Source organism: Eschrichtius robustus, chromosome 12 (assembly GCF_028021215.1).
Source record: "Eschrichtius robustus isolate mEscRob2 chromosome 12, mEscRob2.pri, whole genome shotgun sequence".
In the NCBI taxonomy this organism is placed as follows: Eukaryota; Metazoa; Chordata; class Mammalia; order Artiodactyla; family Eschrichtiidae; genus Eschrichtius; species Eschrichtius robustus.
Genome location: NC_090835.1, coordinates 27,418,039 through 28,530,010, shown reverse-complemented (window position 1 = coordinate 28,530,010; position 1,111,972 = coordinate 27,418,039). Strand labels below are relative to the sequence as shown.

Sequence of the window (1,111,972 nt, the reverse complement as noted above, 5' to 3'; positions counted from 1 at the left end):
GTCAGCACGCGGGCTCACAGGCCTTACTTGAACCGGTGTATGACTGCACTCCGCCTTCCCTGGCATCCTAACTAAAATTGAACCACAGACTCCCCTGTCCATTCCTTTCTTCCTTTTTTGTGTTATTTTTCTCCTTAGCTCTTGTCCTTAACCAAGCATTGTATATAATTTATCTTTTTTATTATCTTGCCCCTTAGAATGAAAGATCTGTTGTAGATATGGGGTTTTTTTCTGGTCACTGCAGTGTTTCTAGCACCTAAAAGTATAAATAGTATCTATAATATATATAGTATATTTTATATTATAAATTTTAATTTAAATTTATTATATATAATCCATATATTTATATACTATAAAATTTCTATTGTAATATTTTATATAGTATATATATACACCCATACTATATGTATTACATATAGTATATATATATATATATATATATAATAGGCACTTAGTAAATGTATTTCAAATAATTAAATGAATTATTCTCTATTCTCCCTTTCTTTGGTGCAGATCATTTCAGTTCATCTCTGACCACCGTGGGGCCCTTGTGCTTGCTCCCTTTTTAAATTCAAAATCATTCAGTATATTCTGTGCCCAGTGCCATGTAGGTGCTGGAGAAATTGAATCATTCTCAGTTCCTAACCTCAAGATGCTCCTGGTCTAGTGGAGGATGAGAAGCAAACATGATTTTGCAAAAAATGCAACTGAAAATTACAGAACAGCTAAATAATTTCACAAAGGCATACAGCTCATAAACAGGGACTAGAATCCTGGCCTTCAGACTCTTGTTACTACACCATGCTGCTTCTTATAGCTACCTCTCTTCTTCAAGATTGCCTCCTTCCCTTTTCTTTCCTCCCAATCCTAGTGCGAAGGAAAAAGAGACATTTGCCAGTCATCTTTTACATTTAAATGAGAGAAACAAAGAGCAATTACACTTGGACAAACACTTAGATATGTCCCTACTTTCCCTGACACCATTTCCTTTTGTTTTCTTTTTTTTTTCTCTCACTTTTTTCTTTGGCCTGCTTCATTACATGCAGGTGATTACACCAAGTCTTAGATCTCACATCCTTTCTGATGTTTGAACCCCACAGATAGTAGCGAGGTGTCCTACAAAATGTCCTGGTGTGAAATACTGATGTCTTAGGAAGCTTGACTCAGAGAATGTCACAGTGGATTATGGTCAGTTTCCAGATTATCACACAGACACTGTGGCCACATAATATAATAGAGAATTGTGAATAACTAGGTGAAATTGAAAACAATTGCAGTTAAAATAGCAGAAATGTGATCAATATGTGTACAGACTAATTTCATGCACGGGAATTAAAACCCCTGTCCAGGCTTCCTACCCTAATCTTCCGTTAATTTGGGGTTGTTTCCTGTAATACAGCAGTTCTTTCTAGCTTTTATGAGAAAAAAGCAGTCCCAGCTTTTCCCAGGCTGATTGGCATGAGAGATTTCAACACAAATGTCAGCAGCCAGACTAAATGTGGAAGAAATTACTGAACCATATGAAACTGGAAAACTCAACAACTAGACTCTTCTCCTGAGAAAGTATCAGCCTATAATCATTACATCTCCTACTTAGCAATCAAAAGGTAAATATCGTGAACATACTTAGGATCTAAACAGTGGTATCTAATGATTATTAAACCATTGTCTGGCAACCTACTATGAACATATGCATATTCAGCTGTGAATGACGCTGTCTGATTGGCATGACCTTCGGCAATATATACATTCACAGAGAGCTTTAAGATATGGCACTTGAACCGGTTTGCAGGGTAGAAATTGAGACACAGATGTAGAGAACAAACGTATGGACACCAAGGGGGGAAAGCGGTGGCGGGTGGTGGTGGTGGTGTGATGAATTGGGAGATTGGGATTGACATGTATACACTGATGTGTATAAAATGGATGACTAATAAGAACCTGCTCTGTAAAAAAAAATTAAATTCAAAAATTCAAAAAAAAAAAAAAAAAGATATGACACTTGCCTTGGACTCAGGACATCTAAGTGTCGAGATAATCAGTGGGGAGATAACTGTCTGATCTGCAGCTTCATTAGTAATCACCTGGAGATGACATCTTAGTTTGTGTTCTCCCACAAATATATCCTGAGACAAGTATTCAAGTGCAAGTAGTTTATTTAGGAGGTAATTGCAGGAAACTGCAGTGGGAGAATAGGAAAGTGAAATGGGGAAGGGAAGACAGACAAAGAAAGTGCGCTATCAAGCATGTTACTGCTCGGGGTGATCAGAGCTTAATCTTCCTGGGGAGCTCTAGGAAACAATGTGCAACCCATGTCTTAGATTGAGCTATCGCACCAAAGGGACAAAAAAACCCTATTGTTTAAACACCATCTCCCATCAGTCAATGATTGGGAGCTGTTTTCAGGGGCTGTTAAGTCCCTGGCTCTTCATCATACTGTATGAAAGGCAGAGTTGTTCAGTGGCCTGAGGAAGCCAGAGATACAGGTGCTGCCATGTGCTGGTGGGGCACCTGTACTATCTGCTACAGGTGGCTTTGGTTCACCACAAGCTTTTATCACTGAGACTAGCAGAATAAGAATAATTCAAAATTAAATAAATACATACAAAAAGAACCAACCAAATGAACAAAAAACCAAGCAGTCTACCACCTTGTATACCTCATCACGTGAACAGTTAAAATAGACAGCACTTTCTAAATCCTCACTAAAACAAACAAACTGAACAAAAACAGCAACAACAAAAACCTCTTTTACACTGGGAACTCTTTGGGGACTTAAGGAGAAGCTTCAGACGAACTGGGGTTTAGTAGAGAGGGGAGGAATGAGATCAAGAAAAGGGGAAAAGGGAAATTAAAGAAATATTGCTGGAGACAATGTGTTGTTCATTTCATGATATTGAAGAAACATAAGTAAAGATTTTTGAGAAATTAGCATTAAATGCATAAACTCTGTCTTTAGACCTAAAAGACAGGTTTTTTCCCCAGTTTTATTGAGATACAATTAACGTACATCACTGTATAAATTTAAGGTTTACAGCGTAATGGTTTGACTTACATATATTGTGAAATGATTACCACAATACATTCAGCTAACATTCATCTTCTCATATAGATAAAATAAAAAGAAAAGAAAGAAAAAAATTGGAAAAAAATTATCCTTGTGATGAGAACTCTTTAAGATGTACTTTCTTAACTTTGCTATATATCGTACAGCAGTGTTAGCTGTAGTCATGTTCTACATTACACATCTAGTACTAATTTATCTTGTAACTGGAAGTTTGTACCTTTTGACCACCTTCCTCAGTTCCCTCTCCCCCAAGCCCCTGCCTCTGGTAACCACAAATCTGATCTTTTTCTATGAATTTGGTGTGGGGTTTTTTGTTTTTTGTTCTTTGTTTTAGATTCCACATATAAGTGAGATCATACAGTTTGTCTTTCTCTCCCTGATTTATTTTACTTAGCCTACTGCCCTCAAGGTCCATCCATGTTGTCACAAGCAGCAGGATTTCCTTGTTTTTTATGACTGCATAATATTCCATTATTATGACATTCCATATAATATTGCATATATTTGACAACTTCTTTATCCATTCCTCCGTTGATGGACGCTTAGGTTGTTTCCATGTCTTGCCTATTGTAAATAATGCTCCTATGAACATGGGAGTGCATATATCTTTTTGAGTTAGTGTTTTCATTTCCTTTGGATATATTCCCAGAAGTGAAATTGCTGGATCATCTGGTAGTTCAATTTTTAATTTTTTGAGGATCCTCCTTACTGTTTTCCATATGGCTGTACCAGTTTACAGTCCCACCAACAGTGCACAAGTGTTCTCTCATCACATCCTCGCCAGCATTTTTTATCTCTTGTCTTTTTGTTGATGGCCATTCTAACAGGTGTGAGGTGATACCTCATTGTGGTTGTGATTTCCATTTCCCTAATGACTAATGATGTTGAGCATCTATTCATGTACCTGTTGGCCTTTCATATATCTCCTTTGGAGAAATGTAGAAGTCAGTTTTGTGAAAGACTTCTGTGGGTTGTGCCATAATAGCACTTCTTCATAGCAAGTAGCTTTACTTGAAATTATAGTCCCTATTTATGTCTTTCTGTTTATCATCTTTCACCTCCAAATAGAATGTAAGCCTCTGAAGGCAAGAAGTTTGTTTTTGTCTTATTCAACAGTAAGTACTCAATAAATATGTGGTAAAAGAATGACTATGTTATGGCCACAAAAGCAAACAGGGTAGGTACTACAAGGGCCTGATATTTGTACCACTCACTGCATTCAGCTAAGCCATAAAGTAAAGAGACAAAAGTAACCCCGCAATAACCTGTCATTATCACAAAGCTTAGGACCACCCTGATGTGTAAAAACCTGGTCGTCACATACTCTTCTGCTTTAGTCGAACACTCCCAACAGCTCACAGGACCTACAAAGAAGTCCTTACCATGGAAACAGAATTTCAAAACTGGAAAGGCCTAGAGGTCAAAGAGTTGAACCCTCTACATAATTCATCTCAGCCATATATTACAGGTTATAATCCAGACTTTTGGACAAGAGTCTTGGCGGTATTTATTTAATTGGAAAAAAATCATATCCAGTATAAAAATACTGTACTAGAATAAAGAAAAAATGATGCGTCGTAATGCAAAGTATAAAAAGGTTGGGAAACTCAGCTGTACCCAAATGTTCCCACCTCCTTCACAATTTCTCACCCCATAATCACTCAGCTTTTTGGCTGCTATTGGAGAATTCTGATTGTTAGTAAGAGCTACCTCATGATACGCTGAAAATTCTCTAAATTTTTCCCCTATCTTTTTAAAAATTCTCTCATCTTATTTATCCTTTTGTTGTTCTGTGTTAAATATATTCCTTGGGTGGATTTGTTCATCAGATATTTAGAGACCAGTCTATTCCCTATAGTTAGTGAACATATGCATGCTGTCTCCTTTTAACTATGCCTCATAAATAATCACACTTAATCTTTCTTACTGCCATCTTTTGCAATCATCTTCCAGTTACCTAGAACATAAGGTACATAAAACTAAGCTCAGTGTCCAAGCTGTGATCTCGCTAGGGTGGCTCAGAGTTAAGCTATGATTTTTTATCACTCTCCTTCAAGAAATTATGCCTCTAAACACATTGCCCTGGTTTCACTGCAGCTTTAAAGGCATTTCTTCATTCTAGAGGATAAAACCGACTAAAAGCATTTCCTAAAAATTAAAAAGTATATTTCCTTAGTAGAGAATTTACTTCAGAATGGGGTGCAACTTCAATTCAAGCTGAGTTTCCCAACCTTTTTATACTTTGCATTACGACGCATCATTTTTTCATGGATTGAGGGTTACTCTGGGCCAGTCACTGTGCTAGGGGACAGGAATCACCAATGAATCAGACACAGTCCCTGGTATTGTACTGTAATGGAGGCCATAAACACGTAAACAGGTGAGCAAATCAACGTAATGCATAGAAATCAATACCAGAATGAGTCAATTTTTCTACCTACAGTTGAGGAGAAAGGGGGTTCTAGGCAGAGGCAGAGGAAGCACATGGCAAGTGCCAGAGCTCAGGCAGAGTAGATTCACCAGTCCCTGACCTAGAGTGGAGGTAGGGCAGTGGTGAAAGACGCTGGAAGTGTCCCAAGGGTCAGCCCATGAGAGTTTGGTAGACATCCTTCTTAATTTTCCATAAGAGCAACCGAGAGCCTTATTAACTATCGAATGAATTGCTTAACTTGAAGGCAAAAGAAAAAATGCATTCCACAAATACTTATTGAGCACCCACTAAATGTCAGGCATTGTTCAAGGTGCTAGGGGTACAACAGTAAATAAGTCAAAAAAATTCCTACCCTTGTGGAACTTATAGTAGAAAAAATAGACCACTAATACACAAATTCATGGTATATCACAGGTATTGATTTTTTTAAATGCTATGAAAATAAGCAGAGTGAGGGACTAAAAAAGTGATGGATGGTCTTCTCTTGGATAGGGTGGTCAGGAAGGCCTCTTGGAAGAGGAGTCACTTGAACAAAGATCTCAATGAAGTGAGGAGGCCAACCGTGAGGAAATCTACAGAAGAATATTCCAGACAGGCAAAAGTAAGTGCAAAGGCCTTAAATAAGAATAAGCTTGGCATGGTGGAAGAAGAACAGGGAGACCCATTTGGCTGGAGAAAAATGAATGAGAGGAAAAGTCATGAGAGATGAGGTTAAAGGTCACAAGAAACCAGACCATGTGGGCCATGGTAAGGTCTTAAGGGAAAATGTTAAACTATTCCATAAAAGTATTTGCCAGACAGTATATATGGTATGATCTATTTGTGTAAACGAAAGGATTGTGTGTTACACACATAATTATCAAGGTCTGTAATCACTCATCCAGAATTTTGGGGACAGGTCAGTTTTGGAAATTAACAATTTTTTGGTTTTTAGAAAGGTAATATGTGCTTATACCATTTAGTGTCTAACATTCCTGGAACAGTCTTGGGATAGCACCCTGTCATCAAACGTTAATATTTCTGCAACGAAACACATACTGGCTAAACAAACTATAAATACCCCCATATCAGGTCAGCCTTTTGGTTTTCAGACCGTTTTGGATTTCAGAATTGCAGATAAGAGATTGTGGATTTGTACTTGCACTTGTGTAGAAAACTTCTGGGAGCATCCCAAATGATTGTGAACAATGAGATTGTTGGAGCAATGAGATGGGATTGGTGGCATAAGTATCTTCTATTCTAAATACTTTATACTGTTCTTGACTTCTGAACTTTTTTTTTTTTACCATATATTAGTTATGTCGTTTAAGTAACACTAATTTAAATTAAAAAATAAAATGTGGATGCTAATGTTTTTATTCATGTAGTCTTTGGGTAGTCAACAATATGGATGACATTAAGGGAAAATATTTTAAACACAAATGTAATAGAAAAGATTTTGAATATGCATTACAAAATTGCTTCTAAATTTGAGTGTTTTAGTCATGACATTCGACTTTTACTGTGTCCGCTGTGTGCTTTTCAGATTTTCACCTTTTTAATATATTTGTGGACTGGAGAGAGCCATAGTATCAAGATGATTTTGTAAGGAGTAGGAAAATTCTAAAATTCAGTATTAAATGTATTTTTTAAATGTATGGTAAATCGTATTTCCTCATGTTTCAAGAAGTTTCTTCTGTCTTCATACAGAACATGGTCCATTCTCAGGACTTGTGGTTGTTTCTGTTTTGTTTTTAAAGCAAATCTGCGGGGGTTTTGTCTGTTTTGATAACAGGATGTCATGCTTGTGATAAATACTTGCCTGAAAGAGATTTATAATATACAAGCCCCTAAAATATTTAGACATTTTTAAATTGCAGTTTGCAACCTCCCTATTTCCTAGCACTCTCCCCCAACAAAAATTCAGAGAGATGTATTTAACAGACGCCATGTTTCATGGTGAATGTTATTGGCTGTGTGGCTGAAAACTGTAATTAGCCATGCCTCACTGATTCATACATGAATCGTTTTGAGGTTTATTATTCCACTGGAATGTTAATGAACATGAATACAAAATACTTTGAGAGATTTTCTTTTTATCTTTGCAAAGTACATATGGTAAGGGGAAAAAAATCATTTAAAATAATTAATGAAAAAAATACTTGGTGTATATAACTAGATCCTTGATTTTTTTGAATAGTAAATAAGACTGTATAATTTATTGGAGCCTCTTCTTTATGAAGCACACAGTGACTTTGCATACACTAATTAATAAAGCTTCAGGACCCCTACCATGTAAATGTCAATAAAACCCAGGAGTCCTAACTTTTCTGACCTTTGCTCTAGTTTCCAGATGAGACACTAGCTGACTAAAATGCTTCTACATCTTTGAAAACAGAATGTCCATGAAACCGACATTCAGAGTTCAGGTGTCATTTATGAGTAGCATTCTCTTATGAACCTAGTTGAAAATAAAAGTAATTTAGAAAAAATGATATTTCAGCACTGCCTTAATCTAGGAGGGATTTTCTTCTTGAGAAAATTAAACCAAACACAAACTGGAAGTATGACTTAACTGGGCCTGCTTCTGCATTTAGGGTCACCAAAGCACACTGTAAATGGAAATCAGATTGCTTTAGAATCCAAGAACAAACTCTACTTTTGACCTTTAGAAAAAGCTCATGATGTATATGCCCACAAAATAAACAAAATAATTTCAAAGCAAATTCGTTGAGTGCACCTGACCTTTGAAACAGAGCAGATGATGTTAATCAGATTTGTACAACTTTAATCTAGCTCAGGCTCCATCTCTCCATGTAGTTTTTAAATATCATAAAGAAGAGTCTCACAAAAGGGAATCTTTCAAATCAGAATAGATTTAGAAATGGAACAGGATGTATGACCTTGCTTCAAACAATGAAGTATAACTCAGACATATAAGCAAGTGAGCACTATGACCATAAACCAATATACTGTGCTCTTGAGGAAAAATGACTTTTTAAAAATATTAACCTAAGCACATTGTAGGCAGCTTCTCAATATTACAATAAAATGTGGTTTGAGTCCTGATAATGTATGAAGTACCTTTGGGAAACTTTGAGTAGAAAATGGCTTGCATATTATAAAAAGGTGTTCCATCTGATCACTGCATCTGTTTTTGCCCAGCCATATCATTTCTGCATTTTGGACTTCAAATGTTTGAGCCATGGCCTTTCTAGAATAGCCTGTTAAGTAACTTGGTAGATGTATGCTTGTCTTCGCAGGATTGCCTCCTTTGGGTAACCAACCCTGACCTTGTAACAGAGTAATCTTTCTCAATTCAGGTGGCTCTGATGGGGCTAATCACATGTGTTCCTGCCCAAAGAGGCAGGTGAAGAAGGTGTTCAGAGAAAACAGGCTTGACCAAAGTACTCCAAGCTATTTGGCCACGTGATTTGTTCAGAGATGTGCTCATGGCCCAAGCTGAGCCAATTCCTTCAGACAGTTTGTCAGAGAGACCATGAAAGACAGTCCCCCTTTTTCCGTGATCACAAGCTATAATGGTAGCTGTGTGGGGCTGCTGGTTATCTTGGCCACTTAGGAATTAAGTCAAACAGGGGTAAACAGAGCTTAGAGGTGAAGAGAGATGAAAAGAGCCCGGGTGGTATTGCATGCCAGATTCCAGTTTTACCTGAAGCCACCCCTTAGACTTGCCAGTTGAATGAGACTTGTCTTATTTAAGTTGGTTTGAATTAGTTTTTTGTTACTTACAGCCAAAGGAGTCATAGCTAATTCGTAAAGTTTAGCTTATAGATAAACTCTTAAACTACCCAGAAAAGGAAAGTGAAATGAAAGAGATAATGAGGTTGCTTTAGAAGGCAAGAAATCCAAACACACCAGCCCCTGCTCTACCCGCACCAAAACTGTGCAAGAACTGGAGATGTTTAGCCTAAAAAAGAGAAGACTTGGGGCTTCCCTGGTGGCGCAGTGGTTAAGAATCCACCTGCTAATGCAGGGGACATGGATTCGAGCCCTGGTCCGGGAAGATCCCACATTAAAAAAAAAAAAAAAAAAGAGAAGACTCAAAAATAAATAAATTAAATTTAAGATGTTTAAATAAAAAATAAATAAATAAAAATAAAGAGAACGCTCAAGATGTTCTTGCTGGGCTCAACCATGTGAAGGTCTATTTTGTGAAAAGGGAGTTGGATACATTCTGTAGAGTTAAAACTCAGACCCACAAGTGCTTGTCACTCAGAGAAGTTTTCTATTCAACATGAGGGATAACTTTTCTAACAATGAAAGCTATCATAGCAAACATAATGTGACCATCAACCAGCAACAGCACTTCTTCTTTTGCTAAATGAGAGGTTGGACAAAGTGACATCTAAAATCCTGTCCAACTTTGTGATTCCTTGATTCAGTCAAAGTTTGGTCATGATGATTATATTTGTAATTTATCATAAAACACCTCAACCTTTCAGCAAATCACAAATCAATACAAGTCAATCATATAAAAGGAGGCATAGAGGAAGGAAAGTGTCAGGCAAGATTTCCTAGAGGAGATGATACTTGCACAGTTTTAAATACAAATGGGACTTGGTTTATATCACACCTACCATGTTGAAAAACTCTGATTCTTTAAGAAACTATTTGTCCCTGTAATAGTTTATTTTAAAATATGTAAACACATATATAATGACGATATATTAAAAGTACTATAAATAAATAATTTCCCATGTCTTGAGTATATTTGTAGGCATATAGCTAATAAGCATTAACACAGCAATGTATTCTAGACCCTCTCAGCCAATGAATATGAGTCCCCATTATTGCACTCTACCATTCAACTTTGAGTTGAGAGTGTTCTATAATACATATTCTTGCTTCTCTTTTTACTAGTATTTTGAGTACTGGAAATTTATTTTGTATCTTCAAAAGCATCTTTGACATGCAGTGCTTAACAATACATAACTAAGTGACAGCACCATGCTAAAATGCAAGTATTATAGAAGTTCAGGGTGCCTTCAAGAAGTGTTTGAGAAGACAGAATCAGGCAAATGGGGACTGAAAGATATCCTTTGGCAATATGAAGGGCAGTGTAAACACCACTGCAGCCAGGGAGATTCAACAAAAATGTTATGAAAGCTACTTAGAAGAAATTATTGGGAGAAAGCACATCATGATGTAAGGGGTTTTACAGAGAGCAGAAGTGTAGTTGCCATGTGAAAGGCTGGAACAGATCTCCATGGGAACAAGGATAGGAAGGTCCAGGATAGTGCTGATCACAGTAGCACTCCCATTTTCAGGAATGGAACACCCCATCCATCTCCTCCCTTCTCTCTGAAAAGGGTTTGTGAGTGCTGCAAACCAAGAGGGGAAAGGCATTCAAGACAGAGAGAATAACACGTGGAAAGGAAAAGAAATGCGAAACAGGCATTTTAGAGAACTGTAAATGGTTTAATTTTACTCAAGAGGAAGATATGGTAGAGAGGGTAAAAATGAGACTGGAAATATAAGCAAAAGTCATGTTATGAAAGGGCTGATAAAATTCCCTAGACCAAGGGCTTGACCTGCTAAGGAATGGGGAACCAATGATTGGCTTTAGTATGCAAGTGGTATGATCAAGTTTGAATTTTAGAGAAAAATCTTTCTAGCAGCACTGTGGAGGCTTATCTGGAATGGGATATGGCTCCAGGAAGATCAGTGAGGAGGTCACTGTTAACAATTAGACAATTTTTTTGACCTGTCAAATTACTAAATAATAATGATAAAAATTAATAATAATACTCACCCCAGTAGCATAATAAGTGGGTAAATTTCCCAAAAGCTATGCAAATCAAGTAAGAACTTTTTTTTTTTTGGATTAACAAAAAGGTCATACCCTCTGACCCAATCATGCTATTTCTAGGAATCAACAGTAACAGAATAGAGGTGCAGACAAAAGTATGTGATCAGTGATATTTCTTCCCACAGCCTTATTTCTGAAAAATTAGAAATTATTTTAATGTTCAACAAAAAAGTAATGGTTAAATAAATGAAATATGTCACTGTCATTTAAAGTGTTTCTAAAAATGTTGAATGATACGGATAATTGCCCAAGAAATAATATTAAATGAAAGTTCAGAGAACAGAATTAAATATATGGTATAAATTCACTCTTCAGAAAATTATATACATTTAAAAACTGGGAAACACATAACAATGTAATTGTACTTATCCCCAAGTGGTGGAATTATTGATGATTTTTATATTCATCTTTCTATCGTTTTGTATCTTTGATTTACTGTCATGAACATGTATTACTCTTGCAAACAAGTGTTAGGTTGAATCATTTGAAATTGCCTTCTATGGACTGAATTGTGCCACAGCCCCATTCATATGTTGAGGTCCTAATCCCCAATGTGATGATATTGGAAATCAGGTCTTTGAGAGAATATTAGGTTTAGGTGAGCTCATGAAGGTGGGGCCCACATGATGGGATTGGTGCCCTTATAAGAAGAGGAAGAGACACCACAATACTATCTCGCTCCTTTTATCTCTCTCTCTCTGTGTGCACCCAAAGAAGAGTCATGTGAGCACAGTGAGATTGTGGCCATCTACAAGCCAAGGAGAGATCCTTGCCAGAACCCAACCATTCTAGCACCTTAATCATGGACTTCTAGACTTCAGAACTGTGAGAAAATGAATTGCTGTTGTTTAAGCCACTTAGTCTATGGTATTTTCGTTATGGCAGCTCAAGTTGACAAATACACTGCTGAAACTGACTCCAAAAAAATGGCAATTCCATATGACTCAACCTATTTAAAAGAGAAATCAAGCAAGAGATAGTCATTGGAAATGCCCTCGAAATGGATGCTAAGGGTCAGAACGAAAGCAATAATAGTAAGGATGAAAGATGAAAAGGATATTAAGATAGTAGAATCTGTAACTTGGTGATTGATAGGATTGATAGAGTGAATAAGAGAGAACATCTAGAAAATGAATCTAAATCTTTTACACTAAGAAACTGGGTGATGACAATGGTATTATTCAAGATAAGGAATATTCAGAAAAACCTGTTTGGGAGCTAGCCTCTAAAATGGCCCCCAATAATCCCTACCTGCTGGTATTCACAACTGTGAATACTTCCCTTCCTCATGTACAGATTGGTCATTATTCTACCTCATGTATAATACTGCAGAAATGAGCACACCACTTCAGAGATGAGCACTCACTCCCAGAGAAGCCAGCTGCCATGTTGTGAAGGCACTAAAACAGCCTATGCAGAGGTCCACATGTTGAAGAACTGAGGCATTCAGCCAACAGCCAACAAGGAACCGAGGTCTGGCAGTGACAACAGGAGAGAGATTGGAAGCAGATCCTCTAGCCCCAGTCAAGCCATCAGTTGCCTGCAGCCCTAGCTGACAACTTGACTGTGACCTCATGGGAAACTCTGAGCCAAACCACCCCACTAAGCTCTGCCTAGATTCCTGACCCACAAAAACAGTGAGATAATAAATGTTTGTTGTTTTAAGCTGCTAAGTTTTGAGGTAACTTGTAACATAGCAACAGATAACTAATACGACGGGGTTTGATTAATTTGCTGATCTAAAGAGCTGAATATTCCTTGAGGGCAGGAGTCATGTCTTAATATTTAAGGCCTCTTGTTGCATGCAGCACATGGTCTGTGTTCAACAAATATGTTGCAACCTGAAAAGGTAGAAAGAAAACTGGAGAAGCTGGCAAAGTAGTCTGGACACATCCTGGTAGGGACCCAATAAAGGGTCATGAGATATAACCATTCAGGATAAAGATTTGTTTGAAACAAAATGTGGTAATGACTTTATTTCTTGATACTGCTTTAAGGACTTGTATTGCTTGTAAGTATATGTACTTTAATAATCTTACGTGCTTCAGAAGTCCATAAATCCAAAATGACTCCAAATTGTAGAGCTCTAAACGTGTAACAACTGATTGATCCCATTAATGCTTGGACACTTGTCAGAAACAAGGAGAAATAGAATGCAATGGACTGAATATTTGTGCTCCTCCAAATTTCATATATTGAAATCCTAGCTCTCAATGTGATGTTATCAGGAAGTGGGGCCTTTGGGAGGTAATTAGGACATGATGGTAGAACTGTCATGAATGGGATTAGTGCCCTTATAAAGGGACTCCAGAGACCTCTCTAGCCCTCTCTTTCCATCATGTGAGGATACAAGGAGAAGTTGGTAGTCTGCAACCTGCAAAAAATCCTTACAGAACCCGATCATACTGGCACCCTGATCTCGGACTTATAGCCTCCAGCATCGTGTGAAATAAATTTCTGTTATTTATAAACCACCCAGTTTATGATACTTTGTTACAGCAGCCTGAACTAAGACACAGAAGATGTAATAAAGAGAATCAGTCCATTAAAACGGGGTATACAGACCATGATGTCTGGTCTCTAGTTTGATACTAAAATAATCCCATAATAATCCCACAAACAGCCCCCCCCCACCAGATTTTACAAAACCAACTCATATTCTTTTCATCCCAAAGCTCAGTGAAAAATAGAAGGAATTTGTGAATTTCTGGAATACACCGTATGCCTGATGAGAAGGAAATCAGCAAAGTCTGGGGTGCTCTTCAGAGATCACTTTATTAAAAATTAAAAAATGAAAATCTCGCATCCTAGCCAAAACTACACAAAAGGTTCACAAGAAACATTTCTATCTCTGGATAAAACCGCAAAAGCTGAGAAAGAAGAGGCAGGAAGGCCAATGAGTTAATCCACTGCCCATATGAGGAGGGATTGGATCTTGCAACTCCGTCATTTACTAGAGTCTAGTTCCAGTTGACATCTCCTCAACGACCCAACTCTCATAGCTCTTGCTTCAAAGACTACCTAATTAGGTACAGCAAATAAGAATTTCCCTTCCAGAGCATGACTGGTTTTTCTTTATTTTATATCATTTCATAATTCACTTTGATAGTCCTTGTACTACTTCCATATAATTTGCAGCTTTCAAACATTGGAAGATAGCATTACCATGTACATTTCATTTAACTAAATTGTAGTCTGGCAGCTTTTACCTCTTTTAAAAAGAAATAGCAAGAATATCTTTGACCTTATATCTTAACTGTAATTAAGATATCATCTCCAGTGTTTTCCTCTAATAAATCAATAAGTAAAATATGAATTGATACAACAAATTCATTCATACTGAAAAGCAAATAACGGAGTATTTTTCATGCTTCTCTTGCAGTCAAACAGAAGGACTCCTGGCTGTGTGACCTTTAGAAAAACATTTAACCTTTCTATGCCTTTGCTTCCTAATCTGTAATAGGATAATGGTTCCTATCCTTAGGATTGTTGTGAGGATTAATTGAGATTATGTAACTCTCTCCCTACAACACAGGTAGTATTATTTGTAATATCTCTCAAGTATGAATAGAATTATTTGGACTTCCTTTTTCAAAAGGAGTTCATATTATTTCATTAGTGCCTCATCACCTAAAATAAGCATTATAAAAGCGTTTCATCTGTTAAATTCTTTTTAGATTTTGAGTTATTAGTAGCTGCTGAGTTGCAGCATCCCAAGATGCAGTGGGCAACACCATGATAGGAGGCATGCAGGAATATACATGTATGCACACGTGCGTGGCTATGTACATGTGTATATATATACACATACACATTTGCATATATGCAAAACAGCAACAACGGAATATGGTAAAGACAGAGATATTTATATTGAGGTAGATTATTTGTATATTTATATATTTTGTTGTTCTGGTTTGAAGAAGACATGGTTATTCCTGTATACAGTCATAGCTGAGAAAAAAAATGGTTCATCTTAGCACCTATGAGCTGCCTTTCTGCTGCCAAAGCAGCTATTGCAGACAGTTTATTCTTTTGCCTCTTCTCTTTACAGGCTTATTTCCCACTTCCCTGAAAGAAAGCTTGAGCTAAGCTCATGTGAGGCAGAAGAGTGAACTAAAACAGCTCAGGCTCTAAAGCCCCTTTGATTTGCCTTCAAATCCAAACCCTGCTACTTCCAACTATGAAACTGGCTAAGTTACTTAATCTGAGCTCAGTTTACCCTTTCGCAAAATGGGAATAAAGAGACAACCCACCTCATACAGTTGTATTGAGGATTAAATGAAACAGCATATGTACAGCACATTGCCGAGCACACAGTAAGCCCTTAACAAAATGGTGGTGGTGGTGGTTATTGCATGAGACAGGATATAGGCTCCAGCTGTTGCAATGAATAACAAAGACCCAAATATAACAAAGGCTTAAATAAACAAGGCAGAGTTATATTTCTTGTCACTCAGCACTGATACAGAAACTCTGTGGCACCAGAGACCCAGGCTCGTTTTATCTTGTTTTGCGTAATGAAGTGGTAGCTTCCACATGCTCCAGCTTCTGCCATCCTACCCACACCTCACAAAGGGAAGGTGAAAAGAGGTCGGGTAGTTATTTGTTCATTTACTTTTCTAGCTATATATATATATTTTTTAATAAAATTATTTTATTTTATTTATTTATTTTTGGCTGCGTTGGGTCTTCGTTGCTGCATGCGGGCTTTCTCTAGTTGCGGCGAGCGGGGGCTACTCTTCATTGTGGTGCGCATGATTCTTATTGTGGTGGCTTCTCTTGTTGTGGAGCACAGGCTCTAGGTGCACGGGTTTCAATTTTTGTGGCATGTGGGCTCAGTAGTTGTGGCTCGTGGGCTCTAGAGCACAGGCTTAGTTGCTCCGCGGCATGTGGGATCTTCCCGGACCAGCGATCGAAACCGTGTCCCCTGCATTGGCAGGCGGATTCTTAACCACTGCGCCACCAGGGAAGTCCCTGTAGCTATATATTTTTGTGTAATAAACCAAAACAAAAAGTGACATAGAACAGCAATCATCTTTCATGGTTTCTGTGTCACAGGAATTCATGAAGGGCACAGCCAGGATGGCTTGTCTCTGTTCCACAATGTCAGGAGCCTCCTCTGGGGAGAATCAAATGTTGGGGGTGACTCAGTGGCTGAGGGCTACAGCCATCTCTAGGGCTTCCTTACTCACATGTCTGACAGTTGATGCTAGCTACCAGCTAGGACCTCAGCTGAGTTTATTAGCCAGAATACTTCCATGTGGCTTCTCCATGTGTCTGATTGGGCTTCCTAACTCTATCGTGGCTGGGTTCCAAGAGAGACCGATTCAAAGAGAACCAGGTGGAAGCTTCACCTTTTTATGACCTAGTCTCAGATGTCAAATAGCATCACTTCCACCACAGTCACAAACCTGCCCAAATTCAAGAGGGGGAACATAAACCCCACCTCTCAAAGGGAGGAGTGTCAAAGTCACAGTGCAAAAAGGATCATATAGGATGGAAGAATGTAGTGGTCATTTTTAGAAAATGCAATCTGAGACAATCAGCCTGTGAATGACATAGCGACTTTATGGTAGCTATTATTTGTTCATTCATACTTTCAACTGATATTTTTTAGTGCCTCCAATATGTGAGGCACTGTTCTAGGTTCTAGGGATATGGTGGTGAACAAAACCAAGTCCCTGCCCTCATGGTAATTATATTCTAGTGGGAGAGACAGATAATAAACAAATATATAATACACCATTGGGTAGTGATGAGTGCTATGAAGAAATTAAAACAGAGTAAAGGTATAGAAAACGACAGCAGGTAAATGTTATGTAGATAGTATGGTAAAAAAAGGACTTTCTAAGGAGGTGACATGGGAACAGAGACCTGAGTGGTCAGATGGACCAGCCAAGCAGGAGCTAGGAAAAGAGCATTCTAGGCAGAGGGAACTGCCCAAGTAAAGATGTGAGGTGGAATACACTTGGCTCTTCCCAGTATAGCAGTAAACACATGTGACTAGAGTATAAAGATTCTGTAGATGGGAGTCAGAGCCTACCAACAAGAGCTTTTTTTTTTAAAGCTCATTCTGGCCACTATGTGAGAGAGTAAGAGTGAAAGTAGAGGTTATTCTAGTAGTCCAAGCAAAAGGTGGGAGAGTAACCCTGGAGATGAGAAGGAGTAGCAGATTTGGAATCTGTGAAAGGTAGGGGCAATAGGACTCACTGATGGACTGGATGTGGGGTGTGAAAGAGAGACATAGAGGATGACTATTAGGTTTGAGGCTCTGGTTTGCAATGGAAGTCTCCCCAGCATATCAGAGCTAGAGGCAGTATCATACAGTGGTTCACATGCCTTGATAGAGGCTCAAGGTCAAAGCATAAAGACTGAGACGCCCCAGCAGTGACCTTGAGTTCCTCCCATTCCCACCAACCAAGGTCAGGACCAGCCCCACACACTGAAGTTTAGCTAGCAAGGAGGGAATTAAGCCTCTCAGATGAGGAGAGAAGGAAGCAGAGGGGTGGGCCAGGAGTGTAGAAGACTATTTTTGCAGTAACAATGGCACAAAGGAATCAGGCACCCTCAGAGCAAAGGACAGTGGAGCCCCACGGAAATCAGGCCTGGTAATTCCCTCAGAATCATGGCCTTTGCTTCCTTTATGCCAGACACCCAGTGGGCGCTCCGTAAACACCATTGACCACAAAAATGATGTTGTTGACTGGGCAGCACTGCCACTCATTTGACCAGTTATTTATGATCGTTCAGCTGATTTCCCACTCTGGTAATCGTCTTCAATTTTACTGCAAACACAATTAGGGCATGCCAACACAAGTGCTTTACCACCACAAAAATAGATCTTACCTCCTACTGGATGCCTTTATGCACTAAATTTGTGGCTAACAGACCCACTATCAAAGTCCCGGGCAGTGTTCTCCTGCCTGCAGATGAAGACAGTTGTAGGAAAAGTCAATAGACTGAGGTTAGCCCTACCAGTGTAGGATGGAGTCTACATTTTTTTTCTTAGCAGTCTTAGTCCACCTACTTCTTTCCCACCATTTTATTATAACCTCCATATATATATATATATATATATATATATATATATATATATATATATATATATAATTTCAAATACCAAATCTCAATTGATCTAGATTGGCAGTCTTCTTACTATTTTTGTTCTCTCTCTCTTTCTTCTTCTCTTATGTTTCACACTCAAGTCAAACTGAGAAAAAAAGGTTTGAAATTACATCCTTCTTCAATATCATACAATTAAACCTTTTTTTCTTCAGAATATCTATTTTTCCCTTTCCAGATTTCCCCCTAGTGTTTATTTCTTCAGTATACTATGGAATATTGTTTCTTGATGTCAAAAAATTATGCAACTTAGATCCTACACATATCACTACCTTTCTCTACCAATTGTAACTGATGGAAAACAGAATAAGACAAGTGCAAATCCAAAAGGCTGGCTTCCCTTTGTGCTACAGTGCACCCACCCATCTCCACTCCAGCCCCCTTAATTCACATAACCAGGGAAAGCAATCTACTAATAATAATTCCAGAACACATTTCAAACAAGAAAAGAATTGTGAATTCTCTAAATCATAATATCTAGGGCCAAATGGAAAAAAAATTGGGGATAGTCCAAATACTCTCAATTAGCACAGCTAATCAATATTTGATTTATATTTCTTTGAGACATTTAAACTATACATTTCCTTCCCTGCTTTAGAGATCTCTCAACATAACTTTGCAAAACTACCCTACGTGTGACTGATAATCTCAAGTATTTCTCCTGGATGGATGGTCTAAGTGTTTTTTTCCTAGGGCTTCACTAGTCCTCCTTTAACTGTTTTTGGTTTTATTTTTAGGTTGATAATGAAGGAATACCTGTCTCATCAAAATTGATTTATTAAATATTTGTGAGTGAATAAATAACTTACTGATTCTCTAATCTTAGAGACTGAAGGCTTAGTGGTTTTAACAAATTGAGATTCTAATCCTTACCCTCTTCTTACTTTCCTGCTACCTAAGGAGTAACTCTTATCAGCTCTACTAAACTCTCATTGCCATTTAAACCCTGAGTTTCAATTTACGTATTAGTCGCGTGTCAAAATAACAGCAAACTAAGAAAGAAAACACAGAATCAAAGTACACTTTCCACAGACTGTTGTAGTTTTTAAACATGTCCACGATGTTTCGATGCACTGGCCTTGTGACTCACTTCCAACGAAGAAAATATGCAGAAGTGTCTGTGTGTGACTTTCAAGATCAGGTCATAAAAGTCATTGCAGCTTCCACGTTGCTCTCTCTTGGATTACTTCCTTGGGAAGAACCCAGCTGCCACGTCATAATGACACTCAAGCAGCCCTTAAGGGAATTCCAAATGACAAGGAACTGAGGCTTCTTGCCAACAACCATGTAAATGAACCATCTTGGAAGTGCATCTTCCAGCCCCAGTCAAGCTTTCGAAAAGCTGCGGCCCTGGCCAATGTCTTCATTGCACCATCATGAGAGACCATGAGCCAGAGCCACCCAGTAAAGCTGCTCCCTAATCTCTAACCCACAGAAACTGCAAGGTGATAAATATTTATTGTTTTAAGCTGATAAGCTTTTGGATAATTTGTTTTGCAGCAATAGATAACTAATATACTGATTATTTCACTGATGCATTACCCTCTTCCCCATTTTATCTTACATTGGTAACTGTTATCTTACACTTACATTTCTGTGAGCCCCTCTAGTCATGACAGATGATTATGGCACAGAATATCAGTGCAACATTTAACTGACTCAAAAATATATGCAAATCTGTGTATTTTTAAAATTAGAAAATATTTTTTAAGTGTTGTCTCTCTGATAGAAAATACTTATAATAATAGTAACTATCATTTATTGGCTATGAATATGTGTGAGGCAATTATATTCATATATAATATATAATTATACATTATAAACTAAATTATAGTTTTATGTTATATATTATATTTATTATGTTATAAAATTATTTCATTTCGCACTTTTCACAGCCTTTGCAACTGACATCTTCATCCCCATTTTATAGAGGAGAAAATTAAGACTCAGAGAAGTTGAGTAACTCATTAATAAATGGCAAAGTTGGAACTCAAAGCCATATCTTGGAACACTAAATTTTATGCTCTTTTTGTATGACCACAAAAGATTCATATTTTAAAATTTTCACCTGATGGAAGAATAACCCAATACGTATATGTGGACTTTGAATTTAAACATGTACCTTATCAGACAAGGTAACTCACAGTCTTCCGATAACACAGTAATCAAGAGCCTAAATTATTATATTATTGTCTTCAACCAGTTAGATTATTTTTGCATCCTTGTTAATGCGTTAGAACATATCAAATGGATGTGGAGACTGTTCCTCTTAGCTGCCCCCCGAATTTTCATCTTGCAGGAGGGAAAATTCTTTTACATTTTAATGAGCTTACTGATACCATTGTTTATCAATTTCATTCTCTATTACTCTCACGTAGGCTATAAAAATCTTAGAAAGTTGTTGGGAAAAATTAATTCAAACATCTATATCGTTGAAGATAAAGTAATGTTTCTTTAGAAATCTATCTCAATTTCTGAAAGAAGCTGTGTGGAAATACACTCAATCTTAGCCTCAATAGATGTTTTTTTCACCATCAAAATGATCCTTCAGTTAATTTAGGTCGAAATAACAATAAAAGTTGAGATGATTGCTAGAATATTTTTTTTCTCAAACTGCTGTATTTCTTTTCATATCAAGACTGACAATTAGCAATTGTTTCCTACATTCACAGGTGAATGATTTTCTATAATTTCTAAAAGAAGTGACCCAAAATGAATTATTTCTAGAGAGCTATATTACTCTGTTTGTTTCTCTAACTTCACATTTTCTTAATTCAGTCAAAGACTAAAGGGATTTTTAAATTTCTCAGCAATGGATCTCATTGTCTTACAGTTATATTGATATGATTCTTCATAGTAGCAGATTTTTTTCCTTTCATATTTTCAATTTGACATTCCCGACTGTTCAATTTGTTAAAGGACAGAAGGCTTAAGAAACACATTGATCTGTTTTTCTAAAACTGTGGAGCTCCTATAGTCTCCTTCTAAAACATGCATAATAAAAAGTACATCAGGAGGATTAACGAAGATGGCAGAGTAGAAGGACGTGCTCTCACTCCCTCTTGTGAGAGCACCAGAATCACAACTGGCTGCTGGACAATCATTGACAGGAAGACCCTGGACTTCACCAAGGAGGATACCCCACGTCCAAGGACAAGGAGAAGCCTCAGTGAGACGGTAGGAGGGGCTCAATCAGAGTAAAATCAAATCCCATAACTGCTGGGTGGGTGACTCACAGACTGGCGAACACTTATACCACAGAAGTCCACCCACTGGAGTGAAGGTTCTGAGCCCCACGTCAGGCTTCCCAACCTGGGGGTCTGGCAACGGGAGGCGGAATTCCTAGAGAATCAGACTTTGAAGCCTAGTGGGAATTGATTGCAGGACTTCGACAGGACTGGGGGAAACAGAGACCCCACTCTTGGAGGGCACACACAAAGTAGTGTGTGCATCAGGACCCAGGGGAAGGAGCAGTGACCCTGGGGGAGACTGAACCAGACCTACCTGCTGGTGTTGGGTGGTCTCCTGCAGAGGCGGGGGGTGGCTCTGTTTCACCGTGGGGACAAGGACACTGGCAGCGGAGGTTCTGGGAAGTGCTCCTTGGCGTAAGCCCTCCCAGAGTCTGCCATTAACCCCACCAAAGAGCCCAGGTAGGCTCCAGTGTTGGGTTGCCTCAGGCAAAACAACCAACAGGGAGGGAACCCAGCCCCACCCATCAACAGTCAAGTGGATTAAAGTTTTACTGAGCTCTGACCACCACAGCAACAGTCAGCTCTACCCACCACCAGAGCCTCCCATCAAGCCTCTTAGATAGCCTCAACCACCAGAGGACAGACAGCAGAAGCAAGAAAAACTACAATCCTGCAGCCTGTGGACCAAAAACCACAGTTACAGAAAGATAGACAAGATGAAAAGGCAGAGGGCTATGTACCAGATGAAGGAACAAGAAAAAACCCCAGAAAAGCAACTAAATGAAGTGGAGATAAGCAACCTTCCAGGAAAAGAATTCAGAATAATGATAGTGAAGATGATCCAGGACCTCGGAATAAGAATGGAGGCAAAGATTGAGAAGATGCAAGAAATGATTACCAAAGACCTAGAAGAATTAAAGAACAAACAAACAGAGATGACCAATACAATAACTGAAATGAAAACTACACTAGAAGGAATCAATAGCAGAATAACTGAGGCAGAAGAACGGATAAGTGACCTGGAAGACAGAATGGTGGAATTCACTGCTGCAGAACAGACTAAAGAAAAAAGAATGAAAAGAAATGAAGATAGCCTAAGAGACCTCTGGGACAAAATTAAACGCAACAACATTCGCATTATAGGGGTCCCAGAAGGAGAAGAGAGAGAGAAAGGGCCAGAGAAAATATTTGAAGAGATTATAGTCGAAAACTTCCCTAACATGGGAAAGGAAATAGCCACCCAAGTCCAGGAAGAACAGAGAGTCCCATACAGGATAAACCCAAGGAGAAACACGCCGAGACACATAGTAATCAAAGAGGCAAAAATTAAAGACAGAAAAATTATTGAAAGCAGCAAGGGAAAAATGACAAATAACATACAAGGGAACTCTCATAAGGTTAACAGCTGATTTCTCAGCAGAAACTCTGCAAGCCAGTAGGGAGTGGCATGACATACTTAAAGTGATGAAAGGGAAGAACCTACAACCAAGATTACTCTACCCAGCAAGGATCTCATTCAGATTTGATGGAGAAACCAAAAGCTTTACATACAAGCAAAAGCTAAGAGAATTCAGCACCACCAAACCAGCTCTACAACAAATGCTAAAGGAACTTCTCTACGTGGGAAACACAAGAGAAGAAAAGGACCTACAAAAACAAACCCAAAACAATTAAGAAAATGGTCATAGGAACATACATATCGATAATTCCCTTAAACGTGAATGGATTAAATGCCCCAACCAAAAGACATAGACTGGCTGAATGGATACAAAAACAAGACCCATATATATGCTGTCTACAAGAGACCCACTTTAGACCTAGGGACACATACAGACTGAAAGTGAGGGGATGGAAAAAGATATTCCATGCAAATGGAAATCAAAAGAAAGCTGGAGTAGCTATACTCATATCAGATAAAATAGACTTTAAAATAAAGAATGTTACAAGAGACAAGGAAGGACACTACATAATGATCCAGGGATCAATCCAAGAAGAAGATATAACAATTATAAATATATATGCACCCAACATAGGAGCACCTCAATACATAAGGCAACTGCTAACAGCTATAAAAGAGGAAATCGACAGTAACACAATCATAGTGGGGGACTTTAACACCTCACTTACACCAATGGACAGATCATCCAAAATGAAAATAAATAAGGAAACAGAAGCTTTAAATGACACAATAGACCAGATAGATTTAATTGATATATATAGGACATTCCATCCAAAAACAGCAGATTATACGTTCTTCTCAAGTGCGCACGGAACATTCTCCAGGATAGATCACTTCTTGGGTCACAAATCAAGCCTCAGTAAATTTAAGAAAATTGAAATCATATCAAGCATCTTTTCTGACCACAACGCTATGAGATTAGAAATGAATTACAGGGAAAAAAACGTAAAAAAGACAAACACGTGGAGGCTAAACAATACGTTACTAAATAACCAAGAGATCACTGAAGAAATCAAAGAGGAAATTAAAAAATACCTAGAGACAAATGACAATGAAAACACGACGACCCAAAACCTATGGGATGCAGCGAAAGCAGTTCTAAGAGGGAAGTTTATAGCTATACAAGCCTACCTAAAGAAACAAGAAAAATGTCAAGTAAACAATCTAACCTTACACCTAAAGAAACTAGAGAAAGAAGAACAAACAAAACCCAAAGTTAGCAGAAGGAAAGAAATCATAACGATCAGAGCAGAAATAAATGAAATAGAAACCAAGAAAACAAGAGCAAAGATCAATAAAACTAAAAGTTGGTTCTTCGAGAAGATAAACAAAATTGATAAGCCATTAGCCAGACTCATCAAGAAAAAGAGGGAGAGGACTCAAATCAATAAAATCAGAAATGAAAAAGGGGAAGTTACAACAGACACCGCAGAAACACAAAGCATCCTAAGAGACTACTACAAGCAACTTTATGCCAATAAAATGGACAACCTGGAAGAAATGGACAAATTTTTAGAAAGGTATAACCTTCCAAGACTGAACCAGGAAGAAACAGAAAATATGAACAGACCAATCACAAGTAATGAAATTGAAACTGTGATTAAAAATCTTCCAACAAACAAAAGTCCAGGACCAGATGGCTTCACAGGTGAATTCTATCAAACATTTAGAGAAGAGCTAACACCCATCCTTCTCAAACTCTTCCAAAAAATTGCAGAGGAAGGAACACTCCCAAACTCATTCTATGAGGCCACCATCACCCTGATACCAAAACCAGACAAAGACACTACAAAAAAAGAAAATTACAGACCAATATCACTGATGAATATAGATGCAAAAATCCTCAACAAAATACTAGCAAACAGAATCCAACAACACATTAAAAGGATCATACACCACGATCAAGTGGGAATTATCCCAGCGATGCAAGGATTCTTCAATATACACAAATCAATCAATGTGATACACCATATTAACAAATTGAAGAATAAAAACCATATGATCATCTCAATAGATGCAGAAAAAGCTTTTGACAAAATTCAACACCCATTTCTGATAAAAACTCTCCAGAAAGTGGGCATAGAGGGAACCTACCTCAACATAATAAAGGCCATATATGACAAACCCACAGCAAACATCATTCTCAATGGTGAAAAACTGAAAGCATTTCCTCTAAGATCAGGAACGAGACAAGGAGGTCCACTCTCACCACTATTATTCAACATAGTTCTGGAAGTCCTAGCCACGGCAATCAGAGAAGAAAAAGAAATAAAAGGAATACAAATTGGAAAAGAAGAAGTAAAACTGTCACTGTTTGCGGATGACATGATACTATACATAGAGAATCCTAAAACTGCCACCAGAAAACTGCTAGAGCTAATTAATGAATATGGTAAAGTTGCAGGATACAAAATTAATGCACAGAAATCTCTTGCATTCCTATACACTAATGATGAAAAATCTGAAAGAGAAATTATGGAAACACTCCCATTTACCATTGCAACAAAAAGAATAAAATACCTAGGAATAAACCTACCTAGGGAGACAAAAGACCTGTATGCAGAAAACTAGAAGACACTGATGAAAGAAATTAAAGATGATACCAACAGATGGAGAGATATACCATGTTCTTGGATTGGAAGAATCAACATTGTGAAAATGAGTATACTACACAAAGCAATCTACAAAGATTCAATGCAATCCCTATCAAATTACCAATGGCATTTTTTACGGAGCTAGAACAAATCATCTTAAAATTTGTATGGAGACACAAAAGACCCCGAATAGCCAAAGCAGTCTTGAGGGAAAAAATTGGAGCTGGAGGAATCAGACTCCCTGACTTCAGACTATACTACAAAGCTACAGTAATCAAGACAATATGGTGCTGGCACAAAAACAGAAACATAGATCAATGGAACAAGATAGAAAGCCCAGAGATTAACCCACGCACCTATGGTCAACTAATCTATGACAAAGGAGGCAAAGATATACAATGGAGAAAAGACAGTCTCTTCAATAAGTGGTGCTGGGAAAACTGGACAGCTACATGTAAAAGAATGAAATTAGAATACTCCCTAACACCATACACAAAAATAAACTCAAAATGGATTAGAGACCTAAATATAAGACTGGACACTATAAAACTCTTAGAGGAAAAGACAGGAAGAACACTCTTTGACATAAATCACAGCAAGATCTTTTTTGATCACCTCCTAGAGTAATGGAAATAAAAATAAAAATAAACACATGGGACCTAATGAAACTTCAAAGCTTTTGTACAGCAAAGGAAACCATAAACAAGACGAAAAGACAACCCTCAGAATGGGAGAAAATATTTGCAAACGAATCAACAGACAAAGGATTAATCTCCAAAATATATAAACAGCTCATTCAGCTCAATATTAAAGAAACAAACACCCCAATCCAAAAATGGGCAGAAGACCTAAATAGACATTTCTCCAAAGAAGACATACAGACGGCCACGAAGCACATGAAAAGATGCTCAACATCACTAATTATTAGAGAAATGCAAATCAAAACTACAATGAGGTATCACCTCACTCCTGTTAGAATGGGCATCATCAGGAAATCTAGAAACAACAAATGCTGGAGAGGGTGTGGAGAAAAGGGAACCCTCTTGCACTGTTGCTGGGAATGTAAATTGATACAGCCACTATGGAGAACAGTATGGATGTTCCTTAAAAGACTAAAAATAGAATTACCATATGACCCAGCAATCCCACTACTGGGCACATACCCAGAGAAAACCATAATTCAAAAAGACACATGCACCCGAATGTTCATTGCAGCACTATTTACAATAGCCAGGTCATGGAAGCAACCTAAGTGCCCATTGACAGACGAATGGATAAAGAAGTTGTGGTACATATATACAATGGAATATTACTCAGCCATAAAAAGGAACGAAATTGAGTCATTTGTTGAGAAGTGGATGGATCTAGAGACTGTCATACAGAGTGAAGTAAGTCAGAAAGAGAAAAACAAATATCGTATATTAACGCATGTATGTGGAACCTAGAAAAATGGTACAGATGAGCCGGTTTGCAGGGCAGAAGTTGAGACACAGATGTAGAGAATGGACATATGGACACCAAGGGGGGAAAACTGCGGTGGGGTGGGGATGGTGGTGTGCTGAATTGGGCGATTGGGATTGACATGTATACACTGATGTGTATAAAATTGATGCCTAATAAGAACCTGCAGTATAAAAAAACAAACAAACAAAACAACTAATACTAAACTTTCATTGGGTTATTTGTATGGAAATATGTTAATATAAATGTTTCAGACATTACATGAAATTTCTAAAAATCTTATATTTGTATTTGTATGGAAATATGTATGGAAATATGTTAATATAAATGTTTCAGACATTACATGAAATTTCTGAAAATCTTATATGTTCTGGTATAATGTTATAAGTAATAATCCTAGTTATTACTTTAAAATGTATATCTCAGAAATAACTAATTTTCTTGTCAACTGCATAATTATGAACTTTCATCAAATCTTTAACTGTGGTCATTTTTAAGTCTTTTGTCATTTACAGACAGTTCTGGGTGTACTCTGATGCTTTTGCAAATATGTTCCTATAAAAGGGTTTCATCTTCAAGAAATTCATGGAAAAGACTCTGACAAATACAGGTTTCTGGTAACTGACTGTACTGCTGAACTGAATGAATAAGCATTTTCAGAACTCTAATGAAAATCTGATGAACTCATAAAAGTGCTAACAAAAAATCAAGGTAAACAAAAAATTAATTACATGGGACTGAGTGAACTGATGAGGATGAGTATAATTTTTGTGACTTTCTGTCTGAATTTAAAAAAAAAAAATCCCGCAAGGACTCAGAGGCAAAGAATATACAAATCAATTTTCACTGCAAAGTAAAGGAGCTGTTACAGTGGAGGATTACTGGACTGAATGTCAATATTATGACATAGTAAAAAAAAAAAAAAAGTACATCAGTATTTCTGGGAAATAAAAAATTTTCCCAATTTAGCTATTAGGCAATTTCTTCTACATTTTTCAGTACAAAAAAAACTTAACAACTGGAAGATCAAACCAGGAAAACCCAAATATTGCTTTGTAAATCCCTCTACCATTTTACTTGCAACAGGTCTTTGAAGGACCCTTACCATCTTACATCTTGCTATGGAATTATTTATATAAACACCTGTTTTCTTCCCCAGTACCTTATAATCAGTATATAGGCAGGGCTGTTCTTTCAGAAGTTTGGACGTTCTTTAGCTCCTAACTGGTGTTATCTATCAAATGTAAAAGATCTTTTGTGAGACTTTTACCCCTGTAGGATTTCAGACACAGTGTTAACAAAAAAAAGCAATGGAATTGGTCTCTATGTGAAACTTTTGAAATTTGTCACTTACTCATGCATTCTTCAAAAGTCTCTATGGTAGATTAAATTATTGGTTCCAATTCTTCGCTCTTCTCTGATAGAATTAACCACATAATTGTACATTTCTCTTTTGTACATTTCTCTTCCATTATGAGTGAAGCATACTTCTCTGCCTTGCTGATATCACATTTGGGTAATTAGCATACTTGCTTTGGCCAGTGAAATATTAATGGGGACCATAAATGTGCTTACACAGGTTGGCTTACCTCTTATATTCTTGTTATCCATCATGAGAGGAACATTCTACAGGTAGCTTCTGTTTCAAATGAGGATGAGAGAAATGCAGAATAAATCTGGACCCAATATGTGGATTGGAACCAAGGTCAGCTAATGCTGACCAAGCACAGTAGAACCTTAGCCAAATGTCAATCCCTGAGCAAAACAAAATTAAATGCTTGCTATTGTGAGGCACTGAGATTTGGGATAGTTTGTTACACAGTGTTATTGCAGCAGTAATTGTCTATTACTATCTCCTCCCATTAGTTCTCATGTCTTTGTTGAAAAGATTAATGAGTTAATACATTTCAAGCCCTCAGTAAGTACTGTTTGCTGTCATTCTGTCTAGCTCTACATATGAATGTAAGCTATAAATTGAGAGATACCAGACCCCAAATGTGCAGAGGTGTGTTGTCTGCTGCTCTGCCCAAGTAGTACCATCCACTCATACTCGCAATATGGTGTAGTACATGGCACAGTTGATTTCAGAGACAAATGAATTTTATTACAGGAAAATTGAGATGTAGTACAGGAGAAAAAATCTAAGTCCAACCTCAACTACTGAGAAGTAACTTTCTTAAAATCACAGGCAAACACATTTTGTAAGGGAAATAGGAGAGTTAAAAGATGGGCATTGATATGACTCCATCTAATTATTAATTCAGCTTCAATAATCTATCTACAAAAAAAGAAAGGGTTCATTTCTATCCCAGCTGTGCCCAAAGATTTATCTCTATAGTTATCTCCACATTATTTTAGAAGCAAAAATGTTGGAAACAACATAAATGTACACAATAGGGAATTAATTAAATTTTGATACAGATGTATAAGGGGATAGTATAAAGCCTGTTGTAGAAAAACGTTGCATAATATGTAAGTATACCCATTATATATTGCTTAAATGGAAAAAAAAGAGCTATAAAATGTTATTTGCAGTTTCCCTATTTTTTTTAAAAACATACATTTAAAATGTGAAAAAATACTCAAGTTCATGCATTTATGAGAAATGTAAATTAAAACTACATCAAGAACAATTTTCATTTATTAGATTTCCAAAGACCCAGAGTTCAATAACACATCATTTAAGAGGTTAAGGGAGAAGATATACTCATCCATTGCTCATGAGAGCTATAAATTGCTGCAATTTTTATAGAGGATAACTTGGCAATATCTACAAAAATTACAAATGTATATAACCTTTGATTCAGCTATCCAAATTCTAGAAATTTGTCCCAAGATACACTTTATTATTTTATTATGTGCAAAAATAAACACATTTTATTATGTGCAAAGTGACATATACAACAGGTATTATGGGTTGAATTGTGTCCCCCTCAAAATTCATATATTAAAGTCCTAAACCCCAGGTATCTCAGAACGTGACCTTATTTGGGGATAGGGTCCTTACAAGGTAATCAAGTCAAAATGAGATCATTAAGGTGGGTCCTAATCCATTATGACTGGTGTGAAAAGGGGAAATTTGAACACAGAGGCACACATAGAAGGAAGATTATGTGCAGAGACATAGGGAAAGATGGTCATCTACAAGCCAAGGAGAGAGGCCTTGAACTAGATCCTTCCCTACCAGCCCTCAGAAGGAACAAATGCTGCCAGCACTTCAATTTTAGATTTCTAGCCTCAGAACTGTGAAACGATAAATTTCGATCGTTCAACCCACCCAGTCTGTGGTGCTTTGGCCCAGCAGCCTTGGTAAACTAATACACAAGATTACTCATTGTAGAATTACAAAAACAGAAGATTGGAAACAACCTAAATAACCATTAATTGGGAACTGATTAAATAAATTATTTATATATTTATATATCTGTATTATATTTATATATACTTATATATTGAATGCTATACATCATTTTTAACAGAGGATATTTTGTACTAATATGGAAATATCGCTAAGATAGATTGTAAAATGAAAAAACAAGTCACAGGACAATTTGAATGTTAAGCTACTATTTGGCTCAGGGGGAAAAAGGAAAAAATATACATAAAGTTATTTAAATCTACTTAAAATATCTCTGCAAGAAGAGAGAACAGAGAACATTGGGGGACTCCATGGAAAGGAACTAGACAACTGAGGTTCTGAAGGGGGAAGATTTTTAATTTTCTAACGTTTTTATCTTTTGAATTTTGAACCATGAAACTGATTCAAGTACAGTCCACATGTATGTGTACATGTATATACATATATTTCTAATATATTACATATATTAGAAATTAATTGAAAAATATAAGCCTGTAATCTTAAGGCAGGGAGATAAGAAGGTTTTTTAAATTCTTGTCTTTTTTTTACTTAAAGTATTACCCTTGCAATTAGAAAAATCACTACATTTAAAAAATATTATGTCATTTTAAAATAGGAACATACAGACAATAAGAAGAGGACTGTTTTGTTTTGCTTTGCTTTTTAATCAGAATGGTAGCAGGAAGTACATTAAAAGAAGTACTTTAGGAAAAACCTGCCAGCCATATTTTGGCCTGAGAAACAGAAAACAAAAGCAATATTTAATAATTTTCATGGTTATCTTGAATTCCACTTGTACTCAGTCAGGGAGAATCATTTTCTTTCAACAGATAAAAATGCAACAACATAGCTTAATTCATTTGCTCAAAATATATAAACCATCATTCAGTAGGATGCCATTAAAATAAAGCCTACATGTGCCTACTCTGAAATTTAGTTTACTTAGAGCTAATAATAGTCCACTACTACAATTAAGAAGAAAGAGATGCCTTACCATCGTATGTAAAATGGCATAAACAAACTGTATCATATCTGAAAGATTGTCTCTCAGAGGAGAGAAATAAAACTGAGGGCAGGTAGTTGAGCCCTTATCAATTCCTTAATGAACTAGCGAACTCTTCTGTATAACAGATAGCACCACAGGGCCAACCGAGCTAAAGCCAGCAGTGATACTATTGTATGTGAAGCAAAACAGCTCCCACAGGCATACTCTAAGATAAACCATGAAAAAGAAAGCTCTGAATTATGTGAATTTTAATGTTGACTTTGAAAAGATTTCATTTTTCTATAGGATTATCTAGGTCAGCAATAGACCTTTACAGGTTTGCTAGTATTAAAGGTCTATAGAAGGAAATTGCTTATTAAAAAAAGAAGAGAGAGAGAGAGAGAGAGAAGCCTGTGCAATATGTATTCTCTTGATTTTACAAAGCAGACAACATATCATTCATGGCCTCATATTTATCTTTAATATGCAGCTATTCAAGAACGAGATAGTCCAAATGGGTTTTTCATTTGCTGGGTTAAAAAAAAAATCTTGTCAAACTCAGTAGAGAATTTACAGACCACGAGGTAAGATTGGTTTTACATTACAGGTAGATTTAACATCCCAATTTCTTGAGTCAGATCCAAATGCTTCTCAGTTCTTCTTCTTTTCCCCCTACATCAATTGGGATAAAATTCTTGGCTCTGCTTCAAAGGAGAAATAATACATTGGTATTTGATGCTGGGCCTCCATGAGGAAAACAGAGCCAAAAATCATGTTTCCATAACTCCAAGTATTATAAAGAATGTTGAAGTATCTGGACAGTGGATACTCCCAGAAATCACCTTGGGCAACAAGATGTTTCCAAGTGCCCACCAAAGACCCTTTGTCATGGTTTTAAAACATGTGTACCACTTTGTTGACACTCTTCCCTCCCTGTGAATCTGCACTGGTCTTAGTGATATTGTACCCACAAGAATGCTGTGGAAGTGATGCTGCATAATTCTGAGGCTAGGTCAGAAAAGACCAGGCAGCTTCTTCTTTGTTCTCTTAGGATGCTCACTCTGGGGAAAGCCAAGTGCCATGTAAGAAATCTGACTACTTCTGAAACCACCAGGCAGATGCCATGTGTACGCAGTCAGGTAGACAGCCTTACTGAGCTCCTAGGCAATAGTCAACATCAACTGCAGCTGGGTGAGTGAGCCACCTTGGATGTCCTGCCCAGATATCTTTGTCCCAGCTAACACCTGACTGTAAGACCCCACATGAGAGACCCCAAATAATAGCTACCCAACTAAGCCCTTCCCTATTTCCTGACCCACTCAGTAATGAGCAAAATAAAATGATTACTTTAAGCTACTCACTTTGGGGAAAATTTATTATAAAGCATTAATAATCAGAGCACTACTTTACACGAACTACAACATAATAGATAGATAATGGTTCAGCCATTTAATGTCTATAAAATCTAGGATCAGCAATCAACCTTCATTCTCTAAAAAGCACTTGTATCTTTCCAACCTGCTCTGATACTCCTGAGTTCTCAATATTCCATTGGTACTCAAATCTAGAGTTTAGACTGGGCTAGAAAAGATTGGGCTGAGATGCCAATAACTTCAAGATCAATTGTTGGTCTCATTTACCAGCCAATAAAATTGATTATTCATGAAAGCTGAACGAATGCTACTTTAGCGAGAAATCAGCACAGAGGAAGCCATCATTCAGGATATGCTCAAGGGTCTGAGAATATTGACTAGCTAGAAATACCTCACTTGAGCACAGACATTATTCTCACGTCTTTTCTTATCCCTAAACATTTTCCATTCTCTATCTATATTATTCAAGGTCAGAATGAAGTTTGGGGATTTTTTTTTTATTGGCCCCAAAGTACAACCATTTCTAAGACTAATAACACAGGGCACATATAGAAATGGCAGAGTTTATGATAAAACTTAGGTAATGGTCCATGGTTCATCCATATAACTGATTGTTGCAGGACATTTAAAGCCCCAAACCTAAACTTATCCTGCATAAAAGTGGGATGGTTAGATAGATTCAGTGAGCTTCACTTCTCACTTGATTTGCCAGTGAAGCTAAGAACTTCCAGAGATGAGTGAGCATTTTTAAATGATAAATGACAAAGCACCTTGACCGCATCCATTTAGATAACCTCCACATGGCGTTAGTATGAACTCAGGAAAAACAGACTGACTGAATTTCACAGTTCTGGGCCCAGTTCACTCATGACACTTGTCTCATCATCATGATACATTTTCAAGCAGATAAGCAGAGGAGCCATATCTGTGTCTTGGCTACAGAGTGATTTTAAGAATCTTCCCTGAGTTGTAATATTCTATATGAATAAAATGCACTGCTTCAAAGATGTTCTGTTGCAAAGAAAATTCAAATTTCTTCCTTCCAGACATTTTAATGATTTCCAGTCATCTAACCGCTTCTTAGATCACTTTCTCTATAATGTGAAATTCAAGTTACTGGTTAAAGAGATAATTCAAAATTATTCAAAAGAAGAGGTTAATCGAAATTATAAATCAGTTTTGGTAGTCAGAAACTTTCAAATAAAGAGCCCTATATGATATCTATTACGTGCTCATTACCCTTAATAAAATAAGTCATTTATTGGGTGCCTATTGTGTGCCCTTGATAGTTGATGAAAGGTGGGCATATACTGTGTTTTCCTGACCTGTGTTCACTTCCCCTTGTTCTGGCAACAGAACCCTTATTTTCACTGGGGAAAATTACCCTTTCTTCATTCATAGGCCATGCATTTTGCATGAGGTAGACCCCACTCCACCCCTACCATCTCCAAGTGTAGACATATGTATGATCCAGGTCTTGCCAATCAGAATACTGGAAGGGAGTAAGGGTATCACAAGTGGTGACTGATAAATAAGCAGTTCCTTCAAAGGGCTGGACACAGGTGAGCACAGGATGAATTCCATGGAGTGTGGAATTCAGGGGAAGATGTGGGGAAAGGTGAGGCATAGTGGCCTTGGATGCCTGCTGAGGAGTTTGGAATGTTTTCTGGGAGTCATCTGAGGGCTTTAGACAGGGAAGATAGGAGATCATGTTTGTGTTTTTATAAAGTAACTCAGTCTGCCTTATGGAGAATGAGTTGTAGGGGCCCAAGATAGAATAAAGGAGACAGGTGGGGAGATGGCTGTAGAAATCTCAGCATGTGATCATTATGTACTGAACGAAGGTTGCAATAATGGGGAAGGAAAGAAAAACTGTTAAGGAGGTAAGAGCTGGTTGCTGATTGACTGAGGAGAGGAGTGAGGGAAGGAAGAAGGAGACACAGGCTGCTTATTTGCAAACCCTGAATTATGTTGTCAACATCTTGGGGTAGGACCCATGTGGGGTTCTTTTCAGTATCTCTCACTTAACGAGGCCTTTTTTGAATCCAATATAATGGGTTGATTAAGAGCCCAGATTCCAAAGCCAAACAGCCTGTGTTTGAGTCCCAGCTCTGCAAATTACTAGCTGTGTGACTTACGTACTTTACAAGGCCTGCAGTGCCTCGATTTCCTCATCTGCAAAATGGAGGAGATACCTGTACCCACCTCATAGAGTTGTTGTGGGTATTGAATGAGATATTCCATGTATAATACTTAGGATAGTTCTGGAACACAGCAAGCACTATACAAGTGTTAGCTACTATTATAAATATAGTATACTTTCAATAAATATTATAATAATCCCAAACACATATATTCCAGGGGAAAATAAAAAGATGTCTTTTGACATAATATTTATCTTGGTTATCTGCTCCTTGGTGCTGAAATTAAGAAAAATTACAAGCTACTTTCTGCATATATATATATATATATATATAAATAATATTTTAACAAGAAAAAAAATGACAGAATGAAAAAATAACTGCTAACAGGCCAGAGTCAGACTGGGAAAAGCAGGAAACCAGAAGGCAAAAGTTGAAGCACGTGCTCTTTAATACCTTGATTAGTGGTCTGAAGCACAAAGTAAATTGTACATTATTCTTATTTGCAGAAAATCATAAACAGTGAAAAATAGATCAACAGTACAGAATAATCCAGAGACCCTGGAGAGGCACACAAGTGTGATGAGTTCAATTTACAAGAACATAAAACAACACACTTTGGGGAAAATACTATGAAGCACAGACATAAACTGAGAATTCTTCTAAAGAGCAAAAAGGCTTAAGAGGATTTGGGGCTGATAGTTTATAACAAATACACAGGAGCTTACAACGTGCTGCTAGTAGCAAGAAAAAAAGGCAGGGGAGGTAAATGTTCTAGAAGAGTAGCAATATGAAATTACTGGAACTGAGAGAACGGAATAATACCATGCAGTAATCTAAGTTATCCCAAGTCATCCCATGATTTTCCAATTTCTGGTTTAGAAAAGTACCTACCTATAGATGAACCAGTTTGCAAGGCAGAAATAGAGACACAGTGTAGAGAACAAATGTATGGACACCAAGGGGGCAAAGCTGGCGGGTGGGGGGGCGGTGAATTGGGAGATTGGGATTGACATATATACACTACTATGTATAAAATAGATAACTAGTAAGAACCTGCTGTATAAAAAAAAAAAGAAAATTAAAAAAAAAAAAAGAAAAGTACCTAGCAATATATCCCTCACTATGAAAATGTATATCTTCATCTCTATATCCCTGAAATAGCAAGGAAACTTAAAAAAATAAGCCTGAGCAAATGGAAATAAACAGGACTCTTTTCATAGTGGAAATAGGGCTCCCCCAAAAAATTGTCCTTTAGTTTAAGGAATTTGGGTGAACAATAATACAGCACTATTAAAAGCTAGTTAGCATCTACAAAGATGATAGTTACTTCAGACATCAGGTTTGCCATCATTATCTGTAAGGGAAAAATACATTGCATTCATTCATTTATGTGGTCAGCAAAACTTACTGAGAAATAATATGATAATAATGAAGGCAGGTGTTGTGCAATGCCTAGAGATCAAAAATGAATGAGATATAAATCTGCAAGAAACAGACCCTTAAGCTGCTCATTGTAATGCCATGTGGTAAACCCACTGATGGACATACAGACAGGAATAGAGCTTAAAATCATTATGGTAGGAAAACAGCAGCACAAAGCTAAGGTAAGAGATGCTCTAAGCAGTTTGTGAGGCTGGAGCAGCAGGTCTAGGCTGAGAGATGTGAAAAGTGACACTGAAAAATCACCACGTCCTTAAGGAGTCACTGAAGGACCTAGAGACTGTCATACAGAGTGAAGTAAGTCAAAAAAAGAAAAACAAATATCGTATATTAATGCATATATGTGGAATCTAGAAAAATGGTACAGATGAACCTGTTTACAAGGCAGAAATAGAGACACAGACATAGAGAACAAACATATGGACACAAAGGGGGGAAGGCGGGGGGGGGGGTGGAATGAATTGGGAGATTGGGAATGACATATTACAGTAATATGTATAAAATAGATAACTAATAAGAACCTGATGTATAGCACAGGGAACTCTACTTAATGCTCTGTGGTGAGCTAAATGGGAAGGAAATCCAAAAAAATGGGATATATGTATACGTATAGCTAATTCACTTCACTGTACAGCAGAAACTAACACAACATTGTAAAACAACTATACCCCAATAAAATTAATTAATTAGTTAAAAAAAAAAGGAGTCACTGAAGAGTGTTAAGCCAGGAAGGATAAGAATCAGTTTGGGGGGCCTTCCCTGGTGGTGCAGTGGTTAAGAATCCACCTGCCAATTCAGGGGACGCGGGTTCGAGCCCTGGTCCGGGACGATCCCACATGCTGCGGAGCAACTAAGCCCATGCACCACAACTACTGAGCCTGTGCTCTAGAGCCTGCAAGTCATAACTATGGAGCCTGCGTGCCACAACTACTGAAGTCCGCACACCTAGAGCCCATGCCCCGCAAGAAAGAGAAGCCAACGAAAAGAGAAGCTCGTGCACCGCAACAAAGAGTAGCCCTCACTCGCCACAACTAGAGAAAGCCCGTGGGCAGCAGCAAAGACCCAACACAGCCAAAACTAATTTTTTTAAAAAAAGAGTCAGTTTGGGGTTTTATGGGGCTCACTCTGCAGCCAGTATGGAGGCTGAATTTGAGAAACAAATTTGGAGATAAGTGACATCTAAGAGCCCAGGTATCAGGTGCTACAAATAACATCTGGTGTTTTTACCTGGGCTTTGTCCATGAGTGGACACCTTCCTTTGGCAAGAGCAGCTGAATTTTTCTTGGGGAAGACCCTTCCCCACTGACTTCAGGCTTGGTCAGAAGATGTGAGTAGAAGACTCAAGCTAGGCTAATCATACTCATCCTTTCTTTCTCCCTGGAATTTGAATCATGAGCCGAAGGACAAATGAACTGAAAACAAATAGAGCCTCTTTACCCCTTACAGCGATGTCCTCACGGAACTGTTTTCTGCCCCCTACTTCCCCTGCACTCTCTTATTGCCCTTCTATACCCTTGCTGGCCCCTCCTTAGGCCTCAGCTTTTCCCCTGGATTCTGAGACGCCCTTCTTTCATTTTTTGGCTTCATTTAGCCAAATTCCCATTCTGTTACTTGCAACTAAAAGAGTCAAACTAATAAAGGTCTGAGAAATAGTTAAAATAATCAGGGCAGAGTTTCTATGTTTCAAACTATTTTTTATTAAGAAGTATGGCTACAAATATAATTATATACACACACACACATATATAGTGTTTCTAAAAGAGTATCACCATATTGCAAATATTAAAAAGTCCTAAAACTGGCAAAAAATAGCAAGCATTTATAACTATTTCAAACACATCATTCCAAAAAAAATTATTTGTGAAATTCCTGTTTTTAAGGCACAAAGTAATTTAACTTTCAAAGATATGGGTTTTCCCAACTAGCATTCGAAGATGTTTAAAGCTCTACTCCAAATCCCTTAAAAACATATTGAAGAGACATATAAAATCAAGTCATGACATTAGGAGAACTATTGAACAGTGGGCTCCCCGAGCATTTTCCCTTAGGGAAAATAGGTAGAGTACTTAAAATGATTTTTTTCATTAGGTATAGCAATGAATCAATTTGAAATTATTGAGTACCCAACATTGTAGCACGGAGAAATAATGTTCTGGAAGTCTTACTTAAATTACTGACATCAGATATTTGAAAATGAATGACTGTGAAATCTGCCTACAGGTAAGACACCATGTATGCAATTATTCTTTCAATTTCAACTTGAGAGACATGCTTTTAAAAGCTTAAAATGAAAGGTTTTTTAAACTACATTACCCATTGTATGTATAATTGTACAATCATGGACACAGGGCCCTTCTCTTCCTCTAGTAATTAGATATTGTGAAGTGAGGGTCACCCCCACCCAGGAGTTAAGTACCAGCAAGATACATAACATCCGGATACACTCCTGTTCAAAAATCTTTAAGGATTCTCCCTTTCTCTAAGAACTAGTCCATACTTTTTATATGTAATAGCTTTCAGGGATGTCTGTCAATTCACAAGGTCTTTCAAATTGTGAGCTGAGGCATTAACCAAAATGTTCTCAATCCTACTCTACTCTATTGCCCCTGGATCCCTTTCTTGTGTACTTTTCCCCCACTGCCACTATTTCCATCTATCTGTCTGTACAAAGCTAGCCAGTGCTTAAAGATAACCTCAGGGATTATCTCCCCTACAAAGATCATTGCAACCATCCAAACAACCCTGATTTATTTCTCTTTCAAGCTCCTCCTCCCAGTCACTGGCATTGATCAAACATCATTTTGTGTCACTACTTTTCTTGTTATATGTTCACCTGTCATTTCCATGGCTAGGGCATTTATTCATTCGGTAAATATTGCCTGAATTCCCACTATGTGCAGATGTGGTCCTTCATACAGAGAATCCAACAGTGAGCAAATCAAGTATAGATACATATAGTCTAGTTGGGGAGGAGGGGTGGGAACTTTTTTTTTTTATTCATCAAATAAACAGTTGAGAAATTATTGGGTCCTTTAAGATAGCTCCAGCTTCAAGTAACAAAATCTTCACCTGAAATTGGCAAAAACAGTATGGACATTTGCCACCTCTCATAGGTGACTCCACTTGCTTGCAGGGGTCCCAGTGCTGCCCACCTCTTTCTGTGGTCTCCATCCCTAAGCTGGCAGCAGGATGACGGAAGCTGTTGGAGGCAGCTCATTCTGGTCAGCAGAGGCAGAAAACGGACTGTTTGCTTCTGAGTCCTCTTCTTAACAGCAAGAAACGCTATCCCCACAGCCACCTGGTACACATACCTTTCTGTTTCATTGTCCAAAACTTGGTCATGCACCCATCTCTTAGCCAATCATTGGAAGGAGATTTACTGTGAGATGGAAATAAGGTCATCCTCCCCTGAGTCACTTAGGGAAGGGCAGATACAAAAACTAGAACAAAATTCAGGTTTTGTTACTAAGGAAAAATGTGGAAATGAACGATGATTAGGCAACTAGATGTGCCTGATGCAACTATCTACTAACTATGACTAGGTGTCATGACGGGAGAAAACGTGATGTCATGAGAGTAGCAAAGGAACAGAACATAGACTGCAGAATGGTGGAGTGAATTGGTCGGATTTGCAAGATATACGGAGGTAAAATTGACAGGCCTTGATGAATCGGACAGTATAGTAAGAAGGATAGCAGCTTCAGCGATGACCTCCAGTTTTCTGGCTTGCATCTGCCTTGGGTAAGTCAGATAGATGTTGGGATCATTTTCCAAACTAGAAAACACTGGAAGGAGACTAAGTTTGGAAAATAATTAAGTTATAATCATATGCTTTTGTATCCTTTGAGACATCCAAGAAACATCGTCTATGAAGCAGTTGGGTGTATGGGTTTGGAGTTAGGGGAGTGATCTGGGCTGAAAATGTAAAATTGTGAAACATCTGTTTATTAGAGGTCATTGAAGCCATGGGCATGAATAAGATTTTCCAGACAGAGAAAGTAAAGAGAGAAAAGGAGATGACTCAGGACTGAGTCTTGAGGACTTTCACCATTTAATGGCCAGAAATAAAAAGAGCGGAAAGGGGGATAGAGAAAGAACTGCCAGAAGGTAATAGCACATCCCCTACACATTGCAAGCATATCATATCATACTTCATATTTCTTGATTAACTACAGTTACTCTTTCCATTTAAACTCAATTAATGATTATCACAATTAGCACCTTTAAAAAATATTCTCAAATTATTTCCAGTATACAATTTAGCACTTCATTTTACCCATATATATTGCAGCTATATAGAATTGCACATCTACTACATGCTTCTGTTTGTTTCCCTAGCCAGACAGTAAACTCTCCATTGGCATAGACCAGCTCTTATATTTTATTTCCTTTGTTCTCAAAATCATAGCACAATATTCTTCCCACAGAAGTCATTTAGCAGATAATTAAATTAATTCTGACACCTCCCATACATTTATAATGTCCTTAATTCTAAGCTATGGAAAAGGCTTACTGTTCTTATTTTGAGTTTAGTGCCAGGCCTACCTGATGGTACAGTGTAAAGAACTAAGATGAGGAACCAACCAGTCTATTTCTAATCCATACCCATCACATTCCCAAGGTCAAAACTATCAAAAGGCATTTTTTACTAACTGTGCCTTTGCCATTTAATCTGCAGCTTCTCATTATTTTTCTAATAGAATGGTTAATAATTTACAAAGTACAAAAATGAAGATTGTGACTTCGAAGAAACATGACCCCTCCCTTTTTTAACTAGATAAGAATTGCTAATAACATTAGACTGCTGTCAATCAAACTACACCATTCTAATTTTATGCTCCTAAAATGCATTAGAACTCATTTCTTCTCTGTCCCTTTATGGCCAACGTTTCAAATTAACTTTAGAAACTCAATGTATAATTACCGTAGGCCATCCCACGTCTAAGAAGCTGGGTCTTAAATACAACCTCTGGTCATTCAGTGGACATTTGTCCACTTTGGCATCTCCGGTAGAAACATAACAAAAGCAGCTATCTCAGGAACCTTAGAATCATTTTAAGCAAAGGAGCAGATAAATGCCTATTCAAATGGGCAACATAAAAATATCACTGTCTGAATATTAAGAGGGAAATGTTTTCACACCAATCATCAGGAAAACAAAGACATGGTAAGGTCAGCAATGAAAAAGAGACTTGGTGACCACCACTAGTTAAGTCTTGCCATGAAAATAGCCAAACCAGAAACTCCAGAAGAGTTCTTGTCAAGTCTGTTGGAATTTCATAACAACATATCTGACAGTTTTCAGTAGGAAAAAAACCTGCCCCACACTTTTATCATTTGTAAGGACCCAAACACAAAAGAGCTGGGTGTGTTATAGGTGCTTTGTACCAACCTGTACTGTTTACCTGCTTTGTATCCTAAAGCTCTGTGCCCAACAGGCCATCAGTTAGTCTGTCAATCAATCCATAAACCCATATTGAGAGCCTCTGCAAGTCCATGTGAAGAGGAGGCAAGGCTGCTCAAGCAAGCTTTCCAATCTGGTGCCTTTCATTAAATTCCAAAGTCACTTGTCTTTGTCTCTGTATTAAAAGAAATGATTTCATGTCCAGTCCCTCCTTGAAAAAGTGACAGAACTCAACCATGCAATATTCATTAGCTCTTTTTGGCAAGCCCATTTAGCTAATGGAAAATCAGGTGCATTTATGTGCAATTATTAGATATTGAAAAATTAGAAAATGTCCAACTTTTCTTTTTATAGCACACACATATTCCCAGGTTTTACTCTATGGTTCTGAAATAAACACATGCAGCTGAGACGGGTCAATAAACCTTTGTAGAACTGGCAGGTTTTCAGTTTGCTTCATCTATGTGTCGTGTGACAAGCAGTCAGCTAGAACTGCTTTGTCAGTTTAACTCTGCTGTACTTTTTCCAGCAAAGCTATGCACCTACTAACCTCAAATTTACCCAAAGTAGGAGAAAGTTTAGGGGGGTGGCCTGAAGTGGGGAGAGGTCTGCATTGCTGGTTGATAGTGCTCACCCTGGAGTCACCTGGGGTCACCCAAGTGACTTAGAGCAATCTGCTTCATGTGTCTGAGCCTCAGCCTCTTCATCTGTAAAATGGAAATAATGTTAGTGCCAAAGCCAGGAGTACTAGCCTCAGGAGCAAAAGTTAAGAGGGCATCAAAAACTCAGTAGTCAAGATAAATCACATTTTAATGCAATATTTTAAGAAATCAAATTGGAAATCTATAGCCACCTCTTTTTGTAAATAAAATTTTATTGGAACTAGGGCCAGCATTAGGGTGAAGCAAGAGAGTCAGGGTCAAGTCCAGGGTCAGTTCTGTCTTTATTTAAAATGTTGATATTTTGTTTAGCATGATTTTCAGACCTTAATTTTGAGTTTTTAAAGTGCTGCCTTAAAATACAATTTATCTCAGTTACTGAGTTTTTCGGCACTCATTCACCTGACCCTACACCCAGCTGTCACTAATACCCACCTCATGGTGTTATTGGGAAGATTAAATGAGATAATGCCTCTAGAGAGTGGCCACGGCTGCTCTGTGACACCTCACTCTATCCCCCCTCATTCCCGATCCTCTTGGTCCACCCCAACTACAGTGCACAGGGTCCACACATGCTGACCACTTCCCACCTCAGAGGCCCAGCCTCTCTCCTTCTCTGCCTGGGACTTTTCTCCCACACCAGGGGAGCTTATGTAGCCCTTGAGTAAGGCATTCAGAAATGCCAGGAGTCCATTCTCTACATCTGCATCTTTACTGGGGAGGGGGAAGGGTAAGCTGGGACGAAGGGAGAGAGTGGCATGGACATATATACACTACCAAATGTAAAATAGATAGCTAGTGGGAAGCAGCTGCACGGCACAGGGAGAACAGCTCAGTGCTTTGTGTCCACCTAGAGGGGTGGGATAGGGAGGGTGGGAGGGAGACACAAGAGGGAGGAGATATGGGGATATATGTATATGTATAGCTGATTCACTTTGTTATACAGCAGAAATTAACACAACATTGTAAAGCAATTATACTCCAATAAAGATGTTAAAAAAATGCTTTTTAAAACCAATTCACACATTTTCTAATAAGAATACTTATGTAATAAGGAACAGGGCAAATATTTCTAAGAATTTTTAAATCTTTAAAGTGCATGGATCACAGTTCTTATTAAAATCATTATATACACGATGTGGTAGGCATATTTAGCAATTTAACATATGTTGTATCAATTAAACCTTGTAATAAAATACTTTGTAATTACTATTATCCCCATTTCACTGAGAAAGATACTGGGATTTGGAGAGATGATACATTTTGCCTGAATCATGGAGAAAATTATGACAGAACCAGAATTCAAATCAAGATCAATTCATATTCAAAGATTTTATCATTATATTGTATTATATAGAATAGTATTGGGTTTACTTTGCAAATAAAATAATTTTGAAAATGAAAAAAAAAAGAAACGCCAGGAATTTAATGCCTTCAAGGGGAACCCTCAACCAATGAGGACAGTTAGTTGGTGAATAAATAGGCCATTCACTATATGGAGCTTTCTTCCCAAAGGCTGTTGACAAGCAGAGACACAGCAGGACTTGCATGAGGCCAGTGAGGCACTGTCTCAGGAACAAAATTTAAGGGGGTGCCAAAAAACTCAGTGTCAAGATAGAGTTTTTCTTTGTTTTTTTATTGAGGTATAATTGACATATATTCGTTTCAGGTGTACAACATAATGATTCAATATTTGTATACATCATAAAATGATCAGCACTATGAGTCTAGTTAATATCCCTCACCATACATAGTTATAAATTTTTTTTTCTTGTGATGAGAACTTTTAAGACCTACTCTCCTAACAACTTTCAAATATGCAATATAGTATTTTTAGCTATAGTCACCATGCAGTACATTACATCCCATGTCTTATTTATTTTATAACCGGAAATTTGTACCTTTTGACCCACCTTCACTCATTTCTCCCACCCATCACTGCCTGCCTCTGGCAACCAACAATCTGTTCTCTGTGTCTATGAGCTTGATTTTTTGTTTGTTTGTTTTGTTGTTGTTGTTTAGATTCTACATAAAAGTGAGATCATATGGTATTTGTCTTTCTCTGTCTGACTTATTTCATTTAGCATAATACCTTTCAGGTTCATTCATTGACGCAAATGGCAAGATTTCATCTTTTAATGGCTGAATAATATTCCATTGTGTGTATATACCACAATTTCTTTATCCATTCACCCACTGATGGACACTTAGGTTGTTTCCATGTCTTGGGTATTTGCAAATAATGCTGCAATGAACATGGAGGTGTATATATCTTTACAAGTTAGTGTTTTTGTTTTCTTTGGACCAACACCCAGAAGTGGAATTGCTGTATCATATGGTAGTTCTATCTTTAATTTTTTGAGGAACCTCCATATTGTTTTCCATAGTGGCTATGCCAATTTACAATCCTACCAATAGTACACAAGGGTTTTCCCTCTTCTCCACATCCTTGTTGTTATTTCTTTTCTTTTTGAGAATAGCCATTCTAACAGGTGTGAAGTGATATCTCATTGTGGTTTTGATGTGCATTTCCCTGATGGTTAGTAATGTTGAGCATCTTTTCACGTACTTGTTTGTCATCTGTATGTCTTCTTTGAATAGAGTTTTAATGCAATATTTTAAAAAATAATGAACAATAATTTTTAAGGACAGAAACTAAAATTGATTTGAGGAAGGTGCAAGTCTTACACTTCACATCCTGTCATCTCAATCCTGAAAGTAGAGCTAGAAACTTAGTTTCAGAATTAACAGAAGAAAGCAGTGAGGAGAAATAAGGAGGAAAAAACTCCTGTCTAATATGATATGAACACTAAGTTCCAGCTTGCCAAGGATTTTCTTAATTTTCCATTCCCAATGTTGTAACACGTTTCCCTAACAACAGACTACTCATTACATATGAAAATTATGACTGCAGTGTTTTTGCCAAGTAGACAATGAGGTATAACCAAACACATTTAGCCCCCAAAGCATTTTTTTCCTTTAGCCAAAAATCATTTTTTATTTCCTTGACAAGATAGGAAAACAAATTCAAATATGTGAAGCAAAGTAAAAGGTCTCCCTGTGTGTTTTAATTAATTAGTTTCTCCAGCTCAACCTAATTTTTAAAGAGAAGGCAAGTAGAGTCTGTCAAGAGCACGTATGGTATGCCTAGTTCAGTGTATGTTGGAAGAGCTAACTCTTTTCTTGTTTATACTCGATGCCTTACGACTTAGAAAACCTGAACATAAGCTTTTTCTCTCCATAACTCTTCACAGCGGCACAGGATTTTAGTATCTCTCTTGTCCTCGCCAGTTTTACCTCCCTCTGACATGGAGCCAGGTGCTTGGGAAAATCAGTGCTTTTGCCGCCAAGGGGGACTGGAGGGGCTGTCCGGAACAGAGATGCATGGGAAATGTAGTTTGTTTTATATTTAGCTCTAAGGCTTCCATAAAAAGCATGTTATCTTAAAATAAGTAATCCTAGAGGGCTCAGAATGTAAAACATGTATCTTTGCTCTGTCAGAAGTGCAGCCTCTTCGGTTGCTTCTTGACCTTAGTGCAGTTTCCTAGGAGAAGCTATATTCATTTGAGGAGCACCTCACTGAGCTCTTTCTAGTCAACCTGGGACATAATCTTCCTCGCTCCTGCACTTGCTTTTCACCACTGCTGCCTCCGTGATTATAACACACACCTGCCAGCGTTTCTCTCAACTCTACACACAGCCACCGGTCAAGCAGATATTAGCGTCATCCTATTTGCATCTAAAATCTGAAGACACATTCCCGGGAGAACCCATGCAGAAAATACTGATGTAAGTCAATAATAAGTAAGGGTAGTTGCGATGGCCCACTAAATTCAACAATATTCTGGTAAACTTCCTGAAAATAAATGCAGGCTGTAAGGGAGTGTTTTTTTTTTTTCTCCAAGTAAATTTCAAAGTATTTTATTCAAACGCCATGCACAGCTCAACAAGATATTAAAAGATGAGCAAGATTTGGTTTTTTTTCTTCAGCAAATATCATATCCTATTAAGCTACATTAACAGTGTAAAATGAATCCTATTTTGATATGTTAGACATCAAAAATACATACTTTTTTAAAGAAACTAGGAAATATGTTAGCCATAGTGCTAACCACACTGTGTGAAACTCAAGTAAGTGGGTGTAGGATTGTTAAAATGCATAAAAGTTCAACACGCTTACCTAAGCACAAATGTTGCCTCTGAAGAAAATATTAAACAATTACACACCTTGAAATGCAAGCCATTCCAGTGTAGTTTGAGTCATTTGTGGAGAAAACCAGTTGGAAAATTAGTCTTAAAAGCAAGTGATAAATTAGTGCTATTAGAGTAAAATCTGAAATGGAAGAAATAGGCCAGATTTTTTGGAAGATTAAATAAACACGGTCATATTGGAAAAACTTGTGTTTGTTGCTTAGCTTTTGTGCTTTCAAAATTAGAATTTCCTTTAAACATTCTCAAAGTCTCTTGTGAATATTTTTCAAAATATGTTAACGGTGGATTAATCAGATTGCTTCAGGAATGCCATATTCTGGTTAACTTAATTAACCAGAAAATCTTTCTACTCCAACCCTTATTGTTGAAATTCCTACTAAAATGCCTTTTTAAGGAAAGTGTACTAAGCTTCATCTTCCCTTGAGAATCTGTCATCTTGGATGACTGAGCATCACACACAGCTCTGAAAGTGAAGCAAAGATTCAGTTGCATGGGTGCAGCTATCAGACCCTATTTGAGGGGGTGGTGATGCAAACCAAACTTGTGCCCCATCTTCTCCCTTGTCTTATTGAGATATAAAAAGTCTGCCTGACCTGTCTGCAATCAGATTTTCTAAAGATGGGGGTGGACATGATAATATATTAGTCAGGGTTCTCTAGAGAAGAAGAACCAATAGACCAACAGATTTATTCTAAGAAATTTGCTCCAATAATTTTGGAGGCTAGCAAGTCCAAAATCTATAAGGTAGGCTGGAGACGCAGGGAAGAAATGTTGTTGCAGCTTTTCTTTTCTTTTCTTTTCTTTTTTAAAGAGTTGTTTTTTGTTTTTTGGTTTTTTTTTTGGCCATGCCACACAGCTTGTGGGATCTTAGTTTCCCAGCCAGGGATTGAACCCAGGCCCTTGGCAGTGAGAGCGAGTCCTAACCACTGGAGTGCCAGGGAATTCCCCTGATGTTGCAGCTTGAGTCTGAAGGCAGTCTGGAGGCAGAATTCCCTCAGGGGGAGTCAGTCTTTTTTCTCTTAAGACCTTCAGCTGACTGGGTAAGGCCCTCCCACATTACAGACGGTAATCTTCTTTGCTCAACGTCTACTGATTTAAATGTTAATCTCATCTAAAAATACCTCCACAGTAACGTCTAGATTAGGGTTTGACCAAATACAGTTGATCCTTGAACAACACAGGTTTGGACTGCATGGGTCCACTTTTATGCAGAATTTTTTCATTAAATATGCACAGTACTACACAATCCAAGATTGGCTGAATCTGTGAATGTGGGACCACAGATACCGAGGACCAACTATGGGACTTGAGCATCCATAGATTTTGGCATATGCAGGGGTTCCTGGAACCAATCCCCCAAGAACACTGAGGGACAATTGTGTCTGGGTACTGTGGCCTAGCCAAGTTGACACATAAAGTTAATCATCACAGGTGAATTGAATCATTCTTGAAGAAGTCACGAAATATTCAACATAATAATGAAAAATACATGGAAGAGAGCTAGAGGGCAAGCTCATCTACTTTACGTTAATATGTCAAGGCAAGAGAAAGGAGGGGCAGAAAGGTTGATGTTATGCATATTAGCCAAGGTTTTTTGTTTTTGGTTTTGTTTTTTTCTTTTAATCAGCTGGTTTAATAATTATCTCCTTACAAGCCCCAAAGCATCAGGTCCATGGTGAGTGTTGTGATGTTCCATAGCTTTGCTCTGGGAACTTTGTGAACTGTCTGGGAGGTGGTAGAAAGATATCCTAACGGATAATAATAACTAGACACTTTCTGTGCATTACCTTTCCCCATCTTCCTAACAACCCTCTGAAGTAGATAGTAATATGTTGTCATTTCACAGATGAGGAAATTAAGAACCAGAGAGGTAAAGTGACCAGCCTATGCTCACTCATCAAGGAAGGGGCAGAATAGTGACACATAGGTCCATAGAATTCCAAAGCCCACGTTCTTATACACTGTATTAAACTGCATCTCTATTTTCCTTTATTAATTCTCAAGTAGGTATCAGTTGTGCACTACAAATAGACTCTGTGCTATTTGGGCTACAAATAAATAGGAAATGACAAGCTGAAGATTGTTGCTGGTCGATTCCCTACCTCTCTCTCTTCTACTTTCCCACTTAAGAAACCCAGCCAAGCCATCTACTGCATGCCGATTGTGTTGTCACTTCCTCATATATTTACTTGAACGGTTGCTGAAAAGTAAAATGAAATCATCATTCAGGCACAGAAAGGCAATTTAGGTATAAACAGCCCAAAAGGGCAATATTGATCAAGGGAGCTAAATGTAATGTGTATAACATGGAATACTGCACATGGGAGGGTAAAAAAAAGGCAATCACCCAAAGTCTAACTTGCACACAAATGCAAATCATTCTACTCCTTAAGTATTCATGGAAGAGTAAATCAAGGAAATAATGCATTTATGCTCTCAAGAAGCTCAGACTCTTGAAGAAACAAAACTCTCCCGGATGAAACAGTAAGGGCAAAAAAAAAAAAAAGTCATTCAAACATAGTTGAGTATCAGTAATAAGTGTTCAGGGGCCTCTGGGTGAGAAAGAAAATGTTGGCTAATAATTGGCCTCAGTCTTCTAGTTTCTCCAAGAAAACTCCAAGTAAAGCTGGACTCCTGCAAAGAGGTGATGAAAATCAGTCAGTGCCACCTTTCAAAAGTAGCATACCTCAGCCAGAACCTTCAGCTCAAAAAGCCCTGGGAACAACCTGTTGTGACTTTCCAAATTATCTTCACAAGCTTTGCCTTCACAAGTGGCACCCAAGGAAACAAAAGCAACCATGACTGTCATCAACGTTAAATAATAATATGGCCAAGTTGGCAGTGGCAGTTGGCTCTGGTCTCCAGCACCTGTGGGATTTGGATACAGACCAGGGTATCCTGCCACTGTGCTTCTAGATGGTCCATGAAGGCAGGATCTGTCTGGTTCACTCCTGTGCCCCAGTGCCCGATGCATTGCCTGGCATACAGTGGGCTCTCAATAAATCAAGCAAATGAATGAAGCTACCCAATCCAATGAAAAATTGCAGGATAATTTTGGGATGGTATTCATTTCTGCAGGTTCTTCCTATATTTTTATGATTCTCTTTTCAAACAGAGAGCCAGACTTTGGGCTTCCTTATCTCAGGGGAGGTCTGAAGGCAGCAGCAATTCCTGTCTTGTGTGGAAACCCAAAGTCACTGAAATGATTATTATGGGTTTTCTGGAGCTGGTGGAGGAGTACCTTTAAAGGTCATAAGAGGCAAGAGGGAAGCATTTCTCAGAGAAGATGGGGAAGAGGACAAATGTTGGGGAAACTTTGATTAGCTGGGACATAAAGCCCAACCATGGCAGCACTCTGGGGGCATCAAAACCTCAGAGAGTACTACTCTGGGGTGCTTAAGCAGGCTGGAAGCCAGGCACCCAGGCTCCACCTCTGCCCTGACTCCAGTGCCCAAGCCCAAGAAGGTCCTGCAGCATGATAGAATGGTACCCCATGCTTTCTTTGGGATCATGTGAGACCTTTGCACAGCATCCTTGGTAGAGGGTGGGAGGGAACATGGGGAAGAAAAGTGTTCCAGTAATGACCGAGGTTGAAATTGGACCCACCCTGGCAAGATGAGAAAACTTAAGCAGAGATTTAAGAAAATAATGAAATGCAATCATTCTTCCACTTGTGGGATTGTAGGTGGCCAGTCATGCCTACTACAGCAACTTGGTTTACAAATTTCAAACAAGTGTGAAGTCCTCAACTGGTGATGCATTTATCATTTGGTGAAGCCAGGTGGGTTGGTAAATATCACTTAGCAGGAAATGCACCCATGCAAAGTTGTGCTAGGGCATGGGGAAGCCAACATCAACCCTGCTGTGGAACAGGACTGACAGAGGGTCCTGACTTCAGTCACACAGGGTTGCAGTTTGACGCCTCAGGGCAGGATACTCCACAAGGGGCCACATCCAGCAATTTCTTCAGCCCCTTCTTGCCTGACTACTCAAATTATACATCAGCTCCCCAGGATTTAGACATTCATTTCGGTGCTGGGATTTATGGTTCAGTATTACAGCCATCCCACTCCCTAATGATTGGCACCTAACTAGTGCTAATAATAGCAACACAACCAGCAATAACAATGATGAAAATAACAAAAACAATAATAGTGATAACATTGCTGAGTTCTTACTCTCTTGCAGGGAATGTACTCACCTCTTTACATGGATCAGTCAGGTGAAAAACGAAAAACAAAAAATCTCTTATTTTACCATTTTACAGATGAGAGGATTAATTTTATCTCACTTTAAAGATAAGGAAATGGTGACTTAGAATGGCTCAGAATGGCTTTAAACTCACCCAAGGTCCCAAACAAGATGGTAAAGGCAGGATTGTGATCCAGATATCTGACTCCAGAGCTCCTGGTTTTAGCTATCACAGAAGATTGTCTTAATATGCAATTATTAACAAATAAATAAATTCTAAGTGTTCAGAGATGATCCCAGGTTCAGTGTAACATACTTTGCAAACCACAAAGATCCAGACAGGCCAAGCTTTGCCATGTCCCCGATGCCCCAGGTTCCCATGAAATGCTGGAGAGAAGGCAACCACTACCCACCTTATCTCCCTGCCTCCAGGTAAACGCCCTTTGAGCTAAAGGAACTAAACACTATTCCCTATCCAGGCACACACCACAGCAACCAAGGGGGCACTCTTCCTCCTATGACCCAGGACACTCTGCTTTAGGGATTCCCAAGAGGGGTTGGGCTCTGGGTATGGGGCAGCTCCCCTGGGAAGAGACATCACATCTGCAGGAAAGAGGTAGTTTGAAGTACAAAATATAATGTTTTATATTAAAATATAAAAATTGTAATATGTATTTATAAAAATATAATTTTTTTGGAAAAGTGTAAATTACATATTGTTTTATAATATACCCTATGTGGAAGATCATGAAATCATCTTGGGTGGTGGGAAGGTATGCAAGATGAGTGATTTTCAAAGATGAGGGACTAAGCTTTGATAACAAGAACTAAAACCTCTGTGAGGGGAGTCCTTATCTTAGTTTGGGTTGTGGAAGTGTTAAAGTGTTCTATGACTAGTAGGCATGGCGAGAGAAATGAGAAAGTGGAGTAGGGAAGGGAAGGGAAAGGAAGGAGAGGGACTCCGGAACTCTGGAGATCCAGTAGGTCAGTGATTCTCAAAGTGTCGTCCCCGGACCAGCAGCATCAGCATCGCCTGGGAATTTGTTAGAAGTGCAAATTCTCAGGTCCCCACCCCAGACCTGCTGAATGAGAAACTCTGGAGTGGGCCCAGCGTGTTGGATTTTAACAAGCCCTCCTGGGATTATGATACACACTAAAGTGTAGGTGTAGGACACTCAGAGTTGTCCTGATCAGGCAAGGGAGCCAAGAGTGTTTACACCCCACAGCTGTCAATCATTGGTTCTGGGCTGAGTGGTTGGGGTGGAGGGAATGTGTGGTGGGAGAGAAACCCCACCGGCAGCTCGTGTTTATGACGATGGCAAGAGATCCAAGGGGACTTGGGGGGGGGCCCCTTCTTTTCCAGAGGTCAGTGAGGCCAGTGTGACTTGCTAAAAGCCACACAGCTGATCGGTGCCAGAGCCAAGATTCAAATTGAGTACCATCTGAATCAGTCTTTTAACCAAAATGCCACACCACTTTGAGGGGGCATGAATAAAAAGATTGATGTGCACACACTGCTACACCAGCTCAGGGGCCCCTTCCCTTTTCTCCCCTGCCCCTCCCCGCCCCAGCTCTTTCCCTCAAGTAAACATTCTCTCTGAATGAACCAGTCACTTAGGTTAAAATATCAATGAAGTAAGTTAGTGTACCAACCTGCTTATCAACGATAAAGCTACATCCCTCATTTAGAGCAACAGTCCCCAGCCTTTTAGGCACCAGGGACCAGTTTCGTGGAAGACAATTTTTCCACGGACGATGGGAGGGATGGTTCAGGCGGTAGGTAACGCACGTGGTGAGGAGCAGCAGATGAAGCTTCGCTCGCTCGCCCGCAGCTCACCTCCTGCTGTGCGGACCAGTTCCTAACAGGCTGCAGACCGGTACCGGTGCACGGCCAGGGGGTTGGGGACCCCTGATTTAGAGCATGCCATTGTCTCTAACCTAACAAATCAGTGAAGGCATAAGAACTTTTCTCTTAGAATTTTCCGTGAATAACACATTCTAAATAGAATATCAAATATGGAAAGGCTTGCCTTCTAGTTCTGTCTGTAGTGTTACCTATTTGTATACTGATGAAAGGAAGCATGTAAAATGAAGATTATACAAATTTGTTTTGCAAATAATCCAATATAACTGCTTGGAAAGGATCATGATCTATGGAAGGTTTTCTAAATAATAGCCTTTCTCTTAGTAATGTAGCAGCAACCAGGAGAAACTGGGAGAATAGTTACTTCATAAATGTGGATTATTCAATGCAACTGATTGACAAACTGCCATGTAACATGTAGTGTGCCATTTCTCAATTTGGGTTTCATAGATAACCCAAGAGTTCACAGATTTTATATTGCAGTTCATGTGTTGCGCAAGTATTTCATATTTTCACCTAAATTATAATCTAAATCGCTGTGATGTATCCTAGTTTAAAGACAGTTTAATAGAATTAGACTCTAGTTTATCAATTGGTGTTTCTGTAGTTAGGATCCCTAGATGTACTGCGCATGGTCCACCACTATTTCCTGAATGGAATCTATACAATACTAAAGCATGACAGCCACTGTGTAGTGGCTTAGACAATTTCTACTCTAAGTGTCGTCCCTAGATCATCAGCATCGGCATCTCTAGGGGCATGATTAGATATGTAGAACTCAGGCTCCATCCCACATCTACTGAATCAGAATCTGCCCTGGATTCCAACACAGACAGTGCAGGGATTGGATCCCAACTCCAACACTTAGCAAATGTGCTAGTTAACCTTTTTCAGCCTCAGAGTCCCCATCTGTAAATGAAGATAATAATATAAAATCCTACTTCAGAGGTTTGCTGTGAGATTAAATGAAAGAATGCACAGAAAAGGTGTCACTCATACAGTGTAACCCAGTGCTCTCAATAAATGTTAGCTATTATATTTTCCTCAAAACAATAAGAATAGAAAAATCTTGTTGTAAAGGTGATTTTCTATTTTAGCCAATGAAATGATGCATCTTCAAAAATGCTCATGGCTGACATTGCCCTCAATGTTCGGAGAAGACACACTCAGATTTCCTACTAATTTGTTAATGGATGATAGACCCAATATTGATTTGCTTAATGGCAATGTGCAACCTAATAGTTTATCAAATTCTTTTTGTAGTGAAAGTAGATTTCCAGAAACAGCTTTTAAGCTCTGCTTCATAGAAAAATGCATTTGTTTGATGCAGAAATGAGGAGAGTAAATTGGAAACTCTCCTATTGGCAGACTTGCATTCAGAATAAAACTCAGTCCAACAATTCATAATTACATCTTTTCTTCAAAACCCCTTAAATATTGACTCATATTTTAAAACATGACGTCAAGCCCAATTCAATGTGACTGAAATTAAGCCACACAGACAGCCTCATCACGTTGTTATGACAACCTCTCACACAACTGTCCTTGTAGTTGTTGAACAATTGCTAATTTCCTTGCTTTGCAAGGAAGCCTGAGTTGCTTTCCCAGAAGGCTCATCCTGGTAACCAAGAAAACTGTGTATGATAGTAATAGAAATGGTCACAACAGTAACTTTTGGAAGAATAATATTTCATTATTAGTCACACTTCGCATTTCAATTTGTTTTCTTCTTCATCATGCCACTTGTGGTGGCCTTGGCTTACAACAGCTCAGCTGCCTTCAGCAATAAAGGGTCTGGTTGGAATTTTACTTCCTTTTCTAAAACCCAGGCTGGTACAAAACACCAAAATTGTCTGCAACCGGAAAAGGATTTTAGGCCCATCTGTGATTAGAGACTGAGCATCTCGAAGGCTGAGATGGTAGCTCTCTCTTCTCTGTGTCCTTCAGTCTAGCCACCATGTTTACTGGATGAACGACAGAGAATCAATGAAATTCTAAGGTGTATTTTAACATTATTTCCATCTTTTCCAGAGTACATAAGAATTATTTTAATATTTTACTTTTGCAGGGTTCCAGAAGAATAATTCATGAAACAAATCAGGAATGCTGAAGGTAAGATGTTTAAAATGGAAGACCTTTATTCATCAAACAGTAAAGCCTAAGGATTTGTTCTAGATTAAAGGAAACCAAAGAGACATGATAACTAAATACAATGTGGAATCCTCAGTTAAAACCTGGATTGGAAAAAAAAAAAGGTGCTGGTGGGGGTAAGTTATAAAGGTCATGATTGGGACAACTGGAGAAATCTGAATATGTGCAGAATATTAGATGATCTTAAATTAAGGTTAAATGCCCCAAATATATAGTCATGGCATATTGTTGGTTGTGTAGGAGAATTTCCTTGTTCTCAGGAGATGACTGTTGAAGGATCTGTTACAATGTCTGCAACCAATTCTCAAATGGTTCAGAAAAATTATGTATATATACATATATACATTACACACACATATGCACACACATTTACATAAAGATATAGGGAGAGAAAAATAAAGAAAGCAAATGTGGCAAGGTGTTAACAACGGATGAATCTAGGTGAAGAGTAGAAAGTTGATTGTTGTACTACTCTTGCGAATTTTCTCTTAGAAACAAAAAGTGAGGGTGGGGAGTCCTTTACGGTGAAAAGCTTTGAATCTGTAGGGAGAGAAATGGCAAAAAATAAAGATGTGATAACTGGGTAACAGGAGAATATGATCATCTGATAGTGTATGAAATCATACAAAAAATTTGGGGAGACCGAAAGCATCCACATAAGATGAGTCCCCACAGAGACTATATTTGACCCAAAATATATAAATAGATTTTATTATGCACAAGAAAATACCTTTAAAATAAGAGGACTAAAATGAAATAATCCAAGACATCTACGGAAGTGCCAGAAATAGTCATTAAAGCAAGTCAGGAGAGAGGAATAGATATCTTGGACCTGTCTCCTTAGATGACGAGTCCGTAGACAGAGGACTGGCAGAGCTGGGAACCTCGGCTTTCAACCACTCGTTTGAGCACTGACATCAATTGCATAACCTCTTGCAAAAATGCCTGCTCCCATGCAATCACTGAACTCATGAGCTCATAAGCTTTCTGAACAGCAGAAAAAATCCAATAAACCAATATTCTTTCTCAAATTCATCTTAATAATGGATGTAAATCTGACAAATGCTCCTTTTACTCATGTCTGTTCTTGTAAATTGTTTTTGGATTTAAAAAAATTGATCAGTCTATTTCTTCTTTCAGTTACATTCTTCAAAAATCATTAATAGGCAGTATAATAGACTGGTAAAGGGTGCGAGCTCTGAAGAGTCAGACTACCAGAGGTTGAAATTTACTAGCGATCAGATCTTTTAACCTGAATCTTCTCGTCCTCATCTGTAAAATGGGAAAAAGAAATATTTGGAATCTTGCAGACTTCCTGTGCTAATTTAAAGTGATGCTTTGGGACAAAGTCAGGCATGTTCTAGCCACCAATGAACATCAGCTAAGATCTTTTATAACTCATTTCAATATATCTACATTCACTTATTTTCTAAAACAACAAGCTGCACAGAGCAGAATTCCTTGCCTATAGTAAAAAAAGCTAATAAGAATACTAACTCATAATCATCTACCTGGATGCCATATAGAGTGGGAGGAACTAAATAGGCTTTGGAGTTTTAGAAACCTGAGTTTAAATCTCTGATTTCTTCTCTTTAGCTATGTGCTCTTTGGCAACTACTGAAGATCTTTCTGGTTCCATATCCTCATCTGGAAAATGGGATAATATCATCTTCCCTATATTGAGACGACAAATTGTAGGTACAATGCCTGTCACACTGCAGGCACTCAGGCAATAGTAGCTAGGATCATTCTCATTCTACCAGCCAAATGAGCAGAAAATTTGTCCAATAACAAATATACCAAATTTTAACAATAATAATATTTCAGGTAGCTTCAGATATAGTCCATAGCAACTGCAAGTATTTATTACAGCTTTTAGTAACTGGCTTTGTAAACACATTAATTGCTTTGCTTTCCTTGTACCAGTTTTTTAAGTGCACTATTCACAAAGATACAGCTTGATCAACTTTTACACAGTACATACATACACATCCATGTACCCAAACCCAGATCAAGATATAGAACATTTCCAGGATCTTCAGGACCTTTCCAATCATTACTCATCCCCAGGGGTAACCACTACTCTGACTTCTGTCTCCACAGTTCAGTTTTCTTATTCTTAAAACACATAAATGTAATGGTACAGTGTGTATACTTTTTTGTTTTTCTGTGGTAAACAATATGTACTCTTTTGAAAACACATTAAAATTTCCAGTGTGTTTTTGATGAGGTATATTCCTGGGCTCTTCCCCTTTGTGTTATTATTTTTTACTTGTAATTGGAAACCCCTTGTCTTGGTTTCATATTCACTTGCTGTTGGTTTCAGAACAATTTTCTGGACATGCTATGAAATTAATGGACTGCATCCAACCATCTTTAAGGAACTAAATGATTACTACTTGTGTTGTTGTATTGAAAGGAAAAACATGGGTATGGGCATTCAAGTACCTCCTCTAGAAAAAGAACACACAAGTGGCTGCTGGGTGCTATTATATAACCAGCAAGCATATTCTGATATACAAGGTTTAAAGGATAAATATTTCCTTTTGGGGGAAAAAAAAGCAAAAATCCAGTTGTGTAGAGTTTGGGGAAAAGAATACACAGATTGAAGAAAATATAACTCCAGGAGATGGCTGAAAGGACAGAATTAAAGAAGCAAAAGAAGCAAGAAATTATGGCAAAGCCTTTTAAAACTACAATAGGATGTTATGCCCAAGGAAAAAAGGCCACTTTTGCTAAACCAGGGTTGAGAACATGTTGTGAAAGATGCAAAGAACAGTGAATAAGGAACTACTATTTTGTCTCTGCCTTTAACAGAAAGAATGAAGGAAGTAGGAGCTCAGTAAGACAAATATTAATGAGTCTCTGGGAATATCAAGAAACAGAATTAATAATAGGCAGGTAAAAGAATACTTATACTATTTAAATATTTATAAATCAGCAGAGCTGGATTGGATTCATTTGAACATATTCAACAAACCGGGTAAGGCAGGACGTACCTCCATTACTAGTGTTTGTCCTGGAGACTTATGTACCAGGGGAATTTAAGCAGGCTGATTTAGTGTTGGAGATAAAGCAGCCAAAAGCAGATCCGGGAAAAGGTGGGCTAGTTAGCGTATCCAAACTACCACTCAAAAACCTTAAATGAAATCATAAATCAGCCGTGAGCACCTTGAGGAAAATAACAGAGTAAGTAATAGCCAAAGAGGTTCATAAAAAATAGAGCCTGTCAAAGCAACTTAATCCATTTTTGGATATGCTAAGAAATTTGGGGAAGGTAAAGGATGTTACAGACATCATTTAGGGAGGCCCTGCAGTTACCACCAGACGATTCATTTTGGACCCATCTTGTTGATGCAGTGGCTGTTGTTCTCACATTTTCCAGCAGTGGAAGGCAATTTTACTTGCACACTTAATATGTGGGGCTAGGACTGTCTATTTATTCCCCATGACATCCCAGCATGGAATTTAGTTATCGGGTAAATGCAGTCTGCACCCAGAAATACAAAGTAAATATTACCTAAATGAGAATGAGACGTACAGATAATACTGGAACAAACTGGACTGACATCTTTTAGGAGAAAAGTGTGTGTGTGTGTGTGTGTGTGTGTGTGTCTGCAATTATCAGCATAACTCAGGCAAAACCAAATGTTTTTGTTTGAATTCTCATATAATTATGAAAAATATAAAAGGATGTGGAAAAAAAGCCCTGTTAAAAATGTGCAGATCTGATCATGTCAGCAGGTCCTGCTGAAACCAAACAATGACTTCCCATTGCTCTTAGACCAGAATGCTTAACCTGCCTAGCAGGCCTGCCTAGTATGGCCTGTGCTTACCTCTGTCTCACTCACACCCCACTCCTCCTCCTCTGAGTAAGCCAGTTCCCCTGGCCTTCTTTCAGTTCTTTCAAGGCATCCTGTTATTCTTGACACTGGGCCTTTGCACGTGCTGTCCTCCCTTTCACTTACTTATTCATTCTTCAGCTTTCTATTCAAATCCCACTTTGTGGAGGGGAAACCTTTTTAACCTCTCAGGCGATATGATTCCCAGTGTATTTTGCACTAATAAAATTGTGTCCTTCCCAGAAGTGTTTATTTTGGAATGTTAATTTAATACTCATTTTAAATAATTAATATAGTTCTTCCCTACTAGACTGTAAGCCCCACAAGAGGAGGGACTGAGTAGGAGTTTTTTCAAGATTGTATCCCCAAGACCTAGCACAGTATTGAGCACAATATTTGTGATCTGATAAAAAATAATTAGGAATATATACACAGATGAGTTCCCTTCATAAAGCGTTAACTGGAAAGAACATCTCTCCATCTTGAATATTATAATATTCTCCAGTCTTCTTTTCAAGTAGAATAATGGGAAAAAGTCTTTAATGAGGGTCTTGTTGACAGAGGTGTAAAAACACAAGGCAGCTAAAACTCGAATTGTTGAATTCTACATTTGCACATTATATTTACCTCTGATGTGTTCCAAAATTTCATTTCATGGTGATAATGAATCTGTGGGAAATTAGCACTCTATCGCTCTTCACATAAGAGTGTTAGTGAAGGTTTTCCAAGCTTCAGACAGGAAACGAATATTTTTCGGGTAACTAACTTTGTAACATACCCTTACTTCTTCAGCAGTGTTCATCTTTACACCTTGGAGGGATGGAAACCTAGAATTAGAGAGAGCCATCAAGTTGGAGACAATATTTTATTCTAAGATCAGTCACGGATGGGAAATTTTCTCCTTTTAAAATAACATTTTGATGTTGAGATTTTTTTAAAATATGAACTTGTAAGTTCATAGGTAACCAAACTGCTGTATGTGAGGTTTTGATATAGTCAAGGTCACACAGAAATTAGTGACCCAGCGGGGACTAGAATTCAGGTTTCTGGTTTCAGTCTATTGTTCTTTCACTAGTTCCTTCCTTCATTCAACAAATGAAACCTGAAGGGCTCCTGTGAGTCTGGCACTGTGCTAGGCACTGTGGAAACAAAGATGAAGGAATTGTCCTTGTCCTTGTGGAATTCATTACTCCATGGGAGAAACCAGGCAAGAAGGAATGATTACAGTACAGCTGTGATGCATGCTGTTTGTAGCAGCCGTGGTTGGTGCCCCAAGCTGAATGCTGTCAGCCCTCCTCTGACTTCAGCCGCAGCTGTGGTGGACAGCTCCATGCCTGCTGATGGCTTCCTGTGCAGGAGCTCGCTTAGAAGAGAGAGCTGTGACCACCCTGAAGATCAACCCTCAACCAGAGGGGGATGCAAGTTTGTGGATAAATGTCCCATCCTCCCATCCTTCAGAAGGACAATTCTGAGGTGTGTTCTACGCAGTGCCTCAGAGAGTCCCCTGGAGATTGAGCCTCAGGTGTCCACAGCAATACTCAACTCAATAATGTACCTTTACTGGCTTTTTCTCCTTCCCAGGCTCACTTTCCCCACTCCCTCACTTCTGCTTCCTAAGATCATCTCCCAAATAAACTCCCTGCACCCAAGCTTTTGTTTCAGGCTCTGCTTTTAGGGGAGCTGATACAACCACAGTAACAGTGAATGAACAGATGAATGAGTTAGTGAATGCAGAGGAGACACTAGGGCCAAGGTTGCAAACTGGAGCATCTTTTGTTGCCTATCCCCAAGGTCACTGTCTATAGTGCAATGGTTTGTGTGTGTGTGTGTGTGTGTGTGTGTGTGTTTAAACCTACTTGAAGATCATGTGGTTAAGTGTTGGGCGTGGGAATGCATCCAGGTCAGAGCTGAATTGCTTTCCTAAAGAAATAGATACGTATGTGTGGGAGGAAGGGAAAGATCCAGGAGCAGAGAAGGCTGGGCTGGCACACCTGTGGCCTAGACAGAAGAATGGAAAGGGGGAAACAGTGAGCAGAGGAGAGGGTGGAAAAGATCTGGGTATTGAGGATTGCTTTTGATAGAAGGAGTGCTGTGGTGTGATATAAAATCCCCTGAGTTTTTCCCAGGCACGGTCTGGGCCCTGTGTGCCTCCCAAGCTGCTGGGACCATGCACACAGGACCATGGTTTCAGAGTCACTTCTGTGACTCCAGTCTGAGCCTGTGGGAACTGCTGTTGCTCACAACGATCCCTACCAAACAAAGGACATTGAATGAGAAATCAAACAACAAAGGTGAAATAAAATGTCTGGCTAGGGCTAGCATTTCTTAGGCTTTTCTATGAAAACTAGTGCTTATTTACAAGTCATGGCTTACAGGGCTGGCATAAAGATTTAGCATGAGGGAAATATTCCCAATCAACATAAATTGGATCCAGTCACTCCCCTATGATGCTTCCCATTGTATTGAGATGATGTCTGCATTGGCGTGCCAACATCCAGCATAGTTCCTAGCACACAGTGGTACTCAATATACGTTTATGAAAGACAGTTGGGAACAAAAGGAGGAAGGGAGAGAATTAGTAGTTAGAGAAACAATCAATGCATCATCAATCAAAAGATTTTAACAATGGTGTAAACTCAATGCACAGAACCCAGGAAATTAAATCTTTATGAGGATGAAGACAGTAGCATAATTCAGGATCTCCTTGGATCCTTTGGTTGGAGATGGATAGGGAGACTGAGGAGCAGGTGGCAGAAACTCTGTGTTCCCACGCAGAAAGCAGAAAAAGTTATTTTTTTCCTTCAGAAAACATCGGTGGGTAAGAGGATGCTCTCTTATTGGTAACGAGATTTGGGCTTCTTTCCAGAGAGTGACAGAGATCCTTCCAGCAAATCTTGTGGTCTTTGATGTGAGCACTGCCGAGAAAATACCTTCCACTGAGCAAGTATGGGAGAGAAACTTGAAGAAGGTATTTCATGTTCTCCTTTGTTGCGTCTTTGATGTACACAAAGGATTTAATCCTGGAAGATGAAGACTTTATCCATTTTCTTCTTCCTGAGGAGAGCTTTGTTCTGTGTTTCCCTCTTGGGCATGATCCTTGTGAGTAGGTGACAGATAATTATAGGGTTTTCTCATTATCCAAGTAACCATTACCCAAGTCTCCATAGGCAACAGGTTGCATAGAAAAGTAAAAGTCATTATAACACAAAAATATTGACTAAGAAACTTACCATTTATGATAATACCCCTGACTAAAATATGCCCTGCCAATTACAAATACCCATGTTATGCTTTAAATTCAAAGCAAATCAACTGTGAAGACAAACTCAAAATCTTTTAAAGCATACAGTTTCATAAAGTCAATCAAAGTGATCTGGGAGAAGTGCTCCCAAGTACTGGCATAGCCTTTGGCAAATGACAAACTGGCCTAGTTAAACTGGTGACCAGCTGGGGTGGGGGATAGGGGACCATAAGGGGGATGACATAATAGCACTTCAAAAAGAAAATAATCTGAACAGCAAAAGGAGATACCCTTGGGGAAATTGACAAGCCCAAATATTTCCCCCAAATGATCTCTATTATGAACTTATTGCAACACCTAGACATGATGTGGAAGATGTCATTATCATACTGTGATAAAATTTGTGTTGAAAATTATGCCTTCCAAATTTCTGATTCATTCTTCACCATAAACATTAGTTCATAATTGTGATTATAAACTTTAAAATTATTTATAATATTAAAATAGGGATTTAAAAATGAATTTTAGTTTAATTTTTCAAGTTAGAATTTCAATCAAGTCTTTTGCCCTCGCTATTTACTTGAAAAATTGGTCCCTGTATTAACTCGCTTTACTTTTTGTGGCCTTTTCCAGGTATCAGTTATCCTTGCAGAAAGAAGACATCCTCTACTCTTGAATTTCTCTCCTTCTTCCTCTTCCACTGTCACTTCCTTAATCGAGTCCAACACTGTTTCTCACTTGGATTATTACAACCACCTCCTATCACTCCTGCCTCCTGGCTTGCCCTTCTCCAGTTCTTTCTCTCAGTTGCAGCCAGATGGAGGTTTCTAAAATACAAACATGGTGATGTCACTCCCCTACTTGCAGTCCTTTTAGGGGGCCCATCTACCTACTGTGTGCACATGTCTTAGTGTATCTTGCAAAGCCTTCAACCATCTCTCTCCAGCATCCTCAGCCCTCCCTCCTGTACTGCTGTGCTCTTCATTCCAGCTTCTCATCATCCCTAATGCACTATCGTCCCGCAGATCTGGCCATTGCACAGGCCTAATGCCTATTCAGCTTTCAGTTCTCAACTTAGAGATCTCTTTCTCCAGGAAGCCTTCCCAGATCACCTGGGTTTGATGTCCCTCCCTTATGGTCGGTCCCACAGCATCCTGCACTAACTGACTGTAATGAAGCTCTTATGAAACAATATTATTATCTGTTAGGGACGAGGGCACTACCACTGACACTTCAAGAATCTCTAGCACTTTGCTTGGCACCTGGCCCAGAGCAGGTACCTTAGTATATGCTTAATTAAAGGAATGAATGAATGATTAAGTGTAGCACCAACCAAACCAAAACAAAATTAATACTGTCATGAAAGGGAGTAAAGCCCTGCAGTTAAATTGAGGCATTTCCAAGTCTGGTAGGTAAAGAACATGAAAGTTAAGACATCAAAACTCTTCCAGAGGTTATTTCTGGGGAGTGTGATTGGGGGAGTGTGAAAAGGGAATTTCATTTTTTACTTTATATACCTAACAATTGTTTGATATTGCTGTAAGAATGCATTACCGTTATAACAAAAATTTTTTAAAATAATAAATGCCCATAACCAAATGTTTACTGTTAGTTTTTAAATAACCTCTAACCCTCTTCTTAATTTTTTTTTTAATTTTAATTTTATTGGAGTATAGTTGACTTACAATGTTGTGTTAGTTTCAGGTGTACAGCAAAGTGAATCAGTTATACATATACATATATCCACTCTTTTTTAGTTTCTTTTCCCATATAGGTCATTACAGAGTACTGAGTAGAGTTCCCTGTGCTGTACAGTAGGTCCTTGTTGGTTCTTTATGGTATATATAGCAGTGTGTGATGTTCATCTGAGCTCCTGATTTATCCCTCACCCCCCACCCCCTGCCACATTTCCCCTTTGGTTACCATGAGTTTGTTTTTGATATCTGTAAGTCTGTTTCTGTTTTGTAAATAAGTTCACTTGTATCATTTTTTAAAATTAGATTCCACATATGAGTGATATCGTATGAGATCTGTCTTTCTCTGTCTGACTTACTACACTTAGTATAATAATTTCTTGGTCCATCCATGTTGCTGCAAATGGCATTATTTCATTCTTTTGTATGGCTGAGTAATATTCCACTGTATATATGTACCACATCTTCTTTATCCATTCCTCTGTCAATGGACATTTACGTTGCTTCCATGTCTTGGCTATTGTAAATAGCGCTGCAGTGAACACTGGGGTGCATGTATCTTTTTGGATTATGGTTCTCTCCAGATATATGCCCGGAATGGGATTGCTGGATCATATGGTAGTTCTATTTTTAGTTTTTTAAGGGACTTCCATAATGTTCTCCATAGTGGTTGTACCAATTTTTTTTTTTTTTTTGGCTGCGTTGGATCTTTGTTGCTGCGCACAGGCTTTTCTCTAGTTGCGGCGAGGGGGGCTACTCTTCATTGTGGTGCACAGGCTTCTCATTGCGGTGGCTTCTGTTGTTGCAGAGCACAGGCTCTAGGCGCGTGGGCTTCAGTAGTTGCAGCATGCGGGCTCAATATTTGTGGCGTGACGGCCCTAGAGCACGCAGGCTTCAGTAGTTGTGGTGTGCGGACTCAGCAGTTGTGGCTCACAGGCTCTAGAGCACAGGCTCAGTAGTTGTGGCACACAGGCTTAGTTGCTCCGTGGCATGTGGGATCCTCCTGGACCAGGGATCAAACCTCTGTCTCCTGCATTGGCAGGCGGACTCTCAACCACTGCACCTCCAGGGAAGTCCTGGTTGTACCAATTTACATTCCCACCAACAGTGTAGGAGGGTTCCCATTTCTCCATACCCTCTCCAGCATTTGTTTGTAGACTTTTTGAAGATGGCCTCCTCTTCTTAATTTGAATATTTCCATTTGTTAATTTTTTTTCTAAAAAAATAGAAAAACTGTAAAATGAAAGCTATCTTAAAGAAATGAAATATTCTGGACATTTTTAGCTTACCTGTTATGTGATGTTTATAAAGGATTTCCAGGATTTTTGCTGGTCATGGAATGTTCTTAGAATGTTCTTAATAATCGTGTGTCATGAGAATTTATTGTTGCTTCTTCAGGAGAGTGCAGTTGATTTAGAGGGAAGAACATACACTTGGAGGGAAGAAACTTTTAGTTTTCACTGTATTCTGTACTATTATTCATTATTATTATTATTCTCTACTATTCAAAAACTTTACAAGAAGCTCCTATTACCTTTATAATAAAATAAAAACTATTTAAAAATTTAAAAGTGAATATTGGCAAGCATTTTATGAGGCTTTTAAAAACTACATTAATACTCCCGGCAGCTCTGCAAGGTAGATATCATCATCATTTTAAAGATGAAGAAACTGAGACTACAAGAAGTTCTGTGACTTGTTCAGGATCAAAGTGTAATAAGGGGCAGACTGAGGACTCAAACCCAAATCTAATTTTAAAGTCAAGGTATAATTCTTTAAAAATGTAACACATTGTGTTTTTTGTTTTATTAAACAAGTAAATAGTAGTTTGCTTGGAGGATAAGTGTGTTACTTTAGGGATGGAGAGAGATTTATTTTCTTAGTTTAGGGCAGTAGCAAAGCTTAGGGATTCAAAATAAATGCTTTCTTGGACTAAGGTACCCAAAGAGGAATCATATTAGCCGCCAAATTGAAAACAAATTTCCTTCTAACATCGTTATTAGCATCTTAAACATTATCGTATTTCCTAAATAGTCTTTCTCAGCGTTAGCAACAGTAAAGCTTTAGACATATAAGCCTTGAATATAGGAAGCAATCGACATTGATTTTAAATTTGTTGAAGTATAAATGTGTGTGTATTTATATACATATATGTGTGCATGTTTTCATATGAGTATGTATTTGTATAGTGTAGAAAACTATATACCAGATGTTAACTGTTGTTGTACCTGACTGATGAAATTATAAATAAGTTTTAATTTCTCTGGAATTTCCTATACTTGTTCAGTTGTCTAAAATGGATATTTATTAATTTTGAAATAAGAAGACAAAGAGTGGGAATTGTTCCACAAGATAATGAGATTTATTATAAAGTCATAGTAACCATGTGTACTGGCTCAGGAATAGACAAATTGACCAATGAAACAGAATACAAAGTGTAGAAATACATATAGAAATTTGATATATGAGAGGTAATATGGCAGCAGGGTGGGATGGGGGTAGGAGGGGAGTTAATTCAATAAATTGAGCTGCAAAAAAAGTTACCCATAATAGAAAAACATGATTTTGGATCCCTAACTCAAATCATACTCAAAAGTCAATTACAGATAGAGTACGGACTTAAATGCCAGAAGGAGACAGAAAAGATTGAGAAATATTCTTAAACAAGATACAAAGAATGCTAAGCATTAAAGAAAAGACTGATAAGCCCAACTCCATTAAAACTGAGAACTTATGCTAAGAATACCCTAAAGAAAGTGAAAAGGCGAGTCATAAGCAGGGAGAAAATATCTGCAAGGATACAAACACTGTATTAGAGTTCTCCAATAGAAAGGAAATGTGTATATATATGAGGAGATTTATTATAGGAATTGGCTCACACAATTATGGCAGCTCAGACGTCCCACAATCTGCCCTCTGCAAGCAGGAGACTTAGGAAAGCTGGTGATGTAATTCAGTCTATTCCTGAAGACCTGAGTACCAGGAACCTAAATGTCTGAGAGCAGGAAATGATGGATGTCCCAACTCAAACAGAGAGCAAATTTGCCCTTCCTTTACCTTTTGTTCTATTTAGTCCCTCAAAGGACTATGTGATGTCCACCCACCCAATGAGGGTGATCTTCTTTACTCAGTCTATAAATTCAAATGCTAATCTCTTCCAAAAACACCGTCACAGACACACCCAGAAATATTTTATCAGCTATCTGTGAATCCTTTGGCCCAATCAAGTTGACACATAAAATTAACTATCATAACCACCAACAGATTAGAATAAAAAAAATATCAATTGCTTGAAAGCAAACAATTCAACAGAAAAACAAGCAAAAGATACGAACAGACATTTCACAGAAAAGGAGACATTTATGGCCAATTAATACAAAAAGAGGCTATCAACCTTATTAGTAATCAGAAAATACAGATCAAGGTCAAAATACCATTTTATACCTAATAGCTTAAGAAAAATAAGAATACCAAGTGGAGGGAGGATGTGGCTCAATAAGAAAGCTTACACATTCTGGTGGGAGTATAAATTATTACAGTCACTTTGGAAAATAATTTCATAGTGTTTGGCAAAGCTGAACATTCATATACCTCCAACCCAGCAGTTCTACTCCTGGGTGTGTACTCCTAAGAGAAAATCCTGTTCATGTGCCCATGAAGACGTGTTGAAGAAGGTCCATGGGAGAACTCTTCATAACAACAAAAAAATGGAAATGACTGAATTGCCCACTGAGAAGAGAACATATAAAAGTAAGTATCTAACATAGTGTCTGGCACATAGTAAATACTCAATAAATGATAGCCATTATCATTAGCCCTGGGTATCAGTTTCATCATGCAAAATAGAGCGATAATAATACCTATTTTACAGTAATGTGTAAAGAATTAAATGAGAAACAGATGTAGGCCCTTGGCACACAGACAGCATTTGACAAATGTTACTGCCTCCTTATGGATGTGAGTGAAGTCTGGGGGGAGCTATCAGGTTGGTAATGAAAGGGTGTGTATACGCGATGCTGCCAGCCAAGGCCTACCCTTAGCAGGCTTCTAAGGCTGGCTGTTTTTGTTCTGAATCAACATTTTTATGCCTACTCTATGCCAGGAAAGCACCTTCTGAGGTGGCACTACTCTTGTCCCCATTTTACACATTTGGAAACTGAGCCTTGAGAGCTAAGATGACTTGCCCCAGGTCACCCAGCTCAGAGGAGTAGATCTGGATTTGAACTCAAGACTATCTGATCCTTAAAACCAGCACCCTCTACTGCTTTCCAAATGCTACCAGAGCTCAACATCACCTCTAACAGAAAGTCAAAAAATCTCAACTGGCGGGGATTCCAGACCGTCCTTCCAGTCCCTATCCCCACCTAAGGGTGTGTGTGTGTGTGTGTGTGTGTGTGTTGGGGAAGGGAGGAGACCCAGTCCTGACAACCAATGGGAGACCTAGGGGCAAATGTCAGCTTGGAAGAGCAAAGGCCACAAGTGGTTAACGGCATTATTCCCCGAAGGGCACCAGAAAGTCAAGTGAGCCATTCTTGACCTTTCAGAAGCTATTATGAGGAAAACATAAAGAAACAATTCTGCGGGCTTAATGAAGGAACGCTGTGAAAAGTGTAATGGGCTATTTGTGCACATCTCAAAAGCATCATATAATTTGCCACAATTGGCAGTCTATTCTCCAGCAAGGCCAGGCAGGGTGTTGCTACTTAGGCCCAAAGTGCCTTGGCAAAGCCAGGACCCCACCTCCGTCCCTTCTCTAAAACCCAGGGTGTCTATGATTTAATTTCCAAGGCTTAAACAGCAACTGCTGAAATGAAATGTGGCACAGGCTCATTCATTTTCCCTGATTGCTAAAATATGTTTTATGCTTCAAAATATGAGTCCTATTTTGGTTTTGGTTTTTTCCCACTACACATACAGAGTTCTTTTTTTTTTAATTACATTTCCAGGCAATTAGTTCATTACATTGACTCAGCTCTTCATGACTTTGGTGGGGGCTGGTGGAAGAGTGAGGTGGCAGAGTACTTCATTATTTTTAAAAATGGTTATTGGCCATGTTCGGTTCCCACAATTCATTCCCAATTTCATAAGGGCATTTACTATGCAGAGTCTCTGCATAAAATCATCAGCTGCTACATTAGCACAATGGCTCTTTGGAGTCATAACAGTCTACCACAGAAATGATCCGTGGATTATATAAGTTTATAAGGTCCAATACACTTACAAACAAAGATTTTTTTTTTTTACCCTTTTCCATTATTTATTCCTCATTAGGCTTCCCGCTCCCTTTCTTCTGCTCTTTAATACAAATGCAAAAATATCACCCAAAGCCAGGAAGAAATAAGCCCAAGTAAGTTTAACTAAAGCTAAGAGAGGGCTGAGGAAATGATTTTATAAAAGCAATGATTTTCAGTTAACCCTGACCATCAGCCTACATTGCGTTCCTACAGAGTTTCTGTTCTCTGTTCACATTGTCTGCCAAATAGAGGTAAAGTGACTTTGGGGGCCAAGGTTTCTAGCTTTTTGTAGTCTGTGTCACAGTCTGGGGAACTGTTGTGTGACTTCCATATAGTGTTCCTATGTTGGCTATTAATGATTTGACTCTATTTCAGGTTCTCAACTGTTCTAAAACTGAGTGGTAAAAGTAGGAAGCAAAACTGGTAACTGTGTATTCAGATAATGTGGGCATTTTTAATCAACTTACTTGAAAGATAGAAAAATTGGTCTTAAGCTGGCAGAGATCAGTAGGCAGAGAGCAAACTGAAATATCTTCAGTGGCCCGGGCTAGGCCAGGTTTAGAGCCCAGGTTTGCTGAAGCTATAAACAAAGGCGGCAGCAAAGTGAATTTAATGATAACAGAAACATCCCCTGGACAACTGTCACTGCTCATATGTGATGTAGATAATTCTTTACCAGCAGTACAGCCTTGCCCTTCACTTCTGACACCAGAGAATAGATTGTTTTCTTAGAAATGGAATATTCAAGTGAAAGGTATTTTTAGACATCTCTAGAAATGCATCCACTAGGAACAAAGGGTTGACCATAGTGTTTATCATCTCTCCCTGCCAAGACCCAATAAATGATAGTAAAAGAATGAACCCATAACTAAGACAAGCACAGAAAAGAAGTCATCAATGAATAAGGCACCTCGACAAATTTCTGATGGACGGATAGAGGGTAGGAGGCTATTGGTGGATGAAGGAGAGGGAGTAAGGAAGTTGCTGCAGAGTATGTAGGAGGAGACTCCATAGGAGAAAGGAGACAAATGACTTAGGGGAGCCCTAAAGAAACTACAGTCAAGATGGGCAGCGTCAGCAGAGGCTGGGAATGAGAAAGAGCTTAACTGAAATTATTTTTGGAAGGACTATTTCTATCAGCTCCCTCTCTCACCTTCCCCTTCCCAATCCCGCTGCAAACAGAGCAGCACTAGGTTGATGGGGCAACTGTGGCTCCCACACATCCCTGCGAGTCCTCCCAACCCCAAGCAAGTAAAGCTAGGTCTTGCCCTCCTGCCACCACCTTCCAACTCCAGTATTTCACCCCCAGGCTGAAAAACCAGAGAATCTTATCTAAAGAAGCTGAGTAACTACCTGGAGAGGAAGGAATGCTAGGGTAGATGCAGGCTCTCCCACAGTACAAAAGTACCTTTTGGCATTTGGGAACCTTGCTTAGAATCCACTTCTAATGAATGCTGAATTCATTCCCTCCCTGAAGTGAAATCAGCTAGGCAGTAATCCTTGCCCTCATCCTCAGAGCTCCCAGGCAGCCTGCCCATTTGAAGGCTAACAGTACAGAGACCTACCCAGGCCACAGTCAGTAGTCATTGTTGAGGTCGTCACCAATGTTGTTGCCTTCATCAGTATCATCACCATCATCAAACATTTATTGAGCGCTGACATGACTTCTCAGATCTGTCAAAGGCATCTCAAACTCTTGCTCCAAACTGGACTGATCTTATTCTTCCCCAACTTCTACCCAAAACTCCTCCTCTTCCAATATTTCCTCTCTTGGAGAATGGACCTACCAACCATTGTAATTAACATTTATAAAGCACTTACTCTATGCCAGGCACTGTTCTAAGCACATGACATATAACAACACATTTTAAACCTTACAACAACCCTAGGTGGGAGGGGGAGCCAGGCTTAAATCAGCAAGGACCCCTTGTAAGCATTTCAGATCAACTGGCTAAAGAAGTCTCTGAAGAAAGACTTGAATCTCTTAGACTCCGGTTATTAGTTGTGATATTTTTCTCTGATTCTAAATAAATTTCATACCAAATTTTGCATGAGTTTGTGTGTGTGTGTCTAGTTTTATGATCTTTTTATTATTTTAGGCCTCCAAATCTTGGGTTCTCATGGGTAACACTGATACAGGACAAGTGTTAATAGAGCCAACACTTACAGACTCTACTTACAATGGGCAGACACTGCCTACAGTGCTTTGTGTATGCTAGCTCATTTAACCTATCTCCCCCATCTTACAGATGAGGAAATGGAGGCACAGGATATTTCAGTGACATGCCCAAGATCCCAGGTAGCCAGGCTTGGTGGCTCAGCTGTCAGCCATTCCAGTATGGTCTCTTCGGTAGTTGTAAAGCCTATGCCATTAAGGAAATATTGTTAAAGTTTTAGGTGTGAAATAGAACTGTGGTAGTGTTTTTTAAAATGTGTGCTCCCCTAAGTAAATTAAACATAGAATTATCATATGATCCAGCAATTCCACTTCTGGGTATATACCCAAAAGAATTGAAAGCAGGGGCTCAAACAGATACTGGCACACCCATGTTCATAGCAGCATTATTCACAATGGCTAAAGGGTGGAAACAATCCAAGTATTCATTGTTGGATGAAGGAAAAATAAAATGTGGTATATACACGCAGTGGAATATCATTCAGCCTTAAAAAGGAAGGAAATTCTGACATACGCTACAACCAGAATGAACCTTGAAAACATTACACTAATAAGAAAGTCATGAAAGGACAAATATTATATGATTCCACTTACGTGAGGCACTAGAGTAGTCAAATCCATATAAACAAAAAGTAGAATGGTGTTTGCAGGGGCTGAGGGGTTGGAGGGATAGGGAGTCACTGTTTAACGGGTACAGAGTTTGATTTTGGGAAGATGAAGTTCTGAAGATGGATGGTGGTAATGGTTGCACAACACTGTGAATGTGCTTAATGCTACTGAATCATATTCATAAGTATGGTAAAAATGGTAAATTTTATGTTATATGTATTTTACCAATAAAAATCCTAATAAACAGCAAACCGACAAACCCACCAAAAATAAATAAACATAATAATTTTGAAATGTGTGCTCATCTGTTAAAAATAAGATGATGCATTAATAGATGAAATAATATATATTGCTTTAGGACAATGTGGTGAGGGGAGGGATTGAGAAATGTAAGGGAAAAGTGGGGTGGGGGATGGGGAGCTGAAATAAGATTGTCCAAATACGGATCGCTGTTAATGCTAGGTGATGGTATACATGGATATGTGTATTCTACTTTGTGTATGCTTGAAGTTTCCCATGAAAGAAAAAAAGTTTATTTTATTTTATTCTATTCTATTTTGCCCCACCTTGCAGCTTGTGGGATCTTAGTTTCCCAACCAGGGATTGAACCCGTGCCCTTGGTGGTGAAAGCATGGAGTCCTAACCACTAGACCATCAGGGAATGCCCTTGAAAAAGAAGTTTTAAAAATCTCATTCCAGTAGATAATGGGACAGTAGCTGCCATTGTATTTATTAACCCTTCAAATAGAGACAGGGCCATGGAGCCCCTTTCAGCCTATTCCATGATGCTCCTGAGAACATACGCCACTACCCACCAATAAGGATTTCACCCTCAGTGTCCCGTAGAGAACTCTCAGGGCATTTACTGTCAGCAGCTGCCCACCCTGGGTGATCTCAAGGGTTGGGAGAAATAAAAAGTAGCTCTTTCTGGTGGACTACCATCTACAGAAAACTGTGCTTCATCTTGTAATACAAAAAAAAAAAAAGAAAATGGCAGAGAAGGTCCACATCAAGAATCTTACCTATAAGGTACATCTGCTTCATGTCATGGGACTTATCAACTCCTCAACAAAAGAAACATTTTAAATTATAAAATTAAGGAATCTAGGTCATTGTGAATATATTTTTTTCTGAGCTTTCACACATACACACACAAACACCCCTACCTTGGTCAAGCAACCACATGAGTTGGAACTGGTCACCATAAGCAAATAGTGAGCACTCTACCCACTGCTTCATTTATTCATGTTTTAACAAGTATTTACTGAGTACCTACTGTAATTAAGTCATAGTACGATGTGCTAGGTGATGTGCGGACCAACTCAGACCCTCAGAGTTGATATGAAGATTATTTTGAACTAAAAACACTTGAAATTCAATAGATCCAGAAAGAAGCCTTTTTGGAGCTTCCCTTATCTGATTAAAGGCAGAAACTCCGGGAAATGCCCCTCTTTGAGGCAGCTTCACTCTGAGGAAGGAAACCGAGAGTAAAATTGCCACAAATCTTCTCTTGGGGCAGTTTTTACTAACTAGAAAGAAGTGGGTGGTGAGTACTTGCACCTGCAGAAACAAATATTATCACAAATTTTCTGTCTCCCATTTTGTTTTCCTAAAAGCCCATTTGTCTTTCCTAAAGAAACTCATTTGTTCTTTCCATAAAAGCCTTTTGTCTCCCCTCCCTTTCCCATTATTAAGTGGATATATAAGCCCCTATCTTTGGCTCTTTGTTGAGTCACATTTTTTCTGTTATTTCCCACATCTATAAGTGAATAAAAATCTATCTTTTCTAATGCTAATCTTTGTCAGTTTAATTCACAGGTCCTCAACCACTGAATTTAAGAGGGTAGAGGGAAAGTTTTTCCTCCATGACAGTGACTAAGACAGAAAAATTCTTGCTCTCATGGAAACTGCATTCTACCAAGTAATATACACAGAAGGAGCAAAGGCACAAATAATTATTTACAGCTTGTCATTACTGCTTAATCAAATAATGGGTCAGCGAGAGTTGGTATTGGATAGCCTCAGTACGAGGATACGATTTGTTAATACTGGAGTCTGTTCTGATTAGTTGGTACCTGTACCTAAGGATGGTTAAAATATGTAGAACATAACACTAGGTTGTCTAGAAAAGGCTCTCCAAGGAGATGACACTTAGGCTGAGTCCAAAAGCATGAAGAAAAACCAGCATTAGGAGAAGAGGGGAAGAACATTCTGGGCAGAGGGAGGAGCACACACAAACGGCCCCTAAGAGCTTAAAATACTCCAGTGTGAGTAGAGCAGATGGAGGAAGGGTAGAAGGGCCACATCACACAAGACATGGCAGTGCTTCTGTTTGTACAGGAATTCAGAATTTGTGAGTGTTACCACTGGAATCATCATTCTCCACGACGGGGACTGGGAGGAAAAACTAGTGCTTACAGACAAGTAAAGAGAGATTTCAAGTTAAACTGAGAGTAAAATTGACAGGGGACATCCAAAATCAGGAGATCAAATTAAGCATTAAACAGTCAATTCAACAGCAAAGACCTGATGGTAGCTACAGACGGCAATTAGAAAGTATAAGCAATCTGATCCTACAGAAGCTAGGGAGGGTTGGGGGGTTGGAGGGTAGAAAAGAGTCCTAATACTTTTTTGGCCACTTCATCCCAGGGCCTTACAATTTCATCCTATAGTGGGCTTGAATCCTGAGGAAGGGCCGGGTAAAGTTGAATCCAGAGGCAGGAATACAAAGATCGAGTGCATTTCTCAAGCCATGTAATATGGTTCACAAACATCTCACCCACCATTGTATTTTGGTTTTCTTTTATAGGAAGAATATACAAAGGCAGATTCACACATTAATTTCTGGACTCAAGAGAAACAACATTTAAAAAGTCTTTTTAGTAAGTAAAGTTTCATCAAGTAAATGATGTTCTTATTTCCCCTGGAGACAGGCCCTAGAACCCAGGGCCTCCTAGAAGGTAGGCAGGGCTGCTTTATGTCATTTATATGCAGCATCAGAGAAAATAGCATCCAAAATAACACAACTCTGCTCTTCCTACAGTTCTGTTTGTAGTCATTCAAAATAAGACTTGGGCTTATTTTTTCTAAAGGCGAATGAATTTTATGTCAACCTCGAGGAAATGCAGTATTTAAAGTTAACCTTATTATAGGAGGAATTCCTGGAAAGATATAATAAAACCCAACAGTTGGTAGATTCAAGCTGGAGGTCACTCTAATTAAGAAAGTAAAGAGTAAATGGAATGCAAACAATCCTATTTCACACTAAACAATTCAACTGGGGAATCATTTTAACACAGTGACTCAAGGGTGGGTTACATTCTCCCATGCACAAGCACAGCCCCCATTGACTATCAGCAGAGACACTGATGCATATCTAGAAACAGTTTGGGGCCTAGAGGCTGGTGAAATAAATTGTGTGAATCAATTTAAAATGCAGCCAGATGTTTTTTACTCCAAAAATGAAAGGACATGGAATGGGGGGCGGAGGGGAGCAGGGGAGAATCCACAGATAGCCCACATGGCAGAAGACTGAGGCACAGGCAGTTTTAAAGTCAGCCATAAATTGGCTAACTTGACCTCTTTTCCTCTCTTGCTATCTTTTTATTCCGTTAAAGGAACCATGCATACCAATAAATTATTTCATTTGATAAGCATTTTGGAAGGCCTCCTCATTTTAAAGCACTCTGAGGAAAACAGAGATGGATTGACCTGAATGCTGATCTCAAGAAGTTCAAGACTTGGCTAATAGGAGAAATGACTTGTGTGTGTACAAGATTAAACAAGGGAGACATTCAGAAAATAATCACCGATATGTGAATAAAATTGCCTACAAGGATTTCATGGAAGCATTACTGTAGTGAAAAACTGTATTCAGGAGGGAGTAGTTAAGAATGATACTTTTTAAAAAGTACCTAGTAATAATGATGGAATAGTTTGCAACCATTAAAAACAATGCTGGAAAAAATATTTAAGGACTTGGAAAACTGTTGATGAAATATTGTTGTTTAAAAAAAAAAGCTAACCAAATACTATATACACTGTACTCCATTTTTGAAAGAAGAAAAGAAAAAATATTTTTACATTGGTTTCTTTGTACAAGGGAGAAACAAGTATTTAGCAAAATATTAACAACGTTTATCTTCTGGTGGTAGCATTAGGAGTGGCTGTTTACTTTCTTTTTACTTTTTAAAAAATCACCTATATTTTCCACAATAAACATACATTTTTGATAACTAACAAAAGAAAAAACTTAAAATGAGAATTTAGCAAAATATTAACAATGTTTATCTTCTAGTGGTATCATTAGGAGTGGTTGTTTACTTTCTTTTTACTTGTTTTTAATCATCTATATTTTCCACAATAAATATACATTATTTTTGATAACTAAAAAAGAAAAAAAAATTCAAATGAGAGTTTAAAAGGAGGACAGAAATACAACACAGAGAAATTTACAAGAGGGAGAAAACGCCAGTTTGTTCCAGTCCCAACAAGGGTCTTCCTAGAGGGTGTCACTGGAGCCGATAGAATGAGACCCAAGTCCAGTTCAGAAGCAAAGGAAAGTTTTATTCTTTGATCAAAGAATGAAGAGGTGCGAGCTCGGGCTCCAGAGCACACGCTCTACTCTTCTGAAGGCCTTGGGTAGGGCTGCTTTATAGGGTTCTTGTTCGCAGGGAGGGAGCTCACTTCTCGCGGGGGCGGGGCGCAGACACGGGCACAGACGCAGGCGCAGCTGTGCTGCTCGGGGCTCCAGATCACAGTGCCGAGCGCAGCACCTCTGCGCATGATCTGCTGCCGCCATCTTGAATTGAGTGTGCTGCGCGGCTTCTGCGCACGGCCCTCAGCTGAGGTGTCAGCGCCGCCGTTCTGCACCAGGAGCTCTGGTCTGAAGTGCTGGGTGCGAGGCCTCTGCATGCGGCCCCCTATGAGGAAGTGAAACTAGACAAAGCACGATGGAAAAGGGAGAGAGAAAAAGGTCAGATTTTATTTTATTACCCAGATTCTATTTTTATTCTGCGGGTATTGTTAATGGGCTTTGCCGGTGACAAATCCCTCCTGTGTCTTTTGTCCTGCTCCTCATTCTTGAAGGGCTCTGAGGGGCGACGGTCCATCTTCTGTAACTGTTTCTTGCTGATCTGGGGCGTCGTCATGACCCTGGGTAGAAGAGCGGAACTTCTCCCAGCCGCCTTTAGATGTGTTTGAGGGTCACCAGGTCTCGGCCCTGACTGTTCGTGTCCCTGAGTGACCACCATTTGTGTACCATTTTGGAGACAAGGACACCAGACGATTTCAGATACATGGTCCAGATATTAGCAAGAGAATAATGGTCACATGTCAAATTTTCCCTAAACATGCAGGTATCTAGGTCTTTAGCCTATAGGCAGAGTGCCCTGACGATATGCTCACTGCCAGGGCCTCAGTCTCCCTGGTCACATTTTGGTTGCTTTACGGAAGAGAAGCTTCAGATGAGAAAGAGGTTCGCAGGAGCAGTTAGTCAATGGGGTCCATTGCCCCAGGTTGTCCCTCTGGAGTTTGGGGCTCGGGGGCCCCTTCACTCAAGTTCGACGTCCCACGGAGTGATCCCCTGCGGCTTCAGGGAAGAATGGGTAGTGAGATCACCAGGTGGGGCCCATTCCATCCAGGAGTGCGGTGGTCTTGCGGGCTGCTGGTGTGCCAGGTTTTTAGGTTCACCCTGTGTCCCGGCCGGAAGGGGTGCAGGGCCAGATCGGTGGATGTGGGGAGCACCTGTTACCATATCCCGTGAGAGCTTTCATGGTTTCTCCTACCCGAAGAGCACACGAGTTCTTCCATTTCAAGGGGGTTGTTCCTTCTCCTGGGCTTGGGGAATGGGCCTACCTTATATGAGTTTAGAATGTCATCCACATACTGATCTTTTAGGTCTTTTGTTAAAGTTTCCCCAAAGATGATGGGGGGATTTTTGAACCCTTGAGACAGGACTGTCCAGCAGTATTGTTGTTTTGTGTGTTTGGGTCCTGCCACTCAAAAGCAAAAATTTCTTGTCACTCTGGGGCTAATGGAATACAGAAGGAGGCGTCTTTTAAATCCAACATGGAATACCAGGTCCTTGTGGACAGCAGAGTGCCCAGCAGGGTGTAGGGATTAGGGACTATTGGATATATATCCTGGGTGACTTCACTGACTGCCCCAAGGTCCTGCACCATCCATTATTCCCCATTGGGTTTATTTACAGGAAGAATGGGGGTATTACAGGCTGACTGGCAGGGTCTAATAAGGCCCTAGTCAATTAGGCCCTAACAGGGGCAGTGCCCAACGAAGTCTCCCGACGGAGAGGATACTGTTTTCTATTGGGCCATGTATATACTTTTCCAGTTATATAGAAGTGGTAAATGTATACCTGGATGAGCCCTCCTTCTCCACTGGGGACCTGCCTCAAAAGGAGTACTTCATACTTTTCCTGGCAGGTTGTTGGACCCTGGCTGGTAACTAGTCCCACTTTGTGTAGTTGCTGAACTGGGTTATAGGGGAGGGAGCTTGTATGGAGGGAGTCTCTGGGGCTTGGGGTCCAAGTTGGGACATAAGAAAGAAGGGGGTAGGGAGGCAGCAGTAGGAGGAGGATTAGGGACGAGATCAAGAAGGTCTTCAGGAGGAGGGTCAAGCTGGTATTACCCCAGTGGAGGAGATCCCACATCCCTTTTGAAGGCCTTTGTTCTGATATAAGGCCATAAAAAAATGGACATAGGGAATTTCATCCCATTTCTTTTGTCTTTGGCATTGCAGGTCCAATTGAAAAACAGTGTTATAATTTAGAGAACCACTGATGAGCGAGCTTTCCCCGTCTCCCAGCCGATATTGGAGTCAGGCTGTAATACACAGGAAGATAAAACGTTGTAGGGTCGGGGTAATACCTGAAAAACTCGAGTTCTGCAGGATACACCCCAAGGGGCTATCCTTTGGTACTGTAGACATTTGGCTCCCCATACCTCAGATGTTCTATTGTGGATGTTTGCAACCACTGGTGGTGGTGGGGAGGGTGTGTGGAGTGATCTGCTGGCAGGCAAATGCCACAAGATTTGACCCAAAAAAGATTTCTGGTTCAGGAAATTTGGAACCAGCACCAAACTGTTAATGGAGGCGTCCAGCTGGCGTGAACTCTGATGTAACTGGGGGTCTCCCTTGAATTATAACAGCCTGTGCTTGAGATAGTTAGTCCCTCCCCAGTCACAGTGTCCCACAGGAGGTGAGACAGGACTGCCTCTGGGCCCGAGCAGCTTAGCCATGTTAGTTCCTGACCACACTGGTCCGTTAGCGGGTGGCACAGGTGTCAGAGGTGGGGGTCTTCTCTTTCCTCCTTTCTGCCGAAAAGGAGGAGTTCCTGGACTTCCCTCTGGTGAGAGCTAAAAGCACGAGGAACTCCCTCGCGGTACTCACCAGATCACTGGGGCAGCTGGTATTCTGTGCTGATACCGGGAGGAGAGGCTGTGGAACCTCAGTCGATAAAGAATCACCCAATGTTGGCCTTACGACCCGGAGCGGGAGGAGAGGTCAGGCAGTGGGTGTTTCCTGTTCTTGCCATCTGCTCACAGTGCTTCCTGATAATGGGGTTCCTGGTCCTGCAAGCAGGTTGCAGGGCTCCCCAGCTACTTCAGAGAAACTAGCCTGATCGGAAGAGGTCAAGTTATGGGTCACGGACCTACCTTGGGAACCTTTCGCACTCAGGCGTCCTCGGTGCCTTTTCTTGAACTCAAAGCCAGCGTCCTTCTTCTGTTTTGTCAGGTGGTCCTTATTACCTGGGATTTTCCAAGTCTTGTCTCCGGGCTCACAGGTCTGGCTGCTTTCCTTTACCAAACCAAAAGTGGCTATGGAGGATGCTACTGTTGACCCCTGGAGGTCTGCGAGGAGGGCAAAAGCCCTGTTGTGGCCGCTAGTGCCTTGTACAGGGGTCAGGAGGAGAGCACTACTGGCAAGACAGGGGCAAGACTGCCATGGCTCCCTCACGTCCACAGGTCCCCAAAGTCCCCAGGCATCTGGGAAGGCCAGCCAGAGGCAGCGGGGAGACATGCATGATTTTCAATCTCTGATCCCCCACGATGCCACAGTATGATCCTCTCAAGGGCGTGCAGTCAGATGACTCTGAGGACTATGCTGTGTGAGCACCACACCCGGATATCGGGTTGCCGGGCAGAGTTGTTCTGAATTCGGCCAAAGGCTGCCACCGTTCTACTCTGTCAGAGTGTACTCAGAGACCAGAGGCAGTCATTCCCAGGTGAACCTCCCAAAGCCTCCACCGTTCTCCCGCTGGAGCCAGGGTGAACCCCGAGCTTAGTGGACAGGTGCAGGTGAAAAAGCCATCTGGGTTGCCAACATGTGTTGCTGATCCTTTCGAGTCACGTCCCAACAAGGGTCCTCCTGTCTGGTGTCATTCCAGCCAATAGAATGAGTCCGAGTTCAGTTCAGAAGCAAAGTAAAGTTTTATTCTTTGATCAAAGAATGGAGAAGTGCAAGCTTGAGCCCTAGAGTACATGCTTTTCCTAAAAGGCCATTGGCGGGGCTGCTTTATAGGGTTCTCGTCAGTGGGGAGAGGGGGGTGGAGTTCTTGCGGGTCGGGCACAGCTATGCTGCTGCTCAGGGCTCCAGATCCAAGTGCCAGGTGCGGCATCTCTGCACCTGGTCTGCCATCGCCATCTTGAATTGCAGTGTTGTGACACACAGCACACCAAGTTGAAGTGTCGGGCACAGCCTTTCACTCTAGGAGCTCTGGCCTGAAGTGCTGGGTACAAGGCCTCTGCACTTGGCACCCTATGAGCAAGTAAAACAACTAAGCACAGAGGAGAAGAAAGAAAAAAGGTTAGACTTTATTTTATTACCCAGATTCTATTTTTATTTCCTGGGAATTGTTAAGGGGCTTTGCCAGTGACAAGTTGAGAAGGTATTAGGAATCAGGGGGTGGAAGTGAAGGACATGGCGTTAGAGTTAGTCAATGGAGGAGAAAGAGAACTGAAGGTAAAATATCCAATGCTGATTTCTCTCACCAAATTTCCAACCATTCCCTCTTTGTGGCCTTACTATAGCAGTAAGTATGCAGGGCCACTGTGCTGCACAACTTTTAGGGGGCACCATCTATGCTGCAGTCCATGTAAATACCCCTGGAGTTGTACAACCTATAGCCCTGTGGGCAAATACGTTCATTTTAGAACTTATGGTCCTTGCTCTTACAAACAAACAAACGAAAAGCAAAAGAAAGCCAGCCAGCCAGCCAGCCAGGGAAATTCCAATCACTTTATTGGTCTAGATCAGTAGAGGCTGGGATTACACCAAGATGCCTCATGGGCATCTGATAGAGATAGGCTTACTAGGTAGGATTCTGCACTAGCCTCCTCCAGCCCTACTTCCGTGGCCAGCTACATAGTTTGCAGGGTTCAGTGCAAAATGAAACGTGAGACTCCCACCCTTGTCCAAAAAGCAGGGGGAAAGTGCAAGTTATTTGAAGAGACCCAGAATATACCACTGTAGCATAAATATAATTTTGAGCTGAAGACATTTGAGAATCAACAGATTCAGGAAGAGGTTCTGTTTCTGCTCCCCTTTTCTGCCAAAAACAGAGGCTTGCAAAAGAACTCAGCTGCCATAAATCTGCCTCCAAGAGAGGCTTTCTGTACCAGGGGCAAAGAGTGACTCCTGTCGACTTAAAGAAAAATGCACAATATAAGAGTTGTGAGTTTAAGTTTTATTTAGGGGCCTTACTGACAACTATCACCTGGGAAACAGCCTCCCAGTAGCTCTGAGGGGACTGCTTCAAAGAGGCAGGGGAGAAACCAGCTTACATATGATTCTTGGCTAGTGAAAACATGCAGTCAAGCATAACATCTCCGTAAAAGATTACTGCTAGTCACAGAGAACAGACATCTCAAGTTAATAATTTTAGTGCTTTGCTGTGTATGGGAAGATGCACTAATGTGGGCTCGTTAAAATTCTTCCTGAGATATACATCTAACTATCTAAGGGGCCGGTTTTCCAAAGCACAGAGTGCCTCATCCTATTCTTCATCCTAAATTCCTCTCAGGGTATACTGTTGGTTAGGGACAGCACTACCTGATGACTTAATCCTTGTAGAACTGGGTGGTGAGCAATGCTCTTTGTTCTTCTTTGTTTACAATCCTGCCACCAGCTGGGAGAAGTTGGCATAGGGGTAAGAAACTGCATAGACAGACTTTACGAAAACAACCTTACCTTAGTTTCCCCCCATATATTTCTCTGTCTTTGCCTACCATTTACTGTCCCTTGAAATCCTAACCTCTTTCCCTTGTAAAGATGGTATATACACCCCAAATTCTAGCCATTTCCTTGTCACAGTTTCCTGTGCACTCTTGCATATGTATGTGAATAACATCTGTCTTTTCTTTTGCTAGGTTAACCTGTCTTTTATCAGTTTAATTTGCAGGCCTCCAAGTACTGAAGCTAATAGGGTAGAGGAAAAGTTTTACTCCCAACAGTATTAAAATATAAAACTCTTTCCTTTCTTCTTTGGTTTCTCTTTTGATTTGTCATAGTGTTTTTTGCTTTTTAGTGTTACTTTATGTAAAGAAAAATATAAAATTTAAATTGTTAGCATGAATTGTACCATTTACCTTTATATTGTACAATGTAGTTTTAAGTGCAAATATAAGAACATTTGTGCAAAAATCACTGAAATTATACAATTTATATTTTGTAGTTCATCCATGCGTACGTATTTTCTTATAAGAACAATGGAATAGCTGCATAAAACCAACTCAAATGTTTTATGTTTTACTTCTTGATGTGCACATATTCTACCAATACTCTCTACCATGACTTACAGATGACTAAGGAAGGACTGCTAAGAAAAGCAACTATGCACTGCTTCATCTTTCCCTTTCTTTTTTTTCTATCATTTTCAGTGTAAGTGCTTGGCTGATGCAGGGAAGTAACAAGAGTAAGAAAGGATATGTTAGGGTTCCTTGGTCAGCTGGGCCACTGCCTTCTTTCTGTGTCAGAAGCAAGTTCTAGTTTGAATGAAAAATGTGGCCTCAGCCTCTACTTAGTCATCTATGTAAATCTATTTACCTTGTAATGGCTTTGAGTCTCACTGAACTGCCACACATCCTGGGTCCATCAGAATTCTGTGTTCATGGGGCATCGTCTGACACTATATGCAAATGAATGGAAAGAAACTGAGGACTGTATATTCTACCTATCTCCTCTGCTCATGTGTGCACTCCAGTGTCCCAGAGACTTCACTTACAAAATGTAAGTTCAAAGGTAAAATTATTAAGAATTTCAGGATGATGACACCAGACACTTAAACCATGGGGCCCTTTTGAACATGGCACCCTGTACAATTGCACAACTACATGTGGCTAGTAGTTACCATGTTGGATAGTACAGGTCTAAAATACATAAGGAATTCCTTCAACTCAGTAATAGTAACCCCTAATGTCAATCCCCATAGGTAAATGGGTAAAGGATATGAATAGGCAATTTACAGTAGAGGAAATACTACTAAGATACAAAAAGATGCTCAAAATTATTACTAAATTCAAAAAATCAAATTAAATCTATAAGCCCAGAAAAATCACAAAGTTGGATAGTGGTAAGGGTTGGTGGGGATACAGGTATAAGTTGTCTTCATTTGCTGGGGGTGGGGGAGGGTAGACAGGTGTATATATTATGAAGAGTGATTTAGTCAAGTTAAATAGATGACAGCAATTAATTCTGCTCCTAGCCATTTATCCTAAAGAAATACTTACACAGCATAGACATTTATTTTTGTGTTGATTGTCTTCCCCACTGGACTATAAGCTTCACTGAGAGCAGGGACTTTATTTTGGTCATCTCTGTAAGTCCAATGTTGGGATCAGGGCTGGCACATAGTAGATGCTCAATAAATACTTGTAAAATGAATGAATGAATGCTCTAGTCATTACAGAAACCCAATGAAGCATGTGTTTTACAGATGAAGAAAATAAAACTCAGAGTGGCCATCATCCCTCCAACATCATATTGATATGTCCAGTTGGAGGCAGAGATGGCATTAGCACAAAGTCCAACAGCCCAGGCTGATACCCAGGCTGACTCCCAGGCATCATCCATTCATTATTTCAACATTTCTTATTGAGTATCTCATAGGGAAAGTCAGCCTACAAGTAAGTGGAAAGAGCAACGCACAACCACATTTTCAGGGTTTAAATTAGAGCCTGTCTCAGTACAGAAAGAGTCTACTAGGTAAGGCTTCCCTCTATTGCCTTCCTGGGTTCTTGGGTCGTGCCTTTTCCAAGAGGTGCTACTTTTTAAAAAAGAAGAAAAAGGGAAAAAGGGAAAGGGAAGGAAAGGAGGCTATCTAACAGACTTAAGGTTTTTGTTTTATTGCATACATTTAGCCATTCAGGAAAAAAAAGAGGCAGTCTCAGAGAGAACCAATTCACAGCTTTATTTTACAGCTTTAATGTTAAAAAGGGTTAACATTTACCCGCCAGCTTGCTTACTTTTTGGTTTTTGCCTTTCCTTTCTCTCTGTACCTTTGATGCGTTATCTCATGAAAATAATTTGAGTACTTGCTTCAGTTTTCTCAGTTCTTTCTGGCCATTCATCCCTTGGCAGGTCTCACCTTATTTGGGTCTAAGTACTCACTCTACACCTCCTCTTCCCCCCCCCCCCCCCCCCGCTATTTCATGAATCAAGTGTTAACTAACTTTATAGCAAAACAAAGCCATCTGGAAATTGGCATTTCTATGATGTGTTCCTAAAACTGCTGTTCATCATTCCTGGTGTGTGTGCATGTGTAAAAATACCCGGCATACATTTAAAGCAGGAAGCACTGGAAAGGCTGTGTGTACTTCTAGAAACCAGAATGCATGCCATAAGGGGAGGGCATACTCTGAGAGCTCTAAAGGTTGAATGACTATTGGTATCAGGTATGCTAAATATTTGACCATTTTGACTAAATGCTATTATTCTGAACATGTTCTACCTTCTGTATTTGCCAAAAGAGTATTTTCCAATTGCAAAAAGGATTACAGTTATACTTGGTCAAAACACATAGCCTTTTTTCTTCATTAGTTAATTTGTTTATATCCAGCCCTGCTTATGGCAAGAGGATGTGAGGTAGCTCAAACACAGTTTGATGGACTGGATTATCTGGGGAAGCATTCCTTTCCTATGCTGATTCCTACTTTCAAATGGATAACAGTAGTAAAACTAATAACAAAGTAATGATTCAGAATCACTAATATCCTTTGAGTGACTACCATGTGCCAGACTCTTTGCCAAGTACTTTGCATATATTTTCTCATTTAATCCTCACAACAAACCAAGAATAGATACTACTTTTGACCCCATTTCATTGACAAGTAAAATGAGGTTTAGAGAAATGGAGTGCACAACAGCATTTAATTAACAAGAGGTGAAGATGGGATGAATGTAAGCCTGTTCCAGAAGCTTCCTCCCTACCAGCCCTATTCACATTTCTGGTGGAAGATGTCCTGGCTGGAAGAAAAGTTCCTAATCATTTACTTGAGTCCGAGAGACACCTAATGACAGGTTGGAAGAGATGGACGACTAAGGCTGGAGGTACAGAGACAAAATGTGTGATTATCTCAAGTTGCTCATATCCAGTGGGGGAATATAATGAGTTCCCATATACTGCTGTGCCCAAGGCATCTCCCTGGGCTTTAGGGTAGTGATCACATCTATTATACTGACCAGTCTATCCCCAGTCCCTAGAACATTAGTGTTTGATGAGTACTTGTTGAATGAATATAACATTGGGTTCACTAACTCAGAAAAGAAACGTTTTTAGGAGGTGAGAGTGTCTAGAGACACTACCTTCAGGAATTAAAGAATGGAGCAGGAAGACGAGTGAATTTCCCTGCAGTAGGCAACCTCTAAGAATAAGTGTTTGTTATTTCACAGTTTCTGTGGGTCAGAAGGATCCAGCTAATGCCTGTATTCCTGACCCACAGAAACTGTGAAATAATAAACATTTATTGTTTTAAGCTGATAGGTTTTAGGGTAATTTGTTATGCAGCAATACATAACTAATACATTTCCTTATAACTTCCAATGAAACAAGGACTCTAAAGAGGAGTTGCAGCTATGAAAATGGATAGGACCACCTACAACTGCCCTGTTTGTTACTTCCTGGCTAATTTCCCCATAGTAATTATCTGTAAACATCCTTACAATAGAAAGGGACAATGTGCTTATTTTCAGGGGCAACAAAAGGGTGAGGAGGCCTGAGGATGGTTGGTTCCATTCCACAGCCAGTCCTAGGAAGAAAGGACCCTCAAGAAGATGAACATGTCATCATAGCTTTGAAAAGGAAAGACAGCAAGGCATGGGGAGTGTGTCTAGGAATAACAATTAACTCTATGGAAAATTCATCCTGGTTTCCCAGTACTCTTTAACACTGAAGTTGGGTGATGTATCGAGTAGGATTAGGTTCAGCTATGTAAAACAGGAACCTCTTAAGTAACACTTAAAGGAAAACGAGTTTGCTTCTCTGTTACGTAGGAGAATTCTCACGTAGGAGGAGGTCATTTGAAGACTGGTCTAGCAGCTCAGTGATGTCATGCAGGTCCAGTCTCCTCCCATTCATCTTCGAGGACATGCCTAGAGGGCAGCCCCACCCTCCCAGTCCAACATGGCTATTTGATTTCTGCGTGTATATCATCATTCCAGCAACAGGAGGGAGGAAAGGGGAAGGAAGAGTACGCTCATCCTTTCAAATAGACCTCCTAGAATCCCAGATGACTCTCCTCTTTATTTCCTAGTGACCAGAACTAATTCATGTGGGCATGCCTATCTGCAGAGGTGGTAGTGAAATGTGCCCAGCTAAACAAAAATGTTCCGTTAGTAAAAGGAAGGGGAGGCAGGCAGTAACCTTTGCTACAGGTAACCAGCAAGCACCAGATGTTTTGTTATTCTAAGATTTCCAGGATCTGACTCATCTCGCATTTTCAGTTTTATCTCCTTCCTTTAATTCCATCGAACAGGAATAGACACCACTCTTTTTGCCTTTCCATCTTCATACCTTTGCCTCTGCTGGTACTGCTGCTAGAGTCCCAGCCCCCACCATTCATATTCATCTAGCTCCAAAACCACTTCTGTGATTCTTTTTTTTTTTTCATGTCATTCTTTAAAAGTAATTGAAAATTACAGAACATTGCAAAAATAAAAATAATACAACAACACACGTATATCTCCTGTGATTCTTTTCTCAATACTCTCCTTCCTCTGAAAACTCACAGCACTGATTTGTACCTTTACCCACTTAACTAGAGGAAATAATATTACCATTATTTTTCAACTACCAGACATTGCATTGGGAATGCAAATATGAATTAGAAAAGGACCCAGCCGTTGAAAACTGTATAATGGTCAATTGATAAATGTCAAATAATGAATGACTAATCTGCTTTGAAGCCTCATATTAAGCTTTGATTACATAAGGTCTTCATAATCATACACATTACAAAGGATGTACACAGGCCACAACAGGATTTCTTTACTACCTCCTATGTGTTTCGTACTGTGTTTCACACATGAGCCTTCCATCCTACACTCACACGTTTATTTAATATCTATGTGCCTAACATTGTGCAAGGCACTGGGCATAAAAAAAAAAACAAAAAACGCCTGATCCCCTTCCTTAGAGACAAATAAACAGATTATTACAACATGGTACAGTAAAGAACTAGGTTGGAGACACCTACAGAGTGATAACAAAGCCTAGCCTAAAAGGGTTAGAAATCTCCCACGAGAAAGTGACACTTAAATCTGAAAGATAAGCAGAAGTTGGCCAAACCCAGAAGAAAAGGGGTAGCATTGCAGGGTTGAGGGAACATCATCTACAGAGGCCCAGTGGTGAATGACAGAACACAGTGCATTTTATGGTACAGGAGCATGGCCCAAACTTAGGATTCGAAGTTGGGAACAGTAGGAGATGGTGTTGCAGGTGTATTAGGTAGACAGCTGTATCAAAATCAGTAAGGAACTGTATCTGACTGTGAATAACATCTGCCCAAACAGTGTCTTAAACAAAAGATTCTATTTTTCTATTTATTTAATTTTTCATTTTTTCTAGTTTTATTGAGATATAATTGACAAATAGAAATAATTTATATTTAAGGTGTACCAATGTGATGTTTTGATATACATATATATTGTAAAATGTTCACTACAATCAAGCTAAATAACATATTCATCACCTCACACAGTCACCTTGGTTTTTTGTTTTTTCTTTTCGGTGAGAACAATTAAGATCTACACTCTTAGCAAATTTCAAATATACAGTACAGTATTGTTAACTAGAGTCACCCTGTTGTACATAAGATCCCCAGAACTTTAAGCATGGAACAGTTCTCCCTCAGAGCTTCCAGAGGAACCAACCTTGCTGACACCTTGATTTTGGACTTCTGAATTCCTGAAATGTGAGACAATAAAGTTCTGTTGGCTGAGCCACCCAGTTTGTTGTAATTCATTATGGCAGCTCTAGAAAACTAATACAAGGTTTAAAGGCACATTAAGGAGAACAAATCAACAACACTGAGTGGGCATGAGGAAAGATTCCCTGCTTTCTGGTTTGGCCAAGTAGGCAAATGGTGGTGCTTTCACGGAGGTGAGGAACACAAGAGGAAGGACAGAATCGGGAGCAAAAAAAAAAGGTTCAGCTGTAGACAGTTGTTTTGCAGGTTCCTAAGGGACACGGAGGTGACAGGTCTGGGATGGAGATCAGATGTAGCAGCTCTTGAAGCCATTAGGGTGGCTCTTGCTTGCAAGTTGCTTCATATTTGGCCAGAGGGATGAGGCTTTCACATGTGAGGTGATTCAGGAACACCTGAGACACTATGTAATAAATTGCCAAAATGTGGAGCATAACTATTTCAGGAGGCTTCAATTAGGGAAAATTGATGTAAGGTGGAAAAAACGGCCCATGATTCTATACTAATGAGCAAGGTTGTTTCATTTATATTATTAATTATCACAAACCTGCATTAGCCTCTGACCAAACAGGCTGTATCAACTCAAAGAATGGTTTTCATCACACATGTGGATGCTCACAGAATGTTAGAACTGGAGAGGACACATCCTGTTCAACCTCCTCCCCTTACAGATGGAAAAGCAGAGACTGTGAAGGAGAAGGACTTGTCCAAAGTCAGTAAGAGGACCAAATGAGATCCCAGCACTGGCTTGGCCTGCACCCTGAAACTTATATAAGAAAATGAATTGTGAAAAACCTTATCTGAAGGAAAATGATGTGTGGTTTGATCTATAAAAGTCAAATGATGAGGAAAATGACCAGATGAAAATATTGTCAGTCTCCAGAGGCAGAAAGACCTGGTTTCAAACCAAAATGTAATCGGGGCATATCTGTAAGGATGCTTTTGGTTTTAAAAAAAAAATCACAACAATAAGAAAATTATTGGTTCAAGATGGCGGAGTAGAAGGACGTGCTCTCACTCCCTCTTGTGAGAACACCAGAATCACAGCTAACTGCTGAACAATCATCGACAGGAAGACCCTGGAACTCACCAAAAAAGATACCCCACATCCAAAGACAAAGGAGAAGCCACAATGAGACGGTAGGAGGGGCACAATCACAATAAAACCAAATCCGTGACTGCTGGGTGGGTGACTCACAAACTGGAGAACACTTATACCACAGAAGTCCACCCACTGGAGTGAAGGTTCTGAACCCCGCGTCAGGCTTCCCAACCTGGGGTTCCGGCATCGGGAGGAGGAATTCCTAGAGAATCAGACTTTGAAGGTTAGCAGGATTTGATTGCAGGATTTTGACAGGACTGGGGGAAACAGAGACTCCACTCTTAGAGGGCACACACAAAGTAGTGTGCACATCGGGACCCAGGGGAAGGAGCAGTGACCCCAAGGGAGACTGAACCAGACCTACCTGCTAGTGTTGGAGGGTCTCCTGCAGAGGTGGGGGGGTGGTTGTGGCTCACCTTGGGGACAAGGACACTGGCAGTGGAAGTTCTGGGAAGCACTCCTTGGCGTGAGCCCTCCCAGAGTCCGCCACTAGCCCCACCAAAGAGCCTGTAGCTTCCAGTGATGGGTCGCCTCAGGCCAAACAACCAACAGGGAGGGAACCCAGCCCCACCCATCAGCAGACAAGCGGATTAAAGTTTTACTGAGCTCTGCCCACCAGAGCAATGGCCAGCTGTACCGACCACCAGTCCCTCCCATCAGGAAACTTGCACAAGCCTCTTAGACAGCCTCATCCACCAGAGGGCAGACAGCAGAAGCAAAAACTACAATCCTGCAGCCTGTGGAACAAAAACCACGTTCACTGAAAGATAGACAAGATGAAAAGGCAGAGGGCTATGTACCACATGAAGGAACAAGATAAAACCCCAGAAAAACAACTAAATGAAGTGGAGATAGGCAACCTTCCAGAAAAAGAATTCAGGATAATGATAGTGAAGATGATCCAGGACCTCGGAAAAAGAATGGAGACAGAGATTGAGAAGATGCAAGAAATGTTTAACAAAGACCTAGAAGAATTAAAGAACAAACAAACAGAGATGAACAATACAATAACTGAAATGAAAGCTACACTAGAAGGAATCAATAGCAGAATAACTGAGGCAGAAGAACGGATAAGTGACCTGGAAGAAAAAATGGTGGAAATCACTGCTGCGGAACAGAATAAAGAAAAAAGAATGAAGAGAAATGAAGACAACCTAAGAGACCATTGGGACAACATTAAATGCAAAAACATTCGCATTATAGGGGTCCCAGAAGGAGAAGAGAGAGAGAAAGGACCTGAGACAATATTTGAAGAGATTATAGTCGAAAACTTCCCTAACATGGGAAAGGAAATAGCCACCCAAGTCCAGGAAGCACAGAGAGTCCCATACAGGATAAACCCAAGGAGAAACACGCTGAGACACATAGTAATCAAAGTGGCAAAAATTAAAGACAAAGAAAAATTATTGAAAGCAGCAAGGGAAAAACGACAGATAACACACAAGGGAACTCGCATAAGGTTAACAGCTGATTTCTCAGCAGAAACTCTACAAGCCAGAAGGGAGTGGCATGATATACTTAAAGTGATGAAAGGGAAGAACCTACAACCAACATTACTCTACCTGGCAAGGATCTCATTCAGATTTGATGGAGAAATCAAAAGCTTTACAGACAAGCAAAAGCTAAGAGAATTCAGCACCACCGAACCAGCTCTACAACAAATGCTAAAGGAACTTCTCTACGTGGGATACACAAAAGAAGAAGAGGACCTACAAAAACAAACCCAAAACAATTAAGAAAATGGTCATAGGAACATACATATCGATAATTACCTTAAACGTGAATGGATTAAATGCTCCAACCAAGAGACACAGGCTTGCTGAATGGATACAAAAACAAGACCCATATATATGCTGTCTACAAGAGACCCACTTCAGACTAGGGACACATACAGACTGAAAGTGAGGGGATGGAAAAAGATATGCCATGCAAATGGAAATCAAAAGAAAGCTGGAGTAGCAATACTCACATCAGATAAAATAGACTTTAAAATAAAGAATGTTACAAGAGACAAGGAAGGACACTACATAATGATCAAGGGATCAATCCAAGAAGAAGATATAACAATTATAAATATATATGCACCCAACATAGGAGCACCTCAATACCTAAGGCAACTGCTAACAGCTATAAAAGAGGAAATCAACAGTAACAATAATAGTGGGGGACTTTAACACCTCACTTACATCAATGGACAGATCATCCAAACAGAAAATTAATAAGGAAACACAAGCTTTAAATGACACAATAGACCAGATAGATTTAATTGATATTTATAGGACATTCCATCCAAAAACAGCTTTCTTCTCAAGTGCGCACGGAACATTCTTCAGGATAGATCACATCTTGGGTCATAAATCAAGCCTCAGTAAATTTAAGAAAATTGAAATCATATCAAGCATCTTTTCTGACCACAACGCTATGAGATTAGAAATCAATTACAGGGGAAAAAAATGTAAAAAACACAAACACATGGAGGCTAAACAATACGTTACTAAATAACCAAGAGATCACTGAAGAAATCAAAGAGGAAATCAAAAAATACCTAGAGAAAAATGACAAAGAAAACACGATGATCCAAAACCTATGGGATGCAGCAAAAGCAATTCTAAGAGGGAAGTTTATAGCTCTACAAGCCTACCTCAAGAAACAAGAAAAATCTCAAATAAACAATCTAACCTTACACCTAAAGGAACTAGAGAAAGAAGAACAAACAAAACCCAAAGTTAGCAGAAGGAAAGAAATCATAAAGACCAGAGCAGAAATAAATGAAATAGAAACAGAGAAAACAGTAACAAAGATCAATAAAACTAAAAGCTGGTTCTTTGAGAAGATAAACAAAATTGATAAACCTTTAGCCAGACTGATCAAGAAAAAAGAGGGAGAGGACGCAAATCAATAAAATTAGAAATGAAAAAGGAGAAGTTACAACAGACACCGCAGAAATACAAAGCATCCTAAGAGACTACTAAAAGCAACCCTATGCCAATAAAATGGACAACCTGGAAGAAATGGACAAATTCTTAGAAGGGTATAACCTTCCAAGACTGAACCAGGAAGAAATAGAAAATATGAACAGACCAATCACAAGTAATGAAATTGAAACTGTGATTAAAAATCATCCAACAAACAAAAGTCCAGGACCAGTTGGTTTCACAGGTGAATTCTATCAAACATTTAGAGAAGAGCTAACACCCATCCTTCTCAAACTCTTCCAAAAAATTGCAGAGGAAGGAACACTCCCACACTCCTTCTGTGAGGCCACCATCACCCTGATACCAAAACCAGACAAAGATACAAAAAGATACAAAAAGAAAATTACAGACCAATATCACTAATGAATATAGATGCAAAAATCCTCAACAAAATACTAGCAAACAGAATCTAACAACACATTAAAAGGATCATACACCATGATCAAGTGGGATTTATCCCGGGGATGCAAGGATTCTTCAATATAGGCAAATCAATCAATGTGATACACCATATTAACAAATTGAAGAAGAAAAACCATATGATCATCTCAGTAGATGCAGAACAAGCTTTTGACAAAATTCAACACCCATTTATGATAAAAATGCTCCAAAAAGTGGGCATAGAGGAAACCTACCTCAACATAATAAAGGCCATATATGACAAACCCACAGCCAACATCATTCTCAATGGTGAAAAACTGGAAGCATTTCCTCTAAGATCAGGAACAAGACAAGGATGTCCACTCTCACCACTATTACTCAGCATAGTTTTGGAAGTCTTAGCCACGGCAATCAGAGAAGAAGAAATAAAAGGAATACAAATTGGAAAAGAAGAAGTAAAACTGTCACTGTTTGCCGATGACATGATACTATACATAGAGAATCCTAAATATGCCACCAGAAAACTTACTAGAGCTAATCAATGAATTGGGTAAAGTTTCAGGATACAAAATTAATGCACAGAAATCTCTTGCATTCCTATATACTAATGATGAAAAATCTGAAAGAGAAATTAAGGAAACACTCCCATTTACCACTGCAACAAGAAGAATAAAATACCTAGGAATAAACCTGCCTAGGGAGACAAAAGACCTGTATGCAGAAAACTATAAGACACTGATGAAAGAAATTAAAGATGATACCAACAGATGGAGAGATATACCATGTTGTTGGATTGGAAGAATTAATATTGTGAAAATGACTATACTACCCAAAGTAATCTACAGATTCAATGCAATCCCTATCAAATTACCAATGGCATTCTTTACAGAACTAGAACAAAAAATCTTAAAATTTGTATGGAGACACAAAAGACCCTGAATAGCCAAAGCAGTATTGAGGGAAAAAAGCAGAGCTGGAGGAATCAGACTCCCTGACTTCAGAGTATACTACAAAGCTACAGTAATCAAGACAATATGGTACTGGCATAAAAACAGAAATATAGATCAATGGAACAAGATAGAAAGCCCAGAGATAAACCCATGCACCTATGGTCAACCAATGTATGACAAAGGATGCAAGGATATACAATGGAGAAAAGACAGTCTCTTCAATAAGTGGTGCTGGGAAAACTGGACAGCTACATGTAAAAGAATGAAATTAGAACACTCCCTAACACCATACACAAAAATAAACTCAAAATGGATTAGAGGCCTAAATGTAAGACCGGACACTATAAAACTCTTAGAGGAAAACATAGGAAGAGCACTCTTTGACATAAATCACAGCAAGATCTTTTTTGATCTACCTCCTAGAGTAATGGAAATAAAAACAAAAATAAATGGGACCTAATGAAACTTCAAAGCTTTTGCACAGCAGAGAAAACCATAAACAAGACGAAAAGACAACCCTCAGAATGGGAGAAAATATTTGCAAACGAATCAACAGACTAAGGATTAGTCTCCAAAATATATAAACAGCTCATGCAGCTCAATATGAAAAAAACAAACAACCCAGTCCAAAACTGGGCAGAAGACCTAAATAGACATTTCTCCAAAGAAGGCGTACAGATGGCCAAGAAGCACATGAAAAGCTGCTCAACATCACTAATTATTAGAGAAATGCAAATCAAAACTACAGTGAGGTATCACCTCACACCAGTTAGAATGGGCATCATCAGAATATCCACAAACAACAAATGCTGGAGAGGGTGTGGAGAAAAGGGAACCGTCTTGCACTGTTGGTGGGAATGTAAATTGATACAGCCACTATGGAGAACAGTATGGAGGTTCCTTAGAAAACTAAAAATAGAATTACCATATGACCCAGCAATCCCACTACTGGGCACATACCCAGAGAAAACCATAATTCAAAAAGACACATGCACCCCAATGTTCATTGCAGCACTATTTACAATAGCCAGGTCATGGAAGCAACCTAAATGCCCATCGACAGACGAATGGATAAAGAAGAAGTGGTACATATATACAATGGAGTATTACTCAGCCATAAAAAGGAACGAAATTGGGTCATTTGTAGACACATGGATGGATCTAGAGACTGTCATACAGAGTGAAGTAAGTCAGAAAGAGAAAAACAAATATCGTATATTAACGCATGTATGTGGAACCTAGAAAAATGGTACAGGTGAACCAGTTTGCAGGGCAGAAATAGACACAGATGTGGAGAACAAACGTATGGACACCAAGGGGGAAAGCGGCAGGGTGTGGGGTGCTGGGGAAAAAAAAAAAGAAAATTATTGGTTAACACAATTGAAAAAGTCCAGTGGCAAGGAAGACTTTTTGAGTGTGGTTTCAGCAGGGCTCCAATTTTGTTTCTGCTGCTTTCTAGTTTCTCCTCTGCTCTTTGTAGCTTCACTCTTAGACTAGTTTCCCATAGCAGCCTTACGTGAGTGCATATCACCACCCAGAGCACACAGCATCTGTACAGTGGTGCACAAAGGGCAGAGAGTGGGGCAGGGGTCCACCAGGTGCAGACATTAGGAGACACATTAGCAGTAGACAATTTTAAAACAGCAGTAAAACCAACAAAGTGGATCTATTATTATCATTACAGTATAGTGGCGTTTTGAAACAAGGTCAGTGATGAAATGTTCGTCCCACCTAGGCCAACTGCAACCACACCCAATGCTTGGCACCCCAGTGCGTCTGTGCTCCAGAATTTCCAACAAAAGTCAAGAGAGCCACACTCACTGGACTAGATTAAGTCACCTACCTACACCTACACCAGTTGTGGCCAGTGGAAGTATGATATGTGCTGACTGGCTTAGCTTAAGTTATAGGCTGATTGCAGAGATGGAATCAGCTTTCTCAGACTCCTAAAAGTTCCCAATTGAAACCTGGAATGGGTGAGATGGGGAAAGGTGAACAGATGCTGGTGAAGCAACCACCAGATGTTCACCACACCTTGAGACATTAGGTCACAAGTCTCAGATATGTGCTAGATACTATCTTAGGAGCTCCACATATATGTAAATTCCAACCACGGGAGGTAGCTGTTCTGATTATTTCCAAGCAAATAGCACACTCAAGTTAAAGCACTTTGAGGAGGGCTTATTTGCACAGAGACTATTTACAAAGGTGTAGATAAGGTGTAAGAAACTACGAGGGAGCGTGCAGGGACCTAAGACTAGGAGCAGCAGAGCTGTCACCACCCCTAGGCCTACAGGGACAAGGGGAGGGAAGAGTTACCGGAAGCTGAAAAAGAGTGAGTTGTAAAGAGATGGTCTCAGAAACTTGATAGAAGCCATGGCATTTGGCTAAGAACATAGTTAACCCAGGGCAACTTCACAGCAAGAGAAACTAGGAAATAAATACCCTACCCTCATTCTTCTTCCTCCCAGCTATGGCAGGGGCTCTGTGTCGGCCAACGTGAACAGAAAGCATAGGGTGCCACAGCCTGCTGATGACATCCTTACAGATAGTCTCTTGGAGCAGAAATCAGGGTAGAAAGGGTGGAGGGTAGATTTGGAGGGACAGAGAGAAAACATCTAACCCATTCCATTTTACAGATAAGGAAACTGAGACCGGAAAGGTTAAGTTACTTGTCTGGTCCAGAGCATATATTCTTTTTTTACTTTTTTCTTTTTTCCAGCTTTACTGAGGTATACCTGCCAAAGCAGAGCATATACTTTTAATCAGTATACCATGTAATCTCTCAGAGTAAGTGAAAATCCAGGCAGAGTGCTGTATACATAATACATGCTTCACATATGTTATTTTTCCACTTCATTTTAGCCTCCACTGGCAAAGAGAAACCACTGATAAAATCAGAGTGTCCAGATCTTCCCCACACAGGGTGCCTCCCCCAGCAAATGAACTAAGGCTCCCTCCCAGGGAGTCAGCCTGCATCTCACATTCCACACAGTTCCAAAGCACCAGAGAGACCACAATATAAATGTAAAAGACATGCTGCTTTTCCTCTCTGCATTTCTAAACTAACTTGAATCGCTGGCTGTACCACAAAAATAAATCAAAATGTGAGAGTCTGTGAACAGTTCCCATTCAAGGTGCAATTGATTTGTGACACAATGCACATGGTAACCAGAGGCACACAGACTAAGTAAACAGGGTGTCTGACAATATGCACAGACTCCAGCAAGCAGTGCCTGCACATCCCCTCTCTAAGAAAATCAAAGCGTTTGACTGGTTTCTCCTTAATCCAATTCTTGCTCTCGCCTCACTCTTGTCAGAAAGGTGGGTGGCAGATATTATTTATCATTCCGGTGTCACTCGTGGGCTCAGAGAGTGACATGATTTACCTGTTGTCAAACGAGTTTTCAAAACAGCCTAACTCCGTTTGACACATTCTTTTCAGCAAGCCAAATATGCTGTCGGTCCATACCTTGAATGTGTCAAAATAATTTGCAGGCGACACCCACATCCCCATCCCATTTGATAGACCTGGGTTAGTCACTTGGAAGAGTTGCTAGGGAGGTTATTCAGAAAGGAGGAATGCCAGAAAATTAGAACTTCGGGGGCTGTGCATCACATGTACGAGGCTGATAATTATAATACTGATGCGTACAGGAGATGACTGTGGGCAGGGCACCTCGGCTAAGTGCGCATGTGATCTCAACTTAATGCTCACAAGCACCCTAAAAAGGGGTACTACTGGAACTTCCCTGGTGGTGCAGTGGTTAAGAATCCACCTGCCGATGCAGGGGACACGGGTTTGAGCCCTGGTCCGGGAAGATCCCACATGCCGTGGAGCAACTAAGCCCGTGTGCCACAACTACTGAGCCTGCACTCTAGAGCCCGTAAGCCACAACTACTGAGCCTGCGTGCCACAACTACTGAAGCCTGCACACCACGACTACTGAAGCCCACGCACCTAGAGCCCATGCTCTGCAACAAGAGAAGCCACTGTAAAGAGAAGCCCGTGCACTGCAAAGAAGAGTAGACCCCGCTCACCACAACTAGAGAAAGCCTGCACGCAGCAACGAAGACCCAATGCAGCCAAAAATAAATAAAATTTTAAAATAAAATTACATTAAAAAAAAGAAAAAGAAGGGGGCCCTACTGTCTCTACCATTTACATAAGAGGAACTTGAGTCCAGAGAGATTAAGTAACTTGCCTGGAGGCAGGGTCAGCTTCTTGGACGTGCAGCTTTAGAAGGGACCAGCACTTGGTTCAAGGTTCTGCTGTCGCCATCTTGAAATTCCTAATAACCTCTGAACGAGGAGACCTGCATTTTTATTTTGCACCAGGCCCTGCAAATAGTGTAGCAGGCCCTGCCTGTAGGCATCTATCCTACAAATACCTACATAGTACGTCCCAGGCACTGTATTAGGCAGAGGGGGTGACGATGTTCAAGTCCCTGCTCTCATGCAACTGCCATTCCACAGAGGGAGAAAGATGACAGTTAAGGCAGATGATGATGACTGCTATGAAGAAAGTAGATAGGGTGGTGAGATAAAGTAAATGTGGATGGGCAGGGCGCTACTTTATATAGGGTGGCCACCTCTGAACAGGTTACACTTAATGAGACCTGAGGCTGAGGAGGAGGCCAACTGGCAGGACCCAGAGAGAGGATCAGGCCAAGGGAGTGCAAACAAGGGCAAAGGGTCAAAGGAGGCAGGAGTGGGACATGAGAAGGTCCAGGAAGAGCCCTCAGGTACTTCACCTGTGTGATGGGAGCTGAAGCACAGACAGTGAGAGGAGAGGTGCAAGGTGAAGTTAAGGATAAGGCAGAAACCAGATCACATTGGGGCCTTTTAGGACAAGGTTAGGAGCTTGGATTTGATGCTCCTGCACTGAGAGGCCAAGGAAGCATATTAATCGAGGGCATGAGAGGAGCTCATGCATATTTTAAGATCACTCAGGCTACTGTGTAGAGAACAGATTAGAGGAGGGCAAGAAACACAGGAGTAAATCACAACTATAACCCACCACCACACATCACTGCTTCCAATAGAACCAGTTAGATAGAACGGGAGGCTATCATGAAGGGCTCCAGAGAATCTACACATAACTGATTCACATTTTATGTGCATGCATGTGTGTGAGTACACACGTGTACACTAATGAGGCATCTGGAGAATCCACGTATAACTGATACACATTTTATAAGTGAGTACAAATGTAAATTTTTAAATAAAATGTAAAAAAAACCAATGTGCACACACAAATATATTCCAAATTTATATCCAAATTATTAATTTGTGAAGCTGGATTAATTAATGTTTGTATATAAATCTGAGATTTAAAATTCCTTTGCCATCTCTGCTTATTTGAAGAGTCTCCTAAGATTACATAATGAGATGATTAACAACACCATTACTGTTTAACACATTATTAGGTGCTTCCTAATACTGTGCAACCAGAACAAAATAAATAGGATGCTGGGGCCGATAGAAAACTGTAGCTATTATCCAAAGTCCACAATTTCACATTTGGTGATCCCCAGCTTGTCACTGACTACTTTTAAATAAAGTAAAATGCTATATATTTAAAGGCATACTTGTGTTTTGTACTCTTAAAGAGTGATTTATCTATTTAATATTGATTCAGCAAACAATACCAACACACAAGGCAGGTCCTTGTCCTAAAGCTTGCACACATATTCACTCATATAACCTGAAAACAGCAGAAAGATTCTATTATTACACTCCTTTTCACAGGTGAAGAAACAACTACAGAGAACTTAACTCCTCCTGTTAATAACTGAATAACAAGGTTACACAGCTTATAAGTGGTAGTTTCAGGATAAACACCCAAGTAGTCCAGCTGTAGAGTCCATGCCCTAAACTAGAGGTTGGAAGATAACGGTTGGTAAACTACAGCCCATGGGCCAAATCTGGTCCTTTACCTGTTTTTTGTAAATAAAGTTTTATTGGAACAGCCATGCTCATTGGTTTACATGTTGTCCAAGCCTGCTTTTGCTACAAGAGCAGAGTTGGGTAGTCAAGGCAGAGATCATGTGACCCAAAAACCCTAAAATATTTACTACCTGGTCCTTTATAGGAAGAGTTTGCTGAACCCTGCTTTAAACTATACTGCACCTACTACTTGCCAGCCACTATTCCAGGCACTAGGGATGGAGTGCAAATGAAACTAACGATACCCCTGCTCTCATGGTGCTTATAATTATATAATGGATTTTGCAAGATTTTGTGTGTGTGTGTGTGCAGGCACGCACAAACAGGGGAGCAATGTTCTGCTGCTAAAAATTTTGACTATCCAAATACAGATGATCCCTTATATCTTATTCCTTTGTTTAAAAAAAAAAAATCTACTAGTAGCAGAGCCTTGGGTGTCTTAAAATTGTTTCGGAAGGGAAAACAATTGATATAATTCTAGGGCCCTCTGTCATAGTTACAAAGAGTATGGCTCTGACCCAGCAGGGTAATTCTCATGTATAAAATACACCTTCCTATTAGAATTGTACAGCTGCCTTGTTCTTAACAAGTATGCCAATAAAAGGATAATTAATAGAAACAAAGATTGCTAAAACTGATAAATGTTTATAATAACCAAATCTGAGCTTGCAACTGAAAAGGAAACCTGGCTAGTACTGCAGGAATTAAAATATTTCTGCAATCAAAATTCTACCTGCAATATTTATTTTTTCCTCACACCCTTAGTAGTCTCTATTAAGAATTTGTGACTGTCAACATTACCATGGCAACCTGCTTGAGAGGGGATGCAAAAAGATGCACCTCAGGCTTCTATACAGCTGATACTCACCAACAGTGCTCATCTTTGCCTAAATGGGTGAACTACAGACTCTTAATGTAACTAGCATCCTATGCCAAAGGACTTGCTTTTTTGGGGGAAGATTATCAGATAATTAAGAAATTCATTGAATTCCTAATATGAGCTGAATCCTGGTAAGATTTCACATTTGTAATCAAAATGTGGTGAAAATCCATCAATAGAGAACAGTTTGCTGATCATATTATCATAATTGTTGATTGACTGATAGATGACATTAACAGTCTAAACATAGATTTTCTTCTCTTTTTAAAAATTCCTTCTTAATTCTAACATGTGGCCTTACCTCATGAATTTTGAAGCCACTAATTTAGAATTTTTGATTCAAATTCAATCAGAATATATTGAGTTCCTACCAGGTGCCGTCACATGCATCTTTCATTTAATTCTCTCAGCTATACAACCATTCTCGGAAGTAGACATTATCACACCTATCTTGTAGATGAGTAAACAGAAGCTCAGAAAGGTTAAGTAACTTGCCCAAGGTCACCCAGCGAGAAAAGGGCAGAGCCAAGAGTCTAACACTAGTCTGCTTATGATGTTTCCAGGTCCAAGCTAACGTCTACCATTCCTTAGCAATATTTTCTTCATAAAATGTTGATTATATATAGGATGGGGAAAAGGGCAGTGTTAAAATAAGTAAGACAGTTATTTTCAAGTAGCTCAAGCTCTTTAAAACCTAACACCTCTATTCAAATCCCTACATGTTTGATGATTACAAATAGCTCTCTTACTTACTAAAGCAGTCTACAGATTTTTCTAAAAAATACTTGGCTTATAGTTGAAGTTACTGGATAATCTTGAAAGAAACTGTGCTGAATATTCTCCACTCATCCCTACAGACACACCTTCCATCATTTTCCACCCTATTCTGTGCTATGGGAGGCCTTTCTTCCCCTCTGGCTTCCTTTTGGGTTCAGTCAATGGGCAGCACCATAGGAGATCAGAGGACAGAAAGAGAAGTCAGGGTATTTATTCCCACAAGTTGGCAGTAGCTGTGTTTCTCTAATAAATGCCAAGCACCTTCCAGGCCACTTTATCCTAGAGCTGCAGTTCTCACCAGATTTCAGCAAAAACTTTCTCTTCTTGTGCCTTCAGGCCTAAAGGGTAGTAGTACTTTCTACCACTGCTAAACCTGGGGTGCTTTACCATCCCTTGTTAGTTTCCTTTAACCCAGCCCTGAGCTTTAACAACAGTCCCTTCATTGAGTGCTTTTCAACCTAGGCTCTTTTTTTTTTTTAATATATATTTTAAATTTTTTAATTTATTTTTTATTTTTGGCTGCATTGGGTCTTCGCTGCTGTGCACAAGCTTTCTCTAGTTGCAGTGAGCAGGGGCTACTCTTCGTTGCGGTGCACGGGCTTCTCACTGCAGTGGCTTCTCTTGTTGCGGAGCACGGGCTCTAGGTGTGTGGGCTTCAGTAGTTGTGGCACGTGGGCTCAGTAGTTGTGACTCGCGGGCTCTAGAGCCCAGGCTCAGTAGTTGTGGCACACGGGCTTAATTGCTCCACAGCATGTGGGATCTTCCCGGGCCAGGGCTCGAACCCGTCCCCTGCACCAGCAGGCGGATTCTTAACCACTGCACCACCAGAGCAGCCCTTCAACCTAGGCTCTTGAAGTGAGACCTTAGATTACTGATTTGAGACCTTTCCTCTTTTCTAATGTAAGCATTAATGCTATAAATTTTCCTCTCAGCACTGCTTTTGCTGTGTCCCATAAATTTGATATGAAATATTTTATTCACTTCAATGTTTAGTTTTGTTTTATTTCCCTTGAGACATCTTTTTTGAACCACGGATTATTTAAAAGTGTGCAGTTTAAAACTGTTGGGAGATTTTTCTGTTATCTTTCTGATACTGGTTTTCTATTCCATGTGTGGTCAAACACATTCTATATGGTTTCAGTTCCTTTGAATTTGTTAAAGTTTGTTTTATGGCCCAATACATAGGTACACTGGTATATGTACCGTGCACTCAAAAGAATGTGTATTCTGGTCTTGTTGGGGGGAGTGTTCTACAAATGTCAGTTACATTATTGGTCTATGGCATTGATGAGTTCTTCTGAATCCCTGCTGATTTTCTGTTAGTTGCTCTGTCAATTTTCAATTATAATCATAGATTTGTGCATTTCATGTGTTAGCTCTATCATCTTTGTTTCACATATTTTGCAGCTCTGTTGTTTTGGCACCTCAGTTATCACTTGGTGAGGACGGGGCTCAGCCCCCAAGTCCATTTTTGCAGGTGGGAGTAAGGGTGAGGCAATAATTTTTTTCTGTACAGCAGTTGTTTTCTAAAAGTTTTCTTTTTTAAAACATCTTTATTGGAGTATAATTGCTTTATATTGTTGTGTTAATTGCTGCTGTGTAACAAAGTGAATCAGCTACACGTATACATATATCCCAATATTCCCTCCCTCTTGCGTCTTCCTCCCACCCTCCCTATCCCACTGCTCTAGGTGGTCACAAAAGCTCCAAGCTGATCTCCCTGTGCTATGCAGCTGCTTCCCACTAGCTATCTGTTTTACATTTGGTAGTGTGTATATGTCAATGCCACTCTCTCACTTCGTCTCAGCTTACCCTTCCCCCTCTCCATATCCTCAAGTCCATTCTCTACGTCTGCATCTTTATTCCTGTCATGCCCCTAGATTCTTCAGAACCATTTTTTTTAAGATTCCATATACATGTGTTAGCATACAGTGTTTGTTTTTCTGACTTACTTCACTCTGTATGACAGACTCTAGGTCCATCCACCTCACTACAAATAACTCAGTTTCATTTCTTTTCATGGCTGAGTAATATTCCATTGTATATATGTGCCACATCTTCTTTATCCATTCATCTGTCGATGGACACGTAGGTTGCTTCCATGTCCTGGCTATTGTAAATAGGGCTGCAATGAACATTGTGGTACATGACTCTTTTTGAATTATGGTTTTCTCAGGGTATATACCCAGTGGTGGGATTGCTGGGTCATATGGTAGTTCTATTTTTAGTTTCTTTTTTTTTTTTTAAAGGAATTCCTTTATTTATTTTTATTTATATATTTATTTATTTACTTTGGGCTGTGTTGGGTCTTCGTTTCTGTGCAAGGGCTTTCTCTAGTTGCGGCAAGTGGGGGCCACTCTTCATCGCAGTGAGTGGGCCTCTCACTATCGCAGCCTCTCTTGTTGCGGAGCACAAGCTCCAGACGCCCAGGCTCAGTAGTTGTGGCTCACGGGCCTAGCTGCTCCGCGGCATGTGGGATCTTCCCAGACCAGGGCTCGAACCCGTGTCCCCTGCATTGGTAGGCAGATTCTCAACCACTGTGCCATGAGGGAAGCCCTATTTTTAGTTTTTTAAGGAACCTCCATACTGTTCTCCATAGTGGCTGTATCAATTTACATTCCCACCAACAGTGCAAGAGGGTTCCCTTTTGTCCACACCCTTTTCTCCAGCATTTATTTTTTGCAGATATTTTGATGATGGCCATTCTGACTGGTGTGAGGTGATTCCTCATTATAGTTTTGATTTGCATTCCTCTAATGATTAGTGATGTTGAGCATCCTTTCATGCGTTTGTTGGCAATCTGTATATCTTCTTTGGAGAAATGTCTATTTAGGTCTTCTGCCCATTTTTGGATTGGGTTGTTTGTTTTTTTAATATTGAGCTGCATGAGCTACTTGTATATTTTGGAGATGAATCCTTTTTCCGTTGCTTCATTTGCAAATATTTTTTCCCATTCTGAGGGTTGTCTTTTCGTCTTGTTTATGGTTTCCTTTGCTGTACAAAGGCTTTTAAGTTTCATTAGGTCCCATTTGTTTATTTTTGGTTTTATTTCCATTTCTATAGGAGGTGGGTCAAAAAGGATCTTGCAGTGATTTATGTCATAGAGTGCTCTGCCTATGTTTTCCTCTAAGAGTTTTATAGTGTCTGGCCTTACATTTAGGTCTTTAACCCATTTTGAGTTTATTTTTGTGGATGGTGTTAGGGAGTTTTCTAATTTCATTCTTTTACATGTAGCTGTCCAGTTCTCCCAGCACCACTTATTGAAGAGGCTGTCTTTTCTCCATTCTATATTCTTGCCTCCTTTATCAAAGATAAGGTGACCATATGTGTGTGGGTTTATCTCTGGGCTTTCTATTCTCTTCCACTGATCTATATTTCTGTTTTTGTGCCAGTACCATACTGTCTTCATTACTGTAGCTTTGTAGTATAGTCTAAAGTCAGGGCGCCTGATTTCTCCAGCTCCGTTTTTCTTTCTCAAGATGGCTTCGGCTATTCGGGGGTTTTTGTGTTTCCATACAAATTGTGAAATTTTTTGTTCTAGTTCTGTGAAAAATGCCATTGGTAGTTTGATAGGGATTGCATTGAATCTGTAGATTGCTTTGCGTAGTATAGTCATTTTCACAATGTTGATTCTTCCAGTCCGACAACATGGTATATCTCTCCATCTGTTTGTATCATCTTTAATTTCTTTCATCAGGGTCTTATAGTTTTCTGCATACAGGTCTTTTGTCTCCTTAGGTAGGTTTATTCCTAGGTATTTTATTCTTTTTGTTGTAGTGGTAAATGGGAGTGTTTCCTTAATTTCTCTTTCAGATTTTTCATCATTAGTGTATAGGAATGCAAGAGATTTCTGTGCATTAATTTTGTATCCTGCTACTTTACCAAATTCACTGATTAGCTCTAGTAGTTTCCTAGTACCATCTTTAGGATTCTCTATGTATAGTGTCATGTCATCTGCAAACAGTGACAGCTTTACTTCTTCTTCTCTGATTTGGATTCCTTTTATTTCTTTTTCTTCTCTGATTGCTGTGGCTAAAACTTCCAAAACTATGTTGAATAATAGTAGGGAGAGTGGGCAACCTTGTCTTGTTCCTGATCTTAGAGGAAATGGTTTCAGTTTTTCCCCATTGAGAACGATGTTGGCTATGGGTTTGTCATATATGGCCTTTATTATGTTGAGGTAAGTTCCCTCTGTGCCTACTTTCTGGAGAGTTTTTATCATAAATGGGTGTTGAATTTTGTCGAAAGCTTTTACTGCATCTATTGAGATTACCATATGGTTTTTATCCTTCAATTTGTTAATATGGTGTATCACATTGATTGATTTGCGTATTTTGAAGAATCCTTGCATTCCTGGGATAAACCCCACTTGATCATGGTGCATGATCCTTTTAATGTGCTGCTGGATTCTGTTTGTTACTATTTAGTTGAGGATTTTTGCACCTATGTTCATCAGTGTTATTGGACTGTAGTTTTCTTTTTTTGTAACATCTTTGTCTGGTTTTGGTATCAGGGTGATGGTGGCCTCGTAGAATGAGTGTGGGAGTGTTTCTCCCTCTGCTATATTTTGGAAGAGTTTCAGAAGGGTAGGTGTTAGCTCTTCTCTAAATGTTTGATAGAATTTGCCTGTGAAGCCATCTGGTCCTGGGCTTTTGTTTTTTGGAAGATTTTTAATCACAGTCTCAATTTCAGTGCTTGTGATTGGTCTATTTATATTTTCTATTTCTTCCTGGTTCAATCTCAGGAGGTTGTGCTTTTCTAAGAATTTGTCCATTTCTTCCAGGTTGTCCATTTTATTGGCACATAGCTGCTTGTAGTAATCTCTCATAATCCTTTGTATTTCTGCAGTGTCAGTTGTTACTTCTCCTTTTTCATTTCGAATTCTGTTGATTTGAGTCTTCTCCCTTTTTTTCTTGATGAGTCTGACTAATGTTTTATCAATTTTGTTTACCTTCTCCAAGAACCAGCTTTTAGCTTCATTGATCTTTGCTATCATTTCCTTCATTTCTTTTTCATTTTTTTCTGATCTGATCTTTATGATTTCTTTCCTGCTGCTAACTTTAGGTTTTTCTGTTCTTCTTTCTCTAATTGCTTTAGTGGAAGGTTACGTTGTTTATTTGGGATTTTTCTTGTTTCTTGAGGTAGGATTGTATTGCTATAAACTTCCTGCTTAGAACTGCTTTTGCTGCATCCCATAGATTTTGGGTCGTCGTGTTTTCATTGTCATTTGCTTCTAGGTATTGCTTCTAGAGGATTTCCTCTTTGATTTCTTCAGTGATCTCTTGGTTATTTAGTAGCGTATTGTTTAGCCTCCATGTGTTTGTATTTTTTACAGTTTTCTTCCTGTAATTGAAATCTAGTCGCATAGCGTTGTGGTCGGAAAAGATACTTGATACGATTTCAATTTTCATAAATTGATTTGTGACCCAAGATATGATGTATCCTGGAGAATTTTCCATGAGCACTTAAGAAGAAAGTGTATTCTGTTGTTTTTGGATGGAATGTCCTATAAATATCAATTAAGTCCATATTGTTTAATGTACCATTTAAAGCTTGTGTTTCCTCATTTATTTTCATTTTGGATGATCTGTCCACTGGTGAAAGTGGGGTGTTAAAGTCCCTTACTATTATTGTGTTACTGTCGATTTCCCCTTTTATGGCTGTTAGCCTTTGCCTTATGTATTGAGGTGCTCCTATGTTCGGTGCATAAATATTTACCACTGTTATATCTTCTTCTTGGATTGATCCCTTGATGATTATGTAGTGTCCTTCTTTGTCTCTTGTAATAGTCTTTATTTTAAAGTCTATTTTGTCTGATATGAGAATTGCTACTCCAGCTTTCTTTTGATTTCCATTTGCATGGAATATCTTTTTCCATCCCCTCACTTTCGGTCTGTATGTGTCCCTAGGTCTGCAGTGTGTCTCTTGTAGACAGCATATATACGGGTCTTGTTTTTGTATCCATTCAGCCAGTCTATGTCTTTTGGGTGGAGCATTTAATCCATTTACATTTAAGGTAATTAACGATATGCATGTTCCTATTACCATTTTCTTAATTGTTTTGGGTTTGTTATTGTAGGTCCTTTCCTTCTCTTGTGTTTCTTGCCTGGAGAAGTTCCTTTAGCATTTGTTGTAAAGCTGGTTTGGTGGTGCTAAATTCTCTTAGCTTTTGCTTGTCTGTAAAGATTTTAATTTCTCCGTAGAATCTGAATGAGATCCTTGCTGGGTAGAGTAATCTTAGTTGTAGGTTTTTCCCTTTCATCACTTTAAATATGGCCTGCCACTCCCTTCTGGCTTGCTGAGTTTCTGCTGAAGGACCAGCTGTTAACCTTATGGGGATTCCCTTGTTGCTTTTCCCTTGCTTCTTTTAATATTTTTTCTTTGTATTTAATTTTTGATAGTTTGATTAACATGTGTCTTGGCATGTTTCTCCTTCGATTTATCCTGTATGGGACTCTCTGAGCTTCCTGGACTTGATTGACTATTTCCTTTCCCGTATTAGGGAAGTTTTCAACTATAATCTCTTCAAATATTTTCTCAGTCCCTTTCTTTTTCTCTTCTTCTTCTGGGACCCCTATAATTCGAATGTTGGTGCGTTTAATGTTGTCCCAGAGGTCTCTGAGACTGTCCTCAAGTCTTTTCATTTTTTCTTTTTTCTCCTCTGAGGTAGTTACTTCCATTATTTTATCTTCCAGGTCACTTACCTGTTCTTCTGCCTCAGTTATTCTGCTACTGATTCCTTCTAGAGAATTTTTAATTTCATTTATTGTGTTGTTCATCATTGTTTGTTTGCTCTTTAGTTCTTCTAGGTCCTTGTTAAATGTTTCTTGTATTTTCTCCATTCTGTTTCCCAGATTTTGGATCATCTTTACTATCATTACTCTGAATTCTTTTTCAGGTAGACTGCCTATTTCCTCTTCATTTGTTTCATCTGGTGGATTTTTACTTTGCTTCTTCATCTGCTGCGTATTTCTCTGTCTTCTCATTTTGCTTAACTTACTGTGTTTGGGGTCCCCTTTACACAGGCTGCAGGTTCATAGTTCCCGTTGTTTTTGGTTTCTGCCCCCAGTGGGTAAGGTTGGTTCAGTGGATTGTGTAGGCTTCCTGGTGGAGGAGACTGGTGCCTGTGTTCTGGTGGATGAGGCTGGATCTTGTCTTTCTGGTGGGCAGGACCGCGTCCAGTGGTGTGTTTTGGGGTGTCTGTGAACTTAGTATGATTTTTAGGCAGCCTCTCTGCTAATGGGTGGGGTTGTGTTCCTATCTTGCTAGTTGTTTGGCATGGGGTGTCCAGCATTGGAGCTTGCTGGTCGTTGAGTGGAGCTGGGTCTTAGCGTTAAGACGGAGATCTCTGGTAGAGCTCTCACCGACTGATATTACGTGGGGCTGGGAGGCCTCTGGTGGTCCAATGTCCTGACCTTGGCTCTCCCACCTCAGAGTCTCAGGCCTGATACCCAGTCGGAGAACCAAGAGCCTGTCAACCACATGGCTTTTGGGAAGTCTGAGGTCTTCTGCCAGTGTTCAGTCGGTGTTCTATAGGAGTTGTTCCACATGTAGATGTATTTTTGATGTATTTGTGGAGAGGTAGGGGATCTGCACATCTTACTCTTCCGTTATCTTGAAGGTCCTCCCTCTAAAAGGTTTTTGTCTTGCTAGGCTGCCCTTTTCCAGACGTTTGGTTAAAGAAAGCAGGGTTTTGTTGGGGCTCATTTTACCTACACCCATTGGTCATTTAGGGTTGCCAGTTTCTTCAGTAGCCAGTCTGGGATATAGGAGACAAAGCAGAAAACAAACAAACAAAACCCAGGGGACTCACTGCCATGTTATTATTTGGGTCCAGAAGTCTCTAGCCAGTCTGCCTTCTCTCCACCTTTCACAGTCTTCTTATATGTGGTTTATATTTGTAATATAATATACTATAATAATTATTATATAAATATATGGAATTTATATTTGTAATATATGTAATTTGTATTTATATAAATGTTATATTACTTCTAGGGTTTTTAGTTATACTTAGCAGAAGGAATAGGACAAAGTATGTCTATTCCATCTTCACTGAAGCAGAAGTCTTCAGGTCAGGTAGTTTGAAAAAGAAAATTTAATACAGGGCACTAGTTTCAAAAGGTTGGATGAACTGAAAAGCTAAACAGGGAGCAGTGAGACCACCCGAAGATTTGCAATAGCAGAAAGTGGCTTCTCCCCTAGAACTGTTGGTACACAGAGAGTAGGTCGTGTTACCAGAGCCTAAAAGCTGGAGCTGCCCAATGGGAGACTGGACCAAAGAGGGAGGGGCTATCCCACAAACAGCCTGAACCAGGAAGGAGCTGAAGCCAATGATGGACTCCCATGCCCCACCACAAGTAGAGAGAGAGGGGAAAAAATACATTGGCTTCTCCCCTCATTTCTTCCTCAGTCCCCTTCTAGTGCCTCCCAGTAGCCAAAACAGCTGCAAGCCACAGGTCAAGGGAAATGTCATGTATGGGGGTCAGCAATCTGGACACCGAGTAGAAAAGGGAGAGGCAGGGAGCAGGTATGAAGGAAAATAGATGACTGGCACACAGATGAATAGTTATTTTAGAGCTGCCTTGGATTTGGAGTCAAGAATCCTTAAGAGAAGTATGGGATAACGGCAAGAACATAATAAATATGTCAGAAGCCACATTAAAGTATCATTATTGGGTGGCCCAGTGTGTGCCTGGAATAGGAGGAAGATGGGCCTAACATACCCTAAAACATCCAGGTAATTTCCTTAAAATCCATCCACTTTCCTCTGGCTATAACCTCCTAGCTTGAAAGATAATAACCCCAAATATTTATTCTTGTGACTGTGCTATCTTTAGACTCTGGTGTTCTGATAATTGGGGAAAAATAATCCTGAAGGTATTGGTGTACCCAACTCAGTAATTCTTCTTTACTGGGCTAGATTTCTTGTTATTGTGTTTTCTTTTCATTCATTAGTAAAAGTAACTCCCTGCATGGTAAATAGTTTCCATGCACCTAGGTGATCTGAGTAGAAGTTGGCTATGTTCCACTTTCAGATGGATACATGAACTTAAAAAGAGTATTAGAAAATTATCTGTTGGAACAGGGAAAAGTCAACAAATAGATGTTCCATACCTAGAAGTCCTATGAGTAGATCAAAACACAGAGAAGACCAACAGACTGACCAACAGACTGACAACTACCACTGCATCAGTGGGGTTAACCTGGTGGCAATCCACGTGAAATGTCTTGGAAAGGGTCTGGAAGAAAGTTTAATTCGGCAGAATCTGTGAAGTTAGCAATGAAGAATGATGAATGACAGAACTTAAGCGAAATATTTTAAAGAATGCTTTCAAAGAACTCATTTTAATGAACAACTACTGTATTCAACTAAAGTCTTATCCTTTTACTATATTTTGGAAATGTATTTGTAAACCTGGGAGACTAAATCAACATATGTATAAAAATATTTTATAACTCAGGTTTGTTATTATAGTTCTCTCAATGGTGTGTGGGGAGGGAGGGGTTAGTTCTATACTATACAAAGGAATTTATGTACAGGACAAATAAGCCATGTCTGTTCTCACAAATGAGCAACTGCCTTGACTGACTGTTTTTTCCTAATTAGAATAGCAAACTGTAGCTGACTATACTAGTGTTAGAAGCCCAGTACAATAAATTATCCTTCAACTGTCATTCAAAACAAAGTTCAAGAAAGAACTAAATATCAGGTGGGGGTGGGGGGAAGCACAGTACGCATGGTTTAATAATAATGTACAAGGAGAGCCAGCACAGGACTTGAATGAGATAGGGGTGACAAAAGTCAATTAAAATCTTGGTACAGTTTTTGAGATTTGGAATATTAATTAGCAAAAACAACAGAATACTGGCATAACCAGGCACACATTTGAAATCTTGTTTGTGGTTCAAGAAGCCATGTTTTAAAGAGCACTTGAGAGACTGAAAAGATGCATCTAGAAAAGAAAGCAATTAAAATAATTCAGAACTGGAAGATGTTAGGTCAGCTTGGCATGGGTAATACAAAAGGATATGGTGGTCAGCAGGGCATGCCAGGAAAACTACTAGGACAGCTACTTCTGTGGGACTCTGTAGTGTTTTTATTTTTTTCTGGCAAAGGCCACTTTAGAAACACAAATGTGAGAAAGTCCGTTACAAGTGTGTAGTGTTGCAAACCATTATGAATTGCCTCTTTCAAGCATAAGTGAAAGAAAGGCCATTTCTGCTCTGGTTAAGCAAATCATATTTGTCTACAATAGGATTAGAGATGCCACAGGCTGAGTAGCTTGGCTCTATTTCTGTGACAGGATGTCTACCCTGCAAAAATAAAAATAACTAACATCTTTCAAGAGCCTTCTTGTGTACCAAGCACTGCAGTAAGCTTCTCAATGCTTTAGTCCTTCCAGAATGTAAGCTATAGGAAGGCAGGCAAACTTGCTTGTTTTGAACATTATTGCATCCCTTAGTCCTAGCACATAGTAGGAACTCAATATATATTTTATCAATGAATGGCGTTTTTCAGTACTTGAATTTTTATGTGTATCACTTCTGTAAACAGAAAAAATTAAATTGTGGTTTACTACCTCTTGGTAGTCATGGGCTTGTGTAAGTCCCTCTCCTTGAGGGTGGGCTGGATCTACTGGCTCACTTCTAATAAATAAGAATACAATGAAAGTAATGGAATGTCACTTCTGAGATTAGGTTACAAAATGACGCTGATTTCTGTATTGCCCTCTACTGCTCTTTGGCTTGCTTGCTCTGATGGAAGCCAGCCACCATGTTGTGAGCCACCCTACGAAAGGGTCCATCTGACAAGGAACTGAGGAGGCCCCTGGCCAACAGCCAGTGAGGAAGTGAGGCCATCAGTCTAATGGCCCATGGGGAACTGGATCCTGCCACCAACTACATAAGTGAGCTTGGAAGTAGACTCTCCAGGCTCAGTTGAGTCTAGAGATGACTGCAGCTCTGGTCATGTAATCTTGGGAGACCTTGAGCCAGAGTTACCCGCCTAATCCATGCCTGGATTCCTAACACACAGAAACTATGAGATAAAAAGCATTTGTTGTTTTGAGCTGATAAGATTGCATAATTTATTATATAGCCATAGATAGCTAATACATAAATCAACAGAAAAGTGGCTTTTTTAAGTTGTCACGTTTTTGGTTGTTATTTTATTTTCCTGAGGCATTGTCATTTTCTACTTAATGCTCTTCATGGACTGTACTCCTGTCTCTCAAAAATTGACCCTGCTTTGGCAATGTGGTAACAGCTGCTTCTTCCATGACCGAAAGATGGGGGTAGTATTACAACTAAACATCTATTTTCCCATTTTAATATGGTACCCTAGCATATTTACAAAGGGAGCTTTAAACAGTTCCTGGAAAATTATAATTAAATCAAAGTTTAAAATCTACTTAAAATCCATTAACTTTATTCATTAAAACATTTTACATATCACAATAATACTGTGTTAAAATTGATCTTCAGCCTCCTTCCTATTGAAGTTAAAGTGGGTTCTCTCTATCTGATTCCATCTATGGTATAATGACATCCGTCTGTCTTCTTTTTCATAGCCAGACAACAGCTGTACACATAAGCCCTAAGAATTCACACCAATTCACCATTCCATTCTAAATATAGTTAACACCCTGTTGTTTGGCCCCCAAATTCCGATGATACCTAGACATTACAGCTTACTTTTGCATTACCAATGTATAAACCCTTAAATTCTGTAAGATACATCTAACACTACAATGAAACCAAAATAATTTAATCTTTAAAACTGGAAGGGTGGGGACTTCCCTGGTGGTGCAGTGGTTAAGAATCCGCCTGCCAATGCAGGGGGCCTGGGTTCAATCCCTGGTCCGGGAAGATCCCACATGTCGCGGAGCAACTAAGCCCGTGTGCCACAACTACTGAGCCTGTGCTCTAGAGCCCGCAAGCCACAACTACTGAGCCCACATGCCACAACTACTGAAGCCCGCGCGCATAGAGCCCGTGCTCCACAACAAGAGAAGCCACTGTAATGATAAGCCCACGCACCACAACGAAGAGTAAAGTCCGCGCACCACAACGAAGAGTAGACCCCACTCACTGCAACTAGAAAAAGCCTGCGCGCAGCAACAGAGACCCAATGTAGCCACAAATAAATAAATAAAGTAAATAAATTTATTTTTTTTTTAAATTAAGAAAAAAACCTGGAAGGGTCTTATGATTTATCATTATGAATAGCAGGTATTATTCTCTTTCATTAATGTGGGCCTCTTATAATGTAGCTTTATCACAGGCCTTTTACTTATCTCCTCAGACTGTAGGCATTCTGTTTTATCCCTGAGGAGTACCTGACACATAGTGGAAACTCAAAAATATACACCTAATGATTTAATACATGAACTCCACACTCATTTGTTCATTCAAAGATACTTCAGCATGTTCCCAGCCCTCAATAATTGATGGGAAAGGGGCGGAAATACACAAATAATAATGATGTAAAACAGTAATAAGAATTGCTTTAAGAAGTATTCAAAATGATATTGGGGATTTATTAAAAATCCCTGGGCCACAGCCTCCAGGTGAATTTTTAAGTTCGTATGTGAGGGGTGTTGCAAACAAACTTTTTCTATAGAAAGCCAGATATAAGTGTTTGGGGCTTTGCCAGCCATATATCTGTGTTACAGCTACTCAACTCTGCTACTCTAGTGTGAAAGTAGCCATAGACAACAGATAAATGAACGGACATGGCCATATTCCAATAAAACATTATATGTGGACACTGAAATTTGAATTTCAGAAAATATTCACATATTTTCTGTCAGTGTCATGAAACACTGTTCTTTAAAAAATTTTTTCAGTCATTAAAAAATATAACCATTCTTTGCCCCTGGACTGTACAAAAACAGACAGTTGGCCGTATTTGGCCTGCAGGCCATACTGGCCAACCCTTGGCATACATGAAAGAGCACAGACTCTGGAATCTTTGTGACCTAGGTTAGTATTCCAGCTCTGCTCCTTAATAGCAGGTGCCTCAGGCAAGCTACTTCCCCATGTGAACCTGTCTCTTCACCTGAGAGATGAGAGACTTCAGTAACATCTACTTCATCTGTAGGGTGGCAAAAAACTTGAAGACCAAAAAAAAAAAAAGAGGCTAAAAGGCCTGTCTGCTAAAACAACAACTGTGCTACTTGAACTATCATAATAAACATGTTTTCTTTTAACATGCCAATCAGAGAACTAATTTGGACATGGGATTTAATTAAATGCAGTTGGCTGCATCACTAATATACTCCTCTGTCTTCATCATATTCTATTACACAGTAGTCACTTCTTTTTGGCATTTGTTATCATAATGTGATGAGACCTCACCATAGTGTGTCACAGAGTGCACCAGGCAGCATCTTTTATTTTTATATGACTAGGTTTTAATGGGATTTTACAATTTAGCTCTAGGATGTCTAGCTTGCCAAATCATTCAGCAAATGCTAAGGAAATTGTCTTAACTAGCATACTGCAAGTAAATGGTTCAATTTAATACATCATAAAAATAATAAAAAGAGGAAAATAAAATGGATAGGAAAAAAATCATTTTGGAGGAAAGCCTAGTTTCCTCCTAAATTAAGATGTTAAGAAACAAAGTTTATCTTTTATTTCTTCCATTTAAAGAGGGTGAGGCGTTATAGCTACTGTGATCATGATCCCCTGCAAACCACCCCCCACCCCCTGCAAAAGACACATTCTTAGTTTAATCACATTTACTTTACACCATGCCTGACAAGCGGTCAGTCATCCAGCCTCATTTCAACAATCTTTCTCTGATAAAGAGGAGTCTTACAGGAATGCTTTAACTCAAGAAAATGGATATCTAAATAATAGAATATTATGCATTGAACTAGAGGCAAGTGTGTAGTGGTGAGAGTGGTGAGGCAGTAGAGTTACAGACAGAAAATAAGCCCACCTCTGTTATTTGTGGGACCCAGGGAAATGGAGACCACAAAGCATGTTGAAATATTTAGAAGTTATAAATCAACCAGCATCTCACCCAAAGCCCTGCAGCCCAATATTTAGGACTAGCCCTCCAGCCTGGATGTTAAAAGCCTGCTGGATTGTGTGATAGCACAGATATGCTGGGCAGGACAGTATGGAAGCTAGACCTCGGCTCCCACTCAGGACTTCTGGGTGGTAACTGGACTAAAAAAAACATTAGAACTCATGAAAAATTCAGCAAGGTTGCAGCATACAAGATCAATATATAAAAATCAATGGTATATCTAGACACTAGCAATGAATAATCCAAAGTTAAAATTAAGAAAACAATTCCATTCACAGTGGCATCAAAAAGAATAAAATACTTAGGCATAAACTTAACAAAATAAGTGTAAAGTGTATACTCTGAAAACTAGAAAACATTTTTGAAACAAATTGAGACCTAAATAAATGGAAAGACATTCCATATTCAAGTATTAGAAGACTAAATATTGTTAAGATAGCAATATTTTCTAAATTGATCAACAGATTCAATACAATGCATATCAAAATCTCAGCTGGGATTTTTTGCAGAAATTGACAAGCTGATCCTACAATTCACATGGAAATGCAAGGGACCCAGAATAGCCAAAACAACTTTGAAAAAAGGAGAGCAAACTTGGAAGACTCATAGTTCTCAATTTCAAAACTAACTACACAGCTACAGTAATCAAGACAGTGGTAGATGGACAGATATGCAAATCAATGAAATAGACTTAAAAATCCAGAAATATAACCTCAGTTGATTTGTGGTCAGTTGATTTTCCACAAGAGTGCCAAGACAATTCAATGGGGGAAATACTGGTCTTCTCAACAAATGGTTTTGGGATATTCACAAACAAAATTATGAGGTTTAATCCCTACCATATAGAAAATTTGGCTCAAAATGGATCATAGAACTAAATTTAAGAGGTATACTATAAAACTTTCAGAAGAAAATATAGAAGTAAATCCTTATGACCATGTTAGGCAAAGCCTTCTTAGATACAACATCAGAAGCACAAACAACAAAAGAAAAAAAATAAATTAGACTTCATCAAAAATTAAGACCATTTGTGCTTCAAAGGACACCATCAAGAAAATGAAAACCCACAGAATGGGAAAAAATACTTGCAAATCATATATCTGATAAGGGACTTGTATCAAGAATATACAAAGAACACTTACAACTCAATAATAAAAAAGACAAATAACCCAATTTAGAAATGGGCAAAGGTTTGAAGAGACATTTCTCCCAAGAAGGTATGCAAATGGTCAATAAGCACTTGAAAAAATGCCCAGTATCCTTACTCACTACACATTAGGGAAATATAAATCAAAGCCACAATGAGATACCACTTCATACCCACTAGAATGGATATAACCAAAACAACAGAAAATAGTAAGTGTTGGTAAAAATGTGCAGAAATTGAAACCCTCATACATTTCTGGTGTGATTATAAAATAGTGTTTTCCACTTTGGAAAACATTTTGGGACTTTCTCAAAAAGTTAAACATGCATTTAACATGTGACGCAGCAATTCTACTCCAAGGTAGCCAAGAGAAGTAAAAATACATGTGCACACAAAAACTTGTACATGAATGTTCATAGCAACATTATTCTTAATAGCCAAAAGGTGGAAACAACCCAAATGTCCATCAACTGATGAACAGACAGTGGAATATGTGACAGTAAAAAAGAGTGAAATACTAATACATGCTATGACACAGATGAGCCTTGAAAACATTATGTTAAGTGGAAGCAGTCACAAAATACCATATATTGTATGATTCCATTTAAATGAAATGCCTAAAATAAGCAAAGCTCTAGGGACAGATATTAGATTAGAGACTCTCTCTGGCTGAGGTGGTTGGGAGGAAATGGGGCGTGACTGCTAATGGATACAGGTTTCATTTTGGTGTGATGAAAATGTTGTGAAATTGATTGTGGGAGCTTCCCTGGGGGCGCAGTGGTTAAGAATCCGCCTGCCAATGCAGGAGACACGGGTGCGAGCCCTGGTCCGGGAAGATTCCCACATGCCGCCGAGCAACTAAGCCTGCGAGCCACAACTACTGAGCCCGCTTGCCACAACTACTGAAGCCCATGCACTTAGAGCCCATGCTCTGCAGCAAGAGAAGCCACTGCAATGAGAAGCCCGTGCACCGCAATGAAGAGCAGCCCCCGCTCGCCGCAACTAAAGAAAGCCCACGCACGGCAATGAAGACCCAACACAGCCAAAAGTAAATAAATAAATAAATTTATTAAAAAAAAAATTTTGGCCTTGTACTAAAAAAAAAAAAAAAAAAAAAATTTACTGGTTACAGTAACACAGTGGCTATCAGGCCATTTCCCCAACTTTTGTATACACCAGGAGAGCTGGCATTCCTCTTTCGGAATTTAGCCCTGAAAACATAATACTGAGCTAACAAAGAAACATTACAAGTTATGTCCGTCCCCATTTCACAAACATAAAAGTCACAGCATGACAGGCATGTTTTACAGGCACAGAGATGAGGCCGAGAAAATTAAAAAAAATAATACCCTTCATCTGCTGCTGTAGGACTTCCTAGGTATTATGTCTTATGAATTGAGCTAAACAAGTTTGGGACTGGGTCCCCCTTTTCTTGCCTGCTCCCAACAGGAAAATATCACAAAGGAAAATGTCATTTTTCTTGTAGAACAGACCTTTTTCCTGAGCCCCAATTATTTTTTAATCTTAAACCTTAGAGAGGAAATTACCTTTTTAGATTGGAAACTGCAGTTTCTGCCTAGCTCCTGCTTGAGTTCACATATGAAGAACGTACTCTGCTACGAGACGGTAGTGGGAAGCCTGATGGAAGCACTTAGAGGGGGGTTATGGAAGTCATTTAAGGGGCTTTCAGCACACCAAATGCAAATACACTGCAGTTCAAAGAATAAATATATATGTGTAAAACTTCTTTGAAAGTACATTTCTAAATACACACACACACACACACACACACAAATTTCATGGGCAAAGAGCCGCTTTCCATAGTCAAAGACCATGAAACAAGTTGAATCTGGATCTCAGGATGTCCTCTTCCCCAGACCTTGGAACATAAAGGAGCTATCCACCGAGTCAAACCGCCACACATCAGAATCCAATCCCAGAATGGCTAAGAGACACACTCGGGGCGATGATGCGGCTTATTTTTTTTTAAACTTCAACCCCTGGTTGGGGGGGCGGCTAGCAGAAATACCAATAATCATTCATTCAGCAATATCTACCAAACATCTCCACATGCCAGGCACAATTCTAGGCACTAAGGATGGGGGTGAGCAATACCAAAGTCCCTGCTACAATAAGTCCCAATCTAGTACTTCACACATAGTGGGCACATAAATATTTGATTATTACATGAATCAATAAATAAGTTTAAAAAAATAAGTCAAAAGATAATAAAATCACACTTAAGCATTAGACTTTTCTAATTCTTTTAAAATTTCTTTTAAAAGCTGGGAAAATATTCATTGATGGGAAGTATCTATAATATTACCTTAGGGAGAAAAGATAATACAAACTACATATACAGTTTAATTATATATGTATGTGTGTGTGTGTGTATATATATATATACACATATAGATATGTGTATATATATACATATATATGTGTGTGTGTGTGTACATATATATATATATATATATATATATGTGTATATATATATATCACTCTATAGGAAGGAAAAATCTCTAATGCAACAATCCAAAATGTTAACTGTAATTTCCTTTAGGATTACACAGTATTTGTTTTTATATTTTTATTTTTCCATCTTTCAATTTTTCTATACTAAACATACATTCTTTGTATGAGAAGGGAAAGCTATCTTAAAAAGAGAAAAATACTTCTATGGTAATTCTTCACTTAGCAATGGAACTAAGACCTTCAGGAAACATACTGGATTGGCAACTTTGTCTGACTATCAACTTTGTCCTCAACACCACGAGACAACTTTATTTTTTTTCCTCAAATTTTATCTCTTTGTGGTGAGGAAGTTCCTAATTCACAGAAGAGGAACCAGCAACTCTGCCTCCAAGAAGAAACCAGAGAAGAAAGCTCCACAGCACAGAATCCAGGAAACAATGAGGAACTTGTTTAAGGCAGCATACACCTGGCACAGGGGAGTTCTTACAATAACACAGGGCTGGAAACGTTGTCATATGATCTCTTGTTATTTTTATTTCATCAGTTCCCTAACTCATGAAACTCGTAATAGAATTATTTCATATTCAGTTGCTATAGAAAGAAACTTTCTTTAAAACATAAATGGTAGGTATCATGGAATAAATAGACACTAACAATTACAAGAATAGCTAATGTTTCTGCATGCTTGCTATGTTTCAGGCAACGTGCCATTTATTGTACACATTGTGCATGCATTGTTTCATTTAATCCTCAGTCCCATGAAATAGGTACCATTATCTATCACACCTGGAGATAAGTAAACAGACAATAAGGAACTCACCCCAGATCACAATGCTGCATGGAAGAGGAGCCTTCAAACCCAGGTCTGACTGCATCTCATACTCCTAATGATTAAGAGTCTTAGTTATTTACCATTATTTTTCTTTTCTGGTACCACCAAAAAATTTTCAGAACATGGTATTAGATATTTCTTTCCAAAACCTGAGGGGAAAAAATACGAGGTTTAAGAATTTAGCAACCTCTATTTATCCTTTTACCCATCTTTTCTTCATTTTTTTAAGAAAGCGAGGCTTTGAGGAAGGAAGCATGCTAAAATAATTTCTTTAAGTCTGAAAGCGTTAGCTGTTACATGATATGTGATCATTTCCACATCACTTTTTGTCTTGTATTTTATACTGAAAAAAATACATGCCATACCACCGTTTAGTATTTCCATCAGTCTCAAGGCATCCAATATAGAAAACTGTGTAGGCAGAATAATATTCCTTCTGATGAATTTACTGCTTCAACTTAATGTTTAGAATGTAGTGGAAAGAATCAATAGGCATATACTCTTCTTGGGAGTCATAAACATTCATTTAAACAAACTCAATGTTCCTTTTGTGTATATTCAATACATAAACAGCTTGAAATTGGCTAGAAAAGAAACTATACCCTTAAAAATCTCAGATGAAATAGTTGTGAATGGAAGAGGGATTGTATGATAACAACAGCATGTATACACTCCGGGAGCATTATTCTCTTCTATTATTTGATATTCGTACAAATGTGGTAGGTTGGGTTTGGATAAAATGTTAGAGCAAAGTGCAGTGGTTCTCAACCTCAGTGCCCTAAAGAAAAATTGAGACTCACTACCTCCCATTTCAGAGAATCTGCCTGCTCTAGGCATCTGGGAATCTATACTTGACAAGTGTCCCCTGGGATGGGGATGCAGGTGACACATGACTCATACTTCCAGAAATACTGCTATGAATAACAGTGAATAAGCACATGGGCTCAAGAGGTGACCATACCAGTTTGAATCATGGCCTTCCACTGAGGCACAGGGTGTCCTTAGTCAAGCAGCTTAATCTCTCTAAACCTCAGTTTCTTCATCTGTGAAATGCGAGGACAGCAAGAGTATCTTTCACAGTTGTTGTGAGAATTTTTTTAAAAGATTATATAATATCTATCTATATATCTATCTAGAGATAGATACATATATGGAGAGAGAGAGAGAAAGAAACTTCCCATACTGCCCAACACAAAATAAATGCTCAAGAACTGTAGCTTGCTGATATTAAATTATTGTATTAAAAGAGGAAGCCCCAAAGCTCTAAACCCCCCTATTGTCATGTTCTCTTTATTTCTCAATCTCCTCTCAGGGATACTGACTCACCTTCACAATTTCTCTTAGTTAAATCTTCCATGCGTATTAATCTTAACTTGCTTTGATCGTGAGGGGCCCAAATTTTGTAAAAGCATTATTAGGCATTCAAACAGTTCTTTCCACATTTCAAAATATTAGAACATCAGGACAATCTATCACCCATTTTGGCCTTAGTTGGTACAATAATTGTAACTGGTCTCTGTGGAACCGATCATGCAGTGAATAAAATAAATCCCAAAGCACAGAAGACCGATTAACTAGTTATCAAAGTATTGTGCAGATGTTTTCTACTGGCAGCATTCTATATATTGTTTGATTTGTAAAGGATAGACACATGCACACAAGAACTGACACTCAACTGTTTCTTTCCATTATCTTTGAATAATACAATAGCTGCATTTTCCATTTCTAAATCTTATAGAATTTTTGCCTAAAACATTATGTTATAGTTTATATTATAAAGCAGGGTGAAAACATGTCTTAATATTGAAATGCAGGTTTCCAGGGGAATTTGTGATTTTGACCTTTTTATTGATCTATAATATTCATGTAGTTAAATGCACAAATCTTAAGGGCACTGCTCAATGGACTCTGACAAAGTTAACACATTCTTGTAACAACCAGTGAGACAGATTTAGAAAATCACCAGCACCTCAGAAGGCTCCCTCTTAGTTCTCTCAGTCACTGCCTCCCCCACGGGTAACCACTATTCTGACCTCCATCACCAGTGATCAATTTCATCTGCTTTTGAACTTCAAATAAATGGAACCAGGAAGTGTGGATTTCCTCTGCATTAAGTCTGTGAAATTCATCCATATTTTTGTTTGTAACAGTAGTTCATATTTTTATCATCAATATATAGTGTTCCCATGTATGGCTGTGTCACAAATTATCTATGGACATTTTGTTTGGGGCTACTATGAATAAAGTGACTCTGAACATTCCTGTCCATGTTTTTTGGCACACGTGTGTACTTAGAGCAGAACTGCTGGTGGTAGAGGTTGGCATATGTTCAGTTTTAGTTAACACTGCCCAAAAAAGTTTAAAATGATGATCTTACCAATTTATACTCCCACTGACAGGGTATAAGAGTTCCATTGACTCAGCATCCTCACCAGTTTTGGTATTGTCTGTCCTTTCCGTTTTAGTCATGTTGGAAGATGTGTAGTGGTAATGCACTGAGGTTTTAATTTGCATTTTTCTCATGACTGATTAAATTGATCATCTTTTCTTGTCTGTATTGGACATTTCGATATCCATTTTGATTTTTTTAAGTTCAAGTTTTTGCTCATGTTTATACTGCGTTGTCTACCTCTTTTCTTTTTATTTTTAATAAATTTGGGGGTAGGAAGGATAGTTTCAGATTTACAGAAAAGTTGAAATGAGAAAGATGGAAAGTAATGTGGTATGCAAACAGTAACTAAAAGAAAGGTGTTATCTATACCAGTGGTAGACAAAATGAAATTTCATCCAAGAACGATTACTAGACATAAAAAGGATCATTTCATAATGATTAAGGGACAATTCAACAGGAGGATATAACAATGTTAAATCTGTGTGCACCTAATGTCATAGACTCAAATACATAAAAATGAAAACAGATATAAATAAAAAGAGAAATAGACAAATCCATGATCATCATAGAGATTTTAACACATTTTTCTCAAAGAATTTAGTAGAGATATAAAATATTTGAGCAACACAATTAACAAACTTGCCTGTGTGCATGTGTGTGCGTTATATACCACTGCACCAAACAAGTGCAAAATATACACATTCTTTCTCAGGTGTACATGGACTATTTATTAAAATAAAACATCCTCTGAGTCATAAAGCAAGTGTTGACAAATGTCAGATTACTCCTTCCAAAACCCATAATCTCTATCCAATCATCAGGAAACCATCAGACAAATTGAAATTCATGGATATTCTACAAAATACCTGATGGATAGTTCTCAAAACTGTCAAGGTTATAAAAAACAAACAAACAAAAGACTGAGAAATTCATATGGACCAGAGGAGACTAATGACACATAATGACTAAATGCAGTGTGTTAGCCTGGTTTGGATTATGGAAGAGAAAAAGGACAGTATAGTCCTTATGCTTAAGACATGTCTCTTGTAAGCAGTATATAGTTGGGTTATTTTTTAAATCTAGCCTGACAATCTTTGCTTTTAATTGAAATGTTTCACTCATTTACAGTTAATATAATTACTAATACATTTGAGTTTAAATCTACCACCTTACTATTTGTTTTCCACTTGTCCCATCTCTTTTGTGTTCCTTTTTTCTGCTTTCTTGCATACTTTCTGATTACTCAAGTAATTTTTATCATTTCATTTTCTTTTTTTAATTAGATTGTTAGTTATACATTCTTTTTTGTTTATTTAGTATTTACCCTAGATACTGCAACATACATCCAGGACTTATTAATCTACCTTAAATTAGTAATTATACCACATCCCAGATAATGCAAGAATCTTACAACACTTAAATGATAATTACTCCTCTCCTGCCTTTTGTGCTGTTGTTGTCATGCATTTTAATTCTGCACATAGTTTAAACCCACTAGACCTTATTATTATTGTTTTACACAGTCAACATTTATTCAGACTTTTAAAGATTTATTTATTTAGATATATTTATTTAGATGGATTTATCTTTTCTGTTGCTCTTCATTCCTTCCTGCATTTCCATCTAAGATCTTTTAACTTTCTGCTGAAAAACACCTTGTAGTGATTATTTTATTGTGGGTTTTCTAGTAACAATTTCTCTCCATTTCTATTTGAATGAAAACGTCTTTATTTTACCTTCATATTTGAAGGATATTTTCACTGGCCATAGAATTCTTTGGTGGTTATCTTCTTTCAATTGTGTATGTATACATCATTCATTACCTACTAGCTTTCATCACTTCTTTTGAAAGGTCAACTGTCAGTTGATGATTGCTCTTTTAAAGGGAATTTGTCTTAGATTTTCTCTTTATAGGTGTCATCACTACTTTGCTTCTATAATTTGTGTTTATTTTATTTGGGGTTTATAGGGCTTCATGAATCTGCAGTTTGTTATCTTTCTGTAGTTTTGGAAGTTTTTGGCCAGTTTATCTTCAAATATTTCTTCTGCTCCATTTCCCCTCTCTTTTATTTTCCATTTATTTTTATTCTCTGCACTTCAAACTTAGTATTTTCTACTTATTTATTTTCAGCTCTCTATTTCTCTATTCTGCTGTGTCTAATCTGCAGTTAAACTCATCTTTTGACTTCTTAATTACTGATATTTCTGCTCTAGAACTTCCATTTGGTTATATTTCTACAGATGCTCATTTTATGGTGACAGTCTCTATTCTTTATCTACTTTCTTTAACGTATTAATCATATTTATTTCAAAATTATATTTTTATTAACCCCAATATCTGTATTACATATAAGCCTATTTCTTTTTTTGTTTCTTTGTCTGTTTTCGTTTTTTTGGTTTTTTTGGCCACGCAGTGCAGCTTGCAGGATCTTACTTCCCTGACCAGGGGTGGAACCTGTCCCGTTGGCAGTGAAAGCACAGAATCCTAACCACTGGACCACCAGGGAATTCCCTATAACCCTATTTCTATTGTCAATTTTTTTCCCTTAGCTTTCGTCATTTGGTCTTGTTTTCTGGAATAGCTGGTAATTTTGGACTGAAGGCTGATATTAAGCATGAATGATTGTAGGGACTGTGGATGATGTTATATTTCTCCAGAGAATATTTTATTTTCTTCTTCCTGACAGGCAGGAAACCTTAATCCAATTGGAGGCCAGTGTTTAAGGCTTTGTGAGAGCTTATCTATTACTAATTTATCCCTATCATCAGCTGTAGTACGTCAGAGGTCTATTTTAAAAGCCTAAATAAAAAAAAATTAAAAAACAAAACAAGAAAACTCCAATAAAGATGTTAAAAAAAAAAAAAGCCTGAAGAATTTACTGGGATCTCTTCTCCTTGGCAGGTTCTAAATTTAATTTTTGTCTCTCCTTAGAACTGTGAGATGGCCAAAAGTTCTGATTAGCTTTTTAGCCCCTTAGCAACTACTTTTTTAGGGTTTCTTAGCCTCTCACTCCTCTCATGCCCAGCTTAGGAATTAGCTAATGACTTGAAGGTAAATTGTATAGAGAATTCTGGATCACTTCTCTGAAGTTCTCATTTCTTTAGATATTGGCTCCTTAAGTCTTGGCTACTTAAATAGCCCTGAAGTTAAATTTTGGGTTCCCCATCCTGGTAATACTGCTGCAAGCTCCAAGTCTCTGCTTTCCCTTCAGTCTCTATGCATTGCAAGGCAAATAAGCAAAAGTTCTAAAGACAAAAACATCAGTAAATGTAGGACTCACTTTATGCTTTTCCCTTCTCTTTGAGATGCTGGCCCTTCAAGTTTTGGGCACCCTGGTTATTGTCTGATGACTTCAAACAGCTGTTATTTTGAATTTTACTGAGATTTTGTAATTGTTCTCAGTGGGAAGGTTAGTCTAATGCTAGAGAATTTGGTTTTAATTTACCTTAGTATTTGCTCAACCACTAACAAAGCTGAAATCAACCTTTGAGTAGGGTGATACCATATCCCAGTTTGCCTGGGATGGTTCTGATTTATGGCTTTTATTCTGGAACAATGATTACTAGTGCCCCCTTTTACTTTCAAAAGTGTCCAGTATGTGCAATAAATTATATGATTACTCTACCTCTAAGGGTGATTTTTATCCTTCCTCCTGCCTCCATTAAAAAACTATTAATTACTTATAGTAATTAAGAATGCCACATGACTAAACAATTAAAAAGAACAGAGATTTCATATCTCTTGTTTTTGCGCATCTTAGAATTTGTATTTCTTCTGTTTACTTGCAGATCTGACACATCATTCTGAGAAAAAAAAAAAAAGGATTTTTTATTTTTAAAGATCAAGGAGATTTCCGCAGATTGGATAATCAATTCCAATGTCTAAAAACTCATAACATCATGCATGTAAACATAAATATACATATAAATACAATGTGCTCATATGCAAAAGTCAACTGTTTTTCTGTACATATAATTTTCATAGTCTCTTAAGACTAGAAGAAACCTTAAGATGACTGAACTCAGCCATATATTCCTTTTATGGAAAAAGACATTAAGGTCCCAAAAGTTAGTTTAGGATGACCTAAATGATTTATCCAACATCACAGGTAGGTCCTGAACTCTCCTGGCTCCTAGCCCAATACAGTTCTCTCTATATATACTACCTAACCCAGTGTTTTTGTATTAGCAGAATCTTCCTGCTCTTATAACAACAAATACCTCCTGTTCCTATATCCTAGTATACAAGGATAAAAGGATTTGGGAATCCTTCCATATTGGGATACAAAGGGCAAGATTTGTACCTTTCCTAGTAGGATACAAAGGGCAAAAGCTCTTCTTGTGAATGTCATAAAGTAACCATTTACTTTTTATTCACTAAGCGCTTCCCAGAATATCTATTTGGTAGTCCCCAACGATTTGGAGTTGCAGATGGTTCCTTAAGATTCTTTGTTTATTTGAAACAGAAGAATTTACAGAGTACATGATTTATTAGGTAGCTGGAGCAGACACATCTGGTGCCCTGAGTCACATCTACTTAGACTTATGTCTGATTTTAGCCAGGTTGGAATAGATAATTCAATGCAAGCTTAGAGTTGCTTCACCTGATAGCATTTCACCCATAGCTAGCTCATAGAGTATCTTTACTTTCTGCCCCATGGCTGCCTTGGATGCTAGCAGGAGTTTTCATATATGCATGGAAAGAGCAGGGGCAATCTTGACCAATGAACAGGAGATAATAAAGAGTTAGTAAATAAACATTCCTGCCTGCAAACCGTTGTGTAGACAATTCTGAGAAGCATTCTTCTTAGGATGCTTAGGTGCTTCTTGGGGTGTTTCAGTACAATTAAGCCCTGCTGCCCAACCATCATCCTTATGTTGCTCCTTTTTCTCCTTTCCTATCTCATTCTTCCTGCTCCCTCATTCCTGCCCACCAAGATCATCTCTCAAATAAACACACACACAAATCTTTGTGTCAGGGAGTGCTTTTGGAGGGACCCAAACCACATAATGCTCAAACTCTAAATTCTTCCACTTATAAAACGTCCCTATTTCAAAGCCCTCTCAACTTCAGTTTCACATTTAAAGACTACTCCTTAGCTCCTATGTCTATGGCATGTCTTCCTAGACAGTAAAGGATAACTATAATGAATGTGTTCTATTATAGTGCCATCTAGTGGCAAGGATGAATCAAAGCTCATGGCATCTAAGTGACCATGTTAAATATTAAACACTGGTAACTTCACATTACACAAGAAAGATAGCTGTATTCAAGAGCAGTCAGTCTTACCACAATTCTATTGAAGATCAAAAAGATAAATGTTTGTGACAGGATATTAAAAGGTTGGGATAATTTTATGATAGGTAGGTAACACAAGCTAAGACAATGATGAAGATAACCAAATCTCATGCATGAAAAGGCAAAAGCTAATCACCAACAAGGTCGGTAGAGCTTTACCTCTGTGTTTTGATTTAGATGAGCATAAAGCCATATTAAACATACAAAGTTGGTTCACAGAGTATAGAAATCTGCCCCAACAGCCAGTGCTTAAGAGATCTCAGGATAGAAATGAGCAGTAACACAAAATAATAATTATAATAATAACAATATCAACAGCAGCTACCATTTAAGGAGTACTTGCTATGTTCCAGGCCCTATGCTAAACATTTTACCTATGTGGGCTCATTTAATTTTTACAACAGCCCTATAAGGTAGGTACTAATGATATACTTATTTTTTAGATAAAGAAAAGTAGGCTCAGCAAAATTGGTGAAGTTCTCAAGGTTACACACTCAATAAAGAGCAGAAGGAGGTTCAAACCCAGGTCTGCCTGGCTACAAAATCTGTTCTCTTACCCCGTTCACATTTCGTGCTTCATCAGAAATCATGACTAATTTTATGCCAAGTACGTTGTTAGTGATCGTTATCAATAACCACCCCCATTTCACAGACAGAGTGCTGAAACAATCATGGTTAAATATCTTGCCGTAGGTCACCTAGAAATCAGTGGCTTGCCTGAATTAAGATTCTTTGGTCAGTGGACTCTAGTTAAAACATATATTCTTTCTCGTGACTGACTCCTTCCAGCAATTAATTTATATCCCTAAGCAAAAGATCTGTTTGCCTTATCTTAGATTGTGTAACTGAAAATGTTATTATTAGATAAGATAGTCTACAGAACTATGAAAAGAATCTATCCTAGAGAATTTAACTCTGTGTCATCTTCTGACAGTGAGTTTCATAGTTCAACCAAGTTTTGGATAAATCAGAACTCAATGGTCAGCATTTATGGTCCTAGTCATTCATCCTAACACAAGAAACACAGATGAGATGGATTTACCATCAAAGGGCATATGGAGCTTGATCATGATAAAAAATAGAATCTCCTTAGTTACAGGTAGGTCCCTCTTAAGAAAGAAAAAAAACGCTTTTGGATTCTGTTGAACAATCAGTAGTACAGGGACTTCCCTGGTGGCGCAGTGGTTGGGAATCCACCTGTCAATGCGGGGGACACGGGTTTGATCCCTGCTGCAGGAGGATCCCACATGCCGCGGAGCAGCTGGGCCCGTGTGCCATGACTACTGAGCCTGCGCTTTGGAGCCCACGAGCCACAACTACTGAGCCTGCATGCCACAACTACTGAAGCCCGCACACTTAGAGCCCATACTCCGCAACGGGAGAGGCCACCACAGTGAGAGGCCTGCGCACCGCAATGAGGAGTGGCCCCTGCTCACTGCAACTAGAGAAAGCCCACGTGCAGCAATGAAGACCCAACAAAGCAAAAATAAATAAATAAATAAATAAAATGGTTAACTTTAAAAAAGAAAAAATGGAATAAATTTTTTAAAAAAAATCATTAGTACAGCCTTGGGTAGTATATTTAACCTTTCAGGGCCTTAGTTTTTCATCTTTGAATAAGAAAAATGAAACTAATTTCACAGAGTGGTGGTGAGTATTCATCTACTTAAATAACCAAGAATAACACATGATACATAGTAGAACCTTAAATGATTTTTCTTTTTTTTAAAATATCCTTACTTTATTTCATAAAGATTTTAAGTTGTTTATGAAAATAGTCTCAAAAAATGTTATCTCTCTTCTTCCTTTCTGTGGTCCAAAGAAGAAAAGTTCTTGCAGCAATCTGAATACTATAAGGACTTAAGAAATGAATACTTTTGAAACACCTGGGCTTGCCAGTGGAGGACAAGTTCGAAAATTCTAACAACTTACAAATGCAAATACTGTTTGATCTATCAATTCTACCCGTGGGACTCTATGCTACAGATAAATGATTTATGTACAAGGCTATTCACCGCAGCATTAATTTTAACAGCAAAATATTTTTAAAAATCTAAATGTCCATCAATGGAAGACTGCTTACATAAATTATGGTACATGGTACATCAATACAAGGATACAATATGCAACTGGAAAAAAATTACAGAATATATTTTTAAGTGAGAAAGCAAGGTATACAACATTATGCATAATATACTACTATTGTATAAAAAGAGAGAAATATATATTAATATTTGCTTGTATGTGTACAAAGAAATTCTAAAAAGACACCCTGAAAATTGTGGTTTCTAGTAAGCAGGGTGGGAGAAAACTGGATCCATGTGTGGAAAGAAGGTTTTCACTGTATTTCACCATTTTTAACCAGTGGCAAAAATTTAATAAATTAATTGAATTTTAAAAATATTTTATTTGGGCTTATACCCACTTCCAAAAGCTAATAAGATCTTAAAGTTTGCCTTTTCTTGTCTCACACAGCTTATAATAGACAAATGGGTAAACTGAGCCATAAACTACCAGATTTTTCCACAGTTTTTCTAAACAGTGAATTTAGCAAGATTATAGAATATAAGGTCAATATACAAAAATTAATTGTATTTCTCTATATTAGTGACAATCAGAAAATTAAAATCTAAAATACCATTTGTAATAGCATAACAAACAAACACTTAAACAACATAACATTGCTGAGATAAAGAAGATTATCTCTTTAAAGAAAATAAAGATAAAGAAGATTATCTCTTTAAAGATTAAAGAAGGCATAAATAAATGAAGAGGCATACCCTCTTCGTGGATTAGAAGATTCAATATTACTAAAATGTCAGTTCTCTTTAAATGGATCTAGATTCAACAATCCTGATCAAAATCTCATCAGGATTTTTCTTGTAAAAATTGACAAAGTAATTCTAACATTATTTGGAATTTCAAAGGGTTTTGAATACATCTTTAAAAAACATCTTTAAAAAAACTAAATTGAAAGACTCATCTGATTTCAAGACTTACTATAAACCTATAGTAATTAAGACAAAAATAGCAAGATAATTCAATGGGGAAAAAAGAGTTGTTTCAACCAATTGTGCTGGATCAAATGTATACTGTATGGGAAAAAAACGAAACAACATCTACCTCACACTATATACAAAAATTTACTTGAATTTACTTGAAATGAAATATAGACCTAAACATAAAACTAAATTATGATACGTCTAGAGAAAAATGTAGAATACCTTCACAAATACCTCACCTTCTGAGGTAGGCAAAGATTTCTTAGATAAGACAACAGAAAAGCATTAATCATAAGGAAAAAATTAGTCAACTATGCTACAACAAAATTTAAAACACAGCTCTTCAAAAGATCCTGAAGAGAAACTGAAAAGGCAAACCTCAGATTGGGTGAAAATATCCGATAAAGATCTTGAATCAAGAATAAAGTATCGGGCTTCCCTGGTGGTGCAGTGGTTGAGAATCTGCCTGCTAATGCAGGGGACATGGGTTTGAGCCCTGGTCTGGGAAGATCCCACATGCGGAGCAACTAGACCCGTGAGCCACAACTACTGAGCCTGCGCGTCTGGAGCCTGTGCTCCGCAACAAGAGAGGCCGTGATAGCGAGAGGCCCGCGCACCGCGATGAAGAGTGGCCCCCGCTTGCCGCAACTAGAGAAAGCCCTCACAGAAATGAAGACCCAACACAGCCAAAAATAAATAAATAAATAAAAATTTTAAAAAAGAATAAAGTATCACTGAACTGTAATAAAATGATTAAAATAGTAAATTTTATATTATGTATATTTTATTATTTTTTAAATTTTATTATTTATTTATTTAGCTGCACCGGGTCTTTGTTGTGGTACACAGGATCTTCGTTGCCACATGTAGGACCTTTGTTGTGGCATGAGGGATCTTTTTAGTTGTGGCATGTAGGATCTTCAGTTGCGGCATGCAGACTGTTACTTGCTGCGTGCGTGTGGGATTCTAGTTCCCTGACCAGGGATCGAACCCGGGCCCCCTGCATTGGGAGCGCGGAGTCTTAGCCACTGGACCACCAGGGAAGTCCTTATTATGTATATTTTAACACAATAAAAAAGGCAAAAAAAAAAGAATAGATAAAGAACTCTTAAATCTCAATAATAAAAAGGTAAACAAAATGGGCAAAAGATTTGAACAGACATTTCACAATAGAAGATATACCAATGGGCAATAAGTACATTAAAAGATGCTCCATTTTATTAGTAAATAAGGAAATGTACATTAAAATCACAAAAGATACCACTGTACTCCTCATAGAACGGCTAAAATTAAAAAGACTGACAATACCAAGAGTTGGCAAGGATGTGGAGCAACTGGTACTTTCATACCTTGTTGCTGGGAATGCAAAATTGTACAGTTCCATTAGAAAAGAGTTTAGACGTTTCATTAAAATTTAAACATATATCTAACCCAAGTTTTCTGAGCCTCAACACTATTGAGATTTTTGGGTCAGATGGTTCTTTGCTGTGGGGCCTGTCCTGTGAGCTGCAGAATGTTTAGCAGTATTCCTGGTCTCTACTCACCTGGTGCTAGTAGCACCTCCCCAGACATGACAAAAATGTCCCCAAACACTGCCAAATGTCCTCTAGAGTGCAAAATTGTCCCCAGTTGAGAACCACTTATCTATGCTATGGCCCAGCCATTGAACAACTAGTGATTTACTGTAAAGAAATGAAAACATATGTCCAAAAAGAGACCTGTGCACAAAGTTCATGTTTTTTCTTAACAGCTAAAAAAAAAAAAAAAAAGAAACAACCAAATTGTCCCTTAACAGGTAAATGGATAAGCAAATTGTAATACATTCATTCATACAATGGACTAATTCATGAATAATGTTGCTATGAACCTTGGTGTACAGGTATTTGTTTGAGACTGTACTCTTAATGGTTTGGGGTATATACCTGGAAGTGGAATTGCTGGATTATACAGTAATTCTTTGTTTAACTTTTTGAGAAATCCTCAATAACTTTCAAGAGTATAAAGGGAGCTGAGATTTTTTAAAAGTTGAGAATGGCTGTCCTAGAACATTCCAGCTTTGCCTGCATAACTTTTGCTTGTTATTCAAGATAAAGGCAGGCTTCATCTACTAAGAAAAATGTGGAGTCCAACCCCAGGTTGTGTTATGAGGCGCTCCTGTGTGTAACTTAAGTGTACCTCCATCTTGGCTCTTAGAACACAGTATTTTAATCACCTGTTAGCCTCACTTTCTCCTCTCTAGACTATATACTCTTTAAGGCTGAGATTCAGGTCTTTTCTCTTTGTGTGTACACCCAATGTCTGGAACATAACAGTGCACAAGAAATATCTGTGACATATTTTTGAAGGAAATTAAAGATGATTATTTGAAATGCTCTATAGGAGGATTGATGAAGATTTCACTCATATGTCACCTCTAATTGCCTAGTAATGGCTGCCTGGAGGTCTGTGTTGAAAAGGATCCTGGGGTCATCTACAGGCTTAGGAGGAAGGAACGCAGAGACTAATTAGCAATGTCAGTGAGATGTGGAAAGATTCATACCTACACTAGATGCTAAGTCCCCTTTCAGTTCTAACATTCCATGCAGGAAATGCAATTGTTTTTGCCTTCAGATCTCATCCTTATTAATTTAGTCTAAATACTTGTTACCTCTTTTATTAGTAAATTAAATGTGACCATGTTGTAAAATCCACTGGATAAAGAACACAAATATTCTCTCTTCAATCTGCATCCCTACCCCTAGATCCTGCCAAGATCAAAAGTTCCTTATAGAATTCTTCATGGATTTTTACAAATACATCAACACAGTTTTATGATAATATGTGGTTGTTAGATTTGAAATGACTCACACTGCTTTCATCTGGGGACTCATTCCTTACCCAAGTAGCATTCAGAGAAAAATATATACAGCCTACATTTTCATTTTATTTCTAGTTTCATATCTTTGCTTTTATTTATAAAAAGCTACACGTTGTTAGAAAATAAAAACCATTCCAATATATTACATTATTTCTCCAATCTCTCTTTTTACAAATGGACAGCTGTTGGAGTTAAAGAAATTATTGGCTAAGCTAAAAAAAATTAATTATGCCTTAGAAGAAATTCTAAGAAGATACATTTGAATGGGGAGTCTGAAATCATTATGGCCTCCATTTCAGGAAAAAAAAAGCAGGGGGGAGACATCTATAAATTAAGCGTGGGTATGTTATTATACATGTAGGTGACACAATATGTTGATATATCACAGTATTAATTTAACAGCATTCATCTGAAGATGTTACTCCCACAGAGATCCTTTCATTTGTGCTGTTTAGATTTGTTCCAAGATTACTAGGCCTCAGAGAATGAGCTATGTACTTATCTTAAACTCACCCTGGATGGTGTAGAAACACTAAATGAGGAATTGAGAATTTCATGAAAATCTAAGTGATGCTACCTTCATAAAAGAACAGAAAATATTTTTCTAATTTCTTGAGGATAGAGAAAGAGGAGCAGGAATGCTTTTTCCATATGCATATGTGTGGAGAAGAGCTAATAAACAACGAATGTGATAGAAAACAATTTTGCAGCCAAGGCACAAAAAAATACTACCTTGAATTTTACAGCACTTTTTGCTTTTTAAAAACACACTCACATTCATTATTTCATTTTATCCTCCCAAGAAACCTGTGAGGTAAGTAAGTCAGGTTTCATTATCTCCAAGATTTATCTAACACTCTTGTCACTACTATTTTATGATAGGGTTCATGGATCCAGAGAGAAGTATTCCTTGCATTATGGCCATATCGAGTGACTCACAAGAATTGGAGAAATGAATTAACAAGTATGCATTACGAGGGACAGGGACGCTCTTTCTTAACTTGGGAGTTCACTTTCCCTTATAAATATTCTACCAGCAAAATCTGCAATAAACACATTTATTCTGCTGTATTGCAGTGGGGCTTTCCAGACAAACCACTTTTGACCTGCCAGCACAGCACGGGAGGATAACTACAAAAGGTGACCCCCATGACGACGTGCAACAAAAGCACTGGCTCATCATTTCGTATCCCCTTTCTCTCTTTCTTATTTAACCCTCTTTCTAGCCTTTAAAAGATCAAAAATTAAGAGGAGAGGATAGGAACATTTTAGGTAAGACAAGGCAGTGAATAAAAATTGCCCCTGTGTGGACAGAGCCCATGTTTCTATTTAATTTAAAACTAATGTATGTATTATTTATTCCATGCCTTATTAGGAATATAAATGAATAGCACTTATTTTGAATACTGTTAATATACCAGGCAGAGTAAAGAAATTTGCTTATAAAAACACTACCTCAGTCTCAAAGTGTGCTCTTCAATTACAGTGAAGAGAAGCATTTCTTTGGGGTGGAAAGAGGTTTTGGTCAGCTGTGTTTATCAGTACAGCCTGTTCACTTGTTTACGGCTAACATTCTTCCAACTGTCTGATGACAGGTGCCTGTTAAGCATTTCACACACCATCCCTGACGTCAGTGTTTACTAGTCTATTCTCTTTAGTTTTGTGTGCTTGAAATTACACACGCACACACAAATATGTGTGTGTGTGTATATATGTATCTGCATATATATATGTTATGTATGTGTGTACGGACATGTATAGCATGTGCATTATACATATTTTAAAAAGAAAAACAGGTATCTCTTAAGCATTTCACCTCTGCCTAAAGGGAGGGGATCGCTGCATCCACAGGTACCTGCTCCAGGCCCACTAGGTTCTGACCCCCACTCCCTCTCACCAAGTTGGTATCTTAGACTAACACGGCTGAGTCTGTCTGCTATACTGCGTCTCGGAACCAATCTCAGTTCTTCCACTGACAGCTTATATTTTTTGGAGGCAATGAGAATGTTACGCAGTAGCATTATATAGTAAGACACAAATTTAAATTTGGCAATACTCCAGGAAGACTTTACCGACTGTTGTTTTACCTGCAGTTGAAAAAACCTGGCCAAAAGGTTTTCTTGCTCCTCCATATCCCCATCAGTTCAGTCTGGCTGGACAATGCTGCATGAACACAGTGCAGCTAGAACTTTGTTCTTGTTAGCAACAATTCGCTTTTGAACAATGAGAGGGGAATGCTATCTTCTCTCGCTTCCTCACCCCTGCTATGCTTTAGAACCTAGTGATTAGAGCCTGGGTTCTGAAGTCACACAATCCTGGGATTTGTGTTCCAGCACCTCTCCTTTCTAACTGACTTTAGAAAATAATTTACGTGGGCCTTAGTTTCCTGATTTGTAAAATGAGGATACTGAAAGGTCCTGCCTCATAGGGGGTTGTGAGAATAAAATGAGGTGATGCTTAGGACACAGTGCCCGGATGTAATAAGTGCTCAATGTGAGGCGGGTACATTTATATAGTTAAAAACATGGTTCCTGATCCTAACAGCAAGCAACCTTATGAGAGGTGAAATATGCTAGTCTAGAAGTCTTATTTTCTGACACCTTTCTGGACAGAGCCCAAGATGGGTGCATATCTATAGTGTTGACTTCTGAAGCCATGATAAAATACAACACTGCCTTTTTATACCTTTTGTAATCAATTCTTTCCTATCTCAATTCTACCATTGTACCTCACATTCACCTATGTATCATTCTACACAAATGTCCCGTTCATTATTTTGTCCTGTCTCAGAGAATGAGCACCTGAAGGATGGGGATCTTTTACTTAATATTAGTTTCTGCTACTCTAGCTCCACAGAAGTGTTTTTACACTGATTGCCTAAGACTTCCATGGGGCCCGTAACCAAAATTTGTTTCAGTCCTGATTTTCCTGGATCTATTTCTCCATTGTACCCAACTAACTACTTAGGGTTTCTTGAAACCTTCAGGAAGCTACTTTTGGCTATTCTCCTCCTACCTACCTCCCTATTTTTCTTCTCTTTCTCCTTCTCTGCCCAACCACCAAATATTAGTATTCCCACTGGGCAGCAGCTTAAAAGAAAGAGACAGTTCTGTATGTGCTGATGTAGATAAGTTTCTAAAATATCTAATGAAATGAAAAAAAAAAAACAAGGTGTTTTCACTTATCATTCACTTTCTATTTTTCTTTATTTTTACATAATCCAACCATGGATATGTGTATTAGTTTCCAAGGGCCGTTATAACAAAGAACCACAAACTGGGTGGCTTAGCACTACAGAAATTTACTTTCTCATAGCTCCGGAGGCTGGAAGTCTGAGATCAAGGTGTCAGCAGGGTTGGTTCCTTTTTGGAGGCTCTAAGGGAGAATCTCTTCCTTGCCCTCTTCCTAGCTTCCAGCCCTTGCTGGCAATCCTTGGCATTCTTTGGCTTGTAGACTCATCACCCCAATCTCTGCTTCTGTTGTCACATGGCGGTCTCCCTGTGCGTCTCTGTCTTCACATGGCATTCCCCTCTGTGTGTGTCTGTGTCCAAATTTTTCTTATCTTACAAAGATACCTGTCATTGGATTAGGACCTGCCCTCCCTGATCCAGTATGACTTCATCTTAACTTGATTACACCTGCAAAGAACCTATTTCCGGTTGAGGTCACATTCACAGGTCCTGGCGGTTAGGATTTCAACATATCTTTCTGAAGGACACAATTCAACCCATAACAATATGCTTTACTTTTAACTGTTTTAAAGTGTTACCAAAGGTAATCCGAGCAGTGAGCTTCTATGACCCATTTTCTTTTCTTCTCTGTCTTGTGTATTTTTCTTAATCTAACAAATACTACATATATACACACAAATATAGATATAGAGATCCACATATGCACACACATATATATTGACATGTTATATAATAATTAGTACTGTGTAACTTTCTATCCTTGGGTCACCTGGGTCTCCATCCTTGGGTCAACTGTTCCTTTCTTTCTACTCACTCTGCAGTTTCATCCATTCTCATGAATTTAGTTCCTGCCTGTATGCTAAAGACTCCCAAATCAATGTCTCTAGCCCTCACCTTTTAAGGGCTTCAATTATGTATCATTTAATGTGTCCACAACAAAATTATCACTGGCTTTTCCCTTCCTGTCCTCATCCCGCACAAACCAGACACCAGTGAGTCCTCCCAGAGGGCTCCTCTCTCAGCCCTCACATCCAATCAAGCACCACCCTGCTGATTCTGTCTACTGATATCTCTCAAGCCAAGTGCTCCTCTCCATCCTACTGCCATTGCTTAAGTCCATGCACTCATTATCTCTTACCTGAACCTTTGCAATAGCTTACTGATTGGTTCCGCTGCATCCAATCTTAAGCCCTTAAATCCACTACTTTCAGGGTAGGTAGAGTTAGTTATAAAAGATGCAAATTAGACTCTACTGCTTTGCTGCTTAAAACCTGTGTCCTCTGGTCCCTCATTCTGTACTCAATACTCTCCATCACTGCCCTGCCTATCCCTTCAGCCTTGTCTCTTGCCTCTCCTTGCTTTTAGCGCTCACTACTAACATCAGATGGCTTGCTGATCCTGCTTCACACTTCTCATCCTCTGCTGTGCTAGTCCCTCTGCCAAGAATGTCCTTTCTTCCTCTTCAGGATGCATTCCAGGTGTATCACGTCTTCTGTGAAGCCTCTCTGAATCCCAGGTGAGGGAAAGTGTTCTTAGTATGTATGACCAGAGCACCCTGTGACATTGCTCTTTTAATCTTGCCCATATGTATTAAATACCAAATTCTGTGTCTGTCTCTCTGACTGTAAGCGGAACGGTGAATGCCAAGTATTTTAACCATGTATCTATTGTGCCAAGCCCAGTGCCTGGAATGAAGGAGGTGCTAAAGAAATGCTGGTCGAGTGAACAAAGGAAGGCATTTTATACCATTTGAGAATTTCCACAAACTGTTAATTAACAAAGGAATAAATTACCACTTAGTTTTATGTTAATAACATCTCAAAACACTTATTTTATATAGAACAGGGTACATTTGGGCCGAATAATTCTTTGTTGTAGGAACTTTCCTGAGCATTATAGGATGTTTAGCAGAATCACTGGCCTCTACACACTAGACACCTGTAGCTCCCCAATTCCTAGTTGTGACAACCAAAAAAGGGTCTCAAAACATTGCCAATATCCCCTGGTAGGGAAAGAGGGACAAAATAACCCCCAGCTAAGAGGAACTGGTATGGATTGATATTCAATAGAGATCTTAAATTTTTTAACACCTGTGAAGGCAGGATTTCCCATAACATTTCATTTGCTCCCTAGGGATATCAATTATTCTTTGTAAGAGGAAATCTGCCATAGTTTATCATATGTTTTAAAAGGCATTTAAATCAACTGTATGTAAAACTTTTAAGAATTTTTCTAATATAATTACCTTGTAAAAAAGATGAGACCATGTCATTTATTGTTCTATAAAAATGTAGGGTTGTTTTTTAAAAAATATATATATGTGCTAGTTCTCATTTGGAAAGTTAAGAGGTCTATAATTTAATATGAAAGATGCTCTTCTCTGGCTGTGAGAGAAGGAAGGAGGGAGAAGGGGTAGAAGGGAGACGAAGAGGAAGAGGGAGAGGGAGAGGATTGTTTTCATCCAAAATTCAGGGGGCTTTTTATGTTAACTCCCCATTTCCTTTGCTCTCTGCATGATTCTAACCCACTATTATTGACCAGTGTGGTCAACATTAAACAAAGAATAGTGAACTCTATTACACAGCCTAGTCAGACAAAGGTCAATCCAATATTCTGGCTGACAGAGTTTCCAATATTCATAGTATTCTACTATTCTTAAACACGCTGAACATGAAAACTATACTAAAATATTTTAGAAATTACTTGAGGCAAGGGGAGCACCTCCTATGGGCCAGGAACTATAGATTTTTTTTTTTAATGCACCACGCAGATATGATCTCTATTCTCTGAAAGTTTATGGTCTAGTAGGTAGATATAGAAGTTAATGAAACAGTCACACTGATGGGGAAATAATTAGAAATTGAATAAATGCTATGAAGGAAAATAATTGAGGAACGTGATCTGAACTTGAGGAAATGACACGAGTTAAGATCTGAAGAAGGAATCTAAGGAATTAACTAAAAGAGACAGAAGACGAGCAGCTGCAAGTGGAGGGGACAGCATGAGCAGATGCCCTTGGCTGCAGGGAGCATGTCAGAACTCAATGAAGAGAGGAGCCTGATGGAGCTGGGGAGCTAGGCCGGGGCAGCCAGGCAGGGCCTACTGGGCCATGTTGAGGGCAGATAGATAGAAAGGCCATCAACTGATGTAGGTGTAACAAATCATTCTGGCTGTGGTGTGGAGAATGTATTGGTAAAGCAGGACAGAGAAGATGCTTGGAGACTAGCACTAGCATCTTATCAAATCAAGATCATCACTATTTCTTGAAAGCTCAGGCAAAAGGTTTCCAGTTCTACAGCATGGATGAGCCTTGAAAACATGATGCTAAGTGAAAGAAGCCAGTCACAAAAGGCCGCATATTGTATGACTCCTTCTGTATGAAATGTCCAGAATAAGCAAATCCATAGAGACAGAAAGTAGATCAGTGGTTGTCAGGGGCTGGAGTGAGAAGGGACTAGGGGTGAATGCTAGTGGGTACCAAGTTTCTTTATGGGGAGATAAAAAATGTTTTAGAATTAGATAGTAATAATGATTGTACAACTTTGCTAATATACTGAAAACCAATGAATTGAACACTTCATAAGGGTGAATTTTATGGCATGTGAATTATATCTCAATAAAGCTGTTACCAAAAAAAAAAGCCCCTCTTATTATGTCATGGGAGAAAACAAGTTCTAAATCTCTAAGCAAAAACAAGGTAAAGAGCTGACTTTTAAAATTCTTAATTTTAGTCATGTTCTTTAAAATGTTCCTTGCATTCTAAAATTCAGTTAGCTGAAATTTAAGAATTATATTGAAATAGAGGCATTTAAACAAAACAAGAACAGCTGATCAGTGATTTAGAGAGAGCCCCATAATTCCCAAATCATAGTTTTTGTTAGAAAAAAAAAAAGATTCTAAAAGCACCAGCCACTGGGAATTAGACCAATTGGAATTTTAATATTCTGTGAATTCAGTCAAATAGTGGACTTTAACTTTCAGCACGATTTTCATTTTCTACCCAGACAGCCACTTAGCAGATATGTGATATCAATCCTGATTTCCAACCTCACCTTTCTATATGAATTTAATGGGGGAAGTGTGCAAGAATGTGTTTTAAAACAAAAATCTCAACTATCCTATTATTACATTTACAGCTGATTACCATGTGAATTGCTTTTATGCTATGCTAGAATATCACTAACACTGTTCTTTCAAGGAGTACAATATAAAGTACAGGATATGTGGAACAGCCTCTAACAATGATGACACCGGCTAATACTTAGTATTAAATTCAGATTTACATTAAAATTATTATCTAGAAAAAAGTAACTAACATGTGGGGTCATTTTCTCCATCAGGACTCTTTTTGGTATAAGTGAAAATCCAACTCAAAACAACACAAGTGAGAATACAATATACTGACTTTCTTAATTGCAAAGTTCAGTGGTGATGCTACCATCAGGCACAGCTGGATTCAGGGCTCTCAGGCTGGTTTTCTGACAGATTGGTTTCATTTTCAGACACAAGGTTGTCCCTCCTGATGGCAAGGTGGGAGCAGCAGCTCCTCCTGTCTCTCTCCCGCATTCTTAGCAAAAGATTCACTGTAGCTGCCTGGTTCTAACTGCACCATGTGCTCAGTCTTGGACCAACCACCAGGGCCAGCAGGATGGAGCATGTTGACTGGCTCAGGGCTGGGTCACACACTCACCCTTGCAGGACAGAATCCCACTCCAACCATACAGGCTGATAGTAGGGGAAGAATGAATCCCTAAAAAAAGCCAGTATTGCTGCTAGAAAAAAGGACAGTGGAGGCTGGAAGGGAAAATAACAAAACGTCCCCTGAAGTTTCCAGTTAAAAGATGGGCCAAGAGATCGGGCAGTGGGGAGGCAAACTGACGAGTTGGGAAGTACGGTGGACCCTTCTGAGGATATCTTCCCACTGGATTACCCTTCTCTGAAAATTTCTCCATTTGCCTCATGGGTTGAGCCAGATTCCTTCCACCTGCCCCTCTGGAGCCACTCTGCACCCTTCAAACCCTGCTTTCTATCCCAGAAGCCTGAAGTGAATGGAGAAGAGTAATCATTCCTGGACCCTCTCTCTGACTTTTGGCTGGAGTTGGTGAGTGGGGAACACCCACAGGAGATCTAAGGGAACAAGGAAGGGGTCCTTTCAGTCTAGTTATATCCCTCAACCAACCATCATAGCCCCCTTTTTACCCCAGCTTTATGGAGATATAACTGAAATGTGACACTGCGTAAGTTTAAGATGGACAACATGATTTGACACGCACATCTGTATTTCAAAATAATTACCACGATAACGTTAACATATCCTTCACCTCACATAATTAACTTTGTTGTTTTGGTACTGGTAATGAGACCATTTAAGATCTACTTTCAAGTATACCAATATGGTATTGTTAATCACTGCCACCATGCTATACATTTGATCCCCTTTTATGATTGCCCTCTGTACTCAAACTCTTCTTCCTAGCTCTGATAACCATTTCCCAGCTTGTCCTTTTAGGCCTAGACATGGTCAGGACTCCTGGAGTACTACATTATTCTTTCTGGGTTTTCCTAAAAGCTGCCCATAGCTTTGAAAATTGTCCCATAATTGAACCCTCTTTGAATTATCACATTTGAGTGCACCATCTGTTTCCTGCTGGGACCCTGACAGATATGTAATAAACATGGCAGCCATATTCTTTAATGCATGACCTCATTTTATGTATTATTCTGAATCCTCACATTTGTTCAGTGAAATAGGTATTCTTAACCCTATTTGATATAAGAGGGAATGGAGGATTAAGTAACTTGACCAAGATCCCACAGCTAGTAAGGGACCTGGCAGACACTGGTCAAATTTCTCATTCTTTATGTCCAAGATACATCATCTCTGGTCTGGACCCTGACTTCCACTCTTGCCTTCTTATAGTCTTTCTCCACAGAGTAGCCAAACACCAACTGTTTTATAGATCTGCCAAGGTTGTTATGAGGAGTCAATGAAATAACAAGCAATAACACTTAGTAAAGTGCCTCACAGATTTAACACAGTAGCTCACTGAATATATATATATATATATATATATATATATATATATATATATATATATATATATATATTTATATATATGGCTCACTCATATATATATGAAAGAAAGAGAGGTGGGGGGAGAGAGAGATCCTCTGGTCGCTTTCAGAATTAGATTCCTTGAAGATGGAGGATCTTGAGGACACTTTGGAGGAATTGAATCTAGGGATCCAATCCCTCTGGACTCAGCTCACCCATCATCTTCTCTTGGAAGACTTTCTGATACCCCAGGATGGGTGAAGTTCCCACTCTGTGCTCCAATAGTATTTATCCTACCACAGCACTTATCCCATGTTGTGTAATTATTATTTGCTTTCTTTTATCCCACATTCTACTCCATTATAATTGTCCATCCGTTTCTCTTGTCTCTTTCTGGAGCATAAATTTCTAGAAGACAAGAGTCATATCTATTATTTCTGTATCACTGGTGTCTGACACACACCTTTAGATAGGTGCTAAATAGGTATCTATTAAATGAGTGACAATATAGTTCTGAACAAAACCCATGCCGAGAGTTCCCTCAGATGGGCTCTCAGGGACATTATTGAAGGGATTCCCTCAAGAGGAAGAAGACAACTGTGACTGCTGAGATGACAGCCAAACTCTAACATTCCGTGATTCTGGATAATAGAGATCCACAGACTACAGGAAATGCGTTTCTTTCAAGGGGTATCAGTTAATAATTTTAAAACCACCTCATGTCATTTCTACTAACATTGATCAAATAACAAAAGATACTGTAAATAATAAGACCCAGGTTTTTCACTGTTGGAGAAAAGACTATAGTGGAAAAACTGACAGGATTTAAATAAGGTCTTTAATGTAGTTTAATAGTATCATACCAGTGTTAATTTCCTGGTTCTGATCATTGCATTATGGTTATATAAGATATTAACATTAGGAGAAGCTTCATGAGGGATAATGAAACTTTTGTACTGTTCATAAAACTTTTCTATAAGTCTAAAATAAGTTCAAAATGCGACTGTCTTATGGTACATTCTTTTAAAGCCGTACTCTTAGAATCTAACATAGGTGATAAAATTTCACCAAGAAGTACACGGGGGTATAACACATTAATAGCTTGCTGTGTTACACAGAGTGACAGAATCTTACAGTTTAGAAGTAATCTTGGCAGTCCCAGTCCATCGTTCTACACTTGAGGGAATCCCCTTAGTATTGTCCCCAACCACCTAAAGCCTTTGCTGAGACGTCTCCAGGGACAGCAGTGTACCTCTGTCCTAAAAATGAATTGCTGGACGAAAAGCTTGAATTGTTAGAAATGTCTTCCTCCTCCTACCCACCAAGCTGAAATTAGCCTCTTGTTGATTCTCTGGACCCCACATGGTGACCCTTCAGATACCTGAAGGGAGTCAGCATCTTCCCACCCGTGGTTTTTCTTCTTCAAGCAAAACACCCTCAATCCCTTTCCAGATGACATAATGATGTTTTAATAGGGGGCGCTGATGCTTTGATGCAGCCATTTCTAAACTTTTTTGTCAGCCACAGAACCCCTCATCAAAGAAATTCTCATGTAGAAGTCAGTATGTAAAATAGATAAAAGTAAAACTCTTTTGCTGCAAGTGGTGGGTGAGGAGACCAAGGACTATCTGATCCCCCTCGCCCCTTCCCTTCCCTGGTGGTCCTTGAAGCACAACCTTGGAATCTTCAAAACTTCCAGAATATGTAACAAACTCTTCCTTAAACCAAAAGTATGAAAGGACATGGGAACCTCAGATCCCAAGGCAGGTTTGTGGGGGGAGACGTTTTGAGTATGTGCCTTCTACTGTCCCCAGTTATACCACGTGGACAATCCCTGACTTAGACATCTGTTGGGCTACAGGTGGTAATGATCATGACAACAAGAACTAAGAAATAAACGAACTTATTCAAGGTCCACAGAAGTGTTAGAACTGGATTTTTAACACAGATCTCTCTGACTCTGAACTATGCCCTTAACCACTGTACTTTCCTGCCTCTCTGGAACAGAAATCTAAAAGGATTATGGGACTCCAGCCCTCTCATCTGGCATCCTCACCTGTACACTACTCGCTTTACAACCTGGAAAGCATCTTGGAGTGGATTCACTAGGAAATCCATTGTAAACAGTCTACCTCTGACATCAAGCCTCTACAATATAACCCATGTCCCTTCCTTCATATATACCTAAGTCCTCATTTAAACAGCATCACCTGGGAATCTGAGATCCTAAGGAGTAAGCATTCTTAGAATGGTAGGTCCATACATAAGGAAGGATCATCTACAGACACTCTTACGCTAATGCCCAGCAGAGAAGTTGTTTGCAAGGACCCCGAGCACCACTTGTGGTTCTGACCTATGGCTGTTTTATGCTTTCATGCAGGACAGATTGCTGGTGAGCCTCAGTCAGTGGTCTCTCCTCCCTAGATGAGGGCTGGGATGGTGTTCATTTGTTGTAAATGCCTGTCTGGCACACGTCATCCCTGTGTGCTTCCTTTTGGTGGAAACCCTCTACCCCCATACTTCAATATCTGGGGTTTGAGTCGGCAGACCTCACTTCCCCAGCTCCACCCCAGGGCAGACACCCGGCTAAGCCTGGATAATTAGCATACTCCCAGGTCCATGTGATTCGAGCTAGACCCATAAGACTCAATATCAAGACATTTGTTGGAACCATTGGAGAAGACATGTCTCTTTTGCTTAGGGCTTCTGAGTTAAGAAGTTGTAAATCTAGCAGCCATCTTGTTACCAAGAGACAACCAGCTGGATGTTGAAGCCAAGGAGAAGAAAGGAGAGTCAAGAGAGGAAAAGAAACAGATTCCAGAAATCTTCACATCAGACACTGCATCCAGCTGTGCCTAGGAATGGACTCATTATACTTATGTGAACTAATAAATTCCCTTTGTAGTATAAAACCATTCAAGTTGGAAGTACGGCCTTTGAATTCTCTATAAGCCTCTCCTGCTTGTCCTTTATAAAATTGTAACCTTCACCATACCCTGGCACTCCCCAAGCCCCTTCCCTCACTTATCTTTTTTCCTAAGCACTTATCTAACATACTATATGCTTTACTTATTTGCCTCATTTATTTTGTCTCCCCAACTAAACTCCATAAAGGCAGAGCTTTGGCCTATTTGTTCACAGATGTACCTTGAATGGAATGACTCCAGAACATAGTAGGTGCTCAATAAATATTTGTGGAATGAGTGAATGAGAGAACGTGCAACTCAAATAGTTCTAAACGGTTTTTATGGAAATGCTTTTTAGAAAGGGTCTTGCTAGAGAGAGTGAGGATGGAAGCTTTCCCTGTGACCTAACATGAGGCATTTCTCTCCCAATTTCAATTATCTATTCAATAAACATGTATTGAGCACCTACCTATGGTGATCACTGTGTTAAACACAAAGATAAATAAAAATACAGTCCCCACCCTCCAGGAGCTTTCAGTCTGGTGCTATTGTCTTATATGATAGCAAGTAAACATGAGTGGGAGAAGTGCCAGCTTTCAAGCATGAACATCCATCCAGAGGAAGCCAGGGTGCTCACTTCTCACTTCCAATTTCCCTCTCTTTCTCTCCCCCACCCCCAACCCTTCTCCCTCTCTCTCCATGTTTATAGGTTGGTCTCCAAACTCTCAGCGAAGGGCCACAAATATCCCAGTCTGGAAACTGCTAGACAAGCTAGAAAGGCAAAGATACAGCTTAACTAAGGAGAGAGGAGGAGAAATAAAACCTAAACTGAGAAAATAAAAAACCCAATTCAATAAAAACGAAACTCGAGTTTATGTGGCAGTGGCAAAGCTGACAACACCTGGCATGCACTCCCTTTAGGTTGGAGGGAAGTTATTTCTACTAATTTGAGAAGATTGTAGGGATACATACAGCAGTGAGGGAGACAAGAATCTCAGCAAGAACAGTAGATCTGACTGTCGATCCTCATGGGGACTGAACTTGGCTCCTTCGGGATCTAAGACAGCTTAGCCATCTGGTTATCTTGTGGTCTCCTCAGTGTCCTCTAAAGGTCTGCTGTTGGCATGACTCAGCCAAACTCAGTCTCTGCTTCTTTTGGTTTGCTTGCTCTCTCTCCCCCGCTCCCTGCCTCCCCTTTTCTTTCCTTCCTTTTTTCCCTTCTTCCTCCTACCCTCCTTCCTCCCTCCCACTACTCTCCTTTTCTCTTTCTTCTTTCCTTTCTCCCTTCTTTCCTTCCTCCTTTCCTCCTTCCTCCCACCCTCTCTCCTTTTCTTCCTTCCTTCCTTTTGAGTTATAATTGACATATTTAAAATTCAGTTTGGTAAGTTTCAACATATATATACACTTGTGAATTTATCACCACAATTAAAAGAGTGAACATATCTGTCACCCCCAAAATTTCCTAAACCTCTTCTTAATCCTCTTTGCCTCTCCCCACTTCCTCTCCCCATCCCCAGGCAATTGCTGACATGCTGTCACTATAGTTTAGGTTATAGTTTCTAGAGTTTTTTATAAAAGGAATCATGAAGTATGTACTCATTTGTCTGGTTTCTTTTACTCAGCATACTTATTTTGAGATTCATCCATGACATCGTGTGTATCAGTATTTCATTCCTTTTTCCCTGTGGCCTAACAGTATTCCACTACAGAGATATACCACAGTTTGTTTATCCATTTACCTGCTGATGGCTATTTGGATTGTTTTCAGTTTTTGACTATTATGAATAAAGCTTCTATGAATATTTGTGTACAATCTCTGTATAGACATATGTTTTCATTGTGACTGAGTAAATAACCTGGGAGTGGAACAGCTGGGTCTCATAGGAAGTGCATATTTAAAATTTTAAGAAACTGCCGAACTGTTTTCCAAAGTGGCTGTACCATTTTACATTCCCACCAGCAGTGTATGGGAGTTCCAGTTGTCCCACTCCCACACCAACACTTGGCATGTCAATCTTTTTAACTTTAGCCATTCTAATCAGTGTGATGCTATTTACTTGTGGTTTTAATTTGCATTCCCTAGTGAAAAATAATGTTGAGTATCTTTTCACGTGCTTATTTGCCATCTGTACATCTTCTCTGGTGAAGTAACTGTTCAATTCTTTTGCCCACTTTTTTATTAGGTTGTTTGTTTTTCTTACTGTGCTTTGAGAATTCTTTATGTATTCTGGATACAAATTCTTTCCCATGTATTTGATTTGTAAATATTCTCTCCTACTCTATGGTTTACTTTCTCATTCTTTTAACTGTGTTTTTAAAATAGGAGAAAATGTTAATTTTGATGAAGTCCAATTTATTTTTTTTATTAGTTTTATTATGGTTCGTGCTTTTGATATTAAATCTAAAACATACACCTAACTCAAAGTCACAAGGATTTCCTCCTGTTTTCTCATAGAAGTTTTATAGTTTTTGGTTTTACATTTAGGTCTATGGATCATTTTAAGTCAATTTTTGTATATAGCATGAGGTATGGATTGAGGTTTATTTTGTTGCATATGGGTATACAATTGTTCCAGAACAATTTGTTGGAAAAACTATACTTTATCCATTGAACTGCCATTTGAAGGGCCTTTGTCAAAAAGTCTATTGATTAGATATGTTTGGGTCAACTTCTAGACTCTGTACTGTTATAGCTTTACAGTGAATCTTAAAATCAGGTAACATTAGTTGTCCAATTCTATTTTTTTCAAAGTTTTTTTTTTTTTTTTTTGCTCTTAAAAGTCTGTTGGTATATATGTCCATGCCACTGTCTCACTTTGTCACAGCTTACCCTTCCAAACGTAAAATAGATAGCTAGTGGGAAGCAGCCGCATAGCACAGGGAGATCAGCTCGGTGGTTTGTGACCACCTAGAAGGGTGGGATAGGGAGGGTGGGAGGGAGGGAGATGCAAGAGGGAAGAGATATGCGAACATATGTATATGTATAACTGATTCACTTTGTCGTAAAGCGGAAACTAACACACCATTGTAAAGCAATTATACTCCAATAAAGATGTTAAAAAAAAAATGTCTGGTGGAATTTCAAATGGGATTACATAGACTCTATAGTTTAATTTGGGGAGAATCAGCCCTTTAATAGTGAGTCTTTCAATCCATGGAATGGATTATCTCTCCACTTTTTATATCATCTTTACTTTCTCTCAGCAGTGTTTCACAGTTTTCAGTCTACCGGTCTGGATCATCCTTGGTCAGATTTACCCCTTAAGTATTTCATTTTTCTGATGCTGTTGTAAACAGCATTGTTTTCGTAATTTTAATTTCCAGTTGTTCGTTGCTACTGGAGTTTCTTTTTGTTTCATTTGTTTCATTTCTATTTAGAGCAGGTCTTATAAAGCCAAGTCATTTCTTAAGGCACTGGCCTGAGTTGTTGTCTTAGGTGTGGAATGAGCCCAGTCTAATCAGCTGTAGCTAAGAGTGCAGAGTCATATGGTACAGATCAGCTACAGATCCTTGCCCATCTCAGGGATTAGCCTAGGGTCACTGACCCTCAGCAGGGTTGGCCCTTGATGAACCCATTCTATATACTGTGTGAAATTATCACAAACAAATCGGTAAAATGATAACTAAACGGTAATTCTGTGCTTTTAAATTTTGCACAGGAAACTTCTATGGCTGTGGGGGAGGGCCAGCAAAAAAAGAATCTTGCACGAGAAGTCAAGGATGTATTTCTACTGGCATCTCTAAATACAACCATATGGTCCTAGAGTCCAGAGTGTTACAAATTCCACCTACTACCGGAAGATCTAAAATCCTAGGAGACCATATGTCTAATGATGTATCCCAGCCCTTTAATTTACACGTTAGTCTGTCATAAACTCTGCTTTAACTGGTCTGCTAAGCACAGAAGGCAGCACAGTCCAAGGGATGCTCAGGGTAAATAGCAGGTACCTCTGGTGAACTCCTATCATTGAGAGGACTTAGAATTTTGTGACTAAACCACTGCCCACCAAAAAAGGACATCTGGAGCCCAAAGCAATTTTAAAGAAAGGCATTTTTAAGCCCAGTTTTCTCAGTGAATTGTTTTTCAGCACAACTCCTTAAGCCTTGGTTTGGTTTTTTAAATTCTCATTCATTCATTCATTCATTTTTTCATTCCCTGTAAAACTACTGCGGGTCTCAATGCTAGGGTGGTGGTAGGTGTGGGAGGTAACACCAAGATTCATCATACAGGATTCCTACTCATAGGCTGGGGAAGCACACACACCAACACAATACGAATAAAGACATAAAGTGGAATATTTGGCACTGTGATTTGTAAAATATAAGGCACTATTCCAATGCCTGTTATTTTATAGCTCAGAAGAGGAGACAGCACTATAGAGAGTTGAGGAAGGCCTCATAGAGGATGCAGGGGGATGTGATCTGGTTTTACAGAGGCAGAGGCATTCCTTCACTAGGTGAGAGGACATGGAAGGAGTCTCTGTTTTGCCTACCCATTTCTCCAAAGAGTTTAGTATATTATGTTGGAGGGACACTGGAGAAGAAGATGTGGTAGAGGGATGTGATCAATCACATTTTCCAAAGATGGCCACACCCCTCATCAAGAGATGGAATCTAATTCCCTCCTCTTGCATGTGAGCTGGCTTTTGTGACTGTTTCAACCAATAGCAAATGGCAGAGATAACACTACTTGGAAGAGTTAATATAAAATTTCATTTCTGCCCTTTTCACGAGAACACTCCTGCTAGAGCCCTGAGCTACCACGTGAGCACTCTCATTGTCCTGAGGGTGCCATGTTGTGAGGAGGCCCAGTCTACCTGATCCAGAGACTGCATAGAGGAGCCCTGAGACTACATGAAGAGAGAGAAATGTCTGGTTGGCCTCCAGCTGCTCCAATTCCAGCCACCTCTGACTGCAACTGCATGAGACACTCTAAGCCATAATTGCCCAGCTGGGCCCTTCGTAAATTACTGACTCAGAGAAACCATGACAAATAAAGAAATAGCTATTGTTGTTTTAAGTCACTAAGGTGCAGGGTGATTGGTTACACACAGTAATAGATAACCAGAACAAGGAGATAAGAAGTGACTTGGCTGTTTTCTTTTTTCTCCTTTCAAGTCAGATTTGGGTTTGGTGGAACCAGCCAGACAGGGCTGACTGGGGCTTGGAGATGAGTCTGATTCCACAGTGCAAAACAGGTAGTCAGAATAAACCCAAGAGTAGGAGTAGAATCTGGATACTCAGTCAAGGAGATGGTAGAGGAACAGGCCCTACAAAGCCTGGGGGGACAAGACAGAACCACTGTTGAGGCAGGGTTGCTAAATTGAGAACCACGGCAGGGACTCACACACAGGAAGCAAAGGCAGAGAATTCACTACTCAAACCCATGACAAGATTACATGAAAATAATAAGTGAAGCTTGAAGAAGTGTGACTTGACACTGAGTTGTGAAGCTTTGGTGATAGTGTTTCTCCCAACTAGGGATATAGAATGATCTCAGAGCCTGGAGTGAGACGGGACCTGTGATCCCACCTGTGTGGATTAGATGGAGACAGATCAGGGGGGGGCTGCCACTCAGGTTATTTTGTTCCCAGCCAGTCCTGATTAACTGCCTATCCCACTCCACCTACCCTCCAGCAAAAGGAAAAAAAAAAAAGAGGCCAGTAAATAAGTCTACGAAGAAAAAGAAAGTCATACGAGAAAGGGCAAGAGATTATGGATGGTATTCTGGAATAGTATGCATCCACCAAAAAATCAAATTAGGTACCTGTCTTAATTTGGCAACATCCATCAAAACATGCCTGAAAACATTTTTAAAAGACAGAACAGCAAGCAAACACATAAGTAACTGAAGAATGATCAATTTGACCCAATGTTTACAATAGCTACATCCACACCTAAAAGGGGAACATCCAGCAATCTAATTGTCCAACAGATTAACTAAATTGCAGAATACTATGGAGCCTGGTTTTTCTGTTTTTGTTTTGTTTTGTTTGTTTTTTAAGATTTTTTTGATGTGGACCATTTTAAAGTCTTTACTGAATTTGTTACAATATTGCTTCTGTTTTATGTTTTAATTTTTTGGCAGCAAGGCATGTGGGATCTTAGCTCCCCATCCACGGATCAAACCCTCACCCCCTGCATTGGAAGGCAAAGTCTCAACCACTAGACTGCCAGGTAAGTCCCCTTGGAGGCTGTATTTTTAAATTATGTTATATAACATGAAAAAAGTATTACCAAGATATTGTTTAGTTTCAAAAATTTCCTTAATGGCACATTCTGGGCCTCTGTTCCTCTAAACATGCTTGTAACAATTCCTTATACCAGCAGGCCATCAAGAAATTCATTGTTTTACTAAATGAATTCTGTAGTTAATTTTCAGTGAGGACCTACTATGTGCCAGGCATGGCTTTTATGTTCCTTCCACATGTAAATTTCTTTCACCTCCACATAATCCTAGGAGGTTAGATACTATTACCATCCTGTTTTGAATGGGTGAAAACAGGGGCAGAGGGTTAAGAAATTTGCCCAGTAAGTGGTAGCACTGGGGCAGGTAGGGACAGACAGTCTGGGTCCACGACACAGTATTGTCTTTTGAGCTAGACGACTCCTAAAACAAGTGATCTGGAAAAAATACCAAAAAACTAAAATTTAGTTTTGTCCTTACCAAGACTTTACTCCCAAATCATCAAGAAAAAATAACATTTATTAGGTCTCATGATAATTGGTAACAAATCTTTCAGAACTAAGGGCAGAGCGAATGGTAGCAAAGATTCCAGAATTAACAAGGAGAAGGGGGAGGGATCCTAGTATATTCATTATTTACATTTTTTCATTTTCTTCACTGGCCAGGGGAAATAGAGAAAGCAGAAGGGGGGTGGGGGAAGAAAGCAAGATTGTTATTAGGTAATTTGGAATCATTACACAGAAAAGAAAGATATCAGTAAAAATATTTTAAGTGCATTATCCTGGAGTCTTCTACTTCCAGATCCATTTTATCTCCCTACTTATCTGTATGCATTTGTTTCAGCACCGATTACACAGGCATGGTTTGTCATAAATTAATTTAGGTCTGTTCAGGAAATTTTAAAAATCTTACCACCAAGAATTAAGACGAAATAATAGAGAAATAGCTGATCACCCCCTCCTCAAGAGACTGTCTCATGCTGTTTCTCAGTTGTTTCTAGCCTCAGGTTAAGACCCCCGACTCAGAAACAGGATTAGTGCTACATGCACATTTGCCACTTGAAATGGGTATGGTGCCAGCAAGTCATTATTTACCACCCACACCTCCCCATTTCTCTGTCAGCCTTGGGAATTCGTACTGATTTGAAGGGTGGGTGGTGGAAGAGTGGGAGGTGTTAACCAAAATTCCCCCTCCCTCAACTTCTGCATCACACTCGTACATATAGTATGACACCCTGCCGCTCTCCACACCGTCCAAGGGAGAGCATATGGAGCCTTGGGATGTGTTTTAATTCATTTCTCCCTTCATTCTCACACTCGGAAGGAAACAGGTAAGGTTAGATAAAATTGCTACTTAATAGGGGGTTACTGAGTGTGTAATTACTCCCAGAATTTTTAGAGTGATAGTCCGCTGGTAGGAGCCAACCTTGCTATAAAGAATCTCGCTAAACTGCCCAAAGACTGCAGTTCCATTCATTTGTGTTTATTTGAGTAACCCACCAAAGATTAAGGAGCGTCTTTTACTAAAAGCCTTTTTTCCTCCCACCTCATTTCAAACAGGTCAGAAAATTCAGAAGTTCAAGGTTTCCATCCTTGAGTTGCGAGTGAACAGGTTCTAAAATTAGTGCTGGAGTGACTTCAGAACCTTCTTTCCAGCAGCAGAATTTACTCTCAAGTAGATGTGATCTTTGACAGAGTTGTAGGCAGAATCACGGCACTGTATAATTTTTTCAGAGCTTAAGCGATCTTAAGGATCATGATTGCGTTCACGTGCCCTATTTCACAAAGTAGGTCAGCCAGCTGGGAGTGGAAGTTAGTTGTGCTGAGTGCTAACTTACTGCCCTTCCCATTTTCTCCCAGGACGGGGGCATGGCAGAACCGGAACAATGTCGTGGTGGCCCGAGGGATGGGCACAGTCTGACTGGGCAGGTAGGACTCTGCTTAAGTTGACACAGTTCTCACTTGGTATTAGCGTTTCTCTTGATGAAAACTGCCAATTTTCCATCGTCTCAGAATTGGTATTAGCCCCACCCTCACCCTCCCACACACACATACGTTGTAGCTTTCAAGGCTTTCCTTCAAGGCTCTATCCTGAGGCCGCCAGGCGGGGACTGTCCAGGCCTCCCCATTTTCCCATGGATGCTCTTGGAGGTGGTGGATGGCTGCCCTAGAATCCCTGAGCTTTGTTTCCCTCTCTGACGTGGTTAAATTACTGAACCCACTTAACGGTACCCACCGCAGGAGCGCCGCCTGGAAAGTGGGTGCGCTCAGACTTCCGCTCATGGGACTTTAACTTCCTCCGGAGACAACGCAGCCAGTTACGTCACGTTTACCTGCTTTCCCAGCGCTATTTCCAAAGTGCTTTGGTCAGGAGTGCAAAAAAAGCAAGGAGGCCTCTTGGTGTGCCTGCATCTCTAGATTGGGGAGTCCATGAGAAGTCTCAGCTTTTGTGGACTCTCCAGTCAATTTCTGGGGAGTCAGACAGGATTAGGGGCTAGGACCCCAGACCCCTCATCTTTCCAATCGCTCTAAAATTTTGCAGGGGCTTTTTTTTTTTTTTTCCACTTTTGGGGTTTTGTTCTCCACGGCCACCATTCTGGGGAGTTTATTACCTTCACTTAAGCTCTTACGTTTGTTCCATTGCTGTAGGTGAATTACTTTTACTTGTTTTTACTATAATTTATTCCTCAGGTATTGGGGACGGGATTGGTTGTGAGTCAGCTCTCAAGCAGCCACCTTCATTGTGGCACCATTCACAAGGGAAATAACAACATGTCGCTGATAAGGCACAATAATACCATCCCCTTTCTTCTGTCCGTTTTTGTGAACTATCCGAATACATTTTTAATCCTTCTGTGTTACTCAGTATTACTGGAAGCTACCACCCCTGGGAAAGCTCACCAGGGGCAGGGTCCTGTTCACTTCATCTTTCTAGTGCCATGGACAGTGTCTGGAATAGGTAGGTAGTCAACAGCTGTTTGTAAAATGAGTAGTAGTGAACTATTCGGAGGATATGAATAATTATTTTTTAATCATTACAAAGTGAACTATGAAATTTGAGAGGAGGGAGAGGAGGAGGTGGTCTAGTGATTTGGTTACACATTTCACTGTTTACATTTACTAATATGTATAATTAAACACTGTGTGTCCATAGAAAGAAAAAAGTGATAAATCGTGGTCAGTTGGAAAGCACTGATTATAAGCACCGAAGAGTGAGAGTGCTCACAGAGTGATCATGAGTTAGCATTATAGCTGTTCCCCTCAAAGCTCTTCTGAGTATAAGCAGCAGAAACCTACTCAAAGTAGCTCAAGTGAAAATGGGAGGTGGAGGTTCATTGTAATGCTACAGCAATCTCACAGAATCCAAGAAGAGGAAACAAAGTTTACTTGAACTGTATGCAGATCAGAACATGGAGAACAGAACAACCAAGATTTCTCTACAGTGCTTTTCTCATTTCTGTATCTCAGAGTCAGCTCTTTCCCTTTCCTCTCGCTTGGCCTCCTCTGCCTAGTCATCTAAGGCACAGTCCAGCAGCAGTATCCTCAGACTCCAGATGATTTGCCTACTGTAGTGCCCATCTTCTATGACAACCTCTCTGAGAGGGTATCTGAGCAGCCCAAATCATCTGACTTTTAGTGATGCCTTAGAAGTCATAGATAGGTGGCCAGCCAATGGAGTGGCCACCTTTGGTTCAGATGTTCATCTCTAGTCCAACCTGCAGTGGCTGAGGGCAAAGAAGGAGGGGGATATATTACCTAGAAAGCTTTACAAGTAGATCAGACAATGAAACATACCTAGTAGTTTTGTACTTCTAGAAGTCTATGAATTCCTCAGTTTTAGAGGTGTTGTTTTATTCTTTTTGTACACTTGGCTGGTACATAGTGAATCTTCAGCAATTATCTGATGGATGATTGAATGATGTATGGATGAGACTGAATGCCTATTCAACTCTATGAGATACCATGTCACACACAAGAATATCTATAATCAAAGAGACACACAATAACAAGGGTTGACAAGGATGTCGACAAACTGGAACCCTCACACATTGCTGGTGAGAAGATAAAATGATGCAGCCTCTATGGAAAACAGTTTAGAACTTTCTTAAAATATTAAATATAATTTACCATATGACACAGCATAGTCATTCCTAGGTATCTAACCAAGAGAATTGAAATCATATGTCCACATAATGGCTTGCACACAAATGTTCATAATAGCCAAGAAGTGGAAACAACCAGGGAGTGGATAAACAAAACGTGGCATATTCATACAATGGAGTACTATAAAATGAACTACATATTGTTAAATGTTACAATGTGGGTGAATGCAAAAAATATTATGCTGAGTAGAAAAAGCCAAATGCAGAAAACCACATATTGTATGAGTCTATTTGTGTGAAGTGTTCAGAAAAGGCAAATCTGTAGAACCAAAGTAGATTAATGGTTGCCTGAAGGTGGGGATGGAAACAAGGAGTGACTGCAGATGGGAATTTCTTTGGAGAGTGAAAAAAATACTCAAAAATTAGATTGTTGTTATCACACAACTCTAAATTTGCTAAAAATCATTGAATCATACACTTAAAATCAGTGAATATTATGGTTTGTAGATTATACCTCAATAAAGCTTTTTTTTTTTTTTTTTAATCTGTGAGACAAAAAATGGCCATATACGTTCTCTTACAGAACCAAAGCCCTTTGGCTGATCCTTAATACTATTTTTCTCCGTTTTCTGAACGGACTTGCACCCAATCCACTGTTGGTTTCACGTCCTCCTTACAATATAGCTTGTGCAGAAACAATCCTAGCGGAATCAGAGTGGACAAACCATTCATTCGGGGCTATAAAGCGTACCGGAATTGTGTTGCGATAACATCACCAGCTAAAGCTAAGATGGTAGCTTCTTCTGTGGTAACTTGACTGTGGTAGCTGCTTCTTTGTCTTCATGGCCCAGATGACCAGTAAAACCATTCCCTGTAATATAGACAATTTACTCATCTGGGGAGGTATTATACACACACTGTTATTATATGGGCCATTTTCTTGCTGCAGAAAATAGAACCAGCTGGTCATTTCAAGTATCCATAGAAACTATAATGTAATTGCCCAATACAGAATGCCACATCACTGTATGGAGAATGTCTGTTACATTCTTCACCAATATATATTGTGATGTTTCTATAATCTCTTTAACATAAGTAATCTTTCCACATAGAAGGGGTTAAGGCTGGAGATGACATAAAGATATAGGAATAGTCAAAATATTTCTCAGCCATCAGTATCCTCCTCTGTCCTGAGTGGTAAAGGGAGGATGATGTTGAGTAAATAATGATTTTAAAAATAATAATATCATAGCTAGATATTTTATAGATACTTTTATAATTCAATTTTTAAATTACTCTTATACATTCAATTGACCACGACTTTAACTTTGCCATTCACACAGTGCTTGAATACATGATTTGAAAGTAAGGAATCACTCAACTGGTCTACCCCTTCTACCCTTTACCAAAGGGACTTGTGCTCTAAAAAAATTTTTTTAAGTTTTTGCCCAATTTCATGGATGAACCATAAATTATGCCAGGTATGATTTAAAGAAAATTGACTTTTTTTCTGGTGCGGGGGGGCATGCCATGCGGCTTGTGGAATCTTAGTTCCCTGACCAGGGATTGAACCTGGACCACGGCAGTGAAAGCACCAAGTCCTAACCACTGAACCACCAGAGAATTCCCTAAAACTGACTTTTTTGAAAAAATACACTGTGAATTCCCTAAACAAGGCGATTCGTTGGTTTAAAACAAATTTAATGCATATATAAGTATTCATTGAATATGTATGTAAATGTTTGTATGTTCTTTACACAACTGCTCCAGATGGTATGATATGGGTACCTCTAAGATTTTTTTCTCTGATGATCACATTGAGCCAGTAAATGTTTGATTAATCCCTGTGTTGAACCCTTAGCCCCATAAAGGGCAGTCACAGATAGAAAGGATAGTGATGGGAACTGCTAGTTAAGGAGATTTTTTTTTTATTTTTTAAATATTTATTTATTTATTTGGTTGCACCAGGTCTTAGTTGCAGCAGGCAGGCTCCTTAGTTATGGGTCGCCAGCTCCTTAGTTGCAGCATGCATGTGGGATCTAGTTCCCTGACCATGGATCAAACCCAGGCCCCCTGCATTGGGAGCTCGGAGTCTTATCCACTGTGACACCAGGGAAGTCCCTAAGGAGACTTTTTTTAAAGCATTAGAGCAGAGCCTTGAGTCAAGTAGAACAGAAAAGAATTAGCACCAAAAGAGAGTGAAAATCCAAAAGTACTAGTCTTAATCTCTAGAAATGCACAGAAAAAAAAAATCCAAAAACAACAGTAGAGAATAAACAAGAGTTAAGGATTCTTAAATGCAAAGACAAATATAAAATGTGTCCTAATTAACCAGAGCACCTTGTAGATATTGAGTAGAATTTAGGAAAATAATGAACTTGTGTGTCGTAAATCAAGCAGAACGTATTCCTTAGGCGTGATGGATGGAAAACAAGGGATTGAAATTATTAAAAGTTCATTGCAAAAACGAAAGGATTTCGATGGTAAACTGATTATACTTCCTGTTTATCATATGATCTTCTTAAATGAAATAGATCTCGAAACACATTTTTCAAAAGCTAAGATACTGATCTTCCTGCATTAATAGAAAATAAAAAAAGAAAAAATATCAATCAGGCCAAAAACATTACAATACTCAATGTCTTAGGGACATAATGGGATTAGAAATAAGTCTGAAATTGAGGTGTCTGTCTTTAAGGGTTTATATGCAAGGTATTTATCTTTATCTTGGTGTATTTAAAAGATACAAGAGTTTAAAATGGAAGAGTTGGAAATAAGGAAAACTGAAACAGCTTTTAAATGGTATGGGAATGGAGGAATAAGTATTCAAGAGTGTGTATACTGTAAAATGGCACTAATTTGGATTAATGAGTATAAGCCTGGTCTAAATTAGTAAAATATGAACAGGAAAATATTTGAAAAGAAGATAGATGTTCTTTTTCTAGTGCATGCCCTTGAAATGAAAAAATGACTAACAGAGTACTGGGCCTGATGTTAGGGCTAATTTAATTGGTAAATGAGACTTGTTCGTAAATGTGCGTCAATTGCTTCTTTTCACCTGTGTTAATCAACAGGTATTTACTGAGCTCCTTACTCCATGCCCACAAAATGCCAGGCAGGACACCAATGGCACACAAGAGGACTTAATAAATCTGGCTTTCTTAGGGGTCAATTAATTTACTGAGCAGCCCACCCAATTAGAGGGTCAAATATTTATAAAATGGTCACAGACCCTCCAGTATTATAAAAGAAGATATTTCATAAACAGTCATAATCTTGGGCATTTGTTGATGGCCTGTACTGTCATTCAGTGGCGCTCTCAGGAACTGTCAAGGAGCAAATATTTTCAGTCATTCCCGTTGTCTTCTTCAACTGCTGTTGTGTGCCTTTAGGAACAACACTGCTCCCTTCTAATTTACTGCTTATCCTCTCCATTGTAATGGAAAACTGCATAGTTTCCCATTTTATTTTCGTTTTAATCATTTTCATTACTTTAATCAAATCATGACTTTATTATTTCATTTTAATTTATTTTTATTTTCATCATTTTCAAAGTAATAACTATAATAATAACAACAGACATTCCTATATGCCAGCCTCTGTGTTAACCTGCTCTGGTGGACATCTGACTTTTGTCTACTGGCATCCATTTCCTTTTCTTTGGAAAATAGCATCTAGATTTCACTTCGCTTATGGTCCATTTGGTTTAGGTGAGTGGACTTGTGATACAGGTTGGACTTCTCAAAATATTCCATCTCCCTGATTATGGTCATTGGTCAGGGATGAGCCAGATTGATCCAAGAGAACTGGTACCTGTTTTGATGGAAATTTTGGGAGGGAGATGGTCTCTTTCTCCTATGATGACTAGCTATAAAGATAATAATGAAAACTTGGAGAGGTCTCTTGAAGATGAAGCCAACACAGAAGAAAGCAAAAGGTAGATATGGAAAAAGAGGCTGAATCCTGACAACCTTAAGTCCCTTGGATTCAGCTATACCTGAAATCCACTCCTAGAGTTTTCAGTTATATGAGCCATTATAACCTCTTTTGTGCTTATGACATTTTGGGTTCTGTTTCTGACCCTTGCAACTAGAAATACCTGCTTAATAGACATTCTCTATTTCATTTTCTCTCTCATTGTCAGGGGGAGATATTGTAATTCTCTACATTTTAGGTATCAGAAATCTGAGGATCACAGAGATTAAGAACTTTGCCCAGTGAGCCAGCCATTAAGTGATAGAGTCAGTACTCAAATCCATGTCCACCTAACAGCAGTGTCCGTGCTCTTAACCCCTGCAGTCATCTGCCTTCATGCTTCATTCCTCTGTCTCTTCAGCATTTAACACAGGTTCTGACACATGCTCAGTGTTTCGTCAATGTTTTATGAACTAGTTGGCACTAGAGGAGAGAGGAACAGGCTCTCCTGACTAATGGACAAAGGCATACAATAAAATAGCATGGAAGAAGATAAACTGGAGAGTGGGAGATTTAAAGGGGTGGGGGAGTAATAAGACAAATTTCACTAGAGCAAAGGGTTTTGGAGAATTTCTGGAAACTGGCCCAGTTAAATCCTTAAAAAAAAAGTTGCTTCTCAAAAGTGGGTTAAACATTTACCCAAACTATCTTATTTATTTGATTCATTTACTTTATAACCCCATATTTCATAGATAGTACAAAGGTAAACTTCAGAATGGTTAAATTTGCCCAAATTCCTAACAAGTAAAGGCAAATCAACGTATTCTTCTCCATATTTAAGACAAGCTTTTTCCACTTTGTTACTATATCATGATACAGCTTTTTTTTTTCAAACTCACACTAGTTAATGATCCCGAAAGGACCTACTTTTTGCTCATGTTCCAAGGGCTGTGATGCTTATCTGAGGACAGGTCTCTCACAGTGTTGAAAGGGAACTCTGCCCTCAGATATGCTCTGTGGAATTGTGTAGCAAGATAAGAAACAACCTCTTAAATGGACATGTAGACACGTCTGTCCTAATTAAATGATGCCCCATGTAGTCTCTGGCTTAATCATACCACAAAGTGCACCCCAAATATCACTTGCCCCAACATATGTACAGACATAGTAGGACCAGCACCGCAGTGCGAGGGAAAACGTGCAGTATGAAAATGGCTGCTAAATTATATCCATGTCGTGGATCTCTGCCAAGGATGGCTGACAAGCCTCACCTGTCTGGTTCACTCATCCTTTGCAGATCTGAGTCCATTAGGCAGATGATGGGGGAGTGAGGCTAAAGCAAACTGAAGATATTAAGGCTCCATACGTCCATAAAAATGGATGATTGCACAGAGATTCCATCCCAAGTGATAGCCTGGAAGGCAAAGAACTCATTGAGAAACTCCATAAATTGTCCTTATTATTTAGCATATGTAAAATATGTGAAATCCTACCAGTACTTTCAACTCCCTGAATGCTTGCTGTAGTCCAAGCACTTTGCTAAGCATCCTGCATTCCTTATTGCATCCTCATAACCACCCATGGGGTTGTTGTTGCTGTTCTTATGTGGATTCCAGAGCTAGGGAGGGTGAGGCTCAGTGAACCTGCCCAAGGTCACACAATTCATAAGTGATGAGGCTGGGGTTCAATTTTATGGCTGGCTGGCTGTCTCTGGAATGAGGATACTTACCCACCATATTATACAGCCCCTGTGAGAGATTACACAGAACATTAAAGATGTCCCCTGGAATGCGATTTGTTCAATTGCATTCCTTTTAATTTTTTTATTGTGGTAAAATATACATAACACAAAATTTACCATTATTACCGTCTTTAAGTGTACAGTTCAGTGGCATTAAGCACATTCACATTGTTGTGCAACCATCACTACTGTCCATCTCCAGAACTTTTTCATCCTCCCGAACTGAAGCTCAGTACCCATTTAGGAATAACTCCTCACTCCTCCTCCCTCTAGGTCCTGATATCCACAATTATATTTTCTCTCTCTATGAATTTGATTATCCTTTGTACCTCATACACGGAAACATCCAATATTTGTCCTTTTGTGTCTGGCTTATTTATTTAACATAATGTCTTCAGGGTTCATTCATTTTGTAGCACGTATCAGAATTTCATTCCTTTTACGGAATGAAATTCCTTTCATTCCTTTTAAGGCTGAATAATATTTGATTGTATGTATATATTAATACTGCCTTTTTGGGGGTTTTTTGGTTTTTTAAAATTAATTAATTAATTTATTTATTTATTTTTGGCTGCGTTGGGTCCTCGTTGCTGTGCGCGGGCTTTCTCTAGTTGTGGCGAGCGGGGGCTACTCTTTCATTGTGGTGCGCAGGCTTCTCTTGTTGCGGAGCACGGGCTCTAGGCGCACAGGCTTCAGTAGTTGTGGCATGGGAGCTCAGTAGTTGGCTCACGGGCTCTAGAGCGCAGGCTCAGTAGTTGTGGCGCACGGGCTTAGTTGCTCCACAGCATGTGGGATCTTCCTGGACCGGGGCTCAAACCCGCGTCCCCTGCATTGGCAGGCGGATTCTTAACCACTGCGCCATCAGGGAAACCCCTGCCTTTTGTTTATCTATTCATCCGTCAATGGACATTTAGGTTGTTTCTACCTTTTGGCTATTTTGAATAATGCAGCTATAAACATCCGTGTACAAATATTTGTCTGAATCCCTGCTTTCAGTTCTTTTGGTTATATACACAAAAGTTAAATTGCTGGATCATATGGTAATTCTATGTTTAATTTTTTGAGGAACCACCATAATGTTTGCTTCCAATTTCTCCACATCCTCATCAACACTTGTTATTTTCTGTTTGTTTGGGTTTTTTTTTTTTTTTTGGTTGTTTTCTTTTTTCTTTTTTTCTTTTTTTTTAGATAATAAGCATCCTAATGAGTGTGAACTGGTATCTCATTGTGGTTTTGATTTGCATTACCCTAATGGTTAGTGATGTTGCGCACCTTTTCACGTGCTAATTCACCATCTATATATCTTCTTTGGAGAAATGTCTATTCAAGTCTTTTGTCCATTTTTGAATTGGGTTGTTTGTTTTGTTCTTGTTGTTATTGAGTTATAGGAGCTCTTTATATATTCTGGATATTAATCTTTTATCAAATATATAATTTGTGAATATTTTCTCCCATTCTGTGATGTCGACAAAAATTCAATTAACAATCAAGTTAAGAAGAAAAACAGAGAATTTTATTCAAGCCAAACTGATGATTATAACCCAGGAGACAGACTCCCATAAGCTCTGAGAACTGTTCCACTGGTCAGGAGTTAGAGATGCAGTTTTATCCATTTTTGAGACAAAGATACATGTATTATACTGACAGGTAGGCATTATACATAAAGTTCATTAGAGCTCTTTTTGTCAGGTGTGCACATACAGAGTGAGCCTCTGGGTCAATGTGACCCTCTGTACAGGATGAGAGACAAATATTAATCTTAAAAATTACAATGCTGGCTTCAGAAGAAAGAGACTATTAGTTTCAAAGTCTGATTATATCTTCTTGCCTTGAGGAGGTCTGGTTAATATATAATGCAGATGCACATTGCACACTGGGAAAGGCCCATCACAAATGGGGGCATATTATATGTGTTTCCATTCTGACTTAGTTTGACTGTACTGCCATAGAGAAAGTTATGATTTTTCCCCATCAGTAGGTTGCCTTTTACTCTGTTGGTGGTGTCTTTTGATGAACAAAGGTTTTTAAGGTCAATTACATTTTAATGAAAAGATGTTTATCACCTGGATATACAGCATTGTGGTCAGGAAGAGGCTAAGATGGGTGACAGAGATCCTCTGCATCAGAGAGTGAAGCACATGAGGCAAGATAATAATTAAAGCCACGTGGAGACATAAAAATTAAGTGCTAGGGGCAAAGGATGGAGGAAGTAATGGCTCATATCAACAATAGGGCCCTGGAATGCCTTCTCAAGTGGGAACTATTGCTCAAGAAGTAAGGCTGGAGAAGGTAGAGACTCTTGATGGCCACCTGTCTACTGTAAGGAGGAAGAAGAGAACCCAGACAGGGAGATGGAGAAAGAGAAGTTATAGGGAGATTCTGTTGATTGCTGTAAGACATCGACATGTACAGTGGGCAAAAAGTCTTGACTTAGTGTCAAAAGAGCAGCATTCAAGTCCTAGCTCTGCCAGATATCAAAGATCTGGAACTAAGTCACTTAACATTTCTGAATGTTGGTCTCATCTCTAAAGTTGGGACAACAGGACCTGTCCTTTCTATATTCATGTTTGCTGTAAGGATCAGATGAGACGATGTAGTTGTCATCAACTGCAATGCACTGTCCTTATAGAATTATGGAAGCCAAGAAAAGAGACATCAAGCTGGCGGGCATGCTCAGCTATTTAAAATTTGGCACAGTATATAAGAACTTAAGACAGAGATGTGGCAATCTCAAGGTCCTTGATGTCCAAGCAAGCCTTTTTAGTGGCAGGAGAGGAATGGAGGCCAAATTGCCATTGGTTGAAGAGTAACTAGGAAAGGAAGAAGTCAAGTCTGAAAAAATGGAGCATGCTTTCAAGTTATTTGGCAGTGGTAATTTGAAATGGAAAGAAGGTCATGGGAAAATTGTATGGTTCTAATGAGGACGACAAAATTATTGTATCCACTCTGCACCACTGCCACAGAAGTGCATGATCATAAGACATTGGACTGGCTGGTTAATCAGAATCGCTCAGGAACTTCCCTGGTGGTCCAGTGATTCGGACTCCGTGCTTTCACTGCCAAGGGTGCGGGTTCAATCCCTGGTCTGGGAACTAAGATCCCGCATAATGCACGGTACCACAAAAAAAAAAAAAGAACAGCCCAGCCATTTATCCATAGTAGTTGACCCAGATTAAGTATATAAGCCAAATTCAGTCAGACAGGATTATATTTGCAGGTATTGGAAGACAGAAGAGGCAGTCTTTCCTCTAAGGTAACCAAATTGGAGGGGTAAGTCTGGAGTTCTCCCTGTTGATCTCACTCCTCATCCCACCTCCACTCACCTGGTCGTGTGGAGGAAGTCCATCAATATTGGCAAAGGATAAGATCAACAAAAGAGGAACAGAGCCATGGAAGACAAAAACACACACAGCCTTCTGTTTCTAGAACATGAATCATCAAACTAACATCTGAAGGCCAAATCCAGCCCTCCACCTGTTTTTGTATGGCCTGTGAGCTAAGTATGGTTTTTACATTTTTACATGGTTGTGGAAAAATCAAGGGAAGAATATTTCATGACACATGAAAATTATATGAAACTCATATAGAGTCTCCATAAATAAAGTTTTATTGGGAAACAGCCACACTCACTCATTTACATCTTGTCTGTGGCTTCTTTCATGCTTCAAGAGCACAGCTGAGTGGTTCTGACCGAGACCATCACACACGCAAAGCAGAAAATGTTTACTCTCTGGCTATTTACAGGAAAAGTGCACTGATTCCTGCTCTAGAGTAAGGCCAGGTCCGGCCCTCAACTGTTATTTGAGCCTCCCAAATTTAAGCTAATGGGAGTTAGATCTCTATCACTTACAACAAAGTGTTTCCCAAAAAATATCCTTTTGATTTTAAAGATGAGAAACATGAAGGTTAGAGGGACTAAGTGACGGACTTGGTCATATAGTTGGTGACAGAATTGAACCTGTATCCTCTCAGCCCACTGCTATATAGGCTGGCTGCATGGATGTACAACATGCATAGTTGCCCAGGGCCCTCCCTTTCCTCACTTAGACAGCTCTGCACTTGGATTAATGTTCTTTTATCATAATCTTGAGGTTCTTAATACATTTCAAATGAGGAGTCCTGCATTTCATTTTGTACTGGGCCCCACGGATCACGTCATGATGCCACCCACCCAGCCTTCCCAGCCCTACAAACCTTACTGTTTTCTAATCCCATTTTACGTCCACATTAAAATTTTCAGTCATCTACACACATTAATATTTGAGAAAGTGATAGTGTAACAGCCTCCATGTTTTAATTCCGACATAATTTATATATAGTTGAAAACACACATTTTCCTACCTTTATAACAAAATTACATTTCTCCAGGGTTCAAGTAAAATAGCTATACTTTTATTTTTCATGTGATTTAATCATTCTCATCACTGTCACTGCTTTGTATTTATTTTTATATTTCACTTGTACTATGGGAGTGGTATGGCCCAAGGAATGGATTCAGCAATTCTGCAAGTTCATAAATTATAAACAGGATTTCAAAAATGGTGCCTGGGGCTTCCCTGGTGGTGCAGTGGTTGAGAATCTGCCTGCTAATGCAGGGGACACGAGTTCGAGCCCTGGTCTGGGAAGATCCCACATGCCACGGAGCAACTAGGCCCGTGAGCCACAACTACTGAGCCTGCGCATCTGGAGCCTGTGCTCCGCAACAAGAGAGGCCGTGATAGTGAGAGGCCCGCACACCGCGATGAAGAGTGGCCCCCGCTTGCCGCAACTAGAGAAAGCCCTCGCACAGAAACGAAGACCCAACACAGCCATAAATAATAAAATAAATAAATTAGAAAAAAAAATGGTGCCTGTTATTGAAGCATCTGCCTGTGATGATAATTAAAAGGAAAACATATAAAGTTATAAACATATAAAAGGAAAAGTATAAAGTGCTTAGATATTTCCTAGCAGAGCAATGTATGCATCAAAAACTTTATAGCAGAGGGCAAACCTCAGGGTTTGACTAGTTGCCTAGTCAAACCTAAATCTCTGTCCAAAACAATTGGGCCCACAAAAAAAAAAAAAAATGATCCTAAGAAATGCAAGAGAAAGAAAAAGTTAAATTACAAGGTACAATACTGTTCTCCATTTTTTTGACCATTAACCTATTCAGGCTATGTGGGGTTTTTATGTTTCTCTCTCTCTCTCTCTCTCTCTCTCTCTTCTTTCTTTCTTTTTGTGTCGTCGTGTTTTCATTGTCATTTGTTTCTAGGTATTTTTTGATTTCCTCTTTGATTTCTTCAGTGATCTCTTAGTTATTTAGTAGTATATTGTTTAGCCTCCATTTGTTTGTATTTTTTACAGATTTTTTCCGGTAATTGATATCCAGTCTCATAGCGTTGTTATCAGAAAAGATACTTGATACGATTTCAATTTTCTTAAATTTACCAAGGCTTGATTTGTGACCCAAGATATGCTCTATCCTGGAAAATGTTCCATGAGCACTTGAGAAGAAAGTGTATTCTGTTGTTTTTGGATGGAATGTCCTATAAATATCAATTAAGTCCATCTTGTTTAATGTGTCATTTAAAGCTTGTGTTTCCTTATTTATTTTCATTTTGGTTGATCTGTCCATTGGTGAAAGTGGGGTGTTAAAGTCCCCTACTATGATTGTGTTACTGTCGATTTCTCCTTTTATGGCTGTTAGCATTTGCCTTCTGTATTGAGGTGCTCCTATGTTCGGTGCATAACTATTTACCACTGTTGTATCTTCTTGGATTGATCCCTTGATCATTATATAGTGTCCTTCTTTGTCTCTTGTAATAGTCTTTATTTTAAAATCTATTTTGTCTGGTATGAGAATTGCTACTCCAGCTTTCTTTTGATTTCCATTTGCATGGAATATCTTTTTCCATCCCGCCACTTTCAGTCTGTATGTGTCCCTAGGTCTGAAGTGGGTCTCTTGTAGACAGCATATATACGGGTCTTGTTTTTGTATCCATTCAGCCAGTCTATGTCTTTTGGTTGGAGCATTTAATACATTTACATTTAAGGGAATTATCGATATGCATGTTCCTATTACCATTTTCTTAATTGTTTTGGGTTTGTTATTGTAGGTCTTTTCCTTCTCTTGTGTTTCCTGCCTAGAGAAGTTCCTTTAGCATTTGTTGTAAAGCTGGTTTGGTGGTCCTGAATTCTCTTAACTTTTGCTTGTCTGTAAAGGTTTTAATTTCTCCGTCGAATCTGAATGAGATCCTTGCTGGGTAGAGTAATCTTGGTTGTAGGTTTTTCCCTTTCATCACTTAAATATGTCCTGCCACTCCCTTCTGGCCTGCAGAGTTTCTGCTGAAAGATCAGCTGTTACCCTTATGGGGATTCCCTTGTATGTTATTTGTTGCCTTTCCCTTGCTGCTTTCAGTAGTTTTTTCTTTGTATTTAATTTTTGATAGTTTGATTAATAGTGTCTTGGCATGTTTCTTCTTGGATTTATCCTGTATGGGACTCTCTGAGCTTCCTGGACTTGATTGACTATTTCCCCTCCCATATTAGGGAAGTTTTCATCTATAATCTCTTCAAATATTTTCTCAGTCCCTTTCTTTTTCTCATCTTCTTCTGGGACCCCTATAATTCGGATGTTGGTGTGTTTAATGTTTTCCCAGAGGTCTCTGAGACTGTCCTCAATTCTTTTCATTCTTTTTTCCTTATTCTGTTCTGCAGTAGTTATTTCCACTATTTTATCTTCCAGGTCACTTATCCGTTCTTCTGCCTCAGTTATTCTGCTATTGATTCCTTCTAGAGAGTTTTAAATTTCATTTATTGTGTTGTTCATCATTGTTTGCTCTTTAGTTCTTCTAGGTCCTTGTTAAATGTTTCTTGTATTTTCTCCATTCTATTTCCAAGATTTTGGATCACCTTTACTATCATTACTCTGAATTCTTTTTCAGGTAGACTGCCTATTTCCTCTCCATTTGTTTGGTCTGGTGGTTTATTACCTTGCTCCTTCATCTGCTGTGTGTTTCTCTGTCTTCTCATTTTGCTTAACTTACTGTGTTTAAGGCCTCCTTTGCTCAGGCTGCAGGTTTATAGTTCCCATTGTTTTTGGTGTCTGCTCCCAGTGGCTAAGGTTGGTTCAGTGGATTGTGCAGGCTTCCTGGTGGAGGGGACTGGTGCCTGTGTTCTGGTGGATGAGGCTGGATCTTGTCTTTATGGTGGGCAGGACTGCGTACAGTGGTGTGTTTGGGTGTGTCTGTGAACTTAGTATGATTTTTAGGCAGCCTCTCTGCTAATGGGTGGGGTGGTGTTCCTGTCTCGCTAGTTGGTTGGCATAGGGTGTCCAGCACTGTAGCTTGCTGGTCGTTGAGTGGAGCTGGGTCTTAGCGTTGAGATGGAGATCTCTGGGAGAGCTTTTGCCGTTTGATATTACGTGGAGCCAGGAGGTCTCTGTTGGACCAATGTCCTGAACTCGGCTCTCCCACCTCAGAGGCACAGGCCTGACACACAGCCAGAGCATCAAGACCCTGTCAGCCACACGGTGTATAGCACACAGAACTTGACTCAACACACTGTAAATACCAGAAGAGAATATATAAGGCTGGTACGAATCTGGAGAAAGCAGCACCCTCAACAGCTGGTTTCCCACCCATTGTTTTACTACCCAAAATAGACATGGCTAACAATAATTTTTGTCATTGCTAATGTTTAGAATATGTCTTTTCTAATCAACTTTCTATGTACACATAAAACTGTAGAAAATGAAATCTCACTGTATACACTGTTAGGAATTTGCTTGTGAGCATTTCCCCATGTCTTCATTATTCTTCTTCAATGCCATTTTAATAACTACATTGTATATCATTGTGATGGTTAATTTTATGTGTCAGCTTGTCTGGGCTAAGGGGATGCCCGGAGAGCTGGCAAAACATTATTTCTGGGTCTGTATGTGAGAGTGCTTCTGAAAGAGATTAACATTTGAATCAATAGACTGAGTAAAGAAGATCTGGGCTCACCAGTGTGGGCAGGCACCATCCGATATGTTGAGGGCCCTAATATTAGAACAAAAAGGTGGAGGAAGGGCAATTTCTCTCTTTCTCTCTTCTTAAGCTGAGTCATCCATCTTCTCCTGCCCTCAGACATCAGAGTTCCTGGATCTAGTGCCTTCGGCCTTGGATTGGGAGTTACACCATCAGCTCCCCTGGTTCTCAGAGTTTCTGCTTCAGACTGAATTATACTATCAGCTTTCCTGATTATGCAGCTTGAGATAACATATCATGGGACTTCTCAGCCTCCATAATCTTGGGAGCCAAATCTGATAATAAACTTCCTCTTATATATCTATATATACACTCTCAGTTCTGTTTCTTTGGAGAATCCTGACTAATTCAATCACTTATTTAACAAATTCCATATTGTTGGACATTTGGGTTGTTTCCAGTTTTCAGCCATTCGAAACAGTACTGCAATGAACATTTATAGCTGTATCGATAACTACATCTGTGTTTCTTTTTTTCATTTCATACTAAAGGCTAAAAGAAACGATCCTTAATCTCTGTAATCAAACAACTTTTATTTCTGTAACACGATTGACAAGGGAGCTTGGATGGAAGTGTATATATAATATTAAACAGTTGCATAACACAGTGCCTACATATATAGTATTTGCTCAACAAATGATGGCTATTAAGAGCTCCAAGAAAGCATAACCTTCCTGACATCAAATTCAAAGGGCAGTTTTCCTTAGCTGCCATATAAACTTTGACATAGCCTTTTTAAAGCGATTTAAATGTTTGTGTTATACCATTCCTCAGAAAATGGGTTCCATTAATTTAGTATTTATATGAAAAAAAATATTTCCTTTTGTCCCACCTATATTTCAGGGTCCCCCTCTTCCTAGTATTTCAGGATTAGATGAATCTATTTTTAACTCCAAGTACACATAAAACTTACAAACTTATAGGAGCATATTGTATGCAAAACAGAGTTCACTATTTTTTTTTTAATAGATTGTGATACTTTTAGAAAGTATCGCAATCACATCAATAGAGATTAATAAATGAGACTGAGGATTTTCACTTTTTATATTAAATATTTCTAAAATATTTTATTATAACTGACAATTTTAATTTTTAATTGGATTAAATACTACTAGTAAGTGGGCAAAATTTCTTCCATACTTGGTTCAATATCCTACAAGGGACTTGTGTCTTTTAGACTTTCAAGTAACCAAGTTTTCAACATGGCAAATCCTCGTTTAGATGTCAGCAGAGAATTTCTATACATCGCAGGTTTTTGATGAGTGTCTAAAATAATCATCAGGTTAGGCACATTAAGGATTAGTTTGCTAAGGATTACAGCTTAGTGCTCAGCTTAGGGCCTGGTATATAGGTAACGATTAAAATTTTATTAATAAATAAATGAATGAGTCAATGTCACCAGGCATTGCCTTTGACTATAGCAAAATTATGGTCAAAATTAACATCCAGGAAAACTTTCGTTCCTTCTCTTTATTTATAATCACCATTGATTCATAACTTCTCTTGGTTCCCTCATCTGTAAAATGGGAATAGCAATAGTGCTTTGTAGAATTGTTGTGAGGATTCAGTAATGTAGCGCATGTAAAGCACCTTGCCTCAAGCTTGGTATTTAATAAGCCCTCAACAAATATAAGCTGTATTATGTTAACAGCAGCACTATCATCACCATCATCATCATTATCATTCTGGAATGCAAATGCCGCTATCCTGCTCTGTTTTTAAACAGGCAGGAGCCTTATTTTCTCTTTGAGAAGAAGGTTATTCTACTATAGTGGAGTTTCCAATACCTTCCCCACCTCAGGGTATGATGTGGAAGAGAGTCAGAATGTGAGAGTTGGAGGAGAAAGGGAGCCCATTAACTTGGGAAAAGCAACAACTTCCAGAAACCTTGGTCTAGTGTATGAGGAAAAAGGACTTAGTAATTATATCTGTTATGAAACTTTGTGTTTTATAAAGCTACAGGCTAGAAGTGTACAATAAAACAATTCTGAAATATCAAAAGAGCACTTTGGGTGGCCTGCCAATGGATTATAGACATGACTTTTATATCGAGAGGGACTATCTGGCATTGAATCAGGGGAATTATGTGGTTTGAGCAGCAGGATATCAGTAGCTAGTTTGGGCTTAAATTAAAAAAAAATCAAAAGTGGCAAATCAGTGTAGCAGAACCTAAGAGATTTGTTATGTACAGTATAAAGGAAGAGAGAGTTCTATAAACATCCAACTCTGGAAGAAAATGCTGGAGATTTTTCATTAAACCATTTCTTTTAGCACACTGAAACTTTTCAAGGACTTAATTGATTTTTAGGGAGACATTTAACATTACAATCTGTAGGGGAATGTTCCTCAAGTTAATTTAAGGGCAAATTTGTCATAAAAGCTCATTTTTCTAATTGTTGAGGAGAGAGTAAAAAGGATTGCAGGTCGGAGAGAGACATGGCAGATCTCAGGGAAAAAAAATCTCTCCAATTTCCTAACACAAAAGGAGAAAGGAAGTGCAGAATTGTCCTTTATTGAAAACCACACTTGCAAAAGTTAATGAGAGCATGGCATTGCTATGTCTTTGAACCACTGATGGTTGATAAGCAGCTAGTCATAAATGTTACCAGTTCAAGATGGAAACAAAAGCATGCACAAGTTTTAGCCCGTAATTGGGCTGCTTCCAGAACTCGGAAGCTTGCTGCTCCCTCTCCTCAAGGCAGACTACTGATCCGCGTGCCGTTCAAGTTCTAAATTCATATTTGCAGCAACCAAGGATTTCTCATCCACTAGAATGCAACATATACCAAATGTACAGGGTGGCAAAATGGAGTTATGTCTTGGGATGCTTAGGAGCCAAGTGTTCTGTTAAGGCAGGTAAATTGTGAAATAGAAGAGGTTATCAGTACTAAAACTGAACACAAACAATCCATCATTTCTCCCTGGAAACTTTCAAAATGATTTTGGCCATGGGTTACTCCATTCTAACAAAGAGGAGACTTCTGGGCATTGTAAATGATGTTGCTATACCTGCAGAAAGCCATCTTCAAGAAAGATTTTTATAGTATTAACACATTTGAAATGTTTATGATTGGAGTCTGGTTCACCTAGGGGGTTAAAAATAGAAGGCTTTTTACATTATATCTACAATGTCCTACAACCAAACCTGTTTGACTGGAGATTTGTCCATTGGCTTCCCGGTCTTTCTAGAAAGAATGTCTGAATGACTCCTTGACTGCAGCTAATTATCTCAGCTTCAGCCAGTATATATATACATATATGTGTGTGTGTGTGTGTGCCATATATATATATATATATATATACACACACGACACACACATATATACACACACACACACACATATATATATATGTATACATATATATATACACATTTCCAGCCCGGACTCTTCTATCAGTGTTGGGGAAAATAAGAATTCTCTTTCTAAACTTTGACTAATCTTGCTGTTACCAACCTTACCTCCTTGGATCAATCCTCCACAGTGCCATCAGAGATACCTTCCTAAAACATAAATCTGATATTGTCAGGACTCTGTTTTAAAAGCCTTTAGTGGCAAACCACTTTCCTACTGGATTAAGTCCAAAATCCTTATTATAACTGTTTAGAAGACCTATATGCTGGACACTTTGTAAACATGTCATTTAATAGCATAACAATTACAATATTTTATAAATGATTAAACAAAGATTTTTAAAATTTCTCTTAAATGATGTGCCCTGTGGCTTTTCATCTATTGAGTAAATGGCTGCAGTTTTTCATGAATAGAGCAGATACATAGTAGAGCAGTGGTTTTCAACCGGGAATAATTTGTCCCCAGAGGACATGTGGTAATGTTCAAGATATTTTTGATTGTCACAACTGGGAAGAGATGACTGGTACCTAGTGAGTGGAGACCAGGGATGCTGCTTGACTCGCTACAATGCAGAGGACAGCCTCCCACAGCAAAGAACTGCCCAGTTCAAAATGCAAATAGTGCCGAGGTAGAGAAACCCTGTATCAAAACAATAAAATATATTGCTCAGCTATGACCATAAAATTTGGGTTTGGAGTCTCATGCTACAAGAGTGGACCTCAGAGGCTGATGGGTGGGTCCCTCTGGGAATTTTCCTTTGCTTCATGCAGGGTTACAATGAACACTAAGGAAGGAATTGGGACCATATTGCACCAATATATATGGCACAGCTGATGGGCCAGAATCTCCAAGTCAGTCAGTCAGGAAAAGAGGTCAGAGGAATTAGGAAAAAAATTGGAATGGCAAAGGAGCACCTCCCATGTGGTAGACTCCTCACTCAGCACAGGTAGTAGCATTCATTGCTATAGGTTCTTACGAGGAACTTGAGGGACCCGAGAAGCTGTCCCTCTGAGAGCCTACAGTGACAAATGCTGCCTTAGCTAAAGGTCTGTTTCTACCTTCTTTGCCATTTAAGATTCTTACATCCTCCAACTTCATCTGTTGGTGTTTCCATTAATCATCATCTCTTTAGGACATGACGCACTGGTGAAACAATGGTTTTGGAAGCTAGACTGAGTTGAGAAAGAAAAGGCAATTCTAAAATCTCCTTTTAGCATATCAAAAGTAAAGCTTTCAGATCTGAATGTACATTTTCACCACAAGCCAGAGGAACTTGGATATCACGATATGACATAAGGAAATTTCCCAGCTGCCCAGACAAACAGTGAGGGTATTTTCATGGTAAGGGAATCTGGGAGTAACGTGGTGAAAGTGGAAAGGAGGCCAGTGGTTAGGCACAAGGGTAACTTCCCTTCAGGGTCAAGAGCTTGGATGGAGTGTGAAAGGCAGTAAAAATGCCAGAGAGCATTGTGCAGGAGCTGAAAGTTTCAGGGATTTGGGACCTACTTCCCTCTTGTCATTCTGGAAGGAGATCATTTTCAGTGTTCTTCTGACAAATGTGCAATGGAGGAGGAAAAGGGAGCATGGCAAGTTTTTGGCACAGCTGGCATGGGAGGAATCCAGATGTTTCCACAGGTACCTGGTAAGGAATAGAAAAAGATAACTATTCAAGGTTGAGAGTCAGCAGTTCAATGAGAGTTGACTTTATAGAAGAGGCTAGGAGTGGAGAACAAGAGCTTGGACTCAGATGCGGGATGTAGCTGAGATTCAGGGGATCTGCAGCAAGAAGGCCTACATCAGCATGGGAAGGGAGGAAAACACACCAAAGAAAAATAACCAAGAAAATAAGACCAAAGTTTTACCATCTCTCAACTTCAATGACAATTACCAAGTGGGACCAAGGATATCTTCACGAACCCAACAAAGTCCTGGAAGGACCAGCCTTGTGGATTTGCAATCCAGGAGCCAGTCCGTGACAATACATGTAATACGTATACACAGGCACCAGCTTAGGAAGAAGAGGAAGAAAGGCAACCCTTTGAGAGAACCAGAAATGAAGATCTATCCAAATGTCTAAGCAAGGCTAAGGGAATGGGCACTCAAGAATTTTAGATAAGTTATGGGAAATAAAGAAGATTTGTTTTAGCACATCTAAATCATAGTAGTTAATATGTTGATACTCATTGCAGTAAGAAACTCCAACTTACAGGGTATAATTATGAGGAAACTGAAGCACAGAAAATAACCTAACTTGCCCAAGTTCACAGAAACGGTATGTGAAGGAGCTCTGGCTCCAAAGCCCAGGATCTTTCCGCTGTGCCTCCCATTATTATGGCATTTCAGCAGACTCTTGGCAGTCTGGCCTCATTTATGACTACAATCTTCATATTCCCTTTGTTTCAGTCACAGGATTATTTCCCAAACATGCCATGCATTTTCCTCCTTCATGCTTTTGAACAAGTTTTCCCTGCTGTTTCATTGTACTTCCAAGACACCCTTTTTACTTCCCCCAGTTGACTTTTTCTTCCACCCAGCTTGACACCTTTTGAGTAGTCTTGAACCTTCTTTGTTGGTAGCAAAAGGTGGGAAGTATTGAGAAACAAACTGGCAAAACTTTATTACCCAAGCCAATTCCCAGAGAGACAGCTCTCTCACCCAGTTCGGTTTCCTCTGGGCAGAGGCTGCCATGCCAGCAGACAAGACAGTGTGGGTTTACCACCACCTACTTGATTTTCACGAGCTACTACCATATTGGCAGAGTCACACCAGATCTGCAATACCTGGTAAGTTCTCAAGCTCAAAGGCGTGGATCAACCATCCTTTTTAAAGCCCCACGTTCCCTTGACATTTCATCCTTCTTCCTCTGGAGCACACGCCTCCCCAGTTTCTCCCCAGCTTTCCTCCACAATGAAACTAGCCAGCCCACCCTCAGTTCCTGTTTATCTATTTGCACATGGCTTTCCTCCTTATAGTGTCATTTATAGGAGAGGAAAACCCCTCCAGCCAGGACAATCAGGAGTATCTCAGTCAAATCCTCTGCTTCACTTGGTTTATCTCCAGCTGGCTCATCTCACTCTTGTGGTCACAAGAATCTAAACACCCTGCAACCTCTTCTCTTACTGACCTTCACTGAGGTCTTCTTACAACTACTCTGATCAATTCATGTTCTCCTAAAGCCAGTTAGGTTAGTACAACACTTTCCAATAGAACTTGCTGTGGTGGTGGACAATTTCGTATCTGCGCTGTCCAGTATGGTACCCGCTAGCCACATGTGGCCATTGAACCTTTGAAATATGGCTACTGTTACCAATAAACTGATTTTTTTACATTTTAATTAAATGTAAATGTAAATAGCCATCTGGGGCTGGTGACTACCAGACTGGACAAACACAGGATTGGAACATTCTATTTTGACCAACGTAACATACAAAATATCTCCCAGCATATATTCAAAGCATTCATGATATATTTATATACCCACTAACCAAATATATCTTACATACTTTGCACTTAACCTAAATTATTTTCATTCCTCCAATACAGTAGATTTTCCTTTTCTTCAATAATAGCTATCAGCTATTATAACCAAGCCAAAAACTACCGCCTCAGCAAGGCTTCCCTGTCACCTCTATGGAAGCAGTCACCACTCCTTTTCCAAGACTCACACATCATTCTATACATATACCTATCACAGAACCCATCACAGTGTATTAGTTCATTTTTTACATTTTCATCCCCATCGCTCCTGTTAGAATGTGTTCTCTCTGAAAGAGGGGAGAGACTCTTTTATTCCTCTTGGATTCACTAATACCTAAACAAGAGTGGACATAGTAAACATAAAACTGTCGGACAGGGCTTCCCTGGTGGCGCAGTGGTTGAGAATCTGCCTGCTAATGCAGGGGACACGGGTTCGAGCCCTGGTCTGGGAAGATCCCACATGCTGCGGAGCAACTAGGCCCGTGAGCCACAACTACTGAGCCTGCGCGACTGGAGCCTGTGCTCCTCAACAAGAGAGCCCACGATAGTGAGAGGCCCGCGCACCGCGATGAAGAGTGGCCCCCGCTTGCCGCAACTAGAGAAAGCCCTAGCACAGAAACGAAGACCCAACATAGCAATCAATCAATCAATCAATAAATCTTTAAAAAAAAAAAAAAAACTGTCGGACAAGTAAACGAATGAAAAATAACTAAAGGAAAGATTGGTAGAAAGGTTACAACAATTTTTTTTTAATGAACATGAGAAGAATAAAATCTAGCTGGGGCAGAGATAATTAAAGTATCATCTGTTTTATGTCTTTTTTCTTCCACATTTCTTTTTTATGGGAGTCACTGTGATCTATTTGAGAGATAATGTAGAATTGTAATTGCTAATGAGGGCTCTGTAGAGACCAGCATTAAGCAGTATTTGAGTTGTCAGTTAGCAAATGTTGGTAATAGATGGGAGACAACATGCCTGGTGGAACAGTTCTCACCACAGTTGTCATCTGCTACGCATACCAACCCAAGACATTTCTCTGCAGACTTTTGAGTCACAATTAATATACTGCAGTGTTGCCATCACTCCAGCCCCCTCCAATCCCTCTTCCAATACCACTTCAGTAGTCTTAAATGCAGGTGCTTTGGGGTCGTGTCCATGATTAAAATCCATTGCTGACCAAACTCCTTAACATGACTTGAAAGACCCTGTGTGATCTGACACCCAACCCAGCTCTGCAGCCACACTAGCCTTTCCTCAGCCTGTCTTCACCAAGTCCTTTCTGGCCTCAGAGCATGTGCACTTTCAGTTCATGCTCCTGGAACTCTCTTCACTCTCTTTTTTGCCTAGTTAATGCCAACTCATCCATTAGCTGTCGGCTCAGATATCACATTTCCTGATGTCTGGACAAGGCCTTTTATAAATAACATTTACCTCTCCATAATAACAACACTCGTAACTGATGGTTTTACATATATTTGTGGGTATTTGATACAAGTCAGTCTCCACCCCCAAATGCTTAGTTCCATGGAGACCTGAGTGTGTTTACTTTTGTTGACCATGTGACTCTCTGGCTCCTACCACTGTCCCCAGCACAAAATGGACACTCAATAAATGTCTGTTTGATCAATGAATGAATGACTGGTACAAAAAAATCTCCCTTAAGAGCATAAGCCCAACAATAGATATTATTAAAGATCACAGTTCAAGTACCTAAAGATCACAAAGGTTAGGTCCCTGTTAAAGAATAAACATTTCAACCATTGCCTAACTTCCTTATAGTAAAAACAGTAATGACTTTCAAACAAAGGATAAGGTGCCAAGGGGCTTCGCTGGTGGTCCAGTGGTAAAGAATCCACCTTCCAATGCAGGGGAGGTGGGTTCGATCCCTGGTTGGGGAACTAAGATCCCACATGCCATGGGGCAACTAAGTTCACGTGCCTCAACTAGAGAGCCCTCGTGCTGCAAACTACAGAGCCCACGCACTCTGGAGCCCATGCGCCACAACTAGAGAGAGAAAACGCGCATGCCACAACTAGAGAGAGAGGAGCCCGTGCGCCGCACGAAAGATTGCACATGCTGCAATGAAGATCCCACGTGCCGCAACTAAGACCCAATGGAGCCAAAAATAAATACAATACAATACAATACAATAAAGGATAAGGTGCCAAGATCACTTAACAGATTCTCTTAGTCTAGAAGGTGACTCATCTAGAGGTCACTAAATCAGCACAGCACAGCACCATCTGCAGTGACCAGCCAGATGTTTCCAGGGATAATTAGAAGCATTGATGTTAAAATATCCAGAAATTATTGTGGAATTTACTTCACGAGTCAAGGATATGGACCTTTTAGCTTAAACGTTTCCTGATCATTAAAACAAAACAAGTGAAATGGCAAATCCCACTTTTCACATTTTGCTTCTGGTTTTGGATATACTATGTACTTTACAAAAATATAATAAAACACATTGATTGGACTTCCCTGGTGGCGCAGTGGTTAAGAATCCACCTGCCGGTGCAGGGGACACGGATTCGAGCCCTGGTCCAGGAAGATCCCACATGCCGCAGAGCAACTAAGCCCGTGCGCCACAAGTACTGAGCCTGCACCCTAGAACCTGCGAGCCACAACTACTGAAGCCTGTGCACCTAGAGCCCGTGCTCCACAGCAAGAGAAGCCACCGCAATGAGAAGCCCACGCACCGCAACAAAGAGTAGCCCCTGCTCACCGCAACTGGAGAAAGCCCGTGCGCAGCAACGAAGACCCAACGCAGCCAAAAATAAAATAAATTAAATAAATAAATTTAAAATCTTTGAGCCAGAAGCTACTTTCTCTGAGTATTAAAGTGTTTGTTGCAGCTTCCAAAGTGAGTGATTCAAGCCTGTGGGAAGAAAAAGGCCCTTGGAGAACAAGTGAGAAGGCACAGGGAGAGGAACACCACCAAGTTGGGGTTATAATTCTGCCCCATGACCTTGCCCGCAAAGAGCACAGTGATAAAGGATCTTTTAAACTCACGAGAGGATGAAATGTGTATAAATACATTGTCAGAGTCCAGTGAAGAGTCCAAGAGCATTTCTTTGGCTGTGTTGGTTTGGATTTCTCACACATACAATAACAAGTTTCTGGCTTCCCTGGCACATATGCTTGTGCAATGTGTTGCTGTGTCTCTGACAGTTGGTGACATTTCCTTTGCAGTCAGTCAGCAAGATTCGTACAGAGGCTGTGTGTCCAATGAAGAAATCAACATCCTGAGTCCCCATATTTGCTATTAGTCATCATTTGTGCCTTCATCCAAAAAACATTCGTTGAACACCTACTGTGTGCTCAGCCTAAGGGACACAAAGATGAGTCTGAAGCAGTTCCTGCTCCCTCAAGGAGATGACACATATACTTAAATAACTATATTACGCAGCGCTATTGTTAATTAGAAAAATTGCTGTTAACATTTATTCTAAAATATTTTGCATGCAATATTTCCTTTAACCCTCACAGTAGCCTTGTTATTATTATAATACCATTTTATAGATGAGAAGCATGGAGAAGTTGTATAATTTCCCCAAGATTACACTAGAACAATAAGAATGGGCGCAAAGTACTTCTGGATTCCAGGGGAGAGATGTTAGTCGCACAAAAGAGTACCAGGAAGATTTTGTAGTGGAAACAGTGTGTGAGCTGGTCCCAAAACTCTATAATCTATTAAGCTGGTGTTAAGGAAATCTGATCATATTTCTACTGTGATTCTCACCCTCACGCATCATTGTTAACCTACATTCTTCATCTGAGAATTTCTTTTAAATCTGCAGGTACTGATAACAGACTTAACATGAAGACTTTAGGCTTATATCGATCTCTTTTCAAAGCTTGAAAAAGTTCATTCTATTGGTCTGCTGTGTTTGAAACCTGAGAATTCAGTAAATCGATTAAAAAATTAACACAGAGTTAGAAGATCAATTGAAGAAACTGATACCTTGATGGATTAATCTATTGGCCAAAAGACCATTCAACAATGAGAATTCTTCCACTGGGTGAGACCCTAGACATAAACCGATCTATCACTTTCAATTTAGAAATGAAAGAATGAAGACACATAGAAGTAAAAAAGACTGTCCAAGGGCACACACAGACTTTGTGTAAGAGCCAGGGCTGGCACCCTTGCCTTCTGATTTCTAATCCAATGTTCTTTTTTATTAAAAACAATAACTTTATTGAGGTATAATTGAAATACACTAAATCATATATTTTAAACTGTACAATTTCATCCATTTTGACACGTGTATTCACCTCTGAAACCAACACCACAACAAAGATAAGTATTTTCATTGCCCTCAAAATTTTCCTTATGCCTCTGTATACTTCCCAATACCTCCATTCCTGGGCAAGCACTGATCTGCTCTCTATCACTACAAGTTTGCATTTTTGACAATTTTATATAAATGGAATCATACGTACTCTTTTTGACTGGCTTCTTTTACGCACATAGTTACTTTGAAATCCATCCACATTGTGTATGTCCATAGTTCACTCCTTTTCATTGCTGAATATTATTGCATTATATAAATATAACACAATTGTTTAGCCATTCATCTGTTAATGGACATTTGGATTGTTTCCAGTTTTGAGCTATTATAAATAAATCCATGGTACTACCTAGGAGTATACTGGCTAAATCATATGGTAGTTGTACGTTTACCTTTTTAAGAAACTGCCAAACTGCTCTCCAAAGTTGTACCATTTTACGTCCCCACCAACACTGTATGTGAGTTCTAGTTGCTCCACGTCCTCTCCAACATGTAGTACCAATTTTCTCTTCAGTATTATATTTATTAGCTAGTAACAATTCCCATCACAACTGACTAGTAAATTCTTTAATGCTACACAGGTAGAGGAAAGCTTTCAAGTGAGTGAGTTCTGACATAATTTTCTCACCCCCCATCATTTTCTTTTCTCCCTTAGTCAGTTTTGGTGGGATATATTCTTTGCTCAAATTGAGTAAAAAGAGTAGATTTTTTAGAGGAGACGTCAGTGTGGAAACCAGAAAGCTCTGGCTTTCTTAAAGGTGCTCTGCTTTGGTGAATAGGAAGAGACACAAAGCTCCCTCTCTCAGCACACAGGAAGAGCATGCCATTATCACCAGACTGGAGCTGGGAGAAGCTCACGGACCTGATGCCAGGACCCTGAAGGGTCCAATGAAGGGAAAGAAGAAGCAGGGAGACCAATAAGAAGGCTCTCTATCTCCCATTCTGGTGGGATCTTTACAGACCACAAGATGACCTTCCCTTTTCTTCACTAAACTCTTTGAGAGTGGATATCTTTTCTTGGTCATCCCTGTAGGAAATCCATAAACACCTGGTATTAGTTATTGACTCATAACAGCTACTATTAAATTAGCAGAGATCTCATGTCAGGAGCTGTACTAAGAATTTCACATTCATTATCTCATTTTCATTCTCAGAACAACCATGTGAGGTTGGTATTCCAAGTCTCATTTAACACATGAAGAAAGTGAAACAGAGATGTTAAGTAACTTGTCCATGATCACCAAACTAGTAACTGAATAGAATTTGAATCCAGTTCTGACTGATTTCAGAGCCCAAGCTCCTAACCACTCAACCACCTTTTCAATGACCAAATAGGGATGTTGTGAATATAAGTGAATAGTAAATGAGTATGACCTCCCCTTCCAAGCCTAACCCTCAGTGAGTCTATTCTGTAATGTCATGGATTGATTGCAGGCATCGCATGCCAAATATTCAAGGAATTTCTGCAATCCTTAAATGTTTGCCAAGAATAGGTCCTTCATGCTCTCTAACAAATTCTGGAGGGAAGGGGAAATCCATATTTAGAACTTTGGTTACTAACTGTATCAGTCTTTTCTCTTCTGCCTACTCATTTAAGCTCATGTTTCAGAAATTGCTACAGTTTTTTCAGATGTGTGTACCCCACCCCACAATGTTCAGTGGTTCTCCATTTTTGATGTACATAAGTCTCACCTGGGGAGCTTATTAAAAACAAAAATGCCAGGGCTTCACATTCTGAGATTCTCATTCAATAAGGTGGGTTTTGAACCCAGCATGGGTATTTTCAACAAGCATCCTAGTAGGGAGGCAATTGTTACTTTGTAGCTGCCCACTATCCATTTCCTGACCTAAAATCAGCCCAGTTTTGTTCCAGAGAATTGCTTCTCCTCTGCTGGGCTTGGTCCTGGTAGGAGGGCAAATCCAGACACTCATTTCCATAGAACCAAACCCCTTTTCCCATCAGTTGGTTTTGCCAAGGAATTTTCAGGTAAACTAAGCTTAGCCAATCATGTGGCTTCTCCCAAGACTTTGAATTTTGAGTGAAGAATAAAATGGAAATTGTGCAGCTCCACGGTTATGTCCTATTCCATTCATAAGGCAATTGTGTGCTTGTTGCTTCTTGGCCCAAGAGTTTCCTTGGTACCTATTTTGTCCCCCATCCTACTTACCCAAATATCTTTTCAACAAATACCTTTCTGCTCAAGTTAGCTGGTCATTTTCTGATGCTTGCAACCAAAGCGACATTCCATGATAACTCCGGCAAGAGATCTAAAGGCCAGCCATTGAGAAACACGGCCCTCAATTTTCAATACTTCCCTACTTGGCCATTTTGGGAAAGGACATGTTACCAGTAATAGCTATCTCTAGCCATCATTCCCACATGAGTAAACGTGTCACATCTTTTCAAAAATGAAAGGAGACCCAGTGTTCACAATATTTTAATCTTTTCCTTTTATAGCCTCTGTATAGCATCTTCTCTGTGCCCCCCGGCCACTATTAAGTAAGAGCTCCAAAATGCTGTTCTTAGGCTGGCAAACTCACAGTTACTCTCACTCGCTTTTCTCTGTGTGTGCACCTCAGGAGCCTCTATCATCCTAAAAGTAGAGGAACAGTTGTTAGAATCAAGTGGATGTCTGACAAGCCACTAATTAGCTGCCTGGTAGTGTGTTGATGTAGGCCATGACCTCAAGGAACTGATTGCAATGTGAAGATCCATAGGAAAGCATGGAAAACCAAAAGAGTAACATTATTAGCAACTCCTGATGAAATGATAACATTCCAATGATAACAATAGATGCTAATTGTTCCCTCAAAGGAAGTTTCTATAGGAATAGCCACTTGGTCACAGATTTCTGGCTAAAGAGTTAGTCGTTGCAGAACAAATTGTAGCAGAAAAGAATAAGGACCATGACCCTTTTTTCCCAACTAAGGCAATCTTATGTACTTTGGTGTTATGTACCGTTGTTAACAAACTAGTTCTGGATGCTGCAGTTATCTTAATCTTCAGAAGAATGAACTTCTGGTGGGTTGTGGTCCTCTGAGGTTTTTGACTGGCCAACATCATTATTATTCCCCTTCTGTGAGGATGACATCCCACTGTGCCTCTGGGAGACCTCCATTTCCCCATCATAGTCTGTGTATGTTCAGTGAGGGTAACGCCACCTCCTTAGTTCCAGGGATGGGAACAGAACCTAGGCCTGGCTAGTCAGGGCATTCAATCTCCCTGGCCAGAGAGATGGATACAAGATAGACAATATGGCACGAGCCAGACCAACGACCTTCAGACCTAGGCTTCTGCTAGAACCAATGGGAAGATGGCGCTTTCAGCTGAGTTTGTTAACCTAGTTAGATCCAGGTCATTTTTGCCACCATTAAGGGACAGCCAATTTCAGAATCATATAAACTTGGAGGAAAGCAGAGCCAGGAAACTGAGGAAGACAGATTCCTGATATCAGTGTGTGAACCATTGAATCCAGCTATGACTGAGGTAGCACTATCCACTGAGCTTTTCGATTACACCGGCCACTGAAGTCCTTTTTGGTTTTCCTTAAGCGATTTTTGAATTGGATTTTGTCACTTGCAACCACAAAAACCTTGAGTAATACACATGGGAAGCAATAGATTGAGCCCCATAAAGATTATTTGATGAAGTTGTTTATCTATCCATCTTGAACTTTCTGAACTACTCTTTCTAGTCTAGGAGGAAAAATGATACAGGCATAAGGGAAGGACAGGAAGCTCTTATTATTGAATCCTCCTGCTACAAACACTTTCCCACACATTTCCTAAGCTATGTGGCAAATTTCCTTGCCTTCCTTCTGCACAATGTTTTCAATTTCAGAACATATGCAGAAACATTCCAAATGAACTTGACTTCTGCTGTTTCTCTCTCTTCAGGAAAGCATTTCATTTTGTGTGAACGACTGGCCTCTCCATCACCTGATGCCTTTCTTCCAGTTGTGATTTCTTTAAGAAGCAAGAACGCCTTCCTACGAGGCCAAAGTCATTAGCCCCAGCATGGTCATCTAATACTTTAGGCAAGTTCTCCATCAGAATGAATCACAGAGAGAAGACTCAAAGGAGACAGGTCAGGGTCACCTCCTCAAACTCATCCCAATGTGCACACTCTTCTTAATGCATTCACACCCCAGTGAGGGACACGAGTTCATTGATATTTAAAGGCCTTTCTGATGTGATCAGGTGAACTAGTGAGTACCCCCACATGCCCCACTAGTGTGAAGTTAGGAAGTCAATTTGCAGCTTATCACCATCCTTGACTCCTCACAAGTAATTTATTGCCAGACCCTGTGATCTCTGTCCTCAAGAAGCTTCAAAGTAAAGCTCAGAATGCTTAAAAGAAAACACAGGGGTTTGCCATACCCCTAGACCATAGTTTGGTTAGCCCAAAGATCCTCTGCTTTAGATACATAACAAAAATCAAATCTAAAACCTTACAGAGAATGACTACAGAAAAAGGAAAAGATTGAGGAAGTGTGAAAGAAAAGATAGTAAAATCTAGCAAAAACTGGACTGTGAATTCAAAGAAAAAGACAAATTGGAAATCGTGCTGGAGTCTCTTGCTTAGGAAGCTAGACGTAAAGTAGAAAATAGCCATGAATCAGAGCTCACAAATTGAAAAGTATTGCTTTTATTTCTTTTACAAAAAGAATGCTGTTTCATTGTAGAACTGGAAATTCCCTATAATCGCACTGCCCAAAGACAGACACAATTAAAAGTTTAGTATGTTTCTTTTATAACCAGACATACACACTGGTTTAGAAAGTTGGGATTGTGTTAGTATTATTTATTACAACCTGTTTGTTTAAACATAATGTTTTATGATCATTATTCCACAGCATTAAAAATTCCAAACACAATTTTTTAAATTTATTTTTTCAGTTAATTATTCAACATTTCAGATATTTGAAGAGGCATAAGGAATAATAGCATGAATACCCTATACCTACCACCCAGGTTAAGAAAGTAATCATCATAAACACAGCTGAAGCTTTCTATGTATACCCCTAGAGTAACATTCCTATCTTCTCTCCACTTGCCCATTAAGCATGCTTTTTTTCTGGCTGCATAATGTTCCCTCATAAAAATGTATCATAATCTATACATAATCAATGTATCATAATTAACCAGTTCTTTATTTTTAGTTATTTAGACTGTGGCTGTTTTTCATGATGATACATAATACTGTAATGAACATCATTATATATACATTTTTTACATCCATATCTGTGATTACTTCCTTAAGACAAATTCCTAGAAGTAAACTTGCTTTTGCCCAATGGTAAGAACATTTTGCTCCATACTGTTACCATCCAAAAAAGGTCGAACCAAGTACACCCCATCTCACCCCAGCATTGTATGAAAGAGCTTAAAAAATAGCTGCACAAATAGCTACACATTGAGGAAGTATCATAAGGTCTGTTTCTAGACCATCTTTTTAACTAGCCTACAGAGTGTCTGTTTCTGGGCACAAGTTCTATGCTGGGCACTGGGGATTCAGAAACCAGTAAAGCCCTATCCATCTAGCAGAGAACAGCTCTGGAATGGGAGGCAGAAGATGTGGGTGCTGGAGAGACAGCATAGCAAAGTGGTTAGAACACTGCTTTGGGAGCCAGACTTCCCCCTTGGGCAAGTTATTTAACTTCTCTGTGCCTCAGTTTACTTCTCTATGAAATAGGGATAATCAACCTTGCCCAGCATAACCCATAAATCTAAGTCTAAAAAGACTTGATGCACAGTACCACTCAGTTGGAATGCAGTTTTACTAACTCACCTACTGGCACAGCATCTTAGGAAAAAATAAGGGACTGAAAGGGAGGGCAGAGTAGCAAGTCAGAAAATAGAAATAAGAAGGGAAGATGGGCAGGGAGGAGAGCAACAAGGTTTGTGCTCATGGCACAAAAATGCAATTACTCTCCTAAGTAAGAGGGCCCAGGAAGTGCCCCAGGCCAGTTCTCCTGGGTCCCTGCCTGTGTGTCACCCCCAAAACAGATTAACTAAATGCTTCATGACTGTGATACACTCTGCCTGCCTGAGGCTACCTCTGAGCTGTGCGGAGGCAGGTTACTACAAGGGTCTCGGCTCCTGTGCAGAGGGATGTGTATTCTGTTGCCAAGAAGAAAGGAAAATGTGCTCTCTCATTGCACGTCCAATATAATCTCGGCGTATTTATGTACCCCACATACCATCATGTAGAAAAAAAGCATGCTACAGACAATATGCTGCATGTGATTCCATTTATATACATATAAAACTATAATTCATTCATTCATACAGTAATTCATTAAAAAGTCTTTACTGAGGGCTTACTATGTGCCAGGCCCTGTGCTACCTGCAGGGGGATGTAATGAGAATATGGTCACTGTTGTAGGGGAGTTTCCATTCCAGTGACAGAAACTGACATCAATCTTATATACTTGCATACTGCTTGATTTTTTTTGCTTTTGGAATATAAATGATCTGCAACAGCCATTAAGACAGAGACAGAAACAAATGAAAACACAAAACAAAGCAAATAAAAAATAAACCACGTCAAAGAATGCTGAGAAAAAAATCCACCATAGAAAGGAAAGCACAGACACTTTAGGAAGGACAGGGGATTAAACAGCAGTCCCCAACCTTTTTGGCACTGGGACTGGTTTCCTGGAAGACAATTTTTCCACGGAGGGGGCGGCAGGGGATGGTTCAGGTGGTAAGTCGAGCAATGGGGAGCGACGGGGAGTGGCAGATGAAGCTTCACTGGCTCGCTCTCCCACCACTCACCTCCTGCTATGCCGCCCCGTTCCTAACAGGCCGCAGACCGGTACCGGTCCATGGCCTGGGGGTTGGGGACCCCTGGATTAAAATGAATCTGCTGTTTTTAAGAATCTTATTTAGTGATCTATTCTAGGACAGGAGTCAGTAAACTTTTTTTGTAAAGGGCTTGATAGTAAATATTTTAAGCTCTTCAGGCTACACAGTCCCTACCGAAACTACTGTACTTGACTCTGCCATGGTCAAGCAATCAGCAACAATACATTGATGAATCAGCATGGCTGTGTTCCAAAAAAACTTTATTTACGAACACAGTAATTTTAATTTCATATGATTTTCATGTGTGGTGAGATATTTTTCTTCTTTGAATTTTTTAACCATTTAAAACTATAAAAATCGTTCTTAATTCATGAGGCAGATTTGGTCCATGGGCCATAGATTGTCAACCGCTGATTTAAACAGCTACGTAATAGTCCATTCCATGGGTACTCCAAAATACTTTGAACAGATCCCCAACTGTTAACATTTAGATAATTTCCAGTTTTTCCCTATTATACACAGGGCTGTGATGAACATCCTTATACGTGCACCTTTTGCATCCTTGAGTGTGTAAATAACTACCTTCTGTCTCTGAATCCATGCCTGTGTCCCCGGCAGGAGCCCATTTGAAAAAATTATATGGGAGAGGTTCTTGAGACGGTCCTGCTGAGCTCCAAATGCAAAGGATCATAATGGCTCTTTTATTCACTAACCTAATAATTCCATTTTTAAAGGGCTGTCAAATTGCCCAACATGAGTTGTTTCCTATGAACCCTGCTGCTTGTTTTCAGCAATCCATCGTCCTCAGTGTTTGCAGAATTGTCAAGATGGCCTTCACAGGTCCCTCCAGGAGGCTGTCAGAAACTCAACGTCCATTTGCCAGGCCATCCTGCTTTGCTGAGAGACCCCTACTCCCAGCATCTTTCACCAGGCTCCTCACCCTTTCTTTGTGTTAAACATTCAGTCAGTTTGATCTAAGATTTCCTTCCCACTTGCACTGTAACTCAAATACTTGGATGGGTGTTTGGTGCATTTGTAGATTTTTTTTCCCCAAGGATCCTCAACTTCCATTTATATATACACAGCTACCTCCATCCCGTCTACACAATTTTCTATTTTTTCCCTTTGTTTGCATCACTTCATGTTTTTTTCAAAAAGGTATATTTTAAAATTATTTTTGCAAAAGGAATACCAGCCTGTTGTAAGAAAAACAAATGCAAGCTCATTAAACTTTATAAAATAGACTGTAAAATTCTTCCCTTCTCCATCCCACAAGTAACCCCCAACCCCAGAGACAACCATTGTTCTAAGACAGACTGGGGCTCTAGCTGCAGAACTGCTTATCTTTGTGAACTTAGACAAGTCACTTAATTTCTCTGAGCCTTAGGGTCTTCATCTGTAAACGGGAGTGATAATTCCTATTACCACAGATGTGAATCATGCTTATGAAGCACTTAACACCTAGTACAGTGCCTGACCATAGTAAATGCTCGAGAAACAATAGCTATGTTAGTATTATTATTAGTAACAGCCTTACATTATCATTCCTCTGCAAATGTATTCATAATTTTTTAACATACTATCTAATTTTTGATGTAAATGGTATCATTCTATGTGTATAAGCTTTAAAAAAATTTGGTCACTTCATTTATCTGAGACATCTATCTTAATCTTTTTAATAACATTATAGAATACCAGTGCATTGATATTCCATTACTTAATCATTCCCCTACTGATGTCTATTTAGGCTTTCAAATTAGGTTTTTGATGCTGGAAGGAACATCCTTGAACACACAGGTTTGGGTTTTTATGGGAGTGTTTTCTTAGGGTGGAGTCTCAAAAATGGAATTGTTGTGTCCATTTTTAATTTTAATAGTTATGACTCAAGGCAGTCATCTGTTCAGCTCCCAGAATACTTCCAGCTTTCTGCCTTCCAAGGCCTCATGGGGCTGCCCCTCCTGGTCCCTTAGTTAGTAGAAAGGCTATGTGACTTGATCAGTAAGCTGTGAGTACAAGGGACATATGTCATCACCATTTTATTGCCAGTTTGAAGCCTTGCAGAGCCTCCTTTAAATTCTGCCACAGTGACCAGCAGTATTCCAGATAGTGGCTGCTCCACCAGCTTGAGTCCTGTAGTGAGGACAATGTGGGACAGAGCCTCAGCTGACTCACCGTGAACACACAGAATGAGTGAGAAGTAAACATTTGTTGTTTTAAGCCGCCATCATTTGGACTGTTGGTTACTGTGGCATAATCTGATTGATACACTGCCAAATTTCTCTCTGAAAAAGTTTTTTTTACCAATTTACACTCCTAAGAAAACCAGTGAAAAAGCCTCATTACTATACACCTTTTGCAATTTTTCTTTTTTTTTTTTTGTTTTGTTTCTAGGGAAGTTTTTATTTTGAACTCATTTTAGATTTACTGAAAGATTGCAAAGATAATACCGAGAGTGTTCATTGGCACCTCACCTATTTTCCTCTGATGTTAACATCTTACCATGACACAGTCGTCAGAACTAAGAAACCAGCATCGGTACCTTACTCTTAATGAAGCCCGAGACTTCATTTGAATTTCACCAGTTTTTCCAGTAATACCCTCTTTCTGTTCCAGAATCCAGTCGAAGATATAACATTGCATTGCGTTATCATGTCTCTTCAGTATCCTCTGGTCTGAGACGGTTTCTCAGTCTTGTGTTTTGTTTTGTTTTGCTTTGTTTTTTGACCTTGACAGTCATGAGGAATACTGGTCAGGCATTTTGCAGAATGTTCCTCGATTTGGGTCACACCATTTCTACCAGCTGTGTGACAATGGATACATGACTCACACTTTCTAGAATTCTCTTAGCTTGCTGAGAGTATTGAATGAGATGAGGCCTGGACAGCCCCCACTCAGGGCCAGTGTGCTCAGCCATCACAACCGGGGCTGATCTTACACTCTTGTGAGTGAAGGTGCTGAGGAGTAGTTCTGCATGGTAAAGTCTAGGGCATCAGGTTGCTTTGCTCTATAATCACAGAATCCCAGAAGTAGAAGGACTAGTAGCACTATGTGGTCTGACCTGCCATTGCAGCTTGAATGCCCATCACAGGGCAGATTGCTCTGGCGATGAGGCGTGCACTTATTTATAAGGCACCCATCCCATCCTCGAGCCGCCGGGACTGGTCTTCTTTCTCTATCCCACTTCCAGTCCGTTACAAGGCTTACAGGAACCCTAGTCCACTCACTCTCTTCATCTACAGAGTGACTACTTCATTCCTTCCCTTCCTGCAAAACTCTAACACAGCCTCCTGTCAACACACTCTCAGTGGAGGCCCTTGCTTTTTTTTGTTTGTTTGTTTGTTTTTCACCCACACACACTGTATTTTATTTTTACAAGAGATAAATAGACTGACACCAAGCATTGTAAATGGATGACCACAACAAAAGCAACAATGATTGCAATTACCAAACATGAAACACTCATACTATGTCATAATATTGACATTCAGTCCAGTAATCCTCCACTGTAACAGCTCCTTTACTTTGCAGTGAAAATTGATTTGTATATTCTTTGCCTCTCAGTCCTTGTGGGATTTTTTTTTTTTTAATTCAAACAGAAAGACACAAAAATTATACTCATCCTCATCAGTTCACTCAGTCCCATGTAATTAATTTTTTTTTCATCTTGATCTTTTGTTAGCACTTTTATGAGTTAATCAGTTTTTCATTAGATTTCTGAAAATGCTTACTCATTCAGTTCAGCAGTACAGTCAGTTACCAGAAACCTGTACTTGTCAGAGTCTTTTCCATGAATTTCTTGAAGATGAAACCCTTTTATAGGAACATATTTGCAAAAGCATCAGAGTACACCCAGAACTGTCTGTAAATGACAAAAGACTTAAAAATGACCACGGTTAAAGATTTGATGAAAGTTCATTATAATGCAATTGACAAGGAAATTTAGTTATTTCTGAGATATACATTTTAAAGTAATAACTAGAATTGTGACTTATAACATTATACCAGAACATATAAGATTTTTAGAAATTTCATGTAATGTCTGAAACATTTATATTAACATATTTCCATACAAATAACCCAGTGAAAGTTTAGTATTGGTTGTTTTGTTTGTTTGTTTGTTTATACTGCAGGTTCTTATTAGTCATCAATTTTATACACATCAGTGTATACATGTCAATCCCAATCGCCCAATTCAGCACACCACCATCCCCACCCCACCGCAGTTTTCCCCCCTTGGTGTCCATATGTCTGTTCTCTACATCTGTGTCTCAACTTCTGCCCTGCAAACTGGCTCATCTGTGCCATTTTTCTAGGTTCCACATACATGCGTTAATATACGATATTTGTTTTTCACTTTCTGACTTACTTCACTCTGTATGACAGTCTCTAGATCCATCCATGTCTCAGCAAATGACTCAATTTCGTTCCTTTCTATGGCTGAGTAATATTCCATTGTATATATGTACCACAACTTCTTTATCCATTCGTCTGTTGATGGGCATTTAGGTTGCTTCCATGACCTGGCTATTGTAAATAGTGCTGCAATGAACATTGGGGTGCTTGTGTCTTTTTGAATTATGGTTTTCTCTGGGTATATACCCAGTAGTGGGATTGCTGGATCATATGGCAATTCTATTTTTAGTTTTTTAAGGAACCTCCATACTGTTCTCCATAGCGGCTGTATCAATTTACATTCCCACCAACAGTGCAAGAGGGTTCCCTTTTCTCCACACCCTCTCCAGCATTTGTTGTTTCTAGATTTCCTGATGATGCCCAGTCTAACTGGTGTGAGGTGATACCTCATTGTACTTTTGATTTGCATTTCTCTAATAATTAGTGATGTTGAGCAGCTTTTCATGTGCTTCTTGGCCATCTGTATGTCTTCTTTGGAGAAATGTCTATTTAGGTCTTCTGCCCATTTTTGGATTGGGTTGTTTGTTTCTTTAATATTGAGCTGAATGAGCTGTTTATATATTTTGGAGACTAATCCTTAGTCTGTTGATTCGTTTGCAAATATTTTCTCCCATTCTGAGGAGTGTCTTTTCGTCTTGTTTATGGTTTTCTCTGCTGTGCAAAAGCTTTGAAGTTTCATTAGGTCCCATGTGTTTATTTTTGTTTTTATTTCCATTACTCTAGGAGGTGGATCAAAAAAGATCTTGCTGTGATTTATGTCAAAGAGTGTTCTTCCTATGTTTTCCTCTAAGACTTTTATAGTGTCCAGTCTTACATTTAGGTCTTTAATCCATTTTGAGTTTATTTTTGTGTATGGTGTTAGGGAGTGTTCTAATTTCATTCTTTTACATGTAGCTGTCCAGTTTTCCCAGCACCACTTATTGAAGAGACTGTCTTTTCTCCATTGTATATCTTTGCCTCCTTTGTCATAGATGAGTTGACCATAGGTGCGTGGGTTTATCTCTGGGCTTTCTATCTTGTTCCATTGATCTATGTTTCTGTTTTTGTGCCAGTACCATATTGTCTTGATTACTGTAGCTTTGTAGTATAGTCTGAAGTCAGGGAGTCTGATTCCTCCAGCTCCGTTTTTTTCCCTCAAGACTGCTTTGGCTATTCGGGGTCTTTTGTGTCTCCATACAAATGTTAAGATGATTTGTTCTAGTTCTGTAAAAAATGCCGTTGGTAATTTGATAGGGATTGCATTGAATCTGTAGATTGCTTTGGGTAGTATAGTCATTTTCACAATATTGATTCTTCCAATCCAAGAACATGGTATATCTCTCCATCTGTTGGTATCATCTTTAATTTCTTTCATCAGTGTCTTATAGTTTTCTGCATACAGGTCTTTTGTCTCCCTCGGTAGGTTTATTCCTAGGTATTTTATTCTTTGTGTTGCAATGGTAAATGGGAATGTTCCCATAATTTCTCTTTCAGATTTTTCATCATTAGTGTATAGGAATGCAAGAGATTTCTGTGCATTAATTTTGTATCCTGCAACTTTACCAAATTCATTGATTAGCTCTAGTAGTTTTCTGGTGGCATTTTTAGGATTCTCTATGTATAGTATCATGTCATCTGCAAACAGTGACAGTTTTACTTCTTCTTTTCCAATTTGTATTCCTTTTATTTCTTTTTCTTCTCTGATTGCCGTGGCTAGGACTTCCAAAACTATGTTGAATAATAGTGGTGAGAGTGGACCTCCTTGTCTCATTCCTGACCTTAGAGGAAATGCTTTCAGTTTTTCACCGTTGAGAATGATGTTTGCTGTGGGTTTGTCCTATATGGCCTTTATTATGTTGAGGTAGGTTCCCTCTATGCCCACTTTCTGGAGAGTTTTTATCATAAATGGGTGTTGAATTTTGTCAGAAGCTTTTTCTGCATCTATTGAGATGATCATATGGTTTTTATTCTTCAGTTTGTTAATATGGTGTATCACATTGATTGATTTGCATATATTTAAGAATCCTTGCATCCCTGGGATAAATCCCACTTGATCGTGGTGTATGATCCTTTAAATGTGTTGTTGGATTCTGTTTGCTAGTATTTGGTTGAGGATTTTTGCATCTATGTTCATCAGTGATATTGGTCTGTAATTTTCTTTCTTTGTAGTGTCTTTGTCTGGTTTTGATATCAGGGTGATGGTGGCCTCATAGAATGAGTTTGGGAGTGTTCCTTCCTCTGCAATTTTTTGGAAGAGTTTGAGAAGGATGGGTGTTAGCTCTTCTCTAAATGTTTGATAGAATTCACCTGTGAAGCCATCTGGTCCTGGACTTTTGTTTGTTGGAAGATTTTTAATCACAGTTTCAATTTCATTACTTGTGATTGGTCTGTTCATATTTTCTGTTTCTTCCTGGTTCAGTCTTGGAAGGTTATACCTTTCTAAGAATTTGTCCATTTCTTCCAGGTTGTCCATTTTATTGGCATAGAGTTGCTTTTAGTAGTCTCTTAGGATGCTTTGTATTTCTGCGGTGTCTGTTGTAACTTCTCCTTTTTCATTTCTAATTTTTTTGATTTGAGTCCTCTCCCTCTTTTTCTTGGTGAGTCTGGCTAATGGTTTATCAATTTTGTTTATCTTCTCAAAGAACCAGCTTTTAGTTTTTTGATCTTTGCTATTGTCTTCTTTGTTTCTATTTCATTTATTTCCTCTCTAATCTTTATGATTTCTTTCCTTCTGCTAACTTTGGGTTTTGTTTGTTCTTCTTTCTCTAGTTCCTTTAGGTGTAAGGTTAGATTGTTTACTTGAGATTTTTCTTGTTTCTTGAGGTAGGCTTGTATAGCTATAAACTTCCCTCTTAGAACTGCTTTTGCTGCATCCCATAGGTTTTGGATTGTCGTGTTTTCATTGTCATTTGTCTCTAGGTATTTTTTGATTTCCTCTTTGATTTCTTCAGTGATCTCTTGGTTATTTAGTAACGTATTGTTTAGCCTCCATGTGTTTGTCTTTTTTACGTTTTTTTCCCTGTAATTCATTTCTAATCTCATAGCGTTGTGGTCAGAAAAGATGCTTGATATGATTTCAATTTTCTTAAATTTACTGAGGCTTGATTTGTGACCCAAGATGTGATCTATCCTGGAGAATGTCCCGTGCGCACTTGAGAAGAAAGCTGTTTTTGGATGGAATGTCCTATAAATATCAATTAAATCTATCTGGTCTATTGTGTCATTTAAAGCTTGTGTTTCCTTATTAATTTTCTGTCTGGATGATCTGTCCATTGGTGTAAGTGAGGTGTTAAAGTCCCCCACTATTACTGTGTTACTGTCGATTTCCTCTTTTATAGCTGTTAGCAGTTGCCTTATGTATTGAGGTGCTCCTACGTTGGGTGCATATATATTTATAATTGTTATATCTTCTTCTTGGATTGATCCCTTGATCATTATGTAGTGTCCTTCCTTGTCTCTTGTAACATTCTTTATTTTAAAGTCTATTTTATCTGATATGAGTATAGCTACTCCAGCTTTCTTTTGATTTCCATTTGCATGGAATATCTTTTTCCATCCCCTCACTTTCAGTCTGTATGTGTCCCTAGGTCTGAAGTGGGTCTCTTGTAGACAGCATATCTATGGATCTTTTTTTGTATCCATTCAGTAAGCCTGTGTCTCTTGGTTGGAGCATTTAATCCATTCACGTTTAAGGTAATTATCGATATGTATGTTCCTATGACCATTTTCTTAATTGTTTTGGGTTTGTTTTTGTAGGTCCTTTTCTTCTCTTGTGTTTCCCACGTAGAGAAGTTCCTTTAGCATTTGTTGTAGAGCTGGTTTGGTGGTGCTGAATTCTCTTAGCTTTTGCTTGTCTGTAAAGCTTTTGATTTCTCCATCAAATCTGAATGAGATCCTTGCCGGGTAGAGTAATCTTGGTTGTAGGTTCTTCCCTTTCATCACTTTAAGTATATCATGCCACTCCCTTCTGGCTTGTAGAGTTTCTGCTGAGAAATCAGCTGTTAACCTTATGGGAGTTCCCTTGTATGTTATTTGTCGTTTTTCCCTTGCTGCTTTCAATAATTTTTCTTTGTCTTTAATTTTTGCCACTTTGATGACTATGTGTCTCAGCGTGTTTCTCCTTGGGTTTATCCTGTATGGGACTCTCTGCGCTTCCTGGACTTGGGTGGCTATTTCCTTTCCCATGTTAGGGAAGTTATCGACTATAATCTCTTCAAATATTTTCTCGGGTCCTTTCTCTCTCTCTTCTCCTTCTGGGACCCCTATAATGCGCATGTTGTTGCATTTAATGTTGTCCCAGAGGTCTCTTAGGCTGTCTTCATTTCTTTTCATTCTTTTTTCTTTAGTCTGTTCCGCAGCAGTGAATTCCACCATTCTGTCTTCCAGGTCACTTATCTGTTCTTCTGCCTCAGTTATTCTGCTATTGATTCCTTCTAGTGTAGTTTTCATTTCAGTTATTGTATTGTTCATCTCTGTTTGTTTGTTCTTTAATTCTTCTAGGTCTTTGTTAAACATTTCTTGAATCTTCTCGATCTTTGCCTCCATTCTTATTCCGAGGTCCTGGATCATCTTCACTATCATTATTCTGAATTCTTTTTCTGGAAGGTTGCCTATCTCCACTTCATTTAGTTGTTTTTCTGGGGTTTTATCTTGTTCCTTTGTCTGGTATATAGCCCTCTGTCTTTTCATCTTGTCTATCTTTCTGTGAATGTGGTTTTTGTTCCACAGGCTGCAGGATTATAGTTTTTCTTGCTTCTGCTGTCTGCCCTCTGGTGGTTGAGGCTATCTAAGAGGCTTGATGGGAGGCTTTGGTGATGGGTAGAGCTGACTGTTGCTGTGGTGGTCAGAGCTCAGTAAAACTTTAATCCGCTTGACTGTTGATGGGTGGGGCTCGGTTCCCTCCCTGTTGGTTGTTTTGCCTGAGGCAACCCAACACTGGAGCCTACCTGGGCTCTTTGGTGGGGCTAATGACAGACTCTGGGAGGGCTCACGCCAAGGAGTACTTCCCAGAAGTTCTGCTGCCAGTGTCCTTGTCCCCACAGTGACACAGAGCCACCCCCCACCTCTGCAGGAGACCTTCCAACAGTAGCAGGTAGGTCTGGTTCAGTCTCCCCCAGGGTCACTGCTCCTTCCTCTGGGTCCCAATGCGCACACTATTTTGTGTGCGCCCTCCAAGAGTGGGGTCTCTGTTTTCCCCAGTCCTGTCGAATTCCTGCAATCAGTTCCCACTAGCCTTCAAAGTGTGATTCTCTATGAATTCCTCCTCCCGTTGCCGGACCCCCAGGTTGGGAAGCCTGAGGTGGGGCTCAGAACCTTTACTCCAGTGGGTGGACTTCTGTGGTATAAGTGTTCACCAGTCTGTGAGTCACCCACCCACCAGTTATGGGATTTGATTTTACTCTGATTGCGCCCTTCCTACTGTCTCATTGTGGCTTCTCCTTTGTCTTTGGATGTGGGGTATCTTTTTTGGTGAGTTCCAATGTCTTCTTCTCGATGATTGTCCAGCAGCTAGTTGTGATTCTAGTGTTCTCGCAAGAGGGAGTGAGAGCACGTCCTTCTACTCTGCCATCTTGGTTTCTCTCCGAGGCCCTTGCTTTTTATTGCAGTGGTTTCAGGACTTAATGAAGCTCGGGTTCTTGATGTCTCATTGCAGAAAGAATTCAGTGAGAGACAAAGTGATAGGTAAAAGTGGATTTATTTAGAAACACACTCCGCAGACAGAGTGTGGGCCATCTCAGAGGGTGAGAAATGCCTGCAATTTTTCTTAATTTTACCAATTTCTCCTTTTGATTAGTCTTATTAGAGATGAACAGAAAAAAGGGGTATAATGCCTCAGCCACTTATCAACGCTTCATTAATTTCACTCCCTCCTTATTTATTAGCAAATCCCATTTTTTCAAAAGTACCCCCCATGCTAATATGCAACTAAAAGTCCTTCTCATGATCTTTAATTGCCTTTTCCCCCCATATCACCTAATTTCCTTTTTGTCGGCCTCATCTTATGTTCACTGGCCTTAACAAGTGCATATCCCATCCATGTTTCTCCCCACCATCTGATTTTCACAAGAGATTTTCCCCCCCCATAGAGAAATGAGTGGTCACTCTATTTTATATGTGACTGTCTTGAATGGTCCTTTTGAAAAAAATCACATTAACAACTCCATGTCTCGTACCTTTATTTTTCATAAGGGAGAACAAATGTAGGTATGTATCCAAACCCTAGCCACTCTTTAAGAACCAGCTCAAATGCCACCTGCTTCATTAAGCCACTCCTCAGTCATCCTCAGCTCAAGGCAAGGAGTCCCTCCTCTAAAAACCCATGATTTTTCTATATCTTTTTCACAACACTCACTTTGTTGAATTGCAAGCAGAGGGGTCTGCTTTGTAAACTGACCCTTGCTATGTCCGTTTTGCGACACATCATTCATTTATATGCAACATATTTTTCTATCACTGCATTACAAAGTTGTATCATTGGGTAGCCACTCTCACTGGGAGAGAGGGAAGGCATGTGTTCATAACACAATGGCTGAGAGTGAGCCTCAGCTCTCCAAATTTGTCAGAGAGACTTTACCCCATATGACTCTTTCCATCCCCCATCTCACTACAAGCTTTGGAAAATTTCTAACACACAACTCTAAAATTGGGGGTAAAAAGCAGTAGATGCTTTATTCCTTCTTTATTTTCTTTAAGAAGGATATAAAGGAAACAAGACCTTCTCTTGGCCCTTTACTAAACTGCTCCTTCTCACCCCATCTGCATCTCACCTCCCCAGTACAGATGTGGAGTTGATGCAGATGTAGAGGTGAAAGCGGTGGCTCTGGACAATCCTTACTCCCCTCCCTCCTCCTCCCCCTCATCACTCCTCTCACTAAAGGGTACACTCTTTGTGGCTATGGTATTTTGTGCAACATCTCACTGTATCCCTACAATTCCTCTACCAAGCCAAAAGCCAAGATTTTAAGGTACAAATGATTGCACATGGCCTTTTATTACTCCTTCAGTATTTACATAATGCCTTTTAAGTGTTTTTAAAATGTGTTTTAGGTCAGTGATAATGGATAAAAAGCCTTGAGTGGTAAGGTTCTGAGCATGTATCTAGATTTTTTACAATAAGTCTTATGGAAATAATTTCCCATTATAACTCTTTGCACTGTAAGTTGCATTTTTCCTAAGATATAGCCTTGACATGTGTTACAGACTCCCTGTGTTCTCAGGCAAGTCTTCTCTCCCCATTAGAGCACAACAGGGGCAGAATCTACACCTCTTTCTAGTTTTGTTTGTCCAGCTTCTAGTTCAGTGCAGTGAAACACAATAGGCCTTCAATATGGATTTCTTGAGTAGGTGGATGGGTACTTTGATGATCACAAGCAGTTGGGGGCTATTTGCACTTAGTATGACTGTGATTCTGGCTACATACAGACTTACATTTGTTCTGAAATTATTTTAACAATTCAACATGTTTAACTGTATCCTACGTGCACACAGAAGTTTAGAAGTGTGGTTTATTTTATTTTTCGTCAGTACTAATTCTACATTTTTACAGAAGGATGGTAGGCATTGTGCCAACCCTACATTATTTTTGCATAAAATTAAGTCAGTAGTTGCTTTTTTTAAAAAAAACTCCAAATTGTGAGGAGAACTGGTAGCTAAGCAATTTTATAACTAGAGGAAACCTTGGAGATGTTATCTATAATACCGGTTTAGGGACTTCCCTGGTGGCACAGTGGTTAAGAATCTGCCTGCCAATGCAGGGGACGTGGGTTCGATCCCTGGTCCGGGAAGATCCCACATGCCGTGGAGCAACTAATCCCGTGCACCACAACTACTGAGCCTGCGCTCTAGAGCCCGCGAGCCACAACTACTGAGCCCGCATGACACAACTACTGAAGCCTGTGCACCTAGAGCCCAATGCTCCGCAACAAGAGAAGCCACTGCAATGAGAAGCCCGCGCACCACAATGAAGAGTAGCCCCTGCTCGCCGCAACTAGAGAAAGCCCACGTGCAGCAACAAAGAACCAACGCAGCCAAAAATTAATTAATTAATTAATTTTTAAAAATAATAATAATACTGGTTTACATCTACTGTGTACTAACTATGTAGAAGGCTTTGTGCTAAGTACCTTACAAGCATGGTCTCATTTAATCCTTTTTCTTTTTCTCTCAGGCTCCAAAACAGCACTGTTACTGATACTATCCTTATTGAAAATGTTCATCATAAAATTTTTTGCATTAATTTCGATTTTTTAAATACTTTAAAAATATTTATTTATTTATTTGGCTGTGTCAGGTCTTTGTTGCAGCATGCGGGATCTAGTTCCCCGACCAGGGATTGAACCCAGACCCCCTGCATTGGGAGCTCAGAGTCTTAACCACTGGACCATCAGGGAAGTCTGTGGTTTTTAAAGTATGGTATTAAAATATTGTTTATCTTGATGCTGAGTTTTTGGCATCCCCTTACATTTTGCACCCTACTCCTGGCACCAGCCTTGGAAGGTGAGGACTATTATTTCTCCCTTTAGAGATGAGGACACTAGTAGTCAGAGTAGTTGCACTAGCCCAAGGCTTACAGGTGCCAGTAATGGTGGAACCAAGATTAGAATCCAGATGACCTGACATATCAGCACTCAGCTTAGCCACATAATTTCACAGATGGGGAAACTGAGAAGCAGAGGGGCGTGATGATGCTTGGAGTCACTCAGCAGCTCTGCTGTAGAACCAAACTAGAGCCCAGAATGCCTCACCTGTCACTAAAACATAGCATCATGAGCCATTCATCGCAGATGCATCGTCCTTATTCTCTAGGCTGCACCAGGCTGCAGAATTCATTCTCTCAATAACTATTTACTAAGCACCTCCTAGTCGCTGCACACTATGTACATGGTATAATGATGGCTGAATTCCTTGGCGAAGAAGCTAGGAAAAGGAAGTCTTAGAAGGCATTCACTCATTCCTTCACTCTACTAGGCTCTGGGATACACAGCGGAGTAAGATTCCAAGAGGTTCACTGACAAAGGACACAGATACGCAACTAAAAATTTGGCATGAAGTATGATAAGCTCAACCATGAAAGGATTCAAAAGTTGCAGAGCCCCTGTTCCAGAATCTGAATGCTGAATAGCTTTAGTTTTGTAAGCACCTTCAGAATTTAAAACACTGTGCTACATTTACAGAGCCTTTGCCGAATATCTATGTCCTGATTATTTTTCATGCTGGTCATGATCTGAAGGAAATTTATTAGCACGTATACTGTATGTCAAGTGTTTTTGACTTGATCATGATCAGCTCTGAGGTGCAACTTTGTCTCACATACTGTACGTACCTGTGCCTCCCCTGGGGAGGGCCGCAGTCTGTAATCATGCTGTTCAACTGTTGTGCACAAGTTCTCTTGTTCAAATAAAATTTATTACTAAGATATAAAAAAAAAACACTGTGCTATAGGCTGGCATAAGAAGATTCAGAGAAATATAAAGTAAGCTTCCTGCCTTTGAGGAATTTATAGTTGACTTGAAGAAAAAGATCATATGCACACAACATGTCCTATGTGTACCTGACCTCTAATTAGGTAGTTGACACTTTTAGGGATTCTCATAGCTTACAGAACTTCCCTGTCAGGCAGTCACTCATTCTTTCCTTCATTCATTAAGAATGTATTGTGTGGGACTCCCCTGGTGGTCCAGTGGTATAGAATCCACCTTCCAATGCAGGGGACGCGGGTTAAATCCCTGGTAGGGGAAATAAGATCCCACATGCTGCGGGGCAACTAAGCCCGGGCGCCACAACTACTGAGCCCACGCGCCCTGGAGCCCACGCCACAATTAGAGAGAGAAAAACCCACACACCACAACTAGAGAGAAGCCCACGCGCCCCAATGAAAGATCCCGCATGCCGCAACTAAGACCCGACGCAGCCAAATAAATAAATAAATACTCTTTTAAAAATTAAAAAAAAAAAAATGTATTGTGTACCTACATGTGCCAGGCATTTTAGTAAGTGCTGGGGATGCAACCATGCATAAAATGGGCCAGGCCTCTGCTCTCAAGAAGCTTTATAAACAAAGAAACTAATTTTGTATAACAATGAATATCTAAAACAAGACGAAGAGACAGCGTGGTCCCGGAAGTCTTCTCCAAGGCACTGACGATTGAGTTGAGACCCAAATAAAGACCCATCAAGTGATGATGTGGAGCAAGAGCAGAGGAAGCAGCAGATGCAAAGACTCTAAGTAAGAATGACCATAGCTGCGCTGCTAAGAGCAAGATCAGGGAGGATGGCTGAAGATAAAGTAAATTAGAGAAATGCAATCAAAACCACAGTGAGGTTTCACCTCACCCCAGCCAGAATGGCCATCATGAAAAAATCTACAAACAATAAATGCTGGAGAGGGTGTGGAGAAAAAGGAACCTCCGGCACTGTTGCTGGGAATGTAAATTGATACAGCCACTCTGGAGAACAGTATGGAGGTTCCTAAAAAAACTAAAAATAGAACTTTACCATACGACCCAGCAATCCCACTACTGGGCATACACCCTGAGAAAACCATAATTCAAAAAGATACATGTACCCCAATGTTCATTGCAGCACTGTTTACAATAGCCAGGACATGGAAACAACCTAAATGTCCATAAACAGATGAATGGATAAAGAAGATGTGGTACATAAATACAGTGGAATATAAGCCATAAAAAGGAATGAAATTGAGTCATTTGTAGTGATGTAAGTCTAGAGTCTGTCATACAGAGTGAAGTAAGTCTGAAAGAGAAAAACAAATACTGTATATTAACGCATATATATGGAATCTAGAAAAGTGGTACTGATGAACCTAGTGACAGGGCAGGAATAGAGACGCAGACATAGAGAACGGACTTGTGGACACGGTGGGGGGAAGGGGATGTTGGGACGAATTGAGAGAGTAGCACTGACATATATACACTACCATGTGTTAAACAGATAACTAGTGGGAACCTGCTGTATAGCACAGGGAGATCAGCTTGGTGCTTTGTGATGACCTAGAGGGGTGGGATAGGGAGGGAGGGATGGAGGCTCAAGAGGGAGGGTATATATGTATACATATGCTGATTCGCTTTGTTGTACAGCAGAAACTAACACAACATTGTAAAGCAATTATAATCCAATAAAGATGGGGAAAAAAAAAAAAAAAAGATACACAAGGACCAGACCACATGATGCCTCATAGGCCACTGTAAGGAGTTAAGATTTTAATCAAATTCATCCACCTTATAACTATTTAACATCTGCCCTCCAAACCAAAAAGTGAGATCCATGAGGACAGGGCTTCATTCCTTTTGTTCTCCATGGCATTGTCAACACCCAGAATCACAAATGGTGTAGAACTGGTGCTCAATGCTTATTTTTGGAATGATGAAGAATAAGCAGAAATAAGTCATTTAGGAATTGTGTCATTCTGGTCGGAATTTTGGACACATATTCCCCCTTTTAAAAGTTTCTTTTGACTTATTTATTTTTAGCATTTTTTCTTCCCCTCAAGCACCAACTTTAATCATCCATCTGTGTCTCCAGGAGCAAAAATGATACAGGATAGATGGTGGTAGGGTAAGAGGTCTCACTGAAAAGTTTAAGCCTTAGAATTTGACTTAAGTAAGATGATGTATGGTCTGCTCCAATATGAGGTTTTAAGAATCTAGTAAATATTCAGTCCTTGAGTTGATGTAATCTAGTGTGATAAAGCCCCAGTTCCGGGGAGTCAGGCAGATCTAGATACATATCCTCACTCCACCACTTGGACATGTACTTAACCCCCCTGAGCCACAAGTTCTCTACCTGAAAAATGAGATGAACAGTATCCAGCTTACAGAGCTGTTGTGCTGATTAAATCCGATAATGTATGCATGGTAAACATGCAGATGGGCCACCCAGAGCTCTCTTGAAGGAAGAAGTTACTGTAGAGCTGCTGAGAGCACAGGTAGCAGATGCTCCAGCTGTCAGTTCTCTCTGAGTTGGCCTCAGCTGTAGAGAGCCCCTCACTCAAGGTCATGTCTTTTCTGGGCCAGCCTATACCTTGTGACTGAGTAAGGCATAGGTATAAAGGCTGGGCTATTTGAGCCTAATGCAGGGCACCATGATGGCCAGTACTCATCTCAGAATTCCCCACCATGTTGGCTGAAAACTGCAGAGGAATCTTCTTCCTCTGCCCAGTCCTGCTTCCTCCTTCTTCCTTTCACAGTGTTGATCCCTAATAAACATCTTGCACCCAAAACTCCATCTTAGCATCTGCTTCTGGAGAACCCAAGTGATGACGTATGCCAAGTGCTTGGCCCATTTTCTAGCACATGGATCATAAACATTCAAAAACATTATTATTATTATTATCCCTAATGAACTCAAGAGTAAAACTGCTTGCTTGTTCTCAATATGATCTCCTACAATAGTACTGAGATTAAAATTTTTCAGTGATGTTGCCAGGGCTTTTGAACCTAATTCATTCTCACACTCTCTCTTGCTCTGTCTCTCTCTCTCTCTCTTTCTCATAGTGCATATGGATTCATTTAGTTATTCTAAACCATGACTGAATACTGTGGGCCACACTCTGAGCTAAATGCCAGGAATGAGAATAATACAACCAGCCTTACAAAGCATTTTAATTGGCCTCAACTAGACACAAAGGTGAGTGTGGGACTTACTGCCCTCAGTAAGTGATCTTGTAAATGTATGGCTGTTTATCCCTAAAACAGGGACCCCTGTGAGGAATGGGAAGGAGGAAGTGCAGGGGCTCCACAGAATGTGGTAACAGTAAATTATTCTACCTCTGTTGGCACAAAGAGAAAAGTTTTAGTCAGCCAAGATAGGTGCATCTTTTACTATTTCCCTTGGTTTTCTCTCAAGTTTATGCATAGGGGAAGCACATAATTCTCCAAGCAGATGGAAATTCTGGTTCCAACTATGGCCAAAACTGATGAAGAGTAACATGGAAATAGTCAAGAATATACAAACACAGTGGGAAGAAAGAAACACTTCAAAGGCAACCAATTATTTCATTCAGTCATTTCCTAAGCATGCTGGATACAAAAAGCTATGATGCTGGGTGTAAGAGATACAGAAATAAGTAAGGCAGCTCCTAGCCTAAAGAAACTCAAGGCCCGTGAGTAGAGACTAAGATCTATACAGACCACCTCTATAGAGGAGTGGAGTATTTCTATGGGTGTTTGTATAAGAGCATCACATATGCATGAATATAAGGTAAGTTTTTATTTTCTCATTTATCCACCAGAAGAAAGATATTTGCCATGTATTTGAGTCCTTACAAAGTCTCTCATTATAGGACATGCGCTCAAATATTTTAATTTGAAGAACAAATTATTGAACTAGAACCAACTTCAACAATGCTGATTTGGGATGATTATGGAGGTCACCTGATACAGTTTTTAAAAATAAATAAGAAGAGAAATTTAAGACAGATTTAGAAAGGATTCCTAAATGTATAACCTCACAAATTCAAGAGTTATATTATTTATTTATAAACAAGTCTTTGAGAGGCCGTTTTAGAAAGCAATTCAGGACTTTAATTTCAGCAAGGTATACACTAGATAAATGACACTGCTGAATGAAACAAGTAAAAACTGGATTAAAAATATTAAAACATCTGTTTAAGTGCTTTGCTGGGCTGGAATGGAAAGACAGATTCTCCAGAGGCCAAGAACAGAAAATCGGGGTTCCTGGGAGACGTTCTTCTGGGACTAGAGACCTTGAATTTTGGCACTGATGGCAGCTCAGAGTGAGTTCCTGAGGGGGTGGGGCTGGCGGTGCAGAGGGGTACTAATTCAGTGTTCCTGCATAAAGCAGAGACCCAAACAGGCTGCACCTTCCGTGCAAGGAGCAAGGAGAAATAAACCTTGTGTACTGAAAGGAACCGGAAGAAAACAGCTCTGGGTGAACAGGGAAAAAGCTCCCCTGAGAATCTGTAACTACAAGCCAGCCTTCACCTGGGTTTGCAGTCTGAATTCTACCTGTGTGATCTAACAACACTTCCAGAATAAAATTTAATATAAAGTAGGACAGGGTAATTTAAAAGCTGTATCTTTTCATCCATAGAACTACAATAATGTTTTTAAAACATTCATTTTTTTATTACACAGGTACACTTAACTATCATATTTTTAAAAAACAGAAAATACAAAAAAGAAAAAACATGAACAATTTTCAGCAAAATCTATGCATTCATCTAAATGAATAAGAAATCACAGAGAGTTTTAAGGATAGCAGCCAAAGATAGCTATGGCAGCAAAACGTTTAAAAGTAGCTTAACGTAAAAAATGACTTGTTTTAACTGTTTCCTTAATTCTCTTTTTTACTTTTTTTTTTTGCCCTTTCATGTGAGAAAAATGAGATAAAGTTTTGGGGATATTTTGGAGCAAAGTGATACGATACTTCTTGTTAATTTGCTAAATCAATGAGAGTCAATAGTTTTCTTTAATTATATCAATATTCAGGCTCACCAGGAATAATAATAGACTTCTCTGGACACTGTGGGACTTAGTCAAGCATTTAACACTGGGACGATATCAAAAGCCTTTACATGAGAAATGGGGAAGAGGAAAAGAAGTTAGGCCCCTGTAAGTATTCAGGTCACCAGGGAAAATTAGTATAAAGGGAATAATTACCTTGACTATCAACGTTTTCCTCTGATAATCAACCACACTCTTTCAGACGTTCAAATTTGCTTTATTTATTCAAAGGGAACCAGCGAAGGCCATAAAGCACATCATTTAAATAGTCAGGCTCCAAATTTCATCCAAATGGATTTTTTGCTTCTGTTACATGATTTGCCCACACTCCAACATTCCCTTTTACAGATATTCTTTTTTTTTTTTTTTTTTAACATCTTTATTGGAGTATAATTGCTTTACAATGGTGTGTTAGTTTCTGCTTTAAGACATTCTTAATATATGTAATTTCAAGTAATTCAGGCATCACCATAAATTTATCTGTTGATGGATAATGATGTAAAGCTAATGTTCACCAATGCCTAAATAATTAGTACCTCTATACTGGGAACAGGGCTTGGTAGTCAGGATGGAACTATTTTAAATCCCAAATCAAGATGTCTCAGCATGATTCCCTTCAAACTATGAAAATAGGTCTGCATAGTATTTCATTAAACATAAAGACACTCCTTTAATGAATTAAGACTAATCTAGGGGCTTCCCTGGCAGTCCAGTGGTTATGACTCAGCACTTCCACTGCAGGGGGTACAGGACAGGGAACTAAGATCCCACATGCCACGCAGCCCAAAAAAATAGACTAATCTAATCTTTCTGATGGATGTCTTCAATAAAAAAAAGCTAGAGCCCACACTCTTAATTTATTTCTAAGGCAGTCTAAAACTGGTTGGTGGATGACTATTCTCTAACTAAAGCCAGACATTTAGCCACACTCATCAAAGCTGGCAAAAAGATATACTGCATTGCAGTCTAGGGAAGAACATAAAATGAGTGTGCTTTGAAATAAAAAGAGGCATTTTGGAGAGAATATTTGTTGGTTGCCTCCTCCACATACCTTCTAGCCTCCCCCGCCCTTTTTTTTTTTCTTTTTCACTATGTTGGTGCCCCTCCAATGTCTGCTGATTCTTTTTTTTTTTTTTTTAAACATCTTTATTGGAGTATAATTGCTTCACAATGTTGTGGTAGTTTCTGCTGTATAACAAAGTGAATCAGCTATACATATACATATATCCCCATATCCCCTCCCTCTTGCGTCTCCCTCCCACCCTCCCTATCCCACCCCTCTAGGTGGTCACAAAGCACCGAGCTGATCTCCCTGTGCCATGAAGCTGCTTCTCACTAGCTATCTATTTTACAGTTGGTAGTGTACATATGTCCATGCCACTCTCTCACTTCGTCCCAGCTTACCCTTCCCCCTCCCTGTGTCCTCAAGTCCATTCTCTACATCTGCATCATTATTCCTGTCCTGCCCCTAGGTTCTTCATAACCACTTTTTTTTTCTTTTTTAGATTCCATATATATGGGTTAGCAAACGGTATTTGTTTTTCTCTTTCTGTCTTACTTCACTCTGTATGACAGACTCTAGGTCCATCCACCTCACTACAAATAACTCAATTTCATTTCTTTTTATGGCTGAGTAATAATCCATTGTATATATGTGCCACATCTTCTTTATCCATTCATCTGTCGATGGACACTTAAGTTGCTTCCATGTCCTGGCTATTGTAAATATTGCTGCATTGAACATTGTGGTACATGACTGTTTTTGAATTATGGTTTTCTCAGGGTGTATGCGCAGTAGTGGGATTGCTGTGTCATATGGTAGTTCTATTTTTAGTTTTAGCCTTCCCCCTTTTTAATAAGATCTCAAACTTCTCAGTCATGAGGTTTGGCTGGAATTGAATTCTCCCAGGAATCTAAGGACAGGCCCTGACTGGCTTATGCCAACCAGTGTGTCCCTCTCCCAGCCAGAGTGAATGGCTTTTTGGAGGAATTCTGAGAAAGAAGTGTCCTCTCTTTTCTGTGGAAGCTACCAGAGAATTCTTTCTCTTCTCTGCTAAAACAGAAAAGCGTGGCCCCTATTCCTGTTGCCAGTCTTTTGTGGACATAAAATACGCCAATCTTTAAATGAAACTGAAGATGGGAAAGACAGTATGGAGGAACAAAAAGAAACTAGGCCCCTAGTGATATAATTGAGCTACTAGATCAATCTATACCTGAAGTCTGCACCTCCACTGAACTTTTCAGTTAAGTAAGCTAATAAATTCCCTTTATTGTTTAACCTAATCCAAGTTGGAGTTTCTGTTATGTGCAACCAAATAATCACAAGTAACAGATGCTTGCAACCTAGTTAATTGTTGATGGAGACTGAAACCAGATTAGAAGACAGGCATCATTAAAAAAACCACAGATTTGAATAAAATTATCCAGATTCACAGCTTAGACAGTGTAGGGCATTTTACTTGGCAAGCAAATGTAGCCTGGTTTTTAGTAAAGTTGACTCTATTACAATGAAAAGATTTTAACACTAGCATGTAGAAAAGTCTATTATTGCTGATAGAGTGGCAGCTTTTGTTAAAACATTTCAGTTCACTGTGAAAAAAGAGCTGAAGCTAATACCTCAGTCCATCCCTATGCATGGGCTGTGAAGAAAAAAAAAGAACAAGTGTATAATTTCCTCCATCATCTCCATGGCAATTTGCAGTCTCCTTCATGAAATGTTTAATCCAAGAACACTATTTTGTTTTGTTTTGTTTTGTTTTGTTTTGTTTTGTTTTGTTTTTAAGAAGAAAGATAAGAATTCACAGAGATACTCTTTGAACAACCAAGATAAAACAAAGACTGTTTTTTTGTCTGCTTCATTTTTCCCTTTTCCTATTGAACACCACCAAAAAGTAGCACATTTAAAGGTTTCTTTGATATATTGTATACCAGTTTGTCTGGCCAGTGTCCACCACCTGACCCATCTCTTCTATCCACATGGTTACAACACTGGGTTCCTGGCAGCCATGATTAGCCCTGCCCACTGGATTCAGTTCATTAGACCAGGAATGAATGCCTATTCCAAAAAGTCAAGTGCTCTTCTCTAGAAATTTGGCTTTGGAACTAAGAGAATGTCAGGTTAATTTGTTCCCTGTGACTAGACCAGGAACATATAAAGTCAGTAGGATTGAGCGGTCATTCTTAACCATATGGTCTGGAAAGTTAAGAAATCAAGTCTGCAGTGATGTATTATAAGAAGAAGAATTAAAAGAAATAACGGTTGCTGAGTGCTTAGTAAGTAACAGAACTGCGATAAGTCCTTTATGTGCATCACTGCTTAATGCTAAGAACCACCTTTGAGGAAGCTACTATTATTATGCCCATTTACAGATGAACACACTGAGTTGTTAAGTAAATTGTTCAAGATCAGAGGGCTTGTGTCAGAACAAAAATTCAAACTCAATCTGTCTTCGGAGCATTTGCTCTAAACCACCAAGTCCTGTCTCTCGTGCCACTTTGTGCCTAAGTTTCAGACGCGTCTCTCTCTTTGAATCCTATAAAAATCATTCAGTATTTCTCTCATAAACTTTCCCATTTTCCTTAGTTTAACTTGGTTTCTGTTTCATGCAACCAAAAATATCTGAAGGAGCAAATCAACGACAATCAGGCATCAAACATTTAGAGTTCCCAAGAACTCAATAAACAGTGAGTAAACAGATAAATGAACAAATTAAAGTCTTATTACCACAGACCCCCCCCCCACCTCTGCAGTGAGCTACTGGGCATCGTAATTCATAACAACTTCAGACTCTGATCCTCTGAGCAATGCCTCTTATTTGTGCCCTGTACACAGCAGATGCTGCATCCCTGCGCATTTTGGTAGTAGGTGGATAATTTCCTGGAAATGAATCAAGTTCTTCATGTTCTTAAGAGGTAGCACAGACAATACCCTCCTCTGCAGTCTTGGCTGGATTCAGCTTTTGAAGGACAGATGCAGGACTCAGTCAGTAGTTAGAATCCAGGTGGAAAATGCAGTTAGGTTAAATTTGTGAAAAATAAAACCATATTACTTACAGCAAGATTAACTCAAGGCTGAGAATTGAGCTTTGGAGTCAAGCAAACCTGATTCTGAACTCCCGCCATCTCCACCCCTAGCAGCTTTGAGACATTAGACAACTTTCCTAATGTTTCTCTAAGTTTTATGAATTTTTAAAATATTACTTTGGGAATTTAAAAAGTACCCCCAAAAAAGAACAAAGAAAGAAATAACAGTGAACCGTACTTACCCCAGAATTAATTGCCATTACATCTTGGCTTATTTGCCTCTGTTTTCCATGTTTGCTTGTTAGGCTAGTTGGTTGATTTAAGAAAAATCACACAATGATGTTCATAAAAGTGATATGTGTTCTATATAAAGAATCCAAACAATGCAGAAAAATAAGAGGCAAGTTTATTTTAATCACATCACATTTCACCATGCAGAAATTACTATTATTTACATCAGGTGAACGTTATTATGGAAATTTTTCTATGTATGTACAGAGAGAAGGTTGGCTATATAGATAAATAGTTTGGGAAATAAATTAGATAATGGGTAGAAATACTTTACTAAAGTCAGATACTTTCAATGGCTTTTAAATAAAATATTAAGTTTAATTTTATTTGACTTTAATAGGAAGAATAAACTAAACGGACATTAGAGGCATTATTCCTATAACTTTTTTTAAAAATTAATTAATTAATTAATTAATTTTTGGCTGTGTTGGGTCTTCGTTTCTGTGCGAGGGCTTTCTCTAGCTGCGGTGAGCGGGGGCCACTCTTCATCGCGGTGCGCGGGCCTCTTACTGTCGCGGCCTCTCTTGTTGCGGAGCACAGGCTCCAGACGCGCAGGCTCAGTAGTTGTGGCTCACGGGCCTAGTCACTCCGCGGCATGTGGGACCCTCCCAGACCAGGGCTCGAACACCGTGTCCCCTGCATTGGCAGGCAGATTCTCAACCACTGCGCCACCAGGGAAGCCCCCTATAACTTTTAACTTCGGATTTTCTTAGCTTAGGAGCCCCAAATTCCAGCTGATGCTTATACAAATATCTCCACAATCCCTCACACTTCTTTTTTCTTAAAATAAATTTATTTATTTATTTATTTTTGGCTGCGTTGGGTCTTCGTTGCTGCACGCGGGCTTTCTCTAGTTGCGGCGAGCGGGGGCTACTCTTCGTTGTGGTGCGCAGGCTTCTCACTGCATACACTCCCTCACATTTATGTGTCCTAAATTTCAGAAGAAAGAAGACCTTAAGATTGTCCCTTTTTTTTTTTTAATTGTGGCAAAATATACGTACCATTAAACTCACCATTTTAACCATTTTAAAGTGTACAATTAAGTGGCATTTAATACTGAATTTCACAATGTCGTACAACCACCACCTGTATCTAGTTACAAAATATTTTGATCACCTCAAGAAATATCCTACAACCATTAAGCATCTGCTCTCCCACACTCCTCCAGGAGGAGGGATAGATTCTTCCCAAAAAGTCTCCTCAAAATAGTCATGGACACAGGAAAGTACAGAAGGCCCGTTTTACAATCTTACTGGTTAATAGGTAATAATTCAATCTGACAAATGTTAGCTCTTATTTACTAAGTGGTCATTGTGAGCCAGGCACTGACTCTGCATTTCACATGGCTCTCCCTGAATCCTCTCCACAACCCTATGATTCAACAGGCACTATTATCATCACTTTCAGGTGAGAAAACTGAGGCTCAGGATGGGCCTGCAGCTTCTCAACAAGTGGCAGAGGTAGCATTTAAATACATCCTGAGCCTGACTGCCAAGTCCACGCTCTTAACTCGTACACTATCCTCTCCCTCCAGCCCATGGCTGAACTTCCAAGTTCAAGGCAAGTTTTGAAGCCTATGATTATTCACTTCATCAAGCACAACAGAAAAGTGAGTTAAGGAGAAGAGGCCTCGGAGAAACTAGTTTGAGTATATTGACAAGGAAGAAGTGAAATGAAATCACAGTAACACTAATATACCCAACCCATGAGCTTTACCAGAAGTTAGGCGGTGCAGGTCAAATTGCATTATCTCCAAATATATAACAAATGACATAACAGCTTTTGGTATCATCTCTCACCAACATATTTCAACATTAATAACACCTGATGTGACTGTGCGGTCTTTTAATTATTTAAGCAACATTCATGGACCACTACTCTGTGTCAGGCACTGTGCTGGGCAGGTGATACTTTTGAATCTGTTGAAAGAGGATTTATCCCACCTATTTAACTATTAGACATGCTGTGTGTTTCAGGAAGACCATTGAATGTGCAGTAGCCACAGCTTTCTTCTTTTTGACGGGCCTAGTAATTAGATACTAGGAATGAAATTAAAGAGGAACTTGAGTTTGTATTTAAAACTCTTTATCAGTAGCTCCATCAATATTATTATAATTTGATTAATCCTTATCCCTTTTCTAATGTGAAAATTAAATGTCAGCTAAGCGTAAGAATTTCATATTAAAAAAAATCACGTCAAGATGGAACAATTCAAGCACGTTGTCAGAAAGAGACCATACATACTGCGAGGTCTTATACCCTTGCTGGGGAAGGCAGAATAATGGCCCCAAAGATGCCCACATCCCAGTCTCTGGAACCTGTAAACATGCTCTTTTACATGGCAGAAGGGACTTTGCAGATGTGATTAAGTATCTTGAAATGGAGAGTCCTGGATTATTCAGGTGGGTTCACAAAGTAATCAGAAGTGTCCTTATTAAGAAGGAGGCAGGCAGGTCAAAGAGAAAAGTACATATGATGAAAGAAACAGAGGTTGAAGTGATGCAGGGTCATAAGTCAAGAATGCACACAGCCTCTAGAAGCTGGAAAAAGCAAGGAAATGGATTCTCCCTTAGAGTCTCCAGAAGGGATGCAGCCTTGTCAACGCCTTGATTTTAGCCCACTGAGACTGATTGTGGATCTCCAGAACTGTAAGATAATGTTTGTATTGTTTTAAGCCACTAAATTTGTAGTTATTTGTTATAGCAACAATAAGAAACTTGCAGACATACCTTTCTGAATCATATGATGGTTAGATGTTAAATTACCTCTGAATGTAAGCTATGACATCATTTAAAAAGAGGAAAAAAAGGTGTTTTTTTCCATACTAGTCTTTCTAAAATCTTGAGAAAATGAAACATGGTCCTCTCTGTAAAGACAAGGGGAAGAGGAAGGCAGAATGGTACAAGGTGAAATCTTACCTTTCAGAGAGATTAGGGCATCATCTGTAAAAATGGGGATAGGGTGAATTTAAAAGACTGTTATGAGTGTAAACCATATAAAATCTACACGAACACCTACCATGTGGTCCAGTTTCAACACAGAATCATATTCAAAGAAACAACAACCATATAAAAATCACAATTCAGAGCAACTCAAATCCTGATGCAAACTTTCAAGAAAATTATAAAGGGGAAAATTCACTCTTAATAAGTAACTTCTCAAAAAATCCTTTGGGGGATTCTCTCATCCTCAGTCTGTAGTAGTGACTCAAAAAATTCTCCTTTTTCTCTTTCTACCCCCCAAAATTGTCCTCAACGCCCACTCCACCACCGCTCTAGTCTAGCTCCTTTCTCACCTCCAAGTCTCAACCCTTAAACACGTATATCTGTGATTCCCAAGTGGGGGCCAGGGATGCTGCTAAACATCCTACAGTGCAAAGGTCAGCCTCCAAAACAAAGAACTATTTGGCACAAAATATCAATGTGCCAAGGATGTAGATGAGTCTCTCCATCTCTTGATTTTCTTTTCATTTGGGAACACCTGGATCCTGCACTACAAAGGTAGCTCCTCAACCAATGCAGCAGCCTTCCTCTTTAGAAATGGGGGAGGAGAACACCCGCAATCTCTTATAATTCAATATATTTTCTTTTATCCCTGTCCCGTAAGAATGACTGCAATAACATATATAAAATTCCCAGCATGGTTGCTCAAACCATGGATGCTAACGGGTGCCCAAAAAATATTAGTTCCCAACCCTTTTTCCAGAAGGGAATGAAGAATCCAATTTATTCTTAATATGGTGTCCCCAAGATAACAGCATCTCCCTACTGTGCCCTCCTACCCAAAAGCCACCTCAAATTTTTGAATATTTGAATTATAGAAACTGTTCATCTGCTAAAAGGGAGTAATACATTCCCCAGGAGAACTACATTTTAGAAATAAGAACATCAGAAAAACGGCAGAGAAGAGGGTTATTGAAATTCAGTGTTCGACTGCTGAATACTGAGGCTTCAATTAATATGTTTGAATATTTAAAATAAAAAAAAATTTTATCAAGTCACATTCAAAACGCATAAGAAGGGAAATGACTTCTACCTGTTTTCAAAAATATCTCATTTTTATTGTGATGACCATGAAGCTCTTTGCACTTTTCTGAATATATAGAATTTCAGTTTCTCTGTATGATATGTAATATATACATATCATAAACTTTACCATTTTAACCATTTTTCAGTGTGCAGTTCAGTGGCATTAAGTACAGTCACATCATTGTGTAACCATCACCATCATCTATCCCCAGAACTTTTTTCATCTTGTAAAACTGAAACTCTGTACCTATTAAACAATGAATCCCCGTTTCCCCTCCCCCAGCCCCTGACAACCACCATCCCATTTTCTGTTTCCTTGAATTTGATTACTTTAGGTACCGCCTATAAATTGAATCATACAGTATTTGTCCTTTTATGACTGGTTTAATTTCACTTAATGTCCTCAAGGTTCATCTATGTTGTAGCATGTGACAGGATTTCCTTCCTTTTTCAGACTGAATAATATTCTATTGTATGTATATACTACATTTTATTTATCCATTCATTCATCAGTGGGCACTTGGGTTGCTTCCACTTTTTGGCTATCGTGAATAATACTGCTAGGAACATTGGTATAGCATTTATGTTTTTTAAACGCTCAAGTCATGGTGATTGTGTTTATATTTGTACATGTTTAACATGAAATTCAAGTTTTACTTTTACTGGCCTGTCAAATAGTGCAACAAGTTAAGCTTTCTTAAACAACAACAACAAAAGATGACATCATTACAGTAAAGTCAAGAATATGCGTATGGTATCTTAAGGGTTAAAAGCATGGTGCTTTTTAGTCAGTCTGGCCACATGCAACTCTGGGTGAGTAACTTCATCTTCCAATAATAGTTTTTATTCTTTATTGAGTAGTTACTAAACACCAGATATTAAGGTAGGCACTTTACATGTATTAACTCTTGAATGATCATAACAATGCTGTGAGAGATACACCATTATTATCCCCATTGTACTTAAATTAGCAGTTGAGATCATGTGCTGGAGCCACACTGCCTAGGCCAAATCTTGGCTCCTCTACCTACCAGCTATGAAACCCTGGTCAAGTTAATTAACTGTGCACTAATTTCCTCAAATGTAAGATAGAAATGATATTATCTACTTTAGAATGCTGTTATAAGGATTGAGATGATGTATGTGAACTCTTATCTCAGGATCTTGCACGTAGTTAGTACTCAGTGAATATGACATGTTAATATTTGCATCTAATTTTCACTTAGTACAATCCAAATACATTTCTTCCCCATCCTTAGTGGTCATAGCTGAAGAGTGAGTACAGTATTTGCAACCTAATGCTAATGTTAGATTAAGCCAAACATAATTAAGAACGTTGTGATTCTCAAGGTTGATATTTGTATCAAGCACCAATCTTGTATCAACTCCATTTTTTGGAAAGCCCTTTACCTTTGGGTCTAGCCTAACAGGACCCCACTTACATCAAAGCAGGATCATTCTCTAATTCCCTCAACCTGATTCAACAGAAAGGAAATGTATGACTAGTATATGTGTGCAAGGTAAAACCTTTTCATATGGATTGGATTCTGCTTAGTTAGTAAGCTATTCTTTGAAAAAGAATTTCTACTCCCTCCAATAAGAAATCCCTAGATGGCCTCTGTACAAAGGTGACTCTTGGTCAAGCATATCAATTGCTTCCTATCTCTCCACCATCATGAATGAAAGAGCTGGCATATTGAGGTTTTGCTGACCAGAAGAGCGTGCACAAAACCCATGAAAGATGAATTTGACAACCTCTGACTTCCTGATTTCTAGGCCTTTGCATGTGCCACTTCATCTACCAGGCATACCCTTCCTTCCCCGTGGAACTTTTTTTTTTGGCTGTGTTGGGTCTTCGTTGCTGCGCGCAGGCTTTCTCTAGTTGAGGCAAGCAGGTGCTACTCTTCGTTGTGGTGCGCGGGCTTCTCATTGCTATGGCTTCTCTTGTTGCGGAGCACTGGCTCTAGGCACGCAGGCTTCAGTAGTTGCAGCACGCGGGCCCCAGAGTGTGCGGGCTTTTGTAGTTGCGGCACGTGGGCTCAATAGTCGTGGCGTGTGAGCTCTAGGGTGCACGGGCTTCAGTAGTTGTGGCGCACGGTCTTAGTTGCTCTGTGGCATGTGGGATCTTCCCGGACCAGGGATCAAACCCATGTCCCCTGCATTAGCAGGCGGATTCTTAACCACTGGGCCACCAGGGAAGTCCCCCTGTGGAACTATTATCCATCAAGACCCAGTTCAAATACCACGTTTCTCCATGAAACCTTCTAAAGTCTAGCAGTTTGTAAGGTTCTTTCCTTATTCAGCTCCAATAGCATAATTCATGCATCTCTATTGATATTTATCATATACTTCCTTGCTTGATTTGCATATGTATGTCTAGGAACCTTGCCTTTTTCATCTCTGGAATCCTCACAGTGCTTAACTTGGCATGTTACAGATACTCAACAAACATTGGCTGGTTGGATACTCTCCATAGACTATCTGCAGGTAGGTGCTACCTGTGAAACTGAATCTGATAATTTCATGCATCTGCCTCATTTGTGTCCCCCACAATCGCCCTCAGAGTAGTACAGTGTTGGATTGATTTGTCTGAACAGATTATTTGTTTTGCATTACTTTCACAATGTTTAAATCTTCTTGGTCAGAAACTGTGAGAATGAGAAACCCAGAAAATCAAATAGGAGCATCTTTGTTTATTATAGATGGAAAAATCTTCTCATACTTGATTTGGTGCTGTTCTTAATGACCTAATGGATGGAAAAACAGGCATTGACTGGATGACTTCAATAGTATACTGTGAAGTTTCCTGAAGATAAACAATCGAAAAACAGATGATTTCAGAAGTCATTATGAATAATCTCCATGGACAATGAATTGGACAAAATCTCATTGCAAATAAACAGCTTTGGGTAGGAAGACTGGTTGGAAGTACTCAAACATGGACCAGTACCAATTTGCCTCTTCTGTGAAGAGAAAGTGGATGGCCTTTTGGATTTATCAAAGCTATTTATAAAAGTCCTCAGGTCTGTGGCTTAAGAATAAAGTATTAGAGAATCGGCAAGATATAAAATCCACTGGCTGATGTTGCCCAGAACTAAGGAGCTCACCTTAAGTGTTGAAAGGAGTCCCTCTATTTTACCTTGAAGAACTGAGTGATACATAGTGTTAAAGGAAGAGAAGTCACATGCAATCAAAGATCGAAATCATCAGATTCAATATAAACAAAGATGTCAGTTGGCAAGCAATATTTGTCATGAATAATTAAATCTAGAATTGGCTGGAGCTAGACTCCAAGTAATTCCTTGATGTAAAACCAAACTCACTGAATAACCTCCAGGGAACTTCCCCATGTGTTAAATGGAAACCAGAGTCCCAGGGTTCTGGTCCTGGCTCTTGGAAAGAAAAAAAGCTGGCTACATTTCTGATGTTATCACCAGAGAGTCCTGCCCACATGCTCAGTGGTTTCGATGCCCAGTATTACTTTTTTTCTCACATTAAAATCATGTAAGTATGAAATGATCATTATATTTTAACCAGCTCAGCATATTTTATTAAAAACATTTGTACTTGTGTTAAGACGAGAGATGATTAGGACAGAGATGATTAAGACATGGTTCCTGTCCTCAAGGAGCACACATTTATATTAACAATAATTACAGTAAAATGTGATGAACACAATAATAGAAATAGCATAGAAGATCTCTTATCCAGTGAAGAGTGAGACCTCCAACCTTGTTCTTTTTTATTTCTTTGGCAGTTCTAGGTCAGTTGCATCTACATGTAATTGTAAAAACTGTTTTGTCAATTTCTATTAAAAAGATGACAAATTTAGAATGGGAGCGTGTTGAATTTATAGATCAACTTGGTGTGAATTGACATCTTAACAATATTTAATGTTACAACCCATGAACATGGTATATATATATCCATTCATTGTAAATGTCTTGGACAGCATTAGCAGACTTTTAAGAATTTCGTGTTTGGGGGCACTACTATACATGGAATTTAAACTTTATTTTTTATTTGTAACTAGCATATAAATGTATTTCATGTATGTTATAAATATATTTTATATGTTATAAATATATATTATGTTTATCTACTGTAGTTTGTTGATATGGTAGATTATATTGGTTGATTTTCAAATGTTGAAACAGCCTTTCAAACCTGGAATAAATCCACTAGTAATTGTGTGTGAATTTTTTATACATTATTGGATTTGGTTTGTTAATATTTTGTTAAGGATTTTTACATCCAGGTTCATAAAAGATATTGGTTTGTAGTTTTCTTTTTTTGTACTATGTTTATCTGATTTTGGTATCAGAGTAATATTGGCCTCATAAAATGAGTTGAGAGGTGTTTCCTCTTCTATTTTCTGGTATAAAATTAGGATGAATTCTTCTTCAAATGTTACATAGAATTCACCAGTGAAACCATCTGGGCCTGAAGATTTCTTTTTCAGGAGCTTTTAAATTTTGAACTCAATTTCTTTAATATTTATAGGGCTATTCAGATTGTCTGTTCTATGTTGGTTGAGTTTTGGTAGTTTGTGGTTTTTGAGGAATTTGTCTATTTCTTCTAAGTTGTTGAATTATGAGGATAAATTTGTTCATACTCACCTCTTATTATCCTTTCAATGGCTGCAGATCTGTAGTGATATCCCCTTTCTCATTCCTGAAATCAGGGATTTCTTTCTTATATGTTCTTATTTTTGTCAGTCTTATCAAAGGTTTATCCATTTTATTGATTTTTTAAACATCTTTATTGGAATATAATTGCTTTACAATAGTGTGTTAGTTTCTGCTTTATAACAAAGTGAATCAGCTATACATATACATATATCCCCATATCTCCTCCTATTGATTTTTAAAAGAATCAGCTTTTTCTTTTTTCATTGATTTTTCTTTATTGTTTTTCTATTTTCAATTTCATTGGTCTCTGCTTCTTTCTTTGTTATTTCCTTCCGCTTGCTTTGAATTTTATTCTCTTTTTAAATTTCTTGAAGTAAGACTATAGTTTATTGATTTTCAACATTTTCTCATTTCAAATTTAAGCATTAGTGCTATAAATTTTCCTCTTAGCACTGCTTTAGTTGCATTCCATGAATTTTGTTCTGTTGCTTTCATTTTCATTGAGTTCAAGGTTTTTTTTCTTTTGAGACTTCCTTTTTGAGTTATGATTATTTAGAAGTGTGTTGTTCAATTTTCACATGTTTGGAGATTTTCCTATTGTCTTTCTGTTATTGATTTTTGTTTGATCCAAATATGTTGAGAGAAAACACTCTGTATGATTTCAGTTCTTTTAAATTTGTTGAGGTTTGTTTTAAGGCCCAGGATATGGTCTTAGTGAATGTTCCATGAACTCTTCTGCTGTTTTGGGGTGAAGTGTTCTATGTACGTCAATAAGATCCTGTTGGTTGATTGTGTTGCTGAAATAGAATGTGTTGCACCTGCTGAGAGGGGATAAAATCATGAATTTGTCTATTTCTCCTTTCACCTCTATCAATTTTTATTCCGTTTATTTTGAGGCTTGTTTGGTGCATAGACATTTAGGATCATTATGTCTTCCTGGCAGATTCATTCTGTTACTTCCATGTAATGTCCCTCTCTGTAGTAATTTTTTTCTAATAACTACCTTTTCAGATATTAATAGAAATACTCCCACTCTTATTGATTGTTTGGATGGTAAAACTTCCTCCATCCTTTTACTTTTAGCCTACCTATGTCATTGATTTGAAGTAATTTTTTTATAGTTGGGTCATGATTTCTTATACACGCTATCAATCTATCTTTTTATTGGTGTATTAAGACCATTTACATTTAAGATAATTGTTATGTTATCACATAAATCTGCACTTTTAATTTGTTTTCTATTTGTTTCCTGTACATCTCATTTTTTTTCTTGTTTTGATTTCCTGTGCATTACGTGAAGAATTTTTAGGATTCTATCCTCATTTATTTATAGTGTATCTGAATTCATAATTTGTATAGTTTTCATAATGGTTACTCTGGGTATTTTAATATACTTGTGTGATTTATATACCGGTATCAACATTTGGCCTCTTTGAGTGTAGAAATCTCAGTTCCATTTAGATCCCTCTACTTTCCCCACTTTTGAATATTATTGCTTTGGATATTAAATGGTGTTAGAATTTTTGTTTTAATTATCAAATATTATTTATTAAATTAATCAGGAAAAGGATAGTCTATCATATTTATCCATATCTCTGTTCTGTCCTTTCTTCCATCTTCCTCCCTGATACTCCAAGATCCCTTCTTTTATAATTTCCTTGTTATTGGAAGAAATTCCTTTAGCCAATCTTTAAGGACAGATATGCAAGTCACAAATTTTTTTAGTTTTCCTTTGTCAAAGAATATTTTGAATTCCCTTTTATTTATGAACAACAGCTTCACCAGATCTAGAATTCATGATTGACAGTTGTTTTCTTTCAGCACCTCAGAAATAATGTGATCCTTCCTTCTGGTCTCCATGGTTTCAGATGAGAAATCTACTGTCATTTGAATTGGTGTTCCCCTGTACAGAAGGCATTGTTTCTCTCTGGGTACTTTCAAGATTCTTTTCTATATCTTTAGTATGCAAGGTCTAACTATATGTCGTGGCATAGATTTCTTTGGGTTTATTATATTCAGCATTTGCTCAGCTTCTTGCATCTGTAGGTTTGTGTCTTTTACCAAATTTGGGAAGTTTTTCAAGCATTACCTTTGCGAATACTCTTTCAGCCCCCAATTCCCTTTCTCCTCTCCTTCTGGGACTCTGATAATACAAATGCTGGATCTTTCATTATTTCCTACAGATCCCTGAAGTGATTTTTATTTATGTTGTTCTATTTTCTCTCTGTTGTTCAGATTGATTGAATTCTATTGTTCTGTCCTCAAGTTCACTGATTCTATTTTCTCTCATCTCCACTCTACTATTGAGCACATCCAGCAAGTTTTAAAATTTTCTGTTATTGTATTTTTCAGTTCTATGATTTCCATTTTTTTATATATATAATTTCTAGTTCTTTATTGAGATTTTCCATGTTTTTCATTTTCATTCATTTCAAGAGAATTTGTAATTGATTGTCAAAACCTTTTTTTGTTATGATGGATGCTTTAAAACCTGACTTATCTCAGTGTTGGTGTCAGTTGATTGACATTTCTCATTCAAATTGATGTTCTTGGTTCTCTGTATTTTAGATAACTTTTCATTTGTATTCTGTACATTTTGCCTATTTTATTAGGAGACTATGGGCTCTGTGAAAATCTTTTATTTTAGCAGTCAGTCACCTTGTTTAGGTTTCGCATGTGGGTCTTGACTTACTTTGTGGGATGTGGTTTCAATGACGGCTTAATTTTCAGAGACTTTGTGATGTTATTTTGGTCCACTTGGTTTATCTGGTACCTCTGGTGCAATCTGAGGGGGCAGAAGAGATTTCCCCTGGCCAGGCCACCAGAAGTCTCTCGGTGAGGGAGGGATGTGGTAGAATCTCCCTGCTGGTGGCCCCCAGCCTCCTTGTTGTCTTTGGGTGAAGGAGGAGAGTTTTGAGCCACTGAGAAAAAGAATCTTCCTGACCCAGGCCACCTGATGTTACTGAGGCTCTCCAGCAAGCCTCCACCTATCTGCCGTAGTTTCTCTTGGCAGAAATGGACAGTCTCAGGTCTGGCAAGGTAAAAAAGACCTCAGTTGAGTTTTGAATGTTAAGTTAATCTTGCATTCCTGGAATGAGCCCTACTTGGTCATGTTTTCTGATCCTTTTTATATTGTTGCATTCAATTTGCTAATTTTTTGCTAAGAAATTTTGCATCAATGCTCCTGAGGGATGTTGATCTTTAACTTTTTTTTTTTTTTGTAATGTCTTTCTCAGGTCTGGGTATTAAGGTATGCTGGCCTCATAAAATGAGTGAGGAAGTATTCTCTTCTCTCTTTTCTGATAGCGATGATGTAATGGTGGTTTTATATCTTCCTTGAGTGTTTGATACCGTTGAACGGTGGAACCATCTGGGCTGTAGAAGGTGTTGTATTTTGGGGAATATCTTTGATAAAGTATTTAATTTCTCTAAGAGATGTAGGACTATTGAGATTTTCTGTTTCACCTTATATCAGTTTAGGTAAATTGTATTTTTCAAGAAATTTGTCGGTTTCATCTAGCTTGTTGAATTTGTTGGCATAAAGTTGTTTATAATATTATATTATCCTTTTAATGCCCATAGGATCTGTAAGAAAAAGATCTATTTAATTCCTGATGTTGGTGATTTGTGTTTTGTTTTTCCCTTGATGGTTCTAGCTAGGGGGTCGTCAATTTTGTTGATCATTTCAAAGAATCAACTTCTTGATTCATTAATTCTCCTTATTCTTTTTCTGTTTTTATTGATCTGCTCTTATCTTTATTATTTATTCCTTCTTCTTGTAAATATATAACCTTTGGTCACTGATATAAGCATTTAAAGCTTTATCTTTTCTTCTAAGTGCTGTTTTGGCTTCATCCTACAAATACCTGTTGTATGTTCTTTACCATATAGTTTAAAATATTTTCTGATTTCCTCTGTAATTTCTTCGACTCGTGAATTATTTAGAAGTATGTTGTTTAATTTCTGAATATTCAAGATTTTCCTAGATACTGTATTGTATTAATTTTTAATTTAATTCCTCCACAGTCAGAAAACATACTTTGTATGATTTAATTTCCTATAAATTTATTGAGGCGTTTTATGACCTAGCTTATGGTCTGTTTTTAAGAATATATTGTGAGACCTTGAAAAGAATGTGCATTCTGCAGTTCCTGGTATAATATCCTATAAATACTAATCAAATCAAGGTGGTTGTTAGTGTCGTTCAAATATTCCACGTCTTTACTAATTATTTTGTTCTAGTTTTTCTTTCAGTTCTTGTGATGGAGTATTAAAATTTAGAACTGTAATTGTGGAATTGTCTTTCTCCCTTTAATTCTGTCCATTTTCCCTCAGGTATTCTGAAACTTAGCAGTAAGAAACAGCAGGATGTAGTCAGGAAACTTACATTCAAAGTTGGGTAAGGCTGGGCATGGAGTAATGTTGGAGCTATTAATTTTCATCTTTATTAAATAATGATTGCATAGGTAGCAATAACAACATTATCATGCTGTTCCCAGCTCAGGCTGTAAGACTTTATTACAATAAAAATAGTGTTATCAGGAGAATCTGCAGGCAGTTCCAGAACCAAATAATATTAGATGGAGTTTAAATGAGATTCTTTATAGAAAATTATCTTAAAATGTATAAACACAAGTAGGAGTGATCATAATCATCATCATTATAAAATCATAGAGTCCTCTTCTATCCAATTCCATGCTAAAAAAAAGTTGTGTTCTATCAACACTTTAGTATTCTTAATGTTTAATAGAGCCATTTTTAAAACTCTTTAAAGAGTCATTACAGTGTTAATCAAGGGGAGCTCTTTTCTCTGCAAAATAGGGGGAGTGGGAGATAAAAATATCTTGAAAATTGCAAAAGGTACATGATATGGAATATAATATCATGATAATAAATTTATACATAAGCATATGGAAAGTTGAGTAGGATATATTGTTAAATGAAAAAAATTTGTAGAACAATACGTAGTGTGGTTTTTAAAAAGTGCACAAGTCTGTAGATGCATATGTATATTTGTATAGGCCTAGATCAAGAATTAAATTATTAACTGTGGGCAACTCTGTGGAGGGCTATTTCAGGATGAGGAACTGGCTTGGGGGTAGGGGATGGGAATGAAAGAGGGGCACTTTTTCTTTTAACTTTCTGTAGTTTTATATTATTTGTATTCTCTCTTACAACCAACATGCATTGTTAAACAATATTTTTTTTTAAGTTTGAGCAAATGACAATTGATCAAAAAAGTGGAAAATATGCAAAAATAAGTTAAATTTTCTAATACTGGGACAGAACAGAACCTTGAATAAAGACGAAGAGGAATTCCTCGGTAAATTTACCTCTAAATTGCAAGGCTAGATAAGATTACTGGAGTATTTTTTTTCATAAATGCATGAAAATAATCTGCTCTGAGATTAATGATACTTATACATTGTAACCTGTTTTTTTAATTGTATTTTTAATCAAACTTAAAAAAAGTAAGCAAATACAAAGCTACCTCCTGAGCGTTGCAGCACAATAGCAGCCTTCTCCTGTGCTGTCCTTTATTAGATTAATTAAATTCAACTGGCTCTTAGGGGATCACATATTCTACAGAACCCTAAAGGCAAAAGACAAATAGGGCTCCCTAGTTATAGCCACATTGAATCAGGACTTAGTTGGATGGGGTGGGCAGTGAGAGACACAGGATTTGCTTGCAGACTATAGCATCTTTAAGCAAATTCATTTTGTCCCAACAAGATATGCCAGCCTGCTCGAGCATGGTCATTTATAATGTAAAGCGATCATATAACAAAAAGTGCAATTACCACTGTGTCAAAAAGCAGACACTTTTTGTTGCCAACCTAACAGCCATTTTCCAGCCCTTCTTTCTTGCCTTCCTCATGTTCCAAAGGAAGCTGAAAATCCAGGTACTTAATTTCTGAGCCCCCTTGAAGTTAAGGTATGGCTATGTGACTCAGGCCTGTCCAGTAGGACTGGAAGGGGATATTTTCTGGGATAAAGAGAGAAATGAATGAAAGAAATCTTTCTCATTCCCTTCCTGCTTTTGGACATTGTTGCTTTTTGCTACTGCATGAGCCTTGTTATGCCTTTGAAGGAACACATGTCGCTGATATACTGGGGATGGCAGAGCGGAAAGATGGAAGGAACCTGGGCCCATCAGTCAGCTGAGAACCCCACCTTGAAATCACCTACTTCTGTGCTTCTACATTGCTTTGGGACATAGAGTGGTCTGTGGTCAGATCAGGCGTTGAGCAGAAATTGTGGGCAAAGAGGAGGGGTCAGGTGTTATCCACATCTTTGACACAGTTTAGAAAATGGCCACATTGTTGCAGCAGAGGTATTAGGTATGTGAACAGGGAAAGCTTGTGAGTTACCCACTGTAGTCTAGGAAGGTACTTGAGACATGGCAGCTGGAAATGACAAATGAAATCCCCACTGGGAGACCTGCTGCCCATCCCCAAGACAGAGCCGCATTTATAAGTGGGAATTGTATCTGCCGGGCCAAACAGCAGTGAGATAAAACCTGGTTGTTTAAAGCAGATGCCAGATCCATCCAATCTACCTCCTGTGCAAGTCACTTTTTGTGCAGAATTTCTCACTGTTGCCTTCAAGACCACACATCCTCCATGGTTTCACCAAGAGCCCTTCTTCAGAGACTTCTTCCTCTATAGTCCTGAAGACTTCTGTACCTCACTGTTACTCCAGCTGAGGGCTCTAACTCCTGGGCAATAATAATAATATAATAATGAAATAGCTAACGTTTATGGAGCACTCATTCCATGCCAGGTGATATTTTAAGTGCTTTAATGTACTAGCTCACAATAATTCGATAAGGAGGATACTGTACATGTGAGGAAACAAAGGTGCTACGTAACTTGCCCAGCTCATATCCAGTAGGTAGCAGAGCTGAGCTACAATCCCTGGCAGTTTGGCTCCAACGCCTGTATGTCCAACCCCTACACAAAACTGCATCTCAGAAATAAGCCTCCTTCAGAGTCTAAGGAAGAGGCGGAAAAGAGGAATTAATCTGAAGAACAGATGTGTCGAAGTGACAGTGTAGGAAGACAGAGAGGCTCCAAGTGTAACAAGTAACACTGGAAAAAATGACTAACAATGTGAGAGACTTTCCCTGTACCACCAAATCATTCCAAGTCCAATCCCCCATATTTCCATTTTTTTCTGCAAAAGCAGAGAAGGCACCACTGCAGTCAAAATATCTCTAGCTTGCCAAGGTTACCAATCTCTTCTCCCACAGCTCCTACTTTTACTCTATCCATTCCTTCATTACTCTTTGTTTAATAATGTATTTACCATCTGATAGACTTCAGCTGTAGGTTGCAGTTTTACTTACTGTTTTGGAGACAATGGACTGTGTTACACTTTTGGTGGCATATGACAAGGACTCACTTTCAGTTTTCTTAAACACAAAGGAACCATAGCGGTGGGAAGATATACAAGAAAAATATCCCTTTTTCCTAGTGTTCATCTCACCTAAGGGCACTCACAGACAACATAAAACTAGTCTCCAAACAATACCTCTCTCCAGTGACACCCACTCATAGCCACTTTTCCCAGTGAGAATCCTGAAGCACCAAGGAGACTAGATAAGAAGTGGTTTCACTAGAACTTCCCTTAAGACAGTGATTCTCAACCCTGGGTACAGCTAGGATCACCAGGGGAGCTTAAAAAAACAAACAAACAGTGCCCATGCCATGCTCCAGATCTACTACATCAGAATCTCTGGAGGAGGGACCAAATAAACAGAGTCCAGAGATAGATAAGGATGGAATTGAACGGAGAGTCTAAAAATAAACCTATACATCTATAGTCAATTGATTTTTGACAAAGGTGCCAAGACCATTCAATGAAGAAAGAAGAGTCTCTTCAAAAATTGGTCTGGTACAACCGATTATCCACATGCAAAAGAATTAAGTTGGACCCTTAACTCATACCATATACAAAAATGAACTCAAAATGGATCAAAGACCTAAAGAGCTAAAACTATAAAACCTAGAAGAAAACATAGGAGTAAATCTTCATGACTTTGGATTTGATAGTGGTTTCTTAGTTATGACACCAAAAGCACAAGCAACAGAAATAACCAAAAATAAATAAATTGGACTTCATCAAGAGAGTGAGAAGACAACCCACAAAATGGGAGAAAATATTTGCAGGTCATACATGTTATAGGGGTTTATTTAATATCCAGAATATATAAAGAATACCTACAAACTCAACAACAAAAAGACGAACAACCCAATTTAAAAATGGGCAAAGGACTTCAACAGACGTCTCCAAAGAAGACATACAAATGGCCAACAGGCACATAAAAAGATGCTCAATGTCATGAGTCATTAGGGAAATGCAAATTAAAACCACAATGAGATCCCAGCCACTAGGTTGGCCACAACCCCTAGAAAAGGAAAATAAGTGTTGACAGGAATATGGAGAAATTGGAACACCTGTATGTTGCCACTGGAAATGTAAAATGGTGTAGCCCCTATGGAAACCAGTTTAGTGCTTCCTCAAAAACTTAAAAATAAAATTGCTATATGGTCCAGCATTTCCAGTCCTAGGTACATAACCAAAGGAATTAAAAACAGGTATTCAAACAAACACTTACATGAGAATGATCACAGTATCACTGTTCACAATAGCCAAAAGGTGGAAACAACCCACAGGTCCATCAACAGAGGAATGGATAAACAAAATGTGAGCTATCCATATAGTGGAATATTACGTGGCCATAAAAAGGAAAGAAGTACTGATACATGCTACAACATGGATGAATCTTGGGACTTCCCTGGTGGTCCAGTGGCTAAGACTCTGAGCTCCCAATGCAGGGGGCCCAGGTTCGATCCCTGGTCAGGGAACTAGATACCGCATGCCACAACTAAGAAGAACCCGTGTGCCTCAACGAAGACCCGGCACAGCCAAAAATAAATAGATAAAATTTTTTTTTAAATGGATGAATCTCAAAAACATACTAAATGAACGGAGCCAGACACAAAAGGCAACATACTGTGTGATTCCATTTACGTGAAACATCCAGAGTAAGCAACTTCATAGAGACAGAGAGCAGATCAGTGGTTGACAGGAGCTGGGAATATGGTGGAATGGGGATTAACTGTTTAATGGGTACAGAGTTTCCTTTTGGGGTGATGGAAATGTTTTAGAACTAGATAGAGGTGATGGTTGCATAACATTCTGAATGTACTAAATACGACTAAATTGCACACTTTAAAATAGTTAATGGTTAATTTTATGTTGTGTGAATTTTACCTCTTTTTTTTTTTGAAGAATTGGTTAATGTCCAACAAGATCATAAATTGTACCCTTTATGGTCTTCTGTTCTACCAGATAGAATTTAATTTCATCTAGCTAAACCCTATCAGACAAAAAATCTACAAAATCTCTGCCTCCTATGAGTTATGAAATGTCCTTGACAATGTAAAGTCAATCTAACACTGCACTAAAGAACATCCAGCAATATCTCTCCTATTTCTAAATTTTAGATATTTTTTTCTGACCTCATATAGAGTCCAGACTTCACCCTTACTGAGAGTTACTTTCACCTTTTGAGAGGGCTGCCATTTTTTTTCAGTCAGCTGGCCTCATTCAGGACTATTTCAGAAAAAAATGTCAGAATGGTATATTTTCTTTTTGGGCCTAAAGTAAAAAATAAGATTTACTTTGCATGCACCATTAAAGGTAATAAATCTCCCAACTTCAGTTAAGAACATAACAGCATCAAATGTCATAGAAATTCTTTCTTTATGCCACTTATTTCATTATGAAATTTAAAGCAGAAGTTAAAGTTTTTTTAGAAGTGTCATAGAGTTGATGAACAATGCTTCTGGAAAGATGATAAAAGCTATAAAACAAGGGCTAGTAATCAGTTGCCATGCACCAGTACTCAGTGTGGGGTTTTACATCAAGCATCCCTTCTCTTTGGGCCAGTGTCCATTCTAATTGATCAGGCATCCCCAGTCTCAGCACTGAAAGTCCAACATCCTGGAAACCCTTTTAGTTCTGGGGAAACTGGGACAGCTGTCACCCTAATGAACCCTTTCAGCAAAACCCAACATTATTAATCTAAAAGCAACTCAAGTCCACATTTTGTAAACAACTGACCCTCTTCAGGTTTGTAATACAGCCTGGAGATTTTTTTTTAATACTCAAAACATATTTAAGATTAGAATGGAAATTACATGAGTATCATGTCAGGGAAGCCTGGTAGCAGAAAGACTAATTTGCATTGGCATTTATAATGGAGAGAATTTACATATTACTTGTGAAATTAAAAATAAAGATTTTTTTAAGAGACAGATTTGGAAATATGCCTAAAAGTTGTTAATCTGAGAAGACCGTAGAATAGAATTTCTTCTGTGAGATTTGTTATTGTTTTTAAATTTGAATTGATTGATTGGAATAGGTATAAATTTACATAGTACAAAAGTTCAAAGGGGGCTTACCTGGTGGCGCAGTGGTTGAGAATCCGCCTGCCAATGCAGGGGACACGGGTTCGAGCCCTGGTCCGGGAAGATCCCACATGCCGTGGAGCAGCTAAGCCTGCGTGCCACAACTACTGAGCCTGTGCTCTAGAGCCCGCGAGCCACAACTACTGAAGCCCACACGCCTAGAGCCGGTGCTCCGCAGCAAGAGAAGCCACCGCAATGAGAAGCCCGTGCACCGCAGCGAAGAGTAGCCCCGGCTCGCTGCAACTAGAGAAAGCTCGAGCGCAGCAACGAAGACCCAACGCAGCCAAAAATAAATTAATTAATTAAATAAATTAAAAAAAAAAAAAAGATGAGATCAGAATGGTGCAGAGATACTGAGTTTGGAGTGGAAGGATAGGAGTTAGCCAAGCCAAAAAAAAGGCAAGGAAGAGCAAAGGAACAGCACAGGTGAAGGCGCAGAGTATGGAGTAACTTGGAGCATTCAGGAAACGGCAAGCAGTTCAGGTCAGAGCCAAGGGCACAAAAGCAGTGGGGGCAGTGAGAGATTAATCTGGAGAGGCAGGCAAAGCCAGCACAGTTTTTTCGGTATGAAAGCATAATTTTTGTTTTAAATGAATACGAGCCAAAGAAAAGCAGATTAAGTCTCCAGGGGGGTGAGGGTGAGGGGAACAATCAAAGGTCTTGATAGGCAGTTCTCCAAGCCCAGGTTGAACCAAAACTCTGGATGATATTTTAGATAGTTTGGAGGGGAAAAGATATCTACATTGAAGACCAAACAGTTTCTTCCAAGACTGATGTCCACCTCTGTCAAGTGAACCACAAGTGAAGCTTTGGCAAAGGTACACATTAGAGGAAATTAGTTCAGCAAGGGCCCCTACTTCTGCGCAGACTGCCTTGACAAACTCTGTGTGTCTTTAGAGTGTTGGAAAGTGTGCTTTAAACAGCTCTCATCAGCCCTGCCTCCTCCAGTCTTGGCTCAACAAATGCCATAATCGTGATCTTTTAGAAGACATTCTCTGTGGCTGAGACTCCCTGTTGGAGAAGCTTAGGGAGCACTGTCCTCACTTTCGCATTCCCTCTGTGTGTCAATTGACTTCTGGCAACTGTAAACCTGTTCCCAGTTACTGAGCCAATAAATAGGGGCTCCCATTCTAGAGAGAATGACTTGCACCATTGCATAGTAATTTCTAAGAAAAAAGAAAGAGTTGCCACAATGCAACACGGGAGTTCCTTAACCTAGCTCTGGAGAATTAAAAAAAAAAAAAGAAAGAAAAAGAAAAAAAGATTCAAGGCACCAACCTTGACTTATCGGGTCAGAATGGAGGATAAGAAATAAAAGAGTCTATCATTTTAAAAGAGCGCCCCAGGGGTTACAGTGATCAATCAGATTTGGGAGCCTCCATCTGCTAATCCAAAATGGGACAGTCCTCAAACACTCTTTTGTAATCACAGACTCATTCCAAATGAGCCTGATTGCACTGAGGGTGTTGAAAGGTTTCTAACCACTTAGGTTGGGAGACTCTAACTTCTTGGCAATTTGTTAGTCTCCACAGCAGAGGAAATGGCCGGTGGAGAAGAAAGTCCTTGTAGAAACCCACTGGTTATTTAACTGTATTGGTGTACCTTAATACAGTAGATGTGCTCCAGAAAAAAGTGAATAAATCAAATTTTTATAAATGGAATTTTTTTTCAAGTGTACTAGGAGATGTAAAAATGTAAAGGGATCTTGTGGGGCATTTTTCAGATCAGTATTTTATTTTAAATGTAATACATGCTCATGGTTTTTAAAAAAAAATCCACTCAGAGCAGAGAGGAAAATAATATAAAAAGTAAAATCACTCCTTTCCCTTCCTACTTCTCCCAAATAATCAATATTAACCCTTTCTTCTTTCCCAGCCACTTTTGCTATGTATTTCAGTATGATTTTATAAAATGTTTGCCTCTTTTTTTTTCACTTATCAATACATAACGGACTCCACTTCATGTTAGGACATAGAGAGCCCCCTCATTCTTGTAACTGCCGAACGGATGTACCATATATCTACGATCTACATAATTACTGCTTTACTTATGGAAATTTAGGTGATTCTCTCTCTCTCTCTCTCTCTCATACACACACGTGCACACACACACACACACACACACACACACAGACCAATGCTCCAATAAATATCTTTGCCCATATATGCAAGTATATCTCTAGCAATTTCCAAGTGAAATTGCTGGGTGAAAGAGCATGTCCATTTTACATTTGGTAAATGTTCTCAAAATGTATTCCCCAAAACAATACACCCACTTCCACTGCAATGTATGGGTCCCTACACTCCCAATTCCTCACATCCTCTCCATATTATCAAACTGCTTCATCTAGGTCAATTTCATTGGTGAAAAAATAGTATCTCCTTCTTACTTTAACCAGTATTTATTTTATTATAAGGGAGGCTGAGTATATCTTCCTGCTTTTACTGACTACTTAGATTTTTTTTCCCAGTCTATTGAGGATTCTTTTGCCATGCAGGCATTCATTTTTCAAAGTGATCCTTCAGTTGCCATGATTTATCCCTTTCTAAGTTTCGGTCATCACAAATCAGCCTGAACAAGTCATTTCCAAGGGATAACCGCACACAAAATAAGGTCACCCTCATTTTGAAAAAGCCATTATTTGATCCTGCTCACATCCCATTTCTTTGCTTTGCTGCCAAGAGGTTGGTTCTTGCTTCCTTTCCATCAGTACCTTCCTCAGTCCCCAAGGTCTGGCGTCTGTCCCCACCACTCTAATGAACATGCTTTCTGGAAGGTCACCGAGAGCCTCCTTATTGCTAAAGCCACAAGCTCTGCTCTGCCATCATTCTCCTCCCTTTGTAGGGGCACGTAGGGGCCCCTCTGCTGCTTAACCTCTCCAGGCCTCAAATTCCTCAGGTGATACTAATAATAATACCCTTTCTGTCTTGGGTTTGTTGGGAGTTTTAAATGAAAACATATGAATGTGCTTTGTAAACTATAAAATACTACATAAATACAAATTATTATTATTATTGTTTGCCTGGGCCCCTGAAGTTCCCTGCACAGGCTTAAAGCTTAAGCTTCATTCTTATCGATATACTGAGGCACTGACTCCCTTAGATCCCTTTCTCTCTCTTTCTCTCCCTGTGAGAAATTAACTTTTATTAAGCACCTACTGTGTGCCAGGCAGCGTGCAGGGTGCTGGGGAAACAGCACTAACCACTTTTGGGAAACCTTCATTAAGTGTTGACAGGGTGCCAGTACAGTGCTTAGAAGCCCATAGGGATAGCAATGCTTAACACTTTTATTAATTCTCAGAGTCAAGTATTATTTTTACCTCTGTTTGACAGATAGGAATCTGAGACCCAGAGAGGTTAAGTAATTTACCTGAAGCTACACAGCTAGTAAGTAGGGAAGTGAGGATTTGAACACAAATCTCTATGGCTGTACCATATAACGCTCATTACCCTGCATCCTGTCTTATATGGCTATTGGGTGGACTTCAGGACCAAGAATGTCAGCATGGTTAACTCTGGGAAAACCAGATTTCAGACAGAACTGGCAGAGCTGGTGTACAGGCCTGGGGTGGGGTGGGAGAGGCACTTTGATGTTCCAGGTGAGCATAACAGCGGCACTGCATGATGATCAGCTTGGGCCACAGCCAACTACCTATTTCCTTCTCTGCCACAGGAGGTCCATAACAACTCTGTCTCATTCACTCATGTATTGGCCTCTTGCTGGAGGGAACAAGGGATCAGATGTCACGCTACAGTCCTGAGTCCCAAGAAAGACTTTTGAATCAGGTGACTGCAGGGAGAGAGATCAGTCTGCTTTCTTGGAAGAGAAACTTAAGCACTCTGGTGTGTGGATAGTATTCTCTTGAAGCAGGCACTCAGAATTAGGGACTCTGGGTCATTTTGCAGACTTATCCGATAGGTCAAAGGGAGACAAAACTCACTGGCCAGCCATCATTCCAAAAAAATGAAAACATTGCCTACACATTGCTCTGTGGTTCTATCAGAGGATACACAGGTCCTGTGGTACACTTAGCCGAGTGCTATTATGACAGTGATGGCCGCTGCCATTTCTCACCCAACCTAAAACAGCATGAATTGTAGAACATGTCACTTTTTAATGTGCCACCAAGAAAAAGCAATACTACTTAAATTGTGGTGTTCCACCCATTGTAAGACACAGCCACATTCCTGAAAACGTTAAAAATGTGAAAAACGATGTGTATCTAAGAATGGATAAAATCGGTACTAGTAAGAACAGCTAAAATGTTAGTGTTTACCACTGGCTGGGCAGTCTTCCAGGTGCTTTGCCTACGTTATTGAATCTTCAGAAGCTTGTGAGGGAGGCCCTCCGCTCCCTCTTTCACAGCTGAGGACGCCCTGTGAGGCCTGGAAACACCCACCTCACACACACAAGATCACAAAAGTGCCTCTGGAACCCAGGTCTGTCCACGCCCAAGCGCTCTTTCTGTCACCACCCTCTGTCAGTTTGGAAAAGGTCAGCATGTCCTTCGCAATGCCCAGCAGGCAACGTGGCGTCTCTGAGACCAAGTTGGAGAATGAGTGGCGGTGGGAACAGTGCCCAGAGCTGCCACCTGCCAAATGAGGCAGACAACATGTGTGGCTCCCTGAATAGTTTCACCAAGGTCACCTAACATGGAAGAACAAGAGAAAAGTTCAAAACAAGTTCTGGAATGTAGTTTATACCAACAGACCATTATTAATCTCAAACAGTGAGCTGACATAGTGAGGTTGACAGCCAGCACAGTGGGTGGAAGGGACTCAGCCCATCCTAACTTCATTTAATGTAGCTAAATTCTGGAAGGCTAAGAGCGTCCATGGACGAGGCCGGCTAGCCAGATCGGAAGCAAAAGGAAGCACGCTCCTTTGGAACATAGTCTCTGAGAAACCACAAATGAATGCTCAAAGAACGCTTGCTATAACCGTATTTGCTTTTATTCTTAAAGGCCTACTCTTAGCTCAACCTCTTTACACCCTTGCACGGAGACACCTCATCCTCATTGTTACAGCTGAGGAAATGGACAAGAAGGAGGTCATCCAAGTAGGCGTCACAGGGAAATAAAATTCAGCCCCCTGGCTACCCAATCCCGCTCAAGCCGGTTTGTCTTGGGAGAACAAAACAGCTGGATATTTTTACAAGGGAAATCAGTTCTGTGATTAATAAGGGACAGCAATGCTCTCTGGCGACACCCCCAACAGACCTATTCTTAGGGATCCCCTGGGGAATCTCATTTAAATTTCTGGTGCCAGCACCCTCTCATGCGTACTAAATCAAATTACCTAAGAATAGATCTAAATTTTGTATTTTTTTTAAAAAGTGCCCTAGGTGATTCTTCTGAGCTGGGTAGTTCGGAAAACCTCGCCCTGAGGGCAGTTCTTGTTTCAGTGGTTGGAGAACCATTGGAGTAGGGGTTACCTGGGGTGGACAGATTGCTGGAATGCATATTAGTCCTTGAGACAAATGGAAAATGGAAACGTTGTTGGTTCTTAACTGTTATTTTCTCTTAAAAAAAAAAAAAGTCTTCCAGCCAATCACCTGCACATGGGTGAGGATGAGTTGTACCCTTAGTGGTACAGCATAAGAAGGAAATTCAAGACTGCGGGTCAGGGACTGTTTTACGGGCTATTGTTAATCTTCATGAAAGCGTAGTTGGTATGTTCCCATTTTACAAATGAGAATTCCAAAGCCCAGATAGGTTAGTAACTTGGTGGAGAGTCAAGTATGAATGAGGCAAATGGGAGCTGAAGAGACAAGAAGGAGTCTAAGCTTGAAACTGTCACTTAAGTAAATCCAGTTTCTATTTGGAAACCTTATCTCAGGCCTTTTAAAAATCACTGGGCTTTGAGTTAAGAGGAGTAAACCCTGCTCTAAAGGAAATTAGCTTCCAACTTTTTCTGCCATTTTAACTCAATTGAAAAAAGTTATCAAAGCCCAAATATAACCAAATATTCTAAATATTCTACAAGTGTCCCCTGATGAGTTTTTTTTTAATTGGCCCACTGTCTTATCATCCTTATTAATAAGGATGGAGAAGATACTCATTGCACTTAAGCTATACCTATTCCTGGTTCCAATTGCAAACTTACAAGAAAGGACATTAACTTCTACACAAATCCAAGCAAGACTACTCCGTCCTTCTGAGTGTTGTTAAAATAATTTCTTAGTTCTGTTGATCAAAATTTAGTGTGCAAAAGAACCCTTCTACAGCTTGTTTAAGATGCACATTCCTGGACCCCAGCCCCTGAGATTTTAATTCAATAGGTTAGGTCTCAGGTGAGGCTCAGAAATGTAGTAATAAACTGCCCAGTTGAATCTCATGATGGGGACCCATTTATTAGTTCTGTGTTAGTAAAACTTCTTGTAACCGCTTTCCACTCTTAACTGCTCTCTTTCTCTCCAAGGAAGCCTGTTTTTATATTCGATTCATAACTGTCAGAGGTGGCTGAAAGAGCTCCGACTTTCAAGAAAAAACAGGTAAATTACCAGCAGAGTGATTTATGAAGTGAAATAACTCCCTCATTTAGGCAAATCGGCTCCCCCTTGTGGAATGTATTCTATGGCAGGTTCAGGCTTCATAAAGGAACCACAGGTCCTGGTGCTGAGCTGATCCACACAACTCAACCAAGAATATTCTTATGGTTGTTGGAGCTGGAATTCTGGGAAAGCCTTTTGGTTTCCGGTGTCCTACTTAACAAGATTTCTTGCATCTGATCTGATGCTTGGAGTTCCTGTTTCACCAATGGCATGAATAGAAATTAATTGAATTAGCCAGTCTCCAATTTTCATTTGCACAAACCCACTTAGAATTTAATTCTGCAATGTCTGCTTTCCTCAGAACCCTCTCTTTTTAGAGGTAAAATCCCTAGGTAAACAAACCACCAACAAACAGGTTTTTCCCTTGGCTATTTCCAAAGATAGATAAGCTAAATGAATTTTGTGTAATAGGTTCCATCATCATTTCTAAAACCAGTATTTTTTTTTTCAAAATCTCTTAATTCTATGATAATCTCTTGTAATGTGTGTTTGCTGTATTATTTAAGATTATTATTCTGTGATGGAAAGTAAGAGAAACAAATAGGGAGAAGAGATAAAACTAAACATAGAAGCAAATAGCTTATGAGCTACATTAGACATAGATAAACGAAGTGGAGGAATACACATGCTAAACATAGACAGGAAGGGAGGGAAAAACGAGAGGCACCAAATATTCCTGCTATACACATTAAGGACAAGATTTTTTAAAGGGGTGTCGTGTAGGAAATTACATTGATGCAATTGCCTCTAGGTACATGAATCATGCAATATTCAACCTGTGAGGTCTTAAATTGGCTCCTATTAATGACACTCATCCTGGTTCCAGGGTTTCCGCCCAAGAGTAGCTGCTCATCTGACTTTCTGGCAAAGTACAGACGTTGATCAGGGGTAATTGCAGGCATCTCAGATAGAGCAAGTTTGTGCCTCGTCCCCAGTACCTTTCATTTTGGGGTATTTTGCTTAAACCTCACTTCTGGTCCTCATAAACACGCCATTGTCAGGAAGACTGATGTGGCAGAGACAGAGTGAGAAGGAGAGCGAGATTAAGAGAGAAAGAACAGGCAAACATCCCCAGAATTCAGATCGCGTGAGCCTTTCACCTCAAGGGTACCCTATATTAAGTATGTTAATCTATCCCATCTTGTCCCCCTTGCTTTGCAATGTGTTTTAAATTGTTTCAGTAAGCCACATAATTTGAACATCTTACTTGGTATACGAGCCTTTCAGTTAAGTAACCTCTGGGTTAACTTGCCTGACAGTTTATTTGGAGGCTATCATTGCATCCAGGTAATTTCCCACAAACATCTCTTATTTTTACATTGTCTGTAACTTGTTGCTAAATATGTCAGTAGAGACATTAAGAGACATAAAGATATACGCGTTATCTATGTGCACCACCCAAGGTGTGGGAATTAACATTCAAAGTGCCCTAATCAAGAATCCACACTCAGTCGGCATGTGGAGGATCTTAATCAGGAATCAACACACCAGAAAAGTCCCTTCACCCAGAGCTTCAAATATCTCTAGGTGAATCCATACCAGAAGTTTTATTAATTAGCATAAGAGATGTTAAAAGTAAGTTTTCATGTGTGAAATGATGAGAAGTTGGCAGGAAATTTTGTACAGGCACTTCATTCTGGCGTGGATGAGGTATAATTATCTGGTGATCCCAGAAGCCTACCACCCTCTGAGTGACACCTGAAGTTTATAACTCAGTTCAGTTCTGTGTCACCCGGACTGACTTACTGGAGGATTCTTTCATCAGATTCAACTAGAAGTTTAGTAGATCCTGCCGTTGCAACATGGTCACATTTATCTTGGAATAAACCTTTCATGTGAAATGCTACCAGTGGTCCTAAAATGACAGAGAACAGGGACTTTACTGAGTTCACAAGACTGGATGTGTGATTGTTTTGTGTCTGCTTGTCTGCATGGCAGAATTAGATCTGAGGTTTGCCATTGTTTTCTTGTTCAGTCATATTGTCAGGAAAAAGAACTAGAGCCCTCACCTACCCTAATTATTGGAGGTTATCAGTATCCATCAAAAAGAACACATGAATTGTGAACAACCAAATTGATGTACGGACTTCCCTGGTGGTCCAGTGGTTAAGACTCCACATTCCCACTGCAGGGGGCATGGGTTCCATCCCTGGTGAGGGAACTAAGGTCCCGCATGCCATGAGGTGTGCACAAAAAAAAAATTGACTTAGGTTAATCTGAGGCATGTATTAGTTATCTAGTGCTGTGTAACAAATTATCCCAAAACTTAGTGGCTTAAGAAAATAAGCGTTCATTAGCTTCCAGTTTCCATGGGTCAGGAATTCAGGAGTGGTTTAGCTAAGTGGTCCTGGCTCAGGGTCTCTTATGAGGTTGTTGTCAAGTTGTCAAGAACTGCAGTCACCTGAAGGCTTGGCTGAGTCTGGCGGGCCCACTTTCAAGGTGGTTCACCCACATGCCTGGCAGGATGGTGCTAGCTGGTGACAGGAAGCCTCTCTCCATAGGAGTCCTTGAGTGTCCTCAGGTTACTGAGGATGACTCTCCCAGAGTGAGTGATCCAAAAGACAGCAAGGTGAAAGTGACAATATCCTTTACGATACAGACTCTGGAATCACACATGCTGTCACTGCCACATTTTATTCATTAGAAGTGAGTGATTAAGTCTGTCCCACACTCAAGGGGAGGGGATTAGTCTCCACCTTTTATAGGGAGAAGTGCCAAATAAATTGTAGACATATTTTAAAACCTCCACAAAGCACTTACTTGATCTTCATCTTTGCAAGTCTAATGGTGTTTGTTCTATCCTCTTCATGTTCTTACAATAAATATTTATCAAGGACTTACTGTGTGCCAGGTTTTGCTATGGATATTAGGAATTCATCTCTGACCAAAGCAGATGAGGTGGGGGGTGGAGCAGGAGGGAGGAGACGCAAGTTCAACTGAAGGGAGGTGCCAGGTGTGAGAATAGTAGGGATGGGTGAAATGGAAAGTACTTAACTTGTCAGCAGAAGGCATTCTCTACCAAATCGTGTGGGGGAAAAAGGGCTCAGTATATCCAGATCTTCTGATTTTTCAAGAGAAAGAGAAAAATATGGACATGTGTGTGAAATTTCCAGAATTTTAATGTTAGTATAGTTCAAATGTTAACAAAACACGGTGAGGCAAAAAAAGTAAATGGGCCTAATTCAACCAAAGTTTGCCATTATGCAATGCCTAAACTTTTACTAGAAAACAAAACCCTGATGATTTCAGGATGGCATGAGCAAAAGTAAGGACATGATAAGCAAGGTCTAGAAGATAAACACTTTAGCTAAGGGCTGAAAGATGAGACCTTCAAATATAAATCTCAAATAGACAAAAGTATTCACAGAAAGCTCTGTGAATGTGTTACTGACGAGCTTACATACTAATAGATACGTATATTTTTAAATGATGTTAGTAACTTTTTTAAGGCTTACCACAAAAATCTCTGAGAAATAGAGCAGAAAAAAATGGTATCAGGGAGGAAATTGAAATTTTCTGCATTTAAATAACATGAATTTACAATCAAGTAAGCAATATTCTGGATAAATTTTTGCCCTTTCTTCTTACTGAAAATAAAGCAATTATGGTATTTTTTAAAAAAATAGATGGAAATAGGGACTTCCCTGGTGGTCCAGTAGTTAAGTCTCTGTGCTTCCAATGCAGGGGGCACAGGTTTGATCTCTGGTTGGGGAACAAAGATCCCACGTGCCACGCAGCGCGGCCAAAAAACAAACAAACAAACGAAAAAAACACACAAAAATACACCATATGTACGTCAGCTAGAGGCAAGGACCATATCATATATTTCTCTGGTTCTAGCCCTGTGCATAATATGTAGTACGTTTCAATGAATAATGGATGAATAATTGAAAATCCTTTAAAAATCCTTTAAAAAAACAGATGGAAATAGATAAAGATATAGAGATATAGATATGCCCTAAACCCAGATTGTTGCTTTTGGTGATTTAAAAATGAGAGCTATTGGGAATTCCCTGGTGGTCCAGTGGTTAGGACTTGGCACTTTCTCGGCTGGGGCCTGGGTTCAATCCCTAAGATCCTGCAAGCCGCACAGTGCGGCCAAAAAAATAAAAATAAATAAAAATAAGAGCTATTAATACTCTTAGATGATCAATGTCCTTGTCATTCAGTTCATCCCCAAATTATTTATTCTGTTCTAAGATGCAGTTTACAATTAAGAAATAGAAATAATGATGTAGCATGTCTTGATTTAACAATGTGAACTTTGAAGTCAGTAAGATTTAATCTACCAGGCTTTCAAATTTATATAAGAAATCATTATGACTGACACTCTGTAAATGAAGCAGAGTGGGTGTGGATATTTGGTTTAAGAAGGTGAATGACTTCTGCAGATATAATCACAGGGTTAATATCAGGAGGGTATTGGTTAGAATTTGAGTTTTTAGCTTCAGATTCTTGGTTCAAATTTTAGCCTTTGACTTTAGGCAGGTTGTTACATCTCTCTAAGGTTTTTATTTTTTAATTTGTAAAATGGAGATAATAAAATACACAACTCAGTGCATTGGAGAGATAATAAGGTCAGACAAGTAAAGTCCTGTGCATACTATCAGTGCTCAAGAAATGTCAGCTATGGCTATCACTGGGCCGCCTGCTGTCCATATGGCTGCCTCCTGGGAAGGACATAAACCTGCCTTGTATAGATCTTCCTGACCCTCAAAATCCACAGGGTTTCTTGTAGGCCTCAATTTGGGCCAACAGCTGCTTTCTTCAAAGGTAGTTTAACATCACCAGATGGGTATTTGTTAAGTCCCTGAAAAACTGCCTTAATGGTCTTTGTAGAGACCTGTAGAGTTCAAACCCTGGAATTCTGTCTGTGACCTCCTCTCTCAGAAAGGGTAAATCACTTAAACTCTCAGCTTGTTTGCCTGGAGAAAAGAAGAAAAAGTCACTTTCCCAACTGTGATATTAATTAGCAGAAGTAAGGTGTTTTGGCAATGCAGAATATGGTTAATTTTTAAAGGGTAAAACATAAATGTTAAGTGCAATGGAATTTTATCATACCGTGGAGGGACTGTAACTGTTTCAACACATTTTTTTTGCAGGAAAACATAGATGGCGGTGATATTGCTTCACTTTCAGAGGTCTGGGTACATTTTGAGCAGAGCTGAGAAGAGCCTTGGAAGATGAGGCAAGTTTTTAAAAATTGGAGGGAAAAAATAAAGCACTAGGAATTTTATACGACTACTTTCTCCATGAGATCCCTTTAGTAAAAGTGAATTCGTTTCCAGTTTCCAAAGATTCCCAGTACTGAATATCTCTAGCTTTTAATATGGGCATAATAGCACTCAGATTTCCTCTTTGTCACAAAGAGGCTCTCTGTTGAGTATTAAATTGCTCATTTCACTCGTGGAAGTGAGGGTCCCTGAGTCACCAAGTTAATATAATGGATTTTACGAGCTGGTTTAGATCAGTGAGGTGTTCTAGTATAACGACTTGCTTAAATAACTATTTAGCTTTTCAAAATGGAGGTATTATCCATTTGACCAATAAAGTGCACATAGAAATCCCGAATGAGGGAATCATTGTCATGGCCCATGTAAAATTAGTGTTGCTTATGAGCAAGAAAACTGGTCTGTTTTTATTTTTTAAGCGTGCTGATTTTTATTTATTTATTATTCCAGGCTTTAAAAATCCCCTATGGAATAAAAGAGCAATATTGTCCCCATTGACGAGAGGAAATCGGGGCAGTTGGCCTCGGTAACTTTTCCTGAGTTTGTGATAGAATCTAACGAAAGAGCCCAAATTAGAATCGCTAAGTTCCTGCAGACTCTCCATTTGCGCCACTGAACCCCCCACCACTCCAGGCAAAAGCACTTCACTTTACTGTCTCCTGTTTGGTCTTGGAGGAGTTCTGCCCCTTCCTATTCTTTTTTCTTTTGTCTGACCTTTCAAAGACAGGAACATTTATCAAAATCCTCTCTCCAAATGATCTGGCTGGCACTAGCCACCTTCAGATTTACTGTAAAGAACAGACTGGTAACACCCCAGCATTTAGTGAACTTGTTTGAGAAGGACAGTGTGCCTCCAAAAAGGGGCTGACCATGATGAAAAGACCTGGGGAATGGGTCCTATGAGACAAGAATGGAATTAGCTGAGAAAAGGAAAACAAAATCTAAAGGAGGCCTGGAAGAGGAAGTATTAAGGAGAAAGAAAAATAGTAACTGGTGTTCTCTAGTGATTGAGAACAGAGCTAGAAATCAAAGGCTTAAATTGCAGACAAGAGGTTAAAAGAGTAGGAAATTTCCTGTTTCCTGGCTCTGCAAAGAAAGGTGGATAACTTGATGATGATGATGCCTAAGTACTTTGAGCATTTGAATGCACTGCTTCCTGGGGCAGAGGGATGGACTAATGAGTCTGTTGGGTTTCGCTAAGCCACAGGGTTTCAGACAGTACAAAAAGTTACAGGATGAAAGTCTGAGAGACAGGCAGAGACACAAAGATCTTGGCCAAATGCAGTCTGATTCAGAACCCCTGAATGGGGCTCAAGCCTACATGTCTAACAAGCTTTGAGAGGACACTGCTGCTGCTGGTCAGTGGACCACATTTTGATTAGCAAAGCCGCAGAGCTACACTGTTAAATGGAAATATAATGTGAACCACATATTGTATTCTAGTAGCCATCTTACAAAAATAAAACAGAAATTAATTTTAATAGATTTTATTTAACCTAATTTATCTAAAATATTATACTTTACCAAGTAGTCAATATAAAATTATTGATGAGATATTTTATTTTATTTTTGTCCTGTACTAAGTCTTTGAAATCTGATGTATATTTTACACTGACAGAACATCTCAATTTGGACCAGCCAAATGTGGCTGGTGGTTTCTGTTTTGGGCAGTGCAGGTCTAACCAACCCCAGCAAAATCTTAGCCGCCAGTCCAGGGAATTCCCTGGCAGTCCAGTGGTTAGGACTCCGTGCTTTCACTGCCAAGGGCCCAGGTTCGATCCCTGGTTGGGGAACTAAGATCCCGCAAGCCTTGCAGTCAAAAAAACCCCCCAAAAACAAAAAAACCCCCAACACTTAGCCAGTCCAAAAGCTGAGAAAAACGTGCTTTCAGTACTGGAACCTACTTAAGTAGGAAACAAGAATTCCCAGGGGCTTAATGAATTCCCTGCTATGGAGAAGTCCTCAAAATATAATTATTCAACAGGATCTCCTGAGGATAGGGTTAAAATGCAGATTCCTCGGCTTCACCCCCAAATATTTTTTAAAAACCTTTTTATTATAAAAAATATGTGAACATCTGTACCCTGAAATAGAGAAAGTAGATTATCAGATGTCTTCTGCCTTTTTAATGCCATTGAGGTGTTTGTTAGAGAAACTGGGTTGTCACTCCTCCTCGACTTGGCTGGTTGCTTCCCCATGGTGTTATTTCACTTGTTCTTCTATTTCCCATATTTCCTGCAAACTGGCTTTTATTGTTGAAGAACTGATGAGTTGCAGGTCTCAGAGATTCTAATCGGGGCAGAGGTTCTCAACCCTGGCTCCACATGGGAAACACCTCGGAGCTTTAAAAATTTCAGATGCCAGGGTCCCTCCACTAGAGCTTCTGATTTAATTGGTATGGCGTATGGTCTGCACATCAGGATTTTTAAAAGCTTCTAGCTCGTTCTGGTAGAGCAAGGGTAGAGAACCTCTAGATGACACTAAGTGGTTTGAAAAAAGGCAAGGGTTCCGTAAAGGTCTGAAAACAGACCTTCTCCACCTCCTTATCATTCTGCACTAAACAGCCTTGCAAAGTTAGCGTCAGAGACTATGTGATGCTAAGAACTAGAGTCACCTGGGGGGCAGAAAATACTACCAATGTCCAGACTCCAACCCCAGAGAATCTGATATAATTGTTCTAGAGTGGGCTCTGGTATCTCTGGTTTTAAAGTCTGCCCTGCTTTAATAGTGATTTAATGTAAAGTAAGGATTTAATTGAAATATCTCCCAGGATTTAATGGTGATTCCAATATACAGCAAGGATTGAGATCTGAGACAGTGCTTCAGTTTTAATGAGCATATCAATCATCTGAGGATTGTGTAAAAATACAGATTCTAATTTTGCAAGTCTGGATGGATGCCCAGGTTCTTCACTCCTATTGACCCCCCAGGTCACGCTGATGCTTCTGGGATCAGTTTGAGTAATAAGTGTGTAGATGGAAAATGTGTACTATGGAGCCAGAAAGAACTGGCTTTGAACTCCACTTTTGCAACTTACTAGCTGGTGTGACTTTCAGTGAGTCACTTCACCTCTCTGAGCCTTTTTCCTTATCTACGAAATAGAGATGATGATACCTACCTTTACACATCCCATGCCAGGTGTTCAGGAAATGGGACCCTGTTACTGGCTAATGCCAGTAGCACGGGAACCTAGTTGGACATTGAGTCTTTTTCCAAGCTCTTTTCCCATTGATGCTAGATCATTTCTGGGGAAGTTTGTTTTGTCTTTCAGTCAATCCTTTGTTTAAAAAAGAAAGATCGGGGCATTTAAATAAGTATTCTGAGGCCAGCATCCGTAGTTCTCTGCTTGGTGCCAGACTTTCTGCTTGGCAACGTGGAATTTCAAGTTATCAATGACCTGTCTCTTCACTCCTAGTCCTCATTACCTCTGATGGGTTTCCCTCCCACTCTGCTTTCCCCATCACTCTGGATTAATTGTCTTTATGTCGTTGTAAATCACAGCCAGCACCACGTGTTTCTGTGACTATGTTGAAATAAAACCCCTCTTTTCTCATCATCTGCCTGGCTTGCCCCACGTCTGAATCTCAGAGGTTCTTCATGCCCTGACTTTCAGGGCTCAGAGCATACGCCAAAAGGAATGCATCTACCCTGAGCTTGAGAGAGAAACTCTCCTGTTAACATCGCTTATGAACTACAAGTTCAGATCCTCTATTTTTAGCCATATGGAATAATTTGGAAGTCTATAAATCACATGACTGTGGAAACTAAACTAAAACCACCTCTTTTTTGCATCTACAAAAAAGCTTATATTTATTCTGTTTTCCGAAGTTGACAGACAAAAACAAAATGTTTGCTGTGGCTTTCTGACTTTAGACATGTGCCTTCCAGGTGCTTTCAGCATTGTTCTCTGAGTGTTAACAGTTCACAGTGGAAACTGATTTAACACCATCAATAGTTTTCCAGTTCAACAGCCCTCTCCTGTCTGAATGACTTTTAATATCTGTCTGTTTCTTTCCATGTGTCCCCCATTCAGGTACCTGACTTCCTCTCAATTTCAAGTTCCTATTATGTCTTTTGAGGGATCAGATAAATTAAAAGACTTTTTTTTGTTATCCAGTAGAGATGTCCTTATGCTAAGTAAAGTGAAAATGCATTTTCTATCCAAATTAGGGGGGGAGAAAAGATACTCTCAGTATTTTCAAAGCAAACTATTTATTCACTGATTCAGTAAGCAATTATTGGGTGTTTCCTGTGTTAAGAACGTCATGCTGAGTGCTGGGGAGGGTGCCTACAGAGATGAAAATAATGCAGATATAAAGTCCCTGTCCTGAAGGACCTGAAAATCTAGAAAGGAAGAGAAATCTACATATATGAGCACCTATAATATGAGCACAAAGTGAAAGATGTTTCTCAAAGCCTTCCCAGGTCCTCTGAGATTTTTCTTGTACACGCTGTTTTCAATGCAAATATTAACCGTTGTGTTATTTTTTGTTTTGTTTTGTTTTTTTGAAGAGAACCCTCCTACACTGTTGGTGGGAATGTAAGTTGGTGCAGCCACTATGGAAAACAGTATGGAGGTTCCTCAGAAAACTAAAAATAGAACTACCATATGATCCAGCAATCCCACTCCTGGGCATATACCCGGACAAAACTATAATTCAAAAAGATACATGCACCCCTATGTTCATAGCAGCACTACTCACAATACCCAAGACATGGAAACAACCTAAATGTCCATCGACAGATGAATGGTTAAGCGTTGTTATAAGTACTTGCCTACCCTACGTCTCCTTGGGAGGGCTGTAAGGACTCTGAGGTCACAAATCTTATCTCACTACCTCTCTGATCTAAGCAGATTCTAAGGTGCTGGATGAATGAATGAGAGGGAGAGGGAGGAAGAGAGAGCTAACATGGCCGCTAGTGGACCTTAAGGGTAAGAAGTCGTGCCTGTGCTCCAGACATTCAGAGCTTCCCTGAAGAGGAAGGTGACATTTAAGTTAGGTCTTCAAACATGGGAAGAATAAGATTGGCTAAAAATGAGGCAGAATGATATGATACGAGGAGAGGAATGCAGCCAGGAAGGGCAGGGCCCATCTGAGGAATAATTCCTATGTTTGCTTCTCTTATTAAGCCCAAGATAGAGACACTGAGAAATGTTAAGAGGGGGAATTAAGAAGTAGAGACCCTCGGTAGTGGAAATGCCAAAGACTGAGCTGGTAAAATGCCTGGTGGCCATCACTCCTTCATTCATTAACCCAACATAATTAATTGTATGGATTGAGCCCTAATTATATGCATGTTGTAGTCCATCTTCTGGGGGCCCACTGGTGATTGATTCAGATACGTGACTTTCCTGTCTGCATAGGACTCATACTCCAGTGGCGTAAATACACCAACGAAACCATACACATACATCACGTGCTAACTTACTGTGAAAGGGATAGTGTGCAGTGATAGAAAGTGACCAGTTGGACAGTGTGGTCAGGGAGTGATACTTTACAACGATTAACCTGGACCCCACAGCTGTCAGAAATTACGATTTTAGGTGGATAAAGTATTTCCTTTAATAACTTCAAAATAAACAAGGCATTGTTTTTGGTTGCTTTTCCCAGCCCTCTGTTATTCCAATAACAGAGCAAAAAATGATTTCACTACAATTTTCTTCTGAGAGCTTGAAGAAAAAATGTCCAAACAATTGGCCCCTTCATTCTGTGGATCAACAAAATTCCTGTAGTGAAGAGGGAACCAGAAAATGGAATCTTGTTTAATCTTGTTTAATCCAATTCTCCAGTCTTCTGTCATATATCTTTATGGCTCTTTTGCCCACCCAAATTGCAAATGTGGGAAGAAAGACACCTTCATCACAGAGAACTCAGACATGATGGATGATGTAATGACTGATTTGCCGTTGTTGGAAAACTTAGCTGTACATGTTAAAACCTCGGTGGAGAGAAGCAAGATTAAACGGGAATGTGGCTATTAATGTGGTCCAGAGAAACATGAAATAATGTGCCTTTAGAGGCTTTTGATGTATACACAAATGTATAGTTTCATAAACATACTCATAAATGCTTAGTCATCGGTCATTCTATCACTCACGCATGCTACTAATACTACTGAGCACCTACTAAGTTGAAAAAAAATGTGTATGGTGTTGGAAGCTAAAAAGAAAAATAAGACAGAGTCCTTGATTTCAAAGAATGTATGGCTTATGGGTAAGGTATGACTTAGACAGCAGAGTATAATATAATCCAGAGTTAAAGAAATGCCAGGTGGAAGACAGAGACGTTTACAGTTTCTGCCTGTCTAGCATATATTCCCTTTATTCTAGTGATAGCAACTTGATTTTTCTTCAGGGAACAACATCCTTCACGTCCTCCGTCCGTGTGGAGTGGATCAGTTTGGCTCTCACTTACCCTCATGCCCCTAGCAGTGGGCACACGACCCAGCCCCAGCCAATCAGTGTATTCCATTCCTCTGGCCAAAGGGTGGCATGGTCCACAACTCCAGGAAGACACTGGACTCAGCTTGGTCCAATGATAGTCACTCCCATCAAAGGGAAGGCCAAGCTTAGAATAAATCCAGCCTAGAATAAAAGAGACAAAAGGTGGAGAGAGGTTAACTCTTTCTGACATTGTTTAAGGCCTTGGATTCAGTCATTCCCGAAGTCAGTATTCCCTGAACCACTAAAGTCCCATTTTGAAAAATTGTTTTTTTAATTTACATACAGTAAAACTGACTTAATTTTTGATGCATAGTTCTATGAGTTTTAACACAGGCATATATTCATGTAAATACCATCACAATTAGGATACAAACAATTTCATCACTCCAAAAAACTACCTCCCTCATGCTGCCCCTTTAAGGGGAAACCCTCTCTATACCCCTCACCCCTGGCAACTACTGATTTGTTCTCTACTCTTATAGTCTTAATCATTACAGAATGTTACATAACCATACAAATGCAACTTTATGAGACTGGCTTCTTACATTCAGGGTAATGCTTTTAAAATTCATCCAAGCTGTAGTGTGTATTAATAGTTCATACCATTAGGGCTTCCCTGGTGGCGCAGTGGTTAAGAATCTGCCTGCCAAGGCAGGGGACATGGGTTCGAGCCCTGGTCCGGGAAGATCCCACGTGCTGCGGAGCAACTAAGCCCGCGTGCCACAACTACTGAAGGCTGCGTGCCACAACTACTGAAGCCTGCTCGCCTAGAGCCCATGCTCTGCAACAAGCGAAGCCACCGCAATGAGAAGCCTGCGCACCACAACGAAGAGTAGCCCCTGCTCACCTCAACTAGAGAAAGCCCGCACGCAGCAATGAAGACCCAACACAGCCAAAAATAAATTAATTAAATAAATAAATTTTAAAAAAAACACCTTAAGAACGTCATAAGCTTTAAAAGAAAAAAATAGTTCATACCTTTATATTGCTGAGTAGTATTCCATTTTTTATATATACCATAATTTGTTTATCCATTCTCCCGTTGAAGGGCATTTGCGTTGTTCCCAGTTTTCAATTAAGAATACAGCTGCTACAAACATTATATATAGACTCTTCTGCAAACGTGTTTCATTTCACTTGGGTAAATACCTAGTGGAATTGCTAGGTTATATGGTAAGTATATGTTCAACTTTATAATGTTTTCCATAGTAGATGTACCATTTTATATCCCAACCAGCAATGAAGGAGAGTTTCTTATGCCATGCATCCTACCCAGCACTTGGTATTATCAGTCTTTTTTTTAAAATTAATTTTTATTGGAGTACAGTTGCTTTACAACGTGTTAGCTTCTACTGCACAGCAAAATGAATCACCCATACATATACATATATGCCCTCCCTTTTGGATTTCCCTTCCATTTAGGACGCCACAGTGCATTAAGTAGAGTTCCCTGTGCTATGCAGTATGTTCCCCTCAGTTGTCTATTTTATACATAGTATATGTATCAATCCCAATCTCCCCATTCCTCCCACCCCACCCCGTTCCCCCTTGGTATCCATGCATTTCTTCTCTACGTTATGTCTGTGTCTCTATTTCTGCTTTGCAGATAAGGTCATCTATACCATTTTCCTAGAGTCCACCTATGTGCGTTAATATACGATATTTGTTTTTCTCTTTCTGACTTACTTCACTCTGTATGACACTCTCTAGGTCCATCTACGTCTCTACAAATGACCCAGTTTTGAGTTCTGGAGGCTAGGAGTCCAAAATCAAAGTGTCAGCACGGCCATGCTCCCTCTGAAACATGGAGGGGAAATCTTCCTTACCTCTTCCTAGTTTCTGGTGTTTGCCATCAGTCGTTGGTGTTCCTTGGCTTGTAGATGCAGTGTTCCAGTCACATGCATCTTCTTCCTGTGTGTTTGCACATCGTTTTCTCTCTGTGCTTATCGGTATCTGTGTCCAATTTCCCCTTTTTGTAAGGATACCAATCATATTGGATTGGGCCCCACCCTAATGACCTCATTGTTACTTGATTACCTCTGTAAAGATCCAATTTCCAAATAAGTTCACATTCTGAGGTACAAAAGGTTAGGAGTTCAATATACTTTCTTTGGGGGACACAATTCAACCCATGCCAGCACCATTTAGATTAACAGTAGATGAAGTAGATTGTTTGCAAAGGCCATACATAGTTCATGCCTCTGTGCAATGCAATTTTACTGTTCTTCCCCTCAAGGACTAGGGGCTATTTCCACCTTCCCCTACCTCCGGGCTTTTAGACTTGCTTTGACCAATAAAATGCAGTGGAAGTGATGTTATGCCACTGCTACGTCTACATCTCAAGATGCCTTGTAGCTTCCACTCTCTGTCCTACTGGCCTGAGACATCTTTGTGAATAAGTCTGAGAGAGGCTACTGGAGATGTCATTGGCTGGGGGGCTTCAGCCAACAGCCAGCACCAATTGTCAGGCATGTGACTGAGGCCATCTTGCACTGTGCAGACCCAGTTGAGCCTCTGGAAGCTGGTGCCGTAGCTGCATGTGTGACCTCAGACAAAACTAGCAGAACTGCCTAGCTGAGCTCAGCCCAAATTGCTGGCCTACAGAATCAAGAACAAACAGAATGATGGTTGTTTCAAGTGACTAAGTTTTGGAGTGATTTTTTTCCACAAGAAAGAAATGATTGCTGCTGTAGACCGGTTGTCAGAAGCTTGAGTCTTCTGTTGTTTACTATCTCAATCACCTCAGCTAAATCACTTAATTCTAAGAGCTCCTGCTTCTTTCTTTGTAAAAATGTAAAATGTGGATATTGCACTTATCTTTTGCCATAAGTTCCAGGTTTCAAGTTTTTAGTTCCAATTTAATAAAAACCCAACTCAAAGAGGTAAAAAGAATAAAAGGGATTTATCAGCATAAGTAACTGAAAAGTCCAGGGTCTGGTCTGGCTTCACGTAAGACTTAATCCAAGGATACAAGTGATGATATCAGAGGTTTGTTGGCCCCTACCACCCCCCTTTGCTTTTCTCTGTGTGTCCACTTCACCCCAAGCAGGCTCTTCTCAAGTCGGGACCTCCTTGCTTCTCAAGGCTGAAGTCTATCCAGTGCGGCAAAGCCAGGAGGAAGTTTAACTTTCATTGGAGCAGGCAGAAACATGTGGCCATCTCTAAGTCAATCAGGCCAGGGGGTTGAGATGGTCCAAACAGTCAGGCTGGGACAGGTGAGGTGAGCCAGTGAGGTGGAGAGGCAGAGGGTCGTGACGGAGGAAGACAGGGTTAGGCTTCCCAAGACCATCTGGGGAGATTAGCACAAAGGAAACTGGAATGCATTTACTAGAAGAAAAGAAATGGAAGCTGAGCAGGTAGAAAATAATGGATGTTCACTCCTTATTGCTTAAGCTTGTTGAGAAAATAACAGTAATAGTTTATGTTTATCAAATGCTTATTAGGCAACTGGCACTGCTCTAAGTACTTTACTCTTTTTAACTCCTTCTAATCTTGTCAATTTAAGAGTAGATATAGTTATTATTCCCTCTTTACACATGAGAAAACTGAGGCACTCAAATGATGAAAAGTTAAGTGGTTAAGTTGCCCAAAGTCAAGCAGATATAAGTATCAGAACCCAAATAGAATGGTTTGGGAGCTATTGCTTTTAACCACCAGTCAATACTCAAAATAGATCACCAGCACTATGGTAGGCAGAATTCTAAGATGATCCCCAAGATTCCTACCCCTGGTATATAATCCCCTCTTCTGAGAGTGGGTGAGACCTGTGAATGTAATAGGATAGTCACTCCTTAATTAGGTTACATCATATGGCAAAAGTGATGGTATTGTCATTCCCAAGACTCCTTCATAGCCAACTGGAGGGAGATTCTCCTGTTGGTTTTAAAGAGGTAAGCTGTTATTTTGTGAGGGGCCCACGTGGCTGGGACCTGAACGTGGCCTCTAGCTGAGACTTACTTCTAGCCAACAGCCAGCAAGAAAATAGGGACCTCCAGCCTACAACTACAAAGAACTAAATTCTTAAAAAACAAAACAAAACAAAAAAACTGAATTCTGTCAACAATCTGAATGAGTTTTGAAGAGGACCCTGAGCTCCAGATGAGAACCCCTGGCCAACATCTTGGTTTCAGCCTAGGGAGACCTGGAGCAGAGGACCCAGTTATGCTATGCCCCAACTTCTGACCTACGGAGCAGTGAGATAATAAACATGTATTGTATTGCTTTAAGACCCTAAGTTTGGGGATAATTTATTACCCAAACCAGCACCTGCTCTTTGCGGCCTTCTTATTTTCCCATGGGGTTCTCCACACCTTTTGTGGCACTCATACGACCCTTCACACCAACTGTCCTGGAGTGGTCACTGTATCGTGCAGCTCCCACATCACCTGGGGAGTTGTAATCAGCAGGTGAGAGCATTGTCAGGTCCACTCCCTGTCATTTTGTGCCACTGACACTTGATAGAGTGTCTGGTGTGTATGAGCTATTCTGTAATTGGTTGTAGAATGAATGAAAAGCCATCCCTTGTGGTATGCCTATAACATTCTACTTTATTATGGGAACTGATGGGGCCTGGGTTGTCGGAGGGTGCTTTCAAGAGCAGTTCCTGGTATACTTCAGCCTAGGGCCCCAGGATAGTCACCAGCCCAGACCTAATTTAATGTTAATTTTTAATGTGGGGCCTCCTATATTATGAGGGTAGTGATAATTCTCTCTCCAAACCCATTTGAGGTCTCTCCATCCCACATTTTAGTGTCTTCTCAAACCATCATTTCTTTGCCTTTTCACATCTGTGGAGGGAGACAGACCTGAGAATCTCAGCTCTGCTACTCACTAGCTAGGGATCCATTATTTCACTCCTCTGAGTATGTTTCCTTGTCTATAAATGGGCAAAATAATTCTTACTGCTGGCAGAACTGTTGTAAGGATTCTGAGAGTGTATCTGTACTTTGGAAGGTAAGCTCCATACAGGTCACAGGCCTGCCCTTTTTGCTCATGGCTGTGTTCCCAGTTGCCCCCTCCCTCCCTCCCTCAATAAGTGCTTAATAAATTTATGGAATGAACAGCTTAGATAAAGAATTTAGCACAATACCTGGTAGGTAGTAAGCATCCCACAAATGGCAGTTTTTATTACGTTATTTTGCAAAGGAGGAAACTCACCTGGGGATGTCTATCCAGGTGTTCTGTCCTGATTCAAATTCCACAGATTTCCCCATTTTATCACGCAATTTTTAATGAGGTAATCATACACGCAGGGGTCATAAGGACCTCTCTCAAAGCTCCCACTGACCAATGGACAGCCCTTAAATACAACACTCCCAAGAAAACTGACCCTCTCCCAGCATTTATGGGGGAGTCAGGATTCCAACAAAACCAGGAAGGACCAAATTCCAAAGCAAATAAACTCGACTCATTCCCCACCCTGGGGGAGGGTGTTCACCCCCGTTTTGCTAAAGATAGAGCGCCGGTCCTCCCGGGGAACTTCCTGGCTTTTATTAGTTCGTAATCCCAAATGTTAACTTTTCAAAGATTTTTCTTTTTTAAGTGTGGGTGTGAAAGTGTTTCCCTAATCACATCTTGCGGGAGGATCTGGAACATCTGTACATTATTTGAAAACCGAGCATCCGGTTCGGATGTTTGGGTGGGTGGGAGACCCTGCGTGGTGGGATGAGACAGCAGGGGCACGTTAAAAACAAGTCAAGATGGCTTTTAAACAGAGGCAGAAAAATTAGGCAAAAATTACAAATGGCTAATCACCTTGGCTCAATTACACGTTTAATCAATAGCCCTCATCCCCCACTTTTAGCACCGGCGTAAGGGGGAAAAATAGGGCGCTTAGAAGTCTAAGCGATAAAGATCTGTCTCACCAAGAGCCAAGGGACAAAACTCATTACAGATAAGCCCAGTCTTCCATTTCCCCCGGACGCCTCTCCATGATTGCTAAAGTGGTTGCCGCTCCCCGGGGTAGCTGCCAGGAAATCCGTCCTGCCCCGCGGCGCAGCTTTCACCCAGCCAGGGGTTAGAGGCGCACTTCCTGCACCCTCCCCACCAGCAGGCTGTGGTGCGGGAACCTTCCCTCCTCCCGTGGAGCGGCGAGTTGGGAAAACTCCGCCACTGATCCACCGTGGCGCGGGGAAAGGGTGTGTGGGACTCGAAAAGGCTGGTTTTTGCTAGCCTAGGATCGATATTTCTCCCCTCCCCCACCTCTCCCTGGCCGGGAACAAGACCAAAGGAAGCCCAAAAAGAAAAAAAAAAAAAAAAGAAAGAAAGAAATTAAACCCCAACGCGGAGCCCGAGTGCGAAGGCCGCTTGGCTTTGTTTCCAGGCAGGGGCATTCGCCGGGATGGGGGCGCGAGCAGGGAGTGAGCAGGGGGCGGGCAGGGCGCGCCCCACCGCGGTGCTGCCAGGGCGAAGACACTCAACATGAAACCTCCTCGCCCTATAAAGGCAGCAGGCCGCCCCCTCCTCTCCTCAAACTGGAGCCAGGGCCCCCCAAGTCTCGGATACGCGAGCAACGCAGACGGGGGCGGGGGAAACCTCGCCAAGCCCGCTCGCAGCGCGGCGTCTTTAAGAACTCGCAGGACTGGAATCTGGCAGAGACTCGCCGGTCCCGAAGGCAGTCGCTCTCCTCCCTCTCTCCGAGACCCGTCCGGAGCGGCCCCCAGCCCCGAAACTGCCCCAGATGACTCTGCAGCACCCGGGGCTGCGGGCGGGGAGAACCGGGTTGTGGGACGCCTGAGAGGTGGGAGCCGAGTGCGGCTGCTTTAAGAGCGCGGGGCGCGCGCGCCCGCCCGCCGCCGGCAGCCCGGCTGCGCGCCCTGGGGCGCGCGCCGCCGCCACCGCCGCCGCGCGCCCCTTGCTCGCTCGCTCGCCGGCTTTAAAGTCTCTGCCAGGATCCATGCTCACATGTTACTTCCTGTATGGAGGCATGGCTAGTTTCCAGCCCCGCGCTCCCCGATCCTCCCCAGCTCGCGCCAGAGCCACAACTTTCAGGAGCATGGACTGAAGGCGCCCTCGCCCCAGCGCCCCTCTGAGATCCTTTGTGTTTCCCTCGGTTTCCTCTGGCTGTTTCTATTTTGGGGGGCTCTTCGCTCCCCCCGCCTTTACCCTCCCCTTCCCCGCTCGCAAACATGCCTTCTTCCTTCCCCGGGCCCTGGAAGGAGCTGCCTGCCTGAAGCCCGGAGACGCAGCGCCGCGCTCATCCCCGCCGCCGCCCGCCGGCTCTCGGGCTGCTCTGCCGACTCAAGTTGGGGATCCTCGGCTGCTCGCCGCCGCCGCCGCCGCCGCCGCCGCCGCCTGCGGTCCTTGCCTACCCCGGGCCCCAGGCATCACCGCCGCCCGCCGACTTCTCGCCCTGCCCGCTCGGCTCGCTCCTTTTTGAACGGAAAGCAGCCCTTCTCCGCCGAGGATCGTCCCCAGCGTGGCTCCGCGTTCTCGGTCACTTTTTGAGATTTTCCGGGGGGCGCTCGGCGGCTTCCCGGATTCCAGGGGGACTCGGTCCGCCGAGCGCGGGGGCCCAGTAGAGCGGACTAGCAGGGGAAGAGCCCGGGCTTAGCGGAGGCTTACACCGAGGCAAGAACTTATTCAACAAGTTTACCCCCCCTGCTTTTTTCTTTTCGATGTGCGTTTTCGGACATGCGGAGGTTACTGGAACCGTGTTGGTGGATTTTGTTCCTGAAAATCACCAGTTCCGTGCTCCATTATGTCGTGTGCTTCCCCGGTGAGTGCCGGCCGCCGAGGGGACGCGGCCCTGGCCAGCGCGCGCGGGGGATGCGGAGTTGCCGCCGGGGCATGGAGCTCGGGTGCCCGTCCCGGGGACCCCGGAGAGGGTGGAGGGGGGTCGACGCCCGCGGAGGAGAGAGGGAGCCGCTCCGCTGGGTCTGGCGGCGTAATTAGGCAGGCTGGTGGTTGGGCAGGGTGGAAGCAGGGGCTGGCCGGGGAGGGGGACAGGGGCCGCAGGAGTCTGTCTCTCGCTCGGGTTTAGGGGGCCTGGGGGAGTCGGAGTCAGGAGAAAAGAAGACTCGTTCTGTTGACCCGCCGCTGTTCGGGAGAGCTAGCGCTCTGGGGCTGTTGGGGAGATTGGGGCCATGGGGAGTATGTCTCTGTGGGTTTGGGGGGCCCAGGGTGCGTCCGTCGCTCAGGCGAGGATTGAAGGGATTCAGAAGGGGGGGGCTTGATTTGCTGCTCCCCGACTCTTTGGAGAGGCTAGTGTTCGGGGACTGGAAGCTGGAGGCTGGCCGTGGCGGACTGGGGACGTTGGGAGCAGGGTGCATTCTGGTCTCGGGGGTCAGGGACGACCCTGGCTCGAAGCTGGGGCACGGGCTGAGCTTCGGTGCCGGCGCGATGGAGCCTTCCTGGGCGCGGGGGCCTGGGCGCGGTGGGAGGGCAGGGAGCAGGCGGTTTAGGGAAATTCGTGGTTCCCCCAGCCCGGGCCCGTGGCCCCTTTATCCCCCAACTCTGCTTGGCTGGGCTGCTCGGATCGGGGCGGGGGGGGGGGGGGCGGGTCGGCGGCTGGGTTGCTGTTCGTGCCGGGGCAGATTTTTTTCTGTCTCGCGCCCTGCCTACCTTCATCTTTACCCTTTTGCAGGCTGTTCGCGGCTGGCAGACCCAGACCCGCTCTTTTCTGGTCGGGTTAAGACAGGAACAGTATTGGCCATTGATGAAGATAATAAATCACCGCACGTAGCGGTGTGCGGCTCGGCGACCCTCCACTTCCAGCCCTCCACCGGTCGACCCCCCCTTTCTCTTTCCACTAGGGGAGGGCAGAAGCCAGCCAGCTGTCTCCCTCTTTCTTCTTGTAGCCTCCCCTTTCCCCCCAGGCTGCAGCCCCGAGCTCCCTTCGGTCTGTCCGGCCCCCTCCCCCAGGTGGAGGCCTCGTCCTGTGCCCTAGTCGGGGAAGGGGTGGGAAGAAGGGAGCGATTCGTTTTTCATCCTTTGCTCTCCTAAGGACAGGGAACCCCCCCCCCCCCCCCCGTTTTTCTGCCTTCTCATCCACCAGCTCCTGGATATTCGGAGGAGGGTGCGATCCAGAAAAAAAGGAACCTGCCCCCCGATGTTTCTGCTCCCCCTTGTCATAGCCGCCTGTCCCCGGGTGGCCCGAGCGCACGGTTTTGGTGCACCGGGTCCCCCAGCTCCGTCGTGCGCCCTGGAGGAGGTCGCGGGCGCTCTTGCTGCCCTCGGGGACTGGCAGCGAGTTTCCCCTTTGCAGGCACGGGGGTGGCCTCGAGGGGCAGAGAGGCAAAGCACTGTCTTTTCTTCGGGCACCTCGCATTTCCCTCTGCGCATTCTCCTGTCCCTGGAACCGCATGGAACTCCGGCCACAGCCCAGAACCCCAGCTCGGATGCCGAGCGAGGACGTGCGTTCACACTCACCCGAGGCCTGGGGTTTGCTCACCAGGGTCCTGCCTCCACTGGGACCCGGGGGCGCTGTGGACATTTACCCTTAAACATCTCCCTTGCTTCCCCAGTGCTCAGTATTTGTGTTAATCATTGCTCCTCCTAGACTTTTTTCTTTGTCGTGGACTTGCCGGCTGAGTGGGTTCAGGTGCACACTGGGGTTGAGCTTCGTAAGGGTCACGTTTTAATGGGGTGAGTGGGAGGCAGCAGGGGAGCAGCCTTGCGAAATACGAGGAATTTCTAATTCCACTTTTGGCCTTCTCCTTACACTCGGGTGTGCAGTCAGTGGGCCGAGCCGCGATTTCTTTTTCCTGATGTGTGAGGAAGCCCTTGAAATCCAAAATGGGACCACCAGTGATGCCGCCTGCGTCGGGCTGGGACAGTTTTCGTCTTCCACATTTTCTATGCGTGCTCACGCTACGAGGTAAATAGCCCATTCCGTGGTTCGGGAGCCGAAGGGTGTCGGAAAGGGAAGGGGCAGTAGTGCGAGGCGCGGGTAAGGAGGGTTGTGGTTTGGGAAAGTGCGCCCGGAGAGGGTGCAGCAGCAGCCTTTGCAACCAAAGTTAAAATGTCAAGAGCCGGAGACGCCTGCTTTCCATTTTCCGAAACTGCCGCGACACTGCTGGACCTCAGGGGGCGCCCCCGAGCCACTCGTCAGGCTCCCGCCACCTCCACCCGCCTAGGTGCCGTGGGGCCGCGGTGGGATGAGGCTGGGGCTGGAGGCTGGGCCGCTGCAGATGCGCCTGGGAGGGGAGAGGCGGCCTCAGCTCCGCCCTGGTGCTCCTGGGCGGCTCTCAACCGCTGGGGACCCGAGTTCGCTTTGGGACGCCCCTTCTTGGCAGCCCTGACCTGGGAAGGCTTTATCTGGTTGACACGAGGGACAAAGATGCTTCTGGTGTTGGATTAGGTTCCTCCTTGTGACATCTTCACCAAAATCCCTTGTTGGTTATTTTGTTTGTTTCCTCAGAATCGTGCTAACTTTTCTGATACATTTGTTCTCAGCTCCTGTGAAAGATACAGGGTAACTTTAATTTGGAAGGGTTTTGCAAACATTGCCCTGGCCTGAGTCTTTCCCCAGAGGATGGGAAACAGTGGCTTTTAGTCTCTCAACAACAGTATGGCAGGTGTGGGACCCTTGTCGCCATTAATGTTTCAACGGATGTTTCCATTTCCAGAGCACAAGTGTTATCAACATGATGTAGTGCATAGGACGTTGTTTTCTGACATCTAAAAAAAATATTATGGAAAAATTTATGAAAATGGAAAAATATAATGGGCCCCTGTGAACCCCCTACTCAGCTGTAACAGTTACAACTCAATTTTCCCTCTTCCATTGCCCACCCCATCCTCCCCAACACCTCATTATTTTAAAGCAAATCTTACACACAGTTCATTTAAGCATTGGGTGTATATGTTTCTAATCATTGAGAATTTAAGTGCCTCCAACAGCAAATAAATTATGTTATTTGGAAGGGTTAACATTTTGTGCATTTTACATTCTTAAGCTATTCAGCAGAAACTAAATTTTTTTTTTTAATTGACTTCTCTTTCTGCCCTCAGAGTTGAAACCCTTCTCTTTGATTCTGATATGTTTTGTACAGTAATGACATTACATCTAGGAGGCTGATGTTGGAAACATTTCAGATGGGTAAGCTCTGCTGTGTACCTTGGATGTGTCAGAATCGGAGGATCTGTGATTGATGTCCTGCGAATCTCCCTCTGAGCTGTCTCTTGGTGTATTTGCATGTACATGCTTTAGTCCTGATGGACATCCTTTATGGCCTTATTAGAAAAACGCAGAAGTAACATATTTGTAAGTCAGCAATCTTACTCTTCAGGGATGGGGTGAGAAACCATGCCCCCCCAGCCCCTTCCCCAAAGTGTCTTATTTGAAAATGGAGGATCTTTGTCCAGTCTTGAAACTTGGTCCCTCTAATGCAGTCATGGAATAAAATTTTCGATGTTTCCTTCTAAACAGTGTTCATATTACAGAGTTGATGAAGACTATTAGTACAAATAGGCATGACAGGACCTTTTGGAAGTAGGGAAGTTGCTGTTGCCACAGGCAGAATGGTTATTGGAAAGGTTGGCTGAAATGAGAAAAAGAACTAACCAGTTGTGAAGCTCTGGGCATCTCCCCTTAATTATGGACCCGTTTTCACAGAATAAAAGATAACATTGTTTAAATGAGGCAGTATGGGGAATGCTGATGATTTAACATAGCAAAATAAAACAAAAACCCTTTCTGATTCATCTTTCTATTCTGAAAAACTCCCAAGTTAATGTAGTATAATCAGTTACATATCACTGCACTAATTGAAATGAACTTTCTTGCCTTTTATGAAAGAGCATTTAAAATGCCCCAGAACAATTATTATTAGGGATCCCCTCCTACTTCCTTACCCCTCCCTCATTTTCCTGGAAACTTCTTGACCAAAAGGACAGTCTGGACACATTAGCCATACCTAGGTGAGGAAAGCAATTAAGTGTTGCTAGTGCTTTGTTGCTTTACCTCTCTCCTTTTATGGTGAAAGGTGTTTTTTTGTTTTTTTTTTTTTCTTTTAAATCTGAATATACCTTCAGCATTCTACTCAAAGCATGCAGGACAATGCAATGTCATTCCTAAGCAGGATAAAGTTGTAATATGGGTGTGCATTCTGAGTTTCAAGAATGAAAAAAAGTTGTGATTAACACTTTAATTCTAGGGCATATCTTTCATGTAGTCACATTTCATAAATCAGACTTTATGGGAGAAATTCAAAGCATCTGAAGTTATCTCAAAAGTGCTTGACACCCCCCCCCCCCCCAGTAAGCTCTTGGTGGGCTTTGGTTATAGGTTGACCATTATCAGGTGAGGGGCGGTAATGAGCGAAGCTGCGTTTTTGGCTGGCTGTGTAAAGAATAAAAGGTCTGTGTATCTAACAATATAAAGGAAGCCAAGGAGACGTGCCCTGCCTCCACTTTTAGTTCTCCGTCTGAGCTTGATCTGGGCAAAGCTGGTAGCTACTGAGGGAGGGGCTCAGGAAAGTGAGAATGTTCTTCTGAGAATAGCCTGCCCCCAACAGGCGGTGAGAGCTGCTTGTGGAATTCCATGGGCCGTTGCTGAATTTGAACCAGAATGAGGTTGTCTTGGTACACGTTAGGCCCTCAGTAAGTATTCCCAAATGATTAAATGATCCCATACCTTTGTTTGCCTGTCTGAGAAATGGAAGTGACCATCTTGCTTGTAAAAGACCCAATTCCAGAACTGTGGCAGTGTTCTGTGCACTCAGAAGAGCAAATGCACATCTGTAAAAAAAGTTCTCTGTTACTGACTTTGCTTTGACTTTTTATTTTTTATTTGTTTACATGGAGTTCTAACCAAAAAAATCACTCCAAAAATGATGCATGTTTTTAAATACCGTTTACCTCTCCTTGCTTTTTTCGTACAATTCCTTTTTGTCTCAGATTTTCAAGACAAAGGAATTGTTAATGTCTCTTAAAAAAAAAAAGTTTGGAAGTAATGTAGGTGAATTTCGTTTTCAGAAAAGCCTGTGATGATTGAAATATGTAACTGATAAGTTTGTGGTTTTTTCCTATTATGAGAAGCACTGTGAGGTTTATCAGTGATGGCTGTGCAAGATCGCTTGAGGTAGCTAGAGGGCTTCATGAGCAGTTGTCTCCTTTTATAGGGACACCTATAATTGGAGGGGCCATTTCATCTGGTATGACTCGTAGCAAAATGTTTGGTGTTTTGACAGAAAAAATATATGATCTTTGTGAGTTGGTTTGCCAGGCCTATGCAGTCTCAAAATTTTTATGACTACAGCACTTGATATGATTATCTTTTAAAAAAACCATTGTAAAAAGTGCTCTTAGGGCTGGGTGGGGGAATGCCAGTCAGCTAACCAGGTTCCAGATGTGCCCGGTTTCTCTTTTCGGAGCCCCCTTAACTGAATTGGGTGGTGTTCCTGCTGCTCTTGGGGTGGAGGGTGGGAGGCCAACTTCCACACTGAAGGAGGATCACTGTACTGTTTTATCTGCGTATGAAAAGGAGAAATCTTTTAGGAGCCTAGAACTTGTTAATACTTTTTATTTCCTTTCTGAACCAGGTAGCTATGGAAAGTTGTTTAAAATATATCAGAATATCATCTCGAGCCAATCGGCCTCTGCCATTACTAGCTGTGCTGCTTTAGACAAGTTACTTAACTTCTCTGTGCCTCACTTTTTTGCCCTCTCTTTCTCTGCAAATTGGCATAGTGATAGGACCCTGACTCCTAAGGTCTTCGTGCGGCTTGAATGAGAATGCATGCTAAAGGACTTAGCACAGTGCATGGTAAATAGTAAGTGCTCAATAAATTAACCATTTTTTGTGTGTGTGTGTTAGAGAGATTTGGGTAGGAATATAGAGAAAGAAGAAAATTGAACTGAAAAAGACAATTATATGTAAAAACAAAAACATTTTCAAAAAATTTATATAAACGTGCATGATAATTTTTGTGCCTGGATTTGTTCTTGAGGGCGAGGGAGGCTGGCATGAGAGCATCCCATGTATAATTAGTAAAATGGTTACATTTTGAGGTTTAAAGAAATGAGAAAGCCTCCGTGAAGTCTGAGATAACCTCCTTGCTCACATCGCAAAGGAGGTCTCCTCTTTCCCTGCTTAAAAGGTGAAAAATGTTTTCTGCAGGCTTAAAATGTACCATGCAAGATCCCTGTGTGGTGTTATCCTCTGTAGAAAGAGTTGCTTGGTCCTGCACCCTGGAATGCCCATCCCCCTTGTAAGGCCTGCTGTGCTGTGTGGTAACCAAGGAGGAATGGGTCTACCTTTGACTGTCATTTCTGGGTTTTAATTGTGTGCCACTAATGGGAAACAAACAGTAGTCTTTGGGTGTTGCTTTTATTTTGTACTTGTGTGACACTTGAACACACGTATGCCCTTGTCTCCATATCTTCATGGATTCAGACCTGCAGAGTATACAAGAGAGAACCACACACTGTGCGTGCAAAGCTCCTGCCCTCTAATCAGTTTTTTTGCAAACAGAAATCAGCATGATGGTTTTCTGACCAAACAACAAAATGATTTTAAACTACTCGACTTAGCTATTTTGGGGCTGTAGCAAAGTGACACAGTTGGCTGCCGAAATCTAGCAACTAAAAATGAAGCAATGAAAGCATAGTTCATGGAATATGTAACACTTCCATGTAAGAAAATAGGACAACTGCTCTTATTTTTGGGTCTGTGATACTATTTTCTTAACAAGGAGAGGGAAGCAGGTTGTCAATTGATACTGCAGTGGGTATACTTTTGAGGAATTCATACGCGTTATTAGATGAATCCAAGAGGTGTTTGAATTCTGACACCATTGCAGCCACATGAATTCCACAGTGCACTTAAATCAGATAAACTCATCAATTTGGAGTAATTTGGGTAGGAGACACAGCCATTAGCCATTTACCAAACATAAAAGCATAGTCCAGATTAGTGAGGAAATGTCATCGACTTTTCAAGAGTCAAGTTAGTCACGAATCATCAGTAGGATTCATTTACAAAGCGATGGTTATTTATAAAAAATGAGTTCTGTTCGTTTTTTAAAATATATCATTTTTCCTGAAGTGTTTCAATTCAGTGAGTGGAGGTTAAGAGCCATAGTCTTGGCCTTGGCTATGTTACTGGGTAGCTGGCATTTCACTATGTCACTGGGCAAATTCCTCAACATCCTGTGGAAGTGGGGTTGGGTGGTAGTGGGGGTCTGGGAGACCTCAGAGGTCCAGGTTGAAATTCTTGATCTGTTGTAGCAGTGTTATGTTGAGCAAATGGGCCTCATTTTTTGAATCTCTAAAATGGGAACAATGGTTATAAGAGCCCATACTCACCAAGCACTTGCCATGATCTAGCCGCTGTGTCTGAGCTTCTTATATGCCTTTAATCCTCTCTGGAAGAAACCGTGAGTATCCTTACTTTAGGATGAGGAAACTAAACCCAAAAGGAGGTTGTCAGTTGTTCAAGGTCACCTTTGTTGGGGGGGTAGGTAAAATATGTCTCTCTAGTTGTCTCTCAGAATTATTTTGAGTCAGGGACTTCCCTGGTGGTGCAGTGGTTAAGAATCTGCCTGCCAGTGTAGGGGACACAGGTTCGATCCCCGGTCTGGGAGGATCCCACATTCCGAGGAGCAACTAAACCCGTGCGCCACAGCTACTTAGCCTGTGCTCTAGAGCCCGCGAGCCACAACTACTGAGCCCGCGTGCCTAGAGCCCGTGTTCTGCAACAAGAGAAGCCACCGCAATGAGAAGCCCGCGCACCGCAACAAAGAGTAGTCCCCGCTCGCCGGGAAAGCCCGCGTGAAGCAAGGAAGACCCAAAGCAGACAAAGATAAATAAATAAATGGGAAAAAAAAAAAAAAGAATTATTTCGAGTCAGAATGGTTGCTGTTCATTTGGAAGATGTTTTTCCTAATTGCACAGGAAGGCCGGTTAAAAGACAGACCCAGCCGTTTGTATTTGACACTACTATTCCCATATAAGCAAGTACCATAAACACTGGGTGAAATAAAGGTGTTTTCCTGTATTTGCTACAATTAAATAAGGAAGTAAGGCAATTACTATAGCATTTTATTTGGTTACATTGAAGAGATGACCTTTCTGCAAATTACTTTAGCTTCTGAATAAGCTGGTAATAACTGTGAATAGAGTGAGTTTGCTGTTGGTGAGTTTTTCTGAATCCTCTTCAAAAAGATCTAAATTCATTTAGTTTATAATTTGAGAACTTTCGTCTGGGGCGTTGAATATGGTTATGTTATAATAATGGGTTATTATTGTCATCCCATGTACCATTTGAGTGTGGCCTGCAGGCTCTGCATTATGACTTCAGGAAAATGTCTAAGGGAGTTGTGCTTGGCACGAGATGGTTTGGGTTCTGGATTTTTTCTCTGGAGTTTAGAACTAGCCATGGAAGCCCACCAAGCCAGCTGTGGGATCTGGGCAAGACCCTCAGTTTCTTTGGGGTTGTTTTCCTCACCCTTAACTAAATGGCTTCTAAAATTCTTCCGGAATTTTTAGGGATTGTTGATTACACACTGGGTGGTTTGGGAGGTTGTGGCCTTTCTGCAATACACAACTCAGATTCCCAGCCCATATTGTAATGTGATTTGTGAGGGGTCCTTCCGGTTAGCTTTACTCTGAGAGTTTGCTTTTTAAGGCGTTAAGAACCCTTTGATTATTTCGCAAACCCTGCTGCACAATATCCTGGGCGAGTTAACAAACAAGGTAGTGAGTGGATCTTGGTTAATGAAATGCCTGTAAGCTATTTTTTTTTTTAAACAGGAAACCTGATTTCTCCTGGAGTCCAGGTTAAAAAAAAAGGAAAAAAGGAAGTTTGCTCATGCCAATGAAGTTATGCCTGGATTTTAAAACTATTGAATGTGATTTAGGATTGGGATGGTGGTGGCAGGATTCTTTATCTAAAAAGAAATCCCCAAGGTAGTTCCTGAGCTTACTCTGGAAAAGAGGAATGGAGAAAGGACAGTCATTCGGGTTATTTGGAGCTCTGCAGGGGACCTCTGGCCAGCAGGTGCTCTGTTTGGCCATATTGTGTTGAAAAAAAGTTGAATTAAAAAACGGGGCATTTCTCATTCATGTCATCAAGTGTATCCTGAATGCCTGCAGCGTGCCAGGCGCTGGGGAGACAGTGGTGACCAAAACGGATGGAGACTCCTGCCCTCACGGGGGCTTCTCATAAACGTCTGCGCAACTCCTGGAAAATTGGAAGGTATAGCAACGTAGGGCATGTGTCTTGCTGGGTGACAGCAGTAAGCTGGAATTAAATAGTGGCTGCCCCTTGAGCTGGGGCCCTCACCTGGCCCGCAGTGGTTATTTACAATTCTCAGCTGATCTCTGGAGGTGTTTGCCACCTGCATAGGTGATTTCTAGATTTCTACCCGAGGGACACTTTTTTTTTTCTCTTTTTCTTTTTTTGCTGTTGTTTGTTTGGGGTTTTGATTGCCTGGATTGCTTGTGTGTGTATGTGTATGTGTGCGCATGCGCTAGCGCAGCCACGTGCATCATTGGCTGATGAAGTGGCGCTCTTCCTATGGGTCTGAAGTTCACCTCTCCTGGCTGTGTTGTTTTTTTGGCTCTGCACATAGCCTGCTGCTTGGATCCTTCATAATAATGTGGCAGGTTTACTGCTGATCTAAATTGCTGTTGGCTTGTTCAATTTTAAAAAGTTTCTCATTTAAGAACTAGTGCCCTTGGTCACTTTCTTGTTACCAAACTCCCCAAGAAGGGCATGATATGGGGGGTAAGAGAGGGAAGGCCAGTGACCAATACAGTAGAATCTAGTAAATTAATATTGGAGATGTCACCTTAGTGGGTCCCTTGCCAAAGAGCTTAATTTTTTCATATAATCTCCCTGGTCTAATAATTTTTTGCATGTGACACATGTATGGATTTTTAATCTGTGTTGGAAATATCACATATCTTAATTCATCCAACAACAACATAGGAAAACCTGAACTTTGGGTGGAGTAGTGTGTCCAGCTTTTGGTATGGGCATTTGGAAGATTTGAGGAGGTAATTTCTTCACCCTAATTCCAGCACATGTTCTTTAAATAGTCATTATAATATATGGTACATCTGTGTGAATTGTTCGTGTATGACTCAGAGCCTAATTAGGCTCTATGCCCTTTGAGGGCGAGACCTCAGTCCTTCCACCTGCTCAATCCTCAGTATCTAGGTGTTGGTAGTCATTTTTGAGCACTGAGAGAATGAGCAGCTAATGCTCTCTAGAACACTTACAGGACATTTTACAAGACAGTAATAATATCATTGTATGTGTTTTCCAGAAATGTCACATTGCATCCTCTTAAGAGACATGATATCCAAGGTCAACATCTTTCTTAAGAGAACTCAGAGTTTATATATATTGTCATGGTGTTTGAAGTCCATCTTTAAAAACGGAGAAGCTAAATTTGTACTTCCTATTACTGGTCACCAGGGTATCTATTGCTGAAAATGATATATTCTAATTAGGGGTCAGATGTCTCATGGGGCAGCAGGGTTAGGTTTTGATGGTCACAAACCTTTTTTTTTTTCTCTCTTGTGGAATAATTTAGGCTAAATTCTGTGAATCTGGTGTTCATTTGCATCAGAAATGACCTTGGCTGTAGGGTTGATGCAGGAGAAGTAGGCCGTCTCATTTCTGCTTTGGTTGTCCTGGTGACGGTGACAGTGACACAAGGTAGGTAGAGGGCAGCAGAACTTGCTTGAGCTGACTGTAGAGCGTGAAGATGAATGTTGATCTGTTGCCTGGTAATGGCTTTGGGCAGGTTGGTCTAGGAGAAGGGCTTGCCTGAACTGACCATTTGGGCTTGCTTGACAGGTATCGGTTGACCATGTTGTCTAATGCCCTTGGTTAAACAGGTGTTAGCTGTGCATCATGTCAGTCCAAATGTGCTTAGGCATAAGTTAAGTTTCCCAGCACACATCGCTACTCGGTGCCTGCCCTCTTTTATTCGTCTCTCAGCCAGTTGTTTTCTCTTCCAAAACTAGTCATTTTCTCTGCTTACGTGTGTGCAGAGGCCACGTGTGGAGGGTGCGGAAAATCACTTGACAGTTTTAGGCATCAGCCCCTCATTTTCTCAATTGGTCAATTTGCGCAGAAACTGCTGAAATTATTTTATGTGATAGAGGGTGGGTGACTCTGGCATTAGAGTTCTTTCTGGACCTTTTTAGGATGTGCTTTTTAAAAGAAAAACGTCTCAGTTACTGCAGTGTATTAACTGATGTGAGGGACCTGCTGGTTCCTGAGGTTTGTGCCTTCACTCGAGATGCCGAGTCGAGGGAAAATTGATTTCTGGAGAAGCTGGGGGAACCGTAAGCACTCTGACCAGATAAACAAAGCAGTCTGTGGAAATAACTCTCAGATGCCTAGGGACCTTTAACAGGGTTTTGAGGAAATGAGACTTAAGATGGGTGGATTCAGATGAAAGAGGCCAGTGGCAAATGCATGTTTTTGGAATTGCACAGATCTGTCAGTCAAGTTAACTGGCTGAAGTTAGTGAATCTGAGCCTTGTCCTGTACTAACTTGGGTCTGTACCTACTTGATTGTTTTTCTCATCTGTAGAATGGGAGTTTCAATATCCCAGAGTCCTTGCGAACATGGAATGAGATCCTGTGCGCAAAGCACCAGGAAAGCATTAGGCGCATAGGACGGTATCAGTGGTACCTGTTTTTAATAGCTGTTGCTTAAGATTTATGAAAGAAGTGCTTGCATAACTATGCCCTCAGTTAACACCATGCAACCCTAAGAAAAGGTGGGAGGGCTGGAACTTGGGGAGAGGAGAGATCCCGCAGTTAATGAAGTAGTGGGATCAGAATTTGAATTTGGCTTTTTGGATGATATTATGTTCCTTCTCTGCTGGCAGAGTAGGTGGTGGATGAATTAAGGCACACGTGACCACTCAGGAACATTGTCTATTGACGGAGATGTATTAAAAGGTCTATTAGGTTTTAATTTGCCCTAAATACCCCCTGCTTGAAGGATCAGGCTTAGGTTACCCTTGGTATTCTCATTACTGAAATTATCTGTGTGGGTAAGATGTACATGCCTTGCTGTATCTCTGTTAATGTGGGACCCTTCGCGTGCTCTGCGTGCATGCAGATAGAAACATTCAGTGAAAGTCTGTAGCACGTGTGTTTGTATTCTCTTGCCCCTGTGTTTTTTTGCAGTTTTTCTACACAGGGATTGCAAATTGACATGTGAGGCCCTTCATCTTTACCCATAGCCATGGCAGACATTGCTAATTGATCACGGAACTCTTTCCTGCTAAGGCCTGCCGGAACTGGGGGTTAGAATCCTTTGTAAGAGTTGGCCTGGGAGAGGACTTTTGTGCCATCCCTGTGCTATACTGAGACATGTTAGTCAACCTGTGAAAATAGCATTTAGAGAGGCATATCCAAGGGGCTTTTATATCCTTGCAAATAGGTTTGCTGCTATACAGGCAATTTTTAAGCCATACAGCTATTTTGAATTTGACCTGAAACAGCAGGTATCAATAGCAAGTACCTGTGCAAAGGCTTCCTGATCCATGAAATTGATTTGGGCTCATACTTGACTCACATTCATTTATTCAGGGGGAAAAAAGTCCAGTCTCTTGATGGTGGTTGCATCATATTCTAATGGGTAAGCTTTACTAATGGAGGTTTAGGGATCTAAAATTAGTTGCTTATTTTTTCATTTCTTCAAAGCCCAGAGGTTCTGCATCAGATGATGGCTCTTTTAGGACTGTTTATATTCCAAAGTGACACCTTTTTGAATTCTTAGCTGTTTAAGTAAGTGTTACATATGGGCTTGGTAACAACGGTTTTCAAAACTGTGACTGCCTAAATGGGCCCTTTCCCCCTGTTGCTTATACCTGGTAAAGTACCTTGTGTTTACTCTGAATACATTCGTTGTTACCTTTAGGGTAGCTTGTTTCTCAAAATTTGAGCTGTCCTCTGATCAGTATTATGTTTGATAAGGAAATTGGAGAGCAGGGATAAAAGGCAAAAGGAATTCTTTCGTGAAGCTGACATCAGATAAATTTGTGGTGTTGGTAATATACCAAGTACTTGGATGACATCAAGTGAGCCCATATTTGTTTCCTGGGTGTGGATTTTCCCCCTAAAGGTCCCTTCTAATGTTGAGCCTTAGCTAATTTACTGTGAAATATCTGTAGAGCTGTGCTGTCCAGTATGGGAACCCCCAGCCATATGTGGTCATTGAGCACTTGGCATGTGACTTGTCCAAATTGAGATGTGTTTTAAGTGTAAAATACACACTGGATTTCCAAGACATATGGAAGAAGTATGTAAAATATCTCATTAAAATTTTACATTGTCTATTGAAATGATAATGTTTTAGATATATAGAGTTAAGTGGACTATATTAAGAGTAATATCACCTGTTTCTTTTTACTGTTTCATGTGACTGTCATAAAATTTAAAATTATATATGTGGCTCCCATTCGTGGCTTGCACTGTATTTTTATCGGATAGCGCCGGTTTAGGGCGCTCCTTCAGACCTTACCTGACCTTTCACAAGAACATTTCATAACTGCAGTCCCCTGTGTGACAGCGATCACATTTTCCATCCCTGCCCCTTGAAAACACAGGACCAGGAGAGACCCTTGTCATTGATGGAGAGAGTTGCCTTCTGGGAGGCACAGGCACTAGGAAGCACTGGAGTCTGGGTGATATCAGGATAGAGGGCTGTGGCTTTGTTTGCCCATCTGTGAAATGGGTTAATAGTCCCTGCTCCACAAATTTGTTGAAGGAGTAAATGAGGTAAGTCATGGAATGTGTTTGGCACAGGCCTGGCAAATAGGAAGCACTTGAGAATAATAGCCGTTATTGTTTTAGCTCCTGAGTGGGCATTTAGCAGAGCTCCTGGCTTCCATTTCTCCCCATTCTGGTTCCCGTTGGTGATGCCTTGTGGGACCTGTGGAGGGTTGCAGACAGGCCTGCATGCTTTTAAGACACCAGCCTCTGCTGCCTAGGAAATCCAGGACTGCGTAGAATACCTTGAGCATTCTGATTGCACTCTTGCTCAGCAATTCGAAAAGCAGAGGGGACCTTAGAGATCTTCGGAGATTGCCAGTGGCCTGCAGAAGTTCCCTGACAAGAGTGCTAATGGGTCGTAGCGCCCATGCCCTCCTGCCAGGTGGAAGAGGCCATAGAATCTTTCCTCACACAGTCTCCCAGGCCTGTGTATTTACTCTCCTGGGTATTTGGTTTTATTGTGGCCCAAGTTCCTGTTTCTGGCCGATCTCATACCAGATCCAAGCACTGAACTCTGGGTTATTACCAGGAAGTTGTCCAAGCTTTGCCACAGCTGTGGATTTGTTGAGATGGGTCGGGGGGTTGTCTCTGTGTTAGTATAGTAGAGACACATCCAAAACATCTCTAGAGGATGTTTGATTCCTTCCTACAACAGAATGTTAAAATGAAAGGCTCTTCCAAGTAGAGTAGATATTCTGTACTTGCCAACCTGCTGCTGAATTTGGACGTGGAAAATAGGGAGAATGTGAGAGACATAAACACACTTCCATCAGGAAGCTCAGGTCCGCCTACAAGGGTTTCTAGCCAGGGTCCTGTGTATCAGTGCACATCTGCAGGCCAAGAACTTGGGCGAGGGTGGCCGCTGCTGGGGAGGGAAGAAGCGAGTTGGCTGGGAAAATCCATCCCTGTTTAATTGTTCTTCAGGTTCTGGATGGGGCTGCTTCCTTCCCAGGGAACAATTGGCAGGGTGGTCACATACCCTTTGTTTGGTGCAGCCGATAAGAATCTGGGTTTCAGTTTTAAGTTCTTTTATGAGGGATAAACAAGGATGTTGAAGTCTTCAAGTGAGGGTGTTGAAGGAGTGTCAGTGGGTCCTCAGGCCCCGCCCTGAGCCTGCCTTGGAAACCCAGGGGAGGGGTGATGAGAGCAGCTGTGTGTGACCACGTGGGAAGGGGAAGATAAAGGAGCTCCCTGAGGACTTTCTCATTCTCTTTGGCAGAGCCAGATTTCAGAGTGACTCTTAAAGGAAAATAGTCCACCAGACCTTTCTGTCCACACAGAGTTTTAGTATTTCTCTTGAGTTACCAAGGCAAATCCCTTTTTAGGGATGGTGTGATCGCCTGTGTCTGCTGCTACTGACAGCTGCCCCCCTCCCTGTCCTTTCACGAGGTCTGGGAATTTTATTCCTTGGTAGTGTTTCCTGCTTCAAGCCCTGATTTCTACGATGAACACCTCTGTGCCCAGCCAGTCTTGCAGGGAAGAGGGAGGGTGTCTGGAAATTCTGCTGTTACTCCTTCTGCAGGTGTGTCGCACTGTGGCGTGGCCATTGATTGAGCACCTACTATGAGCGTGGTGGGCCTCTTGCTAGGCGCTGGACACACCTTATCTGAAATTCATCCTTGTGCTTCCCAGGTGAGCACATGGAAGTTTTGCTTAATTAAGAAACTTACCCAGCATCAGATACTTTTGAAAGTGGTGGACCCAGGCTTCTGACTCCAAAGCCATCCATCTTTTTCCTAACAACATGGTACTTCTATTCATACATAGATGAATGTGCCGGCTTGGCACATCTTGTGAATTGCACTTACTGGACTGAACTCTGGGTACTTTTAAGACTGATAGCCGGGTTCTGAAAAGGGGAAAGGCCAGGTGATTGAAGATTGAAGGCCAAGTTGGACAGATGTCTAAATTCTTTCATACTTGGCCACTGTACGGGATCAAGGCTTTGTATGTATTCTGACATAAGGTTGATGAAATGCTAGAGTGCATTTTAAACTCTAAATGATATGTGTGTTAACAGAAGTAAGGGAAAAAAAGCCTTACTGGGTAAGTGTATTTTCTTCCTGTGGCCAAGAATAAAGTAAGGGACTTAAAGATTATTATTTTCTTTTGGCTACAGAAAACTTTAGGGAGCTCTTGGTAAGTTACCTTGGGTAACAGGATATAATTATACCTTTCGTCTGCAGAGGGCATGTTTGCAAGGTAGTGTGTGATTTGTACTGGTTTCTGGAGGTTTCCAAGTAGTTACAGAGAAGTAATGTCTTTGATGGGGGGAAAATATTTGTGCTTCCTTCATTGCTGTCTTAGCCCCGGAGCCGGGCAAACTCACGTTCTCGCACTCTGATTTCTCCAAGGCTTCAGGCTTGGTCTGCTCACGTGTTTTTGTCCATGATATTTTGGGCACTGTCTATAGCCAAGGAAACCATCATGTAGTCGGGGATGAATTCTTAACTTTTCCTTCTTGGTAGTGGGTACACTGGAAGGCCGAATCGGTGGACACTGTGAATAATGAACTCGCCTCACTGAGTTCTCTGCCAGTTCTGTCCTAAAAGAGCTGTTATAAATCTGGAGTCAGCAGTTCCCGAGAGAAAGTTGCCAAGGTTTGTTTTCCTTCTTTCTTTCTTGCCACACCTGTTAATTAGTTCCAGACACTAGCTAATCAGACGGCAAGCATGAAAGCTCAGGGGTGAGAAGGAAGGTCAAACCAGCTTTGTCTCCACACAACCAAAGCCCTTGTTTTGATAGAAAGGGTTTGCAGCGTCCTTTTTCCTCTGCTCCCTGACGCTGTGTTTGAGTCATTTCTGAGTGCAGGCTGCACACAGCTGTGGGGCTTTTTGTCGGCTGTGATGTGAGACTTGTGCTTGGCAGTTTGGGAGCATGTGGCCACAAGAATGTGAGAGAGCAGTGAAGAATGCAAAGAGTAAACGAGAGCACCCAGAATTGCTTCTTTATTTTGGTGGTTGCTATATCCTTATCTTTTTGACCGGGAATGCTGAATATATAATATATTCATGTGTATTACAGTATGTCAATGATAAAAATTACAGGGGTAGCAATAGGATTGGTCAAAGTGGTAAGTTTTTTTAATGCATTATTTCTCATCACCTTGGAATGACTCTGAGACAGATACTCCTTCTCTAGTGGGGCAGAGAGACAGTAAGAGATGGAACTGTTTGGCCAAGACAGCGAACACAGCTAGGAAGTAGCCTAATTTGAACCCAAGGAGCCTTTGCTTATGTTTGACAAGAATGGGATCAGTGTTGAATTTAACCATGTCTTGGGTGAAACCATTGACTTCTGGACTTTACTTTTCCGGTCCATAGATACAGAAATGAAGGCCTGAGCTGTCCAGTGGGATGTTATGTTTTTTTTTAAACTTCAAAAGGTATCCTCTTGCATGTTATTGCAAGGCACATAATGGGTTCAAGTCAAATATTAGTGGAAACTTTACATGTATAGCACTTTGCTTGGTGTTATGCAGGTTCTAAAAATGTGTGCAAATTGGGGAAATAAAATGAAGGCCCCCAAAACCATATAATAAAATGCTGAAATACTGATTCAGTCCCTTAGTGTTCAGGAGCAATAGAGTAATGAGAAAGATACCTTTCTGGGAGTAGGTGTCCTATAAACCTTTGAAAGCCTGGCTCATGTCTTATACGTGCCCAGGGAACTCGTGAGCAGAGGCAGTAGTGAGCCAGTGAAGGTGGTTCACCAGTGGGCAAAGTCATGCAGTTCTGGGGCTTGGACCCACGTCTGCCTTGTATCTTAGCTGCTTCCTTATGGCATAAAGCCATTAGTGACTGTCAGCTTACAGGTGGACACTGCTGAGATTTGAGAGGCTCCCCGTGTTGGATACATTGGCCCTTGAATGCCAGGCAGAGGCATTTGGGCTTGATTTTGTTGTCTGGAGACCGTAAAATAGCACAGGGAAAGGCTGAGTGACTTTCTCATGGTGGTCTTGTATACTGAGTCTGTAGCGTTCTCTTGGTTTGTCATGGACTAGCTTTGTGTCTTTTCCTCATCTGTGAGATGGAATAATGATTGCTATCTCATAGAGTTGATGTAAAAATTAAATGAGGATATAATTAAGGCTCTGGTCTCTAGCAAGCACATGGCTGTTGCTATTAATATTCTGCTCTTGTTTTTGCCTGCCCAGCATCTCTTTACCATTTTTTTTTTTTTTTTTACTACTCTTTGGGTATTGGTCCCTCCTCCATGGTCTTGCCGGGACCTTATGCTAATCAACAGGCTCTGTCTACCCCTATTTGAGGTCCAAAACCCAGGCTGGGCCAGTCGTACCTTCTCTCCCTGGAATTGGAGGCTTGAGGCAAGTGACATGAAGATATCTCTCTCAGTTCCTGCTGCCTGAATCCCCCGAGCTGCTCTGATCCTTCCCTTTCAGAAGCTGGATTCTTTGGTGGTTGATTGGATTCTTTGAGATGTCCAGGATCCTTTCAATACATTCTTTTTCTGCTTATGTTAACCAAGGGTTGATATGGGTCATTTTCAATCAAAGGGCACCAGCATTAGCTGGAAGTACATCAAAGGGAAGGTAACTAGGTGTATCCAGAAGGACAGGGACCGTCTCCCCTGCCTGCCAAAAATAGTCCTTTCATAATGGTTTCATTCCTCCGTTTGGGTTTTCGAGTTCATTCATTTTGAGCTTTTTATCTCCAGGAATTCAAGGACTTTTATTTTGGTGCTAAGGACAGCCTCTCTTAAGGAGACATGCTGATAACACTTGGCCTTAACTGCTTCTCTTGATTTTATTTGTAAATGAGACCCCTAAGGATCTTTAAGGAAACGAGTAAAAGTTAACTGAACAATATTTAGAGCTGGAATTTAAAAAAATAATAAAAAGAATCCATAATGGTAAGAGGCCCTGGAGGATGAGATGAATGCAAAATGGTGCATCTGGGTGTCTATTTTGCCTGCACCTAATCCTGCCTATCACGTTTTAACTACAGCTGAGACCGGAGGTCAGCCGAGTATCTGATGGCCTCCAGAGTTTGTCTCTTTTATCATATCTTGTCCCCACTCACAGTTTCCTTTGCTGGCATTATTGAACAGAAAGTGTTCCAACCTAAATTAAAATCAATAAGAAGCAATTTCATTTGTTTTTAACTACGGAGACAAGCGCTTCCAGCAGAGTACTGTACTTCCAAGTAAAGTTCAGTTTTTTGTTTTGGTTTTTTTTCCCCTCTTTCTGGCTGGAGCCCAAAATGCATTAATTTTTCAGTGTAGGACTTTGCTGGTGTTGCCCTGGTTTGATTTAAGGACTTGTTACCATCATCATCTCTTTAAAACTGGGATTGCTGGTGTCTGAATTACTTCTGTGTTTTATAGAGTCTTGGCAATCAAAGCGCGGTAGGGTTTGTCCAGCTATAGCGTGGGAGCTTGTTAGACATGCAAGACCTCAGCCCCGCCCGAGACTAATGGAACCAGAATTTGCCTTTCAACAAGACCTTCAGGTGATTTGGAGCACCTTGGAGTTTGAAGACTGCTCTCTGTTTGAATGAGAATGTTATTTTAATCTCCTTGTTTTTCATAATTTTAAAAAATTGAAATGTAATAAATGTTCATTGTGGAAAATAGGGGAATTCAGAAAGGTACATAGAGGAAAAATAAAATCATCTGTAATCTCAACACTCATTTATTTACCATGTTGGCCTACAGCCTTTTGGTGGGTTGTTGGAACATTAAAATATATATTAAAATCATTTTGTGAAAGATATTAAAACATCTTTTATTCGGCATAAAGCTTAATTCTTAGGAGATGAAAGATGAAGATCAAAGTTCTCCTTTGGTCAAGGACAGGAGATTCTTGGAGAAAGAAACCTTCTCTCCTCCCAAACCTGTATCATTTGTTAGGGACCTACTATGTGCCAGGTGTACTGTGACCTGCCTGTGGGACCCTTATGTTGGTAATCACAGAATAAGATGAAAATTAAGACACTGACTGGGCTTTTGAATCCTAATATGCATTTTTCTGGACAGTTGAGACAAAGGAAATTATTAATAAGGCTTGCTCTTTGCTTAATTTTCCTTCTTTTTATTTTTTGCCCTTTGCTGGTATGGATTTTGAATTAATTGCTACTTTAATTGCTTTCATTAGGTGATAGATTCCTCTGATTGAGCAGACCTTTCCATCCGAAAATATCTAGGATTTGAAACTTACTGTCAGGAAGAACAACTTCTCCAGCCGGGAGGTGGGGGGAAGGTGGTTGTCTTGGCAGGGAGCTTGCTAATTACACTGCCAGTCGTAGTATCTATTTATGATGGAGACACTGGGGACCCAATTAGCAGGTCATTTTCATATGAGGGTTTTGGAATTGGACTCTGCTGTGTGAAGATGGTATGGCAACCAGCGAGCACCTTCTCAAGTGCAGGGGAATTGGGGATGGTTTTAGATCGTGTCACCTGGGATTGCCCCAGTTCCTTCTGCTCCTTTGAACCAACAGTTTCTAAAGTTGTCTTGTCTGCAGGGCCGACAGTACTGGAAAGTTGCTACTCTTGAGAGAGGCTGGCTTCCCGGGAAGGAACTGGCCATGTGATGAGGCCAGGAGGGTCGTGAGAATCAGCAGACTGGAATTACAGGGAGGGGACAGGCAGAGGGACAATCCTTTTGGTCTGGGTTTCCCATTTGTCTCTGGAGGGGGGGAAGGAGGAGTCTCCCTTCCCTGGAAGGAATCTACTTGGATTCTTTCACTAGTGTTGTTATGGAAATGGCATGACATCAGGAGACAGACTGGGTGACCTTTTTCTCTCCTTGTTTATTCCTTATCATTTGTGGTGCCAGGTATCCCCCAGGTAGGTCTGCCTGCTTCCACTCCTCTGCCCACAGGAGGGATGTAGAGGGAATGTGATTGACCTGGTGGGTGCCCAGGGCAGAGAGGTTGCCTATGACGGCATCACTGTTAGGGCTTGAGGGTATTTTAACTTCTTTTTAGTCCTATGGTGACATGAAACACCATCTTGATTTTAGCTTATTTACAGTATTAATGGCAAACGTCACCTTCCATTATTTTGTAAAATAGAAACGACAAAAAGCAAATATGCATGCTATCTATATAAGGTCTTTCAGTGGAGAACTTGTTGGAATCATTTATTCTTGGGCCTTAGATTTTTAAATTTTGAAATGATTTCAGATTTCCTGAGATGTTGCAAAAATAGTACAAGGAATTTCTGTATCCCCCTGTGCCCACATTACCCAAGTATTAAGTTTACCACGTTTACTTTCTCTTTCTCTCTTCTCTCTGTCTCTCTCCTCTCTGTCAGACACACACACACACATTATTTTCTTCTGGACAGTTTGAGAGGAAGTTGCAGCCATGTTGCTCTTCACCCTTAAATACCTCAAGGTGTATTTCCTCAAAACAAGGACATCGTCTTATAAAAGCATAATACAATCATCCATAGCAGAAAAGTAATGTACAGTTCTATTATCTAATCTACAGACCTTACGCAAATTTAGTCAATTAGCCCACCTACTAATGTCCTTTACGGGAAAACAAAAATTTTAAGTTTTTAAAAACTTTTAACTTTTCCTGGTCTAGGATCCAAATACACGATCACACATTACATGGGGTTGTCCTACCTCTGTAGTCTTAAATTTGGGCCTTTCTTTGTCTTTCACGAGCTTGTCCTTTGAAGAGTACAGGCCACTTATTTTGTAAAATCTCTCTCATGTTAGATTTGTGTGATGTTTTCTCAGGATTGGATTCAGTTACCATTTGTTCTTTATCGCAGTTGCATGTCCTATTTCTTTATTTTTAAAAAAAATTAATTTATTTATTCTTGGCTGCCTTGGGTCTTCGTTGCTGTGCACGGGCTTTCTCTAGTTACGGTGAGCGGGGACTACTCTTCGTTGCAATGAGTGGGCTTCTCATTGTGGTGGCTTGTCTTTGTTGCAGAGCAGGGGCTCTAGGCACGCGGGCTTCAGTAGTTATGGCACGCGGGCTCAGCAGTTGTGGCTTGCGGGCTCTAGAGCGCAGGCTCAGTAGTTGTGGCGCACGGGCTTAGTTGCTCTGCGGCATGTGGGATCTTCCCGGACCAGGGCTCGAACCCGTGTCCCCTGCATTGGCAGGCGGATTCTTAACCATTGCACAACCAGGGAAGCACCTGAATGTCCTATTTCTGAGAAGGATCATGTAGAACTTGCCTCAGCTCTTCCTCTACCCCAACTTTATGCTTCAGCTCTTTTTGATCTGATACTCTTATTGGGAGGAGAAAGTTTTGATCATATACCCCTAATATACATATTTCTCTAAATTATAGGTTATATAAGTCAGCTTGGGCTGCTTTAACAAAATATCACAGATTGTGTGGCTTAAACAATAGAAATTCTTACAGTTCTGGAGACTGGGAAGTCCAAGAGCAAGGTGCCGGCCAGTTTGGTTCCTTATGAGGCCCTTCTTCCTGGGTGACAGATGGCTGTCTTCTTGCTGTGTCATCACATGGCAGAGAGAGAGTGAGAGAGAGAGAGGGCACTCTTCTTGTAAGGGCACTAATCCCGTCATGGGGCTCCACCTTCATGACCTAATTACCTACCAAAGGCCCCACTTCAAAATACCATCAACTGGGGGTTAGGCCTTCAACATATGAATTTTGGGGGAACAGAATTCACTCTATAGCATAGATGTACTGTGCTGATGTTATGTACCTCATAAAACATTACCCAAATACAAGTTAAGAAGGATAAATGAATGTTTATGTACATATTTGTATGTAATTATACAGACATATAGATGTAAGTTTATATATGTGTATAATTTATATACACACATATTTATATACGTATATTTATTCATGTATGTATATACACACACATACGTACATGTATGTACATACATACATGTATATGAATGCGTAGGTGATCTATTGTTCTCCTTCAAGTAGCCCAGCGCTGGAGACTCCTGCAACAGCCAGCAGTTATAGCTCTACAGGGAGGAAAAACTTGTTACATGATAGGTTGGGATTTCTTGGTCTCTCTAGTTTATAGGATTTCCCCTAACACAGGGGTCAGCAAACTGTAGCCTGGGCCCAAATATGACCTGCCGATTGTTTTTGCACAGCCAGTGTGCTAAGAATGTTGTTTTACATTTTTGAACTGTTGAAAAGATTAAAAACATAATAATTTGAGACAGGTGAAAATACATCATTCACATTGAAGGTCAGTAAATCAAGTTTTATTGCAGCACAGCCACTCCCATGTGCTTACAAGCAGGAGAGTACTGTCTGAGCTGCAGGCTTAAACTATTTAATATATATAATATATCAGCTCTATGGCCCATTACAGAAAAAGTTTGCCAACTCCTCCTCTAACACCATGTTATTAATGAAACTACCACTTGCTAAACGATGTGTTCCAGGTCGTGAACTTAGAGCTATGCAGGTATTAATTTAATCCTCACCACAACTCCATGAGGGTAGGGGTCTCCTAAGATATCTCCTTCCAGGATATTGTCTCCACCCGAAAATGAGGAACTCGGAGCTTCACAGGGAGCAAAATTTGCCCCAGTGACATAGCTGGTAAGTGAAGGAGCTAGGCTTTAAAAGCAGCTGTTTTGCACCTTGGCTCTTGGTGGTTCAGGGTTATTCTGGCCTTGGAGAATTTAGGCGATTGCTGGGGTGAGTTGGGGGTGGGTGCAGGTAGCCCAGGCCACCAGACTGGACTGCGCGGTCGGTATAGCCTTGCTCATTGCTGTGTCTTTGGCATGCTGGGCACCGGGGAGCTGCTTAGTAAAGTGTTGAAGGATGGATGAATGGATAGAGAGATGATGCCCAAACCCAGCCTGGAAAACGGAAGTGGAATACGGGGGTGTGGTCAGGGTCAGTCGTTAGATTAGATTTGCCAAGAAAAGCTACTTCAAGGTGGGCTAGAGCGAGAGTCCCACAGCCTTGACATCTGAGGCAGGAAGTTGATGAGGTAGGAATGAGAGATGAGGCTGGAAGCGCTCAGTGTGTCAGACCTAGGGTTTCTCGAATATTCTGGTGAGTGGTGACCGAGGACTACACAGTCCTTTGGTAATGCCTGGGTCTGTCTCGTCTCTGTCCCAAGGACAGGTGCCTTCTCAGGACGCTATCATCCTCTGTTTCTGATAGAAATGATGGGCCAGGAGCAAGGAGCACCTACTGTTCTGGTAGGCACCCCTGGCCTTTATTTTTTTCTTTAATTAAAAAAAATTGCATATAATATATGAATATGTTCTTAGAACATTTCAGCTAAGGCTTAAATCTGTTGACTTCTTCTCATCCTACCTCCCCAGAGTGTGAAGCTATTTTAGTAGGTTTACATATACTTATACAAATACATAGATTAGTTTTACAGAAGTAATTTACAGAAGTAATTTATTCATTCTGCTGCTTTTTGGGGGGAGGGTTCAACAATGGTTTTTTAAAAGTATTTTATTGTTGATACCTAATAATGCATTTAACGCAGTCCTTTTAGGGACTTCCCTGGTGGTCCAGTGGTTAAGACTCCGTGTTCCCAATGCAGGGGGCCGCGGTTCAATCCCTGGTCGGGGAACTAGATCCCACATGCCACAACTAAAGATCCTGCATGCTGCAACGAAGATCCCACACGCAGCAATGAAGATCCTGCGTGCCGCAACTAAGACCAGGCACAGCCAAGTAAATAAAAAAAGAAAAAACCCACAGTCCTTTTAGTTGCAGTATACTATTCCGTTGTTAAGAACAGGCTGTGGGGAGCTTCTCTGGTGGTCCAGTGGCTAAGACTCCGCGCTCCCAATGCAAGGGGCCCAGGTTTGATCCCTGGTCAGGGAACTAGATCCCACATGCCACAACTAAGAGCCCACATGCTGCAGCTAAAGATCCCACATGCCACAACTGAAGATCCTGCACGTGGCAACGAAGATCCCCCGTGCTGCAACTAAGTCCCGGCACAGCCAAACAAACAAATATATATATATATTTAAGAAAGAAAAACAAAGAATAGGCTGTGGAGGTAATGAGCTATTTTCCTGCTGGTGGTCACTAAGGTCACTTGACAGAGAACAGTCTTTATACATACCTCTTTGTGCTCGTTTGCCAGTATTGGTTTAGGGTCGATACAGAGAATTGGAACTGCTGGGTCATAGGTTAATAGAAATGGGGGTCTTGGCTAGTCCATCCCTCCCTCTGGTCCTGGACACACGAGGGTGTGATTCTGCTTCCCGCAGCTGGTCTGCTTAGCCTTGCTTCTTATGCATATTGTTTCCTTTTCTTTCTTTTTGGAGGTTGAGAGGGCAAGAGGATAAGCTTACTGTGGTATTTGCAGGTCAAGTGTACACGAATCCAGGGATGTCCCACATACTGTGTCACTGCCCCCTTGATGAATTTTCTTCCCTCGGTTTGTTGTGGAGTGACAGAGATGTGTCGGATTTGCCCGGGCATCCTTGCCTTAATGCTAACCTGTCTTAGCAGGAGGGGCCAGTGGCATCCACCTCCACGTGAGTGATGTGCAAACTAGTTGAATAGGCAGTAGGAAGAGGGGGGAGGGCAATGAGGGTGTAGAGGGACTAGAAAGAACCTAAGCTAAGTTAGTCAGCCTGCTCTGAACCTGAGTTTCCATGAGGATCCTTGGGAATCGTTCCTCAAAGGTGAGAATCCAGAAGATAATGGATGTGAAGGGCCACCCACACTGCCTGACACTTACTAAGTGCTAATTGTTAATTCTCTGCTCTGTCCCACTTGCTGAGCTTGGTGCTGAGATTAGAAAGGGTAACTAGGACATGTTCTCATGTTCAGAGCACTCAGGGCCTGGAAACTGACATGTAACTAAATGAGCATACGCAACATGTTGGATGAGTCTAAAGGAGACAGAGAAACCTCTTGGAGTTGCTTCTGTAAGAGGCACTGGAGAAAAAAAAAAACAAACATGTCTGAATTGTCCCTTTCTCTGGAGCTTAAACTGTGCCAGAGCAAGTGGATACTGCAGCGTACCAGTTTTGTTTTTATATAAAGTTTATACCTAGCCAAAATGATTTTAAATTATTTTCTTAGTAATAATTGTAAGAAATACCCATCTTTGGAGAAAGGGGCTGGATCTGCCCATCTTGTGAACTTGATACTCACACTGTCTTTGAAAATCACCTTCTCTTTGTCAAGACACCCCAATAAAGCTGGGGGGGAAAAAGGAAAAAAATACCACCCTATTACCTCCCTGAAGTCTGATTGGTTCTCTGCAGTCCCACAATGGATGCTGAGCAGGCAAAACCAACCCAGGGTAGTTATTCTGGGCTATTCCGTATCTTACGGAATCAGCAGCATCTGCATCACCTGGGAACCTGTTAGAAATGCAGAATCTTAGAGTCTCAGCCTCCACTCCAGATCTGTACTTAGCAAGACTCCCCAAGCGATTCCTATGCACATGGAAATTTTTGAGAAGTCAGGGCCACCTGGCCCCCATCTGTACACCCCCTCTCTGCAACATTTCCCCACAAACACCACAGGTACCTCTGACACCCATCAGGACAGACACCTTTGGAACCCTAAAACAGTGTATGTCAGGAAAGGCCCCACTGAAGTGAATTGCTTTTAGGGAGCTCTCTACTTTCCTTCAGCCCAGGAATCAGCATTTCCTTTGTCAACTAGGTAAAAATAATTAGATTCCAAAAAAAGGAAAAAAGGTGGTCCAAATTTTCCTCACTGTGAAAAGAGCTGTAGTGACACAGGTAGGAATTACTGCTTCAGACTTAAAGTCTACTCCTTAAAAGTAAGCTGTGTTTATATACAGTTCTCCTTTTCTTAGCCAAACAAAATGGAATGGGTTTTGAAAATTGGGGATAGATGAATGAGGTCTTTATAATAATCGCTTGCATTTACTCTTCAGTTCTTGTTCTTGCTCTCTTCATTTCTTTGCAGATGGAAGCATTTTTAATGAGAGGAATTGGAAAAGTGGGTCAGGGAAACCAAAACACAGAAAAATTCTGCTGAGCTCGGTAGCTGTTCTCAGTTCTTTTTTGTTTTTTAATTTTTAAAAAAATTTATTTATTTTATTTAATTATTTTTGGCTGCATTGGGTCTTCGTTGCTGTGCACGGGCTTTCTCTGGTTGCGGTGAGTGGGGGCTACTCTTCGTTGCAGTGCGCGGGCTTCTCATTGCCGTGGCTTCTCTTGTTGCCGAGCACGGGCTCTAGGTGAGTGGGCTTCAGTAGTTGTAGCACGTGGGCTCAGTAGTTGTGGCTCACGGGCTCTTGAGCGCAGGCTCAGTAGGTGTGGCGCATGGGCTTAGTTGCTACATGACATGTGGGATCTTCCTGGACCAGGGTTCGAACCCGTGTCGCCTGCATTGGCAGGCGGATTCTTAACCACTGCGCCACCAGGGAAGTCCCTGTTCTCAGTTCTTTAAAGTGCTTGAAAACTATTTTGTTGCTACTAAATCTAATTAATAGCTACCTGGTACTCATCAAGACCTCATTTCTTTCAACCTTGAAGGCAATTGGAAAGATACACAGATCTCTGTATTATCACAGCAAACGAATTCTCTTTTTTCCTTAATCACTTAGAGCTTTATCAGCAATGTCGGCAGCAGATGGACAGCTGAGTTTAAAAAATAGAATGCATCTCAGGGTGTTCACTGTGGCATGTAATAAGTGTGCATTGATTGTATTTTTTAAAAAGTAATTCTATCAGTTTTGAAACCAGAGTCTAAACTGTGTACCAGGAAAGCCTGGTTCTTGATTGAGTCTCCAGCCTGTTTCTGAGTATTTGGATGGAATCAACAAGTCTTTGGAAGCCTGTTCCCTGCCCAGCACCAACTAATCAGAATGCTGGGGACCAAAATGGATTTAAACACAAAGAGAGGGTGAAAATGCTCATCTGGGAGGAGGGGGGCACCAGGGGATTACTGTGCGGAGCCCTGCATCTCCGCCGGTGCAGGGTGCAGCTGTGGGTTGTTAGTGACAAAGGCATTCTTCCATTCTGAGCAGACCAAGTATGAATCGACTTGGTGGCTGATGTGCTGACAGGCTCAAGTAAAGTAGCTCAGGCCTTAATTGTAGCGATCAGATATCGGGAGTCCAGGCAGAAGAGAGGCAGTGATTGCACACGCTGCTTATTCCGAGGGCCAGAGCTGCTTCCGAGGGCTGCCTGAGCACCCCCTCTTCACACACCCTCTCCCTCATCCAAGTCAATTATTTCTGTTGAAGCACACCCAGGACTGGATGATGTTTTGTGTTTGTCAGGTAAAGCATTACTCAGTTTGGCAAATATTTATTAAGTGTCTACTTTGTGCCAAGTCCTTGGTGCAGCAGTTTAAGCCTCAGATACGCGGTTTGGTGGGTTGTGAGAGTGCAGCCAACATCCATCAGCGCTTTGCATGTCTGTAAATTATACTATGGTAATAACCTGGCAGCCCTGCTTTCAAGCCCGACTCTTTATCAATAAAGCATGACAGAGAAATCTGCACAGTGTGTTTGGGGAAATAGCTTACAGGAAGAAACACGATGTTACAACCAAATTGGCCTGATCGAAGCATAGCTAAGGTCTGACGTGGACAGGGAATTGTTACAATTAATACTTTTCTTTTTGTTTTTTAAACCATTTTTAATCTGTTGTGGGAAAATGAAGGAGTTTTTCGTAATCTGGGTGAAAAGTGAGAAAGCCTGTCTGTTTACAGATGTTTGTCATTTAGTCCAAACACACAGATGATAGTCTGCGTTTTTTGGTTTTCACCTGGACACGCTCCTTGTGCCTGTATATCAGAGCACAGTGATAATCTCCCACCTCTCTGGACAGAACTAAGCAAGACGTGGGGTGTTTGCTTTGTAGCCTGAATGTAGAAGTTTTGCCATCTGTGTTTGTGGATGCAACGATTGTTTCCGCCATAGGAGGATGGTGGGATCAGCACAGTCATTCACATTTTAAGCATTTTATTCATTGTATCTTTTGCAGATGGGGAGAATAGTCTGATTATATACTGTTATATAGTGTTACCGCTCAAAGAAATTAACTGAATAAAACGATGGAAAGTCCAGCCTGTCTTTTCTTCCAGCTGGGAATGTGCCCTCAAAGTTTGGGTGTTCTCCAAGCAGTGTCAACAATGTTGCGGATACAGGAAAGGGACTTGGCGCCAGAACCTGGGTAAAAGGGTATTTCTTATGGCTACTTGAGGGAAGGTGTAAAAGAGAATTTCACTTATAACTTGGTAGTTTGGCCCTAGGCCTTGATGTTCTACTAAGTGAAATAATATATTCATAAGCTAGTAAGCAAAGAGTACCATTTATATACACAAAGCTGCTGTCTAGCTCTAGGTAGAACTGTATCTAAGATTTCCATACAGGATGGGATTTGGGTTTTAGTGTTTTGTTTTGGTTTTTTTAAATATTTATTTATTTATTTGGCTGAGCTGGGTCTTAGTTGCGGCACTCTGGATCTTTGTTGCTCTGTGCGGGATCTTTCTTTTTTTTTTTAAGTTGCGGCGTGCAGGATCTAGTTCCCTGAGCAGGGATGGAACCCAGGCCCCCCCTGCATTGGGAGCACGGAGTCTTAACCACTGGACCATCAGGGAAGTCCCTGGGTTTTAGTCTTTATTAGTTTTATAGGTTTGGGTAGCTGGTTTATATAATGGGTAAGAAGTCTAGATTATGTTCACATCAAGGTAAAAGATTAGAAAATTTATTTAGTACCATTGTGTTCTTTAGCAAAACTTGAAAATTAAAAATATTTTTGAAAAGGAAAGCTTTTCTTTTTTACTTTTAATTTAATTTATACACCTTGAAGGCAAAACCTATTTAGGCATGTGGACAAGTGGTTTTGAAAACAAGTTTGAACACTCTCAATCTGACTTTGGTTTCAGCAGGTGTGGAAAATGTATGCTTTTAGGAATAGTTTTCAGTAACATTGGCCAAAAAATATCTCAAGGCAGAAAGTCTTCAAAAATTGCTTGGTTTGAAATGCTTAGGTTAAGGCCAATATGCATCTGTGGTCCCCTCCTCATTCTTGAACCCCCCTAAAATTAGTCTCAACTTCGTTTTCTCTCTGTATGTGAAGACACTGGATATCCACATTTAGCTTAAAAATAAGTGGAATCTTAAAGTTCACAATATTTAATAAGTGTGAAACAATATACACATTCATTTCTACAAGTAACAGGATTATTTTTGGAAAAAAAAAACCACCACCAAAACAAAAGACCAAATTTCACCAGTCGTTTTCAAACTTTTTTTTAAAGCACAGAATCCTTTCTTCGAATCTCATTTTTCTTGTTGAAGCATGGAATGTGAAACATATAGAATGCCTTATTTATTTGACAGATGATTAAGGGGGCTGCTCATGAGACCTTTGCCATCTTAGCCTTTGCAACAGGTATTTGTTTTTGATGTAGGCCAGCCCTTCTCTCCTTCCTGATGAGGATACTGAGGTCTGGGGGGTTCCTAGACTCATTCAAGGCCACATTGAGAGGGACTTTCCTGGTGGTGCAGTGGTTAAGAATCCGCCTGCCAATGCAGGGGACACGGGTTCGAGCCCTGGTCCGGGAAGATCCCACATGCCGCAGAGCAACTAAGCCCGTGTGCCACAACTACTGAGCCTGCGCTCTAGATCCCGCGAGCCACAACTACTGAACCTGAGTGCCACAACTACTGAAGCCCGAGTGCTTAGAGCCTGTGCTCCACAACAAGAGAAGCCACCGTAATGAGAAGCCCATGCACTGTAACGAAGAGTAGCCCCCACTCACCGTGACTAGAGAAAGCCCGCACACAGCAACGAAGCCAAAATTAATTAATTAAAAAAAAGCTTTTGGAACCATTATCTTGGAGTATCAAACAAAACAAAACATTATTCTAGCATGAAAAATCCACTTAAAGGGCACAGTTCTTGCCACAATTTGTTTCTCTTTACCAACTAAGATAGGGCTTTGGAACCAAGGGGCATTGGCCATGGAAAGGACCACTGGCATGCAAAAGAATAGAAATTTGCACATGCTTGTTTTGAAACTCAGCTACTTCTGTTCAGGTTTGACTGGTCTCAGTGGTAACGAGCTTAAAATGAAATAATGCCTTTTTGTCAACACCATCTTGATTCTTCTTGTATGGACTGCTTGAGCCAATGTAACACATAATGTAGAGCAAAACAAGGAATCGATAAAGCCATTAAGCTGCTGGCTGTCTGGCCAGGAATGTTGATGAATGGGTTCGCATTTCCCCTTGGGTGTTTTTATTCACCACGGGAAGAAAAGGAGTGGGCCGACAAAGTAGAGAAATTGAGAAGAAAGGCTTTTCTTGCTTGAGTGAGGCAGTGCAGCTCGCATCTCTGTCTTGTTCCCTTGGAGACTCCTTTTCTTATCTGTGAACCACGACATGGAGTTGGTCATCGTGTGCTGCCCCCTTCCTGTCTCTTACTTTAAGGTTTATTAGTGGATGATAGAGTGGAGATATATCAGACATACTCAACTCATGAATGAGTTAAATTTTTAACTCCACTTATAGTCATGAGACCAGTGCCCAAAAGCTTGGGCGCAATGGCCTGTCGTGGGACCGCAGGAGAAAATGTGAACTTGGTTGTTGTGTTAGTTTGCTAGGGCTGCAGTAACAGGGTACCACAGTGTGGGTGCCTTAAATAAATAGAAATGTATTGTCTCATAGGCTAGAAATCCAAGACCAAAGTGTGCACGGGATTGGTTCCTTCTGAAGGCTATGAGGAGAATCTGTTCCCTGGTGGTTTGCTGCCAATCTTTGGCGTTCCTTAGCTTGTAGAAACATCACCTTGATCTCTGCCTTCATGGTGAGAAGAAGTTCACTTGGTGTTCTCCCTGTGTGCCCATTTCCCCTTTTGATAAGGACACTAGTTGTATTGGATTAGGGTCCACCCTAATGACTTCATCTTTAATTACTTCTGTGATGACCCTATTTCTAACTGAGGTCACATTCTGAGGTACTGGGGGTTTGGTACTGGGGTTAGGATGTATGAATTTGCGGAACACAGTTCAACTCATAACAGATGGATAAGATGGCTGGTTTTGTGTCTCTCAAATCTCAAGTTAGAGTGGTTTCAATCAAGCAACCTACAGCTTCAAAATGAGTAAGCATATATTGTGTTTTACAGGGTTTTTTTAGGTGCTTTCACATATCCTGTGTTCCTTACCATAGCAGACAAATGTATTCGTGTTTATGAAGCTTGTAGAGACTCTAATGGGATAGAAGAGAGTAAACCCTGTAGATGAGCAGGAACACTTTAGAATCTTCTACTCATCTTCTGTTTTCTTTTGGGTATCGAAAAGCATTACAATTCTAATCTATAGTCGCCTGCATGAAGACTTTGATTTACTTTAATCATGCTCATTGGGGGACAGATGTTGGCATTACACAATATATGTACTATATCATAACATAAAAGATGCACTGTACTTTTTGGGTGATTCAAGCGATTTGTCAAGGGTAATTCTGAATCTTGCTAAAACCTTATACACTGACTTTTGAATGTAACCTCACTACCGCAGCTGGTGATCTACTCTAATTAAATGAAAGTTTGGTTATGATGCGCTCCACCCCTGAACCCCCAACCCCCAACCACCAAAATCTTCAAGTTGAATATCTTCAAGTCTACCATCAGCCGTGGAACCTGTTTCGCAAATAATACCTTACTTGATGAGGACTTTTAACATCTACTTCCTTAGCAACTTTCAAGTATGCAATACAGTATTATTAACTGTAGTTACCATGTTGTACATTACATCCCCAGGACTTATTTATTTTATAACTGGAAGTTTGTACCTTTTGACCCCCCTTCACTCATTTCTCCCACCCCTCACTCATTTCTCCCACCCCTCACTGCCCGCCTCTAGCAACCAACAATCTGTTCTCCGTACCTGTGAGCTTGTTTTTTTGTTTTTGTTCTTTAGATCCCATAGAGAAGCATGTCAATTATACCTAACAAAAAAAAAGCATATAGAAAAAAATTAAATAAATAAAACTTCTCCCATGTGGGGGAGAAAAATGAAAACAATCATACTTGAAATCTCAAATATATAAAATAGGTTTTAAAAAGGATCTTCTCTGGGGACTTCCCTGGCAGTCCAGTGGTTAAGACTCTGTGCTTCCTGTTGGTGGGAATGTAAATTGATACAGCCACTATGGAGAACAATATGGAGGTTCCTTAAAAAACTAAAAATAGAATTACCATATGACCCAGCAATCCCACTACTGGGCATATATCCAGAGAAAACCATAATTCAAAAAGACACATGCACCCCAATGTTCATTGCAGCACTATTTACAATAACCAGGTCATGGAAGCAACCTAAATGCCCATCGACAGACGAACGGATAAAGAAGTTGTGGTACATATATGCAATGGAATATTACTCAGCCATAAAAAGAAACGAAATTGAGTCATTTGTTGAGACGTGGATGGAACTAGAGACTGTCATACAGAGTGAAGTAAGTCAGAAAGAGAAAAATATCTTATATTAACACATGTATGTGGAACCTAGAAAAATGGTACAGATGAACCGGGTTGCAGGGCAGAAGCTGAGACACAGATGTAGAGAACAAACGTATGGACACCAAGGGGGGAAAACTGCGGTGGGGTGGGGATGGTGGTGTGCTGAATTGGGCGATTGGGATTGACATGTATACAGTGATGTGTATAAAACTGATGGCTGATTAAAAACAAAAACAAAAAACAAACAAAAAAAACAAACAAAAAAAACAACAGCAGACTTGCCTATAAAGATTATTGTATAGAATCCACTCATAGTATTAAAAAAAAAAAAAAAAAGACTGTGCTTCCACTGCAAGGGGCACGGGTTCAATCCCTGGTCAGGGAACTAAGATTCTCCATGCCGAGCTGCGCAGCAAAAAAGAAAAGAAAAAAAGGATCTTCTCTGATCGAATCAAGGTATATAGGCTTCAATCTCTCTCTGTACTTTCCTTAGTTGAGTTCCCTCAACCAGGACATGGTTGGAGAAAACATTGGTAAACCATGGTATGTGAGCATGTTTGCCATGTGATGAGTTTTATCACCTAGAGGGAAATTAGAACAAGTAAGGATATTACATCTTTTGGGTAATCTCAGGTTATTTGTGGGCTCACATCACCGTGCATGGTGTATTCTTTTGTTCATTTATTCAACAAAAATTGACAGCAATTTGTGTAAGATGTTGGAGATTAAAAGATCAGTGAGATATAGTCTCTTCCAGAAGAGTTTTTAGTCTCCATCCGTGCATCCACCCATCCTTCATATTTCTTGAGTGCCTCCTATGTGCTGTGCCCATCTTAGGTATTTGAAAAAGTGGCAAAACTAACAAATAATACCTGTCTTTGTGGGGCTTGTGTGTTAGTGGGGTTAAACAAGCTAACATGTTAGAAGGTGGCCAGTGTCAGGAAAAAGGAAGGAAGGTTGAGGGAAATTGGGACTTGTTGGAGGTGGGGACTTGGGTTACTGCCGCCTGTTTTAAATAGACCTTGTTGGAAAAAGTTGACATCTAGTATAGGTGTGAAGGAGGTAAAGTTAAGCATGGGGTGCCCGGGGACAGAAGGGACAGATAGCTCACTCACCTGCGTAATCTCGCTTGGACCCCACAGTAGCCCTGTAAGAGCAGGTACTGTAGTGATTTATATTAAGCTGAGGCCAAAGTTGCCCAGGATCAAGGGCCTAGGCAACAGTGGTGGGATTCCAGCCACGGTTACGAGATGCAGCTGGCTCACTGGACACGTCTCTCCGTGACTGTTAATGGGAACGTTCTTAGGCCTCTGTTTCAGGCCCCCCTCACCTTTCGCCAGGCTGTGCATGCCAGAGGGGCTGAGGTTGTATCCATCTTGCTCACTCGTCAGAGTGCCTAGCTCATAGCTGCCGCTCATTTACGTGTATTGATTAAAGAAGGAGAAAATAGGCCCCCGGGCACCTTGTAATTAAGAGAGAGGTGGTGATGGATAACATAGTTCGGAGGAGAGGAAGATCAGCTTCCTCACGGTGGTGGTACCAGTCAAGCATCCAGCTTTGAGGTGGAATCCTGGAGCACCCTGGGCTGGGGCTCCAGGGGGCTGCCTCATGGTCATGAGCTTCTAATTTTCTCTGTAGGTCACACTAAATAGTCCATTATTCATCAAGGAGAGGGGAAATTGATTTCAAATTACTCCTGTATTGGTTAATACCCAAACTGCCACGGATGCTTTATGGGATCAGGGAGAAGAGAGGCCCTGGGTTTTAGCTGCACTGAAACCTGCTTAATTAACCGAACACTGTCTGTTACCATCAGATAGAAAGCGTGACCCCTCTTCTGCAGAAGGGCTTGGGTTTGAAGACCATACTCCCAGGGCCAGGAGTAGTTGAGACCTGCGAGGGTAGAGGATTTATGCTTTGTGTGCTTCCCTTCTGCTCTGCACATCCTTGCCTGGGGTCTGGGGGCTGCTTGTGCAGGTTCGTGAAAACTGGTGGTTAAGTTCTCAGGAATTTTCTGAGCTGGTTGTTAAACACAATCCTATTTCTTTTTTTTTGGCCGCGCTGCTCGGTTTGCAGGCTCTTAGTTCCCTGACCAGGGATCGAACCCGTGCCACCTGCAGTGGAAGCTCGGAGTTCTAACCACTGGACCGCCAGGGAATTCCCTAAACATAGTCTTTTAAAGCACAATATTATGTAAATTTACAATTAAATTATACTTAAGAAGTAAAAAATACCCCCCAATTCGTCACTTAGAATTATTGTAATACATTTTATTCTTGCCTATGCTCTTGAGCGTCTGTTTTATCTATAGGGTAGAAATGATGTGGGATGATGTGCATTTCCTTCCTACTTCACATTTAGTGCTGTCACTTTGGTAGGTTGAAATTAGCTGTGGTGGGAATATTTACACCATGGTCATCAGCAAATACTACAAACCAACCCCCTCCCAGACCTGGGTGGTAAACATTTACAAATACACCACTGACTGGGGCCATCTTCCTTATTAGTTTGCTAGGGCTGCCATAACAAAGTACCAGAAACTAGGTGGTTTAAAACAACAGAATTGTATTGCTTCATAGTTCTGGGGTCAAGAAGTCCAAGATCAAGGTGTCGGTTGGGTTGGTGCCTTTTTGGAGGCTCTGAGCCTGTTTCTTGCCACTTCTTGGTTTCTGGTCTTTGCCACCAGTCCGTGGCATTCCTTGGCTTATAGGTGCATCATTCCAATCTCTGCCTTCATCTTCACAGGGTGTTCTCCCTGTGTCTGTGTCTTCACATGGACGTCTTCCTTCTGTGTCTCTTACCGCTTATTATAAGGACACCAATCGTATTGGATTAAGGGCCCAACCTATCCCAGTATGGCCTCATTTTAACTAATTACATCTGCAATGGCTCTATGTCCAAATAAGGTCACATCTGAAGTGCTGGAAGTTAGGACTTTAACAAATCTTTTTGTGGGGACACAGTTCAATCCCCAAAGTCCTCCAATGGCCTTATATTGCCTATTGGGACACCTTGCCTTTGCCAGCTCAAATAATAAAATTAAACATAAGAGCCCATATGTATAATAATTTTAGTGGCTAACTAGGTACTAGTTTTATTTTTTCCTCACATGTGTTCTCATTTAACCTTATTAACCACCTTGTAATGTAGGTGCCATTATTCTTATTTAACAAATTTGAATTGGGGTCCGGGCAAATTGTAGTAATTGTCCTAGTTAGCATGTTAAGTATTTGAACCCAATACCACTGCCTTTTGTCAACTTACTTGTCATGAGCTTTGTTTCCCCAGAACTTCATTAGCTGTACCAAATCCACATGAAGGGTTAATTGTGGCAGAGTGGGAGAGAAGAAGAAAGCTAATTTTTATAAAACATCTTGCAGAATCAGGCACCAGTCCTGGTGTCCTCATATATGTGTTGCTTAATTTAGTCCTCTTGGCAGATTTTTGAATTGTTAGTCTGTGTAGATGAGAAAATGAAACTATAGGGCCATAAGGTGAACTCTGTTCACCGGCCAGGATCCACAGAGCTGATAAAGGGGACAGCTGAGATAGGAGCCCAATCTCCCTGGACCAAAGACCCTTCCTGTTAGCCCTACTCTGTCCTTCAGCAAATCGCACATCTGATAAATGGGCCCATCCCATTCCTGATCTTTCTTGTTGGTTGAGGTGATAGTTGTGCATCTATTTCTTTTCCCATCCACTTAGTAAGTACTGAGAGAGCCCTGATCATGTGCCAAGGACTGTGCTGAGGGATGAGTTGTGAGTTGTAAATGGCTATTAACAGCTCACGTTTCAGAACTAGGAGGCTTTAAAGCCCTCTGCAGCCATGCTTCCTTAAAAGGTCACCAGGTCCCACCTCTGTCTCTGCCATTTTCCTAGTTAGTCCTTAGCCTGTCTGGTGCACTGTCTCCTGTTGTTGTGTAACAAATCACCACACACTCAGCGACTTAACATGTTTATTATCTCACAGTTTCCGTGGGTCATGAGTCTGGGAATTAGTTGGGTCTTCTGCTCAGGCTGAAATCAAGGAGTGGGCCAGGGCTGTGATCTCATCTGAGACTCAGGGTCCTCTTCCAAGTTCACTGTGGTTGGCAGAATTCAGTTCTTTGTAGGACTGAGGCCTCAGCTTCTAAAGGCTGCTGCCTTTGCCTGCGTGTGACCATCTTCACAACATGGGCGTTTGCTTCCTCAAGGCCAAGAGAAGAGTAACTCTGCTGCGTCCCGTCAGCCCCACCCAGGATGGATTCCCTATTCATTAAATTAAGGTCAGCTGATTAGGGATATTAATTATATCTACAAAATCCCTTCACCTTTGCCAGTTTTAAGAAAACCATAGGTTCTGCCCCTACTCAAGGGACAGGGGGATTATATAGGATGTAACCCAAGGGGTGACAGTCATGGAGGCCCACCTGGAATTCTTCTAGCATATCTGGGATTTCCCTCAGACTGTTCCACCCCTTTGGGTTTGGATCCATGTTTTTCTCACTTATTCTCTCCCTTACCTTAGCCAGGTATGTCCACACGGTTCATGAACAATTCATGGTTTGAGTTCACCATGGTTTGAATGCATAAACTGTGGCTGGCTTTGTATGACTAGCTTCTGCTTTACCCATCTTTGGACTTAGTATAAAGCTATTTCTTCAGATTGTTTGCATAGAGTCCCAGCTCTCTGGCCTTAAACTCTGATGCCTTTGTTTTCTATTACTTAAATAGTCTTAATTTCAAAAAATTAAGGGAACACTGAATTGAAGTTTCATTTGGAAGGGAGAGAAATCAACACAAAGTAGCTCAAGTAGATAGAACAACTTATTGGTACCATAATGCAAGGGTATACTGGGTTCAGGCATGGCTGGATCCAGGTCCTCCACCCATGTATCAGGGCTTTCTTTTCTTTTTTAAACTACCCTTTTTTGGCAACTCTTGTGATGTTGCTAGATGGCCACCTTCAGTCCCCTAACACCTGCAGACTTTATCTACATATTTCTAAAGAGAAAAAAATCTTCCTGAGTCTAGACATCATGCCTTACTGTTAATTATTAAGACTTGGGTTGCATTTGGCTGGGCCAGTAACTGGACAGGCTCAGATAATGTCCCCACCACTGTGACTGAGGTAGAAGTGAACTCCCCAACCTTAGCTTCTTGGAATGGCTTTCTCTTAGGAAAGAGGGGTCTTTGCCAAGAGAAGAGAGAAGAAACATTGAACGGGTGAAAATAACAAACACCCGCTTCGGACCCTGGAGTGATATTGGTATTCCTCATCCCTCCTTCCTCAGTACCGTCGCTGGTAAAACAGAAGTGGTGTGGACAGCCACCTGTGAAATGCAAGCTTTGAGGAAGCGGCAGTCCCTGGTAGGTTTTTATTTTAGTGTAAATCTTCCGTCTTCTTGACATGGGCCTCCTTTAAAGACTTACGAATATTGTCCTGAGAAAATGCCACATGAATTCAGAAGTCGGATCAAACTGTGTTTTTTGGGATTCATTAAATCTGAAATGCCTGGGGCCAATTCCTAGCCAGGTGCATCAAACGTTGCACCAAATCTGAGGCTGCACAGACCTGGAGCATGCTGACGCTCTCATTTTATACGATTTTTCTTTACCACAAAAGGACAGGTCTACAAACTCTTTAAACCTTACATGACTTTTTTCTGGGTGTCTGAGAATGTAGCTAGACATTTTTGAATATGAACTTCTGTCTCTTGCTTCTCCTTAGAATTAAATTCCCTGTGAATCAGCCTAGAGGTGGATGTGGATGTTCTCCTTGTCGGGTTTTATCAGTTTGTGGGCCCACTTTCTCCAGTGGTTTCTTTGGTGGCCAATACTGAGGTTGCAAAGTCAAATAAATGCCAGCTGGGCTCAGGAAGCTGAAGTAAACTAATAAGGTAGGAGAGCCAGGGGGTGGCCACACTTTAGAGAACTGGACACAGTTTGCCTTTCTCCAGGGCCAACACCATTTGGCTGGGGCTGATTGCCGCCCTGTTGGAATTTGAGCCAGTGTTAGATCATTCCAGTGTTTCAAGGGTAACTAGAGGTCCTAAATTCACCTCATTACTCCCAATTTTAAATTTGGCTAATGACTTCAGTTTTTAGTACACCGTGAAGGCTGAAGTAATTGTCTTTTGGCCAGACTTGTCGTCTGGCTGGCTAATTTTGATCTCTGGTCTGCGCTTTGCCCAGGACAGAAGGCCTGTTTGACTCCTTTGCAGCATCCGTCTCTTTCTTCCTAATAGAACCTTAGTTTTATACAGGTGTCCACCCTTCTCTGTGAAGCCATGTAGCTAAACCCTAGTTCCACAGTTGGGTTTATTTGGTTTACATCCCTTACTAGTGATTGGTTCAGGACTGGCCATGTGATCTGAGTTTGTCCAGTGGAATGGACAGATGTGCCCGCTGGGCCCTCCCATGGAAAGCTGCATCTTGCCTTGAAGCCAGGGAAGCTGTGCTCTCTACTTGCTGTGGGTGCTGTCAGGATGTGCCACGCGCAAGTGCTGCAGCTGTCCCGGGGCTGGCCTGAGGATGAAGTCACATTTCCAGGAGGGCCGGCCTGGAAAGGAAGGGAAGAAGCTGGATTCTTGTTGATATCTTTGAGCTGCTGACTCAGCCAGCCCTGAAGCCTATCCTTCCACTGGACTTTATTTTATGTGAGACAGTAAATTCAGTGTAAGTCAGCCTGAGAAGCTGACCAGGGAAAGGACCCCAGTCCATTTCTAGACCCAGCGGACTATTGGTGATGAGGGAGGCCTTCCCTGATGCTGGGCTGGGCTGTCACTGATGTAGGGTTCGGTGACGGAAGGATGCCTTATGTCTTTACTCTGATCCCTTGCTATTGGCCGCTTGACTTGGTCCAGTGTTATCCAAGATAATATTCCATCCTTCTGTTGAGAAGGATAGGCTCCATGGGGAAGGGGAGCATGGTCAATTACATCCCCCAAGGGGAAAGGGGGCTCAGAGTGAGGAGTGGGGAGCATACCATGTGTTTGCCATCAATGGTTTGTGGTCACATTCAGCCTGAACATGTTATCAAGGCCTTTGGTCTCTGTAGAGTGTTAGATGGATTAATAATAATGAAACTATGACCTTTACCATTTATGAAAATTATTCTTCAGGTTTATAAGCTTTCATTACAGAAAGAGCCTCACCCATCAAGGAAAGGCTGAGTTGTGTTTAACATAATCCAAAAAGTTTCATGCTCTTGGAAGAGTACAAAACAGAAAGGGGTCCCTACCTGACCTTTACTGTGAAGGTAAATCAGCTGGAAGCCCCTCATCAACTCTAAACAGTCCAGATGTTTCTTACTCTTTTTTCAGATAAGAAATAACATTGCATTTTTAAGAAAATGTTTTCTTATTTCTATCAGTTTATGTCGGTTATTCTTCCCAGTCTATTTCCAATTAGTTAATAATTAAAGACGGCCCTTCTACTATTAATAATACAGATAAGCCTGGTTATGCATAATGGATTTTCACATTTAAATGTTTTTATTTGACCTAGTATGGAGAGGCAGTGAGGTGTGTGTTAAAGAGTATCAACTCCCATCTGTGCAGCCTGGGTTTGAATCCCAGCTCTGCCACCTACTGGCTATGGGACCTTGGCAAATGGCTTAATTTCTTTTTGCCTCAGCTTCCTGATCCCTAAAATAAAAGTAACTATAGTGCTGACCTTGTAGGGATGTGTGGATTAACAGTTTAATACATGAGTCCATTTAAAGTGCTTGTGACAGTGCCTGGGACACTGTCAGTGCTCTGTGTACTTGGTACTAGGCATCGTCACAATAATTGTAATAAAATCTGCAAGGCTGCTGCTACTGGCTGTATCAACTGGCTTTGTTAAGAGATTTTGGAAGACCTGAATCATTTGGTACATGTAGTGTCACTGTCTCTTAGATTATGAGTGATTTATTGCTGGATATAAAAAATTGCCCTGGGAAGCAAGCATGGGGGAAGGAGTCTCCATAGGGCAAGGATGCTGGGTTGTAGCCAGCACTCTTCATAGCAGATGGATAAAGAGATTATATAGTGTGTTTGCCTAGATGGATTTGGCTGTACTCAGGATGATAGTAAGTACAGGAGCTGATTGTTACTTAAGAGCTCAACACTAAAGCATGCAGCATTTAATAAGACAAACATTTGTCTGTTAAATGGCCCTTCCTTTCAAAGGTAGATAGATCTCTCCTTTCATTCACTTAAATGTTATTTATGCTCTTACCGTCTCATTCTTTTCCTCGGAATGGCAAAAGCAGTATGAGTTTTTGAACAGGAATTCTAGTCACCTCTGATAGTTAAAAGTATGGGGTTCAGAGCCGACAAAACCTGGGCTCCAGCTCTGGAGACACAGGTACTGCCGTGACCTTGTGAGGACAACCTCTCCTGGGCTCAATCTCCTCATCTGTAAAATGGGGACAACCATTCCTCAGAACCTTGCTGTGCCCATCAAATGGAATCCTGTATGTAAAGAGACCAGCACAGTGCCTTCCTTGTCATTTTTTAAAATAATTTACTGATGCACCTTAATCTCTGAATCTCAAGCTAATATTCAGAAGCAAATAATAATCAATAAATCTGCAACGATTCATTCAGAATATAACACAAGTGGGACCATATATTGACTAAATATTAGACTCCCTGGAGAGCTTTTAAAAAGTATCTATTAATGAACTCTGCCACAAACCAATTTAAAAAAAATTGTGCTTTAGGTGCACACATTAGTGGTTGCTTCTGTTTCTGTTTTTTAAACTCCCCAGATGGTTTAATGTGCAAGGAAGTTTGAAAAACACTAATGTATACTGTTCAGCGTTAGTAATTTTCCACTGAACTATAGTTTACAATGATTTTTGGTATGGCATTTGATAACTGTATTGATTTGGAATTGCTCCAAGTTTCATGCAACAGAAATGAAGCAAATATCCTCAGCTAACAAGAACTCCAAAGGTCAAGGACTAAATTAGCCACTGGCCAAGCTAATCAAATGCCATAGTTTCCTTTAACTTTTTTTTTTTTTTTTTTCAAACAATAGACTGGGTTTTTCTTTCAGCCCCTGCTGTTTTTTTGTTTTTGTTTTTGTTTTTCACACACACACACTGTATTTTATTTTTACAAGAGATAAATAGACTGACACCAAGCATTGTACATGGATGACCACAACAAAAGCAACAATGATTGCAATTACCAAACATGAAACACACTCATACTATGTCATAATATTGACATTCAGTCCAGTAATCCTCCACTGTAACAGCTCCTTTACTTTGCAGTGAAAATTGATTTGTATATTCTTTGCCTCTCAGTCCTTGTGGGATTTTTTTTTTTTAATTCAGACAGAAAGTCACAAAAATTATACTCATCCTCATCAGTTCACTCAGTCCCATGTAATTAAATTTTTTTTTTTCATCTTGATCTTTTGTTAGCACTTTTATGAGTTCATCAGTTTTTCATTAGAGTTCTGAAAATGCTTATTCATTCAGTTCAGCAGTACAGTCAGTTACCAGAAACCTGTACTTGTCAGAGTCTTTTCCATGAATTTCTTAAAGATGAAACCCTTTTATAGGAACATATTTGCAAAAGCATCAGAGTACACCCAGAACTGTCTGTAAATGACAAAAGACTTAAAAATGACCACAGTTAAAAATTTGATGAAAGTTCATAATAATGCAGTTGACAAGAAAATTAGTTATTTCTGAGATATACATTTTAAGGTAATAACTAGGATTATGACTTATAACATTATACCAGAACATATAAGATTTTTAGAAATTTCATGTAATGTCTGAAACATTTATATTAACATATTTCCATACAAATAACCCAATGAAAGTTTAGTATTAGTTGTTTTGTTTGTTTGTTTTTTTATACTGCAGGTTCTTATTAGGCATCAATTTTATACACATCAGTGTATACATGTCAATCCCAATCGCCCAATTCAGCACAACACCATCCCCACCCCACCGCAGTTTTCCCCCCTTGGTGTCCATATGTCCGTTCTCTACATCTGTGTCTCAACCTCTGCCCTGCAAACTGGCTGATCTGTGCCATTTTTCTAGGTTCCACATACATGCGTTAATATAAGATATTTGTTTTTCTCTTTCTGACTTACTTCACTCTGTATGACAGTCTCTAGATCCATCCACGTCTCAACAAATGACTCAATTTCGTTCCTTTTTATGGCTGAGTAATATTCCATTGTATATATGTACCACAACTTCTTTATCCATTCGTCTGTTGATGGGCATTTAGGTTGCTTCCATGACCTGGCTATTGTAAATAGTGCTGCAATGAACATTCGGGTGCATGTGTCTTTTTGAATTACGGTTTTCTCTGGGTATATGCCCAGTAGTGGGATTGCTGGGTCATATGGTAATTCTATTTTTAGTTTTTTAAGGAACCTCCATATTGTTCTCCATAGTGGCTGTATCAATTTACATTCCCAGCAACAGTGCAAGAGGGTTCCCTTTTCTCCACACCCTCTCCAGCATTTGTTGTTTGTAGATTTTCTGATGATGGCCATTCTAACTGGTGTGAGGTGATACCTCATTGTAGTTTTGATTTGCATTTCTCTAATAATTAGTGATGTTGAGCATCTTTTCATGTGCTTCGTGGCCGTCTGTATGTCTTCTTTGGAGAAATGTCTATTTAGGTCTTCTGCCCATTTTTGGATTGGGGTGTTTGTTTCTTTAATATTGAGCTGAATGAGCTGTTTATATATTTTGGAGATTAATCCTTTGTCCGTTGATTCGTTTGCAAATATTTTCTCCCATTCTGAGGGTTGTCTTTTCGTCTTGTTTAGGGTTTCCTTTGCTGTGCAAAAGCTTTGAAGTTTCATTAGGTCCCATTTGTTTATTTTTGTTTTTATTTCCATTACTGTAGGAGGTGGATCAAAAAAGATCTTGCTGTGATTTATGTCAAAGAGTGTTCTTCCTATGTTTTCCTCTAAGAGTTTTATAGTGTCCAGTCTTACATTTAGGTCTCGAATCCATTTTGAGTTTATTTTTGTGTATGGTGTTAGGGAGTATTCTAATTTCATTCTTTTACATGTAGCTGTCCAGTTTTCCCAGCACCACTTATTGAAGAGACTGTCTTTTCTCCATTGTATATCTTTGCCTCCTTTGTCATAGATGAGTTGACCATAGGTGCGTGGGTTTATCTCTGGGCTTTCTATCTTGTTCCATTGATCTATGTTTCTGTTTTTGTGCCAGTACCATATTGTCTTGATTACTGTAGCTTTGTAGTATAGTCTGAAGTCAGGGAGTCTGATTCCTCCAGCTCCGTTTTTTTCCCTCAAGACTGCTTTGGCTATTCGGGGTCTTTTGTGTCTCCACACAAATTTTAAGATGATTTGTTCTAGTTCCGTAAAAAATGCCATTGGTAATTTGATAGGGATTGCGTTGAATCTGTAGATTGCTTTGGGTAGTATAGTCATTTTCACAATGTTGATTCTTCCAATCCAAGAACATGGTATGTCTCTCCATCTGTTGGTATCATCTTTAATTTCTTTCATCAGTGTCTTATAGTTTTCTGCATACAGGTCTTTTGTCTCCCTCGGTAGGTTTATTCCTAGGTATTTTATTCTTTTTGTTGCAATGGTAAATGGGAGTGTTTCCATAATTTCTCTTTCAGATTTTTCATCATTAGTGTATAGGAATGCAAGAGATTTCTGTGCATTAATTTTGTATCCTGCAACTTTACCATATTCATTAATTAGATCTAGCAGTTTTCTGGTGGCAGTTTTAGGATTCTCTATGTATAATATCATGTCATCCGCAAACAGTGACAGTTTTACTTCTTCTTTTCCAATTTGTATTCCTTTTATTTCTTTTTCTTCTCTGATTGCCGTGGCTAAGACTTCCAGAACTATGTTGAATAATAGTGGTGAGAGTGGACCTCCTTGTCTCGTTCCTGATCTTAGAGGAAATGCTTTCAGTTTTTCACCATTGAGAATGATGTTTGCTGTGGGTTTGTCATATATGGCCTTTATTATGTTGAGGTAGGTTCCCTCTATGCCCACTTTCTGGAGAGTTTTTATCATAAATGGGTGTTGAATTTTGTCAAAAGCTTTTTCTGCATCTATTGAGATGATCATATGGTTTTTCTTCTTCAGTTTGTTAATATGGTGTATCACATTGATTGATTTGCGTATATTGAAGAATCCTTGCATCCCTGGGATAAATCGCACTTGATCGTGGTGTATGATCCTTTTAATGTGTTGTTGGATTCTGTTTGCTAGTATTTTGTTGAGGATTTTTGCATCTATATTCGTCAGTGATATCGGTCTGTAATTTTCTTTCTTTGTAGTGTCTTTGTCCGGTTTTGGTATCAGGGTGATGGTGGCCTCATAGAATGAGTTTGGGAGTGTTCCTTCCTCTGCAATTTTTTGGAAGAGTTTGAGAAGGATAGGTGTTAGCTCTTCTCTAAATGTTTGATAGAATTCACCTGTGAAGCCATCTGGTCCTGGACTTCTGTTTGTTGGAAGATTTTTAATCACAGTTTCAATTTCATTGCTTGTGATTGGTCTGTTCATATTTTCTGTTTCTTCCTGGTTCAGTCTTGGAAGGTTATACCTTTCTAAGAATTTGTCCATTTCTTCCAGGTTGTCCATTTTATTGGCATAAAGTTGCTTGTAGTAGTCTCTTAGGATGCTTTGTATTTCTGCAGTGTCTGTTGTAACTTCTCCTTTTTCATTTCTGATTTTATTGATTTGAGTCCTCTCCCTCTTTTTCTTGATGAGTCTGGCTAATGGCTTATCGATTTTGTTTATCTTCTCAAAGAACCAGCTTTTAGTTTTATTGATCTTTGCTATTGTTTTCTTGGTTTCTATTTCATTTATTTCTGCTCTGATCTTTATGATTTCTTTCCTTCTGCTAACTTTGGGTTTTGTTTGTTCTTCTTTCTCTAGTTTCTTTAGGTGTAAGGTTAGATTGTTTACTTGAGATTTTTCTTGTTTCTTGAGGTAGGCTTGTATAGCTATAAACTTCCCTCTTAGAACTGCTTTTGCTGCATCCCATAGGTTTTGGGTTGTCGTGTTTTCATTGTCATTTGTCTCTAGGTATTTTCTGATTTCTTCTTTGATTTCTTCAGTGATCTCTTGGTTATTTAGTAACGTATTGTTTAGCCTCCATGTGTTTGTCTTTTTTATGTTTTTTTCCCTGTAATTCATTTCTAATCTCATAGCATTGTGGTCAGAAAAGATGTTTGATATGATTTCAATTTTCTTAAATTTACTGAGGCTTGATTTGTGACCCAAGATGTGATCTATCCTGGAGAATGTTCCATGCGCACTTGAGAAGAACGTGTAATCTGCTGTTTTTGGATGGAATGTCCTATAAATATCAATTAAATCTATCTGGTCTATTGTGTCATTTAAAGCTTCTGTTTCCTTATTTATTTTCATTTTGGATGATCTGTCCATTGGTGTAAGTGAGGTGTTAAAGTCCCCCACTATTATTGTGTTACTGTCAATTTCCTCTTTTATGGCTGTTAGCAGTTGCCTTATGTACTGAGGTGCTCCTATGTTGGGTGCATATATATTTATAATTGTTATATCTTCTTCTTGGATTGATCCCTGGATCATTATGTAGTGTCCTTCTTTGTCTCTTGTAACATTCTTTACTTTAAAGTCTATTTTATCTGATATGAGTATAGCTACTCCAGCTTTCTTTTGATTTCCATTTGCATGGAATATCTTTTTCCATCCCCTCACTTTCAGTCTGTATGTGTCCCTAGGTCTAAAGTGGGTCTCTTGTAGACAGCATATATATGGGTGTTGTTTTTGTATCCATTCAGCAAGCCTGTGTCTTTTGGTTGGAGCATTTAATCCATTCACGTTTAAGGTAATTATCGATATGTATATTCCTATGACCATTTTCTTAATTGTTTTGGGTTTGTTTTTGTAGGTCCTTTTCTTCTCTTGTGTTTCCCACTTAGAGAAGTTCCTTTAGCATTTGTTGTAGAGCTGGTTTGGTGGTGCTGAATTCTCTTAGCTTTTGCTTGTCTGTAAAGCTTTTGATTTCTCCATCGAATCTAAATGAGATCCTTGCCGGGTAGAGTAATCTTGGTTGTAGGTTCTTCCCTTTCATCACTTTAAGTATATCATGCCACTCCCTTCTGGCTTGTAGAGTTTCTGCTGAGAAATCAGCTGTTAACCTTATGGGAGTTCCCTTGTATGTTATTTGTCGTTTTTCCCTTGCTGCTTTCAATAATTTTTCTTTGTCTTTAATTTTTGCCATTTTGATTACTATGTGTCTCGGCGTGTTTCTCCTTGGGTTTATCCTGTATGGGACTCTCTGCGCTTTCTGGACTTGGGTGGCTATTTCCTTTCCCATGTTAGGGAAGTTTTCGACTATAATCTCTTCAAATATTTTCTCTGGCCCTTTCTCTCTCTCTTCTCCTTCTGGGACCCCTATAATGCGAATGTTGTTGCGTTTAATGTTGTCCCAGAGGTCTCTTAGGCTGTCTTCATTTCTTTTCATTCTTTTTTCTTTAGTCTGTTCCGCAGCAGTGAATTCCACCATTCTGTCTTCCAGGTCACTTATCCGTTCTTCTGCCTCAGTTATTCTGCTATTGATTCCTTCTAGTGTAGTTTTCATTTCAGTTATTGTATTGGTCATCTCTGTTTGTTTGTTCTTTAATTCTTCTAGGTCTTTGGTAATCATTTCTTGCATCTTCTCAATCTTTGCCTCCATTCTTATTCCGAGGTCCTGGATCATCTTCACTATCATTATTCTGAATTCTTTTTCTGGAAGGTTGCCTATCTCCACTTCATTTAGTTGTTTTTCTGGGGTTTTTTCTTGTTCCTTCGTCTGATATATAGCCCTCTGCCTTTTCATCTTGTCTACCTTTCTGTAACTGTGGGTTTTGGTCCACAGGCTGCAGGATTGTAGTTTTTCTTGCTTCTGCTTTCTGCCCTCTGGTGGTTGAGGCTATCAAAGAGGCTTGATGGGAGGCTCTGTTGGTGGGTCCTTGTCATTTTTTATTTTCATCTTTTTCCTGCTTTATTTCAAATCACCGTCTTGGCTACTAGGTCAGCAAACTTAAAAGCTTTTCTGGGAACTTTATGTACATCGTGCCGTTTCTGCCGAGTTTTCTGAGAAAGGAGCCTTATTTAGATGGTAAAGAACAATTTTTCTTTCGTAATTTTCTAGTGGGCCTTTAGTTTGTTTGGAGCTGTTTTCCTGAAATTTGTGGATGAATTAAGGCAGGCGTTGGCAAACATTTTCTGTCAAGAGCCAGGTAGAGATTTTTGTCTTTTGGGCCGTATATCGCAGCTGTACCTACTCATTGCCATGTAGCTTGGAAGTAGCCAGGGGAGATATGTCGGTGATCAGGCATGGTGGTGTTCCGATGAGACTTTATTTATGGACGCTGAAATTTGAATTTCATATAGTTTTCCTATGTCACAAGATATTATTCTTCTTTTGATTTTTTTCCTAACCATTAAAAAATATAGGGCTTCCCTTGTGGCTCAGTGGTTAAGAATCCGCCTGCCAATGCAGGAGGCACAGGTTTGAGCCCTGGTCTGGAACTAAGCCCGTGCGCCACAGCTACTGAGCCTGCACTCTAGAGCCCGTGAGCCACAACTACTGAGCCCACATGCTGCAACTACTGAAGCCGGTGTGCCTAGAGCCCGTGCTCCGCAACAAGAGAAGCCACCACAATGAGAAGCCCACGCACTGTGATGAAGAGCAGCCCCCGCTCGCTGCAACTAGAGAAAGCCTGCGTGCAGTAATGAAGACCCAACACAGCCAAAAAAAATAAATAAATGAATAAAATAAATTTATAAAAAATATATATATATATATATAAACCATTCTTAGCTTGAAGACTGTACAAAAGCAGACAGTGGATCAGTGTTTTCAACCCTTGCATTAAGGTTTTGGTAAATCATATTACAATCCATGCAGTGATGAGGGCTCTAGAGCTTGTCCGGCCAGCGTCTTGGAATCAGAAGCATCTTTTAGTAATATTCATGGCAATTCCGCAGTTTGATCAGGTTAAGGCTCTCTTTTCTCCTATGGCCTTGGTCCAAAGTGAGGGGCCCCCATGCTTCTGGTTCACTGTGTACGTGGCCTATTTCCAGTTAGAAAACTTAATGCTTTGAGCCCGGGTAGCTGCTAGGCATTAATTGCCTGACTGCCTCCCTGAAAATCTGTTAACTTCTTCACTGCTTTTGAAAGGAACTTCAGCTTTATGCATTCTCCAGCCTGTTTTGCTCCTTGGGTTTTTTTTTTTTTTTTTTTCCTCCTGTCTTCTCTGCATTAAATATGCATTAGTGTATTCTCAGTGCAACACTTTAGCGTTCTTGGAATGGGCAGAGAGCAGTTATATCCCATAATAGCAGGATAATCAATGGAAAGAGATAGATTGCCAGGTTGTAAATCATGTGAGAGAATTTGATGATATCAGCTTCGGGGGGGAATGGGATCCTATTACTTGTTCTGAGTTCTCTGGTTCCTGGAATTAATTTTTTTTGTACTTGCAATCATTTGATGGAACAGCCTTTGACGTGAACGAGAGGATGACAAAGAACAGGTCAGCTGTCCTGCATGCTCCCTCCTTTCCTCGCTATCCGTGCTCACCCTGGTATAATTTCAGATCTGGGATGTGAAACGCTATTTCTATAGCCATAGTCAGCACTGCAGAGTGGAATACACTTAGGCTGTCAGAGTTGAAAGAACATTTATTCCTCCATATTCAAAAGTGAAGGAAAGAACATTTATTCCTCCATATTCAAAACTGAAGAAAATCACACCCTTTAGACTAGGACACTAATAAACCTAGCAGCATTCTAGCAAATGCAATTACCAGCAATAGAAAGCAAAGGACTTTTTTTTTTTCATTTTTAAGAGAAATAAACTGTGCCTTTTACTTTCTGACTTAATGCAGAGAGATGAAAATATGCTAAAGACTTTTTTTTTTTTTTTTAAGGCATAGACCAGAGACATTTTGGAATCTTTCCATCTAGCAAATCCAGCTTCCCTCTTTAAAGCAAAGCATCAGGATTGCTTCAGTATTTAGGTATTAATATTCCCTTGTGGCTCAATCAGCTCTTTGAAAATGAATTTCTCGGCACTGCTGTCACAATTAAGAAAGACACGCTGAGGTAAAAGGGAATTTGTATGTTTCTTAGGTTGGAAGAATGTGTTGAGTCAAATGAACATTCTTTCAAGGTTAAATTATCTATTTAAAACGCTCCCAATTATAGTGCGAGGTACAATCTTTGATGAGATTCCGGGAGAACAGATGACAGTCGGTGAGAGAGAGAGAGATTCTCTTTGTATGGAAGAAAGCTGTTGGACATTGTTTATTATCAGGGGAAAATGGTTACATAAATTGAACATGGTATAGTCTCAGTAAACCATGAGCCATTATTGGGGTCACTGAAGGCCTCATAATAGGACAGGGGTGGATTCTTTGCTGTTTGTGCTTTTTTTTTTTTTTTTTTAAGAATTGTGAGATGACCATCAGCAGAAAACCACCAGCAGTATTCTGTGACCTTTCTGTATGCAGTCTGACCCAAGAAATTTGGATGGTGTATACAGTTTTGCTTAAAAGGTGGTCTCATAACCTGGCTTTCTAGAACAATCATCCAAGTCCTACTGGCTTTACCTCAGAAATAAATCTTGACTCTCTCTGGCCAGAGCTCTCCATCTCCGATGATACTGACTTGGTCTAGGCCACCGTCCTGCCTAGGAGGTGGCCTACTAAGTAGTCACCCTGCCTCAGAAACATATTCCCATGACCAATCATAAATTCAGATTCTTACCTGTGGGCCTGCCTCCATTTCTTACATCTTCTCCTACTGTCCCCACTCATTCGCTCGCTCACTTACGCCGGTCTTCATGGCTAGGATGGTCCGACAGTTCTGGCTCCATCCCGTCTCAGCAGCCTTACAGTTAGTTGCCTGGAGTTGCTTTGATGGTGTAACAGTTGAGTATAGACCCTGGAGCCAGACTGGTGTTCGGATCCTGGTCGTGCTACTAACTAACTGGGGTGAGTTACTGAAAACTTTCTGTGTCTTAGTTTCCTCATCTTTAAGTTGGGTGTAATAATAATTCTACTTGATAATACTTTTTTTGTTTGTTTTTAAGATTTTTGGGGTTTTTTTGGGCTGCACTGCAGCAGCATGTGGAACTTCCCCAACCAGGGATCGAACCCGTGCCCCCTGCAGTGGAAGCGTGGAGTCTTAACCAGTGGACCACCAGGGAAGGTCCTCTACTTGATAATACTTAACAATTCTACATAAGGTTGTTGTGAGGAATAAATGAGTTAAAATATGGAAAGCACTTAGACCGTTGCTTTGCGCTCAGTAAGATTGTATAAGAGTTAGATGATGGTATTGTTTTGTTGTACAATCAGCATCATAATTGCCATCTCTACCCCTTGGATTTTTGTGTGTTTGCTCCTTCTCTTGTATATCTCAGTGCAAATGTCCTTTGTGAGTGACCTTCCCTATTCACCTTCTGAAAGGGCTCATGCCTTCCATAGCCACGTTGTACTCTGCCCATTACAGGTTAAAAAAAAAAATTTTTTTAAACATAGAAGAAAATACAACCTACAGAATGGGAGAAAATATTTGCAAATGATGAAACTGACAAGGGGTTAATTTCCAAAATGTACAAACAGCTCATACAACTCAATATGAAAAAAACCAACAACCCAATCAAAAAGTGGACAGAAGACCTAAATAGACATTCTCCAAAGAAAACATACAGATGGTCAACAGGCACATGAAAAGATGCTCAACGTTGCTAATTATTAGAGAAATGCAAATCAAAACTACAATGAGGTATCACCTCACACTGGTCAGGATGGCTATCATCAAAAAGTCCACAAATAATAAATGCTGGAGAGGGTGTAGAGAAAAGGGAACCTTCCTACACTGTTGGTGGAAATGTAAATTGGTGCAGCCACTATGGAAAACAGTGTGGATGTTCCTTAAAAAACTAGAAGTAGAGCTACCATATGATCTACAATCCCACTCCTGGGCATATATCTGGAAAAGACAAAAACTCTAATTTGAAAAGACCCATGCACCCCAGTGTTCATAGCCACACTATTTACAATGGCTAAGACACGGAAGCAACCTAAATGTCCATCAACAGATGAACAGATACAGAAGATGTGGTATATATACTGTGGAATATTACACAGCTATTAAAAAGAATGAAATAATGCCATTTGCAGCAACATGGATGGACCTAGAGAATATCATACTGAGTGAAGTCTTCACTCAGACAAAGACAAATACTGTATGATATCACTTACATGTGGAATCTAAAAAATAATACAAATGAATTTATTTACAAAATAGAAACAGACTCACAGACGTAGAAAACAAACTTAAGGTTACCAAAGGGGAAAAGGGGTAGGGAGGGATAAATTAGGAGTATGGGATTAACAGATACACACTACTGTATATAAAATAGATAAACAATAAGGATTTACTGTATGGTATTAGGAACTATATTCAATATGTTGTAATAACCTCTAGTGGAAAAAAATCTGAAAAAATGTATAACTGAATCAATTTGTTGTGTATCTGAACCTAACACAATATTGTAAATCAACTATACTTCAACTTAAAAAAATGTAGAAGAAATTACAACAAATAAAAGACCACCCCCGGCCCCACAGACCAGTTTGAATTCATTGCCAACCTGGTACCCTATCATTTCTGAACACTTGTATGTATTTCTTAGAAATAAGGACATTCTCCTATAAAACCACACTACATCCATTGAAACTGAGAGATTAACTTTGACACTACACTATCATTTAATCCTTAGACCCCATTCAGATTTACCCAGATTCTCCCAATTAAAAAAGGAGCCATTTGAAGTCATGTGCTAGTTGTTAGTGTACTCTGTTTCTGGAACAATTCCTCAGGCTTTCCTGGACCTTTATGACCTTGACAATTTTGAAGTTAACAGACCAATTATTTTGTAGGCTGTCCATCAATTTGGGTTTGTCTGAGGACTCTTCACAGTTAGATTTGGATTATGTATCAGGGCAGAAATATCACTGAAATGATGATGCTCTGTTCCTTTCATTGCATCTTATCAGGTGGCACATGATTTCCATGTGTCCCTTTGCTGGTGATGTTAAATTTGATCACTTGATAAAGGCAACATCTGCCAGGCTTCTCCATTGTGAAGTTACTCTTTTTCCCCTCTTGTATTTTGTGGATAGGTACTCTAAGACCATTCTCCTTAAACTTTCAAGCTGTTTACTTAGTGCATCAGTTGGAACTCAACGGATTTCTATTTTCCTTAATGGGTTGTAATATATTACTACCATTATTTTGATGCTCACATTCCTCCCACATTTAGGTTGTGGGAGTTCCTTCCAGCCCATTCCTGTGTCCTTTTGACATGTGTTGCTTTCGTTATTTCAGTGCTTTCTTACTTTCTGGAACAAGAAGTTCTAGGTTCATTTTGTACTTTGCTGGCCCCATCCCTGGATTTGGCCAAGGAGTTGAGGAGCCATGGAGCTCTGATTCCTTTTAGAGGAGAATGAGATCTAGAAACCAAGATCTGGGCATTAGGTGTGTTCATTGCTCCTGAGGTGTTACAGCTCCCAGACCCTGTTAGTGGACACAACTGGGGATTGTATATGTCTATGTATATACACACACACACACACTTACATCTGTATTTATTTATTTATTTATTTTTAAAAAACCTTTGACTTGAGTGACTATTTATTTATTTATTTTTGGCTGCATTGGGTCTTCTTTGCTGCGTGGGCTTTCTCTAGTTGCATCCAGTGAGGGCTACTCTTTGTTGCGGTACGCAGGCTTCTCATTGCGGTGGCTTCTCTTGTTGCGGAGCACGTGCTCTAGGCACGCGGGCTCCAGTAGTTGTGGCGCATGGGCTTAGCTGCTCCACGGCATGTGGGATCTTCCTGGACCAGGGCTCGAATCCGTGTCGCCTGCATTGGCAGGCGGATTCTTAACCACTGCGCCACCAGGGAAGTCACACATCTGTATTTATTACTGTGTTTTTATGTGTTAAAAATCAGAGTTCACTACCTCCAATTCCATTTTTACACCACATGGCTCAATTTAGTTTTCTCCTTTCTGTATTTGTAACTCCCTTCTCTTAACAGTGAGAAACCTAGTTCCTACTGTCTTGAATACAGTTACTTATTCAATTACTTCCACCCTATGTTGGGCCACTCTTCCATATAGACACCCTCTTTAACTCTCTGAGATACCAATACTCCATGCCAAGTCCTTCTCCCCACCACCTCCCCTCCCTCCCTCCAGACCCAGAAGCCTTCTTCACCATACTTGGGCGCCACTTGTGGATAGATTTTTGCTTTTATGGAAAGAAAATGGTAGCTCTTATCTCCTGGCAGAGAGCAGCCCTATGCCAAGGTACTCAGCTTGGCAAGCTGGGGTGTGGGCTGGATTTCACTTCTCTAGATTGACCTTTGTGCTGTACATCGAGTACCCAACTTTATGTGGCTCTTGATGACTCTACCCCTGGCTACACTGGATTGGTTGATGGTGGGCTCCTAACCTACCTTGGGGCTGAGGCACTGAGCTGTTCTTGCAGGTATGCTGCTGTGTTGAACCAAGGGGATTTGAATTTTGGAAGAAGTTGGAGGTTTGAGAAAGGATGTTACTGGTAACTGACTTCCTGCCTTTGGCACTGGAAGACAAGAAAGTCTGGTTGGACAGACAAACAAGAAAGTTGATGGACAGAGAGGGCATGGAGATGGAGGACCTTTGGAGGCTTCATAGAGGAATTGAGTACCTGATCCTAGTTTGTGTCTGAGATTAGCTGCATCCCTGTCCTTGGTATTTGAGTGGCATCCCCATATTCTTACACTAAATTTACTCTTGAAGTTAAGCTCCTTCAACCTAAGCAAGTCATATGGCCAATCCCCAAGTCAAGGGACAGAGAAGTACTCTGTGGAACTGCACAGTTGACTGGCAAAGGACCTGGATACAGGGGCCAATTATCCAGTCTACAATGGAGAGGTCAGATTGTTTTCTAAAGGCTAACCCGTTAATAAGTGGCATTTAATCACTCTTGTATTGCTTCTGGATAAAATAGTAAGGGGCTTGATCTGCATGTGGGTTTATCAGGGTGTGCAGGCAATTTAAAAGAGGAGTCCTCTCCTTGCTTTCTCCTGCCCTCTTGTATATAGGAAGTTTACTTTCAAGAAGATAGCATTAATCAGATACAGAACTTCTTCCAAGAACCAGATGGCCTTCATTTCTTTTCTTCCTGATTAGCTATATAAAGCTAATTGTCCAACTGAGAGAGGCTTAATTTTACAGGCTTGCATGGGAGGCATGCTTATTGTTTACAGCTTTCCACCCCCCTCTTCCCTTCCTTGCCAGAGGCTCTGCTGCAGCAGGGAAATCTGAATCTAACATTTATGAATTTTGGAAGAAGTTGAATTTTTAGAAGGATTCACCACATACTGGATAGGTATGGGAGCATTTCTCTTTAATCCTGCAGGTTAAAGGTAGCCTGTGTTCTTCTGAGGTCGTCTGTTCTATGTCTTCTTTTATTTGTCTTATTTTAAGTGGTTTTGACCGACAGCAGGAGTTGGTATGGTGGTTTTCAGATAATGTCTGCATTAATGTTCTGTAGGCAGAGGGCTGATGGTGCTGGAGACCATATTAAGGAATTGTAATATAAAAATTACACTGAATTATAAACATGCAGGGGCATATTATTATAGCTAATTATTAAGCTTACCAAGAGGCCAAGTGGTTATTATTTAGCGTGGTGGGAAAACTATTTTGCATCAGTGGAAGTACTGCACTGAAATATCGTGCCTTTTAGGCAGAGTAAAGATAATAGTGTCTGGAATACAGGATCAGCCATGTGCTGTGTGAAAGATGGCAGGCTTAAAAAAACTATTGTACTTCTGGCAAATTGTCTTAACATAATCCACATACCTTTCTAATTTAAAATATGAAAGTTAAACAAAGTTTATACTGAAGTTACATCCATTAAGAAACTGGTAAAATAGTTAAGTCTCCCAAGTCTAGACTCCAGTGTTGGGTGTGTGTGTGTATGTGTGTGTGTGTGTGGCCTGCTCACATATGAATTGTGAATTCATATTGCATTCCCTTGTAAGGATGTGCCATTTTTAATGAAGACTAAAACATGGTGGGGTATTCTAAATGAAGCCTGATTATAATTGCAGATGGCAGTTGAGCTTTTGGAAGCTGGTTTCTTTAACTGTTAAATAAAAATTGTCTTTTTTAGTATTGGTTTGTAGAAGTTCAGTGGTAGTTGTTTAGGGGGAAAAAAAACAACCACTTTTGCCTCTTTATTTCCATTAAATTAAATCTCACAACATATCCATCTTCTGTTAAGTGGGTTTGACTCTAAAGAAATTTTTCTGAAGGCTTTCTTGACAGTCGATTAAATGAAAACTTTTGGTCCATAAAGCTGAACTTTCTGGAGGCTTTCTTTTGTTGAATATGGAAAACCTGTGACAGATATTTTCCACGTGTTCTTCTCTGGATAGTTATTGAGCCAATGCAATAATAAAGTGGCAGGGTTTTTTTTTTTTTAATATAAGGAATGCCTTTCACTATTAGTAGACTTTTAATGATCAAAATTAGTACCTTAGCCTAGCCTTCTTCTGTTTGGTAGGCAAACTTGACATTGTTCAGTGTCCCAGAAAGGTTTATGGTTGTGATAGACATTGCCTGGGTGTGCAGTGGATTTATGCTTCTTGTTCCCAGCTTATACGACCACATACATAAAATTTCTGCCTGTTGATGGGTATGTAGACCCACTAGACCAGTGGTTTGCAACCAGGGGTTCACAATTTTGCACGGCCCCTCCCAAGGGGACATTTGGCAATGCCTGGAAACACTTTCAGTTGTCAGGACCGGGAGGTGGTGCTACTTTCCTTTGGTTGGTAGAGGCCAGGGATACTGCTAATCATCCTACAGTGCACAGGCCATCCTCCCACAGGAAAGAGTTATCTGGTACAGAATGTCAGTAGGGAGGCTGTTGAGAAGCCCAGCGCTAAGCAGTGGACTCACAGTATCTCCCTTTGTTTCCCACTGTCAAAATGGGCATGGATTCGCCATGGATCTGCTCCATCTTACCGTCCCATTACAGTACCAGTGGGTAGTACATTAAATTAAACACGAATTGTTAAGAAATAGTGTTTTCTCGAAGTGTTCAACAAAGAAGTCAAAGGGAGAGATGAACCAGCAATGTGTTAGGTAAGTGGTGTCTTGGACAGAGCCAGAGCTTGTAACAGGCCTTGGGGCTTTGGGGACGATGGATTGCTTTGTCCCCCCAGAAGTCTCCCTTTGTTAGAGTAGATGTCACCCTTAAATGTTAGTTCTTGTAGGTGATGGATTCATCAAAAGTTGATGATGAAAACATCTTAATAAACAATATCACACAATCATGTTTCTCCTTCACAATGAATTCTGCCTAATGAAGATTAGCTGTGTACAACCACCACTGTTTAATTTTGTTGCATTTTGTGTACACAGCTCAGAAAATTAAGAGACCAGGGAACTACTCTTGAGCAGAATATAAAAGGACTTTCTTGAATGGCGGCACTTTTGATGTGTTTTTTTTTTTCTTCCTGACATACGTGACTGGAGGAATAAGAGAGGAAGATGTCAGGGGACTTATAAGCAGCTGATGACAACAGGCTTCATTTACATTTTTGTAACGTGTATAGCCCCCGTTCCTTCAAGCACATGTGTAGGGAATTGAAATTGCAGTTTGCCTATTGTGTGTTGGCAGTAATCTTTCCAAAAATTTTTATGTTTCAAAATCAGGCAGCCAATAGCAGTAGCCAGTGATATATGGGGCTATTGATGTGAATTGAATTTGCAGAGGGAAAATGGGATTTGGTGCAGTATGAACTTGTAATGAGGTGGCCCCAAAGATTTGCAATGGTCAGCCATGGTTTATGCCCAGAATCAGCTAGGAATCAAATACCTTTCAAAGGGAGACAAATAAAACTTGAGTTTTCTTTCTTTTTCCAGCTAATGAAGTGGTTCCAAAGTGATGTCATTTAGTTTGGCTCTTGAGGGCACTGGAAGTTAACAGATTACCCTTTTAATAAGTGTGTGGATCATTGGTCTTCACTGATCTCAGTTATTGTCTTGTAAGAAAAAAAAAATTGGACCCGTGCCCTCAATATATGTGTATTTATTTTTATCAATTATGTATATGTGTTCTTACACTAAAATATGTAAATGATAAAATGTAAAAAAATGTAAAGCATGTAAAAAATATTTATGGGTAAAAGGTTAAATTTTTCGTATCCCCAAGGAATCATCTTAGGTACCCCTGGGTGCTTGGTGCTGGAAATGACAGGCACTAGTATTGCCTTAGGTGACGTTGTTAGGTACTGGAGAAGACTGGCCTGCCTTCCCTTCCATACTGCAGGCATCTCTTTAAAATATGTGACTTAATCTTGAACGTTTACGATAATTGTGTGGTGTGAGCTGCAGATGGGATTGGATTAATACCAGACATTCGGAAGTGGTTCTCCTCCCCAGGTGTGATGTGTAGAATAGAAATGCAGTAAGTCAGCTAAAGCTGACCTCATGTTTTATCTGAATGCTGTGTCTTAGAAGTTTACTGCCTGATTTATCTGGGTAATTTTCCCCTTGCCTGCTTCCCTTCTTTCCTTTCCTTTTTTCTTTTTTTTTGGTGCCAGGGGAAACTGGGACACAGTAATTCCAAATATATTTCTTCTCTGAGGGTCAATTAGAGTTTGTAGGTTAAGAGTAGGGGGTTTGAAGTTAGAATAATTACAGTCTACGAATGACTGAATGGAAGAATTAATACATTTATCCCTTCGTCGAAACTATGCTGCTTAGGTGATTTTGGTGGGCAAGCTGGTAAATTGCTCTGATTCTCTGTTTTCTTTTCTGTGAAGTGGGGATCATTGCTAACCCCTGTAGTTTTCTGTAGAATTAAGTAGGGTGTGTATGTGAAATAGCATAGGGCATTAGGTAAATGTCCATTTAATAATGGTGTATTTATTTTCAGTAGCCCCTGTCCTTCTTGGAATTCTTTTTTTTTTTTAAGGTAAGAAGTGGATTTATTTAGAGAGACACATTGCATACACAGAATGCGGTCCGTTTCAAAAGGTGAGCGTCCATGGGAGAAACACATTCCACACAGTGTGGGCCATCTCAGAAAGCGAGAGCCTTCTTGGAATTCTGAAAGTATTTCTTGAATGTCTTCACTTACTCTGGGCAACACTGATTTCCCCGACCTCAGAGCTCTTAGATACCAAAACGACTAGTGGTACAGTATTGCTGGGGACAGTTATCCCATCATTCACTTATGTGTTCTTTCCCTTTCCTTCTCCCCAGGTAAATTCAGTTTCTGGAGGGTGGAAACCAAGTCTTAACTTTCTCTTGCGGTGGGTTGCCTTTCCTTGCCTCCTTCCCTGACATCAGGCTGAGTGAGTAGTCCAGGAACTAATTCTTAGTGGTCAGGTGAAAAGGCATGTGTGGAATCAGAAGAGCTACCTTTTGCTTGAATCAGAAGACTTGCTTTGGAATTAGAGAAGGTGAATGAGGTGCAGGGAGCTGGAAAGAGGATTTCAGAAAGGAGATTTTGCTAATTGTAATTAGTGCTAAACAGAAGTTGGTATACTTCTGTAGTTTTCCGTTGTCAATCACTTCGGATGATAATTTTTTTTTTTGCTATTATTTTTAAGTGACAGATTGCAGTACATGTTTCAGGACCTGCCACCCATTTTGATTTGAAAGATTATGTTGTCGGAATTTTAGACAGTGTGGGTAAAGACCTAATTTTACTAAATAACAAGGACTTATGAATCTTGTAAATTACTTTCCTCTTGCCATGGAAAGTGTTTTTCTCTGATTTATTATGCAAATTATGGTAAATCCTAGAACTGAGCAAAGTAAAACCATTTCATGTCTTTTAGAATCTGTTTTCTAGTTTTGCTCATTCTGTAACAGTCTAACCTTAATAGGCAAGAAGTATAAATTGTGTGAATTATTGAGCAAAGATAAAGGACAGTATATTTTGGTTATTTCCTGTTAGCAACCAGCCTCTTAATGAATCAGATTAAGTGCCTCAGTCACTTCCTTTTTTTACAAGTTGTCTTTAGGAAGGCACATTTGCACCCTGAGTACTTAGTATTTTGCTACTTTTACTAAAAGTAATAATATTCCTATTTTCCTGTCATAGAGTTTCAGGCATCACCCCCTGCAGCTGAAGAAGAGACTAATTTTCCACTGTCTTTTTTTTTTAATAATTTTTTTAAAAATTTAATTAATTAATTAATTTACATATTTTTATTCCTGATTGTGTTGGGTCTTCGTTTCTGTGTGAGGGCTTTCTCTAGTTGCGGCAAGCGGGGGCCACTCCTCATCGCGGTGCGCGGGCCTCCCACTGCCGCGGCCTCTCTTGTTGGGGAGCACAAGCTCCAGACGCGCAGGCTCAGTAGTTGTGGCTCACGGGCCCAGTTGCTCCGCGGCATGCGGGATCCCCCAAGACCAGGGCCCGAACCCGCGTCCCCTGCACCGGCAGGCAGACCCTCAACCGCTGCGCCACCAGGGAAGCCCCTCCACTGTGTCTTAATATCAGGGAATATCACATGCCTATCAAGCTGATAAAAGAGGGTTTCCTTGATTGCTAATAATGGGATGGATTCTGAAAGCCTTAGTCAAAATTTGGCTTTGGAAGGCTACTACAGGTTTATTTTCAGGATGAAGGAAAAATGAGACAACCAACTTGGAAAGGGCAGGAACCAGGACGGGGGAGCTAACTGGCCAACGGGGTATTGGAAAGAGTTGGCCCCTCCTGTGTCTTGGTTTTAGGGATAACGCTCAGCTCAAGAACAAGATGCATTTCTGGGAGAGGTTCTGGTTGGCTTGGCAGGGTGGGACAGGATGCCTGCATGGATAATGCAGGGGAAAATTGGGGGATTATAACCTGGAGAAGTGGGGGGGAAAGGACCATGAAGTTAACTACAGCTGGAGATGTCTTTCTCTTAAGGTTATCCGTTTCATGGCTTCAATCATAGAGTGGATTGCCAAATCTTGAAGCAGGAAGGTCTCCAAATCCCTCCTGGAAATGAGTGGGTGACTTGTTCAGGGGGTGCTACAGCTGTGGGTGATGCTCAGGTTAGTTTTCGTTACCTTTGCATCTAGCATCAGGCTAAGAGAATTTGGTTCCTGAGTGATGTTATCTAACACTGGGAAAGAAAATCTCATTCAGTTAGCAGAGATAAAGTATTGACAAGGCAGTGGAGTGGATGCCTATCAATACAGGCCTTCTATAATTGGAAAGGAACAAAGAAGACGTGAAGAAAACTTCCAGTTGCTGTTTGTAGAGGCTGAGTAAAGGACTACCTGTGAAAGGCTTCACCTGTTCGAGGACTATAAATATCACTTGACTAAACAAACATCCAAGGGATTAGTAGCAGGCAGGGTATGTCTATTCCTAAATTTTACTGCTAAGCACTGAATGCAGCCTCTAGTATTTATTCAGAAAATGCCATCGTTTGGGGGCACATCAGAGGCACTGTTGGCCCGACTGCTTTCTTGGATACTCAGAGGTTCTCACTTTACCCAGAAACCCAAAAGGAGAGGCAGCTGAGCTCAGGAGCCACTCCTGGGGGACCAAACTCTCTCCAACTCTTTTTCAATTAGGACCACCCTTTCATAAGGTTTTGGGTTTGCAGAGGGTGAAGTATAGCATGGTGGTTCCAAGTATGGTTTTGGGATTAAGATGAGATTTGGATGTGAATCCTGACCCTCCCACTTAATAGCTGTGAATGTGGGCAAGTTTCTAACCTCTTTGGGCCTCTGATAGATTTGCTTAATTAAGGTTCATTTCCTCCTCCTTCCTTGTAACTGGATCTTTGTATCAATATTATTGGGGATTACAAGGAACCTAACAAAACCCCTTGCTTTATTACCTTCCCATGCGAATAGGGATGGTTGATGAGTTACAAGCAGAAGTTGTTGTCTGGGGTTTCCAGGAAAGTTGTTCTGAAGGGATTCATTCAGTTGGGAAGTGTGCTCTTTTTGATATTTCATATTTTGCATTTTTGATGTGAAATACAGATGTGATAGCTTGGAGCTACAGCGCCATTTTGAGACCATGAGGGAAAGGCCAAGGGAATTGCAGAGATGGGGGCATCTTTTACCTGCAGCTGCCTACCTCCACACTTCCTGTTATATGAAATAAATCAACCCTTATGTCTTTAAGTCTCTGTAATGGGTCTCTGATAGTAGCATCAAAATATAGTTTCTGCCTCCTACACTATTGGTGGGAAGGTAAGTTGGTGCAGCCACTATGGAAAACAGTATGGAGGTTCCTCAAGAAACTAAAAATAGAGTTGCCATATGATCCTGCAATCCCCCTCCTGGGCATGTATCTGTAGATAACCATAATTCAAAAAGATACATGCATCCCAGTGTTCATTGCAGCTCTATTTACAATAGCCAAACATGGAAACAACCTAAATGCCCATTGACAGATGAACGGATACAATGAAATACTATTCAGCCATGAAAAATGAAATAATGCCATTTGCAGCAACATGGATGAACCTAGAGATTATCATACTAGTGAAGTAAGTCAGAAAGAGAAAGACAAATACTGTATGATATCACTTATATGTAGAATCTAAAATATGACACAAATGAACTTATCTATGAAACAGACTCACAGACATAGAGAACAGACTTGTGGTTGCCAAGGGGGAGGGGGTGTGGGAAAGGGAAGGACTGGGAGTTTGGGATTAGCAGATGCAAACAGAATTATATATAGAATGGATAAACAAAAAGGTCCTACTGTATAGTACAGGGAACTATATTCAATATCCTGTGATAAACCATAATGGAAAAGAATATGAAAAAGAATGTATGTATGTATGTATATATATACATATATATGTATTACTGAATCACTTTGCTGTACACTAGAAATTAACTCAACATTGTAAATCAACTATACTTCAATCAAATAAATTTTAAAAAAAAGAACGTAGGTTCCGATATCAAACCTCATATTCCCTGTCTGCAAAATGAGGATAGTAGAATTTATGCTGTGGGGTCATTCTGAAGGTTTAAAGACAGCATGTGCAAAGTATTGATTGGCAGCTGCTACTTTTGTTTTGGAATTACACTGCTAGCATTATCACATATAACATACATATTACAGATATAGGTAAATGTATTCGAACCCTAAGATTGCTATAACAAAGTACCACAGACTGGGTGGCTCAAACAGCAGAAATTTATTGTCTCACAGTTCTGGAGGCCAGAAGTCCTACATCAAAGTGTCTGCAGGATTGGTTCTTTCTGAGGGCTGTGAGGGAAGGATCTGCTCCAGGTCTCTCTCCTTGACTCGTAGATGGTTGTCTTCTCTCTGTGTCTTCACGTTGTCTTCCCTCTATGCATGTCTGTGTCCAGATATCCCCTTTTTACAAAGACCCTAGTCATACTGGATTAGGGCACCCTAATGACCTCATTGTAACTTGATTACCTCTGTAAAGACACTATCTTCAAATAAGGTCACTTTCTGAGTTACTGAGGATATATCCAATATACCCTTTTTGGGGGGACACAATTCAACCCATAATGGTACACATGTAACACATTATCAGTGAAGTTTTAGTCTCTCACCCTTTTTCTGATTACAAAAACTCTTTACTAAAAAAGTCAAATATTCTTTATGAAAAATTGCCCCTCCCCAAGTGTCCTTTTTTGCAAATGACTTTTAACTTAGTTATCTAGATCCTGGAATCAGCGAGGGCTTCTGAATTCGTTGTAGTTTTAAGGCAGTGATTTGTCAGTTCTCATGGCTCTCTTGGATTTAGGTATTCTCTTGGGTAGGTTTTCAGCTCATTACTGAGAAACACAAGAGTCTACTGTGTGTTAGTCCACAGTCTTTAGAATTCTTTAGAATAAGGTATTTATGTGGCCAGTCATACATGAGGGCTGTTTGGTACTCTTGGTGAATTCATGTGACAGCGATGTCCCAGAGTGTGACCCTACTGTGTGCCCAAGTCTCGCTGCCCCAGGTTACAGCATCTATAACAATATCTCTAAACATCTCAGCCTCCAAGCTGAATTCAGTAATGGAGGATTTGTTTAAATCCTGTTCTGAGTATAAGCATTTAAAAATGCTGAAGTTTCCACCGTTGGAGAATTTCTTCAACTCTATTTAACTCTGGAAGAAAATGTTAGCCCAGTGTTCTTACAGCTGCTTTCTTTTTCTTTGCAAATATTTCAGACATTGGGACGATTACCTCTGGAGTGAGGCAGAGTACTTCATGCATTAAATAAATAACTTTCCTGTCTTGACAGGGTTTTTTTTGAAGATCACTTTTAGGTGACATTATGTGCTTGGAGGGGCTTGTCTTCAAATAAAAGGCATAATTGAAATACAGCTGAATAGGAATCAAGAGTGGGGTTCAAGTATAAGGTAAAATTGATGACATCCCTTATTGCTTTATAGATGAATTACTTTTATGGTGGCCTATTTTAGTTTAAAAACTAAAAATGCATTTTTCTACACTCTAATCGTCCGTCCTGACAGCAGCAAAAAAGAAAGGCTGTTCCCCACCCCCCACTTCCTTACCCACTGGTAGTAGAAATTGCTTATTGCTTGAAAATCTATATTTGCCTGCTGGTTTGCCATTAAAAAGGGATTCTGTAACCTGAATTCCATTTTTTTATTTAACATAAAGGGTTGTATTTTCCGTACTGGCAGGTCGTGGCATGGGTAGGTGACTTGAATGCGGTCTTTTTCATTGAGTGTTACTGTTCAAAATCTATGTGTGTCAAGGAATTGGGAAGGTTTGCATCTGAGCAGGAAGAAGGTGATATTAGGGTTAGTTCTCTGCATCCACCCAGTAATTAACCTTCTCAGAGTAAGGAGCTCAGCCAAGGGAGGAGGATCACCCCTCTTTAACTGATGTGCTATGTCTTGCAGCCGGATGCCAATGTTCTAGCAACGTCAGGAGCAAAAGCTTTGCGGGGGTGGGGAGGAAGGCGGATTGACAAATCATTAAATTGTCATTCAGTATAATTTACATGGTCCATCTCACCACCTATGATGTATTCTTGGAAAAAAAGAATAATAAATGGAATCAGATCCAGCTTCTCCTTCAGGTGCTGGGGATAGAGCATAATGTAAAAGGACACACCTGGCATGCCATTAGCAAAACCCAGAATGAGGGAAATTTTATGCTTTAAATGATCCCCTTTGTTCAACAAATATATTGAACAGTTAAAAGAGGCAGAGAAGAACCTTTGGATAAAAAGAGCTTAAAGAGACATATCAACCAAATGCAGCATATGGACTTTGGATCCTGATATGATCAAATCAGTGTTAAACTTTTTTTTTTTTTTTGAGCTGGGGAAATTTGGATTAGATATTATCTGACTTATGGCATTTTTGTTACTTTTTTAGGTATAGAAAAGATTAAGTAGTGTTGTAATTACATTTTAAAAGAGTCCTTATATTTTAGTGATAGATACTGAATTAGATACGGGGGAAATTACGATGTCTGGAATTTGCTTCAAGTTAATCCAGTTGGAGTAGGGAGTGGGTTGGGGTAAAAAGAAGTAAGAGTTTCCATATATGTTAATCGTTGAAGGCAGGAGATAGATAGGTGGGGACTCCTCTATTTTTGAATGTTTGAAATTTTCATAACAGAAAATTGAATCATATGAATGACCTACCTGTGTTCTATTCTTCATGATGGCTGCTGACTTTATAAGACCTACTTCTTTTTAAGTGTTCTCGGGATAATAAATATTTTAATATATAACCTTTTACCTCAAAGTAATCCAAACATAAATATGGTCACTAACTGTAGCAACCAAGCCTCCAAGAATTGACAGGTTTTATTTAATGACCCACTTTCCTTCATTTGAACTCAGCCCTCTGGAATAACGGGAATGTTTTATTCATCAGAGTCTTTTCTTTTTATAAATTGTCGAATGCCTTGGTAGGAATTAGCAGATGTTGAATTATCAGTGGGAGGATTCTTTATTTGCTAAATGCAGTAGAAAGTCATTAAAAGAAGTTTAAAATATGAAAGAATCAAATGGGAGAACTTGGGGGGAAATGAATAAATTTGTTCTCTTGCGTCCTGGGTTTATTAAGGTCAAATGAGGTGCGGCTTAATGTTTTGCAGCTTCATTGTAAACTGAGCCAAAAGGAAAATCTTTCTGCCCTTTGGTCCAACATTCCTGTGTGAAGAGAACACCAGCTACAATGGAACATTGCCGAGGTTTTTTGGGGGGGTCATACCTTAGACCGTAAGTTAAGATAGTTGAGATAAGCCAGGATTTATGTACAGATTTATCCCCGGTCTCAGTGTTGCGCCATTACTTCCATTTTTGCATTTTTTTTTTTCATGGTACAAGGTTTTTGTTTTGTTTTGTTTTGAGTGCCCACTGTGTAATCAGCTCTGGACTAGGCACTGAGGAACAAGACAAACCAAAGTTGTATTTTTTTTGCTCTTTTGTCTAACTTGAATATAAACTCTCTCCTGCTCCCTCTCATCTCCCCCCTCCTCACCCCCCATTCTTTTATCTTTGTTACCTTTCTCTTTTTCTGGCAACATTGCCCTATCAATTTGTAATGATGTAATCCCTAAGGTGATGGTTAGTTATTTGGATCCGGGAAAAAGCTGTGATTAAGTTGAAGCAGTTTAGAACTGGGTGAGGGTGGGGTGGAGAGCCACCATTTACCTGCTCTGACCCTGTGCCAGGTACTGCCCAAAGAAATATCTCATTTGTTCCATGCCCAAATCCTGCAAGGAAAGAACCACTCCCACTCTACAAGGCAGGAGAGGAAGCTTCGGGGAGCTTGAGTGACTTGATCAGTCCTCATGGCTCCTGAGCATGTTTGTTGGTCAGTATGCCCTCGTCTGTGCAAAACTGTGCTTTAACCAACACACCGTATACGTTCTCCAGGGTGTAGGTAATGAGGGCAGTTTTTCAGTGAAACCTCAGCCATCTGTTTTCTCCATGATGTTGCTTCTTATTGATTCTGTATGGGACATTGAGGGGCAGGGAGGAGGGTCACCTGGGAGACAGGCTTCTGTGCCTTCACTTTGGGCACCTGCATGAATTTCAAGATGGCCTAAATTAGATGTATAACTCAGATATCTTCTGGATAGAACAGGGGCACAGGAAGGACAAACAGACACTGATAGCTTTGTGACTGTGAAATGGCTTGGCTCGCTCCTTGTCTGCACTACTGTTTGTCTTAACCACAGAGTTGAAAAGGTGTCCATGATGTGTAATACAGAGAGATCTTTGTGAACACAGCTGCTTACGAGCCCTGGGCATCGGGAGGAAAGCAATATCTTTGTCTTCTTTTTTTTTTAAAATAAATTTATTTATGTATTTATTTATTTTGGCTGCTTTGGCTCTTCATTGCTGCGCGCGGGCTTTCTCTAGTTGTGGCGAGCGGAGGCTACTCTTCATTGAGGTGCGCGGGCTTCTCATTGCGGTGGCTTCTCTTGTTGCAGAGCACAGGCTCTAGGCACATGAGCTTCAGTAGTTGTGGCAGGCGGGCTCAGTAGTTGTGGTGCACAGGCTTAGTTGTTCTGTGGCATGTGGGATCTTCCCAGACCAGGGATCAAACCTGTGTTCCCTGCATTGGCAGGCAGATTCTTAACCACTGCACCACCAGGGAAGTCCCAAGCAATATCTTCTTAAGGCTTGCAACTGGTAATACTTTCGTGGTCTCTGGTAAGCAGGAGATAAAAAGAGTAAAGGTTTCTTGGAGACTGTTTTGAAGGCCTGGGGAGTTCGTGAAGTGTAGTAAGTGGATTCCAGTTGATCTAGAGGCTCTCCAAGTTAACCGGTGTTTTGAGTGTGCCTTTCTTCAGCTTTGGGCTCCTTTTGCCTTCAAGACCTCTTTTGTCAGGCTGGTGAGGAGCTTCGTGCCAGGAATGAAGCCTGGTGTTGGAGCAGAACGTTTGAAAACAGATGGAGAACAGCAACTTCAAGTAACAGACAGTAAATCATCTAATTGGAGAAGTTACTCAGACTGGGGTACTGTGCTCAAAGACACCAAGCATAGGCTGATGACGGAGACGGGCACTTAAGTGGTGTTTCTTGGCCACAGGGCAGTAGGAATTGTTCAGCTGGATGTGTGCTTTAAATGGGTGATGTTATTAGTAGGAAATAAAATGGTGGAGAGAGAACTGGAGGCTTGCTTCCTGGACCTTACTCTGGATGTTTTTGATGGAGTTGTTGGCTGGAGCAGATTTTGAGATGAGTATTCATTTAGGTAAAGGGGTTGCCATGCTCTTCATTCTGAAAGAGTTTACTTGAGCTAACTCACTTAATATGAATAGATTCCACTGTTCTGGCAATCTACCTTCCTATATGAATTAAAAAGCCACAGAGAAAGTAAACGTTTAAGTTTTCTTCAATAAAACGTTTTAGGTACTAAACTATAAAATCCCTAGTTAAGACTTTAGCAGTCTATGCTTTCCTAATAATAGTGACTTTTTTATCCAAATCAAAGATGTTTTATCTTGTCATCCACCCCCAATCAGAAAAAGAAGTTACTATCTTTTTTTGGAGAGTTCTTTGGGGGAATCTTTTTAAAGATTGGTTTGCTACCAAGCGGGGTTCTTGGCTTTCCCCAATCAGTGGAAATGGACTAGAGGCCAGACAAGAAATTCAGCCAAGGCTTTATTGGGGCACCTGCTGCAGCAGGGCGGAGCGAGAACAAACAACAGGTTCCCTTGCTGGCTCGCTCCCTGAGGGGGGCAGAGCTTCTTCCTTACATGGGGTGAGGGTAGGGGTGTGTCCAGGGGTCGGGCGGGAGGGGTGGCTTAGGTGTTTTGCCCACCCCTTAGGTGGTGTTGTGTGCAGGGGGCATGCGCAGTACCCTGCTTTTGCTGTCGAAACCCTACTTTTGCTCCAGGCTCTTCAAAAGTGACAGTTGGGTTTTTTTGGTCTCTTTGTATCTTTTGGGCCCAGATTTGCCCCAGCTGCGTAGGCACGCAGTTATTTTTAGTCCCATACAGTTTCTTTGTATTTTGTTGCTAGAGGAGAAGTGTGTCCAGGTGCAAGCCCTGCAGCACTGCAGCAAAGGGCCCCAGGCCCCAGCCTGTCTCAGGTTCAGTGGAAGAAATTTTCCAGTTCAGTTGACATTCTTTGCAGTGTGTTTGTGGTTTGGCATGGTTCAAAATATTTATCATGTCAAGTTCCTTCGACAACAAGGGTAGAAAGAAATATTAGTGTACTTTCCCCAAAGTGCTCTAGTAATTGTCAACTACTTAGAAATGTATCTTTAATGAGAGAGGAGGACATCCTGCCTCTTGTGACAACATGGATGGACCTTGAGTACATTATGCCGAGTGAGAGAAGTCAAGCAGAAAGGCAAGGACTGTGTGATATCACTTGTATGTGGAATCTAAAAAAGCCCAAATTAAAAAAAAAAAAAAAATCTGTCTAAAGGGAGTTCCCTGGTGGTCTAGTGGTTAGGAATCGGCGCTTTCACTGCCATGGCCCGGGTTCAGTCCTTGGTCAGGGAACTGAGATCCCGCAAGCCAAGTGGCGTGCCCCCGCCCCCCCCCCCCCAAAAATCTAAGAAAGCCCAAATTCTTTATCCCCAAAGGCAACAGTCCTGTAGGTAACCATTATCTCCACTTACATGTAAGAAACCCAAAGCATAGAAATGAAGCAACTTGTCTGTAGACAGAAAAGTATTAATTATACCCAGGTGTTAAAAACGAAGGACACAAAAATTAACATTTGTGCCAGTTCTGACTGAAATCTTCAACCACTGTATTGTCCTCCTGGGGAATATTTCTAGATATTCCCCAGTGTTTCCTTTAGACTGGATAAGGACTTAACCATGAAGTAAGTTCTGAACACCAGATCAAGGACTTTATAGAAGGTTTAAAACATCAGCCGCCGCAAAATCTTTGCCTGATTACAGTCTAGATTCAAATCTTCTGAGTCTAGTTTTCTCTATTTAGGATGCCTGTTTCACTTGTTTTTTTGGAAAATTCTTACCCTCTAAAGTTTTAATTGAAACATAGCTTCCTCTGTGGAGCCTTTTCTGATCTCCTGAGATAAACAGGTTCTTCTTCCCTATATAAGACCCTTGTTTCTTACACATGGCTTCACTGAAACATGTGTTCTCATAATTATTTTCCTTAAAGTCAGTAAGTCCTATGGAGTGTGAGAGGCCATTTTTAATCTGCATAGCACAGTGGTTCTCAAACTTCAACATGAATCAGAATTATCTGGGACTCTTTTTTTTTTTCTTTTTTTTGGCCGTGCCACGTGGCACGCAGGATCTTAGTTCCCCGACCAGGCATTGAACCCGTGTCCCCTGCAGTGGAATCGCAGAGTCTTAACCACTGGACCGCCAGGGAATTCCCCTATCTGGGACTCTTTAAAACTGACTACTGACCCTTCCCCCCAAGATTCTGACTCTGTAGGTCTGGGGTGGGGTCCTCGAATCTACATTTCTCACAGCCCTGTTGCTGTCCCTACTGCTGGGCTGGACCGCAATTTGAGAACCACTCACCTATCAGCTGACACATAACAAGTGAGGTGAACACCTGACTGTAGACTGATATTTATTCCTCAGAACAAGTTGCTAATAAGTCTTCAGTATGAAAAGTGATGAACTAGTAACAGTCAGGTGTGAAACTGGTTCCCGCACAGGGAGAAGGGATTCTCAGAAGAGATGATGGACGTACACTCCGGGTTTCATCTTCCTCTCCAATCTTCCTTATTTCGAACTGAGAGTAGAAAGTGGAAAGGGAGACTCCTAACTTTGAAAGAAAAGAGGAACTTCAGATTTCTGTGTCTTCTGCTTTGTGTCTGTAGTTACTTTGATGCATTTATCAAAAGTACAAAAACTATTTCAGTTTGCATTATTTTGGTGGGATGGATGTCACGCATTAGGAATGAGACTTGGATTTTAAACATTTTATGGAACCCATTAGATTTAAAATGATTGTCTGAGTCTACATGAAATTAAGTTAATTAATTGGTGTTCTTCAATAAAATAACTTCACATTTTGTATTATTAAAAAAATAATTAAAAAAGCCAAACTCATAAAAAGCAGGAAAAAAATGTGGGTTACCAGGGGGATGGGAGTGGGAGATAGGACAGATATTTAAGGATACAAGCTGAAAACAAGTAATAAATAAGCCCTAGAGATCTAATGCACAGCATAGTGACTATAGACAATATTTTGTTATAATCAACAAATTTGCTAAGACACTAGAACTTAATTATTCCAACCACTAAAGTGAAGATAATTATGTAATGTGATAGAGGTGCAAATTAGCGCTGCAATGGCAGTCATATTGCAATATATAAGTGTAACAAATTAACATGTCCTATACCTTAAATTCACACAATGGTATATACCAAATATGTATCTTTAAGATTAACTAAAATTCACATCTTGAGACTGGGTGCAGGACTATTATTGTCATTGAGGAATCAAAGCTAATGGTTATAGTTTTACTAACTTGATATTGTATAGTTATTAAAAAAAATAAATGCCTTTATTTTGATCCTCTCAGGTTTGTTAAGTGAGTATATTATTTTCTAAAAATTACGTTTGTTATCTACAAATACATGTTGCCAAAGTTTTTAAGCCCTTTGTTTTTGCAAACAGTTTGAATACTGTAAGAATCTTTATTCTACTCACATGTTAAGGAGATTCTTGCTCAGTAGAGAAGAGGGATATTGCAAACACACGGAAAGCTTCCCCTTGGTTTTTCAGTGATGTTGGCACTGGTGGTATAGATATGAACAAGACATGGATCCTTCTTTTAAGGAATTCATAATCTGGTGACAAAGAAGGACAGGTAAATAATCAATTGCAATAAAATGATGTAGAGGCTCTGATTGTAGTCTAGAGTGCGGACAGTGGAAGTCAGTAATAGGGAGTTATCAATTCTGCCAAAGTGAGATTTGAGTCAACAGTCTATAAAGTATAGAAGAAGTGATAAGATACATAGAAAATGCTTATAATATTGGATAGAAAGCGGTAAGTGTTGAAAGAGGTGGACAGATAGAGTGCTTTGTGTTTCTAGAGAAAGAAATTACTTCTCTTTTAGATTAGGGAAGCCTCAGTAAGGCTGATGATAATTTTGCTGTACATTCAGCAGCAAATTTCAGTTTGCAAAGAACTTTAAAAGTACATCATCTGCTAGTTCCACAGAAAATCTGGGAGGCAGTTGAGATATATTAGATACTGGCTTATATTAGATACTGGCAGTTGAGATATATTAGATACTGTGTGACATACTGAGGGTCACACAGCAGGTGATTACACAAACGTGTGTTTGAGTTCAGCATATCTGACCTTTTATTCCACAAAGAACCAGAGTGATCACATCATTACTTCCTTTGTTCTCTCCCCTCCTTGCCCATGGCTTCCAAGGGTAAAGGTCTTGTTCTGGATCATGGCCTGTAAGTCTCCACATGATCTGGCTCCTGTCTTCCCCCAGGACTAGCCTTGGACAAGCCCCCCTGCTTACCTTGTGTTCTGGCTGTTTCAGGAACACACCAGGCTTGTTTCCACCCCAGGATTCTTGTACATGCTTTTCCAGTTGCATTGAAAGTCACCCCCAACCCGCTTCTAGATTTAGTTCATTGTTAGAATATCACCTCCTAAGGGAGGCTTCCTTGACCTCTGCATGTAAAACTCACCCCGCCTACCCATCAGGCTCCATCTCTGTTCTCTGTGTTATTTTTGTTATGGCACTTAGCACTATCAGAAGTTATAATTTTCTGTTTATCTGTTTGATGACTTGTATTCCCAACTGGAATGTGAATTTTATGAAGGAGGGTGGCAGGGATTGTTTTGTTGTTCACTGCTGTTTCCCTAGTGCCTGGGATATAGGAAGTACTTGATAGGTATTTATTGAATGAACAAATGAGTCTTTAATTTCTTAAGGTATGATTGAGGTAGTTTTCCAAGAGCCAGAAATGAGTATCATTGAAGTGACTTTATAATTTCCTGCTTAAAGATTGGAAATCTGGAATTTAATTGAGGGTAAGGCTGATGTGAAACACAAACTTTTAATTTCATTTTTGGATGGTTCGTTGCTAATGTATAGAAATATGATTGATTTTTGTGTATTCATCTTGTATCCTGCAACCTTGTTGATCTATTAGCTCTGATAGGTTTTTTTGTGGATTCCTTAGAATTTTCTATATGCAGGATCATGACACCTGCAAATAGAGATAGTTTTACTTCTTCCTTTCAAATCTGGAAGACTTTTGTTCCTCTTTCTTGCCTAATTGCCCTGGCTAGAACCTCTAGTGTAGAAGTGAAAAGAAGTGGCCTCCGGAATAGAAGTGGTGTGAGAGCAGACACTGTTATCTTCTTGATCTTAGTGGAAAAGCCTACAGTCTTTTGAGTATGATGTTCGCTGTAGGTTTTTCATAGATGTCCTGTATCAGGTTGGGTAAATTTCCTTTTATTCCTCTTTTGCTGAGTGTTTTTATTATAGAAGGGTGTTGGATTTTGTCCAATGATTTTTCTGCAGAAAATTAAACTTTTAGACTAGAATACTTCTTCTTTTTTAAAAAAAATTACTCTTTTTTTTTTTAAAAACCAGACTGCCCTATTTTATTTTATTTTATTTTTAAAAATTTTTGGCCACACCGCATGTGGCATGCGGGATCTTAGTTCCCCGGCCAGGGATTGAACCTGTGCCCCCTGCAGTGGAAACGCAGAGTCTTAACCACTGGACAGCCAGGGAAGTCCCAAGAATTCTTCCTTTTAAAGCACAGATTGCAAGATAAAACTTTCCTTCTTGACCCCCGCTCAGCAGAGGTTTGGGTGTTTCTACCGTTCCTCCCATGAGCTCCCTAACTACCTGGAGCAGCGTTTGTCATGGACTGAACTGTCCAGGAAGGATGCCTGTGTTTGCCCTCTGGAAACACTGCTAGTGATGGGATGTTTCCCTATATGTCTCAGAAACAAACTGCTGGAATGTGATGCTGTATCTGATGTGCACACGCTGCCATGTTTGTTTTCCGGGTGTGATACTGTCAAAGCACTGTTGAATGAGCAGATTCCGAGCTGTTGATATAGTTCAGACCTTGGCAGTTCTCTAATCTCCTTGAAGCTTTAGTGTTTGATTGCATTCGTTTGCCCTGCAAATAGTCAGTGGTGTAAGTGATCTCAGAGTGAGAATATATCTAAAGCCTGTATTTATAAGAGACAAGGTTCGAAGGAGAGTGGACACCTTGTAAAATACACATATGGACTTCCTGAGTGAGTAATAAAGACTTAACTTCTACTTGATGGGGCCTGTCAAACAGCCATATTACAGGCATGATTGGGTTGCGTGAGACTTCTATTCTTGATGTTAAAATAACATCCAGGAAAGTGAGTTGGTGAAAAAACAAGCTGTCAGGCATGAGAAGGAAGGAAAAAGGAGGATATCCATAAAACGGTATGGTGTTAATTTAGTAAGATCAGTAGTTCGAGGCACATTAATGTTTTTGTTGGGAGCATTCTACTATCCGACATTATACTGTGTCTTCTCCATTGCGATATTAAAATAGCACTGATATTTCTAAGAGCTCTTGGTTATTTATTGGAAAACAATATATATGTTGGGATCTCTGTTTAGGAGAGGGTCCTGTCCTTTTTAATCAGTGAATGCTACTGGGTGATATTTTAGTTTTAGTTAGAAGTTGTTATAATATAGTTCATGTAGTGTTACTAAAAATGTTGAGAGGCTATGGTGATGGCTCATAGGATTAAAATCCAGTGAGATGCTGTGAGAAAGCCCTCATCATTATGTTGTTTAATTCTTACCAATTAGCTTATAATGTATAGATTTATGTTATTATTATTATTGACTCCATTTTACAAAACAAAACACTGAGACTTGGGTTGATTGTTTCCCTAAGGCCATACTGTTAAATGGTGGAGTATGGATTTGATTCCAGGCAGCTTACCTCCACATTTTGTACTCTTCTTTTAAAAAAATGTTTTTGAAATATAGTTGATTTACAATGTTGTGTTAGTTTCAGGTGTACAGCAAAGTGATTCAGATCTATATATATGTAATATATATATACTTTCTTTTACATTCTCTTCCATTATAGGTTATTACAAGATATTGAGTATAGTTCCCTGTGCTATGTAGTAGGTCCTTGTTGGTTTTCTATTTTATATATAGTAGTGTGTATATATATATTTTTAAATTTTTATTGGAGTATAGTTGATTTCCAACGTTGTGTTAGTAGTGTATATATTTTAATCCCAAACTCCTAATTTATCCCTCTCCCCACCTTTGCCCTTTGGTAACCATAAGTTTGTTTTCTATGTCTGTGAGTCTGTTTCTGTTTTGTAAATAAGTTCATTTGTATCATTGTTTTAGATTCCACACATAAGTGATATCATATGATATTTGTCTGTCTCTGTCTGGCTTACTTCACTTAGTATGCTCATCTCTAGGTCCATCCATGTTGCTGCAAATGGCATTATTTCACTGCTTTTTTATGGCTGAGTAATATTCCATTGTATGTATGTATATATATATATATATATATATATATATATATATATATGACATCTTCTTTATCCATTCATCCATATACAAAAATGAACTTTAAATGGATTAAAGACCTAAATATAAAACTGAATACTATGAAATTCCTACATGTTTTGTACATTCCTAATTCAGTGTCTAATTCTTCAATCACTTAGGTGTCATCTATGACAAAAATTAGGATTTTAGTATCTTAGAGATAGTTTCTTCAAGCTTGGAGCCCATGGTTGAAATAAATCCCTTTGGTTGTACTCTTGACCAAAAAGTCAGGTAATCTCTGCTTAAATTCTTTCAGCACTGAAGAACTCACTACTTCATGTTGGTGATCTTTTTCACTGTTGTGTAAGTTCTTTCTTATTTTGAGCCAATCTGAAGGTCAAGTTAGCTTTCCTAACAATTATAGTATATTGCTGTCTCTATTTAAATATATAGGCAACTAAATGCTGCAGACCGTTTTTTTTTTTTTTGCTGGGGGTGATGTAACAGGTCTATTGAGATGGAATTTATGTGCCATGTAATTCCCCATCTAAAGGGTTTTCTTATGTTTACAGAGTTGTGCAACCATCACTACATTCAATTTTAGAACATTTTCATCGCCCTCAAAAGAACATATGCTCCTTAGCAGTCACCCCACTCCCATTTCCCCTTAACCCCTCCTAGCCCTAGGCAACTACTAATCTACTTTCTGTTTTTATAAATTTGCCTATTCTAGACATTTCCTAAAAATGAAATCATACAATATGCGGCCTTTTGTGACTGACTTTTTTCACTTAGCAGAATGCTTTTCAAGGTTCATCCATCTCGTTGTATGTATCAGAACTTCATTCCTTTTTCTGGACAAATATTAGTCTACTTATGACTGTACCACGTTATGTTTCTCCACTCATCATTTGATGGACATATGAGTACTTTCCACTATTTGGCTATTACGAATAATGCCTGTATTAACATTTGTTCCAAATGCTTTTTTGACTGAACGGTCTGGTCTCTTTCTGCTTCTGCACCGTATTTACTTACTGATCAATCTGAATATAATATTTTATATGGTTAAAGTCTCATATGGTTGGTTTTTAGTCTGGTTCCACCTTGCTGAATTTTTTTTTTTTTTAAATAAATTTACGTATTTATTTTTGGCTGCGTTGGGTCTTTGTTGCCGCGTGCGGGCTTTCTCTAGTTGCGGGGAGTGGGGGCTACTCTTCTTTGCGGTGCATGGGCTTCTCGTTGAGGTGGCTTCTCTTGTTGCGGAGCACGGGCTCTAGGCGCGCGGGCTCAGTAGTTGTGACTTGCAGGCTCTAGAGCGCAGGCTCTGTAGCTGTGGTGCACGGGCTTAGTTGCTCCGCAGCATGTGGGATCTTCCTGGACCAGGGCTCGAACTTGTGTCCCCTGCATTGACAGGCGGATTCTTAACCACCGTGCCACCAGGGAAGTCCCGAAATTTTGGTTTTTTGATCGATTGTGTGACCTGTTCATTCCAGCCTTGTATAGTGTGCCAACTGGTTAAATTTCCAGCCTCTGCCTTCATTCAAATCATAGATCAAAATACTGTTCAGTATGGGGTGGCTTCTCAGCCACATGACTTGTTACCGTGGAGCAGGGCCATCTTCTCGCAGCCACTGGTCTGTGTGCAAATAGGGAACTGACGCACTTTTATGTTAATATGAAGTATTTCGGGTTGTAAAAACATGCTTGTATTTTTGCCAGCACCAAGATGTTGTGGTATCATAGGGTTATCTATGCCAACTTGTCATATGTAGTTAGTTGTTTCATATTCCGGCTCGGATGAGAATCTGAACTCTGGCTCTCGTACCACGTGTTATCAGAATGACCTTGGACAAGTTAGTGGAAGCTTAACTTGGTGAATTTTCTCATCTGGAAAGTGAGGCTAGTAGGAGCACTTCCCTTACAAGGCTACTGAATGGACCAAATGAAGGGAGCCATACCAGATGTTCATCGTGTGCAGGATGTGTCGGTAAAGGGCTGCATTTCACCAAAGAAGATGGAGACCAGAGAATTTTCTGTGATGCTCTCAGTGCCAGAGCTGGAGCTACGTAGATCAAGCAGATCCTGTTCCTTGGGAGCCTTGTTCCCTTAGGGCTTCAGTTTCTGCAGGACGAGAAGCTGTTGGTGATAGTGGAACACACACCTGCGGAACTTCTGATTTCCCAGGAGTTGCCCAGCTTCCATACAGCCCAGGCCTCAGCTGTGCTGTCTGGCATTTTTGTGTGCATGTTTATCACTGTTGGCCTTGTGCCGCAAACAAGGATGTCAGTCATACCTGAAACTCTGCCGGTCACTATGTACAGAAGAGTCCTGCGCGAGAACCCAATCCAGCTTTGAGGATCTTATCTGCTTGTGATGATGATAAACCAGGATAGTCATCTTATCATACAAACCTGTGAATTATTATTTATTCAGACTGGAATAATTTTGTTAAGAGAACTATGTATGATCTCTGCATTCTAATTGGATTTCAGTTATCACTTGGAGCTGTGTCTCAGTCTTGTGGAATTTTAAGGATATAATTTAAAGAAAATATTCCTGGCTGCCTTTTAAAAGGGGGTTTCTTGTCCTTAGATTTGTCAGACCTTCAGCCATTATTTTCAGAGTTGTGGTCCTAAATTACCATTTGCAGATACTCACACAGCCCAGTCCTTTGAGGGCTTAGGAAAACCAAAAAGCCTGAGGGAAGAGAGGCATCTTATTACTAATTCTCTTCAGATGCTGTCATGGAAATGATTCTGATTTCTTTTTTGTATTCAAGATTAAGGATATTTAAATTAATATTTGCATGTAGTTGTTTTCTTTCTGTTCCGTTTAGCAAAATGTCAGAACGGTACATAGAGGAGTAGTACTTCTCAAATTTACATACATACCCCTTATCAAAGGGGGGAAATATCTTGCAAGAATCCTGTGGATTTACCTAAGCCCCACAGACATAAAATACCTAAGTTGTATTGTGTGAAAGTGCCTTCTGACTGCCATTTATCAGAGTTCTTGCTTGGTTTGGTGTTCATAAATGGGAATGTTTTGTTTTTTGATTATCATAGAAATAAAAATCCTTGAACTTGTTTTGAAAATACCCTAGTGGTCTTCTGACCCCGTTTTGAGAAACTCTGCTCCAGAGGGGAGCCCACTGGTAGGAAGTGAGGGCTCTGATTGTCGTTAGAAGGTTGCAGGATGTACATCCATGAAGCTCTGGCTCAGGCTGTAAGACATGTTCTTTCCTTCTGTGATTTTGTAAGCTAGAGGTTTCAAGTTTATAGGTAGTTAAAAAATAATTACATGTGTATACTTGTGTGTATAATATAAATACGTATTTATCAACCTCAAATATCAGGCGGTCTTATCTATAACTGACATCGACGTTTTCCTTAAATACCTGATAATCGTGCTATACCGTCCTTGCATTCTTCCCTTGCCCTTTGAGCTGCACTGTTGCTTCGTTACTTTCTAACACAGCTCTTTACCTGGTAACGGCCTGGTTCAGCTTGTGGCTCCGGGGCTAATTAAGAGGGAGGAGATGGTGACTCAGCTCTGTTACTTTGTGTATTTACCTGTCAGTGAGGTAACTGTTTTAGTTTCTTAGGGCACACAGCAAAACCTCAAACTACAGAAATCTATTCTCTAGCAGTTCCGGAAATGTGAAGTCAGAAGTCAAGGTGGTGGGAAGGTCATACTCTCACTTTGTATATATCAATTAAAAAAAAAAAATAGAAAAAAAAGTATCAATGTCCATTGCTGGATGCTCCCTAGAAGAATATCGCTCACTCATGAGAGCTGCCACTTTTCCTTCCAGGGAACAAGGTGGTGTTGGCCTCCTGTTGCATCATTCTTTGTTTTTCGTTCAGTAAAAACTTAGCATGTACTAGGGTCACGGTAGGCATGTGGGGATACCCTTCAAAGCATTAGAGATGCTACGTCTGTCTTTAATTGGGTCTGCATCCCACTGGAGATGCTCCGTGTGTTGCCTCCGACCACTTGCTAGCCTTCTAGACATTTCCTTCACTCTGTCTTCCCTCTCAGAGAGTCCTGCCCACGGCCCACGATTGACAGCCTCGTTTCCCGGTTGAGTGCTTTCTGTGAACATGAAAATTCATAGCAGCCTGAAGGGAGGAAATGAAGCTGATGAGGTTGGTGGGCAAGGGACAGCCATCACTGTCTTGTCTCCCCAGAATGAAAGCTACCCCCTGGAGAAATCAGAGTTGGACATGGGGTATATAACCTGGCCGTTTCCAACACTAAAATGGGCTTTCTCTCCATTGTGTGATAGATATGTGCTCGTCTTCATCATCTTTATTATTCTCTTCCTCCCACTCAACACAACTTGTTGAGCATATACGGGGGGGAGGGGGTCAGACCCTGTACGTTTTGCATGTTATCATATTTGATCCTCATACAACCCCCCAAAGGGGCTACTATTATCATCCCACTTAATTGATGAGGCAGACAAGGCTCAGAGGAAAGAAGTCATGTGTTTACAATGCCTGTGGCTAGTACATGTCCGAGTTGTCTGGTCTAGAACCTGAGTTCTACCATTAAACAGTCCTCCCCCTTTATTCACCCTGGTTTTCATGTTTTAAGGAATGAAGTTTAACACAAAGACAGGGCCTCAGTCTTTGGAGTTTCTTTCCTCTTCCTTCAGTGCTTTAAGTGGGAAGTTGTTTGCACATCAGAGGAGAGGTTGATGGTTTGCATGGTGCCCCTCACTGTTTGTGAGGGGGCTCTGAAGAAGGTAGCGTGGAGATTAGGGGAGATCAGGGGAAAGCTCTGCCAGCTTTGGCTGGAGGAGGTCCAGGCATGTTTTCTGTTATGTGAAAATAGAGGCATGTTTACAAACAAGAATCTGAAGCTTAACTCTTTGGCCATCTCCTTGGCTATCCTGTTAACTCTGAAGTACCCCTGCTTCTAGGGGTACTTGGCCATCCTGTTATCTCTGAAGTACCCCTGGTTCTAGTGAAATGAATAAAATTCCTGTCTCCCTTCTTCCTTTCCCTGCCTTCTCTCCCTCCCTCAAATATACATAGAACGCCTACCATAACGCATTGTCCTTGGCACTGAGATACAGCGATGAGCAGAGACAGATGAAAACCCTTGCCCCTATGAATGCTTATGTGAATGGGACAGAAGGAAAACTTCAGATCAGGAAGCCACAGCACGTGGTTATCCTGTGGATGGCAGTTACGTTGTGAGTGGTTTGTTAGCTAATACTTGTGTGTTAATCTGGGGAGAGAGATTTTGCAAATGTTTATTCCTCCTTGCTTTCTTCTATGCCACCCTTTAAAGTGGCACAGTGATTTAAAGGAAAATCACTGAGTTTGTTCTGACTCTCATTTAGGTAAATGTTTCCAATTCATTTAAGGCTTACCAGCTTTTGGGTTTTGGCTCACTACAGATGGGCTGGTGGCTCTGTTTAAAAGATGGGCCATTAGTATTTATACAGAAACTTAATCCAGGTTGAGGAGTGTCTACAGATGCCTCCTGACACCTGACAGTGATTAAGAAAAAACCAATTTCTTTTTTTGGTTTGGGAGAGGTGGGGACCAAATCTAGAAGCGTACTCATGGGCTCTTATGATTTCAGTGCTTTTGCCTTTTAGAAAAATGAAAAGCAGGAAGTAAACCCCGCCTGCTGCAAAGATCTGAGATTTAGGGTGGATTGGTCTAATTTTGTTTTGCGTATATATTTAACGGTGCGGGTCCCTTTCCTGTACGTTTAGCTAATGAATGCCCTCTGAGGAGACCTTGTGGGCAGTAAGGAGGTCATGGCCAATCTCCCCATCTGGAAGCCCCAGAGAGGGATCCCGAGCGCTGGCTGCCGGGGCCAAGGTAGGGCTTACCTGTGGAGTTGTTTCCATGCTCCCCACTTGCCTGGACTGTTAGTTTGTAAAAATCAAAGGACCAAGGCAGAAGCCCACGTGCCGGCCCTGAGTTATTAAGCCGGCTCCTCTGGCCATTTTTCACAGCCTCAGAGCTGCCCCCCAGCCGCAGAGCCTGACCCCATGCTGGGGTGTGCGCCCACCTCTGCCTCGGGCCTGCCAGCCTTCCGATTTGTAAAGCCATCGTTAAATTGAGTTCAGACTGTTGGTTCCATTTTTCTCAGGTTCAGTTTGTCACTTCTCTCTGCTCTGCTGCCCTCGCGTGAGGACTTTTCTTGGCCGGCCTCCGGGGATCTTCTGTTTGGTTCAAGGTGCTTGTTTCCAGTTTGGGGCATGGCCCAGGGTCCTGTGATGGTTCTGGCAAAGCCACTGAGGTGAGGTCTGGTTGCAAGAGGTAGAACCAGCTGGGCCTGTGCAGAGAGGTGGCCTGCCATCCCTAGAACAGGTCTGCACTGTGCTGCCAGGCACCACAGAGTAAGAGGGAGGCCCAAGTTCTGTGTGGATTCCACGCCGGTGCTCTAGGCTGCCCTTTGTGCTGACTGTGTAACCCAGCAAGACCCTCTGGGCTTTCCCGGGACAGACCCTTTCCCCATACCCTCTGCTTCAGCTCCCCTCTGAAGTACCTAGACACTGGTATCCGATGCACATTTCCTGAGTTGTTTTACAGGTGCTAAAACCCCCACCAAGTGCAAGAAATTAACTACTTGATGACCATGAGCTTGTAGCCCCCAGACCTGCTGGAGCATAAGGATTGATAATGTTAACTCTTGTGACACCGCCCTGATACCTCACCATCAACCAGTCAGAGAACTGTGCAGCAGCTGATCACAACCCTGGGACCCTCCTCTGTCACCTTGCCTTTAAAAGTGCTTTGCTGAAACCCATCGGAGAGTTTGGGCTTTTTGAGTATTAGCTGTGCCGGACTCCTTGTATGGCACCTCACAATAAATGCTGCACTTTCTTTCACCACAACCCGGTGTCAGTAGGTTGGCTTTACTGTCTGTGGGCGAGCAGACCCAAGTTTGATTCGGTAACAAGTGACTTAAAATCAAGTGTGTCCATCCTGACCTTTTGGGGGACACCTTGAACTCCAGGTTTGACTTGACAATAATGAGGCTTTTGGTTGTAGCTTCTGGTCATTCTCTACATAGTGGAAACTTAGATGTGTAAGTATGTATGTATTTTAAAAGTTAAGAATAGCTCTTAATACTGAGTAACCCAAGTAGTAGATGAGGGGAAGTTTTTCCTCCATGAAATAATTGTAGCTAAAGATGAAAACGGAGTGACAGAAGTAGAAGATGGCCATTTTGCAGTACACTCATGAATTGATGGATCTAGGCATGGGGCATCAACATGTAGTATCACAGAGACAACCGAATATGAGCCCTTAATGGTAGAGCACGTTACCTCTTCAGAAGCAGTCCTGCAATATGCTGCTCCCCACCTCCCTGCGCTATAAATAAAAACAAAAACACCTGAATCTGTTCAAGTGTCCAAGTACCAATTTACAGGAATTACAGAGGACTGAAAAACATGGTAAACGACACCATTGGAATACAATAGGCAAATTCCAGACTGGCCAAAGATCTGGATTTTTTAAAATTTAATTTTATATATTTATTTTTGGCTGTGTTGGGTGGGTCTTCATTGCTGTGCGCAGGCTTCTCATTGCGGTGGCTTCTCTTGTTGCATCTAGGGCGCAGGCTCAGTAGTTGTGGCTCGCAGGCTTAGTTGCTCTGCGACATGTGGGACCTTCCTGGACCAGGGCTTGAACCCGTGTCCCCTGCATTGGCAGGCGGATTCTTAACCACTGTGCCACCAGAGAAGTCCACATCTGGATTTTTTAATGAAGAAATTGCAGGGGGAAATAGAGAGATGAAGATGAAAACCTATAAAGATTTTAAAAGGCGTACCAGTCACTCTGGATAGATCTTACTTGGATCCTAATTCAAATGAATTAACTAGTAAAAACTAGGCATTAGAAACGGGACAGTATTAGGGAACTATCTTTAAATTCTTTAGGGGTGATGATAGTTCTGGTGTGTGTTTTTTTTAAGAGCCCTATCTTTTAAATATTTTTGGAGGAAATTTTATGTCAGATTGGTTGCAAATAATATGCAGGAGGGAATGTGGGTGGGCATCGTGGAACAGGACTGGCTATAGGTTCATGAGGCTGGGCAGTGAGTATATGGGGCTTCTATTTATCTTAGTGTTTGTTTTTGTTTGAAATTTTCCATAATTGGAAATAAAAAAGGGAGAGGGACTTCCCTGGTGGCGCAGTGGTTAAGATCTGCGCCACCAGGGAAGCCCCTCTCCCTTTTTTATCTCCATCATGTGGAGATAAATGGTTCAAAAGTGCCCTCCCTTTTTTATCTCCACCATGAAAGCCATATGTGTTCATTGTAATAAATGCAGATAAAATAATCTGTCTTTGAGTTAGGTGCTTTGAATACCTTGGTTTATTTGTGTTTATATACGAGTGTCTTAGGGTTTTTTTTGATGAAATGAAAATGAATACTATTGTCCTTTGTTGTAACCTGCCCTTTTCAGTGAATTGTTTATTTTCTTTATTGTCCTAGGCCATTAAATATTCTTCTAAAACCTTTAGAATTGACTGTCAAGAAACGTTTGATTTAATGCTTATATGATGATTTTATTTAACGATTTTTTATCATTAAATAAATGGTGCTTACGATTTTTGATATTATAATGAGTGCTGTAATTAAAATCCTTCCAACTAAATCTGCACACATTTCTTTCTTGCCTTAAATAAAGTCCTTGGAAGTGCTAAGGCACTATCTATCCGCAGTGTTTTTGTTTTTTTTTTTTTATCCCCAGTGTTTTTGATAGCTTTTGCTTGCATGCTTTGCATATGAAGTGTTCTTAACTTTCTTTTAGATAAATTTCTGTTTTCTTCCAGAATAGTAAGCTTCTTGAAGTCAGGCCCCATATTTTCAATATCCTTATATATTATAAACTTATCTAGCTGTCCACAAATATTCATACAACTACTTGTTGTTCCCTGGATCTTCAAAAGAAGCAGTATTCTTATTGGAGCCTGGCAAGGAAGGTGCCATCTCTGTTAATTATGTGTAGCATCTATAAAATAAAATGAATATTCAACATTTTCTTCCAGCTAAAAACAATGAGCCCCAGCCTAGGCTCTGACATGTATTAATCTGAAGGTAAAATTTCCTTTGTAAGCATGGAGCACTGAAAGTGAAATTGCAAGGAGATGACTCTATAGTGATCGTGTTCTGTGCAAGTTTGGAAAAAGACTTAATACTGCCCTTGCCAGTGTTTCAGGTTGCTTTGGGTTGGGTGGCTTAGGTGCAGCCAGCTGCTAGGGTTGTTTAGAGACTTCGTAGAAACATATACTTTGTGATCAGAGGGCGGGCTCTGCTCCTCCCATGTCTCTATATCCTGTTTTCTCCTTTCCTCACCCTGGCCTGGGTGTGAGCCTGGGTCATCCTTGGAAGGATGGACATGAAATTGGTTTGTGTTTCCAAATTCCACATGAGAGCTTGTCCGTTTCTCATCACCGCGTAAGGGAACTTGAGTAACTATAGAGTGAGAGGTTTGGTTTGGAGGTGCAAGGTGTCGGGAGGGGTGTTTTTGTGCCTGTGGATAACAGAAATATGAGTCCCATTTTAAAAATGAGAGACAGTATGATCCAGAGATGAAGGAGCCCATTTAAAGTCACAATACTGATGATGAACGCGATTCCCACGCAGGCCCTCTGAGGAGGCAGCCCAGCCAACAGGAATGCTCAGGACTCTCCTTAGCCTTATCAACCCACTGATGTGGAGTTCTGTACACAGCCTCAGAGGAAAGTGGTCAACTCCAGCTTAGTGGATAAAAGCAAAGGCTGTCGTGTAGACAGGACTGAGTTTGAAAACTACTGTGCCACATGCAGTTTTGCGCTGTTTGGCAAATTACATGAACTCGTGCCTCAGTTGCCCCATTTGTAAAATGGTGGATAAGAATTGGTCCCACCTCACAGGGTGATTGTGAGGAGTAAATGAAATAATAAATGAAGTACTGCATGTGTTTAAAGTGATTAGATCGGTGCCTGGCATGTAATAATGACTTTATAAATAATAATGATCGATGTGGTTTTCTGAGAAGCATTGAAGGCATCTAATCTAGCACAGTGGCTGCAGTCAGCAAGTGCGTGTTACGTGATCAGCTTGATTGTGTATTCTAATAGTTTAGTTTAACTCTTCCAAATTAACTAGGATACCCTTTTTTGCCTGAGTTGACCATTTACACCCTCTAGAAAAGAACAAATTAGGCTCCCATCCCCCCACCCTGCCTTCGGGCTCTGTGAAATCAAATCTGTTATGTATACAGCACCTACCCTAACAGAGATAATCACAATCACATGTAAATTATGCTGCATAACTACAGAGATTCAGCAGATGTGTGAATATTTAGTTATTAATAACTAATTGGGTGCTAATTATGTGCCCTGGGGTTCTTGGAGCTGATAAAGAGGTGTCACCTACTGTGTCAGGCCCTCTGTTCAGCTCTGGAAAATTATTTCTGGCAGATGTGCCAAAGTTACCTTTCGGAATTTAGGTTTCAGACATAGTCTCCACAAGTCTTGGTTTTATTTTGGTGCATTGTGGAGTCTTCCTACGAAGCGGATGTGACTTCCCATGAGTAGAAATTCAACGCACCCTTTCCGAAGAGGACGGTCGCCAATATGTGGCCATAGTTTTTCATCTCTAAGGAGAGAGAAGGACTCAGTGAACTAAGAGTCATCTCAGGGAAGAACTAAAAGCTCCTGAAGGGAATTCAAGGGCAATTCTAAAGCCCAGTGGGTATCGGTATATTTTGGGAGATGACTATTTTTGAAGGGCCTTGACCTTAGATCTTGCAAGATTTTGCTTCAGCACTAAAGATATGCATCTCTTATCTGACCCTACGTTAACTCCACCCCATCAGTGGTTCCATCTCCATCCCAGTTGGTAATAGTTTGGTTTTCGTTAACTGGAAGTAACCTTTCAGTTAGAAATCCTGGATGCTAGTCAGCATGCTGGGAATATGATCCATGCTATCTAAGATTTTGTGGGACCACATAAAATGAACGGAGATGTGGATGAGATAATCGTTGAAAATACCACCCTCTTCCTTTATCTCTCTTTACTTGCAAGCTTTACATTGCTGGACCTTTCTGCCTCCTGCTTTGAACAGACAAGATACTCATTTGTGTTAAAGTCAGTCCAAGGAGAGAAGAAGGTGTTGCTTTATGGTTGACAGAACCCATTTGCTGCTAGGAAGTTGTTAGAACATTAGGGCTGCCTGGTTTGCTTTTGTCTTTTAAAATTAGCTTCATAAACGCACACAATTGAACAGGCTCCTGGGCCTTGGGTATTGCCTTTCTTCTGTACCAAACTAAGAGCAATTAAAAAAACATGGAAGCATTTCCAGACCAAGGATAAAAATATAGTATAAAAGATACAAGGAAAGGCTGAAGATAAAAGTAAACAAATAGGAGCCCAGGCTTAGCAAATATTGACAATAATTAACACCTCTTCTTGGTCAAGTTGGCAGAAACCCCAGTGTTTGGGTTGAATGCAGAAAATAACAACTACCCAGTTGGGTTGTGGTTGATGGCTTTGTCCACATTCCACATCCCCCTTCTCTGCTGTGTTTTTGGCTGCCCATTGTCTGAGACTTCTTTTTGGGTTTGGGCCTTGACCACTCTATGAGTCCTGGCAGAGTCTGTGTGATGTTCAAGTTTCCAGCCTCCCTTGCAGCAAGTGTGGGACATGTGACCTGGACTCCACCAATGACATACAGCTGCCCCAGACTTTGGATCTGTTGTTAGTTTTGCAAAGAAAAAGGGGCAGAGGAAAAGCCATTTTGTCAGTGACTACAATAGTGGTGGCAGTGGAGGGGCCTCATTGACTTTACTGGTCTCGTTCCTGAGCTTGGTTATTGAGGCTAGGGGTTGGCAAATTTTTTTCTGTAAAAGGCCTAATAGTAAATATTTCAGGGTCTGTGGGACATACAGTCTTTGTTGGAACTATTCAGTTCTGCTGTTGCACTGTGAAAGTGGCCATAGGCCATGTGTGGATTTGGCTGTAGTTTGCCAGTCCCTAATCTGGCCTGCCCAGTGATCCTGGGAGCTGAGCTACCTAGTGCTTTCCATAAATTCTTTTTCTTAGGTTGGGTAGAGTAGATTTATTTTGCTTACCTCTAGGATATGCATTTTTACTTCCAGATTCCTTAGTCCTACCTTACTGTGTGTAGGGGCTGTAAAATCCTCCCTGCTTTATACAGACACAAATAGGGGCTGTCCTATCTCCAAAGAGATAGCAGCTCTTTGAGAGTAAACTATGGCTCACTCCTGATTCTCTACAGTAGATAAATTAATTCTTAATTGAATGTATCCTCTTGCCCAAAACTCTTCTGGAGTTAAACATCCAGAAATACTTCCATTCAAAGCTCTTTTTTCCCTACAGGGGTCCTGTATACATCTTACCCAATCTCCTCCAATGGTACATTCTGTATAACTGTAGTATATCAAAACCAAGAAACTGACATTGTCACATTCACAGACTTTATTCAGATTTCACCAGTTTTACATGTTCTCAGTTGTGTCTGTGGTGTGTGTGTATGTGTAATTCTCTGCATTTTTGTCATATATGTAGATTCATGTAGCTACCACCACAATCAAGATACAAGATTGTTCCATCACCACAAAGATCCCTTGTGTTTGTAGCCACATGGAGCCCACCGCTGACCGTTGGCTATCACTAATCCATTGTCATTTCAAGCATGTTGGATGAATATAGTCATACAGCATGTCACCTGGTGGGGTTGGCTTTCTTCACGCAGCATAATTACCCTGACGCATCCAATTTTTGGTCCTTTTTTTTTTTTCTGAGTGGTATTCCATGGTACAGATGTAGCTCAGTTTGTTTAATCATTCATCTGTTGAAGGACATCTGGGTTTTTCCAGAATTGGGCTATTGCAACTAAAGCTGCTACGAACGTAAGTGTACAGGCTTTTGAGTGAACCTTACTTTTTGTTTCTCTGAGATAAATGCCCAAGAGTGCAAATGCTGGGTCAGGTGGTAAATGCATGTTTAGTTTTATACAAAACTGCCAAACTCTTTTCCTTGACTAAGTGCACGACAACTTGAATTGGCAGTTTTTGAACCATTCTCCCTGTCTTTCATTTTACTCCCTTTCAAACCATTATCTGAATTAATTTTCCCAAAACATGAACTGCAGTTCTCCTATGTGACAGATATTATACTAAGCACCGCACCTATACTATCTAACTTAATCCTCATAATATCTCCCCAAAGGAGGGTCGATACCGTTACGTCTCTAGAGAGGGAAACTGAGTCAGAGTGTGTAATTCACTTGCTCAAGTTCATCCAGGTCATTAAGAGGCAGATCCAGCATCTCACAGTCTGTCTTGGAGCCAGCACTGTTAACTGCCTCGCTGGACTGCCTTGCTAAAGCATACTGAATGTTTGATACCCTTGATGCCTTGAGATGTTCCAGGCACTTTAGTGTCCAGATTCTCATCATGGTCTTTTTGGGGCCCATTACAGCCTACCTACGTACTGACACTCCCTTGCACCCATCCTGAATCCTCTGCCGCTTTGGATTTTATTTGCCCTCTTGCTTTTGACATAACTGAAGCCCAAGACATTCCAGAATTTCCAAAGTGGAGGCTTAATGTTCGGCTGAACCGATCCCACTGCGTGGTCACCTGAGAAGGTTCTCACAGTGGAAGTAGTGAAGGAAACTGTTGGAGGGTGTAGTGAGCCACACGGGGGATGAAGACTTTAGGAGATTAAAATAATCCCAACACACTCATGTAGCGGTAGGTTTGTTTCTCGTGCAATCCTGTTCCGTGCCCAAGCCCTCATAACTGAATCTTAGCTAACAGTATCTAACCACTAAGGATTACCTGGCTTCCTCATTTCCTTGAATGCCTTCATGTGTTTCAGGCACAGTCCTAGGCTCCAAGGATCCAGACATAAGACACTTAGTCTGCCCCTATCAGGGTGTACACATTCACCCCAAGAAGGAGCAATGAAAACTAGACAGCAACGCAGAGTATCCAGGGAAAGAAGGGAATCCTCCCAACTTCTTTTGGGATAAGAGACATTTTCTTCTGGAATGCATATCTTGAAATACCTAAATTCCTCTGTCCTGAGAAAAAAAGCATTTCATTTTGTGCCAACAGCTAAATGCAGATTTTTTGATTGGGGTGACCCCAGGCTAATGTACCAAGGGAACGCCTGCACCTCCCCGGCCTTCTGTTGCTCAATGCACACTCCTGATACACCCATTTGGTTGCCATCTGGAATACACTGCTTCCAAAGAGAGGGGGTGGAAAAAGTTCTGTTAGGTTCTGTTACCCTGTATTGGAAGAAGAATGGCATATTGTTTGAATGTTTCTCCAGAGAATATTTTCATGTGTTCCTTGAAATTCCAAATAAGAGAGTCATGGTGGTGACGGGGGTTGAGGGGTTGGGTAGCGCATGTCCACTTTAAATTCTGATCTTTGCTGAAGCAATTATTTATTTATATGAGAAAATAAAGAGTGTCTTTTCCTTGAATTGCCTCAGCATGTCCATAAGCTAAGAAATGTGTGCAGGTTTAATATAGTATACTGATGCTAAGGACCAGTCAGACGTGAGTTTACTACCAAAGTTTAAAAAACCTAGTGGCAACTTTGGGTTCAGTCAGAATAACTTTGGGTTCAATCAGAATAACAACTAGGCTTCGTTGTGCTAAGAGTAGCACAAGGTTCTTTGGTTGTATCTTGACTCCTCTCAGAAGTAGGTTGTCCTGTTTTATGGATGAGGAAAGTGACTTAAGAACATTTTAATTTTTTTGCTCAAGATTATATGGCTGGTGACGGGGCTTGTAATTGGTGGAGCCCGGGTTTGGACCTTGCTTTGTTATGTCTGGAATCCTGTTATTTCAGCCAGCAGCTGATGTTCTGGCTCATCAAAAGCAGATTATAAATAAAGAACACCCTTTACAAATAATAGCCAGAAAGTCCAAATAAACATGGCACTGGGTTTTACTACTGAACTTATTAATAAGGGCATCTCTGGTTTCTCTCGATGTCTCCTTGTTCTTAATTCTCCTCTCTTTTCTTCCCCAGAGGAAAAATAAAACCTTATAAGCACCAAGAGTTACAGTGCTGGGTGGTTTTGCTTTTCCCTGTAGAAGTGCCGTGATGCATAGTGAAAGTAAGAGGGGCAGAGCTGCATGCTGCTATTGAAGAATGATCTTTCGATGCGTCCGAGTCACAAAACCGAATCAAGGGAGCTCTAAGGGTGGAGGCTGCGTATACCATAATCCTAAAAATGTTGAATGCCAGTGAAGGATTATGGAATTGGCCACTGCCGCGTCCCTGGGAACATCAGCGGGAATGGGTAACACAAGATTTTTGTCGAATAAGACTCACGTTCGAAAAGCATGGTGGAGAGTTCTCAGCGCAAAACTGCTGAGAAGCGGCCAAAAAAAGAGCTCATGAATGACTGAGCCCTGGCCAGAAGGGAAATTTGGCACCTAACTTAGTAGGATGCAGTAGTTCTCCAACTGTTGGGTGCATCTGCGGTTTTCATGAGGAAGACCAAGGGACCTCGGGGTGATGGTTGTGCTAGGAAGAAGCTTCCTGTTGGAGCCCATGTGTTCCTAACCTGGTGTTCTTTTCTGCGGAATAAATGTTTCCGAGCACTAGTGCGAACATATAATCAAATTAAATAAACATCTCATCATCAAATGCACAGTCAAGTTTTATTTTAAAATTTATTAATGCGATCATTTTCAGCTGCTTTGTGTTCTTTTAACTCTTGAATTGCAAATGAGCTTCTTTGTCAGATGTGCCCCTTTGGAAGGGGCTTTCACCACTGTTTGGCTTTATGGCTTGCTTTTCTTTTTTACTTTATGTTGTAAACTACTTTTAACTAGCAATAAAAGTTTTAGGAATCCTATTTACATCTGAACAATGATTCAGCAACTTGGGCCTATATTTTTTGCTGCGGAGTTGTCTAGTAAAAAGTTTATATGATTTTGCTAACTCTAATTGTTCAAATAAATTATACATTTATCTGTGTGTCTGTTTATATTTCTTTCCTCATTGCCTATACTTTTAGAACCCTATTCATCAACCTCAATTACACAGGTGTATGTGGACAATCTCTCTCTCTTTTTTTTTTTTTTAAAGGAAAAACATAATTTCTATTTGCTTCCAGATGGGTATTTTGGCTGTAAGATAAAAATCCCAAAATACTTAGCAGACCATCTGGTGCCTTTGGTAGGGTTTTGTTGATTAAGTTCTTGAGTACTGATTTCTAGTCTCATCAGAGGTAATCTTACCCCTTTGGATTTCTACTTTAAAAAAAGTTGTTTATATTTTGTCCTATTGTTAAATTTTTTTTTTAGAACTTTCACAGAAAGTATTGGTGGTAGATGATAACCAGTCTTATTTATGTGCTGGTGCATTTCCCAATTGACTGGTGATAGAATGTCCTGAGCAGGCCTGATGAGGCTGGAGGATTAGGCTTTGTTCACGGGACATAACTTTCTCAAGAAGATGGCGACTGGTCCATATGGGAATTGACTTTCCCTGGATTCATTGGCATTGAGCTTGAAGCTAAGCAGTTTCCTTGCACCATCCTGTTGGAAGTTTTTGGGTGTGTATATTGTACTTAGGAGGTCACCTCTTAACGCTGTGGCTCTTGTGTATCTTGGACAGTGTTAAAAGCTTCATAAACATTACCCCCTGGAAGTCATATAAGAATTAGATAAATAGCACTATAATCCTCATTTTGCAGATGCCAGAGAGTGTTAGCCGTTGGCAGAGCTGATCTTCAAGTCTCTTTGCGCCTGGTTCTGCAGTTGGGATTTTCTCTCCGGTGCAGCTCTGTGTTCCCTGATGGATGGGACCCTTGCTAAGCCCCCGCTCTGTGCCACGGACAGTGCTAGGATTAAGGGTCCGCAAAGGAACAAACGTTCCCCCCTCTCTGTCCTTTTGGAAGCTTGCTCTGCTGGTAACAAAGCATTTTAAGTACGGTTAATAATAATTTTTCTTCTCCTCTTACTTATATTTGGGATCGGCCTTTGGACTCCCCAGAGTATGATTTCATCCTAATACTCTAAAGCAGCTTTCCTTAACCTCAGCACCGTTGGGGCCCAGTAATTCTGTGTTGCGGGGAGCTGCCCTGTGCCTTGTGGGTCGTTCAGCAGCATCTCCGGCCTCCACTCCTTAGATGACTCTAACACTCCCCTCCCCCCTCAGTTGGGACAACCAAAAGTATCTCCAGGCACTGCCAAATGTCCCCTGAGGACGAATTCCCTCCAGTTGAGAACCATTCTTCTAAAGTAACTGCCAGCTACTTGTCACTGGGTAAAGGGTCAGAAGCCTGTTTCGTCAGCTGCAGAATCTCTCTGTCAAAGGAGGGGAGATTTACAGCACAACCGCTGGATGTCACAGAGGTAGAAATAATGTCAACCAACAAATTTGTATTCATTGTAGAACATTTTTATAAATACACGTAGGCTAGGGGAAAGGCAGTTTTTTAAAAGTCCGTATAAGCAAAAAAAGGGAAGAACATTTAAGAAATCATCTCACAATCTAGAGATAACTGTGACTTGGCATTTTTCTCCTCATCCTGCTAATGCTCTGTACATATTATGTCTAAGAAAGTCATGGTATACGTACAGGGATAGAAAGGAGATACTGTCCATGATGTTTTGCCATCTGCTTTTTCACTTTATGCTGTGAACACCTCCCATTTCTTTTAAGTTCCCTTCTCCAGCATGGTTCATAATGGACAGTACACCTTTTTGGCTATTCCTTGTCATTTTTAACAGCTACAGTAGTAATCCTCAGTTAACGGAACAATGTCTGTCATTCTATTATTGGACACTTAATTTGTTTTTAGGTTTTTTTCCTGTTCCAAATAATGCTTTGATTTATTTTCCAAGTATGTATTTATAATGTCCTAGGTACCAAGCATTCCTGTTTCAGGTACCCAGGAGAAAACAAGTGAACAAAAGCAACCCCTGCCTTCAGTGTTCTTACAGTCCAGCTAATATTTGTAGCTCAACATTGTATAGATCTTCCTTTGTTTTGTTGGGGTTCACTGTGCCCCGTGTTTTCTCCTACGCATTGTCTCGCGCTCCAACTTTCTTTGCTCTTCTGGACAACCTCTTTGCAGTGTAAGGGCTCAGCCTCTATGAAAGGGAAGCTGTAGAATCTGCTTGCCTGAGATTAGGTTAGCCTTGGCTCAGACTGCTCTCGGTTTTCTAGTGATATCAGCACGAGCCAGAATCTACTGGTAACAGCATGTGAGTGCTTGGTTGACTGGGGGAACTGTCAAGGAACATGTAAGGCTAATGAAGGAATTTAGTCTGTTACACAGAGAGTTGACTGAACGGTGTCTTTCTTGACCTGTTTTTCATGGCTGGCCTCATGGGAAGCCCAGTGCAGCACGGGAGGGGCATAAAGGGGGTATGAGAATGCATGCCTTTCCTGAGTCTTTGCTTGGGGAATTACTTAATCTCTCTGGGCCTTGGTTTACTCTTGTGCCTCTTAGAGTGGTTGCTAGAAGTGGATCAGATGTGTGAGCAGCATTTGGCATGGGGTCTGGGGAGTGGTGGTCACTCAAGAGAATGGAGGCTGCTCTTGTTTCCACCCCACCTTTAAACAGCCTTTTGCATCACTCTGTGAGTACCTGCGGTATACCTGCCGTAGGTACTTGACATGCATTCTCATAGCAGATGCTTGACGTGCATTCCCATAGCAGATCGATGTAAGTGGAATTCTGTCTGTTTTTGCTTCACATATTTTGAGGCTCGGTCGTTAGTGAATTTGTAATATCTTTCTGGTATGTTGACCATTCTATTCACGTGACCCAAGGCTTGGGTGGTTTGAACTTCCAGCCTATGACAAACAAGGGTTTATCCATGCTTTCTTATCATCTTGTCAAGATGTGAGACACAAGGGACCCTGGCTGCCTAGTAATCCTGCAGGTTGGTTGAGTCTCTGAGTCCCATGCCACGTTGGTCCAGAGTTGCACATGGCATAGCACTGCCTCAAAAACAGGAGATGGCTAGTCTCTCTCCCTCCCCTATTTCTCCTTATTTCATCACTGATGATCATCTTCCCAGCATTCTACCACATTTGTTAAGTTACATTTTTCACATATTTGTTGATCTGTTCATGATCTTCCTTTACCCTGTAGATGAAGGTAAGATTGACAGTATCAGCTTTCATTTATTTATTTGTTTGGCTGTGCTGGGTCTTAGTTGAAGCATGCGGGATCTAGTTCCCTGACCAGGGATGAATCCGGGCCCCCTGCATTGGCAGCGTGGAGTCTTAACTGCTGGACTACTAAGGAAGTCCCAAGATTGACAGTATCAGTTTTATTCATTCCTCTATTACACGTTCCTAGAACAGTGCCTGGCATATAGTGCTTAAAAATATGATTGAACGAATGTTATCTTTGAGACGTTTCAGTCAAGAAGGAATGTCAGTTCTACTCAGTTGTTTTTCTTGAAGGTGTATTCAAGTTGATATGTGCTAATGCGTGGGTGTACAGTTGGCTGTTTCACTTTCAAAGTGAATGTCATTTATTTTGTCAGAGGGTTTCCTTCAGTGTCCCTCACCTGATGCAAAAGCTGAGGTGACACAAAAGTGGCCTTAGTCCCAGGGATTAACAAATGTAGAATTGAAGGGCTTGTATAATCTCTAATTTATATGTGAATAATTAAGAGCTGTTGGTTCCACAAAATAGCAAACTAGTGAGAGTGTGTTTTAAGGAGCAAATCCTGTGGTGGATGGGTTTCCAGAGCAGAGAGGAGATACCAGTGCCAATTATTTGGTACCAATGCCAGCCATTGGTATTATGTTATTTTTATTTTTTTATAATTTATTTATTACATTTATTTATTTTTGGCTGCGTGGGTCTTTTTTGTGGCGAGTGGGGGCTGCTCTTTGTTGCGGTGTGTGGGCCTCTCATTGCGGTGGCTTCTCTTGTTGCGGAGCACAGGCCCTAGGTACGCCGGGCTTCCGTAGTTGTGGCGCGTGAGCTCAGTAGTTGTGGCTCACAGGCTCTAGAGCGCAGGCTCAGTAGTTGTGGTGCACGGGCTTAGTTGCTCCGCAGCATGTGGGATCTTCCCGGACCAGGGCTCGAACCCACGTCCCCTGCATTGGCAGGCAAATTCTTAACCACTGTGCCACCAGGGAAGCCCTGACAACGTTATTTTAAAAATTCACTTTTAAGAATTTCTTCTCCCAGTGGATTTTTGGTTCAGCCTCCTAACAGTTCATCCACCTGCTTTTGTTTGATGAATCTATTAGAATTCAGAATCTATAAGATTTTGGAACATTAATTTTATGTTTTAGATGGGTTGGCTGGATGGTGTCCAATGTGCTTGTGTACTGAAGATATTTTCCTTAGTTTCTTGATCTTTCCTTTTTAGCCTTACAGACTTTAGTTTTTTCTCAATTTTTTGCTATTGGAAACACTTTTTATTTATTCCCCAGATATTATTTAAAATGTACTTTATGCCAGGCACCCAGGGTAGAACAATGACCCAAACAGATCCTACCCTCATGGAGCTTACATTCAGTAGTACAGGCTTGCAGCTAAATCATTGTCTATACCTTTGATTTGTTTTCATGGAATTCATTAATGCCCCCATGTCCCTTGGTTGTGCTGTCTCTCTCCCCTCCAACTTTCTTAGCTTAAAGTGAAATCAATTGATTAAAAATGAAATGAATACAGGAGACTTTCAAGCAGTTATTCACAATCGAGCATTTGGATGTTCTCTTCTAAAGGCTGTGGTTCACGTGGCTGCTCAGAGTGCTGTGTAGGCCTCCTTGTCCGTAAGCTGACCCATAGCAGGCATCAGTGGGGAAGATGCCTGTGCTTTGCTTTTTGGAAAGTGGGCTGCTGAGCAGCTGGGGTCCACTTGGCTCGGCCTAGCTGCTGTTGGTGATATGATGTGCACTTCCACAGTGGTTGCTGTGCTCTCCTGGGCACGCACACTGGGTACCCACCCCATGGACATCTCCATGAAGATGTTTGGGAAATACAAGAATTCCAGGCCCTGGATGGGATAGAAAGAGGACCTAACTCTCAGAGGCTGTAAAAGCTGCCAGAATAGGAATCCAGCCTGGACCAAGTGCGTACCAATGCCTGTGTATTTGGGGCTGGTTTTGTTGCAGCTGGACCTTGTGAGTCCAGATGTCCCTGACAAGAAGGTGTCCTAGGGGAATGATTAGGCGAAGTGTCAGGGACAAGTACAGAGTTGTAGGAGGCAATGTGCCATCATGATCAGGAGCTTGGGCTGGCCCTACAGTCAGGTAGCTGTGGATTCAAATTCTAGTTGTGCCATTAACTACTTTGTGTGACCTCGGCAATGTTGGATGACAATTTGAGCTCATGTCTCTTTCTCCGTCCCTAAATAGGGGTCTAAATGTCTAACTTAGCCACCCTGGTTTCTATTCCCCCAACCCACCACCATCAATCACATTTGTGCTTTCAAATTTTATCTATCACTTATCGCTAAGTGTTTGTTTTGTTGTTTATTTCCCCAGCTAGGATACAGATTCTTTGAGAGTCAGGGATTTGATTCATGTTTTTTTCAATGCTCTATCCCAGCACCCAACACCTAATAGATGAATTATTTATAGAATAAAAGAATGTTTGCTAGAGGCTCGTGGTCATTATCTTGTGCTCCCTGGCCCATATTTCTTTGCTGTTTCCAAGAAAAGATCATTTTTAAGTGAGAATTCAGTCTGTGTCAGTGTTTTAGACATCATGGATTCTGCCTACCATGTCCTTGGCACTTAACTTCTGAGTCGGTTTTCAGACCAAGAATGTAACACTTGTTCCCATGGCTTGCTTTGGAGCATGTCTTTGGGAATTGTCGCTGACAACCTTCTCTGCATGAGCTCTGATGTCTTTTCTCCTGCTACTGCCCCGTTCCTTGTTCCCCTTTCTCCTAGAGTGCCCAAGGCCTGCCAGGAGCACCCCGGGGCTCCTGCACCCTCAAAGACCTGCTGATCCCTTCTTCTAAGGGTCCCGATCTGTGACCTGATGAACATCAAAGACAGAATACTTGCAGTGTTTTTTTTTGTTTCTTTTTTGTTTTTGCTCCACAGCTGTCAGTTTGACTAGATGTTCTCAGGGCTTCATATAGGCATCGAAAATGTACGTTTTCTTTCATCAACAAAGGCTGTGATTGTGTGAGTCCAAACATTGCTTCTCAGTTGAGTATTTTCTAGTTCAGTTTTCGGTAGCTCTTGACCGATTGCATTCTGCTTCATTGGAGAAGAAGGTGGTTTGGTGGTGCCGTGTACGTTTCTTAATGTGAAGAAGCCTTTGCAGATAGTTTCTCTAGGCAGTGGCATGTAGCAGGGAGGAGAGTCGGAAAATAAGGGTCTGCGTCCTGATTTTGAGTGGTCACGACCCCAAAAAAGCTCAGGCAGATATACATTAAAAAAAAACTTTTAAGTGTCAAATTCCTCCTCTGTCTGAAGAGTGGATTAGATTCCATGCAGTACGGTTAGTAGATTTCATTTTGAGTGTCATTGGTGATTAACAGGTACAGACTGCTTAGAACACTGTGTTGAGAAGGACTCTGAAGTCATATCTGGACCCAGAGGCGAAGTGTCATGATTGACTTATTTTTGGTAACATTTTTACCTGAATCAAATGATTGTAGTTTTTCATTCCTGGATGTAATGTAAAGTTTCTTTCTTTCTTTCTTTCTTTTTTTTAAAATAAATTTATTCATTTATTTGTTTTTGGCTGCGTTGGGTCTTCGTTGCTGTGCGTGGGCTTTCTCTAGTTGTGGCCAGCGGGGGCTACTCTTCGTTGCAGTGCGTGGGCTTGTCATTGCGGTGGCTTCTCTTGTTGCGGAGCACAGGCTCTAGGCATGCGGGCTTTGGTAGTTGTGGCATGCGGGCTCAGTAGTTGTGACTTGCAGGCTTAGGTGCTGTGCGGCATGTGGGATCTTCCTGGACCAGGGATTGAACCCGTGTCCCCTGCATTGGCAGGCAGACTCTTAACCACTGCGCCACCAGGGAAGTCCCTGTAAAGTTTCTTTTAAAAAAACAAGTTCATTTAATTGAAGGAACTGAGTTGACTTTTGAAATGAGTAGATTGGAGTTATGAGGGGGCATGTTGATATGGCAGAAACCATGAACATGGTATGAGAGAGAATGAAATTTGGGAAACATTAAGTAGATGAATGTTAACCTTCCTGACAGGATTGTTTCGGAGTTTTTAGGACAGATTGAAGCTTGTGATTTCTAAAGGCAGCACAGAGGTATTACGTTGTGTTCAGTTTCTTTTTTGACCAGTGTTAGTTCTGAACTCAAAGCCTTCCGAAGCACTCTTTAAGAGAGGCCTTACGTATAGAGTATGAACAGCAGTACAGAAGAGTGGTCAAAGCGTGGGTTCTGAAGCTGGCTTGCCTAATGTTCACGTACCTAGTGAGTGATAAAGTTATTTAACTGCCCTGAGACTCAGTTCCCTCTTCATGAATATAGAGGTAATAGGCATGCCTACCTTATGGTGTTGATGTGAGGATTACAGGGGTCAGTGCAATGGAAACCTCTAGAATCGCGTCGGGTTCAGTACAGCCCAGGAACCACACGTTGACAATAATGATGATTATTGGACATAGGAAACTTTGAACAGCTCATTAAGCAGGTTTGAACATTTCCTGAGAGGTGGCTGGCCTTACTGATTGCTGAGACTACTCTGAAGTCTGAAGTTTTATTTATTTATTTATTTTTCGTGAAAGTTTGCTCTTTTTTTTTTTCGTTGTTTAAGAGAGAAGTTGTTTCTGGATGGCGGAGTAGCAAATCTTGACTTTGGTGACCGTGTTACTTCTCCCCTAGTTTCTATATGCTCTTTCTTGTGCTTTTGTGTGTCTTATTTATCTGGTTGCCTGAGGCAGTTTAGAATATGTCAGCGTTTATGCAGCTGAATATTTCTTAGAATTATGGCATCTTTGATGAATAACTCTTTCTAGGCTGAGACATTTTATCATGCATATCAGAAGCACTAGAAATTAAAGAGTAAGTTTATTTCATTTTTGTTTATAAATCCTATCCCCTTTGTTTTGCAGTGGATAAAGGACTTGGTTTGCAAGTCACTTAGCTTTTGTTCTCCTTTCTGTAGAGTAAAAGGTAGATATCCATTTGTACATGGATATTAACATTCTTATATAAACAATTCAGTCTTAGACACATTAGCAATCCAGCACCTATGAGATAGTTTTGAAACGTGATTGTGGAAAAGAGAATAATGGTTTAGGAACAATGGTCTGTCAAAAAAACCAGTCTCTTACAGTTTCTTTTCAAACACCGCTAATTTAAATTTTAATAGGACTAGGCCTTATGCCTCCTCATGTATGATCTTCTTTCTTTATAATCATACACACTTTGGTGTAGCCAACTTTTAATTAGATCTGCTTAGCAGACAAACCAATAGAAACCAACTCTATTCTAGGTCTAGGCTCGTGGTTAATAGACCTGAGTTCTCTTGAAGCTCTAATTTCTTCTTCTCATCTTGGACAGGGTTATGAGGTTACAGTTATCTTAAAATATGTCCACAAATTCTTTGCTCTTCCTTTTATCAGGAGCTGAAGTTTAATTCTTGTCCCATTGAGTATGGACCGGACTTAGTGACTCAGTTCTAAAGAAAAGAATAAGGTAGAGGTGATAGTACCTTTCGAGACTAGGTCTCTGAAGAGACTTGCTCTCCTGGGTCCCTCACTCTGGGGGAAGCCACCTGCCATGTTGTGAGGTTGCTCAAACATCCCTTAGAGAGGCTGATATGGTGAAGGACTGAGGCCTGCTGAAAGCCATGTGAGTTTGGAAGTGCACCCTCCACTCCAAGTCAGATACTGACACTACAGCCCAGCTGACACCTTGACTGCAACCTCATGAGAGATCCTGAGCCAGAAGCAGCCAGCTAAACTGCTCTGGAATCCTGGACCCACAGAAACAATGAGATGGTGTTTGTTGTTAGAAGGACATAGTTATCCCATTATGTCCTGGAATAATTTGTTACACAGTAATAGATAACTATTACAAGTTAATGGTGGGGCCCGTAGATAGGAACAATCAATCATCACTGAATCCATAAGCAGATTCCTTTCCTTGGCATACTCTCTGAATGGGGACCAACAATGGTGGGGACCCTGGGAAAGGCCTTTCTAGGGCCAGAACGGGGATCATTTTGGGGTCAGGTTTGGTACTTTGCATGCACAAGGAAGATCTCTTCCAATCACAGTTTTTAAAGATCTCCCAACTGAGAGTTGATGATGACTTGGCACATCACGGGAGGGGAGAGCAGGTGCTCTAGATGCAGAATACAGAAATTGGCTTCTGGTTTATCTCCAAGTCTCCAGTAGCTTCTGAAGTGACTCATTTATACAGTTTTCAATACCATTGGAAAGAGCAAGGATACTGGCATTTCACTCAGGCTTGGGTATGAAATCGGGCTTTGCCACTTAAAAGATTGTACTTGCCACCAAGACCAAGATGTGTCTGTGTCATTTACTTCTTTCTGAATGCCTGGTGTCTTGGAACATGGAATGGGCATCATCATGTGATTTTGAGCAGATACCATAATCTGTTTGAGCCTCAATCTTCTGTATAATGGGGATAAATAATCCCTATCTTACAAGGTTACTGTAAGGTCTGGAGATAGTATGTTTAAAGCAGGTCCTAGAATGAATGGCCAACAGGAGGTGTGCATGTATTTCTCAGAGTCAGAAATTAATTCTGGTTGTGTTGGTCTGAGAGTGAATGTGAACTTTTGGTCATGTTGCACATTCTGCTTTGACAGAACTGGGTATTTCAGTTCCTTAAATTGTCAGTGATGAATTCAGAAAGTGAACGGTTGGATTTGGCTTCATGTCTGGATCATATTAAGTGGATTATCACTGAGTTCCCACTCTCCATGTTCCTTGTAGTCAAGCTGATGTCACACCCCCCTCTCATTTCCAAGAAGATAATGTCACAGCTCTGAGTCATAGTTATCCAGCAAGAAGCCACATTTCTGGGACTCACTTATGGGGTGGCCAGGACCAGAGCTCTCAATACTGATGGACCATCTCCTGTTCTTGTAATCTTCAGTCCAAGAGCTTGTCCAGATAATTTCTTTCTTTCACTAAGATTGTTTCCATAAAGTGACCTAGTAGAAATTTGGATATTCATTAAAGACAGTTCTACTTTTCTGCTGTAAATAATACTTATGAATGATAGGTTTGGGGGTAAAAAAGGCAGTATGGGAAGATAGTAGGAATTTTCTGTCTGAAGGGTTATATTAAGTTTAACCAATTAAACATACCCTATTTTTGTGTTAGGTTTGTTTGTTTGTTTTGGTACTTCTGGCAAATAGTTTTCTGATATTTCTTAGTGCTACTATCAGTATCACTCCTGTTTGAATGGGGACTCTCATAGGGGGATTCGTATTTAATGTCAGATTTTGTTCTGTGTTGTCCTGTATTGCTGGGCTGTGTGGTTAGGGGTAAAATTGTGAGGAAAGGAAATCTTGTGTAGTAGGTAGGGGTAATCTTGATTTGCGAGCTCCTACCTTTCTACTATTTAGAACTGGAGACCTAGAAGAGGTAAGAAATGGGGATCCAAGAAATACATTGTCAGGTCTTCTGCAGTACTTGCCTGTCTGTGTGTTTTCACCATCCTTTTCCTGGAAATGTGATTTTAAATCCACTGTGGAAAGCCAGAGAAATAGGTTTGTTTTAGTCAATGGTTCTTTTCTAAAGATGTGTGTACATGTTATGCAGGCTCAGACAGTTACCTTGCACGTTTGGACTAAATTGTGACTTTAAAAGTATAGAGCAGGGGACTTCCCTGGTGGCACAGTGGTTAAGAATCCGCCTGCCAATGTAGGGGACACGGGTTCGAACCTTGGTCCGGGAGGATCCCACATGCCTCAGAGCAACTAAGCCCGTGTGCCCCAACTACTGAGCCTGTGCTCTAGAGCCCGTGAGCCATAACTACTGAACCCACGTGCCACAACTGCTGAAGCTTGCGCGCCTAGAGCCTGTGCTCCGCAACAAGAGAAGCCACAGCAATGAGAAGCCCGCACTCGCCACAACTAGAGAAAGCCCGCGCGCAGAAATGAAGACCCAACACAGCCAAAAATAAATAAAAAAATTTAAAAAAAAGTATAGAGCAAAGATACTGAGTTAAAACACACAGACACTCACATAATTAAAGATTTTATTTTTCTAAAAATCAAATGCACAGACAAAGCTCTTTTACTGGGAATTTTATATGTGAATTTGAGAAGTCGCCAAAATGACATAAAATAAGATTATATTGGAAAGGACTAGAAGTCTGTCTCTTAAAGCCTTACTCCCCCCCCCCCCCAAACAAAGTGGCTAATTACACTGGGAACCAGAGGCAGGTGGCTGTGTATCTTACTTGGTAAATAATGATGTTAACCTCTCCAGAATGCTGGTGGCTCTTGAGTTTGGGCAGAAAATCCTATAAAGGAGAAAGAGCTGCAGAGTGTAATAAACTCCCAGGTGCTCAATAAAAGCCCTGTTCCTCTTATGCTGGATGGCCAAGATCAAGGGCACCGCTGTGGAGCTGTGGAAGGCTCCTTCCTGATATGAAGGTGATGAGATTTTCCCCTTCCTGCTCTCTATCTGAATTACTTCTGGACCCGACAGAGATGGGGACTCTCTTTGGATAGCAGCTCAGAGACTTGGGATATCTTATTTCCTTGAAGCTAAACCTACCAGTCTTCATTTGCCAAATAATTTCCACTTCTGTGAAGGGTGTGTGGTAAACCTGACAAGCTTGTATTCAGTTCTCTGCTGTTAGTTACTTTGAGTCCGTAGTGTCTGGAGCAAGCAGACCACCCTCTCTGTGCCATCTTTCTGATGTCTGCCAGTGGACCAAAGGAATACCAGCTTTGTAGAGTAGTTATGAAGGTGAAACGAAATAATAAACACATTGTACCTGGCAGGTGGTTTTACTATTACTGGTTTTCTCTAAGACTAAAGCAGGGTTTCTCAACCTTAGCACGATTGCTATTTGGGGCTGCATAATTCTTTCTACTTGTGATATCAAAGATATTTCCAGACAAATTTGCTTCTGATCACTGATGGAAAGGTACTTCGGAAAGCCTGATGTCAGATTTTTCCCTTTGATCAAAAATGGTGTAGAACAGTACTTGGAATGAATGAGTGACTTCCATTTGCTATTACCTCCTATATTTAATAAAGAAATTTTGTAATGGTAATATGTACTCATTCATTGAATTGATGATGTAAAAGGTGATTTTAAAACTTAAGCCAAGCCATCTACTACTTCCTCTTGCTTGCGTTAAACCAGCATTAATTGCTTTGGATGGATTTTGAAAATAATAGCAGAAATGCTCTCCTGTGACCCCAAATCATAATAGAACAACTCAAATCCTAAAAGAATCACAAAAAGCTTACGAATAACTTCAAAAGTTAAATGCGTCCCCAACAAGCTAAACTTGGATTGCATAAGTTGTGCTTGATTTGACATTTTAACCTCTATAAATCTCTTTAAAATTTTGTTTCTTAGGTGTTGACATAGGAATGGAGAGAAAATTTCCAACTTTTCCTAGAAAGTCTGGCATCTTCAACATAGGCATAGTAGAAATAAAAATATATGTATTTGGTATTCGTTCTGGGATAATGATATTAGTCACATTAAAAATAATGCTATAGTGAACTTTATGGTACTTAATATGTGCCAGCTGCTGTTTCTGTATTAATTCACTTGCTTCTCAGAATAAACCTATGAAGTAGTTTGTGTCGTGTTGGCCTCTCTCGCTGCATTTTATACACAAGGAAACCAAAGCAAAGAAAGATTAAATAACTGGCCCAGAATTACCTCACTATTAAGTGGCAGCCTGTGTCTTTAACTTCATTTATGTGGATTCTAAGACTTGATCCTCAAGACCGGGGGTTGGCAAATGACAGTCAATGGGCAAACATCTGGCCCACTGCTAATTTTTGTTAATAAGGTTTCATTGGGTCACAGCCATGCTGTTCGTTGACTTACTGTCTATGGCTGTTATCTTGCTACAGTGGCAGAGTTGAGTGGTTACGACAGAGGCCATGTGGCTGGCCAACACTATCTGGCTTCTTTATAGAAAAAGTCTGCCCACTCCTGCACAAGGTCAAGACCATTCTCATCCACAGGGGTGGTCCAGAAAGGTAGGAAAATAAAGAGAATCATAATTCCATTACCTTTCAAATAGGACTTAGCTAACCTTCATCTCATACATTGAAGGTCCAAGTTTTTGGTGTCATTCTTAGCGTTACGGTGGATGTCAGAGTGTTCATAGGATACATCTCTTCCTCAGGGTGTTCCCAGCAGCTCTTGCTGGGAGAGGGGAAAGGAATAGATAAAGTTTAAATGCATGAAAAATGGGAGAGAGCTTGGCAAGACAGATAGAGAGACACTTGTCAGTGAGTGTGCAGTTAAGGCACTGCAGAAATGGAAGTAAGTGTGGACAGAATGACTCTACGAAACGGGCTTTAACTCATTGCAAAATGTGAAAATCGCCCTCTTCAAGTTTCCATTCTTTTTCCTGCTTTTCTGCAACAGCTTCAGAATAGAAACTGCCCGTTTTTTGGGTTTTTTGGTCGAAAGCAAATGGCAGCCTGTGGGGTGGATCATTATAACACAGTGGCTCAAGGTTGGGGGAGGGGGAGACAAGAAATGAATTTCTTTTGTCAAATCAGAAATTATGCAAATTTTACAAAAAGTATTAGAGGAAATGTGTAAAGCTTTAATTGGTTTTATGGTTTTATTGCTTTCTTTAAAAGGTTACTTTGTGAGCATTACCCTCCACTGAACATTGTAGACACTTCCTGAAGTTTAATGAGATTTTGGAGTAAAAGCACAACAAATGTGACTCTCCAATATTTTCAAGAGATGATATTATTTTGGGCTAAAAATATTTTACGGGAGGCTTCATTTACTGGGAGGATTCACTCCACCACACACACGCCTCTTTATCTGAAATTACTATGAGCTGCAGCATAAGACTTTTCTGCTCACACCTAATTCACAGAATACTTATTTAGTATATATTAAATCAATGGTGGCCCAGTTTTTTAGGCTTCTTTATTATGCTGAACTTTACTTAATATAGAAATGCCTTATAATTATAATTCTGTCCCCTGGTAAAACTAACACTGCGCACTGCGTTCTTATTATTGACACCTCCTTCTAGGTCCTTGTGAGTGAAGGATACTAGCTGCTCTCCAGGATTGGTTATTTAACATTTTGATTTTTGGTTGAGAGTGGATCAATGAAAACAGATCTTGTCTATATCAAAACAGAAAGTAAGTGCAGAAGTGTTTGTTTCAGGAAGAGATTTTTCAGTGCCTCATTTCCTCTGGGGTTGATGGATGGTTTTCGTAGTTTAGAGCTTGAGATGTTATGGGTTGCTCCCTGAGACCCAGAATCGAGTCAGAAGGACCATTTCCAACTAATGTGGCGTACTCGGACGCTGGTCTCCGTACTGAGAGGCTGAAGGGAACCCTGAGCATCCTCATAGTAACGACAGCACAGTGACACCTGCCGCCTGCCCATGGCTGTCTGTGTCTGCAGGGGCATCCACTCCTGTCCTTCTCACCCCTCCTTACTGCCCGTCACAGCCTTACCGCCACAGATAATTACAGTTCTGTGTCTATTTCAGAAGTCTATTTAAAAGTTTACTAGGGGACCCTGGTGCCTACAGTATACTGTTGAATGACTGAGTGTTTTGCCTATTTCTTCTCTGAATCAAGGAATTTCCTGCTTATAATCACATCACACAGGTTTATCTTAACATTCTGTAGAACACGTTACTTTTTGAGGTACGTGCCCTCCATTGCTGCAAAAATCAGTTGTACTCGAGACCGACTGGCCCAGATTGAGAAGAGATGTGGCATTATCTTGGCATCGCAGGTGACTGGTTAGCAGTGAGGAGGTGGCAGGTGGGGCTGGGAGGTCCCACGGGCCGGAAAGTGTTTTGTCTGTGAATGAGTGCAGGGATTTGGGGCTGCTCCTGCTGGGGAAGGGGCAACTTGATAGGGCACTTAAAAGCCTCAGTCCTGGAGTGCAGCCGACCTAAATTTCTGTCCAAAACCTGGCTCGTGGCTCACTGGCTGTTTGACCTTGGAAAACTTTATTCAACCCTTTCAGCATTCGTTTTTATTTTAGTCCCTTTGGGCTGCTATAACAAAAATATCATAAACCAGGTGGCTTCTAAATAAACAAGTTTATTTCTCACCGTTCTGGAGGCTAGGGAGTCCAAGGTCAGGGTGCCAGCAGATTTAGTGTCAGGTGAGGGCTACTTTCTGGTTCATAGATGGTGCCTTGTGTTCTCACATGATGGGGGCGGGGGGTTGGTGAGCTGGCTCTCTGGGGTCTCTTTGTTAAGGACACCAGTTTCAATCGTGAGGGCTCTGCCCTCCTGACCACATTACCTCTCAATGGTGCTACTTCCTAATACCATCACTTTGGGAGGTTAGGATTTCAACATAAGAATTTTGGGGGACACAAACGTTTAGTACATAGCAGTCTCCTTGTCTCTTTGATGGGGATAAATACTTGTCTCGTATATAGCATCTTGGGAGAATGTTATAAAACTCAACACTGGGGCTGGTATGCAGTAAATGCTCTCTAAATGTTAGCTTTTTGAAGTTGAATTTGAAGGGATTGAATTGCATTGGGATTCGTAGGATTGTGGCTAATGTTCAATTACTTGGGAAGCCTCACGAGGGGGTTGACTGATCCTGAAATCAGGTTCTTTTTGAAATTCTTTCAGGCCAGCAAGGTGTCATCTAAGGGTACCAGAGCATTAACTCGTTCCCAGGGGTCTCAAAATGTTGCCGTGGTTTTCAGACATAACCTAAGTTATTCTTAAGAGCACCTTGCTTGGGAGAAGGGCGTTTTGTAATATTTGTTTAAATTATGTTACAGAGCATTGCGGATTTGTAATCTGTGTTCAAAATGGCATTATCTGTCCCCATATTGATCAGCGTCACAACTTTTTCTTGCTTATCTCTGCTTGCCCTATGGTCAAACTCCAGAGTTAGACCTTGAGGAAACCCGCTAACTCATTAACCTCTGTGACGTGGAAACCTTCCAGAAGGGGCCTGGCTGTAGGAGACAGAATGTTTAAAATCTGTTTCAGCCCCACTGCATGTCCCTGAGTCCCAGTCAGAGGCATTAACCTTAATGCAGATTCTCGTAACATGCAAGAATTTGTGATGGTCTAGTTTGTGCTGTCATTTCAAAATTACTGCTTTGTTTTTGGAGAAATACTTAAGTAGAACAGCAGAGAAGACCCCCTCCTTGACATTTTTTGTTGCCATTGTGGTTGTTGAAATCTCAGCCCTCGCCCTAACTTGGGGGAGATGTGAAGGAAAAACATTGTAAAAGGTGAAGAATCAGGCCAGGTAAGGCAATGCTTCAGTTGACCTCAGTTCAGAACATGATGGTCTTCAGGCTGAAATGGGATCCCGGAGGGATGGACGAAAAAAAAAGTCTTAGGTGTCTTTGGGAAACCATGTTTCCCAGTGGCTTGATTATTGTGTTTGAGGTATTAGGATTTCCCTTGACATGGGGTGAATGCTTTGCAGAGAAAACTGTTTCTTAGAGCATCTCATGGTTTGGAGTCTGAAAGTTATAAGTTGTCTCTGTATGTAAAACAAAAGTTGTCCCTGCATCTAAAGCCAGTTCTTTGTGCTTTCTCAAAGGAACTGAAATTTCTGTGGATTCATGGATTGGTCAAGGTTCTTTGTAAAACTCTGGCTTAGGGTGTTTTGGTAAATAACCAAGAACCTGAATGGTCCCAAAGGATAAAATACCAGATAGAGACTTTACAAAGCTGAGCTCTCATTGTGATATTTCAGCCTGCAAAGGAAGGGTAATACATGATGGATGTTACTGTAATTCAGTGTTATTCTTCAGTGCAAACCTGGCATTAGGTGTCAAAACTGAGTAGAAAATATAACCTCATGTGATAACCTTCTTAAATATGGAACTCTGAATAACACTGGATTGGATGTGAAATGTTGTCTTGAGTAGAAAGATCTGGATACTGATTCCCGTCACCCCCCTCTTTCAGTGTTGGATTTTACTATTACTTTATGTAGCTAAAGCCAGAATGGAAATCCATAAATACATACTCTATTTTTTTCTTTTTTTAAAATTAATTTTTATTAGAGTATAGTTGATTTACAATGTTGTATTAGTTTCTGCTGTACAGCAAAGTGGATCAGTTATACATATACATGAATCCACTCTTTTTTAGATTCTTTTTCCATATAGTCCATTACAGAGTATTGAGTAGAGTTCCCTGTGCTATACAGTAGGTTCTTATTAGTTACATATTTTAATTATAGTAGTGTGTATACGCCAATCCCAATCTCCCAATTTATCCCTACCCCCCTTCCCCCTCGGTAATCATAAATTTGTTTTCTACATCTGTGACTCTATTTCTGTTGTGTAAATAACATACTCTATTTTTATGGGGTGGGAGTAGAAGGAGAAGATTCCTCATTCCTCCAAAAAGTTAGATTGATGTGCTGCTGATGTCTGCTTCTTTAGCAAATGTTATTGGGCACCTGTTTGTTGAATTGGTTGAAAATGAATTTAAAATAATTTTATCTTGACCTTTCCTTTTTGCAATTTTTCTGTCACCTTATGAGGTAGCTGGAGATGTCCTGGAATGTCTTTCAAACTCTGGATGGGAATGACTGTTTAGAAGTTGCCAGCTAGTGTCACTAGGTGATAATTCCTCTCTGTGTGCATGTCATGGTTATAGCCTGCTTTTTTGCCTCTAAAAGAACAATTATATTCAAGAAATTTCCTAGTGCATTTAAAAACAGCTGGGTGAAAGTCATTTTAAATCCCCAAATCCAACACATTAGTTCTTTTATGCATTTAATTAAGCAGAAGTTAAAATAAATTGGAACAGAAGACATTCAGTGCTGATTGTTGAATCAACAAAGCAAGAAACAGCCTAGCATTACCCCACCACAGATGTCTGTCACTCAGCACTGTTGCCCTATAAATTTGCATCAACTCTTAACATTTTTTGAATAATGATTTCTTTTCTAGTAAAAACTGGCCCCTGATGTATAGCAAGCAAGGTTCTTTATACAAACTTTATTTCTGCATTTGCATGCCTTCGTGTGTACCTGTGTGTGTATGCATAATATTTTTTTCACTTACAATACCCTTACATTGCTGGATCCTTTTGGGGTGGGGGAGGGGAAGACTTAGCTAAAATGGTAAAGTTTAGGAAGATATAGTAAATAGAAAACAAAGATTTAGCAGTCAATTTGGATTATTTTTAGTGGAAATGAATGCTGAGATTGTTTCAATTTTAGTATTAAAATATTTTTAAGGACATGATGAGTTTGAGTTTAATTTGACTTTATAATATGAGAGTACTCTATGGTTGGTTCATTGTAGAAATAGTTGATTAAAAACACACCAGCCGGAAACTTAACTATATTCTCCTCAACCACAGCTATCGCTGTTATCATTTGGGTGTATAGACATTTTCCTAACAGGTATATACTTTCGGCTGTTTTTTGTTTTTTTAAACAGGATTATGCTTTATAGACAGTCTTATATTACTGCCCCCCCATTTAATAGAATTTCATGATTGATATGGTATCTGGTATTGGCTTCCAAATAATCAAGGGGCAACGTGAGGGTATGTCTAGTGTTTCAGCTGAAACAAGATTTAGCCTTAATTTTTGGAAAATTTTCTGCAGCTGGGTAATGGGTACATAAAGATTCATTACGCTCTTTCTTTTGCACAAATTTTGAATTTTCCTTAATAAAATAATTTATGTATGTGTGCGTGTCACTTAGTCATAAACATCTTCCCAGGTCTGCAGATTAACAGTGCTGTCATTCATTCGTAGGAAGCACATGTCATGCCATTGTAGCATGGACCATAATTTGTAGCATAGTTATAATTTAACCATTACCGAATTGTTAGATCGCAGTTTTTAGGGTCATTCTTGCAAATGGATGCAAACTTGTTTGGTCATTTTCTTAAGAATTTGTTGGTTAAATTTTTATCTTTTTTCATTACTCAGCGAGGAATCTTAAATTATGATAACTGTAGAGATTAGAACCAGAAACCTTTTTTTAGAAAAGTTAATAAAGTCTGTGAAATCTGTACATTCTCTGAATGCTTAGTTGTAAATCAGTTGAATCTTACAGTCTCTCTTTCTCTCTCTCACACACATACACACACATATGCACATACAGACATGCACACTTGCCCACCAAATACTTTTGTTGCCATAGGTCTTAGTAGCCTCGGTATATTTTAATAGTTTTTTTTTTATTTTTTTAAAGAAATTCACGTTCTTTTATTTATTTATGACTGTGTTGAGTCTTCGTTTCTGTGCGAGGGCTTTCTCCAGTCGCGGCAAGTGGGGACCACTCTTCATCGCGGTGCGCGGTCCTCTCACCATCGCGGCCTCTCTTGCTGCGGAGCACAGGCTCCAGACGCGCAGGCTCAGTAATTGTGGCTCACGGGCCCAGTTGCTCCGTGGCATGTGGGATCTTCCCAGACCAGGGCTCGAACCCGTGTCCCCTGCATTGGCAGGCAGACTCTCAACCACTGCGCCACCAGGGAAGCCCCCTCGGTATATTTTAATGCATGATGCAGTTGTACTTGGTTCTCCTGGAGACACCTATTGGGTACACAGAGATTGGATAGTTTATGGGTGGTAGTTCATCTTTATATTGTTTATGCATCACAAGCTACTAATTCCCACTTCTCAGCCAAGGGCTATTCTAGGCCTTCCCCTGGTCAGAGGGCAGTGGAGCCAGACAGAATAGAGACCGAGTAACTGTGGGTACATGGACCAGTCATTTCTTATCTGCTTCCACAGTTAGTGATTGAGAATCCTGAGTGAGGAGTATCACGTGTTCCATAAGCCTCAAATTTAATTTGGGTAAGAAGAATATATTTTACATCACTACCTCTTCCATGAGCTATTAAATATGCGATAGGTTCTGTGTTACACCTGGTACGTGCTTTGTCCAATTGAATCATCACAGCAGTCTTCAGAGGGAGTTTCTATTATTCTTCCCATTTTACAAATGAGGAAATGAAGCCTAGAGTGATAAACTTGCTTAGTGCAGGCCACACTGCTAAATATAGATTTTTGAACACCATAGTCAACCCATTTACTAGCTTGGATCAAAATCCCAGTGGATCAGTGGTGAATTTTTGGTCGATACATATTTACTTATTAATTATAATGTATGCAAAGGGAGAGCCCGAGATGTAGCCCTGGGATTAAAATCTGCCCATCGATTATTGTCTAAAAGTTTCTTATCCATGCCTCAGTTGCTAAATCTTACCAACGTTCCATTTTTAGTCCCTATTAACTTGATTTGGAATAAAGCAGATTTCTAATGTGCAGGGTCCCAGAGTGGTAGAGTGGCTTGCTTGTGTGATATATTTTTTAAGTTAGCAGTTTCTGAAAATTGGCAGCCCCCTTTGATGTGGAAGACCTAGAGCAGGCATCAGTTATAAAGAGTGCTTATGATTACTGGGCCGTGTGACGGGAGGGGACGGGAAGTGACCGGGAGAGTTTTGAAAGGTAGCTTCTGTTCAGCAGTTCCTCACAAATTAAAATTTACGAAAGCTGTTTGGGAAATTCAAGACCCAGAGGTACAGACACCTCGTTTGGAAACACAACATGCAATGCATAGGGCCTGAGCAGAGCCTCGTGTCAAGTAGTTGGGATGCTTTATCATCATTAGACAAAGTGCAGGCCAACCGGTCAGTCGGAGCCGCGGCTGGGAGGAGCTGAGTCCACTCGGGCAGCTTCCAGTCGTTGTCTGGTGAGCATACCAAAGGCGTGGGTGCCATGCACCGCCCCCGAGCCGAAGGAACATGGATGACGCATGTAAAATGGTTGTCTTTTTGAAAGATGCTTGAAAACCAGCAGCCGGGGAAACCATTCAGAATACCTGATGGGGTAGCCTGGTGGGTTTTTAAAAATGGAGGAAGGGATAAATATTGATGTTTGATCCAGGGAAGAAATCATCAATGTGTGTTTTAAAATGTCTGCTCAGGGCTTCCCTGGTGGTGCAGTGGTTGAGAATCTGCCTGCCAATGCAGGGGACACGGGTTCGAGCCCTGGTCTAGGAGGATCCCACATGCTGCGGAGCAAGTAGGCCCGTGCGCCACAACTACTGAGCCTGTGCGTCTGGAGCCTGTGCTCCGCAGCAAGAAGAGGCCGCGATAGTGAGAGGCCCGCGCACCGCGATGAAGAGTGGCCCCCGCTTGCCGCAACTGGAGAAAGCCCTCGCACAGAAACGAAGACCCAACACAGCCAAAAAAAAAAAAAAAAAAAAAGTGCAGTGGTGCGTTTCCATTTAAAAAAAAAAAGTCTGCTCAGTGGTCTAGTCTTTACAAATAAAGTTGTCTGAGTACACAAAGTGGGAGTCAAGAACGGAGGGGTCTGGTGGGATTAGAATTGTCAAGCACAACCTGATGGGATTTCCCTGTATCCCCCTTCTTATTTTGAAAGAAGCGACATCATTCGTAGCTTTTCCCTTTGTCGTTGTGTCTGTGAGCTCTCCAGCTCCAAGCATCATCTGACAAAAGGGCCACCTCCCTGATAAAAAGTTCATTGGCTAAGATCCCGAGGTGCATTTCCCATCCTGGCTTCCGGGTTTCTCATCTTGGCATGCCATGTTTTCAGAAAAGAATTACCTGAGCTATTTTGCAGTCCTGTTAGAACCATGTCCCATTTAGATAACTGTTAAAAATAACCCCTGGTTCTTCCACTTTCTATTGGTTGGTTGACTGAAACTTTATTTTTGTTCTTGAAAAGTAAATGCCTGTTATATCTCCTAGTATGCTCTTTGATATTGTATCCCCACCCCTGAATATTGGGATGCCTTTGAATGCCCATTCTTCATTGCAGATCTCTGTATTAGATAAAAAATTTTTTTCTTTTTCTTATAAAATTTTCTGAAATAGTGACTTTTTTTTTGCTTAAATGAAGACAGTCATCCCTAAGTTAAGTTTAAATTGACTAGGAGAAAGAGAGAATGAATATTCAGGAGGACACCAGCTGGATATGGTTGGAGAGTCTGATAGACACACCGCAAGACTGTGCCATAGTCAAATTGGACAGTTTGGAAAGCTTGCTGCCTCAAGGATGGATGTATATACAGAGTCCCAAATGGTACATTAATTGATTTTGATTACATGACTCCAAAGCTCGAGCATTTCAAACTGTTTTCAAACTAATGGCTGCCACATTTGCCAAGCAGTCCAACTGTGTGTTGAGTTCATTATAAAAAGAGATCTTGACAACTCGTCTGGAGGACAGAATGCATGCTAGGTTTTTTGAGTAGTTGCTCAGTTTCAGAGGAGCCTGTATTGTTTTTCTTTAAAGGGCCAGAATGACTCTGGTTGGCACTTGAAGAACCTTAACGGTATGGCCTCAAAATTTCCTCGTTAGATTCCAGCTAATAAATCCTCTGGCAATCAGAGGTTCACGAGGTTTAATGGAATTTGATGGAAAGTTTAGATGATCCCCGGGAGAAGTAAAATCCATGACACTTTGCCCCCTTCATCTTGTCCCACTTTTCCTCGACTGCCCCACTACTGGAACATTTTCTGTCTTAATTTCAATTGACCCCTTAAGCAATGTACTAATTAGATGTTACAATTTCCCAGTCTCTCAATCCCAAAGCAAAACTGATGAACACAGCAAACCAAAGCATTTGGGTTAGAAAAGAACAAAAGGACATACCTGCTGCAGAGAGTTGAAGCTGGAGTCAACACTGGTAACCTGAGTAGGGTGACCATATGTCCCGTTAATGCCAGCTTGTCCTTGTGTAATTATTAACAGTGCTTCCCCTTCACTCTCAAAGGCATCCCATTTTATTTTATTTATTTATTTATTATGCATTTATTTATTTATTTATGGCTGCGTTGGGTCTTCGTTGCTGCGCGCGGGCTTTCTCTAGTTGCAGCGAGCGGGGCCTACTCTTCATTGTGGTGCACGGGCTTCTCATTGTGGTGGCTTCTCGTTGCGGAGCACAGGCTCAGTAGTTGTGGCACACAGGCTTAGTTGCTCCGCGGCATGTGGGATCTTCCCGGACCAGGGGTCGAACCCATGTCCCCTGCATTGGCAGTTGGATTCTTAACCACTGTGCCACCAGGGAAGTCCAGGCATCCTATTTTAGACAGCTAAGTATGTGGTCATCATAGGAAAGAGTGGCGGTGAGTGAAATAGGGTGCTGGGGATGGCAGGATGTGGTATATGGGTGGGTACTCATCTCGGGGGGTGACTGTCACTCCTATCCACCAGCAGTGCCCTGGGTGGATGTGTACCCAGTATTGCCCCAATTGAGTCTCACGGGAAGCCGGAAATCTGGATTTTAAGGCAAATGCCCTAATTTTAAAATGTTGGCAATTACTGAGTTTTTTTTTTTAAATAAATTTATTCATTTATTTATTTATTTTTGGCTGTGTCGGGTCTTTGTTGCTGTGTGCGGTCTTTCTCTCTAGTTGCGGCGAGCAGGGGCTACGCTTCATTGTGGTGCACGGGTTTCTCTTGTGGTGGCTGCTCTTGTTGCAGAGCACGGGCTCTAGGCATGCGGGCTTCAATAGTTGTGGCACACGGGCTCAGTAGTTGTGGCTCGCGGGCTCTAGAGCGCAGGCTCAGTAGTTGTGGCGCACGGGCTTAGTTGCTCCCCGGCATGTGGGATCTTCCCGGACCAGGGATCGAACCCATGTCCCCTGCATTGGCAGGCAGGTTCTTAACCACTGCGCCACCTGAGAAGTCCATAGTTTTCTAATAAACTGTGAGGGCAAGCAAAATATGTGAATGACCCATTGGCTGCTTTTGAAGAAAGTCCTCCATTCTTTCCTTCAAAACACACGACACACACACAGGCAAGCGATAAAAGGGGGAAAAAAGGAGAACATGGAGATACCAGTCTCTGGGATGAGATTCATTTGTGAGCAAACTTTTTCTGTGGCTATTTCTGGTCACCAGTACAGGGTGCTAGGTGGGGATGACTAGAGGTGCAAGATGCAGTAGAATACTATTGGCACCTGGCTGGTGTTTGGTGTCTATAGTATAACTTGCTGCGTGATGGAAATCTGTACATGGCACATGTCAGGTGCATCATGGGACGTGTTTAAAGGGAAATAAGTGTGGAATAGAAATCATTATTTTCAAATGTGGTCATGGCTTGTAGATCATGAATTTTCGTTTCTTTTTACATCTTTATTACATTTTTTAGGAGAACATAATATCCAAGCTTCCCTGGAGCCATTTCTGTCTCTGTGAAATAGGCGATTTAAGGTCCATTCCATCCTAAAAAGCTTTTAGCTTGTGAAAACCTTCTTTTCTTGCTTTTAAAACCTTTAGTCTGTTTTAAGAATAAATGGCATTCCTGGATCCGTTAAAGAGGCAGTTAATAACGCCATAGAAACTGCCCATTGCACAACCAACCATAAAACTTGCTCCAAGGGCAGGACATGTATTGGAATATTCTGTAATGATCAAATGCTGAAACATTACAGTCAGCTGTGACCCTGCAATCTGCATTCTTAATTGCAGTCTTCATTTACAGTGGAGTATTGATCTGCTTTTAGTAGTTTGTCCTGAAGGTTGACTGGATCTTGGTAATCTATTCATGTCAGAGTGCCTGCTAGCACCAGCTTTAATTCACCTCTTTAGAGGAAGCCTTGTCATAGGGAGGAGTCTAGGTTTGTTTCACCTTGATGTATTTTCCAATAGGTGCTTCATTCTCAGGGGCTGGTTTTTCTTTCCTCTTTCATAAAATGTGGATTATAAGGACTCATGCCCCATGGAGTTTTTTTTTTTTTTTTTTTATTAAATGCGGCTTAAATGAGCTAATTCATGTAAAATGCTTGATATGAGAACGTAGTAAGCACCAAAGAAATGGTAGCCGTTTTGATTTTTCTTACCCCAGGTTTAAATGTTTTTTAAATCTTGAGTTCGCGGTTAATAATCTTGTTGACCATTGAGGAGAGTTGAAAAAAGATGTTGGTTTCATTTTCTTGATTATTTTAAGTTGCGTTAGTAATGAAAACAAATGACATAAAAGAAATTTGTGGGATAATTCAAATTCAAATATGGGCGGTGAGTTCAATCACAGCAACGTTAAATGTCCTGAATTTGATCATTGTAATATAGTTATGTAAGAGAATGTCCTTGTTCTTAAGAAATTCACTGAAGTATTTTGGGGTTGAAAGATTATGATGCCTGCAGCTCACTCTCAAATGGTTGAGGAAAAAAATGTGTACATAGAGAAGAATAAAGCAGGTGCAGCTAAATGTTGACAATGATGGGTAAGAGTGAAGGATATATAGGAGTTTTTTGTATTATTCAACATAAAAATTTTTTTGAAAAAGTAGGATGGTGAGAAAATCTATAGCTGGCAAAACCACTAGTTCAGTTAGTTCTCTTAGAGCCTCCCACTGAAAGGTGGATTTCTCCCAACTGGAGAGTTTTCCGTCCTACTCTCCTTTCCCACCCTCCAATTCTTCATTCCTGGGTACAGTTATTTGAAAAGCAGAACTTCTTTGCCCGGTGGTTAGTGCTCCCGCTGTTTCATTTCCAACTCCAAACCATAATCCTTTGTTGCTGACATTATAATCATCATCACAAGTGGCTAATTGTGATGTCACAGGCAATTATGACTCAAATGAGGAATAAACAGCAGGGGTGGATTAATTCCTAAGCAAGGGAGAAGATTCTGTTGGTGCAAATGCCCCAGGGTAATGAAATTTAAAACCAGAAAAAGGCACGAGGAAGACAAAGCTGAACATACGTGATCTGTTAGCCAAATTGTCTTTAAGTGGAAAGCTTTTTGTTTCTTGTTTTTTTTCCCCTTCCCCTTCTTACTTAATTTTCCTTGTGGTGTGAATAGCTCCTCTATGGCAGATAAATGGATTTGTTTTTAGGTCTAACAAAGCTCAAGGTGTCTTGCTGCCTAATTACAGGGATGTCACACCTGGGCTGAAGAGTGAGTCATTACGGAGCCATGGAGGTGTTTTTATTTTCTGTAAAGTTGAGTTGCTCTTTGCAGTCAGCATTGCAAAAGTCAGGCTCTAAAGATCAGTGCAGTGGCTGCAGACAGCTGGGCTGATAATTGAGAGCAGCCCCGACCTGGAAGCCCGGACGCTTATGGCCACAGCAGAATGAAAATGGCATCCGTTGCTCAGGCTCAGGACAGTTTTCTGAATGGGTTACATGTAAATGAAGCAGTGGTAACAGCTGTTGCTATGGATTGGCCTAGAATTAGTAGTCCATTCTCCGTGGAACTGTAATTTTCAATTCCAAGTCGAGGATATATTTTTTCCCTTTTAGGAAATGTGTGGTTCCCATGCTCTTTGGTTAACCAACATCTAAATTCTCCTGCAAATGACAGTTAACAGCTCCTTTATCCCTGGGGTTGTTTGGCTGTCTCAGGAGTACTTTTGAATCTGTGGCCTTTGGAAGAACCATGGTTTCAGTAGCCAAACTAAACTGGAAATCCTTTGAATTGTTTTCCTCTTCATAGGACACAGTGTTCCCTTCTCCTGTCTGTTAGGTTCAGTTGTGCTCTTGGAGCCCTCTCTCCACTTAGGACTTAACCCTCACTTGAATTTTGGAAGCCTTCTTGAAAAACACTGGGGAAAGACTTGAGGCTCCAGTTTGGCATCAAGTGAGCAAATAAACCCACATCTTAAAAACACGATACATTTAGTTATAAGGGAGACTTCCCATTTGGGTCTAGGCATTTACTAAAAGCCTTGCTGCACAAAGTAGAAATTATGTGATGATTATCTTGGGGCTGTGATTAGAATGTGTTGTTATATTGGTGGCATTTAGAAATGTGTAACTTCATCCGTGGCTTAGATGAAGCTGCTGCGTGGTACCAGCAAACATGGCATAACGTGGTCTTGCGATCCACACTGGTGTGACGTTCCCCGGAGACAGAACAGCCGTGAGAAAGCCAGGCCTCCGCTTGCCACTGTTGTCTCCTGTTTTCCTGAAGTGACCAGAGATGTTTTCTTGATTTTTAGGAGTAGCTCAGACAGAAGTGTTGCCTTCTGGGTTGTGAGGTCATCCTCGCCCTTCCTGTCACACACATGGGTGTGTGGTTTCGGGGCAGGGGCTGGGGCGTTGTTTTTCCTCCTGTTTCCCCGTTAGGACACTGTGGTCAGCTCTTCTCCATGACCTGTTGTCAGCATGAAGGTCTGTGCCTGTGTGTGTTCTGCAGGAAGCGGCCGGCTGTACTTTCACGGTGAGCGTGCATTTAGTTTTTCCTTGAAGGATCTTGTTTGGAGCATTTAAGGTCCTTCAAAAATGCAGTCACTTGAGTGTGGGTTTTCTCTGAGCCAGCAGTTACCACACTCCAGTGGTACTGGGAGAAACACAGGGAACACGTCCAAGTCCAGAGGGGCTCTCTCAGCATGTGACAGGAGCTCCCAGACCTGATTCTTATTGTTGGAAGCCTCACACCAAGTGCTGTGGGAACCGGGAGAGTCGTAAAAGTGATGGCCTCTGATCCTGCGGTGTTTACAGCTTCGTGTGGGAGCCCAAACTGGACCATGTGAAATCACTTAGGATGGTTTCAAAACCAAGAGTCAACAAATGTGGATTAATATAGATTGCCTGTGAGATTCCAGGGACTTGAGGATTTCAGTTTTATAGTTTTTTGGAGAAAGTTTCCTGTAGTAGTTGAGTTTGGGAACCAGAGTTTTAAAGAACCTATAGAGGACAGTGAAGATGGCCACGATTTATGTCACCAGAGGCACCTGGGTGTGAGTCCCTTCCCTGCCATTTACGAAGCCTGGGACAAATTATTTAACCTAAGTCTAGTCTCCTGGAGATGATTTTCTCTCTCTCTCATCTCTTTCATTCTCTCTGTCTCTGTCTCCCTCTTGGTGTTCCCTCTCTCATTCTCTCTCATGAACACAAGAGTACCTACTTACCCCGTAAGGTGATTTTGACGATTACATCAGATGGTGCCTGTGACGAGTTGGGCAGAGTGCCTGCACTTGTTAATTGGGAATTTGGAATTACTGGAAGCAGAATGTCTGTAAGATGGGGGAGCTGGCATGTGTGAACAGGAGTGCTGATGCAGAAGGCTTAGACTAAGACCCCTATTGTGGAGGCCCATTTCTATCTTTATTTTCCATCTTGTTTATTTCCTTCACCGCATTTTATCATCAACTGTAATAAAAATTGTGTACACGTTATCTCTCCCACCAGGGTGTGACCCATGCCTGTCTAACTGGTTGCCAGCACACCAGTGGACAGAGAGGGCATTTCCTGGCAGCCTGGCATCTGATGGTGTCAGGTCTCTTATTGCCATGATCTCTCATTTGGGCTTGGAAGGATTACTTACCTCTTGTTGGATTGTGAGTGGGAACGCAGTCATTGAGAACATTTGCTAAACATTCATGGGGGCCGTGCTTTGTGGTTGTCTCATTTAATCCTTCCTGCATTCCAGCATGGGGAAGACCAGCTTATAGTTGTTTAGTAGAAGGATGCATGCATGTGTGTTCACTTTGCGAATGAGGAAACTGAGCTTTAGAGAACTTAGATATTCAGACTCTGCAGGGTCATTCAACTCAGGAGTGGCAGAGATGGGACTTCAGCGCTTTCTGCCCGTGAAGCCCGTGATCTTGATTGCTCTGCTACCTTGAAGCAGATGGAGTTGAGAGTTAGTGGAAGGAATGGAAGGAGGTTTTGGTCCACAGCAGCCCCCTGAACCTCTCATTGTTCTCTGTGCTTGAGTTAATAGCCTTTTCGAATTGGCCTGTTCTGTACATCAGGGGCCCCCGATCCCCGGGGCAGCCTGTTAGGAACCGGCCTCACCGGCCGCACAGCAGGAGGTGAGCGGCGGGCGAGCGAGTGGAGCTTCCTCTGTCGCTCCCCATCGCTCGCATCACAGCCTGAACCAGCCCTCCTCTACCCACCCCCCACCCCACCCCACCCCACCCGCGCCCCGGGTCCATGGAAAAATTGTCTTCCAAGAAACTGGTCCCTGGTGCCGAAAAGGCTGGGGACCGCTGCTGTAAATAGTTGGTGAGGCTCTGGGGACTTGGGTAACCTTAGGTGTCACTGGCGGGGATTCGGAATTGGTACAGCTTCTATGAAAGCATTAGGCTATGTCCGTCACAATTGTACATGCACCTAACCGTTGATCCAGCAACTCTGCCCCCAGGTGCTTATCCTGCAGGTGAACTTCCACAGGTGCAAAATGACTTATGTCAGGGTTATTCTTGTAACAGTCTCTGGATTTGAAGAGGATTAGAAACAACCAGACAGCCCATTAATAGGGGCTGTTTTAATAAATTATGGTACTGCTAAATAATGGCATATGTGCAGCTGTTACAATCAGTGAAGCAACTCTATATGAACTGATACATATGTTTATCCAAATATCGATATCTGTGTTTCCCTGGATATCTTGTTAATTAGGGGGAAAAAAGCAAGGTGCACAACAGTATCTAGACGAGGCTACTTTTTTCTGGGACACTAGCATCTTGGTAATAGGTGTTGCCTTAGGAGGGATCCGAAGGAGGTGAGAGAAGAAGAGGTAGTTTCCACTGTCTATTTTTGGTACCTTTGAGTTTGCCTTTAAAATATATGCATGCATTATCCATTCAGAAAATTCAATAAAGAAATCTGCCAAAACCAACTAACCCGAAATGAATTAGGTGTTGACCATTAGGACCAAGAAGAAGAGATCATACAAAGTTGACCAGTTAGATAACACCTACGTTGACATAAAAGGAAAGATCTTTTTATTTTCCTGTTGAGAGAAAAACACCAGGGAGATTTTCACCAAATTTGGAGGAAATATTGGGAATGGTTCCACTTGAAAGTCTTTTTATCTGGCTTAATTTGCTTTGGGGGCCCTTCAGTGGCCCCTCAAATTGGAACGTAGCCATTTGCAACGGTACCCACAGACCCAGGCTTGCAGTGGAGGGTGCATGGACTGTCCGCGTTAGCTCTGTTCAAGTGACAGCCAACATTTGTTCATGTAACAACGGTTAATGATTCTTCCAGTCAGGGTGTGGGTGTCTACCATCCAGATGTGTCTGTCAAGACCATAAACGGACTCTGGGGCTGGACATTAGGGGACCTGGCCTGATCTGACTAGATGTGGCTTTGGGACCCTTCTGTTTGTATTTTTGTTTGCTTGTTTTTAATTTTTAAATTTTTTATTGAAGTATAGTTGATTTATCATGTGTTAATTACTGCTGTACAGGAAAGTGATTCAGTTATACATATATATGTATAGATATATACCCCTTTTTTAAGATTCTTTTCCATTACGATTTATCATAGGATATTGAATATAGTTCTCTGTGCTATACAGTAGGACCTTGTTGTTTATCCATTCCATACATAATAGCTTACATGTGCTAACCTCAACCTCCCACTCCATCCCTCCCCCAACCCCCTCCCCCTCCCCCTTGGCAACCACCAGTCTGTGGGACCCTTTTGGAAGTTACTGGTTGATGTTGCTTTTTTCTCCCAAAGTGACTGCGAAGAAAAGAACATGAAATCGTTAACTTTCCTATTTATACAAAAGTATGAAAAAGAATTAGAAGTTAGGAGAGCGTGAATTATTTCTTAATTAAGACTTTATAGCTTCATTGGTCGTAGAAATCTTTTTATTAACACATTAGACAAATTCTTTAGAGGCCAATTTGCATTCACTTAGAGAAACATTTGCGGGGGTGGTGTATACTACGGCGCAGTACCTGCTCTTTTTCGGGAAATCAATTTGTTAAATAGCTCTCAAACTATGACAGCTTTATGGTAGGATTACGACTTTTTTTGTTTCCATGTCTGCTCAAGGGCTAACAGAAAAAGACAGTTTAATCACATGCCATTATGTTCATAGGGGTGTGGGAAGCTCAGACGAGCTTCCAGAAGTGGAATTGGGTACTCGGCTTTTACAAGCTGCTTCTTAGCAGAAGTCATTTAAGTACAGCTCCTTGATAATTCACGGTTTGGAGATGTGCTCACTGAGTCCTTTTCTTCCAAGGGTGTCTGACCTTCCGAGCTGTGGCTGACATCAGTTTCTCTATCTAGGATCCATTGAGGTGGTTGTCAGGGAACGTGTGTTGCCAGGTGGGGATGTTGTTGCCAGAGAGAGTGACCCCCCGCCCCAGAGTAATCCATGTTTTCAGCCAGATTTATATTATTTACAGGGGATTAGGCAAAGACCAGGATTTAGACCTGTGTTGCCCTGGAAAATTGTTTTCTGACCTTGGGCCAAAAAAGGGCTGTGTCCTGACCAAGCTAGGAAGCAGGTCCCCAAGTGGCAGTCTAGACTCTGTCTCCAGGAGTTTGTCATCCCAGCTGGGGATCTTTGAGGAGTCAGAGCTAGATAAAGCATGAGCTCATCAGAGGGCCCTTTTCCTTGGCCGCTTCCATCTTTCCAGAGACTCAGAGGCCACCAGCTGTGGAAGCGGTCTTGCGCTGTGCCGGTGATTAGCTGCACCGTGGGAAGGCTCTTCGTGTTTCCCTGAGTCCTGGAGCTCTTTGGGGGATCGGAGCCGTCTAATCTGTCTCCTCACTGAGCTGGATGTGGGCAACTCTGAGTAAAAGAAAGGAGCCAATGTCCCGTCCTCCCTCTCTGGTGTTTTCCATACCAAAGGACTTAACACTTATGTTTGCAAAATTCAATTGTGAGTGCCCTTGTCAGCTGCTACTTTAAATTCTGTGTCCTTTTCCTGTTTCTGGGTCATTGCCTAGTAAATGGTAAACATTACCATGTCCTAGCTTTCTTTTTCCTAGGTTATTTTGTGTGAGGCCTGTCAATAGCAGAATCCGAGGGTGGCTTGACCTTGACTTTTGCCTGCCGAATTCGTGGACCGTCCTACCTCGCTTCTCAGTGCATCAGGGAAAATACCCTAACACCGTCCGGTGTAACCTTTCACTTTACAGAGAAGGGAAAGGTTGAGGAGGTTTGGCAATGGACCTGACATTGGTTAAGGATCCCGCGCTGGCGAATCAGACCTTCCTCAACCAAGGTGTCCTGACTCCTGTTTGAGGACTCCTTTTATCACAGAATAATCCATCACTCTGGGTTTTATGTTCTAGGAATGAAAATTATATTTACCATTAGCCTAGGGAAAACGTTTTGCAATTCATATTTGGAGCTGCTGTAACAAAGTTAGATCCCTACTGCTAACCAGAAGTGATGTGATGATTGGAATTACCTATTTTGGGGGAGTGATTCATTTAACTGTCCTCTATCATCATCTCTAATAAAGAGTTGAAACTGTATTTATACATTCACATACGTGTGTACATACACACACACACACACACACACACACATGCATATACCACGATAGTTTGTTTACTGGATCTTAGAAAAACTCTAGAAGGATTTTCAACAAGACTACATGCATATTTATGATGGTCTCACTTAAAAGATAGACTCTGTGGCATATATAAAATTCACTTTGGAGGGGGCTTTGGGAAAGCACCCCAAATAAATAGGTAATCAGCCTCTTCTAGGGCATCTGAAATTGAATGAGACTCAATGAGAGGCTGGTGTGACTGCCCAGCTGGGAAGACTGGATCTCTGTGATAGGATGCTGACACTGTAGTGTCCTTGGAATTTTAGGTGCCAAAGCTGAAGCGGCAAGGGCAAATGTTAATTACAGGCATTGATTTGCATTGGATCTGCTTCTCTCTGGGGGCATTTCTGTGTGCACAGGTGAAAGGAGCATCAGAAATTCTAGTCTTTTCTGTTTATTGATGGTGAATACTTTTCTCAAGAAATAGAGGGGAATAAACTAATATGATGATCATAGTGATGACAAAATAGAAGTCTGTCTCATTGTAGAGTGTGCTTATTCTGTCACTGAAATTATTTGATCAGAGAAATTAAGGATTTATCCAGCTTTTGTTTATTTTATACTGGAAGGGTTTTGGGAATCTCAGTTTGTGTCTGAAAATTCTCAGCTACTAAGTGGGGTGAGTAGAGTTAGAATTAGTGTTCCTCTCAAATGCTTTGGAATGAAAGCACATCAGTGGAAGGATGTCAGTCAGGCAAGGGGCATACCTCCTAGCAATTCCCAGTATGATTGTGATTGTTCTGCTTGCATGTTTCCCCCCTTCCTCTGGGCAAAGTCCAAGCCCTCCCCTGGGTTAGGTGATGGGGGAGAACTTTGCCAGGCTTTGTTCTGGCATTAATCCCAGTCAGGCAGTGGACTTCACTCGTTGTGATAACTTCACCAGCTCTTATTGTTTGCAGCCAATGGCTTTGAATGCAAATGTGGTGGTTTGGGTGGGTGCTGTCACTTTTTGTAAGTGCAGGGGCTTCTTGGTTCTTCAAGGCCACTAGACCCAAGAAGGGAGAGAGTGTGAGATGGCAGAGACCCACAAAGGGGCAGAGTCAAATTCCTTCTGAGTGTTTGTTTCAGGGTAACCCATTAACCTATTCTCTTCAGGACAAGAGGCAATTGCTTAATTGTCCCTGTGCTTGATGGGGACATGTGTTGCATACAACAGCTGTTTCAGGACCTTGTCTTCCTTGTTTTCCATCTCTTGGACACCTGAAACATGCAAAGTGGAGGAAATGTGCGAAAGAGTGGGAGGCGGGTTGAACAAATATAAACAAAACCAGGGAAAGCCTGGGACCCTAAACCACTCAGTGTAATCCTATTTGTGTTTTTTAAAGGGGTGTAAGGACCAGCCTATATATGTATGTGTATTTCTGTGTATGTATTTGTAATCACTTAGAAAAATGACCAAAAAAGCTGTACACCAAGCTGTGTTCTTTCAGGGGCATAGAAGAGCGTTGGGTAGAAGGGGACAAAGAGTGACCAGCATGCTTCGTTTGGACCTGTGTGTTGTCCTAATCTTGTGCAGTGAGGATATATTTATACATTAAGCACATATAAATTCTGGAAAGTATCCCAACAGGACTAATGCAGTCAGTACTTTGCCTTAGGTCATCATTTGTGTTCCCACCAAGAACAGATACAGCATCAAGTATTTCAGGGTAATTTTAATATCTTGAAGGGCAGGTGGGGCTTTCCTAAGATCTGGGAGGTATAGTGGAGTCACATTCAGGACTAATGTTTGGAACCTGACTCATAAAGAATTTACTCATGGGGCACAGAAAAGGGATGTTACTTCATATACAGGTTGAGATAAATACCTTATAGGTTATAGAGACTACATACAGTAAGTAGGATGAAGAATAAACATTCCGTGCTGTATTTACTTTTATTCTTCCTTTTTTGTACATTCCAGTGCTAAACTGTGAATAATATATGATAAATAACAAATTTTCTTCTAGTTACATCCAGTGTCCTCTCTTTAAGGATTCAGCTGCCCTTTGGTGTATGTGGTGCCAATTCATGGTTTGAGGAAGAGTTTTGTGCTGTACGTAAGTCACAAATAACATTTTAAAAAATTGAAAACAGAAAACTGGCCATTTATAAGACACATGGAGTTGACGTTTAGGTGGTGATAAAGAACATGCCCCATGGTTTTAGACAAATCTGGTCAGGTCTCCCTTTTACAACTTGGTAGTGATACATCCTTGTATTAAGCTTTCAGCTGGGGGTTTTCAGCTATGAAATGTGATTTATAAAATCACTTAACTCCATGCAGTTGATGTGAGCATTAAGTGAAGTACTGTACAACAGTGCCCTAACTACAGTTTGTTTCAATGTTGTTTGATAGCTATTACCTGCTATTACTATGTATTATACTGTGGAAATGATCAGAAGTGAAAAACTCCTGGCAAGGTTGCTACTACTGTGTAAGCACATGTAAAACTTTTTAGTATGTTGTGCATTTTATTCAGTATCTTCACAGCCCTTTTATTAACAGTTGTTTTTGTAACAATAGGATGTGATGTGAGACTAAGAATTTTTATTAATTGGTTGCTATTCCTTGGAATAAAAATGAAAAAAAGATTAACAGTGAAAGAATATTAAAAGTGCAATTTGCTCATTTGTTACACTAGACAATTCAGTTTTACAGAGAGGTAGGCATCATATTAATGTCCAACTATTTAGCAAGATGTATGAATGATTAATATATGAGAAATTCTGAATTTAATACCTGTCCAAAACTTGTTAGAATAAATGATCTTTTTGTTTCCATTAGGTTTTGTGATGGGAAATAATATATTTTCTGTAAAGGAATATTCAAATACTCCTCCTACTTATTACCCATGAGATGTCCTTAAACTCGGCAGTGTATTCCTTTTTTGCTAATATATTCTGAACTCTTACGGTGAAATGCCCATGTAATGTGTTATAATTGAGTATACATATCTGTATTGTCTGTTAGCCAGGATCCAGTAGATTGAGCAGACACTTTCTTCCCATTAGGTGGCTGGATTTAGTGCTAATGAACACCAGAAAAAAGGTTGAGTCCTTGCCCTAGAAAGAGGTGCTAAAATAGCCCAAGAAAAGAGGCAAAGGTGTAATCTGCTACAGAACAAAGATATTAAAAGCTGTCTGTATTCGGGTTGGGGAGGGAGAGGGGGAAGACACGGTGAAATTTAAACTTTATTTGGGCTCCTATGTGGAGAGGAGGTAAGAGAGGCAAGATGTTAAAAAGTAAGTGAAGTTTGAATTGAATAGGAAATGACCCATTTGGACTTGAAGATCAACCAGTGGCATTTCAGAGAGAGAGGGAACAGCACTGAGACAGAGGGAATAGCAGGTGTTTAGGCATGTGGACATAAAAATGTCCATTATTCTTTTGGGAGTGGCTGAGAATGTAACAGAGATGAAACTGGATTATTTGGCCCAAGGTGAATTCATGAGGCCTTGGGAGTCTTAAAGGCATTAAGATTATGTAAATAGGGAGAGGTTGATAAAAGGATACAAACTTTCAGCTGTAAGATGAATAAGGTATGAGGACCTACATAAAACATGGTGACTATAGTTGGTAACACTGTATTGTATAATTGATATTTGCTGAGAGAGAAAAACTTGCATGTTCTCTCTCTCTCTCTCTCTCTCTCTCTCTCTCACACACACACACACACACACACACACACACACACAAACAAATATGTGAGTTGATGGATGTGTTAATTAACTAGATGGGGGGAATCCTTTCACAATGCATATGTGTATGAAATCATCATGATGGACACTTTAAATATCTTACAGTTTTATATGTTGGCTGTACCTCAATCAAGCTGAAATAAAAAAATAAAAGAAGAACTGCTAGGGAAATGTAATTTTCCATGTTCCTTACTCCAGCCTTTCCTGATTTGGTAGCCTGTGTTTCTCAGTCTCTTCCTCTCCAAACTAGATATTCAAAAGGAATGAGAGAGATTTTTCTTCCTTTCTACTAAAAATGAATCCTACCATACTGTTTAACCATATTATTATAACTTTTAATGCAGTCCAATCACATAAATCTTGCTTTCAATAATTGATAACGAACATTTCTTAGAATATGTTAAAAGCTGGAGAGGACTGGGACTTCCCTGGTGGTGCAGTGGTTAAGAATCCACCTACCGATGCAGGGGACACAGGCCCCAGCCCTGGTCAGGGAAGATCCCACATGCCGCGCAGCAACTAAGCCCGTGTGCCACAACTACTGAGCCCACAGGCCTAGAGCCCGTGCTCCGCAGCAAGAGAAGCCACCACAATGAGCTCATGCTCCACATCGAAGAGTAGCCCCCGCTCGCCACAACTAGAGAAAGACCGTGTGCAGCAACAAAGACCCAACACAATCAAAAATAAAAAAAAGAAAAGAAAAGAAAAGCTGGAGAGGACAAAAAAATGAAGCAGTAAGAAGGTAGGATATTTATCTTGAGCCAACGTCAATTCAGTGATCCATTTTACACACACACACACACTCCTACCTATATATATCTACCTGCATCTTTCTGATGACTGGTTACACTCATTCATTCCAACTCCACTTTCTCTGATTTCACTTTTTCTTATCTTTTCTGATCCAGAATTGACCAGATGGGTTAAGAAACCCTAGATATGAAAGGCACCAAGGATTTCTTTCTAATGCAGTAAATGATCTGCATGGTTTGGTTAATAAAAAGGGCCAAAGCTCCTTAACGTGTTCTTTTTTAGTGCCTTGGTCTTTAATATTTAGGAAAAAAATTATAGCTGGTAAGGGGCAATATAGGAATACGTTTTTAAAAAGTCCCTTACATATTAAAGCTGTATTGAGATAACATCATATATTTATATTGAGTGGCAAAGATCAACATGTTTGATAAAACATCAAATTAGTAAGGGTATGGGTTAAAAGTACAGATGACCCTTGAACAATGCGGAGGATAGGGTTACTGACCCTCACCCAGTTGAAAATCCCCATATAACTGGCCCGTGTATACCCCGTTCTCTGTATCCATGGTTCCTCATCTGTAGATTCAACCAAGTGGAGATCTTGTAGTACTGTAGTATTTACTGTTGAAAAAAATCCGCATATAGGTGGACCCATGCCGTTCACACCCATGTTTTTCAAGGGTCAGTTGTATTCTACTATCTACCGACTACTGGCCTGTAACCATGTCAGTGGAAATAGATATTTTGTTTAGAAATCTTTGAAAGGCAATCTGTAAATTTCATAGACAGTGAAAATACACATACCTTTCAGCTCCAAGTTCCCACTTATGGGAATTTATCCGTGGAGAAACTTGCATATCTGTACCAAGGTTTGTGTTATTGATAGAAAATGCAGGAATTATTGGGATAGCATGAAACTTGAAACAACCTGAACATACATAATTGGGATTCTTGCTTGTGACATATTTGTATAATGGTGTAATATGTGTACCATTTCGAAGAGAAGAGGTGATATGTATGTATTGATTTAGAATGATTTCTGATCTAGATATTGAGTGAAAAAAGGCCATGTGTAGGATTGGTAAGATATTCTATTTGGTTTTTTTCCCAGTGAGAGGTAGAAGAGGGAACATTCTGGTTCTCTCTGTCTCCTTCTCTCTGTCTCTTTGTCTTACACACACACGTGGTCTTTGGAAGGTGTGAAAGAAATATTGAGGAGTGGGGAGGGACCCCTACTTTTCACTGTCCACTCTTTTGAACTATTTGGATTTTTGCTACAGAATACTCCAGTTTTTCACCATTTAAAAAGAAAAATTCCTGCAATTGGCATGAGGCTCCCTGATGTCTCAAAAGCATTGCACTGGGTGGACCCAGTTATATCCAAAGGCTCTGCTGCCTAATTTAGTTTCTAGGTCTCAGTTTTCTTCCTTTGATAAGGAGTTCCTCTGACTAAAGGATTTCTCTGTTCCTTTGTGATCTCTGAAATCCATTGCCTTGCGAGCCCCACGTATCCCCTGCATTTGAAGCATTAATTTCAGATTTTACAGTTTGGTTTGATTTGATTTTTTGGTCTCATTTTGTCTTTTGACTTTGGACTATTCAGGAGATTTTTAAAAGTCAGACATTTCTATTAAAGATGTCATGAATTCTACAGCCAGGATGGCTTGTTCCAGGTTGCAAAGTTCCAGGTTGCAAAGGCATACTTCAGAAAGTACTTTTCTATTTGTCTTGTTTTAATTGTATTGTTTTTACTAAGTCAACAGTAACTGTAATTAGAGATGCTATTGATTATATGATATGCAGAGTTTATCAGTTTTGAGATTAATAAAACACTGTTATATTAAATACACACTAATTTTAAAAAATAAATTTATTTATTTATTTTATTTTTGGCTGCGTTGGGTCCTCGTTGCTGCGCGCAGGCTTTCTCTAGTTGTGGCGAGCGGGGGCTACTCTTGTTGTGGAGCATAGGCTCTAGGGCGCGTCCTCAGTAGTTGCGGCGCACGGGCTTAGTTGCTCCACAGCATGTGGGATCTTCCTGGACCAGGGCTTGAACCCGTGTCCCCTGCATTGGCAGGCGGATTCTTAACCACTGTGCCACCAGGGAAGTTCCAAATATACACTAACTTTTTTTTTTTAATTTTTATTTATTTATTTATTTTTTATTTATTTATGGCTGTGTTGGGTCCCCGCCTCCGTGCGAGGGCTCTCCCCAGTTGCGGCAAGTGGGGACCACTCTTCATCGCGGTGCGCAGGCCTCTCACCATCGCGGCCCCTCCCGTTGCGGAGCACAAGCTCCAGACGCGCAGGCTCAGCAATTGTGGCTCACGGGCCCAGTTGCTCTGCGGCATGTGGGATCCCCCCAGACCAGGGCTCGAACCCGCGTCCCCCGCATTGGCAGGCAGACCCTCAACCACTGCGCCACCAGGGAAGCCCTACACTAATTTTTAATACATACATTCCTGGTTAAAAAATGGTAGAATGAGTGCATGAGTATTATTTTGGTAAGAGGGCGGGAGACAGGGATAAGGAAACGTTTTGAGAGCATTCTGTGCCCCGTCAAGTGGGGTTGAGTTGATTGGACTATAAACACATGTTCTTTAAAGTAAGACTTTGAGGATCTTTTAAGAACAAGCTTCATCACATGGTTCTACTCACGGTGTAGAACCTATAAATCCCCCCTAATGCTTCTGTGGTCATGCTAACGTATTTTTTGTTGTTGTTATTGTAAAGGGCCACAAATTGACATCTTAAGTGCATGGCCATTTAAAAAATTCTAACGACATGTTCATTTCTTTTTTTCTTTTTCTTTTTTTATCAGTAGAAGGAAATTTTATTAACCTGGTAAGTAGTACCTACCGAAGATGTACTACCATCATCGTATTCAAGGCCAATGTTAAATCTTTTCCTCTGAGATCAGGAAGGGTAAAAGATTCCTATTATCATTACTACTGTGATCTTCTCCTCCTCCTCCTCCTCTTCCTCCTAACTTTATTGAGGTGTAATCGATATACAAAAAAGCACACAGTCGTTTCTAATGTGAACCTATCCTTGGTTTGATAAGGCTTTCTTGCTGATGGGTTGTGTCATCCAAGAAACACAGAAGGCTGAAAATAAGAAAAGAGTTTTATTTGGGGGTCTTAGAAATTGCAGAGACACAGATTTGGGTAAAATTGAAAGAGTGTTCTGGGGAAGAGAAAGAGTCATAAAGACTCTTGTCAAAGAGTTATAAAGGCATTGCTACAATGTTGTTAAAGTTGTCTGGCAAGAATTATGATTGACCTTGATGCAAGAAAGGAAATATTTGTCCTTAAAGGATAGGCTGTCAGGAGTTATTTTAGGGCAAGGGTCTGATAAGTAGATAGGCTGTCATGAGTTATTTTAGGGTGAGGGTCCAATAACTATCTTGAGCTTCTAGAACATTGGGCAGTTGTTTTGGGTGCCTGCATTAAGACAATAAATGGTCAAAGTAGCGTTTCCATCCAGGCTAAGGCGACCATAAATCATGCTTCCTCAGTGGCCTCCTGGTTCCATTATAGGGAACTTTCTTAGCAATACTGATTCCATTTTGATTTTCCTTTCACAGTTGCACAAAGACTCTTCCTTGTATGTGTACACTATCTAGGAAGCACGACTGGCGTCCTGTGCTCTCTTCAATGGAAAAATACCTTTTCTTGGCTTTTTGCCAGTGTAGGGCAGCGTGCAAGAAGGTTTTTATCATTTTTCCCGGAAAGTGTTTTGAAAAGTTAGCATGTTTATTTTTCATGCTTCAGTTGGGTCATGGTTGATCTTGGAGGCACACCTGGTTTTGAATACTGCCTGCTCCACTGATACAGCCTTGCAATCTGAAAGTCCCTTCAACTTCGAGCTTTAAATTTTTCACCTATCCAGTGGGGATGTGACAGGGCTGCCTTCATGGAGTTACTGGGAGGATTGATTTGACGCATGTAAAGTGGTCATGACACAGTGTCCAGCACATGAGAGGGATATGGCCAGTTAAGATTGATCAGCCACCATCATCATCATCTTTTTCTGTAAAGGGCCAGATAGTGAACATTTTAGGCTTTATGGGCCATACTGTCTCGGTCACAACTACTCAACTCTGCCCTTGTAGCAGGAAAGCAGCCAGAGATGATACGTAAATGAATGGATGTGACGATTCCTAGTAAAATTTTATTCTTAAGAACATTTATAAAACACTTCTAAAAACAGGCTGGATTTGGCTCACATATAATATGTAAACAAACCTAGCTGTGTGCCAGTAAAACCCTACTTACAAAAACAGGCAGATGAGATTTGGCCCATGGGATGTAGTCTGCTGATGCAGTAGTAGTTCTCAAACCTTTTAAACCCTTTTCATTCTTAAAAGTTAAGGAGGACCCCTAAGAGCTTCTGTTTATGTGGGCTATATCTATTAATATTTACTGTATTAAAATTTTAAACTGAGCTATTTAAAAACTATTAAAGCATGAAAATAACACCAATAAAACCATTGCATGTTAACAGAATATTTTTATGAAAAGCAACTATTTTCCAAAGCAAGAAATGTTAGTGGGAAGGTTGACATTGCTTTACATTTTTGCAAATCTCTTTAATGTCTGGCTCAGTAGAAAACAGCTGGATTTCCATAACTGCTTTTACACTCAATCTGTTGTGATTTTCCAAGCTATGTAGTTTCTGGGAAACTCCTAGTCTGTCTCCTGAAAGTATCTTGGGGACCCCAGGGGGCCATTTTGAGACCCCTTTGTTTCTCAAAGGATACTTTGAGAATCCTTGTTCTGTTGACATCGTTAAGAGGAATTAAGTTAGGTATTACCTTATAAATGCCAGCTGATTTTACCTATTATTTCCAAGTTCCTTTGTCATCTTATTCTGAGCTGAAAGTGAAGGTTGCAGGGTTTTCCCCATATTTAGTCATGTGATAGGAGTTTATGATAGCGGGTTTGCTTTATTTTCTGAAATGATTGTCACCTTAGCTTAAATTGTCTGCCGCTGCATCAGAATAGAATTTTACTACTGTAGAGAAACAAAAGCCAGGAGATAGTCTGAATTCTTTGGAGTAAAGAGAAACAAAAGAAGGGAGCTTCAGAACAAGAAAATGCCTCTGATGACAAAGAAACTTCAAAGAATGATTTGCATAAAACTGAAACACTTGCAAAGCTCCAAGTAAATAAGGTTAAATACAAAAGGACACTCAACCCTAGAATGGCTGCTTTTGAAATTACTTTTCAGGATTTTGAAGAACAAATGTTTTATACTTTAGTGTTGAGGGCTCTTGAACTCTAGGGCAAAGATACCTGGAATTCTGGATTCTTTGGGGAGGAGATTGTATCTCCATGGTGCTCTTGGAATTGATCCTTATTTAGTGAACAGGTGGCTTGGAAAACCTTGGGATTTTTCATACCTATTGTATCCTTATTCCCCTCTGCACCCCCTACCACTCAAGGATTTCCTTGTGCTGGTAACACTTGACTTTTAAACTAAGAAATAAGTTGACTCATGCATTGCTGAAACCATTCTGTGAGATCTTAATGTAATCCTGTATATGTGAGATTTTCCTTATAATGGCAAAATGACTTTATCTAGAGTACGTTTTGTTCACGGATATCTGTGAGTAAATAGATTGGGAATAAAACTACACATAAGCTGAGAATGTTCAATGGCGAAGTTTCTTGTAGCCCTGACTAGATAGGAATGATTATTAAAGTAATTCGGCACAGGGCTAAAAGCTTGTACCTAATTGCCTTTTCTTTATATTTAGCTTAACTTTAAGGGAAATTTATAACTAAATTAGGCTCGATGAATTCCCTGGTTGCCTACTTTTATTACCCATTTTAACATATTTCTGCTTAATGTACCTCTTATAGCAGCGATACTTGGGTGAGAATATGACTATGCATTTAGGAAATGGTGAACTCAACTGGCTTTGGAGGTTGAACTCTAGAGCTTCTCAAAACAAAAACAAAGGCAACAAAACAATCCTATGTTGTTCCAGAATGTACTTACTTTGGGTTTTCTCTTCTGAATGTGGAAGGATAAATATCCTCATTTTCTAGACACAGGTTTAGCTGTGTCACTTTTGTTCTGCGTAATCTCCCCTTCCTCATTTGTTATATCTGTGCCTTGTATTCCCCTTTGCCTCGGTGAATCTTAAATTGCACGCTTTTCTACTTCACAGGAAGTACATGTAAAACATGCTAACAACTCTGGGAGAAACTAATGCGCCTTGTATTATTAAAGCTCCAGCTGTAAGCTTTGCCTCCATCCAGGTCAAAAGACCCTGCCATGTAAGGAACCCCAGCAATTAGCAACGGAGTGAAAACAGTCTACGAGGGTAAGGCTACTGGTTTTCTGGAAACCCATGTAGTGGGAGATTTAGCTTGCTATTCCCGCCTACCCCCGCCCCCCTCGCTTGCCCCTTGGTCTGTTTACTGCTGGCTGCATGTTTCTCCCTGTGTATTCATGGCATCCTCCGCCATCACACCATATGGGCTTTTTCCTCTGGTGATTAATCAGGCTGCCTTCTGGGCAATCTGATTCTTTGGGGACTGCGTTTCCTCGTGGCCTTGTCAGGACATGCAGGATAGCAGCGTGAGAGTTCTCGCATTTGCACCCACTGCTAACAAGGTGTCTGACAATCCTCAATAGCACCTTGGATGCGGGACAGGGGATGCAGTTGGAAGAGTACTGGTTCATTTTCAGATCTCTGGTAGGTCTGAGTTGGAGGCGGCCCAGGTCACATTTTCTTATTTATGTTGCATCTCTAGTTGCATGTAATTATCACAGTCATATTTATTCTCTTTGTGGGGTTTTTGTGAGCCAAAAGGTAGGGGTTTAAAAAAACCAAAGCCCACATTCAGTGGCTAGTTCTTACTGCTACAATGTACTAACGATGAGAAATAAGTGCAGAAACATCTTTAAGAATTGTTCTCATCATAATGATGATAGAATTGATAGCAGCCTGTGTGTTCTGAGGCACTGTGCTAAGATTTCACCTGTCCTTATTTAGCCTGTTCACAATTTTACCACCACTTGATGAGAACAGGGGCTATTGTTACCTCCATTTTAGAGATGAGGAGTTTGAGGCCCAGGGAGTTAAGTATCTCACCTTCGATATCTCAGGTAATAAGTGACAGAGTTAGATTTTTTTTCTTTTTACTTTTCTTTAAACAATTAAAAGTTATTTTGGTAATTGAGTTAGAACATATGTAAATTAATATGCAAGTTAATTTATGTATTAGTTTGTCACATTAATATTAACCATAATTTTTAATGTTAAGTATCGTAGACAATGTTATAAATATATAACAAAATAAATATAAATACCACATATTAATTATAATATTTACTATATGTATGCACACGTTTTAAGTGTGTGGCTGGATACATTTATATAGATGAGTTACTGTTTTCACCTGAGTGATCACCTTCCAGATAAGATACAGACCACTTGCAGCTTCCCAGACACACCAGTCATTCCTTCCTACCCCCAACCCAGTAACCACTGTTGTGATTCCACTCACCATAGATACATTTGCCTGTTCTAGAACTGCAGACAAATGGAACCACACAGTATGTCCTCTTTGGTGTTTGACTTCTTTTGCTCAGTATAATGTCTGTGAGATTCATTCATGTTGTGTGGGGTACTTTGTTCTTTAGTTTCCATTGAATATATGTATATACGACAGTTGACCTTCTTTGCTATTGCTAGACGTTTGGGTTCTTTCCACTTTTAGGCTTTTGGGAATCAACTGTAAAGAACATTCTTGTATATGCCTGTTGGTGCATATTCGTAGGCAATTCCCTTGGGTTCCTACCTTAGGGAATCATAAGGTGGGTGCAGAGCTTGGATTCGAACCTTGGTCCTTTATCCTCAGTGTCTTGGCACTGTACCACTGCCCTTTGCTGCCGCCCATCGTTTAAAAACCTCCTCAGGTGATGCAGTTCTGGTTGTTTTGGTGAAAGCTCAGTGGACTGGTCCTTCGAGATGTGAGAAGACAGAAGTCTGTTTCCTCCTCTCCCCTCTACTACCCCAGTCTCACAGCACTCTGACCCCAGACCTGGGAATTTTTCCCCACCAAGCAGTTTCTCCCATTCTCTGCAGACACTAACGGGCTGTCCTACCATTTAACCCAGTCTGCCTGGAGGTAACATCAGATCACACAGGTTCAGGGCTCAGTCTCACAAGACTGGTCTCCCTCTCCCCGCCAGACACACACACACATCAGATGACAGTTGCATGGTGGGTCCCAAGGTTACCCAGAACTTCTGTTTGGCTTGGCTACAAAAGGGAGGTACCCACAACCCCTTCCTCAGGGGTTAATCATATGCTAGAATGGCTCACAGAACTTGCGGAACGAGTTTACTTACTAGATTACTGGTTTATTACAAAGGATGTATTAAAAGATATAAACGAACAGCCAGATCAACAGATACATAGGGTGAGGTCTGGAAGGGTCCCAGGCATAGGAAGCTTCTGTTCCTGTGGAGCTTTGGGGCGTGTCACCGTCTTGGCACTTGGATGCATCCTGGTTCACCAGCCTGAAAGCTCTCTGAATCTCCTCCTTTTGGGGTTTTATTATCGAGGCTTACTAAAAGTCACCTCATTAACATAAACTCAGGTGTGGTGGAAAAGAGCTTGTTATGAATAACAAAAACACTCCTTTCATCTTTATAGCTTTTATCACTTAGGAAATTCCAAGGGTTTTAGAGCTTAGTGTCAGGAACTGGGACAAAGACCAAACCTCTGTTTCTTATTATAGGTCACAACATCACAGATGTTTCTTAGCAACTTGTGTTTGCCCCACTTATACACGTGCCAGACCATTAAACTGTCCATCATTTTCAGTTTGTTTTCAGACTGATGCCTTTTTGTAAAATAAATAAGGAACACTAGAGGAAGGCACCTTATCAGTATTGCTTGCTTAAGAAGTTGTGAAGCAGTTTCAGTTATAATAATGTCAGATTCCACAAGGTTGGGGTTGAGAGTAACTATGTTTAACGAGGCTGACACTTTTTTCTATTGTGACTTTATTTTATTTAATATTAAGCCTTGGCGCTAAAGGTTGAGTGATTCACATTCAGAAAGGAGAAATTGTGTTTCTTAGACATTCCGCAGACTGGGGGAGTTGACATCATTTTCCCTATGCTCCCTTTTTGCCAATTGGTCATGTGGCCTTGGGAAAGCCACTTTCTCAGACCTTAATTTGCTCCTTTCTAAAACAGGATGTGTAGGACTCCTAACCTTGCTTTGGTGTTTCTGATCCCTTTGGTAATCTGAAGGGTGACTCTCTCCTTTGAAAAACAAATACAGATTTCTGTCAAATTTCATATGCGCTTGTTCATGCATATTTGCTCAAGAATCCTTGATTACAAAGGATGTTTCCAATTCTAATATTAGAAGGAAGTTCTCCTCTCTGCATTTTGAAGGAGAAATCACTTTTTTTGCATCAGGTTTATTGTCTGGATGCCAGCATATACTATCATAACCAAAATGAAAACGATACTCTATAGTCACCCAGTAACCAGAGTTGGCTGGACGCACTGTTGGTCCTGTGTTAAGTAACGTCTTTGAGGGCTGTCACTCCGAGGCAGCCTTGTGCTGTGAGGCTGGAGAAGTGAATAAGCCAGACTCCAGCCCTGCCCTCCTAGGATTTCCACTGAGGGGACAGGACCTGACATGGTGAATGGCTGCTGGAGAGGAGAAGGAAAAATTGGTTGTCTGGGAGGCCAGGTGGTGCAATGGTGAAGAGCACAGGTTCTGGAGGTAGACACAGGTAGACCAGATTGGCCTCTTGGATCTCCACAGGCCAGTTATTTAACCCTCTCTTTGCCTCAGGTTGTTCATCCTTGAAAAGAGTATAGTAACTGTACCCACCCTTGAGGATTGTTGGAACTTTAAATGAGTTGATGCCGGGGGACCTGGCCTTGGTACTGTTTGACACTTTGGAGCATATCATTGTTTTGGGCCCACTGTCCTGGGCGTTGTAGGATGCTTAGCAGCGTCCTTGGCCTCTACCCACTGGATTCCTCCACTTGTAGCAACCAGAAATGTCTCTAGGCCTTGCCAGATGTCCTTGGGCGGAGTGAGTGTCTCCCCTCCTTTGACAACCACTGGTCTTCTGTTAAATTCAGTTTTCTAAATGCTATGGAAAAACTCTTGGTGACGGTCCTTGTAAAGAAAAACTCCTTTGAATAAGCTGTAATTCCTTACCCGATGCCCTCTTGATGGAAACAAAAACAAAAAGCCAACAAAGCCCAGGTAACAAAGGTCTGTTTGTACCCTGCTTACTGAATTATTGATGCACTCTATGAGGTGAACCACATTCGTTCAGGTGGGGTTAATACCCATCTGTCTCTTGGAGAACAGTAGCTACTGCCTGGTGCCTGCCCCCGGCCGCTGCGATGTGACAGTTTTTGCGACCTGCCCTGGCATCCTGCTCACAGGCTCTGCTCTTGTGGTCCTGGCTCCGAGCAGACCTCTTAAATAAGGATAAAGCCAGGCAGCTCTGCCGGGAGTGCTAGCCTGTTGGGGGTGTGGGCACAGGTGCCAGGCAGTGGGTGAGCTTAGCTGACACATAGAGGAAGGACTTCGGGTGGCTGAGACACAAGCCCTGGGTATTATTTCCTTGCCTGTTAGCCCCCCACACACCCCAGAGGTATCGAAGTGTCTTGGGGCACCTGAGGCTTGGAGTTGGTGAGGATGCCTGTGATGGGCGTGAAGAACAGGTGGAAATAACACTGCAGAGAAAGCACTTGGAAACTGAGGAGTGAAATAGCAGTAGCTGATGCGTTTTGTTTGTTGGGGAAGGGAGTCAGAGGTTGGAAAGCACGTAGGTAGATTCTGATTCTTTCCTTAGTCTCCCTTTCTTTGTTCAAGGATGCTACTTGGTTTCTGCCTTTGGATTTTGTGGACCAGTTTAAGATAAAATTGGAGGGCTGATGTAAAGTAACTAGTTTTTAAGTTTGTTCATTAAGAATGTTTAAAGGAAAAAAAAAAAGTTACTATTAACTGGCACTGTTGTTGCAGAAAAGAAAAGATGTTTTGTCACCAAAGAAGCAGGAGGAACATGACCATAGAATAAAGAGGAGTTATTTATGTTGAATAAATTTAAGCTTATGGAAGGTTGCCCCAGTGGTCCTTATTTTTTCTTCTTCCACCAGGGCCAGGTAAAGATGTTATTATAGGCTGCTCCATTTCTTTTATTGCCTAGAGGAGGGACTTGACGCCATTACTGTTGAATGACAACTGCATTAACGAACCGTGGTGCTCCTTGTTTGCCAGTCTTGGTGACAACTGGTGGTTGAGCAGAGGCTGTGTGGTGCCCCTTTTATTTGAGAACCCCTGGTCAGGGCATTCATCTCTCATTCTGCCTGCCCTCCTCTCTTTGCCCTTGTCTTTTGCCCTTTCTGGAAGTGCCTGGCAAGATTGTAGCAATACACAAGCATATCCCTGCATCCCGACATGTTGTACCTCTCCCTCTGCCTTTTGTTCCCATTGTTTGTATGTGCCCTGAGGGACAGGTATGTTGTCAAGGAGCGAGTCCCCTGGTGTCCTTTCCACCCAAGTCTGGAGAGGGATGGCTGACTGAAAATGCAGACTGTGATCCCCTCTAATGCAGACAGGATTCAATGCTTATAGCCTGTTGACATTCTGAAATGCTTTGGGCACTAAGGCTTAAGGAGAGCTTTCAGAATTGGGGGTACCTGTCATTACAAAAAAAACTGTAGTAGAAAAAACACCTGGGAGAATGCCCAGGATGCAGCTGGGAGCTATCCCATTGAATAAGTGCCCAATGTGAACTATCTCTACAATCCAAATCAAGGCCCTGACCTGTTTCTTTTACCAGTAATTGAACAATATATAGTGATACAGTATTATCTGTAAAGCTATCAGCAACGGAAGACCCTAATTTCTTGCTTTGGAGAATGAATGTAGAAACGACATTAACTCTATTTCTTTCTTTGATTTTTATCTTACTCTGCCAGAGTATTAAATTTTTTAATTTTTTAGTTAAAAAAGCAATCTCTGACTATATTGCAGTTTAAAAAACTCTAATAATACAGAAACACGCTTGACCAACCCCTCCTAATTCTAGACCCCTCTGAAAAATACATGTGAGTTTTGTGTATACACTGTGCTTTTATATATAGAAAATACCTAATTTTCATATTACATGAATCATATGTGTATATTGCTAGACAACTTACTTTTTATTTTCCACTTACTATATCTTGCACAGGTCATTCTGTAAATAATGTCCCTATCCTTGTTAACTGCTGCATTGTATTCGACAGTACAGATATTCCATGATTTGTAGAGCACATTGCTGTTCAGAGTTATATGCTACAAATAATGCTATGGTGGAAAAATAAGACTTAGTACATGCATCTTCATGCGTATGTGTATTTTTATCTATGATTAAATACACAGAAGATTAGCTGGTATTAGAGGGTATTTTTTTTTTTTAACGTATATTTTGTCTCCCCCAAAATACCATGTCACTCTCTGTTACTTCCATCAGCAATGAATGAAGAGACCATCCTCCTTTCTGCATTTTCCAGCCAATTGGTGATCTAAGTCCCTTAAGAAATATTGAGTCCGTGCGATGGGGTGACTTGAATACTGTGGATCTTCTGTAGGAGTGAGGGGAGCTTTGTGCTTAAAGTCGTCACTAGAGCAGTGACCCATCTCCAGGAGCGGCTTCAGAAGCCAAGGGACACTTTCACACACCAACAGGTAGACCGTTAGTTCACCAAAACCTTGGCTCTTTGGATCTTTCCTAACGAGCTGGCTCGATTAAATTGAGCAGTATGCTAAAATTTAATTCACAGCGGAAACCAGTCTGGGTTTCTTTTTTTATAAATTTACTTATTTAATTTATTTAGTTTTGGCTGCATTGGGTCCTCGTTGCTGCGCACGGGCTTCCTCTAGTTGCGGTGAGTGGCGGCTACCCTTTGTTGCGGTGCGCAGGCTTCTCGTTGCAGTGGCTTCTCTTGTTGCGGAGCACGGGCTCTAGGCGCGCGGGCTTCAGTAGTTGTGGCTCATGGGCTCTAGAGCGCAGGCTCAGTAGCTGTGGCGCACGGGCTTAGTTGCTCCGCGGCATGTGGGATCTTCCCGGACCAGGGCTCGAACCCGTGTCCCCTGCATTGGCAGGCAGACTCAACCACTGGGCCACCAGGGAATTCCTGGGTTTCATAAAGATGTTTTGGAAACATATTTTTCATGTGGCTACTTTTAAACTGCCTTTGAGGGCCTTTCCCTAAGAATAAAAATCATACTTTGTGATAATTTTAGAAAGTGTCATGAGGTCTGGCAAGTTTGTATTCCAAGTCTGTCAGAGGAAGTAAACACTAATGGTGAGACCGTAGTAAAAACAAAACAGCCAGCAGCAGCAGGTAGGTTATTTCTGCACTAAGCTAGTGGGGGGGCTGGGGCTTTTTTGTGTCCATTCAGTGTTTCACTCCTTCCCACAGCCTGATGGAGTCAGAGCTATTGTGATCTCCATTTTGCAGGTGAGTCCACTGAGGTAGATGGGAAGCAGCCTGCATGCTTGGGATAGAGCTAATAAGGGGTAAGCCAGAAAAATGCACACGATGAAAGTCTGCCTAATTCCAATCTCTTGACCAGGGATCAACAAATGTGCCCCACCACCTGCTTTTGTATAGCCCACCAACTAGGAATGGGTTTTATATTTTTAAATGGTTTCATTTTAAGGGATTAAATAAATGCCTACATAACCTTGATTTTGCCTCTTGGCCGTAGAGCCTAAGATGTTTACTCTTTAGTCCTTTACGTGAAAATTTTGCAATTTCTGCTCTGGACTATTAGTCCTTAACTCCCTAAGACTGAAAAGAAATCTCTTCCCTCAAGTGGGAAAGTTGGCTAGGCCAGTGGTTCTCAAACATTAGCTTGGGTTAGAATCACGTGGTGGGCTTGTTCCAACACAGATTGCTGGGCCTATCCCCAGGGTCTAGAGCCGGACTGGAGAAGTGGCATTTCTAACAGTTTCCCAGGGCGTCTGACTCTGCTGGTCCTGGGACCACACTAGGAGAAGCGCTGAGCGAGGGGGATGGAGTGGAATTAGGGATGTTGGCCTGGAACTGTGGGAGTGTCTCACTCACCCCAGTTATTGGCAGTAGTACCCCTGCAAGTTTGAGCCGTAGGTTTGCAGACTGACAAAATGTGCATTTGGCTTCTTTGTTGACAAGAAATTTAAAATATGTTGGCAACAGCTGTATGAAAATGGAGATAAAACTTAAGAACTTCAGCTTTTTCATTTATTTAATCATAAATATAATTAAAGATACATTTAAACCTCTTTCTTATTTAAATGATAATAATTGGTATCAGTTATTAATAATCTACTATTTGCCAAGCTTTGTGCTAAACTCTTATAATAATCTTGTGAGGTTAGATGATAGTTTCTCCATTTTTAAAGTAACTAGGGAATTCCCTGGCGGTCCAGTAGTTAGGACTCCGTGCTTTCACTGCTGAGGGCGCAGGTTCCATCCCTGGTCAGGGAACTATGATCCCACAAGCCGAGGGGCACGGCCAAATACAAGATGTGAGAGCTGTAAGAAGGAACTTCGTGTCACAGTCGTGTGGCAAGTGGCCCCAGATCATTTAGACTCCTGTGTATGATACTACTTCTTACCCAGCCTTCACCCTCCACTGTGGCTACCACAGGTGAATCCTGTCTGTTTCCTTCAACTTAGAAAAATGTTATTCTGGGAAAAAAATGGCCCATTAGGCAAAATGTTATTAATGTTATTATTTTCTTAGAAAAAGCTTTTACTACTAGCTTAATTGTCATAATTATTTTTAAAAATTTGAATTATGGAAACTTTTTACCTAGAGAAAATACACCATATACTCACATTTAACAGATGGTAATATTTTGTCACAGTGTGTATGGTCAGGCCACTCAAGATGGCTGTTCTCTTGCTCTGTGTCCATCCCCTGCCCGAACAGTGCCTGCTTCACCTATAGCTTAGGCACATGACTGACCTTCCTAGGTACTTGCCTCAGGCCAGCTGGTGATTGTTATTATCAAAGGGGCAGTGAGCTGCGTGCTCCTCTGCTGGTTCCCCTGGTAACTAATGAGCCCACCTGACGTCAATATCAGTTCCCTTATAACTGGTAATCCTCCCTCCCCGCTCCCACCCACCAAGTGAAGACTGCCTTCATGTCCTGCCCGCGGTGCACCGCACACGGTGGGGTTTTGCTCCAGGACCTTGCTTCAGACGTGTAAGCTCCCCCGTCTATTTAACTACTGATGTCTCTCTTGCTGACTCTGGTCTCTTTCTTTGGTCTTGAAGCTGGGCAAGCACAGGCCTTGTAGGCCTGTGGGGTGCAGCCCAACACAGTTGTTTTAAGAGATTTTTTTTTTAAGGAGATAACACTAGAGAATTGCTATGTCCCTAAGCTATACTCCTTCCTTTCCTACCTAAAGTAATACGTTGTTTTGTGTATGCATACTTATATATGTAGCAAAACTACAAAAACATGCAAGGGAAGTCATACGTAGTAGCTTTAGCACATGGCATTATACTCAGTTGTGTGTCGGTAGTTTATTGAGTAAATACTCTGTGGGAAATTAGATGAGTCATGTTTCCTCATGTTCTGGGGGTTTTGAGAGCAGTGATAACCTTTTACCAACTTCCGGAATTCCTATCTGGCACCACAAATCCCCTTTCATCATCTATTTTATTGTTTGTTTGGTTTTGATTTTATGGTGTCTCACAAATTCCTAGAATGCGTGTCTTTGGGTTTTGGATCTTTAAGTTCTTACCAGAGTTTTGACAGATCCTTTGAAGCAACAAATATTTTTAAGTCATTAAAATGACTTAAAGGGGGGGGATACAGGAGAGAATGAGACAGATAAATAACCCTTTCCAGTTGAGCTTATATTCAGGTGATTACGATTCTCACCCCCCTCCTCTAATTTAGTGTAATAAGATACAGGAGAGAATGAGACAGATAAATAACCCTTTCCAGTTGAGCTTATATTCAGATGATTACGATTCTCACCCCCCTCCTCTAATTTAGTGTAATAAGATTTTTCTGAAAGTTAGTAATACTTGTAGTTAAATAGATTTCCAGCTTTTACACGCCGGCCTCGGCATTCAGCAGTGCTTACCATCATCTCTGTGTGTGGCAGGCAGTGTCCCAGTTTTTGGTTCGTAGAAGGTGGTCACCTTATCTATTACGTGGCAATGAGGCATCCACACGCTTATTAAATGGCTTGCAAAAGTTATGTGCCCATTTCCCTTTGTTATTAGACATTGTGCTAATTGCACAGGTGATTTAAATGTTAAAAAGGCATTAAAGCATTTGTTGTCATAATTAACAAAGGATTGTTAGGTTACAAATCAGTGATAATGCCATATTTTTTAAATACAGAGTTATATATCTGTGCAAAGTGGTATATGTTATGAAACATTCAAATGAGAGATTTGAACTGAATGATCCCTAAAAAACCTTTCTAGTAAGTTCTTTCTGGTTTTTGAACGTATGAACTCTACATCTATTAATATATTTTGTGAGACATCAACGGTGTCACACTTCTGAAAACTTCAGGGAGAGGCCACAGCCTGCCTTTTGTCATATACCAGTGTATTAACCAAACCTCAGATAGTGGCCTAGAGATTGCTGATTTTCTTCTCTTCTTTCTCAGTAACAGAAGCTCTGTTTTTCTAAGCGAACACAAAGCTGCATGGAATAAAGACCGGCCTTCCGCCTCGGTAGTTAGGTGTGATTTAAATTTTAGTTGACTGAATGTAAGTGGAAATAGCATGTAGTTTTTAGGAGGTGCCCTTAAAGGGAGAGAGGCATGTCCTTTATCTCTTCTTCCTTCCTGTTGGGCAGAACGTAGACATGATGGCTGGATCTTGAGCAGTTACCTAAGATCTTGAGGTTGGTATTACATGTAGAAGATAGCAGAGTCACAAGATAGAAGCAGTATAGGCAACACTGTGTATATAGTTCTGCAGTATTCTTGCAGAAAGGCCTCTGACTGAGAGGTTGATTAAGGGACTGAAATTCAATCCAAGCTCTGCTTCTCAAGGGGTGTACTTGGAGAAAGGTTAGGCCTTTTACTTTCCACAAAAGGATCACGTGCTTACAAAGCCATGTACCTACAGGGCTGCTTTCCCCTGGAGGGGTACCTTTTTCTAATTTATTCAAAGGTGCCACATGAGCCCTCTTACTATGGAATGCCTCACCATCCCCAGACCTCCCTGAATTTCATCAATGATAGAGAAAAGTAACCCTGTATCTTGTTTTAGCCGCTGTTGCTTTGGCATTTTCATTACTGGTACCTGGGCCTAAACCAGATAAATAGATCACTGTCTTTTCCTTTGCAAGGGTTACTTTGGTTTTTTTGGTCTGTTTTGCTGGTTTGTAAACAACAGAAACCAAGTCTGGGCAACTTAAGTTGATTGAAGTGTTTTGGAGGGTTATCAGGAGCTCATGGAATAGAGGCAACTGAAGTATCAACATTGGCTTTGGGCAGGGAACAAAGCAATTCTAGGGGTTAGGAAATGAGTGCCGGAGGACAGCACACTTGGAGCTGGGAGTCTGGTCAGAGGTGCAGCTCCTGTTGCCTGGGACAATGATGTCCAGCCTTGCCTTTTCTCCTTAAGGAGCTCATTCGTGATTTAGAGGTGGCATGAGGGCAGGGTCGAGGTGTAGATCATGTGTCCTGGACCATTGCTGTTTAGCTCCTGTACTGGGTGCATCTCATCTGGGTCAACTATTTAGCTGTCTACAGTGAAGGGAACATAATTTCCAAGAAAGAATTGAAGCTGCTCATGGGATGGGGGATGGATGGTGAACATCAAAAAGAAACAAAAAGGAAAGAAATACAAGAAGACAATGACAACACATGATCACACTACCGTGTGTTCTCAAAAGCAATGGAGTGCATACTAATTTCCCACCCACAGTCTTCTTTTCTTTTTGGTATTGCATTTCCCACCCTCAAGAAGGGAGTGCTAATTCTGCATTTATTAGTTCACAGATCCATCAGCTGATCCTGTGTGAGTGCCTGCTGTGCACAGGGTCCTGTGCTAGATATCAGGGGGACATAGTGACGTAGTAGACGGAGAGGGCCCTCCCTGTGGTGACGTAGCCCTGGACTCCCTAATAGGCGTTTCTGTGTAACGGCATCCAGAATCACATGGTCAGAGGAGAATCACACTGTTATACATAGGATGGATAGACAACAAGGTCCTACTGTATAACACAGAGAACCATATTCAGTATCCCGTGACAAACCATAATGGAAAAGAATATATATATATATATACACACAGACACATACACAACTGAGTTACTTTGCTGTACAGCAGAAATTAACACAACATTGTAAATCAACTCTACTTCAATAAAACTAAAAAAAAATAAAGCAGAATCACATGGAAGCTGAGGAACTGGCTTTGCATTCTTCTCTGCACTGCCACCTGCCACTCCCCTTCCCTTTAAAACTCTTTAGGGAATGGTTTGTTTGCCGTTTTCCCAGAATTTGGGGCTTAAGTCTCAACTCCAAGAGTCTATTGTCGTCTTGAACCCTGCGGAGGTATGCTTCTGCCTCTGAAGTGCTATCTTGTGGTCATTTTATGGTTTTTCCTTATGAATAATTTACCTGTACAGTCCTAATATCTTTGGAAGCTAGTGAATTTGGGTGTTTATTAGGGAAACATCTCAACCTGAAGAGAGAAATCAATTTCTTATTACAAAGCAAAGCAAAACATATGAGATCATCTACCCTGTGGGAAAGCAGTATATTTTATAAGCATTTGGGATTATTATTAAGTCAGGAACTCAAATTATTGTCCCTTCTTATAAAGAAATTGTATATTTATTAATCTCCTTATTAGTGTCCTCACCATCTACTCTCCATGTAGGGTTATGAAGTGTCTTATAGTCACAGCATTTTAGGGCAGAAAGACCAACTTGTGCTTAAACCGTTTTGTAAAAATATTTGCGTAATCTTTTTATAAAAATTCCTAGAGACATTGAGTCCATAACCTATTTTGTTGACTTATTTCTTTGTCTTAAGCTCTTCTAGCTCTTGTTGCAAAAGATGTATCGATGCCGTTGTCCAATTTTCATAAATGTTTCTTGGAATCACATGTTCTAAGAAATTTTTGTGCCTCTTAAGTTGAACAGTCCATTCTAGTTATTTTTCTGTGCCTCCTGTGCTTCATCTCTGAATGCCCAAAGGAAAGTAGAATAGTAGTAATAATAGTTATGGTTACAATTTATTAAGTGCTTCCTAAGTGCAATGCATAATTCTGACCACAACCCAATGAGATATATTCTGTTATTCTACCAATTTTACAGATGAGGAAACTAGGGCCCAAATTCCCTGGGCTAAAGGCAGGAAGACCCAGAACTTGAGAGATCTCTGCCTCAAAACTAGTTCTATGGTAAATCAAAATTACTCCTTTGTTCCCATAAACAGTAAATTGATACCTACTTTACTTGTATGCTTGAAGGAGAAACAGTAGGTGTTGCTGTAAGGAATAGTTTGTGTTTTTTTATAGGTGTTAGAATATATTAAGCTCGTGTTTGAACCAAACACAAGAAAAAGTAAGACTCAGAGAACCATAACAGATTTAGAAACTCCAACTTCATTCTCTTACTGTTGACGTGTTATATTCAGGGAAGAATTTGTTAGATTAATGACAATACTTATTTTATTAAAAGATTCCTTTTGTATTCTTAACTATGCTTCACTTTGGCCCTTTGTAATGGGGCGTAGAAGTGAATTGCAAAATTCCAGGCAGATTCGTACTGCATGCTGGGGAAGGCGGGGATCCACATGCCTTATCTACTTTAATGCATTTTTGGCTTTAGCAGGTTAAAACGGTGTGATGTTTTGATACTGTCCTTTAGCTTTAAAATCCCGGACTGCTTTATATTTAGTTTTGAGATCGAAGTGAAAGCAGGGAAGATGGAAATTTTGCCAGTATCTCTGTTGCCTTGAAACAAATCAGGGAAATTTGGTGTGTCCTGAACAGCAGCTTGGGGACCAAATTCGTGCTTCTGTGACTTAGTAACTTTTTTTTGACAACTATAAACCAGGCCCTTTGGAAGGCAGAGGGCACTGAAGTGGCCCAGGGACTTCCAGGACAGCTTGATGAGCTTGCCTTGGAGAGCTGGATTTTACAGCAAGGTTTTGAGGACCTTTTGGCCTGGTGCTCTGGCCCCTCTCCTCCTTGTCCATTTGTAATAGAAGCATGGAATTCAATACTATTATTGACTTGGAGCAGTCGTTGAATTGTGATGTGCACAGTGAATTTGAAGTTTGGGTCTTAAGTTGATAGGGAATCAATAATCAACATTGAATTCTTACCTGTTAGGGCTTTATTGGTTTTATAAATTGTCCCCAGCGATCCCTCTTGAACGGTACAGATACCAGCCATCACCTGGCTTTACTGAAAGCCCTAGAAATCCCTAAGCCTCGTTTTAGGCAAGGATTTTCTCTTCCACTCTTGTAAAAAGCTTTCACAAACAGCAAGGATTCCGTACATGAAACATTACGTTGCTTTGCCTCCTGCTGAACCATAAAATCTTACCACAGAGAGAGAAAAAGGGCAACTGAGTAAGAAACGTACACATTTTGGGAAAAGAATTTCTTTGTTAACTAGTGTGGTACATGAAGATGTAATTGAGGAAAGCCTCTTGAATTAAAAGAGTCCAGATATTCTCAAGCATTCATCAAGGGGCCTTGACCTTGGAGTTGTGGGGATAACTGAGTATGGAGGCCTTTTTCTGCAAAAGCTTCTGGGGATTGGCATCCTCAGAGCTCATGCCCTTCCTCTCTGTGCTTTGTGGTTTCTGTAGGCTCTTCTCCAGCCCTCCTGCACAGTGTACCCTGAGGTCCGGGCTTTGGTGCAGCCTTGGTAGTGGCAAAGAAAGGGAACCAGCAGGAAGTAGAATAAATCTGTGTGGTGGCCCATCTTTCCCCATTTTGATTCCTTACCCTCTTTTTCATCTTCTCATGCCGTTTTCCTCTTCATAGCAGTTATGTGTTCCTCACCTCAGATCTGAAGTTTTGTCTCTGAGTTGATTCTGTGTGTGTGAGGCTTGGGGAAAGTGGAGCTAATAGTTGAGTTTCTCTGATCCACACTTTAATGGGTCTTTATTAAATGACAGAAAAGTGTCCTGGGTCAGGAGGAGCAGCAAGTTCCTGCCTTTCTTGCTTCTGTTCTCCCTTGAATTCCTTCGAAAACTCCAAAAAGTCTGTAGTTTCCTCATTATTGTGGTGTTTCTCAACTGGGGGGGGGGGCGATTTTGCTACTCAGGCCACATTTGGCAATGTCTGGAGACATTCTGGGTTGCCACAGAGGGGCTTGTAATGGCATGTAGTGGGCAGAGGCCAGCTGTGCTGCTCAACATTCCACGGGGCACAGAACAGTCCCTACCGAGGGGGTCAGCAGGTAGGGGAGGGAAGGAATGGGAGTTTGGGACTAGCAGAGGCAAACTATTATATACAGGATGGATAAACAACAAGGTCCTACTGTGTAGCACACGGAACTATATTCAATATCCTGTGACAAACCATAATGGAAAAGAATATGAAGAAGAATATACATATATATATATATATATATAATACTGTAAATCAACTATACTTCAATAACATTAAAAAAATAAATAAAAAGAACAGCCCCCACTGAAGTATTATCCTGCCCCAAATGTCAAAAGTGCTGAAATCAAGAAACCCTGCTCTACTGAAACATCTCTCTGGCCACCATATGAGTCTGAATTGCCTGGCGCGTACTCCACTTGCTGATTTATGTGTCTGAAATGTATCAGACTGGTTTCCTACACTAGTTTATGACTTTCCTTTTAATTTGTATTGAAAATCCTTTTCCTAGACAAGGCCAAACTAATCGCTGCCCAAAAAGATCACAAGTTCCAAATTAGTGGAATCAGAATTAGAGATCTTATTCCTTGGGAGTCATGCCAGACTTAGAGTAAGTTGCTTCAATAATCCACAGTGGACTTCACCAGCATTACATGGGCTGCTGAGTAGGAGTAGGAATTTTGAAGTTATAATGGTGGTATCACTTGGGTTTGTCACTTATTGTGTGCCAATCCATGGGCTGTGTTACTTTTCTGGTCTCCGTTGCACCAAGCCATTTGTCCTATTGGCCTCACCTTGGCTCTCACTTCCTCCGGGAAGCCTTCCTTCCTGCCTCAAGTTCAGAATCAGGTACTCCTCCCACGCAGCTACCCTTCTGGTAACATAACTCTTGACTCCTTGGATCACAGTGGCCTGTTGTTAACTTCGAGGGCCAGCCCCTCCTAGCTAGTTCACTCCTGCCAGACGCATAGTAGGGCCTCTGTAAATACTTGAATGATTGAATCGAGGAATACTGAAAGCTGGCACTTTGCTTAGTTACAAAAAGAATCACCGTAGGAAAAAAAATAGAAACTCAGAGTCAGAAAACATGTGCTTTGGTGTTGGTTCTCTGACTCTCACTTATCAAAGAAGTGGATAAATAAGTGTGTTGAATGATATGATTCTAAACAGGGAGCCTCTGAGTTTCTCGTAAGCACTCTCTTCTGTACGGTGCTGTCCTGATGAAATTTGACCTGCATTATTAAAAACAAAAGGGTCTCTGTATATCTGGAATCAGAGCAAGCAGAGTATTGTTAAAACATTAACTCAGATCTTGTCACTCCTCTGAGCCACATCCCTCTTCTTAAGCAAGAGTTCTTACCATGAGCATCAAGCACTTATGGCATCCAGTCCCATCCCCTCTTTAACCCCCCTCTACTTCTCCACCCCTCGCTCGCTCTGCTTCAGCCACACTGGCCTCGCTCGCTGACCATCACACATCCCAGGCACCCTCCTGCCTCAGTGTTTTTTTGTTTTGTAAATTAATTAATTAATTTTATTTTGGCTGTGTTGGGTCTTTGTTGCTGCGCATGGGCTTTCTCTAGTTGTGGCGAGCGGGGGCTACTCTTCGTTGTGGTGCGTGGGCTTCTCATTGCGGTGGCTTCTCGTGTCGTGGAGCATGGGCTTTAGGTGCATGGGCTGCAGTAGTTGTGGCGCCCGGGCTTCAGCAGTTGTGGCTCACGGGCTCTAGAGCGCAGGCTCAGTAGTTGTGGCGCACAGGCTTAGTTGCTCTGCGGCATGTGGGATCTTCCCGGCCCGGGGCTTGAACCCGTGACCTCTGCATTGGCAGGCGGATTCTTAACCACTGCACCACCAAGGAAGCCCCTGCCTCAGTGTTTTGCAATTGCTTTTCCTTTTGCCTGGAGTGATCTTTCCCAGAGACCTGCATGGCTTGTTTGGGACTGCCTGTGGGTCTTTGCTCAGATGTCCCGTGTTTGGAAGGCCTTCTCTGCCCACTCCCTCTCAAATTATAGCCCACTCCTGACTTGTCCTATCTCCTCTCTCTGATGTGCTTTTTTCCTCCCGAGTGTCTTTTGGCATTCTATTGATTTTATTTTAACTTATTTACTATCTCTCCTCTCTCCCTTCCATATCCAACCTCCTGAGAATGTAAGCACCATGATGGCAGAGGGATTGTTCATTTTTTTTGAATGGCAACATGCATATGGAAAAGTGTACACATCATAGCGAACAACTCCATGAATGATCGCAATCTGAACACACCCATATAACCAGCCCCCAGATCAAGAAACAACATCAGTAGCACCACAGAAGGCCCCTTCACACCTCCTTCTATTCATTTCTTTCCATTTTAAGGGCTACTACCATCCTGGATCCCCGGTAGAGACTTTTCACTGTTGTATCCACAGCACGTGATAGGCATGAAGTAAATAGTAGTAGAGTTTATTTAAACAATGCCAGGAGAGAAATCTGTACCTCTAGTGGCTAGATTTCTAAAGCTGATCTCTAATTGTAGGTTAATCCCAGTCATTGGAAAATACAGTTAAAGACTTTTTTTCTTTTTCCTTTTTAAAAATATTTATTTATTTTTGGCTGTGTTGGGTCTTCGTTGCTGCGCGTGGGCTTTCTCTAGTTGAGGTGAGCGGGGGCTACTTTTCGTTGTGGTGCACAGGCTTCTCATTGCGGTGGCTCCTCTTGTTGCGGAGCACGGGCTCTAGGCTTGCGGGTTTCAGTAGTTGTGGCACGCAGGCTCAGTAGTTGTGACGCACGGGCTTAGTTGCTCCGCGGCATGTGGGATCATCCCAGACCAGGGCTCGAACCTATATCCACTGTGTTGGTAGGCGGCTTCTTAACCACTGCACCACCAGGGAAGCCCCCGAAGACTTCTGAAGTATCCAGTTGCCAGACACAGGCTGCTATAATTTAGCCTATTAGATTTGTCACTTGTTTCTGCTGTGTTAACCTTGATTATTTAAATATTTTACCTGTGGTCTCTGTAAGTTCACTCTTCTTGCTCATAATTTTAATTTATTGTCTATTCTGTTTGCTAGGCACTTAATCAGACATCTCTCTGGTGATTGTCTTACAGGATTATCTAACTTCTTCTTGCCTTTCAACTACATTGTAAATTCAGCCAAGCATAATAAATTTTCACCAAAGTTTGCCCTCCAGTCTTGATTCTTCCCTAGCTGGAGTTACTGTACATTTCTGTTCCTGGTCACTGGCCATTATCTGGGACTCCTGGCGTGTGGGTTACTGGTCCAGTTGGATGCCTACATTAGAATTGCAACCTGAATTGTTTTAGTGCTTTAAGTAATAGAGTGTCATCAGATTTGATTGTAATGCTAACCATTTGAGATTTGATGGTGAGTTTAGGGATGCAATGGTTTCTGAGAAGTTTGGATTAGAGCTGCCTCCAAATGTATATACCTGTCTACAAACTCAAGGATGTGCCGTTCGCTACAGAGTCACTGTGTAATTGATGAGTGAAGTTATTGGGCCTTTATCCTGGCAGATGGCAGAGAAGTGTCCAGTGTTAGTCTTACAAAGTAACATATCAGCTGACTGTGGGGCTTGACTATCCACACAATGGAATATTATGCGGTCATTAAAGATCAAAAAGAGAAGCAACATATATTAGGACCAATTTTATGTTCTCTTTTTCATTTCTAACACCATGTCATGTATATTTCCCAAAATCATGAAATGCCTGGAGGACTCGATTCTCTTAATACCTACAGAGACCACCCCCTGGTCGGGCTGCCATGTAAGCAAGACCCATGCATCACTTAACATGCTCTCAGCTGCAAGTCAGGAGAGACCCAAATCTGAGCAGTGAGAAAGAAAAGAAATGTTATTGTTCATACTAGAGACCCAGAGATAGTAGGTTTCCAGGTAATCAGTGGCCAGCCAAGTTCATTGCGAATGCAGGTTGTTAGCATCTTCTGTCAGCTGTGCATCAGATTTGTCCTCAGAGAGGTTCTTTTTGAGGTGGCAAAATGGAGCTCCACACAATGTGGCATCCAGACTGACAGGAATTGGTAGGCCAGTTTGGACCACGTACCTGGTGTTGTGAATTAAGTCAGCCTCCTTGAAGCTCACAGCTGAGTGGTGGAGGGGCCGGGGTGGGGTGTGGGGGGGACTCAGGCAAGTCAGCGTGTGTTCTGACCTGGAGGGGGAAGCAGGCTGGGTAAGGTGGCGGGCAGGTATAGAATGAGCATCTAACATGCTTGCTGGGATTAGAATTGGGCATTGGGAGCTCTGTTTGTGCAAAAGTCTCTCCTGCTAGTTTCATATTCTAAGCAACTATGAAATATGAAAGTCAATAGCAAATTTATAGTCCTGTTTTCCCTTAACTTCTTTATTACAACTCCAAAATGAAACTGTTAGTGTGATAGTGTGATTGGGGAATTAATAATAATGAATTTTTTAACATTGTTTATTTTGGTTAAAATTTCAAACTTAAATAGATTGCCTTAAAAAAAAGATTTAGTATACTGTCTGGCACACAGATGCTTAATATGTAAACTGTATAAAGGTGCCAACCCACAGACAGTAACATTGTTTTAATTTAAATGATTTGAGGGAAAGAAATGGAATTTAAAGGTTTGGGGAGAGGGTTTGGGTGGATAGGCAGATGTGGATAATTAATTTAAAAGAGTTGGTTTTGTAATCTGTCCCTGGGTTAAAACTATTCAGTATTCAATCTAGGCAAAATATTTAGATCTTTGCATGTTTCCTTTTTCCTTTCTTAATGTCTCTTTTGTAGAAATTATATAATCCATCCCTTAATTGGTAAACTGTTTAAAGGCCTGGTAATGTGTGTTAATGCATTCTTATTTTATTTCCCAGTGTTTTATCAGATGATCAACAGGAAATTTAAAGTAATGGTGGCTTTTCTACATTTTTCCTATCACAGCATCATTTATTTTCATGGTCAGATTATCTAGGGGGATATATTTCCAAAAAATTGCTAAATGTCACTTGCTCTCTTTCCCCTCCCCCACCCCTTGATATTACTGTTGTAAATAGGATATGTGTGTACATTTGGGGGGAGAATAAGAAAAATGAAAACTGTCATGGTCTCATTTTCTTTTTCTTTTTTGCTTTTTGTTTTTGAAAAGACAATGCAGAAATGGGCATGATTGACCAGGGGATCAGGGATTTCTTTCTTTTTTAAAAAATTTTCATTGGAGTATAGTTGATTTACAATGTTGTGTTAGTTTCAGGTGTACAGCAAAGTGAATCAGTTATACATATACATGTATCCACTTTTTTAGATTCTTTTCCCATATAGGTCATTACAGAGTATTGTGTAGAGATCCCTGTGTGGTACAGTAGGTCCTTATTAGTTATCTATTTTAAATATGTATAGTAGTGGGTATATGTCAATCCCAGTCTTCTAAGTTACCTCCCCCCCACTTTGCCCTTGGTAACCATGAGTTTGTTTCTACATCTGTGACTCTATTTCTGTTTTGTAAATAAGTTCATTTGTACCTTTTTTTAGATTCCACATATGAGTGATATCATATGATATTTGTCTTTCTCTGTCTGACTTCACTCAGTATGACAATCTGTAGGTCCATCCATGTTGCTGCAAATGCATTATTTTGTTCTTTTTTATGGCTGAGTCATTGTCTTTAAACATACATTTTGCCTGGTGTGATTTCTTTATTTCCATGTGGAGTTATCAAAATGGGTTGGTTAAAAAGCAAAAATTATGGCCAGTGTTAGACTATCTGTCAAAGGTGTTTACTTATTATAACTTCTAATTTTGAAAACATTGTAGATTTACAGAAAGGTGCAAAACTAGTCCAGAGAGGTTCCATGCACTCCTCACCAGGTTTCTTCCATTGGTTCAATGTTATGTAATTATAGTTATAGTATCAAAAACAGAAATCTGACATTGGTACAATGTGTGTGTATAGTTCTCTGCCATTTTAGCACATATGTAGATTGCTTTAACCACCACTGGAATAAGATATGGAATGATTCCATCACCACAAAGGTTGTGTTCATTCTACCCCTTTACAGTCACACACTCCTTCTGCCCCTGCCATCCCCAATCCTTGCCATCCACTAATCTGTTTTACATCCGTATAGTTTGTCATTTTGAGAATGTTATATGTATGGAATCATGCAGAATGTGACGTTTTGAAATTGGCTTTTTCCCCTCAGCATAATGTCCCTGATCTCCATCCAAGTGGTTGTGTGCACCAGTAGTTCACTCCCCCTTGTTTTTGAGCAGTATTCCTTGGTGTGAATGTACCACAGTTTGTATAAACATTCACCTTTTAAAGGAGGTTTTTTGTTTTTTTTTTTCTTCCTCCAATTCCTGGTTGCTTCAGGACAAAGTCAGTTATTAATAGTTGTGTACAGGTGTTTGTGTGGACATTAGTTTTCACTTTTCTGGGATAAATACATAAGGAGTACAATTGCTGGGTCATATGGTAAATGTGTGTTTTTTTGTTTTTTGTTTTTTTTTTTAAAGAAACTGCCAAACTGTTTTCCAGAATACCTGTACCACTCCATATTCCCATCCACTGTGAGTGAGAGATCCAGCTTTCCTGCATCCCCACCAGCTTTTGGAGTTGTCAGTGTTTTTCATTTTAGCTCTTCCAATTGGTGTGCAGTAATATCTCATCGTGGTTGTAATTTGCAGTTCCCTTATGGCTAATGATGTTGAATATCCTTTCATGCGCTCATTTGCCATCCTCTCTGGTGAAATATCTCCTCGTGCCCCTTGCTAACTTTCTAATTGGATTGTTTTTTTTTTTTTTACTGTTGAGTTTTGAGCATTCTCTATACGTTCCAGATAGTAGTCCACTGTCGGATATGTGGTTTGCAAATGTTTTTTCTCATCTGTAGCCTGTCCCCTCATCCTCTCAACAAGCACCTTTATAGAGCAAATGCTCTTAATATTGATGAAATTTAACTTACTCATTTCTCCTCCTCTGAATCATGCTTTTGGTGTCATATCCAGGAACTCTTCACCAAGCCCCAGTTCCAGAAGATTGTCTCTTATTCTACCCCTTAAAACGTTTTACAGTTTTATATCTAATGTTAAAATTTATGATCCATTTTGAGTTAAACCTCATATTTTATACAAATATTAGGTCAAGATAACTCTTCTTCTCCTTTCCCCCTTCCCCTCCTTCCCTTCCCCTCCCCCTTTCCGCCCTCTTTCCCTCCCCCTCTCTCTCCCCCTTCCCTTTCTTCTTCTTTTGCCTATGGACGTCCAATTTCTCTAGCACTATTTTTTTTTTTTATAGCTACTTTATTTATTTATTTATTTATTTTTGGCTGTGTTGGGTCTTCGGTTCGTGCGAGGGCCTTCTCCAGTTGCGGCAAGCGGGGACCACTGTTCCTCGCGGTGCGGGGACCGCTCTTCATCGCGGTGCGCGGGCCCGTCACCACCGCGGCCCCTCCCGTCGCAGGGCACAGGCTCCAGACGCGCATGCCCAGCCGCTCCGCGGCACGTGGGATCCCCCCAGACCAGGGCCCGAACCCGCGTCCCCCGCATTAGCAGGCAGACTCCCAACCACTGCGCCACCAGGGAAGCCCTAGCACTATTTTTTGAAAAGACTGTCCTTCCTACATTGAATTACTATTGCACCTTTGTCAAAAATCAATGACTGCACGTCTCTCTATGGGTTTTCTTTTCTGTTCCATTGATCTAGTGTCTGTCTGCCTGCTAATACCACAGTCTTGGTTACTGTGGCTATATAACAAGTCTTAATCTTGGGTGGACTGATTCCTCACACTCTACTCCTTGCTTCTGATGATATTCTCTTTTGAAGACTTGATTCTCTGTCCCTCCTCCCCCCTTTTTGTTGTTGCCTGGATTGATCACTGTGATCATTTCAAATAACCTCAGTGTCCCTTGAGAAGTCCTTGCTTTAATGTGGCACATTTTATCCTGAGGATCACTTTCAATGGATTAGTGATGTCTGCTTACAATCTCTTTTATTGTATTCTCTTTCTGGAATCCAATTTTGAGCCGGATAGAGAGGACAAGGCCTGGCTCAGCAGGAGAGTGCTGTGAAATGTGAGTGTTATCTGCCTTGGGTTTAGGATAAGCACATGGTAGCAACAACGCTGGGTTTGCTTTCCTGGTATCAAATAAGGCACTGTTGAATTTTAGCTGGAGAAGAGCCAGAAGTTTATGACTGTGGCTGAGGTGGGTGGTGGAGGGCAGGCCTTCCCCACACATTTAATCTAACCTCTCTAATTTAAATATTTCCAGTGAATCATCATACTCTGACCTTGTAACATAAATCTGAGAGGAGCTGCAGTTCTTAACTTCAGACTTCAGCCAAGTTTCATTACTGTGGCTTCTGTGTAGTGGCTTTGTCTATTGGGCGTCTGGTTATCCTGCTGTCTGCTGTTTACCATCCCTTTAAAGTGAAAGGATCTCTTGATTTATGATTTGGTAGGTTTTTTTTTTTTTTTCACTGTGGATAGAGGTGTGAGTGAATTAATGGTTGAAAACCATCAATTGTTAGAGTATATCAAGAAAAATTGGATGAATAATTTTAAGGGAATGTATTATCTAATCTCACTTGTATTAAGGATTTTATTATTGGAACTGTACTGCTATTAAATGGGAAACACCAAAATATTGCAAAACCTAATTGTAAGTAGATACTTTCTTACCTGGAACATATATGATGTCTGTAAGACCATCTGATAAACCATTAAAGACTAGTGTTTGAATTCTGTCTCCTTTAAATTACCTGCTTTGATGCCTAAAGTTTCAGCATTAGGGTTATTATTGCATATTTGCATGACCAGAAATCTCCTCTATTACACTGTCTGTTTTCCCTGAGTTTCTGATGTGTTAAGGTATTCCCACTTACTGAGATTGAAGTGTAGAATTTAATGTGGCATGTTCCTGATTACAGAAGTTTGGAGATGGAAGCAAGGAGAGGGATAGGCCTGGAGTCTAGCTGCCTGGGAGAGTGGTTTAAGGAATTGCAGTGTCCAGTTACAATGTTCAAAAAGTTAAAACCATGACCCTTTACTCAAACAGAATTAATACATATCAAATTCAAATAATTAATGAGGCAAACAATAATATGGCAAAGCTGGTTGGAAGGGCATTTGGAGGCAGTGTGTAGTTTTATTTTATTGTATTTTTAAATAATTAATTAATTTATTTATTTATGGGTGCCTTGGGTCTTCATTGCTGCACGCGGGCTTTCTCTGTGTGCGGCGAGCGGGGGCTACTCTTCGTTGCAGTGCGCGGGCTTCTCACTGCGGTGGCTTCTCTTGTTGTGGAGCATGGGCTCTAGGCGCGTGGGCTTCAGTAGTTGTGGCTCACGGGTTTAGTTGCTCTGTGGCATGTGGGACCAGGGCTCGAACCCGTGTCCCCTGCATTGCCAGGTGGATTCTTAACTATTGCACCATGAGGGAAGTCCCCAGTGTGTAGTTTTGGCTAATACGGAATGTCAGAATATGGTTGCTAGGTTTGATCCAACACTGGTTAATATCCTACAGAGTTATAAAACTGTAACTACTTTTCTTTTTTGAAACTGGTTTTAAATCTACAGCTTAATCTGTAACTTCACCAAGCCTGGCCTTTAATCATAGTGAACAGCAAGTCAAACAATGATACATTCCCCTAGGAATTAAATAATTTTGGGATGATTTTGTTAAATACAGCCCCAGTGTGACACTGAAAGGACGTGCTGCATTCTCTTTACCTTATTTCCATGTTTGGGATAATTTTTTCTCATCAGCAGTTTGTGAGGCTTCATGGAGACTGACAATGCTTGAGTTTTATCTACTTCTCAGTTTTGCTTTTGGCTAGTGTGTATGGCTATTCTAGCTGTCTGCAAGTTGAAGCCCTTTACAAGCTTGCAGTTGAGCTATTTCTGATACTTTCATTGCTTTTCCCCTTCTCTGTTGACATTTGGTACTTTCAGTCTCATCCCCATCCTTACTTCTTTCTTTCACTCTCTTAGAGGGCATTTATGTCTCTCATACTGACTTAGCTTGATGGCAAAGAAGAATGAGCCATTGTAGAAGACTGAATTATAGAGTCCTGGACAATTTACTTACTGGGCTGTCCAGAGCTTGGACATGACTTTGCCATGTCCTACCTATGTGACCTTGAGCAAATCAGTTAACTTATAAAACTCTGTTTTGGTCATCTAAAATGCATTGAACAGTGGTGCTTACCTTGTAGGGGTATTGTGAGGATTAAAGGATTAAATTAAAGGATTAAAATGGTGCTTAGCACATAGGAAGTTTTCAATTAAGATTATCTCTAAGAGAGCTATACACACACACACACACACACACACACACACACACATTTGGGGGGGGGGCGGGTATCTTGTTATTTTACATAGTAGATGTTCCCTAAAGGATTTGCAAACTCACTTGCTTAAAAGGACCAGGGAGGCACACAGTAAGTAACTGAAGGGTCTTGCAGAATTAAGCATAAGACCAGGAACAACTGGCAGCTAATACATGGCATCCCAGCTGGGGAAAGATTAGTGATTGGTGGATGATTGTGAAGTTTACACTAAGTAAAGATGTCCCGGAACTGTGCATCTCGAGCCAACTGTTGTCATATGGTTCAGTATGGCTTGATATTAACATTTTTAAAGAGAAGACTAAAGCCTGGATTATCACATGTCCTTTCCCTTTTGTAAATGCTGGCAACTGATTGACATAACATGCTGTGTTATGGGCTGCATGTAGTGGGCCATCAGTTTGCCGTGTTTGCTCTTGGTTGATTTAGATCAGCAGTCCCCAACTTTTTTTGGCACCAGGGACTGGTTTCGTGGAATACAGTTTTTCTACAGACCGGGAATGGGGGGGGGGTGGTTTTGGGATGATTCAAGCCCATTACATTTATTGTGCACTTTATTTCTATTATTATTACATTGTAATATATAATGAAATGTATACAACTCACCATAATGCAGAGTCAGTGGGAGCCCTGAGCTTGTTTTCACTTGCCACTCACTGATAGGGTTTTGATATGAGTCTGCAAGCAATTGATTATGGTCTCTGTGCAGTCAAACCTCTCTGCTAACAATAATCTGTATTTGCAGCTGCTCCCCAGCGCCAGCATCACCTCCTCAGCTCCACCTCAGATCATCAGGCATTAGATTCTCATAAGGAGCGCACAACCTAGATCCCTTGCACGTGCAGTTCACAGTAGGTTTCGCGCTCCCATGAGAATCTAATGCGGCCGCTGATCCGACAGGAGGCGGAGCTCAGGCAGTAATGCGAGCAATGGGGAGCGGCTGTAAATACAGATGAAGCTTCACTCGCTTGCCCGCTGCTCACCTCCTGCTGTGCGGCCTGGTTCCTAACAGGCCACGGACCAGTAGTTGTCCGTGGTCCTGGGTTTGGGGACCCCTGATTTAGATTATTCAGTGAGAAAGGTCAAGTTGTTCACAGTAGACCATATCAGAATTTAAAGTGACCACAGCAGTCAGTTACACAGGAGAACAGTTGGGTTTGGGCAGAGTCACGTGGCCCATTAGTGGTGGTATTTTTAATTTTTATGTAAATGAGCTTTACTTGTACATGGTCTTCCACTTCGGGAGTTATAAGGTTTAACACAGACTCGTTTTTGAAAGAGTCTCCATGTGTTAAAAAACAACCCTATTGATTATTGGAACAGGGGAAGGAAGTATACCAAAATTTTAATGGTGATTATGGTTGTTTTTATTTTCTTGTTTATGCTTTTTGATGTATTTTCTTGTCTATTTAATGTACTCTGCTCATTAATGTACTTCGCTTAATGTGTTTCTATGACAAATATTTATTGCTTTTATAATCAGAAAAAGCAATAAATGCTATTAAAAAAAGAATTTATCATGGAAATGCCTAGATGTGTGATAATATGATTATTGATCAGTTTCATGGCCCCAAGATTGTTGCTAGCAAGGTAATGGTTCATTATTTTCATTTGCTCCAGGAAAATGATGGTGTATCTTATTGTGCTATTTAAGTATGCTTAGATATGTCTTCCTTAGGTCTGCAGTGATTTCATTGATGGAATGGGTTTCTGACTCCTGTGGGGCATTAAGTTGCTGGTCCCACTCCTGGACAGCTTGCCTGCAAGGGAGACCATCTGTTTTGGCAGAGCCAGGGGCTTGCCCTGCTGGGCTGCAGCCCACCAACTGTTGGAGCCACAGTGCCTCAGCTGCTGTGCTTTTATACTAACTCTTATTAGCCATGCAGACCTTTACGGTTCAAACCAGGCCACATCTGTTGTGAGTCCCATGACCTTCAAAACCCAGAGCGGAAAGAAATGCAGAACACACTTTTTATCTCCGGGCCTTCTGCAGACACGTCAGTTTACAGGGCTTAATTAAAAATATTTTTCTAAACTTATTTTGTAAAAGATTTTCATTTTCATTGTCCTCCCTTAGCAGTGGATTTACATTGTTGATGATTTGAGCAAATTAGTGTTGCTTAGAGTGTGGTCTGTTTATCACGTGCATCTGATCCCAGAAGGGGAGTTTGTTAAAAAATTTATTCTGGGGCCTCACTGTAGACCAAGACCAAGAGAATCATGATCTTAGGGGTGTATTCCTGCACCAACATTTTAAACCAGAGATTTGGACTTTTAGGACTGCGTGCCCCCAGGGACCTCCCGTTTTACCAAGAGGTAGGCATGAAGTTAGAAAGCCAACACGAAGATGAGTGGTCATGTGGGCAGCTGGGCACCCCTAGGAATGCCGAGACTTCTTAGAAAGTTTGCTTTTGGATGTAAAATTTTGGGAAAGGTCCTAAAGGCGTGTTGCCTGGAAAATGTTGATGGTCACTGCAGGAAGAGGAACTATATTTCCAGGTTGAACATAGTGATTCACTGGTTATGTTTTCCAGAAATAGTAATGTCTAAATGGAAATTGTTTTCTGTATATGCTCTATGTCTCCTCAACTTAGATCTTTCTGAAAAATAGAATGGCCCAAATGCCAAACACTATGATGTTTTTCCTGTATTCTTCAGTGCCAAGTCATCAGGCCTCTGGACAGGTTCATGAGCCCTACATTTCCATAGCTAGAGCAGTGGAGGGACCAGAGGACCAGATGCCTCTATAAAAATACACCCCGCCCACCTCGCCGCCCCATTGGGCTAGCCGTCTCTTGGATAGAAGAGAGAAAAAAGAAGAAATTGAGTTCCTCTAATTTGTTGGAGTGGGGTAGGTAGAGAGAAGAAGGAGGAAGGGTTTCACGAAAGTATTCTAGGTCACATTTTGCCCTTGGGGTGGGAGCGTTAGTAGGAAGTAAGCAACAAGTTTCATTTTAAATGGAGATTTATTTTATTTTATCCAGTATATCCAAAATATCATTTTGACATGTAACCAAAATAAAAAATATTAATGAGATGTTTTATAATCATTTTTTCTTGCTAAGCATTTGAAATCCTTGAGTGTATTTTACTCTTATAATGCATGTGGGTTCAGGGTCACCCCACAGTTCAGGTCACAAATACCGTGACTACTGTATTTGACAGTATAGCTCGAAGGGTTTCTTCTAATCCCCAATTCTCAGTTAAAATGTGAACATATGCCTGTGTGGAACATCATTTTTCCTGTTTTAGAGAGAGTGAATTGTTTTCTCAGCAGTTAGTTGGTGTTAGTGTAATGCCTTCCTGTGTAGGCTGCAGTGTTATAATTCTCTTTGCAAACTTTTTTTTTAATTAAATTTTTAAATTAAATTAAATTTTTTTATATACAGCAGGTTCTTATTAGTTATCTATTTTATACATATTGGTGTATATATGTCAATCCCAATCTCCCAATTCATCCCATCACCACCAAACTCTTTTAATAATTTTCAGGAATTATCACTCTTATTATAGTATTTTTAGTTGCAACTAGAGAGTTTTATAGGGGATTCTTTCAGTGTGAAATCTCTTAAAGGTCAATCGAAAATAAACTGTGTTTTTTCTGGGGCATATAGGATGGGGGCATCTGAATACCTAGAGGGGTCCTTGGAACAGAATATGTAAAATGAGAGTGTCCAGGAGTGTCCTGGTTCAAACGTCACTTTGTATCAGTCCAAACATGTTCTGTGTTAATATTTATGTTTGGGTCTTTACATATTTTTTCAAAAAGAACTGAATATGCACCATCTATTTCCATGTTACAGGCCCTCAGACTTTATAGGGAAGTGTCAGTGGAGCTTCATTTTCCCTGCTCTGTCTCTTTAGAGTGTCTGGGTTTGAATTCCTTTCTCTGTCCTATATACAATGTAATGTGATTTTGACAAGGTACTTAATTATTTTTTTGCCTTGGGAATTGAAAAGCTGAGAGGATTTACCCCTCAAAGTTCTGGTAAGGATTAAATGAGATCATCCAGGTGAAGAACACAGTGCCTCCCAATACACAGTAAGTGCTAAGGAAATATTAGCTATCTCAGTATCTTTATTAATTATCTTTGTTAATTTTAGAGACTTCAAGCAGTGTAGGAGAAATTTTAGGAATGATTTTTTTTCTTTGATATTGAGATAGAGGTTAAAAAAGATCCTTACTTATCCTTATGAAACATATTAACAATCTTTTTTTTTTTTTTTTTTTTGCCACAGTATCTTTAGCCCTATTTCCCATTCTGTTCACTGTTTTGTCCTGGGTTTGAGCATCTCTCTACTCTGGGTAAAATTATTTTAATAAGAACTCTCTGGTCATAACATCTCTATTAAAGGCCCTCCTCCCCTACAGGGTGAAGGGAAAAGTCCTCAATGCATTTCACAAAGTGCTTTTTCTTTTTCTGAAACATTGGTTCCTGAGTAAAACCTGAGAGATCATGTATGATTTCTGCAGCACCTAAGATCTGCAGCCTTTTTGGTTCCATTGTGGGAAATAGCAAACAAGGTTTGCCTGAGCATGGCCTGGTACAAAAGGAAAACCTGAGGTTTCCACCAGCTTGTAATCCCACCCATTCTTCTCACTTTTTCACTTAATACTCAGTGATTATGCAAAAGTGATATTTAAGAGCAAATGTGTTTAATAAACCTTTGTGAGCAATATTTAAACGAGTGTTTATTTTTCAAAATTCACTCAGGATTTCTGTAATCTGCAGGCCTGTAGTTTTTGGTACATGGGTTGTACCAATTTGTTTCAGAGTGTTTTATTGCATATGCTACATCTTTCTGATCAGCTGTCTAAAAATCAAAGGAACATTTTGTTCCATTCAATTTTGCCTGATAGGGAAGGCTCCAAAGATACAAAGTTGCCTTTCGGCATCATTATATTTATAAAAAAAAATAATAAAGGAAACAGTCTTTCGATGATTCCCCCTCCTAACCCCAGTTTGACTGTATTGCAGAGTCATGAAAAGATTTAAATCCACAGTTGAAAAGTCTCCTTGCAATTGATTTTATTCAGCTTCTTGTATACAAATAGATAGTGATAGGGAAAAAAAGACATATTGATCTGAACTTTCAGTTTTGGACTTGAGCTTTCTAAAGTCATAAAACTGCTTTTCCATTTGACTCTTACAGTATAATTGGTCAGAGTCAGAGATGGTTTTAGGAAAGGCACAACCAAAAAAGAAAACTGAAACAAACTGCTTATTTAGTAGCTGCCATTTGTTCATCAGAAAAAGACTTTGGGTTAAACGGTTCTTTTTCCAAAAAAAGGAAAAAGAATCTTTTTCATATAATTAGTTGAAGAAACTGCTTATAGAGCTAGTTAAAGCAGATTTAGAGATAAATGCTTTAGCCATCTTGATGTGATGTGGTGAAAATTTTTATGTGGTTAGAGTTTTTAATTAAATCATTTTATTTAAGATTGTAATAGCCCTTTTAATTTTTGTCCTTGAGACTTGTGTTATTTCAAGTTAATAACTCCTCTCCAAGCAAAGCAGAATGCACAATATTTCTTCTGATGATTTCTTTCTGCAACTGAGAACAAAGCAAACCTCATTCTTGCTGGAAAGGAAGCAAAACTAACACCTAATAAAAATGGAGATAACAGAAAGGAACTTGTAGCCCTAGGATATTCTGAGTAGCAACATTAAAGTGGTTGCCTGGGCAATACTACCCAGTTCCTTGGGTTCTTTTTCTCTTTTAAATTCCAGGGACAGATCTATTACATTAATTGAATCAAGCCTATGGGAGGCTTGTTTCTTAGTATTTCAGGAAGTAGGAATGGTCCTATGTACGGACTTTGAATAATGGAGAGAGAGGTATCAGTATTTTGGTAATTTATCTCCCCACCAGCCACAAAGTATACTTGTTCCTGAATACTTTTTCGTGATTATAGACAATCCTGAACAGTTGCTGAAGACAAAATCTTTGTCCTCTTGCAGAGATGAACTCGTGTAGTTTAATTTATTAATTGTCCTTTACTTGGGTTCCTTACTGTTCTATTGCTCACACCTACTTGTGGAAGAGACAGGCTTTTTTGTTGTGGTGGTGGTGCCTGGCTTTTGATTTTACTTTGGGGTAAATAAAAACGTTATTTATTCATTAAATTGAAGTAAAATTGGTATATAACATTATGAGTTTCAGGTGTACAACATTATAATTCTATATTCGCATACACTTCAAAGTGATCCCCACCACAAGTCTAATTACCATCCATCACCATACAGTTGACCCCCCCCCCATCCCCTTCCCCCCTGGTAACCACCAGTTTGTTCTTTGTATCAATGATGTTTTATTTTGTTTGTTTGATACTGTTTGTTCATTTGGTTTTGCTTTTTAGATTTTTATATATGAGTGAAATCTTATGGTGTTTTTCTCTTTCCGACTTATTTCTCTTAGCATAATACCCTCAAAGTCCATCCATGTTGTTGCAAGTGGCAAGATTTTCTCCTTTTTTATGGCTATGTCATATTCCATGGTGTATCTACATCACATCTTCTTTATCCATTCATCTTTCAACGGACACTTAGGTTGCTTCCATACCTTGGTTATTGTAATTAATGCTGCAGTGAACATAAGGATGCATATATCCTTTCAAATTAGTGTTTTCTTTTTCTTTGGATAAATACCCAGAACTGGAATAACTAGATCATATGGTAGTTCTATTTTTAATTTTTGGAGGACTCTTTATACTGCTTTCCATAGTGGCTGCAGTTTACATTTCCACTAACAGTATATGAGGATTCCCTTTTCTCCACATCCTTGCCACCACTTGTAATTTGTTGTCTTATAGATGACAGCCATTCTGACGGGTGTGAGGTGATACGTCATTGTGGTTTTGATTTGCATTTCCCTGATAATTAGTGATGTTGAACATCTTTCATCTTTTCGTATGCATCTTGGCCATCCGTATGTCTTTTTGGAAAAATGTCTATTCAATCCTCTGCCCATTTTTTAAATTGGGTTGTTTGTTTTGTTGCTGTTGAGTTATATGTGTTCTTTATCTATTTTGGATATTAATCCCTATTGGATATATCATTTGCAAATATCTTCTCCCATTCAGCAGGTTTCCTCTTTGTTTCATGGATGCTTTTCCTTTGCTGTTTAGTTTGATGCAGCTGTTTAGTTTGATGTAGTCCCATTTGTTTATTTTTGCTTTTGTTTCCCTTGCCTTTGGAGTCATATCCAAAAAAACTCTCTTTTAAGATCAATGTCAAGGAGCTTACCGCCTACATTTTCCTGTAGGAATTTTATGGTTTCAGCTCTTATGTTCAAGTCTTTAATCCATTTTGGGTTAAGTTTTGTGTATGGTGTAAGACAGTGGTCTGGTTTAATTCTTTTGCATGTGGCTGTCCAGTTTTCCTAGCATCATTTTTTGAAGACACTGTTCTTTCCCCATTGTATATTCTTGGCTCATTTGTTGTAAATTAATTGTCCATATATGTGTGGGTTTTTTTCCTGGGCTCTGTATTCTGTTCCATTGATCTGTGTCTCTGCTTTTATGTCAATATGGGAGTTTTTTTTGTTTTTTTTTTAAGAATCATCTGGGGAGGCAGAGAGAAGCCAGTTGGGCTTACAGCCATGCAATGTCCATGTTTAAACAATGATAAAATTGTTTTCTAAAATATATCACCCACCTAAGCTTCCTTCAGCATCCATAGTAGGGTAGTCTGTACCTCTACAAGCATCATACAGGCAGGTAATTTTTGTTCTTGTAAGATATTGAGAATATAGTTATACACCATTTAGCTGTAAAAGAAAATACAGTGATAATGAGTATTCGTGCCTTCTTTCTTTTCCTCATCGTATTTGTAAAGAGTTGCTTCTAGTTTGCCTCTTACTATCTTTTTTAAAGTTGACATGTATAAGCAATTAATTGCTTGATGAAACTAGTGCAAATCCTAATTCATGCGAAAAAGGGCAAAGGGAAATTGTAGAAAATAATAGCAAAATAAAACTAAAAGTGAGCTGAGTCGGCATTTGGTCAGGTGAATATAAATATTAGGCTGCTGTTTGCTCAAAACTTTCCCTCCAGGAGCACCGGCGTCCTGCACATTTTATGAATGATTTGTCTTCACTCACCCTGGGGGCCCAGGTGAGGAGCCACTGTTTTCTGCTCTTGCCCGCCTCCCTCCAGTCCCCCTGCCACGGCAGAGGCACCTTTTCAAAGCATACGTTGGTAACAGTATTCTAAATTTAGATTCTGGTAATGGTTGCAGAACTCTGTAAATATACTAAAACCCGTTATATATCAAGAGAGCTGTTTTAAAGGAAAGTACACATTAGACATATGGGTTGTCCTCTTGGAGTCCTTCATTGCCTTCTCAAGCTCATTCAGAGCTCATCCTGTAGGATGTTGCTCTTGCTCCTCTTCAACCTCCTTCTTCTCCCCCCACCAGCTCACCAAGCTTCAGCCAGGCTGGCCTCCTTATGCCACCTTCTTTCCTGCCTCAACATCCTCATACATGCTTTTCCCCTGTCTTGACCTCTCTCCTCCCATCCTGTGCATCAATGCCTTCAACTAAAATGATACCTACTTCCCTGATTAATCTCTCTACCTTCCTTCCCTATTTCTATTTTTCCTTACTGTATCATGCTTGTTTCATTTAATTTTCATATTTGTTTCACCATGTACACAAATTATAATTTATGTATGGATTGATCGACCTGCTAGCGGAAAGAAAGCTCTGAGATGGCAGGAGTAATGTGGGGTTTGGTATGTACTGTTGAATGCCTTGGTGTACTAGTATCCTGCCTTGGAAAGACCAGGAATACTTGCCTAAATCTTACCAAATTCCCTAGAAATTCTCCTTTTGGCCAGAAGGAGTTAGGAACCACTTAAACAGATAGTCAGTGTGGAGGTAGAGTGGGAACTTTGTTGCCTAGCAGCGCACGCATAGACAGCTAGAGGCCACGGAGTGGTTGGCTGGCCAGGATTGACGTGGTGTCTTTAACGTGGCCCCAGAGGTCACAGGTTCCTGGGTTAACTAGCCAGTCGGGTCTATCCACACTGTGGCTGGTGTCTGGTGTCTTGAGCAAGGGGTGTCATGGTTGGAATGCCCTCTGTATGTGATCCCTAAGCCCAGAGCTTAGGGCTTGTGCCTCAGTGTGTTTTCTACCATCTACCGTGGTTGGGTACTATCTTGGTGGGTATTTTTGTCACTATGATGCTTGCTCTCTCCACGTTCTGGAAATGTGCATCATGGCACATTTTGCTAGGGTTTGTAGATGTGCCGTAGTTTTGAAATGGGCACCCAACAACATTTAAGTAGAGTTTTCTCTTTGCCCATTTCTTTTTGTTCTATGAAAAATGCCCATTTCGTTGAATATTGTTCATTCAGTGTTTCACAGGGACTATATGTGTATGTATAACTCAGCTATATAAAAGGCCCAAGTTATAAAGTTTATTCTTTATTTCTCAGGGATAAAAATGTATCAGGCATTTACAGTTATACATTTTAAACAAGAAAAAAATGAAGAAAATTTATTAATCAATGTGTCACTTTGTTTCCCTAATTCAAGTTGTAACTTAATATTTATTTCTGCTTTAATATGAGTGACTTTCTTTTTATAGACAAATAACCAGTGTTTGTATAATTGTAGTTGGATATTCTCCACATCACGTTAGGAAAATCCCTCTACATTTTTCTGTTAGTACTGTCAGAACTAGATTTTATCTCAGACAGTTGGCAATAGTGGTGGGAAGAGTGGCTTAGACAGCTTCTTCCTTTTGAAATCGTTAGGTTTTTAGTTTTTGAAGGCCCATGGAGAAACTGTTTTTCACTTGTGACGTTTATTTACTTTTGAGCAGGTGGAGAAACTGTTAACTCACAGATATTTCTATGATTCCTAAAATTCAATTTTGTGAAGAATAGTTGTAGTATAGTGTCAGCTGTACAGGCTTGAGAGGAATATCTGGTTCAAGGCTATGTGTTCTTAGGCAAGTTACATGCCTTTTATGAGTAATTGTAACTAAGCCACAAGATTATTGGAAGAAGTATATGAGCCACTATATCGATGTTACTTTTAATAATACCCTCCTCATAGGCAAAGATTGAGTTAGTAAATTACCTGTTATTGGGCCAGGCCGTAGGTGGCAAACCCAAATGGCCATAGGAACTAGATAAGAAAGGGACTTGACATGGGCAGGGTCATGATTCTTCTCTAAAGAGCTAGTCACTATTCACATAACATACATATTGGTGCTATTTGAGAACGAAGTTCATATTTCTCATTAAAAAATACAGATATTGGAGTTCTTTCTTGGATTTTCTCAAGTTGACAACTAATTAAACACACACGCATGCAAACACCTACAGTGGGTGGAACAAGACATCTGGGTCCATGGCTGTATTCAGCGTGGTGGCCACCAGTTGTAATGGCTAATCTGAATTTGCCCGTTCTGTTGATCATGAAGGATTCAAAGAGATGGCACAGTTGTCAAATTGGAAGTACAGATTTGTGGCAGTGGACATTGCTAAAACACCATCTATGCCTAATCCTCATGTTCGCAGGAATCTTACAGAACCAAGAAACTTTGAGAACCAAACAGATTAAAATGGATTGGAAGGGTCGGTTGGGTTATTTCTGTATGATGTTTGATATCAGGAGTCCAATTGTTTTTTAGGAGAGTGTCTCTGAGGAAGAGTGAACTGTGATATTTTTCAGATTTTCACCACAAATGTATAATGAGCCTCCATGTAAATCATTGGTTCAAGTGTACCCTTTCTCGGACCTGTTGGGAAGCGTGTTTTTTATTTCTGAAGTTTTTAAACTGTGATATAGTTGATAGCAGATGAATCGCTCTAATTTTTTGTCCCTTTTAGCCCTGTCTGATTTAAAAAAAAAAAAAAAAAAAGATTCTGCCTTTTGTTGTCAGTGTTATTTTAGAGTAAAATAACAAATAGAAGTTCATTATTTTGCCTCTCTACCTGACTTAAGTAATTTCTACAAGCCTGTAAAAATGTGTTCTTTGTCCCCCTAGGATACTATATTGCTCTGTGATTCCTTTTTTCCCTTGAACTGCCTGTAAGTTTTAGTAATCTATTTTACTTAAAAAAAAAAAAAAAAAAAAAGTCATGGCTCTCTATTAGGTCTCTTTATCACTTTGGATGATGAAAAATACTTTTTTTGTTGTTGGAACAATGGGTACATTTGAATGTGATAAAATAGGTAATCTACTATAATATAATCTATTGTATTTGACCTTAGCTCAGTATCACAAACAACTAGGGGGACCATTTGTAATGCAGTAGTTACAAAGGAATGCACTTCTTGATTTACTTTTTGGGACACTCACTAAGTACATCTTACTACAATTAATTGAAATACAGGCACAAAGGAGATGAGAGGCTGATGGAATATTTAATTACTTTAACTATAATTTGATAATTTTGCCTATTGTAGTCACAATAAAGATAAAGATTTATTCATTTTAGGCTGTTGTGTGGGATTTAATGTTCTTAAATGCTCTTTAAAATTTAGAGAAAATTATACTTGATAGAGAGATTTCACCATCCTTGAGGGATCTTTAATTTGTTTGTTGTATGAGCAGTTATAATAAATACAAACAGCCTGCTTAACTGCTTGTCTGCCATTCTGGAAATAGGCATTCTGAATTTGAAAATGTGTGTGCCTGTTACTTATTTTTAGTGGGCTTATTTTTGGCAGTTACTCTGGCAGAGAACTAGGACTCTTTATATGAGAGCCATCCGTCCATCATCCTAAAGTAATTTTCATTCTGGCACTGGGGAGCCAGAACTTCTTTGTTCTGATGTTTTCAGTTTTGGATGGAAGCTGACCAGTTCTCCCAGGCTTCTGAGTCCTTTGGAGTGACCTAGAATTGGACATATAGTTAAGTGGAAATACCCTCAAGTGTCACTACACTATTTTGCTTTGGGTACAAGCTATGCGACTTTGTTTTAGATGGAATTTGGGGCTGTTCTCATTATAAACGGACTCTGGTTTCACCTTTACATAACTTCTGTCATATAATCACACTTCCCTATAGGAGATTATAACATTGCTATGATCAAGTGGACACTGCTGGTTCAATATGGTAAGATGAAACAGTAGTGTGGAGAATGCCGTGGGTATTTTGAAACGCTTGGTGGCCACAGTTTTCCTTTCTTTGTAGGCACCTCTGACTTCCTTTCATTTTCAGATATACAAATGCATGTGTAAATGGACCACTTTTGTCAAAAACAGTAAGACGTTAGTTGTACTCTGTAATTTCAGTTTATACATTTGCAATTTTGGAAGAAAAATATTCTCTATCAATATGTAAATATGTTTATTTTTAATCTCATGTAGATTCAGTGACCCTTCTCTCTGACCATAAAACCCAAGAAAAGACATCTATGTCAAGAATGTTATTTGATGTAGTGTTTAGAGGAGCTAGTCTCTTGGTATGAAAAATATTCAGCCTGTTAAGTTAACACAGAAGAGTTAACACAGCTTGAAACTCTTTTTCCTCCTCAAGTCAAAATTTCTGTAAAACACTGAGAGTAAGAATGATACCAAAGCCTCCTGAAGATATAGTTAAGGCAGATGGGATACACGTCTGCTTTTATATTCCCAGAATAAAAACATTTATTGTTATAAACTCTGTCCAATGGCTCTGGGAAATTAAATCATGCACATAGGAAACAGTTTTGTTGATATCTTCTGTGGTAGGTAGCTCTTAGGATATTTTTGTAGGAAAGGATTGGGCCTTTGGGTCTGGAAACGTTATTATCTTTTTCGCTTCAGGCTGGAAATGAGGTAGTCTCCGTACAAGTTCTGAGAGGTGATAGAGTTTCTGAAGACGCCCTGATGAAAAGACCTGTCACTCAGTCAGCTTTCTGCATAGCAGCCTACTTAGGATTCCTCCTGCTGAGTGAGCTGTGGGAATCATTGGCTAGTTAATGCTACTGGTTTTGAAATCTCTACTTCTGTACTGTTGACATTGAAAGACACATTTTCCTGGGTGATAGGAGTAGCTGGGTTTTCCCTTTAGAAAATCATATTATTATTATACTATCCAGACCCTTGTAGGCTCCCCAGGTTTGATATTCCTCATGTCCAGGTTTGTTAGCCGTGTGTGTGGTTTGGTTAAACTTTCACTGGAGACAACCTCTTTGAAGAGGAGTGTATGGCAGTATATAGTTGGGCATCATTTGTCTTCTACACTTGTTACATCACTGCAAACCCAATTCCTTGAAGCATTGTAAACCACTGAAAGCCCTCCTGAGCTTTCAGCTGTCAGCCGACTTCAGCTCCATAAACCGTGGCCGGCTTGGTGCTACAGAACTTGGGAGAATACGGAATGTATGTTTGCATAACACCAACTCCTCCCTCTTGGTAGTCACATGATAACTATAGGCAGATTTACACTTCCTGTCTGTTCTGAGGAGTGAAACTACATATTTTCATAAGCATGCACCATTTTTAATTGTGTAATTAAGCTGCTGACATAAGCAAGTAAGCAATTTGACATGAAGGTAAGGATCCGCAAAGGCATGCATTTGCATAATTTAATTTTCTGCACAGAAGATATTGAAAATCAATAGCATGATTCATAGCCTCACCATATCATTGCCATGCCGCCGTTAGGTGGCCCCTGGAGTTTAGAAGAGTTCGAAGAATATTAAAATTGATTGAATTTGGTGTGCTGAGTCTGTATCTTTACTTGGGAACCACAGATTATTTCTTTTTGCAAATCTCTGCTCCTTGCCAATGAGACATTTACGTTGCTTAATATACTCCATATACAGTTTTTGACTGCTGTTCAAGTAATAATTTTTAAAAGTTGCTTTTAGGAAATACTTTGTCATATGATCAAAACACATTTGAAGAAGGGACTTGAAACTTTGTTTTCAGTCATGCAGGTGCCAGTAATACATGATTATGTTCTTATTTGGGGAAAAAGAAATCACACACTACTGACGTAGATGGAATAAAAGGGAAAACTAAATATAGTTATCTTTAATGAATAGTTGATGTCTTAAAAAAAAGAGATCTGGTGCTGGCGTGATGAAGTCCTTTGCTACCTGGTTCATTTCTGAGTTGATTCCTAAAGAATTGCTTATTAGATACTCAAACGAGTTCCTTCCAGTTTCACGTTTTAGATGTTTGCTGTTTCTGATAGGAGAGTGGTGTTTAAAAAGCGAGACAGTAGGGGAGAAGATTGTGTTTTTGCTTATGGCTCATATAAGCACACACCAACACACACGCACACACACACACACACACGTACTCTAGCCTCCAACGCAGGCACCGTGAGCCTTTCTGGTGTTCATGTATTTATTCACTCACTCACTCATTACTGAATACACACCATATGCCAAGCTCCATCATGGGAGGTAGGCTGAGAGCTCCTTGTCTCAGGGAACTTAGAGCCCTTCATAGGCCATGCAGCATGCCCTTCAGATGCAGGTTTTCCTGCCCATTCTTACCTTGCTGGGCACCACCCACATTGTTCCTCAGTACTCTGGGGAGTGTGATGATGACGGCCTTAACCCACCTTCCTTGGGACGGCCCTGCCCCCTCTGTCACTTCTAGTCTGTTGGTCTTTATACAGCAAAGCCACACCTCACATTTGGCCCAAGTGAACCCCCTTCAGACAGGCAGTTCCACTGCTCAGTGCAGATGCCCTACACCGCAGTGTGACGTATGGCTGGGAAAGTATCTGTGCTTTGGGGTATGGATTCCATTACTTTGCAGTGTCAGGGGAGGACCTTCTGATGTGTCCCTCCCTTGTTTCTTGAGTTGGATATATCTTTGTAGACTTGCTTTTTCATTAATGGTTTAGTGGGTTTGGAGAGGTGACGTGTGTGGGACCCTAAAACCTATGGCCTGTATCCAGTCCGGTTAAAGACTGTTGGGATTATGGTCTACTTCTAAGTACTTGGACATTTTCACACTTACCTGATGAACCTCTGGACTCCGTAGCTTTGCATTCCCGGTAGGATGGGTAATGCAGCTGCTGGCGGGCTTTGTCCTCCTTTGCTGCACCCTAATATTCTCAAAAGTTCTGAGAAATAAAAGGCACTTCCCTTTCAGGAAAAAAAAGAAGAGGGGACTGGTGATGGAGACTGTGATTCTAGTGTGATCTTCTGTAAAGAGTATAAATGAATATCCTCATTCCTTCTTTACTTTTATACCTGGTTCATTTGTTTGTGAGCCGAATCTGGCTGGAACTCTGGTTCAGTTTAGATTTGCTTGTCTAATTGCTCAGGTCAACGCCACACTGGTGTGATTTAGGCAGCAGGCTATTCAGTTCGGTGGCCAGGTCTTTACTAGAATTAAGACAGGCTTAGCCTGTCAAGTCACAGGCTGTGAGGGTAGGTTAATAGTGTCACAGATAACAGGGCCTCAGGTCTAGCTCAGCAGGGAAGTTGGTGGTTCTTATCTCTGGCTGCAAAATAGAATCACCTGGAGAACATTTTAAAAAAAGGGCTGATATCTTGGTCCCACCCCAGACCAGTTAAAGTGGAATCTCTGGAGGTAGGGTCCAGGGCATAGGGTTTTGTTTGTTTTGTTTTGTTTTTAAAGCAGCCAGGGTTGAGAGTCAGAGCTCTAGTTCAACAGTGGCCTTTTCTGCATGGAAAAATTGATGATTAGGTGTTGAAGTGACTTGTTTGAAGGTCACCAAGGTCACATGAGTGTCACTGGGGGAAAAGTGAGCTTTGGTAAGTGATTGGTTCATGTAACTCTAAAGCCTTCCAGGGGGTTGGTTTCAAATTGGCTTTATCCTGAGCTTCAATTTTGTCAACAGAATTGATACATAGATTTTGCTTTCTCTGGCTTGGTTTCATTTTAAGATTTATTATTTATTTAAGTTATTTTTGGCCGTGTCAGGTCTTAGCTGTGGCACCCGCGCGGGATCGTTGTTGTGGCATGCACGATCTTTCCTTGCGGCGCGTGGGCTTCTCTCTCATTGTAGCATGCGGGTTTTCTCTCTCTAGTTGAGGTGCGCGAGCTCAGTAGTTGTGACGCAAGGGCTCAGTTGCCCTGCGGCATGTGGGATCCTAGTCCCACGACCAGCGATCGAACCCACGTCCCCCGCATTGTAAGGCGGATTCTTTACCACTGGACCACCACGGAAGTCCTGCTTGGTTCCGTTTTTGAGCGCCTCTACTGATCCCCTGCTTGACCCTCAACCTTGAAGCTTCCAGCTCATGTCATAACACCTTCAGCAAGAGAGAGAAGAATCTCTCTGACTGGCCGGTGTCTCCATGCCCAAACATATGTGTCACTGGGGCTAAACATACGAGCCTCATAAGATTGGTATAAGGACAACACCAGCTACTATGAGCAGAGCACCTTATTCAGCTCTGGGTGTGTGTGTAGGGCTTTTTAAATGCCTGATAACATAGTGGAAATTTGTTGCCAAGTCTCTGTTTAGGTAATCATCACACCCCACTCCACCTGCTAGGTCACGAGTCATGGATTGGACAACCACGTCATGTTGCCCCCATCCCTGCCAGGGCCAAGGGTGGACCTTGTTTGACTTAAGCCAGTGAATCACTGTAAACTGTGTCCCTGGCCCCAGGGGTATGTGTGGGAATGGGGACACGGTTTTTTTACTCATTGTTTTGATACAAGGAGGAAGGATTATTCGTGAGTGATTATTCAGAGTGAATTAGCTCTAAGAAGCATAGAAGACAGGTACATAAGATATTTCCCATATGCATAGAAAATAAATCAGTCGAACAATTAGGAAACTTTTTATTGGGTATGTGGTTGAGCCTCAGTTTCCTTGTCTGTAAAATGGAGTTAAAAATACCAACCTCATAGGATCATTATGAAGGTAACACAAGTTACTGTGAACAGACAAGGAAGCCGACCAACTGTTTATTTAGTATGCTTTAGTGGAGGAAAAAATAGATTAGGAGACTAGGAGGTGGGAAATTTTATTATTGATCCGTAGAAGCTTAGAATGGTCAACTTCCTGAGGCTCTGAATGGCTCATCTGCAAGAGTATAGGATGAATTGGACCATATGTATCTAAACCTTCATCTTACTTTAAAAATGGTTAGTAACTTAGGTTTTGACTTTGTCATTCAGGACCAAAGAGCATGCATAGATGACACCAGGTTTACTTTTGGAATGTGTGTTTGGATTTTACAAGATTCCCATTTCTCTCTAAAGGGCTCATCTCTGTGGAGTAGCTTTGTTCAAGCATTGTTTCTTTTAAAGCCAGTCTTTGCAATTAACATGCAAGCATAAGGTACTTTACATGTTTCCTAATTTTTCTTCATGACCATCACGTTGTCAACAAAGCTAATGCCATCATGGTGAGATGATTATTATTATCACTACTCTGACTAATTTGGAATAATGTTTTGTGCTTTCTTGGTGCCATCTTAGTCTTAAACTGAATATGAATATACAGTTCCTCTAACCATTTTCCTTGCTTTTCAAAGGCACACTTGATTTTGTTTGGGTGCATTTAAATATTAACACAGACAGCTGGGATGTATTGTTTGAAGTGCAGTTCCAATTCATTTTGGATTCTGGGCACCTGTGATACTTGTCTTCTTACACATCAGTGCATTCAGGTGTGGGCTCACCACAAAAGAAATTTGCATCCATGAAGGAGCTGGGAGCAGAGGGCTTTGAACACTGTAGCAGGCAGATGGAAGCTCTCCATATTGGGGTAGCAGATTGGATTCATTCTGCGTTTTCAAAGAAATACATCATTAAGCAGTGTTTCTTTTCTGAACATTGCTGGCCTTGGAGGGTTTCAAGTTTCATATCTTCAGATATAACAGGTGACTATCTGGGGTCCAAAGTATGTGGAGGACTGGTTCACACCATGGGGTGTGTTCCAGGCCTCAGACTGTGCTGTGTTTGGATGGCAGAGGCCTGAGCTTTGTGGCAGGCATGCTTGTATTTGGTTCCTTGATCTGCTGCATACTTAGCTGTGTGACCTGGGACTGGTTACTTAGTGTCTCTGAGCCTTCATTCCTCCATCTGTAAAAGAGATGGAATGACCCCTTGCTCGATGACGATCAAATAAGGCTAGAGGCCCTGTGCACCTAGGACATCGGCTTATGCATGTAGTTGGAACCAGAACCGCGGGTTCTAGGCCTACAGTTGTATGACCTTGGGCAAGCCTAAGTTACTCAACTATTCTAAGCTTCAGTTTGCTTATCTGAATGGACCCATTATTGAGACATTGTATCTACTGCCTGGTAGTTCCTTGCGAATTATATAAGATAATGTATGTAAAGTGTTTAGTGCATCTTGAGTTCGTGGCACAGAGAAAAGGCTCATTGTAAGCTATTATTAGTATTAATAATAATCCTGGTAATCTCTCTAGGTTCTCCTGTAGTTGTTTTTCTGTAAAATCAGGAGGTTCTGTTCAGTTACCCCCAAGGTCTGTGCTTCTAGGCGGTCACTGGGCTGTGTGCGTTTGACACCCCTCCTGTGTGCAGCGGGGTGATGATTTTGACTCACCGCGCCTCTCCTGTCTTGCAGCGTTGACGGAAGGCTACATGGGATCCCTGCATGAGAACAGACAGGGCAGCTCGGCGCAGATCCGCAGGCGCAAGGCTTCCGGCGACCCGTACTGGGCCTACTCGGGTGAGTTGACTGGTTCCCACCGCGATCATACAGGCCAGTTCACATCCCATTAAATTCATTTGAAAGCACGCTTTTAATCACTTTCACGCCTGATTTCTGTTTGTTCAAACCTTTTGTAGTTCACTAAAAGTTGAAATATTCAAGCCTGTTTTTCCTCAAGGTGATAAGTACCTTAATTTATCTCTCCCACCTGTTTTCTCAACCTGCTGTTTTCCCCTCAATTTGCATTTATTTCTGAACTTTACTTGTTAATGAGTTATTGTACCAAACTTGTAATTTTCCGAAAGACGCAGCCTTTTCTTGTCTCTTCCCAGTGGCTGTGATTTCAGAGAGCAGAAAATATAAGCCTAGTCTTCAGCTGCTAAATAGCTGCTAAATATTACAGCGCGTCACGTATCAAAATGACCTATTATGCTTTAATCTAAGAAATGCAACTTTATTTTCAAATCAAATCTTGTTAGTTGAATGTATTTCAGCCCTCTACGGTGTTTCTGTAGTTCGTTTCATTTTTTTTTTCACATTTCACCTTTGAGCCAGTGAAGAGAGAGAGCATTGTTAAAACTATGTTGAATACTACATTGGAAATAATTTTCTTACATTTGAAGGGGCAAAAAAAAAAAAAAGATCTGCAAGAATATACAGGCCTTTCTGGCTTATGCTTCTAACAACTATCAAAAATAAGATAGGTGGATTGTTATTTCTAAAAGAGATTTTGGTGCACAAAAATACATGGAAAGTGTAGCGTAGCTAATTAAGGAGGAATGCTTGAGGAAGACAGACCACTTTGGAAATCACTCTAGCACTGAATAATTCAAATTTTTGTATGAAAGTGCTTGGAGGCATGGAGTATTAGTCTTAATAATAAATCTGTGCATTATGCAATGTTGTTGCATACAGAACTGAAAGGTATTATTTTCATAATGATACTCTGGTTTTAAACCCTGAATTTCCACCTGCAAATCCTGTTAAATTCATGTCAGTGTAAAATTTATAGGCCTGATCTTTAATTACACCTTATCTATTGGCTTTTTGCATCCTTTTGTCTATTGATAAATCTCCTGCCCCTACAGGGAGAATAGTCTATCTGCTTTGTTTTGCAAGGAACAGATAGTGATTCTGAAGTCTTCCATCACACCCCGTTCCTTGTGATTAGAATTATCTAATTAGAGCCTTTTTGTCACCATTTCTGATAAATGAAGGAAATTGGAAGATGAAGGCCGAAATTACATGTATATAGCTTCTTGCCAAGAAACCCAAAGAAAATTTATCGTTTTGTACTCTGTGGCTCTGATATCAGTTAGGAAGAGGCATAAAGTGGCCTGCTATTTACAGTTCATCAATTTCGAATAATAATGCTGTTGGGAAATTGGAAGTTATATCCCATCAGCATCTACAATTGCAAATGGCCGTGAAGGAATGAAGGGCCTAAAAATGTTCCCATTACTTAGTTAAGAATGGACATAATTAGTGCAATCTTTGGGATGGAGCATTTGTTGATATTCTTAACTCTGGTGGACTTAATGAGTCTCCATTTTGTATTTCTGGAATGCATTGTGTCTGGATTTGGGAACTGTTTCTGTCGGTAGAACGGCTACTAGTTCATCTTCAGCGGGTTGGCATGCTCTTCTATAAAGATCCCAGTGGTAAATATCTTGGACTTTGCAGGGCATATGGTCTCTGTTGCAGCTACTCAAGTCTGCCTTATAGTGCAAAAGCAGCCATAGGTAGATGGACGAACTGGGTTCTGATAAAAATTGATTTATGAACAATGAAATTTGAATTTATTATAATTTTCATCTGTCAGGAAATCTTATATTTTAGACTTTTTTTTTTCCTCAAACATTTAAAAATAGAGAAATCATTCTTACTTTTCAGGTTGTACTAAAATTGGCAGCCGGTTGGATAGGGTCCACAGGCCATAGTTTGTCAACCTCTGTTTTAGTTGTTTTTTTTTTTCTGGAATCAGGATAAGACAGTCATTTGAAGAATCCCCCAGAAGGATATAGACTGGCTTGGAAGAACCAGTGGAGTAACTTGCTAGGTGTAATGGAAAAAATAAAAGTAAAAGGAGAAGAAAAGAATGAGAGAGATATCAATTGATGGTTTATAGTCCTATACTTTAAACATCTTCCTGAAAATTCCATGGTGTCAGTGGTTATTTTCAGCAAAGTGGTGAAATATTGGTTCTCATGTCAAGAACACTTTGGGATCCTTTAGAGACACTCCTTAGCATTTGGCAAATAGATAAAGAAAGGGCAGGAAGGAGTAAGAGTTGTTGCCTGTCACCTTTGGTACTTCAGACAAGGGCCTGTTAAAACCACAGTGTACCAGATGTTGAACTATGAGCTGCAGTTATTACCTATAGGTATAAATGTTGTTTGGAAAGTTGGACTGCCAAAAGAAAGGTCATTATTTGCAGAGGGGAATGGTTTTAGATTTAGCAGAGGTGAAGCAGGCCACTTCTGAAAGATTGGTTTAATGGTCCAGATTTTAATCTCATGACTCTAATTCACAAGTTTGTCTTAGTTCCTCCTAAGATAAAGGCATTGGTGCTTTGGGGGGTATTGTGTGTGAGAGTGTGAATTTTGAAGTCACAAAGACTATGGTTCAAATCTAAGGCTTATCTCTTAATATCTTTATGATGTTGGGAGGGCATTTAACTGCTTGGAGCCTCAGTCTCCCCATCTTTGAAATAGGAATAATTAGTAGAACTTCCCTCATAGAGATGTTAATGGGAATGAAATGAGATGATGTGTGTGAAAAATTTAACAAATCCCTGGTATAATGTACCTAATATTACTTCTTGCTGTTTTTGGCACTATTAGTACTTTTGCTACTGTTGATATTGTTGTTATTGGAATTCTCAGTTGGGTGCTATGATTGACAGTGGGTGATCCCTAGGTAATACTTGGAGCTAACTAGCTAAATTCTGTCAGCCATAATTCACAAGAATTGCCCATTTGAGATGTGGGAATGAGGGTTAAGCCAAAACTATCCTTAAGTTCAGGGCTTGGCAGACTACAAACCAGCACCTGTTTTTGTGAGTAAAGTTTTATTGGAACACAACCACGTTTGGCACTTGTTGATGGCTACTTTCATGTTACGACTGCAGAGTTGAGTAGTGGCCACATAGACCTTTGACCAGGAAGCCTAGAATATTATTATCTGGCCCTTTACAGAGAAGGTTTGCAACTCCTGATCACACTGATACAGCCTGGGTTATTGAGCAGATGTTAGCCTGACTCATAAACAAAACTCTCCAGAGATTTGGAACATGTCTCTGTGTTTTCTGGCCTTGCATTTCCCTTGAGCTGAAATATCCCCAGCAAATGTTCTAGGTAGCATTCACAGTGATTGTGGTGGTCCTGCTCTCGGAAAGTACTGGAAGGGACAAAGATGAGGGAGTGATGTGCTTCAGGAGGTGGAAAGGGGAGAGAGGAGTGGGTGTTGGTGGTCCAGGGGCCCCTGGGTTCTGGTGTCCTAATCATTAGGTTGCTATTGGGTACAGGGTGGGTTTTGGTGAATGATGCTGGTCTGATTATTCTGGTGGCATCCCACCTGGTCACTTGAGGAGAGTTGCGTAAGTATTTGAGCTGTGGAGAACTTGTTTTACGGATATTGTCATGATAGCATTTCATTGATACTAGTGTAACTTATCCCTTTAGGACTAGCCGAGTTATTTCAGTTTCACTGCATCACCTTGGATAATGTCTACATCCTATTTATATTTGAAATGCTAAACAACTTTACTTTCATAGGCTTATCAAATGATGCCATTGTGAACACCTGCAGCTTTAGGCTAGAGGACTGTTTACTGAGGAGCCTGGAGACAGGTGTTTTAGTCCCATTGTGCTCATCTGAGGATAGGTTATCTCTCTGGTTCTTACTTTTTTCTACTCTAAAAAGGAGTGCTCATAATATCTGAGTTCAACTTGAAAATATCACGCATAAGAGATATGAAGCAGAACATAAATGTAAGATTATTATTATTAACTGTTAATAATAGCAGTGTAATTTCAAGATTGCTTTATATCTTTGGATTTATTTTCCTTATACCAAGAATAGGGAAAAGGGGGGAAAGACCTTTGATGTGTTTCATGCAGAATTACACAGAAAAAAAATAAAAGCAATAGTTTTAAGAGTATCTCATTGGGAATATTACAACACTTTCTCTTCTGTTAGTTTTCTTGACTAAGATAGAGATATTTTTTCTGTGTTACTTGAGGTGATGACAGCCCATGAATTTTGGAGTTCGCCCAGAACTTCTGTAATTATTACACAAAACGTAACACATGCTAGGTAGGTCATTGTTGCCAGAAAGGGAAATGGGAAACAAATTTGGAGGAAGTTCAAGTGGAAATTTGAGGCTTTTTTTTTAAATAGATCTTTATTGGAGTATAATTGCTTCACAGTACTGTGTCAGTTTCTGTTGTACACCAAAGTGAATCAGCCATATGCATACATATGTTCCCACATCCCCTCCCTCTTGAGCCTCCCTCCCACCCTCCCTATCCCACCCCTCTAGGTTGTCGCAAAGCACTGAGCTGATCTCCCTGTGCTATGCTGCTGCTTCCCACTGGCTAACTGTTTTACATTCGGTAGTGTATATGTGTGGATGCTACTCTCACTTCACCCCAGCTTCCCCCTCCCACCCCATGTCCTCAAGTCCATTCTCTATGTCTACATCCTGCCCTGCAACTAGGTTCATCAGTACCATTTTTTTTTTTTTTTTTTAGATCCTATATATGTGCGTTAGAATATGGTATTTGTTTTTCTCTTTGACTTACTTCACTCTGTATGACAGACTCTAGGTCCATGCACCTCACTACAAATAACTCAGTTTCGTTTCTTTTTATGCCTGAGTAATATTCCATTGTATATATGTGCCCCATCTTCTTTATCCAGTCATCTGTTGATGGACATTTAGGTTGGCTCCATGTCCTGGCTACTGTAAATAGTGCTGCAGTGAACATTGTGGTACATGTCTCTTTTTGAATTATGGTTTTCTCTGGGTATATGCCCAGTCGTGGGATTGCTGGGTCGTATGGCAGTTCTATTTTTAGTTTTTTAAGGAACCTCCATACTGTTTTCCACTGTGGTTGTATCTGTTTGCATTCCCACCAGCAGTGCAAGAGGGTTCCCTTTTCACCACACCCTTTCCAGCATTTATTGTTTCTAGATTTTTTGATAATAGTCATTCTGACTGGAGTGAGGTGATACCTCATTGTAGTTTTGATTTGCATTTCTCTAATAATCAGTGATGTTGAGCATCTTTTCATGTGCCTCTTGGCCATCTGCATGTCTTTCTTGGTGAAGTGTCTATTTTGGTCTTATGCCCATTTTTTCATTGGATTGTTTTTTTGATATTGAGCTCCATGAGCTGTTTGTATATTTTGGAGATTAATCCTTTGTCTGTTGTTTCATTTGCAAATATTTTCTCCCATTCTTCAGGTTGTCTTTTTGTCTTGTTTATGGTTTCCTTTGCTGTGCAAAAGCTTTTAAGTCCCATTTGTTTATTTTTGTTTTTATTTCCATTACTCTAGGAGGTGGGTCAAAAAAGATCTTGCTGTGGTTTATGTCAAGGTGTGTTTTTCCCATGTTTTCCTAGTCTAAGAGTTTTATAGTGTCTGGTCTTACCTTTAGGTCTTTAATCCATTTGGAGTTTATTTTTGTGTATGGTGTTAGGGAGTGTTCTAATTTCATTCTTTTACATGTAGCTGTTCAGTTTTCCCAGCACCACTTATTGAAGAGGCTCTCCTTTCTCCGTTGTACGTTCTTGCCTCCCTTGTTGTAAATTAGGTGCCCAAATGTGCGTGGGTTTATCTCTGGGCATTCTATCCTGTACCATTGATCTATATTTCTGTTTTTGTGCCAGTACCGTACTGTCTTGATTACTGTAGCTTTGTAGTATAGTCTGAAGTCAGGGACCCTGATTCCTCCAGCTCCATTTTTCTTTCTCAAGATTGCTTTGGCTATTCGGGGTCTTTTGTGTTTCCATACGAATTGTAAAATTTTTTGTTCGAATTCTGTGAAGAATGCCAGTGGTAGTTTGATAGGGATTGCATTGAATCGGTAGATTGCTTTGGGTAGTATAGTCATTTTCATAATATTGATTCTTCCAATCCAAGAACATGGTATATTTCTCCATCTGTTTATGTCATCTTTGATTTCTTTCATCAGTGTTTTATAGTTTTCTGAGTACAAGTCTTTTGCGTCCTTAGGCAGGTTTATTCCTAGGTATTTTATTCTTTTTGTTGCGATGGTATATGGGACTGTTTCCTTAACTTCTCTTTCTGATTTTTCGTTGTTGGTGTATAGGAATGCCAGAGATTTCTGTGCATTAATTTTGTATCCTGTGACCTTACCAAATTCATTGATTAGTTCTGGTGGCATCTTTAGGATTTTCTATGTATAGTATCATGTCATCGGCAAACACTGGCAGTTTTACTTCTTCTTTTCCAATTTGTTTTCCTTTTATTTCTTTCTCTTCTATGATTGCCGTGGCTAGGACTTCCAAAGCTGTGTTGAATAAGAGTGGCAAGAGTGGACACATCCGTGTCTTGTTCCTGATCTTAGTGAAATGCTTTCAGTTTTTCACCATTGAGTATGATGCTTGCTGTGGGTTTGTCATATATGGCTTTTTTGAGGCATTTTTATAAAGCTCTCTGTTTTCTCTCCTCCCCCTCAAAGACTTGGGGAAAAACAGGTGGTGGTTTCTCCTCCCACCCCTTTTTAGTTTACCCTGTTTGGTTTTCTGCACTTTTAATAATGTATAGCTCATGTTTTTCTTGTGTAGACAGATGCTACACACGAAGGGGGATAATTCTCACTGTTAGAGGACTTCAAAATTGAGACATGCCATGACCAAAATTCTTTGTATGAAGTGTCTGGTGTTGCACTGGGTCAAGCAGGATTATTCTAAGAGGCATTCCTTTTGTGGCCAGGAAATTGTGGGAGGAGATAGCCAATGTCCTTTCTAATTGTCCTGGGGTTTGATGACTTGCTCAGCTGTAAAATGGAGATAAAAGGACATACCTTGTAGGATGGCTTTGAGGATTAGCGGTAATATATGTAATCACCTGGTATGGCTCTTAATTGTATACCACTGCACTACACTATTCACATGAACATCTTGTATTATAACGTGTGTGTGTGTGTGTGTGTGTGTGTGTGTGTGTAATTTCCCCAGCTAAATGTAGAGTTTTTGAGGACACAGATTATAGTTTATAATTCCTTGTTTTTCCTGCTTTGTACCAGAGTATCTCATTTTGTAGATATTTGGTGCATATTTTTTAAGTGGTTGAATAGATGGATGGATAAATGAATTCATGCCAGAGTCTGTGCTTGGGAACTCACTAAGGGGATCCTGCCATGAAATCCAGATAAATCAGTGGGTGATTTACAAAAGGTTTCACTGTTGGATCCTTTTAAGTAAGGAGCTCCCCTGGTGAACTTAAAATATAATTAAATTCCACCAAGGGGGGAAAGTGGCAGGGGTGGGGGTGATGGTGGTGGGGTGAATTGGGAGACTGGGATTGACATATATACACTAATATGTATAAAATGGATTACTAGTAAGAACCTGCTGCATAAAAAAATAAAATAAAATTCCTAAAGTAATATTTCCATGCCTATTTTTAATAATGTCTATACAAGGTAAAGCAAAATACAGATGCCTGCCAAAGTCTGCTTTTGTCATTAGAAAAATGGAAGGCAGTATAGAACCTTAATGTTAATATTGTCATATTATTTGCCCCTCTCCTAATGCCTCCTACGAAATCTCTTAAGGGAATCATTTCCCCAGAGACATGCCCTTTGCGATAAAGACCTTCTGGTCTGATGGGACCACACTTTTGAGATTCATTCTCCTAAGTCCCAGCTCAAAGGTATCTCTACCCAACCCCACTGTCTTAACTCATCAGTTTCCCCTTTATTTTTTACAATTAATTTCTATCTTCTCTTCAATTCCCTATTAATCTATTTACACTTTTTAAGTAGAAGTTATTTATTTCTTTGTTCAAGATACTTATTAATTGCTTACTGTGTGCCAGGTGTTGTGGTATAATGGGATGGGCCAGAGAAACTCCTCAGAATTGCTACGGCCAGGTACCATTAAAGATGGGCAGGTGTTTGCCAGGACATGCAATGGCCTGAAGACATTCAATGGCCTGGCCGTGACTGGGAAGCTGGAAGCAGCTCAGTAGGTCTGGAGCATGTGGTAGAGTGGAGCAAGTTAAGGGAATAATGCAGAGTATTGGAGGTGGATCAGAAAGCGTCTTAACAGAATTCTACTAGTGACTTAGAACATCTTTTTGAGGGTGACAGGGAGTCATTTAAAGATATCATGCTAGAAATGGACTAATTTGCTTTTATGTTTGAGTCACAGCACGAGTTGTAGGGATAAGGATCGGTCAGCAGAGGAAGAGGGCAGGGTGAGAAACTATGAGAAGCAATGAGGTTGTATCATCAGGAATTTGAGAGATGAAAGAGCCCATGGGAATTCAGTATCATTAGTATATGGAAGAGAAAGCAAAATGAATTATCTGGGATGATCCCCAGGATGACTGAAGATGGCATTGCATTTAATTTAAAATGAGTAACTGAGGAATGGTGGGTTGGTTATAAAGATAAAAAATTTGGACTTGAACCTATTAAGACATGGCATAGTGTTTTGCTCATATTTCTTACACCCTTTAAACTTTATGCTCCTTGAGCAGAACCTTTATCTGTAATTAATCTTTGTATCTCCCTGTTCCTACCTAAATGTTTTGGAATAGGAGGGCTTTCAAGGTAGGGAATACATTGTAGGACAAGCTGTTTCTTCCTATAGGTATTCTTTTTTTCTTTTACACTTGATCTGTGATTACAAGGATAGATTGGGTGAGAAAAAACACATATGGTCACACACTAATCAGGACTTTATGTATAAAAGAGAAAAATGCGGTGCCATATGCTTAAGGTACCTCGACCATTTTTCAGTGCGAAGTTTGGCTTTTTTTTGCACCACTGTTTGAATGAAATTACTCTAGCGTCTTAGAGCTGTGTTCTTTATCGTTTTCTTTTTTAACCTTGTTCTAATCCTTGCTACTTGAGCTCTAAAGTTTCTTAGCATCTTCTCGCTGGAGATGGTTTCACAAGTATTTGTAAAGCTAATGGACACTATTGTACGTTATAAGAGGACATCAGTAAATTCTTTAGGGTCCTTGTGACCCTTGGAAAAAGCATATTAGGAAGATGAAATATTGTTCAGTGCTTGTTTGGTATCAAGTGCCATGTAACAGCCTTAACAGTTTAAATTGTTGCTATGATGAGAAGCTTAAAACATGGGTAAATCGAAGGCTAAGTGTTTGGGTTTTAAATTGGCTCTGAAGGTAGTGGGTTGACGGAGCCTTTTTCAAGGGCTCTTGGGCAATATCTGTGAAAATGTTAAATACTGATAGTCTTTGATCCAGCACTTCTGCTTTCTAGGAATTTGTCTTTTAGAAATACTTGTACATATCCCCAGTGTGGTGTTGTGAGTGTAACAGCTAACCATCAGTAGGGAGTTGGGTAATTTTAGTACACTCTTATGAAATGGTTAGTAAACATCTACCAAAATGAAATAGGTTGAGCGGCAAGATATATAAAAAATAATTTGGGTAATAAGGTCCCATCAGGAAATAGAACTGAGAAGTTTGGAGACTATATGCAAAAGTTAATTGTGATTATCACTGAGAAATGAGGGACACTGCTTTTTTAAAATTTACATTTCTATAATATTGTTAGTATCTTATAGAATTATATCTAGAATATTTTAATTTCTTATACCAGTACATTCATAATATTTCCTAAAAGAATCCTTTTATTTTATAATAGATGGCTGAATTGTATCAAATTTAGGCAGTTTTCTTTGTAACAATTATGAGGGGAGAGAAAGAAGAAGAAGAAAAAAAAAAACACTACAAGGAAAGCCAGAAGGAAAGCAAAAGGCTTTTTGTCTCTTTAATTGGCTATATCTAAATTTTTTAGGTGCAACATTTTCACTGGCATTTCAAATTTCATAAAATGCTGGTATGAATCATGCAGAAATTAATGAACTGATATTGACTCAGTTTGAAAATGAACAGCAAGATTTATTGAGCAAAGCAGTAAATATTGACCCAGACAGAGGTAAGGTCAATATTTGCTTTGATATAACATAAATCTTAATATTTAGTAATCTGTAAATTTTGTGGGTTTACAGAAGGCATACAGAGAGTTATCTATAAGTATATATTTTTCGTATCTGTGATGGATCAAAGTCAGACATCTTTTTTCCTGGTCATAAATTTGAAAGGATGATAGTCTCTCCTTTAAAACTAGTTTCTTTAGGGCAGGGGTGGGGTGAGTGTGGGTTAGTGGAGGGACATGATTGATTTAAATGTTCAAAGGAAAAATATACCTAGCTTTATACATGCCTAATAATTGGAGAGCAATGATTTGCAGTGTTCTCTGTGATTTACTTAAAAGCTACTCATCTTCATTTGTAACCTAACAAAATGTACTCATTTATTATATCTGATTTAGTTCATAAAACCCACTCTCTGACAATATACAACAGAGGAACATTCTGTCATTCCCTTTGGATATTGTTAAGCTCAGTTATGTGGAATTTTTTTTGGCAAATAAAATATGATTCATATATATCATGCTGAGTAACATTTTATTGGCTTTTCCCTTTTTGTAATTATTAAGTTTAACTATACTCTTATTCCTTATCTTTTCTCTTCTCTTGGTTGGGTGAGCCTGGTAGCAATACAAAAGTAAGGGAAAACTTACTGGATTTCATTGGCTTTTGAACTTTTAGTATTGCCATTACGTGGCTGGAATAAGTGTCTAATGTGTGCTTAAAGATAGGATATTCTGTTTGTTTAAGTATAGTCAGGAACTCAGTTCACAGGATCAAGTGTAATCTTGTACCTGAGCAAAAGTCTTAAGTCATATATGGTCCTGTTATGGTCAGTCCACCATGAGTATTACTGGTCTGATAACCGTGTGAAGTGGTGATGTTGGCTCTCAGCAAAGATTTGTTAAGTGATTCTGAAATTAACCTCGCCTCCATCTCTCAGCTGGTAATTTCCCATGACCCTATTTGAGACCAATAGCATTAAGGATAGTGTATCTTCTTGGTTGTCTTTCTAGCCATTAAAATTTAACTGTACTCTGTTTCATTTATATTAAACCCCATTTTCTATCATGTAATAAAGACCTTGTTTACGTTGAAAAACAAATCAGTGGTAGGTGTATAACGTAGAACCTTGCCTTCTCAACAAATGCTTTCTGATTACTTTAGGAATCCTTGCTTTTCATTAATAGTACTACAGTGTATAATAAATAATGTTTTCCCTGAGTGTAGTATTAAATGTGATTTTTTTCATGTGAAAAATGACTTTACTGTGGTATAAAAACTTGACTGTAGCATAATAAAGTCACTTCTTCTTGAGTTCTTTATCAAGGAGAAACTCACAACTTGGTGCTAATAGGTCTTTTAACACTTGTCTGTCACTTGCCAACATCACTTTTTAAAAGAGATGGGTCTTGCCCAGAGCCTTCAGCTGGGAGAGTATTTTAGAATTTGATCCTTTGGCTTTCATTATTTCTTGGTACCCCTAATATATGACAGACCATGCTAGTTTTCTGTTTTGGTGTGTTAAGTTTCCTATTAATTACATATTTAAGATTTTTATAAAAAGTGAGTCAGTTTAAGAAAAAAATTTTAACTCAGCAATTGTACAGCTGGCATTCCAGTATGGCAAAATGAGTCTTCTTCTCTACCAGATATTACCACCATCTTGGAAGGATTGAAAACCTCTTATATGCCATGCAATCAACCTGTATCTCTGATGTGAAAAAAATCCAGAAGGGTATAGAGTTTCTTGAATTGGCTTAAAAATTATGGAAAATATTTAGTGTCCTAATTTTAAAAAGTACAGCTCATTGTATGTCCTGGTTCTGGTACAGTCACATAGGTTATTAAAAATCTTAAATACACACTGGCCCAGTCCCCCTGAATTTTCCCTTCATCACTGCCTCAGCCACTCCTCCTGTTCTGGGACCTTTGGGATTGAACACCCATCCTCCGCCATCCATTGTCAGTGTTTATTGCCCCTGATTTGTTAAATGTTTTACCCATCATCCCTGCTTATCATGATGGAGGGAATTTCAGAGAGTGAAAGGGTTGACTGTGGGGTGTTTTAAGGTGTGCATTACACTCTGCCTCCCACTTACTGAATTTAGTTGACCTTGAGATCTTCTCTGAGTTTGGGAAGCCACTTGATCCAAATTTCCTGTTTATGTTAATCCACGTTCTCCCAGTTTGATGGCCATTGCCTGGGAGGAAAACAAGCTCCTTCTTGAAGCTGCATAAAAATTTGCTGCTCCCAAAGGTATCATTTAGTTGCTCTGCCCCAATTATTGTTGGCCTCTTTCCCTCCTGGAAGCAGTTTATCTCCGTCCCACCCTTCCCTCTAGTTCCAAGGGTTAGAATAGTGTTCTTCCTTTTAGCTGGGCGTGCATGTCATTAGTACATTTGGTATCGATTGGTTGTTGAAACTTTAGCAGGAAAATGAAATATGAGCCTCTAGTAACTAGGCTGTTTGAAGAGTACCTTCAAAGATGAGAGAGAAGCCATTTGTGGTGTGTTTCTGCTTCTGGGGCTCACTGTGATAATGGGAGGTATTTTCTCCTCACTGTTGTGAAGTGCATAGCCCACAATTTCCTCTTGGGAAGTGATTTTGACACCTTTTGAATGTCCTGTGGCTTTTCTATTCTTACACCACCTCCTAATGAGCTATCTTTATAACATTCTTTTTGTGTAAAGATTGCCCTTTCTCTCACCATCCACTAGGGTGTGAAAAGGAAGTTTCAACACTTATGGCCAGTTGGACCATGCACCTGCTGTACCAGCAAGAACAAGTCAAGATTAGCTTCTTTTGTCATGAGTATTCTTGGCTGGCAGTATTACCAGGATTTTTCTCCCGACTTCACACCGAGGTCACTTCCAGGGGCACGTTTGAGTATAAGGATTTGTTTTTGTATCAGTTATCATGTTTCAGCCTCTGGGAAAGACCTTCGGACTCTCCTGTCTTATAATAATAATAAGGGCAATTTATATCTTACATAGCCCTCTACAGACAGGGCACTGCCAGGTAGCATCTTCGTACTCTGCCATCTTTAAGGTATACTCTATGTTGTTTATACTTTACCGTTCTTAGCTGGTAGGCTTTGTACTTATAATCACTTTCCTCATGGCTTTAATATGACTTCAGCAGTTCCAGAGGTCAAATGCTGAGGTATAAAGTCCAGAGAAAGAAGAGAAAGTATCTTTTTCTTGTGTGTGTATTTAAGAGCAAGTAAAATGCTCCTCAAAGCACCCCGCCCTTGGTCTATCAACCCTTTTACCTAATTGGTCAGAAATGAATGTGTTCAGGCTTCATCCAATCACTGGTGAGAGAAATGGGATTAGCATGATTGGCTCAGACCAATGAGGATGTAGGCAGAAATAGCAGGGGTCACGGCTGTTGGCTAAGTAGCCCTTAGTGCCTGCTACCCTTGTTGTCTTTTCCAGGTCTTAAAAGCTAAGCAACCTCATGGCACTTAATAAGGGAGGCAGTTACAGGAAGGACATTTCTTTACTTTTGATACGAGGTTTTGATTTCAGAAGCCTGACATGGTTGTAAATAAAATAATAAAGCTCCATGAATTTGGGGTCCTTTACAGTTTTCAGGGTTGTACTGCCCAGTTAATCCTGTCGCCACTGGTTATATGTGGCTATTTCCATTTAAAGTAATTAGAATCAAATCAAAGTCACAAGAAAGAATGATCTGGCCCCAAATGTCAATAGTGTCATTGACCCCGTGCTAGAGGCTTGCCAGAGTCCCTTGCTTTTGCGCAGTCTGTCGCCATGATGCTGTGAGAGTTCCACCTTTCTAATCAGTTAGGGATGTATTTCCTGGGCGGAGTGAGTACTCTATGGCGAGGTTGCGTCTGGCTGTGTTGTGCAGGTTGGCCAAGGTATTACACGATCAAGTGAGTAGCATATGCTGTTCAGCCCTTTCTGGAGACTGGAGAGGAGACAATGGAAAGCTTGGCAGGTTGACCATTCCAGGAGGCTTTGCATGAAATCATAAAGGAATGCATCACAACTCGGGTCGTGGTGAAAAGCCCGCCTCTCGTGTGGTGTGAAGGCAATGAATGATCGCCAGGCTGCAGTAAAGAGGTGGTGAGATTGCTCTTATTGTTTTATTTTTGAGGTCCCTGGTGACTACTCCACATGTCAATCCTTTGATCTAAGAGGCTGTTATGAAATAATAGCTGTCTTAGAAATGCGTACCGTGAAGGACCCTCCAGAATAGCTGATCAAGCCCCTGCAGCACCATGAGAAAGTTTACAGTTACCCGATGTGAACCTTGACAAGTCACTTCAAAGGTGGGCAGGGCATAGCTCACTTTCTTAAGTGATCACTTTTAACAAAGGGAGTGGGAAGGAAAATAGACCTATGAATGGTGAATGACAGGTCATAACGATCCAGCTTTTTGTCAAGTGTCAGCCGCTTAATTTTTGATATTAGTTATGTAAATGTTGTGAAAATGACCGCAGATTCCTCCCAGAATGGATTCCTTACCTTCTGTGTGTGGCTTAAACAAAAGGTATCCTGTGGGGGAGGAGGATAAATGTGTGTACATGTATCTATACGTGTCATGGTACCCTTAACTTTCTACAGAGCAGATGGTAATTATCTACGTGCTCTGTCTCAAGCCCTCTTGTTCATGTTTAGATGTAAAGACAGATTCATGGGGTCACTGCCTCCAGGGAGGTCAAAGACTCTTTTCCTCTTTCTGTTTTGAAAATGAAATCTGTTATCAGTGATAGTGTCTTAGAAGGTTGAATATACCAAGATCAAATATATTTATCCTGATACTCCTATGGTAGGTCTACTGAGAGTTTGAAAAGGTGTAAGATCATTAATATGCCAGGTTGACCCAGAAATATTTTTTCTTTAAATTGGAATGATAACGTCTTACCCAAGTGTTGACATATCCATTTAAATTGTGTTCAGACTTGCGTTATTCCAGCTCTTTCCATCTCTACAATTTGGAATTCAAATCCAGATGCCTATTTATGGTGAAGGTCATGTGAGAAGCACTTTTCTCCCCAAAGAAATGTTGGAATTATCGTAGCGTGTTTTTCCTACCCTGGATTCTTTCTCACGTCCAAGACGAATTCCGAATGACTTTCTTTGTCATTACTGTTGACAGGAGACTTTGTTTTTGGAATATTCTTTTTCTTTTAAGTTTTTTCTCTTAGTCTAACATCTCTGATTGATACCATATTTTCCAGGTCTCCATCTATATATAAAAGGGGTAGATTTGGGATTTCAAATCTCTCTTATGGAAATATAGACTAAATTATAAAAAGAAAGTGTGTTCCTATCACAAATGTATTATTTAACGCCATTATTATATTAAAATGTTTTCCCAGTTAAAAACGATTGTTATAAAACAGCTGTTCATTGTTAAAATGTTACTTAAAATAGGAGGGTAGCCACACTCCATTTTTTAAATAAGTATTTTTTTGTAGTAAGAAAGGAACATCATGCTCTTTCCCTCTGTTTTCTTATGGCTTATTCAAATACATCATGATTTCACTGTAGTAAATAGTTTTTCCTAATTTCATCATGCAGACAACCCCAAAAATGCATAGATTCTCAACTAAGTAGTTTGTCTAAAGGTTGCTCCAACTGAATGCTGCCCTTGGCAGAATATGTTTCATTGGCTCTTAAGAGCATTTAAAATATTTTTTTAATAGGAATTGCTTGGCATTTAGATGTTTTAAGTGATTTTAATAAATTAGGTACAGCTGTAATATAAAAGGTAGAACATACAAACTTTCAGGGTTGAAAGACACTTCAGTGGGTTGTGGAATGCTTAAAATACAAGTTCAGATGAATATTTGCTATTTGATTTTTGGGCTCTCATTACAGAACAGAATAGATTTATGCACTGGGAAGACAAGAAATATAATAATTAGAAATATATTGATTTCAGATTTTTGTCTGTAAAATCCTGGTCATAAATACGGTTATTAGAATCCATGTTTGTGGTCTTGAATTTGATTGAGAAGAGAGAGTTATTCATCAGAAAAGCCACCAGACCCACCATTTACCGCAACGAATCATGAATTTATATCTCTGTAACTCGCAAGTGTGATGTATGTCTCTTTCTGGTAGGGACAGTTATTACAGGAATTAATTTTAGACGTGGGGAGACTTTTATGGCCATTTTAACTGTTACCTAAAGATTTAAATAATTTTACTGATTTCTTGGCATTAGCCTCTGGGAGTAGAGTTTCTGTGAAGAAAAAGAGTATCATCAGTATGGAATTGTGTATCTCTGTGTTTACCTCTGAACTGAGTCTCAGAGTAAGAAGTCTTGGCAGCGGGCTAAAGTGAAGGTGGTTGTTCAGAGAGTTATCCGAGTCTGTGCCTGGAATACTAGTTCAGTAGGTGGTTAATAGGCTTTTTATGGCAGGAAAGTCCTGGGGCCAAGGAAGATTGGGAATTGCCGAGGCAAACATTACTACTGCAGGTGATTTTCCTGCAGAACTTATCAGAGCCTTTAATATTCCACTCTTAGAATGGTACACTTCACCTTTGTTGTGCACTCATACACTCCATTAGGAAGGGAGGGGAAGATAAAAGAGGCAAAGGGTCATAGGGGGGTGGGGAGAGTGTGGGTAGGAGATTGGTTCTTGTGAGCTGGATCAGAGCCTGTCATTATTATCTCCTGAAAGCTTTAAGAGGACTATGCTGGTGTTCTGGATATGGTTGCAGGGAAATTTCAGTCGGAGTGATGAGTTTCACGTGACTCAGACATCTACCGTGAAGTGAAATGCAGAGATATGCTTGATTAAAAGGAAAAGCCGTGCCAATGGACATCAGAAATATTTTCCTCTTTCTTCCTTACGTCATGGCAATGAAGCATTTGTGTATGAAAGAATTCCTTGGGGAATGAAATGCCGTTTAGTTTAATGTGATGAAAATATGTATTTGAGTCACCATAAAAGAAAAGAGTTACTAGAATTGACTACATTTAAATTTAAGGGCTTGTGTTTTGTATGATACCTTCCTTAAGAGGATGATGACGTGTGGGAGTGTGGGGTGGTTTTCATACAGGTTGAATTTGGGAATAATAGAATTGTCACCAGCAAGTGGTTAGATGACAGGACCACCCCCCCACCCCAGCCCCCACCCCCCGCCAAGATTTCAGTCAAGCCAGACTTCAGGTCATTGGGCCTCAACAGTGAGGGTACCAGGAAAGATTAAGTTTGGAAATTAAGTTTTAAGAGTTAAGAGGGAAAGAAAGAACTGGGATAGGAGAGTGTGGAGAGAGAAAGAAAAATGGTGCCTTGCTGACTGTAAAGAGTAGCAGGTCCTCTAATCAGGGCAGGTGAACGTATTTCCATTCATTGCCACGTGGCCCCTGGGAGGAGGCATGGCAGAATCGCTCTTGGTTGAGAATTACTGCTACAGAGCATTTAAAGCATAATAATAATAGGTCATAACAGTATAGAATACTGCGGAATTCTTAGATGGTAAAGTTGGCCATGATGTTTGATCTGATAAGCTTATTTAGGTAATTGTAAAAAGTTCCTTCTTGCAAGTGGGCGATTGTTTGTTAAGTGTTTTTTTACTGCTTTTTTGTAACAATGTGGCATGGATTTTATTTTCCTTTGAGTTGTGCTATGTCAGCCCTGGGAAGCATGGATGAAGTTGGTTGTAGCTCAGATTAGAGATGAAGAACAATAGTTAGTTGCCTAATTAATGGCACATATGTTCACCCCTGATCTGTACAGTTACTGTTTAGGGATGAACGATTAGGTGTGTTTTTAGACATTGTCTACCTTTACCAGATTATAGCCATAGTGCTTCATCTCATGTTTGTTTATGTGAAGATTTAAAGATGTTGCCTGAATTAAATCAAAACAGCAGGCAAGGTCATAATGTTAATTATCTGAATATGTTAGCCTGCAGCATACACGTACATATATTTTTTTCTGTCTGGTTGTGGGACTAATTCTTTGAATGATTTTCTTAATTTTGCATACATTTTTCCCCCTGCATTTAATCTTGTTCTATTCAGATCATCTCTAATTTCTGTGGAAATGGCTTCAAAAAGAATTTAAAATGAGCTGTGAATTGAGATCTTCTTTTAAAAAATGGAAATTGGGGGAGTGGAATCAAGGTGGCGTACTAGGAGGACGCAGAATTTGCGTCTCCTCGCAACTAGGGCACCTACCAGGCACCAGTGAGGGACCATGGACACCTAAGGGGACGGGAGGAAACCCCAGTGACTGGGTAGGACATGGGGCTTGGGGGGAGTGAAGGGGGAGGAGAAGTGGAGGTGGGACGGGACTGGCGCCCCTGAGGGGCGGCTGGGGGAGGGGAAGGGATCCCATGGCTGAAGGGGGAAATTGGGGAATCACTGGGAAGGCACAGGATCAAAAGAGAGCGTGGCCAGGTTTCCCCTGCCCACTTGGGCCCCCAGGAACCTGCTGAGATCCCGGGCCTGATCCTCTGCCCACCGAGGACCCCTCCAGCTGTGCGGGTCCTGAGGGAGTGAGAGGGAGGGAAGGGAGAGCAAAAGTAAAGGCCGGACCTACGAGACCAGCACCCCTGAGGGGCGGCTGGGGGAGGGGAGGAGTTTCTACACCCAGTGGCACCCACCCACGGCGCTGGGGGAGACCCTGGGGGAGACAGTGGGGGAGGGGCACGAAGGAACGGAAAGGAACGGGGCCAGTGCTTTCCCTGTCCACTTAGGCACTGGGAAGCCTGCTGGGCCCCTGGACCTAATCCTCTGCCCTCGGAGCCTCCCTCCTGCCTCTCAGAGCCCAAGCCCCGCCCCTACACCCCCACCCAGGGCCCCACCTCTACACTCGGAGACCCCCTCTGAGATCCCCTCAAATGCGCGGGGCCTAAACCCCACCCACACACCCTCCCCCAGGGCCCTACCTCCAAACTCTGGAACTCCACACTCCAGAGGCCCTCCTTTCCACGTGCTGCCTCACCCCTTCCTGGAGCAGGTCCTAAGCAGAGACCCCCCCAACCCACGCTTGAACATCGCCCTGCCCAGGCCCCGCCCACCCTACACCCCACCCCTGCCTAAGTTCCACCCCCTGCCTAAACTCCATCCCCATAGCGAAGGCTTTTTTTTCTTCTTTCTTTTCTTTTTTCTTTTTCCCTCCTTTAGATTGGGGTTCTGTTTTACCTTGTTGATTCCTTTATATTTTTATTTTTCGTAATCTTTTATTTTTCTAATTTTATTTTATTCTTTATACTTTCTTAGTGACCTCTCCTTTTGGCTTGTTCCCCCCCCCCCCCCCTTTTTTTTCCTTTTTCTGTCATGGTTTTATTTTACCTTATTGCAGTTGTTTCAATTATAGTTTTATTTTTCCTAATATATTTTTTACCCTTCTAATTTCATTTTGTTTTTTATTCTTGGATATTGTACTGCTTTTTTTCTTACTTTTTTTTTTTTTTTTTTTTACCATGCCATGAAACTTGTGGGATTTTGGTTCCCAGGCCGGAGGTCAGTCCTGAGCTCCTGCGGTGGGAGCTCCAAGTCCAAACCACTGGACTAATAGAGAACCTCAGACCTCAGGGAATATCAGTCGGAGTGAGGCCTCCCAGAGGTCCTCATCTCAGCAGCAAGACCCAGCTCTATCCAACTGCCTGCAAACTCCAGTGCTGGACGTCTCAGGCCAAACAACCAGTAAGACAGAAATACAGCACCAGCCATCAAAAAAAAAAAAAAAAAGAAATGGAATGACAAAAAAAATTTGTTACAGATGAAGAAGCAAGGTAAAAACTTACAAGACCAAATAAATGAAGATGAAAAAGGCAACCTCCCTGAAAAAGAATTCAGAGAAGTGATAGTAAAGATGATACGAAATCTCGGAAACAGAATGGAGAAAATACGAGAAACATTTAACAAGGATCTAGAAGAACTAATGAGCAAACAAACAGTGATGAACAACACAGTTACTGAAATTAAAAATACTCTAGAAGGAATCAATAACAGAATAACTGAAACAGAAGAATGGATAAGTGAGCTGCAAAGTAAAATGGTGTAAATAACTGCCAGGGAGCAGAATAAAGAAAAAAGAATGAAAAGAATTGAGGACAGTCTCAGAGACCTCTGGGACAACATTAAATGCACCAACATTAGAATTTTAGGGGTCCCAGAAGAGGAAGAGAAAAAGGGTCTGAGAAAATATGTGAAGAGATTATAGTCAAAAACTTCCCTAACATGGGAAAGGAAATAGTCAGGTCCAGGAAGCACAGAGAGTACCATGCAGGATAAACCCAAAGAGAAACACGCTGAGACGCATATTAATCAAACTGTCAAAAATTAAATACAAAGAAAAAAATATTGAAAGCAGCAAGGGAAAAGCAACAAATAACATACAAGGGAGTCCCCATAAGGTTAACAGCTGATCTTTCAGCAGAAACTCTGCAAGCCAGAAGGGAGTGGCAGGACATATTTAAAGTGATGAAAGGGAAAAACCTACAACCAAGATTACTCTACCCAGCAAGGATCTCATTCAGATTAGACAAAGAAATTAAAACCTTTACAGACAAGCAAAAGCTAAGAGAATTCAGCACCACCAAACCAGCTTTACAACAAATGCTAAAGGAACTTCTCTAGACAGGAAACACAAGAGAAGGAAAAGACCTACAATAACAAACCCAAAACAATTAAGAAAATGGCAATAGGAACATACATATTGATAATTACCTTAAATGTAAATGGATTAAATGCTCCAACCAAAAGACATACACTGGCTGAATGGATACAAAAACAAGACCCGTATATATGCTGTCTACAAGAGACCCACTTCAGACCTAGGGACACATACAGACTGAAAGTGGCGGGATGGAAAAAGAGATTCCATGCAAATGGAAATCAAAAGAAAGCTGGAGTAGCAGTTCTCATAACAGACAAAATAGACTTTAAAATAAAGACTGTTACAAGAGACAAAGAAGGACACTACATAATGATCAAGGGATCAATCCAAGAAGAAGATATAACAATTGTAAATATTTATGCACCAAACATAGGAGCACCTCAATACACAAGGCAAATGCTGGCAGCCATAAAAGGGGAAATCGACAGTAACACAATCATAGTAGGGGACTTTCACACCCCAATTTCACCAGTGGACAGATCAACTAAAATGAAAATAAATAAGGAAACATGAGTTTTAAATGACACATTAAACAAGATGGACTTAATTGATATTTATAGGACATTCCATCACAAAACACTTTATTCTCAAGTGCTCATGGAACATTCTCCAGGATAGACCATATCTTGGGTCACAAATCAAGCCTTGGTAAATTTAGGAAAATTGGAATTGTATCAAGTATCTTTTGTGAACACAACGCTATGAGAGTAGATATCAATTACAGGAAAAAAACTGTAAAAAATACAAACACATAGAGACTAAACAATACACTATTAAATAACCAAGAGATCACTGAAGAAATCAAAGAGGAAATAAAAAAATACCTAGAAGCAAATGACAATGAAAACACGATGACCCAAAACCTATGGGATGCAGCCAAAGCAGTTCTAAGAGGGAAGTTTATAGCAACACAATCCTACCTCAAGAAATAAGAAACATCTCAAAGAAACAAGCTAACCTTATACCTAAAGCAATTAGAGAAAGAAGGACAAAAAAACCTAACGTTAACAGAAGGAAAGTAATCATAAAGATCAGATCAGAAATAAATGAAGAAGAAATGAAGGAAACAGTAGCAAAGATCAATAAAACTAAAAGCTGGTTCTTTGATGAGATAAAAAAAATTAGCCAGACTCATCAAGAAAAAAAGGGAGAAGACTCAAATCAACAGAATTAGAAATGAAAAAGGAGAAGTAACAACTGACACTGCAGAAATACAGAGGATCATGAGAGATTACTACAAGCAACTATATGCCAATCAAATGGACAACCTGGAAGAAATGGACAAATTCTTAGAAAAGCACAACCTCCTGAGATTGAACCAGGAAAAATAGAAAATATAAACAGTCCAATCACAAGCACTGAAATTGAGACTGTGATTAAAAATCTTCCACGGGCTTCCCTGGTGGCGCAGTGGTTGAGAGTCCGCCTGCCAATGCAGGGGACATGGGTTCAAGCCCTGGTCCGGGAAGATCCCACATGCGGCGGAGCAGCTAAGCCCGTGCGCCACAGCTACTAAGCCTGCGCTCTAGAGCCCGCTTGCCACAACTACTGAGCCCGTGCGCCACAACTACTGAAGCCCGCGTGCTTGGAGCCCATGCTCCGCAACGAGAGAGGCCACCGCAATGAGAAGCCCGCACACCGCAACGAAGCCCACGCACAGTAACGAAGACCTGCCACAGCCAATAAATAAATAAGTAAAATAAATTTTAAAAAAATCTTCCAACAAACAAAAGCCCAGGACCAGATGGCATCACAGGCGAATTCTATCAGACATTTAGAGAAGAGCTAACACCTATCCTTCTCAAACTTTTCCAATATATAGCAGGGGGAGGAACCCTCCCACACTCATTCTACGAAGCCACCATCACCCTGATACCAAAACCAGACAAAGATGTCACACACACAAAAAAACTACAGGCCAATATCTCTGATGAACATAGATGCAAAAATCCTCAACAAAATACTAGCAAACAGAATCCAAGAGCACATTAAAAGGATCATACAACGTGATCAAGCGGGTTTATCCCAGGAATGCAAAGATTCTTCAATATACGCAAATCAATTAATGTGATACACCATATTAACAAATTTAAGGATAAAAACTATATGATAATCTCAATAGATGCAGAAAAAGCTTTTGACAAAATTCAACACCGATTTATGATAAAAACTCCCCAGAAAGTAGACATAGAGGGAACCTACTTCAACATAATAAAGGCCATATATGACACACCCACAGCCAACATCATTCTCAATGGTGAAAAACTGAAACCATTTCCTCTAAGATCAGGAACAAGACAAAATTGCCCACTCTCCCCACTATTATTCAACATAGTTTTGGAAGTCTTAGCCACAGCAATCAGAGAAGAAAAAGAAATAAAAGGAATCCAAATCGGAAAAGAAGAAGTAAAACTGTCATTGTTTGCAGAAGACATGATACTATACATAGAGAATCGTAAAGATGCTACCAGAAAACTATTAGAGCTAATCAATGAATTCGGTAGAGTAGCAGGATACAAAATTAATGCACAGAAATCTCTTGCATTACTATACACTAATAATGAAAAATCTGAAAGAGAAATTAAGGAAACACTCCCATTTACCATTGCAACAAAAAGAATAAAATACCTAGGAATAAACCAACCTAAAGAGACAACAGACCTGTATGCAGAAAACTATAAGACCCTGATGAAAGAAATTAAAGATGATACAAACAGATGGAGAGATATACTATGTTTTGGATTGGAAGAATCAACATTGTGAAAATGACTATACTACCCAAAACAATCTACAGATTCAATGCAATCCCTATCAAACTACCAATGGCATTTTTCACAGAACTAGAACAAAAAATTTCACAATTTGTATGGAAACACAAAAGACCCCAAATAGCCACAACAATCTTGAGAAAGAGAAATGGAGCTGGAGGAATCAGGGTCCTGACTTCAGACTATACTACAAAGCTATAGTAATCCAGACAGTATGGTACTGGCCCCAAAACAGAAATATTGATCAATGGAACAGGATAGAAAGCCCAGAGAGAACCCACGTAAATATGGTTACATTATCTTTGATAAAGGAGGCAAGAGTATACAATGGAGAAAAGACAGCCTCTTCAATAAGTGGTGCTGGGTAAACTGGACAGCTACTTGTAAAAGAATGAAATTAGAACACTCCCTAACACCATCCAAAATAAACTCAAAATAGATTAAAGACCTAAATGTAAGGCCAGACACTATCAAACTCTTAGAGGAAAACATAGGCAGAACACTCTATGACATAAATCACAGCAAGATCCTTTTTGACCCACCTCCAGAGAAACGGAAATAAAACCAAAAATAAACAAATGGGACCTAATGAAACTTAAAAGCTTTTGCACAGCAAAGGAAACCATAAACAAGACGAAAACACAACCCTCAGAATGGGAGAAAATATTTGCAAATGAAGCAACTGACAGAGGTTTAATCTCCAAAATATACAAGCAGCTCATGCAGCTCTGTATCAAAAAAACAAACAACCCAATCCAAAAATGGGCAGAAGACCTAAATAGACATTTCTGCAAAGAAGAGATACAGGTTGCCAACAAACACATGAAAAGATGCTGAACATCACTAATCATTAGAGAAATGCAAATCAAAACTACAATGAGGTATCACCTCACACAGGTCAGAATGGCCATCATCAAAAAATCTATAAACGATAAATGCCGGAGAAAAGGGTGTGGAGAAAAGGGCACCCTTTTGCACTGTTGGTGGGAATGTAAATTGGTGCAGCCACTATGGAGAACAGTATGGAGGTTCCTTAAAAAACTAAAAATAGAACTAATAGAACTATCATATGACCCAATAATCCCACTACTGCGCATATACCCTGAGGAAACCATAATTCAAAAAGAGTCATGTACCACAATGTTCGTTGCAGCACTCTTTATAATAGCCAGGACATGGAAGCAACCTAAGTGTCCATCGACAGCTGCATGGATAAAGAAGATGTAGCACACATATACAATGGAATATTACTTAACCATAAAAAGAAACAAAATTGAGTTATTTGTAGTGAGGTGCATGGACCTAGAGTTTGTCATACAGAGTGAAGTAAGAAAGAGAAAAACAAATACCGTATGCTAGAACGTATATATGGATTCTAAAAAAAAAAAAATGGTTCTGGTGAACCTAGGGGCAGGACAGGAATAAAGACACAGGCATAGAGAATGGACTTGAGGACACGGGGAGGGGGAAGGGTAAGCTGGGACGAAGTGAGAGTGGCATGGACATATATACACTACCAAATGTAAAATAGATAGCTAGTGGGAAGCAGCTGCATGGCACAGGGAGATCAGCTCGGTGCTTTGTGACCACCTAGAGGGGTGGGATAACGAGGGTGGGAGGGAGACGCAAGAGTCAGGGGATATAGGGGTATACGTATGCATATAGCTGATTCACTTTGTTATACAGCAGAAACTAACACAACACTGTAAAGCAATTATACTCCAATAAAGATGTTAAAAAAAACAACAAAAAAATCTGTTACTTTAAAAAAAGAAATTGCAGTTATTCAGGTTAGAATTTTATCTAGAATTATAGCTTAATAAATCAGTATTATTTTCAAATTCGTATTTTAATGCAATTATAAAAGTTGGGTTTTTAATTTTTGGAGCAGAAAGAAAGATGTTTAACTTTTCTTTTGCCTGCCAAGGAATCTTTTTTCCTTGGCATGGACAGCAGTGGCCTCTGTCACACCTCCTTTTACCTTCTACCCTTGGGTCCTGGGCTTTTAAATTCTGTTTGGCAGAATTTTCTCTTCTCCATTTACCTTTCCCTGGATGTAGAGGTTATCCCTCTCTCTGGCTCTTGTTTCTCTCCTGAGACAGCTGCATCTCACCATTTTCCATGGCCTGCTTTATTTCTCCTTCTACTTGTGTTTCATATTTGGGGAGGTTGATGCGAGGTGGAGGGAGTCAAGTTCGATGAAAAGAAAGTAGACTCTTATCTCTTTTACACTGTACAATGCCTTTTTTCAAAAGCAGAACAAAGAGGAAATAAGATGCATTATGGTGAAACTTTGACACTTGACCATAATGAAGCTTTTAGTTCCCATAATGTTTAGTGGAGGCTGGAAAAGCTGCCAATTATTCTGTGTTCAGCTCAAGTTTGCTCTGGCACCTAGAGGGGAGGGAAAAACGGGTTGCAGAAACTGGAGGATTTTATCTTTTGTCTTTTTTTTTAAAGCTTTCTACGTAATTTGAATGGCATATTAATTTCATATCCCAGTAGTTCTTTTGAGTTTTGTTTAAACCATACAAGCTGATTTTTACGTGTGACTTGTCTATGTGTGAATGCACATTTAAAGATCGTTAAGATGCCAGGGGTTAGTACTTGAATCCTTCGGTTTCCCTCATAACTTATTTTGTTTTGCAGTTCAGTTATCATGGAGATGAGCTATAAATCTAATACCAAAAATAGTTATTGTGCCTACACAACTCATATTTGCTACCTTGCCTTAATGTGTTCTTTCCTATTCCAGTGAACCGTCTTTGCAACAATGTTAAAACGATATCATATCCCTCTTTCTCCTTTTTTCTTTCCTGAACTACGGTAGGGTTGGGGTAGCTTGAGCAGAGAGAAAAACTGCGATAACTGTTTTAACTTTTGTTCACACAGGTACACACATACGTATGTGGTTTTCTTATTTAAACATTTGATTTTTGGTAACATCATTCTCTTAACAATGTAGAGTAGATATTTGTCCAGGTCAATACATAAAGATCCATGTTTTAAAAAATAACCTCATGTCATCGCATGGTATAGATATAGATGGACCATAAGTTATCCAAACATTTCCTTATTGATCAACATTCACATTGTATCCAGCTCTCTGACACCACCAGAGTGCTCCAGTATTCATCCTTATATACTGGTGCTTTTATTTTTGTAAAAGATTGTCGGAAATGGGGCTGCTAGATCAAGGAATATGCTGTTATTTTTTCCTGTGTCCTTTGGTACTTGGCATTTCAGATTTGATTCTTTATCACAAAGAATGGGAGAAATGAATGGAACAACTCCATAATAGAGAGACTGAAAATAAGCAAATTGATCAATGGTGCAAGAATTGCTTTTATAGGCAAACATCAGATGTTGCTTTGCAAAACACACAGGTGCTTGTCTTCACAAGTATGTGTCTTGAGGGCTGGTGTAGGGTGGAGTGTGGTAGGGGTGTTTCTGGGGGGAATTGAATCGATCGTGTAAAATCTTTGGAAGGGTTTCTGGACAAATGTAGTCAGGTGGAAACTATTCAGAACAAAAGTGACAAAGACTGTACAATAGCAATTACTTATGAATTAGAGACTTAGGAGTTGGAATCTTACCAGATATAATATTTGAGAAGTGGAAGCCATCCAGTGGTTTGCTTGCTTTATTGTATATTGTTCATTGGTTTGAAACTATTTTTTGCTTGAGCTGAAGTAAAGGAGGGAGGAAGAAGAAAGATTATTACCTAGCTATTGACCAGTGATAGCAAAGTAATAAAGAACTCCAGTTTGATAGAAAGAAATGGTGGAAAGTTCCAGGGATGCTGTGGGTGTGGAAGTTTGATACATATGGCCAAAATGAGAGACGTTTGGACTGAAGGTGTTTATTGGAAAAATAATAATTTATTGAACATTACCTTTGTATGAAGGTATTTTTGGTGACTAATGTCTCTTAATTTCTCCCATCAACCCTGAGGGGAGGGTATGGTTATTATTGTGACTTGAAGGTGTGAAAATTAAGGAATACAGAGTTAAATCACTTGCCTTTTGCCCACTGCTGTATCCTAAGATCGTAGGAAAGGGCTTCGCACATAGTATGTGTTTAGTGAAAATTTGGTCCATGAATTAAAAAAACTTCAAAACTTATACCTGTCTACTTGTCCATCCATGCCAGGCTTTGAGAGTATCTAAGAGATTGCAGTCCTTCCCTAAAGTAGACCATGCAGAACACAGCAAAACATGACATTGAAGAAGAGTTTTTCCAAACTTAGTTAATTTTCCAGCGCGGAGTCTAAATGACTTTGGTGACCAAGAGGTCTCCATAGTGTGAGACATTCATACTAGTCTGGCCACTGGGAAAGTGGGTCCAGGACCAGATGGCATAGTTATTCATTTATACGCTTCAACTAATCATTTCTGCAGAGGATGGTTCGGGTATATATAAATATCCCATTTGGAGTTTGTTCTTGACACTTGAAAATTTGGCTTTTTATGTAAGTAGTGTGAGAGTTGGTGCTGGAGCTGTTGCTGTGTAAGAGTCCTCACCAGAGCAGCACCAGACCACATCTGGGGCACGCTGATTCTGGCAGCCTCAGGCTGATGCAGACCTCAAGTCTGTTCCAGTTTGTTTTCTATTTATTAGGCTGGAAGTGTCTTCACCACTCTCTTGGGAGATTTCAAAGTTAAAATCGTTGTTTTATAATCAGCATCAGCATAATTGACACAAAGAATGTTACATGCATTTGTGCAGTCAGCCAGCAGAGAGTGAGGTGTGCTTGCCTGCTCGGGTCTGCACCCCATTCCCCGTCCAAAGGTGACTATTGACCAGCTTCTCAGGTTATTATGAAATCGCAGTTCTATAAAGGTTGTTAGTTAAAATGAGATTGAAACAAATACCTAAGTGACCCAGGGATTGCACTGTATCTGACCTGGTCCCCAAATGAAGAATTTATTCTTTCGTAACACCTAGTTATGAAAGGCTAACTATCCATCTAATTCCAAGTTGGGCTCCTTTCCTGTGCCTTCTGTAGTTCTCACTTCCCAGCAGGTGCCCTCTCCCCTCACCCCCAATTAATAGTTTTGATCCGCTTGCCATTATGTGTGATGCTTTATCCCGTAAAGAAAATTCTTTCTATAGGAAAGTGTGTGGAACGACGTGGACATGGCTGCCTCATTTCCTGAATATGGATGTATGTTTTTAAAAGTACCAAAATAGAGTTGCAAGAGAAATGTTTGGGAAATCTTCTTTTTGATAATTTAGTTGATATAAAAAGATAAGCTGAGTCTTATCAAATGCTCTACAGTCCTAAAAAAAATAGCTTCACATATAGAGTTCATTTCTGTGTAAAACAGACACTAAAGATCTTGGCTGAGAGTTGAAGGTTCTAATAGCAGTGGATTAGGTTGGTCTGGAAACTCTGCATCTCCAGATTTCTTTTCCGTGTCGTAGGGAGTGACTCTGAGGCCAAGGGATACTATGTGCTAAGGGAACGATACTGCTGTCCCATCCTGAAGTGCTTTTGCCCGTTTTTTTTTTTTTTCCTTTGGATGAATGACAGTCATGAAGTTGACTTACTTCCTTAAAAGGTTAGATGATTTTTTTAACCACAAGTTCCCATTATGATTGGAATTTCAAATTTAGTTTTATTGAAAAGATTGATATTGACACAGGTGCTTTCCCTTTTGCTAAAGGGGTAGAAATTCTAGGTATCACTTGATGATTATGGGAAGAACCAGTTTGTGTCTGTTCATTATTTTCTCTTGATCAGACTTGTTCTTCAGCCTCTGAAAACTCAGAAGCTACCATCAAGAGGGAGCCAGGAAGGTGCCTTCTGCCCTTGAGGCTTACTAAGGGTAGCGCCACCTTTTCTACACAGGAAATTCTATCCCTTTAACTGGATGCCCCAGTTTCTTGATGTTCTCTGGTTGCAATGATCTGTAGCCTTTGCCACACTCTCTCTTATACTTCATACTTCAACACCAAGAACACTTGTCATTCCTGAACAGTCTCTGATTTTCCCTGCAGCTGAATGTTAATTTACACAGATTTTGCATCTGGGATGGCTTTCTTATTGTCTCTTAAAATCCTCCCTGTCTTCAAGATGTATTTCAAAAACCACTTCTTTGCCTAAATGTCGGCAGATTTTTTATTTTGCTCCATCCTCCAATTTGAATTAATTATCGCATGCCTCTATAACTTTCCTTATTTATTATTTTTGCACTGAACATTTCGGTAATTATTGACTGGGTGCTTTGCTTTGCATACTGGTTTGTGAAGTTATTGAGGGGCAAGCTTCAAGTTTCCTTCCTCTTTGAATCTTTGCTGGCCCTAACTTGGTACCACACGTAGAGAAGTTCCTAAATAAATATTTGAAGGACTTTATTGAATTACCTGTCTCTGTGGAACACAGAAATAACATTTCTTCTAGTCAGTAAATAATAAAGTATTTACTTGGCAGCTTTATTTTGTAAAGATTCAAATCAGAGCTGTATAGCAGAGTTCTTTATGATGATGGAAATGTTCTGTTCTGTGCTAACACGGTAGCCACTAACCAAACGTGGCCATTGGGCGCTTGAAATATGGCTAGTGTAGCCGAGGAATGGAATTTTAAATTTCATTTAATATTAATTAACTTTAAATTTAAATAGCCACTCTTGGCTGGTGGCTACTGTCTTGCATTGTATAACATGTCTTGTATAACATCTTACATAAAAACCTGAATGAACTTTTTGGCCAACCCAATACAACACAGGCAGAGAAATAAGTTGTTTTAATTTGGATCCTTTCCTCTTGCACTTCAGCCATCTTTATTAAGCACCTATTAGGTGATAATACTTTTTCTAGGCCCTGGAGATACCAAGAACATTTGTTAATTCTAGGACTCAGGAAGCTCTCACAGTACTGCAGAAAGACTGACAAGATCCCAACACTCATTAATACAGGAGAGTAAGTGTGAAACTGTCAGGGAAGACTGAGAAATGGGAACACATAGAAGAGGGTGGTATTAAGCCAAGGATCGTTCGCAGCCAGAACCATGGGACTGGGGGCAGTACTGTAGAGGTCAAGGAGGGCATCGCAGAGGAGGGTCGTTTGAGGTGAGCCTGCTTTATGACATGGCAGGAGGGTATTAGCAATCTGTTTCTAGATACTTGAAGCATGGTAGATGGTAATCTAGTGACCTGTTAACTGAATCTGAAGAAGTCTCCCATAAAAGACAGTGCTCTGGAGTCCTATTACTTCATTCATTTCTTTGACTCTAAGTCCTGGCACTTAAATTTCTAGGGTTTCAGGTACCAAGTCTATTTAGCTTATACAGTTGACCCTTGGACAACTGGGTGTTTATTTGAATGTAATTTATAGTTGGTCCTCTGTATCAGTGGTTCCTTCACACGCAAAGATTCAACTAACCACACGGGACCATGTAGTTCTGTAGTATTTCCTATTAAAAAATATCTATTTATAAGTGGATCTGGAGCAGTTCAAACCCACTGTTGTTCAATTGTAATTGAATCTTCACTGTCTAACACAATACCTGTCATGTAGAAGCGGCACAGGAAACATTCATTCATTCATTTGTTCATTCATCTGTATGGCAAATACCTGATGGTCTGCTCCATTCCAGGTAGTGTGGCTGCACTGGAGAACGTGACTCTTTTTGGTTCCAGGTTCCATGAGACCCATCTTAGTGGGACATTTGGCAAGAAACTAGTGAATATCAATAGATAAAACTGATCTACGCTAGCCATGAAGGAAATGAATGGGCCTGTGATAGACAGCAGCAGTTGGGATCTATTTCACGTGGACGGTGAGTGAAAATCTCCCAGTCATGTGATGCATCAGGGAGAACGAATTCCAGGCTGAAAGAGTATCAAGTCCAGCAAAGACCATGTGGTTGGAGAAGGCACACGACTTGCTCTAGCGTTTTTGGGAAGACCATTTAAGCTCCGAGTAAAGTAAGAGAGATGGGAGTCCTGTGAGATGAGGCCCCAGAGGGAGAGAAGGAGGCAGGCAGGAGCCAGATTCTACAGAATCTTCTGGGATGTATTAAAGAGAATAAAATCCTCAGGATCCTGAGGAATCATTAAAGGTGAGCAATATTTACACTTGTTTCAAGAGGATACTCATACACACACATACACACGTGCTCTAAAGGACAGAAGTGTGTGGAGTCTTACTCCATCTTGGTAGTTACTGAGCATTCATGGTCATTTGTGCTGCTGTTTTGAGATACCCTCCTTTTGGCCACAGATTAACATCCATTAAGAAACTGCACAGAGTTCTACATCCTCGTGGGAGGGCTTGAAGCTAAGTAAACTGGGGGAACATCTGATGAATCCTTGGAGAGACAAAAGTGGAGGACATAATGCTGTGCAAGCAGGTTTCGACTCCAGGTCTAATTTTAAGAGTCAGCTCCCTGCAAGAGGAAGTATTTGGCCAGAAGAGTGTGATGGCTCCTAATTGCCTTCCTAATTTCACATGCCAGTGTTGGGGGCTGAAGGCCCGGTGCTTGGCACTGTATATCATAGATGACTTGTACCTAGAGAGACGAGACTAAAATATCTTCCAGGGATGAGCCTTTTTTTTTTTTCTTTTTTGGTAGCCCTCCTGGCAGTGGAGATGCAGACAGGAGGAGTTGACGGATGTAGGTTATATAGAGGGCCTTTGCAGGTAGGGAGACACGAGCCAGCTCCGAGAGCATCCTTCCCACCAAACCTTCTAGCTTTAGGAAGATTGATTTCTGAACTTTTCTTGTTTAAGCCCTGCTCATTATCAGTAGGATATGCCATGAAGTTGAGGTAACATAGATGCTGTTAGTACTCTGCCCATATTTCCTTTTCTTTTTTCCAAGCACCGTTTTTTTTTTTTCTTTCTTTCTTTTTTTGCATGCTGGCCTGCAGTCCACCTGCTGGCATCTGCAAGTCTTTGCTTGAGGGCTCTCTAGGGCCACAGGAACCTGAACGAGGCAGTCAGATAATGCTGGGGAAATTCATGCCCCTGAGCTAGCAGCTTTCTTTCAGCCATTGATTGATTAGAGTTGAATAATACTTTCCTGTCTCTTTTCCTTCGCCTGTTGTTTCCTAGGTCACCTCCCAAATGAAGTACTAGTACTTGAATCTTGACCTCAGGATCTATTTCTGGGGAACCCCAGACTAAGACATATTAAGAAGAGTTGAGAAAACAACTTCATGGCCACAAAGCTTCATTATCAGACAAGGAAGTCACATATGAAACGAATGTTAGATTTTTCTGAATAAAACAAGGTCAGGGTTATTATATAAAATAATAATCAAGTCATGAGAAATCTGCTTGAAATTAGTCATTTAATCAGCAGCTCTAGGTGATGACAATCAGACTTTGCTTTGTTGTTTTGCAGGAAGGACCTTTTTGTAAAATGAAGCTGGAAAATAATCAGAATATTGAGTGGGGGACAGGCAGACAGTTGAGCCGTCAGTGAAAATTTTGGGAATGCTTGATGAAGCTGTCATGAGTTTCCTGCGTGATACTAAATCAGAGGCAAACTAGATTTCCCTCTGATTTTGGCTTCATTTGCTCTACAGATTTTTTTGTGTGTGTATATGAGTCTTTAGTTTCCAACTTTTATTTTTTTAAGTTATTTAAAAAATTTTTTTAAAGTTTGTTTTTTTTCACTGTGCGGCATGGGGGATCTTAGTTCCCCTACCAGGGATTGAACTCATGCCCCCTGCAGTGGAAGCTCAGAGTCCTAACCACTGGACCACCAGGGAATTCCCAGTTTCCAGCTTTTAAAAATTGGGGATTTTAATTGAAAAGGCCGTTATTAATATCTTCCTTAAATGAAAATCACAGTGCACACATTCTAAATGGAACTGTAAAAATGAGGCATTCTGGCCACACTGAGCCTGCATTCCTGCATGACAGCGGTGCTCCCTTCTAGTCCAGCCCTGCTGCTCAGTAATTTCTTGCACTCTGCCACTTATATTATCTGCCTGGCCTCCGGAGACTGTTGAATTTGCATCCATGATCTAAGAATTTGTTTTCAGTTCATTAACTATTTGAAAAACTTAATTCTTAAGGCACCTCCTGCCAATTAGCTTTATATATGAAGATAAAAGATCTATGAAATTAAAATGTGTGTTTGTGTCCATCCTCTTTGTTTTAGAGGGTGATCTACTTGATGGTGTTGTATTATAAGTTAATGGGATTCTGTTAACAAAAACATCGATTAGCTCAGAGCTCTCCCAGAACGTGCCTCCAGGGGGAATGGGAAGGCATTTTTGTAATTATATAGCTCTTAGAGTGTCTGACTTGGGTCTCTTTAGTTATGTTAGTTAATTTCGGCTGACTCTGGAGTGTCTGCCAGAAAGTCGGGGGAACGTGTGGATATTAAAAGGATTTGGGTAGGAAATGCTCGGTGATGACCTCTGTAGGGAGGAAGGATGCTGTCTCTGTATGCATTGGGAAATTCATCATTGATTTCCTTCTTCCATCTACATTTAAAAAGTTCATAAACCTTTAGGAGTGGAAGAGCCAGTGAAATGGAATTTGCAAAGTGGTTCCTATAAAATCGGTTTACTTGTGTGTGCACTTCAGTTAAACCATTGAAGGATGACTGGGTTTATGGGCATTTAGAGTGTTTTTTCTAGGAATAAATGCTAGGAAAAAACCCTGTAACTTCAGTTTGAGGACTGTCCTTTAAATGATTGTTGTTTCAAATCTGTTCTATTTTTTGAAGACTAATGAGTGGTGTGGAAACGATGAATTTGGGACACATGTCATCTCTTCCCATGTTCTGATCCCTTCACTGAAGAAAATTTTGTCTGTGATAACGGTAGGCTTTTTATCAGCATGATAATAACAGCATTCAGTTCTAAATATAGACAAATAGTTGATTTTTCAACTGAATCATGAGGAGTGTCAATTACTTAAATCAACTGAATTTATTAAGTAACTAATTATTCTTCCCATTTTTCTTAATAACTGTGATTTATGATGAGCTTCTGCTCATAAGATGACCAGTGGTACCTCTGAACGGATATAATTCCAGTTGTGAGCAAAGACACTCCATAGGTAAAAACGCTCCATAGGTAATTATTTTGTATAGGCACTCTGTAATATAGGGAAGCACCAGTTCCAATATGACTTTAAGACTTGTAAAGCAAGGAGAAAGGTACTGCATGCTTCCATCTTCCTTTGACTTTTATTTATTTATTTAAAAAAAATAAGTTTATTTATTTTTTAAAAAATAAATTAATTTATTAAAAAAATAAATAAATTTATTTATTTTAAAAATAAATTTATTTATTTATTTTTGGCCGCGTTGGGTCTTTGTTGCTGCTCTAGGGCTTTCCCTAGTTGTGGCGAGCGGGGGCTACTCTTTGTTGCGGTGCGCAGGCTTCTCATTGCTGTGGCTTCTCTTGTTGTGGAGCACGGGCTCTAGGCACATGGGCTTCAGTAGTTGTGGCACGTGGGCTTAGTAGTTGTGGCTCGCGGGCTCTAGAGCGCAGGCTTGGTAGTTGTGGCGCATGGGCTCAGTTGCTCCGCAGCATGTGGGATCTTCCCAGATCAGGACTCGAACCTGTGTCCTCTGCATTGGCAGGCGGATTCTTAAACACTGTGCCACAAGGGAAGTCCCTTTCTTTGACTTCTATTAAAACTTCTTTTAAATGAAACAAATATACCTGTCTTATTTACCATCTCCTCAATGTCAGATGTTGTTTATTTTCTGTACTATCATAGGCTAATTTGACAAACCCATCAGTGCTAATTCAATAATAGATGATGACAGTCCTTTATTCATCAGTTGAGTCATGTGTTAAATCAGTCAATAAATTGAGTGTGAACCATCAGCCAGGCTGGTGAACCCTGCCTTCACACTTAGGTGATACGAAAGACAGATATGAAACAGACAATTTCACCAGACATTGATTTAAAGAAGGAGTTTGGTGTGTCGTTAAACAAGAGCGTTGAGTGAGCCAGAAACTGTGAAGTTTTAAGGCATAGAGAAATGGGTGGTGTTAATTGAGGCAGAGTGGTCTAGAGAGACAAGGGTCAAAGAGAATATTTAAGAGGAAGATGTAACCTAGTGACCTGGTTCATCAGAGTCTTCCTTGATAATGTGATATTTCAGCTGAAGGTTATATCCAGGATCTGCTATTTCTTCCAAGGTAACAATTATATGAGTGTGATTGTTTATATCATTTTGTAATTCACTTTTTAAAGTGTATATATATAGATAGATAGATAGATAGATAGATAGATAGATAGATAGATAGATAGATAGATAGATTATCCACTTTATGCTAAGCACTGTCCTGGGTCCTAAAGCATTTAATGGGTGTTCACTGTAGTTAGGGTGGGAGAGACACAGATGACAATTTACATAATACTGACATGTGATAAGTGCAATAATATGGAAGTATACATGGGGTTTGGGACCAAGCTGTAATTTATCCTAAGATGTGGTATGGTGGATAGAGAGGCTTTTTGGGGGAGCAGGCGATTCTTGTGCTGAAGCTTAAGGAATAACTAGAGGTCACCTGGCTGAGGAAGGTTTGTTGGTATGTGTTGGAGATAGAGGATGAGATTGTTTAGGGTGGGGTAGGAGCTGGTGGCAGCATATTTGTGCAGTGGATAAAGTGTGAGCTGGCCTAGCTCGTGCTGGGGAGACACAGGCAGGTCCCAAGCCCTGGAATGAATTTGAGGGCAGGTAGTGGAGATAGATGAGCTTGGATTTCGAGCCAGTGGCCTTCTTGTTGAGAGCCTTGGTGCCATGTTTTGGAATTTGAAATGGAGAGCCATGAACTGGATCTGTGCAGGCGATTGACTTGAGGTGCTATCAGGATGTCCTGTTGGAAAAGTCCAGCAGGCCATTGGCTATTTGAGCCTGAGGATTGGGGTGGGATGAAGATTTGGGATTAGGTGAAATCATTGAAGGGTAATTTATAGAGCAACATTCCCTTGAGAAATCTGATTTTTAAGGGTCTTTTAAGGGAAGAGGGACCCAAAAAGGGAAGGCTAGGGATGGTGAAATGTGCACAGTGAAGTTAGAGTGTTGGGTGAGCCACAGACTGTTTGAAAAAGTTTAAGGAGGAGCCTTAAATGTTGCCACTGGAGCAGCTGACCTGAATAGCAAAGCTACATGTTGGTTGGGGTGGTGGTAGTGCTGGTGGTGTTTGATTGGTCAACAAGTAGCTATCCTTTAATTAATGGTTTTCTACATGTGTACTATAATAGGTAAATGTTTTTGATTCTGCAAAGACATTTTTAACCCAGAAGTGTGTGTGTGTGTGTGTAAAAGGTATTGTAGAGTTTATTCCTGTAAAGGGTACTGTGAATGGGGAAATTGAGGCAGACTTACAAGCTGATATCTGTGTTTTACTCTCAGCTTCTATGAGGCACAAGCTAGGTCTAAGTTAGTTGATCTTCATAGTTAATTATTTTTAAGTTTCTTGTGCATGGCACTGGGAAATTAGAAGCTTGCTAATTTCATCCAGTGATCATGATCTGTTTCTTCTGTCCGCCCCCCCCTCCATTTTTACATGTAGAAGCAAATATCATTAACAACCAAAATGACCCATTCGCTCTCATTATGAGATACAGTTCTTTTCAAGAATTTAGTATGCATATCCTTGACCTTTTTTGGAATTAAAAATTATCTTGAAAATTTACTTCTTCATCTGTAATTTCTGTGGTGTGCTCAAGAACAGCTTAATAGTCTGAAAATGGATGAATTTAAAATTAGAGAGTTGAAGGTCGTAACCCAGCAGTGATAACTCAGCTAATGAAATATTCATTTCCAACTACGAAGTGGCACCGTATATCAATATGTTGTCACTGTCTGTCATTGTTACGTAGGGCGCAGGTATATTTATGCATTTATAAATAGCAGAGGGAAAAAAAGAGAGGCTAATTACATGCAGAAATGTGACGGAAATTTTCACAGCTGTGATTCTAACAGGCAACTGCAAACCATTTTTCCAAGCCACGTTTGTGAATTAAGTATAGGTTCTTCACATTAACCTCTGCTGTATTTGGTTTTCAGAATGATGTAATTAGAGGGAGGACAATTCAGGAGATATACGTGCTTTTTTAGGTCATGTCCACACCAGGGGTTTGTGTATACAAATGTAAAATGAAGTGCAGAATTTAGCACTTACCTAGGAAAATTAAACGAAAAGCCCTTTGGATTGAATAATCTAGAAAGTTGTAGAAGAGATATATATTTATATAATTAGCTTCACCAATTAGCAATGAATTTACTTTAGCAAAAATCAGTGTAATTATCCAGATAATTCAAGTTAATTAAAGTCTTTCCCCAAATCCTTAGATCTTCATTAGCTGCATATTTCTGGTAAAAGCAGATTTGGGGGTGTTAAATTAGCTTTATAATTTGTGTCAGTCTTGCTCTATTTTGTTGTAGACCTGGCTTCAATTGATGGTGCCCTCTTCAAAAACAGATGTCCTTCAGGGGGGAAGATACAGTGGGAAATATAAAACCTTACCCATGAAATCAGAAGCCTGCTCACCCTCATACTGACAGATCTTAGAATACAGCGTCTTTATATCTAGATACACATAGACAACAATAGAGAATTCATTAGAAATCATGTAAACAGGGCTGAACACGTATGTAGGGTTATGATAATATCCTAGTGACCAGCCTGTTTTACACACACACGCACGCACACACACACACACACGCACACACACAGACACACACACACGTGAGCATGCAGTGGAAGCAGGCCCAGCCCCACCTCACCCCTTCTCTTACTTCGATTTCTGTAATTCCCCTGGCCTGTAAGGAACTACTCCTTCCCCCCATTCTGGCTACCCATTACCCTTTTCTTGTAGCCCCTCTCTAAACTGAAAGTGACAACCACTAATTAGATTTATAAATAAATGCCACCTTAAATGAATGTTCTATATAGGTTCCCCAAATCATATGTGCCTTTGGCCTTTTCTTCCCATTCGCTGTGGAATTTAAGAAAACATATTTTTCCCCGTTATCTGAGGGAGGTAGAGTAGGTGGTATCAGATGTTCTCGTCCTCTTGGTTGCTCAGAAATTAAAAGAGGAAGATTTGCCTCGGGCAGTTGGTACTTTATTTTAGCTTCTAGAAATTTCATTTTGTTCTTTTTCTTCTTCCTTGATTGCTCCTAGCTTTTAATGTGAGGAGAGAGCACAGATTGTAGCTTGGGCTCACCTCATGACAAGGAAGGCACATGATACAACCAGACTTAGTTTTGTACAATATTTGGCTATGGGTTGACTTGATAGCTGAGCCTTATGAGGTATTTTGTTATCAGTAAGTCACTAGTAATGTCCTTTATTTTTGGAGAGCTTTAAGAAAAATTATAAAATGACTACGTTGGTTGTTACGATTGTTGTAGGAATTCAAGGGTGGTTGGAGAGTCAAGGTAGGGAAGATCTGGAAAAGTGGAAAGAAGTCCACAGCAAAGATATACCCCAAAGACACATCCGTGGGAGTGTCAGGAATAGGCAGGAGTATGATTTGGGGAGGAAAGGCCTTCTTTTACCTTTGTGGTCCTTCTATTTTTATCTTTATATGTAATGATTTTTATTTAAACATCAGGAATGTCATGTGCCTATCAAGTTTTGGAGTTAATATATTTTAAAGTAATTATTCTCTATCTGATTATGTAGATTTAATATATGCTAAATCTGAGGAAAATTAGCATGTTGTCTCTGAAACGTCCCAGTGGGAATAGAAGCTGCACACACTGTACCTGTGCTTAAATTACAGGATGAAAAAGATGCGCTGAATTCTTTCTGAGTCACCACCATGGTCTTCCATGTCTAACTGCCGGTTTTTCTAAGCAATGTACAGTTTCAGCTTTTAACATATATCCCTAAAAGGAAAATAGTAGGTAATCTGTTGAACTTCTTCAAAAGTGCTTTGTAATATAGGCTACAGGAATCCTTAATCTTTTTCCAAGAGCTGGGAAAGATTGTTTGTGTGGAAACAAAAGAGTTTTTCAACCTAAGAAACACATTGCTTGTTGAGTTGAACTTTAAATCCATCCATTTCCTACCCCTTCACCTCTAATAATGTGGTTGTTAAAGACGGAATCACAGTGATGAATAATTTGTAGTGGCGTTTTGATGTTCATTTATATTTCCTCCTTTTTTAATTGAAGTATAGTTGATTTACAATATTATATTAGTTTCAGGGGTACAACATAGTGATTCAATAGTTTTATAGATTATATTCCATTTAATATTAGCATAAAATATTGGCTATATTCCCTGTGCTGTACAATATGTCCTTGTTGCTTATTTATTTTATACATAGTAGTTTGTACCTCTTAATTCCCTACCCCTATCTTGCCCCTCCCTCCTCCTCTCTACCCCCATGGTAACCACTAGGTTGTTCTCTATTTATGTTTATATTATATTTTATATTTTTGTTTGTATTTCTTATTTATATTTCCTCTTGATGATTAAAGTTAAGGAAAATGACTTTGGAAAGAATCCAGCAACAAGAAAAACTCCCTACAAGGAATATTGAATTCATGCTGTTAACTCCCTTTTCTGCCTTTTTTCTGAGCAGACCTAAGGCAACTCTGATAGGATCATATTGTCTCAGTTTGAAAAAACTTACCTGTGTTTAGTTTCAGTGGATGGGTTCTGTCATAGGCATTTGAAACTGTGAAGATTCCGAGTGGTATCATTACTGTTTCCATTTGCAGTGATCTGTGAAGTAAAAGGTCCCTGTGAACACAAGACAGTGCAGACAGATCACTGTGATCTGCTTTGTTATACCCTTCTGGGGAGCTCATAAATGCTTGATCACTGACCCCATGGACTGCAAATGTTTCCCTTTGCCTGTTCTGGACCTTAGTGTTCATTCCTTATTAGAAGCCTTTAATTTTGGTGTGATGGACACAGTTACATCACAGTGGTTCCTACGGAGTTGTTAAAGCCAATTTGTTCTTAGAAACTTCTTAAAAGGCCTATTTATTGACTTGATGGGCTGTAAAGCTATTTGCATGTATGATGAGAATTACCTTTTTAGGCAAGCATTCATGCCCACGATGGTGGTACCAATACCACTCGTTACCCAATGGAGTCCTGTTAAAGTCTTGAAATTAGGCCATTTATTCCTCAAGGACAATGTCTCCACTGTTGTACTTGTTTCTTGAAGATGGTGCCTGACGAAGGGGAGAGTACCAACATGTGAGTCTGTCTGAGAAAAATAAAGGATCTGTAGCAATAGTCACAGCATCCAAAGATAGTAGCTCCCAGTTTCAGGCACTCCTGCTGGTTCCTTCCTCTGTCCTCAGAACTGGCTTGTTGGGCATCTTCTTTCCCTTGCCCAGTTTAATAGCAATTTATTCCCATGGTTCAGACTGTTATTTTCAGCATCAGAGTGTTCTGCATGGGGCAGTCGAGGCAGAGGTTCACATTTCATGCCTAGAACTAGATATATTCATAATCAGTATTTTTAACTGCAGAAATCAGAGTACATAGGATCAGAGGGCACTAATTGTATTGAGATAGTTGTCAAAGTATTATAATTAGTGATTCGCTAGTACATGAACATTTTTTTTTTAACATACTACATAATGATCTCGTAGCAGGTCTAACAACTATGGTAATATTGAAGATGTCATGAATGTGCATGGCATTTTGAGATACCTGCAGCGACTGTCACGTGAGTGAGTTCCAATGATGATAAATTCTAAAGTACTGCTAATAGGACTGTGGTTTTGCTCAGGTTCATAAATTGAAGGAAATGCTAAATGCTAAATTCAATAACCAGTGTGAGTTTGTTGAGAATAAAAATAAATTTCTTTCTCATTTCGAGTTCTTACTCTACAGGTTGTTCTAGACGAAGGGTCACAAACTTTTCCTGTAAAGAGCTACGTAATAAATACTTATGACTTTGTAGGGTATATAGTCCCAGATGCAGCTTCTCAACTCCGCCACGTGAAAGCAGCCACAGACAACACCTAAACCAATGATCAGGGCTGTGTACCAATAAAACTTCATTTAGATAAACAGACAGAGATCTGGACTTGCACCATGAGTCACTGTTTGCTGACTCCTTTTCTAGAGGAAATCTCTTCTTGCCAAGACTCACTCATCACCTTCAGTGACAAATGCTCACTTTGGGACTTAACTGCCCATACTGTCCTTGGTTATTGTTTGTGCAATATGCACAAACAATATGCATGCACGCGGCTTGTATGCACGCGGCTCTTTTATCTTTCGTGTTTGGGTGCTGCCTCCCACCCAAACATTACTTTTGTATTAAATTCAATTTAATGGGCATATGTCTCGATCTCTGGTTTCTTACAATGCAGAAAGATGATTAAAACATGCTCTCTGCCTTACAGAATCTCATACTAGTTGGGGAGACCAACACATAAATGGGTAACTTTCAATTAGTGTTATAATTGCTGCAATAGTTATGCATAAAATGTTACTGGGTCCATGTGGAAGACCAAAATTAATACCATATTTCTTCTTCAGGTGACTTCTCAGTGCTTTGCACTCAGTCCTTTATATAGATGAGTTTTTTCTTTTCATTATGTGATCTATCTGAAAATCACTGTCTATATCTAAGTAAACATTTTATTTGAAAAGGGCAGAGAGTTTAAAAATCCTAAGTGTTTAGATTATGGTCACGGAAGTTTAGTCACAGACAGTGATAACATATTACTTTGGACATACTTTGTTTCAAAAGAGTATGTATTTATTTTAGGCCTCTCTTTTAAATGAGGAGGGGTAAATATGACACTTAAAACTGGGAACATAGTCTTCTAATCTGGGGGAGTGAATTTTGTGCAAGGAGCGCATTTCCACAGCTGGCACATGCCGCCCTGAGTGAGATCCTGTTCATCAAGTTATTCAGGACTTCACTTTGAGCAGTGCTTTCCTGTTACCATCAGGGTCACTGTGCCCACTGGGTTTTCATCTGCTGCGTTTACTCCGATGGATGGTGTCCGCTTGGGTGTGAAGAGTTTACAGGCTGCACCTGAGCTCAGTAGGGTGGGCTAGTGTGATCACCTGGCGAAGTCTCTCGTGGGCAGTGGAGGATGGAGGGTGGATGCCCTCTCCCCATCTCACACCTGCGCTGCGGGAAGCCTGAGGACTGATTGTTTTTCTGTTGACTGAGAAAGTCTTTATCCACTGAGGTTTCAGGATGTACTGCTGGGTGGTGGGCTGCGAGGGTTTGTATGGTCAGGCCACTCGAGATGGCTGTTCTCTTGCTCTCTGTGCATCCCCTGCCGGACCAGTGCCTGCTTACCTACACCCTACTCACATGACTGACCTGCCCACTTACTTGTCCCAGGCCCCAGCTGGTGAATGTTCTTATCAAAGGGGCGTGAGGGGCGTGTCCCTCTACTAGTTTCCCTGGTAACCAATAAGCCCACCTGACGTCAATTCCCCTATAACTGGCAATCTCCTCCCCGCCAGTCCTGGGAGTGAAGACTGCTGCCACGTCCTGCCCCGCTGTCTGCCGTACATGGTTGGGTGTCGCTCCAGGACCTTGCTTCAGACTTGCAAGCTTCCCTTATCTGTTAAACCATTGATGTCTCTGTTGCTGACTCTGGGCTCGCTCTTTGGCTTTAAAGCTGGCCAAGCCCAGGGCTTGTAGGCCTGCTGGGTGCTGCCTAATAGGTTGCTGATTTCTTCCCTGCATTCTTTTTGTCCCAGGGTACGTGTGAGAGCTATCTTGGCTTCACAGCTATCCTAAGACCCCATTTATCATGAACTTGCAGTTGAATGAAAAGTGTTTTCGTCCAGTTGTTTGGATTAAAATCAAACTTGATGGCAAAACTCAGACTAGATGCTATTTTACTGAAAACATCAATATTGAGTTTATTTCAGCTTTGAGAGTTAGAATAAGAACTGTCATGGAGGACAGAATTGCTGATGATGTGTTACTGAACTTCATGGTAAAATATGGATTAAATTCTTTTGTAAGGTTATGAATATATAATTTCCATACATGTACATGTGACAAAGTACATCTGGAGTAGAAGCTTTATAGCTACTTACTTTGCCGTTGATTTCACAGTTAGCTTCACCAAGACAACTTCTCAGCCTCTGAATCCCTTCCCTCTCTAAAATTTTTTGCCTTCTCTGATTTTTTTGGTAATTTTTTTCCTGAAATTCAGTTATTCACGTTGTGATTTAATTATTTTATCTAGGAAAGTATGTCCAAATAAGTCATTCATCTCTGCCATAAGTAGGTACAATGATTGATTTGTTAACTCTTTGTATATCAATAAGATAAAGTGCATGTAAAATTCTTGGTTGTAATTAATTATAAATCAGCACCTCTTTTTTCCTCTTACTGTGTTAAAATGAGACATGGGTGATCAGCGTAAAACAATAACAGTCCAATCAGTTGTTGCTGTGTTGCTAAATTATCCATGAAGTAGGGGAAAGAAATATGATGTGATTTGTATTATTTGATTTTACTTCTCTGCATGTATTTGTGTGTAATTAATCCTGAGCTCTTAGATCTCAAGCTTTGAGGACGGCTTTGAGGAGCCAGAAAACAACTTTTTTCAGTGGGCGGGACAAAGTCAGCATTGACCTCAGATACTTAGAATGTCTTGTTTCTTAGGTTTGTAACTCAGGCTTGCTCCCACAGAGGCTGGGAAGTGATTTCCCACTGTAAAGATGAGTTCCATGAGACATGTTGTTCCAACCTTTGATTCAACATCATCAAGTAACTTGAACTGAAATGATCCTGTTACATAGATAATCTGCTTGAGAGAGATTGGGCAGGTATTTGTAACAGTTTCAGGATCTCGAGACTGCTTTATTTATAATAAGTGTATTTGTACTCCATATTCAATGATTATTCTACAAACTGCAGGTCTCTGTGCTACTTTGGGACGTTGTTTAAGGCGCTCTCTTGTGTGCAGAGGTATTATTTATTCATGAATTCATTTTAATCTCATCCCACTTTTTGGATTTAGTTAATGATTTGCAGAGCTTTAAGGGAAGAGGAAGGCAGAAAAATACATATTTAATGTATCTTCATGAATAACGAGGATCATGAGTTCTAGAGGCTGAAATGCCTTGGTTATTAGAACTCATCTTTCTGCTTGGGTTGCTGTGACCTCAAGAGTACAGCGGTTTTGTGGGACCAGGGTGAGAGGATGTGTAGCCTTACACTTGGTGCAGTGTCACCAAAGAGGGCTCTGGCAGCACAGGATGCTGAGCCCCCAACCCCTTCCTCAGCCCACGAGACTTTATGGCTTTCTTCAGCCTTGAGCCTACCCTTAGTGGCCTCACGAGGGCACATGTCACGTTTCTCTCAGCTCTTGGCCCTTTCCACCAATGAATTCAGGAATTTGGGTTCAAATCTCAGGTGTGCTCTTCACTTTTTCTTTTCTTCCGTTTTCCATGGAACATTTTTCTCTCTCTTTTCTTCTCCTAGCCCACTGCTTACAATTCATTCATTAAATAGAAAATTGAAAGAGAGGCTTTGAGAGTGGCACAAGAAATATAAACTAGCGGAGGAAAGGTCTCTGAGATTGAGTGGTCGTGAGTATTGGCGTCTCAAGATTTGTTTCTCTTGCTCCAGCCCATCCTTTCCCTATGTCCCCTTTTCATCCCCACTCTACACAGTTCAAGTAAGGCTGTCCGTCATAGTGATCAGAACAGACATGGCCACTTAACTAGCTCAATGGTGGTTTTAAAACTGATTGTGTGTCCCAAGCAAGACTAATGAGTGTCTTACTTTAGTTTGCTGGGTGGACCCCTAACAGAGAGTTTCTCTTCTTTTGCATGTTATTCTTATCCAAAGGAGAGTGTGTTGCAGTTTTGGCTTTGTGAGGGCAGCTTCTTGGCCTGAAAATTAGAAAGAGAATCAGAGCCTTGATAGTACCTCTGCAGCCTCTGGAACCAGCAATACCTGAAGCCTCATGCCTTAAACTTTCCAATTATTTAAGTCAGTAAATTCCTTTTTTTCTCCTCTTTATCCCCTTAGATTTATGTCCCTTTTAATCAAAAGCTACCCAAGTATTACACTAGGGAGAGGGGCACACAAAGTCACTGATTTAAAAAAACAACAAGCAGCTACTATTCCCAGCACAGGGCCCTAACCTGCAAATTGACAGGAGTCCACATACAGCTCTCTGGATGCTGTCTACTTGTCTTTTCTGTGACAGCCACCATTACCATCACCCCACCCTCCTTTGCCAGTTTCCTTTTAGCTGAAAAGATCAAAATTAATTCCAAGTTTGGCTAGGTCGTAAAAAAAGAAACTGTGAATCATCTGCTCTGTGTTTCTCCCTGCCATATAGAAATAAACATCTTTTTGATTATTCAGTTGTAGCAAAACTGAAGTTTTTCCATGTCATGTTGAAGTTGTTTCCACCAGATATCTTGTTGTAGTAAACTGATTGCCACAGAGGAGGTGACATCCCCCAAAGTGGGTAATGATGCAGTTTCTGTGTAACTGCTTAGCGCCGAAGGCTCACTTTTGTGTTCAGTTTGCTCAAGTGCCTCATGGCTCTATGAGCACAGAAGATGATTTTGGATAAATGCTTTTATTTAAATCCTATCTTTTTTTTTTTTTTTTTGTGGCCACACCTCGCGGCATGTGGGATCTCAGTTCCCCGACCAGGGATTGAACCCGTGCCCCTTGCAGTGGAAGCACAGAGTCTTAACCACTGGACTGCCAGGGAAGTCCCTAAATCCTATTTTTTTTCCCACGACTTTTTGCTGTTTTCTATACCCACCCCCATTTTACCTTTTTTTTAAAATCAATAAAATTTATGATGATTAATTGTTATGGACCTGTCTTTTTTTTTAAAAGAATGTGTTAGATTTACTAATATTTTTAAAATTCTCCTTTATTTTTCTATTGCCATCTGTTCATTTAAATTTTCTCAGATTGTTTACGGTTCCAGATTTCCCTCCATACATTTTCTGGCATTAGACTTTCCTTTTCTGACACAATAGGTCAGGCTTTCAAAAATCTAGCCCCTGTGTCACTTGACTTTCTCGGTAGTCAACACACTGCCTATGCCTTCCGAAGTCTTTCCTCTCTTAGGTCTTTGAGCAGATGTTTACTGTTTAAATATTTTGTTGTTTGGGTGTAAAGAAAATTGAAATGTAAGACGTCAGTGATAGCATGCTTTGCTTATACCCGAGCAGATTGCTGCCTGCAAGTTAAATATGCAAACGTCTTTAAAACATGGAGCGTTCCCCTTATGCATTTTAACCATAATCTACAGGTTGTATACTCTGAAAAATGAGTTAAATTCATCAGGTTATAATGAAGATTTTTGTTGCACCCAGAACATATCTAAAAACTGGTGTATTTATTCTCTGAATTGGTTTACAACAACAGGACCTTTCCTGGTGATGGACTCAGGCTTCACCTTAGGAATGGGAAAGGACTTTGGGTATGTTTTATACTCTATAATTTCTGGTTCATGTATTAGTGATGGTATTTGGTCATAATATGAATGGCTAAAATGAATGGGTAGTAAGTTATTGATGTTGTAAAATCAACTGGGAATGTGACATTGCCCTTGGTAGTAGTAATGGCTTGAGTAGTCTCAGTGACCAGCATTCATGGTACGTCTAATGCATGCCTGACACTGTGCCCAGGGTCTCATTCAGTCCTTCAACCAACTTCATGTATTGATCCTTATGATGGCCCCATTTTAGAGATGAGGGGACTAAGGCTGAAAATGGTTAACTAGCTTTCCTAGGTCATACAACTAATAAGTAGTGGAGCTGGGGTTTCAGCTTTGATGGTCTGAGTCCACTGTCCCTGAATTGCACTTCTTCGTGGTGTAGACCTTAAGAGCACAGGCTGTGAAGGTGAGGAGGACTTATAGTCACTAAATCTTAGTGTTTTCATCTGTAGAAAGTAGATGGGAATAGTATCTACCTTCCAAGTGTTGAGAGGTTAAATGACAAAGTACAGTTGCCTGGCTGGTAAGTGCTCAGTAAGTACCAACTGTTATCTTTATAATTAAGGCTATTGATTAGTGTTGTACTATAGAACTTTATATATACTGTGCCTTCCCCTGCCCCATGATGAAGAGCCCTCTGAATAGTAAAAGTTCATTATGGCTTTGAGTGTAATCGTATCTTTGGGGTAGATAATGCATCACTACCTCTGTTGTACATGATATATTAAATAATTGAACAGCAGTAGATTTTTCCTTAACTTTATTCAGATTTCATCCTTGGCCCGTTCCCCACTAGCCAAAATGAGGAGAAATTTGTAGCTCGGTCCCTCGAGGTGAAAGTGGGCATTAATGTTAGCAAATTCCCTTTAATAATGATCACATTAAATTTGATGACCAGAGGAGACATCCGTATAGCTTATAACTGAAAATAATGTCTCTGGGGGACAAGGGAGCGTTCCCAAATGTTAACCATTGAGCAAGATAAAAAGAGACTGGAGACCTGGGAGGCTGATGTTTGGTGTTATTAATCCGATGGTCCACATGCAGGTAGCCGGCTTTGGGTTTCCCGAACATCGGTGGTTCTTTAATCTTCGCTGCCGAAATAGAAACGAAGATTGTAGAAACCTGTCCTGGAGCAAAGATTATTGATACTTTTTCCTCTTACATGACTCAAAACAAAAGAGGACTGTGCTAAATAATGGCTCTGATTCTTGGGTTTATTGAAGAGGAATCATTAAATTCAGCAGCCGGGAGAGATGATAGCTGCCCACGTAAGAGCCTGAATGGGCAGAACGTGGTTCCTTGGGGCAAATGAAGCTGTGTAGTTGCTTAGAAAGGACCAACGCCTGCTGACCTCCGGGTGAGAGTGAATGTTTGGCAGGAGTCAGAGGGGAGTGTGGAAGTGGCATCTTCATGCTTCTTGATCACATCTGGAGACTCCTGTGTGCATGGTTCGCCTGCTTGCTTCTTTTCATGGCTGAATTCTCTCTCTCCAGATCTCAAGGTAAATGTAGACTCTTAAGTGTAGCCCCTCCAGAGCACTCTTACCTTTGTATGTCACCTTATTTGTGTTGTTGCTATTACCTTGTTTATTGTTTTTGTCTCTCTTACTAGACACCAAGGTGAGGACTTTATTTCTCCACTGTCGACTCAGGGTCAATACAGGGCCTGCTGGCACGTACTAGGCACTCAAAGCGCTTTCGAGAACGAACATCAGTGATTCGTTTACTCTGTACGTTTTTATGGATCATTGTTTTCTTCCAGGTGAAGGGTTAGTTTTTGGACCCAACTTTATATACATGGAAGATATCAAGGTGAAGGGCTATAGGAAAAGGTAGAAAGCAAGTCCCTGTTCTGTCAGGTTATTAAAGGCCGGGGATCATGTGCACGTTCATGTGACTCCCAGGGGCTAAGATGTCCATCGTCCACTCTGAGCCTGGTTTCCATTTCGTCCCTGAAATGCAGAGATGGTACTTACTGTGTTGCAGTCTTCCCCTGAGGACTAAATGATGTAGTGGATTTCATTGATGCTGAGTTCTTTTTTCTTCACATTGTAATATCTCTGAAATACGGATATAATTTCCATTTAGTAGTGTTTGAAAACTGTTGTCTGGGGCTTTTTTTTTTAACATTTGAACATCACTGAAATTGGGTTGAGTCTACTTACAATTTAATGGTGTCTTCAACTTCATGAACTAAGATACTTATGGGAGGCATATCGGTGTTAGATCCATAAATGTCTGTTTCCTTATCTTTGTCCTCAGTAACAAAGGAGAAGAGAATGTTGGTACACATATCACTATGAGAAAGAAAGGCACCTTCCTGTGGAAGGAGAAGCATAGGCCTGGGAACTGGGAGGCTGGTTCCTTTCTGGGGTGAGCTTTAACTAATAATCATTTCCCCTCCCTCTGCCTTCCTTTGTCAATCAAGGTTCCAGTTTTTTGGATTGGCCAAGAGGTTCCCTCTGTAGCACCACTGATTGCCAGTGGCTCATTGGAGCTCTGTGTTCAGAGTTGTGAAGCCAAGCCCCGGGTGTCTAGGCAGATTCAGAATCGTTCAGTGCTGACTGCTGTGAGCCTGATGTGGAGAAGGGCTATTAAGAGTGGCCTCTATTTCCATTTCTGGGTTCCCTAATCTTCAGCTCTAATTTTTAATGTCACAGAGGGAGAAAGAAGATGAGCGGGGGGTGGGGGAGAGGAGAAAGGAGGGAAGGAAGGAAGGTAAAAGGAAGGAAGGAGGAAGAGAAGAGAAAGAAAAAAGAAAAAAACAGGATCTATGGAATTTTCCCAGCATAAAGTAAAAGAAGTTAGGGATTTTGAGACTGTCTGCCGAATCCAAACCTACAGTAATTTGGTTGGGACATTATGGTCACACACTTTTTTTCTTCCTTCTTAAAATATTTGTCTGCATTTTAACACAGATAATCACATGAATAATTTCTTATAGGAATAAACTTTTTCCACAAAGACTCACCCTGCCCAGCATAGTACCGGGCTTCTTAAGGGTTTACTGGCTGTGATGTGGGAAAGAAATATTTGAGATGATTGTGGAAAGTAATGGACACAACTGGAAATGTAAATTCTAACTCAACATTCTAGACCCCCTTCTCTCCCATGTAAGTTCCCACCAAAATACTGTATGTGACAGTAAAGGACAACTAGTTAATTTTTTTGGTAGTTAAGAAAGGTTCATTAGGCGTTGAAAACAGTGTCAGGCATGAAATTACTTTATCAGTGTAGTGCTGGTTGAAATCATTTGCAACTTACTGCACTTCCTCTGAGGCTTGTGTACAAAACCTGGCCCAGATGGGAGTAAAAAATCTTCAGTCACTTTGCGTTTTAAAAAGCCTATTCTTGAGACTTCCCTGGTGGTCCAGTGGTTAAGGCTCCATGCGCCCAGTGCAGGGGGCCCGGGTTCGAGCCCTGGTCGAGCATGCCACCCCCCAAATATATATACAGACATATATACGTGTATATATATAAAGCCTGTTTTTGACTACCCTCCTAAGGCACTCAAAGTGGTGTTGTTGCTTTAAATTTTTTTAATCTTTTTAGTTTTACCTTTGTATTGGAAGGGGCCCTTAAGGAATGTTTTTTGTTTTCATTTGTAAATGTTTTCAGTTTATATTTAGCTCAAAAATAGCCAGTCTGATAACTCAAGAATGGGATCCAAGGACTTGACTAGTGAGTTAAATAACCTGCTTTTATGGATGAGCTACAACTAGAGCATAAAGTAGTCAGTGGAACAATCTGGAAGCATCATGGGCCTTCGGGTGCATGTTGACAGGGCAGTGCTGTGTAGTCAGGTCTGCCTCTGTTCCTGAGCGCAGTTCCCATCAGTGCTAGAGCTGGAAACTTGCAGGGTTTCTTGATCTTTTATACTTCCCCTCCAACTATAGGGACGTGAACATTTTTTAAATATAAACATTTTATTTTAAATAGTTTTAGGTTTATGGAAACATTGAGAAGATCTCCAGTTTTTGCTGTTATGGACCTCTTTATATTAGTTTGGTACATTTGTCGTAACTAATGAGCCAGAGTTGATCCATTGTTATTAAACTGCCTTGCTTACTCAGATCCTTACTTTTAACCTAATGTCCTTTCCTGTTTAGGATCCCATCCAGGATACTGCATTACATTTAGTTGTCGTGTCTCCCAAGCTTCCTCTGGGTTGTGACAGTTTCTCAGACTTTCCTTGTTTCTGATGATCTTGACAGTTTTGAGGAATACTTGTCAAGTACTTCGTAGAATGTCCTTAAATTTGGGTTTGTCTGGTGTTTTTTCTCATGATTGGATTGGGGTTGCAGGTTTTTGGGTAGAAGATCACAGAAGTACCATGTTCATTACATCATATCAAGGGTACATGCTATCAACACGGTTTATGACTGTTGATGTTGATCTTGGTCACCTGGCAGTGTTCGTTAAATTTCTTCACTGTAATTTTATCCCCGCGACCCCCTACACACACACTATCCTCTTTGGAGGGAATCAGTCATTAAGGAGTAGGGAGTTATGCTCTATCCTCTTGAAAGCACCATCCCCCCACCCCAAACAGTAAGTGTATTGATTAATAAGGAATTAAATTCTTAATTTGAGAGGTAGAATGCTTCTTAATTTGGGAGGTGGTATCCTATCACAGTTAAGAGTGAAGATGATGAAGCCACACCAGTGGGGTGTGAAGTCTAACTCTACTCCTTCCTGGCCTTGTAATAGGGGCTCATAACGGGAATATAGCGAACATGAAATGAAATAATCTATGGTTCAGTGCTTAACCCAGGACCTGGCAAATTCTTAATATATATTGCTTAGTAAATATTGTTGTGATTATATAAACAAACTAGTTTCCACATGTGTGGTCTTAAATTGATCCGATGTGTTTTTTCCATAGAGCCGGTTTTGTACAAGGTGGTAGGGTTTACAGGTGAGTGAAGACAGGTGACAGATTCCTGCAGCCCCAATTTCAAAAATAAGAACAATCAAAAAAGAAACTATGGTTTAAAAATATCCTGAGCTGTGGTAGAGGATAGAGTTTTTATGAGAAGGGGAGTACGTGTAGAGACTTACTTACGTAGATTCTCAGGGATGCATCTCGGTGTCCTTGCTGCTTAAGAGGTTGTGCATTCATTCATTCATTCATTCATTCATTTTTGGCTGCATTGGGTCTTCGTTGCTGTGCGCAGGCTTTCTCTAGTTGCGGGGAGCGGGGGCTACTCTTCGTTGCAGTGTGCAGACTTCTCATTGTGGTGGCTTCTCTCGTTGCCGAGTGTGGGCTCTAGGTGCGGGCTTCAGTAGTTGTGGCTCGCGGGCTCAGTAGTCGTGGCTCGCGGGATCTAGAGCGCAGGCTCAGTAGTTGTGGTGCACGGGATTAGTTGCTCCACGGCATGTGGGGTCGTCCCGGACCAGGGCTCGAACCCCATGACCCCTGCATTGGCAGGCGGATTCTTAACCACTGCACCACCAGGGAAGCCCAGGTTGTGCGTTCTTGGTGATGTTGCCTCCGAAGTCTAAGAGTTCCCTGTGAGGATGTCCCGGCTCTTCCTCCCATCTCTCAGGATTGGTGTTTCAAGCTGAAGGAAGAACGTAAAGTTTCCCTGAGGTGATAGGAGTGGAGCGAGGACAGTGACCTGTGGTGTGGACATAACTGTGTGCAGCTCCTTTATGGAAGAAGAAAGGTCAGAAGGAAGCCGAAATGTGTTCAAAGCAATGTTTGTGATGTTCCTGGGGGGAGCCCCTACCCCAGCACTGCTGGTTTCAGCGTCCCTCTGGGAAGTGACTTCCTGGCGAGGTAAAAAGTGTGTGACCAGCTGCTCCTACAAACAGATGCATTGTCAGCTCAGGGAAGTGCCTGTGAGGTGGGAAATGGCTCCTGACTGCTTAATTTAGCTTCAAAAGCATGTGTATTTTCATGATACTCCCCAGTGGTCTGTACTTGGAGGGTACACGGATGTGTGTGAGTGTGTACACACCCATGTACCCTCCAGATAAAGACCACTGGGGAAGAGGGGGAGGAAGAAGGCGGCATTGGTTACAGGAATCACCCATGACAGGTGCAAGCAACAGAGACTCAACCCAAGTTGCTTTCAGCAGTAAAGGGAAAGAATAAACTTTGTGTTGTCCTCAGTTTTGGTTGGTTCCAGTAGCCCAAGAGTGTGGTGAGGGACGATGCTTATTTCTGTCTCTGGGCTCTGCCACCAACAGTGTCCGCATTATCCTAAAATCAGCTCCCCATCATAATGGCAGCGTTGCTGCCCACAGAAGCTGCTTATCTTAGGCTAACTTGAAGTCCATCTGCAACTGGGAAAGCCGGGTGTAACCTTTAAAAATATTTTCTAAACTGTGGAAGTGATCAGTAACACGCAGAAGTAGAGAGAGTAGTGTCATAAGCCCCCGTGTACTCATTACACACCTTGGGTGGAGAAATTTTTAATCATTAGGCCATGATTTGGATGGGGAAGACCCAGACTAAATCCAGGATTGTCACCCAGAGGTGCTGAAATAGATCTTGGGAAGCTGCAGAGAGAAGCTGAAGCCCACCACAGATACCATGGACACTGAGGGAGGCCAGGCCTGTTAGATGTGTCAGGCAGGGTTAGTTTAATAGTAATACATTGTGCTACACAGGAAATGGTCCCAGCTGTTCTCTTCCTTGTTCATGTCTGCATTTTGGAGAAAGTTGACCATATTTTCATTGTAGGCCTGGCTTCCTTTATCAGTAGGATAACTGTATACATTCTGGTGGAAACCCGTTAATCCAGATTTAATTATTAATTATGCCTCCTTTCATTCTCAGAATTGATTTGGTTTGGATGATAAATTGTATGAGTTAACTAAGTTAGCCCCTGATAGAAACTCCCATTATCTGATTCCATGACTGTCTGGCTTCTTGGAGTGCCGCTTCCTAGGACACCAGTTTTACAGCAGGAGGGCTAAATGCACATGGTCATGGCATGAAGAAGGCCAATTTGGACTTCCCTGGTGGTGCAGTGTTAAGAATCCACCTGCCAGTGCAGGGGGCGTGGGTTCAAGCCCTGGTCTGGGAAGATCCCACATGCCGCGGAGCAACTAATCCCGTGCGCCACAACTACTGAGCCTGCGCTCTAGAGCCCGCAAACCACAACTACTGAAGCCCACGTGCCACAACTACTGAAGCCCGCGTGCCTAGAGCCCGTGCTCCGCAACAAGAGAAGCCACTGCAATGAGAAGCCCGCACACCGCAACGAAGAGTAGCCCCCGCTCGCCGCAACTAGAGAAAGCCCGCACGCAGCAACAAAGACCCAACACAGCCAAAAATAAATGAATAAATAAATTAAAAAAAAAAAAAGGACAGTTAAACTTGGCAAGTGTTGGGGGGACTGGGGGACCTGGGACAGCCAGGCCCAGTCTGAAGGTATTCAAGTTCAGATTTGCTTGGGACCCATGCTGGATACAAAAACATACCTGCAGGCTAAATTCATATCATGGGCCCCTGGTGTATTCATCTTCCTCTTTATAGGGAACTGTTAATGATCTAGAAGAAGGCAGACTGGGGCTCACAGGCCAAATTCATCTGTCTGTTTTGTAAATAAAATGTTATTGGAACACAGCCGCAGCCATCTGTTTATATATTGTCCCTGCTGCTTTGGCATCATAGACAGAGACAGAGCCTAAAATATTTACAGTCAGGCCCTTCCAGAAAGTTTGCTGACTCCCGTTCTCGAACAGTGCTGTCCATTAGAAATTTCACGTGAGCCATAAATATGTGTCACATAAATGATTTAAATTTTTCTAGTGGCCGCATTAGAAGAGTAAAAAAAAAAAAAGGTGAAATTAAATGTAGTAGTATATTTTATTCAACCCAGTATCTCCAAAATATTATCATTTCAACATGTAATCGATCCAGAAATTATCAGCGAGATGTGTTACCTTCTCTTTTTCCTTCTAAGTCTTGGAAATCCAGTGTGTATCACGCACTGTAATGATGTCTCACTTTGGACTAAGCCACATTTCAAACGCCTAATTGGCCACAGGTGGCTAATAGCCACCATATTGGACGATGTGGTTCTAGAAGTTATGCCCGAAGCCTTTCTCAGAGCCTGTGGCAACACACAGTACCTTTTCGACTTACGTTCATATTTTATTGCACAGCTGATGAGATTTTTTTTTCCTGAAAGGCTTTTTCTCATTGCTTCCTGAATGTTGCTTTTTTTTTTTTTTTTTTTTTAACCAAGAACACAGTGTTGGAATGTGAACATCCTGTGGTCGGCTAGGCTCTTTCACTGGGTGACATGCAGCCTAGGACTAGCTTCCTGGTGCTCGGAAATCATTTCTTCCTCAAGAAGTTTAAAAATGTCTATTTGTCCTGATCTTCTGGGTCTGTTAGAATAATCACCAAGCATTTGGGAAGTTAAAAGTAGCAACTCCAGGGTCTTTTGTACTTCCTCTAGGACATAGCTGTCAGGTATGAAAAATCTACCATGGCTGGATCCATTTGTTGTATTAATCACCACCTTTCCCTTGGAGTTGATTTATGGTTCAGTGGGAAATTCTGGAAAATGCATCGTGCAAACAAAACCATGTTCATTCATGGAGAAAGATTGGAATGCAGGTTTGAAGAAAAAGAACAGTGTCCAAGGCCCCTGGGTAAAAGCGTTAGGTCACTTAACTTCCCATGAGCTTTCTGTAAGTACCTTCAACCTGCCGTCCTGTGTATTGGTCTTCTAGCATCTTACACACGAGAGAAGGGGAGTAGTGTTAATTATTCCTGGCCAACTCACTATAAAAATTATTTTTGGATGAATCCCAGTTTGCCATTGTCATTTGAGGTTTGATACATAAAGACCCACTGCCCAGACCACCTTTCTTGTTAGAAGGATGCTGACTTTATGGGGCAATCTGGGGTTAATGGTTAGAACTAAATTAAGCATCCTCTTCACTGGGCTGTGAGCTCTGTCACCTGAATAACCCAATTTCTTCGGCAAGGAGGGTAATCTCAGGTCTTAGCCAGACTTGGTTTGCTTCTGTATCTCCCAAAGGGTACTGCAACCTTCTTTATCCCAATGGTACCATGTGATAGATTGCTTTCGGCAACCTCTTCTGCCAAGGGGTTAAAATAAATCTGTCTCATCAGTGCCTTTTTGTTTAAGGGTAGTTTAAAAGTGCTGATGGTTAGCTTTACTTCCTTGTGTGCTCATTCTTTATTTTTACTGCAGGAGTTACTGACTTTATTTTTTTCTCTCTCTCAAAAAAAAAATTCTTCATTGGTACATCAAAAAGATGAAAAGATGTTGAAAATGTACTTGGACTTTTCTGTTTCTTTGTGGCTTCCCTCTCCCCAACTTTTAAAAATAGGTCTCCTAGCATCAGACATTTGCCAAAGCAGCAGTTTTAAAGCCTAGGGTTTCCCCCTTTCCTGGCGTATAAAGGCTACCTACCTCTCCTCCCTGCTTTGCTGACATAGGCGTTTTCCCCTTTTGGGTTTTAGTTTTATATGAGCACGTTATGAAAGGTTTGCCAGATCCTTTGGGATAAAGATAGGTGTGTTGGTGATTTTGGCACCCGGCTTCTTTGGTGATGGGGGGCACAGGCCCTGGAAATCCACAGAGACTGGATGGACCTGCAAATACTCCTCCTGAACAATGTCAGGAGTGGCCTTAGTAATTTTAAAAGGGACTATCTCTTTTGCTCTAAAGCCTTGGTTCTCAACTGGGGGCAATTTTCTTTTCAGGATGACATTTGGCAATGTCTGGAGACATTTCTGGTTCTTACAACAGGTCTGGAGCTACCAACATCTAATGGCTAGAGGCCAGGGACGCTGTGCATCCACGATATACAGAACAGCCTCCCAGAACAAAGAGGTATCTGGCTCGAATTGTTCATGGTGTTGAGGTTGAGAAGCCCTGCTATACGGGATGTTTTCTAGGATCGGGCTATGGCCTGTGTGTTTCTTTCTCCTCTGTTTTTCTTTTTCTTATAAAGTATGCCAACAAGCGAAAAGCCACCAAGTATATTCATAATAAATTGCCTCGTAAAGAAAATCCCAGGTCTACTCTTCCTACAAAAAGGAGAGGAAAAAAAAAAATCAAAGTGGCCCCATGGTACGAGTTAACCACTGATGATATTTTCCTCTGAGGACGGTTTTCTGGGTTAGGGTTTTCTGGGCTCTGTTAATACAGAGCCCAGAAGGTCATGAAGTCTCAGTTAAAGGGTGTCACAGATTCAGTCCCCAGATGGGCCACTCTGCTAGGAGGTATGAAGGTACAAACTGCAGTTAAACCTCATGGTGTATTTACTTTGTGTTGGGAAGAAAATAAAACAGTGCTCTTCAGTCATTCTTACCAGAGGAAAACTCATATATTTCATTTTAATGTGTTCTTTCTTGTGAAGGGTAGGTGTTGGATAGTAAAAAGGGGGGAAATGAATTTACAAATGTTACTCTTTGCAAAGTATGACATGACCTTTTGTTTTTACCTTGTGGACTGGGTTTTCTATTAAGCTGTCGATCATATTCTCTCTCTGCCATTTCAGAAGAAACCACAGACCATTTTGCAGATTTTGGTACATGGTGAGAAAATTTGGTGGGATGATTGCTCATGTTCTGGGATGGGCCTCTGGACCTGCTTTCTTTTGAATGGACAAGTATCAAATGTATACTAAATATAATGTTGTGTGCCCAGGTCTCTAGTAGAGCTTGCATACCATTTTTAGCCTGAGTTCATGAGACAGGAACAACTTAAATGATACTTCGGCATTACCATTTTGGTCTTTCAGAATGGAGGGAGAGAGAGAGAAAATCCAATTATAGCAAGCACACTTGATTGAATAATCTTAGAGTGGACTTTGTGGGCAATAATGGTGTTGGCAAGAAACAAAGTTGGGTTTCTAAAGTTAGTGAACGTGTCCACCTGTCAGCACAAGTGCATGTGGGCAATATCTCTCTAGAATAATTCAAAGGCTGTTTGCATTGGATGGGTTAAAGACTTTGTTACACCATCCTCCTCACCCATGTTCTAAATACATAGGCCCTCTCTGCTCTGTGACTCTTTTTAGATGCAATGAGTGGAAAATTGAATTTAATGATTGAGTCCCTTTGATTTCTGAGTCGTGGAAATTCTTGTGATTTTTGTGCTTCTGGATTTACAGTGCATCTTAATGAATATCATTTTTTTTCTTAAATGATCTTAAAAATATGATTGAGTAGTTAGTGGCTAGTGCTGGTTACGTTCATGGCCTAACGAAGGAAAAGGAGGTGACAAAATAGTTTCCCATAAGCCCTGGTTGAATCAGAGAGTGGTAATTATTCTTTAAATATTAAAACAGAGTTTTACCTATTAGAAGCCTCATAAAACCACCATCCACCGTCTATCTGATTTTGCTGTTGATGTAATTTTAGGAAATCAAATGAACCGAGATGGAAATTAGGTTTCATCCTCGGTGGCTTGTGTACCCCTCTAAGTTCTATTAGATTTAAGAGGAGTTTTGCAGGTGGAAACACAGCAGGACCACAGCTTTTATCACTTCAGAGAGCAGGCCCTTCATAAAGAGAGACTACAAAATCATCCCTTTTATCTTGCATTTAAAAATTCTTCTTTTTCTTCCCCCACGTTATTTATCACATGCTTGGAGAGGACAATTCAAGATATTGTATTTTGAAAAAGAAAAAGAGAAGCCATTCAAATTCCTATTAAAATGAATTGCATGAGCTGTACATCACTTTCTAATTTCTGAGACTACTTGTAAATCATACGGAGAGAGGGCATTCTACCATTGGTCAGGGGGAAAATGGGAAATTTAATAGTTTGTCAAAGATTAATAAGAAAGGATTACTTCTTGGAGAGACCGTGACTTGGTAAGCAAGTTCATTTTGAAGTTCATCAAGCTTATAAGCAGATGGAGAGTTTAATTAAAGTTACTTGTCATTACTCAAGTTTGCTTCTGCTCAGTCCCTGGGACAGAAGTATATCTTATGCCAGTGACATTGTCAAAACTTAGATTTGACCTCTAGAGCTGTGCGTTTTTCTCTCTTTCTATTCTATTCTATTCTCCTCCCTTTCTATTCTTCTTTCCATCATTTAGGAGCTGGTGAATATCTCTCAATTGGGGTCAGTTCCATGTCACAGATCTTGAGCAGTATAAGTCCTAGCGGTTAACTCTATTGTATTATTTTATGTTTTAATTTATTTTTAGCTGATACTGATTCAGACTGAAATAGTCTAAGACTGCCAGGAAATAACTAGTGTATGTGTGTGAACACACACACATACACACACACACGTGAATACTATATTCATAACAGAACCAAATGTGTGTGTACATATATATTTATATGTATATATTTGAAGGTTATTGGGATGATATTTACTCTTTCAAACTCTGAACTTCATATTGAGACTGTCTATACCATTCTTATAAGCAAAGCCCTGTCTTTCCCTCTTGTTCCTGCAAGAGGCTCAGGGAATGACTTTCTCTGGGAGGCCGCAGTTTTGTTCTTGTGTCGAGCCAGGAGCACTCTGACATATGGTTCAACAAAGGCGCACAGGCTCAGGCATCCAGCACTTGTGGTGCTTCTGTTAACGCCTGTTTATCAGATTATTGAAATGCAAGCTGCTTTCCTCAGAATGTGCTTCCTACTCCTGGAGTTTATGTAATCCTACCCAGGCACCGACCTGATATCCTGATAACAGTCAACTCTCAACAGGCACTACCAAAACTCATAGAATGGATTCTTTAGGATCAGGGCTTTTGTGTGGATGTAACCAAATATTTAGGAGACAATAATCCCTGTCTGGAGCTTTTCTAAATTGTAGTTGCTGGAGACTAAAGCCACAAACGATGAGAGAATCCACTGATTTTTTTTTTTTTTTACTCACAGTTATTTTTATTTTTAATTTATTCATTTTTTATTTTTGGCTGCATTGGGTCTTCCTTGCTGAGTGCGGGCTTTCTCTAGTTGCAGCGAGCAGGGGCTACTCTTCATTGTGGTGCGCGGGCTTCTCATTGTGGTGGCTTCTCTTGTTGCGGAGCACGGGCTCTAGAGCGCAGGCTCGGTAGTTGTGGCGCACGGGCTTAGTTGCTCCGCGGCATGTAGGATCTTCCCGGACCAGGGCTCAAACCCGTGTCCCCTGTGTTGGCAGGTGGATTCTTAACCACTGCGCCACCAGGGAAGCCCTGAACAGTTATTTTTACACTGGTAAGTTATAGAAGTGTTAGCAGTTGAGGTGTGGAATGGACTAGAATCTAGGGGTTCTCGAGTCTTGCAGCTTATCAGAAAACCCTGGGGACCTTTGTAAGTGGCACTCATATCCTTATTTCATAACTGTGAAATTCTATTTTTTTAAGCACCCCAGAAAATTCTTATGCAGGTGGTCCTTTGGTTTGGTTTGGGAACCCCTAAAATCAGTTATCAACCTCATCATAACCTTCACAGGCAGGAATCGATTTCTTTGAATGTAAGTCATTTAAATTCCATAATGTGATACTGGATCTTAAAGCAGATTTAATTATGTAAGACAGACCGTCTTTTTTCACGAGAGACACAAAGATTTCAAGTGAGGCCTAAAATGTTTGGAACGTACAGTACATTGGGCATAGATTCATTGGCCTAGATAATATTGAATTAAACTCCTCCCTTTCCTGCCCTCCCACACAGAAATTGGCCAGGGTACCCCAGTGAAGGTTATTCTCAAAACCAAGCCTGTTGTTCAAATCTGGCAGTGGAAAAGGCTTTTAAACTTGGGTCCACTCCTAATGGAGCCTTTTGAGCCAAGTGCTTTAGAGTTAGATCTTTTGTATCTTAGTTAATGAAAACTGAGGTGTAATATAACATTAAAATTAAAAAAAAATATTTCTTTTGGGACCTCTTGGATTTGAATCTGTTTTTATTTTTATTCTATTAGGTGTGTGACCTTAGGCAGTATCTCAACCTTACCACACCTTATTTCCTACCCTATAAAATCAGGGTGCAATAGAATTCACAAAGGTATCACGGGAATAAATTAAAATGTGTAAAGTGTTAACTCACTGTCTTCCGCATAGGAAAGACTCAATAACTGTTGTCTCTTATTATTATCCTGGGGAGCGGGAAAATTACCAAATGAATGAGCAGCTGATCTTACCTTAGTCGAGAGCTTGGGGCCTCAAATTTGGTGTAAGGTATAATTAAATTACCATAGTACAAGTAAGAAGGGCTGAAGGCCATAAGGGAGAAGAGAAAACTGATTGCACTTTTTATCAGAGAAGAATGCAATTGCTTATGGTTTTTGCAGCATCTTGAGAGGAAGTGACTTTCTTTTTTTTTTAAATTAATTAATTAATTTATTTATTTTTGGCTGTGTTGGGTCTTCGTTTCAGTGCGAGGGCCTTCTCTAGTTGCGGCAAGCAGGGGCCACTCTTCATCGCGGTGCGTGGGCCTCTCACTGTCGTGGCCTCTCTTGTTGTGGAACACAGGCTCCAGACGCGCAGGCTCAGTAGTTGTGGCTCACAGGCCTAGTTGCTCCGCGGCATGTGGGATCTTCCCAGACCAGGGCTCGAACCCGTGTCCCCTGCATTGGCAGGCGGATTCACAACCACTGCACCACCAGGGAAACCCGAGGAAGTGACTTTCACCTTAGTGAAGTGGCTTTTTGAGCTGAGCCCAGAGGGTGTGGCCTAAAGGAGTGAGATCATTAGAAAGACAAACTGGCAGAGGAAATGATATGGTGTATTAGTGTCTGACACACAGAAGCTACCCAGGAAACAATGGTTGAGAAGCATGGGGCTTTATGGAGAGAAACTTGCATTGAGTTCTGGTCCTCCTATGGTCTGTATAATGGGTGTGATAACACTGACCATCTAGAGTTGTATGGAGTAAGTGAATACTGTATATAACATGTTTAGCAGGCTGTTTGGTGCATTGCAACCTCTCAGTACCAGTGGTTAATCATATAATTATTCCCTATTGATGTGAAGGGAAATAGGAAGACATCAGCTGGCGAGATTAATGTGCACCAGATAATGAAGGCATTTTAATACTGAGCTAAGGAGTTTAGGTTTTGTTCACTTGACAGTTGGGAACCAGAGAAGCGTTTTGATCAGGTGCACAGACGTTGATGCTCTGTCCTCTCATGATTTCAGTAAAATGCCTGGGGGAATCGCAGAAAAAGAACAGTTTCTCTCCACAGCCCTCTTTCTGTCAGGGAGTCAGACCTTCTCCAGAAGCCCCATTGAACGTTTCACCTTGGGTCCCTTTGCTCGAGGTTGGCTCCCCTGCCCATCCCATAGTTGGAAGACAGGCTCCTGGAATGTGGCCAGGCAGCCAGCGATATCTGCTACTAATAGCTGACGGCATGTTGGAGCCCAAAAGTGTGCTCAGTAGGAGACACAGGAGGAAAGAAGAAAATACCAGTGATAGAAGAAAGCAAGGGGCAGAGGTTTGTGTGGAAAGCTGGTAAATTCAGTTCTAGACCCAAAGTGAATTCAAGTGAAAGTAGGATATCCAGGAAGAAGTGATGCACAGGCAGGAGAAATGTGGGATTTGAGCGCACAGCTGCAAGTATTAATCTGGGAATCATTCACTTGGAAGGTTACAAAGAAATACCAAGATTCCCAAATAAGGAGAGATTAGAGAGGGATGGACAAAAACCAAAAAATAAGCCTAAAGGAGTGATTTCTTTTTAGGGGGCCTGTCACAGGCAGTGACAGTGCTAAAGGGATACTTTATTTAACATTTGTGAAAACAAAAACCCACCCCCTTCAGTATTCTTCATTAGTCCCCATCTCCTCTGAGACATCTGACCTCAGTAAAAACAGCGATGTGCTTGTTGTACAATCCCTGATGGAAGACAAGTTCCCAGGTCTGGCTGCCCACCTCCACACTCACCTATTCTGGACAGATTTCTCCTCTCGGTACCATCTGTATAGAAGTTCATTTGTTACCCGTGTGGCCCCTTGACTGGCAAGTGATAGACCCACTTAAACTAATAAGAATGAGTCGGCATTTATTATAAGGTATTATAGGAAATTCAAGGACAAATAGGCAAATCTAGTCCCCAAGAAGGACTATAAAGAGGCAGTTGAAATTCCTTTTGTGGGCCTTTACTTTAGGGTTCTATCATCAAGGCAATACCAGAGAGAGAGAACGAGTATCTGAATGGTCACCTGCCAGCCAATGAATGGATCTCTTCTGCATCCCATTCACCTGCCAGCCAATGAATGGGTCTCTCCTGCAGCCCACGTCCTCTTAGCCTGTTTCCACCTACCTGTGGTGGGGAATGAGAGGCTGTCAGCAGGAGGGCAAGCTCAGATGAATTGGGCAGATCTCAGTATTGTGTGTGGGTAGATCTGATTGTCGTGCAGACTTGTTACTCTCTCCCTGTAATTGCCCTGCAGTCTCTTGGTCGAGTGACTCTGCTGTGCCTCCAGGTAGGTGGACACTTTGCTGTCCCCTTGACTTTGAGCTGGGCTCTGTGATTCTCCATGGCCAATGGAATGTACTGGAAGCACATGGGTAGAGGGTGTCAGTGTCCTTGCATGGTATTGCTTGGCCTCTCTGCCCTGCCACCTGCCTTGAGTAGACCATGACCCAGGCCCCCATGTTGCTGCTGGTCCCAGAATGAGAGACGTGGGGAGCATCCTGGCCCCGACCTGCAGCTTTACGCATCATGGTGTTCATGATGTCACCCAGTGCACCTGAACCCCAATGAGCAAGAAAGAAGCCTTACTGTTGCCGTCACCACAGTTCTTTGCCTTTGTGAGGGTCACACAATATTATTGTTGCAGAAATCTGACCTCTACAACAGCCAAGTTGGCTAATAAAGTATCTGTTTTTCGTCCAGAAAACTGAGGAGCCAGAGTGGTCAGCAATGTGGGAAAAGGAATCCATCTCTTCTAGGGTCACAGGACCCGCCCTCTGTTTGACGGAAGCTGAATTCCAGTGAGGCGCCTGATTCAATCATGCCCGTATTCAGTATTGCAAAATGATCTGCTTTTTCACAAAACACAACTTTAGCTTTCATAGTCTCGTTAACAAAGGCTGTATATGTTATTAGACTTAATTTAAAGGTATAATCGGCTGTGTCAGTCAGATAAGGAAAAAATAGTACCATGGACCTTTTCCAAATTCCCTCAGGCTTAAAATATAAAAACTCCCCGGAGTGCTGACAGCACACCTTGCCTGTTATTACAGCTTGGGTTTTGTTTTGTTCCTCTGCCAGAACCAGAATATCATTAGGTTATAAATCAGATCTAACGGGTTAGATTATTGTTCATCTTGAGCTCTGCGCTTTCTGTCCATTAGTTGTGGCATAACAGAAGTAATTTAATTTATTATTAGGCCCGTCTTCAAAAGAAGCTTTTATTTCAAAATGTGCTCAAGGACATAGTGGGGAGAATCATGAGTCTTTCCTCAGTGTCTCAGGAGGTAGAATTGCTAGGATATAACAGGTTTTGAAATGCTTGTGGTTTTGCAGGGTGAAGGGATGCTTGTACCCTGATACAGCACATTCTTGCTGCAAAGAACAGGTTTCCCGGCGACTTCTTTTTGGTAGCTTTAGTTGTTTTTTTTTGTGTGTGTGTGTGTCATAACCATGATATTAAATTTACTGTCTTTGAGGTAATTGAGCGGCAGTACTGCCATTCACTCATTCGTTCGCTTTGTCAATCCATCTGTCAGCCATTCAACAAATATTTCTTCTTCGCCTTCATTTCAGGGCAAGATCAATTTTCTTTTGATACATAATAATCTTTCATACAAGGTTGAAGATTATTCAAAATGTATATTTTACAATACAGTAAAAACTCACCAGTATAAACTCAGATTTGTTACTAGTTTTCCTAAGTTTCCATATAATGCCTCGATGAGTTGCTTTCTACAGTAGAGGTTGAGGATTGTTATAAACATATGTGTACATCTTTGCTCACTTAACTTAAACTCAGATTCATCATTAAAGTTCCTAGGTTTTCAGGGAGCTCCTCAATTAGCTGCTTTCCACAGTAGAGGTTCTTAAGGGCAACAACATCACCTAGATGGCTCAGGGTCTCTAAAGAAGTTCTGTGCCCTCAGGGTTCCTCTGATAGCCACCCTCTGTAGTCCCCCCGAAGTCTGTGGAGCCTTGAGTTAAATCGGGTGATGCAGATGAAAGTGTGGAAGTGTTTGAGGCCGTTGAAGCTGATAAAAATGCTTTGAAGAACTCTTTTGCTGGTTTGATGAATATTTAATGTGGACCTACTGGTTCAGATGCTGGATTCACTTAAATGTGCATACCTGTCTTAGGGTCTTAAATGTCCCATACCTTATGGAAAGATTTAAATTTTAAATCCTATGATCAGTGTTGTTACACTCAGTGAATAATTGTTTAGATTACCTTAAACAACTTTTCGTCCATTATTGTTTAGCAAAGACCAGGGTCTTGAGATACTAGGACAGGTTCGTGAGGTAGGGCATAATAAAAACTCTAGCATGAGTTATTGCATGGGGCTCAACTTAATGGCAAAGGATGGGGGCCAAGGTTTTAGAGAGAGTGAGGAATATTAGAACTAAAATCTGTGTGTGTGTTGTGTGGGTGTATGTATGTATGTACTTGTACTGATTTGGTTTCCAGCCATCATAGTTTTTTTTTTCCCTATCTATCTATCTATCTATCTATCTATCTATCTATCTATCTATCTTATTTTTGTCTGCGTTGGGTCTTTGTTGCTGTGCGCGAGCTTTCTCTAGTTGCGGCGAGCGTGGGCTACTCTTCGTTGCAGTGCGCGGGCTTCTCATTGCGGTGGCTTCTCTTGTTGCAGAGCGAAGGCTATAGGTGCGTGGCTTCAGTAGTTGCGGCACGCGGGCTCAGTAGTTGTGGCTCGTGGGCTCTAGAGGGCAGGCTCAGTAGTTGTGGCACACGGGCTTAGTTGCTCCATGGCACTTGGGATCTTCCTGGACCAGGGCTCGAACCCGTGTCCCCTGCATTGGCAGGCGGATTCTCAACCACTGAGCCACCAGGGAAGTCCCCAGCCATCATAGTTTTGAAGAGTTCTGGATATATTAAAATATGATAGTAGTAATTTATTGAATTCATACTGTATTCCTGGCCCAGTGCTATACTCTTTACAGGGAATACCTTGTTTAATTTACCCCAACAATCTTATGATGAAGGGGCTGTTAATATTCTCACATGACAAAAGAAGCAAAGTGTTTCTTTATGTCCCATACATTTATGTAGTGTTTTAATGTGTGCCAAGCTTTCTTCTAAGTGCCTTTCAGCTATTACATTAATCCTTACAGAAATCTTATGAGATACTGTTTTTACAGACAAGGAAATTGAAGTGGAGAAAACTTAAGGCACCTGTCCAAAGTCACAATTAGTAAGTGGTGGAGGAGGATTTGAACTTGGGCCTTCTGGCTGTAGCCTGGGCTCCTTATCAGTGTCCATTGTTAACTAGCCCAGGTGGTGGTAGCCCTGGGATGTGCTCTTGAACCATCTTGCATAGGAGGTTGTATTCAGTAGCCATTAAATTATTCCAACTCTTGTATAAAAGAACAGATTCAAGGACAGGCTTTGCTTGTTTTTAACAGAAAGCAAATCTGAAATGCTGTGGTTCAGCCTCTCTTCAGTAGCCCCATATATTTTCTCCTTTTTGTTTGTTGAGCATTTAAGATTTGTTCTTAAAGTCTTCTCAGACCGTAGGGAACTGTGAGTTATATGGAAGGCTGCTTAAAATTCTATTGTTAGGGGACTTCCCTGGTGACGCAGTGGTTAAGAATCCGCCCGCCAATGCAGGGGACGTGGGTTTAATCCCTGGTCCGGGCAGATCCCACATGCCCTGGAGCAGCTAAGCCCATGCACCACAATTACTGAGCCTGCCCTCTAGAGCCCACGAGCTACAACTACTGAAGCCTGTGTGCTACAGCTACTGAAGCCCACGCGCCTAGAGCCCGTGCTCCGCAACAAGAGAAGCCACCGCAATGAGAAGCCCGCGCACTGCAACGAAGAGTAGCCCCCGCTCGCTGCAACTAGAGAAAGCCTGCACGCAGCAACGAAGACCCAACACAGCCATAAATACATACATACATACATTTATTAAAAAAAATTCTGTTAAGTTCGGATTAGCTACCTAGGGTGTGTTGTCTTTATGTATAAGCAAAAGGAGAAAGATGTACATGTGTAAAAACTTGTGTACCCTTATAGGGTATCTCTCTTCTTTTCTACCTCTGTGTTTTTTCTTTCTTTCTCCCCCTGCCACCTTTTATTTATCTAGGAAGACTGGGAGGGGCTCTGGAAAATAAATTTCATTGCATGACTGCTTTGTGCCAAGTATATTGGCAAGTGCTTTGCCTGCCAGATCTCATTACCCTAGGCAGCAACTCAATCAGGGAGCTACAGTTTTCATCCCAGTTTTATAAAGATGCTGAGGCTTAGGCCAAGAGTGAAGACAGGATTTAAACTCACATTTACCTGGCTCCAAATCTAGTACAATTTCTCCTCTTGCAAGGCTGCTTCAGACTCCGGTTCTGTGACCTGCCTGCTAGTTTGGTTGTTAACAGCTTCTGCTTTCTCAGATTCAGTTTTGTTTATTATTAAAAGATATCCCATTGTTTCTTTTGTACTGGCTGTAATCCTCTTTCCAGTGCAGCCTGGAGCTGGATTACATTACGGTGGGGATAACCATTTCCCAGTGTCATCTCTGATTTGAGCTAATAGGAGAATATGAGCTTATATATTGTTAAGGTTGTAGGGATTCAGATGATGGAGCTTCATTGTTTTACCGAGCAAAAGTAGTTTATCCATTCTGTATTGCCAGTGCTTGTTGAGAACCATATTGCTCTGTGGCCTTGGTCATTACCAAACAAGGTGAAAGATACAGTGGTTGTTATTAGGTTAAGGGAGGCCGATTCATCCATCCAACAAATATTTATAAAGCTCCTGTTACATGCTGGGCAGCGTTATAGGCGCTGCGGATACAGCCTTGAACAAAGCAGATCATGTTCTTAATTTGCCCTTGAAACAGGGCTTAGAAATTCTAGAATGTGCATCTAATTATTTTCATTTTTTTTTAGTTGTAAGCTATTTTATTTCGTAAACTTACTGGTTACTGGCCATCCTTAACCCCTGAAAATATTACTGCAAATAAAGATCTTTCAGTAGCAGGACTGATGCCTTTAGTTTGCTGGGTGTTCCTTGCCTTCCGTCAAATAACTCTTTTAAGTTTGTTATGAAATCTGTTAAGATGACTTTAAGATTATCTAGTCACATTTCTGCATTTATCAGGTGAGGAAATTGAGGCCCAGGGAGGTGGAGTACAAATAGCAAGGTAACTTTACTTAATTCAGAGTAGAAATTTTGACTTGTTGGTACTTTGTGTCTTGGTATTCCTGAACAGAATTCATAATACCAAAAAAATGTGGACTGTTAACTGTACCCCATGAGAGGTACAAGACAATTACAGCTCTACTGGTGTTTAAGGTTTGGGGGGCAAAGTACTCCTTGGACATCTTCTCCCCAGAAAAATACCTGTGACCACATGTATTCAATTTATTCATATATTATTTGAAAATGGATTGAAGAGGGATATAGATGGCTGTTTTTGCAGCGGCTTTGGTGAGAGATGATGAAAGTTTTGTTGAGAATGATAATGGAATAAAGGGTAGTAAGCAGGTTTGAAGGCTGGTGTCTTGATGTGCTGGTTAGAACACTTGTAAATCTGTATGGAAATGCGGCTTTGGTGAGAGACGATGAAAGTTTTGTCGAGAATGATAATGGAATAAAGGGTAGTAAGCAGGTTTGAAGGCTGGTGTCTTGATGTGCTGGTTAGAACACTTGTAAATCTGTATGGAAATGCAGCTTTTGCAGGGAGATAATTTATTGATAACATTAATTTAAATTTTATGCCATGAAGCTTGTTGGTAGGTACATAAGGCTCTCATGAATTGATTCTCTTTTGTGTTTGTATGTATTTCGTGATATATTTACAAAGAGCCAATGATAATCTAAGAAAAAATTATTGCTAAATCTTTTAGATTAAATCCCTAAAATCATTTCATGAAAACAAAAAACGCTGGTGAAAAAATTTCATAGAAAACATTAGGAGGTGGGAGTCTTTTGTTTTTTTTTTAATTTTATTGAAGTATAGGTGATTTACAATGTTTTGTTAATTTCTTCTGTACAGCACAATGACTCAGTTATACATATATATGTGTATATATATTCTTTTTCATGTTTTTTCCCATTATGGTTTGTCACAGAATATTGAATATAGTTCCTGTGCTATACAGTATGATCTTGTTGTTTATCCATCCTATATATAATAGTTTGCCTCTGCTAATCCCAAACTCCCATTCCTTCCCTCCCCCACCCACCCCCACCCTTGGCAACCACAAGTCTGTTCTCTATATCTGTTAGTCTGTTTTTGTTTCGCAGATACATTGATTTGTATGGTATTTTAGATTCCACATATAAGTGATATCATATGGTATTTGTCTTTCTCTTTCTGACTTACATCACTTAATATGATAATCTCTAAGTCCATCCATCTTGCTGCAAACAGCATTATTTCATTCTTTTTTATGGCTGAGTGATATTCCACTGTGTGTGTGTGCATATGACGTCTTCTTTATCCATTCATCTGTCGATGGACATTTAGGTTGTTTCCATGTCTTGGCTATCGTAAATAGTGCTGCTGTGAGCCTAGGGGTGCATGGATCTTTTTGAGTTATTGTTTTGTCTGGGTATGTGCCCAGGAGTGGGATTGCTGGATCATATGGCAACTCTCTTTTTAGTTTTTTTGAGGAACCTCCTTACTGTTTTCCATAGTGGCTGCACCAATTCACATTCCCAGCAACAGTGTAAGAGGGTTCTCTTTTCTCCACATCCTCTCCAGCGGTTGTTATTTGTAGACTTCTTAATGATGGCCATTCTGACCAATGTGAAGTGGTACCTCATTGTAGTTATGATTTGCATTTCTCTCAAAATTAGTGGTGTTGAGCATCTTTTCATGTGCCTCTTGGCCATCTGTATGTCTTCTTTGGAGAAATGTCTGTTAAGGTCTTCTGCCCATTTTTCGATTGGATTGTTTGTTTTTTTGTTGTTGACCTGTTTGTATATTTTGGAAATTAACCCCCCGTCGGTTGCATCGTTTGCAAATATTTTCTCCCATTCAGTAGGTTTCTTTTCACTTTGTTTATGGTTTCCTTTGCTGTGCAAGAGCTCATATGGTTAGGTCCCATTTGTTAGGAGGTGGGAGTCTTTGATTTTGGGTGGAGTTGAAATATCTTAATGTACTTATTAATAGCTATAAGAAATATTAAAAGTTTGATTGGCTTTAGAATCATTATAAATTGAGTTTACAGTGAATTCTGGGAGGTGTCACCAGTGGTGACAGTTTTTAAATCTCAAATTTCTCCATGAAAAAAATAGAACAGCTAGGAGAGCTAAACTACAAACCCACAAACAATATTTGCAATAAAACTAGGATTCAAGGTATCCCCGTTAGTCTCAGAATATGTGTAGATGGGAGAAACGGATGACAGCTATAAGACCTGTGTGGAATTGGCCTTAGAGGGAAGTGAGGAGAGATCTGAACCCCCGCTCCCCCCAAATCAACTACAGATCCCAAAGGAAAGTGTGATGAGCCCATATGGGTTGTGTATTCACAGCTGAGTGGTTCTACAGGATATTTAGTTCCAGGGTGAGGGCAAGGAGACTGAGACAAGGTCTGGTAATGTCTGGACTCTATTATTTTACAAACGAACACACTGAATGTCCCTTCCAAGGTAAGACTCAGCATCCAGGAGGAAGTGCTGGGAGTGGAACCCAGATTGAGCAAGATGGGGCAGTGAGGGTCAAGGAAAGAGAAGGTTTAGGTGAATGTGTGGGCATTGAAAAGGCAGATCTGCAACAGCAGAAGGTCACAAGTTTTTGACTCACTTCATGACAGCACATCAAGACCTTTGAACAAGAAAATCCCAACTACACCCCCTCCCCATGTTTGGGAATACTTATTTTACATAAAAAATGGGCAATAGGGTAATAACTCCATACAAAGTTATTTTAATTCAAAAGAAAATAAGGAAGAGTACTCACAAGAGTTGAACACTATATACCTGATATTTTAAAATGGGACAAAATATTAAGAACATGATGGAGGTGTGAAAGGGCATTATATATCAGTGAAAGGGAAACTGAGAAATGGAGGTTTGAAAAGAAAGATGGCAGAATTCAGGAAACATGTACAAATAAAACAATAATTTTAGAAATTAAGAGTAAACTAGAAAAAATGCAAGAGCAGGTAAACACAATTGTTAAAAACTCTGAGAAAAGTAGAGGAGGAGGAGATGAAACATTTCAACAATCGAAGAAAAATATAGTAATGAAAAGGATTTGAGGAAAAGTTGTGTGGAAACTATATAAAGGAGAACCAAATATGTATAACAGAAGTCCTATAAGGTGAGATTAAAATTAAACAGAAAAAAAAAAACAGTATAAAAAGTCATAAGAGGGACTTCCTTGGTGGTGCAGTGGTTAAGAATCCACCTGCCAATGTAGGGAACGTGGGTTCGAGCCCTGGTCCGGGAAGATCCCACATGCCACAGAGCAACTAAGCCCATGCGGCACAACTACTGAGCTTGCGATCTAGAGCCTGCGCGCCACAACTACTGAAGCCCCCAAAAAAATAAAAATAAAAAAACCATAAGAAAACTTTATTGAACTAGGAGTCCTTGAATCTATATATTGGAAGGGCCACTTTTTTCCTCATAAAAATCATCTCAAATCATCACTGAGACATAGTATAGTAACACTATGGTCTTTAATGAAAGGAAAGCATACCTTTGAGTATCTAGGCAAAGAGACTTCATCACTATAAGGAAGAAAATTAGATTCTCATGAGACTTTTTTTGACAGCAGTGCTTTATGCCAAATACACAATGGAGTATCATATTTAACATAATCATGGAAAGAAATGTGAGCCATGAAATTTATCACCAGCCAAACTGATCTTTAAATATAAACCAGCATACAAATTATTGTGAATGTGACAGAAATAAGGGAATATTACTCCCACGAGCTCTTCCTGAAGAGTTTGGTAAAGTATAAGCTTCAGACAGCCTTAAAGCTTGAAGAAACATTGATGAAATAAGTATAGGCAGGTAACTAAATGCTTGATGAAGGATCTTTCTCTTTATAGAAGTATTTCAGCTAATAAACCAGGGTTTTGTCTTTGAGATCATTAGAATTATAGTTTCCAGTGGATTCAGGGAGGATTGCGCCAGTGATGATTTACTTTTGCCATTCCGAATAAATTCTTGGATGTAGGCAGAGATCATTGAGGGCCTCCAGCATTATAAATAGGGAAACACATAAACATGATGTACTTCTTGATAGATAAATACAACACTACCAGTGGAGTAGTCTTGCCATAAAGGTATGGAACTTTAGTCTGATCAAGCCTCTAGATCTATCTATCATTTACAGAAAATAAATAGTGGTAACATGTTAAATGACACCATGGGGATGTAATCAGCAAAATGGCAAAATCCAGACCATGGGAAACTTTACAATACAAAAGACTAAGTTTTAAAACAGAGTGGGTAAAGGAGATGAAAGGGGAACCTATAGATTAAAAGAGATTTAGGAGGGCATCAATTTATGTATGGACCTTTTTTGGATCCTGGTTCAAGCCAACAAATTGTAAAATAGAAAAAAAATTGTTTTGTAATTGGGAAAATGAATATTAGAGTTTTTTGGAATTAGTCATTCATATTTTTAAGTATTTTATGGTCTTTTGGTTTTTGTTACTAATAATGAAAAAGAGTAAATTAAGGAAAAAAAGGTTTGAGCTACCAATTAGAGATTATGAGATACGGAATGACTCACTTGGGACTTTAGTAGATGTATTGGAGTAAATAGAACTGGTAGGATGTATTTAAATCAAAGGAAAACCAAACAAGTGAAAATAAAGAGATTTGTGATATGGAATTGGCTCACGTAATTATGGAGGCTAAAAAGTCCCATGAGACCCAGGAGAGCCGCTGGTATATGTTCCATCTGAGTCCAAAGGCCTCAGAAGACCAAAGTCCCAGCTCAACAGTCAGGAAAAGCTTGATTTTTTTATTCCCCTGCCTTTTTGTTCTGTCAGGCCCTCGATAGATTGGGTGATACTCACCCATGGTGGGGAGAGCTATCTGCTTCACTTAGTCTATGGATTTAAATGCTAATGTCATCTAGAAACACCCTTAAGGCCACACCCAGAAAAAATGTTTCACCAAATATCTGGGTAATCAAGTTGATGTAAAACTAACCATCACAATGGAAAGCTTTTTTTTTTTTTTCTCATTCCTGTGTTCCTTTTGTCCTGTTGGCTGTAGGTGATCAAACAGTAATTCATTGGTGTTGAGTTACTGTGGTCATCAGATAGGAAAAAGCAGGTTTTGCTATTCAGTAAATTGAGGTTCGTGGTCACTGGGGATAAGTCAGGTAACAGCTCCAGTGTTCATCTTCAGGGGTCCCTTTTTTGCACTTCCTCTGTTAGGGTAGCGGGAAACCGTATGTGAGTGAGATTTCCTAGGGTTCCTGCACCTCTTGGAGAACTTGATTACTTGTTACCTCTTACACCTTTATAAGACACTCTTTTTTTAAAATTCACTTTGGACATTTATGGGCTTATTCCTTTTTGTACACCAAGCATTTCAAATATTGCTTTCCTTAGAATTCTTTAAATTTATTTTTTATGCTTAATTTTTTATTAAAGTATAGTTGATTTACAATATTAGATTCAGATGTGTAGCATAGTGATTCAATATTTTTATAGATTATACTCCATTTAAATTTATTATGAAATATTGGCTATATTCCCTGTGTTGTACAATATATCCTTGTAGCTTATTTATTTTATATGTAATAGTTTGTATCTCTTAATCCCGTACCCTGTTTCATCCCTTCCCCCTTCCTTTCTGTTTGTTCCCTCTGTTTGTTCTCTATATCTGTGCTTTTTTGTTATATTCATTCATTTATTTTATTTTATTTTTTAGATTCCATATGTAAGTGATAACATACGATATTTGTCTTTCTGTGTATTTCTTAGAATTTTTAAATGCCATGTATTTTTACAGACTTTGTCTACATTTTATAGTATTCATCTCAGTGTAGGTTTACTGTAGCTGTTGAGAGCTGCTTCTTAGCCTTAAGAGTCTTAATTTGTTTAATAATAATAACAATAATAACAAAATCATACTTGTTTTCATCTGTTCTCCATTAGTTGTAAATTGCATGCTCTTCTCAGGTTGACAGAAAACCTGAGCAGTTTTACTTTTTTGACATTATTTAAAACTCTGTGGTAGGTCGTATTTCTTTCATTTGGAATGCCAGAAAACTGTAGGTTAAATGATAAGTGACTTGTGATGAGTTAAAAGCTAAAGGGAGAGAGTTAGGATGAATCTCAAAGGGTACTAGAAAGAGGCATAAGAAGAGGGAGAGACAGTAGGGAGTAGTGAGTTGTGAGTCATGTGAATAAGAAAGAATATATTAAGTGATGACAGTCCTAATGATCATAATGATAGAGAACATTGTCCTAGGAAGGATGCTCAGACCTGGATTTCATGGCACCTTTATCAGATAGCTACCATTATTTTCTCCATTTTACAGATAAGTAAACTGAGGCACTAGGAGCTTATGTAACATGTAATGGGCAGGCTTAGCCAGTCAGGTTGGCACCATGACCCAGTAATTTAACTTCCTCTTACACGTCGTAGTAATATATAGTATGTCTTATTCCTTCTTCTCCCAGGGATTAGGTACCCCAGACAGGTTAAGTAACTTCCCTGAGCACTTATGTTTCAATCAATGGCAGAGCCAAGAAAAGCATGTCTGTTTTCAGACTGGGAAGCATTATTTTGACTTTGCTTAGCGAGTTTGTTTTTGGAATAGCTTCTCTAAGGCCACATTCTTGTCTTTTCAGTACTGTTTCATTGACTTCCTTGCCTGTTTTTTTTTGCTGTTCATCTCTTCACTTTCCATTCACATTCCCAAATATGAAGTAAGTAACAGTTGGCTTTCACATGATAATTGCAAAAGATAAAAGGCAATCTGAAAATAATCTGGCCTGTTGGGAAGGTTGGCTTGACGTTTAGAAAATTACTTTCTTGTCCCTGACTTGAGACTTAACTTTTCCGTTAATGAGGAGTAACACGTTAATGTTGTCCCTGAACTTTATTTGTAATAACTCACCAGTGGGAGCACTCACAGCCAGCTCTGGTACTGAGTGTTCAAAGCGACCTTCTGTAGAAAAGGAAAGAGAAAAAATCCTTTCTGTTCTCACAGGGATCCTTCCTTCCTTTGGTATTTGGAAATACCAAATAGATAAGAAAAATAAATCAGGCACTTGAAGGAAAGGAGCTATATCCTTGAGAAAGTTATATTTGCAAAAATGCTAGTAGCCTAGAGATTTTCTTTCCAATTTAATCAATGAGAAATTTTCCAATGTGAAGTTGTTTTTCGTATGGCCAGTAATAGGGTATTTTTGGTGCTAAAGTAGATGGTGATGTTTGATGCAGCAATCTTTACTCTTCCAGCCGTACGCAGGAGGAGAATTTCCTCTGTAACTGTGTCCTCAGACCTTCCCCCCAAAAAGGAGACATGGGAAAAGCAGTGTTGGTTTTAGACAGATCCTTTACATGGCCGAGTGTGTTTCTCTTCAGGGGAAAGAGAAGACCAAGGAAGTATCTGTGGCTGTAGAGGGTTAGCGTCTCTGTGATATTCTTTGTGTTACATTTCCTAGTCAGGAGTGCTTGAGGCATTTGATTACCCCGGGTTGAATATTTTCCACCCTCCACCCCATCCCATTTTGTGCACTTTGCTCCTGAAAGCTTAGTTACGTTGGGAGATTGATGGCATTGGAGTTAATGACTAGTTGTACGAGGGTTATTAATTAATGAAATCATATTACTCAATGCAAAGGCGTAACTAGAGCTTAACGTGCTGTGCATTTTTGGTGTAAGAGATATGTGCAGTTAAAATGGAGTAAATTTGGACTTAGCAAAAGTGATGGAAAACTTAAAAGGTATTGTGGTTATTTATATTATTTTTATTTTGTAGACTAGATATAAAGATACAAGACAAAATAAAACAACCCCTCCCCCCAAGAAAACCCCAAACCTGTTCATCATGAAGATAAAATTTACGTGGATTCACAATGCAAGTAGAAATAAAGTAGGACAACAGAGAAGTATCTTCAATTCTTGGATTTGTCTGTCCAGCCAATTTACTGATGATATGTATCAGTGGGTTTAAAAGATATTTTTAATTTAATTTTATGTTTTTAATTTAAGCTTTGTTGGGGTATAATTGACAAATAAAATTGTAAGATACCAAGTGTATATTGTGATGATTTGATAGAGGTGTAATATATCAGTTTTTTAATGATTCTAAAAAATTAGTTGACACTTGTGAGATTTGGGTGAGAGGACCATGAATAGCTTTACAAACCAGACTAAAGTATTCCTGGTGAGTAATTTAAAAATATTTCTGGACTTTTTTTTTGTATAAAATACTTGTCATATTTATAAATGAACATGTTCATTCTATCTGGGAAGCCAGGTTGAATTTTCATTTGTTTGCTTCCTTGGCTGATAAGATTGTACTTCATAAGATAGTAAGCAGCTTTCACCCACAAACCCCATAGAGCCTTCTACCACCAGGCTGCTCAGGTAGGAGAGTTAAGTCAAAGCAAACCAAAATTTATACTGAAGATGGCTCCCCATGCAGTAGGGGAAACCCAGCTGTAAGTTCATTCCACTGTGAGAATTTTCAGTGTCAATGAGATGCTTAAGTAAAATTGAGATTTCTCCACAGTCAGTTTTGCAGGAGATAAACTAAAACCCCTAAACTAGATGCTTCTCATGCTCATAAGCCATATAAGGTCCAATTGGTTTCTTTCAGTTTCATGACCCACTTAAGACAGAGCCCAGAACAGTGGAGGAAATGTGCTCTTGGACATTCGATTGATTTCATCAGGTATGACCCAGAGACCTGTCCTGAGAGGCGGACAGTGACAGAATGGTAAACGAATGGAGAACGTCCAGAGTAGTGATAAGGGATGGTTGTCCTTTAACCCTGGCTCCCCTGTCTGCTCTGAGGGTGATTTGTGAGAAGAGTCAGAACCCTGAAAATGTACCAGGAAGCTCACCACCAATGTTTGCATGGTCTGGAGAGACTCTCAGGTATTTACACATACAAGTGTCTCAGCAGTTTTAGAAATCACCAAATAAGAGAAACCCAATGGGGTTATTACCGTTTTCCCAGATTTTATTTCATAGGCCACAAAGTTAAATGCTTCAAGTAGAAGGCTGGTTCTGTGGAACACAGAATAAACGGGACAACTACAGAAAAATGAAAATAGGTCCTTGTGGTCATCTAAGAGATGAGTTTTCTTCTGGTCATGATCCAGAGAAATAGTAAAGACTAGAACATACAGGGAAACATGGACATTTAAGTTTTCCATTTGTAATTGTTGGGTGATTTTGCATTATGTATTAGAGTTACAATTTTTTCTTACTTAGGAGACAATATTGTATGGTAGCTAAATTTCACAAAATTGGAGTAACACCAAGATTTGATCTCAGTTCTTCTATTGCTAATTCTATGATCTTGTTAATAAAATGAAGAAAAAAGTTAAAGTTTTGTAAGGTTCACAGAAATAATCTGTGTAAATTGCTTAGTATGCATGGCACATAGAGAGTGCTTAGAATTTCTTGGCCACCATTATCATTAACAAGTATCTGTATGGTTTTGAGAGGATAAATAGGTTTCTGAAAGTTTTTAAAAATTTTAAAAATTATTGATGAATGTAGTTTTTGGATGGCATGGCCTGGAGAACCTTCTTCATTTGTTTCTCTCCTGGAGATTCAGTTTGTATCTGCTAAAAACATTCATCCCTTTTCTGTCAAAGGGACCCCTCTCCCCCATGGTGTGTTGCATATGGTGAACATCAATGCAAATACATTCAAATCATGGAGGCAGCAGGAGATTAACCTGCAGTGATGCTAAGTGGATCTGACATGATCATGACACGGAGGTTATTGATGATTAATGCAGGTCACTGGGGATCACCGGGAAATGCATTTGTCCTTTCACCCGACCCTCCCACCCCCGCAGAAGTTTTTGACAGTAGTCTTGGGGTCACCCAGTCTATTTTTCCACATCTTCCAGAACTTAAAAATCTGATGTCTTTACTGTTTTTCCCCTTCCCACTTTTGGTGGCTGCTAATTCATAAAAAATTTAAGAATGGCTGGATGTTTAATGTTTATGTTAGTGCCAGCCTGACATTAAGTATGATTTTTTTTATGGTGATAAAAATACTTCTTGTCCCCCCCAAAAGAAACAAAAACAAAAACAAAAACCAAAAGAATAAAAAAAAATACTTCTTGTCCTATCACTTATTTATTCCACCACCCTGTATAGCCTATTCTGTAAGTACCCTAGGTCTAAAGTCCGTAAGACATAATGCCTAAATATGAAATTTTCTGAAAATGGAAACTTAAAAAAATTGGTCATATGGTTGAAAAACCTAACCTGTCCTGACATTATTTGGTGACTGAAGTAGTAATTACTGTGCTTCAAGAAATATTTTTAGCTCTACACTGCTGGGCAGATGGTAGCATTACACTTCACTGCCCTCTTCTAAGGTGGGTACGGCCCTGAGACTTGGCACAGGGAACTGGAATATGGGAGGGTGTGAGTAGTGCACTCTTAGATGGAAGGTTTAATAGTGAGTGCGTGCTTCGTTGTGTGCCCCTTTCCTGTCCTCTGCAATTGGGGAAGCGCGAAGACGGAGCCTCCCTCGGCCTCAGTACCTGAGTGAGGAAGACGTTGAGCCTGGTCTCCTAGGCGGGACACTTGCAGCAGGAGCGAGAAAACACCTTGTTGTTTGGCGTTTCTGTTTTTGAAGAACTCTTTGTTTCTGCAGCATAACCTAGTTCACCCTGAGAAATACGGGGTCAAAACCAGACTTCCAGTTTTAGTCTTTAATGTAATTTAATACACTTTGGGAGAAGAGTTTCGATTCCTGGTTCCCACTGGGATCTTTCTGTACTTTGTTCCTCCGTGGGCTCCCTCTTCGTCATCTGCCCACATCACACAGCAGGAGAGAGGGAAACGGACAGTATCTGGGTGCCAGCCTCATGGGTCCAGGGGCAGATATCTTCTAGGTCCCATCTAACCACTGAGATTTTTTCCTATGGCTTCTTGACACCCTGGGACATTTCCTGATCTGTCCTTCAGTTCATGGAAATGTCCCTGGCTGTAGGGATAGTTTCTTGACATATATATGTGCATGTGTGTATATGTATGCATGTAGGTACGTGTGTGTGTATGCATATATATATACATTTGTATAAAAATATAGTTTCATGTATCTATCTATCTAGAAGGATCTATCTTTATCTGTCTCCTTCCCAGTATTATACAATTATCAAAATGATATAAATACCAAGTAGATAAAATACAAAGATTTTTTATTCTAAAATAATAAGTTGTCACTGGTAGTCCTGTCTTTGTAGAGCTAGGTTAGAAATCCAAGGAGATACTATCTACTTTGTAGAATTATTTCAAGAACAGAGTACATGCTGTGCTCATTATATAGTACCTTAAAAATGTCTTTATTAAGAGATAATAAGATAGTATATTATCTCATATGTACTACTTGAAGAGAGATATTTAGTCTTGCTTTATTTATTTGAAAGTATTAGGGTACTGTTCTTACCATTAAAATATATTTTTCCTTTAGTCATTTCCTTAAATCAACTCATGATCCTTGGATCAAGTCAATTATGCATAATTGGCTTATGTTCCATGTGCAATAATTAGTTTTGTTTTGCTGTTAGTACTGAGTCATTGCTACTGTGTTTGGTGGTGAGTATGTGATTTTACTCTTCCACATGCCCTTTCTCCTCCGGTATCAAGGCACATTACATGGGTTTTATATTCCAAGCATTCCTAGGAAATAAAATAATTGTCATTCATATTTTAAAGGTTTAAAAGCTCAGGCTGTCAAAGGGGTAAGTCACTTTCCCGAATGCAGTAATCAAACCTGGGCGACACAGTAAGGAAGATATTTAATATCTGTCTATACATCTGTCCATCCTTTCCTACTGCAACACGTGTTGTACAACTGTGAGGTACCAGGTGTAGTCGGTAGCATCTGGGCATATACAAATGAAGAAGTCGAAAGTCCTCGCTACTCTATGGGGAGAATTCAAACTAGACTGAAACAAGGTAGACAAGGTCTGTTCTTACCTCTTTATTCGCATAGTGCCTGGCAAGTTATTCACACCAAGTAGTGAGTGAGTGAATTCGTGGACCTGTAACAGACAATTGCCACGCCCCCCCCCCAACAGGTGCTTTACCTAGCCTCTCAAGGAGCTACTGTGTGAACCCAGAGGAGGGAGTGACTACATGCACATGGATGGGGTGGGATGTGTTGGGAACGCTTCAGATAGGATGGTATTGGACTTGAGCCAGTGGGAATTGGCTTGGTGAAGGCTTCTGGGGGAGAGAGTGACAAGTCTTGCCTGCAGTGACAGCAGCTTGTGTGGAGGCACAGTGGCAAGGATTATGTGAAAAGAGGTGAGCTGTGGTTTTTAGTCCCCTGAGGGATCTCTTTATTTGCGCCAACATCTTTTATATTTCTCTTTCTTTAAGTGGTCATGGGTATAATATATTTAACTACGTGACTGACCCTCAACTCAGAAAAGGCCAAGGCTCAGAATGGACCATTTCTCCAGTAGTTTCAGGATTATGTTTTGTTAGTATCTGCTTGCATTGTTACAGACATACATCCTTAGCACATGGAGTGTGTGTGCATGTGTGTATGTGTGTACACACACACGTGTGTGCATTTGATTGAGGAGGACCAGACATGGTGTACAATATAAGGAAAGAAGATATTTGGTGTTTGTTCAGACACATGCATCCCAACAAAGGAGAAGTAAATGTCTCTGTGCTATCCCACATAAAACATGAAGCGCTAAATAATATCAAGAGAGCCTCACTGAGCCCTCCACAAAAAGTACATTAATGTCAAGGAAGTGTTTGAGGAATTCCCAGAGATCACTGTAGTTCAATAATGACTGTTATTTATCACAAACACTCACTCTGTTTGTTCACACTGGGTAATGAATGACCTTTCTGTCTCCATGGCCAGGGCCAAACGAGCCTGTGTCGCCGCTGGTGCGGGCTGGGGGCCATTCATCACGCCTCACTTAGCGTATCACTGCCTTGAAGGACACCACCAGGGAAATACTCCTACTGCACCTCTCTTTCTCTCTCTCTCCGACGCCCCTACCCCCAATCCCCAGTCTCTCTCATAAACACAGACTCAGATTTGACTCTAGAGTTTGAATCAAGTCACTTGACAGTGTTGTTGGGAAGACTGTCACAAGAAATGTGTATTTCCATGATGGATGACCCTTGCAGGGTTTGCCGTTCTGTTTTGTATGGCACAGCTGCCTTTAAAAATTTTTTCCATTGAAAATTTTTATCAACCTTCAAGTGAGAGGGCTGCAGTCCAGAAAAATCACTTAGTAATTTTAATTAGCTGGTCTTGCTTGTGATGTGTATGACTGCTGGTTGTGGGTACAGCTAAGGAAGACCATTCCCTTCATTTTAGTTTGGTGATGCCATGAGGTTCGTGTAATCTCCCGATGGTGTGTATCTTTCAGAGAAGAAGACAAAAACCTTTGCATGGGATAACCATAACACTGCAGTGTGAAGACAGTGTCTTTCTTATGGAACTAGTAGTTGTCCCTAAAAGATAGATTTACATCCAAGCCTGGTCAAATTTTTTCACTTAAAAATGTATTTAAAAGCCGGCTCTAAGAAGTACTGTGATGTCATCTGGCATAACCCTGGGAACACTGCCAGTTCTGAAAACCTGTGTAGCAAATCAAAAGTGCCATATTTTTGGAAACTTCACTGTGTAAATTTTGAGACGCTAGGCTTTGGAATTATACGCTGTGAGCTGTCTTTACTCTCTCGTAGTGAAGGATGCTGTCGTCTTTTAGGTTGATAATGTTGAATTTAGTAGTGTGATTATATTTCAACTGTAAAACAGAAAAGAAAACATATATGTTAAACATATATGTGTGTGTGTACATTTTTTAAAAATGGAAAGCAGACATGAGAGTCTTCTCCAGTATTACTGATCCTTGACAGATTTGTTAACTATTTGCTCTCCGTCTTTGACTACATCGTTTGAAACTGGTGATGGTTCTCCTCATCAGAAGCTAAGAGAACATCATGATTTGTGGAGCCAAAGTGAAATTTGTGCTTTGTTTTTGCTTAGTGGCTTCCTTTCTTTTTTAAGACCTAATGAGAGTACTTAAGTAAAAAAATTTCCGGTTCAGCCTTTGAAGCCTTACCTTGCTAAGTCTGGTATTCTCAAGTTTTTGAAGCCTTTCAGGAGAGGGATGGACATTTAGCTGCAAAGTATATTTTTTTAAATGATCTGTATACTTAAAGCTGACATAACACCTTATGTGTATCTATCATTTTTATGGAGGGATAAAATTCAGGCATAGCTCAGAATACTCCTAGCTGATGTTATAGACTTTTCCACTGAAATATATTAATAATGCACGTAAAAAATTTGTTTCACAAAGTTTATGAGAGAAGACAATACCCATTTATGGTGAAGAGAAAGAATAAACTGATTTTAAAAGTCCAGCAGTTAAATGAACAATTTTAAATTATATAACTTGTATAAAATCATTGAGAGAATTTTTACCTATTATAAGCATATTACAAACAGCATGGACCTTTTGTTGCTTTTTTTTTTTTTTTTTTTTTTTTTTTTTGTGGCCACACCGAGCAGCTTGCAGGATCTTCGTTCCCTAACTAGGGATTGAACCCAGGCCCCGGCAGTGAAAGTACCGAGTCCTAACCACTGGACTGCTAGGGAATTCCGTTTTTGTGTGTGTTGCATTTTTTATTTTCAGGTGACACCTGCTTTTTTACTCCATATCACTTCCCTTGCTTGATTCTTGACCCAGGTGAAGGTTAAGTCAGACTTAAGTGACCATTCATTCTTCTTTCGTGGGTTGCATCCATCTGTTATATTTTTACTTTGTTAATCCAATTGCTCCATTTATAAATGTTTCCCACTTGGGAATTTCAGGAATGGATGAGTTGGGATAATGCCAGGGACCATTGAAACACAGACAAAGCACTACCAAATTTGGGGTGTTTTTTTACTTCTCTCTCTTATGGGAGATGACAGTTTTGAGACGTTTTCCCCATTGAAAAAAGGAGGATAGATTTTTAATAGGAATTATTGTTTCTAACTGTGTATGTGTACATATAGTTATACACATAGATACACATATACGTCTATGTGATGGATATTTATGGTGGTAAAATTTTTCTAATTGCTTAGGATGAGAAGACTAAAAAAATATTTATTGAAAGAGAAAAGAGGATAAACTCACATTTTAATTGTTTATAACTGTCCTAGGTGGAATTTTTTTTTAAAAACAATGTAATATTTTAAAAGATATTTCCAGATGAAGAATTTCATTTATACATTGATTTATACATTGGTATCTTATAAAATATCCCAGAAAGAGTCAATCAAGAAATTAAATCTACCAAAATAAGTGTAATCATGTTGTTCAGCCTAACAAGAAGGAGGAGATGCTTTGCATGCACAATTCCACGCAAATGAACTCACATTTCCATTTCGCTGTAACGGGCATATTCTCTCTACAGCTGTGCTTTTAGTTTTGGTATGGTGATAGAAGCTCCACTTTGAAAATTATTGGATTTAGAAGTAGGGTTTGGAATATTGAATTTGCTGCCTAAAATAATGCCTATCTTTTTTTTTTTTTTTTTTTTAATGTTCTTATGTGCCAGGCACTGCTGAAAACACTCTGCCTGTCCTAACTCATATAAATCTCCTGAGGCAGGTACTGTTACAATCTCCTTTTTTGGTGACAGTCTTGAGGCTTAGAGAGATTAAGCGATTGATCTTGGGTCGCACAGCTGGTAAGAGACTGGTCTGAATATGAACCCAGGCGTTCTAGGTTTGGAACTAGCACTGTGATATGCTGCCTTCAGGATATCAGACCCTTATCTCACATTATCTCACCTATTTTTCCCAGTGTTCCTATAAGTTAGGTGCTATCTTCACTTTACAGCTAAGAAAACTGAGACTCAGAGTAATTCCAGTGGGACTAGAGAGTTGGTACTCTTACTTTCTCTGTTTTCCTGTTTCTTTTTATAGGATGGATAGAGTAGAGTTGAACTGAGGTATAGGTGAAATCTCCTGACTGAAAGTTTTTAAATGAATTCCACACAAGACCCTAAATATTCTATAGGGCATATACTTTAATACCCACAGTTTTTGCAGGGCAATTTGCAACTTCTATCAAAATTAGGCACGCCTACTTTTGCTGTAGCACAGCTACTTAAAAACTTGCAGAAGAAATCACAAGAGCTCTTACCAGCTTTTACTGGTTTAATCTAGCTTATTTCAGAAATTTAGGTTTTATGCTCTGGGTAGTGTTAGTGGCTATTCTACACCTAATGCAGAGACCCTGCAAGGTTGTTCTGAATCCGTGTACCCATTCTCAGGTGTGTCCTTTATCCCCTCCCCTTCTCTTGCATTCCTATGTACCTCTTGCCTTTAGTGCTGAAGTGTTTTCCATGCCAGTGCATCTATAAAAACAGAGCTCTGCCTAAATGTTAGGTATCGTTATCCACAAGGGTTATGGGTTTTCTTAATTTCTCATCTTCATTACTGGTTCAATTAGTAACTGTGCAGTAACTAAATATGATTAATGAAGTGAAGGTCAGTTTTAGAACTTCAGAAAGTAAGTAAACATTATAGATAGCTTATTCTTATATTCTTTCTTTTAGCTTATTTGTCAAAAAAGACATTTGCCTTGAAAGGAAATTATTTGTTACAGCATCTTCTTTTGACATGCTGCCTCAGGTCATTTCTTCACAAAAAAATCTCCTGCTGTTACAATTGTTGGGATGAGCTTTGATAAAAATTGGTCTTAGTATCACCTGGAATATTTTTATTGTCAAGTCTGTTCATAAAGATTTCTTTTTGGCCTTAAGATTATTGCTCTCTTAAAAATATTTTCCCTGGTAGGGGGGCAGTTTACAGTACAGAACTTTCTTTACTTTTGAGCTTAATTTATTTAGAAATATGGTTCTGATGTGCGATGCTGAGTTTGGTTTCTCATCCTGAGGGTTTAAAAAAGTGGACATATGGGGAATTCAAGGCTCAGGGCTTGGGCAGTTTTACTTCAGCCAGATTGTAATTCCAAGCCAATGAAGGCTTAATTTGTAGGCTTATTTATTCATATTTGGGGCTTTGTTTTCATATTGACATACCCTTTGCCTGTGCTTTTCATCTTTAACTCAGCTCAATACAGAAATACAGAAGTCCAGCATCTTGAATGTCAAGTCCACTGAAAGATTCTTTGCCTTTGTGTTCAGAATTATCCTGAGAAGTTTGGTAGTTTCTGGGTGCCTCTTGCATTGGGTGTGAGGCTGTCTTGCCTTTGGTGGCCATGTTACTGTGATTCCATCTCAAGGTTTTCTTGGAAGACAAGAGCTGAGATTATTGCATCAGCTTCTGGTCAGCCCTTCCTGTGTCTAACTTTCTATGGCGGGGTCAGTTTTCTTACTCAGGGAAATTGTGTCATTGCCACCATCCAACTCCTTGAAGGTCAGGCCTTGATGGCAGCTTGATGTCTACATCAGTGGTTCTCAAACTGGCTTTCCATCAGGATAACTTTGTTAAAAGTACAGATACCCAGGCCCCACGGCAAACTCCTTGGATGTTTTCAGGCATTGTTCTTAGACCTGTGACTGGGAACCACTGGGGAGTCCTTACCTGCCCAGTCTCTTCTCTTCTTTCCAAACCCCTGTTCTTTGTCTATGACTGTTACCTTGTCTGTCTCATCCACTAGCCACTGACCTCTCCGGTCTAGGCACCCCTCACTTTCCACCTTGTTTTTGCCTGGTTAGCACACTTGGAAATAAATGGCTGAAGGGAATGCAGTTTGAGCTTGTAATATTCCGGGGTCTAGGGTTGCGGTACGACGGTAGTAGACTCAATTCCAGAACAAGCCACTAGGTTTTCATCTCTCCCGCCTGCCAGCTTCATTTAAGGTTAGTGATACTAAATATAGGAGCTACTATTTACTACACTTTTATTAGTCTTCTAAGACACCTTTTTTAGTTTTCAGTTATGAGATGCTTCAACTTTGAGGAATCAACAAAAATAGGTGAGGAAACTGCAGCCAGGTGCATGAGTCTGCTTGGACTGCCGTACCCACATACCACAGACTGGATGGCTTAAACAACATATTTTGTTTTCTCACAGTTTTGGAGGCTGGAGGTCCAAGATCAAGGGGTGGTTTCTCCTTGGCTTGCTGACTGCCATCTCGTCGCTGTGTCCTCATATGTTCTTTCCTCTGTGTGTCTGCCTCCCCTTATAGGGATACCAGTCCTACTGGAGGCTCCATCCTTATGACCTCATCCTTAATTACCTCTTTAAAGCCCCTGTCTCCAAATACCATCATACTGTGGGTTAGGGCTTCAACATAATGAATTTGGAGGGGACACAGTTCAGTCCATAACACCAGGGGAGGTTAAATGATTGGCCTGAAATTCCAGATACTGTGAATGGGAGGGAGCTGGACCAAGAAGTCAGAAATCTACCAGAAATCCTCTGGTAAATGTGTCACAGTCATTGTCTTCAATTTAGTAGGTGAAGAGCAGTTAGTGTGTGAAAGTTGCACTGTTGGGTAGCCTGCCTTAGATCCATCGAAAAGTTGTTTTTTGTGTTAAATGATTAATTCTAGGGGTTGGATCTGACTGTAAATAAGGCCACCAAAACTACACAGGTATATATACTTTTTTTTTTCCTCTGAAAGATCCCTTTTAGATTTAATTACAAAATAACATTACCAGATTAAACCTCCCAGTAAGCTTTAGCATGCCCATTGAGTTTTCTATGTTCTTGACTCAGTTTAACTGCTTCTGTAAGCCTGGCCTAAAATGAATAAATAGAGTGCCTCCAATATGGTATTCTGGCCTGCATGGTGATTAAAACCAGGCTTTTCCTTTAAAAGTCTACATAGGAGTTTATGGCTGCAAATCCGTTAAGATGATCCCTTAAGTAAGTGAGGTACTTAAATTTGCCAGTGTGGACTGAACCTTTTGAAGCAAATACCAAGTTAGAAAAACTTTTTAAAAATAGCTAAGTTTTATTTCAGTAGCATCATAATATTTTATATCACGTGACTGGTCAAAAAAGTGAGAAATTGAGTATTCTTACTGTTCTCCCTAAGCTTTTTCTTCTTCATTTGCTTTCTCCTGCTAAAACTGTCATTTGGAATTAGTTCTTGTCTTGTGTTTCTGTAAATAAAATTGATGGCATGTTATTAGTGTCTTTGTTTCCAGAATTCCGAGAGATTGCATTTAAAAAGGAGCTGTATAAAATGTAAGCTTTTCATGCTTAATGCTTAATGGGCTGGTCTTTAAAAAGTGAACAGTAGTGTGAAGTTAGCACATATTAATTACAATGTCTGGAACAGTAGTGCTTTATGAATTCAATAAGGACTGAGAGAAGTATGCAGGTTTCTGATTTATAGGTTACTACCAGAGAGTTTTTAATGTTGCAAGCAAATCTAAAACCAACAAGGTCTATCTCTTGTGTAAGGATAATAAATAACTTTCATTTATGGGTTTTAAAGAGCTGAATTGTGGTACAAAACATCATTGTAAAAAGAAGTAAGGATCTTTTTGTTTCACAGGTAACTATCATTTTTATTAGTGGCAGGAATAGCTTACTTGTTGTGTTAACTATATTAAATAGCTCGAGTTGATTACACCTGAAAAATATTTACTGTTCGATAGATGTGAATTTGGCCTCTGTAGAATGAAAGTCAGGCTGTTATTTCAGATGCACAGAAAGTGGTGGACACAGGAGAAGGTTCTGAGATATTGTTCAGTTTCTTTAAAAACATGTCCAGCTGCTCCTGGAAGCCTCAGATCAGCATGGAAGATAAATGCAAAAACAAACTCAAGTAAAACGGTAAATATTATCCAGCTGCCCGAAGAGTGGAATTTCTAGGGTGGACCAGCTTCAGGAACTTCGGCCTGAAATGTAAACTGAGCTTGACAGAGTTGGGGCTTGAATTGAAAAGATAGGAGTTTGCCTAATACAACTTTATAAAAGCAACATGACTTTTCTCATTTGGAAAAACGCTTTAAAAATATTTTTGATGACGTTTAAGGTTATAGAGGCAATGCATGCTCAATATAGAGAAGTGGGGAAAGAAAGAAATGTAGAGAAATGAAAATACCCATGAATTATATTAAGGAAAAAGAACTGCTGTTGCCAATTTGTGGGGTTTTTTTTTTTTTCAGTACCTTTCTCCCACCAGGTACTCTCTCAGCTCTTACCCTGGTATCCTTATGTTTTCTTATAAAATTACCCTCCACACACATTTGGTTTGTTTTGTAGTCCTAATTCATCTTAGAGTGGTGTGTATTTTATGTGGTGCTATTTCTTTTTCCTCCAATAAAAGCTGCTATTAAAATGACTGTATTTCAGAATTCATGGAGTCTTAGAATTTAGGGAATAGAGCACACATATATTTATGTACACGCTTACAATTTACATGCATGTATATATTTAGATGTGTGCCCGCATTTCCCCTTTGATATTGTGTATATGCATTTCCCAGTAGTATTAAGGCCTCAACGACGCTTATAACAGCTGAGTCGTATTACTTTGTATGATTGTGCCTTAATTGATAAGATTTTGCTTTAGTCATTTAGGTTGCATTTATAAAATGTTCGACTTTTTAAATATAATTAACTTTGTTAAGACCGGTTCTTTGTGAATTCTGTAAATATCCATGAACTGTTTTATCTGTATTCTTCCATTTACTAAATTTTTAAAGTTTAAAATGTTGAGGGTTGTAAACCCATACTATTTAAAAAGTGAATAATCTCTTACACATTGAATTATGATTTGGGCAAATGTATCTTATTGTTTTAAGGCAACAAAAAATTAGGCTTTCATCTCTTAAGCTAAGTGATTTTAATAAGCAGTTAATAAGTATGTAATGAGGACAATTTGGTTTTTATTACAAATGATGTCAGAATGTGAATTGTGTAACTATTTTTTGCTTTGGTCATGCTGATTTGAGCGTGGGATAAATATCCCTTTATTCAGTAAAGAATTATTGAGTGCCGAATGCTGGCCACTTTCCAGGTGTGAGTGAATGGGACAGAATGTTTTCATTTTTTGGAGTTTACATTGGAGGAAGGAGGGATGGTGCTGAGACAGACAGTACGTAAGTAAACAAATACACAAGATATAGATAATTTCACGTAGATATTTCTGTTTTTTTCATGATACCTTTTATCCATCCATCGAGTATTTTACCAAGTACAACAAATAGAAAACAATTAAAAAGCAGCAATGAATGCATTGTGACTGTTACAGAAGTTAAAACAAAAAATCTTAAAGAGGTGTTTTATGTATATTTATGATAGTCCTATTATAATAAGGAGGGAAAAAACTTTCTATTTGGTTTTCTAAGTCAGCTGCTTGTTGAATGAACATGAGTTAAAGTGAGGACTTCCAGTGCATGCTCTGGGTGGAGAAATTAAGAGCCATTTGCTTCCTTTACAATGATTTTAGTTTTAGTTTTGTGAGGTTTCTTTCTTTTAAAAGAAAGAGAAAAAAAAAAAAAAATCTCTGTCCTGTAGGTATAAAGCCATTACTTGGACTAATGGGGCAGTGAACTAACCAGAGGTACAAGGTGGACTCTTTTTAAACCTTTTTTTTTTATTCCTTTTGACTGTCAGGTTAAAGGAGATGTGATTACACTTAGCCCTCTTCTGCACCTTCCTCCTGCCCCCAAGAAATGTTTTCATGCTTAGGAAATGGCACCAAAAAAGAACAATTATGTGTTTCCATCCACTGGTGATTTGCTGAGTGAAATTAACTAAAAGTAAGAGACTGCTATGGAATGCAGAAGTTTCTTGGGTACAGGTAACAACATAAACAAAGGACCATAAATGGATGTGCCACACGGGGAAGGGAGCTCAGTGTGGGTGGAATGTGTCGCTTTTCTCACTGATTCAGTGTGAGGTTGACTTAAGAGCCATGATCTACTTGAAAAGCTACTCTGAGGTCCTGGAGACAGAGGAAGCCAGAGCCCAAGGGAACTTCCAGAGGCACAGTTGGGGTGAATCAAGTATTTTTTCTTGGAACCAGGGTGGGGGTGGGCGATGCCAGAGTCCCGAGGAAGGCTGGGACTAACCGTGGGAAGTGGAGGAGGAGGCATAGCCTTCTGGGATGCTCCGAACTATCCTTACTACATGACAAGCTGGTGGTTTAGGAGCCCGGTCTAAATGCACAGTGTCAGGGTGGACAGAGGCACGAGACAGGTGCAACTGGGAACCCACATATTGGAATTTCTTAAAATTAAAGCTAGAAATAAATGTATAGATTCTAGGCAAACCCAGTGAAAATACCACCATGCCTTTTTATAGAAATTGGCAGTTGACTCTAAAATTCATTGGAAATTCACAGAACCTAGAATAGCCAAAACAAATTTGAAAATGAAGAAGACTTAGAGGACTCAAACTACATGATTTCAAGACTTTCTGTAAAGGTACAGTAGTTAAAGCAATAAGGTCAACAAAAAACTTGGCTGAGAGTGTTTGTAATTGGTAAAAACTGGAAACAATTCAAATGTCCATCAGCTGGTGAGTATAAACTTTGTGGTATATCCGTACAGGGAAATTCAGCTCAGCAGTACAAAGGAAGGTACTACAGACACACACAACAGCATGGATGAACCTCAGAAACATTGTTGAGCGAAAGAAGGCAGACATGAAAGATGATGTACTTCGTGATTCCCCTTTTACAAAATTCTAGAGAAAATACAACTATAATGGAAATCATTTGCGTAGTCTGTAGGCACCAGGGAGAAAATTGACCACACGGGGCATGAGAGAACATGTTGGGTTGTGGAAGTGTTCCGTATCTTGATTGTGGTGCTGGTTATATAGTTGCATTATTTTATTAAATAATCAAATTGTACACTTAAAATGAGTGAACTTTATGTAAATTGTACCTTAATTAAGTTGATATAAAATGAAAATGAGAGGTAGTTAGACTTGCCACTTCCCTCTTTGAATTTATGCCTGAAAGGAGGGTTTGGAAAGATGTTCCTTTGAGTAGCTGTAAAATATGAATTTCCTAAACTATCCACGACATGAACATAAACTGCAATGTTACTGTACTTTGCGTGAATTTTGCAGCATTTCAGGTGCCTGGAATTTATAACTTGGGGAACTTTATTTTTTTAAAAAGAAACATTCAATTTTCAGGGGATTTTCTGCTTGAGTACCTCGGGTATCAGGTGTTAGCATCAACTAATAATGTATTTCACTTTATCTCTGTTAGAGAAGGATTTGAGCTACGACTTTAAAGTTGTAAAGGAAAATCTTTTCTAGTCAATGGAATCCTGCCGATAAAATAAATATTTTTGTTTGGTAATAAAAAAGAGAGGAAAATTGCCTCAGGGGTAGATCTCGTAGATTTGGCGAGGACTGAAGAATTTGGGAACTGCCAAAGTTATTAAAATATCTTACATACAAACCCAATCAGCAGTTTAGCCTCTTCACCAAAACACGTCAATTAAGTTTCCCTACCGTGAGTTGTCTCAAAATACTTCCCGAAGGTAAATACTATCTTATATTCATTTATATTTCTCTCAGTTTCCATTTGTATATGGGGCTGTTTCTAGGCCCTGCATATATATTTTGTTGATCTGTTAATATATCTATTGTTTTGTCAGTACCAAATGTAGACTATATTTTTTCTTAAAATGCGAACCCTTGATACTTATTTTTCTTCTTTCAAATTCTTTCTGGCGATTTTTGTTGCAGATGAACTGTAGACTTAACTTAGCCATTTCCAAATATCGGTGGTAATGAAGGAATTGGAGTCTTTTAATTGACATATGCAGCAAAACTGGGTTTTCTTTGCAGAATGATTTTTTAAGAAATATTTATTTATTTATGTATTTGGTTGTACCGGGTCTTAGTTGCAGCAGGTGGGTTCCTTAGTTGCGGCTCACTGGCTCCTTAGTTGTGGCATGTGAACTCTTGGTTGCGGCATGCATGTGGGATTTAGTTCCCTGACTAGGGATAGAACCCGGGCCCCCTGCACTGGGAGTGTGGAGTCTTAACCACTGCGCCACCAGGGAAGTCCCTTTGCAGAACGACTGAACATGAAACTGATATAAAACAGACTTTCTTTAAAATAGGGAAGTGTTATAAATCATGCTGGAGTGACAGAGTTGTAAGAAAGGTTTCCTTAAATTTCCTTTCATTAAGTATAATTTGGATTTCCAGTTGCATTGCAAAGGCTTGGGCATATATTAATAATGCTGGTGGCTCTAACAGGATCTCAAACCTCATTCATTCCATAGAATAAAATTTGTTTTTAACTCATTCAAGTTCTGGTTGTCATTAACAGACCCAGGCTCCTCCCTTCTTGTAGCTCTGCATCCCATCTAGCTTGGGAGCATTTTATGGGTGAGGCCTAGAAGTGGTTCACATCACATCTGCCAAATGCCGTTGACCTACGTGCTTTCTTTTGTCTCCTCCTGCGGTATAATGAGAGTGTTTGGGAAATTCACTATATTTGGGGTCAGCAGGAAGAAAAGGAAACCCGGTTTGTTGTAGCAGTGGATGTCTCTGCAGCATATAAGTCAGTGCCCTGCACACATTAAATATAAATTGGGTTGCTTTAATGACGACCCTCACAATATTGCCTCTCTGGCTCTGGAATAAAAGTGACACGTACAGCGAAGGTAGATTTGGACCATCGTCCCTTGAGGACATTTCTGGTACTGACTAGTCAAGACTGAAGACTTGCGCCAAGGAATGCTGCTCACCAGGCGGGCGAGAGAATGTACAAGTGTGTTCGTGTGTTTATATGCATGTATGTATTGCAATGAATCCAGCACCTTTGACGCGTGTGGCCTTCCCTCTAGAAACAGTAAGATATTTTACTGCTGCCGAGTGATGGATGCACATAGAATTGATGGATGTTTGGAGGGGCATGTTGCTAACCTCGACTTTTTTGGATTAAATGTGGTATAGGGTGTGACAGCATGCTCAAAGACAGGCTTATTTATCTCTTGTACTGTTCAACACTGCATTGTTTCCTGTAACATATTTATCAAATAAATTTAGGAACAGCAATCCCGTAAACAAAACTTTAGTTAAACCTTCCATTTTTGGTTCACCCGGGGGGTTCCATTCACAACTGTCATTGAATTGTATGGTGACCCAGGTTCTCTTGTTCTGTGGTTCCACATTTAAAATAGGATTGTTGTGTGGTATTTTGCCTGAAGTTCTTAACTCTTAGAGCTGTTACAAAGGTCTGTATTTCATATTTGTTTTGCAACTTAATATTGGCTAAATGATGTGTTAGGTTTGCCAGTTCCAACATAGGACATACTTCATAGAAGAATAAAAAATTGTTTGTCATTTATCAGAAGTTCAAATTTAACTGGTCCTGTGCATTTTTTTTGCTAAATCTGGCAACTCTAGTTTCTGGAACTCGTATCATCATATAACTTAAAAAGGATGTTAAATGCCTTGATAGTTTGGGAATAACTACATTAAATATTACAATACTGAAAGTGCTTAAGTCTGTATAAACTAGGGTAAGGCTATATCTGACTTGTTTGTTTCTTTGCTCCTAATTTTATTACAATGCCTATCACATGGTAGGTGCCCAGTATCCATTTCTTACATGATTGTGATTAAAGGGAAAATTCATTCATTCATTTTGTCATTCTGTTTCTTTTAGGTTTGTCACACCTTCCCCAGTAGCCTGTCTTAAGCATCTTGTGGGTGGAGGTTGTTTCATATTATTCTTTTGTTTTTTCAACGTATTAGTGATTTGAAAGGCACATTTGTAGGTAACTTGTAGGGACTCATGAATGGTTTCCAATCAAGGGTTTTTTGTGGATGCGTAGCACTGAGAGAGGCGATTATTTGGGAGGGCAGCTTGTGGTTACCATGTTGAAATTTAACAAGGAATTTTAGACTGTAGATGCAGACAAAATAACCTAACAGTGAGGACGATTAAACTGTGAGGTGGCCTCTTGAGGCAGACTGCGGAGACTGTTGCTTTAGTCAGTCGGAGGCAAATGCCTCCACTGGGAAATTGTCTATTGATCTTATTATCTGGAGACTTGAAATAACGGTTCAATTTTCCCCTTGAAAAGCCATGATGTCATTTTTTTTGAATCGCATGCTTCATCCTTAAAGTTTCATGGAAAAACCATTACTTGAGCTAAACCTTTCTCACCAGAAATATCTTCAAGGAACACACTTGGCGTAAGGGTGTATATTGTAGAAGGTTAGAAAAGAAAGTATTTTGGTTCTCTGTGTTAAATGGCAGGGGCTCTTTGCAAGGCGAACCCCTTTGGAAGCTATGAAAAACTGCATGTCATATAATGTAGTCTTTTCCATTATTTTTATTGGTATGTAAGCATATGTATTGGGTTGGCCAAAAAGTTCATTTGGGTTTTTCTCTAACATGTATGGAAAAACCCAGATGAATTTTTGGGACAACCCAGTATTAGTAAGTTGTATGAAATCATATGGCAGAGTGGTTCAGGGAGAGGGTTTTGGAATCCTAGCAGATGTTGGCTGGGACCAGTCATTTTCTCTGTAACCTGAAGCAAATTGCTTGACCTTTGAAAGCCTCAGTTTGCTCATCTATTAAGTAGGGATAATAATAGAAGTTAATGTCAAAATTGAAGGATGTCTGTATACAGCACTCACTTCAGTGCCTAACATCTGGTAAATGCTGTAAAATTTTGAATTGCTATATTTTATTATTTATACATGTACTGTTTAAGAGATAATTATTGTCACATTGCTAAGCCCCAAAGCTATGAAAGTAAGTAATTAATCCTTAAAATAGCAATTAATATCTGAGTGATGACTTGTCTTCCCATAAGAGGCAGCTAGGAATGTAATCATCCATGTGACTGTTGCATGTCCCAGGGCAGTTTCAGAAGTTAAATTGTAATGGAAGCAGCTGCTGGATCAGCTCAAGGCATAGGCTTTGGAGTAAGAAAACCCCACATGCTGAGTCAAGTCCTGATTTGCAGGCTCTTTGACCTTGAACAAAGTACAAGTTCTTACCCTCTCTGAACTTAGACTTTCTCTTTCGGTCACTGGTGGTGACGGTGCTTCCCGTGCATAGAGCTTCACACGGTGCCTGGAATACAGTAAGACATTGATGAATGAATACAGTGAAAGAGAGAATATTTTAGGTCTCTGCTGTCCAGTACAGTAGCAGTGGCCTTTGAAATGTAAACTAATAAGAATGAAATAAAATAAAAAGTAAGATCCTCTGAAAACCATAATTCGAAAAGGTACATGCACCCCAATGTTCACTGTGGCGCTATTTACAATAGCCAAGACACGGAAGCAATCTAAATGTCCATTGATAAAGGAGTGGTAAAGAAGATGTGGTACATATATACAGTGGAATATTACTTGGCCGTAAAAAAGAACGAAATAATTCCGTTTGCAGCAACATGGATGGACCTAGAGATTCTCATACTGAGTGAAATAAGTCAGAGAGAGAAAAATACCATATGATATTGCTTATATGTGGAATCTTAAAAAAGGGTACAAATGAACTTATCTACAAAACAGAAATAGAGTTACAGTTGTAGAAAACAAACTTGGGGTTACCAGGGGGTAAGCAGGGGGAAGGGATAAATTGGGAGATTGGGATTGACATATACACACCACTATATATAAAATAGATAACTAATGAGGACCTACTGTATAGCACAGGGAACTCTACTCAGTACTCTGTAATGACTTATATGGGGAAAGAATCTTAAAAAGGAGTTGATATATGTTTATGTATAACTGATTCACTTTGCAGCAGAAAGTAACACAACATTGTAAATCAACTATACTCCAATAAAAGTGTAAAAAAAAAAAAAGATACTCAGGCTTTTGGTTTGAATTGCATTCTCTGCTAATTTATATGTTGGGGTCCTAACCCCCAGCACCTCAGAAATAGAGTTATTTGGAAATAGAGTCATTGCAGGAATAGTTAGTTAAGAGGAGATTATACTGGAATAGGATGAGCCCCTAATCCAGTATGACTAGCTTCCTTATAAAAAGGGGGAATTTGGTTACAGATACACACACAAGGAGAATGCCATGTGAACTGGAAGGCAGAGATCAGGGTGCTGCTTCTATAGGTCAACGAATGCCAAAGATTGCCTACAAACCACCAGAAACTAGGAGAGAGGCATGAGACAGATTCTTCTCACAGCCCTCACAAGGAATCAACCCTGTTCACACCTTGATTTTGGACTTCTAGCTTCCAGGATCATGAGACAATATATTTTTTAAGCCACCTACTTTATGATACTTTGTTACTCAGCCCTAGCAAAGCACAAATGAATATACTCCTCTCACTAGCCATGTTTCAAAGGACTAAGTAGCCACATGTGGCTAGTGGCTACTATACTGGATGGTGAAGATACTGAGCATTGCTCTCATTACAGAAAGTTCTGCTGGATAGTACTCTTCAGGAGGTTCCAGGCTGCTGATAGCTTAAGCTAAAAAAAACATACTAAAGGTTGAATGAGTTATATGAAGTATGTTCTTTGTCCTGAAATCCAGGGCAAAAACACATAAGTGATTTAAAAGTTAAAAAAAACAAAACAAAAAAAAAAACAACTCTGCTTCAAACTGTGCTGGTCAGACAGCCAAGTATTCAGGGAGACTTCCTGTTCTGGAGGAGATGGAGAAAACGGCCAAGACAGTCTTGTCTTCTGTGCAGGATGAATTTCTGATTCTGCTTCCCTGGTTAAACTCTTACATCATTACATTCTATATATAGAGCTTCCCTTTGTATCCAGCTCTGCTTTTCCCCCTTGTTTTCGTCTTCAGACTGTAGAAAAGGGTTTGCAAGACTCCTTGCGTCCCCTACCCCATGAGCTGTTAAGTAGACGGGGCAGATGAGGGTTTGCTGCTCTAGTTTTATAACTGCTTCATCATGTGGAAGGGTCCCAGAGCCCTTCCTCGTTCCCAGCCACGGCTGAAGACGTGCTGTGAAATTCTCATGAACCCTTTCCTTTGCCTGGAGAGTGGATACCTGAGAACCTGTCTGGGGCACAGGGCTGGCAGCAAAAAGCCTCCTTGGAGTAGAGGTGAAAACCTTCCTGGGGAGTCTGCCCCTCCTCCTGGAGGGGATTTGAGTTTGCTGGCAGTGGTTGTGACCTCTGATGGGGCGAAGTCGCCACCCTTTCTGCAGTCTCTGCCCTCGTTTCAAGAGGTTATACCTCGGATTCTAGGAAGGCGCTGAAGGTCGTTGGTCAAGAGAAAACAGTTTGTGTACCTGGCCTCCCAGCTCTGAAATGCCTCTGTTTGCAAACTTGGCCTTCATTGAGTCAAAATTAAAGGGAAGGTGCTGAGGACTGTTTGCATTTTTTACCTTTTCAGGTTAAGGATGTTCTTTTGAAAGTAGGGTTATACTTCAGTGTATCTTTAATGGACCTTTTATAGCGACTAATATCTTGAAAAGTTATTTTACCTTTTCTTATTAGAATTGTTATTTCAGACTACTTTTACTCATTAAGCGTTTTGTTAAGCTGAAGTCATTGCTATCATGAATATGGAACATAAAGGACTACCCTTTCCTAAATACTCAGTATACTGTTTCTTGAGTTGTTTTATACTCATTCTAGTACTCTTGTTTATGAAAAAATGTGTGTACGTATGTGTTTGTATGTGTTATATGAGACGATTATTGTGGCCTACTGTGTGCCAGGCATTCTGCTCAGCTCAAGGCATTCACTTTAATCCTTAACAATAAATCTTGTAAAGAGGCAGGTGTAATACCCATTTTGTAACAGAGATGAGGAAACTGAGGTTTAGGGAAGTCTCAGAACAGATCCACTTGGCTTCCGATCAGCCTGAGCTTATCTGATGTCACAGCACACCCCCCCTCCCAGAGAGCTTGTGAAAGAACAATTTCATTAAACGTGGTTAAAACCAAAATGATGTTTGTTCTCGCAGTCTTTGGCGTACATGGGGCCTTTTGCAGTCAGGACAAGCCCATTTCCTTTCTCAGTGGGAAACACTCCAAGTATTCCTCTTGAAACAAAACGCCAAGGATTATTTTTGCAGACTTCTGTAGAGTGGTTTTTGGACAACACCCTGGAACAGGAAACCACAGTTTCTCCTAAATTTGTACAGGATGGAAATAGATAACATTCTTTAGAAAACCACTGCCACAATTAGTCCTTTCAAATCAGCGTAATGGTGGATGGTTTGATTTACACATTTCTTACCTGAATAAAGTATTGGAACCTGCTGCACGGGAAATTCATGAATACTTTTACAGGGCTTTATTTTATAAACTGGAAATGCAGTGAAGAGATAGGGGTAGTTGAGGAAAAAGAGCACTGTATGATTTAAACTATTTGAAAGCTTTCCCTGGAAAACGGATTTGAAATAGAACAGGATACCGTAGCATAACTGCTGAGGACGTGGTTTGCTGTGACTACCTAAAGCCCAGGGACTGCTTATTGTTATTGAAGAGAATGGATGAACTTGATGGAATAGGAGACCGTGAATGTGTGAGGGAAGTTTACATAGTAAGCAAAAATGACTGCGCTTAGACATTCAATTTTTTTTTGGTTAAGGTATAGTAGCCAAAACTCTTCATAAAACATATGGTGGGTATACCCTTGGCAGCTTCAAAAGGATTGGTGTGCTTATCTAGCTAACTCCAGTCTTTGTGCCTGGAGTAATCTTTCCATAATGGTTGAAACTCCTTTTATATTTTGGGTCTGTTTCTGCAAAGTTCCAATAGCTGAATTGACTTAAGCTGAACTGAACTTTTTCAGGCTACTGTATTTTTATGATTAATTTTTAATTATTGTAAGCAACACAGTTTACTGCTGGTAAAAAAAAAAAAAAAAATGGAAATGGTTTGCACAAACCACATTCCTCAATTTGTTCCCTAATCCCAGGCCCTTTTTCCCCTTCCCCTCAAAAGCTATCAGTGGTTTTGTGAATACTAGTATTTTTGCTTTTAATATGTTATGTGAGTGTTTTCATATCCCTTTGGGAAATATTTAATATCCTTGTTCTTTTATTTTTAAATGTAGAAGGTATAATATGTATGATTCTGTGTATGTGTGTATCTGTGTATAAATATTAGGCTTTTAAAAATTGACTTTTTGCCCTATTTGTGACTTGCATATGTTGTCCACATTAGTTCATATATATTTGCTTCATGTATTAAACTGCTCCATAGATATTTTCTTCCTGCGGCTCTGCTTCGTGGTTGTTTATTTGCTTCTCCATTACTTGATGTTTAGATTGTTTCTGTTTTATTGACATTAAGAAAGTTACTTGACTGAACATCTGTCTACCCTGCCCCCTTGTACACATGTGCTATTGCTTATGGGAGGCACATGTAAAATTTTAGTAGACACTGCAAGAACGAGAGCACCATCTTTCAGCAAATTTTCAGGACTCTTTGGCAAAGCAAAACGTGCCTTTGCATGAAACAGGATGCATTTAAAGGTAGATCTCAGTTTTGCTTCCGTGTGATGTGTCTGATAAAGGAAGCGCCCATGGGTGCCTGCTACTAGGTTTCTTGGAGCTGACAGCATCTACGAGCTCGGGGCCGTGTTAGGCGGGCTTCTTGGAATGCTAACAGCTCCTTTCCCTCTTTCTGCCTGCTCGCTGATGGCAGAGTGCCCTGGCTGGTGCATATCTGTTCTATGCTGCCACCACTGAGTCCACAAATAATATAAAATTAACTGCGGCTGTTATCGGTCATTGTTGCAAACAACAGAAGTCTACTCTGGCTAAACTTAAAGAAAGATGGACTTCGTTGCAGAAAGATAGGGGAGCTGGTGAAAATTCTGGGAAAGCTGCAAAAGCCAGCTTAAAAAGGGTAAGATTCTGGGATGAATCGGCTCCAAACTTACTTGCACTGTTTGTGTCTAAAAGTCTCTCGGTTGCATGATAGGCCTGGTGTAGGGGAAGGTGCATATCTTGCTTGAATGGTCCATCAAGAGAAGACCTAGTTGGGAAAAACAGAGTTATGCAAAAGGAGATCCAGCTGCTTTGAACAGAAGGCGGGACACGGATCCTGGTTGACCAGAAAACACACAATATCTACTGCCACTGAATACATTGACAAATACATTTTATAGCTTATTTTATCAGTACCTACCATTTTCAAAATTTGGTTTTCACATCTAGTACTTGTTTATTTACTTGCATGGTTGGGGAACTGGTTGTTCGAATTAAACATTTTCAAAGAATTAGACTAAGGTGAAGTACCTGTAAAACATTTGAATTTTTAAATGACTGAGAATTGGCGTTAAGAGGCTTGGAATTATTAGACTCATTTTGGTGGGTTTATGGTTCCTTATTTAAAATGGTAGAAACAAATGTTCTGACTGCGGTTCTGGTATTGCTGGCACACTCAGTTTGTTCTTTTCGTTTGTCCTTCGATGACGTAATTTTGAAAGTAAAAAATTAGAAGGTATGGTTAAGAAATAATCATTTAAAATTGGAGCCACACAATTTTCTCCTGTTTTATGATTGTGGTTATCTAGATCGGCTGACCCTCAGAAATTGCGATGTAATAAATGTTAGTGTTTCAAGCTACTAAATTTTGAGGTAATTTGTTATGCAATACTTGATAACAAATACAGTACCGATAACAATTGAGGCTATATTTTTGGTTGATGGGAACATATTTCTGATGATTTGGGGACTTGATTTTAGAGAGTTTTAACAAAACCATCTGTGTTAACAGGCTTCTTTCTAAGATGTTTAAAGACAATACTAGATATTCTTTTTCTCTCTCTCCCGCCGCCGTTTTCTAAAAATAACCTTAGAAAGGAGGCATCTTACGTGTCGTTCACTGTGCTTTTCCAAGAGGTCCGACTTTCTCTTATTCTGGTCAGTTCTAAAGTTGTCATAAGGATTATGTTGACCTTTCTCGAGAGTCTGTCATGGTGGATTATCTTTCAGGCATGCTGTACAACGATTATAAGATAAGCCCAGAACCTGGGATAACAGTTTAAAAACTGAATCACACAGTGTGTATGTGTGTGTGTGTGTGTGTGTGTGTGTGTGTGTGTGTGTGTTTCTTAACTTGCTCTACTAGGAAGACTGTACGAGTGCCCTGTATTATATATATACACATATATATTTATATAACATTAGCAACGTGCAGGCTTATCAAGAGCTGTTCTAGTGAACAGACATTGGTAAGACATAAATAGGTCTTTTCCTGTAATATGAGCATTCCCTGTGGGCAGTACTTACCTGACTTTTAAACGAGGTGTCAGGTCAGAGTATTACGCTTTGGAGAACCACATATCCGAAGAACGTATGATGTGGGATGTGTAGAGAAGGAGAATGCTGACAGAGCAATGGAGAGGGATATGTTATATTTCTGGTTTCTAGAAAAAGCTGTAGGTATGTCTGCCTTAGGTATATCTTACACTTTTGAATTTAAGATGCAAAATTCCATTCGTTTTCATCTTTTTTCCCACTTTGCTGACTTAATCAAATATTTGAATTAATTTTTCTAGTGAAGCTGGAGAGCTGCTGGTTGATTGAGGTATGGATTCTTTTTAGAGACAGCTGTGATTTAGCTTTTTCTTATTTTCATTGGAAGGAGAGCACAGTTACCGTACAGTTCTCATGTTTGATAACAAGCCTTTCCTTGCCTGTTTTGTGCCCAGACCCATGTTTAGGGCCCTAAAAAATACTGCTTAGCTCTGTGATCCTGCCTTAAGACATGAGCACCTAGGGGGTAACGGTGGTAGGATATAAAGTGTTCACCGCTGGACTCTTTTCATCGTTCGTCTCTGCCCCAACCCCTTTTTCTTTCTGTAGGACTTTTTCCCCAGGTGGTTCTCTGAGAACACGGGTTTTGTGATCATCTCATTGCAACTTACGCGTTCAGTCTTTTGAAAGTAATCTCATCTATGTTTTCATAGTGTAGATGGAGATGCTCTCATATCCTTCTAAAACAACAGGATTCTTGCCCAGTCCTGGTGGTTTCCAGAGTGTATCCTAGAATTCTCTGGCTCCTTGGAGTCTTACAGAATTTTACTTTCTGTATTTTGGTTTGCTATTTAAAACTGCAAAACTCAGTTTGAAATAGCTTTAAAAAGTTCATGTTAAAGTAGACTCTGTAGTTCTGTAATGTTTTACTCAGGGATCTACAATAATATGACAGGATAGACCTTTTTAAAGTAAAGCACATACATAATTATAATAATTTCTTACTTTTATTTCTCATGTTCTTGGTTTGAATAGTGCTTCAGGCCTCACAATAGGAAGCTTGCTGAGGTTGAAAGCCTCAGGTTGTTTGAACAGTGTCTGGCAGGGGGTTCTGGAGGACATAGGGAAGAGTTGACAGGAGTTAAACCAAGGAAGCTGAGGTGGGGAGACACCTGCTGGATCTTAGGGTGTTGTGGAGCCTGGGGTTGGGTTTCCCTTGAGTTAGGGGGAATCAAATGTCTAAATATCCGTCTGGGCTCACCTCGGTTTCCACCTCTTCGTACTCCTAGAAGAGCTTTCAGAGTTCCTTTCCTTTCCTCCGGTCACTCTCTCCTTTGTTGCTTCCATATCTACTGGTGGAGGCCTTAGTGATCGCAATCTCTCTATTTACATAGAACATTAAGATCACGAATTTTTAAATTGTAAAATACATATAACGTAAGATTTACCATTTTCGCCACTTAAAATTGTGCAATTCAGGGGCGCTTAGTTTATTCACAGTGTGATGCAGCCAGCCCCATTACCTAGTTCCAGAACTTTTCATCACCCCAGAGGGAAACTCCAGGCCAATTAAGCAGTCACTTTCCACTCCCTCCCCCTTTCCCCCCACCCCGGCTCCTGGCAACCTCTAATTTACTTTTCAAGACCAAAAATTGTTGATGGTATTACAAATGAGGCCCACAGTCTAACCCACAGTTTTATTTTTTTCCTTATCACTCCTGTTTTACCGCTCTAACCTCAATGCTAAACATTTTGGGATGTATCCCTCACACTTTTTTCTTATGGCTTGTACGTGTATGTATTCACATATCTTTGATTCATTTCTCATTCCTTATGAATATGGGATTGTAGTATACACATTCCTCTGCAACTAGCTATTTTAAAACGTATTTTATGAATATCACTCCAGTTTGCTGCACACAGCTTTAACTTATTCACTTTGCAGCTCTGTAATATTTCGTAGTGTGGATAGTCCATAAAGTACTCCATCATGTTGCTCTTGATGGCCATTTGAAGATTCAGTAATTAATCTAGAGAAAGTCTTGTGATCAGGGCTGGGCAGCTAAAACTAGCCCTTTTTGCGTATTAGGACACGGAACGTCAGAGAGAGGGGAAATCGTTTATCTTAAGTCACAGACACGTGACTGCTCTACGACGTGGTTACTCAAAGTGAGGTCTTTTAAGAATCTAATTCCAGTGCATTTTCTCCACTATTGCATGCTGTTCCTTTACTTTTAAAGATAAGTGCCCTTCTTCTGTTGGCCATTTCTTTTTCTGGTCAATTCCCGTCCTACTCTCCTATTCCTGTGTGTGTCTAATCTTTGTTCTTCACTCTGTTCGCATAGCCTCAGTCATTTAGTATGTAGCAGTTCTGCAGTTGAAGTACAAATACCTCATTACTCCAGAAATGCTATATTGTAACATCTTGTTTAGAGTTAGAATTAAAAGACCCTTTAAAGATCCCTAAAGTGTGTTATATAACTGAAGGAAACAGACCCAGAGTGGTTAAGTGACTTTCTTAAGTTCATACAGCTCGCCAGTGGTCAAGGCAAGATTTGAACCCATCCCTCCTGAAATCGTATCTCATCATGGATGCCAGGTAGACAACATCTTCCATTCCAGTTCCATGGACTGGAGCACCACATGAGAAAGATTCTAGGACTTTGATTCATTAATGATGTCTGTCATGAATGGGAGAGGGGAGATGACCAAGTGTGGTACACGTGCCATTTACTGCCTGTGCCCCAGCACGCCACACTGACAGTGATGATTCTTGGGTATGGCCAGAGAATTATTGTACTTCAAGGGTTGCAAGAGTCAGCTTGGGGGACCAATCACAAAGTCAAGTTGAGGTCTTATGCATTATATGGCTTTTGGACTAGTTGGCCAACATTTGATTTAATTTTTTTAAGTGGTTGAATTATAAGTTGCTCATGGGGGCTGTTACTGGTGTCTTTATTCTAATCTTGGGAAGAGTGCTGAAGTTCCTAATATTTTATCCACTTTTAATTAACACATTGCTGTTGAATGTTGGGTTTGTGAATCCAACTTCTTTATTTTTTTCTGCAATCAAATATGGCTTTCTTTTGCCTTTGGAAGAAATGACACTGGTTTTAGTTAAATCCAGCCGTCTCAGCCTCAGCACTATGGATATTGGGACTGGATAATTCTTCCTTGTGAGAGGGGGTATTCTGTGCACGGTAGGATGCCAAGCAACATCCCTGGCCTCTACCCACTAGAAGCCAGTATCCCCGCACCTCAGTCTTGACGCTTGTGAATTCCTCCAGACATTGCCAGATACCTCAGTGGCAAAAATCACCCCTGTAAGATACCCACTGGGTTAAACTGATGCATGCTTTAAATTGGTTGTAATACATTTTTTAAAAGGTTATTTTCTCTGTAGCCCATTTGTATTTCAGGTGTTGGAAGTGACAGGAAAGCAAGAAGGGAAATAAACACTCATTATCTTGAAAAAGACAGTAGGATGCTTTGCTTCCTTGTAGTACTGAATAGGAAAACCTCAAGTATAGAAGCTCATTTTGTAACAATAGGTGGCACACTACTACCAAAAGCTGCTTCAGAAAGTGGATGGAGAAGATAGTTTTATGAGTAAATGTATTTCAACCCATTTTTATTAGCAATATCGCCAACTCCTTTTATCTTATTTCTTTTAAAAGGATATTCTACTTTAACAGTGCTTCTACTGTTAGAATTTTATTCTTAAAAACGAGTACAAATTTGCCACTTAGTGGAAAATAACAACCTATAATAATATAGTGTTTATAATAAAAAGACTATATCATCATGGGAATAAACCAAATTAACATTGAAATGTCAATTATTTTTTCAATGCAGTACAGAAGAAGACATTTTTTTGCCTTTTCTAGGATATTAGGTGTTCCATGTGTAATTTTTGGAGCAGGTAAATGAATTTTTCCTCACTATTAGTACTTTAGTTAAGAAGCTCACTAGTATTATATGTGGCTTCTGTTGAAACGTCGTCACCAGATGCCAGCTGTGGGGGGCTGAGATTGTGGCAGACCAGTGCTTCTACTGTACTCGTAAAATATCCTAAACTTCTAATTATGATGCCTTCATGTGTAATTGGATCAGACTATAAATTGAATTTTAAAGATAATAACCTTGGTGCCTATATCTTGCACGGTAGACTAGTTCATTACAAACTCCTTTTAATGAACTGTCCACTAATAAATTTAAGAATAAGGACTGTCCCTTTCTTTTCCTGTTTTGGTAAACATCACTTCCAGTGTTTTGCATATGCAGGTTGTGATGAAAAAATTAGAAGGTAAAGACAAAAAATTTCCTGAACGAGTATTGAGATTTTTATGGTTGTGCCTATATGACTTGCTTAGGGGTTGGTTTTTTAAAACTTGAAGTGGAATAAAGGTAAATCTAGTGGAGATTCTCAAAAAGAGCGATAGCCTTCTTTTTCAAACTAATTCTATTTAAAATACGTTTTAACATTAACCGTGCGGCCTGCGGAATCTTAGTCCCCCAACCAGGGATTGAACCTGGGCCCCCAGCAGTGAAACTGCTGAGTCCTAACCACTGGACTGCCAGGGAATTCCCAACATTAATGTTTTAAAATATTTAAAGATGCTTGGATTCTTCATCCTCAGAATACTTTTGATCATTTATTACGTACCTACTATGTGCCAGGCATTAAGACCTTAGGGAGTATTTTCTCACTGTAATCCGTATAATAATTTTGTAGGAGTCCCAAGGAGGATTATTAAGTAGCTCATGTCACACTGTTAACTGAATCACAGAGCTGAGATTCAAACCAGGTCTGATTTTATTTATTTATTTTTTAAATGATTTGTTTTTACTTTATTGACTTTTTATTTCCTTATTTCAGTTTTCTTCTGCGTTTATTCAATGGTTAGTTTTCTAACTTCTTTTTTTTTTTAAAAACATCTTTATTGGAGTATATTGCTTTACCAATGGTATGTTAGTTTCTGCTTTATAACAAAGTGAATCAGCTATACCTATACGTATATCCCCATATCTCCTCCCTCTTGCCTCTCCCTCTCACCCTCCCTATCCCACCCCTCTAGGTGGTCACAAAGCACCGAGCTGATCTCCCTGTGCTATGCAGCTGCTTCCCACTAGCTATCTATTTTACAACTGGCAGTGTATATATGTCCATGCCACTCTCTCACTTCGTTCCAGCTTACCCTTCCCCCTCCCCGTGTCCTCAAGTCCATTCTCTACGTCTGCGTCTTTATTCCTGTCCTGCCCCTAGGTTCTTCAGAACCATTTTTTTTTTTTTAGATTCCATATATATGTGTTAGCATATGGTATTTTTCTCTTTCTGACTTACTTTACTCTGTATGACAGACTCTAGATCCATCCGCCTCACTACAAATATCTCAATTTCATTTCTTTTTATGGCTGAGTAATATTCCATTGTATATATGTGCCACATCTTCTTTATCCATTCATCTGTCGATGGACACTTAGGTTGCTTCCATGTCCTGGCTATTGTGAATAGTGCTGCAATGAACATTGTGGTACATGACTCTTTTCGAATTATGGTTTTCTCAGGGTATATGCCCAGTAGTGGGATTGCTGGGTCGTATGGTAGTTCTACTTTTAGTTTTCTAAGGAACCTCCATACTGTTCTCCATAGTGGCTGTATCAATTTACATTCCCGCCAACAGTGCAAGAGGGTTCCCTTTTCTCCACACCGTCTCCAGCATTTATTGTTTGTAGATTTTTTGGTGATGGCCATTCTGACTGGTGTGAGGTGATACCTCATTGTAGTTTTGATTTGCATTTCTCTAATGATTAGTGATGTTGAGCATCCTTTCATGTGTTTGTTGGCAATCTGTATATCTTCTTTGGAGAAATGTCTATTTAGGTCTTCTGCCCATTTCTGGATTGGGTTGTTTGTTTTTTTTTGATATTGAGCTGCTTGTATATTTGGGAGATTAATCCTTTGTCAGTTGCTTCTTTCGCAAATATTTTCTCCCATTCTGCGGGTTGTCTCTTCGTCTTGTTTATGTTTTCCTTTTCTGTGCAAAAGCTTTTAAGTTTCATTAGGTCCCATTTGTTTATTTTTGTTTTTATTTCCATTTCTCTAGGAGGTGGGTCCAAAAGGATCTTGCTGTGATTTATGTCATAGAGTGTTCTGCCTATGTTTTCCTCTAAGAGTTTGATAGTGTCTGGCCTTACATTTAGGTCTTTAATCCATTTTGAGTTTATTTTTGTGTATGGTGTTAGGGAGTGTTCTAATTTCATTCTTTTACATGTAGCTGTCCAGTTTTCCCAGCACCACTTATTGAAGAGGCTGTCTTTTCTCCATTGTATACTCTTGTCTTCTTTATCAAAAACAAGGTGACCATATGTGCGTGGGTTTATCTCTGGGCTTTCTATCCTGTTCCATTGATCTATATTTCTGTTTTTGTGCCAGTACCATACTGTCTGGATTACTGTAACTTTGTAGTATAGTCTGAAGTCCGGGAGCCCAAACCAGGTCTGGTTTTAATTTACCCTTTATCTCAAATCATGGAATGTCACAGCAAGGAAAAATCAGAGTCAACACGAAATAAAGTCTTACTTCTTCCCATACCTCTGTCCCCCTTTTTCTCCTCCTTTTAGGTATGGAAAACTTTGTTCAAGCAAAATCATACGGGAGACCTGTATACAACTGATAAAAGGAGAACTTCTTGCTTGAGGCCGCTGGGGGAATCCATAGTTACAGCTGCTAGGAGTTTGGTTTGTCAACTACTGAACTGGTCAAGACTCTTGATATTTTTTCTTTGAAATAAGCAAGAGAATTTAAGAATGGAAAGGCTGGTGAATGACAAGTGTGTTGAATAGTTGTAAGAACTAATGACCTTAACCTAGCACCAGCTCTTCTTCTCTTGTGTCCTCAGTTTTGAGCAGTAGAACACATTATTTGTTAAATCATCATTTCCTTTTAAAATTTAATAAGATCTGGAAAAACACTGAGGGATTCCAGTTTGTACATCAATCCATAAAATCATGAATGATTGCTTTGTCATGCTACTAAAGACATTGAGATACACAGGAGGAAACATTTTACATACATTTCAGAGTGAAAAGTTCTGCCTCAAGGTAGGATGTGAAATTGAAATAGTTGATATGATTGCAGGACTGAGAAGGAAATCCTTCTCTTAAATTTTAGTATGCCCCCCAGTCATTATATTTCATCTTGTTGACAATTGCTCTTGTTTTCCTCTGCTGTCATAGACTCTTAAATAATTCCTTCCTTGCCATTAGGGGGATAAAATGGCTTTTTCCCCTAAGGCATAGAGGTCTAGCTGATTTTTTAAAATTAAAATTTTGAGGTAATTGATGCTTCACATGTAGTTGTATACTTTTCCTAGTTTCTTCCATTAGTGACATTTTGCAGAATTTAGGTATAATATCACAACCAGGACCTTGACACTGATACAATCCACCCATCACACTCAGATTTCCAGTTTTTTGTACTTATTCGTGTGTGTGTGCACACACTCGCAAATGTGTGCACGCTGACACATGGGCATATTAAGTTCTTTATAATTTTTATCACCTGTGTAGGTTCATATATCCACTACCACAGTCAATAGGTCCAACCCCACAAGGGTCCCCTGTGTTGCCTTTTTATACCCACACCCACCTTCCTCCTAGCCTCCAATCCCTGACCCTGGCAACCTCTAATCTATCTGCCATTTCTAAAATTGTGTGCTTTCAAAATATTATATGAATGGAATCATACAGTAAGTCACCTTTTTGGATTGGCTTTTTCCACTCAGTCCAATTTTCTAGTGACTCATCCAAATTGTTGAGTATATCAATCAATAAGCAGTTTCTTTCTTTGCCAATTTAAGAAAATATGGACTGTTATTTTAAGACAGTCCTTTAGGAAGCCAGCTTTTGTTACAATCGTTTCAGTGACATAAGTTGTCAAAGGCAGGTTGTATGGTATAATTGTCGTTCTCCAGAGTGTCCACTGAGTAGCTTTTATTTCGTCCAAAAAAATTGGCACAGACATGGCTCCTTGAAGCTTTTGTCAACCTGGGGGCCCAAAAACAAAACCCTGCAAAGACATTGATTAAAGATACCAGGGTAGGAGGCAACCGTTGAGGGAGGAAGATGCTGTCTGCCTTTGACTTTCTTGCCATAGTACTGTTCATGGAGTCCTGTCCTTTGTCTTCAAAGCTTTGCGGAAAGGCTCTACATAAAAGATGACGCAGGGGCCACCAAAGAGGCTTGTCTTTGTTGTTGTTTAGGTGGAAAGTATTGTTTTCTGCTATTGGCAAAGTAATTTTCTAGCTCTAGGTGAGCCCGGATCAGTCGCAGTAGTTTTCACAAGCCTTATAGGAAGGCGTAGGCTGGTGTTAATTAGAAATGGGAGAGGAGAACGTGTGCTGGCATATACTCAGTCAGCTTGGGGTTCCTTCTGGAGGCTGGGGCGCTCCTTGGTGGTCTTGGCTGTAGTAGGGCAGTTGGTGCATGCCGATGCCGCTGGGTTTTATTATGCTATTTCGATTTCTGCCGTGCACCCTGATGGTAGGGGTGCACTGCTGGTTTAGACATGCATTATGAGTTGTGAAATTAGATTGAAAGGATTTTATAGGGGCAGAATTAAGATGGGACATAAGCAGAGGCTGAAGGGGTTCTTACCCTTTGAAATTGCATCATCATGTAATAAATGTATTGAAAACTTTTTTATATTGTCACCTAGAAAAATGGTCTCCCTTGAACTTTGGCCAAGGAACCCTAGTTAATATTAGAGGGTTATTGTTAATAATGTGGGTGTTTCCCAGACTTAAAGAGTGGCAGAATACAGTTACCTTTTACGTATCTGGACTTTGTTTTCTAGGTCTGCTTGTAAAAAATCCGTTGCAAGGTATTTCCCTCCTGTTTCTTAGTTTCTGTCTGCTATCAGCCCAATTAGTATTTCTGCAAAGCCTTAAGGTAGCTTACTGGAAAGTTTTAAGTTCCTTCCTAATATGTGATCCTTGGTGTGACATTGAACCTCTTGGGGTCTTAATTGCCTCAATATAAAATAAAAGATTAGATTTCACTAGGTGATCCCCAAACACCCCTTCAGTTTTCGCAGTGAGTAAAATTTGTGGGTATGAAGTAGAAGACCTGCTGCCTTTTTCTGAATCGAGGTTGATGAGACAGTGTGGTTGCCCGGAATTTCTCGTGGAGACCCAGGAAATGCCCCTGATGAAAGGAGCCAGTCTCCTCGGGTTGCTGGTGCTCAGGTTCAGACATGGGGTGGGCGTGTCTGATAATAAGTTGACAGTGACCTGGTGCTGTGGAATCACCTTTCTTCACCCCTCTCCTGCCTGACCTGTGCACCTGCCTTGGTGATGTCAACGAGAGCTTTTAGGTGGTGGGCATTTAGGTGTTCACTATAAAATTCTTGCAACTTTATTGTATGTTTGAACATTTTCTAAATAATATGTAGGGGAAAAAATCTAGTGGAAATTTTATTGCTTAAACTTCAGGACCAAATCAGAGTATATTTAGTTGCAGGTCTTAATAGCATAGACTTAATTCCTAGCTGTTGCAGGCTCTTCATCAGGGCACTCCTCTGGAGTGACAGGTGTCTACAGGGCAGGAATTTGTAATCGGTGAAGGATGCCTCCACATTCCCTTAATCTTCTCTGCCTACCTGCTGTATAAGGCAGTTTATCCTGGCTTTCCATCATGGGGCTCCGGAGTCCCATGTTACCTTGAGCAACATGACTTTGGGTTGCACAGGGCTCTGCTCCTGCTTGCTCTTTGCAAGCCTTGGATGAGTTCTTTTGTTTTTTTTTCCGCGTTATCATTAAATACTGAACATATCATTTAAACTGGTAAAAGAAAGGTCAGCTTTGCATGTGTAGTGAGTGTGCAATTCAACTTTTTTTCACTTTCACTAGAAGAGAGTTCAGCAGTAAGAATGTTACCTGGAATGAACCTCAGAGGTGCCTTATGTATTTAGCAGAACTCAGTCATCAGCGCCAACTCTGAACACGTTGCCCAAGGTTAGGTTCATGCTGGTTAAGGAAAATAGCAGTAGAGCCAGGTAGCTCTGGGTCCCAATCCTATATCGTACCCTCTCCTAAGTTCTGGAACTTTAGACACTTAGTTAAGTCATTTAACTTCTTTGCATCCCCTGTTCTTCTCTGTTGTAAATTGGGGATAATAAAATTACTTACCTCATGAGATTTTTATGAGAACAAAGCCAAGCAATCCCTCCCTGTGCACCTGTCATTGGTAATGATCAGTGAATGTTAGGTAGGGTGGTAGAATTCTTCCCTGCCACATAATTATGACCTATTCTTTCATGTTACTCCTTTATTTGCCCAGGATTTCATTCGATAGCCTAGGAGACAAAAGTGTTCTAATATCTCACAGCACCGTAGGGACTTCGTCTTGTGATACGGGTCTCTAAAGATGTCCGTCTTTGGTAGGTCGGTCAGTGGATCGTGCGCCACGGACCCCTGATAACTGGGTGTGGAGAGTCCCAGTCTTCTAATGCTGCTTAACTGTAAGCAAAGCAGTTAAATTGAGCATCTCAGGGATTCTGGTAGACTTAAGGCAAATCTCAGGGGGATTAGGAAACCAGAGTCATTTGCTTGTCACTTGATCTTTCTCTAATAAACTATCAAGTTCAGCTTTGCGCGCTGAACTGATGAATTAGTTTCAGCTCTTAATTTTTCACCTTGCAGCTGTAATTTCCTCACTGCCATTGCCGTCTTTAAATCTGCCTCACCAGCCACCTGGAGCATTCAATAACCCAGGCGTTTTAAGGTTTTCTCTTCAACATCCGTGCTTTGGAAATTGAGAGGAAATGACAGATTCGAAATACACTCGGAAGGAGGCAGAGTGGACCACGGGATCCTCCAGCTCCTTGCAACCTGTAGTGTCTGTATCTCATTCTTCCCGGATTGTTCCCCAGTGTTCCTCTCCGTGCTATTTCAGTGGTTCTGCAGAAGGTCTCTTGTGAGATTTCCGTGTCTTGGAAGGGCTGTCCGTGTCAGCATGCCACTGTCACCCAGGCGTGTTCAGTCATTCCCTCGTCCACCCACTCTGAGACCATTGCCCTCCAGCTCTGTTCCCTCCAGAGCTGCGGGCTCAAGCATTTGGCTGTGTCTGGGTTTCCAGAGAACAGGGGTCATTTCTGCTGATCAGTGGGGATGATGGTGCTTTTTAGTCCAGAGGTAAACTGGGGAGTTGCTTCGTGTATATGGCCAGGGTATCTCTGGGGTCAAAACCAGTGCAACTTAGAATGCTCTCATTCAGCGTCTGTTCTCAGCTCTGTCGTGTCAACCACCATGACAATAGTGATAGTAACCGTAATGATAATAGCAGCTACCAATTAGCCAGCTACATGCTTCCGTCATCTCATTGTATTCCCTAAAAGTCACGGGAGGAAAGGACTATTATTTTTCCCATTTCCTAGCTGAGAAAACTGAGTGCTAGAGCTCTCAGTCCAAAGCACATGTCTAGTAGGTGGTGAAGCCAAGATTCGAACTCGGGCAGTCTCTACCCCATGCTCAGTGACTGTGCATTATTCCCCAACTGTTATTTTCAGTGGAGTAAGTGGGGCAGGGCCTCTGTCCTGATACAGATGGCCTCTTATCTGATCGTAATATAATCATCCTGTTTTGGACTAGGGCACCCCGCACGCTGACAGGGCAGGTGGCAGCAAGCTACCTCCACTCCATGAGCAGGGCAGAGCCTGTTTGCCTTCTCATTGACTGAGCTTTCCTGCTTTGCTATGTGTGCGTCTGGTGCCACTGGGGCCAGATCTCTGAGCCGAGCCCAATGCCCCAAGGATAAAGTGTATTTCCTCTGATGGCCCTGTATCCGGGGCAGCCACAGAAGGCCTGGGGTGTTGTACTGGGGTCATTTTCTGTCTGCTTTATCTGTACTCTTCTAGGAAATGCTGAGATTCAGCAGTTGTTCAAGAGGCACTGACATCTGATTATCACCCTGTAGGCTCTTGCCGTGACAAGTCTGCGGAGTTAAGTCAGTGCTGATCCAGGCCTCCTTTGCCAGTCAGAGGGGCTCTGGTTTGTGTATAGGTATAATCTTCAATCTTATATGGACCAACGTAAGGATATCGTGAAGGCTCTGAGGGTACAGTTTTACAAATGAAGCAGGGAACTCCTCTGTGCCTGCTTCCACGTGTGGGTGGGTAATTCACGCAGTGCCATTCGCACTGCATCCAGGAACGGGCTGACTTTGCTGTGCCCACTCTTCAGGGACACTGCCTCCAGCTCCTGTCACCGGATATCGTTTTGTTATTTGGCACTGCCTACTGAACCTTTGTACTTCCCTTTTCCTGCTCCTGATGCACGTGAATTTGCCCCTGGTACACACACTTCTATTTGCATTTGACCATGATGACTTTCCTTAACTGTAATGTCATAGAGGAGCGGGAGGTGGTGTTGGTTGGGACCTGGAAGGCTTCTGCTTGCCCCTCTCCACACAGGTGTGGGATTGAGACTGGGGCCGAGGACCAGAAGGGAAAAGGGGGAGCACATCCCCATTTTAGAACACCTGGCTGGGATTTAGGAGAGGGAAGTGAGTATAGCTCCTGTCTGTAAAAGTTACAGTTTTACAGAGTTTTGCCCTCTTTGGAACTGGTTGCTCTTTTATCCTAGCGGAGACTTGTGTTTGTGGGAAGAGAGACCGCAGGAGTGCTGGGGCCCCGGGATCACAGCAAGACTTGACGGGAGACACAAGGCTTGTTGGCTGGGTCGAACATCAGACTTTGAGCCAAGAGTAGTTCTTCGTCAGGTTGCCCAGGATTGGGAAGGGAGCTGTACCAGATGGCCTCCTGGCCCCAGAAGTTCCTTCTGGAGCCGATCAGGGTTTCCTGTCACTGTGATTCAGCAGCAGCAGGCATTGATGGCGCCCTGCTGGGTGCCTGGCATGGCCAAGGAGTGGCTGCTTATGGAGACGTACCAGGGGCCCCCGTTGAGCTGACTTGGTTGCCTGAAGTGAGAATGGTTAAATGGGTAATTGGTGGAAGCAGAAAGCCAAGGGAAGCAGGTCCCTGCTGGGTAGCTGGTTCGTTGGAAGGGGCTGTGCATATAATATATAGCAGGCGCCAAAGTGGGTGACCTTTCCAAACGGGAGTCTTTCTCCTTCTCTTCTTTCTCTCCTTTTTGTTTTATAATAATAATAGCTTTCACTGTTCATTGCTCTTTATGAACCGTACACTAAGCTCTTCCCATCCATTATTCATTTGATCTTTTCATGACTCCTATCTTCATGTTAAAAATAAGGAATCATTTTGGAAAGTGACAGAAGTGGGGCCTTGGGCAGGTCTAACTCCTTAACAATCCAAGCCTTTACCCTATACCTCTTCTCCATCTCTCTGTGCAGCTCTCTCTCCCTCCCTTCCTCAGGGATTCCTTGAGCATTCATCCTGTATCAAGTTGGTGATGGAGTTCCCGAGACGAGGGACATAGCCCTTCTCTTAAGGAACTCAAAATTGAATTGTGTAGGAAAAGTACGTGCATCTGACCCTTTGAAGGTGAGGGAAAGCCCAGGACTGTGTGAGGCCCATTGGTGAGTTCCCGCCTGTGCCTGTGGCCTGGAAGTTGGTTATAAAGTTTGAGCGCAGTGGTCTTTCTTCCACTGGGAGTCTGAGCCCTTGGGGCCTTGCTGGGGTGAGCACCTTTCTCCTGGCAGCGTAGAGCATGAGTTGCTGGTGTGGTTCCCTTCTTCTGTGGCTGTCCCGTGGATGTGGTTTAACAAGTAGGATTGGCTAGGTACACCCCTACGCTTAAGGTCTCCTGTTTTACTTAAGCCTCCTCCTTCTGCCCTCCAAATTCTCCCTTTACAAAGGAGAAGAGAAGGGACATGTCTTGAGACCCGGTTTTGTGCCAGGCTCTGGACTGGCCATTTAAAATGTTAGTTATATCATCCTCATAAAATCTCTGTGTAATGGATCATGTTCTGTCTTATCCAATGGTGGAAGAGCCCCAAGATCAGAGAATGTCAGGTACCTTTATGTCACTTCTTTGCCCACAGCCCTCTTGTGCTTCCTTTCCTCTCTCAGAATTGATTCCACAATCGCTAAGTTCTAGAAGAAAGGCCTTCTGGAGCCTTGCCCCTGTCGGCCTTACTGACTTAACATTCCTCCCAGTTGGCCCCAGCACCCTGGCCTCCCTGCTGTCCTTTGATGGGCTGTGTTCTCCCACCCGGGACCTTGGATTTCAGTGCCCCCTCTTGCCTCCCTCTCCCTTACCTTGTTCCTCTCCCCCCTTCTGGAGTCTCTCCTCTTTCAGTTAAATTTTTCCCATGTGAGTTTGATTTTGATGGGCAAAGTGAACACATTTAGTGTATAGAATTGCCCAGAGGCTAATTTGTAACAAAATTGTTTGCAAAGCGATGGATTTTTTTTGTTTGAGTTAGCACAAGTAAGGCAAACAAGTCAGGGTCAAGGTCAAATACTGTTGCAGTTTTCGAAGTTTCTAGGGCCAGGCTCTCTACATCTCATATTATTTGGAATTCCTTTGGGCATTGGTCTTTGTACCTGAGAGAGCCTCATATTTAATTCAGCGGGCACATTTATAACAAGGTCTTATAATGATGAGACCTTGATGACTTGCTCAGAATTTTTTTTTTAGATTTTAGCAGGATTAGGGGATCTCTGGCTTTGAGGTCAGTCTCCTCTAAGAACTTTTTTGGTAAAACAAGCCTATTCTTTTCTGTGGCCTCCCTGCTTTGCATACTTTGAGGAGGATAGAATTTCACTTGCTAATCACTGTGGCCTTTCCTGCCGCTGATTTTATTTTTGCTCTGATGTAACTGTTATTGGTCCGTTCACCATAGATTTGCTGTCACTTGCACCTCAAACGGTGACGCTGTCTCTGAGGGACTGAGTTCAGAGGATGCGTAGACCCAGATCTCTCTGCAAGGAGGTTTCCCACTTTTTCGAAGCATCTCCATGTATAATATTTCAGAATTCATTTTCTATTTTGACTTAGGGGTGTCCTTCTACAAATCCCTGGGCGTGGTCCTCTTTTGCGAGAAGCACAGAACAAAAAGAACATGTGGCGGTCAGCCTGTGGGCAGATCTTTGTGAGAAATACAATTACATGTCTGTATTTGGGCTGAAGGACTAAAAAAATGTTGAAACCCTAAGGGAATATTTGCTTCTCATTCGGGTGACTGCACGCTTTTCAGATTCTGCCAAGAGTCTTTAATGTGTTTGCCTGCGAGCGACCCAAAGTTGTCTGCGGTGTGCTTGGTCCCCCTTGACTGACGCGTCCTTGGCTCGGTCGCTTCAGTGCTCCTCGTGACTGTCCTGTCCTCCCCTCCGCCTGGTGCCACTGGCACTTCCACCCACCCTCCTCGTCCTCTGTCCCTCCTACTTGTCATCACCAGTGATTGAACTTTCATCAGGCACAGGCCTTCTGCGTAAACACCTTTCTCAGTAAGTGTTGAGATGAGATAGGCTCTAGGAGGCTCTGTGCAGGGATACGTGGACCTTCCCTGGAAAGGGGCTGGATGGTAACTGATTCAGGCTTTTGTGGCCCCTGGTTTTGGTTGCAGCTATTCAACTCTGCTGCTGTAGCACAGAAGTCGCCATGAGATGTTATGTAAATGAATGACTGTCGCTCTGTTTCAGTAAAATTTAATTTACAAAAGCGTGGCTGGACTGTGTTTGGCTTGTGGACCATAGTTTACCTGGGGAGATGAAATCACTTATCTAAGAATATGAAGCTAATACGTGCCCGGGCTATGATGTGAACCCCTGCTGTTCAATTTTGAAGTGTCTGTGTTGATCCTCTCTGCACTTCACGAGAGACCTATTGGACTTAACTTATTTGAGTCTTTCTCTTTTCTCCTAGGAAAATGCAGTTAATAGTTTTTTTTGTTTGTTTGTTTTTTTAGGGTTATTGTAAGAATCAAATATCATGGGATAGGAAAGTGTTAGTTGAACAAATAATGATATTCCATAGAAAAACTAAAATAGGTTTCTAATACATGGACAACTATCAAATAAAACTCTCTGCCTTTTCCTTTGACTTCTAATTATTGAAACGCTAATTAGTGGATAAATATCACTTATTTATGTTATCAAATAAAAAACACAGATGTGCCTATTTATTAGCCTTTGTATACATCAAGGAATGTGTTCGTCAAAGTGATGTTTTTAACTATTTTTACAGAGATCTTTCTAGCTTTTCAGAGTGTGTCCCTTCACTGAGCACAGACTTGTCACCCTATCCCTTATTCCAGGGAGCAGTTGATAAAGCAATAATAATATGCCACTTACTGGGTGCTTATGCAAATTCGTGTGGTTTCTGTTTTTAATGAAAGGATAGCGTGTGTATAAAGTGAACTCACTTTCACTGTTCAGCTTAATGATACGTGTGCTGATGTGCAAGCAACAACCACCCAGATGGATGCAGAGAATGTTCCCGGCCCCTCATAAAGATTCCCTTGCAGGCTTTCCTTATCTGTAAACTCCCCTCTCCCAGAGGGAACCACCCTTCTAATTTCTGTGACCATTGATGAGTTTTGCCTGTTCTTGATCTCCTACAAATGGAATAATACGTTATGTACTTTCTGTGCCTGGATTTTTCTCCCAGCATTTCTGTGAGATTTGTCTATGTTGTTACTTATACTTACATAGTTTGTTCTCTCTTTTTGCTGTGTCCTGTTTTGTTGCATGTTTGTACCACAATTTACTTATCTGTGCTCGTTGTTGATGGGCATTCCTGTTTGAGCCTACAGGAAATAAATCTGCTGTGAACTTAAGTGTGTTATTTTGGTGAACGTATATATTTTTAATTTCTCTTTGATATATAAATTAGTATTGTTTCTATTAGAGGAGATCAGAGTGTGTGTATTTGAGGGGTGTTTAAGAGCCATCTTGAGAGAGAGAGTTTTATTCCAGTTGTGTGCGTATTAGAAATTTCAAGATAAAAACACTTAAATATGTAATTCTGGAAGCATTTCAAGTATTTTTTTAAATCAGGAAGTAAACAATGACCACGCGTATTGTCTTAGTTAATTAAAATATAATGTTATGATTTAAAATCATCCAAGCAAGAATACATGTGAAGTACAAAATGCTCAGCATTATCATTTACATTGTTTTAGGGGAAAAGTGTATATACATGCTATTGTATAAATATCATTGTTTTCTTGCCTTTTTTGGGGAATATGTATATAAATAGTTTTAATACACAATACACTTCGCTGATGCTGAGTTTTCCATTGTAAAGTGGGAAACATCATTCTTACCTCCCAGTTTTGAGCGTCAGATGGTTATATAAAATCTGTGACAGTGCTGTATAAACTGTAAAGTTCTTCTGAGATGTTGGTTAAAATAGAGGCAGTCATAAAAATAATAACAACTGGGTTGTGTGAGGCTTCCTCTTGTGAAATAAATTAGGACATTTACCAAAAGTTCACTTAATGAATACGACTAGGAAATTTTGTTTAAAAATTGCTGTTTAGAAAATCAGCGGTGGAATAGAGTTAGAGGTGATTCAAATCAGAAGTTTTAGGAAAAGCAGGGGATTTTTTTTTTCTTCTTTCAGATTTTCAGTCTCTCTGTGCCTCAGTTTTCTTGTTTCTAAAACGGAGGGGCAGTAAGTAGAGTGTCTTGAAGGTCCCATCCAGCACTCCAGTTTATTCACCCTCCCTTTTATTGTTAAAAAGCATAAAAATGCTGACTCTCCACTGGGTATTTGACTCTAGTAGAGAAAATACCATCTGTGGGCCCAGTTGGATCATGGGGTGGATCGTTTGACAGAATCTGTAGTAACTTCATGAAAAGAAGAAAGTTTGTGTTTAAAAATACTTGTTTTGTCTCTCCTGCCAGGACTGAATTGTCCTGTTCGGACCTGTTGGGTTCCAGCTTGAATACCTTAAAAGTGACAAGTTTGCACAGGGGAAAAGGAGAGAGACCTGTTTCTCTCTAGCCTTAAGTTTTAGAATTCATCTTGTGTCCTGCTAACCAGTCAATTCCGGGGAAGGAGCCGTTGGTCGTCAGGGCAGCGGGTTGTGGAAATATTTTAAACCTGAGTGTTTTTGCCTAGCATTTCAGAAGCCAAGCTCAAAGCTCTCGACAGCTGAAAATACCCCCTCGCTCTATGCAGCCAACATGCAGGCAGCTGATTCTAGGATCACAGAGCTTTTCCCATATACTCCATTTACTGTTGAAACCTCAGTAAGAGAAGCACTTCTCAAAACGTCTTGCCATGGAGTGGATTGGGCCAAATAAATATATTTCCTGTGGAAATAACACGCACTTGTATTAAGGACAGTCTCTGTAGTGCAGCGGGTGTTTGAAACACAGTAAAATTGTTGGTTCTGGAGTTAACAATGAATTGCTTTTGTAGAGTTTGGCCCTGCATCTCGCTAGCTTTATGATCTTGGACAAATGACTTATTCCCTCTGAGCCCCGATTTCCCCATCTGTAAAATGGGATCACACTTAGTTCTGAGGCTGGTTTGACGATGCTGGCAGTGCTTGCTTGCCTGGCCCTTCGTAAGTGCTCACTCAGCATTCGCCATGATCATCTGTGAGGTGTACCATTATATGTATATAAAGGGTCATAATAATCTCTTCTCGGTGAGCTGGGCCAGGGTGTGTGTGAGACTTCTGCGTGTCTAGTTTGTGTGTTCCCAGGAGAATCCAGAAGTCGTGGCACAAGTGGAATACGCAGGCTGGCAAAACAACTACATTTGAAAAGAGGAAGAGCCTTTCCTTGAAATTATAGTTCTCATTTGAGATCCATCTTTAGAAAATCTGAGGAGTTGGTTTGGAATCAGACCCATCCATCACTGGAATGAGGAAGAGTTAGAAAGGGAACCAACTGAGTTCCCAGATGTGACTTTTTTTTCTTCCCATTTCAGAAGAGTCATTGGGTTGGAGCAAATGGAGTCAACCATTTGGGGAAGCTGTTCACTAAAGTTGAAGATTTCTCTGCTTCATGAGCAGATAATTCCGTTTGTAGCTTAGAGAACCTCTTGATCCACGTAGCCTGGGCGACATGTGGAATGTTCATCGCGGCACAGTTTGTCATGCAGAAAACCAGCTACAACCTGAACAGCTTTCACCAGGCATGTGGTGTATTCATACCTTGGGGGACCAGGCAGCTGCTAAAATGAATAAACAAGACCCATAGATCAACGTGGCTAAACTTTTAGCTTTACCTATAACATTTCATATCTTTATTGTTAACACAGATCTAAAGCAAATATACCGAAAACATTAAATCCCGTTATGTGAATGGTGGTAGCCATATGGCCATCAGTTATATTTTTTCTGGGCATTAGAAACCTTTCTTAATTTTAGATAGCTGGTAGAAAGAAAGAAAAGTACTGTAGGGTGGGTTATGGGTTGCATTTGGCATTTATGTTTATGTTATAAAATATGATTTCCTTCAGGAAAATAAATTGGTAATGTGTGGTACAATGAAGTGTCTTGTGTGAATGTGGGTATATTTTTTTGCGAGTGGCGAGGGGAGGTAAGTAGTTTTTTCCATCCCGTTTCTCTCCTTCCCAGGAAGACATTTTTACCCATTAGCTCTCTGTCGTGACTAAGAATGAGTGACAGTTCGGAAGGCGGTGTAGATGAGCCGCTAAGTGATCAGGGCGCTGAGTCAGCTTTTCTGGGTTCACACTGGTTCCCACCCTTAATGACTGCGCCATAAGAGGCAAGAACCTCAACCTTCTTCTGCCCCGTTGCCTTGCCTCTCTGTCAAACACTGTCCTGTAGAGTAGTGGGTAGTGAATGGATTTATTTCTGGTGATTCAAATCCTAGACAGTGTTTGACACAGAATAAATGTTGGCTGTTTTTATTATTACAGTTTGCTGTGGGAAAAGGCCCTCTGAAACCACTTGCAGACCCTAGCAACAGAAGCTCTGAGTCAGACTGTCCCAGCCACAAGAACGCAGAGCCCAGCGCCCTGAGCCAGTGCCCTTTCCTCCACCCCCGACTCATCTTGACAGCTCAGGCTCTCCCTGGCCAGTGTCGTAAACAAGGGCTGCCCCCGTTCTCTCTATTCCAGGCCTTGAGAGGTGGGCTTGGCCTAGCAGCCTGTGCTGGATTCTCTCGGCCAACTTTGGGAAGCTCACCTCCTCGAGTCTGACCGGGTTTGATGTGTTTCTCTCCAGGATTTTATCTAGCTTATGCAAATAGGTTTTCAGTGTTGCTGATGGGTTGCATATTTAAAGGCACCAGGATAATTTCACATTTGTAGGTGCTTCTGGGATGGGGGTACATTTGGGGTCAGAGAGGTGAATGTCTTCCTTTGCACTTAAATACGCACAACACTTTTTCCTCTTCTTCCTTCCTTCTCCTTTTACTCACACACACACACACACACACACTCTCTCTCTCTCTCTCTCTCTCTCTCTCTCTCTCTCTCTCTCTCTCACTGACTTTAGATTTGTAGGACTTGTTTGGGACAGTGGTGGGTTCTCAACCAGGGGTGGTTATGTCCCCTAGGACACATTTGGCAACGTCTGAAGATAATGTTGATTGTTATGACTTGAGGCGGAGGACAGTGCTGCTGGCATCTAGTAGGTAGAGGCTAGGGATGCTGCTAAACACCCTAAAACGCTCAGGTCAACCCTTACAGCAAAGAATCTGGCCCAAATTGTCAGTCGTGCTAAGGTTGAGAAACCCTGTCCTTGGCTGATGAGAGAGTTGCAGTTCCATAACTGAAGTTCCAAGGCCAAATCACATCAGTGTTGTTTCAGCATGGAATAAATCTGGCACCAAAGACTTACCCTTAGGTAGAACTGAAAGACAGAGCAAGTCAGGAGAGGTCTTAATAGGTCAACCTATTAAGTCTTGACTATCCTAGGACTTTAACAGGTGTACCGGCTAAGTAGGAATAGAAAATTGTTGCCTTTAGAAATTCTTCTTCCTCTTTTTCCTCTGCCACATGCCCTTATCTAAAGAAGGGAGATTCAAAGTGGATAAAGATCTCACGAAATCTCTTACTCTGGCTTTTGATCCCTCTCCTCATTTTCTTCCTCTCTTTTCAGTGTGTAGAAATCATATGTCAAAGCATAGACCTGCTTAGAATATTGAGTGTTCGAGCCATCTTTCTCTGCATCCTGTTTCAGCAACTGATGCTTGAAGAAGTTGTTCCTATTGACACCATTCAGGGAACTATTTCAGAAGGGCCCTGGGATTGCCTGGGGATGGCGTCAGATGTACTTGAATGCCATCTGCGAGGCAAAAGGCTTTGAGAGAGAGAGGATCCTCTTTTAAAAGAATCATAATGTTCTTAATTTTAATTACACAGGCTACTTGATTAATCAGTAAACTTCCATCTTTATAAACAAGGGGAAATGGGAAGTGTTTCAAAATGGTTACCCAGTGGCTCCAAAGAGATGTTTGCTCTGTATTTATATTTTGGGACTTGGATAGCTGGCGATTCAGGCATCTATCAGATGGAGGGCTGTCCGCTTGGATATGTGCCTCAGTGACACACACACACATTTTATAGACTAGCTTCAAGCCTTTGCTGAGATCTTTCTATTCTTATTTTTGAAAGTGCCATCATTCCTTTCTAGCGATGAAAACTGGAGAACAAAACTTGCGGAGATAGTTGGATTTTTTTCCACTCCCACCATGTGCCTAGAATCAGGGTGAAGTATGGGCCAGACTCCCCCTTGATAAGAACTTAACGTGAGGGACACAACTGGCAGTGGGGAAACCTTATAACTTCCTACTTTTTAAAGCCTTAATCATGATGGACTAAAAGCAGTTTCTCTCTCCGAAAAAAAAAAAGCATTACAAAAACTGCTTACAAATTTGAGCATTCAATAGCCCAATGTCAGTGAAAGATTCTTCTACTATTAAAAACAGTAATTAGGAAGGACACCTCATCACTTCTGTGGTATTCTTGCCAAAAAGGCATGATCTCACTCCAATCCTGCGATGCCATCAGACACCCCAAATTGAAGGACATTCTATATTAACTGATCAGGACTCTTTTGTCAAAATCGTCAAAGACCAGGAAAGACTAAGAGGCTGTTATAGACAGGAGGAGGCTAAGGAGAAATAACTAAATGAAGTATGGGATTCTGGAACTAGGAAAGGACATTAAGGAAAATCTGGAACAATTCAAATAAGGTCTTTCAGTTCATAATTTCTCGCCAATGTTCATTTCCTGGTTTTGATAATTGGGATGTGGTTATATAAGATGATATTTGGGGAAGCTGGGTGAGGAAAATTATACTATTTTCGTAACTTTTCTGTAATTCTAAAATTTGTTCAATAGAAATTGGTTGTTTTCAAAAGCAATAATTATTATCTATAGCGAAACAAGTTAAATGGTTTCTGTTGTTTGCTCATCCAGATAGCAATTGAAATAGCATTTCATAAAAGTATATAGTTCAACAAATGTGTTAGTTTTATGAATTACAAAACCATGAAAGTGTCAGTTCCAAATATTAAATGGCAAATTAATTTCTTTTACAGAGGGGATACATTAGTAAACATTTTGAAGTTAGTACTTGGCTTTTAAAAAAATTATTATAGGAGTAACAGGCTTACTGTCAAAAGTTAAATAATGAAAAGTAGAAACGAGTGTTCTCCTGCTTAATTCCTTTTTCCACTACCCCTTACATTATTACTGTACCACCTTCCACTGTTGAAAGTTAGGTACAAGTTCAGGATTTTGAGTTCACAAATGTCTATATAGGTAATATGTATTAAACAGAATGTGATCACACTGTCAAAGCCTTTCTATAGCTTGCCTTCCTCTTCCCCCACCTAAAAGTAATTCATGGCTTTCCTCAGTACCCGTATTTATACCTTGTCATTTATTTGCTATAAAATATTACATTTTTTAAATCTGTTATAAAGTGTTTACTTATTTATGGGCATTTCAACTGTCTCCCACTTACATTCATAAATGTCTCCTCCTCTCTGTGTATTCCTGTTTTTTTTTAATATTAAGAAATGTAACTTTTCATTCAGGCCTATATTTTTATATCAGAAAGGAAGTATGGAGTCTTTGTTTTGTGCAATTTTTGCATTCCTTTTTAATTTTTTTGTATCTGAAGCGTAACTTCCTAGACATCAAATGTCTGGGTCCAAATATAAGAATATTTTACATTTAATCTGCAAAGAAGAAAAGTCATATTTAAATTCTGCAATTTTTGGCTTTCATTTAATTTTTAGACCAGTGTGGACCCACCAGTAGCACAGAAGCATGACTTAGTGTTTGTATACTTACTCCCTAAGTATTGACAACATCAATGTTCTGCAGCAGAGGAAAGGTATTTGAGAATGCTGGCCTGGCCCTCAGAAGTTAATTTTATGTTTTTAAACTTTGGTACAAATGCTTAGATCTCCAGTAGGGGGTTAATATGTAAACCGCAGAGAAACCTCACAGGTGCCTAATTTTGGTTGTTTTGTAGTTTATCATTAGACCAGAAATGGGGAGGAAACAGCTGACCAAACAACTTGCAGAAATTTATCATATTTGAGTGGTTAATAAAAATACACTAAATAGAATAATGTTTAGTAGATGTGGGTAGGCCTTGGTAGAAAAAGCATTAATTGTTTATTTGCAAGTCAGAAACATGCTCGCTGGATGCTAACATGTTTACATATGGAAATTTCTGATGCAGTGGGATGGAAACAATGAAAATAATGGCACTAAGAAGGAGAAAACATAAAATGAATGCTAGTTGGTAAAAAAAAAAAACAACCAAAAACCTCTTTGTATCCAAAATATTGAAACTGTGCAAGCTGTGTGTTCTGTGGATTTATTGGGTTAGCGGTGACACCTTTCAAAATTAGGAAGACCTTATTTTGAATATAGAAGGCTGGCATAATTACTGAAAGTACAGTAAATGTTCCTGTCATTCTTTGGGTTTAATCTGAACGTAATTAGCTCCTTGCACAATAGAGTATTTAATTTGAAATGCTGCCAAGGCTTATTATGTGAGAGAAAAGTACTTCCTGAGATCTCTGTTGTTAATTTGGGACTTTCTGTATGAGACAATTTTCACCAGAGTGTCAGGGTATCAGAATTGTTGCTCATATTCTGGCATTTATCACCAAAACTCACTGAAACACTTAACATTTTCAGTTTTATTGATGGAGCCTTTTATGAATATTGGGGAATTTGCGGCATCTCATGGAAAGAAGCTACTTTTGGGAGACCTGACAAGCCTGAGTGATAGATCCCTTTGCCTTGGAGAGCCTTCCTCATTCAGTGATTTTGGTAGTAAATATGAGCCAGTAGGATTTCATTCTTTTATCTGTTTTCGGTTCTCTTTAATGGTTGATTGCCGAGTCAGGCTAGGAAATATAAAATGTGAACACAAGTTTTCTTTGATTTGCGTTTCTGTTTTCATTGTGACTTGGTATTTCCCTGGACTTGTAAAACACAATAGAAGTCTACAATTTTGAAGTTGGAGTGCAGGATATTTTACTATGCTTTATGAGTTTGTAGATGTATCAAATGACATGGTTTAACCAGTAATGCCTGTTATTCTATAAGATCACTAACCTGTGTATATCAGAATTCCTCGGTCTTTTCAACTATTGCCATATAGTAATAGAAAAAAAGTCTAACCAAGGGTATAAAAAACTGCAAAGTAGCCAACATAAGTTCACCATGAATAAAGCCTGTGGAATTTACTTCATTTCCTTTTTTGATAAGAAATAAAACAAAGTTCTAAAAATTCGTTACAGAAATGATTGGGAAGTGTGAGCTCTAGGCCAATAAAACTATTTACTTTACATGGTGATCAAAGAATTTGAACGTTGATTAATAAGGCAATGAAAACCTTGAGGGACAGCTTTCTTTGTAGGGTTCTCGGCTGTTTATCTCTGTGTCCTCAGGATCAGTTCAGACTGAAATACTGGAACAATTTTAAGTCTTCTGGTATGTGAACAGGGGATGTCTTTCCTTTTACTTAAGTCTTTAATTTCTTTTTATGATGTCTTTGTAGTTTTCAGTGTGCAAGTCTTATACTTCTTTTGTAAAATTTATTCCGACGAATTTTATTCTTTTTGATGTTCTTAATTTCAATTTTAGAGTGTTCATTTCTAGTGTATAGAAAACCAATGAGTTTTATATATTTATCTGGTATCCTGCAAACTTGCTGAATTCACTTATTAGCTCTAATCACTTTTTGGTGGGTTTCTTTGGAATCGTCTATATACAGGATCATATCTTCTGCAACTGGAGATAGTTTTACTTCTTTGTTTCTGATCTGGATGCCTTTTATTTCTTTTTCTTGCCTAATTGCCTTGGCTAGAACCTCCAGTACAGTGTTGAATAGCAGTGGTGAGATTGGACATCCATGTCTTCTTTAGGTATTTTAAGGTGCATTTTCTTCTTCTCAGACTGTTTATATTCTCTTATGTGATGTTTTTATAATTCTTTAAATTATAATGAAAGAAACTCAAATTAATTTACAGTTTGAGGATGTAGAAGACTGAACTCTGGGGGTTGTTTCCACTGCAGCACACTGCCTTTTTCTGGACTTGGCTTGTTACAGGTTCATGTGAAAACTGACCTGGTGATGATTCTGGTGACAGTCTCTTTTCTATGCATCTTCATCGTATTATAGTGTAAAAAAGAGCTTCACACTCTCTGGCTTTATTAATAGGATGGTCACATCAGGCAAACTAATCAGGATTTAAAAATTCATTGAGGGACTCCCTGGTGGTCCAGTGGGTAAGACTCCACGCTCACAATGCAGAGGGCCCAGTTTCAATCCCTGTTTGGGGAGCTAGATCCAGCGTGCATGCTGCAACTAAGAGTTCACATACTGCAACTAAGAAGTCCACATGCTGCCACCAAAGGTCCTGCGTGCCACAATGGAGATCCTGCGTGCTGCAACTAAAACCTGGTGCAGCATGCATGCATAAATAAATAAATAAATAATGCATACACACACACATACACACACACACACACACACACACACATATATATTAAAAAAAATTCATTTAGTTACTGAATATTTACTGAGTGCTTACCAAATACCAGGCATGATAGATATTCTGGAGAAATAGCACTTCATAAGAAACTTAGAGGCTTGTTGCTAGAGTCAGACAAATTAACAAATTGATAAATACAAAATTTGTTTTATCTGTTTATCTCCTCCTCACAACCTTTTCTAGGATTCCTATTTTCAGATGCGTTCAGGAAAGGATGTATGGCATGGTGAGAAGGTCTAAAATCGTGTATTGTGAGGAAAAGCTAAAAGAATCAGGGAGTGATTGCCTGCTGTTTAGACAAGAATCTTGGGATATGGGTGAAGAAAGAAGGAAGTTACATGATAGTGGTTGCAAATATTTGTCCTCTGCACACAGTAATATATTGATTAACATTCAGACTGGTGGCCAATAGGTGGAAGTTAGAGTGAGAGTGGTTTTGGTCTCTTTAAACCAGGAGATTTCCACTGGGTCAATGTCTCTTTGATTGCAACAGGTTAGATTGGATAACCACTGACCTCTTTAGACAGACCATGCTATCTTTTTTTCCCACAGTCCCCACCACTCCCTATTGTCTCTTTTTGGCCTGTCTCACTCATTTGTTACCTTCTTGGCATCCTTATCATATTGTTTTACAGGGGGAGTTTTCTAGCTATTTGAGTGGTCCATGACCAGAATAGGGAGGAAGTTAGTGGTAGTAAGGGTAATAGCTTCCTTCTTTAAAAGAAAACTCTAGTTACCATTTTTCTTGGAAATACAGAGTTGACTAGATTTATTATTTTAGGTACAGAGCACTTCACTCAAATACTTTTACACAACCCCCGCCCCACAATATACAGAAGTGAAGAGAGGATTTAAGTCCAGATCTGTATCCTCTTGGCTTTCTTTTCATTTGCTTAGATAGTTCCTGATGGGCCTCTTAAGGACCATGGACATAGCTGGAAAGTCACTGGCTCTGATAATCCTTGGAGATCTGCATTCCTCTACAGTGGTGTTTCTCAACCTCAGCACTACTGACATTTGGGGCCACATAATTCACTGATTGGGGGTGGGGGGTGTCCTCTACATTGTAGGATGTTTAGCAGCATTGCTGGCCTCAACACACTAGATGCCAGTATTTCTTCCCTCTCTAATTCATGATAATCCAAACGTTTCCAGACATTGCAGATGTCCCCAGGTGAGGGGTGGCAGGCAATGTCAGAATTGGCTCTGGTGGAGAACCATTGGGTCTTTTCAGTCTTAAGTACACAACTGAGGATATTTACCAGTTGTTAGTGATGAAGCATCAACTTTAGGGACTGATGGGTTTGACTCCTCCATGATTTATTTGTAAAACGGATTTTAGTGATACCTTTCTCACAGGACTCATGAAAGTAAATATAGACAAAGCACATAGTGTAGAACTTAGAGACAGAGTATAAACACTAGAATAGATTATTTAGATTGTTAGTGTGTTTATTTCTGAAATTTTTTTGCGTGTAAGCGATTTCTAAACATTCTTGTAACTCCTTTGAAAGAAATGTTTATTTCAGGGTTTTAATCACCGTTCATGGTACCCACTCCTGTGAAGTATATTCTTAACAACAACCTCCTACACCCCAACCCCCAGTCACCACGCATATAACAACAGACACATGTAACAGAACTGCTGTTTTCCCCCTTGAAGTCTCCTGCTGGGAGTAAGAGCTTTGTGGGGTGGGAAATTCCACATTTGATTAACCCCCAGGTGCATGGCATGGGTACTGACAATGTCACTCCTCCTCAGTAAAGGACGTGCCAGATCTTTCATTTCCTGAGAACATAAGCTGGGAACAATTTTCCAAATGGAAAATTTGTTTGGCATTTTGAAACATAATTAAAGAGCATCTGGGTAACTCATAAGTTGTGGGTCAGTCAACTGCACATATTGTTTCCACAATGCTGGTGACTGGCTGGAAAGCGCTTTCCCCTGAACTTAATGGCTTGCTCAGATGGATTTGCTAGGTTTGTTAAAATTGCTTTATACCCTTTGGGAGGCCGAAATGTCCTGGAAACTGTCCTGTCCTGATATGACATACTTTGAAATTACATTAATACACTTACTATGGAGTTACTCCTAATGGCACTAGATAGATGAGTCATGTATCTTGGAGTTACGGGTTTGACTTGCTCCCATCTTGGTGACACAATTAGTATGAAGTGTGAAGGCTTTCAAGGTGTGTGCCATTTTTCTCATCTGTATTTTTCTAGAAACGTTTGGAAGCCCCACACATTCCCATGAATGTCAGAATTCGTAACTTGGAGACTCCTGGGTCTAAATACCTTACAGCTCACACTGGTTGACATCTTCGTTTTTAGAGTGTTGCTCTGTGGATTCAGGGTGCTCTGGGCTTCCCTCTGTTGGAATCCCTGTTCCAGTGTTATAATTGCCTGTTCACTTGTTTGTCTTTCCCACTGTTGTCGGGAAGAGTGGTTTTTGTCTGTTTCTGTATCATGCCATGTCCCTAAAGACACTAGATGCACAGGAGATGTTTGCTGACTACAGGAGTGGCCCAGTCTCCTCAGGTTCTTCCTCTAAAATCTCTTTTCAGTGCCTGTCTTCCGTTTTCCATTTCCTCTGCTGCCATCTCAGGCCTCTGCCTTCGTGGCTGGGCAGCTCCAGGAGATGCTTGATGGTCACCCTAAGGCCAGTCTTCCTCTTAGCAGACAGATCTCACTTTATAAGCTTCAGTGTTCTGAACTTCTCATGAAGGCTACTCATGTTCACAGGAGGTCACCAGCACTTGAATTCCTTGGCAGTTCATTTGGACAGGGGGTTTTGAGGCTGGACCATCAGGTTGAATCCTTCTTGAAGATTAAAAAGTGTTTTTCTTAATTACCACTGTAAAGGTAATAGAACCTTTGGGAAAAAAAGAAAAGTGCTATAAAACTCATATGCTAAACTACATTTCCTGTCTTCTAAGCAAGCCACCCCTCAACTTCTCTCTGTTCTCATGAATGTATCAGACCCTTTGCCACTTGTGTACTGGCGGGGGTTCTTATATTCCGTATTCTTCTTCATTTAGTAATTCAAAAGTCACCTTGTTCCAGAAAAGGAATTAAGGTGGCTTATAGCGATGTGTAAGTATCAATAAAAATTCCACAGGGACAAAAACCAGTATCTTTGAGGGTTAGGATATAAGACACAGCCAGAAATGAGGCTAATATAAAAATACATGTCCCTATATACACTAGCAAATGTGAACTAGATAGCTAGTGGGAAGCAGCCACATAGCACAGGGAGATCAGCTCGGAGCTTTGTGTCCACCTAGAGGGGTGGGATAGGGAGGGTGGGAGGGAGGGAGATGCAAGAGGGAAGAGATATGGGGATATATGTATACGTATAGCTGATTCACTTTGTTATACAGCAGAAACTAACACACCATTGTAGAGCAATTATACTCCAATAAAGATGTTAAAAAAAAATACATATCCTAAAGTGTGAAATACCTGTTACAGGTTACAGGACGTAGCTTGTTGTATTCTTAGTTATATTCTTACTGTCTTCACTTACAAGGTTTTGGTGATTCAAATGGCAGAAGACAGTAACAACACATGACACCTTCTGGACGTTTGCAGCCCCATCACTCCTCTTGCCTTCATTTACTTGTTTCGGGAGTTCACATTTTTTCTCCCATCTTTCCTCTTTCATCCCCTTTTTGGAACTGACCTGTATGGGTGCTAAACTGGCATATATGTTACTGCAATCAAATGCTGTAGGAGACAGAATATTGATTTAGTAATTGAGTTAAAATTAGTGTCCTTCACTTGGTACAAAAAGCACATGATGTATCAGCTGCATGTAATCAGCATTAAGGTTAGGAGATGCTGGATCTACCCTCAGGCAGCCTCGAGTTGCTCCTAGGGGGCAGACTGCAAAAGGTAAGAAATGAATTCATTAACTGGTTAGCACTTGTGGTAAGTCCTTTGGAGTAAGACAGTTCTGAGACAGTTGGTCTGCCTTGAGTAGAGGTTGTAGAAAGTCTTTTCAGGATTGCATTTAAGCTGAACCATAAAAAGTGAGATGATGAGGGTTGTTTTGGCAAATGAAGCGGGGGTGGGGGGTGGGGGGTGCGGGTGTTGTCCTTGACAGAGAGAGCAGTTTATACGAAGGCCTCTGTTGAAGCAGGCAATAGCTTGCTAAGTTTGAAAAAGTGAAGGATGTCCATGTAATTGGAATAATAATTTAAATGTTTTTGGATTAGTTGACATTCTCTTTCAAAGCATGCACTTTTTGTGTCTGAAAGCCCTCATCTCTTTTTGATTTGAAAAAGCAGGTGTTTATACAAGGCTACATGGTGCTCCAAGGTTTCCATATGCCACTTCTGTTAAACTCTAAGGCAGCGATCTTCAAATTTGATTCTTGACAGATTTAAAATGCCCCTAGCAAAAGAAAACCCCAGAGGAAAAACATGGTTAAAGCTTGGGAAAGTGGGATGCTCAAGTTTAATCAGAAGACCTGCTCTTCTGCCCAGAGCTGCTTATAGATCTGTCCTGCATTTGTAGTCGGTAAATAATCCTGACATGTGGTGTTTGCTTTCATTGTTGGCTGGAGCAAAATGCTATTTATTTCACTCTGCCAATTCGAAAACCATGCTCTTTTATGAAAATACAAGCAGATGAGGTGTAGAGGTGGGGTTTTTGCTGTCTTTTCAACCAATTTGTAAATTTCATAGATCATATAACATGGTAAACTGTGACACTTTTGCTTAAAACCAGACACTGGGCAAAAATTTATTCAGAGTTTTGCCTGTAAATCTCCATTCTGCTGTACTGTTTCAGAAAACACCTGTGTGGGTTTCTTTTCAATACTGTAGAATATTTGCAACATACACTAACATTTAAAGAAGCAAAAATGATTACCCATTCTCCTGCTACCAAGAGCCAGCCATAACTGGTGTGTTTTTTCCTAGTTTCTTTTTCTGTACATGCATATTCACATTAATTTATGCAGGAACTCATGCGTGTGCAGTTTTATTATCCTACTTTCTTCTTATCTTCTCACCCACCTTCCCCCAATGAGTCTCCACCAACTGAGATAAAGACCAGGTGTCAGATCAAAACTATCCATTTGATCAAAAGCAGTGCTGATTGGACAGCACCGTTTGGATCTACAATCATAGTGGGGCATCTTTGTACCTTTTCCTCAAGTCCAAATCTTAGGACCCATCCATGAGGAGATGGGGCATGCAAGGTAGATCTAGAAAACACTACAGGAACATGTCACATGCCACACACCACTTAGAGAAAGAGAGAGAACTTAAAATGGACCAGCTATCCTCAAAGTTAGAGACCCTGTAAGATACCTGACTCTACTTTCTTGTCAGTATACAAGTTACATCTCCTTTCTCAGGAGAGACGTGGGTGAGGGAATTGAGATGGAGAAATTATTACTTTCCACTTAACGGGGGAAGGAGTATAAGACGATTTCCTCCCATGGGCATTTGAGGATACACGTAAAAGTAATCATTTCCCGACTTCCCTGGTGGTCCAGTGGTTAAGACTCTGCGCTTCCGGTGCAGGGGGCATGGGTTCTATCCTTGGTCAGCGAAGTTCCACATGCCGTGCAGCGCGGCTAAAGAAAAAAAAAAGGTAAGCATTTCCTCTTTGAATTTTCCAATTTTAATGTCATATTTAATGACTATCTAATAGTTCATTTACTTATCTGCATTTTGATATGCCTTTTTATGGTATTTTTGTTTGTTTTACTGAATATTTTGGTTTGAGATCAAAAGGAAACCATTGCAAACATGGGTGTCCTGGAGTAAGTAGGAGAGTGTTCAAAGACATTGATATCTGATGTTGGTTCTACATCTTACCTTGTGTGCCTGCTAGAGCCCACCTGTAGATGTTTGGATCCACAGGAATCAGAGAGGGAAAGGTAGATGACTTGAATCACATAAACAGAAAGCTGACGGGTTATTTGACACAAGACATGTTGCTGGGGAAATACTTCCTGCTTGGTCATGAACCGCGACCATTTTGAGCTATATCAACTAGCCCTTCCATTTTGTTTCTTTTCAGATTTGTGTTTTATAGATGATCTTCTTCTAAATAGAAGGGTTTTATTTTCTGCTTAATTGAGTGTAAACAATTGATTACATGTTTGCTTCACAGACTCTGAGTGTTGTGGCATTTTTCTGCTGTTGGAGAATTGATCAGCAAGAGGGCTGGACTTCTCTTTTTTTGAAGTGAAGTTTTGATTCGGGATGCAATCCAACAGCGCTCAGCGTTCATGGATGATCAAGCAAACCAATGAAGCATCTTGTGTGCTCTGCTAATAAGAGGAAAAAACTCTCTAGTTCCAATATTCTGATTGTCTTCCACTTAAACAATATCTGTAAATACTATTTTCAAAGTATAAATAACCATAGCATCTTATTTTTCAGTGCCATCATTAAATACTCATTTCAGCCTGGTAAAACAAATTCAGCCCTTTCTGAGGAAAGGAAAGGAAAGTTGAAAACAGATCTGCAGGATGAGACTCTGCTGTGATTTCTAAACCCCTGGCAGTCATTTCTTTGCCCTAACCAAGAAGTCATTAAACCAATTTTAACAAGACCTCTAGACACAGTGAAAAACACATGCTAAGAATAAAGAGTCCAGCAAAACTTGAAGGTTTTCTCACTTAGAGATTTCCCAGTGCGCTGTTTACAAACATGTCCCCAGTTTTGAAGTGTATTCCGATTTCTTAAGGCTAGGAAAGAATAAAGACATAGACTCACCAGAAGGGACATTTACTTACCAATTAATGAAATTCTTGGGACTTTGGATGTGAGCTGCTATTTAACCTTTTGTTTGGGGTGGCTTTGAGCAATAATCACATTATATGGTTGGAATACTGCTGTTTTGCAAATTCTAAGCCACGTGTTACCAAGCTTTAATTATGGACGATGGCCGTCAGTAAGTTAAAATAAGAGGGAAAAGAAAAAAAAAAAAGAGCCAACAGTTAAACCATCCATATTTATTTAGGGCAAAAAAGAGGACCTCAGAGTATCTTTGCATGTATTCTTCACTCTTAAACAAAAATTAATACACCACTTATCTAAATATTGCTGAGGTCACAGTCCTGGAAATGCAAAGATATTAAAGGGACGTTGCTCAAAATCTAATTCTTCATAGGAACAACACTGTAGATTGAATCAAAGAGTTCTGGAGAATACCAAAACGGATTAAGGTAGTATGAAATCTGGGAGATAGGTTAAAAAGATAGAAGCAAACAGTCAGAGATATAGAAGGTACTCTGGTACATGTTTTGTAACTGAGAAAAATATTCATGTCTTTCTCTACAACCTTGAGAGTTTTGGGGGTACCTTTGTATTTTTTTTTTTTTATCATTTCAGACTTCAAAAAAGTTGAAAGAATAAACCATCTGTGTAATTTTGATCCTCATTTTTGCTTTGTGTGACCCTGTGTGTGTGTATTTATTTATAAAGTTTTAAACGTTGTTCCCCATTACTTACAAATATTTTACTATCTATATCCTAGGAATAAAGATGTTTTCTTACATAACAACAGTAAATTATTTAAATCAGGAAATTCGGAAATTCGGTGTTGGTATGATACTGTTACCTGAATCCACAGTCCATATTGAAATTGTTCTGTGTGTCCCTATTACATCCTTTATGGCCGTTCTCTCTCCAATACAGAATCACAGAATCACACATTGCATTTTTTTTTTTTTTTTTTTTTTTTTTTGGTCATATCCTTTTAGTGTCCTTTAATCTGGAACAGATGAAGTTGACATCTTGAAGAGTATAGACTAGTTAGTTGGCAGAATATCACTCAAATTAGATTTCCCTGATGCTTCCTTTGATTAGATTTAGGTCATGCACCTTTGGCAGGAATAATCATAGGTAATGCTGTGTTTTTCTCAGTGCATCTTATCAGGGTGTAAAGTGATACTGATTTTCAAAATTTACGATGAAATCTTGCGTCTACCAGATCTCTCAACTGTAAAGCTACTCCTTTCCTGAGTTATTTGTTGAATGATACGTTGCAGCTGTGTAAATCGTCTATTTTTCATCAAACTTTTGCCCACTAGTTTTAACATCCATTGATAATTGCTGATATTACTATGACTGCCAGTTGGTGGTGGTTTCTAACTCCGTGATTCCTTTACATTTATTTCTCTACATCAGTCGGCATTCTACTAGAAGGAAGTACTTTCTCCTCCCCCACCCCAATTATTTATTTATTCACTCACTGACATTTATCATTAGGACTCATGCATTCTTGCTTTATTTAGTGGGTTATAATCTTTTACTATCATTATTTTGGTGTTCAAATTGACTGTCCCAGATTTGGCTAGTGAGATCCCTTTAAGCTGATTTCTGTGTCATTTGTCCATGTCCATATTGTGTCTAACTTGATTAGGAAAGTTAAATTTTCACGCAATAGAGGAATATTTATATATTCCACAATATGAAAACCTAACCTTTATAATGTCGTCCTGTTCTAACGGTATCTCTACATCGCTAGTACAAAAGGCTGTTATTATTTCTGGTTCGTATGTTTGAGTTGTTAGCTGGTTTAGGCTTTATCATCTACTTACAGTTAATTAATATTATCTTAAAGTGGAATCTTCCAGGAAGTGGATGATTCTTAGGGGGATGGCAACATGCTCTGCCCCAGAAGTCAGTCATGCCCTGCTAAACTATTTCCATAATGAACTGCAGATATGACTTTGTATTTCCTTCTTGTTATTTTAATATTTAGCTTATTTCCCTCATCACTTCTGCAGCAGGCCCATATTCATAATCTAGATTTAATTAAAAGCAGAGACTTATAATAGAGAGGCATACCTGCAAACAAGTAAAGAATTGATGTCTGAGAAACAGGATGGGGGGGATTCTCTGTGAAACACATGGCATCATTTTAGCAAGTGTGGTGCTAAGGTGCTGGCAAAGCATGAGATTTTGCACAGAACTGTTCTCATACTTTATGAAGAAAGATATTTTAAGTTTTTCCCACTTAAGCTTTTCTGCAGGGTATATGGGGACAGCTGTTGCATTTTTTTTTAGTAGCAGAGCATGATTAATTTTGTTGTCTGGAGGTCAGACTTGAAACTCAATTATTATCCTTGAGGTATTTATTAGATGGAAACTAATCCATAGCTTGATATTTAAGGTTAACTGGATCGCCAAATTTAACTACAGGAATAATTTAGCAAAGGATGTAGTCATTTCTAGTCTTTGGTTATCGTTGTCTCCCTTTTCTGTGAATACCTATCTTAACCTGTTGAATTAACCAAGCCCAGGATTTTTCTACACAAGGTGATGGGCGACAGAGGTGTTTGTGGGGTTTTTTGTTTTGTGTTTGTTCTTTGTTAGTTGGCCTTTTCATTTTTAGGTTGTATCAGTTTTCAAGCCCTAACTCCATAGCTCTATAGTCTTTGAGCTAAGACATCTGGAAGCTTTAATAACAATGAAATTACAGGCATTCCTTGAAATAGCGGTGTTACTGTTTCATCCCTTTTTGTTGCAAAAGTGCAGAGGGTTGAAATCAAGCCTCCTTCACAAACTCATGAATTTGAGAAAGGGTATTTGGTATAAAAGATTGGCTTTTTACATCTGATCCTGACTCAAGCTCTATTTCAGTCATTGAGTTTCTGACAGAAGACTTAGCTTACATCAGCGTGAGAGAAAACCAGAGTATTTTGCAAAATGTGTTTAAACTATCAGTACTTTACATCAGTGTAAAAAGATACCTCTTTGTTTTATAATTAGTCAAGTTCTTTAATATCACTACATTGGTTATTGAAAATTCAGTATTTTTATGGATAGGAGCTGTTGACTTCAGGTTTCTGTTTTATCTGTTTTAAAAAATGTATAAGTTAATCTCCCTGTGACTTTTCTCCATCTTCATTCCACTGTGCATTTGATCTCAGCTGGCTCAGATCTACACCCTGAGCAATCTTTTTCTTATCCTCTGAAAGACAGGAGTCTACATGGGGGTTTTCTATGTGCAAACCATTTACTTTTTGTTGTATGGTAGAAAACACAGGTCTGCAGACTTAATCCTTTCAGTCTTAGCCATTTTTTGGTGAGTCAACCTGGCAATGCCCTAATGATGTTGAACAGATACATGATTTAAAGAATGAAGGTCTAGGTCAAAAAATGTTCTTATGTAGATGCTTACCTTTTGGAAAGAACATGGGGTGACTGAGAGCAGTGAAGATAACCGAAGGTTGGTTTTAAAGCAGAAAAGGCATATTCATCTAGATTCTTTTTTTTTTTTTTTTTACATCTTTATTGGAGTACAATTGCTTTACAATGTTGTGTTAGTTTCTGCTGTATAACAAAGTGAATCAGCTGTGTGTATACATATATCCCCATATCCCCTCCTCCTTGTGTCTCCCTCCCACCCTCCCTATCCTCATCTAGATTCTTAGGGAGATGGTTCTACCAGAGGCCAGTGGGAGTGGTAAGCCTGTGATTTATACATCAGGTACTTACTGAAACTTTTTTGACTCTAACTTATTACGCAAAAACATTCAGTTTTTCACTTTAATGAAGATTGTCGATATAAGATGTTCACCCACATAAGTGTCTATCCTTCTGGAAGCTAGCACTTTTCAAAGAACAGTGTGTGATTTCCCTAAATTGTTAACACAAACTAATCACTCTTTTTTTTTAGTATAAATGAACTTAGTTGAGTTTTCAAATAATTTCATAGCAGGCACTATGAAAATAATAATACGCTTAGTTTTACTGAGTGCGGATAAGGTGCTAGGCACTGTGCTATTTTTAAGAAAAAAATTTTGTTTAATCTTTTCAATAGTTTTGTGAAGCGTCAGTATTGTTATCTCCATTTTACAGATGAGAAAGTAAGTCTCAGAGAGCTTAAGGAATGTTCTCCAATCCGTCCAACTAGTTAAAGTGGGAGAAATTAGATGTCCAACCCAAACTATGTGATTGTAATGCTGGGGTAGTCGGACCCCTCTCTTTGGTTACCAATATCTACATGCATTAGTTCATGGAATAAAAAACTAGTCACGCTCTGATCAGTTTTTAATAAGATGGTCTTAAGGGGTTTGGCTGTCAAGTAAACTAAGGAGAAGGTATAATACAGAATAATAATCAAACTTGATGTGTTCAAGGCGTCCATCCTCAGTTTCTAAAGTAGCGAGGGAGCAGATGTCGTTGCATTTATTTTTGAAGTTATTCTCCTTATTGGAGTGTAATTGCTTTACAATGGTGTGTTAGTTTCTGCTGTATAACAACGTGAATCAGCTTTATGTATACATATATCCCCATATCCCCTCCCTCTTGCGTCCCCCTCCCACCCTCCTTATCCCACCCCTCTAGGTGGACACAAAGCACCAAGCTGATCTCCCTGTGCTATGCAGCTGCTTCCCACTAGCTATCTACTTTACATTTGGTAGTGTATATATGTCAGTGCTACTGTCTCACTTTGTCCCAGCTTACCCTTCCTCCTCTCCATGTGCTCAAGTCATTCTCTATGTCTGTATCTTTATTCCTGTCCTGGCCTTAGGTTCATCAGAACCTTTTTTTTTTTTTTTTTTTTTAGATTCCATATATATGTGTTAGCATACAGTATTTGTATTTCTCTTTTTGACTTTCTTCACTTTGTATGACAGACTCTAGGTCCATCCACCTCACTACAAACAACTCAATTTCATTTCTTTTTATGGCTGAGTAATATTCCATTGTATATATGTGCCACATCTTCTTTATCCATTCAACTGTTGATGGACACTTAGGTTGCTTCCATGTCCTGGCTATTGTAAAATAGAGCTGCAGTGAACATTGTGGTGCATGACTCTTTTTGAATTATGGTTTTCTCAGGGTATATGCCCAGTGGTGGTATTGCTGGGTCCTATGATAGTTCTATTTTTAGTTTTTAAAGGAACCTCCATACTGTTTCCATAGTGGCTGTATAAATTTACATTCCCACCAACAGTGTAAGAGGGTTCCCTTTTCTCCACACCCTCTCCAGCATTTATTGTTTCTAGATTTTTTGATGATGGCCATTCTGACTGGTGTGAGGTGATACCTCATTGTGATTTTGATTTGCATTTCTCAAATGATTAGTGATGTTGAGCATCCTTTCATGTGTTTGTTGGCAATCTGTATATCTTCTTTGGAGAAATGTCTATTTAGGTCTTCTGCCCATTTTTGGATTGGGTTGTTTGTTTTTTTGATATTGAGCTGCATGAGCTGCTTGTATATTTGGGAGATGAATCCTTTGTCAGTTGCTTCGTTTGCAGCTATTTTCTCCCATTTTGAGGGTTGTCTTTTCCTCTTGTTTATTGTTCCCTTTGCTGTGCAAAAGCTTTTAAGTTTCATTAGGTCCCATTTGTTTATTTTTGTTTTTATTTCCATTTCTCTAGGAGGTGGGTCAAAAAGGATCTTGCTGTGATTTATGTCATAGAGTGTTCTGCCTATGTTTTCCTCTAAGAGTTTGATAGTGTCTGGCCTTACATTTAGGTCTTTGATCCATTTTGAGTTCATTTTTGTGTATGGTGTTAGGGAGTGTTCTAATTTCATTCTTTTACATGTAGCTGTCCAGTTTTCCCAGCACCACTTATTGAAGAGACTGTCTTTTCTCCATTGTATATCCTTGCCTCCTTTGTCATAGATTAGTTGACCATAGGTGTGTGAGTTTATCGCTAGGCTTTCTATCCTGTTCCATTGATCTATATTTCTGTTTTTGTGCCAGTACCATACTGTCTTGATTACTGTTGCTTTGTAGTATAGTCTGAAGTCCAGGAGCCTGATTCCTCCAGCTCTATTTTTCTTTCTCAAGATTGCTTTGGCTGTTCAGGGTCTTTTGTGTTTCCATACAAACTGTGAAATTTTTTGTTCTACTTCTGTGAAAAATGCCACTGGTAGTTTGATAGGGATTGCGTTGAATCTGTAGATTGCTTTGGGTAGTATAGTCATTTTCACAGTGTTGGTTCTTCCAATCCAAGAACATGGTATATTTCTCCATTTGTTTGTATCATCTTTAATTTCTTTCATCAGTGTCTTATAGTTTTCTGCATACAGGTCTTTTGTCTCCTTAGGTAGGTTATTTTATTCTTTTTGTTGCAATGATAAATGGGAGTATCTCCTTAATTTCTCTTTCAGATATTTCGTCGTTAGTGTATAGGAATGCAAGAGGTTTCTGTGCATTAATTTTGTATCCTGCTACTTTACCAAATTCATTGCTTAGCTCTAGTAGTTTTCTGGTAGCATCTTTAGGATTCTCTATGTATAGTATCATCTCATCTGCAAACAGCGACAGTTTTACGTCTTTTCCGATTTGGATTCCTTTTATTTCATTTTCTCCTCTGATTGTCGTGGCTGAAACTTCCAAAAGTGTGTTGAATAACAGTGGTGAGAGTGACAACCTTGTCTTCTTCTTGATCTTAGAGGAAATGGTTTCAGTTTTTCACCATGGAGAACGATGTTGGCTGTGGGTTTGTCATATATCGCCTTTATTATGTTGAGGTAGGTTCCCTCTATGCCTACTTTCTGGAGAGGTTTTATCATAAATGGGTGTTGAATTTTGTCGAAAGCTTTTTCTGCATCTATTGAGTTGATTATATGGTTTTTATCCTTCAATTTGTTGATATAGTGTATCGCATTGATTGATTTGCGTGTATTGAAAAATGCTTGCATCCCTGGGATAAATCCCACTTGATGATGGTGTATGATCCTTTTAATGTGCTATTGGGTTCTGTTTTCTAGTATTTAGTTGAGGATTTTTGCATCTATGTTCATCAGTGATATGCCTGTAGTTTTCTTTTTTTGTGACATCTTTGTCTGGTTTTGGTATCAGGGTAATGGTGGCCTCATAAAATGAGTTTGGGAGTGTTCCTCCCTTTGCTGTATTTTGGAAGATTTTGAGAAGGATAGGTGTTAGCTCTTCTCTAAATGTGTGATAGAATTTGCCTGTGAAGCCATCTGGTTCTGGGCTTTTGTTTGTTGGAAGATTTTTAATCGCATTCTCAATTTCAGTGCGTGTGATTGGTCTGTTTATATTTTCTATTTCTTCCTGGTTCAGGCTTGGAAGGTTGTGCTTTTCTAAGAATTTGCCCATTTCTTCCAGGCTGTCCATTTTATTGGCATATAGTTGCTTGTAGTAATCTCTCATGATCCTTTGTGTTTCTGCAGTGTCAGTTGTTACTTCTCCTTTTTCATTTCTAATTCAGTTGATGGAAGTCTTCTCCCTTTTTTTCTTGATGAGTCTGGCTTATGTTTTATCAATTTTGTTTATCTTCTCAAAGAACCAGCTTGTAGTTCTATTGATCTTTGCTATTGTTTCCTTCATTTCTTTTTCATTTATTACTGATCTGATCTTTATGATTTCTTTCCTTCTGCTAAATTTGGGTTTTTTTGTTCTTCTTTCTCTAATTGCTTTAGGTGTAAGGTTAGGTTGTTTATTTGATATTTTTCTCATTTCTTGAGGTAAGATTGTATTGCTATAAACTTCCCTCTTAGAACTGCTTTTGCTGCATCCCATAGGTTTGGGGTCTCATGTTTTCATCATCATTTGTTTCTAGGTATTTTTTGATTTCCTCTTTGATTTGTTCAGTGACCTCTTGGTTGTTTAGTAGTGTATTGTTTAGCCTCCATGTGTTTGTATTTTTTACAGTTTTTTTCCTGTAATTGATGTCTATTCCCATAGCGTTGTGGTTGGAAAAGATACTTGATACGATTTCAATTTTGTTACATTTACGGAGGCTTGATTTGTGACCCAAGATATGATGTATCCTGGAGAATGTTCCATGGGCACTTGAGTAGAAAGTGTATTCTGTTCTTTTTGCATGGAATGTCCTATAAATATCAATTAAATCCATCTTGTCTAATATGTCATTTAAAGCTTGTGTTTCCTTACTTATTTTCATTTTGGTTGATCTATCCATTGGTGAAAATGGGGTGTTAAAGTCCCGTACTATTATTGTGTTCCTGTCGATCTCCCCTTTTATGGCTGTTAGCATTTGCCTTCTGTATTGAGGTGCTCCTATGTTGCCGCCATAAATATTTACCATTGTAATATCTTCTTCTTGGAGTGATCCCTTGATCATTATGTAGTGTCCTTCTTTGTCTCTTGTAATAGTCTTTATTTTAAAGTCTATTTTGTCTGATATGAGAATTGCTACTCCAGCTTTCTTTTAATTCCATTTGCATGGAATATCTTTTTCCATCCCCTCACTTTCGGTCTGTATGTGTCCCTAGGTCTGAAGTGGGTCTCTTGTAGACGGCATATACATGGGTCTTGTTTTTGTATTCATTCAGACAGTCTGTGCTTTCTGGTTGGAGCATTTAATCCATTTACCTTTAAGATAATTATCGATTTGTATGTTACTATTATCATTTTCTTAATTGTTATGGGTTTGTTTTTGTAGATCTTTTCATTCCCTTGTGTTTCCTGCCTAAAGACGTTCCTTTAACATCTGTTGTAAGGCTGGTTTGGTGGTGCTGAGTTCTCTTAACTTTTGCTTGTCTGTAAAGGTTTTAATTTCTCCATCAAATCTTAATGAGAACCTTGCTGGGTAGAGTAGTCTTGGTTTTAGGTTTTTCCCTTTCATCACTTTAAATATGTCCTGCCACTCCCTTCTGGCTTGCACAGTTTCTGCTGAAAGATCAGCTGTTAACCTTATGGGGATTCCCTTGTATGTTATTTGTTGCTTTTCCCTTGCTGCTTTTAATATTTTTTCTTTGTATTTAATTTTTGATAGTTTGATTAATATGTGTCTTGGCATGTTTCTCCTTGGACTTATCCTTATGGGACTCTCTGTGCTTCATGGACTTGATTGAGTATTTCCTTTCTCATGTTAGGGAAGTTTTCAACTGCAATCTCTTCAAATATTTTCTCAGACCCTTTCTTTTTCTCTTCTTCTTCTGGGACCCCTGTTTTTCGAATGTTGTTGCCTTTAATGTTTTCCCAGAGGTCTCTGAGGCTGGCCTCAATTCTTTTCATTGTTTTTTCTTTATTCTTCTCTGCGGTAGTTATTTCCACTATTTTATCTTTTTTTATATTTATTTATTTATTTATTTGTATTTATTTTTGGCTGTGTTGGGTCTTCGTTTCTGTGTGAGGGCTTTCTCCAGTTGCGGCGAGCGGGGGCCACTCTTCATCACGTTGCGCAGGCCTCTCACTATCGCGGCCTCTCCCGTTGCGGAGCACAGGCTCCCGACGCGCAGGCTCAGCCGTTGTGGCTCATGGGCTTAGTTGCTCCGCGGCATGTGGGATCCTCCTAGACCAGGGCTCGAACCTGTGTCCCCTGCATTGGCAGGCAGACTCCCAACCACTGCGCCACCAGGGAAGCCCTCCACTATTTTATCTTCCAGGTCACTTATCCGTTCTTCTGCCTCAGTTTTTCTGTTATTGATTCCTTCTGGAGAATTTTTAATTTCATTTATTGTGTTGTTCATCTTTGTTTGTTCTTTAGTTCTTCTAGGTCCTTGTTAAACGTTTCTTGTATTTTCTCCATTTTATTTCCAAGATTTTGCATCATCTTTACTATCATTACTCTGAATTCTTTTTCAGGTAGACTGCCTGTTTCCTCTTCATTTGTTTGGTCTGGTGGGTTTTTACCTTGCTCCTTCATCTGCTGCATATTTCTGTCTTCTCATTTTGTTTAAGTTACTGTGTTTGGGGTCTCCTTTTCGCAGGCTGCAGGTTCATAGTTCTTGTTTTTGGTGTCTGGCCTCAGTGGGTGAGGTTGGTTCAGTGGCTTGTGTAGGCTTCCTGGTGGAGGGGACTGTTGCCTGTGTTATGGTGGGTGGGGCTGGATCTTCTTTCTGGGGCACAGGACTGCATCCGTTGGTGTGTTTTGGGGTGTCTGTGAAGTTAGTATGATTTTAGGCAGCCTCTCTGCTAATGGGTGTTTTTGTGTTCCTGTCTTGCTAGTTGTTTGGCATGGGGCATCCAGCACTGGAGCTTGCTGGCTGTTGAGTGGAGCTGGGTCTTAGCGTTGAGACAGAGATCTCTGGGAGAGCTCTCACCAGTTGATATTACGTGGGGCCGGGAGGTCTCTGGTGGTCCAATGTCCTGGGCTCGGCTCTCCCACCTTGTAGGCTCAGGTGTGACACCTGGCTGGAGCACCAAGACCCTGTCAGCCACACGGCTCAGAAGAAAAGGAAGAAAAAAAGAAAAAGAGTAACCAAAATCCACTAATAATAACAAGCACTAAAAACTAAACTAAGATAAACGTAAAAATCAGAAACAAATCAGTTGCAGTCAGCAAACCCCAAGTCTACAGTTTCTCCCAAAGTCTACCACCTCAATTTTGGGAAGTTTTGTTGTCTGTTCAAGTATTCCACAGATGAAGGGTTCATCAAGGTGATTGTGGAGATTTAATCTGCTGCTCCTGAGGCTGCTGGGAGAGATTTCCCTTTCTCTTCTTTGTTCGCACAGCTCCCGGGGTTCAGCTTTGGTTTTGACCCTGCCTCTGCATGTAGGTCACCCTCAGGCATCTGTTCCCCGCCCAGACAGGAGGGGGTTAAAGCAGCAGCTGATTAGGTCTTTCTTGCTGTCTCAGGCCAGGGAGAGGGACGTGTATGGTCATCGTAATTGGAATGTGGGGTGAGCCTTTGGCAGCAGAAGCTGGTGTGACATTGCACCGGCCTGAGGCGTGCCGTGTGTTCTCCTGGGGAAGTCGTCCCTGGATCACGGGACCCTGGCCATGTTGGGCTGCACAGGCTCCCAGGGGTGGGGGTGTGGGTAGTGACCTGTGCTTGCACACAGGCTTCTTGGTGGCAGTGGCAGCAGCATTAGAGTTTTTTTTGCCTGTCTCTGGGGTCCGAGCTGATAGCTGCGGCTTGCACCCGTCTCTTGAGCTCGCTTAGGTGGTGCTCTGCCTTCTGTGGGCACATGGGGAAGGAATCCCCTCTCCTCGCACACCCCGAAACAATGGTCTCTTGCATCTTAGGCAGCTCCAGACTTTTTCCCGGACTCCCTCCTGGCTACCTGTGGCGCACTAGCCCCCTTCAGGCTGTGTTCACTCAGCCATTCCCAGTCCTCACCCTGGGATCTGACCTCCGAAGCCCGAGCCTCAGCTCCCAGCCCCCGCCCGCCCGTGCAGGTGAGCAGACAAGCCTCTCGGGCTGGTGAGTGCTGGTCGGCACCGATCCGTCGTGCAGGAATGTCCATGCTTTGCCCTCTGCACCCCTATTGCTGCGCTCTCCTCTGTGGCTCCGAAGCTTCCCCCTCGCCACTCCCCCATCTCCGCCAGTGAAGGGGCTTCCTAGTGTGTGGAAACTTTTCCTCCTTCACAGCTCCCTCCCAGAGGTACAGGTCCCATCCCTATTCTTTTGTCTCTGTTTTTTCTTTTTTCTTTTGCCCTACCCAGGTACGTGGGGAGTTTCTTGCCTTTTGGGAGGTCTGAGGTCTTCTGCCAGCATCCAGTAGGTGTTCTGTAGGAGTTGTTCCACATGTAGATGTATTTCTGATGTATTTGTGGGGAGGAAGGTGATCTCCACGTCTTACTCCTCTGCCATCTTGAAGGTCTCCCATCCTGGAGATCAGAGCTTTGAAATGGATTTCACTGGGCTGAAATCAAGATGTTGGCAGGATCATGGTCGTTCTGGAGGTTCTGCTGAATCAACTAGCCCCGAAAATGGATTGCACTGGAGCATGGGGCCCATAACTGCCATCGCTGGCAGTCAGAGAGTGCGGGAGAGTGTCATTGCATTTAGGCTGTTACCTTGATGGGTGACACATCGTTATCGGCACCTGCTGATGAAGTGCAGATGAGTGCTGTTGGGGACCATGTGCCATGGGAGGAAGTCCTAACTTGAGTGCTCTGAGTGCGCAAAATTTAAGAACTTATCAAGGTTTTAGGAGGTAGCGTGTTTTGGGAAAGTGAGTGTGTCTGCAAGCTGCTGAAAGATGTTCTGGTAGACGCTTTGAAAAATCAAGATCTACAAAAGCCAAGGCTGTAAAATTCAAATTCCTTTGCTAATAAGGTTAATTATAGCACTACTAATTGAGTACCAGTGACTGTTCAACTGCCTATGTAATAACTAATTTAATCCTCATAAGAACAAGGTAGGTAGGTAGGTACTTTTGTTATCTCTTATTAACATTCTGAGTAAATAAAACCCAGAATGGTTAGATTATATCGATTGTACCTGGAAGAGGCATAATCTGGCTTCAGTGTTTGAGTTCTTAACCAAGTGTTTTGAGTTCAGCTGCCTCAGTGGTTTGATGCCTCTTGCAAAGATCCACTTGAAGATTGGGTAATATTTCCTTTAACAGGAAGGGTTTCCTTCATCTAATTAGTTACCCTGGTGCATCTTGAAGTCTTTAGGTACAAACTTTTGTTTTTCCTAAACCTTGAAGGAGCCGTGCCTGTGTGTGCACCGTTTTATTCTTAGTATCCAGCACAGCCAGCCCCTCAGTGGTGTGTGAGAAATATTTGTTTGTCAGACTTTGATTCCTGAGCTGAGGCATCTAGTTTGCATGGTTAGGGGCCAAAAGAGACACTTTGTTTACAGAAACAACTCTTTAGGAATATAACTGCCAAACGTTTGGTGTCAGTCTTCTGAACTGTGGCTTAGATAATAGGAAAGGTGGTTTTCTCATAACTAAGGCTATCCCTTATGTATGAGTATTAGTGCAGTGAGTTAAGTGGCCGATAAAGATGTTTGGCGGGGTTATCCATAGAGGATGCAAATGGCACTAAGTTTACAGACTAATTAGAAATGACCAGCTCTTATTGAGTGCTAGAGGAGAGGAAACTGAGCTAAAAGAGTAACCAGATTTAACCTGAAAAAGATGGAGAATCAGAGGTGGTTGACTTCGTTGGCAGTTGAGAAGTAAAAAGATACGGGGCTGAGAAAGGGAGACAATTCATTAATGATAATGAAACATTTATGGTTGGAATTTATGCTGGGTTCTTTGACACCCCATATCTTATTTATTTAGCTTATTTATTTATATTTTCCTAACAGCTCTCAGAAAGAACAGGTATGAATCCCCCTTTACAAGTAATAACTGAGACTCACCAACTGTAATTACCTAACGTCACTCAGATCTTAAGAGGAAGAATTGGAATTTCAACTTGGGCTTTGTGCCTCCAGAACTGATGTTTTAAAAATAATGGTGAAAAAGAACATCTTTTTCTTTGGGATGAATCAAAGGATGGAGGAGTAAGAGCTACCTTTGTCCTTGGAGGTCTCCTCCACTTAGTAGCTCTAAGTTATTAAGTTTGTTCCCATATTTTTAATTGTATGTGAGTATTCCTCTCATTAAACCCAATGCAAGTATCCCTCTATGTCAAGGAGTTTAACCTGAGCACGACTGACATCTGGGCCCAATTATGCATCCCTGGTCTCCAGGCCCCAGAGGCCAGTAGCAAAACCACCCACGCCCTGGTCCCCAGTTGTGACAACCAAAATGTCTTCAGACGGCGCTATCGGAAGAAGAGAGCAATAAATTGTAAGCAAGTAATTAATTTGAATGGGATTCTGCGACTTGGGTGTGTATAAGTCACTTGATATCTTGTACACTGCGGTTCTTTCTGATTTAGTTGGTTGGAGCAGGAGCTGAGGAATCTGCGGAGTGAATGACATGGGTTCGTCCTTGATCCTGCTTTTAGAGGAAGTGCCTGCGAAGAGTTGACGCTCACGTCCTTTCCTACAAGCCATCTCTATGTTTCCAGAGTATAGTACCTTTGTGGGTATTTAAATGCTTTTCTCTGTGTCCTTTTAATCTTCCTTAGATCTGCCGGCCTATCCTGCCTGTGATTAAGTTTACAGTTAATGATTTGCTCCAAGTTTCCCGGCTTGTAAAATCGCATGCCATGCATATAAATGTGTAGGATTTTGACCTTATAAACTGAGTAGCAATTATTGGCATATCTTAAGACAAGAGGCGGCCACCTTTTGACTTTGAAAATATCACCAGGAGGACATTTTATTGTAGGAAGTCAAGTTTTGTGTTCCTAAATATCTGTTTATTGGGCTTCTTGATAGCAGTTTAAGGCAAAATTTATTACGAATAGGGGCTGAGACACTTGGTAAAAGTGAAACTTGGCGTTTAGTGATGTGAGGTGACTCACCTCCTGTTGCTGCAGATAAGCAAGAGTTGGTTCTCTGGGTGAGTTCTGCTACTATTCAGTATTCAATATATCCTATCAAAATCTCAATAGAAAAGACATTGTATTGGAAGGTGATCCTTCGCCTTAAAAGGGAGTCCTTTGCTTTTCAAAACACACTTTGGGCTTGGCTTTGATAAATTTTAAAGTGATATTATTCATGTTTCTCAGTCTATATCTTTTTTAAAAATTTAAGCATATATCTTTTTTTAATTTAAATTTTTATTGAGATTAAAGATTCACATGCAGTTGTGCATAATAATACAGAGAGATCTCTTACATACCTTGCCTGGTTCTCCCAAAGGTAACATTTTACAAAACTGATGTGTATCACAGTATATTGACATTCATACAATCCACTGATCTTATTCACATTCTGGAAGTTAAATCATGTTTGTGTGTGTGTGTGTATTAAATTCTATACAATTTTATCAGCCGTTTAGGTTCATCTATCTACCACCGTAGTCAAGATAATGAAGAGTTTCAACACCATAAAGATGTCTCATGTTTCCCTTTTATAAACAATATCTACCTCCCTCTTAGCTCCATCCCCAACTGCTGGAAACCCCTAATCTGTCCTCCATTTCTAAAAATTTTATCACTTCAAAAGCTGCATAATTGGAATATGGTATGTAAAGGAGGCATTAGCGTTCTTCACTCAGAATAATTGGGGGGGATTTATACAAGTTGTGTGTATCAATAATTTACCTCTTTTTACTACTGCGTAGTATTCCCAGGTATGGGTATGTTACAGTTTAACCTTTTACCTGGAAAAGGACATCTGGGCTGATTCTAGTTTTTGACTCTTATAAATAAAGCTGCTGTGAACAGTCACACACATGTTTTTATGTGAACCTAAGTTTTCATTTCTCTGGGATAAATGTTCCAAGTGTACAGTTGCTGGGTTGTGTGGTAGTCACGTGTAGTTTCATAAGAAATTGGCAAATGGTTTTCTAGAGGGGTTGTACCATTTTACCTTCTTGCAGCTTTGTATGAGTGATCCAGTTTCTCTACATCCTTGCAAGTTTTGTATTGTCACCGTGTTTTATCTTACTCCTTGTGATAGGTGTGTAGTGATCAATGTGGTTTTAATTTGCATTTCCCTCATGGCTGATGATGTGGCTTGTCTTTTGCTGTGCTTATTTTCCATCCGGGTGGCATCATCAGTGCAATATCTTTTCATGTCTTCTGCCCATTTTCTTTTCTAATTGGACTTTTTTTCTTTTTACTTAGAATTTTGAGAGTTCTTTATGTATCCTGCATACTAGTCCTTTGTTGGATTTGTGGCTTGCAAATGTTTTTCCTAGTCTATGACTTGGCTTTTTATCCCCTTCATATGGGTTTTCATAGAGCAGAAGTTTTTAATTTTGATTAGCTCCAGTGTATCAGCTTTTCTTTTATGGATCATGCTTTTGATTTCAAGTCCAAGAACTCTTTGGTTAGACCTAGATCCCAAAGATTTTCTTGTAAATGTTTTCTTAAAAGTTTTAGTGTTTTACATTTAGGCCCATGATCCATTTTGAATTAATTTTTGTATAAGGTGTGGGGTTTAGGTCAATGTTCTTTTTTTTTTTTTTTGCTATAGATGTCTAGTTACAGCAGATGATGCATTTGTTGAAAAGGCTATACTTACTTCCTTCATTAATTCTAAGTCTTCATTAAATGGAGTTGAATATATTTGTGTGGGTTTATTTCTAGGTCCTCTCTTCTGTTCCCTTGATTTATGTGTCTGTCTTCCCCCAGTACCACACAGTCTTGATTACTGTGACTATGTAGTAAGTCTTAATATCAGGCAGAGTGATTCTTCCCTTTTTATTCTTCTTTGTCAGGTGGCTTAGCTCTTCTAGGGCTTGTGCCTTTCCATATAAATTTTACAGTAAGCTTGTTTATGTCTACAAAAACTTTGCTGGGATTTTTATAGGAATTTCACAAGCACTATAGATCAGTATGTGGAGAATTGACATTTTTACTATGTTGTGTCATACAGTCCGTCAACACAGTGTGTCTCCATTTGGTTAGGTTTGCTTTGATTTCTTCCAGTGCCTTTGGAATTTTCAGCACACAGACCCTGTACATGTTTTGTTCAGGGTGTATCTAAGTACTTCATTTGCTTTGGGGTAATTGTAAATGGTATCATGTTCATTTCTGTTCATTCAGTGTTGGTATATAGAAGTGTGATGTATTTTTCTGTGCTGATTTTTTGTTCTGTGACCTTGCCGAATTCATTTATCCGTTCTAGGGTGTTTTCTTTTGTAGAGTCCTTGGGCTTTTCTATGTAGACAATCATGTCATTGCAAACGGAGAGAATTTTATTTCTTCACTTTCTTTCTCTATGCCTTTCCTTCTTTTTCATGCCTTATTTTAGCAGCTAGAACTTCCAGTACTATGAAGACATCCTTGCCTTGGTCTCAATTAGGAGGAAATACATTCAGTTCTTCATCCTTAAGTATAATGTTAGCTGTACTTTATTATTTTTTGGTAGATGCACTTTATCACATTGGGATAATTCCTCTCTGTTTCTAAGTTGCTGAGAGGTTTTAGTCATAAATGTGTATTAGATTTGTCAAATGCCTTTTCTATGGCAATGGATATGCTCATATGTTTTTTTTTGTTTGTTTAGGTTGTTGATATGGAGGACTGTATGCCCTGCATCTTTTTTTTTTTTTTGATTCTTCAATTTCACCTTTTATGTTCATGACATTGAGTTTGGGGAAAGAAGAGTCCTGAAGCCTACATCTTTGTAAATGTTGCACAGAGGTGTACTTGCTTCATTTTGCCCTCACGCCTCTTCTAATTCTGTCTCCATCTTGTTCTCATTTTATCTTTGTTTCTCTTGTTATATCTCTACAAGTTACACCTCAGATAGTCCAGGCCAGAAAAGTTGGAGGAGGTACTGTTAGTTGATACATCTGAATTATCTGAGTTCATAATTAAACCTAGCCTTTCCAACTTGGCAGTGGAAATAGGTGTGACAGGTTACATTGCATTGTTTCTCCCCGGCATTGACCCCCTTCACTATGTGATTTTTTTCAATGGATTCTCTTTTCTCATTGGCCAAAAAAATAAGGGGAAGAACTTTAAGTGGAAAGAAGGTCTTTTTTTTATGGTTCCCTTGCTGCTGAAGTAATTAAATACAGGGGAATGAAGACCCAAAAGAGAAATTTAAAAAACAATCACAAAGAAAAAGAGAAAATGATTGTGTTGATTCTGGGGTTAGGTTTGAATCTGGGTTCTGGGAATTAGTGTGTCCTAGGGCAACTTGCTCAGTCTTTTATAAATTTTTAAAATCTGTGAAATGGGGACATGTCTTGTAGGGTGGATTAAATGAAATAATGCAAGTCACCTGTTCTGCCGGGTGCCTAGGAACCTTGTATGCCCTCTGTAAATGGTGGTTAGTTTTGGTCATGCTGTGCTTGCTGCATGTGTAACGGATGAATAACTCTGGCAGGGAGGAAGGATGAAGAGTAGAAGGTGGTTGCAGAATGAATGCTGAAATGAAATTGCTCCTATTATCAGGTCAAAGGAACCTAAGGGAAATTCTTTCAGGAAAAAGGCCAAAATGCCTGAAACAGTTTGTGCTGAGAGTGAACATGGTGAACACCTATGACTTGAATGTGATTTCTAATGACTTGTTAAAAGCTACTTTTGAAAGAGAGCTGCCAGTTTCTGCTTCGGAGAGGTCTTGGCTTGGTTATAACTATGTTGGCTGTTCTAAACTGCCTGCAGGACAGAGGAGTAAGCCTTCCGGAAGACCCACCAGTAGTGGGTCCCAAACTAAATTGCTCTGCAGACTCAGCTGGGGAATACCTGTTACATGAATAGATTTTCAGAACCTGTTTCCTGGATTCTTAAGTGAGTAGGTTTGGAAGGAGGGCCCAGGAAGCTGTATATACTACTTGTGACAAAGATCCCAAGAAATTATGAAATAAAATTTAAAGGAGGAGAATGAAAACTACTGGGATGACATCATCATTTGAGGTTTAGCAGCTGTAGTAGCATTTTAAGTTTTGCTACCAATTTTGTGTGCAACCCCAGGAAAATCACTTAACCTTTTTGTACCTTTCGTTTATATATGTATATATATAAATATACACACACACACACACATATATATATATATATATATTTATTTATTTATTTATTTTACACATTTTATTTTTGGCTACATTGGGTCTTCGTTGCTGCGTGCAGGCTTTTCTCTAGTTGCGGCGAGCAGGGGCTACTCTTCTTTGCGGTGCGCGGGCTTCTCATTGCAGTGGCTTCTTTTGTTGTGGAGCACGGGCTCTAGGTGCACGGGCGAGTAGTTGTGGCACGCGGGCTCTAGAGCGCAGGCTCAGTAGTTGTGGCTCACGGGCTTAGTTGCTACGCGGCATATGGGATCTTCCCAGACCAGGGGTCGAACCTGCGTCCCCTGCACTGGCAGGCGGATTCTTAACCACTGCGCCACCAGGGAAGCCCCTTGTACCTTGCTTGATTCAGCCTTTTGAAAGAGGAGGCAGAAGGGATTAAAAACTCTGACCTTCTTTACATGGTTGTTGTAAAGAATTACTTTAAAAAATAACTGGAAAGCACTTTGCAAATAGAAATTGCTTTATAAATGCCTTTTAAAAGAAATGTAATTTTCTGACACAGTTTTAAACACAAATAGTCTTGTTGAGTGCATCAGTTCAAATTACAAGTATCGAGATGGTATCACCATGGCCAGAACCCAAAGTTTGGAGGCAATAAGGAAACAGCACAAGGTTATAATGTCTTTTTTTTAATCTGTGTTGTCTTTAAAAAATAATGCTGATGCTAACCTCTAAAATCCACATTTTCCCATTTGGTTTGTTTTGTATTTTTAGTTGGCTACTCCCACCAATTTGAGAATTTAATTGGAAAAATAAATGACTTCTAACATTGCTGCTGTGATGTTCATCCCCCCTCTCCCAGTCTCTCAATTAAAGCCTTGCTCCTCCTGTCACAGGCACATGTGTGGATTTGCTAGAACTCTGTAAATTGATGCACACCTGCAGTGTTGGTGGAGACGCTCTTAGTCCCATCCCCTGATGCGGTGTGTTCTCCTGTCATTCATCCATCCCGGCAGGAGAGCCTGAAACCGCTCCCCTGCAGATATGCCGCAGTGCAGTTCCCAAACCACCCTTTCTGCAGTACTAAGGCAAATGGAGGCCCATTAATGCAGAGGGACTTAAGTTACGTTTGGGGTTTACAGTTTATAAACTCATGTTTCACCTCAAAATTGGTGGCAGTGTTGTTGAGTTTATACCAGATGTCAGATGGGTTAGAGGGGAGTGTCTGTGGGAATTCAGAACACATTGTTTTAGGCATTTGTCTCTATATTCATGTCCTGTAGTTAAAAAAAAAAAAAATGTAGGTGGCAGTATAGAATAATTTCTCTGGAGTTGGACTGGCCAGTCCCAAGAGACCTAACCTCACCAAGCCTCCTTTACCTCATCTTTAATCTGGGGAAGCTAACAGTAAGTATCTTGTAGAAGTGCTGTGAAGATCAATGGAAATAAGCATAGAAAATTCTTTGTTGGGGGTTTGGCACGTATTAAGTGCTCCACATAGTTGAGCAGTCTTATCTGCTGATACACGCAGTGGTGCCTTGTAGAAGTAGAAAGTAGAACAGGTGAATGAATGTGGATCTCAGAGATTGGAGTGGTCTGCATTTAAATATTGTTAAACCCAGAAGCCAAAAAATGGATCTATATATATTGTTTACATTTTTGCAGTGTTTTCTCTTAAATGATATTTTGCTACCATGTAGGTTTTTGGTACCGTGCAGTTTTTGGTACAGATGAAACCACACAGAGTGATGGTGCTGTGTGGTTTTTTAACGATTGTTTTTTATAGGACAGTGAGCATGAAGGTTGGATTGGTATGTGAAGAGCTGCCTCCATTTTTGACTTTTGTTGTGCAAAATGTTATTGGATGGCTGTCCAGTCAGTGAATGTCTCTCCTGATGGCTGATGATGGGAAAGTGTTATCAATTTCTCCTGCTGGGTGATATACGTTGAGATCAGGTACAACTGGAGATAAGATAAGAAAAACTTAGAATGTAGTGCTTGAGCTCCCTCGGGGGTTATTAATCAGAAGGTAAATCTGCATGGTAGGTGCACAATGTGTATGCTCCGCAATTTCAACTGGAGATCCTTCAACCCACAGAGAAGTGGTCTCTTGTTGCAGTGTCCATTGAGACTGGAATAAGTGTTAATAGCATCCCAGAATCGTCAGTCCAGGAAGCTGAGAGCCTTTTCACACTGCCTTTGTGATAAGCCAGTTTGCCAGCAGCTCTCCCTGGGTGACCACCTGCTCCTAGGCTCTGAACCATCCTATTTTAGAGAAATTCAGGATCCACTTTGCATAGAATCCCTTTTTCCTTTATTTTTTAACATTGGTATCACTGCCAGAAATTTGCATCATTCAAAGCGCAAACAGAATCTACTTAATAAAAATGACATTTAAAAATATATTACCTCATAGTTATGATTGCCTAACTTTATGCCCCCTTTTTTTCCATTGGAGATTTTTATCTTGTAATGGAACATGGCAATAAAGAGGAAATTTGATGAGAAGGTGCTGTATTCTCCTACCAGCTTGGTTTGGAGAGCTGAAAAGGCTAATTTTACGCTGGTTGGTTGGCTATCACCCAGTATGATTGTTCCCATCTTTTGCACTGTGGGGTGTACCACATACAGACCTGTTAGATTGTTCTTGAAGCCTGGAGAGAGCCTCCATGTTCTGTCTCGTGGGGTGGTTGGGACTGAGAAGGATGGCATGGCTGTCAGGGTGGCCTCTGAGTGTCTTTCTGCCTGCTTGGAGGGAAGGATGAGGTGGGAGAATATACAGAGAGCAACTTTCCGTAGCGTGATTATTAACACTGCAGAGCTGAGAAGCATCAGGCATAGGAGCATGTGCTTGGAGACACAGCATGTAGGCCCAAGGGAGCGAACTTAAATTCATGGAGCCGTAGTTTCCATCACCTGTACCTTGAGATTTACTAGTACTTTTATTTCATCAAATTGATCATTAACTATACTTTTATTTCCCCATTGTTTATAAAACTTAACTACTCTCTTATGTACCACTAAGAAAGAAATCTCACTACTAATTTAACTCTGACATATTACTATATGTCATATGATACCATCAATTGTAGGATCTGTCCTGATTTCAGAGAGAGAAAGATGTGAGTTGTAAAATGTGCAAGTAATCACACCATGAATTTTAAGGACCATAATAGTTAATACCTGTAACATATGAGCGGTGCGTTAACACACAGTGAGCACTCATTAACTTTCTTGCCTTACTCCTCTCTCCCAGTGGTGTTTTCTTCCTAATCAGTTGGTAAATCTCTTTTGAGCATATAATATGTGTCTGGCGTGTTCTTTGTATTTGGTACATGTCAGTGAACAAAGTAGACATAAATTCTACTTCTGGTGGAGCTTGCACTCTACCCTGTGGACTTAACGAAGGGCCTACCACCTCAGTAACCAGCAGGATAGGCCCTGAGCTCAGCTCTCCTTTCCCACCAGAAAGAGCTGCTTTTCTTGGCCTTGTCATTAAGATTGAATGTGTGTGTCGGTAGCGTATCAACATACAATATCTGCCAAACTCCTTATAGTCTCATTAGCTTCCAGCGTTTTCTGTATACCTTGCCATCTGGCTTATATCAGATCCTTCAAACAAACTATGCCATGCCCCGGCTCCCTACTTTTCCCCGTGCTCTCTGTTCCCTCCATCCTGCCCTCAGCCTTGGACATGCAGCTTCCCCGGCAGTCCCAGAAGCTACCTCTTTCCTGAGGCCTTTCCTCATCCTTCCATCTGAATACAATTTATCTCCTTAGACTTTCCCCCTGTACTACTTTGCCTTTGCTTCTGCCATGATACCCTCTGTATGCAATACTGTAGCCCCATGAATATAGGCTCCTTAAGGAAGCCCAGTGAACAATAATTGCAGGCCAAAGGGACATGTTTTTATTAATGCATATCAGCAAGTCACACCGAATTACACAAATGAATATTCTCTGGTTTAAACAGATGAAGTCCAGGGTCTTCCAGTTGGGTCATATGGCAGTCCTGCACTTACTCACTTATTTTTATGTTTTATTAACAGGAATCATGTCATTAAAATCTGAAGGCTCTCCCTAACACTTTCCTTTTTATACGTATCTGTTCTATCATCTCCCATTTCTGGACTGACTTAAACTTGTCAGCCGGAAAGATGGATGTCATTCAGGTATTGGCAGCACGAGATGCTTCTGTAAATAGTCTTTTTCACATCTGGGTGTTCAGTTTTTCCTGCTGGGTCTGAGGGGATCTGATGAGCTTTGGATATTCCTTTTTCCATACCCGGGACAGATCCAGCCTGGGCTGCTCCGTGCCTCCGCTCTGGCATAACCTCATCCTCTTCTTCCTTGTCCTCAACACCCAAGTGCAGCTGTGGCGCCCTTCATCTGCCTTAGACTTGCCAGTACCCACCACTTGAAACTGGGCCCTGCTGTGATTCTAAGTCTCCATCCAGAAGGAGCTGGGGTTTTTTTGTTTTTTTTTTTCAGGACTCAAGAGACTGTGAAAGTCTCATGAAAAGGAGAAATTCCGTGCCAAGAGAAAGAAGTGCAAACACCCTCTGTTTTCTGCCTCTAAAGCAGGGCCCGTGGTTTCCGCTACTGTGTTTTTCTAATGTCATTTGACTAACCATCTCCCTACAGGCCCAAGCAAATGTGGGCAGTGCTGATCCAGCCTCCCAGGATCCTTTGAGACTTACTGTGATACAGTATTTTGCTGTTTGCAGCATGACTATAGATTGCCTCTTTTAGAGGATTTAAAACCTTCCTGTCAGATGCCCACAGGCCTCCGGCTCATATCTACCTAGTTTTTTGGTCAGTTTTCTAACTCTTACATAATCCCCAAGCATACAGCTGGGGTTTTTACTCAGAATTTAATGTAGTCTTTTTAAAAAGCCACCCCTTAGGTGGTTTACAAAGGTGTAAATCCAGTCTGTAAAAGGCAGGAAAGGCAGATACATGAATATAGTTGGCACTTAAATATATATATTGGCATTTTACATATATATATATATATATATATATATATTTCCAGTTGACAAAAATCAACCTCGTAATTTTACACTTGGTTTTCATCCCAGGAAAGTAGATTGTTAAATATTACCAAAGTATAAAGTGATCTTTGATTTTAATCAGAAAGACTTTCTTTTTGATGCTCAAGAGCAAAGTTGTAAATGGGTGGAAAATTGTCCATTTGGTTCTTGCTGTCTGCCTCTTCCCGCACTTTGATGAAGGAAGGGCTTTTATCAGCACAAGGAAGACCTCAAAGAAGTTGCTTTTTTTTTTAAAAAAGGAAAAGGCTCCTCCCTGCTCAAAAGGTAGCTGTACTATACGTAATTGAAAATCACATGTAATCATTGGAAGATGATTTTGGTGATCTGATTGCAGTGACCCACGTAATGTATGTTACACTCATTTGTGTGTTATTCTATGAGAGCTAAGGTGAGCACGTATACTTCAGTGGGGAAAACTGAGGTTAGAGAGGTATGGGGGCTTGGCTATGATCATATAGCCAGTACGTGGTGAACCCAGGACCCAAGATTCATTTCCGCTCCTTTAAATGGTCTTGCCGTGCACTTTCCAGGAGTCACATTAGAATCTGCTATCTAAGAGCATGTCTAGTGGCTGGATAATTATTTTAGGATCGCTTCCCCTTCCGTCTTTTGATACTGTTTATTCAGTCCTCAGGATTCTTTGTCTGCCTTCCAAACTTCATTTCCTGGATTGAACGTTCATCTTCTCAGGACGTAGGTGGTTCTTTAAATAACAGTTGCTTGCCATAGTTACTAGTTCATCCATTTCTTTGTTATACACTTAATACAAATCCCCAGGACTCAAGTGTCTTAAGTGAATCTTGGAGAATCTTCTCAGAGTTTTGGCTTATATCTGAATGAAAGATCTATTCATTCAAGAGAGAGCTTCTGAAATCAAGGTTCAGACATTTGCCCAGTTTCAGTTGGTTTTCAATCTTGCTGTTGTGGGATAAACAGAGGTACTATTAGAGAACTTTCAGGGGAGTCAATAAAAGTTAAAGGAAGAGCCAAAGGTTCTTTACTCTTTTCTGTGTCCATTTGACTTTCCAAATTGTTGTCTGGAGGAACTGAATCATATTTCATATTTGAATACTCACTTCAAATATTCGTTGTGTTTCCAGGAAGCAGGTCCTTTGTGTTTTGGAGAAAATATGCTCTTCAGAAAGAATCATGTGAATATTAATTTTTTTCATTAATGTGTTTAACTTTAGAGAGCCATGAATATGCTTAGCTTTATTTTTTAGGTTTTCATTTAGCTTCAAAGTTGCATGTGTCATTATTAAAGTTGGAAAGGACTCTTCTTTGTCACGGAGAAAGTAAAAGTTGTAGAGAAAGTAAAATCATATTTGAAGAAAACATTTTAATACCTGAGATTTTAAAATTATGGGATTGTATTCATACTGTAGACATTCAACCTATTTGAGTTAGGTTTTTAAAGCTCTTGACTACTTTTGCTTCTGGCTAAAACATTATGGAAAGTGTTCAGCTTTCTTTTTGGAAAAGAGCTCTATTTTTCTCCCTTAATAGGAAACAGAATTAATTGATCCAGTAAGTGAAGTGATTGCACATTTGAGTTGGACAATTTAAAACACACAAAGTTTGAAATCATAAAGCATTTTCTTGAGCAGTTGTGTTTTGGGGTAGCATTTTCTGTTACAGTGTGCTCCCTCCTTCCCAGTTTTCCTCTATTCTTCTTTCACATCAATGGTCTTACATAATAAATACTCATTACAGAATATGCCTGATTTGTATGGTTGCTAAGAAAAGCTTAAGTGTGACTCACAAATCAAAGACTCACTTTAAACCCAGCAATTGGAAAACCTTAATTCTAGATCTACAAGCCCTTCACTTCATCTATCTCTGTACTCATGGAAGACATCACTAATCCATCAGCAAAGCTCATATGTGCCCTCCTGATTCTTCTCTGCACACTGCCTCCATCAGTCATGCTGAGATGAAATCTGCATGTCATCTTTGAATGTATGTGTCTTTATTGAAGGTCCTTTTGTTAGGCAAAACTCTCCTGAAGGAAAGCACAGAAAAATTCTTTATTCTAGGAATTCCCGGTTTGGAAGGTTAATCCAACACCAGGTAGAACCATAAGCAAAGCGCAGATCAAAGCTCCTGTGGTTAGGACACAGATAGATTATCACTCTCCACCCAGGAAGATCCTGAGTTGCTCTGATTTTATGTGAAATCAGGCTGTCAGTGGAAGTTCTTTCTCAACTGTAGTAAAAGTTAAAGAACTTGTTTCCTTTGTAAGTTTTGAGCAGGAACAGGTTTGAATCTATATGTAAAATCAATATCCTAGAAATGGAAGTCTAGTTATGAGATATATGTTGGGGGAGGGTGGGTGGGTCACTGGCTGCATTTGGCCCCGATTCTACACATAAGCTTTGGAGGGCATGGTTAGAATTGTGAGTAATTTAGGATCAACAGTTCAATCCTGTATAATTTAGTGACTCAGCACAGTAATAAACTCTGGAAACTTCTGCTTCTGTGTTCCTTCTCTGCAGGAATTAAGGGCATATAGGAAGAAAGCAAACATGAATTAATTTGATTTTATGTGCTTAAGCAGGCATAATGAGAATCTGTTGGTATGGCGGAAGTTACCACCAATCCACATAAAAATGAATAATACTGACGTTCAAAGAAAGAGCATTAATCATGTTGCTGTGATTGCAGACTTAAATCATTTCAGGGGCTCATGCTTACACACAAGGGCCTCAAGTCCCTGAATGTTGGACATTATGTGGAAGCTTATGTGGCAGAGGCCCTGAAACAGTGCCCTGCTAACCCACGTGACATGTCCTGGTGTTCCTTTTCCTGACTTGCCTTTGCACTAAATAATGCCGTCTTTTCTCAGAAAGTCTAAAAAGGCTTTTGTATTTTCAAAGAGTAGAAATGAAATGGGTTTTTCCACCTCTTTTGATAACCAGGTACTTTTAATAGCAAGGCTTTTCTTGGCTTCGATCCTTGGCCAATTTTGTGATAATTTTTTTGAGCATGTTGGAGCTCACATGCTCCATGAAAATTCAGAGATCAGTTTCCAAGAATTTCAGATTTCCTGTTATAAGAGGTCAAACAAATGATACAAGTTACTTAAGTGTTTCTTGGACCATAAAGGAACTGTTCTCTCGGGCTAAATGTACCCTTTCCAGCAAACTAATATGAATCTCTGTCAACTCAGGGTTTTACATTTTTAGGACTGTGCAGTTTAAATGTGAAAGGTAGTGCAGTCATTAAAAAACAGCTAGAATTGTTAAGATTTGTTAGAAGAATATAATTGCTAATATTGCTGCCATGATATTCATATATTCATATAAAATATCAAGTGATATTTTATCACGGAGACAGAATAAAGTTTGTTTCAAAATAATTTAGAAATTTAACTTTTAAAATTTGGGTGTAAGATTCAGAAAGCATCATATACTTCATGGCGTGTTATCCTTGGTTTGTGAAAAGGCCCCTCATCTTTGTTTTATCTTCATTATTTTTCTCCTTCACTCTGATTCCATTCTTTCTTCCCCAAAGATCCTCACTAGTTATGTTTGTAATTCACCTGAATGTTTTGTGTTTAGAACTCAATATATTATTGTGCAATTTTAATCAGTACCACCTTTGAAAATTTATCTCCGTTGCTTTGTGTACATCTTGTTTGTGCATTGCTTTTGATTGCTGTGCAGTATTCCATGCACCCATCCATCCCATTTTACTTACCCATTCCCACAGGGAAGACACCTTGGTTGTCTATAACCTGTGTTTTCATACTCAGTGCTGCCATGAGCATCTTTATACCTGTTGCCTTATGGGTCTTCTGTATATAAAGATGTGTATGTATAGACGTATATTTATATATAAGTGGGTATGTGCATATGTTTGTGCATTTGTGTATCCATCCATCCAAAAATGAGTTTCTTGAATTTTACCAATTTGATGAATTTGGTTATTAATGAATTTCACCAAAATCTGCTTGATCACTTGCTAGAATGACTGTATCTCCCTGTTATACTATTATCCTTTATATATGGGATTCGATGAGTTTACCAGTAATTTGCATTGCCTGATTTTCTAATCCTTGCCAACCCAATGGGTATAAAATGGCAACTCATTCTTTTGATTTTGCCTTTCTTTTGTTGCGAATGAGGTTGAACGTCTTTTTATATCCTTAAACGTTCGATTTTCCCCTCTTGGAAATTGCCTTTTCAAATCTATTTTCGTTTTAAAATTTGTGTTTCCCTTCCTTTTCTTGCGGTAGTTACTGTGTTTTCTTAACCATGTTGAAGAAGTTGAGCATGAAGTCATTCCTGCAGCACTTGGAGCAGACTTTGTGACTGCGAGATACACCCTGAGATTAATCCTAGCATTTCTTTTTGCCTTTAACAACCTCAAGTCTTGCTACTCCTGTGCAGCTGTTCCCTGCCTGCTTTCCCCACATAAGCTCCTGCTTCCCTGCAATGCAAACGTGAGCAAACCCTGTCAAGTCACTGCTTTGCTGAAAAGCTCCAGTGGTTCCCCTTGGCTTTTAGGAGAAAGGTCTGAGTCTTTGCTGGGTCTCAGAGTTCCCCCATGATTTAATCCTTGAGTCCGGTCATCTCCTGTGCCCTGTTTTCCAGCCACAGCAGGCTACTTCCTTATCCTTCCAGAGCCTTCTCTGGCCTCATATGCTGTGCCCTCTTCTCTTATTGCCGTCCTCCTCCACCTGGATAATGTCTCCTCTCAGGTATCTCACAGCATCTCCAGGAAAGCCCTCCCGGGTCCTCATACTAGGTTAGGTCTCTCCACGGTCCGCCACGTTAACCTCTACTTCCTTCTTTGAAACTCTTTCTATACCTACAATATTTAATACATTTTATACTCAAAGAGCAAAGGGTGGAGGCAGGGGCATTTGGGAATTCCATGAGGTCAGCACCTGTGTCTTTGTTTCTCTCTGTTGCTTCCCAAGCATCTAGCTTAGCACCTGAGACACAGAAGCACAGTTAATCTTTGTTGATATAGGAATAAAAATGTATGCACATTAAATGCTAATTCCCTGACTTTGGCTTTGTCTCATTTTCACTAACATTTGGATAGATTTATCCATTTGAACCTACTTTTGATTCTACTTTGTTACATTATGATATAAATAAATATATTTAATTGCATTTTCCTTGTTGATCAAATAAATCTACTTAAATACATTTCTCTCTGTTAACACTGTCTACACGTTTATTTTTAATAGGGTCGTGTGTGCATGATTATTAGCTTAAATATCATTATATATGGTGCTGCTGTGTCACGGTTTGTATAATTGTTCCCCTATTTTGAAGCATTAGGTTGTTTTCAATTTCATTACTTTATAATGAAATATAATATTTCTTGGTATAAATTAATTTCTTTTTTTCCCCAAGCTATTGCTTTGGAATTACTGCTTTTGAGTAGCTCTTATTAAAGGCTGCTAGATCATTAAGAAAGATTGAAGTTGGTTTCATTGCCAGGCATTGTGTACCTGTTTATCTAGAGCTCCACCAAAATTGAGTTTTATAATTTCATTGTATTTTAATAGCTCTGAAGTGTAACTCTAGCGTTGTTTCAATTTGTGTTTGTTTCCCTGCTGGTAAATCTATGCATTTTTCACCGGGATGATTTATGCCCTGTCTTTCCTTTATTTAAATTGTCAGTGTGCATCCTTTGATGTCCTCCTAACATAATCAAATCTCTTTCTGTGAGTGGCATAAGGTACAGGTAGTCAGGACCTCATCCTGATTAGTGTGTTATGGAGTATTTTTGGAAGCTCACAGGATTTACTTCTAAGAATATTCTTTGATACTCTTAGAAAATATGCAACCATGTAGAGTCAGCTTTAGAATATGCTTCTTCTTTAAAAATAATTCCCATTTAAATGTGGTCAAGGCCCCTTAGCACTGCTGAAACCAAACCCAAACGTAACACTTCCGTTCATTTGGATGAGAAATATTCCCCTGAAAAGATAGGAATTCATATAACAGAGAGTGTGTTTTCTTGGTTCCCTTTTAAATGTAAAAGTTATTTATGGATTTGCATTCCATAGTGTCTCAGCATCATTTACAACTAGGCTTTGCTTACTGAACTCAAACTGCAAAGCTTCTCTTAAGCGTGACTCAATTACCCTTTAATGTATCAAAAAAAAAAAAAAAGGCAAAGGAACAAATCCATCGGAATTTGTCATTATGATTAATTCTTGTGCGCAGAAGACTGGCAATCTTTTCCAAAACTTTCATGGTTGTTTTTTTTTTGATCTTTTGCCTTTTTTTTTTATATACTTGAATAATCTGCATAGTTTTGATATTTAATTCCCCTTATTCTTGTCAATTGGGAGATAGGTTTGGGAGGTTGGCATTTCTTTATTCTCCATGCAGTTAGGGTTTCTTCTGAAGCATTTAAATTACGCAGAGCCTAGAATTATTCCAAGAGTGGTTTGCTAAGGGTATTTTCGGTTACTGGGAGGAAACGGACTGTGTGGATTTGAAGGAAGTCATAGCTTGATGGTTAGGTTTGAGGTTATTTTTTTCACCATTTAAAAATATTTCTTTTTCTTCTAATTTCTCTTTACTGATTTTTCTCAGGCTGAAAATAACGTGGACTTGTTTACATGTGAAGGAGGGGCTGCCGTGTACAGCTGGGCAGGATGTTCACTGTGTAAGAGCCCTGGCCAAGGGCAGATAGTGGCTGCATTCCAGAGCAAGGGGCACCTTTCCCCAGCTCATACAAATATACTGTATGAAGGGCTAGCCATCCTACGGATTGGTTTCTTTAGTAGTTGCTAAGAGTTTTCTAGGTTTTGTATTTCGATGAGGGTTTCTTTTCCTTTGTCTTTTTAAAATCTTACTTTTGTGATCTTCAAGAAGGGATACCAGTGGTCTGGGCCTTTTTTTGTTTGTTTTTCTATTTATAGCATATTCCTCAATAAGTCAGCACCTTGACTGGATCCTTGTCCTGTTCATTTAAGCTCAAATGAGTGTCCTCCATTATGTTACTCACCTCTGAGGGAATATACTCCCAGCTTTTAGTTCTTTCTGATGCTTCCTTGTCACCAGCGAGAATGTCTGGTTTTTCAAAGCCATGTAAACTGAGAGGCATGGTCTTAAGAGAAGAGTTCAGCTCTCAGAGATTAGTCCACATCTGCTAAAGAATTTTCTTTTGTGTCTGTGCTATAACAAAACAAAAACTTCCCCCTTTCTTTTCAGCCTAAATGAGTGTATTTCACAGTGGGAGCACAAAGACTCTGGTTTATTCCCCATCGGAATAGAAACGGGGGTCATGGACCTGCCTTGCTTCTCATCTGAGGCATTTCACTTCCCATCTTCAGTGGAACAGGACTTCAGGCAGATGGCCCTCTCATTGACCTTATGATCAGAAATCAGATGAAGGTCAAGATAAAGTTTCCACCGATATCTGGCTTTTAAATTCCTTTGACCCACTTTTCCTGTGTTGGAAGGAGTTCATTTTACTTGACATACCATTTCTTTGTGATGCTGTGCTGGTGTCAGATATAACCAACAGACGTTGATGTTCTTGGAGATGAGTCTTTTACTCTAAGACCCAGTTCAAATCAGTGCCCTCAGGGATTTTAGGTTTCTGCTCCCTGCTAATTTTATAGAAATGTGCTGGGGACTCTCAGCCCTGTTTGGCAGTTCCTTGCCACCTGGTTGCCATCATTGTCGAGGTCTCTTTTCACGCTGTAAGGACAGCAGTGTAGGAGGGGGGTATCTGCCCATCCCTTTGTTTTTCCTGCTCTGAGTTTAAGCATCTGAAAGTATTCTTCCTAAGTCAGAACAGTCTTTGTCTTTATGAATAAAGATGTTGTTCTGAAATGACATTAGTTTTTCCTTTTCGGAGTGAACTCTCTGTCTGGTTTTATTAGCTCAGTCTTCTTCCTAGCTTATTACCAAGGAGGTAGAAGATGGATCCTCAAGAGAAGGTGTGTTACCTCAGTATTGAAGTGAGTTACAGAAAGAACTGGAAGAATATACATACACCTAATAAATCATTACCTCTGCTCTGAAGAGGAGGAGGGGATGGGTGGGGAAGAAGATACGGGCTTTATAAGGGATGCAGTTTTGTTTCACCAAACATGACTCTATTGACTCTTTTAAAATGCAAATCTGTTACAAAATAATGTTTATGTGGACAAAATTTAAAAACTCATTTTAAGATAAATAGCTCTACCAGTAATCCTGTATTCCCTGCCCTTCCAGCGTGTTCTGAAGCAAGGCAATTGTTCTCAACCACTTGGCCTGTTCTTTGTTTCCTGAATATTTCAGAACATCTCTCACTCGTCTCTCGTTGGCTGGAGTGTGGTGGTAGCGGGGGAGTTGAGCTGAAATCCTGATGAACGAGGAAGTATTCATGTTTCTTTACCGTTTTTAGCAAGAGACGGCTTCAACTTGCAGGAAGGCGTTGTTCTGTAAATAGAGCTACGGAATGTATCTTATTTGTCATCATCTTATTATTCCTTGGCCTGTTTCTAGAGATCAGCACAATAAAGTTTGTGAATCCTTCTTTAGAAGCTATAGTTTGGGCCTTTGCTGAGTGAGGCTTTGTAGGAGCTCCCCCCTACCCACCCCCAAGAAGTTCAGGGAGTGTTTGTGTCTGGTTATGTTTCAGATAGTCTATGTAAATGGAAATTAATTTTTCAACAAGGGCACTGCATCTTAGGGGACGTTATTAGAGTTTACCAAGCATCATATTATCACTTGATTTAAAGTGAAATACCTAAATCTGAATAATAGAGGAAATCCCAAATAGTGACTCTGAATTTAAGATAGCTTAGGTTGCTTTTCCAACTCCAAAGTGAACCGCACAAGTAATTGCAGGCCCTTCTTGAATGAGTGTGTCTGAGTCTGGGTGATTTAGCACATATGAGGGGAAAATCGTCAAGTAAACTATTCAACTGTTACTTCTTATGAATAGAATATATACAGAGAGCACTGTTAAGTCAGATATGAATATTACGGCACTTTAATCCCTCAGCCCAAATGGAGTCAGTTGCATTTGTCATGGAAGAAATTTTAATTTACCCTTTGGTCTGGAATCTGAAGAGACATTCTTCTCCTAAGCCATTAAAAGTTGGTTCTGTATTTTTTTTGGTTGGTATTTTTAAATTGAGTTTTTCACAGTGACCTAGACTTCCTTTTGGCTCTGTACGGAGAGCCATAGTATCTAATGAAAATATAGTTTGCTTCAGAAATAGGGCAGTGTTGAAAATTATTTTAGTAAGAAGATTCTCATAGTTATAAATTAATTTTGAAAATCCTAATTTTAGTGCCAAATGTCACCCAACAGACCATCTATTTTGACCACCCCCTCCAGTGTTGTTTTTTTTGTTTTGTTTTGTTTTTTTTTACAAATGAATTCTAAAGGAGAAGCTGTGATAGAACTGTGCTGAGAAGAAAATCTCCTTTTCAAATCAGGCACCTTTTTATGTGTACGATAATATGAAATAGTGATAGTTTAGGTTCCAGATGGAGTTCCGTAGATGTTGTTTAGTTATTTCTCTTTAAATCTGTTTTGGGAGAAAACTTCGAAGTATACATTATTGTTATTATACGTTTCTGTAGATTTTAATCATTTTATATTTTTAATCACTAACTTGTATTGGGCTCCATATATGTTCCAAATCCCTGTATATATTTTATTCTTCATACTGGTCCGGGGCAGTATAGGCACTGTTACCATGCCCATTCTGAAAATGAAGAAACTGAGGTATAGGAATATTAAGTAACTTGCCTTGGAATGTGGTAGATCCATTTCCATTCTAGATCTCCAGCTTTTAATCACTAATTATAAAACTCTAGCCAGTGCCTGTAACATTTAACATTTAAACATTCTGAAATTTAAAAATTTAAATCTAAAAAATTTTTAAGTTCTGAAAATGTGCAAAGAACAGAAACCGGAGTGATGGTGAAGGATGTCTGTTCCTGTGGATAATTTTTCCTTGTGTTCTGAGCCGTCTGTTCTCCTTTTAAGCCTTTGACCTGTCTTCGCCCCAGTGAGGTGTGGCGTCTGGAATGCCACGGATCAGCCGTACTGGCTGATGGCAGATGTGTTTGGGGTCAAGGTGGCAGCCTGTGCTTTCTGGGTCCCCCGCAGCTGTGGAGACAATATGATCTGTGTGGTGGAAGTCTGCCAAGTTAGATGCGCAAGTCTCCTCCTTCTGCTTCGGGAACTCACACTTTCCACAAACCTCCTGCCCTGCCGCGGCTCACATCAGTGCATTGCTATGTCAGGCTGAATAATTCACAGCATTTAGCACTTAAATTGGCTCATTGCAGACAATCCAATTACAATAAAGTCTATTATCGTTTTGGTACCTTGGAATGAAATGGAGTGTTTAAGCGATGAACATGCCACGTTGCCTGGCAGTTGCTCCGCTCCTAATTCATCTTCTTCGTCTTGCAGTTTCTCTGCGTCTTGCTAAAGTGACGCCCTGCCTTGGCGTGAGCCATGTATGAAGTTTGGTGTTGCACCTTTCTCACGCAAACTTTCTCTCGATGTGTCAGTTTCGGGAGGATCCTGAGAGCTCCACAAACACCTCTTCCAATACCGGTTATGTGCATCTTGCTAAAAAGGGATGTTTAATTAAGGTTGCTTTTCAGATTGCAGTCAAGAACCCAAACAGGCATTGATCAAGGAGGCGGCCACAACCCTGCAACAAAGACATCAGGCAGCTTTAGCAATCAGTAAAATAGAAGCAGGAAAAATTGAAGTAGGAAACAGTTTATAGAACTCTTGTGTTTCCCCTCCTATAGCTTGGCCGGCGATGAATGAGAAGCGGGGAAGAAATGGGTAGAGGCAGCGTGGTGGAGAGAGATGATTCAAGAAAGATACTTCACAAAAAGTCCTTGCATTGAGTCCAGGAGAGAATGATGGTTTCTAGGTGTGGTGGTAGTTTGTGGGCAGAAATTTTGATGTCAATAGGAAAGGGGGGTGTTCTTGGGAGCCTTAACTCGGAAAGAAATAAGCAGTTGTTCCTAAATGATGTCATAAGGACACAGATATATTTGGACTCATTGGGTTATAAATGAGAAAAAATCGATTATTGCCTGGAGAGATATATTTTTTTATTTATGTATTTATTTTTAATTACCCTAAGATGCATCATGGTACTCCAAAAAAACCTGGATTTGACATTCAGCTCAATCATTTTCTGGTTGTGTGACACACAAGGTAGAGGGACAGCAATTAATCTTTCCCAGATTCATCTGATAATGAGTATAATATCCCCCTGTACAAACAGTAGTGAGGATAGGGAATAGTATGTAAATGCCACCTGCCCTTAGTAAAATCCGTAAGTGTTGTCTGTTTGTTTATTTCTGCTGTGAGCTCAGAAATCACATGGACAAGGAAGGTGCCTGGAATAGCTTCCTCTACCCCTTTAAGGTTTTGGAAAGGCCGTCTTTGAATTAGGCAACCGTGAATGGATTGGAGGGCAGGGGTGGGAAATGCCCTGCTATCCACTGAATATGGCGGTCATTTAAACCATCTCCCTCTACCTCTCCTTCCTTTTTGTCTAATGTACATTTTATATCGCTGGCCAACTGATCCTCATTGATTTCTTTTACAGTGTGAGTCAAAAAGGCTACCTCATTTCCTGGGGAAAGCCTAGTTCTCTAAATATCCTTTTATCCCTCTGTAAATGCTGTTAATGGCTTCTTGAGGAGAATTCTGTGACTGTGAGAATGGGACTGGGAAATTTCTGTAGCCTGCTTCCACACTGTAATAGGTGAGTTGGTTTTTAACTTGGTCCCCAGTGGTGGAAATGCTCCCAAAAGGTCAGGGCATTGGTGCTTGTAATTCTTGTGATGCCCTGCTTTTGAAGTCAGAGACCTGAACCAGATGGGTGCTGTCCTTGGTAATTGCGGCTTTGGAGCTGCAAAGGGAGCGTTTTTACAGGGAGTCTAGTTGACAGATAATCACCTCTCTTGCTTCATTCCAGTTGCTGTGTGAAGGGTTGGAGGTGCAGATGTGGTTGGTCGTGTGTGGTCAGATGGGACAGTGTTGGGCCTTTCCAAAGTAAGGGATGTGACAGAAATAGCAGGACACCTAGAGAATGGTCAAATAGTTACTTTCAGTTTATGTTGCAGCAAATAGAAAGCAAATAAAGAGCCAGATCATACCCAGATTCATTTGTCAATGGACCTACTTATCTACTAATCTGCTTTGTCAAATTAATTAAACAAGGAGGCCATGAGACTGAGGTGGCTCTAATGCCCTGGTGGCCTGTTTAACAAACCAAGATCTAAGCCTATACATGCCTCAGGGTTACGAAATTGACACCTAACAACAACCAATCACAAGCAGCCAGCTAGGCTTCAGGCTACAGCCGATCAATAATTTCCTTGTTTTGCTTCCACGTTTTCTCAATGAAAGTCTCCCCAGCTCATGCCAGTGGATGTTCCTGTTTGGTGCTGCCCCACTGAAGTCGACTTTGATCAAATAAACTCTTAGAATTTTTTTATATGCTTCAGTTTATCTTTGAAAACTCCCTACTCACCTTGTGTAAGAAAGCAGCATTTTTGGATAAAAAGTTGTTACCCATGTTTCTCTTTACCCATCTCTGTTTAGCTGTGTCCTGAGGCTGGGGCTCAGTGTTGGCAGAGCCTGCTTTAAGAGCAGTCACTAGTAGCTCCTGTCTGTGGGTCCTCTTAGTTACCCATGAGAAGAAGGAAAAATCATCACATGGTAGTTCTGGGATCCCACACGCCGGTTAGGAAATTCTCTGGATTCTCACCCATAACTGGAGGCGTTGGGAGCGTGAAACGCAGCTCTGTCCCAGCGGTGGAGGTAGTCTCAGAAGGTGTGATGAATTCTGTTGTGGAAGAGGGAGATGTTCCTGGATAAGGAGAGGTGTTCGTTGATAAGGAGATAACGCATGCCTGGACTTGAACCCACACCTCAGTTCTGGAACAAATTCCTTCTCACTTGTCAGATGTGCTTTCCAGAGTATTTCCAACTCTCGGCCTCTGGGAGCCCATGTCCAGAAATGCTCTATATCATTTGCAGGCGCCTCCCAAATGTGTGAATGCCATAGTTTGTAATGAATACATTGATGAGGTTCTGTTGAGTATTTAATTTTTTTTTTTTAAGATTTTATTCTTTTTAGAGGAGTTCTTAGGTTCACAGCAAAATTGAGAGGAAGGTACAGAAGTTTCCCAAATACCTCGTGTCCACACAGGTGCACAGCCTCTCCCATTGAAAACATCAGAGGGTGCATTTGTCATAAATGGTGAAGCTACATTGACAGCACAATCACCCAAAGTCCATAGTTTACATCAGAGTTCACTTTTGGTGTTGAACATTCTATGGATTAGGACAAATTTATAGTGACATATCCACCATTATAGTGTCTTACAGAGTAGTTTCACTGCCCTAAAATCCTCTCTGCTCTATCTGTTTCATCCCTCCCTCCCTCCTAAACCCTGGCAACCAGTGATCTTTTTACTGTCTCCATAGTTTTGCCTTTTCCAGTATGTCATATAGTTGGAATCGTACAATATGTAGCCTTTTCAGATTGGCTTCTTTCACTTAATAATAGTCCTTTAAGGTTACTCCATGTCTTTTCATGGCTTGACAGTTTATTTCTTCTTAGTGCAAAATATTATTCCATTGTCTGGATGCATTGCAGTTTAATTATACATTCACCTACTGAAGGACATCTTGGTTGCTTCCAAGTTTCGGCAATTACAAAGAAACTTGCTATAAACATCTGTGTGCAGATTTTTGTGTGGACATGTGTTGTCAGCTCCATTGGATAAATACCAATGAGGATGATTGTTGCATCATGTCATAAGAGTATGTTTGGTTTTATAAAAAGCTGCCAAACTGCTTTCTAAAGTAGCTGTACCATTTTGCAGTCCCACCAACAGCGAATGAGCATTTCTTTTGCTCCACATCCTTGTTAGCTTTTGGTGTTATCAGTGTAGAGATTTTGACCATTTTAATGGGTGTGTTTGTTGTTTTGATTCTCCATTTCAGGATAGACATATTAAGACATTTTAAGATAGAAATAAGGAGAGGTTGGTAAAGGGGACAAATTTTCAGCTATAAGATGAATAAGGTCTGAGGATCTAATGTAAAATGTGGTGACTGTAACGACAACACTGTAAAAAAAAAAAACACTAGATGGACATTTTCACATTTTCATATTTTTGAGTGTGCATTTTTAAAACATTGGTGTGCTGTTTATTAAATAATTGGTAATACTTAAAAAATGTTAATGATACAGATAATACAGGTGAATGTTGAATTGATGGCATCTTAGATTTGGTGAAATACGATGTTTTTCTTTGGTCTCTCCTGTCCAATTGTAAGCTCCCCGCACAAAAGCTTTCTTTCCTTTCATTGGGCATCACAGATCTTGGCCTACAGTAGACAACTTTAGCTTGCAGCAAACTGGGGGTGTGGAGTGGGGCAGCTTGTTATACTAAAATTCTTAAGGGTTGATTTCTATCCTCTCTCTCTGTTTTCTCTATTCCTCCTTTCTTCCTTCCAACCTTCCCTCCCTCCCTCCCTCCCTCCCTCCCTGGTAAAGATAAACCTTGATGAAAGTAAAATCTGATGAAAATAAAATGATAAAGGAATGAGAAGGTACACAGGTGTTATAGAGATCAGTAGAAGCAGATCTGGAAAGGAAAATGGCACATTGGCGTGTAATACCTCTTGCTGAGGGATTGTAGTGGATTCTGTACTTACAGGTCAGAAAATTGGTTTCCTTCCATTAAGTCTTCATATAGAGCAATGTGCAGAGCCTGTGAATATTGAGCTTAATTAAACCATATCTAACATTTGTATGTGTCACTTGAGATTCTCCAGCCTCTGTATCTTTAAAATGATAAATGAAGCCTTCAGTGTTTTGGTTTCTTTAAAAATTTATTTATTTTTATTAATTTTTTTATGTTTGGCTGCGTTGGGTCTTAGTTGCTGCGCCCGGGCTTTCTCTAGTTGCGGCGAACGGGGCTACTTTTCGTTGCGGTGCACGGGCTTCTCATGGCGGTGGCTTCTCTTGTTGCGGAGCACAGGCTCCAGGCGCGCGGGCTTCAGTAGCTGTGGCACGTGGGCTCGGTAGTTGTGGCTCACGGGCTCTAGAGCGCAGGCTCAGTAGTTGTGGCGCACGGGCTTAGCTGCTCTGCGGCATGTGGGATCTTCCCAGACCAGGGCTCGAACCCGTGTCCCCTGCATTGGCAGGCGGACGCCCAACCACTGTGCCACCAGGGTAGCCCCTAAAGCCTTCAGTGTTTTTAATTGTATCAAGCATGAATCTGGGCTTAGTATAAAGGAAGCTCTTTCTAAAATGTAAATTTCACTTAATTAGTTGAACTTCCACAGGGACGTACTTCCAGGGGCATGTGATCTGCCACTGGGATCCTTTCCCCCAGCAACATGCTACTGCTTCTCAGCCGCAGTGACTATAATCACCTTCATGGACTTGATCCCTGGGTAGAAGTTAATTTACAAAGAATTCTTGAAAACATCCTCCTTTTGGATCACTTTCCTGCATATTTGCCTGCAAGATTGGCTCAGGCATTCAATAAACATTTCATGAGTGTCTGTGCTGAAATGCTGGGCAGACAGGCTTCCTGCCTTCAAGGGGTACATGGTCTGGAAGGGGAGAAGGAGAAGAAAGCTAGCAACAGGAGAGGGATTAGAGGCAGGGAACCAGGGGGCACTCCTGTTGTGAATGTGTGCGTGAGTGAATGTGTGTGTGTGTGTGTGTGTGTGTGTGTGTGTTATTGTTGTTGGACCCAAGGGGAACCGTTCTTTGGAACAGGCTTAGTAGCCTGCACTTACTGTTTCCTGTCTGGAGCATATTTGCCTCTCCACCCCCTACCCCCAGGGCATATAACTTACTGTTTCACTCAATTCTGGTCTCTGTTCAAACTTCACCTTCCCAGAGAGGCTTACCCATAAGCCCCTCGAAGACAGTACCTCGGTCATGCTCCATGCCCTTCTCCCCACTTCCTTTAATTGTCTTCAGAAACATTACCCCACCAGCCATTATTATCATGCGCCTCTCTTACAATTTAACCCTTTCATCCCTGTTTTTCTGGTGCCTGCAGCTTAGTGGGAACTGATGAAGTTGATTCAGTTAATTAATGCTGACACATCAGCTCAGCCCATTTCATAAATTTGACACTTTATGTCTCTTTCCCCCAAACATCACAAAACTAAGCTGTGTTTTGCACGTGTGTAGGTTGTGACTCTGGGCTGTGTAATGAAAAGTAAAGGCTTTACAACAGTGCTAGGAGTGGGCTTAAAGAAACATGATATTTGCTGTTGCTGTGTATTTCTTTACTTGCTGAGTAAAGTCGCCAAGTATTTCCACAAAAGGAGAGGCCTCATATTGAAACTGTTTCTTATCCATGTTTCTTTGAGGAGGAATATTGAGACATAGCTTGCTGTAGATTGTTAATGATCTACTATATAGTACTTGTGATAACTTTTCAGGCACAGGTATATAATATGGGGTGGGGGAGATTCGTTTTTGGTAAACCATAGAAAACAAAAGGGTTTGGTGTCAACAGTGTATAGGGAAAGGTAATAAAATTTTTAAAAGATAAAGGTTGGTAGGTAATGTATTTGAATGATTTTAACATGTTTGCTTTAAAAATGAATAGCAACAGTAATATCTCGTTACCATCTAATAAGTATTCACCTCACAAATGTATTAAGAGAAGTATTAATATTATGTCTATTTTACGGATTCAAAAACTGAGGCCAAATAATTTATCCCAATCCCTAAGCAGGAACTCCAGCCAAGTTCCAACTCCATAGTGTATGGGCTTTTTTTTTTTTTTCATCATTGTGCTATATTGTTACAAAATATAGTAGAAGGAATGTATCAACTGCTAATTTTATCAAGGAAACTATTCATCTTTGAAAATAACTAGTAAGCATCCATTTCCATCATACTATTTTGCTACCGGACAATTTTATAGTAATGTTTAGAGGTCTCTTTAAGATATCCTGTAGCATCTCTTTTACTATAGGAAGTTGGGGCTTTTATCATCCAGTGATCTCCTACTTCTTTTTCCTTTTCTTCCTTTATTCAAAATTTATATTTCCTCTTGGGCTCACAAAAGGCTGCCCACTATTGTGTGTTCTCTCTGCTGTGGACTCAGGTTGGCTGGAAAACAGGCTGTCCATCCCGCTGTTTGCCAAGGGTCTGGAGGTCATGCAAATTCTGACCTGGACTTCCAGGCCCCAGGGTCTACTCCTTCTGGGTATGGTGAGTCCAGATTTGGAAACTCCATTCCGTCCTCCCTGTAAGCGGTCTTAGAGGAAGGAAGTGGTGTTTGTGGTGTTCCTTAGAGGAAGGAAGGATGAAAAGCAGGTTATTGTTATTAATAGGAGGTTATATTAAGAACAGTCACTTTTAGCATGTTCTAAACACCTTATGTTGAAGAGCCAGAGAAAGGAACGGAAACTTGGAAACATCTTGATTAAAACATCTGAGCTTAATTACAGATTGCACCACTAATTGAGCATCTCCTATGTGCCTGGCCCTGTGTTCAGAACTGGCAGATAGTAGTAAACAAGATAGCTAAGGAGTTTACTGCCCAACAGGAGAGACAGCTATTGAAGAAGTAATCACTCATGCTGGAAGTGCTATGAAGGTGAGATGGAGGACGGAATGAAGCATATGGGGAGGTGATTTAATGATCTAGGCCAGGGGTCAGCAAAGTTCTTCTGGAAAGGGCCAGATAGTAAATATTTGAGGCTTTGAGAGCCATATGGCCACTGCTGCCAATTCTCATCTTTGTTGCTGTAGCTTAAAAGTAACCATAAACAGTAGGCAAATGGATGTGGTTCTGCTCCAGTAAAACTTTATTTGCAAAAACAGATGGCAGTCTGGATTTGGCCTGTGGCCCATAGCTTGCTGACCCCTGATCTTGGCTCTTTTGTTGCTTTCACTCTGTTGTCCTCTATGTGTGCCCTTTCACCCCCAACCTTGTCACCTTGTGGCTTCCAGATGGCCCCCTCGGCCTCCTGTAGCTCAGACTCACATAGCAGAGGCTGCAGCAGGAGCTAAGGTAGGAGGGAAAACAACTTTTTCATCACAGGAAGTCCAGCTGACTTCCCCTTACAAGTTATTGGCCCAAGTTGGACCGTGTGCCCACCTGACACCAGTGTCTAGCAGAGAGGACTCCAGTTCCCAGGGCTGGCTTGGCTCAAGCCTGACTCAGCCCTTGGGTTGATTAGATTGCTGTTCTTCGGTAAGAAGGGCGAGGGCTGCCGGCGAGGGAGCCTCCACAGCGTTTCCATAGGAACTGAGCTCCTGGCTACACACAGCTTGATCCTTGGACCAGGGGCATCACTGCGGAACCTCACACCCCATCCAGAATCAGAATAGAACCTGCTTTTAAACAAGAGTCTCAAATGATTTGCAGACACTTTCAGCTTTGAGCAGTGCAGGTCTACAGGGTCAAGGAAGGGCATTTTGAGGATGGTTAAACCAAGAAAGAGTGGAAATGAGTGGTTGGTAGCCTCACCCTGGCTCCCATTTAGGCAATGTCATTATAATTCCAGCTTGTAACGTAATTTCACATTTAAAATCTTAGTACTTTTTATGGTGTTCAGTGTTTAAAGTGGACCACAATTTTTTTTTTTTAACATCTTTATTGGAGTGTAATTGCTTCACAATGGTGTGTTAGTTTCTGCTTTATAACAAAGTGAATCAGCTATACATATACATATATCCCCATATCTCCTCCCTCTTGCGTCTCCCTCCCACCCTCCCTATCCCACCCCTCTAGGTGGTCACAAAGCACCGAGCTGATCTCCCTGTGCTATGTGGCTGCTTCCCACTAGCTATTTATTTTACGTTTGGTAGTGTATATATGTCCTTGTAGAGTGGACCACAATTATTTAGAGGACCCATCTCATTCCTTTTTTCCCCAGCAAGTCCCAGCAGTGTTCATGGTGTTATGAGATTGAAAGTAAAAACAAAGTCTGAGAGAATAAAGCAAGATTTGTAAACATTGTTTTTGTTTTTAACCCACATTACAGTGCGTATAGGTGAAATGGCATATCTTGTTTTCATTTTAGAAATAATTCACCATCATTCGTGATGGGCCACTGCATGAGTGCATGTGACTGTCAAGTGTCTGGATTCTATTTTTGACTACAGGAAACTCCACTGTTAAGCAACCAAATTCCATTTCAGGATTCTCTTTCTATTTTTTGTTCTGTTCATTTGATCTTTTCCATCGGTAGGCACATTCGCTTCCAAAGCATGAAGAAAAAAAATTTTTTTCCAGCTGTATTCTGCTCAAAATGCTGAGGCCTTGCCCAGGAAATAGAAGCCTGGCTAACTGGAAATACGGTTGGTCTCCTGGTACGTCTTCCGGATCCAGACAACAGGTCTCTGCCAGTTGTCATCTTTGTAGGACTTGCCCCACATTCCGAGGCCGAACTCTCAACTGTCCCTTGGAATTTCATTAGCTGGTGTGCTTTTGTGAGCTCAGTGTGGGGAGGGGCCTCTTGAAATCTGTCCTTTTGCCAGCTGGGCAGGTCTCCCACTTGGCTGTTTTGAGAATGGTTGTATCCTGTACTGTTGAAACAGGATGAACTTGGCCACGAATGTCGGCCAGAAGCCCTCTATCCCATTTATGCGGCCGTGCTGGCTGGGTTCTGAGAAGTGCATGATTTCATTTGGGAACTCGCTGTGGTTTGCTGCTAACCATCTGAGTCTGCAAAATGATGCCTTTTAAGCATGACCGGGGCAAAATAACCCTGGGGCTGTATTTGGTGTGGTTTGTCTGTTAGGTTTAAAAGCTCGCTATAGAATTTTCTTGCTTTATAAAATTGAGGCCTCCTTTAAAGTCGTGTCATTTCTGTGGTTTATAAATCGGATTATCTTCCTCTTGTAACGGCGGTAGTTTCCATTTAATAGAAACGGGAGATAAGATTCCTGTGTAAAGATTTCATAATTGTTTGATGAAGTTGGACGTTTTCCCCACTCAAAGTGAAGTACACTTGTACTCAAAAAGAGTGGGGCATTGGCGGTCGGGGCGGGCTGTCTTTAGGAAGCCATCTGTAACTTGGGTGTTTTTTCTCTGTCGGCCACCCATCTGGTTCGGAAGGAGAGTTTCCGTGCAGTTGTGGAGGGAAATAAATCAGCCAGGTGTGACGGATTACGGGCCATCCTTGTTCTGCTATAAGGAGTATGAGGCAAGAGATTAAGTGACGCGCAGTTCACTTGTCAGTGGAGGACAAAGCAAGGGTGCATGGCCCTTCGGGCTCCCTCTGATTGCCCACGCCCTGCTGCTCACGTTGCCTCTGACGGCTCTCTTTCCCCCTTCTTTTGCCCTGCGAACATGCCCCAGAAACTTGGAAGTATGCTAACACAGCGTCCTGGTCTCTCCTCCTGAATAAGGCAGCCCCACCGTGAGAGCTCAGGAAACACAGAGGTGGTAATGGCATGTGTATGTTAACCACACAGGATGCGATGATTTTCCGTCCCAAGTGAATGTAGACTGAAACCCAATCACATTTTCCGAATCAAACTTGTTATTTTGCCTCCCCACCCATTTTTTTTTAACCCTGACTTTTTTTTTTTTAATTTATTTTTGGTTGCGTTGGGTCTTCGTTGCTACACATGGGCTTTCTCTAGTTGCGGTGAGCGGGAGCTACTCTTCGTTGCGGTGCACGGGCTTCTCATTGCGGTGGCTTGTCTTGTTGCAGAGCACGGGCTCTAGGTGCGTGGGCTTCAGTAGTTGTGGCATGCAGGCTCAGTAGTTGTGGCTCACGGGCTCTAGAGCGCAGGCTCAGTAGTTGTGGCTCACGGGCTCTAGAGCGCAGGCTCAGTAGTTGTGGCTCACGGGCTCTAGAGCGCAGGCTCAGTAGTTGTGGCTCACGGGCTCTAGAGCGCAGGCTCAGTAGTTGTGGAGCACGGGCATAGTTGCTCCACAGAATGTGGGGTCTTCCTGGACCAGGGCTCGAACCCGTGTGCCCTGCATTGGCAGGCGGATTCTTAACCACTGCGCCACCAGGGAAGCCCAACCCTGGCTTTCTATTGGGAAGATTAAATTCATGAATTTACGGAAAGAAAAATCATAGCAATTGTCAGACTGCGTGAGGAGGGGATTTATTTATCTTTCAGGAATGGAACCAACATTTCCTAGACCAAGTTGCTGAAGTTTATGAGCTTTTAAATAATAGGATGTTGTTTGGCAGTCTCCATAAAACGAAAGCTTTTATACCCCTGTGATAATAGGACTCTGAGAAGACTGAGACACTGGTGGTTTAATTTTTTTTTCATTTTAGTGTTTCCTTCTATTTAAAAAGTTTTAGATGTATTTTCACAATTACAAAGATATTGGAGATAAGGAGACTGAAAAATGTCTTATCTCTTTTCAGACTTGATATGTTTTCTAAAAAGTATCAACTGTATTGTGACAGTGTTTAAATGTAATAAAATGTCATTTCACCATAAAACAGTGTGACTGGAGTAGCACAGTGTTCTCAATTAAAGGTGATTTTTGTTTCTTCCTTGCCCCACTGGGGACATTTGGCAATGGAGACTTCTGTGGTTATCAGGATAGGGAAGGAGAGATGTTGATGCTGGATCTAGAGGGCAGAGGCCAGGGATGCTGCTAAAGGTCCCACAGTGCACGGGACACGACCCCCCACCAACACACACACACATCAGTGAGCTAATATGGCGAAAATTATCAGTAGTGCTGCTATACAGAGACCTTGGAGTGTCGTAACCAAAACCAGATGTTCTGCCTCTGAGCTTTCATTCTTTAACGTGACATTTAAGGCGTTACCAAAAACATGTCCGAAATGCCATTTATCACAGGCAAAAAGCATTTTTTAAAAAAATAACAAGTGTGAGGCTTCTGAGCCAAATTGTTTCCTAGAACTTGTTCTCTCTTTGGGAATGAAGACTGAGGTGCTCTTTTACATTATAAATTTCTAGTTTATTTGGAAGCCTCATGTTTATGTTTTAAAAAATGACATTGCCTTACAAGATGGACTTTACAAGATTTCTTTTGCTGTATTCTCTTTTAATTCAGTGGTTTTCCAACGATCCCATATTCAGTCCTAAGGTTTCTTTCCTAGACTGGAACTCAACATTTCATTGTAAAATGAATGGCCCCTTCTGGTTCCATGTGCTTTTCACTGTGAGCTTCCTTTGAGAAAAGCCCATTCATTGAGTCACATTGTCCTCTGGATGTGGGTTTTTCCGTGTGGATCCCTGCCCAAAAGGTGATGAATTAAATTGTTCAGCTCATTTCAGTTGTGACCTGAGATGAACAGAAATGCATTTGAAAAATGAAGCACAGGTTGTTGTTCGGGCATCACGTGAGCAACACGCTGCAGACTCAGTGCCAGCATCTTGGCTGCTCTGGACCTTAGGCTGCAGTGTCTGAGTAGAAAGAGCTGTGGGTGGGTTCTTTGCAAAGTGACATCCTTTTGACCTTGAACAGCGTTGAAGTTTTCATATGTACAATTTAAGCTTCCTGATTTTTATTTTCTTTCAGTGTGAATCATATGAAAACAGATTTCTACTAAGTAAATTTCTACTAAGTAAAAGGCATTGAATTATCAGTAATGAAATACCAGGTTTTAATTAAATTTATTAGTAATGGCCTTTCTTGCTCTGGGTACTTAGATACTGACACATTTGATGATAGAATAACAGACAGTGTGGTGTTTTTTTTTACGCCTACAAATTGCTTTTAATTCTCCATGATCGGGTTGACAATTGCCAGTGTAAGTATTTATAGAGAAAGATAAAGACAGAGCTACCTACACTGCATCTATAAATACAGCCGAGCATACAAAATGTGATGATGACAGCCATCTTGGCTGTGTCAGATGTGTGTGTGTTTTTTTTAGGTAGATTTGCATGTAGAAGATTTGTATTTATATAGACTAGTTTTTGTATTTTGTGTGGCTTCTAACTTTCAAGGGTGACTTTGAAAGAAATTTTGACCCGGGACACCAGAGAATTAGTTCCAGCAAATCTCATCTGTAAGAACGTTGGTGATTTTCTGAAGATCAGAGTTGTGGCTCTGTCTGTCTGTCTGTCTCTGTTTTTCTCCCTCTCCCTCTCTCTTCTCAGGAGTGTCATGAAGAGCTAACAGCCCAAGGATGATCACCTCAGTTCACGTTGGGGTGTTGGACTGGTTGTTAGAAGTTACCTCTTACTTTTGACTTGCTACTAACAACTGTTTTCCTCGTCAAATGGTTAGAGACGAATTCTAAGCAGGAATGGAGGAAGAATACTGAAGGGTATTTGAAAAACGAAAGACCTCAAAACTCTGAATGGACAAAATAGCCTGTGTTTTTTTGTGTGTGTGTGTGGAGTTGTGCATCATCTCTGGGTGTTTCAAATTAAATTAATAGTTAAAAAGTAATACGGGTAATAGTGCTGTTGAACCATGGCAAAGGGGAGCTGTAAGAGAAGGCAGTGCAGTCTTCAGGCATCACCGGAACAGGGCCCAAGGCTTCTGGGTACCCAGTGAATCTCGCCATCTGGCTCCGGCCGGGCCCCCTGACTTGGTCTCCCATTGCCCTGTCTCTTCTTCCTTGTGCTTCAGCTACCTTTCCACTGCTTCATGTTGCAGGCTTCTCATCTGCTCCCCATGCCTGGAAAGGCTCTGCTCCTGGCTCTTGCCATGTTGAGTTTCTTCTCACCTTCAGCATCACTCCTTCAAGCTTCCTTCCTTGTTGTAGCTGCCTCCAAGTTATCTTGCTGGCTTGTTAGTTGCTTTAGAATTATTTTTTACAGTTCTGCCTCAGGAATGTAAATTCTTTGAAGGAGAGAACTTGTCTCTACCCACCCCTCCCCCCGTGCTCTACTCCCACCCACCCCATGGAGTGAGCACTCAGTAAATATTTGTTGGATGGATGAATATATTTTTCTCCTAAATTATTTAGATCATAATGACTTTAATATTTAAAGGAGTAGACATCCATTTCTCTGGATTCCTGCTTGACAGTATTTGATAAATAGAATATTGTTCAGCACAGGCAAATTGCTGTTTCACTCCATTTTATACTGGGAGGTGATGGCATGTCCACAGTCACTAGATTTCTTCCTTGCTAAGTTCGGCCCACTGTATCCTTCATGCTACCTCCGTAGTTAAGTTCAGCTCACTAGATCTTTTGGAAAAGCTGTGTGTGTGCCTGGCCCCAACTGGGTTATTGCTCAAAGCACTTCTTCTTACAGCTGCCTTCCCAGCCACCTCTGACCAGGCTGCATCCTCGTTTCCCTTGGCCCAGGGAGTGCAGTATTTAAGTTTATGATCCACCTTGATTACATTTTTGAGGAGCGCCAAGCCAGCAATGGAGTCAATGCTGTGTCCTTTGTGGCATCTGAAAAAAAGAATATCCCCCCCGCCCCCCACCAGAAACCAAAACCAAAACCAATGCTGGGAGATTGTTCAAGAACGATGATCATGTTAACTCTTTTCAATGTTTAGTCCTTGTAGGTTGCTTCATGAATACCATAACCAGCTCATGGTGTTCCTGTTCTTAGCTCCAAAGGGAGACCTTTGGGCCTAATATTTTTTAATTCTTGAATCATGGCTCTTCTATGTTGCCTTCCTTTCTTATCAGCTGGCAGCATTTATTTTATCCTAAATATGACAGTTATTCTTCATTTGTATTTTCAGTTTTTCACTTATTTTTTTGCTATTTGAAACGTATTTTCTGTGAAAATTATTTCCCCTGACAAAATCTGTTTCCTTTTTTTAAATGAATAAGATCAGATTTACTCTTCAGGTCAATTAAATAGCTACTGCTAAGTGCATATAAGATGAGGTCTACAGATGTGCAGCTGGCTTGCTCCTGTTTTAAGCTGATAGTTTGGTAAGGCTTTGCTGGCCTGGGAGCTGCATGTTTGGATTGGATATTGCATAAATTCTTGTTACACAGCGCTGCATGGATTTATCCCAATGTGGGCATCGGTGTTGAACACAGCCGACCATAAAATTCCATTTCGTTTCTGTTGCATAAACATAGGATCACAAATAGTGTGATTATTTCTGGCAGCCTCGGGCATCTTAGCTAGGAGGAAGATATAGGAAAATTTGAATGCTTAAATGTATTATGAGCTTCCCAGCATGAGCTGACCAAGTGCCTTTGGCACTAGCCTTTAAAAGGGTCAAATATACAAACATCTAATCCCATCATTTGCTGAGTTCTGACCATGTACAAGGCACTGTTCTCATGGTTCATTTGCCTTTAGCACAGCTAATCTTCCACATTGTACTGTTAGACTCTCATTTTACAACTGAGGGAATGGCGGCACAGAGAGGTCATGAAACTTGCCACAATTGTACAGGAAGAGAAAGAGGTAGGATTTGAACCCATATTCTTTGACCCCAAAACTTAAAACAACCCCTGCCACCACCACCATCGCAATTTTGGTACGTGGTCAGAAACAGTTGACTTGTCTCACCATTTCTTTGATCTTTATTGGCTTTCCCTTGCAGATTTCCAGAGGTATCGTGCCATGTGCTCTTCCTTGTCTCAGTATCTCTTGAGAGGCTGACAGTCCCTCAGAGCCAGGAGGAAGGCTTATCTTGACCAAGATCAGAGCTAGAAGAACCCCCCATTTGCTGCTTTACTTTAAGCTAAAGAAGCTAACATACAGAATGGTCATGCTGACCGTCTGGAGAGGGGACTGCCAATTAGGAAACCCATGTGGCTAAGGATTTCTGGTCAGACAAGCAAAACTCTTTGAGCAGAGCCTCTGCCGCAATTCTATGATTGGGGTCTCAAAAGAAAATAAATATCTGCAGGAAGGCAGTCAGGGATGATAAACATGTCAAACAGCAGAGATATAAGATGGGGGAAATGACGGAGCCTCAGTTTACATGGTAGGGTGCATGCTCTTTTCAAGTTAGAGAAGTAACAATGACAAAATCTTTAAAACGTGCTGGCCAATCAGAATGTTGCTAAGGTCCGAGTTTGTGCTTTCTGCAGGTAGAATGTTGGCCTGTGAAGGCAGAGACCTTGTCTTTTTTTAATCTTTTTTGCTCCCAGTTAGAAATTGTACATGCTACCGTGTAGACAGTCCTTAAATACGTTGTGAATAAATTGTAAGCTTTAGTTTCCTCGTCTGTAAAATGGCCATAATAATAGTTTGCAGCTCAGGATTGTTGAGGGGATAAAATGTACGAAGTACACTTTGCTTTCATTGTCTGGTGAGCATAAGTGATAACTGAAATGTTGGCTGCTAATAATAGTTTCCACTCATCGATTAATTGCTTCCTACCATATCACTCCTTGCTTTACTTGGTAGCAATAAATTTTTGGAAGAAATCATCTGAGACCATCAAGGTATGATTCACATAGACTGGGTGGTGACTGTCACCCATCTTCTGCAGCTCTTTTAGTCCCATTGTTTCTCTCCATTTCTGAGAGTGTTTTTCAGACTCTGTATCTCACCAGTAGTAATAAGATAATCTAACAGATTTCCCTCTTGTCTCCTCAATGATGCCAGTCTTTTCTTTCTTTGGCATTTATATCAAACATGTAATCAGTAGATCAGCTAGTTTGAAAATAGTCTCCACTGTAGAAAATCACCCCATTAGATATCTGTGCCATCGAGCCCAGGGAAAGCAAATTTCCTCTTTGCAAGTGAAGCACATGTGAGTCAGGCCGGGGTCCTGTCTTTCACTCCTGCACCTGTGTTTTCGTGCCTGAATGTTTCATGGACTCAGAGATGCAGTTATAATTACCTCACTTGTGAGAACATTTAGCTTGTTCTACTGGGTGTTTTGAGTGTCGGTGACGGGGGAAGTGTATCCAAGTTACATATCCTAGTTAGAGAAAGAAAAAAAAAAGGTATCAATCTTAAACACAGCTCCCATCACGTCAAGTTCTATATATGTGTGTGTGTGTGTACATATATATATTTATATATGAATCAGAATCACTGACATAACATATGCTGATGAATATTCTGAATGCCCCTTGAGAGGGATGCTTAAGTTGATAAGTGGATTATGTTCTTGCATTTGCTCTGAAACTTGGATTTTCTAATACTGATCTGCCATTCACAAAATCACAGTGTCCTTTGAGGCATGTGTATTTGAATTCCTGTTTATCTATTATAACAGTAGCCTTAATAACAGTGACTTAAACAGTGTAGTGGATTTCATTCTCTTGGAATAGTCTACACCCAAGCAATTGAGTATTGATATGGTGAAAGTGTCAGAGACCCAGTGCTTCTATCATGTCATTCTTCCATGCATAGCATGTCTGATGATCTCAGGTCCCTGCTCCTGCCATCATATCTGTCCTCCAGCCAGCTGGAAGGTGTGTAGGGGAAATAGAAGGTCTGTCCCATTCCCTTTATGAGCAAGTACCCTGAGCTGTGCATGCTGCTTTCACACTTGTCCTGTTGATCAGAATTTACTCGCATGTGCATACCTAGCTGCATGGGAAGCTGGGAAATGTAGTCATGAGCTTGGGTGGCCGTTTGCCCAGATAAAACTTAGGGGACCTGTTGCTTACTTCTTTCAATTGAGTTGACTTCGTCTGTAATCTTCTCACCATGAGGGGCCTGTTTATCCTATTGAGTGCCATGATTGCTGGCACATCATCCGCATGTATTGCTTGAATGAATGAATGAATAATATGGAGCCCAGAGCCCATCTCGTCTTTGGAACTTCCTGAGTGTGGAGTTCCACACATATCTCTTCCATCTCCTTTGCATCGCTCTTCTTTCTATTCCAGGGTTTTATAGAACGACTCCATCCCCCATCCCACGTATGTGTCTTTACTTGGTTTGAAGACAACTGCCAAGTGCAGCTTGCCCACCCCGGCCCCAGGCTCAGCACCCACATTTCTTTTAACTGTTGTACATTTTCATAAACATTTCATGAGGTCCTTCCTCCATCCTTGTCTCTCACCTCCGAGCACATTCCAGTTTTGCTCATTTCTCATTTCAAAGTGTGATCTACAGAATGGAGCACAGCTTCTCAGTTTTGCAAGTAACAGATGGACAGAAAGCAGTCTGCTTCATGTGCTTTTGATGGACACCCTGTCTCCTCCAAACTCTTGACTGCCGCTTCTTTCCGTGTGGCTCAGGGTGGCAAAGATAGGCACGTGCATACATACCCGCCCACACACGTGGCCCTGCCAGAAATACACGTTACATAAACTTCGTCGCACGTGGAAGGAATGAACTTTCCTGGCCCTTCTCTAGAAGCTGGAAGAAGTACTCTTTAAGCACAGCAGAGAGTCTAGGCATAAAGAGTTGCTGGGTCAGTGGTGCATTTTGTGTCGCTCTTAGCGTAATAGCGCCAGTGTAGGGTTTTTGCTGCTAATTTCATTTCCTTTTTCCTAACCTCATTCTTAGATGCTCACACCTTTTCATTTTTTTAATGTTACAATTTCTGCATATTTGCAAGATGTCTCGGTTCTACCGAGGTGCTGTTTATATTAAGTACGTAAATCTTAAGTTTATGTTACTGTTTGTCACCCACACCTGACCCTTGGTATGACCTGGACATTGTTCTAAGCGTTTCACTTAGAATATTTAATAACCTCCTAATGGAGAAGGTAGCATTTCCATCCTCTTCAAGAAAACCGAGGCTAAGCAAGGCAATTAACCGGCCCAGTTTTTCTTTTCAGAGATGAGATTCAGTACCTGGAGGTCTGATTCCAGACCTCATGCTTTTGAGCGATCATTAAGCTCCACTGTATTCACTTGTGGCTTTGGAGCTCCGCTTTTACCTGGGCAACCCATGGCTGTCATCATAGTTGAGTGTGCATTTAATAAAAGATACACGAAAGCCAGAAAATAGTCACAGCAACCCTCCCTCCTCCCTGACGAGCATACACAAGCACGTACACACATGTGCCCACCAGTCAAAACAGAACTGAGCCCGATCTGCTGGAGATACAAAGGAGGACCAGACTGGAGAGCTGTGTGTTGAGAAGGCCTAATTTCCTTGGCAGCTACATTGCTCAAATCATGTCTCTTTGCTTTTCCTTAACGTGTTTTTGCGAAATAAGGGTAATCGCATTTGAGTTCTTCTAACACTGTGACGGCTCTGGGTTATCTCTCAGAGACCTAAATTCTGAATGTGGAAATTGTGTGTCATTCATAGCTGACACGTGAAGAGAGTTACCAGAAGCGATAATAGGAAGGGAATACCTTCTGTGGTTTTACTTTATAAAAAACAACAACTGCCAAAACAGCCCCTTAAGAAAACCATAAAGACATGGTGTATTTGGTTTAGAAGCAAAACTTGATCCTTGAGGAAGTTCAGAAAAGTGAGGTATGCTTAAGAAATTCTTCCTTGTAAGCCTCACCAGTATCTTGCAAATCAAGTGCCCAGGCAGACTGAGCCTTTGTTTTTAGAAAAAACATCCCTTAGCATGTTCTGAACTAAAATGGCAAACTTCTTCTCTAAAGACAGTGCATTGTTGCCCCCTGTCACTTAGATGAGATACAGAATCGAAAGAAAGCACTCAGTATTTTAGCTGCAAATGTCTTTCCTTGAAAGATGCAAAACTTGGAGGACATCTAGTCTGTGAAAGTGACCGCATTTTTGAAAGTCAGCAAGAGGAGGGATTGAATATGGCACCAGATTTGCCTTCCCTGCCAGTTCCTCTTAAGGAAGAATTACCATGCGTTTCACTTTGACCCTGGTCTCACCACTGTTGCAAACTGCCTTTCTGAATCCTGAGGACGCTCCTGCAAGGCTCGCTGCCTTCTCCCATCATGACATTATAAGCGGCAGTCCTTGTCAACTAAACCCGGACTCCGAGCTGGACCATCCTTAGATACTGGTTATCAGATCCAGAGTCTTAGAAGCCATTTGAAATACCTTTCTGGAACTTCCCTGGTGGCGCAGTGGTTAAGAATCCTCCTGCCAATGCAGGGGACACAGGATTGAGCCCTGGTCTGGGAAGGTCCCACATGCCACGGAGCAGTTAAGCCCGTGAGCCGCAACTACTGAGCCTGTGCTCTAGAGCCCTCGAGCCACAAGTACCGAAGCCTGCGTGCCTGGAGCCCGTGCTCCGCAACAAGAGAAGCCACCGCAATGAGAAGACCACGCACTGCAACGAAGAGCAGCCCCCGCTCGCCACAACTAGAGAAAGCCCGCATGCAGCAACGAAGACCCAATGCAGCCAAAAATAAATAAATAAATAGATAGATAATAAGTAAATATAAAAAAAATGAAATACCCTTCTTTTTACTGAGTATTTAAAACTGATCATAATTCCATTATTCAAAACAAATGCTTAAAAGTGTGACCCCAACTTGCCTTTGATGAAGGCAGCTGAAAAAACATCTCTCTTTATGAGTTCTCTGTTCACTTCTTTGAAACTTGGAAACTTAGAAAAATTTTCACAGCTTCTTGCTTATTTTAGAGGCAAGAAACATGCAGTCGGAGTGATCACATTTTTAGATTTATAACAGGTGACGGCAAACGGAGAGCACTGTGTTCATCGAACTGCGGGTGCCACTTCCAAGTCCCAGCTCCGGGATATTTATTAACATCTTTTGAGTAAAGTCTTAAAATCATCTATTAAGCACAATTTTTCACCCTTTCTGGTAGATTACTGGTGCTGCCAAGAAGCTTTTAGGCTGTAAATGAAAAGGAAAAACAATCCTGCATTTGATCTTGGTTTTGTTTGTTTGTTTGTTTGTTTTCTTCTGTGAATTTTCTTAGAATAGACTTTTGCCATCAGTGCTTTTATTGGAATTTAAAACTATAATACTACCTTTTCCTTCTGTGTGGAATTATGATTTCTCACTGTTCTAAGATTACATTTGAAGTTTTCTTATCTTAGAAAAGGTTTTAAAAATATTCTTCCTTTTAATCTGAATGTCTTTTCTCTGTGGTTAGCCAAATATAAATGGCTGATTTTAATAAAGATTACATATATATATATATTTTTTTTTCTCTTGGACATATTTTCTCTTTCTTTTATTTACTTTTTTTTTTTTTCTTTAACTTTTAAAATTTTCTCCAGATTTGCTTGGATAACCACATGGTCTGGGTGTATAAACTTCTTTGTATGGTCATAAACTTTGAAAATGGGTTTTAAGAAAGTATTTACATAGTCTTACCCTGCAAATTAGAGACTTTCTGATCGGGAAAAGGACTTTGGGTATGCCTCATCTATTTCCCTGGAGTTTTATGTAAATTGAAATTTATTATGAATCAAGTTCTGTTTTAGGTATTCTTGAGGAATCTCTAAATGCCAGTAGAGAAGGGAAATTGATTTAGCATTCGGCACTCTGTGATGAAAATCACCGTGTTTGAAATGTGTAAGTGCTCCGCTTATATTGGTTATATTTTCCTAATAACCTTTCAGAAGTGCTGACTAATGAAAGCTGTTGCCAATTCTTCATTTAGGGTGTGGTCAGTTGAAATATTGGCTCTTGCTTTTTATTTGGTATAAAACTGAGTTTAAAATGGAAAACAATAATTTTTATTATCATGGTCTATTTTTCTAGAAGAAATGAACAGATAGATCTTCTGGAATGAGAAGAGGTGTTAGCACTGGTTAACATTTTCATCATTTAGTATCTAGGTGTTGTTGGTGTCCAGATTTTTGCTTTGGGCATGGAAAGTTTTATAAGTGGCTTTGAATTCCCACTGTGTTTCTGTGAATGGAAAGTAAATTCAGACATCGATAATAATTACTTGAAATGGCCCGCTGAAGTTCAGCGTAAATGTGTCATTTCGATTATTCCATGTGGAAATTACTGAGGCTAGTGGGAAATGAGAAGTTGGTACAGCTGCCATTCCACACTCACCATTTTGACAGTTGTTTGAATAGTGTACAGATTGGACCAAACTGGGTGTCACACCAGCAGTGCGTTTGGAGCATTTTTTGCACAAATTAAGGACACTTTTAAAAATAAAACATTGTTTTCTGGTGCAAAGCACCTTGTAGTTACTCACACTAGGAGTGTGAAGTTCAGTGGAATAAGCTGACTTCAGGTGGCTCCAAGCAGACCTCAGACAAGCTCCTTCCCTCCAATAAGTTTTAAAAGAGGATGCTTACATAGCACAATTGAGTAAATATGTGCAGAGCTCATAAAAAAGTCATAAGTAATTGAACCCAAAGAAAAAGCCAGTGCTTAATGAAATTGCAATGTGAAGATATACTGCTTAATCTATCCTTAGAGCAAAATGCCAGGCAAATACAGAGAAATTGCCTAAGACTTTATAAGATTTTTCTGAGGTGTTGGCCTTAGAAGAAGTAAGGCACCTCAATTTGGAAGAAGTAATCCATACTCTATTTCTGAAATCACGGTCTTCTAGTTTTTATTAATAATACATGAGATGGCTTGAGAGGTTTGTTTAACTCTGTTCTCCTGCTTTAAGACAAGGGTCTAAATAATACTGACTTTTATTATTTAAGAAATAATAATTGTCTATTTTGGAATGCTAAATAGCAAGCTGTAGCTTGCCGTTTCATGAAGAGGTGGAGTTTTTGTTCCATGTGCTGCCCCCTGACCATAATGCATTTGGTGGGTGTCCACCCATGCTAGATGCGGAGCTAGAACAAAGGAAAATGCCGGAGACCTTTTGAATTGAACGAAGGCAGTCTGGACTGGGTCCAAGTCTTGTCTTCATCACTAACTTGTTTTTGATGTGGTTGTGTTACTTAAGTCCTCTGCACCCCCTTTAGCCTTAAAAGAACACAAGTCACTTTATAGGAACATACTGAGGAAGTAATCATTCAGGTAATAGGTTGTTATGGCACCAGTTGCAAAGGTCACACATGAATGAATGAAATTTGAGCAACGCTGGACTTCAGAACCTCTCATTATAAAACTTTGAGAATACTTTGAAAGCAGTTCTGAGATTTTTTTTCATCCTCACCAGTTGCTGGTTTCTGACCTAATTGTTTCTGTATCTGGTTTGGCATTTGCTCATATGTGTCTTGTGACTGCTTCCAGTTTTATTGTGTAGGTAGGATTATACATTTTTCTCAGGAACAGACCAAATTTTTTTCTGTGTTTTTTTTTTTTTTTTTAAACTGAGTCCTATGGATTCAGTAGATGCTAATAATCGCTGTATATGGTGGTCAAACAGATGTGGTTCAGTGGAAGCATTTCTGCACTTGAGGTTGGACAGATTGGCATCCTTATCCCAGCGCCAGCCGTTGGTTCTTCTTGAGCAAATTAATTGACAGCACTGTACATCCTTCATGTATCACATGGGGAAAGAAGTCCTATCTCACAAACTTGTTGTGTGGATCAAAGATGACAACCAGTTATGACTCTTGTAGGAACCATTGTCCTGTGATCCCCTAACATGCTTCATTCATATAAAAGACTTAGCCCAGTTTCTGAAACCTATGACTCTCATTATTAGGATTCTCTACAAGGGGTTTTCTCACCGGGTCAATTGATTAGTCAAGAGGCTAGTGATTTGGGGGTGCCATAAAATATGACTTTTTGCAGAATTGACCACTTAAATATAGCCAGTAACAACCCTCCCCCTTTTTTGCCGTTTAGAAGACTTTAAATTGTCCATCTTTGCTGTATATGGTTTTTAGTTTGCCTCATACTCTTTTGGTTTCCACTTTGTTTTTGTTTTTTGGCTGCGCTGCATGGCTCGCGAGATCTTAGTTCCCCAACCAGGGATTGAACCCACACCCTAGGCAGTGAAAGTGCAGAGTCCTAACCACTGGACCGCCAGGGAATTCCCTACACTTTGTTTTCAAATAAATGTTTGATGTGCTATCCAACATGTAAAAACATAGGTTTGATTTTATTTTCTGAAATAATCAGAACACTTTGCATCATGACAAAAATTACCAAGAGCCAGGTTGGTACTGTTCCCTTTATCTGGATGTGTACTCTCACTTTAGCCATGGTCCCCACCCATCCCTGCTGCTTTCTGACTCAGAGGCCAAAAGTTAATGGCAATTTGTCCGACACATTGCTGTTGTTTTCCAAGTAGCAGAACTAAGAAGTGAAATACCTGTTTTCTTCATATCTCTTTTAGTCCAATTTCACCCAGTATTTCCCATGACCCTCTTTACTCCTCCTAAGTTTACTCCATGGTCTCTTAGGTCATTTAGAGTTTGCAGATGATCAGGCCCAATAAATACTTATTGTCTATTTTATGCTAAGTACAGTGCCTGGTACATTCACTTCTCATTTAATTCACCCAACCAGTCTTCAAGATAGATCATGATTATATTATTATTGTTTCAGTTTTCTTAAGAGATGAAGAAATGAGGCTCAGAGAGGACTGTGAATGAGCCTCAATTTACACAGCCCTAAATCAGAAGAGTTTTGCATTACCCCCAGACCTGGGCAGCTCTTGGTTATTTTTTTTTATCTCTGCTACACCACGGAAACTGTATCCCAGACCTTGAAACAAAGAAATGGTCAGTATTTATTTAAATGTTGAAAATAATCCAGAAAGCATTACTTCTTCATTAAATATCTTAAAAATAATAATAATAACTGTCCCAGGGTATGGAAAATGTGACTTTTTTGTTAAGAGTTAGAGCAAGCTTTCTTCCTAAACATAAATTATGATGGGAAGTAATGAGTGAAATCTCCTTCGAGTAGACATTTCACACTTCCAGAGTATTGTTTGCCAGTAGGAAGAAGAGCAGTCTTCATCACTGGAATGAGGAAACTGGTATACACAGATTTTTGTCATCTGGCTGAGAGCAGATCTGCTCACCAGATGCAGAATGTTGTCTTTACTTTGCAACTAGAATATTCCAGCTATGCCAGTGGATCATTTCAAAGTTCAAGTGATTTGTGTATAGGTCATTGTGTTTTCGTTTCAAGTTTTTTTTTTTTTTTTCCCCTGATGTTAAGGCACCAGATGCAGAAAAATCCCCATGTGAAAAACAGATACCTTAGAAACAATTATTTGTAGTATGAAGAGAATTGAATTTGGGGAATGGAGTTTTGGGGGTTTTGGCCTAGTAACCATATCCTAGTTCAGGATTTGGGTATATCATTTTATTGTTCTGAGCCTGCTTTCTGAAAATGCTCATATATAAATGCTAATAAAAACATATAATAGTCCATCCCTTGTAGGGTTACAAGGCAATACTGAAGAACACAGAGCAATTAATAAATTCTTTTTTTTTTATACCAACTGTACTTGAACATTTGTTATTTTATTTTTAATTTATTTATTTATTTTTGGCTGTGTTGGGTCTTCGTTTCTGTGTTAGGGCTTTCTCTAGTTGTGGCAAGCGGGGGCCACTCTTCATCGCGGTGCGCGGGCCTCTCACTACCGTGGCCTCTCTTTTTGCGGAGCACAGGCTCCAGACGCGCAGGCTCAGTAGTTGTGGCTCACGGGCCTAGTTGCTCCATGGCATGTGGGATCTTCCCAGACCAGGGCTCGAACCCGTGTCCCCTGCATTAGCAGGCAGATTCTCAACCACTGCGCCACCAGGGAAGCCCATAAATTCTTAATAAAAGATATTTTCATCATGTCATTGATTTGCCACCATCATCATCATGCCCTAAAATACTTCATTCTCTTGATGGGATACTTGGAAATTTTTCATACCAGTCGCTTAATGTGGGTCCTTTTAAACAAAGCGTGAATGAGGAGAAGACTTATGCTCTCAGAGCATAATGAGCTAAGCTGATGTTTAGCTCATGGGGTAGAGATTATCACCAATCCAGATGTGGAGAATAGAGAAAACCAAGAAGCAAGAGTTTTGCTGGCAGTCTCACATCTGCGGTTATCTTATTATACTTCTGTTTGTTCACATTTAATATATATTGACCAACTGCTATATGCCCGGAATACAGCAGCAAACAAAATACCATATTCCATCAGTAATAGGAGGGTTTCACCTTAGCATTACTGGCATTTCGTAGCTTCTGTCCTGTGCTTCGTAGGATATTTAACAGCATCCTTGGCCTCTACCCACTAGATGCCAGTAGTATCACCTCCCAGTTGTGACAATCAGATCTCTCCAGACATTGTCCAAATGTCCCCTGGGGAATAGAAACACCTCTGCATGACAGCTACTGAGTTTCATGGTTCACAGTTTTCATGTATTAGTGACCCCGTAATTGGGATGCATCTTTCAACTGATGACCCCCTGTGATTCGGAGTGGCAGAGGTGATTTCTCCTGGTGTGTGGGTGGAATTATATTGTACATGGACACAGTGCTTCAGCCATCATCATCTTTTCCTGTAACCCAGTTCTCAGAGCTCACAATCGCCTGGCTGCAGTGGAAGTCTGGAGACTAGATTAGGTGAATTTAAGTCCCTCTCAGTTTGAAGAGCTCTCTGACTTTTTCATAGACTGACTCCCTCTTCCAGAGGGTCAGACACATGATAATCAATTGTCTGTCATTTCCAGCCCTTTGAATTCATCAGAGAATGGCTGGGATAGTTGTCAGGCTCTACGTTGCCGAAGTATAATCTTGAAAAAATTGTTTTTCAATTTATACTCTTTTCCTGTGAAATGTACTATTACCAGTGATAGATTGGATCTGGTTTAATTTTTTTTTTTACTTGCATGGTCTAGCATTTACCTGTATGATTTTAGCTACTGAATGAAAACCTTTTGGGACCCAGACAAGATGGCCAACTGGCTTCCCCCTAACCCCTTACTGAAATCCCCATGGTGTTAAAGGTATTTTGTAAATTGCTCTCTGAGTTCTGTCCTACAGACTGAAGTGGGTCTGCTGAGAAAGAAAGATATGTATATTTTTAAGATTTTTTTTGATGTGGACCATTTTTTCAGTCTTTATTAAATTTGTTACAATATTGCTTCTGTTTTTTTTTATGTTTTGGGTTTTTTTTGGCCCCAAGGCATGTGGGATCTTAGCTCCCCGACCTGGGATCGAACCCGCACCCCCTGCATTGGAAGGCGAAGTCTTAACCACTGGACCGCCAGGGAAGTCCCAAGAAAGTAATTATATTTAAGCCACAACGTATGTCATGAAGACCTCCATAGAATGGGTGTGTTTCTCTTTCTTCTTTTCTTCACCTGGCTGTTCCGTGAAACGTCCCTGCAGTGGATAGTGAAGGGGCAGAGCTGAGTTTGTGACCATTAAACAGAGTGTCAGTACATGTTTCAAGGTGTACAGTCTTGGTCGGCAAATTGTAAACAAAGTACCAGAATCGTCCTAGTAGGAACTCTTGTATACTTTCACAAACATCTGGTGAAACGTCTGATCCAGATGACACAGAAAGTCTTTGAAAGGAAAACTTTAAATCGAGGCACATCTGGGAGATTGTGGGAACTGACCTGAACCACAAAGGATTCATCTGAAGATTTCTCTGGGGAACTCTGACCACATGCTGTAAACATACATTTATTTTCTTTATTCAAGTAATGCTGCTAAATTAATAAAGTTGACAAGGGTTATTGTTTATGGAGCACCTAACGTATACCCAGGCACTGTCCTGAGAACTCTGAATGTAGAATTAAAACGAACAGTGCCCATGAGGATAGGCCCAGCAGTAGACATCATTGCTATTTCTTTCTCATAGGTGACGGAAATGAAACAGAAGCGTGAAGTGGCTTGCCTAAGCTCTACGCTTATTAAACATCACCATTGAAATGGTCTTTCCTCAGTCTAGCCAAGTTTTTTGATTGCTTGATTGAGTCATTCATTCATTATATTTTTAGTATTGTCTCTTCCCTTGTATCCAGCTATAAAGTGTTAGTTAGAATACTGGACTTGTGATTCAGTTACTGAATATTCAGACAGCACAAAATTAAAAATTCATTTTGCTGGAAGGTTTTTAAGACACAGCTGGGGGTTAGTGTTTTGTGTCTTCCTCATCCAGTCCCAAAGTCAGCTCCACCCTCAGTAGCAGTAAATGAAATCACACCAGATAACAAGTTGGAAATTGTCTGTCTGTCAGAGGTACCATCAAGGCTGTGCTCTGAGAGTCACTTCACAAGTGGCAGGAGCTGAGAAACAAAATACAGTTTTTAATGAGATAAATAAAAATGTTAATTCCGGCTCTGCCTGAGAGGTTTGGAACAGGGAACAGAGGAGGATTTAACGTATGGAGCGGAGAAATACTTAATTTAGAAATGATTTCTTACAGACTTCGGTTGTAATGAAAAAGAACGAAGGGAGAGTGTCAGCCTCACAATCCCACACTTTTCTAGGGGACTGCTTTATAGGGAGTCTACTTCTACCTTCAGAAGCCTCTCTGCTGCATGGATTACTGTGTGTATTTTTATCCAGATGGGATGCTTATCTGCAGGGAAGGCAAGTGCAGGTATATTCCATTGCTGTACATTTAGCTCTGTCTTGATTTTGTAATTGAGAGGCCAGAAATACCTGTGCTCAGTAATTAGTATCGCTTACTGCATCCATGTGCTATTTTGGCACTGCTCTCTTCTGTTGCAGAAATTTGAAGACATCTGTTTAGTTTCAGCTCTGGAAGACCTTTTCAAGCACACTAAATATGTAGGACACGAGCTTTCTTACATTGAGTTCCTTTCCGTACCTCATCTCTTCTAGAACATTTTTTACCAAATTATTGAAAATTAGTGAAAACATTTGAACAAATTTGGACATGATATAATGAGAAATGATAGCTTCTAATAAAGGAAAGAGTGTTCTGCTAAAATCCCTTCTTGAGGGAGGTGTGCTCTGGGTAAGTCAGGAAGGGTTTCAGAGGTTTCTAGCAGAGATTTATTCCTTTGTAGAAAAGGCCCAGGTTTCTTTTAAAGATCACCAAAGCGGGCTGACAGGGATTATAGTGCTTTTATTAGCAGTGATAATTAGTCCAGCTTAATTATGTCAGCATTTGGGTTTTTGATCCCCTGCTAATTTGTAGGCCTGGAGAAGGAGATAAACTTTTACAGACTAAAGGTCAGTTTTGTAGTTGGTCTGTGTAATGAGCATCTCTTCAAAGTGTCCAGAATGATTGTTTAGAAATTCAAAACAGTTTGCAAAACTGCCTTACGGTGCCAAGTGGCCAGTTCTTGATTTGTGTGTGAGGAATTACACATAAAAAATGCATTATACGGGGTTGGAGTAATTTTAGCAGGAGGGCTCTGACCAGTGCCTGCGCAATAGAGGATGAGAGATTGAGATCAGCGCAAAGAGGTTCTCAGTGAACGAATGTGGGTGACATTTAGGCAATTCTCAGATTGGGGGTGGCCCAGATGAAGGGGAGGAGGTACATGTATCCTTTAGGACTCGTTCAGGAGCGTGTAACAGAAGATCCAGGACAGACTGGAGTGGAGCAAAAATTGGAATGTATTGACTGAAGTAATTGAAAAGTTTGGGGCTGGTTCTGAGTCTCAGCTTGAATGGGTCTATTTGCCTCTGCCTGGGTTGACTTCCTTTCTAGATGGGTCCTTTCCTTGTGGTGGCCCCTGGCATCCAAAGTCTTAAATCATCCTTAAGGCTTGCAGTACCAATGTATCGAGAGCTCCTTTCCCTAATGTCTCCTTCAAAGGTCTTATCCTTGGACCAGTCACTCTGTGCATCCAGAGGGATACATGTGTCTAATTGCTAGTTTTGGATTTCTGCCTGCCTCCTGTTTCAGAGGATGTCAGGCTTTGGTTGCCTTTTTGAGAAAGACTGAGTATGGATTTGGTTTCCCCAAAAGGAAATCTCAGTGTGTCATCAGAAGGAGAGGGATTGATGCAGGCTAGGCAAGAACACCACCTGTTCTGTAGGGAACCAAGAAAGAAACTGTGGTCTGATCATGCATTTACCCATCCTTTCCACAAACAATTATTGTTCACATACTATGGCCAGGCATCATTCTAGGTGCTGGGAGTTCAGCTGCATACAAAACTCCCCTAAATCCTTTTTTCCGTAGCGCTCATTACATTTTCATGCTGTTCTTGGAGGATTCAAGAATGGAGTACTTTCTCCGAATACGGAATGATGGTTGCTATAGAGACAATAAAGGGCAGGGGGGATTGACTGGTTCTCGAGTGGCGAAAATAATCAAGAAAACGGGAGATGGGGTGTATTAGAGAAAAAGAAAGAAAGGGTGGAGAGACATTTGAATACTTCTAAAGGGGAGGCTGACATCAGATACCTGGAGTATTTTATAAAGCCCAGAGGGTTTTAGCATAAGTGTGTAAAGAGCCTCTGTTAATTGGGGGTGAGAGTTAATGTATTTACCTTTGAGGATGCAGTCATGATACTGTGCTGTTTTAGATGCCTTGCCTGCCCTGGAAGAAGCACCAAGTTGATGATCTAATAGCTTGTTGCTATTGTTGTCAATGTCTATGATTATCTTTGTCACAGTGGGAATATAGCTGTCAGGGAAAGAGAAAGGCATTTCTTCTTCACTTTCAGTTACGGGGCTCAACTTGCTAATACTCCAAAGAAGACGCAAAGGTACTTCATGAAATATATAAGCAAAATCATGCCATGGGACCTTAACATGTGGTGGTTTTTAATGGGAATGCCCAAAATCTCACCAATGGCCTGATTCTTTTCCCCCTAAAGAGTCTTTGTTGGTTAGCGTCCGACCTGATGACTTAAAAAACGACAATAAAAAATGGGTGTGAATAGGGCTTTTTGTAACTGAGAAAAGAATGGGTTTTAAATGAGCAGATGGAAGAATAAAAACAATCGTTTTTCTTGTTGATGGTAACGGAATGGGCATTCTGTAGCTGTTTATTTTTCGAGGGGTACAAGTATGAAGAGTCTGATACAGGCTGATAAGGATAGTAGCATCAAAAATCAAGTCTGCGGAGGAGAATCAGGGGTGGGCATCGTTGGGGGAGAAGCCATAATTCAGGTGAGGCTTTGTGTAACATTTAGCATGTGCTGCTTGCTTCCCAAGGGCCTAGTGTATCTCACCTTACCCATAGCTCACCCTGCCTGGGAACCAGTATTGTTCTAATTGTACATGTGAGGAATTTGCAACGGAGAGAGGTTACGGAGCTTAGTTTCCACAGGTGACAAATGGCAGTTCAGACAGAGAAGGTCAGGACATTTCCTCTTCCTAAGCCTTTGGTTTTTAGCCACTGCCTTGAATATCTGAAATCATCTGGTAAATTTTGCACAAGTGATCAGGTCCCTGCCTCTAGGGATTCCCTGAATGGCTTGGCATGGCCAATAAGATAAAGTCTTAAATTACTTTGCATGGGTTACAAAGTTCTTTCTGAACCTGCCCCTTTATGTAGTCCCCACCTTTGCACGAATTGTTCTGTCCTTCCTGACCTCCATTTTGCTCTCACCTTTTACCCATCTCCAAATTGCTGCCATCTTGTTTCCTGTTGTGCCCTGCAGTTTTGCTTACACCTCTCTTATGAAAATGAGACCTCCGATTGTATTTTTCTGTATGCTTGACTGTGGGAGCTTTGGGGAGTTCCAGTCTTGCAGAAGTTGTATCTTGTTATTTTTTTTTTTTCACATAGTAGGTATTCAATGAAGTGAATCCTGAAAGAAAAAATAAAAATGGTAGGTTTGAGAGGGTTAGTAATCTTTGGTATTTCTTTTCATATGGAAGCCCCAAGAAGAACTTTAGGATCAGCAGTCATGCCTTAAATGGTTTTCATTAATATTTTTTAAAAAATCATTAACTACAGGTTCTTTTCGTAGGATCGTGTTAGGAACCGATTGCATTTGCTTTCTTGCACCCCTGGTAATTGGATGAAAAAGTCTTCCTTCACCTGGGAAATCTCGAATCGTACCTGAACTGGCTGATTCAACCCTCGTAATTATTGCACCATATTTATGCTTGTCAGAAGAAATGTGAGACTGGGTATTTTTAGATCCTTAGGTTTAAATTATTAATATTAGAAGTCTAAACTGGAAAGAGAGCTCAGGTGCTACATGGCATGCAATATTCATAAACATTTTCATATTGAAAAATAGAATGTCCTGGGATAAACCATGGAGGCTTTACAGTAATTCTTTGTACTGTGGTGTGGACAAGCACTTCCAGTATAGATGAACCCAGGAGTCTCCAAGCCCTGTCATTTTCCCCTTCTAGAGCACTCCCTTTGCAGGACTTGCAGGAACTTGGAACTGGATAAAAAATCATTTTCTTAGGCAGTGCAAGAGGTTGTGGATTGTCCCAGTAATCGTTGTCAGATGTGTTAATGCACACCCATGCAGAATTTAGGAATGCGTCTGTCTTTTTCAGCTCATTCTCATCTTTTCTATTAGAAAAGATTCTTCTTTCCTCCCAATTGAACTCTTTCTCCTAGTTACTAGAATTAGAAGTGACAGTCACTTCTAATCTAGTCTGTCCAGTGTCTTCTATGAGGCCTTTTCTGTCACTATTTAGGAAGGGTGATGTCCTTTCTTAGTGGACCAGGGGAGCTCCTCAAGCTGAAGCTTTTCATGTTCTTGATTTCATAATAATCCTAGCTTTTCAAGATTGGCTTAGCATTCCTGTTTCTTTAACCTCTATCGACTATATCTTTGTGCTGTTTTGGAAATAGATTCTTTCACTGAGTGTTGTAGATTTCACCTCAAGGCTGCCTATTTTTTTGAGGCAACCTTTTCAGAAACACTCTTCATCTTTGTATGGTGGTAGGAATTCTTCCCATGTTTAGATCTGGATCATTTAGCAGCATGATGTATTCCTATCTACCCTCTTTGGTCTTCCTGAGGGCAGGGGACCTTGAATGTTCTTGTGTATCTCTCCTGTGTTTCAGTGCCTGGCTCTGAGGCCGTCTGCCGGAAGTGTTCACAGGGGAAGGTGCAAGGATTTCTTCTTGGCAACGGTATACTAACTACTGGTTTTTAATGAAGTGCCGAAAGCGAGTGCTCTGTTCCTGATGGAGTTGTTGATCTGTTCCATGAAGTCCTCTTTCTTTGACTGGTATTAACAAATAGCTCAAACCCAAATCAAATGGCAGAATCAGAATCAATCCTCCAAAGTGGTACTGAATCAGAATCCTCCAAAGTGAAGACATGTCATGCTCAGCAGCCTTCAGAAGAATTGTAACCCCAGGACCCGAGGAAGCCACTCCTGACCTCACAGGACCACCTTGGCACTTGGCCTATCAGCCAGGAGTTTAACGTTTTTGTGCGCCATTTTGCTTTGAGCAGTGAAGGAGGGTTCTTTGCGGTTTTGTGTTCTGGGAATGACAAGCCATGATTTTAACCACATCAAGGCTCCGAATGATAAAAGGGTCGAATCATTGTTGTTCATTTAATTCGTTTAACTGTTGGAATTCCTGTAAGGATCCATCTGGAGACCCCTTCTTTTCTCACTCTGTACACTGTCTTCCCAGGCAACCTTATAATGGCTTCAATTACCATCTATTCCAAGAGCATTCTCAAATGGATATTTCTGGCTGAGATCTCCCTTTTGATCTTAAGGCCTGTATAGCCTACTTCCTCCTTCACTTGGTGGGAAGGGGGCTTCCTCAGGGCACCTTAAAACCAAGCTCAGCATTTGCCCCTCCTTCTGCCTCTTCACCTCCGTCCCATTTGCCTTGCAGGCCTTCCTGCCCCGATGCATGGCAGACCCAGGAGTCTGACTGCCTTAACCTTGAACCCGGGCTTGCTCTCTCCCTCCATCTACATTAACCATTAGCTAGCTTAGGTCTCTTTTATTGTACCACTGAATGTCTCTTAAATCCTTTTTTTCCTCTGCAAACTCCCTGCTGCCACTCTATAACCATCTCTTGCCTGGATGACTGTATAACTCTCCAGGTTTACTCTCTTGTGACCCCACTTTTTTTGGCACAGAAATCTGGAGCGTCTTTTAAAAATGGAAATAGGCCTGAGTCGACAGCCTTTCAGTGGTTTTCCGTCGGTCTGAGGATACATTCCAGGATCCAGCAGTGGCTTTTCTTGTGATCTCGCCCTGCCTGCCTGCCTGCCTGCCTGCCTGCCTGCCTGCCTGCCTGCCTGCCTTTGCCCCACATCAGGTACACAGTTTCGCCTGCGAGCCCTTCGTCTCCAGCTGAGTCTACTGGAAGATCTTTAACTCCTCCAGCCTTGCCTGCCTTACCTGCCTTGCCTCTCCACCTTCACCTGGTTAGATTCTAACTCAACATCAGGGCTCTGCTTAAGTCACTTCTCTCATTGCCTGTTAGGTCAGAGCCTTGCTCATTCTCCCAACATCCTGCACCTTAGTTATTCTGCTACTGATGGTTAAGGATTGCTCGAGACGGGCAAAAATAGAAGGGAAAGAGGTACTGGCATAGGCATTCAGACAAAAGGAATGGATAGAAAAGGAACTGAGGGTAAGGCTTGTTCTTGTTGACTTTGTTCTTCGGTATTTAAAAACCTGGGCTTCATCTGAAAAGGCTACATACTCTGTGATTTCAACTGTATAGCATTCTGGAAAAGGCAAAACTATAGAAACAGTAGAAGGATAGATCAGTGGTTGCCAGGGGTTGGAGGGTGGGGAAGGGGTGAATAGGTAGAGCACAGAGGATTTTTAGGGCAGTGAAAATACTCTGTACGCTACTGTAACGATGGATACATGTTATTATACATTTGTCCAAACCCATAGACTGTACAGCACGAAGAGTGAACCCTCATGGAAACTATGGACTTTGGGTGATTGTGATGTGTCAGTGTAGGTTCATCAATTGTAACAAATGCACCACTCTGGTGGGGGAGGTTGATAGTGGGAGAGGCGATGCACGTGTGGGCACAGGGGATAAATGGGAAATCTCTGTACCTTCCTCTCAGTTTTGCTATGAATCTAAAACTTTGCTAAAAAAAAAAAAACCTCCAAACCCCAGGCAGTATCAGTAATATCAGTGCCTCTGTAGGAATGTGAACACCTCTGGATACCAAGCAGCACTACTAAGGGTTTACCTAAGGGCTCCCTAGAAAATTAATGTTGGATAGTGCAATGGCAATTAAGCAGTGTAATAAACTTGATTGTTGTGGCTGTTCTATGGGGAAGGGGAGAGTCTTTCTACAAGCCAGGCGCCTTCCCTGCTGCTCTTCTAATTAACATAATTTCCAGCCCTGAGGCTCACTGCTGTACTTTCTTCCCGAGTAGGGAAGGAATGTGGAGACGCACCTTATACTCATTTAACTCAGATTCACCTGCACTGAGTGAGAGTGAGGGGGAAGGAAGCAAAGACCTTCCGTGTAAAGAGCGACTGTGGTTCCACCAGCTCCTTCACTCTAAAGCACATATACTCCAGAGGAAGTGAGGCACGGATCTGCCCCTCTCTCAGATATTGCAACCTGTTCATATGGCGACTTTGCTTGTGTGATTCTGAATTTTGAAATATGTCTGTTTCCTGTGCGAGGCCAAGTTGTAAGCCAGCTACTGTATTTAGTACTCCCCAGACAAAGAGTGATGGATTGGAACTCTAGAGACAGGGCAGGCTCATTGGCCTTCCAGTTTGTCTCCCTGAAGGATTCTGGAGGGGAATTCTGATGATATTCAGCTTGCTTTCCTATTTTGTGCTTCTTTAGCACCTAAATCCTATCCATGCCTAACTTTCTAACCCCCCACCCAACATCTGTACTTATTCATTGCTGAGGTGTGAATGTATGCGTAAATCCCTTTTAATCTCTTGTTTGAGGCTCATTTTATGTAATCCATAACGATGATACTCTGGGAAACCTATCAGTGGTAAATTTGCACATGTTTATTTACAGGTGAGTATAGTGTTGATAGAGTCCGGGCAGGCAAGTGTGTTGAATCATAGGATCCCTGGCTCTCAAGACTGGGAAAAGCTATAAATACCATCTGTTCCCATCACCTGGATGGTCTGTGTAAGATAAAATGATAGATAAAAGCAGGGTTGGCTTGTAGAGCGTTTCTATTTAATGAAGTAAGCAGTAGGGACCTGCAGAGATTCATGGGGGAGACGTTTCCTACCACCCTAAAAAATGGCACAGTTTGGGCAGGCGAGAGTGGAGAGTAGAGCCCAGACTCAAGAGAGGCAACGGGGAGAATTTCAGATGAAGATTTTTCAGAGACTGACACTTGTAAGATACTTTCCTTTATCCCTTATGAAATCCAGACTACAGCCATTATTCTTTCTTGAGCTAAGATATAGCAGAGGTCCACTGGAAATATTTTGTGGTGAAATTGTGGGAATTCTGCAGCATAAAGTAGAAGGATCACGGGATGTACAGGAGAGGACATCTCAGTGAGATGTGGAGTGGAGGGCTTAACAAATCAGATGGGAAAGGAGATGCTGAAGAGAAATCAACTCTGGTAGAAGGGATGCATATGTCGGAGTTGGATTGAACAACACCAGCATATCCTGGGGAAACTGCCCTAATAATGGTCTGATTGAATCAACTTTTTTTTTTCTAAGATACATTAAATCTTTTATTTCTCCCAGGTCCGACAGTGATTTTATCATAGAAAACCATATTTCCCAAAGTGGCTAGAGATTTTAACAGGTAATTTACTCAAAAGCTATTTTCAAAGGGAATTTTTTGGAGACAAAGTCATAAATCGATTACTTGAAGTCCCCGTCCATTCCTTTCTATTGGGCACACGTGGTGACATCTGAAACAGAAATGCAAGATATTTGTTATTTTGTTCAGTTTCACCTTGGTGATGTACTCCTCAGGAATAAGTGATGAAGATTGTGCAGAATCCTCTGTTAAGGTTCCCATGATCCCCTAAAATCTTTTAAAAACTCATTGTGCTGAACAATTATTTCTTTCCTTCAAATTACCTCAAGGTCATAATTCTGTGCCACATATGTCATGAGCATGTATTATTTGCCAGACATTGTGCTGCATTAATTAAATATAGTCCTGTAGGTAAGGAATTAGGATGGTCACCTTATTTGGGGGTGGGAGTTATCAACTTATCTTCGTACCTCATAGATATTTCTTCTATCCATCTTCTACTCTCTAGGCTAAATTTCCATACGGCTTCCCCCACAACTCAAATTCATGCTTATATGAAGTGATATTTTCAGAACATAAATTCTATATTTTTTTCATTGCTTAGAACTCATCAGTAACTCTTTTTACCATGCAGATGAAAGTCAAAACTCTTGATTTGCTTTCCAGGTTTGTCTTTCACTCTTTTCTTTTTTTCACCTCTTAAAACAGCCAGTTCCTAGATTTTACAGTGCCTGGCACAGTCTGTGCTCTTCCAAATCATAGAGTATTATTTCAATTTAATGACCATACATAATGACATCTTCCAGCAATTAATCTAACATTAACCCCCATCCTAGGTCCTAGATGTAAGCTGTGGTTTAGGCTGCAAACGTGATGGAAAAGAATTACTGACTGCTCTGGATCTGTGTGTGTATTTCATATCCTTGAACTTTATTTATTTATTTTTCTATTTCACTCTTTTTCAGACCTTCATCACTGAGACCAAGTCTTTATTATTTGTTACTCAATAGGATGTTAGATGTTTGAAACTGAAAATGTTAATGACCATTTTTTATGAGAAGTAAATGTTGTATAAATTGAATTTTAATGCTTTTTTTATCCCAGAGGAAGAAGAAAACCATTAGCTAATGATGATGGTAATGTTCAAATTGTTTTTAATTTTAAAATAATATTTATAGCCTGCAATACTATGCTGTATCTCATTTTGGATTTAGGAAAAATTTATGGACATCTACATAAATATGTGTGAATTAGGCACCAGGAAGAGATGGCTTAAAAGTCCAACTGTAGCTTAAATCTATTTATATGTATGTTTGGAACTTGAACAATATAGGTATCTGGCTAGAAAGGTGCCTGCTCAATTATAACTAAATGCGAGATTCCCCTACAGTTACCCATTATTAAAAATATCCTTGTCTTAAATTTCCTTTGACAGGGGAATGTGCTTGATGGTTATCATACTGTGTTACTCTGGAGAATGTTTCAGTTCCACTGAAATAATAGCATTCGCAGGCACACACATATCTGTATGTATATACAAATGTGCTTGAGAAAATCCTTCTTTAACAACAGACGATTTTAATATTGTCTGAAATAATATAAAAATGTTTTGCTTCATGTCACTGTGGAGTGTTCCAGAATCACTCCTAAAATACGTGACACAACATAATATGTTATGCTCGTTAAAGAACAGAATTTCAATTTCAGAGACAGAGTTGCCAAGTTCATTATTTCTTTGGAAAGGAATATATACCAACCTCTTAGATTAACCTGAAAATGAAGGAGTATATGAATTTAATGAACTGTATGTATTGAAAAATGGAATTTTCTGCCTTGAAGTTATCTTGTATGTCTTTATTTCTAACAGACGTGATTGCCATCCTCTGAACAGTGCCGTGAGGAATTGGTTTTAATTTTTGTTCCGTTAATTATTTACATTGCTTATATCACCATGACACCAAGTCCTCATGCAAGTACACATGTACATACGGGCTCGCTGGGCACTCACACATTTGTTCTATAGGAAAGAAAGTAATAGAAGAGACAATATTTGATACTAATAATCCAGCTATATGCAAAATCAACTCAGAACCTTCTTGCTGCAACTTTTGGTTAGACTTAACATCTTTGTCCCTCAAGGTCGCTATTTGCTGAAAATATATTTAATGAGGATCTAGTAGATCGTAGTCTGGTTAATTTCGAGACCTCTAAAAAGACTGATCATTTACCAGTTTCTATTCTAAAAATCAGTTCAATATTCGATTCAGTGAATGCACCAGGCACTAACTCTAGAGATTGAATGTAGGAAATTGAAATAACCTAAGGACGATGCAGTGGGGTAAAAAGGCTTGTTATTGGTCTGTTAAAATGAAAGAATATATTAAGACTTCCATATCCATATGTTGAGATTTGTGTTTGTCAGCAGTGGAAGAGTACGAAGGCCTACCTTTATCTTCAGAGCCGTGTCAGGATGTAGTGACATTTCTGATCAGACTAGTTATGTGACACCCGGGGCGGGGGGCGTTAGTTATTGGCTATTTAGCTCTCTTCCTTTGACCTGGAATAGTACCTCAGTATGTCTCTTACTGCTTCTAAACATTCATTAATGAAATTGCTTTGTGTCATACCCATCCCTATGATTTGCTTCTTTTATTCTGTTGACTTGTTCAAGGTAAATAGGAAATTGGGTTGAAAACTTGTTAGTATTCCACATGAATATTAACTTGAAGTCTCTCTCTCGTATCACTAAATCACTACAAATAAAAACTGGTACCGTGATGCATGTTGTTTGTCTGTAAATATCACCTGAAACAGAGAGCAAATAAAGCCATGTATGTTTAACTGGGAAGAGTCGAAAATTAATGCTAAATTAAAATATTGTCACACAGATTAGTAGAGGCAGCCTCACAGTCAGTCAGTCTCCGATGCCTTTCTCTTTACTGTGAACACTGAATAATGATTATTTTATGAAGGTAGTGCATTGTAAATATTTATAAACAGAAATGTAAAACAGTGAGACCACAGTGAATATATTATTTTGAAATATTTTAAAATCCAGTTTTTATATGCTTTTTAGTAAAACTTATTCACGGTGATCAATATTTCTCTCTCACTTGCCATCTGCTCTGCTTCTTTGGCTGTGCAGTTCTAGGTGAGTGATGCACTGTGCTGTATAATGCACTCCACAAATTTATTGACTTGGATGCAGCATTTTTACAGAGAGCATGCAAACATGTAATCACTGAGCATAAGTCTTCTGGGGTAGGTAATTGCCAATTTTTTCCCATCCCCGGGAACAGTCAGGTAATCTTTAGGCTTACCACACGATGCCCTCCTCTCTCAGTGCAGGTGGCAGTCAGTAGCTTCTCCATCAGAAGGTGGAAGAAATTCACTCCACATTTTCCTGGAGTGCGACCCATCAAAAGAATTGCATCCTGCACGTCGCAGGCAATTTTTTTTTTCTTTTTCTGCTGCATCTATTTGTGAAGAGGCCCCATTTTCATGCAATTCCATTTTAATTGATTTTCGGCAACCTGTTTTGCTCTATTGAATCACCCCCACCTGAAAGCCTCAGATGGGGTCTTTAGGCTGGAACAATGGCACTTAGGTGGTTTGGCCACCTCTTTCTTAATCTGAAAGCAGATGTCTGTAGCCAATTAATAATCTGTGACTCTTGTACTTTCCTTTCGTTATCTGGCTTAGAGGATTTGCCTTAATGAAGTTTATGTGTTTTGCTGGTTTGTGGATACACTTTGCATTCCCCCAAGCAAACCATTGTAGACTTTATTATTACTATTTTATTCCTGCATGCCATTGGACTGGTTACTAACATTCAAGGAATTTTCTTGAATCTGGTAAAATAATAGCAACATGGTGATGTGGCCTGTATTTGAGGACAGATGAGGGTCAAGGGTTCTTTATGCTGCCTCTCGTATGAAGCCATCCTTGATTCTCTTAGTTTAAATTAATAGCCCTCTTTTGGATGCTTCCATAGCTACGGGTTTTTCCTTTGTTGCCTTCTTTTATGAGCCTGCCCTGCATACGTTGCCTTTATGATTGTCTCTCTACTGCATGGCAGAGTCTTCAGAGACAGGAACTGACTCTTATTCATCTTTGCTTCGCTCTGCAGAACACAGAATACGTGCTTGATAATTAGTTGTTAAATTGGAGGTAGTCAAATTTTCTAGACTGAATGCCCTCAGAAGCCTCATTGTACCAGTCAAGGATCATTGGGTGGCAAGAATGAAAATCCGCATCAACTTCCTTTGGGCAAAGGAGGGAATTTATTTGGAGGATACAGGTGTGTCCCTCAGACACAAGGCAGGGAAGTAGATCCAGCCAGGACTCAGGATGGGAAAGGGACCGTTTATGGGGAAGTCCTGGGAACCCCACTCTCTGACTTTCTGTCTGTCTGTCTGTCTGTTGAACTGATGGTGCCGCTGTGCCATGATTTCAGTCTCGTCGGTCTCTGTCTGTAGATCTTTTTTCCTTCCTGGACCACGAGAGCCCAGAATGATCTTGCTCTCCTTTACACTTTCAGAGAAATACACAGTTCATTCATCTCACATCTGCTTGGGCCGATCCCTACCCTGCTCCCCAACTTTCTGTGCTGCTCTTACGTTTATCTTCTGCATCGCAGCTTCTGGTCACACTCTTCCATGTGCCCAGAATACCCCTTCCTCATCTTTATTTGTCCATCGGGGCTCAGCTTAAATGTCACTTCCTCAAGAGGCCCTGTATTGTGTAAAGTCCCCCCTAGGGGTTTTACTTCACATTCAGTTATTTTAGATTCTTTCTTATAAGGTGCAGTTACATATGGATGTGCTCGGTTACTTGTTGAATGCCTTTCTCCCCTGCTGGAAAGCAAGCTCTTGAAGGCTTAGGCCATCTCTGCTTTGTTCACCTTGGATCCCAGTGTTTGGCCTACAGTGGGAGCCCCGTAAATGTTGCTTTAACGTGCAGTTGTCTGGCTGTCATACATCTCCTGGAGGGTATGACACAGCCTCTTCTAGAACAACTGAAACTGAGCCCTGTGTTAGGCCATCCGTATCAGGGTGACAAATTCCCTGTTTGTGTAGTCAGCTGCCCTGCCATGAACATCGCACTCTACAATGTGCATAATATAATCATTTAGCTTCTGGGGTGTTTTCTCTGCATCGTTTGATAAAGTCATAAACGTAAGTTATGAAGTCAACTCTAGAGATGAAGTCTAAGTAAAACAGATCAATGGGATCTGTCTCAGGAACCAGAAATTTAATATATTTCGCTTGACAGCCGACTAGAGTCATTGTTTTTGCTTCCCAAATGCAGGACTAATGGTCCAGATATGACAAGGGTGGTTTTTATTTGTGCTGAGCAACGTGAGCAGTTTTGTCTCCCTTGCTTCTGGATCAGTGGATGGGATGGTTTTGGCCTGTTGCTTTCGTTAGTGAGAAATAATGGCTTTGTAGTGGGACTTGGGAGGTATCACACATCCCTGTGTTCTGACTAGTGTCTCCCATACTCAGGTACCCCAGCTTCTGAACTCTTACCGTTAAGGGCAGCTAGTGGTGTGGCTTGCACACTACAGATTGCGTTCAAATCCCATCCTCTTCACTGATCAGCTTTATTCTCTCGGGGAAATTATTTAATCCACTAGCCTCCATTTATCATTTATAAGGCAGGAGTAATAATAATACTGTCTGTGCGGGGATCTAGTTGTAGATTCATTCAGATGATATGTACTGTCAACACAAAGCCGACAGTTGAGTGTTGTGTGAACTTCGGCATCACCACCACCACCATCATCATCTTCATCTCTCTGGGAGATCCTTAAAAGGAGACACAGATGTTACCTGGAAGGAGGCCAGGAAGTAGATAAATATTTATAAATATGAATTCATTTATTACTTACTGCTTTGAATTTAGCTTTCCTTATTGTTTCTGAATGGTATCTTTAAAGGTTGATTGTGGGGACAGCCCTGTGCGCCGTTTTCCCCCAGCAGTGGGGACCCCTTATGGCTGAGGTACACATGGACATCGTAAAATTCTAAAATTTGCTTGACTGAGCAAAGTAAAAATAAACCATTTTAATCACTTTATTACCCGCATCAGATTGGGTTCTATTTTTTCAGGGGAAATGTGGCTTAACGCTTTGTTTCATCTAAATAATAACTTTTAGGCACATTGTTTCCCAAGGGTTAGACACTCTTGGTTGAAGTTTTGCTCTGCTTGATCTGCACGTTATTTTTAAAATAAACATTTAATGGGAAAGGCCAGTTCTGCTGGAAAGATATTAAGGTTTTTCTGGGTCTCCGTTTCTCAGTTTCAGCAATGGGCTGAAGCTGAGTGAAAGTTGCTCTCTTTAGATCAGTGGTTCTCAAAGTGTGGTCCCTGGTCCAGCAGCCTCAGCATCAACTGGGAACTTGTAAAAAACACGCATTTCCAGATCCCACACCAAGGCTTCTAAATTTGAAATTCTGAGATTTTTATCAAGCTGTCTTGGTGATATCAGCCCACGTAGCTAGAGTTTGAGAAGCGTTTTTTGGGGCAGAGCTTGTGATTTGAAATTCTCCACAGTCCCCACCCTTCCCTGTTATACACCCAGCTCCACTCCCTGCCTTAAATGATCTCTTCTGTACCTAGAGGCATTTTTAGGGACTGCTTTGGATTTTAGAGTTTGGTTGTCTGTGTGTTGATTTATGTTCTGCTTCAAACAGATCTGACACCTTAAGCTTTTAAGTCCCCTGAGCTTCTGTAAGCCTGAGTACAAAATGCGTGGTGAGAGGGATGTGTCTTTAAGCGTATCTTTAATATTGTGGAAGGTTGTTGACAGCTGTGTTGACTCTCAAGACAAGACTGGGATAATAGAGTGTCTAAAAGGGGTGTATTAATTTTGTTCTTTCAGATAGAAGGGAATCAACTCTTCCCAAGTACACTAGAGAACTGGGGTTTAAATCAGGTACACCTGGCTGGGAGACCTCAGCTTTGCTCCTCAAACTGAGTGGCTTAAATGAATGTCTTTAACCTCTCTGAGCACAGCTTTCCCTCACCTGTGGAATGGGTATAATGCAACCTATCTCAAAGAGAAATGGTGAGAGTTGAGTGGTCTGCATATAGAAACCTTCTTAACTTCAAGGTTCATTTTTCATGTTCACAATCAAGCTTTTCTGAAGAACAAACACAGACTTGCTGAAGTAGGATCAACATTGGTGAACTTATTTCTTGATTAATAAATAAGCCACATATTTAATAAATCCTATATGACTCACTTTTAGTTAGTGTTTTTTGAATGCTTACTAGGTATCAGGCACTGTTCTAGAAGCTAGGATAACACAGAGAACTAACTATTCAGACAAGACCCATGGGTTTATGGTGCTCATCGTCCAACTTGGAGATGGAGGGAAGAGACAATAAATAGTATATGAATAAATGAATGTTGTGATTTTACTTTTGTTCTCAAATAGCATTGTTTACAGTGATTTAGCAGCAGTAGCTCATGTAATGCATCCAGGAACATATAACTAGCTGGGAAACAAGCATGTGGCGTCTGTTTCAGAAGGTGTAGATCACAACAGTTAATGTGTGATCTTTTCAGGAACGTAAAACTAAGTTGATGGGACAGAGAGGACAGTTTTATTCTATCATCACTAAAGTGGTTTGGAGACTTTCCCAAAGATACTGGCAGGATGGCTTTATAACATACACTGTGGGGACTTCCTGGTGGTGCAGTGCTTAAGAATCTGCCTGCCAGTGCAGGGGACACGGGTTCGAGCCCTGTTCCGGGAAGGTCCCACATGCCGCGGAGCAACTAAGGCTGTGTGCCACAGCTACTGAGACTGCACTCTAGAGCCTGCGAGCCACACCTACTGAGCACGCCTGCCACAACTACTGAAACCCACAGGCCTAGAGCCCGTGATCCGCAACAAGAGAAGCCACTGCAATGAGAAGCCCGCCCACCGCGACAAAGAGTAGCCACTGCTCACCACAACGAGAGAAGGCCGGGTGCAGCAATAAAGACCCAAAGCGGCCAAAAATAAATAAATAAATAATTTATTTATTTAAAAAAAAACATACACCGTGACTTAGAGAGGATGAAATTAATCAGTGATTGGCACTGAGGTATGAAGTGGTGAATGAGGTGGGAAATATCAAGGGGAAGATCCTTTTTTGTACATTTGGAGATTTTTTTTTTGGAATTTTTGAATTTTATTTACTTTTTTGTACAGCAGGTTCTTATTAGTTATCTATTTTATACACATTAGTGTATACATGTCAATCCCAATCTCCCAATTCATCCCACCACCCCACCCCCACCCCCCCGGCCACTTTCCCCGCTTGGTGTCCATACGTTTGTTCTCTACATCTGTGTCTCTATTTCTACCCTGCAAATCGGCTCATCTGTACCATTTTTCTAGGTTCCACATATATGTGTTAATATACGATATTTGTTTTTCTCTTTCTGACTTACTTCACTCTGTATGACAGTCTCTAGATCCATCCACGTCTCTACAAATGACCCAATTTTGTTCTTTTTTATGGCTGAGTAATATTCCATTGCATATTTGTACCACATCTTCTTTATCCATTCATCTGCCGATGGGCATTTAGGTTGCTTCCATGACCTGGCTATTGTAAATAGTGCTGCAGTGAACACTGGGGTGCATGTGTCCTTTTGAATTATGGTTTTCTCTGGGTATATGCCCAGGAGTGGGATTGCTGAGTCATATGGTAATTCTATTTTCAGTTTTTTAAGGAACCTCCATACTGTTCTCCATAGTGGCTGTATCAATTTACATTCCCTCCAACAGTACAAGAGGGTTCCCTTTTCTCCACACCCTCTCCAGCATTTGTTTTTTGTAGATTTTCTGATGATGCCCATTCTTACTGGTGTGAGGTGATACCTCACTGTGGTTTTGATTTGCATGGAATATCTTTTTCCATCCCCTCACTTTCAGTCTGTATGTGTCCCTAGGTCTGAAGTGGGTCTCTTGTAGACAGCATATATACGGGTCTTGTTTTTGTATCCATTCAGCAAGCCTGTGTCTTTTGGTTGGAGCATTTAATCCATTCATGTTTATGGTAATTATTGATAAGTATGTTCCTATTACCATTTTCTTAATTGTTATGGGTTTGTTTTTGTAGGTCCTTTTCTTCTCTTGTGTTTCCCACGTAGAGAAGTTCCTTTAGCATTTGTTGTAGAGCTGGTTCGGTGGTGCTGAATTCTCTTAGCTTTTGCTTGTATGTAAAGCTTTTGGTTTCTCCATCAAATCTGAATGAGATCCTTGCCGGGTAGAGTAATCTTGGTTGTAGGTTCTTCCCTTTCATCACTTTAACTATATCGTGCCACTCCCTTCTGGCTTGTAGAGTTTCTGCTGAGAAATCAGCTGTTAACATTATGGGAGTTCCCTTGTATGTTATTTGTCATTTTTCCCTTGTTGCTTTGAATAATTTTTCTTTGTCTTTAATTTTTGTCAATTTGATTACTATCTGTCTCACCTTGTTTCTCCTTGGGTTTCCCTGCCTGGGACTCTCTGTGCTTCCTGGACTTGGGTGGCTATTTCTTTTCTCATGTTAAGGAAGTTTTTGACATAATCTCTTCAAATATCTTCTCAGGTCCTTTCTCTTGCTCTTCTCCTTCTTGGGACCCTTATAATGCGAATGTTGTTGTGTTTAATGTCGTCCCAGAGGTCTCTTAGGCTGTCTTCTTTTCTTTTCATTCATTTTTCTTTATTCTGTTCCGCGGCAGTGAATTCCAGCATTCTGTCTTCCAGGTCACTTATCCGTCCTTCTGCCTCAGTTATTCTGCTATTGATTTCTTCTAGTGTATTTTTCATTTCAGTTATTGTATTGTTCATCTCTGTTTGTTTGTTCTTTACTTCTTCTAGGTGTTTGTTCTTTAATTCTTCTCGGTCTTTGTTAAACATTTCTTACATCTTCTCAATCTTTGCCTCCATTCTTTTTCTGAGGTCCTGGATCATCTTCACTGTCATTATTCTGAATTCTTTTTTCTGGAAGGTTGCCTATCTCCATTTCATTTAGTTGTTTTTCTGGTGTTTTATCTTGTTCCTTCATCTCATACAAAGTCCTCTGCCTTTTCATTTTGTCTGTCTTTCTGTGAATGTGGTTTTCCTTCCACAGGCTGCAGAATTGTACTTATTCTTGCTTCTGCTGTCTGCCCTCTGGTCTGGGGAATTTCTTGAATGGTCCCACTGATAGTGTCCACTCCTGGAAAGCGTCGTCACATGTATTTATTTATTGGGGGGTTATGAGTTAATGACCCACCCCCACTGCATCTGCCATAGCAAAATGTTAGTTCAAGTTCAAAACCTCATGTCCACCATTGTTGAATTCCAAATGGCTATGCTGCCCTTCACTACATGGGAAAGTGATATGACCTGCTCTGCGTTTCTCCAGGCACCTATACAAGCCAATGATTCTCCATTTATGTGAGTCTCCTCTTGTCTTTATTGCCTCAGCCTCTTTTTTCCACTCTTTTTTGTGGTTCCTTTTTCTGTCCTTGTCATGTCACGGCTTTACACGTGTGGCTCAGCCTGAGCTTAAGGCTTTGTTCTTCTGCTTTTTAGAAACCTTTTTGATGAGTTGCTGGGTACTTCCAACCCACACTACTGTCATTTGATCGCCTATCGTTTCATTGACCTAGAATTTTAGAAGAAAATGCAGTCTAGGTTAGTGTCTTGCAGAATGATTCAGCCTTTTTTTTATATATAAAAAGAAATCCAACTGAAATGAAATAATTGTGTGGTTAGTAAATAATCTAGACTAAGCATAGTGTTAATTTAACACTTTCAGGAGGGACCCCTGGAATCATGAGTAGAGAATGTGTGAGTTGTTTGTAAGTGGGTTCCTTCTAAATTACCTGCAGAAATAAGAGTTTTAGGTTTGCCTAGTAAATCAGTCATCTTGCTGGCACACTGTGTGTTGAGTATTGGATAATAATAATGCTCAGGGTACTAATAGCTAATACTTCATAGGTAGTATGCTCACTGTTTGCAAGGCATCATATAAGCACTTCACTTCATTATAGTGCTGTGGGTTAGGTACTCTTATCATACCCATTTTACAAACAAGAAAACTGAAGTGCCGAGAATTTAAGTCACCTGCCCGGGGTCATTTACCTACCAAGTGGCAAAGGTGAGATTTGGTGGTCTGGGTCTAGAATTCATGATCTTTATCCTTAGGCTATCCATGGGTTCTTTCTTTATTGAACTTGTCATCTAGTCGAGTCTGATCCACACAGTTTTCTTTTCCGGACTCAAAGCAAACCTTTCTTCCATAGCAAAAACCAAGTCTTTATTCCAGATCTGTCTGCATTGCCACAGGATCCAAATTAATGGAGTTCAAGGGAATGAGATTTAACCATAGGTACCATGCCACTCCACCTGACATGTGACTTGCATGTCAACAAGGTCTTCCATATTGATGGACACTTACACGTGATATTTGGTTATTGAGTTTAACTTGGGAAGCGGCTTGCATGCTCATCTACCTGCTGGTGAATTTTCCAGTGCCATGGGGTGTGTCAGAGCCAGTGGAGCATTGCAAGTTAATTACTTGTGTGCACAGCGGGCAGTGCTGAAAACAGACAGCCCCCAGTGATAGGAGGATGAGACATGACTTGAGATACCCAAGATAGGGCTGTTAATGAGTCATCTTGACGAGTAGGGAGCAGCGCATGTCAAGAAGGCCAGGTGTGGCCCTGTTCTGATGACGTGTTTAGCCTGTGAACCACACCATTGTTTTAAGTAGGTGTGCTGATGTGAGTTTGACTTCTGGTGTCACTGGTGGAGTTATATGACAGGGATTTAGTATTTATAATGCTGCATCAATTCCATATGAAAAAAATGTGTTCCGAGGACGAGAGCCACTGACTTAGTTCCTATTCATTTATTTGTTTGTTTCTCACTTTTTTAACATATATTTATTTATTTGGTTGCGTGGGGTCTTAGTTGTGGCAGGCGGGCTCCTTAGTTGCAGCATGTGGGCTCCTTAGTCACGGCTCGCTGGCTCCTTAGTTGCGGCATGCATGTGGAATCTAGTTCCCTGACCAGGGATCGAACCCGGGCCCCCTGCATTGGGAACACAGAGTCCTATCCACTGTGCCACCAGGGAAGTCCTGTTTCTCACTTTTTTCACTCAAGAAAAAGTTTTCGAGTGCCTGTGATGTACCAGATACTTTCTCTATCCTCTCTGAAAATAATGGGGTGCAAAATGGAGAGGTGGCTCTAGAATTTCTATATAAGATTCAGCCACTACAGCCCAGGTGGGAGTTGATGCTAGCAGGGGTTTGTCTTGCAGCAACTATGGTATAGCAATCCCTTTGCTTTTACTTAGCTTGTATGTTTATTTAGGTGACCTTGGGGAGGTCCATGGGCAAAGGTCTGTCCTAGCTATCTGTGAGGGCTGCCATGACACTTACAGTCGGGCTGGTGGGACGTAGTTGTTACGAACAACATAGGCTTAAGTTCCTTCAAGAGAATGAATGAAACTAAGATAGGTGGTCCCAAAGGAAAGCAGCGTGGTTTTCTGCAGCTTATGCCAAAGTAAACTGACCTTGAATAGGGGGCCAAGGAAGAATTCCTTGAAGAAGTGTCCCTTCTGTTGTAATTTTCACATGTGACCCAGAGCCCAGGCCTGATCTGGGCCATGAGGACACCAGACACAGGCCTGCCACAGGTGTCCTCGGCTGACCTTGTATCCACATTACTGATGGGGAAATGGGGCTGTCACTGGGGACTTCTGATTTGATTTCTCACACTGTCTGTGATTTGATTTCTCACACTGAACTGTAAAGCCTTTTTAACAAACTAGGCAGAATGGAGTGTTAAAAATCTCCGTTAGAAAAATTTTATTATTACTCATTTTATCAGTAAGACCTTTAATTCTTCTCAGCTTTTTCAACTCCCTGACCTTCGCTCTGCTTGTCAGAAGTGGTAAGAAATATTAACCCACCGTAGGAATGGTCTCAAGCCTCACTTCAAATGTTAGTAATGCATCAAAACCCCAAGCTGCATTTTAGATGTCTAAATTCATTCCCTTACTGGGAAGGGAAGGTATGTAATTTAAAAGCAAAAAAGGACTAATGATATTATAATTGATAATCATGACCTTCTGATCAGAAACGAGTGGCATTCTCCCAGATTTAGGGCACGTGACTGCTGCCAAACACTGGTTATAAATTTCATTAATTTAAACAAATGCTTTCCATATAGGTTAAGAGAGCCATGTTTATGTCTGACTAATGTTGTGGGAAAATATTCTTTGAAGTGGATTTCTTGGGTAAAAGTCAATGGATGTTTTGAAAGATGTTTACATAAACAAAAGGTGTGTGTTTTGCAAATACATATGTATTTGTATATATAAAAATGGCTTTTAGATTTTTCTCTAGTGAGCATGTCAAAGAAGTATTTCAAATAATAAAAATGCTATATGACTAACGTTCGATATAATATCATGATCTTCTGTTGCGAATATATATGTTAATGTATCAAGGGTGCCTTGTTAAGTTGAACTTGAATGAGGAGAAATTCTGCTACAATGACACCTTATTCTTCCATGAAATAATTGTTTCTGGCACAAAGCTAAATGGTTGATGCCATTTTGCTCCTAAGCAAGTACTACATTTAGCTAATAAAATGTCCTGAACCGTTAAATGTAAAAAAAATGTTACTTTATCAAACAGTTGTAGTTTTTAGGATAATCATGGTGGGTATTTAACTTCATATTCGTTTTCTTCTGCTTTTCATAATCATTTCCCTTGTTGAATGGTCTTCCCAGCTATGTTTCAGAGCTATGTTATATTCCACCGAGTGAGTACAGCCTCTCATTGTTGGGACAGGAAGTTTGTTCTTCCTTTTTGACCTTAAGAGTCAGAATATGAAGCCTATCTGTGTGCATAACCTCTTCCTTTACTAAATTGGGTTTTCTTAGGTTCTTAGATTCCCACATATAGACCCACTTGGTTTAAATGTGAAAACTGTTAAAGTATTAAATACATATTGTGAGAATTCTCTCCAAAATATTTGTGCTACATTGTGGTACCTCTGGCATTGTCTGAGGGTATGTCTACCCTTATACTCTAATCAGTGGTAGTTTCTTGTGTGAGAATATCTGTTCGATAAAGATCCTGAACATGGTAAAATCAAGGTGCTACCATTTTTGAGTTGCCTTTGGGCTGTTCATTTAAGCCCTCTCAACGTTACTTTCCTTACCTGTTGAATGGGAGGTGAGGGAGGACCGGGTGAAGGATGATGATGTGGTGGTACTTCCTGGGATCGATGGTGCTATTTCAGGGGATTATACAAAGCAAATGTACGGTCACAAAATTAATCCACTTTAAAGAACATTTGTAGGGTAATTAGTCTCATAACCAACCCTCTTTTAAACCCTTAAGTTCTTCTGAGACTTGGTGTCTGTTCTCCACACATTTTATTGAAAAGTAGATGTCATGTATGATTAAAACTAAGGGTACAATACGTTATAGATTCACCAGAATTTGTACTCCCACTCCATGTGACTTAACTTCTTCGTATGTCAGTTTCCACATCTATATAATGGGAGTGTAATACTGTATTTGACACAGGACGAGATGAGGAGTAAAACGAAATATTACAGACCAGTTGCCTGGTTCAGTGAATGGTTCATTTGTGGTCGGCAGCCACATAGTATAACTACTATGGCAGTAGTTATAGGCACAAGAATGTGTTTGCCATTAGGGCAGAGAACCTTGTCCCTCCACAGAGTTCCGTGTACCCTGGATGCAGAGCTCAGTAAAAATGAGCCCTGGGAAAAAAAAAAAAAAAAAAAAAAAACCCACCTTGAATGGATATTTGCATCAATGAATGCGTAATGGGGACAGTAAATAATTATCAATGTGTTGTGAGTGAATTAATTATTCTTCTTGGGGAATTTTAATTAAATACATGAAATAAAAAATAAAAGTTGGGCATACAGGAGTCCAGTACTGAACTGTGTGATTCAAGTTATCTTCCTCAGAAAAAGGATTGAAGAGATGGGGAAGGCTTCATTTAGAGGGGCAGGACGTGGGTAAATTGGCTAGGGGAAGGTGGTCGGGGAATACAGTGAGGTGAGCCTGGGCTTTGCAAACTACAGCGTTTAGAATGATTTTTTCACGAATACACTGCAGACTCAGTGTCCTTCATTTCCTCCATCTTGCATGTGCTTTGTGGACCCTGGTGAGCACATCTGGCCATTCAGGACGAAACGTGTGGCATCTTCTATGTGCACATGGCCAACCTGGGGAGCAAAGCACCTGGCCCAGCATGCCTCATGGCTGTGATGGGGGAGGAGAGATAACATTTTTCTCCTTTGAAAGCTGCAGTTGGGAGATGGAGCTTTCCTATGTGCCTTCTCTGTTATATATGTAGGATAGATTTATTTACATGGGTGTGCAAATTAATATGAAACCAGTGAGGTTGTTTTTGAGATTATATTTCAAAGTAAGCATGGCATACTTTTGAGGCTTATCTATCTCTGGCCATAGATAGATTCCTGACATTTATTTTTAGCGTGGATAATTGTTCATTTGACTTTAGTTGTAAATTTCTTAAGCAAGTTAATGAAATGCTGAATTGCCACCCTTTTTTTTTTAAACTGTGCGAGGTATATCTCCCAGTTGCATGTGTTTAGAATGTCAATTCAAGTTAATTTGATTCACTAGCATAGGGTATCTGGGTGACTTTGGGGGTGGTGTTGAGAAACTCTATCTCCCATAAGGAAAAGGAAAGAATGATTTGAACTCCTTTGTAACCTCTTGACTTCTGTCTGTGCTTTAGAGTTAGGGAGAAGACCATACTGAAGGAGTTTTCCTTGTTTTAAAAAATTACCAACGAAGAAATGCAGCAAACAGAGAGAAACATCTCTGTTTAAAGAGGCCTGAAGAAAACACAGTTGCCTTATTTTCATATTTGGTGTTAATGTTTGCTACTTTTTTGAAGCTAATTTAATAGCTTCGTCTGCTTCGAATAATAAGTAATACTTGAAAAGACAGACACCCAATGTGTTTTGCTTGGAAATTTTAGTTGTTAATGTGTAACAAATTATCCATAAATATGCAAGGGAAAAAACACCTTTGGGATTAGAAGGAGTTGCTTGACATAATTAATAAAGGTAGATTAGTAGTGGTGTCTCAGTTGTGATTTTTTTTTTTTAAGGTAGATGTTCAGAATTTATTCTGAACTCTCCCTGAAAATTCTAGTGTCAGAATCTGCATCTTAAAGTCATATTTAATTCTTGGCTTTGAACTTGGTCAGACCATGATGGCAGGTTAGGAAGAAAACACTCAGTAAAGGAACTTGAGCCAAGTTAGCACAAGTATGGGCAGCTATACCTGCCACTTATGCTAAATCTCCTGAAATATTCTAAAACCCTAAGGTTAACAGTGCCGTAATGATTAACTTTTTATTTATTTTCTGTCCTGTCATTAGTTCACTAAACTGTCAAGGTGGCTTGAATATTAGTGAATGGTAGTTTCAAGGAGCCCTTGGTTTCCAAAAGTGAAGGTTGCTAACTGTAGGCTCCCAATCATAGAAGGACATAGCTGGCCATATCCAAGCAAAAGACAGTTGAGGAACCTGATTCCATCGGGACTCTATCCAGCCATTCAGTGGCGAAAATCTTTTTCCCATTTGGTAGAGGTAATGTTAGGAAATTAATATTGGTAACTTGATTCCCTGTGTATGTTATCCATGTTTCTGGTTAAAGACCAGGATTCAAATTCTACTCATCTTATTTCCATTGATTTCAGTGTGCTGGGTACTGTGTATGAACTAAAAAAAATTTTTTTGCATTTTGAGACGAAAGGAAATTGTAGATTGTTGAGTACCAGTAGTGCATGAACAAGTTACTTCATAAACCATGTTTCTAGAAGTTTGACTGCATTGTATGACAAGGGAGGAGATGTAACGTAGATTTCCAGTTAAAAATTCCTCTCCAGATCATTTGATGTAATGGAAGTGGTCTGAAACTGGACTGTGGTGTTGGTTGTACAGCTCTATAAATTTACTAAAAAAATCATTGAATTCTATACTTGAAATAGTTGAATGTAAGCATATCTGTTATACCTCAATGAAGTTGTTTAAAAACGCTCTCTATTTTAAACTAAGACCATTGTTGTTTATATTTCTTAGAATATTTACTGATCTGTGTATATATAGCAGTGCACCTAACGGGTGTATCCCTGTCCTTACAGGGTTCACATTTCACTGGAAACAGTGAGTAGACAAGAGACAGTAAATCAAACAAAATAAGTATGTTAAAATATTGGAAGGTGAGTGCTATGGAGGAAAAAGTAAAATGAGGAAGAAAGCACATTGGGGTGAAGGGCGCAATTTGAGTGGCAGAGCAGGGCGTTGAAAAACTGACATGTGAGTACCGATCTCAGGGAGGTGAGGCTTTACTTGTTACCCTAGATAGGACAACAGGAAAATGCTTGACATGTTCAAGGGATAGCCAGGTGGCCCATGTGGCTTACATAGAGGGATCAATGCGGAGAGAAGTAGGATCTGTGAACAGGGAGGTAATTGGGGGCCGGGGCGGGGGGGTTGGAGCAGATGTGTTGAGCCTTGTAGACTATTTTCCCGGTCTTTGGCTTTTCCTCTGAATGTCGAAGGGTGCTGTTGAAGGGTTTTAAGCAAGTGAGTGACGTGATCTGACTTATGTTTTAATAAGATCACTGGCTGCTGTGTTGATATTAGACTGAAGGAGGGGAAGGTGGGTCAGTGAGTCAGGGTAGGAGACAGGTACAGCAATCTCTAGGAGAGGTGATGACCAGAGTGGTAGCAGGTGGAAATGGGGAAGAAGTAGTCAGATTCTGGATCTGTTGTGAAGGTACAGGCTAGAATTTGCTGCTGAATCTGGGGAATAAGATAAAGAAGGAATGAGATATGACACCAAGGTTTTCACCCTGAGCGTTGAAGGATGCCTGTAAGATGGTACAGACCATACTGTACCAAGTTCAGGATAGAAGAAAGATCTGGAACTTCAGGTTTGTACCTGGAACATCTGAGATGGCTTCAAGACAAGGGTTTTGTGATCAGATGTCCCCAAGGTCCTGCAGCTTTTGCCTGAGCATCTCATGAGGGGTTGGAATCAATACCCCTTTCAGAACAGCAGCCTTCCAGGCTTGCAGGGAAGTGTCAGGTGGAGGTTACTGGCGATTCCTTTATGCAACCCCAGACTCAGAAGGAGCACGCCTGCCCATTGGGGTTCAGGACCTTTTGGACTAATGAGAACTTCAGGCAAGAGCAATGTGGGTATTAAGTTTTATTCACTAGTGTCTTTGATAGAGTATGAAGAGCCAGTGGAGTAGTTTGTTTGCTTTCACTTGCTATCTTGCAATTTACTTCTCTTTGGGATCTCCACCAAAGAGTGGGAACAGCCCTAGTTAGACCTATTGCAAAGCACATACAGAATGAAATATTAAGTACGATACCTTGAGTGATGCTTCGAACCACAGTGGTTTAGAGGTTTGGTCGTGTGACCCGGTAAACATGGTTAAGAGTCTGCTGCTTAAAGAAACATCTGTCCTTTCTGAAAGTTTTTTCCCCTTATTTTTCTGATTTAGGTGTTTTTGGAGGGAGTTGGGGAGAAAATTTAATGCTAATAAATGAAAACAACCTCTTTTGCCTAGACACTTGAAAGGTCTAAATTCCCCCTAAAAGTGGTCCCACAGTTGAGTACAAAGACTGCAAAAAGAATGAAAGCTGATTACAGCACGTTTCCTCCTCTGTCCAGCATCTTCTGAAAATGATTATTTTGTATTAAGGCTTTGTCTGCATTAGCAGTTTTATCTGCAAGGAAGGGACTTCTAATCTGCTAATTAGAGAGCTTGTTTTTCACAACCAGGATCCTACTGTTTTGGAAATCACTAAACACTGTTTCTGGGATGTAAGCTCCTGAACTGAAAAATTCCTGGTAAGTCCATCAATATGGTGGCCAGGACTTGACTTAAGCTTGCATCATTAAGGGTTGGAGTTCTAGAATCCAGAAGGAAAAAACTCATGTTCTGTCTCCTGCTTCTGTCTCCTGTCACAAGCTGTGGATCCTAACTTCAGTTTCTTATTAATTCTGTTTCTTATGCATCTTGCCAAATACAACTCTTTATTATATTGTCTGAAAAAATAATTAGTTTCTCCTCCATTTTTTCATTAAGCATTCCATCCGTATAGAAGTCCCCAAAGTAACTGTCAAATGGTGCTCTGTCTTCTTAATAATGTAGCTCGAATGTAGTCAGGAATATTTTTTTTTCTCATGGTATTATTTTTTTTCTCATGGTATTTTTTTCTCATGGTATTAGTGTAGTCAGGAATAGTTTTTTTCTCATGGTATTAGTGATACTTAATCGCCTAGTTGAAGAATTATAGGACCAACACTACACAGCCACACCTTAAGCCAAAGTTTTTTCATTTCATGAACATATTTACTGCAGTTACCTGCTCTGATGCCTTTAAAAGTGTTCTTTAAAGTGAGTTGATACTGTTCTTAATGTGAGTTCTTTAAAGTGAGTTGATAATGTTTAAAAAATCTTTTATTACCTTAAATAGGGTAGACCCTCTTTAGTATACAAAGGTGTGTGATTTTTATTTAGATATTCATGTAATTTTTCCATCAGTTTTTCCTCCATCATAATCACGCAGTGTTCTCGGCATTAGTCTTCTCAAGTTCAGTAGGGTAAGTCTGGGACGTTCTGTCTTTCTGTGAATGGCTGTATTTAGACAACAGCAGTTGCTTACTCACTTCATTTTCCTATCAGCCTGCTTAGCTTTGGGCCCCACCTACAAACACATGGTTTTATTGAAAATGTTAGTACTTTGATAATAACATTCTCTTTGCTGATGATGAAGAGCCAAGGTCAAAGCTACCAGAACGCTATTCTCCCCAACCTAGGGCCTTGGTTGAGAGACTCAGTCCTTTGTGGAGGAGATTTTTGGAACTAGACACACAATCTAAGTTGAAATTGACCTCCAGATTTGGCTACCATCAGAACTGCCCAGAAGTTTCCACCCATTCTAATATTACTATAGCAGGATATTTAAAGAGGGGACTCTGGAGCTGTCTAAGTTTGAATCCTGGCTCCACTACTTGCTTAATGGATGGATCTAAATACCAAATAAATTAACCTTTCTAGGTGTAGTATCTTCATCCATAAAATGGGGATAGTATTGTCAGGAGCAAATAAGATAATCCATGGACGTTGATCCCTTGTCAGTGGCCGGTAAATGTTAATATGTAAAGAATCCGTGTGAAGTGGAGGTTAAAAGCTGCTTACTAGGGGAGTGGTCTTGAGCAGATTACCCTCTGACCTGCCTCATAATGTATAATGAGGATAATAGGGATAATAGTGAAGTTTATTCCTTACAGTTGATTTCAGAATTAGGTGAGATGATTCTTGTAAAGCACAATGTCTTTAGCAGCAGTATCAGCTCTTAGTACTGTTAGTGGCTGTTTTCATTGTTCTCAAAACAGTTTCCTTGATCCCACTTTTGAAGGTGCTGATATGGGAGCTCAGGAATATGGGTTTTATCTTTAATGAAGTTTTCTAGTCATCAAGTCCAGCACTGGTCTTTGGTCCAGCATTTAGGAACCACTGTTTCCATCATTCATGGACATCAGTGGGCTGCTACATCCTGCCACTTAAATCCTGAAATGAAAGTGTAAATGAAATCCCTGGTATTTTTCATCATGATTTTGTTTTTCACAGTGACCGCTTTCTTTGCTGTCAGTATAAATAGATCCCATCTGTAACTCTTACAATTGCATTTGTTTCTTTCCCATGTTTAGTCCCTAAAAATATAATAGTGATTCCTAAAGTTTATGAAGATGTCCATCAGACTTCTTATTTTGATCACAAATCTTGGACAGAATGAAAAACAAGAAGGCTGGCCATTTTTTCGTTTCGCCGATTTGCTCTTTCTTATATTCCCCTTGTGTGCCCCATTTATACTATGCACCCCTTAGTTATCCCCAGTGCCTGCTCTTCCCGCTGTGGGTAACAAGGGCGAGGAAATTAGAGTATGTCCTACCCTGAACGCACTATGTTCTGATATTCTGCAGGGAAGTTCCTTGTTGGCTCCTTTTTTAAAGCTCTGCGGTGTATCCAAAACATTGCAGGATTTTCAAGCACAACCAACACAGATATCTGGATTTCAGAGAGAAGCCTTGACAGGCCATCTCTTGATATTCTCAGAGTTAAGATGGAGAAGTGAGTATTTGTGGTAGATTGAAAAACTTCCCAGGGAATTCTGGATAATGTACCACTGTAATGATGGAGAGTTCTATCTTGGGCCCTGGCCTTTTGAGCATTTTTATCATCAACTTGACAAAGGAGATGGACTTATTAAAGTTGCGAATGGCATATTGCCGGGAGGCCTAGGTCTGAAATTAGATGACAAAATCAGGATCTCCCCAGCTCCTGAGAGGCAGGAATGATGGGTGAAAATTAAATAGGATGTAGTAGAGAAGCAATAGGCAGTGCAGCCAAATGGAAGAGTTGTACAGACTTTGCTTCAAATCACAGTGTCAGTGCTTGCATTCCAAGTAAGCGAGTCTCAGTTTTCCCCTTGTAATAATGGGTATATTGGTAGGTTATACGGTTTTCCTATGGGATATGACATAAAATCACAGTGAGGAACATAATGACTTCTCAGTAGTATTGGCTCTTTTTATAGTTGTCTCATTTTTAGGTTAAAACAGAATTTCTGCTTTAATGTGGATCTGACTTAACAGTCACATGAAAAAGACGGGAGGATCTGTTTTGCCTATAGAATTCCATAATGCTTTTCTTCTCAACCTTATTTTCTCTTATCACCCGCTCCCTAAGGAGCCTTTTTAGATATTTTCTCCTGATCACCCCCCAGCCCTTGAAATTTTAATATCATAGATAGACTGTCCTTTCTGATTACGTACTCTGTGTATGTCTGTGCTTTAAAGATGAAAATAGTAATGTATTTTGCCCCAAAGAACAAACTTTCACCCTGCTGGGGCAGTGACCCCTGTTAGAGTGATGCCATAATGTATTAAGAACTCAGGACTTCCAGAGTCCCTCAAGAATGTTCGTAGGTCAAGATCTCAGAGGTATGTGTCCAAAATTAAAAAAAAAAATTTTGTTGTTAATTACAGAAGCACTACATGTATTCGCAAAATAGATAGCTTTCTAGATCATATTAGCATCTTTTTTTTTTTCATGTTTAAGTAATTTATTTGATGTTCGCTGCTTGTGTGTTCATTTCAACCCTCCACAGGTGTTAACGTACTGGCATCTTTTGACTCCCGCCCCAGAGGTAACCACCATTTACAGTTTAGCAAGCTTCTTCGTAATCTTTGTGGTTTTTTTGTAACTGGTTTTAATTTTATTTAATTTTTTTCTTTACAAGATATGACGTAATTCCGTAGTATTTGCTCTGCAGCTAGCTTTTTCCCATTGAATGCTATCAGATACTCCTTCCTCCATTTTAAGTTTCTGTGGATCTTTTAAATTTAACTTTTAAATAGGTAATGTATAAATATAGTTCAAATTTCAAAGGGCATAAGGGAGTAAGTAGTGAAAAATCTCCTGTTGTTATTTCCTTTTCATTTACTAGTCTTATGCTTTCTTAAATATGCTTCCAGAAGTATTTTATGTACATACAGTAAATATATGTATGTCATCATTTATTTTCTCATCTTTGTAAACACAAATGGTAGCATATTATAATGTACGTTAGGTTTTTCACTAAAAAATACAACTTGGAAGTTTTAGCATTTCAGCTTTTAAGAGGTTTCTTTTTCTTTCTTTCTTTCTTATCCCCCAAGTTCCACACTGTTCCAATGCATTGACTTGTCATAGTTTAGTTAACTAGCCCTTTGGTGATGGATATTTATCTCATTTCTAATTTTGGTTACAACTGCTGATGCCACCATGACTAACCTTAACCTTGCGTGAATGCAAGTATATCTGTAGAGTTAACACCAGGCTCAAAGGAGTGCCCATTTGTAATTTTAATATTACTACCAAATTTTCTTCCATAAAGACTGTTTCAGTTTCTCAGTAGTGTAAATGAAGGTGCTTATTTGAATACATTTTTGTTAACAGTGTATAATCAAACATCTTGGTGTTTACAAATTTTGTAGGTGAAAGAATGCATCTATATAATTTTAGTTTGTGTTTCTCCTTATTAGTGTGGCACAGCAACTTTTCCTGTGTCAAGGGGCCATTTGTGTTTCGTTTTCTTTTGAACTGTTTGTTTATATCTGTTGACCATTTTTATGTGGGGTTTTGGGTTTATCGATTTCTAGAATCTCTTGGTATACTAAAGAACTTTCCTTTCTGTGGTATGAATTGCAAATGTTTTTGCAGATCATTTGTCTTTTGATGTTTCTTATGGTGTGTTCTACAATTAGAAAATTCAATATTTAATGTATTTGATTTTATCAGTCTTTCTGATGTTGAGGTTTTACATGATATGAAAAAATGCTTCCCCTACTTCAGATTTCCCCACAAGTGCTTCTTGCGCTTTTACTTATTTATTTTAAATATTTAAATATTGGAACTATTGGGAATATATCCGAGAGAAGGATTATCTACTTTTGAACCGTTAGATGTGGAAGTAGTTAGCAAGTCCTTACTGTTGGATATTTACATTATTACCAGTTCTTTCATACTGTAAACAAAAGGCCAGATGGTAAATATTTTAGGTTTGTTTTTTTTTTTTTGGTTTCTTTTACAACTGTTTAACTCTGGAGTTACAGCACGGAAACAATCATAGGTAATACATACTTGAATGTGTGTGTCTGTGTTCCAGTAAAACCTCATTTACAAAAACACATGGTGGGCTGTGGGCAACCCACATGCTATAGTTGGCAAACTCTTGTTTTATAGCATGGGTTAGTCCCGTAGGTCTGGAATTGACTCAGTGGTCTGTCACTTACTATGCGAAGGCAAGTTTCCTAGCTTCTGAGCCTCAATTTCTTTATCTGAGAAATGGAGAAACTAGTATATACTTGACACGAGTTGTTGAAAGGATCAAAGAAGATAAAATATAAGAAGCTTTCATCACAATGCCTGGCACATTGTTGAATATCCTTCAAATGGATGATGCCTTCCTTATTGATATCACTTTATGGCTGTATACTATTAAATGTCACTTAGTCGTTTATCGTAGGCTGGGACTAGGGTGTCAAAAAACTCAGCAATCAAGAGGAATTATATTTTAGTGCAATATTTGTGATTGCTGGTTTTTCCTTTTGCCTCAGACTCCAGGATGACTTTGCACAGGACTGTTAACTGAATATCGTTTAAGTTTTTATATTTTGCTCATCATAGGTTTTTGTGTTTACATTAAACCTTAAAATACTTCACTGAGATATTATTTATTTTGATGACTGAGTTTTTGGTGAGTGCCTCACCTTAATCCTAGCCCTTTTGAGCAGATAATATTTATCTATTGAGTACCTTCTGTGTACCGCGTGAACCAAATAGGCAAGTATCTGACGTCATGGAGTTTATTTTCTCATGGACCAGATACTAGAAAGAAATGCACGAGGTCAAGGAAATAGAACCTGGATGAGGGGACTATTTTAAATAGCTAGGTTAGCAGAGACTCCTCTGATTTGATGAAATGAAGGGAGCTAGTGTTCTTTTTATCACTGTCGCTTCTGCTAATTTCTCCAATTTTCTTTATAGATCCCCTTTATTGGAAGTTCTGCACGCTGTAAATTTATTGAAATAGAAAAAAGTATAAGTTAAAGCGAACTATTCACAGAATCCATCATGCTGTTTTGGCTTTACCTCATAAATGTGGCGCTTTATGTCTAGACATTTCCCCAGATAGCATTTAATAGTTAATACCTTTTGGGGCATACATTCCTCCTTTTATAGTTGTCGCAGGAAGGGTGTTAATCATCCTGCCTGTACCCTCTGAAGTGCTTCCCAGTCCCACACACCCGTTCCACCCCAGGCCCCTCAGCTGTTGAGTGAGCGCCTCATAAAACGGTTTTAAATTTCTCGTTCTTTTCCTCTCAGCCCTGAGGTCAGGGGGTTGGTCTGTACCCTCTCATTCCTTGCAAACACCAAACTCCTGAATACTGTCTGGGAATTTTTCCCTTTTTTCTCCTTGTGAGTGGGATTTCTCCTGAGTTGACGCAGATTATATTCCACAGCCCTTTGTGGGGCGTGGTACTGACAATAGCAATGGTGTGAGAAAGGCCTTCTACTCAAAGACAGGAAGTCCCAGCATTGTCTGAACCAGACTGAACTAGACCCTGTCTGTTTTGTTTCCCTCCTGGAGATGCAACTCTGACCTTTGGGAATGTTGCATTGTCACCTCGGCAAGTCTTCCGTGTGTAGTAACTTGTGTTGTGGCTTTTGCTTCTGAGGCAGAAGACTTCAGTGAGAGGCCACTGTCCCCACTGAGACTTTCAGGGGTTCCTGTCCTGTGACCTCCGTGTTACCAAGGGTGTAAATTTACAGCCAGGGATTTCAGGGCCCGTTCCCTCTCCTCTTGTCTAAATGAGATCTTTAAACCCTTAGCCAAGCCTATCCTCTCCTCTAGGGAAAGAGGAAAGGAAGGAAGGGGACTCAGTAGATGTTATCCTTATATATGCCATCAGTATGCGTTCCTGATTTTTATCTTTGTAACTTGACATTTTCGTCTTAGTGATGCATGTAGAAAGCATTGAATGATTTAACTGTTGGTATTTTCAAACTAACATTCTGATGATCACCTATATTTTTTGGTCACAAATAGCAGAAAGCCTACTCAAGCTGTTTTGAGTACAAAGACACTTAAAATTCAGAAGTCTAGAGATAAAATTTGAATTTCAGCATTTGTTTGGTCAGGTCCTAACCCCCCTCGACCCCCCCGCACACACCTTTTTCCTTGTCAGCTTTGGTGTCCAGCTGATTCCCTCTTGGTTCCAAGTCAGTCCTTTCCCTGCCTCTTCTTCATTCCCATTCAGGGAAGAGGGTAGTTTCTTCCTTCAGCCTCTGAACAAAAGTCTGGAGCCTGCTTTCGAATAGTATCAACCTAACCATTCCCATTGACCAGAGAAATCCCCTGTGCTCATTGGCTTAGTCCTGGATTAACACCCCTTCCTGAGTCAATCTCCTGTGAAGGAGGATGGGATTAAACAGCCAGATAATGAATCAGGTGCTATTTCTGGAGCCAGGAGCAGAGTCACACCATCCAGAATTTAGGGTTCGGTTGTGGTTCCCAGAAGAAAGTATAGATAATCATGTTTATTGAGCACTGTTAGTACGTGCCAAGTGCTGGTGGATGTGCTCTGTATATAATTTCCTTAATTCTCACCACATCCTTGTGGTTTCTCTCATGGATGTATCCAGTGAGGGTGAATGTTAGCTAGAATATCAACAAAATGTAACATGCCTGTTTGATTCTTCCAGGTGTTACAGGAAGTATTCTTGTAGTATTTAGAACTCTTTGGAATTTTAAAAATGATCTAATATAATCTTATAATTTGTGTGAAAGGAAATTGAATCATTATAAGACTTGACCACTGCCACATTCAGCTCCACTTTTTAGAGTTGAAAGTGGAATGAAAAGAGCAAATTCGTGACATGGCTGTCACCATGGCCCCTCTGGCACTCTTGACAGACATTGGTAATTGGTCTTGTCTTTATTCATAAGTAATCATACAATCATATGGAGCTAAATTGTGAGTTAAAGCTTATTTGCCACCCTTGAACTAGAACTTGAGTGGCTAGTCTCCTTACCCAGTGCTCTTTCCACTATGCCATGTGACCTTTTTAGTCCCTGGATGATTGTTTATATTATTTTATGGGGACAGTCAGAATTCTGAAAGAAAAGATCTTTGTCATATGATGAGTGTTGATTGCTTGAAGACGTAATTGACTTGAAGGTTGAAGACTTCAGGTCCAGAACCAACTTACCTACAGTTTATAAACACTTGAGATGTTTGGCATTGGACGGTAAAAATTGTGACTTTTTTGTTGATTGCTCAGATGCCTTTTTAAAGCAATTTTATGTGGTATTTACAAGAAACAGAAATAAAGTTGGCCCAACTTTAAACAATATTAGTTAGGTTTTGAGTGGATAAACCATCCCAGTCAGTAGTAAAAAGTTTGCTTGCATGTTTGGATGTGGGTGGATTCCGCTTGAAAGATAACAGTTTTTAATCCGAGCTGCGTGCAAACCTGCAGCGTTACAGCCGTTTTCTTGGAAAGACCTTTAGAATCCTCTCGTCTGTGAATTACATTTATGCTCATGGTGCATGCTTTTCTACTGTCATCTCACACACCCGTGCAGACATCACTAGTCAGTCAATCAGTCAGTCAGTCAGTCAGTCAGTCCTTATGAGCCTCTACTCAGCCTGGGGGCCTGTGGCTTAGAACTCCCCGGTAACCATGATTGGCATCTCCATTCTTTGTAATACCCTCACTTTTTAGAACAGTAAAATAGGCTTCAGAGAGACCTTCAGGATAAGGATTAGAATCTGGGACCTGTAATGTAGAGATTCACGCTGTTCCACACTTTACTTGAAATTAATTTTAAACGTCTAGTCCTAAAATAGAGGTTCTGGGAAGTTAAATAACACTTGGTATTAAAAAACGAGTAAAGTAGTTCCCATTTCTGGGGTTACTGTCTGATATTATTTCTTGTATTGTGGTTAGATGTTGATAGTTACCTTAAAACACATCATTGATGTGAAATGGAGGAATGAAGTTTTTATACCTAAAATTTAAAAACAAAAAAGTTGCCGAACTACTTTATTATCTGTAAGGTAAATTTATGTTTTCTTAACTGGCTTAAAAATTTGAAAATTCCTGTTAATAACGCTAAACAAATTCATACCTATACATGAATAAAATGAAAACAGTGGAGATCAGCAATATGAGTGCTTTTTAAAAAGCACTTTTCCCGTTTTTCATATATACAACAATAAACGCACAAAAGGTAACTAGCTACCAGGAGTACAAAATGCAAAAGAATTGTAAGTTAAGTTCCATAATGCTTTTTAATTAAAAAATGGAATAGTTTAAGATGTGTTTTAGATTTCGGAGAAAGAGCATTAATTATAATGTTAGGTTAAAAAATGAATACACTTATTTTTGGATTGTTGCTGTTGGTTAAAAGTAGACACCAAGACGCAGGGTAATCGCGTTGGATCCAGGTAATGTTTTTAATATAAATTCCTTGAGGGAGGCATTAATAAGCATATTTGACTAGAAGCAGCACATAACATGTATATCAGTTTTGTGTTTAATTAGATTTAGACAGAATTCATTATTTTTAATGGCTTTTCATAAGTGAATAGAAACCATTATGTGGATATATTATGGTAAAATAAATTCAAGGTGTATGCTTGCTTTCTGCAAAGAACCTCTTATGTATTTAAAGAAACCATTGTTTGGAATACAAATCATAGACATTTGAAATTCCTTGCTTTTAGACAAAAGTATGATTTATATGCTCTAAAGATAGCACTTTTTTTGTGTGTGGCTGTGTTGGGTCTTCGTTGCTGTGCGCGGGCTTTCTCTAGTTGCAGCGAGCGGGGGCTACTCTTCGTTGTGGTGCACAGACTTCTCATTGCGGTGGCTTCTCGTTGCGGAGCACCGGCTCTAGGTGCGTGGGCTTCCGTAGTTGTGGCACGCGGGCTCAGTAGTTGTGGTTTGCGGGCTCTAGAGCGCAGGCTCAGTAGTTGTGCTGCAGGGGCTTATTTGCTCCACGGCATGTGGGATCTTCCCGGGCCAGGGCTCGAACCCGTGTCCCCTGCATTGGCAGGTGGATTCTTAACCACTGCACCACCAGGGAAGCCCCCCTAAAGAGAGCACTTTTATCTCTTTTTCTCAGGTCAGGTATTAATAGTGAACTATACTGAAGTGAGATGATTTACTTAAACTATAGAAAAGTCTTGTTGCTAACCAATTATATTTGCTCATCTTAGATTTTCAAGTAATATTGCTGGAGGTGGGGGGGCGAGAGATTGAGATGTGTCTCTCAGATTTTTATTTGATTTTCCTTTGAACACAATAACTTAGTTTTGGTTCAGAATTGATGCATGGCAACCAAGTGCTTTGGGTTAAATTGGCCTTAAAGAAACACTGAACATCAAGCGGGATCTCAGATGTGGGCCCAGATTTACGGTATTTGCCATTATTTTCACGTGGGAGATTGTCTACCTTAAACAGGCCAGTTGCAATTAATCTCCAGTTGTGTGATTTATTCACCCTACTGTAGGAATATGTCTTCCTGGTGATAGTCTACTGAATTGTGGCATCTCAAAATGAGAAAAATACAGTGACTTGTTAATGGTCCACCAAGGAGGTGGAAGTGGGTTCTTTTAATGCACAAATGAGCCATAATTTAAGCTAATAATGTTGTTCCCTAACGATAATTTTTTAAGGTGAATTTCTCCAACTTTATAAGGTTGTTATGTAACCTTAAATAATGAACTATCATTCACGAGCTTGCTGTGCTTTCTTTAGGCCACCTCTCTTTTCCTTTGGCATTGCTCTGTACAGATTTCTTTCTTGTCAAGAGGATATGAGAACAACCCCAGCATTATCTGTAAATCAGTGTCCATCTCCTTCGTCTGTTAGGCCATACACCTACCCTCAAGTATATAATAGTAAAGCCAGTAAAATCGGGATATTAAAATGTAACCCACTTGGGACTTCCCTGGTGGCGCAGTGGTTAAGACTCCGCACTCCCAATGCAGGGGGCCCGGGTTCAATACCTGGTCCGGGAACTAGATCCCACATGCCGCAACTAAGACCTAGCGCAACCAAATAAATAAATAAATATTAAAAAATTATATAACCCACTTAACAAAACTTAGATTTTATTTGGCATCTGTGAGTTTCATAAATATGTCTTCCTCTTTCTTCCAGCCTTTATTCAGAACCGGGATAGTACAGAACCCAGTGCATCTCTCACGGAAGCCTCCCTGACAAGGGGATATTTTACACTGAGGTCAAGGAATTCCTTGACCTTGAAATTCCTTCAGCCAGGAATTTCAGATGCATTCACTGAATGCATTAAAAAGAAAATAGTTTTCATTCTAGACTGAAAGAGAATCAGTGCTAGTTCCCTTGGTACTAATATGTTGGCAGTATGTCTCCATCAAGATCTCATTCCTGGGGATTTCCCTGGTGGTCCAGTGGTTAAGAATCCGCCTTCCAATGCAGGGGATGCGGGTTCGATCCCTGTTCGGGGAACTAAGATCCCACATGCCTCGGGACAACTAAGCCCATGCGCCACAACTAGTGAGCCCGTGTGCCACAACGAAAGATCCTGCATGCCTCAATGAAGATACCGCGTGCAACAACTAAGACCCGATGCAGCCAAAAATGAAGAAAATAAATAAATAAATAATAAAATAAATCTTAAAAAAAAAAGGTCTCATTCCTTCCAGACTCTCAACAGGTGAACGGGAAGTTACTCTTGGCAGACAGACTGCCCTGTGGTTTCTACCCCTGAGCCCCACGCCTCCCTTTTCGAGAGGGTAGCCTTGCGTAGTAGGTTGCCATGTCAGAGTTACTGAGCTGGTCAAAATGGGTCCAGTTGCCAAAATGCAAGTATTCTAAGAAAGAGTTGCTAAGAGGGCACTAAAATGCACATGACTTTCTCTTCTTAGTTTAGATGGATATTGTCAGACCTGAGAGAGGAAGGCTTCTTGCTGATTGTTTTCCCTCCTTCAAAACTAGGTTTCAGTTAACCACAGTGTTTTTTTAGTGTCATGTTTTTAACTTAAAGGCATTTATTCAAAGTTCTGAAAAACAAAGCTTTCAATGCTATGAGACTTGTGCAACTGGAAATGATTAATGGTATAATTCTCAGTCCTTTATAAAGTGTCTTAACACTGAAGAGATTTATACAGTGTGGAATGGCAGTGGTGCTTCAGTGTGAGAATAGGTAATCAATACCTGCAAGCTTAGAAAAAGTGTTCTATTTCCACCACTAATGACATAGAGGTTTTTGCAAGGCAAGGGTGTCTGGAGCATGAAGCTCTCCAAAGAAGAATTAATTTAAAATCTGAAGTGGAAGATCAGTTTCAATTAAAATTGCACTTGAACGTATATTGGGTAGAGGTGTGAAAGCAAGCATGTAGTCGGCTTAAATCTTCAGATTGTAGTGAATAAATGAATCTCACTGGTATGAACCCTGATTATATTTTTATAGAGGGCTAAATTATATTTCACCCATGTCTGGCAGGTTATGAGAAATAATATGAACGGCAAGTACTTATCAGAGCTTAAAGAGTATTTTTTTTGAATCAGTAGGATAACTACCAGGTGTCTATGTGTTTTTACAAATGATGGCTTGCATTCTTATTTCTTTGGAGTCATATGTGTTTGGATTGATTTTTACCATGCATTTTTTTCCATTGAGTGCAATTTTGTTGTAGTACTGAGTTTCTGAAAGGCATTACACACACACACACACACACACACACACACACACACACACACACACATTAAAACCTTAGTTTCCATAATTCAAACATACAGGCCCAATTGTAGCTAGCCAGAATTTACATTATGGTCAGCTATCAAATATGTCAACAAAGCACTTTATTCCATTTTTCAGTGGATGCTTTTGGCATCTGTAAGAAAATTTAGAGCAGACAGGATAATTGGAGCCTTCTGTCCCCTTTCCCCTCCTTCTTTTCTTCAAATATATTGATGCAAGATGAAAGTAAAGTTTGGCTCAAATATATGCAAATGCACACTCTGTTCCTTTATGACTCATCTCATGCAGTCTTAGGGGATTTGACCAAGAGGTGAAATGACATGAGGGAAAAGCCCTTGACAATTCCAAATTTAGTTGGAGTCCTACAGTAAAGGAAATGGCGATGTTAACTTTTGCTAGAAAGTGTTATGGCACTTATAAGTGATTTTGGTAAGTGCCCAGAGGTTTTGCTAAATCTTTGCCAATCAGCGAACATGTTCTTTCTGATAGTCTCTTTTATCTTACTGCATGGGATAAGGATTAGGGAAAATGACCCAGGCATAGAGTGAGGCTGAGCCGTTTGCCGGATAGCAAAGCATATGAATCATTTTTAGGGGCGCTTCATCAGTTGCTCTTGCAGCCATGAAGTTTCCATTACTGTGACCGAAAAGATTTTCTGTTGTTGCCGCTTTTTTCTTGGTACCACTGTTTATATCAGCTGTGAGCTGTGTCAGACTTAGGGGGATGGGGAAATCTGTGACCAGGGAGTGTGTGGTGGAGGTTTGGGCACAGGTGTGGACTTAGTAGGAGGGAGACCTATGTTAAGGTGTCCTTGTGTCTTCCATCATACAGGGCTAGGTATATAGAGTGAGGCAGAAAAATATGGGTTCATGGATGGGTTGGTCTCCTAAAGTCACTTTGGCCATTCATCCTCTTTTATTTGATATGTGAAGGAATTTAAAGCTAAAAGAACCTAAGAATACAAGTATATGTGTATGTTTGTTTATACACACACTAAACTTTATTGATGGGGAAGCCTAAATTTTATCTTCTAAAAATTATACAGTTTACACACACTACTGTATATAAAGTAGATAATCAACAAAGACCTACTGTATAGCACAGGGAACTCTCCTCAATATTCTATAATAACCCATATGGGAAAACAATCTGAAAAAGATACTTATATGTATATGTATAACTGAATCACCTTGCTGTACACCTGAAACTAACGCAACATGGTAAATCAACTATACTCCAATATAAAATTAAAAAATTTTTAAATTATACCGTTTAGACTTATTCTATATCTGATTCTCAAAAAAGAGGTTTATCTTAATCTTTCTAGCAAAAGATGTTTTTTCCAGCTGACTACTTCCGCTTTGTCATGTCAAGAAGGTTAAACGTAGGGCGCAGAAAAATTTCAGAGCTTGTTATCAACTTAGTAGACATCACCCCCAGATATATAATTTCTGAATAGGGCAGAGACACAGTTGTTGCAATGTGTTTTCTCTATCTATGCCTGATTGGTGTCCATTAGGGTTATGTGTTATAGCTACATTCTCTTCCTCTTTTTCTGTAGCATATGTTCCCCAAAAAGTCTTTATTTATATGAATGCTGATTCTAGTCTGAAGGTAACTTTATACCCCCATTTCCTATGAGAGTGAGGGATTGAGAAAGAGAAGTGAGTGCCTTAATATACATGTGTTCAAACTGGCTAAATTGAAAAATCTCACAATTAGCCATAGGAAAACCCTGCCTCATTGCCCACATTATTTGTAATGACTCTCATCCAGTGTTGTGTTACTTTTAATTTTTAATTCTTTTCCTTTTCCAGTTCAAAAATTCCTAGGAACCTAGAAGAAAGTTGTGTTTAGTGTACTGTTCACAATAGCAGAACATACTAAATTGATTAAGGTGTTTTCTTGTGAATAAATGCTCTGTTTATTTTAGGAAAACTATTTTAAAATTTTTAAAAAATGTGAACAACTCTGACGGCCCTTCTGCTCAACTCCCTTAATCTGATTATGGATAATAAAGTTAGCAAATGTTTGATTACAAATCAAGAAGCAAAACTATCTTAAGTAACTTTTTTCTCAAATTTTCTTGCCCTATCAAGTAAATGGCTTGGATTGATAGTCTTCCAATGCACTGACATCTTTAGGGTGGGGACATGTAGGAAATGTTAACCTTGGGAGATGCAGTGCTTGACTTTCGTGTGTCATACTCATTTTATCCCTGACCCTTGAACCATGAGGATTGAAGTCGTGTTTTCTTTTAACAGGTGCCTACGGTCCTGAGCACTGGGTCACGTCTAGTGTCAGCTGTGAGGGCCGTCACCAGTCGCCTATAGACATTTCAGACCAGCATGCACGTGTCGGTGAAGAGTACCAGGACCTGCAACTTGATGGCTTTGACAATGAGTCTTCCAACAAAACCTGGATGAAAAACACAGGGAAAACAGGTAGACTGTGTCTTCTTTACTTGTCTGTGGAACAATATGAAATGTTTCTGGGTCTCTGGTCTTTACCTTAACCACGAGTTGCTCCTTTAGTAGTGTATGTTGCTACAGAGAATGTATAGCTGAATGAGAGCTTTGGAATTGGCCCTTGGTTTGAGAACTGACCACTTACTTTACTAGCTGTGTGATTTGGGACAAACCACCTAATCACTTTGTGCTTTAAAATTTTTTTTAAATATGATAGGATAAAAATTTTAAAATATACATATGGATAATGAAATTGTATCAGTCTCATAGGGTTATAAGGATTAAATGGGTCAGTCCATGTAAAGGATACAGCATGAACTTTTAGAAATCTGTTTTACTATAGTGGCCACTAGCCATATGTGGCTATATTCAAATTTAAGTTTTAATTGATTAAAAGTAAGTAAGATTAAAATTCGCTCCCTCAGTTTTACTAGCCACGTATCATTTTGTTTGCCGCTTTCTTAGGTTGTGTGTTTGCAGGGTTTGAAAGCAGAGGAGACCCACATTGAGATCTTTGGATTTTTATGGGGTGTGGGTGAGGGTCACCTCTATTTATTTTTCCAGCTTTATTAAGATATAATTGATGTATAACATTTTGCCATTTCATTTTATTGGTTGTTTCTTTTGTGGTGCCCAGCTTTTGAGTTTGGTGAGTCTCATCTGTTTTTACTTTGGTTGCTTGTGCTTTTGGTGTCATATCCAAATTATCATTGCCATGGCCAATGCCAAGGAGCTTTTTCCCTATGTTTTCTTCTAGGAGTTTAATAGTTTCAGGTCTTAGATTTTAAGTCTTTAATCCATTTCAAATTAATTTTTCTGAGGGATGTAAGGTAGTGGTCCAACTTCATTCTTTGAACATGGATGTTGCATTTTTCCAACACCATTTATCGACGAGACTATCCTTTTCCCATTGAGTATTCTTGCCTACTTTGCCAAATATTAGTTGACCGAATATGCATGGGTTTGTTTCTGGGCTCTAGATTCTATTCCACTGGTTGATGTGTTTATCTTTGTGCCAGTTCCATACTGTCTTGATTACCATAGCTTTGTAGTATAATTTGAAATCAGGAAGTGTAACACTTCCAGCTCTGTTCTCCTTTCAAAGGATGGCTTTGGTTTTTCAGGGTCTTTTGTGGTTCCATAGGAATTTTAGGATTGTTTTGACTATTTCTGTGAAAAATGCCATTGGAATTTTGATAAGGATCTCATTGAATCTATAGATCACTTTGAGTAGTATTGGTACTAGCCACATTTCAAGTGTTCAGTACCCACATATGGCTAGTGGCTATCATATCAGGCAGCAAAGATAGAGAACATTCTATCATTATAGAAAGTTCTATTGGACAGCACTGTGCCAAATGCATAAATGAAAATAAAATCCTTATCTTCCTTGAGAATTTGCTTTGTTAATATTAGTTATTATACTGGAATACAGATGAACATTGTCTTATCCCTTTGTGTATCAGACCAGCAATTTGATCCTCCTGCTTCCTTTTACCTACCTCACCTGTCACTTGGGGTCCACAAATATGAAATACCACATTTTCAACATTGCTAGTGCAAAAGCTCCTTCCCTCTTAATCACTATTATGCAAATAGCAGTTATAGATCATTGATGGAAGTAGCAGGAATGCCTTTCTGTGCCCCACTGTTTGATCTGAAAATAAATCCCTAGGTGTTATATTACATTTGTGCCTAGTGCTACCTGGGATTCCGTTGGTGCTAAAGATATTTTTCTTATCTTATTTTTCAACTCTTATAACCCAACCCATTAAAACTAACTCTCCCTCTCTCTCTCTCTCTTTGAAATGATCCCTTTGTAGCCAAGGATGTCACTACAAACCACTGTTAGTAATCCCTTCAGGAGCCTTGGCTGCCTGAAGCCCTCATGCTGAGCTAAAATGACTTCATTATCTGTCCTTTGGTCCCATCCATGTTGTGGGTCATTGAGTTGCCTTTTTTTTTTTTTTTAACCTAAATGGCTGCGCATACAACTTTGGGGATCCATTTTCTTTCTCCAAACCAGCATTTGTCTGAGATTATTCATGGCCGATTGCTTTGGGTTGGCTTGATTTGTTCTTAGAATTGTTTCCCACTCACTCAGCACAGTTATTCCCAGCTTTGGGCTCTTTTTCATAATGTCGCCACAAACAGTTCTTTGGGCCTTATAGCAGCTACCTTCTCCTGTACCTTGATTCACCCATTTGAGCAGCTGCTCAGGACAGACTTGTGTACCAGTGATGTTATCTGTACACACCTTTTCGCCCCCACCTCTCTACTCCCCCGGTATAGATGGTGTGCTTGTTGTTACCATTCAGAATTTCTCTACCGGTGGCCCTGCTTTATATTTCAAATGTGAGTGTCCTTTGGACACCTGTGATGGGAATATTACTCTGCAGACGATCTGAATGTGGTGGATGGAAGATTTGCCACGCTGGGGTAATCGGATCTTGCTGTCGAGTGCTACCTTGGTGCCACGTTCCGGAAGCCTGCCAAAGGCAATTCGCTGGGCTCTCTGATATGGTTTCCTACTTGACTTGCAATGCTTGACAGCCTTCTGCAAAGATAACACGTTTCAGTGACAGCTTTCAACTTGGTATCTCCAATGGCACGTTTTAGATGAGTGTAGGGATCACTCAGTGCAAGTTGATTCATGACCTTGGTCTTCCAGAAGCTGATTATCAATCTCTGTCACTCTGCTGTCTTCCCAGAGTGATCCCCAAGTTGTTGCCTGTCTATGGGTGCATGCGCCTGACTTTGGAGCACAGCCATCCAAATATGAACGCATCTGTCTCTGAAATTTCAGAAGAAGCATGGCTTTCTGAGAAGCAGAAATAAATCCTCGTGACTGCTCAAACTGTACTTATGACTACAAAATTTATGACACCATACTAGGCGGGCCAGTATCTCATAAATAATCTAACATGATTCTATAGGAGTGATTTTTAAAAAGTGCCAACCATTTGTATACAATTTTAAATGTGAACATCGAATTGTTTTTCCGTTCTCTTCAAAGAGTTTCAATTTATGTTTGTCTAGAAACTTGGGTGCGAAAACCAACCTGTGTCGTTGTTGTTTTTTTTAAATAAGCATGAACCTAGAATCTTCTTTATTCTGCAGTTCTTAAAATACCAAGTGAGTTCGTAAATATTCCAGTATTTTAGAGAAATATGAGGATTCACTTGCTTTGTCAGTTATGCACGGAACATATAAATTGAGCTGAACACAGTATAAATGCAGGGCAGGGTGCTGTGTGTCTGAATTAAAGGTGGGAGTTCATAATATCTGCAGTGAGTAGTATTGATAGGCAACCTGGATAATATCAGTTTAGAAAAACAGGGCTTCCCTGGTGGCACAGTGGTTGAGAGTCTGCCTGCCAGTGCAGGGGACACGGGTTTGAGCCCTGGTCTGGGAAGATCCCACATGGCGCGGAGCAACTGGGCCCGTGAGCCACAACTACTGAGCCTGCGTGTCTGGAGCCTGTGCTCCGCCAACAAGAGAGGCCGCGATAGTGAGAGGCCCGCGCACCGCGATGAAGAGTGGCCCCCACTTGCCGCAACTAGAGGAAGCCCTCGCACAGAAACGAAGACCCAACACAGCCATAAATAAATAAATAATTAAAAACAAAAAAACAAAAAAACAAAAAAAACACACACATGTCATTGTACTATAGTTTTGTAAGATGTGACCATTTGGGGAAACTGGATAAAGGAGACTCGGGACCTCTGTATTATTTCTTACAACTGCATGTTGATCTACAGTTATCAGAAAGATTAAAAGTTTAATTTAAAAAAACCCCATATGTTGTGGGCCACATAGTCCGTCTTTGTTACCGTCATTCATTTCATATCTCACTTTCATACCTAGATGCCAAAAAAGTCATTTTTATTAAATCATTAATTTTTAAGCAACACCTATTTTTCTTCGCCAAAGTCTTTTCTTGAACCTCGTACTTCTAGAACATAAATCCAGGAAGGAATATTTATTTTTTTCTGGTAGAAATTTACAGGTCACTTATCTGTAAAATAGACTGTCATTTGGATATCAAAATATGAATTTAGAAAGTTAATATTTAAAGCGGCCTGTTACATACGGACAGTAACTTTCCCGTAAAACAGTTTTAATGTTCATATCTGTCTTAACCCCCGGAGAGAGCTATGTATTTAATCTAGCATAATCAATAGAGCAACGTGTTTGTACCTAGCCCACTTCTCGAAAGTTGTCTAAAATATCTTTACGAGACAGATAGCGTCTCTCTATTTCTTCCCGAAGAGCCATGACTGTCTACTGTGCCAGTTCTCATTTGATTTCATCGAAAGTTATTTCTCCCTCTTTCATTTTTGTAGAATGAAAAGATAATGCATTCATTAAGAACATTTCAAGATAATCTTGCTGTTCCTAGCATTAGCTTCTAGCTAAATGATCAAAGTTTAAGACTTAGATGGTGCTTCTGATATATGTTAATAAGCCATGGTCTCCTATGAGTTTTAACTATTTGGAGGGTGTTTTTGTGTTTTTTCACTACTTTTTCTTTTACCTTCCCCCCCACACCAAGGACGGATAGTAAATACATTTGCCATGATGCTTGTTACTTCCATTTTCACATTTTATATTGGTTTACTATATTTTTTCTTTGCCTACATTCTTTCTTATTTGTCTGCATATACCAGTGCCTGGCGTAGACGGATTCAAGAAGTAGTTGGTAAATTAAAAAAAGTAGATTGATGGTGGGAAAAGTCTGTGTAGGTAAGTAGGTCGGGAACCATGTCCTAATATGGTGCTCAGCCCATAAAATTCAGACAAGGATTAAGAGGCTGTTGCCTCTACTTTATTTTACCAGGTCCTTCAAACTTTTATGGTGAAGTGACACCATAAGAACCCACAGACTTAAACTAAGAAAAGAACAACCTCATTGCAGGCTGATATGAAGAGAAAAATATAATTTTAACAACCTCAGTCATTTCCACATGCTACTTCCCTAACTGAGTACATGACCCCAGCTCAGTACAAGAGGAGCATTTGGCCCTGCTGCTCTGCTCGCCCACAGGGCAAGGCTCCCCTGGGCCAAGCAAGTGTCTGACCGTGAAAGGCACTCTGCGTTCTGTGGGTCACTGCAGTTACAGCTCAAACTAACGGCTGCCCCCATGCTGCCCTGCAGAAGCAGTGTTCTGGTCCAAGGTTGGTGGAGAAACTGCTGCGAGCCTTACTGAGAGTCAGTACCAGGCTGCCATTATGGGCTCCTTACAGAGTTTCCAGTGGTGATTTTCATGATGCTTGATTTCTCCCCAAATTCATGGACTTGCACGTTTAGCCCCCGCTCAAGAGGGCATTCCACAGTGCCAGCATGATTGTCCAAGTGTCACATGCATGAAAAAAGCCTTTAGCAATCCTGAGATTGGTAAGGAAGTTTCTAGGAATTCTGTGTGTGTGCTTGTCTTCTTATCCCTGATTGTTTGGGCTTTCTCTTCTTTCGATTTCTATTCTGCTTCTTTTCTTTCTGTTCTGTTGATGAGTATCTCTCCATGAGCTTTCAAATTTTGCAGTTTCCTTCTCTCCCACCTTTCCTCTCACATCTCCGTGAATTTCCCCACCCCTGTAAACAAGGCTCTGACTCTTGCCTGTTGGTCTGTTTTCACTCCCAGCTCCTAGTTTTGGCCCCCTTCTCTCCCTTCTTCCCGTCTTCCTTAGAGGTGGCCGCAGATGAGAACCAGAGTTTGAAAAGTGTTTTTTCTTGCTCTATTTATGGAGTAGAGAGCCCGGTGCTGATGGTGAAAACCTGAGTATGTCCTCATTTCAATAAAGCCTATACTCCTGATATATTGATGGGAAGGGCTTTTGGATAAGTGAAGTACACAATGATACCCTAAGTATATGTTCTTGGGGTTTCCAGTTTTGCTTGATACCAAACCATTAAATTATTTTTATTCCATTACCCTCCCACCCCCTTGGAGTGATCTTAATGATCCTTGATAGGTGTAAATGTGGGCACTGAAGATGGACCAGCATGGGGTCCTTTTTCCTGGATCACATTTTTTTCTTTAAGCTCTGAGTTTTGTTTATGCCACTAACGAATTGGTCATTTTGCTCGCAAAGAGGCTGCCAAGGTTTCTGATTAAAAGCATAGCATCAGCCAAGTAGACAGATGTTTGGAAACATCTGGGTGTTCAGCACCATTGACACTGGACATGCCCAACCCTGACTTCATAATACCCCGCAGCCCTCTGGTTAGTTCAAGGTTGCCCAAAAAAGAAAATTTAAGTGTAATTAAAAAAACATCTGTTCTGCTTTGGGGGGATGCTAAATGTGCTTTGGCTCTTTTTAAGGTTTTCCTATTTCAAATATCCAGGTTCTTGGGTACTTTTCAGCCTGTTACTGTTCAGTCTTGCCTGAACCCTGGAATTCACGTCAGAGCTATTTCCCTGGGTCTCTCTTTGGCGAGACGCACTGCAAGCTCTGGTTCCTGTCTGCTAAGCTCTGCTTCCTTTCTCTTACCCCCAAAGCCCCGGTCCCTGCGCTTGGGTGGTAGCGGCTATTTTCTGGGTAGACCGAAGCCTAATTTACCAATAACAGAATGGGCAAACCAGCGCTATGTTACATAACTAGACTCCAAACTGAATTCACAATTTTGAATTTTGAGGGCAATTTTTGAAGCGTTCCTTTCTTTTTTAGGGCACAGAACCTTCTGCTAGGTTGTCATCTGTCATATCTTATATGATTAAAGGGTCTACTAATCCACTTTGTTCCTCTTCCTCAGTTTAGCAGTGAGTTAACCGAGACCCCGGATAATCCCATGACTTGGCGTCTCTTGGTTCTCTGCGGCTGCTCCGACTCACCTTGTCTGTCCATTGTCTCTTTGCTAGATGAATGCAGTAACCTCCTGACTTTGTTTCTTTCTTTTTTTAAAAATTAATTTATTAATTTATTAATTAATTTATTTTTGGCTGCGTTGGGTCTTCATTGATGCGTGGAGTTTCTCTAGTTGTGGTGAGCGGGGGCTACTCTTTGTTGTGGTGCACGGGCTTCTCATGGCGGTGGCTTCTTTTGTTGCGGAGCACGCGCTCTAGGTACGCGGGCTCAGTAGTTGTGGCTCGTGGGCTCTAGAGCACAGGCTCAGTAGTTGTGGCGCACCGGCTTAGTTGCTCCACGGCATGTGGGATCTTCCCGGACCAGGGCTCCAACCTGTGTCCCCTCCATTGGCAAGCGGATTCTTAACCACTGCGCCACCAGGGAAGCCCCTTTGTTTCTACCAACCAATGTTGCTTTCCTTCCAGGCCTTTTCCGTTTAGTAGCCACAGTAATCTTCTTATTTCCGTAATCTGATCATGTCTGTGCGTCTCCCCCTCTTTCTTTCTTGTTCTCTCTCAACCATATTGAGGACCTCTCACTTCTCTGCAGAACTCAGGCAGACTCCTCGCTGTCCCTGCTTCGCTGTCTGGCCTCTATGCCACACCCTGCTCTCTGGGCACCAGTCACCCTGGCTTCCTCCACACAGGGCCTTTGCATGAGCTTTTCCGCCTGCTGTGCTCCCCTCTCTTCAGCACTTTTACAACATAGCTCACCTCCCACCTCATCAGTCCTTGTTTTGAAACCTCCTTCCCTTCTCCAGTCTGGGGTTGGATGCTCACCTCTTACCACCTGTCCTACTTGCAGGGTTGCTTCTGTCATCTCTTTAGTTGCTGGGGCCTGTCTTTCCCACCAACTGTACACTCCATGAAGGCAGGAGCTAATGCCTCATTTACTTACCTTTTCTTCCCCAGTAGTTACTTGGTAAATTATTTGAAAAAATAAATGGTAGTGCCTACAGGAACGTTAGTAGAAGCCTAGAACTAGAGCCTGTGTGTCTTGACTTCCAGACCAGAGCATTTCCCTTTTCACCAGGAGCCTGAAAGCACTACCTGATGGACACTGGAATTGTGGGTGGTCTGGAGGTCTCACCATTAACGATCCAATAATGGGAGTCTTTTCCCATCTTGTAGTGTTAAAAATTGGTTGGGAAGTGGTGGAGGTAAGACAGTAACGGGCTTATTTTTCTTCTCATCCATTTTTTTGTTTAACTTTTGGCATCTGCTGCTGTTTACTCAGATTTTAGTGTGAACATTTGCTTTAGGCCAGCATTATTTAGACACATCGAGTTTAATTTATAAACAGTGTGTGGATGTCCTGTGAAGAATGCAGTGAATGCCTGGTACTCAGTCATCCTGTCAAGGTCAGGAGGGCAGTAACTCCTTATCCATGGTGTGACTCCTACCTGCCCCCCTGCCCGTGTAGAGCATTTTTGCATTTTGGGGGGCCCTGGACACAGGGGGAATCTGTGAAAGCTGTGGATCCTCTCCCTAGGATAACTTTTATAAACAGCACTTACATAATGCCATCTATTTTTTAACCATAAGTCTCAGGTATACAGCATTATAATTTGACATCTGTATACACTACAGAGTTAACACCACCGCAAGACTGTTTACTGTCAGTCACCGTACAGTTGATCCCTTTCACCTATTTTACCCACCCCTCAAACCCCTTCCCCTCTGGTAACCACTCATCTGATCTGTGTATCTGTGAGTTTGTTTTTGTTTTATTTTGTTCATTTGTTTTGGTGTTTTAGACTCCACATACAAGTGAAATCGTACTTATTTGTCTTTCTCCTTCTGGCTTATTTCACTTAGCCTAATACCTTCAAGGCCCATTCATGTTGTTGCGGATAGCAGGATTTCATTCTGTTTATCGCTGAATAGTATACCATGGTGTATACATATACCACATCTTCCTTATCCATTCATCTATCTATAAACACTTACGTGGTTTCCATATCTTGTCTATTTTAATAATGCTGCAATAAACATAGGGATGCATATATCTTTTCAAATTAGCTTTCATGTGCTTTGGATAAATACCCAAGTGGAATAGCTGGGTGATACGGTAGTTCTAGTTTTATTTATTCTTACTGTTTTCCGTAGTGGAAAAATTCCCGCCCACAGTGTATAAGGGTTCCCTTTCTTCCACACCCTTGCCAAAGCTTATACCCATTCTGACAGGTGTGAGGTGATATCTCATTGTGGTTTTGATTTGCATTTTCCTATTAATTAGTGATGTTGAACATCTTTTCATGTGCCTGTTGGCCATCTGTATGTCTTCTTTGGAAAAATGTCTATTTAGATCGTCTGCCCAATTTTCAGTGGGAATTTTTGTTTTTTTGTTGTTGCTGAGTTGTATGAATTCTTTTGTATTTTGGATGTTAACCCCTTACTGGATATGTGAATTGCAAATATTTTTTCCCATTCAGTAGGTTGCCTTTTTGTTAAGGCAAAAGGCCTTAAAAGGCCTTGATGTTTTCCTTTACTGTGCAGAAGCTTTTTAGTTTGATATAGTCAGTCCCATTTGTTTATTTTTGCTTTTGTTTTTCTTGCTTTTGGAGTCATACCACAAAAGCATCAATAAGACCCATATCAAAGAGCTTACTGCCTATGTTTTCTTCTAGGAATTTTGTGGTTTCACGTCTTACATTCAAGTCTTCAATTCATTTTGAGTTAATTCTTGTGTATAATATAAGATAGTAGTCTAGTTTCATTCTTTTGCATGTGACTGTCCAGTTTTCCCAACACTATTTATTGAAAAGATTGTCCTCATTCCATTGTACGCTTTTTGCTCCTTTGTTGTAAATTAATTGTCCACATGTGTGTGGGTTTATTTCTGGGCTTTTACAGTGCCATCTTCCTGCTATAATGTGGTGAATGAGTTACTGTTCTGGGCATTCTTCATGTGTCAACCCTTGTGATCTCATAACAAACTTGTGAAGTTGCTGTTGTATTATTCCAGTTTCACAGAATAGGAGCTGAAGCACCCAGAAATGCAGTAACTTTCTCACAACTGTTAGTGGCAGATCTAGGGCTCAAATTCCGACCCAGCTGGCTCCAGAGTCCGACTTCGTTTATGCACCCTTGCTCAGAATTTTACTTCCTGTATCAGGAGGATGTAGACCCCAAAGTCTGTGGGTGGCTACTGCTATGGACTTTGGACTCCAGGTTAAAAACCCTGAATTTGAAGCTCCCAGTTCCTTCCACATCCTCCACCATTCTGCTTTAATTTCATCACAATCCATATTAGCAGTTGAACAACCAGAGGGGCCTCATTCTAGACAGTTCACTCCTAGGTACCTTTCCTGCCTTCTCCTCCTGGCCCATCTTTCTCCAGTCTTTAGCTGTTGTTTGCTACCTTCCTAAATGTCACCTTATCCAGATTCACTCTTAGTGCTACTGTTTTAAAATTTAAATTGAAATGTATTTATTCATTATTATCATAGTGTCGTTCACTTATTGTTTTTCTTTCAGTTGATGCACTTGATTTTAATTAAATGAATTGATTTTAAAACAAAACGTTTTATCAACACCTTAATGCAAAACCCTGTGCATTTGACAAGGATAGACTTCTATAAAAAATTATGTCTGTAATCTGTGAAAATAAATCAAAGGTACCAACGTTATTAAGTTCTAGCTTACATATTTACTTTTCGGTAAAGCGGGAAGTGAATGAGTATCATTGAAAGGTGGAGGGCATATTAACATCAAACTGGGATTTTCTTTTCACTGATGTGACTGAAAGAATAGAAATAATGGAAATCTGTTTTTTACTCAGCGTCTTAGTAAATTCAGAGCAGCCACTCAACACTTAACATCTCAAGTATTTGGGCCACACCTACCTTTGCTGTTTATTGTCCCTGCTCAAGGACACATTTTGTTTTGTGGGAAAGACAATATTGCTTTAAAATGGAACTCTGGGGACTTCCCTGGTGGCGCAGTGGTTAAGAATCTGCCTGCCAATGCAGGGGACACAGGTTCGTGCCCTGGTCCGGGAAGATCCCACTTGCCTCGGAGCAACTAAGCCCGTGCGCCACAACTACTGAGCCTGCGCTCTAGAGCCTGCAAGTCACAACTACTGAGCCCGCGCGCTTAGAGCCCGTGCTCCGCAACAAGAGAAGCCATCGCAGTGAGAAGCCCGCGCACCGCAATGAAGAATAGCCCCCGCGTGCCGCAAGTAGAGAAAGCCCGTGCGCAGCAACGAAGAGCCAATGCGGCCAAATATAAATAAATAAATAAGTAAATTAAAAAAAAATTTTTTTTAATAAATAAATAAAATAGAACTCCGTCTGAAGACGGAGAGTGGCACCTGTGTGGTTACCTTTCTGTGCTGCCGCATGAACTCCGACCGCGTCTCTAGAAATGATTGGTAGTTGGACAATGACCCGCGTTGACGGTGCGCTTGCGGTATTTCTGGCACTGGGTTAAGTGCTTTCCGCGTGCGATTTCCTTCAGGCGTCACAACAGTCTCACCAGGTAGGCACTGTTATCGCCATTTGAATCATGATGGAAACCAAGACACAGAGAAGTCAGGTAACTTGCCCAGGGTCACCTCACTGTTAAGTGGCAGAATGAGATTCTAACCCAGGTCCGTCCATCCCGTGAGCTCATGGCCCTTCCTACATTCTGTGCTCCACAGCGGCTACCTTTGGTACATCTTGTTGTGAAACAGAGCGGTGTTATCCGTGATCATCAGAAAAGTGTTGCATGGTGGCTGGGCAAGTTCTCTCTTTCCAGTGTTATATGTAAACAAAAATTTACGCCGCTTTCGGAAGGTGGGGGCAGTACGTGCATGTAGTGTGCTGTGTGCGCTAGTGAGAAATACTGTAAAATGAAAAATGAGATTAGTGTTTCAGGTTGTACAGTTCCCTAATTATGCTTTTAATTATTCATGTAAAAGAAGTAAAATGACCCCTGACAGAGACATAAATGATTTAGGTAAAATCAAATATTTATAAGATGCCGCGGGAATCCCTGGATGATCGTAACACGTGCGCTCAAAATTCTTTGCCTTCACCCTTTGGATGCACAATGTTATGGATAGAATCTGTAACCAGCTGAGAGTAATCAACAGTGTTAAAGACAATACTGAGCTAATTCATAGGTATTTGGACTTTGGAACATTGGTTTAACACAATAGTTTGTCTTCTAAAATATATTGTATTCTAGGGATCACTAAATGACAACCCCTCCTGCTAGTTCTTATGTTTTTTAATGGTTGGAAAAAAATCAAAAGGAGAATATTCCATGACCTGTGAAAATTATATGCGAATTTTAGTGTGGATAACTGAAGTTTTATCGGAATATAGCCTCACCCATTCATTTACATACTGTATTTGGCTGCTTCTGGGCTACTAAGACTAAGTTAAGTGGTTACAGCAAGGGCCATAGGACCCACAAAGCCTTAAATATTTACTGTCTCACCTTTTACAGAAAAATTTTGCCAAGCCTTCTTCTAAACCATGCCTAGCACACAGTAAAGGAACATGCTGTAGCATGTTCAATCAGCATAAGAAACCCTTGCTTTTATTTCATTTTATCCTTTAATTCTCTGTCCCACTAATTGAATGTTCACTGTATATTTTTCAGAAGTTGAGAGGAAAACTGCCTTTTGAATGCAGTGAAAAGGGATTATTACAAGCAGGGTTCCATCACTGGCTTTTTTTTTTTTTTTTAACATCTTTATTGGAGTATAATTGCTTTACAATGGTGTGTTAGTTTCTGCTTTATAACGAAGTGAATCAGCTATACATATATATATATCCCCATATCTCCTCCCTCTTGCGTCTCCCTCCCTCCCACCCTCCCTATCCCACCCCTCTAGGTGGTCACAAAGCACCAAGAGCTGATCTCCCTGTGCTATGCGGCTGCTTCCCACTAGCTATGCTTCCCTTTTTACAGAGAAGTGCTGAAACTAATTGCACTTGTTTTAGAAATGGGTCATTAGTCTAGTCCCTATCTTTTATGGAGACCTAATTTTCATGCAGGATTTCTCTCTAAGGCTTGAACTGGCATCTCTTTAGGAAGAGGAGACAATGAGGATATGAAAGCTTTTCCCTGCCTTAAATGAGCTTAGCTTCTGATCACAGGCCATTTAGTATGTTGGTTGGAGTGTTATGCGTATTCAGCAGTCAATAAGTGTTTGTTAAATGAATGAATGAATTCACTTTAGACAACAACAAAAAAGGGGGGGGGGAATGTATGACATAAAATAAAATCTCTTTTTCATCCACTTGGATATTACATTCCTTTTGGAAAAATAATTTTTCTGGTAGTATAAGTCCAAGTTATTTGTTCTTGATTTCTCTTTTCCATGTTTCAAGGAAGAGAGATGTGATTTTGAAATTTAGGGTTTGAATTGATTGAGGTTTTCTATGTTAAAGACTTCTTATGTGTTCTTCCAGATGGGCTAAGCAAAATTTTCTAATGCTTAGAATTAAAAGAAATAGTAAAGTAAATGTACTTATCTGCAGTTATTTGAGTGACTTAATAAGTAGAATTTTCACTATACTTTCCTGGACACCATTATCAAATGTGAAGACATTTCCCAATCCCACCTGTCTTCCCACTGTTATTTCCTTTATATTGGTAGAACCTGCAAATTTTATTTCCTGACACCTTGCTTAAGTTTTCTGATCAAGAAAACATGTCTTCTGCTTCTGACGTATATATATTTCCCATCTCATTCCAGACCTTGAATCTTGGGATAGCCCCAGGAATCAGTGTTTAAAAATGAAAAATAATTTTGATCATCAAGCAGAATTAGGAGACCCTGCTTCAGAGCCACTTACTCTATCATTGTCTGTTTTTTTGTTTGTTTCTTTGTTTTTCCAACTGTGAAATGGATAAGAAATTCTGAGACCATTCTCTGGGAATTTTCATGAGTTAGAGTCAGCTGGCTCTTGAGAGCATTCTGCAGCTAGAATGTGCTAATTTATTCAGACTAATGTTTTTGACTTGCTTTCTAACAGGTATATGGGAAACAATTCCCATCATGTAATCATGAACTTTATTTGAAGCAACAGGAGAAATCTTTCAAGTGTGGTTTTGAAACTCATTGTTGTTTCCCTTCTGCTTTACACAGTTGCCATCCTTCTGAAAGACGACTATTTTGTCAGCGGTGCTGGCCTGCCTGGCAGATTCAAAGCTGAGAAGGTGGAATTTCATTGGGGCCACAGCAATGGTTCTGCAGGCTCTGAACACAGCATCAACGGCAGGCGGTTCCCTGTGGAGGTGAGAGAAACTTGAGATGTCAGGGGCAGCTGTGCTTTGGGTCTTGACATTAAAGAGATGCTTTGTCTTTACCCCCAGTCGTCTCTGCAAATCAAACTTGTACTGTCCCTGCCTTTGTCTCTGGAAATCTTTTATATACAGCATGGCAGCTGGATAGCCATCCTCAAGTTCCTCATCTTTGTTTAACTGGTGACGCATGTAGAAGTCGTGGACGTCGTGGTTTGAGTAGACTCACCCCTGGTAGATGATTTCGGACCCTTGGTTTCATTTGACACGGCTTCTTTGCCCTGTCCTTTTCTGAAACCCTGCTTTCCAAAGTGAAATTCTGTACGAAACTCTGGCCACTTCGTTTTCACCCTTTAGAAAAGAGAAAAGGTAACTGATATGTGAAGAGGACTCAGAATCATCTCTCAGTAGGGAAGCTGCTTTAAGGTTTGTGTGCTGTCCACGCTGTTGAGAAGGAGGCTGTGGCCATTGGTCGTATGACTCACTGTTAACTTTGCGGGATCGACATTTTACCTCCTCTGAGTCAGTTTTCTCAAAGATCCGCGAAGAACGGGTGGTGCAGTAGGTCATGTGTATCTTTTTGGCGACTGAGGGGAGGGAGCATGTTTCCAAACTCCTTTTTTAATCTTTGGTGGGGACAACACATCTGTTCCATTGCTAACCTTATTTTTATACCTTTAATCATGATCAGGATGTGAATATTCTTTCTTTGGGACAGACATATTTGTTGATTGTTTGGGTGCCCATGTGGTAAGCTTTACAGATTTGTAGAAGAACTGAGAGGGTTTGTACCCAGGCCTGTGGCTGTACTCAAACATGGAGTGACAACACGTAGTGTTCTGTGACTTCAGTAAGTCATGACCTACTTGGGTCATCTGATGAGTACTTTCGATCCTCCTCCACAGGGGAAAATACATGTACGTACACACAGATTTGTGCATAATCTGTAGGGTTTCATCCCTCACCCTCACTCCTCAAGCCCGTTCATGGACCCTTTAGACAACCTTGAACCTTAGGTGAAAAATCCCTTTAAGAGGAGAAAGTCAATAGTATTTCTTTGTTTATAGATGCTTATATTCCCATATCGATTTGTTTCTTATCCATGATTGCCTGAGAAACCAGAGATCACCATTCTGAGAAAGCGCTGCATATTTTTTTCTTGTTGAGCTGACAAATTCACAGTATCAAGAATTCTTCCCATATTAGGATTCCTCTATCCGTGGGACTTCCTGTCCTAGTCACGTTAAAGTTTCTACTTAATGGGCTCGCTTTCTCCTTTTATGTTGAATGAATCATTTCTTAGAAATCTTAGCTTGATTTGTACTTGGAAAACTTGATTCCTAGAAGCCAAGTTGATCAGATTTTTAAGTTTGGGGTTTCTCTTCTGCTCCTGCTGGCCAGTTCCCATTGGCAGTGTCGCTGAAGGGAAAATTTGTGCCTAGCTAGCTTTGCTCTAAAGCTTCTTTATCCTAGAAATGGGTTGCCATTTGTTTAGTTAATGTTGTTCCGGACAAAAGACCTGTGCTTGAAAGTTTGAAAACTTAATTTGGCAGCTGCCTTGGAAAAGAAAAACTCTGGAGGATGGAACTGGGAACTTCTGCCTCATTCCTAATCACAGCCCCTAAAGCCTGTCTCCTCCGCCTATTTGAGTCTGGAAAAGTGAATAGACTAGATGCATATTCTTTTGAAAACTTATTACTTTAAATGCATTTTTTTTTTTTTTACTCAAAGAGGGCCATGAAATTCAGAAACTAATTAGAAATGGCAGCTACAATGCCCAGACTTTTTTTTTTTTTTTTTTAAACAACGCAGGGTTTTTTTTGCTTTTTAAATTTTATTTATTTATTTATTTATTTTTGGCTGTGTTGGGTCTTCGTTTCTGTGCGAGGGCTTTCTCTAGTTGCAGCGAGCGGGGGCCACTCTTCATCGCGGTGCGCGGGCCTCTCACTGTCACGGCCTCTCTTGTTGCGGAGCACAGGCTCCAGACGCGCAGGCTCAGTAATTGTGGCTCAAGGGCCTAGTTGCTCCGCGGCATGTGGGATCTTCCCAGACCAGGGCTCGAACCCGTGTCCCCTGCATTAGCAGACAGATTCTCAACCACTGCGCCACCAGGGAAGCCCCCAGACTTATTTTTGACCAAGCTATTTGAATTTATTTCTTCTAAGTCATGTCAGATGGTAAGGCTGCCTATATTAATTGGGTGCTTCATTGAAGCTCATCTGATTCATAGCTTGTTGGGTGTTTTTTTCTAATGTGATAAACATGTTAAATTACTTAGTGGTTGTATTTGGAGGAACTTGAATTTCAGAGATCAAAGGTAACGGGATCAAATTTAACTTTAAAATATACACAGAAAAGTTGCTCACTTTTGCGCAAGACATGTCTGTGATATGTTAAATTGTTTTATTTGAGTTCTTTATTAACACCAGCTCTCCCTGAGATTTTCACATTGTTTGAACATCTCAGACTTGGTTTATGTCTTTCCACATAACTACACTGCTTTTCAAGAAATTAAAATGAAAGTGAGAAAATTATAATGTACCATGTAGTAATTTATCAGCATTGGGGACATTATTTATTTTATATAGAGTCAGAGAAGAGTCGTTGTGGAAGATTGGGTTGGGATTGGTAGAATACAGCATTGGTTCTCAACTAAAGACAGTATCCTCCCCCTCAGAGGACATTAGGTGTTTTCTGGGGACGTTTCTGATTGTCACTGTTGCGGGCATTGATATGCTACCAGCATCTAGTGGATAGAGGCCAACATCCCAATTCCTAGGACAGCCCCACCACAAAGAATTATCCAGCCAACATGTCACTATTGGGAGACTCTAGGGTAGAGAACGCAGTATGTTTAGTGAATCCAGCCTTCCTTTACTCATGTGGCATCATTTGAAGTAGATTTAAATAAAGAAGACTCATGGCAAAGTTGTTCCATCCTCTTGCAGCTTTTAGAGAGGAAATGTACCTTGCTTTATGGGTCAGAGCATTGCTGGTCCTGGTTCCTTTAGATTCCATTTGGGATAAAGTCACGACCTTGGGTATTTTACCAGTTTCCTCGGTGCTCCAGTGCTGCAGGTTGAATTTTAAGCATATGCCCCACAAGACTCTGGATCTGCTCCCTGAGGGTAAATTGCAACAAACCCAACTTTGTAGGTTTTGCTGCTTCCCAGGAATTCTTTGAGGTCATCTACAACAACTTTGTACACATTCAGAAATTAAATGTCTCCACACTTTCCTGGCTGAAATCCTGGACTCAGCCTTGTAGTTCCTATACTTAAAAACATCCAGTCTAATAGAAAAATAAATGTCCTTGTGAAAACGAAACAAAAGCCTTTCAATAGCAGCGTTCTTTACAGCTCAGTTAAAATTAGAAAAGAAAGTTGGAATCAGATGACAAGGCTAGAAGACTAGACCCACTTTGGATTCTCAGAGGCACTCACCTCTTATTATTCAGCTTTACTTGTCTAGCAGCAAATTTTTCTTGAGTGCCTTCTGTCATGTGGGTGCTGGGTTACAAAGCTGAAGAAGAAAGAGAGTCCCACCCTCAAGATATTTATACTCTAGTCATGACACAGAAATTGACCAAAGAGTCACATAAACAGCTGTGTAATATCAGTTGTGATATAGTCTCTGAAGGAGAGGGACATTTTGTCATGAGACAGAAGACCTTGGTGGAGACAGATATTTATTAAGAGGGAAAAGATTAATTGGAGCCTGCCCACAGAACAGGGGTGTGCAAAGGCCCTGAGACAGGTGATACTTGGTACATTTAAGGAGTAAAGAGAGATCAGTGGGGATTTTGATAGGTAGGATAATACCCCTCCCCCCAAAAATGTCCACTCACTAATTCCTGAAAATTGTGAATGTATTTATTAGTTTACATGGCAAAAGGGACTTTGCAGATGTGATTAAGCATCCTTAAAGTCAAAAGGCTCAAAATATTCCTGTGATTTAAATAGTGGTCCTGTTTGAGTTCTTCTGCGGCCACTCCTCTTTGTATTATCTGTCCAACTACAGTTAACTGTGACGGCTTCTACCCTATCCTAAATATTCTCCCTACCCCACACTCATTCCCCATTTTAAATAAGGGTTCATGTAACACTAATAGGAATTGAATCATACGGTATTTCCACTAATAACTGAAGTTGGAGGTAGTGCAAAGAGAAACCTCCAGATAAAACCCTCTGAGAGCTCCATTAAGGTAGAGGTTCATTGCATGCTTGTTGTCTGAGGTAATTAAAATCTTGTTTATTACAATAAGAGATCCAGGAGTTGTTGATTCAGACTTATTGGTGCTTTATGAGTTGAAGTCTTCAGTAAGCTTAAATGATCCAAATTAATTGTGTGTGCCCTTTCCAGTGAAACTCACAGCTGGTTCATTTCAGCTCAGTTTAGAGCATCTTAGCAAGTGAGTAGAAGAAAATACATTTTTCCTAATACATACCATGCACACACTACCATATGGTACAGGTCTGCAGTCCCTTAGCTGAGACCCTTGAGGCCAGATGTTTTAGAATTCGGAATCTTTTTTTAGAAAGGCATGATGGTGCATATGCCATATATATTTACAGAAGACACACAGTGGGGTCTGGGACTGTACCCCTTGAATGCATTCATATTTCTGCAGCGTGCGGATGAATATTCACACTAAGTGGGAAATATCAATATTCAACATAGCTTCACATCTCTCCACGTCAGATTTTACTACTGAATTAGTTTTTGCACCATAAATATCAACAATAACAGAACACCTTTGATCTTGGAGGCTTTTGAGATTTCATAGTCACTGATAAAGGATTTATGGACCTGTGTTTTAAAAACTGGGTCCGTAGTGTGGCACCGCTTCTTTATGTTCCAAAGAGCATAGGTTATTACCACCCATGACACAAGCACACTGAATTATTTGTCTCCCTGCTGGGCTGGATATGTCTGGGTACTACTCTCATCCGGCTCTCTGCTCTGTCCTGGTATTGTACAACATTCTTAGTCAAAGTTAAGGCTTATCCAGGGGACAAGAAGTTGCTAGTGTTCGGCTGAACTTGTTCTGTGATTGGTTCCCATTGCGCATTCTGTTTGAGCCTGCAGTTGCCTTCAGTATCCACGTCTGTGGGTATGTTACCTTCACCTGCTCTGTATTCCCTCCTGTCTGTCCAGCCCCTACCTTCCTACCTAGAGTCAGACTAATGATTTGCTTTGCATTTTGTGAACTGGATCTGGTTTCTTCCAGTGCTTCTGTCACATTCCGGTTAGATGGTTGTCTTGCCCTGGACCCCTAGGTTATGTCCAGGTGACCTGCATCTGCCTTCCTTCTCCCAGGTGAGCTTATGCACTTGTGACACACGCAGAGGCCTCACCCCATGTCACCCTCTCTCCACTCATGCAAGCATGGCAGGTACTGCGCAACTCGGATGTGGACCAATCCAGCCAGGGATCGAGCTGCCACATTGAGTCCTGGCTCCAGTGGAGTGACATTCTAGAACAGGACTAAGGGGGCTGAGTGCAGTTTGCCTGGAGCTCTTTTGTGTATCCCCGCTTTTCTGCTGGAAATAAAGGTTGCCATATGAAATGCCTTCTTGAAGATTTACTTTATGCATTGGCATACCAAAGGCTTTTAGAAGTCCTCCATTGAGGAAATCTGTTTGACTGTATTTAAATCAGTGTTTTTCCAAACTCACGTGACCAGTGTAAGTTAGCAACATCTCTCTTTTGGAAGTGAGGTTCATAACTTTCTCCTTTCCTCCTTTAATCCATATTCCTTGTAAGAAATGGAGTCCTGTTCTAATAAATGTTTTCAGAGGACACCAATCATGATTTGGATTTCCATTATTTTGAAAACTATAAGACCAAGAAGGCTTGTTCACAAAACAACTGTTTGGTGTCTCTGAACTCAATACTATCTTGCTTTGTCATTAGAGAAAACTAATTGAAGGAAGTCATTGTCATTGAAGGAAGATTGAGACATTTTCTATTAAAAATAACTTTTGCGGGCTTCCCTGGTGGCGCAGTGGGTAAGAATCCGCCTGCCAATGCAGGGGACACAGGTTCGAGCCCTGGTCCGGGAAGATCCCACATGCCGTGGAGCAGCTGGGCCCGTGCGCCGCAACTACTGAGCCTGTGCTCTAGAGCCGTGAGGCACAACTACTGAGCCTGCGTGCCGCAACTACTGAAGCCCGTGCGCCTAGAGCCCATGCTCCACAACAAGAGAAGCCACTGCAATGAGAAGCCCACGCACCACAAGGAAGAGTGGCCCCCGCTCGCCACAACTAGAGAAAGCCCGCGTGCAGCAACAAAGACCCAACGCAGCCAAAAATAAAATAAAATAAAGAAAAAAAAAAAAAAACTTTTGCAGTATCACACTTTTTCTTTTGGCCTGCCTTGTACTTTATGTAAATTCCTTCAATTGTTACAGTTTCTCTGAAAAGTTGCTTTGTGCACAGAGAGTCCTAAGGCGATGGAGCTCAAGACAGGGCCTGGTTTCCTTGTCCTGCCCACTCATGGAACATAGGAAATGTTAAAGAGATTGTTACCTGGTCCTCTAGTGTTGGCTATTCTGTGGTGTAGCCAACCGTGTTTTTCTCTAGAGGGTTCCATCAAATGGCAAAGGAATTGGTTGGAATTTAATTAATGACTTTATTGAAATAAAGATTCCATTTAAGAGCAGAAAGTTTCATCCTTAACTAGGGAAATATTTAATTTCCATCTGGCTGATTTTTGATGTGTATGTCCTGTGTTAATTAAGAAGAACATTTGAGGAGGCCCCGGTACTTAGAGTATGCTCAGTGGAGAAGTGCATGCCTGATTGTACAAAGCCAGAGAGCGGGTTTTGTGAGGCGGAAGCAGCCTTGGTCCCTTCGTGATGTCTGACGGTCCTCATCACACACAGTCATCCTGAGAGGTGAACTTGGCTGAAGAAGACTGTTTGATGGTGTGTCACCAACATGTGGGGTGCTGGTAACTGATTGGATCGTACTGAGAATCTCAGATGAGCAGATGACACTCTCTGAAAAGAAACTTGGTTAAATTGGAGATATTCTCAATATAGAAACTTGAAGACCCCATGGGTGGGCGGGGAGGGCCTTGTATAACCAAAAAGCAGGCTTAGGGGGGCCGTGGTGGTGTTGGAGGGTGCTGCTGGTGTTACCGACTCAGGTCCTTGGACTCTTGAATGCATAGAAATTGATAAGAGGCCACGTGAGTATTTCAGGCAAGACTTTACTGGGACTCGTGCTGAGGGAGCCCAAGGAGGTCAGGCTGGTTCCTTAAATGGGGTGAGGGTTGGGGGCTGATCGGGCTGGAGGGGTGGCGTTGGTGGTCTGCCTACCGCCTCGGTGGTGCTGTCTACAGGGATCATGTGCAATACCCTGCTTTTGCACTTGCATCTCAGAAATGGCAGTTGGTTTTTGGCCCTTTGGTATCTTACTGTTCATAATTGCCCCGACTGGGACTGCTGCATGCATGCAGTCATTTTCTAGACCCTTATCGTTTCTTTGTATTTTGTTGCTTGAGGAGGCGTTTGTCCCGGGGCAAGCACTGCAGTAAAGGGTCCCAGGTCCCAGCCTGTCTCACTGGTGGTTGTGATTGTAACATGATACTGTAGACACCATTTAATAAGCATTACCTATGTCTGGAATGTTTCAGATCTCACCTTTAATTTTCTCACCAACCTTATGAAAGAGGTGCTCTTATTATACCCATCTTACAGATGGCACAGCTGAGCTTCAGGGACGCTAAGTGGCTTGGCTCAGGTTTACTATTAGTACTCCAGAATCTGGGTTCCTGTGTCTCCAAAATCTTAACTAGCATTCATTTTATTTGATAAGTTATTTCATTGTTTTTCTTGTCATCACTATAGGTAGTTTTTAGAATGACCAATGCAGTAGAAATAATTTTGTTGTAATCTTAACCACTGTTTATTGTGTAACAGGAGAGGGGAAAAAAAAAAAAAAAATCAAAGGGCTTCAAATGTTCAAAGATGGCTGAACCAGTAGTAAAACATACAAAGAGGAGAAGTAAAGGGAACAGAAAATGCCATCAGCTCTTTGGGTAGAGATAGCTGTAGCAAATACTACACATTTTATCTGGCTTGACCACTTCAGTCTATTTTTTATCGTGTCAAGAGCAACGCTGTCTGATAGGAAATAGAATGTGAGCCATACATTGTAATTTAAAATTTTCGGTTAGCCACCTTACAAGAGGTAAAAAGAAAGACGTGATTTTAATAATTCATTTTGTTCCATACAATTTATATTATACAATAATAATCATTGTTACAATTTTAATCATCTATTATTTTTACCCAAATACATTAAAATTTTCTATTCCAATGTGTAATCAAGATGAACAGTTATTACTGAGATATTTTACATTTTTTTTTGTACTGTCTTTGAAATCGGTGTGCATTTTACACTTAGAGCACATCCCGAGTCAGACTGGCCGCGTTTCAGAGGCTCAAGATCCACATACAGCTTGTGGCTACTGTACACGAAATGTGCCAGACTTAAGGGTTCCAGACCTCAATAACGAAATTTAGATAATAAATGAGCCAAAACACTAAGAGAAATTCTCTGAGAGGAATCTTTATGCTGAATTTGTGGTAATTTTTACGCTTTTTCTCTTCCAACAGAAAAAGTAGAATCAGTAGTTCACTTTTATATTGGAGTCTAACTTGGCTGTTGAAGAGCCTTCCCCTGGATGTGATACAGGTTTTCTTTTTTTCCTTTATAAGCTTTCAGGTTGTTTCCCATTATTTATTTTCACAACATGCGTTCCTGGCGCTTTGAACACTGTTCTTGTCAGAATGCACTTGCAGGCTGAGGAAGCCACATAAAGCTGGCTAGGGAGACCTTTGTGCCCTGAGGGCAGGGATGGACCTCAGGCGGCCAGATCAGATGTATTGTTAAGTTCAGGTCAAGAGGATTTATGGGCATCTTGCTCAGAAACACACCCCACACCTCCACTTTTCTTTTGTCCTGTCAAAATTTGAGCAGGAAGGTTTCAAGCCATCTTAAATCTAAAGCCTTTAGGAAGTTCTCTAGTGCCAGCGTCACTCAGAAAGGACAGTTGGAAAGATTTATAAGGAATAGAAAGAAGTCAAGATTGAAAGGAAGTCTATTTCCTCTCTCTCCTTTAAATCCCCGGCGTAGAATTTCATAGTGCCCCACTTTAATGGGATGGGAATGGATTCCTAAACCTTCCGTCTCCGGATTGCATGGCCTGGCGCTGTTTGCAGCACAGGTATTGCCCTGGGTACATTTCCTGCAATATACGGAGACCAGCTGGGCAAAGTCACCAAAACCCTATTTTAGTTAAAAATATACAATTTTATCTCTTAAAGGTTTGAGGATATCTTAGAAGACAGGGCTGTAAAAAAAAAACAACTCAGGTTAATACATGAAAGATACTTGGGTTAATAGTAAAATAACTTCTAAGTCCCAGCTCTTTCTATACAGATAGAGCTTCGATTTTTGAATTTCCCTATTAAAACCTTTCCTGCATTGGTTTATAAAAAGCTCAGTATTCAGGGAATCTTCTTAATTTATGCCTCATTGTTCACCATTCTCTGATGAAGGAAGGCTCTGAGTGAAAGAAAACCCACCCATCCCATGATCTTCTGACATTTCTCAGCCTGACTCTGCCTTTGAATTTGCCTGTCTCTATCTCTGTCTTCTTTTTTCTTTCTCTTTTTTCATCACTCTATTTATTTATATTTATTTTCTGGCAGGGTAAGTGTGGGCTGAAATATCGTAACTATACGTAGGTAGCGCCCTTAGAAAAATATGCCCTTGGTCTGTTTTCTAGATTCTTGTTAGTGGGTCTCAACGCTCTGTGTAAAAGGTGGTCTGTCGTCAGATGTATTTAGGAAATGCTGCATGATATGTCTTCCTCTTATAGATTGATAATAAGCTAATACAGTAAAACTCTTGAGAAATATTCCAGTAGAGAAACCTGCATAATTTTCATTTAACTGGGAGTCTCCCAGACTCAGGTGACCATGGAACTCGTCTTATTTGTATCTCCTGTGAGACTAATGACGAAGAGAATGAATACACGGGGACATGCCGTGTCAGGTAGTTCCACAGAGAGTTCTTTTCCATGTCTGGATGCTGTCTATACAAATGTTCAAATGACTTCCTTACACGCTTCCTTAGTCTCTAAATTATCGACAGTGTTCGCTTTTTCGGTTGATGAACAGAGCCTTCTCTGCATGGGACACAAAGTGCCCTGGCCTCAAGGGACCTTTATTTCATCAGGTGCTAGGGCCCTGAGGCAAAAGCCTGCCTCTCCTGCTTGAGCAAGCAAGGGCAGAGTGATAGGAACGAAGTCAGCGAAATAGTCAAGGTTCCGATGATATGAGGCCTGTGGACCATGGGAAGCTCTGTAGTTTTTACTCTAGGCCAGATGGGAAGCCCTTGGAACGTTCTCAGTAGAGGAACGGCACTCTCTGGCTTATATTTCAGAAGGATCCTTCTGGCTGCACTTGCATGTGGGGAACAGACGTCAGAAGATGGTTATACTATTTCAAGAGGGATGATGTTGGCATGTGCCAGAGATGGGGGCAGTGGGAAGAGGTTGAATTCTGGTTGTTTTGAGGGAAGAGCGTATTAATCGAGACGAAGTATGATATTGACATTATCTTAGAAAGTTTGTATTTCTTGGTTAGGAAAAAAAACAATTTGAGGAGAGAAAATTGTGGATCACTGAACAGTCTGTAGTATTTTATAGCATTTCATTCAGTTTTTTAAAATTCTTTTAAATTTCTATGTCATATTCAAATTGTATGTGTGTAATAGGTATTATATACCAGTTTTGATTACGTACTATATGTTATACACTAGGGAAGAATGTAGCGTAGGGAAATGATTAAACATGACAATGATAAAAACAAAGCCCATTTTGGAAGGCTTCATTTGAGTTAATAGATGTAAAGTGCTCTCAGCAGGACTGGAACATTCTAAGAGCTTATTCAGTATTCCCATTATTATTATGTGTGAATCCTCTCCTTCCATGAGGCAGCAGATCCTTAATCCATCCGTTTACTTTCTTTTCCACTATTTCCACCCAGGTTTAAGCCATCACCGTCTCTGACTTTGACCAGTGTTATTAATTTCTTAACAGGTCCATCTTGCCGCTGCAACAGTCCACTCCTTATCCAGTAACCAAAGTTTTCTTGTAAACACTTGAATTGCGTTACATTTTTTTCTTGAAAATCCTCCACCGGTTTCTGATTCCATGTTGAACAAATTCCAAAATCCGACCTCGCCTTGCAAAGCCCTACTTGATCTGTCTTCTACTCCCCGACCCCCCATTTTCACTGACTGCTTCCTCAGTCCATAATATTCTCTCCCTGATTATCCCTTCTCGCAGCTCATTCCTTCCCTGATCTTACCCATTATCAGCTGCACGCTCTCTCCCCTCCCAACTCAGCCACTTTCTTTCCTATTACCCACTTTCATTTTCTTCACAGCACCTATCACTTTTTGAAATTGCTTATTGATTTACTTGTTTATTTTTTATAAATTTATTTATTTTATTTATTACTTTTGGCTGTGTTGGGTCTTCGTTCCTGCGCGTGGACTTTCTCTAGTTGCGGCGAGCAGGGGCTACTCTTCGTTGCGGTGCGCGGGCTTCTCACTGCGGTGGCTTCTCTCGTTGCGGAGCACGGGCTCTAGGCACGTGAGCTTCAGCAGTTGTGGCTCACGGGCTCAGTAGTTGTGGCTCGCAGGCTCTAGAGCGCAGGCTTAGTAGTTGTGTCGCACAGGCTTAGTTGCTCGGCAGCACGTGGGATCTTCCCGGACCAGGGCTCAAACCCGTGTCCCCTGCATTGGCAGGCGGATTCTTAACCACTGCGCCACCAGGGAAGCCCTGTTTACTTGTTTATTAACTCACTTCCCCTCCGCCACCCCCGTACGCTGCATGTAAGCTTCTGGAGGAGAGAGGGGTCTGTCTGTCATGTTCACTGCTGCATCTTGGCTGCTGCTGTATACGGTCCCATAAAAGGGTGAGCAGTAATATGTATGAAGAAACCAACATCCTCACATTGAATCTTCATCTTGTCCTCTCAGTGGTTCAAAGGGTAAGGGAGTCTAATCCCCAAGAATAAAAAGTTACAATTCTCTCACAAAAAGGACATTGAAAAAGCAGATCCTCCCCTCAAACTACCTCTTGTGTTAAGGATGTGAAAGACCCAGATAAATTAGTTACTCCCAAATAAACACATTCGTTCTGTTGCCTCATGCTGCGAGGGTGAGGGTGAGTCGTGCAGCTCAGAAGAATGATCTTTTTAAGGTCTGTTCTTCCAGAGTGGAGCTCTTATATTAAGAATCATTACAGCTACAAGACAGATTGTTCCAATTAGTCAATGAGGTCCAGGTTTTTGAGAGCTGTTAATATGTACATGAGCAATTACTGTAGCAGAGTTAAAAGGTGTGCCTTTGGGAATTTTAGATTGAGATTATCAGTTTCATTCATGAACGAAAGCCGGAGCCCTGAGAATTAAGTGCTGCATTTCTCTGCCAGCTCATTCACTAGAGGGTTCTCCAGTGCCCAGACCCAAGGGTTATGCGGTTGCCAGGTTCCTCTCCTCTGCCCCACTCTCACCCTGTCCCAGACCAGTGCCTTCCTCTGTGTTCATTGAGACCTAGGCACTGTGATGAGCGTTTGGGAATTTCGTAGTGAGTAAGATAAACAAGCCCCTTGACTTCAGGCCACCTGAGAGACTGGCAGAGAGAACCTCAACTGGAATTTACATCAAAATCAAGTGGGCATTTTAAAATTTTCCAAAACCAAGTTCAAGTGATTTCCACTCATTCCTAATTAATAGTAAATGAAAAAAACCAAAACTAAACAGAAAAGCTTGATTTAACGTCTGTTTTTCTACGTTCCAGTAAAATGCTGTGTATTCCTCCCGTGAACACCGTGCCTCTCCCCTGTGCTCAGATGCTCACATGCTCTATCTTCTTTGCAGAGTTTACTAAAATCCTGTGACATAAGCAGGCACTGGATTTGGAGTTTAAAAAACAAGTGATTTGTAGAACCTGGGGGTGATGCCCCCCCCCTCTTTCCAGTAGGCCAGTCTCTTTGAATGGTTGCACATCAGCAAGTCAATCTCAAAGGTGCCTGAAATCCTGAAGTTCCTCCATTTGAGTTAAGGTATTGCTGCCTCTTCAAATGCTAATATAAAGAAAAGAACAAAATGTGAGTTTTATCTCTTTTGGACACATTAGTAAAACTCATCAGATCCCACTCCTGTGGTAGCTAGCAAAGAGCAAGGCATCACTTGGAATAAGATGCAAAGGCGGTGGTCCAGTGGGACTCTACTCTTCCAGTGCAGGGGACACGGGTTTGATTCCTGGTCGGGGAACTGAGATCCCACATGCCACACGGCGTGGCCAAAAAAAAAAAAGATGCAAAGGAGGTAAACTCTGAGCGAACACAGGTGGACACTGATGGATGAGACACTTCCTGTGGGAGAAGGAAGGACTAGATATAGTGTGATTGAGGGTGTGGATTGTGGGGAGGCACCCAACCCAGTAGTAATTAGATCTGGCCATCAATGAGCTGGCCTCATCTAGAGAGCAGATGATTAGAATGAACAGTGGGGTGTGGAGAGAGTGTGAGAGTGGGTCTTGATATTTGTGAAGGGAGTCTCATCGAAGAAAAAAATCAACTTAGTCTTCGGGAGCCCAGAATGGAACCAGGACCAGCAGCAGCTGACTCTGCTCGAGAAACTGGTTACAGCTCGGGCACAGCATGCAGGCCAGCAGCAGATGCCATCCAGGGCCTCTTCTGCTTCACATAATTCAGGGGAGGTTTTTCAAAATCAGATTCCCTCAGTCCCTCCAGGGACCTTCTGAGTCAGGTGTCGAGAAGCAAAAGCTATTCCCCCCTAGTTCTGCTATCAAAAAACAGGGCCTGGGATAATAATGACGGTTAACGTCGTAAAAAGTACTTACTGTGTGTACTTAGAGCACTCTTCACACATTATGTCATTCAATCATCACTTGTTAAAAACATCTTTCCAGGCGCTTCCCTGGTGGCACACTGGTTAAGAATCCACCTGCCAATGCAGGGGACACGGGTTCGAGCCCTGGTCCTGGAAGATCCCACATGCCACGGAGCAACTAAGCCCATATGCCACAACTACTGAGCCTGCGCTCTAGAGCCCGCGAGCCACAACTACTGAAGGCTGCGTGCCTAGAGCCCGAGCTCCGCAACAAGAGAAGCCACCGCAGTGAGAAGCCTGCGCACCGCAACAAAGAGTAGCCCCTGCTCGCCTCAACTAGAGAAAGCCCGCACGCAGCAACGAAGACTCAATGCAGCCAAAAATAAATAAATAAATAAATAAATTTGTTTATTTAAAAAAAAAAAATCTTTCCATAATAAACAGCAGTTAATAATCAGTATCTCTATTCTTCTGATGAGAAAAGTGAGGTAAGAGAGACATCCTGAGAGACATCTCAGTAGAGCCTGAAGTTGTCTTGTTAGAAATCATCTAAGAAGCCTAGTAGTCTGAGGTTAGATGCCAGTTTCTGCTGATCACAGAATGATCCCTGTTATCATTTTGATCTGTTTCCTTCCAATATTTGCCAGGGGTTGGGGGGAGTATAAGTATAGTCAGTATCAAGGTGAATACAATCATAGCCTGCTTTATCACTTCACGTATTGTGAATATTTTCCATATTTTGAAATATTTTTCACTCCTTCAAAAATAAAATTTAATCTTCTTACTTGTCCTAGCTGCATTCTACCAGTTTTTCATAATTAATGCATTTTACTTTAAGATCCAGGAAAAAAAATTAACAGAACAATGAGCCTAATTTAATGTCATTTCTGAGACCTTTTATTTCTAAGCAGAAACAAGTACAGGGGCAACGTATTGAAAGCATAAAAAATAACTTTTTCTCAATATGCAAATAGTTTTGTAGTCTTTTGGTTTTCAAGGTAATATATGTTCATTATAAAGTAATTCAAAAAATATATGAGTTAAGAAGAAAGGACATGTTTTTCTTGCAAACACATAGCACTCTAGAAATGCCGGTATGCTGTGCATAGTTTTATAGGCTCATTTCCACTTGCTAGACGAGGGAAGTCTTCATTGTCAGTAAGTAGCTGTCTGCATCATGCTATTTAAATGCTGCATAGCTCAGGTTCTGAGGAGATTACTGGGGTTCAAATCTCATCACTGCCACTTAGTAGCTATGTGAGTTTTGGGCATCCACTTAACCTACTCCTTTATCTGTAAACTGACATTTAGTACTAATATCTATCTGACAAGAGTTTTTGGAAGAATTAAAAGTATCATATTTATAAAATGCTTGGTTTAGTGTCACACAGTAGGTGATAGATAAATGTTTGCTTCTCCATGGTGTGGATGTGACACAGTTTAGTTTAGCAATGCTTTGTTGATGGCCATTTTGGCTCATTCCAGTTTTCCCTGGTATTAACATCACAGCTATGTAGAGCATATATTTGGGATAAATTCAGGTTCTCTAGGGACCAGCCATATGACATGTACATGAAAGGAATTGTCCTAAATGCTATTTGACTTGTTGACATTTGGGAATATCAACCAACATGAGTCAGAACTGGCTTTTTCAAAACAAGCTGGAAATCTGTTAGAAAAAGCTCGAATCTGCATTTATATGGATACTACACTCCTTACGTAAAATGTACTTCACAACTTAGTGGTGGGCTAGAATTGGTGATCAGTTGGGCTTCATATGCAGGATGTTTAATCTCAAAGCTCAAGTCCTTTGTGTTACAGCTCACTTTGCCTTTACCATCATGAATTAAGAATATTCAGGATGCTATAGGAAAAGTTAATTAGTTTGGTATTATATCATGTGACTTTATATATATTTTTTGAAAATGTCTATAATAATAATAATTACTTTCCCATACCAGAATGCAATATAAGAGTTCCTAATACAGAGCTAATAAACCTCCTGAAATTGCATGTGAAATTTTGTACAGTTAGGTGTGGTTTTTTTTTCTTTTTTAATCTACTGCTTCATTCAGACTCTAGTATTGTTTTCTGATCCTCTCTCCCCATCCCCGAAATAGTAAAGAATCAGGAGAGAAAGGAACAGATTTTTTTTCTATAGGACATTTGTCTTTTACTCTCTAATGGATAGAATATATAAAATTTACATAACATTTTATTCATAACCTCATTAATAGTCTCATGTATTTTCTAGAGTTCTGAAAACTCACAGTGAAGGCTGCTATAAGTGATTATTTTACCACCATCCAATGGGCAGGGACCATCACTGTCTCATTAATTTCTATAGCCTCAGTGCCAAGCACAGAACATTGGACATCGTAGGTGACCTATTTAAGTATTTTGTAAAATAAAAGAATGAATCCACTGCTGTTTATCTTTTAGTTTAGACATATAAGGAGTCTTCCAGCTCAGGTTCACAAGAACTAGATCACAAAACGTCTCTTTTAGTCAAAGCTACTTCTTGGTGGTGCACCAGAGTCAGTATCGATGGGGATTTTGTTTTGACATACTGAGTGGCAGGCACGATGCTTGTCGCCTTCCATTGGCTCAGGAGAGGATGGAAAGTTCAGCAGGTCTTACCCAATCGGCTTTGTTCAATATAAGTAGATTACAGTGTGAATGATGGAGGAGAAGATGAGGACTGGCAGAGAGCTGGAATTTGAATAGGAGGTTCAATTTTTTTGACATGTCTAATGTTATTATGAATGGGGATGGAACCCTGGCTTTTGGTGATAGGTAGAAAGATTGGCTCTAGGATTGATAGAGCCTTGGGTGGATTAGTAAATCGATTTGCTAGGAACTAGAATGATACACCTTTTGGGTCTGAAATTCACCTAGCAAAAGCTTAAGATAACAAACCTAGTGGCACTAGTGTTTCAAAGGTATTTTGTACGTAAGCTATAAGTGGCTTTTCTGTAGAACTATTATTTCTACAGAAATAGAAGCTGGTATTTTCATTAGTAAAAATGGGTAATTGATTTCTTGGTGATATATTGCTTATCTGAAGTCTTTTTCTTGGCTGTTCTTTTTAAAAAAATTTGTTCTTCAACCTTCTTATTACATATTTATTAAAAAATATGACAAATAAATTCAAACAAAAACGAACTCATTACTTAGGAAGATACTTCACTAATTAATTAAATTTAACCTCCAAAGGCTGCAGTTTAACTTTACTGCTGTATATGTTGTGGTTAAATTACCTGTTCTAAACAGTTTAATAAAACAGAAAAAACCAACAACAATACCTATTATCTGTTCAGTAAATTATAATTTTATGTTATATTTACATGCAACCCTGAATCAACCTGATATAAATATATATATATATTAATAAGCAGATATTGGTACCTTCATAGTCCTAATGAAAACATCAGGAAATCAGAACTTTCCTTTGGCTAAAGATGTAACTGATCAGAAATAGAGTTACGATGACATTTACCTCAGCTGTCCATTAGCACTAGTAATACAAAGGTATATTTCCCCAGTGTATACCTATTTGGAAATTTCAGCCAAAGACCCCTGACTTGTCCAGTCCTTTTTACATCTTCTTGCTGGGATTTCTCCAACCATTTTTATTCTACTGTTATTAGTAAGTGGTCCATCTGGTTTGGAATATTTCTTATTGCTATGTGTTTCTCCAAGTATTAGTTTTAAATATATATTACTTTTCTCTTTTCATCATCCTTATTTACTTCTATGTATAAGAAAAAAAAAATCATTTCCAGGCTACGTTACCTAAAATAACTAAACTTTCTGAATTTTAGATGTATCCAAAAATCTGCCTTTTTTTTTTACTAATATGGAAACCCAGGAAGACAGATTATTTTGAGAACCCAGGGACAACTTTGGCAATGCCAAGTCTTGCATATGAAAGGGTTCAAATCCTGGTCTATGGTAAATGTCAAAGAAGGTACTAGAATATAGTAAACCCTGAATAAATATGTTTTAAAAAATACTAACAAGATTACAAGATATTGTGCAATAATCCTTCAAGAACAGTGTTATGAACCATATTCCTAATGGGGAATACTTAAATCTTCAATGAAAAGCTTATCTGAGGACCTGTCATAATTGTCTTCACAGATACGAAGAGGTTCAAAGAAGTCTAGCTTTGATCATTATTGGAAAGACGAATGAAATAAGGCTACTTACAGAGTGTCTTTTTAGTGGTACCAACTCTTTCTAGACACTCATTGTCATCCTTTTCCAAGTCCTTTTTGCCTTAATTCAGTACTTTGGTTTAACTCAACCTGGTGGTGGTAATGAATGAATTTCTTTTTCTTTCAAGTCGCTGTTACTGATCCCCATCTCTTCACTTTTCCATGATGTAATTAATTTTCATAATAGTTATAATGAAAGTTCACTTTTTTATCTTTGTGGTATTTTTAGTACTAGGAAAAAAGTATAGAACATATACTTTTTATTGCCAGGCAACTTCCAAAAAACATTTGACTCAGTTGCTATCATTAACTGTTTTTGTTTTTTTTTTTTTTATAAAGAAATTCACGTTCTTTTATTTATTTATTTATTTATTTATGACTGTGTTGAGTCTTCGTTTCTGTGCGAGGGCTTTCTCTAGTTGCGGCAAGTGGGGACCACTCTTCATCGCGGTGCGCGGGCCTCTCTCCATCGCGGCCTCCCTTGTTGCGGAGCACAGGCTCCGGACGCACAGGCTCAGTAATTGTGGCTCACGGGCCCAGCCGCTCCGTGGCATGTGGGATCTTCCCAGACCAGGGCTCGAACCCGTGTCCCCTGCATTGGCAGGCAGATTCTCAACCACTGCGCCACCAGGGAAGCCCCCTATTAACCGGTTTTGATTTTGCATTCCATCAAACTTACGGAAACAATACTAGAGTGTGAGTGAAGAAGCACTAGATTAAAAAAAAAAAAAGACACCTAAATGTACATTTAAGCGGAGATGGAATGGAAAGTAGACTCAAATTAGAGTTGATCTGAGTTTCATCAGCTGCGTGTGGATTTTCTAGCTTATTTACTTCTCTGTGGAATCTTTTTGACCATTTCAGAAAACCACTTGTTACCCTTTATATTAAGTGGGTATTGAAGAAAGAAAGTGAAAAGTTTTGGATGCAAGTCTTTCTTCTCTAATCCCTAACGTGTTATCTGATAGGTAAAGGTTCATCAGTTAATGAATGGATTTAAACTTGGTAGATCTGATAAATGCTTTAGACTTGAATTTATATTACTGGGTTTAGCATCATAAATAGGACTTTGTTTTGTGTCTTTTGACATGAGATTTTTCTCTTTGCCAGTATCAGATAATGGGAAGTTATTTACCATATTTTCAGTAATAATGTGTCTTTAAAAGCAGGTTGCTAGCTTTGTCATTTTGACCTGACCTTAGCAATTTCCTGCTGTTTATTAGTATGAGGGTTATATTTCTGGAGTGTGAAAGTCATGCTTGTGACCCCAGTTAGAAGGGAGACATTTATGTAATAGGCTGGCAGGTAGACCAGAAGGCTTTCATATGTGGGCAGTGAAGTCAGAGTTAAACACTGTAACAGGAAGTGGGATGAAGCACTAGAAATGATTAATATGTGGTGTTTGAGCTGTCACTACCCACCTCTGTGCTTAAGAGAAGAACTTGTAAAAAAAAAAAAATGTAGGTCTGAATGTGTGTGTGTGTGTGTGTGTGTATAATATAGCAACACATATCGTTGATGCAGATGTACTAATGTTACTACAGGGAACTTTGCTTTACTTTTCACTTTGGCATTTGAGAATTCAGTTTTGCAACCTCGGCAAAAGGACTGGGAAGGGCTCGGAGAATGTTTGGTGGTTGTGTTCCTCTACCTATAATTATTTTTTAGGAATTCTTGATTCAGTACAATGGAAAACCATTGTTCTATTTCTTTTCATGACTCTTTTTCCTTTATTTTAGTAACCAAATTTTCATCTGTATTTTTGAGTTGATGTGACCTGGTTTTAGGACTTCAAAAGGGATCCAAGTTTTTGCTTTGACAGACATGAAATGTAACCATTCTCGAGTAATTTTTTTCTCTTTGAATTCTTTTGATTTGGCCTCAATTATTCTTTTTTAATTTTTTTAAAATATTTATTTATTTATTTGGTTGCACCAGGTCTTAGTTGCAGCAGGCAGGCTCCTTAGTTGTGGCTTGCCAGCTACTTAGTTGCAGCACGTGGGCTCCTTAGTTGCAGCAGCAGGGCTCGTTAGTTGTGGCATGGGAACTCTTAGTTGAGGCATGCATGTAGGATCTAGTTCCCTGACCAGAGGTCAAATCTGGGCCCCCTACATTGGGAGCAAAGAGTCTTATCTGCTGTGCCACCAGGGAAGTCCCCTGGCCTCAATTGTTCTAATGGTTTTTCCCTTGAGTATCTACCTATCCTTAAAGATCATCAAGGTTCAAAACAACTCCCTTTTGAACTAATGTGAAAAGTATAAATATTTTAGCATTAAGGCACAATAAAAACTAACTTGATTGGAAAAAAATTGTTGAATAGGCTATGTATAGACTTCAGTAATAACCTGACTAATTTTGATCAGAGTTACAAGAGAAACCCTTAAACAGTGTCTTCCTCAAATATTGGCTTTTAGAAGGCAAAACCATTTTTATATTCTTCCTCATATCTTACTGATCTGTTTCTAATCACAAGATTTTCAAAAGGTTAATAGAAATTGCAGTGCTTTATTGTCATGATGCTTAAATGATTTCTTTTTCAAGAAAGCGTATGTTATTAAAGAGAAAAATGATTTTGCAACCCATGCATTAAAATATGCAATGCCATCTATCTTAAGGCTTGGTAATCAGTGGTGTAAGTGAGGCCAGTTTATTTCTCATAGATTTACTAATGTCACTGCATAAATAGCTGTTACGGAATTGATCTCCTAGGGTGAAGCAGCTTTTATCACATACAAGAGTTTGATGATAACTGTATTAAACATTGGCCTTTGATTATTCTTAGTCTTTCCTGGATACCGAGATTTCAGAACTTCATGGTTAAAGATTGAAAATGCAAAATTTCTGACATTTAAACATTTTTTACATTAACCACTAGTCTTTGATATTACTTCCTAGACATGTCCTTTTGTTGCATGTCTCTTGACTTTTCTGTGACTCAGTAAAGTACTATGGTTACCATACCATGGCCATCTCCATTGTGTTCATCTCAGAGGCACAAATAATAGTGTGGTGAGTGAGCGCATAAGATTTGAACTCAGACGTGTGTGCCTGGGTTTGAATGCCAGCCCCTTCACTCCTACCTGTATGACCTGGGCAAATAACTTGACTTCTGCAAGCCTCAGTTTTCTCATTTTAAAAATGGGTATGGGGAATTCCCTGACAGTCGAGTGGTGAGGATTCTGCGCTTCCACTGCAGGGGGCCTGGGTTCAATCCCTGGTCGGGGAACTAAGATCCCTCAAGCTGCGTGACACAGCCAAAAAAAAAAAAAAAAAAAAAAATGGGTATGAAAATCCTACTTAGAAGATTGTTGTACAAAACAAAACAAATATGTGTTGATGGTACTTGGCAGGGTGCCTAACATGGGGCAAATAAATGGTAACAATTATTATTATTACTACTATTATTATTATCTGCTCTTATTATTGCTACTACTGAGTCAAAACAAGACTTATTCACAGTAATCATTTAGAATCAGCATACGTATTGTATTCTCTTGAGGAAAAGGAAAAAAATTTTAATTCTACGTTGTTTTGTTTTCCTTTTGTTGTAGTGTTTTCCCCCCAGTGGCTATTTAAAAGGGTAAATTGGAGATGACACTCATTCTGTTCACCCAAAATGGTTTCTCTACAAAAGAGTAAAAAAAAAAAAAAAAAATTCACCAATGAATAGGGCAGAGAAAACCTCCCTTCTGGGCAGATCTAGCTGCGAAGGACATTGTGAGGGCAAGGGCATCTGTGTTCCGTCCACTGCCTCTCTGTCCCCACAACAGTTCTGCCTAAACTGGCCTCCACTGTCTATACTTTATTCTGGTCGTAGAAGATGACTGGCAGCTTCACTCCTATTTGCCAGCCCCAGCATGCCTACTGCCTCCCCCGTCCCCTCTGCTGGAAAATGTTGTTTCTACCCAATGGGCTTATGTCAGAGGAAATCAGCTCCTCAGACACCCACTCAGCAGCCAGAGTCTTCGATGTTCAGGATCCTGGCTTGAAAGCAAGTGTCTGCTGAAAAATAATTTGTCCCTTACCTGAAAAAGCCTCTATGCCATGCTAAATCTAATTTCTCCAAATTTTTTTGAGTGCCGACTCCTATTTTAGGCCAAGCAGCTGACATAAATTTACCTGTAGGCTAGCTTAATCAGATTTTAACCTAGTCAGAGGCCTAGCCAAAGAAAGAAACTTACTTCGTGAGCAGAGATTTCCAAATCTGTCAGAACACGTGCCCGAGGGCCAGTGTTTAAAACTGATTTGCTAAATGATCACTGGGGAAATGTGTGTGTGCGTCTATAGGACAAGGCCAGGGGTTAGGAGAGAGGCACATTTTTGTGTTTCAGTAAGTCGTTTTTCTTGTTATAATAAAAAATCACATCCCTTGTTGGAAATCTGGTCGGTGCCCAAATCCTCTGGGCAAGTGTTTGCAACTCATGATTATTTATTCCCCAGATCTTTTTAGATGTGCTATGTGTGAATCAGCCCAGCCTGCATTTAAGGCTTGAAAAATGTTCTTCGGGATTCCTTGGTATCAAAGCGTCCATTAATTACTGAAAGGATAAGGCAGTGGTTTACTGGAAGTCGTAATCTGCATGGCTCTTTGTTCCGAAGGGGAGAAAAGGAGTCCTCCATGGAAAGGAGAAACACTTTTAAAGATACCCTTCTAATATCCTGTTGAAAGATATGCATTTTTTTTAATTGTAAAGAATTCTTTCAAAATGATCTTTCTGTGGTGGCAACCGCATTATAGTGGAAAATATTCCTCTGTTTCTGGCAACAATACACTAATTACTACCTATACATTTTTAATAGTTTAATCTGTCGTATTCTACGAGGGAAGTGATTCTGACTCCGAACAAAACTGAAATGCATGACCAAACACATTACGAAATATGTGGTTTCATTAAATCCTGTTGTTAATTCAGTCAGAAGAAAATTGTTTAGTTCAAACAGAGGGACAGGAGTGCCGAGGTATTAACGATTGCAATTCCAAATATGCACGTACCTTACTATTCATTGTCAAACTTTGTCACCATCATCCGGTATATTGCCTGGGAGCTTCACAAAAGGAAGACCTGTCACAATTTGAAAGCAGCACACTGTCATAGATGGTAGTTTTGTTAGCACTCAGGGGTTGCATAGAAAAGAGACCCACTCAAGTCAGCTTAAATGTAAAAGGATAGTTTATTATAAAGACATAGGAGTGTCTCATGGAACTCAAGAGCACAGATGTGGCTAGAAGGGAGCTGGAATTTCTGTTTGTGTCTTCTTGGTTTCTTCTTTTGTATCTTCTGCTGTGAACAGGTTCTCTCAGTCAGTGTGATGCCTTCTGGTTCTTGATACTTCTTGAGTTTGCGGATCATGGGTTGATACTCACCACCAGTCCTTTGGGCCTAAGGCCAAAGACCCAGGAAGGACAATGTAATTGGTTCAGTTGGGTCAGGAGGTCCATACCTGGTTCAGTTGGCTATGGCCGCGGAGGACAGAACAAATGTGGCAGACCTGGGCCTACTCTTATGATCCTCTGCATGCCTGTTTCTAGAGAAAATAGGGCTGGCAGAGTCCCTAAAATGTCCCTTTCCTCACACACTAAGAACTTATTTTCACCTCTGAAAGACTATGTGTCTCTGAGACAGCATCAAATCTCAAGAGTGGTGGTCTCGCAAGAGCTCTCTGAGTATCATCCAGACACAGTTTAGAAAGCATGACTGACCCAGGTCTGAGTTAGGGTCCATTAGGAGACACTGCTTATTACTTCATCCTCACACATCCATCTCCCACCTTCAGAATCTTCCAATTCACCTCCTAGAACAGAAGAGAAAGCTGTCTACTACTTAAAGATGGGCTCATTGTCAGAAGGTTCTCTGGGATGTCCTAGCTACGATTCACATTCCTAGCACGCCCTTAAAAACTGCTAAAACACTAGCTATTATTTATGAATGAGTCAAAATAGCATGTCCTCTGAAGGGAAGCCTGGGTTATTTATTTATTAATTTATCCATCTCTCTTGGAAAACTTACCATCTGGATGCTGTCCACATTTTTAAAACACATAAATTAAAATCCAAGGCAAATTGACTACAGTGTGGGCGACCTTCAAACCCCCTCTTTTGCCAGGCAGCCATTTCCTGTTCTGATTGCCCTGAAAGGAGGGAGGAAAAAGGGAAAAGGGATACACCCAGGTACATCTGCTCATGTTTATTTGGTGAGATCAGCTCTTCCTTCATAAGACATTGCATTTACTTTAAACTTTCTATTATACGTGATGATAAAACATGAATTATGAATACCATGTGCTAGAGTAACATGCCTACAATAACAGTGCCTTTCCTCTTGCCTGGCCCCCTTCCCCCTGTCCCAAGGCATTGTCCAGTTTGATTTTCCAACCTGCATTTCTGGCTCTGGTTGAATGACATCATAAATTGCTTTTATGATTATCCTTACGTTCTGTTAAAGGATACGTAGTCTGATGAATAAATATATTGTTTACAATTTGCTTCTATCGTTTGTGTGTTCTCAGCTACTCAAGTTTTAAATTGCATGAGGCTTTTAGTGAAATCATGTGTATCCAAACACGGGTTTAACTTTTTGCAGATATGTGTTCTACGTATAGACACAGTTCTAAAATGATGGAAGAATTTCCCCTGTGTTTTTAAACTTAAGTCACTTTTTGCCTTTCTTTTATTGAAGTCCATTTTGACACATTACCTGCCAAAAAAGTTTAGTTTATTAAAAAATGTTTTTGTCGTTACTGATATTTGTGTGGTAACTTAATGTCAGTCTGTCACAATCCTCATCAATTAATTAATTGTAGAAACAGTCTAATTGAAATATTTCTTTAGGGAATTGTTAGAGGTAGGTAAGAGGACAAAATATACATAAAACTAATTAGTATTTTTTTAATAGATGGTACATTTCTTTAAATTAAAACTTTCAGCCTAGGGATTTATTGTAGAATTGTGGTTAAGTGGGGATTAGTCAACTTGAGCATGTTTCCTAATGACAGGTAAAGGGAATCGGGCTTTGACTGGAAATGCCATCATTGATCAATCAGTTGACTTTCAAGCGAGTCTTGAGGAGGCATAGGTCTTGGAGTAGTGGGGGAGTCATAAATCATAAAATCCAGCTGGGGATACAAGACACACTCATGAACAGTTAATGCATAGCAAACAGTATGGAATGAAGAATGTTGCCTTGCAGACAAATCCAAGGAGATGATGTGAGTGTCTGTAGTGGAATTAATTGTGCAAAGATCTGAACAAGATAAAAAACTGTCATTGACTTCACTGGGATGAAGGCTGATTCACCTTCATCAGGAATGGGGCAGGAATTTAGACTGACTCCCAATGCCTTTGTGACAGTCAACAAAGGGGCATTGAGCACTGACTAGATGCCAGTCTCTGCAGGGTGAACAAGGCAGAACTAAATTGCAGTTATAGGACAACAGGTGACCTACAGGCTACACTGGAAGAAAATGAGATGAGTAATTTACCTAGCCTAGAAGCTCAGAGACTCCTTCCTGAGAGGACTTACATATTCCCTGAAACCTAAAACATGTAGAAGAGTTGAAAGGCATGTTCTAGACAAAGGGAAGAACAAGTCAAGGCCGAGAGTTTAGGGAGAGAATGGCATATTTGAGGGAAAAGTCCAGAACAGCTAGTGAGTGGACAGCGTGAAAACATGATAAGAGAGAAGACTAGAAATGTCAACAGGGGATTTGACAGTAATGAGTTTGGATTGTATCCTAAGGGAAATGAAAATCCTTTAAAGTGCTCTGAAGAAGGAGAGTGATGTGATCAGAGTTATCTGTTAGGTAGTGATTAGGACTGTGGTGTGGACAGTGCAGAGGATTGAGGAGGCCTGCAATTCGAGGTCACCTTGGGAGTCTCATAAGTAAAACAGGTACATGATGGTAGTTACTTATCTGGGTCTGACTGGAGGCAGAGGCCTGGAAGGAAGTGGATTGATTTGAGGGATATTTGGGAAATGAGTTTGACAAGTCTTAGTGTTGGGTGTGGAGAGAAGATAGATGATGTCAAGGTTTTAGGTTTGCACAACTGGGTCCAAGGCAGTCCTCCACTGAGACAGCAAGCCCTGTGGAAGGGGCGGGAAGCATTTCGTTTTAGAGGTACAGGGTGTATCCAACTGGAGATGTCTAAGAAATCAGTGGGTTAGATGGATCTGCCACTCAGAAGAGACAAGTCAGAACTGGAAATAAAGATTTGAGAGGTGTCCGCATGTGTGCGGAAATGAGTGCCTTAGTGCTGATGAGAGCGACGAAGGGGCGCTTGGGTTGAGTGGAGAACTGGTCTTCCTGAGCCGTGAGTTACGCCAGCCTTTAGGAGACACCTAGGGGAAGAGGGGCCTGCAGAGAAGACAGAGATAGAGATGGAATAGCTAGAGAAGTCGAAGGAAAACCTGAGCGCACACGGGGCAAGGGACATATTTGTTTTGAGAAATGCAGGAGCAGTCAGTGGTGTCAGGTGTTCCCTCAGAGTCACATGGGCGTAAGGACCACGATGGAATTCAGCTACAGGAAAGCTTACTGGTGACCTTCCTCCCCTGCCCACCCGAGCAACCGCTTTAGATTTAATCAATATGGATTTCAATAGAAATATTCAGCACACCATTTGCTGAACCGACCTGAACACTGAATATACTGTTACAGGAAAGTCTCAAGTTCCCAGTGGCTAAACTGGCAACACCGATAGACCCTTTGTGGCCAGGAAGGAATGAAACAACTGGATTTTATTGGAGAGTGTTCCAATTTCACAGAAGTATTGAAGGAAGGAGAGAAGCAACAAATCTGATTTAGTGAAGACATTTTCCTTGACAGCCAGATTTACTCCTGGGTTATAAATTTGCCATGATCGAGACTAAAATGCAGTGAAAGTTAAATTTCACCTATATCTCATTCAACGCCTAACGTGATTTAAATGACAAGATTTCAGAAGTGACATGTAGCCTTGGATGTAAATATATTTTTTACAGCTGGAAATCTTAATTTCAGATCAGTGAAAAATCATGATGCCTCTTCATGTGTAAGAGACTTAAAGAGGGGAGCATTAGGCCGGTGCCGATGGTTTTGTGAGGGAGAACTATGAATGCCAAGGGGCATCAGATGGCAGAATTTGCACAGGCTTATCTATAAATTCGCTCCTGCAAGATAATATTGAAATGGTTGAATGACCGACCTAGTCCTAAAATAGAGCTACGATGAGTTCATCTTGTTTTAATCCCACATTGGATGTTCAGTTTGCCCATGACATGCCGGCACAGACATCCTGTAAAAGTATTCCATGTGCATGACCCCATTCCTGCCTCCTACCCCAGCTGCATCTGGAAATACTTTTTTCTCTTGTTCTTTCCACTCCAGTTTCATTGGCCTTTTTCCTTCCAAGGGCTTTGCCTCTTTCTACCTCAGGACCTTTGGACCTGCTCTCCTGGCTTGTCTTAGCTCAAAGCAGACTCCTGCCCTGGTAAATGGTCTCCATTTACCTTGTCACTTTCGGCGGAAGCCTCTTCTCTCACTTCCTTCCTGAGTTCTAAGGTCCCTGTTATTTAAGCTTATTGTCCCCTGTGCTTTTTTGAGTGAAGGCACATTAGGGAGGGAGGGAAGAAGGGAGAGAATTTGGTAACAACCACCTGACTTGTCTTGATGTTTCCGTGACCTTTCTTGTTAACCGACAATCCTCATAGAGAAAATGATAATACAAGTTGATAACATATATTGGGTGTTCATCGCACGCTGAGCATAGGGATTATTTTAATTCTCACAGGAACCCTGCGATGTCAGTCTTCTCTTCCTGCACGTTATATGGGGAAACTGAGGTACAAAGAGCATAAGTCTCCCAGCTTGTAAATGCACCAAGTGGTATCAATGCAGTTCAGACCCTGGTGTGGCTTCCTCTTTGAGGTCTGATGGTGGGGTTTTTCTTTTGAAAGGCAGCTGCTCTAAGCCGTGTGCTGAGTCACTTGGTAGGATGTCTTTCAAACCCCTCTCTTTTCTGGTCTTCGGAGCTTGTTACACTTACTTAGCTGTTGATGTCCGTTGAAACTCTCAACAGCCGTTGTAGATTTTCTCTGTTGTGATGGTGACTAATCCAGTCGAGTGATTGAGAGAAAGGAATTTCAGCAGTCAGGGCCCCCTCCCCTAAAAGAAAGTTTAAAAATATCCATTTCAAGAGAAGAAAACTCTGAATGACTTAAAAATAAATTAAACCAATGCTGTGGCTTTGCTGGGTTTTCCAGATGATTGTCTGCGGTGGACTTGGCCAGTCACTGGAGGTGCCTGTGTTCGATGAATGTAATGGGAGCAATCTCACTCTATTACTTTTAAATTAACTTAGTCTGTGTGGCTGTCCTCGTCCATGGCTCACTCTTGGGGAGCAGGACTGCTCCGTATTGATTCAGGTGATGGATGAGAATATTAAGCGTTCAGAGGCAGGACAGGAGCCCGGCATCACAGGCTCCACCTATGCAGACCCCTCTCCTGAGGAAGTCAGTGCCGCCGGATGGGAACAGCAGAACCCGGGGGTAAATTTAAAGTTGAAATCTGAACATCAAGGCTTTGCTTGGAGCTCGAAAATGGCACTATTTTCAGACTCTGCATTTGGGGGCTGTTTTTTCTTCTCCAAATAAAAGTCAAAGCTAGAACAGAGTGACAGGAATTTCTGGTCATTGGGCAAGGCTGATCCTTCACAAACCCTTGCAGCACCTGGAAACAGAGACGTAGCTCCTTCAAACATAAAAAGACAATCTAAAGGGTTCAGCTTTCATGCCCAGAGAAATGGATAGGATGGGGTGGGGTGAGAAGGTGTAAAGATTCTTCCGGGACATTTCAGAGTAATTGTAACAATAATGCATTAAAGTGTCAGGAGGGCAAATGATTCATTGACTTTGCCTTCATTTTTCTCATTTATTTGCTTTTGATCCTGTCTTCACTATCCTCTATTTAAAAAAAAAAAAAAAAAAAAAATACAAGTTGTCCTGCTCTGCCCAGCATTCTCTCTAAAGTCTTTTATTATCGCAAAGTGACATATGTGAAACCTTGCCACTGACATTCATAGACTTATAATCCTACTCCTTCAATTGCTTTATTAATGCCTTGGCTTTCAGCATAAAAGCCAGCACATTGAAAACCACAGAAAATTTCTGATTATGACAGTGACATTTATCATTCTCTAATGGAGGAGCTGTAGCTTCCAGGTGGAAAGTTGGCGAGTGCATCCAATGCAAAATTCCTCATCTTAAATGCAGCCCTGATTGAGAGTAGCTACTCTCTCAAACTCTGGATTATAGTTAAGCCTCACACAGTTGTAGGTGCATGTCCAGCAAACTGGTGGGAGCACTGTTAATAATTTTTAACTGTAGATTTTATGGTGAAGAATTGATGCCATGTTAATTCAGAGATGTATTTAACATATTTGAAGTGCTTTCTATATGCTAGACACCATTATATATATACACTTCGGATGTGTCAGTGAATAGACAGAAATTCTTGTCATCATGGAACTTACATTCTAGCAAGGGATAGGCAGACCAAAAAAACATCAATTATCATATATGAGAAGATGATAAGTACTTGGGGAAAAAGTAGAATATGTAATGCAAGACCGTTGGACCAGGGATTTTTTGGGGGTTGGAGGTTACAGCTTACGAGGCCTCATTAAGAAATTGGCATTTAAGCAGAAGCCTTGAAGGAAGTGAGTCTGATTTCCAGATGAGGTGGGGAAAAAAAAATCCATATTGGAGAGTAATAAATCCTGGGTTATTGAAACCTAAAAATGCTTTCCCTTTTTTCTTTCCAACTTGAGTCGTCTTTCTTTCTGTCCAAGCCCTGGAATTATTTGGGGACCGTCCTGCCACTCCTCACTTTAACAGGAATGAGATGAAATCAGGAGAATTCAGAATGTGATATTTGTGTGTGATATTCACAGATTGTCATGAAATCCATTCAAGAGTTAAACAAATGGGGGGGGGGGGCGGTTATTGGCCTCAGGCATGCTTTTGCCTGGCTTTTATTGGCGTTCACTGTGATTCACTGACCTGATTCAGTTCTAATGGTTCACTTATATATGCAGCTTCTTGGGAAGGAGAAAGATAAAAATGTCCCCAGAGCAATTTTACTGAGATTTTTGTCCAAAAAGAAACAGCGTAAATAAACAGCAAGAAAAGCAGTAGCTGAGGCAGTGTGCTCGGGAACAAGCCAGAAGACAAATGTGGGGTAATTTGTACCATCCTCTGATTAAATGGCCATGAGCAAATCAGCAGAGCCTCCAGGGCCTCTCCAATCTCTCTGTTGTGGCAATGGGATGACACACACGTGTGCACAGTTCTGCACTCAGAGAACTCGGGCTTAATTGCTACTGCTTCCCACCACCCTCGGTACCACACACATAGTGTTCCCTGACGTGCACAAGCCAGTTACGGTCATTATTTAATGTTAATAATCTTTGAGTGCATTATCTAATCTCTCAATAACCTCACTAGAGGAGTGCTTTTTTTAACCCTCAGTTTACAGATGTGGAAACTGAGGTCAAGCGTGGTTAAATTAGTGATGCCTAGCACACACCGCTAGTTAAACAAATGGGGTCAGTGTGGGAACCCAGGCAGCCTAGTCCCAGAGGTCAGGCAAGAATACGTTCAGTTATATCCCGATAAATACTTTTTATTGACGTGATGCCAGATGATAGGGTTGATGGAATTGGTCTCTTGATGTTCTGCTTCCCGCTTGGTTAAGTTAACTTCTCCAATCCTCTTCTCTTACCTTCGTCTACCTCTCCTTGCCAATGTGCCCTCTCTATATAGAGGTCCCTCTTCTTCCCCTAAAGGCTTGATGAGTTTATAGCTCTTTTTATTTACTTTTATTTTTAATTTTTATTTATTTGTTTATTTTGGCCACTCCGTGTGACTTGCAGGATCTTAGTTCCCCGACCCGGGATTGAACCCGGGCCCCCGGCAGTGAAAGCACTGAGTCCTAACCACTGGACCGCCAGGGAATTCCCGTATAGCTCTTTTGAAAGTTGGTCACTTCTGCCTGCCGTAATTTTCTCATAGTGTTTCTGAGAAGTCTTATTTCCTTTTGCTGACTATGAATGTACATGGAGGAGGACCAGGACATGGTTTCTCTTTGTAGCCACTGGCAGTGCCTGGCAGAACTCAGTATGTATTTGTTGAATTTACCCAGATACTCATTCACAAATATTTGTTGAAGGTCTGTTATATGCTAGGTAGTGCTTCAGAGTAGGGGCTCTCAAATTCAACACAACTGACTCTGCTTTGGGGGGACTGTCCTGTGATTTGAAGGATGTTTGGTAACATCCCTGGCCTCTACTCAGTAGATACCAGTAGCACCTCTTCCAAATTTTGACAGTCAACAGTGTCTCCCGACATTGCCAAATGTCCTCTGGGGGGTAAAATCACTCCTAGTTGAGGAACCTCTGGTCTAGATGCTCAGTTTACACAGACCTGCTCTCATATGCCAAAATTAAACTGTTCATCTCTAGTGCAACTTCTCATCCATCTGGAAGCTGTTCCAGATGGAACAGTTATGGCTGAGTGCCTTAGTTAGCTTGGGCTGCCATAACCAAATACCAGAGGCTGGGTGGCTTAAACAACAGAGATTCATTTTTCACAGTTCAGGAGGTTGGGAAGTCCAAGATCAAGGTGCTGGCAAGGTAGGGTTTATTCTGAGGTCTCTTCTCTTGGTTTGTAGGCAGAAGCCCTTTCACTTCGTGCTCATATGACCCCTTCTTTATGCACTTGGGGAGAGAGAGTGCAAGCTGGCTGGTGTCATCTTACAAGGGCACTAATCTCCTTATGAGAGCCCCACCTTCCTGACAGCATTTAACCCTGACTGCCTCCCAAAGGCCCCATCTCCATATGCCATCATGTTGGGGGTTTAGGGCATCAACATATGAATCTGGGGGAGACAGACAATCAGTCCACGACACTGAGCCTTGATATGCTGGAAGGATAAAGAAAGAGCATGAAGTCAAACAAAGAGTTCACTCACATTCCAGCCTATTTCCTGACCTGCTAAATGGGGATAAAACTATTTGCTTCATGGGTTTGTTTTGGAGATTAAATGAAACAATCTATTCTAAGATGTCTAATTTTTAACAGGAAAGAGATATTTGCTCTTCTTTTCTTTCCTAAAGTCTGACTATACACACCATACATAGGTGGGTGATGCAGGCCTACCTTGAAAGTCAGAAAAAAACACTAAAATAAGTTTGTAGCACTTGGTGTAGTCTTTGAAGAGCATTTTATTAAGTGTATTATAATTTATGCAATGAATAATTATGCTTTATTTCTTAGTCACCATAATTGTCACACAACTGATATGGGGCAGATAGATAGAGGGAGAGGGAGAGTAGGAGTGTTTAAATGTACTACTTAAGTAAAAAAAAAATTTTTTTTAAGCTAATAAGAAACTTCTGGAAATTTTCTTACCATATCTGGTAAGAATCAGTGTTTTCATGCAATAGGAAAAAAAATCTGTTTTCCTCTAATAAAGCTGTGGAAACAAGATGAGTAATAGCAATGTGAAAGCATAGGATGTTTTCCAAATACTCTGGTGTTTGTCCCAAATTTTACTTCACTTAAGGCAAATCGTGGTCTTGTATACAGATTTGAACTTCAGATCCCTTTTTTGGTAAATCTGAAGAGAGTCTATGTACAGAACTGTTATTTGCCATCCTGAGGAATAAATTTCATAGATGATGGCTAAACCAATGTGGCCGTGTGTTGAATTGATTTCAGAATACATTTGGGGTGATCAGCTATATAGGGACTCCTACAGCTGTTGAGCCTTAAATGTGCTTTATAACGATTTTGGTCTGCTGCCAGCACAGCTATAAACACTTAGCTCCTTTGCTTTGTAATAGTTACAGCACTTGCCTTTTTTGCCCCAGCATTAGAGCAGTGCTAATCATTAAGTATGTTTAATAAAAAATATCTTCTCAGCCTCCAAGTGACTCTATGTGTTAAATATTTTAAAAAGTTATTCCACTCAGTGAGACACTCTTGACGTTAAATAGATTTTATAAGAAATTGTTGGTTTCTGATGGTTTTCAGTGTTAAGTATTTTTTATAGGTAGTTACTTTTCCAGCTGACAACCAGCTCTAAGTCTTCAATATTTAAAAAGTTGCTTTTATAGCTGCTTGGTGCATCTGTGTATAAAATATAACATGAGGATTGCCTCTAAATTTTGAGAGACTCCCCTTAATGAACATAAGAAGAAAGCATTTTCATTTTCTAAGCATGTCTATATTTCATACACCTAGATTGCAGATTTCACAAATTGGAGACAATTTCCCCCCCAAATATCAGTTTCCATGTCTTGTCAGATGCCAGACACAGAGGCACACTTGAAGAAATGTATTTATCTAGCGTTGAGTACCTATGGGGAATGTGCTGTGGGTAATGATTAAGGCATATAATTTTGTTTCCCATGGAAGCGCTCTGAGACATCATAGATAAGTTAATCTGTCTTCACAGAGTTTATTCCAAGTTACACATGCTTCTCATTAGTAGAGATTTAAAGTGGAACATAGGGCAGTGAAGTACAGGAATTCAGAGCTCAGTCAGTGACCTCAGGTAGAGCTGGGTCCACCCCTTGATTTCTGATTTGAGAGAGCTTCAGCCCAGGCCTCTACAGTGTTCAGCTCTTAAAGCTAGGATGTGCTCTCTGCATATATAGTAGTTTTCAATAATTTTGCCAACTTTGATGGGGAGGCTGACTTAGGCTAAGCCCTGGCGTTGATATGCCACAGGAGACAGGTGTAGAGAGTAGGCATAGGTGATGACGTTGGGTAGACCGAGCTTTGAGGCCTGGCTCTGACCGCTTTGCTGAGTGAGTCTGGGTCAAAACACTTAACCCCTCAGTATGTCAGTCTCTGATTCTGTAAAATGTGGGTAGTGATATCTGATTCTTGTGGGGTTTGTGAGAATTAAATGAGCTGATGCATATTGAGGTTTTCTGTTCAGCACCCACAGTAGATTGTGTTCATTAAATATTTACTGTTTTATATTATTTTTTGTGCCATTGAATAGTAGAGTTAATTCTTTGCAGCCATGGTTCAGAGAAGGATTGACTTGCAGACTTAGAAGCCTCTTCGGATGCCAAATTTGATCAATCCAGAACACAGAACTTTGTTCCTTCCCTTATAGGACTTCAAGAACATCAGTATATTTTCCCATGTGTGAGCAGATTGGTGTCAAAAGGTTGGGATGATCCCACGCATGAATTCTAGAAATGTATGGGAGTCTCAGCCTGAAATTAACAAAGGACTGAGGATGTCTTTGGATTTCTTCCCCTTTGTAATCAAGGAAATTCTCCAAAATCTCTTCCTTCAGATAAAACCTATGACCCCTTACCCTGCAGGCTCAGATTTCTCCCACTGTGCTTAGAATTCACCTTTTGGCCATTCTCCCCCACATCTGACAGTCTGGGATATTCTCCTGGATTAAGGTGGTGAGCTAAAGGGATCGTCTCATTTCTGCCTGCAAAATCTTCCACTAGACCTTTGTATTCAGAAGTGACAGTGGTGGCGATAGTTGTGGTGATAGTGGTGATTATGGTGATGCAGATAATGGGGATGATGCTGATGTTGGTGGAGGTGGTGGTGATGATGATGATGATGATGATGGTAGTGATAAGGATTATGATGATGATGATGATGATGGGGATGATGTGGTGAATATGGGGCTGATACCTCCCTTGTGTTGACAATTACTATGTGATTGGCACAGTGCTAAGTACCTGGCCTGCATTATCTCATGTAACCCTCATAGCCTCTTTTTAATTCTGTATCATCGTCATCCCTCTTGAATGGACAGGATTTAGTTAACCCAGGGCTTTAACCCAGGAAGTGGTGAGCTCATGTCCGAACCCAGACCTACCTCAGCTCCTGCTTAGAGGGTCACTGAAAATCCTTCTGGAGCTACTAGGATTAGGGGTAAGCTCAGAGATGGGCAAATTTGGCCTGGAGCTTCCCCTCCAGCTATGGAGGAAGAGATGTGAACAGTGTTTCCAGCACTAACATTGCCTCTTCTAAAGCCATGTCCAGGGACTGGTGTGGAATAAACCTGGGCTTTGAAGGTTGGATCCTAGTGACCATGTGACCTTCAGAACAAGTCCACAGTGGCTCACCATCCATATTTTAAAGACCTGTTGTTTCTACTATGTCTCCTAATGCTGAAACCCTTGCTCTATTTAGCCTTTCTGATCATTTGACAATTATTCAAGGTCTTGAGCTCTCTTTCTATATAATTGATCCTCAAGCATGATGTTTCTTTGCCCAAAACTTCCTTCCTACTGCTCTCCGACCCCGCATGGCCAGCCCTTACTGTTGGCTTTTCCTCTGGGTCTCACATTACTTGCTTCCTCCTAGGAAACTTTACACCTCCAACTTCCTACCCCGGTACCTCTCTTAGGTGTTCTTCTTCTCCTTTCATAGCCACTGTCACATTTTGCTGGAAGCGCGTGTTTCCTCCTTGTCTTTCTCTGAGACCGCGAGCTTCCTGGAGATGCAAACTCTTGTGGCATCTGTCCAGCCCTGTGTGCTCAGCATTTAGCACATGCCTTGGCTTAGTCAGTATGTGCTGCCTGCTTGAATGAATTCATGTCATGTTTGCACCCATCAAAACCACATCAAGGAGCATGAGATAAGGAATTGGCATTGCGACCTTTTATCTTTTGACCCACATCTTAAAAGGGTCAAATTCTCTACTTCCGTACAAGCAATCACAGTGTAGGAAAAATACATTTCCTGTTGCAAGATACTCTTCAAGGGTATGCTTCATTTTTGAGCAACATGTGTCAAGGAGGTTTTTAGGCTAGTTGGGGATAATAAGCTCATCAGCTTGAAATTCTCATTTTTAACAGACAGAAGGCATAAGGAAAGGCAAAACTCATTTTCCTATTCTGTTTAATTTGATCATATAAAAATTATCTCAACAAATACAAGGAAGCCCAGTATGTTTTTCCATTAGGCTTCTCTATTTATTTTGTAGAATCAACTCTATAGATATACCTCCAGTGTTTTGTCATCCAAAATGCAATATTTTTTATTTTCATATCCTATTTTCTCTCCAGCAGCACACATCAAGACTTTTAAATCAACATTCAATTATCACCAAATGACTTTTCTGCCTGTTTCAGAATGATGTTTAATGTAGTGGTGTTTATTTTGTTAAAGAATTTTTATATCTGCCTTGGGATAATGCAATTAAAAATTTTCCTCTTACGCCATCACTACAGAACCCTTTGCATGAGAGAAGAGAGAAGGAAGGTGGTTTTTGTTTATTTTAAAAGGGCAGATAAGATATTGTCCTCTGTTTTAAAAAGTCTTTTTTGGCCCTCTTTAAAATTTGGCAAATCAGTGGATTATATCATGTGCTTAGAATTTAAGCCATCTTGATTTTAGGTATCGAAAAACAAGCTTTAGTCACCGCTCAGGTTTTTTTCTAAAGTTCTGTGAGTTTTATTATTGGGATCATGATAGCCTCTTGTGGGTTTCAAAAAAAGTAAACGACCCAACCCTTGTCCAAGGGCCAGTATACTGTCGTTAGAAAGAGAAAACAAAACTGTCGGTGAAAAGAAGTTTTGAAATCTCCATCAGAGGTCATTAGAAAACGGGACAACTTTTCAAAAATTGTAGTGGGACAGTGCAGATGGGTAATATGTACAAAGAACGAGAAGCAACCTGGAAGATTACAATGGAAGTTTTCCATTTTCTTGGGTAAGGCATTTGGGGGATCATTTGCTCCCAGTAACAATGGAGCCAGCACCCTCTCCTTGGCCTTGAGCCCCTCCCATTTTCTTCACCTGTGTCTCTGGAACCTTTCTTTTTTACTGCCACATTTCAAATGGCATTTTTAGAGGCAGGATCCCCAGAATCTGATTGATTGCACATTCTTGGCTGTGCTCCTTACTAGCTGTGCAGTACTGAGCAAGCCACACAGCCTCTCTGTGCTCAGTTTCCCCGTTTTTAACATTGAGTTAATAGTGATGCTTACCTCTTGAGATTGTTGTGGGATCAAATGAGCTGTCACATTTAAAGCAATTAGTTCAGCGTTGGCCACACAGTAAAAACTCCTGAAATCTCAACTGTGGCTGTTAATAAAAACTAAAAATAATCAATGGCATATATTATGCAGCCATATTGTCATTATTGTTAATATCTTTCTAATCTCAGGTATGTCATTGTTCAGCCCAAATGCCAGCTCTTCCATTAAGCTTTCCCTCTTCACCCACTGGAATTAATTACCCTTCTGTATTTTATTTACTTTTCCTGTATGTTTATTATAGTCCTTAATACTTAGTAGATTTTGTTATGTGTGTCCTGGAAACTTGGGACCATTTCTTACCCATCCTTTTCATCAAGCCTGACTATAGTAATTATTTTAAATTAAACAGCGCTGTGGTAGAGGAAAGGATAAAAGATTGTGACCTGGATGAGTGTTTTAATTTACTTTCATTGCAAGACTAGGGAGGGGATAGTGTTGCGGGGTGAAGGCAGCTATTTCCTGAAACTTGCAAGAGTTGACCCGGATGCTGCCTTGACTCTTAGCTGTGTGTTTGGATGTTTGCTTAGATTTCAGTTGTTGCTTTTCGAATGATGCAAACTCTTCCCTAGGTCCAATTCAGGAAGAAGTTTCCCCCAGATGGAAAGCCTTGAATTATTTATGCAGCGTTTATCTCTGAGTTTACTTCCCATCGCAACCAATTAAGGCTATTTGGTTTCATTAAAAATAGCATTTTCTCATTTGGGAAAACATTTATCTGAAGGAAATTTAAATTTACGCACTTGGAAGCTCCAAAGCTGGTGTCAAGTTAGCTGTACGGCCTTTAGCCAAGAAACAGAAAAGGAAACTGACGCATTTTTCTCCTCACTGGACTGGGTTGTTTTTTTTTTTCTTTCTTTCTTTCTTTCTAATTCTTTAAAAGACTTGAATTATGTAAATCCAGCCTCATTTTGTCCAGTTTTTGGATTTAAATCTCTACAAAACAGAAAGCATATGAATGGCATGTGTAAGTAAATTACATTTGCCCTGAAAGCTGCTGTTTTCTGTACCATGTCAAGTGCTCTTAACATGAGTTATGATAGTTTAATACATGTAGAATGGTAACAGTCACTCAACACTTACCATTCTCTAGTCATTACCTTGAATAAAATGTGTCAGGTCTTGTCTCCATAGGTCATGATCTATATAACTCATAGCTCTCTGAGCTCCTCCTCCCCCCAGGTCTATTGGTATTCCATTTAAAATTGTACTCGAGCTTTACCTTTTATAATGCAAACTTTGCATTAATTCGTAGACACTATGTTTGAAATGAGACTGAGTTACACTTTGGATGGTCCAAGTGGGGCACAGCAATAGGGCAAAGCAATAGTGACCATTCAGCCAGGGCGTCTCCAGCACAGTGTTCCAGCTGGGCCACTAAAGTCTCAGATTCTTCATTAGGAGGCAGTCGATGCTCAAGACATACTCTGCTCCCTTGCCTTCCGCTCTTGAAGGCAGAAGCATCTGCCTCTTTCTGTTGTCATTCAAGGCCATAACTGTCAACTCTGGGATGCTCCAGTGACCTGGCCAGGGCACCCTCTTTGCACTCTAAACCTTCTGCAGGAGGCCAGTTATTTTAGGTAAGAATGGAATTGGAGTAAGGCTTAAATTGGATGATGTTGGCGATTAATGATATCAGGCTGTCTCCCCCAAAGGATATCCTCGTGTGTGCCCATCCACTCTGCCCTGTCCATGCTTTGAAGGTACAATGTAGTGATGAACCCTACAGGATTTCTTCAGTTTATCTCCCTTCCATGTGACTGTCCACCTTCCATTGACCTTTTCTTTCTTTAGGGAGAGTAACAGCAGTATAAAATGGAGGAATAACAAATATCTTCTGTGTATACCTTTTGAGCCCATGCTAGTCCTCACTAATTTCCTAGAATCCTTTTCCCTGAGTTTGATAGGATTTCCTAATCTTTCTCAAAAATCAGAGCCAAGTAGCCACCACCAGCATTCGCATGCTAGACTAAACCCATTTGCTACCTTAATTAAGTTCATGTCTTTCTTCCCTATTTTCAGCTTGGGGGAACTTTCTGTCTCTTACTGTTACGTGCTGATTCATTTTGAAATCAAACTTTCAGAATTCATGTATCACCTTCAATCTGAAATAGTCACATTTTCCCAAGCAAAAATCATTGTATGATTTCACTCAAAGGAAGAATATTCAAAAAACTTTTTGGGAGGATTATCCTTACGTTTACTGGTAGATATTTGTTATTTATCTGCGTTGTTTTGACTCTTCCTTAAAGGATGTCGTACGCACTGGAAAATATGCTAATAATAACCACTAGCCTTTAGTGGTACTTGAGTGCAAGATTGTGTGCTGAGCTAATTATGAACAATTCTCACAAATGAGTGGTAAGTAGGTAATATTACCATCCCATATTATGGATGATATAAATGGGGCTTGGAGAGGGTAATTTACCCATGCATATAAGTACCAGAGCTACAAATAGAATACAGAATTAGAACCCATATCTGCTGGATTTGCAAGTTTCATTTCAAATTTAAATCACAATCTTTCTGTTTAGTATATGCGGTGTGACACAACCCCATTTACTTCTCTATAATTGCCCTGTGCTGGATTTGAAAGTAGCTTCTGGAATTGCAGGGATTACTGGGAGTTCTTGGTCCACAACTTCCTGTTGTTTAAATAGTAACCCTGGATGCCTTGCTCACAGTTCCAGACTTGCATGAAGTTCAAGTTTTATGTAAGACTTTTCTACCCCATTCAGCTGTCACCTTATGTAATATGCATTTCTCCCTCTCTTTAAAGCTGGTGTCAGTGCTGAGTTCCTCAGAGACAGTACATGCCTCAGGATGGTAGGACCCCTTCATCCCTGATATAAATCATTCCAACAGAGGCCTTTGAGTTCATAAGTGCAGTAAGCTTTTCTCCCTTCCTACCCTTACTGTTCCCTCTCCTGCCTTTTTAAAACAGATTTCAGGTTTAGATTTACACGAATACAAAAAAGCCAGCACGGTTGTTTAGCTCCAGTCTGCAGTTAAAACAGTGGGACGCATAGCTAATTTCACTCATATTTTTTTAAATGTGCATTAGTAACCTGACACTCCATTAATTACTATAGTTCATATTGGGAAGCTAAACTAAGCCTGCTGAAAGTAAAGACAATTACCTCGGTAAGCCACCTCCAAGTGTTTCATATTTAATACAGCATGTTAACATAATAATGCTGTTCCATGGAGAAAGGAGGGTGAATTATATACTGCTGATAAAAAAACCTTGCTTTAAAAAATAAATAAATTTAAAAGGAGAGAAAAGAAAGTGGAAATGAATGTTGCTTTTTCCCAGGAGGCAGGGTCTACAAAAGTCGGAAAAAACTAGTCAGGTTCGGGTGGGTTGTTGTAACCTGCTGGTTTGGCAGTTCATAGCTTTTCTGCTACTTGCCTTTGACTCTGAGGGGGTGAGTGTTGGGGGAAGAAAACCGTCTAGAGCAGATCCTTATTTCTCCCAAGACATATCTTGTGACCTCTGCGTGTAGACAAGATAGGTAAAAAGGAAGTCCTCTGTCTGCACAATGGAAAACTATAGAAGCTGTTAACCGCCTCTTGTAAAGTTGAGATGCAGGAAAACACTGTGATGTTATCAACAGGAAGGACAGCCTTTTATATAAACTTTTGTCTTCTTACCCCCTTTTTAATTTACCACCCAGTCTCTTTCGGTGCCTGGAAGTCCCTCAGACACTTGTAGACTGAAAGTGAAGAAAACTGTGTATTAGCACAGCAGCCCCCAACCTTTGTGGTACCAGAGACCCGTTTCATGGAAGACAATTTTTCCATGGACTCGGGGTGGGGAGGCGGGGGGATGGTTTCGGGATGACTCAAGTGCATTACATTTATCGTGCACTTTATTTCTATTGTTATTGCATTGTAATATATAATGAAATAATTATACAACTCACCATAATGCTGACAGGAGGCGGATCTTAGGTGGTAATATGAGCGATGGGGAGCGGCTGTAAATACAGATGAAGCTTCGCTTGCACGCCCGTCACTCACTTCCTGCTGTGCAGCCTGGTTCCTAACAGGCCACGGACTGGTACAGGTCCATGGCCCGGGGGTTGGGGACCCCTGTATTGGCAGACTGTGACTGTGTTCGGAAAATGGTTGTGGTCATTTATTCTCCATCTAGAATCATGCAAGTTACCTGCACCGCATAATTGCTGTGTCATCACATTTTTATTTGATCTGTAAAGGTGAACGTGTTCTTTTTCTCCCTCCTGCAAGGAACAACGTCAGAGAATATGTATAATTCAAAAATTAATCCAGTGAAGGCATAGAACTTTCATTTAATTAAAGGCTCTGAGTAAAGGAAGTTTGAGATAAGCTTGAACAAGTGGCCGGCAGCCTGTGTCTCTCTCTGGCCTTTTCAAAGGGGATACAATGTATAACTGAAGATTTTGTGAACTGCATGAGGAAATGTAAAAAAAGGAAAAATGACTTGGACACAAATGTGAAGTTGATAACCTTGAAACAGTGAGAAGGTGAAGATCCTAAAAAGTTTTTTTTTTTTTCAAACCGGAATCTGGGAAAAGAAAAATCTCTCATTGTTCTCCTTTTGTATCCTTCAACTAATGCAGGACTCAAGCTATTTCCTGTCCATCTGAGATCCATGTAATATGAGCAGCATGTGTGCTCTTTTAAGGTTTTAACCCAGATTATGCAAGCCTCTTTTGCTTTGAAAATGAGTTTTGGTTTATAGGTTTTTCCATTTCCAAATAAATTCATAGGTGTGTGTGTGTGGCCGTATGGTAAACTGGGTAGAGAAGGTTTGTTCAGAAATAATTTTGAAAGTCCCAGTCTGGTAAAAATGTCTTTCTCATTTGATGTTATTTGGATGGCAGTGCAGGTATAAGGAGAGTTTACTTTGAAAGATGCTCATTGTTTCGTGTAATCAAATGCATCTTTACTTGGTAACTTTCCAAGTGATGTGTAGGATTTTCATTGTCTTGTGCCCATTAAAATCATCAGCTGGAATGGAACAGCTAGATAAGTCGCAAAAGATGCTGGGAGGGAATTTGTTTTTGAACTTGCATAGGTTTGGAATACCATAACATGTTGGTGGGAAAGCTTCTAGGGCAGCTTACATGCAGAACATTTTGAGCTCTGCACAACTCAGCCTGCATGGTACGTCGAAGGGAATTCCAGTCAGGGAAGAAAAATATTTCCGAGCTGTAGAGGTAAATTCTGAGGAAAGCTAAAATTTGTTGGTTGAAGTGGTGTTAAGAAGTAATTTTCATGTGGCTTTCTATAGAATTTCTCTCACGTGTTTCTCCCAAACCTTGAAAAACATCAAAAAATGGTGTTAAATTGGGGAAATATTAGAAATAATTGAATGTGTGATTAAATTGATGCCAAGAAGTTTGTTAAAGCTGCCGATGGATTGAAGAAATAAGCTTGTTGAGTGTTTTTTAGTGGACATCAATAATACCAGAAAAATGATAATAACTAAATAGGGAAATTGTCAAAAAAAAAAAAAGATACCTGGAGATGATCACACTAAGTGAAGTAAGTCAGACAGAGAAAGACAAATATCATATGATATCACTTATATGTGGAATCTAAAAAGTGACACAGGGACTTCCCTGGTGGCGCAGTGGTTAAGACTCCATGCTCCCAATGCAGGGGGCCCGGGTTCCATCCCTGGTCAGGGAACTAGATCCCACATGCATGCTGCAACTAAGACCCGGTACAACCAAATAAATAAATAAATAAATATTAAAAAAAGAAAAAAAGACACAAGTGAACTTATTTACAAATCAGAAATTGACTCATAGACATAGAAAGCAAACTTATGGTTACCAAAGGGGAAAGGGGAGAGGGATAAATTAGGAGTTTAGGATTGAAATATACACACTACTATATATAAAATAGAGAACCATCAAGGACCTACTGTATAGCACAGGGGACTATACTCAGTATCTTGTAATTACCTATAATGGAAAAGAATCTTAAAAAGAATATATATATAAAATATAAATATAAAAAATGGAATCACTTTGCTGTACACCGGAAACTAACACAACATTGTAAATCAACTATATCTCAATAAAAGAAATTTTTTAATGAAAAAAATAAAACAGCAAAACAAACAAAAAAGCATGGATTACACTGTTCACTCTTTTTATTCACAGGGCAGCTTCTAGCCACTCTGAGGCTTTGTGTATTAAAATAAATGTACATTCTCAATAGGAAAAAAAAGGTACAACAGGTAAAACACAGTAGAGACTTAGGCAGAAAATAACAGAAATACAGACAAGACAGGGGCTTGAGAGCCCAGTGGCCTTGTTTTTTACGGAAATTGAGGAACATGGCTATTAAGTGGCTTGCACCGTTATGTGAGTATTGTTTTGATTGGGAACTACAGAATCCATTCCCATCTAGCTTAAGAAAAATACGGGAATTTAGTGGCTCACACAACTGAAAAGTTTGGAGGTGCGATTGATTTACTACAGTAAAGACAAATGATCATGAAGGCTCTCCATGACCTGGCTCCTCTTTGCAGGCAGTCTAGCTCCTTGGGGTTGCCCCCTGCAGCTCCAGCTTATATCCTCCTAGGTTCACATCCAATGGAAAGTACTCTGAGTGTTTACTGGAAAATGCCCACTTAATTTTTGCTGTGTCTGAATGGATCACATTTACATCCCTGTAGCCCAGGTCTCCATGGGAAGCTTTTCTTCTAAAAATGGGGAAGCAATTGATATGCAAAGAAAGCCAGAATTTGGTTAACAGAGGCGAGGGTCAAACCTACCAGTGTCCTGAAGGTAGCACATAGAGCTACTTAGGGCAGAACGGAGGCTCACCTCCTGGCCTCCTGACTATATCAGTCTGCCATTCTTTCCATTGGGACCACTAATCCAATACATATTTATTGCGTGTCATCCATGAGCAAGATACAGAAAGTAGCAAGGGTCTAATTATCGAATTGATTCCAGTTTGGATTGGAGAGGCATTAGGCTACTGGTGTCCAAAGTTGTCTGCCTTGGGATTTGTCTGGCACGGCTACTCTGGACCTAGTAGATCAGAATTTCTGGCATGGGAGCCCAAAAAAGTGCTATTTTTGAAATAAGCCTCCTGATGACACCGATACGCAGCCAGTTTGGAGAACTACTATGCTAGGAAAGAGTGCTCTGAATGTGAATAAATATCTTCCTAAGAGTCATTTGTGGATTATTTCTATCATACCTGCAGACCAAGTTAGAGTTTCTCAAAGTTAGGAGCACAGAGTTCCTGATTTGGAATTATCACGTTAAACTCTTCAGATTTCAAGGCCCCCTCCCCAATTTAGACCTATTGGAATTTCTGTTGTTGAGTTTAGGAATCTGTATTTTCTTTAAGCTTCCCTGAGGAATTCTGATACATGATAAAATTATTCTCCAAAATGGGTTATATAACACTGAACCATTGAGGCTGAGAAAGAGTATTTGTTAGAATGTTACTTTTGGGACTTCCCTGGTGGCCCAGTGGTTAAGAATCCGCCTGCCAGTGCAGGGGACACAGGTTCGAGCCCTGGTCCGGGAAGATCCCACATGCCACGGAACAACTAAGCCCATGCACCACAACTACTGAGCCCGTGCTCTAGAGCCCACGGGCCACAACTACTGAGCCCACATGCCACAACTCCTGGAGCCCGTGCTCTGCAACAAGAGAAGCCACCGCAGTGAGAAGCCCGTGCACCGCAGTGAAGAGTAGCCCCCGCTCGCCGCAACTAGAGAAAGCCTGTGCGCAACAAGGAAGACCCAATGCAGCCAAAAATAAATAAATAAATAAAAATTTTTTAAGAAGAATGTTATTTTTATGTTTTGTCAATTAAAAGAAAGCTTTATTAATATTTGATATATCCATGGTAGCTGGCACCCTCACGTGGTCCATGTGCCAGGTGGTCACAAGTTGTACGTGGCAGGTATCCAGTGGAAAGAACAGGAATGCCAAAATACATGAGCATTCAAGTGCTTTCAGCATATTGCAATCAGTTGCATTTTATGTATGCCTATGTAAGTGAATCTATGTGTTAATATTACGTTTGTAACTGAATCACTGCTCCCAAAATAGACAAATGGCTTAATCAGCATGCTGTCAGCCTTCCTATGGGTAAAAATTAATGAAGATCTAATCAGATCTGACATGAAAATGATAAATTATCAAGACAATTTGATAATATGCTTTTATGTCCCTTATCATTAACCATCAGCCTCACCTGAAATATATTTTGTGAAGTATTACCGGATGGTATGATTGCATAATATTTTGAAATAATGTTTGTTTCACCCTTACAGTATCTGTTTTTTATTTCTACTTTTGTGTGTTTTAGAATGGACATATCCTGTTTAGTACAGTAATATGAGTATATAATTTATCAGTAAACAAAAATAGTGGAAAAGCATGCACACAAAAAATTCGTACCAGTGGGCTGGGCATATGATCTAAAATATAGACACCACTGCTTTGTAAAAAAAAAAAAAAGAAAAAGAAATGGCCAGTCTTTAGAACTCTGGCTCCCATATTATGATACATTTGGTTAGCCTTTCATTTCCTAATTGCTTGACTTTAAAAAGACAGAAGAAGAAAACATAAAACTGCCATTTAGTGTTAGATTTAAACCATAAGGAAAATACCTCATCTGTATTTACATGTTCATAAGTTGCCTTCACTCTGTCAGATTCATTTGCATGTTGCTTTGGTGCTAGACTAGAGGGAGGTGCCCAGAGTAGCCAGATCAGCTCCTACAACACATTAGTTTTTAAAGTGTTCTTTAGATCAGTCTCTTAAATTCGTTTGCTTTTCAAGTTTCAGTACCATTTGACAAAAAGATGCGTTCGTTTGCGTTCTGTCTTTGAAATTTTTTTTCTAAGGTACATCAAACTCTTGACAGATATTTGAGTGTCATTTTTCTTGGTTTAATATAGGTAGTATTCATATTTATAAATGTAATTGCTCTGCAAAGGAAATCAGTAATTTGTAAGCGATTATCTGTATTTTGACCTTCAGTGCTTTGCTTTTAATATATTTGAAACTTCTCAAGCTGGTGCTTAATATTTCTGAAGGCATGATTTGTTTGCTGTAAGAAAGATAAGCATGACTTCTGGTTCACATCTGTGGTGCTGGGGCTAAAAAGTATGCGGTGAGTTATATTCAGGGCCCTTCACCGGGTCTCCAGGGAATGGTCTCCATTCTGAGATTTCTTCTCATCTAAATGTAAACTAAAATCTTGACACCCCTGATATTCTCCCTCACCCGCAGGGCTTTTAAAGGGTCGGAAGGCTCGAACTGGCTGTTAGAGAATTTGGCTTTTCAGCTCTGCCAAGCCAGCTGTTCCTACAGTGTTGAATTATTAAACCTTTCTATTGGGGTATAACATACCTATAGTCAAGTTTTCACGCTGAAGTGTGCGGCACGATGGATTTTACGTATGTGTCCACCCAGGTAACTACCGTCCAGATCAAGATATGAAATATTTCCACCACCCTTGATGTCTCCCTAGTGCTTCTTCCTCCTCAGTAACCTCGTCTTCACCCCTACATACTCCCTCTGCTGACTTTGGTCCTTTCTGTCCCCTTTTGCCTGTTCATGACCAAAGTTAATTGCTACTGGTATCCAGTGCTCGCTGAGTTAGAGGAGTATTCTTGGGACACTGAAACTCTATAGCTTCTATAGCTCTGAGCCAGGGAAAAGTCCTGTCTGCCTCCAGAATCTCCTGGTAGGCTTTTGATGGTATTGAAGATGTCCATTATTAGTTACCTATTATTTTGGATTATGGTTTTATCTTCTCTCTCCAGTTGGTCTTCCGTGTACATGTCGCGTGCTCAGAGAAGCTTGTTAAGATACGTTTCTGTCCACAAACTCATCTGTAAGGATCAGTTGATCTCATCAGCCTGCTGTTTCTTGACAGTAGTGGGGACCTCCAGGGAGAGAGACGTGGGCCAGATAATTTGACGAAGAGAAAAGAACCAGGAAAGTCTGGTTCTTCTAGGAGTCTCTCGTTTCCCCTGGCTGCCTGGGAAGACTGTAAGGAGGAAGAGTCAAGGTTAACAGTGGGGGCTAAGGAGGCAGCTGCCTAACGTGCATCTCTTTGGGACATTTGAATTCTTTCCGGTTTATGGAAATGGAACCAAATTGGGAATCCCTATTATGTTTATACCTTTTAAAAAAATCACATTTCACAGTCTTAACAGAACTGCATTATTTTTTAAATTTATTAACCATGTGACAACATGTGACAGGGCATTCAAAAATGAAAAATATGTGGTTTCTCACTATACAGTGCTTACACAGGAAAGGCATGTGTGTTGCCAAATAAGTTTACAGATGACTTTTAAAGGCTGAATTACAGCCTATATTGGGAGCAGAAAGTAGTCCCTGCCTCTGGGCTCCTGTGGGGAGGCCGGCTGGTTGGTCAGGCGTCCTAGTCAGGAAATACTTCACATAGCAGGTAACACTTAATTTGAATCTTGAAAGATGGTGAGTAGGAGTTTTCCAGGTAGAATTACACCTTAAGCTTTCCTGCTTCTGGTTGTTCTGAATTGATACACTCACATCATAAATTGCTATTGTGGTTAATATTGTAATTAAGGCCCAATTATGTTTCAAGTGTTAGTGGAATTGAGTCCACGCATTCACTGCATTGCAAAATTTAAAGCGGTAATTTATATAGGACTATTATTATGGTATTACACTCATTTTAAAGATGACACCGTACTTACTTTTTTACATTTTGGATTAGAATTGCAAAATGTGTTAGAAAAAAAAGGTGATGGTGCAGCAGAAGTGGAGCTACAACGGCGGCAATCACTGAGGGCAGGCGTGCTAATGCGAGAGCAGCTCCTGCTTTTTGAGCATCTAACTCGGGCTAGTCGGTCGGCTTTATCTTGTCACATGTGCTTTTCACAGCAACCTCAAGAACTAGACGCTATTATATTTAATCCCACTTAACAGATACTGAAGACTAAGACACATGCAAAGTTCCCCATATTAGTTTTCTAGGGGTGCCGTAACAAAGTATCATAAGTGGGAGAGCTTAGAACAACAGAAATTTACTGTTGCTCACTTCTGGAGGCTAATAGTTTGAGATCAGGGTGTCAGCAGTGTTGGTTCCTTTTGAGGGCTTTGAAAGAGAATCTGTTCTGTGCTTCTCTCTTAGCTGCTGGGGACTTCCTGGCAATCTGTAGCATTCCTTGACTTACAAATGCATCACCTGCTTTACCTTCACAAGGCGTTCTCTCTCCCTGTGTGTGTCTTTGTGTCCAGATTTCTCCTTTTTATAAGAACAGTCATATTGGATTAGAATCCTTCCTCATGACCTCATCTTCACTTGATCATGGGCAAAGACCCTGTTTCCAAATAAGGTCACATTCACAGGTATCGTGTTTAGGACTGCAACATCTTTTTTGGGGAATACAATTCAACCCATAGCATTGCATAAGTTCACCCAGCTAGAAAGCAGTAGAAACAGGATTCCAACTCAAGTTCATGTGACTCCGTAACCCAAGTCTCTGACAGCTCTGCCATCATGCATTAGCCCCAGTGTTCGTACCCAAGTGTATTGTGCGCTTCTTAACCCAGCAGCCAGTAGACAAACATCATGATGTGGACATCTTGTCCAGACAGGATTGATTTGGGGATATGCCAAAGAGGAAATGTTAGTCCAGTCGTCATGATATTGGAAATTTTTGACCTCCACTGAGATATAAGTGATGTGCTACATTCTGTGTATGAGGAGCTGCTGAGCCATTGTCCAGTGAGTCTAAATAGAACAGGGCAACTCAACCTTAGCACTGACGTTTTGGGCTGGATATTTCTTTATTGTGTCACGTGCATTCTAGAGTGTCTACTAGCATCCTGAGCCTCTACCCACAATATGCCAGTAGCACCCACGCCACAGCGTGTCAATCAAAAATGTCTCCAGATGTTGCCAGGTGTCCCCTGGGGAGCAGTGTTACCCCTGTTTGAGAATCACTGGCTTAGAAAGGGAGGAATGGCTTTGTTGCTAAACGGTGCTGGCCTGGCACTTGCTGTGCTTTGCCTGGACTTCGTCTTTATTTGGGGTGGTTGCTGGTGGAGAATGTGAGGAAGACAAGCTATTTTTGTTGAATTTACTCAAGGCTCTGTGCTATCCATGGACATGAGAAGGAAGACGACAGATAGGATGGAGAGTTAAAGACCCAGAGCACATTAAACATGCTCTCTGAACGATGTGATTTTTTATTTCAAGCAAGCTAGTGGTTTTGGAATAAATTTGAGATAAAAATTTATGGTCTTTCATCTGAACACAAGGGTTTATCCACATTTCCAGAAAAATGCAAATGATTCTGATGACAGACCTGAAATTAATGTTTTCACTCACTATTTTGGGAGATATTTGCAATTAAGATCAGGATTTTATTTATTTATTTTTTAATCTTTTGGCCACGCCACGCGGTGTGTGGAATCTTAGTTCCCCCACCAGGGATTGAACCCGTGCCACCTGCACTGGAAACGCAGAGTCTTAACCACTGGGCCGCCAGGGCAGTCCCAAGATCAGGGTTTTAATGGGCCTTCTATCTTAGAGAAAGGGGGTAGTAAACCCTGGTCATACCTATAGGACAGTTTGTGGGGTCTTTCTGATGATCTTTATGGTGAGAAGCCACAGTCATTCTCAGCTGGACATGGGAGCGTTCTTAAGAAATTCTGATTTAAAGTTCACTCCATCCCTCATCCTCCAATTTTTGCCGTTTTTTTCCTGCGCAAGAAGATGGAGAAGTATCACTCTTCCTTTCAGAGAAATGCTTCTTTGTGGGTTGATTGACCAGGGGCATCCAGAGAGCTCTGTTTCCTGAGATGTGTTGGGATATCTACACCCCAGAGTGTTATCATGTCCCCACATCAGTCAGTGCATTTTCTCTCATCCCCAACCATTAACACGGTTGTGTACACCGGTAACAGTTCACAAAACTGGAAAATGAACTCAGAGCTTTGCTGCCAGGGATGCCAGCTCGCAAAGATGACTGTGCCAAAGCAGTGCCCGAACAGGTTCACAGCTCCAAGAGCCATGGTGTTGACGGCCTGGAAACCCAGCAGAATGGTTTTGCAAAAGGAAATCAGTCTGCTGTGCGGTTAACGTTCCAAAAAGGTAATGCCCAAGAGCTCCAGATGAGTCTTAACGTGCTGTTTAAGACTCAGGAAATTCAGAAAGCTGTATGTTCTGTACCAATCTGTGCTCTTAGACTGAGAACCAAAAAATGGTATTTCCATGCAGCACAAATAGACAATCATGTGGAGGAATCCATGGGTAGGAATTACTGAGCCAGCGTGTTAAAAATAAGTGAGCTGTAGATGTTTGAAGAAATAATAAAGCCCAATACGCCAACCCTTAGACCAGGGCATGGGCTAAATTAGGATGGAATACAGTGGTCTGAATAAAAATATAATCCCTACCAGCGACCCCTTTGAAAACAGCAGTACATGTGCAGGTGTGTTTCCCCTAGCATGCAAATCCCCATGGATCCAGCCTTTCAGAAACAGGATGGAAAATTGTGTTTACCTCGCCATAGTTCTTCGGTGTCTGGTACAACTCCATTCCTGACCTCTACTTAGTAACTGTGGAAGCAAGAGTAAGTTGCCTTATAGTGAAGAGGGAGCTTGACAACGCTAAATAATGACATTTGGGTGTTCAGTTTAAATGGGTCTGTTCTTTGATTCTAAAGCCCTCCCCTCTCCTCCATTTTGTTGGTGTCCGGGTAACACCTCCTATGGACTCCGCTGGTTCTTGTTCTTGGCCTGCGTTTATGGCTCTGGGGAGTTTCTGTGACAAGTAGGTGGGCAGTGGGTCTGTGCTAAGCTTCAGTACATGCCTAGGTGCTGCTGGTTAGCATGACCCTAGTAGGGAGTAGGGACCAGGGCGAATTCAGAGTGCTCACAGCATCTAGCAGATAGGACAGAGCTTGAACTGGAACCGAAGCAGTTGTTGAGACAAACCACATCCAGGTTCCCTGAAGAAAGAAAACAGAGCCCTAGTGATCAGAACCCACTCAAGTTGAGATCCCAGAGCGAGGCTCTTTGCTGCTCTGCACTGCATCATGGTGTCTGCTGGGTGTGCTCTGCCTGGTGCCCATGAGCGATCATCACACCGGAAAGAGCTGAGGGCTCCACAGTAGAACACTGCTTTGATGGGCCGAGTTGAATAATCCTCCAGTACCTGATGGGTCCCATGGGGCACATCCCCAAGCGTCTGGTCTGTTGGGGAGGAGCAAGGCTGGGTCCCTGACTGCTCACCAGCTGTTCCTGAAGCAGTTTCTAGACTTTTCTGTATCTCCCTTTTCCTGTTTTTAAAACGAGGACAACGGCACCTCCCTGTTAGAGTTGTCATGACAAAAAAAAATTCCCTAATTTTTGTAAAGCACATAGCCCCGTGGCTATTTTATAAGTGGAGCTCACAGAAGTATGGATGATGCTTTTGAGACTTGGAGTGTCTCAAATTCTGGTTCCTTGGGACCTCCTCCCATCCACCTCCCAGCAGTCACCTTGAAAATAGCTCAAAAGGTTGTCTCTAAAGACTCTGATACACTCCACCAAACCCCCATCACCCACAGGAGAACCAGAGAATAAGAACTCACTGATCTTACAGCTTTCAACCTTGTAACAATGTGGACTGAGGCCTGGTACGAAAGAGAGAGGATTTGCTTTAAAGCATCATAGCACCTCTTGCTTAGAATGAGCTTAAAAGCCATCTGGTCAGGAGAATGAATCTCCGCTGTTGGACATCAGGAGATGGTTACTCCTGGTTGAGGGTATTGATCAGATGGAAGCATATGGGGTTTCTGGGGTCCAGAAGTGTTACATGAGTGCTCGCTCTGAAACCTTATCAAGGTTACTTACAAGTGCGTTTATGAAGGGCACTGTTCTACATGCATGGCAACACTTCATAAAGTTTGATGGCACATCTTGTCATCCGTGTACTGTTTGGTTCCCGTTTTAGTCTTTCTTTGTGGTTGCTGTCTTTTGCTTATTATTTTAAATATTTACAAAAGACGTTTTCCTCGTTAAAAAAATTTTTAAACAGTACTGAACTTACGAAGTAAAAATTGAAGCCATTGTTTCATCCCCATCCCTCCATTTTCAGTTCTCAAACCATAGTTACGTTTCTTCTAGATTGTTCCATGTGCTTTTTTCCTCCTCCCTGTTTGTGTTTCTATATTTTTTCCTTTACTTGAACAATGAGACAGTTATGTACATAGTGTTCCATAACTTACCTTTTTGACTCATTGGTGTATCATGGGCATCCTTGCATATCAGATATAGGATCAACATCATTCTTTTTAAAGAGCTGTATAATATTCCACAGTATGCACCCAATTTATTTAGTCATTTTCTTATTGATTGACAATGAATTTATCTATAGTATTTTGCTATTATAAATCATGCTTCTTGAGCTCCATGAATCTCGCTAGTAACATACATGACACTACTTCGATCCCAACTAAGACAGCCAATTTTAAGGTCCTTTTGATTTAAAGTACCTTCTTCATTAAGATTTTGGGCTGGAGTTTTGTGGGGGAGACTCTGCATGGTGGCTGAATCTCAGATTTGGAGATTATAAACCAAGCTTCCTGGATAGACTTCTGGTTGTGTTCACGGTTACGTTATGTATTATAAATTCAAGGTAAGTGAAACAAGTGTTGGGACACAGTTATATGTAACGTATAGTCATGAATGGAGCCCATCAATAACATGATTATTGGCTGACACTGTCTCCTGTAGACTCTTGGCTTCTTAAAGCCATAGCTTTGATATTTTGTTGTTTTTGTCCCATCCCTTAAACTCTGTCTTTATTCCAAATTATTAACAGTTCCCTGCGGAGATGTAGCTATCAGAATCTCAAGATGTTCTCATTAATGGAGTTATTAACCCCCTTGCAAACCAGCAAGGCATTCTCTGGCTTGGATCCAAAGCCTGGAAAACATTGCCTGGCTTTCTCTTAATGTTGAGGTTACTAGTTTGACTGGTTGACTGCCGAAGAGTGCTGATGGGTTTTTTTTTCCTTTAAAATGCAGTACCTGATAAAATGGATGGCTAGAGGAATGGATTGTTATTTGATAAAGCAAGTTTCTTAGAATATTAATGGTAGAATCTAAGTGGTGATATATAGGTGTTCACAGTAATATTCTTCAACTTTGCGCTTATGTTTAAAATTTTTTCATAAGAAAATGTTGGGAGAAAAGGAATATGGAACAGAATGGGAAATGGGAAAATCTAATCAACAGAGGACTCACTCGCAGGTCATACAGTCAATGAATTTAATACTACATAGCAAGTTGAAGAGAGAAATCTATTTTTTTGAAAACAATTTTCATGTAATATAATAGCTATAGTAATAATGAGGAAGAAGATGATATTAATATCTTCCCGTAGGTTTTGTGGCATTCTTGTTTTCCCTGTAGTGTTTAATCCTAACACCAGACCTGTACACTTACAGTCAGTCATCAAACCTTTTCTTAAGTCATCATCCTCCAAACTAACCTAATACCATCATCTCAGTTTTCCATGTTTGGAAACAGGGATCTAGAAATAGTAAGTGATTTGCCTCCGATTTTAACACCAGACGAGGCAGAGCTTGAACTGGAACTTATATTTTCTAAACATATCTTTGCTACTCCATCGTGTGTTTGCTCTGATTATAAGATAGTGAAATCCAAAATCATACTCTGGTGAATTCATGGAAAGGAGAGTCATTCAGCCAAGAATATTTTGAACGACGATCAAAGCAATGATGGTGGCAGAACTCTGTCCTCGTTACCACCGAGGCCTTCAACCGCTTCCTAAAAGCTTCTCCCTAAATCATCGCTTCCAAGTTGTACCCAGTACATCAGCAGAGCTAGTGCTCTCCCCAGCTTTGGGCAGCCTTGTTTTGCTCCCTAATTCGAATGTTGGTGTTTTTCTGACCGAAGATATGGTCTGGGAGAATTAGTACTTTGTGTTTACTAGGTGTGCACACTGTAATTTTATGGCTAGGTAGGTGGGAAACTATTAGTCTAAATAAATATACTTTTCAACAGAACAGCCGTGTTAAATGAATTGAATAGTCTGTGTAGGTCAGAAACAGTAGCTCCATCTTTTTTTTTCTTCTTCAGAGTGTTAGCAAGCTTGAATAGTCGTGTGTTTCATTGCAGGCAGAAGTAAATGAAGAGTGAATCGTGTTAAAGTGAAGTCAGGAATAGAGCAGGATCATAGCCTGTGTGATACTGTGCTCTCTGTCGCTGGGGGCTGATGGATTCATTCCTTTGGAGCGCTTTGCTGATGACGCTGATTTTCTGAGTTTGGTCCCGCAAATGGATCCATTAGCTTCACCTTCTCCTTCTGCAGTCGTTGTTGGGGATTTTGATTTTGTTCTTTTATTTTCCGATTTTTCTCTTTTTTCCCCCTCATTTTCAGTTTCTTTCCCCCCGCCCGATGAACTATTATTTAGAGCCAGCAAGTATTTTCAACAGGTGCAATAAAACAAACCACCTTTCTTGGCTCAAAATCAATCCCCTCCCTAGAGGAAACCACTGTTGTTAGTTTATGTTATTTTCCAGATCGTTTCCTTGACTTTCCTTAGTCCTGTATATCTGTGCATATACATACACAACAAACATTCTGTTGTATGGCATTTAAAAAGTCAAATGCATATTTATTCTGCATCTTGACTTTCTCCATTAGTAATACGTCTTCAAGAAGTTTCAGTGTTAGTGCCTACTTGTCAATTTCTTTTCTTCTCTTCCATCGGTTATCTTACCAATTCTCCTATTTATTATGCATGTGAATTTTTTCCCATGATACCAACAATATGGGGCAAATAAATATATTTGTATATTTGTCTTTGTATTTGCAACACTTGTGGCCAAGCCTCAGTTTTCTGAATAAAGATTCTCCTTAAATTATAAAAAGGAAAATCATTAGAAAAAAATGAATAAAGATCCTCATTCTTATTGGTTATCAGGAAGATTAAAAAATGAAAACAGGAGTGTTCACCCAATGTGTGAAAAAGAAGGATCCATAAATCCAATGTTAGCAGTGGTGTGGGAAGATAGGTTTTCTTATTATTGACTAGAATACAAAAGGTGTGTCCCCTTTTCCGGGGACAATTAGAACCACTTCTAGGGATCTGTCTTGGAGAAAGGATTTTGTGCTCATAGAGGCATGTTCACTTGTTTTTTGTTTGTTTGTTTTTTTGTACCAGTGATTCTTAACCTTTCTGGCTTGCAGAGCCCTTGACGATTTTGATGAAAGCCATAGACCACGTGACATCAGGACTGAAAACTTGTTTTGAAGTGTTATCAGCATGTGGTAATAGAGGGAACCGTAAGAGTTTATCTGATGAAAAGAGACAGACACTGTCCAGTGCACACACGTACCACCCTTGGCAGTATTTTAGGAGATGTGCAGCCCTCCTGGAAGCCAAATCCGTAGCTCCATAAATTGGTTTTCCGTCCCCTACCAGTTATCTACCCAAAGCTGTTGGCTATAAGGGAGACTTCGAAATCAGAGAGGGTTCGAATAGAGCAAGGCAATGCATTTCCTCCCGTGCAAGAAATAACTTCCTTCCATTTATTTATTCCACAGTCATTTAATGAGTGCCTGCTACGGACTTGGTCCTGGGGCCAGTACCACCCAGTGGGAGAGGTCCCAGCACACTGGACCTAGAAGAGTCCACTGTAAGGGCACCTCCACCAGAATTAAACAGAAGACCTGAGGAGCAGAGAGCTGTTTTAAAGAACAGATGTTCTAGTTCAATTGACCAAACTAATCTAAAAGATGCCTCACTGTGGAGATTACCTTTAGAACACTAGAGGGTGTGGTTTTGATTTATAGAACTCAAGAAAGCTTTTGGGAAGCGTCCAGATTGTCTGGCATGTGTGTTCTCAGAAATGTTTTGCATAACCTGTTTCTTAGGGAGACCCTCCTGATTTAGCAACATTTAGCTGCAAAGGGCAAAATGCAGTTTTCTGGATAAAACTGCATAACTTTTCTTTGTGCACAAGCTTTCTTGCAGGTTTCTGGCTGGGAGAAAGGGAGGGATACAACCAACTCTATACCTGTGTTAATTTTATTTAGCTTGATTACAAATTCATGGCATCGTCATTTCCACAGAACCTATTATGAGGTAGAAAATACAATATCAGAAATGAGGGAAGAACCATAATGGGAACTTTGGGTGAGTCAGTAACAAATAAACTGTATTTCAGGTTTCTTGTATTTCAAAACGGGAGACCTATTGCCGATTCCTCGTTGGTTTGGAATGATTTATAGCCTTTTATTTGTGGTTGAGTGTTGCAGTCTATGTTGTCATGGAAATTCTATTGAATTTATAGGTCCATTTATCCAAAATGATTTTCCAGACTTTATTTCACGGTGAATCATGTGGCTGTTACTCCCAAGTACAAGCGATTTCTAAAAAGCTTCACATTACAAAGAGCACAAACGCTGCGGTGGTTATTTTCGTGTTTTTGAAATACAAATGAGTTCCAGATGCACCTAGGGGGTCCCCTCCCCCTCCGCTGTGTCCAAGGTGTTAAGCATTTCAGAACCAGAAGCTTATGTACAAAACAGCTATGCAAGCAAGGAAAGGTTGTTTTAATAGAAAAGAAGGTTATTACAGTAACTGCAATAGGTGAACGAGGTCTTGAAGTTACTGGTTTACGGGTAAGGGCAAGACTCTCCAATCTTTGAGCCCCATTACAGCAGACTTGTTCCTCCTCCCTGCAAGTTCGGTTGTAGGAAAGAGAAAGGAAAACACAGAGCTTTACCACATGCATCGACTAGACATCATGTGGCAGTGGGTGTAGGCGAGGTTTCTACACCTCAGCACTATTGACATTTCCGGCAAAATAATTAGGTGCTTTGGCGAGGAGTGTCCTATGCATTGTACGGTGTTTAGTAACCTCCCTGGCCTCTACCCACTAGATGCCAGTAGGATCTACCCCCTAGTGACACCAACCAAAAATGTCTCCAGACATTGACAAATGTCCTCTGGGGTCCAGAAATCACCCGTCTTTGAGAACCACCTCCCTGGAAGCTTTGTGCTAGGATCCTAGCAATAGCTAATAGGTAGTTCTCACTGCTAATGGGAATTCTGATCAGGATGTTGTGTGGAGAGGATTTTTAAAGTGTAGGCTGTGCAATCAAATGCCTGGGTTTGAATCCTGGCTTTATTACTTCTCAGAGAAGACCCAATATCTCAGCCTTAATTTCCTTTTGTATAAAATGGGGAAAATATTGTAATAGTACCTACCCTCCAAATACCCCAAGGACGGAAGGAATTAAGTCACGTAAAGTATTGTAAGAATCGGATACATTAAAGCAGCCCTCCGCTGCTGCCTCTGGGCTTCATTTTGCAGTGTCTGCCTCAAGGGGAAGGGTGGAAAGAAGCAGTGCTTGGTCCGTGTAATTGTTATTTAGTCCTCGGCTGGTGTGATTCTGCACGCTCTGAGCCAGCCACCCGAACTTGCTCTGTGACACAGATAAGATCTCCCTAGCCTTATCCTCCTGCTTAGAGCAGCCTGTGTTGAACGGAATGGGTACAGAGCAGGGAAGCAACCTCAGCCGTGCTCCATTATCATAGGAGAAGACTATATTTTGTTTATCGCAGTTTCAAAAGCACAGCTTTTTCACTCATTTTATTTCTTTGTTATCGAAATATACACAAAGAGGAAAATTCACAGGTAATCAGCGTACAGCTGAACGAGTTTTCATACACTTGGAACCAGGCCCCAGATCAAGAAAGAGCACTTTCTCGTCCCCTCCTTCCCCAAGATCCCTCTTGCAGTTACCACTCGCCAGGGGTAACCACTGTGTTGGCTTCTGAGTGCAAGAGTTTCTCCTGATTTTGTACATCATTCCAGCAGGATCACACAGTGTATCCTTTTTTTTTTTTTTTTTTTAAAGAAAATTTCTGGTTTGTTTGTCTCAGCATGGTTTGTGAGACTCGTCCATATCATTACCTGCCATTGTAGTGCATTCTACATTGGCACTACAATTGTTATTGATTAGCATCTGGGTAGTTTCCAATTATTGGAAGGTCCATTATTGATTAGCATCTGGGTAGTGTCCAATTTGGGTTTATTGCAAACAACCCTTTCACTAACTTATTTGTGTTTTCCCCCTTTCTTTTTTTCCCCCATTAACTAATTTTTAAAGACACGTGAAACAATAGGAGGCCTATCGTAAGCCAGATGCCATGGGAGGTGCTTTACTTGAGTTATTTTATTTAATCCTCAGTGTAGCCCAGTGACAGATTTCTGATCTTCGGTTTCCTCATGGGGCTGCTAAGACGCGGAGAGGATGACTAACTTCAACCAGCGGCTCGCACAGCTATTGAATGGGAGAGCTGGAACTTACTGCCGTCCTTCCTGAGTCTGTGATGAGGGAATCTAAGCAACATGTAGCCAGATGCGGAACCCACCTCATTTATGTCCAAACTGATGCTGAACTGTAAGAAATAACTCAACAAATCATGCATAGTAAATCCCTTACTGTTGGAAGCAAGAGCCTGAGCTTTTCCCTACCAAGAGACGAGTGCAAAAGTTAAATGTTTGACTAGTCAGATGAATCACCGAACCAGAAATTCCAAAAAGCAACTAATAAATAGACTTATAACGGCATAAACAAGTTACACGCAGAGCCTTTTAAAAGGGATCCCCAAAACACCCTGACACCTGATGGTATAGGAGTCATAGGCCTGCTGTGCAATTTGGGTTCTTTTGCTCCCAAAATTTGGATTCCTGCTGTATATAGTTGAAGATAATTCCATATTACAGAGCAAGGGAAATAATTAAGGATTAGTGCACTCTGCGATTAATGATACTGTATAAAGCAAACGTTTCAGAATGTTTATTTAAATGCTACCTTGCGTGTAAAGATGTTGAATGCCTGCTGTTCTCTGGGGCACGGTTCTTCTAAAAATATTCTTCCACTGAAGGCTGTGTGAAGCCCACACACAGGTTTCTTTGCTACACCTTGTGGCATGACTCATTGGGATTGTTGGCCGGCCCAAACAATTTATTTTCACCTTTATTTACATATCCATTCTGGTCATAAAGAAAGTAATAAAGATACATAATAATAAAAAGTGAGAGCTGTTGAATTTCTTCTTACTTTTCCCAAGCAGGTGAGTAGTGATTCATTATTACAGTGATCCCATGAGGTCAGTATTACCTCTATGTGACAGAAGGGGACACTGAGCCTTAGAGATCTCAGGTGTCTTCCGTATACAAATCAGGTCTGATGCTGTAGCCCATGTCCTTTGGGCTTCATTTAATATCACCCAGTTGTGTTGTCTGTCAAGTTCATGGATATTTTTCTGTAAGTCAGGAGAGTGTGAACTGGGTTGTAGTAGGATATAATAGAATGTAGCCCCATTCTGTAGGGGAGAGGCTTGTTAGAAAGAGATGAATGAAGAGGATAGAGCTCAGAGCTCAAAGAAACTCAAAAAGGAACAGGGTTGCAGAACCGTTTTATAATGTGATGCACAGACACATATAAATATGTCTGGGTGTGTTTTGCTTAAAATCAGTAGTGACATTTAGGGGTGTATTAGTCAGAGCTCACCAGAGAAATAGGACCAATAGGAGTTATATACGAGGGAGAGAGACAGAGAGATAGACAAACAGAGAGGGAGGGAGATTGAGATTTTAAGGAAATGGCTGCCTCAGTTGTGGAGATGGGCAAGTATGCAATGTGCAGAGCAGGCTGGAAATTCCAGCAAGAGATGATGTTGCAGGCTTACGTCTCAAGGCTGGAAACTCAGGCCGAATTTCTGTGTTGCAATCTGGAGACAGAATTCCTTCCTCTTAGGGCACCCTCTGGCTTTCAACTGATTGCACGTGGCCGCCACGTTATGGAGGGTAATCGGCTTTACTCAGAGTCTAGTGATTTAAATAGTAGTCATATATTTAAAAAAAAAATACCTTTACAGCAACATCTGGTTGACCAAACAACCGGGCACCATAGCTAGGACCAAGTCGACACATAAAATTAACCATCACAGGGGGTAACAATATAATCATGACCCTTTAAAAAAGTAACTGGGAGTGAAGACTGTTCATTGATATAAAACAAAATACCCATATCATAGTTCTGAATTCAGAGTGTTTGTTATATAATATACATAGTGTGTATTTATCATTTTTCTCCATAATTTAAGTGAATAGATTTTCTTGTGTTGTAGTGTTAAAATTTCAGACTAGAGTTGCTTGGGTGGAAAACGGTTTGAAATTCCTTGCAGATGAAAGAGAAAGTAATATAATCTGGGTTTAGCAGACCCATACCTGGGTCCACTTAGCCACTTCATAGTGATTTGGGCTTATATTTGGGCCTTCCTGAACATTTTCTCCAGCAGTTTAAGTCCATTCATTCTCTTAGTATCCTGATCTCTCCCTGCTACTCATCTTACGTTATTTATTCTTAGAGATAGCAAGAACCTCTTTATGATGATTGTGGCTTTATCATTCGACTGTCCTTGCAGCTAGCTACCCAGAGCTCCCACTCATTTTATTCATTCCAGAATATGAATTAATAGTATTTGCAAGAACAGCACTGTTCAAGACACAGCCTTTAACTAGGCAGGTTGCCTTCCTGCCCTCATCAGTCTTCCTGTCTGATGGCAATGGCAGAATGAAAGAATTAGAACGTGTTGTGTTGAGTGTGTGTGATCTGGCTATATAGTAGTGAAGGTACAGCATAATCTAAAAATCAAGTTAGAGTAAGAACCTATTATCCAAAACCTTAATACTGACACCATCATTTGCAAATCGTCCAACAGGTGGAACCAGCAGATCATTAACTGTGTTGGGATTTTTACTTTGTCTTTGCTACATGTTTTTATTCTTAGGCAACTGTTTTTTGTCCACTAACCACGTTCTCAACTGGCTGACTACATGGTAGCCCCAAGAATGATCAGGAAAATACATTTTGCCTCTTCAGTTCTGTTATCTACTGCCTCTTATTAATTCTGCTCTTGCCTTTCTAGTCACCATCTTTATTTCATCGTGTTTATGTCTCACCTGTTCTTTTCCTGGAGCTTTTTCTATGTGTTCTTCCATTCTATTAAAGATGAACAACAGTATCCTGGAAATGTCTGATGAATCTATGAGTAGATGGCCTTTCCTCTGGGCTGTCTGCATGCCATTTCCTTAATTCATCATGAATTTTTCTTGGGCCATGTATGTGAGGGAGGGTGCACGTTGGAGAGATATTATGTAAGTTTTTTGAGAGGAAGTTAAAATGTAGAGCTTTCTAAATCACCAAAGAAAGTACTGCTGGATTTTCCACTCTTGCATTGGGATCATTTCTTCTTGCCGCCATCACGACAGGGATGTGAGAGCTGACTTACACAAACGACTACAACATTAGAGAATAGGAAGTCCACCTTCAAGAAAATATCCCCTCTTGCCCATTGCCTGTATTATTCTGTATTCATTTAGTGTATGCCTTACGTGACCATGAGCCATTTACTACCTTAGGCATTTTTGTGGTACATGTATCTACAACTCAACTTTGGCATTCAAAAAAAAATGTTAACCTTATCTTATTATTGATATTTTTGTCTTCCCAAGGGCGAACTGTCTTCATTTGTCATAGTGCCTTATACATAATAGGCATTAAGCAAATTTTTTTGCCTACTGGAAGGAAGCACAGTGATTAAGGCTTTGACTAGGATCGGAACAATTAGGTTTTATCCCAACCCCACCCTCCGTCCTAAAGAGTGTTGTAATTTTAGAAATCCTTCTTTTCTTTGGCTGTAAAATGAGGATCATGGTGGTACCTACTTCAGTGAGTATTAATGAATGAGAGTACAGTGCCTGATATACAGTAGGCACTTTATAAATATTTGAAAAATAACAACATTAATAAAAGTACAGATGGCTGTTGTTTTCAGACTCGTTGATTTTTATTTATTCAGCTTAACACAGATAGTGATACAAATTGGAAACCTGGCATATATATAGTTTTAAATCAAATTGCAACTAGGACAGTTTTAAATGTAAGGGGGGAAATAGAGCAAGGCAGGAGAAAAGGGCAGCCAAGTGGGCATTTTGTTGTGACTCTGTATACATCATGCTAGGACCCTATAACACGACTGCTGTCAACCCTGTTCTCACAGAACCTATCTCATCTTCCTCCCATTACTTGATAGCGTTGTCATTCATCTGGCCATTTTCCATATGTATGATTTAGCACATGCTTCCTGGTCAGTGATGGGGTAGAATACCATTTTCCAAATGTCAGGTTATGCCACATTATACTCGATGTTATCTATCGCCTTGATCTGGCTAGAGGAATTCCTGCAGATTTTTCCATTCCAACCATTACACAAGGTAAAATTAAATGATCCACCAGGCCTGTGAGTCTCGCTCATGAGTTTGAAATACTTTATAGAACTGGTCCTTCAGTTGCACCCTGGTACCCATAGTCTACCAGTGCCTTTTTTAGTTGACCTTCATGCAGTTTGTTTCTGTTGTTTGGGAGACTTACATATCTCATGGCACTCTTTGTGTTGGAGGGACATTCATTTACACCAAGTTGACCCAGTTTTCTGGGTCCTGGTTGGAATAGACGTACAGAGCCTCAAGCTGTACAGTTTTCTTGAAGAACCAAAGTGTTCCAATATCAAACATATTTGGAAAATATTGAGTTAAAACTGTTTGGTCTTTAAATACCATTCCTCACTAAAAGAAACCAGGGCTCAGTCAAGAAATGGCCAATTCCAGGGCTGGAACAGGGGAAATACAAGATGGGGTTAGAACATCTGTGCCAGCTAATAAGGAGGTGCTAAAGAATGAAAAATGATGGGAACATGGCAAAATGACAAAGGAATCTGTTTGAAGGGTCTCCTGCTGGGCAAATCGGTGCTCTGTGAAGCCACAGTACTACAACTGTGGTCCCCTGCCCAAAAGGCACGACCTGAGTCTAATCATGAGAAACCATGAGACCGACCCCAATTTTACATAATAACTGGCCTGCACACTTCAAACTACCAAATAAAGAAAAAGAAAGGCTGAGTAACTGTCCCAGGTGAAAGTTGGGGGTCGGAGGGGTCAGTATAAAGAGACTTGGCAACTGAATGCAAAGTTAGGTCCTAGATTGGATTCCTGGACCAAGAACCAAATAATGATCTATAATAAACTTTGTATCAAAGTGAAACTTGCTCATTTTAATAATGTTACTGTGGATATGTAAAAGAATTTCCTTATTCTTAGAAATGATACACTTAAGTATGTATTGGTAAAGGGGCATATTTTCTCCCACTTAACGATTAAATGATTCAGGGACGATAATTGCTTGGAGGGAGAGAGGAAGAATGCAAATGGGTAAGATATAAATTGGTGATGTGGGTAAAGAATATAAGGAACAGTTAATGGATCTCTTTATTGCCCGATTTCCCAGATCTTTTCTTCAGTTTCAGTTCACCATGTTTCTACAGGAAGAGGATTGCTATACAGTAAGCTTGACTTCGATTCACATTATTAGAAAGAACGCACTTTGGGGGAGGGTGAAGGAAGGCTCTGAACATAGCACTTGAGAGCAGATACAGAAAGTTGATGGGCTTACTCTCAATATTCAGCAGCCACCCCAATCCCTTCCAAAGATGTTTTTGTAAAATAGGTTTCTAGCCTGTGCCTAAATTTGTCTCATCAACAATAACAACAAAATGATTTAAAGTCCAGTGCCCTCTCGGCAAAACTCCATCAACTTATTTACTTTCATATTTAAGATGTCTTTAAAAGTTAACATAATTCAATAGACTACAACTTGAGAGAAATAGCAAGGAAAACTGATACTTCAGACCTATGGCTGCTGTTCTCTTTATGAGACATTTTATTATCCTGATGGGTGGAGCCATGACTCAAAGACATTTTCTAAAAATGAATTTCCTCACCCAGTTGTAAATGAAAATGCTCTTGAAGAGATCTTAAAGTATTTTGTATCACACACTATTCAGGTGATGCATTAAACAATGCCACCCCTGCTCATGGGCTGATAAGAAAACCTTCTGTGAACTTAGTTCATTTGAGGGCCTGGGTTTTAAAAGGAAAGTGAAGTGTAATTTTCTGAATATACTTGTGCAGAGTTTCTTTCTTGGGTTAGTGGCATTGTCCCCAAAGCAATTCACCCAGTATTAAACTATTTTAATCTGCACTTCATTGAATGAGTTTTTTCTCAGAGTAAATTCATGATGTCTGTAGCCATCCAGACATAAAGGCAACACATTTATAAGAGGTTGCCAGCGTCAGTGGGAATGCACAGTCTAAGGAAAATAACTCACCATAAGAAAGAATATTCTCCAAAAGAATCTACCCATCCTTCTCCCATCCACTTGGTTATCTAACTTTTCCTAAAAAGTGTCCTGATTTGGGGTCCCTAAACATACCCTTCAGAGAAGATATGTCACCTTGTTCTTAACATCTTGGTTAATTCAGTCAGCAGGACTCTGTTCACCTTTGACGTGTACTTCACCTTGTCTCTCTGACTTCCCTTTTCCCGTTGGGAATTTATCATTTAGTATCAAGTCTCCATACTCCATCTGGGGTGTGGTTGTTCAGAAAATAGCATCATGTCATTTGGAAAAGTGGGAAAATAGAGGTCATGGAAGAGAGCTAATGATATAGGAGATTTGATTTTCTGTAAAGAGTAGGGGCCATTCTAGAAGATTCAGTGCAATCACATTCATATTAGAAATCTTAAGATGCCTGCCAAAAGTTAATGTGACAAGGATGACGATTTGTGGAGCACAGTTAAGGTCCAGGCATAGTGCTACACACTGTACCCTGCACCTGCATGTTTGATCCCCACGCCCATCCTACCAAGGGTAAGCGCTTGATTCTATATGTAAGGAATGATGCTTAGAAATTCGCTGGCTTCGCCTGAGGGCTCACATGCAAGTAAACGAAGAAGCTGGAATAGGGTCCCAGATCTTTCATTTTTATCACATATGTAGTCTCTCAAGAACACTCTGTAGGTTGTTTTTGTTCTCTGAATTGTTCAGGTATTGAGGAATGTGCAGGCATTAAAATTGTATAATTATTTTAAGTTGATTTATCCGTGTTCTGCTTTTTGAGTGAGAAGCCCTTGCCACATGTAAGAGAAGGTATTTAAGGTTGGTATGAGAGCACCTGGACTTTACACTCTTCAACTGATGTTTCTTTTTAACCAACTCGGCATCAACTTTTGAAGCACTATTTCCTCATCTGTAACTGAGTGTAGTAATTTCTGCCCAGTCTTCACAGGGATTGTTAGATGGATTTAGTGAAATCATGAATGGGATGGCTTTTCGCAAACTGTAAAATATAAAGCATTATTATTATCATTACCATTATATTCTTTTTCGATTGACTAAAATAGTCCATTTGGACTGTTTCTCAAAGCTACTGAGAGCCCCCCTCAGATTCTCGTCATTAGAATGGGCATTATCTTTAAAGGTGTGTCCATGTAAGCATTTATAATTTTAGCATAAGGACTGAATCTCACAGTCTTAGTTTCCTACTTCATGGTATTTAACTCCATTAAAATTTTGTTTCTTAATAGGGACATTTCACCATATGAGTATAAGGTAATAAGAAGGTATTGGTGTTATTTATTTTGTGTGGCCTGAAAGCATTGTAGTTATGTGGAAAGATGTGTTTTAGTGATACCTACTGAACTATGTAAGGGTAAGACGATATGATGTCTGGGGTTTGCTTTCAAATACTTTAGCAAAGAAAAAAGTACGGATAGATGAACACATTTGGCAAAATCTCAGTATGTTGGGGAATCTGGGTCCATTGTACTACTCTCTCTACTTCTGCATAGGTTTTCCTAATGTATTTTCCTAATACATTGTTTAATTGTTCTTTTACAGATGCAGATTTTCTTTTACAATCCAGATGACTTTGACAGCTTTCAAACTGCCATTTCTGAAAACAGAATAATCGGAGCCATGGCCATATTTTTTCAAGTAAGTTAACAGTGGGCTCAAGTATTGATACTTCAACCAACGAGTTCTCTTGAGTTTTTTTTTTTTAATTCACCGAATTGTCCATGTTTAATGAATGCATCTGTTTTCTAGTTCACATCTGTCTAAATGAAAGATATTTCATATTGTCTAATGTGTGATTTAAAATGTAAATAAGTATGTTTAGAAACATAATGAAAATTTTTGCATGAATTATTCTGATTTTATTGCTACTTGACTGGTGCACAGATTGAAGAACACATTTATCATCTAAGTTACTTCACTGCTGAAGCGTTTTGAACAGGTTCCTACAGCATATTAAGAGACTGATGTAAAAAAAAAAAAAAAAAAAGTGGTTTTTCTTTGGAGCAACTTTAAATTTGACATTACTTGCAAGTAGGTTAATAAATCGCATCAGTCATTTATCTAAAGAGACCTCGTTCCCACCCCACCCCACCCCCCACCCCCGCCAGAAATCCCCATGGTAACTAAAATTTTTATTGGGACCATTTCCAAGTTAGTACATTTTCATTAAATGAAGTCCCTAGTGTGGGTTTTGGCACACAGTAGACATTTGGTAAATGCCAAATAAAATATGTATCTGTATCCAGCCATCCCTGTTTCTATGGGATGGAGACCCTGTGGTGTATGTGTCTTCTCTGCACGAACAGAAATCTATTCTGTGAAATCAACACTGTGCTGTTGGCAGTTCACTTGGGTTCTGTCTGGACCCCTTCTGCATCTAAACCGTGATTGTTTTGCCTTAGGCAATACTGAGGTCACTTGTACTTCCATTCTTAGACAGTTTCCACTTACGTAGTTACCTCTTATTTTCTGTTACTGTCCTCTTAGCACACTGTTTTTCATGTTGCTGGACCTCTACTCCGGCAGCCCTGCCATCAAACCTACCCCTGCCTCCCTCCCTGTCATGCCCACGCATGTCCAGTCCAACCAGGTTCTACTTTATAGGTCATCCTTTTTATAGAAAATAAATTTTAAAAATGTTTTTATGAGTACTGGAAGGTCTGTTTCACAGCGTGCTCTACCCAAAAGCTTTCTATTTTTCCAGCTCTAGAAACTCTTGTTAAATGTAAGCCCAATTAAAATATTGGGCAGGGGAGGCACATTGGTGTACAAACCAACAAAAGACCTCAGTGTGAAATCTAGGTTTTGGATTTTTAAAGTATTTCCAGGACATGAGTGTAGTTCACATACAAAGAAATTTAATGTGTATTTCATCTGGTTAGTCCTCTAAATTTTGGCTTGCTGTCCTGTAGACACAAAATAGAGGGCAGATAATATAAAATAGAATAGTTTTTCTTTTTTTTTGTTTTTTTAGATAGCAGCTGTATTGAGCTGCTTTCTTTGTTTTCTTTATAAGTCCGCATACGCATTTATACATCAGAGTTCACACTATGTCATGTAGTGGAAAGAAGATGGTATTGTTATTTTAATTTGGCAGTCTCGTTAGAACCTGTATTTTGAGATCTCTGTGTTTTGAATCTTTCTAATAAGAATGCTAAATTTAGGAGTTTGGTATTTCTCCCCCAAATAGAGAAATCTTGATGTATATTTCCAAATTCAAACCTGGCATCTTACATTTTGGTATTGAAGAGGTATTTATCATTGTTTCAGCAGTGATTCAATGCCAGGTATGGTACCAGTTGCTACATTAAATATATAAGATGAATATAGTCAGCTCCTGCCCACTAGGAGGACCTCACTGTCACAGTGCCATGGGATAATGGCCAGAAAGACATAAGTAGAGAAACTTTTCCACTTGTAAAAGGCTGTGGTCTGACTTGGTGCTCATAAACTCACCTATTCATTTTCCAGAGTGATAGGATGTGAATGACCTACAAGTGCATGTCTAGGCAAGGCTAATTTCTCTGCAGTTGCTGTAGCTTTGATGCCAACTTACTCCACACACTAGAATAAGTTTCTAACACTTTCCATTTTTCATTATCTTTGTTTCTTTTTTCTTCTGGATCATGTGCCTATTATGCTGGGTTGTTTTGGCTCTCTCACTGCCTTTGCTGTGATTAGATATAATGAGGTTCTTATGTTTCCAAAACACCAAAGCAAACACAAACCTAGCAGACACATGGTCGACCAGGGAACCATATATTGGCTGAGAGGATAGGTTGCCTGCAGGTGGTCCTGTTGTGGCTCATGGGCATGATTATGGGTGCTACATAGTGTTTACAATTATTTTCTTCAGTTAAATATGGAAGATTTTACATAAAATTTCCTAATGATGTTGCAGTAATCAAGATCTGAGCAGTGACTCTCTGTCTCCTTTGGAGGGGGTGTGAATTCCCATGACAACACAGCCTCTAGGCGGTTTTCTTCATGACTTCCTGTCAACATGACCTTGAGATCATGACTCCAACCTGGACCCCAGTAACTTTGACTAGTGCCTGACATCTTTTGGTTACAGACAGAGTTGAAGGTCACTCTGAGTGCTGAAATATAGTTAGCCAGGTTTCCCCTGAGTGCTTTGTGTGAACACTGGTAAAGGAAGGATCGCCTCCAGGTATGGAAGAAAACAAATCATGGCAGCCCCACATGGTTTTACGCGTTTGGGCCCACACAGTGCTAGAAGGCGCATTCACTTCATAGCTACTCCTGACTAGAATATTTATTACAGTTTTCCAACATATGTTAGTAATGCATCTCGAGGAAGGAACACCTTTATTCTAGTTCACACACCTTTAGACTAGCAGCCTTCTGGAAGATATAGGGGAAAGGAAGGGGAAAGTCTGAATTTAAAGGATTTTTAAAATAAAGAAGTTCAAACATGAAATTGGCGAGGGATGGAGATATTTGTTGTTAAACCACTAAAGAGAATAAATAAATGCTTGTTTAGCTAATTTATATTAGTACAAAGTTAATTATTTTCTGTTCGTTAAAATAGAATGTCCACTATACTAGTTAGCCTGATTTGAATTCCTGTAGAAATGTAAATGCCAAAGGTTATTAAAACGCTCTCTTAATATATTATTCTGATAACACTCTACTTGGGTTATCTGTTTGAAGAAGTAAGAAATGAAAACCTAGGTTTATAGGACAGTTGAAATGACAGTGGAATGATAAGGCAATTTGTCAAAGGATGCTTTGCTTTGAAAATAACTCAAAAAGATTTAAATAGCTTTGATTTAAGGTTACAAATCTTTGTCGACTTAAGTTGGGATTACATCCTAATAAACCTGTCGTAAGTTTAAAATATCTTAAGTGGAAAATGCATTTAATACACCCAAGTTACCGAACGTCATAGCTTAGCCCAGCCTCCCTTAAACGTGCTCAGAACACTTGTATTAGCCTGCAGTTGGGCACAATTATCTAACACAAAGCCTATTATTTTAACAAAAAGTCTAACACAACATGAAGTTTTGACTGTCCCATGGAATTTACTGAATACTCTACTGAAAGGGAAAAACAGAATGGTTGGGTACAGAATGGTTGTACGAGTATTGGTTGTTTACCCTTGTGATCCAGTAGCTGACTGGGAGCTTCAGCTCACTGCCTTGCCCAGCGTCAGGAGAGAGTATCTCACCATATCGCTAGCCCAGGAAAAGATCAAAATCTGAAGTAATGTGTGTGACTTTCACACCATCATAAAGTCAAAAAAATCATAAGTTAGGGACCATCTGTATAGAGCAGAGAGTACTCAATCCTCAGATTGACCTTTACCTTTAACTTGACCTAAATTCTTTTCTTTTAATATATCTTGGAGTATAGTTGATTTACAATGTTGTGTTAGTTTCAGGTGTACAGCAAAGTGAATCAGTTATACATATGCATATATCCGCTCTTTTTTTATTTTTAGGTTCTTTTACCATATAGGCCATTGCAGAGTATTGAGAAGAGTTCCCTGTGCTATACATAGTGTGTATATGTCAATCCCAATCTCCCAGTTTATCCCTACCCCCCTTACCCCTGGTAACCATAAATTTGTTTTCTACATCTGTGACTCTACTTCTGTTTTGTAAATAAGTCCATTTGTACAAACAATAAATGCTGGAGAGGGTGTGGGGAAAAGGGAACCCTCCTACACTGTTGGTGGGAATGTAAATTGGTACAACCACTATGGAGACCAGTATGGAGGTTCCCTCAAAAACTAAAAATAGAACTACCATTTGACCTATATTTTTTTAGATCAAGAATCTTCTATGATCGCCCTCGGAATTGTGTTCTGATTTGGTTTTTCTTTCTTCCAATCTGTTTCTTCATCATTCCTTTTGGAACACGTCCCTCCATTTTCCCACCAGCATCAAAATGTCTTCGAACTGTGCACCCTTATTAATGGCTTTCAGTCTGATGCTCATAGAAGTTTGGGATCCCCAAACTTTTTATAATTTTGATTACTGTGGTTTTATAGGTTTGACTTTTGTGGGGTTTTTTTTTTTTTTTTTTTTTGAGGAAGCACATGATTATCTTTGAACATGTTATGGGGAGGAAACCTCAGGAGTTCTACTACCCAGTTGCCACTGTTATTTGAATGCCAGAAATTTTATTTTTATTGATTTCCTGATTCCATTGAACTTTAGAATTATAAATGCATGATTCTTTAAGAGCATCTATATTTAGAAACTTTTCTCGAGTGGTTTTCTTTCCAGCTTCCTTGTTAGACCCTTTTGGGTTTAATCACTTCTGAATCTTTGCATCAGACACAAAGATAAAATTTTTATCAGGTCTGCATCCAGAGGCCCAGTCAACAGCATATTTTTTGTACATTTAAGAAATAAATAAATTGATTTTTAGGTTGTCTTAAAGTATTTCTTTTTGACAACTTATCTTCACCAACTCCATTGAGGCTTCTTCATTTAATGTTATCGGTTCTGCTTCTTCTGGGAGGATTGAGCCCCTTTGCACAAGTATTTGCTTCTTTCCTATTTAAATTCCTACCCACTATCTGACTGCTGTCGTTTGGTTTTCTCTAATGTCTGTCACTCAGTCATTTGGGCCTTCTTCACTTCTGCCCTTCCTTCATTGTTGAAAGCAAACTTCAAAACTCAAATGTTTCAAAAGTTGCTAATGTATTCTTTATATCATGTTGGTGGTACCGACTGCTTAATTATTTTTCTCCATCTGGAGAGGCTTAGTAATTAAATGAAATGGCAGCACCTGGGATTATTTATAGATGTTGAGAAGGCAGGAGGAGCTCTTGATGACTCACCCAGGGCTGGCAAGGATGCCTTTTTCTCCACTTCCCTGGATCTCACCTGCCCTCCCCCCACCAAAGGGAGATGTGATTTGTCCTTCCTTTAACCCCCCGTTTCTCTTAGCATTCCATCTTGCATTCAAGCTGTTATTTTACTTGCTTTCTTCAGCCTCTGTACTGTGAGATCATTGAGGACTACGAGTACTCACTTACTCATCACCGGCATCTCTTGCAAGTGACTTCCACTGTGGCTTGATTGTACAATTACTTAGCTGAACTCAGTGGAAACATATTTAGGCCCTACAGTCTTGATTGGAAAGGAACAAGCTGATAACATGGTAGCTAAGGAGTATTAGAAACAGGCACTAGGGAGTGTAGGACCTGAGAATACTAGAATACAAACTTTCGGAGGTGGAGGTCCATGTCTTGTTCCTCTTCTCCCTGTATCCCACCATCCGCCTTTCCCTAGCTCTCACATCAGTGTCTTGACCTCAGTTGTTGTTCAGGATATATGTACTGAGTAGGACTAAGTTACAGGTAACCTTTCAGGATCCCGCCACGAGATTAATGATTTGGGCTTTGGAAAAGGAAGGATATGTCTAGGTGGCTGTGTAAGCTTCAGCTAAGAAAGGTGGTGGTTGTACAGAAGTATAAGGCTTTTGAGATGGTGAAGGACATTGAACATGAAGTTTCTCAGACTCCTGATCCATTGAGGATGGGGCTTTGCCCGGGGCTTCCATTGGGTCTAACATGCTTTTAAAGGGCTGTATCTCTGCTTATGCCTATAGGTGGGAAAAAGCATCAGGGCTTGAAACTTCTTAAAGGTGTAGTGCATTCAGAGGACTTAAAGGAGTGTGTTAGTGCCAAGAATATCTGGCTATATCTATGTCTGAGAATGTTTTAATAAAGTTTCCCACCAAAATGGTTTCATCTCAGTAGACTGTGGGTGGAGAAGCTTTTTTGGATTATTCTGCTATTTTTCATTCTAGCTTGCCTCTGTCTTTTTCTTGAGCATTTCCTTCCTGGGGTTAGTTTCTATATATTTCAGTGCATCTGTATTTATGTTTTTTTGCTTTTTCTTGCTCTTGCTGTGTCCTTGCTTATGCTAACTCATTTGCTCATTCTGCAATATGTTAAGCACCTTCTTTGTGCCATTATTCATGAACATTGCAAATGTATCCTTAGAACTGTAGCCTGCCCTCAAAGTAGTTAGAGAACTATAAGTTTTGAAAAGAGTTGGCCTTTGAATTCTTTCTTTAATAGTAGCATCATTTGGGGACTTCCCTGGTGACACAGTGGTTAAGAATCTGCCTGCCAATGCAGGGGACACGGGTTCGGGCCCTGGTCTGGGAAGATCCCACATGCCATGGAGCAACTAAGCCCGTGTGCCACAACTACCGAGCCTGTGCTCTAGAGCCCGCGAGCCACAACTACTGAGCCTGCATGCCACAACTACTGAAGCCTGTGAGCCTAGAGCCCGTGCTCCTCAACAAGAGAAGCCATCGCAATGAGAAGCCTGCGCACCACAACAAAGAGTAGCCCCCGCTCTCTGCAGCTAGAGAAAGCCCGCGTGCAGCAACAAAGACCCAACACAGCCAAAAATAAATAAGATAAATAAATTTAAAAAAAAATAGTAACATCATTTTGTCATTGGGAGATAGGGGAGGACAGATCAAGTCAGGTAGATAAAATATCAAGAGTATAAGAATTATATCTTTATAGATCTGTATAATTTCAAAATGATAAATATTTCATTTTAAGGGTATGAATTTCCTATTTATGAGTTTTAAAACTGGACTCTCCTCCATTTTTCTTTTTCCTCCCATTTTTCTACAAAGCAAAACACCACTCTTAAAGTATAAATCATCCTTTTTATTTATGGTGACCTAAAGTCATCTTTTCATTTTTAAAACCATCCTAAGGAATCTTTTTCTTTAATGAAGAACACATTTTCTATCATGGCTGGAGATAGTTTGCAATTTTTTTTTAACTCCTGACTGGTCCTGTTGGCAACAAGGGCCTCTACTCCATAGAATAAAGGGGGGAGGGAAGGAAAGGTGCGGAGAGAGAAAGAAGAAGGAGGAGGAGGAGGAAGGGATGAAAGGAAGGAGGGAGAGTGGGAGGAAAGAAAAAAGAAAATAAATAGTAGTTATACCCACTACCAAACACCCACAGGAAAAAAAAAAAAAAAACAAGAACCGGTTTTGAGTCGGAGACTATGTGAGTTTGTGTTGGGGAGTCGTGATTGGTTTTTACAACTTCCTTCTTAGACTGCTTTTTGGGATAATTGAAGTAAACTAATATGATTCTTAATTTATTCCTTTCCGGTTGCTGCTGTTTGAATATCATCCTTCTCACATTTTCCACATCCTGGTTTTATCTAGTTATAAGTTCAATTCTTTCACTACATTACCTAGAAGTGTAATTTCAGAATGTTTTGGGCTGATTAAGAAGACTTTGTTTTTATACACACACAAAAATTAAAATACATATGTTCCAATTAAACTATTTTAACAGCTAATTGATTTCATAGGACTTACCACTAAGTGAAGGCCAGAGTCATCCTTAATGTTCGGGTGCAATTTAAGAACAGATTTGTGGATGTACGACATTGAATTTGTAGCCTATCAGGTGTTTTCAGTACATCTCCTGTCTTCCAATGGCCTGTAATTCAAATTTCCTCTTAGTGGGCATTACAGAGGACTATAATTGGTGAAGCATTACATAATTAAGAGACTTTGAAAAAGACCATGTGAAAATCTTCTTTAATTAAATCACTGTACTTCAAGGACAGTTACCAGGTACTTTGCCTTTGTACATCACTAAATGATAGTTTAGAATCTATCATTTAGTTTAGAATTTAGTTGTTTTGGCCATTAGTTCTAATATAAGTCTTTGAATCTGATTGTCATAGTCTCAGATAAAATACTAGGAACTCTATAGTGATCCCATTAAAATGACACAAGTGAGACTGGCTGTCTGAGAGTTAAGTGGTTGACCATGGTCCCGTAGCTCCTTGAAATCTACTAAGCCAAGAATTCTAGTTTTGTGACTCCCAATCCGGTTGTCTCATTTTTCTTAGCTTTGGTCTTCCAGAAGTATAATCTAGTAGATGCCTCAGCTAATTAGTTATCTTGGGAGAAGGCTACACACAAAGCACTTTGCATCCCAAGGTTAGAAGCTAGTGACAACTCTCCTCTCCTTTTCCTTTAGATAAACTAGTTGAAAAGATGCTTCTAAATAGAATACAAACAGTACTAATAAAAGTTACCATTTTTGCATGTAAAATGCTAAAATGAAGCGCCCACATTAAACATTATCTTATTTAATCTTCACTGGGACCCCCTCAAGGTGTCATTATGTCCGTTTTACAAATGCACAAGGTGAGGCATGCAACTTTTTTCAATATAAATTACCCAGGATCACATCAGCCAATAAATGTTCGAGCGAGTATTTCAACAGCAGTAGGATACCTCCAGGGTCTGTGCTCTTAGTGGAAAACTGAATCAGAAAAGTTGGCTCTTCTGTTGGAGAAGGTAGAGAAAGAAGTATGTATCCTTGGTTCCAGTTATTATCACATGTATATATGTGCTTCAGGACCCCTCTTCATTTTGCTGGTACCCGAACAGTTATTTTCTTGTAACTAAAAATTGTGTTCTTATTCTTTTTGCCCATAATTAAAACCTTTTATCCTATTCTGAATTCCCTTAGACTCTGTGCCTCTGATTATTTTATAGATTTGATGACAGTGTTTTTTCTTTTGCTTCCTCCCTTTTATAAAAAAGCTATAAAGAGTATTGAATGAATGGTGTGGTTAGATGAGGATGCTGTGAGTGAACAGGGTTAAGATTTAAACAGTCATTTATTAACTTTTTTAATGGCAGTGGTTCTTATGGGGAGGAGTGCAGGGGATTTTGCCCCCAGAGGCCATGAGGCCATGTCTGGAGATACTTTGGGTTGTCACACTGGGGTAGTGGTGCTACTGGCATCTAGTGTATAGAGACTAGGGATGCTGCTTAAAATTCTACAATGCTCAAGACAGCCCTCCACAACACAAAATTATCTGGCCCAAAAAGTCAGTGCTGACATTGAGAAACCCTGCTTGGTTTGAGCACCCCAGAAGGTTTTGATCTCAATAGATGTGGGCTGTGAGGGCTATTTGGGTTATCCTGCTAGCTGATGGCCACAGGAATAACTAAATCATCCCATACCTGAGAATTCCCCTAGTCCCCTAGTCTCTGGCCAGCCAAGGTTTAGTCAACTGGATTCTAAGATAAGGCATAAAGACTTACATGCTAAAATATTTAAATCAACCCGTTTCTAGTTATTTCTGCTTCACCTTGGCGGCCCCCTTAAATTAAAGAGCCCATGGGGATATTTGTTCCCAGATGCTGCAATGAGTTTTGAAACAAGCACCATTTTAATAGAATACTCAATTAGACCTAGAAAAGTAAACAAAGGTAAGAGCATGTGCCTATGCCTTTGAACTAGAAATCAGTGGGAACTGGTTTGAAAAACTCAGAGATCAAGGAAACTCCCTGGTGGAGGTTATAGGAGAATCTGCCTCTGCAAATCACAGCACTGTCTCGTTCCCATGGTGTTGTAGAAGTATTTTCCCAGGATAGGATTTTAAAGCTGTTAATGCTGGTTTTGTTTTAGAGGCTTGTTATGGCTTCCCTCTCGAAAGCTTTTTATTCCTTGGCCATCTAGGCATTGTCCCAGAGGAATGCTGAACTATCTTGAGCTGGATGAATCCCGATGTTACTCACCTGTGGTGCTGATACATTGAGTTGCCTGAATGAGAAGCTTGCAATTCTCTTTTGTATTCAGGGTTTACATTAAAACTACCGTTTGTTTGTTTTCTTTGTCTATAGCATCTTAATATATATGGTACGTGTGTACTTGTCTGAAACCCAGAGCTCTTGTTTCTCAACGTGTTCTGGATGATGCCTGCCCATCTTGAGTGTACCTTTGACCTGTACTCCCAAAGCACATATCCTGTACACCACAGGCATTAAATTTAAAGACAGACTGGTCTGCACAGATCCTTCGTATTTGGTGGAGATCCATTCAATTACTCTTACATGATGTGATAACAAACCAGGAAGAAACTTAATTTTATTTACGTGAGGCTTTTCCTGATTCCTTCTGTATCCACCTCTTCCTCTTAACACCTCGACCTTGTTAACACTGTTTAGTCAACTCTGGTATTTTTCAGGAATGCACTCCTGCGGGTTTGTGAAGGAGAGATTATTGGGAGAACTTCCGTAATACTTTAACCCTCCTACCTTTTACTTGCAAAAAGTAAGCGACCAAATGTGGTGCAGTAAAAGGCACAGTATTGGGGGGGCGTATGTTATTTCCTTTTTTTTTTTTTTTCTTTTTATTGGAAGGTAGTTGATTTACAATGTTGTGTTAGTTTCAGGTGTACAGCAAAGTGAATCTGTTATACATGTACATGTATCCACTCTTTTTTAGATTCTTTTCCCATATAGGCCATGGCAGAGTATTGGGTAGAGTTCCCTGTCCTTATTGGTTATCTATTTTATATATAGTAATGTGTATATGTCAATTCCCATCTCCCAATTTATCCCTCCCCCCTACCTCCGGTAACCATGAGTTTGTTTTCTACATCTGTAACTCTACTTCTGTTTTGTAGAGAAGTTCATTTGTACCTTTTTTAGATTCCACATATAAGCGATATCACATGATACTTGTCTTTCTCCGTGTGACTTGCTTCACTCGGTATGACAATCTCTGGGTCCATCCATGTCACTGCAAATGGCATTATTTCATTCTTTTTTTATGGCTGAGTAATAGTCCCATTATTTCTTTATTAGGACTGCCTAGCTGTCTGTCTTTTGAGAAAAATAGTAGCATTGAATCCCCCTGTTTTGGGTTTTGTGCGAGTCATAAAACGTACCTATGGATTGCCTTGTCTGGACAGGTTTATACAGCAGATTCTGTTTTTCTTAGCCCTTTGCATTCTCTGAATATGTATTAAGTTATGTGATGTTTATGTGCATGCAAATTCCTAGGTAGCTGTATATAAAATCATACGTAGAGCTAATTAATTTAGATCTTGCTTATTTGGTATTTGGTTTGTCCAAAGTTGAGGTAAGCTGGGATTACCTAATTACGAAAGCATTAATTAGGCACAACAGTACTATAGATAGCATTGCAGTGAGAGGGACTGCTTAATCTCTCTGTATCAACTGGGTATTATCGACCAGTTTTATGTAGCATTCATTTGATATCAATCTTTTGGTTCTAACAGAGAATTCTTACATATGATATATATGTGTTTGGAGAGGGGTGCTCCTAAAATCACACCAGTGTGAACCACATATAATGAAATGAAAATCTCTATCTCTGAAATGATACCCAGTTTGGACTCTTAGATAATTCCATTTCTGGGACTTCTTGAGCTGTAATCCTGAGGTCTTACTCAACTTTCTGCAGTGTTTTCCCCACAGCTTGGCATCCTTGAGCACCATTCTAATGAGGTTTCAGTAAATTATTTCTATTTTTAGGCACTCTCCAATGGTGGCTGCCAGGGACTAGTTCTGTTTTTTTTTTTTTTTTTTTTTAACTGAACTGATTATAAGGTTTAGCGCCAGATGTCTCAGAAATGCAAGCAGCTAACTAATACAAAGCCAATTCCTAGATCGTTCAGGAAGGGAAATGAATGTTTAGGACCACATCCGAACTTGTTGACCTGGCTACCCTCTTTTTTTTTTTTTTTTTTTTTTCTTTTAATGGCAATCACTCTATAGCTTTGGTTCTTCTCTATTTTGTACTGTACAGGTAAAAGATGTCCTTATCCCACTAAAACAGTTCAGACAGGTAAAATCCCAAGACTTCTAAAAAGAGATTTCCAATTTCCAATTCTCTATGAATATAAACAATAATTTTAAGAAAACAGTAGGTGATAGCTGTGGATCCTGGTCAAGTGGCTGTCTGCCAAGCATTCTACATACATTATCTCATGTAATGCTCCTAACAGTCCTCTGAGAAGGAGATTCTGATTCCAGAACTTTCCTCCAATGCTTAGATTCCCTTTGATTGTGAAATCAACGTCTAGGAAAGACGTTGGTAAGGGTTGGAATTTTGGAGTGAAAAGTTCTGCGCTAAAGTTCAGATTTGCCACTCACTGGCCTATTTGTTTGGACAAATCTATTTCTTCCCTCGCTGACTCAAATTGCTTTGTCCGTAAAATGGAGATATTGATATCTGATTGGTTTGTTGTGAACTTCAAATGAAATCATGTCTAGGGAAGTGCTATGGACCAGAATATGAACCACTCCAAAATTTGTGATATTTTAGCAAATAGAAGTAAATAAGAATTTGGATGACGTTGATAATTAGGAACAACTGGAATTCACATGCTAAAATAATAGGGAATACTTTGAATGATTACTTCCCTGTATCTTAAAACCTGGCCCAGAATAGATACATTAAAATAATCATATTGCTTTGGGTACATCAAGTATATCCATCTTCCCAGTCTCCTTGCATGTTGGTGGAGGGTGCTTCAGCTCTCTGATTGCCTTGGCTGGGAGACAAGGTTCTGAAGTCTAAGTGTTGTTATTGGTGCTGTAACTCAGTAATTCAGGAGGAGATAACCAAATTCAGATTTCCTCAAGGAGCATCTACACGTCTCTCTTACTGCTTTAAAGAGGAGCTAAGGTAATTAGTTGTAACACCTTGGATGGTGAAGTAGGTATTTAATTGGAGCAGCCAGTCCGCTGGGAGAGAAACAAGTAACACATTGACACGGGACCAGATGCCTGTGCATGGTGGGGAGGCCTTCTGCAAGCAAAAGGGCCCCATCAGCTCTTCCCCCAAGTGATTGCTTAATTCCTAGTAATGAATTCCAGTCCAGGGTCAAAGTTGTAAACCAGTCAGCCTTTATGTGGCTTTATTCGTGCTGGAAGTGTATCCTCTTGTATGAGGTCTCTTATTAGTGTCTGCTTGGCTAGAGGCACTGCCAGCAGTAATGATGTGATTGTTAGAGATTTTTAAATACTATGGCATGTGAATGATTGTGCTGGTCATTCATTTCACCCGACCCCGTGTTCGATGTGGGCCGAAGGTTGAGTTGTGAGTGGGAGATGCTTACCTCTTCTGCATTTTGGCAAATGTGACTCTGTGTCCCCCCCTTGTCTAAAGGGATGTGGTCAGCCCATACACATGCCCCTCCCTCCCTCCTTCTCTCTTGTGGTCATTCCATTGCCGTCTTTGTTCATTCCCTTTGCAAAGCTGCAGTCAGCATGGTGTCCCATGTACAGTTGGCAGCATGATGTCCAGAGAATTGAATAGAGCATGGACCCTGTCATCAAAGAGGTGACTACACACACACAAACACACACACACACGCACATGTAGGCTCTTTAAGACAAGAACCTTTGCTTGTTTGGTGTTACAGTCTCAATGCTTACCTCAGAGGTATTGGATGCAAGCAAGAGCCATTACTTAAGAGTCCGCCTGATGAAAGAAAGAGACTCTACATCTCACTTATTTAAGTCCCAGTTCTGCCCATCAGTAGTTGTAAACTTCAGTCAAATTCACTTCACTTTTCTGTTTCCTAGTTTTCTCATCTGGCAAATGGAGAAAATAATGAGAGACCTGCCTTGGAGGGTTGTTGTGATGTCTGTATTAGTGAATACAGGTGAAACGAACATGTGTGTCGCACATAGTAGGTCCTCACTAAATGTGAGCTCTCATTATAATCTAAGCAATAGCAGGTATCGTCATGTATGCAGTGACAAAAATTAGTCACCAAGAGCAACAGTTACGTGGAAGGAAGAGTGAAGAACCTGCATCATGTGAGAGAGGAAAGGCGTTCTCCCCTGAGCTGGGGTCGTGACACGTTACCTGTGATTTGTTTTTCCTCTTCCTCTCTAAACTTGGCGCTTGGCAAGAGCAGAGAACAGCTGTCCTCCACAGTGGCTGCACAGTGGGATCACTGAGCAAGCTTTAAATCGTCCTGGTGCTGAGTACCACTCCCAGGATTTAGATGTCATTGGTCTGGGAGGTGGCCTGAGCAGTGGTCTTTCTCCTTGCCCTTGCTCATGTGATTCTTAGGCGCAGTGCACAGCCAGTGACTGGCTCTCGGGGCTCCCTTGGGTTCCCTGAATTGTCGTCCACCCCCACCCCCATCCCTGCTTAGGCAGCTGATAATTCATTTGGGCCTTACTTGGTGGTGTTCTCGTTTTCTAGAGAGAGCGTGTTCTCTACTGCTGACGCCCCAATGACCCTCCCTCCCTCCGCTTCTTAGGGTGACACCCGTCCCACTTGGATTCTGTTCTCAGTTTGTAGTGAACGGTTTCAGGAAGTGCCATTGTCTGTGGGTGACTCCACCTTGTCTTATTACCCAAGACGATGATTTTCTCATAGGTGTAGGGGAGCCTCGTCATCTCTCCCACCTCCTCGTTTGAGCCAGAAGAAACTCAGGTGTAAGATTTGTTAGTGATGGGCAGATTGAAGAAGGAGGCCGGGCCGGAGGCTCCCATGAGTCTACATGCTTCTCCCCGCGGAGAGGATGAACGGGCAGAGAGCAAGGCCAACCCGACTCATTAACACAGTCGCAAGGGGTGGACGGGGGTCTTGGCTTGGCCGTCAAGGCTGCTTGATGCTGGAGGCCGGAAGCCCGAGCGTCCCCTCTGGCCAGGGTGTGGCTGGGGGAACTGGGAAGACAGCTGGGGGGTGGGGGGAAGGGCTGAGCTGGCTTTTCCTTTGAGTGACCCAGTATTTAGGGGAGCTTCCCTGACTTGGATAGGGGCTAGTGGAGGGGAGCTGGGAGCAGGGCATTAGAGGAAATAGAGGGAGCTTCTCCCCAAGCACTTCTGAATAAATTTGTGTTGGTACAAATCCCTGCTTCTGGTGAGCCCGGGCGGGAACATGGGAGAGGCGAGAGTGGGTGTGTGTCTCCCCTCCTCGTCCTCCTGCTCCTTCTATTACTGACCATATTAGGGAGGAAAGTTTCCCGTGTCTCTGGCCAGTCCGTGCCCATTATCTCCTTTGATGTCTCAAACTTGTGCAGTAGGAACTTCTATCCCTAACCGACAAATGAGGAGACCAAGGAACAGACATACTGGATGATTTGCCCAAAGCCACATGACTCGAAAATGGTAGGATTGGAAGCCATTCTTCTTTACCCTGGAGGCTCTTCCTGTCTTCCAACCTGAGTTTTATGCCGCTCCTCTCATTCTGGAAACGCCATCCGCCTGCTTTTTCTTCCCAGGAGTGTGGACCAGCATCCTCAAAGAGTTTCTGCTCAGCCCTTGGGGTGGGTGCCCCGGTGACAGTACTCGGGACATAAGGCAATGAGAACTTTAAGCAAAAGTCTTTTGGGGGAAGCTTGTGTTTTGGAGCCACTTCTCCTTCCAGCAGCTCTCTTAACATTTGGACGATGCTAAGGTGGTGAGAGCTATGTGTTTCCCACTCCCTGCCTCTAAAGCATGTGATTTTGATGGACCGCCTGTGGAACCTCGCTGCGAGCTCGACATTGGATTTTTATGCTTGCTGCCACGCGGCTCCCTGAGTCTGGTTGCTTCAGTACGAGCTTGTGGATGTTCTCTGCTAGGATGTTCCAGGCACTGGCAGCACCTGCTAGAGATCTCAGGAGCCGAGCCAGGCCCCTCTCCCCCGCACCCGTCACCAGCCCGACGTCCCCACTGAGGCCATCTATAGCGCTGATGCTGAGAACTCACTCATGCACTGGGCCGAGAAGGCTGTTTGTCTTGTGAGACTGGGGTGGCTCAGGGCGTTCTCCGTTGGCTGGTGGACCCCTCGGCTGCTACTGAAACTTTTCGGAAGCCCAGAAGCAGTTCTGCTCACATCTGGCTGTGTTCTCTGCCAAGAGGCTTTTTTTTTTTTCTGACGTTCCTAGCTCAGAAAAGCTGTGACCCGCTGCAAAGGAGCACTTCTATCCACAGGGCTGCCTTTGCCCCACAGAATGAAAATCCACCTTCAGTGCGTTTATCACCAGAAGAGCCCCAACGTAATCATCTTCCCCTCTCCGGCTTTATAAATGATGAAATGTCGCACAGCGTTTTTCTGTCGGGCAAATGTGTAAAAGCGGCCCGGATCCCCGGCAAAGTACCGTGCCTTCAATTACATCCTTGCTATAAAAGCTTCATTTAAAAATTCTTGGGTGATAAAGCAAAGTGAGAGCGGTGTTTACCATCACAAGTTGTTAAGCCAACGGTCTTGGTGTCAGCAGGAACTCTGTTAGGCAGCGATGCTATCAGTTCTCGAGAATGCCAAAGCTGCATCCCCCGTGTGGCCTACAGTGAGGCAAAGGAAGGATGCGTAAAAGGAGATTTTTGCGACTTGGTTTGGGTGTCACCTAACTGGCGACTTCCATGGCTCTTCTGGATACAAAAGGCAACATTGGGACATTACACCAATACAGTGGATTATGTACTATCCTGCGTTCTCAGTGGAAGAAGAGTGTTACTATCTCGAACTTTGCAGCTTATGCATATAGAATAAGCTGACCTCTTTCAGTGCTCATTCACCAAATATCCCTTGTAGCCCAGTGTGTGCCGGGTGCTCTGCTGGGCTCTGGGGCGGCCTTGGTTAGGAGATACCCGTGCGGCCTTGGTTAGGAGATACCCGTGCGGCCTTGGTTAGGAGGTGCCCATGCGGCCTTGGTCCTTGTGGACATCACAGTCTGTTAGGGGAATAGATATTAATCATATAAATGTGCCCTGGATTCAGGGTTAAACCTGTGTTAAGCCCAGTGACGGAAAGAGACATTCAGTGCTTTGAGAGCATATCACGGGGTCCAGGCCCAGTTTGGGGGTCAGGAGAGGCTACGTGAAGAAAACATGATTGCACAGAATCTCACTAGGTCAAGAAGCTCTGAGCTCCAAGGGAGTAGCATGTGCCATGGCCCTGAGGCAGGAGAACAGAATGTCCATGGACCTGAAAGGAAGCCACTAGGGGTGGAGCTGGACCCCAGAGATCCTTGAAGGCCATCAACTCTGGACTTTTATGCAGGGGAGCCGTTGAGAAACTGGCTGGGTGCGGAGGCTAACTTAGTTAGCATTTTGGAACAGATCAGGAAGGCTGTGGTTGAGAGCCAAGCTAGAGAGAAACCAGGGAGGATCACTGTCATCCGTTTGTCATAAAGAGATGGTGGTAGCTGGGACCTGGGGAGAAATGATCTCTTTCTGTTACCAAGATTGTAGGAATTTTATGTTCTTATGTAAGAGGAAGAAAATTAGTTTCAAGCTCTGGGAGGCTCCCTTTGAAGCAACTTGGTGACGAATGAAAATAACACTTCTGGGCAGGAAAGCAGGTCAGAGGGGTTTTATAAATGCTGCTCATGAGCAGGTTTGTAGCAATATCCTCATTGTTGTTTTGATGCCAGCAATTTTTTTCTACGCTCACTTTTCACTGATTTTCAAGTTGGACGTTTTCTCCTGTTGTGTTTGTTTCTTTACTTGTCTTTTGTGCATTGTGCGAATGTATTGAATGGGCCTTCTGTCTTCGTCTGGTTCCATTTTAAATTTGGAGAGCTGGACAGGGGTGTGATTACGATGATCAGCTCATGTGTGCATTTTGCCATGCGTTATCTGTGCAAATGCAAGCTGACTGCTTTCCATTGTGAAAGTTAATTTTGCAGCCATATTGTTAAACCCGTAAACCCATAGATCGAACTTCATGGGGATTTCATTAGTGTGTTTCTGCAAATAGTCTTTGGATGTCTAATATGTAAAAATTACAGTTGTCATAGAGTATCATCTTATCTCTCCACCCTCAGTTTAACGGCAGATTGATGACCAGGCTGAAGCTTGATTATAATTATCAGAATAAAAGAACAAATTAGGTGGATGGTCCCAAGCTACAGTGGCGTTGGGACCATCCACCTAATGTAATACCAATCACATTTTATACTCTGTTACAGTTCCAAAAACCTTCCATTTAGGTTTCATTTATAGCACAGAAGGACTTTTAAACGTACACAGTTTCCCAGTGAATCTTAAAAACACGAAGCGAAGAGCCCTCCATCTTAAAAGTGAAATGATGGGGCCGAGCTGGCTTAAGATGACACCATTAGGAACGCGCTGTCAGAAACACAAAGAAGCCCCCAGCCAGCTGTTACTATTATGGTGCATTTAAGCAGAGGGCGAACTCAGATTCTCTTTGTAACTGGTTGCCTTGTTCCACTTAGTCCTATAAAGGAGATACTGGTTGTAAAACCTAATGGTGTGAAAAAGAGTTGGTAAAAAGGATGGTCTTCCCAGTTCCTTTAGCTCTTGCTCACATAATCTTCCAGCTGAGAAGTGAGAATATGACTCCTATTAAATGCAGTTCTGTTCTGCCAAAGGCAGTATTGCTCCAAACCTGGGACTGGTCCAGCAGATGACACCTAAATAAACCCCACAGCAGCACCTAGTGTTCTTTAAAGGACTTCTGGCCTGAGCATCTCCACAAAAATACATGAACACTCATGAGTAATGGTGCGTTTTTGACATGCTCTTGTCACTGGTCTATGAATACGAATTAGAGGGCCACACGTCTTTAGGGGCAAAAGAGGACCCCCTCCACATCCCTTTTCCAAATTAAAAATACCATAGCAGAGTAGGATCGAACTTTTTTTTAAATTTTAATTTATTTTTTTATTGAAACATAGTTGATTTACAATGTTGTGCAATCCCTGCTGTACAGCAGAGTGACTCAGTTATACACATATAGACATTCTTTTTTTTCTATTCTTTTCCGTTATGGTTTATCATAGGATACTGAATATAGTTCCCTGTAGGACCGTGTTGTTTATCCATCCTATATATAATAGTTTACATCTGCTAATCCCACACTCCTAGTCCTTCCCTTAAAAACAAATTTCTAGATGGTATCCATGCAGGGAATAAATTGCACTCAGTTTTTGGTACCATCTGTATCTAGAATGCTCAGAAAATAGAATTTCCAAGAACACCAACAGTTCAATAATTAACTTCACTGTATTTGGGGTATTAAATAATAATGAACATAATATTACATTATATATTTAATAAATATGGACTATTGTATCTAAAAGCCAGAAATTCGTTTTCCTAAAGGATCTCTTCTATGCAATTTCTATTCTACTATAGTCTTTCTATTTTGAAACTTGGGTTAAATCAAACTTATGCATTTTTAATACAGAGAAATGGTGTTGATTTTCCTGTTCAGTCCTCTTTAAATTTTTCTATTATTTTGTAAGGTACACAAGGTGTATTATTTATGTTTTTAGAAATACTTTAGTGGGATGACAAGCATGGCCAAACATTATTATCTCATGAAGAACTCTCTAGAAGAGGAGGCATTTGGGATTCTCAAAAGCACTTTCAGTAAAAAAAATTTTAAATGCACACTATAATGCTAGGAAATTAACTTCAGTCATGAAAGTAAGCAATGAGTATCTCAGAATAATAATTACTGTCATCATACCTTCCCAGGTGTGAGTGGTCACTATTTGGAGATTTACTAATCCTAATTAGAGATTATCTTCATTATGGATACTAAGCTTTTGAGAGATTACATGACTAATTGGTAAAAGAACTAGAACAAATATTTTAATATCAATTTACCTTTCTACAGGGCATGACAATTTATCATGTGCCTTTACTTATATTGTTTGGTCCTTAAGTTGGTAAATAAGGCATTGTGGATTTCCTCACACCCTTCATCCTGGCCCCAGGTTTTCTTCTGGTCATTTTTCTTACCAGGTTGGGGGAAAGAAAGATAAGAGGTTAAGTGACTTGCCCGAGTTCACAGAGCTAGAACTAGCACCCAGACCTTTACTTTTACGCCTGTGTTCTTTACTGCTTTCTAGGAAAGCTGATGTTTCTATAGTTGTTGGCCTTCTCCCATGGATGGATAGGTTAAGTGACTATTCTGGAAAGCATGCTAAGTATCTTTGTATATACTCTCAGGAAGATAGCAGTCTTTGGTAGTTCCTAACCTTCCATGCTTATAGCTCATTACTAACAGATGGTAGAACTGAATTGGATGCATGAACTTAAAAGGTTGCAGCTACAGAATGTATTCTGACTCTAGGGAATGGAGAATTAAAATATAAGATGTCTTAGAAACAACAGTGCATATCTCAGTGTCAATGGACAAACAAATTCTGAGATGATAAATTTTTATGCAAATGTAGGATTTAGAGTTGCTTGAGACAGGAAGTGCCTCTGATGGCCACCAGCCTACAAATAAGAGCTGTGTCTTCCGATTTACTCATAAAATTCCAACAGTTAGGAATTCTCACCATTGGTGCTAGAATTGGGGCCCTTGTCTGGGATTTGTCTATATAAGGAGGATTTGCTTGTACTTGTGACTCAGAGTACTACGTGCTATAATTCAAAGTTGGATTAGTTTAGGATTTTCTGCTTTTACCGTAAATTCTGATATAAAAAAACCCTCAGTGTGGAATCTGTTTTTTTAATTCCTCACCACCTATCACTACATACACTAGTCTTTCAAAATGTTCTGTTAGGCCTGAAATTTAATCCTAAAAGAATAACTCAAATGTCGGGAAAGTTTTGGACACAAAGGTGTGGATTACACTATTATTTATGTTAGTGAAAATTGGTGGAACAATCCCAACTGCCCAACATTTTGGAAATGATTAAGTAAATTAGGCCCATCCTGAAGTTGGAATATTGTATAGCCATTAAAAGTTATGCTATATGGGGACTTCTAATGACCTAAGTCACATTATTACTTAATACTACTGTTGATAAAATGTTAATACCGTAAGTGAACAAAGCAATTAAGAATAGCATACACGTAATGGTACCTGTTACCAGGAGCGCATCTAAGCAATTTACATATATTGCGTCACTTGGAAGGTAAATATTCATAGTACCTGTGAAGGAAATACTTTTGGTAACTTCATTTTTAGATAAGAAAACTAGAGTCCAGATGTTAGGTCACATACCTAGTAAGTGGAGGAGTTGGGGATTCAACCCCTGAACTCTGCCATTGCTACTGTTCTGCCCAGTGTAATGTTCCTAACAAAGGATCTCATCCGTGCTGCAAAATATGTTCATGTGTACGTGGAAAATTTGGAAGGGCCTGTGACCCAATTTCCAGCACTGATGACCTGTGTGGTGGGAGTTTGGGTGGCTTGATCCTGTTCTAGTCTTTTCTGTATCTTATAAAGAACATGTGGTATTTCCACATGCAGTTTTAAATAAGTGAATAAATAGGAGCCTTCTTTATTTCCCAGAATCTCCTTGCCGCTGAGTGAAAAGCCACCCCTGCACTGTCATATCCGTGGCTTCCAGTTTCTGGGCAGTCAAACCACTGTGGCCAGGCTTCCTCTACCATGATGTGGCATCTCGTCAGTCAGAGAGTGGGTCGGGCCACACATCAAATTTGCCTGGATATTTTTCTGTTTTCTAATCATAAGCAAAAGTCCAAGAGGCACATGGGAATGTCTGGCCTGAATTCTGGATCCCTCGGTTCCCATCTCATAATTTTTTAGTTGATTTAGCTAAAGGTGTGGGCTTTTTAGACTTGGAAAAAATACTAGTAAAGACTTTGTGGAAAAAATAATCGGAGGCATTTTCAAATGGTGCACGTCTCCATTGAGCAACGGACAGGTGGGTTTTTTATGCTGTTTCAAATTCAGCCTGTTTTTTTTTGTTTTCTGTTTTGCCGGTGAAAAGCAGAACCAGGGTTCTTTTGGTTTTTTCTCTACCTCTCTGCTAAACCATATTTAAATGTTTGCCTCTATAAACTAATTTGCGATGATAAAGTAGCACCCCAAATACTAAAGGAATCTGTTAAAAGGCATTTGAAAGAGTCCCTTTCTTTTAAAAATACATATGAAAATATTTACCAAGAAAATGTGATTGAGGCTTTACTTCAACATAATTGGAAGAGGGTAAAGATGTAGATGAAAGAAGATTGATCATAAAGCTGAGTTGATGGGTACACAGGAGCTCATTAGACTACTCTTTCTACTTTTGTTTCTGTTGAAAAATTATCATCATCAAAAAAATGAAGCAGAGACTTCACTGCTATCTCAGCGATTCCATTGCATCATGAAACGCAACAAATTTAGTTTGAAAGGGAAGTTTTCAGGGAAGTCACATAGAACTTTAGTCTGTAAAATGCCAAAACAAGTAATTGAAATGTGACAAATTCTGACAGTCTATCACATTGTTTGCGTACAAGGCTCCACCATGCCAAAGAATAATTTGACTGGTTTTTTTGGGTTTTTTTTGAATTTTATCTTATTTATTTTTTTATACAGCAGGTTCTTACTAGTTATCCATTTTATACATATTAGTGTATATATGTCAATCCCAGTCTCCCAATTGACTGTTTTTTTCAATTCAACTAATCTTATGATAATAGTATTAATGGATTCAGATATGTTTAAGTTGTAAGCCTTTTGAGCTGTAAGCCTTTTATAAACTCTTAACCACTATCTTACCCTTGGACTTTTGTGAAATATCTGAAATGTTCCCTTTTTTTTTTTTAATTTTTATTTTATATTGGAGTATAGTTGATTAACAGTGTTGTGGTAGTTTCAGGTGTACAGCAAAGTGATTCGATTATACATATGCATGTATTTATGTTCACTTTGATTTCAGACTCTCCACCTCCACGCCATCCTTCATGCTCCTTCGATACTAGTAGCACTTTTCCCTTATAATTATCCTCGTCTAGAACTGGGCAGTGGATCTCTAACTACCTGTGAATAAAACCCAGATGTTTTAGTCTGGCCCAGACCTACCCCTGCAGATTGATTTCTTCTACTACCAACCATTTCCTAGAAATGGAACCACATAGGCAAAAGAGAATGGGCTATTTAAAATCTCTCCTGATACAGTAGGCCAAAAAAAGTCTCTCTTTTTCTTAAAGTTATCACTGAAGATGGACATTTTTCAAATTTTCATTGACATTCATTTTTTTTTCCATTTAAAAATGTATTTGTTTATATCTTTCCCTAGTTTATTATTATCCTATTCTCTAGTAATATTTTACAGCAGGATAAAGGTTCATCTTTGGTTCTCAAATGTAGATTTTCTGAGAGGGTCCTGTTATTTGACCGGTTTTGCACTCTCAGTACCTGGTCTTATGCCTAGTGCAGGGTAGGTACTTAAATATCTGTTTTCGCTTGTTAACACCTTTACTTTAGAATTGAAAAGAATAGAATAGGGTCCATTTTGAGTAGGAATTTCTTTAGTATTCCTTGGTAGGAAATCAATGTTTTTTATCTCTACTCCTGAGAGGTGACCCCTGGAGGGGTCTGAGAGGGCAGTGGCTACAACTAAGGAAGAACTGCCCTTCTGATTTGTGAGCTTTGCTCCCCATACCAGGGGCATTATGTAGGAAAAGGAAGTGTATTGTGCTGAAACTTGAAAACTGGTCTTATAACATGACACTTACCAGTAATTTCTCTTGTGCTCATGCTGTCACCTAAACTGAAGATAAGATGATTAACAAGTTTTGAGAACTTTTTTAGCTTGTTGCTCTAGATTATTTTAGTGGCTTTTTTTTTTTTAACCCATTTCTCAATCTTGGTACTAAAAATTAGGAGTGAAATCACAAGCCTTTTTGTTGTATCTCCCTAGCCCATCTTTTGTAGTATCCTGCTTCCCTTCTTTCCTCCATGATTTTTAGTCCTATAAAATTATTTTTTAATAGGCATTTTCTCATAAATCCTGTTCCTCATCAAATTTCCTTTATTTTGTATTTCCAGCTTTTGGACACTCAGCCTAAAGACTCTGATCTTTCTGCAGCACCCTTGGACTCTTTTGTAACACAGGGAAGCCAGTCTTCTGCATTCTGCCTGTGCAGAGTAGATGTCTATTAAATCAAACTCATTAAGAGACTTTGTAGCCCTCAGCTCTCGCCAGCTCCCCACCAGTTAACAGTGTTAAGCAGGGTTTTGCCTTCTCTTCCCACAGGTCTGCGTTTAATTCTTCTAAAGGAGTAAAAGAAGAGTGATGCACTTCAAACACCTGAGATTTCAGTCTCATTTAAAAAAAAACATCTTTCCCGTTTCCATAGTCTGAGATGTACCTAGAAAGGCCAGCCCTAGAAAGGACTATTTAGTTATCCCCCAGTTTGTTCCTTTTCCTCGGTTCCCATGAAGAAATTCAAGCCTATGATGTTTTCTCCTTCTTTCCATTTTCATGTCATTTTGTGACAGATGGTGAATAAAAGCAGCGAGCCCAGGCCAGGTGGCAGAGTATCTCTGTCTGCATTTTGATGACACCTGTCACTGGAGAATCCAGGCACATAGACGGTGTTACTGTCCAGGGACAAGGCAGAGGAAGTCGGTAGCCTGGAAAGCCCACTAGATGAGGAGTTGTATTGGGGTCCCAACAGCTTGTGTAATTCTGATGTGATTTTGTAGTTAGATCCAAATTTTCAAGCAACCTGCATAATGCAAGAGTTTTCTCATAATCTGAATCATGTTTCCTCTTACTTGACTTTCTTACCATCAGGTGCAGGATCCTGTTGCAATAAAATCAGCGATGAAAGAGAAGTGCAGTCAGCATTGTGCGGTTCCCGCTAACGAACCAACATTGTTATTAGCTCAGGTTCTAGAATGTTAGGTATATTTTTGCTTCTCCAGCATAGCTGCTCAGAACTATGCTTTGGTAGAGAGTAAGTGGGAATTTTGCCCCAGACATATGTGTTATCAAGTGTGCATGTCATTTTTAAGTCAGTTGGACTATCCAACCTAAAATGATCTGCTAGCAAAGTTCTATGCCTAACTTCTTGCCAAGCTAACATTTTGGAAGGTAGCGCAGAAACAGAAGAGCTGTGAATTTTGACCTCTTGACATTAAACACTTTTCTGACACAAGGCAAAGAAAGGAAGGGGACACGTAAATTTTCTCTGCAATCAGCTATGTCTTTCTGTCAACCTCCAAGTACTCTAGTATTCCCTGTGCCTCTTTCTCTGTCTCTGTATCTCTCATTTATACGTATATATAATTTTAGCTACTTACAGTCTCTTGAATGTCACCAATAGTCCATTGTAAGATTCTCAAATTATAGCAAAGCTCTTCCAACTTGAGCTGGTAAAATGGATTCATCATGGCTCTGTACTCTGATCATATGGGCAGAGAGTAAGCCTTGCCTAACTTTGAAGGGGGTTATGTGTCTTAATTTATCTCACTCAAGTTGTCATTTGTATGCTGTCCTCTGCTTTAGGGCACACACCATGCCACAGCCTGTGGTTTCTGCTACATTGGAGGGAGCCCTACTTGCTTTTCTTCCTACCAAAACACAAAACGCACTTTATGGCAACACTGATGTGGAATCTTAGGGGGATTTTTTTCCGTTATTTTAAATGGCAGAAGGACATAGTTATGGTGATTTGTCACCCAACTCATGCACTCAGGTGCAGTGTCATGGTGAAATGACTGTATGAAAGCACTGTTCTCCTTTCATCCTGCGCAGCTTCCATGATGTGCAGTTATAGTCTTCGTTTGCTTTGTTTTGTGAGCCACATATGAGATTCGGGCATGAAATCCTACAGCACTGGAAATTCCAAAATCACACTCTAATAGCCAAAATTAAGTTGCAACCCTACTGTGATGCTTAGAAGTCTGACCTAAGGGCTTTCAGTCCTTTCCCTTGTTATCTGGAAATTGTCTTTCTCTTGGTAATTATCTTGGTTTTATTCAATTGTTGATTCAGTCATTCACTTAGTAAATTACATGAAATAGCTAGTGTGCACCAGGTACTGTTAAGAGTATTTCATAACAATGTATGCACCAGGTACTGTTAAGAGTATTTCATAACAATGTCAACATTCAGTGGAGAAATGTAGAATGCTGTTTGTGTTTACGTCATCAAGAACCATTTAAAATGGTGGACTTGAGCATAATTCTGTGCTTCTTTATTAGACTTGCTTTTGATGGGGAACAGAATTCACTTAAACACTCCATTGGGAAAGGCCCTCCCACATAGTTGTCTGCAATGCCACTTGTGACCATGAGTCCAGAATTTTAGAGCTTTACATATTTTTTTTTTTAACCCGGAAAATCTACTGCTAGAAGTTTATCCTAAGGAAATTAACATGGGTATGGACATAGCCATAAAGATGTTCATTCAGACTTTAAAAAATAATAATAGTGAAGAGTTTAAAATAACCCATATGTCCAACAGTGGGATGGGTTACATACGTTATGGTCTATCTGTGCAGTCGAATCATAAGCAGCCACTAAAAGTGAGGTTGAAGCATAATGAAACTACACTTGCATATACTTGTGCATATACTTTTCATACATTTGGGAAACAATCACGTAGGGCAGGGGTCCCCAACCGCTCCGGGCCACGGACTGGTACCGGTCCACGACCTGTTAGGAACCGGGCCGCACAGCAGGAGGTGAGCGACAGACAAGTGAGCGAAGCTTCATTTGCCGCTCCCCATCACTCGCATTACCACCTGAACCATCACGGCCCCCCCTCCCCCAGTCCATGGAAAAATTGTCTTCCACGAAACCGGTCCCCTGGTGCCAAAAAGGTTGGGGACCGCTGATGATGTAGGGGGGACCTGAGACTTCAGCTTCACTGTTGCTGGTTCGGTGAACATTGGCAAGCGACTTAATAACTAGTATAAGCCTGAATCTCCTTATGCATAAAATGGTAATACTTAGCAAGTGCATAGGATCATTATGAAAATAATAATTCACCTAAAGTGCTTAGCATAGTACTTGGCACTTAATAAATGTAACCTATGATAATGACTCGCTATTGCATTGAATAAAAACTGGAAGTTTATACACCGAATTATTACTGTTGTTTACATCTGGATGATAGGATAAACTTCAATTTTGATTTTTTTGTAGTTTATAAATTTTGATTATATGTAGTTTCTAAATTTCCTGCAATTAACATGTCTCAATGATGATTATAATAGAGAAATAATTATTTTAACTAGAGTTTTAGGGGAAAACACCTTAATTAAAGAAGTGTGGTCATTTTGGTGTTATGAGCACCTGTATTTTATGCTAAAAGATGTAGGAACTTCATTGTTAATCATGGAACTGGGGGGATGCTGCATCAATTTTCCACAGATATTTATGGCTGGAGTTTTACTAAGACAAAGAACATGATTTAGTTGTCATCAGTGGGAAAATTCATTGTATTTCTAGGGCGTGTGCATTAGCAGCAGCGGCCGAATAGCTATATTAATGTTCTGGTGTGTGATTTGGGTTAATTACTGTCATAGATTTATTAGGCTTTGACATGACTTTTTTTCCCCCAGAAAATAAAACTTGAGAAAATTCAAGATTGGTATTAACTGTCTTGCTGAAAATGAATTTCTAATATGGACAACTGAAATCAACAGCTATAAAACCGCACTGTTGATGGGAAAGTGAAGATTTCCTAATATAAGCCTCTTTGATTTTCACTTCCCTTTGAATATGTGTTACTTTACTTGCCTAGAGATACATGTAAAACCAGAAGGCTCTGGGAATACTTTCTGGAGAGGGGTGTGGTAGAGTTGCCTCTGAGTGGGTAAGAAAAGAACTATACTCAATATCTTGTAATAACCTAGAATGGAAAAGAATCTGAAAAAGAAGATATATACATGTGTACGTATACATGCTGTACACCTGAAACTAATACAACATTGTAAATCAACTATACTTCAATAAAGTTTTTTTCAAAAAGGAAAAGAGCTTAAGGGAGCATAGAGTAGAGCCTCTGTCTGGGTGGATTCAGCGTTTCCAGTTTGGACAGCTGATCCTACTGCTTTTGAAGATGACAGGAACCCTTGACATGTAATTTGGGTCATCAGGAACAAATCACTTGTCTAGTAACAAGTTGTCCATCGTTCATGCATCAGCTTGGACCTTGGGCTCTTCTAAAGTTTCTTAATCCGTTCCTTTAATAAGTGTTCAGTGAACCCTGCACTATGTGCTTAATTAGGAAACAGCAGTGAGCATGGCAGATGCAATTCTGGCTTTAGTGTGAGGATTTCTGGTACAATTATTTGCTGTAGTAATATTCACAAATTTAGGGACTGTTGCTACCTTTCTTATCAATGTCAAGGTTATATCACAATAACTGATCTTTATTGTCATATATTTAAAATAGAATTCCCAAATTTTATTGTCATGGTCACCCTACTGAATCTAAGTATTGTACAATATTTATTTATTTATTTTTAAATTTTTGGCTGCATTGGGTCTTCATTGCTGAACGCAGGCTTTTCTCTCTAGTTGCAGCGAGCGGGGGCTACTCTTCGTTGTGGTGTGCGGGCTTCTCATTGTGGTGGCTTCTCTTGTTTTGGAGCACAGGCTCTAGGCGTTTGGGCTCAGTAGTTGTGGCTCCCAGGCTGTAGAGCACAGGCGGCTCAGTAGTTGTAGCGCACAGGCTTAGTCGCTCCGCTGCATGTGGGATCTTCCCGGACCAGGGCTCGAACCCGTGTCCCGTGCATTGGCAGGCGGATTCTTAACCACTGCGCCACCAGGGAAGTCCCTGTACAATATTTTTAAAATATATTTTTGCCCAGGTAAAATTATATTCTCTATACCAAAACTGAAAAGGAAGTGATGTGGGCAGATTTTCTAACACTTCTGTGGTTTTGCCATCATGGACACACAGTTGGAATCCAGAGAGGAGAAGGGTCAGTATCACTGGTTCATGGTAGGTGATTTTTTTTTTTTTTTTTTTTAAATCTTGGGTGGACTCTAGCATGAGAGTTAGCCTGTTTGTGGTCTGTCTCGGCAGATACCGCAAACCAGGCAGGGAAGTACTGAGAGCCCTAACTTAGGCAGGAGAGTAAGATCAGAGGGTGTAGATCTCCATTAGGGATCCCGTGAGTGAATGTTGTCTTTCCTGGGGTGCCAATATGTGATTCTCTTCCAGTCCTCGTCCTGATTTTATTTGGTCCCCTGTGACCTCTGAGAGACCTTACAAATGTCTTTAGTAAAACTGTGCGTGTTCACTAGAAGCAGGTAACTGATCTGTTCAATGGAGCATAGCTCTTTGCAATGTAACGGGTTCATGTTGAAAAAGATCTTTTTAATTTTATTTATTTTGTAGCACTGAATATCTTTGTGCGTACAGCTTATGCTCACTCTCCTTTCTAAGGGTTCATATGGTTTTATGGGAAGAATATAAAAATTGATATTAATATAAGAAACTTATTGAAAAGAAGAATGGTAGCTGTCTCTTTTCTTGATGATCTTCAGCAGAAATATCAATCAGGCTACTCTCAGCATTAAGAACTTGATTTTCCGTATTGAACCATGATCTCTCTCACCTATAAATTAGAGGTGTTCAGAGTGTTCCCATTAATATTGAGAACAAGAGAAACATGAAACAGTTAGTTGTAGAAATGGAAATTACAGACATACGGTTAGTTACATTGTTAGTTACATCTCGCTGTTCACAGTGGACGTGGCTGTGATGGATTACGTCTCAATAAAAATGTTGTCAATAGAATTAGGTTCTTAGGTGCATCATGGGAGCTTGCTGTTCCAACAATTTGTACAGTAAGTTATTTATGCAACGTAGCATACTCCTATAAAACGATTAATCACCTCCAAATTTCAGTTGCAATTTTTATGTCCCCCATGTTTTCATAAAAAGGAGGTTTCTGGGCCACTAAAGGTATACTGACATGCCTACAGCATAAAAAATGTGTATGAAATACTGTTACAACATATACCATGATAAAGGCAGCTTTTTATAATTCGACCAAAACGTTTCTAAGTCCCAGGCAATAACCTATCAACTTGAAGAAATGTTTATTTCGGCTATAAATAACATTATAGAAAACGGATTAAGACTTCTCTGGAGATTTTTTTTCCATGTGAATTGAGTTTTGAGTAATATGTGATACATATTATAGTAAGTTTTCCTAGCTTATCTTATAACAAAGAAAAGGTACAAAATATATTTTCTGGTGTCTGAATACAGATATTTCCTCCAGAAACTGGCAAACTAACCAGTGTCCTGGTCAAAGGTAAAACACTGAAAACATTTATGTGCTTATTCATCGATGCATTCATTACGTATTTATTGAGCATCTACTTGTATGAGGCATTGTACTAAGTGCTTACTGTTTCCTAATTCTCCTGTTACAGAGAAAAAGCTTTCAATCAGGGCTTTATAAAATTTTGGGCATCTGTTGATGAATCCATGGAAACTTCTACCTTCTTCCTCAAACTCTTTAGCAGAAGGTGAGCCAGTCAGCCACTTTTTGGCTCTCAGTTACAAATCCACCCTCCTTTGCCTATTGTGATACTTGAGCTGAACCCTGTAAACATTTCTCCTTTGGTAGCTGGGACAGTGGTAGTCTTTGTCCATAGAGGGCGCCAGGGGACACCACAAAGGGTGAGGTCTCCCCTCCTGCTTCTGTGAGCTACGTGTGGGAGTGGGGGACAGTGGGTTAGCAGGAGGGTGGCTCAGTGGCCCTCTTGGCAGCTCTCGCAATAGCTCCAGCCCACACCTTCTAGCCAGCTTCTCCACCGCTAGGTGGACTGCTCCTTCTTAGACCACCTCCAGCCCACTTGTGTCAATAGCAGTTCATCTGTACTATGCTATGCTCTCTGGTCCATCCGACAAACCACTCTTCTGGATGTGCTCCAGCCAGCTCTCACTCTCCAGCAAGTTTCTCTGCTACCTAGAAGGCCAGTCCTCTGGACCATCGCCAGCACACACCCTCTGGCAAGCTCCATGCTATGGGTTCTAGGTCATGTTCCTGTGACATTCACACCCTCCCCACAAAGGTCTCAATATCAGCCTTGGGGGGAGGGCCTTCTTCTGAGTTCTTAATTTCTTCCTTGCTCACTCTCTGTCTGTTCTAGACTTAGTGGCCACTTTCTGCATTTGCTTCTCCTGTACTCCTTAGAGCCCTTTCTCCCCCTTTTCCACCCACCCCTTTTTTGGTAGTTAACCACCTTTTACTTGATAACAATTCTTTATATTAAGTTTTGCCTGTTCAAATTACCGATGTGGTCTCTGTCTCCTGATTGGACCTTGACTGAAAGAAAAGGGATAAGAGAAAAGCCACCTGCAAAAAAAATTAGTTGCTATTGAACTGCCAACTCGTGACCAGTACCCTATTCTCTTTGACATTCTTTAATATTTCTGCTTAATAACTGATTTTATTATGGATTACATCAGACATTCCATAATCAGGTGCTGAATAGTCTTACCAGCATTACTGCATTGAGTACAGAATAAGTAAATACCCTTTTATGCCTTTATAGTATAGAGGCATTTATCTACTCAGCAGAGATTTATTCAGCATTGCCAACATGCTTGGCACTGGAGTAGGTGCTTAAAAAAACAAGGGCATGATAACTAAGGCACTGCCTTGCAAGTTTGTCAGGGAGACAGCATCTGGGTGTGTGAAAAGTTAACCAACAGTGCAATAGAGTTTGCATTAGCATTTGTATTGCTTCATATTTCTAAACTAAGTAATGTTGCAGAACAGCAGTATTCTGTTCTGTACAATCCGTTCAGATTTCTAAGCATATGAACATTCATTTGTCTTTTCAATTGTTTCCCATTTTCTCTGCATACACAATACTTGCTGGTAGGAATTTCAAGGGCTGCAAATTGGTAGGTCCTCTGTAATCAATGAAAATAGTTTACGACACTAGATCTTTGAAATGGTGTCTGAATATGCACACTTTGGGACTTGAAGAAACATTTCTTTTACTGTATAAATTACTGGAAGCCAGCTGTGCGGGATGAGGCAGGAGTGCTTTGTGGAATATCATTGGTTTGGAGAGTGTAGAGCTCTGTGTGAAGTGATTCTAGTTTTGGAACCTTTATGCAGACAAGATTCATGGAGCCAGATTGAGAGTCCGGTGTCCCTTCATAGATGTGCACTATGCAGAATGATATTTAAGACATTCCCTTCCCAGAATTGTTCGAGTGAGTCCCTTGAGTGGAATTGTGTACCTTTCTCCGTGCAGTTCTTGCAGAGAAGTTAAAATCACAGGGCCAAGGCAATGCCTGGGCCGTCTGGAGCTCTGAAACATTGCTGAAGGCGGTGCGATGAAATTTCGCTAGACCAGCCCTTCCCGGCGCATACTTGGAGGAGCGCTAGTCCTGGAAGATGCTCGGCCTTGATGGAATCCTGGGAAGTGATTTCTAGTCTAGAATATCCTCCTCCCCTCAGAGACAGACTGTACAGTTTAGCATCACAAGGGCTCTCTGATAAGCCCTGAAATGAAAGGAACCTGTCATTTTCCAATATGGTATTCCTGAAATATTGTTCACCCTGGACCTGGACCCTTTTCCTCTTCAATATCGATTGTCCCACTGAAATGCTGTTTTCCCTACATGAATTAGGGAATTTGGCTGTTGTTTTTGCATATCTTTCTTTAAAGAAGCCTTCGCCTACCTGTGTCTGTGTGTGGGTGTGGGTGTGTGTAAACCCATATGGCTTTTTAAAAAGATTTTTCATGGCTCCTGCCATCCTTAAGAATTTGAAGGATTGGGTAAATTGTCATGGGGCTGGAAAGGAAACCATGCATATGGGGAATAGGAATTATGACAATGTAGGCAACACCTTCGGATATACCAGCAAGACCATGATAGGCCTAAGGTTTGAGCCCTCTCCCACCTGTTTGTAGGTGTGACTTTTGGCCAAAACCACTTGTTCTCTCGAGGCCTTTGTTGCCAGATCTGTTATATGAGATGATCACTTGTTCTTACCTCACAGGGTTGTTGTGGGCAAAGTGAGGTAATGACCATGGACCACTAGTTGTACTGTGAGGGGCACTGTAATCTCAGTAGATACTGACGGTTCTTATTTTGAAAAAGGATAGATTGTGGCCAGTATTTGGGATGGTTCTCTGCTGATCCTACCTGGGCATGATAGAGGCGGTGACTGAAATCATTTTGAACTAGGTTGGTAGAGGTCCTGCTGGTAAAATGAAAGAGATTATAACTGATACCAGGTTAAGCCAGAAGCATGACCATGTCCCCGAGATGCGTGTGTGTGTGTGTGTGTGTCTGTGTTGATGTCTGTAAGGAGGGGTCCTTGAGGAAAGGGCAAGAAGAACAGTTGCTCTCCCTGCAGTTGCTCCTCCAGATTGGCATCACATGTCCACTCTTGTCCCCTCTGCTGTGGCGGCTCTTCCAGCGGCCACTTTGGGGTGCAGTTCGTCAAGTCTTCTCTGCTTTTCACTGTGAACCATGCCACCTCAAACACCTATTCCAGTACAGAGAATCCCATGCATCACAAGTCATAGGAGAAAAATCATGGTTCCTGTCTGAGAGCTGATTTCACTCTGGGCCTGTTTGAGGAAACAGCATCTTAATGTTCTGCAAAACATTGCCTTGTTTTCCTCGTCCAGGTCAGGGGGAGGCTGGGCTCGCTGCAGTCCACTGAGATATTCAGTATCGGCATTTTCTGCCCCCAGCCAGGGCCACATGGGAGGAAAAGGGGATTAGTGGCGTAGGAATGTGGTCTGTTGCCAGCCACCAAGAAGTCATGCTCTGGTTTTACAACCTCTGACCGTGTGTCAGAAAGACAGTGGCCGATTGGAAACCAAGGCAGCACTATTGCTACCACTCGTCCTGGTTTGTCTTTGCCAAAAAACTTGCTTGCTGTTATATAGACATTTATTCATTTATCATTTATATATTTGATAGAAACATACCAAATTTGATATATACACAAATCAGAATCGCAGAATGCACACACATATCATGTTTGATGTATATATGAGTTTATCAAAACTGATATCTACAAACATATCAGCATTTGAATACAGTGTTTTTTCAAAATGCAAACAAATTCTTTTCTGGTTCTAAAAATAATCATGTTGTACAAATTTCAAGCAGCAAGAGGTTCCATTAAGGAGAAGGGGGAAATGGGATGCCCTTGATCCCAGTCTCCAGAGAGAATTGCTGACGTTTGCTCTATGTGTCGTCAGAAGTTTTAAAAGCATTTATGAATAAGCGTCACCCAAATAGGATGAAACTCTACTATAAAGTGCTTTTTACCCTAGTAATATTTCATAGTCATGTCTCGATGTTGGAAGATATAAATTTTCCTTATCCTTTTTAAACTTCATAGTGCTACACTGAATGGTGATACCATAATTTATTTAACTAGGTAGCTATTCATGGATTTTTTTGTAGTTGTTTCCAATTTTTTTATGTAATGAACAACACCAAAGTGTTGTATTCATATCTTTCTGCCCTTATCAACTTATCCAAGTTTTTTTCTTTACATAAGTCTTAGAAGCAGATCCCCTGGGTCAATAAGTGTGCCCAGTATTAATTTTGAAAGGCTATCACAGGTTATACCACTCTAACAAATATACCTGTGCTCCTTTGATAAGTTTCTCATCAACGTGGGGCATTTTTGATTTGGAGGTCGTGACTTTAACTCACAAGGTTCTTGTGCTATTATTCAATCTCATTCTTCCTCATTTCTATCTGTATAACCTAGTTACTTCATGTACTTCAACCGTTTAAGTTATATAAGAAAGTCCATAGGAAAGAAAGAAATGTTGACCTCTAAACATACTAAATTAATTTTAAAATTTACTATTTTTTAACCCAACATAAACATGGCAGTTTATACACTTGGGCTAGTATTAGCGGGCATACCTTTGCTAAAATGGTATTCAACTGAATGCTTCCATTGTACAGAGGCACAAAGCTTATAGATTTTCAGGCCATCAGGAACATAAAGATTTTCAGCCATCATGTTTGTCTCCTCTCATCGTTCTACCTCCTGATTATTCCTTACCCCAGTGCCCTAACTTCCAACCAGACAAAATTTTAATCTCCCTCCGGTTTCCTAGGAGGGTGGGGTACATAGTATCTAAAATTGATAGATAATCCTCCTATTGGTTTATCTTCTCAACACTAATGCAAATGACTGAAAATCACAAACGAAACATTTTCTTCCCCTCAGGAGATTAAAAAGAATGTTCATCTTTGGCACAGACTCTCAACTAAAATTTTGTTCTGTAGTTTTGAATATCAACACATTTTCAAAGGGCTAGGAATATAAGCAGGTGGGTTACCACTTTGTGAAAAGTGATTGATGATGGAGCAAAGACTGTGAAACTCATGTTTGCTCTTCACCGACGGCTAAACCCAAAGAAGAGAATTAGTATGTCACTTACATATGTGCTTGAAGTCAGTATTATTAATTTCTCTTTATCATCTAAGAATTTCAACCAAGATTAGAGAGTGTAATTGTACCAGGCACAGTATTGATGGGTCCAAGGCACATTCTAATAGTGGGAGAGAATGTAAGTGGGAGAGTTGTTCAAAAATAAGCTTACTATGATGTTTTTAATTAGCCAATCACAGTTTTATTGAAAGCAACTTTCCCCAGTATATCGTATTATATATATTGTACTATTATAATACAGAAATAACTAGTGTTTTGAGGTGCTTATCCAATGCCTGGATGATCGTCTCAGTTTTCATGACAGCTATAAGAGGTTACTGATGCTTCATTTCAGAGTTGAGGGAAATGAATCTCAACGTTAAGGGACTTGCCCAAGTCAGCCAGGTAGCCAAAACTCAAACCTAATGTTCTGCCCAACTCTTGTTAAAGTCCTTGCACTTGACAGTAATGCTCTCCTGACTGCCATGGTCAAGGCACTGATTGAGAATCAGTCGTTGTATTGGTCATGACTTTGGTACCATTTGAATAAAGGTCAAATGCAGTGTCATTGCTGTGCTGCCTGCTTTCCTGAAACGTTGCATCCCACCCTGATGTACTGTCTTGGCTGAAAACCTTCTTTCCATAAACTGCCTCAAATTGGTGATGGTTTATATGACAGAGAAATAATTTCCCACTAAAACAGCAAAGTATTGGATAAATAAGGCATGGTACTTTCATATGATTGGATTCTCTACAGCAGTGGAAAAGAGCAAACTACTGCTACATGGAACTTGGATGAGTCTCACAGATACAATGATGAGTGAAAGCAGGTGGAACAAGAGACTGGTGTATAATTCCATTACTGTACATTTGTAATACTGAGATATCTGCTGGGAGTGGGTCATAAGGGAGCCCTCTGGTGTACCGGAAATATATGTCTTCATCTGGACTGTGGTGTATATATTACATGTGTGAAAATTCATACAGCTGTACACTTAAGATTTATGTACTTTACGGTTTTATGTTATATCTCAATTAAAAATCAACATAAAAAGTGAATCACAACACACATTTCATCCAGGGCCTCAGTGTCTATGGAGGGGTCATTTATTCTATGGACCTCTGCCTCTCAGAGTTGATGCCTAATGAGACCTCTTATTGGCATCCAACTTACGTGTGGGTCAGTTATCTGACAACCTTGAGAAGCTAATACACAGGCAGTAATTTTAAAATAATTCTGAAGTTTCAGAGGAGCCAATTTATATATCACTCCACCCATACACTGAAGCACATGTACTACACTCACAAGAGAACTCCCCAGGGCTCTACCTTCTAGTGACACTTAGCAAGGGTGTGTACACCCCGAGACTTTGGCCTTAATAGAACCTGGTCACCCAATAATTATTTAAAAGGACCAGCTTTGGGACTTCCCTGGCGGTCCAGTGGTTAAGACTCTGCGCTTCCACTGCAGGGGGCGCAGGGTCAATCCCTGGTCGGGGAACTAAGTAAGATCCCATATGCCGCCTGGTGCGGCCCAAATAAAATTAAATAAAAATAAAAAATGAAAGGACCAGATTTAATCATTTACTAAGGCTTAGATTGTGTTGAAGAAGGCAATAAAGTAGACAATACCTTTTTCAAAAGTTTTATCTGAAATTATAAGGCAGTTGGAGAGTGTAAAGGGGACTTCTCCAAGTTCACTGACAAACTGCTTTCTGTGGCTCATTCTCTATACTGTTCTGCCAACAATTATCGCACTGCGCCTTGCATCAATCACAGTGTTGAACTCTGCAGATTAACGTTCGAAAATAACTCGCACATTTCTCAGGGCACCCTTAGCCTTTGGAATTACTTTAGCAGTGATACCAAGATCTGAGTAACACACCACCTGTGAAAAACTGTCTCTAGATTTTGGGCGATTTTCATGTGATGTTTACAGATAGACACAGTTCATCTACGTTGCCGTAAAACTGGGGCAGTTTCGCGCCATCATTGAAAGCCTCCCTGCCTGGGATTTGAACCTGTTGTAACAACCATCAGTCAGTCAGTCATTCCCCAAAGGTTTTTTGAAGGCTTAGTATGGGAGAGGCTCTGGACTTGCTGCTGCAGTGCCTCTTCAAAACAAAACTCAAAGTCTCGTTGACATAGTGTTGATACTATAACTGCTGATACTCATATCATATAACTCACAGGCTTTGAGGACATTACAGACAGAAAATTTTCATTCTCTTTTTTTCTTTTTTCTTTTGTTCATCTGATAGATATATCTGCAGTCAAATATATTCTAGTTCAATCATTGGAACTTACTAGATGCTTAGTAAATATTTGTTGAGTGTATGAGTTAGTGAATTAATGAATGGGTGAGTAGATGGTTGAAGGGATGAAGTTTATCACTGATAATTTAACACAAACTATTTACTTTTCACAATTTATTGAATTCTTCGTATGTGCTTGGCACTGTGCTGGGTATTTTATGTGGATTGTCTCATTTGACTGCCTCAACAGCTCTGTTAGGGAAATACTGTTAGTATCTCCATTTCATAGACTGAAGAAACTGAGGCTTAAGGGAAGTTAAGTAATTCATTTGCCTAAAGCTGGGATTGGCAAACTTTTCTACAAAGGGCCATATAGTAAATATTTTTGGCTTTTCAGGCCATGAGGTGTCTGTCCCAACTGCCCCATGCTGTCTCGTAGTGCAAAAGCAGCCACGGGCGGTATGTAAACCAATAGGCAGGGCTGTGTTCCAGTAAAACTTTATTTACAGAAAGAGTCAGCGGGTGGGATTGTCCCAATGGCTGTAGTTTGCTGACCCCTGTCATAGCTCATCAGTGATGGAACTTTGATTTGAACCAAGTCAACGTGACTTTGAAGACCGTGTTTAATTAGGAGCAAATTAGGATCTGTTAAAAAAGAAGGCAGGAAACTTGCCTTAGCAGTCCTTTATTAATTCTCCTCTTCCTCCTATTATTATGTTGTTGTTATTGTTATTATTATTTGCTTTTGGCTTGCAAAACCTCCAGAGTCCCTTCAAAGAAAATAAAACCAAAGCCCATCTCAGTGTAATATCTGGTCTCTAAGCTGTGGGGAGTAGTACCTGTCGTCAGACACATCCTTTCATCTTACCCTTGCAGGTCCACACTGGGAAGTGTGAGTCATCATCCACTGGCCCAGAGTGATTAAGTCACTTACCTCAGGTCACACAGCCAGCATACAACCAGGGCTTGAATCAGATTCTTTGGACATAAATCCCAGAATTCTTTCAGCTCTCTAGATAGCCTGGCTAAAGTTTTCTTTGAACTCTTTCTTCCTTATTTCTTTGCCCTTCTTTACCTCTTTAATAGCTACCTGTTTTGCTTTTCAGAAAACATCTGTTAGCGCCTACTCTCTGCTGGCACTAAGATAGAACTGGTGATACAAAATCAAATTAAATAAAATGTTAACCAAATTTTCAGAAACAGGGACCTGATTGAAATAAAAAGGGATTTATTTGGGGTTTGCTAGGACTGCAGCCTGAGACACAGATTCAAGAAACACTTGACTTGTGTTCCACTGGGCTACAAAATGCAGGAGGCTTCTAAAGGCAAAAACCCGTAAGGTTACAGTTAGTTACATGAGTTGTTTATCAAGAATTATAACTGGAGCTGGCAAGAAGTAAGGGTGCTTGTTAAGCGAGGATTGGTTGGGGGTTCGAAATGGTTGCATAGTCACGAGGGGAGAACTTATGACCATCAGTTTGCAGCTGGCAGGTAGTATTCTGAATATGCCTGGCAGTGTCCATGGCTCTGGTACAGTTCACAGAAAGTTCAGGTTCTCAGTGGTGCAGGGATGTGTCTGAGACCAGATCCTCAATGAGAGCCCGATTCCACTTTTTTTTTTTTTTCGAATTTTTGAATTTTATTTTATTTATTTTTTTATATAGCAGGTTCTTATTTGTTATCCATTTTATACGTATTAATGTATATATGTCAATCCCAGTCTCCCAATTTATCACACCACCGCCCCACCCCGCCAGTTTCCCCCCTTGGTGTCCATACGTTTGTATGCCGATTCCACTTTTATATGCCTGAACTGTGATTACTCCATTATAATTTCAATTCATCATTGAAAGTTTGAGCCCTGTCTTCAGGGAGCTCTCAGCCCAGTCAGGAGGCAGGTGTTTAAATAGGTCATTAAAGTGAAGTGTAGTAACTGCTATGAGAGAGCAGGTGTCACAGGTGGTACCTTGGTGACACTTGGAGGGGATGAGGACCTCTGATCTGCTGGAACTTCAAGGACCCTCCAGCCTGGATTTGCTCTAATGCACCGACCACCTAGGCTGCACCCTGACCTTCAGGTGTTGACAGGCAGAGATTGGTGCTTGCAGGGAGGGAAACAGAGTGATGGTTAGCAAATACATGGGACGGGACAGTTTGGACGGGCGCTCAGGGAAGGCTTTGTGATGGAGTCATATTGAACTGAGGTCTGAAAAGTGAGAACCTGCCCGGCATAGAGCTGAACGAGGAACCTTCTCGGCAGAGGGTCAGCGGGGCAAAGGCCTGGAGGCAGTGAAATGCTCAGGGTGTTTGAAGAAGAGGAGAGAGGCCAATGAGGCTGGACTGTAGTGAACCATGGGAATAAAAAGAATTATTATTATTATATTATTACTGTGCGATAAGAACCTACAGGTGGCCTGGGCCCGATCTTGGAAAACTTTAAGCAGGCCCGTGTTGTGATTGGATTTACTTTTTACGAGATCATTCTCCGTGACTCTCACTCTCAGACTCACCTAGAGAGCTTTGAAGCGCCCAGGCCACACCTCAGGTCAGTGGGAACAGTGTTTTGTCACTGTTGTCTGTGTTTTTTTCTGAAAGCTGATTAGAAGGGATTCCAGTGGGCAGCCAGGAGAGAATCATGGGTGTAACTGCTGCGTAGAGAAGGACTTCCTGGAGGGTGCAGTAAAGAAAGCAGGGAAACCAGTTAGGTGAGGCGGTCAGAGGTTGTTCAGGTTCAAGGTGGTGGCGGCCTGGGCTAGGGTCAGAATGGCGGAGCTGGCAAGAGGTGGTGGACAAATTCAAGTTATGTTGAGGAGGTAGAATCTTCTGGACTTTATTTTTTTGCCTGTGTCGGGTCTCAGTTGCGGCACGCGGGGTCTTCTTTGAGGCGTGCGGGACCTTTCGTTGTGGCGTGTGGGCTCTTCATTGCGGTGCGCGGGTTTCTCTCTAGTTGTGGCTTGCGGGTTTTCTCTTCTCTAGTTGTGGCGCACAGGCTCCAGGGTGCGTGGGCTCTGTAGTTTGCAGCACGTGGGCTCAGTAGTTTTGGCGTGCGGGCTTAGCTGCCCCGTGGCATGTGGGATCCTAGTTCCCCGACCAGGGACCGGACCCGTGTCCCCTGCGTTGGAAGGTGGATTCTTCACCACTGGACCACCAGGGAAGTCCCTCTTGTGGACTTCCTGATGAATCCTATGTAGGTGGGGCAAGAAAGGGAGGAATCAAAATAATTCCAAGTTTTGGCGATTGGTCTACTGGGTTGAAAGATGGTACCATTTTAATGAAACGAAATTTTGGCATGGAGGTCATGATGGACTGAATTTAGGTTGGAACCCCCAAATTGTTGGTCTGTCTGTAACCAGAAGTAGAGTTGTATTTATGTCTTTGTGTGTGTTTGTGTGTGCCTGGTCATGGTGCCTCTTTGGGGAAAGAGTGGCTCTATCTACATTTGTAATGAATCTTGGATATGTTAGTTACTGGGCTAAACATTCATTTAATCCCCTTAACCACCCTGTGAGGTTATGGGGGAGTAATCTCCATTTTACAGATGAGGAAGTTGAGGCACAGTGGGATTGTAATCAACTTTCCCATGATTGCACAGCTGTTAAGTGGAAAACTTTTGAACCTGGGTCTACCGACCTGGTTTCAGAAACTCTGCACTTAACCCCTGCACTAGTCTTAGAAAGCCAAGTTGCTTTTTCAGGTGAGTGCATCACATTCAAGTACAGGAGATCCACCTGCATTGTTTCTAAGGAGTGACTTATTCTCAGGTTATTGTCAATGGCAGTTTTTATAAGATAAGCTTCTTCCTGTTTAAATGTTACCTGCACTTATAACCCACTGGGGCCATTTTTTTCCAACTGAGCTGCTGGAGGAATTGAAAAATCCTGAGTACTGCTGCTTAAATAAGTAGACTACATGCTCTACGAAGAAGTCACATTATTTTCTCAAAGAAGAGGAAGTTGGCCCAGTGAGGCAGTGATTACTGGGAACAAACTTTCTGGTTTTCCATTTTGTTCTGCTGCAAATGGCACGTTCTATCAATCAAGGCCTGCTGGGAAAGATTTTGTCTTTGCTTGTTGCAATTTAATTTTATCCTGTGTTGAACTGAGGTGCATTTTAAATACAAAGCTGAACTGTTAGGTTAACATTGATCTGTATCCTCCTTGAGATGGGGCTGGCCTTTGTTTAGACGTATCACTTACTTAAAGGGAATTTCTTTAATTTGTGGATTTGAAGACATTGGTCCACTTAAATCATCTTTTTGCATCCCCCCAAAACATTGTTTACCGAAGGCTCTTTAACCAGACACTCTGACAGCTTTAACAATGTCTGCTGAAAACAGTTTTCACTGGTTTCTTGGTGGATGAAGTGGGATGTTTGGAAGAGTTCACACGTTGATTTTAGAGGACAGTGACAAGGGAGCATGAGTCCCCCTTATAGTATCAGGCACCAAAGCCCTCCCATGAGTGCGTGATTTAGAATAGGAAATGCCCTGTGAGGTATTGCTCGGGAGAGTGGATTGATACTTAATCAGTCTTCAGAGACTACACTATAGGAGCAATCATTCAGTGCTCCAAACGAAGCAGAGAGTAGAAATACCCACTCCAAAAGAAGAAAAAAAAAAAAAGCATTGGGGTGTGTAATTAGTTTGCACTTGGCTTGCTTGCTGTGACTCAGAAATAACAGCTGCTCACGCCTGTGCATTTTGCTGTGCACCTTGCCCAGGGACAGCTTTCATTAAGAAGGCATTAGGTTTGGTGCTGCAACTTGCTGGTTTTCTATGTTTGCTTAAACAAAAAAGCTACGGAAAACTCTCTGCCCCAGAGTTGATTATCAATGATTATTGGCTCCGCTTGGGGGTTGCTGATTATTTTTGCCACGTTTCCCGGGTTGGAACTTGGATTCTAAACATATTGCTTCCCCTCAAACTCTAGAAGCTGTGATGTAACATAGCAGCTCAGGTCTAAGAGTGGTAAGGGTTTATTCAGAAGGAAGGGGAATACCTTTTAATAAGTGATGCAGAGTGAGGACAGTGGTGAAGTGTGGATTCTTTACGGAAGCCAGGGCCCTCATCCCCTCTGTGGGAGCTAGAACTAGACTCTCAGCTTTGTAAGGAGAAGCACTATGACTTGTCCAGTATCATATCCCAGTGCCCAGTTCTTGACATGTGAATATCTACTGCTGTATAACAAATTACTAGAAGCTGAGAAGCTGAAACACACATTTACCATCTCACAGTTTCTGTGGGCCCTCTGCTTCATGGTTTCTCAGAAGGCTGCAATCAGGGTACCAGCCGGGCTGGTGTCTCATCTGAAAGTTCAGCTGGGGAAGGATCTACCCCACTTCCACTTTAGGTTGTTGGCAGAATTCAGTTCCTCCAGGGCTGTTTTACTGAGGATCTCGGTTTCCCTTCAGTTCCTCACCATACCTGCCCATCTAGCATGGCTATTTACTTCACAGCCAAGTAGGCACCAGGGAGAGTCTGCTAGCAAGATGGAGATGAGAATCTCTTGTTACCTAATCATAGAAGCGACTTCCCTTTGCCTTTGCCGCATTCTACTGGTTTAAAATAGGCCACTTGGGACTTCCCTGATGGCACAGTGGTTGAGAATCCACCTGCCAATACAGGGGACACGGGTTCGAGTCCTGGTCCGGGAAGATCCCACATGCTGCGGAGCAACTAAGCCCGTGCGCCACAACTACTGAGCCTGCGTTCTAGAGCCCGCGAGCCACAACTACTGAGCCCGTGTGCCACAGCTACTGAAGCCTGTGCGCCTAGAACCTGTGCTCCACAACAAGAGAAGCCACCGCAATGAGAAGCCCACGCACCACAACGAAGACCCAATGCAGCCAGAAGTAAATAAATAAATGAATTTATAAATAAATAAATAAAATAGGCCACTAGATCATCCCAGCCTCAAAGAGTGGAGATTTGTAGGGCCTGAATACCTGGAGTGGGAACCATTGGGGGATATCTTAGAGTCAGCCCGCCACAGCATGCAGTAGGCACTCAGCATATATTTGTTGAGTGAATGAGCCTAAGAGCTGGGTTCTTATGATTTGGGCTAAAGACATCCTATCATCTTTTTTTTCCCCTATCACATACTCTCTATATAAGATGAGCAAGGTTTGCTTTAATATTTTATATATTAAATTATATTTATATTTTATACCTACATGATATTTACATAGTCTTCCCCCATCCTTCATAATGCCATCTGGATGCTTGGTTACTGGACTTAAGGTTTATCCAAAATGCTGCCCTTACCTACTCCTAAGGAGGAATTTTTTCAAGGGGAGGATCAATCTGGCGACCCCTTTGATCTGATACGCTTTGTCTCTCATGTTTCTCTTGCTGCATACGTGGTGGGGATTTAAAACAGTCCCCACATCGTGCTTTCTGGATTCCGAGTCTTTTGTACATGGAGTGCCCCGGGCAGCTTTTTGCTTGGAGGGAATGAAAAAGCAAGGGTGAGGGTTCACGTCTAATGTGTTTTAGTTGAAGTCACTGGCTACACGTGGAAACAGTCAGCTCTGCTTTCTCCCCCAAGCCTTTGATATTGTTGGGGCTTTTCAGTGCGTGGCAGGATTATTTAACAAGAGAAAGTCAACATTGTCCAGCATTGCCACACTGAATGGAGAGAAACTTGCAGGCGAGTCACTGAACCTGAAATAAGCTTCTCTTGCCCCAGGCTTCCCAACTTTTTTGTTGTTTGTTTAATTCCAAGGTCATGACAATATCTGTGTGAAATGGTTTGTGCTGTAGCTTAAGACTCTGGGTCACACTTTGCTAGGTTGGAATTTTTTTTGCTTCTTCCCCGTTCAAGAGCAACCTTTACATTGAGAAGACTGGCAGGGGTGGGGCAGGCAGGCTCTGGGACCCTGTCCTGAACTGCTGTAAACGCTTCCCCACTATCTTCTTGGCTCTGAAACACAATGCATGAAGAAGACAAAGAAGGACAAAAATCACCATTTGGGCCCCTATGGAAGTTCCATTTGTCAGATGCCCCGGTCTGCCCATTCCCTCCCTCTCTTCTGCTTTGGCTTTGAAATTGAGTGTTGAGTGAGTCCAGAGGCAGAGGAAATGGCACTGTATACCCAGCCCAAGGCAGTTTGATCCTCATGAAAATGAGAAATCACCTGTATTGACAATAGGCATGCCTGCTGCTGGCAAGATCTGCCCTTGTGCAGATTTGCTGCTGGGCCTTGCTGTCACCCTGCTGGGTTGGTTTTTCCAGTAATAGACTCTTCCAAGCCAAGTCTGACAACTGAGTGGTAAATCCTCCGGTGAGCTGGAGAGGTCTGGGCAGAGGGATAGAGAATGGTCAGTTTAAGAAGACCAACAGCATTCAATTCATTTCTTCTGTGGCCTTCTCTGGCCGTGCATTTCAGTTCTCTGGAGACGTATAACTTGTGAATTGACTGGTTTCCACGAATATTATGAATTAACAGGAAGTAAGCCATGTCCATGCTCAAGTTCCATTGGAAGTGAGGAGGGCAAATCCTATTAGCATTTATAATTGTGTTGCTTTTTCATATTAATCCCTTCCCATGGCTGAGGAATTAGGAATTTTCTCACATGCTGATGGAAACCAGTCCTAGGAGTGTGTCCTGTCAAGTGCTGGAATATAGATGATGATATGAGACTGTGACCTTCCCCTCTGACAGGAGCTCTTCCTTCTGTGGTTAGATGCGTCTGTGATATTTTGCATATCTATTAGATTAGGCTTAACCACGATTGTGGAAATTCATTATTTGAAGTTAAACCAAACCTCCTGGCCAGATATCCATACTTGGTTACTTGCTGTTACTTGATTGGGAAGTGAAAATCCTTCATTTCATAAAAAGTCCTACAGCCTTACAGAGCGCCTTCTTCATTGGCCATTACACCTTCTGGATTGTGTCTCTGTTTTCTCTTTGACTTTATGCCATGGCAGTTTGGGGTGGTAAATGCACCGATGCCTCTGATTCCACTGTTTGCAGTCCCACTGCAGCAGTGATGGTCCGGAGAGAATAGAAAATGTTATTGGGATGTCAAAAGGGAAAAAAGAAATTTCTGCGTTAGAAACTGAGACGATAGGGTGTACAAGAAGAAAAGTCATATTTGTGAGCATTAAAAAGAAGAGCCAACCAAAGAATGATGTTTTCAGTATAGATCAGTGGTTAGTAGTTTGATGCTCTTATTTTCTTTTTCTTTTTTTAAGATTTATTTAATATTTATTTACTTATTTAATTTATTTTTGGCTGTGCTGGGGCTTAGTTGCGGCACACGGGGTCTTTGTTGAGGCACGCAGGATCTTTCCTTGCGGTATGCGGGCTCTTCCTTGTGGTGCTCGGGCTTCTCTCTAGTTGTGGTGTGCGGGTTTCCTCTTCTCTAGTTGTGGCCCACAGGCTCCAGGGCGCGTGGGCTCTGTAGTTTGCGGCGCACAGGCTCTCTAATTGAAGGCGCACAAGCTCAGCAGTTGTGGCGCGTGGGCTTAGTTGCCCTGCGGCATGTGGGATCTTAGTTCCCTGACTAGGGATCGAACCTGCGTCCCCTGCATTGGAAGGTGAATTATTTACCCCTGGACCACCAGGGAAGTCCTGTTCTTATCTTCTTGAACGTAGACACATTTCTGAAATTATTGACAAGCATTTATTAATTAATAAAGGAATCTGTTTGGTGCTCTGTCTCTGGAGAAGCCTTAACTGAAATGCAGTTTTGTAAAACAGCCAAGTTATGAATGGTTTTTGCTTGACAGCAACTTGAACTAAAACCTGCTGAGTGGTACCCAAGGTGTTGAAGTCAGAATGAAAGAAGCTGCAGCATCCTTGCTACATGGCTCTTTAGGTAAGAGCTGTGGAAGAAGAGAAGAATCAGATCTGAAATCCGACCTCCTAAGACGTGCTTGCCCTTGTCCTGATAAACACTTTAGCTTCTGAATACACAGTTACCTGCTACCCATCAGCTTGGATGCATCATTATCTCTGCAATTCAGGAAGGATGTGCAGAATCTCTGGCCCTGCTGTTTGTCACTTTCCCCCGCGGCTATGGTTAATGGTGTAGCCATTCACCCTCAGCAGGCATAAATCCTTTTTCCCACAAGAGGGTATTGGCTGGATACAACATTTATAGGACCAAAGGAGCAGCTGGTGATGTCAATTTCAAGGCAACTAGGTTGTCTTGGACATCCATTTAGCAGATGGCCAGGACTTGATAGATGGAAGGTTATTAGGATCCAAGTCAAGGGCCACATGGCACAGTGGATGGGAAAAGTAAACGGCAGCACATCCAAATGCAGACACACAGCCTGGTGGGGCTTCTCTGCCTCATGTCGTTTTGCTTCAAGCAGGAATAAATGTATGTCTGCCTGTAGAGCCTGGATTATCGACACATCTCTAGAGATTATCAGTAAATTGGTTACTAAATTGATAGTTGGCTGAATCCTTATGTCTATTATTTGGAAAGAAAATTTTATGAAGTTTAGATTTCATCAGCATTTATATAAATTTGGCCTTTTGCCCAAACCTACATGGTTTCCTGTATTGCTAATGTCTCTATGTCTTTTGGTTATATCCAAAGACAACTTAAAAGCTTTAATTTCAGAGCCCTCTGTTGCATCTGTATTGGAAGTGCCCTAAGCTGTGTCTTGCAATGCGAGCACAAACTCCGCAGGGAAAGGGGTGTCCATTTCTTCTCATCCATTTTAAGCTCATTTTTGCAATTGCTGCCTTTTCCGTATTACTGCATAACTCCTTTGATCTTAAAGTGGAAGGAAGCAAATTTCAAGAGCTAGGAAAGCTCCTCATGTGGCTTTAGCACGCGCAGCATATTACAAAATGGAGTGGATGTCAAATAAAACATAAATTTGGATCATTTGAAATTCGAACTCAAGGAGGTATTGCTTTTAGAGCCAAGTGCATTGAGAAGTCTCAGGGATAAAACTGCTGTTGTTTGACATTCATTTCCATTTGAACGTTTGGGTCGGGTTGTTGCCATGTCATATCCAGCCCTTACTGAATGTTGCATTTGTACTCAGCATTATACTCCAAGCTTCATGCATTTCATTCTCATAACATTATGAGATCATATCCCCATTTCACAGGTGAGGACCCAGAAGCTCTAAAAATTGCATTTTTTCCCCACCCCTTGGCCTCCTCTACCCAGGGCAGAGACCGGAGTATAAACAAGGGTTGCTGGTACACCCTTTCCGTAGGCATATTTCAAAGCTGCCCAAATTGCTCAGGGTATGTCCCTGAATTTTTTTACATGGCAAAGTGGTTGAAGCAGCGAGTGGAAGGGAGTATTTCAGTTAGGGTTATGCCTTTCTGGAACAAACCCGCTTATTAACATGCTCTGGATTCTAACCCTGAGTTTTAGATCCAAGACATGAACTGGAGAATAAGTTACTTTGACCAGCCAGTGATCTCCATTTTTCTTTCTCTTTCTGTCCATCTTCTCAACCCCAACCGTAAAAACCAGCAATGGAGGCTGTGGAGATAAATGGGCATTGGAGAAGGCTTTTCATTTTCCGGATTGCTTAGAATCTAGGGTCAGGCTCTTGAGCTCAAATGAGACCAGGACTGAGTAATCAGACACAGAGATAGTGTAGTCAGAAGCAACCAGAAATTGAAGGTGGATTAGGTTATCAGGTTATTTTCCTTTTGCGTGGGCTACAGACGTCATTGGTAGATGTAACTCACAGAGGATTAGGAAAAATTTCCTTGAAGTTTCACATCATCAGATGAGACTAAATGCATTAAAGTGCCCTCCTGACTACAAAACATCGCCCCACAGTTGGGATCAAAAATCAGTATCCGTGAAATATTGCCATGGTAGAGGAGGGGTTAACACAGTTTTGTAGAAGCACATGAGTTGATCAGGTTGATGGTAAATGTTGTGCCTTGTGATGGTGGCATCTCACTGAGAAACTTTCAAGACAAACTTTCAATAAGCAAGGTGTATTGGTTAAGAAAATTATTGACATTATAGCCTGTCCCCATCTTCCACCTCTGTACACAGTCATGAAACTCAGCTAAATTTTGCACTGTAATCGATGATGCCAATTAGTTAAAACAACAATTACTTTGTTACTTTAGGTTGGCTGGTCGGTTCTTCTGGTCAAGGCCAGCTTGGCTGGTCTCTGCCGACTGCAGGTGGTCCATCTGAGGCTGAATGGTCTCAAATGGACTCACTCTCCTGTCTGGTAGTTGGCAGGCTGGTGGGTCTAGAATGGATTCAGCCTGGACTGCATGTGTCTGCTCCTTGTGGTCTCTCATCCTCCAGTAGGCTAGCCTGGAGTTCCTCACCTGGTGGTTTCAGGATTTCAAAGATTAATAAGAGAGGATAAACCCTTGCATTCGCCTCCCTGCATAAGCCTCTCGCTGCCTCATATTTGCTGTCCCTTTGGCCAAAGCATGTGGCCAAGCCCAGTTTGTTTGTCTGTTTGTTTTTAATTAAATAATTTATTTATTGGCTGCATTGGGTCTTCATTGCTGTGTGCGGGCTTTCTCTAGCTGCGGCAAGCAGGGGCTACTCTTTGTTGTGGTGTGCGGGCTTCTCATTACAGTGGCTTCTCTTGTTGCAGAGCATGGGCTCTAGGAGCGCGGGCTTCAGTAGTTGCAGCATGCGGGCTCAGTAGTTGTGGCTCGCAGGCTCTAGAACGCAGGCTCAGTAGTTGTGGCGCACAGGCTTAGTTGATCCGCAGCATGTGGGATCTTCCAGGACCAGGGCTCAAAACCCGTGTCCCCTGCATTGGCAGGCAGATTCTTAACCACTGCACCACCAGGGAAGCCCCCCAGCCCATTTTCAGAGAGTGGAGAGGTTGATGTGAGCTCTTGATGGGAGGAGTGGCCAGTCACGTTGCCAAGATGCATGTGACAGGGATGGCAGGAGTTTGTGGCCATTTTGCTATTTCCCACATACATTAGAGTAACTTCAGGTAGTTGAACTGGCATTAACATGTCTCGCAGACTGAATCTGGACATGGGAGAAGGAAGACTGTGTTTTTGCCTGTAACTTCAATTTGATATGAGATACTTCTCTGCGTTCTTACTTTGTTCTGTCACTTTTGAAGTTTGGCCATTTACTGGTAGACTCTCTTATCTTGCATTCTTGAGTTGTGTTTCCATTTTTGGTCATGTTTTAAAATTTTTGATTAGTCTATGCCATGGTGCAAATATGATTTTTTTTTTCATTTTGTGGTATTCTGTGGATGTTTGCCTTTCAGAAGTGTTTTGTGCTTCAACCAGTGGCTTGAGCTTCCTTTCGGGCAATTTTGGAGCTACACTCATGGCAACTTCCAGAAATCCATCATTGTGATCTGATACACTGATCCTTTTTTTTTTTTCTTTTTTCTAGTACTCGTAGTGTTTACAACGTAGTACCAAATTCCACCTCATTTTATTAGTCTATAAACATAGCCCCATACATAATGACACCTGTGTTTGAATTTAGTCGTAACTCAGGGCTCCAGACATTACTATGTAATCACTGTTAACTCATAGAGCATCCAATCCGGGCTTTTCATTCTCAACTTCTGCATCGTTGGCATTGTGGGCCAGATAATTCATTGCTCTGGGGGGGGGCTCTTCTGAATATTATTGGATGTTTAGCAGCAGCCCTGCCTCTACCCACTTGACGCTAATAGCCTCGCCCTTCCACCCTTACTTGTGACAACCAACAGTGTCAGCAGACATGGTCAAATATCCCCTGGGTGGGCGTGGGGAGTGAGAGATAGGTAAAAATACCTCCAGTTGAGAACCACTGCTTTAACTTGGAGACGCTGAGGCAGAAGAGAGAAAGAAATTGTGAAGTATGACTTATTATTAGAGAGCAAACTAGGATTGGCAGCCAGACAGGGAGAATCTGTAAGGGAGGAAGGGGTGTGGCCATTTTTCAGCTACCTTAAAATTTAACCTAAGCTGGCCCTGGATTCCTCTGGATTAACCAGGAAACATCAAGTTGGGTCTTGCTACCCATTGAAAGTTTCGTCAGTATCTCAACTTCATTGTGTTAGAAGTGGATTAAATGTAAATAACACCCCTGGGAAAAAAATTTTAGGAGATATGCTGACCATAGATAATGGATTTGGGGAAACTCTTTATTTGGAAATAGTTCGACATGCACAAAAGTAGAGAAAATTGTATCATGACCCTTCTGATACTCATCACCTAAGATCCTAAATGATTGATTAATGGCCAGTCCTGGTGCATCTATACCCCGCTCGCTTCCTCTGCTATACACTCCTGAGTTATTTGAAAGCAAAATCATTTCATTTGTAGCTATTTCAATATGTGTCTAAAAGAAAGAACTTAAAAACCAAAATTATAATACACTGGTGGAATTTTAATCTTCTAGAAAGGACAAGAATGAGAATTTATGCCGAGTAGTATCAGAACATAAGGGGAAAGCGTGAGGGTCAAAATCAAAGAGGCTTGACATTTTGGCAGATTAAAAACTCCGGGGGGTGGGGGAAGGGAGGCCCCTGGTGGTCTAGTGGTTAGGACTTGGCGCTTTCGCTCTGGGGCCCAGGTTCAGTCCCTGGTGGAGGAACTGAGATCCCGCAAGCCCTGTGGCACCGCCAAAATTAAAAAAAATAAAAATAATAAAGTAAAAAAATACTCCAGCGGGGAAGGGAGGTTGGAGACACTGTCTCTTCGAGCTCCTTTCTGCTCTACATTTTCCCTGCTTGAGTGACTCTTAGAAATGCCTCTTTGAGCATAACTTAAGGTACAGGGAATCGGGATCCTTAAAAAGGAGAGTAAGCCAGCAGGGAACAGATCCATTTTTTAAAAGAAGAGGAAAAAAACATAATCACAAAAAGGTATTGAAATATTCAATCACTGATGGATTGCTCTCTGATGACTTTCAATGACTTTTTAGCCAATTGGGATCTACTTTTAATAAAACAAAGCAAGGGGAAAGTCTGCTTGCTTTTTAAGATTTTGCTAGGACTACGGTATTTCTCTCCTGTTCTAATGTATTCTGAGAAGTTTCTTTCTTTTGATTTAGACTTCCTCACTTGGTTTTATTGTGTCATAAATCTCCTGTGTTTGGTGAGAGCCATGGTGTATGTGAGACCCAAGCAGCTTGCTAGATAACATCTATTTCCCCCCCTTCTCTTTAGAAGATTAAACTGAGACTGTTGTGTCTGATGCCAGAATAGATTTAACCAACCATGTTTCCTTTACATATAGGCCAGTCCAAGGGACAATTCTGCACTGGATCCTATTATCCATGGGTTGAAGGGCGTCGTACATCATGGTAAGTAAGCTGCATACACTTCCTTTTGCTGGGCTGTGAAGGGCTAAGGTCTCCACCTAAAAGAATGGGTTATCTTGCAGAGGACGGAGTATGACACCCATTCCTCATCCACTGATGTTGAAGGGCATGAGGCCCATTATTTGATGGGTAGAGAGCACATCCATTTATTACCTGCAAATGGATCTGGGTTAACAGTAAGCAATTTGTTTCTCTTCAGGTACCACTCGGAATGCATGTGTTATAAATCAGGACACCCTAAGATGTACTATTCGTACACGTTGAACCTGCCAGGTGCCTCATATCTATCCTAAAATTATTCCCTTTTCAAGTAACTTTTCATTTATGAATTTCTTGATTTGCCCCACAGATGTAGGGGAAAAAACTTAAGTAGCCATGACAAGTCATTAAATTTTGCCGCACGTGAGCAAGTACCATCAGCTACTAGAATGGAAAATGCTAGGCCGTGTTCTGTGCAGCAGACGTCCTATCCTCAGGCATAAAACGGGGAGAGAAAGTAAGATAGATGGGTTCTGTCTTACCCAACTGTTTTTTATTGGAGGAATTTCCCTGCAACTTTATTATCGGCCATGCATCATTACCTATGACATCAGGATCCTCTAATTTCAAAAGTACCCTTGTCACAGGGAGGTGTGGAGATGAGAGGTACTGTAATGATTTGCAAGATTTTAATAATCTAATTAGAATTCCAAAGACATTGACAGAAATAGCATTAGTAACCTTAATACATCTCCCCTTCCTCTCCACGGCTCTGATAAGACATCTTCACACCTTTCTGGGAGGATGTCTTTTGACATTAGCCAATTCTGCAGAGCTTAACAGACATCTTACCCCCTTTCTCTCAGGGAAACAAAACCAGTAATCAGTGTTCCGTGGAAGCAGGTAGGATTTTGGATCGTTTTGCTCTTATAAGTGTTCAATCATACAGCGGGTAACAATAATAAACCTAGTGAAAGTAGAAAAATCGGGTGACTGAAAACGCCTCATTGAGGTTTTCACTTTAGGAAACGTCCATTGCTTCCCGATTTTCATTTGTATCTCTGAAGAAATCTCCTCACGCAGAGCTGGGAAGTAGGTAGTATGGAAGTTTGCCAAGGGAATAAAACACTTTTGCCAAAACTTAGGCCGTCTGCCCCTTTGTGATTTGATGTTGATAGCAGTAGTGGTGGGTGTGAGATGTAGGGAAATTTGCACTGGGCAGCCTCAAAAAATGCACAGAAAGTTGATGTTATGGGCAACACGCTGTGTTCTCTGAGCTCCTTCCCAGAAGGTGCCCGGAAACTCTCAGTTCATCAAACGCTTTCTTGGAATTCCAGTCTATAATATAGATTATGAGGTTGGGGGTTTGAAATATACTAAGTGATGGATAGATCTTCCTTCCCCCTGACTCTCCTTCCTGTTTTAATACAATCACCCCACAAAGAATTCCGGAATCTTCAAAACAGGTACCTCTTCTTCAGCCTGAGAGGAAGCACTCCATCAGCTATGGCATTTGAGTGGGTCTGTGTAATCTCATTTCCATGATGATCATTGCAGGACATTCCACATGTTAAAGATAAGCAGTAGGCTTCCTTTAGCCCCCAAATCCCCAAATCTCAGTAAACTCACTGCATAGTGATCATTTGGTTCATGAGCTGCATGCCGGCATAATTGTGTAATCCTTCCTCATTATCCACAATTAGCCTCTAAGAGGCAGTTATATGCAGGAATAGGATACCTGTTACTGGGAGGATGGCAGAGACGCCCATTATGAGGTTTCAACGCTACCTCCTAATTGGAAAGTCAGAGGAGACCTGCAAAAAATAGTTCCCTGCAAAGGAAGTTCCCTTCTTTTTTTCAGTGTAACAGAAATAATTATCCCCTGGGAGGGGTGGGCATATTTCTTCTTTAACACACTAGTGAATGTGTTTGTCAATCATTGATATTTGACAGGAAGACGTGAAGCATTCCTGTTTGTGGGCATGTTTGGTTGAACTTTAGTCTTCTGGTAAAAGTCTGCTCTTGGTTTGCCCCCATGCGGCTGGCATAGCCCGAGAATTACTCCTCGTGCCCAGTTCTGGAGCTCAGATCAAGGTTTCTAACGTCTGGCTTTTATCCTGATCATGTTAAGTAACTTACACCACAAAGGGTGCCCAGACATGTGCCAAGCTGAGGTGAGGAACTGCAGAGTTGCTCTGTGAACACAGCAACCTAGCCCGGGAGGGAGTGCCAGCAATTCTGGGGGAGAATTCCTTCCATGTGCCATCGCAGGCATTATCAGGGTCTTAGGGTGGAAAGAGCATGGGCTTTGGAGCCGGCCAGGCTTTGGCGGGGATCTCGGCTTTGCCACTCACTAGCTGGAACTATGGCTGCCTCTTTAGCCTCTCTGAGAAAGTTTACTTCTTTATTCAGCAAAAGTGTTGCACGCCCACTGGGTGTGAGCCCTGGGCTGATGTACTGGTGAAGACAGACAGACACAGGCCAGCCGTCAGGTACCTGGAAAGGAGGTGAATGACACCCCCTCTCCCTCCAGCGTGCCTGGAGCGTTACCCCTTCCAGCCTTTGCATCTGCTGTTGCTGGTTCCTCTGTCAGAAACGTTCTGCCCTCAGCTCAGAGCAAGTGTGTCTCCCTCTAATTATTTCAGGTCTCAGTTTGGATCTTACCTCCTCAGACAATTCTTTTTTTTTTTTTTTTTGGCTGCGTTGGGTCTTCGTTGCTGTGCACGGGCTTTCTCTAGTTGTGGCGAGCGGGGGCTACTCTTCATTGCAGTGTGCAGGCCTCTCATTGCGGTGGCTTCTCTTGTTGCGAAGCACGGGCTCCAGTAGTTGCAGTACGCGGGCTGAGTAGTTGCAGCACATGGGCTCAGTAGTTGCAGCACGCGGGCCCTAGAGCACACGGGCTTCAGTAGTTGCAGCGTGCAGGCTCAGTAGTTGCGGCACACGGACTCAGTAGTTGTGGCGCACAAGCTTAGTTGCTCTGCGGCATGTGGGATCTTCCGGGACCAAGGATCGAACCCATGTCCCCTGCACTGGCAGGTGGATTCTTAACCACTGTGCCATCAGGGAAGTCTCCAGACAATTCTTTCTTAATTATCCTATCCAATTCCCCATCATCTCCCCATTCCCATCACTCCTTGTCACATCATCTTAGGCTTCTTTCTTTGAAGCACTTAAAAGTATCTGAAATAACCTTGTTTGTTTATTTACTCCTGTATTACCTACTAAAGTGTAAGCTTCATGAGGGCAGAAGCCACGTGTGTTTAACAACTAATAGATGCTCAGTAAAATAAGCCAAATGAGCAAATCAAGTAAAGATACAAATAGGTGAAAAATATCAAAATATAAAATTGGAAAAAGAGGTGGAGGAACTAAAGGCCTCACAGGCTTTGCTTTGATTGGGAAGAGAAAGAAGTAAGATAATGGCTTGGAAACTTGATTCTGCCCGAATTTCTGGGGCCATTGCTGACTCTCGTTTTGATAACCGTCATCACTTCTGTCGTTATTCCAAAAGAGAATGAACATCTGAAGTTGTTAAAACAAACAAACAAACAAACTTTTGTTGGAACTAGAAACATTTTCAGTTGAAGGTCCTATGAAGGATTTGAATTATCTGTTACTGTGATGGACATAAATAATCGTGCCCTTCACAGAACCTCTGGCTTGGGAACAATGACAGAGACGTATACGAAGAAGAAATCAATATGGATTTCTGTTGCAGTTCACAGTTGGCTTTTATTTCTTCAGCTCTGGGAGTCATATCTTAGAATATTCATTCCTCATTAAGTGGATGTGTTTTTTTTTTTATAGGAAGCATCTTTTTTTTTTAATTAATTAATTAATTTTATTTTGGACTGCATTGGGTCTTCGTTGCTGCGTATGGGCTTTCTCTAGTTGTGGCGAGCGGGGGCTGCTCTTCTGTGTGGTGCGTGGGCTTCTCATTGCAGTGACTTCTCTTGTTGCACAGCATGGGCTCTAGGCATGTGGGCTTCAGTAGTTGTGGCACATGGGCTCAGTAGTTGTGACTCACAGGCTTAGTTGCTCTGTGGCATGTGGGATCTTCCTGGAGCAGAGCTCGAACCTGTGTCCCCTGCGTTGGCAGGCAGACTCTTAACCACTGCACCACCAGGGAGGTCCCTGGGAAGAATCTTACATGTTCCTTTAGCTGAAATGGCAATGAGGAATCTGGTCCCACCAGCCAACCATTGGCATTTGGTCAGTAGGGTCCTCTGTGAAGCAGACACCAAGATGGGATTTTAAGTGCGGGCGAGTTTTTTGGCAGGGAGGGACTGCCCAGGAAGGATAAAGAGGAGAGGGAGCAGGAGTGGGTGGGGAGAACACTGGGACCCCAGTGCAGGTCTGATACCTCTAAAGAGAGGGAACCTAGGAGGACTGGCTGAAGGCAGCTCTAAGAAAGTCTTGGCTGGGACCTTGGAGAACGCCAGAGCCAAGACTGCCCGTGAGAGGAGTCCTCTGTTGGGCAGCAGTGGCCCAGCCCTACCAGGTGTGGTCATTGGCTAGAGCATCCCAGCGAGAGCGGCCTCCCTGTGAGCGCCGAGGTGTGCCCGAAGGCACAGCAGCTCCCAAGCCTCCGCACAGCAGCTTGTCTCTAGAAGGAAGATCTTAGGGGTGTCTCCTGTGGCTGGTCCAGAGGTCACATCTTCCTTCCAAAGACATTTTCCTCATCACCTTGCCAAAAAGTTGATGACTTGGTCCTCTCACTTTTAAAATGCTCAGAACTTCTTACAGTCACTGCTTGTTCCTTTTGTGCATAATCATTAAGTGCCTTATCTAAGTACACCATGAAGCTAGGCAGAGAGAAAGCACAGCACGCATGGACCAGCCCTCCCTGAGTTTGTAGACACTCAGGAGAGACATATGGTTAAGCATGTAATTACATTAAAGAGTGAGGAGGGACTTCCCTGGTGGTGCAGTGGTTAAGGATCCGCCTGCCAGTGCAGGGCAAACAGGTTCAATCCCTGGTCCGGGAAGATCCCACATCCCGTGGAGCAACTGAGCCTGTGTGCCACAGCTACTGAGATTTCGCTCTAGGGCCCACGAGCCACAACTGTTGAAGCCTGTGCATCCTAGAGCCCGTGCACCACAACAACTGAGCCCGCATGCTGCAACTACTGAAGCCCACGTGCCTAGAGCCCATGCTTCGCAACAAGAAAAGCCACCACAATGAGAAGCCCACGCACCGCAACAAAGAGTAGCCCCCGCTCGCCGCAGCTAGAGAAAGCCCGCGCGCAGCAATGAAGACCCAATGCAGCCAAAGATAAATAAATAAAATTTAAAAATTTTTAAAAAGCAATCCATTTAAAAAAATAAAATAAAACAATAAACTTGTACGTGAATTTGTGTAAAAATGTACCAATTCCCTTGTAAGTAGTTTGTACCCAATTGACCAATGCTAAGTAATGTACATTATATCCTCTGTTAATTAAAAAGGATGTATTATTTTTCTTTCAAGTTTTTCGATTACCTACTTTCTATTCTTTTTCATAATATCCACCCAAAGAAAATCCAGCAGACTGTACGTATACCTAGTCTAGAACGCTGTCAGAAAGGCATTGGAACACTAACTACTCCCTCATGTCAATCATCTAAGAAAGATCTGTTTTTTTGTTTTTGGAAGGAAACTTGCAGTAGCGATTGTTTGATTGTTCAGCTTTGACTATCCGCCCCTCTTTTTTTTTTAATATTTTTATTTTATTTTTATTTTTGGCTGCATCGGGTCTTAGTTGTGTCATGTGGGCCCTTCGTTGTGGCACGTGGGCTGCTCTCTAGTTGTGGCTCGTGTGCTCAGTAGTTGCGGCACGCGGGCTTAGTTGCCCTGCGGCGTGTGGGATCTTAGTTCCCTGACCAGGGATCAAACCCGCCTCCCCTGCGTTGGCAGGTGGATTCTTAACCACTGGACCACCAGGGAAGTCCCTGTCCCTCTTTTCTCATCACCCTGCTTGCTGTCCTTTCCTCTTCCACTGAATGTACTACCTTAGTGCATAGGAAAGTATCTTCCTCCTTCACGGGAAACATAAAGGGGACAGTTAGAAATTGCCTCAGACACCAGTCAGGACGAGATGGCTCTTCTCCCTGTCCTCCCTCCCCAGGCTCTTCTGAGAAACTTATCAGTGAAAGTACAAATACATTATCACCCGAGAACGCCCTTCTAGTGATGTCACAAAATGAGGTGCTTGCAAGCTTTCCTTGTTAAAACTCACCAGTAGAAGTTGGGTCTATGAAAATCAAACTTTCTTTGCAGAATACCTCACCCAGTTGTTGACTAGTTTATTCACTGGGCTCACTTTGGGGATATTTTCTACCCATCTTCTCCCCTGCCCTGGGATGCTCATTGTCAACTTACCAGATCTGTGGACAAAGTCCTAGAATAGTTAGACTCAATCCAGGCATCTAGCAGAAGGGGAGGTAATAAAGTAGATCTGCACATACATGTGACTACCTGCCAAGTGTTTTCATTTGGTGGTGAAAGCTGGAGTATCTGCAGCTGTTCTTTTTTCCATATCCCACCCGCTAGGATTGAGGTTTCTATAATCAAGACTAACCTGGAAGAGACTCCAGTCATAGAACAACCTGAATTCCTTCTAAGGCAGTGGCTAGGCTTTGCCTTGTCAACTGCCACTGCATCATTGGCCACAAATACATGATTTTAAAAGAAACTAGCCCTGGGGCACAGCGCGGCTGGCACTCCAGGACAACCACCGTGGGTATGAAGGTGGCGCAGCCTTTCCAAAAGCTGTGTAGCCATTGCTGCCAAAGTTACACATAGGCCGTACCCTCTGAGCCGGCAGTTCCACATGTAGGTATACACCCAAAAGAAATGGCTACAAAAGGACCTGTACACAGGAGCTTTGTTTATAATAGCCCCCAAATGGAAACAGCCCAGATGTCCACCAAGGGGAGCCTAGATATTCAAGTTTTAGTGTATTCATACAAGGGAATAGTGTGCAGCAATTAAAAATGATGAACTTGATTTACACAAAAACAAAAGAACGTGTGCTGCATGGTTCCGTTCATGCAAAGTTCAAGAACAGACAGAACTAATCTCTGGTGATAAGAGTCAGAATAGTGGTGTGAAGGGGTACGTATAGTGAGTGAGAAAGGACTCAAAGGAATCTTCCCAGGCAGTAAAAAAATGCTATATATCTTGATCTGGAGGATGATTAGATTACATAAATATGTTATAAACATTTACTACACTGTCCCCTTAGATTTGTGCATTTGACTGTTTGCAAACTAAAGAACAGCCCATGGATATTATACATTAATTTTTCAAAAATATTACACTCACGAAGCTCAAAAATAATCTACCATCACGCACCAGACAGTCAAATATTAAAAACCCTGACAGTGTCAAGTGTTGGCAAGGATATGAATGCTGGGAACGCTCAGATTTTCTGGAAACGGTTTGGCAGTGTCTAGTCGAATTGATTCAGTAGTCTCACTGCTATGTATGTCCCCTGGAAAAACTCAGATAAAAGTGCACCATGAGGGACTTTCCTGGTGGCACAGTGGTTAAGAGTCCGCCTGCCAATGCAGGGGACAGTGGTTCGATCCCTGGTTTGGGAAGATCCCACATGCCGCTGAGCAGCTAAGCCTGTGCGCCACAGCTACTGAGTCTGCGCACCTAGGGCCTGTGCTCTGCAACAAGAGAAGCCACCGCAATGAGAAGCTCGCGCACTGCAACGAAGAGTAGCCCCCGCTCGCTGCAACTAGAGAAAGCCCACACACAACAACGAAAACCCAATGCAGCCAAAAAATTAATTAATTAATTAATTAAAAGAAAAAAACAAAAGGCACCATGAGCTGTGTATGAGAATGTCTGTGGCATTGTTTTTCCTAACTGCCCAAACCCAGAAATGCCTCTGATACCTATTGTTAGCAAGCTGGATAAATACAGCAAAGTGTAGTCCTACAACAGAACAGTTCACCCCAGTGAAAACACGTGGAGTCTCGTGGCTCACACCAACATGGGCACATCTGAAAACTGTAAAGTGATGCAAGAGTCTGAAGAATGCACAAGGTATTCTTGAACAAGTGTTCAAAAAATGGGAAAACCTAACCTTGGTTCTTTAGGACTGCACATGTAGGTGGTAAAACTACAAGAAAAGCAAAGTAATGATTATTTAAAAACAGAGGATGGTGGTTACTTCTTGGAGTGGGATGGGAAAGTGTTAAGGGCCTGGCCCCGGGGAGGGTGGCAAGTCTCCCCCTGTTCAGAGTGGTGGTTACTCCAGGGTTCACTTTAGGATTATTGGTTAACAGTATGTTTATGTTTGTACACCTTTCTGCATGTGTGTTAAATTTCACAATCAAAGAAGACAATGATGAGTATTAGAAAGTCAGAGATTCAGGCAGTGCTTTCTTCTGGGAGACATCGAGTACCAAGTGGCCTCACAGCAAACAAAGAGGGGAGTAGTGACAGCATTTTATTTTTTCTTTACGAAACTTTTTATCATAAGTACCCCTGACAGGTTGTTTGTTCTCTCTACAAATTGATTGTAGACCAGGGAAAGAACTGTGGCTGCCTTGGGATTGTATCATTAAGCGATGACTTTGGAAGCCAATACTTCCTTGTGGAATTTAGAAAAAAGAAATCAGAAACCAAAGGGATGGGGTGGCAGGTGACAGGTCTGAAAACAAAGGCTCTTCGTTGTTACTGGGCTGGTGCATCCTGGCTCTGTACCAGGTCAGGGTATGATTAGCCTGACAGGCATCATTAAATCCTCCAGAAACCCTCTGATGTGCAGCTCTCATATCCCCCATTACCTAGAAAGGCAAGTAAAGCAGGCAGGGCCTGGGTGACTTAAACCAAGGTCTTCGTGACTTGAGGCTGACTCTTGTTACTCCCAGGCCATCTCCCGCTCTGTTCTTGGCCAGGGTTACCATTTGCATCTTTTGGTTGACTGAGGCTCATCATATAGACTTGTTAAAGGGGCAAGTGAAGAAATACTAAACGGGCCCATACTCTCATCCTTCCAACACCATTTTGATTATCCCTGGAATGAAGATCTCAACATGAACTTTCTAAGACTAAATGGCTGAAGCTTCTGAAAAATATCTTGCATGGACTTTGGAAGAGGAAGACAAATCCTAGCACAAGGAACATTTGGAACAAAGCAAACTATTTGGTGAAAATGGCCATCTGTGTTGTTACAATCCAGCAGCAAGAAGATGGAACAGAGATGAGTTGATTTGATTTGAGGGGTTCTTGCCTGTTCTGTGTAAGTGAAATTTAAGCCCCTTTGATCACAGTGTCCATCCATCGTGCCTAATAAGTGCTAGTTCAGGTGTTGAGGGTAAGATGATCAACTAGATTTCCTCTGCCTTTGGAAAAATTTTAATCTCATGAGGAATCTTTCCTTCTCTTTTCTTTTCTTTCTTTTTGGTCCTTGCCATTCTTGGTGACGGTCAAAGAGACTATAATTTGCCTACAGAATCATGTCATGTGTTCCCATGAATACAGCAATTGGAACTTTGAAATGAATTTATTTACTTATTTATTTATTTTTAATTTTGATTTTTATTTTTGTCTGCGTTGGGTCTTCGTTGCTGCACGTGGGCTTTCTCTAGTTGCGGTGAGCAGGGGCTACTCTTCGTTGCGGTGCGCAGGTTTCTCATTGCGGTGGCTTCTCTTCTTGCGGAGCACGGGCTCTAGGCGCACAGGCTTTAGTAGTTGCAGCACATGGGCTCAGTAGTTGTGGCGTGCAGGCTTCTGTAATTGTAGCACGTGGGCTCAGTAGTTGTGGCACACGGGCTCTAGGGTGCATGGGCTTCAGTAGTTGTGGCCCGCGGGCTCGGTAGTTGTGGCTCACGGGCTCTAGAGCTCAGGCTCAGTAATTGTGGCACGTGGGCTTAGTTGCTCCATGGCATGTGGGATCTTCCCGGACCAAGGATCAAACCCATGTCCCCTGCATTGACAGACGGATTCTTAACCACTGCACCACCAGGGAAGTCCCTGAAGTGAATTTTTATAAAAAATCTGCATCATGGAATACCTTTAGAGAAATGAAATTTTATTACTTTTCACTTGAAATTTGACTCTTAGGAACACTGCTGAACAGAGATTCTAGACCAGCACTTCAGAGTTCAGGCTGTCTTGGATTTGAATGCTGGCTTTGCAGCTTGGGAGCTGTGTGATACTGTACAAATTGTTGGCCCTCTCTGTCCCTTAGCCTTCCACCTGGGAAAATGACAATTGTGAAAGTATCTGCCTCGTGGGTATTAATGCTAAATGCTTTAAGACAGGGAAAGTACTGAGAAGGAATGGTGCCTGGAGTGTGTCCACTGTCCTGGAAATCAGAGATCAGGAAATACAATCTGTGGGCCAAATCTGGCCCACTGCCTGTTTTTGTAAATAAAGTTTTATTGGAACACAGCCATGCCCATTCATTTACTTACTGTCTATGACTGCTTTTACACTATAACGGCAGAGTAGTTGTGACAGAGAGACTCTCTGGCCTGCAAAACCTTAAATATTTACTCTCTGGTTCTTTACAGAAAAAGTTTGTCAACCCTGCCATGTCGAAACGGTAACTATTGTAGCTCTACTAATAGTGTTGCCTTCACAAAGTGGTTTGTTTATTTGGGGACAGTGCAAATACCCACTCAGGTCATTACTTACCATTTGATACACTTTACAGAGATGGGCTTCAGGTTTGATATTGCCCAGATTGCCACATCATCCAGATATATTTCAATGAAATTAAAGAGGGTTCTGTTTTAATGTTAACCTTCAAGGAAGAAATCATTCAAATTTTCTCCCTTTTGAATGGGAAACCCAGTGCTGTATTATCTACAGGCCACTGATAGTTTTGAACATCTTAACACGTGACAAAATTTCCCCCTCTGAAATTTATGTTTCCAGCATCTAATTACATGGAACTTTCCTGAAGTGTGCTATAAATATGCAGCACCCTGGTCTTGACTAATAGGCTCAAGTCTGTTATGGATCCAGGGAGGGCAGATGCTTATCTGAACCCCTTTGATCTCAAAATCTTCTAGAAACAGGCGCTCTTAAGCCATTTCCACAGTTTCCTGGCTTTCGGTTTGTCAGAACCACCACCATAGATGTGGGCTATTTCCATTTCTTTTCTTAGCCAAAGCCAGGAAATGGGATGCCGTGGGGCGGGCTCTATTTTATCACTAATAGCATTGTGAACAATCATGTTGAGTCAGAAAAAGACTTCAAAAGTGATTCCTTTTAGGTTAATTTGAATTTGAGGCTAGTCCTCATTTAGCCAGCCTCCTGTGTCAATATGTCATCATTTGAACAGGATTATGGGAACCCAGGGAAATGCCCTTTTCCTGGTTGTTTCACTGGGGTGTGAAAAGCAGAGAGTTTAAAAATATGTCTCCAATTATATACTGTGAAAGTGCTCGCTAAAGTGCTTGGGGCTGCCTGCTGTGACCTTCTTACCCTGCTCTATGCATGTCATCTTGGTATAGGAGAAGCAGGGTCGCATTGTGGCCAAGAACCCAGGCTCTGGGTTTGAATACCAGTTCTGCTTTTGGCTAGTTGTACAACCTGCACAAATCACTTCACCTCTTTGTGGTTCCATTTTCTTAACCATATAAAGTGGTGATAGTAATACCAACCTTACTGGTTTGTCTTGAGGAGTCAGTGACTTATTGTACAAACTTGTGTCAGGACCCAGTGTCAGCTATTATCACTGCCATCCCCCCACCCTCACCCCCAACAAGTTGTTGTTGTTACTTGTTGATGTGAGTATGGTGGAGGCCATGAGGTGACAGGAGATGATGGTGGAGCTCTGAGTTCTGCCCCATCACTACCCAGCTATTGAACTAGAATGTATGTTGCTTGACTTAGTTGGGTCGTATGAAAATAAAACGAAGTGATGGAGAAAATGGGCACAAAGATGATTTGGGATAGCCAGTCCCTTTGAGACCAGGGGATAGGGTAGTGGACCAGGGACCAGAAAGAGGGTGAAAGGAAGAAACAGAAACATCTGTTAACCCCTGGCTATGTGCCTAGCTCTGCCCAGATGTTCTATACATAGAGTCTCATTTAATCTCAGCAGTAGCCCAGGGAGAGAAGAATGCTTAATCCATGGTACAGATGGGTAAACTGAGGTTCACAGAGATTGGCCCATTTGTCCCAGCTCATGGCAGTGGAACAGTGATTTGAACCCATTTGTATTGGACTCAGATGCATTCTGCTGGGCCAGTTTCCAATTCTAGCATTGACTGTCTTCCTAATTATTGTCAAAATCACTTAACTCTGGTTTCTGCCTGGGTTTCTCCTCTGTGAATTAGGTCATTGACTGAGCATCAAAAGGAAGCTAAAAGAATGTACACGCCATGCCAGTTATGGCCACCAGAACCAAGTGGGGGAGAGAGGCAAGCAACGGAACTGTTCAGTGATAACACTGGGGTTTTGTCACTGTATAACTCTATAATTTAAACGTTATGTTCATTTCCTTAATTGTTGACAAGACTCTGCGCTCTTTGTGTAGTTTCTCTTTGGAAATGTTAATGTCAACATATGCTTTGTTCATACATCAACCCTTAAATCAAAATGCTACATTTGACCACCTGACCACCAATAAACTCAGGGAGGCTAGATGTCTTTGAACCTGGGTAGAGTGGCTATTTCATGACCTTGGAGTGCCACCCTGGTTCCTTGAATACAGGAGTCTGATTAATCAGGTGAGCTCTCTCCTGCTCAGGCCGCCCTTGCTCAGACCCTGAAATAAGATGCCATAGTGGGGGCTTCTCAGATCTTCTCTGGACTGTGCCCATGCAGAAGGCCAAGGGGTGTGTATTAAATCCTCTGCACCCTGGTGAAGAGTGTTTCAGAGGCAGAAATAAGCTCCACACCTCTCTATGTCCTCATGTAGTTTGCTCCATTCATGCTTGAATAGTATTGCTTGTTGCCATCCCTTCTAAATACCCTGCCCTTCACAGAGGAGCAGGTGTCAGCAAACTTTCTTAGTAAAGGGATTAATGGCAAGTATTTTTGCCTTTGCCAGCCATCCATTCTGTGCTACAATGACTCAACTGCACAGTAGTAGCCTGAAAGCGGCCACAGACCATGGTATGGCTTTGTTCCAGTAAAACTTTACTTACAAAAACAGGTACTAGGCTGAATTTGGCCTCGGGGCCCCAGTTTCCCCACTTCTGACTTAGAGCTACTTAGTGACTTAGTTTGATCGATTTTTTTCAGCCACGTATAAAGGAGCTGCTCTCTCAGGCCCTGTCTTGGGTGCTGGGGATACACTAAGGAGCCACAGTCTTGATGTAGTGGAGCTTCCAGTCTGCTAAAAAAAAAAAAGAAAAGAAAACTATTACTAATCAATTACATAACCTGTGAGGGAGACCCAGGTCTGTACAGCTGTGACCGTTGGCAAGGTCACAGCCCTCATCATGACGTTGATACCTACTTCACAGGGTCGTGAGGCCTCCATGAGAGAAAGGCCACAGCAGGGCCTGGCACCAAGTTCATGCACCGTAAATGTGAACTAGTCAAAAGACATGAACTACAGAACATCCACGGTGTGGATGGAGTCTAGGGTTCAGGTCAGTGGAGGGTAAACTGAGGCCAGGGAATCCGGTCAGTATAACAGATGGGAGTTTGCTGCCACCGGCCTTGTGAGCATCTTGCACTGTGACCACAAAACAGGCCCTGGACCCAGCTTCTAGTAGACGCAGAAAGCTGATGGGGACCTTCGATGTGAATCCTATTGAATTATTTCAACCTCCTATTTCATCAGTTCTGTAACTCTCATGTCTTCATATTTTTATTGAGATGTAATTGACATATAACATTATGTTAGTTTCAGGTGTATAACATAATGATTTGATATACGTCTATATTGCAAAATGATCACCACAATAAATCTAGTTCACATCCGTCACTGCACATAGTTACAATTTTTTTTCATTCATATTTTAACAACTCTAAAATTAGGATGCACCTTCCAGGTGATACTGTATCATTGCTTAATTAGCAACTTGTTGCCTTTACTAGTGGCATTTGAAATAATGGTGCATCTTACGACTGATGGTGACATGGATATGAAGAAATCTAGGATTTATTGGTTATTTAAAATACACCAACTGCTGTGTTTGTTTGTTCCTTCATTCTCTTTTCACAAAGATTGGGCATCTACTATGTTCCGGGCAGTGTTTTTGTTGCTGGATATACAGAGTGAACAAAACAGGCAAAGGCTTTGCTCTTGTGGAATTAAATAAGTGAATGCATCTGGGAAGGAAATAAACCAAGTGTGATGTAGATGGTTAACAGCAGCGGGAACAGCCTTAGATGGGGCGCTCAGGGTTGGCTCTCAGGAGATGAACTGAGATCTGAAGAATGAAAATGAATCACCCATATGGAGTGGGGGTGGGAGTAGGGCAGGCACTGTAGGCAAAGGGAACAGAAAGGTGAGAAGGAAGGTGATGGTCAACAAGGGAGAGGGCAGAGAGAAGACGGGTTGCAGAGTTAGATCATGGAGGGCCTAATGGCCTTGGTGAGGAGTCTGGATTTTATTCTAAATGAAGCGAGAAACCACTGGATGATCTTGAGCTGGGCATTGTCAGGATTAGATTTATGTTTAAAAAGCTAAATGAGTTCTTCAGTCTTCAGAGAGCTTTCCTCAGCTGATCATGTTTATGTCAGCTGCAGGTGAGGAAGTGGGGGCCCAGGGATACAGAACTGGGTAGTAGAAAGGGATACCCAGACTCCCTCCCCACCTCACTGTGTGATCTTGGTTCAGTCACTTTCCCTCTGTGGACTTCATTTTCCTTATTTGTAAATGAAATAGAACGAGCGTCCTTTGAAACTCTTTGGAACCCCGCAGAGTTCTCTGTGGTTCTTGGGTGACTTCCCCAGGATCCCCTTTTTGTTAACTTCAGTGTGGTGCTTTTTCCTTAAAATCATTTGTCATGAAGTCTTGCAGGCAGCCACACCTTGAAAACGGTCCAGCCCCACTTCATTGCCCCGTCTTTGCCGTTTCATCCTCCTTATTGATGAGAGAGAGAGATGATGTGAATGACAGTCAACATCCAATCAGATAGAGCAAGTTTCATTTCTTATATTTAGGTCATAAAATTAGTTCCTTGACTCCCTCTGCCACCATCTTAATTAAAATGTAATGCTCTCTTACTCCCTGGTGGCTTCTAGATGCCAAGCTCCTGAAGTCCCTGGATTCTGGCCTTCAGGCTCTTGCTTTCCATTCCGACCTCCCACTTCCTGATGCTGTTGGGCAGGCCCTTCTGTCACCAGCTTGTCAGACCCGTGGCCCCTCCCAGATCACACAGCCCATCGTGCCTACTCCAGGCTTAACCCAGAGCTGCTGACTCTATGTCTAGTGTTTTGGCCTTTTCACAATTTTTAGCCAAATTCCAGATTATCCTTAACCAGCAGCTGATTTTTTCCTCCTAGAGCTGTCAAATTTGGGGCACTTGAACTTTTCTTCCACTTTCCCTTTTGCTCCACTTCACTCCAGCCACACACCGGGCAGAATCCCTTTGCAGGGGCTTTTCTCTGTGCCTGGAATGTTCTCCCCAGGTAGCCACCTGGCTTGCTTCCATCTTCAGGTTTTTCAATCAAATGCTTCCCTCTCAACCAGCCTGCCCTTTGACACCTTTTCAAAACAGTGGTCAGGGGAGACCTCATTGAGAAATGTGTCATTCAAATATGAGTAAGTTGTTAGCAGCTGAAAGGCATTTGGTCCACAACCAGCCACGAATAGAGCCGTGAAAAAAATGTTCCAGGCAGAGTGAAGAGCCAGTGCAAAGGCCCTGGGGTAGTGTGATCATGGACCAGCCAAGAGGTCAATATGGCTCAACCTAAGGGCCAGAAGGTAGCAGTGGATGAGGCTGCAGAACAGGGAGGAGCCCAGTGACACAGTCCTCATAGAAACTGGCTTCTCAAGTGTGATCAGCATTATTAAAAATGCAGAATCTCAGTCCCCATCCCAAACCTACTGGATCAGAATCTACAGTTTAACGGGCTTCCCAGGTGATTTGCATACACATTAAATTTGAGCAGCACAGTCATAAGTCTTCTCCTATTTAGCATGACCTAATCCCCAGTTTTTTTCCACTGTCACTCTCCCTACCTTCCCCAATATGAAGCAGAAGGCCAGTGCTACCCCAGTGAGTTTAAGCTTTTAAGGAAAAATTAATAACTTTTCCTTGTAAAAATTTTGGGAAACCCTGAAAAAACCAATCATTGGGCTAAACACTGAAACTTGGGCTTTCTGTTCTTAGTTTATTTTATATACTTCCCTAAAATTGGTTGATTCCTTGCTTTGGGGATAGGACTGGTCTTCTTCCCCTAGAGACTCTCACATTCTGTCCATATACTTTCCAATGAAATACTTTGTTCATTTGGGTGTGTGTGAATATTTTCAGTATAATTCCATATTTCTCGATTACTGTACAGTTTTCATCTCTGTGTTGATCATCATGTTTTATAAAGGCTTTCTTTTTTCCTATATAACCAAAACATTGAAAACATTAGGTTATTAACACACTGAAAAATGCAATCAATCAGATGATTATCATCTAATGTTTTAATGATCACATTTTTAATCCAATTATGCATGTTTGAATCTTTTAAGTTTTCTTTAATTAAAGATTGCCTCCTAGCACTGCTATCAGAAATAAGAAATTGAACAGAATCGAGCCAGATATAATTTAATGTTGAAAGGAAATTGCAAGGATAACTGGGCCGCTCTGGGTTTAATTGCTGACCATGACTTTAAAGCCCTCATACAGAATTTTCTAATTGATAAGAAAAATTTAATCATCTCCTGATATACTCCGTTTGCATTCAAATAAGGTATTCCTTTTTCTAAATAAACCTCCCCTAACTGATTATTCATATTGTCGTTGAGAATGCTTGAAAATGAAAGAGTTGGGTGAAATGTAGACTACTTAAGATAGTGTGTATTTAATATAAAAGTCATACATTATTCATAATTTTTGCAATTTGAATAACTTTGAATTTCGCATCCCTGTTTCTCATCTTTTTCTTTGATGAACAATTAATTATTAAAATATAATATTGTCTGCATACAGCACTGGGATACTTGAAAGTAGAATATGAGATTCATTCCTTTTCAGTTCTTTTAGCTAGTAATGCACGGTACTTGCTTATTATGGTATAATGGAATGGATGGTAGGATAAGTAGAGTATTTCAAATATTTTTCTCAACTAGTTAAGTGTCTGGGATAGGAATGTTTCTAATTCAAATTACTAATAAGAATAAAAGTTAGAGGCAGAGTGCTCTGATCTGGATGGCTTTGGAGTCAACTGCCCTTTTATAATAGCATTCATTTAACAAGTATCTATCTGTGCTTATTCTATGCTAGACACTCTCCTAAACCCTTAACTACTGTTAATTCATGTAATACTCTCCTGATACATAAACCTCCAGATGAGGTCATTGTTATAATCCCATTTTACAGATGAGGAAACAGTGACAGAGAGGTTAAGTAACTTGTCTTAGGTCAGAGCTTTAAGTAGACCAGTTAGGATTCAACTCCAGGGGCCTGGCTCTAGCAGTCCCTCCACTTTATAACATGTACATTTATTAAGATTTTCTTAGTGGGAGAGTTTACGTTTTTAGCTGAAAAGTCCATTCTTCCTTCCTCCCAGTGGCTGAACTCAGGAACACCCAGTCTTGGGTCCAGCCAGTTGAGTGCCTTGTGGCTTCTGCGAACTTTGTGGGCAGTGCCAGAAATACAGGGGTACCATTTCTAAAGTTACTTCTAATAATTAAGTATTATGAGCACCCCACTTGCCAGTGGAGCACTCCTATGGGACTGAGCAGGAAATGGAATTTTTAGAAAGATCAGCAAAAATCAGTGTTCAAGTTGAACACTGGAGAAAGTCAAGGGAGAAAGGAAACAGCTCAGGAGTTAATTCTGTAACGTATGTTCATAAAAGAAATTACCATTAGTGATGGGGACCCCTGAACATGTGGCATGCCCCACCCCCCCTTGCTGTGGCTCTCAAGATGACTTTCTAACACTTGCCCCCCACCCTCCTATACTTGGCTTGCAATCAGGAGGGCACAATATGGCCCGATGGCCAAATCCATTCCACTGACTGTTTTTGTATGTCTCCTGAGCTAAGAATCGTTTTCACATGTGAACTCTAATTAAGCGAAATGTTCTTCCCGCCTTTCCCCTGCCCAAAAGAATTCCTTTCTTCTCATTAGTAGATGTATATTTTTTAAATTGTCCTCAGTTATTAGCGTTTTGAACATTGTTAATAAGGTTGTGGAAGTGTGTTTATTATATGGGTACCTATGTAACATCTTTGATTTTGCCTCTTGGCCCTGCAAAACCTAAAATATTTACTATCTGGCACTTTACAGAAAACGTTTGCTAGTCCCTGGCTTAAAACACAAAATAAGCTGGCTGGCTCTCAGCCTACTGCTTGCCTTGATAAGTGAGGGCTTATAATGGACCAGAGATCACAGTGGACCAAGTGCTTGCCTTAATAAATCAGGGCTCACAAGGCACTGTGCTAAAGCCCCTCACATTTATTAGCTTGATTAATTAGCTTGATTAATTGTCACAGCATCCCTGAGGGGTAAATAATCTCAGTATTCCTATTTTACAGGTAAGGGAAGTAGCTCAGAGAGGTTAAGATTTTTTTTCCCTAAGGTCACACGGCTGTTAAATATCAGTTGATTCCGAAGGTCATGCTAGAGCTTTGACAAAGAAAACTCTACCCTGCAGTGCTCAGATTGATGGAGACTGTGTCAGACATGCTGTGCCTTTGAGGCATTAGTCGTCCAGTTAAAAAATAAAACACATGCACGAACATTGAAGGAAGTGCATGGCTATGTGAGATATACGTGGCTAGGTCTTGGTAGTTTAGAAGAAGAAGAAGAATAGTGGTAATAATACAAGTAATAAGAATTAGAATGAGAATCATATCTATCATTTATGAGTTGCTTACTCTGTTCCAGGCTCTTTCTGAACCCCTTTCTTATACTGATTTATTTAATCTTTGCAACAGCCTAGGAAGGTGTAGTAACTAAGGTCATACAGCTCACAGGTGGAGGGGTTGGGATTTGAACCCAGCAGGCTGAGAATCTGCTCGTTTCACCAATCCCTGTAAGGGGTGGAGAGATGAGGTATTGATGAGGATTTCAGCGTTATGTGATATTTCCTGCTCCCAGGCTTACTGTTTCAGATCCTAAGTGGTGTCTTTGAAGAAAGAATCCCATCCCAGTCTCTGTTTTCTCCCTAAGTTTTTGACCTTGGGTCCATTACTTCTCTCTGGTCTCCCATTTCCCTAGCTGTAAAGTTAAAGAATTGGACTAAATTGGTGGTTTTCAAAGTGTCCCTGGGTTCCCAGCTCAGCTTCAGCCCCGGTGGCTGTGCTCTGGCTATTTGAGTTGCCTGGCTCCTGTGTAAGATTTGGTTTGAAGAAAGGGTTCTTTGGTTCCCGAAGCCACTGACCTAGGGTGCTCTAAAGCCCTTTCAGGTCTCAGAATCCTGAGATCCAGTGGCAGTGATGGTGGTGGAATCAGCAAGTAGTGAAGCCCCTCCCTTTTCTGTCCCCCTCACCAACTCTACCCACCCCGCCACTGATCTGATTACACCTTCTAAGCAATTAAATCAGAACCTGCGTCTGAAGCCCTTGGGTTGATCCAGGACAGAGAAACCCTTCTGCATTTGTAGCAATGGTCACACCTGCGGTTTCCATCAGTCCTTGCTGAATTCAAGAGCCCATACAAGAACTTATACGAGTCCTGATCCCGCTGAAACCGTGTTCCCTTTTGAAATCCACCCACTTCAGATTGGTGGGGCAGGTGTTTCTCATTTATCTTTTTCTATTCTTTAAAGCCACAGCCTCTTCTGCGAGTGGGTGCTTTAGATGGGGCTTTGCTGCCTCGGGCTTACAGGGATTGTCTTGTCACTACCTGTCTGCATACAGCGTGCTTAACTGCAACCCTAATATTGGGTCAGGCGCCTAGGGGAAGACTCTAAAGGTGTTCCGGTCCTTCAATCTGGAGCCCTTGATCTTAAGGCAGGTTAGTGTGCTGCGGGGTGATGCCGGGTTCACCTGCAACGTGATGGGGAAGTGAAGGTGATTTTGTGGTTCATGATGCCAGGGCCTGTGCACCTTCTATTGCCTGGGGCCTCGTGTTGACTATGTGCACGGCCCAGGACGTGCAGCAAGCAAAGGCCAAAACGGTTCCTCCTCTCAGCCAAGCACGCTTACAGAGATTTCCCCCATCATTAGGCTGCTGGTAACCGGGTTAAATTAAAGCCCAGATTTGCCAGTGGGCGGAGGGGTGATTCTTTTATTTCCAGCCTTTTGTCCCGTAGAAACTGCTTTTGTCATTTTGATTATAGAACCCTATGATGCATGTATTAATTAATACTTAATTTTTCCCTTTAAAAAATGAATTGAAAACCTTTGTGAGAATCAGCCAAGGTTTCTGAGCCTCGTGAATAACTGCTGCCACTTTACTGATCACTAGTGACCTTGGGCTTAGTGATTTAACCTCTCTGTGCCTTAAGTTCCACATCTGGAAAATTGGAGTATTAAAAGTACATACTCCATAGGGTTGTAAAGTGAAAGGGTGTGATGGTGGCTTAAGAATAATGAAAGCCTGGATTCCAAACTCAACTACATGGTTGTACGTTCCAGCCCTGTAAATTGGGGATGGCAATACTTCATGGGACTATTCTAAGTATTAAATAAGTCAATCTTTGTAAAGCTCTTAGAACAGTACCTAGCACATGCAGTAAGTGCTGTTTAAATGTTTGCAACAGATGAGTACTCAGAAGGGTGCCTGACATATAGTAAAAGCTAAGTAAATATTAAGTTTTATTCAACAAATCTCTACCAAAAGGAAATTGCCGTTTTCATTATCCTGATATAGTTGATTTCTGCTAGGTTATTGCCTTAACCCCCAGTTACATAGACCTTTTACGTCTAAGGATACACATTTGCCCAAATACGTATACTGCTTGTTCTGTATGAAGGAAAAGGGGGGAGGAGGCGTGAAGCTGGGAATAATATTCCTGGAAGTCACAGGAGTGTCCATGAAGTAATCTGGAGCCTTGAGGTCCCCGAGAAATGTCCGGGAGCACATGGAGGAGGCCATCGAGGAGCTAAGGCAAGCCATTAGCAGGACTGTAATAGCCTTATTACATCCCCAACAGGATTGAGGTGGGCATTCCAGACTTAAATGCAGGGCTAGACGTTTGAAGACCCAGGTAGAGACTAAAACCCTCTCTGATTTGTGAAAGAAGCTGGATGATCTACTGGGTCTGTTTGAAAGTGTTATAATATAGTGCCTAAACTCTGTTGCACTGCTGATTCCTGCCTCAGGACCTTTGCACATACTGTTCTCACAGCTTGAAATGCTCTTCTTTTCCTCTTTTGCCCCCACAGTTCAATATTCACCTAGTTTACTTTAGCTTCTTCAGCCTGAGTCAGAATTGTGCAAGCTCTGGTGTCAGGGTGCATGGGTTCATATCCCAGCTTTGCTATGTAGGAACTAACCTCTTCTCTACCTTGTTTTCCTTGTAGAGTTATTGTGAGATATCATTGTTGGGTCCCAGCTTAAACGTCATTTCTTCTACTTAAGGAAAGACCACCCCACTTTTGTAAAAAGAAGCCTATTTTCAGGGCCATCATTTTACAAGTTCAGGGCTGTGCCTTGATTTGAATAAGCCTTGGGTGAAACCATAATGAAACGTAACCAGCTTTGGAATTGCACTTTACCATTGGCTTACAGTTTTCTTTTCCTACTGAATCTCTCATGGGAGTCCCAAAGTTTGTCCGCCTGATTATTAGTTCATAAGGATTAGACGGAGAAGGGGTCTATGACGAAACAAGATGCGGTATAACTGAATCACTCTGCTGTACACCTAAAACTAACAGAACATTGTAAATCAACTATATTTCAATAAAAAATTTTTAAAAATTAAAATTAAAATCAACATTAAAAAAGACTTAGTACAGAATATATATTAATATATAAAATATCTCATTAATGATTTTAATTTTGATTACATGTTGAAATAATATTTAAAATATAATGGGGACTTCTCTGGTGGTCCATTGGTTAAGACTGCATGCTTCCAATGCAGGGGGCGTGGGTTCGATCCCTGGTGGGGGAACTAAGATCCCACATGCCATGTGACACAGCCAAAAAGAAAAAAAAAAAAGGATTAAATAAAACGTATTATGAAAACTAAAAATATATATATATTGGAAAGGGGCAAGTTAAACAAAACCAAGTCTATTTCTTTTCTGCAGGATTTAGTGACTTGACTATGCTAGTGTTTTGTCTGTTTCCTGGGGGAAGAGGGAGGGCCTGCAGTGTTGCCCAGTGTTGTTTACCATGGAACCCATTTTTCATGAAATGCAGTGCAGTACGATGTCTCAGAGCACACATCCTGGGAAATGCTGCTTTGTTTTCTGTGGCTTTCCCACCACCAAATGCTAGTGCTTCTCAGGATGTAAATAAACACAAGACTTGTGATGTGGCACCCGCATGCCGAGGGTTTTGACTGTGTGTCTGCAGCATAGAACGACTTACCACTGTGCTTTTCTTTTCCCTCTTCCCCCAAACAGAGAAGGAGACCTTTCTGGATCCTTTCGTCCTCCGGGACCTCCTGCCTGCATCCCTGGGCAGCTATTACCGGTACACAGGTTCTTTGACTACCCCACCGTGTAGCGAAATTGTGGAGTGGATAGTCTTCCGGACGCCTGTCCCCATCTCTTATCATCAGGTAGCTATTTGGCCCCCAAAGGGCTTCTGTTTTTACTTGTTTTGAGTTGACTTAACTATCTAACATTGCTAGACTATATCAGGGTGAGGATTATTTTTTTTTTTTTTTGGCATCCTTTGCTTCTCATTGATTCTTTTCATTTTTTCCAAGAAACATGTTTTTGCACTCAGGAATTGTAAAATATAAAACATGGTTGCTGAGCCACAAATAAACTAGCTGAGGAGAACTGCAGGCATGAAATCAGGTATCTTGTAAGTATTCAATCTTGAGGAGATAGTAGCTACCCTCTGTGATGACTCTGTGCCAGGAACTCTTTTCAGCTCTTTATATGTGTTAACTCACTTAATCTTCATGAACAACAGTCATGTGAGGTAGGTGCTATTTGTAGCCCCGTGTTATAGAGGAGAGACAGCAGGAGTGTAGTGACTTGCCCAAGGTCACACAACCATTACCCAGCCATGGTGTCTGATCCCAAAGGTCACGCTTGGAGCTGCTAAACCTCCCCTACGTTCAGAAAAGAGAAATTTCTATCCCTGAAGAAATGAAAGAAAAAATACCATTGATTGAGCTCTTTCTGTGTGATAAGCATCTTACATCTCATCGACTTAGTTGCAAGACAACATTGAGAATTGGGCATGTTGCGCAGAGACGGGACACATGAGAACATCGTGGCAGGGACAGATTGCGTAACATGCCCAAGGATTCATGGTCAGTGAAGGCTGAAGCCAGAAACCAAGCCCGGGTTTGTGTGATTCCAAACCCATGCTGCCGACCCCTACATGGAGCTACTTCTCTCTGAGTGTGGCCTGGCAGATGTCATAGGGAGGTGGGTTTAGGCTGAGCACGTAACTGTGGGAAAGAATTTGGTGAAATGGGGATGAGGTTGGGGGCAATGTCAGAGGAAGAGGATCCACCGGGCGATGAATGGCTTTGAAATCACCTCATGAGGAATCATAGGTGGAAGGGGAAATAGAGAGGATATGTCAGTCATCAAAAATGCAGCCTGCACGGAGGTAGAAGTAGAGTAGATTTCTCCTCCGTAATTTCAGAAAACAGAGCCAAGAACAACAGGTAGGATTTGTAAGGAAGTGGATTTGAGCCATTGACCCGGACTGTCTAAAAAATGGAACATTCCTATCAGAGCCATCCCTGGAAGTGCCTCCCCAGCATTGGACAGCTAGGGGTAAGGCTGATGTAGAGGGAAAATGGAAGTTTTGAAATTATGTGATAAATGTCAGTAATATAACTGAAGAGGACACAGGCAACAAGATTATGGACCTGGCTGGCTTGGGGAATAGTCCAAACACTTTCCTAACAAGGGCAGAGAATATAGAAAAGGGAGTGGGGGAAATAGGATTGGATGATGTCCTGGCCAGGGCTGTTTGGGGTGTCAGAAACAGAAACCCACTTAAAGTAGCTTCAGTAGGGGGAACATTTGAAAGGAACCATAGTAGGGTCATCCTGAGATGAAGTCATCATGACCAGGACTGTACCTAGTAAGTGAGGCACAAACTTTACCTTCTGCCTTTTAGGGGCCGCTCTCACATCTTGAAGTTTCTACCACGGCTTTGCGATTCTGTACTTTTGCAAACTTCTGGCTCCTTCTCTCTCCTTCTCTCTTTGAGTGTGGTTTTCTTTGGAGGGGATTGGAGCCCAGTATGGTTACTCTAGTACCAGTTAACCTTTCAACTCAAGGGCCAGCTACCAACTGAGAGTAGTCTGGGTCTGGAGTCAAGTGTTCAGGAAGATAGATCCGAATAGACATTAGCCAACAGCACACTGGCTGGCCTTGGGTCATTTGTGCATTTTTTTAATAAATCAGCAGAGGTGCCGGTCACGTCCTGACACATTGGTGTTGCCGCTCTGGGGGCAGGTTATCTAGAAGGAGCTCTGTGCAGGAGAGAGAGCCCACCAACGAAGGCAGGTAGTGTGGGACCAGGGGAAACAGATTCATTTGGCCTCCCTGCAGCTGGCAGACATTTTACCTTGAGCTTTTTTTCCTCTTAATTCCATCATGATGAAAAAAAGACTAGCAATGTGGCTGCGGAACAGGATCTGCTGGCCTGAAGGAGATAAAGAAATATGAAACAAGTTTGCTTCCTAATGGTGAAGCCAGCCTTGTTTTATTAAAATAAGAGAAAATTGCAGCCCAAATATTTATATCCTCAAGGTTCGGGGAGGGGGGCGGGGGCAGGACTTTGAAAAGGGATCCTTTTTGTCGATTAAGATGAATGCTTTTGTCCTCAAAGATATAAAGGCTTGAGATAATGAGGTTAAAAAATTCAAGTTTGGCTTTTTTTTTTTTTTTTAGGAGGCCCTCTGAAGGGGAGGCATAGAGTGGTAATTGTTTAGTCGGGGCTGGGGGAGGGAAGAGAACCATTAACACATACTGGGTTTTATTGCAGTTTAGCGGGCCTAAACAAAAGGCAGATTTTTAGGCTTGGATGTCTTGTCAAGTATTTGTCAGTTAGAGGCGTTTTGACATTTGGGAACTGGATATCTTCGAGAGTGCTTTGTTAACATCTTTTTATGCTTCTTTCTACTCTGCCACCCATACACTCAGAGAGAGAAATAATGGAAGAGTTTTTCTCCGCGACTTCCAACATATGACCTCTCTGTAGGTACTATTGTTTCAAGAAAATAGTGAAGAAATAAAGTAATCATAGTGGCTCCCCAGTTTCTTTACTCTAAACCATCTTAGATAATACTTTACTTGTATCAGGCACAGCTTCATGTACCCTTTTCTGTCTCCCAAAGGGACGAAACAGCTCATTTTCATGTGGCCAAACCGGTTCCTTGCTGGTGAGCTGAGTGGAGGTCACAGGTGTGTCAGTCCTCGGACAGGAAAGCATCAGCCACTCGAGTCTTATGGGTTCAGACCTTCCCACCCCGACCCCGCCAACATGCTTTCTGAAGTTAGCACAGAATGTTCATTTCAGAAGGGCAAACAGCCAATTCAGAGAAGCCAAGTAGACACGATTCCATGTCTGCTTCTGTCAGAAAGAAAACTTTCCTAGTCCTTCATCCTTCTTTTTCTCCAGAGGTTCTTCCCTTCTCTTACACAGTGTGGGTACCTGTCAGCAGTGAAAAGGAGAGCGGGTTCACCCTGAAATAAAATGCTGAGCACAAACTGTTGACCAGTATGATGTGGATTTCTTTAAAGTCTTCCTGAGTAAATATGAGCAACTCTGTATTTTCCGTCTTTTGTGGGCCTCCTTGGGCATTCAAACCAGCCCCGCAGCTAGCGAGCGCTGACTCCGGCTTCTGTGATGATCTAGATCTGAATACGGTGTTGCTAATGGAATCACACCATTCCATTGGCTTGGTTGGTCAGCAGACAGCATTGCTTGTGTGGCTCCAATAAAACATTGACCATAAATGTCAGGCGAGACTCATGCCATGATTTTGTCACCCAAACAAAACGGCGGCACCCACAGTCCGGCTGTAGGAGGTCAAAAGAGCAGGGCTAGCACATTGAGACGGTTGCCTGCCTTGCATTCATGATCAGTCAGGGAACGTGGTCGTTTCTAGTCCGGTGTACTTGGATGTGTTTTATTCTAGAACAGTGGCTCTCAGATGGTAGCGCTTTGGCCATTGGACACTATCCCAGCCTTCCCTTTCCAGGACTGTTGGCTTCCGTAGTTTTAAATATGACACTGCCTATAATTTTCCCTAGCATGAGTTTTATTTAAGTGCCTCTTGGAGGCGCTATCAAAAAGGAAATAAATGTCAGAAAGGCTAGTTTGTTTGCCTTATTTGCATGACTTTTTTTATTGAAGTTTATAGTTGATTTACAATATTGTGTTCGTTTCTGGTGTACAGCAAAGTGATTCAGTTATATTTTTTTTCAGATTATTTTCCATTGTAGGTTATTATAAGATACTGAATATTGTTCTCTGTGCTATACAGTAAATCCTTGTTGCTTATCTATTTTATGTATAGTAGTTTGTATATGTTAATCCCATGCTCCTAATTTATCCTTCCCCCACCTCTCTTTCCTCTTTGGCAACCATAAGTTTGTTTTCTACATCTGTGAGTCTGTTTCTGCTTTGTATATATATTCATCTGTATTATTTTTTAGATTCCACATATAAGTCACATCATATAATAATTGTCTTTTTCTATCTGACTTACTTCACTTAGTATGATAATCTCTAGGTCCTTCCATGTTGTTGCAAATGGCAATATTTCATTCCTTTTTATGGCTGAGTAATATTTCATTGTGTATATGTGTGTGCGTGTGTGTGTGTGTATGTGTGTGGCACATCTTCTTAAACCAGTCGTCTATTGATGGGCATTTGGTTTGCCTCCAAGTCTTGGCTATTGTAAATAGTGCTACTTTGAACATTGGGGTGCATGTATCTTTTCAAATTACAGTTTTTGTCTTTTCTAGATATATGCCCAGGACTGGGATTGCTGGATCATATAGTAGCTCTATTTTTAGTTTTTTAAGGAACCTCCATACTCTTTTTCATAGCTGCTGCACTGATTTACATTCCCACCAACAGTGTAGAAGGGTTCCCTTTTCTCCACACCCTCTCCAGCATTTGTTGTTTGTAGACTTTTTGTTTGTTTGTTTGTTTGTTTGTTTTTAACTGATTTATTTATTTAGTTTTGGCTGTGTTGGGTCTTCGTTTCTGTGTGAGGGCTCTCTCTAGTTGCGGCAAGCGGGGGCCACTCTTCATTGCGGTGCGCAGGCCTCTCACTGTCGCGGCCTCTCTTGTTGCGGAGCACGGGCTCCAGACGCGCAGGCTCAGTAGTTGTGGCTCACGGGCCCAGTTGCTCCGTGGCATGTGGGATCTTCCCAGACCAGGGCTCGAACCCGTGTCCCCTGCATTGGCAGGCAGATTCTCAACCGCTGAGCCACCAGGGAAGCCCGTTTGTAGACTTTTTGATGATAGCCATTCTGACCAGTGTGAGGTGATACCTCATTGTGGTTTTAATTTTCATTTCTCTAATAATTAGCGATGTTGAGCATCTTTTCATGTGCCTGTTGGCTATCTGTATATCTTCATTGGAGAAATGTCTGTTTAGGTCTTCTGCCCATTTTTTGATTGGGTTGTTTGTTTTTTTGATATTGAGTTGTATGAGCTGTTTGTATATTTTGGAAATTAACCCGTTGTCAGGTGCATCAATTGCAAATATTTTCTGCCATTCCGTAGGTTGTCTTTTTGTTTAGTTGATGGCTTCCTTTGCTGTGCAAAAACTTTTTAGTTTGATTTGGTTCCATTTGTTTATTTTTGCTTTTATTGCTTTTGCCTTGGGAAACTGATCTAAGAAAACATTGCTATAATTTATGTCTGAAAATGCTTTGCCTGTTTTCCCTTCCAGGAGTTTTATGGTGTCATGTCTTATATTTAGGTCTTTAAACCATTTTGAGTTTATTTTTGTGTATGGTGTGAGGGTGTGTTTTAACTTCATTGATTTACATGCAGCTGACCAGCTTTCCCAACACCACTTGCAAAAGAGACTGTCTTTTCCCCATTGTATATTTTTGCTGCCTTGGTTGTAGATTAATTGACCATAGGCGTGTGGGTTTATTTCTGGGCTCTCTATTCTGTTCCATTGATCCATACATCTGTTTTTGTGCCAATACCACACTGTTTTGATTACTGTAGCACTGTAATATTGTCTGAGGTCTGGGAGGGTTATGCCTCCAGCTTTGCTCTTTTTCCTCAGGATTGCTTTGGCAATTCATATTCTTGTGTAGTTCCATGTAAATTTTAGGATTATTTGTTCTAGTTCTATGAAAAATGTCATGGATAATTTGATAGGGATCACATTAAATCTGTAGATTGCTTTGGGTAATATGGCCATTTTAACAACATTACTTCTTCCAATCCAAGAGCATGGGATATCTTTTCATTTCTTTGGATCATCTTCACTTTCCTTTCTCAGTGTCTTATAGTTCTCAGCATATAGGTCTTTCACCTCCTTGGTTAGGTTTATTCCTAAGTATTTTATGTTATTTTGATGCAGTTTTAAAAGAGATTCTTTTTTCTTTCTCTTTCTGGTATTTCATTGTTAGTGTAAAGAAATGCCACAGATTTCTGTATATTAATCTTGTATCCTAGTACTTTGCTGAATTCATGTATTAGTTCTAATATATTTTGTGTGGGATCTTTAAGGTGCATGACTTTTTTTTAAACCATTGTTGTCTCTGTCATAAAGAGTAGAGCAACTCTTTTGGATTAAGACTATGTTCCATATGGAGCCAAATTGTTCCATTCTTGGCTACCTTCTTCATCCAGATTAGTCAACTACTCTGCTACTCTATGTCTCAGCTTTCATCTGTAAAATGGAAATGATAACAATACCTACTTTATGGAGTCATTATAGAGAGTAAATGATGGAATGTGTGTAGAACGCTTAGACTGGTGCCTGGCACCACAGGAAGTGTTCAGGAGATACCAGGTGGGTTTCTTTGTTGTTGCTTTTTGTTGTTGTTGCTGAAGCCACTAGGCCAGCACTGTCCAGTAGCAACTAAGCAAGCCACATCCATCGTTTTAAATTTTCTGGTAGCCACATTAAAGCATGTAAAGAGAAACAGGTGAAATTAATTTTAATAATATGTTTTATTTAACCTCGTGTATCCAAAATATTATCATTTCACCACGTAGGGCTGGCCACATTTCTCACATTTATCTCAAGGCCTTAACAACTAACGAATCACTTAATTGAGAAAGTTTCTATTCCAACACTACATAACGTGCAGTGATTTGAATAAAGGCAGTTTTTTAAAATGGTGGGTGAAGATGCCATTTTTAATCCATAACAGGTAGCTTTCATTGTTAATTATGGTTAAATCCTCTTCTTTCTGTAGAAGGCCTTTCTTTAATTGCCTTCATGCAAATCTGTCTGTAGCTGCAGGGGGAGGGCATGGCCTGTAGTTAGCTAGCTAGTCTCAGATTTTATTTTTCCAGCCATGGTTCAATACGTAAAACTTTGGATGCTCCAGGCTACTGGGAATTTAATATTCCCTCATTATTAGCTTGTTTACTAATGAGGCAACCAAACAAGCCCTGACCCATCACGTCTCAAATGTATGACGAAACTCATGTCCATGACCTTAGGTGTGACATTACAGTCCCTAATGTTTACCCTGGAGTTTATTATTATTCTTATAATGGACTCTGGTTTTGTTTAATTGCCATTCTATATCCATCCTATCAAATATTGTGCACATCAGCCTTTTAAGGGTTCATAATTATATTACTTTTGATATTCTCTCATTGCCCCCTTCAGCCATGATGGTCCCCTCCCCACATCTTATGGACCAGAGCTCTTGCTACACACAAACGGCATGAATAGATTTCAACTTTCCTTTGATTCAAACTGACAGATTAAAAACTAATTATTCTCTGTAATATTTTTACAATAAAACCTAAGTTGAAATGATTTATACACACTTCCAGCCAACACATTTGCAATTCAAGGTTAAAACTGTTCTTGAAACAGCACCAGTTAAAATGCAATTACAGCTCCCCAAGCAGGGATAAAAGAAAGAAATGTTTTACATGTTCACTTCAAAAGTTAAAAAGCCAATTAAATATTATAGAAATAAAAACTTTCATTAATTTTCACTAAATGGTAAAGACTTCATTAGTTATATTAAAGTAAAGATAAATCCAAGTGTGTTTATTACCTGACTCTGGAAAAGAATAAGATGAAGAAAAGTGCTGGTTTTGGGAGGTGGATTCCATTTTTTCCTCGCACCTGCCATCTTGTTCATGGTTCCCAGTTCTTCCTGTGTTGGGCCATAGGCTGTTTCTTTCCAGAGTGCGGAAAAATGCAAACAAGTTTATATCGCCAGTAGGGAAATGGCAGTAATGGGTGTCCTGCATGCTAGGGACTTTGGAGGTCAGCTAAAAGGAATTGTTTAGGGACTTCTCCTATCCTTAGATTCAGTTTTTCTGCTGCAGTGTTGCTCTTTCAGTGAATAATGCTGAGGGCCTGTTACGCATGTGGCGTGAAGTGACTGCAAGCATGCAAAACAGAGTCACACAGACCCGGGCTTCTATTCCTCACTTCACCTCTCAGTTCCTGTGTGATCTTGGGCAAGTGACTTAATGTCCCTCAGCCCAAGTTCCTTGTCAGTCAATAAGAATAAGAATAATGCCACCAGCGTTACCGGATTTCTGTGAGGATTAAGTAAGAGAAAGCATATAACGTTCTTGGCACCTTGGCTTGTGCATAATCAATGCTCAGTGAATATTAGTTGGTAGTGTTAGTGCTATAATAATATTATTATTAACAATGTTACTTTAATGTTATTATTTTGAGCTGAGAACAAGTTAGAAACCAAAACAATGTTTATGAAGTGCTTGTACCTGGCCCATAATGGGTTTGATAAATAGACACTGTAAGGTGCAATATGCATTATACAGATACATAGACACACTATATGTGTATACCGTACATTGTAAATATACATGTATATTATAAAGAAGAAAAGGAAGGCGAAGCCTCGGAGCTTCTTATTGTTGTAAGCTTAGCACGCAGTCATAGTTACCACATTCCTCATAAAATAATAATAATAACAGTAATGACAGTAATACTTATTGGGCACCTTTGGTGCGTCAGGAATTATTCCAAACACTTGATCTGTAGTATCTCAGTCAATAGTAGTAACCAAAACCACGTGAGGTAGGTAATGATGTGAGCTCCATTATACATGTAAGAAAACCAAAGCACAGAAACATTAAATACTTTGACTGAGGTCACACATTTAGCAAGTAGAGTTTAAAAACAGAGTTTGTAACCCAGGTAGTGAGCGGAAGCGTTTTGCATTTGGAGAATAAGGCACAGGCCAGAACATTAGGACTCCACGGTAAGAATGGGAGGCTCTTGAAAGGTATTAAAGAGAGGTGTGTGCTGTGATCTCAGGTACATTTCTGAAGGTTCACTGTGTGGATGTTAAGTAGATCTAGAAGAGTCAAAGAGATTACACACCAAAAGTGTGGCCCCGTCAGAGGCCAGAGAGACACAGCTTTGAAGTTTGTTCTATGACTCCAGCGTTACACGGGGCTGCCATGTGGCACCGCTGTCAGAGGCACCTTCCTATTGTCATCTGCTCTGTAAGTGGCATCCCACGGAATCCAGCAAAGTGGAGGTCCGGGTGGTGGCCAGGTTCACCTTTGGTGAGTTTGGGTCTCGAGGCAAGGGTTAAGGACCAAGGGACAGCCTCTGGCCCAGATGATTGCTGATCACCTGTCAAAGTGAAAAGTATAGGTTCCCCTTGCCAATCCGGGGATCATGGAAGTTTCCACTCAATGGCCAAGCATGCCAGTTACGAACAGGAGAGGCCACTGGCAATTTTCATTCAATTCAGAAGAATGACAGAGTTTTAGTAAACGCTGCCAACCTACCGAAGGACGTTTGATGAGTCTACTAAGCTTGTCCTCCTTTTTCCTCTTTTATGAGACTGTCAACGGAAGCTATGATCCAGGGGACAGTATAATATCGCCCAGGTCATCAGTTCTCTCTCAGAACCATCGCATACTTCCTTTGAAATCTTCGGGCGAGTTGAGTTAATGACAAGGATGTGGACGAGCTTTTCAGCCATAGCATGTCATTAAGCTGTAAGAGCAATTTAAGCGAAAGCATTTTTGTGTTAAATTCAGAACCTACCTCTTTTTACATTTATATGACTAATTCTTTCCTGAGGCATCAGAAATAAACTTTTTAGGAGAACTAAATGCTAGCTGTGAAAGAAGCAAGTATTTGAGAGAATAAACAAACCTTCGAGTCACGTTGCTGAGGGTCTCCCAGGCCATCCTTTCCTGGCATCTCAGAGATGAAAGTATTTCAGGACAGATGGCTAGTCTCTTCCAGAAAAATATCTGGTCTTACTTGCTATGTGTGGCAGCCCAGTCCATTTTTCTAAAGAAAAATCACCCTGAAAGTTAAGGAATTCCTCCCTCTATTCAACTCACGTCTCTAAGGCTTTAATTTTAACCAGTTTCCTCTTATTTGGCCTTCTTTGGACATGGAGAAGAGCTGGTCAGCATCTTTCACATACAAGGGCCTTTAATCAAATTACTCCTTACTCGCCTTTTCTTCACACTAATAAACAATTCCGCTTCCTTTAACCTTTCCACACAGGATTTACCCTCCATCCCTTTAATCATTTTGGTTGGTCTTTCCCTAGACTGTCTCCAGAGGGTCTTTGTTAATCCCTTTCATGTAATTTTAAGAAGTTATTTTCTCTGAGGAAGTCTTGAAATCTTCTCTCATTTTTGGAGGCATTCAGTTCTGATTTTGATAGTCCTATCCAGTGAGTACACCTTGCTAGGTTGAGTTGATTTTTCCTTTCAGCACCTCCAATTATTTTCGTCTGAGTGGGTCACTTTTGGACAGAGTAAACAGCCCAGTTTTCTTAGTTTTTCTGCTTTTATTGCCTTTCTCCCTTCATTATAAACAGGGAACATCAGAAGGAAGAATGGGAAGCAAGGCAAATTCTAAATAGCAACGCTGTGAGTTGTTAGAAGAGAAGTTACATGAATTGTAGAAAATTAGAATAATAGGGGAATAACGGGCTACTTTTGCTTTCAGGCTGCTTGAGAGGCCACCCTGCTTCTATTACCTTGATGAAAAAGCAGAAAAGGCTTCATGGTTTATTATCACTTGCCATGTGCAGGAGAATTGGAGGGGAGGTGGAATGATAAGTGAATTCATAGACTGAAATGATTTTTCTTGACTATGTAAATTCATTGCCTTCTCATGCAGAGAGGGCGTGTCAGACTGGAAGCAGGTCATTCTCTGTGTCATTCTCTGAGGCTGTTTGAGAAACACTGAGGTTAGTTCCAGGCTTCAAGACCCCCCATCCAGAAATCCAGGTCCTAATCCTCTTGTTATCTTATCCGTTGGCATTAGCCACCTCCTGATGCCGGAAGTTTAGGGCAGTCACTCCACGCCTGCTTGGGAAGTGTTTTTCTAACACCACCCCATCTTGTAATTCTCTCCTGCAGAAAGCCTTCTGATTTGGCATTCAAGGAGCCAGATGGGCCAGAAGAAGTTCAGTTTCTCTCTTCTTTATTTCATTTTCTTCCCCCAGCTCAAGGAGTTGGTATTTTTGGTGGCTGGGCATTTTACGTTACACTCCATTTCTTTGGTGACAAGAATAACTTTGTGGTCCATTGAGAACAAATTGCTGTCACTCAGCCCCTGCTCTATTCCTCTTATATAATAGAATGACCCTTCCCCCCCCCCCCCCCCCCCCAGTAAGCAGAATGTTGAAGGCTGCAAAGAATCCTTTTTGATAATAAAAATATGATCCTGGAGTGCTGATTTTTTTTTTCTTTTCTTTTCCATAAAAGTTTGGACAGTAGTCTTATGGGAAATGTTTCCTAATAATAATAATGATGATAGCAGCTAATCTTTACTAAGGGCTTACTGGCTGCCACATAGATTTTAATCTTTTCAACAACCTTAAGATAGGCACTACTAGTATTGTATCTGTTTTACAGATGAGGAAACTTGAGTTACAGAAAGCTTGAATACTTTGGCTCTGATTACCCATCTGGTAAATGTTGAACTTGGGCAGTTTAACCTGCACGCCATGGGTTTGGCAACTTTGTGACAGCAACTGCTGAACTGGATCCCTAGTATGTAGGAAGATACTTAGTAAGAATTAAATCGCAAATATTTACTGAGCTCTTATACTTTAGGAACTGTTTTAAACACTGTACATGGATGATCTCATTTAATGCTGACCCAAACCCTATCGGGTCGATGCTGCTCTAATTCTCACCATTTTATTGAGGAAGAATTGAGGCTCAGAGAAGTTAAGCAACTTTCTCAGCGTCACAGAGTGCTTGAGCCATGGAGTCAGAATTCCCACCCAAGAAGTCTGGCTCTGGAACCTGCCAGTTTCACTATAACTCTCTGCTGCTTCCTGTAATACTGAAGATCTTGCTGGGGGCAGGAGGGGCGGTGAGGCTGCTGCAGAAAGACTGCGCCTCTTGTCTGAGACACAAACTGCGAAAGTTCTATACACCCTCAAATGAAGTGTTTTCCTGGTTAGTTGGCAGGACAGAAACCGCAGCCAGATAGGCCCATTGGCAGTGATTCCAGCAGGAAGCCTGGGTCCTGCTGGGTTTGTCCCACACAGCTTTGTCGGGCACTTCCTGCCATCCTGTGTTCTTGTCACCCCTATTGGCTTTGGACCCCATAGCTTTCTAACCGATGTTCTTTTTTCTCCTTTTCTCTGGTTCTCTGTTCAGCTCGAGGCTTTTTATTCCATCTTCACCACGGAGCAGCAAGACCACGTCAAGTCAGTGGAGTATCTGAGAAATAACTTTCGGCCACAGCAGGACCTGAACGACAGGGTGGTGTCCAAGTCTGCCGTCCGTGATGCCTGGAACCACGACATGACAGACTTCTTAGAAAACCCACTGGGGACAGAAGCCTCTAAAGGTACATTTGGATTAAGTGCCCTTGCCCAGGGGAAGATTCCTTATCATAAATTACTTTAAATGAAAAGGTGTTCAGAACCAGCCAAGAATTGGAACATGCCGTTAAAAGCATGTTTCTGTGCTAAAAGCGACTTGTCTGGTTGATAAATAGAAGCATTTGTGGGAATAACTTCAGTTAGATACTTTCAGAATTGCCCTTTTGACTAGTAACATATTAGTCCTTCTCTCTGTAACTTAACTTTGTAGCATCAACCCTAACTAGTTGATGTCTTAAAGCTTTTTGGTGTCTTACTTTTTAACTGTTTCCCTGCCACAATCAGGTGTTTGTCTCTGAGCTCAGACATCAGGACCTCAGACTTGTTCCCAACACCCCAATCTGCAGCTTTCTTACTAACTTCCATACCAGCCAAGAAGCCTCCCTCCAGCTCTCCACTCCCACCAGACATCACATGGCCTTTTTTTTTTTTTTTTTTAATTTATTTTATTTTTGGCTGCATTGGGTCTTTGTTGCTGTGGCGAGCGGGGGCTACTCTTCGTTGCAGCGCACGGGCTTCTCATTGCAGTGGCTTCTCTTGTTGCGGCTCACGGGCTTCGGTAGTTGTCGCACGTGGGCTCAGTAGTTGTGGCTCACAGGCTCCAGGTGCGCGGGCTTCAGTAGTTGTGGTGCACGGGCTTAGTTGCTCTGCGGCATGTGGGATCTTCCCAGACCAGGGATCGAATCCGTGTCCCCCGCATTGGCAGGCGGATTCTTAACCACTGCACCACCAGGGAAGTCCCGGATGAGGAATTTATATCACGAGTGAGTATAATATCTGGTAGCTCAGAATTGCTGACGTTACGACAATTACAAAGTTCTTTCCTAATAAATGGGCTGAACATATGATATATCAGTTGTGCAGAGAGGATGCATAGCCCTTCTTACCTAAGGAAGTTGGAGAGGATACTGGTTTCCATTGCATTAAGTTGTCAGAGTGGCCAGGATCTTCCACTGAATGGGCTTTCTCTGAATTTGAGCAGAGCCCTGGACCCATCCTTAGATAGAGAGAATCAGTTCTTCATTTTTACAAGGTTACAATGATCATGGTGTGTCCATTGCTGACTTTTTTTTTTTTTTTTTTTATGGCTGTGTTGGGTCTTCATTTCTGTGTGAGGGCTTTCTCTAGTTGTGGCAAGCGGGGGCCACTCTTCATCGTGGTGCGCGAGCCTCTCGCTATCGCGGCCTCTCTTGTTGCGGAGCACAGGCTCCAGACGCGCAGGCTCAGTAATTGTGGCTCACGGGTCTAGTTGCTCCGCGGCATGTGGGATCTTCCCAGACCAGGGCTCGAACCCGTGTCCCCTGCATTGGCAGGCAGATTCTCAACCACTGCGCCACCAGGGAAGCCCCATTGCTGACTCTTAAGATGGGTGAATACTAAAATGTTTTGTGATCTTTCTAGACACAGAGAGAGATGTAGATGCACTCCTCTTTCTTTTTTAAACCTACTATTGGAGTGTCACATACAGAAAAGTGCACACATAATATGCACACAACTTGATTAATTTTCACAAACGGAATACACTTGAGTAACAAACACCCAGATCAAGAAACTGATATCATTTGCTTCCCAGAAGCACTTCCTTTTCTCCACTCCTAGACACTATCCTTTCCCAGGGGTAACTGTGACCATGAATTAGCCTTGCCTCCTGGTCAATTTCATATAAATGGAATCAGTCGGTAAGTCCTCTTTTGTGTCTTGCTTCTTTTGCTTTACACTGGCTTGGAGAGTTATCTATGCTATTACACGCAGTTGTAGTTTGTTCTTTCTTATGGTTGAATTTCATTGTATGACTGCACCTGAATTTATTTATCCATTTCAATATACATGAATATGTGGATTATTTCCATGTTTTGGTAATTATGAAAGCTCTTGAACATGGCTTTTTATGAGCATGTGGACATATCTCTGTTGGGTATGCACCCAGCAGTAAAATGACTACAGCCTAGAGGACACACATATTTTCAGATCTGGTTAGATACTGCCGAACAGTTTCCCAACATGACTATATGTACCACTTTACACTTCTGCCAGCAGTGTAAGAAAGTTTTCTTTTTTTTTTAACATTTTTAAAGGCCTAATTTACATATCATAAAGTTCAGCTGTTGTGAATGTACAATTTAACAATTTTTAATAAATTTATAGCTGTGCAGCCATCACCACATCCAATTTTAGAGCACTTTCATCACCCCAGCAAGCTCCTTCATGCCCATCTGCCATCAATTCTTTCTCCTAACCTCAATTCCAGGCCACCTCTGATTTGCTTTTATCTTCCACTTGACATTAGGATTTTAAGATTTATACATGTTGTAGCATGTATCAGTAGCTCATTTCTTTTTGTTGCTAAATAGTATCCCTATTTGTTGTTTTCAATAACAACTTTATTGAGATTTAATTCACATACCATAAAGTCCATTCTTTTAGAGTGTACACTTCAGTGGTTTTTTATGTTCACAGAAGTGTGTACTCATCACTACTATCTACTTCAGAACATTTTTGTCACCCCCCAAAAGAAATTCCATACTCATTAGCAGTCACTTCTTTTTCTCCTGTCGCTCCTTCTTTCCCAGCCCTAGGCAACCACTAACGTACTTTCTGTCTCTATGGACTTGCCTATTCTGGAGATTTCATATAAATGGAATTGTACAATATATGGCTTTTTGTCTCTGGCTTCTTTCGCTTAGCATCATATTTTCGAGGTTCATCCATATTTAAGCATGTATTGAATTTCATTCCATTTTATGGCCAAATAAGATATCATTGTATGGATAGACCGCATTTTGCTTGTCCATTCATCAATTGATAGATTCCAATTTCTGGCTCTTACGAATATTGCTGCTATGAACGTTCGTGTTCACATTTTTGTGTGGACATGTGTTTTCATTTCTTGTGGATATAAACCTAGGAGTAGAATTGCTGAGTCATAGGGCAACTCTTTGTTTACATTTTTTAAGAACTGCCAGACTTTTCCCAAAGCAGCTGTACCAGTGTACATTCCCATCGGCATTTTTGGAGGGTTCTGATTTCTCCACATCCTCACCAACACTTGTTACACATCTTTTTTATTTTAGCCATCCTACTAGGTATGAAATAGTATCTCTTTGTAGTTTTGATTTGCACTTCCCTAATGACTAATGATGTCCCTATTTGTTTTTAAATGATGTTCCTATTTGTTTTAAATTTCATAGAACCATGGTCCATATGACCAAATGCTCTTCCTTGTATTCCCCAAGAAAATTCAGGTAATTCCATGGCACCGAAGGCTGAAAGCCAGCCACAGATGCTGGCAATCATCAGGCAGCCTGGTGTGCTTAGATTATTGACCTTCGAGATCTGAGTAGAAAAGAGCCAGTATAAAGGAGGAGTCCCTTTCTCTTCTCCAGGCTTCTGCAAAAAAAGATATTAGAAAAGGAAGGGTGGTATTCTGTAATCTTCAGGCGATTCAAAAAGAACAAACCCTGTCTGACTGGCATTCTCTATCTGATCATTATTGGAACCTTTTGGTGCCTAAGAGAGCTATGATGTTGAGCATAGAGCTGTGCATTTATTGGGCTATTGTCACAGAAGAAGGAAAAATTAATTAATTACATAGGGCAGGCATCAGTAAGCTTTTTTGGTTAAGGACCAAGTATTGGGCCATGTGATCTCTTGTTGCAACTACTCAGCTCTGCCACTGTAGCATGAAGGCAGCCATAGACAATATATAAATAAGTAGGTGTAGAAAATGTCTTCTAATAAAACTTTATTTGTAAAAATAGGTGGCAGTCCAGATTTAGCCTGGGGACCATAGTGTACTGACCCCTGCTCTAGGGAATGGCTCAAACTAAGATGGTGGAACCCAATCTTAGGCTTGTTTGAAGGTATTTTCACAGCGGCCGTGACTGTGAAAGTGTCCATTGGTTGGTTCTGCTTTTCCATGGCACTACAAGATCCTAGGACCAGGTAGAGGTTTATTAACTTGGTAACCATTCAGTGACCAGTCCACCTTAAGACCTCTTCATCTTCCACTCCAGAAGTGTAAGTGGAGCCTCTGTAGACTAAGCCCCACTTCCCTTGTTCCCTGGCCGTGACCACTGACTAGTGTTCACTGAGCAGCGCTGCAGGGGATGGTTGAGTTGATGTGCCCCCATCCTGCCCTTCTGTCAGGATGATCAGACGTACTAGAAGAGAGATAACTGAATCAAGCCATTCAGGCCCAAGCACGAGATGCATCGCCACGTACGACACCAAAAGAAAGGGGGAAAAGTCATCTTAATATTGTATTGTTGCCAAGAAAGATTTATAATGGATGTCATCCGTAAAAAATGTAAAGCTTTAGTTTCCAGTTAATGGAAACGGTATTTAGGCTTGGTGGATTGTTCGAGGGATGTCCAATTCACCACTCTGCCCTTTGTCGGTAAATAACTTATACAGACTTCTGGATTTAATGGGCTGTCATTTTAGTTATTCTGCAACACATCCCGGGCACATGGAAGAGCATTTCGGTGATTAAGTGCTGAATACTGTCTATTGTGAAGACTTTTGGAACAGTGAACAGAGAAAAATAACTTCCAACAACATGAAACATATGGTTTATTAATTTAACAAAACCTGTGCAAACCACAGTGGAATCAAAACCACTTGGTCTGATAATTTGATTTGATGGCTTAATTAAAGTGACACTGTATAATGTAATAAAAGCAAAGGAAATGAAGAGGACAGTGGGTGGCCTTTGTCCCCTCCAGTCTCCTAAGCCAACGCCGTGGTTTTTGAGAATGGTTTTTGTTTTTGCTGATGGAGGGATCTCTTTGTTAGCTGCATTTTCAGTGCTAAAGATTGCTTCCTGTCTTGGTTAAAAGCAGTTTTTAAGGACATGTACCAGTGTGTGAGAATGCCTAAATAACTAGCCTATTTTAAATCAGAACACATCGAGAAAGAGCACCACGTTTTCCACCAAAATTAGCAAACAAAGAAGTAAATCCACGATGGCTTTTAAAAGGAGTTTGACATTGAAATCATGGTTTTCTGCTATTTTGGGAGAAAATATTAATGTTGTTCTATTTTCAGTTTAATCATTTTCACTCACCACATTAATGAGCTTGAATTACTTTATCTTAATGAAAGAAACTCTGTTATGGAACATTTAATTCCTTTATAGGCAGCTGCCCTCCCAGGAACTCTTCCAAAAAGTTATCTTGGTACTTTTAGTAACTTTCAACACAGAAAAGTGCTAAGGAAAGCACATTTTTAATGCAGCCGCCATGGAGTGTTTTTGACCCCCTTCTTTTAAAAATAACTATTACTAGCTATTAATTTTTAACCTTGGGAGTGATTAAGAAAGAAAGCAAATAGTAGGGCTGTTTTTTTGTAAGACTCTCCAACATCCTGGGTGCTCATACTTTTAAAGGTCATGCCATGTTCTATCAAACACTTTTACAGGCTCAGATATCCCATGATGACTAATTTTATGTAAATAGAGAGTTGGTGTAAGTTGCCTTTGATTGGTTGACATAAAGTTGATATTTCATAGACATTTAACATAGCATTAACTACTTTGGGCTCATGTTTTCTAGCCAGTGAGTTTCTTTTCCCGTGTCAGGCATCATCATCTACATTGAAGAGCTTTCTCTGGGAGCTGTGCCTGGTACACCTATGCTTAAAAAGGCTACATAGGGGTTTTCATGGGCCAGGTGCTATGCTAGCCTTTTCCGTTCATAGATGGTTTATTTAATCCTCAGAACAACCTCTGCCAGGATGCACTTTCCATTTGTCAAATATTTGTTGAGCATCTACTATGAACAAGTTTTAGGCACTAGAAATAAAACTGAACAAGGGAGAAGAGTCTCTTATGGAGCTTAAGTTTTAGGGGGAAGAAAGAAATAAAGAGGTCGGTGATAAAGCTCTTCGGTATTCTGCAGATCAAATCAGGTGGTTTGCTAAGAGTGGCAGAACATAGTGAGGCCAAGGGGAAGAGAGCTTCCCTGGAGAGGGTGGGTTGGTCTGGATAAGGAGCCAGCCCTGCAAACTTCTGAGAGGGAAAGGTCCTTTTGCAAAGCCCTGAGGCATGGGAACCCGCAAGAGTGAAGTCTCAAAAGACCTCTCTTGGTAAGGCGTTAAGACTGTGTTCTTATGCCAGTGGCCTTTGGAGGAGTCTAAGCAGGGCTATGGAACCATCTGAACAGGTTTTTAGACCCATCACTCTGACTGTTACGTGAAGAATGTTTGCAGAGGACCTGGAGTGGAATCTGTAAGACCCGCAGGAGGCTGATGGAAGTATTCCTGGCAGGACGACAGTGGTTGGATGAGGGTGATCCTGGTGGATGTAGAAGTGATCCGTTGGGGATGGATTTTGTAACAGAGCCTCTGAGATTTACTAACAGTTTGGATGGAGGATGGGTGGGGGTGAGCAAGGAGAGAAATGCAGTGTTACCGTTTCTCTTTGACAGATGAGGGGTCTGAGATTCAGAGAGAACAGGTGGTCGGTCATCCAGAGCCTCTCAGCCAGGAAATGGTAGAGCTGAGACGTGAACTGAGGTCCTCTTCTGTCCAAACACAGCATTCTTTCTGTTTTCCAAGGGACTGCCAGCTTCCATATGAATCCACAAGAGGTGGTCTCTGTTTTAAATGGTATCAGGTGGCTTGAGCAACACAGTTTTATTATTATTTATTTATTTATTTATTGGCTGCATTGGGTCTTCGTTGCTGTGCGTGGGCTTTCTCTAGTTGCGTTGAGCGGGGGCTACTCTTCGTTGCGGTGCACTGGCTTCTCGCTGCAGTGGATTCTCTTGTTGTGGAGCACAGGCTCTAGGCATGCAGGCTTCAGTAGTTGTGGCACGTGGGCTCAGTAGTTGTGGCTCGCAGGCTTAGTAGTTGTGGCACACGGGCTTAGTTGCTCCGCGGCATGTGGGATCTTCCCGGACCAGGGCTCGAACCCGTGTCCCCTGCATTGGCAGGCGGGTTCTTAACCACTGTGCCACTAGGGAAGTCCCCACACAGTTTTATTATTATCTTTCTGTGAATGAAGGCACTTTAAAAGTCCTTGAGGCAATCGGGTACTCTTCCTAAAGATCAAGTTTTATCTTCCTGAAGGGAATCACTGGTCTCTGTCTTTATCTGCTTGGCTTGCTTTTGGCAGGTTGTCTTGGGTCCTCGGGGCAGAGGTTACTGAGGTCTTGATCACAGGGTTAGTCCCTGGGAGGGTCAGTGCACCCACTTGATGTAGATGTTGGGGCCTCCTAGGCTAAGGATATTGTGCATCCTTGAATCAACAGGACCTAACACAGTACCTAAAATATAGTAGGTATACAGTCATTGTTCATTAAATGAATGAACAGGGAGACAATATAAGGGCAATGGGTAAGAATCTAGACTTTGGGGTCAAGCAAACCTGGACTCAAATTCCACGCCAATCATTTACTTCTGCACATCTGTGCTCTAGTTAATATCTAAGCCTCAGTTTCCTTTCTGTAAAATGGAGCTAATAATCACATCCCCTTCCTTGGCTTGTGGACTTCTAAGTGAGACAGTATAGAGAACAAATAGCACAGAGCCTGGGACACAGAAAGTACTCTGCAAATAATTGTACTTCCTTGTCTGTAGGTCAGCATTGGCTTTCAGGACAACCTATTACATGTGACATGATCACTGGAGAACACATTTCAAAACAAGGGGACCACATTCTCTTCCTGGTAGAAATGCGAAGCCAGATTGCCTGAAATAGTTAAAACCTTTCCAGTGAATCCCACGGCCCATAGCGTGGTCCACACGTCCTGTCCCCCTCCCCAGCCCCGCCTTGCACTTCACTTTTCTTCGCATCCTGCACCTCGGTCCACCAGCCGCACTGCAGTTCCAGCAGCCTCTTCCCTGGAAGGCCCTGGCCTCACCTCTGTGCATTATCCATCCCTTGTCAGCCTTCAAGGCTCAACTCAGTGGTCCTTCCCCATGAAGTTCCCTGGCTGCCTTGGCCCAGACACTGTCGGGGCACCAGTACCTTTCTTTTGTAGCATTCTCAGCTTTGGAATTTTACATTCATTTATGTATTTTTTTTCCTAATACCTAGCTCTCCCACTACCTTATAAGCTCATAAAGGGTAAAACTGTTTTTTTTTTTTTTTTCTTTTTTTGTTAGAGAGAGGGTACAATGCTCACTGTTGGCGCCTTAGTAAATCCTGGACTGGAGGGAATGATGATGGATGGATGGTTGGATGGATGGATGGATGGATGGATGGATGGATGGATGGATGGATGGATGGATAAAGCTAACCCACACATGCCAGGTGGCCAGGAGTGAAAAAATTCTTGCTCCAAGAGTTGGCACGGTTGAGGCGTTTACGATCTAGCCCAGGCTAGGTGCTCTAATGGGAGGAATGTAAGCAGGCATTTGGAGCAGGATTCCACACCACTCTCAGGACCTGAAGTCAGAGAGCTCCTAGGATTTGGGAAGCCATCTTCCAAATCCATTTGACCATAAGCCACTTGGATGGAAGTGTTGGTATCAAAACACCACGGAGAGAGGGCTTTCCTCTCTGTCCCAAGGAACAGCCACGTTTCCCAACCGCTCCACCACTCCTAAAAGCAGAGAAAGGGAAGCACTGAAGGAGGCAGGCGCTGGTGTCAGGAGGTTCCCAGGCAGAACCACGTTATGGCTTGGGAGCCGTTGAGCTGATATCGCTAACAGATGCCAGGGCCCGCCTATTGTTTTCACCCTTTATAAATATCACCTCATTACTTAATCCTCTGTCTCCAGGCAGGTAGGCCTGGAGAGTTTGATCTTCAGGGCCGACTTAGGCACCCTCCTACGGCTTCAGCTTTTCTCTGCTCTCCAGGAAGATCTTCCCTGACATTGGGTTTGTTTGTGTGAGCACCGTGGTGCTTATGAACTGCAGTCTGGAGATTAATAAAGGCCACCAGCATCCCTCCTCCCAGAGGGACACACTTCCCCTTTCTGTCGCCAACGAATGTTCACAGCCCATGGAGCAGGAGACTCCGAGATGCTTGCGTGCATCTCCTTCTCCTCGGAGTCACGGGAGTCACGGTGGCTGGGAGGCAGACAATTTATCTTCTCCGTTCTTCCCACTGATTCTTCTGTAAACAGACACAGGCTGGTTGAGGTGGTTTTCCTTAAGGTTCAAGGAACATGGGCCGAACGCTTGGCTTTCTCGGGCGTAAGCAATGTTGTCACCTCCCCAGTCCTTGAGACCATGTGTAAAGGCACAGAGGGGGAGACCATGATGAGGCCTCTGGGGTCATCTTTTTCTCTTCTAAGCACAGCCGGGGGTCATCACAGTTGCTGGCTTCTCTCCTGGGCCCTGTCTGGACTGCTTATGTGATTCCAAAGCACTGGCTTGGACCGAAATGAGTGTCTGGGCTGTCCCATGTCACATCTCTGCCTGTGTAGACAAGGTGCCGTCTGTACATCTGACACTAAGTGCTAACAGGTATCATCTGTCAAGTGCACAGAGCCCTCTGGTTTCCATGCAAAGGCTTCCGGGAAGAGAGGAGCCTTCTCCGTGAGGAGTGTACTCAGCATCTCAAACTGTTGGTTTTCACCAGCCAGCTAGAAGCCCAGTTCCTCGGAGCATAAGGATCCGTGTGCCTGGGGTGGCCAGGAGGCCAGGGTTGCTCCGTCCCTCCCAAGTGCTGCACAGCTGATTTCCCACTGGGGCCCACTAGGGGCGCTGCTTGTTCGCAGCCCGGTCTCTCCAATTTAAGGGGCAGGCTCCCTGATCTCTTGGGTCCTCTTGACCAAACCTTGGAGGCGCTGCCTGAGGCCAGTCCCCAGGTGTGGAAGATCCTGGAACCATGCCAGAGAGGGCCATCCTTACCAAATGATCCAGGTGCCACACCTGGGGGTTGGAACAAGGTTGGCAATTAAACAATGGAGCTCATCCAATGGCCTCCCTGAACCAGAACAAGAGAGGCAGGTGCCAAGGAAGAATCAGAAATTCAAAGCTAGTAAGGTGAATGTTGGGAGACATTAAAAGGAGAACGCTCCTTTTAAATATAGTGGGTCCCTAAGTGATAACCTAATTCTAAGACAAAAATTATTTTAAGGACCAAATTGAAACAAATGAGGTGGGCATCTTGGCCTATTGAGTCACAGTCATCTAGAATCAAGAATTTAAATAAAAGCCTGGCTAAACCCATCAGTGTGGATCACTAGTTGATCTCTTTTTTTTTTTTTTTTTTTTTACATTTAATCACTTTTTTTTTATACAGCAGGTTCTTATTAGTCATCAGTTTTATACACATCAGTGTATACATGTCAATCCCAATCGCCCAATTCATCACACCACCACCACCACCCCCTGCCGCTTTCCCCCCTTGGTGTCCATAGGTTTGTTCTCTACATCTGTGTCTCAATTTCTGCCCTGAAAACCGGTTCATCTATACCATTTTTCTAGGTTCCACATATATGTGTTAATATACAATATTTGTTTTTCTCTTTCTTATATACTTCACTCTGTATGACAGTCTCTAGATCCATCCACGTCTCAACAAATGACCCAATTTCGTTCCTTTTTATGGCTGAGTAATATTCCATTTTATATATGTACCACATCTTCTTCATCCATTTGTCTGTCGATGGGCATTTAGGTTGCTTCCATGACCTGCCTATTGTAAATAGTGCTGCAATGAACATTGGGGTGCATGTGTCTTTTTGAATTATGGTTTTCTCTGAGTATATGCCCAGTAGTGCGATTGCTGGGTCATATGGTAATTCTATTTGTAGTTTTTTAAGGAACCTCCATACTGTTCTCCATAGTGGCTGTATCAATTTACATTCCCACCAACAGTGCAAGAGGGTTCCCTTTTCTCCACACCCTCTCCAGCATTTGTTGTTTGTAGATTTTCTGATGATGCCCATTCTAACTGGTGTGAGGTGATATACCTCATTGTAGTTTTGATTTGCACTTCTCTAATAATTAGTGATGCTGAGCAGCTTTTCATGTGCTTCTTGGCCATCTGTATCTCTTCTTTGGACAAATGTCTATTTAGGTCTTCTGCCCATTTTTGGATTGGGTTGTATGAGCTGTTTATATATTTTGGAGATTAATCTTTTGTCTGTTGATTCGTCTGCAAATATTTTCTCCCATTCTGAGGGTTGTCTTTTCATCTTGTTTATGGTTTCCTTTGCTGTGCAAAAGCTTTTAAGTTTCATTAGGTCCCACGTGTTTATTTTTGTTTTTATTTCCATTACTCTAGGAGGTGGATCAAAAAAGATCTTGCTGTGATTTATGTCAAAAGGTGTTCTTCCTATGTTTTCCTCTAAGAGTTTTATAGTGTCCAGTCTTACATTTAGGTCTTTAATCCATTTTGAGTTTATTTTTGTGTATGGTGTTAGGGAGTGTTCTACTTTCATTCTTTTACATGTAGCTGTCCAGTTTTCCCAGCAACACTTATTGAAGAGACTGTCTTTTCTCCATTGTATATCCTTGCCTCCTTTTTCATAGATTAGTTGACCATAGGTGCGTGGGTTAATCTCTGGGCTTTCTATCTTGTTCCATTGATCTATGTTTCTGTTTTTGTGCCAATACCATATTGTCTTGATGACTGTAGCTTTGTAGTATAGTCTGAAGTCAGGGAGTCTGATTCCTCCAGCTCCGTTTTTTTCCCTCAAGACTGCTTTGGCTATTCGGAGTCTTTTGTGTCTCCATACAAATTTTAAGATTTTTTGTTCTAGTTCCGTAAAAAATGCCATTGGTAATTTGATAGGGATTGCATTGAATCTGTAGATTGCTTTGGGTAGTATAGTCATTTTCACAATGCTGATTCTTCCAATCCAAGAACATGGTATATCTCTCCGTCTGTTGGTGTCATCTTTAATTTCTTTCATCAGTGTCTTATAGTTTTCTGCATACAGGTCTTTTGTCTCCCTAGTAGGTTTATACCTAGGTATTTTATTCTTTTTGTTGCAGTGGTAAATGGGAGTGTTTCCTTAATTTCTCTTTCAGATTTTTCATCATTAGTGTATAGGAATGCAAGCAATTTCTGTGCATTAATTTTGTATCCTGCTACTTTACCAGATTCATTGATTAGCTCTAGTAGTTTTCTGGTGGCATTTTTAGGATTCTCTATGTATAGTATCATGTCATCTGCAAACAGTGACAGTTTTACTTCTTCTTTTCCAATTTGTATTCCTTTTATTTTTTTTTCTTCTCTGATTGCCATGGCTAGGACTTCCAGAACTACGTTGAATAATAGTGGTGAGAGTGGACATCCTTGTCTTGTTCCTGATCTTAGAGGAAATGCTTTCAGTTTGTCACCATTGAGAATGATGTTTGCTGTGGGTTTGTCGTATATGGTCTTTATTATGTTGAGGTAGGTTCCCTCTATGCCCACTTTCTGGAGAGTTTTTATCAGAAATGGGTGTTGAATTTTGTCAAAAGCTTTTTCTGCATCTATTGAGATGATCATATGGTTTTTCTTCTTCAATTTGTTAATATGGTGTATCACATTGATTGATTTGCGTATATTGAAGAATCCTTGCATCCCTGGGATAAATCCCACTTGATCGTGGTGTATGATCCTTTTAATGTGCTGTTGGATTCTGTTTGCTTGTATTTTGTTGAGGATTTTTGCATCTATATTCATGAGTGATATTGGTCTCTAATTTTCTTTTTTTGTAGTATCTTTGTTTGGTTTTGGTATCAGGGTGATGGTGGCCTCATAGAATGAGTTTGGGAGTGTTCCTTCCTCTGCCATTTTTTGGAAGAGTTTGAGAAGGATGGGTGTTAGCTCTTCTCTAAATGTTTGATAGAATTCACCTGTGAAGCCTTCTGGTCCTGGACTTTTGTTTGTTGGAAGATTTTTAATCACAGTTTCAATTTCATTCCTTGTGATTGGTCTGTTCATATTTTCTATTTCTTCCTGATTTAGTCTTGGAGGGTTATACCTTTCTAAGAATTTGTCCATTTCTTCCAGGTTGTCCAATTTATTGGCATAGAGTTGCTTGTAGTAGTCTCTTAGGATGCTTTGTATTTCTGCGGTGTCTGTTGTAACTTCTCCTTTTTCATTTCTAATTTTATTGATTTGAGTCCTCTCCCTCCTTTTCTTGATGAGTCTGGTTAATGGTTTATGAATTTTGTTTATCTTCTTAAAGAACCAGCTTTTAGTTTTATTGATCTTTGCTATTGTTTTCTTTGTTTCTATTTCATTTATTTCTGCTCTGATCATTACAATTTCTTTCCTTCTGCTAACTTTGGGTTTTGTTTGTTCTTCTTTCTCTACTTCCTTTAGGTGTAAGGTTAGATTGTTTATTTGAGATTTTTCTTGTTTCTTGAGGTAGGCTTGTATAGCTATACACTTCCCTCGTAGAACTGCTTTTGCTGCATCCCATAGGTTTTGGATCATCGTGTTCTCATTGTCATTTGTCTCTAGGTATTTTTTGATTTCCTCTTTGATTTCTTAAGTGATCTCTTGGTTATTGAGTAACATATTATTTAGCCTCCATGTGTTTGTGTTTTTAACGTTTTTTTCCCTGTAATTCATTTCTAATCTCATAGAGTTGTGGTCAGAAAAGATGCTTGATATGATTTCAGTTTTCTTAAATTTACTGAGGCTTGATTTGTGACCCATGATGTGATCTATCCTGGAGAATGTTCTGTGCGCACTTGAGAAGAAAGTGTAATCTGCTGTTTTTGGATGGAATGTCCTATAAATATCAATTAAATCTATCTGGTCTATTGTGTCATTTAAAGCTTGTGTTTCCTTATTAATTTTCTGTCTGGATGATCTGTCCATTGGTGTAAGTGAGGTGTTAGAGTCCCCCACTATTACTGTGTTACTGTCGATTTCCTCTTTTATAGCTGTTAGCAGTTGCCGTATGTATTGAGGTGCCCCTGTGTTGGGTGCATATATATTTATAATTGTTATATCTTCTTCTTGGATTGATCCCTTGATCATTATGTAGTGTCCTTCCTTGTCTCTTGTAACATTCTTTATTTTAAAGTCTATTTTATCTGATATGAGTATTGCTACTCCAGCTTTCTTTTGATTTCCATTTGCATGGAATATCTTTTTCCATCCCCTCACTTTCAGTCTGTATGTATCCCTAGGTCTGAAGTGGGTCTCTTGTAGACAGCATATATATGGGTCTTGTTTTTGTATCCATTCAGCAAGCCTGTGACTTTTGGTTGGAGCATTTAATCCATTCATGTTTAAGGTAATTATCGATATGTATGTTCCTATGACCATTTTCTTAATTGTTTTGGGTTTGCTTTTGTAGGTCCTTTTCTTCACTTGTGTTTCCCACTTAGAGAAGTTCCTTTAGCATTTGTTGTAGAGCTGGTTTGGTGGTGCTGAATTCTCTTAGCTTTGGCTTGTGTGTAAAGCTTTTGATTTCTCCATCGAATCTGAATGAGATCCTTTCTGGGTAGAGTAATCTTGGTTGTAGGCTCTTCCCTTTCATCACTTTAAGTATATCATGCCACTCCTTTCTGGCTTGTAGAGTTTCTGCTGAGAGATCAGCGGTTAACCTTATGGGAGTTCCCTTGTAGGTTATTTGTCGTTTTTCCCTTGCTGCTTTCAATAATTTTTCTTTGTCTTTAATTTTTGCCACTTTGATTACTATGTGTCTCGGCATGTTTCTCCTTGGGTTTATCCTGCCTGGGACTCTCTGTGCTCCCTGGACTTGGGTGGCTATTTCCTTTCCCATGTTTGGGAAGTTTTCGACTACAGTCTCTTCAAATATTTTCTGGGGTCCTTTCTCTCTCTCTTCTCCTTCTGGGACCCCTATAATGCGAATGTTGTTGCATTTAATGTTGTCCCAGAGGCCTCTTAGGCTGTCTTCATTTCTTTTCATTCTTTTTTTCTTTATTCTGTTCTGCAGCAGTGAATTCCACCATTCTGTCTTCCAGGTCACTTACCCATTCTTCTGCCTCAATTATTCTGCTATTGATTCCTTCTAGTGTAGTTTTCATTTCAGTTATTGTATTGTTCATCTCTCTTTGTTTGTTCTTTAATTCTAGTTGATCTCTTGATACGGCCATTGGGATCACCTAAAAAGATAGCTCACGGGATCTTAGATCTTGGATGGTGTTTTGAAAAGTCTTGCAGTGCTGAGGACAGCTATAGGACTCTACATGACCCAGGTGTTTCTTCATGATAAACGAGGCCATAACATCATCTCAGCCATGGGAAGTAGGAGACTTGTCCAGCTTCAGTATAAGGGCACTGGGCATTTGCACACCTGCACCCTGGTTTCTGGTATAGACCCTCGGTTGGAGCCTGTGACTAGAGCAAGCCTGCAGGAGAAGTAAAGAGGTACCATGTAGAAAGGATGCTGTGCTCAGTTAAAGGGGGATAGGTCCATTGTGCCCTTTTGGCAGGAAATCACAGCATGTTAAAGTTGGAAAGGCGGGAAGGGGCTTTGGGGCATATGGAATCCAGCCTTCCACCCAGTGTCTGAGAAGCAGCTGTTCTCAAGCAGGGCTTGGATGATGCACACTCTGGACTTTGCCACCTCCCTGAGCGCCAAGCTGAACAACGCTTTCCCCTGCACAGGACAGAGGCACTTCCCCTGGCCTTTAGCTCTCAGCAGAAGAGGGATATCACATAGAAGATGGACTCCAAGGAAGTAGGTCAGGAGTAGCATAATGGGGAAAGTCAAACCTGCGTGCTTGGAGGACTCTGGCTGCTGCTGTTGTACTTTGAGCATATGGCTCCATCATATGCACGGTGTAAGAAAGTTTTCCAGTTTGCTGTCTTCCAGGGTAGTTGCCACAGAGCTTCTAACGCTCAGTTGTTGGCTGATAAACGGAATTGCACACCAAGGCTTGTTCGTGGGAGCGGAGGGGATACTGTGAGGTGGTGTAGAAAAGAACTCCACAGGTGTATTAGGGAAATTTAGTTCTCCCTCCTGAGTAGGTTCTCCACCTCCTGTGTGTTTCTCCTTTACTTTTACGCACAATCCTTCACTTCTGGTCACCAGATATGGGGGTAGGGGTTTCCGCACAACAAGCAATTCTCTGCAGCACCAGCTGGGTGTCCTACGGTGTAACTCCGTTCCAACGGTGGCTTCTGTCCCACAAGACTGCTTCCACCCCGCTTCAGATGCCAATCGCAAGTAGGAGATCCCCAAATTACCCGTAACTTCTGTCCGATTTGGTTACAAATTGGAGGTACCCACGATTTCCTCCTCTGGTTTGATTAATTTGCTAGAGTGGCTCACAGAACTCAGGGAAGCACTTACTTACATTTACCAGTTTATCAAAGGATATGGCACAGGGTGCAGATGAACAGCTGGATGAAGGGAAACATAGGGTGAGGTCTGAGCAGGTCCTGAGCACAGGAGCTTCTGTCGCCATTGAGTTGGGTGTGTTCACCCTCCCAGTGTATGGATGTGTTTTCTTCTTTGTTTGAAGGAAACAAAAACTCTAACTTGAAAAAGATATATCCACCCACATGTTCATTGCATTATGTACAAATACCTAAGATAAGGAAACAACCTAAGTGTCCATTGATAGATGAATGGATAAAGAAAATGTGGTATCTATATAATGGAATATTATTAAGCCATAGAAAAGAATGAAATCTTGCCATTTGCAACAACATGGGTGGACTTTGAGGGCATCATGCTAAAGTGAACTAAGTCAGACAGAGAAAGATAAATACCATATGATCTCACTCATATGTGAAAACAAAAACCGAGCTCATAGATACAGGCAACTGACAGGGGTGGGGGTAGGGGTGGGAGAAAGGAGTGAACTGTTTTTTCAGTTGTTTTTTAGTTTAAATAAACTGAATGATTGTTTTAAAAGAAATTTAAAAAAGAATAAGAGATGCTCCTAGTATCACTTCGGAAGTTACAAGGGTTTTAGGAGCCCTATGCTGGGAACCTGGGGCAGAGACCAATATATATATTTTCTGTTATCTCATAACAGGTTAGAGCTTGCATTATTTAAGACACCTTAGATTTAAAACTTGAAAGCAGTTGCCCTAGTGCTTGGGGGAACTTGGTGTCTCCCACATCATGAGAAAGTGGTCCTCCAGCAATGTCTGGCCAGAGCTGCCCAGGGATGAACCCAGCTCCACACACTTCACTTCCTTTGAGACCTGGTCTCAACCATCCTCCTTCTCATTCTCTGCTTGCCAAGCCATGCTAGTTTTCTTTCCAGTTTTCCCGCCTGAGGGCCTTTGCACGAGCTGTTTTTCTGTCTGCCATATCTAAGGCTCCTTCCTTCCTTCCTGCTCATTTTCTTTTTTAAAAAATTTATTTTATTTATTTTTATTTGTGGCTGCGTTGTGTCTTCGTTGCTGCGCGCAGGCTTTCTCTAGTTGCGGCAAGCGGGGGCTACTCTTTGTTGCGGTGCACGGGTTTCTCATTGTGGTGCCTTCTCTTGTTGCGGAACACAGGCTCTAGGCGCGTGGGCTTCAGTAGTTGTGGTGCGTGGGCTGACTAGTTGCGGTGCATGGGCTCAGTAACTGTGGCTCGCGGGCTCTAGACCGCAGGCTCAGTAGTTGTGGAGCACGGGCCTAGTTGCTCCGCGGCATGTGGGATCTTCCCAGACCAGGGCTCGAACCCGTGTCCCCTGCATTGGCAGGCGGCTTCTTAACCACTGCGCCACCGGGGAAGTCCCTTCCTGCTCATTTTATAAACACCTAATCAGTTCAAACATCACTGTGCTCAGTAAGCCTTTCCTAACCAATCCCTCAAATCTAGGTCAGGGTCTTTATTAAACCTTTTTACAGAATTCCTATAATAGTTTCCTTAAAAGCATGTAATCACATAATCCTTACTGCTGGGAGTATCTAACCTTTTTGGTGCCATGGGCTCTTTCAGCCATCTGGTGAATCCCATGGGGGAGTGCTGCACCCTGCGCCACCACAGCTATTTCCAGCTTCCCCGTGATAGCTTGAGGGACCACGACGAGCTTAGTCTGTATTTCTGATGGGGGAGAATGGTTACTTGGGCTGCGCCCAGTTTTCGAGGGCCTCGAAGGAGTTGGAGGCTGCTCTGGAAATTGTCAAGAGACCCACACTCTCATCTGTCATTGGGAACAAAGAAAACCAGGAAGGCAGAGGGAGTGGGAAGGAAGCTTTTTGTGCCAAGTATTGTTAACCAGGGAAGAAGCATAGACTTGAGCCGTAGCAGTGATGCATTGTGTCTGCGTGGGACAGTTTTCACCTTTTAAGCACTTTTGAGTTACCCTCCTGACCTCTTCATTGCCGTCTTGCAGATAGGAAAACAGATGCGGGAGGTGTTTGTGGCTAGAACATATGCGATGGTATGGACTACTACAGGCTGCATTCCAGTTCCCAGCCCTCCTCCCACTCAGGGTCCTCGGCCCAGCCCAGTGGCTTGGTCTCTCTGGACACAGTGTCTTCCTTCATCTTTAGGGGAGAGGGTGCCCTTGTGGACCGTCTGAGAGGAAGACACGGAGCCTGGCCCGTGGCGTGTGCTTGGCAACTCCAAGTAGAGAGAGTTCGGGTGTTGTAAATCCCCAAAATGCCAGAGCTGGGATGCGGCTTTGATCCGGTTCTGACACCTTCGCCCCTGCGGTTTTCCTTTCATGAGCTCTTGGGCATGGAGGGGGGAAGACGACACCCCAGAGCACCAAGATGCCAGGTTTGAAGTCCTACGTGATCGGCTTTGGGGGATTTTGTGTTTACCTAGACCTTTTGGATACAGCCCTTCAAAAAGAGAAATCCTTCTCTGAGGCCATTTCTTTGGAAATTTCCCCTAAAGGTGGTAAAGAAATGACAGGCATTTGAGCTGTCTGAGGCTAGGCTGGTGGCTTTGTTCAGCTGAGAGGTCCCTTCTGCTGAAGAGGAGACGGTACTCCTCTCCTTCCCTGCCAGGCAGGCGGGTCCCCGGTGGGCGGCATCTGTCTCCCCTGTGGTCCTCCGCTGGGCTGGTGTATGATGTCGCCGCACCCCACCCCGCAGAAGGCAGCAGTTTCTTGTCTGTTGACAAGCTCCATAAGAGGCGGATGGCACCGGATCGCTGTGTTTGAGCAGTGCTGTTCGTCTGACGCTTGATCAATAGTTGGCCCGTTGCCTTACGTGTGAAACTTGGAGGGGTCCAGTGGTGGGAGGAGGCCCCAGGGAGGACTTCAAATCCAAATCGTTTAAGGCACTTGGAAGTTACACTAACTTTCACAGAGAAAGGGTCCCGTGAGTTTATCTCAGACGCCCCAAAGGAAGAGGACTGGGGGTAGGGGAATCTCTCATTTACTTGTGGAACCACTGAGAAAATATCCTTGACGTTGATTGAGAATCAGAGGACCTTGGGTGCTCTGCTAGAAGCCTCTTCATTATTTAACGAAGGCTGGGATCCTAATCACAGGTGGTTCAGAATGAAGGCAGGAATTCTCAGAGCTGGTAGAGCATCATCCGAGATGCCTGTGAAATGCAATCAGACACCAGTGAGAAGGTAATCAGGCCCCCAGAAGGGGAGGCTGAGGTCAGGAGCACCTGACAGGGGACATTTGTTTAGAGAGCCGGGTGTGGTGCCTCCCTCATGGTTAAAAGGCTTTGATTTTGTGCAGAAGGATGTCTCAAGACGATTGGCCAACTCCCTGTGTTAGGTGCATTTGCAATGGCCATTTGTCAGGGGTGTTGGGCACCTGTTCTCCGCCTAAGGCCGGGCTCCTGGTGCTTGTTTTAGATCAGTGGGAAATTCACCTGGCCTTGGGGGCCAGGCAGCTGTGGGTGAAGGCAGTGGGGAGGGGCGGGGACTGTGGCAGATGTGAGCACACACACCTGTCTGAAGGGGGCCTGCACTGCCGCCCAGGAAACCACTGCTGTGTGTGGATGGAGGCCCAGTTGAAAAAGCCAGCTTTGTATGTTTTCAGACACTGTGTGGGACTGGCAGCTTGTCCCCTGCGTGTGCCACTGGGCGTCAGACCCTCAGATTCTGGTTGGCCCACAGCGTTCTCTGTGATCGTCACCCCAACTCTGTGAGGAGGATATTATTACCTGGTACTAGCCACCCATTTTACAGATGAGAACACAAGGGTCCATGTGAGTCTGGCTCCAAAGCCCACCCTTTATTATACGAGCTCTTCTAAACTGTCCCTTCTGTGACGTACCACAGTGCTGCCTTTGTCTGTGATCCTTGGAATTTGGGGGGAGGTTTTGTTGGAAAGAAGGGTGTGCATACCTGAAAAGGCCCGCAAAGCTTGGAAGCACAAGGCACGAGTTCTTTGGAGGGTGTCTGGTCATCTCGTCTCCCCCAGGGGCGTGATGAACACGTTGAGGGAGGGGGCTGAAGGGCCCGGGGAGCACAGAGGAGACCTCGGCGGGGAAGCCGGAGCTTCAGGGAGACTGGGTGTGGGCTGGCCACCGAGGAGTCGGTGAGGAGGGGGTGGAGGGCGGTGAGGTCAGAGACGTGGAAGGGGTCATGTCACATGGGACCTGTGGGCCAGGGCAAGACCAAGGGGTCGATTCCATCCACTCAGCGCGCCGTTCGTTCAGCCCAAATTTACAGGGAGCCCACTGCGTGCTGGGCTCTGATTTAGTACCGAGGATAGTGTAGCAAACAAGACAGAAAGTGTGCGGCCTCGTGGAGCTTACATTCTACTAGGGGAGTGTGATTGCTCATTACAGACAGTCCACGAGGTCAACAGTATCACGCCACGTAGTACTGAGCGCAGGAAGATCTCAGCTCTGCAGGGGAGGGGGCCTCTCAGGCTGTGTGCGGGGCAGAATACGGCACAAACAACACAGATGCAGTCGGTAAACGTGTTTCAAGCAAAGGTTTGGCCTCCCTTTAGCTTCTACGTCTGGAATCACCGAACCACTGATCCACAGGCCAAAACTCTCCCACCAGCACCTTCTGTACAGCCAGGAGCTGAGAGTGGTGTTTCTATGTTAAAAAGTTGAAAAAAATGAAGAGAAGAAAGTTTCATGACACATGAAAATGGTATGAAATGGCAATGCGGGGCCCATAACCAGTTTCATTGCAGCAGAGCCACGCCCATCATGTCCGGATGACCTCGGCTGCTTCTGTGCTTCATAGGCAGAGCTGCGTAGTTGTGACAGAGACCATATGGCCGGCAAAGCCAAGCACACCTACTGTCCTGCCCTTTACGGAACAAGTGTGCCAGCCCCTGTTCTCGGTCCTCCTTGTAATCTGCAAACGCTTCCTCCACATCTGGCCCAGAAGAATCCACCCTCTCAGGGAGGTGAAGAGCAGAAGGGAAATTTGTTCCACCTACTCCTCCCTCAGGCCGAGATGGGCGAACCTCCGCCCACAAGCCTCCGGCCCAGGGCCCCCATGTGTGGCCTCAGACAAGTGTGGATCTGTGGAGGCCCCTCAGTTACGGAATTCCCCACCCCCGCCCCGGCAGGCTGTCCAGTGGTGAAGACTGTACGCTCCCAGTGCAGGGGGCACGGTTCGATCCCGGGTCAGGGAACTAAGATCCCGCATGCTGCACAGCGTGGCCGAAAAAAAAGGTGGTCCTGTTAGAGTGAGGCCAGGCCATCCTCCTTTGTGAGCCTAAACCAATATTTTCTAGTCCACTGAGACAGTGGGATTGTGTACTTTCATTCAGAACAGTATTACCAAGCTCTTCTTGACAAGGCAATATATCCGTGACGTAGTAAAATACAACAAGAACAACTAATTCACTCACAGGGCCATAATGCGTTGTATCCCATTTACATCAGATTGCATGTATGTGTTTTTACACATGCATGAAGACGTTGGATCCCCAGAAAGTTAACAGTGGTTGTCTCTGGATACGGGGATTTTGGGTGATTTTTTAAAACTTTCTTCTTCTTACTTTTTTGGATGACTTGGATTTCTTTTTAAAAACATTAACATGAATCATCTTAATGAGCAAAGAAAAAGCCAGCTATTTTTACTTCAAAGAATAAATAAGAAGAATGGTTGCATCCGCATGTGGGTGATAGGATTATTTGTGTGGTTATGATGTAACTGTTAAGAGATACGTGCATCCCCATACGGCTCACCCCTAATTGGAGCAGGGGAGTGATGGCTTCAGAATGAAGGAGATAAGTAAAAACATAGGGGGAGGTGAGAAAAGATGTAGAAGTCAGAAAATCTGACATGTCATGATTGGAAGGACACGAGCTTCCGAGTATATAAATCTCCTTGGTTCATTATTGGTATTTGGAAAGTTGGGGATGTAGGTCTTTCCCTGATTCCTCCTCCTCCCCAGCCCCGCCCTCTTGAGAAACTGTAAACCACTTAGACGTTAGGGTATTTTAAAATGGTATGTGAGCGCCACCTAGTGTCAGCACTCTGTCATTTCACCCCCTGTCTCTGTGGGAGCCTTAACATCACATTCTTTCTTTGATGTCCCTGCTCTGGTGGCATTTGCGCAGCAGGCAGCGAAATGCCTCCCGGGGTTCTGCAGGGCAGTGGGGATGCCTCATTAATTTATCCCTTCCTTCTTGTCTCAGTTGCACAAAGCGAATCTGTCCGACTGAAGCGGGGTTTGGCAGTCGAAGAGCAAAAGGATACCTCCCTGTCAAAACCAATCTCCGCTTTTCTCCGTCAGCCGGCTCCTTAGAGCTGGGTCCCTGCTTCTCTGGCAGGAACGCCATCCTCCTCAGGGCTGCCTTGGGCTTGGGGCTCTTGAGGAGCAAATAGGGGACTCCGGCTCATGGTGGGCTGCTTGGCTTGCAGATGGGCTCCTGGGAGAAGCCAGAACCAAGCCCCACGTCCCCTGGCCCGTCCCCTCCAGGGCTGCTCCCCTCCTGCCCCCCAAACCCCAGCATCGTCCTCACTGCGTCCCTCGCCCTCATGCCCCTCCTTGTCCAGCACATCGCCAGACTTTGCCTATGTCTGCTCTAGAACCTGCTGTTCTCCTGTTCTCTCCTAGGTGGGCAAGCACCCAGCCGTCTGCAGCACTTCCTCACAGGCCTCTCTGCTCCTCTCTTAGCCCCTCTGGGTTCTTCTTTGCTCAGCTGAAGCTCCAGGGAGCTTTGTAAAGTGCACACCTGCCTGCGTCGTTCTCTGGTTCACATCCTTCCCGTGGCTTCGGAGTGCCGTAGGGTAAAGGCCAGAATTTTCACCTGGGCCTGCGAGGCTTCCCGCTCCACTGGCCTCCCTTGATCCAGCCCCACTGCCTTCCTTTGGGCCCCTCAGGCCTTCTCCCTGCTGAGGTCCCTTGGCCGGCCTCCCCTCTTCCCCTGACTCCCACGTAGTGAATCTCCACGCAGTTCTCAGTCGGATGCACCTGCCTCACAAGAGTCTTCCCTGGACCCTGTAGCATGAATCAAGTCTCCCTAGAAAGTGCTTGGAAAATACAGCGTTCCTCTCCTCCCCTCCGCCCACCCCATCCTGGTGTGTGGTAGTAGCTGCACACGTGTCATTCTTTGATGAATTCCCATCTCCCCCTTTAGACCTGTAGTTCTCAGGGGTGTTTGGCCCCCCAGGGACATTTGGCGACACCTGGGGACATTTTTGGTTGTTTTGACTTGGGGGCAGTGCTACCAGCATCTAGTGGGTAGAGGCCCAGGATGCCACTGAACATCCTACGGTGCACACGACAGCCCCCAAGAGCAAAGAATCTTCTGGCCCGAGAGGCCGGTGGTGCTGAGGTTGAGAAACCCTGCTTCAGAATGGAAGCCCTGTGTGGGCAGGGACCAAGGCCACTGGGAAAGAGCACATTTGGAGGGCCAAAATGTCGCTGTTGATGGCTGACTTGATACTCTCAGCCCTTAAATGGGTTTGTTGGTAGATAGATATAGATCCACCACATTCCTTCAAACCTGCCGGCCACAAGGAATAAACAGGGGAATTAGCCTGACTTTTCCTTTGCCCTGCATCAGGATAGTTATACAGAGTCCTGCTGGTCCAGAGAAAGTCGTCCTGGTTTTTTGTGCCTTTGCTTTAAAATTATTTAAAGTCTCATTTTGCATTGTATTTGTTTACACTCTGATCTATCTACAATAAAATGTCATCTGCAATTTTAGTTAGTTGGGACATTCCACATGTCAGGTGGCCTGGCTTCTAAAAAAATTCATTGTGGAAGAAGAGGCCAGATGAGAATGCTAGATTAAAAGAGGTTAAAGCATTATAACACTGAATGTGACACGTCATGTGGGCGGGGAAAGGGTTATATAAACAATCTTTTGGAGACAGTTGGGGAAATTTGAATAGGGATGAAGTAAATGTCAGATAATATCAAGTTAGTGTTTATTTTCTTAGGTATGACAGTAGTCAGCTTGGGCTGCTGTAACAAATAGCATAGACTGAGTGTCTTACAAACAACAGAAATTTATTTCTCACCGTTCTGGAGGCTGGGAGGTCTAAGATCAAGGTGCTGGTAGACTCAGTGTCTGGTGAGGACTTGCCCCCTGGTTCACAGACAGCCGTCTTCTCACTGTGTCCTCACGTGGCAGAAGGTGTGAGGGAGCTCTCTGGGGCCTCTTATGAGGACATTAATCCCACTCATGAGGGCTCCACCGCCACGATCTAATTGTCTCCCCAAGCTCGACCCCCTAATACCATCCCATTGGGCATTAGGTTTCAACACATGAATTTGGGGGGCACGCAGACACTCAGACATTGCCATTATAGACGAGAATGTCCTTATTCTTAGGAGATACAGACCTGAGTTTAAGGAGTGAAGTTTAGAATGTCTGCAACTTGCTTTCAGTGACACAGCAGGAAAGCGTGTGTGCGTGTGTGTGTGCGTGTGTGTGTAGAAAGAGGAGGGGGGAGGGAGAACAGGTGTGGCAAAATGTTAGCAGCCGGTGGATCCAAGCGATGGGGGCGTCGGTGTTCCCCATCCTGCTGTGTCAACCTTTCGAGGTCGCGGTCTTGAGGGACACGGGGCGTGTACGTATGTAGTGCCAGGAGGCCCTGAGCTTGGCCGTGTGTCTTCAGTCTGCAGCTCTCCGCCCATCCACATGAAGGTGCAGCCCCTGAACCAGACAGCACTGCAGGTGTCCTGGAACCAGCCGGAGACCATCTACCACCCACCCATCATGAACTACATGATCTCCTACAGCTGGACCAAGAACGAGGACGAGAAGGAGAAGACGTTCACAAAGGACAGCGACAAGGACTTGGTAAAGCCTCCCTGTTCTGAGTCGGGGTGTCTGTAGCAATGAGAGGGGCCCTTGCGCATCTCTTCGGTGTGCTTTTCCCTGTGGCATCCCAGCCCTACGCCGCCTGCTGAGGGCGGGTGCCACCGGGGTGAACTGGGGCCGGAGCCTGCCCGGGCTCCATTCCGCCTGTATGCTTGATGGCTACACCACCCGGAAAAGAGTTAATTTCTTTGTAACTGGGCCCTTCAAAACTGACTGCTTTTTCTTTCATTATTTAAAAAAAAAAAAAAAAAAAAAAATCCGAAAGCCTCCACGAAGCCCTTGTCCTCTGATAGCGTTGCTGTAAATGTTAAGTGAGTTCTACAGTTGCAGAGCGGGGCCCAGCACAGGGCGAGCACCGTGCCAGTACTGGCTGTTATTATTATTGCAGCTGTCGCCCCCATCCTCCTCCCCACCCCTATACTGTCACCCACACCAAGCAGCTTTCCGAAGTCCCCACCACTCCCTTCTGTCACATTTCATCTGCCTCATACATTCCGACCTGCTAGACCCCAGTGACCACGGAATTTTTAGCCACTGTTCTCAGACTCTCAGACGCTGTGATACCTGACCTCACTTTGAGCCACACATGCCCAATCCAGCTGCTCATCTTAAATGTGCATAAATATTTAGTGCCCAGTCCCCACCAAGGCCCTTCAGAACAGATGTTTGCAGAAGCCGTCTTCTTCCCCTGGAAAAGCAATCGCTCCAACAAGCGCTGGTCTTTACATCTCTGCAGGGAAACTCAAAGTGACACATTTGGGTTTGAAAGCCTGGCGTTTATTGTTAATCAAAAGAAGTCTTTGGGATAATGAAGCCCATAATTGTATATGCACATGGAAAATGTAATAGCACTGAGTGGGATTCTTAATGACTGTTAGCACTTTTTTTCCTCCCCGTACAGAGTCCCCGGGGCCCATTCAATCAGTTATAGAATAATACTTTTCGTATTCCTTTAGATGAAGATTCTTTTACTTCATTTCCATTTATGTTTTCAATTTCCCCGCTAGACATTGTTAGCTGGGTCACATTAGGGAATGATGAGCTTCATGAAATCGGAGAGGAATCTATTGAAAGGCACCCAAGGTTATGATGTGTTTTAACCTTTCTCTTGTCACGACTGGAACTCCGTGAGGGATGTTTCTCTTTCTGAACTGAGGCGGCTTGCATTAATCAGCAGAAACTATCTAGGCGCTTATTCAGTTTCTTATTCTAAGTGGAAAATAATTAAACATGCAGAGATGAATAGATAACCGGCTTGGAGTGAATTCTAATAAATCCCTGCATAGATGGAGTGAAGATATTGCTCTGAACAGAAGACGGGGTTGGAGGTTTAGAGAATGGGGCATAAATGAGTTTCAGAGAAAGAGAGAGCTGTAGAGAAAAACATGCTTTGACAGCAAGTTCTTTTTTTATAAGAATTTCTAGGGGTGGTTATTTTCTTTGGGGACACACAAAATTAATTAATTCCTCAAGAAGTTGAGAGTGCTGACTTAGTGGCAGCAAAGCTATCCTCCAGCTTGGGGTTCTTGCGGCCCAGAAGCCTAAAAGTCATACTGAACATTTTCCCGGCATTCTCCAGCATCCATCTCTCTCTCTCACGCCCTCGCTGCCAACCTGTGGGACAGGTGTTATTGCCTCCTTTTTCCAAAAGAGAGAAATGAGGCTAAAAGTGAAATAACTTGACCCCAACCTCCTCCTCTCACCAGGAATCCATTTGCTAGGCAACAGATAGCAGGTGTGGCCACAATAACATTTTAATGCCTCTTCAGAGGTTTTCAGTAGCTACACTGGGGAAAACCCACTCAGTGGTTAAGCTCCCAGAGCTGCTTTCTGGACTTGGCCCACAATGCGATGACAAGACATTTCATCCATTAGGGAGTCTTTGAAAATCAGTTGCTTTTGTTGTTTGTTTCTTCAGGAAGCAAGCCCTGCGGCTTTTTAGGTATTTTCCATTTTCTGATTTTTAAAAGACTCTTGGAATAAAGCTTTGAGGAATGGGGGTCTGGATTTGGCTTGTGATGTTGGACCAGGGGTTGGGAAACTTTTTTCTAGAAAGGGTCAGAGAGTTAAGATTTTAGACTTTAAGGGCTATATGGCCTCTGTGGGCAGCTACTCAACTCTGCCGTCAAAGGGTGAAAGCTGCCATAGCAACAGGTAAATGAATGGGCGTGGTTGTGTGCCAATAAAACTTTATTTACAAAAAACAGACAGCGGGCCGGATTTGGGCTGTGGGCCGTCGCTTGCCACCCCTGTGTTAGACTGGGGGTGTACTTTCCATTTTGTGGTGTGGACTACCTACGAACAAGGCTTGCCTAGCCTTTGTTGTACAGCACTCACAAGAGCCCTGTGAGGGCAATATTACTCTCTCCATTTAACAGTTGAAGGGAGCAGAGGCCAAAAGACATTGAGCAACTGACTCAGAATCACACAGCTGGTGAGTGGTGTGACACAGGTAGATCTCCTGTCCTCTGACCTCTAGTCAGGTGTTCTTCTAGCATCGTGCCCCATATTATCCAAGGTCAAGGTACAACAATGCCTTTAAACTGCAAAGAAACAGACACATAGAGAATTTGTTGTGGCTGCGCTAAATAATCTCTGCATGGCCCTGGAAATTCAGTACACCTGATAATTCTAGAGGCTGTCTAGGGTAAATCATTATCGTTTATAAGGTAGAGTAGTTTTGACGGAAGTCCCAGCCTTGTGAGTATAAAGAGGGCTGAAGGCACGTTCCAAGCCCGAGTCAAGTATCTGAGCCAAGACGGCTTTTTGCTCTCTTACCCTACACGTTTCCATGTCGAAAACAGATTCCCAGGTGAGGTTATTTCTGAAAGCTCATTCTTGTCAAGGTGAGCCTTTGGTCAGTGAGGAAACATCGTGTTTGTCCTGCTTTGCCTTGGTACCCAGAAACCTACAGGCAGCACTTAACATTCTTTTAGGTTTGGCTTTCAAATGGAAAGTGTGCTCTGGCCTTCAAAACAAGCTCACTGCCTGTTCTTTCCTCCCCTGCAGAAAGCCACCATTAGCCCTGTCTCACCTGACAGCCTTTACCTGTTCCGGGTCCAGGCCGTGTGTCGCAATGACATGAGGAGTGACTTCAGCCAGACCATGCTCTTCCAAGGTGCGTAGCTGCCCTTCCTGTCTGCCCTGCATCCCCCGGGTCCCTTCTCCCTTGGGCTTTGTCTTTTTTCCCGTTCAGGTGCTTGGACACAAGAATATGAACCTGGCCTAAGCATCAGTGTGGGGTTTGCAGTAACACCTGAAGAGCCTGGGGAATTTAGGCCCGTCTTTTTGGTTGGGGGTTTCACAGGCCAGAAGAGGGGAAGAAGAATGAACTGTTGATTATTTTTTTAATTACTGTTATTTTCCAGCTGTGGGGAACCAAGTATTTGTCTAATACTGTGTCAGATCACAGAATCACCTCCTAGTCGTGTGGAGGAATATCGTCTTTGGATTTCTAACGTGATTCAGTTAGCTGATTTAGGGTCTAGTGGAAAGTGTCAGACCAGCACTAGAGCGAGGCTAGAGGAGCATTCACTTTGGTGCAGAATTCAAAGGAGCTCTTAAAAACTCTGTCATCAAGATACATTGTATTTCAATGGAATTTTTTTAAAAGCAAAATCAGTGCAAAAGGTTCTTGAACAAAATATCGAAATTTTGCATACAGACAGGATCCACTCTGTCTTACTTGCCCCGACCTAATCCCAGTCCTGGTTCCAATAAAACTTTATTGACAAAAATTGCCAGCCAGCCGGTGGGCCGTAGTTTGCAGACCTGGTTTGGTGAGGGGCACTAAGACCAGCATGAAGGGAGCAACCAGGGCATTGGGCTTTGCTCTGCCAGTCTGATGCCCTCCCTGGTAAGGTTCTTTACTTCCTGAATCCTCAGTTTCCGAGACACCTACACACCAGGCCAGTGATTCTTAACTTTTGCGAGTCACGTATCTGATGAAGACTTTGGACGCTTTCTCTAGAAAAATGCCAGAATTTTGCGTACTACAGCTTTAGGGGTCCCATAAAACCTGTAGGCTGTGGATCAGCTTCATTGTCTGGAATCCTGTGAGAAATGCACATTCATGGGCCCCTCTCAGACTAAGTGTCTCAGAATCTCAGAGGGCGGGGCCCAGGAATCTGAATTTTAACCAGATGGCTCAGGTACCAGGCGTGCACATTACAGATTGAGAAGAGCTGGCTTAGAGCCAGGGCCCTGACACGAGGGCCCCAAGGTTGAGTCCTGGCTGCCACTTAGTGTATCTGGGACTCTGAGAATGTTGACTAGCTTCTCTAAGCTGCAATTTCACAGTCCAAAAGTGGTAGTCGTGAGAGTACCGACCTCACGGGGTCCTTGTAGAGTGACAGGGGGTGACGCATGTTAAGTAATTAGTACAGTGCCTGGTACGAACTATAAATACCCCCTAAGTATGAGGTTTAATGTAAAAAATAATAAATGATGAACCCAGGATAAGAAGCCCTTCAGCTGAGAGTCCCTCCAAAGATGCCTTCTAGCTTTGCAATTTTGCATCTAGTATTGAAATATTCTTTGCTAATGTTCACATTATCTCATCCTTCCATTTAAACTAATTGAAATTAGCATGGCTGCATTTTTTTCTCACAAATAAATCACACTCACCATGTCCACCTTTGCCCTGAATGTATTGGCCCATGTGCCTGTGTTGAGGAGGGTCCGAAAGCCAAGGCCAGGTCTATGCCAGCCCAGGGGAGAGAGCACAGGAAGCCAGAGTGGAGCCCCGGATCTTTCGGCACATAAATCATAATTAGGCCTTCCATGCACTCCAGCTAGGAGCCTGGAATCTGCAGAACCCCCTTTCTTGATTAATAGGCCCCTGAGCTCATTGGCTTCTGCACGGACTTTGAAAAATTAAATGTTTGTAATGTAATGCAATTCAAAAAGGCCTTGTCAGCTGTAAATTCCAAGCACGGAATATTTAAAATGTCTGATCACGGTGACTTGTTGAGAATGGCCAGTGTCTCCTTTGTCTGCAGACTTTCTCTGCTCAGGGGTGGACATGCGTGTGCTCGTTTTCTGTAGTGGTGTTTGTCCCTGCATGTTGACAAAGGGGCACACAATGGCCTTAGCACCTTCCCTGCAGCAGTGGGCAGTGGAAAAGCGAAATTTTCAGGTAAGCTAGCATGCCTTTTCTGGTGAGCCAAGTAGGAGTTTATGAGCAGTAGAGGCCGGTGTACAAAGCTGGTCAACTCTTAGGACTGAAGTTTTAAAAGGGAAGGAAATTAACTTAGGCAATTTCATGGACACCTTTGTTCAGAATAATTAGGTTTCCCAGTGATAAAGTTTACCTCTGGTTTGGGAGCATGAGGAAGCCCCGTGGAATATTTACATTATTATAGTAAATAAAGCAATATTTATGTCCTATATAATGTAATAAATAAGTTATGTTTACCTTACTGTAGTAACTATGATAATAATGTTAAGCATTATCTGTAGAGTGGCTCCCAGTTACAGAGCATTTGCCCATAGGTTATTTCATCTGACCTCGTGGCAACTTGTAATGCAGGTGTTACTTTACAGAGGGGGAAATGATGTCCTGGGCAGTTGAGTAACTTGCGAAAAATCACTTGGCTACTAAGCAGAGTCCGATTTCTTATTCCAAAACCCAATCATTTGTACACAACAACAGACCACCCCTAAAGCATAAATATTACCCTGTATCCCCGGTCTTCAACAAATGGCTAAAAAGATTGATTACTAAGTGTTCGAAAGCCTTTTTTGCAATTCTCAACAGTCATGGAAACTCGGGGCTCTTAAGCTTTTTCTTTGAGCCACAGACTCATTAGGCAGCCTGGCCAAGCCAGCAGATCCTCTCTCAGAATGGTTTAAAATAAATAAGTAAAATACATAGGAAAGGAAACCAATTATGCTCAAATATAATTGTCAAAATATTTTAAACAAACAAATTGGGAACGTAGTCATCTGTGCGCTTCTTTTATGAAAGTATTAAATGACAAGTGGTGGGTCTGTTAGCGACGGTGATTTCTGAGTAGTGATGAACATAAAAGTGATACTCCGAAATAGCTCCAACAACTCTAAGGCAGTAGGAAAATATTCCCATTTCAATCACAGAGTCATAGGACGATCCTATTAAAATGCAGCTGAGATTTGGAGCTTGCATTCCTCGTGCAAGGAAAAGCTGCATCTTCGTGACAGCTTAGTGGGGATGCAGGTCTCATTTTTCTCCCCCGTCCCTGAAGTCCACCAGGCCGGTGGACTCCTGATCTGAAAGCTCTTGTAGAAACTTCGTAGTCACCACGGTTAGAACTGACCCCAGTGGAAATTGTTCAAGATCAATGAAAAGCGGGCATGTTGATGGAGTGGCCAGTTTGTTGGCCTTAAATTAAGGCCTTTGTAAAGGGCAGGGAAAGCAGGTCTCTTAGGGGGCTTTCTTCCGGTCTTAACAAAGGGGGGAGGTGTGTGTACCTGCCTGAGGCAGTGCAATATCGATCACGAAGCAACTCACTGATGGTGGGAGGTTATGTTTAGTGCCAGGCAAGAACTGTTTGCTTCCTAGGCTGCCTCATTTGACCTGGTTGTATTGACGTCTAGATCAGTCTGTTCTCCACATTTGTCTCTTCACCCATTTCACTTTCCAGCTGAGCGAAGTGAATATATCGTTAAGTTGGGGGTCGCAAATACAGGTGCCCCGGGGCCCAGCAGGGAACACATACAAATGCGGGGAGGGCCGTCAGTGGGAAATGGCAGAATGTGCCCTTCGAAAAGGGGTGACAGACACTCAGCCCCGACCAAATGTTGCCCTGCAGGAAGGTGAGCTCAGTTTTGCCAAATATTGTGATTTTTCAGGGATGAGCAGGAAATTGGGATTTTTAGGTAAAAGTTGCTGTTTACAAGGTTGGCAGCAAATTCTTTTTTTTTTTTTTTTTTTTTCCAAAAAGCTTGCAGGGCAAATAAAAAAATATGTCGGGTACTTGCCCCACTTCTAGTTTAGATAAAAACTCCAGCAGGTACAAATGTTATTTATTTGGAGATTTAGCAGTTTTTTGCTAATTTTTCAGTGCCTTGTATGTATAGGAAGCAAACGTTTAGTTTATGTTAAGACTATTGTTTTTGAGATCGGCACAAAGAAGCAGTCTGATATATTTTTTAAGTTATACTGTTTAGCATTATTCACAATAGAGAAAAGGTGGACGCAATCTAGATGTCCATCAACAATGAATGGGTAAACAAAATATGGTACATACAGCAGAATATTATTTGGCCTTAAAAAGGAAGGAAATTCTGACACATGGGACAGCGTGGATGAATCTTGAAGACATTATGCTAAGTGAAATAAGCCAGTTACAAAAAGACAAGTAAATATATATGACTCCACTTACATGAGATATATGGAGTACTGAAACTTACAGAAAGTAGAAGGATGGTTGCCAGGAGCTGGGGGGGCGGGGAGGGGCAGGAGGAAGCTGGGACTTGTTTAATGGGTACACAGCTGCAGTTTTGCAAGATGGAAACATTCTGGAGATCTGTGGCACAAGGATTTAGCACAACTGAACTGTACACTTAAAAGTGTTTAAGATGGTAAGTTTTATGTTATGTGTATTTTACCACAGTTAAACATTTTGTGTAGTTATATTGTTTAATAATAACACATGGGTGAACAGAACTGAAAGAAGGAAAGAACACCAGAAGGAGTAATCTGTGTCTAATATAAAAGAATTTGAGGGACTTCCCTCGTGGTTCAGTAGTAGAGAATCCGCCTTACAACGCAGAGGACTCGGGTTTGATCCCTGGTCGGGGAACTAAGATCCCACGTGCTGCGGGGCAACTAAGCCTGCGCTTCACACGCAGACTGCAGAGCCCACGTGCCCTGGAGCCCGCACGCTGCAACGAAAGACCCCACATGCCTCAACGAAGATCCCCCGTGCGGCAACAAAGACCCAACGCAGCCAAAAAGATGAATAAAACAAATAAATAAAATAAATATTAAAAAAAAAGAACTTGACCATTTAAAGCAACAGTGGTGATGTGTTACGAGGTTTTAAAACCTAAGTATTGATAGAAATAAAATATATGACAGTACACAAAAAGTGAGTTGGGCAAATAAATTACTGTACAGTTCTTACATTTTTAAGGAGAAATAAAAGTACTAGTTTAAGGTAAACTGTAATAAGTTTAGGATGCATATTATAGTCACTGAAAGGAAAATATAAGAGATTATAACCAAAAAGCCAATAGAGAAGAACAATGGGATAATACAATTTCATTTATATGAAGTTCAAAAATAGACAAAACGCTGACAAAGATCAGAGTGGTGGCAACCTTAGGGAAAGGTCATGAGGGTGTTCCCTGGATGGATGCACGTGCAAACCTGCTGGGGTGCTGGAGGATGTCCATATCTTAATATGGGAGGAGGGGGAGTTACACAGGTGTTTACAGAGGTAAAAATTAATTGGACTCTACACTTAAGATTTGTGCATTTTAGAGTATGTAAGTTTTACCTTACTAATAAAATAGAAAAATGATTAAAACTTCTGAAAGTTGTAAACTAATAGCTTAAGACAAGAGTCAGCAAACTGTGGCCCACAGGCCAAACCTGACCCTCTACATGTTTTTTAACGACTCACAAACTAAGAAGGGTTTTACATTTTTTGATGGTTGGAAAAAAAAATCTAAAGAGGAATATTCATTTTATGACATAAAAATTATATGTATTTCAGATATGTGTAGGTAAGTGCAGTTTTGTCAAAACAACAAAGTTATATTGTTTACAGTGTAATTTCTTTGTTTCTCAGCTAATACCACTCGAATATTCCAAGGGACCAGAATTGTCAAAACAGGAGTGGTAAGTAGAGAATGTAATCGCTTTGTCGTGTCTGGTTGGTAATTTGCATGCAGTTAAAACTGTCACCACGAGGTGGCAGTATGATGTTGTCTAAATGCTCAATGTGAAGCGGTTAAAATACTGAATAAATTACATTATTCACTCCTATAATTCAATGCATTATAAAAACAAGCTGTGCGACAGAGTTAAACCAGTAGTGTTATACTGTTATAATTTTTGTCAAGATAAAAATTCTCCATATTTTTAATTATTTATTATTTGTGGGAGCATAGGACGTAAGAGTGCAAAGGAGTAGACATGCTAAAATTGAAAGGTTGTCATTTGGGAATTCCCTGTCAGTCCAGTGGTTAGGACTCGGCGCTTTCACTCAGGGGCCCGGGGTTTGATCCCTGGTTGGGGAACTAAGATCCCACAAGCCATGCAGTGCGGCTTTAAAAAAAAAAAAAAAAAGAAAGAAAAAAAAAGAATGGTTGTCATTTGCCCAGTTACATTTGCACATTTCTGGAGCCTCAGTATCCAAGTTTTCCCCTTTCTAGTGCAACTAATAATCCTAATATTATTTGCAGCTTTGGTGATAACAATAAGAACCTAAAATTTATTAAGCTTTTCCCGGGTTTCAGGCACAGATTATTATTTTATTTACTCCTCACAGCATCCCACAAGATTCGTGTTACTATTACTCCCATTTTATGGATGAGGAAGCTGAGGCTCAGTGAGTTAAAGTAATGTGCCCAGCATCTCCCAGAGAACAAGTGAGGGATCATGGACTCAAGCCCAGGCTGTCTGACTGCTCTCTCTCCAGTGCCTTATCTGATGTGGCACCTGGCATTTCATTAACCAACTTCAGAACTCAACATTTGCTAACTTGGTTGTCCTTAAACTACAAACTTTTCAAACTGAAACTTGATGATACAGTGATGAAATCTGAGTTGTTCTGGCTGTATTATTTTGAACTGTATAAATGATGGGATGAAATTCTGGATTCTGCACGCCAGGTTTCAAGAACTAAAATTAAACTAATAACTCAGAGCAACACATCTTATTTTCCTAAGATGCTATGTACAAATAAAATCTCACAGCTGAGCCCCAATTTAGTATGGTGGGAAGAATGAGCTGAGGTTTGGGCACAGGCAGCCACCTCTACCCCTTAACCTCTCTGCACCTCGTTTTCCTCACCTGTAAAATGGGGTGATGATCACGTGTGTCTCCAGGGTAGCTTGGGAAGCCCCAACACACAGTTGGTACTTGTTGAATAGAACTCTTATTGTTGTCATCTACATGAGCATAGATTTTGCCGTAGATAAATCCGGAGACTCTGGAAGGTACGGCGGCTGTACAGCGGCTGGCACGGGGATGCCGGCTGTAAACCAGCTCCCAAAGCCTTTAGTGGAGAGCATGGCCCCTGCTTCTGAACCTGCCACTGCAGACGTGGGCGGGCCACTGTCCCTCTGTCCATCCACTTCCTCACTTTAAGATGCGGAACCAGATCCTGGGGAGCGTTTCTAGACAAGGGCTGTGTATTCTCCACAAGAGCCACCAAGATATAAAAAACCAAGGGCTCCTGCTGCTTCCAGTGTCATCCCAACAACAGGTGGCAATCTGATGTTGCCAGTTTATTGCTTATTTGATGTTTGTCTTTCAAACAACGTGAATGCTACTTATTGTTTTGTCACTTAGCCTCCTCCTGAGCCCTATCAGTGAAAAGTTGGGGTTGATATGCTGGTTACGATTTTTAAGTAATTGTAAAAACTTTTAAGAGCAGAGGTGGTCATCCGTGGATCACCTACTGTCAGCTTTGGCACCATGCTTTAGGAAACCCCATGAGGAAAGTAAAAGATGAGTAAAACCCTTGGAGGGTCATACCCAGGGCCTTGTCCCCAATCCTGATGACTGACACTCTGCTTTCTCTTCCTCTGTCCCTTCCCCCAACCTCCCCGGGTGACCCCTTCAAGCCCACAGCCTCTCCCGCCTCTTCGGCCGACATGGCCCCCATCAGCTCGGGGTCTTCCACCTGGACATCCTCTGGCATCCCCTTCTCATTCGTTTCCATGGCAACTGGGATGGGCCCGTCATCCAGCGGCAGCCAGGCGACGGTGGCCTCGGTGGTCACCAGCACGCTCCTCGCCGGCCTGGGCTTCAGCGGCGGCGGCATCTCCTCCTTCCCCAGCACCGTGTGGCCCACACGCCTGCCCACGGCCGCCGCGGCCAGCAAACAGGCCGGCAGACCCGTCCCGGCCACACCTGAGGCCTTAGCCTCTCCGGGCCCTGACGGTGATTCGGCGCCAACCAAGGACGGCGAGGGTGCCGAGGAGGGGGAGAAAGACGAGAAGAGTGAGAATGAGGATGGGGAGCGGGAGCACGAGGAGGAGGGCGAGAAGGACTCCGAGAAGAAGGAGAGGAACGGGGTGACCCACGCCACGCAGGCGCGGAACCGCACTGAGCCCACCCCCGCCCCCGCGGCTCCCGACGGAGCCGCCCAGGATGCTGGGCATCAGACTACAGCCGGGCGTGAGCGGGACCGCACTGCCATCCCCACCGCCGGGCCCGAGGACGCCCTGGACCCCCGCTCCGTCACCCTCACCCAAGTGCCCCCCACAGTCACAGAGGAGCATTACGAAGAGAAGGATCCCAAGAGGCCTGAGACACCGTCTAAGAAGCCTGTGTCCCCAGGGGACCGATTTTCTGAAGATAGCAAATTTATCACTGTTAATCCAGGTAAGTGGTCCACTCCTCACTTGAGCCTCCAGGCTGCTGGGAACAGCCCTACCCTTTATTTATTTATTTTTTTATAATGATCTTGCTCTTTTTTTTCTTTTAATTTATCTATTTATTTTTGGCTGTGTTGGGTCTTCACTGTTGCACATGGGGTTTCTCTAGTTGCGGCGATAGGGGCTACTCTTCCTTGTGGTGCGCGGGCTTCTCATTGCGGTGGCTTCTCTTGTTGCAGAGCGCGGGCTCTAGGCGCGCGGGCTTCAGTAGTTGCAGCACACAGGCTCAGTAGTTGTGGTTCGCGGGCTCTAGAGCACAGGCTCAGTAGTTGTGGCGCACGGGGCTTCGTTGCTCCGCGGCACGTGGGATCTTCCCAGACCAGGGCTTGAACCCGTGTCCCCTGCATTGGCAGGCGGATTCTCAACCACTGCGTCACCAGGGAAGCCCCAGTCCTACCCGTTAAAAAATAATTGGGGGCAGGGGATAAGGGTCCAGAGAATACTTAATATTCCTGGAATTGTGTGTGTCTCTGGTATAAAAATGTGTGTGTGTGTGTGTGTGTGTGTGTGTGTGTCTTTCTATTTTATTCTAATAAGAATCACCTACTCTCTTATCATTGCTGGACTAAGTCTTGCCTTGATACTTGTTTCCTGGTAAAATCGACTCGCCTCAGAATAACTCCAAGCGCTTCAACCAGGCCCTGAAGTAAATGAATAAAAAAGACATCAATCTTAAGAAGTTTATCCTTCAAGATTTCATTCCTTATTCACTTATTCAGCACCTGTGTTTATGGACTGCCCATTTGGTGCCAGGCCCTGGGCTGGGTGCTAAGCCTGGTGAGCACGGTCCCTGCTGCTTGAAGCTTACAGCGTAAAGGAGAAGACAGTGGTGGCGGCAGCTCGCCAGGGTGCACGCCGGGAAATCGGGAAGCAGGAATGTTAGAAAGCAAGCAAGCAAGTTCGCTGAAAAGCCAGAAAACGAGCTAACTAACGCTGGAGATTGTGTACGGTAAATAATAGAGGAAATAAACAGGGTGCTGTCAAAGAAAATAATCAGGAAGAGGACAGGGAGCTTTTTTAATTAAGAAAGGCCACTCTGGGGAAGTGACATTTACATTAAAACTGAAAGCGTGGGGATGGGGAGAGCTGGTATTAGCCCATGATCCCAGCCCGAGAAACAGGACTTCTGCTCTCAGAGCCCCATTTGCTCTGTGAATTAGCCAGTTCCTGGATGATAAGACCAGGGCATGGCTGGTCTGGCCTCCACGGGGAGGATGTGATCCCCACGCTGACCGAGGGCAACTTTGTGACTCTGTCATATGCTCAAATCTTTTTCTTTTCTTTTTAAATTTTATTTATTTATTTATTTACTTTTGGCTGCTTTGGGTCTTCGTTGCTGCGTGCGGGCTCTCTCTAGTTGCAGTGAGCAGGGGCTACACTTCATTGCGGTGCGCGGGCTTCTCATTGTGGTGGCTTCTGTTGTAGCAGAGCACGGGCTCTAGGCGCACGGGCTTCAGTAGTTGTGGCACACGGGCTCAGTAGTTGTGGTGCGTGGGCTTCAGTAGTTGTGGCTCGCGGGCTCTAGAGCGCAAGCTCAGTAGTTGTGGCGCACGGGCTCAGTTGCTCCACGGCATGTGGGATCTTCCCAGACTGAGGATCGAACTCATGACCCCTGCATTGGCAGGTGGATTCTTAACCACTGCACCACCAGGGAAGTCCACGCTCAAATCTTAATGAACCATCCTGATAGTTTCTACAAGGGAGCCCTGAGCGTGAGGGGTTGTTATTGTTGTGAGGGGTTTTCTTAATAAGAAGTTCTTTCTTTTGCCAGACTACAAGATGTTTAGCAACAATTTTTTTTGCATCTAAGCTGTTGTGGAGTTATAAGAGTGCAAAAAAAAAAAAAAAGCAACTGGTAAATATTTATTTGCTTTTGCACTTGTAAACATTAAAATTCATCTAAAGCTGAGACCTCGTATGTTAAGATACAACTTAGAATAAATTTTCATGTTTTGAATTACGTTCCTCCTTAAAGCTGGTATGGACTCATTTTTTGAAGTGTGGGTTTGCTATGGGCGTTGCTCACTTTGTCCTGGTTTTAGGGAAAGGTGCAGAGTGGCCCTCTGAGGAACTGAGTGGAGGAAATATCGAGCCACTTGTGAAGCTGTTTGAAGCTATTCCTGCATGAGCAGTGACATTCCCTCCAGGAATTTGCTGTGAAAAAGTTGGATTTCTTGCATTTGAAGATATTAAAGAAATATTTATAGAGTACCCACTGTGTCCCAGGCACTGGACTAGGCATTGGAAGTAGACTCTAGATCTAGTCAGGCCTTGCTCTCCTGGGGTTTACGTTCTAATGGACAAGCTTGAGAATATTCCAGTGAACAAATGCATAACGGCAAGTGCTGGCGTCGGGGACAGGGACAGTGTAGCATCAGGTGGTCAAGGGATGGCATGTGAACGGAGACCCAGGTGGTGAGAAGGAGTTAGCTATGCCATGATGCATGAAAGAGCGTTCTAGGCTGCAGGAGGAGCAGCAGGTCCAGAGACCCTAAAGTGAGAACTAATTAGGATCAGTCAAGGAGCCATCAGAGGGCCAGTGTGTCTAGACCACCAAGGTGAAGGATCCAGGATGAGTTCACAGACAAGCAGAGCTCAGATCAGGAAGGGGCTCATCAGCCAGGCTGAGGATTTGACTCTAACTGGTATGGAAAAGCAGTGATGGATTTCGGCAAGAGAGTTACTCATCTGATTAACCTTCTCAGAAGGTCATGTGGGCCTCTGTGTGGACGTCTGGGGAGGCCAGAACGGACACAGGGAGTAGAGTTAGGAGGTGATGGCAGTGGTGACTCGGACCACTGTGGTGTCTCCACAGACAAGCGGTGGACCTGGAATTTCTTGTCAAGCTTGAGTGGTTTGGCCTCTGGACTAGAGGCTCTGGCAAGTTGCATTCCCAGCCTGCTCCTCTTCAACATTTTTTTTTGTCCGCACTCCTGAAAAGCGTGGCTTGCTAAGAGCTTGGGTTGGGAGTGTTGATACCTTGAGAGACTGGTGAGGGTGGGGACCTGGGGCGTGGTCCAAGTAAGCGGAAATGAGTCATTGCAATGGGAGTCAAGTTCCAGCGTCCAAGGAAAGGGGAGAAGAAACAGGTGGTAAACCTGGGGTATTTCCACCTCCAGGCACAGGGCGTGCGGGTCTCAAGTTGCAACGCTGCAGGCATCTGAGTGTCTGCCATCTTGGCAGGGTAGCTCTGGAGTCACATCCCTACAGTAGGCTCTGCCCTTTATTCACGCAGGGTCCTCAGGCCAGTCTTTGCCCAGAGTCTGTCTGTAAAGTGGGGATAGGCATAGCCCTTAGTGCCAAAGGAGGTGCAGAGTCAGCCTTGTCGTCGGTGACAAGGAAGGAGGAGCTTTCTGCAGCCCGAGGGCCACATGATGGCAGTGGTGACTGGGAGGAGGCCCCTCATAGATCTTTCTTCTGCAGTCATCCTTGGAGATTAAAAAACATGTGGAGACTGTGGTCCCCAATGAGCTGGCTTTAAAAATGACCCCCAGGAACTCCGGTCTGTCCCCAGCACTGGTGAATCAGAGCATCTCCCTTGTCACCTTCATCTCAATGGGAACATCCACTCCTTCCCAAAGCCAAAAGGGATCTTCCTTTAGAATTCCAGGCAATTCCAGGTTGAGAGTAGTGGTGGGGATCGGTTAAGCCAGAGATTGGCAAACTTCTTCTGCAAACAGCCAGAGAGAGCAGACATTTTCAGCTTTGGGAACCATAGGTCTTTGCTGAAACTGTGCATCTCTGCCAGGTAGCACGCAAGCAGCCAGGGACACTACACAAATGGGCGGATGTGATTGGGTTCTGGTAAAACTCTGTTTACAAAAACAGGCAGTGGACCTCATTTGATCGGTGAGCTGTCATTTGCCGACCCCTGGTTTAAGCAGAAACATGTGTGTACCCACTGGCTAATAAAAGATGTGAGTAACTTGAGGGTAAAAGCCGAAAACCCTGCATTGTCCACGACCCCCAAGGTCTCACTTTGCTTCCATCCATCTCAGCCTTTTCTCCATCTGCCTCCTCCAGCTTGGTGTTTATTTTTTAAACGAAATCACCATCATTTTAATGTTAGTGGTGACTTCTCTGAAAGACTGTGGATGTACATTTGTTTAAATCTGTTCCACATTTATTTTTTCTTCGCGTTAAAAACAATTCTTTAAATCAATATTTAGTCTCTTTGAAAAAAGCGTTAACGTTTAAAGTTACAAACTGTGTTATATTTTTACCAGCATCTCAAAAAGGCTTGATGTTTGATAACATCTTTTCAAGTGCTATGAGTAGTAGCTTTAGTATTAACTTGCAGGGAAGGAGAAGAGGGGAATGCTTCTCTAGAAGAAGGGGCCGACTCAGACACATACAGAGATCAGGCAGGCAGTAGCCATGGTCCGTCCCTCAGGATGCACAGCCCAGATGTGGTGGAGGTACCCTCAGATGCCTATTGATGCAGTAAAATGTTCTCGGGATGGTATGTGGCATGCCCCAGCAAAAGCATTTCAGGGTGGGCATTGTCTACAAACTCATCGCTCAGTGCTGGGGTTTTTCATTTTTCTTTCCTTAAATCAGGGCTCCTTTTTCAGATTCAATCTTGCTCAGACGCCATTATGTAAACACTCATTCACCAAAAGCTTGTTGACTGCCTTCTCGGGGTCAGCTAAAGAGACAGTCCAGTTTAGGGGTCAGGAAAGTACAGTCTCCAGGCCAGAACTGGCCCCTGGCTGGCCTTTGTCCTGCCCCTGAGCTAGGAATGGACTGTGTTGGTCGGAGACTTAGGGCTGCTGCTCTGCTCTGAGCCAGAGTCAAGGGTGCTAAACTCCAGCCACCCCACTCCTTTTGGGCAAACGCCACTCCTCTGGGCACCTCTTTGGAACTTTCAAGCTCTAAAGAAAAACCTTTGATTATAAAAATAATTACATCACTGGTTAACATTTGTTCCATGCTGGTGTTGTCTGTGCTAAAAGCCAAAATGTGATGTCACTTATCCCCCGGGAGGCCTGTGCTGTCCTTGTTGCCATTAGACCAGTGAGGAAACCGAGGCTCAGACGGTTAAGGAACGTGCCCCGGGCAAGGCGTGGCGAGACCGGGGCTCAGACATGGGCCCTGACCTGACTCCGCCGTGCTGCTGCCTGCATCCCGGCTTAGGGGCTTGCTCCCTGAGTGGGCAACACAACATGGTTTCAGGTGAATTATTAATTATTAAACGAGTATTTGAATGTGTACTTTTAAAAAGATACCATTTTTTAATTGATGGCACAGGTTCTCAACCAGAGTGATGATTTTGTTCCCCTTCCCTGCAGGGATATTTGGCAATATCTGGAAACATTTTCGGTGATCATGACTGAGGCGGGGGCTGCTACTGGCATTTAATGGGAAGAGACCAAGGAAGCTGTTAAACACCCCACAGGGCACAGACCAGCCCCGCAACCAAGAACGACCTGGTCCAAAGTGTTGATAGCGCCGTGGTGGAGAAGCTATGATTTATAGTATTAACATAAAGTTCCTTTTCAAAGAAGTTTACTTGAGGGAAAAAATAGTAGTTAATTTAAGGTCAGAAAGAAGTAGCAATACAGGCTCCTGAAGATAGGGCAGACATCATGAATGTGAAGCTCAGCTGGGGTATATGGAGGTAGGAAAAAGTTGCATACTTTATTTAAAATAAAATAGAACAGGCACTCGTATGGACTACCGTGGCAGTTTGCGGCCTGGGCTAGTTTTGTTGGTCAGGCTTTTTGTGGGGAGAAGTTTTCTACGTAATTCTGCTTGCCCCGGGTCTCGGCTGTGATCTTCCTGGGCGTGTTGGAAAGAACTAGCTCGGGTGCCCTGAAGGCACCAGTGCAATTTAGTTTCCTCCCAGGAAGTGTCTGGGTCCTTGGAAGTTTCTGCCCCCCACTGAGGGATCTTTGAACTAGGACAGCCTGTATATCTCTTAGTGCAGGCAGCCAGACACAAGGAGGTTTCCAAAGAGGCTGGGGTCAGGAATTCAGGTTGTAAGGAGCGATGTGTCTGACATGAGTCCTGACTGATGGCAGAGTCACGTGACGTTGCAATGACGTGTCTGTGGTGGCGATTTCTGGTAGATGAGGACCTGCCGTATATATGGGACTTGGAATTAAATTGGGATTTATCAAACGCCCTCAATTTTCCAGCACCTAATGGAAATACACATGACAGTTCCACTGTTGAGTCTGATTAAGTGAGCTCTGTGTGAAATGGTAAGGAGGGCTTGTTGATGAGAACTCCTAGTGGTGATATAAATTGAAACACATGACGGATGCTCTAAATGCAGCTCAGACATGGTAATCGGAACATGGAACCCGTGTCCCGTTGCAGGAGAATATATGTATTTGTAACCCACAATCATGTCTCTGCAACAGTGGTTTAGCTAATGCCAGGGCTCCAGAAAAATAAGACAAATTTTGTGGCCCTATAAAAAAGCGGCCGCCTGTTTACTGGGCTACCACGAAACCCCCAAACCAAAGCAAAATAGAAAATAAGGTGTTGGTGAGGATGTGAAGAAATGGGGACCCTTGTGCCCTGTTGGTGGGAACGTAAAGTGGTACAGCCACTTGGGAAACAGTAAGGAGTTTCCCCCCGAAATTAAAAATAGCATTACCATATGATTCAGCAATCCCACTTATGGGTACTTACCCAAGAGAATTGAAAGCAGGGTCTTGAAGAGATATTTGTACACTCATGTTCATAGCAGCATTATTTATAGTAGCCAAGGGGTGGAAGCAACCCAAATGACCGATGAATAGATGAACAAAATGTGGCATATACCTATAGTGGAATATTATTCAGCCTTAAAAAAGAAGGAAATCGTGTCACATGCTACAACATGGATGAACCTTGAGGACTTATTTCATTAGTGAAATAAGCCAGTCCCAAAAAGACAAATATATATATATATGTATATGATTCCACATATATATATATGTATGATTCCGCTTATGTGAGGTACCTAGAGTGTAGTCAAGTCGTAAGGCAGAAAGTAGGATGATGGTTGCCAGGAGCTGGGGTCGGGGTGCTGGGGAATTGCTGTTTAAAAGGTGCAGAGTTTCAGTTTTGCAGATGAAGAACAGATTCTGGAAATTGGTTGCACAACAGTGTGATGTGCTTACCCCTACTGAACTGTACTGTTAGACATGGTTAAGACGGTGACTTTTATGTGTGTTTTACCACAGTTTTCTAAAAAACCAGTGCCTTAATTCACAGTTGCGGGTGGTTTTGAAGGAGTGGCCTTATCAGAACAAATGCGGTCCAGTTGTGCACGACTGAACCCAGCTGTAGATGTCTGAGCGTGCAGGTTGTCCTGCTCCTAATCTTTCTTGAAAAGTGAAAGAATCCTCCTTTCCCCAACTCCTGAGAGTGGCCTCTCAGATCCAAGCTCATTTTAGTCTTGACCACGTACGGGTTCTTGTCCTGAAGCAGAAGTTGAGCCCTCACTGTGGGGTAGGAAGCGTTTCAGAAAGGTCCATCTGATGTCTCACTGCCTGTAGCATTTATAGTACATTGTACTCCGTTTTTATTTGCTTCTACTGGGATGAGAGCCAAGCCAGTAAAAGGCAAACAGCATTAATTCAGTGATGACATATGCCACTGAAAACTGTTTTTCTTTTTTTTTTTTTTTTTTTAATTTTTTGGAAAAAGCAGAATGGAGGCACTTTACTCAGATTCTGGTGGATGCTGAAATAAAAGCTGGGAGGAGTAAGGGCTGTGGGGAGGTCATTAAACCATTACCTCCCTCCCGCAGATGCTCAGAGAGGGTTAGGTATTAGACAGCATTTTGCCATAAGTTTCCACTGGAAGACATTTCTGAAACCGGCTCATTCTCTGAGTCCCGGCCCTGCCTGCCCTCACATCTTCTGACCCTCCTAGCAGCCCCTCATCACATCACATCCATGGGGGGAGAGGGGGGTGTAAGTTGATACCTCCTTTCCATTTTTATCCTCTTACACACAGACCAGCAAGATGCAGCCCTGGAAAGAGTATGAAGAAGGTCCAAGTTCACAGAGAGGAATGGCCCACGTTTATAGATGGAGCAACTGTCTGATTCATTTCTAATTGGTTGAAAAATAAAATCTCTTTGAAAATAAATATGGAATTGGGAAAGCTGCCTGGTCAGAAGCAGCCTCTTCTCTCGAGCCGAATTAGTAATTTCAGAATCCTGGTCAGGAGTTTTATTAAACCATGATTTTTGCTTTTGATGATAAGGCCTTTGTAAAAGTCCCAGGTGTGTGCGTTGTTCTGCTGATTCTTTGGGTCAGAGTGCCATCCTGCAGACAGAAATTCGACTGGCCAGAGGGAGCTGGCAACAGGAGTCAGGAGTGAAGAAAGCAGGTCTGATGTGAGACATTAGGGAGCAGTGAGGACTGTGGCAAACTGATGAGCCATGCCCTGTCTTAGAGAGTGTGCTGCTTGGTTCTAGGTGATGTTTGCCATGTGGGAATTCAGACCTGTGTTGCTAGCCAGTTTTGAACATTTCCAGGAGAAGATTCCCTTTTTTTTTTATTTTGATTTTTTGTGAACTCTATTGTTTATTAAACCTTGGCAACTAACTCACAATTTACTTAATAATTCCCGGGGGAGGGGTGCCAAACCAGACACATCTGTGGGCTGCCAGTTCACACAACCCATGGCAGGCAGGAATCGAAGGGCTAGGCCTGCTGGCAAAACCAAACCAGCTGGACAAATCAGAGATGGAGGCGAGAAGGAGGTTCATTAACCCAGAGGTCCTGCACTTGTCCTGGTGTCAGGATTTGGGCATCAGGGAGAGAGGCAAACCTTCCAGGAACAGGGCAGCCACGCTCTCTGCTGGACCTTTCAGGAGGCGGCTGGGATACGAGTGAAGCTCTGAATGAAAGTGCGCTGCTCCTAACAGTTGGGAGCACCTAATTTTATCACACCGTCAGCGCCGTTGCTTGGTTCCATTGAAAGGAAGAACGGACGTTCTCTGGACGCGGGCACTGTGCTCAATGCTTGACTGGTCAAGGCTGGCTTTCTGAGGATGCAGCCCGTGCAGTCACACAGCCCTGTGCTCAGAAGGCCCTGTGTTTGCCTTCACGTTCTGCTGTCGTTTCTTGAAACTCTTTAATAATTTCTGAACAAGAGGCCCGGTGATTTCGTTTTGCAGCTGGCACAATCTGCTTTGCACGGATTATCTCATTTAATCCTTCTAAGTCCCCTGAGAGGTGAGCGTTATCATCTGTTTCCCTTTGACAGAGGAGCGACCAGAGAGGCTCAGAGACAGGAAGTCACTTATCCAAAGTCACACAGCTAGAAAGGCCTAAGCCAGAATTTGTAATGAGGTCTGCCTGCCTCTGAAGGGCAGGATCTTGGTTTCTCTGAAAAGTTGATAGTATGTTCTAGTCTCTGGGGGCCTTGACGTGGGGAAGATTGTCAGGAGACTGAAGCAAAGGAGGAAGAGAATGTATACCCAGCTCAGGCGGCATGTTATGTGTCCCTAGTAGCTTCTGGTAGTTCACTGTTCGATTATACTTTCTCCTTTGAGGGCCTGCTGGGCCACAGATTGAGTCGGGCAGTGGGACAAGCGTCTCTCCTGAAGGATGGCACGAAGCGTAGTGCAGTCTTGTCTCAGGGCAGACTTTGAGCTTCTGGCTCTTCACTGGCGGTCTCCTCACAGGCAGCCCCCTGCTGCTGATGCCCATAGAACCCATCTGAGGTTCTGTGTGGTCGCCACACATGCCCTCATTTATTACAGCGGGATTCAGATTCAGCAAACACCCGATGAGCGCTCAGCATCTGCCCGGCGCTGTGCTAGGGTGTTGAAGAGGGAGAGGAGGGTGGTGGTGGTGCTGATAATTAGTGATGCTGTGGGTGGTGGGTGGGGATGGTGATGATCATCATCACAGTTGATAATGTTAACCAGGTGCTTGTGGTTGCCAGGCAACGTGCTAAGTGTTTTATTGCATTAGCTCATGTAATCCTCACGCCACCCACGATGTAGTGAGCAATATTATTATTTCCATTTACAGATGAGAAAACTGAGGCCCAGAGAGGTTAAGTAACTTGCCCAGAGTTGCATAGCTAGTAGGAGACAGAGCTTTATTACTGTTCTATATACAGAGAAAATCAGCCCCGCTTTGGGGGAGCTTACAGTAAGTAGTAAAAGAGCACTTGTAATTGAGTGTGATGTGTGCCGTAAAAGAAGTGCACAGCGACAACCACCATGGCGAGAATGAGAGTATTTACTTAGCATTTGCTCAATGCCGGGCACACTTCTAAGCATTCTACGTGCATCTTAAGTTTTCCCACCACCTCTATGAAGTAGGTTCTTTTATCCCATTTTATAGATGAAGAACTCCAGGCCTAAACTGATTTAAGTTATTGGTTAGAGGTCACGTAGAAGGTGGCAGAGCCAGGATTTGAACCTGTGATCTTTACTCTGCCCTCCAGAGCACAGACCGAGGGTTTGGGGAGGCTTCACGGAGAAGGTAGCCCCTGAACCAGGATTGAGGGACCAAGAGGAGCTTCTGAGGGCGGGATGGGAAAGGTGTACCTGGCAGTGAGATCAGCAGGGACAAAGGCGGAGAGGTGGGACCGTGGCCCAGCATGGTCACTGGGTGGGTGTGTGTGGCCGGGACCCATTGCAGGGGGCGCAGCAGGAGAGGATGGGGTGGGAGGAAGGCCCACTCATGAAGAGTTTTGCTGTCCCTGAGGGCAGTGTGGGATTCCTCAGGAGAGTGACAGGAAGATTCCACATGACTGTGTGGCCATGGAATGAAATTCCAGGCTCCTGGTACTGTGAAGGCAAAGCAGTACTGTGAATTTTAACATGAACTCAGCTTTATCATGCCCACGTGGAAATCCAGTAGCACTCCTACATTTGCCTGACCTTTATGTAAAAGGCCCGGGCAAATCCGGCTGCCAGTCATTAGTCCAGGCCAAGGTTAAACTGCCGTCAGAATAATTTCCTTAGGTCTCTCTCTCACACTGCAAGTTGTTGCCGGCCTGAGTTCTCCTCCATAGAAACCGCCATTCGGGGGCTGTCCAGAGAAGGATTTCTGATGTGTTCACTCCTCCATCCCCTCACAAAAACAACATCAACAAAAAACCTTACACAGCGCCATGAAATATTAGAAAGAGAAGTAGCTCAGTGGTGAAACCTGAGGGACAATTTTGGCGAAGGGTCCTTTTCAGTGATTGAGGATGAAAAGGACCTGGAGTTTGCACTCGGTCTCCTGCCCACACCTGCCTACTGTGTAGTAGCCCAGGCAAGAATCCTTTTCTGTAAGAAGGCAAGGAAAGAAATAAGACCCTGGGTATGCAGGGGCTTCCCACAGTGGATAGTGAGTTCCTTGGACGTGTGGCCTGTAATGTCAGCCCTCCTGCCATATTTTCCATTAACAGGACCATCCGGGCTTGGCGATTCCCCACTGCCAGCCAGATTATTACCTGGCTGGGCTGCCCCCTGCTCGAGCCCTGCGAAATTATCCTCATTTGCAACTGTGGTTCTTGCCGCACGTGTATTTACACATTCTAACCCAGTTAACTCATACCATGTAAGAGCTACATAATCAAAATCCCGTAAATTCCTAATTAAAATCCCTGCTTTATCTAAAAATACAAGAACAATGGGGGAAAGTGTGGCTGGCGACCAGAGCTTTGCAATTAAAGCATTATATTGAAGGATAGACTGCACATCTGATGCTTGTCTGCCTCAGCTTACAATACTGCAGTGAGTTCCACTGCAAGCCCTGGGGCCTAAAAGCGGTTCCCGTAATTCAGCCTACAGACCCTGGCTGAGGTGGCCTCTCACCCCACCGCTTCAGTGCACTCTCTCCAGAAGACATCTGCCCTTGCCCTTGGCCTGGCTAACTCCCCTTCATCCTTCAGCTCCCACCTGAACGTCAGGAAGCCCCTCCAGAATTCCTGGGCTAGGACAGCTGTTCCCCTGTACCCGTTGTGCTTCCCCTGGCGTCACATTCATTTTATTCTAATTGCTTGGTCATGTGTCTGCTTCTCCCCCTGTAAATTCCTGCCCCACGGGCACAAGGTTGTTCCTGTCTGATGTTCTGCTGCATCCGCCTCCCCTAGCACCGTGCCTGGCACACAGTCGGGGCTTGACAAATAGCTTGCCTGATGAAAAGCTGTGGAGCAAGGGATATCGAGAAACGGGCTGGCACAGTTAGGAAGGCAGTTTATAAACCGCCGGCTGCCCTGCTGTGATTTTTAATCAAAGTGTGCCTCTGTGTCTTTTTACCTGTGAGCTGGGCATAAATCTGGCCCTGCCTGTGCATGAAACAAAGGAGGGCATCAAGGTCCAGTACATTCGAGGAAACCCAGTAAAAATGCTGTAACCCATTTCTTCTTCACTCCAGGTCTTGCCTCTTTAACAGTCTCCTGCCAGGGACAGTTATCTCTTTCCTGCTCAGCCCACCTCCTCTCTCTTGGAAACCCAGCCTGATTAGCCGTGCATTTAGTCCATCCAGCAGACGGACGCCCGGGGCTGGCTGCAGGCTGGCCTCGTTTTTGCAGAGCAGGAGGAATCCTTGCTGAGCACGGGTCAGCCTGCAGCCAGCTGTGGATGACTCCGTGGGCTTCTCCTTGCGGTCACAGTGAACCTTCGCTTTCTCGCCGCGTGCCTCCCGTGACCGTCTCCGTGTACCCGGCTCTTCCCAGCCCCGCACCGCGTCTGAGCTCCATTCGGGCTACCTGGAGATTTCCAGGCATTGACCCCGCAGTTCAAGAGACTAGGTTCTCACGTGAGGCTGCTGGGGACTTGTGAAGATCCTCGGGGCCTGAGAGAGACAGGAGGAGCTGCTGGGGTAAGAGGCGCTGGTTGACCAGAGAGAATCCTGGACCATTGCACAAGCTTCCCCGGTTAACCCCGGCACTGGCTGCTGTTGGGCGGCCGATGTGCGCTAGGAGCAGAGCGAGGCGTGGCCGCCAGTCTGTGAGCTTTTAGAAGGATGGGGGGAGGGGGCAGGTGGGAGGTGAGATCAGAGGGAAAGCTCATGAACCGTATTTGAGGAAAAACAGGATCTCTGGGGATCTGGGTGGTGGGAAGCGGTAGGCAGAGGAGTCCGGGTGCTCCTGCTGGGAGGCGCTGTTGCTCAGACTTTGAGTGGCTCGTCGAGATTCTGGGGTGAGAGCACCATTGCCTTAGCTTGCGTCCTTGCGTCCAAGCCTGGGGGCCCCACACTTGGACAGTTGTCCCAGCAGGACTGTCTGTTGGGGAGAGGTGGTTTCCCAAAGCAGAAATGGGTGCGGTTACTAGAGGAAGGGGTAACAGATGCTAAGCAGACAAAGAAATACATACCCATTGTAGTCACAGCCGGTTATCTTAGTAAAACCCATCGTTGCCTCCATCCCTCCTGCCCTGGCAAACCTGCAAGGCTCCCCCGCCTCTTTCCACAGGCAAGTTTTGTGCTACATTCAGCCTTGAGCACATTTCTTCAGTGTATCCAAAGGCCGCTCAGGGACAGTAATGTTCTTGGAGTGAGGCTGGGTCTCTGTCTTCTGTGCAACTCTTCCTAACAACATCTTGAACGCTACCTGCAAATCCATCCCACTGGCGATTACAGGGTGCAGCCTGCAGAAAAGGTCCCATTTGGCTTGGGACTCAGTGGGAAGCAGTGTGGGCTGCAGATTGCCCCTCGTCACCAGGTAGCCTTGTTCTCCAGAAACCACCCAAAACTGGAGCAGAAATCTCCATCACACTCTGGCTCCCAGCTCCCCGGCTCGGCTAGCCTCTGTCCTCTAACTGGCATGGTTTCTCTTTGCAGCAGAAAAGAACACCTCTGGAATGATAAGCCGCCCTTCTCCGGGGAGGATGGAGTGGATCGTCCCTCTGATTGTGGTATCAGCCTTGACCTTCGTGTGCCTCATCCTTCTCATTGCTGTGCTAGTTTACTGGAGGTGAGTCGGCCAGGCAGCACTGACAGAGGGGGTGTGGGCGTCGGGTTGTGCTGTCAGCACGCTGCCCTGGCGGGGTGGGGGTGGGGGGCTGGCCCGAGGGGAGGGGAAGCCCATGGCCTCTTCATTCAGAAAGGTAAGGTAGCTGGAGTGTGTCTAGTGTCACCACCTGGGAGATCCGCTTTATCTGCAGGAAGCCGGTGGGCTAGAGCCACTACTGAGATGAAGGCGCTCGTGATGAGCTTCTAGGATTTAGTGCCAAAGAGGCTTTTGCTTGGGAATCAGCGAGATCCGGGTTCAAATCCCAGGCCTGCTACTTGCTGGCAACAAATCCCATTTCCACTTTGAGCTTTAGTTCCTAAACCTGCAAAATGAGTTAATAAGTTTCATAGCATTTCCAGTTTCCCTGAGACCGTGCTTCACTTTGTCGTATCCATATAGTAGCTCCTCTTGACCTGAAAATTTTTTTCATAGCCCTTTGCTGAAAATTCGGTGATAGGAAAACGTTTATCACGTTATGTGACATTTAATACACGTAGGATAAAGATGGCTGATGGTAAGTCATCCTTATATTAGCATCATCCTTGAACTGGTTCTCACTGCTTCCCACGGGAAGCCTGCTTGCAGCTTCTATTTAAAAGTTGTGTGTTTTTTCAGCTACACTCTCTCAGCCAGTTTAACTGAGTGAAGCAGGCTGGCCCACGTGGTTGGCCTGGCTGCCTTCACCTCTCAGACTGATGTAGGAAGCTTCTGCCCTTTAACAAGCTTCATCAGTGATGAATAGGTGTCATATTTCCCTCCCTCCCTCCCTTCTTTCCATTCATTTGATGAACTTTGAGCCCCTGTTGTGTGCCAGACACTCTTCTCTCATGGAGCTTACATCTTAGTGGGGGAGACAGGCAATAAATAAAGCAAACAAGGTGGTGGTAAGTGTATAATGGAGAAAACTAAATCTGGAAAGCAGAGGGGAGATGCTGAGGCTTAGCGGTGAGTGGTCAGAGTGGTTAAGGAAGGCCTGCCTGGCGAGTGGTATTTGTCCAAAGACGTAAAGGAGGAAGGAGTCAAATGGGCTCCATCTGGGGCATGTTCCAAGCAGAGGAAACAGCATGTGCAAAGGCCCTGAGGCAGGAGTGCGCCTCGTATGTTCCAGGAATGGCCAAGAGGTGTGGCTGGAGCAGGTGAGAATGGGGGAGAGTGGTAGGAGAGGGTATCAGGAAGAAACAGGATGGAAGGGAGTTGGGTCAGGTACCGCTTTGTGGGCCATTGTAAACACATTGCCTTTGACTCTAAGAGAAGTACTGTTTGGTAGAGAAGTGTTGTGATCTAACTTCAGGATTACTTGGCTATGCTGCAAAGACCACTGAAGAGGAACAGGGGCAGAAGCAGAGAGACCAGGTAGAAGACTACTGAACTGGTCCCAGAAGGAGTGATGGTGTCTCCCATGAGGGCAGCAGTGCAGGTTGTGGAACTGATTGGATATAGATACATTCTGAAGGTGGGATCAACAGAATCTGCTGACAGATTGGCCTGTGTCCCTAGGTCTGTTTTCAGTTGGAAAGAACAAGAGAAGAAGGAAGGGTTCATCCGAGGCTTCCCCAGGCGTCTAACTATGGCCCTGTTAGTGCTACAGACCAGCTAGATGATGGATTATATTGTGTTTCAGGGTGAGCCTAGAAACGCTAGAGCCACCTCCATGCCATCCTTTCTCCAGGACAGTGGTTTGCAAACAAATAGTTGTCTGGAGCCCGTTAGTAAGTGGGAGGCTGCCTAACGTGGGTTGAACTGAGCACACAGAGGTAACGAAAGGTCTGCCTGCCCTTCTCTTGGCTCTTTTTGGTGCTGTGTGGCTTTAGTTGCAGACTCTCCCCACGAAGGAGCACAGAGAACCCGCAGCTGCCCCAGGCTGGGTAACCCCAGCAACCCCAGTGTGAAAAAGTTCCTGTTCCAAATAGTTCTAGCAAAAACCTCAGGGTTGTTTCTGGTTGGCCCACCTTGGCTCTCTGCCTGCCTGAGAATGGATCACTCTGACAAAAGAAGACCATGGACATTTGGCCAAGCAGACATGTTGATGGCAAGCTGCTTACAGGAAGGGGCTGTGTAATGTCATAAAGAGAGCTTTCAAGACCCTTACATCCAAGGTGTTTTTTCCCATTAGAAATTCACACTGTTTATATTTTTGACAAACTCAGTGAGTCTGAATCAAAAATATGTATTGAGTAATACATTATTATTTCATATATGTAAATATATGAAATAATATACATATATTTAAAATATATGTATAATGTCTTATATATATTACTTATATATATACATATATATGTTTATGTTCAAAGGTTGGTTTAAAGTAACCAGAGCTTTAAACCTCCTCCAGTAGACGCTGCCTGTGAGTTTTTACCAAACTCCTAACGCCAGTACACAAAAATGAGCGGGAAGGAGAAAATTCTTACAGAGCAAGCAAAGTAAAATTGAACTAGCATCAGGACGGATGAGTTTGCTAAGCATGAGAACAGCCTAGAGGGATAAAGACCTTTTTAATGTCCATCTTTTTTTTTTTCTTTATTACTAATGTGAAAGAGAGAAGCGTTGGGGAGCTCACACAGAAAATGGGTAAATGCAGAGAAGATGGGTATTTCCCTTCGACGATGCAGTTTTGAAGCTAGACCAGCAGTGCTCCTCTCCTGCCTTTTGAGGCACGGTGAGAGCGGATGATTGGCAAACAGACTTGACCTAAGTAGAGCATCGAGGCAGATCAAAACCTTCTGGAGTGTTTCCTCAGGTGGCAGGCCTTGACGCTGGGGGTTCCAACCAGCTCGCCACGGTGGCAGTTTCTACAACCAAGGACTGAGCCTTTACAGCTATTGCTCTGGTTTCTGTGTGTTCACTTAGGGCTCTTTTCACTGTAATTGCATGGGTTCATGAAACCGTTGGAAGTGAAAGCCGAGGACTCTGAATTGTTTCTCCACTAGTGTCCCTTGCACGATGTTGGTGTTTGCTGATGTTCACAGAGTCCTTTTTGAGCACCAGCCGCTGTGCCAAGCCCTCGCCAGGACCCATCTCCTGGGATCCTTGCGACAAATGTGTATGTTACCATCCCCATATTAAAAGTAAGGGGCAGAAGCTCAGGGCGGGCACGTGACTCGTGAAGGGTTCTGCAGGAAGTGGTGGACCCTGGTTTTGAACACAAGATGTCTTCAGTGTAGAATCCATAAACTTATTGAACCACTGAGATACATACCTGGTACTACGCTGAATCCTGTGGAGGCTGAGCGTGATGGATGGTCAGCTGTAAGTCACGTGGACTTGGGATCCGTGGGGCTGTCCTGCCAGTGCCTGACCGTTAGACTCAGCTGCTTTGTTTGACCAGGGAAGGGAAAGGGAGCCAGCATTTGTGGAAATGCCTACCGTGGGCTCAGGAGTGTGCATCGTTCTCATCCAATACTGGTCAGGACCATTTCTGTTACAGCTGACAGAGATCTCTTCCCAACTGCCTTAAGCACAGGAAAGAAAGAGTTGGTTGATTCGTGACGTTGGATGTTCAGGAGCATCAGGCCCAGCTCTTTTCGGAAGACAGAACAAGGAAAACGGGGCTCGGCATGTTTTGTGAGCCTCTTTCTCTCTCACTCTGTCTCTGGGATCTGCACTCTCTCTGTCTGTATGGTCTTTTCTCTTGGAAAGGCCCTCTGACTGTTTCCACATGGTGGCCTCTGGCCCATGTTGGACTTACATCCCCCCATCCCAGTGGAAAGGGAATTTCTCTCCTCCAGTGGTGCCAGTGAAACCCCAAGATGGCATGTCTTAGGACTGACTCAGGTTATTTACCCATCCCCAGAGCCCTCTGGCAGCCAGGGGGGATATAGACTTGTCAGGCCTAGGTCTTATATTTAACTCTGGAGCCCAGAAATGAGGACATTGCCCTCGAAACCACATGCATTGAAGGTGGACAAGGGGTAGTTCCCCAAAGGACCATCAAGACCCAGAGAGGCGACTGGATGCAGGTGCCAGGCAGACAGAAGAGGGCGGTGTCCCCTCCAAAAGCTGGGAAATTGGAATCAAGGAGGAGAGGGATTTGCACTAAGAAAAGGGAATTCAGACTTGGATAGCAGGGGAAATACATGTGTAAATAGCTGGAAAGAAACAAGGCAGGCGTGTGAGCTCAGCGCGGCCAGCCGCGGGTTCTCACTAGGACTCTGGTGTCACACGTGTGTGTGTGTCATGCCCTGGAAAAATGGGGGGTGCTTTCAATCCTGTCTCAAGTGCAGGATTATTAAAGAGTGCATGCAGGAGTCTAGAAGGTTCAGCTAAGGGTTCTGCTATGAAATAATAAAGCTATTTTACTATTCTGTGGGCATCGGAGCCCCTTGCAGCTCCTATTCAGCAAGCGCTTATGGAGTGCCTGCCACACACTGTGCTGGGCCTGGTGATTTAGGGTTGATGTCCCTTCCCTCGAGGCCCTCACCATCCACTGGGCGACGCAGTCAGGTGAACAAAGACTATGGCGAGTGTATGGAGAGGAGCGAGCCCAAGCTGCTGTGACAGCACGTAGGCAGGACTTGGAGCAGGCCGCGGGAGCGGGGTGGCGTCAGAGAAGGCTCCCTGGAGGATCTGATGCCCGAGCCGGGCCTTGAAGCACAGCGGTCCAAAGCCAGTGAAAGGGGCGTGGAGGCATGGGGCTGGAGAGAGAGAACCTGGCCTCTCGTAAGCAGGCACCTGTGGTTCAGTGTTGCTGGAACAAAGCATGAGGACAGGAGGGGCCCGATCGCGAAGGCCCCGGATGCCACTGCCTTATCCTGAGAGTGATGGAAACGCATGAAGGGCCAAAGCTGCAAGAGGGCAAGACAAAAAGTGGCAAACGCTGGCAGGTGAAGTACGAACACGGGCCAGGGTCAGACAGCCTGGATTTGGGGCCAGGCTTTACCAGTCCCTCACCATGTGTGTCGCCTTAGAGCATGTATTCCTAACGGGAATGTGATCATCCCCAAAGCGGTGAAAATGGGTTTGGAGAAGGTGAAAAAACTGACTTTTTATATATCAAGCACAGATATATATATATATATATATATATATACACACACACGCATATCTAGTACATACACAGATATGCAGTTTGTCATTGATATTAAAATTTCATTGGAAGGGAGTGATTAGGAAAAAAATGTCTCTAAAGGCCCCTTAGGGGAGGTGCCTATGAAAAAAAGGGGGAGAAACACTACCTTAGACACAAGACTCCTCCACCACCTTCAGCGTCCTCCTCTGCAAAATAGAGTTAAGAAATGTGCCAGTGAGTTCATGTGAGGATTAGGTCTGAGCACCAGGAAATGCTCATTCCAGTGCCTGGCAGCCGGTGAATATCAGATCCCTGACTGTAGAGAAAAATACAAATTTAATTCTGGGTCCTGCTGTGCCTAAAGAGAAGTCATTGTTCTCGAATAAAGAAAATCAGGTTTACAGATCTAAACAGATGCTGTCCCGGACATGTAATCATATTGTAGGACTGCACACACTTCCCAATTATATGTTCACTGCTTAACACATGGCTTGAAAATAACTTTCGGAATTTCCTTCTAGAATTCCTTCTTTTGCATGATCTCAGTTGTGCAAAGTACTTATCCTAGAAACAGCTGAAAGTTGCCTGTTGGGAGCTAAGGATAGTAGAAATGTAGGTGAACCTACCGAGCAGAACCACTTTGGGCCAGAAGAGGGAAGGGCGACCATAAAGCTAATGATTGGTTTGGGTGATGCTCTTAATGGGCTTGGAGACAATTCCAGAGGAGCTCACCCTAAGTAACTAAGGATGTGACCCCACCCACGGCCCCGTCCCTTCCGAAACAACACTGAGGCCGGGTGGCCAGCCTGGGCAGTGCTGGAATCAGCTGCTGGAGCTGCTGCAGGAGATACCCCCCGACACCCAGTGGCCTAACCACACGAAGCTGAGTCCTCACCGTGTGAAGTCTGAGGGGGGTTGGGCAGCCCTTTCCCACCTATGGTGGAGAAAAAATTGATAGAAAAATCGACGAGGCACCTAGCTCTCAACTGCACGGCCCGGGAGTGTAATCCTCCACTCCTGTTTGCTCCCCATTGGCCACAGATGGCCCCTCAGCCCCAAGGACACAGGATAAGTTGGGGAGCGCACTGATATTCGTGGAGCACAGCCAGAAGTATCCTTAGACATTTAGGCCCTTTGGCATCATTGGGTTAAGAGTATGTTTCCTGAAAGGGACCCCTTTGGAGGCCAATTGTTAGTCTCGTTACATCACATTTGGCCAAAACTAAAAAATATAGGTAGAGACCTCGTATATTTTTGGTCAACTGGAAGATATACAGAGGTCCATTGGGAGCTATTTGAGCAGCATTTTTACAGGCAGCAACATGGGTTTGTGGGAGAAGTTTTATTTTGAAATACGGTTGGCTGAGATGTTACAGGTAGTTCTCTCTCCGAGTCTCCTTGCAAAGGTGTGCCTTGAAGAGATGTAGTAAAATCTGTAACAATGCAGAAGGTGCTGTAAAGCTAGGAAGAAACATGCAGAGCGTTTTGGCACCAGGGTCAGGGCGGTGGGACAGCTGATAAAGATAAAATCAAGGAAAAATCAATGAGCACTTACCACTTGCCTCCTTTTATAAATGGTGCCCTGTGTGTGCCTTGTAAATAGTGTAACCCATATCAACATGCGATGGTGCAGGGCTGTAATCGTTTCAGTTGAAACGAGGGAGAAGAAATCAATTCAGTACTTTTTAAAGTGTGCCATTTTGGCCCTGTTCCTCAAGATGGTAACAAAACGCACCTTTTGAATGACTACAGTCAGAAAGTACGTTCCAAGAGCTCCAGCCCCCCGTCTTACCAAGACAAGCTGTTATATGGCATTAATGTGCTGACGTTCCTGAAAAAGACTTGGAGCAGCACAGCTGCTGCCACTCAGAAAGAAGAGGAAATTCTGGAGAAGGTTTCTTTGCGATTTGCATAATTTGAGGTTGATGCTGGGAAAAGAGCTATATATACAGGGTGTCCAGTCCGTATGCTGGGGCATGCAGCTTGTTTATTTATTAACTTGTTCCATAGAATACCTTAGCAACTGTGAGCAAGACATGAGTGTCCACTTCGAATTGTCAGTATTGTGAAGATATTTTTAATTCTTTTTTTTTCTGTTATCTTGAGGAAAATTGCTTTGAAGGTAGCTCTTCTCTCTCTGATGAGGAAAGAAAGTCTTACCCTGACATGGCTTCATATATCTTAAGGCCTAGACAGCCAAGAATCTTTTATTGAGTATTCACCATAATACACATGTGCTAAGCGGATTAACATTCGAATCCTTGGAATTATTACATCCATTTTGCAGATCAGAAAACTGAGGCTTGGTAAAATCATAAGTCACAGTGTTAATCTTTGGTGGATCCTGGATTTGAACCCAGCCACTCTGACTTCATTGCCCACTGTGTTAATCATTACATTGTTTTGCCTAGACGAGGAATAGCTTGTCTGGAGGCATTTACTTCCTTCCACAGCCTGTTTTTATAGCACATGTTTGTGTGTTGAAAAGATCCTATGTTTTGGATTTGCCAAAAACACAAAGGAGAAAACCTGAGGACCAACTATATGTATTTTCAAGTGTTTTAGAAGCCGAATAGATTTTGATGTTGAATAATATCACCTATCTGTTCTGTTCTTAGTTCCAGCTAATCAGTGCTGTCGTACCTTGATGACAAATTGAGCATCTTATTGACCGTAATTCTAGCTTGGGAAAGAACTTTCCAGAAGTATAAAACAGCTTTTCTTCTCAGACTCAGATAGGGCTGAGCTAACTACACAGACTCTGGAACAGAAAACTGGAAACTCAAAGTGGGAATTTTAACATCTAACCCAGGTTTGTTGCAGTTTGGTATTAGAAGGATTTCACTTTCTGATCTGAGAAATTCACATCCCTCTTCAGCCCATGACTGAGCTGTCTGTAAATTCCGTGGTAAATCAGTCAACACCAATTTAGCTTCATAGGCAGATAGAAGAAGGTCTCTCTTTTACTCTCATCTTTAGACGTTCAGAAATTTTGCCCTCTGTTGGTGCCTCCTCATTAAGAATGCTGTTCATGAAAGCAAGTGCATTGTGTTGACGTTGCAATTTTTCTCTTCCCTGGATGTTCGGGGGAGACAGTGTAGTAAATAGGAAGGGACACAAACCACAAATGTGTGTGGATTTTGAGTTGGCATAACAGAGCCTCTGGTAGACAAACAGATGCGTGTCAGGTCAAGTGTGGGCATGCGCTAACACCCTTCTTGCTGGAGGAATGGCGGACCACGTGTGCCCAGCGGAGCTCGCATCCCTCCTGGATTCCACAGTAGCAGCCGTGACACTCAGAGCTGCTGTGAGCCGGGCACACGCTCTGCGCCCATCTGCTCTAGCAGCGGGCGCTTCCATGCGTGCTCTCTGATGACTGGATTTGGTTTAGATGTTTGCACTCCCCCCCTCCACCCCAGGAAAGTCACAAAGGAGATGGTGTAATAGCAGTGATCCCTCCCATGCACGTGACTGTGGACAGATAGCAAGGGGGAAGCATTGTCAATCACAACAGTCAATAATGGTGAATTAACATGAAGCAAACATGGCATGACTTAATCCTCATAGCAGCCATGGGTGGTGGCCAAGGTGGCGGGGACTGCATCACCTTCTTCCAAGGGAGAAGACAGCGTCCAGAAGGGGAATGGACTTGCCCAGGATCACAAGCTAGTATGTTTGGGAAGTACAGTTGACCTTTGAACAACGCATCTTTGAACTTCAGGGGTTGACTTATACTCGGATTTTTTTCAGTAGTCAGCACTACAGTACTATACGATCTGTGTTTGGTGGAATCCATGGAATCACAGGTGTGGAGGAACTGTGGACATGGAGGGCCAACTACATTATATGCAGATTTTCGACTGTGCAAAGGTCGACACCCTAACCCCCGTGTTGTTCAAGAGTCAGCTATATTCACACCTAGGGCTTTGTTTTGTTTTGTTGACCTAAGACCCTTTACAGCTGGCTTGTGTATTCCTTCCTTCATTTGTTCATTCAAAGACATTTCTCAAGGATCTAGTCTGTGTCGGGCACTGGAGATGCTGCAAGGAGACGGAATTCCTGTCTCAAGGAGCGTGTAGGTTAACGGAGGAGATGAGCAGGTAGACAAAGTTTATCCCAAATAGAGGTCAAAAACTGGCCTCCAGGGCTTCCCTGGTGGCGCAGTGGTTGAGAATCTGCCTGCTAATGCAGGGGACACGGGTTCGAGCCCTGGTCTGGGAAGATCCCACATGCCGCAGAGCAGCTGGGCCCGTGAGCCACAGTTACTGAGCCTGCGCGTCTGGAGCCTGTGCTCCGCAACAAGAGAGGCCGCGACAGTGAGAGGCCCGCGCACCGCGATGAAGAGTGGCCCCCGCTTGCCACAACTAGAGAAAGCCCTCGCACAGAAACGAAGACCCAACACAGCCGTAAATAAATTAATTAATTAAAAAAAAGAAAAGAAAAAAAGTGGGACTCCTGATATTCATCCCACTTAAAAAAAAAAAAAAAACTGGCCTCCAGATCTGTTTTATGTAGCTGACTTCTTGTTCTTTTGGGTTTTTTTAAACATGTCCTTCCTTCCTTCCTCCCTCCCTCCCTTCCTTCCTTCCTTCCTGTTTTGGCTGTGCCATGCAGCACACAGGATCTTAGTTCCCCTACCAGGGATCGAACCCGTGCCCCCTGTAGTGGAAGCGTGGAATCTTAACCACTGGACCGCTAGGGAAGTCCTGACATCTCGTTTTTAAGAATCTGAATTATTTTGAAAATAGGAAGATTTTGCTTAAAACCCCAGCTGTCTGGGTTCTCGTGATAAACAGGGAGGTCGACATCACTGTTCTCACATCCCCTCATGGCACTAGCAGGCTGCACAGAGCCAACTGTGGTCCCCTGCTCGCCAGTCTGCCCATCTCTGCCCTCCACTTAAATGTGCATTCTTCATTGCAAAATAAAGTCCACTTTTGTGGGCAGGCTCAGATTCTTTCTGAGGGAATTTGGGGCACATACACAGGCATTGGGTCAGACCAAGCTGCTTTACTGTATCTCTTGTGAGGGAGGGCATAAGAATCAAAAGATGGGTTTACATGCAATTCAAGTCTAGAAAAAGCCAAGCTTCCAGGTCGTACTTTTTGGTGGCTTTGTGTGATCCCCTTTATCTTTTCTGTAAACAAACCACTCACGGGGCCACCTGTATTCTGGGCATCATTCTTCTTTTATAAACTGGTAAACTGCCCATGTCACTCATCTCTCTGGGGAACCTGTACCTGTAGGTATAGTTCAAGAAGTTTTTTTTTTTTTTTTTTAATCATTAGGAATAACTGTTAGAATCCAGCTCGTCAAAGCCTGACAACGTGTGGAGCCAGTGGGGAGAAGAATGCACATTTCATGCCAAAACGTGCTTGCCTCGGAGGGTTGAGTTTCTGATGACATGGTGGTGTCTTGCTCTGAGATGCTAAAAGCATGGGGGTAGGGAGCCTCTAGAGACCCCAGCTGTTCCTGAAGATGGGCAGCTATTTTTTTCTTTCTCTGGGCAGCTCTGTGCAGGGAGATCTGGGTCACGTGGGCGATCCTAGGCAACTTTTGCTCAATAACTGTTTCCCAAATGGCTACTCAGGGCCCTTTCAGAATTCACGAGAACCGTCCGTTGTTATAGTAACCGGCCCCCTGCTGTCGAGTTGGCCCTGAGATGCCAGTTGAAGCTCTTAGAACCAGGGAACACGTAGTCATTTAGACAAAAGCAGGGAGAGATTCACCACTAAAGGTTGCTGTTTAAACACTATGATACTCAAAAGACAGGACCCACTCTGTTAAGAAGTGAATGGATACATTTTTCAACCAAGCTAGCTTTTCAGGAAAAGGGAAACTCCTTATAATGTCCAGTCTCTGCTACATAACCAACACCTTTCTTTGGATTTCTCTGAATTAAGTGTCCTCTCTCCCAGGGCAGATCAGGTCTGTCCTGTCGGGTTGCTCAGGTAGCCCCCTCGATTATTCAGGATGTTAGTTTTATGGCATTTGCTTCTCAGCGGAGTGTTGTCAGTTTACAGGGTGGTAGTTTGAAGCGCCTGTGATTGTGTGTGAGGAGAAACTGCGGAGATAGCCGGCTCTGCTCCAAAATTCCCGAAAGAGTGAGTCTGGCAGAATTCAGAGTAGGGCTAAGGGTTGAGAGGAAGTCTAAATATTTTAGGAAGCTGCAAATTTCAAGTTCTTATGAAAATCTGCAAAAACACTCCACACACTCGTGATTTCCTCGGATTAATGTTGGTAGCCGCACTGAGTATGTGCGTGAGGTTTTGAGGACAGTTGTTGTAGTTGCAGAATGTACTCAATAGAGGGAGACAAGAAGTTCTGAATTACAGCACCCTCCCCTTCCCTTCCTCACCCCGACACTTTTTAATCATTTTCCCAAGTTTTGACTCCTCCCTAATTTGGTTTCTGCGCCAAGCACTTTTACCCAACTTGGAGTCTAATAATTAACAAAATAAATGAAAGCTTGTATTAAGGGAGAAGAAAAACCGAATAGTTGAGAATTAGAGGATGTCTATTCCTAGAAGTAGAAAACCACCAAGTAAATCAGAAGTTAACAAATGTTCTTTGAAATCACATAACCTGAATTCAGAGTTCTGCATGGGATTCATTAGAACTTCTAAAAAAGAGAACCTTCCTATATCGGAGTTAAGTCTTCACTGTTCTATCAATGGAGTTTGGAAAGAATAGGAATCCTTTCAGTGTGAAATGCTATAGCCCAGGTGGTTTGGGGATTAAATATAATTAAATGAACATTTTCCAGTGTGAAAAAAGTGCATCTTTCAAATGCTAGAGCCCAGTCTCCGATTCTCTGGTCATTTAAGTTTTAAGGGGAAACGAAATATCGGACTTTATATTTGGTAATAACTTGCCAACTGCTACCTCTGCCTTATCTGAGGAGCCCTCGTACTATTCCACCATCTGTATCGTGAATCAGGAAAGTGTTTGTCCAGAGATGAGAGGAATGCATGGGGAAAAGGCAAAACCCCGGATTGGTCTAACAGCACTGAATTCAGAGAAATTTGTGGCAGAAGGGAGGTTCAAACGGTACCAAATAGATTCCTCCCAAGTTCTATTTATTCCAATGGTATTTTAAGCCATCCTGTTTGCCAGGGGAGCTCGTCAAAAGTGGAAGGACCAGAGGTCATTATTGGGTTGGTGATATCTTTTTTACATTTTTTTAACATCTTTATTGGAGTATAATTGCTTTACAATGGTGTGTTAGTTTCTGCTGGATAACAAAGTGAATCAGCTATACATATACATATATCCCCATATCTTCTCCCTCTTGTGTCTCCCTCCCATCCTCCCTATCCCACCCCTCTAGGTGGTCACAAAGCACCGAGCTGATCTCCCTGTGCTATGTGGCTGCTTCCCACTAGCTATCTGTTTTACATTTGGTAGTGTACATATGTCCATGCCACTCTCTCACTTCATCCCAGCTTACCCTTCTCCCTCCCCGTGTCCTCAAGTCCATTCTCTAAGTCTGTGTCTTTATTCCTGTCCTGCCCCTAGGTTCTTCAGACCTTTTTTTTTTTTTTTTTAGATTCCATATATATGTGTTAGCATACGGTATTTGTTTTTCTATTTCTTTTTTTTTTTTTTTTTTAATACTCGGGAGTTTCCCTTTTTTTTTTTTTTTAAATAACAGCATTTTATTTATTTATTTATTTTTATTTTTGGCTGTGTTGGGTCTTCGTTTCTGTGCGAGGGCTTTCTCTACTTGTGGCAAGTGGGAACCACTCTTCATCGCGGTGCGCGGACCTCTCACTATCGCGGCCTCTCTTGTTGCGGAGCACAGGCTCCAGACGCACAGGCTCAGTAGTTGTGGCTCACGGGCCCAGCCACTCCGTGGCATGTGGGATCTTCCCAGACCAGGGCTCGAACCCGTGTCCCCTGCATTGGCAGGCAGATTCTCAACCACTGCGCCACCAGGGAAGCCCGTTTTTCTATTTCTGACTTACTTCACTCTGTATGGCAGACTCTAGGTCCATCACCTCACTACAAATAACTCAATTTCGTTTCTTTTTATGGCTGAGTAATATTCCATTGTATATATGTGCCACATCTTCTTTATCCATTCATCTGTTGATGGACACTTAGGTTGCTTCCATGTCCTGGCTATTGTAAATAGAGCTGCAGTGAACATTGTGGTACATGACTCTTTTTGAATTATGTTTTCTCAGGGTATATGCCCAGTAGTGGGATTGCTGGGTCGTATGGTAGTTCTATTTTTAGTTTTTTAAGGAACCTCCATACTGTTCTCCATAGTGGCTGTATCAATTTACATTCCCACCAACAGTGCAAGAGGGTTCCCTTTTCTCCACACCCTCTCCAGCATTTACTGTTTGTGGATTTTTGATGATGGCCATTCTGACCAGTGTGAGGTGACACCTCATTGTAGTTCTGATTTGCATTTCTCTGATGATTAGTGATGTTGAGCATCCTTTCATGTGTTTGTTGGCAATCTGTATATCTTCTTTGGAGAAATGTCTACGTAGGTCTTCTGCCCATTTTTGGGCTGCGTTGTTTGTTTTTGTGATATGGAGCTGCGTGAGCTGCTTGTAAATTTTAGAGATTAATCCCATTGTCAGTTGCTTAATTTGCAAATATTTTCTCCCATTCTGAGGGTTGTCTTTTCATCTTGTTAACCATTTCCTTTGCTGTGCAAAAGCTTTTAAGTTTCATTAGGTCCCATTTGTTTATGTTTGTTTTTATTTCCATTTCTCTAGGAGGTGGGTCAAAAAGGATATTGCTGTGATTTATGTCATAGAGTGTTCTGCCTATGTTTTCCTCTAAGAGTTTTATAGTGTCTGGCCTTACATTTAGGTCTTTAATCCATTTTGAGGTTATTTTTGTGTATGGTGTTAGGGAGTGTTCTAATTTCTTCTTTTACATGTAGCTGTCCGGTTTTCCCAGCACCACTTATTGCAGAGACTGTCTTTTCTCCATTGTATACTCTTGTCTCCCTATCAAAAATAAGGTGACCATATGTGCGTGGGTTTATCTCTGGGCTTTCTATCCTGTTCCATTGATCTATATTACTGTTTTTGTGCCAGTACCATACTGTCTTGATTACTGTAGCTTTGTAGTATAGTCTGAAGCCCAGGAGCCTGATTCCTCCAGGTCCGTTGTTCTTTCTCAAGATTGCTTTGGCTATTCGGGGTCTTTTGTGTTTCCATACAAATTGTGCAATTTTTTGTTCTAGTTCTGTGAAAAATGCCATTGGTTGTTTGATAGGGATTGCATTGAATATGTAGATTGCTTTGGGTAGTATACTCATTTTCACAATGTTGATTCTTCCAATCCAAGAACATGGTATATCTCTCCATCTGTTGGTATCATCTTTAATGTCTTTCATCAGTGTCTTATAGTTTTCTGCATACAGGTCTTTTGTCTCCTTAGGTAGGTTTATTCCTAGGTATTTTATTCTTTTTGTTGCAGTGGTAAATGGGAGTGTTTCCCTAATTTCTCTTTCAGATTTTTCATCATTAGTGTATAGGAATGCAAGAGATTTCTGTGCATTAATTTTGTATCCTGCTACTTTACCAGATTCATTGATTAGCTCTAGTAGTTTTCTGATAGCATCTTTAGGATTCCGTATGTATAGTATCATGTCATCTGCAAACAGTGACTGATTTACTTCTTCTTTTCTGATTTGGAAAGCTTTTATTTCTTTTTCTTCTCTGATTGCTGTGGCTAAAACTTCCAAAACTATGTTGAATAATAGTGGGGAGAGTGGGCAACCTTGTCTTGTTCCTGATCTTAGAGGAAATGGTTTAGTTTTTCACCATTGAGAACGATGTTGGCTGTGGGTTTGTCATATATGGCCTTCATTATGTTGAGGTAAGTTCCCTCTATGCCTACTTTCTGGAGGGTTTTTATCATAAATCGGTGTTGAATTTTGTCAAAAGCTTTTTCTGCATCTATTGAGATGATCATATGGTTTTTCTCCTTCAATTTGTTAATATGGTTTATCACATTGATTGATTTGCGTATATTGAAGAATCCTTGCATTCCTGGGATAAACCCCACTTGATCATGGTGTATGATCCTTTTAATGTGCTGTTGGATTCTGTTTGCTAGTATTTTGTTGAGGATTTTTGCATCTTTGTTCATCAGTGATATTGGCCTGTAGTTTTCTTTCCTTGTGACATCTTTGTCTGGTTTTGGTATCAGGGTGATGGTGGCCTCGTAGAATGAGTTTGGGAGTGTTCCTCCCTCTGCTATACTTTGGAAGAGTTTGAGAAGGATAGGTGTTAGGTCTTCTCTAAATGTTTGATAGAATTCGCCTGTGAAGCCATCTGGTCCTGGGCTTTTGTTTGTTGGAAGATTTTTAATCACAGTCTCAATTTCAGTGCTTGTGATTGGTCTGTTTATACTTTCTATTTCTTCCTGGTTCAGTCTTGGAAGGTTGTGATTTTCTAAGAATGTGTCCATTTCTTCCAGGTTGTCCATTTTATTGGCATAGAGTTGCTTGTAGTAATCTCTCATGATCCTTTGTATTTCTGCAGTGTCAGTTGTTACTTCTCCTTTTTCATTTCTAATTCTGTTGATTTGAGTCTTCTCCCTTTTTTTCTTGATGAGTCTGGCTAATGGTTTATCAATTTTGTTTATCTTCTCAAAGAACCAGCTTGTAGTTTTATTGATCTTTGCTATCATTTCCTTCATTTCTTTTTCATTTATTTCTGATCTGATCTTTATGATTTCTTTCCTTTTGCTAACTTTGGGTTTTTTTTTTTTCTTCTTTCTCGAATTGCTTTAGGTGTAAGGTTAGCTTGTTTATTTGAGATGTTTCTTGTTTCTTGAGGTAGGATTATATTGCTATAAACTTCCCTCTTAGAACTGCTTTTGCTGCATCCCATAAGTTTTGGGTCGTCGTGCTTTCATTTTCATTTGTTTCTAGGTATTTTTTGATTTCCTCTTTGATTTCTTCAGTGATCTCTTGGTTATTTAGTAGTGTATTGTTTAGCCTCTATGTGTCTGTATTTTTTACAGACTTTTTTCCTGTAATTGATATCTAGTCTCATAGCGTGTGGTCAGAAAAGATACTTGATATGATTTCAATTTTCTTAAATTTACCAAGGCTTGATTTGTGACCCAAGATATGATCTATCCTGGAGACTGTTCTGTGCACACTTGAGAAGAAAGTGTATTCTGTTGTTTTTGGATGGAATGTCCTATAAATATCAGTTAAGTCCATCTTGTTTAATGTATCATTTAAAGCTTGTGTTTCCTTATTTATTTTCATTTTGGATCTGTCCATTGGTGAAAGTGGGGTGTTAAAGTCCCCTAGTATGATTGTGTTACTGTTGATTTCCCCTTTCATTGCTGTTAGCATTTGCCTTATGTATTGAGGTGCTCCAGTGTTGGGTGCATAAATATTTACAATTGTTATATCTTCTTCTTGGATTGATCTCTTGATCATTATGTAGTGTCCTCTTTGTCTCTTGTAATAGTCTTTATTTTAAAGTCTTATTTTGTCTGATATGAGAATTGTTACTCCAGCTTTCCCTTGATTTCCATTTGCATGGAATATCTTTTTCCATCCCCTCACTTTCAGTCTGTATGTGTCCCTAGGTCTGAAGTGGGTCTCTTGTAGACAGCATATATACGGGTCTTGTGTTTGTATCCATTCAGCCAGTCTTTGTCTTTTGGTTGGAGCATTTAATCCATTTACATTTAAGGTAGTTATCGATATGTATGTTCCTATTACCATTTTCTTAATTGTTTGGGGTTTGTTATTGTAGGTCTTCTCCTTCTCTTGTGTTTCCTGCCTAGAGAGGTTCCTTTAGCATTTGTTATAAAGCTGGTTTGGTGGTGGTGAATTCTCTTAGCTTTTGCTTGTCTGTACAGGTTTTAATTACTCCATCGAATCTGAATGAGATCCTTGCTGGGTAGAGTAGTCTTGGTTGTAGGTTCTTCCCTTTCATCACTTTAAATATGTCCTGCCACTCCCTTCTGGCTTGCAGAGTGTCTGCTGAAAGATCAGCTGTTAACCTTATGGGGATTCCCTTGTATGTTATTTGTTGTTTTTCCCTTGCTGCTTTTAATATTTTTTCTTTGTGTTTAATTTTTGATAGTTTGATTAATATGTGTCTTGGCACATTTCTCCTTGGATTTATCCTGTATGGGACTCTCTGTGCTTCCTGGACTTGGGTGGCTATTTCCTTTCCCGTGTTAGGGAAGTTTTCAACAATAATCTCTTCAAATATTTTCTCAGTCCCTTTCTTTTTCTCTTCTTCTTCTGGGACCCCTATAATTTGAATGTTGATGAGTTTAATGTTGTACCAGAGGTCTCTGAGACTGTCCTCAATCCTTTTCATTCTTTTTTCTTTATTCTGCTCTGTGGTAGTTATTTGCACTATTTTATCTTCCAGGTCACTTGTCTGTTCTTCTGCCTCAGTTATTCTGCTATTGATCCCTTCCAGAGAATTTTTAATTTCATTTATTGTGGTGTTCATCATTGTTTGTTTGCTCTCTAGTTCTTCTACGTCCCTGTTAAACGTTTCTTGTATTTTCTCCATTCTATTTCCACGATTTTGGATCACCTTTACTATCATTACTCTGAATTCTTTTTCAGGTAGACTGCCTATTTCCTCTTCATTTGTTTGGTCTGGTGGGTTTTTACCTTGCTCCTTCATCTGCCGTTTCTATGTCTTCTCATTTTGCTTATCTTAGTGTGTTTGGGGTCTCCTTTTCACAGGATGCAGGTTTGTCGCTCCCGTTGTTTTTGGTGTCTGCCCCCAGTGGCTAAGGTTGGTTCAGTGGGTTGTGTAGGCTTCCTGGTGGAGGGAACTGGTGCCTGTGTTCTGGTGGATGAGGCCGGATCTTGTCTTTGTGGCGGGCAGGACCACGTCTGGTGGTGTGTTTTGGGGTGTCTGTGACCTTATTACGATTTTAGGCAGCCCCTCTGCTAATGGCTGGGGTTGTGTTCCCGTCTTGCTAGTTGTTTTGCGTAGGGTGTCCAGCACTGTAGCTTGCTGGTCGTTGAGTGGAGCTGGGTCTTGGCGTTGAGATGGAGATCTCTGGAAGAGCTTTTGCTGTTTAATATTACATGGATCCAGGATGTCTCTGGTGGAACAATGTCCTGAACTCAGCTCTCCCACCTCAGAGGCACAGGCCTGACACCCGGCCGGAGCACCAAGACCCTGTCAGCCACGTGGCTCAGAAGAAAAGGGAGAAAAAAAGAAAGAAAGAAAGAGAAAAATAAAATAAAGTTATTAAAATAAAAATTTATTAAAAATAAAGAAAAAAGTTTAAAGTAATAAAAAAGAAAGAAGAGAGCAACCAAACCAAAAAACAAATCCACCAGTGATAACAAGTGCTAAAAAACTATACTAAAAAAAAAAAAAAAAAGAGAGAACCTTAGGACAAATGGTAAAAGCAAAACTATACAGAGAAAATCACACAAAGTCCACCTCCTCAATTTGGGATGATTCGTTGTCTATTCAGGTATTCCACAGATGCAGGGTACATCAGGTTGATTGTGGAGATTTAATCTGCTGCTTCTGAGGCTGCTGGGAGAAATTTCCATTTCTCTTCTTTGTTCACAGAGCTCCTGGGGTTCAGCTTTGGATTTGGGCCCGCCTCTGCGTGTAGGTCGCCTGAGGGCGTCTGTTCTTCGCTCAGACAGGACGGGGTTAAAGGAGCAGCTGATTTGGGGGCTCTGGCTCACTCAGGCCGGGGGGAGGGAGGGGTACGGATGCGGGGCGAGCCTGCGGCGGCAGAGGCCAGCGTGACGTTGCACCAGCCTGAGGCGCCGTGCGTTCTCCCGGGGAAATTGTCCCTGGATCACGGGACCCTGGCAGTGGCGGGCTGCACAGGCTCCCGGGAGGGGCGGTGTGGAGAGTGACCTGTGCTCGCACACAGGCTTCTTGGTGGTGGCAGCAGCAGCCTTAGCGTCTCATGCCCGTCTCTGGTGTCCGCGCTGGTAGCCGCGGCTCGCGCCCATCTCTGGAGCTCGTTTAGGTGGTGCTCTGAATCCCTTCTCCTCACGCACCCCAAAACAATGGTCTCTTGCCTCTTTGGCAGCTCCAGACTTTTTCCCAGACTCCCTCCCAGCTAGCTGTGGCGCACTAGCCCCCTTCATGCTTTGTTCACGCAGCCAAGGTTGGTGATATCTTTACCTTCCATTAACACCAGGGGTGATAGAGGTTTCTAATACCTAAAGACAGTTTTTTAAGAGCAAAGTTCCCATTTCCCATTTCTTACCTCAGCATACAAGACCTTAACAAGCCCAGATATCATTGTGTGTAACCTTTCCCTATGGAACGTGCCCCCGGTGAGGCCTGATGGTGGGGTTTGTCTGTGATAGGTGGGAGGGGGGAATCGGTGGAACTCTTGGTGGCCATTTGAAAGTATTGTCTGCTACACCTGTTCTCTTTTGTTTTTTGTCCATTTAGAGGGTGTAACAAAATAAAGTCCAAGGGCTTTCCCAGACGTTTCCGTGAAGTGCCTTCTTCTGGGGAGAGAGGAGAGAAGGGGAGCAGGTGAGGGGCAGTCAAGCTTAAGGTGGGGGGGGGGGGTGTCTCTTTGGCCGGGGCTGGCTTGCTGGATTTTTGTTCTGTTGCCATGGGGATTAAAGCCCTCTAGATAGCACGGTGCTGAAACTCACCTGTTCTACCCCAGCTCCCAAAAGTATGACTTGCAAATACCAATGCAGCTTGCAGGTAGCTGGTAGCAACTAAATTTATGTCCTGTGTGTGCTTGCTTTGCTTGATTTTGCCATTTGGGGGGATGTTTTTTGTTTCTAGGATGGGGGTGTGTTCTGTGTTTATGTGTCTGTATGTCTGTTGCATCCATTTTCTTTCTGAAATTTCAGGTGTTTGCATGTTTGAGAGCTTTAAAAAAACAGTTTATGCATGCATTTAGCCTTATAAGTGAAAAATATCTTGTAGAAACCTAAATTTATAGAAGAGTTAAAGAAGACAACTAGGAAGGGAAGAAAAAAGTAAATGGGGTTACATCATGTGATTTTCCATAAGAAGGCTAAAATTTAAAAAAATAAAGTTCTAGATAGCTTGAATACTTGAAAAAATTATTATCCTGGAAAGATTTATAATAAACCTTTAGAAGTTGGGATTATGTAATTTTAATCACCACACATGAGCCCTTGATAATACTTCTGTAAGGCTTATCTAGGCAAACTCTGCTTAATATGGTAATTAATACTTTAATATTAAATGGCCAATTCGGATAATTCACTAATTAATATTTTGTTGTGAGTAGTCCTTTATTACTTTCAATGAACCAATTTATTGAATTTACATTAGAATTTTTACATGGAATTATTTGTCTCCATTGGTTGTGGGTAAATCCGATTATTAGATGAAATTGTAGATATCTACCCACTATAATCAGGGATACCTATGAGACGTATACCTATCCCAAGACGGTATAGTATAAGAATTATGGAAGATGAATGAGAAATTGTATGATCCATCTTCTTTTAAGGTCAACGGTGCAATTTTGGCCTTTTAGAGAAAGGCAGTAACTGCTGACTCTGGTAATGTAATTATTCTTTCTATGATCTCTTTTTACTTATTGAAGTGTTCAATTTTGAATCACATTTTCAACACTCCAAGGGTAAAAACTGAAAGAGAAACCCCTCTGTACAAGCTCTCGATTCAAAGATCTAATCTTAAGAGGGAGACCTTGAACATCAATTAAATGCCTAACTTTTATGCCCAGTCCATTATAAATATAATGTGGTTTTGACTGTAACACTTTTAAAAGCCAGCATTACCTCGTGGATGGCACAAAGATAAATGCTCTTCCAATTTCGAAGTCCTTTCCAGAAAGGATGCCATAGCCAAGTGGACTGTTAGACTGTTACTAAGTCTAATTTTTGTACTTGGCCCCAAATGTGGGAGTGTGCTCGTTAGAGATATATTTCAGATCCTGAGAGGCTATGTTTTGTTATAAAGCACTTCAGTCCCTCTGGTATCTTCTGTACTTCTGAGTGCCAGAAGCTTGGGGGAAGCACAGTTTTATGTAGGTCTAGAAGTTGAGAACTATCTTGGGAAACTACAAGTATTTATAGAATTCACCTACTTGTGAATCATGTCTTTGACTGTACTTTTTTTTATAGAATAGCGACTAAGACAGACCTTGGCTCAGGGAGTTGTGAGCTCTCACTGCAGCTCTACCTCTTCCTGGCTCTGTGACCTTGAGTTACTTCCCGAAGCCCTCTGAGCCTCAGCTGACTCATCTAGAAAATGGGTCTAGTGATCGTTCCTTGTCGCGGGGCTGTGAAGAGTAAATGAGGTAATAGGTGTAAAATGCTTAGTGCGTGAGATGTGTTACCCCATTAGAAGATGAGGGAACCGGGGCTCTGAGAAGTTACTTGTCGGGGCCACCCTGCTCAGGTGGCCGAGTGGCGACTGCCTCCCCTGCGGTCTGAGTCCTTAGCGGCGCCGCTTCTCCTCACTGCCGCACGTGCTGTGCTGACTACTCCATGGTGAAGATACGGGCCTGGTAAAGACCTGTTCTCAAGTCTCCGCTCTTCCTTCTTCTGGCTGCCCTGCCATACTCTCCCCCTCCAGAGCCTGCCACTCCTCACTCCTCCTGAGGGTTCTGCGTCCTGAAGACCTCCAGCCAGCCCACTTTCCCCTCCCATCCCCCTGCTCTATCCCCAGGAGCTTTGGTGGAGCCCCCTGACCCAGTTGCATCCTCTGCTGCTCCATAAGAAGCCTTCCAGGGGACAGGGGGCCCTGCTTCTCTCGGCCCCTTTGTCTAACCTCACTCTTCTTTGGTTTCTGAGTTTTGAGTCATCATTAGAAAATCCTTCCCCATTCTGAGGTTACTTTTTTTTAGCTACTTTTATAGCTTCAAATTTTAATGTGAAATTCTTAAATCATTTGGAATTTAACCTGGTTGATAGTGTGATGTCTGAATCAACTTTTTTTTTTTTTCCCAGATGGTCCCAGGTATTTAAAAAGTACTGCAACCTGGGGCTGTTTAGTGAAGAAGCACGTAATACCTCACTAGATCCTTAAAATAAGACTCTTACAGCAAAAGCCTGACTGACTTAGTTCAGTCAGTATGTTAACGAAATAAGTAGTTGCCAAAGGTTTTTACCAGACCATTTTATGACACAGATACTGAATCATGTGTGCAATAAGTAAAATGTGAATCTCCTTGTCCTGGCTCCTGCCCAAAATAAGTTGGACCATTCTGTCCCCGTTAACCCTCCCAGGCAGTGGGGAATTGTGTCAGGGCTCTAAAACCGCGGCAAGATAAGGTGAAGCGTTCCCGAAGCCTCAGTCCAGAAATGGAGAACATTCCAGGCCAGGGTCCTAACTAAACGGGAGATGACTTCAAAGCCTTCTTTCTGGGTAACAGCTGGGAGTGTTGGCAAGGACTGTTCGGAGCTCACTTCCTTAAAACCAGCTGGAACATACAAACTGCCCTGTTCAGGTTCTCAGTCTTGTCAAAATGTGGTTTGTGAAGTGACCTTTTGCTCTCTTATCTCCTGGAAAGCGTTACCAGTGCTTCAGGGTGTCTGCAAGGGCTTCTTGGCAAACTTAATATCTAGCCAGGAGGTATGTTGCCTTGAGACCACTGATTGTAGATATAATTTGTTAATTTTCTCCCACCTTCCTAAGATGTTAATTGCAGGCAGTTTGTATCCTCCAATAAAATTCTCACTGCAGAAATCAGATTTTTGTCACTTCCAGCTGTAACGAGACTTGAACGGCACATCCCTCCTACCCATGTGAGATCCAAAATATTTCAAACCACTTTCTCCTCATTTAATATCTCTTTGCTCTGTCACGCCCCCCGCCACTCAGCTTCAACATAATTTTGTTCGCTTTTCTCTTCCCTTCCTCCCATCATCTCCTCCTCACACCTGACAAGCCCCATTGATCCAGGTTATGACAACCATCTGTCCCAGGATTTCCAAGATAGCCCTGATGTGAATTATGCCATTAGGTTATCCCCACAAGAACACTGGTATTTGTCAGATCCCGTGTCTCTCTGACGGTTTGGAGAATATGCAAATGAGAAACACAGCCCTCAGTTCTTTTTTCTAGAAGATCCCCTCCTGAAAAGATACTCCAAGTATAAACTGAGTTTTACAAACAGAGCCATTTAACATGAAGTGAAGGAAACTTAACCGCAAGTGAGTGGTTGCAATGTGAAACCCCTCAGCTCAGAACTTACACTGGGCTCTTTTCCAAGCGGGACCCCCGCATTATTTCTAGCAGACCCTCCTCTTTGAGGAAAAGCCCATCAACGCCCACAGACTTTTCCTTCTCTTGTTGTCTTTGTCACTTCCATTTCTTGAAACATTTTGCCCTAATATATCAATCCATGTCTTTTTAACACAGCCCTCAGTCATCTTCCTGGAAGGCATGCGAACGTGTTCCCACTTTCTATTTATAAGCGGCTCTTATTCATACACGGTTTACTACAACAGCTCCATTTACAAAAGTAAATACTAACGTGATTTCTGTACTCGACAGCGTGAGAATGAACGGGATTATTAGCGGGCGTGCCGCCATAAATTTAGATGAGGGCAGTATACAAATCAGTTACGATTACTTAATTAATATTCAACAGCAGCTCAGCCAATGGCCCGTTCTAGCCTGCAATTAGCATTTTGAGCTGCACGCCACTGACGAACTCCTTGTCACTCCGATGTGATTATAAAACCATTGAGCTCAATTTGAAGACAGTGACTTGGCTCCTAATCCCTGTATATCAATGTTTGGTTATTTTGTAATCCCGGGTTTTTCACAGGAGTCTAGAAATCGCGTTGTGATCCTGCTCTCGCCCCGGCCCCGTCAGTCATACTGATGCTAAGGGCAGTGTTAGTACAAGCCGAGGACCCTGGATGACAACAGGGTGACATCTCAAGCTTGCCAAAGGGATGCCCATTTTGACCCAGACTTCTAGAGACCTCAGAAACCCCCTCTCCTGTAAACGGGTCTGGATTTCTGCCTTCGGAGGAGCCGTGCGGAGTGAAATTCCACACATTTCCAATATTCAGTCTTCCTAGACTGGAGGTCGGCACTTAGCTTTTGAAAAGCATCGGTCACCTAAATTATTCCCAGCTTCCTGTTCGAGGGGCAGAAAGAGGTCTAAGTAAGAAAATTGTTAGGACACGTCAGAGGTTATCTAAGCAGGTACCTGGGAAAACAGGAGCAGCAGAAAGGAAAGCCTTTCTGCAGAAGTTTGCTCTCACTGGGTGTTCTGCCTTAAGATGTGTCAGATTCCTGGAAAGAAATGAGAGGCAAGGAAGGGAGAGTCTGGAGGGTTCCTGCTTATCTTTGTAGTTTGCTGCATTTTGTTTGAATAGGAAGCCTCTGTAACTTGAGTCTGTTTATTAAGTTATAAAGCACTGCCAGAGTAGCTGGGTGTGTGTGTGTGTGTGTGTGTGTGTGTGTGTGTGTGTGTGTATGTGTGTGTGTGTGTATTTCATTCGTCAAAAGAGCCAATTAAACACACCAGCCTGTCCTGTGCTGGCAGCATGTGTGTTTCGGTGGGGAGCTCTGGGAATTGGCATTGATGGCTTACTGATCTCAGTTGGTATCTACTGCATCCTGACTAGAAGATGTACTTTGACATGGGCTGTGCTTTCTCAAGAGTAGAATTTTTGATTTTTGAAAAAGTCTCTCTTCAAAATATATGCCTTATTTGAAAGAATGAAGTTATTTTTAGAAATTTCAGTCCGAGACCCCTTGTTCATGACTGTAGGCTTTAAGTGTCTGTGGGTTTTCAGAAGCCAGGCTGATGCGTACATGCCCATTCCTGCCACGAGGCCTTCAGACACTGGGTGGGTCTGGAGCACAGGTAGTGGGGTGTGGTCTTGAGACCAGGGAGCTGCTAGCCAGGATCCACTTCTGATCAACTACTGGAGAGGATATAGTACATTATCCTCTTCACTTCTAGTCAAGCCTTTCTTAGAAATCTTTAAACTATGAGCCCATGTTGGTTTTCTAAAAAGGGATGAAGGAATGGAGAGTAATATAGAAAGCTTGTTTCCATTTTGCTACTTAGAACTTCCTGTGAGATACACATAGTTGACCATCTTTGGTCAAGAACCAGAAGCATTTGGCTTGTGTGCCGGGGCTGTGTCATATGAAACATGCATACCGTTAAACGGTAGACTCTCATTCAAGGTGAGAGATGCTTAGTCTGCGAGAGGCATAGGAGAAGTGGGACCCAGAGACTCACATCTCCCATTTCATTTTCTTCTGGCCCAGATTCCCTTCAAGTTGAACGGAGGAAAAGTATCTCCTGCAAACTGGGATGTCTTTTTCTTGCATCCATCTGGGAGCGTTCAGTGAACGTGTGATGGCACTCTATCGTGGTACTTGCTTCATGGGCCGGGGAGGGGGAGTTTAGAAAGCCATCTAACTCGGTGGTTTTCAAATTTGTTCAAGTGGCAGGACGCCTGGAATTCAGGACATCAGAACATCATGAACTGCTTGATAGTAAAGTTAGTATCGACAACTTCAATTCCTTTATAGAAACTAAAATTTATTTTGCTGGCAGACAAGTAGAGCCATAAAGCCACAAAGGTGGCTTAAAAGGTGGCTTTAGGAGGAAAAACTTTCGTTTGAGAAATCTGAGTTTCTTCTGTGCTCTGAGACTTTCGTTCCATACAGTGGGAGAACACTTGGCTCCAACTTGGAGAATTCCATCCTATTTCTGAGAAACTTATGTCATAACAGAAACAAAGCAGAAGACCTTTCATGTTTTTATTCAAGTATATGCAATACAGTTTTTCTTTCTGTGTTTGAGTATGTTAACGTCCTTGAATTCTACTTTTTTTTTTTTTTTTTTTTTTTTTTTGGCTGCGCCGTGCGGCATGAGGGACCTTAGTTCCCTGACCAGGGATCAAACCCATCCCCCTGCATTGGGAGCGCAGAGTCTTAACCACTGGACCACCAGGGACGTCCCCATCCTTGAATTCTTAATACTGTTTCCTATCTCATAGGGGACACTTTAAAATCTAGAGTCTTCTCCGGGCATTTTTAAGGTGCCTGCCATTCAAGATTGTTTTATTTTGTTAGGGCTTTCCTAGAGTGCTGGAGACTCTCGGGAACCGTTTTTCTCTATTTTAAAAGCTGCCCAAACCAAAGAGATACGTGCCACTGGGTGATAACCAGTGCGTGATTGAAACTTCAGTGGGGTGCGCGTGCGTGTGTGCATGGGTTGGTGGGGGGCGCTGACTGACTTCAGGACCCTCCAAAAGTAAGGTGGACTTAAATTCCTAAATTGGGAAACTCAGAGTGTCAGGAAAATACATGCTCAAAGGTAGATGAGGCAAAGTAAAAGATAACTAATTTGGATCATTACTAAGCCAGTCAGGGTCAATGAAAAAAAAAAAAAGATCTGTTCTCAGTTCCTTAAAGCATATGTATAGGGGTAGGGGTGGGCAGAGAAAAAGGAAAGAAAGAAAGGAGGCGGCAAGCAGTGAAAACAGAATTTATGGTGGGAACCCATCAGACTGTAATTTGTAGTGAAACTTGAAAATGTATTTCTTTATTCCAAACATGATCTACTTTATTGTTTTCCCTTTTTAAGGTACTGGCATAAACAAATGCTCACTGTGAAGAAATAATTTTAGAAAATGGCTCTTGATGATCCTAGAATCTTTTTCATTCAGTGAGGGGTTTTAGAGTCAGTTATTTGAAAGTGAATTGGACCTAGATAGAACTTTGAAATTGCATGCTCGGTGACACACTCGGGCATTTTCAGAAATTTTATCTCCATTTTCCTGAGCTCAGAATTAGAGACAAGACTACCTCTTCGAACACATCACAGTTGAGACATTAAGAGGCATTAAAACTTCCATTTTCTTTTCCTCTTCTCCAAAATCACTGCCTTTACATTTTTATTCCTGGATACTGCTGAAGGTAAAAAAAAAAAAAAAAAAAAAAACGCTCTCATGAGATTTCTCTGAGATGAGCAAGTTAAATAAAATGTCATGTGATAACGACTCTGAACCAGCCCCTTTTCTTAGATTTTAAACTCACAGTGTAGAATTTGTACCCACAGAGTGTTCATCCCCGTGTGGTCACTGGTAGTGAAAAGGTGACCACAGCTGAGCACCGTAGTCAGTCCCTCGCCCAAAGTAGACCCCCAGTCAATAGTTATTCAAGAAATAATAAGTTAAATATCTAACAATGTAGTGCATCCATGAAGTGGAACGAGACATTAATGTGAGATGTCAGTTCATATTTGTTATCAAGGAGATACATATAATATGACCTCATCTTGATCTGCCTGTCTGTATTTGGGTGAGATTACATCAGTAGCCCCTGATGGATCTCCTTGCTCCGTTCTTGCTGCTCTGTACTCTGTTCATCACATAGCAGCCAAAGTGAGCGCTTCAAAGGAGATGAGTCAGACCGTTCCAGTCTGTGGATTAAAGCCCTCCGTTGGCTTTCCATCGCTCACAGATGCCAGTGAAGCTTGTGGCCTTCGAACTGGCATGACCTGGCTCTTGCCCACCTCTCTGGTCCACTTCTTTCCCTGCTCTTAAGTCTGGCTTCCTTTCAGTTCCTGCAGTGGATGAACTTACTCTGTTCCAAGGCTCTTTTAACCAGCTCCTGGATCTGCCCAGAATGGTCTTCCCCTATACCCTCCCACGACTGGTCCTCCTCAGTCAGCTCTCAGCTCTGATGCCGCCTCCTGGTGAGGTCCCTTCCTTCACCTCCCCGCATCAGTTATCACCACCTCATCCTGTTTTATTTTCTTCATAGCTCTTGACTATTTGAAATTATTTGTTTACTTGTTTGTTGTTGATTTCCCCAAGAGAATATAAACTGCCATGAGGGCAGGGACCTCGGCTGTCTTGTTTATGTTCTGCTCCCAGCCCCTCACTGTCAATGATCAAGGAACAGTCAATAAGTGGGGAAAAGTGTGGAAGGATATACCCCAAAATATTAATAGTGAAGATTACTAAGAGAAGGATGAGGGTAACTTTAATTGATTGTTTTTTCTTTTTGTTCATTTGTATTTATTTCCTAATTTTTCTGCAGAGATTGTGAATTATGTACGCACACAGTCCTTTCTAAATTACTCAAATGTTTAGCCAGGCTTAAGGAGGTGTTTTTAAGGCTTCCAGCCATAAGAATGCGTTATATGCATGCTCCTTGCTGTGTAGTGGGTGCTGAATAAATGTTCAGTGGGTCCACTGAAACCTTTATTCTAAGGGAAGACATTTGCCCCCAAGTTCTGTAGTTGGGTGCCCACCCGAGTCCGTGGGTGGGAGGAAAGCCCGCGTGACCTGCATCGAGGTGCAGATGTAGGGAGCTGTGTCTCCGGGTTTCTGACTTTCATCCCAGTGCTGTGCTCCTCTCTGGGAATCACAGAGTCCTTTTGCTCCAGGGAGAATCCATTATAAACAGCTGCACATGGGGCACTAGCGTGTGATGTGCTTCGGTACACACTGCTTTTTTCAAAGAGAATGTGGAGCCTCTCGCCTTACATGGAACTGAGAGTCTGGGTGAACTGTCTGCCTGTCTTCTGCCAGAAAAAGAACCTACCATGTCGTTTATCCTTTCCAAGTCACTTGACGTTAACAGTCACTTGGCCGGTACTGATTCTTTTTACTAATGCTTTATATCTTAGAAATTTAACAGGTAGAGTAATTGTGGTCTTCAAATAGTTATTTCTTTGTTGTTGTTGTTGTGGGGTGTCTTTTTTTGCGCTTTTTTCCTTCTTCACTTAGTTAAAGTCTGGGCCGGCAAACTGCGTGCCATTTGTTTCAGCGTCATATAGCACTAAATACTTCAGTGGTCCAGTATCTTAACAAAAGTAGATTTTCCTTAGCTATGACGCTCGGTGGTTAGGGTTCTAGCTAGTTTGTGAAGTCCATATCCTATGTGTTTTAACTCTACTGTTATATTCTGGAAATCTGTGCAAATTGGGGGCAGGGGCGTAGGGGGAAGAATCCAAGAAGAGAAAACTTGCTGACGAGCTTAGAAACAGAAAGAAGCTATTACCTCAAACACCAAAATCATGGGGTTTTTTCACATGGATTTGCATCATTTCACATTCAGTAGAAGATTCCATTACTACCACAGCCCTAAAATACCTTGTACGTTGCATGTCCATGTAGCGTTTAAGTCAGGCTGACTGTTCCTTCCAAATTTAGGTAGAGGCAGCTAGACAGTGAGTGATGAAAACATGTTCTGTTATTTATACTACAAATGCCAGGCAATTCATAGAAAAAAATCATTGTTCAGAGCACTGCGAGAGCAGTCCCGTGGGATGTGCCCAGAGTGGGAGTGATTTATGTTCAGGATCCCCTGATGGTAGGGGGCGGCTATCCAGACCGCTTCTAGAGCCATGCCCGGGTGTACAGTTGGGTAGAGCCGCTTTCCATCCGAAAATAGGCACTGCTTAAAGGAAAACACTTCACACTGTGACACGCGATCGTTTCTGATTGTGCGTGGTTCTGATCGCTCCGTGTAAAGCTGAGGAGGAATAATCCGTAGGACCTGGAGGCCTCCTCACTTCCACCAAGATCTCCTGTGCTCTCTAGAGTTCCATGATTTTTCTGATCCACCCCCCCCCCAACCCCCTTTTCTTTGGCTTCATAGCAACAAGGTACACCCAACAGAATCATCCCCGGGTACTTCTGATTCGATGAGCAATGACAGTTCCGAAGAAAAGCTGACTTAATTCCAGTGGTGGGAATACACCCCCCGAAAAAGCAAAGCTGCAGTGGGTGTAAATGGGGCCTGGTGAGAGATGCCGGAGGAGTGGAATGGGTCCCAGGGACACGGAGCACCAGAAGGTTGCCGCCTGCTTGGCTCAAAGGCCCAGCAGTGGGGCCAGCTATTGTGAAGCCCCTCTGCCAGACGAACAGGGACCCTTCTCTGGTCACAATAGCCATTCACGCTGAGCAGCCTCATTAAATATTCAGCCTGTGCTTCCGGCAGCTCATTAGGGCCGCAATGAGCAGTGACGTGGCTGCAGGAAAGCCGAGGGCCTGCCGGCCGGCAGCAATAGGCAGAGGCTGAGTGAGCTGCCGATGGCTTTTCTTTTCACTGCCCGTCCTGTGATGACCAGTGTTTGCTCCCTGCTTTGTCTCAAGTCCAGGTAAAAACAAAACAGAAGCCCCAACAAGCAGCTGACACTTGAAGCCTTCGGCTCCTTGTTTCCCATGCTGTCTGGCCAGGGCCTGGGATTTTGAGTGCCTGCCCCCTGGAAGCCCTCTGACCCCCTTCAAGAGCTGTCTGGGGCTCTGAGGGCCTTCGCTGAGCGCTAACAATGTGCTGCTATTGTGTGCTTGGGCTGTTTGATGACTGCGTTTGGGAGGGTTTGAGGTGTGCTTTGAACTTGGCGCTAGGGGTTTAGAATAGCAAATTCTTCCTCTGGAACAGGTTGAATTTGGGAATATTGTGGGCTAAGACTAGCAGTTTGTACAGCAGGTTTACACAGTCCGTGCCAACTTTTCATGTTTCTGAGTGGTTCATTACTAAGTTTTTTCCCTTTTAACTCTGAGGATGGGTATGGTATAATAAAAAATGGATATTCTTCAGCTATTTGGGGTTCTTCCAGTTGGCTGGATATTGTCCTTCTTGTATCTTGTTACTTTCCCATGGGTCTGCACTCAGTGCTGGGTGAAATTTAAAGCTGGGAGAATCTGAAAGAAGAATTGAAAGATGGTGAACTCAGACAAAGTGTATTTCTCTTCTCTCACTGTTTGCATGTTTTTCTGTTTCCTGTACAGAAAATGTTTTCAGACAGCTCATTTCTATGTGGAAGATAGCAGTTCACCTCGGGTGGTCCCCAATGAAAGTATTCCTATCATTCCTATTCCGGGTAAGTAAGACACGACTCCTATTTCCAGTGGGCTATGTTTTTCTCTTTTGTTCTCAGTGTTATGTGACAGCCATGACAAAATATTATTTTTATAACCTTTTCAAGCTTGCCCAGTCTACGAGAGCCTTAACTAAGGGTAATTTAATGAAATCTATACTCCTTTACATATCTGCCATGTAATGAAATCATCTTTCAGGGGAACAAATAACTATGAGTTCATATAGTGTAGATTCACAAGAGGGAAGGGAAGAAACAGTAGAAAAAAGGGGAAAACGTACTTAACGTATTTGCAACCTACTTGGACTAAATTTCGTTCTGATAGGTAATTTGTGCTTGCTCTTTTTAAAAAAAATCACAATTTGAAATACTGGGGTTTTTTGTGCCTTTTTTTTTTTTTAAGATTTCTACTAAGATTCCTTACTCTGAAAATATTGATTACCTTAGTGCTGGAAGTTTTGGTTCTTAGGCTGTTTGTGTGGAGATCTAGGGAGATGTTCTTGATCTGGTGTCTGTTTCATGTGTCCTTGGTACAAACAGGAAACACTCAGTTACTGCTAGGGATAGGGATTGGTGGAGGACACTAGTAATTCCTAACAAACGCCGTAGACGTTAGAAGTTCAGCAGCGGGTTTGCTGGGATAGATGGCATGAGGGATTTGAAGATGTCTCCCACTATTTTTATTTCGTGTCCCCTTCCATTTTGCCAGGATTGAACTCTCTTCCTCTGGCTTGCATTTTGTACTTGTAAATACCTATCTTCAGATATCTTATACATTCATCCTCTTGACATTATTCTTTTGTAAGCAGAGGCACTACTTTTATTAAGTGCCACCTCCCATATACCCGCACAGCCCACTTGTCTGCCTCATTCTCCAGGATGGTTTTCTTCATCATCTAATATACCATATATTTTACTTGTTTGATTATGGTCCCCCCAACTACAATGAGAGCTTCCTAAAGGCAGGTGGATGTCTCCTTAGTGCTAGAATAATACCTGGCATGTAGTAGGCATTCTCAAACTCTCTGAATGAATGAGTGAATGAATGAATGATAAATATCAGCAAATCTTCCTTAGGGTTCTTAAAAGATCATAGCTGTGAAGCTCAGAGGTGCAGTCCTTCTCTGAGTACCCAGAAGGAATGCTGCTGTTGTTTGCTTATCTTCTCTAGGTGCAGTTATGGTTGGGGACTTACTTGGCCCATTATGTCTCTATGTGATAAGTCATTAGATATTGCTGGAATTGGCCATGTTCTCTCCACTCTGGTCAGCTTCTCTCACTAAAGCTTGCCCCACAGAAAACAGAACGATAGCAGAAAAGTGAGTGTCTGGGTAAGTACCCTACTGGATCATTTTGTGGCCGCTGAATGATTCCCATACAGATGGGATAGGTTTTGTGTTACGTTCATTCTTCTCTGCTGACCCTTGACCTTTATTGTTGGTGGAGGAGATTGCACTCTTGCCTTTGAGAGGTGGCAGACAGGAATCAGCCCACCATCCCCAGGGAATAAGTTTTGTTGAATCTACCAGATTTGCGCAGCAGCTGTGCATAATCATTTTCCTCTTGCATCACCTAGAGTATCTGTTGCCCTCTGGAAAATGCCTGGGAGACTCTCTCCTCTGAATTGATTCAGCTGACAAACACAGCTGTTGGGTAGCTGGGCAATTGAAATCCGTTTTAAAAGGTTAAATGGTGAGATACTTCTTGGGCTGTCTTTCAGTTTTTAGTTTCTTTTCCCCCTGATTGGGGAGTCAGAACACCAAGGATCTTGCCCTGCCTCTGCCATGAAACCTTTGGTCAATGCCTTGACCTCTCTGAGCCTTAGTTTCCAGAATCTGCAAAGTGAGCAGGATGTCTGCCCTACTTGTAAACGACGCAGTGTTAAAGATCAAATAAGGGGCTACCCTGGTGGCGCAGTGGTTAAAAATCCGCCTGCCAATGCAGGGGACACGGGTTCGAGCCCTGGTCCGGGAAGATCCCACAGGCGGCAGAGCAACTAAGCCCATGCACCACAACTACTGAGCCTGTGCTCTAGAGCCTGCGAGCCACAACTACTGAGCCTGCGTGCCACAACTGCTGAAGCCCACCCGCCTAGAGCCCGTGCTCCGCAACAAGAGAAACCACCGCAGTGAGAAGCCCTCACGCAGCAACGAAGACCCAGCGCAGCCAAAAATTAATTAATTAATTAATTTTTAAAAAAAGATCAGATAAGATGGTTTGTGTCAAAACACTTCAGAAAGCTTAAAGGAAGCCAGAAGTGTCAGCTGTGGAAGCTTTCCTTCCCAAATCATGATATCGCTCAACCCGGCAGCTATGGAGAGCAAGCATTTGCATGGTCCCCAGGTTAAGACTGTCCCAAACACTGATCCACATCTACTGGGTGCAGCCGACCTCGCCATGCTCTTGGGCTTGGACTTTAGGACTTCAGTTCCCCGGAATCCTCAGAAAATGCCATCAATCGTACCTGCCTTGCCACACCTCTGAGTAGCTGTCTTGGACCAGAAATGCTTTTGAATGTTCTCTGCTTCATTTCCCAGCAGGCTGTTTAATCACCAAGTTATTAAATACTCACAACCCAAAGACATTTCTTTCAATGTGAGTTTCTCCTGATTCTTACTCACTGGTGGTAGAAGTACATGGAAGGAAAAATGTCTTCAGATTCTCCATTGACTGAGAAATCCATTGTATCCAGTTGGGCCTCCCTTGGCATAAGTAGGTGCATCCTTGATGAGTTGTAACACGTTTGTGAAAATGAATTACTTTAAATGCTGTAATGCAGTGTGGCGTGAAAGGACTTACCTGCTGAAACCAAAAGTGAGACTGCTCTTTCACTGTTTTCTCAGGTTTTTATAGACAGCAATAGCCTTCACTAGGGGCATGCCTAGACAGAAAACTTATTTCACCCTTAACTGGGAAGAAGTTACCCTACATGACCCTTCTTTAAAAATATTTCAACTTGATCACAATCTTATTTTTCTTAAACGAAAGTACATAGTCCTATTTAATAGTTAAATTTGTAAAGTAGTTTGTAATTTTACTTTAACAATCCATGACTGTATTTATTCTTAAGGTTTCTTCCAGTTATTACACTGCAACTATGTCTTGCATAGGAAAAATCAATATAAGGAAAACACGATTTTTTTTTTTTGAAATCACACGTTTTTTTCACTCTATTAAAGGTTTCAGCACAATTTTTCTTTCTTGGAGACCTCCTTGGGATCATTTTAAATGATTTAACTTAAGAATTATCTAATTGTTTTTGTGTCTTAAAAATAGTAGGACATTTATAGAGCTTATATGGAATACTTATTCTGCCCACCGGATCTCACTTATATTTTATCTTTGTTCAAAACCTAATAAGAAAGACTACTGGGCCCTAAATGTATCAACTTATCATTTGAACCCCTCATTTGCTGTGACTGATTTTTTTAAAAAGATATTTCCGGACAACGACCAGTAAACTGAACCATTATATAGATTTAAAATGTGGGCAACAGGATGAGACTGAAAATTCAGGTACTGAACTGTTGCAAAATAAGAGTTTCTAGGTCATCATTGTAAAATGTGTAATATACTCTGATCCTAGAACTTATTTTACACTTAACCTTTTTCAGAAAACATCATCATCGTCATCTAATACTGATTGAGCATTTATTGATCAAAACTACGTGCTTTATTTTTCACTACAACCTTAGGGAAAGAGGTGCAGTCAGTATCCCCATTTCACAGATGAAGAAACTGAGGCTCAGAGACATCATTTAATTTCCCTGAGGTTACGTGGACAAATGGTGGAGCTAGCATCGGAATCTTTGTGTGACTTCTAAGTCCAGATGCTTAGAAATGTCTCTGCCACCTCTTGGCATGCTTCTCTGACAGTCCTGATCTCTCAAGACTTCAGGCTCCTCATTTGGATTTTGCTTCATTAAATCAAGACATTTTCAAATACATGTGACTGTTCTCTTAAATTTTTCTGAGTTGTTGTTCTTTATCATTTTCTTCTTCTTTCACTAGCACTGACCACTTGCTTTTCCATTAAATTCTCTTTCATCCTCCATGAGAGAGTTTCATCATTCTTCTGCTGAAGTTTCCTCCATAGCAAAAAAAAACTCTCTCCTCTTACCTTGTTTCCTAGTCATTTATTCTCTTCTTTCCTAAGAAAAAGACTCCTCCCCCACCCCACCACCAATATCTCCATTCTCCATTCCCTATGCAAAAGTAGGTCTGTGTGATTTAAATGCTTTGAGGAGCAACTCACAAACATGTTGAATGTTGAATAAATTTAGACACTAAATCACCAACTTTTGGACGATTCTGCTGAGGTTTAAATTCACAAATAAACAGCTCTGCTCTTGAAATCCCAAAGCATAAGTGAAGTCAATGAGTTACACTGACTTTTAAAAAGTATTATAAAATAAATGAAACGTTAAGGAAAGCTTTGCTAACCTTTGCTAACCTTTTGCTAACCTTTCAATACTCATCTCTTGGAGGCAGCAGTCTATAGGAATTTTTGAGGAATTCTGAGTTATCAGTTTTACTACATCTAACTGTAATTTAGGAATTTAGAATCTTCAGGGTGTTCTGGTTTAACTGGCAAAGACAGTGGTGTGAGAATGAAGACATTTTTTTTTCCTGGTCTCACCTACATCTCTGTAAAATGTGGAAATTGTAAAGCCAGTATGGTGGCTAAGGTTAGTTATCCCGCCACATGAGAAGGAACTCCACACGCAAGAGTATTATTATCCAACAGGAAAGAGGTGCTTTTGAGGTTAGGTTCCTATCACTAGAGAAGTGACATCAATTCTTTTATTAGGAAATGTTTAAATTGTGGTACCTGCTCCATGTATGATGCGTGAGAAAAGTGGGGGATTTTCTTCCAGTTCAGTTAAATTGTGACTTCTTCAGGAGAATGAAAGGAGAGACTGCAGGCTTTGACTCAATATTTTTCACTAATGGGTTTTCAAAATCAAATGTTCCATGCTTACTGGTCTCCCATGGTTACTGTGGGAGGATAAAGCGTAATTGAACGTAATAACCTAGCTATCAGCCCCCTTCTAGCGTTCTGTCTTCTAAGATATTGAAGTAGCCACAAATTTCTGTCCTTTAAGGTCCATATTATTCTTAGCATCTACAAGTATTTTACAAAATCTACTGTTTCCCACTTTGGGATATTCTTTTGAAACAATAAGCTTGAATAAGATTTTTGCTGTAGTTATTAACGAAGCATTACATACAATATGTCATCTACAAATTATATTCACTGTATTATGCCACTTATACTTTTAGATTTTCGTTGTATGTAGCTTTTTAAAGCCAGAACTCAGGTCATGAAATTAGCCCATTCATGGAGCATGTTGAAAGGGCTTTTCCAAACGTGCATGTTGTCAAACACAAATGTCCTTATAAATGCTTTTTTTCTGGATATTAGAAAATCTAACTTTCTAATAAGAGCATTACAAAACAAAATGTTGCTGCTAACCAGTAGCTTAGAAATCCAGAAATGATTCATGCCTTTCCCGCAGTTAAAATACATCTTAATAATTTGAAGGTCACTGGCTTCAGCAGGGCGCCAGCACATAAAGGGGTTTTAAACATGCAGTTTAAAACCCTTGGGATTAAACCAACCTTGTTGGCATATTTTATTTATACAGAGATTATCTCCAAAGGAGATTCATTGGTCTTTTGACTATAATGAAGCCCTTTCTTTATTGACTTCATTGTGCCATAAATGAAAAGAGATTTCTTTTTATGGCAGGAAATAAAATGTTCCCATCTCCACAACACTCCTTGCATCCTAAGAGTCTGATTTAGACAAAAATCTATTTGTTGTGTCCTACGTCAGGAACTAAAAATCTTGATAATCTTCTTTTATTTCCTGTTTGCTTTATCTTCCTAAGGTGACACAGGTATTGCCAAGCACAGAGAGAGGCCTGAACTTGGCCTCTGAGAGGCTGAGGGGGCAGATAAGAAGGGGACCGAGTTCCGAATATTGAGGTCTGTCCACTACAGGGGTGGTTAGCAGTCCCTGGTAACAGCCCAGTTGCGGGGCGTGGGGTTGGAGAGAGGTCTGAGCACGACTGACTTGACCCAAGTACTGTGCTTTATAGGCTCTCCCTTCCCTCAGATAGATTTGGTTGGGATTTGGAATAGGGTTGAAGGAACTGCTAAGGGTTAAATGAACTTTATAGAGATTGGCCTCAGTAAGTGACTTAAGGCCCTCCAGAATCTTAATGGTAATTTCATATGTACCCACAGCCTGCCAGAGTGACAAGCAAGCAGCGATATTTTCTTAAACAGTCCTTAAGCCAGTCAACCCCACAGCTAAGCATCTTGGCAGGAAGGTAAATCCTATGACACTTTATTTACCTGGCATCATCAAGGTGACCAGAAGATCAGTGTGAATTTTCCAGGTAACCGAAGTTTACCCTTAAAGCCAAAGCGATTCGTTTCAGCCCTTTTTTGTTGTGGTTGGAGAGCTTCTTTAAAATGTATTATATGGTTCTCTGCCCTCTCTAACCCTGTATGTTCAATTTAAGATCTAGAGAGGTCATGTAAGGTGGAAGAAGCCAGCTTTGGAGTCAGCCTGGCCCCGCCACTTCATGATGACAGTAGACCTTGGCCAAGTTCTTTGGTTGTCTTAGCCACATTTTCTACATCCATAAAATAGGGGTCATGACAGCCCCTAGATCATAGGATCATGCATGTAAAGCGATTAGCACCTAACAGTAAATCATAGCTTTGTGCATTTACTAAATGCCAAGCACTCTTGTAAGTACTTATGTTATCTAGTTTACTGTGCATAACGCTCTATGAGTTAGGTGCTTATGATTTCCGTTTAGAGATGATGAGGAAAGGGAATCACAGAGAGGTGAAGTCACACCACCAGGCAGACTGGCTCTGGCTTCTGGCACTTACTCCACTGCCTCTGGATGGCTGATACACAGGAAGCATTCCGTCAATGGTGGCAGATAAGAGTAACAACTACACAATTTGACTGAGTTGCAGGCTAAAGACCCTACCACCAAGCAGCGTACTGGGCGGGGCCCTCTGCAGCGCCTCCCTGTGGTGGATGTTCAGGGATGCTTGGGTGCTGATTTTTTCTTTCGAATTTCAAACCAAAAATTGCTAAGTTTTCCCCTTTTTGTTTATGTAATCTCTTGTTCCTTAAGATTAAGAGATAGCAACTTCTTTGGCATGGGTGATTTCCCTCTAATGGCTCTGAGGATGTAAATACAACAGAGACATAACCACAGATTTGGGAAGCAACTTTTCTTTTTTTTTTTAATTGAAGCATAGTTGATTTACAGTGTCGTGTTAGTTTCTGGTGTACAGCAAAGTGATTCAGATATATATATGTATATTCTTTTATACATATATATATATATATATATTCATTCTTTTTCTCATTCTTTTCCATTATGGTTTATTACAGGATATTGAATATAGTTCCCTGTGCTATACAGTAGGACCTTGTTGTTTATCTGTTTTATATATAGTAGTTTGTATCTGCTAATCCCAAAGTCCTAATTTATCTCTCCCCCACCCCTTTCCCCCTTTGGTAACCATACCTTTGTCTTCTATGTCTGTGAGTCTGTTTCTGTTTTGTAAATATGTTCATTTGTATCATATTTTAGATTCCACATATAAGTGATATCGTATGGTATTTGTCTTTCTCTGTCTGACTTACTTAGTATGATAATCTCTAGGTCCATCCCTGTTGCTGCAAATGGCAAAATTTCATTCTTTTTATGGCTGAGTAGTATTCCATTGTGTGTGGATAAACAGATAGATAGATAGAACATATCTTCTTTGTCCATTCTTCTGTCGATGGACATTTAGGCTGTAGAAGCAACTTTTCTTCATGTTCACATGCATTTTTCTTTATTTCCTGCAGTTTTGCATTTGAGGTCAACATTAACCAGCTCTTTTTTTCCTCCTTGGAATCTCTCACCTTCTTACTTTCTTCTCAGTAGACGTTCACCCTCTTCTAAAGCTCTGCTTTTGATGAGAACAAACCAGAGACTAATTTCAGGCTTCATCAGAAGTAGTACATGAGGATGTTCTGTTGTGGACTGACCGAAATAAAAAGCCTCTTAAATGCCAAATTTAGTTCCAGCCACAAAAGGCTAACATCTTGGAACAAAGTATAAATGATGTTATTTAATAACAACAGCCCACTTTTCTTGATCCTCAACTGACTATATCAAATATTTTATAATGGCATGATTTAGTGGGAATAGTACTTATCCCATTTTTGCCTAATTTAAACCTTTGGTATCTGGAAGCTCTATATGTAAAAATATTGGCACAAAAATTACACAGTAACATTTTACCAGATTAACCGAGATACTCTAATTCCTTGCTTTTCCTTGAAACTGTGCTCTGAGAATGAAGGCAGTGTGTCCCAGTGCATGCGAGCACAGGCTTTGGGCTTAATACACCAGGATTCAAATCTCAGCTCTGCCACTTAGTAATTGTGTCACTTCAGACAAGTTGCCTCAGTCTCCTTATATGTAACATGAAGATGACGACATCCTCTTTACCTAGTTCTTGTGAAGATAAGTGTATGGAAAGCATTGAGCACAGTCCCTGGCAATCAGTAAGGTCTCTCTTCACATTTATATCGACTCTATCTATCATTAGACCATTTCACTATAGCATAATAATCCAACCTCTAACCTGTAGTCAGTGAAAACGTCTCTACTTTGATTCCAGCTCATCTTTTCCTTTTCTTTTTGTTTCTCCCCCATCACCCCTGTGTCAGCAACATTTATATTCACCTGAGTCATCAAATCCATCCCTTTTATGGCACTCGTCGTCCTCACCGTGTCGTTACACACTGTTCGTGCTCTTACTTTCTTATGTTCATTGTAACAAATGTTGCCCTTGGGCAGACACCATCTCCCTAATATCTGGCTAAGTCCTAGGTGCTCAGTAAATGCCTCTTCCAGTGGCTTCCCGTTCACTGTGACCCAGACAACAGCTGTTCTCTCCCAGTCGGAGCACTCTTTGCCTTGTCTCCGTGGCCAGCTTCCACTGCCATACTCCAGGCTTCAGTTAATCTTTCTGAGCTTGTGTTCCCAACTATAAGATGAGTATGAAAATAGTACCTATCTCTTAGGGCTTTGGGGAGGAATGAGTACATGTTAATACATGTAAAGGGCACAGAAGGTGCCTGGTCCATAGTTAGTGCCACTAATAGTTGCTACATTCGTTAGTGAAACTCAGATGTATAGGTGGAGATAACATTTTACAGATGGATATCTTCTTATAGCACAGGATCTCTCCAGATAAAAATTGAACAGATCAGGTCTATGATGCTGTCCTGATTGCTTGGCCTTCTGCTAGTTAATTTTATAATTATCTGGCTCATGTTGAGAGAAATTTAATCGAAAAACGATGTAAGAGGAAAACTATTAGGACTTCTAATTAGCTGTAGCCTTATATTCATCTTAATATTGAGGAGAAAAAGATTTACCGACCCCTCAGTTTCATTTATCTTGATTGAAAGACAAATAATGTATTATCTGGACTGCTGATGGTGGTCACTACGGCGTGTGTGTGTGTGTGTGTGTGTGTGTGTGTGTGTGTGTGTGTGTGTGTGTGTGTGTGTGTGTGTGTGTGTGTGTGTGTGTGTGTGTGTGTGTGTCTGCCTGCCTGCCTGTCTGGTAGTTTTATGACGTTACTGGTGGTGCCTGGAAACCCAGAGGAGTATGATTAGACTTCTTTGGATAAAGAATCAAATTGGAGGCTAGTGAGTCGTTTATTTCCATATACGATTATCATACTGAGCTCTGCTGGGTTTTGCTGCATCTAGCCGTGGAGGGAGCAGAGCAACTTGATTTCTGGGCATGTGTGGCGTTAGCTTGGACAGTACAGTTGAGCACTTTGCAGGAAAAAATAATAAATTGTTAACCTAAAAGCATTTTTTTTAGCGACTTGAGCTGGGCTATGCCCTTTAAAACACCGTGGTATGTACCTTGCAGAGTAAAATACCTCTAAAGCTGATGTGTTTTTTCTTATTTTGAACTAGAGTCCATGTGCTTAATCATGGCACCATAAGTTTATTGGGAATCTCCAGTTCTAAACTATCACTGTGGAATAAATATTGCCCTCAGCCTATTATACTGTTAACCCCACGTCACTCTACTCTTGGAAACAGCATTGTGTCTTCCATTTCAAAATAAATAGGAGAAAAGTGTTGCCTGCAGTCTGTAGGCTGGAGTGTTTGTGGGGCTAGGTTGTGACCCATCTTATTTATGTTGCCTCTTGTCTAAAGATGAGTTTATTCTTGGGTTAATCTTTTAGAGATGCTCCAATTTTGTACACATTAGTCCTTCTCTCAACTTAAGGTCTTTTCTTTGCCACTTGATCATTATTGTAGAATTTGCTTACTTCTAAACATTTTAAGTGAAGTGATCAGATAATTTGGGAAATTTTTCTTGAACTGTGCATTCTGCTAAATATTCTGGGGAAACATTTTGGCTCGGCTTACTTTGTTAATGCTGGTTACATCATTATGGGAGCTATAGATTTCTTGGGCGTGCAAAATGATTGCATATTCATGAACATCTTCAATCCTGAAATATTTGTAAATAACTTGGCAATTTTTTTCATAAGGTGGCCTATTAAAATGATTAGGTCTTTAATTGTTCACACAGAAAGACTCTGTACGTACAGAGCACCCCCTATTTGATAAGTAACGTTCCTCTGCTAAGCAGTTTGGATTATGAACGTTTATAAGTCACCTTAAACAAAGTATATGAGAGATGCTTTTTTCCGCTTTAGAATGATGCAAGTTTGAAAATGTCAATAGATGCAAAAAGCCACCCTAGAGCTTTGCTCTCTCGAAAGAAAGTAGAGAAGGAATGACATAGTCAATGTTAACTGTCACCAGATGAAGAGAAATCAGATTGTCAGGCCTGGATCTATAACATTCTTGCCAAAGTAGGACCTCATTTACACATACAGATCTTCATACCCTTTGCTAAGAAAAGCATCTGTGGCAGTTTAGATGTTTGTGCGTTTGCCAAAGATCTTTCACTCTGAATAAAGTAAATGTCATGTCTGTTGTTTATCTCAAATTCAGCAGAGTATTTTTAAAAGGAAATATTTGCGGGGGAGGGGCGAGGGAAGGAGGGAAAGAGGAGGTTGGGGAGCTCCAGTTAGCGGGGTGTGGCTGTGTTCCGGCAGTACTCAAGTAGCAGAGTGGATCTGGGTGAATCGGCTTAAAACACGCTTGGGGCTCAGGAACTGAAAATGTCCTTTTGAAGTGACAACACTACAAATAAATTGCAATGTGGAGTCTTCCTGAATCTACACCTAGTCTGTCAACACCAAAAAAAAATCCAGTTAATTCCATCAAACTGGTTATTTGGCATTGTGTAGACACAGCTGTCTTGAACGAAAATTGTGAACACTTAAACATAGATGGCGTTGTACCCGAAGCCCGCTGGTACAGTGGCACCTGTCTGTAATTGTGTATAAAGATTGCTTAGACTTCAGAGATCAGAAATAGGACTTAGTTGTTCCAACTTCAAGCTGGACCCCACTGAATAGCAAGGTTTTGAAAAACGTAGGGTGTGATAACGTTTCTTAACAAATAAGTACCCTTGGTAAGCTCAGAATTTTAGTTAAGAGTATGATGTGGTGATTTAACTACATAAGTTGCCTTGAATATAAAGAATAAAGGTAATAGTTTAAGACTGTTTTTAAAAAAACCCTGTGTAACCTAGCATTTAGGCATTCAGAATCATAATGAGACCCTAATGTCAAGTAAATCCAGAGACTTTTCTTGAAGACATCTATTTCAGGTGATACAATTACATCAGTCTTTGCAAAAATCAACTATCTGTCTTCAGTAATCCCTTATCAGTGTTATTTGTTTATGGAAGTATTCTTTGTGACTCTGAATATTGTTTTATTCCCACAGATGACATGGAAGCCATTCCTGTCAAACAGTTTGTCAAACACATCGGTGAGCTCTATTCTAATAACCAGCATGGGTTCTCTGAGGATTTTGAGGTATGTTTCAAAACCGGAAATTTGTTTCCTGAAAGCTAACTCTTACTTTCCAGGGAGTTTTGTAAGCTTGAAGTGAATGTGTTTCAAGCATAACAGAAGCAGTCACTGAGGAAAGTGGGGACTCGATTCTCTTTTTTCTTTTCCTTACACTTAAGAGTTTTAACAGGCCCTCTTTTCCCAGTAAAAATGAGGTGAATGGGGGTTGCTTGTGCACTTCTGTGAAAGAACAGACTTAGTGGCAGGAGAGAGGCAACCTCAGATTCTCTCTTCATCTGCATTCTAACTGGGGCAGCAGTCATCATGCAAAGGACAGCGCTCCTCATTCCGTGTCACTTCTGGGATGTACAAGGTGTAGCGGAGACAGCAGATGTGAAGTCTGAGGGATCTGAAGCTGGCTCCACCACGAGTGATCTTTAATATCCTTGAGCCAGTCATTTCATTTCTGATCCCCAGTTCCCTCATTTTTAAAAATGGCACTGATGTCACCTCCAACCCTAACGATGTTGGAAAAAAACGAATGATTAACATCCTGGAAAGTGCTGGGTTAACTGTTAAGCCCATGCAAAGGTCGACTGTTGTTTTCGTGACTATTAGTCCTTGGAGAGGAGACGTGGGTGAACGCAGCCTTCTGATTTTAAGAACTGGGATGTAGGAAACAAGGTAGAGAGCAGCGCGCACTACCCTGCCAGCTCTGGGTTCCGTGCCAGCTCAGCAATGACAGGGTGTCAATGAGGAGCTATTAAACAGACTGCCCTTTTCTTCACTGAGGCGCTTCACTAAGGCACATCTCTGGCAGCAAGAGTTGTGCCGAGGAGGCCAAGTTTTCATGGCAGCTCAGCTGTCTTCTAGCTTTGTGGGTAAGTCGATTCCTTTCTGTCTCGTTTCTGCTTTAAAATGGAAATGATGATGATGGCACTAACCTGCCCACCTCTTTTCACGAAATTGGTTCTGGGGATCACATGGAATAATGGAAGGTAAGCCCTTTGAGATCGCCCAGGAGCTATACAGCTGGGAGGTGGCAGTTATTTCGCATGGAGAAGGAGAGAGAAAAAGAGGACCAGAAGCCCCTGTCTCTATGCAAATTTGGAGTCCCCAAAGGCCATCCTAAAGGCAATTATATTGACAACTTGTTTTAAATTAAGTCCTTCTCCTAGCTTTTTTGTTTTCCTTTTATTTCTTGAGCAGAAGCAAAGCAAAGGTGGTAGAGAGAAGGACCCCTCTGATTTATTCTGCAGTCGTATGTTTCATGGAACAAACAAAAACACGTCAAGTGTTTAACGCGGCTCTTAGGTGCTGCCCTAGAAAAGGTGCCTGTCCAAGTACAAAGCACATGGTTTAAAGTCAAACGTTTTGTATTCATGAGGACAGCACATGTGTGTGGTGTTCAAGTGATTTAGTTCAATTGACTGTTGGCTGGATGACTGAGCAAGACTATTGAGGCATTTAACAATGTTGATGGTATTCGGGACAAACATTTATCCTCTAGAGACGAGAATTTGATCAGGATGATCAAATGCAACTCCAGTTTCTCAATTATTTATGATTTGAGGCCCCAGTGCCATTCATCACAGCTGGTTTTGACACCATTTAATTATTCAAAATAATCAGCTACACCTCTGTAAACTTGATCTGACTCAAAATGGGCTTCGCTGCATCAAAATCACGCCTGTCAACAAATCCTGGGCATCTGCACCCTGTCTCTATCCTAAAAAGAAAACTGTGGCTAGACGCTTTTGTCGCCTATATTGAACTCTCCAGCTTAAGTATTATTCTGGTAGTTTCAGGATTGGAACGGGGAGGGCGGGGAGGAGGGAGGCTTTGTTCTACTGTTGTTATTTCACAGTCTGTCCTGGTTTGAAAGGTTTCAAATCGGGGCTCTTCAGACTAGGAAGAACATCCTTTCTCCCTCAAAGAATAGTAAGACAGCCATGTAAAGGGGGAAATGAGACATAGAAAAGCTCACTAACATACTGTCATCATCTAATTTAGGGGGAATTTGAAGTATTTTGAAACAGTAGTAGTGTACTCCTTTTGGGTAGCTCTGCTAGAAAGGAAAATGGTAACAGGCTCTATAAGAAGCGATCAAGGCTGTTTTTATAAACAAGAGATAGTAATAGGCTGTAAAAAGGAGGTCAGGATGAGAGATTTTGTGTAATTTAACAACAATAAAACAAAACCCTCATATTAAGAGAGTGGTAACCTCAACCTCAGGTTTCTTTTATGTGGAATAACGACGGCCGGCATCTACTTGGCACGGTTGCCTGGATTATTTTGCTCGTTCCTCAGAAATACCCCATGAGGTGTGTGCTATTTTACTGTCCCTATTTTGCAGATGAGGAAAGTTACCCATGAGAAAACTGAGGCATTGGGTGATTCAGTTACGAAGTGGCAGCAATAGGGTTTAAGACCAAGGCTTTCTGACTCAAGCCCACATGTTTAACCTTGATGCCCTCCAGACTCTCATCGAAGTAGTGTCCTATAATGAGCTGAAGTCAAAGGAGAGAGAACCAAGATTATCAGTGATTGTCTAAAACTGATCATGCAGCTGATGGGCCAGTGAGTTCCTTGGCAAGAAAAGGGGCGGGGGGAGCAGTCAAAATAAGGAGCCTCCCGCCCCCGCCAAGACTACTGGGAGCCCAGTACATGATCTTTATGGGCTAGAGCCTTGCCAGAGGGCTGAGAATCTGACTTATAAAAAAATCTTGTATAACCTCTGAATAGAGGCCTAAAATTAGTCAAAGAACTAATCTTAAGATTATAGAGGAAACCACTGAACAGTGAATATTTGCCCATTAAGAGGAGTTAAAGCAACTCATTCTGCAGTTACTGAGTACCTAGCATTCTCTGAGTACCTGCTATTCTCCACAGGTACTGAGTACCTACATGGTATAAGGCACACAGATGAACTGGACAGAGGGCTTGCCCTCAGGGAGTTCAGCCTGATGGGGGAAGACTAGAGTATACACAGCTAAAGTAGAAAGAGGGCAAAGCAAAATAAGTGCTAATACAGAAATGAAGTTCTGGAGGAGAGCAAAGGAGAAGGGCTCCTATGTATTTTGATTGGGTATTTCTGCAGAAGTTCTATTTGCCCCATCTTGATTTCAAATCTTGGAGGGAAATGGAAAAAAACAAAGGTGGTGAATAGCTGTCATACGTTCAGAACTTTGCTGCTTGGAGGAGAATGAGAAATGATTCACTGGTAATTTTGAGTCTTTGTTTGGAGGTGATACTGAAAGCAAGCTTTTGGTCCTTGTCAGATAAATTTTGGAGGCTGTTAAAAGCTGGGGACGTTATACCTCTAGCAGATTTTGCAGTCACTGGAAATAACGTCAATCCTTACGCCAGGATAGTGTTCAGTGACTGTTCCCTTGGCTACCTTAGCTGACTACAACCTCACTCTTCCCCGGCCTCCCCAGTCATAATCCAGGAGGCTTCCAGAGGCGCGATGCTAGCATATAATCTTTCAAGATCAGGGGAGCTCCAAGGCCCTGTGGGTCAACAGAATTAATAGGCAGGGGTCAGGGGCATCACAGGTTTAAAGGCTGAGCGCAGAGATGAGGCCAGAGGTCCAATACCCCTTGACAAGATCCTTTGGGGGATCAGGTCTGTTACAATTAACTCCAGCTGAGCTAAATTTGGGCCAGTTGCTCATCTTAAATCAAGAGAACAAAGCTTTGTCCACCTGAGCTCATGTGCCAAGGGACCAGTGGCCACAATCGCTTTATGTAAGATGCAGAGTTCTCGTGTTGCCGATGACAGATACCAAGAGTTCCTGACAGAGGCGGAAAGCTGCAGAAAGAATGCTGCCTGCAGGATGGCAGAAAATGGCCCTGTCAAGTTTCCGGAGCCTCGGTGACGAAATGCCAGTGTGGGTCTTAAATGTCCCACAGGAAAACATTTTAAACCCTTGTCATGAAAAACATCATAGTTGGTTAAGTTGAGGTTTTTATAAAGAGTGAGAAAAAACGTACGTTAGCCAAATTTCACAGATCGTACAGGAAAAATAATTCTATTTTATAGACCAGCTGCAGTATGATAGACACTGTGATGTACTCTCCAAAGATGGGTTGGTTTTCTGGAGGGGAAGGCAGTCATTTTAGATAAAGACATATGGATTCGGATGGGGGAGAAAAGGACAGGCATTCTTAGCAAGGAAAATGGCAGTGAAGCACAGAGCAGGAGGTCATACGGTCTGTTCAAGGGGCATAGAGTTAAAACTGTGTGGCATTGGGAAGGGAGTGGGTGGAAAACAGGATGGGACCTTGAAAGCCTGGCTAAGGAATCTGGCGTCTCTCTCTAGAGGTGTCTGAGTGAGAGAACAGCAAAGTCAAAGCAGCATTTGAAGAAAATCAGGGCGGCAGCAGTTTGTAGCCTGAGCGGAGGAGAGTAGAGGTAGGAAGATGAGTGTGGCCAGTACCTGGCGAGGGCCAGCTGTGAGTCCGACACTAAACAAAGCACTGAGCTGTGGTCATGACTTAACCTTGTGTACAGCAGTCCCCTGAACACAGTTTGTGGGCTGCCTGAACTCAGACACTAAGAAAGTTATACACGCTCGGTCCAACACTTGGTCACCCGGTCCAAAATATTTCCTTCTCAGCTTGCTTCACTGTGAAGCTGAGTAATCTGAAAGATTTCTAGATCTGTTCTGGTTGGCTTCTTTTTTTCAATTTGAGCTACCGAATGGGAGGACAGTAGGTCACCATGTGCCCTTTGGACAGCCTTTCACATCCACAACTCCAGGCAGGAGGTGATGTAGTCTGTATCATCTCCCAAGAATTCTGTGTCTGTCAGCTTTTAGTGGTTTTGTTTGTTCCTTTTTTTAACTTATACTTTATTTTAAATCTCTTGTTCTCAGTTGGCTCTTTTCTGTGATCGTGTGCCTGTTCCTTCGCAGAATATTCATTTTGAGAATACCAGCTCTGTTATAGAGACAGTAAAGTACAAACAAGCTTAAATCTTAAACTTTTTATCAGGGTGCTGAACAGGTAACTTTACTATACACACTCTATCGGCCAGTGTCACTTCAAAAGGTTTTAACACCTATTAAAGCCACATTAACTTTGAAATGCCAGTTCTGATGGAGAAAAGCCACTCCAGGATCAGATGATATTATCAGCATCTAAATGAGTCAGGCAGTACTGCAAGGAATTACAGATGACATTATTATCCACAAGACAAAATCAGAAGGCCATAGGCAAACCCCTTGGGTTCTCATAAAATCAGATTTAACGTTATTTATGACTATCCTTTGTTTTCTGTCATTCATATAATTGGAAAAGTGAAATAGAGGCAACGGATCAGACCAAGAGTTTTAGATAACACAGAGTTTGATTGGCCATATTGAATGGCTGCTTTAAACAGTACAGACAGCTGCTCCCACGCAGGCTTGGTCAATTGCATTAGACTGTAATAGAGGCCCCACCTCAGTCCATAGTGTGTGGTCAGAGCCACACAATGGGAAAAAAATATCAATAAACAAAGCGAGTCTCAAACTAAAGTACTAAAAGCTGAAAGCTCAGCACAAGATATCTGAGCAGCTCAGCCCTGAAGAGGTACATGCCAAAGGTATGACCTTCAAAACCCAGAAACCAAAGCATGTCAGCTTATTTCACGGATTTGTGTACAGATTGAACTAATGTCTTCCAGAATACAAATCCATTTTCCAAGGTTTTCTGGCCCTGAAACTATTCAGAAGAGCACACGTCAGGCTTTCAAGGCAGTTCTAAAAGGCAAATATTCTGAGTACGGCTAGCGGCTAGCGTCGCTTCTGTTCTTGGAGATGTTAAGATATCAGACTCATTCCATTGTGCTCACATTTTATTATCTATTTTAGAGAAAAGAGCCAAAGGCAGCCTTAAGGCCCTTTAAACCAGCATTTGCCAAACTGAAGGTTATAAACCATTTTAGATAGAATAGCAAGTATCAGAGTTTATCACATTTAGTAAAAGTAAGAAAAGATAAAGAATTGTCATGAAACGCACACTTTCCCCAGAGAGGTGTGTTGGATTAATGCCTGTGGGTCTTCTTCTTTTTCTTTGCTTCCTTCCTTCCTTTCCTTCCTTCTTTTCCTTCCTTCCTTCTTCCTTCCTTCCTTCCCTCCCTCCCTCCCTCCCTTCCACTGGGAATGCCTACAATTATGAAAAATTGAATATATATATCCTCTAGGAATCGGGTGTCCATGAATATGGTTTCTTTGAATAGTTAGTGACCCATTGTTTTTATACCTTAGTTAAGTTCTTTGATCACAGTGAGTTCCTCCTAAGTACTTTGCAAATATGAAAGACAGCCAGTTCCTTGTTTCATTATGCGTGATGTAAATACTGTGGAAATCATCCATAATTGCTATGCAACTCCTTTGTGAAGAAAAGTCTGCACGCTCGTAAACTCTGTTACATCTGTTACGTGTAAAACATTTCTCCTGATCATCTTGTGTCACTTTGTCCCTGCTCTTTGCCGCAGCTGTGCGCTGCTAATGACTTCCCTTATTAGTTCGCGCCAGTGCAGTCTTGGGTTTGAAGCACACAGTGTAGAAAAATGTGGCTTTTTAGCAATCTTGTATCAGGCTAATGGATGATGTTTCTATCCATGGCAAAGGTGACCGGAGAGGAGAGTTGCTTCTCCCACTGCTGTTTTTCTAAAGAAGGATAACGTAAATAAATTCAGAGTTAACAAATAACGCATCAGAGCCATATATATTTGAGCCAGATATGACAACTGTTTAAGTTCTATTAGTGTCATTTCAGGGCTGAGTACAGTCAATTTGTAGTCTGTTAGTTATAAAACGAGGCTGTAAGGACTATAATATAAGCATATTGCAAATCATGGTGGAGATTATTCTTCTGCCTGGAATATTCCTGTTCATCCTTTAAGGCCCGGGTGAATCATCTCCTGTCTAAAGCCTTCCTCTGTGTTCCCATCAGTTTCTTCAGGCCTCTTTTCTACTAATCACATTTGACTGTCATCATCCTTTTACATGTTGTTCTCAGCCATCCGACTGCGACACATTCAAAAGGAGATACTATTTTGTAATCCCCATGCCTAGGTCAAAATCTGGAATAAAGTAGATAGTTGATGAATTAGTAAAGAATGAAATCCTTTTATCTTGTTCACATCCTTCATACGTTTGTTATTAATATGTCAGTAATGATTTCTGAAGTTGAGTTTGGGGAGGTAACGGTGGCCTGTGGCTGGGAAGTGTGTAAATACTCTGTGCTTTTGGATGTAAATAGTTCCTTTCTTTCTACGACCTTGTTGTTAAAAGTCTAACGCGTGTCTAAAAATCTTTGAAATCTCAATGTTTGTTTTCTTCTCTAGGAGGTCCAGCGCTGTACAGCTGATATGAACATCACTGCAGAACATTCTAATCATCCAGATAACAAGCACAAAAACAGATACATCAACATTTTAGCATGTGAGTAGTAAACTTTAAACTATCTTAACTGCGGGGAAATGAAATCTTTCTGCTGGGTAGAAGCTGAAAGGCAAGCAATCAGAATCAGGATGCCAAGAGAAAATTACACTTGCAAGTTAACCTCTCATTAGCCCATCTTCAACAGTGTGGAAGAAGAAGTGGGGACATTCTCTGCCCGCTGAGTCTTTCACGAAGCTGTCAGATCTCTGCTTAATAATCAGGTGATCGAAGGAAATGTTCTGAGCTTTACTGTTTTTACATGAAGTGATTTCATATCTGATGCTGGGAACCAAAATGTAATGTCATGTCGCTATCTTGACATTGTTCTTAACCAATGAGAGCCAAGTCTTTTAACACACATGGAAATACTGGGAACTGAATCAAGGAAGTTGAATTTCAAAGCAGTCTCTCTAAGATTAGGTAATTAGTTTATACCAGTCCTTGTGGCCCATGCGCTTAGTCCTGTCCAAAACATTTCCAGGGTCAAGAATACCCTGGAAGTTCAGGACGCAAACAAATAAAGTGTTCTTCTTACAGAGCCTCAAGGAATACCCTAAGAGGACAGGCTACTTCTGTGGCTAGAAGGCCTCTTTTTGTAGACATTGTGGCTTGGGTCACTGGCTGAAAATATACACTTCTGTATTAAGGGCAGGGGCACAGATGTTTATGGTTAACATACACTATGGTAAAGAACACAGTACTTGCAATTTTATGTAACAGCGCATTTAAATCGGACCACTTAAATCTGCACGCTACTATAGATAGTTCTTCTTTTAAATAATACTTTACTGAGATGTAATTGACATACCATATAAAATTCACCCATTTTAACATTAATTGGAATTTAAAGTGAATTTCAGTGGTTTTTATTATCGACACAGAGTTGTACAACCATCACCACCATCTAATTTTAGAACATTTTCAGGACCCCAACAAGAAACTGCCTTACCCATGAGCAGTCACTCCCAATTCCTCCCTCTCCCAAAGTCCCTAGGAACCACGTACCTACTTTCTTTCTCTATGTGTTTGCCTATTCTGGATATTTCATATAAATGGAATCAAACAATATATGGCCTTTTGTGTCACTTCTACTTGGCATGATGTTTTTAAGGTATACCCATGGTGTGGTGTGGCTTATATCACTACTTCATTCCTTTTTATGGCTGAATAATACTCTGTGCTATGGATATACCACATATTCATTTCTCATTTGATGGACATTTGAGTTGTTTCTACTTTTTGACTATTACGAAGAAGGCTGCTATGAACATTTGTGTACAAGGTTTTGTACAGACATATATTTTCAACTCTCTTGGGTATATACTTAGGAATTGAATAGCTAGGTCATACGGTAACTTTACGTGTAACATTTTGAAGAACTTCCCAACTGTTTACCGAAGTGGCTACACCATTTTACATTCCCAGTAGCAATATACGCAGGTTCCAACGTTTCCACATCCTTGCCAACACTTGTTACTATGTTTTTTTGATAATAGCCATCCTAATGAGCGTGAAGTCGTATCTCAGGGTAGTTTTGATTTGCATTTCCCTAATGATCAGTGATGTTGAACATCTATTCATGTATTTATTGGCCACCTGTATATGTTCTTTGGAGAAATGTCTGTTCAGATCCTTTGCCCATTTTTTAATTGGATTGTCTTTCTATTGTTGAGTTCTTTATAGATTCTAGATACAAATCCCTTATCAGATATATAGTTTGCAAATATTTTCTTCTATTCTGTGCATTGTCTTTTCACTTTCTTGATATCCTTTGAAGTACAGATTTTTAAAATTTTGGTGAAATTCAGTGTATTTTTCTTTGGTTGCCTGTGGTCTTGTTCTCACATCCAACGAACCAGTGCCTAATCCAAGATCATGGATATTTACACCTGTCACAGTTTTTTGGTCTTAGCTCTGACATTTACGTCTTTGATCCACTTGAGTTAATTTGTGTATATGGTGTGAGGTAGGGGGTCCAGGTTCATTCTTCTGCATGTTGATATCCAGTTGTCCCAGCACCATTTGTTGAAAAGACTCTTCTTTCCCCCATTGAATTGCCTTAGCACCCCACCAAAAATCAACTGACCATAAGTGTGAGGGTTTATTTCCAGACTTTCCTTTCTTTTCCATTAATCTGTATGTCTATCCTTATGTCATTGCCACACTGTCTTGATTACTGACTTTGTAATAAGTTTTGAAATTGGAAACTGTGAGTTGCTCTTCTTTTTCAAGGTTGTTTAGGCTATTCTGGATCCCTTGTACTTTCATATAAATTTCAGGATCAACCTGTCTATTACTGCAAAAAATGTAGCTGGGATTTTAATACGGATTATTTTGAATCTATAGATGAATATGGGGAGCATTGCCATCTTAACAAAATTAGGTCTGCCAATTTATGAAGATGGGATGTCTTTCCATTTATATAGGTCATCTTTTATTCCTTTCAGCAATCTGCATTTTACAAGTGTTGTGCTTTTATTAAATTTATTTCTAAGTATTTTATTCTTTTGGATGGAATTGTTCACTTGATACTTTCAGATTGTTAATTGCTAGTGTATAGAAATATAATTGATTTCTGTATGTTATGTTGATCTTGTATCTTACCACATTGACTGAACTCATTAGTTCTAACAGTTGTGTGACCCTTGTTACTTTCTATATTTTTGTTAATAGCCACTCTAACAGGTGTGAGGTGATATGTCATCATGGTTTTGATATGCATCTCCCTGAAGATTAGTGATGTTGAGCACCTTTTCATGTACCCATTGGCCATCTATATGTTTTCTTTGGAAAAACGGATATTTAGGTCCTCTGCCCATATTTTAACTGATTGCTCGTTTTGCTAGCTATTGATTTGTGTGAGTTATTTATATATTTTGGATGTCAACCCCTCATCAGATGCATGATTTGCAAATATTTTCTCCCCCTCGGTAAGCTGCCTTTTCATTTTGTTGATGGTTTCCTTTGCTGTGCAGAAACTTTTTAGTTTGATGTAGTTCCACTTGTTTATTTTTGCTTTTGTTGCTTTTGGTTTTGGTGTCAGATTGAAAAAAATCACTGCCAAGACTTATGCCAAGGAGCTTTTTTTCCTCTGTTGTTTTTTTCCTAGGAGTTTTATGATTTCAGGTCTTAAATTCAAGGTTTTAATCCATTTTGAGTTAATTTTTATGTATGGTGGACTGTAGTGGTCCAGTTTCATTCTTTTGCATGTGGCTGTCCACTTTTCCCAACACTGTTTATTGAAGAGACTGTCCTTTCCCCATTGTATATTCCTGGCCCTTTTGTCATAAACCAATGGACCATATATGTGTGGGTTTATTTATGGGCTGTCTACTCTGTTCCATTGATCTGTGTGTCTGTTTTTATGCCAGTACCATACTGTTTTAATTATTATAGCTTTGTAATATAATTTGAAGTCGGGGGCGTGATGCCTCCAGCTTTGTCCTTCTTTCTCAAGATGGCTTTGGCTATTTGAGGTCTTTTATGGTTCCACGCACATTTTAGGATAGTTTGTTCTATTTATGTGAAAAATGCCATTGGAATTTTGATAGGCATTGCATTGAATCTGTAGATTGCTTTGGGTAGTAGTATAGACATGTTAACAATATTAATTCTTCCAGTCCATGAGCATGGACTATCTTTCCATTTATTTGTGTCTTCTTCAGTTTCTTTTATTAATGTCTTAGAGTTTTCAATACACAGGTCTTTCACCTCCTTGGTTAAGTTTATTCCTAGGTGTTTTGTTCTTTTTGATGCAATTGTAAATGGGATTGTTTTCTCAATTTCTCTTTCTGATAGTTCATTATTACTGTATAGAAATTCAATCGATTTTTGTGTATTGATTTTGTATCCTGCATCTTTACTGAATTCATTTATTAGTTCTAAGAAACAGTTTTTTGATGGAGTCTTTAGGATTTTCTATATATAATGTCAGGTCATCTGCAGATAGTACCAGTTTTACTTCTTCCTTTCTAATTTGGATGCTTTTTATTTCTCTTTCTTGCCTAACTAACTGCACTGGCTAGGACTTCCAATACCACGATCAATAAAAATGGCAAGAGTGGGCATCCTTATCTTGTTCCCATTCTTAGAGGAAAAGCTTTCAGCTTTTCACCATTGAGTATGATGTTAGCTGTGTGTGTTGTCATATATGACCTTAGGGTTTCTATATACAGGATCATGTCATCTGTGAATGTAGTTTTACATCTTCTAGAAAACATTTTAAAAGAACCAAAAGTCATTTTTGATTGAGAGTATTTGTTTCAGTTATCTGAGAGAATGAGGAGAAGGAAAAGAAGAGAACAAGAAAGAAGAGTAAAACTTTTCTTTTCTCGCCAGTCTTTGGATAGATTGACTCTGGCAGTTATTTGTTGGCCAAGCCAGTCAAGGCTCACCTTCCTGAGACTGTGAGGACTTGTCCATATTTATAGACCTCATTTCTAACCATGTAAGTCAGGCAGAGATATACACGTGTATATGCCTTGCATATGTCCACACACATCACTCTCCACCATAGCAACCTCTACTTCTAGTGAGCTCACTGCCTTAGCTAAAAGTATGTGGCAGAGAAGAGGGAGGAAATCAAGGTAACTTCTGTGTGATGTGCCCAAGGGTCATCGTGTTTTGTCACAAAACCACCAGTTCTTGTTTGTTAGACATGTTTTACTTTCACAAGTTCATTTGAGGTTTTACTTTCACAAATTCAAATTAGATGTGGTTTTATTTTCATAAGTTCAGAGAGCTGGGTTTTGGTGCTCTCTTGGCCATTTGGTTAGACTCTGGGCACATAACCCGGCACCTTGGTCTACCCCTATATTAATGCCTTTATATAGCAAGGAGTAGCATAGAAATGTTATGGAACAAGTAAAATTAGTCCACGAATGTGCCTGGAACACAATATAGGAAGAGCCTTCTCTCATGGAGCCATCACAGCTTTCAAGGCACACGTGGATGCCACCTCCAGTATTGATCTTTTTAGCTAGTCTGTTACCTTTTTGATGAAATATGAATTGTGCAACTTGAGGAGCATGTGTTCCTCTTTGTCAGTCTGACAAGTAACAATATAATGCTCCTAAGGCATAGGATCCAGATGCCCTAGGAGAGTATTTTCAGTTGGGGCCCATTTATATCAGGCAGCCCCTGTTCAGATTCACTGCAGTCTGAGAGTTTGTCAGCACAACAAAAGCAATTCACAGTTTCAAGAATGTGGAGGGCTTTCCAGAAGTGCTTGATATATAGTCTGGGGTCAGTAATGTCTAGGCTAAGCCACTCATTGGACTTCTTTTTGAACTAGCCTTTTACGATCATGATTATAAATAGAAATGGAAATCGGGCTTTTGCCCATTCTCTTTCTAGCTAGGGAAAAATAAAAGTATGACCTCAGCTTTCTTTTGTTTGTTAATCCTATAAATACAAGCTCATTCTGTTGGGCAACCAGAGGCACATATCACCACTCACCTTTTGTTCGTAGGGGAAGGTTAAGTGGATCTTAAATCTGATCATGGACTTCAGATTCCTGTGAAGAGATTACTCTTAGAAGCAAGCTCTGGCTCCCTCAATTACTCAGGGTCTGCTGGGGTGATGGGGAGTCCAACTGAATTTAGCAATGGCACCTCCGGAAAATAGACGTTCTGGACTTGATCTAATAAAATCACCTTTTTATAGTTGTATCAATGGGGAGGGGGTGGGGCATGAGTAATCAAAGGCCTTGGAAACTGGTTTTAAAATATAGGACGAGGAAATCTGGGAGGGTTGCAACTTGAATTGTTTTACGTGAACTAATAAGGACCACAATTTGCATTTCTTGCGTATTAGCACTCACAGGTCAGAGCATGAGGTAGGAGTGTCCCTATGGTTTGGAGATGGGTTTGAATGCTGTAGCTTTGAATTTTTAGTTGTTCTTCTGCCAGAAGGTTTCTCGGGCCACTCTGGGAGATGCCATGTTGCCTCTTTGCCTTGTTTTGTGCTTTAGAATGCTGCTAGTTTTTGAATTATACATTTTGTTTTTGCTTTTTTTTTTTTCTTATCCTCTGTAGATGATCACAGTAGGGTGAAGTTAAGACCTTTACCAGGAAAAGACTCTAAGCACAGCGACTACATTAATGCAAACTATGTCGATGTAAGTCAGAAATGTTTTTATAAACCTGTTTCTGATAAATGAAGAGTGCTGCAGAGACTGTTGAATGTGTTTTCATACCGCACAGAGCTCACACGAGAAGCACAGCCTACTCAATACGGAAGGCACTTGAATTATTAACTGGTCTGTGATACTGCTTTCATCTTACTTTGTGCTGTGTCATCTTTGAAGGGTTACAACAAAGCGAAAGCCTACATCGCCACCCAGGGACCGTTAAAGTCTACGTTTGAAGATTTCTGGAGGATGATTTGGGAACAAAACACTGGAATCATTGTCATGATTACGAACCTTGTGGAAAAAGGAAGAGTAAGAACTTGTTGGCTTAATCGTGTACCTTCATTCAAAAAAATATTTGTGGAGTACCGCTGTAGGGTAGAAACTTGGCAAGGCCGAAAGAGTTAGAGAAATGAGAAGTGTCCTCCCTGCCAGGAAAGTGAGCTAGGCACTTACCAGAGTGGATTAAACATGATGATCGAGGTGAATAGGGTATCAATGAGGGGGGGGTGCTGCAAAGCACAGGAATGCATCCTCTAGTACAGAGATTTTTTTTTTAAAGAGTTAGTTAGTTAATATTTGAGGTGAGATTTGAACAGTGAAGGAGGAGGAGGAAGAGTTACACAGGCTAGAAAAGAGAAGGAGGGACGTTCTAAGTATCTGGGAGAGAAAGAACAAAAGCAGGGACGTTGGAAGAAACAGTTTAGTCAAGGAACTACTAATAGTTCACACTGGGGGGAGTAAAGACTGCTTAAACACCTTGACCGTGACTAAGAGAACCTTTTTTTAAGATGATGATTCATATGTTAACTTTATTGGGTTATGAGCTTACATTAGACGTGAATTTAAGCTGGAATAAGGATCCAGGCTCTGGTTGGTAACTCAGAATCACTACTGCTTCACTTGGATGGTGGAATCCCTGTTTTGCCTTTGGTGACCCAGTTTTTAACACAAAGGCTCTCACAGTTACAAGAGACTTTGTGTTAACTGTGAATGCAGGCCAGCCTCCCAAAATGATACTTAAACTCCCTTGATAACATATCCTACCCACATTTCGTAGAGGTCAAATATACAGGATTTTTCTTAGACCCTCTTTTAAAGTACATCATGTGTTGAAGGATGATCACGAATACTAGGCCCATTTCTCAAATGATCTTGCCCAAATGTGTCCCAAGATTAGCCTCTTCAGAGGTCACATCTGCCTGCAGGGACTTCAGCCCATGCATTCCTTTTTTAGTCAACCACGTGGTAATATGGCCTGTGTCTCAACACCGTCATTTGAAACCACATTATCAACATTGGAATTGTGCATCAGTTGCAGTTATAATTTACAGCTTTTTTCTTTTTTGCAGCGAAAATGTGATCAGTATTGGCCCACAGAGAACAGTGAGGAGTATGGAAACATTATTGTCACACTGAAGAGCACAAAAGTACACGCCTGCTATACTGTTCGTCGTTTTTCAGTCCGAAATACAAAAGTGAAAAAGGTATTGAAGGAGTTGGGTGGGCTGCCAGGGCATCTCTTTTTAAACTAGTATGAAAATTACTGTGCGACTAAGGCCAACTCTCATAACCAACTTGGTTTTTAAAAAAGTATTTTTGAAACATTTTTTTCACAACTCTTTTGATTGACATCAGTGTATGGTGTGAAAGATACTGGCAAAGCACATAATAGAATTTAACGGCCTGATTGAGTTCTTTAATCTCTTCATGAAGGAGGCTTCATTTGGGGGGAGAAAAAAGGTCCTCTGAGGTTTTGGTAACCAGCAAATATGGCAGCATCTGTTTGTTTGGTGATTCAGCTTTTTAATTCCAATTTTCTGACAGCTTTAAAGCATTGTTTCCCAAAGTGTGTCCCAAGGGATACTAGCCCTGCAAGATGCTTGCAAAAATCAAATTCTGTGCTTCAGTAAGTATGGAAAATGAATGCCACGGAGTATGTATTCCCCCTTAGAAATTTACAAGGAACACAAGTACCCAGAGCGCTAGAGTTAAGAAACCGATATAACTTTGTCGTGTTTCCTAATGTGACTTAACAATAAAACCCTTCTCTGTAGTAGAACTGTTACCATCCTGAGAATTACACCTTGTGGAAATGGTGCTTTCAAGCTATCTCAATTTCTCTTGTTGAAAATCCACTGTCCCATCGAGACTCATAGATCACTGTAGCAGTACTATGAACTCAAGACAGATGCTCATTAGGAAAATGTGAAGTAGTACTCTACAGAGGTTTAGGTATGGGAGTTGTTTGTAGCAGTGGTTCCTAATTTATTTTTTTAGTCTTGGGCATCTTTGAGAATGGGATAAAACTGTCTCCCTCTTGCCCCAGAAGAATTCACACTTACCGAGATTTTTATACGCACTGTCAGTGGCTCTGAAGCCCATTTGTGACCCAAGGTTAACAGTCCTTTCTGTGTATAGTTTTTTTCCAAGAATAGCAGAAGTATATAAAAATCAGCTGCACTGTTTTTATCTGTGTTCTCTGTAATAGAGCTGTTAACTGGCTCAAGCTAACCAATAACCAGTTTGTACTCATGAAGTACAGTGTCCGTTACTCACGGAAGCACCTCAGGTTATTTAAACACGGCCCACTTACTCTTATTTTAGAAACAGCTTAAGCCAGAGGAGGAAGTCAGATAGGAATGTTAGGTGTTTTGCACGCTGACCGTAGTAACTGCAAATGCGGAAGAAATAGGAAAATGAGAGGTAACAGAAGAATTAAGAAATCAGAGACATCCAAAGGCCTTATAGCACAGGGCCAGACACCCTACAAGGTTCAGTGTCAATGGATTAATGACCCTGAGTCATCAAAAAATTTTTTTTTATTTTAGAGGTATTGGTAATTAAAAAAAAAACAAAAAATCACAGCAAGTGATCTGTTTGGGGAAATTTTTCATCCAAAATGGTTCAAGTGTAAAAAGTGCAGCCACGTAAATGAACTTTTCAGAGTAGTTTTCCTTTATGAAAGTGACAGATAAATTGATTGTTGCCTTTGACTCTAGAGAGTTAGAACCACTTGTCACTTAGGATCCTCCCCACACTTCCTGGAGAGTGTACAGCACGAGCCCTTCGGCTCCTAAAGGTCCAACCCGGACAGTGGAGAAAGAATGTGAGTCCCGGCCCACAGTCAGATGAGTTGGGGCAGGAAGTCAGGAAATGGAGGCCTTGTAGGCAAATTACAAAGTGCTATTAAACATTCATTCTTGGTACAGTCTTAACCCATTTTCTCTTCCAAGAGATGTCTGATCCGTCTCGTGCACCCAGGTCATGTCTCCATTTTGGGCACGAGAGGGCCACAGAGAGGAAAAAAACCAACCCCAGGGACGGCAGTTAAGGCAAATGGGAACAGAGGTCAGGTTTGCTGACATCCTTATGTGATTTTTATCAGAATGCCCACTCTCAGCTTAAAGACATCTTTTCTCACCCTTCTCTTAGGGGCAGAAGGGAAATCCCAAGGGGCGTCAGAATGAACGGGTAGTGATCCAGTACCACTACACGCAGTGGCCCGACATGGGAGTTCCCGAGTATGCCCTCCCAGTCCTGACCTTCGTGAGGAGGTCCTCAGCAGCCCGGACTCCAGAAATGGGCCCTGTGTTGGTGCACTGCAGGTGAGGCCGACGACGTCCCCTTTCTTCTGCCTGGGATTCAGCATTTGAACTGGGCAGAGCAGCGGGTGTGGGCTGTGTGAACTTGGACCACTGTGGCCCTGCTGCTGCTTTGTTTGATTTAGAAACGGAGTCTTACGCTGAAAACTGGGACCAATGAGACCTGTTAGGGTTATGGAAAGTCACTGTAGTCCCCTCACATTAAGAAACCATCTGCTGCTTCTGAGGTTAAAACAAAATCTGCTCTTAGAGGATGAGTTTCCAGTTTTTATAACACCTTCTTATTACTGATAAAATCCCCAGTGTTTATAGGGAAATTGTTGGCAGCTCCTAATATGTAGAAACCTTAACACACAAGTTTAGAACTTTCCACTCTAGAGATTTTGAGTTTTTGAACATGGCTTTTCTGTAGGGTTCCTCCAAATGATAATATTTAGTTTATGTGTGAAAGGCTTTCAGCTTATGCATGCTATATAAAATACCTTTTTTAAAGCACAGATAAAGCCTGTTTTCCCATCTTAACTAACTACCTTAAACAACCTTAGCTGATTGATTGTTATAAAAACGCTTTTATTGTGTTTCATTTGGATTGCTGGGCTTTTTTCACTTTGGTATTCAAATAGATGTTGCTTATTCTGTGATGTATGTTACATAGCTGCCCGGCCTTTTCTCAGCATTTCTCTGGGGCTGTTCTCATAACATGCTTCCACAGAGCAGATCCTTTGCAGACGTCGGAACCCATCTTCTGTTTAAAGTCCCATGAGCACTCTACATTTTTGCTCACCCACTTAGAATCACTAAAATAGAGGTGAAGGTCTATCAATCAAAGCACTTGGGTATCATCAACAAAACTCTGTGAGATGGGGCACCTGAGGCGGCAGGTTTCTGCCAAAAGAAGCCTGTGGTTCAGTACGGCAGAACTCGGGTCTCCCTGGGTTGGGTTGTGTTGTTTTGCTTAAATAACAATCAGGAAATGGGAATTGAAGAGGCCAGCTTTTCTAGAGGGGCTCTTATTCTCCTACCCCTGGATTACTAAAGGAAAGTAGCCCTTTAAATAGAAACTTGCCAGTACTGAGCACCCTGGGGGGGGGGGAGTGGTGCAGAAGGGGGGTTTATTGAAAGGATAGTGCATTCTCCCAGAATCCCTGGGGGAGCGGGAGAACCGGGCAATGCCTCAGCAGGGGTGGTTCTGGTGCGGAGACGGCTACTGCCAGGAGAGACACCTTGCGGTCCCTGGCATCACAGAGTTAAACCCTTTGCTTGAGCTGCAAGCAAGGCTGAGAAAGCAAATATGTAACTCTATATATATATTTTTATTTATTTATATTTTTATGTATGGTAGAAGGGCAGTCTTCCCTCCCCATCAAGACTCATGAGGGAGGAAGGATCCTATTGAGGTTTCTGGATGCTACCCGTATATCATAACCCTCTTGTTGAGAGAACCTAGTGTAGTTGACGTAGGTTATTTCTCAGCGCGTTGGAGACTCAGATGATAATTTTTGTAATCCATGGTTCATGACATGGTAGAGCAGCAGGTGTACTAGTTGAGTGTCTGCCTTTCTCCCAGTGCTGGCGTGGGCAGGACGGGCACCTACATTGTGATCGACAGCATGCTGCAACAGATCAAAGACAAAAGCACAGTCAATGTCCTGGGATTCCTGAAGCATATCAGGACACAGCGCAACTACCTCGTCCAGACTGAGGTGAGGAGGGGCTGCTGGGGTTCTCATGTGATTCCAGCACACGCTTGAACGGAAAGTTGAATGACTGAGAGTGAGGAGACGTATGCATTCTCTTGAGGCTGGAAGGAATATGCAGGTTTGTGTTGGAAGATGTCCTAACCGGGATACCGTTCTTTGGCTCACAGTCGTCCATTTCTGTGTGGATCTTAAAATGAAGCAGATACAGTTTTCTCTTGTGCTGTGTACTCCATGCTGGGGGCGGTTAAACCTTGTTTTTCAGCCTGAGAGATATATACGCGAGAATGGTTCTGAAGCCCTTCACCGAACACACGTTTTCCCACTGCTTTGTTTGGGGCGTGGTGTGGAATACAGAACTAAACGCAACACAGTCCCTACCCTAAAATAACTTCTGGTAGATAAGGAAGGAAGGAAGGATTGACTGGAGCCGACGCCCTGGTTGTAAATGCATGAGGGAATTCCCGGGGGGGGGGGGGGGGTTGGTGGTCACTGCTAGGGCAAGAGTTCACCTAAGGTAGATTTCACGCAGGGGACAGAGGTGGCTGCCCCGGGGTCCCAGGTCTCCTCAGCGACCACCACGTCGTGTGCCTTTTAGGAGCAGTACATTTTCATCCATGATGCCTTGTTGGAAGCCATTCTTGGAAAGGAGACTGAAGTATCTTCCAGTCAGCTGCATAGCTACGTTAACAGTATCCTCATACCAGGAGCAGGAGGAAGGACACGACTGGAAAAACAGTTCAAGGTAGTGCTTTGAATACGTTTCTTTGGCAAAGCAGCAAGGAGGTAAAGAAATGCCTTGAGTCTGGAAGGTCATGTCTTTTTTGCGTGAATATCTAGACTGAAATGGATTGCCGTTTGTACTCCTCCGATGTAATCCATGGGAAGATCAAGTTTCGACTTACGTATGAATTGTTGGTATCCAAGTAGATAGTGCCGTGCTGTATTTTCTTCTGCGCAGTTTACGACTTTAACATTTGCCCCTGGCCACGATGACATAGTACTCTGTCAGTCGTTCCAGTCCAAAAAATATCCTCTGTATTTTTTTCCGAACGAATCTCTCTTACCCTGATGAAGAACGGCTATTTGTTGGCGTTATCTTAAAAGCAAAGCTCTTTGAATGAATGACTATCCTAGCAGATAATTTAGAAACTAGAAAAGATCTAGTTACTATGGAATACTAAAGAAACTTTAGTTAACTTTTCCTAAATGGTTATTCTTTTTATTTGATAGGGGCATGGGGTGTAAAGACAGTGAAGGTTTATATGGAATTGAGTGAAACAAAAGTGAAAAAAGAGACTATAAGAACTATTTAAGTAAGATCAGAAAGCTCAGTCATCTCAAAGTACTAAGTGCTTTCCTATTTCGTAGTCTCTCATTAGACTTTAAAAAACCAGGCTTTTTTGCACATTGTTCTATATGTAATTTCTCATTTTGTGTCAAGATGGAAAGAATGAGATGAATCTCTGCAGTTTTAGTTTTCATGGTAAAACTTTCCATAGACTCTGAAACCTTCGAGTCTCAGCTCAAGAAATGAGACTGTCAAGCAAATGATAACAAGTGCTACGAAATGAAAAATACATCAATTTCACCAAGTTCAGTTAGTTATAACAATTTTAAATTTCTAGGTCTCCTTTTGTAACATCCTTACTACTCTGCAAACCATTTGAGGTAATCAATAGTGAGGACATAGTGTCTCATTTTGAATGTTTAAAATGAATTCTTAAAAAAATTAAGTACCAATAATTCTTAATTAAATTCTGCCTTTTCTGTTTCTGCAACATTTGTTTATACACTGTTTTAAAAATTCATCAAAGGAAACCAGGTCATTTGTTCCTTTACAGGCATTAACCATGTTAGAACTTAAATAGAAATAAAAAACAAATAGAAACTTAAACTACATCCATCTCCATGTAGAGAAGGAGACCGTTCCCATATACTCTGTTAGGATGGACCCCTCCCCACCCCCCCCCAAAAAAAGATTGACAGAATGATTCAACCAAGCTATATACACGGGAAGAATAACCAAACTACTGGGCTAATTATTTATAACAGCCTTAGAACAATGTCAGTTCAGTTTAACAGACAGACATTTACTGAGAACTTAGTAAATTCTTTACCTTCAAGAAACAGGATTAGCTCTTATTACCACGAAGCCGTCTTTGCTAGTATAGCGCCACCTCCGTCTCATGTGGCTGTGAGGAATCAGTGACATCATCAACAGAGAAACCCACGTTAATTCAACAAATGCTGCTTACATAGTGCCTGTCGTCAAGAAACCTAAGGCCTAATAGTAAATAAAACAAGCATGCAAACAACTAAGACAACTGAAAAAACTACCACTCTTGAAACACAAAAAAGTGTCCTTTGGGATACAAACATGTTTAAAATTCATGAGGAATCTGATTATAGTTATTTGTGCCAGATCATCAAACAGATGCTATCAATTATACCTTTGTTTTTGTTTTGTTGTCTTTCCCCGCTTGACTGAGCTAGACAACGCTGCATGTAGGTCAAAGAATTCTAAGTTTAGGGTCTACGACGTAATGATTTGATAGTTATGTATATACTGAGAAATGATTACCACAGTAAGTTAGTTAACACAGGCACAATTATAATCCTTTGAATGAAGGCTAAAATGTTGCTTTTCTTTCAGCTGGTCACACAATGTAATGCAAAATATGTGGAATGCTTCAGTGCTCAGAAAGAGTGTAACAAAGAAAAGAACAGAAACTCTTCAGTCGTGCCCTGTAAGATCTTAAAATCAGTTCGACTTGCCTGTGTTCGTTTTTTCTTTGGATTTTGCGTGTTTGTTAGGTAAAGAGGCAGCCACTACCAAGGGGAAAAGTTATGCTGAGGACAACTGAAGCAGTTTGATCAAAACGGGAGGGGTGGGTGTCGGCACCAGCAAGTTGCTGCGTCTATGTGACATGAAAGCTAGCTTCAGTTCTCCTCGAAATTCAAGAGTTAGATTATTTCTGCCATGTCTTACCTTTAAAAAAAAAAAAGTCAAGTCATTATCACTGTGGCATTAATGCTCTCTTAAAACAGAGAGTCCTGGATTAATCTGCACAGCTGGAACTACATTACTGAATTATTCTGGCTATTGAGACTAAGGCACTGTTGGTAGGTGGTGACCACCGCATAAATAACTTGGGACACAGCAGTGGATACTGTGTGTAGTACACTGTAGACACAGGCATGGGTGATCAGTGGAGAGATTCTCTCTACTGAAAGAGGCCAATATTTTCTAAGCCCTTCCCGAAGAAAAAGATAGGGAGTAAGGGGATGGCAAAAGAGCAAAATACAATACGTTGGTATAATTGTAGGAATATCAAACCAGGGTCAAGAGTGACCTGAAACCCTGTGTCGTCTCCATACAGAGTATCCTCTTAGTGATCTGCTGGGAAAGCCTCTCCCACAGTCAAGTGTTGTTATTCCTATAACGTCTGGGTCCTGCTGGGCACATGCAGCAGAATTTCATTTTACATTCTTCCTTAGCTGATAATGCTCTAGCTTGTTTAAAAATATAGGTAAGTCTTAAAAAGAAAGGGGAGCCAAAGAGCTCTGTTACTCACCAAGTAGCTCGCAGAAAGTGCTGTTGGTGGTGAGAGGTAATGAGGCAAATGTGGTGTTTTCGTTTTTTTCCATGTCATAGCTGAGCGTGCTCGAGTGGGCCTTGCACCGTTGCCTGGAATGAAAGGAACAGACTACATTAATGCTTCTTATATCATGGTAAGAGTCAACAGTTAATTATAAATAAAGTCAATTAAACTGAAAGGTGCTAAACAGCAGATACCACCTATGTGACTTTCATTTTTCAAGTAATTTCTTGATGTGTAATATCAAAATTATAGAGATTTCTGTATCTGGAAACCTCTAACCAAGGATACCTAATCGGTGAGGACACAAAAATTGCTTAAGTTAACAAAAAAATGCTTGTTAAGGAATTAATCTTTTCGTGAATTTCACCCATCTAGTCTTGGAATAAATGTTGAAGTTGCTGTCAAGTAAAAACAGCAGGGGGAACTAGAAGTGCATCGGATGTGGAGAGAAAACTGTCTATACGTGTTAGGAGAAGTACATCTAAAAATTAGCCAAATGCACTGAATGCCTCTTTTGATTATTTTCGTGAGGTCAAAACAGTGCTGGTCTTATTTCATGAATATATTTTACTGCTGCAGAGTTAAACACTCATAATCACTGGTTTTTCGTCCTCCTAACTGAAGGGCTATTACAGGAGCAATGAATTTATCATAACCCAGCATCCTCTGCCACATACTACGAAAGATTTCTGGCGAATGATTTGGGATCATAACGCACAGATCATTGTCATGCTGCCAGACAACCAGAGCTTGGTAAGTAAAGCACATCTGCTATATATTAATGAGCCCGGGAGGCCACAGCATAAATTACCTTGTCACAGGGCTACAGTGTCTGTACATGCTAGGGAGGGAATTCAGACTTCTCATCGTGTATGTCTGCACAGGTGCCTTTCCTAGTCTCACCATTCCTGACCCTATCAGTTCCAATAGGATCAGCACTGATCCCTAATGCTGGTGATATATCAATCACCCCTCAGTTGTACTGTACATGGCAGTGTGGGAGAAGGTTTTTATTTATTTATTTTGGCTGCGTTGGGTCTTTGTTGCTGCGCGCGGGCTTCTCACTGCAGTGGCTTCTCGTCGCGAAGCACAGGCTCTAGGCGCGCGGGCTTAGTTGCTCCGCGGCATGTGGGATCTTCCCAGAGCAGGGCTCGAACCCATGTCCCCTGCATTGGCAGGCGGATTCTTAACCACTGAGCTACAAGGGAAGGCCAGAAGGTTTTGAAGAAGGTCCCTTTTTCTAACCTCACTAATGCGTGACTTTAAGCCGACCTCTTAGTTGCTGTATGTCACTGTTGAAAAATAAATGAACAATAACAGTAGTTAACATTTATTGATTATATTTTTACGTGTATTAACTCCTTTAATCCTTTCTACAACTCGATGACACAGGTACTCTCAGCATCTCCTTTAGTAGCTGAGAAAACTGAGGGAAGTAACTTGCCCAAGGGCGTATACGAATCATGGGAGCCAGGATTGGAACTTGAGTCACCTGTCTCATTTTGCTATTGTATGTGTCCAACGCCGCCACATCATAGAAATGTTTCCTAGCCCAAAAAACGGTATCAAAAGTACTAATAATGTATCGTTAATTTTCCCCCAGTCCATAGGCAAGCCCGATCTATTACAGGGAGGGAGATTAGGAAAGGCTTCTTTGTTCGGACTTGATGGTGCTTTTTAAGACCTTGACTAAGCTACTACCTCTTTCTTCTCCCTTTACTTCTTCCCTATTGAGGTCTCTAGACCCTAGAGGAGAAGGGTGAGCACGCTTATGAAAATAAGTGTAACTATTTCTGCTGAGCTCTCGTTGCATTCTTAAGTTTCGAAATAGTTGCATCTTCAGAAGTTACTATGAGGACTTGTAAGCGCACAAAGTAAAAACAAAAACAAAAACGATCTGCCTCCGTGAGTGTCAGAGTAGTGAGTTTTTTAATCAAGAAAGAACAGCATGTGAGTGAACCCCTAGTCTTGATGACATGCATTTGACTGTGTGCCCAGTCAGTAGGAACTTCACTTTGTCGCTTTCTGCTCCAGCCTCGGAATACCAAGACTGCTTCTGTGTGATAGAATGGCAACAAAGTTGAGAATCTTAAGCTAAAAACTGGAGTGTAAATTTTCAAATTAGCTGGCAATAGGGGTCTACTCTGTTCGGCATATGGAAATTGGAGGCACTTAGGGTTGTTAAAACGTGCATTTGTTGGATGAGTCAGTGTTTTGTTACCCTCACTTAACAGAGGACAGTCACTATACCCAAGAGCTCATTTGTATGGGGAGGAGAGGGGGAGACTGACTGAGTGAGTCAATACGTGTTCTGTGGACAGCGACGAAACAGGGCCACCAGCCCTGTCGTCTCGGTGTCTCTCTGAGGCCCAAGGAGGCTATGCTGCAATCATGCACGTCTGCACTCATAGCTCTGGGGTCGGAAGTCAGATTCAGTAGTGTGTAGTTTTTTTCGAAAGATACTGTCTCTGCATTTTTTTGTTTGCTTTGTTATTTATCACTACTGTAACGTTACAAAGACCATCATTCTGTGAATAGCCCAAAAGTCACTGCTGCTCAGGCGTCTCTGCCCTATCTGTAAGCAAAGTAACCATGCGATCAGAGCTCCCACTGAATTAAGAAGTAGCATTTCTTTGTCATAGTCTGTCAAGAGGATCAGTTATTCCCTAGTTTACTGTCTGTGTTCAGAAGGTTTTTCTGCCGTTCCTCCACCATTACTAAAATCCCTTTGGCAGTCTTTAGGCAAATTAGATAATTTCCAGGTCATGTTATCATCATAATAGCTCTTTGAGGTATATAGTTTTATTATTCCCACTTTTCAGATATGGAAATTAAGCCTTAGATAGATTACTTTATTCAGCATCACATCCAATCCTATACTTAATCTATGTATTTGGTTAAATTTAGAGGCCTTGTTCATCATTATGTCTTTAATTAATCTGTTCAAAGGGCCCTAATTCCACTTCCTTGGGCAAAATGTATTAAAACCCAAGACAGTTACAGGCTTCTTTTGTATAGACTAAACCCCGTTGCTAATCTGTTTCCCCTTATGCTGAGCTTTAAAAATAAAAATGTACTTGGCAATAAGCTATATTGAAACTTGAAAGGGTGATAAGTCTTATTGGACTGTTGGCTCATTTCTAATGCAACAATGTAAGATTAAACAAAACCTTTGTTTTCAACATTATTCAGAATTATTTCTGACTTCACTAGTACTGTCTAAGCATTTTCAGGAACATGCCCGTAGAAATGTATATATTACAGGCAAACTGTAATTTGCCATTTGAACTGATTAGAAAAAGGAGGGGGCGGGGCTCATCATAATCATTGTATTTCTCACAGAGTCTCCAGCCTAGGCAACGGTTCTCTTTTTCTTAGGCCTCCATAGTTTTCAGGGATAGAATTCAAGTATCAAGCCTGAATACTGTATTAGTTTCAGGTGTACAGCTAAGTGATCCAGTTATATTTTCTGATTATTTTCCATTATAGGTTATTGCAAGACATTGAATGTAAGTTCCCTGTGCTATTCAGTAAATTGTTATTGCTTATCTATTTTATGTATAGTAGTTTCTGTTACTGAATATTTATTTTTAATCTTAAAAATAATAGATGAACGTTTAAAGCTTACCTGATTCGAGGCTGAAAGACTCGAAATCGAACACTGACAGACTAACTTTCCTTTTACAAAGCACCTTATACTTAGAGCCAATATGCTTATTTATGGGCCTGTCTGAGCCTTGGTGTTTTCATCTACAAAGCCAGAAGATAAAAATAGCTCACTAGCATATTATGAAAATTAAATAAGATGATGTTTACGAAAGTCCTTTGCAAAATGCTTATCAATTGTAGAACTGTTAACATAATCCACAGAACAACAATTAGCACATCTTAGTTGCATAAGCCATTGTGAAATAATAAGTTAAAATTACTTGACCTAGATCCTGTCTCCTTTTTTACTCTGACAATTATATTACAGAGCATTTCTCAGCGAGGGGTAATACATCCCCTACAGAGGGAGGTTTTTTGGTTGTCGGAATGACATAGGTGAGAGGTGCTAGGAAATAGTTATTAAGCGTATTTTACAATAGAATACAACCACCACTGAACTCAGCATGATTAGATAGGGCTAATCTAATCGGGCTAATAATTCTATGAACCCAATTTAAAAAATGATTTGAGAGGTATGGCAAATGGCAAAGAAAGAAATCGTTTGGTAAGAAAATTCAAAAACAAATGGTTGACAGCACTGCAGAGGAATTTTTGTCCTTCTTTTTTTTTTTGGTCCCCATAGGCTGAAGATGAGTTTGTATACTGGCCAAGTCGAGAAGAATCCATGAACTGTGAGGCCTTTACCGTCACCCTTATCAGCAAAGACAGACTGTGCCTCTCTAATGAAGAACAAATTATCATCCATGACTTTATCCTTGAAGCTACACAGGTAACCTCAACCTCAATTCCTCAGTAACAGCCACACCTAGGCGCCACACCTGGGCCCTGGATCACCCTTCCAAGTAATAATGAAGTAATTTACCACCCTTAAGACGGGCCCAAGCAGGCATTTGAGTATGACTTAAGTATATGTTCACTTCCTTTTTTGCTTCCTTCAAATATTTGCTTTTTCAAGCTGGAAAGATGACATGTAGCAGTTCCTCTGATTGAGCATGCATACAAATAGGCCTGTTGACCTAATTATAAAAACAATATACTAGAGCTCAGTATTTTCTTTGCCATCAGAAATGTAAGCCTTGCAATATGTTGCAGAGATGATAATATTAAGACTTTTTTTTTTTTTTTTTTTTTTTTAGTAAACAACATTTTGATGCATAATTAACTACCTTCCTATGGGGTTGGTAAGAGGGGAGCTGTCTTATTTAAATAATGATGTCCTCACCCCTTCCTGGGTTTTTTTTCTTTATTTTTATAGATAAGATAGATAGAGTAGGATATAAAGCCTCTTATAATTTGTTGTCCCTTAAAATATTTCCCTGAACAGGATTCTATTTCACTGTCATAACCTCATTTGTTCATGTCAAGCAGACCTCCCTAGTATTTTTCTCCTTACAGCAGTTTGGTTAACCTGGCATGCTTCAATCATCTATAGTATACACTTCCTCAGGGGCAAGTACGAGTCATTAGATTATAGACAGGATGAAATGAAGGATGGGCCGTGACTCGTGTTGTATTGGTTGTAGGATGACTATGTTCTAGAAGTTCGGCACTTCCAGTGTCCCAAGTGGCCTAACCCGGATGCCCCCATAAGCAGTACTTTTGAACTTATCAACGTCATCAAGGAAGAGGCCTTAACGAGGGACGGCCCCACCATCGTTCATGATGAGTATGCACCTGTTTTTAATTATCTCGTTGCATTGCGATAGTAGGGGAGGAAAGACAGATTTTAAACACGTACCCCCTCTCTCAGCGTGTGACAAGTCCAGCTTATTTCTAATGTGTCCATGTGCAAGGTGTTGGGGTTCTCTTTGGGTTTTAATTTGTCAAAGGCTTCAGGCTCTCCGAGTGTAGGTTCTAGAAAGGTGAAAGTACTGTATCTTAGCCTACCAAAATACATCTGCATGCTTTCTGAGGTTTTCTGTTTCAATAATGCAAATTAAACAATAACTTACAACATGTCTACATTTCTATTAATTTAAATGTAATACTTTATATTAATTAGTTGTTTTTAAATCCTTACACTGATTTCCAGCAAACACTTATTAGGGAAGAAACCTTTTAAAATATACTTTAGCTGATTAGTAATGAAAAAGGTACTATTATTAATGATAATGTTTATAGTTTACAGTGTGTTTTGAAGTTTACAGTACTGTCTCTGGGAGTTTAAAGGTAAAGCATATGAATTGCAAAGAGCACAAATAACTTGCTCCTGCCTCTGTGCTTCTAAGTGTCCGAATAGAGTTCAAACCCAGCCCACTTTCCCTTTAATGAGAAGGAAGGGGGTCACAGACATACCTCATGGTATACGAATACCTGGAGTCAAACTTCATAGATGGACTCGACCTGTAAATCAGTTGCAGACTGTTGTGAATCTCACAAACCTTTAGCCAATGGCACCAATTAGACGTCCTCGTCTCTAGTTCTAAGGTAGTTAGTTATCTCCCTTGGTCAGCAACGTGTCAGGGCATCCATTATGTTCATTAAATTACCATCTACTCTGCTAGAATAGATATTAGTAAATTTTGAAGTAAAAGCTCATTAAGTCTTATCCTTGAACTAATGCTGTCACAGGAAGTGAACAAAGACTTTCGGCTGAGGTCAGCACCTTCACCTCAAATCCATGGTACTCTCCTATTTGAAGCAAGCCATATGTTTGGCTCCTTCCAAAGAGTTTGATGGTCTTTTTTAAATAGTGACTATTTCAAAATGTTGACCTCTTAATTAGAAGAATTAGGATTAGTTAAGTAGCCTAAGTAAGATCCCTGGAAATGTGACAACCAGCAGTAGTGTTTAAATAACACAGTCAACCTCAGAATAACTGGGTAGTTACTACGAGTCTACGAAACTTTAGGATATGCAGTTATAGCACAAAGTTAGGGCTGCTTCTAGAGTTTTTTCCCCCACTAATCTGGGTCAGCTTTCCATATACCTTCTGGATTTTACTAGCTTTTATCAATTCAGACTAAATTCTAATGTTGCTGCCCAGCTCCGTGACGGATTTTGCTGTTCTGATAGTACTCCAAGGATCTGTCCTAAGTCAGTAATGCAGCTAATGTTATATTTCATGGTAAGAGAAGACGGAAAGAAGGAAAAAAAAAAAAAAACCAACAACAACTAGTTAAACAATTTAAACAGAACTGTTTGATTCATTTATCTATATTCAGCTTTGGGGTATATTGTCTTATTGAGTGATTTTTATTTTATGCTACATGCTGACTGTGTCACCTCTGGAATTAATCAAATGTAGCTTGTTCTTAGGCCTAAGCAAGAAAAGAGCAAATTCATCCTACACTAGTGTCTCTTCACATATCACATAGGTGAGCTGGATTAAAAGCCACCTAAAGATATGCATTTGTTCATTTATCCACCATCTTTAAGAGATAAGTGATTCCATTAAAATTATTTTTGTACATTACTCAAGCACATTTGAAGTTTTTTAATAGTTGTTAGCTCTAGTACAACACTGAATGCCAGTTACCTTTCAGTTTCCATCTTACCTACTTTTTGAACTTCTAAATACTCCTTCCTGACGGCCTACAAACACACACCTCAAATCTAGCATGTATAAACCCAAACTTACCTTCCCAGCCTGCTCCCATCCACTTAGTTGTACAAACCAGAAACATATCAGAGTCCTTTTCTGTGCCCCCTCACCTCCAGTTATCATTGGCCACCAAGTCTTGTTGATGCCTACCAGTACACTTCCCAAATTCAAGCTAGTTGAAGCTTTACTTCTTCAGCTATCATCCCAGTCCTCCACTGATTTACTTCCTGCAGCCCACCTTAGCCCTGCAAATACTATTCTAAGTGCCCTTTTATTCAACACACACTTCAAAAGTCACTCTCTTTGAACTGTTTCTAACTCAAACCAGAGGGGATCATCCACAAACATCGCATCTTTACCAAGGCCATTCCTGTTTATCATATCATATTGTAACTACTTGTTCACATGACTGTCAACCCACATTGCTGTGACCAGCAGTGCTAACTTATTCATCCCATTCTCCACAGAGTGACACACAGTGGGTGGTGGATAAATATTGGTATGAATTGGTACCGTGCTTTCAAGTTAGGATGACTTACCCGTTATTCAGGATATGTGCCTGTATATGAACTTGCCCCAGACAGCCTTGCTTTTTGTTTTGGTTATTGGTATTTTTCCTGCTTACATTCATCTGTGAACTATAAAACCAATTCATCGACACAAAGTTTAAGTTCTGTCAAAGATTGCAGCGGGCAGGCTCGGAAAGAAGGCCTGAGTGCTTCCACTGAAAGTCAAAGAGTTGAACTTTTAGTGCACAAACTCTGTGATGTCGATCTGGTCTTCACAGCTGTGTGCCAGGTGGATGAAGTTTCTAGGTAAAATGATCTAAAGGTAAACTTCCTCAACAAAAAGTAAACTGATTCTGTTTGAGCACAGGCACAGCTTAAAGGCAAACTGCTTTATTCACGGCATCCTATATTTGTCTGCTCAGGACAATTCTATCCAGAGGCTGATCTGTATCACTACTGTCAAATTTTAAACACAGAGCCTACAAGATAAATTCAAAACACAGCATGGTTCTTACACAGTTTTATGAGACACTAGTAGATTAGACCTTCACTTGCAGAATGAAGGCTAGTTTTCTGTGCAAATACTTATGTGGAGTCACTGTGGAGCTATATCTATCACCCTGTTGGAGGCCATCGTGGGCTAATTTCATTTAACGGTTTTCAGAGTGGGATCCGAGGGTCCCTGGTTGGGAAGGAGGTCTCCAAGCCCCTTCCAAGAGATCCAAGAGGACACAACTGTTTTCATAATACAAAGATACCAGTTGCCTTGTTCACTCGTATTGTCTTGAGTGTACAGTGGAGTTTTCCAGAGCTACGTGACCCAGGAGGACATCCCCACTCTGACAGCTAATGGAATGCGTGCTTGCATGGTTTTGTGTTTTAACACTTTCTCAGTTCTAACATCTGATACAGTAATTATTGACAGATAAAGCCCAAATAAGCAAAAGCTCTTTGGGGGTCTTCAATAAATGTTAATTTTAATTTTGTCCTGAGACAGTCCAGAGGAAATGCTGAAATATATGGACTGCGTTCTGTACCAACTGCTGCAAAGACACCTTCAAGTCACAACTAATCGAGTCCTTCATTTAATCCTCAAAATCACCCCACTGGGGGGGGGGGGTAACTTTAGGATCCCCGCTTCATGCATGAGGAAATGGGGGCTGCGTGTGTAGGTATTAGGCCCTGTGTACACACATATCCAGTTACTAAGTGTCAGAGCCAGTCCCAGCTACATAATGTGTGTGGGGTCCAAGGCAAAATGAAAATGTAGGAACCCTTGCTCAAAAATTATTAACAATAAAGATTTTCCAATTAAAGAAACAATCCTATTTACCAGCACATCAAAAAGAATAAAATACCTAGGAATAAACCTACCTAAGGAGGTAAAAGACCTGTACAGAAAACTACAAGACACTGATGAAAGAAATCAAAGATGACACCAACAGATGGAGAGATATACCGTGTTCTTGGATTGGAAGAATCAATATTGTGAAAATGACTATACTACCCAAAGCAATCTACAAATTCAGTGCAATCCCTATCAAACTACCAATGGCATTTTTCACAGAACTAGAACAAATAATCTTAAAACTTGTATGGAGACACAGAAGACCCCCAATAGCCAAAGCAATCTTAAGAAAGAAAAACGGAGCTGGAGGAATCAGGGTCCCTGACTTCAGACTGTACTACAAAGCTACAGTAATCAAGACAATATGGTACTGGCACAGAAACAGAAATACAGATCAATGGAACAGGATAGAAAGCCCAGAGATAAACCCACGCACCTATGGTCATCTAATCTATGACAAAGGAGGCAAAGATATACAATGGAGAAAAGACAGTCTCTTCAATAAGTGGTGCTGGGAAAACTGGACAGCTACATGTAAAAGAATGAAATTAGAACACTCCCTAACACAATACACAAAAATAAACTCAAAATGGATTAAAGACCTAAATGTAAGGCTGGATACTATAAATCTCTTAAAGGAAAACATAGGCAAAACACTCTGACATAAATCACAGCAGGATCTTTTTTGATCCACCTCCTAGAGTAATGGAAATAAAAACAAAAATAAACAAATGGGACCTAATGAAACTTAAAAGCTTTTGCACAGCAAAGGAAACCATAAGCAAAATGAAAAGACTACCCTCAGAATGGGAGAAAATATGTGCAAATGAAGCAACCGACAAGGCGTTAATCTCCAAAATGTACAAGCAGCTCATGCAGCTCCATATCAAAAAAACAAACAACCCAATCCAAAAATGGGCAGAAGACCCAAACAGACATTTCTCCAAAGAAGATATACAGATTGCCAACAAACACATGAAAGGATGCTCAACATCACTAATCATTAGAGAAATGCAAATCAAAACTACAATGAGGTATCACCTCACGTGGGTCAGAATGGCCACCATCAAAAAGTCTACAGACAATAAGTGCTGGAGAGGGTGTGGAGAAAAGGGAACCCTCTACACTGTTGGTGGGAATGTAAATTGGTACAACCATTATGGAGAACAGTATGGCGGTTCCTTAAGAAACTAAAAATAGAGCTACCATATGATCCAGCAATCCCACTCCTGGGCATCCAGAGAAAACCATGGTTCGAACGGAAACATGCACCCCAGTGTTCACTGCAGCACTGTTTACAATAGCCACGACATGGAAGCAACCTAAACGTCCATCAACAGATGAATGGATCAAGAAGATCTGGTACATATATACAATGGAATATACTCAGCCACTGAAAAGAAGGAAATAATGCCAATTGCAGCAACGTGGATGGACCTGGAGATTACCATACTAAGCGAACTAAGTCAGAGAGAGAAAGACAAATATCAGATGATATCGCTTCTATGCAGAATCTAAAAAAAAGATACAAATGAACTTATTTACAAAACAGAAACAGACTCAGACTTTGAAAACAAACTTATAGTTACCAAAGGGTAAAGGTGGGGGGGAGGGATAAATTGGAATTAAAATATACACATTACTATATATAAAATAGATAACCAACAAGGACCTACTGTATAGCACAGGGAACTATACTCAGTATTCTGTAAGAACCTAAATGGGAAAAGAATTTGGAAAAGAACAGATACATATATATGTATAACTGAATCACTTTACGGTACCCCTGAAACTAACACAACACTGTAAATTAACTATACTCCAACATAAAATAAAAATTAAAAAAATTTTTTTCCAGATGGCAACACCGGAGCATTAAACTAAGAAGTTTAGTTTACGCAGGACCCTCCTAAGTAGGGGACCCATCTAAGCACAAGGCCCAACACAGCAGCACAGGGGGCAAGCCAGGAAGCTGGCACTGGCTATAGTTAAATCCAGATCTGTCTAATCCCACTGGTTAACACTGCCTCCCACTGGTTTTCACAGTAAGCACTCCTGTCCTTTCTGTCTTCGGACTGTGTTTTGCTTTCTGTACTTTCTCATTCACTTCCAAAGTTTTAATTTCTTAAAGTCCTGTGGTTTTGTGCTTCCATTATTCCCCAGGATTAATGGATACTGAAGCTTTAGCTCTGTTTTCCTTCCTGCCGTAATGATTTTGAAGGGAAGCTTCACTTCCTTCATAGTGACAGGGTTATACCTCTGCATTGCATTGTTAGTTATGATTTTTAAAACAACATCGTAAAAGCAAAACAACAATAATTGTAATTATATGAAGTAGTAAAAAGTGTAATTAAATGGCCATAAGTATTATACACACTGATGATACAAGGAACCCCAACGTGTCTTAAAATGAATATAGACAGAGCCACCTGAAAACATTACTGAATGTCGGGAACTTAAAGTACTTTCATTTCTTCGAGGCACAGACAGGGGAAGATGAAAATAAACAGCACAGCGCTAGTTAAGGAAGTATTGCTCTCAGTGGGGCCCTTTGAGAAAGTGGCAAACAAACCACCAAAACCAGTGAATTTATACAGTATTCTAAGTTGTAAATTACCTGTATCACTTTTTCACCAAGTCCCTGTAATTTGAAGTGCAAATGCATGAAACTTGACAAACATCCTTTAATCCTACTTAATTCCTAAACTTCTGAAAGAGAATGGCCTTTATTTTTTCAGTCTTTAAAGACTGATACTTTAAAGTATGTATGCATTTGATTGATTTGACCTAGTTTCTAGTCCTGTTTAAAGTCTTATTTTGTAGGTACTTCCTTTTATTTAGGTACTTATTTAAGAATGGCTAAACACAGGAAAGGCAACCCAAGCAAAGGCCAGAGTAATCCCACATGGAGTGCACAGTGCATAGTAAAATACATAATACCTGACTTTCCTATCTGTATGGCTATGGTTAGCTTGAAGCGGGAAAAAAAAAAAATCCTAACAGTTTCACTAGAGCAGATTTAGCAAAGATTAAAGGGTTCAGTTCTTCCCCTATTGAAAAAAAATCCATACAAATGATTGGGGGCGGGGTGGGGAATTCCTAGCTCTGCTAAAATGAGAAGGTAAACCCGGTTCAGTTTAGAATCTGAAGAAAGACAACATGATGAACAAGAACAAAAAAATACAGTGAATCGGAGGTAATAGAGCAATCATAATTGGATTTCGAAATAATATGCTCAGAGATCTAAAGGAAGACCATATGAGATGAATTAAAAACGTATTAAGAAACAGGAACAAATTAGAGGCTAAGAAATGGAAAATATGAGAGATGGGCTAGTAGTACAATGGACAAAACCGCAGTCAGACTCGGATATGGAAGCCAGATACAGAAGTTCTAACATCGGTCTAAGGGTGTGATCCACGGAGAGAGAAAAAAGATGAAAGAGGAAGAAATTAATAGCTGAAAAAAAAATAATGGCTGAGATTCTCTAAGAACTGAATAAAGGGATGAGTTCTTAAAATGAATTATCAGGATACAATGAACAATAACATTCAGAGAGAAGATCTGAATACCATAATTTACAAGGCTGATCTAATAGTGACATATAAAAGTATGTACCCCATCGACAGATGAATGGGATAAAGAAGATGTGGTACATATATACAATGGAATATTACTCAGCTATAAGAAAGAATGAAATAATGACATTTGCAGTAACATGGATAGACCTAGAGATTATCATACTAAGTCAGTCAGACAGAGAAAGACAAATACCATATGATAATCACTTATGTGGAATCTAAGATATGGCACAAATGCACCTATCTACAAAACAGAAACAGACTCACAGACACAGAGATCGGACTTGTGGTTGCCAAGGGGAAGAGGGGGAAGGAGAGGGATGGACTGGGAGTTTGGGGTTGGTACATGCAAACAATTGTATACAGAATGGATACACAACAAGTTCCTACTGTATAGCACAGGGAACTATATCCAGTCTCCCGGGATAAGTCATAATGGAAAAGAATATTTTTTTAAAAATGTATTTATATATGTGTATAACTGAGTCACTTTGCTGTACAGCAGAGACTGGCACAACACTGTAAATCAACTAAACTTCAATAAAATAAATAGAATTTAGAAATAAACATTTCTAAAATTAAATACATAAATAAATACATATTAAGAGTATGTACCCAAGAGAGACTTATGGAGAGACCATATAGTCTCTTCAAACACAAATAGTTTATTCATAATTACTGACCATAAATGGAATTTTAATATATTCCAAAAAACTGATATCATACAAGGCCACGTTCATTGATTATATGCATTAAATTAGAAACGAACAATGAAATGAGACCCCAAATTCTTATACCCAGACACTGAAGTCCTTATGGCTAGAATTAGAGATAATTGATGGTTTAAAGAGGTAATGAAAATAGAAATTACGGACTCCTAAAACTAAATGATAATGAAGGCACTGCATTTCAAAACCTGATAGGATATATACTCAGAGAAAAAATGTATAGCCTAAGCCTCATATATTGGAGAAAAATCTTAAAATAAACTAAGCTTTCAACTCGAGAAGCCAGAAAAAGAACCAAATAATTCCACAAAAAGTACAAGGAATTAAAAGAAAAGCAAACAGTAATGAAATGGGGGCAAGGAGGAGACAGACTTCATTGCTTAAATTTTACTAACAAAAGACACAACTTTGGAAATTGGTGAAAAAAAGGCGGCGTAATTTATCATTGGGAAGAAAAAAAATTTACCATTTATCTGTAGTTCTCAAATGTTTTAAAAATTGTTAATTTACATAGGTGTGATCATACCTTATCTTTTAGAGTTTTATGCTAAATTATTAATGAATAAAATACCTGGGGTTTGCTTCAAAATACATGGGGGAGGAAATTGACATGAAACAACACCAGCTATGAGCTGATGATTGTTTCAGTTTAGTGATGGTGCAGTGAGGGTTACTATGCCTTGTATACATTTGATATTTTCTTTAATAAAAGGTTAAAAACAATAGAAGTATTTTAAAGGAAATGAAATAAACATTTAAAACTATTTATAACTCTATACCAATAAATTTTTAAGCCTACCTAATCAAAGTAAATGATATTTAGTGAACACAATGTACCAGTCAGTCTCTGTTCTGAGCCATTGACATGTATCAGCTCAAATGTAAGCTCTAGTCTCCCAAACTATGAGACCTTGGCCAGTTACTTCCCCTGGATGTGCCTCGTTTCTTCAACCTCAAAATGGGGATACTAATAGTACCTGTAGTACTGGGTTATTCTGAGAATTAAGTTGACACATGTACAGTACTTATAAGAGAGCCTGGCACATAGAGTTTTCAACCCATTAAGGCCCACTAAGTTTTGACCAGTCTACGTTTGAACAACAGCACACAGAGAGAACATTTAATGTAACCTTGATTAAGAAGACAAACAAGGCTAGCACCAGAATGGAACAGTATAAGCCAATGTTACTTACTTGAATATGGGTACAAAGGTCTAAAAAAAATACTGTCAAAAACCCAGTGTGTTATAGTAAGAGAATTATATACATCATGAAAAAGATTTATCCTAGGCATATAGAGCTGCTTAAATGGTACCAAAAATTGCTCTCAGTGAATTCAGAACATTATTAAAGGAATTTTTTTTTAAATCAATAGATGTTCAAAAACATACAATAAAATAACACCCATTCATAATCCCCTTCCCCAAAAGAAAACACTCTTAGCAAACGAAAAGTCAAAAGCACTCTCTTTAACTTGATGTTACTTCTCAGAAGCCTATAGCAAATATTTTTATTTAATATTAAAAAATTAGAAGCTTTACCATTAAAGAACACAATATGACACCTCTTCACAGTGTTAGAATGCAAAACTATTGTATCCTAGCCAATACAGTAAAAGCAAAAGATGTAAGAAGTATAAAAGAAAGAGACAAGTGGCATTGCTAGCAGATAAAGACGTAGCCAACTTCCCAGAGAATCCACAAATTATTAGAACTTAAGAAGAGTCCTGCGTGGCTGGATACAAGTTCACCACGTGAAAATCAATAACTTTCCTATATATCAACTGAAACCAAACGGTAATGTCGCAAAAAGAGGCCATTCTTTGGAGTAACAGAAACTACCTAGGATTTACCCTAAAATGAAATTGGCAAAAGACTACGTAGAAAACTGTAAAATCTAATTGAAAACTATAAAAGCCCTGAATAAATGGAGAAAAGACATCGTGTTCATGAACAGAAAAACTCAAAAAGATGTTAATTTCCTCAGATCTATCTATATATTCAGTGCAGCCTAACCAAAGTCCCAACAAAACTTTTTGTGTTCCTTGACAGCCCAGTATCAATCAACATGAAACAGGATGGGATGCGGTAGAAGCGTAGAGGTATATGGAAACGAGTGTACAAGTGAAAAAGGAAAATGTGTATGTTTGAAGCACTAAAAGTGAAACAATAAATATAGAGGCAGCCAAGACTATTGTGCAAACTTGCTTTATCAGGTATCAAGACTTACTAAAAACCTATGGGAATTTAAACGAATGTGGGGAAATACAGTATAAAAAAAACAGACAAGCAGATTAAAGGGCCAAAATAGAGAGTTCAGAAATAGGGCTGCATATATGAGAATTTAGACTATTCAAAAGGCAGCTCAGATCAGTGAGGAAACATGAGACAATTCAATAAAAAATGCTGGCACAGAGGGAGCAAAGACTGCTGCCATGTCCTGCATGTCCTGCCTGCTGCAGTCTGCGCATACAGTGGGATGTCGCTCTAGGACCTTGCTTCAGACATGTAAGCTCCCCCATCCATTAAACCTTCGGTGTCTCTGTTGCTGACTCGGGCTCTTTCTTTGGTCTTGAGGCTGGGCAAGTAGAGGGCCTGCAGGCCTGTGGCGTGCAGCCCAACAACCGTGAACTCAGGTAACCTGTCAATGTAGCAGGCGTCAATCCCATGTGTGGAAAGTGAAAGAAAGAGTATGTGTGAGATGGAAAAGATTCAGAAAGGCTGAACATGTTTATGGAGCATAGAAGACTAGTTATCAAGGTATAGTTGGATTGCCAGATGTATTAGGAAGTTACTGGGTTTTGTGATTCTGTATTTAGAAGAGGATCAATATTCTAATCATGTGCTTCATCTGAAGCACCCACTGAATAGGGAACAATTTTGAGTCACTGGGATTGGTGTCTTGATCATGAGATACAGTAAAAGGTCAGATAGACTTAGGAATCATTTGTCTTAATAAATATAGGTTTAAATAAGTAAATGGGGATGAAATTAGGCTAGGCAGTAGGAATGAGGAACGTTAGGGGCTGATGGATGGAAAGTGGGGAATGGAATATTGGATTCCCATGTGGTAGGAGAGCTTGTACATGGGGAGTGATCCTGTGAATGAGCTGGAAGTAGACAATGTTGTGGTCTGATGAAAAGTATATTAAGTATATTAATAGGCAGTTTCAGAAGAGGAAATACAGATGGGTCAATAAACATAGAAAGATATTCAACTCCCCTGGTAACCAAGGAAATGCAAACTAAACCAACAGTAAGATTCAAGTTTTCACACATCAGACTGGCAAAAGCCAAACTTTAAAATGATGAGGAGAAACTAGTATTCTCTGGCTGGGAGGAGTATGGACAGGTAACAACACGTGGGAGAGAAATACCGCAGTGTCTTTAAAACTAAATGGGCATACCCGTGACCTAGCTCTTCTCCTCATGGTAAGGTGCTACTCTGTACTACCCTGCTATGTGCACAAGGCACAAACAACCTAAATGTCCATCCATGGGGAAGTGAGGACATCCGATATGCATGCAGCAGATGAAATAATGAGCCAGATCGACATGTACTGATATCCTTAAATCTAGGAAGGCTGTACCTAAATGCATAACAGTTTTTTCCCTTAGACAGATTACCTCTGAAGTTGGGGTGGTGGTTAGGGAGACGTTGGCTTTATTTGCATTACAGAAGGAAAAACATCTGTACTGTTTTAAATTTCATGTAAGAATAAATTTAGAAACAATATTTAATAGTTATTAACAGAACAGTGGACACAGGGCATCTAAATTCTAGTCTTATTTCTGCCACCAACCAGCAACACCTCCTTGAACAATTCATTTAATCCATCTGTTTTCTCATCATTAATAGGGAAACTATGTGCCACACAGGTTCCTGTAAAAACTGAAGATGCCAACCTGGCCTGATGAAAAAGTCTGCTACCCTACTAAGCCTTTTTTGTGCCTGTGTGTGAAGCAAAGAGAACCATAGTTTTCCAAGAATTTTATAGAAGGTGCTCATACTTGGAAACTTCCACTTCAGTGCCAAAAATAATTACTAAATATGAAACTCATTTTGGAAATTCTCTGACTGCATTTTAAGCCACATATTTCCATTTTTATTCATATTCTGGAAGTTCAATTTAGCCCTTCGGGATTGTTAAAAAAATTTTTTCCAGAGCCTTTCACCACTTTCTACTTGTCTCATAGCCTCTAGTTAAAATTCTCGTATTATTTTTCCTACTATATCACCCAGCTTGTCCCCGACATCAAATCTTCTTACAGCCCTCCCAAGTCTAATTTTGAACTTCTAACTTCATATTAGACATCAAGCTAAACATCTGGTAAGCCCGTCTGAGAGATGTCACATTCAGAAACAAATGTCACCTTTATGCTAACCTCTAAATCCCTGCCCTTGTCCAGCATTTCATTCATTTTTGTGTTCTAGAGTAGATATCAATACAGTCTACCTAGCTTCTACGGAAATAGGTGATGGTAATTTTGTTCCAATATATTCTTTCCTTTAGTGAATCTGAAATAGCTTTTTTTTGCCTTCCCAAGGTACGGCGCAGTTTCCGCAGGAATGCTGTGTGCCCTTACCACCTTGTCTCAGCAACTGGAGAATGAAAATGCTGTGGATGTGTTCCAGGTTGCAAAAATGATCAATCTGATGAGGCCTGGAGTATTCACAGACATTGTAAGTACTTTGCTTATTTGTGACACTTGTACATCATTTGAAACTCAGCCTCAGCCTTTAGAACAGTGGTTCTGATTGGGGGTGACTTTGCCCCCCGGGGAATGTTGGGCAATGTCTGGAGACCTTTTTTGGTTGTCACAGCCGGAGATGGAGTTAAGTGAGTAGAGCCCAGGGATGCTGGTAAACGTCCTGCAACGCCTAAGACAGCCCCCCACAATAAAGAATTAGCTGGCCCACGTGTCCAAAGGGCTGAGGTTGAGAAACTCTGCTTTCTAAAATGTAGTATCCTCTGATTATAAAATATGGATATCCTATTATCTTAGTGGACTGTCAACACTGAGAATTCATTCCAAGGTAACAGAGATCAAAAGGACATGAAGAAGGTGTAGGTCTTGATTATAAAGGATTCAAGAGATTATTTTTTAAGTGTCCGAACTAGCAGAGACATAATTCCTGTTTCTCTAGTATATTTTTCACATTTACATTTTTAGTCAGTATTTCCGCCTGAGATGAAATAAATGCTTAAGCTGCTCTTTGGCTCAAAAACTGTCTCCCTCTTGTTTTCCAGGAACAATACCAGTTTGTCTACAAAGCAATGCTCAGCTTGGTCAGCACTAAAGAAAATGGAAATGGTCCCATGACAGTGGACAAAAATGGTGCTGTTCTCATGGCAGATGAATCGGACCCTGCCGAGAGCATGGAATCTCTAGTGTGATCAGAATCCTGAAAGGGCGCTTCATTTGTAAAACTTCTGAAGACTGAGAACTTTTTTGAGGCCTTTTTTTGCCAGACTCTACGTTATACAATAACCCGGTTACTTTTTTACACTGATAAAAGTTTTGATATTTATTTTTTGCCATTTTATGTCTTAATGGTATCCTACTGAGCATTTGCACCTCTGTTCATTTCACACAGTGAAACGCGGTTTTACCTAGTTTGCACTATCTGATCAGTGTTACTGCCTATGATCTAATACTAAAGCAAACCCTGATGTGACATTCCATGACAGCACACATGCTACTTCTTAATTCAGTACAGTGAAGGTCTTTGTTATGACAGTGAATCTTGGTTCTTTTAATTATTATTATTATTGTTGCTAAAGCAGTTGCATTCTACTAGCAGGCAAGGCTGTACTTTTCCTCAGTTCTCCTCTTCTGTTTTTTTCAAGGCACTGTTCAATACTGTATGCCTTCTGTATTTTAATGGAGTGGATGAGCATTGTTTTCTTTTAAAGAATTGCAGGTGTGGGGAAGCTACTCTGAAGGTCTGTCAAACCTCATGGCCTTGAAACAGTTCCATTTATGATGGTGAAGATAGCCATTAAGAAATTAGAAGGTTTGAGTTGTTTCATGTGAACATCACTTATTAGTTACAAAAGTTATATTCATAGCTTAAAAAAATGCCCAATTGTGTCAAAATAAAAGATATCTCTGTATTACAGTTTTCACAGTAGCTATGTGGACAGTGTGTGTTGTTTCCATTTTGACTCTCTGAAATAGCTACACCCCAAAATCAGGGCCATCTTTTACCAAAGAGAGATGGCAATATTTTATATAACTCCAGATATGAAACCCTTTAGTGAATCTCCATTAATGCTTCATGGTTTATAATACCATACCTCATGGCAGGTGGAATAATGAAAATCTTTGCAGGTGTGTAATTTTGAAACTAGTCCTCTAAAATATTCCTATTACTCCTATAGCAATCTAATAAAAACTACCTATATAGCTAACATTCTTACATTCTTTTCTTTCCTTTTTTTGCCAAATGTTTCACGATAAATCTCATAATTACATGCATTCTTCTACTTAGGATTAAACTGAGAATACTGTATCAGCAAAAGTCTTTGGGACTATCTAGATTCCCACACATGGGTAAACCTGATTTGGAGAGAGAAAATTAGAATCTTGAGTGAAAGGTGATAGTGACATTTTCAAACAATTTTTAAAAATAGGAGACAGCTTTGTGATGCTTTTGTGTAGTTTAGCCTCAAAAACAGATAAAAAGACACTGCTCATCATGACACAGAGCCCAAGGAAGTAATTTCTTGGAGCCATATTCACCCTGCTGTACATCATGGGAAAATTAGGAGCATTAATAAGAAATTTCAGTTCAGTTATTTAGAAAAATAAGCTACTTACCTGAGATCTGTTTCTTCGACTACACATTTGCTCTAGAGGGATGACTTCTGTCAGAAGTGAAACCATCAGCAGAACTGGGCCTGTTAAGAAGAAAAGGGTTTTGGTTATTTTTTATGTCAATAAACTTCAACCAAAAGTCCATACTGGCTATTATCATACCATCTGGATAGGCATTAAAACATTCATGATAATCAGCCTTGAGATTCTGTTTATCTTGAGTTGGGTTTCTATGAAGTTTGTCAGAGTGGACCTGAAGGAGCAAAGCTGCTAAGGAGAGAGAGGCTACAGGACTAGCCCAGGATTTCTAACACATAGGCCAGGTCAACGGAGTTTTCGTGAACTACGTAACTTGCCAGGGTTCATCCCGTCTTTTCATCACATAGATTCAGCCACACAGAACAGTCCACTGTTCACGAACTGTGTAGGCTAGGTTGAGAAAAGCTGTACAAGTGAGCCAAGTTTGCTAAGCTGTATGTGCTAGAGGACACAGACACCTTTACCGCCCCTCTGCTCCCATCCGAGGTGACACAAGGAAGCTCTGCCTAACACTTAAGAAAAAAAGCTTTAACGTAGGAACACTACAGTTGCCGGCTGGCTGAGGGAAATCAGTAAGGGAAAGGTTTCACATCATGGCAAGAGCTGGATCATTTTACTCAATTAAGTAGGTTCCTCTAGTTGTATAGAGTATTGATATGAGCTAATTCTCAGTAGATGGTACAGTGGACTTGAGTTTCAGAAGTAATATTCAAGTTGGGGTTCATGGTCCCTCTTGTCATTTTTTCTTAACAAAAGTAAACACTGGTTATAAGACACATGGCAAGTATTCCCTTCTGTGCTATTACAGAGGGCTCAATTCATGGAAATGCATACCCTCCAATTCTGTGACCATCTCTTCCAGAGGTGTCAGAATCATGATAAAAGAGAGATAGCTAGTAAATACAATAGAAACGTTACAAGGATGGCTTATAAGTTTTCTGTGAGCAATTGTGTGTCTGTAGCGGTCTTGAACCAAAGTCTACAAATCCCGACACACTGAACTATGAGCAATTGCTATTTGCCCATCTTGCCAAAGTGGTCCAAACACACTTCACTGAGGATAGTTATATTCAGCCGTTCCTCACTTTGACCATGGAGTGTATCCTCACTATTATTCTTCATCTGTTATTGGCAAATATATGCTTGCATCTTTCCAGAGGCAAAGATGGTGTTCTCTTTGAGACATAAGCACATTGCTTAACCGCATAACAAGGTTATTACCACTTGCACTCAGGAGGAAAGGAAATAGCTATTGCAAATTAATCTGTGCTATGTTATAAAAATAAGCTTTTGGGAGTGTATGAATTTAGCTCTAGGTAAGCAGAATGCACACATCATTCAAAACTGAACTGCAAAGATCAGAACAAGTGGACATGCTGGACATCAGAAAAAACACACCTTATTGCCATCAAGAGAACTCTCCATCTAAAAGCCACAATATCATCTTTTGTATTTTAAAAAAAAGTTTCCTTCTGAAATTCAACATGATTAAAATTAGGTGAATTGGTTTTCCTAATTTTTATCTCTTGGCACTTTTAGAGTCTATTTCGAGTTGAAAAGTCCAGCAAGGTCAGAGAAGGTTATGGCATTTAAGGTCTGGCTGTTGGAGTTTTTAGCCCAGAGTGACATACTGAAATCAACAAATAACCTTAATTACTTTATAATGACACAGCACAACTGCCTTGTTATGAATTTTTTCTTAAATGCATATACACTGTATTTAAAAATTAAAATATAGATACCAATTTACCAAAGATACATGCTACTAATTCTAAGCAAAAAATTAAAAAAAGAAACCCAAACTCATCATAATTTAAGAAATAATAATCAAAATGTAGTTTGTCTTAAGAATTTAGCAGTTATACTGGAAAATGCATTTTCAACTCCTATGTCCTAAAGTTTATGTTCAAATGGTGCCAGTGAATTTTTATATGAAGGGAAAATGCCTGCTTTTTTTTTTTTTTTTTTTTAAACAGCTGTAATTTCACTTACCCCTTTGCGCTTGCCCTTAGTTGCCACTTAACATGCAATATTGGCTTTACTTATCTCTAGAAAGAAGGCATGCTACAAATAGGAAGGAATTGTAATAATGATATTTGGCCTCTACTTTGTCTTAGCTGTTAAACTGTTTTTAGTATTTTTGTTAAATATTTGCAAAGGGAAGCATTTTCTACAGAGGATAATTAATTTCAAGAAAAATATCTTGAGTTTTAAGAAATAAACATCTCCAGAAAAGGAGACGGCCGATTTTATAAAATGTCGCAACTCTCCAACATTTGGGGTAGTGACTCCTTTTTTGTTAGGACATTTGAAACTAGCAAGCAGCCATTGTTTCTAAAAAAAAAAATTCAGCCTTCATGTTGATTCATGTTTCTTTCACTTCATTTTGAAATAGCTAAAATCATTAAAACTGTAAATATTTTGTTGCTTGGATAAGCATCTTCTGGGAACTTTGTATCTATGGTATATAATCATAGAATTTTATATTTTCATATAAAGCTAATTTTTTTCTAGTTTCAACTCTGTCATAGTTTTTTGTTTTTTTTTTTTCCTTTGTGGTGGATATGTGAATTCAACTTTCTGTGTATTGAAGTAGCAAGAACCATCTTTGCATTCCAAAAGAATCCAACATGTGTTATTTCTTTGAGGAAGTGATTGTGAAAGTTGGGTTTTCCTTTTTAATTTCATTGACCATTTGTGCAATAGGAATTAGACATAATTAGTCACTGAATACAGTCGTTGCATTGACCCATTTGGAAAAAGTGGTTTTTTTCGTTTTTTGGTTTTTTAATTTGTTCGGGGGGTTTTGTAACCTGAAAATTTTCCCTTTTTTCTTCTGTTTAAAACTATATCAAATCATTCTATTATAGTGTTATTTAATATGTAAATTGTATTGCTATACATAAAATAAAGTATGGTTTTTGATGTATTCATTAGTGCTGAGCATTTCTATGAAAATATCTACATCCAATAAAATCAGATTACTCGTTTCTCTTAATAGATCACATTTATACCCACAGACCCTTGGTCTTCGTTTTCATGGTAGTAAAATGATTATTAGGAGCCATTTTACATAGGCAGAAAACCAGAAGTGTCTTTTCTGAGTTCCTCCTGCTTTAAAGAGTAAACAAGTGACCACATTGTAACTGCATGTTGAGTCAAACTTTATTCGCTTTATGAGTCTGCTGCTAAGTTATAAGTAGAATCATTATTTTCTCCAGTGTATCAACTAGATTTGTAGCAAGTTCTCCCTCTTAATTTTTACTGTGTAGGATGAAGGATATCTCTTGGCAAGACTTTGGGAGAATCTATGAAATACATATATAGGATCGCTATGATTGCTTCTACTTATGAGGAATTTTGCCATTTCCAAACAGGAGTCCCAAACTTGGCAGCTTGGGTCCACCATTATCTCTGAACTTTTAGAGGCCCCACATCAGGAATTCAACTCTCATTATCAGGGCTCCAATTTTTCTTTCCACAAAGATAAAGAACTGATAGTTCATTCTCCATAACTAACTGGGAACTTAAGAAACAGTGTATTAACCTTTTCCAGTAGTATCTAGAAGAAAGACCAACTCACCACAAAAGAATGAACCTCTCTAATTATATAACCCTAGTCTTCCTCAAATTACACCCATGGGGACTCAATACTCTGTATCACAGAGTACACAAGAGGTCACAAATTGTTGACCTGTAGATCATATTCACTCTACAGATATATTTAGGCCATAATTTTAAAAAGTCTTCTTAGTTTCCAACATGTAAAAACACAAAAAACTTTTTCGATAAGATTCAGATTTCAAGCTTTTTTCAAAAATTTTGGTGGTGTTACAACACCAGGCTCCTGTTCTCACGTGGGCACAACAAGCTGGAGAGGAGTAGCTGTTGCCCCTTTTAGGTGATGCATGTACTCTCCAGTTCACCAGAGTCTACATCTGTCACATTACATTATGTCTGCCCATCGTCAGTCTAACTTGCCTGGATCCTATGAGCAGTTGCATACAAATTTTAAGACTGTCTACCATCTCAGGCTGCTAAACCATCAACCAAAAGCAGCAGTAAAAGTATTTATACTCGTCTTCCATCATTAAAATACTAGGAAGCCAGCATAGGGTAAAGGGGGGTTCTAAGAAACAGGACTTATGACTGTTCAGAATAATTAACAAATCAGTTCTCTACTCCATGGCTTTTACTGTCCAGGATATAACTCTAGACAAGGGAACTTCATTTCTGCTACCAAGAATGGGGCAAAGAAACAAGGGTGCAAAAAGCTGCTGGTCCAAAACCCCATTTTCTAACAGTTAATTTAGACTGTTGAGAACATTAGGATTTAGAAACAAGTCACTACTAACCATGCCTGGATTCAGAGACAGGATTAAAAACACTGGTTTTATATTTCTGCCTGCATTGGTGAAATAGCATAAAGGAACTAGAAAACGATAGGAACCAGAAGTTGGGAACCAACAAGGTAAAATTGGCTTTTGTGATCATGAAGTTTGGCAGCGAAGATAGACCCGCAGTTTATGTGAATCTAACAATTATATTATGTTGCTCAAAAATTGAAAAATAGGAAGTTAACTTTATCTGATTTGTGGTCATTTGAAATCATATGACTTTTATAGATACTGGCCTATTATCACCAACTTAGAAAAACTTGATTCAAGGCACCACTGACTATCATCTCATTTTGGTGCTTCACTCTGACTATAAAACTTCTTGAAAGAGTTGTCTATACTCACAAGATCCATTTCTGTCTTCCATTCTCTCCACCTGTTTAACTTGGGGTTCCATCATCATCATCCCACAGCTCTTACCAAGTTCTCCAAATACCTTGTTCTTTAACCTCAGCTCCACTAATTTGTCAGCAATTGACCACACCACTTTCTTCTTTCAGGAGTCAACAGATATTTACATAGCAACCACTAGGTACCAGGAGGTGTTCTAGGTGCTAGGGATAAGTAAAGTAGTTCACAAAATAAAGTCCTTGACCTCATGGAACTTACAGTTGATAGACAACAAATACATAAGCAATATTTAATACAATGTCAGGTAAAAGGGCAAAGAAGAAAACTAAATCGGAGAGGGGGCAAGAGAGTAATGGGAGGATGATAGATAAAGTGGTCAAGCCTATCTACTGAGCAAAAATACAAAGTTTAAACGTTGAAACATCTCTTTTTCCCTATGATTTTTCTTTTAATGTTTCTCTTACCTCATCGGTAAAGAAGGTTCTGAGAACTACCTGGGGTCTGAGAAATGTGGCTCCTTTAGGTACTTTTGGAGAGTGAAAATTACTCAGGGTTTAAAGGTAGGATTTTTTTCTCCTTCCTCATTATCTGTTATTTTTCAAGTCTCCATTGTTGGATTCACTTCATATTTTCAGCCTCTAAACGTTGGCCTGTCCCAGGCTTCTGTTAAAGTAGCCCTCTTTTTTGCCATTTATAGCCCTGTTCCCAAATAATTCCATCCAATCCACGGAATTAAATGTTTCCTATATGCCAATAACTACCAAGGTATATCTCTAATCCCAACCAATGCCCAGGACTCCAGATTAATATCCAACTGATTATTTAACATCTTCCTTTGTACATCTAATAATGATCCTAAATTTAACATGACAAAAGCACAAATCTGATTTCCCCCTAAACTGCTCCTTCCCCACTGTTCTACCACCTAAGTATCAATAAATAGCAGTAGCATCTACTCAGGTAATCATGCTAAAAACTAGTTATCGGGATCTCTATATTTCCTGCCATTTAATAAGAAACAATCCAATTTTAAACAGAGAAAAAATAGCTGAACAGACACTTCATTAAAGAAGGTACATAGATGGCAAGTGAACACATAAAAAGATGCTTCATATTATTAGTCATCAAGTAAATACAAAATAAAACCACAATGTAATACACTTATTAGATTCACTGAACTTGAAGAAAGGTTAATAGATGTGACCTAAAATGAAATGCAAACAGAAAAAGAGCAAACAAAAACAACACAGAGAATCCAGGTACTGTGGGCAATATCAAACAATATAAATACATATAATTGAAATTCCAAAAGGAGAAGGGAGGAAGAGGCCGGAAAAAATATTTTAGGAAATAATGGACTAGATTTTCCAATATTCATGACACCAAATAACAGATTCAAATGACTTAGAGAACACCAAGCAGGATGAATTAAATTTAAAAAATCACACCTAGGCATATCATATTCAAATTGCTGAAAACCAAAGTTAAAGAACAACAACAACACACACACATTACTTAAAAGGAAGGAAGGGGGACTTCTCTGGTGGCGCAGTGGTTAAGAATCCGCCTGCCAATGCAGGGGTCACGGGTTCAAGCCCTGGTCCGGGTAGATCCCACATGCCACAGAGCAACTAAGCCCGTGCGCCACAACTACTGAGCCTGTGCTCTAGAGCCCACGAGCCACAACTACTGAGCCCACGTGCCACAACTACTGAAGCCCGTGTGCCTAGAGCCCATGCTCCGCAACAAGAGAAGCCACCACAAGAGACGCCCGCTCACCACAACGAAGAGTAGGCCCCGCTCACCACAAGTAGAAAAAGCCCACGCGCAGCAACAAAGACCCAACGCAGCCAAAAATAAATAAATAAATAAAATTATTAAAAAAAAAAAAAAGGAAGGAAGGAAAGAATTACAGCAGAATTCATGTTAGAAACCATGCAAATCATAAGACAACAGAGTGACAAATGTGAAGTGTTGAGAAAAAAAAAAAACCTGTCAACCCAGAATTCTATATCCAGTAAATAGGTTATTCTTCCAAAATGATTTAAGTAAAGGGGTAAAACATATTTTCTATTTAGAGCCATACTCTTACAAGCTATTTTTATTTTCTAAATATAAGTCAATACTTGGTAGAGGCATTTTTTTCCTGGTGATGTTCCATAAATCTGATTTAATGAAAGCCTAATTTGGAGTTGTTAATGTATTTTGTTTAGGGAAAAGCTTAGAAGATTAGTACAATCCCTATGTAAAATTACTGAGTGAAAACTGAGCTAAAATTAGCAGAGGGAATGCTATTACATTATCATACTTTTCTTTTGCCATTAAGATAAGATTAAGTTGCTTTGTTGAAGAGTCCAGTAGACCACAGAAAACTACATTCAGATTCACATCCACATTATGCAGCAAGAGAAATAAAAATCAAAAAGGCAAGATTAAATTTATTATTAGAGAATAACCAGTGTGTCTTCAAAAAACCACTTTGGCTGAGCGTCCAAAGAAATCAAAGTACATTGTTGACTTTGCATCATTCAGGCTACGTGCAAGCCACATGAGCAAAAAGGACAAAAGAGCATATGTTTATTCGAAGAATATTTTTAGAGATGCAAGTACATAGCTCTGTTAATAAATCTCCCTTAAAACACAACCAAATTAACCTTGTCTATCCTCAGAACATTCAATAGTTCTTTCTAAATCACATCAAATGTCAACTCTGGACTTTAAAGATGTCATCATTCCTCCCTTTAGTACTACCTTTATCCGACCTTATATTTCTTCTTCTCTTCAACTCACACCTTTGTTCTATCCATGTCCAATCTATTCACTCACTGACCCACAGACTATTTCATTCTTACACTTAGACATTTATCCCTGTCACTCCTCTTACTTCACTCCTACCCAATGCTCAGATGATGACTTTCTCCTGGAAACTGTTTCTGACTAGTTAACCTATAACTTTTAATAGAAAGCTGAACCACTTTGTTCATGTACTCTTGCTATGACAACTTATCCTAAATCTGTTCTTTATCTTGTTAAGCAGGAGTTGTTCCTGAAAAGTTAAAGGTGGGGAGGGGAGGGTATGTGAAGAATGAGGCCATAAGATATGTGTTACCCTATAAGGAGAAACCAGCATTAAAAGATAAAAGAGCCAAGTGGTGTCCTTTAACATTATAAGCTGACAGGTAAAATATACAAAAATATATACAGACCTAAAAAGTTAAATAATAATACATGACAGTTTATCATTAGGTCCCAAATAAATTAGTATGATTAGCATAAGTAAGTGCCACAGGAGTTCACAGCAAAAGTTCAAGAAGGAAAGATACTTCAGTTGAACCTTGAAAGACAGGTAGATTTTAAGTGGCAAAATAGGTAATGAGGACATTCTCTTCATGTAAATGTTGGGGAAAATCCCACATAAACAAAATTTTCATCTTAAAAAATGAGAAGAACTTGGAAAAGGAGGATGAGGTCTGTACCATGGAAGACCTTAAATATGAAGCTAAGGAGTTTGGACTTCATCTGAAGGTCAGAGACCTTTACAATGTAGGTACATCAATAATGTTACTGCCATCTCGGAAAATGAATGGAGGCACAGACTGACAGAAGAAATGTTTAACAGAGCCAGAAGGTTTAAAGAACAAACAAACATAAATTAACAATACAATAACTAAAATGAAAAATACACTAGAAGGAAACAATAGCAGAATAAAAGAGGCAGAAAAATGAATAAGAGAGCTGGAAACAGAGTGGTGGAAATCACTGATGCAGAACAGAATAAAGAAAAAAGAATGAAAAGGAAATGAGGACAGTCTCAGAGACATCTGGGGCAACATTAAATGCACCAACATTCACATTATAGGGGTCCCAGAAGAAGAAGAGAGACAGAAAGGGCCTGAGAAAATATTTGAAGAGTATATAGCTGAAAACTTCCCTAACACGAGAAAGGAAACACTCACTCAAGTCCAGGAAACGCAGAGAGTCCCGTACAAGATAAACCAAGGAGGAACATGCTGAGACACAGATTAATCAAACTGACAAAAATTACAGACAAAGAAAAAATATTAAAAGCAACAAGGGAAAAGCAGCAAATAACATACAAGGGAATCCCCATAAGGTTATCAGCAGATTTTTCAGCAGAAACTCTGCAAGCCAGAAGGGAGTGGCATGATATATTTAAAGTGATGAAAAGGAAAAACCTACAACCAAGAATACTCTACCCAGCAAGGCTATTGTTGAGATTTGATGGAGAAATCAAAAGCTTTACAGACAATCAAAAGCTAAGAAAATTCAGCACCACCAAACCAGCTTTACAACAAATCCTAAAGGAACTTCTCTAAGGGAAAAGAAAAGGCCACAACTAGAAACAAGAAAATTACAAATGGGAAAGCTCACTGTTAAAGGCAAACATAAAGTAAAGGTAGGAAATCATCCACACACAAATATGATATCAAAACTAGAAATTGTGAGAAAAGGAGAGTACAAATGTAGGATATTGGAAACACATTGGAAATCAAGAGACCAGCAATTTAAAACAACCTTGCATATATATATAGACTGCTATAACAAAACCTCATGGGAACTGCAAACCAAAAATCTACAATAGATATACACACAAAAAAAGAAAAAACAATCCAAACACAATACTAAAGATAGTCATCAAATCACAAGGGAAGAGAACAAAAGAGGAAGAGGAGAAAAAAGACCTACAAAAACAAATCCAAAACAGTTAACAAAATGGCAATAAGAAGATACATATTGATAATTACCTTAAATGTAAATGGATTAAATGCTCCAACCAAAAGACACAAACTGGATGAATGGATACAAAAACAAGACCCATGTATATGCTGTCTACAAGAGACCCACTTCAGATCTAGGGACACACACAGACTGAAAGTGAGGGGATTGAAAAGGATATTCCATGCAACTGAAAATCAAAAGAAAGCTGGAGTAGCAATACTCATATCAGACAAAATAGACTTTAAAATAAAGACTGTTACAAGAGACAAGACAGATACTACATAATGTTTAACAGAAACAATCCAAGAAGAAGATATAACAATTATAAATGTATATGCACTCAACATAGGAGCACCTCAATATAAAAGGCAAATGCTAACAGCCATAATAGGAGAAATCAACAATAACACAATAATAGTGGGGGACTTTAACACCCCACATTCATCAATAGACAGATCATCCAGTCAGAAAATCAATAAGGAAACACAAGCCTCAAATGATACATTAGACCAGATGGACTTAATTGATATTTATAGAACATTACATCTGAAAACAGCAGAATACACTTTCTTCTCAAGTGCACATGGAACATTCTCCAGAATAGATCACATCCTGGGCCACATATCGAGCCTCAGTAAATTTAAGAATACTGAAATCATATGAAGTATCTTTTGCGACCACAATGCTATGAGATTAGAAATCAATTACAGGGGAAAAAAACAGTAAAAAACACAAACATGTGGAGGCTCAATAATATGTTACTAAACAACCAACAAATCACTGAAGAAATCAAAGAGGAAATCAAAAAAAAAAAAACAAACCTAGGGAAAAATGACAACAATAACAAGATGATCCAAAACCTATGGGATGCAGCAAAAGCAGTTCTGAGAGGGAAGTTTATAGCAATACAATCTTACCTCAGGAAACAAGAAGAATCTCAAGTAAACAACTTAAACTTATACCTAAAGCAACTAGAGAAAGAACAAAGCCCAAAGTTAGTAGAAGGAAAGAAATCATAAAGATCATAGTAGAAATAAATGAAATAGAGATGATGAAAACAATAGAAAAGATCAATGAAACTAAAAGCTGGTTCTTTGAAAAGATAAACAAAATTGATAAACCTTTAGCCAGACTTATCAGGAAAAAAAGGGATAAATCAATAAAATTAGAAATGAAAAAGAAGAACAATGGACACCACAGAAATACAAAGGATCATAAGAGACTACTACAAACAACTATATGGCAATAAAATGGACTACCTAGAAGAAATGGACAAATTCTTAGAAAGGTACAAACTTCCAAGACTGAACCAGAAGAAATAGAAAATATGAACAGACCAACCACAAGCACTGAAATTCAAACTGTGATTTTAAAAATTCCAACAAACAAAAGTCCAGGACCAGATGGCTTCATAGGCACATTCTTTAAAACATTTAGAGAAGAGTTAACACCGATCCTTCAGAAACTCTTCCAAAAAATTGCAGAGGAAGGAACACTCCCAAGCTCATTCTATGAGACCACCATCACCCTGATACCAAAGCCAGACAAAAATATCATAAAAAAAGAAAATTAGGGCTTCCCTGGTGGCACAGTGGTTGAGAGTCTGCCTGCCAATGCAGGGGACACGGGTTCGGGCCCTGGTCTGGGAGGATCCCACATGCCACGGAGCAACTAGGCCCGTGAGCCACAATTACTGAGCCTGCGCATCTGGAGCCCGTGCTCCCCAACAAGAGAGGCCACGATAGTGAGAGGCCCACGCACCGCGATGAAGAGTGGCCCCCGCTTGCCACAACTAGAGAAAGCCCTCGCACAGAAACGAAGACCCAACACAGCCATAAATAAATAAATAAATAAATAAAAATTAAAAAAAACAAAAAACAAAAAACTACTCAACAAAATACTAGCAAACTGAATCCAAAAACACATTAAAAGGATAATACAACATGATCAAGTGGGCTTTACCCCAGGGATGTTAGGATTTTCAAAATATGCAAACCAATCAATGTGACACACCACATTAACAAACTGAAGAATAAAAACCATATGATCATCTCAACAGATGCAGCAAAAGCTTTTGACAAAATTCAACACCTATTTATGATTAAAAAAACTCTCCAGAGAGTGGGCATAGAGGGAACTTACCTCAACATAATAAGGGGCATATATGACAAACCCCCAGCGAACATCATCCTCAAGGGTGAAAAGCTGAAAGCATTCCCTTTAAGATCAGGAAAAAGGCAAGGATGTCCACTCTTGCCACTTTTATTCAACATAGTTTTGGAAGTCCTAGCCACGGCATTCAGAGAAGAAAAATAAATAAAAGGAATCCAAATTGGAAAAGAAGTGGAACTGTCACTGTGTGCAGATGACATGATACCATACATAGAAAATCCTAAAGATGCTACCAGAAAACTATGAGAGCTCATCAATGAATTTGGTAAAGTTGCAGGATACAAAATTAATACACAGAAATCTCTTGCATTCCTCTATCCTAACAACGGAAGATCAGAAAGAAACATTAAGGAAACAATCCCATTTACCATCATGTCAAAAAGAATAAAATACCTAGGAATAAACCTGCCTAAGGAGACAAAAGACCTGTACTCAGAAAACTGTAAGATACTGATGAAAGACATCAAAGATGACACAAATAGATGGAGAGATATACCATGTTCTTGGATTGGAGGAATCAGTAATGTCAAAATATATTACCAAAAACAATCTACGAATTCAACACAACCCCTATCAAACTACCAATGGCATTTTTCCACAGAATTACAACAACAAAAATCTTAAAATTTGTATGGAAACACAAAAGACCCCAAATAACCAAAGTAATCTTGAGAAAGAAAAACGGAGCTGGAGGAATCAGGCTTCCTGACTTCTGACTATACTACAAAGCTACAGTCATCAAAACAGTATGATACTGGCACAAAAACAGAAATATAGATCAATGGAACAGGATAGAAAGTCCAGAGATAAACCCATGCACCTAAGGTCACCTAATCTATGACAAAGGAGGCAAGAATATACAATGGAGAAAAGACAGTCTTTTCAATAAGTGGTGCTGGGAAAGTTGGAAAACTACATGTAAAAGAACGAAATTAGAACACTCCCTAACACCATACACAAAAACTCAAAATGGATTAAAGACCTAAATGTAAGGCCGGATACTATAAATCTCTTAAAGGAAAAGAGAGGCAAAACACTCTCAGACATAAATCACAGCAAGATCTTTTTTGATCCACCTCCTAGCGTAATGGAAATAAAAACAAAAATAAACAAATGGGACCTAATGAAACTTAAAAGCTTTTGCACAGCAAAGGAAACCATAAGCAAAACGAAAAGACTACCCTCAGAATGGGAGAAAATATTTGCAAATGAAGCGACCGACAAGGCATTAATCTCCAAAATATACAAGCAGCTCATGCAGCTCCATATCAAAAAAACAAACAACCCAATCCAAAAATGGGCAGAAGACCTAAATAGACATTTCTCCAAAGAAGATATACAGATTGCCAACAAACACATGAAAGGATGCTCAACATCACTAATCATTAGAGAAATGCAAATCAAAACTACAATGAGGTATCACCTCACACCGGTCAGAATGGCCATCATCAAAAAGTCTACAAACAATAAATGCTGGAGAGGATGTGGAGAAAAGGGAACCCTCCTACACTGTTGGTGAGAATGTAAATTGGTACAGCCACTACGGAAAAGAGTATGGAGGTTCCTCAGAAAACTAAAAATAGAACTACCATATGATCCAGCAATCCCACTCCTGGGCATATATTCAGAGAAAACCATAATTCGAAAAGATACATGCAACCTAGTGTTCATTGCAGCACTATTTACAATAGTCAAGACATGGAAGCAACCTAAATGTCCATCAACAGAGGAATGGATAAAGAAGTTGTGATACATATATACAATGGAATATTACTCACCCATAAAAAGAATGAAATAATGCCATTTGCAGCAACATGGATGGACCTAGAGATTATCATACTAAGTAAGTCAGACAGAGCAAGATAAATATCATATGGTATCGCTCATATGTGGAATCTAATTTTTAAAATGATACAAATGAACTTATTTACAAAACATAAACAGACTCAGATTTCGAAAACAAACTTATGGTTACCAAAGGGGTAATGTTGCGGGAGAGGGATAAGTTAGGAGCTTGGGATTAACATCCACACACTACTATATATGGGATAGATAATCAACAAGGACCTACTATATAGCACAGGGAACTCTACTCAATATTCTGTAATAACCTATATGGGTAAAGAATCTGAGAAAGAATGGATATATGTATATGTATAACTGAATCACTTTGCTGTACACCTGAAACTAACACAACATTTTAAATCAAGTATACTCCAATAAAATTTTTTTAATTAAAAATAATAAAAGAAAAAAACCCAGAAAAACAAAAAAATATTACTGCCAAAGAAAGATTACGAAACAGACTATTTTTCTGAGTCAAGTCAGTTTTCTCTATTTTTTTCATGAAAACATATTCTGAAAGACAGAACAGAATATTCTTGTACAGCTTTGGATAAGGCTCACTCTACTTAAAAGTGTCCCTAGGAATGATTGCAAAATTTAAATACAAATAGTACTATCCTCTTTTTAACAGTGAGTCAGAAATAACTGAATTTTTTTTTCATTCATCTAGGGATTGAAGAGTATTATAATTTTGTGCTTTCAAGAAACACCTCAAAGTCCAATATATTTGTTAATTCCACTCTCCTGGGAAACTTTACTCTGTAGGTTTAAAAACATCTTAAAAGTAAGTTTAGATTACTTACTTATCACTGACTTTTGAGAATTAATTTTTAGAAGTTTCAGAATGAAAAGTGGATACTCGGTTCTTTTGAGTCTAAAAAGCATGGGGAAAGTTTTTTTTAATAAATAAATAATAAAAATAAAAATCATGGGAAAATTAGTTCACAAAGCCTAATAAAAAATAAAAAGCTCAGGATACTATTTTAAGATTTACTGTAAAACAATTTTCCTTTATTTGCACGTTAAATAAGTGTATATCTTTATTCACATACTAAATGAGTTTATCAGTCTTTTCAGGTCATTATTTCAGCAATGAGAGAAAATATTATCTTTGAAAAGATGTGAACTGGAAATTCAAAGAAGAAATCAGAGCTAAAATACACCAGAGCCTTGCTATCAAGGAAACCTTAGTCCATGAGACAGAACCATGTTCTAAATTACACAATTTATAATAAGGTTTTTAACCACATGTAACAAGATTATGTGTGATACAGCCTAATAAAATAGATCTGCTTTACCATGAATGACACTCAGAAATGAAAATCTTACATGTCACAGTGTCTATCAATTCTGAAAGCACTTTCATATGCGTTATTTCATTTGGCCCTCACAAGTATCCTGTGAAGTTGAGAAAGAAGGTAATATTTCCCTTTCTGGCCAGTGATGAAACTGAGCTCTTAAGTAGGAAATCTGGAGCTAGAATCCACGTGTTCTAATTCGGCAACATGGCCATTTCAACACACTGCCTCTCTATCAAATATCAGTGCAAGGTTCCGGGGCATTTCAGTTGTAAAGGTCTAACTTTTTAGGTTTATTCACAACATAAACTGGGTTAAAATTTCTATAACATCTGGGATAAGAAGATGAGTTGACTACTTTTATATTTCTTTTTCTATACCTGTTATGTTTAAGGTTGACCTACTCTTACTCAAGGTAGAAATTTTTTTAAATTTTCTTTTTATTTGTTTATTTATTTGGTTGCACCAGGTCTTAGTTGCAGCAGGCAGGCTCCTTAGTTGCTGCTCCAGGGCTCCTTAGTTGCAGCAGGCAGGCTCCTTAGTTGCAACTTGCCAGCTCCTTAGTTGCGGCACGCAGGCTGCCTAGTTGTGGCATGAGAATACTCAGTTGCAGCATGCACGTAGGATCTAGTTCCCCAACTAGGGATCAAACCCGGGCCCCCTGCATTGGGAGCACAGAGTCTTATCCACTGCGCCACCAGGGAAGTCCCGAGGTAGAAATTTTATATGGATATATTTATGTACAGCAAAGTTGGCAGACAAATAAGTTTATATAAAGTTTTTTTCCTCACAGAACTTTCTGTAAAGTTCCATAAGTACTCTCAACAGACTATGTTTAAACTATCAATGAAAACAAAATGGTGAGCTTAAAAAAAATTAAAAGCATTCCCAGCTGTCAGAAAATGTGTCTTACACAAACAGATAAAAGTTCACGTGCAAAACTAGATTACAACAAAAACTACAAGAAAATCTTGATTTCAACAATGCTGAAATACTTCAACAATTTAACATATTTTCTATGTTGTGTCTACTGTGAATTACTTCTCTACCAAGAACTCATATATACTGATATACAAAACAAAGAAAATACTATACAAATAATTATTTAATCTTATTTCTCTGAATCCTTAGTTATCTGACAGCAATTCAAAGTATTACTATGAAACACATCCCAGGATTTTATTGTGAACATCAAATGTTAACATGAGAGTGTAGATTCAGAAAGCATAACTTTCTAATAGATTTTATCTTACTACAGTACTCCACATGCAAAATCACACCATGAATTTAGTAAGTCACTTAGGAGAATGTAGTTGTACAAAGCATGTTTAACATTTTTAATTCTATCATATAATACAGAAAATCAAATTTCTAAAACTGGAAAAAAAAAAAACCCTATTGGGGTAAGTGGCTACAATGATGGGTAGCTATATCAAATGTACAGCACTGAGGTACCTGAGTCATAACTTGCCATGTCTTCCTAACTTTGCTTCTGCAGCCCTTTCCAAACTTGGGATCTCTCTTCTATCACTCAGTACCAAAGTGGCTACCTAGTTCTTAGTTATTCATTTATTTGACAATCCTGTTATGCAGAATAGGGCTAGGTGCTATTCTAAGTATTAAGGATACAGCAGTTAGCAAGTCAGACAAGGTTCCTGCTGTCATGAAATTTATATTCTAGTGGGCGAGACAGACAATAAACAAGTAAGCAAATATATCTGATATATATGTATATGTGTATGTCTATGTGTCTGTGTACATATGTATGCAAATGTATATCAGGGAGAGGTAAGCACCACAAAAATAATAAGTTAAGAGGACAGAAAGGGACTTCCCTGGTGGCGCAGTGGTTTAGAATCTGCCTGCCAATACTGGGGACATGGGTTCGAGTCCTGGTCCGGGAAGATCCCACATGCCGCAGAGCAACTAAGCCCATGTGCCACAACTACTGAGCTTGCGCTCGAGAGCCCACAAGCCACAACTACTGAGCCCATGTGCCTAGAGCCCGTGCTCCGCAACAAAGAGAAGCCACTGCAATGAGCAGCCCATGCACCATAACAAAGAGTAGCCCCCGCTCACCGCAACGAGAGAAAGCCCGCAAGCAGCAACGAAGACCCAACGCAGCCAAAAGTAAGTAAGTAAGTGAGTAAATAAATAAATAAATATTTTTTAAAGAGAGGACAGAAAATGATGGTGAAAGGGATTATTTTCGTCAAAGTGGGCAAGAAAGGACTCTCAGAGAGTGACATGTGAAGAACATGAAAAGCTTTGTGGAAGATGTTCCAGGCAGGGAGAACTCTGAGTGCAAAAGTTCTTAAGATAGGCCTGAGCTCGGTGAGCATTAGCAAGATCAGAGTAAACGAGGGGGAATCTGGTGAGAGGTGAGAACACTGGTAACCAGAGCCTGATAAAGCAGGGCCATGGGAAGGAGCATGGATTTTCCTCAAAGGACAATGAAAAACCACCTCAGGGTTTGAGGAAGAGAGTTACAAGTTCTGATTTATGTTTTGAAAAAAAAATCACTGTGACTGTGGAGAAGATTGCAGAAAGAAAAAAAGTAGAAGAAAAAAAACTAATGAGGAGGCTATCACGCACTAGTCTTTAGTACTTGCATTTTTGTGCCCAAAGTAGGTGGCCTGTGCTACCCATAGCAAGTTACTTCCAAAACCTAATTTAAGGTTATTCTCCGAAAGTGAAATTAGGACGGATCGAAATGCAAAGGATGGCAGCAGATATCTGTAGATATTACTCAAGAGAATGATGGTGAAAATGAAACTGAAGACTTTTAGAAAGATCCCAAAACCTAATTTTAAGAGAACTAAAGTGTAACCTCAAAAAAGTATAATTAGATGACAACCATAACTAAAAGATCTAAATTAATAAATTTTAGAACATGTTATTAAAAAATGAGCTTACAAAATGAGAGTAGTGCACATTGAAGGTTGCAAGCCATCAGTCCACTGGTATGTGTGTGCACATGTGCTTGCTTTGTTCTTTTTTATTCGAATTAGTTGCTAACACTGAAAAATCAGAAAATTTCACATTAAAATCCAAATTTCTGTCTTCACTTGAAAAAATCAGAAGCTCTGGTAACTTTATATTCATGCAAGGAAACATGCGCAGCAATTACATCAATCATTATAATATTCTAGCAGAAACTTCTCTAAAATAAATGGGTAAATTCCTTTACTTCAGTTTTTGAGTAACATCGGACTGTTCTTACGTTGCTCAAAAAAAGGAAAAGAAACAAAGCACTTACCATGTTGCCAAGTTATATTCAGCAAGCATTCATCAAGAAACTATTAGAAACCAACATCTGCTATTAGGAGTTTGGAGTCTAGGGAAATCAATACAAGGGCACCAAACTCTCTAAAGTAGGATCACACCTCTATTATTAGAAAGCCTACTTAACATTTATTCTACCAACTCAAAGGCAAGTGCTAATTCCAGGATCTGAGATGTTCAGGGTTTAAGCTTCCGGTAGGCTACTTTGAACCTCCATACCTTTGTGGCTAAGAGGCAGAACAACTTCACCTGTGCCCTGAGTGCAAGGCCTACAAAGTTTTGGAACTATATGGCCTGGGGGCCCACATGCAGGCCCTTTGCCCTGGGTGTCAGCTACTGCCTATGCATTGATCCACTGTTTGGAAATAAACTCAGGACATAAATTGCTACACACAAAAAAATGAAAGTCAATCAAATAAGTCCTCTCAAAAGGATTTAGTTATTTCATATAAAACCTGCAATCAATAAACTTTTTTAAAGATATCACATCCTTTCTTTTTCTAAGCCACCTGACAAATCAGGTTAGACTAATCAGGTCTACTTTAAGTCCTTTTCGTTCTATTTGCTAGACATCATATCAATGTATAGTAATTATAAACTGGAGATAGTTGCACTCTACATCTATAGAAAGTCTACTCAAAGAGCTAGGACCATGAGAGGAGAACAAAGTATGATCTGACAAGCTTTTCCTTTCCTTTATAAATACTATCAAAAACATAATTTTAGTACCTTAAAAGCAATACGCTAACATTGTGAATTAAATATTTACATGTAAAAAAGCATATTTTTAAATGCACAGCCAAGAAAAGTAAAAGTGATCTCAAATGAACATGCTTGGATATCTGTGCCAGATTTTGGAGTGGACTTTTATGGACCAAATTTTTTATGAAAATAAACTTTGCATATATTAAAATTTTTCAAGATATTAAATATGTAATAGTTTTCCCAATGGCATGTGGTTTGAATTGATATTGGTAAATAATTGTACATAAAATAAAACTACACTGAACTAAATGTTAGTAAAAATGGCAAAATTAGATACAGGCACTATACCATTGCACAGGTATATGCCATATTACCGGCTGAAAAAAAAAATCTTGCAATTACAGGCCTACACTATTTATTTCATTTGTGTGTAATTACATTTTATACATCTTTGTTTAGTAATATCAATCCAAGATATCATTTGGAGAATATAATAAACTGGATGGTAGAAGAGAATGCGTGTGTGTTCTACTATTTTTGTATTTCTGTATTTCAAACAAGTTGGTGTTTGTTAGCTGTGTTTAACTGCCATCTAGAGTTAAAATGAATCCATTTCTTTTCCCCTCTACTACTCTTCTTCAAAATTTTAGGCATATGAGCCAACACGTTTAACCCCTATTTCATAACAAATATTCTTCAAACAAAATTGTAAAAGGATAACTATCCAAATTTTCAAAGTACTATTAACATTTCTACCAGCTGCAAATAGTTTAGTTAACTAAAAGGTGAGGCTCACATGTAATCTAATTAAAACATTGTTTTTGAATATATAACCAAATCAATGAGCAACTAATACACATTTGGACTTAGGGAAATACATTAAAAACTTAAAGAAAAGAAATTTTCAGTCTACTTCTATGGCCTCCTGTTTGTATTTTTTTCAGAGTCCAAGAAAAGCAGACTCGTATATAAGGGTATTAAGGAATTATTTCATTTTTTCTACCTGAAAAGTTTGATTATAAAAATTAGCCAACTTCCCTGGTGGCGCAGTGGTTGAGAATCTGCCTGCCAATGCAGAGGACACGGGTTCGAGCCCTGGTCTGGGAAGATCCCACATGCCGCAGAGCAACTAGGCCCGTGAGCCACAACTACTGAGCCTGTGCGTCTGGAGCCTGTGCTCCGCAACAAGAGAGGCCGCGATAGTGAGAGGCCCGCACATCGCGATGAAGAGTGGTCCCCGCTTGCCGCAACTGGAGAAAGCCCTCACACAGAAACGAAGACCCAACACAGCCAAAAATAAAAAATAAATAAATAACAAATAAATTTTAAAAAAATTAGCCGAATCCCAAGTGTATATTTAACTACCTAATGTTTTTAATATTCTTATGTTAAAAGTGGCATTCGTATCCAAATCTGAGGAGAAGGTCTGTAAGAATAAACCATCAGTAAATTGCTCAGCTTTCAATTTAAGAAAGTCATTACTGAAAAGCAGTAGCACCTAAACTTACACCTAAAGCAGCTAGAGAAAGAACAAACAAAATCCAAAGTTAGTAGAAAGAAAGAAATCATAAAGATCAGAGCAGAAATAAATGAAATAGAAACAAAGAAAACAAAAGATCAATGAAACTAAAAGCTGGTTCTTTGAAAAGATAAACAAAACTGATAACCCTATAGCCAGACTCAGGATAAAAGGGAGAGGGCTCAAATCAATAAAATTAGAAATGAAAAAGAAGAAGTTACAAAGGATGCAACAGAAATACAAAGGATCATAAGAGACTACTACGAGCAACTATACACCAATAAAATGGACAACCTAGAAGAAATGGACAAATTCTTAGAAAGGTACAACCTTCCAAGACTGAACCAGGAAGAAATAGAAAATATGAACAGACCAATCACAACTACTGAAATTGAAACTGTGATTTTAAAACTTCCAACAAACAAAAGTGCAGGACCAGATGGCTTCACAGGCGCATTCTATCAAACATTTGGAGAAGGGTTAACACCGATCCTTCAGAAACTCTTCCAAAAACCTGCAGAGGAAGGAACACTCCCAAACTCATTCTATGAGGCCACCATCACCCTGATACCAAAACCAGGCAAAGATACTACAAAAAAAGAAAATACAGACCAATAACACTGATGAACACAGACGCAAAAATACTCAACAAAATACTAGCAAACTGAATCCAACAACACATTAAAAGGATCATACACCATGATCACGTGGGATTTATCCCAGGGATGCAAGGATTCTTCAATATATGTAAATCAATCAATGTGGTACACCACATTAACAAACTGAAGAATAAAAACCCTATGATCATCTCAATAGATGCAGAAAAGCAATACTAAAGGGATAATTAAGAGAAAAATAAACTCAGATTTGAAAATACGACCTGATACTCCAGCAAAAGAAGAAATGTATGAACATGAAATTTTTTTTTAAAGAATAGGTAAAACATTTTCTCATGCTATTCTCATATAAATGAAGGATATGAGTGTGTGTTTTTTTAAAATTATCCGTACCAAACACAGTGAACCACAACAGCATTTTCTGACAATATTTTTACACATCATTAGATCCTAAAACTAAGAAGTTGCAATGGGGTAAAACTGCAATTTTTGTTCTTTCAAAGGTAAGTAAGTATTCAAGTGGATGCACATAGCAAACAATAATTCCAAAAAACTAGCTGGTGGAAAGAGCCTTGAATGTTTTGGGGACTTCACTGGCGGTCCAGTGGTTAAGACTCCACGCTTCCAATGTAGGGGGGCCGGGTTTAATCCCTGGTTTGGGAACTAAGATTGCACATGCTGTGTGGCGCGGTCAAAAAAAAAAAGAAAAAGGAACCTTGAATGTGCTGGATAAACACAGTGGCATAGCATTAAATACAATGCTTACCAAGTAGACAAGTATGCATTTAAGAAAGTTTTTAGGGGCTTCCCTGGTGGTGCAGTGGTTGAGAATCTGCCTGCCAATGCGGGGGACACGGGTTCGAGCCCTGGTCTGGGAAGATCCCACATGCCACGGAGCAACTGGGCCCGTGAGCCACAATTGCTGAGCCTGCGCGTCTGGAGCCCGTGCTCCGCAGAAAGAGAGGCCGCGATGGTGAGAGGCCCGCGCACCGCGATGAAGAGTGGTCCCCACTTGCCGCAACTAGAGAAAGCCCTCGCACAGAAACGAAGACTCAACACAGTCATAAATAAATAAATAAATAAATAAATAAATAAAAGAACGTGAATTTCTTTAAAAAAAAAAAAAAGAAAGTTTTTAATTGCTTATTCAATAGAGGACTAATGATAAAGCCGTTACAGGATTTATAAGAGCAAAATGGCGGGGGGCAGAGGGGAGTAGAGAAAATAAACAGGAAGGAAGGCTATGAAAGAGAGAATCCCTGCTTCAAGAAAAACCCAAGTTAGAACTCTACTCAATACTGTGTAATGGCCTATATGGGAAAGGAATCTAAAGAAGAATGGATATATGTATATGTATAACTGATACACCTGAAACTAACACAACATTGTAAAGCCACTACACTCCAATAAAAATTTTAACAAAAAGAATAAAATATTTCACCAAGAAAAAAAAAAAAAAAAAGAGGGGGTCAAGATAGACAAGAATGGCAGTCACAAAACATTGCTTTCGGGGAGTTTCAAATAGAACTGCCTGCAAAGAATATCAGACAGTGTTTTGCCTTATTGTTCCCAGAGTGGGGGAACCTCTGGTTCACTAACATGACCCAGAACTTGTCTAAATGTCATCTGGTTCACTAGCCCCCTTGATACTAAATGCCAAAGCCATGAAAATTTAGCACAACTCTAAACATTTTCAGCCATGCTACCCTAAAGAACACAAGAGATATGACATCATGGAAATAGATAAAAGGAAATATGATCCTTCCACTGCACCCCCAAATTTCATAGAAAGAAATAAGGGAGGGACTTCCCTGGTGGCGCAGCTGTTAAGACTCTGCACTCCCAATGCAGGGGGCCCAGGTTCGATCCCTGGTCCAGGAACTAGATCCCACATGCGTGCCGCAACTAACAGTTCACATCCCACAACCAAGGAGCCGGTGAGCCACAACTAAGGAGCCCTCAAGCCGCAACTAAGGCACCCACATGCTGTCACTAAGAAGCCAGCGAGTCGCAACTAAGGAGCCCACCTGCTGCAACTAAGACCTGATGCAACCAAATAAATTAATTAATTTTAAAAAAAGAAATAAGGGTTTTGTGTTTTTTTTCCATCAAGAGTGAGGAATAGAAAGGACTTCGATGATGCATGTGGTTCCAGGCTTCAGGCTGGAACTACAACATTGCTTTTTAAAAACCTAGAAATGTTTACTCTTCTTTAAAAATTCAAAAAGTTTCCCTTCTTTAAAACTCCAGAGTCACCTCTTACTTTTTATTCTTCTGCTTCAAAAAAAACAGATAAGGAAAATGAGACCTCTTTATAGATGTTGCATTTTCACTACCATGATATCTTTATTGAATAGAATTTTATGTTCCTGGTCCCTAGCTTGAAAAGTGAAAGGATTGTATACTTTAGATTTTTATTTTGCTTTAAAAATAAAAAACTAAGTTGCTTTTCACTAAGAACAGAAAAGAAAAACCGAAGTTAAAGAGTTATAGTGAAACTAATGAATGAATTAAAAGTCACTGGGAAATCAAGGAGACAGGACTGAAACAAAAGTCCTTTATAAATTATACACAGCTGCAAGCATGTCAGTTTAAGACAGAAGGCTTGCATGAGCTTTGAATTACTAAAACTTGGGAAGTAACGAGTATATATATTTCTACGTATACAACATACAAGTGATCTGCTAAGAATTATCATGTGTGCTGTCAACTTTAAAATTCGAATGCTTCCTCAAGTGAATTTTAGAACTGTTGAGGTTTTTAACTTGCCCCCCTAGAAGGAAAAGTCATATGCAAATGTTCACTGGAAATCTCTAGGATGGCCTTGTTCTCCCAGCGAAGAACGTCTACAACGTAGGTACCAGCTGTGATCGTGATCTCTAGACTGCAGAGTTTTATCTGATTGGACCTAGATTGATAGCTGAGTCATAGACCAAAGATCCCAAAGAGGTATCTCGTTGTAAGTTCTCTCTGGCCAAAACCCATCTGGGGACAATTTAAAGCATTACAGATCTATTTGGAGAATAGACTATTTTTCCATAGTAAAATGGACAGTCTACAACTATGGAAAAAGGTAAGATTCTAATTATTTTATTTCAAAGTGAAGAAAAGCAGAAATACAGGCAAGTAGCCCCACTTTCCAAACTTCATCTGGGATTTCCCAAAACAGAAGAAAAACTAACTCCATTTCAGGTATGAGGTCTTTATTTTCTTAACATTTGACTACACAGAGTAAACCCAAAAGAAATCTAAAACGATGGCCTCTAATACAAACCACAACAGAATTTACTGTTAGTAATTTGGAGTCTTTCAAATTGTCAAGGCTTCTGCAATTCTTTGAATTATTTCTTACTCTGAAGCTTGTCCTTCCTTTTTCATCCCCAAGCCTTCCTCTTCTGTCCTCATTTCTATTCTCTACTTACCGGTCTCATCTCCAATAACACCTTCTCTTTATTACTGTCAATCCTCTATTTTCATATCCTCTGGTACCAGAAATGAAATCTTCAAAATTGGGGGAAATGAGGAGAAAACACTCTTCTCAGTGCTTCCTTTCCACTGGCCCTCACCCCAGATGTGTTCTCAAGCACACACTCCTGTGTCCACTGACTCCTTCGCACTGAAGACTTCACACCCCACTCACCTGCCACCTGATACACCCAATCACAAAAACAGACTTCCAAATCCCACCCATTTTTCAAACTCTACCTCAGTCTTCCAAAATGCCATCTAGACTATCCCAACTCATAGCGGTCTCTCCTGTCTTTTCTAGCACTCTCATAATCTGTATGATACGTTTTAATTTCACATTCTCAATATAATATACAGAGTTACTTAGAATACTAACATCAAACAAGCTGCAGTTCATTTACTAGCAGTGTGATCTGAAGTCAGTCATTTCTCTAAGCCTCAGTTTTCTCAGCTATGAACAGGAAGATAGTAAGAGTTCGGCATCCTTGCTCATAGGGTTATTATGAGGATTATTCATGCAAAGTGCGTAGTACAGAGCAAGCACTCAATAGGTATTAGCCATTTTTATATTGTCAACCATCATCCTCTAGTTTTTTGCATATATCTTAAGAGCTGAGCCAGATTCTCAGCTGTTGAGAGCAGAGACTACATCTTACAGATGTTTAATAAATACATCTTTATGACTAAATGAGCCAATAATTTCTAAATAATAATGCTAAGGGAACAATTATAGCATGCTAGTGCACAGAACTAGTCTAAGGTTAGGAAATAATAACTTCACTATATATTTACAGAAGGCCTCATTATGGGCCAGATGTTACTTAGTAGGTTACAACCATCTTCATGGTAGACCATGAATACCTCACTCCAGAAAATACCTAAACTTACCTAATAAATACAGAAGCTGTACGTTAATAGCTAGTCTGTGTAATTGCCAGAGATTCTTCCTCCCCAGCCAGGTATCTCAGAAAGGATCAACCATGGGTTATGTCAGGAGGAAGCGTGCTATCACAGTAGATCCTTAGATAGGGAGGAGATACTTTTATGGGATACTATAAAATAAATTATCACAGTCTATCTAGATAATCTCTAAGTATCTGTGAGATATCTCTGTTTACTGTTCTCCTAAAAACTGCAAGAAAATTTCCAAGGTATTCATTCCTTAGTTCACTGCTAAGGCAGGCAATGACCTAAAGAAGCTGGGCTCAAAGTTGAAAGAGCTGGGATTGTCCCAATTGTGTCACTATGCGAATTCACAAAAAGAAGGGAGATGAGTAAAGTTGTCTTCAGCAACATCCAAATGCTTTAATGGGCCATCTTCCAGTTCTCAACTTCAACCCATTACCAATTTAAGCAAAATCCTTATTTGTTAACTTCCATAAAAGATAAACAAGAATGCCCTGTAACCGTGCCAAAGCTCCATTTCATTCCTAGAACACAGGACCATGCAGAGGTCTATTTTTTATCTTTACTAAGTAACACTGTGAAACAGCTAAATCAAAAGTCCTAGCAACTAAAGACAGAGCTCTCTTAAATTATGACAGAATTTCCACAGGGGGAATTATTTCATCCATTCATTCAAAAATATCTACTGAGCACCTACAGTGAGGCAGTTCTAGTTGCTCAGCAAATAGAAGAGACAAAAATATTAAAAGGAAGTTCAGATTCTAGTCGGGGGTGCACTGGTAAACAAATGAACAAGTGATTATAAAATACATGGAATGATGCTGTGTTCTGGAGAAAAGTAAAACAGGAGAAGGAGCAGGAAGGGTGAAGAGACAGACTTGCGATCTTATACTGGAGGTTCAGGGAATGCTTCACTGAGGAAGTAGGACTGAAAAATGAGAAACTGAGTCTATGTCAGTATCTGGGGAAGGGGCTTTCCAAGCAAAGAAAACATGGAAGTGCAGTAGTCCCGAAGCAGGAGCTAAGTTTTATGTAGATATTCTGGAAGGAAAAAAATTTAACACCTGGATTGGAGTCCTAGCTCTTTGCCCTTTACCAACTCAGTAAACTTCAGGAAGAAAACATTACCCCTCTTGAACCTCAACTTCTTCCTCTATAACTAAGGATACTACCATGTAACTCACAAAGTTACTTCAAGGGGAGAAAAGGATGTTTAAGAATGCACTTTACAACACTAAGGGATTGTTCCCAAATGTTTGTCCTGAGGGCTGCGGGAATTCTAATTGAGGCTCTGCTGGCTTCAAGCTACAATTTATGTAAATGACCAAGCTTGTTTCCTCGTCTGTCGAATTAGGAGAATGGCATCCATCTCACCAGGCGTTGTGGGGATTCAGTGAATGAGATCATCCACGCAAATACAACGACTGATACACAAATTCCTCAAGAAGTGAAAGATCAGCATCCTTGTCCCTATGGGGGCTGCCCTACAAGCAGGCAGAGCTCTGCTGCCGGGCTCAGCATCAGATGCCCAGGGCGAAGCTCTTCCTTAGGCTCTTGTGAAATTGACTGTAAAGTCTCTGGACAACTTTGAAGTGTTTTTCCCCTTCCCCATTCTACTGTGATGTTCTCGCTTCTAAGACACCATTTTCACTCTCTGAAGTCTTTTCAACACATGCAAGTACCATTTAAAAAGCGCTTGAAACGGAGCTACCACCAAACGGATTTTCCATGGGGTTCCTGAAGTCCTCCACCAACCTTCACTTCCTCAGAGCAGCGTCACTTCACTAGTTTCTGGTGAGGGACGCCTTCCTTTTATAAGGACGTGATGACATCACCTCGCGTCGCGTCACGCTTGCGCGAAGATGGTGGCGTGACCGCGCCCAGGTCTGCACCGAGACCTAACGTCCACACAGTCGGCAGCGCCCTCCCGGAAGAGGTCAGTGTGGGGTTCGGTGAGTGAGTGAGGTCCGACAGCAGGACGGCCTGCGGGTGAGTGCCCCGAGTGTCCGAAGGACGGCTGCGCTCTGGTGGGGAGGATACTGTTAAGGGGGAAGAGGTAGGGTGAGGAGGAAAGTTCCCGAGTCCTCCCAGTGTACGCGGAATTTGAGTGGTCCGTGAGCTGATGACTCCGAGAAGCAGCGGATCTTCGGTTCAAAAGGCAGACGTTGTCTTGGGGTTAGTGTGAAGTGCTGATGGTGGTCGCAACAGAAAAGAAGTTACTTTGGACTCACTTCCAGGAATTTCCTTGACGCTGCATTCGAAACTGGGAAGAAGGCGGCGAGGATTGGCCTGCAGTGATTTCATCGGAAAGTATCTGTAACTCGACCCCTTCCGGGCCAGCCTGCGAGTGACTGCTCTCCGCGGTGCTGAAAACAGAGCGGCGCCTTGAGGAGGAAACCCGTTGAGGGCAGGACGGTGTTTCTGTTTCCCTTGGCCGTGCTCAGTGTCCTACGCTCCATGTGTGTGTGAAGGAAGGGCTCAATTTTTAAAAAAATCAGTGCTGGACACTCAGGCGGTGAGCAGACAATCAGTGTGTACTAAATAAGATTTAGGAAGGCCAGTGCTTCATTCCAAGAAGGAATTTTCATTCCTGTTTTTTTATTACATCATTACAGCTCAAATTGCATTCTCCCTTTGGGCAGGCACCTTCAGCTCTTGCACCCAACCATATTTGCCTTCAGACTCAGACTTCCAAGTGGTTCGCTAGACCTCTGTCTGTATTGGCCCAGGCGCTTTCCTCTGTTGAATTTTACACAGTGGGTTTTTTTTTTTTTCTTTCTTTCTGTTGATTCAATAAAATGTTTACGAGTCTTAGTACCAACTGCTTGTTTGTTTTGAATTCTGATGAAGGTTAAAAATGTGGGGAAAAAAAGAAGAGGGGAAATATGCTGCATTTACCTGTGTCACAGTGTTCTGGGGTGCATCTGGCATATGGAAAACTATGTATCATGAGTAAAAGTGTTTTTAAATGCATTCCTTTCATTTTATACATTATTATAGCTCAAGTTGTATCTTTCCCTTCTGAGAGAACCAGTGGATTGAGGTGCTGAATGATCAAATGTTGCAAAGCTGAGGACATGTGGTAGAAGTAACTTTAAATGTTATTATTTAGCAGAAAGCTTATAAAGGCAGCTTTGATTAAGGATGACGTCCCTGTTTGCTCAAGAAATTCGCCTTTCTAAAAGACATGAAGAGATGTAAGTTTTTTAAAAAGGCTAATCTCAATGTATAAACTGTCCTGGCTTTTATTAGTGAAACTGTGTGCATAGGAAGACTTAAAAATCTGTAAGTGGGTCATTTTAATTTTCTGACACTTGAGAGATTTTGGTGTTAAGGCATGCCATTATCCCTCGAGAATAACAAAGATTAAAAGGTCTAATTGTGTTTTATTTCTTCTTAATTCTTGTTACTAATATCTAGATAAATTCCTTCTCCCTCTAACCTTTCTATACTCCACATTGGTATTTAATGAACTTCTCTAAACCTCTTACCAAGGGCTGGCTCTCATGAGTATGTGACTGTGTAGTCACAGGCCCTGCACTTGATGCTCTAACTTCACTATCTTGAAATCCCCAGTAATTTTTTTTCTTTTTAACAAGGGACCCCAAATAATTTTTTGCCAAGGAGAAAAATTTTCATTTTGCACTGGGCCCTGCAAATTATATGGCCAGTCCTGCACTTACATTTAGTATTAACCCTTCTCTAACCTCTGTATTGTGGGCTCTCATGTTTTCCTTTTCTTTAATTACCAGGCTCTCTACCGTGGCCTGCTAAGGTGTTTTTCTTACAAAACTTACCGTTCAGAGACCTGGGGTTTTAGTTCTATCCTCAAGAACAGCCCTATGAAACACAGTGTTTCTTGAAAATCTCAACTATTTGGGAAATGGTTACACCGTTAGGTGTACCATTTGTGTATTTTTTTCTCATCTTGACCATTTAATAAGACCAAAATCTTGTAAAAATGAGCATATAACCAGGGAGAAACTTTTAAAGTCCATTATATATATAACAAAGTAGTTTGATAATTTACTTACACCTTTCTACATCTTTCTTCAGTTACTGTTTTACCTTGTTGTGAGTATGCATGTGTAAACACAGCCTCTCACTCATATATGGAACCATCATCTTTCTCTTGGAAAAAGAGGAAAAAAATATTTTTATTGCTTCTTCAAACATATGGAAGTTTAGCACAATTCTAAATGTGTAACATAAGATTCAGGGGTACTGAAGTGTTAAGCAGAAGGTTTCGTATAGCAAGTTATATCAACGTATGTGTGGGGAGGTATATATAAGTATGTGTACAAAGGGATATGTATTACAGTTTGCATTTTCACTAAATATTTTTCAACACTCTACAATAATTTAAAAAGACCAGAGAGGTTACAAAAACAGAAACATGTACTTATAGCATACATATGAAAATAAAAATAATTTTACCAAGACTTAAGACGTACTGAACTACCTAAGTTTTTCACTGTCTTATTAATTGACATAGTAATTGGCTTTCAAAACAGGTTGAACTTGAAGGGAGGTGCAATTAAAAATGAGTTATTTATCAGTCAAGCAATTTATTTATTGGTCAAGCAATAAAATGTTTCTTTAAACTTTATATAATCTTCATTTTCTCTAGAGTATCACAAAGATTAATGTTACTTCAACAAATGGAGAATAAACTTGGAGATCAAAACAAGGAAAAGGCCCCTCAGATGCAAACAACTGAGACTGCTTTACAAAGGAACCTTAGTCTTTTAAAGGTAAGATTCTCTGAATTAAATATATTTTCCCCACTTTGCAAAAAGGTTTTAAGTCAACTTCATAACTTTGATTTATGTAATTTCTTTGTTTTGAGTTACAGAAAGAATTAATGAGGTACTGTCTATTTTTAAAACCCATGTTAATTGGACCAGAAGCACGGATTCTCATTTTTTTAAATGAAAAAACTTGAAGTTTGCTTAGGCTAAGGAAAAATCAGTCACCACAGGAAGAATTTTAAGGTCACCTTTGTGCAAGAATAAATACAAGACATAGCTTCTATCTTCCATCTTCTTTTATTCGTAGGGAGATCCTGAAACACGATAAAGCACCTATCGTGTATTTAAAACAATTTGATTTTGCCCTACTGGGGCCGCAGTCAACACACAGAATTCACATCTAAGATAACAGATTTCCCCGATCTTTTTTGATGGTGATGGAGGAGGTGGTCAAAGTATGTGATTGCGCAAGGCCTCACCATTTGGCCAGTGTGCCCATTTGGAGTAAAATCATATGTGTAACATTTTTGGCTGCTTGCTATACTTTGCTTCCAGAATTGTATGGCTTCATCCATAATTAAAACCCTAAAGTTTGCTTCCATTCAAGCTTCCAAGAGATCCTATGACTAAAACATTTGGTAGTAAGGCTATATTATTTAAGTTATAAAGCAGTGTTTTCAGTTTTTTATTGTTAAATATTTTCATCGATAGGCATGATGTAGTTCTCTTCTGTCCTCACTAGAGGATAAAGGAAGAGGAAAATTCAGTTATCTTCTCAGCTTCTGGCAGTTTGATCCACAGTAATTTAAGTCACAGCCATAGTGCTACCAAAGCATTCTATATTGCCATATGTCTTACTTGCCCAATGGTGTTTGCAATATTTATTTTTAAGTGGAAATATATAGGATAATCTAGAATTTGCACTGGAAAGTCAGAAAATCTAAATTGGAAGTCTTGAAGGCTTGTTTGCTACTTATTACAGCAAGTGCAGGTAATATTAAGTGTCTTCCTTTTAATGAGAAAGTATTTGATGAATGCCCAGAGGGTCCTTACTATTGAGCTAGTTCTGGGCAGAAAGTGAGGATAATAAATAAGTATAAGTTAGAGTTCTTTAGATCAAGTAGCTTACAGGTTCAGTTGATGACATAAGGTTGTCACACACAAAATAGAGACCTTGTATGATCAAACATTAATTAAATTATGTGGAATACTCAGCACTTTAGGAGTAAGTGTAAAAACTCTTCGAGAGCTAGAATATTCTATGAGGTCTCAGAGAGGAAGCTAAGCTGGAGCTGCATTTCAGTAGGCAGATGGGAAGGCATGCCATTGAATTTTTAAGGAAGATTCAAGACCAGAAGAAGAATGAATGGCCTTACTAATGTTCATGGGATCCTAAGCTAACTAGCTTGGAAAGTCACAGGAAACAAGGCTGAATATGTATTCTGAGACCAGATGAAGAAGTTGAGACTTGGTATGTAGAGATAATATAGTATTGAAAGTGAGCCAAAAAAAAAAAAAAAAAAAGAGAGAGAGACTTATATAAGAAACATATGAATGGGTCTTTAAGAAAGAGTCATTTGCTATTTAGATGCAAAGTGATATCAATAATGGAGAGATTGAATTTAAGGAAGGTAGCTCCTTGTCATATCTAGAAGGAAGATAATGAACCTAGTTTCACAGTCATTAGAAACCAGTTTGGTATGGTGCTTTTTCCTTTAATTATCAAAGTAATATATTCTCACTATAAAAAAACTTGAAAGAGCAAAGATGAAAAAGCATACCTTCTATATCATCTGCCCATTTAGAAATTAGTATATTTTTGTATATTTCCTTTCCATCTTTTTATAAGCATTTTTCAACTGTCTCTTACATCCCAGCCAGATACAGTGCTTGCTGTTAGAGACGCAGTTTTTCCCGGTTTTTCTTTTAAACATACTTTGAATAATTGGATATGCAACTTTTTGTCCTTCTTTCCCTCGTATTATTTTCTTTAACTTTGGGTATAATTTTAGTGGCTCTCTCATAGAAGTTATTGTGAAAGTAAAATAAATAGGACTTGATTACACAATTTGAGTTGGGAGAGACTTTAAAAAGATATAGCTTAGATTCTTATCTAAAGGTCTTTTTTTTTAAGCATAAAAACTTTTCCCAAAGATATAAAATAGATAAAAGTGGACCTGCTTTGGCCCAAAGCCCTATCCATTCAGCCCTTCCTTGCCTGCACTGCTGTGGCTCTAAGGAACTGTGAAAACCAGTGATCTGGGCTAATCCCTTAATTTAGAGATGAGGAAACCATAAGGTAACTACTCCTAATACCCCTTTGTCAAGAACAGGCTAAGTTATAGCAGGATAGGTACTTAAGTACAGAGTACCACTTGAAAATGGTACCATTAAAACCTGGCAGCATTCCTATGAGATAGTAACAAGATAGGGATGACTGTATCACTGTCCATTATTTGACCTTACTCACATGTTCTGAACAATATCATAAACACTACAGGGGCATGAGCTTTAACTTGCAGGAAGAAAGATATAACACTAGCATCTTTCAATGATATAGTTTTATACTTAGAGAAGCCAAAGTTGTTTCAAAACTGGTATGAGTTGAGTAAAATTAATGGATAAAATGTAAACATATAAAAAACAACAGCAATCCTATATATACAGCTGGAAAATAGACAGCACATTCATATTAGCAATAAAATTATAAAATATATAATTGGGAATGCTTTTAACAAGGGATCTGCACGAATGGTATTAAGATAATTATTACACTTCAGTGGGAGCTTTAAGAGAAAATTTAAATGGAGACATACGCCTTAATCCTGCCTGGGGAGACTATTATTTTTCTAAGTCAGTTGTCACAAAGTTATTTTTAGATTTAATAAAATCCCAACAAAAAATTTCTCTAATTGCACTTGAAAAAATAAATTAGCAGAAATATCAAAGCATGATTTTAAAAGGGGAGCAATAAGAAAGAGACTAATTCCATCAAACATATTAGTAAAAGAATGAATATGAATCTAAGCAGTGAAGAAAACTCACAGTGAAGGTTTAGTCAGTAAAGATAGAAGATAGTGGCTTTTGCAAACAGGCTCAGTGATTTTTTCCATTAGTATTAATGCAATGAAATTTAACAAAAACGTAATGGATTTAAAAGAGAGAGAGGATTTTATTTCTACAAATACTTCCATGATATAAACTGCCGTCTCTCCCACCTTTCCCTCCACAAAATTTAGTTTAACCCAAAAAGGCGATTTTGTGGTAACAAACATCCTCTTGTGAGGAGGATGGACGAACACTCTGGAGTGAGGAAGAATGGGAGCATCCTACAGCAGATTAAAGATTCGTGCCATAGAGTAACACTTTATACCATCACCCACACTGGAAGCTTGTTTTTTAATTGCTATAAAAATTTCACACCTGTGTAAAAGAAGGAATAGAAGAATGTATTTCCATGCACTTATCACCCAGATTCAATCATTATCGGAACACAGCTAGCCTTGTTTGTCTATACTCCTCACCCCCACCCCTTAAGATCATTTGGAAGCTAATCCTCAGACATTGCATTGTTTCATCTGTAAATATTTCAGTATATCTCTTTTTTTTTTTTTTTTTTTTTTTTGGCTGCGTTGGGTCTTCGTGGCTGTGTGCAGGCTTTCTCTAGTTGTGGCGAGCGGGGGCTGCTCTTCATTGCGGTGGCTTCTCTTGTTGAGGAGCACGGGCTCTAGGCTCGTGGGCTTCAGTAGTTGCAGCATGCGGGCTCAGCAGTTGTGGCTCACAGGCTCTAGAACGCAGGCTCAGTAGTTGTGGCGCACGGGCTTAGCTGCTCCACGGCATGTGGGATCTTCCCGGACCAGGGCTCGAACCCGTGTCCCCTGCACTGGCAGGCGGATTCTTAACCACTGCACCACCAGGGAAGTCCCTCAGTATATCTCTTTCTATATTTCAGTATTTATCACTAAAAGATAAGCACTATTTTAAGCAAAATCAAAATACCAGTATCAACCTAAGAAATTAACAATAAATCCTCAAATATCCAATCAGGTTCCAAATAAAATCCAATTTGTAATCGATACATCTCCTAAATTTCTAAAAGTACTCCCTGCCCTTTTTTCCCCCCCTTTTCATATATTTGTTAAAGGAACTGGGTCATTTGTCCTGTTGAGTTTCTGGATATTGCTAATTCCATCACTGAGGTACCCATTTAACACGTTCCTCTCTTCCCCCTCATTCCTATAATTGACAGATCTAAGTTGTGCTGTGCAACAGAAATATAATTCAAGCCACATATGTAATTTTAAATTTCCTAGGAATCATTTTTAAGAACGTCAACATAAACAGATTAAATATTATTAAAATTTCAAACATAAAATATTTCAAATGTAACTGCTATTAAACGTTAGTAAATATTTTATATTTTCTTCTTACTAGACCCTCAAAATTCAGTGTGTCTTGTGTGCCTACAGCACATCTTAAGTCAGACTTGTACATTTCGAGGGCTCAGCAGCCACTTAAGGCTAAGGAATACTCCACAAACAGTGCAGATTACAGAGGCCTGATCAGATTGAAGTTCGATGTTTTGGGGAAGAACACTTCCGTAATGCCAGGCTCTCTCTCTTCTTTTGGAATGTTAGTCATTGATGATCATTGCCTAAGTATATTCAGTAGGGGTTGCAAAAAGCAATATTCAATTATTTTATTCCTTCTCATTCAACTGCTGATTATTTACATTGAGAAACTTCCCCTCATCAATTATTTGGTTACACTGAGGTATATTTCACAGAGGAAAAAGCATGATGAATGCTTGATTCTATTTAGTTTTCAAATTAATAGGTTGGTTCTCTAGTATCTTCCAAAAGTGACCAATTAGGTGTTGTTGGTTTTGGTTGCTTTTTTGTTTGTTTTTCTTTTTGAGCTGTCTGGGATTTGAAATTTTTCAATCCATTCCCATTTTTATTCCTCCTTATTCTCAACTTGTCCCATTTTTACCAAGTGAGAGCCTCTTCAGATTAGCTCCTGAATGCTTCTGATGGCATCTTAACAGTCTGACAGTTTCCTTTCTTTCTGGTCTGATGCAATCTTCCAGGCTTATCATGTGCATTTGCTGCTTAGACCTGGAGTTGGCCATTGTTCCAAGGAGCCCTGGATCCTTTTGGTAGGAAATATGTTCAGAGCCCTCTATCTGTGCACTAGTGGGGTTTATTGCAACTTTTTTTTTTTTTAAGATAAAATACATCAGGAGCTCATATCAGAAATTCCAGAATTCCAGTTTGCAAGACTTTTAACTTAAAAAATCATGGATCTTTTACCTCTAACTTCTTTTCCTCAAACCAAAAATCTGTTCCCAAAGAATTTTCCAATACCAGTGTAACTACTGATGTGCTTTATCCTGTGATACAGACAGCACTGTCACCACCCACGTGATTACTGAGAATGGTTTTCAGTAACATACTTTTTACAATCCTCTTTGTCATTAGGGTGTATCTCACTAGGGATGCTCAGTCAAAATACTGTTCTCTAAGACCACTTGATGTAATTCTTCTCCATGTGGTTATGCCACCAACTAGATAGCAGTTAGATTTGTTTCATTTTATTTTCAAATTTGTAGGGATTGCTTTTTCATTTGTTCTCTAACTATATAAAATTTTAAATGGTCTAGTGACAAATCTATACAACAAGGCAACAAGGTACAGGTAAAGCTGGCCAGCTAGCCTTTCTTCCTCTCCTCTTTTTTCCTTTTCTCCTCCTACCCCCTTGGGTGCTTTGTAAAAAAATTTGTTTTTAAGTTTTTGGTTTATACTCAGGAAACTTTGATACCTCAGTCTGTATTTATTTAATGAATATTTAAGTATCTAGTACATACCCTGCACTTTGTTAGATTCTCAGATGCTTAAAGGTTGTATGAGACACAGCCCTTACCTTCGGGCAGCATATAGTGTAAAGGAAGGTTCTTATATGGAAGTATTAAGATTTAACTTGCTATAGAAGGCTGGGGTCAAACTGCCAAGATTTTGGGTCAGGCTAAGGAAGGCATGTTTGATCCTCTGTGTTGTGAGTACCAATTTTTTTTTTTTTTTAATCTAGGGGAGGACATATTTAAGGTACTTTTTAGCAAAACTAATCAGTTCCATGTTAGGTATGGATTGAACTAAAGTGAGATATGGCCTAGGCATGAGCACAAGTAAGTATTAAGTATTTGTTGAATGAATAAGTGTAATTACAAGGCCACAGCATTGAGAATGACATGGAAAGGCTCGAGGAGACATCCTGATGGAACAATACAGGGAACTTTGAATTTTTCAATGGCAGGAATAAGAACAGTTGGAGTTTGAGGATACAGCATAGGTATCTGAGTGGGTAGAATTCCCACTATTATACATTCAGTACATTCAGTGGAAAAAGATGAGTTTAGTTTTATCAGGTTGAGAAATAAGGATGAGGAAGAAAAGTTAGCCATCCCTCCTCAGTAATAATTAAAGCTAGATCAGCGACAATCTTGGAGAAAAATTAAAAAGATGGGGACAGATGTCACAAATCGTAAGAAAGCCCACCCTGAGGATTAAACCAGAGAAAACGGAGCCAGCTGAGGAGAAGGAGTCCGAGAGGTAAGCAAAACATCTAAGAAAGTGAAATATGACTTAAGCTAAGGAAGAAGTTCTCTGGAGGGGTGATAATCCCTTGCTGAAATGCTGCAGAGGTGACAGTTAGGTGAGGCTGACTTGGGCCTGCTTTTCCAGGCCACATGTCCCTCCTCCTAAACTCATCTCCTGCTCTTTGTGTTGCAGATCTGCTCTTCTCTACGAGATATTCAGTATCCTTATTTTCTGATCTTTAAGAAAAATGTTTAATCTTGCCTATAGGTGCTAGTGGCACCCAGATCTCCCAGTAAAGATAACTTTGTAACTGTTCTTAGAATAATGGTAAAATTGGGGTTCTGATTTTTATTGTTTCATTTCTAGAAGTAAAAAGTGGTTCTTCCAGGACCTTCTTAAATTTCAATGTAATCAGAAGACTTGGTCTCCCATGTCTGTTGTATCATTGGCATCAAGAGCTCTTTAAGCCTGAGTCTTGGCCGTGAACTTCTGGTATGGGAGAGACATGCTTATACATGGGCTTTTTATCCCTAAATTGTTGTCTTTCCCCTTCAAATCACCTTCTTCTAGACAGCAGGTGCATTACTGGTTGTGCAACTTTGGGGAGTCCCTTTAGGGAGTTTCCTGTTTTTCCCTTTTCCATTTCACACCCATTCCTTGCTCCCGCCGCTGCCATCTGCTATCTCTTTTCTCCTGTTCAGCGTTGGCTTCTTCACACCCCACTCCCACGCCCTTTTCCATCGCTCTCCTTCTGTCCAACAGCCCTGTACTTAGATCACTCCAGTGCTTGTACATGGAGCAGAGAACTTTCTCTCTTCTCTCAACTCACTAAGCTCAAAGGAGAGACAAAATTCACATGGCCTTCAGCCAACACCCTGGAAACTTGACAAACCTAAAGAAGCACAAGACAACACAGGTGCTGATTTGGGGAGTATTTATTTAACAGGGCTCGAATATTTCTGTAACAACTTGCAAAGTCTTACATTTCTGGGCATGAACTTTCTGTACAGATCTAGATAAAATGTTTACTGACGTATGAATCAACCTTAAGTACTCTTGTGTTTCTACAACCATAAGAGAAAACACAAACACCTACAAGTTCAACTACAACGTACCGCATGATACTTGAATGCCATCAGCTGAAGGATGTATCAATACTACCTAGCAATAAAACTTGCCTTTGAGATTAGCTTAGCAATCTGATACTAAAAATCTAGATAGCATAGTGAAAGGTTCTTGTTGCAAAGTACTCAGGTACCTCATGGACCTTTTCAATATGGGAAGTATTTGCCTAAGTATAAAATTAAAAAATGGAATATTGAACAAATGTAATGTGTGTCATTCATATACCATTTGCATGATCTGGACAGACTAGAACTCTTCACTTTGAAGGTCAGCCTAGCATGGGTCTGAGTATCTGATTGTTTTTCGTTTCGGAATATTTGACTATTTTATCCATCTGGCTGTTTTTAAAGGATTTTAAAGCTAAGTTAGTACTCTGAGCAGTTTAGAGGAAGTTCTTTTTCCAAGAATTATTGGCATTTCCTAGCTACTTAAAATGAAAAAGGCAGAACTTAGAAGTACCACCCCCATCCCTGCCTTTTATCTTAAAATAAGAAACCCTGCATCCTCTCTTTGAAACCAGTTAATTAAGCAGTGATCTGTCAGTGCCTGTCCATCAGTTCGAACTGTATATCCAGAGGAAAGTTGAAGCGAGAGATCTGGGATACAGATATTGCTATTACAGGTGCCATTTGTGTGTGTGGTTTAAATACATTTTGTTTTGAAAATGCTTCTATCTGTTACAGGATATAGAAGCGGCAGAGAAGTCTCTACAGACCCAGAATCATCCAGTTCCACCACCTGAGGTGGCTTCTCTTGAGGTGAGAATCTTAAGGAACAAATGTAAAAGAAGAGACCCTCAAAAAAAAAGAAGGAAAAGAGGCTCTTCAGTTAGTAGTGCATTGTAAGTGGCCGTGTATGTATACATCCCAGATTCCTTCATTCAGTAAAATAAATGAGATGTGTCTCGCTGATCTCTCTATGTCCACAGTGTCATGCTTTGTATGTAGTGGGTAATCTGTAAGTATCTGGGTTTTAAAAAAATTTTACATCAAGTGAAAATTTTATCAAGACCTTGTGCCTTTTCACCGAGTCACTTAGAAACGACTCTCTTGTTAAATCCTAACAGACAATATGCACTAAATCTTAAGATGACAGCCTAACCAAAATGCTTTTCCTGTTGGCTGATGTTAGAAGTAGCAGCTCAGTCTCTTCACCAAAAATGCAACCAACGCTATTTAAATGCATATTATCATGCAGTATAGCGTGGCTTTTGTCTGTTTGATTTTGCTCAGTTCAAGAACAGATTGGGAAGATGGTTGGCAAAAATAAACCGTATTTGGTATACGAATGTATGTGTGCTGAAAGGGAATTTGCTACATATAGAATAGTTTGATTTTATATTTTTAATGACCTTTTTCCAATACAGTTTTTGTTTGCTGCCTAACCAGGGATGTGAATAGACTCAAAAATTAAAGGCTGAGAATTTGCCCTGCAATTTTCTGTGTCATCTAGAGTAATAAGGAAAGGCAGTGATCAAGGATAGAGAGACCTCCCGTTCAAAGTTGTGCCTTGGGCATGTCTTTTTCTTTGTTGAATTTTCCAATACCTTACTCTGGCCCGTACAGGGCCGACACAATAGGGGTTAATCCAGCCGTGAATGGCGGAGAAACACCCAACCACAGGCCTTGGTCGGTATTTTTCTTAGCTAGTCTCGCACAGCAGGATGACCTTTATTTTAAGTATGTCAGGCTGCTTCTCAGACCACATGCATAGATGCATAGATACATGGAACCCCTCATCATTTTCAGCTTTCAGAGCCCTCATACCTTTTTTTAAATAATAGCATCTTATTTTTTTTATTTTTTAGTTGTTACTTTTTGGCTGCACCAGGCAGCTTGCGGGGTCTTAGTTCCCCGACCAGGGATTGAACCCGAGCCCGCCGCAGTGGCAGTGCCGAGTCCTAATCACTTGACTGGCAGGGAATTTCCCCCACCCCCTACCTTTTTAATGCTCAGCGCGAATAATTATGTCTCCCCAATGCTATCTAACTCTTTGACTGAATTCTGAAAATGAGCTGGATAGTGATGATCTCATATCAAATGCCCTCCTATGACACAGAGCTTTTGGCATCTGACTTTTCTTTGGCCTCCTTAGGGCACTCAGCCAAGAAACCATGCAAGCGTGTAGATGCCATATAGCAATGCAGTAAGAGCTTCTACAGCTTACAGACTGCTACAGTCAGTCTAGGAACACAGCGTCTCAACTTCCAAGTTACTTGAATTAAAAATAGCTAGATGATGTTGATATTATTGTTTTATCCCAAAAAATGTGGGAAGAAGTTACAGTTTGCCATATCAGGTGCTCTTCTAAAAGATATAGCGGGTGCATAATTTTGCGGATGCATAACTTTAAATGTTTTTCCCCCCTGCAATTAAGGGGTCAGTTCACCTGAGTCCTCTAGCATGCCCCTTATATTTCAGGTGCTGATCTCATCCAGGTCACATCTTTTTCTGTTAGTTCTACAGCAGTTGTTCATTTTGAATCATTTCATTGTGATAATTTTAGTATGGGCAATCATTTGGTATGCGATTGGGAACAGTAAACAAAAACTTTTAATGATTGTGTAGCCGTAAATGATACTACTGGTAATAATCACAAGATTGGCCACAAGAGGGCGTGTAAAATCACAATAAAATTGTAAAACCTGTAATTCTGCCAGGCTCTAGTTTTACTGAGAAATTTGAAAATTAACACTAGTAAGTAGCCAGATTTTTTTCTAAAATTAACATAAAATATTCTGTAGAGGAAGTGCATTCTACGTATATGTGTGAGTGTGTGTGTGTGTGTGTGTGTGTGTATACGCACACACACATTTAAGTGAATAAACATTTAGACTATTATGAAAAGCCAAGTTCAATTGCTTGATATGCTTTTTTACTTTTGGATGTTGGTTTTTTTTCCAGACTCTTTACTGGGCATCAGTAGAAGAATATATTCCCAAATGGGAACAGTTTCTTTTAGGAAGAGCACCATATCCTATTGGTGTTGAAAATCCAAATGAAGCAGAAGATACCATTCAAAAGGAGGTGCAGCAATAGCTTCTTCACATACTATTTCAAAAACCTATTTAGGAAAGCTGAGTGTTAAAGAATATGCAGGTCACTGCAGGAACTTTAGGAATCAGACATGTTCACATCGTCTCATTACTTCCTCAGTGACAATGAAGATTTGAGAATCTACTTGGAACTTTCAGGCCATCACTGGGAGACCTACTACTCTTTCAGTGTAATGAATTTGCTTTCTACCAAACCCATGGAAGTGTTAAAAGCTGATAATTGAAAGGTGGACTGTTGATTAAATAAGCTGCTGAATGAGTGTTGTGTGCTGTTAAAAAAAAAAAAAAAAGTCATTTACTGTCACTCTCACCTAAACAGTGAATACCAGTAGTTCTGATTTTACATCTTCTATAATCTTTACTTTTCAGTTATTTTGTTATGGGGATAAGGCTCAGGATCCAAGTGGTTGTTTGCTCACTCTTTTAGCTTTTTAACAAATGAAAAGACAGTGACAATTGCTTAGTATAATAATATTGATCAGGAAATAGATTCATAGGATTTTGTCCCTCATAGATCACTGGACCTGTAAAAATTCTCGAAGCAAGAACTAAACTACCAAGCATTCAATAAGTAGCCAGTTTCAGGAGGGCTCAGATTGGGTTCTGAAAAAGGACACCTATTAGAGCTGGGAATGGTCGCTGGATTTTGACCTGGTTATTTAAAGATTGCCAACCCTGTGAACACAAGTAACTCTTCTCTCATCTTTTCATCTTTAAATCTACCCTTCCCTGTTCCTTCTATTTTCTTTATTTCTCAAACAACTGTCAGTCAGAAACTTTTGGGTCACAACCCTCAATAGCTTTGGGATTCCTCAATCCACCACTGCTGGAGTGCTCAAGAAAAAAAATTCTGATTTTTCTAATTATAAAAGCAGCTCCTGCTTAGGAGTCCACATCACAATGAAAGATTTTCAATTTTAAACTGGTTTGTGGTTTTATAAGACGACAATAGGACAAACTAAAAAAAAAAAAAAAAAGTCCATTGTGCTGATAAGTTCCTTTAAACTACCATCTTGGAAATATCCTGTTGAGTGGGTGTTGGTGTGGGTAACAATAATGTTGTTTTCATAGCATGTGCTGGCAGATGAGCACACTTCTCTACAGTGTTAACAGTTGTAATTAAGGAATAAACAGCACAGAGTGTCAGTCCGATGACAATTTCATCTATAGTGTCACAATACAAAATGTCACAAAATATTAGAACTGTTATATAACTATAAAAAGGGTTGGCTTAAAAGCCAAAAGCCCTTTAAAAAGGAAGACAGAAAGAAAGAAAAAAGAAAACTGGCATAGGGACCAGAACCGTTTTATACCTTCTCAAGAATGTTCTGTCACGAAAATAAATTGATATATATTTTTTTTCCTGTTACATTACAGTTTGGTATCTAGCCATCCAGTTGATTTAGCAGGAGAATGCAGGGCTTTTTAGCAGCTTTGAATTGGTAAACAGATTTAGATGTAGTAGAGAGAACATGAGGAAGTTTTTTTTTTTTTTTTTAACATCCAATCTTTCCCAGCATATGCACATAAGAAGGTGAATGAAGCGATGTGAAACTTATTTCTCTTTAGTCAAGTGAAAAAAAGGCTAAACATTTGTTGAGATGGTAAAATATTGTGTCAAGCAAGTAGGCATATTCCAAAATTAAACAGTGGTTGATACATGAGCCGTCCTCAAATATTTGAGCATTACGCTTCCTTTGAGTTCTGTAAATTAAAGCACCAGTAGGTTAGATTAAAATACAAAATGAATAGCAATTTAACCATCTCAGGAAAGGTTCAGGTTTTTTTCTCCCCTAAATTGACTAACTTGCTAAATCTTTTTTTTTTTTTTTAAACCCTTAAGTTTAATGTAAACTGGCTTATGATTTAGGGCAGAAGGGAAGCTATTTCTAGGCTTCACTTGTACCATTTCCCCCATTTCTAGTTAGTACCTCAAAAACTCCCAGAGGGGACTTTATTCCTGGCCCCCCCCCAGAGTTTCCCCCCAGCCCCCTTCTTGTAGAATGGAACAGATTGCACCACATGGTGTATGTTTAAAGAAAAAAACAATCCCGAAGAGACCTAGATACCCCATTAAAGGGCATTATATTCCTCATGGCAAATTAGCTTTACGTAGGAATTTCCAAATATTGTTTTCTGTAAGGAGGAGAGAAATACAGTATCTAATATACATTTTGTACATAATTAGTAGGAATCAGACAAGGAGAAAGAAATGTCATCTACTGAGACTTTTTCCTCCCTATTCAGGCCCTTACCATACACTACATTGTACCCACTAATCTTTATGAAAACTATGAATTTGTATTTTTTTTTTTTTTAGAATAACGGGGTTTTCAAAATAAACCCTGTTCCAAGAATTTTTCATAGCCTTTCTTGGATTGTTGCAAATGCATAAATATTCAAAGATCATTTTCTGCCGAACACTTCTTGTGTATGATATTGAGTATTATTAAACCATAAAATGCTAAAGTTCAGAAGGAGCTGCAGTTTTTCTCTGAACTTCAAAAAATTAATTTTACTAAGTACTCAGGAAAAAGCCTAATACTCTGGAAACCAGACATCTGGTCTTTCCCATGCGCGGGGAGCAGTGTGAATGAAAGGGATGTCAAACGGACAGTTTTTCTCTGCCTTATGTATAAGGTGTTTTAACTTGCTAGCTTAAGACTTAGATGAGAATTAAAATGATCTTTAACTGTATTTACCATTTTGTCTTCTCTGCCTCATCCTCCCTTTTCTATTAAAAAAAAGAGAGAGAAAGATGTATTGGGTATATTTATTTTTGATTCAAAATTAAACTTACTTGGAGGCTATTTTGTCACTTAGGAGACAACTGGCAACATTGGGCGTGGAGTGGGGAAGGGGTATGTGAAAAACCAGGGTATGCAGTCACCAATTTCAGGCAGGAGGAAGATATTAAGCTTTAAACCCAGTGTAAGGTTTTACTGTGTAAAATTTAATGCACAAGGCCATGAATTTGGCTTTATCTACAAAATACATTCTTTTCCTTCCTTAGTCTATTGTCTTTTTATTCTAAGCCAATTCACATCATTTCATTTTTTTTTTTTAAGAAAGTCTCTTGTTTAAAACAAAGTTTTAAATCTCCCTGAAGAGTTTTTTCCCCTTTTCAAGAATTGCCCACACATAATACCTACATGGCTTAAAACACCCTTCATTGCAGTAGTCTATTTTGACCTCTTCCACTTTAATTAGGATAGTAAGTTATTTTTTTAAAGAGTTGCTGACCAAAATCTATTCTTCAGAGAAGGTAGTAACTAGATGGTGAATTCAAACAGTAAAATAAAGTCTATGAAAAATATGGAGAAAGGGAAGGGGAGAGAAATTAGTTTGAGAAAGCTTTAAGTTGGAATGAGAAAGTCTCTCTCTCTCTCTGGTGGTGTTTTTGTTTGTTTCTCATATAATTCAGAAGTCAATTTGTCTACATAGGAAATTTAATTCTCTACTGCTAATAGGAGAATGCTTAGAGTTTTCTGGGACAAACATGGGGACATGTCAAACTTCAGCAATTAAGGACAGGATTGATTTGTGGATTTGACACCTGGCATTGTGATCCCGCTTTCTAACTGGAACTGAGATTATATCCTTACTAAAATCCAAGACAAGGAAAACGAGTCCAACAAAGACAGAGGCTAAAAAACCGCTTCCGGACATCACCTTACTTCTCAGAGTCAGGTTTCCTTGCTTACAAGAGAAAGGACTGGGTCCCCTACATTGTAATAATGTTTTCAAGTCCTTGCTATTTTAAAAACCCTAATTTGTGTCTCAGACAAAGACAGAGACTGAGACTCTGCTAAAGTAGTAGCCTGACCACAGTACAAATCAATAAATAGTTGCACAGAAGGGACAATGAAGTGTTTTTATTTTAGAAAGTAGGGATGATTTAGTTTGTTTCTCTCATTTTGATGATAACTGGTCTATTTAAGCTCCACTGTTATAGTCAAAGGATTTTTTATTACTCCTTAATAAGTCTAGGTTATCAATGCAGAAATTTTTCTGATGTTTTACACAATACCACTTTAGAGACAATACAATCAAATTAGAAGGAGACAAATTTCCGTTTATAATTTTGTCTATAGTCTATCTCTGCCTTCTTTCATCTCCCAATACAATATCATTATTTTTTATACCTTGTCTCCAACCATTTATAAGGTCTGTAACACTTATAAACATATCATTGTACTAGAACACTCTACCCCAGGAAAACAAATACTGAGTTATTCAAAAGAAGCCTAATCTAGAGCCTTTTAAAAGGATATCCAGTAAACACAAAGGTGGATAACATTTGAGCATCATTCATTCATTCGTTAGATCTTATTGACTTCCTACCAACAAGGAAATTGAATCAGTAATCAAAAACCTCCCAACACAGAAAAGCCCAGGGCCAGATGGCTTCGCTGGAGAGTGAATTCCACCACATATTTAAATAAGAATTAAGGTCACTCCCTCTCAAACTCTTCCAAAAAATATAAGAGGAAGAAACATTCCCAAACTCATTTTTACAAGGCCAGCATTACCCTGATATCAAAGCCAGCTAAGGACACTACAAACAAACAAACAAACAACAATAAAACTATAGACCAATATCCCTGATGAATATAAATGCAAAAATTCTCAATAAAGTATTAGCAAACTGAATTCAACAACACATTAAAAGGATCATACACCCTGACCAAGTGGGATTTATCCCTGGGATACAGGGATGGTTCAACAAACATATCAATAAATGTGATATATCAATACCGCATTAATGGAATGAAAGATAAAAACCATATGATCATCTCACTAGATGCAGAAAAAGCATTTTACAAAATACAACATCCTTTCATGATTAAAAATCCTCAACAAATTGGGTATAGAAGGAAAACCCCTCAACATAATAAAGGCCATATATGACAAACCCACAGCTAACATCATACTCAATGGTGAAAGATCAAAAGCTTTTTGTCTAAGATCAGGAACAAGAAAAGGATGCCCACTCTTACCATTCTAATTCAACATAGTACTGGAAGTCCTAGCTAGAGCAATGAGGCAAGACAAAAAATAACAGGCATCCAAGTCAGAAAGGAATAAGTAAAACTGTCCTTATTTGTAGATGATATGATTAAAAATATCATATATATACAAAAAATATATATATATAAATATCATATATATATATATTATATATATATATATATATATATATATATATATATATTATATATATATATATATATATATAATATATATATATATATATTCCTAAAGACTCAACCAAAAAGCCATTAGAACTAATCTATGAATTCAGTAATCAATAAATGCAGGATATAAAAATCAACACACAGAAATTAGTTGCATTGCTATACACTAACAATGAATTATCTGAAAAAGAAATAAAGATTATCCCATTTACAACAGCATCAAAAACAATACTGAGGAATAAATTTAACCAAGGAAGTAAAAAATTGAACAGTGAAAACTACAAGATTTTGGTGAAAGAAACTGAAGAAGACACAAATAAATGGAAAGATATCCCATGTTCATGCATCAGAAAAAGTAATATTGTTAAAATGTCCATACTACCCAAAACCATCTATAGATTCAATGCAATCCCTATCAAAATTCCAGTGGCATTTTTCACAGAAATAGAGCAAACAACCCTAAAGTTTTTATGGAACCACAAAAGACCCCAAATAGCCAAAGCAATCCTGAGAAAGAAGAACACAGCCAGAAGCATCACACTTCCTGATTTCAAACTATACTACAAAGCTATAGTAAGTCAAACAGTATAACACTGGCATAAAAATAGACACATAGACCAAAGAAACAGAATCCAGTGCCCAGAAATAAATCCCCACATATACAGTCAACTAACATTTCATAGGGGAGCCACAAACACTCATGGGGACAGGATAGTCTTTTCAGCAAATGGTGTTGAGAAAACTGGATAACCACATGCAGAAAAATGAAATTGGACCTCAACCTTACACCAGTCACAAAAATTAACTCAAAATGGATTAAAGACCTAAATGTAAGACCTGATAAGGTAAAACTCCTAGAAGAAAACATAAGGAAAAATCTCCTTGACACTGGTCTTGGCAATGATTTTTTTGGATACAACACCAAAAGCACAACCAACAAAAGCAAAAAAACAAGTGTGACTACATCAAACTAAAAAGCTTCTGCACAGCAAAAGAAACAATAAATAAAATGAAAAGGCAACCTATGGAATGGGAGAAAATATTTGCAGACCATATAATGGATAAGGGGTTAGTATCCAAAATAAAGAACTCGTACCACTCAATAACAACACCAACAACAAAAACAAGTAATGCAATTTAAAAAAAATGGACAGAGGAATTGAATAGACATTTTTCCAAAGAAAATATCCAAATGGTCAACAAGTACATGAAAAGGTGCTCAACATCACTAGTCATGAGAGAATCAAAACCAAAAATGAGATATTGCTGCACACCTGTTAGAAGGGCTATTATCAAGAAAACAAGAAAAAACAAATGTTGGGGAGAACACAGAGAAAAGGGAACCCTTGTAGACTGTTGGTGAGAATGTAAGTTGGTTCAGCCACTATGAAAAACAGTTTGGAGGTTCCCCCAAATTAAAAGTACAACCACCATAGGATCCAGCAATCCCACTTCTGGATACATGACCAAAGGAAAGTAAAACAGAATATCAAAAAGATATCTACACTCTCACGTTCACTACAGCATTATTCACAATAACCAAGATAGGAAACAACCTAAGTGCCTACCAACAGATGAAAGGATAAAGAAAATGTGGCATGTATACACTAGAATATTATTCAGCCATAAGAAGGAAGGAAATCCTGCCATTTGTGACAACGTGAATAGACCATGAGGGCATTATGCTTAGTGAGATAAGTCAGACAGAGAAAGACAAATACTGTATGATATCACTTCTATGTGAGATCTTTAAAAAGCCAAACTCATAGAAACAGAGTAAAATATGGTGGTTATCAGAGGCAGGGGAGTGGGGGAATTGGGCAGATGTGAAAGAGGACAAACTTGCAACTGAAGGATGAATGAGTTCTGGAGATCTAATGCAGAGCATATTAATTGTAGTCCACAATACAGTACTAAATACTTCAAAGTTGCTAGAGCCTAGATCTCAAATGTTCTCACCACACAAAAAATGAAGTGATAGTTATGTGACATGATAAAGTTGTTAACTAAAGCTACAGTGGTGCTCATAAGGCAATATATAAATGTATCAACTTGACATGCACACCCTAAATTTACACAATGTTCTAAGTCAGTTATCTCTTAATTTTGAAATGTGGTTTATCCATAAAATAGAGTATTACTTGGGAAGGAAATTCTGACACAGGCTACAACATGGATGAACCTTGAAGACATTATGTTAAGTGAAATAAACCAGACAGAAAAGGACAATTATTGTATGATACCACTTATATAAGGTACCTAGAGTAGCCAAATTCACGGAGACATAAAGTAGAATGGTGGGTGCCAGGGAGATGGGGAGTTAGTGTTTAAAGGGACAGAGTTTCAGTTTGGGAAGATGAAAAAGTTCCAGAGAGACATGGTGATGATGGTTTCACAACAATGTGAACGTGCTGAATGCCACTGAAATGCCCACTTTTTAAAGAAAGGTTAAAAGGGTAAATTTTATGTTATGTATATGTTGCTGCAATAAAAAATAATCCTCTCTATACATAACCTGAATACTTCCAATGTGTGAGCGCTTTGATTTAAGTCTTGTTATTTGTGAGAATCAAGCATAGAAAGGCAGGTTAACTCCTCCTAGAAACCTTCTCTATCAATAGTTAAACAATGCCTTATTCTCCATGTGTTCAAATTCATTTGACCGTCTGTCTTTTGAAAGGTTGGTGCTCCCAGTGGTGGTTTTCTGTCTATGAAACTCCTTACAAACAACATTCTAGTCCCAGGGCTGCCACTAAGTTTCCTCAGCAGGTTGAATTCGACCTGCGTGGTACAACAGAGCTTTCTGCAATGGTGGAAATGTTCTATGCCTGCACTGTCCAGTATGGCAACCACTAACCACATGTGGCCATTGAGCATTTAAAATGGAGCTAGTGCCCCTGAGAAGCTAAATTTTTATTTCATTTCATTATCGGAAAAAATTTTAAGTATGTTTGTAACAACTTTCAACTGTAAGTTTTATGAAATCTAAATAGAAATCAAGTATTTCCAAGGAAAATTAGCATCCAAATGGAGATGTGCTATAAGTGTAAAATACACATTGGATCTCAAAGACTGTATGAACAAAAGAATGTAGCTTGTTAATAATTTTCATACTGATGACATATTGAAATGGTATTTTCAACATATTGGGTTAAATACATTATTAAAATTAATTTCACTTGTTTCTTTTTACTTTTTCTAAAGTAACTGCTAGAAAATTCAAAGTTCCATATGGGTCTTGCATTATATTTTACTGAAGAGTATTGAAGTAGACAATTCCTCAGAGCCACTGCAATTCCCTGAAACAAGTAGCCTTATAAGCATTTTTAAAAATCCAGTCTAATATTTAACAATGAAGAGAATAATTACTGAATTTGGGGGGAAACTTAAATAGTTAATGGACATTTCATACTTTACTTCTAACACAATACTTCAGAAGGTAAGTGAAAGTTTTTAAGAGCAGAGGAGAATACTGTTTTATCCTCAGAGTTGTATTTAGACGCATGTTCATTTCTAGAATCTCAAGTCCAAGGACAATGCCCAGGAGATATTAGATGTTCAGTAAATATGTTCCATCGATATTAAAACTAGTACTTTGCTTCACAAAGCATGTATTTCAACTTCATAAACTTAATAGGCTGAGTCCAAAATGGAATTAACACCATCGTCACTCACCAGTTAAAGGCTCTGAGCAAGGCCTTTGTACTAACCTTCATTCAAAATTAACTTAAAAAAAACCCAAACAAACAGATACACCAGGTCCTTGAAGTGTCCTACTCTGCTGTTATGGCAATACCGATGTCATGAGGAATGGTGCTATTTTTTGTATCAACTATGTAGTTGCCTGCTCATCTAATAGAACTTATTTTCTTCATCCACTCCCCTACAATGCTCATCAAATTCAGACTCTCCTCTAATGAGAACAAAGCCTACTTTACCCCATCCTCCCTTTTAAAATGGAATTGGAAGTGAAGTTCAGTTCAACAAATGTTTATTACTGAGACCCAGAATGACCTAGGAATTATGGATGGAGATTAACAATGCAGCTGCCCCAGAGCCTCTTGTCTGCGGGAGAGTCAGCTGTAGAGACAAAGTGGAGAGTTATAAGAAGACCAAGGTAGGACTTTGAACACAGTCTGGGAAATGGCGGTGATGGCCATGGGGAGCTAAGGGAGCTGGAAGAGAGAAAGAAACCAGTGCTGCATTCTAAGCAGCTCTGAGTAGAAGAGCCGAATTAGCCAAGACACTTCCAACTTTAAGATAGCAGAGAAGCAATGGTGACAGCTCTCTCGCTATACCCAACCTTTAAAAATGAGGGGGATCTCCACTTCCTCACCTCTGATTTTCTCCCCAGCTCTCTCCACTGAGACTTCTCAAGTAGAAGTCACCAAAGTCTTCGGTCTTACTAAGTCCAATGTGTTGCCCTAAGTACGCATCTTTCTTAATCCTTTAACAGCATATGACACGGTCACTCCCTCATTCTTGGTCTCCAGAGCCCCGACGGCCCCGTCTACTGGCTTCTCCTTCCGAGTTCCTGCCTCCTAGATACTGGAGTGGCCCTCAGCTCTGTCTTTGACCCTATTTTCCTCTCTAGCTATTCCTTCAGGGATAACACCCAGTCTGTGGCATTAAATATGCTCCCCTAAGGGGACAACTCCCAAATACATATTCTCGATTCTGATTTTTTTTAGTTAATGCCACTCAACACTTGGATATCTAATAAGCATGTCAAATTTTTTTTTTTTAAACAACAGCTCCTGTTTATTTTTTAATTTTTATTTATTTATTTAATTTATGGCTGTGTTGGGTCTTCGTTTCTGTGTGAGGGCTTTCTCTAGTTGCGGCAAGCGGGGGCCACTCTTTATCGCGGTGTGCGGGCCTCTCACTATCGCGGCCTCTCTTGTTGCGGCGCACAGGCTCCAGACGCGCAGGCTCAGTAGTTGTGGCTCACGGGCCCAGTCGCTCCGCGGCATGTGGGATCTTCCCGGACCAGGGCTCGAACCCGTGTCCCCTGCATTGGCAGGCAGACTCTCAACCACTGTGCCACCAGGGAAGCCCAAGCATGTCAAATTTAACACGTCCAAACAGAGCCCTAGATTTCTCCCCCTCAAACCTGCTCTCCCACAGTCTTCTCTACCACCTCTGGAAGTGCCATCACTAGCCCTCCAGTAGCTTAGGCCAAACTCTTGGAGTCACCCCCAACTCTTCTTTTTCCCCTCCTACCAAACGTACAGATAATCCATTAGCAAGTCGTGCTAGCCCCACCTTCAAAATATGTCCCATATCTGACTTCTCACCGCCTCCATCACCATGATCCCGGACACCCTCGCCTTGACTACTGCAATACCCTCTAGACTGTTCTCCATACTCCCACGCTTGTCCCCCTTTCCACTACCAGAGTCATCTAAGTGACACTGTCCCAGCCGCAAACCTCCAAGGCTTAACCCTGGAGATAAAATTTTAAAACCTTTATCATGGACCTCAAAGTCCTTCACGATCTGGATCCTGGCTACCTTTTCAACTTCATTTCCTACCTTCTGCTTATGGACCTCTGAGCTCCAGCCACACCAACTTCCTTCCCAATCCTCGTTCCCACCTCAGTGCTTTTGCACTTGCTGATGATGCATCTCCTGGGAAGCCTCTTCTCTCCCTCACTTCATTCAGGTCTTTGCTCAAATCTCACCTCCTATTAGAGGCCTTCCCGACCACCTTCTCCAAAATAAGACTCTCCCTCCCTTATGCCCATAATCTTCATCACCTTGTCTGCCTTATCTTCACTGGACATGACATGGTACTACATACCCTTTATACGTTGTCTCTTTCTCCCACTGAAACGCAAGCTCCATGATGGCAGAGACTCTGTCTTGTCACCACCCTATCATCGGCCCCCATTGCAGTGCCTGATACCTAGCAGGCACTTGAGGAATATTATTTGAATAAATTGAAAGAGAAAGAAGTTAATATCTCTATAACCCCGCTCAAAAACAAGAGGAAAAACCAGCAAAGAGCCAGAAACAGAGAGCAGAGAAGCTGAGAAGCCACAGCAGTGAACCAGGGCCCAAACACGCAGCCAGACAGGGCAGCCAGAAGTAAAAGAGGCACCGAAGAGGAAATGACAACCACCACCCAAGGTAGGAAATAAGGCCAAGTCTCAACAATAATTCTGGAAATGTGGATTACAACAAGATACCATTTCTCACCCATCTGATTGGAAAAATTAACAGTTTGATATCATTGAGTGTTGGTAAAAATACAGGGAAAATGTTCTCTCATATGCTGCTGGTATGAGTGTAAAGAGGTGCAGCCACTTTGCAGGGCAATTCTGCAGTATCTATAAAACCCCCAAACTCACACACCCTATGATCCAACTTTTCCATTTATATTCTAGAGAAACATTCACACAGTTGGGCAATGAGGCATATACAAGAATGCTGCCTGAAGCTTGGTTTGTAGTATTAAAAAGATTAGGAACAACTTGGATATCCTCAGCAGAGAAATGGAAAAAAGTTCACTATCTCTTATATAATGGGATAATATACAACCATTAAAACGCACGAGATAGAGCTACATATAACAACATGAATACCTCTCCAAGACACACTTTTAAGTGAAAAAGGCTATATGCAGCATTATTCACTATATCATTTCTATTAAAAAAGTGTACACACAGGGATTACTACATGTCTCACAAGGAAATAATGTTTTTGTATGTTGGAGGGCACAAAAGCAAGTAAATTGTCCAAGGGGATCTCATCTTTTTATGTAACACTTTACTATTTCATAGGCAATTTACAAAAAGAATATATACTTTTTAAAGTATATATAAGGAAATTAGCTGAGTGAATTGGGATAGGGTTGGTGTTCAGACTGGAACTACCAGTAGAAAACCTGAAATGGTTTGGCATATTTTAAGAACAATTAAGTTTATTTTGTTGGAGCAGTAAGATTGAGGCAAGTAGTGGCAGTAATTGAGACTAGAGAGGCTGCCTGGGGCAAGCTGTGAACAGGCTTGTGTACCAGGCTAAATCTCATGGACTTTATCCAATGATTCCACACCATTCATCCATTTCTCTAGTATAATTTGTAGCTTTGAGAACTATGGGAAATTCTCCAATAACTAGGATTGACCTTACACATTTTTAAAATGTATCTGAAATCATTACATTCCCTTGCAGCCTTGCAAAACAGTCATTGTCTATAAATCCCTTTCGCAATACACAAAAGTTGCCCTGCTAAAATCATTATATTCTTTTATTTTTTTTTAAATCATTATATTCTTTCAGACATCATAAAAAACAACAGAGGCTGAGTATGGCACCTATTAAATCACCCCTGCCCTATTTCTTTGAAATTCCAAGAAAAAAACCAAAAGTTGAAAGAAAGACAAGGATGCTTAATTATAAAGATGTTTTCAGCCTGCATAATTAACTGCTTTATGCTGACAGCATTCAGTCCATTAGTCAGCATGTCATTCACCCATCAAACTTGTGTTGAGCTCAACTGTGTTAGGTACTCGGACTACCGTGATGAGCAAGGACAATCCCCACTCCCACGGAACTGACAGACGAAGAAGGGAAAGAAATATTAGATGGATTACTGCAACAGAGAAATGTAAAACTGCAACACTAATAAGTTCTACAAAAGAATGGCCCACAAAAGAATGGTTTAAGCACATAATGGGGGAATATGACTTAAGAAGGTCATGGAAGGTTTTTCTGGGAAAGGGGAGACTGAGATTTAAAGGAAGAAAAGAAAAAAACTAGGAGAAGCAGCAGTGGGTAAGGAAGTTAATTCCTCTTGATAAATGGAACAGCATATGTGAAGGTCCTATGGCTGGAAAGGTAGAATGCTAATATTTCAATGGACCTTTGAGAACACAATAGCAGGAAAAAAACCTGTTTCTTGCTGTTTCCTAATTTCTTGACCTGGAGAAAGATGAACAGAATATAAATATATCACATAACTAAACACTTGACCTTGCCATCTTGCCCCAAATAATGCTTTTTTTTTTTTTTTTTTTTTTTTTTTTTAGTGGCAAACAAGGCTCTAAATCCATTGCTTAAGAATAAGACTGCAAACCTTAGGCTGCATCTCCTCTAGCCTGAGTTACTTAATGAAGTCCTACAAACAATCAAATCAACAGCCTCTTTGAATGAATAGCTTGTGTATTCATAAAATAAGAAAATTCTGATACCTCATTTGGGAGAAGAAAAAAAAAAAAAGAGCCAAAGCATTTTCATAGCTCCACATAGAAGAAACAAGCAATTGATGGCAGAAATTTTAACTTTATGCTATCTTTTGGCATCTATAGAAACGGCCCGTCTAGAAGAAGAAAAAGTTTGCTCGAGTTCCCAACAAAAATCTGTCAACGACCTCAACAATAACTTTCCAGAATGTTTTTAACTGCAACCCACATTAAGAAATTTATTTTACATGGTGACTTACCACAGATATATAGACACATAAATAAAAGTTTTATGTTACAAATAAACCAACTGCAAAAAGATTTTTTAAAAAAAGAGTTCATTGGGACCTATTGTCAACTAATCTATGACAAAGGAGGCAAGAATATACAATGAAGAAAAGATAGTCTCTTCAACAAGTGGTGCTGGAAAAACTGGACAGCTACATGTAAAAGAATGAAATTAGAATACTCTCTAACACCACACACAAAAATAAACTCAAAATGGATTAAAGACCTAAGTGTTAGGCCGGTTACTATAAAACTCTTAGAGGAAAACACAGGCAGAGGAAAACGTAGGCAGAACACTCTCTAACATAAATCGCAGCAATATCTTTTCTGACCCACCTCCTAGAGTAATGAAAATAAAAACAAAAATAAACAAATGGGACCTAATTAAACTTAAAAGCTTTTGCACAGCAAAGGAAACCAAAACCAAAACAAAAAGACAACCCACAGAATGGGAGAAAATATTTGCAAACGAAGCGACCAACAAGGGATTAGTCCACAAAATATACAAACAGCTCATGCAGCTCAATATCAAAAAATCAAACAACCCAATCAAAAAAATAGGCGGAAGATCTAAATAACATTTCTCCAAAGAAGACATACAGATGGCCAAAAAGCACATGAAAAGATGCTCTACATCACTATCAGAGAAATGCAAATCAAAACTACAATGAAGTATCACCTCACATCGGTCAGAATGGCCATCACCAAAAAAATCTACAAACAATAAACGCTGGAGAGGATGTGAAGAAAAGGGAACCCTCCTGAAATATATGAGAGTAAAATGAAGTAATGTCTGGGATTCATTTTAAAATATCATCGGCCAAAAAAGAGATGAAACTGGTATGGCACAAATCTTGACAACTGTTGGATCTGGGTGATGAACATATGTGGGTTCATTATACTATTCTCTCTACTTTTGTATATGCTTGAACTTTTTCATAATACAAGATTAAGTTCAAATGAAATGAATCTACTCTTACCCTAGCTATGTATAATGCTCGTTCATATTTTCTGGTGGTTTTTTTTTTTTTTTAACTCAATAATAGAAGTAAAAAGAATGGTGGTGATGAGCCCCTAAGTTGATTTCATGGTGCTCCGAAGGTTTGGGCTGCATGGTGTGAAGGTTTCTAACTACCTGCTCTTTGTTCTGCCCATACGGAATCATTCTAACACAAAAGACACTTTCTGGTCACTTGATGCAAATCAAAAACGAAAAGCCTAATTCTCTTCAATGTTTCCAACTTCCAAAAATGTACTGCTTCCTGACATTTCCATAGTTGTCTATTTAAGTTCAATGTAAATAGCTGCTGCTACTTTGGGAGTGCCTGATAATGTCTATCACAGTACAAGGATATATGCCTCTCTGGTGACATCTAAATGTTGATCTTGTAAATTCTACAGCAACACGTAATGTAGTACAAAGATATGCCAAGTAGCATCAAAAACATTTTTTTTTTCAAAATCTGGGTTTAATATAAATGTCAAATCAAATTAGAGGAAAACAAATGACAAAATGTATTCAGATGACTTCAGCTAATTAATTTTTCCATTGATAATATTTTGAACTTGGGACACAGGTTATTAAATGCTTTATTTCTGTTGTTAGTTACAATTGCTAACTTACAAAGCACATTGATTGTATACACTGCTAAGTTTTTTTCAAGACAAGTTCTATCTTTGTATGAAGTGGGAGTTTCCAACATTAAATAATCTATAGCCACTGTTTTTATTGTGCTGAGACATGGATTTAAAAACCCTATGATCCAACAGATACATATATCACACCTCAGCCTTCCTTTTGCTCACCTGGGGGAAATTATCCATCAGGTCTAAAATGCCACTCTGACTTTGTGAATTTGGCTGGCTAGCTAACATTTATAACACTGCTTCCTCCACCGGCTTCTGAACTGCAACTTGATTTTATTCAGATGTCAACTTTTACCAAGCCTCAAGCACTTCAGGGAAACTGCCCCACCCCTACTTGGTAGTTCCAGGTGATGTACTCCATTTTACCTAAACCAGTCATGCTAGTCCCCTTCTCCCTGCCATTGATTAGTTTAGGAGTGAACGTGTGATAAAATTCTGGGCAACGAAGTAGGAGAGTAAGCCAGTCAGGAGGGTTTCTGGGAAAGGTTCTCCTGCTCCTAAGAGACAGAAGATTGTTCATCTGGACACTGTTCGAGCTGCAAAGGAGGCTGGGACCCGGCAGCATCTTTCTACCAGCCTCAAGGAAAACTTCACATAGAGGAGGACCAATCTAAGACAATCACACAGAAACAGACCTGAGGCTCCTACTTCCCAGTTTCTGACAACGTGAAATGATCCATTTCCTTATCATTTAAGCCACTTGCATGTTACTTACAGCTAAGTGCTCTTAAATGGTACATTACCTTTTCAGAATTTTAGACACAACTTCCTATCTATTATTGATTAAGTAATCTGTGAGCTTAAACTAAGAGTGGATCTGTGTGACTCCAAAACAGCTGGTCATTTCAGCTCAAAAAACCTAAAGTAAGTGTATGAGTTGATATGGGATCAGAGAAAAACACTAATGGTGTAAGTCTCTGAGAAGTTTAGGGGTACTCTAGCCAACAGGGTGAGGCTGAATAAAGAGCAGAAACGGTCGACAAAAAAAATGATGCCTAAGTTAACTCTATTAGAAAAAAGAGGTAAAAACTCTCGCACATCTGAATTTCACATGTCATCAACCCCAAAATGTTTGGAGGCATGGCTATAAGGTGTCAGCTGCTACTGAGAAAGATCTCAGCATTCTGGCTAATTACAAGACAAGCTGTACACTTAAAAAGATGTCCAAATAGCTAAAGTTCTGAACACAAACACAAGATGGGCTAACCTATTTCATTACACGGTACTGCGCAGTGTATAAAAGCAGGTGATTTCTGAGGTTAAGTGTCAGCAGAGGGAGAGATGCAGATCTAATCTAAGGCTGGGAGAGAAAGAGGGAAAAAGAGAAGACTAAATTTTGACAGATCTTTTGTGGGAAAGGGGACGCTAGGTCACCCTCATTCTGCAATTGATGATAGATTACTTGGGTAAGGAACGGGCAGAATTGCTGTATCACTCTGTCTTCACCAAGGAGTGTATAATCACTCCTTCGGTTTGTAGTTTTTAGAAAGGCATAGCCTGGTACAGGAAAAGGGAGGTAGGACTTGATTTTCATTAAGTTCAGGAGGGTCATGTGAAGATAGTTGTTTTGACTCTAAAAACATCTTGAGCTCCTTGAAAGAAAGGAATGATGTAATTTTTAAATGAGAAGAATTATGTATTTTATGTAAAGGAGTTATATGCTTGGCGAATGCTATTTAAAGCAAAATGATCACAGCATATGTTTGTTTTCTGTTATTTGAGAAGTGACATTCTATGTTAGAACATCGCCTAGCACATAGTAGGCATGCAGATACTGGTTGAAGGAATATTTGTTGACTAATTACTAGAAAAAGTTGAAAAGGATGAACATTTACTCAGCTGAACAAAGGGAAAAAAAACCTTTTTTAGCTTCTATAACTTTTAAGTAACTTAAAAAAAATTTTTTTTTACATGATATACCTTCAGAGTAAATTATTTCTATTATTACCTTTGGGATATTTTTTTAAAGCTGATATTTTTTTAAACTAGCAAATATATATATACTTTTGTGTGTGTGTGGAGAGCTTTTATTTTTTTAATTTTTTAAAATAAATTTATTTATTTTATTTATTTATTTGTGGCTGTGTTGGGTCTTCGTTGCTGCACGCGGGCTTTCTCTAGTTGCAGTGAGCGGGGGCTACTCTTCGTTGCAGTGCGTGGGCTTCTCACTGTGGTGGCTTCCCTTGTTGCGGAGCACAGGCTCTAGGCGCACGGGCTCAGTAGTTGTGGCTCACAGGCTCTAAAGCATGGGCTCAGTAGTTGTGGCGCATGGGCTTAGTTGCTCCATGGCATGTGGGATCTTCCCGGACCAGGGATCGAACCCATGTCCCCTGCATTGGCAGGCAGATTCTCAACCACTGCGCCACCAGGGAAGCCCCAGCAAACACATTTTTAAACAGATTCTGAAACTAAATAAAGCTTGATGATTAGGTGTAAATTGAGATGTGAGTGGCAATTCTATTTAAACTCTTTAAAATCCATTCTACACTTCTTAGTATTCTTAATACAAGATTTGAATTTTAGTAGGATTTGAATGGAGATAATGTGTAGGCATATCTGCCTGAGACGGAAGCTTCCATGAATTTCAAATATGTTTCTTTATTATTTTTTAAAATTCCATAAACTAAGTCTAATAATTCAATAGGGATTTTCATTAATAGGGATAGGACATTATAAACCACATTTGAAAAGTATACAAAGTACATTTAATTCTAATCTGACCCACACATGTACAATTTCTTAGAAGCTTATCAAATCCAAGCCTTTGAAAATGCATACACTGTAACAGATTTTTCAAAAACATGATGGAAAATATATACCACCCAGCTAAACACTCTCTTGATTTAGAATCGAGGCCTATATGTTTCTATTTCCATAGTGACTATTGCTGTGGAATCGACATGTTTTAATTTAGATTTGAGATTATAAACATCGTTTGGAGACAGAATTTATTTTCTCTCCTACAACTTCTGAAAATTGATCAGTCTAAGTGCTACAGAACAGAAGCAAATTCCGAAGCAGGATTTAGAAATTATTTGGCTTAAGGGGCATTTCTGATTAACGAAAGATGAGTTTTTATGAAAATTCATGGCTTTTTAACCCTTAACATTTTTTCATGAATTTTCATACGCTAACGAATAAAATACACTAAAGAAATACACTCTGTAAAGTAAAGCTAAAGAAGGGATTTCCAGCCAGGCCTCCGTGAGAAGCATTTAAACTGTGCTAAGATGTAATTAAAAAAAAAAAAAAAAAATCAAGGTCATAAGTAAGGATTCTGCAAATATTTTTGCCTAAATTTCTTAAGAAGTTAAAATGAGACTCTATTCTTCACTGGTCATCTGAGAAGAGTAGTTAGAATGTGACTCACATTTAGGTCAAATAGAAGTTAGCAATCCAAATCACTAATGAAAAGAGGAGAACGAATTATATTCTTTTATTATTTTTTCACTGAGCTTTTTTTGGAACCCCTACTCTTCCTGTGCTCAAGAAGCTTGTAAATGAGGGTGGGCAGAGGTGAGGAAAGCAGTGCATGAAGCAGAGGTTGCCAAGTGCTATGTTGATGAGCAGCTCAAGATGCTGGCGGAGAAGAACGAACCCAAGGACAAAAGTGAACCCAGGGACAGAAGAACACTGGCAGCAAAGCATCCTAAGTGCTCTGCAAAAGAAAACATTTTATACCCTAAAAGGAAGGTCTACTTCTTAAAACAAACAAAAACAAAACACTCAGACAGCGTCACTTCATATGGCCCATATGGTCCATACAGCCCAGCTGGTACAGAAGGAGGCACCAACCCACGCCTTGTGACCTGCAGTGACTAGAAAGCCATACTAATTAAGGTCACCCTTGAGCTGCAGCTTTTAGCTTTGGATAAATAAGGTTGGGACACGCTTAATGAATCCACCGTCTTCAACTCTTTCTGATGGTTTTTTTGTTCCCTCTGATGAGTAGAGCTAAACCAAAAGCTTATACACCTCAATTCATTGCTAGAACTGCCCCACCCTTAGAGCCAGTTCCTCAGCCCAGAGATAGTCTATAAAGAAAAGAAACTGTGAGTCTGCAGAAAGGAAGCCAGGAGAGATGTCGGGGGGAGGAGAAAAAAGATGGCAAGTAAAGACATCATTTTGTTTCATTAATGATTAGCCGGACTCACCAGTGATAACAGAAAGCTAAGGCTTTGCAGTATTATTTCTCTGAAAGTCTTTGACGTGTTTGCTGAAGATCTGTAGTTTATCCAAATGTGTCTGGTACACTCTTTGAAGGGACCATATTTAGTATCTAGGAACAGATTAATTCATTCTTTGAAGTGATATTCAATGAAGGTTTGCTGGAACTCTGAGGGCCATGAAGAACAATGGCGCAGATCAGAAAGGCCAAGATAGCCATTCACTCCATATTTACTAAACACCTATTATGTGTTAGGTGCTATTTTGGGATCCAAGGAATGCAGCAATGAAGAAAATATTTAAAAATCCCTGCCCTAATGGAGGCTACACTCTAGTAGGGGCAGATAGACAATGAATAAAGCAGGGAAGCGGGGGAAGGAATGAGTGGGAGTGAGTGCAAGTGTGTGGGTGTGTAAAGGCAATTTTCACATTTCAAACAGATTGGTAGGGGAAGACCTTCCTCAGAGAGCAAGATGTTAGCAAAGACCTGAAGGGAGAGAGACATAATGCATGGAAAAAGGGGTTCCAGAGGAAGGCACAGCAAGTGCAAAGGTCCTGAGGCAGGAGCTTGCTTAGCATCTGTGAGAAACATCAAGGAGGCCAGTGTAGCTGGAGTGGAGTGAGGGGAAGAAGGCAGATGAGCTCAGAGGTGCCAATGCAAGGGTATGGGGGCTATGGCCTTGAAAGTCAGAGTAAGACTTTTACTCTGAGTGGTAAATGGTAAAGCATTCGAGGGTTTCAAGCAGAGGAGTGACATGATCTGATATTTTTGCAACAAATAGTTACTGAGCAACTACTGTGGGCCAGGCACTGTGCTAGTCCAGACACGTGGGTGCTGGAGATGTGCAATCAACATGGCAGACGAGGTCCCTGCCCTCATGGAGCTTAGATCAGAGCAGGAAAGAAAGACAAGCAAGTAAACCAACTCACCAAAATTATTGCTAGTTGTGATCATGCTGAAAACAAAATCCAGGTCCTTGCATAATGCCAAATGGGGTGAGGGGAATGGGTCTGGGTGTCGAGGAAGACTTCTCCAAGGAGGTGATATTGGAGGTGAGTCTTCAGTGGGACAGAGGAGCTAAGTATAATGTTGGGGAAAAGAGTGCATCAGACAGAAGAAACTGCACATCCCAGGGCCCGAGACATGAAAGGATATTGCTTGCTGCAAGGATAGAAAGACACCAATAGAGCGAATCCCTAAAGCATGAAGGAGAGTGCAACACAGGATGAGATTGTAGCCGTAGACCGGAGGTAGACTGGGAGCCCTGGGAAAGCAATCTGAAGAAGAAATTGGTGACCCAAGGTAGAAAAATGTCAGACATCATACAAGAGCTACAGACAAAAAGCTATGAGAGTTTCGAATGGGGCATTTGGAGGAAGGAAGCCGTGTTGAACTAATCTGTGAGGGGGCATAGAACTGAGCCACATCCAGGAGGCGAGAAGACTTCCTGCGAAGGTGGGAAAGGCACAAAGCAGGCTGGCTCTACCATCAGTGCCTACTTAGCCCATAAGAGCTGGGCCACACTGGAGTCTTTGGGAGCTTCCTTTTCCCCCAAACGAAAGGGCATGTGCCTTGAAGGTTTGAGAGAATGAAAAATAGTGTTCATAAAATTCCCCGTGCTTAGTAAATGCCAAATAAGTGCTCATTCTCATGATAGAAAATAAATCCTGCTGATTTGAGTTTTTGTCTCCCCCAGTTTGAGAGAGAGCGTGGGACCAGCAACAGTTACCTTCCGAACTTTGCATATCCTTTTCAACACTTGATTTTTTTTCCTTTTTGTTTTTTTAAAGGAGGCAGTACCTAACTTCATTCAGACCTAGATTTGACGAGCATGGAGCTGGGCATGGAACACCCACAGGTGACGACATGGCCCCGCACTGTGGTCCTCCCAGTATACTCAGGGAGCAAACGAGCGGAACAATATATGACTTGTACTAAGTACTATGAAGGAAAAGAAGGGAAAAGGGACTTCCCTGGTGGTCCAGTGGTAAAGAATCCACCTTGCAACGCGGGTTCGATCCCTGGTCGGGGAACTAAGATCCCACATGCTGCGGGGCAACTAAGCCCCCGTGCTGCAACTACTGAGCCTGCGTGCCTCAACGAGAGAGCCCGCATGCCGCAAATACAGAGCCCAGGCACTCTGGAGCCTGTGCGCCACAATTAGAGGAAAAAACCCGGCACGCCGCAACTAGAGAGGAGCCCGTGTGCCTCAATGAAAGATCGTGCATGCCTCAATGAAGATCCCATGTGCCGCAACTAAGACCCAACACAGCCAAAGATAAAATAAATAAATTTAAAAACAAAAAAGAAGGGAAGAAATGTGGAGTGAATGAGAGGGAGAAGACCAGAGGAAGCCCATCTAGGATAATGAGGGGGAGTGAGGGAAGCTAGGGCTTTTTCCAGGGATAAGCCTCTTTGGAGACCAAACCCACCCCAAGTGCTACTAGAGATTCAGTATTTCGTAACTCGTTCCTTTCCAACAAAGACCTTTCCAAAGCAAGCTGTGCTCCAAGGATGAGCAGAAGCCAGCCACTAGATAAGTGAGGGAGGAGAGGAGGCCACTCTGTAGGCTGAGAACGGGAACAGCAGGTGCAAAGTACCAGATGTGGGAAAACAAACCAAACAGGAAATCACCCCCATTAACAAAAACAAAAAAACACAACTCATGGGGAAATGAAAATCTCTTCTCTCTAGTAGACACTCTGACATCTGTTTTCCCAGAGGATGGGATATATAACACTGACTTCCAAAGCTATTGATTTCCTATCATCTAAGCAGAAGTGACGTGAGGAGTACTTTAAGCACAGAGCTTTCACTTGTGAGTTCTGCAAAGCATCCCTCGAGGGATGCAACTGCAAACATCAGTGCATTCTGTTTCCAACACAATATTCTTTTGCAGTAGATCGTCAATGGTCTTATGTCAATTTTATAAATTTGAGAGAAAACCGTCGAGACCCCGCATGCTCTTCAAATTAATCCTAGGCCTACAGTTTAAATCCTGCGTTTACTCTGGCTCACTCAAGACATCCAACTCCACTCTGCTCTCCTCCCCAGAGAAAACCTGCACATTTTATCAGAGACGTATAACCTGTGAGAAATTTACATGAGAGAAAATTCCGGCCAAGAGGACCATATATCTAAAAGTGATGCATTTTCATGAATCAGCCACAAGGCAGAGGGCTTTGACTTTCCGCATTTGTACTCTGTGTACGCTGTGCCATGACAGAAGTTGGCTGGCACCTTCTAGTTATTACTACACAATCCAGCTGGTGCTAACCTATATGCGGGCTTATGAGCACAGACTTCACAATATTCAAGACTGAAGAGGTAACTTGAAATCTACAAGAAAAATCTGATCAAGGAAGCGGTTCTATTTGTTTTCTGGCATCTCTTGAAGAATGTCAGAATATAACCCACTGTCCTTCCCTTTAGCTACCAAGAAATTCAGTGTCTGTCACAGCAAATCCTTTCTCTCAGTAACCTTAGTAGCTAGTGTACTTTCCTCCTATTTGTTAACTTGATTTTCTATTTTTATTGATCACCTTATTGAGTAGAGGTTTGGGTAAAATTTTACTGATTTATTTTTGGAAAGGGACACAAGATAGATATTGATAAATTTCTTGGCTCTTATGTCCACCAGGTTTATAGGATCTGTGTCCAGCAATAAACAAAGCTCACACTTCTAGGCTCAGACTCCCACAAAGGAAAGCCAACCTTCTCGCAATGCACTGCTTGACCTCAGCCAGTATCTTCCTAAAGTCTGTCTTGAGAAGTCCTCTTTTTCAGTAGACTACACTTAAGTTGTCCCTAAATCATGGGAGTACTGGAAAGAAATAACCAGATTATATCCTGAGAGCTCATTCTTCTTTACTTTTTTGGTGGGGAAGTATTTTATGTTTGTTTTTTTCTCCCAAGATTTATTGATATATAATTGATATATAACATTGTATCAGTTTAAGATGTACAACTTTTTTTAAAAATAAATCTATTTATTTATTTATTTATTTATTTATGGCTGCGTTGGGTCTTTGTTTCTCCGCGCGGGCTTTCTCTAGGTGCAGCGAGCAGGGGCTACTCTTCGTTGCAGTGCGTGGGCTTCTCATTGTGGTGGCTTCTCTTGCTGCAGAGCACGGGCTCTAGGCGCACAGGCTTCAGTAGTTGTGGCTCGCGGGCTCTAGAGGGCAGGCTCAGTAGTTGTGGCGCACGGGCTTAGTTGCTCCATGGCATGTGGGATCTTCCCGGACCAGGGCTCGAACCTGTGTCCCCTGCATTGGCAGGCGGATTCTTAACCACTGTGCCACCAGGGAAGCCCTGTATGACACGTTGATTTGATACATGTATATTGTGAAAGGATTGCCACGATAGTGTTAGCTAACACCTCCATCACGTCACATAATTACCATTTCTTTTTTGTGGTGAGAACATTTAAGATTTACTCTCTCAGCAACTTTCAAGTATAAAATACAGTACTGTTAAGTACACACACAGTGCTATTAGATCCCCAAAGCTTATTAAACTTCTAACTGGAAGTTCGTACCCTTGGATCAACATCTGTCCATTTCCCTCCCTGAGAGCTCTTTCTAAGCAGAACCACCCTAAATCTCATCACGGTAGTGCTGTAGCTGTAACTTTACTCGTCCCTGAGTTGCTTGCTCAGCCGCAGCCCCACCTCTGGAGACATTTTTATTCTGTATATAAATGCGAGGTGTGGGACTTCCCTGGTGGCGTAGTGGTTAAGAATCCGCCTGCCAATGAAGGGGACACGGGTTCGAGCCCTGGTCTTGGAAGATCCCACATGCCATGGAGCAACTAAGCCCGTGCGCCACGACTACTGAGCCTGCGCTCTAGAGCCCACGAGCCACAACTACTGGGCCCACGCGTCGAGCCCGTGCTACGCAACAAGAGAAGCCACCGCAATGAGAAGCCCGTGCACCGCAACAAAGAGTAGCCCCCGCTCGCTGCAACTAGACAAAGCCCGCGAGCAGCAACGAAGACCCAATGCAGCCAAAAATTAAAATAAATAAATAAATAAATAATGTGAGGTGTGGATAGGGTTATAGAGTTTTCTTCCTCCAAATGCTTTTCATGTCGCAAAGTAGGCCATGTCTACTTGAAAGATTCTCACAACCAGAAGAAGGGATTTAGGCAGACTATAAAAATGATGGGCAGGAAAAACCAGTCTTGAACTTCAGATGTTCTGCTTCTAAGGATTACAAGGACAAGGTGGGCCATGGGTGAGAAGACTACTGTACTAGTCAGTATCTTTGGCTGTAAACTACAGAAAAGAACTCTGGTCAATTTATGTGGAAAATTCATTCATTGGCATGCTATGGGGGAGCTAACAGTACAAAGGGAAGGTTATAATCACAGGTTCAGAAGGGCAGGAATTAGGGCAACTCAGGATATGTAATGGGCCAATCCACAGTCCCCGGGGAATGAATGCGTTCCAGTTATTTATAGTCTCATCCCTCTGCTCAAGGGTTGCATTCCAAAGGAAGCATCTGTGTGATTTAGTTTATGCTCCCCGCCTGTCCCTTGGCTGGTGGACATGTCATGGGGGGGGGCCTTCTTCACAACTCCAATGATCTGTGTTCCGTGGGGAAGGGCAGCTCCCTCAAAGCAAAATCAGAAGGCTGATAACCAGGAGGGAAGGTAGACAACCGTCAGGCGAACATGAACAACAGAACCATGCTTATGCTTATGAATTGTTCATTAGTGGCAGTCATTGTCATGAAGACATCCTACAGACCTCATCATTCCATGAGCTATGTAACAGCTCACTACCGTTACTCTCTTCTCCTGACACTACAGCTAGGTCTCTGACTTCTGTGCCTTCAGGAAGTGAGAGAAAAAGAGTGGTATCCTGGAAAGCTCTCACCCAAAAGTCTGTTAAGAGTCTCAAGTTCCTAAGACAAGCAACCACCTCCTTTGGAAAAATATGGCCTACCCAATATAACTGTTAAACAGTCACATTTAAGTCAAGGATGTGTCGCTTCGGTGATTCCATCTGGAGACTTGGCTGGGAAACGCATGCTTTAAAAACATGGCAGCAGTATCTCTTTCTATAAATTTTTTTACTTTGATCAATTACTGTGCCATTCAGTAGGAAAATGGTATGTGGGTCAATGTCCTACAGCACCCACTGCCCAGGGGTGCTTTTTCTTTTCTGTAGCGTACCTTGAAAAACTCTTTTTCTGAGTCCCAAGCAGATTTGAGCTGGACCAACCAGTGGGTAATTAGGAGCTGTGGGGGAGGAGAAGCTTTGTGATTAAGTCCAAGTGGACTGATTCCAGGGGCCGACTTGAGTTGTGTTGATGCTTCTCTTAGTTCTTGGGTGCATCAGGGACTTGAATTTTACCTAGACTGGTACCGACCACGAATTTCAAGTAGCCTTCTCCCACATATGTCCTATCAGGTACTCTCTTTGATATCCTTCCTGGCGTTTACCATAATCTGAACTTGTTTCCTGTTTCTTGGCTTGCTCATCACCTGTGTCCCACCGTTAGGATGTGCAGCTCCACAAGGCCAAAGTCTGTCTTGTTCACAGCTGTAGCTCCACCACAATGCCTGGAGCATAACAGGCCTTCAATAAATATTCGTTTTGGGCTTCCCTGGTGGCGCAGTGGTTCAGAGTCTGCCTGCCAATGCAGGGGACACGGGTTCGAGCCCTGGTCTGGGAAGATCCCACATGCCACGGAGCAACTAGGCCCGTGGGCCACAACTACTGAGCCTGCGCGACTGGAGCCCGTGCTCCGCAACAAGAGAGGCCGCGATGGTGAGAGGCCCGCGCACCGCGATGAAGAGTGGCCCCCGCTTGCCCCAACTAGAGAAAGCCCTCGCACAGAAACGAAGACCCAACACAGCCAAAAAATAAATAAATAAATAAATAATAAAAGTGTTAAAAATAAATAAATAAATAAATATTCGTTTTATGGCTGAATTGCTACAAGATGAGAGTGGCAGTGGCTGCCCAGAAGACTGAGCGGGGTAACCTCCCTGCCCATGGGGAGGAGTAGAAGCTGATATCCAGCTCTTAATTTTAGTGTACCTACTATGTGCCAAGCATTTGGGCACATGGCATCGAACAAAGCAGACAATCCATGCCCTTGTCCTGCTTACAGCACTTTATTTGCTAAAGAACCCTGCACCAAGGATCTCGAAATTTGAAGGGTAATAACTGCAGTAGTAGTTATTAGTAGTCAGAGTAAACAGCTATAATTTATTGCTCATTAACTATGTGCCAGGCACTTACACATATTATCTCATTTAAGTCCTTCTAACAACCCTTCAATGTTAACGAATTTAAAGATGCGTCAGCTGGGTCTCAACGTAAGCAGGCGCACCCACGGTCACACAGCTGGTGAGTGTTATGAGAAGCAGCTGGTCTATGGGACGCCAAAGTCTATGATATTTCATCTATATTCCCTGCTTTACTCAGAAACAGGCAGCCTTCAACAGCCAGGCAGATGCTGACAGGGTGCTAAGGTACCAACCTCTGCCCTAAGCCAGCTCTAGCTCCAGCAGACCACTCCACTGGACAACGTGGGACATTTAGGATGCCGACCAGTCCCTCCCTCTTAAGGTGCCTCGCCTTCCGGTGAGAATAATCACAATCATTTTAACCTGAACACCTGCAACGGATCAGGTGTCTGACTAGCCGCACAGCACTGAATCATAACGACCCAGAGCGGCCCATGTTATTATGGTGCCCATTTTGCAGAGGAGAAATCTGAGGTTTAGAGAAGGCAAGACTGCACCCCAGACTCTCACAGCTGCTCAGAAGCAGAGCTACGTTTCAAAGTCACACTTCGTGATATTAATCCCAGCCGTACTCAACCGCATCTGGTTGCATCAACTCACCGTCTTTCTTTCACCTCTGGACTTTCACGTAGGCTGCTTGAGATAGCTCTGCCTCCGTTTCTTCGGTGGCTAACACCTCCTGCTCTTTGAAGACTCAATGCAGGCATGACTTCCTCTAGAGAGGCATCTCAGACTTCCCTTTCTTCTGCCCAGCGTCCGTCAGGAATGACAGGGCGAGAGCAGGGAGACTCCATATTAGAGCAAAGAGCTATGAAGTCCACCTGTGCCTCAGGCTTCAATCACACCAGAGTCCGATGGGGTCTTTCGGGCCGCCTTTCAATTCCTCTCCCTCTCCACCTCTGATACTTGCAGTACGGGAAGGTCTTCCCTAACACTGTAACATGCGTACACCAGACCCCAGAGGAACACTCAACCCACCCGTGAACCCCACGGAACAGACTGCTGCATCGGCCTAAGGCCGGGGCAGAACCTTTATTGCCCCGTTTGGGTCACGTGGCCAGTCCTCAGCCAGTCACTGTGGCCCAGAAGATGCTGTGCTCTGATTGGCCAGGCCTGGGTCACATGCCCCCCCATGGAGGGATGGACTAGCCCCACCTTAACCTTATGGACGGAGAGTGGGGAAGGGGTGGCGGTCTCCAAAGGAAATGTTGGATGTTGTTACCAGAAGGGAGAATGATGATCAGCAGGCAAAAATAACAGATGTCCACTACACACCCCACCCCAGACTGGATTGAATGCCCAATTTCATGTTCATAACCAAGTATCATATGGGGATTTTTGTTGTATGTGATTTTCTCCCCTACTCTATTATATAAACTCCAGGGCAGAGGCTATGCTCAGAATTCTCTTCCTTGTAACTCCTGCACCCAGCCTAGTGTCTGACACATTAGAGGTGTTCACATCGTATTTCTTGAATGAATGATCAAGTGTATTAGTTAGTTTATGAAGAGCTGGTGATACTGTTTCATCTTTCACAGGCAGCATCGTCGTGAGGCAGAAAGAACACAGACGCTAAATCAGTGTTTCTTAAAGTGTAGTTGGGAACCAACTGCTTCCGGTTAACATGCAGATTCCTGGGCTACAGAGCACATCCGTTGACCCAGCCTTTCAGTAAATGGGGTTCAGGTGCATTTTTAGCAAAAATGTTACGTAATTCTTGTGCACTCTCCTGTTAGAACCATGACCCATAGTCAGAATCATCAGAGTATGAGTCCCCACTCCATCGCCTTCCAGCTGTGTGAACTAAAGGAAGTCATACCCTCTCAGCAACTTGGTTTGCCCCTCTTTAAAATGGGGCTAAGAAAACCTACCTAATGAATATGTAATGAGGAGTCAATAAGACAACACAGGTAAAGTTTCTTTATAAAGTGCCGTATTCAAGTTTTACTACTTGAGTTTTTCTAATGATCATTGCTAACTTCTGTTATACAGCCTATGTACGTGCCAGGTGCTATTCTAAGTTCTAATTATACGTGTTAACTCATTTAAGCTTCACGACAGCCTTGTGAGATAGATATTGGTTTTTTTTTCTTTTTGAGGTATAATTGACACACAACATTATATTAGTCTCAGGTGTGATTGGAACTAGTCCTAGTTTGCAGATGCAGAAACAGAGACAAGGTAGCTTTCCCTGATAAGTACCTGAGCTAGGATTTGAACTCAGCTGTTCTGATGTCAGACTCCTAACGACTCATTTGACTTTCTCCTTATAAATAATATGTTATCCTTCCCAAGGCAATTCAGCACCACCCGCTCTGGGGGGCAAAATGAGGACACTGAAACTCTTGGAGAAAAAAGAGCTCCAAAAATGACCCAGGACTGAAAAGCATTAAAGAAAGGAGAGAAACTGCAAAGATTGTGCGTCAGGTCACGTGGCCTTGGCAGGATACCCTGATAAAAACCGAATTATATCAGTCTCTGATTGATCCACAATAGAAAAGTCTTGTTTTCTCCCCTATTTCCTGAAATCCACCTTTCTAGATTGTATAACACCTCTGTGCTTTGGAAACCAGAACGAGTCTTTAGATGACTGTTTTTATTTTGATTTGGTATACTTTTTCTTCCCCATTCTTTACTTCTAGGCACCAAGACATTTTTTCCATGAAGCATGAGCAAAGCCTTGAAGTGCAAGCCAAGCCCTCAGAAATGTGATAGCTGTTACCAAGGATTTGAGAGTAAGAGTACAAAACCTAGAATCAAGATTTCAATGCTGCACTCTAGTATCTGAGATGGCACCAGTCCCACGTCAAAGATGGAATAAATAAGGCGTTAAGAAACCACAGAATTTGTTCTGGGTTCCTTAGCTGGTGGAGTACGTTGAAACCCCATCACACCTTTAGATTCTCTTTACCTGGCTTTACTGGACACTGAGTGTAAGAGAACCCCAAATACTTCTGCTGCTAGGATGCCTGGATGTTTATGTTTGATTAAGATGTAATGTGTCTCAAAGAGACAAATACATTGACCTACTTTGTTCAAAAAAAGAAAGTGTTAAAATGAGCTGGTCTCTTAAAGCCAGATGAACTATAAGAAATAATTCAAGTAACTTAATAATTTAAATAATTCATCACCTGGTCCACAAAGCTGTGTATGATGATCCTGCCACCTCTGTGCTCTGTGCAGAATTAGGAAGGCAGTCACCTGGGGGTGAGGGTTTTGAATGGTCACTAGGAGGGAGAGTAGAAGAACTGGATGTGAATTAGTGACATATGGTAACCCTGGCTATGATTCTAGAAGAGAAAGGAAGAGTTTGAAGAATGCCAGGAGTTAATGACCAGATTACCAGAACCTTTACGGAATCCTCAAAGGCTAGCCTGATACATTTTTCACTCAGGAAAGTAACATCCAGAGGGTAGGCGGTGGGCACCGAGAGCTTCAGATCAGCACCTCCAAAGGCGTGGGGCCGGTGGCTGGAGTTTGCCATCTTTCTGCCTATTTCCTAGCTCTTGGCCGGTTGAGTTCTGTCTCTTTCTGTCCAGTGTCCACCAAGGGGCCTGGCTGTGGCTCCCTTTTCTTGGGCTATGTACTTTCAACCAGTTTTGAGCAGCCCCATTTCAGATTGGCCTTTTTATGTTTGATATAAAGAATAGTTGTTGGCCAATTTCATCTTTTCATCGCTGTTCTCTAGGCCTGAATCCAAGCAGTTTGTCAGATGCTCATTAACTCCCCCTTTGGCTCTTTCTAGTGTGTCTCCTAAGCTCATTGCGCCAAGAACTAACGCTTTCTTTTACACGATTCTCTTTCTCTGCTCCATCAGGGAGACAAATTACTTTCCAAAAGGGATCGCCAGGGATGGTTTAATGAGAATTTCTTTGGGGCTAGGCATGGAACGCAATGTAGTTAACATTCGGTGGACTTAATTGGACTTTTCTTTTCTGCCTCTTTTTAAAAAAATCTGAAGCTATCCTGTTAATCTCTCATTTGTAATCAATTGTGTTGACTAAACAAAAGTCTAGGTCGTCTTTTCTTCCTGTCTCAGACAATCCTTTGTTGCCTCTAAATGCCTCATTCTTGAGTGATCCTGGTCGCGTAGATGGGCCCGATTGTTGACAGTTCATTATTGCGCTTTTGTCCATTTAATCTTTCTTGCTGTGTTTTGCATGTGCATGCCTTAATGAGCTCCGTTGGCAATTAACATGTTTCTAGGAGCAAACTGGTTGCTCAGACGTTTGAGAGGGAAGTGCAGGGAAAAGGGCAACGCAGCTGCCTTGAGGTTGTTTATTTCCCAGCATTTTCTCAAGACTCCTGTCCTCTCTTTGGCAGCACCCCCCCAACTAACCCTCACTGTTATTCGGGCCCTCCCCCCAGCTCATTCACCACCTGCACACCTGGATGCCTTGTTGCTGTGATTCTTGGGCCTGGCTCAGGCGGCTCCCTATCCTCTTAGGAGCCAAACAGCAAAATGGGGACCTTACAGGCACACTTCTGCAGCCGAGGCAAGAGTGATCACAGTGCCCCCAAAAATGCGTCTGGATGCTGGCAACTTCTCTGTGTCGCTCTTAGCAGAGAGGAACCTCTTACCCGCCTAAGGCAATAGGACTGTACAATCTGTTATGTACAAGGCTGTGGCTTTGGAAGAAGGAGGGTTTTTTTTTTTTTTTTTTTTTTCTGAGTCTTGCTGGCAAGATTGCTGAAGTGTGAGCAGTCATGGACAGAACAAACATCTTGTAGGGGAAAAGATAATTGGAGTCTTTTTTGTGTCTGTGACAGGATTCCCCTCCCCCGCAATTTGATTTTTTAAAAATATTTTTAAAGGGCGGCCTCTTCAATTTAATCAAGGTTAGAATATTAATATGCGGCTGATGACTACCTTGTTTAAGTCATTTGTTAATAATGGAAACTACAAGTCATGCAAACAGTTTAATATTAAGAGGGGGAAAAAAAAATCAGAAAACAGAGCCTTTCACCCATCAATTCCGATGCACGGGGAATAACTAAGAAGGATCCCAGTTAGGATGATTACTTACAACGGCTTAGCGTTGGTGTCAGAACCTGCACTGGCTGTGAAAGGTGTTTAGTCATTCAGACAGAAGGTTCCTTTTCTCTTCGCACTACTTTTCAGGTGAAGGAATCCTTTCTTGAATCCCACAACTGAAGGAAGCAGACATCTTAACCCGAGGAGGAAGGACTTCAAACCCGGGGAAAGTAGAGCTAAGCCCTATAGATAGGGAAGAGCTCTGTTTATCTACAATTACCACCAGATGTGAAATAACACCTTCTCAGGTGAGAGCGATTGACAGGCGCTGGTGTGAAGGTTACGGAACAATCGGTTAGGAGGAAACAACCTCAAGGAGGTTGGAGTATTCCAGTAACTCTGCCCAGGTTCAACTCCGAGCCCCGATTCCTTACCTCTCCCCGACGGCAGAGAGAAATGAGCAGTCCAAGAGAGAAATGCCTCCTGCTCCACGCTTTAGTTTTATTTCATTTGCTGTCGTTTGCAAGCATGGGATCTTCAACCCTCTTCAGAACTGTCACCTGGAAATAAATTTCTCCAGTTTATGAGATGGGCAACCCTTTTAGTCTTTCTCCTGTGAAAACATTACAGAAGAAGTTTCTCAGAGAAGGCTCTCTTACTTGATGGTTAGAAAGTTATTTCCCTGCATGGGAGTGGTCCCATCTATTTTTTATTTATCTTTTCTTCTTAAAGAGAAAGAGGAGTAGTGAATCACGACTCCCATATGCAGGCCAACTTTTCAACGCAGTTGTCTAAGAATTCCCCAAGAAGATGCTTTTGCACTAAATTTTGTTGTGTCTGCCCCTTGCCCAAAGTTCTGGAACTGTTTAGGAAGAAGGTGGGCTTGCCCTGGCCATTGTCTGCCCTCCAAGAAGCGCATCTGCCAAGGATCCTTTCAGAGATGCAAGAAGTAAAGGATTTTTGGTTGAGACAACTGGCGGAGGGCACCCAACAGCTCCCAGAAATGGGGGAGGGGTGTGTGTCTCTGAGGCGGGGCTAATAAAACCTAGTAAGATAACTAGGAAAGGAGCGGACTCTTCGAGCCAGCCCGCAAGCCCCCTGGGGATAGATGTCTGGGAAGAGCAAGGAGCTATTTCCATATCTTTAGCCGCCAAGTCCTCCTCGCCCATTGTGGGGTTTCCTGGGGTTTGTGGCATCCACCGAGATTTCGGAGTTAAATCTGCATATCCCTCTGGGTCCCAATCTCCCCTCAGCGAAATGCAGCCAGAACGAGCTAACATTTAAATTCCTCCTCGCTTCCTCGCCCCCCCTCCCCTGGCTGCGTCTTCCCAGACTTGGGAGGGGGAGAGGAATACAAAAAAAACGAGGACGCTCTCCTTTCAGGAAATGGAATTCTAATGTACACGTTCCTATTTCTGAATCGGAGGTACTAAAAATACCCCCGCGACAGCCTGAGGAAGCTGTCGCTGTCCTCTGTGCAAACAAAATCGACAATTCTCCTTCCCCGCGCAATGGGTGTGCGAACTGGGCTGGGGGTGGGGACCAACCTTTGGCTGTGACCTGGACAGAGCGTCCACCCAGCAGCCGCATGTCTTTTCCCGAGTCCCAATAGGGATATTCCTCCTCCACCGACGAGGACTGAAGGCAGTTTGGGTTTTCTAAAAGCCTAGACTTCGAACCTTGACCCTACCTAGTCCTGTGACCCGAGGCATGTCATTTAGCTTTTATCTTGGCCTGAATTTCTCCGTCCTTCCACAAGGTGGGAATAATCATCCCCAGCTTGCGGGTTGTGAATATTCGAAAGAATGGGCTTTGAGTGTCTGGCGTGGAGCAAGCGCTCCGGCAATGCGAGCTTCTTTGATTATGGGAGCCCCTTGCGCAAGCAGCACTGAGCGCCTACTGTATACCGGGCGTTGGGATAAACCTCACTCGAGTCACTTTCAGAGTTACTTGGGGGTTTCCCTTTGCATTAACCATCTCTCCCTCCCAATAGCCTCCACCTTCAGTGGAAATCCGCGTGGGATCAGCGCCCAGACGCCGCCGCCCTAGCCCTTGCAATGGCGAGGCTGCGTGGAAGCGCGCTCCCCGGCCCTGCGCCACATTTCCTCCCGGCGCTGGGGAACATTGTTCCAGAAAACGTGGGCTGAATCGCGGCGCGAATATTAGGGGTGGGGGAGCGGGAGGAGAAGGCCCGGCGCGCCGAGCCAGTAATCCGAGCTCTTGATTATCCAGATTCGGATCAAACGGGGCGGCGGCGGCCGGCCCCCTCCTGGGAATGATTAGATGATTAATGTAATGCTGTTTGAAGGGTCTCTGTTTTCTCTCTTAATTTGGGTCATTACTTAGAAAGCAAGCGTGAGACCATTTCATCAGCGTGCACGGCGGCGGAGATGGCTATTCAGGAAATGGGCTAACTGCGCCGTAATCAAGACGCCGGGGGCTGCGGCGGCGGCGAGCTGCGGGAGCCCGGGTGCGCCCTCCCGCGGCAGGGCGCACGCACCCGGAGGCCGGCCCCAGACCACAGCGCGGGCTGGGGAGCCCCAGAGGTCCGGAGAGGCTGGGACACTTGGCCTCCAGCTCTCGCCGCCAGGAACGATTGGGTGGAAGAGTGGCTCCCCTTAGGTCACCCAGAGAAGGGGATGTGCCCAGAAGCGCCCCGGCGGAGCAGCGCCCTGGCCGTTTACCCCGGTGCGGTGCGGCGCGGCTCTTTGCTCCAGGACACGCACCCGAAACCTGCTCTCCGACACCCAGCCACTTTTAACCCCTTCTTTTTGCAATTGTCTCACCCAAATAAGGCAACACCCAGAATCCCTCGGTCAGAACAGTTACCAAATAAAAACTTGGTACAACGTAGGGGCCGGTGAAGGCCTTTGAGCCTTGGTTCCTGGGGGATATGAACACGCTAGCGCCGCACGAGCAACGGTTTGGCCTTGCCCTGGTCCCAGTGCCCCAGAGGAAGTCGCATTTGGGCCGGGAAACGCTATAAACGCCTATTTCCTTTTCCTTCTTTGGGGTGGCTGAGCTGACTCGCGGCGAGGGGGGGGGGGTAAGAAAAGACGCACTAATGATTCTGTTTATTGAGTTATATATGTATATATTCCGTGTTCGTGTGTACAGGAGGATTTACATGGCTGTATAAAGATGGCTGGGGGCGCCGCGCTCTTCCGGGACGTTCACGTGACAGCCTGGTGTTAAAACCCGCCGCCCGAGGAGAAGCCGAGGCCTGGAATTAAATACGTTTCGGCGCACTGGGTTTAAATGTTTCCCGAATATACAAAGGTGGGAGCCAGGCGTTTGCTGCCAGTCATCGAGGAAACGTTTAGCTTTCCAAAAATATGCTGGTTTCGATAAATAGATTTTAGCCTTTCTGCTATAGCTTTTTTTTTTTTCTCTCCTTTCTTTTAATTTTAGAAATAAGTTTATACGTGTGATCTGTTTGGGGGTTGGATAGGGCCGGAAGGGAGGGCGAGGCAGCAGCTCTCAGCTCTGCACTGTCCGAGTCAGGTCCTTTGTGCAGGGGGCGGTGGGACCCCCGCTGTCGTGGAGTTTGCGCACGTGTTTCTTTAAGTCAAAGTTTCTGCAAAACCCTTTGCCGCAAGTGGCGCACGTGAAAGGCTTCTTGTCGTTGTGCGTGTGCATGTGGAAGGTCAGGTTGTAGACCTGGTGGAAGGCCTTGTTGCAGATGGTGCATTTGTACTGCTTCTCGCCGCTGTGGGTCAGCTTGTGATTCTTGTAGTTGCCTACAGGAGACCAAAAACAAAAAGGGGGGGTGGGAATGAAGTGGGACGGGGAGGGGCCGGGTGTCCCGGGGTTGGCTCAGGTGCCCGCGCAAAGAAGGCGACGCTTGGCTAGGCGGGCGCGACCTCTCCGAGTGAAGAAGTTGTCAAACTTCGTACGCGTCAAGCCCGGGGCTCTCACTACCGGATGGAGGGCCGAGTCCCGCGTAGCCGCCCCGCGTCCCAGCCCCGCCGGGGCCTGAGGCCCACGCAGCGTCCCTCCCGCTGTGCTCCGCCGGCCCGGAAACTTTTGCGCTGCCCAGAGACGCATGGGGTCCTTCTCCCGGCCGCTGCCTCGCTCGAAGAAATTCGCATGAACCCGGGCTTCGTCCCTTGTTATTATTTTTCTTCTCATTTTTAAAGTTACTCCCTCTGGTCCGCTAACTACCACTTGGATATCCGAAAGTGCCTTGGAAAATCCAAGCAGTGTGTCCTGGAGACAGCAGCGGTTTCCCCCAGCCTAAACCTTTCCCAGGAGGTGGATTACGCCTCGATTTTTTTTTTTTTTTTTTCCCATTTCAGAAGAGAGTCCCGGCTACAAAGGGACGCTTTCTCTATAGCGCAATACCTTGTCTTTCTCCTACTTCCTTTCCCTCTACCCCTTCCTTCCTTCCTTCCCACCTCCCAAATTCGGAGTCTCCCCGTGCAACCAGACTGAGTCCAGCGAGGTCTACTAACCCGGCCCGGAGAGCTTGCACCCAAACCCTGCACAACCCGATTCCAAAGAAATGCTGCGCCGGAGCCTGCGGCTCTCGCGCTCCCTCTCTCCGGATCCTTCTTTGCCTTCCCGCCAGCGGTGACCCGCCGAGTCCCGAGGGGAGGTGAGGAGAGGGCCTTGCCCCGCACGTTACCTTTTTGGTGAAAGCCTTTGCCGCAAAATTCACAGACGAAGGGCTTGTAGCCCGCGTGGATGCGAATGTGTGTGTTGAGCGTGGAGCTGCGGTTGAAGGCTTTGCCGCACTGGTTGCATTTATGCGGCTTTTCCTGCGGAGAGGGGCGTGCGCACCGTAAGGCTGAGGCCCCGGCCGGGAGAAGCCACCTCGGGTGCTCCTGGAAGGGGCACCTTGAAGGGACAGGGGCCCCTGGTGGGGGTTATTAGGGGATCCCTTGGTCATCCTCTCCCCAACGCCGTCGCTCAGTCTCCGGGTGTTGGGTACGGGTCGGGTCGGACCCGGGGGCCACGTACCTGGGTGTGGATAATTTTGTGTCTGCAGAGCGTGCTGGCCTGGCGGAAGCCTTTGCCGCAGACTTTGCACACGAACGGTCTGGCTCCGGTGTGGACCGGCATGTGGCGGGTGAGGTTATAGTGAGCGTTAAATACCTATGGAAGCACACAAGGGGGCCTTGTGGCGTGTCTGTCCTGAGAGTCCACAGTCAGCCTGCGGAGGGCACAACCTACCTCCCCCAACCAAAAACCCCCTTCGGAAACCAGAGCCCTTTTCATTTTGCAAAGAGCTTCCCAACCCACTGCTCGTGCCAGTCACATGTGGCCGCTGACAAAGGCATCCCCATTTTACAGAATAGGAAACTGAGGCCCAACTGTGCCCCCAATTCGAGTAGACAGCTACTGGGAAGCTCCCAGATGTGAGAAAGGGGCCGTCCAGGCTGCCCCCCAGGGAAGCAGCCGCCACTGCTCACCCCTCCCGGCCCCTGCGGACCCCGGGCCTCACCTTGCCGCACACCTCGCAGGTGAAGTTCTTGGGCTTGCCGTCCGCGGAGCCCCCAGGCAGCTTGCTGTGGCCCTTGACGCCGCCGCGCTCAGCGGTCAGGGCTGAGTTCTCCTTCAGCACCTGCTCCAGCGGCGCGGGCAAGCGCTCCTTATGGGCATAGGGGGCCGGGTGGGGGAACTTGTCTGCGGCCAGGCCGGCCAACTTGGCGTTCTCCAGCAAAAAGAGCTTGGGGTGCGCAGCCAGGGCAGCGGGGGCCTGTGCGTTGAGGAGGCCGGACGGGAAGAGGTGGCCGCCGAGGAGCTCAGACGGCGGGTACGCGGCAGAGTCCAGGTAGTTGAAGTAGTAGAGCGAGCCGCTGCCTGGAAGCCCCACTGCCTGGTTGATGACCTGCGGCTTGATGACCCTGCCCGCGGGTAGCGCAGACGGCGCCAGGCCCAGCTCGGCCTTGCAGCACACGCCACAGTTGGTTTTGCACAAGCCGCTGGCGCCGCACACCGGGGCCCCCCCGCCGCTGCCGCCGCCGCCTCCTCCTCCTCCTCCTCCTCCTCCTCCTCCTCCTCCTCCTCCTCCACCACCACCGCCGCCCGCCCGGAGGCTGCTTTTCCAGAGCTCAGAGTAACTGAGCAGCGTCTTGGACGGCACCTCGTAGCCTAGGGGCTGGAGGGGGATCATACAGGGCAGCGGTGAGCAGAGGTTGAGCAATTTCTTGCCCTGGCCGCCGTCCGCCTCCAGTGCCCCGGGTCGGGGCTCAAAGGGCGCACGGGGCTCCGACGTCTTAGCCATGATGCGCTCGATAGAGAAGGCCAGCGTCTTGGAAGTGGCCGGCGACGCTCCAGCGCGCGGGCAGGCCGGGGGCACCATGGTCTCCAGGGAAGCCGAGCTTGCCATGGCTCGCCGAGCTGAGCCGTACCGGACTGGGCCAGGGCGCAGCCTCTCTCCACTAGGTCTGCATTCCAGAAAAGGCAGGGAGGGAAACCGCAATTTAATAAGCACCTTGTAGGGTCCAGGTCACCCATTTGCATTCAAATGAACAGGGGCAGAACAAAGTGCACCCAAGGGTACCAAATTACCGCCCATTAACCCGGCGCGCAAAGGAACCCACCAGCCCCTGCCCTGGGACTTTGAAAGGGGGAGAAAGGGGGAGGGTTTACAGAGGAAAAAGAGAGAGGGAGAAAAAGAAAGAAAGAAAAGAGCCTCAAATTAACCCCCCTGAGCCGCTCCCTGGACCCCGGCCTCCGCCACGCGTGCTGGGAGCTGGATAACGAAGGGGCAAAGTTAAGGAGCACGAGGAGAGCCGCCTCGCATTTACCTCTTTCCCCCACCGCCAAGGAGATGCGTTCCGAGCCATGCAGCCTGTCTCCTCTGTCACATTTTGATGGCAAACATCTTCCCCTCCGCGTGAGATCACTGTCTTTTACATTCAGCTGACATCACATGAAGTCACTTGAAGTGGAATGACATGGGCGGCGGCGCGGCTCCTGTAGCGGCCCCTGTGTTCCACCGCGCCTGCCGGCCGCCGCCGCCACCGCCCCTCAAACTTTAAAAGGAGGCAACTGGCGCCCGCGCTCCCCTCGGGAAAGTGCGAGCGGTTCGCGAATCGGCAAGGAGGGAAGAGACGGGAGGGGGAGGGGGAGGAATCGTGATGGTTTTGCCGGTGGAAAAAAAAAAAGGGGGGGAGCCCAAACCCAGGCAGAGTTCCGTGCGTGATTCACAACTTTGGGGGCCTACAGGTTTGGGGGACGCGGAAAGGGCAGGGGGTCCCGGACGCGCCGCCCCAAAGGGCCCCCGGGTGTCCGTCTAGTCGCCGAAGTATCCCTTAGCCCTCTGCAGCCGAGCTGGGCATCGTGCTAATAAACTGCCATTTACCCACGGAGCCGGCGCCAGCCGCGAACACGCGCAAATGATAATTACCTCATTAGGATGTGGCGCATGGACGCGGGCGCCGCGTTTGGAGGGGGGAACTTGTTAATGGGAAAATATTAATTTATGCAAAAACAACGAGCTCGCCTTGGCTGGCGTCGGAGGTCGGGAGAGAGCTCCTGCAGCCTAAGGACAACCCCGTAGCATCCGGAAGAGCAAGGCCGCGCGCTCAGATCCCGGGGGCTTCGGCGCCTGGCGGGTGCGCCTTCCCCTCTCTGGCCAGCTCTCCGCCTGCGGCTGGGGGAGACGGCACCGCGAGCTGGAGGGTCGTTTGAGATCTTAATCGATCAGAATCGCTGATCTGTGATCGGATTTCTGAGGCCAAGCCCGGCTCCGCTGCTGGTTTAGGGCTGCGGGCGAGGATTCGGAGGGCAGCTCTCCCCGCTGATAGGTACTTACTGTTTGTATAGTTGAGAAGGTCCAATCTCCACCTGTTTAAGGAGCAGATTGAAACAGCAGAACCTCCCCTGGATCCTATTAAAACGTTTTTCCTCCTAAGGCCATTCAGTCGAACCAATTTTCCGAAGTGATTCATAGAGCTGAATTCTGCCAAGGCAGCTCTTTCACTTTTAGCCACTAAAGCACCGCGTGGAACCGGGTTTTGTGTTTTTCTAAAATAAAGAGAAGGATTATCAGAGGGGAGAGGGAGGAGGGCTGAAGGGGGGCGGGCAGAGACTTAGTGTGGCCAGAGGTACACGCAGAGGGAAGAAAAGGCCCTTTTCTAGACAGGCCCCAAGTAAGTTCGGAGGAATTCAGCGTTTTGTGCCTCGCGCACAAAAGCAGCGCGCTCCACGCTCGGTTTGGAGGGGCTGAATTCATCTGTTTGCAGACCATTCCACCTGCGTATCACAACAAACTGCTCAAAGACGCTCCAGCACTTTCAACAGGCCGGGTGCTCTTGGCGACAACAAAAGTGATGGAGGCTGAGGGTTCTTATGGGGAGGGGCGTAGCAGCTAGCAAGAGAGCCAGGGAGAGAATTAGGTTTAGGAAAGGGGGGGGGGAATGCAGGGGTTAAAAAAAAAAACAACAACTTTTGGAGGGTTTTGTTTGCGGGACAATTATATCTTGCCAGCCGGCTTTTGCAAGACCACGAGCTTTGTAGCCGTAACTACAGTTTCAGAGGATTACGGTGGGTATAATATGAGCAAACAGGGTTGAGAGTTTGATAGTGAATTCCATCTCCGAAGACATACGATCTTGTGGAGCCCAAGAAAGTGCTGGGGGGCGGGGGGAAGAAAACCCTCTCCTTTTTCACCCAAGAACAGGTCTGGAGGGGCTGAGTACCCCTTCCCAGGCCTCTCTGCTGCAAAACATCCCAGGAAGCGCATCAGGGAAAAAGACAGGAAAGGTCTAATTTTAAATTCAGGCAAACCGTTCCTTTTTCCCCTTCAGAACTCTCTCCTACCCACTCCCCCTCTGACGTGTAATTGCAGACAGGATATTGACGTGGCAGGTAAAGGAAAGGAAAAGTGTACTTGTGAAGCTAGGATGGGGAACAAAGAGAGAGGTCTCCGAGGCAAAGTGGCCTGGATGGCAACTGCCGTGGGTTAATTTGTCCACGCTGCCAAGCTTGGAAACTACCCCTGAATTCAGCAGTCTTGAATCTGTTCCCCAACAACACCACCCCTCCACCCCACCCAACCCAACTTCCAGATTTCAAAGCTAGAAAGAGGCTAGCTCCTCGGGAGGAGAACATTTCCATACAGCCTATTTAATTTAGATGTTCAGAGAGGCAGAATTCCAGACTCAGTATACCCCTATCCCTGTGTTAACGTGAAAACAACACAGATGAACTCCTCCCACCCCACCCCATCACCAGACACGAAACAAACCAGCAACTCACCGGGACATTGAAACAGTATCAATACACCTGCAGGGTCTCAAAACCCGAATTTCTATACCGACTTTCCTGTGGATCCCGTTCAGCCATCAGCACTGCACCCCAACCCCCTTTCCAAACTGGGTAATTGTTGATCTCGGCAGCAGCTCCAAAGATCTGCTGGTTTGAAAGCTCCATCAGGCTGAAAGCCTTCCAAAGGCTTCCCGTGAACCTGCGTTGCCATCCCTAGCGCTCTTTGTAGCTGCATAAGCCATCTCTCTCTCCCCCGGCATCACAAAGGAGTGCTACCTCCACAGAAAGAAAACATTTGGGTAAAAACAAGTTGCCCCTAATGTGCCTCTCTTTCCAAATGCTGGGTGAATACACTGGCTTTTATGAAAGTATTTAATTAGCTTCCACAAACTTCTCCTTCCCTCGCCTGCAGATTATATTGAAGTGGAGGGTTGGAAACTATTTTACACCTTGCCACTCACATGTTAATTAATCTCTATCTAACCCTAATTGCAGTTTATTCAAGCACCGCTCAACAGCTCACCCACACAATAAACACTGATCCTACTTTTATACATATTACTTCACGTTAACACATTGAGTAATTAACTCCAGTACCAACTAATAGTGCAAACAAATATTTTCTGTAAACGAGATGATTTCAGGCAGAATAATAGAGGACTGGGGAAACGTGGCACTCGGTGGAGGGAGTGCTGAGATTTCGATTTGCTGCCCCCAATCCTCCAAATTCATTCTCAACCGCAGCATCTTTTTTTCCCCTGAGGCTGAAATGCTTTAAAACAGGGGGGAGGGGACAGTATTAAAATTTGACAATTTTAGGGAGTTGTTGGAGGGGTTCTGTGAGAATAAGGATAACTTTTTTCTACCTACACATTTTCAGTGAGGGGAAAAAAAATCCAAAGTAACTCGACCTGAAGGGCAATAGGAGGCTGCAGAAATACACCTGTATTTCAGGGATGTGGATCCTTTTATGACAAAGTTTTCCAAAGCCTCCCACTATAAAGAAGTCCTGTCCTTTTAAGCAATGGTTTTCCGATAGAAGTGAGCAGAGACTGTCTAGATAGATTAGAAATCCCAGGCTCTCTCCCAATCCCGACTAGTACGCAAGCTCCACTTTGGAGGTGCCGGTGCCTTGGAGTCTCAGACCCAAGCGAAGCGCCCGACCTGGAGGCACGCGGCCGCGGCCCAAGCGAGGCCCACTAGGCCTCGCTCGGCGTGCGCTCAGCCCCAGGGGCCGGATCATGAGCTTGGGCGCCCGCAATCCCGGGGCACCCAGGCCTTTGGCTGCCGGCCTTGCTGGACGGCGCGGGCTGCAGCCCACCGCGCTCGGCCTACCAGCTCTGGACCCACCATGGGGTCCTTCTCCGCCCTGCAGCCTCAGCTTCCGGCCCATCTCCTTCTGGGTGTCTCAGCCGATAGCCAGACGCTTTCGCTCGGCCCGTCTGGCCCACGCTGGGGCCTCCACAGCTCGGCCGCGGTGGGGAAACACTGCCAAAGTTAAGCCTGACGCCCCTCGGCGGCCTGTGCTCTTCCCACGCTGCAGAGCGGGGTGCCAAAGCCCGGTGATCTGCAGCTCCGCTGGGTCTGACCCGGACCGCGACCTCGGGGATCTGCGGCTGTGGGACGCCGCACCCAGGCCAAGCCACTCGCACACCACTGATTGCGGATCCAGGCTCAAGCAAGGACTGGAGCGCAACGCTTTAATTGAAATCTCAGGTTTAAGCACAGCTGGCGGCTGTCTATTGATTTTGCAGAGGATTCTCTTGTGGAAGCATATTAAATATGACTGGCACGGCTAGAGTCCTCCTCCTCTGCCCCCTCCCTCAGGCCTTTCTATGGTCATTAACCCGAATACTGTAAGGATGACTTCTGTTTAAAAAAAAAAAAAATTTTTTTTTAAATGCCAGAAATCGCCCTCACTTTAGAATAAATTACTTAGCAGACGCCTTCCTGGGGTGTAGACAACCTCAGAGGAAAATCCCTTTCTGGAGCAAAAGCTCACACGTTTGCACTACTTCTGGGATCACAGAGGGAAAAGGCAAGCATTTCTACTCCCAAAAAGTGTTGCAATTCCAGCCCTGGTGGCTTGTATCTCTTGGTTCTAGATGACAAGAGGCACTGTTATTTTAAATACCATTATTATTATTATTTCCTCACCCGATTATTAGGTTGCAATACATAATATAGCGTCCTGGGCCATCTCCCCAGGGAGCTGAGTAGCTTGGAGGCAGACGGCTCGCTCGAGGCTGCTGAGTTTGGGGAAACACCCACTGGGCAGATTTGATATTCTTTCTCCCCGCTGCTCCGTAACTCGTTTGGAAACAAACAAACAAACAAAAAACCGAAACCAAACCAACAAACCCAAACCAAACAAAGTTTACGGTTTAAGGAGTCTCCCTCCCTCCCTTCCTTTCTTACTTCTTTCTAAGGGGACATTTAGGATCTGATTTACACGATGCTGCGCTTAACCGCTGAAAATAGATTAACTTCTGAAGAGAAATTCTTCTGCGATCCTTTTTTTTTTTTCTCCCCCAGGAAGCATTTTATTGAAAACATTCGAACCGGCTTGCCAGTGGCTGGCTTGTCCGAGGCGCACGGGCCTCCTCCGCCTTCGGTGCGCGCGGTTAGCAGGATTAGTGCGGCCGGGAGACAAAGAGCCCCAGATACCCCGCCGGCCAAGCGAGGCCGGGCACGCCCGGAGAGATCCCGGGTTCCGGGTACCCGCGCGCAGCGCGCGAGCACCGTCTTGGGCCCGGGCCTCCAGGGACAGATGGGCCAGAGCCGTCTGCATCTGCCCGCGTCCTCGGGGATGCTGCGGCGCCCACAGCCAGGGTGGCGGCGCGCCCGTCCCACTGCACCCGGCTGTTTCGCAGCGCCCCTCGCATTCGGGGACTGGTTTTCATCCTCGAACAGGAGAGGCGCCTATAAATCAAGGGCAGCCGGTTTTGCAGCCAAGGAGGAAGGGGTAAGGTGGTGCAAACCTATCACGATTTCCAGAACCCTCCCAGCCCCCTCCGCGATCACATAAGAGGACTTTCACCGCGTCTTCGGAAATCTGGGCAGTGTGCGCGCTCCTAGGCCAGAGGGAATCTTCCAAAAGAGCAGATCTGCAGTCCCTACGCGCGCAAGTTTGGTACGCTGTCCTCTCTGCTTTAGAGGCATATATCACCACACACGCGCCTATGTATGCATATTGTGTGTATATGTATATATACATTCACTGCTATCGACAACCCTTCACTTAAAAATGCCGTTTGATTAGGACTCTGATCCAATACCTGCTCGCAGCAATTTGCCAGCGGACGTGTCATTTCCCGAGGCGTAGTCGGGGGATGGGGTGGGGGGAGGCAGTCTTCTCTCAAACGCCTTTTCCTCTTGCCACGCGGTTTTGATGTGCAACCCAAAGGAAACAATAGTTTACAAAGGACAATTGTGATATACTTTACACACCATGTACGTATATACATATATATGAAATATATATATGCAGTAAAAAGGCATTTTTGGTGATGGACAGACCCTGCGTAGTTCGGGTGCTGTCGATTTCTAACTCCCTGGGAAGACGGCTTAGGATCGTCCGCGTTATTTAACTTGGCAGCCAGTTAAACTCCGCGGTGGAGCCTGCCCAAAGGTATTAGCGTTAAGTGCTAAGAGCTGGAGTTAAGTCGGCAGTGAAAACGACGGGCTGGAGGGGCCAAAGGGGTGAGAGGAACTGATTCCAGGTTCGCCCAAACTTCTGGAAGTTTGTCGGCCTAAGTAGGTCTGAGTTGGATGGCCCACTGGATAAGAACCCAAAACGCTGTGATCGCTGTACAAGCGAATCACTCGGTTCTGTTGGGTTGGTTTGGTTTGGTTTGGCTTTGCTAGAAACTTCCCAGGTATGCATGAGAACGGAAAAGTTCTTTCCTGCCCAGGTTTCTTGAGTTCTCACCAGTTCAGCCGAATCCCATCTTCTCCTCTCCTAGGTAGATTTCTGTCTGCGTTCTCTACCCCGGAGTTTGCATTTTGGCTTAGGTAAAGACAAAAATGGGAACTGCAAAAATGCTGAGTAGAGCTCCACCAACCATGAATCAGTCTCTTTCTTCCTCCACCCCTGTCTCCTCCCACACACAGACCCTCCCTCTTTGGGGGTTTAGCTAGGGTGGCAATCAGTAGACGATTACTTATTACTGAGGGCTTCTTACATGCCAGGCACAGTACTAGCTAAATACCTGCTCTAGTCTTTCTCATTTCTGTCCTATGAAGTTAGCATATACAATCAATGGGCCCACTATACAGATAACATGTCCAAGGTCACATAACTGGCAAGAGATTGTTTTCAGAACCCATATTCCTAAGACCATGCAAAAAAAAAAAAAAAACCCAGCTAAACAATTAGCCTGAATTGGCTGGTGGAGTGTAAATTGGGACACTTCGGAAAACTGGTTGGCTGTATCAATTAAAGTTGAATGTTTGCATTCCTTACAACCCAGCAATTCCACTCCTAAGTATATACCCAACAGAAATGTGTACTTAAGCTCACCAAAAGAGAGGCACTAGAATGTTCACAGCAGCATGATTTGTAATAGTCCTACATTGGAAATTGTCTGAATAACCATCAAGTGTGGAACCCATAAATAAATCGAGTGGTCTGTTCACAAAATGAAATACTGTATACATCAATAAGAATCAAGAAACCACTGCTACACTAAACAGCATCAATGAGTTTCGCAAACGTAATACCGACCACAGGAGCCAGATCCAAAAGACTACACACTGCCTGATTTCATTTAAAGTTCAAAGTAGGCAAAATTTGGGCACACAAGGCGTCTGGGGTGCTGCTAAGGGTTTGTTTTCTGATCTGGGTTCTGGTTTGTGAATATTTTTTGGGCTGTTCACACTTATCTGAATATTTTCTATACGTTTGTTATGCTTCTGTATATCTGTTAAATGCACTTATTTGTTCACATTTTACTATATCTATTATACTACCTCTATATCTGTTAAATAAGTGAGTAATCAGCCTGAATTTGTCTGACTTGCCCCCGTCCCCCAGTTTCCCAAAGAGATACTACTCCTTCCCTGCCTCTTGAGTAATGCACCTTGAATTTCTTCCTCTGGACCAGACACCCACATCAGTTCACTGGCCTCTCATACAGACTTAAAAACAAGCTGCATCCAGACTTTTAACACAACTGTCTTTGGAACCTGGGCAGTGGATACAACTTCAGGGAACCTGCAGTGGGCTCAAGAATGCTTAATCAGGGCTTCCCTGGTGGCGCAGTGGTTAAGAATCCGCCTGCCAAGGTAGGGGACACGGGTTCGAGCCCTGGTCCGGGAAGATCCCACATGCCGCGGAGCAACGAAGCCCGTGCGCCACAACTACTGAAGCCCGCGCGCCTAGAGCCCACGCTCCACAACAAGAGAAGCCACCGCCTGAGAAGCCCGCCCACGGCAACGAAGAGTAGCCCCCGCTCACCGCAACCAGAGGAAAGCCCGCGTGCGGCAACAAAGACCCAACACAGCCAAAAATAAAATTAAAATGAAAACAACAAAAAAAACTTAAAAAAAAAAAAAAAAAGAAAAAAAGAATGCTTAATCAGGGGAGCACATCTGAAGCATTCTTCTCACCCAAGACCTCAGTACCGGGGTGGCAGCTTTGAACTCGGACCTGTACCCTTTGCTGCAGGTGAAGCAGCTAAAGAACCTCTGGCCAGGAACTGCCTCACACTTTCCGGAGGCCCAATCTGGCAGGTTGTGCTGGGAGATGGAGATCTGGTTGAAGGTAGGAGGGTGGGGTACGTACGGGATGTTTGTACGAACTGGCATTAATAGAAAGCCTTGGCAAGTCCTTAGAGCTTAACTCACTGGGTCTTGGCCCTAGACGAGACCAGGGGAAAAAAGAATCTTGGCTCCCTGGCAAGTGACCCAGTTAGCAGAACTAGCAGTTCTGCTTTGGGAGAGGATGGGGAAGTTTATTTTAGCAGGAAAAAGCCTTGGGACCGGGCTTCCCTGGTGGCGCAGTGGTTGAGAATCTGCCTGCTAATGCAGGGGACACGGGTTCGAGCCCTGGTCTGGGAAGATTCCACATGCCGCGGAGCAACTGGGCCCGTGAGCCACAACTACTGAGCCTGCGCGTCTGGAGCCTGTGCCCCACAACGGGAGGGGCCGCGATAGTGAAAGGCCCGCGCACCGCGATAAAGAGCAGCCCCCGCTTGCTGCAACTAGAGAAAGACCTCGCACGAAACGAAGACCCAACACAGCCAAAAATAAATAAATAAATAAAGTAGCTATTAATTAAAAAAGAAAAAGTCTTGGGACCCAGAAAACAAATACTTGACAATCCCTTTGTGCAAAGCAAATGTGAATTCTGCCAGTGGCAACGGTTGCAAATCTGATCTCAGCACTTTAAGAAAGATGTCAAGTAGAGTTCCCTGTGCTATACAGTAGGTCCTTATTAGTTATCTATTTTATATATAGTAGTGTATGTATGTCAATCCCAATCTCCCAGTTCATCCCTCCTCCCCTCCCCCCCCCCCCCGCCATTACCCACTGGTAACCATAAGTTTGTTTTCTACATCTGTCACTCTACTTCTGTTTTGTAAATAAGTTCATTTGTACCCTTTTTTTTTTTAGATTCCACATATAAGTGATATCATATGATACTTGTCTTTCTCTGTCTGACTTACTTCACTCAGTATGACAATCTCTAGGGAACTCTACTCAATACTCTGTAATGGCCTATATGGGAAAAGAATCTAGACAAAAGAGTGGATTTATGGATATGTATAACTGATTCACTTTATTGTACACCTGAAACTAACACAGCATTGTAAATCAACTCTACTCCAATAAAAATTTTTAAAAAATAAAAAATTTTTAAAAATTAAAAAAAGAAAGATATAAAGAACCTACAACTAAAGCAATTAAGGTGGGGTGAGGACTAAGAGCTGGTGCTCTAATTTAGATAAACTAAAAAGAGAAAAATTCTCTGATTCTGAAAGAGTGAGACAAGATAAGACCCAAGGTGATGTAATTCATTCATTAGTTAGCTAGTACACCTATCTTGAGATTTTCTGTACTGGGCCTACAATTTGGATGCCAGGAATATAGTGCCTACCAAGATAGACACAATCCCTGCCCTCATGCCACTTACATTCCTTCATTCAGCCAATAGGCATGCATCAGTACCTTCTGTAAACCAGGCTATGGGCCCAGAAATGGATAAAGAACAATGGGCGTGGCTAGGATGGTCCAAGACTCTGAAAGAGGGCAGAGTTAGACGGAAAAAGTAAAAAAGAAAACAAAAACATACCCAAAGAACTCCCTGACGGTGAAGTTAAAAAATTTAAAAACTTCTCACTCCAACAGAGGCCACAGGATGAATTCATAAATACCAGGTTTCTAGAGGCATTTCCATGATGGGTGGGTAGACTGCTCCTTTGGCAATTTATTGTCTGGTGCTTTTTTCCAGAGACAGAATTCTGGTCTGGATGGAGCATGGCATTTCTTAGGATATTAAGACACAGCATGAAACTCCCTTCTGGGCTTTGTAGGGCTGAGTATCTTTGAATCAGAGAAGGTTCTGGAATCATATCAAGTTAGAAGCCTGGCTCACCTGTGAGCTATGGGTCCACAGGCAGGTTATTAAACATCTCTGCAAGCCCCAATTGCCTACCTTGGGCAGGAGATGAACACTTACTTGGTCCCAGGGTGCTGAGGACCAAATGAGAAAAGGCACAGAGAGAGCTCAGTACCCGTGACTGTCCACAGGAAAGCCCTCAACGAACATTTGCTATAGTTATTACAATAACTGTTGTTATTCATAACTACGGTCCTTCAGTCTGATTGGTGGAAAGATGAGAGAAGAGAGCAACAAGCTTTCTTATTCTGCTCTGTACTTGTTTTACTTCTTTTTGTAAATAAAGTGAGGTGGGTTTTTTTTTGTTTTTTTTTTTTCTGATTTAAAAAGCAGTAGAAAAATGTTGGGAAAATCAGAGAATTACAAAGGAGCATATTAAAATTGTACATAATCCTATTACTCAGAAATCAGACAGTGCTTTGGCGTATGTTCTTTCTCTGCATTTACACGGTTGACATCATACAATATATACTGTTTTATAATCTGCTTTTCCATTTAATATAGTATGACTATTACCCTGTGTTTTGAATATGCAACTAAGACACAATTTTAATGTCTCTGTAGTACTCCACTCTCTGGCTTTAACACGAGTTAAACAGTCCTTTGTCGTTGGATATTTAGGTTGTTCACAATTTTTTTTTTTTTTGCAATAGTTCCATCAGGAACATTCTCACACATTAATTTTGTGCATAGCTAATTCCTGTAGGACAAATTCCCAGAAGTAGAATTACTGTGACAAAAGACATGCACAGTTTTAAAGCTTTAGATACCAAGTGACAAATTGCCCTTCCAAGAGGGGGTACAATGCCTCTTTCCCAGTGCCTTCCCTAACACTGGGCATTGTCATTTTAAAAATCCCTACCAATTTAATAGATCCCAAACGGTATCTCATTGCTATTTCTGCCTATATGTTCTTGCCTAGGGCAGACTCAGGTGCCAAATTATAGAGAACTTGGAATGCAGAAATGCTGGTACAGGCTGGGGTGACAGAAGAGAGGAAGAAATATGCGAAAGGATGTCCCAGAGAAAGAACCATCCAGAGAAAGGGGGGCCAGTATCACATATTTTGGGGCATCCAAATGGTTCCAGTTTGCTTTAGGTTTTGAGCATTTCCTGAGACGCCTCCTCACGACCTTGCTCTTCAGAAGCCACCAGTCAGAAAGTGAGCTGCTGCCCCTCTACGTCTTCTAGACCTTCTGTCCCTTCCCAGGCCAGCTCCCCCTAGGTCCTGCATGTGGGTGCTGACCTGTAGCTGTAGGTCCAGCCCCAAGAGTGGGAGCCTTGAGGTAATGAGGCTAATGTGGTCTCCCTCCCTCCCAAAGGCAGCTGAACTAGTTCACACCTCTCAGCATGCATAGAAAAAGAACCAGAATCTCCAAGCAAAGGAAGTACTAGAAATGAGAAGAGCCGTCTTGCCCATGCCACACAAACAGGAGAGAGGGTGCAAGGAAGATTATTTACTCCCAAGAGCTAGATTTTCATGTTGATCTTCAGCATCTTCTCTGGAACCAGAGAACAGCATGTTTTTCATTACCTCTCTGATTTCTACTGAATCTTTCCTAATGATTAAAAAATAACCAAATCTTAATATGAGAAGTTTTCAACATACACAAAAAAAGTACAGAAGAAGATAAGGAACCCATATACTTAGCCTCAATAAGACCAATCCATGGCCAATTCTGATTCAGGTACATCCCCTCGTACTCACCCCCTCATATTATTCTAAAGCAAGTCCTAGACATACTATTTTGTCATCCGTAAATAACTTCACTACCATCACCTAAAATATTAACAATAATTTCTTTATATCATCAAATACCCAGCATTCCAATTTCCAATTTTTGAACAAATGTCAGAATTTTAAGTAATCTTTGGTTTAAATTATGATTCAAATAAGGTCCTTACATTCTGGTTGGTTGTTATGCCTTTTAAGTCTCCTTTAATTTATAGATTTCTCTCCATTTCTTTTTTTCCCCTTGCAATTTCTTTCTTGAAAAAAATCAAAAATTTTTTTTGTTCTATAGAGCTTTCTTTTCATACTCTGCATTTTGCTGACAGCATCCCTACGGTTTTGGCAATTTTGAAAACTCACGTCTTTAGATGCTGTCCTTCTTACTGCCACTCCTTCCTGAACATTCCTTTGACAGCAAATCTTTGCTGTCTAAGTCCCGTGGTCTGTGCACTCCTGGAGGGCAGGGGCATCTCTCGTTCAGTTTTGGTCACTGCTGTCACTCACACTCACCACCTGGACGGCAAGCACACCCGGTTTGTTGGATGAATTGAACGCCTGAAAGAACTATGTTCTTTTCATTATGTTTCTGCCATGTACACCCTTGAACTCAGCTTGCAGCCCTGCATTTTGCACTACATGTATTTTTTTTTTTTCCCCACGTGTGGTTAGTGTCTAAGGACAGGACAGACCTCATGCTGGTTTTAAAAACACAGACATTTTCTCCACTGTTCTGTAAGGATGCTCCTCACAGATCAAGATTCTGAGTTACCGACCGTAGTTCAAAGGCTGACTGACTTTTCATCCTCTATCGTTCTGGAATGTACATTGGTGCTTCTATTCTCCTGACTAATATTTTAGAAGGTACCTAGTTGTTAACTGAAGAGAAGGCAGGCTTCCCAGACTTTTCCTTGGATATTGAGAAGATATTTATTTTAATTCCAGAATAAGGATTTCCTTTAGAGCTCCTGCTCTCTCCCACCCACACCTCCATAGGTCCCCTGGGGGTGGAAGTGGAGGTGGTACAGGAGAAACTTAACATTCTATAAATAAGAGCTTGCTTGCGGAACGAAAGAAGAGCCGTAGCATGGAAATCTCTATCCCTCTCGTTAAATTAAATTGGAGCACTTGCTTATTTAATATAGTCAAGTATAGGAAAAATTCTCCTTCAATTTTTTTGCAGACTAGATTAAGTTTTCACCTACGGCACATAAAAGGGTAAATAAATTAATATTGATCACCTAGGAGGTTATTAGTAGATCAGAGTTTTGTGTCTCCAGACTCAATGAATTTTTGGATGCAATTCAAATAATTGCTAATGCTTACTCAGTTCAAGCAACGTAATGGAGTATGCAATGAAAATCAAGTCTCCCTTCCACCTAAATCTCTGGTCTCTTTCCCTAGAGGCAACTGCTTACTCTGGTTTCTTACTGTGTGCCAGGTCCTGTGAGCTTACCAATTATTACCAGTTTCTGTTACCATTGCCTAAATAGTGTGACCCTATAAAGCAAGTGGACTTGTTATCCTCATCTTCAGATGAAGTAAATGAGACTCAGTGTGTATCGGTGATTAGCCTAAGGCCACATGTTTAGGTGAGTGGCAGAGCCAACGCTCAGAGCAAGCCAGCATGGGATCCCACACCCATTGTTCGTAACCATTAACTCATCCTATCTAGAAATACAAAAATACGACCTACTGATACCCTCAAACAGTAAACTGTAGACTTTCATTTGTCAAATTGTTTTGGCCAGTTTGATGGTTTGACTTTCTTTCAAGGAATTAAAACTCTACAGCTTACAAGGTTTGTATCAAAAAGAAAAAGACATGGTCCCCATTTTATAGGTAAGGAAATTAGGAAGAGAGACAATGGATAAAGCAAGGAGTGGGATGGGGAAGTGAAAGAGGAAGAGCTTTGGCAGAAATTTTCAACTTTTCTGTGTGTGAGTGTGTGTGTTTATGTGTGTGTGTATGTGTACAGTATGTAAACCATAGACCCCTTTGACAGTCTGGTAAGACTAGGGAAGCCTTCTCAGCATAATGCTTTAAAATGCATAAAATAGGTACAATTCCAAAGGAGACCAACTGCATTGATATATGGTTATCAAAAACTTTAGAAAATAAATGTGTGGCACAGTGATATATAAGCTTCCTTTTCAATGCATTAAATAAGATCTGGTGGCAGGTGTAATCCTAAGGAAATTTAGAAGTCCTGACGAGTGTAAATGATATTTTGAGATACTGCAACAACTGTAAAGTGATATGAAAATATCTGTGATTTCTCTTGGTGACAAAGTCACAGACAATGCAAGTGCTGCTGTGGTTTGCTACCTCCTTTTTTTTTTTTTTTTTTTGTCATATTCAAGTTCATGGACCTCTTGAATTCTAGCCAAACACTCCAGGTTCAGACTCTCTCCCCTGTAAGAGGACATGAGCAAAGGTTAGAGGGTAATACTTAACCTTCCATCCTGCACCTGCTACTAGTACTATGCTTCAATTCCACATTTTTCTTGTCCAGATGATGCTCTGTTGAGACACTGTAAACAGTAGATTTATTTAAACTACACTCCTTTAAAATATTTTTAATTTGAAAAAGTAATAAATGCACATGGTTAAAAGAATCAAACATAAAACAGTATGCACTGAAAAATATATCCCCTTTCCCAGAATCCCTCCTATATCACTCAGAGCTCTTGGTCGCCAGCAACAGAAACTGACAGCAGAAAAGGAGTTTATGGAGTAGCTCACAGAATCCACTGAAGGCTGGGGAGACAGGTTCGGTCAGGAACCAAGGGACAAGCGAGGTGAGGCACAGCCAGAAGAGCCCCAGGGACAGCTCTGCTGGGACTGCTGCTGCTGCTGGGCAACTGCCCTGTCCCTGGATGCCCCTGGTCTAACCCGCAGCTGCAGTGAAGGTTCTCTAATGCTGCTGTGCCTTTGGGTCCTTCTTTTAATGAGCTTGTAACAATAGGTCATGCTTAGGGTATTATTCTGGTTATTTCTATTTTACAGATGAGAAAACTGAGGCCTAGGGAAATTAAGTAATTTGCCTGAGGTCACATGGTGGGTATTACCACCGACTGAAATCAGAACCAAGGTCAGCCTGACTCCAGAACCTGAACCTGTGCTCTTGATCTCCACCTGCTACTCCTTCGCGCTATTCCTGTCACCCACGGTCTACAGATCCTGCAGCCCCTGCTTTCACCTTTACTTCAACATTAAACTGAGTGGTTTGAGCCCCCATCCTTTGTAATAACAGGGTCTGAGTCCCTCCCCATCTCAAGAACCATCTTTTTCTTACCTCCTGGGGGCACATGGACACTTGTTTCTCATCCACTCCTGAGGCAGTTCCTAGCTCTGCCCCTGCCCTCAGTTCACCGTGTGGGAGGCTCTTCCCTGGGACAGATACCTCCTTTTCCCTGCATTCTCCAAAGAAATATTAATACTGTGTGTACAGCAGTGTTGTTGCAGAGGTGGGGTGGTGGCAGATGCAACCTGAGTTTTTTTTTTTTTTTTTTTTTTTTACAGTGAAGGATGAATTCCAATTTCAGCGACGTTAAAAATGTAAACAAAAAGTTTTATCTTAGAATCAATGAAACATAAGAATTGATTTGACTAAAAGTTGGAGAAGAAACGGATCAGAGATGGTTTTACTTCTTTTCAGTGTAGAAAGAAACCCATTTCCTTGATTGGGAGATCACTAGTCTAGGTTAATCTCTCCAGAATTATTTGATCAGAACTATTCCAAGTTCTGGAGAGAAAGACATCTCTTCATCCTGCCAAAAATTATTTCGTAGGAGTTCAACTTGTAGTATCACAAAACTAGAGACTGTCATTTAATTAAAGCGTCCTCTGAAGAGTTCAAACTTTCCAAATACGTTGCGATGTCGATATTCTCCATATGCTCTGGAATTTTCAGTCTATAATCTTAATGTTTGATTTTTTTTTTTTGAAGGGTGGTTTTTATTTAAAATGAAAGTAATTGCACTAAAGAACACTGTGGAGGAATTTATTGTGCTCAAAGCCCTGTTTCAGGGGTTGATTGGGGAGACCGAGTGAGGTGCCTAGTTCAGGACAATAACAGAGTGACATTCATACAGTGACATTAGAGTTTGAAACCTGGTCATAGCTTCCACCTAAACTGTACTTTTCTTTGCACCAAATACTGGCAGTATTTGTCTTCTTATGCTGCCTTTGGTTTTCTTTTAAGTGAGTTCCAAAATTTCCAACGCTTTCTCTAAAATCCGTACTATCTTCAATCACATGTTTCTTGCTTGGAGATTTAAGCAAAGCCTTGTTTGTTCTTTGCAATTGTATTCACTACCCAGGAAACAAGCCAACTTGTTTCTGATGGACAGAGGAAAATATGCCAACTTAACCATGTTTACAATTGCTTTTTGCCATCACATCATAGATTCTTAGGAAATAAGAAAGAATTTTATCTGGGTACTCAGCTTTTTGTTACAGCCTTTGCATTCCTCTTATTTGTAGTAATTGTGATCTTGTTATTCCTCTGTTTGCTGGTGGCTGTGATCACTTGTTGTGTAGTGTTTTTCCTTGACCTTCAATGTACGGTCGTCAGGGGAGAGGACTCTGCTGGCTGATGGCACCCTCTCCTCCTTTGCTTAGTTACAACAAAGGCAGATTTACGACTTTGGTTGAAATGCATAGTTTCATAAGAAGGAAAACAGATGATAATTTTAGTATTTAGATGAAGAAGAAAAACAACCTTGAATAAAAGGTGAATATTGATTTTAAAAAATTTGTTTACCCAGAATTGCAAAATTGTGCATAATGTGATTTCATTTCAGATTTGTTAACCATGTGCTGATGGAAATTGGCCACAAAGAACACACTTATTTTGGATTTTAAAGTTTAAATAAAATGAACTTCTTAAAATTTATGTTGAAACAATAATGATACAACCCTTACTGGTTGGTTGATTTCCTAAAATTCTTACAGAATCCCAAATTTATGACAGCATGACTATTCACGCCGGCACCGGAAATTCAGGTCACGTTAATGATGAGGTGGGTGGTTTTCCTAAAGCTATTGAGATTCATCATCTTTTTTAGTAATTCTTTCTTTATAGAGAGAGGATTCTGTAATAAATTCACTTTATACTTTCTTTTTTAACAAATATTTTACTTATTTACTTGGCTGCGCCGGGTCTTAGTTGCGGCACACGGGATCCTCGTTGCGGCACGCGGGATCTTTTAGTTGTGGCACGCATGTGGGATCTAGTTCCCTGACCAGGGATCGAACCCGGGCCCCCTGCATTGGGAGTGCAGAGTTTTAGCCACTGGACCACCAGGGAAGTCCCTACTTTATACTTTCTTAGTCATGATCATACTCAGGTGTGCCTCTCTGATGTTCACCCATTCAATTCAACCAACATTTATTGAGTGCCTATATTCCAGGCACCAGCCTGGCACACACAAATAGATGCATAGTTCCTGACCTCAAGAAGCTGGCAGTCTAGCGGGGAGATAGACACATAAAAAAATCATTATACTACAGTGCAGTTAGACTGGGGTTGAATTTGGGGTGTTGCAGAAATTCTTGAGTCACACATTTCAAACAGACTCCTGGGTCACTTCCACAGATGGCTCATTCCCACCATTATGTTTTGATCCACCCTCCGTTTCATCCTGGATTTTTAGTTTGCCTTATTTTGCTCTTGTTTCTTCTTTGATTAGACAATCTCCTTAAATACAGCACAAGCATTAAAAGTAATACCGAAAATCTGTATGTGCAGACATGGAAATGGCCCTACACTGATAAGTGAAAAATATGATGTGCCTTAGTAGGCTCAGGCTCAATCCCATTTGTGAAAATATATTTTTAAATATATATATATATAAAAATATGTAAAAATATAAATATATCCAACTGGATATTGGATATATGTATTATATATATAAATATATATCCAATATACTTATATATAATTTGAACATATTTGGAAGAATATATGCCCATCTGTTAGCAATGGCTACTTTGGGGAAATGGGTTGGGGAAGGGAGAGACTTCAACTTCTTGTTTCATAGAATTCTGCTCCGATTTTTTTTTAACTTAAAAAATTTCTTTAAATATTTTGAAAAAATAAAAATCCTAGTTAGCTCTTTGTTATGCGGAACAATAAGCCCAAACTAAATGAAACTAGATGTCCTCCTTGGAAACCTTAATCCACCCTTCCCATCTTAATCTCTCCCAACCCCCTGCATAAATCTTTCCATGAAGCCAGGCTCCCCTAACACACCGAGCATATTCATTAATGTCTTAAGTCAACATGTATTTGTTGACTGCTTACTACAGGCACTGGGAATCCATCAGAGAAAAAAACAGCGTCAACCAAGTGGCACATCCCCTCACCTCCCTCTGCTTTGGTCCATGTCTTTTCCTGTCTTCTCTATGGGCTCTTCAAGACCCCCTCCTCCAGGAAGCCTTCCTTTCCTTCTCCTCTGAACCCTCCTCTGAATCTTACAGTATTTAGTCTATATAAGTCTTTCGAAGAGTCATACCGGCTAGACTGAAGGTTCTAAGAGAATAGTAATCCGATGACTTAACATTTTTGTACTTTCAGCCTTCATTTATTAATTATACATTGAGTGACTACAATAAGGATAGAGTAGGGAAGCTGGCACAGATCACATCCACCTGAAGTGGAGAGGAGCTACGTGAAACATGTAATGATGCAGATAACTCCTCCATGAATAGTGTGATGAATAGTATGAAAGAGAAGTAGAGAGCGTCATGAGGATATATACCAGGGAAATGGATGCTGGACTGAGGGCAGGGTTTGGAAGGGCTTCCCTGGGGAAGTCAAATTTAATTAGCTGGGATGTGAAGGAAGAGATGAAGTGCTCAGAGGGAGGGGCCCAGGTGGGAAGCATCACGGTGCACAGGAAGTGAAAGATGGCAGGGGTAGCTGTAACCTAGAGAGAGAGAGGTGTAGGGTTAGCAGAGGAGGCTGGAGGGGTGGGTGAGGATCAGATCATACACGACCTTGTACGTCACCTTAACCAATTTGGGCTTCATTCTATGAGCAAGGGGAGCCACTGAATTCTTTTAATTAGAGGATGGACAAGAGCACAGTTACCTTTTAGAAAGGTCCCACTGGCTAATGAGAGGGAATGGATTAGAGAGAGAGCCTGGGGGTTTCCAGCACTCCCCAGCCAGTATGGACTCCACTCTTTGTGGACTGATTGTTAATATAGTGAATGCTTTTCCATCAGGTTGGCATTTCCCTCTACATCTCGATCTCTCACCATCCATCTGGCACTTTTTCCTAAGGCCTCTTCCCTACCAGCCTTCAAATAACTCTAGAATTTTCCTCTTTCAAGAAAAGGGAAAGAAACGTAAACATGCACTTCACAAGAGAAGCTACCCAAACTGCCAATACATGTGTTGAAAGGCAATCAGCTCCGTTTGTGTAATCAGTGAACTACAATTATAAAGCACTGCACCACTTACCAGAATGACCAAAATTAGTGACAATACTTAGTACTGTCAAGGCCAATACCTACTGTTGTCAGGGGCTTTGATCCTCTGCTGGTAACAGTGTAACTTTGTTCTTGCTCTGTGGAAAACTGGCAGTATTTCCTAAAAATGAGCAACATATCTTTACCCTCTGACCCAGCAATTGCACCACAAGATACATACGAACAAATTCATGGCAGTATGATTCCTATGAGCCCCAAACTAAAAACGAAACGTTAACATGGATAAGTAAATTGTGGTATAGTCATACATTGGAATACTATAGCGCATTGGGAAGAAATGAACCACAGCTACACCAAGAGTATGACATACAGCAAAAAGAAGCCAGGCATAAAAGAATATGTACTGTGAGTCTAATTGCACGAAGGTTTCAACTTAACTGATGCAATTAGAAACCAGGATAGGGGTTGCCTTTGGATAACCGTTACCCCTAAGGAGGGGGAGAGACTGGGAAGGGGCACCAGCATGGGTCTATCTGGGGTGTTCACTGTGTTCTAGTTCTTGACCTGGTGACAATTCAAAGAGTGTGGCCACTTTCACAGATCATCGAGCTGTATGCTTAGGATGTGTGCACTCTTTTGCAGGTGTATTGTATTTTAATTTAAAAAAAAAAAAAAAGGAAAAGAAAACTTCAGATTACATCCCAAAGGAATGAAAAAGAAAGCTCTAGGTCCCCAGAGCTAGAGCTCTGTTTTGAGTCTGTGGCAATGATAACCTGAGACTTGAACTTAGTCAGTTTTGTTGCTGTTGTTGTCTCTGAGCTCTTCTGATGTCATTTTCTTCTCCACAGCCCTCCCTCCAGGGCAGTCCTGCTGGGGGATGGTATCCAACAGGACCCTCAGTGCTAGGCTGTGGCGAATTCTTCTTTTGAAGGAAACTTAAAAAAACAAAAAAACTTGGTTTAAGGTCTTGTCTAACTTGTTTCTCTTTATGCCTCTTGGTTAGTTATCTCACTCACTCCTCCAGGCTCCTGAGCACTTTCTTCCTTTTTCCAATCCTATACACGCTCTTGTGCATCTTTGAGTTGTTTTTAATTGTTGAGAGAAATATGCTTTAGTTTTGCAACTCAAAATATCATTAATACAAATATATTTCACAAAATTCTACCTTTGCCACACTGACTTAACTTCGTGCTGTTAGGTGATCAAAGATTTTTCGCACCTGATGCTATATCCCCGTCATTCGTCTGAACAGTTCTATGCTAGTATCTCTAACGCTTCTGAGTGGAGTTGTGTAACCACAGGGCAAGTTACCTTAAGCTTTCTGATCTCAATTTTCTCGTCTATAATGAGGATAATAACAGCCCTCTCCTCTTACAGTTGTTGTGAGATCTGAATGCGGTTAAGACATGCAGAATGTATAAAATAAATACATTTGATAATAAAATAGTTGCCCAATAATGGCAACTATTGGCATAAAATAGTTGCTCAATAAATGGGAGTTGTTTGAAGTACTAAGGGCAGGAAGTACTGGTGATTTGTCCCTGCAGACCTCAAGGATTAAACAGAGACATGTTATTTAGAGGGGTTGATCTGTCGAGACCAACTGGTGAGAATTCTGCCTGGTCCAATTGAAAAAGGAGTCGTTTCTCTAAAACCGCAGTCAGCCCCAAGGAAAGGTCAGCTTGATTTAGTGGCAGGCACAAATAAAACAGGTAAGGCTACCAAAATGTTTGGTTTCTTTTAAACTTAGGTGATTATATGGCTGACAAGGACTGGGGAGCGAGAAGAGTACTCCATATCTTAGAGAATCTTGTAAAATGCTTTAACAAATATATAAGAATCATATATAATTGGCACACGCTTTGTTTGAATGCAAACACTGCTGTTAAAGTGGTGCTTAAAAACAGTTTGTTGGCCTTCTCTTCATACAGGAGAAACATTTCTCTCGTTTACACTACTCTCTTGCTTAGCAAACCCTTATTTATCCTATAATGCAAGTGTAATCAGCCCAACATGTCCAAATGCCCACAGATTCTGAATTAGTGGAGTCTGAATTAATGGAATTTTAGACTGTTTCTCGTGGAGACAAGCGTTTGAAAACTACCCACTCCAACAGTTTCGAGAACACTCTATGAAAATGACCCCTTCCCTCCTCTTTCCGCACGTCTTCCAGCTTTGCCTGTTTCAGTTCTGGCTTCAAAGGAGACAGAGGACAAAAAAGACTCAAAAGTATTCTTGGGACATTTGAACAGTTATTTATTGAGAAGCCACAGTTTTCCACACTTTCCTAACTGTAGGCTTTATATAAGGCAAAAGCAAGATGGATCTACTACTTTACACAGAAAGAAAGAGCTCTGCAGAGGACCCCAGGGTCACGCAGTTACAGATCAAAATGCAATGTACATGACAGATATAAAAAACAGTGTGGAACAAAATAATTTAAATTATGGTTACAATCTACTGAAGGAAATATCCGTGTCTTATTATAAACACAGTTATAGTCTAGGGTCATAATTTAAATATTCAGGTCTTTTTTTTTTTTTTTAACATACACGGTTATTGAAACATAAAAGCAAAACGTAACATTTAATAGGATGAACTTTGATAGAAGACAGTCGCTCTGAACTGTGCTGGATGTTATGATAGGATCGCCCTTGCCGTGGCAATTAGGAGGATCAATCCATTGGTATGTAGCCATCCTTTTTTGGGTAACTATCTGGATAAATGAAAGGGTGGGTTAACAAGGACACCAAGGGTTCATTTTTCAGTTTTAGGGGAACAGAAAGAACTGAAAGTTGGTTATTGGAGACTTGCCTTCTGTTTTTCAAAAGACAAAGCAGATCTACGTGTCGTAGTTAAATTCATTTATTGTACTCATTTAAGTAACTGGCATCCACATACGGGAAACAAAGAAAGTACCTGGCGTACTCGCCCTCACATCCGTTTACCGTCGACGCTCACACAGCACATTGACGAAGCATCATTGAACTCTGCTGATAACAGGGATACACCTAGCAACTGAGCTACGTATTCTCCATAAACGGTATTTAAAGAACGGTGCTCCATATTGCTTGTCAACATATAGACATGGATTCAGGAAATCGTAGAGTCGAAGGTCGTTCGCTAATCTCGGTACCACGTAGCTAAAATGGCAGTTGTATCAGTACACATCTCATGGCATGGTAGTTGACAGAAAATTCCATAATGGGGTTAACTAACAGACTAAGGACATGCATTGATTACAAGACTCTTGTCCTAGTGGACTCCAGGCCCAAGCGTTCTAATCGTCCTCTTCGTCTTCCTCATCGCTGTCCTTCATGCTGATTCCCTGCAGGCCCCCGCCCTCGCTCACGGACGCTGTGGCCTCCTCCACGGTGAGACGGTTCCGGATGGTTTCGTAGGTCTTGCTGTTTAAGGTTGAGTCCAGGACTCCTTGCAGTCGGAAGTCTCTATAGGTTTTCTAAGGAGGGAAAAGATGCGGTGAGGAGGGAGATCTCATCTCCATGAAGGGAGGGACAGGGCACAAGGCAAGCATGGGGTTGAGAATACTGACCTCAGCTAAGTGTCACACTTCATGCACTGTCACATGAAAAGCCACCATGCTCAGATTTCACTTGTACTGAAAACTGAGATTTGTTGAATGACAGAAAATGAGAAATGGTGACAGGATAAACTGTATTAGATGAGACAAAGCAAAGAACATAAGCTTGTGTTTATTCAGTTCTGTAAAGGGAAATGTTCCACAACTGTTTTGGTTCTTTTTTTTTTTTTTTTGGTCTGGTTCTTTCTCTTAGGTTTGTATCGTATCATATGATAGACAGTGTGAGGGGCTATAACACAGAAATAATGGATCAAATGATTATGGTATTTTACGATTTCTGCTGCGGTCTGGTCCTTAGTATCTGTGAGGCTTGTAACTGCGTATCCCTCTGTCTCATTCACAAGACAGACATATGCATGTCGGTATACGAAACCGATCACGGGCAGCAACAATTACGGGGAAGATGGAGCGTTAATGCCTCATCAATATGTTGCGGGCATGTGACATTTCTCGTCTCCTTAGGAAAGAAGTGTATCTATTCTGTTCACAACTTCATGGTCTCAGGGAAGAAATTTGGCTCTTTTTCAAGAACAATGGTCTGCTATTGCTGTACCACAAGTTCTTTCTTTGTTCCTTCAGGCGATTTCTCTTGCATTTCCTTAGGTATCCCAGGGACTGTTTTTCTAGGAATCCCTTCGCGTTAATTGAACATGACCAGAAGCATCTGGCTGTTGTCTACTTCACAAAACATTTTTTTGCAAAAGGTCCCTCTCTAACTACAACTCTCCTCATCACGCTGCATATCATTTCAGCTACTGATTCTGCTGTTTGTTTCTCCTCTTGATATGGGAAACTTGCTAAGGGGTCAAAAGGAGGAACAGTAACATACTTCAACGCCACTTGCATTATGATTTCTGGGTTTTGGAGTCCATCTGATGCAGTCCTAGTGTCAATCACCATGTCAACCACTCCTGAAGGTCTCATGTGGTAATTAATGACTGCAGAGTTAACTAGTGAATGCTGTTCAGCTCAGTGAAGTCCAGTAATAAAAGATTATGGGTAGGATGACCACGTGTACCCTTTGCCAGTTTATATCTATGGTCCCAGTAGGATCATGTGTAGCAGCTTCTTTCTTTCTTCAAAGTAATCTGGTTTCGACACTAAATTCAAAGGTCATCCTAACTATGGATCAAGCTGCAAGGCTAGGTAGCTAGCGGAACTGTGTCTGTACCTGGAGGGGGAAGGGTAGGAGGCTGAGTAAAATGCTAGGTCTGGTGGAGACCAGATATCCAGATGATTTACTTGATTTTTCTGTACTTTTCAATCACTTAGAATTGATTGGAGAATATGATGGGAAAAAGGTAGAAATCACTTGAATATTCTCCTCTCTAGTCAAATTCCAGAGCAGTGTGTTTCCCAGCCAGACTCTGAATGTCTAAGGGCAGGGACACCACATAGAGTCATTTTTTAAAAATACTCCATCTTGTAGTATACAAGTAGGGGCTCAGCTAATATTTGTCCAAGGCTGGAAGAATAAATGCTTGCTGGATAATGAATGAATGGATGAATAAACCGAGTGATGCAGAGGCAGGAAAGAAAGCCAATTATCATTGGAAGTTTGCCTCGGAGAAGGAGGCCACTGGGTAACGTACTTAGCGAAGAGGTGGTGAATTCTGCTTCATCCCTCTGTGCTGTGGCTCTAGTTAAGCTGGGCCCACTTTTGGCAAAAGTGAAGGAGTTCCTTTGGCAGGGACGTTTCTGTGTCCCTTGCCTGTGGTTCATGTTTGTGTTGTTTTTGGCAGAGGCTAAGAAGAAACCTCCTCTCTGACTTGTATTTTTTTCTTAATAAAATACTGCTAATTCTAACAGTCTCAACAAAAATCTGAAAATCAGTAATGGGAAGATATTCTAACACACTAAAATTCATGTCTTCTTTTCATGTCTACCCAGGAAGGGTCAAACAGAAAAAATTCCCCTTAAGAGTATTTATAGCCAGAAAATGGAACGCAAGGGGTCAGGCAATGGTTAGTGAGGTTGCCTTAAGGAACTGAAATTTAAATATATGAAAATTAGGCTGGGTGCATAGTCCAAGTGCATAGATTTCTTTTTTAAGAGCTGCAGTACACTGCTGTCTGCAACCTTCCCTGGGAGGACTCTTTGTGAGATCAAATGCATATGATAATAATTCTCCTTAATTACACTCAACGGAACAGTAATTGGTTTTAAGTCAGCACTGGGGTAGAGGAGCACCTTCAATGAAATGGCGCTAATCCGAAAGAGACTAAGAAATGGGGCGGGGGGGGGGGGGGGTGGAATAGCGGGGACGGGGGAGGGAGGACTTTCGGCAAACTGTTAAGAAATGGAAATTCACCTCCGTTTTATCATTAAAATATTTTGAAAGAGACTTTGTGCTCTGAATGAGATTTTTGCATACGAATGTTTTAAAACCCTCTATGGTGAAGCATCAAATGGAAACTGAAATGATCAAAAATGTATTTACCCCCTTCTGTGATCTTATTATTTCATGTAAACCACTGAGATTTCACGCTGAAATAATTATCATTAGCCCAAGGCACACACACAAGAACAGGGGGAGAAAAAAGCTACGTTCAGGGTATGTTACCTCACCTTCGTGATCCTTTACATTTGACTGTATACACGCATTGTAAGAGAAACTACTTCAATTAACTACAAGAACAATATTGATTTGCATCCTGATAATGATCCCAGGACATATTTAGAAAGAGCCGGAGGGAAATATTTCTATTAAATTAATTGTGGCAAAATTTTATTTAATTAAACCATAAATGAAATTGGTAATGGATGCGATTAGCATAGTGCTACCCAAAAGCCAGCTTTTGAACGTTTAATGCAAAGGGCATGATGGCCCTTGCAGTATATTTGCATGGCAAATACATAAAGTATTTTTCCAGTCTGGATAAAATATCAAATTCCTTTTTATTAAATTTCCCTTTGATGTCTGAGTAATAAATTAACCAGGCATCCCAAAGTGATTTCACCGGTTTTTCTTGCCTGAGATACTATTTTAGGAATCACCTTGTTTTATATGTAAACTAATATTTTTTGTGTTAAGGAAGTTCTGCAGCTTGCCAATGAAATGTATTTCAGTGAGCTGTTTGCAAAGGAGAATCATTATGTTTTCTTTTACCTTTACCATCCTAATTAGTGTTTTCAACTGATAAATGTGAAGCTGTAAGTCCATCCGGTCCGTCAGCCAGGTACAGATCACGTTCATGGAGCTGCTGTACCATTGCTGAAAAAAAAGACAAAAGTTCTCCAGCCAACACATCATGGAGCATTTAAGAGCAGAGACGAAACAGGCCACGTGTGAGCACCTGCTCTGTTCCAAGAGGAAAACAAAATGGTTAAAGAGAATTTCAGAGCACACAGATCATGAACAGTGATTGACGCAAAAATCCCGAGGTACCAGATCAGCCGAAAAGAGATCGGTTTGGACTTTGAATCGAAAACAGAACTCTTCCACTATACACACCTCATATACAATCAATTCATAAAGGCCACCGTTTGCTCTTCTGATTCTCCTTTTTGTTGGTTCATTTTACTCAGTTGAGATTTAAGTCACTGTTTGTGTCCTAACGCCATTGTCTCGGGTGTCCAAGACGATGGGGGCTTCTCCACCGAACCAATCGATGCCACTTGCTACTTACCTTTTGAAAAAAATCCAGACCCTGTCTGCTTAGGACAGGTCTGGGAATCAGGCTGAGAGCCTTAGGAATTTAGGGCAAAGTTTACCTTCCTTTACCCTAAAGGGGCATTCGGATAAAGACAATGAAGGAGGGTTTCTCTTTAAGGGCCAAATTATACTCTGGGCAGCTTATGTGGCCTTACGTTGGCTGTGCAATCTGTTTTAATCTTAACACCAAAAAATTATGGAAGATGAGAGAAAAAAAAACATCTACAAATGAGCTCATTTCAAGCTGTTGAAATCATACTTCCCCTTAAGGGGGTTAAATTTTGCTTCTTGTCTGTGAAAAATGCTTGAAGCTGTGTCACTTTAGACTGCCACCCCTGTGGTGCACGGAGTCTCTGGTGCGGTATAATTTTGCAGTACTGCTCATATATTCATAAATCTCACTCGGAGACATATGAACAGTGTTATGAAGTGTCAGTACAAAAAAAAAAATCTAATCTTTTAAACTTCACCAGGTTTCATTACGCATTCCCGCTTATACCAAACAATTTACAAATAAAATGAAAAGGTGTGGATGGACCTATGTATTGATTTATAGGGCATGTATATGAACTGTGTGCAGAAAAGATGTAAAAAAAAAAAAAAGTGGTTAGAGAATTGAAACACTGCATACCCTCCTGTTAACGCACACGCACACACGCACACGCACACACGCACACGCACACCAGTGGAGATTTGAAAAGCATAAATAAAAACATGTTTCTGATGGTAACTCCACCCTTTCTCACCTAAAGATCATCCAAAATCAGTTTATGCCTAACACTCACAGTTTTTCCGAAGCCTTGTTTCTGACTTAATTTCTTTAAAAAAAAATTAATTTGGGTTTTTACTTGCAAGGTAGAACTGCCAAGTTTCACCTTGCAAGAAACGACACAGTCTCAGCCATGGCGTTCCGAAGCCCTCTTTGCAATCGTTCGTTTCTAGGCTCTTTCCTCATCAGAGCCAATTGTGGCTCTCCTTGGAGCCCAGCCGCAAACAGAGACCACACTACCCCAATCAAGGCAGCACTGCAGCCTCACAGCCAGCTTCTGCTCTTTTAAAGATCACGGAGGCGAAACTGTCAGTTTCAGGAACCTTCTGTCCCTCCCCAAGGGAGCAGGCGGGGTTGGGGGGGTAGGGATTTTTTTCTTGAGATCTGCAGTTCACTCCACATAGGAGTGGCAGTTTGCCCTGGTCAAGCTGCTTCAGGCATGGACAGGTTTTCTCCTCTAGGAGCGAGAACATTTCACTGAAACTTTTTTTGGGGGGGTTGTGATTATTTGGAGGTGTTTTTGGCACCTCCTGCCTTGGGATTCTGGAGCTCTTGCTGTCACTGCATCTGGGTTTGTTAAGGGGCTAGGGATAGGAATATGACTAGGTCATGGGTGTTTCTACAGCCCTACTTTACCCTCAGCTGGGGGACCTCTTGTGTTTACCCCAGGCCTCAAATTCCACATTTACTGACTTATTCTGACATGAAATCTGGGGGGCTCAAATAATCTATTTTGAGAGTCATGAGCAACGCCCCCCACCCCCGACTCCCACCTCCTGGGGTTGGAAAATGACCTTCAAAGGAACCTGGGTGACCTCCTGGCCAAACCTACAAGACCAGGACCCCATGATGAGTGCATCTCAGGGACACAAAAGAGGAATGTGGCACTCTGGCTTCTAGGCAGAGGTGGCATTTTGCTTTGGCTGTGACAACGGGCAAACCAGCGCTGGCTTCTATCACTGCCAGCAAGCCTTGTGCAACATGCCTTTTTCTCTTTGCTGAGAGATATGCCACCTTTCGGGGAAAAAAATAACGAACTCCCCCCAGCCCCCATTTTATGTAAGTAATTCCCATTCTTGTAAATGGCTTTTGGCTATTAAAAAATAAAAAGGGAAAGGTAGACTGCTATCAATACTCTTTCTCTGCTGCTGAAAGGGTAGGGCGGTAGGAACTGCACGTAGCGATGGATGGATCAGCGCGTCGCGCTCACAGATTCCCACCCCAGGAGAACAAGAAAGCCCTGGAACATCCATGCTTTTTCTCCTGGATCTCACATCTAGCAAAAGAAGTGTAAAAAATGTATGATGCCCCATTGGCTACACATTTCAAGAGGCAAAAGGGAGTAAGTCACGCCTTTCCAAACCTTATGCTCAGTAGATGAAATTGGAGGCACTCTTGGATGAAGCACAGCGCTAACTTGGTTTTCCAGAAAGGCGCTTAAAGGCACTTGGATGTTGGAGAAAGCAGGAGTCACTGCCTTCTAGAACTTTAAAACATTAGAGGTGAAGGGGATGTTCCACAGAGCTCCTCCTTTGTAGAGGAGGAAACAAAGGCCCAGAGAGGTGAAGTGACTTGCCCAAGGTCACACAGCTAGTGAGTCCGGAAGTGGCAGTTTTCCAGGATTAGGCACTGGAGTGAAAAAGCTGATCATCTAATGACTCCTCCCTAGGAGGGTGTAATAGTGCGCTGGACATGAGAGCTGATCTTGTGTATCTCTTCCCAACTCTACACGCAGGGGTATCACATTGATATCTAGAAATAGGCCTTAGTGGGGGTTTTTACCCTGTGGAAATTGGCAAATGCCACAAACCAGGGCATTCTCCCTTCCAGAAAGCCAGTTGTTATAACATTCAGTTCACAGTGCTTATTAATCAGGTTTGCTTTATTTGAGATCGATGCTAATACAGCAGATTTGTTATGATTCTTCCAAAGAGGAAATTCATAAAACATTTTAAGTTCTCCCCACTTTGTTTTGTCTCTGGTTCAGACATGCGTTTTCCAGAGATAGCCTGATACCTGGGCACTAAGATTTTGGTAAAATGCACTCTAAATCCTTAGAAATAAAAATTGTGAGCTGATGACATATACTAAGTATTTAAGTATACTCCTGACTCCTTTGCTGCCTGCCCTTAATTCAGGTATATTAAATGGAAACTTTCTACATAAGGTTACTTTAATCCTAAAAAAGTCCTAGAGAAATAAAATCCCCAGTACCCTGGGTACCTCTAAAGTATGTTCTCTGGGGATAATTCTGTGAAGGTGTTAGAGTTGGAAGCCAAAAGGACGTCCATCACAGCTACGGCCGCAGGAACTTCTTGGGTAGTTAAAATCACCTGAAACTAACATGACATTGTAAATCAACTATACTTCAATAAAAAAAATTTTTTTTAATCGAATGCAAAACAAAGAGAACCTGGAAGGTTGACCTAAAACTGTGCCATTTAATTCTTTTCCTTCCCTCCCTTCCCTCCCTTCCTCCCTCCCTTCCTTCCTCCCTCGCTCCCTCTCTCCCTCTCTTCCATCATAGTTGTTAACAGCACAGGCCTTACCTGTCTTTTGCCTAGGTTTGTGATCTTGGGCAAGTTACTTATATTCTCAGAGACTCATTTTCTCTATCAGAAAACGGGAATTAATCAGCCTTTCATAGGCTTTTTGATGCTAAATGAATTAATGCTAATAAAGCTCACATCACAGTACTTGGCACATAATAAGGCCTCAATAAATGTTAGCTACTACCATGATGACCACCACCACCAGCATCATCACAATTGTCACATCACCGTCACCACTAACATCTTCATCATCACCACCATTAACATCATCTCTCTCTTCTTTTTCTCTCTCTTTCTCAACCCAAGAAATACCACGAAACAAGGAAGAAAGCAGAGCAAGTGACCAGAGAAAGCCATGCGACGGTGGAAGAAATTATTCCTATTGGAATATCTCTGGAATCATATGCATAAATCTTACAGGACACATGACTAGCTCAAAGTAATTCCACTGTAAAGTTGTTCTGTGTTAGATCATCACCCAAACCTATAAAACCATCCTGGGTGCATTATACACATTTAAAACTATATTGACCTAGATTTATATACTGGATTCAAAGGATTCAGACAAATAATGAGTGATTTTTCAAACCCTGTGTGGATAAATTACAGCTTCAGCTTGGGCTGGCTACTTATTAGCTGGATAAACTCAAGCAAGCTACTTAACTTTCTGACCCCTAGTCTCCTCTTGGGGTTAATACTTACTTCATAGGATTACTGTGAGTGTTAAAAGAGATAATTATGTAAAGGGCCTAGCACAGTGACTGCCACATAGTAAGCACTCAATAAAATTTAGCCACTGTTGTTATTATTACTCTCAAAAACATAACAGGTATCCTTTTAATATACAGTACAGAAGAATTTTCTTGATCCATTTCTAGTAGAAATAAACTTGCCAATAATCGGGCCACACATTCTGCCCTGCAGTTACACTGACTTCATGCAGAAGAATCGTTATACACAACATGTCTCTTCTGTCATGCAGGGGCTCACTACAGCTAGGATTGGGGTGAGGCAAGTGAGGCAGGATCTTGCAAGTGCAGGATTGGATGCTGCCTTTAATGAATATTTTAGTATTTTGTTCATCATAGATATTTTGCATTCATTTTGATTTTTTTAGCATATTAAAATAAGTATTTGATCACTATATTTTTTGGCTCCTCCTTAAATTTTGCAACTGAGAAGTGAATCATTCACCTCTCCCTAGTCCCCAGCCTTGGGTTCATTGTTTCCCCCTGGGAATTTTATCCTTGGGAAGTGCTGCAGGATTGTGAGACAGGATGAATAATTCACACCTCACGGGACAATATAGGGTTCCCAGAAAATGGACTTTCACTTGGATTTGGATAATCCCTCATCAGCAGGATAGAGTGTTATTCCAGTGACTGCTGCTGTCTTTATGCCCCTGTCATCACAGCCACCTAGATGAGTCTAAATTCCCTACTCCCACCCCTATCTTGATGTTAATTCAACGTCCTAAAGGGACCTTACTGTTAATGATTCGTTTTTGGAGCCAGCCATATCGCATACCTGAGTGGCAATGAAAACAAGGGACAGAGGCTGAAAAGGAGACAGAACTACCCAATGTGTTTCGATACTCATTAATTACAAGGGTAACATACCCGCGTAACTTACACAACCCCCCCATCAGACAACACCATTCCATAGGACTTTATAGAGTCTCAGTTTTTAACAAAGTACTATTTTGTACAGGATTCCTAATACACACATACACATACATACACAGTCACAAAATTAATAAAAATAGTTACCTACTCATTGAACACCGAGTCCTTACAATGTACAAGCACTGTGAAGAGCATTCTACAAGCATTGTATAATTTCATCATCGAGTTGAACTCTTAAGAGTATCTATAAGGGGAGGGAGGGACTGGGAGTTTGGGGTTGGTAGATGCAAACTATTACATATAGAATGGATGGACAACAAGGTCCTACTGTATAGTACAGGGAACTATATTCAATGTCCTGGGATAAACCATAATGGGAAAGAATATAAAAAAGAATGTGTGTGTGTGTGTGTGTGTGTGTGTGTGTGTGTGTGTATGTATGTATGTATATATATATATATATATATATATATATATATATATATATATATATATATATATATATATAAAAAACTGAGTCACTTTGCTGTACAGCAGAAATTAACACAACATTGTAAATCAACTATACTTCAATAAAAAATAAAAATAAAATTAAAAAACAAAACAAACAATAGAGTATCAATATTATTAACAGCCCTGTTTTGCAGATGAGAAAAAGGGGCATAGGTAAGTTAAATAAGTAGCCTGTGGTCACACAACTAGTAAGCAGTGGGACAGGCTTCAAGTTGGTTATTTACCACTACATCTGTAGGAGTTGTCACATTCACCTCAGTAATTTTAAAAAGCAATGGCTTGTTTATATAGAAACAGCTCTAGTTTCCAGGTGCCTTTTCAGCAAAGTCATTCAGCTCTGAACTTCTCAAAGGAGAAGTGTGTGGGTAGGATAATGCTCTTGGATCTGTCTCCCTCAGAGCCCAAGCTTGGCCTGGTGTTGAAAAGATCTACTTTTTTATGAGCTTAGAAAGTCACTAGGCAGAGGGAGGCGAGTCAGGGGTTTTCCCACGGAAAACCACTCAACAGCCTTAAACAACTAATGGATGAGAGATAATCATGGCTGACTCTTAAGGGAAATGATTAGACAGTTGGATGGGGATGAGAGGTGCCATTTCTTAGGTAGCATCAACGTATTTGTTTTATTAAACAGAAAATATATTTACTATATAATATGCATATTCTGTTTTACTTAGAAATGCTTTAAAACTTAGAAAAGTTGTAAAAATAAAATAGTATAAATGACACCCATATACCTTTTACCCAGATTCACCTATTGTTAATATTTTACCCCATTTGTTTATTGTTTGAAAAAATATATATATATTCCAACTATATATATATATATATTCCAACTATATATATACATATATATATATATATATATATATATAGGGTTCTTTAAATTAAAACAATTTTTTTATTGGAGTATAGTTGATTTACAATGTTGTGTTAGCATCAACGTATTTTTAGTTTCCCCCCGTAGCCCTATCTAATCCCTTCTTACTTTCTCTTAGGTTGGTAACTCAGCAATTGCTACTAAAAGAAAATTCTCACTGTGGGTAGTTTGAGCTTTCAATGAGAAATACAACTAGAAATATTGCCTTTGTCATAATGAATTGAACTTTCCTAACAGAGTTTTGGAAATACAAAAGTTATGACACTGATAAAAATTTCAGTTCTGAAAAATTATCCATTATAAGTTTTAACATTTTCTGTGAACAGGGAGAGTAAAATAGAACCTTGGGGAAATTCAGTTTCATGTGTAAGTAAAGATGTCACCAGAAGTGCTAGAAGAGAAATTTTAGGCAGAGTCACAAATCCAATGAAAATAGTTTAGTGCAAAACTCAGTTCTTCCTGTGTTGCTTTTTTCTTTAAAGAAACATTTTATTGAAGTCTAACATGCGTACTGCAGTGTGTCACTTTTAGCAAAACACACGCACATACACACACCTTCTGAACAAGACATGCTGCCCCATGCCTACGATGGAAGGTAATATTTAGTCCAATATAGTGAAAATGAGCTTTTAGAAAATTTGGTATTTGACCTACGGACCAATAACTGCACCATGCACAAACACACATCTTCACACACTTTCTTTGATTAAAAACTGTGACTCAGGGACTTCCCTGGTGGCGCAATGGTTGGGAGTCCACCTGCAAATGCAGGGGACACGGGCTCGAGCCCTGGTCCGGGAGGATCCCACATGCCATGGAGCAACTAAGCCCATGCGCCACAACTACTGAGCCTGCGCTCTAGAGCCCGTGAGCCACAACTACTGAAGCCTGCGCGCCTAGAGCCCATGCTCCGCAACAAGAGAAGCCACTGCAGTGAGAAGCCCGTGCACCGCAACGAAGAGTAGCCCCCGCTCGCCGCAACCAGAGAAAGCCTGTGGGCAGCAACGAAGACCCAAAGCAGCCAAAATAAATAAATAAATTTATAAAAAACAAAAAACAAAACACTGTGTCTCAGTCCAATACATCCTAAGCAAGAATGATAGTTGAAATTTACAAGGACCTGAGTCTTATGGTTGGCTTATTTGCAAAGATACATTTCCTTTGAAACTGGCACGTTCATGCTATATATGCCAGGGAGGCAAAGCTCTCAATGCCTGGGCAGTTCATGGCTAAAGTCTAAATAGTTAAGTCTTTATTATCATCTGTAGTCTTGCTTTACAGATGAGGAAACTGAGGCTCAGAGAAGTAAAGTGCTCTAGCAGCTAGCAAGAGATGGAACCTGGACTCAAGAGGCTGAGAGGCAGTAGAGCCTAGTGGCTAGGAGAATAGACTTGAATCAGGCCTGTCCCGTGTTTGAATCCTGATAAATCCCTTAACCTCCCTGTGCCTCAGTTTTCTCATCTGCTAAATGGGGATGATAATAAAAACCATTTAGGGTTGTTGTGGGGATTAAATGAGTTAATATGTGTGGTGTGCTTACAATAGCGCCGGGCACATACTAAGTGTTACCTGCTACTATCTTAGCCCCGCTATCCTACCCTGCTTCACGAATAAGAAAGAGTATCTCCCTAAGTGCGAGCTCTTCAGGGTTGTGCAAAGCTTTCTAAGCAGCTTCCATTCTTCAAAAAAGATCTGAGCAAAAAGGTAATTTGTAACCTCTTGGTAACCAACCTGCATTTCTGGACTGAAGAAACACAGTGAAACCTGGAAGATTTTTATCTCCTCTTTGGAAAGTACCCTTTCTCCAACTCAACACAACCACACATCAGAGAAATTGTCTCAGCACCTTGCCTCGACTGTCTAATGAAGAAAGGACATTTTATTTGTTGGCAAGGAGGCAAAGAGGAAGATAATACTTTGACCACACCCATGTGACTAAGTTCTTCATTTTGCTTTTTGTGACAAAAGCGGGTTATAGTTAGTTAGGGGGAAAAAACCCCACAACCTACGTAAATGGCTGTATTGAAATACGGTAATGAAATCTTTTACATTTGAAACTTTCAATGCATATTCCTTCCTTACAATTTGGGTAATTTAAGAGCATGTGGAAAACTTCATCAAGGGTTTCTCCACACTTCTACCAAAGTCCCCAGAGCTTCGTTAGCCTGAGCTGCAATTCCACAGCCTCACAGATCTCTTTAGGGCTAAGGATCACCAGGGATCTGGTTGTATTTGGTGTTCTAATCCAGATTCAGAGAGGGTTTGACAAAGAAACCTTGGCATGTTCAAGACATTTGTGCCAAGTGGGCACGAACGAAAGACTGCACGCAAGTTTCAGGGTTTGTCAGAGCTCCCCAAGGGAGCTGATGTGCCTTTCTAAGGGGGCATATCATCTGAGTACTTTAAAAAATGGATACGTAGTTGAAAGGTGCAATCTTTTGCCTTACGTGAGTGTTACTGTAATTCAGGATTTGATTCACCAAAACAATTGCTGCTAGAAATGGGTATTTCCAGTCACAGCTTCAGGACGCCCAGCTAAAAGCACAAAGACACCGAAGATAACCGACACCAAAATCAGAGGGTACAGATAATCAGAATGACCTTCCAGGCTATCTCAAGTGTCCTTTTTACTGGAGGCTGGGGTTTTTTTTTTGTGTGTTTTAAACATTAATTCTCTGGTTGCCTAAAAACCATTTCATTGAAATCTTTATGAAGCTGTCTTAGTGCCGTGGCTTTTCAAGGTTCTAAACTCTGGAGAGCATCCCCCTGAAAGTCTGATGCAATCAACAGTGAGGGGAAGTCAGAGGCTCCTTGCTGAAACCGTGGTTCCAGAGACTGTGGTAATCTACAACCTGGTGTGAAGAGCACCCACTACTCTTTGCCTTTAGCTTCTTCTCGTAAGGAAGAGATAGTGCAAACGAAATAATTTTTTAAAAAGCTTTGATTTAAATTGCTACTGCTTAAAATGTTTGCTTCTTCTATAGGAATGTGTAGAATTTCACATTTGGGAGCAATTTTACTTTTAACCTCCTTAGAAAGAGGCTAAATGATACCTTAATATTCTTTTACTAAAATAAGCAGTTATCTCTTCAAGACCAAATTTCAACTCCCTAAACCTGGAGAAATATGAAATATGGAGAAATATCCAGCAACAATTGTCTTTAGCAATGATATTTCAAATGGATGACCAAAATGATGACTCCGTACTTGGACTCCTGATTTAATGCATTGCAGCCTTCTAACCAAGTCATTACTATTCACTTTTAGTTGCCTGGGAGAAAATACAGGGGAAGTAAGAGTCCTGAAGGATCCTTTCTGCAAGTAAATCAAGCAGGAGAGTTTAATTCAAAGCTTAGCTTATACAGGCTATACAGGGGTCTCTCTCTCTGGAAGGCACGTTCTCTGTTTTTGTTTGTTTGTTTGTTTGTTTGTTTTTAATGGTTTGATGAAGTTGTTGACAATCTCGGTAAGCTCTCCAAGCTACCCAAAGCCAGACCAGAAACAAGTTCGTCGCTTCTGAATCAATCAGACTGTATGAAATCCAAGAAGTAACAAATCCCTTTGTATCCTGCCCAATATGTCTCAATATGGTGGGTGGTCACCTGCAAGGAGATGTGATAATATCCAAAAGGCTTGCTTTCCTAACACTTCTAAGATATTGCTGGAAAGTTTACCATCTCTGAATGAGAAAACTAAGTCAAAGATCAACGGATAGATATCTTCCTAAAGACAGGAAGGAAAGGATGGGAAAGCAGAGGCACGAAAATGAATTTTCAACTGCGAATGTGATCTCAACTTACACTCAGATACCGTTCTTCCACCATTTCCACAACCTGAGTACGTGCTATTATAAAAAGACGTAGATCCAGCAATTCCACTTGTGAGCACAGATGCAAAGAAATTGAAAGCAGGATCTTGAAGAGATATTTGCACACCCATGTTCAGAGCAGCGATATTTGGAATAGCTAAAAGGCAGAAGCAACCCAAGTGTCTATTGACAGATGAATGGATAAACAAAAGGTGGTATCTATACACGATGGAACATTATTCAGCCTTAAAAAGGAAGGAAATCCTGTCACATGCTATCACATGGAGGAACCTTGAGGATACTATGCTAAGTAAAATAAGCCACTGAAAAAGACAAATATTATATGATTCCACTTACATAAGGTGTCTAGAATAGTCAAATTCATAGAACAAAGAATGGTGGTTGCCAGGGAGTGGGGTGGAGGAAATGGGGAGTTATTGTTTAATGGCTATAGAGTTTCAGTTTTGCAAGACTTAAAGAGTTCTAGAAAGTGGTTGCCCAACAGTGTGAACGCACTTAACACCAACGAACTGCACCCTTTGAAACGATTAACCTGATCAATTTTACGTTATGCTTGTTTTACCACAATCAAAACAAAAAGAAGGGAAATGCAAAATTGCTCCCCTTACTGAAAAGGAAACTTTGCTAAAGAAACCACGGCTAGGTAGCAAGGTACATATTCTAATCTGGAACATCCAACCGCGTTTCACAAAAAGCCAAAAAATGACATGCATGAGGAACAGGGGCATTTCATTTAATCCCAGGGCTGAGACAATTTCTCAAGGCCGAGTTCTGCAACTGCAGAACAAAGAACATATCTGGTAGCATTTGCTCAGTCACTTATTGGGTTTATTTAAAACATGCCACGGGGCCAACATTTCTAAATCTGTGAAAGAGAATTAAATGAAGCCCAGAGATGAGAACTGAGAATCCTCATGGAGGATTGGGTCCAAACAACAAGAAAGGATGCATTTTTCACACTGCGTGATGCATCACCTCATATGTTTTCACGGAGACTCCCCCATCCCCTTCCCGCCCCCTGATGTTCCACGCACAGATTTGATCAAGCAGCACTCAGCCCCGAGACCCTGGTTCCCTCTGCCCAAAAGGGCAGCGGCTCCCCCATCCAGAATCACTCCCCCACCCTACCTCACAACAGACTTATTAAGGTTTGGAATGTGTGTTCAGGAAGCCCTTATTTTAGGAAACAATTAAGTAGAATTAGGCTAATAAAGCGAGGCAGGCAAAGCTTTTGCCCTTTGCTGAGAAATAACTCCTACATGGAACAGTTATACTAATAAAAATCATGTATTTCTTAAATGCCTCAAAATGATCTTTGCACCCAGCTCGGCAATTAACACTGCCCCACTGAGGAGCATTTATTCCCCAGGCTAAGGAGGATTAATCTCCGTGTTTGCTCGACCAACGTCTTCCTTTGGTGAAAATACAGTATGAGGCTTTGGGCTGGAAACAGAAATTTCTGCAAGCGGGAATTTCACAGGAGGCTTAATTCCCTTCTCATCTTAGAGGGTGGCAAGGCGGACAAGGAAGGGCTGGGTGCCCCCTACCAGGCCCGCATGGAGGCCCATGCCAAAGACCTTCTTGGGCCTATCCTTGACCCCGAGGGAGGATGGGAAGACCTAACTTCGGGTAGCCTGGGCTTCATCTACTGAGGGGACTCTCACCCCCAAATCCCCAATCCCACTCCCCCTCACAGTAGCCATTAAAGGGCCTTCTTCTGGGCCAGGAGCTATAGATTTCCCACCTCCAAGCCTGGGCAGGAAGTGACCGCGGGGCAAAAGGGGGACACAGACCCTCCCGTTGGACGCTTTGTCTCCTTGACAACACCCCAGCTGGTGGCCCGAGGAACAGACTTAATTTCTTTTCTTTCTCTGCCCACCCTCCCCTCCCCATACTTCTTTCCCTCTTTCTCTAGATGCAAACGTACGACATCCAACATAAAGTTGCCGAAATAGCAATCTTGTCTCTGAATATATAAATTGCAAAAATTGATATGAATAAATCTGCAAGTAGCACACTGATTGTGGCACATTTCATCAAAAAACGGCGCTCGGTTGCTCGGTGGCTGGGGAGGGAGGTGGTGTCATTACACATACAGAAAAACATCTGCAAACTCCCAGCTTCTTTACTTAGAACTGAATGCAGGCATGACCTCCTGTTCCTTGCCATGAACCCTGAGTTCACACTCATATTTTACATGTTACAGGAAGCCACAGCTCGCCCCAGGGGTGCTGCAAACAGACACGCAGAAGCCAGATGTAGTCCCCCCACCCCCTGCCCCTTAATGCACCTGAAGAAGCCGGCAACTCGACATTCAAAAGCTGACATGCTCATAGCTTAAGGTCACTTCAGATTTTGTAAAGCGGAGGACAAAACCAGGAATGCTTCTAGGGCTGGGCTGTCAGCGGGGAGGCGGAGGGATTACAAGGAACCTGTGACTCTGCCTCTTTCTGCCTTTGCTGGTAGTTTTTTTGTGTGTGAACAAGTGCCATACAACAGATTGAGCCTCCTATAAAGGCCTGAGACTGTGCAAGGGCCCCCCGCTGGGCCTCAGCTGTGCTTGCAATTAGCAATAGGCACGGAGTGATTATTGTTGGGGTAGCGGATGGCAATGCGAAGTGACAAGTTTTATGGGGGAAGTTGGGAGTGGGGATGCTCGGCAAGTTTCTCTTTCTTTCTTTCTTTTTTTTTTTTCTTGTTCTGCAAAAACCCGTCCTTGGGCGGCTGCAGCCTCCCGTTGCAGTGAAAGGTATTTTTTTCCCCCCCTCGTCATTCAAAAGAGCCTGAACAAAATTGGTGAAAGAATATTTTTTCTCGGTGCTTCAGAATGCAGGTTTTCTAGGTCAGAGCTTCCTGGCTGCCCTATTTAATGTCAGAAATACCCATTTGCCTCAAATTAGCAGAGATCTGGGAGTTGAGGGCAGGAGATTAAGCATACAAAATTACTCAGCAGGTGACGGTGGGGTGGATTCGGGGGTTGAGAAGTCTTTAAAACTGACTACGAGACATTATATACTTCTGACAAAAGCACATAGTAATCCTACCTGCTTGCTTTAACCACTGTTGTTTGCCTATTATGATGTGCTTTAATGCTCATGAGAGCCAAACTAGTGCTGATACTACTCAATTACCATAGTAACTCACACCAGTGACCTCTTATCTCAAGGCTCCCAGCCCAGCTGAACCAGTCCAAAGAGTTTGTGTCTTTTTATTTATTGAAACGGTGACATATACTTGGACTGGAAAGCTCCAGAGGGAGGCTACTCCTCTCTTTGTCCAAGATCAGAACTTGTTTTGAAATTCTGAGTACGGCCTTTTCACCTTTTGAATCCAAGGTGGTTCTGAGGTTTATGGCTTGGAGTCTGTGGGACGACTTCAAAAACATCATGAAGACACAGGACAACGCCCAATAACAAGAAAGGAACATGTGTGCATCCAAGACCAGCAGCCTCCCAGATGCACAGAAAGTCATGTTCCCCACTTGGGTCTCCAGCTCTCCTCTCCAAAGTTTGGGAGGTGGAAAATGGGAGCCTCTTACTGGGGAACGCTGGCTATTTTATCCTATCGGTGCGGCTAAATGCAGACAGGACAAAACAACTACCCAGAGGGATTTAATCTCAAGTTTTTAAAAGGACATAAAAGTGATACTAGCATAACATTTTCCAGCTTTTCAGTTTTTCCCCTGGCCTGTGGATGTCTTTGTGATGCATATATGCGTACGGTATACTCTGTCTGAATACTACTGGTGATTCAGAGTCATAGGGTTACATTAACATATAAAACGCTCTGACAAGTCCTGCAGTAAAGAAACCCACTGAACTTTGCTTCCTATTTTCTAGCTGTATTTGATTAAAGAACCACTTTCCATGAGCCTCCTAGTAACAGCTTTCAGGGTACTAACGTTCCATTGAATCCACTTTGGAAAAAAATTCTATAGTGACATTACTAATAATAATGAACAATAACAGTAGTAAAAATAATGAGAGTAAACATTTAGTGAGCACTTTTTATGTGTCAGGCACTATTCTAAGCAGTTTATATGGATTAAACTCATTTAATTCTTCTAACAACCTCAGGAGATAGTTACTTTTTAAATCCCATTTTACACTTCTATAGCATCGTATTTATATGAATTCATTCTCCGTGAAAAAGAGAGAAAAGGAGATGTAATCCATATGTAATAAATCGGCTTTTAATGTTCATTCTATTTTTCCTGTTTCTGACTCTCCAGAGATCCTGAAGCCTGTGAGCTCCCCAAATACATATTTTTTTTCCTATAACTCCAGGCCCGATTTAATAACAAGTTAAATGAGGAGCGAGGCATGACTCCCTGCAAAATCCTTCCACCTTTGAACTTAAGGTACCCAAATAGAGAAATATACCTTTCTCCTCTGTCTCTTTTGATTAGTCTCCAAAGCCCTGCTGTCCTGAAAGAAAGAATCCAATTTAGGTATCAAAATTAGATCTGTGCTTGCCTGTACACAACATGAAAACTGCTGGACATCTAAGTAATTGAATAAAACTGTAACTAGTGGTCAAGCCCTGAATGAAAGATGGAACATGGGCCCAACACCAGCTGTTCTAACACCCCCTGGCTGACCAGCAGGACCTATCGCAGCAAATCAGGACACACTCGTGTTTGGGACTTTTGTTAACTAGACGAGTTTTTTTTTAGCAAATGTCAGAAGCTGATACCTAACTTTTGGCAAACTGTGATATTTAAGGGAAAAGGAAAAAGCTCTCTTATGTACCTGGATTTTCTCAGACTATTTCTTTCTCCAAGAGATGTAAATAATGAGCCCAACGTGATTAATCCCCAGTCGGCCTCTAACCAGGCCTTGTCTGCTGCCTGGGCTGCCCAGGGCAGGTGTGCAGTTTGGACATTAACAAACTCACCACGGTTAACAATACCTTTTTCTGGGGCCTATTTTTCTCTGGATATGTTGGGGATTTAGTCTTGGGCCTCCCTGTGCATTGAGAAAATGGACCCCCATGCCTTTAGCCTCCGTCCTCTCAAAGGAACCTACCGTTTTGAGAAAATGTAGACTTACAATCCAAATTCACACTTTCAAGTCATCTCAATCACTTAAAGCTCAATTATGTTGAAAATGAAATTCTGGCTTTGGTGGCACATCTTACCACCTATTATCCATGTGAGAAGGGTGAATAATTTATCTGAAAACTATTCTCTGATACGCATACAAGGACTTCAGAGGGAGGAGAGAGATTCATCCTAGGAACTGAGATCAGATTATTCACTCACGGCATCTGCCCGCCCCCCGACTGCTTCTTAGGTACGGGAAGTGCAGGGAGAGTTAACTGCATTAATTCACAAGCAGATTGACGTAAGCAACGGAATGAGAAATTTGCATACCATATAGAAATGATTATAGAAATCATACTCTAAAATAAGGATTGTAACTCACGTACCGAACGGAAAGATAAAGCGGAGTGCCAACTTTGTCTTTTTAAAACAGGGTTGGTTTAATCACATTAGGGGCTAATTTCATAATTTGCACATATTAAACTTTCTCTAAAGTCATGACTCATGAGAGTTTTGTGAGTCAAAGTTGAAGCTCTTAGGCAGGAAAATCTGCATTGACTTCAGGGAGTTGTTTTTCTGGGCAAGGTTGTTTTAGTCCCTACTCTCAATATTAAAAACCAAAACAAAACAGAACAAAAACAAAAAGAACAAAAAGTCTGTACATTCACATACTTCCATGTTATTCCACGGAAAACATTCAGGTGAATAGGTAAACGGGATGTTGCTGGTTCAACCACACAGCCAGTTTCCCAGCAGAAGATGACAGGATACTCGTATACAACCCAGGAGGCACAGTCCAGAGCCCTCAGGATTCCAAGACAACAAAAGCCAACAACTATATATCTGTGGGTCCAGAACCCTTTTCCAAAGTCTTCTAAGCAGTTTTTTTTTTTTTTTTTCTAAGCAGTTTTAAAATTAGATCCATGTCAGCCCTAGTGAACCTGGGCTCTATGGGGAATGATTTCTCATAAGGAAGGGGTATGATCTTTTTAGGAGCCAGAGATGGCATTCAGTTTCCAAAAACCAGTCAACGAACGGGACAATACTCAGATGCTGGTTCAGGTGCGCTGGGTTTCAAAGAGAAGGCGGTGTCATGAAGGCAGGAGAAAAGATGGTGGGGGGACTGGCGAAGTCTTCTCAAACTCCTAGGAGGAAACATTTAGGGGTGCATGGGGATTGCCCCTATAAAGGAGATCAGAAGACAAGTTCTGATGCCGGGGGATCAGAGATGAAGAAAAGAAAGACAAAGTGCTGCTTTTTAAAAGTTAACATGTGTTTTCACCATGTACAGCTGGGCTCTGCTTCCCAATAGCGCCCTTTCCTCTTGCTTTATTTTTAATCTCTGGAAACCATATTCCCCTCTCACTACTTCTCACTGAGTGTGACTCTACTTTTTTTTTTTTTTTTTTTTTTTTTTTAACCTTTCTGGGAGTGGGAAATAAACCTCACATTTGTCAGATCACTAACCCTAACCTCAGCCTAGGGAGCCCGTCACCCCACCTCTGGAAAGGGCATAAACCTCAGCCCACTGTCCTTACAGAAGATACTCATTGGACCCTGCTGGGTGCCCTCAACATCTACAGATGGTTTTGGATCCACCAGCCAGGAGATAAGGCTACATCAGGTCCCCCGTTGAAGCACTCAGATGGGTCTAGGACCTGAGCACATAGAGTTAAACCGTAAATTAGCCATGAGTTAATATGTGCATGGATCCCTCTGCCTTGCCATTAATGCTTTCCGTCCACAAGGTCCCTCCGCCTTCTCCACCCACCCCCCTTCCTTTTTTCTGAGGCGACAGAATAAGAAATTAAACACTTGTGGGTTCATTCGAAAGAGTGAATGAAATTGAATAAGCTCTCAGTACTTGAGGCGCACAGCGAGTGCCTGAATGGGGCAAACCTCCTAAGTTGAATGGAGTGTCTTTTGGGACCAATTTGTCTCTTTTCACTCTTTATTCTTCCCTTTTTGCTGACAGATGTACAAAGGCGGAACTGCGCCGTGCAGCTTATCCGCAGGCACCCACAGCAGCTGTCACTTTTGTCGAGCAAGTTAATCAAGCAAATGCCACCATATCCCACTTTCTATAAGGAACAACATGTTATAGACAGTAGTCTTGCTAGAAAGAGACTTTATTTTAACTTTGATTGGCTTGGCCCTCCCAATGCTTCCCCCCTTCCCCACCCCCCCCGCCAAAAAAAAGGAGGGAGAATGGGGGATTGTGCCCAAGCCAAAGATTTGGCTATGATCACGTTAGATTTAATAATAATATTGTGCGAGAGGCTGAAGACTTGATTCGGAGTTCTTTCCTAGGGACTGAAGGATGCCCTGGGTCTGGGGTTTTTCTGAGCACGATATTGTTTGCACTGGACTGTTTGGCTGTGCGTCTCAAGTTATAAAGAGAAGAGCTGAGGGCAGAAAATAGTATTACACCACGGATGTTTTGGATTAATTTCACTCTCTTTTCCTTTGTAAAGCAGGTTGCATTATTTACATATTTCTTTTGATAAACCCCCATGCCTGGCCAGGCTTACAAAGACTGCACTAAACACAGAATAGCATGTCTTTGTGCATCTTGCCGTTAGTGAGTTCTTTAAGCTGAATGCCCAAATTTATTTCTAATGTGCACCAACAGAGGCAAACAGGCCTCCGTGTCTCTAATTCTCTGTAAGCCAAGTGGGGAGCCTTTAAAAGAATTCTAGCACGTCCACATTCACATCCTCCTGTGCTGCAGTCACGACTAGTTGGTGATTTCCAGAAACCACAGGCAGGAGCGAGCTTCAGTAAATGGTGTACAGTGTTGACCTCAGCTGCTACCCGTGAGCCCGCACTCACTTAGGAAACTGAATGCCCAAAGCAGACATATTTTGAATAAACAAACTCTTTAGAAACAATGCATAGAGACAACCTTCCAGGGGCCAAGGGATTTGCTACTTTCAAGGGTTGGCTGACAGCTGACGATCTATCTGGTAAGCTCTTTAAAGCTTCAAGAGAAAAAAAAAACAATTCCTTCCTTTCCTCCCTCCCTCCCTCCCTTCCATCCTTCCTTCCTTCCTTCCTCCCTGCCTGCCTCCCTCCCTCCTTTCCTTCCTTCCTTTCTCTTTTATCACCCTGTCACATTGTTTATTGTAATCTTTGGCTGGAAATAAGTCAAGGAAGGGCTTTGGTGAAACCAGATCGCAGACACTCACATCGCTGACATCTTAGGCTTTATTGGATAATGACCACGCAATGATTTAGTTGCAACTACGTTTGTATTAGGCATGGATTTTATAACCATCTTATTCTGTAATTCTGGATTACTCTTCCCCTCCTGTAAAGCACTGCTGATCTGGGAAACTTCACAGTGCCATTGAAAACATAGCTATGTGGGTAGGTTAAAAGAGTCCACAGGGCCTCATAGGAAAATCTTGGGCACTGTTGTTGAATTACAGCACTGTGTCAAGATTTGCTTAAGGAACTTAAACTGCTACCCTAAACCATTTATCAACTGTCTGCGATGAAATGGTATTGTCTTACCATCGTTCCCCCACCCTAAATAAACCACAGAACTTTAGTCTTATGGGATAAGAGATCTTAGACAGAACACAGAGGGAGATATAGACTGAAAGCTGAAACCCACCCCTTAGCTGGGCCTAGGTAGAAGTGGTTTTTGCAGCACATATGGTATGCAACCTTCCCCACTGTGTTGTGGTCCCTCTCCTCTGAGGATGGGGTTCCACCCTGAAGTGGGTACAGTAGCGCTTCCTGGGATCTCCCACTTTTAGGTCTAGGATCTGCTGGTGTTGGTGGAACTTGAGCCTGGTGACAAAGTCCTCCCATTCAGGAGAGGCAGGGTTGAGTTTTCCTTAAGGGGTCTGCCTGATTAGCTATGCGACTCCCATCATTGTTAGTGGACAAGCCATCACGAATAAGCCACTTTCTACCAGGGGGTCACAATCGAAATTTCTGTCTTGAGTACTGCTGTGGTACCAAGCAGGAAATAGTAACACCGCTACAGTAACATCCCCGGTAGATGAATGTGGGATGCAGAGAACTCAATGGAGTGCGAGATGGGGGCACATATTCAAAGAGTTTTCTGGAAAGACATTATGGTTAGGTGTCTACTCTGCAACAGAAAGGTAGGAGTTTGATCTAGGATTGATTACTTCCCAGCCTTAGGAATTTAGTGAAGTCAGTTTACCTCTCAGTGACTCAACTGCTTTATCTGTAAAAACCTATCTCACAAGGAAGTTATGAGAGTTACATGAATGAATTCATTTAAGTGCCTAGAACAGTACCCGGCACACAGATGGTACCCGATAAATATTGGCTCTCATCAGCCTCAATAGCTATAAAATGGCGATCATTAGGTACCCACCTCCTAGAGCTGCTAAGAAGACTTAAAAGAAATAACGCCTTTAACAAGATGATGTGGTTATTGCTAATGTACAGTCAGAAAATATACATAAAAGAAGTCTAAAGAAATATTATCGTAATTATTAAACAGCCATTTATTAAACCCCTAAATTAATGGGATTCTTTCTCCTGATTTGCATTTGCCTTTTAGGAGAAAGCTGTCCTTTTCCTTCCCTCCAAAAGTCCTCTTTGGGATTGAATTAAAAGAGCAGCTTTTAGAATGTGTTTCTGGCTAATAAACATTTCAGCCCATCTTCCTAATGGGGTATGATAGAAGGAGCACTGTATTTGGAGCCAGGGAAGTTATTAGTAGGGCAATACTGGATAAGTCACTCTTTTTACATCTTCATGACTGGATAGTGTCACTTGGGGTTAAGTAGGGTAAAGCCAGAGCCCTGAAAGATCTTGACGCAGAGAATTAGATTCTGTTTCAAATGCTCAGTAAGGCAGAAAATAGAACTAAGACATTTTGGAAAGTGTTTCAAAAGTAGGGGTTGAAAGAGAAAAGGTTTTCCAATAAATCTTCAAATTAACCAAAAAACCAAATGGGCCAAAACAATTCATTCCCCATTAAATTAACCAGAACACTATAGATTCAAGGCTTCCAAAAAAAATCAGGTGACAATTGCAAAAATCCATAGTGAGACACTTAAAGGATTTAAATTACTATTTTGGCTTAGCAATCGAAATAGAAAATATCCCCAACAAGGTCCATGAGATAGGGTAGGGATTCATCAATACTCATTTAACACACAGTTACTGAGGGTTCACATATGCGAGAATACGGAGGGGGGGATGCAGCGGCGAATAAGATGGATACTATCACTGCTCTCACAGAGGGGGGGATGGAAAAGCCAGTTTCAAGAGATGGTGTCCCTGGGACCTTGGGGTCCTGGGCAAGCTCTTTCTGGACCTTAGGTTCCTGTCTTGAAAATGGAAATAATAGTACCTTCTCCTATCTTTTGGTATGGTTGCTATAGATATAAAAATAAAAAGGTTATAAAGTCGTTTTGTTGGACACAAAGAAAGAATTAATAGAAATAATAGAACTAAACATGTCTTTCGGTATCTTTTATCGACTAAATCAGGATTTATCAACTTTGCAATCGTTGGAATTGGGGGCCAGATAATTCTTTGTCGTGGGAGGCTGTCCTGGGCAGTGCCATGTTTAGCATCTGCTCATTAGATGTTGGTAGCATCCCTCCCCACTAGCCCCTGAGTTGTGACTGTCAAAAATGCCTCCAGACCACTTCCAGACAAACTCTGGGTGGACAAAATCATGCATCGTGGAGAAACACTGCTCTAAATCAGTGACTCTTGATCAGATTAAACCCTGGGACTTGTTTAAAAAAACAGATGCCTGAGCTCTATCTTAGATCCACTGACTCAGAATCTGTGGCATACAGCTGGGATGGATACATTTTTAAAATAAAAAATACACATAAATCCCAAAGCTTCATCTAATTATGATAAAAACATCAGATAATTAACAGAGGGGTAGCCTACAATATATCTGAGCCAGATTCCTCAAAATCTACAACGTTATCAAAGAGGAGCCTAACGTGACACACAACTAAATATAATGAGATATTATCAGTAGGATCCCAGAACAGATAAAGGACATTAGGTGAAACTAAAAAAGTATGAGTAAACTATGGATTACAAAAATACATAAGTAATTCTGATGTATACCCCTGGTTAAGAAGCACATATTAGGGACTTCCCTGGTGGCCCAGTGGTTAAGAATCCGCCTGCCAATGCAGAGGACACAGGTTCGAGCCCTGGTCCGGGAAGATCTCACATGCCGCGGAGCAACTAAGCCCATGCGCTACAACTACTGAGCCTGCGCTCTAGAGCCCCGTGAGCCACAACTACTGAGCCCGTGTGCCACACCTACTGAAGCCTGCGCACCTAGAGCCCATGCTCCGCAAGATGAGAAGCCACCGCAATGAGAAGCCACCGCAATGAGAAGCCTGCGCACCGCAAGGAAGAGTAGCCCCCACTCGATGCAACTAGAGAAAGCCTGTGCGCAGCAACGAAGACCCAACGGAGCCAAAAATAAATAAATAAATAAATAAATTGATATATAGAAAAAGTAACCCTCTTGAAAAAAAAAAAAAAGAAGCACATATGAAAAGATAAAACAATACCTGTTAATATAGAAAGAATTTAGCCCTTAAGATTATGGAGCAGATAAATGCCTACAAAGCAAATATCCAGGTGCGTAGATTGGAATCATGTAACCTGGGTGAAGCCATCATGTGTTTAAGTTCTGAAAGGACCTCTACAAAGCGCAGTCCTGCCGAGGCTGATGAAGCTATGGTGGTGATGAGTGAGGGACGTGCCCGGAGGAAGCGATAATGTCTCCCTGCAGAGTACGTAAGCATAGAATCCTGTCTCTTTCTCTTCCCCAAATCCTAGACGTCTGCCCAAGGCTGCCTCCTCTGGGGCACTATCTCTGGGGCTCCATCCCAGTGGGACTTTGCTCTATCTTAAAGCAGATTTTCTTAAGGGAACCCTCCTACACTGTTGGTGGGAATGTAAACTGGTGCAGCCACTGTGGAAAATAGTATGGAGGTTCCTTAAAAACCTAAACATAGAGCTACCATATGATCCAGCAATCTCATTCCTGGGCATATACCCAGAGAAAACTCTAATTCGAAAAGATACATGCACCCCAATGTTCACAGCAGCACTATTTAGAATAGCCAAGGCATGGAAGCAACCAAAGAGTCCATCGACAGATGAATGGATAAAGAAGATGTGGTATATATACACAATGGAGTAGTACTCAGCCATAGAAAAGAATGAAATAATGCCATTTGCAGTAACATGGATGGACCTAGAGTTTCTCATACTAAGTGAAGTAAGTCAGACAAAGACAAATATCATATGATATCACTTATGTGTGGAATCTAAAATATGATACAAATGGACTTATTTACAAAACAGAAACAGATTCACATACACAGAAAACAAACTTATGGTTACCAAGGGGAATGGAAGTGGGGGAGGTATAAATTAGGAGTTTGGGATTAGCAGATACACACTACTATGCATAAAACAGACAAACTACAAGGTCCTACTGTATAGCACAGGGAACTATATTCAGTATCTTGTAATAAACTATAATGGAAAAGAATCTGAAAATTCTCTCTGTATAACTGAATCACTTTGCTGTACACCAGAAACTAACACAACATTGTAAATCAAACTATACTTCAATAAAAATTTTTTTAAAAAAGATTTTCTTTAGGGATCCTGTAGCACAACTGGGCTCTTTGTTACTTGCTATTATATTCTCTGACCATTTCATCTCCGGCTTTTCAAATTCCTGTTGGCATGGAATGTATCACTACTTTTCTTCTCTCTGCTGCAAAGCCTGCCTTAGCGTTAGGCAAGGATGTGCGTTGGTTTTCACATTACTACCACTACGGATGAAGACGACAACAAGAAGGGACATTTGTGCAGTAATTTATGTGCTCCGAGCATCGTTATGGTTTATTCATTGCCTCATTTAGTTTTCCTAATCCCAAGAACTCGTTACTGTTTTTATCCCCATTTTTACGGAGGGGGAAATCAAGGCTTGATAAGATTAAGTAAATAACCCAAAGTCATACCGCTAGTAAGTGGCAGACCCAGAAACTGACCTTGGGGCTGTCATACTACAAAGCCTACACTCTTAATGTCTGCTTGATGTAAAAGAGCCAGTTCCTTAAAAACTCGAAAAGGCACTTTCGTGTAGAAGGAAGCTGTGGTGATTCATTTAACTGACAAGATCGGAGTTTTTATTGAAGTACTGAAGTTTCATGGGAACTACGCATGGATGAGTGTTAAGTTCAAGCTGAGAAACGTAGGTGTTAATGATTCTTCGGTTTTTATTTTTTAGACCCTAAAAAGATGTCTTTCGATGAAGCTTGTCAAAAGGATTTTGGAGACTAGTTTCTGATAAATCTCCCAAGTGGAGTATTCTTAAAGAAAGAAATTGGAATCCCTTGGCGAGAAAATGATCCACAGATAATGCCCATGATTGATACCAATATTTAAACTCAAATTACCCATAACATTAAAGACAAAGGATTTTTAAACTATTGACACTTTGAGCTGGATAATTCTTTGTGGTGAGGGCCGTCCTGTACATCCCAGGATGTTCAAAAGCATCCCTGGCCTCTACTCACTAGACGCTAACAGCACCTTTCCATTTGTTACACCAAAAATGTCTCCAGACATTGCTGAACGTCCTCTGGGGGGCAAAATCACCTCTGGGTGAAAAACACCGGACTAGTACTCCCTAAACTACTGAGGCACCTAATAGCTGGGTCTTTTCTCTTTAACAGGATGGTTCCCTAGGCCAACTAATGAATTTTCTGACCAAAAGGAAGTGACGGTTCTCTTCCTTAAAAAGGGTGTAAGATAAGCTCAAGGATGTATTGTGCAACGCGGGGAATATAGCCCATATTTTGTAATAACTGTAAATGGAAAGTAACCTTTAAAATTGTAGAAAAAACTTAAAAAAAAAGACAAACGGAAAGAGAAAAAAGTGACTTCGAGAATTGCATGAGAAAACTCATGAATTTAACTTTGCTTACTTTACATATTACTTGTTCTTTTCAAAAAAAAATTTTTTTTTTTACACAAAATGAGAGTGGCTTTTATATCCTGGTTGGCATGAAGATCCGGTAATTAATGATAATCCCATCCTGGGCAAGACCTGGAGGTTTGTTGGCATAACGGGTGTTCGTCCGGGGATGGTTAGAGTGAAAAATTCTGCCACAGGCAGTCAAGGCAGCTCAGTGTGGCAGCGAGCACACTGTCACTGTAAGGCTTCTGATACAGGAATATTCATACTGGTGGCAAATCGCTAGACTCCATTAACTGGATTTTTAGTCAACTCGGCAGGAGTTTAACACAACAGGAGGCTGGTAACTGTTGTCTTCTGAAGTGGGAATTTGGAATGAATGAAGTATTCAACTTGAGCCTTCTTTTCAGGTTTTTGGATGCACAAAAATAACTTGTAGCCACCTGGTAGAAGCAATTTTTTTTTTTTTTTTTTTAACCAAGATCCTGGTGGAATCATAAAAAGCAAAGCAATTGAGGGAGGCCAAACTGGGAATCCGTCCTGCTGATCTAACGCAGTGCTCCTTTCCATGGCTCGGAGTGGGACTCCTCTGCGGAGACACGGAGAGAGGGCTACAGGGTCCTGGATGTCTCACAAGCTTGTCCTATCATTGCATGAAGCCCCCCAAACATAATCTACTTCCAAGACCGGCATAGCTCCCAAGCCAACTCCCAGGTTGATAAGTGGTCACTTTGTTGTTGTTGATGCTACATATACTCATCGAGCGTGTGCAATGGTGGTGGCAGAGGGACATGTGACATGCAGAGAGGTGGGGCTCCCTTGTATACCTCTTTCCTGGTTCATCCAGATCAGTGGTTCTCAAGCAGGAGTGACTTTGGTCCCCCCTCCCCCTCCCAGGGGACCTTAGGGAATGTCTGGAGACATTTTGGGTCATTAAAGCTGAGAAGGGGGTGCTACTGGCATCTAGTGGGTAGAAGCCAGGGATGTTGCTCAACATCCTTCAATACACAGGCCAGCACCCCGCAACCAAGAATTATCTGGCTCAAAATGTCAGTAGTGGCGAGGGTAAGAAATTTTGCTCTCTGAGGGTTGGGACCTGTTACAACCTACACATCATACAATGTGTGATGAAACCATTTCATTGGTTACCACCAAGATTTTTGAAAGATGGAATAGAAAATATCAGACTGCATCACACAGAGAGTAAATACTGTTTTAGTGTGTGTGTGTGTGTGTGTGTGTGTGTGTGTGTGTGTGTGTGTGTGTATACATACATACTGGGTTGCAATGTAAAATGCGCTTCTTACGATGGGTCACAGGCATAGAAGAGAGTCACTGATCTTACCCAGTACTTCTCAAACTTTACTGTGCCTTTGAATCAACAGAGGCTCTTGTTAAAATGTAGACTCAGATCCATCTTGGCTGGGGTTAGGGCTGAAATTCTGTACCCACAGTGGAGACTGACGCTGAGGGTCCACGGACCACATTTTGCATAGTAAGAACCTAGATGATATTTTAAGTTCATTCATTAAAAAATTTTAGGGCAAGCGATTATGATGTTAGACATGAAGAGACAGTGAAATCTTTTGATAGTAGCCTCTACAGAGCCTGGCAAGGAGGGAAACAGTTACTTGGTTAAATAATGGGAAGTACTTGAGGATTTAGTACATCTCGTATCTTGCTACGCAATGTGATAATATTCGTTTCACAAAATGTGCCGTGGCTACTGTGTGTGTGCATGTGTGTATGTGTGTGTGCATGCATGTACGTGTGTGCGTGTGTGTGTGTTAGTCTGTCACTTACTGTTTCCATGCCATAAGTCTGCCATAAGAAAAAAAAACAAACCTTTTCTAAGACACAAAAGTATTGTGTGGGTCATGTCAGCAAGGATACTGTGACCTTAATGTAACAGAGCAATCAGTCTGGCTTCTTAGAATGATTATTGGAACATTCTCCACTGGAAAAGAAAACAAATTAACTGTATTCACCAAATGTCTCCTGGAACACAGAAAGCTGTTCTGATAAAGACACTTAGCAAAACTCTTTGTTGCACACAAGCTCCGGAGAAAATCCAAGACTGGTTTTATGTCAGGTTTGCCTGAAAGTAAACGAGGCCTATTTCTGTGAACGGCTTTAGAAGCAGCATCTAGGTTAGAAAGAACTACTTGACGACATGGCCCTGAAATATAAATCTGTAACGATGACACTAAAAAAAAATAAACACTTCCTTTTGGATGGTAACAACCCACTTGATACAATTAATCCAAATAATCCAAATCTATTAATGCCCCCTTATCTTTTCTGCATGAACGATTGCTGAAAACTCAAATTGCCCAAGCATGAAGAAAAGCCTGTCCATGTGGAACAGAAATGTGTTTCTATACCTAAGACTCCAAAAGAAAAATAATGCATTGTTATCATTTACTTGTTATTGTGAAGGTCACGGGGCAAGAGGATGCACATGTGAACATGACAGTCATTGCAATAGGGCATCAGAGGCATCGAAACACTCCTCTTTCCATCCCCTCCCATCCTAGTAGAGCTTGCTTTACTTTGATCTCTGTCATGTCAGAGATCAAAAACTTCCATTATTAGTGCCTTATTCTTTTAGCTTAACATTATGTTAAAATTGCAAATACCCCAACAAGGTCAGCACTAAGTTTTCTTTACCTTAATAGGGGAGGAAAAAGCACATCTGCTAAAAACAGATTTACGTGATGGGAAGTAGGGAAATCATGAAGACATTGGGTCTTTAAGGGGCACTGGAGGATAAAAGTTACGAAGGTGAACTTGGATTGTTTTATAATTCCAGCTTGGAAAGGTCCTGAGTCTGAGGTTCACGTGCAAGAACCCAAACCCTAATGATATATGTATGTGTGTGTGTGTGTGTGTATTATATTCCTTATAATGTTAAAAATCAATGTGAAGACAGGCTTTCCGCATCTCACTTCCCTCTGACTCTGTCCAGTTTCCATATTCTTCTTGAGAAATGACACTCTTGGGGAACGACACATGGCCCAGGACATGGCTTAACTGCCAGAATTTACTTTGAGATTCAGAATTAGGTGGAAAAAAATCAACTGTCTCTCCCTTCCTAACTGTCTTTCCCGGTCCATTTCGGATTTGTTTTCCTGTTCCAGTATATATAATCACACAGATTCTGAAGGCTATCCTAGTAGCCCAGACAAAAGGCTCTGTAGCCTCATAATTGAGGATGATAGGGTCGAGGTCATAGTTCAATTAAAGTTTGATCTGAAGAGTACTGAAAGCTCAGCTTCAGCCTGATCTGAAGGGCTTAATTTCAGATTGATAACCTCAGGGAAAATCTTAGCAAGATTAACAAAGAAACCTTCCTAATGATCTCAGGTGGGAGTGAAAGTTCCTCGTCAAGATTTCACCAAAGCAGTAGCAGTGAGAGAAGAAACACTGAACCAGGACCTCAGATCGACCCATCCAGCTCAGACCCCTGTGCCTTAGCACATGAAATAAAATCCCTGCAGCTCTTCATATGGCCAACTTGTTCCCTGACCTCTGGGGATTTCTTGCTGTTTAGCTTTTTTTTTTTTTTTTTTAAAAAAAAAAAAAAACTAGCTTCAGAACTTTTCCTTACATACAGAGAACAGCTTAAAAAAACCCTGGTTGAATTATGCTGAGTTACTAATTATGTCCAAAAGAGCTACTTGGTTGAATTCAGCTAGATATTTTTTTTTCTCCTGAAATCAGTTCTATGTTTAGATAGTAATAAACTCCTCCAGTCTGTGGAACAATTGGCACGGTGGTCCCTTTAAGTCAGGATCATGAAAAAAGCCAGTGCTGGTAAAAAGAAATTGAAAGCGCATCACAACCAGATACAACGCGTGGCCCTGCATCGGAGCCTGGGTTGCAAAAACCAACTAAAAAGGATACTGTGGGGACAAGTGGGCAGCTTTGGATATGGATAGTGTATTAGTCAAACACTTATTTGTAGGGAAAATCAAGACCATTAACTTAAAAACAGCAATTTTTGCTCACTTATTTTGGTTAAAAGTACATCAAGTATATAAGCACATAGAAAAAGATTCAAAGAATAAACACTCAAGGAATAATCTGTGCCTGCTGGGCACGTAATATTTTCTTATTTTTGCTTAGCTGTATTTTCTAAATGTCTACAAGGTAAATTTATTTCATCTGTAATAATAAAAGGCATTAATCATCCTCCCCTCCTCCCCCAACTCCTCAAGTTCAGAAGGTCAATTCTGATTTATTTGCCGATGCACTGTGGTTTTGTTTAGGGGGCAGGGCTAGGTCATTTCAATGTCACTGTAAGGAACAAATAGTTCTACGAGACGATGATGATGATGATGATGATGATAAAAGACTTGTCGAATTTTTAACTATGCCAGTCTACATCCACTGTGTTATTTAGTCCTCACAAGAACTGTAAGAAGTAAGTTTCTTTACAGCTGAGAAAACTGAGGCTCAGAGAGGTTAACTAATTCACCCAAAGTTAAACAGCTCAGAAGTGGCAAAAGCAGGATCCCTTCTCCGGTCTGCCTTACTTCAAAGCCCCAGCCCTAACCATCACTCTTTTGCTTGTTTCAGAACTACGTTTTACCAAAAGCAAACCGGTACTAGGCTGCTGTACGTCATGTAATTCTAAGCAAGCTTGGAGCTAATGCCTGAAAGTGACAGCGAGATTCTTACAGCACCTTAGCATGGAGATGGGGTTTTGTTTAACAAGAAAAAAAGATGCCTGGGAAAAGCCTTTCCACTTCAGTGATGGCGATGATGATGATGATGATGATGATGATGATGATGATGATGATGGTGGTGGTGGTGGTGGTGATGAGATGATGGTGGTGGCGACGGCGGAGGACACTTACCAAATGCTTCCACAGCGCGATGCTGGCAGGAGCACACGGTGCTTCACCCTCGTAACGACTCCATGAGAAGGTTCTGCTTATTATCATCTCTGTTATATAGATGAATCAGCTGAAGCTCTGAGAGATTAAATACCTTGTCCAAGGTCACCCAGCTTGTAAGGATCAAGGGTGAGGTCTGAAGGCTCCAGAAGCAAGGCCCAGGCTCACTACACAAGAGCTCCCATGAAGGGGCAACCAAACCTGCTTCTTGCTTATAGAGTAGACTGTCTCAGTGTCTTGAATGCCATATGCCGTGATTTTCTTTAATCAGCCCTTAGAACCGCCACCTGTCATATTGGTGAATCTTGTGTACTTCTCCCCACTTTTGTACTTTGGAAAGTAATTTCCCTCAGCTGGACAGTCGGCCATACACCTTACAGATATCACCTGATAACATACTGCGTTCCTTGTTGCCTGTTCTCCTGTACTTACTTCCTTGGGCAGGATGGCTCCTACCTTGACTGATATACGTTCACATGGGTAGTGCTTTTGTAATTTAATCAGGTTATGAATGATCAGGTTATCTGTGGCGTCTTATATAAATACAGCAAATATATTTTAATAGGCAGAGGTTTCATTTGTCAAATTACCCCTTTAAAGGGACATATTCACACTCAATTACTGTGCTGACACGTAAAGTGGACAAACATACGATTTGCTAATGGAACAGCAAATTAAAACCTGTGCAAGGCAAAGAATACAGAGCAGCAGCCCCAGCCGAACCTGACCGCGCTGCCTGATTAAGTGCTTACGAGGCGGTTTGGTGAGGGGTCCTTTCCTGATCTTATAACTGCCACGGAGAAGCCAAATGCAGAGGCAATCTGTAAATACTTAATCCTCCAGAAGGCAGATTAAGTGTATAATTGACCTATATAATCCATGTATCATCTCGAGTCAAATGTTCCCTGGGCCTGGTTCACAGTAACACGGGGGCCTGAAGAAAGCCAGTGCGGATACAGCATTACCCCCAATGTGGATGCCATCCAAGTTCGAGATGGCTTTTTAATCACTCATCTCCGAGCCTGTGAGGTTTAAGCAGATGAATTCACCCTAAGCGCATCTCTTTTAATCCTGATTTTCTTCTCAGTCTGTGTCTTCAAGAAGTACAAGGAGGAAAGAAAATAAATTAATTTTTGTTTAGACCTTGAAATCTTAGGTGCTTCTCTTGATGATCTGATCTCTAATTTCAAAAAGCATGTTTTTGTTTCAGGGAAGATAGTGAATTAATCACCAGAGAAGGGGGGAAAAGCTATCTGCATGATTTATGGACACTCAAGCTTTAAATCACTGTCTTCGAGTTATTTCTTGGGCTGTGCTTTCCTTTTCAGCTTCTGCTTTAGGAATATGGAGATTATTCATCTCCATGTTTTATATTTTCTTTAAAAGTCAGCAATAATTTTCAAAGAGGCCAAGCTCTCACTTGAGTCTGACAGCAATCGGATTCTCTTTTAAGAATTCAGCACCTCTAATATAATTTAGATTCCTTGTTATTGTACGTATCGGCATATTCTCTTGCTCTAAACCTCTGAATCTTTTGTTTCAAATATTATAAACTTATTTTTGTAGCAACTGAAACCAGTTTACAATGGCTTGCCATTTTTTAGGAAAAAAATTACAAAAATGCAGATGAAAAAATGTACAGCTGCATACCTGAAATACCAAGAAAAACAGTTTGAGGATTCATTTCCCATCAGCACTTAATTTTGGACTGATTAGCTTTTTTCTGAGGTGCATGACTAAAGAGGTTGCTAACATTTTATAGGAGGACTATGTAAATCAATTATTAATAAACAGGGAAACTTACACTGCATTAAAAAGACCTGGTGAGACAATGTTATGTCTGACTGTATTTCTACAATCAACCTAGAAAATGCTTGT

The 1,111,972-nt window shown here is 40.9% G+C and overlaps 4 protein-coding genes across 15 annotated transcripts in view; 2 read left to right on the top strand and 2 right to left on the bottom strand.

Annotated features, from left to right (window-relative positions):
- The first annotated feature begins 254,704 nt into the window (after positions 1–254,704).
- On the top strand, positions 254,705–978,121 carry PTPRG (protein tyrosine phosphatase receptor type G). 3 transcript variants are annotated; one of them, XM_068557227.1, is made up of 30 exons: positions 254,705–255,527; positions 434,357–434,461; positions 671,760–671,939; positions 685,899–686,047; positions 752,151–752,246; positions 803,919–803,985; positions 826,580–826,737; positions 838,962–839,154; positions 863,972–864,156; positions 867,187–867,295; positions 872,955–873,004; positions 874,957–875,719; positions 889,518–889,647; positions 909,100–909,186; positions 920,397–920,488; positions 932,415–932,506; positions 939,821–939,917; positions 945,953–946,035; positions 946,225–946,359; positions 947,400–947,534; positions 949,483–949,655; positions 951,220–951,355; positions 951,948–952,094; positions 954,006–954,099; positions 955,008–955,084; positions 955,579–955,707; positions 959,246–959,392; positions 960,147–960,289; positions 972,880–973,015; positions 973,584–978,121. In XM_068557227.1, exons 1-30 carry the CDS (start codon positions 255,443–255,445, stop codon positions 973,728–973,730), a joined length of 4,320 nt encoding a protein of 1,439 aa, XP_068413328.1. In that variant the 5' UTR covers positions 254,705–255,442; the 3' UTR covers positions 973,731–978,121. The 3 variants fall into 3 exon arrangements, with proteins under 3 accessions (XP_068413328.1, XP_068413327.1, XP_068413329.1); XM_068557226.1 differs by having other exon boundaries at positions 889,515–889,647; XM_068557228.1 differs by lacking the exon at positions 909,100–909,186 and having other exon boundaries at positions 889,515–889,647.
- Positions 978,122–1,002,345: 24,224 nt separating this feature from the next.
- On the top strand, positions 1,002,346–1,018,735 carry CEP15 (centrosomal protein 15). 7 transcript variants are annotated; one of them, XM_068557693.1, is made up of 6 exons: positions 1,002,359–1,002,431; positions 1,002,733–1,003,010; positions 1,003,608–1,003,692; positions 1,005,126–1,005,249; positions 1,013,651–1,013,725; positions 1,015,871–1,018,735. In XM_068557693.1, the coding sequence occupies exons 3-6, from the start codon at positions 1,003,640–1,003,642 to the stop codon at positions 1,016,003–1,016,005; spliced, it is 387 nt and encodes a 128-aa protein (XP_068413794.1). In that variant the 5' UTR covers positions 1,002,359–1,002,431; positions 1,002,733–1,003,010; positions 1,003,608–1,003,639; the 3' UTR covers positions 1,016,006–1,018,735. The 7 variants fall into 7 exon arrangements, with proteins under 7 accessions (XP_068413795.1, XP_068413794.1, XP_068413792.1 ...); XM_068557691.1 differs by having other exon boundaries at positions 1,002,359–1,002,484; positions 1,003,611–1,003,692; XM_068557690.1 differs by having other exon boundaries at positions 1,002,359–1,002,484.
- Positions 1,018,736–1,051,223: 32,488 nt separating this feature from the next.
- On the bottom strand, positions 1,051,224–1,054,077 carry FEZF2 (FEZ family zinc finger 2). The gene is made up of 5 exons (XM_068558736.1): positions 1,053,768–1,054,077; positions 1,053,190–1,053,731; positions 1,052,706–1,052,840; positions 1,052,371–1,052,503; positions 1,051,224–1,051,483 (listed from the first exon to the last, which is right to left on the bottom strand). Exons 1-5 carry the CDS (start codon positions 1,054,075–1,054,077, stop codon positions 1,051,224–1,051,226), a joined length of 1,380 nt encoding a protein of 459 aa, XP_068414837.1.
- A 21,921-nt stretch (positions 1,054,078–1,075,998) lies between these two features.
- The window catches only part of CADPS (calcium dependent secretion activator), a 483,330-nt gene continuing 447,356 nt past the window's right edge, over positions 1,075,999–1,111,972 (bottom strand). For all 4 annotated transcript variants that reach the window (XM_068557631.1, XM_068557633.1, XM_068557634.1 and 1 more), the window contains 2 exons: positions 1,080,465–1,080,569; positions 1,075,999–1,077,214 (listed from right to left, as the gene is read on the bottom strand). In XM_068557631.1, the coding sequence (XP_068413732.1) occupies positions 1,077,035–1,077,214; positions 1,080,465–1,080,569 (285 nt within the window). In that variant the 3' untranslated portion in view covers positions 1,075,999–1,077,034. The remainder of the gene's footprint in view (positions 1,077,215–1,080,464; positions 1,080,570–1,111,972) is intronic.

Bases quoted from the DNA above. Each gene is read 5' to 3' on its own strand.
- CEP15 (XM_068557694.1), top strand. From the start codon at position 1,003,640: ATGACGTCCCTGTTTGCTCAAGAAATTCGCCTTTCTAAAAGACATGAA. The intron at 1,003,693-1,005,125 runs GTAAGTTTTTTA...CATTTTCTCTAG, and splicing joins TCTAAAAGACATGAAGAGAT to AGTATCACAAAGATTAATGT. The intron at 1,005,250-1,013,650 runs GTAAGATTCTCT...TATCTGTTACAG, and splicing joins GGAACCTTAGTCTTTTAAAG to GATATAGAAGCGGCAGAGAA.
- FEZF2 (XM_068558736.1), bottom strand. From the start codon at position 1,054,077: ATGGCAAGCTCGGCTTCCCTGGAGACCATGGTGCCCCCGGCCTGCCCG. The intron at 1,052,504-1,052,705 runs GTACGTGGCCCC...CCCTCTCCGCAG, and splicing joins ACAAAATTATCCACACCCAG to GAAAAGCCGCATAAATGCAA. The intron at 1,051,484-1,052,370 runs GTAACGTGCGGG...GGTCTCCTGTAG, and splicing joins CAAAGGCTTTCACCAAAAAG to GCAACTACAAGAATCACAAG.
- PTPRG (XM_068557226.1), top strand. From the start codon at position 255,443: ATGCGGAGGTTACTGGAACCGTGTTGGTGGATTTTGTTCCTGAAAATC. The intron at 803,986-826,579 runs GTAAGTAAGCTG...TCCCCCAAACAG, and splicing joins GAAGGGCGTCGTACATCATG to AGAAGGAGACCTTTCTGGAT. The intron at 954,100-955,007 runs GTAAGATCTTAA...TCCATGTCATAG, and splicing joins AAACTCTTCAGTCGTGCCCT to CTGAGCGTGCTCGAGTGGGC.